Source organism: Dasypus novemcinctus, chromosome 1 (genome assembly GCF_030445035.2).
Source record: "Dasypus novemcinctus isolate mDasNov1 chromosome 1, mDasNov1.1.hap2, whole genome shotgun sequence".
Lineage (NCBI taxonomy): Eukaryota > Metazoa > Chordata > Mammalia > Cingulata > Dasypodidae > Dasypus > Dasypus novemcinctus.
This window is the reverse complement of record NC_080673.1, coordinates 45,178,574-46,285,282: the sequence shown is the minus strand read 5'-3', so window position 1 is coordinate 46,285,282 and position 1,106,709 is coordinate 45,178,574. Positions and strand designations below refer to the sequence as shown.

Sequence of the window (1,106,709 nt, the reverse complement as noted above, 5' to 3'; positions counted from 1 at the left end):
AGTCTAAGAAACCATTGCTTAACACAAGTTCCTAAAGATGCTTCCCTACGTTTTCAAGTTCTTAATAGAAAATGTTTATTGAAGAATGCTTGATGCAAAGCTCTCTCTAATAATCACCAGGCAAGCAACAGGCTTTCATATAGATACTTTCTAACTATCTTTCAGTTAGACCTTCTCTCTTTATTGTATTGAAAAGTTACTTGCCTCATTCATTCCTTTTTCATGTTTCTAGGGAATTTTATTGAGCACCTATGCTAAACCAAGCATTCTTCTAGGTACTGAAGAGAGAGCTATGAACAAAGCAGACCAAATCCATGCCTTCATGGAGTATGCATTCTTGAGGAAGGAGTTGTACAAAAATAATTATGGACAATCTATAAACAATTTGTCAGGTAGATAGCTGGAAGAAGAGACTCATACTTATTTGACTTCTCCAGTTGGATGGCCAACAGGATGATATATCCAAAACTAAACTCCTGATATGCTCCCTAACGTGCACCACCATACTGTTCCTCTGCTCAGTTAAAGACAACTCCGTCCTTTGAGTTATTCCAGACAAAACCTTGAAGTCATTTCTGATTTATCTCTCTCATCCTTCACATTAAATACATCAATATATCCTTGTCTTCATGATCTATCCAGACCCTAAATATTTTGGGAGGTTGTGAACCTGGGAACTGCCGGCTGCCATGGCTCGAGCATTATGAAGAAAGTCAGTCTTCAGAGTGTCACAGGGAAGCAGACGTGGTTCAAGCGATTGGGCACCTCCCTCCCACCTGGGAGGTCCTGGGCTCTGTTCCCAGTGCCTCCTAAAAAAAGAAGACGAGCAGATACAGCGAGCACAAACAACAAGGGGCAGGGGGAGAAATAAAATAAATATTTTTAATAAAAATGAGTGCTCCCAGAGCTAAGAAAGAGCATTTAAGTTCCTGGTTCCAGTTTTCCTCGGTGCTTTCCCATGGCTTGATAAGCATGTCAATACATTTACCTTTTTGCCTATTAGATTTCTTTTCTGTTGCTTACAATATACACATTCTAAGACTATCGCATCCAAGATATCTTGATGTATCTTTTCACTAAACACTGACATAGTGAACACAGCCATATTGTGGTAGTTGCTAGGAACACAAAACCAGATGTATAAATAAATAAAGGCAATGGAGTTCTTAGTGGTGACTCAGTAGAGCCTAGCAAAGGGGAAAACACAAAGGAAAGGGTGAACATCAGTAAATGAAGTGTGAGCTCTCTTGCTCCTACATCTCTTATTTTTGTTAGCATAAATACATGTTACTGCCAGGATAATGGCATAATAATAAGCAATATAGTATTGTCTTTACATTATGAATTTTTTTAAGGTAGTAAATTACGGAAATATAAAAACGGTAGATTAAGTCCAGGAAAAGGCCAAGACAAATTTGAATTTTTCACTGGACTGTTACCACTATTGTTTTTAATACTATTACTAGTTCATGAGAGAGTATTAAAAACTACATATGTGTTGAGACAAACAAATGTTGAGTAAAGGAAGTATACTGCCTATCTTTCCAAGCCTCTCCAGGCTTGAGATTCTGACTTTATGATTCCTTTATTTTTTATGTAATTTAGTACAGCACTGTATTTATTGATTTTTCTCCATACTTTGAACAAGCAAAGTTAAATCAAAACACAAGTTAAGGTACAGTTCATTGTTTCTGGAATTCCAGTGGGGTCTTCACATTGAAAAGCCTCACTATCACTTGGTTAGTTTTTTGTGGGGTTTTTTTTGTTTGTTGTTTTTGTTTGTTTTTTGTTTTTTTCAAATAATCCTACCTTTGGAAAAGCCCTTATCATTCTTTCTTCTAAGGAGTAACAGAGACTAACCAGTGTCTATATTTGGTCAGTGCTGACACTCTTTGACTTTTTTGTTTCTAAAACTGAAAGAAGGCAGACAAGTGTTCGCACCAGTTCTTAGAATGAGGAAATAATCAAAGACTGAAAATAACATTGGAACTGCAAAGCTAAGCTTCACCCACAAAGCACGCTAGTGTAGCTCACTCAGAACATCTCACGGTTTCCTTAGTTTTTAGCATCAATATCATTCAGTATATTCTATCAACTGTGTTTCTTCCTGGAGGTAATAAAATAGGAATAGGGACACCAAATCTAAATATAATCTGAAGAGTCATGGAATCTTCCTAGGGGAATATAGAGAATTCCACACATTTTTACTTTTTCTCATAAACCATAGTCCCCTTATCTAACTTGCCAACGTAGAACTGATCATCTTTTCTTTGAATTTTGATTCTCCTAAGGTAAATTGAATTATATTTGGTATTTTATGATAACTTGCCCCAGATGGAAGTAATAGGCCCTGCCTAGGCTACCTGTGATGACACAGTCAGACAGACACAGCCCTCAGGCATTGGCTCACTCCTTTTATGCATGTTTTTACCAACTAAAGCCATTTCTCTATGAACTGCAGCTCTCTATTTTGCTCAAAGTATGACAATTAGGATTAGCTTCAGTTAAATTCTAATGTTTCAGAAGTATCCTGAAGTGAGACTGTCTACTAAATCATCAGGTGAAGGATATATATGGGCCTCCTTGGGTTTTTCAGGTGCACATTGGGGCATGATTAAAATTAATCTCTTTGGTCCAAGCTTTTCTCTATGTTATGAAACCTGCTGGACTTGGACAGGATTAACGTGCCTCATCCTCAGTCAAGATCCTGTTGGGGGGAAGCGGACTTGGCCCAGTGGTTAGGGTGTCTGTCTACCACATGGGAGGTCAGCGATTCAAACCCTGGGCCTCCTTGACCTGTGTGCAGCTGGCCCATGCACGGTGCTGATGCGCGCAGGGAGTGCTGTGCCACGCAGGGGTATCCCCGCGTAGGGAAGCCCCACGCGCAAGGAGTGTGCCCCATAAGGAGAGCCGCCCAGTGCAAAAGAAAGTACAGCCTACCCAGGAATGGTGCCTCACACACGGAGAGCTGACACAACAAGATGACACAACAAAAAAAGAAACAGTTTCCAGTGCCGCTGACAACAACAGAAACGGACAAAGAAGAAGACACAGCAAATAGACAAAGAGAACTGACAACCGGGGTGGGGGGAAAGGGGAGATAAATAAATAAATAAATCTTTTTAAAAATTCTTTAAAAGCATCTCTTCATTTAAAAAAAAAAAAAGATCCTGTTGGGGAAGGGGCTGGGGATTTTGCTGATCAGCTTAGCCCAAGCAGGACCAACCCTGGAACTGAGAGCGGAGTGACTTCCCAAAGAAAAATCCATGTGCCTTTAGAAACAGGGAGGGTGTACCACTTCCTTTCTTCCCTTTGAGGATATTGTCTGTACATCCTGCTATGCCTTTTTCTGCAGCTTTTTAAGTTTTTAGCTCAGTTAATTCCTCAGACAATTGTTATCTACTTTCAAAAATAATTTTTGCTCTTCTTTTTACAGAAAAAGAATTATGTAAAATATAACAGAGCAATAGTTAAAGAATTATAGGGAGAAAAATATCTATACTTGGGAAAATTTATATATACCACATTTAATCTATCCAGTCCTTTGCTGTCATGATTGAGGCTATTCTGTAGATCTCTGTACAAGTTTCCATGGAGACTAATGTGATTTCTCTGGGACATTTAACAGGTAGGATTGCTGGCTCACAGGGTTTATTCACACTAATATCACTAAGTCCTTCAAGGTTGTCTCCAAAATGACCATACCAGTCCTGGGCTGACCGAGTGGTGAAGATTTCAATGACTCTGTGTTGGGCAACAGCTCTGCTTCCACTAGAAGAGCATCTACCTTAAGGCTCATGGAGCAAGCGCTATTGAAGATCTGACCAGATCCCCTCAGATCCCCTTTACCAGTTCTGTTCACCCATCCCTGGCTTCTTGTTTTTGCTACTAAATATTTGTACCTCTGGAGCCCCCTAGACTGGCAGGAGAAGGCAAAGTGCCTGGAAATACATCAGCCCCTGTCTCCACCATGACCTGTAGCCAATGACTTACTGGTGGCAAGTACAAAAGGCCAGCTCTTATGCCTCAAGGGCTGGTGAACATCAAGCACTCCCAAGAGATGGGGCAGGGTCTGGGACTTCACCTGAACTCTCACCTTGGCTTGACTTTTTCCCTGCCCTAGCCTGCTTCTATGCCCTTATAGGTTTCTTCTGAGAGCTATGATTTCATAAATCATAGGCACCCAAACTACAGGCACTGACCCCTATTAGATCGTTCACATCCTAAATTTGGCCTCATATTTGAAACTACTTTTTTTTATTTCTCTATCTGAGGCATCTTAGTATAGATAGTCTCTCTCCTAGTTGACAACACAAATTTCCTCACCCTCAGCTTCAGTCCCAGCTGTCTGGGGAAAAACATGGTTTTTCTATTAGGTGGTCATGAAGGTCTCTCCCAGGGACTACGTCAAGGTTTTCAAGTTCTCTGGAAACTCGGCTGTTTAGCTTTGCTGAGTACCCAAGCATTCCTCATATCCTGAAATCAGCTGTCGTTGCCTTTTTGTTTTGCTTTGTTTTCCGCTTTTTTTTTTTTAAGAAGTTGTGCACTTATAAAACAATCATACGTAGCATACATAACATACAGGATCCCCATACATCACCAACACCTTGTGTTGTTGTGGGACATTTGTTACAAATGATGAAAGAACATCAAAATATTACTACAAACTATAGTCCATAGCTTACATTTGGTGTTTTTTTTTTCCATTAACCACCCTATTATTAATATCATGTATTAGAATTGTACATCTGTTGCAGTCCATGAGAGAATGTTCTCATATTTGTACTGTTAACCACAGTCCATCATCCACCACAGGGTTCACTGTGTTATACAATCCAATACCTTGTACAGTCCACCCAAAGTGTACACACGGTGGCTCTCAATTTCATCACAGAGTTGTCCTAGTACAATTACCTTTTAAGAGAACATGTCCCTCCCTAGTGGCTGTCAAATGAATGTTTAGGAAGCTGGAAATCAATGAGAGGGATAATAAGATTATGTTCTATCTTATTTCCCAAATGGAGTGGGGAAAGCAGGCAATAAGCACAGGCCACTCTTTCATGATGATTGACAATAAAAGTACTAGAAAAATAAGATGACAGCCTGAGGAAAGAGCAAGGTAGGTCAACAGAAAACTTTTTATTTCCCCAAGAGAAAAACAATCTCAGCATTTTAAAAACATAATTGAGGCCAGTGAAAGAAAGAAATTGATACCAATTGAGACCAATGAAAGGAAGAGAATGTAGATGGATTGAGGTTCCAGAGGAGGTTCAAGGAGGAAAAGGGAGCCTTGGAAAGGAAAATTCTACATCACTGACTACCCATCAAGGGTCTGTTTCTTCAGTTTATGATTTCCTGTGAGTTCCTATACATGACTGTCCACTGTCTATATTTTAGGCTTAAGGACAAGAGCAGGACATGCTTGTACCATAGAAAGAAAGTGTCATTTTTAAAAGGTACCTTACAAGAGCATCCTGGAAAGCTCTCTATCCAAGTGTGCCTATATGGATATGAACTGTTCACCGTGACCTATAGCTAGAGTCAAGGCTATCTGTGGGTGCCAGTGGAAGTTGTGTAGCTTTTTTCATATAATGACTATATATTGCTCTTGTAATCAGAATATGTACATAGAAAATGTATCCTTGATTTTTCGTAAGGATGATATTTAACTTCCTCAATTAGGAATTAATTATACCATAAAACCTGAGATAATAAAATCATTTCATTACTTTTATATGTTTTCTTGTAGAACATATCAGGGAATATAAATTTCCAATAAGCTGAAGATACATAACTACCTGTGTGACTATGCCTTAAAGCCTTTATTTTAGAAACATCTCTAATATCATAACTGTCCCACACTGAAAGCTCTTCCTCAGTGTTCCAAATCCATCCATCAGGGTGGTTGTTGGAGAGTGAACCCTGAGGCAGTCTGACATACTTATCTTCCCTTCCTGTATTATGTCCATGAAGAGTCTATAAAATAGCAAACTGTTTTGTAACTCCTCCTCCTTCACTGAGTATGTTTTCCAAATATGATTTGGCTCAATATTCATTAAACAGAAGGCATCCTGAGCTCCTCCATATTATTTCTATTTCTCAGATTCTACAGCACGTGCAGATATCGAAAAAATTACATTACAAATTACAAAGGTGACAGACTTGGCCCAGTGGTTAGGGCGTCTGCCTACCACATGGGAGGTGCGTGGTTCAAACCCCGGGCCTCCTTGACCCGTGTGAAGATAGCCCATGAGCAGTGCTGATGCGTGCAAGGAATGCCCTGCCACACAGGGGTGTCCCTGCGCAGGGGAGCCCCATGCGCAAGGAGTGCGCCCCATAAAGAGAGCCGCCCAGTGGGAAAGAAAGTGCAGCCTGCCCAGGAATGGCACCCCACATACGGAGAGATGACACAACAAGATGATGCAAAAAAAGAAATACAGATTCCTGTGCCGCTGACAACAACAGAAGCGGACAAAGAAGATGCAGCAAATAGACACAGAGAACAAACAACCAGGGTAGGGGGGAAAGGGGAAATAAATAAATAAACAAATCTTTTTTAAAAAAAAATCCCTTGGGCATGAGTAGTTGATACAGTCACCCACTTTTGTAATCTGACTGGGGTCTCTTTCACTCAAAAAGTAGAAAGGCCATGGGAGCTTAATATCCTACTGAACCGTGAATTGGGTCAATCAAAATAACAGCATAACTTCTGACTACGCTTGGGATTACTCATCATTCTGCCAGGTTGTCCCAGTACTCCAGAGAACATTTTGTGGCCATGCTTTCGAGAATTCTCATCCTAGAATTATGCTGCATGACGTATACTCTCACAAACTCTTGCCCGTGTTGATTACACAGTTTACAATAAAAGGCTGTCATTCTGCTTTCAGCTTAAATGTTACCTCCTCAGAAAGACCTTTCCTGACTACACAATTTAGTCACTCAGCTACTCTCTCACTATTGTGATTCTCTGCACAGCACATATCACTAAAGAATATTTTTCTTGCTCATTAAGCAGTGTATCTGTTTATTGTCTGTTTCCTCCCATTACAGAAAGGACCTGATCTGTCTTATTTATTTAAATATCCCCAATGTCTAGAATAATTCTGGATGACACATAGTAAGTCCTTAATATGTAAGTGTCACATGAATGAAATCAAGATGATAAGATAGAAAATGTAGAAAATGGCTATGATGACACTACCTTTCATATAGGCTGGTCATAGAGGACTTCTTTGGGTAGGTGATTTTTTACCTGAAAGCTGAAGAGTGAAAAGAAGCTATGAGGTTGGGGCTGAGCTTTTCAGGTAGAGGAATTCACAAGTGCAAAGGTACCAGGTCAGTAAATTTCTTACTATGTTCATGGAACAAAAAGAAGAACAGTGTGACAAGAGTGCAATGGAGTTGGGTGGGAATTTGGGAGATGAGATTAGATATATTGGTAGGATTGAGATCACTTTTGACCTTGAAGGTAGGGTAAAGAATTTTAATATTATTATAAATGTGATGAGAAACTATTAGAGGGTTTTGAATAGGGGAGGGGCATGATGTTATTTTTCTTCTTAAAAGATCATTCTGGAAATTCCTTTTCTGGTAATATGGCAGATTGGGAATGTAGAGCAGCCCTCCTGGTTTAGAACTAAAACTCTGATACAATACATTAAATCATTTTTATGAAGCTGAAGACAAAGTAATAAATTTTCTCAAGGGATAAAACAAAAAGAAATCATGAATCCAGAAGTGTAATCTAGTTCTTCATCCAAAGTTATCAGCCAGTCCCCAGTGCTAAAAGTCTGGTTTCAAAGCTCAGCTACCTCTATGGGGATAATGAAAGGACCTATTGAAAATATGTGTAGATACAATAGATGGTATATAAAAATAAAAATTAAAAAACCTATAACAGAACCAAATGAACTGTGAATTTTAAAAAAATCTTTTATAATTTAAAATAAAAATTAGAAATTCAAAGAATAGGTAAAATAACATTAAGGTTGGAGGGTGAATAAATGGGAAGATAAATCTGGAGATAGTTCATAAAAGACGACAAAAGAACAAAAATATTATTTTTGAAAGGGAAAATAGAAGTCAAGAGATAAGAAGGATAGAGTGAGAAAGTCTAACATAGTAAATCCAAATTTAAGAAAAGGGGAGAGAAATTGTGGTAGAAGTAGTATTTAAAGAGATAACGGGGAAGCGGACTTGGCCCAGTGGTTAGGGCATCTGTCTACCACATGGGAGGTCTGTGGTTCAAACCCCCGGCCTCCTTGACCCATGTGGAGCTGGCCCATGTGCAATGCTGATGCGCGCAAGGAGTGCCCTGCCATGCAGGGGTGTCCCCCGCGTAGGGGAGCCCCACGCGCAAGGAGTGCGCCCCGTAAGGAGAGCCGCCCAGTGCGAAAGAAAGTGCAGCCTGCCCAGGAATGGCGCCGCACACACGGAGAGGTGACACAACAAGATGAGGAACAAAAAGAAACACAGATTCCCGTGCCACTGACAGCAACAGACCTGGGCAAAGAAGAACAGGGAGCGAATAGACACAGAGAACAGACAACTGGGATGGGGGTGGTGGGAAGGGGAGAGAAATAAATAAATAAATAAAATCTTTACCAAAAACATAAACAAAAAAACAAACAAAAAAAAAGAGATAATGGCTGAGACTTTTTCAGTATTTATGATAGAGACTAATCCCCAGATTCAGGAAGCCCAGTGACAAAAAGCAGAAAAAAACAAAAACAAAGTCATTCAAGACATATCATAATAAAACTGCAGTGCACCAAAGACAAACAGATGATCTTAAACAAAGAGAAAAGACAAATTACATATGAAAGACCAATAACTAGATAGACAGTTAACTTCTCAACAGCAATTATGGAAGCAAGAAATCAGTTGAGAAAAAATTTGACACCATAGAATTTATATTCAACAAAACTATCTTTCAAGAATGTGAGCAAAATTAGGACATTTTGAGAAGGACTGAAAATGATAATTTATTACCAACAAACTCTTACTAACAGATTCTTTAAATAATATTCTTCAGAAAGAAAGAATATAATCTCAGAGGAAATGTCCAGCAGGCAAATAGTAATGGATAGCAAAGAAAATGGTAAACATGTGACTAAATTAAAGAACTGTTGACTTATAAAATGATGTAGAAATAATATAATTGTCAAATTTGTTGGATTAAAAAAATCAAGATATTAAAATGCTGAACAACAATATTACATATTTTTCCTGAGAAGAGGAGATAGAGTTAACATATCATAAAACCTTTTTACTATTCAAGAATTAGGTAGAGGGAAACAGACTTGGCCCAGTGGTTAGGGCGTCCGCCTACCACACGGGAAGTCCACGGTTCAAACCCCGGGCCTCCTTGACCCGTGTGGAGCTGGCCCATGCGCAGTGCTGATGCGCGCAAGGAGTGCCCTGCCACGCAGGGGTATCCCCCGCGTAGGGAAGCCCCACGTGCAAGGAGTGCACCCTGTAAGGAGAGCCGCCCAGCACAAAAGAAAATGCAGCCTGCCCAGGAATGGTGCTGCACACACGGAGAAGTGACACAACAAGATAACAACAAAAAGAAACAGATTCCCGTGCCACAGACAACAGAAGTGGACAAAAAGAAGAACACGCAGCAAATGGACACAGAGAACAGATAACTGGCAAGGGGGAAGGGAGAGAAAATAAATAAAAATAAATCTTGAAAAAAAAAAGAATTAAGTAGAAATCGATTTTATAATTTTTAAGTGAAATAATACATATTAAATATAAATAATTCTAAATGAATAGAAATAGACTGTATAACTTTCAAACTTAGTGGAACAAAAAAAAAATTGCTCTTCATTCTAAACTGATCAAATTCAATACATCCAAAAGGCAGGAAGGAAAGGGAAAAAGAAAATATAGAAAAAGCAGGGCAAATGAAAGTTACAAATTATAAAATATGATAGTAGGTATGGATCCAAATACATCATAAAATACTAATAATATAAATTTACCAGTTAAAAAACAAAGGTAGTACTATAGAAGTATTTTCTTGCTAGAAATTGAAGAAATTATATTATTGATGTAGTGACAGTGGCCACAGGAGTTGCTGAAGGCAGAGGGAGGGAAAAAGAGGTGTGATATTGAGGCATTTTCAGGTCTTGGAGTTGTCCTCAATGATATTGCTGGGACAGATGCAGGACATTATATATCCTTCCATAACCCACTGAATGGACTGGGAGAGAGTGTAAACTACAACATAAACTATAATCCATGCTGTGTAGCAATGCTCCAATATGTACTCATCAAGTGCAATGAATGTACCACACTAATGAAGAAGTTGTCTATGTGGGAGGAGTAGGGGGTATGGGGAGTGGGGTATATGGGAACCTCTTATATCTTTTAATGTGACATTTTGTGTGATCTATGTATCTTTTAAAAACAGATTTTAAAAAGATTTTTAAAAAGACAAAGGTTGACACACTGAGAGTAAGTTGTTGGTGTTTATTGCTTTTGTTTTTAATTTCAGTTAAATGTTTGACAAGAAACAAATTGCAAACAAGAAAACACAACAGTGTTAAAAGTAGAGAAGCATCCACCGGACTGAGGAGATTACATACTCTTCTGCTGAGAAGATTACACACTCTTCTGGGTTCTTTGCAGTTCCAGTGCTCCCACCTCCACCCACCAAAATTTAGCCAGTTGAGAGGTAGAGTGTGGAGACAGAAAACACTCAGAGTAGAGAAACAAGGTAGAAGCCTCAGACTGGTTAATGTTAAATTGTGTTCTCTATATAAAAAGGCCATTATGTACTTCCACTATTACTTGGAATATGGAAGAAGATCCATTTAAAAAAAGAGAGGACTTTATGAAGCTATCCTCAAGTGTTCCACACTTTCTCATGCAGTGTAGAAAAAATTCAGAAGTTCCTACTTGCTCCCAGAGGAGGTCATGGAAGACAGCCAAGAGAAGAGCCAGTAAGCTTGCCTTGGAGTTACTGTGGAGGAGGAAGAGATGACCTTGGAGGAGGAAGAGATGACCTTGGAGGCCACAGGGTGGACAGCCTAGACGAGAGAAAAAGAGACTACAAAACTAGAGATTTCAGCAGTAGATGCAGTGAGGACAGAAGTCAAGTGAGGCCAGTATGTATCCCAGCTGGTGTTAACAGAAAAATACAGGATGATATCACTTGGGCAAGAGCCCTTCCCCAAAGCTATGAAGATAAATAAGCCTTCCTCTGCCAAACATCATCCTAAGCATAAAGAGATGGAAGGGAGACTCTTCAGAAGAGAAATAGCTCTGATAGGGGATTTGAATTTTAAATTGCTTGAACATGAATATATATACACCCATAAAGTTTAAACTATTAAATTGGAAGAGGCTACTTCCTTTTAATCATGAGCTTTAGAAAATAATTTTTTACCAACATCAGAAATTAAGAGAATGATGAGATCAGTTATAGAAATACAGTAATTAAATATTTTGCACACTCACTTTGGATTGATTAAATTTTGACCCTACTCTGTATATAGGACAAATGTCCACTCCTAATTTCCCAGGTTGGATGCTCTGGCATGCTCAGTTCAACTCACAGACTTCCTCACTAGAGGTGCAAGTATCCATTTGGTCTTACAGTTGTCTTGAAGACAGAGGAAGAGCACAAATAAGAGAGTATCTTTCTCTATTTGCTGTAGAGGAAAGGAGTGAAGACTCAGCAGAAGCTAGGTATCATGTCCATACCCACAGGGGCTATATGGTTTACTGGCAGGGCACTGGTACCAGTGATATGAAATCCCCTTCAACTAATAAAGTCTTTTATCCAACATCGTTCTGGGCTATCGAAATCATGACCTGGAACTTCCTTGTCAGTGACCCTCTCTCCTAACCCAAAAGCCTGTTGTGTTTGTTTCTACATACCCATATATACTCCTCCCTTCTAAGTCTCTCCTAATTTAACCCATGCCCCCCTTCTCCTATTCCCAACATGGAAAAGTTCTAATTTTTTCTATCTCCGTAGCTATTAATGGTCAATAGTTAAAGCCATGATCATCCACTTAACCATTATCCTATAGCATCTGTTCCTTTTCCTCAAGGACAGAAAATGCTGTCTCTAGAAATGCTGTTTTCAGATCTCCCATTCCTGCAAAGGAAGAAAGAGGTTTGCTTTCTGTGTGCAAGAAGGTAATCCAAACATTCACCACCACCTTCTTCCCATCCCAAATAAGACAAATGAGTTCTTTGAATGCATAAAAGAAAATATAGTAAAACAAGGTTATTAGCCAAGAAAGAGAAAACATGAGATCCAGAAAACAGGGAATCCAAAACAGGAAAGAGGCAAAGGGACTTTCCAGAATAATAGTGAAGAGAAGGCCTGGATGGCAGCTGAGCATATGCAAGTGTAGAGCAAACAGTCCAGACAGGAGCAGGAAGATAGAAAGTTCTGAAGAGAGGTCTGGTCTCCAGGGTGTAAAAGAGAACTGGTAAATTATTTAATATATATGTCCAAATTATGGCATTACTCTCTTGGGAGAATCCAAGAAGTAAAAATATATGTGTGTGCGGGAGGTGGAGATTGAGGTAGGACTGCATCCACCAATAAATAATGCATAAAATTGATCAGCCAGTGGAAATGGCAGTATAATCACATTGTCCAAACACGTGGAGCTAAATACCAGAATAAACAGTTAAAAAGTTGAAAGTGGTTGCCTCTCTCAAGCAGGAATAAGGAAAGGAAAAGGATGGGGCAAGATACTTCTCCTTTTCATTATAAGCTGTAGTAGATTGAAGATGGTCACAAATTCTTTGACATGCTTCCCAAATGGCAGAGGAAGGGTGGCCAGTTTCCCCCTCCCTATGAATCTGACACTCTCCTCACCAGGTCTAGTAGTCTTTAAGAGGATTAGAAATCTCCACTGTGGTCTCTTGACAACCTGAACCATGACGCAAGAAGACCAACCACCTTGCTGGAGAGGCCACATGCAGAGGTCCTGATCCTTTGTGGACAAAGAGAAGGGACCAGCTGAGCCCAACTTTCTAGTCCTCCCTCCTAGGCATGAGGCATGTGAACGAAGCTCTCCAGGACCCCCATACCAGACAAGCCACCAGCTGAACACATCAGCTCAAACACACCCAGTCAATGCCACATGGAACAGAAAAATTGCCCTGCAGAGCCCTGATCAAATGCCTGATCTACAAAATCATGAGATATGGTAAAATTGTTGTTATCCAACCCTTTACATTTTGAGGCTATATTACGGTGCGTATTAACAAATAACAGGGACACATTTCATTTAGTACTTAACAGTAATAAGTTTTTATTGCTGATTTTTAATGATGTACATGTATAATTTTTTCACAAAAGTGAAAATTAATTTAAAATAGTTTTCTCTGAATAAAGTTGATGGATTGTATTAATATCAATTTCCTAGTCATGATCTTGTACTATTGTTATGCAAGATGTCACCATTGGGGAAAACCGGGTATAGGGCATATGGGATCTCTCTGTATTAGTTTTTTGTTGTTTTGTTTTGTTTTTTAAGATTTATTTTTTATTTATTTCTCTCCCCTTCCCCCCCCCCCCTCAGTTTTCTACTCTGTGTCCATTCGTTGTGTGTTCTTCTGTGTCCACTTGTGTCAGTGGCACCTGGAATCTGTGTCTCGTTTTGTTGCATCATCTTGCTGCGTCAGCTCTCCGTGTATGTGGCGCCATTCCTGGGCAGGCTGCACTTTTTTTGCACTAGGCGGCTCTCTTTACAGGGCACACTCCTTGCACATGGGGCTCCCCTACACGTGGGACTCCCCTGTGTTGCATGGCACTCCTTGTGTGCATCTGCACTGCGCTTGGGCCAGCTCATCACACAGGTCAGGAGGCCCTGGGTTTGAACCATGGACCTCCCATGTGATAGGCAGATGCTCTATCCGTTGGGCCAAATCCACTTACCTGTATGAGTTTTTAAAACTGCATGTGAATCTACAATGATCTCAACATAAAAAGTTAAAAAATGGTAAAAAATAGGTCTAACAGTTAAGGTTTGTATCTTATCACATTGGTATGTATTTATCAAAAATGGATATGTTAGAAATTATTCTGCACTTTTTCCCATTTAATATGTTTTGTGCTTATTTCCATGTCAGCATTATTTTCAATGGTTGCATTATACTCCACTCTATGGAATTACTATAATTTATTTAACTAATGTCCTAAACTGATGAACTTGTTTTCTGTTTTCCATTCTAGATATTAGGTCCTTTATGAGATCTGAAGAATTCTAAGTCCCCTTTGAATAATATAACCAGAGATCCAGCAAATGGCAATAGCTTCCTACTCTAAACACTAAAGAAACTTATTTCTACCACTCATGATAATTACTTTCCTGTCTTTGCATCTCCCATAAGCAGTTTTAGACACTAATCTTACTTCTTCCAGGTATGTATACCTATAGAGCTAACTCAGCTCTGGGTAGATAACTGTAACTCAAACAGCTGGATGTTAGGGAAAAAATAATAAATTAAAACTCCAGCTCTGAGCATCACCTGAATGAAGGGTTTCAGAAAAAAGTGAAACAGAAGACAGAAGATACAGAATACAAAGAACTGATCTTCAAAACTAGGACTAAAATCTCAGTGTTTCCAATATGCAAGTGTAATGGTTAATTTTATGTGTCAACTTGGTTAGTCTGTATTGCCCAGTTATTTGGTCAAACACTAGTCTAGATGTTGCTCCGATGGGACTTTATAGATGTGATTAATATCTACAATCAATTGACCTTAGGTAAAGGAAATTACTCTCGATAATGTGGGTGGGCCTCATCTAATCATTTGTAAGCTTTAAGACCAAAAATTGAGGTTTCCCAGAGAAGAAGAAATTCTGCCTCAAGATTGCAGCATAAGGCAGTGGACTTGGCCCAGTGGTTAGGGCAGCCACCTGCCACATGGGAGGTCCGCGGTTCAAACCCCGGGCCTCCTTGACCCGTGTGCAGCTGGCCCATGTGCAGTGCTGATGCACGCAAGGAGTGCCCTGCCATGCAGGGCTGTCCCCGCGTAGGAGAGCCCCACGCGCAAGGAGTGCGCCCTGTAGGGAAAGCCGCCCAGTGTGAAAGAAAGTGCAGCCCACCCAGCAATGGCACTGCACACACGGAGAGCTGACACAGCAAGATGACGCAACAAAAAGAAACACAGATTCCCGTGCCACTGACAACAACAGAAGTGGACAAAGAAGACGCAGCAAATAGACACAGAGAGCAGAGAACAGACAACCAGGGTGTGGGGGAAGGGCGATAAATAAATAAATAAATAAATAAATAAATAAATAAATCTTTAAAAAAAAAAAAGATTGCAGCATAAAATCCTACCTGGGTTTCTAGCTTGCCCTACAAATTTCAGACTTGCCAGCTCCCACAATCTTGAGAGCCAATTCCTTAAAATATATCTGTTAATATAGATTACATATATTTCATTGGTTCTGTTTCTCTGGAGAACCCTGATTAATACACCATCCTCCCAAAGCAATTATTTAATCTGGTTAGCTTGTTTTTCATTAACAATTTAATTAAGATCAAAAGAAAAATGTAGGTTCTAGGTAGAAAAACCCACAGATTTCTGGCCAAGAATAAGTCATTCTGCCCTGATGGCTCTATGTGCTTTTAAGAAAGTGGATCAAAGTTTACTATTCATTCACTCAATCAAAAAAATAGTTAAAGGAAGCCCAGTGGTAGGGCATCCGTCTACCACATGGGAGGTCCGTGGTTCAAACCCCAGGCCTCCTGACCCGTGTGGAGCTGGCCCATGCACAGTGCTGATGTGCACAAGGAGTGCCCTGCCACGCAGGGGTGTCCCCATGTTGGGGAGCCCCACGCATAAGGAGTGCACCCCGTAAGGACAGCCACCTAGCGCGAAAGAAAGTGCAGCCTGCCCAGGAATGGCACCACACACACGGAGAGCTGACACAACAAGATGATGCAACAAAAAGAGACACAGGTTCCTGTGCCGCTGACAACAACAGAAGTGGACAAAGAAGAACACGAAGCAAATGGACACAGAGAACAGACAACTGGGGCAGGGGTGGGGGGTGAGGAAGGGGAGAGAAATAAATAAAATAAATCTTTAAAAAAAATAAAGTATCAGGTAGTGTGACAGAGCTACACAGGAAGCAGACGAAGGCAGCTGTTTCCCCAGTGAAGCTTGTACTCTACCAGAGAGACCAAAAACTAAATAGAGAAGCATAAACAGTGGACTAGAGAATAATAAAAACAGTACACAGTAGCCAGCATTACACAGGAAGACACTCAAGGCTTTTCTGAAGGAAATTACCTAAGCCTTAAATAGGGCTAGGCATCATCTGTGTGAAGAGAGAGGTCCTTCCAGGTGGGGGCAACATGAGCACGGGCCCAGAAGCAAACAGAGGGTTGAGGACAACTTGCAGGTGGGACTGGTCCTTAGGGGGTAGGAACAGCTCTCTAAGCAGTTGCACGCTGTCCACGCATCTAATGGAAGCCTGGAGGGATGTGAGACCTAGGTTAGCGCCAGATCACACAGGGCTGTTTGTGCCTTTCAGAAGAGTGAATTCTCCCTAAAGAAGCAGGGATACAATAAAGAGGAGTTTTGCTTAGGATAAACATATGTCTCTGTTTAAACAAGGCTGTCCCAGCTTGTCTCTTTCCCCAATGTATTTATTAAGAGTGCTCGCTTTTACTTGCAGATGGGCCCTGATTTAGATGATTAATTATACACTGAATCTACTTTAAATGATACTCAGGTCATTGACAATCTGTGTAACGAAAGAGAGAAGAAAAAAGAGAGAGAAAGAATGAATGAGAGTTATCCAGTGATGTAAACCATGATAAATATGTAGTAATAACTACTCTGTTGGCCCTGGAATCCACATTTCTATATGGTCAAAAAGATCGATATGTGAGTGACTGTCTTGGAGCTCTTGACAATTCCATCCTGCTCCCTTGGTCCCTTCTATGATATACTTCCACTCCCCCATGAATCCAGTACTTCATTCAGTCCCTCTTCTGTTCTCTATCAGAGTCTCTTCCAGGTTGTTTAAGGCTTGGGTCAGGTCTGTCCATTTCCTTTCCTAGGGGGTTTGCATTTGAAGTCTCAAGTCCATCGAAAGTCATTTGAGGCATCCCCAGCCATAGGAGAGGTCCATCATTTAGTCACTGAGGCTCTCTGGTGCCACCACTGGATAACTGGGCAATCACAGACTTCCCCAGCATGTGCCAGAGCCAAAGCATAGTGGTAAACAATGCCAAGAGCATTCTCTAATTCAGAAGTTTCCAAACTTTCTTTATCATGGAACCCTTATCTTATCCACTTTTTTGTTAATTACAGAAGCAATTGATAAGTCCAACTTTACATAGAGCAAAATAGGTGCAGATGGGCTACAAGAAACTGTCAAAAAGAAGACACAAAGAGAATTTAGGAAGGGTGAGAGAAGAGATGGTCACAGTCACCTGAAGTGTTCGAATGTAGTGGGACCACCAATCGGTGGCTTCCCAGTGGTTCCAGGGAAGGGGGAATGAGGGTAAAGGAAGAAGAAAAGGAAGAACCTACTCATACAATGATTTAGAGTGGTAGCTAGTGTGGGGGTTTTTTTGTTGGTTTTTTGTTTTGTTTTGTTTTGTCCCTATTATGGATTTATGGATGAGGCCCTGGAGTTTCCTGGGTCAAGTTTGAGACAATTACTTACATAGTACAGGCAAGTTTACACTGAATGGCTTAGAGATTTTCTGTTTCCCAAATAAATGGATAAACAGAAGACTTTAGTCTCCAGAGTCATTAATCTGATATCTTCTGTGAGCACTCAGCATGCATACAAAGCCAAATAAGAGCATTCAATACAGATCAATCAATAATAACTTATAGCTTTTTAACTTGCCAAAAAGAAATGTTTATGCATGGAGAGAAAAATAAATAAAATGACTTTTAAAGGAAGAAATCATCCCTCCCCACAAACACATAGGGAATAGAAGAAAATGACACACTAAGACATTCAATGTGTCTCCAGAGTCTTTACCAAAGTGGGGAAATATCGGTCAACATGCCAAGACCTGTGACTCAATGGATCAGTTAAGCCTGTCTGAAAATCAAGTGCCCAAGAAAGCACTTGAATTTGTTGTCGAAAATAGTTTAATAGCTTGATCTATTCTCAAATTTTGGAATCACTGAATCTGATATGGGACATGCTAGCTGGGAATAATTCTAATATCAAAATATTGCCAGGCAGCCCCATTTCAACAATAACGAAATGCCTGAAGAAAGGATATTTTGTTCAGTGCGTGCTTTGCCACCAGCACCAGGTCCATGACTAGTTCTCCTCAGTGCAAGGTTTTCCTTGCACAGGGCTTCTTAATCTTTTTTGGGTCATGGTTGCCCTTTGGCAGACTAGAATGACATTCTTAAATGCATAAAACGAAATACATGGAATTACATGAAAACCAATTATATTAAAATACAGGTATAAAAATATTTCTTTAAAAATAGGGGAGCAGATGTGGCTCAAGTAGTTGAGCACCAGCCTCCCACATGGGAAGTCCTGGTGCCTCCTGAAAAAACAAAACAAACAATAAGCACAACAAACAATAAAACCAACTCAGAGAAGCCAATGTGGCTCCGTGGTTGAGTGCCAGCTTCCTACATACAAGATCCCAGGTTCAATCCCTGGTCCCACAATACCCCAAAAATAAATAAATAAATAAATCAGCAAACAAACAAAAAATGTGTGGTAAGGCAATATATGAGTTTTGTTAACATATTAAATAAGATCTAGTAGCAGGTCAAATAATGATAATTTCAAACTAGTAGTGCACACAGGTAATATTTGAGATACCCATAACTGCAATATGATATGAATATCTGTGATTGCTAGTTGTGAAAGAGTCCTACATATAGCTGAGACCACTGTGACATGTTGCCTGTATGCATTACTGAAGACAATGCTAACTTTCAGCTGGAGGTTATTACAACTAAAACTAAAAGTATAATTTGTCCCATCCACGTCCTCAAACCCCCTAAATTATATTCAAAGACCCCCTCACTGAGAACCCCTTGATGAGGCTCTCTTGGACTTCAAAAATTCTCCTTTTTTCAAGGCTCCCAAAGGGCGATGGGCCTGGGTGAAGAAACAATCCCTCCAGAATCTCCCACTCTTAGCAATAGTTTCCGCTCACAGCCACGCTAGCACACCCACATCACATTCATATCCCACCTTTACCACCTCGGTTGAAAGTCAGAGAGTAACAGCCTCTGAGAGGCAGGGGCTGCCACCACTGGGGCCTGGGGAAGAGAGCTTTCAGCACCAGTCTCACAGATTCCATAATGGATATAGACGGGAGAAGAGAGATGATTTGGTTTCTACTGCAAACTGACCCAACCAGAGCAAATACCTGCCTGAGTCAGGCACCTCAGACGTTTCTGTGTGATGTGTCTAGAGCCAATCATGTGCTTTCATCTGGTAGCTCAGTCAGTCACGAGACAAATATTTATTGAGGGCTGACTTTGTGCAAGGCACTGTGCGAGGTGCTACGAGTGGATGCTTGGCTTTTGCTGCAGCCCAACGCTGCAGAACACAAAATACCTAAGAGCCCTTCAGTATGATAAATAGGAAAAAATAGAGAGGACAGGTAGTCCATAACTTTACTGATCAGGGTTCCCCAGAGAAATAGAACCTACAGGATTATATGTATATAAAGAGATCTATTACAAGGAAGTGGCTCGTGTGACCATGGAAGTTGGCAAGTCCAAACTCTTTAGAGTAAGCAACAGGGTGGGAACTCTGATAAAGGTGAAACTGAAGTCTTTAGTCCATATTCTGCAGGAGAAGCTGTCTAGCTGGAAATTCCCACAAGAACCCATGCTGAAGTTGAGTCCAAAGCTGGTTTCTGATCTCTGAAACCCTCAGTTCTGGATCTTAAGATCTCCAACCGCCTGGATAAGAGACTCTGCACATTGCTGAGGGCAACATCCTTGTAGATCATAGATGCAAATCCCATATACAAAACATCCTCATATTAGCAAGCAGGCCAGTGCTTGACCAAGCAACTGTATACCAATAACCTAGCCAACTTGACACATGAAATTAACCATCACAATAACATTTCCCAAATGATGCTCTGGATACAGGATGTAGTTTGAAAAAGGAGAGGGGAAAGAGAACTAACATGTATAGAGTACCCATATGTGCCAGACACTGTACTATAGGTACTGTACATTCATTATCTCAAGGCACCCTTAGGAAAAAGAAAAAAAATGGATCCCTGCATGGATAGATGGTTTATTTTCCAGTAAGTATATGACTGTCCTTGGTTTTTAATCCAAGTCTCTCTAATGCTAAAGTGCACAATCTTATTTCGCTACATCATGCACTGCTGACACTGGGCCAGCCTCTTGACCATTCAAAACACTTTCCTTATCTGGGTATAACAATAGAGTGGATCATTTGAGACTATGTACACAAATGCTTTGTCAACCATAAATACTAAGAATATGTTATTGTTGTAATCCTATGTCACTGTTAATATTATTATCGGAAATTTGGTATTTAATAAAATTTCTGAAATCTTTAGAAATCTTGGGCAGTTAGACAATTCTGTGATAAATGAGTCTACCTAAGCAAGGATAGCTTTGTCACTGAAAAGTAGGGAAAATTCATTCTGATTTTTCCTGGCAATTACTTTATAAAATAAAGAAATTGGGTCATTCTTAACAAGGAGTATAATTTGCAAATGAATTCCTACTTAATACTAATAGTTCCCAGGAAGTTATATAAAACAAACAAAAAAAAAATTCTAACAAAATTAATAGTATCCTAAATGCAATAAGGAAATACGTTGTTCAATGAAACACCTTATTCAATGGGTCAAACTCTTCTCTCATTCTTGAGCAGCAGCTCTGTGAAATTTGTACATGTGACACCTTCTCCAATGGAAACTTGTTCTTGCTTTTTTTCCCCCAAAAGGTTTCATTGTGCCCATGTTCATTAAGTGGATTTGCTTAAAATAAAGTGGGGTTTTTTTGGTATTTTTTTTTTTAAAGATTGCTTTTTCCTGCTTACAAAAATAATACCTGATCATTACTGGAAAAAAGGAAATGAAGATGAAAAATAAAATGCCAGAGACAACCATGTTTAATAAGCTGTGTAAATTTGTTGACCGTTTTTTAAGTTTTAATACAAATTCAATAATTTCTTTCAACTCTATTATAGCAAACAGACTTCCCTTGGTGGATTTAGCAACATAGTGACTAACAAACACACAGCAAAAATACCTTTCCTAATTAAGTGAATATAATGGAGCAATATTGGATCCAGTGATCCAATGATGTACAAACAGTTTTAAAAATAAAGGGGTCAATGGATATACTCTAAAAAAATGAATTGTGTGAAGTCTGAGACTCAAACTAAAGGGATATTATTGAGCCAGAAAACAAATCATATCTGAGGGTCTTCGGGCAGAGGAAGGGGGCTTCACAGTCTGTAAAAGGCCAGGGAGAGGCCCCCTATGGTAGCCCATCCTGCCTCCTGGGCCCTCCAGGTCACAGCCCTACCCCTCCAAGCCAGCATCTTCAGGCTGGCTCCTTGCCCCTCACTGAGGGGCTGGAGGAGTGGTGGGAAAACTATGCCCCGTTCTTGCTGATCTCCCTTTTCCTCACTTTGAAAAGCAAAATGGGAATTCAAGTCTTCAAGATCAGTTGGGTTAAACCAATGAGGATTTCTACGGACTGAAGAACCCCATAACTTCTCCGCATTTTGCAAATGCTGGTTTTGTTTGCTTGTTTTCGTTTTGTTTTTTGAGGTACAGGGGGCCAGGGATTGAACCCAGGACCTCATATGTGGGAAGCCAGCACTCAACCACTGAGCCATATCGGCTTCCCTGAATTGCTTTTATGGTTTGTTTTGCTTGTAGTTTGTTTTTTGTTTCTTTTCAGAAGGCACCAGAAACCAAACCCAGGACCTCTCATGTGGGAGAAGAGAGCTCAACTGCTTGAGCCACATCCGCTCCCTGGCATTTCTTTTAACCAGGGTCAGAAATAGAAATAACAAGATGGAATTCCAAAAGTCTGACTGAGTGTGAGAGCTGGGTAACCTGGTTAGGAAGAGACTTGGAATGAGGAAATCCATGAAGATGACATGTTTTTTCCTAGAATAAACCGTTTACTTTCAGCTAGGTGGGAACAAATAAAGGCCAGGCAAAATTATTTTTGACATTTAGTTACAAAGGCAGACAGCACAGCTTAAAACACTTGAAAGATGTCATGCTCCCAAGTGCATCTTTGTTCCTGTGTACCTCACTGCTGACCAGCATAAAGGGGCTTCCCTGGTAGTTCATTCATTCATCAAGAACCTACAATCCGAGAGCTGGAAGTGATCTTTTAAAATCATCTAGTCCAACCCACTCATCCTCAGAGGAGGAAACCAAATTCCAAAAAGGTGAAATGAGTTGGTAAAGATCGGCTCTCTAGTTAGTAGCTAGTTCATGGTTTCCCCAACCCCTAATTGCAGTCCTCATTTCCATTCACCAGTGAGCTCTGTGTCCTAATTCAACATTAAGAGCACTCATACATGTAGTAAGTGGGGCCTACCTACCTGTGGTAGCTGACCTACATCTGTTTCTACTCGGATATTGTTGGTACCCACTGTTTCTTTATAGAAACTACACCATGACACTAGATGTTCTGTCTCTCAGTTGCTTCAAAACGTACTTTCAAGGTAATTATACAAGTTTTTGCCTGGCTGCAATTCAAACCATTTGGTCACACCAACCATAGGTCAGATACATCAAAGAATAAAGAAGCCAAAAGAAGGTAAACTAGAATGTCATAGCTGTTACAGTTTGCAGTTTCATGAATCCCAGAAAAGATCATGTTCTTTGAACTAATCCACTCCCGTGGTTGTGAGCCCTTTGATTGCATTAGACCAAGCAACTAAGGGACTTTGATTAGATCATTTTAGTAGATTGCTTTAGGGCTTTTGATTGGATTACATCAGTCAGATGTGACCCAGGCTAGTTCTCTAGCCTCCTGATGGGGTCATATATAAGCAGAGAACTGAAAGCAAAAACACAGAGATTGTCCCCATGTCCCAGGCATGGTAATCAGCAAGTGTAATGAGCACATGGCAGATGGGTGTATGTGTGCTCAAAGAGCAGCAAGGAAGCCAGTAGGGCTGAAGCGGAGTTTAGCAAGGGGAAAGTAGTAGAAGAAAAGGGTGAGATCACACAGAGCCTTGTAGATCTTTCCACTTCATTATATTACCTTTTCCCAGAAAAAGCCTGGATCCTCTCATTGTATCTCTAGACTTGTACTTGTAGTAAATATCTGCCTTTTTAGATTTTTAATAGCCAGTATCATATACACTTCCTATTTGGGAAGAAGCTACCATTGTATGAGTCTTGGCCCCCCATAGTGAAGCCAAACAGCCAGATATTCCTCCTCTGTAGCCCAGGGCAGCAAAGGGGGGAAGCCAAATATGACTAAACTGTATTTGCATGTACAAGAATCATTTCCATTGTGATCAGCTTTCTATAATTTTTTGTTACATACATGTTACCACAATAAGATTAAATATCTATATCTATGTCTATATTGTCCTTTAATAATAGTGAACAGGAAATTTATATCACTGTCCTGTCTTTAGCTCAGAGTCCTCTGACCTCCACCCACCCTACAAAGCCATGTACTTCATGGAGCAGGAGACCTGGGTGCTGCTCTTAACTCTGAGCCCAACCACTGTGTAAATTCACAAAACTCCCTGGGTTTCAGATCCCTCTCTCAGAAATGAAGAGGATGGACTCAACACTCATTAAACTCCAACTCAGCTCTACCTTCTTATGATTCACTATGTTACATTCCCATGTGTTCTCTCCACAGCATTCCTTGTTTCTCTTCCCTTTTTCTACCTTTTTCCAGATACTCATGTATTTACTTCTTTTTATTCACTTTCCACCACACCATACCCTATTTTCCTTCTCTTATTTTCTCAAGATTCAGTTCCTCTGTACTCAGCTTTCTGTCTCCCCACCCCTCAACACACATATACACAAACCTCTTTGTGGGAACCAAAAAGCTATGACAAACTTGTAGTTATTATAGTATTACATGGAAGAAACAAGTAATTTCCACACTACTTTGCTCTTAATCCTTCCAAAGAAGCTACCTCAAAACAAAACAAACAAGTGCTTCACTAAAAAGCAAACTAATAGAACAAACAAACTACTCTGATCTCTCTATTCAGTTTGACCCAGAGATAGATACTAGAACAAGCAATGGGCTTTCTTTTGTATTGCCCCTGTGTCCATTGCCAGAAGCACATGCACTTCCCCAACTGGATCAGGAGAATGCATGTTCTGAAAATCACTTTGTAGTTTACACAGAAGACTGCTTGGGCCTGCCTGCCAAGACTCAGAAGTTCATATTCTTGCCCTGTACTTCACACAGCGACCAAGAGACTGCAAGGTCAACCGCCCTTGGGAATCTGCTTTTGCAAAATGCCTTTGTGTATATTTTCTACCCAGTTCAGTTAAGAGTTTAGATGCTATCTTTTTTATCCAAAGAAAAGACCAGTAAGAAAGCCAAATTAGAAGCTCCAAAGAATTATTTCCAACATTAATTGCTGACCGGTGTGATGCAACTTCTAAGGTTTCTTATAGCTCATAAAATGTCATAGGGTATTTTGAGGTTAAAGGAATTGTGCCAAACAAAGAAGGCAAGAAGAACACCCAGGCCAAGAAAATGCATTAGCAAATGCACAGATTTTTCAAAGGGCTCCAGTGTTCTGGGAAATGGGAGTAAACTGTTCAGTGTGGCTGCTCCAAAGGGTCTGTGTAGGGCTGTAGGGCAGAAATAGAATTAGAAGGAGACAAGTCTGTGAAGGTAAGTGGGAGCTAAATTGCAAGCACCAAACTGCATCTTCACTGCCAAGGACAGCACAAAAGGAGGCCTCTGTCAGACCTGTTTCTTTAAAATTCAACAAAACCTCAAGGTAGGACTTCTGAAATTTCTCCTTTGAGGTGCACATTTGATCTACTAGTCTTTCCTAGCAGACAAATACAAGAAGTTATTTGACCCTAATATTGCTTTAAAAAGTACAATTAGGGAAAATAAATGAGTAGTTGAGAGTTTTTATTTGCTTTTTTTTCCATGCAAAATTGTGGGAGTGAGAATCTTTCCTTCCCCACCTCCCAGACTCCCTGCAGCATCACAAAGTTTAATAAGCAAACCTCATTAGAAGTAAACATGCATAGTTGCAATAACTCCTAACAATTCGCAGCATAGTAATGACGCAGGAATTTGGGTCTCAAAACATGATCATTCCCCATCAAAGAACTTTGAATGCATATTCATTTTGATTTTGGTACCTTTTTCACTTTGTGATCTGTCTCCTGAGGGCATATGGACAGTTGATGTCTTAGTCTCCTGGTTTAAGGTGCTCTCTGCAGGAGCGGGCCTCCCTGTGCCCTGTGTATCTCTGAATAAACCAACCAGGAGAGGCTTGGAAAGAGAGAATGCCATCTGATAAACTCACATGTTGATCCTGCCCCAAAGCACAACCAGGCCCAAACAAATGCAAGGCAGCAGGTTTGCCTTCAGCCCTCTTCCTGCCTCATGCACACCTTCATACTCCTTCTGTCCCAACCCTTGTGAGGAGCATCAGGGCAGTCGACTTTTATCCACCTTCTTGCACTTTCTTCACATGTTCATTCCTGCTCTCCATCTATGTTAAGAGACCACTTAATTGAGCTGAACATTGCAGTTATCCCTTCCACATTGGAACTTTTCCCATTACAGTTTTGATAAATCGCAGATTGGCATAAGAAATTAAATGGGAATTTGGGGAGAGTTTAGCAGAAGCCACAGACGACACATGAAGGTCCACAGATGACCCAGAAAAAGGTTAGAAAAGCAGAAATGCATAAAATACATGCATAGTATTCTATAATATCAAGATATTTTATCTCCTAATACCATAAATATATACAATATCTTTTTTAAAGTTAAAGCAAGTAAAAAGTTAAAGTTTGCAAAAAGAATATGAAAGCCAGCAGATGACACACAAAGGCTAGAAATGTAGAGGTATCATAACAAGTTTAGTAACTTATAAATGCATAAAAATGTGCTGTTATGTATAATATTACCTGTACAATATGAATTTTACTATTTAAAAACATAAATGAATAGCTACACAAATTTTTTTCTTAAAATTAAATTTATAGTAAAAGAACTGCAATTCTAAGCACTGGTTTGGGGATGTCAGGGATGTTTACACACAATTCCTCTCATGGCATCTCCCTGTGATCTCCCAGTGATCTTTGCATCTCACGTGTCTCATGTCTTGTGCCATTTAACTCTATCAAAAAATCATAGTTCCTAGTGCTTCAGAGAGTACTCCCAAAAAGCAGAGGAAAGAGATGAACTTGAAGGAAAAAGTAGAATTGTTAGATATACTTCCTTCAGGCAAAATGGCTGCTGTGATTTGCCACCATTACAGCGTTCATGAGTTGACCATAAGGCATATCAAGGAAAAAGAGAAGGAAATTCAAAAAGCCATTACTGCAGCCACACCAACTACTGCAAAGCATTTGCATAAACCACGACATCTGTATCTCTCACATGTAGAAAGTGCAACATTCCTTTTTTTTAATTTATACCTTAGTATTTTATTTTTTTGTCTTTATCTTTTTAATGTTACTTTCAAAAAGTACGAGGTCCCCATATACCCCCACCCCCCTTACGCCTCTTCTCCCCCCATAACAACCTCCTCCATCATCATGAGACACTCATTGCACTTGGTGAATACATCTCTGAGCACTGCTGCACCTCATGGTCAATGGTCCACACCATAGCCCACACTCTCCCACAGTCCACCCAGTGGGCCATGGGAGGACATACAATGTCCAGTAACTGTCCCCGCAGCACCACCCAGGACAACTCCAAGTCCCGAAAACGCCCCCACATCTCATCTCTTCTTCCCACTCCCTACCCCCAGCAGCCACCATGGCCACTTTCTCCACACCAATGCCACATTTTCTTCAATTACTAATCACAATAGCTCATGAATAGAATATCAGTAAGTCCACTCTAATCCATACTCTATCCACTCCACATCTATATCAAGAGGGGGCTTAGATTCCACATGGATGCTGGATGCAATTCTCCTGCTTGCAGTTGTAGGCACTCTTGGCTCCCTGGTGTGCTGGTTGACCTTCTTCACCTCCATGTTAGCTGAGTGGAATAAGTCCAATAAACCAGAGTAAAGGAGTTGCAAGTCTGTTGAGGCTCCGGGCCTGGCTATCACATGGTCAGTCCAGAGATTCAGGTCCCCTGGGTATACACTAAACCCCAGTGCCAACTACAGATCCAGTAAAAGTAACAGGAGAGGTTTGTGAACAAAGATCACATCTGAGTCCAGCTCCATCACACAGAAACACAAACTCCAAAGTAGGGCCAACTGACATGGCACTGATGCAACATTCTTTTGGGTGCAGGGTGATGATTTAAAAAGCGTTCCAGTAGATTCTGGCATCATACAAGAAATGGCTAATTCCTTTTATAATTCCCTGAAGGAAAATGAAGGCAAAGGGTCTACCCCTATGGATTTTCAGGCTGGCAAAGGCTGGTTTGAAATGGTTTTTTTTAAAAGGTTTATTCTACAGAATGTAAAAGTACTGGGAGAGGCAGTGTCTTGATCAAGAAGCAGTTAGGGAGTTCCCTGAAACATGAAAAAAGTGACTGAAGAGAAGAGCTACAAACCAGAACAGACACAGTATTCAATGCTGACCTGACTGCCCTATATCAGAAAAAATGCCTCGGAGGGCATACACCAGCCAAGAAGAGAAACAAGCCCCAGGTTTTAAAGCCGCAAGGGATGGGGTAACCCTGTTCTTTTGTGCCTATGTCATAGGGTTCCTAATAAAGACAGTCCTGATACATAAAGCTGCTAACCCCAGAGCTTTGAAAGAAAAGGACAGGTACCAGCTGCCTGTCTTCTGGATGTTCAATAAGAAAGCATGGTGACCAAAGCACTTTTCTTTGACAGGTTCCATCAGTGTTTTGTGCTGAAGGTTAGAGAATACCTTGCCAGCAAGGCCTTCCCCTTTAGGGTATTACTGCTTCTGGACAATGCCATGGGTCACCCAGAACCCCAAGAGTTCCAAGTGCTGAAGTCGTCTACACACCACTTAACACAACATCTTTCATTCAGCCTCTTGATCATGGGGTAATATAGACATTTAAGGCACACTACACTTGCTATTCAATGGAGAGGATCGCAGAGACTATCAAAGAAAATCCTGACAACAACATAATGAAAGTGTGAAAGGAGTTCAATAAAGCAAATGCCATTAATGTCATTGAGAGATATACAAAAGCTAAAAAAAGAAAAATTCAAACTTCTTCTCTGGTAGGAAAGGAGGGCCAAAATTTTTACACATATTTTCCAGATGGTAGGAACGCAGCACCCCTAACTCCTGCTGTAGAGAGGGGATAACTGTACTACTACAATTCTGATGAGTTCAAATTATTTACTATCTCTCCTGTTCTGCATTTAATCTGCACTTTACCTAAGAGGGATTTTTTTTTTTATGGTGGCAAAATACACATAGCTAAAATTCATGATTTTAAGCATTTTAAAGTACATTTACAATGCTGGGAAACTATCACCACTATCCATTTCCAAAACTTTTTCATCACCCCAAAGGAGCATCTTCCCCTCTCCCCCACCCCTGTCCCAACCCCTGGGAACTATTAATCTGCTTTCTGTCTCCATGGATTTGCCTATTCAGAATATGGATTTGCTTATTCTAAGCATTTCATATAAATGGAATCTTAGAATACGTGGCCTTTTGTTGCCTTACTCTTTCACTTAGCTAAGGAGAAATGTTAACCTCTTTAAGGAAAGGTGAAAAATGGGAAGAAGAACTTATTTTGTGATATAAACATTTAGGAATATCCTTAAAACCATATCAGCTTCATACTTAGCTATTTTACAAAGATTTTGGGGGGTTCATCTGTGATTCATCTGCCCTGGAAATTCTACCCTGTTTAAGGCTTTTCTTTCCAAGGATGGTTGAAGCAATCGGAACACAAGCTGGCACTGGGCCAGGATGGAGCATGTAGACACTTCAGTGACGCTTTCCCTCCATCAGGTAAGCCTTCCTCCCCTGAGAGTGATGCACCAGAACAAGGGGCTTACAAGGTCACGTGTCTCTGAGGGGTGCAGGGATGCTTGTTCACAAACACTGTGATGGTTTGAAGTGGTATGGATCCCAGAAAGGAGGTTCTTAGAGTTAATCCATTCCTGGATGTGTAAACTCATTGTAGGGTAGGGCCTTGCGATTAGGTGCTTCAGGTAAGGCATGGCCCAGGGTGGGTCTTTTAATCTCTTACCAGAGTCCTTTAAAAATGGATAAATACAAAGAGAACAGAAAGAGTAAGCAACAGAAGAAAGAAACTGAAATCAAGAAAACACGGAAGAGAAGGGAGAAGATGCTGCCATGCAAGATACATGCATGGCACACATGCTGCCATCCACCTTGCCAGATGACAGAGGGGTCCAGGACGGTGGCAGCAGGTCCTCAAGGAAAAAGCATCACCTGATGATGCCTTGATCTGGACAGTTTTCTCAGCCTCAGAGCTGCAAGCTTGTAAGCTAATAAATCCCCGTCGTAAATGCCAACCCTTTTCTAGTATATTGCTTTCAGCCGCCTAGCAGACTAAAACAGATACTTTAGGTCTTGGTAAAATAAATAAATAAAAGCTCTGGCAGCAAAGTAAATTATTCATGTGTTTTCTTTTAAAAGAGTAAGTATTTATAGAAAAAAAAAAAAGAGGACACCATGTCAATTCCAAAAATCATTTCCAGAAAATGATAATCAAATGTGGGTCAAAGATACTCCGTTGTTCCTGCAACACAGCTACTGACTCACAAAAGGATCCCAGGTTTGTTCAGATACGGTCTCTATAATATGGGGTAATTTAAAAGAATACCTCACTTTGTTGGGAATGTCCCACTGTTGGCCAGCCCTGACTACAAGTACATTGAACTTTTGTGGGAAATGAGCAGTTTGGCAGCACCCCAGTCTGAAGGTCTGAGAATAGTAAGCCAGAAAGCCTCAGGGGCCGCGAGGGCACTTTAGAACGGTGAAGGCCTGAGAGGCCCAGATGGACGGTTTCAGTCTGTGTCACAGATTTTGGCTGCCAACTCCCACAGCTTTATGTGGCCTAATTTATTTAACTTTTTTTTTTCTTTTTACCTCCTTTTCACTGCTCTCCTTATTTTGTTAATTAACCAGACAAATAAATTGCAAATAAAACTTTTTTATTATCCTTTTTCTATTTGTATATTTGCTGAGATCAAAGTTTGGATTCATCCTCAAACAATTTCATGTTGTTTTTCTACTTTTGTTTCAAAATATGGACCACGTAGTCTTTACAATTTTATTCCATGATGACTAGCTTAGATTTAATCATATACACAGCACTGCAGTAATACACTAAACAAATCCATGTGAGGACAAAAGGAAAAATCACAGGCATGGTCCGGACACAAAGGCCTTTGTAATTTTCTTTCTGTAACTTCCTGGAGTCTGGAACTGAAGACAGAAGAATCTGGTTAAAAAATCCACAACTCCTTATTAAATAATAGCATTTGTATTTTAGCTCAAAAGGATTTCAATTTCACTCCAAACATATTTATATTCAAAAGACATGACTAAAAGACAATGTCACAGGGTTTTAACAAATATACATGAATTTATCCATACAAATAAATTATTTCCCCCTCAAAGCAGGTACTTCGGAAGACAAGGCACATTTCAAGGATAATGCCTTTGTTCAAAATGGTTTGAGAGCTCCAGTTAGGAAATTCCTTTCTCAAAGCACTGCAGGGACTGCTTTAAATGTCCCCAGTGGTTTAAAAAACAATTTATTTTTCTCATCAGGGTAAGTATCATTTTTGGAAACAATCAAATCATTCAGATGAATAAGACAGATGGTAATTGACTGGACAGAACTGCTTTGCCTAAATAAGAGGTGCCTACAATATAATGGTTGGCTTTTTCTTTAATATGATGCCTTAATTAGTCCCAAAGGCAATTCTAAAGGAAGTTCCTAAAACATTTACAACAATAATAGTACAGTTAAAAGTAATACCTAGGGAAGCTGACTTGGCCCAATGGATAGGGTGTCCGTCTACCACATGGGAGGTCCGTGCTTCAAACCCCAGGCCTCCTTGACCCGTGTGGAGCTGGCCCGCGCGCAGTGCTGATGCGCGCAAGGAGTGCCATGCCATGCAGGGGTGTCCCCGCGTAGGGGAGCCCCATGTACAAGGAGTGTGCCCCGTAAGAGGAGCTGCCCAGCACAAAAGAGAGTGCAGCCTGCCCAAGAATGGCACCGCACACACAGAGAGCTGACACAACAGGATGATGCAACAAAAAGAAACACAGATTCCTGGTGCCACTGATAAGGATAGAAGCAGTCACAGAAGAGTGCACAGCGAATGGACATAGAGAGCAGAAAACTGGGGGTGTGGGGAAAGGGGAAAGAAATACATTAAAAAAATAAATCTTAAAAGTAATACCTAGACATCCAAAGCAACTCTTATAAAAAGGATGGTATTCATTTGAATATATAGATTTTTTTTTTTAAAGAAAATAGGCTAACATCACCTTGTTTAATTTTCACAGAAACTTCATGTTACAGTTGGCTAGATAAGGGGAACTGGCTAGTTTTCAGCTTGCTACAGGATAGAATTTTAGTTAACAGTTCAATTTTTGGTGTGAAAAGAAGTGCACAACCAGAAATATCTAATATATTCCTAGAACTATGCTTTAATGATCCCTTCCAAAACAAATTTAAAACACTCATATGGATAAACAATCTGGAAGTCAATATGTGTGTCTATACACACACATATCATGCTCAACAGATAAACATATATATATGAATATTAACAAAGGATTAAAATACTAACCATACCAATTACTATTCATACTTTTGGTTTCAAAGTCTTGTTTCCAAAGCTAATTGCATTAATGATTTCTATGACTCATAAGAATGGTATCTACTGAAATGTTAGGTGCTAATAAAATTAGTTTAAACAGGTTTTGTATTACATCCACATAGAGATGTTTAATATAGATAAGTTGTGTTATATTTCTGTGTCCTGTCAATAAGGAAAGACAGAAGGAAATAAATATTACGCAGCTAGTGTACATCAAGGACTGAACTGGTTACTAATTTAATCCTCACAACATCTCTAACAAATATTTTTATCCCATTTACAGATGAAGAAACAAAACTCAGGGAATTTAAACAATTAGCAAGGAATACCACTGGTCAAAGGGAAAAGAGCATTCAAAATTAAGAGATCAAAAAAAGATAAAAAGGGAAAGGAAAAAACAAAATTAGCAGATCATATTGATGAAAAGGAAAAAGGCCATACCTACATCTTTGGTAAAGGAAATGAAAGTATCTCCCCCAAATAAACTGATGCTATCATTCATCCAAATTGTCGTTGTTAAATTCGGTAATTTTCTCATACTTATCCAGAAAATGAAATAAGACACTTACTTCTCATTCTGGGAAAATAAACTGTTCTATGAATATTTATCTTGTTTTTGTACAAAGAGCCTTTGGAAACCAGTGAGGTGCTTGAATCCAGTTTGGGTGGGACATATAAAAATAAAGCAGGCTAAATAAAGTACTGTTGAAGTGAATAAAACAAAGAAAAGAAAAAATAATAATAAAACAAAGAAAAACTATGATCCTTAGTTAAAAGATGCCAAGAGCCTTAACTAACTGTCCGTCTTTCTATGGGGGTAATACGTTAAAGCTTCCAATTAAGAAAACAATGAAGGGGAGTCCTTCAATAAAATGCAGGAGGAAATTGAGAATGTCAGGACATTTCACTTGACCTTAGAGACATATTTTACTGGTGACTTTGTTTTTAAAAGTGTTTCTGATTTTCTCTCTTTGTTAATGATCTCAATTTGCCAGCATATCTCCCAACTCCACTTTATTCTGCCTACTAAAGCGTGTTCACTTGAAGATTTTAACTTTCGTGTTCAGTTTCAGACTGATAATTGAAAGGAAACAAACTAAAATAATGCATTTGGGTTAAATAATGACTTTTTTCATCATCTTGATGGATAAAAATTCATTCTTAAATTAATAAAAGCTGCATAATTTATTGATATTTCTTGAGATTTTTACCTTATTTATGTGAGGATTTCATTCTCACTCTCTTCTAACTTTGCCATTGTCAAAACTAACAGCATCCAAATGGTAAAAGGGAATAAACTTGAAGTGACTGATGTTTTGAAAATGATTTGATCAAAAAATAGTCTTATTCAGAAATTTAGACTTGTGAATGTCTTATCAGAGGAGCTCCCAAAATCTCAAAATTACTTGCCTAAGTCTGGCTTTTTTTTTGGTCTTTGTAGGTCTGTGTCTCTTTTTGTAGCAAAAGTATATACAGAAACTCACATACATTGTTCATCTCAAAAGTTGATAGGTTAAGAAATAGAACTGAGTACAGAATTTTCTTTCACTTCAAAGGGCATAACACAGGGTGCAAAGAAAGAAGGCATTGGGTCTTTCCAGCCCAGCGTTGCCCTCTGGCACTCATACTCAACTCCCCAGGGATACAAGAGGGCAAACTTTGGCCCCTTGCTGCTCTAGGTAACATTTCCCACAACCCCTGCTTCATAAATATTGACATTTGGGACAATAAGAGCAGATATTTTGCCAAAAAAAAAAAAGTTTTCAAATTTAAATGTTTATATAGTTTCTAAAATCTGATTTATATCTAAAGCGCCATTATGGTTTTTTAAAAACATATATCTATCTTGGGATTTTAAAAATAATCTTGTCTATCAACAACTAGAGAATATAGAAAAGAGAACCTTCAACAGAAGGTTTTTAATCAGTTTTTTTTCTTTTTCCTTTTAAGTATTTGTCTCCACTGTCTCTACCTCAAAAAAAAAAAAATCTCTGCCTCAAAAAAAAAAAGAAATAGCATGGTAATTAAGACTTTTCAGAGTTTCTCACTCACAAACCAGTCTGTTTCCATTGTGGGCCTATAGCGCAACCTGGTGGTATTTACTGTTATTACCAGGGTTTATGCGTGTGAATAGCCAGTTACAAAACCAAATAAAAGAGAAATGCCTTCTGTTTAGGCTTTTAGAAAATAAACTATCAGGAAAGAGAACAGTGGGGTGGCTCTCTTAATATCTTAATTATAAATAGAATTTTATAATTTCTAATAAAATTTTTTTTTTAGTTTAAAAACAATTTATTGAAGTATATCATTCATACATGAACATACATAAACAATAAGTGGATAGTAAAAGTTGTGAACTTACAAAACAAACATTCATAACATTTTACAGGGTTCCCGTACATCACCCTACCACAAACACCTTGCACTGTTGTGAAACATTTGTAACAAATTACAAAAAAGCATCATCAAAATATTACTACTAAATATAGTATATATCTTATATTTGGTGTATTTTCCCCTCAAACCACCCCATTATTTTTTTGGGTTGTTGTTCATAAGTCATACAATTTATCTAAAGTGTACAATCAGTGGCATAATCATCTAGTTTCTCATTCATCACTTCAGTCAATATTAAAGCATTTTCACTACTCAAAAAAAAAAACTATCAAACCCGTATTTTAGCACTACAAATTCTATGATGTGCTTTCACCATTTCTATTCATTTCCAAACTTAACAAACAACATTAACCAAGTCTGCACAGATTAAACCTTAGCTTTCCACTCTCTAACTGCATTCTTTCCTCTGGTGACTTATATTCTAGCTATTTACACCATGAATTTCTCATTATATTTAGCTCATTAAAGTAAAATCATATGATATTCTTCCTTTTGTACCTGACTTGCTTCTTCATTCAACATAATGTCCTCTGGGTTCATCCATGTTATCATATGCTTCACAACTTCATTTCTTCTTACAGGTAAATAATATTCCACCTTGTGAATATATTAATTCCTCAGTTTGTTTATCCATTCAGTGATTGATAGAAACCTGAGTTGTTTTAATCTTTTGGCAATTGTGAAGAATGTTGCTATGAACATCAATGTGAATATGTCTGTTTGTGGCACTGCTCTCAGTTCTTCTGGCTATAAACCTAGTAGCGGTATCGCCAGGTCACATGGTAGATATATATCTAACTTCCTTAGGAAGCACCAAACAGACTTCCCCAGTGGCTGTGCCATTCTACATTCCCACCAGCAGTGAAAAAATGTTCCTATTCTTCCACATCCTCTCCAAAACTTGTTTTCTGTTTTGTTAATAGTGCCCATTCTAGTCAGTGTGAAATGATATCTCATTGTAGATTTTATTTGCATTTCACTGATAGCGATGTTGAGCAGTTTTTCATTGTTTTTTTCACCATTTGTATTTCTTCTTTAGAAAAATATCTACTCCGGTCCTTTGACAATTTTTTAATCTAGTCATTTGTCTTTTTATTATTGAGTTGTAAGATCTCTTTTTATCATGGATATTAGACCCTAGTCAGATGTGTGATTTCCAAATATTTACTCCGATTGAGTAGACTGCCTTTTTACCCTCTTCACAAAGTCCTTCGAGGTGCAGAAGTGTTTAATTTTGAGGAGATCCCATTTATCTACATTTTTCTTTGGTTGTTCATGTTTTGGGTGTAAGGTTTAAGAGAGCCCCACCTACAAGACCTTATAGATGTTTCTCTATATTCTCTTCTAGGAGTTTTATGGTCTTAGCTTTTATGTTTAGGTCTTTGGTCCATTTTGAATTGATTCTTGAATAGGGAACAAGATAGGGGTCCGCCTTCATTCTTTTGGTTATGGATATCCAGTTCACTCAGCGACTTTTTTTTTTTTTTTCAGGTACTGGGGCTAGGGATTGAACCCCAGACCTCATATGCGGAAAGCCAATTCTCAACCACTAAGCCACATCAGCTCCCCTGAGCTGGTTTCCTCATTTGTTTGCTCGTTGTTTTTTGGTTTTTGGTTGATTTTTTTTATTTTGGTTTTTTTGTGCGTTTTTTTTTTTTTTTTTTGTCTTTAGGAGGCACCGGGAACCAAACCTGGGACTTCCCTTGGGGAAAGCAGGCATTCAACTGCTTGAGTCACATCTGCTCCCAGCACCAATTATTGAAGAAACTGTTCTGTCCCAGAGAAGTGGACTTGGTAGGATTTTCAAAAATCAGTTGACCATAGAGGTGAGGGTCTATTTCTGAACTCTCAATTTAATTTCAGTGATCCACATGTCTATCTTTATGCCAATACTATGTTTTTTTAATCATGGTAGCTTTGTAATACACTTCAAGGTCAGGAAGCATGAGTCCTCCAACTTTGCTCTTCTTTTTTAGGATGTTTTTGGCTATTCAGGGACTTTTTCTGTGGGAAAATAGTTTGAATTTGAATGTGGGGGCGGCGGACTTGGCTCAGTGGTGAGGGCATCCATCTACCACATGGGAGGTCCCCGGTTCAAACCCCGGGCCTCCTTGACCCGTGTGGAGCTGGCCCATGCACAGTGCTGATGCACACAAGGAAAGCCATGCCACGCAGGGGTATCCCCAATTAGGGGAGCCCCACGCGCAGGGAGTGCACCCCGTAAGGAGAGCTGCCCAGCACGAGAGAAAGTGCAGCCTGTCCAGGAATGGCGCCACACATACGGAGAGCTGACACAGCAAGATGACACAACAAAAAGAAACACAGATTCCCGTGCAGCTGACAACAACAGAAGTGGACAAAGAAGACGCAGCAAATAGACACAGAGAACAGACAACCTGGGGGGGGGGGGGGGGAGAGAAATAAATAAATAAATAAATAAATAAATAAATAAGTCTTTTTTTAAAAAAAAGAATGTGGGAACCTGGCTTGACATTGAAACATTTCCATAATGCAGATAAAAAGTGTGGGCTTAGGAACACTGGCCTTGACTAGATTGAATGCTGTATGGTCAGCACAAAAATTGTTTGCATGTGGAGACATTCGGACTTTGTTATGGCCTGTTCCCTAGCATTGGAGGGGTTACAGTTTTAATAACAAGCAGCCCTGAAAAAAACATAGATAACTACTGCTTTGTAATTTCTAATAAATACGATGTGGAAACTAGGGTTGAGGCTCTCAGTTTCAGAAGCTGTTGAGTCCCCTGGTCTCATCTTTATTTTCTCTCTTGTGTCTTTCTTTCTGTCCTTTTATTTCTTCAGTTCTGCGTCGCCTTCCCTTCATACAAACCTATTGCTGAGCTGGTCTCAGCATCTTTCCTTCTAAATAAATTTTGTAATTGACTTTTCCATTTCTGCAAAATAGGCTTCTGGAATTTTTATTTGTATTTCATTGAATCTATACGTCAGGCTGGGTAGAATTCACATCTTGGCAATGCTTAGATTCCCACTTAGAGTGTCCTCCCATTTGTTTCAATCTTCTCTAATCTCCTTTAGCAGTGTTTTGTAGTTTTCTGAATACTGATCCTTTACATGCCTAGTTAAAGTAATTCCTAGATATTTGAGTCTTTTTGTTGCTATTGTAAATGGAATTTTTTTCTTGATTTCCTCCTCTGCTTGCTTATTACTAGTATATAGAAAAGCTGCTGATTTTTGTGTGTTGATCTTGTATCTTGCCACCTTGCTGAATTCACTTAATAGCTCTAATAGTTTGTTATAGATATTTTTGGAATTTTCTAAATACAAGATTATATCATCTGTGAAAAGTGAGAGTTTGGCGGCTTCTTTTCATATTTGGATGCCTTTTATTGCTCTTTCTTGCCTAATTGCTCTAGCTAGAACTTCTGGCACAGTGTTGAATAACAGTGATGACAGTGGGCATCCTTGTCTTGTCCCTGATCTTACAGGGAAAGCTTTCACCCTCCACCCCATTGAGTATGATGTTGGCTGTGGGATTTTCATATACACCTTCATTATGTTGAGTTTTCCTTCTATTCCTATCTTTCGAAGTATTTTTATCAAGAAAGGGTGCTAGATTTTTTCAAACGTCTTCTGCATCAATCAAGATGATCATGTGTTTTTACCTCTATTCTTAATGTATTAATTAATGTAGTGTATTACATTAATTTATTTCCTTATGTTGAACCACCCTTGCATACCAGGAATAAAACTTACTTGATGAATAATTGTTTTTATATGCTGTTGGATTCAATTTGCAAGTATTTTATTGAGAACTTTTCCATCTATGTTCATTAGAGAGATTGGTCCATAATTTTCTTTTTTTGTGGTAACTTTATCTTTATTTGGTTGATGCTGGCTTCATAAAATGTGTTGAATAATTTTCCCTCCTTTTCAATTTTTTGGAAGAGTGTAAACAGGATTGTTAATAATTCATCTCAAACTGTTTGGTAGGATTCACCTGTGAAGCCATCTGGTCCTGGACATTTCTTTGTTGGAATATTTTTGTGTCTGATTCCATCTCTTTGCTTGTGATTGGTTTGTTGAATTCCTGTATTTCCTGTAGAGTCAATGTAGGTTATTCATGCATTTCTAGGAATTTGTCCTTTTTATCTAGGTTGTCTAACATGTTGCCATACAGTTTCTCATAATTACCTCTTAGGATCCTCTTTATTTCTGTGGGGTCATTTGTAATGCCCCCCCTCTCATTCTTGATCTTATTTATTTGCCTCTTCTCTCTTTTTTTCTGTTAGTCTTTCTAAGGGTTTGTCAATTTTATTGATTTTCTCAAAGAACCAGCTTTTGGATTTGTTGATTTTCTCTATTGTTTTTGTTGTTGCTGTTGTTGTTGTTGCTCTCAGTTTCATTTATTTTTGCTCTAATCCTTGATATTTCTTTCTTTCTGTTTGCTGTGGGATTGGTTTGCTATTCTTTTCCTAGTTTCTCCAGGTGTTCAGTTAGGTCTTTGATTTTAGCTCTTTCTTCTTTTTTTTAATATAGGCATTTAGGGCTATAAATTTTCCTCTCAACACTGCCTTCACTGTATCCCATATGTTTTGATATGCCGTGTTCTCATTTTCATTTGTCTCAAAATATCTACTAATTTCTCCTACAATTTCTTCTTTGACCAACTGATTGTTTAGGAGTGAGATGCTTAGCTTCCATATAATTGCAAATTTCCCTCTTTCCTGCCTGTTATTGATTTCTACTTTCATTCCACTATGATCAGAGAAGTAGCTTTGTATAATTTCAATCTTCTTGAATTTCTTGAGAAATGTGTTGTAGTCCAACATGTGGTTTATCCTGGAGAAAGATCCATGAGCACCAGAAGAACGTATAACCTGATGATTTGGGGTATAATGTTCTGTATATTTCTTTGAGGTCAGCTTATTTATCATATTTTTCATGTTCTTTGTTTCCTTCTTGATCTTCTGTCTAGTTGTTCTATATTGATGTGAGTGGTGTGTTGAAGTCTCCAACTGTTATTGTAGAGATGTCTATTTCTCCTTTCTGTTTTGCCAGAGTTTGCCTCATGTATTGTGGAGGACCTTGGTTAGATGCATAGACTTTTATGACCACTATTATTTTCCTGATGGATTGTCCCTTTTATTAATATATAATGGCCTTCTGTATCTCTTATAACTTTTTTGCATTTAAAGTCCATTTTGTCTGACACCAGTATAGCTACTCCTGCCCTATTTTGGTTATGATTTCCATGAAGTATCTTTTTCCAACCTTTCACTTTCAGTCTACTTGCATCCTTAGATCTAAGGTGAGTCTCCTGCAGACAGCCTATGGATGGCTCATATTTTCTTAGCCATTCTGTCAGCCTGTGTATTTTGATTGGTGTGATGGTAAGGCTAATGTGTCATTTCAGCCAGGTAATTGTGCCCTGTTGTTTGGTCAAGCAAGCACTGGGCTAATTGTAATATAAGGGCATTTGTGTCTTTAGTCATCAGTGAGTTTACTGCATAGATGGCTGATTACATCCATGATCAACCAGGGAGATAGCAATCAACTATGAGTGACATTTTATCCAATCAGTTGAATGCCTTAAAAGGGATAGTGATTTCAGCATTCAGGGAGAATTTTCCAGCTTGTTCTTGGCCAGCCAATATCTTCCAGGAACTCATAAAGGACCGCATCAGACTTTCGCCGGAGCCCTGGTTTGCAACCTGCCTGCAGAATCTGGATTTGGGCATCCCCACATTCATTTGAGAGAATTTTATAAAATCTCATCTATTTACAGATATCTCCTGTTGATTCTGTTTCCCTCAAGAACCCTGGCTAATACAATTGGGGGGATTAATTCATTAACAGTCAATGTTATTACTCTAAAGACATGAGTTACTTCAACCATTTTATTATTTCACTTTCATATGTCATATCTTATTTTTGTCCATCTTTTTACCTTTATAGCTACCCTTTCTGATAGTTTTCACTTCTACTCTCTCCTCCACATCTCTCTCTCTCATCTTCTTTTTTGCCTGCATAACTCCCTTTATGCTTCCTTCAGAGCTGGATTCTTGTTCACAAGCTCTCAGTTTCTGTTTATCTGCAAATATTTTAAGTTCACCATCATATATGAAGGAAAGTTTTGCCAGATAAAGAATTCTTGGCTGGCAGTTTTTCTCTCAGTGCCATAAATATATCATACCACTGCCTTCTTGCCCTCATGGTTTCTGAAGAAAAGTCCTCATTAAGCCTTATTGGATGTCCCTCATATGTGATGTTTCACTTTTCCCTTGCTGCTTTCAGAATTTTTTCTTTGTTTGGCATTTGGCATTCTCCATATTATGTGTTTGGGGTTGGTCTATTTGTATTTACTCTAATTGGAATATGCTGTGCATCCTGGGAATGTATATTCATGTCTTTGATGAGAGTTAGGAAATTTTTGGTCATTATTTCCTCAAATACTCTTTTGCCTCTTTTCCCTTCTGGTCTCCTTCTGAAACTCCCATAACACATGTTGGTGTGCTTGGTGTTATCATTCAATTTCCTGAGCCCTGCTCAGTTTTTTTCCCGTTCTTTTCTCTCTGTGTTCTTCTTTCCCTTCAATTTCAGTTGTTCTTTCCTCTACCTCACTGATTCTTTCCTCCGTGATTTCAAATCTGCTGTTGTGTGCCTCTATTGCATTTTTTAGGCGATACCAAGGAGTGAACCCAGGAACTTTTACATGGGAAGCAGACGCTCAACCACTGAGCTACATCTGCTCCCTTCTATTGTATTTTTTTACGATTTATTTTATTTATTTCTCACCTCCTCATTTCCCCCATTGTCTGCTCTCTGTGTCCATTTATTGTGTGTTCTTCTGTGCCTGCTTGTATTCTCATTAGGCTCCAGGAGATCCTGGGAACTTCCAGAATGGGAGAGAGGTGATTACTCTCTTGCATGCACCACATCAGCTCCCCTGTTCTACTATGTCTTCCTATTTTCTCTCCTTTGTGCCTCTTGTTGCGTCATCTTGCTGCACCAACTCTCCACATCAGCCAGGTCTCCTGCATGGAGCCACATTCCTGCATGGCACTCCACTTGGGCCAGCTTGACCTCACCAGGAGGCCCTGGGCATTAAACCCTGGACCTCCTATATGGTAGACAGGAGCCCAGTTGGTTGAGCCACATCTTTTTCCACATTTTTAATCTCGCTTATTGTTTATGTCCCATAACTCTGTTATTTTTCTACCCGAGATTTCTATTTTTTCTTTGTGCTCTCTCAGTGTCTTCTTAATGTCTTTTATTTCTTTCATCATGCTGTCCTTCCCCTCCATGATTTGATTTTGGAGATTCATATAAACCTCATTGATTAGCTGGTTCAAGTCTTGTGTCTCATCTAGAGCTTTGATTTGTTCCTTTACTTGAATCATACCTTCCTTTTTCTTTGTATGCTTGTAATTTTTGCATGATGTCTAGCTATCTGATTATGATGCTGAGTTTATTCTGGTGTTCAGTTTTTCTCTCTTGCCCAGGGATTTATTATAAAATGGCTGTGTGCTACCATTGTTCTTTGACTCTTGGTTCAACTTGTCATAGATATTTAGAATTGCCCCTGTTTAACTGCTCAAACCAGAGCTAAGGACATGTCCTCTCAGTAAGGGTGCAGACCAGTTTGCAAGGGCCTTGGAGAGGGTGGCATTAAAGGTACCTGCTTTCCTCTTTTATTTATTTATTATTATTTTTCTTTCAGCACTTTTCTGGACAGCCAGCAGATGGCACTCTTTGGCAGCCCTCTCAGCTCAGACCCCAGAGGCTAGGGGGGATGTACTCAGTGTAACTCCTCAGGCATGTGGGTGGTGCAGAAGCACTGTCCTCAGGGCTGGCCAAGCCTCACAAACAAACTTTCTCAGATACTGTTCTCTACCCTTGACCAGCCACACTGGCCCTCCCTCTGCCTCTTCAGCAAACAGCCTGGGGCAGGAAGAAGGATGTTTTAGAAGGCAAATTATCTTTAGCTCCCTGACATAGCAACTGTAATCTTTTAGGTATTTATATTATTTTATGCCCATTCTCTTATTATCTAATCCTCTCAACAGCCCTATCAAATGAAGAATCAGTGTCTCCATTTTACAGACAAGGGGACTGTAGTTTAGGGATATAAAGTAACTCTGTCACTCAGCTCAGGGGTGACAGAAGGGACTGAACTTGGTCTGCCTGCTCCAAAGGCAGGCTCATGTGCCTGGAGCTCAATAGCACCTCAGTTACTCTTGGTTGACCCAATGAACAAATGTACCAATTGCGAGGACAGCAACTAGAGCCAGGGTCTTTTCTCTTCTCCCCCTCCCTGCCTGCTGTTTTTGTTGTGTCCATTCACTGTGTGATCTTCTGTGTCTGTTTTTTCTTTTTCTTTTCTTTTTTTTTTTTTTTTTTTGTCTTCTCATTTTCTCCTCTAGGCTTCACTGGGATTTGATCCCAGGACCTCCAATGTGGGGGAGAGGTTTCCTGTCACTTGTGCCACCTCAGTTCCTGGTTTCTGCTGCGTCTTGCCTTGACTCTCCCCTGCATTTCTTTTGTTGCATCATCATCTTGCTGCATCACTCAGTGCATGGGCCTGGCTCACCACGCAGGCACTCCTTTACCAGGAGGTCCCAGGGATCGAACCCAGATCTTCCCATATGGTAGATGGAAGCCAAATCACCTGAGCCACATCTACTTCCTGAGCCAAGGTCTTCTGACTGTACATCCAGTACTTTTTCCAACATACCAAAAGGTTTAGACATATTGGGAATCTTCTCTTGCTTCTGCATACAATTATACTCTTCAGAACCTACAAAGTACCTACTATTTCCAGAAAAAAACAAGAACTGATACCAGCCAGCATCAAGGCCCCACACAGGGCCAGCAGGAGCCCTCCTGGGCCTCAAGCCCCAGTTGTTTTATCCACCAGGTGCCATAGCAATTCTTAGTCACATTTTGTGCCAGTGATCCCTTTGGCAGTCTGGTGAGGAATATTAATCTCTTTCCAAAATAATGTCTTTAAATGTGTTACAAAGGAAACGAATTATTTTTAAATACAGTTTTCAATTTTTTTTTTAACTACTTTGTAGGAAAGCAGACTTGGCCCAATGGATAGGGTGTCCGCCTACCACATGGGAGGTCTGCAGTTCAAACCCCGGGCTTCCTTGACCCGTGTGGAGCTGGCCCATGCACAGTGCTGATGTGCGCAAGGAGTGCTGTGCCACGCAGGGGTGTCCCCTGCGTGGGGGAGTCCCACGCACAAGGAGTGCACCTCGTAAGGAGAGCCGCCCAGAGCAAAAGAAAGTGCAGCCTGCCCAAGAATGGCACCACACACACGGAGAGCTGACACAACAAGATGACGCAAGAAAAAGAAACACAGATTCCCAGTGCCACTGATAAGGATAGAAGCGGTCACAGAAGAACACACAGCGAATGGATACAGAGAGCAGACAAATGGGGGGGGGAATGGGGAGAGAAATAAATGAAAAATAAAATCTTTAAAAAAAAAAGGACATTTATGGGCTTTAGTAATCAGAGAGTTTACTGCATAGATGGCTGATTACATCTACATCAACCAGGGAGATTGCCGTCAGCAATGAGCGACACTTTATTCAATCAGTTGAATGCCTTAAAAGGGATATTGATTTCAGCATTCAGAGAGAATTTCCAAGCTCATGTTTGGACAGCCACCATCTCCCAGAAACTCATCAAGGACCTTCATTGGACTTTCATTGGAGCCCCTGATTTGAGGCCTGCCTGTGGAACCTGGACTTGTGCATCCCTACGGTCATGTGAGAGACTCTTATAAAATACTATTGACAGAAATCTCCTGTTGATGCTGTTTCCCTAAAGAACCCTGACTAATACAGATATGGAAGGAAGGGAAGGAGGGAGAAAGAAAGGGAGGAAGGAAGGATTTTAGGTATCTGGATACGGAGGCCATAGTGTGTTCAAATTCTCTGTATGGGTTTTTTTTTTTTTAAGATTTATTTATTTATCTCTCCTCACCCCCTTGTTGTTTGCACTTGCTGTGTCTGTTCATCTTCTTTGTTTCTTTAGGAGGCACCTGGAATGGAAACCAGGACCTCCCATGTGGGAGGGAGGAGCCTAATCACTTAAGCCACTTCCGTTCCCTGCTTTATTGTGTCTCTCATTATGTTTTTCCTCTTGTGTTTCTTGTTATGTCATCTTGTTGTGTCAGCTTGCTGCACCTGCTCATCGCACCAGCTCTTTAGGGAGCACAAGGACCAAACCACAGACCTCCTGTGTACAGGTAGGAGCCCAATCCCTTAAGCCACACCTGCTTCCCTGGATTGTTTTTGCAACTGTCCTGCAGATTTGAAATTATTTCAAAATGATAAGTGAAAAGAAAAGAAAAAGATAACTAGCAACACAAGAGAGGAACTGAAAGTATATAGTTCAGAGTTGAAGTCCCATGGGAGTAAGAAGAGAAATGATGAAGGTGGACTGGGAAGATCTGGGAAGTCTTCACATGAGAAGTCAGGCTTGGGCTGAGTCTTAGTAGATGAGTTAGATTAAACTGTGAGGCAAAGGGTAAAAAGAGAGTTCTGGGTGGGAAAGACAGCATAAGCATGGGGCAGAAGCAGGGTTATGCATTTGTACTGTGACTGGAAACAGAAGAATTCCTGTAAGAAAGGCCATATTGTCAAGGCCTGGAAATGCCAGGGAAGAAAAACAGCTCATCCAAATAGTTATGTGGAGCAAATGAAGGTGGTGTTAGAAGAAGAAAATTGACATGATTAAAATAAGATTTTGTCAAATTCGCCGGTAGAAGTGGTCAGGAAGCAGGCTTGAAGCAGACAGATTGATTAGTGAACTCCTGACAGTCCATACCTATGGTAATAAAGACATAACTGAGAATAGCTGTCAGGAAGGTGAAGATTATATTAAAAAGAAGGAGATGTCAAATCTGAGTCACTGAAGGGTCAGGGAGAAGAAAGAATAAAGAAAGCTCCGTTACTGAACCAGGGTTATGGGGGAAATGGTGCCATGAACAAGAAATTGGAAAGATGGATATAAGAAGTCATGAATGGCAGCAGACTTGGCCCAGTGGTTAGGGCATCTGTCTACCACATGAGAGGTCCGCGGTTCAAACTCCGGGCCTCCTTGACCCGTGTGGAGCTGGCCCATGCACAGTGCTGACGCGCACAAGGAGTGCCCTGCCACGCAGGGGTGCCCCCACGTAGGGGAGCCCCACGCACAAGTAGTGCGCCCCATAAGGAGAGCCGCCCAGCGCAAAAGAAAGTGCAGCCTGCCCAGGAATGGCGCCGCACACATGGAGAGCTGACACAACAAGATGACACAACAAAAAGAAACGCAGATTCCCATGCCACTGACAACAACAGAAGCGGACAAAGAAGAACACGCAGCAAATAGACACCGAGAACAGACAACCGGGGTGGGAGGGAAGGGAGAGAAATAAATAAATAAATAAAAATCTTAAAAAAAAAAAGAAGTGGTAAAAAATAACTCTTAGGATATTGTCCTAACTGTAAAATTATACCTTTGAAAGATTTTCAGAATGGTCTGGAATTGTGGATATTTTCCCACTAGCTAGACAAAAGTAACGCAAACCTGTAGAGGTACTACCTCTTCTCCTCTCCCTCCCATTCCTGACCTTGCCTACTACCTAAGACCATGACTGCTACCTAGAGAGGACATCAGTTTTTTCTGTCTGCTCAACATCCCCTCCTCTTTGCTAACAGCATTTGTCTTTCCTGTAAGGGTCTCATTCCCATGTGGTACAGGTGGGGCCATACGCCAGTCTTTCACACCCTACCCAGCTCTCCCCAGCCCAGCCTCCCAGACGGGCACATGGTGTGACCTGGCCGCCCCACTGCTCTTGCACTATGGAGAGCTTCAAAAACAGCTGTGTGCTTATGCCAGGCCAAACACCATCCAGGGAATTTTTCTTGAGAAATAACTGGAAGCATTTTTTTCTGCTACAAGTAGTGTCCATAGTAGGAGTTAAGGGTTAAAGACAGAGGGCTAACTAAGGGATAACGATTAAATGATGGAATAACTAGGACAGAACCTGGCTAAGATGGGAAAAACAGAGTCCCAGCAAAATAATTTGAACCTCTGGATCCAGCCGTATCTAAAGTTAGCTGAACTTCTGAACTTTCCAATTACATCATCCACAAGTCCTATTTTTGCTTCCTTTTTTTTTTTTTTGGTGGGGAGTGGGGATTGAAAGCCACTTTCATTTTTTATTTTCAGTCCCAGATGGAACTGAAAATAACGGAATTATTTGTATAGATATATCATTTTTAAAATGGAACTTTTGTGGGCTATTTTTTAATAGATTTTTTAATTTATATTTTTAAAGACACATAGATCATAAAAAATGTTACGTTAAAAAATACAAGAGGATCTCATATACCACCTCAGTCCACTCCTCCCACATCAACAACCTCTTTCATCATTGTGGCACATTCATTGCATTTGGTGAATACATTTTGGAGCACTGCTACGCAGCATGGATTATAGCTTACCCCAGTCCATTCAGTGGGTTACGGCAGAATATATAGTGCCCTGGATCTGTGCCTGCAATATCATTCAGGACAACTCCAAGTCCTGAAAATGTCCCCATATCACATCTCTTCTTCCCCGCCCTCAGCAACTCCCATGTCCAGTGTCTCTACACCAATGATAGTTTCTTCCCTTGCTAGAGTCACAATAATTCTATAGTAGAATACCAGTAAGTCCACTCCAATCCATATTATTTTTGCTTCTTTAATGACTGTTTAAGTTTGCCAAAGTTTGGCAATGCAAAAATATCAGAAATGGGTTGGCTTTTTCAGTGGGAATTTATTAGGGAAAAATCTTACAGTTCTGAGGCTGTGAAAATGTCCACATTGGGGCATCATCAGAGATGCTGTCTCACTAAAGGTCAGCTGCTGGCAGATCCTGGACTCCTGCCATGTGCCAAGGCAAAACGGCAGGGTCTCTGATTTCTCCTCCAGGTTCACTTCCTCCCCGCGCTCAGACGTGGGTGGTCAGGCACATGGCCCACCTCTTCTCAGGCCTCATCTCTTCAGCTTAGGGCTGCTCCACTGAGTCCAGCATCCGGCCTTCTCTCAGCCTCTCGGGGTCTCTCTTTCTGCAGCTGTAAGTGATCCAGGAGTGCTCACTCACATGGTAGAATAAAATGGCAGCTCCCTTTCTCTGTGTGTCCCTGCGGGTTTCTACCATTTATAAAGGGCTCCAGAAAGAGGTCCGAGACCCATCGTGGGTCATGCCTCACTGAAGTACTCCAAAAGAAGGCCCCCAACTGAATTTGATCCAATCAAAGGGTCCCACACCCATGGGAATGGATTAACTCCAAAAACATGATCTTCTCTGATATACACAAAAACTTCAAACTGTCACAATGACAGAAAATTAGGTTTCTGTCACTTGCGACCAAAAGAGAGATTTTATATAGCTCTAGCTCACTTTGCTAGGTTTTGGTTAGAATAGCTCATACGATCTTTAAAGATCACATTATTGAAATCTTGGCCATCTTCCACCCAGATGATTGGCACTGGCTTTGAAGAACTTTTAAAAGGTTGCTGTCACAGCACAGCCTCCTGAGTGTGGCAGTAACTAGGGGGAACCTCCAACACAGCCTTGCCCTGGGGACTTTCCTAGCCAGTCTTATTTTACACATGACCCCTGAAAAGTGGGCAGGGAGTTATAAACTACAGGATTTCCTCCATATACCACTCCTTGTCAGCTCAGGTTTTCAGGGAAAACCTATATTTGTAGCCTTCTCTAGTGTGGATTTGTTTTGTTTTGTTTTGTTTTGTTTTAAAAAATAATGTTTCCACTGTAGAAAACTAAATTGAGTATCTCTACTCACTTTTCTTTAATGTCTCTTAATAAATCCCCTTGCACCCTAGTGTGTGTCAGTCTCTGTGGAATGTAGTAGAGGCTGGAAGAGTGCATGTGGGAAGTCTGAAGACAGACTCAGCCCCTAGGCAGGCCTCATGGGAACACAGAAACAGCCATGGAGTGAGGGCTCTGGGCCTGGAAGATTCCAGCACAGCTTCAGTCCCTGTGTTATCTCCCTGGCCTCTCAGTCCGTTTGACCTCTGCCGGTGGATGTCTTGACTTCCCTTATGCCTGCTTTCTCACAGTTATCCCCACCAACCAGCAGTGACGTCCTACATTATTTTATCACTTCTGTTCCTCTTGCTTTTGCTTATCCATGGTTTCTACATACTTACGGTTTCCTCCTACTTGTGGTTTCAACTCCCTCATAGCCTCTGAGTACTGCCTTCCTTCATGCATCCAATCAACAAATACCTTATGAGCTCTTCTTGTGTGTCAGGCACCAAGGTGGTGGCAGAGAACTCAAAAGTCTTCAACAAGATTTATGGTTCCTGCTCTAATGGATTGAAAGTCTAGTGGGGGACAGAGACAATAGCCCAATCATAGCAGATCAAAATTAAAATTGCTAAGTTGTGACAAGTGTGTGGAGGAAACTGCTATGAGATAAATAAGCAATGCTAATGGAAGAGCCTGTCCTGGTCTATAGAACTCAAAAAGGGTTTTGCTAAGAAAGGGGATTTTGACCTCTCTGGTCCCTCTGTTGACTGGCTTTCTCTGATTTTCCATTCCAAATATCAGAGAGCAATTTATCAGACCAGTTAATTAGCACTTTTCCTGGGTAATGAAGGTTTTTTCCCAGCTTGACAAATAGGTCCCCCTTTTGTAGAAGGAACTTTACATTTGCCTTCAAACTAGTCTTTCCTCACTGTTAAGTGAGTTGTTGGGGATTTTATTTGTTGTTTTTAAAGATTTTTTAAAATTTTTATTTATTTCTCTACCCTCCCCCCAACCCCACCCCAGTTGTCTGTTCTCTGTGTCCGTTCACTGTGTGTTCTTCTGTGTCGGCCTCTATTCTTGTCAGTGGCACCGGGAATATGTGTCTCTTTTTGTTGCATCATCTTGTTGTATCACCTCTCCATGTGTGTAGTGCCACTCCTGGGCAGGCTGCACTTTCTTTCGTGCTAGGTGGCTCTCCTTATGGGGTGCACTCCTTGCAAGTGGGGCTCCCCTACGTGGGAGACACCCCTGCGTGGCACCACACTCCTTATGTGCATCCACACTGCACATGGGCCAGCTCCACACAGAGTCAAGGAGGCCTGGGGTTTGAACCGCAGACCTCCCATGTGGTAGGCGGACTCCCTCTCCACTGGAACAAATCTGCTCCCCTAGCAACAAAAGGTATGATCCCAAAAGGGTTGATCAGATGTGTACTACTAGGAATATGAGTTTGAGCAGAGTGGCACAAATATCTAAAGCAGTAGGGCTAAATTATCTTTCCTGGTGGCTACCTGAGGAGACTATCCATTGTTTCCTACAGTTTGAAGCTATATGTACCCCAGAAAAACATGTTCTTAAAGTTAACCCATACCTTTTGATGAGGCCACTTCAGTTAAGGTGTGACCCACCTCAATCAAGGTGAGCCTTGATCCTATTACTGGAGTCCTTTATAAGCAGAATGAAATTCAGACAAAGACAGAAAAAGAAAGAAGTTGTAATGGAACCAAAAGAGAAGGAAGAGACCAGGAGATGCTGTTATGTGCCTTATTATATAACAGAGGAGCCCAAAGATCACTGCCAGCCAGTCCCAGAACACCACAGTCTGTGGGGAGAAAGTATAGCTTTGATGATGCCTTATCTTGGACATTTTCCTAGCCTCAAAACCATGAGCAAATAAATTCCCATTGCTTAAGCCAAACCATTTCATTGCTTGAGCAGCCTAGGAAACCAAAACAGTCTCCAAAGCACTTCCAAATGATATCTTTCCCAAAGCCCTGGTCTATGAACTACTCCCATGTCCTTCCAATGTGATATTGATATCTGTTGCTTAAAACAAAAGTACCCTAACAAATATTCCCTACCTGGGGAGAGCTTTTGTACCAAGGGGCCTCATAGGTCTCTGGCCGGCATATCACTTATTAACCCTCCCCTGGTCCAGGCACCTATGGCCAAAAAGAGTAGTAGAGTCACATATCACAGATCATGATTGTTGGAATTTTAGTGATACAATAAATAGTGTACCTCCTTATGACCAATATTTAAAACCAATGAAGACACAGGAACCAAGCAGATGGATAGCAAGATCTTTAGAAGTTGCAAATGATTCATTATGAGTGTAATATTGCCAAGAAGCTCAATGCTTAACACCATTCAGATTCATTCACAAAGCAAAGGCTTTGATGTGCATCAAAAGATCAGCAAAATAATGTACATTCATAAGATATAAGTTAAAATTAAAAGGTTAGGGGGCTGATGTGGCTCAGTGGTTGAGTGCCACCTTCCCACATACAAGGTCCTGGGTTCAATTCCCAGCCCTGGTACCTTAAAAAATAAAAAATATAAAAAGGTTTAAAGCCACAATCAGACAATATGGTGCAGACTCATTTTTCCCTGCTCCTTCCTGCTAAGTACAGCTATGAACCTTGAAAATAATGCAAGAGGCAACCAAAAGAGGACTTTGAAAAGTGGAAAGAGGAAGATGAACTGGTCAGGGATCCTGAGCCTGGAGAAATAACAGTACAGTAGGATATCTTAAGAGCCCCAAGCAACAGCAGAAGGAGACCCAGGCCCAGCTTCTCCCAACCTCAAACAAGCAGCAAAAGGTGGCCCAGGAAGGTTCATTCCTCCCCAGATAGAATACGCACGTGCAAGGGAAGTCATCTTTGATGACAGTGGCCAGCAGAAGCACTCTCTTTCCCAATATGCCTGATAGTCTCCCTCCCACTCCCCCAGAAACTCCATCCCCAGGAAGCACTCTTCATCCCCTGTGGGCTAGAGAACCCCTTCTTCACCTAGACACACCAGACTGGAACTACAGGTAGAGGGAGTGAGTTGGGGGACAGGTATGGAGAGCAACTAATAGCATCTAAGCAAACTCTGGTAATGAGAGACACAAGCAGAGAGTGGAGTTTGCTCAAGCAATTAGGTGCCTCCCTCCCACATGGGAGGTCCCCGTTTGGTTCCCAGTTTCTCCTAAAAAGAAAACAGCACACAGAGAGCAGGCAGCAAATGCAAACAATTGGGGAGGGGGAGAGGGGGAGTGGGGTGAGAAATAAATTTAAATAATAATAATAAGCAAAGCCTGGCAACTAGCAAACCTGATTTTAGAAATTTTATATGTATGAGAGGCCTGAATGCTTTTTTTTTTAAAGATTTATTTTTATTTATTTCCCCTTTCCCCCCTCCCCCTCCCAGTTGTCTGTTCTCTGTGTCCATTTGCTGCGTGTTCTTCTTTATCCGCTTCTGTTGTTGTCAGAGGCACGGGAATCTGTGTTTCTTTTTGTTGCATCATCTTGTGTCAGTTCTCCGTGTATGTGGCACCATTCCTGGGCAGTCTGCACTTTCTTTCGCACTCGGCGGCTCTCCTTACGGGGCACCCTCCTTGCGTGTGGGGCTCCCCTACGCAGGGGACACCCTGCGTGGCACAGCACTCCTTGCACGCATCAGCGCTGTGCATGGGCCAGCTCCACACAGGTCAAGGAGGCCCAGGGTTTGAACTGCGGACCTCCCATGTGGTAGGCAGACGCCCTATCCTTTGGGCCAAGTCTGCTTCCCCTGAATGCTTTCTGACTACCCTAATAGAAGCCCTTATTTCTTATAGCCACAAGGCAAAGATTTCTAAAAGCCAAACTCAAAGTCTAATCATGCCAGTACTGAATTACAATACAAAGTGAATTCCCAACCATTGATTGTGAAGGAATGGGGTCCTGAAGAGGAGCCATGTAGGAGGCAGAATGCTAAGATGTGCCCCAAGAGTCCCAGCCCCTGATACATACAATCCTTCTCCCAAGTAGGTTAATCAAATACTAATCTAGGTACTGCTGGGAAGAGATTTGTAGAAGGTCCCAAATTAGTGACCTTGAAGATAGGAAAACTATCCCAGAGGGCCTGACCAAATTACATGAGCTTTCAAAAGGAGAGAATTTCCTTCAGCTGGTCACAGAAATGGTAGTCAGAGAGATGTGTTCCAGCTGGTCTGGAAGAGCACAAACATCCATGTGAACTGCCAAAGGCGTGGTAAGCAGCCTTCAAGAGCTGCGAGTGGTCCCTGGCCAAGAACTAGAAGCTAGAAGGAAAACAGGGGGTCTCAGTCCTTGAGCTAACAACCAATGAGCTTGGAAGAGGTCCCAAGCCCTAGCCAACACTGCCTTCAGGCCAGTGAATACCTAAACAGAGAATCCAACCATGCTGTGCCTGCCTATCTGATCACTTGTCCTTCACCTTGGAAGAGATATCTCAACAGGCTCCAGACCACTGGACCCTTGGCATGGGCAGATCCCAATAGAGCTGGGGACCTGGAATCTTTAAATTCTGCTGAGCCTTCTTTACCAGGAGATGCAGCCCTTCTAACTGGGTTTGAAGAAGTTAATTTCCCTTTGCTGGGAGAGTTTTCTTGGTATACTGTAGACAAAGTATCCTAAGGCTTACGGACATTGGACTTCAAGCCCCACCATCAGACTCAAGGGTGACAGCATTACAAAGGCTATTTAATCAGCTCCCACAATTGCATAAGCTCAAATCTCTGTAACAAGTCCATATCCACGTATGTGAGTTTGTGTGTCCTAGAGCTTCTGCTTTTCTGGTTGGACCTTGACTAATGAAGCAGTCTCAGTGTCACTAATTTCATGTTAAGGATGTGTCCTTTTTTGCACAGGCCCTGGTGTCATCCTAATGTACCTTCCTCAATGTGTTATTACCTAACCAGTCAGGAAAAAAAGTTGCTCCCATCTTCCTTAATTTGGTACAAGAGATTGAAGATATATTAGGCAAATTTAATAAAATCACCATGAGTTAGCAGGCAACCCGGCCTTTATATGTTAAAAGAATAATGTGAGAAAGTCTATAATTTTTCTGCTCCAAAAAAAAAAAAAAAGTATAAATATTTCTTCATAAGTATTGTCTTGATATTTCCCATTTCACTTTGTCTCCTTTTTCTTAAGGAATGCAAATGTCTAGAAGGGAAACACAATTGCTATTGTTTAGGGCTTGTATGCAAGTGATAGAAACATGAACTAGCCTTAGTAGTCAGGATTCAGTCAGAGAAGCAGAGCCATGAAAGTTTTATGGGATTTATGATTAGAATTAGATCTTACACAAATGTGAAAAGAGCTGAAAGAGGGAAGCTCTAGAAGGACAGTCAGACCATTTAAGAAAGAGTCCCTAACTAGTCCTCATAGGCATGAGTGGATATGTAGGGACTTGTAGGGAAATCCAAGAAGGTAACTATTCCCTGTCTCAGTGGGATTCTGAAGGGGAAATTCAAGGAGAAATCTATGGGAAGATATTCCCTCTGCATAGCTACCATCTCTTAGGGTCTACAGTCAACTGTAGCATCTGTTCTGTTTAGAGGTGGGGGTAGGGGTGATCTGGGTCTCCTTTGGACAAGCAGGGCCTGCAGTCAAAATGATGAGCTGCACACAGTATGAAGGAGAGCAAGAATAAGTTGGGACCCACTGGCACCTCTGGATCTGTCTACCTAACCATGATGAAAGTAATGGTCTTTGGGAAGCAGATGTGGCTCAAGCAGTTGGGCTCCCATCTACCATATAGAAGGCCCAGGGTTCGATGCCCAGGGCCTCTTGGTGAAAGCAAGCTGGCCCATGCAGAGTGCTGGCCCATGCGGGAGTGCCGCTCCATGTGGGAGTGCCAGCCAATGTGGAGAGCTGGCACAGCAAGATGACACAACAAAAAAGACAGAGGAAAGGCAATAAGAGACATAGCAGAACAGGGAGCTGAGGTGGTACAAGAGAATGGTCACCTCTCTCCCACTCCGGGAGGTCCCAGGATCGGTTCCTGGAGCCACCTAATGAGAATACAAGCAGACACAGAAGAACACACAGCAAATGGACACAGAGAGCAGACACCAGGGTGGGGGGGTATAAATAAATAAATCTTAAAAAAAAAAAAAAGAAAGTAATGGCCTTTGCTTCACTTCCTCCATCCAAATCACACAAAAGTTCCTCTTTGGCCAACTTTACCCCAAAAACATAGCATAATCCAGCACACTACCAAAGAAAAAAGAAAAAAAATTATAAGGACTCTGAGGACAAGAATGTGGCTAGCTCTCAACAATAGTCAGAAACAGGAACTCAAGCATCTTCAAGCTCCCCCTGTGGCTACTGTCTCTAGTTCCTCTCTACTTACCCGCCCCTTGTCTAATCTGTCTCTTGGTAGACTGGCCTGTTTCCTTGCAGGAAATCTAACCATTAAAACAATCACATCTTATTTCTTACAGCTTCAGATGTGTTAACTGGAGAAAGACTGCTTGCTTTCTCTTTGCTATAACCAAGTACCACAGACAAGTTTGTTTAAATAATGGAAATTTATCGTCTCACCGTTTTGGAGGCTAGAAGTCCTGGTCAAGGTGTCAGCAGAGCTATGCTTCCTCTGAGGTCTGTAGGCATCTGGCAGTGACTGGAAATCCATGATGGTCCTTGGGTGGAATCACTCATAACTCTGCCTCCATCACATGGCATCTCTCAATCTATGTCCGAACTAACTCTCCGTTTAGGGACCCTTATCGTATTGGATTAGGGTCCAACCTAGTCCCATTTGCTTTCACTTCAACTAACAACATCTTCAAAGATCCTATTTCCAAACAGAGTCACATACACAGGACAGGGGTTAGGACTTAAACATATTATTTTGGGGGACGTAATTCAATCCATAACATAGATGGGTTGCCTCTTGGAGCCTAGTACAGGAAATTCAGAGATGGGACTCATTGGCCAGAGGGCTGGAGCACATTGTAACATCACTGCTCCTGCTGTACCACATGAATGGGGAAAGGAGAAACAGTTTCCAGAAAAAAGAGAGTGTTGAGCAAACAATCTCCTAGGTGCCCGCTGCATAGGGAAGGGTTTATTTATCAGTGCTTACAATACACTAGACTCTGGGAGGAAGAGATGTGATGTGGGGGCGTTTTCGGGACGTGGAGTTGTCCTCAGTGGTGCTGCGAGACAGTTACCGGACATTGTATTCCTCCCATAGTGCACTGGGTGGACCATGGGAGAGTGTGGGAGAGTGTGGGCTGTGGTGTGGACCATTGACCATGAGGTGCAGCAGTGCTCAGAGATGTATCCACCAAGTGCAATGAATGTTTCAGGATGATGGAGGAGGTTGTTGTTATGGGGGGAGGCGTGAGGTGAGGGGGGTGGGAGATATATGGGAACCTCATATTTTTTTAATGTAACATAAAAAAAAATAAAGATGAAAAAAAAAAAGAACTCCAATATTGATTACAAAAAAAAAAACCCAATACACTAGTCTCAAAGACAAGAGCTTTGCGTATATTATCACATTGAGTGCTTTTGTTAACCCTTTGAGGTTGCTATCATTATGGTCCCCATTCTTCATGTAAGGAAATCGAGGATAAATAGATTATACCCTGCCTAAGGTCACACAGCTAGTAAGTAGTAAGACTGACCCAGTTTCAGAGAATGTTCTTTGTACTGTACCAGGAGTTTCCAGGGTTCCTAAGAGTCCTGGTAGCTCTATTTGATCGTCATTATGTGGTGAAGTATCCCCAAACATTACATTCCAACAGAACTTACCATGATTTAAAGAAAGGCTTTAAGAACTCTATGCTGTATTTCACTGCCTTTGTTCTCATTTCACAGGTGGCAGAGATACAAAATAACTACCCAATGTACACATCAGGAAAAAAATCCCTGGCTCCTGGTAGGGCTCACTTCCCTCCTGCACACTGCCTTTGCGCCCTTGATCATCTACTGCAATGAAAATGATAAAGGCTTCTTTGAATGTCTTACTTGCAGCAAGAGAAAGTATGTGTTCATTCTCAAATACCTTCACTTTAGCATAATGAAAGCAAAATCCACACTTGATATAATCATGAAAATTGCTATTTATGCTACTTCAGGTTCATGAATCTTCTACCAGAAAGAAAGAGTAAAGCAAAATGAAACAGTTCAGAAGCTCATTATTAATTCTCCTCCAAGAATTTCATTAACTACTATTAATATATATTGAGCACTTGCTATATTATAAGGCACTGTGCCAGGCATAATGGATAAAAGGGAATGTGTAGGACCCGTTCAAGCCTTTTAAACGCTGGTTGAAATTTCCAGGAAGATGGAGGATTAGGGAGACAGAGAGATCACTTCTCCCCTAGAAAAATAGCTAAAGGACAGGCGGAGACTGTCTTGAGGGCTGTTCTGGAGCTTAGGACACCAGAGAAAGGCTAGACACTACCCATAAGAGAGAGGAGCAAAGGAAAGGAATCTCAGCTGGCTGGAACAATCTTGTGAGTAAAGCTACAGCAGCAGCTGCTGGCGCCATTCCCCAATCCTTGCAATAAACTGAAGCAGGTCCTCCAGCCCCTGGCAGGTGACTATAGACTAAGGGGGTTGCAGGGGATCGTCTTCCCCAAGAGAGGGGAGAGGGAGAGACATAGGCTATAAGAAATTAAGATTTTAGCCAGCCAACTTGATCTGTTGCATTGGAGGGGTTGCACACTTCCAGACCCAGTGAGGCTCATTGCACAGGCACTGGCCCACCACATGGGCACTCACACAGGCACTTGGCTCACCACATGGATACTCGGCTTGCCATGCAGTCACTTGCACGGGCACTTGGCTCACTGTGTGGGCACTCACTTGCTGCGCAGGCACTGGCTTGCCATGCAGGCACACTTTCTCTTCTTCTTCACCAGGAAGCCCCAGGGATTGAACCCAGGTCCTCCCATATAATAGGTGGAGGCCCCATCACCCGAGCCACATCCACTTACCTACCAGTGTTCTTTGATTCTTGGTTCAACTTGTTCTAGATATTTAGGATTGCCCCCTTTTAACTTCCAGACCCGGTGAAGCCATGACATTGTTTGTCCTGAGAGCTGTCAGGGGCTAAAGATAATCTCCCAATTGCCTGGGTTGGTTGCTGAGGACTCAGAAGGAGGGAGGTTGTGGGGGATCAAGGGAGGAGAACAGTTTCTGAGAAAGTTTGTTGGCGAGCTCCCCCACCCCCTCGGAAGACATTGCAATCAGGTGCCTTACCGCTGCCCTCTACAAGTGCCTTGGAAAATGCCCTGCACCCCATTACTGGCTCTTAACTCTGCTTTGAGCAGTTAAAAGGGGGAAATCCTAAATATCTAGAACAAATTCCAGTGAATCCTAGAGGAGAAAGACGAGAAGAGAAGACAAAGAGAAATATATACAGAGGATCATGCAGCGAATGGACAAGACAGCAAAAACAGCAGGGCAAGGGAGGGGTAGGGGAAGAGAAAAACGGAAAGAACACTGGTAGCACACAGCTAATTAAAAGTAAATCTCCCCGGCCCCAGGGGGGTGACGCTGCACCGGGGGCACTGGACAGAACACGAAAACGGGGCTCCCGTCAGGTCAGTGCCATCGCCAAAGGACCCAGGAGCCCAGACAGGGATGCGGCTTTCTCTCCGGGTTTTACTTCTGGGGGGGCCGGGGGAGCAGGCCGGGGCGGGTGATGGGGTTTCCCGGGAGGATCGGGCGGCCTGGAGCCCAAGTCCAGGCAGACGGCCAGGCTCTGCCCCCGGCCTCGGCGGAGATGGATCCGTCCCGGGCAGATCCCGGCCAAGCCAGGACTTTCCAAAATGCAAGTCACACGGAGGTGGGCCGTTCCTTTATTTCTGGGTGCTTTTATTTTTTCTCCCTTGAAGTGTGCTCTTTATTTTGTTCAACTTAATAAATGTTTTGAAAATGTTTCTGCCAAACAGGGCTCCTTTCTGAAGCAAATGAAAGTTTTCGCTAACCCGGAAAGATCAGGTCATGCTCAGAAGCCGGGCAGTGTGAGGCTTTTGTGGAATGGGTGCCGTGGAGCGCCTTTCCCAGCGGGGTGGGAGGGCTGCGTGGGCTATTCTTTTTTCATTGACACAGTTAGACCAAAGGGCATTTGTCGGTGTCCTCTAGTTAGTTAGATACAAATCTCCTTCAGGGCTTGTTTTTGTTTCTTCTGGTGGAGTTTAAAAAGGTCAAAACTAAAGGAAATTTTGTGAAAAGAGATGTGATTTGCTGAAGTCACTTGGTGCTTGGATATTGAAGAAGCTCTTAACGTGTCTAAAGACGGTGCATTTTGCTGTCAGGTTTTAAAATCAGGGTATATAATATGCTCTGAGCTATTCATTTAAAATATTAAAAATGATTTTTGGTGTTCTGGATTTGTAGAAAATTCCAGAAGACTCCTAAATTCTTAGGCAGATTTACTCACAGGGCATGCACAATCGCTATTCAGAGGCTGCCAGTTTGGGCAGTTTTTACTCAGAGTGGAGGTTAGTGTTTTGAGGTGGGGTGGAGGTGGCACGGGTCAGAGAGAGATTCCTGCTCACGCCGTGCTCAGTGAATTTTAATTACTTGGCTTTGCAGAGGAATTGTGTAATTTCCATTTTGTGTCTCTTTCAACTGTAGTAAACCCCTAGAATCAAAATTTAGAATCATAAAAAGTGACAGAGTATTTCAGCTGGCTTTTCATATGTTGCCCATTTATTTTGCCAAAATGCTTGTGAGCATTTCTTTAAAACACTGAACATTCAAATGATTACTGGACAAATTCCAGCCAATATCTAGGGCTTTTTGATGTGCAATATTATGGTGGCTTTTTGTTTGTTAAAAGTAAATCTCTAGGCAAGAGAGAGAAACTGAACATCAGGGTAAGCTCAACAACATAATTTACCTAATTCGATGCCTAGACATCAGCAAAAAATTATAAGCCAGACAAAGAAAAAGGAAGATATGACTCAAGCAAATGAATAAATCAAAGCTTTAGACAAGACACAGATCTTGAAACAATTAATCAATGAGATTCACACAAATCCCCTAAATTAAACCATGGAGTTGAAGGAAGACATGGGTAAAGAAATAAAAGATGTTAAGAAGACACTGACAGAGCAAAAAGAAAAATTTGAAACCTTGGATAAAAAAATAAGAGCTTATGGGAATGAAAGACACAATGATTGAAGTTAAAAATACAAAACAATAGAGGCATATGTATTAGTCAGCCATATGGGTGCTGATGCAAAATACCAGAAGCCTGCCAACTTGCATAAAGGGTATTTATTTGGGGTAAGAGCTTACAGATACCAGGTCATAAAGCATAAGTTACTTCCCTCAACAAAGTTTATTTCTGTGTGTTGGAGCAAGATGGCTGGCAATGTCTGCCAGGGTTCAGGCTTCCTGGATTCCTCTCTTCCCAGGTCTTGCTTCTCTCTGGGTTCAGGTCCCCTGTTTTCTACACAAGGTCAGCTGTAGACTACCAGGCAAACAACTCTGTCTCTCTCCCCAGGGTTTCTGCCATGTTTAAGGAGCCATCTCTGTTCTTCTGTGTTCTTTTCCTGGCTCAGGTCCTCTCTTTCCAGGGATTGCTTCTCTTTCCTCTGTGTGCTTACATCCCAGGGCTTCAGCTCAAGACTGCAGCATCAAACTCCAAATCAAAATTCCAACATCAAAATGCTTCTAACTCTGTCCCTTGCCATGTCCCCTTGGTGGGTGGGGACTCAACACCCTACTGACGTGGCCCAATCAAAGCCCTAATCATAATTTAATCACACCCAGGTATGGACCAGTTTACAAACATAATCCAATATCTATTTTTGGAATTCATAACTCTATCAAACTGCTACAGCATATAACAGCATATATGAAATAATGGAATAGAGAATCAGCAATGTAGAGGATAGAACAACTGAAATTGAAAAGAGAGAAGAACAGTGAGAGAAAAGAATGGAAAAAATTCAGCAGGGGCTCAGGGAGTTGAATGACAACACAAAACACACTGACATATGTGTTATGGGAGTTCCAGGAGACTAGAAGAAAAGGGGTAGAAAGAGTATTTGAGGAAATAATGGCTGAAAATTTCCCAGCTCTCATGGAAGACGTGAATATACATGTCCAGCTGTTTGCAGTTCCTAAAGAAGTTGATATAGACTTGCCACGTGACCCTGCAATACCACTACTGTGTATATACCCAGAAGAACTGAGAGCAGTGACAGGAATAGACATCTGCACACTGATGTTCATAGTGACATTATTCACAATTGCCAAAAGTTGGAAGCTACCCAGGTGTCCATCAATAGATGAATGGATAAATAAATTGTGGTCTATTCACACGATGGCATATTATGCAGCTGTAAGAAAAAATGAAGTCATAAAACATATGACAACATGGATGAACCTGAAAGACATTATGTTAAACAAAGCAATCTGGACACAAAAGGACAAATACTGTATGATTGTGCTACTGTGAACCAAATATATTGTGTAACATATTGTATGACTCAAAAAAAATTTATATGTATCCAGTACATTTAAATGAGAAACGTATGTTTTTATTTAACTGTTTTCCTTTTAGTTATTAAGTGTTTATATTTTAAATTATTAAATGTACAAAATAAAGCTAAAAATGCAAAAAAAAAAAAAGGTTTTCTTTTTTATTGTACTTACTCAGTATAGCAGTTTGATATAATCGATGAATTCCAAAAAGAAATATTGATTATGTTTGTAATCTGATCTGTACCTGGGCACGATTGAGTTATCACTAGGGTGTGGAGTCCCCACCCAGTCCCCACCCCTTGGTGGGTGGAGACTCACAGATAAAGGCATGGCAAAGGACAGAGTTGGAGCTTTTAATGCAGGGATTTCAATGTTAAAGTTTGATGCCAAAGACCGGGGAAGTCAGCACACAGAGGAAAGGGAAGCCAGCCCCAGGCAGGAAGGAACTTGAAGCCAGAGTAAAGCAAGCCCCAGGAACATAGGAACCCAGGAAGCCTGAACCCTTGCAGACACTGGCAGCCATCTTGCTCCAAATAGACTTTGGTAGGGACTAACTTATGCTTTATGGCCTGGTATCTGTCAGATCCTACCCCAAATAAATATCCTTTATAAAAACCAAACAATTTCTGGTATTTTGTACCAGCACCCCTTTGGTTGACTAATACACTCAGCAAAATAAAAAGATAGCTATACTATGTCTATCTTCAAAAAGGGGAAAAATAAAATAAAATAAAAAATATATATATATATATATATATACTTGTCCAGGAAGCACAGGATACTCCAATAAGAATAAATCCAAATAGTCCTACCCCAAGACACATAATATTCAGAATGCCAAATGCCAAAGATTGACAGAAAAAAAATGAAAGGAGCAAGGGATAAGTAAAACATCATACAAGGGATATCCAGTAAGACTTAGTGCAGATTTCTACTTGTAAAAATCACAGAGATGAGAAGGCAGTGGTATGATATAATTAGGATACTGAAAGAGAAAAACTGGCAGCCAAGAATTCTTTATCCAGCAAAACTATCCTTTAAATATGACTGTAAATTTAAAATATACACAGAAAACAGAAACAAAAATAATTTGTAAGCGAGAATCCAGTTCTTCAAGCATAACTAAAAGGAATTCTGCAGCCAGAAGAGAAAAGACAAGAGAAAGAGGTATAGAAAAGAGTACAGAAGTGAATACTATCAGCAAGGGTAACCAAAAGGGTAAAAAGACAGACAAAAATAAGATGTGATATATGAAACTCAAAGGATAAAATGGTTGATGTAAGTGACACCTTTACAGCAATAACACTGAATGTTAATGGGTTACACACCCCAATCAAAAGATATAGGTGGAGGGAAGCAAATGTGGCTCAAGCAATTGGGCTCCCATCTACCATGTAGAAGGTCCAGGGTTCGATACCCAGGGCCTCCTGGTGAAGGCAAGCTGGCCCACCCAGCAAGCTGGCCTGTGTGGAATGCTGCCCCACGCAGGAGTGCTGCCCCACACAGGAGTGCTGGCCCACACAGAGGGCTGGTCCATGTGGAGAGCTGGTGCAGCAAGATAATGCAACAAAAAGAGACACAGGAGAGACAATAAGAGATGCAGCAGACCAAGTAGCTGAGGTGGCGCAAGAGAATGATTGCCTCTCTCCCAATCCAGAAGGTCCCAGGATTCCCTAGTGAACTAATGAGAATATAAGCAGACACAGAACACACAGCTAATGGACACAGAGAGCAGACAACAGGGAGGGGGGAATAAATAAATAAATCTTTAAAAAAAAAAAGACATAGGTGAAGCAGATATGGCTCAAACAGTTGAACACCCACCTCCCACATGGGAGGTCCCAGGTTCAGTTTCCAATGTGTCCTAAAGAATACAAACAAACAAATAGCAAAAACAATAAGCAGGGAAGTGGACTTGGCCCAGTGGATAGGGCGTCCATCTACCACACGGGCGGTCCGCGGTTCAAACCCTGGGCCTCCTTAACCCATGTAGAGCTGGCCCATGCACAGTGTTGATCCACACAAGGAGTGCCATGCCACGCAGGGGTGTCCCCTGTGTAGGGGAGCCCCACGTGCAAGGAGTGCGCCCCATAAGAAAAGCCGCCCAGCACAAAAGAAAGTTCAGCCTGCCCAGGAATGGTGCCGCACACACGGAGAGCTGACAAAGCAAGATGACGCAACAAAAGAAACACAGATTCCCATGCTGCTGACAACAACAGAAGCAGACAAAGAAAAACATGCAGCAAATAGACACACAGAACATACACCTGCGGAGGGGGGGCAGCAAGGGGAGAGAAATAAAATAAATCTTAAAAAAAAAAACAAAAACAAGCAGATGAGAAAAAATGAGCAGACAATGAGCAAAAAAAATGAGCAAGACAACAAGAAGCAAAAACGAAAACGAAAACAAAAAACAAGCAGGGAGCAGATGTGACTCAAGCAGTTAAGTGCCCATCTCCCACATGGGAGGTCCTGAGTTTGGTTCCCAGTGCCTTCTAAAGAAAAAAAGACAATGAACAGATAATGAGCTTAAACAATGAGGAAAAAACAATGAGCAAAAACAATGAGCAAACCAACAAGGGAGCCATCTTGGGGCAGGGGAGGAGTGGGAAGACATAGACTGGCAGAATGGATAAGAAACTATGGGCAATCCATATGCAGTCTGTAGGAGACTCATCTTAAACCCAAGGATGCAAATAGACTGAAAGTTGGAAAAAGATATTTCATGCATACAGTAACCAAAAGAGAGCAGGGGTAGCTATACTGCTATAGGACAAAACAGACTTTAAATGCAAAAAGTAATGAGAAGTAGAAGGTCATTAAATATTAATAAAAGGGGTGGGGAAGCGGTTGTGGCTTAACTGATAGAGCATCTGCCTACCACATGGGAGGTCCAGGGTTCAAACCCAGGACCTCCTGACCCATGTGGTGAGCTGGCCCACGTGCAGTGCTGCCGCATGTAAGGAGTGCCATGCCACACATGGGTGTCTCCCACGCAGGGGTGCCCCACACAAAAGGAATGCATGCCGCAAGGAAAGCCACCCTGAGTGAAAAAAGCGCAGCCCACCCAGGAGTGGCACAGCACACACAGAGAGCTGATGCAGCAAGATGATGCAACAACAACAAAAAAAAGTGACACAGTTTCCTGGTGCCACATGACAAGAATGCAAGCAGACACAGAAGAACACAGAGCAAATGGACACAGAGAGCAGACAATATGGGGGAAAGGGAGAGAAATAAATAAAATAAAATTTTAAATAAATAAAAGGGATGATCTACCAGAAAGGAGTCATAAATATCTATGCATCTGTGATGGTTAGGCTGTTGTGTCAACTCAGCCAGGTAATTGTGCCCAGTTGTTTGGTCAGGCAAGCAGTGGGCTAACTATAATACAAAGGCATTTATGGACTTTAGTCACCATTGACCTTACTGCAGTGGTAAATCGTAGACAACAGGTTATAATTACATCAGTCAGGGAGATTGCCATCACCAATGAGTGATGTTTAACCCAATCAGTTGCATCCCTTAAAAGGGGAAGTGATTCCAGCACTGAGAGAGAATTTCCCAGCTCATCTTTGGACAGCCAACATCTCCCAGATCTTGTCAAGAATCTTCATTGGACTTTCATCAGAGCTCCTGGTTGCAGCCTGCCTTTGGAACCTGGACTTGTGCATCCCCATGGCTGCATGAGAGACTCCAATAAATCTCTCATTATTGGCAGATATTCCTTGTTGACTCTGTTTCCCTAGAGAACCCTGACTAATACAGCATCTAACCAAGGTTCCCCAAAATAAATGAGGCAAACTCTGGCAAAACTGAAAGGAGAAATAGACATCTCTACAGTAATAACCAGAGATTTAAATATACCACTCACATCAATAGATAGAACAACTAGACAGAAGACCAACAGAGAAACAGAGAACTTGAACAATATGTTAAACAAGCTGGACCTGGTAGACATATCCAGGACATTGCACCCCTACTGGCAGACTATACATTCTTCTCAAGTGGTCATGGATCTTTCTCCAGGATAGACCACATGTTGGACAACAAAACAGCTCTCAATAAATTTAAGAAGATTGAAATTATAGAAAGCACCTTCTCTAATCATACTGGAATGAAGCCGGAAATCAATAATAGGCAGAAAAGAGGGAAATTTGCAAATATATGTGTTGTGGAATTTAAGAGAAGTTCAATTATTTGAGTATAGAGAGGCCAGGACTCAGGAATGATTTTGAGAAGGAAAAATGGTTTATTGACCGCCGGCCGGACTCGGGAGCTTTCAGTTTGAATCCCGAGCCCTGAACAAGATTTTCAAACGTCTTTTATACAGAGAGAAAAGGCCAAATGGTCCCTTTGTTTCAGTTCTCAATAGGCTTCAATTAGCATATATCTTCCACATCTTAGGTAAGCTTTTAGCATGGACTCCAGACATTCTAAGATAAGCCTTTAGCGTATTTGGTTTTTGCATTTCCCCTAAATACTTAAAGTTTATAGCCCTTGCATTGTTAAACATTTCTTGGGACTGGAGCAGCTGCCAGTCCCTAAGGGCAGGACTGCAGCCTCTTACCGTTCCACACCCACAAGTCAAACAACTTAGTTATCTCTGAAGAGACAAAGAGCCTTCCACCCATAGCCCACATCATATGGAGGCCAAAGAACACATTATTACCACATGGGAGGTCCCTGGTTTGGTTCCCAGTTTCTCCTAAAGAAACAAGGAAGATTAACAGACAGACAGAGCAAGTGCAAACAATGAGGGAGTGGGGAGAAATAAATGAATTAAATTAATCTTAAAAAAAAAAAACATGGTATACAGTGAAGGCAATGCTGAGAGGGAAATTTATAGCCCTAAATGCATATATTAAAAAAGAAAGAGCTAAAATCAAAGACATAATTAACACCTGGAGAAACCAGAAAAAGAATAGCAAACCAACCCCAAAGCAAATAGAAAAAAATAACAAAGATTACAGCAAAAATAAATGAAACTGAGAAAAAAAATAGAGAAAATCAACAAATCCAAAAGCTTGTTTTGAGAGGACCAATAAAATTGACAAACCCTTGGCTAGACTAACAATGAAAAATAGAGAGAAGAGGTAAATAAATAAAATCAGGAATGAGAGAGGGGATATCATGATTGACCCCACAGAAATATAAAGGATCCTAAGAGGAATACACTGATAAGAAAGTGTATGGCAACACATTAGACAACTTAAATGAAAAGGACAATTCCCTAGAAATGCAAAAAAAACCTACACTGACTCTACAAGAAATACAGGAACTCAACAAACCAACCACAAATAAAGAGATTGAATCAATCAAAAATATTCCAAAAAAGAAATGCTCAGGACAATTTCTTGGTGAATCTACTAAACATTTACAGTAGAATTAATAACAATACTGTTTAAACTCTTACAAAAAAAAATTGAAAAGGAGGGAAAATTATCCAACCCATTTTATGAAACCAACATCACCCTAATACCAAAGCCAATTACAGACCAATCTCTCTAATGAATATAGATGCAAAAATTCTCAAAAAAAATTTGCAAATCGAATCCAACAGCATATTAAGAGAATTATACCTCACAATCAAGTAGGTTTTATTTCTGGTATGCAAGACTGGTTCAACATAAAAAAATCAATTAGCATAATACACCACATTAACAAATCAAAGGAAAAAAAAACACATGATCTTCTCAATTGATGCCGAAAAGGCATTTGGCAAAATTCAGCACTCTTTCTTGATAAAAAAAAAAAAAACCTCAAAAGATAGGAATAGAAGGAAAGCTCCTCAACATAATGAGGGTATATATGAAAATCCCATAGCCAGCATCATACTCAATGGGGTGAGGGTGAAAGCTTTCCCTGTAAGATCAGGAATAAGACAAGAATGCCCACTGTCACCCCTGCTACTAAACACTATGCTAGAAATTCTAGTTAGAGCAATTAGGCAAGAAAAAGCAATAAAAGGCATCTAAATTGGGAAAGAGGATATAAAACGCTCACTATTCACAGATAACACGGTCATATATTTAGGAAGTTCCAAAATATCTACAACAAAGCTTTTAGATTTAATAAATGAGTTCAGCAAAGTGTCAGGATACAAGATCCGCCTCTTTTCCCCTTTGTGCGACGGCTTTGTGAGGGTGGAGATGCACGCGCTGTCCTTCACCGGATGCCTGCCGTGGAGCACGCCACCTGAGCCAAGGGAGACCCCAGGTTACAGCGCCCCGCGCCGTTTTTCCTTTACCGTCTCGTGCAGGTCCCTGAACCCTGCAGGCGAGTCCCAGCACCACGAGGGGGTTTTGGCGTGAAGACCTCTGTCGGTGTGTTATCTTTGAATAAAGTGTGAGAGTTTTGGTCACCCAGCCAGGGGCGGTATTGTTCCTGGAGATTGCATTAATTTGAAGCCTGAGGCCCTAATGTTTGGAATTTACCTGCCTGGAGAAGTGCTGTCAAGTGGCTTAGACACGTAGCAGTGATGGCAAGCTGTGTCAAGAAGCGGAGAGCCAAGCATCTTCTCTGGCTGCTGTGGTGGGTGTCCTCCGTTTGGGCTCCCGCCCCAGAGTGGGAATGGATTAGCCCCAGCTGTTCCCTGAGGACTCTTTAATGCCTCCCCTCCGCTTGACTCCTCCCTGCCCATCCAGCACAGGGTTTTTTTGCTAGTTGCCTGCAGGAGTTTTTTTCCTTCTTTATTATAGAAGTTCTGCATTTAGAGAATAATTGTGCATAAAATACAGGACTCGCATATACACACAATTACCTTGCATTGGTGTAGAACATTTGTTACAATTGGTGGTAGCACATTTTTTTTAAAGACATCAATTTTATTGACACATATTAATAAAGTATATAATTCACCCAAAGTGTATAATCAGTGGTATTTGGTATAAGCACATAGTTGTTCATTCATCACCTCAATCATCATTTGAACATTTTCATTATTTCAACAATAATAACAAACAAAAACCAGACAAATAAAGAAGAAAATTCTTCACCTCTTGATCTCTCTATACGATAGCACCTTTTTATATAATTGTGCTATTAACTACAGCGGTTATTAACTTTGGCCACAGGGTTCTAACACATGTTCCTTTAATAAAGTTTCAGGATCTTGCTGACACATAGAATGCACTGTCTGGAATTTGGCTGATTCAGAGAGCTTTCCTCTTATCTGTACAAGCACCAGGACTTGATTGGACAAAACTGCTGTAAAATTTTCATGTCAAAGAAGACAACTCAAGGAGTCAACATTAACTTTTTTTTTTAAAGATTTACTTATTTATTTTATATTTATCCCCACCCCCACCCCCACCCCCCCCCCGCCATTGTCTGCTCTCTGTGTCCAATCGCTACATGTTCTTCTGTGTCCACTTGCATTCTTGTTCGCAGCACCAGGAATCTTGTGTCTCTTTTTGTTGCGTCATCTTGCTGCATCAACTCTCTCTGTGTGCAGCGCCACTCCTGAGCAGGTTGTGCTTTTTTCATGTGGGGCACACTCCTTGCGCAAGGGGCTCCCCTACACAGGGGACACCCCCATGTGGCACGGCACTCCGTACGCACATCAGCACTTCACATGGGCCAGCTCACCACATGGGTCAGGAGGCCCTGGGTTTGAACCCTGGACCTCCCATATGGTAGGCGGACGCTCTATCTGTTGATCCAAATCTGCTTCCCAACATTAACTTTTTTAATATTTGTCTTATATATGTGTCTGATTCCAGTATGTGGGTTCCAATAAAAATGGTTTAAAGCAAAAAAAATAAAATAATTTAAAAAAGGATACAAGATCACCATGCAAAACTCAGTAGCATATCTATACACTAGTAATGAGCAAGCTGAGGAGGAAGTCAAGAAAAAAAATTCCATTGACAATAGCAACAAAAAGACTCAAATATCTAGGAATTATTTTAACCAATACTGTAAAGGATCTGTATTCTGAAAACTACAATAAATTGCTGAAAGAAATCAAAGAAGACCTAAACAAATGGAAGGACATTCCATGTTCATGAATTGGAAGACTAAACTTCTTGAAGATACCAATTTTATCCAACATGATTCATAGATTCAGTGCAATACCAATCAAAATTCCAACAGCCTACTTTACAGAAATAGAAAAGTAAATTACCAAATTTATTTGGAAGGGATAGAGGTCCTGAATAGCCAAAAATGTCCGAAAAAAAGAACGAGTTGGAGGACTTATGCTCCCTGACCTTGAAGTGTATTATAATGCACAGTCGTCAAAACAGCATGGTATCAGCATATAAATAGACACATTGATCAGTGGAATCAATCTGAGAGTTTAAAAATAGACCCACACCTCTATGGTTAACTGATTTTTCATATGCCTACCAAATCCACTTTTCTGGGAGAGGAAAGACTCTTCAAAAAATGGTGCTGGGAGAACTGGATATCCATATCCAAAAGATTGAAAGAGGACCCTTATCTTACTTTCCGTACAAGAATCAACTCAAAATGAATCAAAGACCTAAACATAAAAGCCAAGGCCATCAAATTCCTAGAAGACAATGTCGGGAAACATCTACAAAAACTTATAATAGGTGGGGATCGCTGAAACCTTAATCCAAAGCACAAGCAACAAAAGAAAAAATAGAAAAATAGGACCTTCTCAAATTAAACACTTTCAGCACCTCAAAGGACTTTGTGAAGCGGATAAAAAGGCAGTCTACTCAAAAAAAGAAAATATTGGAAATCACACATTCAACAAGGTCTAATATTCATGATCTATAAAGAGATCCTATAACTCAGCATTAAAAAGACAAATGACCAGATTAAAAAATGGGCAAAAATGTATTTTATGGACATGGTTGATGATAATAGTCTGATATTATCTCATAATCTGGAACAAATGTTCCACCACAGTGTGGTATGTTGGTGAAGGAGTATTGTAAAGGAATTTTACACATGTGCATGATTGTTTTGTAATTTCACAACTTCTGTAATAAAAATACATTTAAAAATAATAACGGTGGGTTGGGGGAAAAATACACCAAATGTAAGATACAGACCATAGTTAGTAGTAATATTTTGATGATATTCTTTCATAATTTGGAACACAAGTTTCAAAATAATACAAGAGGATGCATGTATGATGTTATGCATGTTTGTTTTGTAAGTTCACAACTTTTGCTGTACATTTACTGTTTATGCATGTTCATGTATGAACAATAAAGTTCAATTAAAAATTTTTAAATGGGCAAAAGATTTGACTAGACATTTTTCTAAAAAGAAATATAAATGGCAAAACAAAAATGTGAAAAAAAATGTTCAACATCGCTATTAGGGAAATGCAAATCAAAGCTACAATGAGATATCATTTCACACCTACTAGAATGGCCATTATTAAAAAAACAGAATACTACACAAGTGTTGGAGAGGGTGTGAAGAGATAGGAACACTTTTTTTTTTTCAAATTCTACTCAATTTATTCACTTTTTTAAAAGATATTACATTAAAAAAATATGAGGTCCCCATTCGCCCCCACCACCCCCACCCCACCACTCTCCCCCCCAATAACACTGTCCCCCATCATCATGTCACATCCATTGCATCTGGTGAGTACATCTCCAGGCATCACTGCACCCCATGTCCCGTGTTCCACACTATAGCCCACACTTTCCCACGTTCCATCCAGTGGGCCATGGGAGGACATACAACATCTGGCAATTGTCCCTGGGGCACCACCCAGGACAACTCCAAGTCCCGAGAATGCCTCCACATCTCTTCTCTTCCTCCCCTTCCCCGCACCCAGCAGCCACCATGGCCACTTTTTCCACATCATTGCCACATTTTCTCAATTATTAACCACAATAGTTCAAGAATAGAATATCATTAAGCCCACTCTGATCCTTACTGTATTCCTCCTTGCTGTGGACCTTGGCTTGGTTGTGTCCATTCCACATCTATGTCAAGAGGGGGTTTAGATTCCACATGGATATTGGATGCAATCCTCCTGCTTTCAGTTGTAGGCACTCTAGGCTCCATGGTGTGGTGGTTGACATTCTTCAACTCCATGTTAGCTGAGTGGAGTAAGTCCAATAAATCAGAGTGTGGGAGCTGAAGTCTGTTGAGGTCAGGGCCTGGCTATCATATTGTCAGTCCAGAGATTCAAATCCCCTAGATATATCTTAAGCCCCAGCACCAACTACAATTCCAGTAAAGTAGCATGAAAGGTTTGTGAAAAGAGATCCCATCTGAGTCCAGCTCCATTACGCAGAAACACCAGGTCCAAAGAAGGGCCAACTGACATGGCAGTGAACCCCATCTGCCATGACCATAGAACCTGTGGGTCTCTTTAGCCCTCAAAAGGACCAATACCTGGGATTATGTCTACTTTATCTGTCTCTGAGACTCTGCTCAGGTGTGCATAAGGGCAATCCTTCTGACAACCTCCAGACTCTTTTTTAGAGACTCATAGCCATATAAACTCATTTGTCCTTTCCATTTCCCCCTTAATTTAGGTCAAACAGCATTTTTCACTCCTGTTATTATATGTAGACAGGGATATTCTGCTGGTTCACGTTGAACCTTTAATTCAAGGTCATTTCCTAGTCGCATCATCAGCTGGTACTTGGTAGTGATCCCTCGGTGCCAGGGAGGCTCATCCCCGGGTGTCATGTCCCACGCTGGGGGGAAGGCATTGCATTTATATGCTGAGTTTGGCTTCGAGACTGGCCACATTTGAGTAACACGGAGGCTGTCAGGAGGGAACTCCTAGGCACAGTGCTGCTCTAGGGATAGGAATGCTTATTCACTATCGTTGAAAATGTAGAATGGTACAGCCACTGTGAAGGAGTGTTTGGCAATTCCTAAGGAATTTGAATATAGACTTGCCATGTGACCTGGAAATACCATTATTAGATATATATCTAGAAGAATTAAGAGCAGAGACACATACCGATGTTCATAGTGACATTATTCACAATTGCCAAATGATGGAAACAACCCAGGTGTTCATCAGCTGATGAGTGGATAAATAAATAGTGGTATATGCACATGATGGAATATTATTTAGCTGCAAGAAAAAATCAAGTTGTGAAATGTATGACAACATGGATGAACCTGAAGGACATATGAATGATATACTTAATTTTTTAAAATTTGGTTGAGTAGATAAAAAACAAGCAAAAACAAACATAGAATATAACCAACCATTTACGGTAGCCTATTCTAACCACTAAATGAATGAAACAAAATAAGGAGTAATCAGTGAAACCTGATATAATCCGAAAAGGAATCATGAAGAAGGTAGAAGTCCAGGTGAAAATCTGGATTTCATCAAACATTCATTTCTTCAATCATTCCTTCACTGATTTATTCACTCATACTTTCAGTATTGAGTTGGGCATTGCCTAATGTTGTGTTTTGGTAAGAGTAATTGAGCAATGGCATTTAGAGGTACAAGATAATCATGAGATATTATTCCACTGGGAAAATTTTTACAATTCAAGTGTATACTCTTCACTCTTGTAACCATCAGACACTTGTTGAGTGTTTATCTGCTCAATACTGTATCAAATTTTTCTAAATGAAGCAAATACAGAAAACATTTAAATAGTAAGATAGATCTTTGTAAGAATAGGTGTCCAAACAGTCCTGCTGAATAATAACAAGCCCTTTGTATCTCATAGTATAGGCCCAAAGAAATGGCACAAGGCAAGCATGGTGCATTCAGTACCCCAGCCTTGCATATGGGCTTCTCAGGAAGGTGCATGGATCCCCTGCCACCTTGCTTATTCATAGAAGATTAGAGAGGGGCAGGGATCATTCAACCACTTTGGGAGATTCTACCTAGCTGGTACAAGAAATAGCCTTTTCTCAGATGTAAACTTGCAAATCACCACTGGTTGCAACCTTGAAACTTAAATCCTCTCTGCTGAGCTAACCTGTTGCTAGGCTGCCTGGAGTTGAGCCACTGGGGTCATCCAGTACAGAAACTGGTTTAAGTTTTCGCAAAGCTGAGTTCAGAGTAAGGTGAGAAGGCAGGGTAGATCCAGAGATAGGAATGTAATCAGTGGAAAGAAGGGAGGTTGGGCACTTTAAACAAGGGCCTGGCACAGGCAAAGGTGCAGAGGCAAGACTAAGTATGCTGGTTCTCACTAGTATGCCAGTCACATAGTAGATACTTGGTAAACAGTTGTTGGATGACTGAAAAACAGTCCGGAAATCTGTATGTCTAACGTAACTCAAACTTGGTCCATAAGACAAATGACAAAGTAGCAATGTCTCTAGGGATATTCAGAGCCACAGGACAAATATGACAATAATGTTACCAGGTACTGGTAAATAAAGTAAAACTCCCAAAAAATTAAAACAAATTCAATATAAATACATACACACATACATATACACATAATGGACTAGGTTGCAAAGTTGCAAAAAATTCATCAACTAAAATATGAGATTTGAGAGAAATGGATCCTTTGTGGTACATTCAGGCAACTTTCAGACCCCTAATAAACATAATCAAACTTCTCTTGAGAAGAAGTTTTTTTCCTGTAAAAAAAAAAAGTGATGAAAAAAGCAGCTGAAAGATTTTTAAAAGTGAGGAAAATAGCAGCTGAGGGACAAATTTTAAGATCCCTAATATTTTCTTGAAGAAAATGTTTCAGTTAAGACTAAAGAAAAAAAAATTTTAATCAGTAGTAAAATGGATTATGCAGCCCCCAATAGCTGCTTATAGGTTGAAGTACGAGTTCATAGCAGTAGGCTTTCATAACAAAGAAAACATTTAGCTTTACAAACCATATCTGGGAGGAAACAAACAAAACAATACCCTGCCAGAATTTTTAACTCTTCTCTCTCTCTCCCTCTCTATTAAATTTAAAATTATCTGTTTAAGAAACTACAGACCTTTCTTAAAGTTGAAATTATTTAAGGCCAAAAATGAAGAAGACAATGGAATAGCTAATGCAATATACAATAGTAGCTCATTATTAGAAATTTTATGGATTCACTATAACTGAAAAGAAAAGTGAACCACTAAGTTTCATTTTGGTATTAAATATTCTTGCATAAAATTTTTACCACAGTCTTCAGTTTCAAAATTTGATCTCACTCTCCCTCATTTCACCTCTTCAGAGAGTAAATGTCAAGCAGCTTTGGGCTTCCTGAAGATAACCAGTAAAGTCAGCTCAATGTTACCGTAAACTTCAGATGTGAATGTTGTCACCCATTTGCTCTTTCCAAAGATACCAGGGCACTTATTTCAAGACATTTGTCCTACTATATTAGCATTAAAAAATGCTGGTGACAGTGTAGCTGAAAATTCAAATGGAAAAGAATTTGGATGGGTCAGCATTTTTCTTATCACTGAATTTTTTTTTAAAACTGCTTCTTGAGAAGAATATTTCTGTACAGGATGACCAAGCTTTGGCATCATTGATCCTATCGTTGCAAGCCCCTTCATAATCACTGTAGATGGTCACATAGTTCACTCAACCCATAGTGATGAAAATCAGATGTGAAAGTGGCTGAAAAATTGCATCAAATCTACAGAAGGCCAGGTCAGTGGTCACATAAAAATGAGGGCATATTTAAAAATCATAATGGAACAGATTTTCTACCTATAAAATAGGAGCTATGATGGTGTGATATTAGCCAAATTTCAGGAGAACATTAGTAAGTAAAATGTAAATCCTCAATATTTATATATGTGTAGAATAAAAATAAACAATACTGTTTATCATATAAATTAAGGCAGATTTATGTCCCAAACATATTCTTTCCCTCTCATAATAAAATGAGTTAGCCAGTAATGAAAGCATTGGGGAGTCAGAATATTTCAAGTAAAAATTTTCTTAATACTTTCTATTTTATTATGCTATGCTGAATTTTTTTCCTTTTGTCACTCCAAATCCATCCTCTACCCTTCTCTGCCCTGCTCTGTGCCCTGGGAGGATGATCTATTTGGACTACATCAACAGGGCCCCTTGTACCCAGGCTTCCAGTTGGGTTTGACCAATAGGGGCCATGGGCATGAGATCAGAGGAAGGAAAGTGAGTGAGGTCAAGCATTGATTGTTCCAGCTCCCCTTTGCAAGATCACCCCTCCACAACTCCTCTTGGAGACTGAATCATGTACCCCACAAAGAACATGTTCAAGTTGTAAACCACATTCATATGGATGTGAACCCATTTGTAAGTATTATCTTTGAATACATTAAGGTGAGTCAGGGTATGGACTCATTTGTGAATGGGATCTTTGAAGATCCTATTTAGATGATGCTAAAGTGGCTCAGGATGTGACTTAATTCCTATGACCAGAGTCCTCAAATGGAAAGGAAATTGGATGCAGAAGTAGAAGCCAGAGAGAGACAGAGACAGAGACAGAGAGATTACCATGAAACAGACACAGAGATGTAAACTGAGAAACTGCAAAGATGGTGGCAATTCAGCACCAATGCTACAGACTCCAGGAGAAAGTATGACTTGTTGAGACCTTGATTTTGGACTTCTAGCCTCTAAAACTAAGACAATAATTTCCTATTGCTTAAGCCAACCAGTTTTTTGGATTCGTTATAGCAGCAGCCCCAGCAAACTAAGACACCTTCACAGCTGTTTTTAGGTGGCCCATTTCACATAGCATCTCTATGTTCTAGTAACTACTTTCTCCTCTTTGCCCCTACTGCACTATCCCAAGTGATTTCCATACTCTCTGCCAAACCTTTGTAAACAGTCTCTCTAATAAACTCTCCTCAAATCATTCAACTGGATTTATCAGGTATTTTCAGCTAGAATCTTGACTGAATCACATGACCAATAGCCTTGATAAATCATTATTTGGAATAATTTGGCAAGTAATCTTAATTGAAAGCATTTTTTGAAAATAACAAAAGAAAGGGATGGCTGTTCCCCTTCACCCTGTACATAGTTTCCCTGATACATCTGAGGCAGGTGCTTTCAGACAAAACTTAGAGGAAGATTCACAGAATGTACTTTCAATTTTTCAAAGATATGTGGCCTTATTTTTATTAAAGGGATTTTATTAAAGTGAGCTGCCATAGAGAAGAAAGCAAGTAACTCAGGTTGGTTCAACTCAGGCTGCTAGTCATCAAATGTATAATTTTTATTTTTATTTTTTAAGGGTTTATTTATTTCTCTCCCCTTCCCCCCGCCCCCCTCCCCAGTTGTCTGCTCTCTTTGTCCATTCACTGTTTGTTCTTCTATGTCCACTCGTATTCTTGTCAGTGGCACCAGGAATCTGTGTCTCTTTTTGTTGCGTCATCTTGCTGCATCACCTCTCCATGCTTGTGGCACCACTCCTGGGCAGGCTGCACTTTTTTCATGCTGGGCAGCTCTCCTTATGGGGCACAATCCCTGCTCCCCTATGTGAGGGACACCCCTGTATGGCATGGCACTCCTTGCACGCAACAGCACTGTGCATGGGCCAGCTCATCACACAGGTCAGGAGGCCCTGGGGATGGAACCCAGAACTTCCCATGTGGTAGGCGGATGCTCTATCAGTTGAGCCAAATCTGCTTCCTGGTATAATTTTTAGTAATACAAATCAAGTAGGTCTGGTTATCTAGATTAGGCCTTATTGGGAGACAATTCACAATGGCATTTCACCATGTTTTTGTTTGTTTGGTTTGGTTTGGTTTGGTTTTGCTTGCTCTCTTGTTTTTTTTATCAGCTTTCATTCCAGACTATCTTTTCAAGGACGTGTTTATAGCAAAGAGCCTTGAAAGATGGAGGTGTTTCCTTCTGAGGCAAGAGCAATTTTTTTTTCCTCACCAGGAAACACAGATGTCTTACTACAGAACAAAGGTTGAGTAGGTTTGCCTGCAACCCATTATTAAAAAACTGGGATTTTCTAAACTTGGGGTTTCTTAGTGTGATGGAAACCTGCTGCATGTACAGCATCTACATGGGCTTCTTTTTTTAAAAAAGATTTATTTATTTATTTTTCCCCCTTCCCCTCCTCCCACCCTGCTGTTTTTGCGTCTGTGTTGTCTTCTCTTCTCATTTTCTCTCCTCTAGGATTCACCGGGATTCGATCCTGGAGATCTCAGATAGAGAGAGAGGTTCCCTGTCAATTGTGCCTCCTCAGTTCCTTGTTTCTGCTGCGCTTCACCTTGACTCTCTCCTTGTCCCTCTTTTTGATGCATCATCATCTTGCTGCATGACTCACTTGCACAGGACACTGGCTCACCACACAGGCACTCACGTGGGCACTCATGCAGACGCTGACTCACCACACAGGCACTTGCACAGACACTGGCTTGCTGCACAGGCATACGTTGTCTTCTTCTTTTTTGCCAGGAGGCCCCAGGGATCAAACCCAGATCCTCCTATATGGTAGGTGGAAGCTCTATCACTTGAGCCACATCTGCTTCCCTACCTGGGTTTCTTTATTGCCCCAAGGGACTTGAAAGGCAAGAGAGACTGATGCAAATATGCAGCTCATGCTGCCTGCTGTGCTGTGAGTAACAGTCCTTTTTCCCTGACCCAGATGCCTCATATCTTCTACCAGCCTCTATGAAACTGTAACGGGCTAATCTCAGATCCTTCATAGTTCTTAAAAATCTTAAGGATTCCTAGATCAGTTAGCAACTGAGGTCATGGTATACAAAACCTGCTGCCTTTTATACTAACTGAAACCACTTTTTTTCTATCTAATAAGTACTGCTACTCAGCTTTTACCACATGTAAATCCTCCTATCTTCAATGAAATTAGGGAGCCTATATTAACTGTGTTGTTCCTCTGTAGCAGCCACAAATTAGAGATAACAGCCACTAAAGCACTTTCCAAAGATAGTTGCACTTCTTTCACCAATGGATTTTTTCTAGACCTTGATCAAGAGTGTATTCTGGAACTTCTAGAGGAGATAAAGTTAGAAGGTGGCTGATTGGGTGTCTGCACTTGAAAAATCCACTCTAGTTCCCTATTTCCAAAGCCTAAATATCTTTCTCTGGGTTATGCCAAGGAAACTTTTAGCACCTTGACTTCATGTAGTATGGACCCACTGAGTGCAGATTACAGTCATCTAGAATCATCCCAACCACTCCAACTGCACATTAAATTATAACGCTGGTAAGTGCACCTATATTGATAAATGCAGCCCAATCTAAAATTATGTTCTTCCCTTACTAAGCACCCTCGGAATCCACTCCCACACAAGTCTCCATATGTTTTAATTATAAAATTAGCAAATTATCATAATTCTTTTAGTGTTCAAGCTTTCTCCTTCTGCGTTTGATTTTCTATTTAGCTCCCCACCCCACCCCATCCTCCCTCAACCCCCCAGTCATGCTGGATGTGACTTAAGGTATAAGTGTGGAGTTTAATAGGAGTGAGTCACAAGTAGGTGTGAGGATTGGCTCCCTCTTCCAAAGTGACTCCATCAGGGCGGAGTTGCTGGTTAGACGTGCAAGGGAACAGTGGGTTTAGAGTCCTACCAAGTCTTTCATATCCTTTCATGTATATATATATTCCAGATCCCAAGGTACCAGTTTTTATAAACAATGCCTTAACTTACATATAAGAAAGGAGGCAATGCTATAATTCAGATATGCTGTAAGTCAACAATCTCCTGAATCATACTTTCTATTATGTTTTTGGTTATCTCCGCCTTCTTCACATCTCACTCAACCAATGGGAAGTCTGGAAAAACAGGTTTCAGAAAATGGGCAAGAACCTAAAACAAACTGGGTATTTCAGATGGTGCCACAGGAACTGCCTGCTCCGGCCTATGACCACAGGACAGTTGCTGCTGTACCATGGAGCTCACCACTCTGCCAACTAAAGGTCTCTGACTACTCATATTGAAGCAGGCTAGTAAGATAGGGAATCAATAGATAGATCTGGAACCTGGCAAGAAGCCCATGTGGACATCAGTAACACCAAGATGAGTGCCCAAGATTCTGGCACTCAGAAGAAGACTCCTCCAGAAGCCAGGAGAAGCCCCAGGTGTTACCTAAGGACTTTATCATTGAGCCTTCCTGGGGGACTGATGGGAGAAATAAGCAATCAAAGCGGTGAACAGCTGGAACTCCTCCCCTGACATAAGCAAAGGGGTAGGATATTTAGCAGTTCAAAAAGCAGCGCTGGGCCTGAGTTCTCTCTCTGATGCTCTCTTGCTTCTGGACCCCAACTCTGGTTGCCTTCTCCCCCATTTGGATCACCATGCAAGTAAACCTGGGGATTTATAACCTATAATGGTAAATTGTAGCCTATAAATCAGCACTCTCTATCACTTTTCAGCCCCTTCCGCTCTACCTGGGACCCCTGATCTATTATTTTCTCCCATTTCTCTTCCCTCCCTACCTGAATAAATTACTGGCCTAATTCACCCAACATGCTCTTGAAATTCATTTCTCCAGCACAAAGAACCTAAACGAAATCCAGTAACCATGTCTTTGTGTTGTTCCTTCAAGGTTCAAGGTCTCAACGGAGTGCATCCAATTGGCTGGACAGGCAAAGAAGAATGCCTCTGCTCTAATTCTATGGGGGGCTGGGGAGGAGCGGGGTGATGTGGCTCAGTGGTTAGCACTGGCTTCCTGCATATGAGGTCCTGGGTTCAATTCCCAGCCCCAGTGTCCAAAAAGGGGGAGGGGGGGGCAGTTGGAAAATAGGTCACAGGTTTTGCCTCAAGACAAAAAACTAAACATAAATATTTATCTTTTCTCTCTAACTCCCACTGAAATGATGGAAGACATTAAAAAAAAAAAAAACTAAAGTCATTGAAGTCCTGAATGTATAAAAGTACTAAAAGTGATGTATAGCAGAGACCAAAAGTTGTCCACCAAAATCTGTTTCCCCCTTCCTTGATACTAAAGGATGTCCCAACTTTTACCTGGGCACACAACTGCCCAGAATATAGACTACATTTCTCAGCCTCCCTTGCAGGTAGATGTAGTCATGGCACTCATTTCTGGCCAACAGGATGTGAGCAGAAATGAGGTGTGCAACTTCAGGTTCATGCTCTGAAGAAGGGGTGGACCCTCCTTGTCCCAATTTTCTGGTAGCTGGAATAAAGACTTGGTGGTGAGCCAAGGAAAAGAAAGCAACATTCTAGAGAGAACAGAGAAACAAGAAGGAGCCTGGGCTTTTGACACTATAGTGGTCACTACACAACAGTGGACTGTTTATGCCTGAACAGTTACATTACGGATAAATCCATTTTCATTTTAGTTAAGGCACTTGTTATTTTGGAAATCTGTTCTAGCGGCTAAATCTTCATCCTATCTAATGGAGATGGCCACAAGCACACCAAAATAGTGAGACTCTTTGGAAAGATATTCAAAAGAAAATGAAAATATCAAAGACAAAACCCAACAGGAGTAAGGAAGCTGCCACTTGACACAATTAAAAGAAAACTCCCCTGCCTCCACTTGCCTGCCCTCCCCCCACCCCCTCCCACCCCCCGCCACCCCCAAAAAAATCAGAGACTTGGGGAATGAGAGAAACTGAGTATCAGTATTTGGCCAGTGACATGAGTAAGTCCTTGGATAAAGCTTTAACTACAACTCTCTAAAGTAGGATTTATTTTCAAATTCTATTTTCCCCAAATACATTGTTACTCATGTGATTTTCTTTTGCACAATTCACCATGGACTTGGGGCAGTGCTTCTCAAACTTTGGCTATATCAGAATTACCTGGAGGGCTTGATAAAGTAACAGGTTCCTGGGCCCCACCCCGTAGTTTCAGATTCAGTAGGTCTAGAATGAGTCAGTAGAACTTAAATTTCTAACAAGTGCCCCAGTGGTGACAGTGCTACTGATCCAGGCATCACACTTTGAGAACCAGTGGTGTGTTCTTTGGAGAACCAAGGGACAAACAAAGAGTTGGAAATAAGATCTATAAGGTCTACAGCTTTTATTATTCATCTGACACTTCATCATACAGTCTTGAAATATTTTTACATGGTCTACTACTCTTTAACTTTTTCAAATGTACCTGTCTTGCCTCATCAAACAAATTAGTATCTCCTTGAAATAAAAACCCAAGTTTATACTTTTTGCATTCCCATATTCCCTGACACAGTCCTACAAACAAATTATGTGCTTTAAAAATGGGTTGATATACACAGGTAATTATATACACATATATTTTCCCTTTCTCCATCAACTGAGAGAACCTAGAATCAATGATATCCCAGTAGCAATGAGCACAGCTAGCATCCAGATCTTGGTTTCTAATAGCATTCTCCAAAAAAGAAAAAAAAAAGAACCAAGACTCTTTGGAGAAATGATAGATTCCAGGAATAGGTCAGGAAATATTCAAGATAATCCTGAAGCATCTTAGCATCTTACAGTACCAGAGAGTAAGACAGTGCTGCTAAATAAATAAATAAATAAACACATTTAAGCCCCACAACAACAAGGGTATATCAAAGGGGACATAGGAGCCAACTGAAAGAGCTCCCATTGGCCAAAGCTGAAACTTTGTTATTTGTTTAACAACAAAATAAAGTGATATTGAATTATAATCCAAATTGTATATAAAGTATCTATGAAGCCATACTGATATAAAATAAGTGATTGAATAAATGGGGAAAAAGAGAAAAATCTCTTGTGCAATTATTTATGTGGATACTTTGCTTTCAAGGATGTAGAGCATAACTCCCCACTCCTTACATGTGGATTATAGGTAGGGACTTCCTTCCAAACAGTACAGTGTAGAAAGAGAAAGAAAGGACAGTAACTTTTCAGTGAAGAAATGTGTATCTCAGTCAGATGATCAAGGTCAATATCAGCAGTAATAAATCATGTTAACATGACAAGATGGGATGTTAATATGATGAAATAAAAATGTCACTTTACCTCTGTGGTCTTCCTCTCCAAACTGAATTACTCCAGTCTACTCATGAGGAGAACATGAGACATATCCAAATTGAGGGATATTCTACAAAAGTCCACATCTGACCAGAACCCCTCAAAACCTATTAAGATCATCTAAAACAAGGAAAGTCTGAGAAATGGTCACAGCCAAGAGGAACTTAAGGAGACATGGCAACTAACTATAATGTGATAAGTATTCTGGATAGGATCCTGAAACAGAAAAAGGGCATTGGGCAAAAACTAAAATAATCTAAATAAAGTATGGATTTGAGCTAATAAAAAAGTATCAATATTGGTTCATTTATTATAACAAATGTACCATACTATTGTGAGATGTTAATAATAGGGGAAACTGGTTGTGAGGTATATGGGAAAACTCTGCACTATCTTTACAATTTTTCTGTAAATCCAAAACTGATTTACAAACAAATTTATTTTTAAAATGAGTTCAATGAATGAATGGGAATATAGGAAACAGAGAAAGATGAAGTGGGCCCAATATATTAGTCAGCATAGGCCATTGGCATGCAGGAAACATACTAAATCAAAATATCAGTGGCTTAATGCAACAAAAGTTTATCACCCATGCAAAGTCTGCTGTGGATCCAAAGAACTCATAAGGGCACCTGTCCTTCCATGTGTTGGTTGAGAACTTCAAGTTGCTTCCATCTTGTGCACCTCCATTTTGACATGACACTTCAAGGTTTGGTGGGGTAGAGAAGAGCGTACTGGAAAGTCTTACTCCAGCAAGTAAATATTTCAGTAAATACTTCAGGGGGGTTGTTGCTTCACGGGAACAGACTTTTTTGTTAATTTTAGAAATTTTGAAATATATGTTTTTTAAATTTCAGCCTGGAAGTGACATATGACTTCCCCTCATAACCCATTGGCCCAGACAAGTGTCTCCTAAGTGCAAGGGGGACAGGGTAGTGTGCTCCCCTCAGGGTCCAGGAAGGACAGGAGAACCGGTTATGCATGAGCACCTCACTCAGGTAATTTAAGGCTACCTCAGTGATGAAGGGTTACAATGTCACAAACTATTCACACACCCTAATGGACAGCCATTTGGCTATATGTCCTCCCTTTATTTCCCCCAAACAACCACGAGAACAAGAGTTCTTGAAATCAGTCATTTTATTCATGCCAGATGAACAGGGATTTAAACTTGAATGGAAGAAATGTCTGCTATTGTTACTGTTCAATCTAGTTCCTCAACTCCAAATAATCTATAGTTACCATATCTTTGAAGAAAGCCAAATTTAGCCAATAGCAAACTCAAGATCAATAAGATATATGCTATAGGAAACAAAGGTGGAGGGGACTTAAAATATATATAAATAGATGGCTTAAAACCTTAAAAACAGGGAAGCGGATTTGGCTCAACTGATAGAGCATCCGCCTACCACATAGGAGGTCCAGGGTTCAAACCCAGGGTCTCCTGACCCATGTGGTGAGCTGGCCCACACGCCGTGCTGATGCATGCAAGGAGTGCTGTGCCACCACCCCACGCGAAAAAAGTGCAGCCTGCTCAGGAGTGGCACCACACGCACAGAGAGCTGACGCAGCAAGATGATGCAACAAAAAGAGACACAGATTCCCGGTGCCGCTGACAAGAATGCAAGCGGACAAAGAAGAATGCACAGTGAATGAACACAGAGCGCAGACAATGGAGGGGGGGAGGGGAGAAAAATAAATAAAAAATAAATCTTTTAAAAAAAGAAAAAACCTTAAAAACACATATAAACAATAGCTACAGAAAAAGGACACACATTATGCAAAAAAAAGTCCACTACAAGAAAAGAAACAATTGACATTTAAAACTACAATTGTTAAAATAACACACTTGGTAGGTGGGTGGAATAACAGAATGGTCACATCCTCTCTCACACTGCAGGGTCCAGAGGTGGGGTGGACATCCTCCATGCTCCCCAGTGTGTTGTCCAGAGTATCATTTCTCTGCCATCTTTATGTCAAAATCCCTGCATCTTGGAGAGCCATGCCATTCAACTATAGTATCCTCTACCCTTCTTCATGCAGTCATAATCTGACCTCCCTCATTAATTAATAATTTAGCATGTGCTGAAGTCTTTCTCTTTGTTCTGAGTGCTGCCATCCTCCTTTTCCTTGACAATGTCCTCTTGGAAGAGTCATACTCCACTCTTGCTTCTTTGTTCCCTGACCTCCTCCATTATCACCCAGCTGCTCCCATGGCTACCTCTGAAATCTTATACTCAAACATCCAACCTTCTGACCACAAAATGCCTCCAGTTCATTCATTATTCCCTGATTTGTTTTCATTAAGTCTTCATGTCCCCTTTGCTTTATCTCATTCATAAATCTAGTCCTCTCTCCATTCAAGGGTCTCAGGTCTGTGAACAGGCTCAGGTCCGTGAAACTGGTGAGAAGCCATGAATTCTAAGAATGGTGTCTAGTTAGTTTCTGCACAGCAGACATAGAAGTATCCCTTCTACTACGGATCAAAGAGAACCTTTAGTGGGCTGCCCATTTACTTCATTTCAAAACACTCTTATTATCATTCCACCTCTGTAACTCTTCATGGTAACTGTACCTAAACTAAACTGTCATTTAAGCTCTACCATCTATCTTCTGATTAAGGTTACAGACCTTGAGACAATGAAATTATTGTGGATTACCTACATGAGCACAAGTTAATCAAATGGATCCTTAAAACTAAGATGAATGAAGAAAAGGGGATCAGAGAGAGACATGACAAAAAAGGGACTCGACTCGCTGTTCCTGGCTTTGAAGGTACAGCAAGGAGACCAGAAGCCAAGGAAAGTGGACATCACCTAGAAGTTAGGAACAGCCCTCACTTGACAACCAACAAGTAAACAGGGACCTCAGACCTACAATTCCAACAGGGATCTCTGACCTGCCACCAACCAAAATGAGCAAGAAAACAGATCCTCCCCAAGAGCCTCCAAAAAGGAACACAGCCCCACTGACACCCTGATTTTAGCACTCTGAGACCCATATCAGACTTCTGACCCCCAGAAAAATAAGATAAAAAATATGTATTATCTAAGCCACTATGTTTGAGCTCCCTTGTTAGGGCAGCAAAATAAAAGTAATACACAAGTATGATGGTTAAATTCATGTGTCAACTTGGCCAGTTTATGGTGCCCAGTTGTTTGGTCAAGAAAGCACTGGTCTGATGGTTACTGTGAAGATAGTTTATGGACTTATATCATCAGTTAGTTAATTACATCTTTGGCTAATTATATCTACAATCAACTGAAGAGACTGCCTTCAATGATGAGAGAATTCTCATCCTATCAGTTGAATGACTTAAAAGAAGTCATGAGAAATAAATAAATAAATAAGTATATAAATAAATAAATAAGAAAAGAAAAAAGAAGTCATGATGCTGGCAGTGAGGGGAAGAATTTCCACCTCTACTTCAGCCAGCCAGCATCTCCTGGGAAATTAATCAAAAACTTTCATCAGAGTTCCCTACTTGTAGCCTGCCCTAAGCAATTTGGATTTGCCTACCCTCACAATCGCGTGAGACAATTTTTATAAAAATCTAATAATATTTACAGATATCTCCTACCAGTTCTGCTTCTCAGGGTACCGTGACAAATACAATCAGGCAAGGTACTTTTTCCTCATAAGTTTTCTTCCCTGGAGACACTAATTACAAACTTAGGGTCCCTGAGAATGGAGGGGAACTTAAAAAAAACTAGTTCCTGGGACAACTGCCTGATTCTTATATCTTGATCTAGAGATGATCCTAGGGAGAGCATTAAGCAGGGAGGTTAAAAACAAAGACACTGCTCTCCCAAATGAAAAAAATGGAAACTACAAATCATTAGGTTTATAATACAGAAGCAAAAATGTCTAGTTGTACCTCTACATAGAAAAACTGCTATATAAATAGAAGCATGTATTACACTGGCCCAAACCTGGTAAATTCCACTCAGACCTATGCATACTCAGAATATTCTACCATGCAAGGGAGGAATCACTTTCCCCCTGTGGTATTTTGAAATTATTTGTAAAATCAAAGCCTTCTTTTTATGGGAATCACCTCAGTCTAGTATCTAATGTATAAATAAATGGCATGTTAATTTTTATTTAAATCATAAAAGAATTTATCTCAGTATAAAGATACTTTTCCATTCTTACATTTTTTGTAATACACAGAACCTTCTTCCTGATCAGAAACCTTTTTCTCCCAAAGTTTCAGAATTACCTAGTTTTTATTGTTATTTATTTTAAATTATTAACATTTTCCTCATTCCTTTTACCCTGAAACTTGATATTCCAGAATTGTGACTGAAATAGCCTAAAAATAAAACATCAACTGAGATAAGAAAAAAAAAAATTCCTCTGCAGACCAACCTAGTGAAAAGTTCATCTAGTAAGTAATAATTTATAGAAAGGTAATTTTTTATTTACTATGCATGTTGCTTGCACCATTCACAGTATCCTCACTTAGGTGATAAAGGACAACAAATACCACTAAGCATTATCAGGTGGCTTAAGATATTTTATCACCTTCCTTGTGAAGAAACTGGAGAACCTTATGGTAATTAATCCAGTAATTCTAGCCACAGACGCTTTTAGGATGAGAGCATGTTCTATTCATTTAAATATTTATTTCAGTAGTATTAACAAAGAGGCTTTATAAAGAAACCCCAATATAAAAGTTAATATACTGGGAGGAAAACCTGAATCAACAATGTAAAAATTAAAACTAAAAGCAAAGAAAGCTATCAGGAATTAATGTTAGTCAAGCCCTGGAAATGTGGAAAATAGTATCTAGGATGAAACAAGAAGCAAGGGCAAGGAAAACGTCAAGTCCAGGTCAAAAGCAGGAGTAAAAGACCCTTGGACTGCAATTAAATCACAGAAAGAGCCCTAGGGTACTGCAGTGAACTAACCACAGAAGCACCGTGAGGTATTTCAAATTTTTGAGGGAAACACAGCAACATTTGTCAGACACCATATGAACATCTACAATAAAGTTGCTTGGTCCTAATTACTTAATAAATGGAAGTATTAAATATTTCTTTGGTCTAAAAGCACCATGAAAAAATCACTGAGACACCAAGGGCATCGTGAAATGAGAATTTTTGGGAAACTTTTTGCTGGATGGACATGCTAGGGTTTTAAAGGATGCAGTATGCTTTAGGTAAAATCAGAAAAGCATATCAGAAGTGAAAAGGAGAGCACCACTGGCTTCCATATACTTTTTCATACATGGTAGAGTCTTTCAGTTTATCCTGTCTCTAAAGTTAAGCCTTGTGCCCTGTTACTCCAAATTTAAAATCAGTGAACTCATTCTTAATAACAAAAACAAAAATAAATCCATGATTTTTCAATGTTGGTTTTGGGACAATAACTGGAATTCCTCCAAAAATTCAGAGTGAGAAGTTCCAATAAATTTAAGCATAACTTTTCTAGTAAAGAAATGAACTCTATGGTAAAATTCATTAAGTTCAGTTAAAGCCCATAATAAAAGTGACACAAACACAGTATATCTAAACGAAAAATAGCCAATTATCTGCTCTATAGGTTTAGCTTAAAAGGCATTAAGTTCATAAAAACTCCTTTCATCACACAGAATGTCAACCTTTTGAAATGTCAACCTTATGTTTTTAACACAAGTTCCAAATATGCAAAGGGTATTCAGTTTCTAAAATTAAATTGCTGAATTTTCACCTGCTTCTAAAATTAAGCTAGCTTTAGAGAGGCCCTTCTGCAGGATCCAGAAAATACAGAGCAGCCCACCCCTACATTCTAGCATCTCAGAGATAACTAGGCCAACGCCCCCCAATCCTCTCTGCCTTCTTATTCCAGCTGCCTCCAGTAGCCATGTCCAGTGAGAATCCGAGGTCTTTTAAGCAGAAAACGGCCTTTTCCCTTCCAGTTCAATTTTAAAGGAACTGTCCCTTACTATCCAGGCTTTAAAACTGTTTAAAAGTGGAATAAAGTCAACAAACGAACGGTTCCTCAAGTTCCTCAAGTCTTAACTATTCCTGCCGTTTCCAGAATCCCGAAGGGCCATTGGGCCACCACTGCAGCTCCTACACCCTCTAATCACGTCTTCTTTCCTCTACACTTCACGTGCAACCTCACAGCCCCGCCCCCGCTAATGGCCAATCAGAGAAGAAGAGGTGGGCCGGATGGGGCGGGCCCTGTTTGGTGCTGCCGGCAACTCACCCCCCTCAACAGCAGGGGCGGAAGCGGAAGAGGGGCGGAAGCGGAAGAGAGCCGGAAGACGGGTCGGGCCTTGGGTTAAGCTTTGGGGGTTGTTGGTTGGTAGCGAGCGAGGATATCCTGGGGTTCTCAGGGTTGAGCCTTCGCTTCTCTTCCGTTCGTACAGTTGGACGAAAAGACACCTTGCGAGCGCCGGAGGGAGGAAGCTCGACCCCCAACGAGAAGAGCAAGCGGGAGCACCCGGCCTGTGTGGAGGGTCCCCAGAGGCCGGACCTGGTCGCCGCTGCTCTTCCCGAGGCCATGGTGCAGGCGCAGCTCAGGGCGATCCCCAGGTGAGGGCAGCGGTTCCACCCGGAGGTTCTACCGTGGAGGAACTGGGTAGATGTGAGGTGGGGAAGAAAGGATGCAGCCCTCACAGCTTCTCGGTAGCACCCTGAGCAGCCGCCGTTGCGGCAGCAGCAGAGAGCAGAACTCTCGCGGACGAGGCGGCTCGAGTTGCTGGTAAAGTCGCCTAACAGTTCTTTCTCCGTAGTATGCGAGTTGACAAAACAGCCAGAGCGCAGAACTCCCCATTACGATCTCCTTCGAGCTCTTTTTTCTTGCTACTTGGACGAGATTTGTACGAAAACATGCCCTGCACGTGTACCTGGAGGAACTGGAGACAGTGGATTCGACCTTTAGCGGTGGTCATCTACCTGGTGTCCATAGTGGTTGCCGTTCCCCTGTGCGTCTGGGAATTACAGAAACTGGAGGTAAGAGGGTCGTGCACCGTCGGCCCCAACCCTTTCTTCCACTGCCCTGCCCCATTTCTGACCTTCCCAGATTTGGTATCTTGAAAACGGTCTCTTTAAAATGAGAGCCCAGCTTAGGACCTGTCCGGTCTCTTGTTCTTGGTTTGAAAGGTGGTACTATAGGTGGACGTAGGACCGGTCCGAGAAAGAAGTTGTATGTTAAGATAGCTGCTTAGACGAACACTGTTTTGCAAGTATTCATCAACTTCCTGAAAAAAGTGATTTTAATCCTGAAATCTGATCAGTTCAGATATTGGATTTACCTCAGCTAGATTAAATAAACTACCTTAAACCATGTATTGAATTTTATTGTGCTTTTAAGTAGCGTTCCGAATCAAAGGATTCTGGTTGTTTCATTTCATAGTTTGGTTTTACATATGAAGTTAGCTCTTAGCCAACAAAGGTTTTGCAAAAAGTTACTTGTATTTTTTTTTTATGTCATATTCTTATTATGACATCAGTAAAGTACTATAAGCAGCCTGGAAATCCCTAAACTAAATCCCTTAACTAAATGTTTACTTTTAAAAACTTTTATAACTTGGAGTTAATAAAAATCAGAAAATACTTTCTCTGAAAAATGCCCATGGACAAGGGCTATTTACAACTCCATGGGTATTATAGGGCCTTTTTTTATTGTGGAAATTTTTACATTGTTAAACAAAATATACTTAATTTATGTTTGTGTTCTGTGTGTTCACCAAATTCCTTTTTTTTACTTTCCCATACTGGCATAGTCTGTATAGTTATTTTTAATGGTAATGTCACATTCCATTCGTTAAACATTTCCTGTTTGTTAGATACATATTTTTCCCCCATAATTTGTCTACCAAAATTCAGCCATAAACATTTTCATACAAATAGGGTTTTCCCACTTCAAAGCATTTCCTTGGAGTGTGGTCTAGGAACAACTTTAAGGGTAATAATATGTATATTATCAACCCATTTAAAGACTTCTCTTAGTTTTTGGTTTCAACTCTAGTTTAAGTAACACTGTCTTTTAAGGAAAGCTTTAATCTGCAACAGTAAAACAAGTTTGAAACCAGATTTGTTTTGCATAAATGAAGGATTAGTAACATCGTATCTTGCCCTTTTGTGTGTGTGTGTTCTATTTCAGGAAACACTTTGTTCAACAATTATAATAGAAATACTAGTTTAAATACTAGTTTTAATTTTTCTGTACCCCACCAAACTGGTAAATACAATACTTTTGCACCAGGTACATCTCAGTATTATTTAGCATCATATATAATGGGCTATACCTTTTAATCTGAGATGTCAGTATGACCAAGTAAGCAGTCTTTGACTCCTTGGAATTATCCTTGTTGCTCACCTTCTCTCAGCAATATTAGAAATTAATCTGTCTACTTTTCATTGTTTCTGTTTCGGACACCCTGAGCCAAGCTATTAACACGTCTTGACTATTTTCGATACAGCCAAATTGATCCAAGTAAAACATAAATCATCGTGTCTGTTCTCTCCTCAAAGCTCGCCAATCACTCCTAATCCCAGAATAAAGGCTAATAAGGCCAAACAAAGAAGCCCAACATAATCTGACAGTATCCCCACTGCCTCCCCTTCTGACTTTTTCTCCTCAGTTCCTGGGTTTATACCATGCCATGGCTTTGCTCACATGCCAGACATGCTCCCCCTTTTCAGGACCTTTGCACTAAATGCTCTTCATAAGAACACTCTTCACTCTTTCTCCAGAGAGTATTTTCATTATATCCTTCAGGTCGTTATTAAATTGTCACCTGACAAACTTGTTTAAAATTGTTAAGCCTACTCTCCACAAGACCATATTTTTAATTTTCTTTTTAGCCCTCGCCACCATCTAATATGATATATATTTTACTTATTTTCTCTCCTTGTCCTGCTCAAATGTCTAATACTTGAATTAATAATTTAATATTTTAGTCCCAGTTATGAATCAGTCTTTGTTCTTTACGGTTAGAAATACATACATGGCACCTACTTTCATGGAACTTAGTGATGAAGACAAACAACCAACAAAAACATAACAGTCAAATAAAATTGTGTAAAATGCTATGGAGGAAACTAAAGAAGGTCCAAGAAATTAACAGAGGCAGGGTGATCTACTGCCCAACTTTAAATAACTACTCTAACTGGAAAATTAAGTAGAAGTAGAGGAGAGTTAGAAAGCTTTTTATGGTAGTTAAAAGATGGTCAGTTTCTGGGCTACTATGATGGCCTGGATCACGATAGCAGAAGAAGAGATGGAAAACTGAATTTTCAGTATGCTTGTTAGTAAACAAACAGGATTCAGCAGTGGATTGAATTGGGGAGGAGATGTAGTCAGAGAAAGGGAATAATCAATGATGACTCTGTAGTGAATAACTGGGTAAATGATGACTGTTACTGAGATGGAAAGTAGAGGGATAGGGACAGGTGTGAGGGAAATCGACTTCTTTGGTCATTGGTCATTTAGTTTGAGATATATGAGAGACATTCAAATAGGCATTTCAAATATGCAGCTGGATATGCAAATTTGGAACTCAGATGGATTTGAACTGCAGATATAAATATGGAAGTTGTCAGAACATAGATGGTGTTAAAAGCCATGAGGATGGATAAGATTACAAAGAGTAAGAAGACCTAGCACCAACGTTAAGAGGTTAGGTGGAAGAATAGGAGTTTACAAACATGAAACAGCAGCCAGTGGGAAAGTAGAATGCCAGGAGAATCATGTTATGGAACCCAAGACAGGAGAGTGTGAGAAGGACAGATTAATTAACATTGGTCCCTGGCTGAGAGGGCCATTGTTTTTTCACAAGACACAAAGGTAATTTTTTCTTGCTTTATTTTGTTTTGTTTTGTTTTTAGGGGTTAGAGACACTAACTTAAGCTTGTTGCCAAGATTTAGGTATAATCTTATTTAGTCCTCTTAAAAGCCCTACAGTGTAAGAATTACCCTCATTTTATAGACTTGAAAAAACTGGTGAGAGAGATGTTAAATGACTAAAGTGACATTGTGCTAAGTGCTCTACATGTAAATATCCTTATCTAAAATGCTTGACTATGTGCCCACCATATAGTAGGTGCTCAATAAGCCCTGTATACTTAGTGTTTTTATTATATCATCAGTGTTGCATTGGAGCAGGAATTCTTGGGGGATAGTATCTTAGCTGGGGCTAGGCTCTCAATTGAGCATCTAGGGCAAAAATTATTTGCTCTACTTGAGCACATTAGCCTTCATTAGTCACTATTGTATCATCTCTTTTAAGTCTACCACCAAATTTTACTTTTTGGCTAAGGCAATCATAAAAACAAAGGTGGGTATTGAAATTAACTTGGCAACTGTACTTGATGATCACCTTCTAATAGAGAAGGTCCCAGATTTGCTTATGGTTTGTTTTTTTTTTAAATTATAATTGAAGTAAATACTCAATTTTAAGTGAGAGCAAAGCACAAAGCCCTGGAAGATCAATGTTCAGGCATTCCTTTCATAATCTTCACCCCATAGTACTCATAATATTCTGTTTTATTATTGATAGCTGCCCTTGTTGGTAAGTAATATTATCTCATTGTGGTTTTGGTTCAATTTTCCCTAATTATTAATGGTGTTGAGCATCTTTTCAGGTACTTATTGGTCATTTGTATATCCTGTTTGGAGAAATGTCTGTTGCCCATTTTTTGTAGTTGGGTTATTTCCCTTTTTGTTGCTGTGCTGTAAAAAAAAATTGTTTATGTAGTCTGGACATTAAACCCTTATCCAGTATATGGTTTGCAACTGTTTTCTCCCATTCTGTAGGTTGTCTTTTCACTTTCTTGATAATGTCATTTGATGCACAAAGGTTTTAATTTTGATGAGTTATCATTTTTGTTGCTTGTGCTTTTGGTGTCATATGTAAGAATTCCTTGTTGAATCCTAGATCATGAAGATTTGTCGCTATTTATGTCTTAGTTTTATGATTTTACCTCTTATATTTAGATACTTGATCCATTTCGAGTTAATTTTTGTATGTGGTATGAGATAGGGGTCATTGCTTTGCATGTGAATATACATTTTTTTCCAGTACAGTTTGTTAAAGAGGCTGTTGTTTCTCCATTGCACATACTTGACAAGCTTGTCAAAAATAAATTGGCCATAGATGTATGGGTCCATTTTTGGACTTTCAGATCTATTCCATTGGTCTATTTGTCCTTATGCCAGTACTACACTGTTTTGATTATGATAGCTTTGTAGTAAATTTTGAAATCAGGAAGTATGAGTCCTCCAATTTGACTCCTCTTTTGCAAAATTGCTTTGGTAATTCTGGGCCCCTTGCAGATCCATATGAATTTGAGGATCAGCTTTTCCAATTCTACAAAAAATGCTGCTGAGGTGTTTTTGATAAGAATTGCATTGTATCTGTAAATTGCTCTGAGTGGTATTGATATCTTAATATGAATTTGTTCAATCCATGAACATGGGAAGTCTTGCCATTTAGGTCTTCTTTAATTTCTTTCAGCCGTGTTTTGTAATTGTCAGTGTACATGTCTTTCACATCCTTAGTTAAATTTATTCCTAGATATTTTATTCTTTTAGATGCTACTGTAAACGGAATTGTTTCCTTAATCGTCTTTGTATTTCTAGTGGACAGAAACTCAATTGATTTTCTCATGTTGATCTTATACCCTACCACTTTATTGAATTCATTTATTCTAGTAGTTTTTCTGTGGATTCCTTTGGATTTTCTATATTTGAGATCATGTCGTCTGCAAATAAAGATAGTTTTACCTTTCCCTTTCGAATATGGAAACCTTCCATTTGTTTTTCCTACCCAATTGAAGTATACAGTTTTTTTGTAGGTTCCATTTATTTATTGACTGTCACATGCTAAGCACTTTACTTATTTTTAAATTTTATTACGGTGATGTATATATAACATAATTCTCCCATTTTAACCATTTCTTAAAAATTTATTGAAGTATATCACTCATCTATAAACATTCCTAAACAATAAGTGTATAGTGATAGTTGTGAACTTACAAAATAAACATATGTAACATCATACAGGGCTCTCATACCTCACCCTACCACCAATACCTTGCATTATTGTGAAACATTTTTAACTAATGATTAAAGAGTGTCCTTAAAATATTACTACTAACCAAGGTATTTTCCACCAACTCAACCTATTATAATTATTTTCACATCATTTATGCATAAACATACATAAACAATAAATGTATATAAAAGTGGTGAATTTACAAAGCAAACATATATAATATCATATAGGGGTCCCATACATCAACTGATCACTACCATCATGAGACTTTTGTTATAAATTATGAAAGAATATTGTCAAAATATTACTGCTAACTATAGACCTTATTTTACATTTGGTATATTTTTTCCCCAACTTATCCTGTTATTATTTTTTAAATATATTTTTATGACAGAGGTTGTAAACTTACAAAACAATCATGCACATGTGCAGAGTTCCCATACAACACCCCTCTATCAACACAACACACCGTGGTGGAACATTTGTTACAGATTATGAGATAATATCATCTGACTATTACCACCAACCATGGGCCATTGTGTACATTGGCACACTTTTTCCATGCTTCCCCATTATCCACACAGTACATCTTTAGCATAGATGCATGAATATTACATTATTATTGTTAGTCACAGTCCACAGGTCACTCAGGTTGTATTTTTCCCATGCATCTCCACATTCCCCCCTCCCTATTATAGTGATGTATACCTACTTTAGCTCACAAAGGATACTTGTGTACCATCAACCACAGTTCTCAACCATCTCTGGGTTTACTATGTTATTCAGTCCCTAGATTATTCTCTAGCTTCCTGTCAGTTGGCATTTACATTCCTAGACTACCCTTTCAGCCACATTTCCATGTATAAACCAGTTGTTACTCACTGTAATGTGTTAGCATCCACTCTATACATTTCCACACTTTTACAGTAAAGTTAATAAAACTTCTATGTACATTAAACATCCATAGTCCATCTCAGTCCTCCTCTTATCTCCATTAAGAATCCACCACCTACCACCAGGTCTTGAAGATATTTTCCTACATTTTCTTCTAGAAGCTTTATGGTTCTTGCTTTTATATTTAGGTTTTTGATCCATTTTGAGTTAATTTTTGGATAAGGTGTGAGATAGGGTTCTTCTTTCCTTCTTTTAGCTATGGATATCCAGTCTTCTCAGTACCATTGTTGAATGGACTGTTCTGCCTCATCTGGCAGAACAAGCTAGTCAAAAATCACTTGACCATAGATGTGAGGGTCTGTTTCTGAACCATCAGTTTGGTTCCATTGGTCTATGTATCTGTCTTTTTGCCAGTACTGTGCTGTTTTTATCACTGTAGCTAGGTAATATGATTTAAAGTCTGGAAGTGAGGGTCCTCCAATTTTGCTTTTCCTTTTTAAGATATTTCTGGCTATTCAGGACCCTGTACCCTTCCAAATAAATTTGATAATCATATTTTCCATTTATTTTAAAAATGTAGGTGGAATTTTTATCAGGATTGCATTGAATCTGCATATCAATTTGAGTAAAATTGACATCTTTTTTTTTAGAATTGACATCTTAATGATATTCAGTCTTCCAATCTGTGAACATGAAATGTCAGTGTGGTGTAGTATTCTGAATACAAGTGTTTTACATCATTGGTTAAGTTTATCTCTAAATATTTGGGCTTTATCTGTCATATTTTATTTTTACCACTCTTTTGACACTTTTAGTTACTTTTACTGATATAATCTTCTTTTCTAGACTCTCTTCCAAGCCTCTGTCTCCTGTCTTTTCATTTCAGGCTGTAGTACACCCTTTAGAATTTCCTGCAGAGCTGAACTCTTGGTTAAAAACTCTCCCAGTTTCTATTTATCTGTGAATATTCTAAACTCACTCTCATTTTTGAAAGGCAGTCTTGCTGGATATAAGATTCTTGGCTGGAAGTTTTTCTCTTGCATTATCTTAAATATATCATACCACTGTCTTCTTACCTACATGGTTTCTGATGAAAAATTGGTACTTTATCTTATTGGTTATCTCTTATATATTATGCATTGCTTTTCTCTTGCTGCTCTCAGAATTCTCTCTTTGTCTTTGGCATAAGAGAAAAGGAAAAGATTGAGAGGTGACTGCTAAGCAGTATGGGGTTTTTCTTTTTGGAGTAATGAAAATGTTCTAAAATTGATTATAGTGGTGAATGCACAACTCTGTGAATATACTGAAAGCCACTGATTGTATACTGTATTAGTTAGCCAAAGGGGTGCTGATACAAAATACCAGAAATTGGTTGGTTTTTATAAAGGGTATTTATTTGGGGTGGGAGCTTACAGATACCAGGCCATAAAACTTAAGTTACTTCCCTCACCAAAGTCTTTTTGGAACAAGATGGCTGCCAACATCTGCAAAGGTTCAGGCTTCCTGGGTTCCTATGTTCCTGGGGCTTGCTTTACTCTGGCTTGAAGGTTCCTTCCTAGGGCTGGCTTCTCTTTCCTCAGTGTGCTGACTTCCTGGGTCTTCAGCATCAAACTCTAACATCAGAAATCCCTGGCATCAAAAGCTCTGTCCTTTGCCTTGCCTTTTATCTATGAGTCTCCGCCCACCAAGGGGTAGGGACTGGGTGGGGACTCCACACCCTAATGAAAACTCAGTGATGCCCAGGTACAGATCAGATTACAAACATAATCCAGTATTTCTTTTTGAAATTCATCAATTATATCAAACTGCTACACTCCACCCTCTGAATTCCAAAAAATTATTACAATATTCAAAAAAGCCTTAAATCAGTTACAGTCTAAGTACTAAATCATATTATAATCAATTTAAAGAAATACAGGTTGTCTTGGTGCAAAGTCCTGTCTGCTACAGACCCCTGAAACTTACAAAACCATTTATCTGTTTCCAGTACACAAATGGACAGACATAGGATAAACATTTTCAGTATAATAAGGAAAAATTGGGAAGGAAACATGAGTCATGTGTCCTCTACAATTCAGTGAACCTGCAGGGCATCCTCCATTTGATTTCAAAGTCTGAGAATCATTCTTAAGAAGATGGTTTCTTCTCCTTGGTGCCATATGGGGACCCACCCTTTCCACGGTCTTGCCCAATGGCCATTTTCTTGGTTCCATCCTCATCAAGCATTTGGGTGTCGACCAAGCTCCAGACCTCTCCCTCCAAGAGTGTTGGGGTGATTGCCATACCTTACCCTATCTTTGGGTTAGAGTCTTAGCCCCCATAGCACATTTATGTGAAGAAAACATTCCCACTAACCTTTGGCATACAGGCTCAACCCTCTCAGAGCAATGAGTTGACCACCTGGCCTTCCCTAACCTTTGGGGGAGGTCCACCCCTCTCAGACCTGTGGGGTGCTGACCTTAGCTGCCCTAACCCTTGGGGAATGTTCGCTACCTTCTCTGTACCCTGGGGCAGCAAAACTCTCCCAGAACATCAGGTGGGAACATCCACTCTCTTCAACTGCTGGGGCAAACTCACCCTCTCTGTATCCCCGGGTGGGGTTCTGCTCTTGGCCCAAAGTGATGTCCTAAGTCCAGATCTCAGCTTCCATGGTTTTCCTCTTAAAACTGTTTTTTTCTTCAATCTCTCCTTTCTAGGTCCTTTTTATTCCAGACTGGCAGTGGTTTTGTTCATACAGCTCTCTCAACCTTATTGGTTTAGCAAGTAGGGTCCAAGCCATCAGACAGTAAGAATTTCCACAAGTCTTTCTTAGATAACTGCATCTTCAATCTTGATTTACCAATTCCAAGTTTAGTTCAGTCCTCAAATGGGACACTTTCATCTGGGAGCTTGATTTCCAAAGGCTTGGAACTTCCAGAATCAGTTTCTGTTTTCTTTTTGCCAAATAGTTCACACCTTAGCTTATCTCTGTCATCTAGCATTTTGCTATAAGGTGCAATCCAAGCCGCATTCTCTGTGTTTACTTTGGAAAGTTCTTCAGCTAAATGACCAGGCTCACCATTTTCAAATTTTGTCTTCCATACACCAGGAGTTAATGTTGCTAAGTTCTCTGCAACTTTAAAACATGGATCACCTTTCCTCCAGTTTCCAATAATAGTTTCATCATTTACTTCTAAGGCATCATAAAAAGTCTCTTTAGCATCCGTATTGCTATCATCAGTCTCTTCAAAGCTTTCTAGGCGTTTTCCATCAAGCATCTCACAATTCCTCCAAAAAGTAACACTCTTACCCATTTATAAAACTGTTCTAGCATTTCAGTAATTGCAAAAGCACTACCCCCTTCCTGGTACCAAATTCTGTATTAGTCAGCCAAAGTTATCTGCAAAATACCAGAAATTGGTTGGCTTTTATAAGTATTTATTTGGCTAGGAGCTTACAGATACCAGGCCATAAAACCTAAGTTACTCCCCTCACCAAAGTCTATTTGGAGCAAGATGGCTGCCGACATCTGCGAGGATTCGGGCTTCCTGGGTTCCTACATTCCTGGAGCTTGCTTGTCTGTGGGTTCAAGGTTCCTTTCTTCCTGAGGCTGGCTTCTCTTTCCTCTGCATGCTGACTTCCCGGGACGCCAGCTTAAGTCTTCAGCATCAAACTCCAACGTCAGAACTCCAAGTTCAGAAACCCTCAACTCTGTTCTTTGCCATGCCTTTTGCCACACCCTAATCATAACTCAATCATGCCCAGGTACAGATCGGATTACAGGCATAATTCAATATTTATTTTTGGAATTCATCAATATTAAACTGCTACATATACTTTGGATGGATTGTATGGTATGTGAATATACCTCAGTAAAACTGCTTTCAAAAAAAGATAAGGAAAGGGATCCCCTGGGGATGCTATATGATTTCTACCCTTGCTTTAACTGGTGCATCTAGAAAAATCACTGTTTTAGACTGAGTGGGAATTCTGGTTCTTGCAAGAGAGGGGGCTAAGATAACATGAAAATTTACTATAAAAACCTGAAAATGCTGTGATAATTATTTTTTAAAGCACCGTTAATTTCACAAGCACTTGTTCTCCTTTTGGGACCCCCATGACATGCATGTTTGCATGTTTCTTGCTGTCATTTAGTTCCCTGAGACCTTATTCAATTTTTTCCATTCTTCATCTTTTTATATGTTTGCTTTCAGAGGACATTTCTTCAAGCTCACCAATCCTTTCTTCTGCCTCCTCAAATCTATTACATGATTCCAGTGTTTTTTTTAAATTTCGTTCATTGCACCTTTCATTCCTGTAAGATCTGCTATTTTTCTCTGCATGCTTTAAATTCCTCTTTTTGTTCATCCAGTGTCTTCTTAATATCCTTTATCTCTTTAGCCATCTCATGAATTTATTAAGGAGGTTTGTTTGAACATCTGTGATTAGTTGTCTCAACTCCCTTATGTGATCTGGAGGCCTATATTATCCCCTTAACTGGACCATATCTTCCTGTTTCTTGGTGTGGATTGTAATTTTTTATTGGTGTCGTGGCATCTGGCTTACTAGATGTATTCTGAGTGCAGTTTCTCACTTTAGTTTATGGTTTTCTTGCCCTTTCTCCCTAGCTGGTTGTGTAGTAGGAGCCCGGGATGTAGTTGGTGCTGTAAGCTCTGGAGGCTCAAGCTGCCCTCATTGCCCCAGGGACCAGTGAAGCTTCTCTCAACTTTCTCCTTTGCCAGGGTTAGGGGACAGAGCCACAGCTGTGTGTAATAATGCAAGTCATGCAGGCCTTGACTGTAGTTTCCCAGAGAGACTGATGAAGTTTCCCACCCCTTTCTCCCCTGCCTGGGGTGACGATGGAACTGGACGTGTGGGCAGCAGTCTATGCTGTGCAGGTCCAAAATGACTACAGTTGCCCCAGTAGACTTCCAACTAATCAGTCTGTGCCATCTGAATATACCTGCAGTTACCCAGAGAGGCTGGTGTAGGGCCTGTCAGTTTCTTCCCTGCTAGACGTGGGGCTGAAGCCTAGACTAGGGCTGCAACCCCATCTAGGGGAAGGAAACTGGTTCCTACAGTCACTGTGATATTTGGTCAGCCCAGCTTCCCCTCAGGCTGGGGGCGGAGTCAGAATGGTGGCTAATGGCCTCTTGCACAGGTTCAAACTTTAGCTGTTCTTAGGGTTATATTTTAGCCAGTCAAATTTACTAATCAGTAGCTGATATCAGTGGCCAGCCATCTCTTCCTCCCCTGTTTTTGGGAAATGGGGCTTCCAATTTCAGTCACAGAATACTTCTTTAGGTGACTTGTGCCGCCAGAGTAGGATGATCACTGGCCTCCACAGCGTGGCCTGTATTTTCCCGAAGAGGGTGGCACAGGTTCCCCTAGCTTCCTCTCTGCCAGCGTCGCACTGGGGCTTAGGCTAGAGCTGCAGTCTGATCTGGATGGAAAGAAATTGTTCCCTACCAGCACTGTGATTTTCAGTCTGCCCCATTTCCCTCATGCCAGGGGCAGAGTTAAAATGGCAGCTGCCAGCCTCTTTCTGACTGGCCCAAACTTTAGCTGTTCTTCGGATTATATTTTAGCCCACCAAATTTAATAATCAGGAGCTGAAGTTCATGCCCAGCTGTCTCTTCCTCCCTTGTTTTTGGGAAGTGGAGCTTCCAATTCCAGCCACGGAACAGCTCCTGAGGTGGCTTGTGCTGCCAGTAGAGGATAGGTACTGGGATCCATGGCATGCAGCACTCTACTTATGAGTCTTCTTTGCAGGTGGGCAGTCTCCTTCCATTCCTTCAAGGATGTTGCAGGATGCTCTTTGTTCTCCTGGAGTCCCCAAATAGGTGCTTTAGAGAGCTCTGGGTGATTACCAACTGCCCTGTAGCACAAGCTGACTCTAGGAGCTCCTTACTCTGCTGCCATTTTGCTGGTTGTCTCTTAGAATCCATTTTAACCATTTTTAAGTGTACAATTCAGTGGTATCAGTTACATTCATAGAATAAAGCTTTTCAATACCTAAGGGAAAATCTGTACCCATTAAGCATCAATTCTCTCTCTCTCTCCCCTTGGCCCTTTGGTAACCTCTAATCTACTTTCTATCTCTATAAATTTGCTTATTCTAAATATTTTATAGAAGTGGAATCATACATTATTTGTCCTTTTGTGTCTGGCTTATTTCCAGTTAGTGTATTTTTTATACTACCTTGTTTTTGTCTCAGGGTTTTTTGAGATATGTTCACATATTATACAATCCATCCAAAGTATACAATCAGTGGCTTGGTATATTCACAGAGTGGTACATTCATCACTATAATCAATTTTAGAACACTTTCATTACTCCAAAAAGAAAAACCCCATACTGCTTAGCAGTCACCTCTCAATTTTTCCCCCTTATCTCTTACCCAAGGAAGCCACCAATGCATCACTAAAGAGCCCTTTGTTGATAATCACAAGTCTTTTGGAAGGGTCAGCAAAATACAACGTAAGGTTTTATTGGAACACAGCTGTGTTCATTTGTTTATATATCACCTATAGCTGCTTCCATGTAACAAGGTCAGAGTTGAGACAGATTATACAGATGTCATATGAACTGCAAAGTCAAAATATTTACTATCTGGCCCTTTTTAGAAAAAGTTTGCTAATCTATGGTCAGTTGAGTTCTTCTGAAAATAAAAAAGACATTACCATTTGTAATGGTTTGAAGCTGTATGGATCCCAGAAAAGTGTGTTCTTAAAGTTAGTCTATTCCTGTACATGTGGACCCATTGTACATAGGATCTTTTGGCAAATAGTACCTTAAGATGTGACCCACTTCATTCAGGGTGAGTCTTAATCCTCTTACTGGAGTCCTTTATAAAGAGAGGACTGAAAAAGCCTCAGAAACAGGAGAGCTCCGGGAGGCTGGAGGCTAGAATCAGTGGAGCACAGAGGCATGGAAAGAGGCCGTTGAGAGACTAGCTAGTCAACAGAGCAGCTCAAAGCTGAAGAGACAGGTGCTAAGGAGAGGGGAGAGACCAGGAGACTACCATGTTGTCCTGCCATATGTTTGATCACCCACAGCTTAGCTTGGAAAGAAAGCTAAGCTTCCTTAGATGATACCACCATGTGCCTGATCACCCTCAGCTGCAACTTGGTGAGACAGCAACTTTTGATGATGCCTTAATTGGATACTTTTATGGCCTCAGAACTGTAAACTTTTCCCATTATAAAACCTGTGATGGTAGGCTAATGTATCAACTCGGCCAGGTAATTGTACCCAGGTGTTTGGTCAAGCAAGCACTGGGTTAATTGTAATACAAGGATAATTATGGGCTTTAGTCATCAGTGAGTTTACTGCATAGATGGCTGATTACATCTACATCAATAAGGGAGATGGCCATCAGCAGTGAGTGACACTTTATCCAATCAGTTGATTGCCTTAAAAGGGCAGGTGATTTCAGCATTCAGGGAGAATTTCCCAGCTCACCTTTGGACAGCCAAACATCTCCCGGAAATTCATCGAAGACCTTCACTGGACTTTCATCAGAGCCCCTGATTTGTAGCCTCCCTGTAGAACCTGGACTTGTGCATCCCCACAGTCATATGAGAGAATCTTATAAATCTCATATTCATTACAGATATGTCCTGTTGACTCTGTTTCCTGGAAGAACCCTGACTAGTACAAAATCCATTCAATTTCTAGTATATTGCATTGGCAGCCTTTAGCAAACTAAAACAGAAATTGGTATTAGGAAAGTGGAGTACACACTGCTATGTGAATACCAAAAATGCTGGATTGGTTTTATAAATGGGTAAGGGGAATATTTTGGAACAATTGAGAGGTGCTTGATAGAAAAGGCCTAGATTGCTTTGAAGAGACTGCTGGTAAAAATATGGACACTAAAGATACTTTTGATGAGGACTTAGAAATGATGACTATCATTGCAGATGGGAAGGAAGGTAATCCTTGCTTTAAAGTGGCAGAGAACTTGGCTAAATTGACTCTTCATGTTAGATGGAAGGCACAGTTTGAAAGTGACAAGCTTGGATATTTAGCTGAGGAGATTTCCAAACTAAATATGGAAAAGGTGGCCTGGCTTCTCTTTGTAACTTTTAGCAAAATGTGAGAGAAAAGGGATAAGCTGAGAATGAACTCCTGGGCACCAAAAAACAAACAAACAAACAAAAAAACAACCGCAGAAATTCATGGTTTGGGAAATTCCAAGCTTCTGGGAAACAAGTCCCAAGAGAATAATGCCCCATATGAGGAATTAACTGAACTTGGAACCAGCCAGTCACAGTGTAAGTCAGGAATGGAGATGCAGTTGTCCAGGAAGGAGCTGTGGAAGGTCTTACTGACAGCTTGGACCCGTGTTTCCTGCATACTAAACTAACAAGCTTTTTGTGAGATCTCTGTGAACAAAACCACGAACAGTCTGGACTAAAGGGACAGAAAAGGGAGATGTTGAAGGAAAACCTACTTCAAGGGCAAAATCATGGAAGTTTGAGGTCTGGACTAAAAATATCTCGGGCCAAGAGAGGGACCCCACCCATATGGGGGGGGGCAAGTTGGGGGAGAGTGAGTATACCCCAGAGCTTAAAGAGAGCAAGCCTTCTCCCCTTTTGTTCAGGAAGAATTCGGTAACCCCAGGCTTCAGAGATGGTGGGGCATATTCCCCAGAGATTTGGGAGAGTTTGGTTGCCACCTTACTGTTCTAAGGAGGTTGGACCTGTGCCCTGGAAATTGTGGCTGTCACCCCAAGGTTCTTGGACGTTGAGGCTTAGAGCTTGGTCGCCACGCAGATTTTGATAAGGGTAGAGCCGAAAAGATGACTGCTGGGCAAGCCCTTGGAAGGAGTGGGCCTCCATGAGGCCCCAAGGAGAAGACATCACTCTATAGATGACTCTCAGACTTTGAAATCTAACAAACTATGCCCTGAACGTTTTTGGAACTGCTTGGGACCCGTACCCCTGTTTTCCTTCCAATTTCTCCCTGTGGCAGTGCAAATGCTTATTCTATACCTGTCCTTCCTTTGCATATTGGAAGCAGATAACTTGTTTTGTAAGTTTCACAGATCTACAGCCAGAGGGGAATTTTACCCCAAGACAGATAGCCTACCTATAACTGATTTTGATGAGATTTTGTGCTTAGCAATTTCACTGAAATGCTTTAAGGTTTTTGAAATGTTGTGATGGAATGAATGTGTTTTACATATGGAAAGATCTTGTCTTTTGGGGGTTCAGAGGGTGGAATGTGGTGGTGTGAAGCTATATGGACCCGAGAAAAGTTAATACATTCCTGTGGGTGTGGATCCATTATAAGTAGGGTCTTTTGGGAATTAGGATCTTAACCTAAGATGTGACTCACCTCATTCAAGGTAGGTCTTAATCCTCATTCTGGAGTCCTTTATAAATGGAGTTCTAAAAAGACACACACACAGAATAAAAGCCTTAGAAATTGGAGTGGTCCCAGAGGCTGGAATCAGTAGAAACACAGACCATGGAAAGACGCCTCCAAGAGGTTAGGCCCATGGAGCAGCTCCAAGCTCAAAGACAAGGCTCAGAGGAGAGGGGAGAAACCAGCAGACCAGCAGTGAGACAAGCCATGCACCTAATGGCATATACCTGAGCTTGGAGAGAAAGTGAGCCTGGAGAAAGCACATTGGCCACCATTTTGCCTTGCCACATGGCAGGAGTCAGGATCACCTTTGGTGAGACAGCATCTCTGATGATGCTTTCATTTGGACATTTTCTCAGCTTTGAAACTATAAGCTTTTACCCTAACAAATTCCCATTGTAAAAGGCAACCAATTTTTGGTATATTGCACTGACAACTTCTAGCAAACTTGAAACACCATTTTTCTCAAGAATTTTCTTCTTCTTAATTTAACATAAAATTTGAAGAAAATTTAGGTAAATTTTTAACTTTCTAGACATAATAGTAAAGAAATAAACCATTGAAACATTTTTAAATTTGATTTGCAGAAAATTTTAAAGCATTTGTGTATCTGCAAATACCATAATCAAATATAAACAGCAAATTATAAGCTGCAGGAGGGGGCAGTGTTGATTGATGTGATGTGAATATTTTTAATGTATATAAAGAACTCTTACCCATGAGAAAAACAACTCAACCCCTTGAGGAAAAATAGATCCCCTCCCTTCCAAAATAGCACACAATTGAGGTATTTACTGAAGAAGAAATAAAAATAGCCACTAATCATATGGAAAATATCCAGCCTCATTAGTAATTAAAGAAATGAAAATTTGAAAAATAAAAATATTTAGTTCTTCAGTTTTAATATTGGAGAATATATATGAATGTGATTTTTTTTGCTTCTTAAGGTTGGAATACACACCAAGGCTTGGTTTATTGCTGGAATCTTTTTGCTATTGACTATACCTGTATCTCTCTGGGTGATATTGCAGCACTTAGTGCATTATACACAACCTGAGCTACAAAAACCAATAATAAGGTAAATCTTAATATATTTTTACTTTACTAGTATTGTGTTGGCTTTTTTATAAAGATGTTGTTAAATGTTCTTAATTTATTTTTGCTTTCCAAATAGGATTCTTTGGATGGTACCGATATACAGTTTAGACAGTGTAAGTATGTTTCATTTTGTCTCCTTAACTAAGAACTTGTTAGATGATACTAACTACAGAAAGCTTAAGGTAGTGAAAGTATGTTATTTGGCAATAATCAGCTTAATAAGATAAGTGAAAAGGTAATTGTCCACTTGCATTTAATATTGATAGAGAAGAAAAGGTATGATAGAAAATGGAAAATGTGATTTAAAAAAATTTTTTTTTTAAATCGAATCATTTTCTTTGTTTAATCTTTTAAACTTGCATATTATTAGGTCTTGGTCCTTTAAAGAATATAATATTGGAAGTTATATTATTACCTTTTTTATTTATTAAATCTTCTATTTCAACCTAAAAGCCTTTCCTAATAAATTCTAGTGCAAACAGTAGTTATGAATGACTGCTCCAATTTATTACATATAAAAGAAACTTTGGCATCATTTTTTATGATCTTATCAAGAAAAATTTTAGATTAACAACTCAAGTACTTAATTTAGCTTCTCTCTTTATATTCATTATTTATCCCAAACACTTAATCCTTTTGTTTACTAACAAAATATCCAAGCTGTTTCTTCCTTTTAAAAATTCATCTACAGATTGTCTGGTAGTCCTTGTAATAAAAAATTTTAGAGCATTTGCTCTAAGTATGTGACAAGACATTTCAAGTTTTAAAATTAGTTTATTGTGAAGACCATGAATTAGAATGGTAATTCATTTTATCTTATCTGTAACTATTTTTAACATCTGCTTTTTTCCAGTGGATAGCTTTGAAATATCCCAGCATTGCAATATATGTGGATACATGCAGAGAATGCTATGAAGCTTATGTCATTTACAACTTTATGGTATTCCTTACCAATTACCTAACTAACCGGTATCCAAATCTGGTATTAATCCTTGAAGCCAAAGATCAACAAAAACATTTTCCTCCTTTATGTTGCTGTCCACCATGGCCTATGGGAGAGTAAGTGTGTTGTTTTTAATTCTTTTGTGTTTGGTTTTATTTAAGCAGAGTTTTTAACTATCTGTCTGCAAGGCAGTGTGTTAAGTACTGTGAACTGAATAGAATGTTTAAGACTGGGTCCCTGCCCTTGCACAGTTTACAGTCAAGTTTGAAAGATTACATTTTTATAATCTATGTATATGTTAATCTCTTTTGCATTATTCATGCTAAATAAAAAACTTAAAGTAGTGCAAAAAAAAGCTTAGAAATCATTTAATCTAATATTCTTTTACAGTCGGGAACCACCATCTGGAGAGAGTAACTTATTCAAGCTCTAAGACTCAGGAGAAGGTAGGCTAGGTGAAAACAGCATGAGGCAAGGAATATCAATATTTATTCTAGGAACAAAGAATAAATTAGTTTGCCATAAAATATGTTCGTGTAGGATAGTAAAGGAAGATAAAGCCTGAAAATTAAGTTGAGGTTAAGCTTGATTGTCCTTATATGAAACGAACCGTGTGAATATTTTCCAACCAGGAAACATTTGAAAACAATATTTTAGAAAAATTAATTTTGCAGTACTATTCGGATTGAATTGGACAGAGGAATACTCCAAAGATGGGGAAGTTAGGAGGATGTTATAATAGTCCATGCTGAAGAGAAGGGCTGAAATTAAAATAGAAAGGAAGGGAACAATAAGAATGCAACTGCACAGTCAGTAGGACTTGATCACTGATAGACTGGACAGTGAGTGAGTGTTCAAGCCAAGGTAACTGGAATGATTTGGAACTATAGTAATCAGTATAGAATGGCCTTAGGGATGATTGCATTGCTTCCCACACAATAAAAAACCACTCGTACAACAACCTGACAAATTTTATCTCTACTTACATACTTGGAATGATAGGAAGCTACCTGGCTTTTCAAAATAATAAGCTTCTAACATTTTCATTTGAAAGATAAATATTGAGCCCCTTGTATGTGTTAGTATATTGGTTGCAAAGAATTTGGGCATCTCTGTTCAGTTAGCCAAGTACAAAATTAGAGAACATAGTCCACAAGATTTCCCTCACTTCTAGCACCAATTGAAGGTCAGAGTATTTCTGCATGTTTGGTAAATTGTTAGAAGGGCTCACAGATCTCATCGAAAGCTGTTATACTCGTCATTACAGTTTATTATAAGAAAAGGTTACAGATTCAGATCAGCATAGGGTTGAGTACAGGAGGGTCCAAACAGAGCTTCTGGTTGTCCTCTCTTCATGGGGTCATAGACGATATTAACTCCTTCTGGCACAAAGTATTACCAACTATGGAAGCTCGTCCAAGCCTTTGGTATCCAATTTTTATTGAGGCTCTATCACATGCTGCCCACACAGCTGACCTTTAGTTTCCAACTTCTCCAGAACCCAGAACTGATATGACAAGGCCCAAAGCTCCTATCATAAATCACATTTTAGACTTTCTGATGGCCAGAGCCTCCAAGCAAACAAAGATGTTCCTATCAGGCAGGACATTCCAGCGGTCCTAGTTGCTGAGGGCAAAAGCCAGGCCTCTCTTTAAGTAAAGTTAATTCTTCACTACACAAACATTTTATGTTGCACAAAATATACATAGTCCTCACAGAATTTACAGTTGGGTTAGGAGAGTTAGGGATTAAATAAAGACACCATATCTATATCTTCATATATCTGTATCTGTTTATGTATATAATTTCAGGAAATGCTATTGAGGAAAAAGAACAGGGAACTATGAGAGAAAAGAGTAAGGAAAATCTAATATGGATTGGAGCTAGAAGGGTTGCATAACTGCTCTGAAGCATTTAAGCTGTAACCTGAAGGATGAGGAGTTTTTACAGGGAAAGAGCAGGGGGTATTCCAGATACCCTAAAGAGCTTATAAAAAGGTCCTAAGGGCTAGGGTCTCCTAGCACCTGAAAGAGCAGTGAAGCTGAACAGTTAACAGGCATCAATTGGAAGGTCAACAGGGGCATGGAGAGGGCATTGTAAGTCATGGTGAAGATTCTATGCAGCATACCAAGTGCAATGAGACACCATTAAAGGATGTTAAGCAGAGGGCTGTTGTCCAAATTTCATTTTGCAAAGATCACTGTCCACTGCTTTTGTGGACTAAATTGGAACTAGGCAAGGGTGGGAAATGGGAGATAGATAAGAGGTTGCAGTGATCTGGTATATAGGATGATCATGGCTTGGATGTGATTAGAACTCTTCTTCTATTAATATAGAACCTGAGGTGAGGTTCTAGCTGCCTCTTTAAATGGATTGAAAATTAGCTGGTGGTCAGCTAAAACCCCAAACCTTTTTCAAATGATTTTACTGGTCAGAACCCCCATATTCTGTGTCTGTGCAATTGATTTGTTCCTAAGTATACATACATTTCTATTTGTTTTTGTTAAATCTCTTTGTGTTCATTTCCCTCTTCCTAAGACTCTTAAATTCTAACAACCACTGACTGAAGTTTTGAGTAAACTCAGATTAGTCGCATTTGACAATATCCAGTCAACTGTGAGTCCATAAATATAACTCAGGTATTCTTGGCTTTGGAAAGACATGAAGCATTTACCAAAGTCATGAAGTGTGGGGGTAAGGTTTGTTGGTTTTTTTTTGCTTGTTTTTGTTTTAATATATTCTTATTAGAGAAGTTGTGAACTTACAAAACAAGCATGCATGTGCGTGTAATTCCCATATAGGGGTTTGGTTTTAGTAATAAAACTTTCCATTCTTTTGTATATAAATACATTTTGGGGTACCAATCTCCCTCTGTAACTGATGTTACATATCTGACAACTAACCAGACTATTTCTGTTTAGTTTAATTTAGTATAATGCTTTGGTTTTAAGATACAAATACCACAGCAGGTTTGCAGTTGGTAAATAATAAAAGCTGTCTGCTTTTTATACTCTGATTTCTGCAACATAAGCAGTCTTCACAGTTTTCTTTTAGTGACTATTCAATTTTATATAGGTTAATTAATTCATGGAGGAAAGGGGAGAAGCACTCTACCTAGTGACCCAGTACACATATGCTTCTATATCTCAAAAGGATGTTTTCTTGAAACAGTCTAAATCCTGTTACTTATTAGTCCCTCCTTCCTTATTTCTTTCCTTTTTTCTTTTCTCCTTCCTTCCTCCTTTCCACAGTTCTTCTGTCTTATTTTGAAAATTTGGGTCAAAACCCACTAAACTGAATTAACATTTGAAAAATATTGTTCTAGGGTATATATCTTAGGGTGGATATACTGTCTTTTGATTTTGTTCAGTTTTGCAAGTTAGTGACAAATTGTTTTTTGAAGTCTTAGTATCAAAAATTTCTCTTGCAGCAAGAATATAAAATAGTTCCAATTGAGCCACATCCTTACCATCATTTGGAACTACTCAGACTTCTTTGCCCATCTAGAGGGTATCAAGTGGTTTATCACTGTGGTCTTAATTTGTGTTTCCTTGATTGCTAATGAGGTTGAGCATCATTTCACATGTTTATTAGCCATTTGCATTTCCTTTTCTGAGGAATGTTTGAATGTGTTTCTTTTCATTATGTCTTGTGGATTTATAGGGAATCAATCTTTTAATCATCAGAAGTTTTGAATTTTAATATAGTTTAATTTATCAATCTTACACTTAGTACTTTTCATATCATGTTCAAAAATTATTCTCTACCCCTAAATTAATAGTGTCCTATGCTTTTCTTATAAATATTTCAAAATTTACCATTATGACTTAACACTTGAATCCATCTAGAACTCATTTTTTGTGTGCATGCCCTGTGAAGAGGGAATGCAATTTCATTTTATTGCGTTCAACAGCTGTCTTACCATTCTCTTTCCTGTACCTCTCTGATCTGCACTGACATATATCATGTCTCCATATAGGTAAGTTTGTGTTCTTTTTATTTTGTTTTATTAATTAATTTTTCTATCTCTAGACCAATTCTTTACAATATTCCCTATAACTTTTTAATAAACCTTAATAGAAAGGGCACATGCTACAACCCTAGTATCTTGACTATTCTTGGGTTGTTGCTCTTACATATAAATTTTAAAATCAAGTTGTCCAGTTGTTTGAAAAACCTTGCTGGGATTTTTTTTATTGGAATTGAATTCAATCTTTAGTTTATTGACTATTATTATGATTTGATGAGTCTCCCTATCCATGAATATTGTGTAACTTTCCACTTTTATAGCTCTTTGTTAATATCATTCAATAAATTATAATTTTCTCATTAAGGTCTTGCACATCTGTATTAGGGTCCTCTAGGGAAAAAGAACCAACAGGAAATACCTGTAAATAATATGAGATTTTATAAAAATTGTCTCATGCAACTGTAGTAATGCACCAGTCCAAATTCCATACGGCAGGCTATAAGCTGGGAAATCCAATGAAGGTTGATGGATTCCCCAGGAGAAGCTGACTAGCTGAAGTAGAGATGGAAATTCTCTCTTTGATTGCTGAAATCATCACTTCTTCTTTTAAAGCCTTCAAGTGATTGGACATGGAATTTCCTCAATTGATTATAGATGCATTAGCATAGATGCAATTAACTTACTAATGATTTAAGTCCATGAAATGTCCTCAGTAACAATCAGACCAGTGCTTGCTTGACCAAAACAATTGGGCACCATAAACTGGTCAAGTTGACACATGAACGTAAACATCACAATCTACCCTTTGTCACCTTGGCAGTTGTAGCATTTGATATTGTTGATTAATACAAAAACATATTATGTTTGTGAACTGGTCTGTTCTCTGGGCATATGAGATTATTTTGGATTCAGAGGTTTCACTTTTACTTGATTAAATAATGATTAAAGCTTTGATTGGGCCATGTCAGTAGGATGTTGAGTCCCCGCCCTCTTGGTGGGCAGGGACTCAAAGAGAAACCACTGAGAAGGGTAGTTGGAGTTTTAAATGCTGGAGCCCTGGGAAGTAAATACACAGAGAAGCAGATAGTAGAGGAAAGAAAGAAGGCTCCATTAGACACAGCAGAGGCCCCAGGAATGGAGATGAGTCATTCACCTGAGAGTTTATAGCTGGCCTTGTGGAGAGAGCAGAGCAGCTAAGCCTGGAGGGAAAGGAGTCCAAGCAGAGAGACAAGACTTATTCCAGCCTACAGCTAATATTGAAAGAAGTTGAGACCACCAGAGCCTTAAAAGGAAGAGGGAGGCTGAGCCCTTGCAGACATCAGCAGCCATCTTGACCCAACACATGGCAACAGACTTTGGTGAGGGAAGTAACTTATACTCTACGGCCTGGTAACTGTAAGCTTCTACCCCAAATACATACCCTTAGTAAAAGCCAACAGATTTCTGGTATTTTGCATTAGCACCCTTTGGCTGACTAATGCAGCAGTCATACACATCTCCTTAAACCGTACGTTATCTCTAAATAAAAACAATGATAGTCATATTTTCACCTAACAATACCCACCGCTCTGCAAACAACCAGACACACAAACTCTCCCCAGAATAGGGTGCAAGTCCTATCAAGTTTAAGAATGAATATTTAAGAATAATCATTCTTAAACTTGATATCCTATACTTAAAGACTATAACATGAAGCTAATACAATTTATGTTATATGATGTGGGGATAAGATAGGGAAGAAAACAAAGATATTTGTTTTATTTGTTTTATTTGCTTTATATATATATACAAATATACTCATAACAAAACAAGGAAGAAATACTCGTAACTGTATTAGTCAGAAGGGGTGCTGATACAAAGTACCAAAAATCTGCTGACTTTTATACAGGGTATTTATTTGGGGTAAAAGCTTACAGTTACAAGACCCTAAAGAGTTCAACTCAAAGTTAGTTCCTCACCAAAGTCTGTTACCACATGTTGAAGCAAGATGGCAGGTGACATCTGCAAGGGTTCAACCTTCCTCTTTCCTCATAAGGCTCCGTAGACCCAGCTTCTTCAATCTCAGCTCTAGGCTAGAGGACTGCTCAGCTGTTCAGGGCTCTGGTCTCTTCAGTTGCAGATTATCGGACAAATGGCTCACCTCTCTTTCCGGAGCCTCTGCTGTGTCTTTAGAGTTGTCTCTGTTCCTCTGCATATTTTCTCTGTGTACCTACTTCCATGTGTCTTCTTGATTGTGTGTCCATTTATATAGCCCACAAAGGGGGCGGGGACTCAAACTGAGTCACCCCAAAGATATGGTCAAATCATAGCCCTAATCTGAACATAATTTAATCTAATACAGTGAAAGGGTATCATTCCCAGAGGAACAGCTTAGTTTATAAGCATAATCAAATTGCTTTTTTGGAATTCATAAATAATATCAAATTACTACAGTGCCCATTACAGTCTTTTTCTGTAACTGGTCATGTGGTCATAGCTCATTTATAACTACCTTCTTCTACCTCCCATTCTGTGTTCTCATTACCTTCAGCAAGCACCTCAGCTGGCTACGGTTCTTTCCTTAACCTTCATTCCTTAAGTTCCTGGGCCATTGTTAGTCCTGCCTGGATTTGGCTGTTGCAGTTTTTCATTGACTTTAATCACAGGACATGGTAGCACTAAGAGACATCCTAGAGAATCTTCTGTATTCCAGGCAAACTCTTCTGTACCCTCATTGTGTAGTTGCAGTCCTATTTCCCCTGATAGTCATGATCAGTTACCCTGTACAGTACAGTAATTCCCTTCTTTGCTTGTTAATTCAGAGGCATGAGGAGCCCAAAGTGACCAGGTGTCAGTCTTAACCTCCAGTTCAGTGGAATCATTATGTTCCCTGGTGGAACCACTGCTCCTTTTAAAACTAAGACCTGTAGACGAGCAGAGCTTTAGATTACTGGGACAGGAACAACACATTTTTCTACTGGATCACTAGGGCTAATAGTGGAGCCATTACCATCTCTACCCCTTGATTCCTGGACTCCTCTGTCACAGTCTGCTGGTCTCTACTTTCTCTGCCTCTGTTGCTCACTGCTCCTGGCTGCTCCATCTGTTGTTTTCTCTCAGCTTCCTCTCTGCACTCCTATGGATTTTTCTCTCTATCTCTATATTCATCCTGTTTATAAAGGACTCTGGTAAGAGGATTAAGACTCACCGTGGGTCAAGCCTTACTGAAGTAATCTAATGAAAGACTCTTAACTGAAGTAATCTAATCAAAATCCTACCTACAGTAGGTTCATACCCATAGGAATGGATTAGCTCTAAGAACATGATCTTTTCTGGGGTCTACAAAAACCTCAAACTACCATATTGCCACATATTGCCTGCAAAGTATTGTCACCTAGTAGGTGCTATCATTACATCTTCAAGGCATTCCCAGCGTTCTATCAATCCAGCTTCTAAAGAATGATAGGAACATTGGTAAGGCCAGTGAATTCCATGAGCATGTGCCCATTTGCTGTGAATTGGTCCTTTGATCAGAAGCATTGCTATATAGAATACCATGGCAGTGGATAGGCATCCTATAAATCCACAGACGGTAGTTTTGGCAGAAGCATTGTATTCAGGGAAGGCAAACCTATATCTGGAGTATGTGTATATTCAGTTAGAACAAAACGCTGTGCTTCCATGATGGAAGTGGTCCAATGTAATCACCTGCCATCATGTAGCAGGCTGATCCCTTGGGGAATGGTGCCATATTGGGGGCTGAGTGTGGGTCTCTGCTGCTGGAAGATTGGGCATTCATTTCAGCCTTGATGAGTGGAAAGTCCCACTTGCCGAGTACATGTATAACCTCCATCCCTACCACCATGACCACTTTGTTCATGAGCGCATTGGGCAATGACACAAGTGGCTGGGGAAAGAGGCTGACTTCTGTCTATGGAATGGGTCATCTTAACCACTTAATTATTAAAATCTTCCTCTAGTTATGTCATCTTCTGGTGAAAGTTTTTCTGTCCACTCAGAAAGGTCTATCCACATACTTCTCCCCCACTAATTTTCACTAATTTTCCACTCACGTTCCAAGTTCCTGACCATCCAGCCAAACCATTGGCAACAGCCCATGAATCACTATGCAAATGTACCTTCAGCCATTTCTCCCACCAGGCACAATGAACAACCAGGTGCACTGCTTGAAGTTCCATCCACTGGGAGGATTTCCCCTCACCACTGTCCTTCAGGGATGTTCCAAGAAGGACAGTTAGTCCTTTCTACTGGAGAACAGCTGTAGAACAGGCCAGAGTTTATTCCTCCTCAGTCAGCTGATTATAAGGAATTCCCAAAGAGGTCATAGCTATGGGCTGGGAAAGAGAAGGTAATGTGGCAGGAGTGGGGGCCATGGGCGTTTGGACCAGCCCCTCCTGTAACTTACTTGTGCCTTCAGGACCTACTTGAGCCCTGATACATACCACTTCCATTTTATAATGGAGTGCTGCTGTTCATGCCCAACTTTATGGCTTGTTAGGTCCAGCTTGTGATAGGCACCTTAGGTCTCATGGTAACTTGGTGGCCCATAGTTAAGCATTTGATCTCTGCTGAGGCCTAGAAGCAGGCCAAAAGCTGTTTTTCTGAAGGAGATTAGTCCTGCACGTCCCCCCAGCCGGTGGCCCAGCAGGCGGTGCCATGAGCGAAGTGGCGAGGTGAGGGAGAGGCAGATAGGCAGCTTGGTGGGCAAGGCGAGGCGCGGCAGGGCCAGGTCGGAGCCAAGCTCCCCACGGCTGTAGTTGGCGGGCACCAGGATGGTGGCCACAGTGCGAGTGTGTTCGCGTCTGCCAAGGGCCCATCCTGGGAGTGCACGCCCAGCAGCACCGACCACTTGGCTGCAGGCTCCAAGGTCCCATTCCTGCACTGAGGCCCAGGTCGGGGGGTGGGTTACGTTGACCTGAGGGAGGGGGCAGGCCCTTGGCGGGGCGGGGAAGCCAAGAGGGGCCAGTCATTAGAGGTCAGATGAGATGGATGGGCAAGTGGGAGAGGAGCAATCTGCTGTGGAGGTGGCTATTGGTGACCTTGGGCAGAGGAGGTTCCGACTGGGCTATGGGATGGTGTGGTGGGAGGAAGTAGTGGCCTCGCCCTGCCCTGAACCCTGAGGTGGAACCAGTGTCTGACTTTGGACCAGAGACCTGGGGGCGGGCGGAGCAGGAAAGGGGGAGGAGAGGCAGGGCAGCTCTGCTCCAAGTTAGCCTTGAGGACACAGGTGCATCTGCTGAGCTTCACAGGTGAATGGGCCTGAACAAGGGCGGATACTCATAACGTAAAACTACACGGTGGAGAGGACCAGGAGGGGGCAATGAGAGAGCCCCTGCAGACGTGGCCCCCTCTGTAGTGCAGGCTCACGTGCCACAGCCAGGCGCCCAGGCACCCGGCGGCATGGCGGAGCCCCCCCTGATGAGGGCAGAGGGCTCAGGGTACCCGCAGTCTGCAATAGGGTACCCCAGGGGTCAGGGCCCACCCTCTTCCCCCACTCCAGGGGTCTAGGTAAGGCAGGACAAAGCCCCGTGCCCCTCTGAATAAAGAACAAAGAAGACCTAGAAACGTCTAGGTTTTCTCGTCAGTTCCCCTTCCCTCATTGCCCTGCCAACCTCAACCTCCTTGAAGACCCCAGGACCCCAGGTCTCTTCTTACCCAGATCTTCAGCTTCGTCTTAGGAAGGGTTGAAAGCCAGGAGTCAGAGGGTAAAGGAAGATAGACATTGGACCTCCAGCCCCTGCCGCTGCCCAGCCCCCATCTTCCTGCTCTCTAGCCCCCTCCTCCCTTCCCCTTCCCCAATTCCCTGCCCTTTCAGTGCTCCCTGCCAGCACCCATGCCACCCGTCCTGTCTTCGCTGCCTGGCTCATGACTTTCTCCCAGTCCCGCTTACTTACCTGAGTCCTGCGAGGCTCCAGGGCTGGGGCTGAGGTCTGGGAAGACAGAGGCAGGAAGGGCTGGGAACCTGTGCAGGTGATTTACAGAGCATCCCCAGCTCTCCGGCCTCCTTTCCCCTCCTCTGACACACACACACCCTCCCTCTGGACACCCACTCCCCACCAGATCCCAGGGGACCTGCTTTTTCATCCCCCCAGATGCAAGGACCCAGGCCCCTCGTAGCCATCCCTGGTACCCCGAGGTTACCAAGGATCAAAAGTGGAAAGAACAGGTGCTGGGACATGGCACTTTAGAGCTGGTTGGAGGCACAAGGGATGGGTGAAGGTCCATTCCCTGCCACAGCTCTGGCCCTGCCCAGGCAGCCCTTGACTCCCAGCGGTCCCAGGAGCAGCCCCACCCTCCCTGGCTGGAGCCCATTTCTGGGAATCTGAGAGGATCTGAGGCTGGAAGGGGGAAGTGGGGAGCACAACCAGAGTGCATCTCACACCTCTGGAGGCCTGTGGGGGCTGAGGGTATGCGGGTGTCTAGCTCCCAGATACCTGGTGGGCAGGGTAGGGGAAGTGGAGAATGCCTTGGGCAAAGGTGGAAGGGGGCGGGCAGTGTCCTGGGTCTTTTGTGAGCATTCGCCCTTGGGACAGAGGGGGGCCCTCATGGGCATGACTCACCTGAGACCTCACCTCTGTTTGGGGTGTGGCTGCCCCAATGGCCTGGCCTATTCTTCTCACACAGCTCTGGTTACTGGACCTACTGGCCATGTCAGGGACCGGGGCCCTAGGGAATTCAATCCGGATTGGACAGGGTGTAGGGATTCTGGGAGGGGGTCAGGCAGGCTGGCAAGGCTGTGAACAGGACTTCAGCCCTTTCTGTGTCAGGGAGAGTATGCTCCAGGGCTCTGCTGCTTCCTCTTCGGGTGACCTCTGGCAAGTCACTCAGCCCCTTGGTATAGATCAACATGAAGACAGGAAGACGGTCAGGAAATGTGGCACCTCTTAGAGGAATTGAGAGTTTCGTGAAGGAAGGTATGGGCAGGTTGAAGGGAAAACCACAGGGATGGGGCAGCACCCTGGGGTTGGCAACATTGAGAGCCCCTGCTAGTCCCAGACTGGAAGGAGCTCTGGGAGAGTCGCTAGAACCCAGGAAGATCTGCAGCTGTAGGAGGGAACTGGGCTTAGTGGCTTTGCTAGAGGAGGGAATGATAGAGGAATACAACCTTTATCAACCTGTGGCCCGGCAGGGAAAGAGGTGGGGAGTTAAAATCCCTATCAACCTCTCCTACCCTCTGCTCACCTATTAGAGCCTCCTGTTGCCTGAAACCAGATGCAAGGGAGCTTACGATGTGGTCCATCCAGAGACCCCTCTGGAAGGAACCAGTCAGAGTGGAGGAGGGTAGAGAGTGAAAGTGGAGGGTCAGTGAAAGACTGTCCACACACGTGAGTCTATCTTCTCGCAAGTAATAGCACCTAATAATAACATGACTCTTGATCCAAATTCTGTAGAAAATGGGCCTGGGCAAAGCCACCTGCTCATGCTGTATTGGGTGGGGCAATCCCAGGGCAGCAAGAGTGAGAAGAAAGAAGTGGGGCAGGGAGGGAGGAAATGCAGATGCTGCAGTGGACTGGCCTCAACTACTAACTTGCAAGCCATGGTTAGTCCTCAGCAAGTAATGATGAAGGTGAACTGAGAGTGTCTGAAGCTTTGAGCCAGTTGCCACAAGTGGTGACAACTTCACACTTGTTCACACAATCCTGGGGTTACGTGGAGCTTGCTGCTTTGGTCAGCATTTGCCCCTCAAAGGATAAAGAACCAGTCATTCATTAAGCAGGCACTGAAAAAAATGAGGCAAAAGAAGAGAGAGAGTGCCTACAGATTGCTAGTGATGCTCACAGTTTAGGTCTCAGGACCCCTTTCCACTCTGAAAAATTATTGAGGCATCTAAAGAGTTTTTCCTTATGAGGGTCATGGCTACCAGTATTTATTATATTTGAAATTAAAACTGGGAAAAGATTTAAAATATGTATTCATTTAATAATAGTGTGGTATAGGTGCATGTAAATGACCTATTTTATGAAAAACACTTTCTAAAGCAACAAAAAAGCAAGAAGCGCAGCACTGTTTTACATTTTTGCAAATCTCTTTAATATCTGGTTAGTGGGAAATGGCTGGATTCTCACATTTGGTTTTTTTTTCCCCACCGCCGTCTTAGGAGGTATCAGGAATTGAACCCAGGACCTTGTACATGGGAAGCAGACACTCAATCACTGAGCTACATCCACTCTCCATTGAGAATTGTTTTGTTTGTTTTTTGTTGTTTTAAGAGGTGCAGGGGAATGAACCTGGGACCTTGTACATGGGAAGCAGGTGCTCAACTACTTGAGCTACGTCCTCTCCCCTCTCACATCTGCTTTTGCATTCAGTCTGCTCTGATGCAACGTGGCATGTAGCCTCTGGAAAACGACGTTGCACATATTCACAGTATGAGAGTGGAAAGGACAAATGAATGACATTACTATAAAAATAGTTTTCACCTCACGTACCCCTCGAAAACCCTCTTGGGGACATTCCTCACCCAGGAGTTCCTAGACCGTATTCTAGAATTGCTGCTTTTAAGGCAATCTTTTTTTTTTTTCTTTTAATGTACCAGGGCCAGCATTAAACCCTGGACTTCGTATATGGGAAGCTGGCAGTCAACCACTGAGTCACATCAGCTGCCCTAAGTCGGGTTTTTCTTTTGCTTGCTTGTTGTTTTTGTTTTTAGGAGGTGCTGGGAACCAAACTTGGGACTTCATGTGTAAGAAACAGGCGCTCAACCGCTTGAGCCACATCCACTCCCTGAAACAATGATTCTTAACCCTTTCCCCAATCCAACAGACCTGAGGAAGAGGGCTTGCTCCTTTGTAAGTGGCTCAGTGGCTTACCAAAACGATGGATCTTGGGGAGCAATTTCCTTTAGGAAGACAGGAATTTCTGGGGTGGCAAGCACAGTTGGCAAAAGCTTTCCAGGTGATTCTGATCACTCCTCCATCCCAACACGCCCTGGCTTGAGAATCACTTCTCTAAACCTCCTAGCAGCCAATGCAAAGAGGAAAACTCAGGCATCAGTCTCTCACAGGTACCAGGACAGACAAGGAGTTTCTCTTGGGGGTTTTCATGGAGAGGAGACTTCTTTATAATGAATTCTTCCTCAAAAACACTGTTCTGGCAAAAACAGGGAAGAGTTTTATCAGGTGGATTTTTATGGCAGCCAATGAAACCATAACCAAACCGCTGTCAATAAAATAATTACCTGGGGGGGAGTACCCCTGAGTAGAGAAGGATGAATAAATGGATCCAGAGTGATCTGCAGGTCTGATTAGTAGAAGGGGAAATTATAGATAAGCTAGCATATATTTTTTCTACTGCTGCTATAACAAATGGCCACAAATTGAGTGACTTCAAACAATGCATGGTTTATTGTCTTGCAGGTCTGTAAGTTAGAAGCCAAGGTTGCAGCAGGCAGTGTTCCTTCCTAGAGGCTCAGGGAGAGCATCTGTTTCATTGCCTTTTTCCAGCTCCCAGAGGCTTCCCTCATTCCTTGACTCCTGGGCCCTTCTTCCATCTTCAGAGCCAGCAACGCAGCATCAACCTTGCCCTCCTTCCATCTTCATATCTTTTTCTTTCCCCCAAACCAGGGGAGGTCTTTTGCTTTTAAGGATTTATGTGATGAGCTGAGGCCCACCTGACTACTCCAGGTTCATCTCCCCACCGTGGAGTACAGTACACTTCATTACATCTGTGAAATCCCTTTGCCATGGGTAGTAGTTTGATATTATTTATGAATTTTTAAAAAATAATTATGTTTGTAAACTGATCTGTTCCTCTGGGCATAGTATCCTTTGATTGTGTTAAATTCAAAGGTTTTACATTTACCTGATTAAATCAGGATTAGGGCTTTGATTCAACCACATCAGTAGGGCATGACTCAGGGTTGAGTCCCTGTCCCCTTGGTGGGTGATATAAATGGATGTTCACTCAAGAAGACACACAGAAGAAGATATTGAATAAGAGAGAACTTCATCAGTTTTGACCCTGCAGCCCCTGAGAGAGAAGAGCCATTCGCCTGATAGTTTACAGCTGACCATGTGAACAGACCAGAGCAGCTAAGAAACCCTGAGAGGAGCCCTATGCCAGCCTACAACTGACATCAGAGGAAGCTGGGCCCACAGAGCCTTAAGAGGAAGAAGGAAGGAGAGACCAGGCCCACCATCTTGCTTCAACATGTGGCAACAGACTTTGGTGAGAAACCAACCTTGAGTTGGACTCTTCAGGGTCCTGTAACTGTAAGCTTTTACCCCAAATAAATACCCTTTAAAAAAAAAAAGATTTAGTTATCTGCAGAGGATGACAAGGCTTTGTTCCAAAATCCTAAGAGTCTGCATTGTGATTCTTCTTTAAGGGCCTTTCACAGGCTCCAGACAGTATCTCTGTTTGCTACTGGCGCTTGTAGCACTATTGGATCTGCTGAACCATATGGCCCAAATGGCAGAGTAGCTATGATAATCAACTGTCATTCTCCAAGATCCATCTGTTTTCTGCGTAGGCCAAATAGAAAAGTTGAATGGGTATGTGGTGGGAGTCATCGCCCCTGCATCCTTTAAGACCTTGATGTTCTCGTTGTTTAAGGTAATCTCCTTTGTCACTTGTAGATGTAATCAGTCTTAGATGCAGTCAACTTACTGATATTTATTTATTTATTTATTTCTCTTCCCTTCCCCCCCTCCCCCACCCCGGTTGTCTGTTCTGTGTGTCTATTTGCTGCGTCTTCTTTGTCCACTTCTGTTGTTGTCAGCAGCACGGGAATCTGTGTTTCCTTTTGTTGCATCATCTTGTTGTGTCAGCTCTCCGTGTGTGCAGCACCATTCCTGGGCAGGCTGCGCTTTCTTTCGCACTGGGCGGCTGTCCTTACGGGGTGCACTCCTTGTGCATGGGGCTCCCCTACGCGGGGGCACCCCTGCGTGGCAGGGCACTCCTTGCGCGCACCAGCACTGCACATGGGCCAGCTCCACACGGGTCAAGGAGGCCCGGGGTTTGAACCGCGGACCTCCCATGTGGTAGGTGGATGCCCTAACCACTGGGCCAAGTCCGCCGCCCTTACTGATAATTTGTCCACAGAATGTTCTCACAGTAACATTCACATCAGTAGTTGCTTGACCAAAAAACTGAGCATTATGAACTGATCAAGGTGTCCCATGAACTTAACCATCACAACATCATTTGTTGAATTTATGTATCTTATATTTTATTGCTGTTGTAAATGGCAAACTTTTAAAAATTAGTTTACCTGCTGCCAGTGTCAAAAGGCAACTGATTTTTGTATATTAATCTTTTTTTTTTTTTTAAAGATTTATTTATTTATTTATTTAATTTCCCCCCCTCCCCTGGTTGTCTGTTCTTGGTGTCTATTTGCTGCGTCTTGTTTCTTTGTCGGCCTCTGTTGTCGTCAGCGGCACGGGAAGTGTGGGCGGCGCCATTCCTGGGCAGGCTGCTCTTTCTTTCACGCTGGGCGACTTTCCTCACGGGCGCACTCCTTGCGCGTGGGGCTCCCCCACGCGGGGGACACCCTTGCGTGGCACGGCACTCCTTGCGCGCATCAGCACTGCGCATGGCCAGCTCCACACGGGTCAAGGAGGCCCGGGGTTTGAACCGCGGACCTCCCATGTGGTAGACGGACGCCCTAACCGCTGGGCCAAGTCCGTTTCCCTGTATATTAATCTTATACCCAAAAATTTTGTTACATTTTCTTACCTTGATGGTGTAGACTGCCATATGTGAATAACAGATTTGTTTTCTTTCCAGTCTTTATACCTTTTGTTTCTTTTTCTTCTCACTGTGCTGGCGAGTATCTCTAAAGATGTTTTGCAGGTACCCTTAATCAGGTGAAGCCAGCTCCCTTTTACCCCTGGTTTGTTGAGTTTTAAATCATAAATAGATGTTGATTTCATCAAATTATTTTTCTATACCTATTAAGATGATCATGGGTTTTCTCCTTTAGTATGTTAATGTAGTGGATTACATTAATAACTTTTTTATTAAGACTTTGCATTTTTAAAAGAGAAACTTAAATGTGATGTATCATCTTCACAGGATCTGGTTTGCTGATACTTTGTTTAGAATTTTATATCTAATTTATGGGTAAGATTAGATTATAATTTCCTTTCTTGTACTGTCTTTGTCTGGGTTTTATTTCTGGGTTTTACTGGCTAAATAGGGATTATTGCCATTTATTAGTATATCACAGGAAGAGATTATATACTCTACCTTGAAAGATTATATCTGGACTTCTTTTTTGTGGGAGGACAATTATAGAACTAATTAGGCATCTTTTTCTGATGTTATTTTTAGAAAAGCATAGTTTTTAGGAATTAGTTAGAATAGATAATTTAAAAATATGGGCAAGCACTGATTGATACCTTCTTAATCTCCTTTGGATCTATCTTCATGATCCCTTTTTCATATCTAATGTTATTTTTATCTTTGTTTTTCCCTGATTAATCTTACCAGAAGCTTACCTGTTTTTACTTGTCTTTTCAAGACCTGATTTTTGGCTTTTTTTATTTTCTTAATTCTGTGCTTGTTTTTTTATTTCATTAGTCTCTGTTCTATTCTCACTTCCTTTCTTCCATTCTCTTTGTTTTTTTGTTTGTTTTCTGAGAGTGATACTTTAGTCATTTCGGCTTACAATTGAAACTCTGGAAATTCAAAGTTAACATCCTTGCCAGTGATCTTTTTATATACACCAGAAAATGTTTCAACCTTGTATTCTACATTGTTCTGCTGTGCTTTGTCCAAATAAACCTTTATAAGCCGGCTGCCATCCAGTTTTACACGGAGTCTCTTGCCCACAGTTTACTTAGGAAGACCAAGGCTTCAAGGATTGCATCGTGCACAGCTGTCAGAGTACAGCTCCTGGGACGCTTTTGCTTATTTTTTTGTACGGCTTTTCAAGTTGGCTTAGGCAGAATTCTCCTCCGAGCAATAATGACAACAGGCTTTCCACTGAACTTTTTTTCTAATTCATGTACCAGCCAGACTTGGATTTTCTGGAAAGACTTTAGTTGAGGTACGGGAACAAAGATTATAATAGCTTTCCGACCACCACCAGCTTCGATTTCCTTGGCTGCTGTTATATTCAGCTCCCTCAACTGAGCCCTTAGGTCTGAGTTCATCTCCAGCTCAAGAAGAGCCTGAGAAATGCCAGACTCGAATTCATCTGGCTTTTCACCATTAGGCTTCACGATCTTTGCACTGGAACTGAACGTGGCCTTTTTCTGGTGGAGCGCCGGCCTAGAAAGAGGCCAGGGTTTCGCGAGAGCTCGTCAGATCTCAGAGGCGGAAGGGAAGAGCTCTTCCCTTTGATTTTCTGTATTCTTTTCCTAACTTACTGGATTCTTACTAGGTCATTAATATGCAGTCGTCTTTTTTTTCTTTTAAATTTATACTATTTAAATACACCGTACTAGAGCAAATGTCTCTGAAAATATCACAAAAGATTTGTTTTCTTCATTCAGCACATTAGAAATGGGGGGAATCTCTACAGCAGTGTGTCTGTTTTTTTCCAATTTTTTTTTCCTTTGCCATGGGAGTAGCAACATTAGAACAAAAAACACACGTATACCTACTTTGTATTTTACAGACCTTGTAAAATATCACAAAAGCCACATCTCTTGCCTTTATCTCATGTTTGATTGATTGAAACACATTCCTTATAACACTTAAATAAAAAGCAAATGAATCTTGTTAAGGTAAAACATAGTGTACAACCTCTGGTCAGTGCCCTGCTAATTGTTAATGAGGGTAGAAAGCAGATTTGAATGCTTTTTAATTAGCTTCATTAGTTATTCCCCCCCCCCCCCCCCCCCAGATGTTGTTGCATGGATCTTTTTTCATTTTCTCTGTAGTCTCCCATTAGCCTAGGTTCATGGAGTCCTTAATGTTCATACTCAGTCGTTTTAATACACCAGTAAATGCAGGAAGGGCAGTCAAGCGTAAAGAAGGTGCAATAGCATGAAGCTGGCACTGGTGCTGGCAACCAAAGGTGATTTAGCTACTGAAGACACATGGGATACACCTGTGATGAACAAAATCTCAGAATGCATGAGATGAAGGCATGCATTCTGCATTACTCTGACCTTTTAGCAGACCTTCTGGTCCGACAGTAGTGGATTGCTCTGGAGTGAATTCAAATGGCCATTGACGAGAGCTGTGGGTCTATCATATTCACAAAATAAACTGCCATTAATGTAGTGAAACTGATCTGGGACCGAGACGATTCCTGCAGGTAGAGCATGTAAAACATTTAGGATAATACACATTGCCTTGTGCCTTCACGCCAAGTTCACTTGCAGTAATCCATAAGCGCTGTAAGCAGCGGTATTCCCAAATAACCTAATGTAGTTATTTCTGTGAAGGATCATGCCGCTCCTGGTATAACAGGATTTGTCTATGTCACCCAGCTGTGCTGGCAGCAGGAGCACTTGAGGTACCAACTGTGCCAGTAGCAGTCCATGGGGTATAGCAGAAAGCGCTCCGCAATCTTGCTCCGCAATCTTGCTCGGCAGCCTGCGCACCACTTCCAGGAGATGGAGCGGGCCATCACTGGGGACGCTGCGAGCTGCTGCTGCTCGGATTCACCCTGGTTTGCATTTGCCGTGTATTTCAATACTGCGAGAAGAGGTGGTGGCGTCCAGAGAAGGGGCGCTTCGCTGGAGGGAGGGTGTTCTTGCAGAAGCAGGAAAGGGGAGGAGGGGGCTAAGGCTGCCTTTTTTTTTCCCCTTAACATGTTGCTCTGAGGCTGGGTTCGGGGCCCACTCAAGCAGCAACCGGCAGGGAGCAGAGAAGTGTCAGGCTCAACCCTCCTCCACCACAGGCTCCGCACGAGCAGCTGCAAGAGCCCTGGGCCCGCAAAGGTGCGGCAGCAACTGCTGCAATTGCAGCTGCAAGTTTGGCAATGTCTCTTCTTTTTTAATATTGCATTTGAGACTACAAATTTACTGAATCCCACAGTTTTTATATATAGTATTTATATTATCGTTCTGAGTTTTTTGGGTTTTTTTTTTTTTTTTTTTTAATTCCTATTGTGATTTCTTTACCTTAGTTACTTTGGAGTATTTTTAAATTTTCAAACATGGGGGTTTTATGGGTTTTTTTTTTTATGTTTTTCCTTCTATTGTTGACTTCCATTTGCAATCACACAATGTACTCTGAGATAGTTTTTGGAATTGGTAAAGATTCATTTCACAGCCTCTAGTACGTGGTCAGTTTTTGTAAAGGTTCCCTGTGTGTTTCTGAAGAGAATGTGTACTCTATTAACGGGAGGCAGTATTTTACGTCCATTCGGTCAAGCTTGCTTAAGTCATTCGGTTCTCCTTTATTGCTGTTGATTTTCGCTCTTTGTTGCATGCTTTCTGGAAGAGGTAGATCTAACTTCTGCCACTGATAATGGATTTATCCTTCATTTCTGTCAGTGTGTACATTATGTATTTCGCTGATGTTTTATTAGGCACATATAGTTAAGGATTGTTATTTTGGTGAATTTAACTTCTAATATTGCCATGATTCTTTCTTTCTCAAATAATCCTTTTTGTTTGATATTAACAGCTTTCCCAGCTTTTCTTTGTTTTAGTATTTGCCTGGCAAAACTTTCTCCACCTTTTACTTTCATCTTTCCATGTCCATTTGTTTGTCATGTTCTTATATTTTTTAAAATAGCTTAGTTTTTTATTCTAATCTGACATTCCCTCATTTAAACAAAGTAGACCATTTACAATCATATGATTATTGCCATCTTCATTTATATTCTCACCATCCTTCTATTTTCCATTTGTCTTTTTCTTTTTTAAATTGATTATTTTTTTACTAAATTTTTTATTTTTAATCATTTTTAGTTTAAAGAAAGTTGCAAGGACAAGACAGAGAGTTCCCATATACCTTTCACTTAGTTTCCCCTAAGAAGATTAGTATCTTATATAATCATTGTGTATTTGTCAAAACTAAGAAATCAACATTGGTACAATCATATAAACTACAGAGTCTACTCAGATTTCTGAAATGTTTCCACAAATGTCCTTTTTTTAAATTTCAGGAACCAATTTACCCAACAATCAGCTTTGTGCCTGGCCTCTTTTTTTTTAACCTCTTTTTAAAAATATTATCTTTTCATTTAATACTCTAAGAAGATATAGATTGAGACTGTCCTTCTAATTATTTAACAAAGATTTTAATAATTTTAAAGTCTTCAGATATTTGGAGGACTTATAAACAATGTAATAGACCTGTTTTCCCATCCACATTTAATAAATGTTTATATCTTACAGGTCTACAGTTCCTTACCTGCAGTTAGAAAATGTAAAGTCTTGGAAATAAAAAGCTTTTTCATAACTTTAGTAGCAAAAATGCAATCTGGTTTATTTATAATCTTAATGTGATTCTTTTACCTATGTTTCACTGTGAATCAATATGTTTGATTACAGGTGCTGGCCCAAATCCCATTGGGAGTTGATCATATTTTGGTTTGTTTTTTTTTCTTGTACCATTTTCTTTTAGTGTTGGTGTATCAGTGGCAAATTTTCTTAGATATACTTTAAGCCCCTATTGTCATTCCTTTATAGTGACATGTATCTGGCTGCATTTAAGATCCTCTTTTTAGCAGAGCAGGTGCTGCTCAGTGGTTGAATGCCTGCTTCGCATGTACAAGGTCCCAGGTTCAATCCCAGGTACCTCTTTTTTAAAAAAAATCCTTTTTGTCTTTGGTGTTCTATAGTTTCACTACAAAGTGTCTACAGGTTTTTGTTGTGGTACTTTTTTTTTTTTCCAGTCCTGCTTGATTTTATAGTATGCCTCAACGTATAGATTCATGTCTTTGGTTCTGAAAAGTTTTAACCATTATCTCTTCAAATTTTCTTTTTCTAAACTCTGAATATACATTAGACCTCTAACTCTATTCTACTGTTAACTCTCAAGCTCTTTTCATATCTCAGACTTTGCTACATTCTGGATAATTTCTTCAGATAATATCTCCCAATTAATTAATTCTTAACACTATTCAAAGATACCTAACTGGCTATTTAACCCATGTGTACAATCACCCTCAGTGGTCTCAGGTTCAATTTAATAATCAACTCATGTTAATACTTAAGGTTTAGCTGAGCTCCAGCTTAGCTTTGTGAAGTGTATGGGACAGGAAGCACAGCATATAGCCAAGGCATTCTAATCAAGAAGTCTTGTGACGAGCCCAGGTGCAATTTCTAGACTCCACCACAAGAGAAAACTGGTTTGGAAGTGAATCACCTTGGCACAGAGTAGGCTCTCACTCAGCAGAAAAGCCTAGTCGTTTTTATTGAATCTTGTAATAAGACACCTCAAGAACAGTATGCCAGGCTTACAGTCCTCTCAGTCTAAATGCAATCCTTATATTACAGACTCCTATTATATAAAACTGAAAACCAGTTCAGACAGCAGTGCTAAATAAACACCCTCAAAGCACATTGGCCTTGTAAGACTCTTCCACAATTCTCTCAGGACATTGTTGTTGTTGTTTTGGGGCTTTTTGTGTTTTGTTGTATTTGATGTTGTGTTTGCTACCCCTTCTGAAATTTTCCCAACATTGTGTTAGCTACCCCTTAAGAAAATTTCCCGGTAATAGAATAAAAATTGTCTTATGAAGGATCTTTGTTTTGTCCTATCAGAGAATCTACTCCATGATACTTGAATACCAAACATAGAATCCTAAATATGAGCAATACACATTCACATACACACACATTAATTTATTTGCCACTCAGTTTTTCTTCCAGAAAACACAGGAACCACTTTGGTTCCTTTTGTTCTCTGCTGCGCTATTGAGAAATTTAAAACTGTTCAAAGAAAGGAATACATTTCAGAAGATCTAGTTGTCAAGTAATTTTTCTCACATATATTACCATTTTTAGTAAATAAAGAATAAAATGTCAAAAATGGTATCTAGATCATTTGTTTGCCACTATTCATATCCTTCCTTCCCTGCCACTTAGAATGACTAAACTGAAAGAATTACATTTAAATATGCCATCATCTGTCAAAATGCTTTTTAATTGGGGCCTTTGAGAAAAATCTAATGCTATTTTAAGGAGTCACTGTGATGCAAATTATTTTTCTTTTGTAGAGTATTGCTGTTTAGGTGCAAATTGGGTGTACTACAGTATACAGTTGTCAGGCCATTCACCACTATTGTTGCTTTGTAAGTATACAGAATTTAAATTATCAATAATTTTTTTTAATCCTCACGATGTTATTTTTACTTACCTGCGTACTGAGTAGGAACACAAAGAACATAATACAGGTCTGCTTTGATGTAGAAAACATAGTATATAGAAACCTTTTTCTATTAAAGTAAAAAAGGTGACCATTTACAGGCAAAGAATCACCACAGGCTTCCAAATGACATCCTTTCTAAAGCCTAAAATGCTTTCTTCGAACGTTAATATTCATATAGCTTTACAGAAATATGATTGCATGAAGTTAAAGTATACTACTTTTGGTTAATTACTTGGTTTTATTTTCTGCATAGTTAATTTAGAAACATGAGCACTATATGCCAAAAAAGAAATCATTTCTTTTCTTTTTTACAAAATTCTGTCAAGGCTTAAGACTTGAGGTAAAATGGGTTATCATTAAGCTACCTGGCAAAACTATTTCCCAAAAATTCAAGGACATCAAATAATCTAAAGCAAGTAGTTTACATGCTGTATCTGCTATTCCTAATGTTCTGCATGTTCACAGTGGAAGAATGGAAAGATGAGTGAAGGAAGCCTTTGTTTATTGTGCCTTTTAGTTAGCAATTATTTAGGCATATTTGCCTAAAAATGCAGACAAATTCACTTTGTTTTTTAATCTAATAGCAAGTTGGAGGCATTACCACATGGTAACATTTCTAAAAAATGTTTTTCTTGTATTTTTGAACCTCCTCTGTGATCAAAAGCAAGTGATGGTCTATAGGATCTTTCAAATGAACTGACTTCTACATTTAAGTATTGCTGTCCATGCAGTATTCTAAAATACATTTTGCTTTGTTTAATCATAAAGTTGTCTCATTTTTACCTTTTTTAGAATCTGTGAGCTGCTTGCTATATATGATGAAGGTAACTTTAGTTTTTCAAATGCTTGGACTTACTTGGTTATAATAAACAATATGTCACAATTGGTAAGTAAATATTCATTTTTATTAATTGTACTAAATTAGTAACTAAGTTTTCTTAGGGAAAATTTTTTCTTGGACTAAAACTTGCTTTGTAATCTTGAAATTTGATTTATATGAAGAACTTCAAGAAATGTTAATATATATTTTTATTAAATGGTGACTTGGCATTGATCTGTTCACTATGCTGATTGATTTGTTTCTTGCACTCATGCATAGTTGTGTGATTATGCCATGTTTGTAAAGCACAATGTTCTGCAAAACAAAAAAAAGAGTGAGAACCACACCCTAGGCAGAGTCAGTAAAAGACAATGTATAATTGGTGTATGACAGTTACAAAGTTTGATAAAAATGGGAGAATAAAATTCTCTAGCATCATATTTGGAAACTAAAGGAAAATTTAGAATGCCAAGTTTAAAAAAGTGGATGATAGACTATAAACGTAAATGCTCTAAAGATAAACCTTTCTGATCCTATCAACTTAAGAATGTGCATTTAAAATTTTTGATTAATGTTTTAGGCAAAATAATGGTTTAGAAATGTAAGGACATCTATATGTGGTATGAGAGCCTAGTAATAAAAAGTAAATGCCTGTGTATCCAAAGTTTTCACACATATTCATATTCATCGGAACCAATAACTGCATTTCTCAAAATGTTTTCTAAAGAAATGGTCAGAAGTACTCTTGCTTTGAATATCTTTTCATTATGAAGCCTATTATTTATAATAGCAAAAAGCTGAAAACAGTCCAAAAGCTGAATGATGGGAACTGGTTGAATATGTGGTCTTTCCACTGGCCAATATAATATAGTTATTAAAGTTATCGTTATGAAAGTGGGAAAGTAAGGTACTTTAAGTGGGAAAAAAAAAAGCAACAGAATTTTATATAGATATATATGTGCGTGTGTGTGTGTGGTTGGCTGGTGATGGGACTATGAATAACCTTTCATATTCTAAATATTTTAAATGAGCATTTTATATTATTTTAATTTTAATGCAAAAATTATTTGAAAATTATTTTAATGCAAAAATTAAATTTTTTGAGGAAAATGTTTTGCTATTCAGCACTGCACTAGGTTATTACCAATGATTTCTAAAATAAGTCTTAGGAATTTATTTTAAAAAGTAAATTCAACTGGACTAACATTCTATCCTCAAGAAAAATGTTTCCCTGATTTCTTACTTTTAGATTTCATGGTCACAATTTTATTGAAATAGTATTTATTTTGGCACTCCCTTATAAATAATATGCATACAATATATGTAATGTAAAATAAACCAGTTAATAAGCTAAACTTTTGTACGATGAGGGGGAATTTGTTTATAAAAGCCATTAATAAGCAGATAACTTTTAATTTTGGATGAATGAGAGCTTTTCTTTTCCTTTTTTTTTTTTTTAAGAGATACCAGACCTTGTATGTGGGAAGCCGGCACTCAACCACTGAGTCATATAGGCTCCCCTGAGTTTTTTCGTTTGTTTGATTGTTTTGGTTTTTTGTTTTTAGGAGGCACTTGGGACCAAACCCAGGACCTCCCATATGGGAAGCAGGCACACAACCACTTGAGTCACATCTATTCTGAGAGCCTTTTATTAACCTCAGTCATGTGTTCATTGTTTTCTTTATGGCCCTAGTAAGCGAACATTTAAAACAAGTTCAGGGAAATATTAATGTTATAAAATATCTATGCTGAGAAATGTCATATAGTCATCCATAGTAAATTTGAATGTGTTGGTAATCTAAAAATAGCCTAATAAAGCCTAGAAAAATTTCCTTGAAATATTACTCTGTATCATTTTTCTAGTTTATAACTTAAAAATTTCTATTACTATATTTAGTCTTTCTTATTGAAGAAGTTTCAATGTTAATCTCAATTGTTTCTAGTTTGCCATGTATTGTCTCCTGCTGTTTTATAAAGTACTAAAAGAAGAACTGAGTCCAATCCAACCTGTTGGCAAATTTCTTTGTGTAAAGCTGGTGGTTTTTGTATCCTTCTGGTAAGTGTTGCTATCTAGTAAGTGTGCTCAATTTCTAAAGGGCAATAAAAAACTTTATTAAAGAGAACATTTTAAACATCTTAATGTAGAAAATGGACTAAAATGCCCCCACTTTCCTTTGAAAAAGTTCATCCTTTAGCCCTTCTAAGTACTTCATAAAGAAATAATTAGGTGAATACTGTAACATAATAGGAAAGTAAATGGAGATAATCAGTGTGTGTCACCATTAGAGAAATCATTAGAATAAATCATGGTTCTGTCATATAATAGAATACTATACAGTTTGGAAGGAAAACATGATATAGAATATTTAATAATGTGAGGAAACGTTCTTCAGGAAAAAACACTCCTTAAAACCGAAGGCAAAACTATACAGGTTTGGTAAAAGGGTAGGGGTGGGGCAGAGAACCTAGAAACAAACAAATCATTTTAACCAAAATGTGAATTAACACAAAAAGTATGAAAAGAAAAAATTAAAATCCTTAGAATCCTACCACCCAGGAAGAATGATTTATATTTTGGTGCATAATTGTCTTACACACAACTCCACAAATGATTTTATACTACAAAAACTTGTGTAACTGAACAATATGTTTGCTATATTGTGAATATAGTTTTGTCAGTTAGGAGAACTACTTAGTATTTTCTTTTTTCTTTTTAAAGATTTATTTATTTATTTAATTCCCCCCCCCTCCCCTGGTTGTCTGTTCTTGGTGTCTATTTGCTGCATCTTGTTTCTTTGTCCGCTTCTGTTGTCTTCAGCGGCACGGTAAGTGTGGGCGGCGCCATTCCTGGGCAGGCTGCTCTCTCCTTTCACGCTGGGCGGCTCTCCTCATGGGCGCACTCCTTGCGCGTGGGGCTCCCCCACGCGGGGGACACCCTTGCGTGGCACGGCACTCCTTGCGCGCATCAGCACTGCACGTGGCCAGCTCCACACGGGTCAAGGAGGCCTGGGGTTTGAACCGCGGACCTCCCATATGGTAGACAGACGCCCTAACCACTGGGCCAAAGTCCGTTTCCCAGTATTTTCTTATTGACATTTAGATGTTCCTAATTTTTTCACCATTACAAGAAACAATAATATTCTTGTTTATAGAACTACGAAAGCTGGTTTATTTCATTACTCACTGTTTAAATCTAACCTGAGATCATAGCCCTAGATTTGTTTGAAATGCTTCAGCATGACTCCCTATCTCAAGAGTCAGATTCCCTTCTGAGTTTTTGTCTCTAGCACCAGTAGTTCAAACAAAACTATTCAAAGGACTGTTTAAAAGAAAAATCAATCAATGCATGTATAAATATTTTGAGTATTTGTTCTTTATTTAATATTAGGTGCTTTTTGTACAAGGTGTTAAGACATTGTCTATGTATAGGAAGAATTTATAATCTAAGAACTTGTGCATACTTTCAAAGCAAAAAGAAACAATGTATAAACTTCGTATTTCATCCGAAGCTCTGAGTGATAAAAACTCATCTGATGAAACAGAACCAGAACAGTAAAACTTGTAAAGCAATATATTTATATATAGATATCTAGTTTCCTCATAAAAGTAATGTGCCAAATTTCTAAATGCAGGGCATTGGTAGTGGTTGGGGATGGGATGGGATTGAGGACAGAGGGTTGGGGGTTGGGGCACTGGGTTGCACTGGGGGATTAATTTTTTTAAATGGCATGTTTTTAAAACAACTGCTCATTTTATGCTTGATATAGATTTGGCGTTTACCTTTTCCTAACATATAGGCAAGCAGTAGTTATTGCTTTGTTGGTAAAAGTTGGCGTTATTTCTGAAAAGCATACATGGGAATGGCAAACTGTAGAAGCTGTGGCTACAGGACTCCAAGTAAGTAGTGCTATCTCTGAATTCTTTATTAAGCAGTTTCACATATTAGTTCCAGTAGACTTGATAACACAGGCTAAGCTGCTATTATCCCTACTTAACAGATGAGGAAACAGCAGCCCTAGAGAAATAATACAAACACCTCATTTGTAGCAGAGCTTCAAGTAGAACCTGTATTTTTTTATTCCTAGTCCATTTCTCCTCTCAGTCCTTGAGCAGTGGATTAAGAATGCATTGTACCCTCCGAAGAAATGATTGAGGGCAGTGCAAGATAGATTTAGATTCTGGCATTTTGTCTGTCTGGTTTTTTGTGGAGAGAGGGGGAACAGGTCAAAAATAATTATTTGGGAGAAATGGAATGAATATAATATTCCAAAAAACAATGTTGGTACTTAAATACTTTTACAAATGGAGAAAGAGCTTTTCTTGTACCTAGAAAAATAGATTTAAACCCAAAAGACTGATATTTTTGTTGTTGTTGTAGGACTTTATTATCTGTATTGAGATGTTCCTTGCTGCTATTGCTCATCACTACACTTTCTCATATAAACCGTATGTCCAAGAAGCAGAAGAAGGGTCATGCTTTGATTCGTTTCTTGCCATGTGGGATGTTTCAGATATTAGAGATGATATTTCTGAACAAGTCAGGCATGTTGGTAAGTACCAGTCATTTAATTCATCCAGATAGGTAGGTTATCGTATTTTTCTCTTAATAAGTTAATTAGTAGCTACATAACTGACAGAAGGACTTCATTTAAAGCAACACCACAGTACAAGTGCTTCAGATGTAGAGTGGGAGCCAGTTATAGAATGGTGAGTTTATAATGGTAAAAATAACTTAACTTTTAGCTAACTTGGAAACCTTTCTATTACTTTGAAGGAAGGACAGTCATGGGACATCCTAGGAAAAAATTTTTTCCTGAGGATCAAGATCAAAATGAACATACAAGCTTGTTGTCATCATCATCACAAGATGCAATTTCTGTTGCCTCTTCTATGCCACCTTCACCCATGGGTCACTACCAAGGGTTTGGACATACCGTGACACCCCAAACCACACCTACTACGGCCAGGATATGTGATGAAATATTTAGTGATACAACTGAAGAGAAACAGGAACCTTCAGATAAATCTCTGGCATCCTGAACAGTGTGCAAAAGCAAACTGTGCTACTGCCATGTTATTTCATTACCCTGGTGTATCCCATTGGCTCAGGATTTTGTGCTTGGGACAAGCCATAAATGATGGAAAATTTTCAACACAAAGATAGGCAAAAGCCAGGTACAGTTGTTGGATTTATGTAATTACATTTTGTATATCGCAACAAGTAATCCGTCTAAATTTCCTAGACTTAGACCTGATTTCTTAACATTAGAGTGTCATATACTTACTTGGTAGAAAATGATATAACTAAATGCACCTGATCTTACATTGCTTTATCAAGATAGAAGAAAGAAAAGAAAAAATCAATGCTTTCTACCAGTGCTGCATGACTATAACATTCTGGAATTAACAGAGAGCAATTAAAGAATATGAATTAGTGGGACTTAATCATAATCATGTGCCATATAAGCTTACCTAATAATTATTTCTCTATTTCTCAACTGGATGTCTTTCAATAAATAAGAATTTATCATTTATTTTCGTCTCTCATTTTTTAGGACATACTTTTAAGTTACAACAAAAATTTCTTGATTAGAAGCACAGAAAAAATAAGTCAAAAGAACAATGGATTAAATATTATATAACTACAATGAAATTTCCCATATATTCCTATTGGCTAAAATTCATATTTGCAACATTGCTAATAGATTATTAAATAAGAAAACAGTAATAGAAATGTAGTCTACTTTTCCTCAATGCTGCGGAAGCAAATGTAAATATTGGCTGGTTATTTTTAATTATTCATATTTATTAAACCACACTCAGAAGACATATAGGTGCTATTTTGGGGAAAATTACTTAGGAGACTGTTTCTCTAATTACTAATCACAACCCACTGGGTCATGTTTGGCATTTTAGAATGAAAAGAAAATATCGAAAATGCCAGATTAGTATATTACAAATAGCAAAGTATTGTTTCTCAAAACCTTTGCTTTATATATTATACACACTTTTCATATATGTATACTTATACTGATTTACAGTAATAATGGCAAAATGTATTCTGTGTACATTTATAAACTAAAGATTTCTATTAAAAGTAATGCTGGGAAGGAAAGCAGATGTGGCTTAAGCTGTTGGGCACCCACCTACCACATACAAGGTCCCAGATTCAATTCCCGGTGACTCCTAAAGAAGACAAGCAAGACAGCGGGCTGACACAAGATGACAAAACAAAGATAAAAAGAGGAAACAAAATGAGACAATACATTAACAGGGAGTGGAGGTGGCTCAAGTCATTGGGTACCTCCTTCCCTTGTAGGAGGTCCCACGTTTAGTTCCTGGTACCTCCTAAAAAGAGGATGAGCACACAGACACAGAGCAGACAGAGCACAAACAATGAAGGGGGTGGGGGCAGAAATAAATCTTAAAAAAAAAAAAAAGTAATGCTGGGAAAAAATAGCTAGAGGACAAGCAGAACAGCCTGGGGAAAAAATCTAGCATTTAGGACACCACGGGAAGGCTGGACACCACCCAGAAGAGAAACAGACAAAGGAGAAGAATCACAAGGCAAAACTGAGTTAAAACCTCAGCAACTACTGCTGGCACCCTCCTCCACTCTAAAGCCACTTCTGAATTCTCAGGTCCTGTGGCTAGAGACAAAGAGGGCCCCAGGGATCCACTTCCCCAGGAAAGGGGAAGGAGTGGGACAGACTAAGGCTGACTCAGCTTTTGACTCACAAATTTGGTCTGCTCTGCCCCACACACCCTTCCAGGCCAGGTGGGATCACACCAGTGTTTGCCTTGGGAGCCAGCAAGGGACTAAAGAGATACGGGACTAAAGAGATCCAATCCTCTCAATCTCCCTCTTTATTAACCAGCACTGATTGTAGAAGATGCAGAGGAGAGTGGAATTATTTCCCACCCAGGAAAAAGGCATAGGCTGCCAGCAAAGGTTGGAGAACTGTCTCAGAATTACTGAACCTGTATCACATTGATTTAGTCTGTGTTGCAGCAAACACCCTCTGGTCAGACACTGAACAATGAGGCACCCCATCTGCAGGCAGGCCAAGGAAGTGCACATAAAATTTAAAGTAAATAAGAGAAGATTTTTCTGGCCTGTACAGCCTCCCTCCCAAGGCCCTAGGAAGCGGGTTTGTACCCCATTAATGAGTCCAGAGCCCAGTTCTGAGCAACAAAGAGGGACAATCCTAAAGACCCAGGCTGAAACAAGAATCAAAGAACAGCAATAATACACTGCCTCCTGCCACTAAATCCATACGGAAGAGAGAGAAACTGTGTGTCTGAGTAAACTAACCATCTTAATCAGATGCCTAGACATCGGCAAAAAATTTACAAGCGATACTAAGATTATGGAAGACATGGCCCATGAACAGGAATATATCAAAGCCCCAGAAAAGATGCAGGATTTGAGACCACTAATTAAAAAGATGCAAACAAGTTTCCTATATCAATGAGTTGAAGACAGTATGGCTAAAGAGCTAAACAACATGAAGAAAACATTCACCACAAAGAAGAACTTGAAAACCTCAATAGAAAAGTAATATAGCTCATGGGAATGAAAGACATTATAGGTGAGATCAAAAACACATCAGAGGAGAACCAGCAAGATGGTGATGGAGTGAGGAGCACCTAGAGTCAGCTCCTGCTTCAAGGCAGTTAGCAAATACCCAGAGCTCTCTGGAGCTAGCTGAAGCACCTAAAATTTGAGGGTCCAGGAGACCAAAAGAGCATCCTGCAACATCTTGAAGGAATGGAAGAAGAAGGCTGCCCATCTGCAGAGACTTGTGAGTAGAGCGCTCCATGCCCCAGAGGCCGGTGCCCATCCTCCAGTGGAGGCACAAGCCACTTCGGGAGCTGTTCTGCGGCTGGAATTGAAAGCTCCACTTCCCAAAAGTGGGGAAAGAAGAGACGGTTGGGCACCAGCTTCAGCAACTGAGGAGTAAATTCAGCAGGCTAAAGTATAATCCTGAGAACAGCTAAAGTTTGAGCCTGTCCAAGTAAGAAAGAGGCCAGGAGCCACCATCTTAACTTCCCACCTGGCACAAGGGGAAGTGGGGCAGACTGAGGATCCCAGTGCTGGTGGGGACCGGCTTCTTCCCATCCAGATCATATTACAGCTCTAGCCTAGGCCCCAGTGCCACTTCAGCAGGGAGGAAGCTGCGGGGACCTGTGCCAGCCTCTCTGGGAAATTACCAGCCAAGCCGCAGGCCAGTGACTATCCTACTCTGGCAGCACAAGCTGCCCCAGGAGCTGTTCTGTGGCTGGAATTGGAAGCTCCATTTCCCAGAAAAGGGAGGAGGAGACAGTTGGCTCCCGATTTCGGCTGCTAATTGGTAGACCCAGTTGGCTAAGATATAATCCTGGGAATAGCTGGGGTGTGAACCAGCCCAAGTCAGAAAGAGGCCAGTAGCCGTCATTCTGACTGCCCCCAGCCAGGGGAAGCCGGGCTGACTGAAACACTTAGTGTCGGCAGGAACCAGTTTCTTTCATGCAGATCAGCCTACAGCCCTAGCCTAGGCTTCTGGGGAGGAGCCTGAGAAGCCCTGCACCAGCCTATACAGGTAACTGCAGGTAACTCTGGCTGGAACAGACAAAAATCAAAAGTCTACCAGGGCAACTGCAGTCATCTTGGACCAGCACTGCAGAGATTGCTGCCCACACCTGCAGCTCCATCCCTGCCCCAGGCAGGGGAGAAAGGGATGTGAAGCTTCATCCGTCTCTCTGGGCAACTACAGTCTAGGCCTGCACGTGGATTATTCCATAGCTATGACTCTGTCCCTAACCCTGGCAAAGGAGAAAGTTGGAAGAAGCTTCATTGGTCCCTGGTGCAATGAGGGCAGCTTGAGCCTCCACAGCTTACAGCACCAACTACATGCTTGGCTCCCACTGCACAACCAGCAAGAGAGAAAGGATAAGAAGCCCTAAACAAAAGAGAAAAACTGCACCCAAAAAAAAAAGTACTCTAGTAAGCCAGATGCAAAGACATCAACCAAAAATTACAATCCACACCAAGAAACAGGAAGCTATGGCCCAGTTAAAGGAACAAGATAAGCCTCCAGAGGATATAAAGGAGTTGAGACAACTAATTATAGAAGTTCAAACAAATGTCCTTAATAAATTCAATGAGAAGGCTAAAGAGATTAAGGATATTAAGACGACACTGGGGAAGCAGACTTGGCCGAGTGGATAGGGCGCCTGTCTACCACATGGGAGGTCCGCAGTTCAAACCCCAGGCCTCCTTGACCCGTGTGGAGCTGGCCCACGCACAGTGCTGATGTGTGCAAGTAGTGCGGTACCACGCAGGGGTGCCCCTGCATAGGGGAACCCCACACGCAAGGAGCGCACCCAGTAAGGAGAGCCACCCAGCACAAAAAGAAAGTTCAGCCTGTGCATGAATGGTGCTGCACACACGGAGTGCTGACGCAGCAAGATGACGCAAAAAAAAGAGACTCAGATTCCATGCCGCTGACAACAATAGAAGCAGACAAAAGAAGAATGGGCACAGAGAACAGACAACTGGGGTGGGGGGGATGGGGGGAGAAATAAATAAAATATAAATCTTAAAAAAACACTGGATGAGCACAAAGAAGAATTTGACAGCATACATAGAAAAATAGCAGATCTTATGGGAATGAAAGGTGCAATCAATGAAATTAAACATTAGATTCATATAATGGCAGATTTGAGGAGGCCGAAGAAAAGATTGGTGAGCTTGAAGAAATGGCCTCTGAAAGTGAACATACAAAACAGATGAAGAATGGAAAACATTGAACAAGGTCTCAGGGAACTAAATGACAGCAAAAGACATGCAAACATACGTGTCATGGGTGTCCCAGAAGGAGAAGGGAAAAGGGGCATAAGGAATATTTGAAGAAATAATGGTAGAAAAATTCCCAACCCTATTGAAGGACATAGATACCCATTTCCGAGATGCACAACATACTCCCATCTGAAAAAATCCAAATAGACCAACTCCAAGACACAGACTCATCAGAATGTAAAAGGCCAAAGACAAAGAGAATTCTGAGAACAGCAAGAGAAAAATAATGCATAACATGTAAGGGATATCCAATAAGATTAAGTGCTGATTTCTCACCAGAAACCATGGAGGCAAGACGACAGTGATCTGATATATTTAAGATACTACAAGAGAAAAACTTCCAGCCAAGAATCTTATATCCAGCAAGACTGTCTTTCAAAAATGAAGGTGAAATTAGAATATTCACAGATAAACAGAAACTGAGAGAATTTCTAAGCAAGAAACCAGAATTTCAGGAAATACTAAAGGGTGTGCCAGAGCCTGAAAAGAAAAGACAGGCGGGAGGGGCCTGGAAGAGAGTCTAGAAATGAAGATTCTCTCAATAAAAGTAACTAAAAGTGTCAAAAGAGTGGTGAAAATAAAATGACAGATAAAGCCAAATAGTCAGGAATAAACTTAACCAATGATATAAAGCACTTGTATTCAGAAAACTGCAACTCAATGTTAAAACAAGTCAAAAAAGCCCTAAATAACTGGAAGAACATTCCATGCTTATGGATTGGAAGACTAAATATCATCAAGATGTCAATTCTACTCAAATTGATATATAGATTTAATGCAATCCCAATAAAAATGCCACCAACATTAAAGAAAAAATTGAAAACACGATCTTAAATTTATTTGGAAGGGTAAGGAGTCCCAAGTAGCCAGAAACATCATAAAAAGGAAAAGTGAACCCTCATCTCCAGGCTTTAAATCATAATACCTTCGTATAGTGGTAAAAAGAGCATAGTACTAGCCTAAAGACACACAGTAGACCAATGGAACCAGATTTATGGCTCAGAAATAGACTCTCACAGGTACGGTCAAGTGATTTTTGACTAGCCTGTCAAACTCACACAGCTCAAGCAGAATAATCCATTCAACAAATTGTGCTGAAAGAATTGGACATCCATGGCTGAAAGAAGGAAAGAGGACCCCCACCTCACACCTTATCCAAAAATTAAAATGGATCAAAAAACTAAAAAAAAAGCAAGTACCATAAAACCTCTAGAAGAAATTGTAGGAAAATATCTTCAAGACCTGGTGGTAGATGATGGATTCTTTAAGGAGATTAGAGAAGGACTGAGTGGACTACTGATGTTTAATGTATATAAAAGTTTTAATTAGCTTTACTGTAAAGGTATGGAAATGTATAGAGTGGATGGTAACACACAGTAAAGCTAGTTTATAAATGGGGATATGACTGAAAATGGTAATCTAGTTATGTAAATGCCAATTGACAGAATGCTAGAGACTTATCTAGGAAGTGGATAGCACAGTAAACCAAGAGGTGGGTGAGAATTGTGGTTGATGCTACAGATGCAAGAGTGTCCTTTGTTAGCTAGAAGAGAATGCATATCACTACTTCAGGGTGCTGGGAATGTGGAGAAGCATGGGAAAAATACAGCTGGAGTGACCTATGGACTGTGGTTACTAGTAATAATATAATATTCTTACATCTATGCAAAAGGTGTACTGTGTTGATACTGAGGCAGTATGGAAAATGTGAGACAAATGGACACAGTAACATACTGTATCTGTAGCAAATGCCACACCACATTGTGGTGTGTTGATGGAGGGGTGTTGTTTGGGAATTCTGCACATGTGCATGATTGTTTTTATAAGTTTACAACTTCTGTCATAAAAAAATATATTTAAAAAATAATAATAGGGTATATTGGGGAGAAAACACACCAAATGCAAGATAAGGACTATGATTAGTGGTAAGATTTTGACAATATTCTTTCATAATTTTTAACAAACGTCTCATGACAATGCAGGGTGTTGGTGGAGGGTTGATATATGGGACCCCTGTATGATGTTATGCATGTTTGCTTTGTAAGTTCACAAATTTTACTCTATACGTGTTTATGTATCATTCATATATAAATGATAAAAAGATAATAGGATTGGTTAGGGGAAAAATATTTTGTTTAGTAGTAGTATTTTGACAATGCTCTTTATTAGTTTAAAAAGTTTAAAAACAATGCAAGTTATTGGTGGTAGGGTGAGATGTTATATATGTTTTGTAAGTTCATAACTATTATACACTTATTATGTATGTTTATGTATGAATATTTATTTTAATAAAGTTAAAAAAAAAAACCATCAGAGGCATACAACAGCAGACTTAAAATGACAGAATAACTGATACCAAAGACTGAACAGCTGAAACTAAAGAGAGAAAAGAATGTAAAAACTGAGCAGGGACTCAGGGAGTTGAATGACAACACAAAATTCAACAACATGCGTGTCATGGGAGTTCCAGAAGAAGAGAAGGGAAAAGGGGCAGCAAGTGTATTTAAGGAAATAGCTGATAATTTCCCAACTGTAATGAAAGAAATGAACATACATGTCCAAGAAGCACAGCATACCCCAGTCAGAATAAATCCGAATAGACCTATTCTAAGACACATCCTACTCAGAATGTCAAACTTAAAATACAGTGAGAAAATTCTGAGAGCAACAAGGGAAAAGCAAACCACCACATACCAAGGGACCCAGGTTAAGACTTAGTAAGGATTTCTCATCAGAAACCATGGAGATGAGTGGGCAGTGGTATGATACAATTAGGGTACTGAAAGAGAAAAACTGCCAGCCAAGAATTTGTATCCAGCAATATTGTCCTATAAATATGAAGGTGAGTATAAAATATTCACAAACAAAACTAAGAAAGTTTGTTAAAAAAAAAAAAAAAATCCACTTTTGCAGGAAATCTTAAAGGATGCCTTACTGCCTGAAAGAAAAAGTCAGGAGAGAGAGGCTTGAAGGAAAGTATAGAAAAAATAGCAGAAAATATAACAAAAAGAGTAAAAAGACTGACAAAAATAAGATGATATGAAAACCAGAGAATAAAATGGTGACAGTAAATACTGCCTATTCATTATTATAGTTGAATGTGAATGAATTAAACTCTCGTATCAAAAGATACTGCCTGACATATGGATAAAAAAACATGAGCCATCCATATACTGCTTACAAGAGATTCACCTTAGACCCAGGAATACAAACAGGCTGAAAGTGAAAGGTTGGAAAAAGATACCCTAGTAAGCAAAAAAGATCAGGGGTAGCTATACTGATAACTGTATAAAACAGATTTGAAATGCAAGAAAGTTTTAAGAGATACAGAAAGCCATTATATATTAATAAAAGAGACAATCCATCAGGTGATGTAAGTCAATATCTATGCACCTAACCAGGGTGCCCCAAAATGTATGAGGCAAACTCTCAAAATTGAAGGGAGAAATAGACATCGCTACAATAATAGTTGGAGACTTCAAGATACCACTCACATCATTTGATAGAACTAGACAGAAACTCCGCAAGGAAACAGAACTTGAACAAAATGACAAGCAAGTTAGACCTAAGAGACATACACAGAACACTGCATCCCAAATTCAGCAAGTTATACATTCTTCTCAAGTGCTTATGGATCTTTCTCTGGAATACACCAAATGTTATGTCACAAGGCAAGTCTCATTAAATAGAAAAAGATTGTAACTATACAAAGCAGCTTCTCAGATCATAATGGAATGAAACCGGAAATCAGTAGAAGGGAAAGAGGTAAAATAATAAATGTGTGGAGGCTGAACACACGTCTAAATAATCAATGGATCAAAGAAAAAATTGCACGTGAAATCAGTAAATATATTGAGACAAATGAAAATGAGAACACAACTTATCAAAACTTATGGGATACAAGGCAGGCAGTCTTGGGGAAATTTATATCCCTACCTGCCTATATTAAAATAGAAGAGCAAAAATCAAAGATCTAACTAAACAGAGACACTAGAAAAAGAACAGCAAACCAATCCAAAAGCAAACAAAAGAAATAATAAAGATTAGAGCTAAAATAAATGAAATTAAGAAGACAAGAGGAAATCAATAAAACCAAAAACTGGGTCATTGAAAAGATCAATAAAGCTGACTAACCCCTAGCTAGACTAACAGAAAAAGAGAGAAGATGCAAATAAATACAACCAGAAATGAAGGGGGAAGTTATGACTGAACCCACAGAAATAAAAAGGATCATAAGAGGATATTATGAGAAACTGTATGCCAACCAACTAGATAACCTAGATGAAATGGACAGATTCATAGAAATGCACAAAAAACCTACACTGACACTACAGGAAAGACAAATCACATTTATTGTATTTTTTAAGATTTATTTTTTATTTATTCTCCCCCCCTCCAGTTGTCTGCTTTCTGTGTCCATTAGCTGTGTGTTCTTCTGTGTCCGCTTGTATTCTTGTCAGCAGCACCAGGAATCTGTCTCTTTTTGTTGCATCATCTTGCTGCATCAGCTCTCCATGTGTGCAGCCATTCCTTGCGTGCAGGGTTCCCCCACGTGCGGGACACCCCTGTGCAGGGGATACCCCTGCATGGCACAGCACTCCTTGCACGCATCAGCACTGCGCATGGGCCAGCTCATCAAACGGGTCAGGAGGTACTGGGTTTGAACCTTGGACCTCCCATGTGGTAGGCGGACACCCTATCCATTGGGTCAAATCCGCTTCCCCAAATTACATTTAAAGAGATTGAATCTGTCAACAAAAATCTCCCAGCAAAGAGAAGTCCAGGACCAGACAGCTTCACAGGTGAATTCTACCAAGCACTTTGAAAAACATTAACCCCATTCCTGTTTAAACTCTACCAAAAAATTGAGGAGGGAAAATCACCCAACACATTTTATGAAGCTAACATCACCCTAATACCAAAGCCAGATAAAGATACTACAAGAAAAGAAGATTACAGACCAATCTCTCTAATGAACATAGCTGCAAAAATTCTCAACAAAATACTTGTAAATACAATCCAACAGCATATCAAAAGACTTACACATCACAAGTGGGATTTATTGCTGTTACACAAGCCTGGTTCAACATAAGAAAATCAATGTAATATATCACATTAACAAATTGAAGGGAAAAAACCCATATGATCATTTAAATTGTTCCAGAAAAGGCATCTGACAAAATCCAGCATCCTTTCTTGATAAAAAAAAACTTCAGAAGATAGGAATAAAAGGAAAATTCCTCAATATAATAAAAGGCATTAGGAAATCCCCACAGCCAACATTATATTTAATGGGAAAATATTGAGATCTTTCCCTCTAAGATCAGGAACAAGACAAGAATGCCCACTGTCACCATTGTTATTCAACACTGTACTAGAAGTTCTAGCTAGAGCAATTAGACAAAAAAAAAAAAAAGGTATCCAAATAGGAAAAAAGGAAGTAAAACTCTTTGCAGATGACATCATCCTATATTTCAAAAATTCTGAAATGTCTATGGCAAAGCTACTTGAGCTAATCAATGAGTTCAGCGAAGTGGTATGATACAAGATCAACACAAAAATCAATCATGTTTTTGTACAATAGTACTGAACAATCTGAGGAGGAAATTGGAAAAAATTCCATTTGCAATAGCAAAGAAAAGACTCAAACGCCTAGGAATCATTTTAACAAAATAAGTATAGGACCTGTATGCAGAAAACTACAAAACAATGTTTAAAGAAATAATGAAGACCTAAACAAATGGAAAGACATTCCGTGTTCACGGACTGGAAGATTAAATATCATGACGATGTCAGTCCTACCAAACTGACTTACAAGTTCAATGCAATACCAATCAAAATTCCAACAGCCTAGTTCACAGAAATGGAAAAGGTAATTACCAAATTCATTTGGAAGGGAAAATGCACCTTAATAGCCAAAAGCATTCCAAAAAAAGGGAGCAATATCAGAGCAATTTCACTGCCTGACCTTGAAACACATTACAAAGCTACCATGGTCAAAACAGCATGGTACTGGCAGAAAAACAGACACATCAATTAGTGGAACAGACTGAGTCCAGAAATAAACCCTCGTCTCTATGGCCAACTGGTTTTCACAAACCTACCAAGTCCATGTTAACAAGACAAAACAATCTCTAAAACAAAAAATGGTGCTGGGAGAACTGGTTATCTATAACCAAAAAAGGACCCCTATCTCACTCCCTGTCAAGAAACAACTGAAAAATGGATCAAAGGCCTACATATAAAAGCTAGGACCATAAAACTACTAGAAGAAAATGTATGAAAACCTCTTAAAGACCTTGTGGTAACTGGTGGTTTTTTGAACCTTACACTCAAAGCATGCCCAACAGAAGAAAAAATAGATTAAAAGGACCTCCTCAAAATTAACCACTTTTGCACCTCATAGGACTTTGTCAAAGTGGGAAAAGGCAGCCGATTCACTGAGAAAAAATATTTGGAAATCATATGTTCAATAAAGATTTAATATCCATGATATATAAAGAGATGTCACAACTCAACAATAAAAAGAAAAACGACCTGATTAAAAAATGGGCAATTTGAACAAACATTTGTCTAAAGATGAAATACAAATGGCAAAAAAACAAATGAATGAATGTTCAACATCATTCATTAAGGAAATGCAGATGAAAAGTACAATGAGCTATCATTTCACACCTATCAGAATGGCCACTATTAAAAAGAGAAGTACAAATGTTGGAGACAATATCAAGAGATATCAACATTTATTCACTGTTGATGGGAATGGAGAATGGTACAGCCACAATGGAGGACTGTGGCAATTCTTAAAGCAGCTGAATATAGATTTGCCACGTGACCCTGTAATACCACTACTTGGTATCTACTCAGAAGAACTGAGAGCAGTGACATGAGCAGACATCTGCATGCTGACGTTCATAGCAGTGTTATTCATGATTGCCAAAAGTTGGAAACAACTAGGTGTTCCTCAACCAATAAAATGGATCAACAAACTGCAGTGAAATCACACAATGGAATCTTTAAAGATGAGATTAGATTAGCAGTTATGTACGGCTGGGGAAGGACTGCTAAGAGGTGTGGAGATTTTCTTTTTTGATAGTAAAATGGTTCTAAAAATTTTTGTGGTGATGAAAGCACAACATTGTGATTATACTAAAAGCCATTGATTTTATTCTTTGGATAGATCGTTATGTGAATATATCTCAATAAAATTGCTGAATAAATAAATAACTGCAAGAATACGCAGAAATAGTATGTACAGCAGGTGAAACAAAGAGATTGGGGGTGAAGAATTATCTTGTTTATTATTGAAATAATGAACACGCATTAATGATTGAACTGATGAATGCACAACTATGTAATTATATCAGATACCACTGATTGTACACTTTGGATGAACTGTATGCTTTATTAATATGTACCAATAAAACTGACTTGTTAAAAAAATTTTAAGTAATGCTAGGTAATGTAATAATAATGGAAATTATGAAGAGCAGATAGTCGGAGAATAAGAATATCCCATTTTTCTTGTGGCTTACATTCAAAGAGCACAGAGCACATAGACAGGACATGATAATCACCTTATTAATCTGTATTTTTAAAAGCCTTAAAACCTGGATCATTCTTTATTTTTTATTATATATCTTGATCAAAAGTTTATAAAACAATGGTTTGTATTAACTTCCTGGAATTTAAAAAAATTTTTATTTTTTATTTTTGGCCAAAGTAGGCCAAGAAAAATCCTAAAGATTTCTTTAAGTCTTTTACCCTCTTAAAAATAGCTTAGTGCTTATATTCTTATTCAAGTTCGCATTCCCCAAACAAAAAACCTGAGGTGTTTTAGAAGTACTGAAGGAAGCAAGGTTGGAATCTACAGGTACAGCCCTCAATATTCTTTATCCAATTATAAATTTGGATTTTAAAAAAAACCTAAAAGATGAAAGTTTTGCTTTACTTATGATATATGACAATGAGGATGAGAATATCCCTCACCTTTACAGCTTCAGAGTATGTAGACTAGAATGTTTAGCAGAATTTAACTAAAATAAAATCAAGTGGCAAAAGTGAATAAAACGTTTCCTAATTTGAACAGCAAATAATGACACAGCCTTTTCAAGAAAGCAAGTCTGCAGCAAAATTTTTAGTATAATGCTACTTTTTAATTTATTAATATTTTATTAAGGTCAATTTTTAAAAATATTTGTTACAAGGAATTAAATTTTTATGCCCTATCTTATGATTACAACTTCACTAATTTGGACCATGAAACTTTTTACTTGCTGCTCTACTTGAACAGTTTTTCATTAGAAAACTTCTCTTCATTGCCTTACTGTGATGCTGACATTGCTTTTGTGGTGCTGGACATTGAGTACAAGTTCCTCTCCCATTTTAACCTGGATGGGATTATCTAAAACAACTGCAGCTTGTTTCCAGTGGGAGGCTTCACTTGATGTATCCAACCTAATCTCTTCATCAAGGTACATATGATACCAAAATGGAATGGCAGTCACTTGTCCAGATTTACAAATGTGTACCTATAAAAATTAAGAAATTATCAAAACTACAAAAATTTTATCAGCATAAATAGTGAAGACTTGGGTAAGCAAATCTTTCTCATTTTAGTCAATTACAGATAAAAAAATTTTACAGGCTGAATACATTTAATCACCCAATCCAAATTAATATCACTTATTTTATTCAGTAATATTTACTCAAGCCTAGTTTTGTATATGGTTCAAGATAGAATGAACACTTAAATTTTCATAGAAAGTGGCTAAAACTTTATATATGTATGAAGTACATATATAAAGGTAATTCTAAACATAGCAAAAGTCAACCATTTTGCATGTTGCCCTTACCTTTACTTCTCTGTTGGAGGTATTCAGATATGGAGTCATTAAATCTAATCTTAAGAGTTCCACTGGCTTGCTTAAAGGAATACAGGGCAAGGAGGGTAAGTCCAAAAATACATGTATAGGTACCTAGAGAGAGTAAAGATTTTTCACTTTTCTTTATTCTTTTGGGGCCAAGGTTCAAATGCTTGCTTTGTGCTTGACTCAGTATTATAAAGTACTTTTTACATCTATCACATCATTTAATGCCCATGTCTAAGCCTAAGGTATAAGAACTTTCATTTTTCCAGTTTGACAGAAAGACTGAGTAAGATTTAGGCAATTAGGTAATCTGTCATGGTCCCAATTATCTGTAGGGCCACCTTACAGATAAGAACAAATTAAATTCTTACATAAGCCAAATAGCACCAAAAACTTAAAACCAAGGATTTGCTTGTGGTGAAAAATGAACTAAGCAAAGAGTATATGTTAAATATTGATTTGTTTAAGAAAAATAACAAACTTAGTCAAACAACTTCATAGAGAATTTCATTTGGAAAGTAAGTTTATTTCTTGAAAGCAGTGGTTCTCTAAACATTGGCCGCACTAATCACCTCGGTGTTTTTAAAAAGCTCCAACTCAGGCCACAATGCAGACTAATCTGGAGTTGGGATCTGGGTATCAGTATTTCTAAGAAATTCCACAGATGTTTCTAGTGTACCATTCAAAGTTGAGAACCACTGGTATATAGTGTTTTATCAATAGAAACCAGCTATTAATAAATTTTAGCCTCATCACTTGAAATAGAAAAGAAATAATTGTTTAAAAAGTGTCCATTTTCTTGCTCTGTATTAGTGGGCAAATTCTGTGGCTAAAGAAGACACAGATACATTGAATTCTCCCTGGGCATACTTGAAGCAATCCAACCTTCTCTACCCATAAAAACTCAGAGCAACCACATACCATCTCAAGGACTCCTCATTATGATCTTTATCCCTATTTATATCAGTCCCCAGAAGAAACCCTAGACTCCCATGTTACCTCTCATCACCTGAATTCTAATCCCCTCACACTCTACCCATTCCTCATAGTGTCCATGCTTCTCTTGTTGGTCAACCTAGCCTACTAGGTCACTCCTTTCTCTTTTGATTCCTCTATATTCCCAACTCCTTAACTATGAATAATCTAGAGGTCAGATCTCAACTCTCTTCTCTTTCTACAGACCCTCAAGAGGATTTCATCCAGTCCTGTGGCTTTAAATACTGGGTGTATGCTGTTGCCTGGGGAAGCTGTATCTCCAGTTGAGATCTTTCCCTGACCTCAGTAATGATTCCATTCACACATAAACACAATCTATTCCTGTTATTTTCCCGTATCAGTAAATGCTATTTTTTATCTTCCCAGAATAGACCAAAAAAAAACCACCCCAGCTCTCTCTCATATCCCACATCCAATCTATCAAAAGCCTACTTCAAAACAGATCCATAATCTGACCGCTTTGTACCACCTCCATTGCTACTAGTCTGGACTAAGCCACTAACCACCTCTCTCACCTGGATTATTGAAATAATCATGCCTTTGGCTGCTTGCAAAAGTGGTCTATTCCCAGCACAGTACCTAGAGTGATCCTTTCAAAATAAAAGTGATATCATGTCACTCCTCTGTTCAATACTCTCCAGTAGTTTTCCCACTCCTTTCAGAGTAATAAAAGTCAAAGTGGTTTTTTTTTTGTTTTGTTTTTTAGGAGGTATGGGGGGACTTTACCCAGGACCTCCTACATGCAAAGCAGGCACTCAACCACTGAGCCACGCCTGCAGGTCCACCCAAAGTTTTTTTTAATGGCCAAAGGTTCTGTAAGATCTGGCTCCCTCTATCTCTTTGACGGCATCTATCATCACTCTCATAATTTCTTCTTTTGTTTCTGGAATACTCCAGTCATGTTCTTGCCTCAGGCCACTGCACTTGTTGATCCTTCAAACTGTATATGGCTTGCTTCCTTATTTCCTTCAGGTCTTTTCTTAAAATCACTTACCTATTTCCTTAGTCAGAATGTATAAAACTAGAGCCCATAACCACACTCCCTATCTCCCTTCTCAACACTTATCATACTAATCTTTTTGTTTATAGTCTCTCTCTCCTAATTTGAATATTAACTCCATGAGTGCAAGAATTTATCTGTTTAGTTTCTCAGCCATATTCCCCAAACGTAAAACCTGCTTGGCATATAGTAGACATTCAGTAAACATTTTTTGAATGAATAAATACATTTGTTTTTTGTTTTGTTTTTTGCAACCTTGTTTCATTGTTCACTCAGTTGTCTGTGTAATAGTCAGAAAATCACCATGTTAGAGGAAAGAGGACAGTATTACCTAAGAGAATGGGTGAGTGACTAGGGAATGTAAAATTGCCAGGCAAGATAATGGTGCCTCTTGAGATGTGTGGTAATCAGTTGAAGTAAGACCATAGTCAGCATATTCAGCTGTAAGGGTGATGTAAAGAAGGCAAAGAGTTGGATTTAACCAAGGTAGGGTTTTCCCAGACCACTAAAAAAGCATATAGACCACAGAATATAAGCTGTTAAGAAGGGAAGACGTGAAAGAAGAGAAGTACAGTGAAAAAGAGTACACGGTCAGTATATTGTAGATTCTGAGTGAATCAAAGAATTGTTGGTCAGTGAATGAAGATGGAATAAGCTAGAAAGATAGGAGATGATGTTAATTTTAAACCACATAATAAACTTCTCTATTTGTTGAGCAGGTGTTGTTCATGGAAGATCTAATAATACATATTCAAAAACTTGCATACTACCCTTTAGATAAAAGTTGTAGATATTGTTTCTCCAATTCTATATTCATTAACCTTGTACTTCTCAAAGTTCGGCTTTAGCTTACATCGCAGTTTTCTAACTACTTCCTACCTCATCCTCCAACCCCAATAGTCTCTTCCCTAAACTCTCCATCTACTCCCACAATTTTAACTTGCAGATTTGTATTTTGATACTACTGCCTTTGCCAGTTTCACTCCCATATCTAAATCTTGACTCCTTGTTTCCCAAAGAGACACTATTTTATCTTGAGCTCCAGTGTCCTAGGCTCCTAGATACCTGATCCTTTCAGTATGATTGCCTAGACTCTGGACATTAGATGTTCACACCTATCTCCTGACAGCCTGAGGTTTCCAAGTAAGGGTTCAAGTTTAGAACATAGGTTTTCTTTTTTTCCTGATACATGGCATCCTTTTACATAATACCAGAACTAGAGCCCTACTTTTCATTCGTAACAGTGGTTCAGGGGAATATCTATACACTCTTACCAATAGGAATGGCAAAATTCCTTGGTTTGATTATACCCATAATAAATTTCCTTGTTTGATTTTACCCATAATAAATTTCTTTGGTCCAGGAAACTGATTACCATCCTAATCCAGCTACACAACACAGTGACTGATAGAAGCAAAGACTAAAGAGAGAACTAAGGTAGATGGTGGATATCAACTACTGGTTAAATTTTTTTTCTAGATGCTTACCTGAAACTGGTTAATGAACGGTGCTATATTTAATCCAAGAGTACATTCTGTTCCTTGAACAGCACTCTCCTCTACCAGTGTCTGTGACTCCACCAGCAACCCCAACATCAGCACATACTGAGGAAAGATCTTGCCTCCAGATTGTAGCAAACACCTAAAGAAGGAAAACATTTATAAAAACATTTTGATTCCCTATATTTAAAAAATACCAATAACTAAGAATCATAATGAATTAGTGAGCTAGAGATTGTATGCAAACGGTCTAATGGACTTTGTGTTATTGGCTGATAGTTCAGAATGATATTAATAAATCCCTGGAACTAGTCAAACAAAATGACTGCTGATATATAGAAGAGAATAATAACCAGACTATTGGATGGATTTTTAGATCCAGGCAAGATTGTCAATGGGTGCTAAATCTAGTTATGAAATTTTAATGAGGCAATTTATATTTACAGAGTCTCAAACTATCTCCCCAAAACTGACTTATTACAAAAGGGAAAACAGTTACTTATTGTGGAAAAATATGGCAGAGACACCTTAAACCATGTGATCAAAATTAACATCACCAATAATAGGATAAACCCAGGACCTTGTACATGGGAAGCAAGTGCTCAATCACTGAGCTACATTCACTCTCCCTATGTACCTTTTTTTTAAAATCTCCCCCCTTGCAGCTTTTTGTGTGCTGTCTGCTCTCTGTGTCCATTCGCTGTACATTCTGTATCTGTATTTATTTTCCCTCCCCCACTTGAGGTTTGCTTGTGGTCTGCTTTCTGTGTCCATTTGCTGCGGGCTCCTTTGTGTTCTCGCTTGTCTCCCTTCTTTTTGTTGCATCACCTTGCTGAGTCGGCTCTCCGCAGCGTCTGCGGGCCAGGCAGTACTCCGTGGCGTGCGGGCGAGCCTGCATTCACAAGGAGGCCCCGGAACTTGAACCAAGGGCCTCCCATATGGTAGACAGGAGCTCATCTGATTGAGCCACAGCCGCTTCCCCATATACCTCTTAATGTGACAAAACTTCTGTGGTTTTCCTTTCTAAAATGAATAATCTGAATCTAATCATAAGAAAACATGAACATTTTACAAAATTAATATCCTATACTCCTCAAAACTGTTAATGTCATGAAAGATTAAGGAACTATCCCAGATAAAAAGGACCAAAGAGCCATGAAAACTGAATGCAGAGTATGATACTGGATCAGATTCTGAACCAAGAAAAAAAAAAAGATATAAATTCATTATTGGGACAGCTGGCAAAATCTGAGTAAGATTTGTAGATTGATTATATAACAATATTGTATTGGTGTAAATTTCCTCATTTTGATGACCATAATATGGTTAAGTTAGTGAAATGTTTTTATTCTCAGGAAACAAACACCAAAGTACTTAGCTGTAAAGGGACACGATATCTGAAATGTACTCTCAAATGGAGAGAGAATAATAAGCAGATGACACAAAATATTAATCTGTGTATCTGGGGATAAGTATATGGTAGCTTCTTTATACTATTCTTTAATTTCTTTAAGTTTGAGACTATTTCAAAATAAACTGGTAAACACACTGGTTGAAAAAAAATAAAAATAAATTGAAATGCTCTAGAAAGAGCGTACGAAAAGAGTAACAAAACCCTCTCTCCTCCTACACGGGGAATTGACCTTAGTTGGATTCTCCTCTTTCCCTGGAAACCCAATAAAGGTGGAATGTTAGCTGTGCTATCAACAATCCTTACTTGTGGTATGAAAAAAAAACACACCTCATGATAGACCACATCCAGACTGAGAGAACTAAGAAGGAACTATAAATACCTAACGGGCAGCCAGACCTTTGGGCTTCCCTGAGTGTTGCATAACTTGTAACCAGGTGTTCCTGTTGCTGGGACTTGGAATTATGCCCATGGAATTAGGTATTAGTAACTATATGAAGCTTAGGGCTCCTAAGCCAAAGTGGCTCCCACACGTGGTCTTGCCTCCTAACATCTGAGCTGTATATGCTGGGGAGGCTGGGGGACAAAAGGGTAGGCATAAGAAGCAGAAATAGTTCCCAGAAAGCTGTGAGGACTGCTGCTAAAAGCTGACTCTGCCAGATGGCATACAGTTTCCTGTCCTGTGTCCTTCTAACGGAGCCAGCACTGGGTGTCATCTATCCAGTTTGAGTTCCCAGTTGAACCCAAAACCACAGTGGCTGAGTAAGTGGGAAACAAGACACAGTAAGACAAATGTGGAGGTTAGACATGACTAAAGACCATGAAAAACCAACACAATGTGGGTATCTCAATGTTATTCATTTTGGATATATTTTTATAAGATTTCCTTTTATTTATTTCTCCTCCTTCCCCCCTCCCCATAATTTGCATTCACTGTTCATCTTCTTTTTTAGGAGGCACCAGGAACCGAACCCAGGACCTCCTATGTGGGAGGAAAGCACCCAATCACTTGAGCCACCTCAGCTCCCTCCTTTGTTGGGTCTCTCATTGTGTTTCCTCAGTGTCTCTTGTTGCATCATCTCACTGCATCATCTTGTTGCATCAGTTTACTGCATCAGCTCACTGTCTTGCTCATCCTCTTTAGGAGGCACCAGGAACTGAATCCAGGACCTCCCAATGTGGTAGGTGGGCACCCAAATGCTTGAGCCACATCTGCTTCCCTCATTTTGGATTTTAAATAAACAAAAATAGATAACTATCTCCACTGAAAATCCTTAAATCAGAGCCAGAAATTCTGTAAAATTCAGCCTACACAAGAAGACAGACTGACCACATGCAACTGGGTTCTTCTTACTATCCTGCCCCATTAAATGATATTTAAAAAAAAGAGAGAATGAGCTGGTTCATCAGAGAAGTTAAGAGTGGGGACAGATGAAACAAAGTAGCAGAAATGCAATACAGAAAATGAACATACAGGACTAGAAAAGAGGAAAAAGTGAAGATCCAGTCTTCCTAGCATCAGGGACTCAGGACACAGAAACACCAGTTAAAAACCAACAGGGGAAAGCACAAAATGGTGGCGTAGGAAGTTTTACAGATCACTCCCTCCACCAGATAAATGAACACGCTGGAAAACGACTGGAACTAAAAGGTAACCTAGAAAGAAACTGGACATTTAAAACAACCACAGGCAACCAGATGAAGGGAGAAGCTGCCAAGATTTCAGCTGCTTTAAGTGAACACAAGTATAAACCCATAACTGTTTCATTCTTCAACCCCACATATGTGCTGTGGAAACACAGCCCTGATTCCAAGAGTGGCCAGATGGGGACAAGACAGGCAAAGGAAGCCTCGTTCTCCACAAGTTGGGGTTGGAGATCAAGACTGGTCTCGAGAATCCCTGAGGAATCACCATGAGCACTGGCCCCAGTGCCAGCCCTCTTAGCAGCAGCAGCTTCTGGACTTCCACCATCATCCACTAGTATGTAAAGAGCCAGTACATCTTTTTTTTTCCCCTCCCCTTCCCCTTTCCCTTTTCCCATTTCTTCCTTCCATTCTCACTTTCCTCCTTCCCTCTCCCCCAATTTTTTTCCCACTCTTTTTTCTGTTTTTTTTTTTTTTTTTTTTTTCAGTCTGGCAGATCCGAGGAACCAGTAGAGAGGCTGGCCTCAGTTCAAAAAACTGACAAAAAATATCCCAGAGACTGAAGTTAGACTCAGAGAGGTAGTGTCAGATGGCGGGGACAACATCCCTTTTGGCATTGTTTCACAATGAGGTAGAGATCAAGAACTTCCAATATGATAAAGACTTGGAGAAGTATTTCTACCCCTGCCCATACGGGGATAACTCCTCATCACCTAGGAAGATCTGGAGAATGGGGAAGACATAGCAATGTGTCCTAACTGCTCTCTCATAAAGTGGTTTATGACAAAGATCAGTTTATGTGTGGAGTAATAGTTCCACCAACAAAGAATTAGTTAAATGCTGAAGAAGGCTTTAAGAATCCAAATCTCAAACAGTTGTGAATGAGCCAAAATGGAGAAATACAATGCACAGTTACAGACCTCCTCAGTGACAACCTTTTGTGATTTGTTGTCCTATTATACTGTGGGTTCTTTCCATCAACTGCCACATTGATCTTTAATTAAAAAAGCAATCCCCAACATAACATACCTGGATTTCATGCATAAAACTTTGAATTGCAAATGTTCTTAATTTTCCACCCAAATTTTTGAATATCAGTACTTTCCCTCTGTTTCACCATTTTTATATCTTAAACCTAATTACTTCAGTATCTGGTAAGAGAATCATCTACCTCAAAGTCATTAGTATTCCTTAACAAAAAGGGATTGTATTTTTACTTGGTTATTAAGATTATTAAAATTAGCCCTTCCTTGCTGTTCTAAACTTAAGAAAATTAGTTGACTTCTCAGTACTGCATTTCCCATTCCTGCACCAAGCCAGTCTCCTCAGTCCTGTCACTGTTAGAATGTTAATATTCTATTAAGCATGATTTTTCTGTTATGCCTCAGGCATAAAATGTTCGTTGTGATATTAAAGATAAAATATAGTTAGGTCATAATTTCTCCAGAGCTGAAAGTTAGTATGTAAGAAAGAAAAGTTAAAAAGTAAAATGATTAAATAATACAGAGTTCCCTTTTCAATATTCTGTGTGCTCCTTGAAAATAAGATATAAGACAAACAGCCAAGGAAAATGAAATTGGTAACAAAATGAGAGGAACCAAACCTGTCGACTTAGTAAATGAGATGCTTGAATGATTTTGCCAAGTCAGAGCAAATAACACTTCCATATCTGGGTTTTTGGTTTTTTTAATCTGGCATTTGTTGGCTTGTTTTTCAAAAAGGCTAATGTAAATATACTCCAGATAGGAGTTAATATTTAGTCTTTATGGCTGGGCGCAATGCTTGCAGCATTATTACAATATCACGTCTCTACTCTTAAAATGTGAAGCCTCTGCAATGGCTTGCTGAAGGTGAGCTTCAAACCCGGAGGTCTACTCTAAATATGCCCATGAGAGTATATCTAAAGTGCCATAACCAGCAACCAAACATTTCTCTGCACTTTTAGAGAGAAATGTTGCCCTGGAGAATATATAAAGATAAACCATCAGTCTTCCTTTGCTGCAGTGCTGAAAAGTAGCATGAAATTAGAATCACTTATACAAATTCAAAAATTCCCTTTATATATGCAGCTTCCTTGTATATATAAAGTTGGAAAAATGAACTTGTTTGAAAGGTTGTTTGGGAAGTGGCATGGCTTGCTAAAATTTGAACATTCTATTGCTGGCTAATATATGTGCTACACACATTCACTGGGGGTTTAAATTAAAACAACTGTGTGACCTTTTCTTGACTAACTGCAGCATGACTGTGTAGCCATTAGGCTGAGACATAATAAATCACCAAAATTTGTATGCTGGAAGTACATGGAACATCATGTGAAGCATTATATGGCATATGCTTTATATACTAAGAAATCTCATTGCTATGATACCCCAGAAGTTCACAACTGCTTTGCAAAACCTGGTCTCAGAACCAGTGACTGTTCAAAGGAACAGAGCAGGATATGTGACAACTACACAGAGAAATGAACCAAACTCAAATGTTGGTTTCATAGATATTGGTGGCATGTTAGCTCCCTCTGATGATGCTGAATTTCAAAAAGAACAGACACCCCTGACATAGGTCTATTATGAGCACAGAAGAATGGGAAGAAAAGTTGCCAAAGTCAAAACATCCCAGAAGAAAAGAAGCATAAAGAGCACTGGCAATCAGTGATCATGATAAATTTTAATAGAATGATTTTGTTTCCAAAGCAACAAAATCACTAAATTTGTTGTGAACTATAAAAAAAAAAATCAGAATTCAAGCCTATGTTAAACAGAATAAAGCCAGGGTCCTCTTAGATATGATTAGAGTTCTGTGTAATTTTGTGTCATATGTGGCCAAATAAGGCATTTTTGGAGTCTTTCTAAGATAGTCCAAGCTCTATGTTTTATTAGCTTTGTAATCTTTGACAATGCCAGTGGTTTCCTTATCTGTACAATTAGGAAACTGGATCAGATGATTTCTGAACTGTCAGTTCTATAATGTCAAGTTTAGTAGCTTGCAGGTAGTGAAATGGTATTTAAAACCTTTATAAATGCCAACTATCTAAATCATGAATTACAGAAAAAGACTCTAATCTTCAAAAACTTGATGTTACCACACTTTTGAATTGGAAAATTATAATGATAGCTATTTAATGCTGGTGTCCAACATTTTTTAATAACTGCACATATTAATTTATTGATGGGCTATACTATTGGTAGGCTAAATAAAGTAAGATAATTCAGGGAAGAAATCCCAGAGGAAGCCCAGTGGCTGGAATTATTAACCAAAGATCTTAGATCGAATAGTCTTAAATAGGATCAGTAACATAAAGGAAAACATGGACAAAGAACTAAAGGAAATCAGGAAAACAATATATAAACAAAATGAGAATTTCAATATTAGATAGAAATTATAAAGAGGTGCTGGGGAAGTCACAGACACACCTAACAGGCATCTACCCCACCTCCTTCTCTATTGTGTAAGATGTTTCAATACCTTTCCATTCTGCAGCCCAGGGGAAATGTTAGGTTTAATAGAGTTGACCAACCATACCTTAAATCCAGAAACCAGAAACAAGCAGTCCTAACTGCTGAGAAGGGCAGGAATTCTCAGTGGCAGAGTACCCTAGCCATGGGTTGTATAAACACCTTGCCCTCAGGCATCAGAGTTCTCTCTTCTCTCTGACATAAGAGTGGGGCCAGGGAGCTGCCATCCACCAATCCTGACCCAGGAGTCTGGCCATGATGGGCTCCCTTCCCTGCTCTTTTGGATCTTTTGTGCTGTGTAAGTAATAAAGCCATCAGATGCTGAAAGTTTCTGTTGTGCTTGACCCTGTGTTTCCATGACACACCAGACAGCAACTTGCACAAGAGGAACCAAAGTAGAAACTCTGGTGCTGGAAAGTATAACAATGAAAATGAAAAACTCAATAGAAGGGTTCAAAAGCAGATTACACCAAGAAGAAGAAAGAAATAGTGAGACTGAAAATAAGACAAATATAATTGTCTAAGTCTGAGGAGCAGCAAGACAAAAGAATGGAACAAAAACAACTACAACAAAAAAGAAGAGCATGAGGAACCTGTGGGACACTAACAAGTATCCATATCAAAAGAATCCCAGGAGAGAAGGGAGCACAAAAAATATTCGCATAAATAGGGAATGAAAACTTCCCAAGCCAAATGAAAAATACAAATAGGCAAATCCAAGCAGCTCAATAAACTCCAGACAGGATAAACTTAAAAAGACCTGAACAGAGACACTTTATAACCAAACTGTCAAATGACAAAGACAAAAAGAAAATCTTAAAAACAGCAAGAGAGACGTGATACAACATACATAAGGGAACCTAAGTAAGATGAATACCTAATTTCTCATTAGAAACCATGGAGGCCAGAAGGTAGAAAGATGATATATCTGAAGTGCTGAAAGAAAAAACTGTCAACCAAGAATAATACATGCGGCACAACTGTCCTTCAAAATTGAGGGAGAAATTAAAACATTTCCAGATAAGCAAAAGCTGAGGAAGCTCTTATTACAAGATCTACCTAACAAGAAATAAAGGTAGTACTTCATGTTGAAAGGAAAAAACACTAGACAGTAACTTAAAGCTATATGAAGAAATAAAGAACTCTGGTATAGGTAACTATATGGATAAATTTAGAAGCAAGAATTATTGCATTTTTCATTTGTAACACCATCTTTCACTTCTTTTATAGCTTAAAATTCAAATACATGAATACTTGTGGGGACATGTTGGTGCAGGTATGAAATATTTTTAAATAATACACAGTACAGTGTGGACTTAGTATAATTTTTATTTTGATGTAGCATGTCTGAGAGCAGTGGCTAAACTACCTGCAAAAGGTTAGGATGGCAGGGATGGTTTTATCATGCCATCTAAATATTTGCCAAAAATGAACCGTGTTAGGTTATCAGGTATAGAAGTTATGGGAAAGCTGTAAACCATAATTTTGAATAATCCTAATACTTAATTTGAAGACATGTCAATGTTGAGTGTTATAAAATTATCTGCCACTACATTCTGAGAAGGGGTCCGTGGTTTTCACCTGACTGGCAAAGGGATCTGTGGAACAAAAAAAGGTTAAGAACCCCTGTTTTAGATATTCAAGCCAGAGCTAGTAGGCAAGAAAAAGAAATAATGGCATCAAATTGGAAAGGAAGAAGTAAAACTATCTCTATTTGCCAATGGCATGATCTTAAATATAGAAAATCCAAAAGAATCTGCAAGAAAACTCCTAGGAGTAATGAATGAATTCAGCAACATGGCAGGATACAATATTAATATGCAAAAACCCATTGTGATTCTATACCTATAAATGAATAATACAAAGAGGAAATTAAGAAAATTCCATTTTACATAGCACCTAAAACAACAAAATATCTAGGAATAAATTTAAATACATATGTGAAAAACATGTACACAGAAAACTATAAAACACTGCTAAGAGAAATTAAAGACTTAAATAGATGGCAAAGACACCCCATGTTCATGGCTTAGAAGACTTAATATTAAGATGCAATAACACCCTGAGTGATTGTAGCAGTCTGAGATTAGGTCATGAATCCAAAAAGAGAAGGTTTGTTACCTAATCTATTCCTGAGCGTGACACCCTTTGATTGCACTGAATTTAGCTGGGGTGTCTTTAATTAGATTACCCTTTAAGATTAGAGCTTTTGGTGTGATCACATCATTGGACATGACTTGACTATGTCTCTGCCCCCTTGCTGGATCTATAAAAAATGTGTACTACACAGACAGACACACACACCAAAAGAGAAAGGTATGTCATTTTTGATTCTGCCAAGTGACAAAGTAGGAGGCTCAAACAGCTGAGGCCCGGAGGAGAGATGAGCTTACATGTGATAGCTTACACCTGAGACTGGTGAGAAAGCAGAACAAACAAGACTGATATAGGAGGCCCAGAAAGAAGCCCTGTGCCAGAAGAGAGAGGACTACAGGATCACTTAAGCAGGAAGCCTCAAGAAGCTAGGCCTCAAGAAGAAAAGGAAGCCCAGAGGGGAAGGCAGAGACCAGTCAGAGATCAGCAACCATTTTACTTCAACAAGTGACATCTGACTTTCGTGAGAAAGCAACCCTGAGTTGGATTTCTTATGGCTTTTCAACTGTAAGCGCTTACCCCAAATAAATACCCTTTATAAAGCCAAATGATTTCTATTACTTTGCATTGGCAGACTAATACAGAGATGCATAGGTATAATGCCATCCCTATCAAAATTCCAGCACTGTATTTTGCAGAAATGAAAAAACTGATCCTTAATTTCATAATGAACTACAAGAGGCCCCGAACAGCTAGAAACATCTTGAAAAAGAACAAAGTTGAAGAACTCACACTTCCTGATTTCAAAACTTACTGCAAAGCTACAATAATCAAAACAGTGTAGTACAGGCATAAGAACAGATGAACTGACTAATGGAATAAGGAATTTAAAGTCCAGAAACAGAACCACATGTCTATGACCAAGTGATTTTTAACAAGGGTGTCAAGTACATGAAATGGAGAAGAATAGTCTTGTCAAGAAATGGAATTGAGAAAACTGGATATCCACATGCTAAAGAACAAAGGTGGACCCCTACCTCACAACCTATACAAAATTAACTCAAAATGGATCAAGGACCTAAATACAAGAGCTAAAATCATAAAACTCTTAGAAAATAATATAGGGGCAAATCTTTATGACCTGGGATTTGACAATGAGTTCTTAGATATGGCACCAAAAGCACAAGCAACAAAAGAAAACAACAAATCTGATTTCATTGAGATTAAAAACTTTTGTGTATCAAAGGACATTTATCAAGAAACTGAAAAGACAACCTAGAGAATGGGAGAAAATAGATGAAACCACATACTGGATAAGCATTTGTCATGGTTGGAGGTTGTGGCATCGGCAGGTTTGAGGCAATTCAAGCTCCAGCCAGAATAATCGAGGTTGTTTCCAACAATCATCTCGGGAAGAAGGTTCACATGAAATACAACACTGATGAAAGCATCGGGGACCTGAAGAAGCTAATCGCAGCCCAAACTGGCACCCATTGGAACAAGATTGTCCTGAAGTGGTACATGATTTTTAAGGACCATGTGTATCTGGGGGACTATGAAATCCACGATGGGATGAACGTGGAAATCTATTACCAGTAGAGCAGAATTCCTTCCCCTTATTCTCTTTCCCCCCCACTGGAATGGAGCATGTTTCAAAAACTCACATTACTAAAAACTTAGATGCTGAAGAAAAAAAAAGTATGTTCTTAAAGCTAATCCATTGCTATGAGTGTAAACCTTTTTGCAAGTAGGGCCTTTTGATTAGGCACAGCCTAGGATGGGTCTTGATCCTCTTACTGGCATCTTTTATAAGAGAATATAATTGAGAGAGAGGAGAGAAAAACACAGAAGCAATAAGCTGAAAGCAGCAAAACCCAGAAGAGAAGGGAGAAATCAGCAGACACCACCATGTGCCTTGCCATTTAACAGAGGAGTCCAGGATTATTGGCAGCCTCTTCAGAGAAAAAGCATAACCTGATGATGCCTTATTTGAACATTTTTCTCAACTTCAAAAGTGCAACCCTATAAACTAATAAATTCCCATTGTTAAAAGCCAACCCATTTCTGAACATATTGCTTTTGGCAGCCCAGCAGACTAGAATAGGGTTTAATTCCAGAGTAGAGAGAGAGAGAACTTTTACAAAACAACCACCAAAAAAGAATAAACAACCCTTTTAAAAATGGGCAAAGAACTTGAACAACATTTCCCCAAAAAGAATATACAAATGGTTAATAAGCACATGGAAATATGCTCAACATAGTAGCCCTTATGGAAATGCTAATCAGTACCACAATGAAATACCACCACACAACCACAAGTGTAGCTATTATTAGTAAAACAAAATGAGTGTGGAGAGGATGCAGAAAAACTGGAACTCCAATGCACTGATGGTGGGAATGTACAATGGTACAGCCACTGTGAAGAGCAATATGGCAGTACTCAAAATATTAAATATAGAGTTAACTGTGTGACCTGGCAGTTTCATTCCTAGATATTTACCCAAGTAAAGTGAAAACAAGGTCTCAAACAGATACTTGTCACCAATGTTCACAGCAGCATTGTTCACAGAAGACAGAGTAGAAAAAACCCAAGTGTCCATCAACAAATGAATGCATAAACAAATGCGGTACATACACATAATGGAGTATTCACTCATAAGGAAGAATGAAGTTCAAAGACATGCTGCAACATGGATGAACTCTGAAAACATTGTGCTGAGTGAAACAGGCAAAGAATTAGACAAATATTTTATGATGTCACTTATATGAGATACCTGGAAACAATTTCTTAGAGACAAAAAAAAAAACACAAAAAACAGAGGTACCAGGAGATGGGGGGAGGGAGCCCAGAAGAGGTAGTTTTTGCTGGGTGGATACAGAGTATTTGTAAATAAAATTAATATATAAAGGGGGGAGGAGACCACCAGATATAATATGAAGGTAAGAATAAGAAGAAAACAGAGAATTAAGTGAAAACCTGTAACGTATATAGTTTAATCAATACCAAAGAAAAATTTCAACCACCCAGACATTTTAACATGGCTAAACAAAATATCTCAGGTAAACTAAAACAGCTGTTGTACACTGCAGACACCCAGAACAAAGAACACCACCCTTGTGTTCTAGCATTTAGGGGACACTGAATAAACACCCATCTCCTGACTACTGAGAAAAGCCATTCACTTGATGAGTCTTACCCAAGCTCCCAGGCTCCAACAAAGTTCCTAATCAGCGTTTCACTACCTCACTCTTAAATGCAGTGAGCAGAAGAGAACATGTTTTAAATTTGTAGCTAATGTCCTTTGAAAATTTTGAGAAGTTATTGCATTCATAAAATTAGAAGAGAATCAGAACAGGGTGCTATGAAAAAGGAAACAAAATTAAGGGGAGAAAAAGGTTCTTGGAAATTAAGAATGCTGAAATAAAAATATTAAATAAGCAGGTAGAAAGATAAAGTTGAGGGAATTACTTAAAAAGTAAAATTTAAATATAATATATATGGGCAAAAAGATAAGAGATACAGAGGATCAATTCAGCAGGTCCAACACTGGCTAATAGTGCTAGAAAGAGAAAACAATACAGCAGAGAAGAAAATATCCAAGAAATAATAGAAGAATGTGTCTTCACATTTAAAGGACCTAAAATAGTCAACCTTCACAGTCCACAAGATAATGGAGCCCCAACATCCCAACTTTTTGGTGCTGAGAGCAAAAGTAGTGTTGGATTCTTGGAGGCCTAGGGGCCTGCCTGCTTGGGGATAAAAGTCAGAAGATTCTGCTTCTTTTGGACTACTTAGCCTCCAGGGCTCTAAAAAGTAAGAGAGTATGGGAGCTTTGGATACAAATACTTTTTTAGCATACCAGTATGACTTAGCACATGTATGTTGTTGTTTAAGCTTTTTTTCTTCTTGTTGCAGTTGGAGCTGAGTTGAGCTAAGCTAAGTTTAACACATATACACACAGGAGGAACTACAGTTTTCTCTTGGAACTGTGAAATAAAACATTTTGCACAATCTTAAAGCTTGATCTAGAGCAGTACCATTTGAACATTTGAATAAAGAACATGCATGGGGAAGCAGACTTGGCCCAATGGATAGGGTGTCCACCTACCACATGGGAGGTCCACAGTTCAAACCCTGGGCCTCCGTGACCCATGTGGAGCTGGCCCATGTGCAGTGCTGATGTGCACAAGGAGTGCCCTGCCACACAGGGGTGTCCCCTGCGTAGGGGAGCCCCATGCGCAAGGACTGCACCCCGTAAGGAGAGCCACCCAGCACGAAAGAAAGTGCAGCCTGCCCAAGAATGGTGCCACACTCACGGAGATCTGATACAAGAAGATGACGCAACAAAAAGAAACAAAAAGATTCCTGGTGCCGCTGATAAGGATAGAAGCAGTCGCAGAAGAACACATAGTGAATGGACACAGAGCAGACAACTGGAGGGTGGGGGAAGGGAAGATAAATAAATACATAAAATCTAAAAAAAAAAACATGCATGAACAAGAATGAATAAAAGTCAAGAAAGTGATGCCTTCAGAGTTCAGGCTTAAAATAGTATTCAACCTAAAATTCTACAACCAGTCAAATTTATCATTTAAGTATAAGCATAGGCATTTTCGGGTACATAAAAATTCAGAAAGTTTACCTCCTATACACCATTTTTAAAGAAGGTATTTGAAAATCCACTTCAGCCAAACTAGAAATAAACTAATTATCAGGGAGTAAATTTTTTTTTAAGATTTATTTTTTTATTTCTTTCTCTCCCCTTCCCCTCCATTGTCTGCCCTTTGTGTCCATTTGCTCTGTGTGTTCTTCTGTGTCCGCGTGGATTCTTGTCAGCGGCACCAGGAATCTGTGTCTCATTTTGTTGCATCAGCTGTGTGTGCGGTGCCACCCCTTGGCAGGCTGCACTTTGCTCACATGGGGCACGCTGCATGTGGGCCAGCTCACCACATGGGTCAGGAGGCCCTGGGTTTGAACCCTGGACTTCCCATGTGGTAGGCGGATGCTCTATCAGTTGAGCCAAATCCACTTCCCCCGAGGGTAAACTGAGGAGGTAAAGGCCAATAAAGGTAAATCAACCAACCTAGCTATATACACCCAAGCAGAATGATCGAGCGAACGAGCTCCTATTTGTTTTATTAAAAACAGAAATACTCTGAATTACTGAGACTTAAAATTGATCATCTGAGCCCTTAACTTAACCTACAGGCTAGCAAAAACCTATAGTTCAAATAGAGTCTACAACTCAGATCAGCTATACAAAAGCTGTCAGGAAAAGAAAACAAGGGAAAAGAAGGAAGGAGAAGGGGAGGAAGGAAAGGGGAAAAGAAAGATTTATAAGACAATCCAAAAGAAATGCACAGGTCTTCTGTTGCCATCAAATGAAGCAGAGTTGGAGAATACTTTAAGGTACTTTATACCAAGTAATTATTTTCATATTTCATTTAAACACTTTGTTTTTACTGAATATATCAAGCTGTTTTCTACGTGAACTTCCAGAACAGAATACTACAGACAAGTGGATTTCATTATTACACAACTCTTTTATAGTTAACTTTTCACTCCTAAATTAAATATTTAGAGTTGGTAAAGATCTATTTATAAAAATATAGGAATAAATATCTCACCAATTCATTTGTGCATACCTAAAATATAATTCCTACAAATTTCTAAAATATCATGCTATATAGTTTCCCTAAATAGATCATTAAAACCTAAATGACCTTATCCTATTCTTTAATACAATTTTGGCACTTTGGCTCTTAAATTAGTTTAAATTATTAATTCTGCTGGCTTTTCCAAATGGATTATCTCAACTTCTTCACTACTTAAAAACCCCTAAAACCAGAATGATAATTAAATTATAACAATACCTGACAACTAAATATAATGTATGACACTTGCGTTGGGGGCTAAGGCTACAAAAAATATTACTGAGACAACAGTGAAAAAATGTTAATGTGGACTATAAATGAAGTAATAGTATTTTATCAATGTTAAATCTGAGTATGATCATTTTACTTTTATTATGATATATAGCAGAAGAAAGCCTTTGTTCTCAAGAGACACATACTAAGTGCTAAAGTAATGGTAAAGTTCATGATGCCTACAATTGTCAAATAGTTCAGTAAATACTTTTACTATTTTTGCAATTTTTTTTAAGTTTGAAATTTTGAAATTTTTCAAAATAAAAAGTTGGGGGAAAATTTAACATTAAGTACACAGGTTACTCTTATAACAGCTCACTTTCTCTCTAAAGACAAGCTAACAACCAAAGCATAAACAGAAGTAATATGATGAGCACAGAATCAGCAAGGAAAGTTAGAGGTGATTGCTAAACGTAATGGCAACAGATTCAGACAAGTTATGTTCCTATACCAGAATAATCTAGCTTCATGTTCGAAATATAATTAATGATCATTTGAATTGTAGTATGTTCAAACATATAGATTAGCCTAAAAACTCCATCCCCAAACCCAGTGCTTTTACTTATTTTTGTTATTCCTCTATCAGCTTTTTAACGTTTTAGGTAAAGTCTGGTAGAAACTGAATCTGCACAATTAGTGAAATAACATTCCTATTGATAACTTATCTCAACAAAATTTGTACCCATGCCTTTACTAAAACAGATGAAATTTCAATGCCTTCCTAAATCACTGGAGAAACCTTCCTGTTTTCCTCAAATGGATTAACTTTAATCCTGACAAATCATTTACCAAATCTGCTTGAACAAATGAAGTTATCAGCTAACTGACTGTGATCCATTTAAATAAAAAACAGATCAAATTTCTCTTAGGATTACAAAGGTTTCAGAAATGAGAGACTAGCCACAGAACTCTGTTGCTTGACTAACACTGCCCCTCAAAATAACCACAAGAGGGTACCATTCCACAAAATCAGCAAACTCAAAAAGCAAAGAGGTTAATGAAAGCCAACCTTCTGAACACGAAGTAATATGTGAAAGAGGAGGGAGAAAAATGCCATGCAAGTCATTGAGGTAGTAAACAGAAATATTTAGGCTAAACAAAATGTCGAAAATTTCATCTCCTGAATCCTAAGAGTCAGCCAAAGCTGATTCGAGTACTAGCAATCATGCCAGAGAAAAATACTACACAAAAGCAGTTTTTGGGAAATATTTTCAAAGGTCATATTCACCCTATTTTAATCTAAAATCTTTAAATCTTTCCTAACTTCAGTGTTAGGAATGCTTTTTAAATAAGTTAAGATGAAACAATAATCAACTTCAAACTCTCCTTAACTTTATGACATTGAATGTTTTGTCTTTATCATTTACACCATTGCAGCTGCCAGACTCTCTGACAGAATCCTATACAAAGCTAACAATATTCAGAACTACCTGTGCCTTCACAGCTGCAATGAAAAAAATAGGTTCTAACACAAAAGTCCAGCCATAAAATGGCAAAAATTCTGAAAACTCTTCACTGTTCCCTTGGGATTCAACATAAAAATTTTTAAAGGTTATTTAAATTTAAAAAAGAAGCTTACCAAGTTTTCAAGCTTTCCCTGTATTTTAATCTAGTATGAGTTAATAAAACTTAAAAATGAATATTTTAAAACAATGAATGCAAATGTAACTGAAGACTAAATACTTTACCTTGCTAAATGGTACCTTTTCCTTGCCATTTTTTTTTATAAGTCCAATGACACAGGTGTCCTTTATCCTTACCCTAAATACAATCTATTCTCCCTACCACTAACTTCATTCTGATCACTTTATGAGGCCTCCCAGTTGTCAGAAGTTAATGATAGTAACAGGAGACCTGGGTGAGAAGATCTACACACCTCTGGCCTCAGGATCAAAACACCTGTAAAGAAAATTTGCTATAACTTAGGCCAAAGGTAAAGACCAGTAGGTTCACTGCAACCCATGAGGCACTGGGAAGATGGGGGAGGGACTGTTCCTGGGTGAAACAAAGATTGAGGCTGCTACTAGCATTAAATGCCAAGAGAGAAACATCCTGCAATGCACAGCACAGTCCCACAGAGGGATGAGGTGTCCCACCCAAAATGCCAACAGCACCACTCCCAAACAGAAGAACAGTGGGAAGCGGAGTTAGCAGGAGCCTTCATGAAGCTGTACCTCCCATTAATATAACCAAATCAATCATTCAGACAGAGCAGACTGACAAATTGTTTTATAACCAAAAATGCTTTTTAAAAATACTTTATAGGATTCCACTTAAATCAAATGTGACTATAAATTCATGTGTCATTCTTACCATTAGTCACAATGAAGCTACCAAAACAAATTCCAAAAAGATTGACACAGTGATCCATTATTCATCACATTTGAAATGTGTGTCTCTTAGCACTAATTTATGTTTCAAACAAAAAAATCAATTTTTTACTTGCAATTTACCTAATTTTTAAAGAAAAATGAGATTTTAAAATATCAATAATGACCTTATCATTAAAAGGCCCTCACATAACAAACATTATGTCACCACTGTATTCAAATCAGTGTGCTATTATAAAGGCAAACAGACATTAAAAAAAAAACACTAGATTATCAAAACTTATGTAATTGTACACTAAATATTTAAGCTTTCATAGTATAGAAATTATATATATAAATACTAGAAATTATAAATGAATACTGAACTCCAGTTTACAGTAGGTTTGATTTCCACAGTGGTATGATTAGCAATTCTGAAACTATTTCAAGTGCTTTCTAGACATTTCTGGAGTAAATGTTGATGCTAGTGGGATCTAAGTTTTCACTGTTGGAGAAAGGAAACTACAAATATGAAAACGAGAAAAACTAAAATGACCCTGTGGTGGTGGACTGGAATTAAAAGTATCAATACTAGGGAAGCGGACCTGGCCCAGTGGTTAGGGAGTCCGTCTACCATATGGGAGGTCTGCAGTTCAAACCCTGGGTCTCCTTGACCCGTGTGGAGCTGGCCCATGCGCAGTGCTGATGCGCGCAAGGAGTGCCGTGCCACGCAGGGGTGCCCCCGCGTAGGGGAGTCCCACGCAGAAGGAGTGCGCCCCGTAAGGAGAGCCGCCCAGCATGAAAGAAAGTACAGCCTGCCCAGGAATGGTGCCGCACACAGAGAGAATTGACGCAGCAAGATGACACAACAACAAAGAGACACAGATTCCCATGCCGCTGACAAGAGAAGCGGACAAAAACAAGAACACACAGCAAATGGACACAGAGAACAGACAACTGGGGGGTGGGAAAGGGGAGAAAAATAAATAAAATAAATCTTTAAAACAAAAAAAGTATCAATATTACCTCATGGTTTTATATAGATAGGTAAATATATAGATGTAAGCGTATATGTGTATGATTGTGCATGTGTGTGTATATGAATCCATACACTTATACACATACACACACTCTTCCTTGTTTTGTCTGCTAAGAGGGCCTAGAAGAAATGACTAACCAGTACCAATGAACATGCCAACCATCAAGATCTTGGTTTCAAAATACTGTTCTCCACTAAAAGGAACCAGGGCTTCCTGTAGAAAGACTGAAAGCTGGAGCAAAGATAATACAAATGAGTCTAGATCATCTGATTGCATCAAAAGAACATGCTCAAAGACAAATGGGAACCTATTAAAACAATAAAGGGACCAGTGTGAAAGAACGCCCACTGGCCAATTCTTTAGACATTTTAAGCATCAAAATAAATATTGATAATAATGGATTATAACCCACTGAATAAAATAAGAACCCACAAGCCCATATCAAAATGGCAGAAGGCAGAAGGATAGTGCTTTCACACAGCAGAATGCCAACTAATATAGAAAAACTGGTGACAGAAAATCAATGGAGGTTAAAATTAGTGAATAAAGGTTAAATGAAGAATAGGATATTTACATAATCTCAAAGTAACTCCCCATGAATGACATATTAACTATAAGAGATAAATAGGAAACATAGCGGAGAAACCTAGCAGACACAACCTTAAACAAATGATCAAAGTTAACATCACCAGAAACAAAACGAATAAGTCTCATGTGCCTTCTGATACGATGCACTGAATACACATCATTTCTGTGGTATCTCTGCCAAATATGTATAATATAAATCTAATAATTTAAATGAAGGATCATTCTACAAAATAACTGGCCTGTATTCTTAAAAAAAATGACAAAGTCATAGAAGACAGTCAAAGGTTTCTAAAGGACATTATTAGATCAACAGAGAAAATTTAAATATGGCCTGCACATTAAATAATACCTGTTAATTTTCTGATATTGGGCACTGTACTGTGGTTATATAAGAGAATGTCTTTGTTCTGAAGAAATACACAGGGAAGCAGATGTGGCTTAAGCCACTGGGCTCCTGTCTACCATATGGGAGATCCAGGGTTTGTTTCCTGGGCCTCCTGGTAAAGGCAAGCTGGCCCACCTGGCAAAAGACCAAGCGGCATGCTGACCCATGCAGGAGTTCTTGCCCACACAGGAGTGGTGGCCCGAGCAGAGAGCTGGCCCACACGGAGTGTTGGCCTGCACAGGAGTACTGTAGTGCTTGCCCGTGCACAGAGCTGGTGCAGCAAGAAGACGCAACAAAAAGAGACACAGGGGAGACACAGTAAGAGACACAGCAGACCAAAAAAGAGACACAGGGGAGAGACAGTAAGAGACACAGCAGACCAGGGAGCTGAGGTGGCGCAGGCAATTGAGTACCTCTCTCCTACTCCAGAAAGTCCCAGGATCAGTTCCTGATGCCACCTAAAGAGAAAGAGAGAAGAAAAGACAAGCAGACACAGAAGAACACACAGCAAATGGGCACAGCAGACAGCGAGTACAAACAATAGAGGGGAGGAAATAATTTTTTTTTAAAAAAGAAAAAATAACTTGGAAAAAAAGAAATACACAGTGAGAAAGCGGCGATGGCTCAAGCAACTGAACTCCCTTTTAACATATGGAGGACCCAGGTTTGATTCCCAGGACCTCCTAGTAAAAAAGGCGTCCCAGACCTGCACAGCACAGAGAGGTGCACCCCCTGCACAGCACTGCAAAGCAACGCATCAAAAAGACAATAATGTGGAGAACCAGCAAGACGGCGACAGAGTAAGGAACTCGTAGAGTCAGCTCCTGCTACAGAGCAGTTAGCAAATACCCAGAGCTCTCTGGAGCTAGCTGAAGCACCTGTTTGAGGGTCCAGCAGACCAGAAGAGCATCCTGCAACATCATTGAAGGAATGGAAGGAGGAGGCTGCCCGTCTGCAGAAAAGACTTGTAAGTAGAGCGCTCCATGCCCTGGAGGCCGGTGCCCATCCTCCACTGGAGGCACGAGCTGCCTCAGGAGCTGTTTCACAGCTGGAATTGAAAACTCCACTTCCCAAAAGCTGGGGGAGGAAAAGACGGTTGGACACCAACTTAAGCTACTGAGGAATAAATTCAGCAGGCTAAAGTATAATCCTGAAAACAGCTAAAGTTTAAGTTTTTCCAAGTCAGAAAGAGGCCAGGAGACACCATCTTAACTTCATACTAGACATGAGGAGAAGTGGGGCAGAATGAAAACCACAGTGCTAGTGGGGACCGGCTTCTTTCCATCCAGATCATATTGCAGTTCTAGCCTAGGCCCCAGTGCCACCTCCAGCAGGGAGGAATCTCCAGGGACCTGCGCCAGCCTCTCCGGGAAATTAACTGGCCAAGCTGCAGAGGCAGGTGATTATCCTACTCTGGCAGCACAAGCAGCCCCAAGGGTTATTCTGTGGCTCGAATTGGAAGCTCCATTTCCCAAAAAAGGGAGGAGGAAACAGTTGGCTGCCGATTTCGGCTACTGACTGGTAGACTTGGTTGGCTAAGATATAATCCTGGGAACAGGTGGAGTGTGAATCAGCCCAAGTCGGAAAGAGGCCAGTGGCCCCCATTTTGACTCTGCCCCCAGCATGAGGAGAAGCCGGGCTGATCTAAAATCACTGTGATGGTAAAGACCAGTTTCTTTCATCCAGATCAGCCCACAGCCCTAGCCTAGGATTCAGCTTCCACTCTGGCAGGGAGGAGGCTGGTGAGCCCTGCACCAGCCTATGCAGGTACTGCAGGTACATTTGGCTGCACAGACTGAAAATTGGAATAGACATCTACCAGGACAACTGCAGTAATCTTGGACCCACACTGCATAGACTGCTGCTCACACCTGCAGCACCACTACTGTCCCAGGCAGAGAAGAAAGGGACATAAAGCTTCATTAGCCTCTCTGGGCAACTACAGTCTAGGCCTGCATGACTTGGATTATTCTACACAGCTGTAACTCTGTGCCTATCCCTGGCAAAGGAGAAAGTTGGCGCAGTGAGGGCAGCTTGAGCCTCCACAGCTTATAGCACCAACTACGTGCTTGGCTCCTACTGCACAACCAGCAAGGGAGGAAAGGCAGAAAGCCCTAAAATAAAGAGTAAAACTGCACCCGGAATAAATATTCTAGTAAGCCAGATGCAAAGACACCAACAAAAAATTAAAACCCACACCAAGAAACAGGAAATTATGGCCCAGTTAAAGGAATATGATAAGCCTCCAGAGGACATAAAGGAGTTGAGACAACTAATCACAGATGTTTAAACAAATCTCCTTAATAAAATCAATGAGCTGGCTAAAGAGTTTAAGGACATTAAGAAGACACTGGATGAGCACAAAGAAGAATTTGAAAGCATACATATAAAAACAGCAGCTCTTATGGGAATGGAAGGTGCAATCAATGAAATTTAAAAAACACTGGAATCATATAATGGCAGATTTGAGGAGGCAGAAGAAAGGACTGGTGAGCTTGAAGAAATGGCCTCTGAAAGTGAATATACAAAAGAACAGATGAAGAAAAGAATGGAAACAATTGGACAAGGTCTCAGGGAACTAAATGAGAGCAAAAGGCATGCAAACAAATGTGTCACGGGTGTCCTAGATGGAAAAGGGGAAGGGGGCGTAAGGAATATTTGAAGAAATAATGGTAGAAAAATTCCCAACCCTATTGAAGGACATAGATATCCCTGACCAAGAAGCACAACATACTCCCATCCAAAAAAATCCAAACAGACCAATTCTAAGACACATACTCATCAGAATGTAAAAGGCCAAAGACAAAGAGAGAATTCTGAGAACAGCAAGAGAAAAATAATGCATAACATGTAAGGGATATCCAATAAGATTAAGTGCTGATTTCTCACCAGAAACCATGGAGGCAAGACGACAGTGGTCTGATATATTTAAGATACTACAAGAGAAAAACTTCCAGCCAAGAATCTTATATCCAGCAAGATTGTCTTTCAAAAATGAAGGCGAAATTAGAATAGTCACAGATAAACAGAAACTGAGAGAATTTCTAAGCAAGAGACCAGAATTTCAGGAAATACTAAAGGGTGTGCCAGAGCCTGAAAAGAAAAGACAGGAGGGAGGGGCCTGGAAGAGTCTAGAAATGAAGATTATATCAATAAAAGTAACTAAAGTGTCAAAAGAGTGGTGAAAATAACATATGACAGATAAAACCCAAATATTTAGAGACAAACTTAACCAATGATGTAAAACACTGGTATTAAAAAAAACTGCAACTCAACGTTGAAACAAATCAAAAAGGCCTAAATAACTGGATGAACATTCCATGCTCATGGATTGGAAGACTAAATATCATTAAGATGTCAATTCTACTAAAATTGATATACAGATTCAATGCGATCCCAATAAATATTTTACCAGAATTTTTAAAAAAAATTGAAAACACGATTATCAAATTTATTTGGAAGGGTAAGGGGTCCTAAATAGCCAGAAACATCATAAAAAGGAAAAGGGAGCCCTCTTCTCCAGACTTTAAATCATATTAGCTAGTTATAATGGTAAATACAGCATGGTACTGGCATAAAGACAGACACATAGACCAAAGGAAACAAACTGATGGTTCAGAAACAGACCTTCACAGGTATGGTCAAGTGATTTTTGACTAGCCTATCAAACTCACACAGCTCAGGCAGAACAATCCATTCAACAAATGGTGCAGAAAGAACTGGACATCCAAAGCCGAAAGAAGGAAAGAGGACCCCTATCTCACACCTTACCCAAAAATTAACTCAAAATGGATCAAAAACCTAAAAATAAAAGAACCATAAAATTTCTAGGAGAAATTGTAGGAAAATATCTTCAAAACCTGGTGGTAGGTAGTGGATTCTTGAAGCAGGTAAGAGGAGGACTGAGATGGACTACTGATGTTTAATGTATGTAGAAGTTTTAATTAGCTTTACTGTTAAAGTGTGGAAATATATAGAGTAGATGGTAACACATAGTGAGTAACTGCTAGTTTATTTGGGGATGTGAATGAAAATGGTAGTCTAGGTATATAAATGCCAATTGACAGAATGTTAGAGAATAATCTAGGAACTGAATAGCATCATAAACCAAGCGGTGGATGAGAACTGTGAGGTGTTGCAAATGTGGAGAAGCATGGGACAAATACAGCTGGAGTGACCTAGGGACTCTAGATTCTAGTAATAATATAATATTCTTGCATCTATGCGAAAGAAGTATTGTGTTGATAATGAGGCGGTATGGAAAATGTGAGCCAAATGTATACTACGGACATGGTAACAATCAATGATATTATCTTATCTGTAGCAAATGTTCCACCACAGTGTGGTGTGTTGATGGAGGGGTGTTGTTTGCAAATTCTGCACATGTGCATGATAGTTTTTTATAAGTTTACAACTTCTGTCATAAAAAATATATTTAAAAAATAATAATAGGATGAGTTGTGGGAAAAACACACCAAATGTAAGATAAGGACTATGATTAATAGTAAGATTTTGACAATATTCTTTCATAATTTGTAACAAATATCTCACAACAACGCAAGGTGTTGGTGGAGGGTTGATGAATGGGACCCCTGGATGGTGTTATTTTTATGCATGTTTGCTTTGTAAGTTCATAGCTTCTACTATACACTTAATTGTTTATGTAGGTTCATATATAAATGATATAAAGAAAATAATAGGGTTGGTTTGGGGAAAAATACTTTGGTTAGTAGTAACATTTTGACAAAGGTACATTTAAACATTTGTCAAAACATTCCTTTGGAAGAAAAAAATCAGTAATGTACACACAAAAAAAGGCATGAACTCACAGATCCTGAAAAACATACTCTGATCTTGTCTGATTTTTTCTGGTACGCTGTTAAAGATCTAAAAACATTTACATGAAGTTTGAGCTCAAAAAAACCAGAAGTTATATTTTGTGTTTACCTGGATATTGCGGCTTTTTCCATTATTTCCTGCTGAATGAGCCCAGATGGTTCAATGACATCCAATATAATTATGCTCCACAACTTGTCTAATTTTGGCCTCTGTAACACAGCAGATTCATCCTCCACATGCCTCAGCCAAAACTCAAGTGTTTCTTTAGGAAAGTGATTGGCTTCAGATATGAGATCCAGAGTGATACGATGTTGGTCTTTCTCCACAGAACTGTAAGCTTTAACCTGCCCAAATGTACCCGCAATTATGGGCAGAATAGAGAAGCCTTCAGACACATCTAACACGTACAAAGGGTCATGGCCACTTTGTATGGAATTCTCATTCTGACCACCTTCAGAGCTCATTTCATTATTCTGACAATGAGTATCCATAGCCTGCAACAGTTTCTCTGGGGTCAGTGAAGACAACACTTTCTTCATTGCCATTTTAAAGCCTTCATGATATGGGATATTATTAAGCAAAGCAATTTCCGAGGATTCCAATATACATATCTGTTTTACAGTATCTGGTTTACTGGTTTGAAGGTTAGCCAAGGCACTACAGAGTTCAGCTTCATTTCCTAAAGAGAGCAAGTCTTTATTCTTGGTAAAACTTTCTGTAACATCCATTTTATGTTCCAAACCCAAGACACTGATATTGTGGATTCTTAGGTAACAATCTTGACAAGACACTTCTATCATCACATGGTCCCCTGGCTTTATCTGGTAGTCTTCATTAAACAGTAAGAAAAAAAAGTATAATTCTGATTAATATGGAGTCTTTGTTTAAGTCTTCCCTCTTACATAAACATACCCTCCCTTCAGGAGGGGTAATATCTATCCATCTAATAAATGAAAAACCAGAAACATCCTAGGGGTTCTAAATAGGGTAACTGAAGTTTGAAGAATGAATTACCTGGCAGCATAATGGAGAGATTCAAGAGCTCTATTATTGGACCCTGAGATTATCAGTACTACAGTGCTTTATTACAACCATAGATATTACCATTTCCTCAAATTGGATGTATGTGGGTACACGGAATTAAATAAATTTCAGGGATCAATACCAAACCTTACTTTTGCTTAAAAGGATTAAATTTCTCTAAAAGAAATTTCCAAAAGAATAAGGCAATATTCAACAGAAACATATCAGTAAAAGCTCTTAACTATAAATATTTAGATACTCTTACATATTTAGGACTGTGAGAGCATAAGGAAGGACTATGTCCTATAATAAAGACCATATCATGGTCTTTTCCCTAAACTTTGTTAAAATTTGAAGTGCTTTCAAAACCCAGCTAAAATGTTTAAATATTTAAAATGTACTTTCCTGAAAGATTTAAAAAAAAAAAAAAAAAGACTATCGGTAATTTCTAAAAGGGAGTTAGAATAAACAAACACAAATTAAAAATACTATTTATTGAGTGCCTGTTGCTAAGGTAGACATTTCATACCCATTATCGGCTAATAATCCCCACAGCAATCCTGCAAGGTAAACGGTATCATTTTTAATAAACAACAACAAAGCTCTGAGAAATAACTAGCCAGGCTGACCAGGGAGCCAGTAAGTAACAAAGTCAAGATGTGAATCCAGATCTACCTAACTCCAAAAACACTGAAATAACGAAAACACTTTACTGACTTCATGACTTAAAGACCTTAGCAGGCAAGAATCTTGATTAGGAGACTAAACAGAAATAGAAACTTACTTCCTTCCCATTTAAAAAGAATAGTTTTTCTAGATAATACAACTCCTACTTACTATACTTTATCCATCAAATTGCAGGTAGAAAATTTGCTAAATGAAAAATGTCTGTAATATAGAATTCCCGAGGAAGTCCACAGATCCATGAACTCCCTAAAATTGTGTAAAATTTTATACATATGTTGAGTATGTGCATTTTCTGACAAACAGCTCTGCAGATGCCATTAGATTCCCGATGGGGTAAGAATTCCTACACTAAAAGTAATGCCTTCCCATGAAAATTGTGCCAGCATTTCTCTCATATACTGATAACCAGAGTAATTAAAGCTGAAGAAATTATTTGAAACATAATATTTTTGAATGACATGCAACAGTGTTGTGTGTCAGTGTGAACTAAATATATTATTTACTTAAAACTACTTTTAAATAAGAAAAGTAAAATTCTGAAAGATTTAACCAACCTCTACTGGAAACTTCATATCCACAGTATATTTGTTCTTGTGGGTTTTTTGCCACTGACTCAAATGCTTACAAGATTAAAAGAGTAAGTTTAAAAAAACAAAAAACAAGAAAGTTTAGAAATTTACCTGCAAGGTCCTGTACAGGGTAGACAGCCTGTTCCCAACATGTTTCCTCACTAGGACTTGTAGATAAACTGTGTTCGTCATCAAGCTGGAGTACAAACCAAACCACTATGGCATCCAGTATACCTTCTTTTGTAACAGGGATACCAATCTTAGGTTTTTTAGTTGCAAGTCTTTTTAATTCCTAACAAAAATATAAGCAGAATGAGAGGATTTTATAATTTACATACATACATGCCTCAGTATCATACCACTTTCCATTTCTGTAAGTTCTCAGCCCTGCCCAGCACCCTTAGGAAAGCAGTATCTGGGCACACCTATATCCACTTAAGTCACACTGAACAGGAAACCCCGATCTATTATATTGCAACACCAAGTAGCTATTTTTAAATGAGGCAGATATATGTTAGTGATGTAGAAAAGTTCATGAAAAATTGTTGAATGAAAATGGCAAGTAGCAAAGCAATAGCTATTGTTTTATTTTTAAAAAAAGTGCATGTGTGTGCGTATGTATGTCCATAGAAGCACAGAAAATGTCTGGAAAGGTGCATATCAACCTGTGACCTGGGGAAGGAAGGGTTTTTTCTATATTACTTGCATGTGCTAAACAAGTAGGTACAACTTTCAAAATTAAAACCTTACCAAGACTTTTATCATGACAAAGAAAAATGAAAATAGGAAAGACTTAAAATAATAGATAGCTTTCAGGTATTAAGCAGCTACAATCATTTGGTTCTCTACTGAAATATCATGCTCCTGACGCTTAGAAAGACAGCTCAATCTCAGTAAGCCATGCCAAATTGTAAAATTAGCTCCAGACCACCTCAAGGAAAATCTACTAACAATCAACAGGGGAAAGCGTTTATTAACTGATAAAAATCTTAGGCTGAAATAACTCTCACAAAGTCTTCTGTGTCCCGGTAAGTGCTTATCTAAAAACACTATGAATTTGGATATTTAACCTGTAAATAAAGACCTTACAAGAAGGATTCTACATAATTTCTTTGTACAGCACAGCCTCCCACCATCCACCACACTGCACACATATATATGCTAGGGTGACAAACTTGTCTTAATTTGCCTGGGACCATCCTAAAGAAGCATGCCTCAGGAATTCCATCGGTCCTGGGCAAATAGGGATGGCTGGTTCCCTAATGCACACACAATCTGGAGATCTGAAATAGTCTTCTTTTCCAGTAATATTGTTTATTTGAAATGGCAGGATAATCCATAGGAAAATGTCAGAAAGATCTAGAACTTTAGCCCCTGCATTCTCAAGCTGCATAATTTAGGGGAAATTATTCAAAGGGAGCAACACTTTCCTCATCTATATAGCAAAAGGATGATTATAATTCTAGTGCAACACCATCATAAGGGCTGCATAAGAGCACATGTGAAAGCACCTGGCACATTCTACATTCCCAAGAACTCTGTTTTTTTATCTGTATTTAAAGTAAGTGAGTTCCTAATTATTTTAGGAAGGAATTCTGGTTACCCTTTCTTCATTTTTCTTTATGTACAGGGAGTGGAATTTCATGTAAACTCATAAAATAAGGCTGTCCCATACATTATTTTAAACAATGCATAAACTTTAATGCTCAAAAAGCAGGAATCATACTTTTTTACCTGAAGATTGTTGAAATCTACTGTCATAATTTCAAAGCACTCTGTCAAAGCCAAATATCCCCCAGGAATGCGATTCATCTTTTCGGTTGTATAAGGTTCAACTGTTTCTTCAGAATCTAAAGAAGAACAGGCTGGACTCTGAAATTTTACGTTTGTTGGCAAACAGACTCCAGCAACATTCTTAATATCTACCCTGGTGAGGGAGGGGGGAAAAGAGGTGGAAGTAAGGGTGGCTTTTCTTAGCATCAAATGACACCATCTAATATTGAGCCCAGTAAAAACAAAAATGAAAAAAAATTTCATGGACAATTGTATCTTAAACAATTATACACACACATATACACAACCACTAATCATAAAGGAAAACACAGATGATAAATAGGACCATATTGAAATTAAAAATTTCTGCTCATCAAAAGACACCCAATGAGAAAATGAAAGGGCAAATCACTGAGAGGGAGATTTGCAATACATATATCCAAAAAAGGGCACAATCCAAAATGCATCCAAATTTCCTACAATTTATAAAAGTCAATCAGCCTAAGAGAAAAATGGGCAAAAAACTTAACAGACTTGTCACAAAACTTGGTTAAAATAGTTTCTAATTTCTTCTATGTATATTTACCACTTTTCCTTTTGTATTAAGTAATTTGTGAGGATGTGAGGATATACTTTGAAACTACACAAATACATGATCCTGGGAAGCAGATGTGGCTCAAGCAACTGAGCTCCCGCCTACCTCACAGGAGGTCCCGGGTTCAGTTCCTGGTGCCTCCTAAAAAAGATGAGCAAGACAGCGAGCTGATATGACAGGCTGGCATGGCGAACTAATGCAAAAAGATGACACAAGAGACACAAGGAGGAAATCATAATGAAAAGCACAACAAAAGCAGGGAGCGGAGGTGGCTCAAGTGATTAGATGCCTCCCTCCCACATAGGAGGTCCCAAGTTCAGTTCCTGGTGCCTCCTAAAAAAAAAAGACCAGCAGACAACGAACAGGCACAGTAAGTGTAAATGACAAGAGGGTGGGGAGAAATAAATAATACATGATTCTTATGAAACTGCCCCCCAATTCTGACTTAGCATCCATTCATCATTCTTGCCTGAATCTGTACATGAGAATTACAAATTCTGCATCATTTCTATTTTTATTAGTCAGCATTCAACTATAAAAAAGAGTTGTCTTGTTCTCCCCCATTTATGTATGTATTTATTATCCTAAGGACTCGATGGATTCTTATTTTAGTCAGTGGATTTTAACCCATAACTGTCCTTATTTATTTTAGTGCTTAAATTGTTTCAGATTGGCCACTGTGAAACCCTTCAAACAAGCTTCTGTGTTCTTTTAACAAGTTCCCATAAATACACATATATATAGTTTTCAGCACTTCCTTACTTTTCAGACACAATTTAAGATGTTCCAAGATCACGGTGAATGTACCCTCCCTAGTCCTGGAATCAATCATTTCTCCAAAGACCCATAGTTCCTTTAAAATGGTATTTAAAAAACAGGATCTGGGAAAGCAGATGTGGCTCAAGAGACTGAGTTCCTGCCTAACACAGGGGGGGTCCCAGGTTTGGTTCCCAGTGCCTCCTAAAGAAGACGAGCAAGACAGTGAGCTGAGCTGACACAGCAAGATGACACAGCAAGAGACATAAGGGGGAAAACATAATGAGAGACAAAACAAAGCAGGGAGTGGAGGTAGCTCAAGCAATAAGATGCCTCCCTCCCACATGGGAGGTTCCAGGTTCGGTTCCCAGTGCCTCCTAAAAAGAAGACCAGCACAAAACAAACAGATACGGTAAATGCAAACAATGAGAGGGTGGGGAGAAATAAATCTTTAAAAATAAATAAAAATAAAAATAAAAATAAAAAACAGGATCTGGGGGCTAAGTGTACTCACAGCTACGAGGGTCATGCCTTATCTTTTTCACTTAACAGTATATCATGAATTTCTTTCCATGTCTATACATGAAAATTAATTCTTTTTCAGCATTTGCACAGTATTACATTGGATGACTACATAATAATTAGAGAAATTATCTTATATAATAAACATTCAGTAGTTGTTTTTTTGGAGGGGTTTCCAATTAGTGTTAAAATGCACGATCTTGCACAAACCACTGCAAACAATATGAGTATTTGTCAGGATACATTCTCAGAAGTGGAACTGCTCACACCTTTAATTTTGTCACATAAATCCAAACTGAGCTACTAAAATGTTGTATCAATAGTATATAAATTTGCCCCAAACCTATGACAAAACAGGATCTATCACTTTTTAATGTTTGCTAATTTAAGCAGCTAAAAACATCTCACTGATTTAACTTCCATTTATCTAATTAATAGACACATAAAATATTAATGCTTTATTGCAAAAGTTGAAATTACTTTTTGTTGTTTTATTTACAGTATCTTTCACCAGACCAAAGTTTTCAATTATTATATGGTCAAATTTCTCAATCTTTCATTGCTTCTTCCATGGCTTTGAAAAGCCTTCATCACATAATGCATTTTTTTTTACACTTCAATATTTAATTCATTTTGAACTAAAAATAAGATCTAACTTTGAATTAAATCATCTCCATTTACCATATACTAAATCCCTATAAATGCAAGGGTCTATACATAGATTATACTGTGTTCCACTGATTTAAACTATCAATAAAGTTTTTAGTTTTAGTCTAGGCTTTCAAATCAAATAAGGCAAGCTATACTTTTATTATTATTAACCATTTGGTCTTTCACATGAGCATTAGATTTAGCTAGTCAGATTCCAAATGTAATTTTTATAATAATGGCTCACAAATGTTTCTACTGGGTAAAACAAGTAGCCGTCATCTATATATATATTTTTAGCACCTTTTTTCACTGTCTTCAACCCATACTTGCCAAGTTTTGTGAAAATATGGATACTAGGCCTCACTCACCCAGACCTATACAAATGTAAGACCTATCTACTTTTAACAAAAGCTCTTCTAGTGCTTCTGTTCTACAGCCAGAACAACTATTCATTTGCTGTATATATAAATGATGAGGGAATCCTTTTTCATAAGAATAGATACCATTACCTTCATTTCTATTTTGCTTAGGCAATTTTAATGGTTTTACTAAAAAATACAAAGAGTAACTACTGAGGGCAAGGAACCTAGAGTCATGTCACAGCAAGAAATCCTAGCAAGACACACCCAGTTTTTTTGTTGGGCAATTTAGTAATGTATCTGTAAAATCTGCAAAATAATGTGTATACCCTTTACCTCAGTAATTCCTTATTAAGCAATTTAACCTAATAAAATAATAAAACAAATCCACAAAGATGTAAAGTGCTAAGATGTTTTTAAAAGCGGAAAAGTTGAAGCAACCTAAAAATTCTCAAATCCAAGGACAAGAAATTGCATAAAAAAGGGTAAGGAAGAATATACTACAAAGGTGAACGGTGGTATTTACCGGTAAGCAGTTTAAGATGATTTTTATTCTTTTACTCCTCAGTATTTTTTTTTTTAAAGATTTATTTTTTTATTTATTTAATTCCCCTCCCCTCCCCCGGTTGTCTGTTTTCTGTGTCTTTTTGCTGCGTCTTGTTTCTCTGTCCGCTTCTGTTGTCATCAGCAGCACGGGAAGTGTGGGCAGCGCCATTCCTCCGCAGGCTGCTCCCTCCTTCGCGCTGGGCGGCTCTCCTTATGGGTGCACTCCTTGCGCGTGGGGCTCCCCTACGCGGGGGACACCCCTGTGTGGCACGGCACTCCTTGCGCACATCAGCACTGCACATGGGCCAGCTCCACACGGGTAAAGGAGGCCCGGGGCTTGAACCACGGACCTCCCATGTGGTAGACGGACGCCCTAACCACTGGGCCAAAGTCCGTTTTCCACTCCTCAGTATTTCTTATACTCTTTATAGGTTACATTTATTACTATTAAATTATTGGGGAGGAGGGGAAAAATTCCTTTAAAACTTCTAATAAAATGTGATCAACTTTTTAGCAAAATAAAACTTTCAAAGGAAAAAATCGTGACCAAGAAACTTCCGTTAAAATCATTTGATATCACATTTTCAACTGTATTATAACTAATGCATAAATTTTAGAATTTTAAAAATATAAAGATCTTAAAGTTCATCCCATTCAACCACAAATCATTATAATATTAATAAATTTATTAAGAGGGAAATGAGAGAAATTAGTTAAACCTAAAACATTTTCACATTGAGATTTACATTTCACTTTAAAACCAACCTAAACTTAGTATTTTCTACATGATCTATCACATATCAATAGAATACTAAGTTGTATCAAAATTTTTCATTTAAAAAGTTAAAGGTGGTTTTTATTACTAGAGTTCTATTTTAAAACAAAGGAAAAAAAATGTGCCTTTCACCCCACTGCACCCCTCTCCCAAAATTAAACTTGGAGTAATCACCATGACTTTAAATATCCAAAGACTACAAATTTCACCCAAATAAATATTCACTAAATAAACTTTGAGGTACAGTATAACTCCTAAAAACCACTGTTTTTAAAAATTTACTATTTAAATAATTACTCACCTATGATGTCTTCTAATCTCTGCACATTCTACTGCCATCCCAAATATAACAGCACTTGCTGGGATAACTTTCCCATACTTTTCACAATTACTATCTTCACCTTTGGTCTAAAAATTTGATAAAAATTATGCTCAGTTTTATGTATACAAAAATAAATGTGTATATTGACAAACTGTGAAACTTAATAAAAATTTTAAAGATATTTTCATTAAATTTTTTCTTTTATTTTCATTGCTGTATATAGAAATGTATAGTTTTGATTTATTTTGTCTTTCAATACAGGAAGGAAGGAGGAAAGGGAAGAGGGAAGGAAGATTTAAGTCTACATAGAACAAAAGACTACTGGAGGAAGAAGCCATGGCTTAACCAATTGGGCTCCCGTCTACCATACAGGAGGCCCTGGGTTCGTGTCTCAGGGCCTCCTTGTGAAGGCAAGCTGGCCTGCACCCATGGAAAGCTGGCGCAGCAAGATGACGCAACAAAGGGAGACAAGCAGACACAGAACATGAAGCGAATGGATACAGAGAGCAGACAGCGAGCAAGCAGCAAGGGAGGGAACTATAAAAAAAAAATAGCCTTGGAAGATCCAAATTTAAAAAAGAATTAAAACTCTTTCAGTGTCAAAAAAGCACAAAAAAACAGGAAAGGCACAAATAATTGGCATTGTTTAGCTTAGTGAATAAATTAAATTAAAAAAAAAAAAGGCTATTGGGAAGGACTTTAATTGAGAAGCCAACATTTTCATTACCAATATAAAAAACAAATTGTTCTTCTTTTCAAGAACAAATTTAATTGGCTATTTTAAATCCAAGTCATTTTCTATAAACAGCGAATTATTATTACATTTTTAAGTCCTTAAATTCGTAATACATATTATGTAAACCAAATCTGATTTCTGGGTCATAGCAGAATATAATTTGGCAAATATAAGAGTTAGCCCTTCCCAATAGGTAGACTGGGTTCAACTGGTACTTTAATCCATACAGAGCCAGAAAAACGGTGTGACAGTTCCTCAAAAAGTTAAACATAGAACTACGATATAACCTGCCAATTCCACTCAGGTATATACCCAAAAGAACTGAAAACAGAAACTCAAACAGATACTTGTATGCCGATATTCATATTAGCATGATTCAAAATGGCGAAATGGTGTAAACAAGCTAAATGCCCATCAAGAGATGAATGGATAAACAAAATGTGGTATATATACACAATGGAATATTATATAGCCATAAAAAGGAATGAAGTTCTGACACATGCTACATTATGGATAAACCTTGAAGACATTATGCTAAGTGAAATAAGCCAGACATAAAAGGAAAATATTATGATCATATAAAATATCTAAAACAGGTAAATTCGTAGAGACAGAAAGTAGATTTGAGGGTACCAAAGGTAGAAATGGGGAGTTATTGGTTAATGGGTACAGAGTTCTCTTTGGAATGGTGATAAAGTTTTGGAACTAGTGGTAAAGGTGTGTACAACACTGTAACTGTAATTAATGACACTGAATTGTACACTTAATAAGTTAAAATAGCAAATATTATGTTACATATATTTACTACCAAAAAAAGTTTTTTTTAATATACTGAGCCAAGTATCACTATCCTCTCTTGATAATTTGCAAAAATTCTAAGTCATGAAGGCTATGAGGCTGACGTTTCCCTTTCTCAACCCTACTCAAAGATTTCATGGTCATTCCCTCCACAAACAAACCTCAATTCCTATGAATTACTTGCTGGAACATATTTTGCCTGCAGAACTCATTTGGACATACAAATACACATTGCTGTATGTTGTTCTTAAATATTTTTCACATAAATTCCTTTCCAACTACACAGTATGTATCTTGAAGGCAGGAAATGTATTTCATATTGCATTGTAAATATACTAGGGGTTCAATAAAAATCTGTTGAAGTAATGGATTATTAATCAAATTAAAGCATTTTCATTCTGCTTACCTTTGGCTGTAAAAGTAAATGCTCCCATGCATGAATCAAACTTTCCACAATCCCTTCTCCAAATAAACCTGCATCGACAGTTTCTGTTACAACAAGGGACACTCTACAGAATGATTTTTTAAAGACATATGTAAGTAAAATATCATAATATTTATAAAGATGTCAAAGCTAAGAGAGGAGAGAAAGGAAGAGTATATTATGAAAATGGTCAATAAGTAAAACTTTCTAATATTTTTTATTTCTAATATCCTTCCCTGAATCTTGACAAACTTGATTCATATACTCAAATATCCCTCAGACTCCTCTGTTCTCCACTGGCACTTTCTCTCTGGAGGCAAGCGGGATAAGGGGTAGAAAAAACCTTTTACTTGGATCTGCTCATCTCCGTAGGCTATTCTTTCAATGCATAAATCTTTAAGAGTGGTTCATACCCATTATTTTTATCCCTTCTTAATGATAAGAATATTGGATATAGATCTTCGACACGACAAAAATATGCTTTATCATCAACTTCCTTCGTATCAAAATGAATTATCCTCAGTTCTCATTTTCCTTGATATACAAATAACATTTAATGCCCTCCCCCTCAAAATCCATTCTCCACCTTCTATGATCCTGCATAAAGTTTGTGCCTTCTCCCATCATGCTTGTTTTACCCACTAGCTAAACATGAGTCTTCACAAAAGCCTAGTCCCCAGAGTTCTGTCCATTCTTTCCTTACAGAAAATGTAACCCAAACACACTCCAAAATAATGTCTCCCTTCTCTGAACTCCTTTAGCACTTATTGCCAATATCATTCATTTGTGTAGTTAGAAAAGAAAGAAAAGTTTCATTAATTTTCCTTATTATCCTATCTAAATGGTAGGTACCTAGAGGGCAGGAACTATTTTGTTATCTCCCACAACACCTAAACCCAATATTATATATACAGAAATTATCCAATATTTAGATTTGTGTATACTTAAAACGTGGAAGGTATCTCAAATCATCTAGAGATTTGTTCAAAGTCAAAATAAATTAATAATAGAGTCTGGCTCAGAATCCTAGTGATTCAAAGGCCAGTAGTCCTTTCTACAATAATACCTACAGAATAAAAATTCTGCGTAGTAAAAAAATATAAAGTAACTTTGATTCTATATTTCTATAAAATGAGTATATCTGCCTAACAATCTAATAAGATTTCTTTCATGAAAACAAATGTAAAGACTATTACAAAACATGAAATACTATGTAAACATTAAGTTATATTATTATATAGCTAGAAGACTTTTTTTTGAAGTACCAGGGGCCCGTGATTGAACCTGGGAAATGGGACCTGATATATGGAAAGCCGACACTTGACCACTGAGCCACATCAGCTTCCCTGAGTTGGTTTTTTCATTTGTTTTGCATGTTATTAGTTTTTTTGTTTTTTTCAGGAGGCATCAAGAACCGAACCCGGGACCTCCTATGTGGGAGCCATATCTGCTCCCTAGAAGACTTTTTAAAAAATCATAGTCCGATATCAAGAACCCAAAAAAGCCCTCTCTCAATATAAGCTGAATTCAAGTAAAATGAGAAGACAGGCTACCTGGGAGAGACAGTAAAGCTGGTGCTATACAGAGAAAACTGTTTCTAAAATGATGGAGTTGGACCATTTGATTTTTAAATCCCTTCTTACTATAAAATTCCATCACCCTTGTGATATGGAACAGAGTGAGATGGCACACTAAAAATTCAAGACTTCTGAGATTATATTCAAAGAATGTGAGGGCCCAGCCCCAAATACATTGACAGCTGACACTTCCAGAGCTTTCATTTTAGCCAAGGATTTAAAAATGAGATAACTGCATGAAGTCTGATCAACTCAATTATTATTTTTAAGTACATTTTTAAAATAGTTATTGATCACAAAAAAGGTACTATCCACTTTTACAAACTAGAACACTGAGATTAACAAAGGTAAAGTAACACGTTTTTCTTAAATCCTTTGTCACAAATTCTCAAGATGATTAAAATTTTTTATAAAGAATTCAACCTCATTATAACATATTTCCTACACTAAATTATCCTATATTCATATTTTTAAAAAATAAGGGCTTTAGCATTTTTTTGGGGGACTAGAAGCTTCAAATATGAGTATCTCAATTTTTAAATTGAAATAACAGAATTACAAACAATAAAATTAGATTACATTATACTACCTTTCAGGAATGTGCTTTGGAATTTCTATGTCAAGTGACTTCATATGTAAGAGTTTGATCCCCGCTTCCATCTTGTTCGCTGCTACTACATCACAAGCAAGTTCATACATGGTCTTGGATAACTCACAGGCATATACCAAGTGTGCTCCAGCTTTTTTAGCGAACATGCTACAAGAAGAAAAAATGCTCTATCAAGAAAAAAATAATCACTGGTTCTTTTTCAAATCTTATTGGAATTATGATCCTTAAGGACGAGGTTTTCCTTTAATTGAACCAACGTTTTTTCATTATGCATAAAACATTGACTAATATTCTCATTTAGACACAAATCTTACAATAAACCATCATATCCAACACAAGAAGACTAATGGGCTTTAACTTAGACAACTAGATTCTACCAGAATGTTAATCTAAAAAATATATATATATTTTTTTATGGGTGCCCCAACATTTTTTTTAATGTTACATTGAAAAAATATGAGGCCCCCATATATCCCCCACCCCCTCACCCCACTCCTCCCATAACAACCTCCTCCATCATCATGGGACATTCATTCATTGCACTTGGTGAATACATCTCTGAGCCCTACTACACATGGTCAATGGTCCACATTATAGTTTACACTCTCCCCCGGTCCACCCAGTGGGTCATGGGAGGACATACAATGTCCAGTAACTGTCCCTGCAGTACCACCCAGGACAACTCCAAGTCCTGAAAATGCCCCACATCACATCTTTTCTTCCCACTCCCTACCCCAGCAGTACCATGGCCACTTTCTACACGTCAATGCTACATTTTCTTCGATTACTAATCACAATAGTTCATGAATAGAATATCAGTTAAGTCCACTCTAATCCAACTCTATTCCTCCATCCTGTGGACCCTGGGATAGTTATGTCTACTCCACATCTATATTGAGATGGGGCTTAGATTCCACATGGATGATGGATGTAATCCTTAAAACTCATTAATGGAAACTTAAATAACTCTAACTCCAAAATTTTCTTAGCAGTTATATGTGGTTCCTGACAAAGTAAAAGAGTGAAAAAATACAATAAAAGGTAGATGGTTAATAACAAGATTATGAGAAATAATAACCTTTTATTTTAAATGGATTGTTAAATTTCTACATTTGGTAAAATTTTTAATTTACATTATTAGTATATCTGTGTATGTGCATGTATATACATATAATTAAAACACAGTTACAACAAACCTTAGTATTCCAGTTCCTGCTCCAATGTCCAAAACACTTTTAGATCCTGAGCAAACTGCCTTTTGGATTGCTGCCTTATAAGTCATATTCCTCTTGCTGTCATTAAGCATGATAAAGTGCCAGCGTTCCACCAACCAGTTTGCGACCCGATAAAAATTCTCCTTTGCATCACTGAAATCAGGGTTTAGTTTCACAGCTTTATGAAAATACCCAGCTGCTTCATCTCTAAAGCCCATTCTAGAATAAAAAGTGACAAAGACAAAATATTTAATTACATGCTGACTGTAGCGCCTTGTTAATGCTAATCGTCTGGCCTGGAAATCCCTCAACAGCACCCCAAATCCTACTTAACCTGAGTACCATCTCCTTTTAGAAGCCTTCTGTGGGAGCCGCAATCCTAAATGATTTCTTTCTTTTCTGAACTCATTTATGCATTCCAGGACACTAACAAGTACCTGAACATAAATTACTATTGTACTGAAGTATAGAAGAAGCTCTCTTAGCAAAAGCCATTTAACCAACTTGCTATAGAATATCAGTGCTCTCTGAAAACAATTCCTTCTGTATGACTTACTAACCAATGCCTGTGGCTAGTAGCCTCTTCTCTGGTGTGCCTGCATATTTTTCATTTAGCTGAGTTGAAGGGTCATCAAAAGTCAATGCAGGGAAGCTGACTTGGCCCAGTGGTTAGGGCGTCTGCCTACCACCTGGGAGGTCCACGGTTCAAACCCCAGGCCTCCTTGACCCATGTGGAGCTGGCCCATGCACAGGGCTGATGCGCGCAAGGAGTGCCATGCCATGCAGGAGTGTTCCCGCGTATGGGAGCCCACACACAAAGAGTGCACCCCGTAAGGAGAGCCGCCCAGTGTGAAAGAAAGTGCAGCCTGCCCAGGAATGGCACTGCACACACGGAGAGCTGACACAAGATGATGATGCAACAAAAAGAAACACAGATTCCTGTGCCGCTGACAACAACAGAAGCGGACAAAAAAGAATACGCAGCAAATAGACACAGAGAACAGACAACTAGGACAGGGCAGAAAGGGAGAGAAATAAATAAACAAATCTTTAAAAAAAAAAAAGTCAATACACTTGCTGCCAAACCAGTTTATGCCAGTTGTACTTGCTACTATAATTACAGTTTAACTCAATTATAGAAACTAAATAAACATGAATGCAAAACAGGAGTTGTTCCTTAAGCTAAATGCTTTGAAAAAAATCAAGGTGAGTCACTCCCAAAAGTGCTGTTAAATTACATATAAGCAAATCAACAGTAAAAGACAGAGAAAAATATAAAACCATCTAGACTAGTGCTTCTCAAACTATCTGTAGTGAAGTACTCCCCACCCCACCCCCTTTTTAAATAGCTAATTCTTTGTAAATCTACAGTACAATTGCACATGATTAGTACACAGCTCATGCCACATTTGAGTTTAGCAATATCCAAACTTTCCTACATGCTCTTCAATGAGAGAATTCTCTGACCACATGCTTAGATGTGTGGCCATGTCAAACTGCTATACATATTTCTAAATGCTTACTCTCAGTGTCTACACTTATCTGTCTGTAACTGATGATGTTTTAGACTCCTGGGCTGCTCAGGCAAATACATGCAATAGTTGAGCTTTAACAATGGGAATGTATGAGCTCACGGTTTTGAGGCTAAGATAGAAGTCCAGACCAAGGCATAATCAGGGTGACACTTTCTCCTTTAAGACTGGGGCCTTCTGGGGCTGGCTGCTGGCAATCCTTGGTTCTGGGCTCCTCTACCACATGGCGATGCACACAGTGGCCTCTCCGCCTCTCCCTTCTACTCCAGGTTTCACTGATGTTCAGCTTGTGCTTACTCCCTCTGGCTTTCTCTCTCTCTCTGAATTTCATTCTGCTTACAAAGGACTCCAGTAATAGGATAAGATACATCCTGACTGAGGTGGGCCACACCTTAACTGAAGTTCCCCTCATCAAGAGGTCCTACTTACAATGGGTTCACACCCTCAGGAACAGATTGAATTTAAAAATTTGATTTCTGGGGTACATACAGCTCCAAATCATCACAATAGTAATTTGTGGACAAGCACCAGTAAACACACCAAACATTAAACAGAATGGAGCTAGTAGAATTTGTACTCATACTGCTTGAGTAGCATCTTTAAACACAGGGTCCATTTTACAAGATACTGAACAAGCCATAGGCATTATAAATATGGTTTCCACAAAAAAGACATTGTGAAACTCCAAACAGGGAACGACACTAATAAAAGGCAACAAACAAGCAGATGTGGCTCAAGTAGTTGAAAACTGGCTTCCCACATACAAGGTCCTGGGTTCAATTCCCAGCCCTCAGCACTTCAAAAACAGCCTTACATCAAATAATCACAATTTTGTTTTAGATTAAAATATAAATGTTCAAGGTTGATTTTTTTTCTTTACTTTTATTGGCTTTTATAATTTTTTTTCCTCTTCCCTTCTCCCCCCCCCCCCCAGTTGTCTCCTCTCTGTGTCCATTTGCTGTGTGTTCTTCTGTGACAGCTTCTATCCTTATCAGAGGCATTGGGAATCTGTGTTTCTTTTTGTTGCATCATCTTGTTGTGTCAGCTCTCCGTGTGTGTGGCGCAATTCTTGGGCAGGCTGCACTTTCTTTCGCGCTGGGCGGCTCTCCTTATGGGGTACACTTCTTGTGCGTGGGGCTCCCCTACGCAGGGGACACCCCTGCGTGGCACAGCACTTCTTGCACTCATCGGCACTGCGCAAGGGCCAGCTTCACATGGTCAAGGAGGCCTGGGGTTTGAACCGCAGACCTCCCATGTGGTAGGCGGATGACCTATCCATTGGGCCAGGTCCGCTTCCCTGGCTTTTATAATTAATCAACTAACTACCAATGATTAACCATTTGACTACCAGTCCTGATAGGTCAGTTAAGAGGGCTTTTGTTGTATAGATTAATCCTCTTTTTTAACTAGAGTTTTAAGTTCCTTGAAAGGTAGAGCTCTCATTCATTTTATTGCAACTGCCATAGCAACAGTACAGTTAAAAATACATCAGGGGAGTGGATGTGGCTCAAGCAGTTGAGTGCCCACCTCCCACATGGGATATCCCAGGTTCGATTTCCAGTCCCTTCTAAAGAAAACAAAAGACACTGAGCCAAAAAAAAGTATCATTTGTAGTAATTATTTGTTAAGAGACAAACTTAGCAATGAGTATTAATAAAATTGACCAATCTGGGAAGAGGATTTGGCACAAGCAATTAGGCTCCCGCCTACCAAATGGGAGGTCTGTGATTCAGCTCGCAGGGCCTCCTAAAGAAGACAGCAAGCTGGTGCAATGGGCAGGCATGGCAAGCTGACACAACAAGATGATGCAACAAGAGACACAAGAAGAAAAACATAATGAGAGACACAACAAAACAGGGAGCAGAGGTTCCTCGTGCCACCTAGAAAAGAGGACAAACAGGGCAGCAAGCTGACGCGACAAGATGACACAATGAGACACAAGAGGGAAAAACATAACGAGATAGAACAAGGCAGTGAACGGAGGTGGCTTCAGCAATTAGGTGCCTCCCTCCTACGTTGGAGGTCCCAGGTTCAGTTCCTGATGCCTCCTAAAGAAACAAAGACAATGAACAGACACAGCAAGAGCAAACAAGAGGGTAGGGAGAGATAAATAAATATAATAAATCTTGAAAAAAAGTTTTTGACCAATCTATTGAATCAATGCCAAACCTATTCTTAGTTAATGTCCTGGATTTGGGCTTCCCTTAGGTTTGATACTTAAAATAATGCACTATCCAGTTTTCTTAAACTGCAATGATATCTTAAAAATATATAATCCACTTAATTAAAATTTACCTAACACAGAAAGACTCAACATATTTGTCAATAATAACATTAATGAACTATAAGAATATCTCTTCCTTTGAACTAGGAAAAATTACCTTTCTGATTAATGATTTAAATATATTTTGCTTTATTTAATTAATATCTATTGGATCCTATTGGAATAACAAAAAGTTGGAAAGTTGAGACACCCTAGGCAAGAATTTTATTTCACAAATAAGCGTGAGGAGCTAACGCTATCAATTCCTTTGGAAATCTTTTTCTCCTGGAATAGTGATTCTTTTGGTGGGGAGTAAATGATCCACTGTTTTTGATGTGAAATTAGGGTAGAACAAAGGCTAAGAACCACTGCCCTAGAGAATAAAGGTAAACCATATAGGAAAAGCACATTCACATTATTAAAAATTCTGAATTGCCAATGTTTGAATTAGGAATGCTGCATATTTACATCTTCTCAAAGCAAATTAATACCAAGCATTTTTTGTCTTGATGTTCATTAACTGCTCAAAATAATTTGTGTTGAATTGAAAAAAGATATATTCAAGTCCTAATTCACAGTTCCATGACCATGACCTTATTTGGAAATAGGGTCACTACAGATGGAACTAGTTAAGTTAAAATGAGGTCACACCAGAGTAGGGTAGGCCCTTAATCCAATATGACTGGTATCCTTATAAAAGGGGGAGAAGAAATACAGGTAGACAAGAGAGAAGATATCCATGTGAAGATAGAGGAAGAGGTGAAGTTTTGTTTCCACAAATCAAGAGATGCCAAGGACTGCTGGCTACTGCCAGAAGTAAAAGAGAGCCACGGGAAAGATTTTTTCCTAGAGATGTCAAGGGCAGCATGGCCCCGCCAATACCTTGATTTCATACTTCTAGCCTCCAGAACTGTGAGACAATAAATTTCTCCTGCTTTTAGACATCAAGTTTGAGGTAATTTGTTACAGCAGCCCAAGGAAACTAATATAATGTCCCATAACAATAAGTCACCAAGAGTTACACTCTGTCAAAAGTATACAGCGCTCTAGATCATTATTTGTATAAAATCTGGAAATCTAACTGAATCCTGCAGAGTATCTCTCCTTACAAAATACTGAAGAACAGAAGAAAACAGTGAAATCAGAATGTATATTTTTAACTAATTTGAGAAGTTACTAAAAAATCTTTTTTAACTGAATCTTATTGAAACAGCAAAAGGCTACTAATTTGTAGAGATGGATGCTATGTCTCAGATGAACTATTAGTATGAACATATAGGCTTCTATTGACATTCAGCCTATTTTCCTAATTATCATCATACTCTACACAACTAGAAATTATTATAAGGTTGTTAAATAGCACAGTAGTTACAGCACAATACTAAGACTGACAAAGTTTGGTAGAGGCATTTCTTGCATAGAACTCTTCATTGAATAAAACTTAAAATATAACCAGGTTTGGAAGCGGCTGTGGCTCAATCAGTTGGGCTCCCATCTACCATATGGAGGGCCTGGGTTCACGTCCCGGGGCTTCCTTCTGAAAGCAGGCTCGCCCGCACGCTGCAGAGAGCCATCAGCCTGGGTGCCGGGAAGTGACCCTGCCTGCGGAGTGCCACCCGGCCCTCAAGCACCACAAAGAGACAATTCGGCAAGGTGACACAACTAAAAGGGACACAAGAAAAAAAAAAAACACAACACAGAAGAGTGCAGTGAACAGACACAGAGAGCAGACAGCAAGCAAGCCACAAGGAAGGAGGGGAAATTAAAAAAAATAAAATACAGATACTGAAGAATGCACAGGAAATGGACACAGAGAGCAGACATCACACAAAAAGCCGCAAGGGGGAGGATAAAATATGTGTGTGTGTGTGTATATATATTTATATATATATAAAACCTGATCAACCAAGCAAAAATACTATGGGAAATCAACTAGAACCCGAGAAACCATCTTACTATATATAATAGGACATTACAATGGCATTTACTAAACTAAAATTCTCTTTTTATTTTGAACAAAGCAGTGAAATCACAGGTAGTAAAAACAAATCCAGGGAAGTGGATGTGGCTCAACTGAGAGAGCATCCACCTACCATATAGGAGGTCCAGGGTTCAAACCCAGGGCCTCCTGACCCATGTGGTGAGCTGGCCCACGCAAAGTGCTGCTGCGTGCAAGCAGTGCTATGCCACACAGAGGTGTCCCCGGCAGAGGGGAGCCCCACGCTCAAGGAGTACGCCCCACAAGGAGAACCGTCCCGCGCAAAAAGCGCAGCCCTCCTAGGAGTGGCACCACACACATGGAGAGCTGAAGCAGCAAGATGATGCAACAAAAAAAGAGACACAGATTCTCAGTGCTGCCGAGAATGCAAACGGACACAGAAGAACACACAACAAATGGACACAAGAGAGCAGACAAGGCAGGGGAGGGGAGAGAAATAAATCTTAAAAAAAAAAAAAAAAATCCAAACAAAAATATTTGGATTGCTACCCTGTTTTCCTAAGCTTAAAGTTTCGATGTAGAGTAGAAAGAAATCTCCATGAAGAAAAAGAACATTCTACAGAAGAGTAATCATATTTATTTATAAGTTCATTTCAAAACAATACTTTCCTATACCGAAAAATGCATAATAAACACTGAGCTAATTGTTGAATTAATTTGCCTTCTCAAAACCAGATTACATATTCTCCTTTCTCAGAGCTCTGGACTTGCACAGCATAGTCCACTGAGCCAAGTAAGGGGTCCATGGGCAACAGGGACAAGACTAAGAAGCTGATGATCAACAGCTAATGAAATCAAGATACATTCCAAAAGAGAAATCCTGGGGTCCTGAGGAGCTTTCCAGCACACTGTTAGTAACTCCCGAGTTTATTTCAGCTGGGTGTGATTCAGAGGGCAGGGGGAGAGGTTAGCAGGCACAAAAGTAACTAAAATGAACATGAAAAAGAAAATTCATTAATGTAATTAAATTTCTAGCAATCTGTGCAACTTTTTAGCAACCTGTCAACTTTTCCAACTTGACAGAATTATGCTCTCACTCCATTACTCTGAAGCTTTGGAATTCAGAAGCAAAGTTAACCTTCACTGTATTTCCTGTATTTTCTCAGAATTACTTTACACATATTTCCCAATATGCAGAAAAAATTTAACATAGCAGGTCTGGCTACTCCTTTGAAAGGCCTATTTACAAGGGTTAGCCCTTTGCTAACATCAGGGAACTTGGACTCAGGAGGGTTCCTACCACTCTAACTGGTAAGAGGAGCGCACTCCACCTAAACTGTTTGTACAAACAATATGGCTTATGATGAACACTCTAGAACTTACTTATTGTAGTCTGGAATTTTGTTCATGCCAGGCAGAAGGTACTGAAGTGACCAGCTCCCAACAGTCAGCATCTTCCCCCAGCACTGATTTTGTAATGGAGTGCCTCCAAACAGACAACTCCCTCTGAAGTTTTCCCTGGCACCCCAGAGGGCAAATATCCTTTAAGTTCTTCAGCAAGACACCACAGTCACTTCTCTGCCATTCTGTGAACCACAGCTGTGCTGTCTCCACCAAGGTCTGGATATCAGCTCAGTGTGCAGGGGGGGGGTGAACAATTCTTCGTTGAATGCTCTATCTCAGCCTGAGCAGTAGTAGCTATTATGAGTCTATTATATAGTATTAAAGCTGCTATATTACATATTATATCTGCTCTATCAATATTCTTTTCAGTTCTCTTTAACTCTTATCAGATAATCCTTTATTACTCTGATGCCCTGTTATAGTTAATAATTTCCTACATTAAACCTCCCTGTTCAAATTACTATATGACTTATTCCTGATCCAGACTGATACAAAGTAATTCTTAACAATACTGAAGTCACCACGAACCTGAAGAGATGCTCTCCCATACTATTGCAAATTACTTCATCATCAGGAAACAGTTCCAAGGCCTGCTCATAGCAACCAAGTAAGTCTTGTATCCGATTCAGAGCATCAAGCTCTTCAGCCCATCTGAAGAGTGTATACTGAAAAGTTTCCTTTATAAAAGAGAGGAAAATGAGTCAATAACATACAGGATAACACAATATACAATGCTGGTTCAAGATTCCACAGAAAATGGAACTTAACTACTACTGAAACTTCCTCAATGTTTAGTTGGCTTTAGTAGGCACTGTTTGCTAAATAAACAAATGTGTAAATGAGTTTTTCCACCCATTGGCAGTAGTAACATGCACAATGAGACAGTTTGACAACTCTTCTCTAAACTCCTTAGTTGCCATGAGACTCACCTGGTTCTACACCTACCTTTTTTCTTTTTTTTTTTAACGGGCTCCTATGGTTTAGAAGTTTGCCCTTAGCCCTATTGTCTTTCCTCATCTATATCTAATGCATTAACTGTCACCTAGGTGTTGATAAATACTATATTTGTATCTCCAATCAAGACCCTCTTTTTTGAACATTAGACTTGCAGATACAACTTTCCAAACAGGGACTGTTCCCTCAGCCATCTCAAACTAAGCTCAATTCAGTATTTTCTTGAAGAACCAGAGTGCAAAGAGCTGAGGCTAAAACACAGTGACAGACAACATAAATTCTATTCCTATCCTCACTGAGGCCTTGTAGAGGGTAATTTAAATATACAATTTTTTAAAAGTTTAAAATGTTTTAACTGAAGCCATCATATTCCTCTCACACAAGATATAAGGCTAAGGTGCCAACCACCCCAACCTCAAACCCAGACTTATAACTCCATATACCGTCTTAAACCCCCAATTCTTTATATATTTCATGTCCTCTACATTCCCACTGTTACAGCCTCATCTGGCCCTCATAACCTATCTCTGGGCTACAAAAATAACCCTCTCACTCTCACCCTAGTTCCAATCTCACATCCCTCCAGCCATTCTCCACACTGCAACACAGCAGAAAGGGGACACTTTAATTACCCCAGCTGTACGAAGAATACATTTTAAATCATCTTCACATATTTCATATACAGAAGAGGTGATTTCTGAAACTGAATCTTAGTGGAGTCCACCAGAGAAACAAGGATAAGGAGATACTGGGTGTGAAAGAAAAAGCACAGATCATATGAAATGGATCAGGAGATTTACAGGAAAATAGCTTGGTGTGACTGGTGTTTGCGTATGAGGGGAAGGATAGAGTAGAAGAAAATGAGACTAGAGAGACAGCACTTTGCAACTGACCCATGCAATGGAATACAGGCTTTGATCTACAGGACACAGAACTAGTTACTGGAGCCTACCGAATGCCAGGCACTACAATAGGAACTTTGCATATATTTCTAATCCACAATAAAAACCTAGAGAAGTATCATTAGCCCTGCTCTACAAAAGAAGAAACTAAGGAACAAAGAACTAAGGAAACTGCAGTTGGGTTGATCCATTACTCTACTGCTGCCTATCTAAACAAGCAAACTGTATCCCAATATTATCACCTTCTCCTCAAGTAGGCCTATACTGGTCTTAAAATTTACACTAAATTTATATGAACCAAAAATGTCTCAACAAAATACAACCATTTGTCTCAACGTTGCCATATGACTCAACTTTAAATATCTAAAATTCTGACCTTAAAATAAACTAAGGTCTGACAATAGACAGACCATAAGTGAAACAATGAACTCGAAATTTAACTCTTTCCTCAAAATCGGCACCAAATATCCCTAAAGAATGTTCGGCAGAAATCTGCATAAACGAAATCTGAAGGAATAAACACCTAACTGTGAATGAGGGGCCCACCTTCCTTTGCCCTAGTTATTTATTTTTCCTGTACTGTTAAAGCAGTGGTTCTCTACCAGCCATCCCCTAGCCCCTCCACATGAGGAATGTCTGGAGACATTTTTGATTGAAGTTACTGGGGGTGAGTGTGTGACGGAGACAGCAGAGACTGCTGCTGACATGTAATACATAGATGTTAGAGATGCTCCTAAACATCCTGCAATGCACAGGAGAGCCCCCACAAGGGATTGATTACCCATCCAAAATGGCAATAGTGCTGAGGTTGAGGAAACCCTGTGTTAATGCAAAGTACCCTGAGGCTGAAAACTGAAAACAAAATCAAGTTAAATCACTTTTAAGTTTAGATTCTAAAATTATTCGGGAAAAAAAAAAGATACAGCATTTCGACAAAACAACTGTCATATATCTAATAATTGAAGCTTAAAGAATGAATCATAGAATGATGACCACTTTAGTCTTACTGCAAACTTTATTCAACTTCAGAAACCCAGAACATTCCTTCCACACACTGTAGGGACAAGCGCAAAGGCTAAGAGGCAGGGGCATGTCTGAATTGGATTAAGGGGAGGGAGAGGATCACCCGATGCCTCGTTGGCCGTACTTGGGATTTGTAACTGAGACAGAGGCTTTGAAATAGAGAAGTGACATTATTTTTGTTGTAAAAAGTTCACGCTCGTCGTGTGGAGACAGACTGCAGGGAAAAGCCCAGTTGAGAGCCTACTGCGAAAGTCGGGCAAGAAATTATTGAACCTGGGTACTAAAAGAGGACATGGTGAGAAGTGATAAGATTCGGGATATATTCAGAAGGTGCAGCCAGCAGTACTTTTAATGGGCTGGTTGTGGGTGTGAATAAAAGACGTCAAGGATGAACCGCAAAAAGAGCAACACCAGCCGCGCACCCGGTCCCTCTACACCCAACTCGGCTTGCTAAAGAGGAAGAGAAGTGCACTCACCTTCACGTCGTCTTTCAACTCGGGCGCCAGGCTAAGCACGAGGAGGTAGTGGGCATAGGCGGTGCCGAAGTCCTGGGCGCTCAGGCAGTGTTCTGCGCTCTGCAAGGACCGCGACACCAGCTCTTCCCGGCCGGCCGCCCCGGCGCCACCCCGGGCGCCCCTGCGGGGCCTGGGGCGCGAGTTGGGCATGACAGAGTCGCCCACCTAAACCTGAGCTTGTATAACCAAAGGGAATGTGCTTTCCACAAACCGAACGGGAAAACTCCGGAGACCTGCGCTTACAAGAACCTACCGAAAGCCAAAGCTGCTCCTCCACTGCAGGTGCGCGAGCACGCCTCGGCCTAGCCAAAAGCCCCGCCCTCTACGGCGGCCCGCGCGGACCGCGAAGCACCATCCGGCCACTGTAATCAGACCCAGGCCGGCGACGCAACTCTGCAAACGTCAGCGCGTCCGACGGTAGCACGTCGTGGCTCTTCTCCCGGAAAGGTTGGGATAGGATAGGGGCACGAAAGCCGCAGCACGTGCGCGTGAGAGACTTTGTGGTTGGTGTTTGCTCTCTTCTCTCGCCCTTCTTTCCTCTTTCCGGCTGAAAGCAGATCTTTCGGTCCAATCTCATTTTCAGGAGAGAAGAGAGAATAGGTATTAATTATAGCTAAAAGAAAATCATTTTGCCCCCAATTTCTAATACGTTACTGGTGAATATCCTTTAACAAGAAGCAACAAAAAAATAGAGCATTTTGCATATCAAACTAATAAATTTTGGTGGTTTCTCCGAACTCAAAAGTCCGTAGTTTGCATGCGTTTTTTTCCTTCTTTGATCTGATTATACTTCACAAAGGATTTACCTTTGTAAATCGAACCAGTTCTTCAGAGTTCAGTTCACGGGGCCTACCTAGGAAAGGTAGGAGCTAATCGGAAAGCAGGGAATGTAATTAACCGCTCTTGAAATCATTACACCTAGCAGAATCTGACACAAAGTAAGGCTCAAAGTTAAGGACTCAGAAGTTTGTTAAATAGAAAATACATCCCACACCGAGGTTTTGTAAGTAGACTTTCCCAACTGTTCAGGTCCTTTTTCTCCCATCCTGATATATGTACTAAACAATGAAGGACAAAACTATCATATTTTCCTAGCAAGCCTGTAACGTCCAAACCCTTTCTATTCCTGGTAAGATGTAGCAGAACATGAAAATGCCATTGGACTTTTTAAAAAAGTGTTCTACTCCAAGCTTGGTGCTTTCTGGCCTATGCAATAGCCTTTCATTAAGATTCACTTTCTGTTTGGGTTGTTGTTTGATGACAAAGATTGTGGAAAAAGTAGATGCATAAGCTATTAAAAAATTCTACACACAAAAAAATTTAACTTTCTGTAAAAAGGCCTAATTAAACTGCCTTTCCTACTTTAGTCACAAGACTGCTACAAACATGAAATGATATGTATAAAAATATGAATAAAATGCTATGCATGGTCATTATTATCTAGAATTATAAAAGAAAAAAAAACTGTCTGGATTATTAATTTTTTTAAGTAGGTCACTAACATCTTTAAGAATTTGATGAAAATTGTATGCACAGAGCAGATGTGCCTCAAGCAGCTGAGCCCCCATCTAAGGGGGAGAGGGGATTAAAAAAAAAAAAAAGCTAAATGCAACCCATATGCAAGAGTCGAATGTAAATGCATTGGCTGGAAACTCCCTCTGAAAAAGCAGTGTGTGCTGAGATTTGGATAGGAGGAAAATCACCAAGACCTCACCTTTCTAGTCACATATGAGAACCCCTATGTGAGTCCCTGCTTCAGCTGTATTACTACACTTTACAGATAATCTCATACTCCAGTGCATTCTTTCCAGTTCCACAGGGGCCTAGTTTCTGTTAACCCACAATTTACCTTGTTTTACTTAGTTTCATTTTTTGATCTGTTCGATTCATAACCCAAGTACTCAAACAATTATATTGTACATATTTCTACCAAGTTAGTGTAGGCTAAGAGATGGAAGACAGACTTGACAAGAAGTAGAGAGAAAGGCAGAGAAAAATAAAAAGAACCAATGTTGGTTCTTTCATCATCACCTACATTATCAACCTGTGGACAGTGACTACTGCTAAAAAGGTATAAGAAATATTTACTGCCCTTGTGAAACACTTGAGATTATTTTACGGCTAAATTAAAGTATGATAAAGCTAGATAGGAAAATCACAAGGTGATTGGTATTTACTTGTAATTCATCTACAGCTTAAGGACACTCTGAATAGGGTAGGTCATTTTTTAAAAATAAGATGTCAAAACTAACTTGGAATATCTGGTCACCTTAGAAGAGGGAATACAAAATAAATTTTGGTTATTATTTTCTGTTATTTTACTTCAATCCTAATTGACACTTAGAATTATTCAAAAGTGTTCTTATTAATTGAAGTGTTCTTATTAATTGTAATTACCTTCCAGCCCTTTTTGAAGAGCCCTATATTCCATTAAAAAAAATCCAGAAATACAATACAAAACTAATGAAGAATAAAGCTTCTACTTCTTAATCCTTAAACAAAGATTTCTTTAAAAATATTAAGTCCTCACTCCTTTGTTCACAGTAGCCTTCCATTTCTTAACAAAAAAGAAGCCAAAGTTGTAATCTTTAACTTTGAGAGTCTATTCAATTCTTTCATTTAGATTTTCTTTTTTTTAATCCTCTTTCAGAGTTCTAAGAAAAACCTCACTCATGTGGAAAACCACTGCATGTTTAGTTGTGGTTGACTTTCACCATGTTCTGTGTACCATGTCAACAAGCAAGGAAGCAAAGCTAAGTGAAGTACTATTAATCAACTCCCCAGTGTGCAAATTTGAAGGTTACCAGAAGTGAAAAAAAGGCCCACAGGAAGCACATTAGCAAAAGATAAACACCATACTGGACACAAGGTATCCTGTGTTTATGCCTTCTATGGAGTCATATCTTTTTTGGGTGACCTAGTTTGTTCTATTTTGAAGTTTGGACAAGTGCTCTCTTTATGCATTTTAGAGTCGTTTGGGGAGATTTTTAAAAATATCAATGCCTGAGAGATTGGCAAAATGGATTTTTAAAAAGGCATGACCAACCAACTATATGCTGTTTACAAGTGACTGTCCTAAAATTTAAGACAGAAGTAATGTGAAAGGAAAAGAAGGAGGATGGAAAAAAGTATTTCATGAAGTAGTAACCAAAAGAGAATAGGGGTGGCCATACTAATGACTGACAAAGTAGTGGGTTTTTTAAATTTTTTTTAAGATTTATTTTTCATTTATTTCTCTCCCCTCTCCCCACCCTCCCCCACCCCCCCTACCCCCGTGTCTCCTCTCTGTGTCCATACACTGTGTGTTCTTCTGTGACTGCTTCTATCCTTATCAGAGGCACCGCGAATCTGTGTTTCTTTCTGTTGCATTATCTTGTTGTGTCAGCTCTCCATGTGTGCGGCGCCATTCTTGGGTAGGCTGCACTTTCTTGCGCGCTGGGTGGCTCTCCTTACGGGGAACACTCCTTGCATGTGGGGCTCCCTTATGCGGGAGACACCCCTGTGTGGCATGGCACTCCTTGCGCGCATCAGCACTGCGCATGGGCCAGCTCCACACGGGTCAAGGAGGCCTGGGGTTTGATCCGCGGACCTCCCATGTGGTAGTCGGACGCCCTATCCATTGGGCCAAGTCTGCTTCCCCAAAGTACAATTTAAGTCATAAACCACACTAATGCAGTGTTATTAAATAAGATGGTATATAGGAACTCTTGTATTTTGTGTATTTTATGCGTGGCTTTTCTGTTAACCCATAACTTACCTAATAAAAATAGAATTTAAGTCAAAACTGCCTCAAGGGACAAATGACTGTATATATTTAAAAAAGGGCCAATTCATCCAGAAGATGTAACAATTTTAAATGTATATATGCACATAATATCAGAGCCCCAAAATATATGAAGCAAATTTTGAAGGGACAAATAGATGATTCTACAATAATAGCCAAAGACTCTGATATACCATTTTCATCTGAACAAACAGTAAATATGGAAACAGAGAACTTGAAAAATACTATAAAGCAGTTAGGCCTAAAAGACATACATAAAACACTTTACCCAACAACAACAGAATACACGTTCTTCTCAAGTATACACAGATCATCCTCTACTATGGACCATATATAGGTTACTGTATTAGTTAAAGGGGTGCTGATGCAAAATACCAGAAATCTGTTGGCATTTATAAAGGGTATATATTTGGAATAGAAGCTTACATAGTCACAAGGCCATATAAAATCTAAGTTACTTCCCTCACCAAAGTCTGTTGCCATGTGTTGGAGCAAGATGGCTACCAACATCTGCAAGTGTTCAGCCTTCCTCTTCCTCTTAAGTCTCATGGTCCCAGCTTCTTCCAGTATCAGCTTTAGGCCAGGATAAGTCTCATCTCTCTCCCAAGGCTTGTTCCTCTCTGGGCTCAGCTGCTCTGGTCTCTCCACAAGGTCAGCTATAGCCTATCAGACTCTCTCTTTTCCCAGGGCATCTGCAATGTCTATGGAGCCTTCTCTATTCCTCTGTGTTCTTCTCCTGTGTGTTTACTTCCCAGGGCTCCAGCATCAAAACTCCAACTCTTTCCTCTGCCCTGTCATTAGCCAAACCACAGCCTTAATCATAATTTAATCAGGTCAAAGTGAAACCTCTGAATTTAATACAATCAAAGGGAAACACGCCCAGAGGAACAGACCAGTTTAGAAATGTAATATCCAATATCTATTTTTGGAATGCATAAATAATATCAAAAACTGCTACAGTTACAAACAAGTTTCAATAAATTTCAAAAGGTGGAAATCATATAGAATATCTTCTACAAACACATTGGAATGAAACTAGAAATCAACAACAGGGAGAACTGAAAAATTCTCAAATATGTGAAAATTAAAAAATACACACTTAACAAATGGGTCAGAAAAGAAATTGAAAGGATAGTAGGAAATACATTGAGACAAATGAAAACGAAAACCCAACAAATAAAAACTTATGGAATGCAGCAGAGGCATTGATCAGAGAGAAATTTATAGCTATAAATAATTAAATTTTAAAAGAAGAAAGATTTCAACTTAGTAACCTAACCTCACACCTTGAGAAAGAAAACAAAGAGCAAATTAAGTACAAATTAGAAGGAAGGAAAATATAAAGGTTAGAGTGGAGATAAATGAAATAGACAATAGAAAAACAGACAAAATTTAAAAATCAAAAAACTTTAAGTTTTTAATTGACAAAACTTTAGCTAGACTGAAAGAGAAGGGAAAGGACTCAACTTAAAGAAGTCAAATTAATTTTCACATTACTACCACCTTACAGCTATAAAAAGGGTTTTAAGAAGACACTATAACAAGTGTACACCAACAAATAAGATAACCTAGAGGAAATGATCAAATTCCTAGAAATATACAAATTACCTAAACTGACTAGAGAAGTCAGAAGATCTCAAACAAACAATAACAAGAGACTAAATCATTAATCAAAAACTTTCTGGGAAGTGCATGTGGCTCAACCAATTGGGCTCCCATCTACCATATAGGAGGTCCAGGGTTTGATGCCCAGGGCCTCCTGGTGGGGCAAAGCAGGCCCATGCAGTGAGCTGGCCCACACAGAGTGCTGGCCCACATGGGAATGCAGCCCCATGCAGGAGTGCCGCCCTGAGTAGGAATGCCGCCCTGCGTGGGAAAGCCACCCTGTGCAGGAGTGCCAGCCGACACGGAGAGCTGGCACAGCAAGGTGATGCAACAAGAGACACTGAGGAGAGAAAATAAGAAGACACAACAGAACTGGGAGCTAAGGTGTTGCAAGAGAGTAATAGCTTCTCTCCCACTCCAGAAGGTCTCAGGATCAGTTCCTGGAGCCGCCTAATGAGAATACAGGCAGACACAGAAGAACACACAGCGAATGGACACAGTGAATGGAATGGGAGGGGGAGGGGGGCAGAGAGAAATGAATAAAAAATAAATCTTAAAAAAAAAACTTCCCACCAAAAGTGTCCGAGAACAAATAACTCCACTGGAGAATTTTACCAAATATTCAAAGAAGAATGAATACCAGATCCTTCTGTTCCAACCCAACTCCTGAAGGGCACAGGTCATGGCTGACAGCAAGACCAAAGAATGCACAGGGTACTGAGTCAGACATGAGCTTTGACTTACATACAGGAGAGAGTCTCTGACTGCAGCCAGTTGGAGAATGAAAGTAGCACCCTGCAAAGAAGAGAGAAAAGATGGGGCAATATATGGGGTCTCAGAACAAAGACATTCCACAGGGTATGAGAACAGAGTTTCTGCAAGAGTTCATGAAGTGCACAAATGGGGTGTCTGGTGACGTTATACCAGGAAGGGAGTATACAGCCTTGAGAAGATTAGAGTTTGCAGTAACATCTGTACTTTTTTTTTTCCCTCCAGGGAAGCTTGTTACTTTTTAACTAGTGAGTGTCCAGGTTAAGCCAGTGGCCACTGAGCTTTGGGCTGTGTTTCATTTAAGGAGGGGAAGTCTGGGCCCTGGAATCCCACAATCCACCCCCAGGCAGCAGCCAGTGTTGACCATGAACACACGTCGCAGCCACATTCCACAGCAACAGTATAACAGACAACAGTAAGAGTCTTTTCCTAAAAGCTAGTAGACCCATGAAGACATGTTGCCAGGGCTAGGAAAGAGAATTAAACCAGTCAGATAGGGGGTCAGTAGCTAATTTATCGATGTGCTATAGGTACTCTTGCATATGATTTAAAGCTTGTGAAATATCATGGGAGTCATCAGGTATACACAACATTGAACATTAATGAGGGCACGGGTCCCACCTTGTCCTGCGGTATGAATTTTGAAAGCCATTCTAAGCCATCATATCCTAATAGAGGTTTAGACTTACTCCTTTACAAGGGAAAAATATATTTATGAGTTTTTTGTTAAGGCAGTAGCTGGATTTCAGTTTTAAAGGAAAAGATCTTGTTCCAAAGTTACCGATGGGTTGTATTATATCTTGCCAGCAAGGAGTTCCACTCCACCCAGTTTGCAGGAGTGACAGTCCAAGGAAGGCCAGTAGCAACCAAGGATGGCAGTTCGGTGCAAACTGAACATTGTGTCTGATTGTGGGCATGGGTTACTGCTGAAGCCCATTGCAGGAAAGTATTGGCTAGGGCACTACAGGAAAAAAAGATGTTTATGGGGAACAGTAAAGGGCCAATCATGCTTGTCTATCAACACACAAGCTGCATTTCCATTAGTAGACAACAAAGTACCAGGAAAGGGGGTTTTATGAGGAGGCTTCAAAAATCAAACATTTTCCCCTTCTAAATTCTTTGAGTTTTCTTCAGTGACATAAAAAACTAATTTAGGCATAAGGAGAGTCATATAGGTACACAGAGAGCTACAGTGGGAATAGGAGACCTCAGATTATTACTAAAGATTTTTACTGGAATTTTTTGTATAAATTGTGGTCTTATAACAATGGTTTGGGGGATGCCTATTCCCCATGGGTTTAAGATTCCCAATCATCAAGGCTGCATAGGCCAGTACTATGGCCAAAGGACCTCATTTTCTCCAGTTTGTACTGTTTGAGGCATAGGCAAAAATCAATTATTATTACTTCCCCTTTTGGACTGTAGGACTGCTGGTTCTTTAACTTGTATTTTCAATGCCTACATCGGTCCTTCTGTTAGCATTTCCACTAGAGCAGGGGTCTCAGCCAGTGCTGAATTTATATGAGTCAAGGCTGGATATACCCTCTTAGTCCATTTTTGTAAAGATCCTTTGTTGCCTTTATTTGTTCCTTTAAAAGTGCATTCAGGGAAGTGGACTTGGTCCAAGGGATAGGGCACCCACCTACCACATGGGAGGTCTGTGGTTCAAACCCCGGGCCTCCTTGACCCATGTGGAGCTGGCCCATGCACAGTGCTGATGCACACAAGGAGTACCATGCCACACAGGGGTGCCCCCGCATAGGGGAGCCCCACATGCAAGGAGTGTGCCCCGTAAGGAGAGCCACCCAGCATGAAAGAAAGTGCAGCCTGCCCAAGAATGGCGCCGCACGCACAGAGAGCTGACACGACAAGATGACACAACAAAAAGAAACACAGATTCCTGGTGCCGCTGATAAATATAGAAGCAGTCACAGAACACACAGCAAATGGACACAGAGAGCAGATAACGGGGGGGGGGGGGGGGGGCGGGGTAAGGGGAGAGAAATAAATAAAAAATAAATAAATATTTAAAAAATAAAAGGCCATTCATTCTTTCTATAAGACCTGCAGCAGTGGAGTTATAAGGTAGATGGAAAGTCCAAACAATATCCTTGTCCATAGCCCAAGACTGCATGAGGTGACTGGTAAATGGGAAAGCCAACAAGAGTCCCTTGGCAGTGTCTGCAGCAGTGAAAGCATACGTTGCCACTTGTGACAGTGGGAGGAGACCAATGTAATCTGCTTTCACCATGCTACTGGAGTTTGTACTCAGCCAATATGTCCTATCCAGTGAGGTAATTGCTGCGGTCATCAGAGCCAGCACAAAGGACACTCATGAGTGACGTACACAAGCTATTGGCAAGTGACAGGCAGCTGTAACTGCTGGGCTAGGCACCACAGGGTCTGAGAGCCACAATGTCCACTTTTCCTGTGAAGCCACTCTGCTGCTTCTCAGGTCTCAGCAGCATGGCAGCTGAAATGGGTGTTAGAGGAGTGGGCAGGGACATGATAGACAGTTACCTGTAGTGGCTGACAGGGGTCCCAGATGTCCTTCCATAGATCTCTCCCCCGCAGACGGCAGCCTACAACAGTCCGTTGTTCTTGTTATCAAGTTGCCATCCAGGTGGTAAGGACTTTGTATACTGCCCAACTATCAATACAGATTGTTAATGCATCTCCAGGCTCATGTACTATAAACATCTACAAGGCTCTTAACTCAGCCTACTGACTGCTTTGCATGGTGCCTGTTTCCCACCAAATACTGTTAGTGCTAGGCTGCAGAGCTACAGTTGGCCATAGCTAGTCTGTCCACTAGCTGGACTGTCCATGTATCATGCATTCTCTGGGACCATTCCTATGCCTTCTTTAGTGGGCACTTCAGTGGCCCCCTTGGGGGTTGTAACTTGGGCTGAAGAATATTTCACGTATTTCAGGGGCCTGGGATTTTATGCATTTTGATACTTAATGGGCTAGAATTGAAGACACTGCACTGTAGTAGGTAAGCTTTCCACTTCGTTCCGGTACTTAATTGCACACTACCAGAGTGAGGCTTGTTGCCAGTATCCATAATCCACCCCTGGATTGGGATAGCAGTCTTTAGAGTGACCGGACCCTTTTGGGATAAGCCCTCCACTTGCAACATGGCACAAAGTTGCTTTTTAAGGGGCTGTAACATAATTCAGCCCCTTTTTGCAATAAAAACCCAAGGGTAGTAGTTTAGAAGGTTGTCTTTGCCACAAACACCACCCAAAGCCAATATTGGTGCTGGCTACATTCAATTCCCAGGGTAAGTAGAGGTCCACTCTCCTTAGTACTTGAGCCTGTGCTGTTGCCTTCTTTGCTTCTTCAAAAGCCCCCTGCTTGGGGTCCTCCCATTCCCATTCACGACCTTTCCTGATTAACACATACAGTGATTTAAAGATTTGAACTAAATGAGGCTGAATGGTCTCCAGTCCCCCAACAACCCTAGAAAGGTCATCATTTTTTTTGGAGTTTGTTATGTGGGAAAACATTCTACTCTATTGATTGCAACAGAGGGTATAGTTTTTGTCTTACCCGACCAAATACCCAAGAACTTGACAGAGGAGACAGGACCTTTCAGCTTGTCCTGATTGATTGCCCATCCCCAGCTTTTAAGATGAGATACTATTGTTTCTGATGCTTCTTGAATTCTTAAAGAAAATTACTGGTTAACATAATATCATCAATATAATGAAATACGGCTATAGCCACAGGATTCTTCCACAGGAGACAGATCCTTTGCCGTGAGGCTGTGACAGATGGTTGGGCTATGCACATAGCCTTGGGGAAACACTGTAAAAGTCCATTGTTGGCCTTCCCAGGGGCAGGCAAATGCAGGCAGGCTTGACTTGTCTAAGGCGATACTAAAGAAAGCACAGCAAGATCTGAAACAAAATTGATAGTGGCATAACTGGATACTAATTTCTTGCAACAAACCAGCAATGTTTGGGCCTGCTGCATACAGTGGTGATGTTATTTTATTTGACTCTTGGTAATCTAAAAAGTCAAGTACCACCTTGTGGCAGCCCCTCATGGCTACTCCTTTTATGTAGCTATAGGGCCATTTCTTCAGGGGAGGTGGGGCAAATAAGTTATGAGTCAAAGCATCTGCTTCTTGATTTCCAGGCATAACATAACATCTTTAAAATAATTTAAACCATTATTAATAATATTATACTGTTATCTAATATTATACAGAAAACATTATTAAATCTCTAGGAATTTTATACAGTCTAAGTATGATATGAACATTTTACCCATACAACTTTGATTAATAGAAGTTTAATTTTATAACACTTTCTGAACACTTTCCGTTTAACTTATAACATATTAAATGAACTTAACTATTTTTAGTACCTCACTTTTTTCAAGGTGGAAAGAACAAATTTTCTCCAATAGTTTGAAATAAAAAAATACTTTCTAGTGTTTGACTTTGAGAAAGCAAAGTGTAAAAAGTTTTCAGATTTGAACATTATGTTCTTTTAAAAGGGAGAAGACTTGTTTTTCTTAAACCATCAAGGACACAATAAGGCTAACATAAAGTATAAGAAACTATTTTGATAAAACAGTTTCTGCTTTGTATACTGATTATTCAGGAGAAAACTCTACTAAAACATACTAATAACTTAAGAAACTTTGTTACTTTAACAGAAAGAGCCAAATTTTAGTTTTGCATCAGTATACTATTTGATATTAAGGCTTTTAAAACTTCATAGATAGACCCATCAAATCTTACTCAACTTTGACCACAAAAATTCCCTTCCTGCCAACCTTTTGCACTTTCTGAATCCATTCAGCTTTTGTCCCACATTTCCCTCTTTTTTAATAAACAGTTATTTTATCTTAGGACAAAATTACTTCCTTTTTCCTTAATAAAAAGAAAAAATAAATTCTATGTACCTTACATACTTAAGTTACCAAAATGATTTTGGAAACTGTCTCCAAGCAAACCTCTTACAACATATGATTACCATCAAAATTAAACAAACTTGTCAGAATAATGATTCAATTTGGTTATATGGAAACATAACTTCTCTTCATTTCAAATACCTAGTAACGTGCAATATTAGGACATTGATCATAGGGAGCTTTAGTTTAGTATATCAGTTTTCCAGTGAGATATAAAATGAAGCATTTACAAGGACACATTTCTGAAACAATTTTCTGGAGGAAAGTTGGCAGGGGAGGCTGACTGTTATCAGGGTTAATCCATGATTGAATTACAGGCTTACAAAGCAGCCAGTATTTTTCTATTTTTTTTTCGTTGCATTTTCATTGGGTTGTCCAGATCAAAAGCTACTGAACTTTCACAGTACCAATTTTATCAATATGCCTATCGAGGTCCAATTAGAATTAACATCAAAACAGAACTGAGAACATTGATGTTGCTAAGTTTTTCTGCTTCTCCCAGTAATAAAACTAATTCCATGAGTCCCACAATCCCACAGGTGGACCATTCTGGTGGCAAAGGGTTTGGGGGTTGCTGCCAGAATGTTTTCCCTATCTCAGTTAATGCTCCAGCACAATATTTTCTTTTCTTTTTTTTTTTTTAAGATTTATTTTTTTTATTTATTCCCCCCCCCCCGTGTATGCTTGCTGTCTGCTCTTTGTGTCTGTTTGTTATGTGCTCTCTGTGTCTGCTCATTTTCTTTTTAGGAGACACCCAATCACTGGAGCTACCTCCATTCCCTGCTTGTCTCATTGTGTTTTCTAATTGAGTCTTCCTGTTGCCTCAGATCACCATGCCAGCCTGTTTGCTGAGACCAGCTCAGCAACGGGTTTGCACGAAGGGAAGGCGACACTGAACTGAAGAAATGAAAGGACAGAAAGAAAGACACAAGAGAGGAAATAAAGATGGGACCAGGGGACTCACAGCTTCTGAAACTGAGAGCCTCAACCCTAGTTTCCACATCGTATTTATTTAGGAACTAACAAGCAGCAGTTTGTTATTTACTATAGTAAGGGACAGGTGCAACATTTACGATAATAAGGTACAGGTCATACAAAGTTCAAATGCCTCCTCACACAAGCATTTTTTTCATGCTGACCAGATGATGTTCCATCTAGTCAAGGCCCAGTGTTCCTAAGCCTGCACTTTTTGTCTGCGTTATGGAAACATTTCAACCTCAAACCATGTTCCTTACTGTTTTCCCACAACAATTCCCCCTTTTTGTTTTTGCAAGGCAATGATGACACGTTTGGCGATTTCTTGCTGCTTCATACCCTGGAGGGTTTGTTGCTTGCATCTGAGGAGGTTGCTGTTACTATGGCAAGCATAGCTACCAGCAAATTGGGAGCAGTAACTGGCCATTTCTCCTTTTCCAACTGTTGTTTGGCTTCTTGACTCAGATGTTTAATTTGCCCCCATGTGGGGGGTGAAGCTGCTCTGATCTTCGGAGTGAGACCCAGCCATGTAGTTTCCAGCCTCAACCTCTCCATCTGCATGACCGGAGGCTCTGGGTTTCACAGGAACTTTCCCCGTCTTTTGGCGTTCATGATGTTGTTTTATTTGACAAGCTTGTGTCTCCTGGGGAAACACAAGCATACCCTCATTCCCAAGTTAACAGCTTCCTTGTTGACCATTCATTAATTAGTGGATCATTCCACCAAATTAAAGGTTTTTCAAACAGAGTTTGGGTTTAAGTTTTTGAATTATTTTGGAAATGCCTTTCAGTTGCTGTCCCTTCCAGGGTGGTTCCATAGTTAAGAAAATTGAGAATGAATAGTACTCTATGTAACTGCACCTGTGGTGTTTCCTTGTTTTCCCCTTTTTGTTTTTGTAACACGAGTTTAAGGGTTTGATTTGCTCTCTCCACAATAGCTTCCCTTGTGGGTTATATGGAAGTCCTGTAATATGTGAAATACTCCAAGTATCTAGAAATCTTTTAAAGGAAACACTGCTATAAGCAGGAGCATTATCTGGTTTTAGAGACTGGGGAAGTCCCATTGCAGCAAAGCAAGCTAACAAATGCTGTCTTACATGTCAAGCAGTTTCTCCCATCTGAGCTATATAGCCCAAGTGAATCCTGAACAAGTATCTACAGAGACTTGAACATAACATAATTTTCCAAAGGAGGAGATATCAGTTACATCCATCTGCCACAGTGCGTTAGCAGTTAAACCACGGGGATTTACTCCAGGTTCCAGTTGTTTTGTATTAAGAATTTGACAGGATGGACAAATCTGAGCAATGTCCCTAGCTTGTGTCCATGTTAAAGGAAAACAAGCTTTGAGGCTGGCTGCATTTATCTGGGTTAGATTATGAAAATGAATAGCTTCTTATAAAACAGGAGTGACTAATTTATCAGCGGCATTATTGCCTTGTACTAATGGTCCAGGTGAATTTGAATGAGATTGAATGTGAATGATAAAAAATGGATTTTTTTCTATTTCTAATTAGCTGTTGAAGTTTGTGAAAAAGCTTATAAAGAAACTGATTTATGTTAGGTTTGATAAGAACTGTTTCAATCAATTGAGTAACCTGAATGACATACACCAAATCTGAAAGAATGTTATGGACTCTGGTATGTCTTGCAAAGCAGTAATTACTGCTATTAATTCAGCTTGCTGAGCTGAAAATCCAAGAGTAGGAATTCTCTTAGTTTTATACCCAGTATTCCCAGCTGTGCTATTTCTAGATCCGTCAGTTAAGATTGTAGGGGTGTCAAGTATTGGTTGAAACTTAGTTATGCTAGGTAAAATCCATTGAGTGCTTTTAATAAATTGTAATATATGATTTTTAGGGTAATGATTATCTATCTGTCCAATATAATCAGCAAAGGCTATTTGCCATTGTAAGTTGTTTTGTAGGCAAGCCTCAACTTCCTTGAACAAAAGTGGAAGAATGATATGAGAAGTGTCCTGTCCATGAAGGGCATGAGTGCATTCATGGCCTTTAAGTAAAATTTGGGCCATAAAATCCACATAAGGAGATAAAGTTTTAACAATACTGTTAGGTAAAAATATCCATTCTACAATATGATCTTGTTGCATAAGGATTCCCATGGGAAAGTGTAAGGAAGGCAAGATAATCAATTGCAGTGGCTGTTCTGGATTCATGCACTCAACTTGGGCACTTTGAACTTTTTTCTCTATTAGTTTTAATTCCTGTTCTGCTTCTCTTGTTAGAAACTGGGGGCTGTTTAACTGAGGATCTCCTCGTAGTAGGAAAAAAAGATTAGACAGTTCATATGTGGAAATGCCCACTTTGGGCCTCAGCCAATTTATATCTCTTAATAATTTCTGCAGATCATTCAAAGTTTTAATACAGTCCCTATGAATCTGAACCTTCTGAGACTTAATTGTAATTTTATCAACAATAGTCCCAAGATAAGAAATGAGAGTAACCTTTTGAATTTTCTGAGGGGCAAGTTTTAACCCTGCTGCAGTTAAGCTCTTTTCTAAGGTCTGATATGCTAAAACTAGAGTTGGGAAGAGGGAGCAGCACACAATATATCATCCATGTAATGTATAATATAACAGGAAGGAAAAGCCAGTCTGACTGCATTTAAGGCTTTAGCTACAAAATTTTGACATATGGTGGGGCTATTAAGCATTCCTTGTGGAAGATATTTCCACTGAAACCGTTTCATAGGTTCTTTGTTATTGAAAGAAGACACTGAGAATGCAAATTTCTTGCAGTCTTGGGGAACCAAAGGTATTGTAACAAAACAATCTCTTAAATCAATAACAAGTGGCCAGCTACAAGGGATCATAGCTGGTGTGGGCAACCTGGCTGCAGTGCAACTATAGGTTGAATGACTGCATTTATTGCTCAGAGGTCTGTTAAAAGCCTCCATTTGCCTGATTTTTTCTTAATAGGAAACACCGGAGAGTTCCAAGGACTAAAAGATTCTTCAATATGTCCCTTATCTAACTGTTTCTTAACTAATTTATGGAGTGCCTCCAATTTTTCTGGGGTTAATGGCCACTGTTCAACTCAAACTGGAGAGGCAGTAGTCCGTTTAAGAGGAATGGGTTTGGGTGGTTCAAGGAGGCTAGACTGAGCAGTGGCCATTATGGAAAAGGCGAATAGCCTAATCCTGTATGATTACCATGAGCTGTGGGAGCTATTGGTTTAACAATTCCCTGATAGTGCTTACCCAATCCTAACCCTGGAACATGCCCTTGTTTCCTCATTAATTGTTGACTTTGTTTACTATATTGGCTAACCTGGGGAATATAAATTTCAACCTGCCATTGTTCTAATAGATCATGTCTCTAGAGATTAATAGGTAAGTCTGCAACATATGGCTGCAAGGTGGCATGTTGCCCATCAGGTTCCAGACAACGAAAAATTTGCACACTCTGTTTTAAACCTCTGGGAGTTCCAAGTCCCAAACAGAAATAGATGCATCTTGTAATGGCCAAGCAGACGGCCAATGGTTAGAACTCATGATAGAAATGTCAGCTCCAGTATCAATAAGTCCTTTAAACCATTTGTTCTGAATGGTTACTTCACAAACAGGATGAGATTCTAAAATTCTTACAGTTAAAAATATTTCTGTTATTCCTGTACTTCCAAAACCATTTTTCCCTCAGACTTTCTTATTAACTCCTACAGGAACATAAGGGAGCAACAATTGTGCTATGCAATCTCCAATATCAAGCTTTCCATGGAACTGAGGTGGACATGATAACTTGAATCTCTCCATGATAATCACAATCAATTACTCCTTTATGCACTCTAACTCCTGCAAGGTGAGACTGCTCCTCCCAAAGAGAAGTTGGACCGTGCCAGTTGGTAGAGGTCCCCTTATTCCCATTTTTACACAGATGGGGGTATCCTTGGGAAGCAAGATAACAGGTTCTGCTGTAGGGATATCTCCGGCTTCGCTTCCTGCCTTGGCAGAGGATAAGTCAAGGGCACTGCAAGGTATCGGGGAGTGCTGGGATTGCTCTGTTGAACTCCAAAAGCTCCCTTTTGGAACGGGGCTAGGAGCTGGCCCTGCTGGAAGTTTCCCAACAAGGGAGTGCCATTCTTATGATAATTAGACCAACATTGGCTAACCCAATGATTTCCTTTACCTCAGTGGGGGAACGGTTCAAATGGTTCCTGAGCAGAAATATTCTGTCCGGGTGGCATTGTTTTTCCCTCAGGCTTCTTTTGACAATCTTTTCTCATGTGACCAATTTTTCCACAATTGAAACATTTTCCAGAGAACCTCCTATTGATTTTCATTCCTGCCATAGCCTAAGCCATCATAGTAGCATGGTGGCCCTCTGTCCCTATATCCTGGCACAGTTTAATATATCCTGTTAAATCCACTTTACCTTTCATAATCCCAATAGTTTTCTGACAATTCTGATTAGCATTTTCATAAGCCACTAGCTGCAAAATAGTATCAGCAGCTTCTAAATTATTGACCTGTTTTTTGATAACCTCTTGTAACCGAGCAATAAAGTCAGGGTAAGGTTCTTTAGGTCCTTGTAATATTTTTTGAAATGACACCAGAGGCTGGCCTTTAGCCTCAATTTTTTCCCAGGCCCTTAAGCAACAATGATGGACCTATGTGATGGCTTGATGATTCATTGTTTTTTTTTTTGTTTTTGTTTTTTTTTTTTAAAGATTTATTTTATTTATTTAATTTCCCCCCCTCCCCTGGTTGTCTTTTCTTGGTGTCTATTTGCTGCGTCTTGTTTCTTTGTCCGCTTCTGTTGTCGTCAGCGGCATGGGAAGTGTGGGCGGCGCCATTCCTGGGCAGGCTGCTCTTTCTTTTCACGCTGGGCGGCTTTCCTCACGGGCGCACTCCTTGCGCGTGGGGCTCCCCCACGCGGGGGACACCCTTGCGTGGCACAGCACTCCTTGCGCGCATCAGCACTGCGCATGGCCAGCTCCACACGGGTTGAGGAGGCCCGGGGTTTGAACCGCGGACCTCCCATATGGTAGACGGACGCCCTAACCACTGGGCCAAAGTCCGTTTTCCCAGATGATTCATTGTTAATTGCTGATCTACTCCCACCCAATTCCCCACCCCCACTAACTGATCTGAGGAAATGGGGATATTATAGGCTCTATTATAAGCAGCCTGAGTCTCTGCATGATCTGTCCACCATATTTTGAATTATAAAAACTCTTCAGACCTAGGGTGATGGGTGCAGACCAGTTGGGATCAGCTTAGAGCCTTCAGCAAGCCCTTGCACTGTACCATAGGTAAAAGGAGAATTTGGACCATATTGTTGCACTGCTACTTTCAACTCTTTCAAAATTTTAGATGGGAACGGTTCATGAGTGAATTCATAAACTCCATTCGGATTTTGAGGATACACTCCAGGAACTACTCTTTCTCATATGGTGACCAGAAAGGCCATTTGAAGTGCCTCCAAGTCACCCTCCCTTCTAGCTTATAAAATGCCTTCTTGTAAAGCTGACAACTTTGGCTGAGCATCTCTGGGCACAGGTGGGGGAGGAGGTGACAGCGGTGGGGGAAGTTGACTTTTTTGTTGTTGTTTTTTAAAGATTTATTTATTTTATTTCTCCCACCCCCCACCCCCACCCCCCGTTGTCTGTTCTCTGTGTCTATTTGCTGTGTGTTCTTCTTTGTCCGCTTCTGTTGTTGTCAGCAGCATGGGAACCTGTGTTTCTTTTGTTGCATCATCAAGTTGTGTCAGCTCTCTGTGTGGGCAGTGCCATTCCTGGGCAGGCTGAACTTTCTTTTGTGCTGGGCAGCTCTCCTTATGGGGCGCACTCCTTGCGCATGGGGCTCCCCTACACGGGGACACCCCTACGTGGCACGACACTCCTTGTGCACATCAGCACTGCACGTGGGCCAGCTCCACACAGGTCAAGGAGGCCCAGGGTTTGAACCGCAGACCCCCATGTGGTAGACAGATGCCCTAAACACTGGGCCAAGTCCACTTGCAAAGGTGACTTTCTAAAGTCAGTTAATGAAGGAGCTGAAGGCAAAATAACTTTAAATTTAGTAGCATCAAAAAATTCAGTGGAAGGAACTTCCTTACTTTCTCCATTTTCATTTTTCTCTCCCTCATCTTCTGTTTGCAAAGGTTCCAAAACAGATTTAATAATTGTCCAAGTGGACCAAATAGTAACAAGGAGTGGAACACCTTGTACATGTAATTTTTTTAACTCTTTCCTAGTCTTCTAATTTTAAACTTCCTACTGCTGGGAACCATGAGCAATATTTTTCTATAATCTGTAAAAGTTCTAAAATACAAGACTCACTGGCCTCAGCTCCTCCTGCCTTGAAGAGTTGTTTGAGGAGACAGATATATGGGTGATATTTTGTTTAACTGTCTCCATTTCCCATTGTAACCCTGCTAGAATACCCGAGAGTGTCCTTTCTTACTGAGGACTTGGAATCACTCAGGGCTCTATGCCGTGACAACACTTTTAATTTTACTTGAAGCAATTCTTCTTCCCTTCATGCCCCAAGTTGGGCGCCAGTTGCTGAGACTAGCTCAACAATGGGTTTGCATGAAGGGAAGGCAACACAGAACTGAACAAATTAAAGGACAGAAAGAGAGACACATGAGAGGAAATAAAGATGGGACCAGGGGACTCACAGATTCTGAAACTGAGAGCCTCAACCCTAGTTTCCACATCGAACTAACAAGCAGCTGTTTGTTATTTACTATAATAAGGGACAGGTGCAACATTTTTGATAATAATGTACAGGTCATACAAAGTTCAAATGCCTCCTCATGCAAACATTTTTTCATGCTGACCGGACAGTGTTCCATCTAGTCAAGGCCTGGTGTTCCTCAGCCCACTCTTGTTGTCTGCGTTATGGAAATGTTTCAACTTCAAACCATGTTCCTTACTGTTTCTCCACAACACCTGTTGCCTTGCTCATCTTCTTTAGGAGGCACCAGGAACCAAACCAGGCATCTCCCATATGGTATCCCTTAGGGTAGATAGGTGCCCAACTGCTTCCCAGAATAGATACGTGCCCTGTTTAGCACTCCTGCTTATATGGGATGTTGTGTTTGTGATTTAACCTTCCTTTGCACAGGCAATCTAACATGATTTAAATCTTCTTCTATAGTTTCTGCATCTGAATCTCTATCTTCTTCCACCTCCCATTTACCCTCCTTTTCCTCATCTAAGGAGGAGTCAGTAGGATCCCATGTCTTAGGGTCCCACCCAGGGGTGGTTAATATACCCCAGACCTGGACTTCAGGTAGCCTGTGTACCCTAGTCCTAGCATACCTACAAGCCAGGGTTTTTAACTGATCATCAACTTGGAGCAGACAGTCAGTTAAAGAGTATTTCATATCTGACTGTGCCAAGTACATATCCCTGTCTAGCTTTAACTCTTCTTCTAAGCAGCAGATTTCTTTGTCTTTCTCTCGACAATCAGCTGTAGCTAACCATACACCCATAGCAATGACCTTCCATCTGCTGTGGCAGTGTGCCTGCTATCTTTACTAAACTTCATAATTTTCTGTTCTTGCAGCAGGTGCTCTATTCCCATTAGGATTTTCAGGGCATACCTGTACTTACACAGAGTTCCATGGCAGAAAAGCAAGTGAGCAACCCCATTTCTCTCGGCAGTCTCCAGTTATCTAGTCCCCACTTGTCCAGGAGGACAGTCATCACTCCCCATATGGATGTTATAGGCCAACTTGGGATTTTCCCCACCCTTCCCGGAGCTCCTGCCCACCACTGCTGGAGATCCTTTGGTTTCCTGGATGACTCACCAATTGTTCCAACCCAACTCCTGAAAGGCATAGGCAGCTACAAGACTGAAGAACACACATGGTACTGGATCATACATGAACTTTACTGGGATTTATATATAGTAGAGAGTCTCCGATAATGGCCAGTGAGAGAAGAAAAACAGCACCATGCAAAGAAGCAATAAAAAATGGGGTAATATAAGGGGTCTCAGACAAAGATGTTCCACAGGGTATGAAAACAGAGTTTCTGCAAGTTACATGAAGCACACAAATGGATGTCTGGTGATGTTATACCAGGAAGTAAGTATACAGCCTTGAGAAAATTAGAGTTTGCAGTACTATTTGTACATTTTCTTTCCTCCAGGGAAGCTTGTTATGTTTTAACTAGTGAGGGTCCAGGTCATGCCAGTGGCTACATGCTTTGGGCTATGTTTCTTTTAAGGAGGGGAAGTCTGGGCTCTGGGCTCCCAAACTTTCTCAAACACTTCACAAAAATATGATAAGAGGTCCCAATCAAAGAGTGGTGTGAGAAAACAGGAGGGATTTCTGGAAGATGGCAGACAAGAAAGACATGAGACTCTCTTCTCCTCCAGAAAAATAGCTAGAGGACAGGCTGAAACAGCCTAGAAAAAGATCTTCTGGGGTTTAGAACACCAAGTCAAGGCTGAACACCACACAGAAGAGAGAGAGACAAAGGAGGAAAATCCTGATGACAGAACTTTGATGTGAAACCAATGACTGCTGCTGCCGACACCATCCCCTGCACTAAAGACACTAGAACTCTCAGACCCCTGAGCCTGTGACTACAGACAAAGGGGGCTCCAGGGATCTACTACCCCAGGAAAGGGGAGAGAGAGGGGCACAGCTTAAGGATGACTCAGTTTCTGACCCACTGCTGTGCCCCCGGAGTCCTTCCAGGCCAGAAGGGACCACACCATTGCTTGCCTTGGGCAAGGGGCTGAAGTCAGACAACCCTCCCAATTTCCTCCTCTACTAACAGGGACTGATTGTTGAGGACTCAGAGGGGAGTGGAAATATTTCCAACTGGGAAAAGGGAGGAGGCTGCCAGAGAAGGTTGGAGAACTGACTCAGAGAATGTTTGAATTACAAGGCTCTTAGCCTCCAGACAGGAAGCTCAATCACAGTAATCCAGTCTGAGTTGCAACAAATACACTGACCAGGCACTGAACTAGAGCTGTCAAAGAGCACCATCTGCTGGCAGACCAAGGAAGTGCACTCAAGAACATTAAAAATAAGTAGAAGCTCTTTCTGGCCCCTCTAATCACCATCCCCAAGGCCCTAAGAAGTAATTCTACAACTAATTACTGGGTCCAGTGCCCAGTTGTGAGCATCCAGTAGAACAATCCTAACAATCCAGGTCGAGCCAAAAATTAAAGAGCAGTGGTAACACATAGCCTTCTGTCATTAAATCCCTACAAAAGAGAAAGAAATTGAGCATTTGAATAAACTACATCCTAATCAGATGCCTATTTATAAGCAAAAAATTACAAGCCATAGTAAGAAAATAGAAGACATGACCCAAGAAAAGGAATATATCAAAGCCCCAGAAGAGATGCAGAATTTGAGAGAACTAATCAGCACAATGTGCACAAATTTCCAAAATCAAATTAATCAGTTGAAAGACAATATGGTCAAAATGATAAATGACATCAGGAAGACATTGAGGGAAACGGACTTGGCCCAGTGGTTAGGGCGTCTGTCTACCACATGGGAGGTCCACGGTTCAAACCCCGGGCCTCCTTGACCCGTGTGGAGCTGGCCCATGTGCAGTGCTGATGCGCGCAAGGAGTGCCCTGCCATGAAGGGGTGCCCCCGTGTAGGGGAGCCCCACGCGCAAGGAGTGTACCCTGTAAGGAGAGCCGCCCAGCGTGAAAGAAAGTGCAGCCTGCCCAGGAATGGCGCTGCCCACACTTCCTGTGCTGCTGATGACAACAGAAGCGGACAAAGAAACAAGACGCAGCAAAATAGACACAGAGAACCGACAACCGGGGGCGGGGGGGGATTAAATAAATAAATAAAATCTTAAAAAAAAAAAAAGACATTGAACGAGTGCAAAGCAGAATTTGAAATCCTGAAATCCTGAAAAGTAACAGCTCATGAGAATTAAAGACACAATAGGTGAGATCAGAAACTCTTTTGAGGCCTACAACAGCAGACTCGAAATAATAGAAGAAAGAACAAGTGATACCAAAGACAGAACAGCTAAAATTGAAGAAAGAAAAGAATGGAAAAAATTGAGCAGGGGCTCAGAGAGTTGAATGACAACACAAAAAAATGCAACAACATTCGTGTCATGGGAATTCCAGAAGAGAAGGGAAAAGGGGGAGAAATAGTACTTGAGGAAATAGCCAAAAATTTCCCAACTTTCATGAAAGAAATGAGCTTACATGTCCAAGAAGTTCACTGAATCCTAATCAGAATAAATCTGAATAGACCTACTCTAAGACACATACTACTCAGAATGTCAAACATCAAAGATAGAGAAAATTCTGAGAGAAGCAAGGGAGAAGCAAGCAATCACATACAAGCAGTGCCCAGTAAGACTTAGCATGGATTTCTCATTAGAAACAATGGAGGCAAGGCAATAGTGGTGTGATACAATTAGGATACTGAAAGAGAAAAATTACCAACTGAGAATTCTTTATCAAGCAAAATTGTCTTTCAAATATGAAGGTAAGTATAAAATACTGACAAAAAGCAGAAACTAAAAGAGTTTGCAAAAAAGAATCCACGTTGCAGATTCCTGGTGCCACTAAGAATACAAGCAGACACAGAAGAACACACAGCGAATGGACACAAGAGAGCAGACAGTGGGGGGAAGGGGGAAGAGAAATAAATTTTTAAAAAATCTTTGCAGGAAACATTAAAGGAAGCCTTAGAACCTGAAAGAAAAAGACAGGAGAGACAGGTTTGGAGAAGGGTATAAAGGAAAGAATAGCAGAAAGGATAACCAAAAGAGTAAAAAGACAGACAAAAGATATGACATATGAAAACCAAAGAATAAAATGGAGGAAGTAAATAGTGCATTTATAGTAATATCATTGAATTTGAATGGATTAAACTCCCCAATAAAAAAGATATAGGCTGACAGAATGGATTAAAAAATATGAGCCATCCATATGCTGCTTATAAGAAACTCACCTTAGACCTAGGGATACAAACCAACTGAAAGCCAAAGGTTGGAAAAAGACACTCCACATGAATAGTAACCAGAAAAGAGCAGGGGTAGTTATACTAATATCAGACAAAACAGACTTTAAATGCAAAAAGTTGCGAGAGATAGAGCAGGCCATTATATATTAATAAAAGGGGCAATCCACCAGGAAGATATAACAGTCATAAATATCTGTGCACCTAACCAGGGTGCCCCCAAAATACATGAGGCAAACTCTGGCAAAACTGAATGGAGAAACAGGCCTCTCTACAATAATCATTGGAGACTTCAACACCCCACTCACAGCATTAGATAGAACACCTAGACAGAAGGTCAACAAGGAAACAGAGAACTTGAATAATGTGATAAACAAGTTAGACCTAACAGACATATATAGAACACTGCATCCAAACTCAGCAGTTTATACATTCTTCTCAAGTGCTTATGGCTCTTTCTCCAGGATAGACCACATGTTAGGGCACAATGCAGCTCTCAATAACTATAAAATGATTGAAATTATACAAAGCAGCTTCTCTGATCATAATGGAATGAAACTGAAAATCAATAATAGGAAAAAAGTAAATTTGCAAATGTGTGGAGGCTGAACAATACACTCCTAAATAATCAGTGGGTCAAAGAAGGAATTGCAAGTGAAATCCATAAATATATTGAGACAAATGAAAATGAGAACACAACTTATCAAAACTTATGTGATATAGTGAAGGCAGTCTTGAGAGGGAAATTTGTAGCCCTAAATGCCTATATTAAAAAAGAAGGAAGAGCTAAAGTCAGAGATTTAACTGAACAACTAGAGAAATTAGAAAAAGAACAGCAAACCAATCCCAAATCAAGCAGAAGGAAAGAAAGAGTAAAGATTAGAGCAGAAATAAAAAAACAATAGAGAAAATCAACAAAACCAAAAGCTGATTGTTTGAAAACATTAATAAAATTGACAAATGCCTAGCTAGACTAACAAGGAAAAAAGAGAAAAGATGCAAATAATTACAATCAGAAATGAAAGGAGGGGAAGATACAACTGACCAAACTGAAATAAAAAGAATCTTAAGACGATATTATGAGAAACTGTATGCCAATGAAGTAGACAACCTAGATGAAATGGACAAATTCTTAGAAATGCACATCCAACCTTCACTGATGCTATAAGAAACACAAGAACTTAAGAAACCAATCACATTTAAGGAGATTGAATCCATCATCAAAAATCTCCCAGCAAAGAAAAGTCCAAGACCAAAATGGTTCAGAGGTGAATTTTAGCAAACATTTAGAAAAGAATTAACAACAATCCTATTTAAACTCTGCCAAAAAATTGAAGAGAAGGGAAAATGACCAAACACATTTTGTGAAACCAGCTTCACCCTAATACCAAAGCCAGATAAAGATACTATAAGAAAAGAAAATTACAGACCAATCTCTCTAATGAACAGAGCTGTAAAAATTCTCAACAAAATACTTGCAAATAGGATCCAACAGCATATCAAAAGAATTATATACCACAATCAAGTAGGGTTTATTCCTGGTATGCAAGGGTGGTTCAACATAAGTGAATCAATTAACATAATATACAACATTAACTAATTGAAGTAAAAAACTACATGATCATCTCAATCAATGCAGAAAAGGTACTCAACAAAATCCAACATCCTTTCTTGATTAAAAAACACTTTGAAAGATCAGACTAAAAGGAAAATTCCTCAATATGATAAAGGGCATGTATGAGAAACCGCAGCCAACATCATACTCATTGGGAAACATTAAAAGCTTTCCCTCTAAGATTTGGAACAAGACAAGGATACTCACTGTCACCACTGCTATTCAATATTGTGATAGAATTTCTAGCTAGAGCAATTAGACAAGAAAAAAGAAAATTAAAGTTATCCAAATAGGAAAAGAGGAAGTAAAACTCTCATTGTTTGTGGATGACATGATCCTATACTTAGAAAATCCTGAAGTATCCATGACAAACATACTTGAACTAATAAATGAGTTCAGCAATGTGGGAGGATACAAGATCAACATGCAAAAAATTAGTAATGTTTTTGTACACTAGTACTAAACAATCTGAGGAGGAAATCAGGGGGAGAATTCCATTTTCTTTTTTTTTTAAGATTTATTTATTGATTTATTCCCCCGCCCCCTCCTCCCCCTTCCCCTCCTTGTCCCCACCCTGCTGTTTTTGCTGTTTATGCTGGTTGTGTCCATTTGCTGTGTGATCTTCCGTAACGTTTTCTCTTTTTGTCTTCTCATTTTTTCTCCCCTAGGATTCTCTGGGATTCAGTCCCGGGGACCTCTGATTTGGAGAAACATTCCCTGTCAACTGCACCACTTCAGTTCCTGGTTCTGTTGTGCTTTACCTTGGCTCTCCCCTTCATCTCTCTTTTATTGTGTCATCATCTTGCTGTGTGACTCACTTGCACAGGCACTCACTCACATGCAGGCACTTGACTTACCACGCAGCCACTCACACAGACACTCAGTTCATCACGCAGGCAATGGTTCACCACACGGGGACACTTTCTCTTCTTCTTCTTCACCAGGAGACCGCAGGGATCAAACCCAGTTTCTCCCATATGGTAGGAAGAAGCCCTATCACTTGAGCCACATTCTCTTCCCTCCATTTTCAATAACAACAAAAAGACTCAAATACCTAGGAATTAATTTAACCAAAGAATTACAGGACCTATATGAAGAAAACTACAAAACAATGCTAAAAGATATTTTTAGAGACCTAAACAAATGGAAAGACATTCCGTGTTAATGGATTGGAAGAATAAATATTGTGAAGATGTCAATCTTACCCAAACTGATTTATAGATCCAATGCAATACTAATCAAAATCCCAAGAGCTTACTTTACAGAATTATAAAAGGCAATTACAAAATTCATTTGGAAGGGAAAGTGCACCTTAATAGTCAAAAGCATTCCAAAAAAGAAGAGCTATGTAGAAGGAATTTCACTGCCTGGCTTTGAAACATATTACAAAGCTACAGTGGTCAAAACAGCATGGTACTGGCATAAAGATAGACACATTGATCAGTAGAACAGAATTAAGAACCTAGAAATAAACCTTCACCTATACAGTCAACTGTTTTTTCACAAGCCTACCAAGTCAATGTTAATGAGACAAAACAGTCTTTTCAACAAATGGTGCTGGGATAACTGGATATCTATAACCAAAAGAATGAAAGAGGACCCCATCTCATTCTCTTTATAAGAATCAACTCAAAATGGATCAAAGACCTAAATATAAAAGCCAGGACCATAAAACTACTAGAAGAAAATGTAGGGAAACATCTTTAAGACCTTTTAGTAGGTTGTGGTTTCTTGGGCCTTAAGCCCAAAGCATGTGCAACAAAAGAAAAAGTAGATAAATGGGACCTCCTCAAAATTAAACAAAATTTTGTAAAGTGTTGAGGACTTTGTCAAAAGGGTGAAAAGGCAGCCCACTCAATAGGAGAAAATATTTGGAAATCACATATCTGATAAAGGTTTAATATCCAGGATATATAAAGAGATGTTACAACTCAACAATAAAAAGACCAACAACCCAATTTTAAAAAAGGCAAAAGACTTGAATAGACATTTGTCCAAAGAAGAAATACAAATAACAAAAAAACACATGAAGAAATGCTCAACATTACTAATAATTAGGGAAATGCAAATCAAAACTACAGTGAGGTATCACTTCACACCTATCAGAATGGTCACTATTAAAAAGACAGAGAACTATAATTTTTGGAGAGTATGTGGAGAGATAGAAATGCTTATTCACTGTTGGTGGGAATGCAGAATGGTACAGACACTCTGGAGGACTCTGACAGTTCCTAAAGAATTTGAATATAGACTTGCCACATGACCCTGCAATACCACTACTGAGCACCCAGAAGAACTGAGAGCAGTGATAAAAATAGACATCTGCACATTGAAGTTTATAGTGACATTATTCACAACTGCCAAAAGTTGGCAATAACCCAGGTGCCCATCAACAGATGAATGGATAAACAAACCGTGTCTATTCACACAATGGAATATTATACAACTGTAAGTAGAAATGAAGTTATACAGCAAATGACAATATGGATGAACCTGGAGGACATTATGTTGAGCAAAGCAAGCCAGACAAAAAAGGACAAATACTGTATGATTACACTACTATGAACCAAGTATATTTTGTAACATATTGTTTGATTTTTAAAAAGTGTATAAGTATCCAGTACATTTAATTGAGAAATTAATGTACTGGATACATGAGAAATGTATGTTTTGTTTTTTATAAGGTTTATTTTTTATTTATTTCTCTCCCCTTCCCCCCACCCAGTTGTCTGCCCTCTCTGTCCATTCGCTGTGTGTTCTTCTGTGTTCGCTTGTATTCTTGTCAGTGGCACCGGGATGCCGTGTCTTTTCGTTGTCATCTTGCTGCATCAGCTCTCCATGTGTGCGGCAACACACCTGGGCAGGCTGCACTTTTTTCGCAGTGGGCAGCTCTCCTTAAGGGTGCACTCCTTGCACGTGGGGCTCCCCTACACGGGGACATACCTGTGTGGCACAGCACTCCTTGCACACGTTAGCACTGTGCATGGGCCAGTGCATCATGTGGGTCAGGAGGCCCTGGGTTTGAAACCTGGACCTCCCATATGGTAGGCAGACACTCTATCCATTGAGCCAAATCTGCTTCCCAGAAATGTATGTTTTTATTCAATGTGTTTTCTTTTTAGTTGTTTATATTTTCAATTATTAAATGTACAAAATGAAGTTTAAAAAAAGAAAGAAAAAAAATATGAAGAGGAGGGACTACTTCCTAACTCATTCTTTGAGGCCATCATCACCCTAATACCAAAGCCTAGTAAAGATATCACAGGAAAAGAAAACTACAGATAACATCCCTTTTGAATACAGATTCAAAAATCCTCAAAAAATTAGGAAACCAAATATAACAGCTCATTAAAAGGATCATACACTATAACCAAGTGGAATTTATCCCAGGAATTCAAGGGTGCTTCAATATGAGAAATTCAATCAATATAACAGAATGAAGAAAAATAATAGTTTGAAGGAAATACTAAATGATCATCTCTATTGATGCAGAAAAGACATTTATCATCTTTTCTTGATAAAAGAAAAACTCAGAGAACTAAGAATAAATGGAACTTTCTTTACATGATAAATGGCACATATGAAAAATCTATAGCTAACATCATAACAATGGTGAAAGACTAGAAGCTTTCTTCCTAAGATAAGGAACAACACAAAAAGGCCCACTTTCACCACTGCTATTCAACATAACACTGGAAGTTCTAACCAGAGCAATTAGGCAAGAAAAAGAAATAAAATTGGAAAGGAAGAAGTAAAACTTCACTTATTCATATATGACATGATCCTACATATAGGAAATCCTATAGAATCTACAATAAAGACACTAGTGCTAATAATTGAATTCAGCAAAGTGGTCGAATATGAGATCAACACTCATAAATCAGTAGTGTTTCTCTAAACCAACAATGAACAATCCATAAAGGAAATCAAGAAAATAATTCCACTTGCAATAGCAACTAAAAGAATAAAATATTTAGGAATAAATTTAACCAAGGAAGTAAAGGTATCGTACATGGAAAACTACAAATCAATGCTCAGAAAAATTTAAAAAGACCATGCTCATAGATTGGAAGACTTAATAGGATCATCATGTCAATACTGCCTGTATTAGTCAGTCAAAGGGGTGTTGACGCAAAGTACCAGAAATCTGTTGGCTTTTATAAAGGTTATTTATTTGGGGTAGAACTTTTACAGTTACCAGGCCATAACACGTAAGTTACTTCCTTCGCTAAAGTCTGTTGCCACATACTGGCGCAAGATGGCTGCTGACCTCTGCAAGGTTTTGGGCTTCCTGGTTCCTCTCTTCCCGGGGCTAGCCTCTTTCTGGGCTCAGCTGTTCTGCTGTCTCCACTCCACAAGGCCAGCTATAGATTATCAAGTGAATGACTTGTCTTTCTTCTTGGGGCCTCCGTCATGGCTATGGAGCTCTCTCTATTCCTCTTGTTCTCCTCCATGTTTATTTCCCAGGCTCTAGCTCAAAAACTCCAACCAAATCCTCTGCCTTCTTGTTTTCTCTGTTTTGAGTCCCCACTCACCCCAGCCACCTACTGACGTGACCCAATCAAAGCCTTAATCATAATTTAATTAAGTAAGAGTGAATACAGTCCAATATAATCCAATGTATTAGGTTGTTGCAAAAGTAATTGTGGTTTTTGCATCATTGAAATTTGACATTTGATATTGGAATATATTCTTAAATAAATGTGGTTATGTTATCCATCACTTTAATGTGCATTCCTTGCATTATGTTTTTTTGCTAATGACTTATTAGTTTTTATTTATTTTTTTAAATATATATTTTACTTTTTAAAAAGGTAGTTAGATTACACAAAATATTACACAAAATATATAAGGGATTCCCACATGCCCCACTCCCCAGATTTCCCACCCTTCCCCACATTACCAACTTCTTTCATTAGTGTGGTAAATTCATTGCAATTGAATTTGGAGCATTGCCACTAAGTATGGATTATAGTTTACATTGTAGTTTACACTCTCTCCCATTCACTTTTGTAGGTTATGGCACGATATATAATGTCTTGTATCTGTCATTGCAATGTAATTCAGGACAATTCCAAGTCCTGAAAATGCCCCCATGTTACACCTCTTTTTCCCTCTCTCTACCTTCAGCACCTCCAGTGGCCACTGTCTGTATATCAATGATATAATTTCTTCCATTTCTAGAATCACAGTAAGTATATAGTAGAATACCAGTAAGTCCACTCTAGTCCATATTTTATTGCCCAATCCTGAGGCTTCTGGGACAGTGATGGCCACTCCATCTATAATTGAGAGGGGGCTTCAATTCCATATGACTGATGGTTGGGACTCTCTTGCTTGCAGTTGTAGCCTCTCTTGGTTCCTTGGTGTGGTGGTTGTCTGTCATTACCTCCTTGTTAGTTGTCCTGGTTGAGTCCCATGAACTAGAAAGTAGGTGTTGCAACTCCCCTGAGGCTCAGGACCCAGCTGGCACATGGGCAGCCCAAAGATTCAAGTCTCTTGGATATACACCTACTAACTCCAGCAAGAACTCCAGTTTATCATAGATTTCACCCATGTAGGTGTCAGCTTAGATCCTTCCTCTACCCCCCAATTTCCTTTAAGCCTATCATCCAGTCTTTAGCTCTCTGAGGCAGCTTGGTTTACTTATTTCATATCATTGAGGTCATGTAGTATTTGTCCTTCAATGCCTGGGTTGCTTCACTCAACATAAGGTTCTCAAGATTCATCCATGTTATCACATGTGTTTGTAGTGTATTTCTTCTTAAAGCTGAGTAGCATTCTGTTGTATGTATATGCCACATTTTATTTATCCATTCATCTGTTGATGGGCATTTGGGTTGATTCCAACTTTTGGCAATAGTGAACAATGCTGCTATGAACATTGGTGTGCATATATTGGCTTGTGTCCTTGTTTTCAGTTCTACTGGGTATATACCCAGCAGTGGAATTGCTGCTGGGTCATATGGCAAATCTATAGCTAGTTTTTTGAGAAACCACCAAACTGTCCTCCAGAATGGCTGGATCCTTCTGCATTCCCACCAGCAGTGGATGAGTGTTCCCATTCCTCCACATCCTCTCCAGCATTTGTAGTCTTCTGTTTTTTTCATAGCTGCCAATCTTATGGGAGTAAGATGGTATCTCATTGTAGTTTTGATTTGCATTTCCCTGATAGCTAGAGATTTGGAGCATTTTTTCATGTGCTTTTTAGCCATTTGTATTTCTTCTTTGGAGAAGTGTCTGTTTAAATCTTTTTCCCATTTTTTAAATGGGTTTGTTTGTCTTTTTATTTTCAAGATATAGGAGTTCTTTATATATGCAGGTTTTAAGTCTCCTATCAGATATATGGTTACCAAATATTTTCTCCCATTGTGTAGGCTCTCTTTTCACTTTCTTGACAAATGCCTTCGAGGTGCAGAAGGCTTTAATTTTGAGTAAGTCCCATTTATCTATTTGTTCTTTTGCTGCTCATGCTTTTGGTGTGAAGTTCATGAAGCCATTTCCTATTACAAGGTCTTGTAGATGCTTCCCTATACTGCTTTCCAAAGTCTTTATGGTCTTGGCTGTTATACTTAGGTCTTTGATCCATCTTGAGTTGATTTTTGTATAAGGTGTGAGATAGTAATCCTCTTTCATTCTTTTACATATGGATGTCCAGTTCTCCAGGCACCATTTGTTGAAGAGGCATTCTCTCCCAGTTGAGAGAGTTTGGTGGCTTTATCGAATATTATATGACTATATATATGAGGATCTATATCAGAACTCTCAATTCAGTTCATTGGTCTGTGTGTCTCTCCTTGTGCCAATACCATGCTGTTTCCACTACTGTAGCTTTGTACTATGTTTTGAAGTCAGGTAGTGTGATTCCTCCAATTTCGTTTTTCTTTTTCAATATGTCTTTAGCTATTCGGGGCCTCTTTCCTTTCCAAGTAAATTTCATAGCTAGTTTTTCTAGTTCATTAAAGAATGCTGTGTTGATTTTTATTGGGATTGCATTGAATGTGTAGATCAGTTTTGGTAGGATAGACATCTTAATAATATTTAGTCTTCTTATCCATGAACAGGGAATATTCTTCCATTTATTTAGGTCTTCTTTGATTTCCTTGAACAGTGTTATGTAGTTCTCTGTGTATAAGTTTTTTACATCTTTAGTAAATTTATTCCTAGGTATTTGCTTTTTTTATTGACTATTGTAAATGGTATTTGTTTCTTGATTTCCTCCTGAGCTTGCTCATTATTGGTGGACAGAAATGCTATTGATTTTTGCGCATTGATCTTATAACCTGAGACTTTATTAAACTCATTTATGAGTTCCAGAAGCTTTGTTGTAGACCTCTCAGGGTTTTCTATGTATAGGATCATGTCATCTGCAAATAATGAAATTTTGACTTCTTCCTTTCCAATTTGAATGCCTTTTATATCTGGTTCTTGCCTCAGTGCTTGAGCAAGTACTTCTAAGTCAATGTTAAATAGAAGAGGTGATAGTGGGCATCCTTGTCTTGTTCCTGATCTTAGAGGGAAAGATTTTAGAATTTCACCATTGTAAATTATGTTGGCTGTGGGTTTTTCATATATACTCTTTATCATGTTCAGAAAATTTCCTTGTATTCCAATCTTTTGCAGTGTTTTTATCAAGAAAGGGTGCTGTATTTTGTCAAATGCTTTTTCTGCATCTATCGATATGATCATGTGATTTTTTCCTTCAATCTGTTTATATGGTGTATTACATTGATTGATTTTCTTATGTTGAGCCATCCTTGCATATCTGGAATGAATCCCACTTGGTCATGGTGTATAATTCGTTTAATGTGTTGTTGAATACAGTTAGCAAGTATTTTGTTGAGGATTTTTGCATCTAGGTTCATTAGAGAAATTGGTCTGTAATTTTCCTTTCCTGTGGTGTCTTAGTGCGGCAGCTTGCTCGGTCGGTAGAGGTGGGGTCTGGCTGCGGACGAGGGGTCGGTCCAGCTCTGGACGAGGGGTCGATCCCGCTTGGGACGAGGGGTCGGTCCCACTTGGGACGAGGGGTCGGTCCGGCAGCAGATGAGGGATCGGTCTCACAAGGGGTTGCGCGGTTCGGCTGACGGGGTCGCCCGACGAAGCCGGCGACGAAGGGGTCGCCCGGAGAAGCCGGCGACGAAGGGGTCGCCCGGAGAAGCAGGCGACGAAGGGGTCGCCCGGAGAAGCAGGCGACGAAGGGGTCGCCCGGAGAAGCAGGCGACGAACTGGGGACAAGGGAGGCCAGGCCCTTGTCGGGGGCTCTCAGGACTGGAGGGTGCACGGCAGAAGAACTACCGTGGAGACAAGGTAAACACGCAAGTCCACTTTATTGAGGGAGAGGCAACAGTTTTATAGGGTCTGGGGAAGGCTGATTGGTTAAAGCCATGCCCTGTTCTGATTGGTTGCCGGCGAAAGGTCAGTGGGCGGTACTGGACGGGGGAGGGGTGGTGGTTAGGGATTGGCTGTCGCTGTTGCTGGGGGAAGGGGCAGGGTTTAGGGATTGGTGGCTGCTGTTGCTGGGGTGGAGGGCAGACTGGAGTTTCCCGCCCACACCTGGCTGTTGCTGCTGTCGGGGGGAGGGAAAAGGGCAGACTGGATTTTTCTGCCCACGCCTGGCTGTTGCTGCTGTCGGGGGAGGGGAAAAGGGCAGACTGGATTTCTCCGCCCACGCCTGGCTGTTGCTGCTGTCGGGGGAGGGGAAAAGGGCAGACTGGAATTTTCTGCCCTGCGCCTGCGCAGAGAGAAAGAAGGCATCGTGTGGCACTATCTGGGAGGAGGGGCGGCCACGGAAGCATGGCTGCCGAGAAGGGGAGACCCGAGGGCACTCTGCGCCCATGCCGAGCTTCCTTCAGGGGTGGCGGTGGGCCCGACCAACCACCCTATTACAGGGGCAGCAGTTTGGAATAGGCCTACCGCAGCCGCCGCTCCCCGCCGGGTCAGCAAACCACACTTCAGCCCGAGGGGTGACCGCATTTCCCCCTTCTTTTCAAATAAGGGCCAGGATGGCAGCAGCAACAAGTAGCCGAGGCCCAAGAGGCAGTAAGCAATGAGGGAAGCGGGGCTGAAGAGGGAGGTGAGTATGACGGGGATATAAATGTACAATTTAGGGGGCGGTATCTTGCCGTTGCAAGCAAGGGTGGCCAATGTCCAATTCTTGTTGATCTCGGCGGCTATAAGATCCATCTGTTGTTAAAAGTCCCGAATGACAGCACGTTACAGGTAGTTGATCTCTTCTTGGCGGCGAAGAGCGGCAGAGGCAGACTGTGTGATGGTCTGGAGGATCACAGTTGTGAGGACAAGTCGTGTCAGGGTGCTAGCAGCGGTGGTGGCGGCAGCGTCGGGAGTGGTGGAGATGTAGGCGAGGACAACAAGAAGGTCAAAGTCTCCACGGGCGCGAGAGAGGCCGATGTTAATGGGGCGGGCCGACATGGGGCGGCCCAATCTGCAACGCAATGGGGATTCAAGCAAAAAAAGGAGGGGGGCGGGGGACGAGAAAGGACGCTTTGGATGGCTGAGAAGAGGAGTGAGGTCGAGACAGGAGGAAGCTCCGCAGAAGTATGGGGAGGCAAGAGTAGAAACGTTATTGGATGCTAGAAAGCAGGCCGCAGGCCAGGGAAAGCGGGTTGCGGGCAGTATAGCGGGGCTGGAGCTGCTTGAGAGCGATGGCGGCATGGGGGGCCGCGGTTACAGAAGACTTGGGGCTGTTTCAAAGAGATCTTACACCGGTGAGTGTCTAGGAGACCGGCAAGGGCCCGAACTTGTGGGGCTTGCTTAGCAGATAGGATGTTACCCATTGCTAATGGCCTTTTGGAGCCGATAAGAAAAGGGGCCCTTACCTTGAGAGCGCGGCGATGGGAGCCGAGGTGCGCGGTGAGACGAGGGGTCGGAGCCGGTGGGGCTCCGACAGTGGTAGCGGGCCAAGAGAAGGCCCCGACGAGGGGAGGGCGGAACGACGAGCAGTGGAGCAAGGCAAAGGGGAGCAAGCGCGGAGGGGAGGAGGCAGAGGTGAAGGCAGGGGTGGAGGTGCTCAGGCACGCGCTCCTGAGAGTTTTATTGGCGCCTCTTAATCATAGCGGGTCGGTATAAGCCCCCGACATGGAAGGAGAAAGCCATCCAGCGATTCTCCCAGACTGCCGTGGATCATATGAGGTCACCAAGTTTCAGGAGCAGCAATGCAGAGCGAAAAGATAGGGGTGAGAAGAGAGGAGGGCGTAGGGCTGTGGGAGGGTTACTTCAGACGTGCAAGCGCGCGCTCCCGAGAAATCCAAGGCTCCTCTTAATCATAGCGGGTCGGTATAAGCCCCCGACATGGAAGGAGAAAGCCATCCAGCGATTCTCCCAGACCGCCATGGATCGTATGAGGTAGCCAAGGCTCAGGTAGCAGCAATGTTGCACGAGAGAAGTCCCAAGGTGAGAAGAGAGGAGGGCGTAGGGCTGTGGTAGGATTACTTCAGACGTGCAAGCGCGCGCTCCCGAGAAATCCAAGGCTCCTCTTAATCATAGCAGGTCGGTATAAGCCCCCGACATGGAAGGAGAAAGCCATCCAGCGATTCTCCCAGACCGCCGTGGATCATATGAGGTAGCCAAGGCTCAGGTAGCAGCAATGTTGCACAAGAGAAGTCCCAAGGTGAGAAGAGAGGAGGGGGGGGCTGCCAGGTTATGGAGTGAGGCTATGGTGGAGTTGCCTTGCCCCACGTTGTGCTGTGGTGGGGTTGCTTTGCCCCACGTTGGGCGCCAACTGCGGCGGCTTGCTCGGTCGGTAGAGGTGGGGTCTGGCTGTGGACGAGGGGTCGGTCCAGCTCTGGACGAGGGGTCGGTCCCGCTTGGGATGAGGGGTCGGTCCCACTTGGGACGAGGGGTCGGTCCGGCAGCAGACGAGGGATCGGTCTCACAAGGGGTTGCGCGGTTCGGCTGACGGGGTCGCCCGGCGAAGCCGGCGACGAAGGGGTCGCCCGGAGAAGCAGGCGACGAAGGGGTCGCCCGGAGAAGCAGGCGACGAACTGGGGACAAGGGAGGCCAGGCCCTTGTCGGGGGCTCTCAGGACTGGAGGGCGCACGGCAGAAGAACTACCGCGGAGACAAGGTAAACACGCAAGTCCACTTTTTTGAGGGAGAGGCAACGGTTTTATAGGGGCTGGGGAAGGCTGATTGGTCAAAGCCATACCCTGTTCTGATTGGTTGCCGGCGAAAGGTCAGTGGGCGGTACTGGGCGGGGGAGGGGTGGTGGTTAGGGATTGGCTGTCGCTGTTGCTGGGGGAAGGGGCAGGGTTTAGGGATTGGTGGCTGCTGTTGCTGGGGTGGAGGGCAGTTTCCCGCCCACACCTGGCTGTTGCTGCTGTCGGGGGGAGGGAAAAGGGCAGACTGGATTTTTCTGCCCATGCCTGGCTGTTGCTGCTGTCGGGGGAGGGGAAAAGGGCAGACTGGATTTCTCCGCCCACGCCTGGCTGTTGCTGCTGTCGGGGGAGGGGAAAAGGGCAGACTGGAATTTTCCGCCCTGCGCCTGCGCAGGGAGAAAGAAGGCATCGTGTGGCGCTATCTGGGAGGAGGGGCGGCCACGGAAGCATGGCTGCCGAGAAGGGGAGACCCGAGGGCACTCTGCGCCCATGCTGAGCTTCCTTCAGGGGTGGCGGTGGGCCCGACCAACCACCCTATTACAGGGGCAGCAGTTTGGAATAGGCCTACCGCGGCCGCCGCTCCCCGCCGGGTCAGCAAACCACACTTCAGCCCGAGGGGTGACCGCACTTTGTTTGGCTTTGGTACTAGGGTAATGTTGGCATCATAGAATGAGTTAGGTAATGTTCCTTCTGTTTTGATATTTTGGAAGAGTTTCAGCAAGAGTGATGTTAGTTCTTTCCAGAATGTTTTGTAGAATTCACCTGTGAAGCCTTCTGGCCCTGGGCTCTTCTTATTAGGGAGGTTTTTTTTTTATTTTTTTTTTTATTTTTTTTTTTATTTTTTTATTTTTTATTGACTTTGTAATAATATTACATTAAAAATATATATGTGAGGTCCCATTCAACCCCACCCCCCCACCCCCCCTCTCCCCCCCCCCCAACAACACTCGTTCCCATCATCATGACACATCCATTGGATTTGGTAAGTACATCTTTGGGCACCTCTGCACCTCATATACATTGGTTCACATCATGGCCCATACTCTCCTCTATTCCATCATGTAGGCCCTGTGAGGATTTACAATGTCCGGTGATTACCTCTGAAGCACCATCCAGGGCAGCTCCATGTCCCGAAGACGCCTCCACCTCTCATCTCTTCCTGCCTTTCTTAGGGAGGTTTTTAATGACTGATTCTATCTCTTTACTTGTGATTGGTTTGTTGAGATCATCAATTTCTTCTTTCGTCAATATAGGCTGCTTATGTGTTTCTAGGAATTTATCCCGTTTCCTCTGAATTGTCGTTTTTGTTGGAATATAGTTTTTCAAAGTATCCTCTTATGATAGTCTTTATTTTTGTGGGGTCAGTGGTGATATCTCCTCTCTCATTTCTCATTTTGCATATTTGCATCTTCTCTCTTTTTTCCTTTGGTAGTCTAGCTAAAGGTGTGTCAATTTTATTGATCTTCTCAAAGAACCAGCTCTTGGTTTTGTTTATCTTTTCAAGAGCTTTCTTATTTTCTATTTCATTTAGTTCTGCTCTTATCTTTGTTATTTCTGTCTTTCTTCTTCCTGTGGGGTTACTTTGTTGTTTTTTTACTAATTCCTCCAAATGTGCAGTTAGTTCTTCAATTTTTGCTCTTTCTTCTTTTTTGATGTATGAATTTATGGCTATAAATTTCCCTCTCAGTACTGCTTTTGCTGCATCCCATAAGTTTTGGTATGTTGTGTTATCATTTTCATTAGTTTCAAGGTAGTTATTAGTTTCTTTTGAGATTCCTCTTTGACCCACTGTTTTTCTAAGAGTGTGCTGTTTAATTTCCATATCTTGGTGTGAAATCTGGGCCTCTGGCCCTTGCAGATTTCCAGCTTCACTCCACTGTGGTCAGAGATATTATTTTGTATGATTTTGATCTTTCTGAATTCATTGAGCCTTTCTTTGTGGCCTAGCATATGGTCTATCTTAGAGAATGATCCATGTGCACTTGAGAAAAATGTATATCCTGCTGTATTTGGGTGTAATGATCTGTATATGTCTATTAGATCCCAGCTCCTCTAATATACTGCTCAAAGTTTTTGTTTCTTTATTGATTCTCTTTCGAGATGTTTTGTCCAAAGTTGATGGTGGTGCATTAAAGTCTCCCACCATAATTGTAGAGGCATCTATTCTTTCACTTAGTTTTTCCAGTGTTTGCCTCATGTATTTGGAGGCACCCTTGTTAGGAGTATAAATATTTATGATTGTTCATTCTTCTTGAAAGATTATCCCTTTCACTAATAGGTAGTATCCTTCTTTGTCTCTCACAATTGTTTCGCATTTAAAGTCTATTATGAATGATATTGATATAGCTACTCCTGCCCTTTTTTGGTTATTGTTTGCTTGTAAGATTGTTTTCCAGCCATTCACTTTCAATCTCCTTGAATCCCTGGGTCTAACATGTGTTTCTTGTAGACAGCATATAGATGGGTCATATTTCCTTATCCAATATTCCAGTCTGAATCTTTTGATGGGTGAGTTTAATCCATTGACAGTCAGTGTTATTACTTTAAAGGAATTATTTGTTAGCCATATTTTGTTTGGACTTGTGTTTGTCATATTTTGTTTGTGTTTTTTCCTTCTCTTTTTGTCCTTTTTGTTGCTCTTACACTCTCCTCCAACTCTGCCTCTTCTGTTTTTTCCTTTCTTCCTGCAGAACTCCCTTCAGTATTTCTTGAAGGGCAGGGTTCTTGTTGGCATACTCTTTTAATTTCTGTTTATCTGTGAATATTTTGTACTCTCCATCATTTTTGAATGCTAGCTTAGCTGGGTAGACTATTCTTGGTTGGAAATTTTTTTCTTTTAGTACCTTGACTATATCATACCACTGCCTTCTTGTGTCCATGGTTTCAGATGAGAAATCAGCACTTAATCTTACAGAGCCTCCCTTGTATGTGATGGTTCTCTTTTCTCTTGCTGCTTTTAGAATTTTCTCTTTGTCTTGAGTATTGGATAATTTGACAAGTATACGTCTTGGGGTGGGCCTGTTGGGATTTATGGTGTTATGGGTGCATTTTGTTTCCTGGACATGTACATCCATCTCTCTCAGTAGATTTGGGAGGTTTTCAGCCATTATTTCCTCCAACACCACTTCTGTCCCCTTTCCCTTCTCTTCTCCTTCTGGGATGCCTATAATATGTATGTTTGTGTGTTTTGCATTGTCATTCAGGTGCCTAAGTCCCAGCTGGATTTTTTCTATCTTTTTATCAATCAGTTCTACTATCTGTTTGATTTCAGATGTACTGTCTTCCACATCACTAATTCTCTCATCTGCCTCTTCTAATCTACTGCTATTTGCTGAGAATGTATTTTTGATTTCTTGAACTGTGGTGTTCATCACCATCATATCTGTTATCTTTTTGCATATGTCTGCAATTTCCTTTCCAAGTGTTTTCTTCCTTTTGTTAATCTCTTCCTTTACTTCATTAAGTTGGTCTCTAATATATATTTTGAGATCTTTAATTACTTGTCCGATGTTCTGCTCCCCTTCTGGGTTTTCAGTTTGTTCATTGGATTCGGCCATGTTTTCCTGATTATTGGTTTGGTTTGTAGTTTTTTGTTGCTCTCTGGTCATCATTTTATCTTGATGGGTTTAATCAGTTCCTTAGCTTCTTTGTCTAGTCTTGGGGATTAATTAGTTGTTGTTTGTGCATAAGTGTTATGTCTTCTCTTTGTCACTTTGTTCTTCTTACTCTATTTTCTTGTTGCTGACTAAGTTCACTTTGAAGGAAAATATTAGAGCCAGGGGAATCAAAATGAGTAAGAAAAGAAAATGTATAAAGTAGTATTGGTAATAAATGTTAACAGAGCAACAATGGGAGATCTAGGAGAATGGATATTAGACTCATGTAAGTTGTGTAGAGTTATAGCAGTAACTGGAGTACCTATAATGAGACAGTCAACTGAATATGGGGAGGAATATAGTATGAATTAAAAGGCCATTGTTTTCATGAGAGAGGGAAAGAGAAAAGAAAGACAATAATATCAAGAGTGGATAGAAGACAGAAAACAGAACAAAGGTATTAGAAATAAAAAGTCAGACAATTTGGGGGCCAAAGAAAGGGATGTGGAATGTAAGAGAAACAGTAGATGATGGAGAATAGAAAGATGTGGGGGAAAGGGGATAGTGTAGGTGGCCAAAATCAATACACACAGAAAAGAGGAAATGGAGGATGAGGAAACATAGCAAGTGTGAAGCGCCCCCTGCAGCACCTGTTATATAAAGAAAATAAAATAAAAAAGAAGAAAAAGAAAGAAAAGAAAAAAAAGAAGAGAAAAAGGGGGGGGCAAAAAAGGGGGGGGGAACAAGCAAGGAAAAGAAAAAGAGATAAAAAACTAAATAAATGAAAAAGGACCTCTTGCAAGAATCTCCTGTCACCATCCCACCAAATCGATGTCCACACACCTCCTGCTCTGCAAACACCCGAAACTGCCCAGTCCAGCAGGACTCCAACCCTACTCAGCCACTTCTTTGCAGGAGAGATTATGAGGTGCACTTAGATGCCCTATATTTATTTTAGACTATGGAAATGATGTTAGACAAAAAGCAAATTCGAGCAATTTTCTTACTTGAGTTCAAAATGGGTCATAAAGCAGCAGAGACAACTCAAAACATCAAAAACACATTTGGCCCAGAACTGCTAAGAACGTACAGTGCAGTGGCAGTTCAAGAAGTTTTGCAAAGAAGACAAGAGAATTGAAGATGAGGAGTGTAGTAGCTGGCAATTGGAAGCTGACAACGACCAATTGAGAGCTATCATCAAAGCTGATCCTCTTACAACTACACAAGAAGTTGCCAAAGAACTCAGTGTCAACCATTCTACAGTTGTTTGGAATTTGAAGCAAATTGGAAAGGTGAAAAAGCCAGATAAGTGGGTGCCTCATGAGTTGACGGAAAATAAAAAAAATCATCATTTTGAAGTGTCTTCTCTTATTCTACACAACATCAATGAACCATTTCTCAATTGGATTGTGATGTGTGATGAAAAATCGATTTTATATGACAACTAGTGACAACCAGCTTAGTGGTTGGACTGAGAAGAAGCGCCAAAGCACTTCCCAAGGCTGAACTTCCACCAAAAAAGGTCATGGTCACTGTTTGGTGATCTGCTGGGTTCTGATCCACTACAGCTTTCTGAATCCCAGTGAAACCATTACATCTGAGAAGTATGCTCAGCAAATCGATGTGATGCACCTAAAACTACAATGCCTGCAGCCAGCACTAGTCAACAGAAAACACCCAATTCTTCACAACAACACCTGACTGCAGGTTGCACAACCAAAGCTTCAAAAGTTGAATGAATTGGGCTATGAAGTTTTGCCTCATCCATCATATTCGCCTGACTTCTCACCAACCAATTACCACTTCTTCAAGTATCTCAATAACTTTTTGCAGGGAAAGCACATCCACAACCAACAGGATGCAGAACATGCTTTCCAAGAATTCATCGAATCCCAAAGCACGGATTTTTAGGCTACAGGAATAAAAAAACTTATTTCTCATTGGCAAAAATGTGTTGATTGTAATGGTTCCTATTTTGATTAATAAAAGATATGTTTGAGCGTAGTTATAATGATATAAAATTTACAGTCCAAAACTGCAGTTCCTTTTACACTAACCTAATATCACCAGCCCAGAGGAACAGACCAGTTTACAAACATAATCAGTATTTCTTTTTGGAATTCATCAATAATATCAAACTGCAACACTACCCAAACCCAAAGCAATTTACAAATTCAATGCAATATGAATAAAAATTTCAACAGCCTTTTTTTTTGTGCAGAAATAGGAAAACTAATCATCAAATTCATATGGAAAGGCAAAGGACTGTAAATGGATAAAAGCTTCTTGAAGAAAGAATAAAATTGCTGATTTAAAAATATATTACAGTGGAGTGGCTGTAGCTCAAGAGGTTGAGTACCTTGTTTCCATGTACAAGGTCCTGGGTTGGATACCCAATACCTCCTTAAAAACAAACAAACAAACAAATGGAAAAACGAACTCTTATTTTGTAGCAGACGTAGTCCAGTGGTTGAGCACCTGCTTCCCATGTATGAGGTCCTGGGTTCAATCCTCAGTACCTCCTAAAAACAAAACAAACAAATGGGAAAAACCCACCTCTCACTGGGGAGCAGTAGCAGCTCACGTGGTTGAGCAATTGCTTCCCATGTATGAGGTCCTAGTTTCAGTCCCCTGTACCTCCTAAAATAAATAAATAAGTAAATAAATAAATAATAAGGCTCTTTGAACCTAATAAAAAGCAAGCAATTACAGTGGATGCCTGATCCCCAGAACACTTTTTTTTTTGCTCAATACTGATTGGTTGTGGACCAGATCATAAAATGGATGGCACCCAGAAATACTAACTGAATTTCTTCTCATCATGTAATTTGTCCTCAAGCAGGGTTAGTTTAAAATGTTCATTCTCATACTTTCTAAGCCAAAGATTCCCTTTCTCACTGCCTTATTTGAAAACGTGTGTTTTTTCCGAATTCTGTATTCCTTTTCCTGTTTTTAATTAATTTATTTATTTTTGGGTTTGTTTTTATTTTTTAAAAAGTTTAAGATTACATAAAACTTACATAAAAAATATAGGGAATTCCCATATGCACCACGCTCTCCCCCTCTCACACTTGCCCCCATTAACAACATCTTTCATTAGTGTGGTATGGTTATTATGATTGATGAATACTTACTGAAACATTGATACTAACTATGGTCTATAGTTTACATTATGCTTTACACTTTGCACCACACAATTTTATAGATTTTAACAAAATGACCTGTATCCATCATTACAATACCATGGACCTGTATCCATCATTACAATACCACGCAAGACAATTTCACATCCACAAAATGGCCCATGTTACACCTATCCTTCACTCTCCCTCCCCTTAGAACCTCTGGTAACTACTATTTTTATATCAATCTTACAAGTTCTTCCATTGCTACAATAATAATAAGTCTACTTTGGTCCATAAGTTGCATTCCACCTGTGGCAGTTTGATATTTTTTATGAATTCCAAAAATAGATATTGGGTCATGATTTGTAAATTGGTCTCTTCCTCTGGGTATATTAGATTATATTGGATTCAGAGGTTTCACTTTTACTTGATTAAATAATAATTAAGGCTTTGACTGGGCCATGTCAGTAGGACGTTGAGTCTCTGCCCCCTTGTTAGGTGGGGACTCACAGAGAAACCACACAGCTTAGAAGGGAAGTTGGCATTTTTTGAGCTGGAGTCCCAGGAAGTAAACACACAGAAGAAGAACACAGAGAAATAGAGATGGCTCCATAGAAATGGCAGAGGCCCTGGGAAGAGAGATGAGCCTTGTGGAAAAAGCAGAGCAGCCGAGCCTGGCAAGAGATGAACCCCAAGAAAAGAGTTCAAGTTTCTCTTCCTCCGGAAATCCTTCTCTGAATTCCTAGTTTAGGCAAAACATTAGGATAGTCCCTCTTCCATACCACCATCTTAGCATTTACTCTATGGTATTGAAATGATCTGTTCCTTATTCTGTCTTCCTGACTAGAAAGTGAACTCCTTTGCCTCAGGGAGCATGTTTTTTTCCTTCTTACACCAACATTCAATATATTGACTAGAATTAAAGCAGTCATTAAATGTCTTTTGAACTGAGATGAAGGCAGTTGTAGGAGTATCAGGGAAAGAGGAATATTTCAAAGATAGGTAGAATGCAGAATCAACAGGATTTGAAACAAATACATAACAGGAGTAAGAGAAACATAAGGAAAAGAGGAATTGAAGGTGATGCCAAAACTTATTGCACAAGCTACTAGATAGATGGTGGTACCATTAAACAGGGTCTGAGTTATAGGCAGAAAAAAAGAATAAATTTGAAGAGAAAGATGATGAGTTCATTGGCTATATTTGGGATGTCAATTAAAGATGTCTGGTGGTCAGGTGAGAATGAGTATCTAACACTCAAGAGCAAGAACTAATCTAGTTATTTGATACTTGGAAGTTTAAATTATTTTGGTATGTTGAAATTGTGGAAATAGTTATAATTTCTAGGGAAAGTGTATAGAGAGAAGAAATACACAAACCAAAATTTGAATGGGCAGAGAGAAAAAGCCAGCAAACCTCTGATTTGAAGAGTCCTCTGAAAGTGATACTAGAAGAAAGTAAGACATGATTGATAAAATGAATCATTTTGTAGGAATAAACCATTCTAAGGTATGTTTATAAATGAGTTACCAGTAAGACCAGGGTCTCTCCTAAATCCAATGAGTGCAACTAGGATATAGAATAACCAAAAACAAAAGGAATGCAAATAAATTATATTTTCTCAATATGTTGTAATTCACCATTTTTATATACAGGTATTTTTTGTGCCTGATTAAAAGTAGAAATTGGAGGATCAGAATATATTGTCATTTCTCCAGATAAATTTATACTCTAACTATACAGAAATTACTATTTATTTAGAAACAAATATAATTTAGTATGTTAGTAATCATTTATTGAATGCATTCTATCCATGGCACTGTTTTACGTATTTTAAAGTTTCATTGACCCAGCATCTTCCCCTTCTTTTTCTGGGAGGAAGGTACACCTCATTCACAAGGATTGGCAGTTGATTATTTATTCTGACTTGTCTGGTCATTCCTTGGAACATTGGTTCAAAAGCTTGTCTTTATTCCACCTAACTCTAAAGTGGCTTCATGCAAAAGCAGCTTCCCAGGAGACATTTGTTGAAAACAGTTGCAGGCTATTATCTGAGGTAGCTGCTGCCAGAGGTGATAGATAACAATTGGAACAAAAAATAGACTGATCAAAAAGCTTGGGAGGCGGACTTGGCCCAGTGGTTAGGGCATCTGTCTACCAAATGGGAGGTCCATGGTTCAAACCCCGGGCCTCTTTGACCTCTGTGGAGCTGGCCCATGCACAGTGCTGAGGTGCACAAGGAGTGCCCTGCCACACAGGGGTGTCCCCCGTGTAGGGGAGCCCCATGCGCAAGGAGTGCACCCCGTAAGGAGAGCCACCCAGTGTGAAAGAAAGTTCAACCTGCCCAGGAATGGTGCTGCACACACAGAGAGCTGACACAACAAGATGACGCAACAAAGAGAAACACAGATTCCCATGCCGCTGACAACAACAGAAGTGGACAGAGAAGAACACGCAGCAAATAGACACAGAGAACAGACAACTGGGGTGGGGGGGAGGGGAATAAAATAAATAAATAAATCTTAAAAAAAAAAACCTGGGAGGAAAGGCTAGGGGATGAGATCTCTCATAAGGGCTTTGAAAAACTTTTACATGTTTTTGGGACTCTAGAAGGCCGTAGGCATGATCAGCATTATGCACATGCTCAGGGAAAACTGAAGAAGGCCATAAGACCTCAACTCCTAACCTTGAGGTTCTGTGGAAGCAGTAAGTTAAAGCTAAGGCAAAATTGTAAACTACCTGGATGTGTGTTAAATGCATGCCCCAATGCACACACAGATATTTTTTCACTCTATGCATTTAAGAAAATCTTGTCCAATCATTACCTGACCACTAAACAAACAGAACAGAGATTTCAGGGGCCATATATGACAAAGAATACAGAATACAGAATTAGTTCAGAAAATTCACTTAAAAAAAAACAATTACAGTAAGCAGCAACAAAAACAGAAGCTTGGAAGGAGAGAGAATATGATTGTCAGAGTTGCTACATTTTATTATTAACAATGTCTAGTTTACAACAAAATATTTCAAGGTGTGAAAAGAAACAAGAAGATATGGCTCATACATAATAAAAAGAAAAAGAAATCAATAGAACCTCTCCCAGAGTAAACCTAGATGTTGGACTTTCTGGGCAAAGTCTTTAAGTTCAATGAACTAAAGGAAAGTATGTGAAGGATGTCTCACCAAATTGAGAATCTTGATAAAGAGATAGAAAGTAGAAAAGGAATCAAATCAAAATTTAGAATACAAAATTTTAAAAGTACAAAAACTGAAAGGAAAAAATCAGTACACAGACTCAATGGTATATTTGAGAGAGCAGATAAAAAAAATCAGAAAACTTGAAGATAGGTAAATTGAGAATATCCTGAGGAACAGAAGAAAAAAGGATGAAGGATGAAAACAGAGCCTCAGATACATGTAAGACACTACTAAGCACAACAGCATAAGCATAATGAGTCTCAGAATGAGAGGAATGAGAGGAAAGGGCAGAAAGAATATTTGAAGAAATAATGGCTGAAAATTTTAAAATTTGATGAACAACATTAATCTACATATCCAAGAAGAGAAAGAATTCCAAGTAGAATAAATTCAAAGAGATCTACACCCAGGCACATCATAATAAACTGTAAAAAGCTAAAGACAAAGAGAATGTTTACAAGAAAGAAGTGATTAACTCATCTTGTGCAAGGAAAACTCATTAAGATCAATAGCTGATTTCCTACTGAAACCAAGAAAACCATAAAGTTGTGGATGGCGTATTGAAATTACTGAAAACAACTGCCAACCAATAATTCTTTATCAGGCAAAATTATCCTTCAAAAACAAAGGAGATGGGAAGCAGATGAGGCTCAAGTAATTGGGTTCCAATCTATCATGGGAGGTTTAGGGTTCGATTCCCAGGGCCTCCTGGTGAAGGCAAGCTGGCCTGGGTAGCAAGCTGGCCCAAGCAGAGAGCTGGCCCATGTGGAGTGCTGGCCCACATGGCAAGCTGGCCTCAATGGAGAGCTGGCACAGCAAGATGACACAACAAAAAGAGATACAGAGGAGAGACAATAAGAGACAGAGCAGACCAGGGAGCTGTGGTGGTGCAAGAGATTGAGCACCTCTCTCCTACTCTGGAAGGTCCCAGGATAGGTTCCTGGTGCCACCTGGGGAGAAGACAAGCAGACATAGAAGAACACATGGCGAATGGACACAGAGAGCAGACAGCGAGGGTGGTGGGGAGAAATAAATAAATAGACATTAAAAAAAAGGAGAAATTAACACATTCCCCAATGAACAAAAACTGATGATTTGTCACTAGCAGATTTGCCCTATAACAAATGCTAAAGGACAGCCTTTAGGCTGAAATGAAAGGACACTAGACAGTAAGACTACTCCACATGGAAAAACAAAGAACACCAGTAAAGGTAACTACATAGGCAAATATAAAAGGTAGTATGGATGTATTTTCTCTTTTTAAGTCCTTTTTTTTACCATTTAATTTAAAAAGCAACTGCATAGAGTATTAATTACAAATAAGGTTAAGGGGCACACAATATTTAAAGATGTAATCTATGCAATCTGTGACAATAATAGAATAAAGATGGAGGAGAGAATAAAGATATATAGGAAAAAAGTTTTTCTCTATATAATTGTATATATAGTTCGGTTAGTATTAATATGAATTAGACTGTTAAAAGTTAAGTGTGAATTGTAATCCTCAGGGAAACCACTAAGAAAATAACGCAAAAATCTATTAAAAGAAATAATAAGGGAATTAAAATGATGCACTAGAAAATATCCAACACAAAAGAAGGCCATAATGGAGAACCGAGGAACAGAAAAGAAGTAACATATAGAAAACAAGTAGCAGAATGAGAGAAGTCCCTTAATTTAAAAAAATTATATTATAAATGGATTAAACTTTCCATTAAAAAGCAGTAATTGGAAAAATGAATTTTTTAAACTCACAATCCAACTGTAGGCTCCCTACAAAAGACTCATTTAGATTCAGAAACATAAATATTTTGAAAGTAAAAAGATGTAAAAGGATATTCCATGCAGATATTACTGAAAAGAGAGCTAACATGGCTATTCTAATATTAGACTTTAATACAAAAATTTTAACTAAAAGGAAATAAGGGGAAGCAGATTTGGCTCAATGGATAGAGCATCTGCCTACCATGTGGGAGGTCCAGGGTTCAAACCCAGGGTCTCCTGACCCTTGTGATAAGCTGGCCCACACGCAGTGCTGATGTGTGCAAGGAGTGCTGTGCCATGCAGGTGTGTCCCCAGTGTAGGGGAACCCCAAGCACAAGGAGTGCACCCCATAAGGAGAGACTCCAAGTGCAAAAAAAGTGCCCAGGAGTGGCACCGCACACACGAAGAGCTGACACAGCAAGATGATGCAACAAAAGGAGATACAGATTCCCGCTGCCACTGACAGGAATACAAGTGGACACAGAAGAACACACATTGAATGGACACAGAGAGCAAACAACTGGGGGGTAGGGCAGGGAAGGGGAGAGAAATAAATAAAAAATAAATCTTAAAAAGAAAAAGCAAATAAGAACTTTAAATAAAGGTAAAAGGGTCAATACCCCAAGAAAATATAAACATATATTCACCTAAAAACAGATTCCCAAAATACATGAAGCAATAAACTACAAAATACCACTGAAATAAATTAAAGATCTAAATAAATAGATATTACATGTTCATGGATTGTAAGACAATATTAAGATACCAAGATGCCCCAAATTAATCTACAGATTTAATGAATTTCCTATAAAAAAATCTAACCATATATTTTTTTCAGAAATAGATAACCTGATAGTAAAATTCACATTGAATTGCAGTAACCCTTAATAGCCAAAAAAACTTAAAAAGAAGAACAAAGTTAGAGGACTTAATCTTCCTGATTTCAAAATTTAACTACAAAGCTCCAATAATTAAGCAATGGAATAGAATTGATAGCCCAGAAATAAACTCATATATTTACAGTTAATTGATTTTTGACAAAGGTGTCAAGGCCATTCAATAAGGAAAGAATTATATTCTCAACAAATTACTGTGCCTGGACAACTGCATATCCACATACAAAAGAAAGAAGTTGAATGCCTCCTCACACCTTATAGAAAAATTAATTCAGAATGAACCAAAGACTTAAATATAAGTGTTAAAATATAAAGCTCTTAGAAGGAAACTTAAAGGGCAAACATTCATGACCTTGGATTCAGCAATGGTTTATCAGATATGATGCCATAAGCACAAGCAATGGAAGAAAAAATAAATAATTTTGCACTCAATCAAAATTTAAAACTACTGTGCATCAAAGAACACTACCAAGAAAGTGAAAAGACAATTCATACAATGGTAAAAAGTATTTGCAAATCATATATCTAATAAGAGTCCAGTATCCAGAATACATTAAAAAAAACTCTTACTACTCAAATATAAAAAGACAAATAATCCAATTCAAAACTAGACAAGGAGTCTGAATAGACATTTTTCCAAAGCAGATATACAAATGCACAGGAAACAGTGATCACCATCATTAGTCATTAGGAAAAATGCAAATCAAAACCACAGTGAGATACCACTTCACACCCACTGGAATGACTATAATCAAAAAACCAATAGCACATATTGGTGAGGTTGTGGAAAAATTGCAACCCTCCTACGCTATTGGTGGGAATGTAAAATGTGCAGCCACTGTGAAAAACAACTTGACAGTTATCCAAAATGACCCAGCAATCCCACTTCACTCCAAGTATATACCCAAGGGAAATAAAAACATAGGTACACAAGAAAAGTTGTACACATTTGTTCACAGCATTATTATTCACAATAGCCAGAAATGGAAATTACCGAGATGTCCATCAGCTGATGAATGGATAACAAAAGTGTGCATATTCATGCAACAGATTATTAAACTACAATAAAACAGAACTATGTATTGATACATGCTACAACATAGATGAACATTGAAAATATTATGCTAAGTGAAGGAAGTCTGTCACAAAGGACTTCATAATTATGATTCCATTTATATGACATTTCCAGAATAGGCAAATCTGTAGAGTGAGAAAGTAGGTAAGTATTGCCTAAGGATGGGGGAGGAGGGAATTGGGACTAACTGCTAACATGTACAGGGTTCTTTTCTGGAGTGACGGAAATGTTCTGGAATCAAACAGTGTTAATGATTGCACATTATAGTGAATATAATAAAAGCCCTAAAGTGCATTCTTCAAAATAAATAGTTTTGTCTTATTCGAAGTATATCTTAACTTTTAAAAGTGCTATAAAGGAGAAAAGATGACATGACAGAGTTTATAATTTCTGGTTAGAAACTAACATCTGGAAAATATAGAAAATAAAAGTCCCTATACAATTTGGTTCTTAATTGTGGCTTCCTCTAAAAATTCCACCAGAAATTTATTTAAACTACTGGATTAGATGGATCGATATTTGGGGAGGTGATAGGATGTGAACGGTGTCATAAAGAATGAGTGGTATTTGGGAAACATCATTTCAGGAGAAGGGACCAGCACAAGCAGAAGCAAAATTGTGGGAATGGATGCTGGAAACAGTGAAGAAAACTGTTTCTGCAGAAAGTTATTTAATTGTTTAAGATGAATAATAGTGGAAAATAAAATTGAGAGTATGGAATGGGCCCAGGCCATGGAAAACTCTCTGTTCTTCTCTTTCCACTTCTGTAAAATGGGGATAATAAGAGGACCTACCTCATAGAGTTGTTGGATGTATTTTATGAGTTATTACATATAGGCACTTGGAACAATGCCTGATGTAGTAAGAGTGCAGTTATTGTTGATTATCAATATCCTTTGTAGTGATATGAATTATCCACAAGGTAACGTGGTATGTACCAGTTTGATATTATTGATGAATTCCAAAAAGAAATATTAGATTATGTTTGTAAACTGGTCTTTTCCCTTGAGCATATTAGATTATATTGGATTCAGAGATTTACTAGATTAAATTATGATGGGGGCTTTGATTGGGCCAGTAAGAGAGTCAAGCTATTCACTGATAGTTTACAGCTGGCCTTGTGGAAAGAGCAGAGCAGCTGAGCAGGGAGAGGAATGAGCCCTGGGGGAGAGATGAGACTAATCCCAGCCTACAGTTGATATTGGAAGAAGCCGGGATCATGGAGCCTTAAGAGGAACCAGAAAGCCTGAACCGTGGCAGATGTCGGCAGTCATTTTGCTCCATCACGTTGTAATAGACTTTGGTGAGGAAAGTAACTTATACTTTATGGCCTTGTGAATCTAAGCTTCTACCCCAAATAAATACCCTTTATATATGCCAACAGATTTCTGGTATTTTTCATTAGCACCCTTTAGCTGACTAATATGCCCTTCAAATTCTTGGATAAAGGAAAAAGAGATAGAAAAGACAGAGGAACCAATTATGTCTAATTGGAATTTCCAAAGTTTCTCTCTTAGTTCAAGATGTTCAGAACCAAGCCATATGTTTGATGACATTGGCAGAGGAGAAATAGAAATTCCAGATGATTCTTTGAGCTAATGCATTAAGAAGAGTCATTTGATAGCAAAAAAATGTCTTTCTCTATGGCATATAATAAATATGACATCAAAAATTTTTATTGAATTGTGTAAATAGTCAAAGTACATTCAAGTGTAAGTATAATATTCAAGTACTAATTAAGTAACAATGTAATTATACTAGTAGACTTTCATAATTGGACTTCTAATAAAGATAACTAAACAGAAAGGCTATAATTTGATAACACATTATGGCCATTCCTTCTTAGAAATTGTAAGTACTATAAAGCATCAAAAAGCGGCAAACTTGGCCCAGTGGTTAGGGCATCCGTCTACCACATGGGAGGTCCGCAGTTCAAACCCCGGGCCTCCTTGACCCGTGTGGAGCTGGCCCATGCGCAGTGCTGATGCGCGCAAGGAGTGCCGTGCCACGCAGGGGTGTCCCCCGCATACGGGAGCCCCATGCGCAAGGAGTACGCCCTGTAAGGAGAGCTGCCCAGTGCAAAGGAAAGCGCAGCCTGCCCAAGAACGGCGCCACACACACGGAGAGCTGACACAACAAAATGACGCAACAAAAAGAAACACAGATTCCAGTGCTGCTGATAAGGATAGAAGCGGTCACAGAAGAACACACAGCAAATGGACACAGAGAGCAGACAACTGCAGGGGCTGAAATAAATAAATAAATAAATAAATAAATCTTTTTTTAAAAAATAAAGATCATCCCTCTAAGACCATATTATTGAGAATTGCTATTCTATGTCTCTATTCTTATAGGTTATTTTATCATTACAATATGTTCTTTTCATTTTACAACCATTCTTAATTAAACTGTGATATGAAGCATTCATTCAATATTTGTAAAAGTCACAAAATATTTCACTAGTTCTTACTAGTTATTAATAGTGACTCGATCACAGGTCTTACACTGATAATCATAATAAAGGCAAGTTTACCTTAAGAGCTTTACCTAGACTAGTTCTCAAACTTTTTGGTCTCAGGATCCCTTTATGCTCTTTAAAAACAATATAGGATGGACATCTGGAAAAGTAGCAGATTAGAAAGACACAGGACTCTCTCCTCTCCCAGAAAAATAGCTGGAGGACAGGCAGAAATGGCCTGGGGGAAAATGTTCTAGAGTTTAGACACCAGAGGAAGGCTGGACACCACCCAAAAAAGAGAGGGGCACAGGAAAAAAATCTTGACATTAATACCCTGAGTAGAACCTGCAACTGCAGCCACTGGCACCTCCGCTCAACCATGGGCAGACAATTTTGAATTCTCTGGCCTTGGGCTAGTGGCTACAGACTAAAGGGGCCACAAGGATCCACCTCCCCAGGAAAAGGGATAGAGAGGGATGTAGCCTAAGGCTGATTCAGCTTTGGCCAACAAATTTGGTCTTCTGTGTCCCACAGGCCCTTCCAAACCAGGTAGAGCTGTACTGAGGCAGGTTAGTAGAGGGAAATAAGGAGTAGATAAGCCACAACATGGCTGACAGAGAGTGTGGCTGGGAGACCCCACTGAGACCTTGACCATGAGGTCCCAGGTAGGAGTCTTTCCGGGGCCAAGGGGACACCCCAGATAATTCTAAACAGGCCTCCCCATTGGTCCTGGATAATGCCACACAAAGGTCTCACCAGTGACCTCCACTAATGGTGGGGTAGCCAACAGATGGGACCCTCCTCTTAGCATTAGCAAGGGGAGGAGTAATTAATAGCTTAATAAAGGTAACCATACAAGCTAAATCACTCTCTCTGCATAGAGGAATCCACATCAAATCTCAGTGTGTATTTCCCCCTTCTCTCCCATTTTTCAACAAGCTCTGTTCTTTCCCCCCATTTCTCAATAAATTATTTTTACTGGCATAACTAAACTGGCAAGTTCTTAAATTTGTTTATGCGACATAGCCAAGAACCTAAAGAAATCCAACACTTCCCTGGCTTCATTTAGTGAGCCAGCCAGGAATTCTAGAGGAGGGTAACCCCTCCCAAACACCCGACAAGGACTGATGAGTCTATGCTTTTAATTATAGCCTGCCTGTGCCCTCTTTTGGGTCTGCCATTTTAAAGGGGTTCCTGGATGGGCTCCCACAGGTCATGAACTTGGTCTGTCCAGACTTCAAACTCCCTCTTCAGAGGTGGTATGGGTGAGCCCCCATGCCATGTAGATCCAAGGAAGTTCTGGGTGGAGGGTGAAACTGTCCTTGAGACCTGACTGGGCATGTAGCCTAAGTCAAGCAGGTGTCCACTGGGAGTCTACCAGGCCCTCTCTGTGAATGCAGAATGGCTGTCTCTCATTATACCATTTCCTTAGACCACTAGTTAACTCCTTTAAATGAGAAATGCCTTTAATACTCCAACCATTGTTGTCTTCATGTGGGGACTGTGAGATGTTTAGAAACTGAAAATGCATTTGTTGGCGAGGCATGAGTCCTGCCCTTGGTGGTGCCCTGAATAATGTGCTCCTTTTCCACAATGGGAAGGCCCTGAGATTGTCTCGGCGGACCCCTGAGGCTATTTGCTGGCAAGTCACATGAGAGTTAGTCTCTAGGTTTTTTAGTGGGGTTTTACTGTCTGGCTTAACTGAAGAACTTGGCTCCTGGGAGTGGCTGTGGAGTGAGCTCACATGTAGCCATCTCCTAAGACTTCTGTAAAGTAGGCAAAGAAAGGTCCCTAGCTAGTGCCTTTCCTAGGGTCAGCCCGGCTTGGGTGTTTGGTCTGAGGGCTGGACCCAGACACATCCAAGACCTCTAAGGCTCTGGGCACACCCAGAGAACAGACACTTCCAATTTCCAGGAAAACGGGGTCAGCAGCAGGGCTTCCAATCTCCAGAATTTTAGATTGCTGAGCAATCCATTCAGTTATTCTAACGGTGGAACGTCACCCAGACTGACAAATGCATTTTATCCTCCTCTAGGATAATGGGTGACTCTTCCAGCATTCCCACAGACTCCCCATTGGGGTGCCTTCTCAGAAACTGGGAAGACCTGCCTACAGATGTTCTAAAAAGGAAGAAGCTAATCTCTCTCTATAACACAAGGCGACCTCAGTACCAATTAAAAGATGACCAGGAGTGGCTGCTAAATGGGACCCTCAATCTATGACCCATACTTCAGATAGCCCTACTGTGTAAGAAGGAAGAAAAATGGCTAGACTTTCCCTATATACAGCTTTTTATAGTTCTATATCATAATAAAAGCTTAAGGGTTCTTGCTGGCTGTGCTATACGGAAGGAAACTTCAGAGCACAGAGTAAGCCCCCTCCCAAGGAGGAAGAATATAACTTAGATGACCCTCTTCATAGTGACCCACCTCACCATGATCCAGCTTCAGACCCAGAAGCCCCTTTAAACTCACCTTCAGCAGGGGCTCTAGCCCCTCCCTCATATGCCCTGAGGCCTAGTCCAGCAGGTCATACCCAAATTGAAGCCTCATTTTACCCAGGTAGGAAGTCTGAGGGTCTCTACCCTTTCATTTCAGGAAAGTAACTAATGGGGATGCAGGAACCATTATGACCTACCTAGCACAGTGCAAAGAGAAGTTAGTTTGGGTTCTCTGAGGACCCAACCTAATTTACTGATGGGTTCCAGCACTTCACATTGATCTTTGAACTAATATGGGGCGACATGCACAGTATTCTTTCAACTTGCTGCCCAGAGGAAAAGTACTACATCTGGACTGAGGCCCAAGGGCAGGCCAATAAGCAGGCCACCCAACTGCCTAACCAGTAGGCAGTGGTAGCAATGGCAGTTCCTAAAATAGATTCTGGATGGAACTATCAAAGGGGACAGGCAGATCTGAAGGCTAGAGATCATATGGCCACATGTCTCCTTGAAGGGACGAAGAGGTGCATTACCAAAGTGGTCAACTACAGTAAATTCAGGGAAATTACTCAGGAGCAAGAGAAGAACCCAGTCTTACTTCAGGGAAGTTTGGTAGAAGTAATGAAGAAATATACTCTGATAGATCCTAACTCTAATGAAGGACAGATCCTCATAGCAATTTTCTTCATCAGCCAGTCTGCTCCAGATATCTGTAAGAAGCTGCAAAAGGTTTCTATGTGTCCCCAAACTCCCATGAACACCCTTATAGATACAGCCTTCTCAGTCTTCAACAATCGAGACCACACTGTCAAGGTGGAGAAGGTAAGGAGCGGTAGGGTGAAGGCCTGAGAACAGGCTCGCCTTTTTGCAGTCGCCATTAAAGGCAACCTGTCATCTCAAGTCCACGTGGGTTCAGGCTCCACATCAGCAGGAACCTGCTTCAAGTGTGGAGAGGTGGGCCACTGGAAACGTGGCTGCCTGAGGCTGCCTCACTGCAGGCAGCCGCATGGGCCTTGCCCCAATGAATAAAGGATGGGCATTGGGCCCAGGAGTGCACCACTCCCCAGAGAGGCAATGGGGCTCCCCTGTGAGCCCTGCTCCATGCCTCCAAGGAGGACTGAGAAGGCCCAAGGCTAAGTGTGGCTCCCTGGACAACATTGAACTATCAGCCAGGAGGAGGAGACTCGGGTGAACATTGACGTGGCAGGTACAACTGTTTATTTCTTAACTGATATGGGAGCCACTTGTTCTGTCCCTAACCTGCCACTCTGGACCTCTTTCATCTTGGTCGTGTGTTGTAGTGGGAGTTGATAGAAAATCAAAATCTAGACTGTTTACTAAACCTCTCCCCTATAGACTAAGAAATCTCCTAATACGCCATCAGTTCCTAATCATTCCAAAATGTCCAGTCCCATTAATGGGATGAGACCTTCTCCATTCCCTGGGGGCTGGCACTGGATTAGAAGACCCCAGCCTGAACCTCCAGGTGTGTATAATGCCTCAGAAATGAGAGTGGGTGAGCCTGGGTTTAAAACTGTCTACCTGTAGTGTTAGCATCAGACGCAGGGACCCCATTAAATGAAATCCCTCAAGACATAACTGAGCAGATAAATCTTTTGGTATGGGATATGGGAGTTCCAGGTTGGACACTCCAGGTTCAGCCCTACTCTCAGAGAAAGCAGTAACCCTTAAGGAAGAAACCATTAAAGCCTCTGGCCCATGATTAAGAAGTTCTTGGAAAATGGCCTTTTAATTCCCTGCCAATCTCCTTGCAACACGACTGTTCTTCCTGTAAAAAAGCCCAATGGCGCTTACCAGCTGATTCAAGACTTTAGAGCAGTCAGTAATGTTGTTATACCTATTCATCCCCTTGTGCCCAGTCCTTATACTCTGCTGAACCAGGTCCCAGAAGCTGCAGCTTGGTTTATTGTTCTTGACTTAAAGGATGACTTTTTCTGCATTCCTCTCCACCTGGACTCCCAATTCCTTTTTTCCTTTGAATGGCAGGAGTCCAACTTTAAGCCTCCAGTCCAGTTTCCATGGACCATGTTGCCACAAGGGTTCTGAGACAGCTCCCATACTTTTGGGAATGTCTTAGCTCAAGACCTAGCTGATCTCCACTTGCCTCCCTTTTACAATATGTGGATGATTTGTTGCTTTGTAGTCCAACAAAGGAAATTTCCAATGCTGTAGTGGTTTAATATGGTTATGAATTCCAAAAATAGATATTGGATTATGCTTGCAATCTGATCTGTACCTGGGCATGATTGAGTTATGATTAGGGTGTGGCAAAGAACAGAGTTGAGGGTTTCTGATGTTGGAGTTTTGACGTTGGAGTTTGATGCTGAAGTCTTAAGCTGGAGCCTCGGGAAAGAGACAGAGTCATTTGCCTGACAGTTTACAGCTGACCTTGTGGAAGAAACAGAGGAGCTGAGCCCAGAGGAACCCAGGAAGCCTGAACCCTCACAGACGTCATCAGCCATCTTGCTCCAACAGGCGGAAATAGACTTTGGTGAGGGAAGTAACTTCTGCTTATGGCCTGGTAACTGTAAGCTTCTACCCCAAATAAATACCCTTTATAACATCCAGCAGATTTCTGGTATTTCGTATCAGCACCCCTTTGACTGACTAATGCAGATGCCAACACGATTTTAGTCCTTAATTTCCTAGTCAGTTGGGGCTACAGTGTGTTGGCATCCTAGGTACAAATTTCTTGACAAAAAGTCTCCTACTTAGGGTTTCTTCTCACCCCTGGGGAAAGGTCTGCCCAGAAAGAGTTCAAGTATTCCCCAGCCCCAAACAAAGGAACACCTGTAAATTTTCCTAGGGATGGCTGGTTACTTAGGCTGTGGATACCCAGGTTTGGCAAAATAGCCCAGCCCCTGTACAGAGCTATTGCGGGGGCTGATACCCATCCCTTAGAATGGGCAACAGACCAGGAAACTGTCTTCCCTGACCTAAAACAGGCTTTAATTAGCCCTTCAGACTTAGGAATTCCTAACCTAAAAAAGCCTCTTTCTGTATGTAACTGAGAAGAAGAGAATGGCTCTAGTGGTGTTATTCCAGAAACTGGACGAAATTTCTTGACTGTAGCTTCTTTCTCTAAACCTCTGGATAACACAGCACAGGGATGTCTTCCTTGCCTGAGAGCAGTGTGGGTTATGCTCTTTTAATTGGGCAGGCCCCCAAACTAACTTGGGGGTGTTGTGCTGAAAATAAAACAGACTTTGAAAAGGGGTGCAGTGCTAAAGCTTCATTAATGCAGGAGCAGCACCAAAAGAGGTTTCTGCTCAAAGGGGGTGAGCTGGCTGAGCAGCTTATATAGCTGCTTGAGACAAACGACAGGTGGGGGAATGGGGAGGGACAAAGGGGACCTGATTTATGGGTAGTACGTGTGTTCCATGAGCTGCGTGGGCTACGGGGGCTTCGGGGGCTGTTAGGGCAGGGTGTCCTTGAGGCCCAGCTTGTTAATCAGCAAGCAGGATGTGGATGTAGGATTGCAGCCATCTGGCGAAGGTCAGCAGGCCTTGCTGGTGTCAGTTTGAACTCTTAGTTACAGCTCTTCCTCTCAGGCTAGGGCAAGGGGTTTTATCACCACCACAAAGGATCACTGATATGTCAGCTTGCTTCAGTTAACCTCTGCTTCTCCTTTATAACTCCCTGGGAAAAAAAATGGAAACTCAAGCAAATCAAGATGTTTAGTAAATTCATTTACCATTCCAATCTCACAGGGCAACCTCTTACAGTCTTCACCCCCCACCGTGTGAAAGACGTTCCTGAGGCCAGGGGCTACCAATGGCTTACAAGTAGCCAGTTAATTAAATACCAGACTCAATTTACTAGAGGCCCCTGAGGTGCAGCTAAAGTGTGGCTTACCCTCAACCCAGCCACCCTGCTACCTGCAAATGGCCAAGGTCAGATCCTGAGGGCCCCCTTCTCCGCTCCTGCCGTGAAACTCTCAACCAAAACTACTCAAGCAAGCCAAAATTAAAGGAGGAAACTCTCGCAATCCCAGACTTTGAGTGGTTCGCAGGTGGAAGCAGTTTCATTAGGGAAGGAATTAAAAGGGCAGCCTGTGCAGTGGTATCTCAGTTTGAAACCACAGAAGCCCAGACTCTTCCCCCTGGGACCTCAGTCCCGAGATCAGAGCTGATCATCCTCACCTGGAGTGTAAAACTGGCAGCTGGGAAAAGAGCTAACATTTACGCAAACTCCAAGTATGCTTTCTTCGTCTTCCTTGCCCATTCTGCTGTGTGGCGGGAGTGAGGCTTGCTTACTAACGGTAGGTCACCCATAAAGCACAGGCAAGAAATCCTGGACTACAAGGACTGTTCTTTTGCCCCGAGAAATAGCAGTTATTCTTTGCCCAGGGCACCAAAAGACAGGCACGGCTATAGCCAGCACACAGCAGCTAAAGCTGCAGTGCAAACCCCAGTCTCTCTCCTAGCCCTTATCCCAGAACCTGTCCCAATATCTAAGGCTCCAGATTATACCCAGGATGAGAAAACTAAAGTGGCCAGCCTAGAATTCACCCTGGAAGCTAGTGGGTAGTTTGTTAAGAAAGCTCAAGTTGGGAAGCGGACTTGGCCCAATGGATAGGGCATCCGCTTACCACATGGGAGGTACGCTGTTCAAACCCCATGTGGTGCTGGCCCTTGCACAGTGCTGATGCACGCAAGGAGTGCCATGCCACGCAGGGGTGTCCCCCATGTAGGGAAGCCCCACGCACAAGGAGTGTGCCACGTAAGGAGAGCCGCCCAACGCAAAAGAAAGTGCAGCCTGCCCAAGAATGCTGCCGCACACATGGACAGCTGACACAGCAAGATGATGCAACAACAACAAAAAAAGAAACACAGATTCCCATTGCTGCTGATAAGGATAGAAGCAGTCACAGGAGAACACACAGCGAATGGACACAGAGAGCAGACAACTGCGGGGACGGGGGAGAAGGGGAGAGAATCTTTAAAAAAAAAAAAAAAAAGAAAGCTCAAGTCTACCTGCCAGGAGTGGTGCAGTGGAAAGTCCTTCACATATGTCACTAAGCCACTCATCCAGGGAGGGGTGCCCTGACCAGCTCAGCCAAATGGGTCTTTGAGTTTCAGGGCCTGGCAAAAACAATCAAAGGGGTTACCAGGAGCTCCTCCTTATGTGCAATTAGTGACCCAAACAACAGGAAAACCCCCTCCCTTAGACCCCCCTGTCCAGATGCGGGGATCATACCCTGGGAAGGACTGGCAGACTTTACCCACATGCCATCTTGCCAGGGTTATCAGTACCTCTTAGTATCGGCAGATACTTTTACTGGATGGGTGAAAGTGTTTCCCACTAGAAGGGAAACAGCAAATGAGGTGGCTAAAACCCTCCTAAGGGAAATTATTCCCAGATTTGAACTACCTAAGTCCCTCCAAAGTGACATTGGGCCAGCCTTTATTAGCAAAATAACACAAGGTCTCTCGTCTGCCCTTAGAATTAAATATCATCTTCATAGTTCCTAGAGGCCCCAATCCTCAGGGAAAGTATAATAGAAAGAGCTAACCATACCCTGAAACAAATTCTGGCCAAACTTTGTCAGAAAACTACATCACCTTGGGTTACCAATCTGTCCATTGCTTTGCTGAAACTGCATGTAGCTCCAAAGGACCTGCCTTCAGCTTAGCCCCTTTGAGATGGTCTGTGGGTGACCTTTCCTCACCCAGGACCTGGCACTAGATAAGAAACCCAGGAACTCACCAAATATTTTATCAAAACCTAGGAAAAATTCAACAAGTCATCCAAGAGCTATATACCCCCTAACCCCAACTGTGAGTTACCTTTACCTAAAGTTAAATCAGAAGACCAGGTTCTGATCAAAACCTGGCAGAACAGGCTTCACTCCCAAAATCAAAGGGAACTTCCTCCGTGGTTCTGATTCCAGCTGTTAAAGTTAAAGGAATTGCCAGCTGGGTGCATTTATCCTGAGTGAAGCAAGGTGTCAAGCAAGTGCCGACTCACTGGAAGCACCTAACGGGATGTGTAAGTGCCAGCCACTGGATGGCCTAAGATACCTCTTTAAGAGAAAAAGTTAAGTAGTGTCTGTGCCAAAGCCAGTGCACAAATTGTGTGCTATTCCCTCTAACTTTAGCCCAAATGAAGCTTCATATATTCTACTACATCGTCCTATGGCTAGAGGGAGGACAAACCAGACCCTGCTTAAGAAGTCTTGTCCAAAAAGTGGCCGACATAGCCAATAAATCTTCATGTTGGTTCTGTGGATCTCAACCAGAGACATCCATGACCTGGCCAGCTGCTCCCAAGCACTGGGCAATCACCAACCTCACAGTCAGGCCCATTGCCACAATATCACCCAGGTCAGGGGTAGAATACCGACATCCCATCAACCAGCTTCTCACCACACTGCAAGCTAGCAGCATCACCTTAGAACGTACCTCTCTCCTCTGCTGAGATCTCTATACACTTCTGTTCACATACCTGACAACACTACCTTTCCCATCTGTATCTACTCCAACATTTCTCCTCCCCTCCTTTCCTGGGGAAAGATAATTCTATCTCCTGTAACACCTTCTGGATGGCCCCCTAGCCAGTCAAACACTAAGGTATGCTGACTGCTTGCCCTTGAGTGGTCTACCTAACCCAGTACCAAATCAACACTGCAGTGCTTACCAGCACCAAAGACCCATTCACAGCTCAGCAGACCAAGGGAGGAATAGTAAGGGAAGCCCTGCTAGCTCTTGTAAATCTATACTTCTAAATACAGCTTATGTCAACCAAAGCATCCCACAAAAATGCATGTTGTAAACTAGACCCCTATGGCCTGGGAGGAGAAGCTAACCTTTTCTGGGACACCCAGAGAAACATTGTGTTTCATGACCTAGGGTCCAACAGATGTATATCAGTTCTGTCTGCTAGCAGGCCAACCAGGGAGCTGGTAACTGTAAGCTCTGAAAAGGGCTCCAGCTCACTAATAACTAATCTTGCATATACTGCTACTTTAAACTATCAAGATGGAATTTTCTTTCTCTGCAGAGGCAAGACCTACCTTTCCTTACTTTCCCTTTGTACTGGTTTATGCTCACTAGCATACATCACCCCCTCTATCTACTATTGTCCTGAAAACCTCACTGTGCCATTTCCTGTATCTTCTCATCATACAGTAATTAAAAGGGCAGTGCCTCTTTTCATTCCCCTCCTAGCTGTTCTAGGCATAGCCACAACTCAACTGTGGGGACTGGGGTTGGTAGTTTATACCAAACCCAGCAGACCTACTACCACCTCTCTCTGGAGTTAACCAACAGCATAGAAGAAACTAGCCATGCCTTAAAAGTCCTAAGACAGCAAACAGACTCTCTTGCCGCTATAGTACTGCAAAATCATAGGGCACTAAACATGCTAATGGCAACACAGGGAGGGACATGCCTGTTTCTCAAGGAAGAATGCTGTTTCTACATAAATCACTCTGGAACAGTCCCAGACAGTATTTGAAACCTGCAAGATGAAGCCCACCAACTTCAGGAGGATGCAGCCTCTGGAGGCACCTGGTCTTTCTTATTCTTGTGGCCCAGTACTTCATGGCTGGCCCCCTTTTTTGGGGCCCACTTACACCATCTTCTTTAACCTTTAGTGGGACCATGTAGTAATATCTTCAAAATTCTAAGTTAATTTCTTCCAGAATCAACGCCTTCCAGAAGAACATATTAGTTGCACAGGGATTTCATCCAGTTCCAAACATGGTGTCAGACCCACCTTTTCTCATCCTCAATAAAATAGCCAGAGAGGTTTATGCCCTGTCAGGCAGGGGCTACTGCCCTAACCAGCAGGAAGTAGCCACAGAAGAATGACCATCACGTCTCAGTGCCCCCTTAAGAATAAGGGTGTGAACAACTCTGAAGGAGGAATTGAGACAGGTTAGTACAGGGAAATGAGGAGAAGACAAGCCACAACATGGCCAACAGACAACGTGACCACAAGACCCCCACCAAGATCTTGACCATGAGGTTCCAGTTGGGAATCTTTCCAGAGCCAAGGGGATGCCCTGGATAATTCCAAACAGGTCTCCCCATTGGTCTGGATAGTCCCCTACAAAAGGTCTCACCATTGACCCCACTATTGGTGGGATAAGCAATAACAGATGGTCCCCTTCCTCTGAACATTAGCAAGGGGAGGAGTAATTAATAGCTTAATAAAGGTAACCATACAAGCCAAATCACTCTCTCTGCATAGAAGAACCCACAGCAAATCTCAGTATGTATTTCCCCCTTCTCTCCCATTTTTCAACAAGCTCTGTTCTTTCCCCCATTTCTCAATAAATTCTTTTTAGTGGTCTTACTAAACTGGAATGTTTTTAAATTCTTTTACGCAACATAGCTAAGAACCTAAAGGAATTCAACACTTCCCTGGCTTCAGCACCATTGTTTGCCCTGGAAGCTGGCACAGGACTAAAGAGATCCAACTCTCACAATCACCCTCCCTACTGATCTGGACTGGTTGTTGAGGACATGGAGGGGAGGGAAATTATTTCCTACCTGGGAAAAGGGAGAAGGCTGACAGAAAAGGTTGGAGAATAGCCTCTGAGAAAGCTTGGATTCCGAGGCTCTTAGCCACCAGACAGGACCCTCTGTCACATTCTTCAGGGTCAGTATTACAGCAAACACATGCCAGAACAGGTTTTGAACTGGGAGGGTTTTTGAAGAGCACTATATACCAGCCAACCAAGGAAGTGCACATTAGGAAACTAAAATAAGTGAGAGAGGCTTTTTCTGGCCTTTTTGGCCTCCCTCCCAAAGACCCTTAGAAGCAGGTCTGCAACCCATTACTGGGTCCAGGGTCCAAATTTGGGCAACTAACAGGGACAATCCTAAGGACCAAGAAAAGGTTGAGCCAAGAATCAAAGAATGACAGTAATACAGCCTCCTGCCACTAAATCCCTACAAAAGAGTGAGAAATTGAGCATCAGAATAAACTCACCATTATAATAACATGCCTAGACAAGAGCAGAAAACTACAGGCCAAACTAAGAAAATGGAAGAATTTACCCAAGCAAAGGAATATATCAAAGACACAGGATCTGGGACAACTAATCAATGAGATGCACACAAATTTCAAAATCAAATAAATGAGCTGAATGACAATATGGCTAAAGAGATAAAAGACATCAAGAAGACATTGAGTGAGCAAACGGAAGAATTCGAAAACCTGAATAGAATAATAACAGAGCTCATAGGAGTGAAAGACATGATAGGTGAGATCAAAAACACATCATATGGGAGGGAGTTCTCCAGTGTATGTATATAGGGTATATAAAAATGTTTGGATATTTGTTTGGTATTATCATAGTAGGTAGTGTTACACATGACAACCGAGGGAGTGCTGAGTTCCTAGCCAGGGGAGCTCTGTCACATTCCCCAGTGGAACAGTAACAATCCCCCAAGTACTCAGGCAAAGATGAGTGAAGAAGGATGGTCCAATGATGGGCCCTTGATACTGATGACTATGCTTATGAGCCTGTGAGCTTGAAATTTCAACTAGGCCTAGAGCTGCAGGGTGCCTAAGAATTATCTCCTGAGAGACTCCATGTTGCTCAAATGTGACCACTCTCTAAGCCAAACTCAGCATGTAAATGAATTACTGTTCCCCCAGTGTGGGACATGACTCCTGAGGATGAGCCTCCCTGGTGCTGAGGGATTACTACCAAGCACCAGCTGGTGGTGCAACTAGAAAAAGACCTTGAATAAAAGGGGGAAATGGTAAAGACAAATAGAGTTTAGAAGGCTAACAGACTTCAGAATGAGTCAGAAGGTCATCAGAGGTGTTGTGCTTACGTCTCAGCAGGATCCCAGAGACAGCCAAGGTAGATACAACCCCAGGTACTGATGCTCCTGAGGGCTACAGAGACACACAGGTTCTATGGTCATGGCAGATGACTCTGGAGTTCAGTGCCTTGCCAGTGGGCCCTGCTTTGGAATTTGTGCTGCCGAGTGTGATGGAGTAGGACTCAGATGTGACCTTCCTACACATGTCTCTTCTGTCACTTTTCCTGAACCTGTGGCTGATACTGGGGTTAGTATATACTCAGGATACTTGAATCCCTGGACTGGCCATGTGCCAGCTGGGCCCTGAGCCTCAGCAGAGTTGCTACACCTACTCTTCGATTTGTTGGACTTACCCAGGCCAGCTAACAGGGAGATGATGATTATCAACCACCACACCAGGGAACCTAGAGTGTCTACAACTGCAAGCAAGAGAATTGCATCCATCAACCATGTGGGATCTAAGCCCCTCTTGACAAATTCCTAGAATTGCACAAACAATCTACACTGACACTACAAGAAATACAAGAACTTAATAAATAACATTTAAAGATAATAGCATCCATCAGACATGTGGGATCTAAGCCCTCTCTTGATTTAGATGTGGAGTGGACATCACCATCCCAGGGTCCACAGGATGGAAGAATAAAATATGGATTAGAGAGGACTTATTGGTATTCTACTATAGAACTATTGTGACTCTAGCAATGGAAGAAATTGTATCATTGATGTGGGGACAGTGGTCACAGTAGTTGCTGAGGGCAGGGAGAGGGAAGAAGAGGTGTGATGTGAATGATATTGCAGAGAGAGATGCTGGACATTATATATCCTGCCATAACCCACTGAATGGACTGGGGAGAGTGTAAACTATAATCCATGCAGTGTAGCAGTGCTCCAAAATGTATTCAGCAAATGCAATGAATGTGCCACAATGATGAAAGAGGTTGTTGAAGTGGGAGGAGTGGGGGTGGGGTGGGGGGTGGGGTATAAGGGAACTTCTCATTTTTTAAAATGTAACATTTTTTTGTGATCCATGTATCTGTAAAAAAAGATAATTAAGTAAAAATTTTAAAATTAAAAAAAAATCACATTAGAGGTGAGCAGATGTGGCTCAAGCAGTTGAGCACCTGTTTCCCAAATGAGAAGTTCCCAGTGTCTCCTAAAAACAAAAAAAGCAGACAACAAACAAACAAATGAAAAAAAAACAAAAAACAGCTCAGGGGAACCGATGTGGCTCAGTGGTTGAGTGCTGGCTTCTCACAAGTGAGGTCCTGGGTTCGATCTCTGGCCCCAGTGCCTCAAAAAAAAAGGAACACCTCATTGGAGGCATACAACAGCAGACTCAAAATAATACAAGTAAGAGTAAGTGATACAGAAAACAGAACAGCTGAAATTGAAGAGAGAAAAAAATGAACAGGGATCGGGAGAAAAAAATGAGCAGGGGATCACATCAAATGTTGAATGATAACACAAAACCTAACAACATATTGTCATGGGAGTTCCAGAAAAGAAGAGAATGGAAAAGGGGAAGAAAGAGTATTTGAGAAAATAATGGCTGAAGTTTCCAACTCTCATAAAATAAATGAATTTATAGGTGCAAAAAGTGCAGTACCCCAATCAGAATAAATCTGAATAGATCTACTCCAAGACACATACTACTCAGAATGTTAAACATCAAAAATAAACAGAAAATTCTGAGAGCAGCAAGGAAGAAGAGAACTGTCACATACAAGGGATGCCCAGTATGTTTTAGTGTGGAATTCTGATCAGAAACCATGGAGGCAAGAAGACAGTGATATGATATAATTAGGACACTGGGTGAGAAAAATTGCCAGCCAGGAATTCTTTATCCAGAAAAATTGTCCTTCAAATATGGAGGTGATTTTTGAAACATTCACAAATAAACAGAAACTAAGAGAGTGTGTTTGCAGGAATTATTCAAGGGAACCTTATAGCCCCAAAGAAAAAGACAGGAGAGAGGCTTGGAGGAGAGTGTAGAAGGCAAGAATAGCTGAAAAGATAACCAAAAGAGTTAAAAGACAGATAAAAATAAGATATGGCATATGAAAACCAAAGAATAAAATTGGGAATAAATAATGCATTTACAGTCATTTCATTGAATGAGAATGGATTAAACTCCCTATTAAAAGATATAAGCTGATGGATTAAAAAAATTTGAATGGAGGGAGGTGTGGGAAGTGGGGTATATAGGAACTCATATTTTTTAATGTAACATTTTGTGTGATCTATCTTTAAAAAAAGGTAATTTTTTAAAATGAAAAAAATGTGAATCGATTAAAAACATAATCCATCCATATGCTGCCTACAAGAGACTCACCTTAGACCAAAGGATACAAACCAGCCAAAAGTGAAAGGTTGGAAAATATACTCCATGCAAACAGTAACCAAAGAAGAGCAGGAGTAGCTATGCTATTATCAGACAAAACAGACTTTAGGTGGAAAAGGTTTTAAGAGATACAGAAGGCCATTCTATATTAATAAAAGGGACATTCCACCAGGAAGAAGTAAGTTGTAAATGAGTATGCACTAACTAAGGTGCCCCAAAATACATGAGGCAAACTCTGGCAAAACTAAAGGGAGAAATAGACATCTCTATAGTAGTCACTGGACACTTCAACACACCACTCACATTATTAGACAGAAAACTAGACAGAAGATCAAAAAGGAAACGGAGAACTTGAACAATGTGATAAATGAAGTAGACCTAACAGACATATACAAAACATTGCACTCCAAATCAGTGGATTATACATTCTTCTCAAGTACTCATGGATCTTTCTCCAGGATATAAGCATGTTAGGTCACAAGTCAAGTTTCAGTAAATATAAAAAGACTGAAATTATACAAAGCACCTTCTCTCATCATAATGGAATGAAACTGGAATTCAATATTAGATGGGATAGGGGGAAATTTGCAAAAGCGTGGAGGCTAAATAACACACTCCTAAACAATCCGTGGGTCAAAGAAGAAATTGCAAATGAAATTAGGAAATATATTGAGATGAATGAAAACAAGAACAGAATATATCAAAACTTATGGTATACAGTGTTAGCAGTGCTGAGAGGGAAATTTTGTATTAAACATGTATTTAGAAAGAAAAAAGCTAAAATCAAAGATATAACTGAACAACTGGAATGACTATAACAAGAACAAAAGATCAGAAAACCATTCCTAAAGCAAGCAGAGGGAAAGGAATAATAAAGATTAGAGCAGAAATAAATGAAATTCAGAACAAAAAAAAAAAACAGAGAAAATCAACAAAACCAAAAGCTGGTTCTTTGAGAAGATCAATAAAATTGACAAACCCTTAGCTAGACTAATAAAGAAAAAAGAAGAAGATACAAATAAAGTCAGAAATGAAAGGGGGGGGGAGAGTTATGACTGATCCCACAGAAATAAAATGGATCATAAGAGGATATTATTAGAAACTACACCAACAAAGTAGACAACCTAGATGAAATGGACAAATTCCTAGAATTGCACAAACAACCTACACTGACACTACAAGAAATACAAGAACAAACAAATCACATTTAAAGAGATTGAATCAGTCATCAAAAATCTCCCAAAATAGAAAAGTCCAGGACCAGGTGGCTTCATAGATGAATTCTACCAAGTATTTTAAGAAGAATTTTAAAAATACCAAGCATTTTAACAAGAATTAACCAATCCAATTTAAACTCTTCTGAAAAATTGAAGAGAAGGAAAAATTACCCAACACATTTTATAAAGCCAACATCACCCTAACACCAAAGTCAGATAAAAAAACTACAAGATGGGAAGCAGACTTGGCCCAGTGGATAGGGCATCTGTCTACCACATGGGAGGTCCGCGGTTCAAACCCCGGGCCTCCTTGACCCGTGTGGAGTTGGCCCATGCACAGTGCTGATGCACACAAGGAGTGCCCTGCCACACAGGGGTGTCCCCGCATAGGGGAGCCCCACGCACAAGGAGTGCACCCCATAAGGAGAGCCACCCAGTGCGGAAAAAGTGCAGCCTGCCCAGGAATGGCATCGCACACATAGAGAGCTGACACAAGATGATGCAACAAAAAGAAACACAGATTCCTGTGCTGCTGACAACAACAGAAGTAGACAAAAGAAGAACACGCAGCAAATAGACACAAAAAGAACAGACAACTGGGGGAGGGGGGAAAGAGGAAAGAAAAAAAAAATACTACAAGAAAAGAAAATTTCAGACCAATCTCTCTAATGAACAGAGCTGTAAAAATTCTCAACAAAGTACTTGCAAATAGGATCCAACAGCATATCAAAATAATTATATACCATGATCAAGTAGGGTTTATTCCTGGTATGCAAGGGTGGTTCAACATAAGTGAATCAATTAACATAATACACAACATTAACAAATTGAAGTAAAAAACTACATGATCATCTCAATCAAAGCAGAAAAGATACTCAACAAAATCCAACATCCTTTCTTGATAAAAAATACTTTGAAAGATCAGACTAGAAGGAAAATTCCTCAATATGATAAAGGACATGTATAAGAAACCCACAGTCAACATCATACTCAATGGGGGAAACAATGAAAGCTTTCCCTCCAAAATTGGGAACAAGACAAGGATACTCACTGTCACCACTGCTGTTCAATATTGTGATAGAAATTCTAGCTAGAGCAATGAGACCAAAAAAAAAAAAAAAAAAAAAAAAAAGGCATACCAATAGGAAAAGAGGAAGTAAAACTGACACTATTCATGATGAAATGATCTTATATTTAGAAAATTCTTAAATGTCTACAACAAAGCTACTTAAGCTAATAAATGCATTCAGCAAAGTGGCAAGATACAAGACCAACACACAAATACCAGTAATGTTTCTGTACAACAGCACTGAAAAATAGTGAGGATGAAATCAGGAGAAAAATTCTAATTACAATAGCTATAAAAAGACCCAAATACCTAGGAATCAATTTAACCAATAAAGTTCAGGAACAATATTCAGAAAACTACAAAACAATGCTGAAAGAAATAAAAGAAGACCTAAACAAATGGAAAGACATTCCATGTTCATGGATTGGAAGACTAAATATTGTGAGTATGTCAATCCTACCTATCAACTCAAAATGGAGCAAAGACTAAATATAAAAGCCAGAACCATAAAACTACTAGAAGAAACTGTAGGGAAACATCTTAAAGATCTTTTGGTAGGTAGTGGTTTCGTAGATCTCACACCAAAAGCATGAACAAGAAAGAAAAAGTAGATAAATGAGACCTCTTCAAAATTAAATACTTTTGCACCTCATTAGACTTTGTTGAAAGGGTAAAAAGGCAGCCTACTCAATGGGAGAAAATACTTGGAAATCACATGTCCAATAAGGGTTTAATATCCATATACATAAAAAGATGCTACAACTCAACAATAAAAAGACAAACGATCTGATTTAAAAGTGGGCAAAAGACTTGAATAGATATCTGTACAAAGAAGAAATATAAATGGTGAAAAACACATGAAAAAAATATTCAGTATCATTAGCATTTATGGAAATGCAAATCAAAGCTACAATGAGATATCATTTCACACCTATTAAAATGGACACTGTTAAAAAGACAGAAAACTACAAGAGTTGTAGAGGATGTGGAGAAATAGGAACACTTATTCACAGTTTGTGGGAATGTAGAATGGTATAGTCATAGTGGAGGACTATTTGGCAGTTCCTAAAGAAGTTGAATATAGATTTACCACATGACCTGGCAATAGCACTACTGGGTATATACCCACAAGAACTGAGAGCAGTGACATGAACAGACAGCCACACAATGATGTTCATAGTGGTATTATTCATGATTGCCAAAAGATGGAAACAACCCAGGTGTCCATCAACCAATGACTGGATAAACAAACTGTGTTGTATACCCATGATGGAATATTACATAGCTGTAAGGAGAAATGAAGTTATGAAGCATATGACAACATGGATGAACCTGGAGGACACTATGTTTAGTAAAGCAAGCCAAACACAAAAGGATAATTATGGTATGATTGCAATATTATGAACTAAATACATTGTGTAAACTCATAGAGTTAATGACTAGAATATGGGTCACCAGAAAATAGAATGAGGTTAGAGAATGAAAAGCTGAGGGTTAACTGTACAGAATTGGTAAAAAAAGGTTGTGTGTTAATCCTTGGAAGTGACTAGAAAAGGTGAAAGCACAACATTTGTAACTAGCAGTACTATTATGTGGGTATGACAGTAGTTGAAAAGGAAAGACTGAGGTCATGTATATTACTAAAAGGAAAGCTAAAAAATGTAAGTGGTACTGTATAGCATAGTAAAGCTCATGTAAAATACGAATATGGGTAATACTGCATATGTAAGACTGTTTTTTTCTTGAAACCAAACAATGTTATGTATGTTAATGTTACAAGATGTTAATGTCAGACAAAAAAAAAAAACCACAAAAACCCAAACACATTATGTTAAATGAAAGAAACCAGACTGAAGATACTACATATTGTATGATTCCACTGATATAAAATGTAAATGTAAATATAAATCATTTTATAAAGATGGAATTAGATTAGTGGTTATATAGGGAAGGATGGGGGGATTGAGCGGTGACTGCTAGGGGATATGGAGTTTTTCTTTTTGGGTTAGTGAAATTGTTCTTAAATTTTTTGTGGTGAGTCCACAATGCTATGATTATACTAAAAGCCATTGATTGTATACTTTGGATAGATTGTATGGTATGTGATTATATCTCGATAAAACTGCTAAGAGATATATTCGATAAAAATATCAAAGTGTGCGAGTGATCATTTTGTCATAGTATGTTGTATCAGTGGGTGGAGACTCACATAATGAACAGGAAGGAGGTGGACTCCCATCCTGGGAAGGACCGAAAAGTTCTCAAACAGTGGGGGCGGGGGGAGGGGGAGTCTCTCAAGAGCATGGGTGGTTCCTAATAGGGGAGGAGAAACCAGTATGTCAAGAGTTCAGTGTTGTTGCAAGTAACTATGAATCTTGTTATCCAAGGAGTGAAGCCTATGGTTGCCATGGGTCCCAAGGGGAGGGGGAGGGAGGAATAGAATAGATGGAACAGGGGGTGTTTAGTGGGCAATGGAAGTGTTCTACATGATCTTGCAATTATGGACACAGGCCACATTAAATATCATCAACACTTATAAAAATATACAGTCTAAAATGTAAACTATAATGTAAGTCATTGGCCATGGTTAGTAGCTATGTTTCACTATTTGTATATCAGTTGTAACAAAAGTACCATCCACGTATAAAAAGGTATTAATACAGGAAGGAGAAAAGAGGGAGAATGTTGGGTATATGGGATTCCCCTGTATTCTGTATGTGACTTTACTGTGACCTAAAACTCCTTTGAAGACAAAATGAAAAAAGTAAGACATTGGGGAATAAATGGAAGAAAATGTCACTGTACATACAGGACAACAGATATTACAGTGATGAAAGGCAAATATCAAAAATTAGTGTTTTTCATTTTTTAATATTCCAATTTTTTATTTTATTTTAGTTTTAATTTTTAAAAATTTGTATGCATTTTATTTCTTATGTTTAAATGTATCACTATTATTTCATTTTACTATTAATTGTATTTGACTATTTATTGGCTTCATTTTTGAAGTAGCTTTGAATCATAGAATGGTTATAACTGGGGCAGTGGTGTGGGGTGTTAGTGATACAGGATACATGGGAGGAAGTTCACCTGGGCATGCATGTAAGGTATATAAATGTGTTCAAATGTTTATGGAAGGAAGCAGATATGGCTCAAGCAATTGGGCTTCTGCCTCCCACATGGGAGGTCCCAAGTTCTGTTCCCAGTGCTTCCTAGAGAAGGTGGGCTTGTGCTGAAAGCTGATGCAACAAGATGATACAACAAAAGAGACAAAAAGAGGAAAGACAACGAGAGACCCAACAAACTCAGGAAACTGAGGTGGCTCAGATGATTGAGCACCTTTCTTCCATATGGAAGGTCCTGAGTTTGGTTCCCTATGCTTCCTAAAAAGAAAACAAGCACACAGCAAATGGACACAGAGAGCAGACAGCGACCTCAAACAATGAGGGGGGGAGGGGATAAATAAACAAAATAACTCTTAAAATAAAAGTTCGTGGGATATTGTCACAGTGGGTGGAGATTCACACAATAACCAAAAGAATATTAAATTCCCATCCTGGAGAGCTCTGCCACATTCACAAATGCAACAGCAACAATCCCCCAAGGACAGGGGCTATGACTAGTGAAGGAGGATGGTTCATTGATGGACCCTTGATATTGATGACTATGCTTATGAGCCTTTGCTCTTGAAATTGAAACTTAGCCTAGTGTTGTAGGGTGCCTAAGAATTTACTCCTGGGAGCCTTCTTGGTGCTCAAATGTGCCTCTCTCTAAGCAAACTCAGCATATAAATGCTTTACCTTCCCCCCAGCATGGGACATGATTCCTGGGGATGAGCCTTCCTGGCACCAAGGGCTTACTACCAAGCACCAACTAGCAATGCAACTGGAAAAAGACATTACATAAAAGGGAGAAAAGGTAAAGACAAATGAGTTTATATGGCTAAGAGACTTCAAAATGAGTGGGGAGGTCATCCCAGAGGCAATACTTATGCACATCTCAGCAGGATCTCATAGACTGCCAAAGTAGAAACTACTCCAAATAGTGATGCTCCTGAGGGTTCTGGAAACATCCAGGTCCTACGGCCATGGCAGATAGCTCCGGAATTTGGTGCCTTGCCAGTGTTCTCTACTTTGGACTTTGTGCTCCTGAGAGTGACAACGTTGACTCAGCTATGGCTCCCCTACACATAGCTCATCTCTCCCTTCTATTTGAACCTATAGTTGATGCTGGAATTGGTAGGTGTACATCCAAGAGACTTAATCTTTGGGCTGCCCATGTACCACCTGGGCCCTGAGCCTCAGTGGAGTTGCAATACCTACTCTCCAATTCATTGGACTCACTCAGGACAACTAACAAGAAGGTGAGGATGAACAACTACCATACCAAGGAAAAGAGAGTCTACAACTGCAAGCAAAGGAGTCCCATCCATTGACTGTATGGGACCGAAGCCCTCTCTCAATTAGAGGTGGAGTGGACATTACCATCTCAGAATCCTCAGGATTGGGGAATGAACTATGGGCTAGAGAGGACTTACTGATATTCTTCTATAGACTTATTGTGATTCTAGCAATGGATGAAATTATAACATTGATGTGGAGGCAGTGGCCACTGGAGGCTCTGACAGCAAGGAGAGAGAAAAACAGGTATAATATGAGAGCTTTTTTGGGACTTGGGAATCATCCTGAATGACATTACAATGACAGATACAGGCCGTTATTTATCTTCCCATAACCTACAGAACTGGGTGGGATAGAATGTAAACTATAGTCAATACTCAGTGGCAATGTTCCAAAGTATGTTTATCAATTGCAGTGAATGTACTACACTAATGAAAGATGTTGTTAATGTGGGAAAATGTGGGAAGTATGGAGAGCAGGGCATATGGGAATCCCTATATATTTTTTGTAATATATATGTAATCAAAGTATCTTTAAAAAATAAAAATATGTATTAAAATAATAGTAGAGGACACCAAACAACTTTTGTTTATGTGAATTATAGCCACCTTTATTGACCATAATAGAAGTTAGAACTCAGGTTTTAAAATATTTACCAATTTATATAAATAACAATGATAAATTAATTATTAACATACATAATATATTTTATGAAAATATCATTTTTTTTCCCAAAACAAAAAAATATATTGAGAAGAGTGGCATTGTGAGAAGTGGATGTGGTTCAAGTGATAGAGCTTCCACCTACCATATGGGAGGACCTGGGTTTGATCCCTGGGGCCTCTTGGTGAAAAAGAAGAGAAAGCATGCCCACATGGCAAGCCAGTGCCTGTGTGGTGAGCCAGTGCCCGCATAAGAGCCCACGTGGTAAGCCAGTGCCTTGTGCAAGTGAGTCACGTGGCAAGATGATGACACATCAAAAGAGAGACAAGGGGAGAGTCAAGGTGAAGCTCAACAGAAACCAGGTACTGAGGTGGAGCGATTAACAGGGAACCTCTCTCCCCATCAGGGGTCTCCAGGATTGAATCCTTGAAAAGAGAAAATGAGAAGAGAAGACAACACAGACAGCAAAAACAGCAGGGGAAGGGGGGGTAAATAAATAAATAAATAAATGTTTTTTTAAAAGTGGCATTTTTTATATTTTTGCAACTCTCTTTAATATCTAACAATAAAAGGTAGATTCACATATCTGCTTCTCCATCCTATTTGTAGCAATATGTTTTGATTGAAGTGTATGAAGAAAATCTGACCTCATATAGACAGGTAACTGGAAAAGGGAAGCACATTTTAATAGTCTTTTTGGATAGTTGAGGATATTTTTCATTGTAAGTACAGCAATCCACAACAAGTAATAGTTTCTTAAAGTTCATTTGCAATGTGGAATAAAAAATCTATCAATGAACTTTTCATACTGTTACATTAAAATTTAGTGGTCTGTCTTGCACTTTTGAATGGATCTTTAATCCATGCATGATTTTGTAATTCTTTAGAAAATATTAGTTTACTGAGACATACATGTGGTCTTCCAAATGTTATTTTGTTATACTATATAAAAAATCACAGTTGTTAATACTGTCACCAAATTCATCAGAAAATTCTTTATGTATTACGAAGCTGTCAAGCTAACAGTGGTGGACACAAATTTTCCAAAATTCTAATTTTTGCTTGAAAGCTTGAATTTTATCGTTAGCAACAAATATTGTGTGATTTTCCTTGAAATTACAGACTTGCTTGATTCGTTTTCAGAAAAACGTCTATAAAATTTCCAAGTTTAAATAACCCAAACCTTCTGTGGTTCATAAGCATGATGAATGGGTGTTCACGCGTTTACGTGACATGTGCCTCCTGCAAACCTTGTTAAAATGTTGGCACATTACCTGTCTGGCATGAAAAAATAAATAATAAATAACCATGGTTTGTCTTCCAGTTGTTCTTTAAGGTAAAAATTGGGTTGCACACGATAAAAGCAGCTAATTCAGCATGCAAAAATTCAAACAATAGCAAATGTGCTCTTCTCAAGACAGCTCTCCTACTTCTGTATGCATCAGAAGTGCTTTAAGAGTATTTCCTGTTTTGTCTCACAGAATTTTTAAGAGGTGTATACTCAACCAGTCATATTTTATATAAAAATAATAAATTTAACTGCTCCATTAAAGGTGTCTTTAATGAAAGTGTGTGATGGTGAAGAATACAGTTATGTATTCATGCTAAGGCACTAGCAGTTCTATCCACCGTTGTTTACTGTCAGTGGAAATGTGAGCACAGTGAAAAAAATCACATAATGCCTTAGTATTATTACAAAAATGTTTTTGACCTTTGGGACCCCCTGAGGTATTTGAGGATCTGAGGAACATATTTTGAGAGCTGCTGATCTAGAATGTCAGCAAGAATAAACAAAAAAAAATTTTTAAGTGGCTTTGCTTTGTCTGCTGTTGTATATCTGTAATGTTGTATTTAGATCAGTGCCTGGCACACAGAACTTGGTCAGTCACTATTTTCTAAATGTATTAATGAGGATAGGATAGGTGGGAAATTAATCCTTTGTGGAACACAGAATAATAACTTAACATTTATGGTCTTTACTACGTTTAATTGTTCACCAGCGCAAGCAAAAAAAAATGGTTATGGAAATCTAATCTCATTATTGCCATTTCCTTTGCTGATTTTCCACTGACTTCCAAATTATGAGCAGAGACTAAAGGACCTATGTGAGGAAGAAATGTAAAACATGACAGAATCATAGAGCAAATGCTATTTTTTTTCACAGAAGTACACAGCTGAAATGCCATTAGAGATCATCTAGCCTGATATCTTCATTTTTTGCAAAAGAGAACACTAAACAGCCTGGAAGGCTATATCACTGGCCCAAAGTCATAGAATTTGTGACAGGACTAAAATTCAGGAACTTTCACATTTTCTCTAGCATTCAGCAACAGTAAGAATGGCAATGGGAAAAAGAATAATGTTTAAGTATTTCTCTTAGAGGACACTGGTCAAGCCAGCTCAAAGTCAAAATCTACGACAGGGGCTTGGTGTAAGGCTAAAGAATAGAAGTCCTGGTAGATAATCCTTGTTCCTCCCCCAAATATCTCAGCCTGGAGAAATGCAAAGACTGAATAGCCTCATGGAAACTGGACAGGAAAAGAGCCAGGGTCTCAGAAGCAAGTTGAGTAGAGACCATGCCTAAGAAGAGGGACGTGAACAGGGGCAGAGGTAAGAAAAGCCCTGTTTTAGTTTGCTAAAAGCTGCTGGGAGCAATATACTAGAAATGGGTTGGCTTTTATACTGGGAATTTTTTAGGTTAAAAGCTCATAGTTCTGAGGCTGTGGAAGTGTCCAAACCAAGGCATCATCAACAGATGCTGTCCCACCAAGTTGCAGCTGTGGGCGATCAGGCACATGGTGGGTCATGTAAAGATGCTTTCCGGGAAGCAGATCTGGCTCAACTGATAGAGTGTCCGCCTACTACATGGGAGGTCCAGGGTTCGATCTCCAGGGCCTCCTTCACCCATGTTGAGCTGGCCCATGAGCAGTGCCGATGCCCACAAGGAGTGCCGTGCCATGCAGGGGTGTCCCTGGCATAGGGGAGCCCCACACAAGGAGTGCACCCCATAAGGAGAGCAGCCCCTTGTGAGAAAAAGTGCAGCCTGCCCAGGAACGGCACCGCACACACGGAGAGCTGACACAACAAGATGACGCAACAAAAAGAAACACAGATTCCTGGTGCCGCAAGAATGCAAGCGGACACAGAAGAATGCACAGTGAATGGACACAGAGAGCAGACAATAGCGGGGAAGGGGAAAGAAAGAAAGAAACAAATAAAATCTGAAGGTCTCTGCCTGCTCCTTCAGGCTTACTAGCTCCCCGAGCTCAGCTGTGGGCAGTCCCCTCTTCCCTGGGCTTCTTCAGCCTCTCGGGGGCCTCTTTCTGTGCTTCTGTGCCCCACTGGTTCTGGCCTCCAGCTCCAGGACTTCTCTTTCAGCCTTTTGGGGTTTCTCTGCCTCTGCCGCATTTCTGCATGTTTCTCTGGTCTATAAAGGACTACGTACAAGGATAGTTAGCCACCCTGGGTCATGCCCTACTGAAGTGATCTAACCAAAAGGTCTCATCTGCAATAGGTCCATATGCACAGGAATGGATTAACTCAAAGGACATAGTCTTCTGGGGCTTTTGGCATTTTGTACAGAACTGTCCCACACATTGCAGGATATTTACCATTCCTGCCCTTTACCCGCCAAATGCCTGTAATCCCTGAATCATTTGAGAACTGAAAACTTACTACACATTTACAAATGACCACTAGGGGGCCGTATCACTCTGGATCGCTAATCATTGTACTAACCTAATCCTAAAACCATTTTACCACACATTTACTGATAAACATACTTTCTGATGAATGTAGTGGGATACAATACAGAGATAATAACTAATGTTTCTCTTCTTCATTTTTTTTTTTCGGTCCCTCCCTCACCCACAATTGAATTAATGGCATTCATTGCCTCAGGAAAGGGTGAGCATTCCCTTGAACAAAGGCAACTAAGTTTCAGAGTGGAATTTAAAAATTCAAGCTGAGATTTGGATTTTAAAGGGAAGACTCTTCATTACAGGGACCAGATTGTTGAAAGAAGAAGCAAATTTTTGAACTCATAGTAAGAACTTGGAGGACTTATTCCATAAACCAGAAAGTTAGGCGGGATGAAGCTTTCTACCAAGAGGAAACAAAAGTTCAACCTGCTGGGAGGCGGAAGAGAAGTGATGGGGATATGGCTAGAATGTGGGTGCTGAGCGGTGTCTAAGTTAGGATTCTGCACCCTGTCCACTCTCCTGACTGAGCCGAGATGACAGGAAATTCCTGGAGGAGACAGAAAGGACTTCTGAGCGGAGAGGACCTCCCCTTGCTTCCAGCAGGCCCCACTGAGAAGGCCCCTGCTTACCCCAAGGCTGAGGCAGAAAAAAGCGGAAAGGAAGAGAGGGCAGAGGCAAACTCCTGGACTGACGCTGCTGAAATCCACAAATTGCTAAGTTTTTGGAGAAGGTTAGGTTTTCTGCTCTTAGGTTGAAACAGGGCCTTGACAGCAGTAATAGGGGAGCGGATTTGGCGTCCACCTACCACATAGGAGGTCCAGGGTTCAAACTCCAGGCCTCCTGACCCGTGTGGAGCTGGCCCATGCGCAGTGCTGATGCGCACAAGGAGTGCCCTGCCACGCAGGGGTGTCCACTGTGTAGGGGAACCCCACGCGCAAGCAGTGTGCCCTGTAAGGAAAGCCACCCCACACGAAAAAAGCGCAGCCTGCCCAGGAGTGGTGCCTCACACACAGAGAGCTGACACAGCAAGATGATGCAATAAAAAGAGACACAGATTCCTGGTGCTGCTAACAGGAATGCGAGCAGACACAGAAGAACTCATAGCAAATGGACACAGAGAGCAGACAACGGGGGTGGGAGGGGGGGAGGGGAGTAAAATAAATAAATCTTGAAAAAAAAAGAAATAATGACAGAATGAGTCCAGGAAATACATCCTCTATGCACTAGCCTGTATTTATCCCCCCTCTGTAGTTAAGCCCTTTAAACTTGCAGGAGGTACCTAGATGTCAAATATCAGCTACTCTGCTTGTACGGGGATAACTATTTATGTGCTTTTGATGACTGTGTATTAAAGAATAAGTGCTTCTTTTATTTCTCTGTACTTTGGAAATATCATTGAAGTAGACACTGACTTAGTGGCCAAAGACCTGTGCTGTTGTCAATGGATAAGATATTTCACTTGGAGTCTGTTCAGTTTTCAGTCAATGAACTATTTCCTCTTTGGTGCAAAGTATAGTTTTAAAATTAACCACTGGACAGAACTGGCACTAAAAAAACAAACGAGGGAAACGGACTTTGGCCCAGTGGTTAAGGCGTCCGTCTACCATATGGGAGGTCCGCGGTTCAAACCCCGGGCCTCCTTGACCCGTGTGGAGCTGGCCCATGCGCAGTGCTGATGCGCGCAAGGAGTGCCGCGCCACGCAAGGGTGTCCCCCGCGTGGGGGAGCCCCACGCGCAAGGAGTGCGCCCGTGAGGAGAGCCGCCCAGCGTGAAAAGAAAGAGCAGCCTGCCCAGGAATGGCGCTGCCCACACTTCCCGTGCCGCTGACGACAACAGAAGCAGACAAAGAAACAAGACGCAGCAAATAGACACCAAGAACAGACAACCAGGGGAGGGGGGGAAATTAAATAAATAAATAAATCTTTAAAAAAAAAAACAAAAAACGAGAGCTTAGATCTTAGAATAGTTTTCTGGAAACATTCTCCAAAGTCTCACAATTCCTAAATTGTGATCCATTAGTGTAAATGCAGGGAAATTCCAGCTTAGATTTGACTAACTATCTAGGAGAGAATGATTTCCCCTTTTTTCATACTCTGTAGAGGTTTTTTAATTTAGATGTCATTAATATTCAGATTTTGAGTTTGTTGACTTAGTGCTCATGAACCATTCTTTTGGAAGTCACCACAATGGACATCCCTATCTTATTGGATATGCTTTGAGGAAGCCAAGAGTATAAGTTATTGTTGTTGTTTTTTTTTTAAAGATTTATTTATTTATTTAATTTCCCCCCCTCCCCTGGTTGTCTGTTCTTGGTGTCTATTTGTTGCGTCTTGTTTCTTTGTCTGCTTTTTTTTGTTTCTTTGTCCGCTTCTGTTGTCGTCAGCGGCACAGGAAGTGTGGGCGGCGCCATTCCTGGGCAGGCTGCTCTTTCTTTTCACGCTGGGCGGCTTTCCTCACGGGCGCACTCCTTGCGCGTGGGGCTCCCCCACGCGGGGGACACCCTTGCGTGGCACGGCACTCCTTGCGCGCATCAGCACTGCGCATGGGCCAGCTCCACACGGGTCGAGGAGGCCCGGGGTTTGAACCGCGGACCTCCCATGTGGTAGACGGACGCCCTAACCACTGGGCCAAAGTCCGTTTCCCAAGTTATTGTTTTGATGCTAGTAATTTCCACCCTTCTCTCTTTCTTGAAAACACAAGAATTTGTTTATTTTCAAAGTAGGCCAAAATAGTTGCAGAAAACAAGAAAGGCTTGCACACTCATAAACACAAAATAAGATCTCTTCTTTCATGGAGACTGTTTGGGAAATTTAGTTTTACATTACAAATGAGTAAAAGTGGCTGTATTCTAATACACTGCTAGTTTTGCAACCAAAGTCCCCTAAAATTTCATGTCCTCATATTAAAATATGTGAGTTTTTAGTAGCAGCCTCCTTGCCTTATGTCAAAACTAAGTGATAAAACAAAGAAGTGTGCTGGAGATTGTCTATTTTATTGCATACCTGATACCTTTTGTAGTTGAATTATGTTTCTTGATTTGGGGGAAAAAATCTGCAATTGCAAGCTTGGCCTTCAAGGTACTTCTTTTTTTTTAAAGATTTCTTTTTTATGTATTTCTCTCCCCTTCCCCCGCCCCCACCCCATTGTCTGCTCTCTGTGTCCATTCACTGTGTTTTCTTCTGTGTCCATATGCATTCTTGTCAGCAGCATCAGGAATCTGTGTCCCTTTTTGTTGTGTCATCTTGCTGCATCAGCTCTCTGTGTGTGCAGCACCACTCTTGGGGAGGCTGTGCTTTTGTCGCATGGGGTGGCTCTCCTTGCAGGGCGCACTCCTTGCACATCGGGGACACCCCTGCATGGCATGGCACTCCTTGTGCGCATCAGCACTGCGTGTGGGCCAGCTCACCACATAAGTCAGGAGGCCTTGGGTTTGAACCCTGGACCTCCCATATGGTAGGCAGATGCTCTATCAGTTGAGCCAAATCCACTTCCCTCAAGGCACTTTTGATAGCCTTGTGCTTCATTCCATTGCTTAGGAACTCAGGGTTTTTTCTTTTGTTTATTGGTTTGTTTAATTTGTCAGTAAAATGTGTTGGTGGCTTGAATGGTATCTACACTTTAGTTAAGTAAAGAAGAGAAGACAGACTTATTAACCATATTGTTACATTCTAAGGGTAAACACAGCTGAGTCTGACTACAACAAAAAGACATTATGAATTTATTATTCCTTTTCTTTTGATAACCTCATCCGGTAAGTAACAAGAAAAAACAAGAAACATATAAAATTTTAAGACTTTACTTTTAAGTTCAACATTTAAAGATTAAGAAAAATGTGAGTTAAAAACTGGATGTTAGGAACTAAGCATGCCAAGCAACTTATTTTTTTTTTTTTAAAGATTTATTTTTATTTATTTAATTCCCCTCCCCTCCCCCGGTTGTCTGTTTTCTGTGTCTTTTTGCTACGTCTTGTTTCTTTGTCCGCCAAGCAACTTATTTATTGCACTTGTAGCTACTTTTTCAGACAGGTTAAAAACTGATAAGAAGCTCTTGGGAAACTCTTATCACTCATTTGCAAAAAATAGCTCAACCCATTGTAACCTAGCAAATACTTAAAAGAGGCCTAAATTCCTAAAAGCAGTGGGGGATTTTTTTCCCCTGTTTTCTCAGTGTGCTGTATAAAAATGATTTTTTTTTTCTTTGAGGTATTAGGCACATGTATTGAACACAGGACCTCGTAAGTGGGTAGCCTGGTGCTTAAGCACTGAGCCACATCAGTTCCCCTGAGTTGAGTTTCTTGTTTTTGCTTGTTATTTGTCTTTGTATTTAGGAGGCACCGGGAACCAAACCCAAGACCTCCCATGTGGGAAGCAGGCACTCACCTTCTTTTTTCACATCTGCTCCCCTGATATATATATTTTTTTACAACAAACTTAGAGTTAAAATATCTTTATTCATGTAATATCGTACACTAGTACATTTGCAGTCTATAAAAGAGGTTGTTGCTTAAGCTGGCACTACAGAACGTTGCAGGTGTATTGATAACAATTTACAGGTTTGTTCTGAGTTAGTGAGTTCCAAGCAGGTTTGCTAATGGAAAGGCGATCATAAGATTGGTGCTTCTTCCATTACTGCCCCAGTCTGGATCATGGCCAATTCCTGTGAGGTAACTGCTATGAATATTTTGGTGCATATCCTAACAGTTTTTTTCCTCTCTTCATATACATTTTTTCAATTTCCAAAATTGATCTCATATGTACTTACTATTTCATGATCTTTTCCCTCTAACAAGTGTTAGTAACTTTTTAAAAAAACATGCTCAGTCTTGTAAGATAATTGATCATATAGCTACAACAGAATTTATTAAACTAGTTTCTTATTCTTGGACTTGTAGGCTATTTTCAATTTTTGCCTATTATAAATATTGTTATGATTAACATTCTTGAACATAAACCTTTGGGTACATCCTGTTTATTTCCTATAGATAAATTCCTAAAGGTAATATTACTGTATTAAGAGGCATATAATAAGAAAAATGATCACTGTAATATGACAACTCTAAGATAACTGCTGCCAACAATTTGGTGCATATTTTTAAATTTAAAAAATTAATATGTATGTGCATGAATGTATGTATTATAACTTTTTTTAGTTGTTAATATGTTATGTATGGGAGCACTGGAGGATTTTTTAAACTGTTTAATTGAGATATATTCACATACCATGCAATCCATCCAAAGTTTATAATTCAATGGCTTTTAGTATAATCACAGAGTTATACCTCCATCACCACAATCCATTTTAGAACATTTCCATTACTCAAAAAAGAAAAACCCTATTCCCCTTAGCAGTCACCTCTTAACCCCTCTATCCTTTCCCAGACTTACATAGCCACTATTCTAATTATGTCTCTGTAGTTTTTATTTATATTTTAATTTTATACAAATGGAATCATATCCTATGTAGTACTTTGTGTCTAGTTTCTTTCACTAAGCATAATGTTTGTTTTTTTAATTGTTGTATTTTTAAAATAGAGAAATTGTGGGTTTACATGAAAGTCTTGCAAAAAATATAACATTCCCATATAACCCCTATTGCTGACAATCTGCTTTGGTGTGGATCTTTGTTTCAATTGGTGAAAAAATATTAAAATATTACTGTTAACTTTAAGCAGAGGAATGATATGATATGATTTTCATTTAGAAGGATCGCTCTGGCTGCTCTTTTGATAATAAACTGTAGTGGAGCAAGGATAGACGCAGGGAGGCTACTTGGGAGGCGATCGTAAGCCAAGACAGAGTGCCTTGTGCCAGAGGGCAGCAATGGAGGTAATGGTTGGTGGTCAGATTCTGGATACACATTTGTAGGTAGGTGTATTGGATATGGTCTCTGAGGGAAGAGAGGAGCGCAGATTATCTGCAAGTTTTTTGGATCTGAGCAACTGAAAGGATGACACTGGTATCAAGTGACAGGAAGAAGACTGAAGGTGGAGCAGGTTTGGGGAGGGGGAATCACGGTTCAGTTTAGAGGGAGGGAGTTTGGGATATCTATTAGGTATCCAAATGGAGTATCCAGTAGGCTGTTGAATACATGAATCTGGAGTTCTTGATCAAGCAGGGGTTGGAAAAAAAAGTTGGGGAATCATTGGAATATAGATGGTATTTAAAACCAGAAGACTGAGTGAGTACAGACAAGTAAGAGAGAAGGACTAAAGACTGGGAAGGGAAGTATTTCCAACATGAAGAGTAGGTACTATGTGCCTGGAACTATTCTACGTGCTTTACGTAGAGTACTGGTTGACTCGTTTAATCTCCAAACCAATTCAATGAAGAGGTACCATTATATTGCCCATTTTACAGAGGAGGAATCCGAGACACAGAGAGATTGTCAGTAAATGGAACAATTATTTTATAATATGAATTGATAAAATAAGATTTCACTCCCTTGTTGAATAATGCAAGCTTATTCTGAAATAAATCGTGTAAAAATTTTTTTCTACTCAGGTATTTTCCAGCCAGTCTTGATAAACATTCCAGTTATATTTTAAAGAATCAGCATGACTTCTGTGTTCAAAGGTGCTTTTCTTTCCTGCTGACAAGACATTCTAAGGAAAGAATGTTGAGGCGAGCTGAAAAAAATTGCTTATGTTCACATAGGAGAAAGGAAGGGCCATTTTTAGTATTCAGTGTGTCTAAAAGAACACATTGCTCTCCCAGCTCTCTTCTTCATGAACCATGCATTCTCTAATTACATTTTGGGATGGGAAAGATAAGTTAATAAAGGGGAATGGTCATCATTCCTACCAACTCACTCTGACATATTCAGAACATCTCAACGGGACAGTTTCTAAAGCTGTTTCTCACTGTTAACAGAAATGAGCATAAGACAGGGAAAGACATGAAGCACTATGGTAAGTTAATCATTACAGGAGGCTTCTTGAAAAAATATTTCCTATTGTTCCTTTGGCACCCTGAAGTTTTTATGTCCTGGGGCAGGGATATGGATGAACAAGTTTGTAGTATGCTCTTCTACAATCTCTTTTTTTCTGGGAAAAACCTTATTGTGCAAGAGGATGATGAGAAAGGAGAAATTGCAAGATTTTTTTTTTTCAGACAGATCAATTTTAGGAAAAACATAAATGTAAGTTGAGGATTTAGAAACAAAATTCTCTCTGCCAATGGAACTCCTAGGAAAGTCTTCGTATACCTTTGCAGTTTCCTATAATTTAGTTAGAAGACTGTTAATTCCAACAGAGAAGAAAAAAGGAGAATTATCTAAATAAGCCCAGAAGTGACTACAAAGGCATCCCTCTACTGAGTGCAAAATAGGAAACAATGGGTAGAGATGTACATTTATCTAAATACTTGTTAGCAGGGTGACCTATGAATAACAATATCAGGAAAAGCAGAATCCAGAACGTGTTTTGACGCGTGAAAAACAGAACAACAAAAAGGGTCCTTCTAAGGTCATGTTCAGAGCAACAACAACAACAAAAAAGACGGGAAAAGAGGATGTAATCTGAAGAGATAATAGAGAAAGCAGAACTAAACAAAGTATCTTTTTCTTTATTCTTCTCTCAGTAACGATCTTCATGTGGAAAGGATAAAAGAGAAGTGATCAGGAGGAAACCTAAATCCAAGGAAGATAAGAAAAGTAGGAGGAGATATTTTTTAACTTAGTCATTTCAATGTTTGTTTTATGCCCAGATAAATTGTGTCCTGAGAGATTTAGCAAACTAGCAGTTGTAATCACATCTAAAGGTAACAATCTTAAAAAGTAATTTTATGAACAGAAAGTCAGGATAGATTCATTACAAATAACTCCTGTCAGATTAACCTTACATAAATATAAGTTCTAAAACTTAACAATAAAGTAACCACCTAAGAACGCATTATTTAAGAACTAGTTTTATATCATTTTTCACTTAACATTATACTGGAGCATTTCTCCGATGTCATTAAATATTCTTCTACACTATAATATATTTTTTAGGAGATATGGAGGAATAAACCCAGGATCACATACATGGGAAGCAAGTGCTCAACCCCTGAGCTACATCTGCTCTACCTACACTATAATTTTAAGTAAATGTATAGTTAATCATATGAATATAGTCTAAAATTTTTAACCAATCACCATGGTCAGAATTTAGGCTGTTTCAAATTTTTAACTCTTAAAAATTATGCTGCAGTTACCAACATTTTATGGAAAATTTTGTAAGTTTTTTTTTTAAATTTAATTTAATTTTATTTACTTAGTAATAATATTACATTAAAAATATATATATATGAGGTCCCATTGAACCCTACCTCCCCCACCCCACCTCTCCCCCCCCTCAGCAACACTCCCTCCCATCATCATGACACAGCCATTGCATTTGGCAAGTACATCTCTGGGCACCCCCGCACCCCATGGTCAACGGTTCACACCATGGCCCACACTCTCCCCCATTCCATCCAGTGGGCCCTGTGAGGATTTACAATGTCCGGTGATTGCCCCTGAAGCACCATCCAGGGCAGCTCCATGTCCCAAAGACGCCTCCACCTCTCATCTCTTCCTGCCTTTCCCCATACCCATCAGCCATCATGTCCACTTTTCTTAATCCAATGCCACCTTTTCTATGTGGACATTGGATTGTTTGTGTCCATTGCACCTCTATGTCAAGAGGAGGCTCAGATTCCACCTGGATGCTGGATGCAATCCTCCCACTTTCTTTTAACAGTAGATCAAATTCCTAGAAAAGGAACAAATAAATCAAAGAACACAGTTTAAAAGTTTTTTATTAGGTATCACCAAAATTGTCTCTAGAAAGAAGTAACCATTTGTATTCTAACCAGCAACTTATGAGTGCCTGTTTTTTCCATTGATAATGATCAATAATGGAAGATTTTGTTAGGAAAATTTTAATTTTTAAAAAATGTTGCCATTTGCTTGCTGTATTTTATTCCATGTCATCAGCATGGTTCTTCACCCTTCCTAAGATCTTGTAATTCTTTTGTATTAGTCAGAATTGGCCATATAGCAACATGTACTACATCTAGTAACAAATGACTCCAAAATCTTGTGGCTTACACAACAGAAGTTTATTTCTCACTCATGATACCTATTTTTTGCCAGTCATTGTGTGTCCCTGCTTCACCTACTCCTGCAGAGATCCAGGCTAAGGGAAGCTCAATTATTTTCATAGCTTCACCATTTTGAGCAGAAGACTTCTTGGTGACCAAGGCAAGGCAAGAAATTGCTAGTCTTGCACTAGCAGTTGAAAATGACACGTGCCACTTCCACTACAACCCAAAGATCTTGGTTAGAACTAGTAAAATGGCAGAGGGTGGGAAATATATTCTTTCTGTATATGCTGAAAGAGAAGAGATGTGTATCTGAGTGAATGCTAGAAGTCTCTGCCACATCTTCATTCAAACCCAATTGTTACAAAACTGGCTTCATTTAACTATTCACAAAATTAGTTTCCTATTAATGGAGCCACATGTTAATAATCCATTTTTTGAATATGCACAAGAAAACTTGGAATAAGAAATGGAAAAAAAATTAATTTAGTAGAATGGTCACGTGATCTCAGTGAAAAATCATTCTTCACAGAGTGATATGTAAAGGATGTACTGTAGCTGTACATGTTAAATTGTCATATTTGGGCCTAATTTTTTTAATAACTTCTGACTTTTGAAGTAGATGCTGATGCTTTACCGGCAGCACCGTGCCCCCTGGTTTTCCTGGGGTGAGTCATAGCCTGAATTGCCTCATGGAGCATGTTAATTTTTGACAAACACTTTACATGTTCACCAGCAACCTTTTTGAGAAATGGGAACCCAGTACTTAAATTTTCACTTAACATACACCTTTCTCCCTCAAAAAGAGTATTGCCAAACAGTTAACTATATAAATAGTTGTAGACTTGTACAGTACAATAAAGGACAAACAATTACAGCACTAGGATTCAGACTACTCTCTCCATATTCTATGGTAGCTCTCTTTAGCCTCCATTTTCTTGTGCATCTTACACTCAGCCTATATTGTTTCTTGATTCTTGTTGATCTCTGCTGACTAGTAGCCTGAAAACTTCACTCATTTTGCGGGCTACTACATGGGCCATTGCAAAACTGGCTGGGACACCAAATAGCCAGTGAGAGTAGCAGCACCAACTACTTTTATGGCTATGTGATATTGGAAAGGGTTAACTGCGCCTAAGTGGTTATGTCCCAGAAAGCTTCATTTTTACCAGAAAATGTCTGTCATGCTTTCTATGGTAGGAGTCGGAAATATGGAGTGGAGGTCTATCAAAGCCATCTTAGCTCAGCTGTTAATCTATTTATAGGAAAACCCCATTAAAATGAAAAATCCAGGAAAAATGCTAAATAGGATGGGATACCAGGATGTGTTTGGAAAGGTCAGTTCCAAGCAAAAGAGGACTTAAGGTCCTGCTGTTTAGAGCTAATTGAGCAAAGATGATAGCTTAATGGCTTGTTTCTTCATTGTGTGCTGTGGGGTATAGGTTCTCCTCTCAGAAAACAAATGGCAGTGTTAATGCTTTATGTTCTTGCTCATCCAGAAAACTAATTGCAAATATCCCCAATTTTCCTGAAGGCCCATTACCTGCAACCCTCTTTCTAGTACCAGCCTATGTATTTACTAATCTTCTTTGATTGTAAGCACAAAACCCTGATTCTGGCAACTTAAGCAAAAAGCATTTTATTTGAGGTACATGGGGTACTTAGGAAAGTCTGAAGAATCAGTCTTAGGAGAAAAAGCAGGTAGCCTGCCAGGCAACAGATCTCTTTTGACACTCTTGAATGGAATAGGTGAACTTTGTACTGTCTGTCCATGCTTAGGTAGGCTCAAGAGTCAAAGCTTTAGAAAGAGAGTCTTGATTGGCCAAGCTTATATTCTGTGTCCACCTCTTGGCTGTGGCCAGCCTCAGATGAAGGATTGAGCAGAAGGATCCTCCAGGTATCCTTTTGGTTTCCCCAGAGGAAGGCAGGCACATAATTTTATCAAGACTTTACATTACATTACATGGAAATACGGTTACTCGAATGGAAATCAGGGTGTTACTGGGCCGAGCATCCAAAACTGCCAGTGTCTACCACTTAGAACAAAAACAATAACAAAAACAAAGTTATCATTTTAATAGCTGCTAAGGTCATGAAACCATGAGTTTGTTGAGTTTGTATGTGCTGATGTATTTTGCTATCTTTCCATTGTTAGGTTTCTTCCTTTTTTTTTTTCTGCAACAAACAGCCCTAAGCATACAGATTAAAAATTTAAAAATTTCCCCCCTTAGGACAAATTGCCAGGTGTGGAATAACTGGGTTAAAGAATAAGAACATGCATTTGTTTCCCTTTTTCTATCTTATTGAAGTGCTGTAGACTCTGAGAATACGCCCCTAGTCCTGGAAGGCTGACTTTCCAGTAGATGGGTAATTGCCAGGTTGAAGGTCCTCCCATGAAAACGCTCCTCTAGGCCATACCAGGGGCATTTGGAGTTCTGCGAAGGACAGACTATTCAGAACAATTCTCCCTCCTATCTTTTTTTTTTTTTATACCAGGTTGTATCTGGATAAATTAAATTGCAAGGTCACTGCTTAGGCCCTTTGATCCACATGTCATAGGAGAGAGAGCAGTTTTTGCTTGAAAGACTCTGCCAGCAGTGCAGAGGACCTACTGATACGCTGTCCCCAGTCCCCCCTTCCCCACCCCAGGTCTCTCTAGAAGCTGGCAGCAGAGGAAGCAGGGACTGAGCTAATGACAGTGGACTCCACCTGGAGAGGGTATTGGCTGAGTGCCCTGACCCACATCTCCGTGAGCCAGTTCTTTTCACTTCCGAACTTGAACAGATGAGTCTCAGATTTCTTCAGAGGTCATGGGTTTACATATGGGAGGGTTTGAAAATCTCCCCGCAACCCCTTTTCTCCTATAACCCCACCTATTTTCCTACATCCCCCCGCCCCCCCCACACACCCCAGCTGCACTGGGTAGTCCGTTTCCCGGCCAGGCTGCCAAGCTGTGTGGACTAAGCAGTAATGTGCTTTGTTTTATAATATCCTTGCTGTCCGTTGATCCCCTATGAGCAGAGTGTACTGGATTATAAACACCTGAGATTAGGGACTGTCTTGCCTTAGTATTTCTTGTAGTACTTACAACGGTGCCTTGCCTACCTCAGATACTCAATATTTGCCGACTGAATATCCCTGCGTAACTGGAGTAGTTCTAGAACTTCCTCGGGGTCCCAAACTCTTCCAAATTAAGCTGCCCAGGAGTGCTGAAAAAGGTCAGCTCTTTCTAGAAACAATCAGGGAATCTAGAGGAGTTCTGAAGCCCATGCTCAGTGTTCTCAAGGGGAAAAGCAAGGTCAGTGCAGCCGCGGATGGAACGTGCCCTCACTCTCCCTTCAGCCTCATCCTATGGTGTCCAGCCATACCTTTGCAGTTCATGTACTAGCTTTTCTTCTGCCCACATTGTGCACATTTCACTTCTACTCATTAACTCCTTCTGATCCTTCAGATCTCAGCTCAATTCTCACTTCCTCACTGATATCTCAAACTAGGCCAAATTAACCTGTTATTGCACCGTGTACAGCTCTTTCCTAGCCCTTACTAGAGTTTTCATTTACTATTTATATTTGCAACTACTTGGTACATTCTTTGACTGGAGAATATTACTCCATGGGGGCATGAATTATGTTTCTTTTGTTCACTATTGTAGCCCCAATTCTAATATAGTACCTGGCATAGTAACTGGCACAATACTCAGTGTACCCACTGGTACTCAGTGAATATTGAAGGCATGAGTAACAGTCTCTCTAACCCACATCAGTGTGCTCCAGCAACCCTGGAAGATACAGAATTCTGGGTTAACTCTCGGCAGAGCTTAAATGTAGTGTTCTTAGCATAGCATTTCTCAAATTGTATTACACAAAGCACTATTCTACTGCTAGTTTGGAAATTATTAATATGTGTTCTGTGAAGAAAAATGTTCTTTGAAAAATATGGATGTAATGAAAATGTCTGTGGTGGTTTGGGGCTGTAGATATTCCAGAACAACATGTTCTTAAACTTAATCCATTCCTGTGGGCGTGAACCCATTGTAAATAGGACCTTTTAATGAGATTACTTCAGTAAAGGTGTGCCCCTGGATGGGTCTTCATATTATTACTGGCATCCTTTATGAGCAGAAGGAAAAGCACAGAGAGAGAGAGAAAGCCACAGAGGTAGCAGCCAGAAGCTGAAATCAACAGAACCTGGAAGAGAAGGGAGAGGCCGCCATGCGCATTGCCATGTGATAGATGATCACCGGCAGCCAGCCCAGAACACTAGTCTTCAGCAAGAGAGCGTCACCTTGATGAGGCCTTGATTTGGACTATCCTTTAGCTTCAAAACTGTGAGCTAATAAATTCCCATTGCTTAAGCCAACCCATTGCATGGTATTTGCTTGAGCAGCCAAGGAGACTATAAAAAGTGTCAAACATTTGTACAATGATTATTCTGTGTTGATTTGTCTTCAAGAACAGGGTGCTGCAAGCTACTAAGAGTGGTTATGTACCTGGAGAGGAGTAGGATGGACAGAGGGTCTTTTATCCTTTCTTCATTATACTTTTTATTTATTATGAGTTCACAAACTCATTGTATGACATCCTCACATTTTGAGTGGAATTATTCCATCCCCAGCTCAAAGGGTGATGGCCCTTGATGGGCCTAAGCTTTTTGGTATTACACTCTCTTTGTCTCCATAATTAATTCAGGGACAGGCCTTCAGGTCTAAGCCAGTCACGGCATGGAGTCTGCTAATGTGGTTTGTTGCCCAATGTGTGGTAGTAGAGAAGCAGCATTCTAGCTCAGGAAGAGGTATTGTTTGCAGATGACCAGAAATGTCCTGGAGGCTGAAGTCAGTTACCCAGAGGTGCAGAGCTGAGAGAACCACTGAAGCCTGACTTACCTCTCCATGAAGGCTATCAGTGATGTGTTCCAATAAATTTATTGTTTTAGCTACTTGGAGATTTTGGTCTCTCACTCCCTCTCTCTCTCTCTCTCTCTCTTGCTTTGCTTTATTTTCCTTTACTACTTGTGAGAGAAATCAGCCTGATACGGTCTGGAGGACACCCAAAGTTTTGTCTAATACTTCTTTTAATGACATCATTTATGTTTTTCTGCAGCTGTAATTTATATTCCTCACTTACAAAGGTGATAGACTGTGGCAGAGACTGCCAGGTTCCTGTTCCAAATCCATTGTCCATTTTTTTCTACATAAGCAAACTCAGATTTTAGGGTGGCGTGTACCTGGAGAGAAAGCGATGCTTTCTAGTTTCCCTTGCAGTGAGTTGTGGCCATGTGGCTAAGTTCTGGCCAGTGGGATAAAAAACAAATATGTTGTGTGGGGCCTCAGGAAAGCTGGGAAAGGAGCTGATTCTGCTGGGAGGCGGAACCCCTTTTCCTCTTCCTCTACCTCCTTCCTGCATTAGCTCCAGAAGTCATAAAGTGATGCCAATGATGGGATGGTGGAGCAGAAAGATATACCCAGCCCTGGTCTTTCCCTGGAAACTGTGGAATCACATTGAACCATTTACTTCTGGACTTCTTTTACATGAGAGTACTAAACTTCTGATGGGTTAAACCATTGTTATTTTGGATTTCCGCTATAATGTGTCTGAACCTAATTCTAACTGAATCACAACTGAAAAATATTCAAAGATAGAGTAGAACCCATATTTGACTTCATCGGTAGAAACTTTGTGACTCATTGTGGAAATACAGCATTGTATGTAGTGGAATGTACATAAAGGGGAGAGTCCTCTGAATTAAACTGCTTTATTTGGACTGAAATTTGACCATATTGCATTGGTCGAAATCCTTAACTAATCCAGGCACTAAGCAAAGCATAAAAGGCCATTTTGGGCATCAATGCCAACCTGACATATATACTTGGGTGCTTCCCAGGTGCCTCAACCTTAATGAATCTGAAATCAAAACTGATCTGGCCCACCTAACCACCACTACCAAAATGACTTCTTTCCCCATGTACTCCTGTCAGTAAATGGCATTTAATTCATTATACCAGGGGCCATCTTTGACACCTTCTTCCTCATTTGCAATATCGAAGACTTTGTCAAGTCCCAGAATCTTCTACTAAAATATATTTTTTATTCTATTTCTGTCTCCACTGTTACCTAGGAAGGTTAAGCTATACTATTTCTTGTCTGGATTCTCATTTAAACATAGCAGGGGATGGAAAACACAAGTCAGATCACATTACCACGATGCATAAAACTCTTCTAAGTCTTCCAATAGCATTAGGGTACAACTCAAAATCTTTAATATGCCTGCGAGATCTGTAGCCTCTGAGCCCTATCCACCCTTCACTCACTCTGCTTTAGCTACCTGACCTTTTCATACAGTCCCTTAAATGTACCAGGCTCTTTCCCACCCCAGGGGCTTGGACAGGCTGGTTATTCGCCTGGATTACTTTGCTCCCACCCTCCTTTTAATGGTTAACTCTTACTGATCGTTCTAGTCACTGATTAAATGACACTTTCTTGATGAGGCTTTCCTTGACCCCCCCCCCCAAATCTATAGAAGGTCCCCTTGTTATAATGTCATCTCTCATTTCACCTATACTTTTGCCTGCATAATAGTTTCATTTTAAATTAGATATATACTGTGTGACATTTTTTCTGTATGATGTCAGTCACCTTCCTGAGACCAAAAGCTCTGCGAGGACAGACCCCATGCCTGTTTTGTCTACTGCTGCATCACTAGCACCTAGCACAGTGCCCAACACATACAGAAGTTTAACAAATATCTGTGGGAGGAATGAATTAGTGAGTGAACTGAAAATGAGGCCTCGAAACTCAATAGCATCTGCTATTGTGGGCACTCTTATTGAAATCTATCTTACATGGTTTAATGCTGTGATTTAAGGGGTGTAGGTTGGTACCTCTACCCCCCAAATCTTCACTTCCTCCTCCCTCCCTTCTCCTCCTCAACAGCATAGCTTTCAGTAGGCACTTTACAAATACAGTTTCAAAAAAAATCTTCTCACCCCACCTGCAGCTGCAATGTCTTCATCTCCATGTCGTGGAGGACAAATCTGAGGTTGAGAGAAAACTGACCTTTGCCAAGGTTGTACATCTATGTACTGGTGAAGCTGGGGCTAGGACCCAGGTTAATTCTGCTTTTAAATTTCTGTCTTTCCAGTGTGTCATAAGGTCTCTCTCTCTTGATCATGCTTTTCATTCATTCCACATTTACTGGTCAACTCCACCAGGCACTGTACAATGTGCAATTGAATAAAACTAAACTGATTAGTCTCCTCCACTTACGGTGATTACAGCAGACCTATTTAATATTGAAAAGAGTCATATCCATTTACTCTTTTTTATTTATTGAATTTATTTTTATTAGAGCAGTCCATCTACTCTTTAACACTGGGGTGTGTAAGTGTGTAAAATGACAAGTAACCTTCCCCACCCCCCCACGTTGTAAAGTTGTTTTAAACTTGTTTTGCTTCAAATTTCCAAAGAATGGCTACACTGAATGAACTGGAGTTTTTGTGACTGGTTGTGGAAAGTGATAAGGAGGGAGATGCAGTTTGGGGGCAGTTCCCCCCCCCCCATATTGAGGTAGCATTCACTACTAGAAAATTCCCCCATTTAGAGTGGGTTAATATATTCACAGATTCATACAGTCATTGCCAAAGTCTAAGTTTAAAGGGTTTTCATCACCCTCGGAAGAAACCCCTTACTCATTAGCAGTCTCCTTTCTCCCCATTCACCAGTCCTTGGCAATCACTAATCTTTCTGTCTGTATAGATTTGCTTATTCTGGATATTTCATATAAATTAATCATACATATGGCATCAAAGAATATGTGGTCTTTTGTGACTGGCTTCTTTAACTTAGCATAATGCTTCCAAGTTTCATTCATATTGTAAAATGTATCAGTATTTTATTCCTTTTTATTGTGTATTAATATTCCATTGTATGGGATATGTCATATTTTGTTTATCCATTCACCAACTGATGGACATTTGGGTTGTTTCCACCGTTTTGACTATTATAAATAATACTGCCATGAACAAGCATGTTCAGGTTTTTGTGGTGACGTAAGTTTTCACTGCTCTTGGATTCTACCTACAAGTGGAATTTCTAGGTCATATGGTAATTCTATGTTTAACATCCTGAGGAACTGCCAGCAGCCCCGCTTTATGAGGAATAGTATAGGTTTTGCTCACAGAATTAAGTATCTCTCAGTGTTTTGCTGTTTTGCAGGGCTTCCACGGTTTGTTTATACCCCTTTTATTCTGTCTTTCCATCCTCATTTATTGCCTTCTCTACAGACTCCAGTTCTTGCTGATTTTAGTAGGAACTAAAGCTTTCAAGTTCCAAAAGTTATTTGTAAAATATTTTGAACTATCTGAAGGATGGACATAATAATAATAATGGTGATATTTATCCGTGGGTTAGCCACTCAAGGTACTGTTTTGTATCAAAAGAGCTTATTGAGTAGGAGGCTTGTTTAACTAGTGACACTGCTACAGCACATTGTCCAAACAGATTTTCTTAATTATCCACCTCAGCATCTGAACGTTTTAAAGAATGACTGAAGTTTCTTGGTGGTATTGCTATCAATACTAAACCTATGGAGTATGACATGAGTAGCAAAAAATGTATGCAGGGTGCCTAAAGTGTGCCTGGTACACCATAATTGCTCAATAAATACTCAGTTATTATGAAAAGTTACTCTATTGAAACTTTTGTGGGTTCTTTTAGGTATAATTTTAAATGTCATTGCTTTTTTTTTGGGGGGGGGGTTACATTTGAGTCTTTTTCAGAAGACACAGAATAGGATTTTTCATGTGTATTGACATAAACTCTCATTTGATTGTCGAAAACCACAAATAACCTGACATTTATATACCTACTGGTGGTTTCTCAAATAATGAAGGTCGCTGCTACCTACACAAGCAAATTTGCTGAACACACAAAAAAAGTTGTCTGTGGTTTAGCCACCTTCTCCCTTACCCCAAGTCTAGAGGCATTCGGTGTGGATACGCAAAAGTGTAGTAAAACCTCCTGGGTCACCCAGAAAACTCTCCTTGCCCTTGCAAGCTTTCACTCTAAAACGATGATTTCAGACACATTTTAATTTACACGGGGGACGTGAGATCCTGGTGTACTAGTCCCTCCACAGCTCAGGATCTGTCCCAGGATAAACGAATCAATCATTCCTCTAGTAAATCAGACCGCCTCTGTGTTAAATCGCCCTGCTGCCGGGATTAGGCATTGACTGCTTTTGAGACGCTCCTTCCTTTCCCCAGTCGGTGAGTCACTCCGAAAAGGAGAGCCAAAGAACAGGGGCGAGGCACGCGACTCGGTAGTGGGGAGAGGGCCAGGCCCAAAATCTAGACCGAGGAAGCCTCGGAAGGAAGAGGAGGGGCCACTGGGCGGGGGGAAGAGAAGAAAGAGGCGACTCTGGGAGGGAAGGGACGGGAGGAAAAAGGAAGGCGGAGGAAAAAGAAGGGGGAGAGCGCGGGGAGGGCCCAGGAAGCGCCCGGGGCGGGGTGCGAGCTGCGGGGCGGGGCTGCCGGGCGGCCTCGCGCCTCGGGGAGGTCGGCGGCGCGGGGGCCGGGCGGGGCGGGGCGCGGGCGCCGAGCGCTGGGCGGGGGCTGTCGGGATTGGCGCGCCGGGGTGCTCGCTCGCCCCGGCCCCAGCTCCTCGCTCGGCTTGCGGCTCTGCTCCGCGGGATATGTGTGCGCCGCGCTCGCCGCGCGCCCCCGGCTGCTAGCTCCTCCCGGGCTTCCTGCCTGCGCGCCACGCACCTGCCCGCGCCTCGGAGCGGCTGTAGCGCGGGGCGCGCGTCGCTCGGTGGGTCGGCTCTGCGCGCCGAGCGCGGGGAGCGGCGATCATGGGGCTCCAGCCCTTGGAGTTCAGCGAGTGCTACCTGGACAGCCCCTGGTTCAGGGAGAGGATCCGCGCCCACGAAGCGGAGCTCGAGAGGACTAACAAGTTCATTAAAGAGCTCATCAAGGACGGGAAGAACCTCATCGCTGCGACCAAAAGTAAGAGGCGGCCGGAGGGGTTGGTGGGGGACCCGGGCGCGGGCGGGCTGCGGCGTGGCGGGGCCGGAGAAGGCAGAAAGAGGTCTCGGGCTCGGCGGCCGCGCCAGGCAAGTGCTCGGGGCCGGCAGCCGGGGGAACCGGGGAGTCATTCCGGACCAGCCGGGGTCCCTCGGAACCTAAGAGGCCGAGAAGTCTTTCCTCCTCCAGGCAGGCGTGCGGTGGCGAGTCCCTTCTGCCTCTGCGGCGGCGGGAGTGAGCCCTGCCTGCCAGCGCGCCGCCGCCAGCCCCGGCTCGGCCACTGCCCAGTGCCTCTCGGAGCCTGTGTTCCCCGCTGGACCTACCCAAGGCGCTCGCGGCTTAGAGTCGGGTTTTATAGCACCGTGAAGCTGCTCACAGTCTCGTACAAACCGGAGACATCAGCTTTACTAGTTTTCTGTCGTGATCTCCCCAAGAACTTTCTTGGGGGAAAATCTGATCGGTGTTGAATTCTTCCTCTGTTTCCGTCTTATTTTCTGATCTTTGTCGACAGTCATGTTCCGGGCCATTCACTATGCCAAACCTGAAAGTCCACCTGGGCTTTGTGCACATTCTTTTCTTCCTTCTGTGCTGAGGAGCGTTCTAAGATTGGTGCTCGTAAGAAAAAGCGCGTAGCCTGCCCTCTGGCCGCGCTGCGCACTGCCTGCAGTTAGGGAATTCCACCCCTGTCAAGCTTTCTGCCTTCCTCCCGTGGTCTTTTCTGTCTTGAAAAACTAGGAAGTGGCCACAGAAGAAACAGGAGCGATATGGGTAGTATTGTTGAGAAGAGTCTTCTAGGAGAGAGATGGACTGAAATTCGTGCGGAAACACTGAGTTGGGGATGCTGCAGGAAGTGGGAAGGAGGTAACTCGAGTGAAGAGCTGGATAGTCTGAGTACCTTGTGGATACCTGTGAGCTCCCTCCCCACTTTCCCGCATTAAAAGATCTGCATGCATGTGTACAGTAGGGAGGAGACCAGGGCAGTATCCAGTCTCGCGGTTTGTGTTATTAGAGCCTTTTTTCATTCCCCCAGTTCCCCAGTTCAGTGATTTCCAGTCTTGGGAATCTGTACCTTATACCCTTATGTATAGACATCACCTCGGGTAAGAATAACCCATATCATTCCTCCCTTCCTCTCATTTTGCATGAAAGAAAATTAAAACTTTCTGTCCCAGATACCCAGCACAAAGTGCCTTGGCTCAGTGAATGTTTGTTTAATGAATGAGTCCAAATAAATTTTACTGGGAAGAATCTCGTGAACCTTCCCTGTAATTTTGGAAACAAGTCACTCAATTTCCCTGGATAATCTCCAAGGTTCCTTTTGCCTCTTTAACCTCCTTATTGCTGCAGAAATCAGATTTGGGAGTCGCTTTGTTGGTACCATGTGACTAGTGAGCTTATTTGGTTGATGGCCCTCCAGTTCCTTGGCACTAGGTATGAGTGTTGGGTGGGAAATAGGGAGGGGCTGTAAATAAGTAGGGATGGGCATAGAAAGGGGGGAGCTGGAAGTGTGCAGAGTTGGGTGTGGAGTAGGGACGAGGGAGAGGACTTTTTCCTTCTGTGAACTGATAGTAACTGGTGTCACTCACGGGTGGAAGGTACCTTCCCTCTTCATCCTCTCTCATTGGCTGTAGCAGCTCCCTCTGGAGTTAGGGAGATGGGGAGGCCTGGAGAGGCAGATGGTAAAGCCAGTCTGGCCACTGGTAGGAAGCTATTTTTGTGACTGTGTATTGGCTCTTCTGCTAGTAGGACGAATGTCATGTGTTTGAGCAGCAGTTAGTGCATCTGGGGGGGACAAACTGTGGGCCATCCTCCTCAGAATGTAGACGTGAATTGGTGCATTTGTATCTTCCTCCTTTTGATTCTTGCCCTTTACCATAAGAAACATAATTTGTAATTATGTGTGAGAGAGTAATTGAGAAGTCTTTTTCTTTTCTTATTGTGTTTAATTAACTGTATACCCAGAATAGATGAAACACAGATTTAGCTCACATGCTTTTTTGGCTGATTGGGAAGATATGCTTTGCCCAGCTTGCTCTGTAAAGTTCCTTATTAAAAACAAGAGCTAAGAGCACTGGACTAAAGTCAGGAGACCTGACTGTAATTCTTCTTCACTATTAGGGCCTGGCTACATGACAGCTGGGCAGTCATTTAATTCTTTTGCGTTCTGTTTTTTTTCTGCCCTACTTCTTAGAAGCATTAATAGCATTCTGCAGCATTTGGGAATGACCTGATTGGATCATTGGAAATTGCAGTGTAGGGCAGTTCAGTCTTTGACCTAACCAGTTGAACCTTTCCATGATATCTGTGTGTCAAGGGAGTCAAAAGGAAGGAAACTAGGCAGAGGATCTGCAGAGAGAATAACAATCAACTAGGTCAGATTGTTTATATTTCCAGTTGTTTCACCTTTTCATTTTGCAAAAATGGTATGTTATGTGTTTTCATAATTGGGTGTTTTAAATGATTCTTTTAATTGCCCTGTAAGATGTGTCTTGCATGCACTAAATGCTTGTTGGATTTATATAATTTTATGTCTCGATGCTTTGAATATTCTATAAATATTTAAAGAAAGTTGGAGGAAGTTATGTAGGGCATGAAGGCTTACTTCTGCCTTCAGTTATTTAGCAACCAGCAAATATTTAGCACCTATGATTTGTTAATTATTGAGACAGAGATACAAAGAGGTAATAAAGTAGAAGCCCTTGTAGAAGTTTGTCCCTGAGTTGAATCTAGTTCAATCTAGGAAACATTTTTGAACTCCTTTTCTGTCTGCATTCTGCTAAGTTGTTAAAGAAACAAAGGATACACGAATATAAATGGTCTAAAATTCAGTGACAAGTGTTTTAACTTTGCCAGGAACAAGAGTTAGTTTTAGGTTAGGGTGGAGAAAGTTTGCTGGAGGTTTTGGAATTCAATGGTGTTTTAAGTAAGGCCTTGAACCTTGGCAGATTGGAAACAGCTGAGAAGAAACCAGATCACTACCAGTTTTTGGGGGAAGGGGAGGAGAACACTTCGGCTGGAATAGAGATTTAATTTTGGTGGAGTAAAAGGGGATGAATGGAAAGGTCACTTCCAGATTATGGAGGGCCATAAAAGTGAGGTTGGGAATGTGGACCGGAAGCCTTTTTCAGCTGAAGACTGACGTAATGGGAAAGAGATGGTTTAGAGACTCTGTGTGGGGGTGAATTTGGGGTTGACACTGGGGGTGGGGAGGAGAGAATACTCGAGGATCATAAATTTATGTGGTGGATTTGGAGATTAGTCATTCAGTTCAATGGATTCTTTGTTCAAAATGGCTTTTTAAGTCCTCTTTATTTTTTTCATTCCTTTCCTTTCCTAGAAACCAGTGTCCTCTTTAAATGCAGTTTATACATTTGTTAGCCTTTCTTGTGCTGGCCACCTAGTTTCAGGTGCTTATGATTCATACCATAATATAGTGTATTTATCAGAAAAAGCAATAAGCCATATATGCTTTTTTTTTTTTTAACTTATTTATTTCTCTCCACTCCCCCCCCACCCTGGTTGTCTGTGCTCTGTGTCTGTTTGCTGTGTCTTCTTCTTTGTCCGCTTCTGTTGTCAGCGGCACGGGAATCTGTGTTTTTTTTTTGTTGCATCATCTTGTTGTGTCAGCTCTCCTTGTGGGCAGCACCATTCCTGGGCAGGCTGCACTTTCTTTCACACTGGGCGGCTCTCCTTATGGGTGCACTCCTTGCATGTGGGGCTCCCCTACGTGGGGGGACACCCCTGTGTGGCAGGGCACTCCTTGCGCGCATCAGCACTGCGCATGGCCAGCTCCACACGGGTCAAGGAGGCCTGGGGTTTGAACCGCGGACCTCCCATGTGGTAGACGGATGCCCTAACCACTGGGCCAAGTCCGCTTCCCTAAGCTTTTCTTATATATTTTGTATTAGGTGTTATTAAGGAAAATACATTCTGTCCCATTTATTAAGCTCTTACATGTCTACATAAAATGCTCTTTAGTAAACTCAGACTGTGTGGTATTATGTGCACGTGTGTGTCTGTCAAGCTGTATGTAAGGGATCTTGTTAGAGGTAGAGCCAGGACTTGAACAACTCCTGTTTTCTTCAAGTCTTGGTCTTAGTACTTTTAGGCCTCGATATTTTAATGATTTTTGCGACCCGCCCCCCCCACTTTGCTCCTTTTGTGTTTATTATTTCAGGGAAATGGTTCTTGTAGAAATTCCTCCTGGGGAAATTTTGCAAGTTGCTGTTGCATTGAAACACACTGAGATTTGGAAGACTTAAGAGAATTTCACTTCTTTGTGAACTCGAACTTTGCTGTCCTTTTTTAAAATGGAAATGCTGCAGAAATGTTGAAGATTGGATGAAATATTGTAAAAGTGTTTTTGAAAGTACATGTAGAGTGGTTGTGAAGACTGTCAGTTGCCCAGCCAACAGTTTTTTTCCCTCCCTGACAAAATCCAGATTTTGTTCAGGTCCCTAGATCCTATCTCAAGTGACTGAGGAGAAGGTGATTAGGGCGAATTCTGATTAGTCTCATTCAAGGATTCGCATCCTTGCTACCCTTTTGAATTTCCTAGGGAGCTTTAAAAAAGACGCACACAAGTTTTCAACCACTGACCTCTAACTCAGCTCAGGGTAAGCCCATTTTTTTGGGTAATTCGTTTAAGAATGAGAATGTATCTCAATTCCAGCCAAGGAGACATGATGGGAAGTATGCTGGAGACTTCAGGAAAAGGTTTCCTTTCATCTGAAAAGGATGGTCCTCTGTGCTGTCTGGTTATGGACCCTGGGACTGCCACTGCCCTCTTGGAGAGGTGAGCAGGGCCAGCCTGAGGGCAAGGAGCAGAGAGGGCGGGCTGAATCGAGTTCCTGATGCCAAGTTCTCCATGCCATCGTGGGAGCCATGGATTGCTCTGTGCCTGCAGCCCACCTCTGGGCGGCTTGATAAATGATGTAAGCCAATTTGAGCAGTGTTTTCCGCTACTTAGCCTAATTTCGATGGTGTAATTTAATTGTAAATTTGTTGCTGAAGTGCTCATCAAGTGGGATTGAGAGAGGTATAGACATTAACACATTAACATGCTCTTTACAAAAGTCACCAAATTACAAAATAATTTCCCCCCTGAATGGGAAAGATTAAAGCATGTATTCTTTGCCCCTAAGAAATCACTATGGACCCCCTACAATTTGGGGCATCTCCTGGGATAAATCTTAAACACATAGGGTTTTACTGCAGCCAGCCAGTGTCTAGTATGAATGTCGTCCTGCTGTGAAATGATTACAGCCAGACTTAAGCGTTAAATGCTTTACTCTGAAGGTCCTTGACTCAATTTAGAATGATTTTTATTAGGTTGGTGCAAAAGGAATTGAGGCTTCAGACCGTGAATTTTAATTCATTATAACTAGGGCTCAAACACATCTTTATTTTATTTTTTATTTTGTAAAGATTTATTTTTTATTTATTTCTCTCCCCTCCCCCCCCCCCCCAGTTGTCTGCTCTCTGTGTCCATGCGCTGTGTGTTCTTCTGTGACCACTTCTATCCTTATCAGTGGCACCGGGAATCTGTGTTTCTTTTTGTTGCGTCATCTTGTTATGTCAGCTCTGTGTGTGTGTGGCGCCATTCTTGGGCAGGCTGCACTTTCTTTCGCGCTGGGTGCCTCTCCTTATGGGGAGCACTCCTTGAGCGTGGGGCTCCCCTGTGCGGGGGACACCCCTGCGTGGCAGGGCACTCCTTGCTCGCATCAGCACTGCACATGGGCCAGCTCCACATGGGTTAAGGAGGCCCGGGGTTTGAACCGCGGACCTCCCATGTGGTAGGTGGATGCCCTATCCATTGCGCCAAGTCCGCTTCCCTCAAACACATCTTTATTAATCAAAATAGGAAACATTACAATCAACACATTTTTGCCAATAAGAAATAAGCTTGTTTATTCCTTTTTTTTTAAAGATTTATTTTTATTCATTTCTCTCCCCGCCCCCATTGTCTGCTCTCTGTGTCCATTCACTGTGTGTTCTTCTGTGTCCTCTTGCATCCTCAGTCGGACCGGGAAACTGTGTCTTTTTTTTTTGTTGCATCATCTTGCTGTGTCAGCTCTCCATGTGTGTGGCACCACTCCTGGGCAGGCTGCACTTTTTTCATGCAGGACGACTCTCCTTGCAGGGTGCACTCCTTGTGCATGGGGCACCCTGACACAGGGGCACCCCTGCGTGGCGTGGCACTGCTTGTGCGTGACAGCTCTGTGAATGAGCTAGCTCATCCCACGGGTCAGGAGGCCCTGGGTTTGAACCCTGGACCCTCCCATATGGTAGGTGGACACTCTACCAGTTGAGCCATGTCCACTTCCCTATTTATTCCTGTAGCATAAAAATCTGTGCTTCTGGATTCAACAAACTCTTGCAAAGCATTTTCTGCATCTTGCTGGTTGTGGAAGCATTTTCCCTGCAAAAAGTTGTCAAGATGCTTGAAGAAGTGGTAGTTGGTTGGCAAGAGGTCAGGTGAATATGGTGGATGAGACAAAACATCATAGCCAAATTTGTTCAACTTCTGAAGCTTTGATTGTGCGATGTGTGGTTGGGTGTTGTTGTGGAGGAGAATTGGGCCCTTTCTGTTAACTAATGCTGTTAGTTTTTGGTGCATCTCATTGATTTGCTGAGCATACTTCTCAGCTGCAATGGTTTCACCAGGATTTAGAAAGCTGTAGTGGGGAAGCAGATTTGGCTCAAGTGATAGAGCATCTGCCTACCACATGGGAGGTCCAGGGTTCAAACCCAGAGCCTCCTGACCCATGTGGTGAGCTGGCCTATGTGCAGTGCCAATGTACGCAAGGAGTGCTCTGCCATGCAGGGATGTCCCCTGTGTAGGGGAGTCCCACACGCAAGGAGTGTGCCCTGCAAGGAGAGCTACCCTGCACGAAAAAAGTGCAGTCTGCTCAGGAGTGGTGCCGCACACACAGAGAACTGATGCAGCAAGATGATACAACAACAACAAAAAAAGAGATGCAGTTTCCCAGTGCCACTGACAAGAATACACGTGGACACAGAAGAACACACAGCAAATGGACAGAGAGAGCAGACAACTGAGGGGGGGGCAGGAAGGGGAGAGAAATAATTAAAAAATAAATCTTAAAAAAAAAAAGAGAGAAAGCTGTTGTGCATCAGACCCTTAGCAGATCACCAAACAGTGACCATGACCTTTTTTGGTGCAAGTTTGGCTTTGGGAAGTGCTTTGGAGCCTCTTCTCAGTGCAGCAACTGAGCTGGTCATCACTGGTTTTGCATAAAAGCCACTTTTCATCACACATCACAATCCACTTAACACAACCCACTCAAGAAATGGTTCATTGTTGTGTAGAATAAGAGAAGATTACGCTTCAAAACGACAGTTTGTTTGGGTTTTCGTAAGCTCACGAGGCACTCACATCGAGATTTTTTACCTTTGCAGTTTGCTTCAAATGCTGAATGACTGTTGACATTGAGTTCTTTGACAGCTCCTCGTCTAGTTGTAAGAGAATCAGCTGCGATGATTGCTCTCAATTGGTCGTTGTCAACTTCCAATGCCCAGCCGCTATCCTCCTCATCTTCAAGGCTCTCATCTCCTTTGCAAAACGTCTTGAGCCACCACTGCACTGTACGTTCTTAGCAGTTCCTGGGCCAAATGCGTTGTTGATGTTGCGAGATGTCTCTGCTGCTTTACTACCTATTTTGAACTCAAATAAGAAAATCGCTCAAATTTGCTTATCTAACACCATTTCCATAGTCTAAAATAAATATAAGATAGACAGCAAGTAATAAGTCATTACCAAAAAAACATAAAGTGAGCAATGCACATTAAAATGAAGTATAACATAACCATATTTATTTAAGAATATGTGCCAATATCAAATGGGAAATTTCAACAATGCAAAATTGCGGTTACTTTTGCACCAACATAATAGAGCCCTCCACCAGCCAAGCCAAGTTCACTTAGAATGTTTTATGGGCCAGTTAGTTCTCTTAGGTTCTCAGGGTCTTTCGGACACAGTACATTTCCTTGTCCTGCTGACTGGTAGGCATCCTTTGACTTCGACTGCTTCCTTTTTTGCTGAGGTGCTTGGGAGACCAGGGAACACCATTTATTTTGGAGAAGGAAGCAGACAGAGAGGAGAGGGTTTTGTGTTTAATCTTTTTTTTTTTTTAAACTCTATTTTATCCAGTATTTCCACCACCCCCCCTTTTTTTTAAGATTTATTTATTTATTTATCCACCCCGCCCTGGTTGTCTGTTCTCTGTGTCTATTTGCTTTGCGCTGGGTGGCTCTCCTTACGGGGCGCACTCCTTGCGCGTGGGGCTCCCCTATGTTGGGACACCCCTGCGTGGCAGGGCACTTCTTGCGTGCATCAGCACTGCGCATGGGCCAGCTCCACATAGGTCAGGGAGGCCCGGGGTTTGAACCGCGGACCTCCCATGTGGTAGACAGTTGCCCTAACCACTGGGCTAAGTCCGCTTCCCTCTGTTTAATCTTTAAACTAGCTGATGAGACAGTGATGTATAGAAGATTGAGGGGATAGACTCGGGTACTAGTCCGTCTTGGTCCACATCTAACTCAGACACCTACTGCAATGGAATCTTGGTCCAGTTGCTCAGGCTCTGTGTATCTGTGTTCTCGTATATAAAATGTAAATTATAGTAGTACCTGTCTTTTAAGATTGCTAGTTGGGTTAATTGTGTTAATGCCTGTGGAGTGCTTAGGATAAGCTCTCACAGGTAAACAAATATGATGATGTAACATTTAAATTGCAGGTGGAGGTTCTAACATCAAGGCCATTTTCTTGCCTGAAAAATGACCATGCAGACTCATAAATCAGTTATCTAACCTTTTAATGTTTATTACCCCCTGGAGTATATTTGTCAAAATCATTTTTACCAGTGGCCAAGAAGACAGACAAAATTGTCAAAACTCTTGAAAGCCTTCTAAATTTTAAATGTAGTTCAGGACGTTGGAAAATCTTGAAAGTAAGTAGAAAATCAGAGCTCAGTGGTATCTTGGGAAGATATTTTCCAGAATTTATTTCTGATTCACAGAGAAGTGAAGAAGAAGTGGAAGGTAGTACTGAAGGCTGTGGTAAATCTGGCACGTCATTTCCAGCTGCAAGATTCAGGTAGCAAGCCAATCAATCAGGGGACTGGCAAGAAAGAGTTGAACACAAATAATGAACTCTAATGTAAACCGTGGACTATAGTTAATAGTATAATTATAATAATCTTATCAGTTATAACAAATGTGCCACACTAATGCATGGTGTCTTAGTTTGCCAAAGGACTGCTGATGCTAATTACCAGAAATGTGTTGGGTTGTCTAAAGGGAATTTATTTGGGATATAAGCTTACAGTTCCGAGGCTATGAAATGTCCAGATCAAGGCACCGTCAGACGTGCTTTCTCACCAGCACCAGCTACTGCTGATCCCAGCGTCCTGTCACATGGAGAACAGGCAAGATGGGTCTGCCAGGCTCTCTGCTTTCTCCTTGAACTCAGCTGTGGCCCATCAGTCGTCTCTGGGTCTCAGTTCCTTGAGCCTCTGGGGCTTCTCTCCTTGAGCCCTTTCTCTTGTATAGCCGGGTCAAAACCCCAGAGCTCCCTTTTCCTGTGTGTCTGTCTCTGTGTCTCCATTTTTATAAGAGCCATCGAGAGGCTGGATTCAACCTGAGCCCCACCTCACTGATGTAGCCCAATCAAAAGGGTCTTGCACCCAAAAGAATAGTTTAGTTCAGAAACAAAATCTTTTTCTTTTTGGGATTCATAAAAGAACTTCAAAGTATCACACATGGTGTTTGTAATAGAGGACTGTATGGGAACTTTGTGTTTTCTGTATCATTTTTCTGTAACCCTACAACTTCTCTATTAAAAAAAAAAGAATTGATGGTGACCCACAAGTCTGTTCAAGGTACTGAGATGACATGCGTGACTGGGGCCTCCAGACACTTAAAAATTGCGGTGATACTTGTTTTTATCTATTATATTTTTAGGAGGTACTGGGGATTGAACCTGAGACTCGTAGGTGGGAAGCAGGTGCTCAGACCACTGAGCTATACCTGCTCCCCTCAATGATACTTTTTGAAGAGATTAGTTTTAGCATTTAACATGTTGGAAACACTAACAACTTAATGGACAATGCCACGGGAAATTCACAGTGAGAAAAAGAAGGCAGCAAAAGAGACTTCCCTAAGAGCTGTTAGGTCTAATTCTCTACAAAAGAATCCTCAGAGATCCCTGGACAAATTCTCAAAGAAGCTATTTTGAATTCAGTGACTCCAATAGTTATTGCTTTGTGATTTTTTTTTTTCATTGCAAGAAGGGCAGGAATTATGAAGGAAACACAAATATTGTGTAGTCTCCTTGGTTACCAGAAATTATACTTTAAGTCATTGCTCACTGTGTGTGGCGATGAATGGATAAATTGTTTACTTTTGTCAGAGTAAATAAAAGCTGGTGTCTTTTTATCACTTCCATGAAATTTGATGTTAGAAATATAACTTTTAAAACACTGTTTTATGAGATTCAGTATTGTCCTGCATTGCCTTTGACTTTAAAAAAAAAAAAATTTTTTAGAAGGAATTGGGGATTGAACCCCAGGCCTTGTACATGGGAAGCAGGTGCTTATCCTCTGAATTATACCTGCTCCACTACCTTTTACTTTCTACATAGAAAACATGGGGGAGTGTATGTGGCTCAAACGTTGAGCACCCACCTCCCACATGGGAGGTCCTGGGTTCAGTTCCCCGTGTATCCTGGTAAAACAAACAACAAGCAAGACAAATGAAAAAACCAACTCAGGGAAGCCGATGTGGCTCAGGGGTTGAGCCCTGGCTTCCCATATGTGAGGTCCTGGGTTTAATCTCTGGCCCCTGGTACATCAAATAAAGTCTCAAGTTGACTTTATTTCAGAATTTGCAGGAAAGATTTAGAAATTTTTTGATTATAATTCTGATTGACTAAGGGCATCTTAGATGTTTACTAGGTTACTTTCAGTAATTACATAACAGAGGCAAATAGGCAATTATAAATTTACATTTGAAAAATGCTTTGTGTTATTTAAAATGTTTATAATTTAAGTAATTTTAATAATAAAATTAGCTAAGTGTTTTCAATTTAATTTACTTAGTGTTAAGTTTAGTGCAGGTGTTTTTTAATGTTAAGAATTACTCTAGGGAAGCAGATGTGGCTCAAGCAGTTGGGTGCCTGCCTACCACATGGGGGGGGGGGAGTGTTCCAGGTTCGGTTTCTGATGCCTCTTAAAGAGTATGAACAAGACAGTGAGCTGATATGACAGGCTGGTGTGGTGAGCTGACCCAACAGATGATACAACAAAGAGACACAGTGAGGAAACAAGAGAGAGACAACAAGCAGGGAATGGAGGTGACTCAAGTGATTAAATGCCTCCCTCCCATTTGGGATGGTCCTAGGTTCCATTCCCAGTGCCTCCTAGAAGGAAGACAAATAGACAGTGAGTGCGAAACAATGAGAAAGGGTGGGGAGAAATAATTAAAATAAATCTTTAAAAAATAAAAAACAATGTGGTATTATTTACATGTTTTGCAGATTAGGAAACTGAATTTAGACAGGTTAATAGCTTGCTTGAGTCACCCAATTTGTCAGTGCAGAAACTGGAATGTGAACCCAGGTTTGTCTGACTCCAAAACCCTTAACCACAATATGCTGTCTCCCTAAATGGCTGTAACCACAGTCTTCTGCTGGGGAAGTTATTGTGAAAAATCTTGATAATCTGCAATGTATGCATATTTGATCTGATTGAAATATTCTTATCTCTGCTTAATGACCATTATTTAAAATTTGATGAATTCTTAAGACCCCTGTGATCATTATTGTAGGTGAAATAGATTGGTGATTTGTATTATAAATATGTGTTCAGAGATTGGTTCGATTTAGGATCTGTTACTAGACAAAGATCTCTACTCAAAAAAATACCATTTCCTTCCTTTCCTACTCTCAATCTCTTGGTTTCTTGATATCTCTTTAAATCACTCCCTCGCCCTCATTTCTTATGCCTTCCTTCCCTCTGTATTCTTTACTCTTTACTTGAGTATATTTTAAATGTGTTCTCATCTTCTTAGTATTCAGGATTTTTCTTATGCCTCCCTACTCTCCATATTCTTCATTCTTTTCTAGAATATATTTTAAATTTGTTTTTATCTATTCAGTATTTTTTTCCTATAAAAAATATGTGAGGGAAATGGACTTGGCCCAGTGGTTAGGGCGTCCGTCTACCACATGGGAGGTCCGCGGTTCAACCCCAGGGCCTCCTTGACCCGTGTGCAGCTGGCCCATGCGCAGCGCTCATGTGCGCAAGGAGTGCCGTGCCTCACAGGGGTGTCCCCCGCGTAGGGGAGCCCCATGCACAAGGAGTGTGCCCCGTAAGGAGAGCTGCCCAGCGCGAAAGAAAGTGCAGCCTGCCCAGGAATGGCACCGCCCACACTTCCAGTGCAGCTGACGACAACAGAAGCGGACAAAGAAACAAGACGCAGCAAATAGACGCAGAGAGCAGACAACCGGGGGAGGGGGGGAATTAAATAAATAAATCTTTAAAAAAAAAAAGTGATATTTTACACATGTAGTCTCATAATGAACATCCATGGTCTTGCCTCTTGCTTAAGAAATAAATGTTCCTTGTATACCTCTCTCCAGTAGCAACCCCGTCCTTCTCTCTAGGAGGCAGCAACTATCTCAGATCTGGTATTTATTATTCCCAGGCATCTTAATATCTATGCGCACATCCCTAAATATTGTGTGCTTTGTTTGCTTTTAGGTTTTATATAATGGTTTCACACTATATTCTTCTGCGATTCTTTTTTTCCTTCAACATTACGTTTGTGAGATTTATCCATGTGGATACATGTAGCTCTTTCATTTAGTTCAGGCTTCCCTTTCCTACAGTGACATTTTAAAAAACTTTGCTAATTGTACTATAATACACCTTATTTTTTCTTTTTTAAGATTCATTTATTTATTTCTCTCCCCTTCCCCCTCCCACCCGGTTGTCTGTTCTCTGTGTCTATTTGCTGTGTCTTCTTTGTCTGCTTCTGTTGTTGTCAGCTTCACAGGAATCTGTGTTTCTTTTTGTTGTGTCATCTTGTTGTGTCAGCTCTCCATGTGTGCAGCACCATTCCTGGGCAGGCTGCACTTTCTTTCGTGCTGGGCGGCTCTCCTTACGGGGCGCACTCCTTGCGCATGGGGCTCCCCTATGCTGGGGACACCCCTGCGTGGCAGGGCACTCCTTGCGCGCATCAGCACTGCACATGGGCCAGCTCCACACGGGTCAAGGAGGCCCGGGGTTTGAACCGCGGACCTCCCATGTGGTAGATGGACACCCTAACCACTGGGCCAAGTCCGTTTCCCCTATAATACACCTTAAATCCGTGCATTTTTTTGGTTATGAAACAAATGTATTTAAAGAATTTATTCAGCATGAAAGCCTTAATGTAATTAACTGTATAAATTTTGAAACGCTAACGTTAGAAACAATCTCTAAATAATGAATCCATGAATCTTGAAGACATTTAATAATTTCTTTTCAATATTTTATGCTAGCTCAGGGTGGACACAGAGCAAACCAGTTTAAATTTCAGGATTATAAACAACAACAGGTCTGATTCAATTTTAAAAACCTTGCTTTTGCTTCATTGAAATTAGACTGCTAGTATTAGGATCTAAAGGTACACATATTCATAAACACAGTGCATGTAGAATTTGGGTAACTGTCAGTCGAGTTAGGTCAAATGTGTATGATGATGTTTGACCTAAAGTAAGGGGGAAATGGAAAGGAGAAATGAGTTTATATGGCTACGAGTTTCTAAAAAAGAGTCTGGAGGCTGGCAGAAGGATTGCCCTTATGCACAACTGAGCAGAGTCAGAGAGACAGATAAAGCAGATACAACCCCCAGATATTGGTTCCTTTGAGGGCTAAAGAGACCCATGGGAGTTATGGTCATGGCCGATGGGGTTAACTACCAGGGCAGATGGTCCCTCTTTGGAAATGGTGTTTATGTGTGATGAATCTGGACTCAGATGGGATCTCCCTTCATAAGACTTTCATGCTAATGTGCTGGAGGTGCAGTTAATGTTGGGGTTTAAGATATATTTAGGGGATTTGAATCTCTGGACTGACAATGTGATGACCAGGTCCTGAGCCTCAACAGACTCCAGCACCTACAATCTGTTTTATTGGACTTACCACACTCAGCTAAGATGGAGTTGAAGAAGGACAACCACCACACCATGGAGCCTAGAGTGATTACAACTGAAAGTGGGAGGATTGCATCCAGCATCCATGTGGAATCTGAGCCTCCTCTTGACATAGAGGTGCAATGGACACAACCAATCCAATGTCCACATAGAAGAGGTGGCATTGGATTGGGAAAAGTGGACATGGTGGCTGATGGGTATGGGGAAAGGCAGGAAGAGATGAGAGGTGGAGGCATCTTTGGGACATGGAGCTGCCCTGGATGGTGCTTCAGAGGCAATCACTGGACATTGTAAATCCTCACAGGGCCCACTGGATGGAATGGGGGAGAGTATGGGCCATGATGTGGACCATTGACTATGAGGTGCAGAGGTGCCCAAAGATGTACTTACCAAATCCAATGGATGTGTCGTGATGATGGGAGGGAGTGTTGCTGGGCGGGGGGGAGAGGTGGGGTGGGGGGGTGGGGTTGAATGGGACCTCACATATATATTTTTAATGTAATATTATTACAAAGTCAATTAAAAAAAAATGTGTATGATGAGTTTTTTTTGTTTTATTTTGGGCAGGGGTTGGTTGGTATCTTATGGTAAACCTCAAAGCAAACAGGAGCCACAGCCCACTTTATTTCATTATCCTAACACAGGAGGATAATTTATAGACTTACCATGGGAGTGCTTTTGCTTTGTGAAAGCTTTTGCATCCTTCTTTTTAAATGCACGTGCACGCGTGTGCACAGCTCACACACAATTTACATCCTAAGGAAAGCATCTCTTTGAACTCAGATGAGCTGGAATCACACCCTGTGTTGCTCTGGCCTCTGTCGGCCTGACTCCCTGGTTGAACTAGAATTTCCGCCCTGTGTTTCCTGAGGAAGAGTTAATCCTGTGCCACCTAATATTTCAGTGGTGACTGTGATTTCTCCTTCCTCACTGACTTGTTCACCCACAGGCCACCCTCTGCCCTTGGGTGCTAAGGCACGTGTTCTGTTGCCATCTGGTCGTGAGTCACGGTGAGTTGTGTGGCTGGAGGAAATCAGTTTGGCCCGCCATGTCATCTTGGGTCTCAATACATGATGCTTAATACGCTCTTAAAAAAATATGAAAGCTTCTTTCTCTTACTGTATGATTGACTCCACCACTTATTAGCTGTGTGACCAGGGGTTACGTACACCCTCAGCACCAAGTTTTTTATTAGTAAAATGGAGATAGTAAGAACTCTTTGCCTCATGGGGTGGTGTTATTAAATCCTCACCTTACACGTTGAAAGATCTTAGAACTCTGCCTGGACCATGGGAAATGCTGATTACTGTTGTGATTACTAAAAGTGAGCCCAGCTTCCTTTGCCTGAACTTGAGCACAGTTGGTGGCTTTACCAATAGTGACAGTAGAAATAGTCTGAAAACATAACCTTTTCTTTTAAGCTTACCAGTATTTTGAAGCACAGTGTTGAATACGCCTCTCAGTTGTTAAATAGAAACCATCTGTAATAGTATGTTGAAATACAACATATTGCTCAAGCTCTTTGCTTGAAAGTTTGGGGACAAAACCAAAAGTAGAAGGGCGTGGAGTGTCACTGAAATATCATTACTTTTATTTGAGAATCTGGCAGATAGCACTTCTGTTACTCTGACGAGGGTTTTGTTTTCCTTTTGTGAAATGTACCCCAAAACGTCAGAGGCAACCCAGCAAAGTCTTTAAAGATCATGGTCGTTGAAATCAGACCGGCTTACTGTGTGACTTTGGGCAAGTTAATTTCTCTGTGCCTCAGTCTCCTCTTCTATAAAAAAAGGATAATAGTTTTATTTCCATAAATGGTTGCTACGATTAAATTGGTCATTTATTATAGAGTATTTAGAAAAGTGCCTGAATCGTAGTGAGCTATACATGTGTTTGGAAGTATAGGGAAAACCTCAAATCCGTTCACATTCGTCACTACAATAATCTCACTTATGGTAATGTGCCAGCCCAAGTCATCCAACTCCACCTATTGTGCGCTGGTTGCTGGAGACTTGACAGTGCGGATGCTTATCCTTATCCGGAGAGAGAATGTGGAGTCAGGAAGAAAGGTGGTTTAGGGCATGTCCTGAGATACACCAACTTATAAGGAGTGTGTTGAAGAATAGCTTGAGAAGGAGACTTGGGAAGGAATAATGAGAGAGAAAGAGAGAGAGAGAGTGAGAGAAACAGACATATACCAGAGAGAGGGAGATGATAGAAAGGGCAGAGAGACTCTATATTCCTTTATGGGATTCTGCTCTTGTTTGTGGCTATAATATTCTATATCTTTTATCCTTATTAATGACAACTTCTTGATGTTTTCTTCTTTCTAAATAATGGGTTTTGACAGAGGTTCCAGATATACTCACACACACACATCAGAGAGACAAACAGATGGACAACGTGGCGGGTAGAGAGAGAGATACTGATGATGGGGGGATGAGAGAAAGGGGGGGGAGACAGAAACAGAGGCAAGAGGGAGAAGAGAGGAAAGGGGAAGATAAAAAGAGGGAGAGGAGAGGAGAGGGGGAAGATGAGAGGACATGGGGCGACAGATGACGGGGAGGGGAGACTGGAGGACATGGGGTGATAGAGATGACAGAGAGACACAGACAGGAAAGGGAGGGCTATGGATGAGAAGACACAGAGTGATGGAAAACCAGGAAAGGTCATAGAAGCTAAGCGGGAAGGAGTATTTCAGAAAGCTGGTTGCCGTAGACAAGTTTCATGCTAGGGACACGGACAGGTCAAGTGACTTTTATTAATGAGACAGTATCACTGGTGATAGTGGGGAGAGCAGCTTTAAGTGGGGCAGCAGGGGTGGGAGCCCCATTGCAGTCAGTTGAGAAGAGACTGGGAATAAAATAAATGAGTTGGTGGTAGAGACAGCTCTTCCACATTATTTGGTTAATAGGAGAGTTGAACATGCTGCTGTAAGTATCCAATAGAGGAGCTTGAAGATTCGGGGAATATACCAGGGTGCAAAATGCTATCCAGTAGAGATGGAGATGGGATCTGGATCCAGATTCCAGGTGCAGTAGGGACACCGCCTTCGTCTATTTAAACAGCAGAAGGAGTAGACGTGATGGTTGTACACACAGATAGATTTATAGAATTTGTGGCAGGACATTGAGGAAATTATCAACTGATGGATTTATTTTCTCTGTAAGGTAAGATGGAAGATAATTTTTAGTAATTCTCTTAAACTTTCTCTTATCTGCATTTGTTTTCCCATTAATAAATAAGATATGACTTTATGCTTGTTTCGTTTTGCTGTATACAAGGAAGAAAATGTCTCTGGCAACATCTGGGAAGGTTCTGTGACTTCACTTTCCTGCCCCAATATAATGTATATCTGCTCTCATTTCTTTCAGTTGCAAATGAGAGAAGTCCAGTTAAAATTAGTTGAAGCAAAAAGGAATTTTGGGGCTCATATAGGTGAAGTCTGTAGAGTGGGGTTGGCCTTAAGATGCACCTGAGTTCCAGGTGTCATCAGCCTTTTCTTTGCATCTCTAGCATTTTCCTCAGTTGCACTCTTCACTTTCAGATTGGCACTCTTTCCAGGATGGCTGTAGCTTCATTTTACATCTTTCTTCTTGTTCTGGGAATTCAGAAGAACAGTGACCTCCTTTTTCCTGGAGTTGGTTTTCACATGAATGATTTTGTCCCTCAGGGAACACTTGACAATGTCTGGAGGCATTATTGGAACAGAATTTGCTATTTCAAATGTATATTCACCATGTTGTGCCACCATCAACACCATCCATTACCCAAGGTTTTTTACTACCCAGAATAGAAATCCATTAAGCAGCAGTAACTCTCCACTTCCCCTCCCATCTACCAATAACCTCTAATCTACCAATGCCTATGAGTTTGCTTATTCTGGGTATTTCATATGAGTAGAATAAACCAGGATATGTTTGAGAGTAAAATTATGCCAGGACAACAGGTACAAATAGGATAGCCCTTCGTGCCCTTCCTAAGGATCCTGTCAGCCCTGGGTCACTTAGCCCAGCCTCGAGCAGTCACTGTGACCTGGTGGCACATGTTGAGCAGCCTCAGTCAAAGCAAGTGAGCAACTGCCTGGACAGAGCACTAAGATTCAAAACAAAGGCATGTGGAGGAAGTGAAAAGGTGATGCCCAACGTGCTAGAAAACTTCCTTTTTTTTTTTTAGGAGATACTGGGGATTGAACCCAGGACCTCGTACATGCGGAGAAGGCACTCAACCACTGAGCTACACCCACTTCCTGAAAACTTCCATTTTTGAAAGTGACTCTACTAGACCTGTTTTGATCTGGGTCTAGGGGCAGGTTGTGTGTAGCAAATGGATACTATGTGAAGGTAGCAAGTCCAAATAAGAATGTCTTCTAGTTTTCCCTGGCAATGATGGGTTAATTTAAACCAGAATAGGGAGGAAAGGGGGATGTAACAGGGGTGATAAAAGTGGAAATGAAGATTCTGCTCTGTGTAACCTGCTTGGATACATGGTCAAGGTTCCTGATAAAATGAGGTATTTAGTGTATGTATTTATAGTGTTTAACCACTGAAATATGGAGTGGCTTTGATTTTTTTTGTGGCCACTGTAAAACTTACAGTAAAATAATTCATAACATTTTAACTTCATATTGTCAAATGAAATATTTAAAAAATTTAAATAGTGATTTACTGGCTTAATTTAAATTTCTGATACTGATATTTCTCCTTTTTATTTTTGGAGAAACAAAGTATTGTTAAGAAAAACTGATTTTTTAAAAAAATTTAGGAAGTGGACTTGGCTCAACAGATTGAGCGTCCGCCTACCACATGGGAGGTCCACGGTTCAAACCCAGGGCTTCCTTGCCCTGTGTGGAGCTGGCCCATGTGCAGTGCTGATGCACGCAAGGAGTGCCCTGCCACGCAGGGGTGTCTCCCGTGTAGGGGAGCCCCAGGAGGGGTGCCGCACACATGGAGAGCTGATGCAGCAAGATGACACAACAAAAAGAGACAGATTCCCGGTGCCGCTGACAGGAATACAGGAGGACACAGAAGAACACACAGCGAATGGACACAAGAGAGCAGACAACTGGGGCTGGAGGGGGGGGGTGGTGGGTGGGAAGGGGAAAGAAATTAAAAAAAAAATTTATTTTTAAAGGAACTTTAGATTACATAAATGATACATCAAAAATACAGGGGATTCCCATATAGCTCACCCTCTTCCCCTCCCACACTTTTCCTCATTAACAGCATCTTTAATTAGTGTGGTACTTTTGTTAAAATTGATGAACACATACTGAAGCACTGCTACTAAACATGGCCTGTAGTTTACATTATAGTTTACACTTTACACTGCATATTTTTACAGGTTTTGACAAAATGCTTAATGACCTGTGTCCATCATTGCATTGTCATGTAGAACATTTCCAGTGTCCTCAAAATGCCCCATATTACACCTGTTCTTCCCTCTCCCTCCCCGCAGGACCTCTGGTGACCGTTGCCTTTTTATCCGTGATACAAGTTCTTTCAGTACTGGAATAATCATAAGTCTACATTAGTCCATAGTTGCATTCCTTATGTTTGTTAATTCCTTAATCTTGAGGATTTTAGGATGGCGATGCCCTCTGTTTCTGAGTGAGAGGGGACTTATATCCCTCGGGCAGATGGATGGAACTGTCTTGCTTGCAGGTATAGACACCCTCTGGAAAAAACTGGTGTTTGAGTGTAATTCATCCAGCAGCGTGGATTGAGTAATCTTAACATTGTTTTTCCTTTTAAACAATTTTTCTTGAATGGAAATTGAGCAGATTCCCACCCCCCCGCCCCGATTTTATATATTCCTGGTTTAATTTTAATTTTGAAAACAGTTGTAATATTTTATAAGCATTTAGAAAAGTTGCCTAAACAATTTTATTTTCTTCTGAAATCACATCTAGTCTCTGGAAATATTTTCCTTATGTCCATTTTATTGTACGTGCTGGATAGTATCTGAAGTAAAGATTTAAAAATAAGTGAGCTTATTTTTAGTTTAGACTAAACTGTAAGATTTTAGACTATTTTCTTTTCATTGATTAAAATCTAGGAGAATTAAGATTGCTATATTCAATATTAGGTAACTTCTGAAATCTTTTAGAATTGACTGTAGTGTCTAAAGCCTTGTATAGCTATGCAAATTAAGCTGTTGATGAACAGTCATATATTCAGAAGCAGGATGTATCATTTAACCACAGTTAACAGTTTTTTGTTTGGTGTAAGATGGTTCATTGCCTTTTGGCAGCATGACTGACTTATCTTTACAATCCTAGAATGAAAAGCTTTTTTGAAGAGTGCTGCTTTGTCCAGAAAACAGAGGGTACTTTGTAACAACTTTTGAATTTTGTTGACTTTGAAATTTTCATTCTAAAAACTTTAAAGCTGAAAGTATTGTAGTGAGTAAATGCATTTCCTCTGAAACTGTATGCAGTGATAAAATGGAAAGCAGTGGGGAGGGAGTCGGCTGCGGCCTGGAAGTGAGCCATCAGCCTTTGGAAAGTGTTGGAGGGGCACATTAGAGAGAGGGTGTTGCTTCTCTTCTAGACTCTGGTGTCCTTTAAAGAATACTCTTAAGAGAATACCTGTGTGTACCAAAACTCACAGTTTATCAGAAGAAAAGTTAGAATAGAATACTCAGCTCTGTGGGCTTCCATTTAGTTTGTATACGTGTGTATGATCCTTTTTTTTAGGAAGTTATCAGGGATTGAACCCAGGACCTCGTACAAGGGAAGCAGGCAGGCAATCACTGTGCTATATCTGCTTCCCCCTCCCCACTTTTTACAAAAAAGTGTGATTATTTTCAAGCTATACTAATACGATTATGTCTTTCTTTACATAAATTTATGAAATATGTGTGTGAATAATTTAATCATAGGTGGGATGTAACTTAAACTACGTTTGCTATTTAAAAAGGATTGGTGATGATTCCTTTAAAGTGAATAGTCTTCTCCCAATAGTCATCTCCTAATCTACCTTTTAAAAATGCGAGTATCCATTTTTATGCGCTGGTTTTGTGTAAATGAAGGACCATATAAAGTATCTTAAATTTGAAACGGTAATGGGTAGATTAATATTGTCTTAAATTAGAGATGTTAAGTTTTGTTTTAATTGGCTTGATATTCATGTAATTATTAATAGCATCTACTTCTCACAACAATCCAATGAGGTAGATACTCTCATAATAAATTGCATTTTGCAATTTAGGAACCGGGGTTTAGAGAGGATAAGTTACTCACCCAAGGATACTCAGCTGTTTTCGAAAGTGATGGCCCCTGCTGGGCTTTGTTAGACTCTCCGAGCCTTTAGTTTGGGCTGTTATCTTCTATAAAGCCCTGGGTTACAAAGCCTGCAGAGCTTACTCTAGGAATTTAAAATTTTTCCATGAAGTCATAGAAACTTTCTCTGAACTGAATTAAAAGACACAGGAAAGGAAGTCATTTTTAGATGCTCTGGAGTAGTGGCTACACTATTCTACTTGTATTTAAAAAAAAAAAGACTGCTGTTCTTTGCTTTATACCAAAGCACAATTTAAAAAGTAGTGTTATTGTTAGTGATTCAGAGAGCATATGGGTTTGGTCTGTCCCTGTGGCCTAATGATATTGCTGTATTCAGCCTTTATGATTTATCACTGATGGGCCAAGGTCTATATGATTTGTTTCCTTAACTTTGTAGAATGGGTGCTTTACTATGAATGCCAACCTGGATCCTTGGTTAAATTTGCTGATTTCATGTCCCCAAATGGTGGTGTTTCCATACTTTTTCAGGAATAATAGCTATTCCCTTTTTGGTGATGATATTCTGTATATATTTACCCTGGAATAATTTTTTTTTCCTGCTTTACCTGTTATCCAGAAAGTTAAGCATTTTACCCAAAGTCATATGGCAAAGCCATAGGACAATATCAATTTTAAGACATTGTAGTCAATTTAAAACTATTTGAGTTTACCTAATGAATATTGAATTAATAAATCCCAGTTCCCACATGGAGGGCTAGAATTAAAATACTGGCCTCTTGACTTCTGTGGAGCTGGAAGTTTGTTGATTTAGCTCAAGCCTCTCACACAGATGACAAAACACGCCCTGGGTGGCCACTTGGATATCTGCTTTGTGCTGTTCCTTGGTTTCCTGAAGCTCATTTGTGGTGGTAAGTTTACATTGAAGTAATTTTTTCCATCTGTTTTGCAATATTAATGGAAAAGTAAATGAGGAAGTAATATTTTGCAGAGTATTTTTTTCCTCCCCTTTTTGAAACTGTTTTCATGATGCCCATATCATGTTCAGGTATGTTAAAAGTTTGCATGTGGATGAGAGGGAAAAAATATTGGGACTGTTACCACTTAATAATAATTCACAATGACAGAGTTATTCCTCTCGATGCATAATTTGAAGTTACAGTAGAGAACTTATGAATTGAACAAATATCATGTGACATTGTTTTGCAGTTCGTGCTTCTGCCTTGGCCAGTTCCACTGAAGACCTCCCGTTCCTGGAAACTTTGTTACCCCTCACCTGGCAGGTGTTCCAGCTCCCACCAGGCCATCATCCCCTTAGGGCCGCGGCTCGGTTGCAGTCGGTGTCAGTGCCTAGAACAGGGTCTGGAGCACAGATGTTGGATAAATACTGGTTAAATAAGTCTGGCTTCTGGAATGTTGGAATTGTTGACCCTAGTAGAAATGCAGATAAAGAATGTGAGAGACTCCAGGGCCCTTGATTCCTGTCCTGTTCCCAGGCCTCTTATGTAAGGCAGAAAGAGCCTTTTGTAACTTTGTGCCATATGTGGCTATCTCTGCTTCTTTTTGCAAATTGCGGCTAAGTACTTTACATCTGATGAAAACCATCAAAGTCATAACGCTCAGGGGTGAAAGGGCCTAGTTTCTGCTTGACAAGTTATTTTGGCCTCAGTTGAGTGACAAATTTTTGGAGAGTGGAGAAAGGTCTCGGAGGCGTTGGGACACAGTTGGGATGGCAATCAGCTACTTCTGAGAGGCCCTTAACCTGTCCACATATGGGAGAAAAGCTCAGAGTGGTTGTCGGCTAGTAGTTTATTTTTTTTGGTTGAATTTCCATTGTCATTCCTTAATGAGTGTTTATATTTAATATGCTGAAAGGTGTATATAAAATTTTCTTATGTCTTTCTCCATGTGGAGAGAGATAGTATGGAGGAATTTTCACTGTTTTACACAAGTAAAGGTAAGCATTAAAAAATTTCTTTCACATAAAGAAAAATAAGAGGAAAAAGGCAAATACAACTAATTAGTGATTTTGCTACACATTTAAATCGTGCATTCTTTAAATAGATTTATAACAGAACAAGGTCCCTGAAGGAATATTAAAATCCCTTCAAAATGAGAGCTTTAAAAAATTCCTAAGCTGTAATGATAAAATAAAAGAAAACTCAATATTTAAGCAAAACCAGAGCTGTAATATTTGAAGTATTTGTTATTTTAAGAAGAACAGAATATTACATTTTCACTTATTAACATTTTTTCTTATGTAATTAGTTCTTGGATAAACTCAGTCTGGATGTTCTGTGTTCATGGCATCTCCTCCCATTTAATTTCTCATAGAAACTTGCAAGGCATTCCATTTCATTCGACTGTTTGTAAACAGGAAGAACCCTTGCTATAGGAATATCAGTACCATATTATCAGACAGAAAGAGGAAGACTGTTTTTGAAAACACTGTCATCATTGGACTTTTCCTTTGGTAATCTCCTGATTTAAGTATTATTTCTTTTGGGAAGCGGTTGTGGCTCAACTGAGAGAGCGTCTGCCTACCATATGTAGGGTCTGGGGTTCGATACCCAGGACCTCCTGACCCGTGTGGAGCTGGCCCACACGCAGTGCTGCCGCGCGCAAGGAGTGCCGTGCCACACACCAGTGATCCCTGTGTAGGGATTCCCCATACTCAAGGAGTGCACCCAACGAGGAGAGCCACCCCATGCAAAAAAAGTGCAGCCCACCCAGGAGTGGCGCCACACACACGGAGAGCTGATGCAGCAAGATGATTCATCAACAAAAACAAGCAACACAGTTTCCCGGTGCTGCATGACAAGAATGCAAGGGGACACAGAAGAACACACAGTGGATGGACACAGAGAGCAGACAATGGGGGGAAAGGGGAGAGAAATAAATAAAATAAATCTTAAAAAAAAATTATTTCTTTTGATTATATTTTACCTTATTGGTTTGTGTATGTAAAGGAATTTTTGTTCTTTATTAGAGAAGTTGTGAGTTTACAGAACAATTTTGCATAAAATACAGGATTCCCATGTGCCATCCTACTATTAACAACTCACGTTGGTGTGGAACATTTGTTGTAATTGATGACAGCATGTTTTTTTTTGGCTTTAGAAGCTCATATTTTATTTAAAGATAGAACACTGCTATTGAATAACTACTGTTTTATGACCTGTGTTCCCTTGGGCCCACCTCCATTTTAAAAATTAAAAATACCATCCAAAAAGTTGAAAGTGTTTATAAAGTAATTTACTTGCTGACTTCTTTATCCTGGGCTATCTCCTCAGTATAAAGAAGGTCATGGTGGTGGACTTGGCCCAGTGGTTAAGGTGTCCGTCTACCACATGGGAGGTCCGCGGTTCAAACTCCGGGCCTCCTTTACCCGTGCGTAGCTGGCCCATGCGCAGTGCTGATGTGTGCAAGGAGCACCCTGCCACGCAGCGGTGTCCCCCGCGTAGGGGAGCCCCACGCACAAGGAGTGCGCCCCATAAGGAAAGCCGCCCAGCACGAAAGAAAGTGCAGCCTGCCCAGGAATGGCACTGCACACACGGAGAGCTGATACAGCAGATGATGCAACAGAAAGAAACACAGATTCCTGTGCTGCTGACAACAACAGAAGCGGACAAAGAAGAACATGCAGCAAATAGACACAGAGAACAGACAACCAGGGTGGTGGGGGGGAGGGGAGAAAAATAAATAAATAAATCTAAAAAAAAAAAAAGGTCATACAACCGTGACTGATAGTTGGTCTTGGTGTTCAATGATTTGTCTAAAATGGACTGAGTAAAGAGCTGGTCAGCAGAGAGAGAGGAATTTGGTATCTGATAAAAAGGCTCTTCTCCAAACCAGTAGTTTCATTAGGCTCAAAATCTGTAATAGGGAAACGGACTTTGGCCCAGTGGTTAGGGCGTCCGTCTACCACATGGGAGGCCCGCGGTTCAAAACCCAGGCCTCCTTGACCCGTGTGGAGCTGGCCCATGCGCAGTGCTGATGCGCGCAAGGAGTGCCGTGCTACACAGGGGTGTCCCCCGCGTAGGGGAGCCCCACGCGCAAGGAGTGCACCCATAAGGAGAGCCGCCCAGCGCGAAGGAGGGAGCAGCCTGCCAAGGAATGGCGCCGCCCACACTTCCCGTGCCGCTGACGACAACAGAAGCGGACAAAGAAACAAGACGCAGCAAAAAGACACAGAAAACAGACAACCGGGGGAGGGGAGGGGAATTAAATAAATAAAAATAAATCTTTAAAAAAAAAAAAAGCATTTCCTAAAGTCTTTAAAAAAAAAAAATCTGTAATAGTCTTAGAAAAAGAATCCCAACACTTAGCTGTGGTTACTCGCTGTTGTCTTGCATGCATCAGGTATTCAGAATCTTACAAATGAGAACAAAGTCCGTGTCTGATGAGGTATTTTGGTGGTGACAGTAATTGACAGATCAGGATGATGCTCTACCTTCACTCCTATACATTCACTAAACACTTCGTCAGGAGATAATGAATTCATGCACTTTTCCATCAAGGTTTCCATATAACTGCCTGAGACCTCTTTATTCTCATTTTGCTTTTATCAACTGTGAAGCATATCTTTTCTGCCATTCTGCTAGTTCTTCCTGGGAATGTGCTGAAGTACACTGGGCACCATACCTACAGATTCCTTGCTCAAAACATCTTTTACACAAAGTATATTCCTCGCTGCTTGTGATTACCCCCCTGGGTGGTAGGTGGAAATGCCAACCATTACAAGATCCCTCTTCCGTGTCTTCCACATGATACTCAGAGAGTTTGTTACTAGTTACAGTCCCTGTTTCTGTGAGAAGTGTTTCTAGTCTTGTCAAATCTTTTGTTACCATTCCCTTCAGGGACTCTCCTGTCTGACTTGGCAAGAAAGCTGGCTCCGGGTTGGAGCTTTCCTTTCTGCCGCACGCAGCACAGCAGTGCCTGAGCGGTGCCATCTCCCTTGGCCAGTCCCTCTCCAACACATGCCTGCAGTCTTCGTCAGCTTGCCCGTAGTTTTTCGGTTGCAAAAATGAGGCAATTCTATAAAGAAGAGTCTCAATTTTGATGCATGCTGTCTCTAGTGGACACGGCCCTGTGAAGTCCTTTGAGTACTGGCCTAGAGAAAGGAGGGCCTCTGTGCAGTCGTGAGGGCCGTTTCATAGTCCTGCCTTGAAGTGATTCACATGCTTGTTCACAGGACTTCTCGGCCCTTCTGTCTTCCATGACTCAGGGACAAAAACCCTGCAGTTCACTGCACTGGGTATTACCCAGTCAGCCCATCCGAGCTCTTTATAATTTCTCACACATCTCACCAGCACTGTAGTTCATTAGTGATCAGTTACTTCATCCAATTCCTGTCATTCCTTTTTATGCTATCTTGGATGCCCTTGTCAACGTCCCCACAAAGCCTAATCTAGCACATTTTTATAATTGTACTATTAACTTTAGTACAATAGGGTTCACTGTTTCTGTGGTGTCTTTCCATGGATTTCTTAAAAAAATTTTATTCTGTTGCCATATATATATATTGTCTAACATTTCCCTATTTAATCATATTCATATATATATATTTCAGTGCTGTTAAGTATATTCACAATGTTTTGCTACCATTACCACCATCCATCACCAAAACATTTCCATCATTCAAAATAGGAGCCCTGTACATTTTAAGCCCTAACTTCCCATTCTCTTTCTCACCTCGTCCCCTGATAACCTTTACTCTAGATACTGACTCTATGACTTTGCTTATTCTAATTATTTCATATCAGTGAGATCAGACAATATTTATCCTTCTATGTCTGGGTTATTTTACAACATGATATATTCAGTGTTCATCCATGTTGTCACATGTATCAAGACTTCATTTTTTATGGCTGAATAATATTCCATTTTATGTATATGCCACTTTTTATTTATCCATGCATTGGTTGATGGACACTTGGGTTGCCTCCATCTTTTGGCAATTGTGAATAATGTGGACACTGGTGTACAAATATTTGTTCAAGTCTCCACTTACAATTCTTTTGAGTATATGCTTAGTAGTGGCATTGCCGTGTCATGTTCTATACTTAACTTTCTGAGGAGCCACCAAACTGTCTTTCACAGCAACCATACCCCTTTACATTGCCACCAGCAGTTAATGAGTATTCCTATTTTTCCATATCCTCTCCAGCACTTGTAATCTTAAAGTCTTTTGCCCATTTTTAAAAATTGGATTGTCTGTCTTGATTTATGTTGCATTATTTATCCCACTCATGTCTTGAGGAGCAAAGTATCAGTAACAACTGGCTTTATGCTATGAAAAAACTAGTTGACCGTGTTTTGGCTGAGTTGGCAATGATGTTTTCCCTCACATCACAAATCAGCAGTGGGTGGGTGCTGGCCAGTTGTCAGGGCTGAGGTTTCTGCAAATCCCTTGGCCTTTTCCTTGTGGTAGCGAGATGGCCTGGCCATTACATCCACTTTTCCGGGGAAAAAAAAAAAAAGTGGAAGAAGAAGAAAGGAGGAAGGGTCTGTATTAAAGGCTTTCCCAGAAATCTCCTATTGGCTTCTGCTTGTGTGTCTTTGGCCACAGTTTTTGTAGCTTCCCCTGGCTGCAAGCAAGTCTGGAAAGGCTGTGGTCCAGCCTTTGCTGTAAAGCAAGGGAAAAGAAGGTTGGAATGGTTGTTGTATGAACTAATTTGTGAGTCTGCAAAAACAGTTAAAATTTCTGAGGTGAGGGTCTTTAGTAGTTTCTCCACTCAACCAATTAGTCGATCGATGGGTCGTCACTCAGCACTGCGAATGTGAATGCAGTTGTTCTTTGGAGGCAAGAAGGGGAGTTGGAACAGTATAATGTGTTGTCTTATTAGAATTTACAGTCTGGTTATGGAAATAAAAACATACAAAAGATTTTGTATAAACAAAGTGCTGTGTTTTCTCATCAGTTTATAAGAAGGGGGACATTCGTGGATACCTGATATAATGAAAAGGGCTCTATGGGGAAGGTAGAGTGGATGCGGAGAGGGTGGTGTGAGGGGACAGCAGGAGTTTCTGGACTCAGGGCAGCTCGAATTGGCAGGGTCCATGCTTCAGGGCATTGCACATTGACGCTTTCCTGACCGTGTTGTTTCAAACAGTACCCCTACCCATTCTTCCCTCACCCCACCCACCTGCTTTTTATACTACACAGCACTTGTTAGCTTACAAAATAGGTAGTTTTTATTTACTTGTTTTTTTTAAAGACTTATTTTTTATTTTTTTAAAAGATTTATTTATTTATTTTTATTTCTCTCCCCTTCCCTCCCACCCCGGTTGTCTGTTCTCTGTGTCTATTTGCTGCATGTTCTTTGTCCACTTCTGTTGTTGTCAGCGGCACGGGAATCTGTGTTTCTTTGTTGCATCATCTTGTTGTGTCAGCTCTCTGTGTGGGCGGCACATTCCTGGGCAGGCCGCACTTTCTGTCGCGCTGGGCGGCTCTCCTTATGGGGTGCACTCCTTGCGCGTGGGGCTCCCCTACACGGGAGACACCCCTGCATGGCAGGGCACTCCTTTGCGCGCATCAGCACTGCGCATGGGCCAGCTCCACATGGGTCAAGGAGGCCTGGGGTTTGAACCGTGGACCTCCCATGTGGTAGACGGACGCCCTAACCACTGGGCCAAGTCCACTTCCCATGAAAGCACTTTCTAAAAAATATTTTTTGTTTTATTTTTTGTTAATTTTTGGAGGTACTGGTGATTGAACCCAGGGCCTTGTATGTGGGAGGCAGGTGTTCAACCACTTAGCTACATCTGTTTCCATGGCAGTCCATTTTTATAATTGTACTATTAAATATAGTCTGTGGTGTGACTTAGGATTCTCTGTGTTGTGCAGTTGCATGGATTTTTAAAAAAGTTTAATACCGTATACAACCTAAAATTTCCCTTTTTTAAGCACAAATATATAATTCAGTGTTGTTAATTTTGTTAATTATGTTCACAACATTGTGCTACCTTCGTCAGTGTAAAAATTATTCATGAGATATTTGGCATTCTTTTTGTTTCATACTAAGTTTTTGGCATCTAGCGTGTATTTTATACTTACATGTCTCTGTTCCTAGCAGCCACTTTTGAAGGGCTCGGTAGCAGTGTGTGGCGGTGGCTGTTCCACTGGACAGCCCAGGTCCGCTGGCTCCAGTGCGTGGTCTTGCCTCGGTACCTGCTGCTTCCCTGTATGCAAGCCGCCTCCTCCCGGCTTGGGAGAGCAAAGCCGTGTGCATACCTGGCATCTGGAGAGGCTGACGTTTACAAAAGGCTTAGCCGACATCCTCAGCTCACTAGGTTTTCACAGTAACTCGGGAGGTCAGCAGGTCACCAGACCTATCCGTCTAGCAGAGTAATTTTACAGATGACCATGTCAAGATCTGGAGGGCTGAAATGGCTTGTTCAGATTCACCAGGCTCCTACTTGGCAGGGGAGTTGAATCCAGTCCACGTGGGTCCGTAGCGCACTGTGCGCTCCTTCCGGACAGAGCAGCAAGGAGAGGGGATGGGAGGGCAAGTGTGAAAGGCTGTGCCCTCCCTTCTAAGACTTGGTAGAGTCCTCCCACACGGAGGGCTATCTGTCTCCTGAGTTCATACCAGGCCTTCCGAGGGACTCACTCAGTCAGAAACCCAGAGATTCTTTGTTTCTGATTCTGGACTGTGCTTATTTTGACTCTCCCTACTTTTCCTCTTCTTTGAACACTGTCCCACCTTCCCTACCCTAATCGGTGTCCATCATCACTTCTTTCAGACTAGGTTCCTTTTATGACTTTCCAGTCATAAAACACATTAAAAATGTGTTCCCAGAGTCTCACCAGGCAGTTCCCTTTCATGAGACATACCTTAAAAAAAAAGAACCAAAATTGTAAGAAAAAGGTATATTAAATTGACGACTTGAATACCTGAGAGCCAGTAAATGAGATGCCAGTGCAGAACCAGGCAAAGAAAAGATTTTCTCATTTGTGGTTGGTGTCCCTATGTCACAATTGAAGAGCCCTGTTTTCATTGCCCCTGGGAGCCGTAGGAAATCCCTGCTGCTGTGGGGCAGTGGGTGGGGCGTGCGTGGCTGAGAGATAGTAGTTCCTGGGTGGCTGCTAGCTTATCAGGCTTGTGGAAACTAGACGTACTGGAGGAAGAGGCTGCGTATGAAGTTAAGAAGCTTCCACTGAGAGATGGAAAAGGGCTTGCTTATTGACAACAGTTTTTGAGAGGCCTTTATTTTATAAGTTAAGATTATCCTCTTTACAATACCCTGGAGTTATATTTGTTTAAAATTGTCTTCTGTAGGGTTTTTCCCTTTTACTAGTCTTTCCTTCACTTACCATATAGGCGTTTTGTGTGTGTGGCTCCTCTGGGACTTTTTGGGTGGATGTTGCAACAGCATTTAATTCAAACCACATGAGTTTGCAGCATTATTTTAGTGGTTCCTCTCTGATTGAAAACATGATACTTGGTTTTATTGCCCCATAGGAGAAGCAGCAGTCTTTCAGTCATGGATGAAACTCCTTTGTTGGGGAGTTAGCCCATTATGTCAGGCTTTTAACTTTATCCTCTATAAAATGTAATTGCCAGGAATTCTGCAACCAAATAACAGCGAGCAGTGTGAATTGGGAAATCTGCCCATTCAGAATACGTAGGTTAGTATACCTTTCATAGTACTGGGTTCTTGGCAAGATTTTGTGCTCATTGGTGCCGAACAACTTTTAGGGTGACTTTTAAAAGGCTTTCCTGGGATAAAAGAAGGAGGAAAATGAAATGAGAAGGCATTTGCTGATCTGCCTTATTCCCAGCAGTGAGTAGCAGCACCATCTTCTCCTGTATTCATTCCCTTGACTCTGGTTTTCATCTTCAAGCCTGGATCAGAATCTGCCAGATTCTCAACTCTTAAAAATGTGTTCCCTTTGAAATCTAAATATAGCAACAATTAACGTGCTATTCTTTTAACAGGTTATACTGTTTCACAATGGTGTATCTTACAAGGATTACTTGATAATATGAAGGAAGAAGATAAAAGAATGGTAGAGATGTAGGAAACGGAAGATGAGAGTTGATGGGGACAGTGAGGTGGCAAAAGATGACATTGTTTTTATTGCCTACTTTTTTCTTGACTAAGTGGACTGGGGTGGATTGTTAATAATCGAAGAATGGATACCTGCTATTCAACTATTCTCTATCTGATTTGTTTGGAGCTATGAAAGATGACAATAGACTTTTACGATTAAGGAGCTAGGTAATAAAACTTTAACAGGACATAAATACAAGGAAAGTAAAATCAGAATGAGTTAACTAACTAATGGTTTAATATCAAAACAGAAGATCTATCATAGGGATGTGTAGAATTTATTGCAAGATAGATAGTATAGAGTGATTTTCAAGTCTCACTATGCATTAGAATCACTTGGGGCATTTTGAAAAAATACTGATGACTTTAAAAAAATGTCAATCATTCTCTTCTACTTGCTTTGGAATGGAGGCTGCAGTTGGTAATTTTGAGAACTCTCCAGGTGATTCTAATGTTGAGCTATGGTTGAGAATAACTGGTATAGACTACTTATTATTATGTTAGGCAATGGTTTTTAAATTTTAGTGGGAATCAAAATAGCCTAGGGTACTCATTAAAAATGCAGTTTCCAGGTTTCCACTTAAATTCTGTCAGCGGACAGATGCAATCTCTTTGGCTACTTTTTGTGAAATACTTTTGTTGGTGTCCAGTTTGGGTGATAAGATTGCCGGCATCTGAGTGGGACTGGAAAGTTTTCCTTGAAAGTGGGACATGAGCATGTTTCTGAGAAATGTAAAGATTTGAAGGAAAACTGGATGGGTGATTACAAGGTATATTTGGGATAAGAGTATAGTTAGTTTTGGTGGGGAAGTAATGTGATGAGGCTGGAAACCCTGGTCTGAGCTAGCCCTGAGAATGCTAGGTTGGCCAACATCTGAAGGTGAGGTACACTTGATAGTATAGAAAATAATTGGTAATAAACCACTTTATTAAGGGGGATGATACAGGAAATACTAATTTCCCATCAGTGCTATGCACTAATGAGATAGTATCTTTTGAGCTAAAAACTGTTAAACTTGGAATAAATAAATTAAGCAAACATTTATTAATTCCTAAAGGTTAATTTATTTCCATAAATTAATGTATTAATTTGTGTAATTACTGTGGATTCACCAGATACCACCCAACAGACTAGGGAGCAAAAGAGTATCTACAACTTGTATTTGTGTTCAGATTCTGTTACCATGTTTATTGCTCATTGGAAATGTTTTAATTGGGACTATTTGCAATATTTTTGATGATCTTGATTTGGCAAATGAAATTATTTTGTGTTGTAAATATTACTTGACTAACGCTAGAAGACATCTGATTCATTGGGAGTGTTTTGAAATATGTATTTTTGGGTCATGGAACCCTCTGAAGATCTGATAAATGTTAGAACTGCCTTCCCACAAAAATGTGGAGGTACATGTAATTTTGCTTATCATTTCAGGGCTTATGAATACTCTGAAGCCAATTCATAATATCTGTCGATGTTCATAGACTTGAGTGTTAATTCTTAGATTAGACTATGGAATAATTGTGGTGTCATGTCATTACATTTTAGGGGAATGGTGTCTGTGATATTTTCATTTCTCTTAATTGATAGTCATAATTCATCATGGCATAGGAGTAATTCAACATCTATTTAACAAATAGGTTTTGAATGAAGTTTGCATGAATCACACACAGTGTTTCTATATCAGAATAATGTAATTAAAGTACACATTAAAACAGGGATTTGTGTGTATATAATATGAATGAATGTGCTACATCCATTTTAATTCCTGATGGGCTGCAGGGCCCTGGGTGTGTCATTGTTGTCCAGTCTCTGAAGTAAAACACAAGATAGGATTTAACCCCGCAATTTGCACTGTGTTTTCTGGGGGAACACTAATCCTGAAAGAAAGAAGCTCCATGAAAAACAGTTTCCAAAGTAAAAATCCTTTTGTAATTCGTCACATGTTCTATCCTGTGTGGAGATGCATTATGTACCCGAATATACGGAAGGAAATTCAGCTGTAAAGAAATCTTGCTTAGCTTTGTTTCAACACATTGATCCCTAAATTTATTTAACCAAGACCTCTTTTCTCAAAGCACTCTAACTTTTCAAAAGACAAAGAATGGGGAATATTAATTTAGCTGATTTTAATCAAAGATAGTTATGTGACATATAAGTGAAGCTAGATTGATGTATGCTGCAAAATTTAACCTTTTAAACCCATGTGGAAGAATTATTTAGGTACTCTGGCAAAAACTTAGTCTCCCTGCCAATCTAGTACCAAAATTTTGAAAAACTTTGTGAGATAAGTGGTATCTGCCTGAACCATACCTTTAAAAAATAGCTGTTTGCTCTTATAAAGGAAGACTGAGAATATATCGAGAGGTTAACAGGAATCATGTTGCAAGTAAAATTAATCTAATCCATGGCTCTTGTTCACCTGCAGTCCTTTCCCCAGTATAAACTACAAATTTGAAAACTGTCACGATAGGGATAGGGGACCAGGGAATAACGTATTTGAATGATGAAGGAAATGGGTCTTAAATGATAGGACTGATAAATTAGAGCACTTTATTTAGGAAGGGAGCAAAGATATAAGATTATAGGATCATGAAGGATATATACTTAGGGAATACATTTTCCAAAAAGAAAAATGGTATAATTGTAAGGCAAGAAAAATAGTGAAATTAATTCGTTATTAGTTGACTATTTCAGATTGATTTTCAAACATTGATTTAGATCGCTTGTCAAACACTTAATAAATACCTGTAATTGGCTGGCATATACCCTAGTTGTTGAGTATTCAGGAAAGGATAAGCATGGCCCCTCTGCATGCGAGGGACTCATATTTTTTGGTGGAAGTTCCTTTCCCAAGCACTTGTCCTCTGGGCGGAACCTTTTCCCCTCTCTGGGCCCTCCCTCTCTGAAAACTTGAAAATCTGATCATACTTTACTGTCTTGCAGCCTGCACCCCCACCCCTCCCTTTCCTGCCCCTCCCACTACAGTCAGAGGGGAGATTTCAGGCCCAGTGCATCATGAAGCTGAGCTTGCCAGAGCTTATATTGTTTTATTACATTGTAAAATTCTTCCTGATAAGAATATACAAGTGGTTTTGAGTGTCGGAAAACATTGTAAACCTATTGTCAGATAATTCTAAAGAATCTACTGTTAACATCAATTTAAAAACTTGTTAGTGATTTACTTGCCAAATTCTTTGTTCCTGTCAGAGCAGTCTCCGTAATGAAAAAGACAGTAAATTTCATTAAAAGTTTGGATTCAGTGAATTTTATTTAACTAAATTTTTTCAGGAACCATAGTAAAATGAATTGTTCATTCTAAGAATCTCCTCTGTCAAGTAGTGCGTTTCAAAAACATTCTATTTTGCCATATAACGTGAATTTTTAAGTAGAAACAGGTGCAAGGGACTGTAGAAACTGGAAGAATTTGATGTTTACTCTTTTTTGTTTTTGAATGTTATTTGTTTACATTATATTTAAGTTCTTAAGAGTGGAGGGATGCCATGGTAATATTATTACATCTCTCAGGGACTGGGTAATGTTTTAAGGGAACACTAATCTGTTACAATGATGAGGCATTTTCTCACCATATATAAGAGTTCCTGGGCTTTAAAACAGATTACCCAGTAGATATTCTGAAGTTGAGAAAATGAAAGTATCCATCATGGCGCATACTGTTTAACTTAAGGTAGACGCCTATTTAGAAAATAAGTATAAATTTTGTATGCGTTTAAGTTCTTGTATTTCCCTGTTCTATATTGTTTTAATCTTATAACAAATGTTATAAATAAACCATGTATGAAGGACTTTATTTCAAATATGTGCCACAGTACTCTCTTAAAAGAATTTTTTTTATTGTAGCATATTGTGGCAGTTTGAATTTGGTGAATTCCCAAAAGAGAAAGATTGTGAACTAATCCATTCCTGTAGGTGTGAGACCCTTTCAATTGGACGTCAGTGAGGTGTGAGTCAGGTTGAGTCTCCGCCCTCTGGCTGTGTTTAATAAAAAAGGGAGATACAGAGAGACACACACAGGAGAAGGAAGCTGCTGTATTTGATCCTGTTGTGTGAGAGAAACAACTCCAGCTTCACCCACAGCTAAGCTGCTGTAGAGAAGCCCCTGAGAGACTCAAAGAGCTGAGGTCCAGGGAGAAATGAGCCATATACCTGATGGCTTAAGCTGAACTCCAGAAGAATGCAGAGCAGCCAAGACTGAGCAAGGGAGCCTGGAAAGAGAGAAGGCTGAGCTCAGACCTTGGCAGAGATTGGCAGCCATCTTGCTTCAACACGTGGCAGCTGACTTTGGTGAGAAAGCACCTTAATAGTGCCTCGATTTGGACTTTTCATGGCGTTGGAATTGTGAGCTTTTACCCCCAATTAAATCCCCTTTATTAAAAGCGTCCTGTTTCTGGTACTTTGCATTGGCAGTCCTTTGGTAAACTAAAACACATATGCATCATACAATTTCCCATTTCAATCATTTTCAAGTGCATATCTCAGTGGTGTTAATCCCAGTGCTTTGCTACTATTACCACCATCCATTACCAAAACCTTCCATCACCCTGAACAGAAACTCTGTAATCATTAAGTGCTGTTTCTACCTGACCCTCAACTCCCACTCTTGGTAACTTGTAGCCTACTTTCCATCGCTATGAATTTCCATATTCTATAAATTTTATAGGCATTTAGCTTCTTGTGTTATATTTCCCTGTTCTGTACTGTTTCATTTAACTGAAATCATATATCTGTCCTTTTGTGTTTGGCTTATTTCACTCAAGATATCATCAAGGTTCATCCAGGTTGTAGCATGTAACGGTACAGTCATACCGTGGTACTTGACTGCTTTGAAATATGTTGAATTTGGTACTCAATGCATTTTGACGTGAAAAGTTTTGTCCCGGTACTCGTCATTTGTTTGGTACTCTATGTGTGAGCTAGAACTTTCCCCATACTCGCTACCCTTTCCAGCCGAAGCAAAGGGTCACGTTAGTCACACGGTAGCTCTTGCCCTGTGCACATCCCATTGCCATCTTATCTTAGCTCCTGTGGTCATTTTGTATATTTTTGCCCTTTTTTCCTCATCATCAGTCCCAAGAAAATGAACAGTGATAACACTGAGCAGAAAAGAAAATTACTTTGCACCACTATTGAGCAAAAAAAAAAAAAAAAAAGAAAGAAAAAGAAATAATAGGCAAATATGAGAGCAGTATTTGCATTACTTATCTTGCTAGGGAATATGGTATGCCTAGAACAGTCTCCACCATCAAGAATAAAGAAGTGATTAAAAAGACTGATGTTGCAAAAGGAGTTAAAGCAGTAACAAAGGACGTTGAAAAGCTGTTATTAATTTGGGTAAATGAGAAGCAGAGAAGCAGTTAGCAGGTGTTAGTGTATTAGAAGCTATGATATGTGAAAAAGCGAAACTGTTGCATGCTGATCTTTTGAAAAACAAGCCGGAATGAATGATGAGACTGTTGAAATTTTCAAGGCCAACCATGGCTGGTTTGCTAATTTTAAAAGGACTGGCATGAATTTGATATGGAAGAATTTGTGGCCAGAAAATGTGACTCAGAGAGACTTGAAGGGTTTGAGGCTGACCCCAAGTGTGCAGGTATGGAGGGCACACTTGTGCAGGATATTGTATCTTTGGGCCAATGCATAGGTCTGGAGGTTGATGCTGCTGATGTTGAGGAGTTAGTGGAGTGACATCATGAAGAGCTCAGCACTAAGGAGCTGCAGGAACTACAGAAAGAGCAGCAACAGGAGATGGCTGAAGAGATTTCTTCAGGTGAGGAGGAGATAAGGGAGGCTGTCCCCAGTTCCTTAACAAAAGAGATGTGTGCAAAATGGGCAGATGTTCAAAACTGCGTGGAGAAGTACCATCTGGATAAAGCTCTGACAAGCAGAAATGTGAATTTATTGAATGACCAAACAATTTCACACTTTTGAGGAATTCTGTGAAGAAGACAGAAGGCAGTTCTCATTTGATAGGTTTTTAGGGAAGGTGATGAATGTGTCAGAGTCTGTGGTGCAAGTTGAAAAAAAAACAGAAAAGAGAAAGAAGACCTGAAGGGCAAGTGCCCGATGTTCTACTGGAGGGGGCTCTCCTTCCAGGCAGCAGTAACCTCTCCTCCCCACCACGCTCCTCCTACCATCCCATCAGGCCATGGACTGACTCTTCTCAGTACCAGTGAAGTGAAGTTTTTATTTTGTTTAAGTATTTATTTTTAGGTTCATTTCTCATGTAAAGTAATGATATACAACCCTGTCTTTTTACATATTGCCTTAAAAATGCATTGTCTTTGGCTTGGGAGCTCATTAATTTTATTTACATTATTCCTTATGGGAAAAATTTGTTTGGTGCTTGTTGTGTTTGGTACTTGTCATGCCTCAGAACCAATTAATGATGAGTACTGAGGTACCACTGTACTTTATTCCTCTTTATGACTAAATAATACTCCATTATATGCATATACCACATTTTGTCTATCCAGTCATTTGTTGATGGACATTTGGGTTGCTTCCATCTTTTAGCTTTTGTAAGTAATGCTGCTATGATTATCAGTGTACAAGTATCTGTTTTAGTCCTGGGTTTCAATTCTTTTGGGTATATACCTAGAAGTGGGATTGCCGGGTCATATGATAATTCTGTGTTTAACTTTTTGAGGAACTGCCAAACTGTTTTCCATAGTGGCTGCACCATTTCACGTTCCCATCAACAATACACGAAGGTTCCTCTTTCTTGGTATCCTATTTTCTTTAAATAATAGCCATTCTAGTGGATATGAGGTAATATCTCATTGTGGTTTTGAGTTGCCTTTCCCTAATGACTAATAATGTTAAACATGATTTTTTTTCATATAATAAATTATTTTAAAAGAAGTTTTAGATTACAGAAAAGTTACATTGAAAATATAGGGGATTCCCGCATTCCCACCTCTATCCCTCCCACATTTTACCCTGTTAATAACATCTTACATTAGTGTGGTCCGTTTGTTACAATTGACGAACAACTATTAAAGCATTGCTATTAATCCAGGTCTATAGTTTACATTATGGTTTACACTTTGTACTATTTAGTTTAATAGGTTTTGACAAAATGTGTAATGGCCTCTATCTGTCGTTGCAATATCATGCAGAACAATTCCTATTTCCTAAAAATGCTCTATGTTTCACCTATTCCTCCCTTGTCCCTCTCATCAGAAGCTCTGGTAACTACTACCTTTATATCAATCTTACAAGTTCTTCCATTACTACAGTAATAGCAAGTCAACTTTGGTCTGTGGTTGCATTCCCCCCTTATGTTTGCTCATTCCTCAATCTTGAGGATTTTGGAATGGTGATGCCCGTTCTGCTTCAGATTGAGAGGGGGCTTAGATCTAAAGGGGAAGATGGAAGGAGCTGCTTTTCTTGAAGTTGTAGATATTCTTTTTTGCGGGGGATGAGGGTTATCCATCATCATCATTTTGTTAGTTGTCCCGGTCAAGTCCAATGAACTGGAGAGTAGGAGTTGGTTGCAACTCTGCTGAGATTCAGGGCTCAACCAGCATATGTACAGACCGAAGATTTAAGTCTCTAGGACATAATATTTAATGGGTATTGCACCAATTATAGGTTCAAATAAAAGGGGAGAAGAATCATGTGCAGAGAATGTAAATGAGTCTAAATGTTACACTGGGGAAATAGGTTATCATATATTCCAAGGTGTGGCCCACTGATGGGTTTCTGATCTCATGGGGTTGTCTGTCTTGTCTATAGTGTCTGGATGTCTCTAGAGCCCTTGGGAGCACCCCCCTTTGAGGCTTTTTTTACTCTGGTGGTTAGTGAGATCCACCTGAGATGTGCATAAGCATCTGTGGAATTACCTCCTGACTCAAACTTGGAAATTTCTCAGCCATAACAACTCCTTTGTATTTAATGTTATCTCCTTTTGGCCAAGGTCTTTTTTCCAAATGCATTACTGGTTGGCATGTAATCTCTCAGTGCCAGGGAGACTCATCCCTGGGAGTTCTGTCCCATGTGGGAGGTCGGGGGGAAGGCATTGTGTTTATTTTCTGAGCTTGGCTTAAAGAGAGGCTACATTTGAGTAACAAGGAGGTTTTCATGAGATAACTCTTAGGCTATCCTTATTATTAGGCCAAGTTTCACTTGTACAAGAATAAGGTTCAGAAGCACAAGCACTAATATGGAAGGCTTAACATATGGGTATGTTTTCTTTTATTAGGCACTGCCTATGCATTCTAGAGATTCTTGCCACTCTGTTAACAGAGAATGTAGCCGGATTCTCCAGAATGGGAGTTTAATATTATGTTGGTCTCCACCCACTGAGATAACACCCTATGACCAAATGAACACATTCTTATTTCATCAAGACATGCCCCAGTTGAACCCTTCCTCACACATCCCTCCACCACCAACACCCTGCACCAGTGACCCCTCCCTGCCATAAATGCTGAAAGAACACTCCCACAATTGCATTCTCAAACACTCCTCTGTCTCCCCAGAGACTGTCCATGGATTTTCCAACCCCTCATCCCTGCTCCTACTCACACTCTAGCACCATCGACCCCACTGACATCACTGCAGCATCATCACCCAGTCCATTGCCAAACCACCACCATCCACTTTATCACAGATTCTGCCCAAATTGAGCATCAGCTTACCTCTCTCTAGTCCCTTTCTTTCTCCTGTATCCTGTCTCCATGAGTCTTCTTATTATCCTTAGTTCTTTTTTTTTTAAGATTTATTTATTTATTTCTCCCTCTCCCCTCCCCCCCAATTGTCTGCTCTCTGTGTCCATTCGCTGTGTGTTCTTCTCCATCTTCTTGCATTGTCAGATGGCACCGGGAAACTGGGTCTCTTTTTTTGTTGCGTCATCTTACTGCATCAGCTCTCCGTGTGTGTGGCACCACTCCTGCGTGGGCTGTGCTTTTTTCATGTGGGGTGGCTCTCCTTGCACATGGGGTGCCCCTACACAGTGGCGCCCCTGTGTGGCACAGCACTCCTTGCGCGTGGCAGCACTGTGTGTGGGCCAGCTCACCATGTGTGTCAGGAGGCCCTGGGTTTGAACCCTGGACCCTTCATATGGTCGGCGGACACTCTATCAGTTGAGCCACATCTACTTTCCTATCCTTAGTTCTTACCAGTGAGGTCATGCACTATTTATCCTTTAGTGACCAGCCTACTTCACTAAACATAAGGTCTTTGAGATTCACCCAGGGTGTCACATGTGTCAATACTTCATTCCTTCTTACAGCTGAGTAATGTTCCATGAAATGTATATACCATATATTGCTTATCCATTCATCTATTGATGGATACTTGGGTTGCTTCCAGCTTTAGGCAATTGTGAAAAATGCTGTTATGAACATTGGTGTGCATATATCTGTTCATGTCTCTGCTTTCATTTCTTTTGTGTATATTCCCAGTAGTGGAATTGCTGGATCATATGGCAATTCTATATTTAGCTTCCTGAGGAACTGCCATACCATCCTCCACAGTGGCTACATCATTCCCACCAGCAGTGGATAAGTGTTGCTATTCCTCTACATCCTCTCCAACACTTGTAGTTTTCTGTTTTTTTAATAGCTGCCAGTCGAGTAGGTGTGAGATATCTCATTGTAGTTTTGATTTGCATTTCATCTTTTCACGTGCTAACTAGCCACACATATATCTTCTTTGTGAGCATTCCTATTTTTGTCCAGTTTTTAATTTTTTTTCTTTCATTTTCTTCTTGAGTTGTAAGAGTTCCTTATATATTTAGGATATTAAACCTTTAACAGATACATTATTTTTTTAAAATAAAGTTTTATTGACCCATACCCATTTTTTTTGAAGATTTATTTTTTATTTACACCCCTTCCCCTTGTTCCCCAAGTTGCTTACTCTTTGTGTCCATTCACCGTGTGTGTTCTGTATTCTCAGTAGGTGGCTCCGGGAACCAACCCTGGGACCTTCTGGAGTGAGAGAGAGGCGACCACTTTCTTGCACCACCTCAGCTCCCTGGTTCTGCTCTGTCTTCTTATATTCTTTCCTCTGTGCCTCTTGTTGCATCATCTTGCTGCGCCAGCTCTCTGAGTTGGCTGGCACTCCTGCATAGGTCGGCTTTCCCATGCAGACGACATTCCCATGGAGGGCAGCACTTCTGTGCAGGGCCGCATTCCCACGTGGGCTGGCACTCTGTGTGGGCCAGCTTGCCGCATGGGCCAGCTTGCCCTCACCAGGAGGCCCTGGGCTGTGAACCCTGGACCTCCTATATGGAAGACTGAACCCCAATTGGTTGAGCTGCATCTGTTTCCCCAGATAATTATTTCCAAATATTTTTTTTCTCTCCCATTCTGTACGCTGTCTTTTCACTTTCTTGATAATGTCCTTTATACAAAAGTTTTATATTTTGATGAGGCCTAATTTATCTAATTTTTCTTTTTTTTTTTGCTTATGCTTTTGGTGTAAAGTCTAAGAATCCATTGGCTATACAAAGTCCTGAAAATATTGCTATGTTTTCTTCTAAGAGATGTATACTTCTTTCTCTTATATTTAATTTTGATCCACTTTGCATTAATTTTTGTATAGGTAGGGGTCCACTTTAATTCTTTTGCATGAGGATATTCAGTTTTTCCTACATTATTTTTGAAATAGACTATTTTTTCCCAATTGAGTGGACTTGGCACCCTCATCAGAAATCAATTGGTCAAAGATGTGAGGGTTTATTTCTGAACTCTCAATTCTCTTCCATTGGTCTGTATGTCTGTACTTTTGCCAGTACCATACTGTTTCGATTAGCTTTGTAACAAATTTTGAAATTGGGGAGTGTGAGTCCTCCAACTTTGCTCTCCTTTTTCAAGATAGTTTTGGCTGTTCTGTGATCCTTAACTCTTCCATATGAATTTGATGATTGGCTTTTCCATTTCTGCAAAGAAGTGTTGGAATTTTGATAGGGATAATGCTTCTTACATCATAAATTCCCTATTAGTAGACGTTCTGTTACCCTGAAATTTCCATACATGAACAGGTTCTTTCCAGAGTGATGGTTAATGCTCATAATGATTACCCTGAAGGTCCACCAAGTCCTCTGGGATCATCAAAGATTAAATTATACTCAGTATAGCTTTTATGTCACATATGTGTTGTCTTCTAATTGTTTTAAAAAATTGGTAGTTTACCTACAATAATTTTCTCTTGGTTAACATGCCCCGTTTTCCCTTGTACCCTGACTTAAACGCCAGTGCTTGGAATTCTGAAATGTGTAAGGAGGGAAAGAGGGGAGCCTGAAGTGACCACCACCTTTCTCTCACATGGAATAAGGAATTATACAACTTTGGGTTGAGAATAGTTAAAATGTGGCTATTGAAAAATCATCTGTTTATTATATATATGTTTCCATAACAACACAAGGGCTTGAGGGAAGCAGAAAAAACCACCACCAAAAAACAAACCAGTGTTCTGTAGCCATAGTCTTTCATCACATAGAGAGCAGAGTGTGTATTCATACACCAGCCACTCCCCTATCCTTGCCACCACTGTCTTAGGTCAGATTTTCAACAGGCCTCAACTGGACCATTGCATTAGTGATGTAAGTACAGCATCTACCTCAATTCTGAACTCCACTCTAATTCATATAGTTACTGATACAGATAGTATTTTCTGTCACAGCACTTAGGCACGATAGCCCTTATTACATTGTGCTGTGGCTATATCTCTGTATCCTGTATTCAACTTAGAGTCATGTGGTGTAATTAAAAAGCATAGCCAGGGGAAGTGGATGTGGCTCAGGTGACAGAACTGCCTATCACCTGGGAGGTCCATGGTTCGGTTCCTGGTACCTCCTAAAGAAAACAGCGAGCTGGTGTGATGGGCAGGTGCGGCAAGCTGACACAACACGATGATGCAGCAAGAGACATAAGAAGAAACATATAATGAGAAACACAACAGAAAAGCAGGGAGCAGAGGTTCTAGTGCTTCCTAAAGAAAATGAGCCAAACACGAGCTGATATGATGGGCAGGTGCAGCAAACTGACGCAACAAGATGACGCAACAAGAAACACAGGAAGAGAAAACATAATGAGAGGCACAACAAAGCAGGGAATGGAAGTGGCTCAAGAGATTAAGCACCTCCCTCCTACATCAGAGGTCCTGAGTTCAGTTTCCAGTGCCTCCTAAAGACATAGCACACAGCGAGAACAGACAACGTGGGATTGGGGAGAAAAAAAAAAAAAAAGGCATAGCCAGAATTTATTGAGCATTTTGTGCCAGTCTAAATGCTTAATATGGAGAAAGCAGTATGTATTTGATGTCGATTTGAATTTTAGCCCTGCCACATACTAGCTTTGTGATGTTGATGAAGTTTCTTAGCCTCTCTGAGCCTCAGTGTCTTTTTTTTCTTTTCTGTAAAGAAAGTTGTCAATAATATGTGCTCGAGTATGTTGTGAGGATTAAGTGAAATAATATATGCAAAGGCATTGTATATGAGCTTAGTGCATACTCAGTCAATGCTAACTCCCTTCTCTTTGCTAAGGCTGGAATAGAAACTTGTTTTCTTTGTATCCCATCCAAGTCTAAATAGAGTAAATGTTAGTGCTTGTGGCCAAGCACCTTTGAAGCAAATTACTCAATTGGTTGCATGAATGGAGGTAAAGGAGATGAGAATCACTTGAAAGAGTCACTTAGACATCTAAAACACAAACTCTAATGATGTTTACTCCAAAGTTTGGTGTTTTTCAGACTGTTCTGCTTTTCTTCCCTCACTTGGCAGGTTTTTTCACTACAGTTCCATATACAGACTGGAAATTTAGGGCAGGGTGGGATAGGTGAAGGGGTAAGCAACATCAAAGAAAAATGAACACAGGCTTGTGATGGCTTATTTTTGTAATTCATACTTGTTCCATGTAGCCTGTGCCTTGTGGTGAGCAAGCCATAATTCATCTGAGACGTTTTCTTGAAGGATAATGTTTGACAGAGTATTGGCAATTGTTTATCATCTTGAGAATTCCAAATAAAAACACACAAGTTTTAAATCCTGGTATATAAACTGTCAAAAATTCATTTAATTTGTTTACTTATAGGCAAAAATATGTATTTTTAAAATACTGTTTAAAAAGCTTTTTACAGACATTTCATTATTTACTATGGGAGGTTTCCCATAGCGTTCTCATAAGTTAGGAGGACTTACTAAATGCAGTTTTCCAATTGGAGCTTGGTTTCCTGAAAGCTATTCTTGGTGTGGTGGATGAGTGCAGCTGTTCATATCTCAATTTTTCAGCCTGAGTCATTGGGTGGGCGGAACTGATTAGAATTCCAAAAGCAACACATATAGGGAATTAAGTGGAACTCTCTTAGATTTTGACAGAACTCCAGCATGCTGGAGTTAGACGGTAAAAACAAAGTATCTGGGTAAATGTCTTCTCCATTTAGCTTTAATTAAAAAAAAATTTCTTTTTGTGATTATTTTGTTTTTGGTTGGGGGAAGGGACACTTTCCTTCATAGTAAGAGACTGTTAAAATATGTTGTCAAGATAAGATTCTTTGAAAATATTTTAAATAACAGGTTTCTCTTCCAAAAAAAACATGACATTAGTTTCACGAGTGTTCATATGTATTTATAAGACCTTATTATCTGTTCTTTAAAACACTTTACAAAGACTTATGGTAATTCCACCCAATTTATCACAAGTTTGAATTATGCTATATTCCATACACCACTTAGAAAGGGAAATTATATTTATTGGGTGGAAAGCAGCTTTTGGGCTGGCTAACATAAACATTCCTTGGAATGTTACTCTCTACTAATAAAGAGGAAAAGTGGAAAGCTTCATGTTTTAGGCTTCCAGCTGTCCAGTGACAGCTTGTGAAACAATGTTATGTTTTAAAGTTTGTTTTAGGAATAAACTCAAATCCCTGGTGGGACCTGAATATTATATTCTGAGTTGGGATATAACAAGCTGACATTTTAATGTTTTCTACTAGGTGGTTCTCAGGATTGTCATGAATAATAAGGCCTTACAAACAATTATCTGGTTTTCATGGACTAAGTTTAAGATAGTCTAATAAAAAGCATGCACTCTATCTAATAAAAGCCATGAATCAAAGTTCAAGAAACAGGGAATCCTAATGCGATGAAGAGGAGAAGATGACTCTCAGTTCTCCATACCAGGACCTCAGTCACATGGTGAGTCAACATGGAAAGAACCTGGACTGCTCTTGAAACAGTGATGTTTTAGAGCTGGGAGTTGTTTTTTTTTTTTTCTCAAGAAGTACTGGAGGTTATTGAACCCAGGACCTCATACAGGGGAGCAGGCACTCACCACCGAGCTACATCCGCTCCCCAATGACAGTTGGTTGTTTTCATTTGTTTTGCGTTTAGGAGGTACTTGGCATTGAACCAGGCACTCAACCACTTGAGCTACATCTACTTCCCTGGGAGCCCCTTTTAGGGAGTATTTCCTTTTGTTGGTCATTTAGTCCTTGATCTGTTCTAGAGAGTAGCTTGGAGTATATTTTGAAGCCCTTTGAGGAGTAGCACAGACCTGAGCACCTGATTTCCTGGGTGGGTTGCACCTGGGTTTGCAGCCCAGCTCTGTGATGTTGGGCAAGTGACCTATCCTTCTGTGCCCCAGTTACCTCAGCTATAAAATGGGAAAATAATAGTGTGTTGTGAGAATCAGATGAGTTGATATATGTAAAGCATTTAGAACAGAGCCTGGCTATTCTTATTATCTCAGGACCCGTTAAACTCCCATATTTGTTCCTGGTCAGACCAGGTTGACATGCAGTTCCCTTTGTTCCCCATTCCTGACCTAATTTGTCTTGGGTTCTCCAGCTGAAATCTAATCCCTAGGCTAGGTAAGCATTAACTCTTCCTCTTAGTGGAATCTGAGTGGCAGAATTTGTTAATGCAGGTGTCCGATGTTGTCTGATGGGCTTGGTTTGCATGTAGGTGGACGACACTATCTGGGTTTGTGTCTGTAGGTTTTTAATATGTCTTCAGGACGAGGGTTTTATAAGGACAATTTTGAAACCAAAGTTCTCTTTATTGCTTTCTCCCTCTGGTTTTCTCTATTCTATAACACACTTAATTATTGGTTTTTAGCCTTTGAGGCTCAGCCTCCTTATATCCTATAATTTTGTTTATTTTGTGGGATGGTGACCATCCAGGATTTGGAAAGCTTACTTGTGTGTTGTGGAAGATTGTAATAATATTCAAATAATGATTTTACCCAACTGCTTGTATGTGTTTGGTTTTGTCCTTTGGGCCTGCATGATCAGGCAAAGATAAACTTTTTGTTATTTACAGAGCCCAACAGGACCCACAGCTTTAGGTGAGTCCCTGCTGTTTGCTACTTCACTTCTAGCTCAGGTAAATGGAGATGGCCTCTCAGCATGGGCAGTGCCGAGCAGCTGGGAGGCTGGTGGACAAAAGCACTGACCAGTTTCTCAGGACATGGTCTGAGCAGCCAGTGACATTAAAGACCTTTTCACAGAGTTGCACCAAGGGCCCGTTCTAAGCCTTGTTCTCATATACGTTAACTCGATATATTGCAGCATGACATTGTAGCAGATGGTCCATCAGTGTCCCTATCCTTGACCTGTGTCTGCTCTGGGTTCAGCCAGCAGGTGGAGTGGGAGTATGGAAAGATAGCACAGATTTTGTGGTCACCTGACCTTGGTTTGAATTCTGGCTCTGTTATTTATTCTGCTGCTACAAATAAATTATTCACACTGAACCTTAGTTTCCTGCTCTATAGCATGTAAGTTCTAATTCTTCCTGCACAAGGTTATGATGTGAAAAAGCCTGCAAAATGCAGCACACCAGGATAGAAGCAGAATCTGAGATGATGATGATGATGATGATGATAACTGTTAACACTAATATAGTGCTTATTAGGTACCAGGTGTTGACCTTAGATGTAACTTATATTAAGTTATTTGATCCACACAATGCAGAAAGGTCATTTAAGTTGTACATGTTGGCACTGGAACCCAAATTTGAATCCAGACACTTGAAAAATAAGCTTCCTCAATTATCCCAATATGGAATTTTTTGACAATTTCTAAGACTTTTGATAATATAAAACATAACTATTTCTAATTTTTTATGATCTCAGAATAGTGGTTCATTTGTTGCTGGTATATTTACCTTCTGTAGACCCAGATCAGTGGGCAACAGATACTACTTACACAATGAGAAAATTGTCCTTTTGCAGATGTCAGGGATGGAATTTTAATAGTTGTTCTGGTTCAGTGTAAAGCGTAATGTAAAGTGTAATTTCCTCCCTCAGAGACTGCTTGTGTTGTCCCCACAGGCGGCGAGCAGGCTAGACCTTTTGATAACTTTATGGAACAGAGCATCTCCATGCCTTTTTGCTTCCTCTTGCATTTTTGCTTAACCCAAGTTGACAGGGAGCTCTGCTGCTGCTCTTTAGATAAGGTTTGATAGGGAGCCTGTCATCATGGGTGGGGAGCTCCAGAGCTCAGTGTATTGGGACTTGCTTTGAAGCAAAGACAGTTTTGCTTATCTTTTGTGAGGCTAAGTTTATAATGTGGTTGGTTCTGTTTCTGCTAAGAATTTTGAAGATTGTTCAATAGCAATCATACAATTGTGAAAGCTCTGGAGTTGTCTACTTTACTTCCTAGTGGCCTGCCATCACACTGAGACTCAGGAGGTATGCAGGTATGCGTTTGGCTATATTCACCACTGACCAGTTCAGAAAAAACTCTGGCTGGGCTTCACCTGGCAACAGAATGTAATGTGATGCATGATTAGCTGTCATAGTCAGTTTTCTTTTTTTGCATGTAAGTATATACTAATGCCAAACTTTTAAGTTGAATTTTTTTTTTCTTTGCCACCTAATACCCGTGTGATTGATTAGACTTGTTAGTTAGGGTGTGCTTTTCAAACCTGGCCTCGTGTTGAACCTAGGGCTTGTGAGATACAGCATTCCTGTTGGACTAGCAGGTCCCTGATTGTGACTAACAGTGACTGATCTTCAGGGGTGAATCATGAGTCCTTTGCAACTCTATCTTTAATAGGAGTAGTTTGGATTCTCTAAATAGTCCTATGAATTGGGGGAATTTGGGAAAGGTACTCTGCTTTTATTATTTTGAGTAACATACATGAAGTTACACTGTGGTCTTTAGTGTACCATGTAGTTTGTGTTTTTAATGTTCTAAGTTTCTGAAGACTAGACTATTTCCTAGAGGTAGGGAGAAGTCTGGAAAAATTGGACTCCTAAAGCTAGAAGTGAACTTTCCAGGTCCCGCCAGTCTGTGCTGCTCACAATCTAGAACTAGAACTAGATGTTGTGAGGGTCAAAATAAGACCCCAAGACCTGTTTCTGGCTCTCAAACTGCTTACCACTTAGGTGGAGGGATGTGAAGAGAAAACTATGTATGTTTGTAACAGGGAAGGTTATGTTGGGAATATTTATTAATATTGGCACTAAGGATCACATATAGATGGTTCTGTGTCCTCTGAACCTGGCTGAGATGATACACTATTTGTGGATTTCTTAAATATGAGTGAGAGCGGTGGGTGCAATCTGTCATATGACAGATATAACATTCTTGGCAGAATATAGGTCTTTTGCCCCTCACGTCTCCTGATGTCATGTGACTGTGGGATTCTGGAAGGGAAGAAGCGGTCCTGTGAGGCCAAAGGGAATGTACATGTTCTGGGGACAGTGCATAAGTCAGTTTGGTAGATTTGCAGGGTTTCTGTAAGGTGGTGGTTCGTAACTTCAGTGTGCGTCAGAATCACCTGCTGGGCTCCATTCCCAAAGTTTGCTGTTCAGTAGGTCTGGAGTAGGGCCCGAGAATTTGCATTTCTAACAAGTTTCCACATGCTGCTGCTGCTGCTGCTGCTGCTGCTGCTGCTACAGGGTCCAAACTTGAGAACCAGTGGGGAAGCATGTACCATGAGTCTAGAGGAGTTATGTTAGAGTAGAAGTGGCAAGTGGGACAACTGTGTTACCCAGCTCCAGAGATCACCATTCACACATGGGTATTCTGAAGTTGTGCAAAGGAGCAGTCCTGGGGAGGCTTTGAATACCTGGCTAAAGAACTTAATTTTAGGTAGTGGGAGCCATTGAAGGTTTTTGCCCAGGAGAATGTTATTGGCATGTTTTTTCAGTTAACATGACAATTGAGGGGCAAAGGACCAGAGGTGATAAGACATGTTGGAGGGTAGTGCAGTGTTTTAGTTTCCTAGGCTGCTTAAAGCAGATACCATGAAATGAGTTGACTTAAACAATGGGAATTTATTAGCTTACAGGTTGGGGCAAGAAAATGTCCAAATCAAGGCACTATCAAGGTGATGCTTTCTTCCTGAAGACCGGCTGCTGGCCATCCTTGGTTCCTCTGCCACATGGCAAGGCACATGGCGGCGTCTGCTGGTCTCTCCCTTGTCTTCTGGGGTTCTTTGCATTCAGCTTCTTGAATCTGTGGCTTTCTCTCTCTTTGTCTGAATTTCATTATCTTCTAAAGGACTCCAATAAGTGGATTAAGACCCCATCTAACTGAGGTGGGTCATACCTTAACTAAAGCAGCCTCATCAAAAGGTCCTACTGACCGTGGGTCTATACCTACAGGATGGATTAGCTTGAAGAACATGCTTTTCTGGGTATACAGAGTTCCAAACCATAACACGCAGCATCCAGTGGATGGATGTTCTCAGGAGTACATTTTGGAGAAGGAATTGGAAGGCTGGGTTCAGTGAGGAAGGTATGAAAGAGGAAAAATAAAGAAGTAACTCAACATTTCTTCAGAGTTGGAACCTGGAAAATGGGGATCACATTGACATAAAGGGGAAATCAGACTGGAAAATTATCAGTTATTTTAAAAGTGAGTTTAAATTATCTTCACGTCCAAGGAGATTACTGTCGATCACATTTTCAAAACAAAGGGTCTATGAAATTTTCCATGTTTTCCAGTAGTTTTTGTCTTTAATGCTTAATCTTTTCATGAGTGTAACCATGTAATCTCATCTCCTAAATTAATTCCCTCTTATTCTGAGGTTTAAATTGAAGAATACTCTTTAAAAATAAAATCACTTAGCCATTTCACTGTAATTTTCTTCAGACTTTTACACTGATGTAGTCTTTTCTTTAAAAATTTATTTAATTTATTTATTCCCCCCTCCCCTCGTTGTCTGCTCTGTCCATGTACTGTGTGCTCTCTGTGTCTGCTCATCTTCTCTTTAGGAGGCACTAGGAACTGAACCTGGGACCTCCCATGTGGAAGAGAGGCGCTCAGTCACATGAACCATCTCAGCTCACTGCTTTGTTGTTGGAGTGCATGTGATTGTTAATGCAAGTACTTTGTGAAGAACTTGAGGCACGACAGGATGAGCAGATGCCCAGAGGAGTATACAGCGATATCCAATGAGAGGGAGTCCAAGGGAAAGGATGGTGGACTGGGGCCAAAGATAAAAGTAGCAGCTGGGGGTGGGGGCAGACGCACAAAGAGCAGTCTGTGTTGCCGGTGGGTTAGGCCCCTTTCCCCCCACCTTCCACCTTTAGGAACTCCAGAGAGTGAGAGAGAGAAGAGGAAAGGCTCAGGCCTTGCATTTTGCAGTGGGAGCCATTGATCCTACGGTCTTAGGGAATTACTGTCAGTGACTTACTTAGGATACAAAAACTGTTGAGGATAGATATGGTGACCGTATAATTGGTTGACCAAATTGGCACACTTTTGAAAATAAAAGTGGGATACTATTAATATTTACATTGGGACTGGAATTGCCAAGCAGGCTGTAGGATCAACTTGGATATAAAAGCTATTAGGTTACATATAGAGGTTAAAAAAAAATCAGGGACCTGCTTTTTTTTTTTTTTTTTAATATATATCTGTATATATATATTTTTTAGATTTATTTCTCTCCCTTCCTCCGCCCCCCCAGTTGTCTGCTCTGTGTCCATTCGCTGTGTGTTCTTCTCTACCCTTATTAGCGGCACGGGAATCTGTGTTTCTTTTTGGTGCGTCATCTTGTGTCAGCTCTCCATGTATGCAGTGCCATTCTTGGGCAGGCTACACTTTCTTTCGCGCTGGGCGGTTCTCCTTATGGGGCATACTCTTTGCATGTGGGGCTCCCCTACGTGGGGGACACCCCTGCGTGGCACGGCACTCTTTGCGCGCATCAGCACTGCGCATGGGTCAGCTCCGCATGGGCCAGCTCCACACGGGTCAAGGAGGCCCGGGGTTTGAACCGCGGACCTCCTATGTGGTAGGCAGATGCCCTATCCATTGGGCCAAGTCCGCTTCCCGGGACCTGCTTTTATACTACTACTTTCTCGTTTTATTCTGTTGTTTTAAAATAAGGATATAATAGTCCTTATATCAGAACAATTTGCCATACTAATTATATTCTTAAAAATACTGTTAATGGCTAATTGTGTTTCATCCTATAAATGTACCACAAATTTAAAATTAATTTTATATTACTCATATAGATTACTTTCCAGCTATTTGCTACCATAAATGATAGCAAAAGAAGTAAGTCTTTGTCTATGTCTCAGTATTTCTGTAGAAGTCAAATTCTTAGAAATGGAGTCACTGGGTTCAGATTGTACAGTTCTTAAATCATATTACCAAATTCTAGGTATCTCTTTTAAATCTGAATTTCTAAAATGAAAATCTTTGACAGGTAGAGCTGCTTTGGTTTTGAAGTCCTGTGAAACAAGTGATTTTTAAAAAATCACTGAAGAGCTTTTACTGTGTGTTTCTCCTGTGACCTTGAACTAGAAAGGCAGAATATAATGAAGCAACGACTTGAGGAAAATGCTTTTATTGCTAATATACCATTTTCACGTCGTCGTAAAGAGTGCTCTGCAAGACTGGTTTATACTGTGGTTACTATGGAGATGTGTGGGTGTAGAAATATTTGTGATAATCCTTACTGTTTTTACTGATAGTTTGCACAATACAGTTGAAAGAGCGAGTATTGGGCGTGTTTGTGTGTAGTTTTTATGAGCACCATGACAGTTGTCTATCATAATGGGGAACCTGGGCATTTTTCAAATGGCGTATGCATTTTATCATCAGCATGAAACTAGTAAATTTTAAGGACAAGGTTCATCTGGTGTGATTCAGCTTTGCAGTTGACCGGTGGGTTCCTAGTTATAGAATACTACTTTGAGAAGACAATTGTCAGCCAAAAAAAGTCTTCCTTATCTCAGCAAGAGCAAAAGCTGAGCAATCGACTTTGTGGAGGTCTGTGTGTGCATCAGTGGGTTGAATGAAGCAAAGACCCTTTTAAAGCCCTGTATGATTACTGGTTCAGTCATTGCTAATATTCGAATACAGTGTGCTCGTCCTATCTCTGAGTTGCTGGTTACTGGCTATGTTATAACTTGCCCAGAGGGGTCAGGCCAGTTTTCACATAGGAAGGAAGAAACTTCTGGAAAACCCATGTGTAAGACTTCCTGATTATTTTGAAAACATTCCTGAGTTGTTTCCAGCTCAACTAGTCTCTAAAGATTCAAAGGACCCAGGAAGACTTTTCCTTATATTTTACATATAACAGATTACGGTAGATTTTCAAAATGATGAAGAATATGGATGATTGTTTTGTAACAGAAAAATAAAGTTTAGCTGCAAGAATAAGACTCAAATAATGATACCTAAGTTAAAGGAAAAGAACAACCTCAATTGCTGACCTTGTTAACTCTTAGAACCTTTGTGGTTAAGACTTAGATTGAAGCAGGAGAGTATGTACGATTTGAAGCATCACTAAAGCTAAAAATAAAACCACAGGACTGGAGTTCTGCTTTTAGATTTCTCCATTTTCCAACATTGGCTTGTGGTGGTTCATTCCTTCCTTTTGCTGAGTCTGCAATCCAGTGTTCCATTTTGCTTCTTTCTTTTCTCTAGTTCCAGAGTTAACATTTATTGATACAGTTTCCCTGTTATTTTTGAAAGGCAATTTGAGAATGTTAGGCATAACTAGAAGCCGTATTATACCATTCAGGTCAATAGTGTATGACTTTTAGAAAACAAATTTTGCAAAGGCAGTAAATGTTGACAATATACTAAGTTTCTCCTTGAATTTCTTGGACATCTTCAAAATGGTATGTGGTATCCAGGACATAAGTGACATATAGTTTATATTTTCAAACAAAGATTATTCAGACTTGGGATTCTACCCTTCCTCCAACACTGTCATATCTGAGCTCTTTTCTCTTAAAATGAAAATAGTAAATTTGTTGAAGATCTTTACTAGGAGGACACATGTTTCTTTTTCCCTCTATTATCAATAGCTGTGATTTTGGCCAATTAATATGGATTTTGAGCAAATCATTTCATATAAGGAAGATTGTACTCTGAGATTTTAATATAATTTAAAAATAGGCTTGGTGCATGGATGACTTTTAAATGATGCTGATTTTCTTAATCCTTTGGATGTGCAAGCCACTTCCTGTTTTTATAATTCATAACTGAATACAGTAATTAAAAAAGTCTCTAATTAGTGAAAAACTGAACCTATGAATCCCTCTTACAGGATAAACATGTTTCTGATTTTAGAAAAGTTGTGGTTTGTGTCTTGATGTTTATTGAGAAGAGTTTTTCTGAGGTGGGCCATTTAAAAGTTGTTGGTTTCCTAATTTTCCATGTGCAAGTATGCCTTTTTGGTTAAAGATAAGACAGAGGGAGACCCTACGCTGAGGAGATGGAAAGTTCAAAATGGGATCAGAAAGTAGGTTATTAAATGGAACCAGTCTTAATAGAAGGCAGCTGGCAAGCCTGTGAACCTCTTAAGCAGCTGCATCGTATGAAATAACTATGATTTGCATTAATATTACATGAAAAACCAGGCCAAATAGTGTCTTTAAAATGAACTTTCTTTTGTGTATGTGTATCTGGAAGCACTGTTGTTTTGTAGCCAACTACGAGAATGGGAAGCCTAGGAATCTGCTGAGGAATGGTTCTTGGCAATGACAGGGAGATGTAGCATTTCAGAATTTGTAGCAGGGGAGTGGATGTAGCTCAAGTGGTTGAGCGCCTTCTTCCCATGTATGAGGTCCCAGGTTCGATCCCTGGTACCTCCTGAAAACAAAACAAATGAAAAAACTGACTCACTGGGAGTTGGGTGTAGATCAATGGTTGAGCACCTGTCCCATGTATAAGGTCCTGAGTTCAATCCCTAGTACCTCCTAAGAACAAAACAAACAAACAGATGAAAAAACCAACTCTCATTGGGGAGTTGGATGTAGCTCAATGGCTGAGCACCTGCTTCCCATATATGAGGTCCTGGGTTCAATCCCTGGTGCCTCCTTAAAAAAAACTGTAGTAAGGATTTTCTTCTCCCTCTTTCCCATTATTTCATTCCCTTAAGCCAGATATTTTTTCATTTATAGGAGCAGAAGGGGAAAAAAATCCCATGAAACATTTTTATCCGCCATGTAGTAGGAAAAAAGTTGAAATTTTTGAAGGGATAACTGAGGGTGAAGTGCTTACTTAAAGTAAACCATTGGTAGAGATTTGGGCAGCTCATGTGATCTGGGTGGCACAGATTAGTTTTTGTGTTTGAATTCATCTATTTAATAATTACTATATTGAACATGGCATGTAGGACATGTTAAGGGTATTTGGAGGTAATGGTGGAAGAGAGTTGGGCACAAAAGAGAGTCTATATTCACTCTCTGGGTTCATTACCTCCCACGCTTTCTTTGCTCAGCTCACTATAGTTCTTTCTCCTCTCACTACGCTAGTGAAACCTGCTCTAACCAAGGTCATACCTGTCCTCCTTGAACTAAGTGCTTTGAATGCTCTTTACTTCTTATCTTCACCTTTTGGAAGTTTGACATTGTGAGTAGCTTCTTTGACCTTGGAGCACTCTTTCCTATTCTGAAGGCGCCGGGAAAGCTCAGACCTTTTCGAAGGTTAATTTGTTGTTTACTAGTCTTATCTCCCCAAAAAATAACTAAGGGAGAAGCCAGAAGATAAGGTTGTAACTGATAAGGTGCTATAGGCCTTCGAGAGTATTTGCAGCTAAAAAGTTTCAGGTATGATTTTCTGGTGGAAGTTGTATTACATTTTTTTTTGTTGTTGTTTCTTTTTTTAAGTGGCATTTGAGAAGTGTTTGGCTTAGGATTTGAATGAATAAAGCCAGATTTAAACAAACATATTTGGTGAGGTAAGAGTATTTTAGGATTAGGAAGCTGTCCCATCAAATGCCAGCAGAGGAAGAAGATGGGGCTTGTGAAGGTAAAAATGAATCATTCTCTTGGCTGGAGTAATGGAAGGGGGTACATCAGGAGGGGAGCAAGAAGAGTATGCTCTTGCCAGGTTGTGGAAACCTGTGAATATCAGCCAAAGAATTTTGGGTTGTGGTTTTTAGGAATTTTGGACTGTGGAGCAGGAGTGGCTTTTTGAATTGACTGATCTGGCAGCAGTTTGTTGGGTGGATTAGAATGCAGAGATCCTCATTTTGGTCTCACCTCTAGACTCATCTCAGGCTTTTTAGTCCTAGCCTTCATGCTACACTGACTCTGTCCTGACCCATTCCTCCACAGTCTCCTACCAGTTCACCAGAGCTACCTGGTTCCATGGCCAGTGACCACCGAATTCAACTGCGTGCACAGCTGATTAAGTAATGACAGCCTTAACACTAGTCTAATGATAATACAAATACAAATATAATCACTTTAGGAGAAGTCATATTACCTAGTGGCAAATAAAGCAGCAGTGGCATTGGAGTTAATGTAAAGCACCAGATCTTTGAGGGTGAGAGAGTCTGTGATGTGGAAATGAGAAAGGAGGGTGTAAGGCGGGTAAGGTTAGAAAGAGGAACTTAGGGTGAAATAAAGGCAAAGAATTTATCTTAAAACCCAAACAGTTTCTAGCTATGAAAACATTTTATGTGTATGTACTTGAGTTATGAGCTCTTCCTCTGCATGCCTCCTTTCTCCCATTTCCACAAAAACATCATCACACCCTCAAAATCCCATACTGACACCATCGTAACTCCTTTTTTTTTTTAAAGAGTAAGAACTTCTGAGACAAGTGAAAGTTTGAAGGAAAAGTTTAGAAAGTATTTCTGATTTGTCCAGAACTTTGTGAACTTGGGGGGAAAAGATGGCGGATGGGGCAATAGGCACCTTGAGCTGGGAAGGGCAGGTCCTTCCACATCACTTTTTTTTTAATTTTTTATATTTTATTTTTCTCTCCTTCCCCTCCCTCCCCCTTTTGTCTGCTCTCTCTGTCCATTTGCAGTGTGTTCTTCTGTGTTCGCTTGCATTCTTGTCAGGCGGCACCAGGAATCTTTTTGTTGCGTCATCTTGCTGTGTCATCTCTCTGTGTGTGCAGCGCCACTCCTGCATGGGCTGCGCTTTTGTCCTACGGTGCGGCTCTCCTTGCAGCGCGCACTCCTTGCACGTGGGGCACACCTTCACGGGGGATACCCTGTGTGGCATGGCACTCCTTGTGTGTGGTAGGACTGTACGTGGGCCAGCTCACCACATGGGCCAGGAGGTCCTGGGTATCGAACCCTGGACCTCCTGTACTGTAGGCAGACACTCTATCAGTTGAGCCACATCTGCTTCCTTCCACTTCACTTCTGCCAACCCATTCTGTGCTGTATGATTTAAGCAATTGATAAAAATGTCTGCATTATCTCAACAAATGATGTCCTCATTGGATTGCTCTCTCTCATTAGCAAAAATGGAAAAAAATATATCATCGTGAAATATTTATAGAGAACTATAAAAACAGTGCTTTGGTAGATTCCCATGACATCAGGAAAGCAAGATATTTTCATATGCTTGAAAAAATATTCATGCTTCATTGTATGTTATTTACAAGCTATAAAATGACACCTGAAAAGTCACTCAAATGGAGTAAAACCAGGTCTTGGTAAGTACATCAATTAATATTTAATAAAGGATTGTGAATGTGATGTCAATGCCACAAACCCATTCAGCCCTTGCAGCAGCAGCAGCAAAAGCAGCTTCTTTTCTCACCTAATGAAATTTTCACTAAAGTGATGACGTCAATGAAAACCGCAGGTGGTGACTGCTATTTGAGAGCGGCCGATTTAGTAGGCTGCTGAAAGCAAATACCATGAAATGCGTTGTATTCAAAATAGGAATTTATTAGCTTACAAGCTCACAGTTTTGAGGCTGAGAAAATTGTCTACATCATGGCATCATCATGCAATGCTTTTTTCTCAAAGACTGGCTGCTGGCTATCCTTGGTTCCTCTGTCACATGGCAAGGAGGAGTCTCCTGGTCTCGCCCTTCTCTTCCTGGTTTCGTTGCACTTGGCTTCTTGCTTTTATGGCTTTCTTTCTCTGTGTTCATTCCATTTATAAAGAACTCCAGTAAGAGGAATAAGACCCACCCTGGGCCACACCTGGTATAATCATAACCTGAGCAATATTTTGTCAAGATACATTTCTAGATAAGTGGGCTTAGTGCCACTTGGTTGTGTTCTCCACGTATTTTAGGTGAGAGGTTCAGCATTACTAGTTAGTGGAAGATCCTGATTTTGAAACTGAAGAGACCTTGGTCACCTGGGCCAATCGTGGTTTTTAGATAAGGTCATCATGTACCTGGCCCATACAGGGTCACACAGCTAGGTAGTATCAGAACTTTTGTGTTTTCACTTTGTATTGGGAGCTTTCCTCCATAAACTAAAGTGTTTATTTGTGAAACAATGATGGGAGTCATTTAATGTCAGAGCAGTCTTTTTAGTCTGGGGAGACAGGATCCAAATGATACGTGAATGTTTTGCCAGCTCTTAGCAGTATGGATGAGTGCTCACGTCAGGTCCTTTCCTTTCAGCAGTTAAGAAGGTGTGTTCTTACTGGGCAGAAAACATTTTTAATTAAAAAAAAATTTCAAATCTTAGTAATGCTGTTGTTAAAATGGGCAGTCTGATAAGGAAGTATGTTTTCAGTTGGAGAGAAGATCCAATGTATCATTAATTATTATTCATATGCATAAATATTCAGAAATGAGAGTAAACTTATTTGAAATATTCAGAGATTACCAGATAATTGGTTTTTTTTTTTTTAACTTGTCCAGTTTGTTCAGCAAATATTTATTGAGCCTATCTTATGAGTTAGGCTCTGTTCTAGGTTCTAGGCCAAAGGATGATAAGATCAAACTGCAGCTAGAGGAGCCCATAGTCAGGTAGCCAGAAAAATTATAAATAGCATGAAAGTAAGTAAGAAATGAAGAAAGTTATTACTACTTAGCCATCTATAAATAAGCTAATTTCTTTAGGTCTTTTTTCAAATAAATTTTTACTCATGAAGTTGCAGTCTTTGATCTGCTTTTTCTTTTAAATGAAATGTAAACTGTATGATATATAGAGAATAATGTAATGAATACCCAGCTGCCCACATCTCACATGATCAGATCTTAATATCTGAAGGAAATACGTCAAATATTTTTCATATGAGAAGTGAATGTCATTTGGACTGGAAGGCCCCACTGTACCTTTTCTGGGTGTATCCCTTCTTCCCTTTCTAGTATTCACTATCCTAGATGTGGGGGGGTGTCAGTTCTGGAAATGTTTTTATACTCGTTTCTATGAGCCTATCAGCACTTTAAGATAGGTCACGTTTTTATCTTTAACTTTAGTAGATGGTGCCAGATATGCTGGTCCACGTTCCCTCTGCACTATATCAGTGGTCTCATTGCTCCCTGTCTTCTCCAATCCTTGGTATTATTAGACTTTTGAATTTGTGCCCATCTGTTGGGGGTAAAGTTATATTTTGTTGTTTTTTTAATTTAACACTGCATTCTGCAAAGTGCTGTAAGGCTGAATACTTTTTCACCTACGTTCTGACGTTTCAGGTTTCTTCTTTGATTTGCTTGTTACTCCCTACTTCTTCATTGGTTGTTGGGAGTGGGGCAACTTGGGTGTACAGGAGTGGATTAATCATAATCCTTGATTCTTGGCACATTATCAGCATGGGTCCTTACATGGATGGCTCTTTTACTTTACTCATATCTTTTTTTAAAAAAAAGATTTATTTATTTCTCTCCCACCTATCCCCCGTTGTCTGCTCTCTGTGTCCATTCGCTGTGTGTTCTTCTGTGTCTGCTTGCGTTCTCTTTAGGTGGCTCTGGGAACCAATCCTGGAACCTTCTGGAGTGGGAGAAAGGCAGTCACTCTCCTGCGCCACCTCCGCTCCCTGGTCTGCTGCGTCTCTTATGTCTCTCCTCTGTGTCTCCTGCTGTGTCATCTTGCTGCCCCAGCTCTCCATGTCTGCTGGCACACCTGCGCAGGGCGGCACTCCTGTGCGGGGTTACTCCTGTGTGGGCCAGCACTCTGCATGGGCCACATCACCGTGTGGGCCACCTTGCCCTCACCAGGAGGCCCTGGGCATCAAACCCTGGACCTCCCATATGGTAAACAGGAGCTCAATTGCTTGAGCCACATCCATTTCCCTATTCATACTTTAAATGTAATAATCCCCTGTGAACGCTTCAAAGTCTGAAATGTTCGGAATAATTTACACCTTCCTGTGCATCTCCTCATCCTTCCCTCTGCCCACTCTCCATCCCATATTATTCTGAACTTTTATCATTCCTTATCATATAATTCTATGTGTGGTCTTCTGGGCCTTGCTTTTCTCATTTCCTGTTATTAGTGTGATTTATCCAAGTATTGATTGTGGGTCATTCCTTTTCACTGTTGTATCACAATCCCTTGTGTTATACTGAAGTCTTTCTATCAGTTCATCTTTGAATAGGCATTTGGGTTGTTTCCAGTTTTCTGTTTTTATGAACAGTTCTTTCATGAACTTTTTAAAAAAAAATTATATTAATTAATTAATTTCTCTCCCCTTCCCCCCCCACCCCAGTTGTCTGTTCTCTGTGTCTATTTGCTGCGTCTTCTTTGTCCGCTTCTGTTGTTGTCAGTGGCAAAGGAATCTGTGTTTCTTTTTGTTGCGTCATCTTATGTCAGCTCTCTGTGTGTGCGGCACCATTCCTGGGCAGGCTGCACTTTCTTTCACACTGGGCGGTTCTCCTTACGGGCACACTCCTTGCGTGTGGGGCTCCCCTACGTGGGGGACACCCCTGCGTGGCATGGCACTCCTTGCGCGCATCAGCACTGCGCATGGGCCAGGTCCACACGTGTCAAGGAGGCCTGGGGTTTGAACCGCAGACCTCCCATGTGGTAGAAGGACGCCGTAACCACTGGGCCAAATCTGCTGCCCTCATGAACATTTTTATACATGATTCTTGCTGGCCATGATCAGTACTGTCTCTCCAATACGTAACTGGGACTGGAAATGCTGGATTATTGGTTTTCCTGAGGTGTAATTTTGTTAGGCAAGGGCAAGTTTTTCTCAAAGTCATTATGCCAATTTATGTTCCCACAAGTGGTGGATAAGAGTCCAGATTGCTCGATAGCTTATGCTCAATTTGTAGTTCTTTTTGTGTGTATGATTCTCATTAGTCAACATTAGTTAATTTGGGGAATTAGGTAGTAAAGTTTGGGTTCCTTGTACATACCAACTCATATGAAGGTGGCAGAGCTGTTGAAGGCTATCATTGTTTATGAAGAGAACCTGACATTTGCTGGATGACCAAATGGCTTTGGTTAGTTTACAGCACCACTCTTCACATGTATTTGATTCCTGCTTTTATACTTTCATCATTGTTTCTTTACTGGTTTTATAATCTCTCTCATAGAGCTGTTATTTAATGTAGTGGCTGTAATTCCTGCTTTTTGTAGTTCTGCTCTGTTTTGTTCATGGTGGATGTGTTTCTTTGCATATATTGTAGTTTTGGATTTGAGCTCCATTTCAGTGGAGCTTTATCTGTGGGAATCCCAGGGGACCTGGGTTGAAAGTGTATTAAAAAATATGGGGTAGGGTTTCAATTTACAAAATAATTAGCAATGTTGGGTAAAATATAACAAACATTGTTTAAAATGCACAGTTGTGATACTAAAAAGTATGGAAATTCTTTAGAATCTGACAATGGAGAAAGAATGTCATTCCAGAGCAGTATCCTAGGAGTTGAACTTTAATCAGGGTCAGAAGCCAAGATGCTTGGAGTCTTAAACCCACATGGAGATCGAGAACGAGCACTTGGAAAGGGAGTTGGACTTGGCGGGACCTCCAATGGCTGAAGGAATTGGCCAGAAAGAGCTTACTTAGCACCATAGAACTACGAAGAAGTTTGTCCATACAGCTTGGGCTTTATAGGGGGTAAATGCTCTCTTAGCCACCTTAAAATTGGAAACCAGTCTGCTCTCACTCCTCAGGATTCAAATACATACTCCCTAAGTTATCTAGGAGTCACAGAATTAGCTGTGCCTTGCAGAGATCAATCTATGGCCCTTTACATGTCTTCCCTGTTAGCGGTGTCGTGAGTGTGGGAACCTGGTCCTATGTAACTTTGTATATAGATATATTTTGTGGAAGTCCTTAATAAATGAACAAGTAGCAACACATAGACATTTTTACCAGAACATGAAGTTCACCCACAAAGCAGATTTTTGACACATTAAAAAATAATTAATCCTTAGAAAGGATAGTCTTTTACAGTGGAAATTTTCTATAATTTTCAAATAATTCTTCCATTCTTATAGTACTTTGCAAAGTACAGAATCAGCAGATACTTATCAAGCCTCTCTGTTGTTCTGTGAGAGAAATAAAATATTACCATTGTGCTCCACCCTTAGGAAGTTGTAAGTGTAGGGGCATGACCCAACGAATTATGGTGCAAAATGCAAAATAAATGTTGTGAAGTTACCAAGTGCTTTGGGGTTGCAGATGTTTTGAGTGTTTCATTTCACCTGAGGAATTTTTTCATTCAGTGAATGTTTCCTGGAGCTTCTCGTGTGGACAGCATTGGAAGGATTACAAGAGTACCCAGTATTTATTGTGTGCCTGTGTATTAGGCAGCAAACATTTTATAGTTAATCTCTGCAACATAAATTTAATTCTGACAGCATCCCTATGAGGAGGAGTCTATAATTATTCCCATTTAAAAAAATTTTTTCATTGAAATTTAACACGTGTTGAGGTAAATGCACATATCCTAAGTGCGCAACTGGACAGATTTTCATGGATTGTATACATCTATGTAACCAGCATCGAGAAGCAAGAACAGAGCATTAGCTGTTCCAGAAGTTTCCTTCATGTCCCCTGCCAGGGGCCTTTTCTGGTGCTCTCTTCCCATTAGAGTAACCACAGTCATGACTGTAATTTTTTACATGTGTCCATTTTATAGTGTCTGGAAATGGAATCATATTGTATGTATGACTTTTGTTGTGTTGAATTCCATTATCCCCATTTTACACATGAGGAATCTGAGAGGTCAAAGTCATCCAAGATCCTACAACTAGTAAGCAGTGGCATTGGGAATTGAACTCAGGCTTAGTCAGAGTTAAGTGCTTAACCTCTACACTCTATTAAGTCATTACTTTACCAAACTTAAATATATGCCTGTTTATCATTATAACTTCACAGGTAATGGATTATTTTTAAAAACAGTATAGAAATAAAAGCATAAGACAGCTACAGTCCCCTTCACACACCTGATTCTACTCTCTTCCTTGTGATTAACTTTTGTTATCAGTTTGGTTAGAATCCTTCCAGACTTGCCTATGTGTATGAAAATATGTTTATTTTCCGTGTTATTTATAGATATAAAAACTACCTTAAGTGATGTGTAATATTCATGTATTAATGAATTATAGTTTATCTCATCATTTTCCTAGTAATGGATATGTAGGATTTTTTTCCATTGTAAACAGTACAAATATGTGTCCTTGTAAATGCTTCTTTGTGCTCTTATGGAATGTAGTTTAGAATAGACACTGATATGGGAGCAAGGAGAAGAGATGAGAATTATGAAGGAGGAATTAATGAATTGTGAATGACAAGGTCAAAACCAAACTTGTGTTAATATTCTCTTAGCTGCTTCTTTGCCTCTACGCATTTCCATGAGCTGATTTCTCTAACTCTTAGTATATCTTTTGAATAATGGTTTTGTGGTGGTATTTTCACAGAAAATAATTGGCCATTTCTAGGAACACAATTGTAGGATCCCACAATTTTAGAATTGGAGGAGATAGGAGTCATAACACTATCTTCTTACTCTGTGATGAACACTCTTCAACTGAAATCCTTTTGAAAATTAATTTGTACACGAGGAATATGTAGTGTAGAAAAATTAGAAAATGGAAACAAGCATAATGCTGTTCACAGTGGTTATTTCTGGGTGGTTGATTTATTGTTTTTAAAGTAATAGTATATATTTTAATAAAAATTTGGATCAGACCCTATGTATTACTCTGTAGTTTGTTTTTCTCACTTAGTTGTAAATGGTAAGCAGCTTTCCACATGTTTAAATAGTACTCCATGGCCCTGATGAACGATTTAAGTGACCAATTCCTCATGTGTTTTTGGGTTGATTCTAATATTTTGCTGTTATATGTAATATTTCTATGGTTACTTGTATAATCATACCCTTAGAATATTTCTAAAAAACTGGAATTCCTAGTTTAAAAGATATGTACATTTTTAAACGTTTTTTTGAGTGTACATCAAATTACACTCAAAGATAACACGAGTTATATTCCCACCAATAAACATTTCTAAGATGACTCGCTTTATGGCTGTAAACACCATATAGTTAAAAGGTCAAATTTTATTCTTTTTTCAGATTACATTTTTGTCAGTTCAAATAGACTATGGCATAGCGAAGCCCTGTGAGTAAGTGTGTGGATGGATGTGTGCATACGCGTGCAGTTTTGAAGACTGTCTCATGCTGTATTTTCAATTTTGCTCACTGCCTTTTTTGAAACTTATATCACAATTATATTACCATGCCCTAATTTGTTTCTTTGAAACATGATTTTTACAGTCCTTATGTTGTTCTGTCGTCGAGTATAGCACAATTTATTTAACTAGTTGAGTTGTTTCCAACATGTCTTCCTTTATACTTTACTATAAAAAAATCAATTACAGTATTTAAAATAAGTTTTAAAATTTCCAACCACTTTGACCATTGGTTATAATTAGTGTCACACTTATAGTGTGGCAGCTAGTAAAATATTACTTTCCTCCGCGGCTTACTTTGTAAAGTAGCAGCTGCTAATGGAGGCTGGCATTTGTGGTAGTTATATGTGGTTTTACTTGCCTTTTGAAAGTGCTTTGTATGAATATGCAAATACCCTTTCTCTGTCCTTATTTGTTCTTCCTTCTCCCTCTTTTTCCTGGGAAATATCATATAAGATAATTTCAGGCCTGCTGCAGTCCAACATTACATTCTTTTGCCTGAGGGTCGCGCTCCCTTTGGCCTGCTGCTGCGTCCGGTGGCCGGTTCTCCCTGGGTTCTTTGGCAGTCCTGGGCTTTCCTTTATGAGATATTGTCTAGTGCGGTGATTCAGAGAGCACTTCCGGAGAGCAAGCTCCTTGAAGGGAGGGGCTGTGTATAATTCCCAGTGGTGCCTGGCGCAAAGTAAGTTCTCAGTAAACATGGAGACTCCCTGGAGCCTTGGATATGTGTTTTCCTTCAACTGATCTGTATAGTAGTATGATTTATGCTTTTGGGCCAACATGCTTAACTTTCCTAGGCTTTTCAAACAAATAGGACACCTGGAATTGTTACACTTTTAAATTAATTAGATAATTAATTGATTTTTATTCTGGTAGTAGAAGAAGAGTGATTTATGAACATGAGAGAAAACTATGAAGAGTTTGTTAAAGTATGAAGTTTCTTACATTTTCCCCATTCATTGAAAACTTATTGAAGCCCCACTATGTGTCATGCAATAGAGATGCAAAGATGAATACAATAATCCCTACCTTATGGAATATATAATCTAGTAGGAGAGACAGACACTATATAAATATAATACAGTGTGATAAAATATATCTTTAAGGATGTGAGCAGGCCTTCGGGGGAAAATAGTGAAAGGGGAGCAGGGTAGAGGGAGAAGGCTGTCAGAAATGACACCAGTTGGTCTTTTTTTTTTTTTTTTTTTTTAAATTTAATTCCCCCCCTCCCCTGGTTGTCTGTTCTTGGTGTCTATTTGCTGCGTCTTGTTGTCTTGTTTCTTTGTCCGCTTCTGTTGTGGTCAGCGGCACGGGAAGTGTGGGCGGCGCCATTCCTGGGCAGGCTGCTCTTTCTTTTCACGCTGGGCGGCTTTCCTCACGGGCGCACTCCTTGCGCGTGGGGCTCCCCCACGCGGGGGACACCCTTGCGTGGCACGGCACTCCTTGCACACATCAGCACTGCGCATGGCCAGCTCCACACGGGTCAAGGAGGCCCGGGGTTTGAACCGCGGACCTCCCATATGGTAGACGGACGCCCTAACCACTGGGCCAAAGTCCGTTTCCCTGGTCTTTTTTTTTTTAAGATATATTTTTATTTATTTCTCCCCCCCCCACCCCCAGTTGTCTGTTCTCTCTGTCCATTGGCTGTGTTTTCTTCGTCTGCTTCTGTTGTCAGTGGCACGGGAATCTGTGTCTCTTTTTGTTGCGTCATCTTGCTGTGTCAGTTCTCCATGTGTGCGGCACCATTCCTGGGCAGGCTGCACTTTCTTTCGCGCTGGGCGGCTCTCCTTACGGGGCGCACTCCTTGCGCGTGGGGCTCCCCTACGAGGGGGACACCCCTATGTGGCAGGGCACTCCTTGCGCGCATCAGCACTGCGCATGGGCCAGTTCCACACGGGTCAAGGAGGCCCAGGGTTTGAACTGTGGACCTCCCATGTGGTAGGCGGACGCCCTATCCATTGGGCCATGTCCTCTTCCCCCAGTTGGTCTTAAAGACAGGACATTAATTCCTGCTCAGTTGTCTACCCTGATACTGTTCTACCTCTTTTATTCTTTATTTCTAGGATAGGAATTTCTGACCATAGTTATAACATTCTACCATTTTTAATGCAAAACACCTAGTTCTTATCTTTTCCCTTGTGCCACATAGCTCATGTGCCACGTAGCTCATCTCACACACAATCTTGTTGATTTTGCTCTGAAATGCCTGTGGAATGTAGTTTCTTCTTTCTCTTCCTTCCTGTTGTCATTGCCACCTCCTTCAAGGACAGGGATGAAAATTACTGGTCTTTGCATTTTGATCATCTGACCTGGAGCCTGGCACGTCGCAGTGTTCTGGCTTTTGCTGAACCAAGGTGAACTGGTCTTCTTTTTTCCATTCCCTTTTCCTTTCATTTGATTCTATACAGTGTCTTCAAATTGAAAATTACAAATGAAAAATTTCATGTTATTTCCAAGGTGCTTAGTGGTGAGCTGGGGAGAGATAGGTCTATGGTCTCATGCCCTAGTCATTCTTTTTCATAGGTTGGGTTTTTAAAAAGCAGTTAAAAAGTCAGAACAATTAGTGTTTATTTTTCTACATTCAGCAAATCGTTTCATTCAACTGTCTAATTCTATAGGTAAGGAAACTTGAGAGTCAAGTTAAGGCTAGAACTAGGTTCCTAGTGTCTGATCCAGTATTTGCTTCTTTGTAGCAAATTAAGTCAGAGGCTTCTCTAGAAGATAAAAGGAGAACAATTGACTTGCTGTGGTGTTCTAAGTTATATAAAATTAACAAACCAAAGAGTTTATACCTCAAGTGGAAAACCTATCAGAATACAAGAAGAAAAGAATCCAGTCTCAAATTATATTGACTGAAATTAAATGACACATGGTTTATTTGTCTCCATTTAAAATCTAATCATCTATGATAAAGTCTAAAATAATATACCTTCTTTTTTAAAAATAAACATTCAGATTACCTTTTAAATGTTTGAACTTGTGGAAGAAAAGTTCTGTCTCACTGATTATCATCACTATTCTTATTCTACTTCAAAGAGGGTAAAGAATATAATTAAGATTAGTGGCACCACCCAGATTGTGTCATAATTTAGCATAAGGGACTTTTCATCTAGTCATCTTTGTGTACTGCAAAGACATCAGTTACTTCTTGTCGTATTTATCCAAGAGTCATTTTTCTATATCACAGAGTTGGCAAAATGGTGAAAATTATAACAGAAGTCCCTGTGATTTTACAGAAAGTAAGGTGATAGTGGAACTGATCGTGAAACTCTTTGGAGTTCTGAGATGAGAAATTGCTTCTTTCCCTGAGTCTGAGCTTAGCACGGACAGGCAGGGTAGGACTAGGCATTGGGATCCTAATGCCTTCTGGCTTGTGATGTCTGAAGGAGCTAGGAGTGGGTGTGTCATCAGTAAGTGGCTCAGTCTCCGCCTTCTCTTGCATACTTGTTTCTGCTTTGGGTTTTTTCCTTCCTATTCCCAGTAATCTTGCACAAAAGTAAAATCTTTGCTCTATATTGAAGAAGGGACTCAAACATACGGTGCTTTGGCCAACTTTTCCCATCATTCGTCGTAAAACTCTAGCCTTGGCAATCCATATGCTAAGATCGTTTGTTTGGAATTTGGAGTAAAGTTTCCTAAAAAAATTCCATACAGCATGATGGCTAAATCTTTTTTTTTTCTTCCCCTGATGAAGATACACACTTATTAGAAATTTTTCAGCAGCATCATTTCCAGTTGCTTTTCTGATCAAAGTACATTTCAGAGTAAATACAAGAAGCTCTTGAAAGATGAGCTGCAAGTATTTTGAGCATACAGGAATACCTACTAGTACGTTTCAGTCATCCACCCATCCATCCATTCACGTATTGTTTAACCAATGTGCAGTATTAGCAGAGAGCCAGGAATGCTACCTCCTATAGTAATTGTGTATTCCAGATGGCTAAATCAGCAAACCTGTCCTTTACATAATGTAGTTGAACTGTATTGTTAAAGGTGATATAATCATAGTAGTGCTAATAATTGAGCAATAATCTGTTTGTTTAGAACTGAAGAAGATGAGCATTGGACAGGGCCCCTTTTTGGTCCACTGCTCCAACCACCCACCCACAGCAGGTCTCTACAAAACAGAATAGTGACTTCTTATTGACTGTAAAGAAAAAGCCCACTCTATTATTTTATTTGGTTAGCAACTTCTTTACACTAAACCATATCTGCTTCCCTTAACTCTACCTATATCGGTTTCTGGATGGATCTCTAGGACCACAGAGAGTGAGTCTAATAATTGTTTTCATTAAGGCCCCTCACAGTTCAGAAATAGATGTAATGACTGTCTCCCCAAAGGTTGCTTCTGAATGGATGAAACTTTCGAATCCTGTAAATTCCATTCATCAGCTCCTACTCATATTTTAAAAAGCCACTTTTTAGAAAACCACAGCAGAAAAATAGTCAAGAAGTTAGAATTAATTGTATCTTCTCTTATAATATTGCTTATAGGATGGATAGCAAGCCTGGAAACCTTAGACTAGTACAAGTGCTAGTCCTAGAGCTGTGTCAAACCCAGTGTTATCCACTCTCCAACTCTGCACACTTAAAAAAAAAAGCATACGTTTGTGTATACATGGTATTTTCTGCCAAGGAGGCCCCTTGTTTATAACTGTTGACATGCTAATCATTTAACTTGATTTGTGAGGCGCTACCTCTCAAGAACTACCAGACACACGTGCTGAACAAGCATAAACAGGGGCCGATGCAAAATGCTAAGGAGCGAGCGCTGCTCCACAGACGTTACCACCGCAGTGTCTAGATGTCGGTTAATTTCCCAGGCCATGTCAAATTTGCTTTAAATTTCTTTCAAACCAGCCCTCCAGACAGCGTAGTTACACGTATCTATTAGCTCATTCACTTTCTAAAAAGTTGCCCAGACTTTTGTTAGTTTGCTCCGAAGTGTTTCTGTGCCAGATTATAGCCATGCCCCACCTATTTTTTTTAGTTCACTACACGAGAGGCCTCAGTTTTCTTTCTCTTCTCTTCTATTTAAAAATGTGGGTATGGCCCAATTTTTATCACCCACTGTCACAGTGAAAAAGGTGCTGCTCAGAGTGTGGTCTCTAGACCAGTACCTGTCCGCTGACTGTTGGTTATGCTGAGATAAGGAGTTTGCTTTCTTCATCAAGGAAGTCGTGCTGTTAGAAAACGTCCGCTTAGCTAAACAGTGTGCACAGTGACTTGCTCAGTTCTGTTCAAGTTCCTTGTCTCTCATGGACAGTTCAAGAGCTGGTGCTGAGTTGCATTGTCCTCTTGTACCACAAGCCTCTTGCCACCCAGTTCTAACCACTGTGGCTATCATATTTCCAAACCCCTAGTAGGTTTGAAACCATTTAAGGGGATGCTGCGCTACTTTGATATTCAAATTAACATAAGAAGCACGATGACATTTAGTGTGGAGCAAGTAATTGTGCCAAACAGAACCATCTGTCCCATTCATTTGGGAATGAATAGATCGTGATTTGGGAATCTGAATGACCTGGAGTTGATTCTGGTTTTACAGTTTATTAGCTGTGTGACTTGTTTTATTTCTCTTGAGTTCCCCTACCCCCCATATCTATAATATGGGCTATAATAGCTACCTTGTAGGATGATTTAAGGATTAGCAGTAATTTGCTTATAAAATATCCAGCATTATATGGTAAATGCTTGTCGTTATTATTGTAAGGAAGAATTATGAAATGATCATCAAAGAACTAAAAAAGAAATTATAAGGAATGATTGTACTAGATTATACTAGGTAATGAAAAGTGTAACATGAGACTGAGGTTTTAAATTGTGGCACAGGAAGAGAGACAAATAATGGGACAGAATAATTCAGAGATTACAGAATTAAATTAAAAAAGAAAACATATCGAAGGCAACTAGCAGAAAGTTAAATATTCACAGGATATCTAGGGACATGAAAGTTTGGGTGCAACACACAGAAAAACCATTGTTTTCAAAGTAAGGGGGAAAGTTTGTCTACCTAAAAATATAAAGAATTTCAGAAGTATAATCCAAAGAAAAAGAGGCCACAAAAGTAAGGGGAAAATACTTGAAACAAAATGATTACATATCAGACTTATCGAATTAGAGAAAATAAAGACAGGACATATATAAATGGTAATTTATACCAGAGAAATACTTGTAATCAAGGAAACAAAAGTCAGATATGAGAAAGTACAAAAAAATAAAATTTGAAAACAGTTGACAAGATAGAATAATGAACCCCTATGTACACATTGTCTAGCTCCAGCAATTAAGTACTGAACTTTAAGTCAGGCCTGACATGAGAATATCTATCAGGCCCCTTGGGTTTCTAGGTGCTTTAGTCACTGCATTTTAAGCATAATTGGGAAGAAATTTATGCCTGCTTTATCCATTTGTGGAAAAATAACATGAAACTCAATATTTCCTCTTAGCAATATTCTATAACTTTTCTTTTCTGATTCTGCTTTTTTTTCCTAAGTTAACTGTTACTCTGATGAATTTACTTTCTTCAACATAGTTTAGTGAATGAAGGATGTTAGCATATCTCCTTTTTTTTTTTTAAGATTTATTTATTTGTTTATTTTTATTTATTTAATCTCCCCCCCCAGTTGTCTGTTCTCTGTGTCTATTTGCTGCGTCTTGTTTCTTTGTCCGCTTCTGTTGTTAGTCAGCAGCACGGGAAGTGTGGGCGGCATCATTCCTGGGCAGGCTGCACTTTCTTTCGTGCTGGGCGGCTCTCCTCACGGGTGCACTCCTTGCGCATGGGGCTCCCCTATGGGGGGGACACCCCTGCGTGGCACGGCACTCCTTGCGCGCATCAGCACTGCCCGTGGGCCAGCAGATCTCTTAAGTGCCCTTTGAACAGGAGTTATAACTGTCCAGAAAAAGTTTATGAAGGTACTTTTCCTCCTTACCCTTGATTTGGTTGTGTGTGGTATAATTTTTGTCAGGCAAAGAGGAATCAGTAATGAAATTAAATCTACAGTGACAGAGATAAAGAATTGTAACTGGAAAATATGCTTTAGGGGCTGTGGATCTTTGATCAGTATATAGACGATTATTTCTTAGGCATCTAAGTGTGGTCTTTTCATTTTGGAATAAAAACTGGTTGAAGTTTGGAATTGCAGGTTGCATTTACTGAGGCTACACTATAGACAAAAGGATTCAGGGATTAGTTCATTGAGAGCTTGAAGGGGGTTTCTCATGTCAGTTGTATTTATGTTTTGGGGGAGGTGGGAGAGAACATTCCAGGCAGAGGGCAGGGCATGTATAAAACTCCTAGGTGGGAAAGAATTTTGGTGGTGTTTTTATTTTTTCCAGGAACAGAAAGGAGGCTGATACAGCCAGAGCCAGGTAAATTTAGGAGGTTATGAGGCTGGAGAGCTAAGTGGGGACCAGATCGTTTGGATTCTTTGAGACGCTGATAAGAGAAGGGTTGGATTTTATCCTAAGCTGCAACAGGATGGTATTGAAGGTTTTAAGCGGGGGAGTAAGGAGAGCCATCTTAAGTTTACTTTGGAGGTATGTAGGGATCAGATTGAAGAGGAAAATTGTGGAAACAGAATGACCAGTTCAGAGATGATCGTGACTTGGAAAATGCAGTAACAGTGGAAATAGAAGTTTGCAGATCCATGGTGTATCTTGGATGTAGAATGTACTTTGGGGGTTAAGGGAAGGGAGAAATCAAGGGTTATTTGCCAGACAACAACTTCGTGCCAAATCTGACAGCTTAAAAAAACAGTTGAGATGTTTGATCCTCAACTTTGTGTCTTTTCTGATTCTGTACGCCTTCTGTACCTCATTTTGACTGCTTTCTCTTTGTCCTTTTGCCTTCTGCTCCCTCCTCATTTGTGAGCTGGCTTCACGGCTCACTCTGTTTTTGCTCTGGATTTTCTGTAATTTTCCTGCCTAAAAATCCCCTCTTTATTTTACTGTCACCACTTTTCTGCAGACAATTGACAGTTAAAATCTCTGGCCCTGACCTTTGTCTGTAATGTCTTACAGAATTTGTTTACTGAATCGGCTACTTTCTGAAATATCTCAGTTGTAATGATTTCTTTCTTACCTTATTTTGATTTCCTCCCTTGACTTCCCTTTTTCTTTTTTAATGGCTCTGTCATTCTCTGTCTCCCAGACAGGATAGTTTAGTAATCTTTGATTCATTGTATTCCTTCAAGACATTTTGTTATATAAAGTCTAGTGTTATTCCCAGGTTGTCAGTGAGGAAGCTCTGAGGGGTTTTCACCTTGTCAGGGCCAGACAGCAGAGTCACGCCAGCTGCCCAAGCCAGCACCCGTATTCTTAATCATTGTGCTGTACCACAGGCTGAGGAGCTTTGCCTTAGGTATTTCCCAGAAGGTGTCCAATCTCACTTCATTTGATTTAAAAATGTCAAATTTTTAGAGACTGGGACTAATACAGATATTAACAAGTTACACTATCATTTTTTTTTTTTTTTAACTGTTTAAGTACTGTGTATGTCTTTTATTTATTTTAATTATTCTTTTCGTAGAGCCAGTGAGATATTGTCAATTTGCTATGCCAGGTTGTGCACATTCCTTTTTTTGAGGGGAATGAAAGAGAGGGGGATAACGAGTGGTTGGAGGGAGTAGGTTCTTTATTTTTTATCCCCTTACCAATATATGAAAGGGTCCATTTCCCCTTACTCTTGCAAACAATAAGTTTTATTTTTTTTTCTTTTATTGATTTTGTGATAATATTACATTAAAAATATATATGTGAGGTCCCATTCAACCCCACCCCCCCACCCCACCTCTCCCCCCCCCCCAGCAACACTCGCCCCCACCATCATGACACATCCATTGGACCTGGCAAGTACATCCTTGGGCACCTCTGCACCTCACAGTCAACGGTCCACATCATGGCCCATACTCTCCCCCATTCCCTCCAATAAGTTTTATTATTTCAAAATATTCTTGGATATTCAGAAAAAGGTGTTAGCTTTAATTTTCATTTCTTTCATTAGTGGTGAAGTTGAACATTTTTGGGGGTGTTTATTAGTAGTTTCTCTTTCTTTTGTGAATTGAATTGCTTGTTCTTGATTACTATAATTGTTGATTCTTAGAGCTAAAAATTAATAAAGATGAACTAAAATATTACTGTATTTTAACCTCTGTCAGAAATTGAGTGCTAGATGCCTAATGTTTACTTACTACTTTTCAGGTTGTAAAAAAACTTCACTTTAATCTTCTTATGTTTACCTCTGGTCCCTAATTCTGGATGTGACAATGCAGAGCCAGAGACTGTGTTAGGCAGGAGATGATGAAACTATGAGTGGCAGAACATAAGTCCAAGTACAGTGCTTTGCCACCTTACCTCTCTGCAGTGTTTTAGAGTGTGGGTGAGGGCGGTAGCCCATAATAGGGCCCTCAGTGACTCTTCATGTTTTGAAGACACAGCCTCGAGTGCTGGGTCCCTATGAGATCAAACTGAGAAGTCTTCCTGAGCCCCTTATGACGTGGTCTATCACTTCTTTCACTCAACAGATATTAATTGAGTACCTATTATATGCCAGGCATTCTCCTAGGCTCTGTAGATACAGCAGTGAACTGGACAGAAAAATCCCTGACCTCAGAGCTTATGTTCAGATGGCGAACTGAGTAACCCCAGAGTGGGGACCTCTGCATTCTTGACTCCCTCAAGTCTAACACCCTTCTTTGCATCCTTGCTCCTTGCCTTATTCACTCTTTCTCCTGTTTCTTAGGTCATCTCTGGCCTCTTCTTTATCCTCAGGGTGCTGCTACTTAGTTCTTCCGTTTCTGGCAGTCAGGCCTTCTTTTATTCTTGGTTTTACCATTTCCTAGCTGCAGTCATGACTCCTGACCCCAGTCTGGTTGTTAGGTGTTGGGCCTTGGTCCCTCAGTGCCCTCCTCTGAGAGCGCTCCCGTCCTCTTTCTGTCCTGTCATGGTGGCATCCTGTTGGAACGCTGACCATTCCTTAACATCTCGGGTTCTGAAACAAGTGTAGAGCAGGTACAAACTGTGTAATAGAGTCAGTGCTTCCTCAAACCTCATTTTGTAGGGACATGGAATGTGTACAGTTCCCCAAGCTATAGCCCTGGTGTCCTAATGCTGACTTGTAGGCCTTGTCACATTATCTTTACTTCTGCCTATCCTGGTGATGGCTGAGTCTCTTTCTCCTCCTCCTCTTCTTCCTCTTCCTCTTCCTCCTCCTTTTTCTTTGAATTATTTTTTTCTGATGATAAAAGTAATTTATTCTCAATGAAGAATATTTAGAAAATACAGAAAAACATAAAGAACATTAAAAAAATTGGTATAAATTTGGTGTCTTACTTTGTGTGGCAGTTTGATATTATTGATGAATTCCAAAAAGAAATGCTGATGATGTTTGTAAACTGGTCTGTTCCTCTGGGCTTCTGATACCCCCCCCCCCGCCCTTTTTAAAGATTTATTTACTTATCCACCCCCCCCCACCTGTTGTCTGCTCTCTGTGTCCATTTGCTGTGTGTTTTTCTGTGTCTGCTTGTATACTCATTAGGCAGCTCTAGGAACCGATCGTGGGACCTTCCAGAGTGAGAGAGAAGCCTTCATTCTCTTGTTCCACCTTGACTCCTCTGTTATGTCTTCTTATTGTCTTTCCTCTGTGTCTCTCATTGGGTCATCTTGCTGCGCCAGCTCTCCACATTAGCCAGTATTCCTGCATGGGGTGGCACTCTGTATGGGCCATCTTCCCGCTTGAGCCAGCTTACCTTCACCTGGAGACCCTGGGCATCGAACCCTGGACCTCCTATATGGTAGACGGGAGCCCAACTGCTTGAGCAACATCCGTTTCCCTCTGGTACCCTTTGATTGTATCAAATTCAAAGGTGCCACTTGTACCTTATTAAGTTAAGATTAGGACTTTGATCCAACCACTGGATTAGAGTGCAACTACCTTGGGCTGATGAAACAGACTTTCACATGGAAGTAGACACACAGAGGAGATAGACAGAGGCTCCTGCAGCCCCAGAAAGAGAGATGGGTCTAATAGTCTACATCTGACCTTGTAAAGAGAGCAGAGCAGCTGAGCACAGAAAGAAAGAGCCTTGGGGAGAGAGATGAGGCTTATGCCAGCCTACAGCTGAGATCAGAAGAAGCTGGGACCATGGAGCTTTAAGAGGAAGAAGGAAGGCTGAACCCTTGCAGTCATCGCCCACCATCTTGCTTCACCATGTGGCAAATAACATTTGGGTAAGAAAGTACCTCTTATGGTATTTTGAGTTGGACTCTTTAGGGCCGTGTGACTGTAAGCTTCTAACCCAAATAAATACCCTTTATAAAAGTCAACAGTTCTGATACTTTGCATCAGGACCCCTTTGGTTGACTAATACACTTTGTAAACTATTTTAGGTGACTTAAATACTTTACACATGCTTTTGATGATTTTACAAGTTAATCTATGTTTCTTATTTATATAGCACTTCCCACTGTGAACATGGTTAATTTTCAGAATTTCTTGATTACTATTATTGTTGTTGATTCTTAGAGCTAAAAATTAATATAGATGAATTAAAGATGACATGGGTCAGTGTACTTCAAGGGGCTGTGGATTGTGTTGACTGTTTTGCCTGGTATCCTAATATATGTTGAGCTTGCCCTTGGAGGAAGAATGACACTAAGAGGCAAAACTCATTGACTTCACTGCCCAACCAGTATACTGGTTTCTCGAAGAAACTTTTCCAAATTTACATTAGTGCCTTCTTCCTGCTGGCTCTAGTTCCACAGTATAGCTCTCAGCCTCTGCTTAAACCTGCTCTTCTTCTTGGGAAACATTCCTTTCCCAAGGGCTGCCCATAAAACTTTTTTTTTTTCTTTCTTTTCTTTCCCTTTCCTCTAAAGTTTCTACATAATCAAGACAGTCCGATTGTTCATTTGCACATTATAAGGACATTACAAGAAAAGGGTTTTGTGGCCTAACTGTGGCCTGAGAAATATTGTTCCCTGTGGTAGGGTTTGGACAGAGCTGGCTTCAGAGTCCAAATCCTGATTTTACCATTTAAACATGTTTTGACCACTCTGTACTGCCTTGAGCTCATCTGTAAAATGCAGTGTTAAAATTCTTACGGCATTGGGTGTAGTGAGGAAGTGAATTAATATATACAAAGTATTTGGAACAGTGACTGGAACATAGGAAGTGTTAAATAAATATTAGATGGCTATTGTATACACTTGAAGTGTTTGGAAGCACTGGATTCTAAACTTTACCTTCAATGTTAAAATTCCTTTACATTGAACACACTTCCATACATTAAAATGATGGGTCTCAATAACTCGGGCTATGCCTGCTGCAGTTTTTAGATTGGTTACTCCCTTGAGGATTGTTTGTGGGATTTTATGTATAAATGTAGTAAAAGTCTTCAGAAATAATTTTGGCCTTCAAGGGTTGTTTGTTTTTTTCTTTGACCTCTTACTGGTATTGTTTCTCAAAGCTTCTGCTAACTATTTCACAGCCCCTGTCAGGTGAGACTGCCCTGCTCAGCGGTCATTGAGGAGAATGCATGCTGAGGACTGTGGGGCCTCTCTCATCACCTGTTTTTGAGGTGACTGTGACAGTTTGAATTTTGTGACTCTCAGAAAAGATAATTTTGAACGAATTCATTCTTATGGATGTGGGGCCCTTTGCTGGCATTCAATTCTGTGAAAGGACCTTTGATTAGATCACTTGATTAGATTGCTTTGGGGCTTTTCATTGGACTACATCAGTGAGGTGAAACCTAGGTCAGGTCTCTGCCCTCTTGCTGTGTATTTTATAAACTGAGGACACACACAGACAGACAGACAGGAAGCCACCATTTTGATCCTGCCATGCAAGAGAGGACTTGAGGATTGCTAGCAACAGAAATGAAGCAATGAAGCCCCCCAAGAGGCTGGGCACATGGGGCAGCTCAAGGCTGAAGAGGTGAGCCCATCTGCCTGATCTCCCCCAGCTGAGCTTGAATAGAAAGTAGAGGAGACCAGCAGACCCACCATCTTGCCTTGCCGTGTGGTAGGGCTATAGGATCTGCCAGTGGACGACTCTGGTAATAAAGCATCTTTGATGGTGCCTTGATTTGAACTTATCACGGACTTGGAACTGTAAACTATTACCCCAGATAAGTCCCCTTTATAAAAGCCAACCCATTTCTGGTAATTTTGCATCGGTAGCCTTTGGCAAACTGAAACAGTGACTGACTTGATGGGGTGGGACAATAGAACTGCCAACCACCTTTGTGGAAAAAAAAAATGAACTGGGCCACTTTGATTCTCCTGAGAATTTTTTTGAGAATTAAAAAAAAAACAAAACAGCACGAGCTGAAGTTGAAGGAATGCCGTTAACTAGTGTAAGGCCCATGAGAAGGCCGTGTTAGGCAGTGTCAGAGGCAGCAGATGTACCGGAGCAGAAGTTCTATGAAAGCAGAATTTATATGTCATAGAAAAAATGGTAAGACCTTCCTAAGTGACAGAGAGAAAAGTAAACACTCAGAGAAGCCAAGTTGTGTCAGTGGCAGAGGCCTTAGGGAGATGACCCAAGGCAGGTCTACCTTGGAGGCTCTTGCTCTCTTGTGACAGGTGGTTCACTTTTTTGTGGGCTCTTTGCAATTGTGTTTTCACAATTTGAGTCTTTATTCCTTGCATTCAAAAGGCCGTAGTTGATACAGTTGGCATAATACATGCAGTCCGTCTGTCTCATCGCCATCTAAAGGATTTCTTTGATTTTGTTCCTATTGTCCCAAATCTCATTTCTTAGTTTTTAGTGATATATTATAAATCTAACTCATTTTCCTACTATCTAGTTCAAGTTCCCTCTCAAGCCCTCCACCGCCTCCTCGCTCCCCCAGTCCATGCTGCTTTTCCTCATGACTTTGCTGTTTTCTGAGATTACAAACTCCTGTGGACTTTGTACTCTGGAGTGCTCGGTTCATCTCTCTCCCATGTCTGTGTTGAACTCTTTAGGGAGAGAAGTCACGTCCTCTTTGTGTTCTATACAACACCCTGGGCTGAGCTGAACGAACCCAGCAAATCATTGGTTATTTCTTGTAGCTTTTCAGTTAGCTCTTGTCATTGGCTTAACATGGGGCATAAAAGAGAAGGTATTAGCCCATTTAGAGTTAGTCTTTTTTGTTAATATTGAAAAATTTACTCCAAAGAAAATAAATATTAGAGTTTGAGAGAAATGGGGGAGATACACAGCAACTCCTGGCTTTGGTTGGCAACTAGGTTTCTCTTTTGTGCCTTGAGATGGTAATATTCTAATGGCAGAATGTAGAGAAGTGTGCATTCTTTAAAGCAGATTAAGACCTGACATCTTTAATCCCTACTAATATTTACTTTAAGCTTTAAGCATATATTTGTGGTTAGCAAGGTAGCTTTTCTTGACATTATCCCCCATATGTGTCCCCCCCCCTTTTGTCCTTTCTTAGACATTTGTAAGCCGTTTTGTTTGCCAAATTACTATGTATTTGGTATGAAACTGTTTGAATAATATTATGCCTTGCCATTGAGCGTAACATCCCTAATCTGTAAAATAATGTTTGCAAATGGTGATCTTATCTGTATATTGCTTTTAACTCCAAGGTACTCTGTATTTTTCTACTAATAAACAATCACGGAAACAAGAAATCCTTCCCTTCCTCCCTCTCTCCCCTCATCCCCCTAACATCCATCTCTCTTTACTTTTTAAAACCCAGATAAGGAAAATGGGGTTGTGAGAGGTTGTGTCTTCCTGAGATTTTTATTTGCGATGGTGATGTGCTACAAACATTGGAATCCAGCTCATCAAACTCCAAATTCCTTCCTCCTTCCTCTACACTCAGCGCCTGTGTTGTTCAGGGCGTCTTTTGGGCACTTCCCCTTTCTGCAGCTCTCACGTGCCTTTTTATTGTCGTGTCTCATGGTGTGGTGTAAGGAACTGGAGTGGAATGTAGTGCAATAGCAAGTGCAGTGCCAGTGTTTACAGAGGCTACTGGAGATATCCCTCGGTTAGGCTTAAGAACAATTTGATTTGGTCACACGTTTTTCTTTTTTTCGCCATCGTGTAGGTAGGGTTAATAATTAACGAAGTGATTTCTATACCTGAGCAGGGTACACTGAAGCTTATGTGGCAAATGGTTGGTGTGCAAATATTCTAGTGAATAAGCAACACAAGCAGAATGTAGATGTATAGAAGAAGGAATGGAACACTGGGTAAAAACACTAGAATTCTTGCCACTTGGGTTCCTGGAAGTCCAGGACTGAGATGAGAATAGATAGGATGAGAAAGAGAACAAAATGCTTTATTCATTCAGGTGTCTGTGTTGGTTTTTTTTTTTTTTTTGGATGAAGAATATTGTGTTCATTTTACATTTTATTCTGTTTGCTACATTATTTTATTTTTAAAATTTACAATAGAAAGTTGTAAGGATAGACTAATGAACACCCATAAACCCTTCCCTAGATCTACTAATTGTAAAATATTTTGCCACATTTACCCCTCATCCCTCTCTGTTTTCCATGTGTCTGTGTGCCTGGCCTGCCTTTGGGGGCTGTTCTTGGGCCAACTGCCCCTCTCTGTTCATTTAGCCCTGGTGAAATTGGAGCAGGGACATAGGCTACAAAACTTTCCATTTTAGGAAGTGGGGCTTGGGATCAGGCAGTTTGTGTGAGAATGGGAAGATGGATGTTACATGTCAGTTTAATGTGACATTCTTGTTATTTTCAATTTATAGAGGTAATCTAACACTTAGCTTAAGTGTTTTATCCAAAACCACATTGCCGGTATATGGCGGAGTCAGTATTTGAAGACAGGTCTGTTAGGTTATAGAGCTTTCTCTTTTTCATAAGCCATGCTGTCACTAATTTACTGTGCCTTTGATTTCTCATCTGTAAAATAGGCTCATTAGACTAGAGTATCCCTTCCGTCAGATTCCCTGCTAAGGTCTTTTAATATAGGCCAGGACTTGACACTCCACATGCTGTCAGGGGTCAGGAAGATATTTCAAATATGTGAGGCCATTGATTAGAGGACATTGGGGAGTGGTGGGGCCAATGGTCACCAGAGGGTTTACAAGCCTTGAATTAAAATTTTAAGAAAAGAGATGGCCAAGTAAGTCTATGGGATCACCAGGTTTTTATGCCTAGATTTAGGCGCTTCCCTGGAAATGTTAAGCCATTCACCTTAATTTTCACCATGTAATTTTGTCATTACAATGTTTGTCGGCCCATCAGCCATTCTTGTTTTCTATAAAGTGTAATTAGAGAAGGTGGGGGTTGGTAGCGTGTTGGCCTGAGTGTCCTTTTTCATACGTAATCACTTCCCCTTCCCTCAACACACACACACACACAGGTATGCCCTTCGCAGCCTTTCTCTGGGGTGTGCTGCCCAACTGCTGGGCCGCGTGTTCATTGCTAACAGAAGCACTGTCACTGTTGTTCTTTGCCTTTCCAGAGTAGACCTGGGTTCTGTTAGAGCGCTTACTGAACTAGTATGTGAAATTGAGCTAGTTGCCCAGTGTTGTACCTCAGTTTTCCAAACTATAAACACGGTAGACTGTCATGATTTTCAAATTGGGCTTTGTAGGTTGTGGTCTCATCAAGGCACCACTCTGGGAGGTAGAGACTAGTTGAGCTGGACTATTCATTCCACCTCTACCTGAGCAGCTTTGCTGTTCTTCCAGCTCCATTCCTTACTAGTTGTATAATCTGATTAATTGTTTAACCTGTGTGCCTCAAGTTGCTCCTTTGCAAAATGAGCATAATAATAGTACCTGCCCCATGGGGTTGGTATAAGAGCCAAATCAATCACTGTATAGTGATGAGTAAAGTGCCTGCTTTTATGAGATGTGGCAATCAGAATAATGACCCCTGGAAATGTCCACATCCTAATCCCTGGAACCTGTGAATGTGTTACCTTAAATGCTAAAGGGACTTTGAAGATGTGATTAAATTAGGGCTCTTGAGGAGAGTCAGCTTGTATTATCCAGGTGAGCCCAGTGTAATCACATGGGTCTTTAAAAGAGTCCAAGAAGGAGATGTGACAACGGAAATAAATTTGGCCATAAACTAAGGAATTTAGGCAGCCTCCAGAAGTTGGAGAAGACGAGGAAATGGATTCTTCCCTAGGCTCCAGGAGGAAAGCAGCCATGCTGACACTTTGGTTTTAGTCCAGTGCAACCCGTGTTGGACTTTAGAACTCCAGAACTGTAAGATAGTAAATTTGTATTGTTTTAATCCACTAAATTGGTGGGAATTTGTTACAGCAGCAGTAGGAACAAATATTTTAAGTGTTAGCTGTTCTATCTGTACTCACTGTAAGTAGATTTTCTTTGAAGGAAGGCATCAGTGGCTCAAGACGTTTTGAAAACCAGTGCGCTAGGTGGTCGGCATCATCCTCTTTTAATTGAATAGCCTGTCATGGCAGGTACTCTCTGTATACATCGTCTAGCCTGGAGTGGGCTAGGCATTTGCCTAGTTTGTGCACTACAGTTGAAGTTGAGTTAGATTTAGTGAAGGTTGGGTGACGTTCTTTTCCAAGTGGACCTGCCTTTAGGATTTTCTGTAGTCCAGATCATTTCCTTTGAAGGGTTCTTCACAATTATTTTGACAAACAGTGTATGGTTGTCTGTTATGTGCCATGCTGGGTCTTGGGCCCTGTACTCCAGGTTTATGGATTTGTTTGAGGGCATATAAACCTTTGTGAGTTCAGCTTGTTTTCCTTTCACCCCAGAAATTTGCCAGTTCAAGTCATTCTACTGCCTTTAGTTTGTGGTTACTCTGTTATTAAGAAGATCCACTACCTAGACACACCAAGTGGGCTTGGAAAGCCATGGCTAGGTGTGCCTTAACCTAAGAGTACCAGAGGCTGTACTGGCCTATGAGCTGCTCCTAAAACAGCCTGTGATTTGGCCTTCAGGCCTAGAGTAGCCCAGTAATGCATTCTGGGATCATGAGAGGATTGCACCATTATTTAAATCTACATAGTGAGCTATTTGCTGTCTTTTTTGACTTGTACAGAAAAGTCATAATGCTGTTTTTGCATATAGTGCCACTGTTGGTTTTATAAATCTGGAAAACAACAGCAAAATATGAAGCCAGTCTGCAGTCCTGGAGGAATTTTGTTTCATTTCCAAGTTGTTTGGATTAACATCAGCATTATTTCTTTGGCATGAATCTGGCTTGGAAGATATTAAGTTCTTAGAGTATGTACCCTGTTCCTCTCTAAATAAAACAAGTGAAGAATTTTGGTACATGTTTTGATGTGCAGAATGGGGGCCCATCCCCTTGGCAGAACTTTGCATATTTGATAATCTAATTATTTAGGTCTCTACATGCAAAGGAATGTGAGCTTATAGAGGTGGTTTGTGTATTTAAGAAAATAAAAGCTTTGCAGTCCAATATGATTTGTGAAGACTCCTGTATTTCAAATGCAGTGAGTCAGGAGAGGGCATTTATTCAAAACTGCCCCATTTCTCCTTCCAGGCCCAACATTATACAACATGCCACATCTTCTCAGGTGTCCCCACTAGTACTTCAGCTGGTGGAGTGGGAAGTTTTAGGAGATGGTAGTTAGGACCTTATGACTGGGGCCAGGCTTGTCACTTAGGGGGGGTTACTATGCATCCAGAGTGTTGCTGGGAAGTACAGTAAAGTTGAGCAACCAGAGAGGAGCTTGCCGTTCACCCCAGACAAATGCCTGCATTTGTCTAACATTTCATGGTCCTAACTTAAAAGTGTTGATAGGTGGCTGTGCTGTAAGAAATAATTTTCTCATTTTTAAAATCATCAAGGAAAAGCAACAGCCCCTTGGACCAGGGTCTGCAGGATCTCCGAGCCTGGATTTAAACTGCAGGCCCAATCTCTTCACGTGGTGTCCTCCATCTCATCCTACCTACTCAGCAGGTCTCAAATATAGCTCATCATCTCTCAAACCGCTTCTGACCCTGGGGACAGATTGATCTCTTGAGTCTCCTCTCCCATTTATGTCTGCAGATCAAGGACCTGAATATTTGAATCTAGGAGGCTCTGGAGTGGCAAGTTCATTGGAAAAGTGCGTGACTTATTAATTCTTTTAAGTTAAGCTGTGTTCTCTGTGCATGCTCGTGCTTGGTGTTATCCATCAATATATGTCAGCCTTGAAGTTGTTTCAGGAGAGAATTATTAATCTACAACACTCAGGACTTAGTCGGTAGGAGAGCATAGGGGACATGGCTTACAAATAGGAACTTTCCGTTGAGTTAGCATTCTGCTTTAGAGCCATACTGGTATCCTGATTGTTTCATATCAGTTGAGACCTGGACCAGAGACCTGGGAGTAATGTAAATGTCTTAAAATCATAATGCTATGATGGAAAGGGGGTTGATCCTTTGCCTCCAGGACATACTACCAGTAGTCCAACGAGGTCTGTGATCTTGATCAAGCCATTGATCTGCCTCTCTGAACTTCCTTATCCCATTTGTAAAATAAGGCAACATCAACACCTGGCCTCTGGCTTATAAGGAATACATGAAGTAATAATATGTATAAGTCAGTTAACGTGGAGTTGCCACTCAGTAAGGTTATAGTCCCTTTTAGTAGGCCCCCTCACCATCTTCCCTGAACGGAAGAATGTTGCTTGCCTTTGTAACTAGTAACTTAAATACCTCCTTGAGTTTATTTGGAAGGAAATGGTAATCAAAACTTAAAACATCATCCTTTGCACAAATCTTTGAGTTTATTTAATGGACTATATTAAGTCTGGTAAAGTGCTCTATGATTTTATATTTATATTTACACTTATATTGAAAAGAGAAGATATTGATAAAAGTATAAACTGCATGGGAGAATAAATACACTGAAAATGTACCAAGTAATGGAAGGATAATACATTTGTGATTATTAGAAGGCAATGGAGTTTGTGGTTACATTTTTAAACAGTAAAACTTCTGTATAATAAATTCTAGTAACATTGGAAGTAAACCAAGAGAAAGGGAAAAGGAGTGATAAAACAGGAAGCTTTCATATTCTAAAATGAAGAACTGAGGTGAATACAATACTTAGTAGAGTATCAAGGAAGGAAACATGCTATTTATTAATATAGCAGATTAGGTGTTCAAATTAATCCAAATTTAACCTACCATTAAACACTGGAAAACAAATGCATTTAAGTTTTAACTTTCTAGAGAGCACCCTATCCTGGCTATATGAAATAAGGTCTTTGAAATATCCTTTGACCTGGTAATTTCAGATAAAATACTCTCCAAAGGGGCAAAATATAATTTATACCTATATATAATATATATATAGTATTATATTTATGTATACTAGATGTGTTTATACACACATATGCACACATACAGTAGGACCAACTTACATGCCTCTGTTGAGATCTGGCAAAGCAAACTGATGTATTAAGCAAAAGAGAATAATATATCAGTATTAAAAAGACAGCCCACAAACTGTCAGTATTTGGAAACATGTGTATGAAATAAATTAAAGAAGAAAATCACTCAGTTTTATGTTTACTGCATCTTGTAGGTGTGGTGTCTGATCACGCCAAGTCCTGAGAACAGGGAATATAGTGAAACACAAGACTATTATCTCCTGCCTTAGGAAGTTATATTTTAAAGTAGGACTATAGATGATGAGTAAATATTGTTTAAATAAGGTAATTTTAGACAGTAAATGCAATAAAGAAAATAAAAGTGGGCAATGGGCTAGAGAGAGTGGCACTGTTAGAGAGGCTGGTGAGAGGAGGAAGGTGCATTGAGCTGTGCCTTCAGTGTTGAGAAGGAGCTGGCCAAGTGAAGGGCTGTGGGGCTGGGGCCATTTCAGATGGAGGGAACAGCCAGTTTAAGGGATCTGAGACTTAAGTGCCATTATCAAGTTCAAGAAACTTAACATTGATCTAAAGCTTACAGTCTATATTCCAGTTTTTCCTATGTACCAATAATGTCTATTATAGCCCTTTTTTCCTCCATTCCTAGCTCCAGTATCAAGTATTGCATTGCGTTTAATGGCCATTATCTCTTTAGTTTCGTTTTTTTTAAAGATTTATTTATTTCTCTCCCCTTCCCTCCACCCCCTAGTTGTCTGCTTTCTGTGTCCATTCACTGTGTTCTTCTGTGACCGCTTCTATCCTTATCAGCGGTACTGTGTTTCTTTTTGTTGCGTCATCTTGTTGCATCAGCTCTCTGTGTGTGCAGTGCCATTCTTGGGCAGGCTGCACTTTTTTTCACGCTGGGTGGCTCTTCTTATGTGGCGCACTCCATGCACATGGGGCTCCCCTATGCGGGGGCACCCCTGCGTGGCGTGGTACTCCCTGTGCACATCAGCACTGCGCATGGGCCAGCTCCACATGGGTCAAGGAGGCCTGGGATTTGAACCGCAGACATCCCATGTGGTAGGCGGACACCCTATCTGTTGGGCCAAGTCCGCTTCCCTCTTTAGTTTTTTTGTTTTTTCAGTTGTGGAAATATATACATCATAAATCTCCCCATCCCAAACCCTCTCAAACCTGCCATTCAGAAGGATTAATCACAGTCACAACATTGGAGTACTCCCACCACCATTAAGTACTATAACTTTCCCTTCACCCCAAACAGAAACTCCACACTCATTTTGCATTAACTCCTCATTGCCCCTGCCCACCACCCCAGTAACTAATCTACTTTCTGTTTCCATGAGTTTGCGTATTCTCCAATATTTTCTTGTGTGGTTACTGTAGGCCTTAAATTGAACATTCCTAAATCTATAAGAATCTTGTTTGCTTTGATACAACTTAATTCCAATAGTATAGACAAACAGTGTTTTTCTCTACCCCTCTAGCCCCCCAACTTTATGTAGTTCTTATCACAAATTAGATATTTATGTGTTATAAATACAGAACCATTGATTTATCATGATATTTTATGCATTTGCCTTCAGATCCTCTAGGAAGAAAAATACAGTAACACTGGTATTTATTTATCCATGCATTATCTTTACTGGAAAACTTTATTTCTTCGTGTGACTTCCGTCAATTGTCTGGTATCCTTTCCTTTCAACCTGCAGAACTCCCCTTAGTATTTCTTATAGGGCCGGACTGATAGTGATGAAATCCCTTAGCCTTTGTTTATGTGGGGATGTTGTAATTTCTCCCTCATTTTTGACAGATAGTTTTGTTGGATACAAAATTCTTGGTAGGCAGTTTTTTTTTTCTGTCAGCACTTTAAGTATGTCTTCTCACTTCCTTTTTGTCTCCACAGGTTCCGTTGACCAATTGGCACTTAATCTTATTGAGATTCCTTTGTTCATGACAGGTCTCTCTCTTGCAGTTTTCAAAATTCTCTCCATTTTTGGCATTTGACAGTTTGATTATAATGTGGCATGGTTTGGGTCTCCTTGGGTTTATCCTGTTTGGATATTGTTTATTGAGCATCTTGGATATGTATATTCATGTTTTTTGTTAACTTTGGGAGGTTTTCGGACATTATTTCTTTGAATAGTCTCTCTGCCCCCCTTTCTTTGTTTCCTTTCCTTCTGGGCTCCTCTATGCATGTATTGATAATGCTTGATGTTGTCCCACAAGTTTCTGAGGCTCTGTTCATGTCTCTTTATTCTTTCTTCTTTGTGCCTCTCAGACTGGATGATTTCAACTGTCTTATCTTCAAGTTCACTGATTCTTTCTTTTGCCAGTTCCATACTGCTGTTGAACCCTTTCAGGGAGTTTTAAATTTCTGTTATTGTAGTCTTCAGCTCTGTTTGATTCCTTTTCATAATTTCTATCACTCTATTGATAGTCTCTTTGTATTCATCTATCATTTTCCTGATTTCTTTTTATTTTTCTGTGTATTTTCCTTTAGTTCTTTGAGTATACATAAGACCATAGGACCATTTAAAAAAAAAAGTCTTTGTCTAAATATCCTGGGTCTTCTCTTCCTCATTGATGGTTTCTAATTCTTTAATCTCCTTTGCCTGGGCCACCACTTCCTGTTTCTTTGTGTGTCAGCTCCTTAAGCTTGTTGCCAGCTAATGTTATGACAGAGCTCTCCTTGAGGAGCTTACAGAAAAAGGAGGAGGGAAATGAAAATACCTTTCCCAGTCTTTGCAGATTGACCTCGGTGAGTGCTCTCCTTCAGGGCTTATCCATAAAATGAGTTTGCAGAATAGCTCCAGGCCAATGCCTACAGGTCCCCTTGGTTCTTTCTGTCTTTGTCTCTTGTCTTGGGCATTGTCTGTGACCCTAGGATTTGCCTGTTTTTATATACATACTAGTGTCTTTTCTTCCCTAGAGAAGTTTCCTCATGGTCCTCAGCACTCAATGTCCCACAGCCAGCAACCCCTTGTCCCAGGCAGCATGAGATGATGGCTCTCTCACAGCCTCCTATAGGAGAGCCCTGGGAGCTGACCTCTACATGCTGGTCAAGTTCTGGGACAGCAAGTCCCTAAGGCCACCACAAGATAGATCGGGCTCCCAGCATGTGCACAGGGCTTACTTTGCTCCCTCTGGAACCCGGACCAGGGATCTTCACTGGGAGATGGTCCAAGTCAAGCTGGTGAAGGGTGGGAAAGGGCTGGCAAGGGTGCCAGGAGATCCTACTGCTTTTAAGTTGTCTCTTCCTGATTTGGCACTTGCCCTGTAACTGCATCTTTTAACTGTTTTCTGGAGCTTTTCAAAGCTATTTCTGCCAGTTCTTGCTGATTGTTCATTCTGCTATCCCAATTGGGATGGGGTTCCCTAAGCTTTACTCTTTGGTTTTAAAATTTTTTAAAAAAATTGTGGAACCTCAGCATTAATAAAAAGTATATGAAACAAATGTACATTTTAAAGAAGAAAAGCAGGTTATGAAATAAAATTCCTCTAATTCCTTCTACCTCACTGACTGCTTGGCCTTCCTTTGCCCCAGAGGTAGACAGACATTGCCTGACTTCTGAGTTGCAGTTCACTTGCTATTTTGAAATGTCTTGGCATATAGTTTAATGTAGCTTGTTTTGAATTATTTATATAAAAAACACTGCATGTATTCTTTTGTGGCTTGTTTCTTTCTCTCCCAAATGTGAGATTCACCCTCGTTATGTGAATCTGTCGTTATTTTTCACTTTATATTGTATCGATATCCTATAATTTATTCCCTTGTTCTACTCTTAAAAGGTATTTCTTTTTGTCCAGTCTTTGGCTATTATTATGATCAATTCTGTTGTGAATTTTCTAGTACATGTTTAAAGTGCACCTGTGCAAGAGTATATCTAGGGAATATGCCTAGGAGGAAATTTTCTGGGTTATAAGGGTTTCATTGAATTTAGAGAATTCCAAACTACTAAAAAGTAGTTCTATCATTTTTTCTTTTTGTCAACAGTGTATGAAAATTTCTCTTGCTCCATCAGTGCTAAATCAACACTTGAGATTAGCAAACTTACCAATTTTTGCCAATTTGATGAGTGCATTGAGTTATCTTGAGGTTTTAAGTTGCATTTTGATGATCACTAATGAGTTTGAATGACATTTCATATGGTTAGAGGCCATCTGGATTTTCTCTTTTGTTAAGTGCCTGTTTAAGTGCTTTGCCAGTTTTGAGATTGGGATTTCTGCTTTATTCATTGATTTGTAGCAGTTATTTATACCATCTGAATGTGAGCTATCTTTATTCTTTTTATGTCTTTAAAATAGTTTAATTTTAATGCAGTCAAATTTGGTTAATCCTTCTAAATAAGTCCTCTATTGCTTTGTAACAGATCATCCCAAAACCTGGTGGCTTAACGCATTAGACATTTATTTATATCTGTCTGGGTAAGGCTCAGCTGGGCAGTTGTGGTCTTGTCTGGACTGCTTCCTGAATGTTCAGGGACGCTCCGCTTCTGGGCTTGACTGTCTGAAGGGACAGGCAGGTGACTGAGCCACATGTCTTTCATCATCCAGCAGGTTAGTGTGGGCTGGTCCGCATGGAGGAGTGCCAGGTTCTTGAGGTGGAGGTTCTGCACGGACCAGTGTCACTCATCTCCGGTTCTTTTAGGCAAGGCAAGCCACAAGACCTGCTTGGATTCAAGGGATGGGCTAACAGACTCCCCATTAGTGGGAGGAGTTCCTAGTCACCTTGCAGAGAGATATGCATGGAAGGGGGAGTGGAGAATTGCAAGCACAGCAAAACACAAATTAGAGGAAAAATGAAATTTCAGAAACCACAAGACGAGCTGAAAGAATCTGGTGAGCATTATTAGAAAGCTGAAGAATTAAGAGAAAGCACTTGGTCTGGAGGACATTGGGGAGTCATTTATTTAATGATGGAGATTAAAGATTTGTTAAAAAAATAAGTGGCACTTTCCATGTAAAATTAAGTCTTTTATTAATCTGTCGTTCCTTGTTTCTTCACTATAATATGTTGAATAAAAAGAATAAGAGAACATTGCTTCTAATATTCCATCTTATCAAATTAAAAGGAACTCCCAATTTTACATTGTTCTTTTCCCTTTTCCATATTTATTTGTGTATGTGAGAACTCTTATCAGCCAGCAGTTATGTATTGCATTTTTTTTTCTAATTTTCAATTTGCTTGATGTGAAGTCTTATTTGAGCGTAAATATGAATATCATTGTGCTGAAACAGGAGCTGAACAGGAGTGCAGAAATCATTGGGCAGTTTCTTAGAAAGTGCTTTAGATGGAAAGACCAGGTGGAAAGGGCAAGAGCTTTGGACAAAATGGCTCAAGTACAACAAATCTTTTGCTGTGTATTGGCTGTGCAGCCTTATGGAAATTATTGAAACTTCCTGAGCTGCAGCTTCTTCCTTATTTGTAAAATGGAGATAATAAACTTTATTCAATTCATCTCTTGAGAGTATTGAATGAGATAAAATATATGTATCACCTACCATAGTGCTTGGCCCATAAAAGGTTTTGAGTAAATGTTAGCCTGTTTTAGAATGGTTTTCTACTATTTTCTATTACTCCCCAATAAAAAAAATATGAGGGCCTCTAAAGGCCATTTGCAGAACTTGTTCTTTCCACCATTTAAGCTTGGTCTTTAGTTACCCACCTGCTGTTGTTCTCTATGAAAATGAGTAGTTTTCTCATTTTGAATGACCTCAGTTTCTCTGGTCAGAGTGGTTATTTGACAGTTAGCTAAGTGTACTGAGTTGGCTAACTTTGAGCTTCTGAGATGTTTAGTTTTGAAATTTTGGCAGCTAGCCAGATCTCATCAAACCCTGAAAGATAGGAATGTGTTTTCTCCTAATCACAGCCTAAACTTTTGAACTGGGCATGTTTTGGCCTGAGTGAGCAGAGAAAGGGACAGTGCTGTAGGGAACAGTGTGAGGAAGTTGGGCCCCGGGAAGTAGAAGGTGGGGAGGGAATAAACATTCCTCCCGTGCCTGTTCTGTGCCAAGACATGGAAGAGGAGGCAGCGGCAAGCCAGGGTGTGTGCAGGCTGAGGATAATGGGCCCCTTGGCAGAGGAGTTGGGTTCTTCCTCTCACAGAGTAAGTAGAGGACAGCTCTTCAGCTCTATTAATCTTAGGAGGAATAAATTCCTTATAAGCAGGACCCCAGTAATCCTTAACTTTTTCTTCCTAGGTCTCTCAGCGGCCCAGCGGAAGTTTGCTCATTCACTCAGAGACTTCAAGTTCGAGTTTATTGGTGACGCAGAGACTGATGATGAACGCTGCATAGGTGTGTAGGAATGGCCTTTTGGTTTGCTTTACTTTGCTTTGGCCACCAAATAATAATTCCTTTTCCCTTACAGATGCTTCCTTACGTGAATTTTCAAATTTTTTGAAGAATCTGGAAGAGCAGAGAGAAATTATGGTAAGTTGAGGGATGTAAATTAATAGGGGATTACTTTACATGGGGTAAATCTGGGTTTAGAAGCTGGTTCTTATAGAAGTTTTGATGCATTTATCCAGGGAGAAAGTGGTGTATTTTAGTGGAAAGGACCCTGGAGTCCAGGTGTCAAGAGCCCCAATTTCTAGTTCCACAGTGGTGCCAACAGCAGTGAAATCTGCGACAAGTTACTCAACCTCTAGAGGCAGGTCCTGTTTCTTCTGTAATGTGGTGGGTTGGACTAGTTAGGAGTAGAGCACTTTCATTTAGGTTGAATATCTTGCAGAACCATAATATATCAAGTGGATAAAAGCAAAAAAAGTTATGTAGAAGCTGAGGAATGAAAAGGGGAAATTGGAACCTGACCCACACCTCTGTCGATTTCTAGGCTGGGTAGAGAGGGAGAGAACTTGGGCCTGGAAGTCTTAGAAATTCCACCTTGTGTTGAGATTTGTGATCATAAGGGTAATAATAGTTGCCTTCCAACAAAGTGCTCCATTTGCCTGGTGCTATGCTGAATGCATTGAATGGATGTTCTTATTTAACTTATCCTTCTGTATCAGTAATGAATTTTGGGGAAATTGAGTAATTTCTTAAAAGCTTATACTTTCTTCCTAATGGCTGATATTTGTTTTTAACTGTGTGCCAGGTATTGTTCTAAGGTATTTGCCTAATATTAAGTCATTTAATTGTTATACCAACCCTATGAAATAGGTGCTGTTATTACTCCCTAAGGTCATATGGTCACTAAGAGGTGGAGGTGGTACATACAAACGAACCACTATAAACCACCTGCCGTTGCTGCCAACTTCAGAGATATTGAAAGTTCCCGAGTTGTGACATTGGGACTTTCTGTCTGGTACACTTGTAGTATGGGCGAGAAATAGGAGGAGGGCACTAATTTTTATTTAAAAAGTGATAGGGAACATGTTCTCTAAAAACCCTAATATAATTTGCACCATTCCATGCATTCTGATGTAAATTGTATAGATTATTAGTATCATAGATGGTATCTGAAAGTCCTGTGGTCTGTTACATTTTTTGACACAGATTGATTTATTCAACCATTATTCATGCAAATTCATAGTTATTGATTTTTCACATCTAAGGATAGATGTCACCTTTCTACTACATTAAGAGTATGTGCAGAGTGTATGAGTAGGTTGATGAAGGTGCACGTTCTTAGCTTATGTAAATAATATAAACTTTTCTGTTCTCAAACTGACATTGATATTTAGTTGTACTTTCCAGCCACTTTCCTGGGGACCCGAGTATGACAGTTTGAGATTATTTATGAACCCCCAAAAGGAGAAGAATTGTGTTTGTAAACTGGTCTTTTCCTCTGGGTGTGATACCCTTTAATTGTATTAAATTCAAAAGTTTTAAGTTTATCTAATTAAACCAATTTAAGGCTTTTGATTTGACCATGTCAGTAGGGCATGACTCAGGCTTGTCTCCCTATCCCCCTGGGGGGCTGATATAATCAGACACTCACTCAAAAAGACACGCAGAAGAAGATACATGGGAAAAGAGAGAGTGCTCCATAGACACAGAAGAAGAGAGAACTTTGATCCTCGCCCTGGGAAGAGAGATGAACTGTTCACCTGATAGTTTGCAGCTGAAGAGAACAGAGCCCACTGAGCTGATAAGGCATGGAAAGAAACAAGCCCTATGCCAGACTCATACGAAGCCCTGAGAGACAAGTGCCATGCCAGCCTATAGCTGAGATTGGAAGAAGCTGGGCCCATGGAGCCTAAGGAGAAAGAAGAAAAGAGAGACCAGACAGAGATCGCCCACCACCTTGCTTCAACACATGGCAACTGACTTTGGTGAGAAAGTACCTCTTACGGTACCTTGAGTTGGACTCTTTGTGGCCTGGTAACTGTAAGCTTTATCCCAAATAAATACCCTTTATAAAAGCCTAACGATTTCTTATTTTTTGTATCAGCACCCCTTTGGCTGACTGATAACACTGAGCATCCAGTAAATATTTATTGATCTCTTCTTGTGTTCCAGTTACTGTTTAGAATCTGGAGACACAGTGGTAAAGAAGCAAAGTCCCTGCCTTCATGGGGGTTATAGTCTAGAAAGGAGAGGTGATAAATAAACAGACATATGCTATATTGTCTGACAATGATTACTGCTGCAAAACAAACCTACAGCAGGGAAGGGGCAGGAAGTGGGGCAGGATAGATAGGATGAAGAGAAAAAAGACCTTTTCAGCAGAGACCTATATGAAGCATCATGCTGGTTTCTGGGGAAAGTGAGTTCCAGGCAGAGTGGTGCTGGATCGTTAGCTCTAAAGAAATACTGCGTGACCCCTGTGTGCACTGATATACTATTTCTATTTTATGTTCCTTGAGATGAATTGATGAGGTAAAAAAACTGGAACTTGGTCTTAGTTCCAGGTTGTCTGATATAGACAGCATGGCTCACAAAGCTATTGTTAGCTGACTTACTGGTTTAATCTTCACTTGTGATGGAGGTTGATAAGAGTTTTTGTCTTAGGGTGGATGAAGGTGACAAGATTGGGTTTCTAGTGCAGGATAGAAGTGAGAAAAGGGTAATGTCTATATATGGCCACAAACCCTAGAGGGAAAGGCACAGTAGCTTACAACTCGTTTCAGGGAACAGAAACACTTGCTAAATATTGAGAAGCTACCCAAAGAAAGCAGTGGGTGGCAGCTAGGAACAACTATAGAATTGACAAGACATATATCCTCCAGTTAATGTGCAGCTCTGTTGCTATTAAAGTGAATCGTTGGGGAAGGAAGTGGATGGAAGGCCAGTTTAAAGAAGCTAGAGTATTTCCTCTTTTGCAACCAAATTCAGTTCCGATGAATGGGTGTGCCCAGCCCTTTATAAAGCCAGAACTGTCATTTTCAGGACAGGGTTTTCAAATGATCATGTTGCCAACCCTGACTGTGACAGTGTTTATTCAGACTGGGGGAGGTGTACTGCTAGTGGCTGAAATTGCTGGGCTCACTTCTCTGCATGTCCTCTGAGGAAAGGGCTACGTGGTGTTTCGTTGCCAGAATTCCGGAGATGTTCTCTTTGGCATGGCAGGACATGTTGTACTTATCTGAGGTGGGCAGCTGTCCAAGAATTTAAGAACTTTTAAAATAGTGCTGTCCTGTTTATGATGTTCTTTTCAAAGCCCTTCATATTGTATTTACTTCTCTGCATGTGCCCTTTTATCAGATCGTTTAGTTTGTGTCCCGAACCTAAAAATGACTGTTCAGTTTCTGAGGGTTATGGCAAATTGGGGCAGGTGTGTGAGCCCAGTGGTTTGGGACAGGCTCAGGTAAGTGGGGATGCCAGGAGAGGGGAGGTCAGCTTTGCTCACTGGCCGATGCACAAAAGCGCCACTTGTGTTGCTCTTGAGCATCTCTATCAGCCAGAAGGCTGGGGGGCCGACTGGCCTGCCAAGCACAAGGGAGGCATCTCACCACCAGCTGCATACCTTTCCCCATTTGGGCAAGATCACTGTTTGCATACACAGACTCTTTAGGCTTTTGATTCCCTCCCCTATTTTTTTTTTTTTTTTTCATGTGCCCCCCCCCCCCCCCCCACAGATTTCACCCTTTTGAAAACACTGGGCCCCTGGGAACACTTGCTGGTAATATCCCCTGGGCTCACACCCCACCAGAGCAGGCACTAGGCTTCTGAGTACTGAAGTCTTCGGTGATAGTTTAAATGGTGCCAGGCAAGAAATGATTCTTGTTTCCTCACCCCTTGTTGTATTTGCTTCCCTCCCTGTCTCATGCATTCTTCCATTGTTTCCAGGCTCTTAAAGAATCATGTGTTTAAATGATTTTTTAACAACTTTTTGTTTTTGACACTGATTTTTGTTTAAAATTTTCTATTTTTTTTCTTTCAAAAGTACGTATGATATTAAAGTGAATCAGAATTATATCACCTTTGAAGAAAATTTCATGATATTTAAATTGGTACGGCCTAGGGCAGTGGTTCTCAAAGTGTGGTCTCTGGTCCAGCAGCATCAACCTCACCCGGGACCATGCTAGAAATGCAGGTTCTCAGGCCCCAGCCCAGCACTCCTGAATGAGGAACTCTGAAGTGGGGCCCAGTGGTCTGTCTTTTCATAGACCCTCCAGGTGATTCTGAAGCATGCTTAACTTTGAGAACCCCTAGCCCAGGGTGCCAGTGAAAGCTCCTAGCCTTGGAGCTAGATTTATCTGAAAGTTGGATGTGCTGTGAATAGCTTTTTGATGACTTTATGCATACCAGGAGGTTAAAATAATCTTTAAAATCCTAACTTTTACTTGTCATTTCCAGAGGATTTTGGACTATATCTAGGTTGTTTATTTTAGTGAACCAGTTTCTGCTGGTGGTAATAATTTGAGTGTTACTTGGTTTGCATTTTGTATTGTGAGTTCCTGTATGGTGATCACTTTCCTAGGCATTACATGTCTTTGAAAAGGCGATTCCCTTAGTTTCTCTTTATTAGTTATACTGTTTACATGGCAAATCGAGCCTGTCTTAATCAGTTATTTTGCAGGAAAAGTGCCACATTTTTTAGATGGAATTGTGTTGGTGGGCACATTCAGAACGGGCAAGAATCCATCTTGACCATATTTATGAAAACATTTCAGTTTGGTTTGAAAGTTTTCAATGACCTAATTTTGTGAAGAATTTTTCTTCTTGGAACTGACCTTTACAATTTGACAACATGGCTTTTTTTTCATTTGAATCATGTTTTTTTTTTTTCTTTCTGTAAACACATTACAATTCAGTCAGCTAGAGATGTTATTGTAAAACCTATTTTCAGTTATGTAGCTTTTGAGAGTTTTTTTTTTTTTTTTTTTACTGACCCATAACCCTATAGAGGGCTTAAATCAAAATTCTAAAGTGAGTGAGGACTGTCCTGGGCACAGGGCCTGGATTCCTTCCAGAACCCTTTCTGTGTAGGGCTTGCCCCATGACTCAGTGTCCTCTCTATTGGTGACTCATCATCATCTGTGGTCACAGCCTTGTCATCGTCAGCTTCTACTTCCCTATTGAAACTTACATTTCCTATGTTTCATGTCCTTGGGGTCTGTGCTCTGCTTCTGGGGAATCAGCTGGCTCTTCTGATAAACTGGTTTATACTGATGTGAAAAGGCTAAAAAGCAAGAACTTGGACTCTTCTCCCTCTTCCCTGCCACCCTTTCCCCCCACCTTTCCAAAAAAATATCTTGGGACCTTGAATATAAACAGCCCATTCATTTAATTTTCTTATCCAGAGGGGTGGTTCTGCTTTTGGGGATTAATTCTGCTGAGTCTGTAGTCTCATAAGGAAAATATTTTGGGCTGAGACAGACGGCCTCAAATTATTCTTCAGACCCTGTCATGAAATGCTCAGTGGTATGGCCTTGGCCTTCAAAACAAAGAGCTTAGAGAAGCTTACATTTAATCCATTCATTTTTAAAAATAGGGAACTTGGAGCTCAGTGAGATGTGGCGACTTGGTCTACATCACAGATCAGTTGGTGATTGAAAGGAAAATGGGATCTTTCTTCTATCTCCTGTTATCCTGAGGTGGTTATTTCTTGCCTTTAGTTCCTTGTAAGAGTAAATACCTTTTCCTCTACCTTTGAGTATTAGTGAAGTGGGTGTGTATCTTATCATTGCCTTCCACTGAGCAGCAGTCATGAACAAATGTACGTTTTATTTTCCCTGATATGTTGGACAAACTGTAAGGACTACTTGAGGGAGAAATATGAATGCAGGTAATTGTTTGAAAAATTTCCACTGAGGCATTCTAGTTAGATCAGGAAAGGGCCAGTATTAGTCCTAAAGAGTGAATGCTATTATCTGGGCAGAAAATCCTGGATACATTAATGGAACACTGCTTTAAGAAATACTGCTTTTCCAATATACTTGTTGACACAGAGGAAGAAAGTGTGTGGGAGAAAACCACAGACACTGGTGACAGAGATAAAAAGTGATTCAGAGGAGCTGAACTCTGAATATGAAGAAGTCTTAAGAATATCTTAAATGCATTTTATTTGCTTTGTTATGTGTGCACAAGGGTGATACATGATAAAAATATATCTCTCAAGAGTTTTTCAATAAATACAACAGTTCTTAAGTATGAAGAAAAAGTTGTGTCAGGATTTAATTAGCATTTTTTCCTTAGCATATAAACTTAATATAGCACCTTACAATTGATGGCATCTTGGATTCAATGAAATATGGTATTATAATGATGGTGGGGGTTATTCGAGGTTCAGGGGACTTTGGGACTTGAGGTGGCCATGCCTCTCGGATATCCAAACGCAGGCAGCGTAATTGACCAATGGGCCCAGCTGCTACGTCAGTGGGAAGGCCACGTTTCCTGTGTCTGCCCACCCAGTCACTGAGCACAGCAGGGGAGCTAAGGCAGACTTGTTCCTGGGCAGCTGTCACAGGGGGCTCTGGGTGCAGGACTTCCTGACAGCCTATCTGAACTTCCCTTAAGTTGCACGGTAGCCAGCATGCTTCCACCCAACCTTCCTTCCTTCTCTGACTCCTTGCCCTGGAGTCAGGCCTGCATGGCTCTGCCACAGCTCTTCCAGCCTCCCTGGCTCCCTCCCCATTTTCTCTCTCAGACGTTTCCCCTAATGAATTTCATATATGGCTAATCCTGTCCGGTCTTCTCCTTCTTGGAGGACCCAGACGAACACAGAAACAGACGCTTTGGGTGAGAGAAAACATATGTAGGAGACCTAGCATAGGCACTCGATGGTTTCTATTATCATCATCAGTGGGAAACACTGCGATTATGTGAAGACTGTGTCTTTAGCTTACCTGAGTTTATAGGAGACTCCCACTTAATTACAAAAACAGATAATTTTGAAAGCCAAGCTCCTGAGGATGAATTAGGCCCTCGTCTTAAGAAGAGTTGCTCTGCTGGGGGCTTCGTAGTGGAGGGACGAGTTAGCAAGAGCAGGGAGAGGGCTTCGGCCCCGCCCTCCTCCTTCCCCCTTGGTGCACAGACCACCCAGACAGCCTCGCATCGCAGAAGGGACTAGAGAGCTGGCCTTTTTTGCCTTGATCAGAGGGATCTTTTCCTCAGCATTTCTTTTTTCTTTTATTTTCTTGATTCTCCCTTTTTATTCCCTTTCTAAGCACTAGGTTCCATTTCAGGCCCTACTCTGAGTAATGTCATTCACTTCAGATTAAGATTCTTATTTAAAACTAAATAGCAAAATTTCAGACTCATGTTATTTATTTATTTTTTTACAGCTTTCAGACAGGCTTCTCTTTCACCTACTTCCTTGGGATTTTATTCCCTCTCATAATGTTCTGCCCAAGTAGTTACTTTGTTTTATTTTTATTTTTTATTTTTTCAATATATTCCTTTTTTTTTTAAAGATTTATTTTATTTATTCCCTGCCTCTCCCGTTTCTCCCGTTGTCTGCTCTCTGTGTCCATTTGCTGTGTGTTCTGTGTCTGCTTGTATTCTCATTAGGCGGCTTCGGGAAGTGATCCTGGGGCCTTCGGAGTGGGAGAGAGGTGATCACTCTCTTGTGCCACCTCAGCTCCCTGGTGTGTTGCATCTTTTATTGTCTCTTCTCTGTGTCTCTTGTTGCGTCATCTTGCTGCGCCACCTCTCTGCGTCTGCCGGCACTCCTTCGCGGGGTGGCTTTTCCTGCATGAGGCGGCATTCCCACGCAGGGCGACTCATTCCCCCATGGTCCAGCTTGCCCTCACCAGGAGGCCCTGGGCATCGAACCCTGGACCTCCTATATGGTAGATGAGAGCCCAATTGGTTGAGCCACATCCGTTTCCCTTTACTTTATTTTAAAAAGTAGAAACTAGGTCCTTATTGTCCCTCATGCACAGAAGGAAAGAAACCCAAGGTTAAGTATTTGCATATCCTTATTTAGACAACTCATTCCTAATATGATCATTAGTATTTATTTAAAAAATTTTTTTTGGCGATACCAGGGATTGAATCCAGAACATTGCACATGGGAAGCAGTCGCTCAACCAACTGCTACATCCACTCCCCATTAGAGTTGTTTTTTTGTTTGTTTTGTTTTTAGGAGGTACCAGCGATAGAACCCGGGACCTTGTATGGGGAAGCAGGTGCTTAATCACTTAAGCTGCATCCATTCTCCCAGCTTTTAAGAGTCTCAAATTTTCTGAAGATAATAAAAAGAAAATCTGTACCAGCTGGCTCTATTTAAGTAATCTGAGAAAAATTGTTACTTTCTTCTTTTCAGTTGATGTCCTTCGAAATTGATGCTAATTTCTTTTTTTCATTTTTTAGAGTGATTTAGTGTTTAAAATGTTTTCATCTAATGGCAAATAAATATACTAAGATATTTTTTGTAGAACATAGACATTATGGGAATCTAAACTTTTGTGACAGACTGACTTAACTTTTTTTTGAAAGGGCATAGCCAGATATTCGGAGAATTAAGTCAGAGACCAGAAGTTGCCTGAACATCAGTTCAGATCCTCTGGTTTTGTAGGTTTCATGTTATTCAGAGTTCAAAAATGAAAGGTGTTAAAAATTCTTAATGAGACTTCTTTTTTAAACAAAGTGCCAGTTTTATTGATATGCAAAAAGCTCTTTGAAAATCAATAAGAAAAAAGATAAATGATCTAACAGAAAAATGGGCAAAGAAGATGAAAGGACAGTCCATAGAAAGAATTGTACAAATGGCCAGTAAACATGCAAAAAGCATAGTCTCATATATAATCAAGGAAAAATGAAAGTTTTAATGAGGCACTATTTGCATATCAGAATAGTATAGATCACAGTTTGATAATTCTTACTGGCGATGGTTGAGAAAACAAATTCTCACATAAACTGTGGATGAGATTGTAAATCTGTAAAAGTTTTGGAGGTCACTTTAGTCCTATCAAATTTTTCAGAATGCATACTCTTTTTAAAATAGTTAATAGTAATATTTTAAAATTTTGTTTTGTTTTTATTTTTAAAGGAGCTTTCAATTACATAACTATTACATTGAAATATAAGTGATTCTTAATGGGGACTTTTAAACTCTTGAACAATTGAATGAAAGCAGAAGTGTGGTAATTGAACCTAGTGAATTTGGAATGTATATTTCACATGACATGCTTTCTAGGTTGTTAAGTGAGACTGCCGTAGTTTGAATAAAATGAGACATTCATGAAACAATTTCATATTTATTGGTTCCTAATTTTCAAGTTTAACTCTGTAGAATTAATTTATAGCCCCTCTGCACCTATATCCCTATTAGAGATTTGGGTACAGATTCATTAATTTTCTTACTAGTTCTTAACTAGTAAGTTTGAGATATTACCCCTATAAAACTTAATTTAGTTTTCCCACTATTTTTTCCTACCAGGAGGATTAGATTAAGGTACATTTAAAAAGAAAATATAGAGATTTATCTATTTAGAAGTTAAAATTGCTTCTGGCTTGATGTTCCCTTCCTTTTTATACTTAATTGTGTTAAGTAGATAGGGAGCAAGTATTATTCCTTCTTTACAGTTGAGAATATTTCGATAACAAAAGGAAATTGTTTTTCCCATAGACTAAAAATAGAACTTGTCAGAGCAGTAACAAAATGAAAAAAAAAAAAAAGAAAAAAATCTGTCTTCTTGCTGCTATAACAGATTGCCATAGATTTAATGGCATAAAACAGCACAAATTGATTATCTTATAGTTCTAGAGGTCAGAAGTGAAAAATCACATCATTGGGCTATACTCAAGGTACCAGCAGGGCTGGTTCCTTCTGGAGTTTCTAGAGGAGAATCCCTTTCCTTGCCTTTTCTCTAGAAGCTGCTTGTATTCCTTGGCTACTGGCCCCTTCATCTTCATATCTAGCAACATATCATCCTACTCTCTCTCTCTCTCTTTCTCTCTCTCTGCTTTGGCCATCACAACATCCTCTCTGACTCTAACCCTTCTGCCTCCCTTTTATAAGGACCCTTGTGATTGCATCAGGCCCACCCGGATAATCCAGAATAATCTCTCCATCGCAAGATCCTTAACTGAATCATACCTTCAGAGGCCCTTTTCCTTGTAAGGTCCCGGGGATTAGGAGGTGGCCATTATTCAGCCCACTCGATTTGGCCTCTTATGTGTCATGTGGCAGGGCTCTTTAGGAACACTGAGTGTGAAACTTTTAGTTTTATGTCAACAGCAGAGTATTTTGACTCTCTGCTCTTTCTCTTTTTATTTTCTTAAGATTTATTTATCTCTCCCCCTCTTGTTGTTTGTGCTCGCTGTTTGCTTGTCTTCTTTTTTTAGGAGGCATCAGGGAACTGAACCTGGGACCTCCCCTGTGGGAGGAAGGCACCTAATCTCTTGAGTCACCCCCCCGCCACCCATTCCGTGCTTGTTGTGTCTCATTGTGTTTCCTTGCTGTATCTCTTGCTTCTGTCATCTCACTGTGTCATCTTGTTGCATCAGCTTGCTGCACCAGCCGGTTGTGTCAGCTTGCTGTCTTGCTTGTCTTCTTTAGGAGGCACCTGGAAGAACCTAGGACCTCCTATGTGGTAGGCGGGAGTCCAGCTGCTTGAGCCACAGTCATGGCACAGAGTGTAAACTATAATGTAAACTATAATCCACGCATAGTGGCAGTGTTTCAACAGTGGCAGTGCTCATCAATTTTAACAAATGTACCACACTAATGAAGGATGTTGTTAATGTGGGAAAGTGTGGGAGGGGGAGGAAGTGGGGCATATGGGACTCCCCTATATTTTTTATTTAACATGTATGTAATCTAAAGTATTTAAAAAAATGTTATTCTAACTTTTACATGAATCTTTTACATGAGTAAGTTCATCACAGCACACATTTTGAATTTTTCAGTGCACCTCCTGGGCTGCATCTGTCTGCATTCTTTGAGATAGCACTTCTTAATCTATGTGTGATGTCTTCACTGGAACTGTTATCTAAACCACAGTTATCCATTTGCAGCATAGTCAGGCTCTTTTTTAAAAGTGTATCCCTTAGATGTATTTTCATGATTTTCTTAATGTAGCTACTTAACTTGTTCTCTTTAAAGTGCTTTTTATAAAAATACTTAAAATTTTGAGTTCATATTCAGAACTAAATCTCTGTTAAATTCTGAGCTGCTGCTTGTTTTTATAACCCAGTCTTATTTGTCATCTCTAAGTATCTGAAACTTGCTATGTTTGGGTCCATTTCAAGCTAAGTTTCCTTAGACAATTTTTTGCTGATCGAACTAATGGTAGGTACCCTCTTTAAGAAGAGTGTAAGATTCTTCTATAAGGCAAGTCCTGTTTTCGCTGAGAGATCATTTTGGGAAAACTGTTCAAATATATTATTCCTTGGTACCCTCTCTGGAGATACTGTTTCAGGGAGAAATAAGGGGTGTGTCTTTGCTGAATGCTATTCTTGACTTTGGAATTGGAAAGTAGAATGTTCTCTTTAGTTTAGTGAAATGGGAACTATCTGGAAGGTCATGGGAGAAAATAGTGGAAATTCTCCTATGCATTCCTCTGGGATCAAGAACACTTGGAATCCAGGCTTAAAATAACAAGGGCCGTAGGGAGCAGAAAGAATTCCTTCTGTTTCATTAAACTCAGTCTATCCTTGTTCGTATTACATGATTAGAGGGGTTGATTCAGTATTCATATGGACTTATTCTCTGCTTTACCAGTATTGGGACTTTAAAAAATTGTTAAATGTATCATAGGATGAAGGTATGCCTTTGTGACACTTTTACTGAGGAAGGCTTTCTATCCATAAGAAACTCTACTACTCTCTTTAGAAATTACAAGCTCACAAGCTAGCCTTTGGCCTCAGGTATAGGGATAATTAAAAGTAACTGCAGTCGCTCCTCGCCACAGAGGAGGCTGATTCTCTGCTGGTCACTTACTATTGTCAACAACTATCGGAGCTTTAGCTTGAATTGTAGAGAGAGGTAAAGATACCTCTTTCCTTTCCTTTATAGACTTTCAGGGTTTGCACTTCCAAATGTCTAATGAAAAGGGCTTTCAGATTTGGGCAGTTGTGGGAAAAATTTTAACACCCCCACATTGTTATATAATAATCTTTTTCCTTTGCTTTGAATTGTGAAGTTCTAATGGCTTCTATGGTGTACCGCCATTTATTATAAAGGGACTTTGAAATGTTGTTTACCCTTATGCTTCTTCCAACACATTCAGAATTGCAGGATCATAGAGATGGATAGTACTTCAGAGGTCTCCTAGACCAGCTTTCTTCCCAGCACAGGAACTGACAGAGTCACCTAGCCTCGGCTTGTTTATGTGGGAGGGGCTGCAGCTCACTAGCTCGCAAGGCCATTACAGATCCTGCCGTGTTCCTTCTGATATTGAGACAAATGGCTGCTTCTCTAGAGCTTCTACCCTTTACACCTGGTTTTGCCCCCTTGAGAAAATCAAAATGACTTTCTTCTTTCACACCCTAACCATTTAAATATTTAGAGACAGGTTTCATGCTCCCTCTTAATGTTCTCTTTCTTTGCATTCCCATTAAACACTTCTGATTTCCTTATCTATTTCTCCTAAACCTTGTTAGCATCCTGGTCATTTTCCTGCTTTACCCTAGTTAGAAAATCTCTCTCTTAAAATGTGGTAACCAGAACTATTTAGTTAAGTTGTTATCTAATTCAACAGAGCTGAATAGTTACCTTAAGTGGATTTGAACAATATGTATAACCCACGGATATGATCATGTACTTTTGGGATAATTTGTGGCTCCTTTGGTTCATATATATATATTTTTTAAAGATTTAGTTTTTATTTTTCTCCCTCCCCCCATTGTCTGCTCTCTGTGTCCATTTGCTGTGTGTTCTGTGTCTGCTTGCATTCTTGTCAGCAGCACAGGGAATTTATGTCTCTTTTTGTTGCGTCATCTTGCTGCGTCAGCTCTCCGTGTGTGCGGCACCACTCCTGGGCAGGCTGCGCTTTTTTTGTGCAGGGTGGCTCTCCTTATGGGGTGCACTCCTTGCACGTGGGGCTCCCCTACATGGGGGACACTCATGTGTGGCACGGCACTCCTTGCATGCATCAGCGCTGTGCGTGGGCCAGCTCATCACATGGGTCAGGAGGCCCTGGGTTTGAGCCCTGGACGTCCCATATGGTAGGCAGACACTATCAGTTAATCCAAATCCACTTCCTTCCTTTGGTTCATATTGACGGTAAAGTTGAATAAAAATTTTAAGGGTTTTAGCAACTTACTCATTGGGCGAAAGTATTTAGAAACCACATATCCAATAAGGCTTTGATTTCCAGGCTATATAAAGAGGTCATGCATTTCAATGATAAAAGGACAAGCAATCTAATTTAAACATGGGCAAAAAGCTTGAATAGACATTTTTCCAAAGAGGAAATACAAATGGCCAGAAATCACATGAAAAATGTTCAATATCACTAGCTGTTAGGGAAATCCAGATTGAAAGTACAATGAGATATCATTTCATGGACTGGCCATTATTTAAAAACAAAAAGCAGACAGAATATTACAAGTGCTGGAGAGGATATGGAGAAATACGAACACTCGTTCACGTTTGCTGGGAATGTAGAATGGTGCTGCCTCTGTGTAAGTTTGATGGTTCCTTAGGAAGCTAATCACAGAACTTCCTTATGATCTGGAAATCTCACTACTAGGAATATATCCAGAAAACTGAAAACAGGGTCATGAATAGACATTTGTACAATGATGTTCATAGTGGCATTATTCACAGTTGCCAAAAGATGGAAAAACCCACCTGTCCATCAAAAGATTAATGGATAAGCGGCGGACTTGGCTCAGTGGTTAGGGCATCCGTCTACCACATGGGGGGGTCTGCGGTCCAAACCCAGGGCCTCCTTGACCCGTGTGGAGCTGGCCCATGTGCAGTGCTGATGCGTGCAAGGAGTGCCCTGCCATGCAGGGGTATCCCCCGCGTAGGGGAGCCCCACGCGCAAGGAGTGCGCCCCATAAGGAGAGCCGCCCAGCGCGAAAGAAAGTGCAGCCTGCCCAAGAATGAAGCCGCACACATGGAGAGAAGACACCACCAAGATGATGCAACAAAAAAAAAGAAACACAGATTCCTGTGCCACTGACAACAACAGAAGCGGACAAAGAAGATGCAGCAAATAGACACAGAGAACAGACAACTGGGGTGGTGGTGGGGGGGAGGGAAGAGAAATAAATAAAATAAATAAATCTTAAAAAATAAAAAAGATTAATGGATAAACAAAATGTGGTATATATACATATGATGAAATACTATACCTCTATAAGAAGAAATGAAATTGGGACACATGCGACAACATGGATGAACCTTGAGGACATTATGCTGCGTGAAATAAGCCAGACACAAAAGGACAAATCCAATATTGTTTGGTCTCGCTAATAGGAACTAAATATGAAGAATAAATACATGAGGTTAAAATCTAGAGTATAGGCTGCTAGGAGCTAGGATGAGGGCTTAGGAGGGGTACTGAAGCTTAATGTGCGTAGAATTTTTAATTATCTTGTTAATAAAGGAGTGGAAATGGCTAGAATTGATAGTAACATGTTATACTAAGTATAACTAACACTGCCAATTTATAAATGTGATTGTGACTGAAAGGGACTAGTCTAGGGACATAAATGATAATTGAAAGAAAGCTAGAGAATAATCTAGGGTAGATGAGGATTATGGTTAGTAGCACAAATACAAGAATGTTCTTCCATGAAATAGAACAAATGTGTATCACTATTACAAGGTGGTAAGATTATGGTGATGCAAGGGAAAAATATAATTAATGTAACTTATGGACTATAGTTGACAGTGATATTGTAATATTCATGTATCAGTGTCAAAGAAGTTTCTATATCAATGCTAATAATCAATAATGGGGGTATGTGACTTTTTTCTTTTGAATTAAGTAAAATATTCAAAAATTTACTGAGGCAATGACTGTACAACTCTGATGAAAGTAAGAGTGACTGAGTGTACACTTTGGATAGATTGTACAAGTCATGGGACTGTATAACTGTATGGAAGAAGATATACTATGGTTAATAGTACAAATAAAGTGTTCTCTCGAGCTATAACAAATGTACAGTATGGTGTTAATAATAGGGAATTATGAAAAATTATATCAGATGTAAGCTGTGGAACATGGTTTAGCAGTAGTATTTTGATGAGGTTCTTTCATTATCAGTAACAAATGTTCCAAAGCAAGGCAAGATGTTAGTGGAGGGGTGATGTATGGGAGTTCTGCACGGTACACGTGATTGTTTTGTAATTTTGTAACTTCTCTAATAAAAAAATTAAAAAAAAAATGTAGGGGGAAGTAGCTGTGGCTCAATCAGTTGGGCTTCCGTCTCCCATATGGGAGGCCCTGGGTTCGCGTCCCGGAGCCTCCTTGTGAAGGCAAGCTCGCCCGCATGCTTGCACAGCAGAGTGCCGCCTGGCCCGCAAGCACTGCAGAGAGCTGACTCAGCAAGGTGACGCAACAAAAAGGGAGAGAAGCAAGAAATGCAGAAGAGTGCTACAATGGACACAGAGAGCAGACAGCAAGCAAGCCGCAAGGGGAGGGAGGGAAATGAAGAAAATAAATACAGATCCAGAAGAACTCACAGCGAATGGACATAGCAGACAGCATGCAAAAAGCCACAAGGGGGGGATTAAAAAAAAAATGTAGAGGCCTTAACCTCTCTTAAATGCACATAAACTATTGTTAAGCTGACTTTTACACTTGAGCAATTGACTTTCACCATGGAAACCTGGTAGATTGCTTATCCCAGGTAGATTTTATGGTGTCCCTTTTGATTTTCTTTTCAGCTTGAGAGCTACTTGAATTGTAATTCATTTATCCAGCATCTAACCTTTCCTCCCAACTTTTGGTCCCTTGCAAGTATGGTAAATGTATATTTACAAAAATATACAACTGGATACAGCAAGTAGAACATTTTATGCCATGATACTCAATATGATTCTCCTAGACAGAAGTTGGTAAACAGAGGTCCATAGGCCAAATCCACCTCTCCTCCTGTTTTTGTGAAATTTCGTTGGAACACATGTACCGTCTATGGCAGCTTTGGGGCTGCATTGGCAGAGTTAGGGACTGTGTGTCTGTAGAGCCTAAGTGAATTACCACCTGACCTTAGACAGGACACATCATCTGCTGACCTCTGCTCTAAGGCAGGAACAACTGATTAATTAACATGCTTTATGTGCAACTGATTAATTAACATGCTTTATGTTCATATTGCCGCCTTTTATTTCTAAGCAAGACTAATTAAAACCCTTTCCAAGGATCTTGAGCAAAGGCATTTGTTACTTCTCTTTGGTCTGGTTCAAGTATTTTATGGAAAAAATATGATTATATAATCCTGGGCAGTTATAAAACCACATTTTATATTTGCTTTGTCTCACTCTCATCTGACTCATTTCTAATGCATTAGTGTTGGAAAGCTTTTCTCAATATTATTACTTTAGCTGGCTCTTTGAAATTGGGTAACTGCCATCACATAAGTGGTGGAGTTTTAGGAGAGATCCTAGGTTTGGTGTTTATTTGTTTCTGGGGAAGAAGAATCATGTTTTGACATAAAAAACTTCAGTGACGCTTATTAATGACAAATACTATATGATGTTTCTGTGAAATTATAAAAGGAACTGAGAGAGTCCATGGATTTCAGTCATTTTGAGGAAAAAAGAAGACAATCTTCATATAACCAACAATGTTTTACTGAAACATTTAATGGCTACTTAATTATTTGTTTAAACAAAAAATTTTAGGTTCAGTTTAGAAGTTATAAGATCAGATTTTGATAAATAAGAAAAATGATGAATTTTTAAATTAAAAATATTTAAATTAAGAGAAAAAGATGATTAGAGTTTGATGTAGTAGCATCCATCATAAGTACTTCTTTTCTTATTTTGGAAATTTGCTTATTAAACAGCTAGAAACTCCTTATATTCTTTTTCTCTGCTAGTGCTATCCCTTGGAAATCAGAAGAATACATATCAAATTAATTCTCCAAGGGAAGCGGACTTGGCCCAGTGGTTAGGGTGTCTGCCTACCACGTGGGAGGTCCACTTTTCAAACCCCGGGCCTCCTTGACCCGTGTGGAGCTGGCCCATGCGCAGTGCTGATGCGCGCAAGGAGTGCCCGGCCACGCAGGGTGTCCCCCGCGTAGGGGAGCCCCACGCGCAAGGAGTGCACCCCATAAGGAGAGCCGCCCAGCGTCAAAGAAAGTGCAGCCTGCCCAAGAATGGCGCTGCCCACATGGAGAGCTGACACAACAAGATGATGCAACAAAAAAAAAGGAACACAGATTCCTGGTGCCGCCGATAAGGATAGAAACAGTCACAGAAGAAAACACAGTGAATGGACACAGAGAGCAGACAATGGGGGGAAGGGGAGAGAAATAAAAATAAATAAATAAATCTTTAAAAAAATTCTCCAAGCGAAGGACAAATATAGTGACTAAAATTTTTCTTTTGTATTTATGGCCTGGTCCCTTTGTGAATGTCAGAATTTATTCCAGAGTTTTAGAGTTCTTATTTTAAAAGGCCTTCGTCTCTCCATAGTGCTTTTTTTTTTTTCAAGATTTATTTTTAAAATTTATTTCTCTCCCTTTCTCCCCCCCTGCCCCCCCCCCCCAGTTGTCTGCTCTCTGTGTCCATTTGCTGTGTGTTCTTCTGTGACCACTTCTGTCTTTATCAGTGGCACCGGGAATCTGTGTTTCTTACTGTTGCGTCAGCTCTCCGTGTGTGTGGTGCCATTCCTGGGCAGGCTGAACTTTCTTTTGTGCTGGGCAGCTCTCCTTACGGAGCGCACTCTTGTGCATGGGACTCCCCTACGCGGCGGACACCCCTGCACGGCGGGGCACTCCTTGAGCGCATCAGCGCTGTGCGTGGGCCAGTTCCACACGGGTCAAGGAGGCCCGTTGTTTGAACTGCAGACCTCCCATGTGGTAGACGGACACCCTATCCATTGGGCCAAGTCCGCTTCCCTCTCCATAGTGTTGATGCATACTTCTTGCATTTATTGAGCATCTTGTAGGCCCTCTTCAGACAGGTAATGGAGCCCATCTCATCTCTCCAGCCTGCTCTCCTGACCTCCCTGACTTTGTCACCTGCTTCACTGACATTGAGCTGCTTGTATTCCATGCCTTGAAATTACTATTTCCCCCTTTCTGCCTCCAGTGCCTTTCTTTTACTCTCTCTTTTCCTGGAGAACTCCTTCTCCCTGTTTTGGGCTCAGCCCTTTGTTTTCTCTTCAGGAAGTCTTCTCTTACCCATGCAGGTTCCTCCCTGTGCCCCAGCAGACCTGTGAGGCTGCCAGCACTGCACATACCATCTTACAATGATGTGTTTGCAGCTCTTACAAATACCCCTACCTGGATGAACCTAACTGCCCACCTTTTCTGTGCATTGCTGGAGGAAAGTCTACAACGGGCATTTAGATGTCTCCATAAACTCCTGCTTAGTTGGTCATGATTCTTTAATTCTTTCTTCTTTCTAATCATGTGTCCTCCTATGTCCAAACTCTCTGTGAATGACTTTACCCTTTTTTCTCTTTATTTCTAAAGAAGATTTAAATTACATTTAAGTTACATAAAAAATATAGGGGATTCCCATATATCCCACCCCTCATCCTCCCATACACTTTCCCACATTAATAACATCCTTCATTAGTGTGGTACTTTTGTTACAGTTCATGAGCACATTGCTACTAGCCATGGTCTATATTTTACATTATGGTTTATACTTTGTACTGCACGATTTTATACGTTTTGGTTTGTGTCTATCATTGCAATATCATGCAGAACAATTCCAGTGTCCCCCAAATTCCCCAAGTTACACCTATTCTTCCCTCTCCCTCCCCTCAGAACCTCTGGTGACCACTGCCTTTATATCAGTGATAGAAGCTCTTCCATTACTAGAATAATAATGAGTACTTTGGCCCATAGTTGCATTCCCACCTTACGTTTGTTCATTCCTCAATCTTGAGGATTTTGGGATAGTGATGCCTATTCTGCTTCAGACTGAGAGGGGTTCACTTTACCTTTTGATTTTTTTATCGTTCTTGTCATTTTTTTCTCTGTGCCTTCCTTCCAGGACATGCTTCTCAAGATAGACTCTTTCCCTGACTGTCACATTTCAGTCATAAACCAACTCTAATTTGGTCCTTTGCACCTTTCTGTGGTAATTGCTAAGCTTTCATTCCTTCTTTAACTTTTCAAAAGTACACAATTAAGCCCTTTCTTCTTTCATCCAGCACTCTGGTAGCTCCTTCCCAATCTCCTTTGCCATCCTCTCTTCAACCTTTCTTTTCCTGACTCCTAGGTGTGGGACCTTTTTTTCCTCCTCTCTACCGTGTCCTACTTGTCTGCTTGCTGATGACTACCATATGTATCTCTGACCAAAACTTCTCTGGGGTGTGGACCTATGTTTCTAATGCCCTCTTTTACTCATCTTTTGGGAATCTCACATCATCACATCATCTCAAATTTAACATGAGCTCTTAATGCTCACTCCTAGCTGCCTTTTTTTTTTTTTTTTTAAGATTTTTCTATTTCAATAAATAGCATTTTTATCCATTTATTTGCTCATGCCAGAAATCTGGAAACCTCCACTTTCCTCACATTCAGTCCATTACCAAGTTATGTTGATTCCATCTGCAGATACCTCTCAACCCTCTACTTCTCTCGTTCTCTTATCACTACCTTAGGCTAAGACACCACGATCTCTTGCTTGTACCATTCCAAAGCCTCCTAACTAGCCTTTCTGCTGCCATTTTTTCTCTTCTCCAATCTTTTTTACACACGGTCAGAAGAATGTTTAAAAGTTCTAAATTCCATTTCATTAATTCCCTACTTAAAAACTTTCAGTGGCTTTTCATTATGTCCAAATAAAACAGTAGTTCTTTCCCTGGGCCTATGAGGCTCAGCAAGTTCTGGCCTCCTGTGCCACTTTCCTTATTCATCTCTTTGCATTCACTTCCTTGTTCATTATGCCCCAGCCATACTGATCCTTGATGTTACCTATTATACCCTAAACTCCTCTCTATCTTAATCTGTTGCTTCTGTTGGTTTCAGCCTGGAAACAGTTTCCCCTTCTTTATGTACCACTAATTCCTTTTCATCTTTCAGGTGTGTAGCAGTTTGATGTACTTATAAATTCCAAAAATAGATATTGGATTATGTTTGTAATCTGGTCTGTACTTGGGTGTGATTAAGTTATGATTAGGGCTTTGATAGGGCCACCTCATTAGGCTGTTGAGTCCCCGCCCTTTGGTGGGTGCAGACTCACAGATAAAAGGCACGGCAAAGGACAGAGTTGAGGGCTTTTGATGTTGGAGTTTTAATGTTGGAGTTTGATGCTGAAGCCTTAAACTGGAGCCCTGGGAAGCTGGAGACTTTACAGAGGAAAGAGAAGCAAGCCCTGGGAAGAGAGGAACCCTGAGCCCAGGAAGAAGCAAGACCCTAGAAGGGAGGAACCTAGGAAGCCTGAACCCTCACAGACGATGGCAGCCATCTTGTTCCAGCATGTGAAAATAGACTTTGGTGAGGGAAGTAACTTATGCTTATGGCCTGGTATCTGTAAGCTCCTACCCCAAATAAATACCCTTTATAAAAACCAACCAATTTCTGGTATTTTGCATCAGCACCCCTTTGGCTAACTAATATAAGGTCTTAGCTTAAATGTCACTGTTTTGATGAAGCGTTCCTTTCTACCCCAATAAATTTCTCCCCATTGTCCTTCTTTTCCCTATTTGAAGGAATTACTCATCTACTTATGCATTCATGTGTCTAATAGTTTTCTCCCTATTAGACAGTAAGGTCCATGAGCAAGGGGCTGTGTTTGTCCTGTTCATGGCTATATCTCTAGCCATGGCACTGGATACTCAGCATATTCATATCAAGTTTCATTAAATACAGAGTTTATTAAGATGACTATGGGGAAGTACTCATTTGGTACTGTTACCACAATGTTGTATGGTGGTCATGCACACAAGCTTGGGCTCAGACTTTTGATTTTGGAGCCCTGTTTGTAACCTCTGTGAACCTAAGCAATTATTAACCTCTGTGATCCCAGCATATAATGCAAGGCTGAGTTTTTCCTTGAGTTTGCCAGCCTCCACTGAAGATGTATTATTATATGTAGGTTTATTCAGAAATACTAGTAAACTAGAACCAGCCGTGGAAGTTAATGAAATGACACAGATGCTAATATAAATGTGTCTTAAATGAATCTATGAGAAGTTGCATGTGATTTAGATCACTTTTGAAATATATGGCAGGGCCTCCCATATCTACTCAGTGGGGCTTGGGGCACTCCGTATTGTTTGGGGTCCGAAGGGTTCCTGACCTCTGCTGCTCTGTCCCCCTTTGTTCTTCAGTATCTTGGTTTGCAGTGTAGGTCACATGGTCTAAATGTTGAGAGAGTAGTATTAACGTTTTAAAGATGACTGCTTTCTTCTGCCAAGTAGTCTGGTCCCTTTCTTCCTCTGAATTCTTTCCCTTCGATCCCTGTTGTGCTAGCTCTTCAACTTGTAAGAACAAGGGGTCTGTGTAGGAGTGAGTGGACCCCTGGAGCAGGTTTGGGGAAGGTCGTTCAAACCCTGGGCACCTCAAATGAGGGCAGACTCACTTGTTTTGAATGTTTGTTGTCTCACAATATGAACAGTCACTTTTGGAGAAATGCTTACACAGTGAACCATTACAAAGAAGCCTTTGGTTAAATTAAGAATCTTTTCTACTCTAAGTCACTTATTTTAGTTTTGTCTGTAATTTTAAGTTTGAATTTTGGGTTGCCCATTTTTCTGTGTGTGAAAAGAGGGACAGAACATTCTTGTGTAGTATTTTGGGGTTTCCTTTTTTGGATGGTATTTTTGGTCTCCTAGGAGTAGAAGATGAGAAAGCTTTGCTGCTACCAGCATATGGTTATTAAGTATATTCTGCTTTGATAAATATTCCCTTTTATTTGCATTTTTACCATTGTTTGGTAGGCTCTGTCTTCAAATGAAAAGTCCCAAGCCAGCCAATATTAAGACTGCATGTGGCTGTGCTGGCGTTTTCCAGCCTGGCTCCTGTCAGGTCCTCCCTCTCCCTCGTGTGATGTTTGCCAGCAGTGTTTGCTCTGACTTTGTCCTGAGCCTCCTGTAAATCTGCTTTGCCAGCATACCTAAAATCCTTAGGAATTTTCAGCGTTGTAGGGCAGACTGACTGTATTTAAATTTATAGCCACAATCCTAGCCTTTCACATAATGTAGTCTGATTACCAATAAAGGAATGTAATTGAATTTTAAATTTCTGAGGAGGGGGAGGGAAAGACATCTCAAACAGAAGTGTTCTTTTAATGAATTGATAGGCCCCTTTGTTGTTTAAAACAACCCTTTTGCTCTTTCCGTACAGAGTTCGGGGCTGTGTTGCACATTTTACTGGTGATTTGCCCCAACCTCCTCTTCCCTGAAAATATTTATGGACTTGTAGTGCTTTAGTAAGTTTATAAGTGATTTGTCTCTTTGGCAGGATGAGATAAAGCCGTTTAATATGCTCATTTTATTTCTGGGTGGGGTGGAAGAGGGAAATGAGATACTAGTTTTTTCCTTTTTGGAAACCTAACGCTGTGCTCTTTTGTTATCACTCTTGTTCCCTAGGCATTAAGTGTGACTGAAACCCTGATTAAACCCTTGGAAAAATTCAGAAAAGAACAACTTGGAGCTGTAAAGGTTTGTGTCTTATTTGAGTACCCTTGTAAACAGAAAACGTGGTTGCCTCTGCTGCTTCAGTGTACACTTTATGCACATTTGGCAGCTTTGAAGGAGATGCTGGAGTCAGCCATCTGTTGTTTCATGTTTTAAATGTGCTTTTTCCCTTTGGGGGATATGAAATTGAAAACAAACAAAGAAAACACCTGGGTAGGGTAATAAAACCTTTAGTAATTTTCTTTGGCTATACCTTCCCATATAGAGTTCAAATAATATCTTTAGCCAAACAACACATTTACTCAGAATAGAAGAATCATATCTCCATAGGAATTATGGTTATTTCCATGTACACCTCAGTTTTATGGAGGAGTATAACATTATATGACAGTTTAAGATTAGAAATCCTGCTTCAACATGATGGCATAGAAACTAGGATGAGCATATTAGGTTATTGGGATGTAATTTCTTTCTGTTTAGTGAATTTATTGGGCATCTATTATATGCCAGTATTTTAATAGGTGCTAGGATTTGAAGATGAGTGAACCAGTCTCTGCACTTAAGGATCTGGGATTTAGCCAGGATTTCCAGGAATAATGCAGTGACTTTTCCACAGGAAGCCTGCGATACTTGGCAACTTATAATAAAGTTTGCGATTTGAGCTTGCAACTTATCCCAGAGAAATAATTTCCACTGAACTTTCCTGAATTATGTGTTTGTACTTGAGGGAGAAAAGGTAACATTTATGTGTTATTGAGCTCTTTTGGTTTGGACCGTTTTGTAGAAGGGAAACAGGGTTCTCCTTATGAAAAGAGAATAGTATGAATTTCAGGTAGGAAATGGTTTTTCTATTTGTGTCTTTTCTCCCCATGTGGATGGAGGAACGCAGTTTCTTGATCTTGCTAAATGACACTATATAAAATGCTAACTATTAACATTCCTTTGTCCAGGTAAGCATTGCAGTCTGAATGGCTGTAACTATACTGATGAGCCAGGCCAGCTTTCCAGTTGCTATTTACAGAATCCATTCCCCTTTATGATTTGGTAAAATACTAGATCTTCCTTTTTGGCCTAATATTTCTCACCTTTCCTCTCCCCACCCACCAAGCTGACTGTCACTGCTTAGCTGCCAGAGCAGTTTGTCTCCTCTGGCTCTGTGACCTTGAGCAAGTAAATGGGCTTCAGTTTTGTACCTGTAAGATGGACTTGGGGATCTGACTCCTCTACTTTGCAGTTCTACAATTCGGTTTTCTCGGATCTTGCTTTTTTTTTTTAGATTTAAAAAAAAATTTGTTTCTCATTTATTTCTCCCCCCACCCCCCCATTGTCTGCTCTCTGTGTCCATTTGCTATGTGTTCTTCTGTGTCCACTTGCGTTCTTGTCAGCAGCACTGGGAATTTGTGTCTCTTTTTTATTGCGCAATCTTGCTGTGTCAGCTTTCCATGTGTGCGGTGCCATTCCTGGGCAGGCTGCACTTTTCTCGCATGGGGTGGCTCTCCTTGTGGGGCACACTCCTTGTGCTTGGGGCTCCCCTATACAGGAGACAACCCTTCGTGGCATGGTACTCCTTGCACGTGGCAGCACTGCATGTGGGCCAGCTCCACACGGGTGAGGATGCCCGGGGTTTGAACCCTGAACCTCCTATATGGTAGGCGGATGCTCTATCATTTGAGCCACATCTGCTTTATTGAAATACAAAGGGGGAAGGCATGGGGCTGTTTAATGAAGTATTTATATTCTTTTCTAAAGCTAGTGTATCAGTCAGCCAAAGGGGTGCTGATGCAAAATACCAGAAATTGGTTGTTTTTTAGAAAGGGTATTTACTTGGGGTAGGAGTTTACAGATACCAGGCCATAAGCTTAAGTTACTCCCCTCACCTAAGTCTATTTTCACGTGTTGGAGCAAGATAGCTGCCAGCATCTGCGAGGGTTCAGGCTTCCTGGGTTCCTTCCTTCCAGAGTCTTGCTTCTCTCTGGGCTCAGGGTTCCTCTCTTCCCAGGGCTTGCTTCTCTCTGGGCTCAGGGTTCCTCTCTTCCCAGGGCTTGCTTCTCTCTGGGTTCAGGGTTCCTCTCTTCCCAGGGCTTGCTTCTCTCTGGGTTCAGGGTTCCTCTCTTCCCAGGGCTTGCATCTTCCTGGGCTCAGGGTTCCTTTCTTCCTGGGGCTTGTTTCTGTTTCCTCTGTGAGTTTACTTCCCGGAGCTCTAGCTTAAAGCTTTAGCATCAAACTCCAACATCAGAAACCCCTCAGCTCTGTCCTTTGCCATGTCTGTTAATGCCCTACTGACATAGCCCAATCAAAGCCCTAATCATAACTTAATCATGCCCAGGCACACACCAGATTACAAACATAATCCAGTATCTATTTTTGGAATTAATAACCATATCAAACTGCTACACCTAGTCATTCCTTACTATTGTTTATAGCTTGAAAATAAGCTGTTATGTTTTCTCATTCCAGAAACCATACAAAATTAAAAGACTTAAAAAAAAATCATCAGGTAACTTAAAAAAAAAACCTCCCTCCAGGTAAGCCAAAACAAAACAAAAAAACCAACAAAATAAAAAGTAAAAACCAAAAATTCCACTAGTATTCCTTTTTAAAAATGGATAACTTATACACTTGCATGAATTCTCTGTATGTTTTTTTAATCCATTTTTTTTCCATGGAAATATTAACACGTGCTACTAGCAGAAAATGATTAATAAAGAGTATTTTATGTTAAGAGTCTATCACCTCTTTGCTGACTTAATTGCAGTTTTCCCCACTTTGAATTTTGCCTTTTAGCTTGCTTATTGTGTATTTTTGATATCTAGATGTTCTTGTGATTTCTTCCATTTATTTATTTTTGCTTAAAAGGTCTTTCCTATCCATACGTCTGATGAAAATATTTCTCTTTTTCATGGTTTCATTTTTAACTTACGACTCTTTAAATGTATGTAGGATCAATTTTTATATGAGTTGGGATTCTCTTTCTCTTTCCGAGTGGTTGGATCTTTTCTTACGTTACCCAGTGATTTGTGATGATGCCTTTTTTCTTTTTTTTTAACTACTAATGATATTCAGGAGACCTGATTTTATCTGAATAATGGTTCTTGAATTTATGAATTCTTTCTACTATTTATATAACAACTGTCTTATTTGACCAGATATGTGGTTTTAAGTAATGGCTGACTTAAATAATGGAAATAGAGGTTTGGAGGCTGAAGAAGTCCAAAATCAAGGGGTCAGCAAGGCATTACTTTCTCCCTTAAGGCTGTGGTGCTCTGGGGCTGGCTGCTAGAGATCCTTGATCCGCGTCTTTTCCATCACATGTTCATGTCCATGGTGGCGTCTTCTCCTTTCTCTTCCTGTTTCCATTGATTTCCTCCAGCTCCTTGCTGCTTCCTGTGGCTTCTCTATGAGGCTCCAGTAACAGGATTAAGACCCCTCCTGACTGAGGCTGGCTGTGCCTGAACTGAAATAACCTTGTCAAAAGGTCCTATTTACAATGAGTTCACAGCACAGGAATGGATTAAGGTTAAGAGCATGTTTTCCTGGTGTACATAGTTCCCAGCCACCTATGCTTTACTATTTTTTTTTTGCAAGTGTGGTTTTTAGGACAGATTGCGAGCTGACTGCCTGTGAGCCATATTTCACCTGTATATATAAATTTTTTTAGGCTCACTCATGCTGTTAAAATAAAAACCAAACCAAACCAAACCAAAAAGAACTTGCCCCCATTTAAAAATCACTGGGTTTTCTGCTATGAAAGAAAATTGAGAAGACATGGCTATACAGGGGCTCCATCCCTACAAGGCAAAATGTGTTGAAGCTGAATTTTGGCTGCTTTCCCCTTAAGCTATCTGGGCTATCTGGTTTGCCATTGCTCCCAGGTTCCTCGTTCCGTTTTACTCCCAGGTTGCCTTACTCTTTTATTTTACTGCCTGGTCTAGACTGAGTGTGAGTTTGTAATGTCAGTTTTATAAGAACAATTTTCACACTGTGTTTAGCTTGATCCTTGATGGAACTTTTAGACTGACGTTGCTCAATTTATATTTTATATGTATTTCCTGTGGTTCAGTGTTGAAAAATGCTCCATTCTTTTTTGAATTCTACTTGAACACAGTCCCCTTTAAAAATTGTATTATTTCAGCACAGAGTCACATGGCACAAAAAACAATAATATTCTTTAATGGCATTAAGAACAAATGCGGGACAAAATAATTTTCTAAGTCTTAAGATTCAAAAACAAAACACAGCAGCATTTGTTTAATATTCGACCATGTATGAACAAATTTATTTCTATTCTAATTGGTGGGTGGAATGTTGTTTCTTGGCTAAATTCTTTCTTCACAAAATCTTGATATCATTATTTTCTTTCATTCCCAAGTTTACCCACATGCTAATTTACATATCCCACTATTGCTGAGTTTGCTGGGTGTTTTGACTGCTGATTTCAGCATCACTGCTTTCTTTGTCCCATTTTGTGGTTCAGATCAAATCAAGTGAGTGAGTAAAAATGTTTTCAGTATTCCTGGCTAAGTACAAGTCTGTAAAGATAGTAAGTATTCTTACTATAGTATCTTACTTTGCAGCAATCTTGTAGTAAATATAGAGGCATGACTTCTCTTCTTCCTGTGTTAGTACCTAAGAAACTAAAGTTCAGAGTACTGTGCCCCTGTTATAAAGTCACACAGTAATAAGTGGCCAAAACTAGAATTTGAGTGTTCTGACACTTAATCCAATGTACATACATTCCACAATATGAATTTTTAAAAATCGTGTATATTTTGAAGTAATGTGCATATGTGTGTTTTGGTTTATTTTCAGTTAGTTGCTAAAAGTTGATAAAGAGCATAATTATGAAAAGTAGAAAAGAGAGTAACCATCTAATATTAATTTTATACCTTAAATATTTGTAATTTAAAAAACTAGCACATAAAGAAAAACATGTGTTGTGTCAATGAAATACTAACTATTAAGTAGAAGGTTAAAATAAAACTTCCTGAGTTTTACATTTCTTACTCACACATAAGTGAATCATAAAACCATAGAATTTTAGGTTTGGATCTGAAAACAAGCTAGTATAAATCCCTGATCTTTTAAATAAAGAAGCCTAGGTTCTTTGTTGTCAAATGACTTCTTTGAAGTTACGTAGCTAATTGGTGGGTAAACTTGGAATAGCAATGGAAGAAACTCCAGTTCCTGAGGTTCTCAGCTTGGTCAGTTTGGGGATTAATTCAGGGCCTTTAGATGGGCTGGAGAGGACAAAGTCTCTTTAAGGGCCTAAAGAACAGTTCGTAGTCCCATTTAGTGGAAAAAAAAACCCCAACATTCAGAGAGATAGAACTAAAGTATTTTGTTTAATCTCTTTGCCTAATAGGAAAAAAATCAAGCCAGAAAAGACTAGAATATTTCATTATTTTTGCTTTAGAAAAAGAAGTTGGAGAATAGGGAACAGATTGTTCCTTTCCAGGAGGCGGTGAAGAGTTAGAGAGATTTTGACAACAAGCGGAACATAGTGCGCTCTGATTGGTGATCAGAAATGTTTATTTAATCTACTAAATTGTGAAATAGCTACAGAGAGAGAGTGAGTCTTCTTTGCTCCTAAAAATTTGGTTTTGTGTTTTTAAACAAAGCTGTACCGAAAGGAATGTAAATGCTAGTTCTAGGCTAGCTATGCTAGTTCATACGTGAGATATGTTTGTAGTATTAATCAAAGAATAAGTATGTCAGTACTATTTTGGACCAGTTGGCTAATTGATACATATTCCAAATAGTGTTCTAGAAATCATTTAAGGTTTGGGAATGTAGATGACATTTCTGGACAGAGGATTTTATTGTTGTGTTCATATGTGACCATTAGGGAAAAAGATCTTTCCCAAGATGGTTTTCCCAGCTGTGAGTGTTGTTTTTATTTTTATCTAGACCAGAAATTATTATCCAGTTTTAGAGGATTTCATTTCTGTGCCAAAATCTGCAGCAAGTTTGCTCTTTTAAGCTTTATGTTCCACTTATTATGATTCTTTTTTTGTGAGAGATGAGTGACATAAAACTAATTCTTTACGTTGAGGAGTATGAAAAATAACTCAGGTTGGGAAAAAGCCCATTAAAGGAAAAAAAGAAAAGATAAATGACTTTTGAGCCCTAGTGCAGTCTTAGTGACTTTTGAGCCCTAGTGCAGTCTTGGTGATTAATAACCAGTGTCCTGGCTACAGATACATTTTTAAGATAACTTCATCGTGTTCAGTGGTACTTTGTTTTATTTTCAGGGTTTTGAGCTTCCCAGAGCAGTATTAACTATGTGTATGCAGTTTTTTTTTCTTTCTATTTAATCATAGGTGCCTGTGTTTTTCTTATTTATAGGAAGAAAAAAAGAAGTTTGACAAAGAGACAGAAAAGAACTATAGCCTAATTGATAAACATTTGAACTTGTCAGCCAAAAAGAAAGACTCACATTTACAAGAGGTATGAGGTATTCTTTTCATTTTTCTTTTAATTTGTTTCTAAAATTTAATAAGCTGGGCATGTCTTTTATTTTTTAACGTGCTATTGTTTTGAAAACTTTCCTTCTTAGGTTATATAGAAATGGAAAAAAAATCAATAGGAATTGCCATGAAATAAGGAAAAAAGACTTCCTGTGGAACAAGACATAAGCTGATTAAAATATGGTGATTGACTACATTCATAGTAGTCAAATTTTTGGTTCAGAGTATTTTTTTTAGCAGGAACAATAATTTTAACCAGCATTACTGAAGAGCAGATATATAATTTCTTTTTTTTTTTTTAGATTTATTTATTTATTTAATTCTCCTCCCTCCCCCGGTTGTCTGTTCTCTGTGTCTATTTGTTGCGTCTTGTTTCTTTGTCCGCTTCTGTTGTTGTCAGCGGCACGGGAAGTGTGGGCGGCGCCATTCCTGGGCAGGCTGCACTTTCTTTCGCACTGGGCGGCTCTCCTTATGGGGCACACTTCTTGTGCGTGGGGCTCCCCTACGCGGGGGACACCCCTGCGTGGCAGGGCGCTCCTTGCGCGCATCAGCACTGCGCATGGCCAGCTCCACACGGGTCAAGGAGGCCCGGGGTTTGAACCGCGGACGTCCCATGTGGTAGACGGATGCCCTAACCACTGGGCCAAGTCCGTTTCCCTAGATATATAATTTCAAAGAATAAATCTGTTAACTGGTTTTCAAGATTTCTTGAAGAAAAGATTTGAATTTAATAAGCTCATTCCACTTTAATGTGAAGGCAGCTTTAGTTGTATTTAGTGCTGAAGATTCAGGAAGTTCCACTTCATTGGAAAAAGAGCACCTGCTTTACTTGTGTTAATAGACATTAATTTTGTGGAGGGAAAGCCATATGTAAGTAAGGAGAAAGGAATTGCTATCTTATCTTGTATTTTCTTCTCTAAAAATCCCCTGCCACTCTGCCACTGTTGTTTACAGTTTGGCACATACACTTTCATTGAATGTAACACTGAATGTAGTTCTTAGGGTCTTAGACCCATCCCATAAAAGTGTGATTTTCCACATTTGTTTGTTCTTAAACAAATAAAGAATCTGGGTGTAATCTGCTGTTATAGTAGTTATTTATTTCAGTAGCATGAAAATGACACTAACAGTATTGACTCTAGTATAAACTTGGACCATATTTACCTGTCATTTAGTTGTAAACCCTATATATGGACGTATTTAGTCTATATATCTAAACATCTGCAACATCTGATTCTCTTGTCGCTATACCTTTGAATGTTATTTGAATGGTGTTTGACAGTTTCTAAAAGAGAAAGGAAAGGAGGTTTTACATCACTTAATCCTCACCGCCATAGTGTAGGCGTGAACAGCTAGGGCTCCACTCTCTGTTCCACATTACATAGAAAACCATACAATTGTTACATGGGCTTCTTCAATTCTTCCCTTCTGCCAATTTTGAAATGACAGCTGTTGCTTTTAAAGGCTCTCAGTCTTGATGCTAGCTATTTTCTACCTCTCTTCTCCCTTATCTCTGTTTTTAGGCATTCTGAAGAGAATTTTCACACTCCAAGTAAATTTCCATCTCCACTTTATAGTTTAATTAGGTATCTCATTTTACATGTTGCTCAGGCAAAATCCTTATTCTTCCGTGGCTCTTGCTGTCAACCCCCCACATCCAATCCGTTTGCATGTCTTCACTGCTTACAGAATATACCCAGAATATGGCTGCTTCTCATGACCAACGCCACCACCTCCCACCTCCACCCTGGTGCAAGCTGCTGACATCTCCCACATGATTACCGTAAAGGTACCCTAACTGGTCTCCCTGCTTCCGCTTTTTGTTCCTACAGTTTATTTTCTGTCCGGCAACTTGAGTGATCTTTCATGTCAGTGTTCTTCTCCAGACCCTCCTAAGGCATGCCTCCAGAGGCCTCAGGGCCCACGAGAGCCTATGTGATCTGCACCCACCCCTGCTCTTGCCTCCACCAATGCCAGCTGCCTTCTCACGCCACACTTGGGCAAGCATATTCCTTGTTCAAGTCCTCTACATTTGTTCTTTTCCCTGCCTATTATTTTTTTTAACCCATAGCCACATACCTTGCTCCTCCAAATACTTCAGATCCCTACTTAAAGAATACCTCATTAGACATATTTTTCCTGACCATCTTATTTTAAATATCCTTCTTCCTCTGCTTTATTTGACACACGATATATTTGTATGTGGCTTTATATATAACACATGATATATTTGTATGTGGCTTCTTCCACTAGAATGTAAGCTCTTTGAAGGCAGAAATGTTGTTTTTACTCAGCACTCTGTTGTCACTGCCTAGTATTGTGCCTGTCATGGAGTGGGTATTCAGTTAATATTTGCTGAATCAGCAGGTGCTTATATTATGTTAAGCCAGGGCTTTGGCAATTTCCTGTATCCCCAAAGCTATCTAAACTCAGATCAGGAATTTGAATAGAGAACCTAAAAATAAATAATATTTCACCTAAAATACATATTCTTTCCTTTCTTGCTGTTTGCTCTGCATAAACATTTGGAATTCTACTTCAAGCAGTCTTCTAAAAATGAGTTGGTGTGTGTGTGGGTGCTTTTTAACAGGAACAAACTAGATTTGATCCTCATTACGTTTGGCAATGGCTAATGTATTGCTGATCTTCAGTGAATTGAGTTGAGGTGCTCAGGAGATTAATATTGCTCTGAGTGGTAATGTACAAAAGCACAGGAACTTCTATAATTCATTTATTTTCTCCGTTTGCTTTGAATGAAACAGGAGAAAAATTATGGCAGAAACCAGGCTGGCTAGTTTGATAATTCTGTCAGAACCTTTAGCTGTAGCTGTACGTTTAACAGGCACAAGAGCTTATACTTCCATTCACATCTCTAAATTTTCTTTAATTTTTATACTAAACATTTATTGCACATTTGAGAAAATTCCATTTGTGTTTTGAAGTATGTTTTTCCTTCCTGAGTAGCCAAATGATACTATTTCAGCATAAAAGTGATTGGAGAAGTAGATCCTTTGAATTACTTGATGTCAGGCTGATCTGTCAGTACATACTACTGGTAAGAATGGCTGGAAATGAGATGATCATCAAATTGAAACTGCATGTTGGTTAAAAAAAAAGTGACTTCTGCTTGGTGTCGTGATTGCTGTTTAGATTGAGCCAGGCTATAGGAAATCATTCTCTGCGCTGAAGGCACAATTCGGATGTCCATGGCCCTGTTGTAAGGTGGGGGTTATTGATGATACCAGGGATTCTGGTGATTTACTTGTGCAGCACGTGGCACAGCAGTCCTGGACACCATGAAGTAAGAGGGTGGTGATGGAGGTGAGTCTGCAGCGCAGGGATAATCACTCTAGCAAGACCAACCAGGAGAATCTGCTCAAGTCCAACACCGACTTGGTAGTTCTAACCCTGGTAAAATTCCTTGAAGGAGTTTCCCAGTAGCCACATACTGAAGAAGCTATTCTTAACTCTTCATGTCTTCATTTTATTAAATGCCCAGCAAAATTACATCATCTTCTCTGGGAGTTGTACCTTTTAACTGCTGGTGGCTGGACTATCAAGCCTGGTCATTAGAGGCACAAAAAATGATTCTGAGGAGTTTTAGACAGAAATTCTCATTTTGGCTTACTAATACTCTTTTTTATGATGTTTAAGTATTATTTCACTTACAGAAGCGTTTGACACCAAAAAATCCTTCTACATGTTCGATAAGTACTTTTAAAAGCAGAACTAGCCAGGTTAGGAAAACTATTACCTGTGGCTTGTAAGAATGGTTTCTAGGATGAGAAAACATTTGCCGCTGTGCTTCTGTGGAACTGTGCTCCTCTCCGGTTCCTTTATAGTTAGACAAGACCAACTGGAACCTTGCTCTGGAATAGCCTCGGGACCATCTGGTGCTCCCTTCACACTCAGGACATCAGACAATGTGAGGGATTAAGCGTGTGGCTACTTGGAGATGGGCCTCCAGCCCTGACCTGTGTCTGAGAGCCGGGCTCTTGAGGTGGAGCCATTGCCGCCACTTTCCCAGCTGCTGCCATCGCTCAGCATGCCAAAGTAACTGGACTTTCCCCCAGCCCCTCCCTCAGGCAGACTTCATTCTCAAAAGATTGGTTCATTTGAAATGATATTTATGCGATCTTCATTCTAAGAACATGGTTCAACTCTGTGTCACTGCTGGTTGGTGTGAGTTTTTCACGAACAGAGCCTGACAGGTCTTCAAATTTTGGCGTTGACCTTATCCTATAGAGCAGAGGTTGGCAAATTTTTTCTGCAATTCTCTTTGTAGACTGTATGTTTCCTGTCCAACCACTCGGCTGTGCTTTTGTAGGAGGAAAGCAGCCATAAGCAAATGGACATGGAGGTGTTCCAGTAAGAGTTTATTTACAAAACCTGGCAGCAGGCCATATTTGGCCTGTGGACTGAAGTTTGCTGATCCCTGACATTGAGTATCACTTCTCACTATCTCCAGTTTGACCTGCTGCAATTCTTTTAATATAGGCAGATATCCAAGTGGAGCAAAATCGGCAACACTTTTATGAGCTGTCTCTTGAATATGTATGTAAACTTCAGGAAATCCAAGAAAGAAAGAAGTTTGAGTTTGTGGAACCTGTGAGTATTACAGCACGTTGTTCTGCTCCAAGATTTTTTGCAATATAAAAGAAGAAAAATAGGAATGTTTTTCTTTCTAAGTATAATTTTATGATTGACAGAGGTCATAGTGTGTAAGCAGGAAGAAGACATCATAAATTATTGAGTGGACGCAGATAGCCAGGAAGTTAAGGAATCACTTATAAATCAGTGGCTCTTGGCCTTATTGGCACAGAAATGTGATTAATTATGTTCAGGTTGTTATACACTGTCGTAGTAGACTCAGTGCATTTCCTGCTACCCTAGCTATAGCTCCACTGTTTTTAAAACGTCCTCTGAAAAGAAATTTTTTTTTGGATATGAGTAAGAATGGTGGTGTTTATGGGATTACCTTGATTGTACTCAAGTTTGCTTTTACAACAAGTAACCAGTCGAAATTCTGGTACTTTAGACATTATTGGAAACATATTACTTCTAACACAACTCACAATGTTTATGGGAATGAAAGTTGAGAACTAGTGTGTGGAGCATTTGAAACTATTTTGTGATACACTCTAGCCTTTCTTTATATGTGTTTTAGAAATATGATTTTTGTTTGTACTTATATAAATATTTTAGAGTAGCTTCAGATAAATTTATCTTCTGAGTCAAAATGTAAAAGGTATTTCATACTGTGGTTTTAGCAAAACAAAAAAATCAGTGGAAATCTTGATTCTCAAGATTTTTATTTATCTTAATTTGAACCTTTTTTGCAAGTGATTATTTTTAAACAGCTTTATTGAGATGTAATTCACTCATTTTTTAGTGTGATTTTGAGAAGTAAAAAAGTAAACAAGTAACAATTAATTAAAAATTAGCTTTCTTGGAGCTGTGGTCCAGTTGGGGTAATAAAATTAACCTAAATAAAGCAATTAGAAAACAATTAAATCTCTTTAAAGCGTTCTTTCTATGTGAAGTAATAATGTTTGCCTATGTTTATTGAACATTTACAGTGGGCAATCATTATTCTAAGTTCTTTTCTGTGTTCACTTAATTCCACACAATAACACAGTGAGGATATATTTTTATTATCCCATTTAGCAAATAAGGACATTGAAGTCAAGAAAGCTTCAGTAATTTGTCCAAGGTCACGTAACAAGTCATTGCTGAAGTTGGGAATTGTCTGTAGCTGGCCCTCTGACGTCAGAGCCTCAAATTGCAAAACCATTATAGTACTGCATTTTGAAGAAAATAAATTTCAGGATTTCCTTAGCTCTCATCCCAAATCACTTAAGGCCAAATCACTAAAGGCCTTTTGAGAGAGCCTTTGGTTCTTTGATTCTCCAATTGAATGATACAGTATTCATTATAGTCTAAATGTGTATAGCCATTCACTTGGCAAAAGATGACAAATGGATAATTTTCAATTCCATTTTTCTTATAAAGCATACTATAAAAATTGGCTAGCAGCGCTGATATTTAAGGAAAAATCACATGTCCTTCCTTTTATGTAAGACTCAATAAATAATATGTAGTTAAGTTTGCATATGAATTGGTTTCCTTTCAATTATTTACTTCATATAAGAACAGTGAGATGAGTGGGAAATACTTAGCTGTTTTTCACTTTTTTGATTTTCTTTCTTTTTTTGGGTGTGTGCGTGCTAATGTCACTTTTTCTTCTTTGTCTCAGATGCTGTTGTTTTTTCAGGGAATGTTTACTTTCTATCATCAGGGCCATGAACTTGCCAAAGACTTCAATCACTACAAAATGGAACTACAGATCAACATTCAGAATGTAAGGAAATGAAAGGTTTCTGGTATAAAAAAGATGTTTGAAATCAGTGTATTTTTTTAAATCTATTTGGTCTATAAAGTCTTAAACTAAGACCAAGCTCAACTTCGGTACTGAGAAACTGAGGATGTGTTGCCACCTTCTGGTCAGTTCTTGTATAACAAACTGTTCTCAGGTTCATGGAGCTTTGGGAAATTCTGCCACCTGACGGCGGTCCCTGCCCTTTCTGGGTGATTCTTAGTATAAGCTTTATTAAGTAGTTAAGTCAGCTAACAAAAGATCACTCCACTTCAGACTTCAGACGTTTAACTTAACAATGATCTAAATTTCTTCTTGGTTAACTCTGTATCTTATTTTGATTTTTAGTTCCCAGATTAGCTTTATGGTTCATGTGGAATTTCTTCCCTACATTTTCTGCACCTTCACTAATGTACTGGGTGTTCCATTTGCTGTAGGACTTCGTTATTTTCTTTTGGATGATGTATGATTTCTGTGAAATCTTAGAGATTTAGAAGAACTTTACCTATTAAACATAGTGTAATGTATGGAATTTTGATTAGAAGGTGGTGGATGCTTTCTTCTCAATACGTGAGTTGATTTTGGAAGCATCCCCATTTAAACGCTATTCAGAGTTATGCTTAGCATAATTTGAGACCTTAGTAGAAATCTAGTTGATGGTTTTGTGACAAACTCGTAGCACATACTGAAAGCTATATCAACAGAAGGACTGGAATCTGGTGTTTGTTGCCTGCCCTTCAATATCTCAGAAACTTAGAGATTGAGGATGAGTGACTTTTGTGTAGATTTTCTTTCTAAAGGTTTTCTATGGTTTCCTAGACTTGGGGATGTTGGGCATGTAGACAATGAAATCTCTTGTTTTTTGTAACTTGTGTCAAGATTTTGATTTTTGTGTCAAGTATTTGGATGGTCAGCTGGGTTAATGATTAATAGGAAACTTGAGTAGATTTTTAAAAAATGATATTCTGGTCCCAAGACCAGTGAAAAGAGTTATAAAATAAGTGTTATAACTGTAATGTAAAACAAGTTTTTAATTCACCAAATATGTATGTGCAGATTGGTCAGTGTATTTGTTTGCCAAAGGGCTGCCGATGCAAAGTACCAGAAATCTGCTGAGTTTTATAAAGGGCACTTATTTGGGGGTAATAAAGTCCCAAGGCCTTAGAAAGTCCAACTCAAGGTACTATAAGAGGTACTTTCTCGCCAGAGTCAGCTGCCATGCATTGAGTCAGATGGTCGCTGATCTCTGCCTGGCCTCTCCTTCTGGGCTTCCTCTCCCTCCCCAGGCTCCCTGGGCCCTGCTTCTTCCCCATCTCAGCTGTAGGCTGGCCTAGGGCTTGTCTCTCAGGGCTTCCTTTTTCAGCTGCAGACTGTCAGGCAGGTGACTCATCTGTCCCTGTGGCCCCAGGATCAAACACGACAGAGCTCTCCCTCCTCCCGTGTATCTTCATGAGTGCTTGTATCAGCCCACCAAGGGGACAGGGACTCAATCTGAGTCATGCCCTACCGACATGGTCAATCAAAACCCTAATCGTAAAGATAATTTAATCAAGGGCTCCTCACCTGAATCCAGTATAATCAAAGGGCACCACGCCCAGAAGAATAGATTAGTTTACAAACATAATCTTGCTCTTTTTGGGATTCACAAACATAATCTCAAACTGTCACTGTTAGTAACCACAAAATTGTTACTGTAGGCAGAATAATAGAATATTTAGACTATTGTGATATTTCAGAACACTTGAAGGCAGTAGAATAGAGTGCTGTAAAAAGGACTATTAGATAGTTAGAATATTAGATTATAATCTTGATTTTTTTTTTTACCCCCTCCCACCAACTGGCTGTGCAATCCGTGAAAGCAGCTTTTTCTGTCTGGACCTTGTCTGACTAGTGCTGGGCTGACCTGGACAAGTACCTCCAGGGAGGTCTGGCTATATAATTTGTGGGGCCAGTAAAAATGTTGATGCGGGGCTCTTTATTCAAAAATTTAAGAATTTCAAGACAGTGACAGCAGAGCATTAAACCAAGCATGGGGCCTTCTGAGCACAGGGCCCTGTGTGACTCAACAGGTTACATGCTTCTGACCCAGCCCTGCCTCCAAGTCTGCGATAGGTGAGGGTAAGTTGGTGTCACCTGGGGGCTTTGGTGATACCATCTGTGCACAGCCTGTGTGCAGGTACACTTATAACACACCAGTGATGAAGGGGGAGTGTCTGATTATAACTTTACTCTGCATAAACCAAAATAATTACAGAGAGTAAGTATTTAAATGTGGATAAGTGATACTTGGTCATAAACACTTGCAAGCAAAACTTGAAGACAAGCAATCATTTGAAAATGCTTTACGCAGTGACCTGTTTAGTAGCCTTCTGAGGTGGAGTGGACATCACCTCCCAGGGTCCATAGGATGGAGGAATAAAATATGGATTAGAGTGGACTTGCTGGTATTCTACTATAGAACTGTTGTGACTCTAGCAATGGAAGAAACTGTATCATTGATGTGGAGACAGTGGCCACCGGGAGTTGCTGAGGGCAGGGAGAGGGAAGAAGAGAAGTGATGTGGGGGCATTTTTGGGACTCGGAGTTGTCCTAAATGATATTACAGGGACGGATGCTGGACATTATATATCCCACCATAACCCACTGAATGGACTGGGGGAGAGTGTGAACTACAATGTAAGCTATAATCCCTGCGGTGCAGCAGAGCTCCAGAAGGTATTCACCAAATGCAATGAATGAGCCACAGTGATGAAAGAGGTTGTTATGTGGGAGGAGTGGATGGGGTGGGGAGTGGGGTATATGGGAACCTCTTATATTTTTTTAATGTAATATTTTTTGTGATCTGTGTATCTTTAAAAAAAAAAGACAATAAAAGTAAAAGAATTAATGGAAACTGGTTAACTGTACTTAGAGTCACCTTCACCCTCTGCTGCCTTTAATGCTTTGTTTCTGGGTAAAACTTAGTGTGACTAGCTCCACCCCTCCGTCCTCTTCCACTTCCTCTGAATCTGTAGACCTCTGCTTCATATCAGTCAAGGATTAGCAGAGTAATCCTCTGCTACGCCTAATTCACCAGCTTTGTAGACAAACTCAGATGTGTCTGAATTTCAGCTTAGTCCCCAAATTGAACTTTCCTTCTCCAAAGATGTGCTATGATAAAAAGATGCCATTTATAAGGCTTAATTTAAGGTTGGTTTGTTAGGAAATGTTATTTACCAAAGCATATAAGGAAAGGAAGGAAGACAGGGCAGCTTGGTGTTTCATTGGTGTTACTGAGTGTAATACCAGAGACCTACCCCTTAGGTTTTTGGGAGCATCGAAGCCCTGTGAAGTGCCCCAAATGCAGTAGTCACGGGGCAAGTATTCAGTCGATGCTGTTTGTAACATTTATAGGGTAACATTATTATTAGAGCATATCTTTATGAACACCTGGAAATTGCTCGGTTCTGCCCATTCTACTGATTCCTGTTCACATTAAAAAATACGCTTCTTCCCTGATTCATAATTTATCTAAAAATGGTACGGGTAAAACTAGATAAACCTTCCCTTCCCTTCCCAGCACAGAGTCATAGCGTCTGAGGAAGTGGGACAGTTAGGGGAAGAGGGGTAACTGCCTGAGGTGTCTGCAGCAGGGCAAGCGGGGTGGGTGGCGGTGTGTAGGCAGAGAAAAGGCATGTACAAGAGGCGGTTGGAGAACTGGTGAGATTGGTTACATTGCGCAGATACATTCATCAAGCAAGTAAGTACATATATTGAGAAAAATGGGAACAAGCTTTCTCACTGAGAAGAAATGTACAAATTTGTAAAGTGGTAGACTAAAAACAGCCCTAAGGTAGATATTGCATTGGAGTTGGACTTATTAGTAAGAACGCATAGGTTTTTTCTTTGTTTCCCTTTCCCTCCCCCTCCCCCGCCCTGCTGTTTTTGCTGTCTGTGTCTATTCGCTGTGAGATCTTCTGTATCTATTTCTCTTTCTGTCTCCTCTTCTCATCTTTCTCCTCTAGGATTCACCAGGAGTCGATCCTGGGGACCTCTGATGTGGAGAGAGGTTCCCTGACAATTGCGCCACCTCAGTTCCTGGTCTCTGCTGAGCTTCAGCTTGACTCTCACCTTTGTCTCTCTTTTGTTGCATCATTGTCTTGCTGTGTGACTCACTTGCATGGGCACTCGGCTTGCCGTGCGGGCACTCATGGGAGCACTCAGCTCACCACGCAGGCACTCGGCTCGCTGTGCAGGCACTTGGCGCACCACATGGGCACTTGCGTGGGCACTCAGCTTGCCACATGGGCACTCACGTGGGCACTTGGCTCGCCACACAGGCACTCAGCTCACTGTGTGGGCACTTGGTTCACCACGCAGGCACTGGCTGGCTGTGCAGGTGTGCTTTCTCTTCTTTTTCACCAGGAGGCCCCAGGGATTGAACGGGGTTCCCCCCATATGGTAGGCGGAGGCCCTATCACTTGAGCCACATCCGCTTCCCCATAGATTTTTAAATGTACAGACAGACACAGAAGTAGTGCTGTATGAATGTGAATGAGTGTATAAATATATATGAGTGACTGTATTGTATACATGCATATAGTTCCTAACTCTTCTGAGAAGACCTAGAAGCAATAATATCCTCTTTGCTAGGACCCTGCACTGTGCCCAGATATTTGTTTCTAAATTCTGTCTTCTACAAGGGCTCCTTTGGGGAAAAGGTTGATTCTTGGATGAGTTCCAACCTCTTTGTAGCCCTGTACTTTCTTCAAGTACATAAATATTTAAAAAAAAAAACTGTTTTAGAAATAGGTCTCTGCAGATCAAATCTTCACTTTATGATCTACATTTATCAGATTCCCCAACCCCCTAAAAGTATTTGCTGTTCTACTTTTTTTTTTCTCTTAGGACTCTTGGTAACCCCTTTCATTGAGAGAGGAGACATTTTAATATGTATATACTGGCAGTTTTTGGTATTAATATGTTTATTTTTGAATATGGATGAAAGAAACGTCCAAAAACATGGTGCTGACTCATCACAATTGCCATGGTAGTTTTGTCACTTTGTACATCCATTTTCTGTTTGACAAAGATGCTGGATACGAAGTCCTCTGGGTTTCAGAAACTTGATTTGTCTCTTCAGAGGTCAAAGATATTATTTCTATTAGGTCGTTGAGGTACCCCACCACCCACTTCCTTCTTCTGGGAAGAAATGTCACTTTTGAGTGTAATTACCATGACCTGGCAAAACTGACACTTGTAATTATTAGTTTACAAAATAATTTTCAGATTCTGAGTGCTTAGGCATACTACTAGTATAATAGTAATGAATTGACTCAGATTTATTATTGCAAGGGGATGATTTCTCAGGTAGAAATTTTATGATCTCATTTTTTTTCAAGTCTAAGAATTTAATGATAGTGTGAGACCTGAAGACAGGAATTCTAATGTTGAATAATAGAATTATTCTTGTTGTTAGAAGTCCAAAAATAAACTACATTTAATTACCTTGGCTTATACTCCTCTATTAGCTCTTTTACCAGCAATTTTTTTGTCTTGGAATAAGCATCTCAAGAAGAAGACATTGAAAAGGTGGGGGTATTTTGAGAAATTTTTAGAAAAATTTTACAAATTTCACTACCATTTGATTATCCAGAGATTTAAAAATGTGAATGAAAAAAAAAAAAACTCACGTGAGAAGTTAAAAAAATCACATTTACATGTTTTATCCATTTCAGACACGGAATCGTTTTGAAGGAACAAGGTCAGAAGTGGAAGAACTTATGAACAAAATCAGACAGAATCCCAAGGACCACAAACGAGCAAGTCAGTTTACAGCAGAAGGCTACCTTTATGTACAGGAAAAAAGTAAGAGGCATTCAAATGGTGGCTGAAAGAGTGGTTAAAAATCCTAGTTATTTTATAATGCTGCTATTATTAATCTAATGACTATGGCATCTTTGGGATAATTATCCTGACCACTTTCTTTGCTCCCTCCTTTCTTCGGAGGCATATTTTGCACATTTGGGGAGAACACACTCCTGCTGTAGAGACTGGACAGTGTGGTTAGGAATGGCTGGGAGCACCCTGCTCCTTGCACCCCTGCTACATCTGCTCCACACACTGGCTCCTTGGAACTTGCTTGTTAAGGGAGCCAGAATCTGGGGTGAGGCTGAACAACAGGCAGGCATGAAAGGGTGTTGCTATTCTTTTTCATGGTCAATATATTTTCCCTCCCTTCCCGTACCCCTATCCTTATCAGAGATAGGCCTACACATACATCCTGCCCCCTCCCCACACTGCCCCTTACTCTCCTTCAAGTTACAGTCAAAGGGAACGTATTTCTATTTTTCCTTCCCATCTTTTCTTTCCATATTGATATGGGATAGTTCAGATTTTTAACCAAAATTATCAGGGAGAGTCCAGATAGCTATAAAAAATATTCATAGATAGCATCCTAACTTATTTCACAGAAGTTGTTTTTTTTTTTTTTTTTTTTTTTTTTAACACTGTTGCTGTCTTAGTGAATATACAGCACATGGGCATCCTTTATTTTGAAAACTAAGGGACCCTGAAACTTTTTCAGACTTTTAACAGTTTGGTCCTTTTTTTTTTTTCCCCCATTAGCAAATCTCTTAAACCATAGTTTTTCAATTGGAGAACATTATTGCTAGTTGTAGAAATGAGAAGAATATGAAAAGCTCTCTGTATTTACTATTTTTCTTCCTTACCCCTTGATGGTAATTAGAGTGCCTTATAATTGTTAGTTCTTTTGTTATGCCTGGCTAATTTGCAGGATTTTCAAAATGACCAATTTAGTAGCAGAGAATATTCAGTGAACAGTTAGTGATATCTGTGTTTTTGAATTAAAGTTTATATTGTAAGCAGTCAGCAAAATAATACACTTTTTTTTTTCCTATCTGGTTTGTGTCATTGTCTTTTTGATGCCTCTCGATGCAAGTCTGGGACAACTTTTTACTTTTTCTACTAGTAGTTCCTGGGGATTGAACCTGGGTCCTCCATATGGGAGCTCAATTACTTGAGCCACAGCTGCTTCCCTTTACTTTTTCATTTGCTCTATTTTATCTGGGATATCACAGTCTTCACTGATCATGTAGAGCAGTAGAGGACATGGCAGAACTCTGAAATTTTCCTTAGTCTGAGTTTGTTTATTGAATTTGAAAGAACAAAATTAAAATGCAGATTACAAACATGAGAATGATAGAATTCTTTTTATTATATGCCCATGTGAAAATCACACAAAGCTTTAATTTTTGGATAGATTAGTAACTGTTGTTCAAGTTATTGGCTTTGAGAGGAATTGAGCCAGAGCTAGCCAGGAAAAACCAACAATAACAATAGTGGCAAAATTTTGTCACCTACTGAGTGTGGGGCTCTGTGCGATAGGCACTTTATACAAGTTACTGCCTTTAATCCATAAAACCACACCATCAAGTATAAAGTGCTATTACTATCCCATGTATGGGTGAGGTAAGTGAGGCTTTGAGAAGTAAATACTGTTTCTAGATCACCCAGCTACTAAATGCTGGGATTTCCTGGTCTGAGACTGGCATCGGTTTGCACCCTCTCTCTAACGTTTGCCTGGAGCTCACACAGGTGTGAAGGAGCATCATCAGCCTCTTTCCTGAGTCAGGTGGGTGTGAAAAGGAGCTGATGGCTTGGAAAGTGGAAAGGCTTTGAGATTTGAGGCTAGAGCCAAACTTCATTTGGCATCCTCATTTCTCATGGCTTTGGTCTAAGCTTAAGTTTCTTTAGATTATAAAGACAATAATGTACCATCCCTGTCTGAGATTTTGCTTTCCTTAGTATTAAGTGACCTATCTGTGAATTATTTTTGTGAACCAGAGAGCACTGTACAAATGATAGCTGTTTTTTTTTTTTTTAAAGATTTATTTCTCTCCCCCTCCCTGTCGTTATCTGCTCTGTGTCCATTTGCTATGTGTTGTTCTGTGTCCACTTGCATTCTTGTCATGCTGCACTGGGAAATTGTGTTGCTTTTTTTGCTGTGTCATCTTGCTCCATCAGCTCTCTCTGTGTGTGGTGCCACTCCTGGGTGGGCTGCGCTTTTTTCATGGAGGGCGGCTCTCCTTGTGGGGCACACTTCTTGTACGTGGGGCACCCCTATGCATCACGGCACTCCTTGTGCACAGCAGCTGTGTGTGTGGGCCAGCTCACCACATGGGTCAGGAGGCCCTGGGTATCAAACCCTGGACCCTCAATATGGTAGGTGGATGCTCTATCAGTTGAGCCACAACCGCTTCCTACAAATGATAGGTGTTTGTAGCACATATACCAGTGGTTGCTGAATTCTAGTGTTTGGACTAATGATGGTCTGAGGTGAAGTTTATGATCATCTAATAACCCCTTTCTTCCCCTACCCCAAGACAGTGTAATTAGCTTTTCCGAAAGCTACCTGCATTTCTTTTAAACTACTCTTTTTCCTCCCTCCTGAGTTTGTCCTTATTGATTTTTAGGTATAGAACCCTTGTAGGTGAATTTATGGTGATAATAGATTCTAATTGCCTTTTAAAAAATGTCTTTACTTAATAAAGGAAAACATTGTCAGCCTCCGCTGGGTCAAACCTTTGTTAGGTTATGATTGGACTTTTGCTGGTGTGTGAAGTTCCAGATGTGAGGACCCCTGCCGTGGTGCACTTCCTTTAAGAGCTCAGATGGTGGCAGTACTGACAGAGTTAGGAGGGATTCCGATAAAACTCGGTTGCATCTGTGGACAGTGTATCCCTCCATAAGGCTCCTGTATTTCTTATGCTTCACCTTTCATTTCTAAAGCTTACTGTTATCATCATTGGTCAGGGTGGCTGTTTCCCTGGGTGCTACAGTGGGGTGAAAGCTGTAGGTGGATTTCCCAACTAATGCTTTTTCTCAGCACTCTGATTCTACAATTCTTTCATTCTGAGAGGCCAGAATTGAGCCCCAAACCACCAAGATGTATTAAATGGAACCTTTGAAACCTTCGCAAATTCTTCACATCTACAACCAAACAAGAAAGGATAGCTTACAAGTATGAGTTTGGTGGTTTTTTTTCCCAAAGATTTATTTATTTATTTCTCTTCCCTTCCCCCACCCAGTTGTCTGTTCTCTGTGTCCATTCGCTGTGTGTTCTTCTGTGTCTGCTTGGATTCTTGTCAGCGGCACTGGGAATCTGTGTCTCTTTTTGTTGCGTCATCTTGCTGCATCAGCTCTCTGTGTGTGTGGCACCACTCCTGGGCAGGCTGGACTTTTATCACGCTCTCCTTGCGGGGCACACTCCTTGTGTGTGGGGCTCCCCTATGCGGGGGACACCCCTGCGTGGCATGGCACTCCTTGCGCCCATCAGCACTGCACGTGGGCCAGCTCCACACGGGTCAAGGAGGCCCGGGGTTTAAACCTTGGACCTCCCATATGGTAGGTGGATGCTCTGTCCATTGAGCCAAATCTGCTTCCCCATAAGTACGAGTTTTTGGGTATGAGGTGTCTGTTGATTCTTCTGGCAAACTATTTTAAAAGGTTATCTTTAAATCACTTCTGTATTGGTAAAAATACCTTAGGTTCTTGCTTCAAGTTACCTGCATGTGTGCCTTCTTATTTTTCCCAATTCTCCCCTTTTATTAGAATCAGCAGCATTGTGGATTTGTTTCATTGAGCTGTGTTAGTATTTGTTGCTGCTTATTGGGTTTTCTCTCCTTATTAATGAATTTGGTACCTGGCATGTTTCATTAGTTGTGAGGAAACTATCAAGAACTTTTTTCTGTTGAAGGGCCTGCTCCATTTGGTTCCAGTTGGGTGAAACATTACTGCATGTATCGGAAAGCAGCCAAGAAGTTCAGCATGATCCCATTTGAGCACAGATCTGGAGGAAAACTTCTGGTAAGTATTTTGTCATACACTCTGCATTCTGTGTGAGAGGCAGTCTCTGACGGTGTTATTTAATGGTGTTTATATTTACTAATGATTAACACACTTAATTTCATTTTTAGAATTAAAGTTTTGGCTTTCTCTTGTTTCTAAAAATCACACTGTAAAACAGTAACTCTTGTATGTTCTGAATTGCATTGATGGGTTTTTATTTCTTACCTTGTTAAGAGAACAGTAGAGTCCCTTAATGTCACTGTGATTGGAAGAAAAAGATAATGTGCACAGCAAACATTCATGGCTCAGCGAGGCGGTGCCTGGTCCGCTGGTATTAACACAAGAGGTCTGACTCGCCCCCATTTCTTAGCCTGAAAGCTCTGTCGAGTGCTGTACAACGAGCTTCACTCTTGTTCAGCTAGGCTTATAAGGTTCTCACTTAGGCACTACTCTTCCAAAGAGATAAATAGCAAAACAAAGCATGATTGGGGGGGGGGGTAACATCACAGAAGTTAATTGTGTAGGAGAGATGGTCATTATATGTGTTTTAAATAGAAGCTACCGCTCACAGTAATCAAACATTATTTTGATTATTGAGACAAAACTCTACCCACCATGGTTGAACATAATTGGTAACACTTTTTTAGGAGATGAGTTAATTTATTCCATGCTGAATGGCTGGGCCTAGTTTTGCTTAAGTGAATACAGAACTAACACATTTACTTCTATTTATATATACTTAGTTTCTTTCTGAAAACTATTTAATATAGCTTATAATAAAAACACATTTATGTAACAAGTTTACTGAAATGGACATGGAAAAACAGGGCCATGGAGAAGAGGAGGAGGTGAAGATGTCACTCTTGAAGGATATTGGAGTTAAGTTTAAACATCAAGTTTGATTCCAAGTTTCCTGTCAGAGCTAATTTAAGTTTTAGGCCATTCCTGTTTAGGGATATGTTTCTGTTTTAGTCACCAAATAAGCAATACAGTTTAGAATATAATGATTGTGATATTGGATATTTATATATTTGATTGTTGGTTTAAGGTTTTTTAGACACCCTCACATTCTACAAAATATTATGTTATACAAGTGTGTGCTCGGATCTCTTAGAATTCTTCTTTATTGAGGATCTGTGTTCCTGCATTGCTTCTGTCTCCGGCCTTTTAACTCTTTTTTAATGCTCTTACAGAGGATGGTTTAGTTATTTAAAAAATTAACTAAAGATAATTCAGGGTGATTCACTTAGGGAACAGCAAAACCACGTAGAATGAGTGGTTCAAGCATTAGAGGATCACAGTAACTGATCTCTGATCCTTTGTGTACTTATAGGTTGACCCATATGGAATTTGTTTTACCAGGTCATAAAGGCCACATGTTGACATATAACCCAATATGAAATAAAAACAAATGATTGTTCTTTTCAAAAGAGTATGATCAGAGAATAACAAATATTCTAGCAGATGGAAACTGACTTGTTAATCTCTCTTTTAAAACTAGCATTGGTTATATCTGGTTTAATGCTACAATAACCAAAACGAGATCTAGAAGATCTTCAGTAATAGAGGACAACAAAATTATTAAAATTTTAGATTTTAAATAGTGGTTACTGGGGAAGCAGATGTGGCTCAAGTGATTGAGCTCCCATCTACCACATGGGAGGTGTCGGGTTTGGCTCCTGGTGCCTCCTGGAGAAGATGAGCAAGACAGCAAGCTGGCATGATGGGGGAGGCATGGTGACCTGACGCAACCAGATGACTCAACCAGAGTCTTCAGTGTGTATACTCTGACAAAGAGATACAAAGAGAAAAAACAATGAGAGGCACAACAAACCAGGGAGCTGAAGTGGCTGAGGCAACTGAGTGCCTCTCTCCTACTTGTGAGGTCCTAGGTTCGATTCGCGGTTCCTCCTAAAGAAGAGATGAGGAGACACAGAGAGCACAACAGATGTACAAGAGAGCAGACAGCAAGTGCAAAAACGAAGGGAGGGGTAATAAATAAATAAAATAAATCTTAAAAAAAAAGAATTGAATGTACATTTAAAAATAAATAGTTGTTACAGAACCTGGTTTGAAAGAGACTAAGTTGAAGAGAAGGCACTTAAAATCTTGAACCTTGTTTTTTCTTCCTAATATAAGGTGTCTCACTGTGTATAGATTTATACTGTAGTTTTTCAAAATGTTTAAAATAATTATTTGCAGGGGGATGGAGAGGTCATCTTTTTGAAAGAATGTACCAAAAGGCATACTGACTCCATTGACAGACGGTTTTGTTTTGACGTAGAAGTAATTGACCGGTAAGTTATTGGAATTATTGGACTTGATGAAAGAGTCATTAAAAAATGATTTTTAAATAGAGGTTAATGGTAACTTAGATTCCCATGGCCAGGAAGAATGCTTGTTATCTTGTTCCATTTCCAGCCTGTATATTTATTATGAACAGTTTAGTCTTGGTCATAGTCTTTAGCTGTGAAGTGTGATAGCTTAATCTTGGCTCAAGTTTGGAGTCATTCTAACCAGTGTTGCCACTTGAAAAACAACCCTGTGGCATTTCATTGTTGACCCAAGCCTTATTTGTAGCATTAAAGAATAATGAGAGTGAGGAAGTGGTTGACAAAGCCAAAAAGGGGGATTAATTATTAATACAGAAGAGTATTTATTTTTTGGTGTGGGAATTTTCAGTGGGTATACTCTGTATGTGATGGAGGATTTTAGGTAAACTCTGTTTATTCAAAGACTAGTGATTTTTTTCTTGTCGTGTAACTTTTAGCTGTTTAGTTAGAAAACAGTCTTCATTGGAGAGAAGGAAGTAAAGAATGAAAAAATTTTCATGTCTGTCAGTATTACTATTTACCTGGCATTATGCGTTTCCATGTCCTCCCGTAGCACTAGGGAAACACATGGTCCTCATATAATATTTCCTTATTAACAGCTGAGTCTATACTGATTCCTTGCCAGCCTGGGTTTTGGCAACAGTGGTTTTTAGATAAGGCTGTTTCATATTTATATAATAAAAGTTTACAATATGAAAAATTTTTTTTAGCAGAAGTTCAGCTGAGGTTAGAACCCAAGAGTATAAAAATAATTAATGCTTCCTTTCCCCTTAGACAGTGTAGGTGGGTCTGTGGGAAGCAGTGGAGAGAGGGAAGGTCTGTTTCACTTTCCAGTAAATGAATTAAAGACCTGGTATGTAAAAATGTGCCTTCAAGGAGGATGATGATTTGGTGCTACTATGAAAAGAACAGGTATTTTAGCATTTTGCCAAGATTGGGAAAAATGAAAGAAAGGAGAATGTCAGTGTAAAAAAGGCTGAATTTCAAGCCAGTCAGGACTGGTTTTAAAACTCTACAAAGTGATTCAGTCACTGTCATGAAACCTGAGCATATGCATGTGTGCACACCCAGACCTAGCCCTGACTGAGTCCTTTCTAAGTGCCAGACAGTGTGCAGAAGATTTCTGTCTTGTTTCATTTAATCCTAACTGTAGCTCTATCAGGTGGATATTATCCTTCCCACTTAATGATGAGAAAGTAAGACACAGGGTAGTTAAGACATTCTCCCAAGATCATGTAGCTGGGAAGTGGAAAAGCTAAGATTTGAACCCCTGCATTCTGTTTGTAAAGTCCAAGCTCTTAGGTCTCAAGCTTGTTACTGTGTAATTGTGATAGTTTCTAAATAATTGACGGAAGTGAGAGTCAGCAGGGCTTTCTACTAGAAAATGTATTGGATCGGTAGATCTGGTTGTTTTGGAAGTGCAGGATAATCTAGTGTTTTCATATTTTTAAAATGCAATTTGCATTGTTTTTCACTAACTCCTTATTTTCTATGAGACCTTGATCTTGCCAACTGTTCCTTGTCAACCATGACACTTATTAGGATTAGAAGCACCCTATCTCCTAATCACAAAGATTGATGAGGTATTACTGTGGGGTCATTTTCACATAAAAAATGATAACATCTCATGAGGGGACTCTCAGACCTGGGAAAAACCTAGGGCTGATCTACTCTGGTGGTTTTCAAACTGCGTTATAGGAAGGAAGACCATCTTCTCCAATAAAATGTTTACATTTATGTGGATATAAAACAGAAAAAAGAGAGTTCCCTTATTAAAGTGGAGTGAGAGACCTAGATTCCTACCTTTCCATTCTCTCTTGTAGAAATCTCTTACTTTTCTTCATTTGGGCATGTGTTTTTTTTTCTGGGAACTCCTGGCAGGGAGTTGTAAGCTAGTCTAGACAGTAAAAGAAAGGCATCCGGTGGCTCTGATACCTAAGTTAAATACTGAAGGGTTGTTTGGACCCAGCTGGCACTGAGACTCATATACCCAGTAGAGTGAATAGCACATGTTGAGGCCTGTAGTCAAGAGAAGATATGGCCCATTTGAGGTACCAGGAGGCAGCCAGCATTACTGGAGCAAAAGCCAGGGAGAGTGGCCTGAGGGGAAGCTTGGGATGTAGGCAGGGGCCTGAACTTAAGGTCTCTGAACTTTGTCCATTAAGGTTTACCCATTAAGCTGGGGATTGAGCTTTATGCATTATGTGTGGCAGTGAGTGACTGTGGCAGTGAGTGACGTAATCACATTTGTATTTTTCAAAGCTTGCTTTAGAAGAGTGAAAAAGGTTTGGAGATGGCAAGAGTAGATAAGAATGAGTAGCTTATGTGATGAGGGAGCCATGAATTAGAGTGGTGACAGTAAGAATAGAAACCAGGGGATCCATTTGAGGGGGATTTTTGAGATAAATTGGGAGATAAATTGGAAGTTGGGGTGTGTGTAAAGCAAGGGAAAGCTTTTGGCTTGAGCAACTGATTGGTGCCATTTATTAAAATCAAAAACAAAGGAGGAATAAGGATACGGGATGATGGGAAACCAGTTTTAGTCATGTCAAGTTAGATAGATGACTGCGGTGCATTCAGAAGAGAAAGCCAGTGGGAAATCATGGATAGCTCTTACCTGGTGTAGGCAGTATTTGACTTGGTATTCACCTTCTACCTCCCGAGACTCTTCTCTTCTTTAGCATCCATGACAGTGAGCCATGCTTGTACTTTCCCAAACTCTTGGCCCTTTCTGTTTTTGGCCATTGCCTCTTCAATTTTGGTATTTCCTCAGATTGCCCCCACCTCCTTCCCTCTCATTTCCCATGGTTTCACCCTCAATGTGAGTAACTGCAATCTGTATTTTGTTTTTTACCTTTTTACCTGTAATTTGAACTGCTTTTGGAATCTTCATTCCTTAGTGCTTTTAGCTCTTTATCTATATCTCCAGTTGTACTCCTTTTGTAATTCTTGATAATTTTAATATCCTTTTGGATGGTCCTTTCAAGTACTTAGCCCCTGATGCCTTGAATGCCTCTCCTTCAGTCAACTTGTCCTTTACCTTACCTCAGCTGTGTCTTCCCATGACCTTCCTTAGTCCTGCCTTTACAAAGACATGCATCCCCTCTGTAATCTGAATTGCAAGGTTGCTTCTTTCTGAACCTGTCTCTCCCACTTACGCTTAAGTACCTCAGCTTCAAGAATCCTTTGATCTCTCATCAAGACCTATAATCAATTGATCTTACTGTCCCTTGGCCCTCACATTTCACAGTCAGTCATTATAGTCCTACTCTATAAACTCCATTGAACTTTCCTTACTTTATTATACTTGTTTGCACAACCTCTACTTAAGTTTCAGCTTTGCCTTCTCTCCTCCAAGAGAGATGCATTCAACCGTGTTCACCAGGATCTTTTCTAGTTCATAACTACTAGCCCCAAGTAGGCCATTATCGCTAACCTCTAATCATACTATGTTTTCTTAGTTCAGTCAGGCCTTTGCTGCAAAGTCTCTCTTGTAGTTGATTTTGTTAAAGTCATCAATGATCTCTATGTTGCTAAATTCATGGATTAGTTCTTAACCCTCATGTTACTTTCCTGTCACCACCATTTGACATGGCTGACCACTCTTCTTCTTAATGATACACTTCCTTCAAGAACATCTCACCTACTGTTTTTTTATCTGGCTGACCCTTTTCTAGATTCCTTTGCCAGTTCTTTATTTCCCAGACCTATTACTGTTGGAGTTATCTTAGAGCTCTTCTCTATTCATACTTCTTTATGACCTCATCCAGCCTCTTAACTTGTGTCATCTGTATGTTGTTAACTCCCAAATTTATAATCTCTATCTGGTCTACTTCCCTGACCTCTAGAATCTTATATTAATATTTCTTCTGAGATACCTAGTAGGCATTTCAAATAGTGCAGAGGTGGGGGATATTGGCGATTTTTTGGTAAATTTTCCAAGTACTTTTAGGGGGAATAAGGGTGTGTTCACTTTATGGAATCCAGCATTTTATATAGACATAGGCACTCAATATTATAAGTTATACAACTAATATTCCAGAAATCTTTATTTTTTAAAAGTAGCACATGCTTCTCCACAAGTCGTAACTTTTTCTAAAGCTCTTAGATTAAGTCTCAAAGTGTGTCTCCATGAGTCTTCAAGAGCGAACTGCTTTTCATTTGATTTACAGATTCCTGTTGTCTTTGTTTTACTTCCTCATCTCTAAACAAGGAATCATCTATTCAGGTTTGCTGTTACCAATGGATAGTGTTTGTGGGGCTCTTGGGTTCCAGCCAGCTCTGTTGTCATTGTATTGCTATTGATCTCCCATTTGTGGAACAAGATCAGGGGGTGGAGGTGGGATTTGGTATACTTTGAGATCATTAGCCTAAATCTGGTGCTTCAAAGACAATATTTAATGAGAAGATTGAATGAGGTGGGCTCTTCTCTTACCTAGCTCCCTGGTTTCTGGCCAAAGTAGACTACTGAGAATTGTAAGTAATTTGTAACTATCTATTAGATTATTATAGATTATTAATTCCATGAAGGTAGGGGACCGGCATACTATTATACTAAATGCAATGATTTATATGTGGTGGACATTCACCAAATTTCTGCTGGATTAAATGAAATTGAATTGTTGCACGTAAGTGGGCAGGACTGGGATTAGATTTGGTCAAACAACTGACAGTCAGCTATCCTCTTCTTCTGTACCACATTACTGCACAGAAAACTCTAGTGTTTTTATTCTTCTTATTAAAGGAAAATAAACATAACCCAATAGGAGCATTGTATATGGGTTTCTGACGTAGTCTGTGCACAATGGTTATTGGGTAACTTTATAGAGCATGTTATGTTTAATATAAACATATTAAACAGTATCAGTTTTTGCTATTTTTATCTTCTTTGTGTTGGAAAAGCAGTCAGGTATCATTTTGACAGTAGGTGATACTTAATAAACTGCAAAATGGAACCTGGACTTGCATTTGATCTGTGTATATGTAGATCAAGAGCTTTTGCTCAATTTGCTGCATTTGTTAGGATTCGTTTGGTTGCACATAACAGAAAAACTTGAAATAATGATGGTTTAAACAATGTAAAGTTTATTTTTTCTCTTTCTCAGGAAGTCCAGAGGTTGACAGAGCAGGTTTGATACAATGCCTCTAGAGATTAGATCCCGCTACTTCTTGTGCATGGATTAACTTCCACAAATCACCTCAGGTCTAAGATACTTGCTCCCTTTTGTTGTCTGACACTTTCTCTTGCTTTAAGAACACTTTCCAGAGGTTTCACACATTAATTTTGCTCAAATACCATTGGCCTGAGCAAAGTTAGATGGTTAGAACTCTCTGCAAGAGAGGTTGATTGAGGAATGCTGCCTTTGTTTCTGGACACCCTTGGACTTTTGTAGTACTTGGGTAATTAATTACAGAGAATTAAGGGGAGATTGGTCACTGGGGAGGTGGGAAACAGCTAGCCATTACTTCTTTAATTATGGTTAGATGGATGTGTGCTACATTTTTTCCTCTTTAATTTACTGAAAGATTTCTTTGAGTATCTTTTGAGCTAAGAGCCAGTATTTAAGGTCATAAGGTGCTAAGAATATCATAAAGAAAGTGAAAAGACAACTTACTAATATGATGCCTATAAATCATAATTCTGATAAGGGCTTGTCTCCAGAATATATAAAAATTCTTACAACTCAATGATAAAAAGACAACCCAATTACAAACTGGGCAAAAGACTTGAATTGTCATTTTTCCAAAGAAAATATACAAGTGGTCAAGAAGCGTAGGAAAAGAGTGACATTATTAGTCACTAGGGAAATAGAAATTGAAACCACAACGAGCTACCACTTCACGCTCACTAGGAAGGCTATAATAAAGAAAGACAAATAATAACAAGTGTTGGTGTGGATTTCAAGAATTTGAAACCCTTATACACTGCTGGTGTAGTCAGTTTGGAAAACAGTTTGGTATTTCCTCAAAATGATAAACTTAGAATTATTATATGATCCAGAAATTCGATTCCTAGGTATATACCCAAGAAGAATGAAAACCTATACCCATATCAAAAACATGTGCATCAATGTTCATAGAAGTAGTATTCATAATAGTCAAAAAGTGGAAAGAACTCAAATATCTACTGATGGATAAATAGAATGTAGTATAGCCATACAATGAAATATTATTTGACAATAAAAAGAAATGAAATACTTAATCATAGTACCATGTGGATGAACCGTGAAGACATTGTGCTGCTAAGTGAAAGAATTCAGTCACAAAAGGCCACTTATTATATGGTTTTATTTATGTGAAATGTCTAGAGTAGTAAATCTGTAGAGACAGAAATTATATTGGTAGTTTCCTGGGGCTGAGGGTATTGGGGGAGAAATGGGGAGTGGCTGTTGATGGATGTGGGGTTACTCAATGGGGTGATGAATATGTTCTAAAATTGATTTTGTGGTGTTTTCATACCTCTGTGAATATACTAAATATCATTGACTTGTACCCTTTAAGTGTGTGAATTTTATGGTATGTGAATTGCATTTCAAGCTGTTAAAAAAAACAACACATCTGCTGAAATAGTACAAAGAAAATGGGTACAATAGCTAAAATAAGGCTCTTAAAATGACAATAAGGACTCACTTCTTGGTGCCTACCAAACTTCAGATATCCTGGGCTGTGAAATGATCATGTGACTCATTTTAGGTTGAAGAAATAGTATTGCATGGAGTTGTTTTCTTTATGGCAAGCTATTGTCTGTCAGGAGATGGAGATTTCTTCCCTGAAGGTTGAAATTGCACCCCCACCCCCACACTCCCTGTACTCCAACAATTATAGAATGTACTTTTAGCTTCATTGGCCTACTTGCCATATTGTAATGTGACCACCACACAAATGCTTGATATCTAATTACCATACTCTGAATTTCTCCCACATATCCCTTTCAGGCATTGCTTAAAGAAAATTATTGCCATTTTACTTTTATTAATCTTACATTTCAGCTATATTTTTGATTTGATTTTGCCTAGTTCCAGGTATATCATTCTTGAAATGTGGCAAGATGCTTCTTTTACAGTTCATGCATTTATATTTTCATGATGATGATGGGAGGATAAAATCACCTCTGTATTTGAAGCATTATGCTTTTTGAAGTGCTTTTATACCAATTATTTTATACCAAAATAAAAAAAATTCATGTTGGTCTTTGCTTTTTAAGCAAGGTATTTAGTTCATTTATCTTTAATGTAATTATTGATATGTATGAGTTTACACATACCATCTTGATATTTGTATTCTATTTGTTCTGTCTTTTTTCCTCAGTTCCTTCTTTGCTGCATTCTTTTTGTGACATGACTGTTTCTTAGTATTCCATTTTATCTCTTGTATTTATTTTTATTTTTGCATTTAAAAAATATCACATTTTATACATTTTTGTAAACTGTATAAGAACTGTACAACACAGACTTCTAATTAACACCCTTTGCCCTCTGAGCCCTTGTTATTATGTATCTTAATTCTACTTAAACTATCAACCCAATAGTACATTATTACTTTATAAAATCAATAATTAGTATTTTAAAAATTTATTTTACTTTATGTGCATATATGTATGCATGTGTGTGTATGTATGGCTTTCATATATGATTTTACATATATGATTTTTTAAAAAAAGATTTATTTATTTATTTAATTCACAAACACACACAGCCCCCCCCCCCCCCGGTTGTCTGTTCTCTGTGTCTATTTGCTGCATCTTGTTTCTTTGTCCGTTTCTGTTGTCGTCAGCGGCACAGGAAGTGTGGGCGGTGCCTTTTCTGGGCAGGCTGCACTTTCTTTTGCGCTGGGCGGCTCTTCTTACGGGGCGCACTGCTTGCGCGTGGGGCTCCCCTACGCGGGGGACACCCCTGTGTGGCATGGCACTCCTTGCGCGCATCAGCACTGCGTGTGGGCCAGCTCCACACGGGTCAAGGAGGCCCGGGCTTTGAACGCGGACCTCCCATGTGGTAGACGGATGCCCTAACCACTGGGCCAAGTCCGTTTCCCAAGTTTTTTTGAAAATTTCTCTCCCCTTACCGCCCCCCCCCAGTTGTCTATTCTCTGTGTCCATTCACTGTGTGTTCTTCTGTGACTGCTTCTACCCTTATCAGCAGCACCAGGAATCTGTGTTTCTTTTTGTTGTGTTATCTTGTTGTATCAGCTCTCCGAGTGTGTGGCGCCATTCTTGGGCAGGCTGCACTTTTTTTTGTGCTCGGCGGCTCTCTTTATGGGGCGCACTCCTTGCGCATGGGGCTCCCCTGTGCGAGGTACACCCCTGCGTGGCAGGGCACTCCTTGCGCGCATCAGCTCTGCGCATGGGCTGGCTCCACACGGGTCAAGGAGGCCTGGGGTTTGAACCGCGGACCTCCCATGTGGTAGACGGATGCCCTATCCATTGGTCCAAGTCTGCTTCCCTAAGTTATTTTTTAATATCAAGGTATTTACCCTTTCTAGTTTTCTTCATTCTTTTTTTTTCTTTAAAAGATTTATTTTTTTCTTTCTCTCTCCTTCCCCACCCCCCCAACTCCATTGCCTGCTCTCTGTGTCCATTCGCTATGTGTTCTTCTGTGTCTGCTTGCATTCTTGTCAGTGGCACCGGGAATCTGTGTCTGTTTTTGTTGCGTCATCTTGCTGTGTCACCTCTCTGTATGTGCGGTGCCACTCCTGGGCAGGCTGCACTTTTTTTCACATGGGGTGGCTTTCCATGTGGGGTGCACTCCTTGCATTTGGGGCTCCTCTACATGGGGGACACTCTGTGTGGCATGGCACTCGTTGTGCACATCAGCACTGCGTGTGCGCCAGCTCACACACGGGTCAGGAGGCCCGGGGTTTGAACCCTGGACCTCCCATATGGTAGGCAGATGCTCTATCAGTTGAGCCACAGCTGCTTCCCTTCTTCATTCTTTAATGCAGAACTTGGTTTCTATCTTGTGCTGTTTCTCATATGTTTTTTAGGCTAATTTGAGCATTTCTGGTAATGCAGGTCTGTAGGAGAATAATTCTTTCATATTTTGCCCCTTTGAAAATATCTTAAGTTTACTTCCAGTTTTGAAACATATTTTTGATAGACATAGAATTCTAGATTGAGTTGCCCCCACTCCCCAGCACTTCAGAGAAGTCAATCCATTGTCTTCAGGCTTCCATTTTTTATTTCTGATGACAGGTCATCTGTCTTTCTCATCATTGCTTTCTGAATGTCTACTTTTTCTCTTGCTGCTTTCAAGATTTTCTCTTTGTTTTTTATTTTTTAGCAGTTTAATTATGATGTGCCTAGGTTTGGTTTTCTTTGTTTTGTTCTGCTTTAGATTCCCTGAGGTTTTTGGGTATCTGGGTTATCTCTTATCAGAAAATCTTAGCCTTCACCTTTTCAGATATTTCTTCTGCCTCATTTTCTTTTTCTTCATGTTCTGGGATTCCAAATATATTATGTTGCATCATTTGATATTGCCCTGAAGATACCATATTCTCTCCTATTTTTCCTATTTGTGTTTCCTTTTTGTGTTTCAGTTTAGTTAATTTCTATTGACATGTACTCAAATTCAATGATTTTTTTTCCCTCTGCTGTGTCAAACCCATCTAAAGAATTCTTAACCATTGTTACTGTACCTTTCATTTCTTGCATATCCATCTGTCTCTCTTTTTTTAAAGATTTATTTGTTTGTTTTCCCCCACTTGCTGCTTGCTTGCTGTCTGCTCTCTGTGTCTGTTCATTGCATGTTCTTCTCTGTCTGCTTGTCTCCATTTGTTGTGTCATCTTGCCTTGCCAGCTCCCCACGGGCATGGGCTGTCAGCTCTCCACGGGTGCAGGCCGTCAGCTCTCTCTGGTCTCAGGCCAGCTTGCCTTCACAAGGAGGCCCTGGGACATGAACCCAGGGCCTCCCATATGGTAGACAGGAGCCCAGTCAATTGAGCCACAGCCATTTTCCCATTTGTCTCTTTTTAATAGTTTCCGTCTCTCTACCAAACTTCCCCATCAATTCATACATATCAACCACTTTTTGTACTGAATCCTTTAATATAGTTATTTTTAGATTCCCTAATAGCTGGGCTTTCTCTGTGTCTGGTTTACTTGACTACTTTTCTTGATGATGGATTACATTTTTTTCAATGCATGTCTCAGGTTTTTGGTTGAAAGCCAGATACCGTGTGTGTTATTCGCCACAGGGCTGTGATGCAAAGTACCCAAAATGGGTTGGCTTTATAAAGGGAGTTTATTTGGAGTAAAAACATACAGTTCTGAGGCTATGTAATGTCCAAATCAAGACACCATCAGAACTTCTGATGCTGTTGATCTTTGTGTCCAGGTGCTGTTGATCTTTGTGTCCTACCATGTGGCAGTCAGGAATATGGCAGGGCTTGTCTCCTCAGCTGCGGTTCTTTTCCATGGACCCGGCCCCTTGGGGGCCTCTTTCTGTGCCTCTGTGCTCTGCTGGTTCCAGACTCTGGGACCTTTCTCAGTTTCTCAGGGTGTCTTTGTTTTCCTGCAGTCCTCTCTTTCATACGGCAGGATCAATATAATATGGCAGCTTCCTATCTCTCTGTGTCTCCATTTATTTAAGACCCAGCAAGAGGATGGAGACTGAACCTGAGTCACACCTCATGTAGTCTAACCAAAGCAATATAATCAAGTGACCTACAATGAACCTAATGCATTCAAAGGATACCATGTTCACAATTGTAGATTAGTTTAAGAACATAATCTCTTTCTTTTTGTAATTCATAAAAGAACTTCAAACTGTCACACTGTGTGTGAAAGAATAGTGGAGACAAGAGTAAATAATATTTATGCCATATAAAGGGCATCCCCATTCTGCTGTCAGTTCCCTAGAGTTTAGGACTGAGTTGATACATTTTGTAGTTGAGCTGGAATTGGGCTTTGTTGATCTTTCATTAGATTCAGTTTATCATTGTCTTCATATGATTTGAGAATGTTGTCAGAAACTCCTTAGAAACATTTTTCTTAGTTCTGTCCTGACCTTGGCCTTCAGAGACCCCACATGTCTGTGCCTCGGGGTCATCGTTCTCAGTTTTCCTACCTTTACCCTAGTGCCTGGAGGCAACTGTCTTACTCAGAGAAAGCATGGAGCGCCAATGCTGGCTGTAGGTTTTTCATATATGCACTTTTCCATATTGACAAAGCTTCCCTCGATTCCTATCTTTTGGAGTGTTTTTTATCAAGAATGGGTGCTGTATTTTGTGAAATGTCTTTTCTGCATCCATCAAGAGGATCATGATTTTTCTTCAATTTATCAATGTGGTTTATTACACTAGTGTTGAACCACCCTTGCATACCTGGGATGAAACCCACTTGATTGTGGTGTATAATTCTTTTAATGTGCTTTTGGATTCTCTTTGCAAGTATGTTGTTGAGATTTTTTTACATCCATATTCATTATATATAGTGGTCTATAATTTTCTTTTTTCATAGTATCTTTATCTAGTTTTGGTATTAGAAGATGTTGACTTTGTAGAATGAGTTTGGTAGCATTCTTTTTATTCAATTTTTTGGAAGAACTTGAGCATGATTGGTATTAGGTGGTCTTTGAATGTTTGGTAGAATTCACCTGTGACGCCATCTGGTCCTGGATGTTTTATCTTTGGGAGATTTTTTTTTTTTTTTAAAGATTTATTTATTTATTTAATTCCCCCCCTCCCCCGGTTGTCTGTTCTCTGTGTCTATTTGCTGCGTCTTGTTTCTTTGTCCGCTTCTGTTTTCGTCAGTGGCACGGGAAGTGTGGGTGGCGCCATTCCTGGGCAGGCTGCACTTTTTTCGCTCTGGGCGGCTCTCCTTCCGGACACACTCCTTGCGCGTGGGGCTCCCCTACGCGGGGGACACCCCTACGTGGCATGGCACTCCTTGCGCACATCAGCACTGGCATGGGCCAGCTCCATCAGCATTGCGCATGGGCCAGCTCCACACGGGTCAAGGAGGCCCGGGGTTTGAACTGCGGACCTCCCATGTGGTAGACGGATGCCCTAACCACTGGGCCAAGTCCGTTTCCCTTTTGGGAGATTTTTGATGACTGTTTCAGTCTCTTCACTTATGATTGGTTTGCTGAGGTTTTCTATTTCTTTTACGGTGAGTTTAGGTGGTTTGTGTGTTTCTAGGAATTTTTCCATCTTGTCTACATTGTCTACTTTTGTAGCATACAGTTGTTCATAGTATCCTCTTATGAACTCTTTTATTTTTGTGGAGTCAGTGGTAATTTCCCCCCACTGTTTTCTGATTTCATTTATTTACATCTTCTCTCTTTTTGTCTTTGTCAGTCTAGCTAAGGGTTTGCCAGTTTTGTTATTTTCTTAAAGAACCAACTTTTGGTTTTGTCGATTATCTCTGTTCTTAGTTTCATTTGATTCTGCTCTGATCTTTATAATTTCTTTCCTTCAGTTTGCTTTGGTATTAGTTTGCTGTTCTTTTTCTAGTTCCTTCAGGTATCTTCACTTTTAGCTCTTTTTTCTCTTTTAATGTAAGCTCTGAGGACTATAAATTTCCCCCTCAGCACTGCCTTTGTGGTGTTCCATAGGTTTTGATATGTTGTGTTATCATTTTCACTCACTTCAAGATATTTGCTGAATTCTCTTGCAGTTCTTCTTTGACCACTGAATATTTAAGAGTATGTTATTTAATCTCCATATAGTTATGATTTTCCCCCTTTCCATCCATTTTTGATTTCTAGCTTCATTCTGTTATGATTAGAAAAAGTGTTTTTGTATAATAATTTCAATATTTTAAAATTTATTGGGACTTGTCTTGTGACCCAATATGTGGTTTATGGTTTAGCTTGGAGAAGGAGCCATGATCACTTAAAAAGAAATGTATCTCCTGCTGTTTTGGGGTGCAGTGCTCTACAGATGTCTGTTAGGTCTAGTTCATTTATCATATTACTCAAGCTCTCTGTTTATTTATTTCCTGTCCAGATGTTCTACCCAATACTGCGAGTGGTGTATCAAAATCTCCAACTATTATTGTAGAGACATCTATTTCTCCTTTCAGCTCTGCCAGTGTATGCCTCACGTATCTAGTGGCACTAAGGTTAGGTCCATAAATATTTATATAGGTATTTCTTCTTGATGAATTGCTCCTTTCATTAATATTTGATGACATTCTTCATTATTTTTTGCATTTAAAATCTATTTTGTCCAATATTAATATCACTACTACAGCTTCTTTTTGATACTAATTGCTTGAAATGTCTTTTTCCAACCTTTCACTTTTAACCTGGTTGTATCCTTACATCTGAGGTGAGTCTCTGGTAGGCAAGATATAGATGGCTCATATATTTTTAATCTTTTCTGTCAGTTCATGTCTTTTGATTGGAGAGTTCCAGCCATTAACATTTGATGTTATTACTGTCAAGGCATTACTTACTTCGTCCATGTCCTTTGACTTTCTGTTGTCATGTCAAATACTCTTTATCTGTCTTTTTACCCTTTAATTTACCCTTCCTAATAAACTTTATTTCTATACTCTTCTCAAGTCTTTTGCCCTTGTTTTTTCCTTTCAGGCTGCATCTCTTCTAATTCTGGTCTTTTGGTGACATTCAGTCACTTTTTGTTTGTCTGTGAAGACTTTGAACTCACCCTCCTTTTTCAGTACCTTAAACACATCATACCACTTTCTTCTCTCCTTAAAGGCTTCTGATTAGAGGTCTGCACTTACTTAATCTTAGTGAGGTTCTCTTGCATGTGATCCTTTGTTTTTCTCTTGCTGCTTTCAGAGCCCTCTCTTTCTCTATGATATTTATTATTCTGAATAGTAGGTATCGTGGGGTAGGTCTCTTCAGACGTATTCTGTTTCGAATACAGTGTCTTTCTTGGATATTGATATCTATGTCTTTTTTTAGGGGTTGGGAAGTTTTTGGTTATTATTTCTTCAAATATTCTTTCTGCCCCTTTTCTAGTCTCTTCTTCTGGGATATTGATAATGCACATGTTTGTGCGTTTCACGTTGTCATTTAGTTCCTTGTGACCCTGTTCCATTTTTCCCATTCTTTTCTCCATCTGTTCTCTTTTCTTTTCCAGTTCAGATTTTTTGTCTTTGAAATTACCAATTCTGTCTTCGAGTAATTCAGATCTGGGCTTATGTACCTCTCATGTATTTTTAATCTCTTCGACCATGTCTTTCATTTCCATAATGTCTGTTACTTTTCTCTGCAGACTTTCAATTTGTTCTTTATGATCACCCAGTATTTTTTGTTTGTTTGTAGTTTTTGAGGTACTGGGACCCAGGGATTGGACCCAGGACCTCGTATGTTGGAAGCCGACACTCAATCACTGAGCTGCATTGGCTTCACTCAGTTGGTTTTTTCATTTGTTTGCTTGTTGTTTGTTTTTGTTTTTAGGTGGCACTGGGGACCAAACCTGGGACTTTCCATGTGGGAAGCAGGCACACAACTGCTTGAATCACATCTGTTCTTCTTAATATCCTTTATCTCTTTAATCATATTTTCTTTCAATTCTTTAAATTGATTTAGGAGAGTTGTATGATTATCATTGATTTATTGTCTTGATTCCTGTATCTCTTCAGGATATTTGGTTTGTTCCTCTGGTTGGGTCTTCTCTTCCTTTCCCCTGTATGGCTCATAATTTTTTCCTGAGGTCTAGTTATCTGAATATGTTGGTGAATTTACTCTGATGGCAAATTTCCCTCTCTTACCTACTGTTGTTTTTTGTTTGTTTTTGTTTGTTTCCCACAGGTCTTCCTTGATATTTGGTTCAACTTAATCTTAGTCTTTAAAATTGCCCAGCTTAGGTTATCAAAATTATGCCAGGGACTCACTAATGGAGCACAGATTTTCTCCCAGGAGTTAAAGTACAGAGAGACCCTGAAACAGCTTTTGTCCATGCTATTTCTAGACTGGCCAGCAGATGTGCACCTTTCCACAGAGAGGAAATCTCTGTTTTCCTGTGTTTACTTCTTGCCAGAGTTGCAACTCAGAGCTGGCTCTTGTGCTGAATTCACTGAAGAAAAGCCCTCTGGCTTTCCTTCCCTTTTTCCTTGTAACAGCTGACAGGGAGGAAGATGTCTGTTCTCCTCTAAGTCAGGTACAGTGCCTCAGGGGTTTTACCCCCAGCTTAATTTTTTGGGGGTGGAGAAGGGATCCCCTTTCCCAGGTGCTGTGAGTTTTGATAACTCATGTTTGTTGTTTGAGATTCTTTGTCTCTCCCACACCTTTCTGGGAGTTGTGTAGCACTGTCTTGGTCTGCGGACTCCTAAAGCAGGTTCCCCAGACAGCTTTTGGATCACTTTTGGCTCACTCTATAAGAGCACAGATCCCTGCCTGAGTAATCTGATACCATCTGCCCACAATTCCTCCTAAGTTTTGACTCCTTCTTAGTTCTTTCACTTAGCAACTCTCCAGTTTCATAAGGCAAGTCTAATGGCATACTATTGTTAAGTTTCTCATCATTTTTACCTTTTTGTATGTTTTCTTAATTTACCAGCTCAGTGATCTGTCAAGTAGAATACACATCTTCTGCATTCTTTGATAGAGCTATAGATAAGGGGTAAAATGTAGAATCCAGGAATTAGTTCTTTAGATTATTTGCTTCTCATGATTGGCCTATGGTAGTTCTTTATGCATAATAGTATACAGTTTTAAAAAAATGAGTGAATGCCAAGAAGTTGAGATGGTGATTTAAGAGCATGAATTTGTTTAATCTAAGTGTTGCCTTCTTCAGAATTTTAGTTCCCAACTTGCACTCTGTGGATAATAACTCTGGTTCTGAGTAAAGAAATGCTACTCTCCTGGCAAGTTGGTATTTTCCTCCTGGTCCATTTTTTCTTCATGAAGTTTGTACTGTTGCCTTTATATTTACCATGCATAGCAGTCTGACTTGGTTATGAATCCCAAAAATAGATATTGGATTATGTTTGTAATCTGGTCTGTCCCTGGGCATGATTGAGTTAAGATTGGGGCTTTGATTGGGCCACATTATTAGGGCATTGAGTCTCCACCCCTTGGTGAGTGGGGACTCAGAGATAAAAGGCATGGCAAGGGACAGAGTTGAGGGTTCTTAATGTTGAAGTTTTGATGTTGGAGTTTGATGCTGAAGTCTTAAGCTGGAGCCCTGGGGAAAGAGACAGAGCCGTTTGCCTGATAGTCTACAGATGACCTCGTGGAGAGAGGCAAAGCCTAGAGAGCCTCATGGTCTACAGCTGACTTTGTGGAAGAAACAGAGGAGCTGAGCCTAGAGGAACCCAGGAAGCCTGAGCCCTTGCAGATATCGGCAGCCATTTTGCTCACCGTGAAAGTAGACTTTGGTGAGGGAAGTAACTTATGCTTTATGGCCTGGTATCTGTAAGCTCCTACCCCAAATAAATACCCTTTATAAAACCAACCGATTTCTGGTATTTTGCATCAGCACCCCTTTGGCTGACTAATATACTACGTTTTAGTTTCCCAGCTACTGAAACAACTATCATGATGGGTTGGCTTAAACAATAAGAATTTATTGGCTCATGGTTTTGAGGCTGAGGAAATAACAAAAATAGAGGCATCAGTAAGGTGATGCTTTCTCCCAGAAGACTCTGGCTTTCAGGGACTTGCTGCCAGTGATGCTTGGTCCTTGGCTTTTCTGTCATGTGGAAATGAGCATAGTGGTATATTCTTTTTTCTTGTGGGTCCCATTGACTTCCAGCTTCTGGCCGCTCCTTCTGTCTTCTCTTGCTGTTGCTTATAAAGCACTCCAGTAATCTGGATTAAAGCCAAACCTCATTCAGATGGGTCACACCTTAACTGAAGTAACTCTTGAAGAGATCTTACTTACAGTTTGTCTACACCCACCAGATGGTTGATCAAGACCATGAAATTGTCCAAACCAGGCTGTATAGTTCAGTCTACCACACCAAGAATCATCTTTTATTCTGTGTGGTGAAATAGCCAGAGATTTGCATAATATCTTACATATAGTAGGTTTTCAGATCTTAATTTGGTTGAAATGTATTTTTAGATCAGTAAGAGAATGACTATGTACTTGGAAGAGCAAATGTCATGAATTGTAGCAATATTAGTTCCAAGAACTAAAAATTAGAACCTTCTCAGCTGTAATTCTAGGTCCAGTGGAGTTACCGATGTTGCTACCTTAGCTTATCCTTGAAATGAAAGATGATAAAATTGCTGTTTCTTTCTTTATGTAAATGTGACTAATGTAGCACGTAGTTGTGCAATTTTCTGGTCTTGGCTATCCTTGTATTCACCACGCTATACTATATATCCATTAAATTTTATTAGTAATACATGTCCCTCCCCCCCCAACTACAGAATATTTTTATTTTAATTAACAGTGGGATGCTTTTAGTACTGTATTTTGAAATGTGTCCAATATTTCCTAAATTATCATTTTCTTTAATTATTTCCTAGCAATTCCTTATTAAAAAAGTAAGAGAAAGAAACTCAAGAAATGTGAAGACTAAGATATGTTTCAGTATACTGTTTTATTTTCCCTACGCTAATGTTAGTAACTCAGCAAATAGAAAATGAAAATGAGGTGTCTTTGTAATAGGATGGGGACCTAGCCTTACATAATTCTAGTGACCCTTTCAGCGATGTGTTGCAAGGGTGAAGGGTTCTGAAGAAAATGTAGTGTGATGAATTGCTTCTCCAAAGTGGAGAAGTTGTTCTGAGTTACTATATTATTTGTCATAATGTAAACAGAAATAGAATTCTTTCTTTGTGTATGATATACTTAATCTCTCATCTTTCAACTGGTTGGTTTGTTCTCTGCTCAGTTCCACAAAGGGCTAAAGTTTGCTCTAGTGTGAATCATTGTGCCCTGCCTTACTTGGAGGCAAGGCATGTAATTCTTTAGTTTTCAGTCCTGATTGGATTTTTATCCAGATGTAACATGGCTGGGTCATCTGAACCCTGACAATTGCTGTTTTCCCTCTGTCAGTATGTATAATTCTAGTTCATAACTCTCTAAACCCTCCACATTCAAAGTGCATTTCTTATATTCCAAGTTAACAAAATCATTCATTCTTCCTCCTATTTAACATCTCTGTTTGCTGCTCTTACATGTAACTTAAGAGTATCCTACCATCTACCTATAGTAAGTATTATTTCCCCTCATACATGAACATAAATGGAAAATAATAGAAAACAAAAAGGGACTAGAGGATATGAAGAATTTCTTCAGGGTTATTGTTTGAATTTTGGGAGTACTTTTCTTTCTCTCTCTCTCTCTTTCTTTTCTTTCTTTCTTTCTTTCTTTCACAGTGAGAATTTACTTATGGTTTTGAGGTTAGGGGAAATGTTCACATCAAGGCATCATCAAAGCAATGCTTTCTTCCTGAAGACTGGAGTTCTATGGTTGGTTGCTGGTGGTCCTTGGTCCTGGGCTCCTCTGTCTCATGGCAATGCACATGGTTGCCTCTCTTGGCCTCTCCCTTCTCTTCTGTGTTCTGTTGAATTCTAGCTTCTTGCTTCCTGTGACTTTCTCTCCCTCATGTCTGAATTTAATTCTGCTTAATAGGACTCCAGGGAAATGGATGTGGTTCGACCAATTGGCCTCCTGTCTACCATATGGGAGGTCCAGGGTTCAATGCCTGGGACCTCCCAGTGAGGGTAAGCTACCCCACATGGCGAGCTGCCCCACATGGAGTGCTGGCCCAAATGGGAATGTGGCCCTGCACAGGAGTGTTGCCCTGCATGGGCATGCCACCCCATGCAGGAATGCTAGCCAACGCAGAGAGCTGGCTCAGCTGGATGACGCAACAAGAGACAGGAGAGAAAAAAGAAGATGTAGCAGAACAGGGAGCCGAGGTGGCACAAGAGAGTAATCGCTTCTCTCCCACACTGGAAGGTCCCAGGATTGGTTCCTGGAGCTGCCTAATGAGAATACAAACAGACACAGAAGAATACACAGTGAATGGACACAGAGAGCAGACAATGGAGGGGGGAGGGGGAAGGGGGAGAAATAAAATAAATCTTAAAAAAAGACTCCAGTCATAGGATTAAGATCCACCCTAATTGAATTTGGTTATACCTTAACTGAAGTAACTTCATCAAAATGTCCTATTACAATGGGCTCATACCCACAGGAATGGATTAAGTTTAAGGACATGTTTTTCTGGGGTACAGAGCTCCAAACCATTGGTAATATGTTAGGAGAATGACAGGTAGGACAATATTCACTTTCCAGATTACCAAACTTTACTCTTCAGCACTAAAGCTTTATACACACATACACACTTTAAGTAATTTTGGATAAAATAATCTTTCAGGTAGTGTGAAATAGTAGGCAGGGTAGAAGGTTTTGAAACAGAGAAATCTGCGTTTGAATCTTGGTGTATACATTTATTAGGCTCTGTGTGACCTTAAGGAAATGGCTTAAGCTCTCAAATCCTCATTTTTCTCATTGAGAGTACTTTTTAAGCCCTTGTTTACTGTAATTATTTTTCAGCTTTCACTGAATCCTTTTACTAGGTATCAATGTATTGTAATTGAATCTGTTTTTAAAATTCTTTGAACAATAGATTTCTTACTCATCATTTTGTTGCCTAAAGCATGTATTTTTGAAGTCCACTCATTTTTCTTTACAATCATTTTTACCCTTCTATCTCATCTTCCCAGTCTTTTAACATCTCTTTTTATCCAATTGCCTATTTTCAATTCATTCTCTGTCTAGCTGCTAGACTGTTAATGTATAGTTTTAATCTGTTCATGATATTCCCCTACTAAAAATCTTTAGTGGCATAAACCAAATCCTTAGCATAGCCAATGACGCCCCATGCAGCTGGACTCTAGTCTACTACTTTAGCTTTCTTTCGTTCCACTTTCCAACTGGTTTTATAGGACTAGATTTGAGGCTGATCTTTGTTTTGCCAAAGTGTGCTCTTGGTCTCCTCTAAACTTTGTGTGCCTGCCAGACTGCTATGGCCTTGTTCCTCTCACTTAGCTGGTTCATCCTGTTGACCTCAGTTTAAATATCCACTCTCCAGAGAAGCCTAACTTCCTGGTTTAGGTCAGGCCTTCTTGTTACATACCCCTATAGTACCTTCAAATGTGGAAATTGCCAACTTTGAGACCAGCGCCTGAATTAGCCTACAGATAATTCTTATTTAATGTCGAATGCCTTTATTTTTGGGCATATACTCGATTGTTCTGGTCCTATTGCTCCCTCTTTTTCTTGCAGGTGGCTTGCATCTGGCTCCTCTTTGCAACACTCTATAACTATAATTAATAAATTTCCAATTTGTTAAACTTCTCTTTTTTCTGCTAGATACTATGCTCTCTATGGCCTGTCTGCTGAGTATATGGCCTGGTACATGGTAGGTATTTCGTAAATGCTTATGACCCTCTGGCACAAGGCTTAAACAGAGTAGGCAGTCACTTAATGTTGTTGAATTGAATGTTTGTAAACCCTGGGTTGTTTTCATATGAGAGAGTTTGCCATTTTTGCCCTTGAGTTCTGTTTTCTCTGTTTTGCCATTCCATGATTAGAAAATCTGTCCACTTTCTATTATTCATTTGATAATATTTACATTTTATACTTTTGTAGGCTTAATTGCATATTAAAGGTTTGTATAAATAATATTTTAGGGTGGTCTTTAGGTATTTTTCTTCTTTATAAGAATGGAGCATTATTGCAAACCTAAGACGTCCCCTTCCTACCATATGTAAATATTGTGTTGTCACTTAACGGATATAAATAAAAGCATTCATGGCATCTGACATTTTCCTTCAAGATTTTAATTAACTCCTTTGGCCGAGTAGGGGTTACCAAGAATAATGGCCAAAATCTTTACATCCTAGGCAAAGAACTTTTTAAAAATAGCTTGTTTCATGGGTGTCCTAGAAGGAGAAGAGAAGGGAAAGGGGGCAGATGGAATATTTGAGGAAATGATGGTAGAAAATTTCCCAGCTCTTTTGAAAGACATAGATACCTGTGTCTAAGAAGCACAACATACCCCCATCTGAATAAATCCAAATAGATCTACTCTGAGACAAATACTAATCAGAATGTCAAAAACCAAAGATAAAGAGAAAATTCTTAAAGCAGCAGGAGGAAAGCAATTCATCACAATCAAGGGCTGTTCGATAAGATTAAGTGCTGATTTCTCATCAGAAACCATGGAGACAAGAAGGCAGTGGTATGATATATATTTAGGATATTGAAAGAGAAAAACTACAGCCAAGAATCTTATCTGGCAAAATTGTCCTTCAGAAATGTGATTGAGTTTATAGAGTATTTGCAGATAAACAGAAACAGTGTGTCACTAAGTGTATTATTCTATCAAAGGGGTGCCAATGCAAAGTACCAGAAATCTGTTGGCTTTTATAAATGGTATTATTTGGGGTAAAAACTTAAAGTTACAAGGCCATAGAGAGTCCAACTCAAGGTTGCTTTCTTACCACAGTCAGTTGCCGTGTGTTGAAACAAGATTGTTGCTGATCTCTGCCTGGTCTCTCCTTTCCCACTGGGCTTCCAGTCCTCTCTCTCCTGGTTAGGCTCATCTCTCAGGGTTTCTTCTCTCTCCAGGCATAGGGCTTGTTTCTTTCTGGGCTTTCTGTATCAGTCTTGGCTCTCTTCCCAACAGTCTCTGTAAGCTATCAGGCAAATGGCTCATCTCTCCCCAGGCCTCCAGAATAAAAAATGCAAAGTTCTCTGCTCTTTCATGTGTCTTCTTGAGTGAGTGTCATTTTATATCAGCCCACCAAGGGGGTGGGAACTCAACAGTCATGTCCTAATGATGTGGTTAAATCAAAAGCCCTAAATTGATTTTATCAAGTAACTTAAATCCATTGAATTTAGTATAATCAAAGTGTATTAATCTAATCACAGAGGAATAGATTATTTACAAACATAATCTTTCTCTTTTTGGGTTTCATAAATTTTCTCAAACTGCCACACCAAGAGACCAGCTTCACAGGAAATATTAAATGGAGTGCTACAGGCTGAAAAGAAAAGACAGAAGAGAGTAGCTTGGAAGGTAGTCTAGAAATGAAGATAATTAGTAAAAATATCTAAAAGTATAAAAAGAGTGGTGAAAATAAGATATGACAGATAAAACCCAAGGGTCAAAAATGGGTGAAGTAAGTACTGCCTTTACTGTAATAATACTGAATGTTAATGGATTAAACTCCCCAATCAAAAGACACAGACTTATTGTATGGATTAAAAAAATAAGACTTCTCTATATGCTATCTACAAGAGACTCATCTCAGACCTAAGGATACTAAGAGGTTGGAAGTGAAAGGCTGGAAAAGATATTTCATGCATCCAGTAACCTAAAAACAAAACAAAAAGAAAAACAAAAAGAAAAAAGCTGGCGTAGCTATACTAATATCATTCAAAATTGACTTCAAAAGCAAAGCTGTTATAAGATACCAAGAGGGAGTTTATATATTAACAGGGGCAATCCACCAAGAAGAAATAATAATCATAAATATCTATGCACCTAACCAGCATGCCCCAAAGTACATGAGGCAAACACTGACAAAACTGAAGGGAAAAATAATAGTTGGAGACTTCAATATACTGCTCACATCAATAGGTAGAACATTGAGATCAATATGGAAATAGAGAACCTGAACAATTTGATAAATGAACTAGACCTAACAGACATATACAAAACAATGCACCCGCAAATAGTGGATATAAATTCTTCTCAAATGCTTATGAATCATTCTCCAGGATAGACCAGGTCTCAATAAATCTAAAATGATTTGAAATTATACAAAGCACTTTCTCTGATCATAATTGAATTTAGATGGAAATCAATAACAGGCAGAAGACTGCAAAATATACAAAGGTATGGAAGTTAAACAACACATTCTTTTTTTTTTTTTTTAAAGATTTATTTATTTATTTATTTCTCTCCCCTTACCCGCCCCCCCCAACCCAGGTTGTCTGTTCTCTGTGTCTATTTGCTGCTCTTGTTTCTTTGTCCGCTTCTGTTGTTGTCAGCGGCACGGGAATCTGTGTTTCTTTTTGCTGCGTCATCTTGTGTCAACTCTCCGTATGGGTGGCGCCATTCTTAGGCAGGCTGCACTTTCTTTTCGCACTGGGCGGCTCTCCTTATGGGGCACACTCCTTGCTCGTGGGGCTCCCCTACGCGGGGGACACCCCTGCATGGCAGGGCACTCCTTGTGCGCATCAGCACTGCGCATGGGCCAGCTCCACGAGGGCAAGGAGGCCCGGGGTTTGAACCGCGGACCTCCCATGTGGCAGACGGATGTCCTAACCACTGGGCAAAGTCCGCCACCACAACACATTCTTAATCATTCAGTAGGTCAAAGAAGTTGCAAGAGAAATTAGGAAGTATATCGAAATAAATGAAAGTGAGAACTCTACTTATCACAACTTTAGGGTTACAGCAAACAGTGCTGAGAGGAAAATTAATAGCATTAAGTGGCTACATTAGAAAGGAAGGAAGATCTAAAAATCAAAGACCAAACTACTCACCTGGAGGAAATAGAAAAAGAACAGCAGACTAATCCCAAAACAAGCAGAAGGAAAGAAAGGTCAGAGCAGAAACAAGTGAAATTGAGAATAACAACAATAAAAACAAACAATAGGATCAACAAAACCAAAAGTGGATCTTTGAGAAGATCAACAAAATTGACAAACACTTAGCTAGACTGATAAAAGAAGAGAAAATATAAATAAAACCAGAAATGGGAGGGGGATGCATTACTACTGGCCCCACAGAAAGAAAACATCTTAAGAGGATACCATGAACAATTGGTTACCAACAAACTAGACAACTTAGAAGAAATGTACAAATTCCCAGAAACAACATGAACATCCAACACTGACCTTAGAAGAAATGGAGGACCTCAAAAAAGCAATCACAAGAAAAGAGATTGAAACAGTCATTAAAAACCTCCCCATAATGAAAAGCCCAGGACCAGGTGGCTTCATAGATGAATTCTGTAAGTCATTTAAAGAAGATTTAATGTCAGTCTTGCTCAGATTCTTCCAAAAAAATTTGAACAGGAGAGAACAATACCAAACTCCTTCTGTGAAGTCAACATCATCCTAATATCAAAGCCAGATACAGATATACAAAAAAAGAAAATTATAGACCCATTTCCTTAATGAAAATAGATGCAAAAATCCTCAACAGAATACTCACGAATTGCATCGAATACCACATTAAAAGATTTATTCATCATGATCAAGTGGATTTTATCCCAGGCATGCAAATCAAAGGAAAATCACGTTGTCATCTCAGTTGATGCAGAAAAGGTATTTGACAGCATGCTTTCTTGATTAAAATACTCTTAAAGATAGGAATAGTTAGAAACTTTCTCAACATGATTAAAGGGTATATGTGAAAAACCCACAACTAACATTGTACTCAATGGTGAAAGACTGAAAACTTTCCTATTGAGATCCAAAACAAGAGAAGGATGCCTACTGTCATGACTGTTGGTCAGTGTTTTGCTAGAGGTTTTAGCTAGGGCAATTAGGTAAGAAAAAGAAATATGTCCAATTGGGAAGGAATAAATAAAACTTTCACCATTCACAGATGATATTCTATACCTAGAAAGTCCTCAAAAATCTACAACAAAGTTCCTTGAGTGAATAAACAAGTTCAGCAGAATGATGGAATTAAAAACTAATATGCAGGGAAACGGACTTGGCCCAGTGGTTAGGGCATCCGTCTACCACATGGGACGTCTGCGGTTCAAACCCAGGGCCTCCTTGACCCATGTGGAGCTGGCCCATGCGCAGTGCTGATGCACACAAGGAGTGCGGCGCCATGCAGCGGTGTCCACGCAAGGAGTGCACCCTTAAGGAAGGCCGCCCAGCGCTGAAAGAATGCAGCCTGCCTAGGAATGGCGCCGCCCACACTTCCCGTGCCGCTGAGGACAACAGAAGCGGACAAAGAAACAAGACGCAGCAAATAGACACAGAGAACAGACAACCGGGGGAGGGGGATAATCAAATAAATAAATAAATATTAAAAAAAAACCTAATATGCAGAAATCATAAGTGTTTCTATACACAAGTAATGAGCGATCTCAGGAGGAAGTTAGGAAAAAAATTCCATTTACAATAGTGATCGAAAGAATCAAATATTAGGATTATTTGATTAACCAAGGACATAAAGAACCTGTATTCAGAAGTTTACAGAACACTGCTAAGAGACATCAAAGGTGACCTGAATAAATGGAAGGACATTTCATTTTCATGGATTGGAAGACTAAATATATTAAGATGTCAGTTCTACCAAAATTGATTTACAGATGCAGAGTCACCCCAATAAAAATTCCAACAACCTTTTTTGCATTAATGGAAAAGCAAATTATGAAATTTATTTGGAAGGACAAGGGACCCTGAATAGCCAGAAATATCTTAATACTCTAATATCAAAACTCTAACATTAAGAACCCTCAACTCTGTCCTTTGCCATGCCTTTTATTTGTGAGTCCCCACCCACCAAAGGGTAGGGATTCAACACCCTAATGATGTGGCCCAATCAAAGCCCTAATCATAATTTAATCATGCCCAGGTACAGATCATATTACAAACATAATCCAGTTTCTATTTTTGGAATTCATAACCATATCAAACTGCTACACCAAAGTTTATTGGTATATCTTGGAGATGACTGCTGACATCTACCAGGGTTCAGGCTTCCTGGGCTCCTCTCCTCCTGGGCTTATTTTTTTCTGGGCTCAGCTCCTCTGTTTTGTCTACAAGGTCAGCTGTAGATTATGAGGCTCTCTAGGCTTTGCTTCTTTCTACTAGACTATCAGGTGACCAGCTCTGTCTCTCTTCCCAGGGCTCGATTCTTTCAGGGCTCAGGTGCTTTGCTTCTCTGTGTGCTTACTTCCTAGGTTCCATTTAAAAACTTGCAACTCTGTTTTTATCCATGTTTTTAGCCCTCATTGGGTGGGGACTCAATGCCCTACTGACATGACCCAATCAAACCCTAATTATAATTTAATTGAGTAAAAGTGAAACTCCAGACAGACCAGTAAACAAACATAATCCACTTTTTTTGTAATTCATAAACAATATCAAACTGTTAAATTCCACCCTCCGAGTTCCAAAAAGACATTACAATATTTAAAAATCTACCTTAAATTAGTAGGAATGCTAAGTATAGAACCACATCCATAACCAGCTTAAAGAAATACAGTTTGTCTTGGGGCAAAGTCCTTTCTGCTTAGACCTCTGAAAATAATTAACTGCTTCTAATACACAACAGACAGACAAAGGATAAATATTTCCATTACCATAAGGAGAAATTGAGAAGGAAACATGAGTCATGGGTCCTCTACAGTTCAGGAAACCTGCAGGGCATCCTTTATTAGATGTTAAAGTCTGAGAGTTATTCTTAAGATTGTGGTTTTTTCTCCTTGGGGTCCCATGGGGACCTGCCCTTTCACAGGCTTGCCCAATGACCATTTTCTTGGTTCCACCCTCATCAAGCACCACCTGGGTGTTGGCCAAGCTCTAGACTTTACCCTTCAAGAGTGATTGCCACACTTAACCAAATCTTTGGGTTAGAGTCTTAGCCCCCTAGTACAACGACATGAAGACAACATCCTCCCTAACATTTGGCATACAGGGTCAACCCTCTCAGAGCAATGAGTTGACGACCTGGCCTTCCCTAATCTTTGGGGGACAGGTCTACCCCTCTCAGACCTATGGGGTGCTGACTTTAACTGCCCTAATCCTTGAGGAATGTGCTCCACTTTCTCTGTACTCTGGGGCAGCAAAACCCTCCCTGAACTTTGGGTGGGAACATCCACCCTCTTCAACTGCTGGGGCAAACTCACCCTCTCTGTACACATGGGTGGGCTTCCTCTCTTGGCCCAAGGTGAAGTCTTAATTCCAGATCTCAGCTTCCATGGTTTTCCTCTTAAAGCTATTTCTCCTTTAGTCTTTCCTTTCCATGTCCCTATTAGTCTAAGCTGACAGTGGTTTTGTTTATACAGCTCTCTCAAAAAGCTTGTTGGTTTAGCATGCAAGAAGCAGGGGTCCAAGCCATCAGACAGTAAGACTTTCCACAAATCTTTCCTAGATAACTGCATCTTCAATCTTGATTTACAAGTTCCAAGTTTAGTTAAGTCCTTAAACAGGGCACTATCATCCAGGAGCTTGATTTCCAGAGGCTTGGAATTTCTGGAATCGGTTTTTGGTTTCCTTGTGCCCAAGAGTTCAGTCCTCAGCTTATCTCTTTCATCTGTCATTTTGCTATGAGCTGCAAGGAGAAGCCAAGCTGCATTCTCCAAGTTTATTTTGGAAAGTTCTTTAGCTAAATACTTAGGTTTGCCGTTTTCAAATTCTGTCTTCCGTAAAACATCAGGAGTTAATCTTGCTAAGTTATCTGTGACTTTAAAACATGGATCATCTTTCCTCCAGTTTCCAATAATAGTTTCATCATTTACTTCTAAGGCATCATTCAAAGTCTCTTTAGAGACTCACAATTATTTCCTTCTAAGGCCTTATCAAAAATAACTTTAGGCTCCATATTGCTACCAACAGTCTCTGCAAAGCAATCTAGGCCTTTTCCATCAAGCATCTCACAATTCCTCCAAAAAATACCCCTTACCCACTTATATAACCCTTCCAGCATTTTGGTAATTGCAGAAGTACTACCCCACTTCTGTTATCAAATTCTGTATTATATAGCCAAAGGGGTGCTGATGCAAAATACCATTAATCAGTTGGTTTTCATAAAGGGTATTTGATTGGGGTAGAAGTTTATGGTTACCAGGCCATAAAGTGTAAGTTACTTCCCTCACTAAAGTTTATTGCCATGTGTTGGAGCAAGATGGCTGCCGACATCTGCCAGGGTTCAGACTTCCTGGATTCCTCTCTTCCTGGAGCTCATTTTTCTCTGGACTTAGCTCCTCTGTTTTCTCCACAAGGTCAGCTGTAGATTATGAGGCTCTCTAGGCTTTGCTTCTTTCTACTAAGTCAGCTGTAGACTATCAGGCAACCCCAGGGCTCCTATCTACAGTGGTAAGAACAGCATGGTACTGGAATGAAGATAGACATATGAACAGTGGAGTTGAATTGAGTGTTCAGAAGTATACCCTTACATCTGTGGTCAAGTGATTTTTGACAAGGCTGTCAGGCTAACCCAGCTGGGACAAAACAGTCTATTGAACAAATGGTGCTGGGAGAACTGGATCTCCATAACCAAAAGAAAGAAAGAGGATGCCTGTCTCATACCTTATACAAAAGTTAACTCAGTGGATGAAAGATGTAAATATAAAAGTGAGAACCATAAAACCCCTAGAAGAAAATGTAGGAAAGCATCTTAAATATCAGGTGGTAGGCTGTAGTTTCTTATGTCTTACACCCAAAGCACAAGCAAAAAAAAGAAAAAATGGATAAATGGACTGCCTCAAAATTAAATACTTTTGTGCTTCAAAAGACTTTATCAAGAAAGTGAAAAGGCAGCCTACTCAAAGGGTGAAAATATTTGGAAGCCACATATCTGGAAAGCGTTTGATTTCCTTGTTATAGAGAATGCAACTTTTTAGATCATGCAACTCAACAATAAAAAGGCAAGCAAACCAGTTAAAAAATGGGCAAAATTCTTAAATAGATGTATTTCCAAAGAGAAAATACAAATGGCAAAAAAAAAAAAAAAATCACTTGAAAAGATGTTCAAGATCACTAGCTACTAGGGCAGTGCAAATCAAAACTACAATGAGATGTCTTTTTATACCTTCTAGAATGGCCATTATTAAAAAAACCAGAAAACTGCAAGTGCTGGAGAGGATGTAGAGTGATAGGAACACTTCTTCATTGTTGATGGGAATGTAGAATGGTACAACTCCTGTTTATGAAAGTTTGGCTGTTCCTCACTAATATTTGGGACATATTCAGAAAAACTGAAAACAGGGATATGGACAGATGTTTGTATACCAATGTATATCATGGCATTATTCACAATTGCCCAAAGATGGAAAGAACCCAAGTGTCTATCAACCAATGAATGGATAAACAAAATGTGGTATATGCATATGATAGAATACTCTACAGCTGTAAGAAGAAATGAATTGGGAGGCATGTGACACCATGGATGAACCTTGAGGATGTTATGTTGAGTGAAATAAGACAGACACAAAGGACAAATATGAACTAAATATGATGAGTAAACTCATGCAGTTAAAATCTAGGGTATAGTTTATTAAGAGATAGGATGAGGGTAGAGAAGGGATAGCTTATACTTGATGCATGTAGAATTTTTAATAAGGTTGATTTTTTTATTGTAAATTATGGAAATTGATAGAGTGGACGGTAACTCATTATAGTGAGTATAGCTAACACTGCCAATTTAGTAATGTGATTGTAGTTGAAAGAAAGCTAGAGAATAATGTAGGGACTGTATAGCAAAGTTGGTGGTGGATGAGGATCATGGTTAGTAGTACAAATATAAGAATGTTCTTCTATTAACTAGAATAAATTTATGCCACTCTTACAAGGTGGTAAAAATACGGCAATACATGGGAAGGTACAATTAATTTTGTAATTTATGGACTATAATTACCAATAATATTCTGATATTCTTGCATCATATAAAAAATACTATATCAGTGCTAAGGATCAGTAATAGGGAGGTATAAGGTAGTATGGGATTTATTTTCTGTTAGAATAAGGAAAATGTTCTAAAATTGACTGAGGTGATGACAGTACAGCTCTGATGAAACTGAGAGTCACTGAGTGTTCACTTTAGATGGATTGTACAAGGCATGACAGTGTAAAACACAGTGAACCATTTGGTGGTTGATGGACTGTTTGGTTAACAGTTCAAATATGTTTGTACATATTCTCTCATGAACAAATACTAGACAGGGTGTTAATAATAGGGAGGTTTATAGAAAAAATACACCAAATTAAGCTGTGGACTATAGTTAGCAGTAATAGTTTGATGATTTTCTTTCATAATTTGTAATAAACCATAATAATGCAAGGTGTTGGTGGCTGAGTGATGGAGGAATCCTGTATATCATACATGATTGTTTTGTAAGCTCACAACTTTTCTAATATAAATGAAAAAAAAAAACAGCTTGATTGGGCATCTTGCCTTGATTTTTGCACTGAAAGGATGCTGTAAGCAGTAGATTAAGAGAAGGTAGAACCTTTAGTCTCTGCCAAGGTACAGCCAGGGGCAATCCAAGAATGTTTGGAGTAGACAATAAAGAGTCATTTTGCTGGTCAGGGGTAGGGTTTATATTAGGGTTTTTTAAAATTTTTTCTTCACAAACCATAGTTTGGAGAAAGCGATTGTAGATAAGAGCCTATTAATTGCAGTTTATGTTGTAGTTATTTTATAGTGAAATTTAAGCAAATAATTTATTCTCATGCTTTACCACCATCATGGGGGGTAAAAGCATAATGCCTGTGGGAATGAATCTTGGAAGGATTGCTTATTCATTACTTGTCATAGTACTTGCAGAGATTTAAAGTACTTATAACAATTGTAGTGATTATTGAATTACAGTTGAGTGTACAGCTTACCTTAGTTGAAAAAGATTACCCAATAGTTAAAAAAGAGGTGAAATAGAATTACAGGAGTGATAACTTTAAAAGAATATTTAGTGCCAAAAGGAATTTCAACCAGTTATTTTCATTTCCAATGTTGATGGTTTTGGAGTACCTATATGGACTTTTTAATTCCTTGCCAGAAAATTTATTTTCTGATCCTTTTGATCAAAAATATAAAAATTGTTTCCTTTGAGAAGCTATCCATAGGGTATGTGGAATTACTTAATGGCTCTCTACTTGATATTCTTCCCAATATTAAGAATTTTCAGGCAAAATCTCCAAATGTGTGAATAAATTGAACTGAGAAATATTAGTATCTGGCCCTGAGGACCAAAATGGAGCACTAAGAAAATAGGAGGGAAACTGTCAGAGCAGTTACCAGCACTGTCCTCTCAGAAATGGATTTGGGGTGGGGTGAACGACGACTTGCCGTTTCACTCCGTACATGTCTAGATAACAAGAAGCGTGTATTTCTCTCATAAATAACAGCTTACTCAATCTTCATAATAAAGCCCTAGCAGATAGAAAAGGTAGTATTTCTTCTCTGGCCAAAGGCTAACCTGACCTGTTCCTGGTATTTTCAGGCCCGGCATTCCTCTGACCATGCAGGCGTTTTCAGAAGAGGAAAGGAAGCAGTGGTTGGAAGCTCTGGGTGGAAAAGAAACTGTAAGAATCATTACTGGTTGAGTTTTAATTTCAAGTCCTTCAGAGTTTGTGTGTGTTTATTTTTATGCTATTTTTGTTTTATAGTATTTGCAAAAATTTCCTGCTGAAACTGGCATTTGCATTCATCTTGGAAACATTATATATTCTAGTAATATGGTTTGGGGTAGCAGCAGCGCACATTAGACTGGTGTGTCCTTAGGTTTTATTTCTGATTTTTCTTGACTTTACCACTCTGAGTTGCTTTGCTTGAGGAGGTCATCTAAATTTTCAGTTTCTTCATTCCTATCTGACATGATTTTAGATGATGAACACGATAAATGCTTGCAGTGCATTTTGATCAATTCAGTGGAGATGGAAAAGTAAATATAAGATAGTGCAGGCAATATTATAAGTGACTGCTGTGATTATTTTGCTTGATTTAACAGTTTATAGTTTATTCTAATGTTTTACAGTATGCATATTATATAGCTTTAGTAAATGGGCCTCTATACTGAAATTGGTTGGAGGAACAAATTAAAAGTAGTGATATAGATCCAGAGGCACAGGAATTCACAATGTTCACCCCTTTATTCAATCATTGCTTCATTTTGTGGGCTAGTGGTGTTTGGGGGTTGAAAATTTGGCAGGGCATCTATTAAATTGGGGATTTAGTGATGATAATTATAGAAAATGGTGTAGTAAACTAAGTAAACTGTTTAAAGTATTGTGAGTCTAAAAGAACTGCCAATGTAAGTATTGGGTGGGCTGTGTCTGGAAAGCATTTGCCATTTCTGCAGGTTTTGGATAAAGGAAAGAACGTAATTTTAAAAAGTGGAAGAGGGGTCATATACAGGAAGTAGGCAGAAGTGTCAGAATAGAGCTTATGAAAGGGCCATAAGAGAAAGTTATCTAATGGTAGTAGAGGGCACGTTTGTGAGGGGATAGGAAGTGGGGTGCCAGGAGGTGGGGCAGCAATAAGGTGGTGTTTAAAAAATCAAAACCCAAGAAATGTTGTATTTTGTAAATAGATGCAAAATATAAGAGTTTTTTTTTTTTTTTTTTTGAGACCTTGGGGCCAGAGATTAAACCCAGGACCTCATATAGGGGAAGCCTGTGCTCAACCACTGAGCCACAAGGGCTCCCAGGGTTCTTTCTTTCTATTCTTAATTTGTTCTCAAAAGTTATAGCTGGGGAGTTGAGAGTACTTACAGTATTGATGGTTACTGAGAGCCAAACCAGGTTCTTGTAATTTTCTTTAGTAAGGACAGTGCACTGACTAGAACATATCTGTCCAGAGTAATAGATGGAAAAGCGAGTTTGCATAGCAAAGCAACCATATGACCAAGTCACCGAGAAATAAATCTGGTGCCAATGAGAGTGTAGGCTTGAAGACATGTCTATAACCTCCCCTTTAGAGGAAGAAGCCAAATGATTAGCTTACAGATACACAGACAAACTCAAACCTTCAGAAAGACAGTATTCTGCTGTGTGTTTGTATGGGGCATTGCTCATTTTTTGAAGGTGCTATATGCCTTCCAAATAATGGGTCAGTGCTAGAATTCTTAGAGGCTACCTGGAATTACCACCTTGTTGTTTCAAATGTATTATCGTTATTTAAAGTATGGGCAGGTTCATCTTTTGTGAATATAAAGTTCTAGAAATAATGGTGAAAAATGAGCTTCATCTCATTGGTTAGAATGCAGCAGTTTTTTGGTCATTTTGTAGCTATAACACTGAACACTTAAGAACAGCGTCCCTTCATCTCGTTCTTGCTAGTGACTACCTCTCTTTAGCACAGCACAATGGAATTGAGAGACAAAGTTAGAGCAGTACCCATTTGTTATTTATTTTTGTGTTTGAGAACAGGATAGTATGGTATTAAACAATTCAAGGTTTATGAAAATGTATTTTTTGCATGGTTCTAAGTGTGCCTACTTGTGTCATTTTTGTTGATTTGTTGAAAACATTGTTGCCTATTCTCTCTTTTCTAGCTGTTCCATAGTTTTAGTAGAGCTATCCCAAGACCAGAAGGAGGTAAGTACTAGTCTATAAAAATGACTTTCTCCTTTTCTCACGACTTACTTTGTGCTCATGCTGTCAGACTGTTGACTCCTTCCTCTTTCTCCTCCATCCTCTTTCTCTTTCCAAGTTTTTTTAAAATGGAGAAATGAAAACATGTAGTTTTGCTAAGTGTAAAGATGTACTTGAATTTTATAAAGCTTTGTGAATAGTGGATCCTGAACAGTAAACTACTACCCAATTGTTTTCATCAGAATTCTCCTCAGGCTTAGCCCTGTGAAAAACTGTGAAGTCTGTATTGATGAGTTGCTCATGCTTTCCTCTCTGAGAACTGTGAGTTAGCATTGCTAGTCCCTAGGTTCTGAATGGAGAGGCTAAGGCTACTCATTTTTCCTGATTTAATTTTTGAAACATGAATTATCTTTTTTCAGGATACACAAACATGCCGTTTAAATTGTAGGCAAGCATCTGTATTAGAAAAAATATGTAATTATATTTTCAAAGTATTCTTTATAAGAATCATCTGTTCTAAATTCATGAAAATAACAAAATATTATTTTAAAACTTAGAACATGGTATAAAATATGAAAGTTTTAATTTAAGATGATCGTTAAAATATCTTTAAAATTCTGTTTAAAACTTTTTCTAGGCTTTCAATAAGAAAGTTTTGTGTTTTGGGGCTTTCAAGAAATTTTAAGAACCATCATTCATTTATTCATATATGTATATGTATACAAACATATACCTGTTATTGACTTATTTGCTTTTGGAATTTTTTTTTTTTAAACGCCTCCCCCGCCCCATGGCTTTTTGCGTGCTGTCTGCTCTCTATGTCCATTCGCTGTGTGTTCTTCTGTGTCTGTTTTTATTTATTTCCCCTCTCCCCTTGCGACTCGCTTGCTGTCTACTCTCTGTGTCCATTCGCTGTGCGCCCTTCTTTTTTTTGCTTGTCTCCCTTTTTTGTTGCGTCACCTTGCTGAGTTGGCTCTCTGCGTCGCCTGCCTTCACAAGGAGACCCTGGGACGCGAACACAGGGCCTCCCATATGGTAGACGGGAGCCCACCTGATTGAGCCACAGCTCCTTCCCTTGGGATGTTTTTGACAGAGTATCTTAACTGTTTTTAGATAGCTTCCTCTAAGTATTTGCAATGTTTTATTTTTTTTGCTGTTTAAAGTATGTTACATTTATTAATTAAAAATACTTTAAATTATGAATTTAATTAAAATACTGCTAATAAATTTCCTGATAATTCAGAAAGTTTTCTTCTAAATATATGAATTTCTGTTATACGTCTCTTAAGTGGGAAATATGTGGCTTTCAGCTTTCTTTTTAAGTAGTAACCAAACATTAGATTGGAGTTAAAGAAAAGAAATTCCTATTCCTGTAAAGAAGAGACATATGAACAATTAATTGTGACCTTTATGTTTTCTAACTGTTTCTTATAGGTGCACAGTTGGATCAGATGGGATTCACAATTCTCAGAAAATGCATCAGTGCAGTTGAGACACGAGGTAACATGATATGTCTGAATCATTTTATTCATGAAAGGCTGTAGGTATGTAAAATCTAAAAGCCGTTTAAAATGCTCATAGCTTGGTTAAGTGTTTTAGAAGGAAAGACTTTACTATAAAAGAGCATATTCTAGGTATCAGAGATCAGTTTATTTATTTGAGAGTGTGGGTTCTTCATTTTTACTTATGTATTTCCCTCATACATGAAAGTTTGAAGTCAGTACTGAAATGAGAATCATTAGAAGAATCAACAGTGTTGGGAAACCAATATTAATCACTTTTTGTTCAAGTACTGTTAAGATATTCTCCATCTTCCATTGTCCTTTGGACCTCCATTAAAAAAACCCAGCTTTATTGAGGTATAATTTACATACAGTAAAACTCACTGATTTTAAAAGTGCTCACATTGATTAGATTTTTTTTTTTTTAAGTTTTATTTATTTATTTCTGCCCCCTCCCTCCATTGTCTGCTCTCTGTATCCACCTGCTGTGTGTTCTGTGTCTGCTTGTATTCTCATTAGGCATCTCTTGGAACTGATCCTTGGGCTTTCCAGAGTGGGAGAGAGGCAATCATTCTCTTGCACCACCTCAACTCCCTAGTCTGTTGCATTGCTTATTGTTTCTCCTCTGTGTCTCTTTTTGTTGTGTCATCTTGCTGCGCTAGCTCTCTGTGTTGGCCGGCACACCTGTGCAAGGCAGCACTCCTGCATGGGGTGGCACTCTGCATGGGGCAGCACTCATGTGAGCCAGTTAACTGCACAGGCCAGCTTGCCTTCACCAGGAGGCCCTGGGTATCGAACTCTGGAACTCTTATTTGGTAGACAGGAGCCCAATTGCTTGAGCAACAACTGCTTCCCACATTGATGAGTTTTGACAATGCATATAATCTTTTTGTTACCATCACAGTCATAGGAGATTTCTATCTTCCCAAGTAGTTCCTTTGTGCCCTTTTGTAATCAATCCTCCCCAGCCTCTGGCAGCCACAGAGCTGCTTTCTATCACTCTAGTTTTGCCTTTTTTAGCAATTCATATAAATGGAATCATGCAGGATATAATATTTTTAGTTTAGTTTTTTTTTTGTGTGTGTGTGAGGTACTGGGGGCCAGGGATTGAACCTGGGACCGCTTATGTGGGAAGCTGGTGCTCAACCACTAAGCCACAGTGGCTTCCCTTAGCTGGGTTCCTCATTTATTTTGCTTGTTGTTTTTGTCCCTTCAGAAGGCACCGGGAACCAAAACCAAAGCCTCCTATATGAGAGGCAGGCACTCAGCCACTGGAGTCACAGCTGTTCCATTTTGCTTTTTTATTTTGCATGCTTTTTTTAAAAAAAAGATTTATTTATTTTATTTATTTCTCTCCCTCTCCCCCCGTTGTCTCTTCTCTGTGTTTGTTTGCTGTGTGTTCTTCTTTTGCCCGCTTCTGTTGTTGTCAGTGGCACAGGAATCTGTGTTTCTTATTGTTGCGTCATCTTGCTGCATCAGCTCTCCCTGTGTGTGACGCCATTCCTGAGCAGGCTGCACTTTCTTTTGCGCTGGGCGGCTCTCCTTACGGGGCACACTCCTTGCGCGTGGGGCTCCCCTATGCGGGGACACCCCTGCGTGCCAGGACACTCCTTGCGCGCATCAGCACTGTGCATGGGCCAGCTGCACACGGGTCAAGGAGGCCCAGGGTTTGAACCATGGACCTCCCATGTGGTAGACAGATGCCCTAATCACTGGGCCAAGTCTGCTTTCCTGCATGCTTTTTTAATTAAACTTTTTATTTGCAATAATTGTATAATTACATGCAGTTGTAAAAAATAATATAGAAAGATATTTTCTGATATATAGAATATATAATAGAATATTATAAAATAATACAGAAATATAGAATGAATAGAAATATAGAAATACAGAATATAGAAATATAGAATAATATAGAAAGATATTTATCCAGTTTCTTCCTGTGATAGCTTGAATCTTGGGAATCCCAGGAAAGATTGTTCTTGAACTAATCCATTCCTGTGACTGGTGCGCTTTGATTGCATTAAATTCAGTTAAGAGGCCTTTGGATTAGATTGCTTGATTAGATCACTTAAGGGCTTTTGATTGGACTATGTCAGTGAGGCGTGACTCAGGTTGGATCTCTGCTCCCTGGCTGGCTCTTATATCTGAGAAGACAGAGAAACACAGAGAAAGGAAGTTGCCATTTTGACCTGGCCATGTGAGAGAGAGGACTTGAGGATCGCTAGCAGAATAAGCTGAAGCATGAAGCGCCCAAGAGCCTGGGCCCACGGAGCAGCTCAAGCTGAAGAGACGCTGTATGCCTCATAGCCCACAGCTGAGCTCTGTGGGAGACCATGAGGCTGGAGGGGAAGGCAGGGACCTAGGCAGAGATTTGCTGCCATCTTGCCTTGCCACGTAACAAGACACCAGGATCACCAGTAGCTGACTTTGGTGAGAAAGCATCTCTGATGATGCCTTGATTTAGACATTTTCACAACCTCGGAACTGTAAGTTTTTACCCAAATAAAATTCCCATTATAAAAGCCAACCCATTTCTCGTATTTTTGCATTTGCAGCCTTTGTCAGACTCAGATACTCCCTATGGTAACATCTTTTGAATCTTTAGTATAGTATTACAACCTGGTTGTTGACATTCCAGTTAAGACACAACATTTTCATCACTACAAAAATCTCTCATGTTGCCTTTTATAGCCACACAAGTGGTTTTTTTTTTTTAACTTTGTTGTGATATCATTTTAACAATTTTTAAGTGTACAGTTCAGTGGCAATAAGTATAATCACTATCACCCCTATCCATTACCAGACATTTTAATCACCCCAAACAGAAACTCTGTACCCATTAACCATTAACTCCCCGTCCTCACCACCCCTGCCGGCCCTTGGTTATCTCTAATTTACTTTCTGTCTCTATGAATTTGCTTATTCTATATGTTTCTTACAAGTGGAAGGATATATTATCTGTACCTTTGTATCTGACATATTTTGCTCAACATGTTGTCTTCAAGTTTCATCCATTTTGTAGTATGGCAGGACTTTATTCCTTTTTATAGCAGAATAGAATTCCATCCTACGTATATGCCACATTTGTTTATCTATCTCATCTGTTGATGGATAGCATTATGCTTTTGAAATTCATGTTGTTTGTCTTAGCTCATTTCTTTTTATTGCTAGGTAGTAGTATATAATATGGATGTACCACAATTTGCTTATCCTTTCACTTGTTGATAGATATTGTGGTTGTTCCCATTTTAAATTTCAAGACCAAAAGCTTGAAGGCTTTTCCTTTGTTAGTCCCTAAGGAAAAATAGGGCCCTTGTACCTTGTAGCCATACCAACAGGCTTTAGAGAAAAACCAATATTGAACCTTGCAAAACAGGCTGTTTCTGGAAGTTGAAGACCTTTTTGTTTAGAGACCTAGTGAAGTATGGATAAATTAATTCACTCTCATATATTGTACCTTCCAGTCCTACTTTGGATGACTGAGTGGAATGAGATAGTACATTCACATTTTCTGCCAAAACAAGGTCTTTCTTACAAAGCCAAGACCTGTTTTATGATTTGGGGATTTGCCCATCAATAAACCTAACCCACAGAAGGCTGTTTCTCTCATACTCTCTCATAATGGCAATTCAGGCTAATCAGATTTTCATTCATTTCAGTTTGCACTGAGGTTGAACTGACAAATTTCTTCATTTTCCTAGTTTTTCTAAAATTTAGAAAAAATATTGTAATTTTCGTATTTCTCAATTCAGCATTCATATTTCTGTTTTTATTTCCTGAGCTTCTTAAGTTAGGAGCTATAATTATATCATTTGCTTACTTATTATTCTGATAAATTATTTTTCAAAAGGATATGTTTTATACATACTTGATTCTGCTTGAACAGATAAAGTTCTATCTAGAAGGCTTTCTGATTGGTATGTGTACTTTTATGGAGTGTTATGTGCATTGGAATGGATACACTGAACTCTGCATGTGCCGAATATGTTTTTATTTTAAATATATAAATAGTTGGGTGTTTTAAGCAGAAGAATGAGTTTGCATATTTGAAATTGGATTTTCCTATTTAAGTAAAAAAAACCCCACATTTTCCTTTTCAAATCTTTTGAACCCAAAACTCTTCCATTACTGAAACATTTTTCTTTTAATAGAGAAATAGACTGATGAGTTAAAAAAAGAATCAACTATCAGATCATATTATTAAAAGTTACGAAGATTTAATAGAATTTCCGAGGCTTTTTCCTAAATTTGGAAGTTCTTTCAAGGAATATTGCTTGTCATGATTTCCCCCAGATAACTGTCGGTGCTTTTGGTCTCTTTCATTCTGTAAGTGGTCTTGCCTCACAACATAGCTTATGTTCCTGTAATAAGAAACCTCTCATCAGTGGCTTAAAACAGCAAAACTTACTTCTCATTCATGAAGCATTGTTCAGTTCAGAGGGCTTTGCTCGTCTTTCAGATACCTGGGCTTTATGGAACAGCCACCATTTTAAAAGTTGCCTTGCTAAAGGGAAAGAAAGCTTTGCAGGACCTTGATCCAGCAGGTAAATGCACTGGCCTTGAAGTGAATTACATTTCTTCCAAACTAACTGGCCAGATAGTCACATGCCCCTACTCAACCTCAGTGGTCTGGGAAGTACAACATTATCATGTGCTTGAAAACAGGTAGAGAGCTGGAAATATTTGGTGAACAACATTAATGACTCTTGTGCACTGGTGCTACATTCCTAGTGATTGGAGGCATTTATTGAAATCTGAGTGAATAATAGTTTCTAATCACTGTGTTCAGTGTTTTAAATATTACTCTCATTGAAAATGTTCATGTTTTCGTTAAAACAGTTAGCTTACTTTTTCCCTATGTTTTATTTTTTTAATGATATTTGACATTTTTCTTATCAACCTTATTTGTGAGCATCAGATAAATGTCTAAAATTTACTGTAGCCTCAGTACTCTAAGAAAATAGCATCTTTTTAAAATATACTAATATAGGCTTATTGTGGCCTGGGACTATTTAACAGTTACTCTTATTTTGAGATGAGAGCAAACCCCATTTCACTAAAATAGCAGTATCAGTTAACCATTCAAATTCACTCATTTCCTAAGAGTGATTTGCACATGAAGTTAGGGAATGTGGGGAAGTCAGGTCAATTGACCTTTCATCCATTTAACAAATACTTGTTAATGATATGTGCCTAGTTTTAGGGGATTCAGGTCATCTGTGATTACTACTAGGAAATTATTTGCTTATGTATACCAAGTAGAAGGACTTCCTGAAGTGGTTATTCCCAAACTTTGCTAAACATTAGAATCATGTGAATATCTTTAAAAAATACCGATGCCTTGCTCTCACCTCTAGCCAGGCTAAATTTATTGATATTGGGTGTTTCACCTGGGTACTGGGATTTTTAAAACCTATTTAATCCTAGCATGTAGCACAGTTTAGACACCACTGTCCTAATGAAACAATGGCTTGTGTAGTGAGGAAATGGGATGCATGATTGTTATCTTTATATTTATCTTATCATGCTATATGGGGAGCTTTTCTCTTAAGTTCTTGGTAAAGATAACCCAACTTAAACCCAACCAAACAAAATAGAAAATTTCTGATGAAAATAGTGCAACTTTCTTTTCCTTGTCTCAGTAAAAGATGACTTATCATAATTAAACTCTAATTGTAATCTGAACCTTGTCAACCAGTATTTACTGAGCAATTATAGGGTATGTAACCTTGCTCTGGGTCTTTGAGATACACATTAAAGGTTGGTTATACAGAATCCTTGTTCTATTAATGGAGATAAAATAGAGATTTGTAAGCATTTGAAGTATACCAGGAAATAAAATGGTTTCAAGTTTGCATTGATTAAGAAAATTTGAATATGTGTTGCTGGATTGGAAAGTACTTGATGTTAATTGAGAAACATCTTTAGGAATAGGCTTCCTTAGATTTAAAGAACAAGAGAATATATTTTGACATTTTGAGAAGCCGGTAAAGGATGTAGAGGTAGGAGAGGAAGAATAGTTTTTTATGGCAGAGACAAGCCAAACTTGATTGGAAAGAAAGCATGATGAAACAGAGGAAAAGCAGGGACCCAGACATTTGTGTTTGTGGAAGAAAGGCATGACTATTGGAAGGTGATGGATAGCAAAGTAGCAGGCTTAAGTTGGTAAATATGAAAAATAGTATTAGTAGTATATGTGGAATGACTTAAAGAATTTTGCCTAGATTGGAGTATTCTATAAGTAAGACAACAAGAGTCTGGATAATAGATTTTGGTATCCAAATAGATTTGGATAATAGATACATCTGAGTAATTTTACAGAAATGATAGTAGTCACGTTTAGGTATTTGTTGAACATGTAGGATGAGAGTACTGCAAGGAATAACATCTTCAAGTTTTACTTCAGGAAACAAAGAAGGTTTCAAGGAAACTCAGGGGTCGATTGCAAACCTGAAGACATACATGAGGATCAACATGGAAACTGTTTGAAAATGTAGATTCCTGGGCTCAATCCAGACCTACTGAGTAAGAATCTTTGGAGGCTCTACCTCTGCTATAGACAAGGGGAGAACAACATGAGCAGAACAGTGGAGTCATGTGGAGAGAGGGGTTTTCTAATCTTCTGCTTCTCTATAAGAGAGACTTCCTGAGGGCACAGGGTTTTTGAAGGCCCTGGGTAATGATCCTTGTGGCTTTTTGGATTATGGGAGAGAGCATAGTGGTTATGGGGTAGTATGTTTAAGGGATACCTAAAAAGTGAGATTAAGAGAAGAAATAGCAAAATGGCTGAAAGTGCTCACTTATCATTGTCAGAAGCCAAAGAAGGGTGGATTAAAATTTCAAATGCTTTGCAGGTGATTCAAGGCAAATTTGGAAGTCTTTATGGCAGCTCTAGTCACCAAAGTGCTTTGCCCCAACCCTCCCACATAGTCTCTTTCCCAGTGCCCCAGGGTAGTTTGCCCTTTTGTGGGGAAATACCTCATTATTCTCAATTAGCTTCATGCAGCCTTTTCTCTACTCTCCTGGCTTTGCTAGGAACAAACATTACCGTGTACCCTCCATAATCTGTGTTCACTCACAATGGAGTTTGCTACTCTGCCGCTCTCTGGAAGAAGATGGCTCAGCATTCTCTTTTGCTCCTTCCGGACTTCTGAAACACTGGCCACTCACAGCTTCTCTGAGGACTGCCATATGTGGGGTGTTTGAAGGAGGGCATTTGGGGCAGAGAAGAGAGTGGGACTCAATACAACAAAACGACTAAAACTAATAAATGTATTCAGCAAAGTGATAGGTTATAAGATCAATACCCCAAAATCAGTGGTATTTCAAAACATTAGTAATGAACAATCTGAAAAGGAAATCAGGAAAAATATTTCATTATAATAGCAATGAAAAGAATCAAATATCTAAGAATCTATTTAGCCAAGGATGTGATGGACTTGTACATGGAAAACTATGAAACATTGTTTAAAGAAATGAAGAAAACCCCCCAAAATGGGAGAATAATCTGTGTTCATGGATTGGAAGACTGTTAAGATGTCTTTTCTACCCAAAGTGATTTATAGATTCAGTACAATCCCAATCAAAATTCTAACAGCCTTCTTTGAGAAATGGAAAAAGTCAATCATCATATTCACGTTGAAAGGGAAAGGGCCCCAAATAGCCATGTGTTGAAAAGAATATCGTTTGGAGGACTCCTACTACCCAATTTTAAAAATTACTGCAAAGCTAAATAATCAAAACAGTGTCATACTGGCACAGGGACAAAGATATAGTCCAGTGGAATCAAATTGGGGTTCAGAAATAAACCTTTAAGTCTATGGCCCAAGAGATTTTTGACAAGCCTGCCAAGTCCACTGAATGAGTAAAGAATAGTTTCTTTAACAAATGGTGTCAGGAAAACTGGATATCCACATACAAAGAATGAAAGTGGACCCACTACTTTACCCATATTCAAAATATATTCAAAATGGATCAAAGACCTCAACATAAGAACCAAAGCTGTATAACTCCTAGAAGAAAATGAAGAGAGAAACATCTTCAGGACCTTGTATTAGGCAACGGTTTCTTCGATTTTATACCTAAGCACAGTAAACAAAAGAAAATATAGATAAATGGAGCCTCACCAAAATTAAAAACTTTTGTGCATCAGAGACATCAAGAAAGTAAAATGACACCCTATACAATGTGAGAAAATATTTGAAAGCAACATGTCTGGATTTAATATCCAGAATATATGTAGAAATCCTACAACTCAATAACAAGATGACAACTCAATTAAAAAATGGATAAAATACTTCAATGGGAATTTCTCCAAAGAAGATGTACATCTGGCCAATAAACACATGAAAAGATGTTCAACATCATTAACCATTAGGGAAATGCAACTCAAAACCACAATGAAATACTGTTTCACACCCTATAAACTGGCTGGCTACTATTGAAATATCAGAAAATAGCCAGGGTTGACAAAGATGTGGAGAAATAGGAACCTTGGAACATTGTTGGTGGGAATGTAAAGTCATGCAGCTGTTGTGGAACCAGTTTGGTTTTTCCTCAGAAAGTTAAGGATACAATACCATATGAACCAGCAAATCCATTGCTAGATATATACCGCAAAGAATTGAAAGCAGGGAATTGAACAGATAGATATTGGCACACTAATGTTTATAATGGTCAAAAGATTGAAACAACCCAAGAGCTCCATCAACTGATAAATGAATAAACAAAATGTGGTATATTCAGATAATGAAATATTATTCATTTGTAAAAAGGAATGAAGTTCTGCTATGCTATAGCATGAATGAACCTTGAAGACTTCTTGTGGAAGTCTGCCGAAATAAGCCAGGCAGAAAAGGACAAATATGGTATTATCTCACTTATGAAATAATTAGAATAAGTAAATCCATAGAATTAGAAATTAGAATATACATTCTGGGGCAGGAGTGGGAATGGAGAATTAATGCTTAATGAGTACAGAGTTGCTATTTGGGGTGATTTTAAAAGTTTTGGTAATGGGTGATGGGGATAGTAACACAACGTTGTGAATCTATTTAATACCACTGAATTGAATTCTGGGTTGTATATATGTTACCAGAATACAAAAAACACCTCCAAACATTAAACTGTACAACCCAAAGAATGAACTGTAATGTAAAATATGGGCAATAGTTAATAATATGATAATGTTGTTTCATGAACTGTAACCAAGTTACCCCACTAATGCAAAATGTTAGTAATAGGGAAAACCATATTGTGTGTATGTGTGTGGAGGGAGCGGGCATCGCCTGGGTTCTCTATTTTCTGTATGATTTGTCCATAAACCTTCAACTGCTGTAATAAAAAAAATATACACACATAACACAAAGCATAGATGTTTAAAAAAATGTGATGTATCTGGGGCTAGGAGTCACTGGCAAGAATGGCAGGAGAGAAGAGCGGGAGAAAGGGAGGTACCCCAACGACTGCTGGAGCATTTACCTCTCCTTTGGCTGGTAAGGAGTTGTGTGGTTGAACCTCCAATGTGATACAATAAAGACATTTTGGGAGGATACTTAATGTCCCAGACCTTTAATTTCCATAAAAATTAGAATGAGAGTTCACTCTGTCTACCCTCCTAGGGTTTGTGACGATAAGAAGACCTAGTTTTTGTATATAGTAGATAATTCCCTAAATGTAGCTCATCCTTTCTCTTCTTCCTCGTTCCCTTGAATTTTTTAATACTAAATGTCTGTGCTTCTCATTTGGCACTTATTACCTGGTATGGACATTTGTATTTCAAGTGTATTTAATTTGTTTCTGGAACATTAATAATTGTTTGGGATGGAAAAAATGTCTTATTTATCCCTCGCTTCCCTCTTCTCATTTTTAGGAACATATAATAAGCACATATAATAAGTACTCAAGAAACAATTGCTTTTTGTTTGAGTATTCAGGTATTTGACTGAAATGCCATGTTGGTAATATTATATGTTCCAACAAATTATTGGAAGAATATATTCTTCTATATGTGTTTTTGGAATTAGTACTTTCAAATAAGAACGGTAGGATTGATTGTCAATCCTTTATGAATTTGTCACCATCTTCCTGAATCATGGAGAATATTTTAGACATATATAGAAAGAAGCATCATATTTCACGTGAAAGGGTCTTGTGGTTTCAGAGCTTGGAGAGTAATCACATCATTTCCTCAGGTAAATAACTTCCCTTCCCTGCTCTAAACCACCCTCCACCCTCAAGACATCATCTTTTCCTGAAACTGCATGACACTTCCTAGCTTTTTCAGGTGCATGCACTGTAAAACATGCAAAACAAAAGTAAGACTCTTGTGCTTAAAAATGTCTTTGATTGCTATTTTTTAAATAATCATTATGGTTTAAAACTAAATTTGTATGCTACTTTTGTTTATGAAGTTTCTCTTCAAAAATCTTCCATATGTGAATAATTTGAATATTCACTTTAATTTTCTAGAGTATGGCATTAAAATGTTAGTCTAGGCAAGCTGTCAGTTATCAAATTCATTATTGAAACAAGCTGTGAACTCATGGGATGGAAGTAGGAAGCCACATATAAGATGTGACAGTCTCTGATTTGTCACATGTAAAAATGAATTTCTCTTTGAAAAGCAAAACTTTGGATTTTTGGATAATTTTACTGAAGTTGGCGTATGTATTCTTCTCCTTCCAGAGCACTTCTGGAATTGTAGGGGAGCTCAAGATGGGCTCTAGTAAAAGATTATAACGCACAGTTTCAGTATTAATCTTTAGGTTTCTGAGGGAGGGGGTAGTGGAGAAGATGCCCGAGGTGAATTTGCAACATATTTTACCATGATTACACATTAATCTTAAATTGCCAAGGGCAAATTATATGCAAAATGAGGAAAATAAAGAACAGCTGTCCCTGGAAATTTACAGCAAGTAAACTAGTTTCTCACTCTTCTTTTTTAATCAGAATGGGTGTGAGGTGAGTGTGGGTGGAAATAGAGGACAGTCTTGTGTGGGAGGGAGCTGAGGAGTCTTGTAGTGTCTGCAGAAATGCAAATGCAAAACCAAAATACTAAATCCAGGCAAGTTCGGGCTGAATATTCATTTTTTCAATTAGGCCTTTTATTTGTTAAGAGCTCTGAAAAGCTGTTAGCTTTCAAGTGAAGGGTAGAGTTAAATTAATAGAATTAAATGAAATAAATTTAATATTAAAATTAAATTAAAAAAACCAATCTTATAAGATGGCATTTCCCTGAAAGTTCCTTTTCATTTACCCCTAGTCCATGTGGTTTAGGGTTTGTTTTTCTGTTGTCCATCCCATGACTTATTTTTTCCAGACTGGAGCCTCCATGCGTCCTTATGAGACTTCTTTTCACCATCACCTGTGGTTTATCCACTTTCCTCCTTTTTAACAGATCTCCATAATAGGAGAACAGAAAATTAATAGAACTTAATCAGTTCATTACAATAAATCACCTTGCTTCTGGGTATATTTGGGATTGGGGGTTGGATAATTACAGGAGAATGACAAAGGTGTATTTTCAAGTTGTGCTGGAGAAGTTTTAGATAGAAAAAACCTGGTGAAAACTCTGTTGCTGCAGAATAGCCATGCTAGGTTTTGTGTATTTGTGTCAAATTCTGATGTGGTCCATGGCATTTTATTGCAGTGTTCTGTAGGCACTTTTAGCATAGCGGTGAAGATCATGAACTCAGAAGTCAGTCTTGATTGGAATATCAGTTTAGCCTTTACTAGCTCTGCAACCATGGCAGGTTAACTACTTAACACCTTGATGCCTTAATTTCATCCTCTCTAAAGGGAGATGATGGTAGGATCTCCTTCATAAGGTTGTTGTGAGAATTAACAGAGAATGCTTGGGACATTGGCACCTATGGAGTGCTCAGTAAACGTGAGTTGCATATTCAGAGATAAATTCCAGGGAAGCGGATGTGGCTCAAGCAATTGGGCTCCTGACTACCATCTATGAGGTCCAGGGTTCCATACCCTGGGCCTCCTGGTGAAGGCATTCTGGCCTGTGTAGCAAGCTGGCTCACATGGAGTGCTGCCCTGCCACAAGGAGTGCTGGCTGATGCAGGAGTGCTGCCCTGTACAGGAGTGCCATCCTGCACAATGAGTGCTGCCCAGCGCAGGTGTGCCGGCCAACGTGGAGAGCTGACACAGCAAGATGACGCAACAAAAAGAGGATAGACAATAAGAGATGCAACAGACTAGGGTGCAAGAGAATGATTGTCTCTCTCCCACTCCGGAGGGTCCCAGGATCAGTTCTTGGAGCCGCCTAATAAGAATACAAGCAGACACAGAAGAATACACAGAGCAAATGGCTGCAGAGAGCAGACAATGGAGGGAGGGGGAGAAATAAATAAATAAATCTTAAAAAAAAAACACTAAAAGAAAAAGGGATAAATTCCATTAATTGAGGCCACTCATAATGAAGTAGTCCCATTATTGAGTCATGACTTTGGGATCACTGAGGAACTGTGTTTAGGTTTTTTAGTAGCAATTTACTTAGGAAAATAAATCATCTGAATTCACTTTATCTAGTAGTTTTATGTGGCTCTTCTAAAGAGCAGCAAACAACCAAATTTACTGGTTTGGGTAAATTTCCTGCTCCTTTTGTGTGTTGTGGATCCTTGAGAAGTGAAATGGCCAGAAGGCAACAGGGAGAGGGGAGAGGCTAAGGAACAACACCATGGCTTTTAGATTATCTCAGGCTTTCTCTCAGAAGCATCCCCTTCCAAACAAACAAACAAACTCAAACAAACAAACGACATTGAGGGATGCCTAGAATTGATTTAGTACCTGATGCTGCAGCTGCTCTGAGGTGGAGAGGCAGATGGCAGCAGCGAGACACCATTAGTCATTCTTAATATTAAGATATCTGTAGAGAAGGGATGAAAGGGATTCTTGCAAAAAGAAGCAGCCAATGTTTGCCTTGAGTTTAAGTGTCACCTTTCTAATTTATATGAGCAAAAATTTTGTCACCATTTAACCTTGAATTGAGTGATGAGTTTGAAAATAAGACTTGGTTTTATTTAACTGCTGCCCGATCCATTCTAGCTTATCTTAATACTTTCCTGTCCCAGCCACATGTGTGATAGACTTCAGTCATCACTCCCACAGGGAAGATACTGGAAGAAAAAATGAAGGAGTCTTGAAAATTAGACTCCATCTAGTTTAAAGAACTGTGAAGGCTCTGAGATTTACCCGACTTTCAAACTAACAACTTAGCCTGCCGCAGTTTCATGGAAACTGGTAGAGGACACAAGACTCCTGGATCAGACACCAAGGACTGTTTATTACTCTCAGTAGCCAGAGTATTGCATTTTGTGCTGGTACCCTGGGCCCCAGTTCTCATAGGACAATACAAAGAGGGCCTGGTGCAACAGTGCTTCCAGCAGAGAAAGAACTCTGAGTGTAGGAAATCTGAATCTTATAATGGGTAGCAACCATGCCTGCCCTTTTCTCTAGAAAGAGACACTTTTTTCCATTTTCCAAGGCCATAAACAACTATACTCTTTTTTTCTAAGGCTGTTCCTTATACAAATGTCCTTGAAAAGATGGTCTGGAACAAAGGACTTTGCTTGTAAGACTTGGATAAAAGAGAGAGATAAACCATGGAAGGCATAGATAATGGAAAATTATTTCCCAGTGTCTAGTGGGGAGATAGGCATATGGAGAAGTGACTGATATCCAAGGTAGTATATAAATGCTAAAGTGCCCAGCTGGAAGCAAGACAAGAGTGTGAGTGCTGAAGAAGGAGAGATTTATTCTAACTCTCATGTCACAAGGACCCTCCAATAGAGCTGCCTTTTAGCTATGATGCAGAATGTGGTGGTTTGGAGCTATGTATCCCAGAAAAACATGTTCTTAAACTTAATCCATTCCTGTGGGTATGAATCCAACCTAAGCAGGACTTTTGATGAGGTTACTTCAGTTAAGGTGTGACCCACATCAGTCAGGATGTATCTTAATCCTATGACTGGAGTCCTTGATAAGCAGAATGAAATACACACACAGAAAGAGAAAGCCACACAAAGCAAGAACTGAAGGTCAACAGAACCTGGAAGAGAAGGGAAAGGCTAGGAGAGGCTGCCATGTGCATTGCCATGTAACAGAGGCACCAAGGACCAAGGATCACTAGGAGACCACCCTGTAATGCCAGTCTTTGGGAAGAAAGCATCACTTTGATGGTGCCTTGATTTGGATTTCTCCTAGCCTCAAAACAGTGAGCTAATAAATTCCCAGTGTTTAAGCCAACTCATTGTATGGTATTTGCTTTAGGAATGAGGGAACCAAAACATAGAGGAATATGAGGGAAAATGTGGGGGATGGGGTGATGGAAAAAGATATCCTAAACAGAAGCAATAGCCTGGGTAAGGTGTTATGTTTGGAAAGTGCAGGGCTTAATGGAGTAAACATATCCCTGGTGTAATGGTGGCAGAAGTGCATGGGTGGGTGCAATGGGAGAAGATGCTGTGTGGGGAGTTGAGACCAGAATGTGGCAAATCCTGAGTGCTGTGCTGTACAGTTTGCTTCAGTTCTGTAGGCAGTGGTGAGCCAGTAACAGATATGAGCTGGTGTGTTGTGTGTTCAACTCTCTGATAGGGAATGAATTGTTAGGTGTCTGGGTAGGGGTGGGGTGATAGAAGCCAAATGGCTGGATCGAGTTTTGGTAATAATCCAGATAAGAGATGATGAAGATTTAAATGAGGGCAGTGACAGTGGAAAGATAGGAAAAGAGAGACTTGTTAGAAAATCAGAATTTGGTGACCATTTGGATATAGGAGGTAAGGGACAAGGATAAATCAAAGTTGTTCTAAGCAGTAGACTTGCGAGAAATATATCTTGGTTTTAGATACACCAAGTTCAAGGTACTTGTGATGTATCTGTGAGAAATGGAATGAAGACCTGACAGATATCAGATAAAAACAAAGATGGTGGGCATCCCTTACTGAGAGATGAAGTTTTGAGTGCCAGAAAAGTCATTCAGGAAGATGATGAGGCAAGATGGTGATGGAAGGAATCTTTGGGGGTCCTTGCATTTGGGGGATCAGAGGAAGAATAATCAGTGAAGGAGACATAGAACAGTCAAAGAGGTAGCAGGAGAAGCAAGAGACGGTGGTGTCAAGAAATCCAAGAGAGGGGAGAGATGCCTGAGGAGTCTATGTCAAATGATTTAGAAAGTTAAGGAAGGAGGACCAAGAAAAAACTACTGCATTTAGTGACTGGAAAGGCAAAAAGCTAGATAGTAGCCAGTTTGTACTTGATATTTTTTAAGTGACCCTTCTCATAGGAACCCTGGGGACAGGGGGTATTCTCACCATTTTACATAAGCAGCTGAGGTGATATATTACATATACTATATTATACAAATATATTTGATTTGTATAACTCTTAGAGCTAGAAAGCAGCAGACTTGAACTGAAATCCATGTTGAGTTTTTTAAATGCCCATGCTCTCAACCACAGTGAACTTTTTTATTTTTATATTTTATTTATTCCCCCTCCCCCCCAGTTGTCTGCTCTGTGTGTCCATTCGCTGTGTGTTCTTCTGTGACTGCTAATAAGGGTCACAGAATCTGTGTTTCTTTTTGTTGCATCATCTTGTTGTGTCAGCTCTCTATGTGTGTGGTTCCATTCTTGGGCAGGCTGCATTTTCGCGCTGGGCAACTCTCCTTATGGGGTGGACTCCTTGCACACGGGGCTCCCCTATGCGGGGGGACACCCCTGCGTGGCACAGCACTCCTTGTGTGCATCAGCACTGCACGTGGGTCAGCTCCACATGGGTCAAGGAGGCCCGGGGTTTGAACCGCGGACCTCCCATGTGGTAGGCGGATGCCGTATCCATTGGGCCGATAAAGAGCAGATAAATTTTTAAAGAACAGAGTAGGTTTGAAATTATTTGTGGATAATAGGAGAGGGAAGAAGAGAAGGAAGATTTAAGTAATACTCTTTGAAGTGTTCATCCACATTTAGCGTTCAGGGTATTTTAAAGTTATACCTGCCTTCTTTTCATATCTTCTTCATGGATCTCACAATCCATGAAACAACTCAAAAAAAGATTTTCTCCCTTTGCTAAGAATCTCTGCAACATCTCAGGGGATCTCTTATGGCAGATGGTAAAGTCAATGTGGAACTTCCACCTGGATATTATTTTAAATTTAAAATCCTAATATATAGCACTTTATGTTTTCAGAGACTCTCTGTCACCTGATCTCTCCATAACTTAGTAGATAGTTGAGCAGATATGTCTTATTTATTAGGTTTTCTTGTATACGAGGAGTTTGAGGCTAAGAACAAGTTAAGGGTAAACCTGCTGCAAGTCACAGACTAGAAAATTGCAGCGCTGAGATTTGGATTCCCGCTTCCTCATTCCAAGTCAGTAGTATCCTATGGCAGTGGAAATACGGTGAGAGGGAGAGTGTGCAAGTCTATTGACAACGCATATCAGTAGTATTAGGGAAGTGGAATTCTTCCATAAGGACTAGAGACTGTGAGATGTTCCTTTTGCCAGGTACGACTTTTAAGGAAAGATGGAAGGGCACATTGAGTCAGCGGTAGCTGGTGCCTCTGTTAGATTCTGGCACAGATAGATATCAGACTGTAGGGGAGGCTTTGGGACCCCAAGTGTTACTAATAAAAAGGGAAACCTTCTTTTGTTCTATAACTTTCTTTCAGCCCCTGTCTAGGCACTCTGCCCAGCGGCTTCGGTGGATGTGTAAGGAATAGCAATATCTAGGGGCTGGCTGGTGAAGCTCAAATGCTTTCTCTTTCCAGCTTGGGCTTGATGTTGGAAATGAGACCAGCCACACATAGCATTGGGAATATGCAGTTCATTTCAACCCGAGTGGAAAAGTAGTAGCTAATAAGCTTTTTGTATTGGAAAGGACGAGACTTAGAGTCAAGCCTGGATATGTCTGATGAATCCTAAACATGATCAGTACTTCCAAAAATATTAACTTAGACCTGGAACTGGATATTTGTCTTGTACATTTTCCATGCTTCTCCCTTAATGCTGGAATGGGAGCCGTAATGGAAAGTAGGCGTGACAGCCAGCCTCTGCAGGCACAGCCACGCTCAGGTGCCAAGCTGTCAGCTTTCTGCACCCAGTCCCTGGTTTGTTTGGGTTGTGGAAAGACCAGGTGAATGAATTCATAAGGCCTTTCCTAAATGTACCTGCTGGGGCTGGGGGTGACTATTCATCAGTCGGACTTATAAAAAAAGGCCTAGGTGAAGGCCAACAAGGAAGTGAAGTGCGAATGCAGAGGTGGGGAAATGCAGATAGTAGCTGTCAGTAATGTTTTTCTACCTGCTCTCCAAATATTATGTATAATCCTGGGGGAGAGATTAGAAATGTTATTGGTGAGCAGGTGACTTATATTTTCTATGAGTCATTTATATTAAATCAAACTTTGACTCTCTTCCCAACCTGTGCTTAATTTTATGAAAGTGGATTGTGTGGATTAAAAACTTCGTTTGGGTGACTTCTATACGTAGAGTGTCTAGCTACTTTGAAATTAATTTGGAGTTTTATGCTACTAATTAATACTTTTAATGAGTGCTTGGTATGAATCAGGCTCATGTAAATGCTTTACAAACATGATTTCCTTAAATTTTCAAAATAACCCCATTCTATCATTAACTCCGGTTTTCAGATGCTGAAGCTAAGGCATCGAGAGACTGGTTGTGTAACTTGGAGGTCACACAGCTAAGAGGTGTAGAGTCAGGGGGAGCTTGCAGGATTGTAGTAACCTTACCTTGTAATAATTTATATTTTATTTTTCAGCTTTAACAAATTTGTGTTGTTGTTTTTTTTGTAAGTAGGGAGACAAGGTCCAGGAAGGTGGAATGTTATTCATTATCATTTTGAATTTCTCATCTTAGTACAACTAGAGTTTATCACTTATCTTTTAACTGGCCTAATGTTTAGGAATTGTCTCTTACCCTGTTCTTTGCATTATTTAATGCACTGTAAGGGTTAATATAGTGCATTCTTCTTCCAAAGTTTTAGAATTATGCTAATATTATACAACATCTATTAAAGTTCATGGTGATGAATGTTATGCCCCTTTGATGGAATAGAGCAAATCATTCTTGATTCTCTCTACTTATGTTTAAAAACCAATTTAATCTAAATATGCATTTTTGACAGAATCTTAAAAATGTTATAAATTGCTCAGTATCTTAGAATGGTATCTTTGTGTATGAACCTGCTTACTTTTATATTACTCAGTGGATAGGAAATGTTTAATATTTTTACACAGATATTTAGACATAGTTTTATTTAAATTGAGGATTTTTAAAATAATTTTATTTTTTAATTATCTTTTTTAAAAGTTAACAGATCACACATAACATTACATTAAAAAACATAAGAGGTTCTCATATAACCTACTCCCCACTCCCCACCCAATCAATTTTTTTAATTGTATTTTTTTGAAGATACACACATCACTCAGAATGTTACATTCAAAAAATATAAGAGGTTCCCATATACCCCTGACCCCCCTTCACCCCACTCCTCCCACATCAGCAACCTTTTTCATCCTTGTGGCACATTCATTGCATTTGGTGAATACATTTTAGAGCACTGCTGCAGCACGTGGATAATAGTTTACATTGTAGTTTGCACTTTCCCCCAGTACATTCAGTGGGTTATGGCAGGATATATAATGTCAGTATCTGTCCCTGCAATATTGTTTAGGACAACTCCAAGTTCTGAAAATGCCCCCACATCACATCTCTTCTTCCCTCTCCCTCCCCTCAGCAACTACCATGGCCACTTTCTCCACACCAATGCTACAGTTTCTTCCATTACTAGTCACAGTAGTTCCATAGTAGAATATCAGTAGTCCACTCTAATTCATATTTTATTCCTCCATCCTGTGGACCCTAGGATGGTGATGTCCACACCACCTCTATATCAAGAGGGTGCTTAGATTCCACTTGGATAATGGATGCAATTCTGCTTGCAGTTGTAGGTACTCTTGGTTCCCTGGTGTGGTGGTTGACCATCTAAAATTGAAGATTAATTATAAATTTTATTGAGCATTAATTTACAGGAACTTACCAAATTTTTGTGATTCATCTATGAAATGAAAACAGTATATGTGAGCCTCTTTATTGCTTTTCTTGGAGTTACCTTTTTATCATGTCTTTCTTAGTCTCATTGCTAGGTATTTCCTCACAAGATTTTCTAATCATTTATCTATAGTGCTTTTTCCCTTTTGCTTTATTTCCAAGAAGCTTTCAAGGGATTTGGTTATCTAATATTTATAATTATAAAAACATATCCCATAGGAGAATTTTTCTTTGCAATGAAGGTAGGATCTCTAAATCTAAATTTATATTTATGTGTGCGCATGTGTACATCTGCACACATGCCTCATTAATAATGAAATGTTGCAGTCTTCTGATGCAATTCCTGCACATGTGAGCGTGATCATTGATGACTTCCCCCTTCTTGTCAACATATACAAGTGCAAATAAATGATTCAGCCACTCCACAAATATTAAGTACCTCATTCAAAGCCAAGCACTCTGGTTACTAGATGGAACTGAATATTTGTTAGTATATAGTGATGGATTCTGATCATTTATTTCTGTAGAATCATACAGCTGCAAAATCCTTTTTTTGTTGTTTTAGGAGGTACTGGAGATTGAACCCAGGCCCTTGTACATGGATGTAGGCGTTCAACCCCTCAACTACATCCACTCCCCAATGATGTTTTTTTAGTTTGTTTGTTTTTAGGAGATAGGAGATAGTGAGGATTGAATCTGGGACTCATACATGGGAAGCAGGCACCCAACCACGTGAGCTACATCCGCTCCCCCAAATCCTTTTTAGTGATCTCTTACTATCAAGTGTTTATGTTCCAGTTTGAGCCCTTCTTCTTTAGTTACCGATTCTTTCTCTTTTATTTTCTTTCCATATTCCTTTTACTAATTCATCCAGTTGCCAACTTATCAGTCATTTATTCAGTTCACTCATTGATTTCTCCATTCATTTGTTATGTGCACACAAAAGCGTGGTGGCCATGATATCTGCATGTGAACCTTGATAGCCTCAAAAAGTTATAATAATTTGGACATTTATTTTATTTATTTATTTCAATGTGGACATTTAATTTAAAGTTTTCAGTTTATAATTGTAATGTCTGTTTTGGCCAAACCCCGTTTATTTCTAGTGTTCTAAATTTGTTTCCAGTCAAATCAAATCTTACCATACCTTATTCCATGCTGAACTATTCTATGCAAGGCACTATGAAATCTATTAAAAAAAAACACAAAAACTAAGGTTGACCTCATCTCTTGCCAGATAATATCTCTAAATATTTGGAGAGAGAAGGTGGGGCATAGATTCACAATTCTTTTATTAGAAATTCTGAGGTTGGATGTGGTATGGAATATAGATTTTTTATGTTCAGAAACATCATATAGGACATACACTGTGTATAATATAACAGCTCCAGATAGGTTTGGTATGGAAGTTACTTTTATCATGGTGAAATATGAATAGAAGGGAAAAATGAAGTTTTAACCTGGTATTACTTCAAGCATTCAGACTTTTGGAAAATTGTGAATAAGAGATGGTAGGCTTGTTTAAAAATGTAATCATTTGTTAAATTATAAGAAATTAATTATAGGTTATGTTCATAAAAAGGAAATATCACTGTGGGCCGATGTCACAAGAGGTGTGGTTTTATCTGGTTTTGAAGGTTTGGATGGGACTTTATCTTATTCACAGTCAGCTAGAAGAGTGCCTGGCACTTATTTGATGAGTAAATATTTGATGACTGAGTACATTTGTGAAGAGAAAAGAAAGAGCATTCCTGTCTAGGCGAATCTTCAGCATGATCCTGTGTATAGAGGAGAGAGTAAACTTGTTTATTTGCTGGTAAACATCAGTGATCTGCTCTGCTCTGATTAAATTAAGTAGTTTTTAAGCAAATTCTCTGGAATAAATGTGAATGGGTGAAATGGATCCCATAATGGATGGCTTTAAGTAATTGTTCAGTCTGAGGAATTTGGACTTGATCTGATGGGTGACTCTTTAAATGGGGGTAGAGGAACTTTAGACAAAAAAGTGGTTTGAAAAAGGAAAAAAAAAGGCGCTAAGCAGAATGGATTAAAGTATGTGTTTCTCTGAAGGGATGCCTTAATAGATGAGTGTGCATAAAATTCAAGATTGAAGAGCTGGAGATAAATCTGAAGTTTGAAGAAAGAGTGACAGTTACTACTGAATTTAAAAAGTGCTGGGGAAGAAGAAAGGTCAAAGATAATTTCAAACTTTAATATTTGGTTATTAGGAATAGTTATCCCCTTGGCTAAAAGAGGGACATTTGGAAGGGAAGCTGAATGGGGTATTACTGACCCGCTGATATGACTTGACACTGTTGCTTTATATTCTTCAAGCATATTTATTTGATATATCTTGTATGACGATGTGTGTGGTTACAGATATAAAGAATGTTTGGATTCTTGTTTTATTAGTCCAGATCTTTTAAGAGCAATGTAGCAAGAAACCAAAACCCAGAAGACCTTGCTTGTGTGTATTTTACGTGCCATTTCCAAATTGCTTTGTAAGAAGTTTATTTAAATTACATTTTTTAAAAAGTAAAAACTGCATTGAGTTGCATTAATCCCCCCTTGCACCTTTCATTATGCATTAGCAATTAAGTCTACTCTCAGGATGATGAATTTGAACTTGATCAATTATCTGATAGTAATTACCAGCACAGTGATTATTATTGCTGAAGTAACATTCTTATTTCACTTCTCCATTTATTTTGGGCACTTTTCATTGAGGCACATTTATTTGACTGCAGAATGACTTGCTTTTTTGGCATCTGGCACTGAGGTCAAACTATTTTAAGTTTCTTAAATAGAGTAGTATTGAAAAAAGTCCTCTGTTATTTAAAACTACCTGACATGCCCTCTCCTTTAGCAGAATCAAAATCTTGACAATTTCTTTTTGTTTTACCACTTCTCAACAGGCTGACTTGGATTTTTCCCCTTTCTTTTAATCAGTTAACCTTCTCCATCAGGAAGGTGCATCTCTGCTGCATTGATTCTTTAGCATTCTGAGTAGACTTGTATACATGGAGAGGCTATGCTTCACTCTTCGGGCTCTTTGAGCTCTATTGAGATAATTGAGAAAGAAGGAAAAATAGACCATTTGAGAAGCTTAAAAAATTGAGTGAGGAGGAATCAATAAAAAGGCAAAAAGTGAACAAGAAGGAAAAGAAATAACACGTTTTCAAAGGCAATAATAAAAACTTTTGTGAATGTAGTGCGTTATAATTTACAGAACACATGTTCATATCTTCTGGTTCTCCTCCACCATGCCATAGGATGTAGGCTGCTGTTCTTAATCTCAGATGCAGCATCCAAGTTCAGAGAGGTTTTATGCCTTGCCTCAGCTGTTGAGGAAGTGAGTTGTGTCTTGAACCCAATTCTTTAGACTCTCTCTAGAATTTAACATCCCATGCAGGGAGGTGAAGAGAAAGTAAATTCCCTTGGGCAAATTCCATGGCCCCTTTGTTGTTGGCATTTTGTTTTGTTTTGTTTTGGAAACTTGGGTGATGAGAGGCATCATCTCCTTGTCAGCTAGTTGTGTTCTTGTTAGCTTTAACATTCTTAGTGCAGAAAATAAATGCGCAGCCAGAAAGCCTCAACTCTTCAAAGAAATGAAAATAATAGGTCACATTTTTTGCAAGTCACTATTTTATTATGAAAATTTTCAACATAAAAATGTAGAGACAGTGGTATGATGAACTCTCATTTTCTCATCATTCAGATTCAACAGTTATCAAGATCTTGCTATAATTGATTCATCTATCTGTTCCTTTCTCCCTTTTCAAGCAAGTCTAACATTAGTTACTTTTACCCTTAAATTCTCCAGTATGTGTATTATTCAGGGTTCTCTAGGGAACAGAATTGACAAGATATATATGTATATATATGTATAATGTAAATATCATGAGTTTTTAAAAATAGGAATTGGCTCATGCAACTGTGGAGATGGGCAGGCTGAAATTCCATAGATCAGGCTGTAAGCTGTGAACTCTGAAGAGGTTTTTTGATGAATTCCCCTGGAGATGCTAGCTGGCTGAAGTAGAGATGGAAATTTTCTATTCTGATTGCTGAAATCATCACTTCTCTTTTTAAGGCCCTCAGCTGTTTGGGTGAGGCTTCTCTCATTGATGAAGGCAATCTCCTCAGTCCACTGTAGGTATAATCAGCTGTAGATGCAATCGAGTTACCGATGATTTAAATCCATGAAATACCCTCACAATAGCAATCAGTGCTTGCTTGACCAGATAACTGGACATCATAGCCAAGTTACATGAATTTAACTATCACAGTATGCAACTTTAAAAAATGTGGACCTTTCTACCATAACCTTAATGCCACACTCAGTTTCCTGATTGCAGCAACACTGTCCTCTTAAAACTGACTTGTTCAAATCAGAATCTAAACAAGGCCATTTGTTCAATATGCTAAGTTGTGTTTGACAATAAACTTTCTTTCTAATTTGCCTTTATTTCTGATCTCTTGTTCTCAGGACTCTTTGTTTTCATGTCTGTGCAGAGAAAGGTGGCAGTGATTTGGTTCTTTATGATTTAGTTTGTCATGACTGTCATTTGAAGTTCCATAGCTCTTCACTGGACAGGACTTGTAACAATTCTAAAAAGAAGAACACTTTCTCAGTTTTGAATGCATTTCCATGGTCTTCAAGAATCATCCAACGATATCTTCGTACTGTATATACTACTCCATCATATTATTTTTAGAAGGCTAAAACTTAAAAGTCAGTAGCTAGTGAATGTAATGGACACACGTTTTATGAATCTTTACAAATTGCATTGGTACATGTTTCAGTGTATCCACAAGTATTATTTCACTTACTATTTATTTCATTGACATTGACTGTATTACATTTTGTTCACATAAAACATTGTTTTATGAGATTATTTTCCAACCACATCTCATGCATACAAAGCTGGTAAAACAAGTTGGTAAACACTTGTTCTGTCAAACTTTATTTTTATAGTCATCAACAGAAATGCTGCTAATGTGAGTTAGCAAAGATTTGGAATGTAACTGTTTGATGTCAGCTTTCAAAATATGATAGTCTTGTATTTTGCTAACATTTTGTCTCTTCCAATAGGTATAAATGACCAAGGACTGTACAGAGTTGTGGGGGTGAGTTCAAAGGTCCAGAGACTTCTGAGTATGTTGATGGGTATGCCTCTTTTCTAATCATTTTTCCATGCATTATTTGTTTGCATTCATTGACTTTCAACTTAATAGTTCATAGTAATGTACAGCATAGTTGTGAATCCATCCTTTTTCCTGCTGCCTAGATCAGTTTTCTCTCAAGCAGAGACAGTTGACTCAGAGAATATCCGTAGATATTATTCACTACCTCTTTACGTAATACAAAATGAGAGGGAAAAGAATGCAGCTCATGGGTGAACGTCGTCCTGTGCTTGCTTTTCACAGGAAAGTAGCATCCAGGTCTCAGTGATTTGCATGGCTTCCAAATTGCCTATCCACAGTCCTGACAGGACATTTGGTTGGACAAGTCTACTGGGACTCACTCATTTTTATGGAGCTTCCAAAACTGTCATTTAACAGCAAGGGTCTGATTCTCAGGGATTCATTGGTATTCACAGTGGCTTGTTTGTAGTTTGCACCAGGCTCTTCTCCAGAACCAGGCATGCTCCATCTGTGCTGATAACACAGTGTTCTTTGGCATCGCAGACTAGAGGAAGCCAGAAAGTGAATTCATTTCATTACCCCAGACGTTATGTGAATGACAAAGCGCTTTTACATTACACACTTCTGTCAGTTCTGTGCCACCTGTAAGACACTCCACTTCCCTCCCCCCACCCCAAAAGCAGACTGTCTCTTGAGGAGTGATGATAACTCATCAGGCTTGCGGGCCTATACATCAAACCAATCTGTCATGATGACCTTGCTAAATATTAATTTATTTGATATCTCACTTTAATTAATCAATATTAACTATGCCCTCAGGTATGCTGTCAATGCATTTAAACCTGTCTGCATCTTAAAGCATTGTAACAAAGACTCAGTGTTAGGAGGCTTAAGCCAAGACGAATGAAATCAACTGACATGTTACAGATAGGAGCTGTTGTTTGCCTGTATTTGAATTAAGGATTTAATAAGCAACAACCCTTTTTTTAGCTATTAACCATAGGAAAAATTGCCTGTCATCAGTTGGAGAGCCTTATTAGAATGCATTTGCTTTCATGAGCTGTTTTCATTTTCTGCCTCTCTGGCTTCACTTGGGTGTGCAATTTTGGCAGTCAGATTTTCCTTTTTGCCGTTAGTGGGCTCCAAATTAAATACACTCAGGTTGCCAGTGGTTCAGTAGCAGCTGGAAGAGTTTAATGGGACTATAGCATCTGCTTTTACTTAATTTTAAAATTAGAAACACTTTTCTCATTTCCAAGATGTTGTTATTATGATTAGATCTGGAAGACTCTTGGTGTCAGAGATTTTGACCGAAAAGCACACTTTGATGATACATTGGTCACAAGGATCCTGACATTTTAATTCTCTTGTTCGTGTTCAAGGAAAGTTCAAACAAGTGTGTCTCTGTGATCACCTAGGGGTATTGAGCTATCCAACAACTTGTTTTTAATCTCATAAAATCCTAACTGCTCTGCGTCCCGGAACTCAGGTGGATGTTTCCTCTGATATGGGAGGTGTCCTCACCTTGCAAGGTTTCTAAACATCCAAATGCTCAAATACTATTTTTATTTTCTGTGAGCTTCAGAGTAGAGAAGTCCAGGACACAAGAGTGACATAGCCTCATGCATGTTGCCAGAAAGGGAAGTGCAATTGTTTTCAGTAATGTCATCCTGCAGAGAGGAAGGTAGAGATTTGACATGAGGGAAAGACACTAAATTGTTATTTTCTCGTTAAGTAATTCATTTAAGGGGGCAATGCAACATAAATTGTCTGAATTAAACTGGAAATAATCACTAGGGTGAATTTAACATGGTCAGTTAAAACTTAGGAATTCTGTTAACATTAATGCAGTTCTCTTATTTCCTTTAAGATTACCAACACAAACCTTAGTTCCTAACAAAATAGATTTATTCTCTATTTCCTAATCAATTGAAGATTTCCTTAAGATATTTTTTTTTCTTTCATCTTAATTGAGTGTTTAGACTGAAATAATTTCTTCTTCTCCCCCCCTCAATAAACAACAACAAAAAAAGATTTAGGGCCTCTAAGTAGTCATTAATGCTCTCCCTATGGATGTACTTTCTCTCTAACTTTTTACATATTTCAGCATTGTTTTAAAGTCATATATATTAAGGAAAAAAGGATCAGGTGGGTCTGCCAAAATTTTAACTCTGTTTTTTTTTGCAAATGAATTAGTGTTATTTTTCTCTCCAAATAAGGCAATTCTGATGATTTTGCCCATTGTGTGTTACTAGGACAGTTTTTTTTTTTCCTAATATTTCTTCTCCAGGTAATATGCCTATTTCACATTTCAGTTTTTACAAAACATATTTCATTTGTAGTGCATTTTCCTTGTTGAAATGAAAATTAATCTAATTTTAAGTATCTGAGAAAAAAGTCAAGCCATTTTATATCTCTTGATGGCAACTGCTGTTTACTTTTCTAATTCTTGAAAGCTAAGTGTTGACTTTATTTTTTATTATTACTGTTTTTACATAAAATGTATTGTTTGTTTTAATGTTTTACGTGTTTAAATATTCATGTGTAAAAGTTGATGATTTTTAAGGAAAGGGTGAGTGGTTACTTAGTCTCCTGTGTATTTTCTTCACTTTTCTTTTTTTGTGGTATATTTCTTCTCCTTTGCATTTAAAATAGAGAAAAATATTTCTCTCCGTTCTGCCCTCGGACTCCCCAACATGAAATAGTATTGACAGTTGACCACAGAAAGTTGTTTAAATAGAGAAGTCATTTATACTTCTGCCCCTCTTCCCGTGGTGTTGAGTGCCGTTTGCCTCTCAGTCACCTTCTGCCCTGGAGCCACAGGCAACCCTCTGCTCCATTTCCAGCAGCCTCCTGTCCCTTCTTTCCCTGGACCAAAGTTTCCTGAATTCCTGAGAGAAAATGTCCCATGTGAGCACCTGCCTTTCTTTCATTTACAGATCATTGTCCTTTCTTCCCCCTTTGCTGTATCTGCTAGAGGGCGCTCACAGTCAAGTTTTTAATAGAAACTTGAAGCAGTTAGGAAGGCAGGGAGAAATGTCAGATCAGGTGTCTTTGAGTGAGTCATGGTTTTCTAATAAATGGAGTGAAGATGTAAAAGATGAATTGCAAAAGTTATGGTTGGTTAGAACTTACACAAGTTAGAATGGTCGTTTATTTTTCCTTCTTCCCTGCTATAGAATTACATTATTAGAGTAGAAAGGGGAAGTTGTGAGAAAATGTAGCAGAAGCTTAGGTGGTCTGGTGAGTTCGGTGGTTATTTCTAAATCTAATTTGCAAAAAGGGCTGGGTGACTCTTTATTAACATTGACCCATAGAAAACAAGACATAAAAGTAATCTAGAAGAGTTTTACTTTAAAATTATTACCCCGCTCACTTTATTTGTAGGACAGCATAGATTGGGGGGAGAGGAAGTAAACTAATCTAGCTGAAAGAAATTCTGATTTTGGATTATAAAGCATGTTTTCAAAATCCATCCCATTCCTGGGCTTCCTCAAGTACTTTAAAATGGGGCTGAAATCATTGTTAGTAGGGAGCCAGCAGCTGCAAAAATGTCACTTTGAATTAGCCTAGCCTGAAATTTTAGTTTAAAAAATGACCGAGTTGTAAGTATGAAACATTTACCCATATAAAAAACCAATGATTTGTACCTCTGTTATTGAGATTAACTAATTCATGAAGTGTTGTTGCTTTGTAAGAAAGGAAGCAAACTTTCTACCTTATTTACCTTAAAACGTATATTCTGAATCAACAATCCGAATGCATTTATCAAAAAAGTTAGCGAATTCTACCTAGGCCCCGTGTATCCACTGATTGTACAGGACTGCTAGGGATGATTGAGTTATTTGAAAACAGTGAGAATTTAATAGGGGATTAGTAACATAGACATTATGTAGTCATTAGCTTCTGATGTGACAGCTGCTTTTGATTCCATGAAGTCAGAAGGATGGCTTATTTTTCCATAGAAGGAATCTGGCTCTCAAAATACAGAACAATAATTTGGTAGAAAGCTGAAAGTAAAAGATTTCCTTTAGAAACCCCTTGGATTTTAAAATGGTGATTTGGTGGTTAGCAAGTTGATTGAATATGTTATCTGACTTGTATGTTAAAATGAGATTTAAATAATTGATTTAATGAGAGAGAGAATATTCAGTTATGAAGTAATTGGCTAGCAAAGAGTTTAGAACAGAATTATTTAGTCCTAGCTATAAAGGATTGCACCTTTAATCAGGGTACTTAATTTGATTTTTTGAATGTATCTGTGGCTTGTCTGACAAGCTCAGTAACAAATGAGTTCTGAATTATAGGAACTGATCAAAATGTAATCAGTGTCAATTGCCATTGTTGTAGTTTATTGCATATTGCTGTCAGTTGCTGTAATCAAGAAATGCTGAAGTGCTTTAAAAAGTCTCCAGACCTTTGAGTAATTGACTTCATATGTAAGATGTTATAGCTGAAAAATAACCATCAATTCCTGATTTACTTTATTTTCAAAGGGTTTGAGAATAGCACTGAGTTGTCATCCATCCTTCCTCATGTCCAAGCCTAAAACTTTCTAAGTGGCATGCATGACATTTTAATGTGGTGGTTCCATTCTGACAGGTTTTCTTTTTAGAGCTTTTAAAAAGTAAATACTAAAAATGTGTTTCCTTCTCTGTATAGACAAATACACGGTAAGGGAGACAAAACAACGTGAGGGAAAAATAAAGTCTCTGCCATGAATCTGTCATTTTGTCCCCTGCATGATAGGAGCATAGAAAACTAGGGTAGATCATATTTATTGTTTGGTATCATTCATCATAACCCATCAATGCCCCTAACTTAGGGTAGTTCCTGTCACTGAGAGCTTATGGTTTTTAGTCAGTCAGCTATGGTAATAGTTGCTTTGCTAATAATTCATTTATGAAAACCCACATTCAGTCCTGATTTTCTTTCATACTCTCAGTAGTTCTGTTGAGGACATTTACACCTTATCCATTTTGCAAATGCATACCTGAAGCTTTGTGAGCCCAGTAAAGAGGGCCTTTGGATGTTCAAGGTTTTAATTACCTATTTTTCATTCTCGTTTGCTCACTAGATGTAAATACATGCAATGAGGTGGACCTGGAGAATTCCATAGATTGGGATGTGAAGACAATAACAAGTGCCCTGAAACAGTATTTGAGGTAAGTCTTGTCTCAGTAACAGCAGTAAAGAGTAGACTGATTAGGTAGCTAACAAAATACAAATGCCAACTCTGTACATAAATATCAATATTTAAGTTAAACCTTATTAAAAAGGAGAAAATTTTTGAGATATCTAATAGTGTGCCCAAATGTAAGGTAAGTATTGGATGAACATTAAGTGTTAGGTAAATTGCAACAGAACTCAGATGACTTCAAGTAGACTAGGGTCATCAAGTGAATGTCTATTATAGATGGGATCTTTAGGAATTAAACATCTTGAATTCCATTTTATTTGTTTTAGGCTAAACTTTTTAGTTTAATTTCAACCAATTTGATTTTAAACACATATGATAATACATCAAATACAAAGTTATTTGAAAAGAAATGTACTTGAACTTTTAAGATACACTTGATTTGCTTATGTCATAGAAAATATTTAAGACTAGACTTGAGAAGTTTTCAATATTTTTGAGTCATCACTCTTAAAAAGAAATAAATTAAAGAAGAATCAAGGTAAAAAGTTTGGAGTTAGATGAAGAATGACTATATACAGGGTAAAAAAAGAAGTGAGTAAAAGAATGGAAAAAAAAGTCATGAATGTAATTCCCATCCTGTGGTTCTGCTGGGGACTTTGATTTTTTTATGTGTCAAACAAATGGCAGTGCTACCCAGGATGAATTCTTTATAACCAACACATATTCTTTTTCAGGTAAATGCTGTTTGGGTTCCAATGAGTACATTAGAATCAATTTATATTCCATATTTCATATTTTAAAAATGTTTAATTTTGAAAAATTTCAAACAGATAAAACCAGGGAGACTAGTTTAATGAACCATCATTGCCACCTGATCCTGCTTTTTCAATTAACAACTTTCTACCATTTTTTGTTTCTTCTATCTCCCTACCTACCAATTTTTGGGGGTAATATTTTAAAGATTGCCATACCCATGAATACATGAGACTATATCTCTAAAAGTCAGTCAAAATGTAATTATCATACCCAACAAAATTGACATTAATTATTTAATATTATCTGTGCCCAGTCCATGTTTAATTTTCACTAATTTTTCTAAAAAAAAATAAGGAGTTTTTGACATTTTGTTTGTTTGAATAAGGATTTAAATAATATTGACACATTTCATTTGGTTGATGTGTTTAAAGTCTGAAATCCCCCCCTTCCTGGCATTTATTTATTGATGAACCTGGACCATTTTTAAAAATAGAATTTTCTACATTTAGATAAGGTTAAAATGGTGTCATTTTATCATGGTGTCTTTTAACATGTTTCTCTAGCCATCATATTTCTTGTAAACTAACAGTTAGATCTTCATTAGATTCAAGTTAGGTTTTGATTGATTGATTATTTATTGCAAGAGTGCATGATAGTGGTGCTGTAATTTTCATGTTGTATCATATCAGGAGGCCTCTGTTGTCTGGAAGTCACACTCTTAATGATACTAAAATGTATCCATGGGTTCAGGTTCAGTATTACCTAGTTTAAGCAAGATGTTTTTTAACAACAGTTTTAATTTTTTTCTTGCATTAGCTTTTAAGTACATTATTGTTATCCTCAGGTGATAAAGGGGTAAAATGAAGGCTAAATGCATACATTTATGTCTAGGCAACCACAGAGTGACTACCTGGTTTAGGGGAGGATTATGGTAAAAATGAATCTCCCAGCCATCACTTTAGGATTTGAATGTAAGCTTCCAAGTTTAGGAATCTTATGTATCTTGTTTGTTGTAGTATCCCCAGCGTCAAGAACTGTGCCTGTCACTCCATTATTAGAGCAGGAATTCTCAACTGAGGATGAGTTTGCTCCCTAGGGGGATATTTGACAATGTCTGGAGACATTTTTGGTTACCATGACTGGAGGCGAGGGTGCAGCTGGCATCTAGTGGGGAGATGCCAGCGATGGGTTGCTAAACATCCGGAAGGCACAGGACAGCCCACCCTCCCCACGATGGATTATCTGGCCCAAAATATCAGTAGTGCTGATGTTGAGAAGCTCTGTATGAAGGAAAGAATGGGTGAGGCATTTAAAAATATAATGAATTGCCTTTGTGAACTTTTTAAAAATTATTATTATCTTTATATTATTTATATGAATGTACATAAACAATTAAGTGTATAGTAAAAGTTGTGAACTTAAAAGCAGACATGCATGACATCATACAGGGGTCCCAGACATCAGCCCTCCACCAACACTTTGCATGGTCGTGAGATGTTGTTGCAAATTGTGAAAGAATATTGCCAAAATCATACTACTAATCATAGACCTTGTCTTACATTTGGTGTGTTTTTCCCCCAGCCCACCCTATTATTATTTTTTAGATATATTTGTTTTGACAGAAGTTGTAAATTTATAAAACAATCCTGCACATGTGCAGAATTCCCAAACATCATCCTTGCGAAATCTAAGCCCCCTCTTGGTGTAGAGGGGGCCTGGACATAACCATCCCAGGGTCCACAGGATGGAGGAATAGAACATGGATTAGAGTGGACCTTCTGGTGTTCTGCTGGGGAACTACTGTGATTAGTAATGGAAGAAATTATAGTAGTGATGTGGAGAGGGTTGCCACGGTGGCTGCTGATGGTAGGGAAGAAGAGATATGGTGTGGGGGGGCATTTTCAGGATTTGGAGTTGTCCTGGGTGGTTGGACGTTGTGTGTCCTGCCGTGGCCCACTGGGTGGACTGGGGGAGAGTGTGGACCACTGTCCATGTGCTGCAGCAGTGCTCCAGAATGTATTTGCCAGGTGCAGTGGATGTGCCATGATGATGGAAGAGGTTGTTGATGTGGGAGGGGTGGGGTGGGTGGGGTGGGGGGGATATGGGTGTAGCTGAGCGAGAGGGTTTCGTCCTCCCTCAGGCCCAAGAGTCGGGGGGGCTTGCTCCTGCCGAACCACTGGCGGGGGGTGCCCCAAGAGGGAGCACCGGTTCTCCAGGTGTGGGGGACGCGCGGTTGGGGAAAAACCACGGAGACCGCTTGAGCGCAAGAACAGGTCTGCTTTATTACGGAAGTACACTTAGCTATATAGGGTTGGGTAGAGGGAGGGGCGTGATGGAGGGAGGGTTGGCTAAGGGGCGGCTGTGGACAGGCTGAAGCTGATGGATAGACCTGAGGTAAGCAGTTGCTGGGGAAGAGGGCAGATTGTGGGTTGGCAATATGGGCGGGACTGGCGGGAAGGACGGCAGGGGCTGGAAGGGGAGGAGGGGTAGAGAAAGGCGGCAACATATGGGGACCTCATATTTTTGAATGTAACATTTAAAAGAAAAGAAAAAAGAAAAAAAATAAAAATAAATAAAAATAAAAAATAATATCATCTGATTGTTGCCATGTCCATAGTGTACATTTGGCTTACATTTTCCATACTGCCTCATTATCAACACAGAATATTATATTATTACTACTAACCACAGTCTATAGGTAACTTCAGTTGTGTTTTTTCCATGCTTCTCCACATTCCCACCACCCTGCAGTAGTGATATACATTTGTTCTAGCTAACAATGGACACTCTTGCATCTGTACCATCAACCACAGTTATCATCCACCTCTTGGTTTACTGTGCTATTCAGTTCCTAGATTAGTCTCTAGCATTCTGTCAGTTGGCATTTACATAACTAGACTACCATTTTCAGCCACATCCCCTTTTATAAACTGTTACTCACTGTGTGTTACCATCCACTCTTTACATTTCCACACTTTTACATTAAAGCTAATTAAAACTTCTACATACATTAAGCATCAGTAGTCCACTCAGTCCTTCTCTTATCTCCTTTAAGAATCCACCATCTACCACCAGGTCTTGAAGATATTTTCCTACAATTTCTTCTATAAGTTCTATGGTTCTTGCTTTTATTTTTAGGTTTTTGATCCATTTTGAGTTAATTTTTGGATAAGGTGTGAGATAGGGGTCCTCTTTCCTTCTTTCAGCTGTGGATATCCAATTCTTTCAGCACCATTTGTTGAATGGATTGCTCTGCCTGAGCTGTGTAAGTTTGACAGGCTAGTCAAAAATCACTTGATCATATATGTGGGGGTCTGTTTCTGATTCATAAATTTGGTTCCATTGATGTCTGTCTTTAGGCCAGTACCATGCTGTTTTTACCACTATAGCTAGGTAATATGATTTAAATTCTGGAGATGAGGATTCGCTTTTCCTATTTATGATGTTTCTGGCTAATCAGGACCACTTCCCATTCCAAATAAATATGATGATCGTGTTTTCAGTTTTTTCTTTAATGCTGGTGGAATTTTTACTGGGATTGCATTAAATCTGTGTATCGATTTGAGTAGAATTGACATCTTAATGATATTTAGTCTTCCAATCCATAAGCATGGAATGTTCTTCCAGTTATTTAGGCCTTTTTTGATTTCTTTTAACACTGAGTTGCAGTTTTCTGAATGTAAGTGCTTTACATCATTGGTTAAGTTTTATTCTATTTGAGTTTTATCTGTCATATTTTATTTTCACCACTCTTTTGACACTTTTAGTTACTTTTATTGATATAATCTTCGTTTCTAGGTTCTCTTCCAGGCCCCTCTCTCCTGTCTTTTCTTTTCAGGCTCTAGCATACCCTTTAGTATTTCCTGAAAATCTGGTCTCTTGCTTAGAAATTCTCTCAATTTCTGTTTATCTGTGAATATTCTAATTGTGCCCTTATTTTTGCTGGATATAAGATTCTTGGCTGGAAGTTTTTCTCTTGTAGTATCTTAAATATATCAGACCACTGTCTTCTTGCTTCCATGGTTTCTGGTGAGAAATCAGCACTTAATCTTATTGGATATCCCTTATATGTTATGCTTTGCTCTTCTCTTGCTGCTCTCGGAATTCTTTCTTTGGCCTTTGACATTCTGATGAGTATGTGTCTTGGAGTTGGTCTATTTGGATTTTTTTCGCATGGGAGTACATTGTACTTCTAGGACATGGATATCCATGTCCTTCAATGGGGTTGGGAAATTTTCTACCATTATTTCTTCAAGTATTCCTTATGCCCCTTTTCCCTTCTCTTTTCCATCTGGGACACCCATGACAGGTGTGTTTGCATGCCGTTTGCTGTCATTTAGTTCCATGAGACCTTGTTCAATTGTTTCCATTCTTTTGTATGTTCACTTTCAGAGGCCATTTCTTCAAGCTCACCAATCCTTTCTTCTGCCTCCTCAAATCTGCTATTCTATGATTCCAATGTTTTTTAAATTTCATTTATTGCACCTTTCATTCCCATAAGATCTGCTATTTTTCTATGCTTTCAAATTCTTCTTTGTGCTCATCCAGTGTCTTCTTAATATCTTTAAACTCTTTAGCCATCTCATTGATTTTATTAAGGAGATTTGTTTGAACATCTATGATTAGTTGTCTCAACTCCTTTATGTCCTCTGGAGGCTTATCTTGTTCCTTTAATTGGGCCATAGCTTCCTGTTTCTTGGTGTGAATTGTAATTTTTTTTGTTGGTGTCTTTGCATCTGGCTTACTAGAGTATTTACCCTGGGTGCAGGTTTTCTTTTTAGTTTAGGGCTTCCTGCCCTTTCTCCCTTGCTGGTTACACAGGAAGAGCCAAGCATATAGTTGGTGCTGTAAGCTGTGATGGCTCAAGCTGCCCTCATTGTACCAGGGACCAATGAAGCTTGTTCCACTTTCTCCTTTGCCAGGAGTAGGGACAGAGTTATAGCTGTATGGAATAATCCGAGTATTACAGACCTAGACTGACTGTCCAGAGAGACTGATGAATCTTCATACCCCTTTCTCCCCTGTCTGCTGTGGGGGTGGAGCTGCAGGTACAGGCAACAATCTATGCAGTGTGGGTCCAAGATGACTGCAGTTGCCCCGGTTGACTTCCAGTTTTCAGTCTATGCCAAGTTACCTGTAGTTACCTGGATAGGTAACTATCCAGGGCCCACCAGCCTCCTCCCTGCCAGAGGCAGGGCTTATGCCTAGGCTAGGGCTGCAGGCCGATCTGGGTGAAAGAAATTGGTTCCTACCGTTACTGTGATTTTTGTTCAGCCGGGATTCCTCTCAGGCTGGGGGCAGAGTCAAAATGGCGGCCACCATCTTCTTTCCCACTTGGGCAGATTCACACCCCAGCTATTCCCAGGGTCATATCTTCGCCAGCCAAGTCTACCAATTAGTAGCTGAAATTGGCAGCCAACTGTCTCCTCATCCCCTGTGTCTGGGAAATGGAGCTTCCAATTCCAGCCACAGAAAAGCCCCTGGGGCAGCTCATGCCACCAGAGTAGGATAATCATAGGCTCTGCGACTTGGCCGGTAATTTCCGGGAGAGGCTGGTGCAGGTCCCCGCAGCTTCCTCCCTGCCGGAGGTGGGGCTGGGGCCTACACTGGAGTTGCAATCTGGCCTGGATAGAAAGAAGCCGGTCCCTACCAGCACTGGGATCCTCAGTGTGCTCCCCCTCCCCTCATGCTAGGTACGGAGTTAAGAGAGTGGCTCCTGGCTTCTTTCTGACTTGTACAGGCTCAAACTTTAGCTGTTCTCAGGATTATACTTTAGCCTGCTGAATTTCCTCATCACTAGCTGAAATTGGTGCCCAACCGTCTCTTCCTCCCTGGTTTTGGGGAAGTGGAGCTTCCAATTCCAGCCACGAAACAGCTCCCCAGGCGACTTGTGCTTCCAGTGGAGGATGGGCACCATCCTCCTTGGTGTGGAGTGCTCTACTTAGGAGTCTTCTCTGCAGACGGGCAGTTTCCTCCTTCCATTCCTTCAAGGATGTGGCAGGATGCTCTTCTGGCCTCCTGGAGTCCCCAAACAGGTGCTTCAGCTAGCTCCAGAGAGCTCTGGGTGTTTGCTAACTGCTCTGTAGCAGGAGCTGACTCTAGGAGCTCCTTACTCGCCGCCATCTTGCTGGTTCTTCCTTGCTATGTGAACTTTAGCAGCAAAGGATGCTGCTGGGTTAGCCTTAAACCCATTTTATTATTTGGTGAACTTATTCCTAGTACAGTTAAAGTGTTAACCAAAGTGAACCATTAACCATTGGTGGAAAACTAAGAATAAAAATCCAGGTCTTTTGTAGTAAAATCCATGCTTTATTCTGTTCCGCGTGCTTCTTTCATCTTTCCTTGTTGGAGAAATTAGTTTAAGCCAGAGGGCTTTTTCTATTCAGCACATATAATTTCTTTCTTATCGATACTCAAAAAGTAGTTCCTCAATGCCCCTGGTCTTGTGTTGCAGCTTCTGCTTTGCTCTCCTATTATGTTGCTTCATCCTATTGAATTCCACTTTTAAGCAGACATTGCCTACAGAACAACATTATGCTATGTGATTATTATATAACTTCATTCCTAACAATATACACATTCTGTCTGAATGTGATAAAGTGATTATCATAAGATGGCAGATGCCTTGGGAGATTTAAAAGTTAGGTTGCTGTTCTTTTCCCCTGTTATTTTTAGAACCTGAGATGCAGTAATTAGGATTTAATTGACACTTCTGGTGATGCACCAAATGGGAGAAAACAGTTTTTAATATTTACCTCAATTTTGGCTACACAGTTATGACCCAAGCATATATGTTTTAGCACAAAAGGTGATACAGTCAAGAGCATGGCATCTGGAGCCAGTGTGCATGGGTTGGCTCCCAGCTCTGCCGCTCACAGCGCAGTGAAGCAGAGCTGACTGGAGCTTTTTCTTACCAGAAAAACTCTTGCCCTTGAACTCTTTTCACTGCATATAACCCAACCACCCATTGCTTGGGGACTGCAGGTAGAAGGAAGGAAATATCTAAAGCCCTCCAACACCAAAGTAAATAAAAAGCATAGCCTACAAGGACTTGGAGAAGGAAATATTTGTGTAGTTGCACATTTGTATAGCATCTTCCTTTTCCTTCTCCTTGACTCAATGCATATTTTTTTTCACTAGTAATGTTTCTATTATTATTATTATTTTTTTGCTGAACACCAGGTCTGATTGATTTCCTGTCTATGCAGACTGTAAATTTGATTTCTAGCAATGTTCATAACAACAGTTTCCCACTGTGAGGGGACAAATTACTGTTTTGTGATTTTTTTTACTAAAATGATTTTACCTGGAGGAAACTTCTTTAAACCTGGAAATTGGAATGAGACTTTTTGGATGGAAACTCTTATTTAGGTAAATATTGTGATTTATATCCCTAGACAGATTCCAATGTGTGGTAAAGAGAAGTGGTTCAAAATCATGTCCAGTGGGAGGCTGAGACATACGGTGACTCAGTATAATAAATTTTGTATGGGGAACTTGTCATTTTTATTACTGCTTTCATAACATTAGCAATATTTATTCTTTATGTTACATTGCCTAGCTATACATATGGCAATGATATAAGTAGCTTGTAGAAGATAGTTAGATATAAATTTACTTTTGTTGGAAAAGAAATGCTTGCTATGGTTTTTCTAAGGGCTCTCATTTTCTACCTTTTTTTTTTCAGGACCCTTTAAAATTTTCTTCTCTGCCAGATAACTATTTCCTTCTTTGCAACTTCTAACTTGCCCACTTTTTGAAACAAAAACCTCAAGGCTTTACTTCTGATTGACCCTTCGTTCACCTTATTTCAGGCGGTAGTGTAGCTGATTTTAATTTTTCCATCTTTAAATGGGAGACCAGGAAAAGAAGGGGAGGGGAAAGGAAAAAAAGAGAAGAACAATTTTTCTTTAGTAGTGCTTTAAATTTTACTTTGTGTGTTTATGGTTGTCATTTTGTGTGTATGTGTGTACCACAGCATCTTAAATTCTATGAAGGAAAATCCTTGTAAATATATTTTTTGCCTCTCTTTTTTAAACAGCTTTACAGAAGTGTAATTGACATCATGAATTGCATATGTTTAAAGTATGCACTTTGAAAAATTTTGACATAAGTATACACCTGTGAAACCATCACCACAAAGAAGATAATGAACATATCTATCATCCTCATAATTTCTTCTTGTCCCTTTCCTTTCTTTCTCTCCTGCCCTTCCCTTCTCATTCCTTAATCCCTAAGCAACCATTGATCTGCTTTCTGTCATTTAATTTGCATTTCCTAGAATTTCATATAAATGGACTCATACATGTACTCTTATGTAATCTTGACTCTTTCACTCAGCATAACTAGTTTGAGATTCACCCATATTGTAGCATGTACCAATAGTTCATGCCTTTTTATTGCTATTAGCTTTCCATTGCATGGATATACCGTGGGTATTTGGTTTTTTTTTGGGTTTTGTTTACTCATTTATCTGCTCCTGGATATTTGAGTTGTTTGCAGATTTTGGCTATTACAAGTAAAAATGCTAAAAACATTTGTGTACGAATTTTTGTGGGCCCATGCTTTCATTTCCCTTGTGTAAATATAAGTGGAATAGCTGGCTCATACAGTAGGTATATATTTACCTTTTTGGGAAACTGTCAAGCTGTTTTTCCAAAGTGATTGTACCTCTTTATATGCCCATCAACAATGTACAAGTGTTCCATTTCTTCTGCATTCTTGCCAACAGTTGATATGGTCAATCTTTTTAATTTTAGCCATTTTAATAGATGTGTGGTAGTATCTCTTTGTTTATGGGCATAAAATTGTTCACAATACCCCTTATGTTCTTGATAATATCTTTAGAAACTGTGGTGATATTATTGCAGTTGTTCCTCATATTGGTAATTTGTGTTTTCTTTCCTTTTTTTTCCTAATCATTCTGATTAGATTTGTCAACTTTATTGGTTATTTAAAAGTACTCGCTTTTGGGATTAATTTGTTTTCTCTATTGTATTTCTGTTTTCTATTTCATTGATTTCCACTTTGATCTTTAACTTTTGCCTGCTTTAGCTTTCTTTGGATTTAATTTACTCTAATTTTTCCTAGTATTGCAAGGTGGAAAGTTAAGTCATTGGTTTAAGATCTTTCTTCTTTTCTAATACAGCAATTTAGTGTTATAAATTTCCCCCTAAGTGTACTGCTTTATTGACCTCCCTCAATCTGTTGTGTTTTCATTTTCAGTTCAAAATAATTTATTTTTTTCCCTTTATTTGGGGTTACTACATGTATTTCTGTTATTGATTTCTAATTCAGTTTTTATTGTAATCAGAGAACTCTTTGATTTGAACTCTTAAATTTATTCATATTTGTTTTATGATGGAATATAGTTTATCTTGGTGAATGTTCCATGTGCGCTGGGAAAGAATATGTATTCTACTTTTGTTGGATCAACTGTCTCTTGGGAATGTCAGGTCAAGTTAGTTGATAGTTTCGTTCAAATCTTCTGTATCCTAACTGATTATCTGTCTAGTTGCTCTGTCAATTACTGAGAGGGAATCTCTGAATATAGTTGTGGACTTGTTTATTTCTCTTGACAGCTCTATCAGTTTTTGTTTCACGTATTTTGAAGTTCTGTTATTAGGCTCATTAACATTTAGGATTATTATGTCTTTTTGAAGAATCGACCCCTTTGCCAGTATGAAATGACCTTTTTCATGCCTGGAAATATTCTTGGCTTTTGCATATGTTTTAAATTTGTGTGCATGTGTATCCCTGATACTCTTTTAAACATTTGAAGAGGAATTTATGAGTTATAAGATAGTAACCTTTTTTAATATCTTGCCAGATTGCCCCCCAGAAAGGCTGTACCGATTGATACTTGTCAAAGTGTCCGTTAAGTGTTTATTACATTAGAAGATATGGTCTTTTAGGATTTTAAGATAGATAACAAAATTGGCTGAACTGTAGCATCATGTTGATCACAGGATAAAATATCCTACCATTTATATAATATGATTTGAGTTTTGTAGAAAATTAATGTGTGTATATTTATAAAGTTGCCATCAATTTTATTTCATATCTGTTTCTTATTGTTTTATATACATAAACTGAAACTGGATATCTTATTTTTATAATAGAGATATGTAAAAGTAGAGGATTCGTTCTTTAAGTTTGTTTAATCTTTTCTATGTTTTTTGTTTACATCCGTAATTAATATCCTAGAAAATGATTTTCAAAATTATATGCTTATGTTTGGTTAGATAGGATGTTTGGCTTTAAATATGTTAATGTTTGGGAGGAAGTTTTATATATAAAACTAGATGTTTGCAAATATACCTTCCAAGATTAGATATGAAATACTGTATATTTAGATCTGGTAGGGATTTTTGGTTGCTTAAGTGTTGATAATTCCTGGTGCTTAATAAAGTTATCTATTTGATTCATGTTTCTTTTTGATATGTAGAGGTATTCTCTAGGGAAGTTTTACACATTAATAAAACTTTTACACATTTATAAAAAACAAAACAAAACACAGACAGATGTGACCTGTTTGGATTTGTTTGGTAATTCTGGACTGTTCTTTTCATGCAGGAGTCTTCCGGAGCCTCTCATGACCTATGAGTTACATGGAGATTTCATTGTGCCAGCCAGTAAGTGTGATGTAAAGGTTCATAGAAATCATTTTGTGGAGATTGTGTATGTAAACTAAAATATCCCATGAAAAATTTAAGTTATTATAATCTGTGTTAGAAATTACTTTAGAAGATAGTTTAGCTTTTTCTTTTCCTCTTAGAAGGTGAAGGAAAGGGATGATTAATATATTAATTCATTCATTCATTTACAATACTGCTGTGTATCTACTGCGTCACCAGCCTGCTGTGATAGTCACTGGTAGACACTGGATTTGTAGGACCATGACAGACGGGGTTCCAGCTCCCAGGAGCCAATTCTCTAGCAAATGTTCAGGCATAACACTTCTCACTATACCATAAAATATATAATAATGGCATGAGCAAAGTTCTGTAGGAACACAGAAGTATTTAACTTGCAAAAGGTTGGGGGAGATGATCAGATTTGGAGTTACTAGGATGTTGGAAGTGGTTTAACAGGGAACGTTATTTAGGTGGAAATAACAGGCAGAAGGAATATTATGAGATAATTCTAGAAGCCCAAACAACATTTGATAGAGTATGAATTATACGTGATAAAATGTTAAATAGTGAAACTCTATGGTTGGTAGAATTTAAATTTGTGATTAAAATTTTTTGTGAGTCGTACTCAAGCCTTTCTTGTTTTCTCTATTATTTTATACTTCATTTTTTATATTGGACACGTTCTGTATAGTCATCACTGTCTTTGCTTTTTTTCAGGAGGTACTGGGGATTGAACCCAGCACCTCATACATGGGAGGCAGGCACTCAACCACTGAGTTGCATCTGCTCCCCCAATGAAAGTTGTTTTTTTCGTTTGTTTTTTTCAGAGGTACTGGGGACTGAACCTGTGACCTGACCTCATATATGGGAAGCAGGTGCTCAACCACTTGACTACATTTGCTCTCCCATTGTATTTTTTTTAAAGATTTATTTATCCCCACTCCCTCCCTCATCCCAGTAGTTTTGCACTCTTTGCCTGCTTTCTGTGTCCATTTGTCTTGTGTTCTTTTGTGTCTGCTGGTCTTCCCTTTCGGTGGCACCAGGAACTGATCCTGGGACCTTCCAGAGTAATAGAGAGGTGCTTAATCTATTGCACCACCTCAGCTCCCTGGTCTGCTGTGTCTCCGATTGTCTCTCCTCTGTGTCTCTTTTTGTTGCGTTATCTTGCTGCACCAGCTTTCCTTGTGGACCAGTACCCTGTGCGGGCCAGCACTCCTGTGTGGGTCAGCTCACTGCCCAGGCTATCTCGCCATGGAGGCCAGCTTCCCTTCACCAGGAGGCCCTGGGAATCGAACCCTGGACCTTCTATATGGTAGATGGGAGTCCAGTCGCTTGAGCCACATTCACTTCCTACCCATTGTTTTTTGAACTGCACTGGGGATAGGTATTTAATGATTAAGGAAATGAAGGTTGAGACATATTAAATAACACATCATATGATAGGGAACCCAATTTAAAATTCAAAACCCCAGTTCCACTGGCTAAAACCTGCAATATTGGTTTTCACAGGTGCAGTGACAGTAGCTGTAATTGCATTTTCATTTCCTTCTATTTTTTTTCCCTTGGATGTATTCCATAGTTTAATCTACTGAAAACCTAAGTGCAGTCCCTTTGCATCCTGTGTTACTGCTTCCCAAACCTTGTTTTGAATAGTGTCTTCTTGGGGGGGCCTCTGGTCCAGTCAGTGTAAAGGTTGCTCGTGTGTCACAGGAAGACGCAATGTGTAGACCCAGTTAGACTTTTCATATAAAATAAGCTTTTGGAAAAGGCAACAATATGGTTCTATTCACTTTTGTTTTCACATGGAAGAGGTTTTTTTTAAAAGAGAATTTGTATGAGCAAAGAAGGGAAAAAAGTTTTTCTGGCAAAAACTCAAGCAAATGCTTAGTTGTTTTGATTTCTTCCCTGTGGCATTTTTGGCAAACCAGGGGAAAAGAAATTAAACTCTAGTTGGAGGACAATTGTTTCATGTTGTTCGCCTTGGAGACTGGAAAAAGCAGAAAAGTGCCATTTTAAATCGAGAATCCTTTGAGAATTAAAGATAAAGCGATTATGGAATAAAGTCTTAAATGACCCATTTGTGTCATTATTAACGTGCCCCATACCCGGGAGCACTGTGCTGGAAATCCTCGTATCACTGCGCTTTACCAGATGATGGCTTCTAAGAGGTAGTAACTTACAAGCGATAATGAAGCCCGTGGCGGTGGGAAGTGAGTTTAAGAGTTCGTGGAGGAGATCTTGGAAAAATATGGTGAAAGGGATTATATAAATGTAAAAGGTATCATCACTTACTGGACCAGCACCTAATGTTTTGCTTCCTGACCTCGTAGGTGTGCTGTAACAGAATACTCACAGTGATTTGAATAACAGGTCTGTTCCCAAGAAATACTGTAGCTACTGTAATTATTGGCTTGGGTCTGCACCTAAGAGGAGTTGTGTTTGGAATGGGACCTGCAGTAAACTTGTTTAATGAGGAAAAGTATGTGTATTTAAACGGGTATATTTTAGGGGCTAAAGCTTCCAATGTAGCCTTTAATCTTTTTTTTTTTTTTTTTTAATCTCTTGTGGTAGCCTTCTTTGTATTACTGACCCTCTCTTGCACAAGATAGTGGGAGCAGATCCTCTAAGATTTTGCATATATACTTTCAAATATTGAATCAAATAGTTAACAGAAATCAGGTGACCAATATTAGTCTCTCTTTTGGAATATTGTTGGAAAATTGGGAATTGTGGTTAAGATATCACTTCCCATTAATAATTGCTAAAGTGTCTGTTAGCTGAACTGACTTCCCAAATTGTCAAACACCACCCATCTTTGTTGCTCTCACAACAGCATAGAAACTAATCTGATTCTTCTCAGTGTGGTGGTTCCCATCTGTTCTGTGGTGGTGTGTGTGGCTCTTCTAAACCCTCCCTCGTGAGGCTTCTAAAGGTTTCTCTCAGGTCCTTTCATTGTCTCTCTTCAGTTTCTTTCCTTTAGTTTTTTGGTGGGAACCTGTGAGTTAACTTCTGGGGTTTACGGTGCCAGTATGAACTTAGTTTCTTCTTTGCCACCACAAAAAGGAAAATTTTTTGTTTCTCATTTAAAAAAAAACAACAAAACTGTTCATTGTTGTGTGCATCAGAAAAATAATTACAGAGTTACTGAAATTTCTAAAGTGGGAGAAGAAACCATCCATCTTATGAGACACTAACTGAGCTTTTCATATAGAAAGTCCAGATGAAAAAGCAACTGACTTGGTCTATACAGGAATGGAAAACATTGTGTCCACCCGGGAGAAGACTGGCAGGCATCTATCTACCTGATGTGTCACTGCACGGCATTTATTACATTGGAGAATACGTTATAGTCTGTGGACTGTGCCGTGGCCTTTCTGGCTGAGGTCCTTGATATGTCATATCCATAAGAGTTGACCCATCCTTCAGGGTTGAACTCAAGTTAAATGGAGTTAGAGAATGACAACTAATGCCTGGATGCCTCTTTTCTTGTTTTTGTTTTTAAAGATTTATTTATTTATTTATTTCTATCCCCCCCTCTCCCTGCCCCAGTTGTCTGTTCTCTGTGTCTATTTGCTGCATGTTCTTCTTTGTCTGCTTCTGTTGTTGTCAGCGGCACGGGAATCCGTGTTTCTTTTTGTTGTGTCATCTTGTTGTGTCAGCTCTCCGTGTGTGGCGCCATTCCTGGGCAGGCTGCACTTTCTTTTGTGCTGGGTGGCTCTCCTTACGGGGCGCATTCCTTGCGCACGGGGCTCCCCTACGCAGCACTGCACTCCTTGAGTGCATCAGCGCTGCCCGTGGGCCAGCTCCACACGGGTCAAGGAGGCCCAGGGTTTGAACTGCAGACCTACCATGTGGTAGGCGGACGCCCTATCCACTGGGCCAAGTCCGCTTCCCTGGATCCCTGTTTATTGTTTCACATGAGAAACCTATAACTGTTACCTGGACCAGAACACTTTGTGTTGCTATGTTCAGTATATTTTCTTCGTGTAGTCAAGTTACTGGAGAAACAAGATCATGACCACAAGGCTCTTCAGTCATTTTTTGTGAGAGATGTACCTATGACAGGAACCAGGGCCCTGTTGATGTATAACCAGACTGTTGTGTCCCTGTTGGTAAACCTGCATGGGAAGCAAGACAAAATCATGTGGTTCTTGGTGAGGAAGGATTCTGAAAGGAATTGGATGTTTAATGGCCTCAAGCTCTCTCAGCCTGGTGTGTCCATTTCACAGTGAATATGGACTCCCACAGAAGAACTAGAAGTCTGTTGATTGATGTTCCTTATTCCTTGGGAAGTGCTTGGATAGTTACTGTGACTGCCTTTCTAAAATTTCAGTTGTTGCTTTACAGCATTTAAATGTTGAAACAATTCAACATTTATCTGCCTGTGTTTCTTTGATAAGCTCCAGGAAGCTATGATCATATCTCATTCAGTGGATAGTTAGCCCAAAATCATGAGCAGATAGATATTAAAGTGTCGTAGATGCTGATCTCTAGTTTCAAAATTAAAATGTTTTGCTATTATAGTAAACTCCTAATTCTTTTGCATATTTTAGGAATTCAGTACTATGATTAATTTGGTATCCTAGACTAAAAGTAAAAAGTTCCCCTTTTATTCTTTGTCAATTTAAATATTTATTATTGAATTGCTTAGTATGTTATTTCATGATAAATATTATATTAAAATATAAAATGTATAATCATAAGCAACTAAAGATAATTTATTCTAGAAAACTTTTTTGAATACTGTAAGGATACTATTATGAGCTTATGGAAATGCCTATAAATAGAGGACTCTGATTAACTTCAAAATCACACAAAATAAAAGAAATAAGTAGTATTACTTTAAAAGCTTTACTGGAAAATATGTTTTTTTGGAAGAGGAGGAAAAAATCAAGTTTGGAAAAAAATGTGTGTGTGCTTTTTTTTTTAAATTTATTTCTCTCCCCTTTCCCCTCCTCCCCCCCAGTTGTCTGTTCTCTGTGTCCATTCACTGTGTGTTCTTCTGTGTCTGCCTGCATTCTTGTCAGTGGCACCTGGAATCTGTGTCTCCTTTTGTTGCACCGTCTTGCTGCATTAGCTCTCCGTGTGTGCGGTGCCACTCCTGGGCAGGCTGTACTTTTTTCGTGCTGGGTGGCTCTCCTTATGGGGCGCACTCCTTGCGCATGGGGCTCCCCTATGCAGGGGACACCCCTGCGTGGCACGGCACTCCTTGTGCGCATCAGCACTGTGAATGGGCCAGCTCACCACACGGGTCAGGAGGTCCTGTGTTTGAACCTTAGGCCTCCCATGTGGTAGGCAGATGCCCTATTCGTTGGGCCAAATCTGCTTCTGTGCATGTGCTTTTAGGAGAGATGGAGGTAGGAAAGTAGAAGAAGGGCTCAAGAAGAAAGTAGGAAAAAAAAAAAAAAGAAGAAAGTGGAAGGTTTTGACTATTTCTCAAAACTGATTCCACTATTTTTAGAAATGAACTTTATCCATGGAGGGTGAGATGCTATTTTTCTAGTTTTAGTTTCTGAGTAAGTAATAAATTATAAAATATTCTGATGCTAGGTTTTCTTTGGAGAAAGAATGATTATTAATAACAAGATAGGCATATGAATTAGCTTTTTAGTGCAGAATTTTCAAAAATTTTCAGTTTTGCTTATTAATGTATAAATTCTCTTCTTAGGCAGTGATCTTTTTATTCCTTTGGAATTTTGGATTATTTTTCCAGAGTCCCTTGAATGGAAAATGTCATATTTTGATTGCTTTCATTTTTTCTTTAGCATTGATTCATAAAGGTATTCTCTTGGGTTTAACTCCAGATCAAGAACTGGATTATGATGTATCACCCCACTCTTTAGATTGTTGAACTTTTGTTTTCAGTGAAAGCCTGTATCAAAAATCTTTTACTATGAATATAACTTGTGTATCAGTTTGCAAAAGGGCTGCTGATGCAAAGTACCAGAAATGAGTTGGCTTTTATAAAGGGTATTTATTTGGGGGTAAAACCTTACAGTTCCAAGGCCATGAGAAGTCCAAATTAAAGCAGTATCAGAGGTGCTTTCTTACCAGAGTCAGCTGCCATGTGTTGAAACAAGATGGCCACTGGTCTCTGCTGAGTTTGAGCTCGATTGAGGGCTCCCAGCATAGGACTTGTCACTTTCTGGGTCTTCTATATTAGTTTAGGCTGTTCCACTTTCTTCCCAACCAGTTCAGCTGGAAGCTATCAGGCATATAGCAGGGCTCATTTTTTCTTGAGCTGCTCCGTGGACCCAACCTCTTGGGGCGTCATGCTTAAGCATTTCTTTAGTCCTGTCTCTTATATGGCAGAATCAAACGAGGCAGCTTCCTTTTCCTGTGTCTGTCTGTCCGTCAGGTCTTTTTATCAGACCCAACAAGGGGCAGAGACTCAACTTGAGGCAAGTCTCACTAATGTGACCCAATCAGAAGACCTAATGGGATTACCAAGTAACCTAATCAAAGCTTCCTCAACAGAGTTTAATGCAGTCAAAGGGTATGACACACACAGGAATAGATTAGTTTAAAAAACATAATCCTTCTCTTTTTGGGATTTGTAAAATAATCTCAAACAGCCACAACTGGATTATTTGTGTTTTGCTTTAGCATGTGCCTTTTTCGTTTTTTAGCATTTTTGCTTAATTTTTCTTTAGCAATAACCATCACAGTATTCTCTGTTGTAAAGAGAATATTCTCCAACATTCTCAAACATTGTTATTGGGAGTGTAAGCTGGAACAAACTTCACTTTTACAAATGTCAGAAACAACCTAAATGTTCATAAAAATGGTGGTATGAGCTACATTTAAGGGTGTGGAAAGATGTCTGAGATATATTAGGTGAAATAGATTGGCTAAACATTTCATTACAAAAAGAGAAGGAAAACTCTAAAGGTTTACACTTAAGGTTTACCAGTTTGTCTTAGGTGTGTGATTTTTTTATGGTTAATTTTTATTTAAGTGAACTTTTCACTAAAACAACAAAGATGAACACAAAGCATACATGTACAACTTAATGAATTTTCACAAGGTGAAGCTACCCTGTCATTGGAAATAGAGCATTATTAGAAGCCCAGACGCTTTTCCTCAAGGCTGCCTAGCTACTGTCCTCCGCGCTTGGGGGACGAGCACTGCCCTGACTTCTGACACCGTAGAATAAAGTTGCTACATTTGAACTTTATATAAATGGAATCTCATCTGGCCTTTTCCTCATCTTTTGAGATTCCTGCATGTTGGGTGAAGTGGTAATTCATTCATTCACATTGCACTATAGCATTATGTTAAGTTGTTATACCACAATTTATTTTTCTTTTCTACTATTAATGGACATTTGAGTTGTTTCCAGTTTGGGGCTAGAATGAAGAATGCTGCTGAGAGTATTCTAGTACATGTCTTTTGCCTATTATTTGTTGGGTTGTCTCTTTTTTCTTATTGATTTGTAGCAGTTCTTTATAATTTTATGTGTTCTTTCTCAAATATAATATATTGTAGATTTTAGTTACTTTTATTTATTTTATCTATTTTCTAAATTTTTAGCAATGAGCAGATATTTAATTTTTTATCATCAGTAAAAAAGTAAAAATATTACCATTTTGAAAAAAAATACCCTTTTCTTGATGTTTCCCTTTCTTCCCCCTTTCCTTCAGTTCCTCACTTTTAGAACAAGTGTTCTAAACTCCCACTCTCCGCTCCCTCTCCAGCTCCTCACTCTGAAACCTCCCCATTTTTTAATAAAAAGGAGCTCCCGGTAGGTAAATTCAGTTACCTGCCGGGCTCCTTGCCCAGTCTTTGAATTCTTCATTTTGTCCTTGTTGATGCCGCTGACTCTCAGTCTTCGCAGGTCTCTTCTGACTTGACTTCCCAATGACTCTGCCACCCCCCCTGCTCGCCTCCTATCTCTTTCTCCTCCTTGCTTTGTTCTGTGTGTTTCTCTTTGACCAGGCTGGCATCTCCCCTGTACATCTTTGGAGCTCCTTTCCCCACAGAGCACTTAGTTAGCTTTCTGAACAGGCAGCATTGGCCATGTGCTAGAGGTCACGTCCTCTGCAGAACACTTCCGTGATTTCTAAAGTTCCTACCCTTCCCAGCTACCTGCTGGATATTGGCTAATCGGAAGATGACTCAGTCCTCCTCCTCTTCATACCAACCTTGCCTCCCATGCTCCGTCTAATAATAGAACTAACCATACTCCTGATAACTTAGCCCTGAAGCATTGGTCATATTTGCCTTCTTCCTTCTGACCCATAGACAGTCTGTTGCTAAATCCTGTTATTTCTACTTCTTCCACAGTAGTGCTCTCACAGACGAATAGAAACATGCAACAGAAGTAATACTGGCTCACAGTGATTGAGTGCCTCTATGTGCCAGCCACTGGCTACAAGCTTTATATGTGTTACCTCACTGAATCCTCATAATGGCCTTTTGAGATAGTATTAGTATCTTCATTTTACAGATGAGGGACATGAGGCACAGAGAAGTAACTTACTCAAAACCACTCAGCAAGAAGTGATTCTAGACATCTGACCCTAGACTGTATTCTTTATTTGTAGTTCTCCCACTTACCCCCTTTCCAACCTCAGTACTTCTTGCTCAAAGAGCATTTTCCTCCTAATTTGCTCCTTTTCCTATTTGAATCCATCCTTTAAAAAATGTCAAGTATATCTTACCCAAATTTAACTCTATTCTTATACATTCCTTGCTTTACTTTCAGTGACTCTGATTTAGAAGCCCACAATCAAAGTAGACTTCCCAGACTAAAGTGTGTCCTTTGTCTACCATCCTATAAGCTTAATGTGCTGTGTCTGAACAGGCACCATGTCTTTTCTCATGCTCATTGCTGAATCTGGAATGTACCCCTTCCCCACCCTGCCCCCAGCTTTGCCTTTTCTGAAACCCTGCCCATTCTTCAGAGTCCAATTCAAATGCTCTCCCTTACGTGAGACGCTTTCTGAGCTTCCATGGCCTAGCTACGTGAACCTCTGAAGCATTTTATAATCTTTTCTTTTACAGCAAGCTGAGCACCAATCCCTTTTTTGATACCCCTGGAAACTCTGTCATGATTTTCAGTATTAAGTATCTTATTCATTTCTTTGACAATTTTCCATCAGGAATACAATAGAGGGTATTGGGCCCACTGTTTATAAGAGCCAAGGATAATAATTCCAAAATCTGAGGGATAAGGGGAGTAGCCTATTTGCAGATATATCATTTGCATGACGTTGTGGGACAGCAACTAGTGACTGGACTCCATCCAGTAAGCTGTGAGTAGACCTGAAGTGCAGGAGGTAGCTGCAGCTATCTCTTCTTAACTATAAACTGGAGGGAAAGGCACTCATTGCAGCTACACTGAAATTACCATACAGGGAGGCAGTAAAGGATGAATCATAGGGAGAAAGATGGATTTTTTTCCCCCCTTTTGTATGTAGCAAAGTATGTTTGAGTTTTCTGTGTTTGGAGATGTTGAATAGATGAGCTGTTGTAATTGTTAGTTTGAGGGAATATTTTTGACTCAAAGTATTCTTATAACTTTCTAATTCTTTTTTCCTTAAAGAAAGTGGCAGTCCAGAGTCTCGAGTCAGTGCTATCCATTTCTTGGTACACAAACTGCCAGAGAAAAATAAAGAGATGTTGGATATTTTGGTGAAACACTTAACAAAGTAAGCCTCTTTTTTTTCTCCTTTTAATGTTCTTCATTTTTCTCTAGGTTATATACAGCGTTCTTGCGTTTGTAACAGTTGGAATTGAGGCTATATACACAGTACCAGTGACCAAACTTGGAAGGGCAGGCTGGATGGTTGACTCATTGTGTGTGTTTTGGACAGGATTGTTGAAATATGATACTTTCCTGAATTCATATAATTATTTGCTTAATGCTATTGCCAGCAACTCAGGGTTTGAGTTGAAGTGAAAGAAGAGAATGTTATACATTTCCCCATACACAGATTCTGGAAATGTGATTATAAGTCTGTTAGCAAATTTAGCTTGGTTTCACACCTACCTAACTCTAAGTTTGAACATGTCCTCTAAGTTTGTTTAATCCAATAATAGGTAGTTAGTTCATAGGATCCCTTCTCTGCAGTCCCACTTTAAAAAGCAAGCAAAATCTAATAATTCAGTAGAGAGATTTGCCCTTTCTTCAAATATATATGACTCTTAGATCATTGTAATTACAGAATTTTAGAGGCGGGAGGAATCTTAGGAACCATATATTTTAGAACCTTTATTTTACACAAAGAGAAACTGAAGGCCAGAAGATATTATGATTCCTCTAAGGCCACGAGTAGAGTTATTCAATCATTTAGGACACATATTTATTGACCACATAATTGAAGAAGATAGACAAAATCCCTGCCTTTATGAAATATACATTAAGAGGGGGGAAAGATAACAAAGAGATTACAAATTAAAATATAAATAATTTCATATGGTAAATAAGTTATAAAAAGAAAAAAATTGAATAAGGGGATAGAGAATTTCTGTTAGGTTTAGGACTACAAAGAGGGTTCTTATGGAAGATCTATTTGAGGATGAGACCTTTGAGTTGAGACCTGATTTAAGTAAGCAGGACTGCAGAGGACAGTTGGCCAGTTGGTTCAGTGCACAATGGTACTGGGCTGAAGGGGGTTGGTACGAATGCTCTGGCCAAGTTCTCTGTGCCTGTGAAGCTAATTCTCACAAAGGGTGCCATGTAGAAAAGTCGTTTCTGGAAGCAAGGGTTTGATGATCTGGAGAGAGTGGGGATGTACTAAGTAGGGGGAAACATTAAATGAAGGCCTTTAGGCAGGAACGAGCCCAACATGTACATTGTTAAGAATGCCAGTGTGGCTGAAGTAGAGCATAGAAGGGAGAGAAGTAGAAAGGCAGGAGCCTCAGCATGTAAGGTCTTGTCAGATTGCATCAATTTATTCTGAGGCAGATGTTGACAATTTGAGTCTCTTGACTCCTTGTTTTTAGGGAAATACAATGGAGAATATTGTCCATTCTACACCCTTCTTTTAACCATACACCATATTTTTTTCTCATCAAAATTAGTGTTGCAAATCACTCCAAGCAAAACCTCATGACTGTGGCAAATTTAGGAGTGGTGTTTGGACCAACTCTGATGAGGCCACAGGAAGAAACTGTTGCTGCCATCATGGATTTGAAGTTTCAGAACATTGTCGTGGAAATCTTAATTGAAAACCATGAAAAGGTAAACTTGTATTGCTTTTTTCCTTATGAGAATTCCTGTTGTTGGCTTGTGATCGTGTGATGTACAACTATCCTCTTAGATTTCCCTTCCCTTTTGTTTTTATTTAAAAATAATTTCATTATCACAGTGACGAGATTGGTTCTGAGAAGTTCTCAGTTTGCGTCTGTCTTCTGATGGCGTTTCATAAACCAGAGGCTTACATGGTCTTCTGTTAATGCACTAGTCCAAATGAAGAAGCATTTAATCAACATGCAAATGAACGTTGGCAGCGTAGTTGTGAAATCTTCATAATTTTTGCTGCCTTCATTCTTATCCTTGGATTCTTCACTCAAATTGTTTCTGTGACACAGGGAAAATATTTGTATCAATCTGTCATGACAGTCCTGGACTCATGATCAGTTGAGGACTTTGCAGTTTAGAAGAGAGAAAGTAAGGCAAATAAAGAAGTTTGAAAGGCAGTGAAATGAATCTGGAGAAACACGAGTTTCATTGAGTGGTGATGGTTGGGGAGCACTGGGACCTGCTGGTCAAGGTCCCTCTAATAGCTGTGCACTTTTTTTTAAGTTAAAAATTTTTTTTTTATTTTTAAAGATGCTTTAGATTACAAAAATGTTAAATAAAAAAACATGAGGAATTTCAATATGCCTCCCTCTCTTCCTCTCCTACACCTTCCCACATCAACAACATCCCTCATTAGTGTGGTACATTTGTTACAACTGATGAATACATATTGAAGCATTGTTACTAACTATCTATTACAGTTTACATGATAGTTTACACTGCACTCTTTTGTAGGTTGTGACAAAATATACAATGGCCTGTATCTATCACTGCAGTGTCATGCAGGACAGCTCCAGTTTCACGAATATGTTCCAATATTTCACTCATTCTTTCCTCTCCCATCCCTCAGAACCTCTGGTGACCACTGCCTTTATATCAATGATAAGAGTTCCTCCATTGCTAGAATAATACTAAGCCTGTAGTAGAATAATAAGTCAACTTTAGTCCATTGTTCATTCCCCATTCTTGAGGTCCTTGGGATAGTGATGCCCACTCTGCTTCTAACTGAGAGGGAGCTTAGATCCCATGGAACAGATGGTTGGAGTGATCTTGCGTGCATTTGCAGACACTCTCTGTTCCTTGGCATGGGCATTTTCTATCATTATCTCCTTGTTATTTGTACTGGATGAGTCCAGTGAACTGGAGAGTAGGTTTTGCAACTCTGCTGAAATTCAGGGCTCAACTGGCACATGGATGGACCAAAGATTTAGGCCTTTGGGGCATCTGTTTATCAAGTATAGTGCTAATTATAGGTTCAAGTAAAAGGAGCAGAAGAGCCAAGTGTAGAGAACCTATAAATGAGTCTTAACTCTGTTACACTGGGGAGCATAAATTCCAAAGTAAGGTCCACTGACAGGGTGCCATATTCCTGTGCTGTTTGCCCTGTATTATAGTTTCTGGATATCTCTAGAGCCCTCAGGAGCCCTTCTATTTGAGGCACTGTTTGCTGTGGCAGTCAATGAGATCCACTGAGACTTGCATAAGTGTAACCTCTGGAATGACTTTAGACTCACTTTGAAGTCTTTTAGCCATAAAAACTCTTTTGTATTTATCATTTCCCCCCTCTGGTCATGTTCTTTTTCCAAATGCATTGCTAGTTGGCATTGGTAATAATCCCTTGGTGCCAGGGAGGCTTATCCCTGGGAGTCATGTCTCTTGCAGGAAGGAAGGTAGTGCATTTTATATGCTGAGTTTGGCTTAGAGAGAGCCCATATTTGAGCATCAAGGAGGTTTTCAGGAGATAACTCTTAGGCAGTAAATAATATTAGGTTAAATTTCAATTTCATAAGTAAAGGTTCATAAGTATAATCATCAATACCAAGCACCTTGTGTAGTGGTCTGTCTTCCTTCACTAGGCACTGCTCTTACACTTGGGGGATTCTTTTTGTCCTTTTAGAGAATGTAGCAGAGAACTCCTCAGGATGATAATTCAATATTCTTTGGATTATTGTGTGGATTTCTACCCACTGAGGCATTGCCCCATGAACACTTGAACATACTCATATGCCTTAGAGGCATACTCCAGTTGAACCCCTTCCCATGCATCCCCCCATCATTGATACCCTGCAAGAGTAATTTTCACCTGCCATGATGACCCTTCTGTGATCCAAGGCCTCTTCAAAAATGAAGCCAACAAAATAATGAAGTAAAATTAATGAGAAAATGAAATAATTTAAAAAATATTATTTTGTTGGCTATGCATTTTTAAAGGTGGTCCTGCCTTGCAAAGTGTCTTTCTGGTTGGCACCATCAGGAGTGGGTGGCAGGTAAAGGAGGAACAATTGGAGAAGGGTAAGCACCTCAGATAGGCTCTGGGGGTAAGGGAGGTACACATTCCTGAGTTTTGGGGGTGGCTTGAATTTGGTCTGATTTAGGAGATCCATATCAGGAGCAATATAATTTAGTATACCATCCCCTCCTCGCCATCATTTTAAGCATTAGTAATAAGCACTGTTTGTCATTGTCACCTTGTGATCTGTTTCCCAAATTCCTATTATTTTCTCCTTCATCGTCAAGGAACCATTCTCCTTCTGTGCTCTGTGGATGCAGAAATGGTCATCCCCATGTTTCCCCCAGGGTTTATTCTATATACCCAATTCCCCACATACGTTTTCACATATAGGGACAGCGAATGGCAAATTGTGATTGAAGTATTTCACATAAAAGTATGTACAACTGCTTCCCAAGCACTCCCCGGGGTCTTTTCTTTATTAACCTAAATAACTGGGATATATTTTTTAAGGAGGCTGGGTTTTCTAGGCTCCTTAAATTGTATTTATTTCTGGTATGAAGAAAATGGGAAGAGAAAGAGGAGAGTAGATGTTTACAAAATGCCTCTCCATTCTTAAAATGCCAGCATGCCTCTTTCTGAGGGACCCAGTTAATATTGGCTTTCTCCATTGCTTAGCAGAAATTCTTATGAAGATAAAAATTTAAAAATAGAATATACATGACTAGGTAGCCATTTAGAAGAATTTCTTCAGTCATTCTGATCATTTGCTAGGATTGAAAATGATTAGTCTAGAGTAAGGATTGGCAACCTTTTTCTATAAAGGGCTACATAGTAAACATTTTTCACTTTGTAGGTCATGAGGTCTCTCTTGGAACTACTCAATTCTGTTGTTGTAGTCTGGAAACAGCCATAGATAATATATATGTGAATAGGCATGGCTGAGTTACAGTAAAACCTCCTTCAGCCTCATACATTGCCCTCCCAAGATCAACTCCATCACTTCATTGCCTATTTTCCTAGGGGGTAGGGTGGATTCTGGATACTTCCTTGGAAGGTAATTTGAGACAGTGGTCATGGACTCAGTCTCTGGAATCAGACTGCCTGGGACAAAACCCTGGCTCGACAATTACTTGCTTACTGTAACCCTTGGCAAGTTACTTGACATTGCTGAGTCTTAGTGCTTATCAACTAAACGTGGATGATAGTAACACCTACCTCATGGCTTTGTTGTGAAGACTTAATTACATATTGTATAGAAAATGTACAGCACAGTGCTTGGCAAATAGTAAGGGCTTCTGAAATGCCAGCTGCTAGAAGCATCTCTCGACCACAAGGTAAAGTAGAAACCAGATGTTTTCTCAGCCCGGGTCACGTGGGATCCTTGCCTTTTTAGGTTGGGTTGACCTTCTAACTTGGAGCTAAAGGAGTTGTAGTTTAGCAAGAGGAACTAGACTGTGAATGTGACCACTGATTGAGCTCAGACAATGCGTAATCATGCCTTGCATTTCTCTAGCTGGCTCATGGCATGTAACTATAAAATTTAGAGAAATGTTGTTAAAGAAGGAGACTGAAAAGTTACTATTTAAAAAGGAACTGTTCAATTTTGGGAGAGTGATTGACTTATGTAGCATACTGCCAATTTTGTAAGATTCTCTTGTCTTCTCTCTTACTCTCTATTAAGAGCTTGAGAAAGCTTCACCTTAGAATGCTTGAGAAGGTTTTATAACTATATGAGAGATTCTTGTTGATAATAAAGCAAGACCTATGTTTTACTTTTGGTGGCCTTGGCAGTTTGTGTTTGGATTCAGAATTTTAAGGAGCTGATGTACATTTAGTTTAGCTGCCTTCATTTTTAAATGGAAATAAGATGGTTTTTGAGGGACATATAAAAAAAATGGTTTCAGGATGCCCCTGCAATGTATGCTCAAAGAGTCTACTTCTGTTTGCCTCTCTCTTTCTCACTCTTCTGACTCCCTCAAAATAGAACATCTATCTGTTTGAAAAAAGAAGAGCTGACTTAGGATATAAAGTTCACCTTTACTCCTTTACTATTAGGCAAAGAAATAAATACAATTTTTAAATATTTTATTATTTAGGACACTGCTTCTTAACCTTTTTGGGATCACAGACCTCTGAGAAGCTAACAAAAGCTATTGACCCTCTCCCTAGAAAAACACACATGCCCCGTTCCTCAACTGTGTTACCTCCAGGTAAAGAATCTGGTTAAAAATGTATAATCCTTTAGATGATCTGTCTTGTTACTTGTTCTCTGTAATCAAGGAAACAGTTGACTTTTCAAATTACTTATTTCAAGAATGGTAAGATATTTTCTTTTTCTCATTCTGTCAACTGTATATCAGGACCTTGCTAATAACGTTGTTCACTTCTGCTTGTAAGACAGGAAATTTTACAACTAGGTCATTCATTTGGTTATTAAAATTTTTTTAAATTGAGATTACATTATATGCCAAGCATGTATTGGGAGCTGGTATGTGGAGATGAACTTTGCCTGCCCTGTTGGAAAGCAGGCTGTAGTCTGGAGGTAGAAGTCGTGTTTTTGATCCTATCTCCCACAGCGCGTGTCCATGTCTAACATACTATGCCATTTACTCATTTCTTTTTTTAGTTGTCTATTTCTCTCTGCTACAGCTTGAGTTTCTTGAAGAAAGGGATCTTTTTGTTTACCTAGAATAATACCTGATATACATTAGGTGCTCAGTTAATATTTCTTGAATGAATTAATGAAGTCAGTAATTGTGAAAGGGTTGGAGGAATGGGGGAGAGAGAGACAAAGAGAAATTGTCCCTTTTAGCAAAGCATTGCAGGAGCATTTCTTGGGTCTTTGTTGCATTTGCTGTTAGCTAGAGCACCTGTAGCTTGTACAGGTATCAGTTTCTACTGAGAAGTTAAACTTGAAACATGGTCACGGATTTTCTTTGCCATATGGTAAAAGCAGCTTGTTTATCGAAATAAGAAGAGATTTGTTTTGGTAATGAGTGCTGGATTTATGCCTCCCTTTATGGTCCTGTCAAACTGTCATTAAACCCCATTTGTGTGTACTAAGCCATCCAGACAGTTTCATGGAAACATGGCTGGTATTTGCTTTTAGAAAGAGAAATAGACTATAAGCTTTTGTTATAGTAGCTCAACTACCGTTCAATTAAACCTAATTAGAGACTTTTTAGGCAGCTTATTTGTGAAAAATACTAGCTCTGGGACTTGCGCTTGGATAAAAGGATCTTCAATGCCGTGGCTTCCTATTTTCTTCTCTTATTTGAAGCTAAGAAGATAAGTACATGATTTTCTGCTGAGAAGTAGATGCTGCCACTTCAGCTTGTTAACAAATTTTACAGGAATCTCCAAGTCACATTGGTGAGCCAGGTATAATAGTTATAGCAGATCAAAGTGGACCCGCTCTCAGAAATGGAACTTTATAGAGCTAGGTAGAGGCTTTTAGTTTTCCTTTGCTTCCTTTCTGTGGCTAGAGAGTGCTATGGACTTGGAGGGGATATTACATTAATGTACTGAAGTTTCCTGGTGAGAAGGGAGGAGGTAGGATGCTGAATTTCAGATTCTTCACCTTATGCATGGGTGTAGGTTTGGAAGCAGAGGGTTCCTTTGGGTGAGCGGAGGCTGTTAGCTTGGATTAGTTATTCTACATTTCCAAAAACTTAATCACCTCTTTTCTCTATAACTTCATCCATATACATATTCACTCTCCTTCCCAGCTCATTGTTCTTGCTTAGCTGGACTTAGAGTCCAGGGTCTTTTATGAGGAAGAATATTTCTTCTGACAAGGGTGGTTGTGCAGAAAGCCATAATATTGACGTACAAACCCACATTAGCCACAGGTTTCCCTGAAAACTGACCCATATATACCACCCCCAGATCTTGTGTTTGACTTGATAGTAGTGAGGGAGGGAAAAAATTCCTCTTAGTAAACAAGAACAAAGAGAAAAAGGGGAAAGGAGTAAGGATAGGAAAGGTTTAAAAGAATAGTCTCAGAAAAGGAAAAAGTGGAATAATGGATAGGGACTCAAAAAAGAGGATAAACTGGAGAGGAGAGGAAGGGATCTAGTTAGTGCCTGTGAAAGAGAATAGACAGAAAAAAGAAGACAACAGAAGGAACATGCTTTCTTTTCCTCTGTTAATTATTTCTCTGCCCTAGAAATGTGAAAAATGTTGACTCTAGGAAAATCGCTAAAGCAGAAGAGGGAAACTTTCAATGTTTAATTAAAGCAAGATAGCATCACATTAATTTTGGAGTTAGAAAAAGACCCCTGGTTAATCTGCTTTGGAGATCACATTTTATCCTAGCCTCGTTGCTGTTTTTATAAAATCCATATGTACTTTATAGGAAACTTAATCCATATGTTTTGGCTTCATTTACACATAATACATTAAGATGTTGTTTTTAAAGAAGTGCTCGTGGGCCAAAAATATTATCAAGGGTTTTCTTCTCCTGCAAACCAGAAAATTGCTTTTCCCGGGTGGAAAAGGATACTGTAAAATTGCTAGGGACTTTCAAATTGAGCTTATACCTTCGAATTTGTGAGTTTTGCCTAAAAGCATTGTTCTTAACGAAGGATACTTGTTATGCATGAATTCAGTACATTTTTGATGAGTGCCTGATCTGAGTCAGACATGGTATGAGATTTGGGGGAAGTAAGATAATGAGTCCAGTAGGGGAAAGAAGAAAGGTCCAAAAGTAACTATAAGATGTTATAAGAATAACCACTCTCAGAGAGATGTAGAGAAAGCTGTCAAGAGGCTTTAGAGGAGAGCTTACTATCCGACTGTGGGGAATCTGGAAAGGTTTCCTGAGTAGGCAGTTAGATTAGGGTTTGAGTACAGAGTTTGAAGAGCGTTTGAACATGTGTTAAGAGGACATTTCAAACATGATAGATGAGGTAACCAGAAACCCAGTGTAGTTAAATGAGTGAATGTGCTGGAATGGGTGATAGTAGGAATGAGTTACTTCATGTTTCTCTGATATGAGAGAAGGCTGTCATGGGGGGGAACCAAATCAGATGTGGGAGGAAAGGAACGAACAGAGTAGGACCTCTAGCTCCTGAGATTTAGACAACTTGCTAGTCACTCTCATTCTAATTGCCTGTTAGCTCATCTCTGGGCTAGGGGAACTTTTTAGGGAACTGAAATAGGTATGTGAAAAACCCTCTCAGGGATTATGGGGTCTGTATAGCTTGAATTCATTCTGTTTTACATGTTTTTAAATGTCATGAAGAATGGGGAACGGACTTTGGCCCAGTGGTTAGGGCGTCCGTCTACCATATGGGAGGTCCGCGGTTCAAACCCCAGGCCTCCTTGACCCGTGTGGAGCTGGCCATGCGCAGTGCTGATGCGCGCAAGGAGTGCCGCGCCACGCAGGGTGTCCCCCGCGTGGGGGAACCCCACGCGCAAGGAGTGCGCCCGTGAGGAGAGCCGCCCAGCGTGAAAAGAGAGAGCAGCCTGCCCAGGAATGGCGACGCCCACACTTCCCGCAGCCGCTGAGACAACAGAAGCGGACAAAGAAACAAGACGCAGCAAAAAGACACCAAGAACAGACAACCAGGGGAGGGGGGGGAATTAAATAAATAAATAAATCTTTAAAAAAAAAAAAAAAAAAAAAAAAATGTCATGAAGAATGTTTACAACGTGACTCCATCGTTGCCCCGACCCCTCAAGGGTCCCTGGAGGGTCTGAGGTGCTTTCGGGAATCATCAAACAAAACAATAATTTCAGAGTTTTTTGTTTTTTTTAAAAAAAAATCTATTGTATTTTATGTTAATGCTTTGAGAAACTGGCAATTCATATAAAGTAAGGTATCTAATATTACTCTCAACCAAATCACTTTGTACTTATACTTTTTTGGAATAAAACAAAGCTCACTAGGGAAGTGGTAGTGGCTCAAGTGATTGGGCTTCTGCCTACTACATAGGAGGTCCTGGGTTCAGTTCCCTGGTGCCTCCTGGAGAAGGATAGCTGGTGCGATGGGCAGGCATGGTGATGCAACAAGATGACGCAACAAAGAGACAGAGGAAAGACTATAAGAGATTGAACAAACCGGGGAGCTGTGGTGGCTCAAGCAATTGAGTGCCTCTATCCCACATAGGAGGTCGCAGGTTTGGTTCCTAGTGCCTCCCTAAACAGAAGATGAGCAGACACGGAGAGCACATAGCAAATGGACACAGAGAGCAGACAGCAGAGCGCAAATGATGAGGAGGGGAGAGAATAAAGAAATAAAATAGATCTTTTTTTTTTTTCAAAAGAGAACTCACTATATACTACTTCTCGGTTTATATTTATCTTCCTAAGGATTTTAACTGTATTTGCAATGTGATGTACAAGATGTGCTTTGGGTTGATATAAGCTTGGTGTGGTGATCTCATCTGCACTGTTGTTTCAGTGTTTCTCTGATTGTTAAGTTTTTTCTAGTGTAAACCATCATGTGTTGCAGTTTCTCTGGACCACAGGATGCTGGGAAAAGATACAGAACTTTTCCTTGATGATATTCTTATCAGTTCTTATATATTTGTCAAAATACAAATTTTTTATATTAGAGAAGTCATGGGTTTACAGAACAACCATGTGTAAAATACAGGATTCCCACATTTTTTAATGTATATTTTAAATTTTACTCTAGGAACATACATCTATGAAATAAAATTTGACATTTTAGCCATTTTAAATATACAGTTCAGTGGCATTAATTACACTTACAATATTTTGCTACCAGTACCACCATGTTAGTAAAACTTCTTCTTCACCCCATACAGAAACTCAGTCCCCATTAATCCCTCCCCCCAGCCCCTGGTAACCGTTAAGTCTACTTTCTGTCTCTCTGAATTTGCTTATTCTAGATATTACATGAAAGCGGAATCATATTATTTGTTCCTGGTCAGAGGTTTCTTTAGTATATTTTGATTTACGCTTGTTTGTGGCATGTGTTGCAAAGTCCCAGAACATCCAGTGTCCTTTAGTCACAGAAGAACCTAGAAAGAGTAAAGGTGAGATGGGCATATGTGTTGTTTCCCATTATGTTATACCTAACATACCAAATATTAAATTACACATGCTCATTGAACAAACTGTGCATTGCTTTATTCTCCTTAACCTTAGAACCAACTTCTGACCTGCATCTGGCCTGTCTATGCCAAAGGCTAGGGAAATGCATCCTGTTCCTAGGCTAAACAGTGGGATAAATTCTTTCTTCAGGCCCAACTTGCTGTTGCCTCAATGGCAGCCACCTTTGGGCTCTTTGGGTAAAGGGCAGGCCACTACTCTGTTTCTGCTGCAGCAAAATCAACACAGATTCTCGCCCTCTTCTGATGGTTGGTCTCTGTTATCCTTTAATTTGAAGGAGAGCTGAATGAGTAGTATGCAAACCATTTTTTTATTGAGTATGAGGAACCTTCCAGTCATAGAACATTCTTGTCATTTAATGGGAAAAGGAAGCCACTTTAAAATAACTTCCAACCTAAAATGCTTCTTGATTTAGCTTTTCTGGCACTGGGTTGCTAGGCAGCAACAGTTTTCATGTGAGAGAAGAATAAATACCTTCATCAACAACAACAACAACTAAAATTTCAAAGATCTAAAATCTTCATGTCTGCCTGAGTAGTGACTTTTTAATGTAGAGGTCAAAACTCCACAGAAGGTTTGGATAGTGGTGATGGTAGCACAACATTTTGAACCAAATTAACACCACTGAATTGGATACGTGAATGTGGTTTAAGGGGAAATTTTAGGGCATATATGTGTTACTAGAATAAAAAATCGAAAAACCAGAGGACTGTGTAACTCAGCGAACCATAATATAAATTATGGACTATAGTTAATAATATAATTATAATAATATTGTTTCATCAGTTGTAACAGATGTACCACACTAATGCAAAGTATGAATAATAGAGAAAACTGTGTATGTGTGTGTGGGGGGTGTATATTCAAACTCTATTTTCTGCATGGTTTTTCTGTAAACCTACAACTTCTCTAATTAACAAAAATGTATTTAAAAAATATATAAAAAAACACCCCTCAGCAAGAATGTTTGACATTCTTTTTTTTTTTTCCTCTTCCTTCCCAGCTTTCATGAATGTTGGCCTCTTTGGAATTACCACAGAAACTTACTTTACTGTGATTTTTTTTCCCTCAAGAGGGTCTTGTATTTACTAGAGTATTTAAAAAGAGGCTTTAAAAGCACAGAAAATTTTCTGTCTTCATTTTTCCTTCCCTTAGGGAGAAAAGGAAAATAATAATGACATTGTCTTCCCAATTCTGCTTCTTTTCATTTAGCCTTGTTATAAGAAGTCCCCACTTTGTGCTGTAATGCAGCTCTGTAAATGGTATAGTATTTTCCCATGGGACTAGAGTCACTTGATAAGAGAAAATTTGGGAGACAACAGTCTTTCATTCTGCAGCCTTTCAGTGCCTAGTATGTACAAAGGGTTGGGGCCATCTCCAGATAATTGAAGGCCTGCGATATAGGAGAGAATAGACTTATTCTTTGTTGTCTAAGAAAGCATACTCAGTGCTAGTAAGTAGAACTTGCCAGGACAAGAGTTTTTGATTCACTGGAAGGAATAACTTCATAATATTTTTAATACTGAGAATGTGTTCATGTTAGAGATGAGATTTTGGCATTTGGAGAAAAGGAATTAGGATTAAGCTAGCAGACCTCTGAGGTCCTGCCCACTTCAAAATCCTCTGGCAAAGTCTCTGGAGATGCAAATATGCTTAGACAGGTCCTCAGAGCATGGCTCAGTTCTTGGAGCTTGGCAGTAAATCAGCATTCATAGAATGGATACTTAGGGTGACGAAGAGGATCCTTTTGTTCACCTCATATTTATTTCATTTATGTAATTCTCAGCAAAATCAAGAGTATTTGGAAGGGGAAAATAAGAATTAAACAGCAAGGGGTTTGTGTGGTAGTGTATGTGTAGGTGGGCTGGAGAGACAATACTGCATGATAGTCCTTTTAGTGGAGATGCTAGCGTGGGGTGTTTATGGGCTGGGCTTTTTGCATGGATGTAGTGCCTACTTTTTTTTGTGTGTGTGGTAAAATAAAGATACTGGCTTTTAGAGCTGTCTTTTTTTCTTCCATTACTCTCAAGATAAAATTGAGAGCAATAATAGTTATAATAGCCAACACGGACGGAGGAATAATTAAGGGTCAGACACTAAGCTCAGTTCCTTAGGAGATTTTGTTGAAATACTCTGTGGGCAGCATATTGTTGTGGGGCATGGTGAGCTCTAAAGTAAAACTCCTTTGGGCAACCTCTTTGATCTCACTGTGTGTTTGTTTTCTCTTCTGCGAAATAGGAATAGCTAAACTACCTACCTGTTAGAGCTGTTGCAAAGATGAAGGAAGCCAACCTGTGTAAGATGCTGCTATCACTACTCTTTTATAAATGAGGAAAATGAAGCTCAGGAAGATTCAGTCACTTGCTACAGGTCATAGAACTAGGAAGCGGCTTAGCTAGGATTTCAACCTAGTCTGTCTCCAGAGCCTATTCCCTTAACCCCTACACTGTCACTCTCTGATAATGTTTATATAAATATACACATTTGATATTAAACAACAATATCAGCTTGTTTACATTTTGAGAACAAGGGGGGAAATGATCCATGAAAGCAAAATCCTCTCAAATGGCCATTTTCCTCCCTTCACATTTCTCTCAATTTCCATTCTAGAGTGTGACACATACCCTACTTCTTAGAAGGTGTTCTCTTCTAGGCTCAGCAGGCTGTGTTGGACCTCTTGGCTTCAGTTTTGTTAAAGGTTTTGAGCGCTCACCGCTCTGCGCAGTCGTGGGCGCTGGGGTTTCGGGGTGCCGCGGGCAGGTAGGTGGGGGCAGGTAACGGGGCCACCTGGGGGCCAAGGCCTGTGGGCGCTCCGGGCCGAGTGAGGGGCTCCTGAGTGCGCGGGAAGGCACCGGGCCGTGGGGGGCACGGGACTGGCATGTGGGGACCCACGTCCCTCAGGCCGCGAGGCCTGTGCTGGGTCCACCCCAGGTCGCCGCCTCTTGGCCCACGGGCACGTTGGCAGGGTCGGGTTGAACGTGGGTTGTGGGGCATGGCGGTCACTGCAGAGCCACCGGGCCACGCTCCACTGCCCCCTGGCAGGCGATTTCATCCCTCCTGGGCCTCCGGGACCCCTTTGTGAAGTGGTCAGGGTGGCATGTGCCTCCCTTGCCTGGAACCTGGGAAGGGCTATCTAGGAGATCTTGGGACCAGAGGCCAGAGGGCAAGCGCAGCTTCCCGGGCAGGTGGACCTCTGGGGATCCCCGCTTCTCACCATGGTCTTCTGGGCTGAAGGGCCCTAGGGTTGTGGGGGTAAGGGTGGGCTGCGGCTGGATTGTCTTGTTTGCACAATACCTGGTTTCTGAACCAGGGACGTCAGTGTCACTTGGACTTGGATTCAAATCCCAGCTCTTAACCTCCCCGGCTCATGACCTTGGGATATTGGGAAATGTTCTCTAAGCTAACAGTACCTAACAGTACCTGCTTTCCACAGTTGATAATTAAATTAAATTGATAAACAGTTGATAATTAAAGCAGACATTGTAGGGAAAGCACATAACATAATACCTGCTGTTCAGTGGGAGCGGTCGCTGTTATCCTGACACCTGCACTTTGGTCTAGACAATGGTCAGCCTCACCAGCCAGCACAGTGGTCTAATGAGTCCTTATAGCTGAACAAGGCAGTGAAGTGGGGCTGGCAGAGGCTACTCCACTAGCTTGAGCTTAAAGGGCTACTTTTTTTTTTTCTTTTTCAATGCTTTGGTGGTTCTTTTCCATTTCCTTGACTAAATGTTAGTATTTGGTGACTTAGCCAACCCAATTTTAAATAACTCAGAAAGCTGGATTCGACCTGTTCAATATTAATCAGATCATCTTTTTCTTGGATTTTCTATTGCATTGTATTTCATCCATTTGTACCTTTTTGATAAAGATTAACTTCTGAAAAAAAAGTTTTCACTGAACTCTGGTTATCATCATCCTCATCCTCTTCCTCATCTTTACCTTCATCAATATAATTAATGTGTAGCAACAGTATGGCCTAATAAGTACTCACACTCCATGAAGTACTTTACAGGGATCACTTCTTTTCATATCCCACTGAACAACACCATGAGGTAGATACTGTTAGTCTCATTTTGCAAATGAAAGAACTAGGGCTCAGGTTAAGAAGTTGGCCAAGGTCACTCAGCTAAGTGGCAGGGCTGGGAGTCAAACCCAGGACTGTCTGATTCCAGAGGCGGAGCTCTTCAGCCCCAGACTATACTGCTGTTCCTTCAATTCTAAATGTCTAACTGGAAGGTTTTTCTCTTCATTGTTACTGTCCAACAGGCTGGACTACAGATAGATCAGTCCAGGTGTTCCAGAGAAACAGAACCAACACGGTGTGCATGTACACATACATATACACATACGTATATATGCACACACATACATATATCTGTCTATAGATAGGGAAAGGGAGGGATTTATTAGATTTATTACAGGGAATTGGCTCACGTGATTGTGTGAGCTGGCAAGTCCACGTTCCGTGAGGCAGGGAAGGCTGGAAATTCCAGAAGTGATGTTGAAGTCTTCAGTCATAGTCTTAGTAGAGGCCAGGGAAGAGACAGGGTGCAGTCGCAAGACAGTTCCTTCTGATTTCTAGAACCCTTAATTATTGCCAAGATGTCCGACTGATTGGATGAGGCCCTCCCTCATGGTGGAGAGTAATCTCCTTTACATGAGGCCAACTGATTGTAGGATGTTTATCCCTCGTGTGGAATACCTCCATACGAAGAACCAGGTCAATGTTGGACCCAACAACTGGACACAATAACCTAGCCAAGCTGACTCATGAATTCAGATCCTCAGAAACAGCAGATAAAGAATATTTGTAGATTAAATTAAATCATCAAAAATAGAGTATTTTGATGTTTCAAATACATTTTCAGAATTCTAAAGTTACACAAAATAGGATGTGAGCAAAAAACACCATGAGGCATCACTTCGGTATATCGAGAGAGCTGATTTTTCGAAATCGTAAACAAGACTATTGAGAATATGCTACATGCTTTTGCTTAGTAAAATCTTTGGAATGAAAAGTAGTAAAAGGTTTTGCAGTAGCAAAGCTTTTTGCATCAAACTAAAGTACTTGCAGAAAGAAGTCTTTTTTTCCTTCTTCTTTCCTGGAAACATTTCCTGCTACTTTGTAAGCAGGCAGTAGGTGGGAGAATGGAAAATCTCCTAGACTCTGAATTCACAGCCACTTCCCTGTTTTACTTTTCTCTGTGCCCCTCCTCAGCCTGTTGTTCCCCATAGGTCTTTAGTCCAAACATTTCCTGGCAGCCAGCCCAGCGCACTCTGTACACTGCTCCTGCGGAGATGGACCCCTCGCCATGTTTCTTAAGACTTGGTGCTGCCCTTCTCCAGATTCTGCTGGTGACACCTGGATTAGACACTGACATGAGACTCTCCTGTCTGGTATCTGGGCTGGGTCATATCTGCTCATCTAGAAATTTAGAATTAGAATGTGGAGAAATCAGGCAGGTTAGCAGTGAGATTACACATCTGGCCTCTGGGATTGGAGTCGTCCTCGGTGGGTCTCATGCACACAGAGCAGCAGAGTCTTCCGGGAGAGGTGCAGGAACCTAGAAGAGAGATACAGAAGTGAGAAATGGAGCGTTGCTGCCTTGACTTTTGATCACCTCAGGTTACTAATCCAGGGCAGTCTTGAATTCCAGCTCTTTCTGTTCCCTGCTGATTCCTTTTAATAAATTCCCTTTTACTTACATCAGCTTGACTTGGGTTTTGGTTGCTACCAGATCATCCTTATGACAACCACTTCATCCTGGTATGAGAAAATGGACCACAAGATCCTGCAATTAGGTATATTTACAGATCACCAGTTTATTTGTTAACTTGGAATGAAGTCAGATTAGTTTCTTTTTCAGTTCCTTCAGGTATCTCCTACATGCCCCCATTCTGGCTACTTCTTAGGCCCAATCCTAATGCAAATAGATCAAGTATGTCTGGTCAACATAGGCAGAAATTGGTCACTTGCTGCTACCTAACCCTGAGCCAATTACTCCATTCCCATCATTTCACAACTAGAACTTCTTTAACTCTCTTTTTCAGTTTCCTCTTCTCAGGCCATTTAAACCAGATGTAGCCTTTCTCTCAATTCCCATGTAATGCCATTTCCCTGGGTGAGGGTTTTCTGAGGTCTCGGTCTGAGTTCTGATATGCCCATTTTATTTCCTCTCACCGCCTCTGGCTGTCAGTCATTCGTTAAGTTCCCATTTTAAAGTCCGCTCTACATCTGATATCCTTCCCCTCTGTCTAGAGCAGCAGTTTTTAACCTTTGTTTGATGAGCACCCATTTTGAATATGTGACGAAAGCTTTTGTTCCTGATACAGAGAATTGTGTGTTATACAGACACACACAAAACGTAGATACAATTTCAGGAATTTTGGGGACTCCCAGGTTAAGAACACAGATCCACGTGGAAATGAGAAGTCCTGGAATGGTCCATTTTGTTTTTTCAGCACGGGCTGAATCCTTGTCTGTGCGGTTGACTTCTTTCCCAGGCTCTCCCGAGCAGGAACTGGGAGGGGAGGTGGTAAGGATGCCACTCTTTGCAGATTTATCGCTGCCTCCGTCAGTGACTCTGGGTTGTTCCTGTTCCCCACCTGGAGTAGCCTCTGAGGAAATTCTTCATTAAGAAAATTATTCCTCAGTTTGGCCGTGGATGGTACGAGGCTACGCTGAAAGACATTCTGCTTAAATAACGAAAGACTGCCACTGCCCACTACTCTGAGATATGATGGTCTCCCGCCATCTGCCTGCGTGGGGCAGAGGGAGGGACTCAATTTGGCAACAGATTGAAAAGCCATCTCCATCCAGGTCAGGGTTTCACAGTGCCACCTCATTAACTCATTTGAATTTTCCTTAATTTCCCAGAAATCAAAGATATTCTGAAGCACTACTGGTGCATTTAGTGGTAGCTGAGCAAATGCTAGTTTTTCAGCTACTGCATCTTCAAAATGGCAGCCACTACCGTCTTACCTAACTAAATGCTTTGACTAGTGAGTGCTTTTTAAAAAAGAGAGGCTAAATTCAGGACTGATGGCCTTCAGCTCATGCATATTTGGACATAGCAGTTCTATTTCTGCGAGACTTTAACTAATGTCCCCAATTTCCACTGTAACTGAAAGCCAGAGTGGGTAAAGCGGCTACCCGGTAAAGCAGGCCTATTTGGTATATCCTCCCAACAGAAGTTTTCACGCTAGGTCTGATGCCTGTTCCTGGGTGTGTTGTGTGACCCCCAAACCATCCCCACGTTCAGAGAGCCACAAGCACGACTCGTGGTATAGTTGTACTTATAGTTTAATTGATTACAGGATGTAGTAAGGATGCACAGCCAGGCATAAGAGAAAAAGACACTGGCGGGGTCTGGAGGAATCCATTGCAGGCCTCCGTGTGCCTTTTCTCTCCCATTCTTCCCCCTGCAACAAAATGCATCAACACGTGCACAATGCTGCTGTCCAGGGAAGCCCATTAGAGACGCAGTGTCTGAGGTTTTTGTTGGGGGCTAGTCACATAAGCATCCTTTGCCTCCTGTGGACCGAAGTTCCAGACTCCCTGAATGATAGCATGTGTTCAGCATAAACCTCTTTGGGCTAACGGTTTAGACACAGTGGGCCATTCTTAGCATTTAGGAAAAGTTTTTTTTTTGTTTTTTGTTTAGATCAGTTTAGGGGACAGTTTACCAGCCAACTTCTCAGATGCCATCCAGAGACCAACCTTGCAAACAGGCATCTCTAAGGGCAGCAGGCTCAGGCCTGCCATGCTTACTCTTTTCTGTATACTAGGCATCTTTTTACTGCTACAATGAGGACTTTGGGGGCAGAGGTGAGGATGAGGCCCCATTTCTTCTGTAGGGACTTTCTCTGCCACCGGGATTCAGCACTTTTCCCCTTTTTCTTCACAAGTATCTCCCCCATTCTATTGGTGAAGTGTGCATTGTCAGCCACATAAAAAAATGCAGGATTAACTCTGTTGAGGAGCATGGGAATCTGAAAGAATGCGGTCAGTACAGGTTAAGTAAATTACAGCCGTGCAGCCTTATGTCACTGGATTAATTTGGCAAAGGATGAAGAGTCCCTTAGAAGCCCTCCTTGTTTTCACTTTCCAGTTGGTTGATTTCTCCTTGAGAGTGACCCCAAAGGGCACTAATCAGTTGCATTGGCTCTTTTTCTGTTTTCACCCTAAAACTCTGTTGTGTGCTGTCTTTGGGAGGAGCACAATGCTGACATCTCTGTCCCATTTTCCCACCCCCTGTCACCCCTGGGTATAGTTAAAACTCCTTTTCTTATTTCATTCTGTGTGACACCATCTCCCTAAGAGCTACTTCCTCCTCTGTTCTCATCTGGATTTCTTCCCTCTAAAACAACCTTTAAAAAACCATTAAAGAACTATCTCTAGCCTTCTGCCAGTATTCTGCAGCTGAGTTTGTCATCCACTATTAGTGTTTTCTTCCTCCTTGCATGGTTATCTCAAGGTCATTTATCTTCTCATGCAAATATTTGTAGGATTATTGTCTTGTCTTTTTTAAAAAGTCTCTTAATCAGATGAAAAATACCTGCCCAATCACAGTGATTTAGAGGAAAGTTTTGATTTTTTTTGTTTGTGCCACGGGTCCGCTATTGACTAGGTAGCAATCAATTGTCTTGATTGTTGTGCAGTCTTATATAAATGTTTCTTGTCCTTATAGAGATGGAAGTATCTAGAATTCTAGAGGAAGTAAAACTTAATCATTTAAAGCTTCCGAAAAATCTGAACTTACTCTTGGATTTGCTAAATCTTATGGGTATGGTATAGATGAACCAAGATTGCCATGTAGTATTTGTTGTAGCTATGTGGCATGCACAAGGCTTCATTGTATTATCCTTTTTACACACACACACACATATATGTGTATGAATTTTCATGATAAAAGTTAAATATCTGGTATTTGGAGTTGGCATCCTTTTATCCAATTATGAGTTCATTCAACATTTATGTCCCTCTCTCTACATGCCTTGCACTACTAAATGGCTACGCAAAAAAGATTTTTGAAAAAATCTTACTTTCTAGAAGTTCAGTGTTTAGTGATAAAGACAACAGCATGACAAACTGTGACACAGCTAGGGCTCTAGTAACATGGCCTGAGGATAGTGATTTGAGCGTGGGCCCTGCAAGGAGCCTTGTAGCTTTCTTTGTCCAAAGCCAGGTTAAGACCATTTCTATACTCTGAAGACTTACTCTACTAGGCATTCCCTTTGTGAGTCACTTACTCATTTCCTCTGAAGATATTTAATTTACCTATTCCATTCCCAGCAGTGAGCTAGGCCTACCGGGAATACAGTGGATATAATTAGAAAATACAAGACTCCTTTTCCTAAGCATTCTAATCTGCTGAGGGACGAGGTTAGGCTCTGCGGGTTTAGGAGGCATCTGGGTCCACACCCTGGCTAGCTTTAGCTCATATGAACCTTGGGTCAACCAGACAACCCAGAGAGGTAGGTAGTATTGATTCATTTTTATTTGTTGTTGTAAATTCACATTTTATAGATAAACTAAAAAAAATGAAGCTTGGAGAATTGAAATTAACTCACTCAAGGCCACAGAGCTTTATTTATTCATTCATTTGTGGCCTGTTTAGTTCCAAAAAGGATTTCGGGCAGTTAAGTTACACAGTTAGAAAGTTCCTTGTGGTCTTTCTCTGGTCCCAAGAAAAACAAGATTGTGCTTTTTTTCTTTTTAAGCTTAAATGATGCGTAGTGTTTTGGTCAATAATACTGTGTGAATGGCTCCAAGTTTAAATTGTACAAAAGTGCTTATGCATGTCTGTGTTGAAGTAAGCGAAGAAATCACTATATTTGATTTCATAAAGTTATGAGCTTTATATAGTTGCCTGTGCCACACATACTAGTGCATGGTTGTGTGCATTAGTAAGTTCTTATTAATGATTGCACAGCTGGTATGTTATTTGTCCTCGCTATTTCTTATCCTTAATTAACGAAAGTGCACATGGTCACAGACTGAAGATTGTGCCAAACCATATCTCCAAAGTGGTTGGATTAATAGGTTATGAGGATGAGTTATAATCCTTTGTAAATGATAGTAATTCTGTATATGTTCATATAAAGAAACAGTACATATAAAAAACTCACACAGAATCTGCATCATAATCTTGAGTATATTATTCTCAACAATTTTGCTTTTTTCCTATGTTGACAGTGGAACTTATTTATAGCCTATCTCTTTTGTAAGTAATTGTTTTTCTTTCCCTATCTCAGCAATAAGTGGATGTAGAGGCATTCTTCTAGGGAAGGCTTATTTCTCTAGAATGCCTTTTCTATTTAAGTGGATATGGGAGGAAATGAAAGCTAAGAGGATTAGTCGTCATTTTAAAAATTTAATGAAGGAATTAAGTTATTTGTGTTTAATGTGCTAATAAGCATAGAGTAAACTGTACTTACTGATGGATTGATGTGCAAAGGTTTTTTTGAGTGATAAATGTATATGATCCTTCAGTGGTTCTTGCAGGACTATTTCCCAAAATGCTTAGGACCACAAACACATATGCAGGTTAGTTTTTTGGAAGTCTGCTGTGGTTTTATCTAATTTTCATGTAACTTAAAGAAAATTCTTTTACCTGACCCATTCTTGGCTGTCTTCCTGTTCACAACACCAAGTAAGTGATTTTTAACCAGTTGTTATGTATTCTCCTTTGAGAATCTAATGAAGGATAACAATGCTACTTTCTTTAAAAGAACACCAATGAATGTGCACATTTGCATATAATGTTTTGGGCATATACTAACACTGTAGTCTATGAATAGATGTTAGTTAGGACCCCCTGCACTAGGTGAAATGTAGTTGGGTGATATTGAAATAATTTAATAAAAATATGTGGTTTTTTCAAGTGACTTTAAGAAAGTGAAAAGGCAGCATCCTCACTGGGAGAAAATTATTGAAAACCACATATCTGATAAGGGTTAGATCTCTGTGTTATATAAAGAGACTCTACAACACAATGATAAAAAGATAAGCAACTCAATTAAAAAATGGGCAAAAGACTCGGACAGAAATTTTTCCAAAGAAGAAATGCAGATGGCCAAAAAGCACATGGAAAGATGTTCAACATCACTAGCTTTTGTGGAAAAGCAGATCAAAACTACAATGAGGTATCATTTCACACCTTACAGAATGAATATTATGTTTTAAAAAATGGACAGCTACAAGTGCTGGAGAGGATGTGGAGAAATAGAAACACTCCTTCACTGTTGGTGGGAGTGTAAAATGGTGCAGCCTCTGTGGAAGACAGTTTGGCAGTTCCTTGCTAAGCTAAATACAGAAGTGCCATATGATCCAGCAATCCCACTACTAGGAATATATTCAGAGAACTGAAAACAGGGACTCGAATTGATATTTGCTCACTGATGTTCATAGCAGCATTATTCACAATTGCTAAAGGATGGAAACAATCCAGGTGCCCACCATCCGAGAAGAATGGATAAACAAAATGTGGTATATACATAAAATGGAATACTATTGAGCTGTAAGAAGAAATGAACTTGGGATACAAATATCAGCATAGATGAACCTTGAGGACATTATGTTGAGTGAAATAAGCCAGGCACAAAAGGACAAATATTGTATGGTTTCATTAATGTGAACTAAATACCATAAGTAAACTCACAGAGTTAAACTCTAGAGTATAGGTTACTAGGCGGAAGAATGTGGGTTGAGAATGGGAGCTGATGCTGAATGTATGTAGAATACTTATTAAGGGGGATTGTAAATGTGGGAAAATGGTCAGAGTTGATGGTAACACTATTATAGTGAGTATAATCAATACTGCTGATTTATAAGTATGATTATGGCTGAAAGGAGTAGTCCTGGAAGTTCACGTCAATCGAAAGAAAGCTAGAGGACAATCTAGGGATTATATAGCATAGTGATTTTAGTGGTGGGTGATGCTTGTGGTTAATAATACAAATATAAGAATGTTTCTCTATTATAATGTATTAAAATATGGAGATACATGGAAAAAATACAACTGATATAACCTAAAGACTATACTTAATAATAATATTGTAGTATATTTACATCAGTGACAAAGAAAGTACTGTATCAATGCTAAGGGTCAATAATGGAGGTCATTTTAAAGGGTATGGGATCTTTCCTTGTGGATAAATGGAAGCGTTCTGAAATGGAATGAGCTGATGACAGCACAACTCTTTGATGAAACTGAGAGCCACTGAGTGTACACTTAGTACAATGCAGGGATCTTATAACACGGTAAACCCCAAGGTGAATGATAGACTTTGGTTAACATGCTCAGAGAATATGAACATAAACTATAACAAATATACATTACTAATACATGGTGTTAATAATAGGATGGTTTGTGGGAAAAATACACCAAATATAAGCTATGGATTCTAGATAGCTATAATATTATGATGATGTTCTTTTATCATTTGTAACAGATGTGTCACACAATGTGAGGTGTTGGTGATGGAGCAATATATGAGAATCCTATATAGTATGCATGATTTGTTAACTCACCACTTCTCAAATAAAAAATGTGTGGCCCATTTATACAGTGTACAGAATGGTGAGAATAATGAAGCTTATGAAATTACAGATTTCTACATGTTTATAATACATTTGTTTTTAACGTATTTATAATATTACTTATTGTCCATATATTGTTTGAAACAAATATCTCAAACATATACTTTTAAGATGGCAGAGTAAGGAGAATGTCAAAACTTATAATATAAACCAAAACTAGGTTTGAAAAACTGTACCCTGAGTGCAATCAAATGGAGGAGACTTTTTTACAGCCATGGGAAAAGGTCTTGAAACTTCCACAAAAGTTGAAGTTTCTGCTGACAGTCCCTATCTCCTTTTTCTATCTAGAGTGTGACATATCAGGGCCACGCTATCATAAAAGTTAGGGTTCATTGATCTCCAGCAATAAACAGCAATTCTGCTAAAAAGTGAAGCCCCAAATGGAAACTAAAATGAAACAAGAGGTTCTGCAAGAGAGGAAGGATGGGGAAAATGATCCCTGACTGTGCAGGAGAAAGTTGCTTATCTCATCCTGATAACTTTCAATGTGAATATCCAGAAGTCGCCATCTCTCTTTCATTCTCTCCTTTGCCTCAAGAATGAAACAAAGTGTTTGATTGTTAGAACTGGCCACAAGGGCAGAGACTTCCTGGTGGGGCTACAGGGCCAGGGCCTCTGCTGGAATGGTGCACAGCTCAAGCAGGGTATGCACAACACAAGCATTTTGTAAAACCACAGAGATGAGGACAAGACCAGGCTGTGAAGAGCCGTGGCTGAGTTCTTGTCTTCCTCATTCCAATTCCTGCATAGGGCAGGCAAATCTTTAGTAGGTAGAAGAAAATGGATATCCTAAACTGGGAAGAGGTTCAAGGAGATGACACCTGCATTGTATTGGCATGAGTAGAATATCTCGACAAAGATGCTTGTTTAAACGTTAATATAATGGAAATCAACTAACCAATCAGAAAATTCATTGTGGAACCATGTGAGTTTATTGAAGTAAGAAAAGAAGAAAAGTGTTAACTATAGATGGAGAATCAATTCTAGAAGAAATATTAAGGAAGTGAAGAAGAAAATTTACTAAATTTTCTATATAGAGAGCTATTTATTCAGTAAAGCAGGAACTCAAAAATAAAATGATTAAAGATGTTTTTAAAGGAGCTTGCCGAGCTAAGAGAACAAATTGCCACCTAAAACATTTCAAGACAAACAAATTAGAAAGGGAAATGAATAGAATAAAAAACTGAAAAAAAAAAAATTACTGACACCCTGAGAAACTGGAAAAAGTGGAACAGAATAAACCTAAAGTGAGAAAGAAGGAAATAATAAAGATTAAAGTTGAAATAAATGAAATGGAGAATAGAAAAATAGAGAGTCAATGAAACCTAAAGTTGGTTCTTTGAAAAATAAATAAAATTGACAAACCTTTAGCTAGACTAACAAAAAAAAGAGAAACAACAAAAATAACTAAAACCAGAAATGAAGGTAGGGACATTATTACCAACTTTACAGAGACAAAGAGGACTATAAAAGAGTACTGTGAAAGTTGTACACCAACAAATTAGATGATCTAGGTGAAATGGACACACTCCTAAAATCACACAAATTACCTAAACTAAAACAAACAGAAATAGAAAATCTCAACATACCTAAGGCAGTTAAAAGAGTTTCAACAATCCTTTCCTGGAAAATTCTGCAAAACTCTTAAAAAAAGATATAACACAAATACTTCTCAAACTCTTTTTCAAAAAACAGAAGAGGGAACGCTTCCTAACTCATTCTATGAGACCAGCATATTTTCTGATTCCAAAGACAGAAAAAGATATCACACATAAAAAAAAAATTACAGGCCAATATCACTTATGAATATATGTGTGAAAACCTTAACAAAGTACTAGAAAAGCAAACCCAGCAGCATAGTCAATATATAGTGTGATAAAGTGGGATTTATCCCAAGCAAGGGTGGTTCAACGTAAGAAGATCAATTAGTGCAATATGCCATTTTAATAGAATGAAGGAAAAAAATGCATGATTATGTCAATGCAGACAAGACAGGTGACAAAATCCAGCACCCTTTCATTATAAAAACTCTGAAAATTAGAAATGTAAAGGAACTTCCTCAATATGATAAAGAACATTAATGAAAAACCTGCAACTAAAATCATATTCAGTGGTAGCCCCTTTAAGATCAGGAAAAAGAGAGGGATACCCACTATCACCACTGCTATTCAACATGGTATTGGAACTTATAGCCTGGGTGATTAGGCAAGAAAAAGATATAAAATGCCGTATTGGAAAGGAAGAAGTAAAACTATTTCTATTCACTGATGACATGATCCTTTATACAGAAAACCCCAAGAAATCTACAAGAAGGCTACTAGAACTTATAAATGGATTCAGCAAAGTGACAGAGTACAAGTATCACCATGGAAAATTGGTATTTCTCTACACCAGCAATTCGAAAAGGAAATTAAGAAAACCGTTTAGGGGAAGTAGATTTGGCTCAACTGATAGAGCATCCACCTACCATATAGGAGGTCCAGGGTTCAACCCAGGGCCTCCTGGCCCATGTGGTGAGCTGGCCCACATGCAGTGCCAATGTGCGCAAGGAGTGCTGTGCCATGCAGGGGAGTCCCGCAAGGAGTGCGCCCCTCAAGGAGAGCCACCCCACACACAAAAAGCACAGCCTGCTCAGGAGTGACACCACACACACGGAGAGCTGATGCAGCAAGATGATGCAACAGAAAGAGACACAGATTCCCAGTGCTGCTGACAAGAATGCAAGCAGACACAGAACAACACAGAGAGCAGAAAATTTGGGGGGGTGGGGAGGGGGGAGAAGGGCAGAGAAATAAATAAAACATAAATCTTAAAAAAAAAAAACATTTCATTTATAATAATATATAAAAGAATAGCATATATAGAAATAAATGTAATTAAGGAGTTTGGAAGCCTTGTAAACTGGAAACTATAAAGAATCATTGAAAGAAATTAAAGAAGACCTAAATAAGTGGCAAGATATCCCATAAAATGGATTGTAAAACTTAATATTGTCAATATGTCAGTACTACCCAAAGTGATCTACAGTTTTAACACAATCACTATAAAAATTCCAACAGTCTTTTTTTGTTCAGAAATGGAAAAGCCAATCCTCTAATCATCTGCAATTTCAAGGAACCCCAATCTGAATTTTGAAAAAGAAGGCAAAGCTAGAGGACTAACACTTCATGATTTCAAAACTGACTGCAAAATTATACTAATCAAAACAGTGTGGTACTGACATGGGGATAGATGTATAGATCAATGGAATAGAGTTGGGAGTCCAGAAATAAACCCAAATATCTATGGCCAATTGATTTTTTTAGAAGGTACCAGACCCAGACCTCATACATGGGAAGCAGGCACTCAACCACTGAGCTACATCTGCTCCCCAGCCAACTGATTTTGATAAGAGTGCCAAGTCCACTTAATGGGAAAAGAATGGTCTCTTCAACAAGTGGTGCTGGGAAAATTGAATATCCATGTGCAAAAGAATGAAGTTGGACTCAACATGACATCATATGCAAAAATTAACTCAAAATGGATCAACAAGTAAAATATTACAACTAAAACCATAAAACTCTGTGAAGAAAACATAGGGGTAAATCTTCATGACATTGCAATTGGCTTCTTAGATGACATCAAAGATAAGCTAGCAGAAAAGAAAAGGTAAATAAAAAATCAAAATAAAATTCTTTGTGCTTCCAAAGACATTATCAAGAAAGTAATAAGACAACCTACAGAATGGGAGAAAATATTTGGGAATCATATATCTGAAGGCTTAATACTCAGAATAAAGAACTCCTACAACTCAACATCAACAAGACAACTCAATCAAAAGTGGAAAAAGGGCTTAAATACCTATTTCTCCAAAGAAGAGATAAACAAATGACCAATAAGCACATGGAAAGATGCTGAACATCATTAATCATTACTAAGGAGATGCAAATGAAAATTACAGTGAAATCGTACTTCGTGCCTACTAGGATGACTATTATGTATATGTATATGTATATGCAAAATCTCTAGAAGGAATCAAAGCAACTGTTGACAATGATTACCTTTGGCAGGGAGGGAGGGACTCAGTGTTTGGGAGAAGTAAGTCGAGTTAAATGAGTTTACTCACAGTCTGTGTATCAATATCATCATCAACAGGGTTGTCAGGATGGGGAGATTATGGCCCATTTGTAATTTTCTTCTCTGATTAAAAAAAAAGCCAACTACCATATACTTAAATTAACAGTACAAAATTCCAAATACATACTTCAGTTTTATATCTCAGAGCACAAGAAAATCTGTCAGCTTGACTAATCTGTTTGATAAAATTGGAAATCATTGGAGAGACCCAATTTTAATTTGAAGACACTTTTTAACAATGAGCCTCACTTTTTTTTTTCTGTCTGGTTGCACTGTCCTGTTTTGGTGCGTTGGTTCACCGTATGGGTGCCTGCAGGGACCTGTGCCTCTCTGCTCAGGTCTGGGATACCCTTTTTCTTTTTTTGCCAAGAGATCCTGGGGGTCGAACCCAGGTCTTCCATATGGTAAAAGGGAGCTCAATTGCTTGAGCCACAGATGCTTGCAGAGCCTGGTTCTTTTTTGAGTCTGAACTCATATTTTTCTACTCTCTGATGAATGGCACCTTTGTGTGGCTGTCTTGCAATTAGATGACAAAAACTTGAAACAGTTTTGAGAGGGGTATTTGTATATTTGATATATTTATAAGCACTTTATATTTATTGTGAAACATATTCCGAAGTTAATTTGGGAATAATTATTTTCTTAATATCCAAAGTATAATCTGGCTATGTATGTGATAATTAGAGGAAAAAATGAAATACATGTATTTCTTTGTGGCTGATTAATGATGGCCAGAAATTCTTTTAACACTTGACCCAATTTGATGTGTGTGTGTGTGGGTGGGGTGGGGGTGTTTCCTCTTAAATCTGGGTGGATTCTGAGACTGCTTTGGTCAACAGACTGTGGTGGAAGTGACTCCTAAATATGATCCTAAGATTTCTACTCCTTTCCTCTTAGAGTATCTTTCCAGGGAAATCCAGGAAGTCCAAGGACCCTAAAACTGCCAAGTTATGAGGAAGCCCATGCTTGCCTTGTAGAGGGGATGTGTGGGATGGGGGTGGGGGAGAAAGGTGAGAGGTGCCCAGCCAGCGCCAGCTCCTCCAGCCTTCCCATCCCAGATACTAGACATGTGAAAAGCGTCTTGGACACCAGACTCCAGTGGATGTCATGTGGAGAAAGTGAGAGAACCCAGCTGACAACCAAACCTGAGATAGCAGATACTGGGCCCTAGTCACGCAGTCCCAGCCGTGAGACGTGCATTCCTGCTGTGCCCTGCCTAAATTCTGGGCCAGGAAATTATCAGCATAGCAAAATGGTGGTGGTTTGATACAGTAAGCTTCAAAGAGGTCTGTTAATATAAATGATAAATATTTACCGTGATTAGAAGTGGTTAGAGGGAAACAGACTTTGGCCCAGTGGTTAGGGCGTCCGTCTACCACATGGGAGGTCCGCGGTTCAAGCCCCGGGCCTCCTTGACCCGTGTGGAGCTGGCCCATGCGCAGTGCTGATGCGCGCAAGGAGTGCCAGTGCTACACAGGGGTGTCCCCCGCGTAGGGGAGCCCCACGCGCAACGAGTGCACCCATGAAGAGAGCCGCCCAGCGCGAAGGAGGGGCAGCCTGCCGAGGAATGGCGCCGCCCACACTTCCCGTGCTGCTGACGACAACAGAAGCGGACAGAGAAGCAAGATGCAGCAAAAAGACACAGAAAACAGACAACCGGGGGAGGGGAGGGGAATTAAATAAATAAAAATAAATCTTTAAAAAAAGAAAAAAAACACAAAACAAGTGGTTAGAACCACTAAAAAGTTTTTAGTGTTTTCACTAAAGAAGAATTTTGGTTTAATGAATTGTTTCTTTATTGAATTCCTGCTGATTTCCAGGGGAGAGTTTTTTGGGTTCTTTTTTGGAAAAAGTAGCATTTTAAAGGTTATGCACTTCAAGAAAGATAACCATGTTATCTGCCTCTAGTCATACAATAAAAATTCTAAAACAAAAATACAGTGCAGGATCAGACAGGTTGATTATCCTCTTCTCAAATAGTTCTCACGATACTGACAGCAATTTTTAGAGGTTGAGCCACTTGGCTGAGATTTCTACCTACCCTGCTCCCCTCCCTCTAGCCTGCCCCTACACACACACACACATTATGTGGCAGTGTCGCTTTCTGACCTTTTCCTGCACAGTACCTGACAATTCTATAGTGCCTGGACAGTTTTTGTTTAGTTTACATTGTTTTGCATAATGGGATATAGGAAAAAGGAGGTTAAAATGCCTGTAGGTAATATGACACAGTAAACTTCAAGCAGGGTAGCCATCATGCTCTGACCAAAAACTCTGCTGATGTCTGTGAAAGAAGAAAATGGTTAGGAATTCTGGGGCCAAGTAAGTCTGACTTTATAAAGAGTATGTTCATAAAATGGGTACAGTTTCCAGATCCTTTTCATGTGCTTGCTATTATCCGACATGTTCTTTTGTCAAGAGAAAACCAAAGTAACCGGACTATTAAGATGAGATCACCGATTACTGCCCGTTCTCCCTAAAGCAATCAGGGCCAGCCCTGCGACGTGCTAATTGTGCATGTCGATAATCTGGACAGAATCAGAACCCCAAGTATGGCTGACTTCAAGTCCAGGAAGAAGGGAGCTCCGATCTTAGCACTGCAGGTTGCACTTTTCAGGGGTCAGGGAAAGGGTGCACTGCCCTGCAGGGAAGGGTCACAGGTCAGCTTGGCAGACTTGCTTCTGTAGTGAGGAGAGTGAGTCCTTGGCTCCAGTAGCTTGGTAAGAATATATTTGCTCGCTTGTAGATTGTTGAGTCCACAATTCAAGCCCTGCATGCAGTGTTTGAACCCCTTTGGAGAGTGCCCAGTCTGAGCTTACAAACTTCGGCGACAGGAAACTCACTGTTTACCAAATCAACCTGCCCAAGATTTCCCCCTCACATTCAGGCGATGCATGCCTCCTCATATTCTGAACCCATCAGCCCTGGGTTTAACTGCCAGGTCCAAATACAAGATTAATTCCTCTTCCAGGTGATACTGCTTTTAGAATCTGTGGACTGGAACAGTGGCCCTGATAGGTTTCTTTCTAGTTCCTTCAGTTCTATGACTTCATTTTGAATATTCCCACCTTCCTGTTTACACTCCTCTAGACACACTTCTGTTTCTCAGTGTCTCTCACAACATTACTGATTGCAGTGGCCTAGTGTGGTTCAGGCAGTAAGGAGTGGAATTGGGAATAGCATCTGCCTTGCTCTGGGTGTGCTCTGTGCCTTTTAATCCTGCCAGGATTTCATCATTTTGCCAGTTGTGACAGGTACTGGCCTCATTCTGGGCTTACTGTCCAGCTAAGTTGCGTATTCCCTGTACAGTACTTGTGCAGTTGCTTTTTAAAAGCATGCATAGGAACTTCCTTATTTTTTTTTTCCTATTGAGTTCTGTATTGTTGGTTTGTTTCCAACCTGTTGAAACCTATTGAAAGCTTCTTGGAAATACTTCTTGCTTAGGAAATTATTCAATATCTTCCAAGGTTCATGTCATCTCCTGATGAAGAGTCTGTTTAAAAAAGCACTGAACAAGAGCTCTGAGGCATACTTCTAGAAATGTTTCTCTAGGTAGTGGTTCTCAACCAGGGGCAGTTTTGTCCCTTGGGGACATCTGGCAATGTCTGGCATCATTTTTGGTTATTATAACTGGAGGGAGTGTATAGGGGCCAGAGGCTAAACATCTTACAATGCACAAGACAGTCTGGCCTGAGATGTCAGTAATGCCGAGGTTGAGAAAGCCTGCTTGAGATTAATGTAATTTCACTAAACAATATCCATTGGTATGAGGTTCTCAAGTGTGGACTGGAGTATAGGGCCTTTAAACCCTCTCATGGATGAGGTTAAAATTGTTTCTACGATAATTTCCTTTGCACTCTCATTCTTGTAAAAGTGTCGAATGGAAGTGATCCAGAAGCCAAGAGACTTACGATATTGCAACAGATTGAATGCAAAAGCAGATAGGAGAATCCAGCTGTCTTCTGTTAAGTCGGACGTTAAAGAAATTTGTAAAAATTACAACAGTGCCATTCTTCTCACTAAATCATTTTTGATTTGGAAAACAAAGCTATTTTTTAATAAAAACATGATTTATGGCAATATATAGTAGGTCTATTATTATTTTTTTATTTTTACAAATTTACATTGGGTTTATTAATCAATTAATATCTATTTTTAAAATTTAATTTTTAACATTGTCAGCATTGATAGATATAATACACCTAAGGAAAAGCTCTTTGGTGTCCTCTTTAAGAGTATAAAGGGTTCCTGATACAAAAATGTTTGAGAACCTCTGATCTAGGTCATATTTCTTTTTCTTTTTTTCTTTATCTTTAAAGGAGATTTAGAGTACATAAATGTTTCATAGAAAATATAGGGGACTTCCCCCCCCCCCCACATCCCCTCACCAACAATATCTTTCATCAGTGTGGTACAAATGATACAATTGATGAACACATGTTGACACACTGCTACTAAAGCATGGTCTACAGTTTATATTATATTTTATACTTTGCATTGCACAATTTTGTAGGTTTTAGTAAGGTGTATAATGGCTTGTATCCTTCATTGTAATATCATGTAGAATAGTTCCAATGTCTCAAAAATGCCTCATGTTATATCTATTCTTCCCCTCTCTCCCCTCAGAAACTCTGGTGCTAACTGTCTTTATATCAGTATTGCAAGTTCTTCCACTACTAGAATAATAATGTCTACTTTAGTCCAGAGTTGCAGTCCCCCTTTATGTTTCTGCATTCCTCTATCTTGAGGATTTTGGAATAGTGATGCCCACTCTGCTTTCAACTGAGAGGGGGCTTAGATCCCATGGGGTAGATGGACTCTTAGCCATAAAAACTCATTTGCATTCAGCCTTTTCCCCTTTTGATCTAGGTCTTTCTTCAAATGCATTGTTAGTTCGTGCTTGGTGTTAATCCCTCAGTACCAGGGAGGCTTATCCCTGGAAGTCATGTCCCAGGTTGGGGGGGAAGGCAGTGAATTTATATGCTGAGTTTGTCTTAGAAGAAGCCACATTTGAACAGCAATGAGGCCCTTAGGAGGTAACTCTTAGGCAATATATATATTACTAGGCCAAGTTTCCATTTCACAAGAACAAGGTTTATAAGTATAAGCATTTATATTGAGGGCTTGGTACATTGGTCTGCTGTCCTTTGCAGGAAACTTCCCATGTACTCCAGTGATTCTCATCACTTTATGAGAGAATATAATACGACTTACCAGGATAGCCGGGATGAGAGTCCAATATTCCATTGGTTATTCTGTGGGTCTCCGCTCCCTGAGACGATGTCCCATGACCACACTGACACTCTGTAGAGACATGTCCCAGGTGTACTCCCCAAATATATCCCCCCCCCCACTGACATCCTGGACCAGGGAGCTTCCCCTACCACAGATGCAACTCCTCTGCAACCCAAAACCTCCCCCAAAACAAAGCCAACAAGAAAATAGCAAAAATAAAATAAAAATAATTGAAAAATAAAAAATATTGTTTTTTATATTGTGCCTTTCATGACTAAGATCTGTTACCTTTTTAAAATGTATATTGACAGTTTCTTCTGTATGTTTCTGCAGTTTCTTTCTTTTTTTTTTTTTTTTCTTCCTACTTTATTTTCTGGGAAACTTTAGAGAAGGCACATGGAAAATACAGGGGATTCCCATACACCCCACTCTTTCCCATCATGTCCTCCCCTACAAATAACACCCTAATTGAGTAGGGTGCATTTGTTACAGTCTATGAACAAATATCAAAACATTGCTACTAACTATGGTCAGTGGTTTACCTATACTCTTATAGATTCTGACAAAATGTATAATGGCCTGTATCCTTCAATGCAAGATCACGCAGAACAACTCCAATGCCCCAAAGATGCACCATGTTCCACCTATTCCTCCCTCCTTTAGAACCCATAACAATGACTAAGTTTCAATTTTTGAAGAATGAGTTTCATAGTTTACATACATTAATAGTGAAGGCTTGACCTTACTGGTCTATTTTCATTTACTGGGTGTTACCTACATACTCAAGATGTTCTTGCCCCTAGTATCTGAGAACACAGCAGGACCCTCCAGGATGGGAGCTTGATATTTTCTTGTTTATCGTGTGGGCCTCCACCCACTGAGACAATACCCTATGCCAGGGGTTCTTAACCATTTTTGTTCCACAGACCCCTTTCTAAGTCCACAATATACTGTGGACTAATTTAATAAATATGTCACACTTTTGCACCAACACGTCCCTGCAAGAATAATGTTTTTCTGAATTTCAGTTCAAGCTTATGGACCTCTTGTTAAGAACCCCTGCCCTATGCCAAGATGAGCATATTCACATTCCATAGAAGCATGCCACACGTACACCCTTTTCCCCATATCCCCCCACCACAAATGTCCTGCACCAGTGACCCTTCCCTGCCAAAAAAAAAATCAACCCCACCATTGTAGTTTCAACCACAGACCCACAACTCCTCAGAATTCACCTGTTTCTTCTTCCAGTTCTCCCCTCAATTCCATGGGTAGTTCATCCCAACCCCACAACCCTGCCTACTTGCACATTCCAGCACCATTGACCCTTTCATGTCCCTGTACCACACCTCCCTCCACTGCCAAACTACCCCCTTACACCTAATCATGGATTTTGCCCATATTGAGCATTGGCTTACCCCACTCTACTTCCTTTCTGTCTCCTGATAACCTGTCTTCCAGACTCTAACTCTGTGAGTCTGTTCAGTAGATTTAGGTCATATCAGTGAAGTCATGCAATATTTTCCCTTTAGTGATTGGCTTCACTCAACATAAGGTCTTCAAGAGTCATCCATGTTGTCGCATGTGTCAATACTTCATTCCTTCTTACAGCTGAGTAATATTCCATTTATGTATATACCACATTTTGCTTAGCCATTCATTTATTGATGGACACTTGGTTTACATCCATTTTTCAGCAATAATGAATAATGCTACTATGAATGTTAGTGTGCATATATTTGTTTGTGTTCTTGCTTTCAATTCTTCTGGGTATATACCCAGCAGTGATATTATGACAGTTCTATAGTTAGCTTCCTGAGGAACTGACAAACCATCCTCCACAATGGTCAGACCAGTCTGCATTCCCACCAGCAGTCAATGAGAGTTACTGTTCCTCCACATCCTCTCCAACACTTGTAGTTTTCTGTTTTTTTAATAGCAGCCAGTCTAATAGGTGTAAAGTGATTTCTCATTGTGGTTTTGATTTGCATTTAGCTGTTTGAGTGTCTTTTCATTTGCTTTAAAAATTTTTTTAAAAAGATTTGTTTACTTATTTTTATTTATACCCCTCTCCCCTAGATGGTTCTCTCGTCTGTCTGTTCATTGTTTTCTTGCCTTCTCCAGGAGTCACTGGGAACTGAACTCGGGACGTCCCACATGTGAGGCAAATGCCTAATAGCCTGAGCCACATCCACTTCCTGCGGGCTGTGGCATTTGCTGGCTTGTGGGATCTGCTCATTTAGGTGTCTGCTTGGTACGGAAGGTGCAGCATCTAGCTCACTGCAGTGGGTATGGCAGGAACAGCGTCTAGCTCATGGCAGCATCTAGCTTGTTGTGGCATCTAGCTCATTGCAGTAGGTGCAGCGTCTGCTCATCTTCTATAGGAGGCACTGGGACCCAAACCTGGGACCTCCCATGTGGTAGACAGGTACCCAGTTGGTTGAGCCACATCCACTTCCCTTCATGTGCTTTTTAGGCATTAGTAATTCCTCTTTGGAAAAGTGTCTATTCAAGTCTCTTGCTGATTTTTTAAAATGGGTTTATTTTTGAGATGTAGAATTTCTATGTATATGCTGGATATTAGGACTTTATTGGATAAGTGGTTCCCAAATATTTTCCCTCATTGAATAGGCTGCCTTTTCACTGTCTTAACAAACTCCTTTAAGCACAAAAGTTTTTAATTTTGAGGAGGTCCCATTTATCAGTTTTTTCTTTTGTTGCTTGTGCTTTGTGTATAATGTTTATGAAACATTTCTTACTGTAAGATCTTGTAGCTGCTTCCCTACATTATCTTATAGCAATTTTATAGTTGTGGTCCTTACATTTAAGTCTTTGATCCATCTTGAGTTAACTTTTATATAGGGTATAAGATGGTGATCCTCTGTCATTCTTTTGGCTATGATTATCCAGTTCTCCTGACACTATTTGTTGAAGAGGCCATTCTGTCCCAGTCGAGTAGGCTTGATGGCCTTGTCAATGTAAGTTGGCCATGTAAGTGAGGATCTGTATCAGAACTCTCAATTCGGTTCCATATGTCTATCCTTGTGCCAATACCATGGAAGGTTTTTTTTTAGGTATCAGCAGCTGAACCCAGGACCTTATACATGGGAAGCAGGCGCTCTACTACTGAGCTACATAGACTTCCCAATGAGAGTTGTTTTTTTCATGTATGTTTTGTTTTTTGGCGGTACCAGGGATTTAACTGGGTTCTTGTATATGGGAAGCAGGCATTCAACCACTTGAGCTATATCAATTCCCACCATGCAGTTTTGACCACTGTAGCTTTGTAGTATGCTTTAAAGTCAGATAGCATGAATTCTCCAATTTTAAAAAAATTTTTTATTGAAGTATATCATTCATACATGAACATGCATAAACAATAAGTGTACATAGTGAAGATTGTGAACTTACAAAATAAACATGCATAACATCACACAGGGGTCTCATACATCACTCCTCTACCAATTCTTTGCATTGTTGTGAAACATTTGTTACAAACTATGCAAGAGCATTGTCAAAATACTACTACCAACTATAGTCCTTATCTTACATTTGGTGTATTTTCCCCCCAACCCATACTATTTTTTTAAAATGTATTTTTGTTATAGATATTGTGAGCTTGCAAAACAGTCATACAGATGTGTACATTTCCCATACAATTCCACACCCTGGTGGAACATTTGTTACAGATTATGAGACAATATCATCAGATTATTAACAACAATTATGGTCCATAGCATACATTTGGCACACTTTTTCCATATACCTCCATAATCAACACAGTACAGCTTGGTATTAATGCAAGAATATTACAGTATTGCTGTTAACCACAGTCTATAGGTCACACCAGTTGTAGTTTTCCCATGTTTCTCCATATTCCTATCACCCTTCAATAGTGATGTACGTCTTAGCGCCTCCAATTTTGATTCTTTTTTTCAATATGTTTTTGCTATTCAGGGCCCCTTGCCCTTCCAAATAAATTTCGTATTTAGCTATTTCAATTCAGTAAAAAATGCTGTTTTAATTTTTTATTGGGATTATGTTAAATCTGCAAATCAATTAAATGTGTTTAGTCTTCCAGTCCATAAACATGGAATATTCTTCCATTTATTTAAGTCTTCTTTGATTTCTTTTAACAATGGTGTGACGTTTTCTGTGTAGAAGTCCTTTACATTTTTAGTTAAGTTTATTCCTAGATATTTGATTCTTTTAGTTGCTAATGTAAATGGATTTTTTTCTTGATTTCCTACTCAGATTGCTCATTATTAATGTACAGAAATACTACTAGTTTTTGTGTGTTGATCTTGCCACTTTACAGAATTCATGTATCAGCTCTAGAAGCTTTGTTGTAGGTTTTTCAGAACTTTCTATGTATAGGATCATGTCATCTGCAAATAGTGAAATTACTTCTTCCTTTCCAGTTTAGATGCCTTTTATTTCTTTTTCTTGCCTAAGTGCTCAAGAAAGTACTTTTACCACAGTGTTAAATAAGAGTGGTGACAGTGGGCATCCTTTTGTTCCCGATCTTAGAGGGAAAGCCTTTAGCATTTCAGCATTAAGTATGATGTTAGCTGAGAGCTTTTCATACACACTCTTTATTGTATTGAGGAAGTTTCCTTCTACTCTTGATGATTGAAAGGATCAAGAAAGAATGCTGAATTTTCTCAAATGCCTTTTCTACATCAATAGAGATGATCATATGATTTTTTTTCCTTTTGATCTGTTTATGTGGTGTATTATATTGATTGATTTTCTTATGTTGAACCATCCTTGCATACCAGGGATGAAACCCACTTGGTCATGGTGCATAAACCATTTGATATGTTGTTGAATATGATTAGCGAGTATTTTGTTGAGGATTTTAGCATCCAGGTTCATTAGAGAGATTAGTCTGTAGTTTTCTTGTGTCTTTATATGGCTTTGGTATTAGGGTGATATTGGCATCATAGAATGATTTTGGCAATGTTTCCTCCACTTCTATTTTTCAGAAGCAGTATTGCTGTTAGTTCTTTCTAGAATGATTGGTAGAATTCACCTGTGAGGCTATCTGGTCCTAGACTTTTCTTGGCTTGGAGATTTTTGATTGCTAATTCAATCTTGTTACTTGCAATTAGTCTTTTGAACTCATCAGTTTCTTCTTTTGTCAGTGTAGGCTGCATATAGATTTCTAGAAATGTGTCCATTTCATCTAAGTTATCTATCTTGTTGGCATACAATTTTTCAATGTATCCTATTAATGATATTCATTTCTGTGGGATCACTGGTGATTTGCATCTTATCTCTTTTTTATTTTGTTAGTCTAGCTAAAGGTTTGTCAATTGTATTAATCTTCTCAAAGAACCAACTTTTGATTTTGTTAAATTTCTCTAGGTTTTTTTAAATTCTCAGTTTCATTTAGGTTTGCTCTAATCTTTGTTACTTCCTTCTTTCTGCTTGCTCTGGTATTAGTTTATTCTTTTTCTCGTTTCTTGAGGTATGCAGTTAGGTAATTGATTTGAGTTCTTTTTTTCAATATAAGCATTTTTGGCTATAAATTTTCCTCTCAGCACTGCTTTTGTTGCATCTCATAGGTTTTGCTATTTTGTGTTTCTCATTTTCATTCATTTCAAGGTAGTTAATTGTTTCTTTTGCAATTTCCTCCTTGAACTACTTATTATCTAAGAGTGTGTTGTTTAACTTTCATGTCTTTGTGCCTCTTCTGGTTTTCTGCTCCTTATTAAATTCCGTCTTCATTCCATTGTGGTCAGAGAAATTACTTTGTATAATTTCAGTCTTTCTAAATTCATTGAGGCTTGTTCTGTGACCTAGCATGGCATCTGTCATGGAGAATGATTCATGTGTGCCCAAGAAGAATGTATATCCTGCTATATTTGGGTGTAATGTTCTATATATGTCTATTGGGTCTATATTCGCTAATGTATTATTCAAAGTCTCTGGTTTTTTTTATTAATACTTTGTTGAGATGTCCTTTCTATTGGTGATAATGTTGTACTAAAGTCCCCCACTATAATTTTAGTGGCATTTCTTTCTCCCCTTAGTTTTTCCAATGTTTGCCTTATATATTTTGGGGCACCCTAGTTAGGTGCATAAACATTTATGATTGTTCTTTCTTCTTGATAGATTACCCCATTTATTAATAGTCTTTCTTTGTATCATACAATAGTTTTGCATTTAAAGTCTGTTCTTTCTCATTTGTATAGCTTCTCCCACCCTTTTTTGGCTATCATTTGTATGGAAACTCATTTTCCATTCATTCACTTGCAACCTTCTTGTATCCCTGGGCCTAAGGTGAGTTTCTTGTAGACTGTATAGAGATGGGTCACATTTCCTTATCCATTCTGCCAGTCTGTGTCTTTTGATTGGAAAGTTTAATACATTAACGTTCAATGTTATTATTGTCAAGGCAGTACTTATTTTGGCCATTTTTTATTTAGGTTTGTATATGTCATATTTTGTTTTTATTAGTCTTTTAATCTTTTTATTCTTTGTAATAATCTTCTTTTGTACACTCTCCTCCAATCATTTCTCTTTTTTATCCCTTTCAACCTTCAGTGCTCTCTTTAATATATCTTGGAGTGTAGCTTTCTGTTTATCTGTGACTCTTTTGAATTCTCCCTCATTTTTGAATGCCAGCTTTGCTGGATACAGAATTCTTGGCTGGCCGTTTTGTTCTTTTAGCATTTTAACTATGTCATACCACTCCTTTCTTGCCGTCATGGTTTCAGATGAGAAATCAGCACTCAGTCTTACTGAGCTTCCATTGTATGTGATGGATCTCTTTTTCTCTTGCTGCTTTCAGAATTCTCTCTTTGTCCTGTGTATTTGACAATTTGATAAGTACATGTCTTGGGGTAGGCCTTTTACGGTTTATACTGTTGGAGTATGCTGTGCTTCTTGGACATGTACATCTGTGTCCCTCATAAGAGGGGAAATTTTCAGCCATTATTTCCTCCAACACTCCTTTTGTTCCCTTTCCCTTCTCTTCTCCCTCTGGATGCCTATAATATGTATGTTTGTGTGTTTTATGTTATCGTTCAATTCCCTGAGTCCCTGTTGAACTTTATCTTTTCTTTTCTTTTTTTAATCTAGTCTACTATCTGAGTGACTTTGGATGTATTATCTTCTACATCACTAATTCTTTCCTCTGCCTGTTCAAATCTGCTGTTATGTACTTCCTGAGCATTTTTAATTTCTCGCATTGTGTCATTCATCACCATCATATCTGTTATCTTTTTATGTATGTTTATGTTTTCTTCTGTATGTTTCTCCAGTGTCTTAATATTCTTTATCTCTTCTTTCACTTCATTAAGTTGATTCGTGATATGTGTTTGGACATTCTTGTTTAGTTGTTTTACATTCTGCATCTCCTCCTTTTCTTTAGTTTGTTCTTTAAGTGGGGCCATGTCTTCCTGTTTCTTTGTATGACTTATAATTATTGGCTGGTGTCTAGGCCTCTATTTATCTTGATGGACTTATTCAGATGATTAGCTTCTCTTTCTATTCTAGGGTTTTATTTTCTTTTGTTTTCTGTTAAGGTTCCTCTTTGATGCTTGGTTCCACGTAGTCTATATCCTTGTAGTTGTCTGTGTTCCCCTGAACAAATATTAAGATCATAGAAAAGGAAAGGACTGAGAATAGAAAAAGAATAATAATAATTTAAAAAACACTAGATGAAAAATGAACTTGAAAAGAAAGAATAAATAATAGTATGAAAAATCATGAAAATTAAAAAGGATTAAGAATGTATAATGTGGAGTAAAAAAAGAAAAAGAAACAGGAAAAAAGATGGAATAAAATAAAAGACCTGAAAAAAAACAAGAAGAGAAGAAATAAAATGAGGACCTAACAAGAGAAGGTGGAATGAAAGAAATGCAACAGAAGAGGGGAAAAGAAATAAACTAAGGAGAAAAGAGAGAGAAAAGAAGGGGAAAACCAGTGTAACAAGAACACTACCAAAAACAAACAAGCCACTAGCAACCTTCTCAGGCTGCCAGTGCTTATCAATTACTCACTTTGCAAGCCTGTCCTCCCCAGGTAAAGTACCTGGGTATAGAGAAAAGAATACGGAATAAAAGTTATAATAATAAAATAAATCCAATAACCTAAATAGAAATAACTCAATCTAAATTCCCTGTCCTGAGGCTGCTTGTCCTTCAACTCCTCTTCCCTGCAGCTCCTGAGGTACCTTTCCCCACCCTCTTTATCACTTGGGCCAGTTAAACTTTGTCTTTTTTTTTTTTTTTAAAGGAGGTACCAGGTGTTAATCCCAGGACCTTGTATATGTTAAACAAGAGTTTAACCACTGAGCTCCACCAGTTAGGTTAGGCTTCTGAAGACTTCTGAAGGCTTGTTGTCTGCCAGCTAGGCTTCTAATGTTTTGGCATTTGTCTCACCAGGCTACTACTCCTCTAGGGCTGTTGGGTACCTGTTAGACTTTTACACACTGACCCATTTCCTCTCTCTCCTAAGGGAGTTGAGTGGCAGCCTGCCTGATTAGTTCTCCTCTCCCCTTTCCCTGGAGCTGTTTCAGCTCCAGCTGGCATCTTTCTGCTTTAATTTTTTTTCCTGGTCCACCCACCCTGTCTCTCCTCTCCAGTACACCTCTTTTCCCCTAAATTTGACTGGGTACCAGACCTCCATGCTTGTTTGCTCAAGCTCCCCCACCTCAAGAGCCTGCAGGGGAGTGGGATGCTCCCCTGGTCGCCTAGTGGGCAGGGGATTTAACTCATTCTAGATTCAGCTGGCTAAGCTCTGGACCACCCAGGTCACCTCCCTGGCTTCCCTCACCACCGAGCTTACTCAAGTGTTCTATCTCCTATGGGTTCCCCCCACCCCAAACAACTGGGTCTCCCCTCTCTAGCTACCCATTCCAATTGCCCTAAGGTCCCATGGCTTCCCTTCTGCCAGGTAAACCGGCCTCCCTTCCCACAGTTTCTGGAGGAGTGCAGCCTGCCGTTCCCTATTTCTCCATCTTGGAGCCTCTCTATTTCTTCATTTTACACATAAGAGATCATGAATGACAGTTTTAAAAGCCTGGTTTGAATCTAACTGTTCAGAATTTTGATATATTTCCCAATTTGAAAACACCATATTAAAGGAAATTAACTCACGTGTTCCTAGTGACCTGCCGTAGTTTCTGGTTATCCTTTTCTGCTTTTCCAGGTAAACACCATTCCTTAAGTAACCAATCTGGAGCCTAATTTGGGATCTCTATGTAGTCAGAAGGGTTTCTTCAGATTCAATTCCCTTTATTTATTCAAATGGACAGTCTTTTTGTTGCAGAGTTAGGATTACATTTTTGAAAATGTCTTTGGCCCTTTGTATGACTTTTTCTTTCATAACCTCAAGTGATAGAATCATGCATAACTTTACTCAGAATATTTTGAAGTCTGCTTTCATGAAACTAAAATGTAGTGTTGGAATAAGGGAGGGTGCTGTTGCTTATAATCACCTCATTCCTGAACGTCTTTTTTTTTTTTTTATTACATTTTCCTTTAGTTAACTAATTTAAAACTATATAGATGTTCGATATTTGGTGTTAGTTATATGGATTCAGTTTTTAGATACGTTTGTTTGGAGTGGTTTTAAAATGTATGAATAAATCCTTCTAAATCTTTTCTAAATCCTAATTTAGTGCATTTCAATTGGAGGTGAAAATCTACTGATGTGAGGGGTTGTGTCCTAATGTGTTTAGAAATGTTATCTTGCCTCAAAGCTTAGTCTTCATAGATGTGTATAGCAGAGTCCACATTGTCATGTATGAGTAAGGACTGAAGATGGGTAAATTTGGGGAACCTGAGCTCCATGCCTAGTGTTATGAATGTATTCTTTAAAATGATATAGAATGTTGCATGGAAGAAATAACCCTAAAGAATAGTCATAAAAACTTCAATAGGAATATTTCTGATTGCTGGGATGATGGGTGATTTTATCTTCTCTTATGAGCTTTTCTGCATTTACCAACATTTCTACAATGCATGTGATGTGTATCAGTTACTGTTTTTGTAACAAGGATAAGTTATAATTTGGAAAAAATGTTTATAAATTAAAAAAAAGAAAAACCACACTATTCTGATAAATTTTATGTGCAGTGATTAAATAGGAAGGTTGGCAACATTTCTCCCTCCCTTTCTTGTGCAGCCTCTTGAAGTACCACCATTGACCACCTTCAAAATGTGGTTTTGCTTTGGGCATTTTATTTTTATTAGAGCTAAAATGGAAACAAAGTGTTGCATTATCTTGTAAGTACATAGGCCAGGGCATACATACTTGGAAAAGGTCTCAGATGATCTCATAAATATGAGTACATCCATGTCTCCAAGAAATGATGTCTTCCCTGTGATTAAGATTCACACATTTACTTTTGGAGAATTAATAGATTCAAGGGTTTATTTTTTGTTCGAGGTGTGGTAGTTTGAGGGCTTTCATGAACCCCAGTTAATCTTGTCCGTAGGGTGAATCCATTCTTGAGGGCATAATCCTATTTTAGGTGGGTCCTTCTTTGGATTAGATTACTTCAGGAGGTGTGATCCAGGATGGGTCTTAATCCTCTTATGGGAGTCCTTTATACATGGATAAATATGGAGAGAAACACACAGAAGCTAAGAGAGAGAGAGAGCCACAGGAGTAGAGCAAAACACAAAGAAAGCCAGAAACTGAGGCAGGAGACCCACAAGAGAAGGGAGAGCAGCAGACACCACCACACGCCCTGCTGTCTGAGAGAAGAGTCCAGGATCACCAGCAGCCAGTTTTTGGGAAGAGAGTATCACCTGATGGTACCTTGATTGGGACATTTTTCTCAGCCTTGAAACTGTAAACTTACAACCTAATATGTCCCCATTGTAAATGCCAACCCATTTCTCGTATATTGCATTTAGGCAGCTTTTAGCAAACAAAACACTAGGGACATGGTCATTCCAGCCTTCTCAAATGAGTAGTGGTCGTGGTTTTTTTCCAAAAGAAAAATGCTATTCACCTCATAAATTCGATGAGCTGATGAGACGTTCTAAAGTTTCCCAGGCACAACATGAGGGGAGGATCCTGCTTTCAGTCATGGCTCATGTTAGTCCTGGATGGGGGAATCCTCTCCTTGTGTGTCCCCAACCTTTGAGGCTTGGGTGGGCTTCCTGTGTGCTGCTGTTAGGACCAAGTGATTTCTAAGGGAAGCGTGGGTCCCTGAGAGAAGAAAGGTGAAAAAGAACCTCAGAGAAAGGAGGAGGAAGAAGAGAAAAAGAAAACAAAGGAATATCTCATGTAGAATATGCCTTATAGTTGGCGTAGATTATTTAACATTTCTTTTTAATGTTATTCTAGGCCTTTATTGCTGAAATATAAATGTTTTGTTTGCATATGAGCAAAAGACACATTGATTAAAAAAGATGAATTCCAGCTAGGCGTCAACTTTTTACTCAGTGATAAGTATTTGTAGACATTTGGGTGATGAAAGTCAAAGTTACAGCTGTGTTTGGGAAAATGTTTTGTTCTGACTTTGAAAACTGAATGCTGCGTTTCCCAAATGTTTGCAGGTGCAAATAGATAAAACTGCACCTGGAGTGTTTTTCAAAGTTTTACAAACCAGAAAACAACATTTTATAACTGGGAATGTATGTTCACACCATGACTCTATGTGTGATGCAGCTTTGGCTCAATGAGGAGAAGTTAACCTTATGTAGATTGGGGAGAAAGTTATTTAGTGAACATTTGAAATTTTCTTTAATGCCTTTTGGTTCCTAATATATTTTCAGTTATTCATTACTATTCCCTCTGTTGGTCTCTGTTTAACCCTAGAGGAAGCAAGTTGGGGATGTTGCATCCTACGGTTAATGCCCCTGAAAATGCCCCTGGAATGGAGTAGGTAGTTCTGGGAGTAGGTTCCGCTTTATAAAGTCTGATTGATTTGTTTTCACTCACTGAAATCTCTGGTTTAAGACAAAACCAAAGTCAGTTATGTAGTACTGAATTCAGTGTGCATGCACTGCTACAGAAATCACTTTGGAATTCCCTACTGGACCTTGGGGGCAGGGGGGATATGAAAATGTCTCCTGGAATTAAAGCTAAAAATTTAGAAAGAAGAAGAAAAACGGGGAACTCTACCACTTTAATGAATTCCCAACAATATTTCTTTCACTTTTCCTTTTTCAAGTTTTAAACCAAAATTGACATTGTTTTTCAAAAACTCATGTTGATTGGGCCGCAGGGCCTGAGTCTGGGCCGACCCCTGGGTGGGGCGTCTTCTCTCCCATTCTTCCTAACTGTCCTTCCGACTCCTAGTGCAAAGGGCGTTCCCCTGGCGGGTAGCAGGAAGACTCTAACAAGACCCTGTAATCATGCCAATGTCAGCCTCACAGATGTGTGGCCAGGCTCGTATCAGGTAATGCATGTGGAAGCACTTTGAGGAATTTAAAGCATTTGCCAAAATCTCCCAGAAGAAGACATACATGCATAAAGGACACTGTTGGAGAGAAAGGGTCAGAACCAGCAAGACAGGGAGTAGCCATTGGCATTGAGCCTTGGTTTGGGAGCAAAGGCCGACTCTGCCACTGAGCAGTGGCCTGAATGTGAGCAAATCTCTAATTACGGTGTCCCATTTTGCTAACCTGTGCAAATAAAGGGGTTGACCTAGATGGTAACTAGGATCCTTTTCAGCTCTAAGATTCTGAGATCTATTGAACCAGTACCAACGTGAAGTATCAGAATATTTCCAGCATTAAGCTTGAATCTAACTGGTATTTCACTGTCAGTCCCTATTATCAATTCTAATTAAGTCTTCTACAAAGACCCATATTTAGTCATGGGGTAGTGCTAGTTCAAGGACAGACAACTGGAGAAAGTTCTCAGCACTCTCTGTGTGCTATTCACACTGTACAAATGCTGCGGTCGTGCTGTAGTTGGACGTCCAGGTTACTTTGGAGCAAACCAAAGTCATACAACCCCACAATAATGAGTGTTGCTATCAACACCCTATGGACACTGAAGCTGAAAGAATATGTGCCCATTCTCTAATTATTCTATTTTATTTAAAAATTTGAAAAAAAAAAATATTTCTGCCCCTCCTTTCTGTGTTAAAAGTACTATACTAAGGGCAGTATGTATTGATTTCCAATCCTCTCCTAGAGGCACCTCTTGTCTGCTTATGGATAGATATAGTCATGTGAGGTCTGGCATCACCAAAGAGGACATTATATGACCGTGACTACATATGGCTGGGCAATATTGGAGGCACTGAAGCAGGATGACCAAGACATGCTAATGAGAGTCAGGGTATCTAGGTTCAAATCCTTATAGGTCAAGCACTTGGCATAATGTTAGACATACTATATTGACCCAGTATTTGTAGCCATTATTAGCATTATCGTCATTATTAAAGAGGAGTGTAGTATTTAAAAATATTGATGTTCTCCCTATCACAATCAGTGAACTCTTGTGTAGATACATCTTTCCCTAATTTCTTTTAACCAGAATATTTATTAAATTCAGCTGAATCAAGTGCTGCAGGATTGAATTGGATACCAAAACAAAAATTTCAGAGATTCTCCTTACTTTCTGCTATCCACAAAGTATTTCTAGCAGAAATGACACAGTCACCCGTGTGTGGCCCCTGAAAGTGGACTTGGGGAGGAGGTATTTATAACTATGGCTGAGTCTCTTGGACATAAACATCTACTTTGTTAATCTGAGGGATCTGTGACTCTGAACGGTAGTGCCAGACTTCTGTTTGTGCTAGCACTCTTAGGAGACCTGAATAAGCACTTACTTACCTGACACGCCTACGTGTGGAGTTTTGTGTTTTTTTTTTTTTCCCTTCTTGTAGGGTTGTCTGATTTGAGTTTTTCTTATGTTGCAAATACGTAAGTGCAGTGAAGAAATTTTCCACCCTGAAAAAAAATGTTTTGAGTAGAGTTGATCTCTTGAGTTTTTAGTATTGCTTGAGATGAGTTTACCCTAGAACAAAGGTCATATGAGGTGATGCTGGTGAAGTTAGGGCAATTGAGAGATTTTGGAAAGAAACCTGGGCCATAGAAGAATTTGTATCCATATAGTGGTTCTAGAATCGAAATATCGATGTCATAGAGAAAACACGCCTCTTGGCAATGTTGAAAAAGATAGGCTAAATTTTAACTTCTAGAATGCGATTTCCAGAAAGTCGATTAAATTTTTAAAGTAAACAGTTTTACTATTTCATCTTTTTGCAGATCTAAAAAAGAATACCCTTTTAAATCATTTCTGGCTTTTCAGAGACAACCTTGAGAGCAGAGCTTTATAACTAAAAAAATAAAAAGAGAATTTAGTACTGAGACAAGGTAAATGCATAAAAGAGGTAATGCATTCTTGAAACATCTAGAAGGATATAATATAGTGGTAATGAGTTTATAAAGCTATTCTCCAGTTTGACTCTTTCTGAACAGATATACAACAGTACTAGTTAATGATTCCCCCCCCCCAGGGGTTAAGTTTTGTTTGTTTTATAAACTACAGTATTGATATTTATTCCCCCCCCCCCCCAGGGGTTAAGTTTTCTTTGCTTTATAAACTACAATATGGATATTTGGCCAACAGGAGTTTTGGAATCAAAGTTGGAATTTCAGAGACCAGTACTACCATTTTCAAACTGTGGAACACTCAGATAATTGCTTATTCTTTTATCTTTTATCATTTGTAAAATGGGTGGGCAAATACTTACCTCATAGGTTTCTGAGACCTCAGAGAAAGCCTGTTAAATATATGAAATGATATAGGAAGGAAGTTAAATCTAAAGTTTTAGTGCCAAAATGCATAAATAAATATACAAAACACTCTTTTTTTTTTTTACCTTGGGAATTAAAAAGGTCCTCCATTTGTGGTTTCCCTTTAGCCCTTTGCTTGATGTCTGTTCCCAAAATACTGTGACTTCCTTGAGAGCATTTAATTTGGGGAATATTCGAGGACTTAAGAAATTAGTACCTGTAGCAGTTTGATATTATTGATGAATTCCAAAAAGAAGTATTGGATTATGTTTATAAACTGGTCTTTTCTTCTGGGCATATTAGAGTGTTTTGAATTCAGAGTTCAAGTTTTACTTGGTTAAATAATGATTAAGGCTTTGATTGGGCCATTAAAGTAGGACGTTCAGTTCCTGCCCCCATGGTGGGTGGAGACTCACAGAGAAAATGCACCACAGAGAAGGGAGGTTGGAGTCTTGAGGTGGACCCCGGGAGAAAAGCACAGAGGAGCCTGGTCCTAAGGAAAGAGAGAAGGCCCGTGGAAGAGAAACAAGCCATTGGCCTAATAGTCTACAGCTGGCCTTGTGGAGATAACAGGGCAACTGAGCCTGGAGCCAGGCAAGCCCTGAGAAGAGAGGAACCCAGGAAGCCTGAACCCTTAAGACATCGGCAGCCATCTTGCTCCAACACGTGGCAAAAACTTTGATGAGGAAAGTAACTTATGCTTTATGGCCTGGTAACTATAAGCTTCTACCCCAAATAAATACCCTTTATAAAAATCAGCTGATTTCTGGTATTTTGCATCAGCACCCCTTTGGCTAACTAATACAGTACCCTCTCAAAATGGTGGTTGAGCAGACTAACAAAATTCTGAATTGTTATTATTTACTGTTTATGGTCATAGTACGGATATCAGTAGGTACCATTCATTTCTAGGTACATGTACCAAATTCCATAGTAAACACTCTTAACATTCTCTCACTTAATCTCTGTAAGGTCTTGAGATGTAGGTGTGGTGCCTCTGATTATACAGATGAGAAAAGGAGGTGAGTGGTTTAAGGAATATGTCTAAACTTCCATAGCTGGAAAGACTAAACAGCCAGGGTAGCACCTGGGATTTGGTACCAGTACTAAGAGGGATGGTAGTTTAGCTCTCTGAAATTTAGAAATTTGAAACATTTTACTCTGAATTGGGACCTGGGAAAGGAGGACTGCCCAAGTCTAGTGCCAGTTTCTTTGAAGTTTTTTTTCCCCTGGTGTATTAATTTTTACTTGAGTCCATCTGAGATAAGTGCAGAATACTATGGAATGATTTTCTAAATCAGGTTTTCTTGGCCTTGATTACACAAAACAATCACCTGATGAGCTTTAAAATGCAAATGAAACACAAACACAAGGAAAACTTAAGCCCAGGTCCCACTCCCAGATATTCTGATGTAAACTAAACAGTGCCTTAAATCTTCTGGAGAGGGACCAAGTTTGGGCCCACCCCTGGGATCTGGACCGAGATGCTAGGAGGGCCTCCGAGCAGTCCCCCTGGGAGCGCAGTTGCCCTCCCGCCTGCTTTGCCCTGCAGTCTGGCTTAGCCTGGCTCTGCAGACTGAGGCTGAGCCCCTCTGCTCCAGGTGCAGGAGGCGGTGATAAAACGAGATTTGGGCGTTTGCACCCTCCCTGTCAGCATTGGGCTCCTAGGAAGGTTATCCACCCAGTGGCGGTTCTTGGGCTATAACTTTTCCATTGTTTGTTTAAGCTGTGGATGCACTGGCTCTGCGTATTGTTTCGTTTCCAGTCCAGTAACATTGCAGAGGCCTTTGCCTTATTTGTACAGCTCAAGGAGCTATTCCAAATGTTAGTCACAGGTGCCGTGCCATGTTCTTTCCTGGAATTATGTTTTCCCATCTTTTCTTCTCTCTTTATCCATTATCATACTCTTATTAACCTAACTTCTCTCCTCTTCCCATCCTACAACCTTCTTTAATTTGAACAATGACAGATGGCAGTAAATCCAGCTGTGACCAATAGTCTAGGCAGTAGAGAATTTTTTAAGGCAGATAAGTAGTTTGCTATTTGCCAGAGTGTCTTGTTGGAACACAGATTCTGTGGAAATATGGTGTTAGCAGGTTACCAGTTGGAGCACTAAATTAAATTTTCACTAGCAAATATTTGTCCACAGTGATTTAAATCATTTTTTATTCAGTTTACACATGAGGGGGCAGTATGGTACTAGAAAGCAAATACTGTTTGAAAATGTTTATTTTTATTATATATACATATATCATAGTTTTTAGGTGTGCTCTTTTAGACGGGGCAGTTAAAACTGCAACGTGGTTGTTAGTTATTAAATGTGCCACATGTATGTAAGTGATGCCCTAACTTGTATACACAGGTCATGTGTCTGTTTTTATTTAAATGCATAAATAACAATTTTGTTATAGCGGTGGGCCAGCCATGCAATGCCTTATATTATGAGTTTTCCCTGTATGCTTTGTTTAAAGCTAGCTGGCTTTCTGTTTCCTGCTGCCACCTGAGGAATGTCAGCCCTGTGGAGAGGCAGTGACTGTTTGGTTGATATCTCTAAATATTTTATTTTATGACTTCATTGAAGACCAAAGGGTCTCTAGTGGTACTGGTGACAGGAAGCCTCTGAACTCAGCCCTTGGCAGCTTTGGAAGGTTTATTCTAAATCCTCTCTGTATAATATGCTTCCCTATGTGACATAGATGGCTTTTCTCAAAAGAAAAAATGGTTGAGGAAAACAGCAGCACATTTTAATTAATGTTATTATTTCCGATATGTGTATGACATTGGAGATAAATCAAGGTGCTAAATATTATAGGTTTCATAAATGAAAGGGGAGAGTATTAAGAGAAGTTTGCAGGTATTACATGATCAAATCTAGATAACATTTTATGCAACATGTAATTGGGATTCCAAAAGGTGATTTCATAAGAACAGGTGATTTTTTTTTTATTAGTATGGAGAAATATTTGCAGCCATATGTTTCTGTTTATATAGTTGGGAAAAAAAATTGGAGACCAGCATTTTGGCATAAATAAAACCATAGGTGAAATTTAATGGAATGTTTGGTTTTAATGTTTCATCCTGGCTACTTCTTTGGAGACACAGAACTGTGGTGTTTGCCTGTATGTGGTAAAGATAATTACCTTTTTAATTTTTCTTTTTTTATCTTTTTTTAAAGTACTTCATACATTTTGAAGTAGATACGAAATTTATTTTGAAATTTTCTTTCAAAAATTAAATAAAAGACCTATGAATTGTATTCAAAATTTGAAGGTACGGATTTGGGGCTGCAGCATCTCTTGAGTGAAACCCATGTCAAATGTTGTTTGGTCATTTTACTGTTGAAGTCACAGGTTTCAGGTCACAGTAAACAATGTCCTTTGTGCTTTGATGGCAGCTTTTCAGGACCCTGCCTGATGCTACACTCCCTGAGTCTGTCTCCCTGTCAGCATCACCCCCAAATGCACCACCAAGACAATCGAAGAAACAAGGACAGAGAAATAAGAGACCCGTGGCCGTATATAATCTTTGTCTTGATTTGGAAGAGGGTAAGATGTTAATTATATTTTTCAATTTCACAGCATGTTAGAATATGGCATATCACATATCCTCAGAGGAGGCCACAGTTTTTCATCTTCTGTGGTTTAATTTCTTTTTCTCTTAAGATTGTAATTTTTAAAAAGGGAGGGGAAAGCTTTCGTGTCAGGGAGAAAATGCAAGTTTCAGTTTTGTGTTTGTCTTTGTTATGCATGGTTCTTTTTTTATTTTTAAAAGGCAGCTTAAATTTCTTTTTTGGGAGTCTTGTGTGACCTCCTGTGAGGTTACATAACCCTGAGACAAATGGAAGGGGAACTAAAATTAAAGCAGATCTTTCATGAGAGGCGCTGATAGAATCTAATGTAAATGCATCCAGATTCAAGGCACAGTTCACTGTTGCCCTGGAGTTTATGGCTGCTGCACTTGATTTGTCCCCTGTTTTTGGCCCTCCTCGTAATGCAGAACACCAAAGTTACATGGCAGGTGGCAAGTTGACCTCCTGTGGGGCCAAGCCGAGGGAACTGGGTGCAGTGGGGCTCTGAGAAATGGATGCACGCATGTCCCATTGAAGCCTCGGTATCCCACTTAGTTGTTGCTGTGTGGCAGCATGGTCTCAGTGTTGCCTGGTTGCTTAGTTTTTACAGAGAACCTGAAAATCTGAATTTTCTACCCTGATCCATACAGAATAAGACTGTGAGCCATATAGAGGCCAGTGATTACTGATTTGCAGTCATGTGCTTTTTGGTACGGAGAATAAGATGGCGCTGGTCTCAAAAACTGCATTTTCAGACTGTATACTTGAAACTGTGACTGTTTTTTGGGGGGACTCTTCCCTATTGAGATCGCTTTCTGGATATGAAATTAGCCTTTATTTTCTTTTCACCCCTTCTCCTCCTGCTTTCTTGTTTTATTCGTTTATTATCCTTGTGAACTACTGAGGGTATATTAGTTTGGAAAAGTGAGGTGATCCTCAGAGGGAGAAAGGGGAGAAGGATGGAAATAAGTACAATGCCTTCATCATAGGCAGCTACATTATCTAATGCCCAGGTCGTATATATTCAAAGATGCATGCAAGACAAGGGATAACTCTGTTCACCTCAACTGACTCGGGGGTATTTGCAGAAGGGCTTAGAATGCCTCATGAAGCAACACTGAGGCTAAGGCATCGTGGTATTTTTCAATTGCTTAAGGCAAAGGTACATATGATGAAAGTATTTGCCTGACAATCAGATCTTTTTTTTTTTTTTCCGGAGGAAGGGCATAATCATTAAAATGAACCTGTAATTCAGAGCTTCATTTTAGACATAATTTCAACTGCTGATCCTAGCTTACTTTTGTATTCTCTCTCTCTTTTCTCACTTTGACTCTTTCTCAACAGAGTTGCTAATAAGGAGTAAAACTGACTGGTTTGAATTGCACCTTCTCTTATATCTCACTTGTCCTCTGGTGGAAGTGTTAATAAATAGTGAAATAAGAAATGTTGGGAAGTAGGAGGGAAAAAAGAAATCAGAAAGTCATAGGTCTGAGCAAAATTGAATTGACTGCATGTATTAAATAAATGACCAAAGAAGGAAATATTCTCTTACAATCACACTTATTCTTTTGGTATTTTTAGGAATTGAATCATCATATCCAATCAAATTTATGTAAAGTACCAGTCTTTTGATTGTTGGATTGCTAAATGGTTATTAATGGAGAAGAAGCTGTCCTGGTAGTATTCAGCACATCTTTTATGGGAATATTTAAGATGGTGTACAATTCCTACTTTTAAAATGATGAAATTATTCTTAAAAATTACTTGATTTTAAGGGGAAAAGATTGGTAATATTCAACTCCTTTAGCCTATATTTTTTTAAGATTTATTTATTTCTGCCTGCTCCACCACAACCATTGTTTGTACTCTATCTGCTTGACTTCTTTCTTGGAGGAACTGGTAACTGAACCTGGGAAATCCCATGTGGGAGGGAGACACCTCATGGCTTGAGCCACCTCTGCTTCCTGCTTGTTGTATCTTTCATTGTGTTTCTTTGTTGTCTCTCTTCATTGTGCCATCTTGTTGTGTCAGCTCCCCGCTCTAGCCCACCATGCAGCTTGCTATCTTGCTTGTCTTCTTTAGAAAGCACCAGAAACTGAACCTGGGACCTCCCATGTGGTAGGTGGGTGCCCAACTGCTTGAGTCACATCCACTTCCTCTTTAGTCTGTTTTTATGTTCATTACTTGCTTGGTGTTTTATCCTACACTTTGTGTGCTATGAAGTCTTTTATAACTTTACACTAATCCACTTGATTGCAGCATTGGATTTTACTTAGAAAGTTGTCAGAATCAGGAAAGCCCATGAGTTTGGTCATGGAGTGATTTTATATTAGAGGTCATAAGATTAGGCAATTAGGACTATTATTGATATTCTCCCACCATTATTCCTAGCTATGCTTTTTTTTAATTTTAAAAACTATTTATTAAAGTATGTCATTCATACATGATCATACATAATAAGTGTATAGTAAAAATTGTGAACTTAAAAAACAACCATGCGTATTGTCATACAGGGCTCTCATTCATCACCCCACCTCAAACACCTTGCATTGTAGTTAGACATTTGTAACAAATTATGAAAGCACATTGCCCAAGTATTACTAGTAACTATAGTCCATATCTTATATTTGGCTTATATTTTTCCCCCAACCCTTCCTAAAATTTTTTTTTGTTCACAAACTATGCAATTTATCAAATGTATACAATCAGTGGCATTTGGTATAATCATGGAGTTGTGCATTCATTACTTGAATCAATATTAGAGCATTTTCATTACTCAAAAAAAAAAAAACCAAACACCCAACATATAGCAAACCATTATTAAACTCATATTTTAGCACTACTAATTACAAATCCTATCTATGATGTGCTTTCACCATTTTTATTCATCTCTAAACATTGGCAAACAACTTTTTACCAATTCTGCACAGATTAAACCTCAGCTTTCCATCCTCTCACCACATTCTTTTCTCTGGTGACTTATATTCTAGCTATTAACTCCATGAGTTTTCTCGTTATATTTAATTCATAATAGCAAAATCATACAATATTTGTCCTTTTGTGCCTGGCTTGCTTCACTCAACATAGTGTCCTCCAGGGTTATCCATGTTGTCATATGCTTCACGACCTCATTTCTTCTTACAGCTGCATAATATTCCATCATGTGTATATTCCACAGTTTGTTTATCCATTTTCACTTGATGGACACCTGGGTTGTTTCCATCTTTTGGCAATTAGGAATAATGTTGCTTTGAACATTGTAGTGCAGATATCTGTTCGTGGCACTGCTCAGTTCTTCTGCATAGGTGCCTAGTAGGAGTATAGGCAGGTTACATAATAGATCTATATCTAACTTCCTTAGGAAGCACCAAACAGACTTCCACAGTGGCTGTGGTGCTTCATTCCCACCAGCAGGAATTCCTATCACTCTACATCCTCTCCAACACTTCTAGGTTTCTCTTTTAATAATGGCCCATTCTAGTAGGTGTGATATGATACCTCATTGTAGATTTGATTTGAATTTCCTAATAGCCAGTGATGCTGAGCATGTTTTTTTTTAAATGTGTTTTTTTTGCCATTTGTATTTCTTCTTTAGAAAAATGTCTGTTCAGGTCTTTTGGCCATATATTAATTGGGTCATTTGTCTTTTTCTTGTTGAGTTGTAGGAATTCTTTATATATCATGGATATTTGACCCTTGTTGGATGTATGGTTTTCAAATATTTTCTTCCATTTCTGCCTTTTTACCATCTTCACAAAGTTCTTTGAAGTGCAGAAGTGTTTAATTTTGAGGAGGTCTCATTCATCTGTTTTTTCTTTTGTTGCTTGCGCTTTGGGTGTAAGGTTTAAGAGACCCCCACCTACTAAAAGGTCTTGTAGATATTTCCTTACATTATCTTCTAGGAATTTTATGGCCCTGGCTTTTATGTTTAGGTCTTTTATCCATTTTGACTTGATTCTTTGTATACAGAGTGAGATAGAGGTCTTCTTTCATTCTTTTGGTTGTGGACATTCAGTTCTCCCAGCACCATTTGGTGAAGAGATTGTTCTGTACTAGAAAAGTAAACTTGATAGGCTAGTCAAAAATCAGTTGACCTTAGAGTTGATGGTCTATTCTGAACTCTTATTTTGATTCCATTGTCTTTATGCCAGTACCATGCTGTTTTGACCACTGTAGCTTTCTGATATACTTCGAGTGCAGGGAGCATAAGTCCTCCAACTCTGCTCTTTTTTAAAGGATGTTTTTTGACTATTTGGAATCCCTTTCCCTTTCCAAATACATTTGGAAATTGACTTTTCTATTTTTGTAAAGTAGGCTTTTGGAATTTTGACTGGTATTGCATTGAATCTATAAATCAATTTGGGTAGGATTGACGTCTTCACAGTGCTTAGTCTTCCAATTCATGAACATGAAATGTCCTTCCATTTGTTAGTCTTCTTTGATTTCTTTTAATGGTGTTTTGTAGCATTCTCAATACAGATCCTTTTTATTCCTGGTTAAATAATTCCTGGATATTTGAGTCTTTTTGTTGCTTTTGTAAATGGAATTTTTTTCTTGATTTCCTCCTCAGCTTGCTCGTTATTAGTGTATAGAAATGCTTCTGATTTTTGCATACTGAACTTGCATCCTGCCCCTTTGCTGGACTCATTTTATGAGCTCAACTAGCTTTGTTGTAGGTATTTCAGGATTTTCTAAACATAGGACTATGCCATCTGTGAATAGTGAGAGCTTAACTTCCTCTTTCTAATTTAGATGCCTTTTATTTCTTTTTCTTTCCTAATTGCTCTAGCTAGAACTTCCAGCACAATGTTGAATAACAGTGGTGACAGTGGGCATCACTGTCTTGTTCCTCATCTTAACGGGAAAGCTTTTAACCATTCCCTATTGAGTGTGATGTTGGCTGTGGGATTTTCATACATATCTTTTATTATGTTGAGGAACTTTCCTTCTATACCTATGTTTTGAAGTGTTTTTTTTTTCTTTTTTTTTTTACCAAGAAATGATGCTGGATTTTTGTCAAATGCATTTTTTTGAGATGCATCATGTGGTTTGAGATGATCATGTGGTTTTTCCATTCAATTTGTTAATGTGCTGTATTATGTTAATTGATTTTCTTATGTTGAACCATCCTTGCATACCAGGAATAAAACCCATTTTATTACGATGTATAATTGTTTTTATGTGCTGTTGGATTCAATTTGCAAGTATTTTGTTGAGAATTTTTGCAGCTATGTTCATTAGAGAGATTGGTCTGTAATCTTCTTTTCTTATAGTATCCTTATCAGGCTTTGGTATTAGGGTGATGTTGGCTTCATAAAATGTGTTGGGTAATTTTCTCTTCTTTTCACCTTTTTTTTTGGAAGAGTTTAAACAGGATTGGTATTAATCCCTCTTGAAATGTTTGGTAGAATTCACCTGTGAAGCCATCTGGTCCTGGGCTTTTCTTCGTTAGAAGATTTTTGATGACTGATTCAATCTCTTTGCTTATAATTGGTTTGTTGAGTTCCTGTATTTCTTATAGAGACAATGCATGTTGTTTGTTCATTTCTAGGAATTTGTCCATTTCATCTAGGTTGTCTAATTTGTTGCCATACGGTTTCTCATATTAACCTTTTATGATCCTTTTTATTTCTGAAGGGTCAGTCATAACTTCACACTTTTATTTCTGATTTTATTTATTTGCATCTTCTCTCTCTTTTTACTTGTTAGTCTAACTAAATGTCAATTTTATTGATCTTCTCAAATAACAAGTTTTTGGTTTTATTGATTTTCTCTTTTCTTTTTTGTTCTCAATTTCATTTATTTATGCTCTAATCTTTGTTATTTCTTTCTTACCACTTGTTTGGGATTGGTTTGCTGTTCTTTTTCTAGTTTCTCCAGTTGGTCAATTAGTTCTTTGATTTTAGCTCTTTCTTCTTTTGTAATATAGGCATTTAGGGCTATAACTTTCCCTCTCAGCATAGCCTTCATTTTATTCCATAAGTTTTGATATGTTGTGTTCTCATAATCATCCATCTAGAGATACCAAAGTTCTCTTGCAATTTCTTCTTTGACCCACTGATTGCTTAAGAGTGTGTTGTTTTGCCTCCATTTATTTGCAAATTTCCACGTTTCTGGCCTATTATTGATGTTAAGCTTCATTTTAATATGATCAGAGAAGGTGCCTCATATAATTTCAGTCTTCTTTAATTTCTAGAAAACTGTGTTGTTGCCCAACATGTGATCTATCCTGGAGAAAGATCCATGAGCACTTGAGAAGAATGTATAACCTGCTGATTTGGGGTGCAATGTTCTGTATGTATTTGTCAGGTCCCAGCTCATTTATCATATTGTTCAAGTTGTCTTTTTCCTTGTTGATCTTCTGTCTAGTTGTTCTGTTTATTGATAAGAGTGGCATGTTGAAGTTTCCAACTATTGTAGAGACATCTATTTCTCCTTTCAGTTTTGCCAGAATTTGCCTCATGTTCTGGGGAACCCTGGTAAGGTGCATAGATATTTATGACAGTTACTTTTGATTATATAATGGCCTTCTGCATCTATTTTTTTTTTCCTTTAAAGTCTTTTTTGTTTGATATCAGTATAACTACGCCTGCTGTTTCGATTACTGTTTATGTGAAATCTTTTTCCAATCTTTCACCTTCAATCTGTTTGCATCCTTGGGTCTAAGGTGAGTCTTCTGCAGACAGCTTATGGATAGCTTGTGTTTTCTTATCCATTCTGTCAGCCTATGTTTTCGGTTGGGTAGTTTAACCCATTAACCTTCAATGTTATTATTGTAAAGGCCTTACTTACTTCAACCACTTTATCCTTTGGCTTTCATAGGTATGTCTTATTTTTGTCCATCTTTTTGCCATTTTGGTTAAACTTTCTGATAGTCTTCATTTCTCTCCTCCTAGCCTCTCTTTTGTCTTTTTGTTTTCTTGCTGCAGAACTCTGTTTAGTGTTTCTTGCAGACCTGTATTCTTGTTTATGAACTCTCTTAGTTTCTGTTTTACATGAATATTTTAAACTCACCATTATATTTGAAGGATAGTTTTGCTAGATAAAGAATTCTTGGCCAGCAGTTTTTTTCTTTCAGTGCTGTAATTATATCATACCACTGTCTTCCTGCCTCCGTGGTTTTTGAAGAGAATTCCTCATGAGCTCTTTCTGCAAGTCCCTTGTATGTAATGGTTTACTTCTCCCTTACTGCTTTCAGAATTCATCTTTGACATTTGATGTTCTGCATATTATATGTCTTGGAGTAGTTCTATTTGGACTTATCCTAATTGGAGTATGCTGTGCTTCCTAGACATACATATTCATGGCTTTCATGAGAGTTGGGAAATTTTCAGCAATTTTTTCCTCAAATACTCTTCCTACCCTCTTTTCCTTTTTGTCTCCTTCCAGAACTCCCATAACACATATGTTGGTGTGCTTCATGTCATCATTCAACTCCTTGAGCCCCTGTTCAATATTTTCCCATCTTTTCTCTCTTTGTTCTTCTTCCACTTCAGTTTCAGTAGTTCTTTCCTCTACATAGCTGATTCTTTCTTCCATGATGTCAAATCTGCTGTTTTGTTCCTCTTTTGTATTTTTAATCTCACTGATTCTGTCTTTCATTTCCACAAGCTCAGTTATTTTTCTTTCCAAGATATCAAGTTTTTCTTTGTGCTCACTCAGTATCTTCTTACTGTCTTTTATTTCTGTAGACATGTTGTCCTTCAAGTCCATGATTTGATTTAGAAAATTTATATGAACCTCATCGATTAGTTGTTTCAAGTCCTGTGTCTCATCTGGAGCTTTCATTTGTTCCTTTGCTTGAGTCATGTCTTTCTTTTTCTTTGTATGGTTTGAAGGTTTTCGCTGATGTCTAGGTATCTGATTCTGATGCTGAATTTTCTTTGTTCAGTTTTTCTAACTTGCCTAGGGATTTACTTTTAAGTAGCTCTGTGCTGCCCTTGTTCTTTGACTCTTGGTTAAACTTATTCTAGATATTTAGGATTGCCCATTTAACTGCTCAAACCAGGGCTAGGTTCCTAGTAATGGAGTGTAGATCAGTTTCCAAGGGCCTTGGAGAGGATGGCAGTAAAAGCACCTACTTTGCCTCTTATATTTTTTATTATTTTTCTTTTTTGTGCACTTTTCTAATATGGCCAGCCAATTGCACTCATAGGCAGACCTCAGCTTAGACCCCAAATGTTTGGGGGAATGCCTTCACTGTAACATCACCTGGGTGGCAGTACATAAATAATATCCACAGCATTGACCAAGCCTTACAAACTAACTTTCTCAGAGGCTGTTCTTGGCCAGCCACACCCTCCCTCCCTCTGCCTCTTCAGCAGCCAGCCAAGGGCAATAGGCAGGATGTTTGAGAAGGCAAATTGTCTTTACCTCCCTCCTAGTTCTCAGGACAAACAGTGTCGCAGCTTTATTAGGCGTGCTGTTCTGTAACCCTCCAATGCAGCAGCCAAGTTTGCTGGACAGAATCTGAATTTGCTGTGTCCCTCCCTCTCCCATTTTCTTGGGGAAGAGGACTCTTGCAACTTCCTAGTCCACAGTCACTGCAGTCCACAGCCACTGCAGTCCACAGACTGCTATTTGCTCCAAAGGTAGAGGAAGGGCTCCCGTTGCTGCTTTTACAGGTCTACTCACAGGATTTTTCAGCCAGTTGAGACTCCTTTCCTTTGCTCCTTTCTTTTCTGGATGGTGTTTCATCTTCTTCAAGTGTCCTGAGCCTCCAGACATTTTCCACTCCTCTAGCTATTTTTTTCAGGGAGAGAAGTGATCCTTCCGCATCTTCCAATACCTTCTAGCTAAGGTTATTTATTTATTTATTTATTTATTTTAAAAAATATACGTAAATGTTACATAAAAATGTAGGGAATTCCAATATGCCCAACTCCCTACCCCTCTCACATTTTCCCACATGAACATCCTTCATTAGTGTGGTATATTTGTTACAATTGATGAACACATATTGGAACATTGCCACTAAGTTTGGATTATAGTTTACATTATAATTTAAACTCCCACACATTTTTGTAAGTTATGACAAGATGTAATGGTCTGTATCCATCACTGCAGCATCATTCAGGACAATTCCAGTGTCCCAAAAATGCCACCATATTATATTTTTTTTGGTTGTTGAAAGATACTTAGGTTACATAAATGTTACATTAAAAAATATAGGGGACTTCCATATGACCCACTCCCCCATACCTCCCACATTTTCCCACATTAACAAGATCCTTCATTAGTGTGGTACATTCATTGCAATTGGATGAACACATTTTGAAGCATTGCCACTAAGTATAGATTAATGTTTACATTGTAGTTTACACTTTCTCCCTCACAATTCTGTAGGTTATGGCAAGATATATAATAGCCTGTATCTGTTGTTGCAGTGTCATTCAGGACAATTCCCAAGTGCCAAAAATGCTCCTGCATTACACCTGTTTTTCCCTCTCGCTGCCCTCAGAACCTTGAGTGGCCACTGTCTCCACATCAATGATGTAATTTCTTCTATTGCTAGAATCACAATAAGCCTATAGTAGAATACCAGTAAGTCTACTTTAGTCCATAGTTCATTCCCAATACTGAGGATTCTGGGATGCTGAAGTCCACTCCACCTCTAATTGAGAAGGGGCTATGATCCATTAGGGTTGATGGATGGGGCTCTCTTGCATGCAGTTGTAACTGTCTTGGTTCCTTGGTATGGTAATTGTCCATCATCACTTCCCTGTTAATTGTCCTGGGTGATTAGGACCTGGAGATTAGGTGATTTGAGATTTGAGGCCCAGCTGGCGCATGGACAACCCAAAGATTTAAGCCTCTTGGACATACACCTACCAACTCTAGTACTAGTTACAGGTTCAAATAGAAAACCAGAAGAGCCATGTGTAGGGAAACCACAACTGAGTCTAACTCTGTCACCCTTGGGAGCATAAATTCCAAAGTAGAGCCCACTGGCAAGGCACCAAACTCCTGAGCTATCTACCCTGACTATAGTGTCTGGATGTCTCCAGAACCCCCAGGAGCCCTGATAATTTGGGTACTATCTACTTTGGCAATAAATGAGATCCTGCTGAAACATGCATAAGTGTAACTTCTGGAATGACCTCCTGACTCACTATAAACTCATTTGTCTTTGCCTTTCCCTCTTTTGATCAAGGTCTATTTCCAGTTACATTGTTAGTTGGTACTTGGTAGTAATCCATCAGTGCCAGGGAGGCTCATCCCTTGGGGTCATGTCCCATGCTGGGGGCAAGATAATGTATTTGAATACCGAGTTCGGCTTAGAGAGAGTCCACATTTAAGAAATTAGGAGGCTCCCAGGAGGCAGCTCTTAGGCATCCTATAATACTAGGCTAAGTTTCCATTTCAAGAGTAAGGTTCATAAGCATAGTCATCAATATCGAGGGACCACCAATGGACCATCCTTCTTCACTAATCATTGCCCCAGAACTCAGGGGATTCTTGGTGTTTCATTAGAGAATGTGGCAGAGCTCCCGAGGATGGAAATTTGATATTCCTTCAGTTATTGTGTGAATTTCCACCCACCACGACAACGCGCCATGAACCCTGAACACATTTATATCACTTACATATATGCCCAGGTGAACTTCCACTCATGTATCCCCCATCACTGATACCCCACACCAGTGATTCTACCCTGCCACTGTTGTAACCCTTCCATGATCCAAACTTCTTAAAAAATGAAGCCAATAAAATAGCCAAATATAATTAATGAGAAAATTAATAATTATCATTTTAAGAATAAGAAATAAAAGAAAAAAATTTTAAAAATAATTTGGTATAATAGAAATTAATGAAAAAATATTAAAATAAATATTTTGGGCATTTTGCCTTTTATCATCTGTAAGATCTGTTGTCCTATATGTACAGTGAAATTTTCTTCCATTCCCCCAATGTTTTTGTTTTTTTTTTTTCATTTTGTCTTTAAAAACATTTTAGGTTATAGAAAAGTAACATACCAAATACAGGGGAATCCCATATATCCAAAATCCTCCCCCTTTTCCCCTTTCCCCCATTAATAACATTTTATATGTGGATGGTATGTTTGTTACAGCTGATGTACAAATATTGAAACATAGCTACCAACCATGGTCAATAGTTTACATAATGGTTTACATTTTGAACCATATACTTTTATAAATTTTGATGTAATTGAACATGGCCTGTATTCGTCATAGCAAGATCATGTAGAATACCTCCATTGCTCCCAAAATGCTCCCTGTTCCAACTATTCTATTCCTTCCTCCCCTTCCTCTTGGGACTAATGGCAATCACCAGGCTTCACTGCTTGAAGGACAAGATTCATAGTTACTTGCAACAACACTGAGGGCTTGACACACTGGTCTGTCCTCCCCATTAGGCACTGCTCAAATAGACTCTCACCCCTCCATTTGACAAGATAGCAGACCTCCCCAGAATAGGAGTCCATCACCTTGCCGCTCATTATGTGGGGCTCCACCCAGTAATATAACTCAGTACGGCAAGATGAATACTCACACACTCCCTTAGAAGCCTGCCCCAGGGACACCCTGTCCCAAATGCCCTCCACATCCAACACCTCAAACCAGCAATCCTCACTTGCCATATTGCCAACAGAGCATTTTCAACATTGTAGTTTCAACTATGTACCCGCCAATCCCCAGGGTTCACCTGCTCGCTTCCCCAACTCTCTCCCCAGTTCCATGGACTGTCCAATTCACCCTCCCCACCCCTGCCCCCTGACAAACCAGCACTGCCCAATGCAACAGTATCATTACACCACTGTCATGCCCCTTCACTGTACACACTACACACTTACACCTTCTCATAGATTTTGCCCATATGGGCGTTGGGTCACAACCTTCTTCTCCCTTTCTATTTCCTGTAAACCTATCTTCCAGACTCTAGCTCTGTGAGTCTGCTCAGTTTGCTTAATTCATATCCATAAGGACATGTAATATTTTTCCTTCAGTGCCTGGCTTGCTTCACTCAACTTAAGGTCCTCAAGATTGATCTTTGCTATCCCATGTGTTAATTCTGTATTTCTTCTTACAACTGAGTAATATTCCATTGTATATATATATATAGCAAAATTTGTTTATCCAGTCATCTGTTAAAGGGCATTTGGGTTGATTCCAACTTTTGATATTAGTGAATAATGCTGCTATGAACATTGGTATATGTATATCTGTTTGTGTTTGTGTTCTTGCTTTCAGTTTTTCTGGGTATATACCCAGCAGTGGAATTGCTGGATCATATGGCAGTTTTATAGTTAGTTTTTGAGGAACCATCAGACTGTCCTCCACAATGGATGCACCACTCTACATTCTCATCAGCAGGGGATGAGAGTTCCCATTCCTCTACATACTCTCCAACACTTCTTGTAGTTCTCTGTTTTTTCAATAGCTGCCCGTCTAATGGGTGTAAGATGATAGCTCATTGTACTTTTGATTTACATTTCCTGAATAGCTAGTGATACTGAGCATCTTTTCATATGCTTTTTTGCCATTAGTATTTCTTCTTTGGAGAAGTGTCTGTTCAAATCACTTGCTCATTTTTTAAATGGGTTGTTTGTCTTTTTATTTTCAAGGTGTAGGATTTCTTTATATATGCAGGATATTAGGCCTCTATCACATATGTGGTTACTAAATATTTTCTCCCATTGAGTAGGCTGAGTTTTCTCGATAAACTCCTTTGAGGTGCAAAAGTTTTTAAATTTGAGGAGGTCCAATTTATGTATTTTTTTTCTTTTCCTCCTTGTGCTTTGGGTGTTTTGTTCATGAAACCAGTTCTTATAGTATAGGATGCTATAGATGCTTCCCTACATTATCTTCCAGGAACTTTAGATCCATCTTGAGTTAATTTTTGTTTAAGGTGTGAGATGATGTTCCTCTCTTATTCCTTGGATATGGACATCCAGTTCTGCAAGCACCATTTATTGAAAAGGCCATTCTCTTCCAGTTGTATGGGCTTGGTGGCCTTTTTGAAGAACAGTTGACTGGATATGTGAGGGTATATATCAGAACTCTCAATTCGGTTCCATTGGTCAGTATGCCTATCCTTGTGCCAATACCATTCAGTTTTGACCACTCTAGCTTTCTAGTATGTTTTAAAGTCAGGTAATGTTAACCCTCTGATTTCATTTTTCTTTTTTCAGTATGTCTTTGGTGATTCGGGGCCTCTTGCCCTTCCAGATAAATTTCATAGTTTGTCCAGTTCAGTAAAAAATACTGTGTTAATTTTTATTTGGAATGCATTAAATTTGTAGATCAGTTTCGGTAGGATGAACATCTTCATGATGGTTAGTCTTCTTATCCATGAACACCAAATATTCTTCCTTTTATTTAAGTTTTCTTTGATTTCCTTAAATAGTGTTGTGTAGTTTTCTTTGTGCAAGTCATTTACTTCTTTAGTTAAATTTTATTCCCCAGTATTTGATTCTTTTAGTTGTTATTGTGAATGGGATTTTTTTCTTGATTTCCTTTTTAGATTGTTCAATATTAATATACAGAAATGCTACCGATTTTCACATACAGATCTTATAACCTGCGACTTTACTGAACTCACTTTTAAGCTCTAGAAGCTTTGTTGTAGATTTCTCAGGGCTTTCCATGTACAGGATCATTTTGTGTGCACATAGTGAAATTTTTACTTTTTCCTTTCCTATTTGGATGGTTTTTATATCTTTTTCTTTTCTACGTGCTAGAGCAATTATTTCTTACACAGTGTTAAGTAGGAGCTGTGAAAGTGGGCATCCTTTTCTTGTTCCCGATCGTAGAGGGAAAGCTTTAAGGATTTCTCCATTGAATGATGTTAGCTGTGGGTTTTTCATATATACCCTTTATCACGTTGAGGAAGTTTTCCTTCTATCCTTATCTTTTGTAGTGTTTTTATCAGGAAAGATTGTTATATTTTGTCAAATGCTTTTTCTGCATTTATAGAAATGATAATTTGATTTTTTTTTTCCTTTCAAACTGTTTATGTGGTATATTACACTGATTAGTTTTCTTATGTTGAACCATCCTTGCATACCAGGGATGAAACCCACTTGGTCACGGTGTATAATTCATTTGATGTGTTGTTGAATATGATTAGCAAGTATTTTGTTGAGAATTTTAGCGTAGTTTCTATAGAGATTGGTCTATAGTTTTTCTATAGTATCTATAAAGATTGCACTATAGTTTTTCTTTCTTGTGGTGTCTTTGTTTGGCTACAGTATTAGGGTGATATTGGTGTCAAAGGATGAGTTAGGCAATGTTCCCTCCACTTCTATTTTTTGGAAAAGGTTAAGCAGGAATGGTGTTAGTTCTTTCTGGAATGTTTGGTAGAATTCACCCGTGAAGCCATCTGGTCCTAGGCTCTTCTTAGTTGGGAAGTTTTTGATAACTAATTCTATCTTGTTACTTGCGATGTTTCTGTTGTGTTCATCAATTTCTTCTTTTCTCAATGTAAGCTGCTTTTGTGTTTCTAGGAATTTTTCCATTTCCCTTAAATTATCCATCTTGTTGGCATATAATTTTTTGAAGTATCCTTTATGATACTCTTTATTTCTGTGGGGTCAGTGGTGATATCTCCTTCCTTGTTTCTTATTTTATGCATTTGCATCTTCTCTCCTTTTTTCTTTGTTAGTCTATCTAAAGGTTTGTCAATTTTATTGATCTTCTCAAAGAACCACCTTTGGGTTATGTTTATTTTTTCCAGTGCTTTCTTATTTTCTATTTCATTTAGTTCTGCTCTAATCTGTTATTTCCCTCTTTCTTCATCCTTTAAAATTAGTTTGTTATTCTTTTTCTAATTCCTTCAGGTGTGCAATTAGGTCTTTGATTTTAGCTCTTTTTTAATATAGGCATTTATGGCTATGAATTTTCCTCTCAGTACAGCTTTTGCACATTCCATAGGTTTTGATACATTGTGTTGTCATTTTCATTTGTTTCAAGGTAGTTACTGATTTCTTTTGCAATTTCCTCCTTGACCCACTGTTTGTTCAAGAGTGTGTTGTTCAACTTGCATATTTTAGTGCCTAATCTCATTCTCTGCTTTATTCCATTGTGGTCAGAGATATTACTCTTTATAATTTCAATTTTTTTGAATTCATTGAGAGTTGTTCTGTGGTCTAGTATGTGGTCTGTCCTGGAGAATGATCCATGTGCACTCGAGAAGAATGTAAAACCCTTTGTATTTAGGTGTAGTGCTCTGTACATATCTATTAGGTCCAGATCCTCTAATATATCATTCAAAGCCTTTGTTTCTTTATTGATTCTCTGTCGAGATATTCTGTCTAATGGTGATAATGGTGTATTATAAAGCCCCCCCACTGTAATTCTAGAGGAATCTATTTCTCCACTTCATTTTTTCCAGTGTTTGCCTCATATATTTTGAGTCACCACGGTTATGTGTGTAAATGTTTATGATTGTCCCTTTTTCTTGATAGATTACCCCATTTACTACTATGTAGTTTTGCATTTAAAGTCTATTTTGTGTGATATTAGTATAGCTACTCCTGCCCTTTTTTTGGTTATTGTTTGCCTGTAAAATAGTTTTCTAACTATTTACTTTCGGCTTCCTTGTATCCCTGGGTATCCCTTGTAGACAGCATATAGATAAGTCCTATTTCCTTATCCTTTCTGCCAATCTGTGTCTCTTGACTCAGGGTGTTTAATCAATTAACATTCAGTGTTATTCCTGTCAAGGAATTACTTAGGTTAGCCATATTTTCTTTTGGTTCATGTATGCCATATGTTGTTTCATTTCTGCTCTTTAACTTTTTAGTTGTTTTCACACTTTCCTCCAACTCCCTCTCTGCTGTTTTTTTCCCTTTCAACCTGCAGAACTCCATTCAGTGTTTCTTGAAGGGTAGGTTTCTTATTGACATACTCTCTTAAATTCTGTGAATATTTTGAACAATTTTTTACATTTTTGAATGTCAGTTTTGCTAGATAGAGGATTCATGACTGGAAGTTTTTTTGTTTTAGCACCTGTAGCAGTTTGATATAGTTATGAATTACAAAAACAGATATTGAATTATATTTGTAAACTGGTCTATACCTGAGCATGATTAAATTATGATTAGGGCTTTGATTGGGCCACATCAGTAGGGTGTTGAGTCCCCACCCCTTGGTGGCTGGGTACTCACAGATAAAAGGCATGACAAAGGACAGAGTTGAGGGTTTTTGATGTTGGCGTTTGATGCTGAAGTCTTAAACTGGAGCCCCAGGAAGTCAGCATGCAGAGGAAAGAGAAGCAAGCCCCAGGAAGAGATGACCTGAGCCAGGAGAAGAACATAGAAGAAAAGAGACAGCTCCTTAGACATGGCAGAAACCCCAAGGAGAGAGAAAGAGCTGTTCACCTGATACTTTACAGCTGACCTTGTGGAGAAAAGCAAAGTCTAGAGAGCCTCATAGTCTACAGCTGACATTGTGGAGAAAACAGAGGGGGTGAGCCCAGAGGAATCTAGGAAGCCTGAACTATGGCAGACATCAGCAGCCATCTTGCTCCAACACGTGAAAATAGACTTTGGTGAGAGAAGTAACTTATGCTTATGGCCTGGTATCTGTAAACTCCTACACCAAATAAATATCCTTTTTAAAAACCAACCAATTTCTGATATTTTGCATCAGCACCCCTTTGGGTGACTGTCTTCTTGCCTCCATGGTTTCAGGTGAGAAATCAGCACTTAATCTTATCGAGCTTCCCTTGTTATGTGATGGTTCTCTTTTCTCTTGCTGCTTTCAGTATTCTCTGTCTTGAGCTTTTGGTAATTTGATAAGTATATGTCTTCGAGTAGGCCTGGTGGGACTTATACTGTTTGGGCTGTGCTGCTTGTCCTCGATATGTACATCCATGTCCTTCAATAGGGTTTGGAAGTTTTCAGCCATTATTTCCTCCAACATACCTGTTGGCATTCCCTTCTCTTCTCCCTCTGGGATTCCTATAATGCTTATGTTTGTATGTTTCTTGTTGTTATTCAAATCTTGAGTCTCTGCTGAATTTTTTTCTATCTTTTTAACTATTTATTCTGTTATATGATTTCGGCTGCACTGTCTTCCACATTGTTGATTTTTTCCTCTGCATGTTCAAATCCATTGTTATGTGCTTCCATTGTAGTTTTGATTTCTTGTATTGTGCAATTCATCACCATCATATCCATTATGTTTTTATGTATGTTTACAGTTTCTTCAGTGTGTTCTCCTAGTGTCTTCTTAAAATCCATAATCTCTTCTTTCATTTCATCAAGTTGATTAATGATATTTGTGTGGACATCTCTGATTAGTTGTTCCATGTTCTGCATCTCCTTCTGTTTTTTAGTTGGTTCGTTGGACTGGGCCATGTCTTCCTGTTTCTTAGTGTAGGTGGTAATTTTTGGTTGGTCTGGGACCAATTTATCTTTTTTCTTTTTAGATTTCCCCCCTCTTCCACCCCTCCCTGCTGTTTTTGCTGTCTGTGTCCATTTGCTGTGTGATCTTCTTTATACTTTTTTGCCTTCTCTTCTCATCTTTCTCCTGTAGGAATCAGAGGGATTTGATCCTGGGGACCACTGATGTGGAGAGAGATTCCCTGTCAATTGCACTACCTCAGTTCCTGGTCTTGGCTGACCTTCACCTTGACTCTCGTCTTCATCTCTCTTTTGTTGCATCGTCATCTTGCTGAGTGACTTATTTGCGCGGGCATTGGCTTAATACATGGACGCTCACCTCACTGCGTGGGTGCTGGCTCACCGCACAGCCATACTTTCTTTTCTTTTTCACCACGAGATCCCAGGGATTGAACCCAGGTCCTCCCATATGGTAGGCGGAGGCCCTATCACTTGAGCCACGTCTGCTTCCCACATCAGCTTATCTTGATGGGTTTATTCAGTTAATTAGCTTCTCTTACTAATATAGGGTTTATTTTGTTGGTGTTTTTATTTGTGTGATCAGTTTTCACTTTGACACTTCAGTTCTCTTATTCTCTTTCCTTGCTGTTGTCTGTGTTCTGGTTCTCCCTTGTTCCCTTTTTTTCTTTGTCCAGTTCCTTGTGGAAAGATGCCCTAAAGCCTCCTGTGGGTTCCAAAAACACCTCGCACCAGTAGGATTTTTTCCCTTCTCAGCTGTTTTTTGTGAGAGAGGTCAAGAGTGCCCATCTAAGTTCTTGCCAGAACTCCTGGCTGTTTTAATCAAACTGAAGTTATGTGAAAAAAGTTATTTTAGAGGCAACAAAATAAGATCTGTATTTTGTCATTGGCTTTCATATTTTGTATATTCTAAAAAAATTGGGAAAATAAAAAGTGTTGTCTAATACCATTTTAAAAGGAAGAATGCATGGAAAAGATGCTAAAAATGTATTCCTATTATTGAATATCATTTACCATATTGAAAACTCCACTTTATCAAAAATATTTGTGTCATTAGTATTTTATAGCTTTTTCATTAATTTGAATTATCTGTCAGTTTTGCTTGAAGATTTCATAAAGGTTTATCTGTGTTGCATTTTTGCATATTGATAATAGTAGCTTCTCTTACTGTGCTTATATAATTTTGGTTAAAGTATCCTTTAGAACCAATTTGTGTGTGATGGAAAGTTTAAATGAAAATATCACCATTGCCCAATATTCTCATTGTAGTATAAGTTAAATTTCACTTAGTTAAATGTAGATCAAATAGTTTTTTCTTAAAAGTTATATAGACTTATCTGCCAAGATTCAAGGAGCTCAATTTCTTCAGCTCTGTGATTTGGTTACTGTATTAGCCAAAGGGGTGCTGATGCAAAATACCAGAAATCTGCTTGGCATTTATAAAGGGTATTTATTTCTGGTAGAACATTATAGTTACCAGGCCATAAAGCGTAAGTTACTTCCCTCATCAAAGTCTATTGCCAAGTGGTGGGGCAAGATGGCTGCCGATGTCTGCCAAGAGTTCAGGCTTCTTGGGTTCCTTTCTTCCTGGGGCTCTGTTTCTCTCTGGGCTCAGCTGCTGTGCTTTCTCCACAATCTAGCTGTAGACTATCAGGTGAAAGGCTATGTCTTTCTCCCCAGGGCTTCTCCCATGTCTAAGGAGTCATCTATTCCTCTGTGTTCTTCTCCTGTGTATTCATATCCTGGACTCCAGCTCAAAACTCCAATCTTGTATGTTACATGGTTTTCTTTTTCTTTTTAAAATATTTATTTATTTATTTCTCTACCATTCCCCTCACCACCACCACACCCCGCCCCAGTTGTCTGTTGTCTGTGTCTATTTGCCGCATGTTTTTCTTTGTCTGCTTCTGTTGTTGTCAGCGGGAATCTGTGTTGTTGTGTCATCTTGTTGTGTCAGCTCTCTGTGTGGGCGGCGCCATTCCTGGGCAGGCTGCACTTTCTTTCGCACTGGGCGGCTCTCCCTACGGGGTGCACTCCTTGCGCATGGGGCTCCCCTATGTGGGGGACATGCCATCGTGGCACAGCACTCCTTGCATGCATCAGCACTGCTCATGGGCCAGCTCCACACGGGTCAAGGAGACCCGGGGTTTGAACCGCAGACCTCCCATATGGTAAACGGACACCCTAACCACTGGGCCAAGTCCGCTTCCCTACATAGTTTTCTTTGTGAGTCACTATCCACCAAGCTGTTGGGGACCCAACGTTCTACTAACGTGACTCAGTCAAAGCCCTAATCATAATTTAATCATGCTCAGAGGAAAAGACAAATTTACAAACATAATCTGATATCTATTTTTGGAATTCATAAGCAATGCTAAACTGCTACAGTTACTAGTTTGGTATATGAGTGAACTGGTTTGTGATATGTTAGTCTTCTGCACTGAGTAGAGTATAAATACCAAACAGTAAGTCCTGGAAAGCACTTAGAATTGGTTTCAATTTGACATCAGTATCTTAGTTTAGCTATTTCCTATGACAAATACCATGCAGTGGTTTGGCTTACACAGTGGAAATTTATTGGATCACAGTTTTCAGGGTAGGAGAAGACCAAAATTTGAGGTGTTGGTAACACAGTGCTTTCTTCCTACAAACTCTGGTGTCTTGGGGCGACCTGCTGGAGATCATTGTGTCCCTTGGCTTTCGCAATCATAGGGCAATGCACGTGGCAGAGTTTTTTTCCTTCTTTTCCAGGTTTCCCTCACTTCTAGCTTCTGGCCACTCCCACTGGCTTCCTCTGTATTAGGCTTGCAGTAATTGGATTAAGACCCAGCCTGAATGAGTGGACCACACCTTAGCTAAGAATAACATAGTCACAAAGTCCTTTCAGTGGGTTTGCACCATAGGAATGGATGAAGATTAAGAACATGCTTTTTTTCTGGGGTTTATAACTCATTCTGCCATGATAAGTTAGATTAAAAAAAAAGTTATTAGCAAAGAGTCAGTCAGCCAAAGTATAATGGGAAAATCCCAGCCTGTGTAAATTAGGAGAAAAATCCTCTGCTGTTAGACATACTTTTTGTTGTTTTGTTTAGCCTCCATCTCCTCATCCCCAAACTGAGAAATGACCACTTTAAGTAAAGAAGCTTACTATTAGTATCTTCACCTTAATAAAGATTTTAGTTGGCATTGACACATTTAGCCATACTGTATACAGAAAGCTCATTGTTACTCTTTGAAACATATGGTTAAATGAGTTTAAAAACTTATTATTTGCAAATGATCAGCTGCTTGTCTAGGGATATTTATTGATGATTAATATGAACTGCAATGTATATATAGTATTTAGCTTTCTTATAATAGAGTAGCTCTCAAGTCTTTAATACAAGTCTTATTATTTTGAAGAAGCCATATTGTTCACTTCCATAAAGCATTGAATAATCTCATGGACTTCAAAGCTGAGTAGATTAGGTTAAGTCAGTTGTTATGAAATAGCAGTATGGAACCTCACAAAATATAAGTCCTCTTGCCAAGTGCTAAAAAGAAGATTAAAATCAAAGGTTTGTTTTTATTCCATTCTCGAGTTATACTTCTGTGTTTTTATTTCCTTAGAACTAGTAGTAAAGTAACTGTAAAAAGTTTAGTGTATGTTGTATGTTTATTTTTTCTTAACCACCATCTCTTATATAAAGGGGGGAGGGTCTGTTTGTTCTAATTCCCCCAAATATAGGGAAGTTCATGATCCTGTAAGAGATGAAAGTGATCTTTGTTATTTTTAATTCAAGTCAAAAGAAAAATTTTAAAAGAATGTTTGAGGATTTGGGAGAGAAGAAGAGGATTACCATCTGAATTTTGACTTTCTCCATTCTTCCCTTATGCTACCTCTAATTTTATAACAGAACTAGACACTGACAGGACTAGTTTTTATTTGTATTTTCCTGGGTATCTATGTATGCTGTGCCTATCTTTTTTTGTATATGATGTAACAGTTTATTTAGGCAACTAAAAAATATGGTTTCTAGTGAGGAAAAAACAAAATTATCTTGGAAGACAATTGGCTATATTTAATATTACTTTAGTTTAGTGTAAGTTTCACTTGGGTAATATGTTGGCTCTTTCACATTTGGAGCCTGGACATACTTGCTTATAGCACATTTTGTTGAACATCTGTTACTGTGGTCCTATAATGTGGTAGATAGATGATGGGGATGTAAAGCTTTAAGAGAAAAAAAACAACAACCAAAAACCTCCTGTTGAGGGGAAGATAGATAAACATTAAGATGTTCTCGAGGCATGATCATTTCTTTCTTTCTTAAGTAGGGGCATGTCCTGCATTGGGTTAGTCTCTAAAATTGGAGTAGGATCCATAAGTCATCTATAGATTCCTTTCAGCCTATAAAAATACTAAATTAGAAATTTGAGTGCTGACATTTAAATGACGTATCAATGAGAGTAAAAGTGATGACATTAATTAGCCACCTTAGGTAGGTTGAAAGAATCTGGTTTTATTTTGAGGCATGAGCAAGAGAACAGAAAACTAGAAAGCAGGCCACTGTACGGTCTTTTTAAATGTACATTTAGAATCCAAAAATATGGAATGCCATTAGTAGTTTGGAGCACTTTTTTTCCTCTTCCAATTTATTAGTGATTTTTATGGTACTTGATGCTAAAATCTGAATTATGACATATCTATTGAAGAGTTTTTATGTACTTTTCATGTCACGCATGGCATCTGCTTTCAAGGAGTTTATATTTTACTCTTAGTTTCTCTGTCACCATGTAGTGAACTATGAGACAGTGTGGCAACAAATGCCCAGTGATGTGTGATAGGCTTTGTGAGCTCTGAGGGTTGGAACTCTGGGTCTGCAGTAGGTAAGGAAGAGTTCATGGAGAAAACCCTTCCTTGGACTGAGCCACTTTGGTGATTGGATGGGAAACCAGTGCAGGTGAAGGAATTAGCATGGATCAAGGCCTGGCGGCAGCAGTGAACAAGAAAGAACAAAGCAGGAGGGTGAGGAAGGGGCCAGCCTCTTTGGAAGGGGGAGAGTTGACAAGGCAGCAAGTGATAGGTGGATCTGATGAGACGGGGGCTTTTCTGCATAAAGAATGGGTGATTAGAAGCCTGGGCTGTGGAATTTGAATTCTGACTCTGTACTCATGGACAAATTGCTTACCCCCTAGGGGTCTTCTTTATTAATTATAAATTAGAGGTATTAATGGTATCTTCCGCGTAAACTGGTTGAGAAAATTAAGGTGTTTAATTTGATTAGCACAGTGTCTGGCACATAGTAAGCACTCAGATGCTAGCTGCTGCTATGTATTATGATTCTGAAAGGTAAGGAAAAGCGCCTTATGTTTAAAATGATAACAGAAATCACTGAGTCATTTTCAGCTACATAGTAGAGTTATGACATATTGAAAATAATGTTTAAGGAAGTTTAATCTGATTTACTCTGTAGAAATCAGGAAGTTCATGGTAAAAGCCTGGTTAAGTAATTTAGGCTTAGTGGGCTTATTAACAAAAGGGAGACAACCACCATACCAAAAGATGGGTATCTCAGTGGAAGTCAAGGACAGATAACAGATAGTTGACATGTATGTTAGCTATGCATCTCTGAATTCAGTGCCCAAGAAAGTGGTATTTTAGGAATCCTCTTCATGAAAACATGGTTTTGTAAGTGAATTGTAACTATGCTATTCTCCCCAAAATGTTTCCATGGCACTTACGTTTGTGGAAAACTACTGTAAAACTGTTGTTGGCATGGGTTCTCCAGGGCTATCTCCAGCTCTTGATACTTCCTTGTAGACATCTCATCTGCTTGACATAGCGTTATAATTAACCCAGGTAACTGGGCACAAGCAAATCTTTGTCTTAAGCTTGGTAATATTTCTTCTTTGATTTTTGCCTTTTCTTTTTTCTTCTTAACATTTAGTGGGTGAGCTCTGGATACTAACTTCTTGAGTGCGGAGGCCTCTTGCTATGCCTTCAGGGCAGGGCTATGATTTCCTGACATGGAATTACTGTATTGTGAAGTTAAATCTAAGACTAGGCTTGCATCAGTGACAGCATATGTAGACAGATTATTTCTTAGCTCACTTTTACAGTGATGAAATCAATGACTGGAAAAGGCAGCCAGGAATCTCAGGGCTGTAATTGAGTTGTGGTGTTCTCATCAATCACATAAGCCTCCTCCCCTCATTAGCATCTCCCCAAAAGCCTCCCGTGAAGCTCGGCTCCCCTAATGTAAGTGACAAAGCAAAAGGCAACTTCTTGTATGACTTTCTGTATAATATAATCTTAAATTTGCTTCTGTGTGGGATGAACATTCTCCCTCCTTTCTTTGGAGGGGAGAAAAAAGCTTATTTAACTCTTTCAAAAAAAAAATACATAGCTGCTTCTGTGGTGAAAAGAAGTTCATGGCAGGTAACTAGAATTTATAGAAGAGAGAAAAATTCTTTAAAGCTTGTTTCCCTGTGGTGTGGGTTTTTTCTTCACTTCTAATAGCTTTTATTTTAATTTCTAGTTCTGAATTCAAGCAGCTGTCACTCTCTTTATAGCCCTCTTTGAAACTCTTACAGCGTAGGAGGTAGCCGGGCTGTCTAAGAAACATCTTTTCAAACCAACCAAAGTATTGTTTATCCTGAATGCAGTAGAATTTTTAAGGCTGTCAAGAGTGACTGATTTGAAACGTTTTCTTTGGTAACTGGGAAGATGAGCAAAAATCTTGAAAGGAAAGGCGTTATCTTGGTGTGGCCAGTTCCAAGTGACCTCTATTACTCAGAAAACTCTTATAAGCCCTGATAAAAACTACCGTGAAAAAAGGGTGTTGTCTGCAATTAATGTAATAAAACAAACCCTTGGCCAGTTCATTTTTAAAATTGAGTCTTTGCCAGCTGTTGGAGAAAAAAAAGATACAAGATTGATTAACCATAGAGAATAATTCGACTTGCTTTATCATTAGCTGGCTGTAGCTAACTTTTATTAGCTTTGTATAGCAAGTACCTTTCCAGCCTGGCTTCCTCTGAATGCTCATTCTACCTTCAGAGCAAGCATTCCTCTGAATGCTCATTACTGTGGGTTTTCTGAGCAGAGTTTAGGAGGAGTTCCAATGTCACCTTTGCTTTAAAAGAAGTTTTAAGCCTACTAAAGTGAATTATTGGGCTGGCATTTTGGATCTGCTAATATCTGCTCCTTAAAAGTAGCAGCATGATTTTTTGAGCTTGAAAATGTGATTATGATCATGATTTTATTTCTGACTTTGTCTTTGTTTATCTTCATTATTTTTTTTAAAGATTTATTTTTTATTTATTATGCCTCCCCCCCCCCCACCGCCGCCCTGTGTTGTCTGCTTTCTGTTTCCATTCACTGTGTGTTCTTCTGTGACCGCTTCTATCCTTATCAGTGGTACCCAGAATCTGTGTTTCTTTTTGTTGCGTCATCTTGTTGTGTCAGCTCTCCGTGTGTGCGGCACCATTCTTGGGCAGGCTGCACTTTCTTTCCTGCTGGGTGGCTTTCCTTATGGGGCGCACTCCTTGAGCATGGGACTTCCCTACGTGGGGGACACCCCTGCGTGGCAGGGCACTCCTTGCGTGCATTAGCACTGTGCATGGGCCAGCTCCACATGGGTCAAGGAGGCCCGGGGTTTGAATCGCGGACCTCCCATGTAGTAAGTGGATGCCCTACCATTGGGCCAAGTCTGCTTCCCTTCGTTATTTTTAAGGTATCCTTTTTTTCTTAAAAATTTGATAGTTAACGCAAGCACATGGTACAAAAATTTTGAGGTAATAGTAGTGGACCATTATATATACTGTATTATATGCCAGATACTGTTCTTATCAGCATTTATTAAACTTATAAAACCATTACAGTAAGCCTACAGATAGTATTATTATCCTTATTTTGTAGTTGAGGAAACTGAGGCACAGAGACTTACCCAAGTCTTCCAGCTGATAAGTGACAAAGACAGGATTCCAGTATGGGTTTTTTACCCATACTGCTAAAGTGCTAAACAAAAACGGCCCAGCAAAATAGTCTTCTCCTCCCTGCAGTCAGTAAACACTCTCAATTTTTTTGTGAGTCATGTTTGAGATAGTGTACTTATTTTAAGCAATATGTTCATTTATTCTTGATTTAAAAAATAATTCTTAGTTTTTCCATTTAAAAAAGCTGTTGCTTAAGTTTGTTGGAAGGCAACTGAAGTTGTGACTTTGATTCAGGAGATGAAGGAGAAGGAAGAGCCAAAGATGATTATGGTTTTAAACCTGGGACACAGTGCACTGTAACAAAAAGGGCCCTCGAGGAGAAAATGGGGGTATTCATTTCCATGGGTAGATGGAGGGAAAATGACTGGTTTCATTTCAGTGATGTATTATTAAGTACTATAAAAATATTTTTATTGTGATTTAGGCAGTTATTACCTTAGTAATCAAACATCTGGTCTTTAGTTATGATGAGAATATCTTGGTGCCTGGTGCTTTAACAGGTTGTTAGAAGTGAGTTCAATTAGGAATTAATTTACTGCTGCCTGAATATATTAGGACTTTTCTTCCCCCCTCCCTTTTATTGTTGCCTTTCTTTTCTGATTCTCTTTTCTTATTCCTCTCCTTTCTTTCCATATCCCTCCTCTCTTCTTCCTTTCTTTTCTTTAAAAAAAAAATTTAATAGGTAATGTGTTCCCAGGCTTGAAAAACCAAAAAATTTTATAAAAAGATACACAAATGGAAAGTCTCCATCCCATCTCATTGATTCAGTCCCTGCACCCTGTGACATCTGCAAACTAGATCTGTAAGCACTGAGATTAATAGGTCAAACTGTATAAAATTGCCTCTTTGTCTGTTAAAAATGATCTAATGTTAGCAATTTCAAAGGCTTTTTGCCATTTTGTAGGTAAGAAATAGGAAAGAATTGAACATTTCGTGTAGTTTAACCTATGATTTCTTAAATCCTTATAGAGTTGGGATCCAAAGTGGATTGTTAACCACTATTATTAGGATTGTTCCATGTGAAACTGTTTGTGTAGGTAAAAAATGGTTGAATATTGAGCTTTACATGGTTTCACCTGTAGTTTCTTACTTATCTGTCCAGAATTCTTTCTTTATATAAGAAAATATGAATATAGATTCTTATTTAGCCCCTTGTATATCCAAAAGCCAGCCATATACCTTCTACTTTCTATGTAATAATATATTTTGTGTTGCTTTCTATATCAGTACAGAGATAGCTTCTCCATTCTTTTTCACTGCTATATAGTATTCCATGTATTCTACTGTGTATGTTTACCCATAAGAGTACTGTATGTTCTATAGCCTAGCCAAACATACTCAGATAGATGCAGGTACCTTACTAAGATACACAGACTTGTAGGCTTCCAGTGGTTTTTTAAAAAGGTTTCCCCAGACATAATATATATGGTATCTTATTGAATGATAAAAGCAAGTTATAAAACAAAATTTTCAAAATAATCTCACTTTTTAGAAGAAAAACTATGCAGATAAGTGTATATGCATGGGAATAAATCTGAAAGAATATTAATCAATTATTCCTGTAATTCTTATCCTTAAGGGCTGGGATTCTGATAATTTTCTTCTTTAAACTTACCTGCCTTTCCTACATTTTTTTTGTTATTACTTGTTATATACATGAACGTGTACATGTATACCTATACTTATTTACATACATATAAGCGCATATAGGTGCAAACATGGATTTTTTTTTAATTTACAGAAGTTTCGGCTTAACATTGATGTAAGCTGTGCCTTTTGTACTCGTATGTTGGGTTTAAGATTTTGAAGTGGAAGAAATGAGAAGCAGAGCCCTAGAAAGAAAGGGTGTAGAGTCTCTCTAGCATGAGCTGACTGGATACTTCAGGGGCACCCTGATGAGAACTGTCAGCTCTTGATACTTAGTGTTGTCCTCTTAGAGTCAGTGTAACTTCCACCTTCCGCTGGGCTGCTCTCATCCAGTCACATTGTGCTAGCATTCTGGGACCACAATTACTGGAAATACTTAGTCAGGAAAGAGTTTTATTTAGTGGTAGGATTATTTGTAGTTGAGTTTGGATTTAAATTAACCTGGCTTTAAATCCCTGCCCTCCTCTTGCTGTCTTTTGTGATAACGGCAAATTCTCTTTTAAGACTTAGAGTTTGGAGATGATAAAACCCCGTGGTTTGGCCAAGAACAAATGAGCTAACGGATGTAAACCACCTATTATGTACTAAGTACTCAAGAATTGTAGCTTGTATTATTTAAGGGCCTGATGTATCAAGTAGGAGGGCTTCAAATATCCTTTTCATATTTGGTATGCTCTCAGAGAAAATATAATTTACTTTTATGTCTGCTACCTACTTAGAGTGATGTTATTTTTTGTCCAGTGTAAAGCCTAGGCTAATTGGTTGCTAGAATCTTAATCTTGTAATTGATAATAACTTTAGATGAGCAGAATAGTGGCGAGGAGGAGGACAAATAAATTGCTAGCAGTCCACCAATCCTCGCTGTCTTAGCTGAACTTGAGTTTGTGTACTGTACACACTGCTCTAAATTTTCTGAGCTGTCAAAGTGGCAGGCTTCCTCAGAAGTTTATGGAAGACAGTTTGCTTCAGTATCTGATTACTTTTTGCTTCCTAAGGGTACTAGCACATGGTTGTTATATATTTTTTTGTCTATGTAGGCAGATATCTCAGTCTCTAAACAAATGCCCCGGGACTGTGATTATGATGTAAAAATGCCCTATGCTTTACAGAGTAAAGCAATTTGCTTTGACTTCTGTTGACATTGCAAACAAACTGGTCTTACTTGCTTTGTAATTGGATTGCTAATGACCCCAAGTTGTAACCTAATGTCTGTTAGTGGCTATCACTTTATAATGGGGTCTGTATTTTATGTCATGTGATTATAACACAGCTGATTCCCTCATCAGTTTTTCCTAGCCTTCACCTTTGGCATGTTTTAGCTGTTTATTAGTTAACTTGAAGGGGTGGAAGGTAGGGGGCAGACTTATGTTTAGTTTTTAAAATCTTTGGACAATGCTGTGCTGAAAATAAAATCTGCTTTATAATTTTATGGCATTTTCATTACATCCTTTTGTGCCTTAATGTGACATTTTAGTTTATAGTTCGAGAGTTGCTTTTTCTCTTATCTATCCAGTTTCTTTGGGGGATGCCTGTCTACATGTAGTTTTGTGTTTTGTGTTTTTGGGATAGGGATTGGAGGGGTGGGGAGAGATTATTTCCTTTAGAGCCACATTCCCATTTCCTAGACATGATTTTAAGATTTTAGATAAAAGAAATTATATTAGCCAAGCGAATTAACCTCATCTAGCCCCTGACGGTCATTAATCTCTGTGCTATTTAGCTTTATTATGGGTCACATTATGGTTTGTGCTGTTTTGTGAGAGTAAAATGAATTGAAAGAAACAGGGACATTTTGCCCCCTACGCAGCATGACCCTGCTTTAACTTGCAATGCAAATGAAAATTGGGGTAAGTGGGACTTGAGGACCCTTTCCTTCCACTTGGCAATTATAACCTGTATCTCAGTGCACGTCCCACTGCTGAGAAACACAATTAGCTTTCTTCCCTTAATGGGAAGTTGGCAGGGTTCATTCCTTGCACCCTTCTTCTTTCCTCCCCTAATGCAAGACGTAAGGAAGATTTTCTGATCAAAGAATGTAGCCTCTTTTTTTTTTAAGCCTGGAGTCATTTACCTTCTATTACTCTGTGGACAGAAAAGAATTTCCCTTGTATGGCAGGGCTGAATTTGCTTTTAGATTCCCAGTCCCCTTCATGATTTAAAAAGTTCAGGGTCTGAACTCGCCCTCCCGTTGGTCCCAGACACCCCACTCCTCTGGGCCACATCCCCGGGTGGGCGTCTCGTGGCAACCTCCTCCTCCACACCCAGCCCCAGAGAGTGAGATAGTGGCTGTGGCAGCAAGAACCAAGCAGGGCTGCGCCGCTCAGAGCGTCCAGGCCAGAAATACCTAGGGCACTGGACAGCCCCAAGAAATGGGGGCGTGTGAAAAGAAGAGAATGACCACGTCAGTCTCCCGACTGAGAGGGGAAGAGCCCCAGCCCTGCCTCCGTCCCTTACTTGCTGAGGGGTCTGGGGCAAGCCGCGTCCCCATCTTGTGGCAGAGGAAGTGCTGTGGGCGGGGCAGCCCCTCACCCTGCCCTGGCTCCAGCTCAGCCTCTGCTGGGAAGGGGAGACCCTGGCCGAGGGGCCCCTGACTCACAGGTGACCCCAACGGCAGTCGTTCCTTCGGTGCTGGGCCCTGGTCTGTGACATGGAAATGCACTTCACAAAACTGTCCCAAAGGGCCTTTCCCTTTGGCACCTAAAAGGGATTCTGGAGAAGGAAAATGGAGATGGCACCTTCCCACAGTACCGGGACCTCTGGCCTGAGACTGAAAAAGAATCACGTCCTAGAGAGCCCAGCCCTGAAGGCTGTCACACTCCATCTCCCTCCTCCTCACCATCGTGGTGGGGTTTGAGCTGCTGGCAAAGTCAGCAGCAGGGAAAGAGAAGGTCTGAAGAGTCCCCAGAACAAACAAAGAAAATAGTCACCTCCTCCCCAAATCCCCATCCCTGGTGAGGACAGGCGGTGGTTCCCATGGCAGGTGGGCAGAACCCCTTCCAAGGGCACAGCGCTCACAACAAGGAAACCAGCAGCGCCCCAGCCCCACCCTACCCTACCCTTCCCCACCCTCCAGGAGCTGAGTGGAGACATCACAGAACAAGCAAGAACATCATTGAGGGGCATAGAGTGTCTTCCTCTGGTTCCAGATGTTGGCAGTTACACTTCTTTTCTCTACATTACAAATCAACAAATTTCTAAATTTTCTTATTTGTTGAGTTTGTTGAGTAAATTAAATGTTCTTTGTGGTCTTGGGATTTTAGTTTGCAAGTCCACTGTGAAGGGAGATTTGTGTGTGTGTGTGTGCATGGTTATGATGGGTCAGGTCCTCCTTTCCCCCTTCTTTCTTTTTTCCATTTCCTTCCAGGTGTTGCCTTCACTAGGTTCATTGAGGTGCCTGGCTCAGGACCAGGTCAGTCTTTTTCTGTCTAGCATGGAACTCTCACCCCAAGGGTGGGAGGAATGGGAAAGTCAAATCTAGCTCCCTGGGCAAGTCATAGATTTTTTGCCTCCGTTTAGTATGGGAAACCCCTCCCAACCCCTAGTTCAACCAGAGGTTGGTTCTGCAGCTCCTGCCCCAGACCCTGGTGTGATGAAGATGTGGGGGATTTGAGTGTGGTTGGTTCTGCTGGCTTAGAATGGTTCCAGAACCAATGGGCCTTAGGCTTCCATTCGCCCCATGACCTCTGAGTGTTTCCTTTCTGTTCCACAGAAGTAGTTCACAGGTTTTGAGTGTAGTTGTATATAATTTTAATTAATTTTTAAATGTAGTTTTATCTTTTTTGTTGTTGTTCTGCGTATATAGTGTGTGTCCGCTAAAATTTCATTGCCATCTTGCCTTTTCCACTAAAATTTCATTGCCAAATTTCCTGACTGGCCTTAAATAGTAAAATTGTTACTGTGTTGTTCTAAGTGTAGTTACTTTGTTCTCTTTAAATCTTTCTTTGGTTCTCTTAACTATTTGATAACTAGAAGCATCTAAGATTATTCTGGCCTGACAGGAAGAGTGTTTCTGTGCCAGTGGAACCAGCAGTAGTCATCTGCAGCTGCCTTGCAGTTAATCAAATGCATAACTGTGAGGTTGGCTTGAATTAAATTCAACTTATACACTAGGTCTTGTCTTTTTCTGTCATCTCTTCTTTTCCTTTTCTTCATTCCTTCTGTTAATACATGTGCCAGGCTGTTTAAGAATTGGAGCCATGGAATAAACTTGCTGGTGTTAAGACAGTCCATCCCTGAGGAATAACAAAACTTCTGTGGTTTCATAGAAATCCACTTAGCCTAATATGGTATACCCAAACATATTAGGCTAAGTGGGAGAAAAGCACGGAAGGGTTTAGAAGGAGCTATGCCTGACAGTTAGGAAAAATGTGTGAAAAGAAGAGGTGAATGAAATGAGATGGAAAACTCAAAGCCTTGTTCTCTTCTAGAATGCAAAAGCAGTTCTAATTATTTTAATTGAAATGACCAGGAAGTTGAATGTGAATGGAGAGAATAGTTTGTCATTATCAGAACAGGAAAATTCAATTAACTAGCATGATAACTTATTAATATAGTAACATTTATTTGATAAACATCCTTGACACTTAGATATGGTAGAATTGTCAAGTTTTCATTCTTCCTCTTACTCTAGTTTTCGACCTTTCTCTGAAGATTGTGTTTTCTACCATGAAAATAAAACATCTGTTCATGTGCTCAGGCTCATAAAGAAATCAGAGTCCTGAAATCCAATTGCTGTCCTCTTGAATGCTCTTTTGTCTAAATTTTGTGGTAGTCTACGCCTGTGAAGGAATCCTAACTACTTGGAAAATAACACTTCTATTTAAAATAAGAGCAACAAACTGTAATATAATATTGCTTTAAGAGAAGCTTGCTTCTTAAGCCTGAAGTCCCTCAAAGTTCACTTACATTTCCACATCTTCTACTTTATTCTCTCCATCCAGTGCCATGACTCCAGTTCTACCTACATGACACTCAAGTCATTAAAACTACCCCAGAATTTTCTCCTGAGCTCTAAGGTTGTATAAACAACAGTCCTCTGGATATTTCCATCTGGATTTTCTTTTGACACCTCAAACTCAACAAGTCTAAAGTCTTATCTACTACACCCAATTTGTTCCTTGTTTTTTTAATTCCCTATTTCAGATAACGATTCACCGGTTCACCCAGGTGTCTATGCCAGGACCTTAAGTGTCATCTTAGGTTCCTTTCTTACCTGTCGCTTCTATAATTTCTAAGGGCTCTAATAGCTGTATGTCTCTTGTATACCTTCCCTGGGTCATATCATGTTCCTGTTCAATCCCTGAGATAATGCCTCAGAGTCTGTAGAGTAAATTCATGTACTTCAGTTCTTCACCATTCTTCATCCTGCTTTCTCCCTACCTTTATCCTCTAGCGAAATCCAGCTGTTCTTGGTTCTGAAAACTACTACATTGTCTCCTGTTTCTCTGCTTTCATCCTTGATATTTTCTCTGCAAGGGGTTCTTTCTTTGAGAATCTTGCAGTAATTTCTTCCTGCTCCTGTTGACTTCCACATGTACTTCACACCCACCACTGGCAGGTTTGGATTTCTCTGTGGTCTCAAAGCTCTGTGGCACCAAGACTGAGACATGGTCTCTACCCTCAGAAAGTTTATAATGGAAATGGGGAACTAAACCCTGGTCATGAAACCATTCGATGACAGGGAAATGCAAAAAAACAGATTGCTGCTGGTAGTCTCCAGACTGGAGAGAAGAGGCAGGAAAGGTGGTTGGCCAGTGCTCTGTGGGGAAGGTGATTTTATGAGGATGCCATTTTCTCTTTTAGGTGGCAATAGTTCTATTACTAGTGAGTTACTTATTTGGATTCAGTTCATTATAAAAATCCTTTAGCACTGTTTTACTTACTCACTGGAATAACCTTTTTACTCACAGGTGGTTTATCTATTTGTAGACGCCTATTAAAAGTGTAGTATCTAAGGAAAGAGGTGTGCGGCCGCTCAGAGGAAATGGAAGGTGAAAAACGATGCGAGTACCTGACTTTAATCCCCAATCACAGGGAAGCGGACTTGGCCCAGTGGTTAGGGCAACCATCTACCACATGGGAGGTCCGCGGTTCAGGTTCAAAGCCCGGGCCTCCTTGACCCGTGTGGAGCTGGCCCATGCGCAGTGCTGATGCGCGCAAGGAGTGCCCTGCCATGCAGGGGTGTCCCCCGTGTAGGGGAGCCCATGCGCAAGGAGTGCGTCCCGGAAGGAGAGCCGCCCAGCGCAAAAGAGAGTGCAGCCTGCCCAGGAATGGTGCTGCACACGGAGAGCTGACACAACAAGGTGACGCAACAAAAAGAAACACAGATTCCCGTGCCGCTGACAGCAATGAAAGCGGACAGGGAGGAATGCACAGCAAATGGACACAGAGAACAGACAGCTCGGGGCGGGGGGGGGGTAGGAAGGGGAGAGAAATAAAAAAAAAAAGTTAAGGTATTCCTTAACAAAAAAAAAATCCTCAATTACAAATTAGTTTCATGTGATTTAAAGATTTTATTACAGAAACCACTGAACATAGAATTTTTTAAAAAGTCTTGTTATTTTCACACTAGTTAGAAAGTAGTGCTTTGATTTTTTTTTAGTGCTTTGATTTTTGATGAACCAAAGTTGCAGAAATGGTTTTAAGTGTTCAATATTTATGTTCCTGATGTCAGTGATCCCTTAAATTTGGTGATTCTCTTAGTTAGATGAACTCATTCCTGAATAGTGAAGGAGGAAGGACTTGTGTGCACTTGGAGAGTAGGGTGAGGCATCTCTTCATCTGATCAGTCTGTGTAAATGTATTCTGTCCTACCAATATTATTTTCACTTGAGGGTTCAGATTGCTAGTTTGGCAGAAAATAAGAGAGAAATTCTCTTAATAGAATATGATTTAATATGTTGAATGACCATTTGTGCTATGTCAGTCTGTTTGGGAAAAGGATTAGAGGAAAGGTAAATAAGTTAGTGTATCTGGTTGTAAAAATGTTTCAGGTATCTTTTTTTAAATTTAATTTAAATTTTTAATGTATTTTTTATTTTTCAAAAGATACTTATCTTAATAAATGTTCAACAAATAATATAAGGATTCCCATATGCCGCGCTCCCCACACCCACACCCTCTCATAAACAACATCCTTCATTAGTGTAGCACATTCACTGCGATTGATGAACTCATCCTAGGGCATTGCCACTGAGCGTGGACCGTAGTTTTTACATTGTAGTTTACACTCTCTCTCACACAATTTTGAATGTTATGGGAAGATATAAAATGGCCTAAATCTGTCATTGCAATGTCATTCAGGACGATTCCCAGGTCCTGAAAGAGCCCCCATATTATACCTGTTTTCCCTCTTCCTGCCCCCAGAGCCTCCAGTGATCACTGCCTCCACATCAATGTTGTAATTTCTTCCATTGCTAGAATCGCATTAAGTCTGTAGTAGATTACCACTAAGTCTACTCTGGTCCATCATTCATTCCCCATTCCTGAGGATTCTGGGATGTTGATGTCCACTCCACCTCTAACTGAGAGGAGGCTTCAATCCCATATGGCTGATGGATGGGACTCTTGCTTGCTGTTGTAGGCGCTCTCGTTTCCTTGGTATGGTGGATGTCAATCAAAACCTCCTTGTTAGTTATCTGGTAAGTCCAGTGAACTGGAGAATAGGTGTTGCAACTCGGCTGAGGCTCAGGGCCCAGCTGGCACATGGACAGCCCAAAGATTCCAGTCTCTTGGACATATACCTACGAAGTCCAGCACCAAGTATAGGTTTAGATAGGAGGGACAGATGAGCCATGTGTAGGGAAGTCACGTATCTTTTAAAACTCACATTAGATGCTTGGTCTCTGGTTCCCCCAGTTGCTTCTCATTGACAGGTTTCTGCTTATAGGAATGAGGCAGGCATAAGCCAGTCCCAGACTCCCCTGTGCTGCTTGTGCTGTGTATGGCCTGCCCTGCAGACATGCAGAGCATCCGGGGAGAATTGGGGCTGGAGTCCCTCAAGAGGGAGCTGCTTGCATCTAACTTAGTTCTGAGGTTTTCATCCTGTTCTGCTTTAGAACTGAGCAGGGTTTGCTACTTCTAGCCAAGCCCTGATTGGCAGCAACAGTGCAGGGCTTACCTAGGGTCTGCGCTGAGGTTACATTCGATTTTGAAGGTACTAGTTGCTCATGATGACTGAGGACAGGAAAAGACTTGGGAAAGCTGGAGCTCCTACCTCTCGTTGCCCTTCAGCTTTTTTGCAAAGAAGAAATGGATGGAGTTGAGCTCTCCAGGCCTAGAGGATTATTCCAAACTGGACTGTATTCCAGAAAGAAAAGAAATAAAAAGGCAATCGAAGCATTGGTCTATTAGTGGGTTTCGGTTCATTTGCCTGAAAATTGGCCCCTCTGGTTGCGGCTCAGTTACTCCAATTAGCTAAATGCTTTTGTGGTGAAGAACTGTGGAAAAAGTGACTTCACTGAAAGTAGGATCATATATTATTCTAGACTGTACATTTGTGAACTGAGATAGCTCAAGACTTTACAGGGAGACTAAACCAGGGCGAAAGAGCTGCCCACAGAGATAGGGTTTATCTCCTGCCCTCCCATACCCCCTACCCTACCCTCCAGCTTACTTAGGGAAGAAGAAGCTCAAAGAATTCTTCCATTCGACAGTCTTCTGCATGGGATCCCCTAAATATCTCTCCCTAACTGCGCCAATAAGGAATTCCTTCTTCCAGTTATCACCACCATCCCTCACTCCTACTTCCCTAAATTCAGCTTTTCTTGATCTCCATTTCTAAGGATTCTCTCTCTTAGTCTTACTTATGAGCTAGGTCAGAGTTAAATAAGAATATTTAGTACAGTCAATTTTCAAGATTAGCATCTTGGGATCTAGCTTGATCAGAGCCTGGAATTTTCCTCGAGATCATTATTAGTAGAATCAAAGTCCTTCTAAGATGGTTTTCTGAGAACGAGTTCCTGCTCTTCCTGGTGTGACCTCTCTGTTTTTAGGACCTAGGACGGATGAAAGATGATCTGTAGAAGCTTTTGGTGCTGGGGTCGCGACCCTCCACTTTGTGAGTTGTTTGCTTCCATCATAGTTCCTTTGTCCATAACATTGCTATCCTCCTGGAACGTACCTGCCTCTGCAGGGCACAGGCTGGATACTCAATGGTGACTGCAGATTTGGCTGGGGGTGGGGGGGGTGGGGTCTAAGTTCTGGTAGATGCTGTGCAGGTGTGTTTTATAGTAGCTGGAAGTACTAGGGAATGAGAATACCAGTGGAGGGAAAACAGCTGCTCTTGTGAGCTCTCTTTTCTGTCTGTTGCATTTTCCTCTGAAACCCATAATGTATATAAATGCTAAATGTATCTCATAAAGTGGTCCTCTGTGAATGCATAGATCATGCAATCCTTTTAAAAATTGCTTTTTTGTTTCAGTTTAACTTCATTTCCTGCATTCACTTACTGCAGGGACCTGATTCTTATATAACATCCTCCTTGATGTTCATAGGGAAATAGAAGTTTCTCTGGGTCCAGGGATATTTATCAGTTGGGCTACTAAATCCAAGATAGCAGCTTAAAAGACAAGGTTCCTTTAAAGTTTAATTTGTTATGCAATAGGTGGTAACTGGGAAAGGTTTTAAAAACCATGAGGTGAGTGCAATCTAAGAGGACGGCCCCTGCAGGGCTGGTGCACTGCTCTTAACTGTTCTTGAGGTTGCCATTGGCTTATCAATGTGTTCCTTATGGATGAAGAAGTGATTGTGGCTGCCATCAAGGCACTCATCTTCCACTGGATCTGATTTTGATTATTGTATTTTCTCGTGGGGAAAACACTCCTCACTGTATAGTATGTGTGATTTATTTTAGGCATCTTTGTTTTGTTGATGTTATTGTTCATACTTATATAAATAAGATAAACTTTAAACACAGGACACCAAACTATTCTCAACCTGAAATATAAATGTAATTTTGCACCTTTGTTTGATTGACTAACCAAGTAATGCCATGCCGTTTTCAATGGCATCTCTTTTCCTTCTCTGAGCATTTGTTTGAAAGTTGCTGCCCTTTCCCCCGTAGGTGACGGCCCTGACCCCCCGAGGGAGGACACCCCGACCAGCAGCCTAGACTCGCTTTCCTCCCCTTCCCCCACGACTGCAGCTGGACACGGGCCTCCTGGACTAGACAGAAACCACCTTCTTGCAGACGGGTGCAGCTTTGGGGACTGGGGCTCCACTGCGTAAGTGACTGTGCTCTGTTCAGTACTGAGGGAAGGAGGGAAGGAAAACTTTATTTTGAAGTTTATGTGGCTGGTGGGTACTGAAGCCGTTGAATTGAGCTCTTGTTCTCTAATCACTGGGGCTTCTGAAGGCAGAAGGATGCATAAAGCAAGGCCCTTTTAGCAGTGATGTGTCCCCAGAATGGAAGGGGATGATGGGTGCTGCTTCAAATCTGATCTCAGTTAAATTTGTAGCAATTTTGGGTTGTGCAAAGGTAATTTGTTTCTGTCTTACTCAGGATGTTTTCTCACTCACTAGTTAATGCAAATCTTCAGCCATAGAAGAATGCTTGCACTGTGATGGATAGACTCTTGACACTGTCTATGGAATGATACTTCGTGCTGGGAAGTTTTGAGAGCTTTATGCTAGCAATCTACTGTATTTTACTCCATGGCGCCCTGCAGAATTGAGATATGATGGATGAAATATCTGATTTTATCTTGTCAGTGTGATGCAGTTCCAGGCCTGTACAAGTACATCAGCTTGGGTGTATTAGCACAAATAATACTAAAACAAAATAACAGGACCTGAGCTGACCCTTTGCAGTTTGTCTTTTGGTGTTGACTGAGGATATGCAGATATGCAGATCGGTGTGGGGCACCGGAAGGGTGTCAGATTTCACACAGATGCTCAGAGAAGAAAAAACAACTCCACTAATAATTACATGGCTTTACTTGATTAGCCAGTCCATTTACATCCAAAGATACATTTATAATTCAGCCTGAGAGTATTTTGGTATCCTGAGAGTATTTGGTGTATTTTGAAGTGTTTTGTTTTGTTTTTTATGACAAAGATGCTTAAAATAAATCATAGATAATGTAGTCATCTGACCCTAGCTGGGCATTTGTGGGACTTTAAATGGCATTGGAAAGTGTTCTTCATATTACTTTTCTTTTTATAGTTGCTGGATTTACATGGAATCATTATGAATTTATTAAGTATTAAGGGAGGCTGGAAGAAATTCGATATGCCAGAATTTTGGGGTGACCCAAAGTGTTTGAAAATCCAACTGAAAGTCAAAGTGGAAGTCAAAGTATAGAAATATCTTTTCCAGATGATATATTTTTTTCCCCTTCAAGGTTATAGTGTATATTTTTTATATGCTGAAGATTGTGTATTGTGGATTTAAATGACATATGACTCAAATATGCTGGCTATTTTTACCATTTTTTGTCCAGTACAAAAATTCTCTTTCACTTGAGCACTGTAGGGCAAGAATTAGGCACCCAGAATCTTTGTAATCCTGGCACTCCTAAGATGGAATTTGGCATGTGCATGTTTGTGTTTAAACAGTGAGAGCCAGATCCCTAATTATTTCTTTTAGTAAACATATATCACAGTGAGTAGAGAACAGTTTCGTCAGTCTTCCTCCTTCCACAGTGGTTCTGCAGAAAAGTGACATTATGAGTCATGATACCTCCAGTGCTCAATTCACAACACGTCCATGCCTGAAACATGAAGAGCTTGATATTTTTGGTCATATATCAAAGGAGGAGTGAATTCCCCAGCTTCCTATTCATACAAATTTTAAAATGTCACAGAAAGCACTCCAACTTGAGAGGCCAACAAGGAAGGAAAATGAAAGTAGTTGAAGCAAGTTTGGAAAGGAGATTTTTGTTACACTTGTAGACATTCTCCTACTCGAAGAGTTTGATTTTTTTCCCCCCTTACATTGGATAAAATACATTTATAATTCTCTTAAGTACATAGAATGTTTCTTAGGTATAATTTAAAGAATTTATTTGTAATTATATTTCAGACCAGATTTATCAAGTTGGGAAATGTGCTTTTTGTACAGACGAGTGTGTCTCAGACCTAGGCACGCGTAAGTGTCATTCAGGGAGATTGCATCCGGCCACCCCCTCCTCTGGAGCTTCTGATTCAGTGGTTGGGTTGGGCCTGCGAACATGCATTTCTGGTAAGTTCCCACCTATGGTTCTAGATACACTTGATTAGAAACAACTTCTCTGAGTGTAATTAGGATACTGGTTTTTCTCCCTGCCTTTTTTTTTAAGCTCTTCTGGAGTCTTGTTTGCTGTCTTTCAAAAAGCCCTAGTGTACCTCCCACATACTTCCCTCTACCTAAAACAGCTTTCTTCCTTTTTTGTTTAAGATAATCCTGACCTCTTCTTCAGTGTCTAATTTAATCTTTTTTTCCCTTAAGATTTATTTTATTTATTTATCTTTCCTCACCCCCTTGCTGTTTGCATTTGCTGTGTCTATTCATCTTCTTGGTTTCTTTAGGAGGCATCAGGAACCAAACCTGGGATTTCTGATGTAGGAGGGAGGCACCTAATTGCTTATGCCCCTCCATTCCCTACTTTGTTATGTCTCTTGTTGTGTTTTACCTCGTGTCTCTTGTTATGTCAGCTCACCGTGCCTGCCCATCATGCCAGCTTGCTATCCTACTCATCCTCTTTAGGAGGCACCAGGAACCTCTGCTCCCTGCTTTGTTGTGTCTCTCATTATGTCTTTCTTCTTCTGTCTCTTGTTGCATCACCTTGTTGTGTCAGCTTTGCTGCACCTGCTCATCGGGCCAGCTTGCTGTGTTCTTTAGGAGGCACCTGGAACCAAACCATGGGCCTCCCATGTGGTAGGCGGGAGTCCAATCACTTGAGCCATATCCGTTTCCCTCTAATTTAATCTTCATCTCCAGGAAGGCTTCCCTTGTACTCTAGTCTACAGGGAGCCTTTTTTCTGTTGATATGTATTACTTGATATTAAGAAAATATTGTCTTTTAGTATTAGTTAATATTTGCCGTTTGGTATTATTTGATATATATGTGTGTATGTGTATCTACATATTTATATCTCTTTCTGTCCAATCTTTCCTCCATCCCCAAACTAGATTATAAAATTCTTGATGATAGGAAATGGATCTTACACTCTGAATTTTTTTGTGATATTGAAATAGTTATTAGTAAACGTTTTATTTTCCATTTTAATTATTTTAAAAGTACTTTCCTTTTGGAGTCCCATTCCTTTCAGTATGTTAGTAAATGTCTGTTAGGCTACTGTGTTTGTTTTCTAATTTCTAATCTTCTGTCTTCCTTAAAAGATCAAAAACTCTTCCTCTTAGAATTACACAGAATTAATCTCACCAGTTTTTGTTTACACAATTTTTCTTTGTTCTCTTATCATTTATTAAACTCAGTTTTCATTGTTCATGTATGTGCTTTTCCCCCTCCCTCCCATTCTCCCTCCTTATCTGCCCCCTCCTCCTCCCTCCCTCAACCCTCCCTCCTTCCCTTCCTTCCTTCCTTTCTTCCTTCCTTCCTTCTTTCCTTCCTTCCTTCCTCCCTTCCTCCCTTCCTTTCTCCTCTTGCCTTTCTTTCTTTTCTTCTCTTCTTTCTTTCCCTGTCATCTCTACATACTGGCTGTATAGTGTTGAATATATTAGGTTCTGAGTAGATGCCGATAAAGATCCCTTTTAGCCAAAGTTGTGGCGAAATCATTAAAACACTCCCCAGGGCTTTATAAAGTGGGAATTGCCTGAGCTGCCTTGTTTTATTTCAGGGTGGTTGACTCAGTTCCGTCACCTATACTTGCCTTATCTCAGGTCTTGAGGAGTGAGATTCAAATGTACGGGAATCACATCAGACCCAACTCACTCTCAGGTACAGATCTGCCATGACCCTACCCGCCAGAAAGCCTATTTATAGGGGAAAATTTGCAGCTGGGAATCTGATATAGACAGTGTATAAATACAGCTGTGGCCTTAGGTAGAAAACAATACAGCAGAACTGGATTTCTTGGGTTTCTGCTGACGTTTATGACTTGTGGGTATTAGTCACTGCAGTCAGTCAATCTGGAGCTCTTACTTACCTGTTCACTCAGTAAGGTGATGGGTGATTCGCTGCCTGCGAAGAATTGCTGGCTCAGTCTCCTTGGGGGACATTACGTCATAGGTCGAGGTGGCAAATTTTCCAAAATCATCCCTCACCTCTCCCCCCAATAAAGTAGGTTCCTCTAAACAGGTTTTCTTCTATTGTAATTGATGGAGCCAGGTCCTTGACAAGTAATCCTTTTATTTTCCCTGCCACAAAAGAAAATCTCTTTTAAGAAATTCAGGCATTGCTATCTGCTTCCTCTGCAGATTTCAAATGAAAAGGAGTACCACATTCCAAATGGCAGCAACTTAGAAAAGCTCTTCCTAGTTGGGGATTTTGGTACCCTCAGGTGCAGCTTACTCTGTGCTGTGGCAGGCCAGGATGGCAGCAGATTCCTCTCTCCACCACTGAGGGGCTTGGCTTCATGTCTGCTAAATCCTGAAGCATTTCTCCCAGTGCCGCCCTGACCCCTGTTGTGTGGCAGCCTCCCACTGCAGCACAGTTTTGTACATGTCATCCCTATGCGCTGAGCACACTCACTGGTCAGCATTTTTATTCTTATCAATGACCTAACTTGCTTCCTTAAAATTGGGCAAACAGATAGAGGTTTCCCAAAGATAATGACTTGGCTTTTCAAATTACTTGACTGTTGGTTGCATGATTGCTTTTCAAGAAGTCAAAATTTGCTGGAGAATAACAAAGTACCCCCTAAGTGGGACTTGTGGTTTAGTATACTACAGTATGTCGTGAATGATTTGTCTGAAGTTCAGGAAAATAATCATTTTAAACAATTATAACGAATTTCTGTGAAATATGGTAAATACCTCGAAATTATAGAGTAGCAGTTATAGGGAGACATTGTCTTTCACCTATTCCCTTTCTCTATTTTTCTTAACTTTCCCCCTCTCCTCCACCCCTTCAGAGAGTGCTTCCTCAACTCCAGCGTGCTCTGATCTCCCTGTTTCCAGCACCTGTTAGGCCATGGCAGTCAGTTCATCCTAAGAAACTGGTATGCTAATATTTTTACCTCTATTCTTCTGACTGTTGTTTCAAAAGAAAATAGGGAATTTATCTTTTAATTTTTTTTTCATATCTGCTTTTTTATTTTAACCATCCTGACTAAAATGAAAGAGTAAAGGGAGAAAAATTTAATAAATTTTAAAAGAGATCGGGAAAGGGTGATACTTAACCTAAAAGAATGAGTTGCCCCTGAAAAAATATTTTTGGCATGTTGCCAGCTGGTGAAGCAGCTTTTCTCCATTTACCTATAGGTCAGCCCTGATGACAGAATGGGCTGGGTTACCTTGGCTGAGGCCTCTAGCAGAGCTCATGTCTTCATAAAAAAGGAGGTGCTCCTCTCTGGGGCTGAGTCCTGTGCAGAAAGAATTAGGGGCCAGTACCCACTCCTGTACCTAGAAAGCGGAAAGCTCACCCAGGCGTGTCAGAAAGATTGAGGGCTAAGGAAGCTCGTAGCCCAGGAAGAGCAGAGCCAAATTGTTAGAAAGAAAGCTGCACCTATAAGAGAACAAAACCTCATCAGATTGCGGAGGAAAAAAGAATTTTATTAACCATCTGCAAAAACGGGTGCACGACCTGGATAAAATGGCCAGCTCACCAAGCAATGAGAAACATTGACATTTATACCCTAAACCTAACACACAGGTCGCCCCCTTGTTCTCCATTGATTGGGTACTTTAGGGGTTATAGCCTATCTGAGAGGTCCAACTAAATTACCCGGCTCCACTCTAAGTTGCTGCTCCCCCGTTCCCTACCTTCAGGTGGCCTGGGTGGGCTCAGTGCCATTTTCTAAATTCGGGACCACTTTTGCTATTGGCCCCACCCTCGCTTCTCACCATTGGTCCCCCTCGCTTTGGCCCCACCCTTCCTTTGGCCCTGCCCTTGCTTTGGCGCCACTTTTCGAATTCTTGGTGCCAAAGGTGCTAGATCCCCTTTCCCTCCCTCAGACTGCAGAGCCAGCTCTGGCTTCCCCTTTATGTGAAAATTAAACTTAACCCTTTCCTTACAAAATGAGTAGGTAGAGCTTGTTGTCTTGCTGTACGCTCATGATAACTTCTTTCTTCTGCTCAGAGGCTAGCTCCTTTCTGGACCCAGCGGTGGGGGCTGGAGATTAAAAGGGGAGAAGCTTTTGCTTTCACAGAGGCTTCTGGGCTGAGGCCATTGGGCAAGCCTGATTAGATGGTTACCCTCCTGCATTTCTCAGGTCAAAGACACGGAGAATTAGTTATCAGGGGCCACCAGACTTTATAGATTTCTCCTCTTAGTCTTCACATCAACCCAGTGGGAGAGATTTATTCATACTTTTAGAGGTAGATGAGTCAGGGCACAAAATTGTCCCAAGCCATGTAACTAGTAAAGGGATAGAGGCAAAGTTTGACCCCTGATCTTTTTGCCTCCAGTGACCTACAGTTACCTTGAGCTTGTTTTACTGTAGACATTGAAGTTACCTGGTTGCCTGTAGGAAGACTGAATTACAGGTCCCCACGCCCCCCACCGCCAACCCCAATTCTGAGACCAAATGGGGCAACTGTGGCAGTCAGCTGATCGTTGCCTTTATTTTGCAGAAGCAGCACTGGCCCTACATTAAGTCCTGTAGCTGTGGTTTATAATTACCTGTGGGGATAAATATTTGAATCTGGTTGCTGTACATTCCATCATCTAATACCTTTGGCTGAGATTTGGGGAAGAGGGCATCCTCCCCTGCAACAGAGCTGAGAAACTTGGAAATCTGATATTTGCAACACAGCAGTGTCCACAATCTCTTTATGAATAACATGAATTCAGTAGTCTCCGTTTAGTGTCAGTAAAGTGTTTGAAGCTAATCGCAGAGCCCTCATAACTTGCTCACTGACTATAAATGTCTATTCACGTCCATTTTGGGGGGTATAACTTTGGTCCTGTATGTTTCCTTCAATCATTCTCTACAACTTTTAAAAGAACTTGTGCTATTCTGCCTGCCCCAGCATCTTCACAACCTTAGGCACGCGCCTCTTGTGGCTGTTTTTGGTATTTGTACTGTGTACTTGGCATCTGCATGCGGTCCAATTCATGTCTTCCTTTGCCCTGCTCCAACTACAGCTTTTGAAATTTGGAGATTTTATTTTTAAGCCGGAATGTTGATTGTCCATATGAAGTGAAAGACCCATCGTGAAAAGTTAACTTTCCAAGATAAAGACCCATTAGCCGAATTTTGTAATGGCTTTTTTCCTTTTAAAAAATATTATTTTTATTTTTCATCTGTTGTGTTGCTTTGTTTGTGTGTTTTTCTTTTTAGTTTAATTTTTTGTTTCATAGTAAAGATTTTCTTATTTGATGCTGTTGTAATTTACTATTTACTGCTCAGGGTTTGCTTGGCTGCATCTTAACTTGCCAGGCAGGCATGGGCCTGGTGAGCTTTCTGTCTAGGATAGTAGACCGACCAAGGAGGCACTGGCCTTTGAGTCAGACAGGCCTCGCTTTGCATCCCAATACCGCTTCCTAAAGGCTTGTAGGTCTTATACAAATTATTTAAACAGCTGAGGCTTAACAAGATAATCTGTAAATGGGGAATAATAACATCCACCCTCTGGATTGTTGTGAGGTTTCAAGGTACTATGTGTAATAAAACCCAATCACTTTTCCCCTGAGAGCTGTAAACAGCCACCTGCTTGGATTTTCCCTCTCCCTGGGAACCTAATTTGATATCTTTGCTTTAGCTTGACCCTGGCTTCCTGGTTCATTGGTTATATAATCTCACTAAATAGCGATGGCAGATAATCTTCCTGGTCTTGGAGAAGCACTAGCTGTTGACCTGAACTCGTTTTGTTTTGAGCAGTTGCTGTGGTCATTCCAAGAGGACTCAGACTGGGGCTTCTCTGTTTAGGAATCTCTTTAGTAGACGCCTCTGATCATAGAACCCTTTGATATTAAATGATGGGGGCATGGGGTACCCCCTGCAACCCAGCCACATCTGTAAATTATTCTGAGCAATGCAGGCAGCTCACCTATCACAATTATAAACCAGCTTCATAAGTAACCAGACGATTTTTCAAAGCAGAGTAATTTTTCTGCCCCTTTCTGCCTAAACTTGGTACCCCTGTTTTATATGTTCGGTCCTCAGGTTGGGCAGCCCCTATTTTCCCCCAAAGAATCAAGCAGATAGAAACATCCCTATCTGTGAGCCCGCACAATGCCCAGCCTGATTTTGTGAAATGGAGCTACTGCTCCTTTTCTGTCCAGTAAGCAAGCTAAAGTCAACCCTTTACCCAACTCCACAGCGATATCGGCAAAGAAGAAAAATGGGATTTAAGAATACTTTGAGTGAAAGATCGGTCAAAGACGTAATTCTGAGACAGTCCTTTCATAGCAAAACCGAAGAAAATGATCGCCCTGGGTGTCAAGTTTGTGAGATGTAAGATGAGTAGATGGTGCTGTCCTTCAGCTGAGAGGAGGCAACGCCCAGGGGCCCAGCACCCCACAGGTGGAGGACGCGTGGCACAGGTGCGCGCTCTTCTGCAGAAGCCTCTGCCGCCGCTGTGCATCTGGGCACTGGTCAGTTCCTGCAGCTCCCTCTTCCTTTCCCTGCCACCACCCCCTCCTGCAAAAGATATTTTTTCCCTCATAGGTGAGCAAGGCATTGCTTTAATGAGCTGGCTTGAGGTATTAGCTGCCTCTCTCCTACATGGGTGGCGATTGTGAGCTGGTGGGGGCAGTTTCTGGCCAGGCGGGAAGCCTCACATCCAGAAAGCCAGTGGAGGCGAAGGAGGGCCTCGCAAGCCTGGTGGCATTTGGCATCATCACTGTCTTCATTCCCCTTCCCACCCCACCCCTACCCCCCACCCCCAAATGGGTTCTCACAGTGTCCATCTCATCCAGGAATTGGCAGAATACATGGCCCAGGGCTGCCCACTGCCTGTTCTTGTAAATAAAGTTTTATTGGAACATTTATTTACGTGCTGCCCCTGGCTAATTTCCCTACAGTGGCAGAGTTGAGTAGTTGTAAGAGCGACAAGGTGGCCCCAGGAAACCTAAAATAATTACTATCTGATCCAATCTAATCTGTAAACAAAATGAATCATTTTGGAAAAGACTACGTTTCTTAAAACCCAGTTTCAGGAAGTGTGGTTGATCTCCATATTTTAAAAGTGTGGTGCAGGTCGTTTTTAAACATCATCGTCATGAATCTTTTCTCGTCGTATTGAACCAATCAGCAGTTTTGCCGTGTAGGTTTTGGGTACCTGAAAGCATGTGGTCATAATTTCAGAAGACCTTTTAGTGTCTCAGTGATCTCAAAATTTATTCGAGGTTGTACTCTTTCTACAGTCTAACTTTTAAAATAAAATTTTTATTTTGGAATAGTTTTAGATTTATGCAAAAGTTACCAAAATAGTTCAGAGAAGTTCCTGTATGCCTTTCTGCCAGCTTCCTGTTAAATCTTACAGAACCATGGTACATACACTACTATTAACTCAACTGTAGACTTTACTTCCATTTCACCGCTGTTTCCACTAATGTTCTCTTCTGTGCCAGGATCCAATCCAAGATGCCACATTGCATTTAGCAAGCTATTTTTTTTTAAAATGGTGACATGCATTTTATCTGTAGTTTGCCTAAGCTTTTGACATAGCTTATTTGCTGTCTCAGAAAATAAAATGGTTAGTTAGTAATGATGTAAAACTAGAAAGCAGAGGCACGATCTGACTCAGAAAAACATAATCATGGAAATAGGGGCTTTGTTGACCAAATCTTACTATGTTCCCGTCACTATTAAGTGCTTTCCCTCTATTACCTCATTTAAATCTTACAGCAGTGCAGCCTGTTGAAGGCTGTAAGTTCCGGGCTAGCTAAGGAAACTGAGATTGGGGAGCTTAAATGGTTCTGCGTCCTGCCAGCTGTGGATGACTCAGGGTGGCTCTAAAGCCATGCCAAGTCATGCAGGTTTGTGTGTGGCCGTCTGAAATCATCACCTCTTCCTCATCACAAGCCTTTCACTACTGAGTGGTAGTCTTCCTTTTGTTATCAAGAAAGAGCAAGCTCAGGGAGGTTAAAAAATGGCAAACCTGTTTCTCTCTGGAAGAGTGGTGGAATTTCACACACTTGAGGGATCACATCCAAATTCTGCCTTGTAGTTCACATGATGAAAATCCTTCCATCACCCTTTCTTGCCTTCAGCATATGATCCTGCCTCCCAAGTATTTCTGTACTCTCCTTTCTTTCCACTCCTCTGGTGTTCTGTTCCAGCTGCTCAGAAGGACTAGAGAGCACATGCTCTATCTTGCCATGTCCAAAAGAGGGTTTACAAACTGTAGGACTTAAGTTACTTTCACCTTTCTGAGCTCCAGGCTTCTCATATATAATGTAGAATAATAGGGTTGAGGGGAATATGCGAATTAATGTACACCAGTTGTGTCTAGCACAACACCGGCCTGCCTGGTTGTATCCAGCACAAGCCAGGAATGGGAACGTGATAATGATATTGACGATGGCGGCATCGGCTCACTACAGGCACCTCCTCCTCCAGGAAGCCTTCCCTCATGCCCACATGATCATTGGATGCCCCCTTCTCTTTTTTCTCGAGGGACTCTAGGCAAATCTCTCCCTGGCACTCAGCACACTGCATTTTATCATCGGCCTGTCATTCTCCGCTCATTTGACTGGGCACTCCTGAAGAGCAGGTGGTGTGATATTCCTCCAGGTGTCCCCAGAGCCTACTGTAGGGCCTGATGATGTGCACACGATGCCCACTGCCTGCTCTCCTCCCGGCAGCGGGCTCTCCTCACCCGGCCCCGTGGCGATGGCAGCACTCTCGTCACAGGCATCTGGGCATCCGCTTCGTCCGCTGTTGTTTCCACTAGGTGGGCTTGTTTGGAACCAAACAATGTGCAGGCCCTGGAGTTTTCCCTCTCTGGCAGTTAAGGAACAGCTGTAACATTTAGTTAGAGAGAGATTTTCCCATAATCTACAGATCTACAGTATCTCCTCTGTCTTTATTAAGATTTTCAAACATTTTTGCCCAGGCCAGCGGCTTTAGACGTATGCTGCACGTTTCCCAGACCATCAGGAAAGGTCATCTCACTAACGTGTTAGCTTCTGCTTGGAGACCTTGCAAATGAGGCTTTAAAATCTTTCATTCCAGCACAAACTTCTGATTTGATTACGACTGGTAAAACCACATACAAATACCTTGGCGTTTTGGGAATTGAGTCACTTGGAGTAAGCCGTCTTTTTTTTCTTGATACGTCTGGGTCCTGCCCCACCCCTTTGGATTTGAATTGCTCTCTCTGCTCATAGAGCCCGGATCTGGGTTTTGGGTTCCCCAGCAGCACTGTGTGGGCTCCGTGGGGAGTGTTTGTTAGCTGCGTGGGTTATCTGTTGGCCGGTGCAGCTGTTGTAGAAGTGTAACAGTTAAGGCCCTCATCTCCTCCCCCATTTCTGAAATGCTTGTGTTCTGCTGTTGCCAGAAAGTTTTTAATATGCATGGAGCGTAGAGTCTGGTACTGGAGAAGATTGGATCACAGTTTGAATCAGAAGCAGCATTTACTGCTGATTTGTTACATTTTATAAAAATAAACTCTATAAGTGTACACATACACAGCCACTCTCATAATTTCATGGTTTTTTGTTTTTTGTTTTTTTTGCAGGGTGAAAGTTAGAGGGTCTTTCCCTTAAATATGGACCTGTTTTTCTAAAGTAAGAGTGTGATTCTTTTTATAGAAGAGAATTCCCTCATCACTTACATAAATGTGTATTTTCTCCCCTGCTTATCTGAATTTCCCAGCCTTCCACCACTCCACCCCAACATGAAATTTTCTGTTGCCTTTAGCAATAGCCAGGTTGAATTTCAATGTAATTTTTTTTTCGGTAGTGTGTTTCTGAGTAGCAATATGAAATCTTTGGTATATTTTTAGTGAAACACTCTTGTGTCTTCCCCTTTGAGAAGGAAACATTTCTTCTCAAAGAAACTTGGTGGTAATGTTTGCTTTTCTACAGTGAAAATGAGAACGATTCCTTCCCTTTAGTGTGTTAAATTGTCAAAAGATATGGAACAAATAGATACCAGCACTGTAGTTCTCTTTCATTTATTTCTGTTTTGGTAAATGTGGTTTCTGAGCTTTTCAGGAAGAGATGATTTCTTTCTTCATTTTTGCAAACCACTATTTGGCTTTTTAGAAGCATGTAGCACTTGGGTACTTTTGTAATTGGTCAGCAGTTCATCATAAATAAAATTGGTGGTTTGTCCTCATGCCAGTCTTACTAATCAGAAATCCCTAGTTAAAGGACCAGCAAGAAGAAGAAAACAGATTTTTTAAAACAACCTTTTAAATTGGGAAGTGGTAGTATAGGATACCCAAAATATTTCATTATGTTTTTAGCAGATAATGGGCTTTTCATTCTTAAGTCACGGATCATTTTTTAAATTTTAACCCAAAGTTTTTCTCAACCAGAGGATTCTTCGGAACCACAGAACACAAAAAAATGAGCTTAGTGACTATTTTCTCAAATCTCCCAAGGATGGCACTGTTACAAACTGGGAATGTTCTAAAATTATACCCTGCTTGCAAGCTACGGAGTTAGCCAGCCATAGTTTCATGGTTGCTGGCAGAAGACCCGAGCCTCTTGGGCGGAGCCAAAGGACTCTTATTCACAGCAACAGCAGCGGTCAGAGTGTCAGTATTTTCTTGCACCACTTCCCACAGGGTGGTGCAAAACAGGCCAGGGAACACCTGCATATGGACTGTTACAGGAGCGAACCCAGAGCTTAGGAAACCAGATCTTTTATGATGGACAGATGTGCAGAAGCACCAGACACTTATGGAGACTTGTCTTCCGAGAGGTCCATAGCTAGGCCCCTTCTAGTTGTGTGGAAGAGATGTTCATTCATTAGATGCAGTGCTGCCTTTGGCTTTAATTGACTTCTAGGACCTGGGATGAGAAAGGCCGCTAGACCTTTGACATGTACCGCTATTTCCAAAACGTTTTAAATCAAGGAAGGGAAAGAAGATATGAGAAATTCCTTTCTAAAAGTTCCATTTTCCTCTGTTCGTTTTTGTTTTTGTTCTTTTTTAAATGTAGGCGTTATATTTTTTAAAAATTAAAAGTAGGAAAATGTCTTGCCTTCCAAAAGTGTGAACCGTTCCTTTTAGGAGACACCCGTGAAATATACCACTGTCTGACCTCTACTGGCCAAGGTGCAAGCTCATTTTATGATCTGGATATATTTAATTGCTTCTTGCCTCATCCCAGCTCCTCAGCAGGCAAGCCTGTGAAAACTTCCTTCTGCCCATGCAGCTGCTCTATTCTCTTTCCCGAAACCCTGTTTTGTCACGTGGGTCTCCCTTTTCTGACTCGTCAGTTCACCACATGACTTCTTATGCCCTATCTCTATAGAGAACATCAGCAGAGACTTCATTTGGCCACCACTTATGAATTTTCCAGCATTCAAAGTTTGCGCCCACGTGGGATTATGAAATCGAAAGAAGTAGTACTGAGCTGAGGCTTCTGAGATACTGTCAGGAAAACCCAAGAACTTAAATACAGGAATTTAAGTCTAATGGAAATGGCTGAAAGGACAGGTTAGTGCTAGATTACACAGCTTGTGGAGATGATGAACAGCAGCTACGAGGTCACAGGAAACAAATGAGCAGACATGCCTGATGTTCAGAGCCTGGATGGCGATGGCCAGGTAGGAGTTCCTGTTTGGGACAGAAAGGAGAGAGCCCGCTAAGGAATAGGGCTTCACCTTCTGAACCTGCTATTCCAGCCATTGTATTTCCCTTCTAGAAACAGGAATATTTCCCTTCACAAAAGAAAAACAAAAGCAAACCTAGATTTTTTTTTTTTTAAAGGAAGATGTGAGGACTAAGTATAATGGCTATAAAATTTCTGATCTCTATTTTTAAAGGGCCTTATGAGCATAGAATCACAGTGTTACTTTATCTTCATCCTGTATCCGTCCTCCCTCCAAGCAGATGGATGGCTATTATTTAATCGCTTGACTCTCTATGACTAGGAAAAGTTGATAGGGGGTGTGGTAAATCATCTCATCTCCTGCCACCGCCACCCCTGAGCACCTAGAGTAATTGTTAGGAGACAAAATGGCAATAGTTAGACTCACCGTGGCCTGAAATTCTCAGTCAGAGCGTCACTCATCCCTTCCTCTCCTTTCCCTTCCTGATTAGTAAGACATCATTCACAGTTCTTTTCCTGCTAAAGAATTCAGTGACCTTTGCTGCTGGGGATACAGATCACTTTAAGATTTATAGATTCTTGGCTTGGGATGAAATAGGTTTTATGATTCCTGAATGAATGGCTAGATAGGGGAATTTTAAATAAGTTCCCCAAAGTATAATGTTGTTAAAATGTACTCTCTTTTTTTCTGACCAAAGGGTGTGAAGTCTTCTGTGTATTAAATATCAATCAAGTCAATAATGCAGTGCTTCCCTCACTTACTTTATAAAGTCCATGTTTAGCTTTAGAACTTCTAGATTGGTTGCTCAGATGTGGTTGAACACTTCATGTGGCCAGCCGTGTGCCTGGCTCTGAGAGGTCTACAGAAAGAGTAAAAGACCTCTCTTTTACTTTTTTTTTTTTTCCCCCCTCTAAACAGACACACAATATGTTTAAGAGAAAGATCTGAAACCATCAGAGAACATCTAATATGCTCCTGCCTGGTCATTGGCAAGATGGGTGTTCAGGAAGGTTCATGGGTTAGACTGGCCAGAGTGGGAGCACTGGGGAGGAGCCTGGGAGCTGAGGGAGGGAGGGAAGGAAAGAGCAGAGTAGATGGTGGAGGGAGGAGAGCCTGCCAGGTGAGCGGAGCCGTCAGGGGCTCTGGGCGTGGGGCAGGATGGCCACTGCAGGGAAGGGAGAGGAGGTGGGATAACCAGGTGCACAAATTCTTAGGTTGCTGAGCCTGCAGGGGTGAGTTGAACGCGTGGGAGGAGTGGGCTGAGCTGCCGAAGCAAGTAGAATGGGATGTTGATGTTAAGGTAGATAAAGTGGGAAAGGAAAATTAGAACTTGGTATTCATTCTGCTATAGTAGAGAGAGGAAGGGACCAAAGATAATGCTCTGAAATGTGGCAGGACAGGGAGGCTGCTCACAGAAAGTGGTTTTCAGGGAAAGAGGGTGGACATAGAGGTGTCTGGGTACAGTAGATATTCAGTATATGTTGCTAAACGTGTGATTGAATGAACTGGGAAGGTTTCAGCATTGTGCTTTTAAAGTAAACTTCATATACCAGAGTCACAAGTCTCCAGTTTTGAGATAATTTGAGAATAATGTAGCTCAGACCCATTTTTATTTTACTCTCCCTCCATGTTCTCCTGGTGTCTGCTCACTGACCTCCTTGCATTAAATTTTAAAAATTTGCAAATAATAGGGAATTCTCAGGTTACCAGAGTTTTGCTGTTTACTAGTATGTTCCTTTAACTCTAGTCTTGCTGTTCTCTCTCTAAGGGAATCCTGTTTCTCAGTGGCAATTTTTTCTGGGCCACCATATGTGTATAACCAGGAGAAAGAGCTTTAAACATTAAAAGGCCACACGTTGATGTCTTAGAACTGCAGGTCAGGGGCTTGACTGTAGATTCTTGTGTCTATCCTCATAAATAGAAAAAGGAACCCCAAAAGTTCAAGCAAATATTTTGAAGTACTGGGTTCTGTTTTCCCACTCAAGTGAACTGCTTGGGTGTTAGGTTGGACAAGGGATTCGGTGTTCTCCACATAGTGGAGAAATACAGTAAGGCATCTCCAGGTTTGGGGTGTGGTCCCTGGGGCTACAGCCCTGGGAGGATGAAGACAGGCTCTGTCCCTTCTGGCCATCTGGAGACGTAAGGGAGCTGTCCTCCTGGCCATTTGGGATTGCGATGTCATGGGTTTGGTACTGTGTGGCCTTCATAATTTTAATCCTGTCTTTACACTTCCATCCTTAGCCCAAGCCAGACCCGGGCATCCATGGTTCAGTGGCTTAACCCCCAGGCTACGACCACACCAAGCTCCAACCCAGCTGCAACAACGCCTCCTTCACCGAAGTCGTCACCTTTCTCTCTATTTCCTCCTGCCACCATAGCAGAGAAGTCACCGGAAAGGTATGTGGTTTGGAGGAGGATGTGGGGTATGGGGCTGCACATGGAAGGGGCCTGATAAACCTGACCAGGTTCAAGTGTTCTCTGCTAGAAATGACTTGCACAAGTTCATCCTGGCTTCCTGAACTTTATGGGCTTTTACAGCCTTTTATGGGGGCCGTGCCTCCCTTCGGTGGCAAGTATATTCTTTGGAGAAATTTGCTTACATGAGACCTGCTTGAACCTACTCTTGTGTTTCTGGTGCTGGCTGTGCACTTAGGAAGCTACTCAGTCTGAGGCACTTCTTATATGTGAATACAAAGCCCGTGCTTTGTATAAAAGGAAGGTGCAGTAGACCCTGGAAACTTTCATTAACCCAGGCAGTTAATGGCCAGTTCTTCAGAGGACAGAGTTGCTGCCTCTTTGAAAACCCTTGCTCCTGAATAGCAGGCTGAGCTTCTTCTGACTGGTGGCGACTTGCCCCGCTCCAGTGAGGTGGGACATTTCCTTCAGCTTAGGTTTGGATCTGGCGGGAAGTGTGGTTTCCATCCTTCTCCATCATGCCCTTTTAACCAGGTGAGAAGCAGCCTGGGGGGCCTCTTCATGGGGGTGGGGCTGAGGGGACCTAAATAGAGAAGATCCAACCAAGAACAAGAAGCCTCTTTCAGAGGGGTGTGGGAAGCAGGTTGTCCTCCCAGACACATTGGTGCACAGGGTTCCCTGCTGAGCTCATGAGGGTGGGCGTACCTCTGGCCTCCTTCGGCTGCCCTTCTGTCCAAGGCTTCTTCTCGTAGAGGAACTAAAGTGCTTAGGAAACAAGCGTGCTCTGTGGTTCTGATAATGCTGTGATAGAAGACATCCCACCAGGCAGAGTGGAGACTTAGGTGAAGAGGTTCAGAGACAGCAGCTCAGAGGGCTCCCTAAAGAGAGATTTGAATTTGAAACCTCTCATTTACTTGAAAATCAAGTGCTGTGGCCTTACCTGATGTTCATTTCCCTGCTAATTTCTTTTTTGGAAAGAGTTGTTCCACTGGTGACATATAAATGAGATTTGGCAAACAATAGGTTGGGAGAATGGGGGGGCTTTCTCTCTCCCAGTTTTTTACCTTTTGTGTTCCCCCACTCCCTTTTCAGCTCCACCAGTCGGAAGGCACGAGCGGTATATCCGTGTGAAGCAGAGCACAGCTCAGAATTATCTTTTGAAATTGGAGCAATTTTTGAGGATGGTAAGTGTTGATGGGAGCTTTGGGTAGGGTATATTCTATCACCCCAAAACATGTGCAGTATGGAGCAAGCAGTCACTGGGTTGCCTTGTCAGGAGCACAAGTCAAACACCCTTGATGCTTTGGCCAGGAGAGAGCTGGGCCATTTGACTGCCCGGGGGAGGGGGTCTTTCCTGATGGCCGGGATGCTTCTGCCTTAATCTTCATAATTCTCCAACCCTTTTATATACTGTGGTCTTCATTTAAGATATTGTTCTCTTGACTAAAGAAGCTTAGTGCTACTTAGAGTTAAGAAATATTTCTGATTTGCTTCCTTTGTTTCCCTCTCCCAGAGTCCACAGCCAAGCCTCCTAAATATTTCAGGTTTCCCAAATCCGAATTATCAGAGAGGAGTATTATGCCCAAAGAATGTTGATTTATAATTCCCTTATTGTTATTGTGCTTCATATGATTTTTGCTGATTTGGACAGTGTGCAAATCTCCTGATATGGGTACTGACTTTGCATATTGAAACAGGGATGCAAATTTTTATTTGTTTAATATTCACGCACAGGCATTTGCAAGGTATGCCTGGCTTAATATTTCACAAATTTCTCCTATGGTTTGGTGTATGTCTTTTTTTTTCCCTCTTGATTTCTTCCTTCCCCAGTTCTGCCCATTATAAAATTCATTGGTTGCTGTGGAAACAGTGATGTTGTGTGTGGGGAAAGAGTTCTGGGGAAGTCGTGAGAATGTTGGATGCTTGGAATGGAATGGTTGATTAGCTGGAATGTTTGGACAATATGGAATATATCAACACAATGCATAGCAGTGTATTGTCAGTAATGTGACATTTGCTGATTACTACCTTTTTAGAATGCAAGCTGCCTCATTTAGACTAGACATCTATGTACTTGTAATGTGTACCCTTGAGAGCCAGAAACTCCTGATAGTGTCAGAAAACAAACAACAACAAGAAAATGACACAACAGAATTATGCTTTGTGGAGAAATCTTGTTCTCGAAGTAGTATAAAATAGCTCTCCACCCAAGGCATCATCCTTGTGATATTTTGTTCAGTTAGATTTGTTTAGGAGTCTCTGAAATCCCTTACATTGTGAGATCTTTACCTTGTTAGAAAGGTGTATCTGTTAGGATGCCTTTGGTTGCCAAGTAACAAAACTTATACACATCTGGCCAAATGAATCATGAAAATTGATTATCTCACACAGTGAAAAGTCTGGATGTAGAGAACTCCAGGGTTGGTTAATTCAGCTTCTCAAAGATGTCATCAAGATTCAAAGTATTTCTATCTTTCTGCTCTACTCTTCTCAGCTTGTACACATGGGCCTCTAGCTGGTTTTCCAGGTTGGCACAAAGATGGCTGCCATGGCTCCAGATAACATGGCCATGCTCAACTGTAACATAAGAGGGTGCCTCATCCTTGTGTCCCATTTTTAATAATAAGAAAGCTCTTCCAGGTGCTTCCTTGTTTACCTACTCTCACATCTCAGTAGCCACCGCTGGGTGATCTGCTCACCCTAAACCCATCAGAACCACGATGGGTGCAGGGACACCTCCTCTGGACACATGGTGATGTGAACAGGGTTGGCACCTGTAGCCGTTTGACATGGTTTATGAATTCCAAAAATAGATATTGGATTATGTCTGTAAACTGGTCTGTACCTGGGCATGATTAAATTATGATTAGGGCTTTAATTGGGCTATGTCAGTAGGACATTAAGTCCCTGCCCCCTTCGTGGGTGGGGACTCGGAGAAAACTACACAGCAGAGCAGAGGAGTTAGTTGGAGTTTTGGGCTGGAGCCCAGGATGTAAGCACACACAGGAGCAGAGCAGCTGAGCTAGGGGAGAATTGAGCCTTGGGGAGAGAGACAGAGCCAGTCGCCTGATAGTTTGCAGCTGATCTTGTGGAGAAAACAAAGGAGAAAACAGAGGAGGCCAGAGAGAAATGAACCCCCAGAAGAGAGGAACCCAGAAAGCCTGAACCCTTACAGACGTTGGCAGTCATCTTGCTCCCACAAAATATAGTCCCCGTATACACCCCCTCCCCCGACTGTTTCCCATTATTAACACTTTGCATTAATTGGTACTTTGTTACAATTGATGAAGAAATACCATCATAAATATACTATTAACTCTACTCCATGGTTTACACCAGGGCCCACTGCTGGAGTTGTGCAGCCCTGTGCCTCTGTAGCTCAGTGCTCCCAGTGCCTGCTCTCGAGTGCTCCTTGGTCTGCCCAAGTGACAATGTGTCTTTAATTAGCAGCTGGCTCTCCACACCTCTTGGCGTGCGTACTGGAGCCACCGACCTGCCTGTCCCCACAGGGGATCGTAGTAGGGTAGCAGGCCTAATGTCAGAGACTGCCTTTGGTCGCTGCCGCCATTCCTCTCCCATTCCACTGCCTCTCAGAGGGTTTGCAGAAGGAACCTCCTGCTCTGCAGTGCTAGCTGGGGCCTGCGATTCCTCCCGGTAGGTTCACCTTATGGTCCTCTCTCAGCCTAAGGAAGAGCCTTGCTTCTGGCTGCCTGGGCTCCGTGGCTGAAGGCGAGCAGGGTTCCTGGACCGAGACACACCTGCAGGATACGACCCAAGGGGCAGGGTGCATGGGAAATGACAAGATGGAGCCCACTGTGTCCCCTGCCCATAACCCTGGAGGAGCCGACGCCTTGCTGTGCACACACAGCTCTCAGTGGAGGCCCCTCTCTCGAGCTTCGGCCAGGTCAGTTATGTGCTTGCCAGAGCCTTGCCAGAGCCCCGCGGCCTCAGGTACAGAAATCCCTGCCCTCCATCTCCGGCGCCCGGGCCCTACAGCCAGAGACTGGACTCCCGAAGGATTTAGAGTCCTAGTTACCAGAATCCGGAGTGACCCCTGTCAAAATAGCACTGGTTTCTGAAGTTTCCCTTTAAAGAACATAAATAAATATATAACTCTTCTCTCCTGAGAGAGGGACGATGCTGCCACGGGGGTCCTCCCCAGCCCTGGCTCCCCTCTGTTGCGGGACCCCCCGGCTGTCCCCTTGAGAGGCATCTGGGTGCTCGGGGTGTGTGCAGACCTTGCTGAGTGGGTGGAGTGTCAGCAGCAACCCTGGCAGTGATCAAGGCAAGCAGGGTCTGCTCTAACAGCAAAAAAGAGGGGCTGTAGGTCTGCAGAGCACATGGCCTGGCACAGGGCACATTGGAAACCCTTCTGCCCACTAGGCGGCTTTAGATCGTCCCCTTCTGGGTAGAGCAAGCACCTGCCGTGAAGCTGGGAAGCATGAAGCACCCCACATCAGTTACTATCCATTCTCCCCTTCCCCAGTTCAGCCATAAAAGTCTAAACTGCTTTGGTTTACCAGGAGTTGGTTATTCAGTGTTATATTTATTGGCTTAAGTGTTCCTGAAATTTGTATATAGGACGACAGCTTCCTTATATTCTATGCAACTTTCAACAAGTAAGAAAGTTACTTCAGTAGTGATAAAACTTAAGACACCTTGTTTTTTCTCACTTCCAACAAGTATTTATCATGCTTGGGTCCAGAAAGATACAGAAAAGGATTGGGGTGCTGGGGGGGTGGTTGCAGGGGCCCTGGGAAGGGTTGGGAATCCTTCCTCACTGACTTCAGTGCTCAGTATTTACAGGTGGAAGGAGTGATGGATAGTGGGTTCCTTCCTTTTGCTTTGAAATAGTAAGTTGAGCTCCCCACCTTGGACGGAGCATGGACTGATGTGTGCCTGGTATCACATTTGATGCTTAAATATAATCTTCTCATTTTAACGTTTGCCACAGCTTCTCCAGCTATTGCTTGCCCTCTTAGAAGTGCAGAAGGCTGAGCCCGGGAGAGCTCGTCACCCAGCCGGAGTCCCGCTTCAGTCTTGGCGACTCCAAAGCGCACCTCATTCCTCCATACCTACCGCCTCTGGGAGTCAAAGTATATACACTGGTCGATAGGTAGTGGTAATAGGCTGGGATGATCTTTCATAATCTGTAACATTGTTCTACCCCAGATGTGAAGTGTTGGTGGAGGGGTGTTGTATGGGAGTTCTGAACATTACGCATGGTAGCTTTGTAAGCTCACAGCTCCTCTAATAAAAAAAAATATATTTTTAAAAAAGCTCCCTCAAAGTGAGATGTGCTCTTACTCTGGGAAATGCCACTGGAGGAAGTGGTTTGATAACTAAACAGAGAGAGCCTGGCGTGAGCTTGCTCTCGTGGAGGGCAGGGAGCCTCACTGGCCTCATCTGCGGCCTCGGAGCCGCCATCCTGAGCCTGGGATCAGCCAGCACTGGGCGCGCTGGACCGGCCATCGTAAGCCCACCCTGCCGCCAGCTCGTGGCCCCCTCTGGGCCCTTGGCTATTGCAGGAGTCCCGTCAGTCCCCTCCCTAAGTGGGTGCCACTTCTCTCCCCGCCACAGCAAGGTGAGGGCTGAGGAGGGGGGCAGGTGGTGAAGGGGCGTGGGAGAGCCGCTCCGGCCTGCTGGGGGCAGGCAGGGTTCCTGGCCTAGCCCCGGTGTCCCACACTCAAGCCTCCCTGCACCCAGCTTCGTGAGAAATCACCTTTCTTCCTCTCTGTGTTAAGCCTGTATTAATACCTGCTCCGCATTGTGTGAGCGCGTGTCTGCCTGTGTGTGTAGAGGAAACGATGAGCACAGGCGAGGTGTCTTCACCTGACACTTTATTGGCTCCTCCCAGCAGTGCTGCCCGCTGGGTGCAGCGGCCCCGTTTTGCAGGGGTACCCAGCCGGCATCCGCCAGAGCCAGGAGTCTCCTCCCTCCAGGCCCTCGAACCGGAGCTCTGGGCCCTTGCACATAGATCCCAGTCCTTCCCCGCTGACGGCGGCTGCACGCTGGAGGCACTGCCAGCTCAGGCGGTTTGGATTGAGTGAGAAGCTGTGAAAAATCCTGCCCCGAGGAACAGTGTCAGCGTGAAGGCCAGCGAGGGTTAGGAGAAAGTGACTTGTGGCCGTATTATCTCTAGAGCGCGTTTCTGATTCGTTCATTGATTCATTCAGCACATGATCACGTGGCAGGCTCTGTGCTAAGTGCTGGGAATTGGGGGGACCCCGCTGCCGTGCCTTGACCGGAAGGAGAGAGGCTCACGCACCCTGGGCGCAGTGCCTTGCCAGCCGTGTGCAGGGTGTATACCTGGGTGCCCGGCCTGGAGCCAGAGGGCGGGGGTGTCGGGCTGACGCCAGGACGCCAGGCCCTTGTCCACGCCAGGAGCGGGGAGAAGAGCATGCAGGGAAAAGGGGCCAGGCCTAGGGGCCCTGAGACCCTGGCTTGTTGAAGTTAAGGAGCGAACAGAAGTCAGAGGAAATACAGACAGCCCATACGTGCACTTCTCTCATCTAGGGGAGGGAGAACAAATGGTCGTCTTGTTGAAGGGCAGTTAGAATTGGAGTGCCAGTGTTTTCCAAATGGTGGATTACTGCACCTTAGTGGACCATGGACTTGTGCTAAATTGTTACCAGTATTCAGAAAACTAATAGAGGGAGCGGAGGTGGTTCAAGCGGTTGAGTGCCTGCTTCCCACACGGGAGGTCCCGGGTTCAGTTCCCGCTGCCTCCTTAAAAAAAGTGAGAAAACAAACTAAAAACCCAACTCAGGGAAGCCGATGTGGCTCAGTGGTTGAGCACCGGCTCCTCATACGAGGTCCCGGGTTCAATCCCTGGCCCATGGTTCTTCAACAAAACAAAACAAAAAAACCACTTGTAGAATTCAAAGGAGAGTGTCTCATGTAGCAAGGGTAAGTATTCTTTCATGAAACTTTTCAGTGCCTGTGCGTATCTAGTTTTTAGTAGAGAATAAGAATACTTCTTCTTATGGCTTGGGATCAGATGTTTGGAAGACGCTGCTCTGAGCCGCACCTCATGGCCAGCTCCCGGGTCCCATGTAGTCCACGCCGCCCGCCGCCTGCACGAGCTCGGCTGCCCCGCTCCCCGCCGGGGCCCGAGGGGAAGCCCAGCGGAGGCCTCCCTGCTTGGCCTCGAGTCCCGTCCGTGCGTGGGCCGCGTGCACTTTGCCTTCCAGCGCTGGGTCCTGCCTTTAGGCACCCCTCCTAGGTGTTCACAGAACCCCTTGGGGACCAGGTGCTCCCTGGGAGCTGTCCATCTAGCGTGGGTGTTAGGTGCTCTGAGCTGAGGCCTCAGAAGTGCTGCAGAGATCCGCGGGAGGCGCCGCTGAGGAGGCTGAAGAACTGCCCGCCGGGGGGTGGGGGCTCCGGCAGCAGGCACTGCACGCCCGAAGGCTGGAGCCCCGGGGGGGTTGTCGGATGATTCCCTGCATATGCTGCTATCGTGGGCGAGCTTAGGGGACTGCTGTGGACCCGGCAGGGCAGGTACGTGAGCGGGGGATGCGCTCCTGGCCAGTGAGAAAGCATACGAAGGGCTACATGGAGAGAGACTGCAGGCATAGAGGGTCCTAGAGACAATGATGGGTATTCTAGAAAGTTCCCTGAGTCCCCTTGCTCAGGTGGCTCGGAAGCTGCTTCAGGAAGATAGACGAGACCATGGTGGCCAAGGGCCAGGTCTTATGAGTCACCCTCGGCTGACCTTGTGGCTGGGCAGCCCAGAAGTGGGCCGGGTCCTCTGTGGTCCCTCCCCAGTTGAGCCGTTCCAGCACAGTGGCAGAGGCATGCACAGGAGACGCGTCCTGGCGGCATCTGGTAACTGAGCTTCCTCTTCCCTTTCAGTGCAAACCTCGAGGGAGCCCGGCTGGCTAGAAGGGACGCTGAACGGCAAGAGGGGGCTGATTCCGCAGAATTACGTCAAGCTGCTGTAGCCCCGGCCTCTGCGGGCCCTGCCTTCCCTGGGACCCACGGATCTGCCTTGGGGCGGCGAGCTGCCTTCCTCCTCACGGGCCACAGCGACCCCCCTCGCCACGCGGGACCTACAGGCCACGGATTTGCACTCCAGGGGAGCAGGGGGAGCCCCGCCAGACGCGGGGAGCGAATGGATGCAAGGGACAGAACTGTGTAGACTTTCGAAGCAAGAGAAGAATATGAGGATGGACAGAATGGAATTTTCCTTGGCTAAGCCTCGAGACTCCCGGTTTTAAATTATGCAGCTTATGAGGTGGGGGCGCCTTCTGCTGGCCCAGCCTCCCCCCGGCAGCCCCAGCACCAGACGCCCTGCGCCCGCACGTGCCATGGGGACCGCAGGAGCTGCCCTCACCCGCCCTGCGCCCTGCCCAGGTGTGCCCCCGGCGCTGCTCGGCAGCCGCGGGGTGCCTCGCGTGGAGGGCTCTGCTGGCAGGCAGGGGGACTGGTCTGAACCCAGATGGAAGGCGAGAGGTTGCTCTTTCCGGCGCATTTCAAGATAGCCGCCCCCTCACTGCTTCCAGAGCCGACCCCAGCCCACCCCACCTGGGCAGAGCTCACCGGCGTATTTATAACCGGCTTCTCGTTGGTGCTTCCCACCTGCGTGCTGTTTTCCAGACACGCCCCCCCCTTTGCCCCAAGGTCTCTGTAAATGAAATAAAATGTAATTTACTATTAGATTCGTCTGTCGTCCTGTGGGGGAGAGGTGGAATTCCCTGCCTCTGCAATGCTTGATGGTTTGGCAGCCCATGGGTGGAAATCCGGGGTCTTCTCTGATGCTGGCCTGTGTGGGGAGAACTCCTGAAAGGGAGGCTGGCTTACCTCAGCAGGATGCGTTCCTGGGCCCAGCCCAGGGCCCTGCCCGCCCGGCTGACTGCGCTTTGCCCCCCATGGCCACTGAGAGCAGGGCTGGGACTGCTCCCCGGGAGTTCATACGGAAGGCTGGGGATACCCCGTCAGCTGTCGGTTACCTTCGGGGTGCAGCCCCGTCCCCACACCTCCCTACACCCCTGTGGTGTTCCAGGGCGGGGGGGCAGAGGGTGGGCCTGCCCTTTCCTGGAGGGGCCTGGGCCCCGGCCCCGCACGGGCCTCGCCTCCTTCCCGCGGCCGAGGCTGTGGGCGCCCCGCTCTGAGGCTCGTCGATCTTAGACTCAGGCGTGCAGGCACGTGGACGCCGGCTTCACCAATACGGGGATGGCTCCTCTGTCCCCTGCTCTGTGGTCCTTGGAGGTGTTGTTCCTCTCCGGTGGCCACAGGACCCAGCAGCCAGCCCCCTGCCAGGCGCGTCTCCCTTCTTCACGGGCTGGTGGGCGCGGGGTGGGGGTGTCGGAGGATTTGTGGAAAGGAGGAGGTAGCTGCTGCGGCTGTCCCAGTGAGTTGATTCAAGAGCTTGTGGATTATCAGGGTTGAAGTCACCTCTGAAGTCTAGGTCCTATTTACGTGCAGGGGAGAGTGTCTGCGGAAAAATGTCCATACTGGAACGGTCTTGGGGCAGTCCTGAACTTCGGGTCCAACAGAGACTTGAGACTGCCGAGGCGGCCACAGCCACCCACAACAGCTGGCCCAAGGCCAGGCCCGTACCGTCAGCCCCGGGCGGGGCGGGGGGGGGTTGGCATAACCCTCGGAGCCCCACTCCTGAGCCGCATTTCCTGCCCGGGACCCCGCCTCAGGATGTGCTGGGAAAGCTGCCTCACGAGAAGAGGCTGCAGCGGGCCCAGGAGAAGACCCGCAGGCTAATGCAGACCTGGGGGCATCGGGTGAGCTCTGGGGAGGTATTCCTGATGGGCTGCCCACAGAGGGGTGACAAAATAAGACTCTCCACCCCGGGACTTGATTTATTTGCTTGAATGAGGGCCATCTCCGCTGTGCACGGGGAGGGCCACCCAAACGGCCATCGCTTTCCAGGGTGCTGTACCTCGAAGTGCTCACGGATGACCCTGGGCAAGTGAAATAGCCTCTGCAGTTCTGTTCCTGCTTCAGAGAAAGCAAATGGTACCCAGGCATTTTGGGGTGAAACGACCTAACGCGTAGTGTGTGCTTGGTTACCGTGATGGCTGTGACTGTGTCTCGGCCATCTCTGCTCCGTAGACCGGCAGTGTGACCGCCCTGAAGCCAGAATAGTGCTGGCTCCAAGGGCTTGCCCAGCCCCACGAGCTGCAGCCACCTCCGGTATCTGGGAGAACAGGGTGGTGCCAGAGGGGGTCGGGGTGTTTTCCTCTGAGAAGATGACCCATGGGCACCAGTCATCCCAGCTGGTCAAGTCTTCCAGGTAGAGCACTTCCCGCAGGGCACGGCCCAAAGCAGAATTAGCAATGGGATCGAAAGGTCTTATATTGGCAGATCATCTTTGTTTCACCAGAAGACAAATGTTTTTGTTTTGTTTTTTTTCCCTGTGTTTTGCTGGAGGGTGTGGTTGATCCTTGGGCATTTGCTGAAGGTGGGCGAAGGTCCCACCTCATTCAGCTTCCTCTGCACCAAGGCTGTGGCCTGAATTCATTCAGAGGCACGATGGTTGTTTTGGACAAAGGAGGACTGTGAGTGCACCTGTTTCTTGCTTACTGCAGGGCTGACTTCTGACATTATCCCCCAGGGGCTCCCTCCTGCCCTGGAAGAAGCAGCCAGGTGAGAAGAGAGCTGCAGGCCCACCCTGCAGCTCAGGGTGTGGGCTCCTTCACACCATCTTACAAGTTCTCCCTGCAAGTCTCTCAAAGCCAGGCGTGGTTATCCCTGCCACAGTCAGATGTTTCCTGTGACTTCTTGACTTCCTGAGCTATGCAACTTTCTCTCCTCCCTCTTCTCTGAGGATATTATTCCATCAGAGTCCTCCAACAAGTTTCCTGCTTCTAGCTCCTGCAAACAGGAACTCTCTTTCCTTGGCTGGTCTGGGGAGCAGTTTCTTGCTACCCTATTGGGAACTGCAGGCTCAGTCTCCTAAAGCTTTCATGTCTCACCGAAAGCATCTCACTGAACTGGTTAGAAAGTTCACTGGCGAATGCTTTTCCTATCAGAAAGTATTGGAAAGTGGAGTTCTGGTTTTTGCCCCATGAGAGACTTGTGCTTTGAACTTGGGCAGTGAATGCATTGGATTCATTTAGGCAACTCAGTGGCATGTGTTGGCATCTAGATTTCTCCTTCCTTGGATGGTTTAGCTGAGTAGAGTAACCCATGGAGAGGGAGGGAATGCTCAGGCCTGCTCAAGGCAGAGTTCACCAGCGTCCTGATCCTCTCTGGCCCAGGCTGGCCCAGGGCATGAAAATCCGTAGAGTTGGGATTTTCAGACCACAGAAAACTGAGATACCACTGTTTTGGAAAATGAACATGGAAAAATAACACTAATTCTACCAAAAAAACAAAACAAAAACCTGCTAGCGATTGATTTAATGTTCCCCATCTTTCTTCCTTCCCAGATCCACCCTTTGGTTGAGCCCCTCCCACTGACTCTGGGTTTGAAGAAACCCAACCAAACTGAGACTGGCCGAGGTCAGTCAAACGCCCCACCCAAATCTCACTCAAAATTGTGAGAAATAATAAATGGTGATTAAGTCACTAAGTTTTGGGATGGTTTGTTATGCAGCAGTAGCTTACTCGCAGCTACTCTGCCCTATCATTCACTTTGCTTTGGACACAGTCTGACTGGTCCAGGTTGCCAGTTAAGGTCATGTTTTAATCTTGTTATTTGTAGTTGTGTGGGAAGCTACTATTTTATTTCCAGGAAAACTGCTGCACTAGCAATGGGTATGACTTGTAATTAAAGTGCCAGAAATCCTTGTAATCAAGTCATTTTAATCTGTGTACACTTGTACAATTTATCAAAAAGTATGTTACAGCTGACTTTAATATAAAGGGATATGTTTTCTATTTGCTTGAGGAGCATTCAACATACAGAAGCAAACAAACCCTTAATTATATATGCATCGTTATGCAGAAGTTTTACTGCTCGTTTACATATAGTGGCTGGCTGTCTCAGTGGCTGAGACTTAGTTCTTGGCTAATGATTTCTAAATGTGCCGTTGAATTCTTTGGGCCTGAGATAACTTTTGTAAATTCTTAGAGAGTCACACTAAATACCCTTTGCTGAAGAATGCACATCCACTTTAACCAAGTGTGCACACTGCTACGTGCACCCTACCAGCCTGGGTGGGCTCACAGTCCCAGGTGGCTTTTGTTTAAACTTAGGAACTTTCCGCAAAAAGCCCTGCTAATAAAACGTTTTGGATTTTTAAGTCTAAAACTGCTTTCATTTATAGTGAATGCTATACAAATTTGTGCCCATAGTTCTGTTTTTTTTACATTCAATTTTTTTTTTTCTGGGCTGTGTTGAATGGTCTGGTGTGTTTCAGAAATAAATCTATTGTGTTAAAGCAGAGTTGAATTCACTTCTAACTATTCTCTTTCTGGAATCAAATAATTTGAACAATCACCAGTTAAATGTCATATTAAAACTTTGATTGAATGTGTCTTGTGGGAAATGAATATTTTCTATTTTAAAATGAGTTGATTGTTACTTAGTGCTCCAAGGATAATATTAGTGAGTGAACTCAAGGGGAGGAGCAGATGCAGGACAAGCATCATCACCAAGGGGGCTCTAAGCCTCTAGACCACACAAGACAGCAAGAGTGCAGGGCTGTGCAGCGGCAGCGCTTTGGGGTCGGGTGGGTGTTTCTCATCCAGTCATGTGAGCCTCTATTTCCTTCTGTAAAATGAACAACAAGCTTTCATGTGGTTGTGAAGAAAAATCAGACAATGTGGATACAGTGCTTAGCAGCTGTATATTACTGTTACTAAACTGTTGCAGGTATTTTAGTGAACCAGGTATTAGCAGTAAGAAACAAGGCACCTAACAGATTCCCAAATAGTACAACAGACGCTGGTTAACAAAGGGGAAAAAAATGGTTACTCTACTTGGATATGGGCAGAAGCGCATATAATCAAGATTTGGAAGGGCACAAAGTACATTCAAATGAACTGTTTCCAAACCAACAGGTGATTAAAGTAAAGGATTTATTGTAATCTGCTTACAGTCCTTTGCAAAGACAGACGTATGTTTTTGCATAAAGATATAAATTGCTTCATTTTAAACTAATTTAGTGTGTTTTTTAATTATATGAAGAAGTTTTGGTGAATTATGAATTGTACCAAACCAAGATTTTTAAAAGCAATATGGTACAAAAATAAGAGCAGACAGACAATTTAGACTGGGACAGGCATTCAACAGTGAATTGAGAATATGGCTTTGCTGTTTAATCAAGCAAAGTTACCCGGAGACATACAGAGAGCCAGTAACTTTGTTAATACAAAAAGCTGATGCAGACTATCTCCATCCCAAACCTGGTTAAGGTGAAATTCCAAATCCCTAAGAAGTCGGTCTGAACTAAAAGCTGCTTTTGTAAGCCATTTCTTTTCCAGAAACTCCCAGTCTGCATGCTGTGTATTTATCACCTTCAAAGTGTGGCTTTCATATTGCTGTGCATGTAAGTTGACTGTATTTAAAGATCTGCCTAGAAATTAAATTCTTGAAATTGCAAATTATGTAAGAATCCCTCCTCCCTCTGAGTCCAGCATTCACAGGTTTCCCCTTGCATAAGGCAGGTGTCTCTTGAATGACAAGGTAATGTTGCCTGCGTGGTGAACCCTGGAGGAAAGGGTTGAGGAAGGCTGCCTTCTCCCGGACTTGGGCTTCTCCAGCTACAGCTTACAGGTTTTGGAAAATAATGTAATTTCACTTGAGTCCCTGATGATTATCATCACTTTTAAAAAAAGGTTTACCCTCTATTGAAAGTAGCTTATTTAGTGCAATAATAATTATTAGTTCCCGCAAAGGTGTGTGTGTGTGTGTGTGTGTGTGTGTGTGTGTTTGTGATTTGGGGCAAGAGAAAAGTCATAAATTGCATCTGTGCCAAACAGATTAATGACTTAAAATTTTTAGTGCCACTGTCTTGCTTGTAATGATCTGTAGTTTGTTTCCCCCACCCCCTCAAAACTGTTTATGTATAAAATTTTCTTTTAAAACCTACCTTTTAAAAATCTAAAAACCCTCCAATTATCTTCTGGTCTCCACGCTGCTCTGACTGAAACTTACCGACACAGTTCCTCCCAACAGGCCTGAATCTCTGGGTTCCCACCGATGGTTCCAGGAGTGCAGAACCCCTTTCCACGATCAGAAGTGACGATTTTATCGTTCACAGAGTGAGTGCATGGAATTTTTTTCTCAAAAGGAGAAAAAAATGGGATTGGAGTGTTCTCTGTTTCATCCCGCTTCCAGTCCCACTCTCCCAGTGCTGAGCTCTACTTCTCGAGGTACAGGGGAAAAGGGCCGCTTTTCCTAAAAGCGGCAGCACTCCCAGGTCACTCCCTCATGTGTGCTGTCACATGACACCTTCAAGAAGTTGCAAACACCAGTGTGTTGTTCCCCTTTGGAAGCAGGATGAAGCAGAAGCCGAAACGTGTTCAAGTCCCACAAGCATCCCAAGTGGGAGGCCAAGGAAAAACCGAAGTACAGAAAAAAGTAGAAAGGCTTAAGGACAACGAAAGAGGCTTCCGTGTAGTTATTTACAACAGACACTGTAAAATGGTAAATTAGATATGAAGCTAAAAAAGGCACAGCTTTCCCTTTCTTAAATACACTGTAAACGGTTCATTATGCATGCAGAACATTTCACTTTACAAAAAAAAAATTACCTTGTTTGTTTAGACAAAGATAGTACTTAAATAGTCTCCAGCAAAATAGAATTCTTTCAAAAATACTTTCCCATTCATCCTATTAACCATTAAAGTTTTTTTTTTTTGTATGTGTGTGTGCACGTATCTCATTTACAAAAGTTCCTTATACCTTATTTCAGGTCCTTCACAATTTATACATACAGTAATGTACAGCACAGCAAAAGACTGCAAAAAATTATTTGTAAAGCCAACACAATAGATACTAGAAACTGAAACCAAGGCATTTGTTTTAACATCTTATCCATCCTAATTAAATAATAAGTGGACACTAAAGGGTGTGTACACCAGTGATGCAGAGGGCGGGTGGGGGGCGGCCGGGCGGCCTTATTCCACACCACATGTTCCATTATTACACAACAGGAATCTGTATATATTTTTTCTTTTTTGTGTTTTTTAAATAACAAAAGAATATTAATGCCCCATATCGTCTATACGTTTTATGTGCAAACCAAGGGTAAGCTTTAAAAAGTTCGTTAGTCCTTCAACCCTTTTAAAACAAGCGAACAATACCAGAAACTACATGGCATAGTTAAAACTTCCATCTGCGAAAATATCAAAATCAGAGAGTTATTGACTAGATATGGCTTTTCATCCAGAGGAACAGGAATATTTTTCTAAGCGCCGGGTTGGAGAGGGAAGAATCCTTTAAACCGCTCACGTCTTGCCAAATCCACGTCAAACTGCTTTCCAGGCTCCAAACCCTTGACATGATTTTAAACTTGAGAAACTGCTGAACAAGTGTGAATCAATCATCACACGTTAAAAATATGATTTCTCGAGTCCTTCACGGGTGTAGAATAACACGGGGACACTTAAGGCAAAGTTCTTCCGTGAAGACGTCTCCCTCACTTTCGGTGAAAGAAGAGGGGCTTGGCGTTCCCGGATTCCACCTTTGGCAGCTGGTCACTGATGATCTCCACCAGCATCGCTGGGAACTCCACTTTGAGGGCCTGGGACTCTCGGAAGGTGTAGAAGCAAAATTCCAACAAGTCACTCACCAGCTGCAAGAGAGAGAGAGGCCGTGAGCTCCGGCCGCCTTTCCAATCCTGCCCCTGGACCCTGAGGCGTCCCAACTCTGGTGTGAGCTCTAACAGCAGCTTTCTGCCGGAAGTCACATCTGCGGAGCTGCCTGGTTACGTTAGCTATGTCATCTGTCCTGGGGCAGGAAGATGGGTGCTCTGGCCCTTGAGGAAATGCCTTTCTTGCAAAACACATTTACCCAAGAGCTCTATAATTACCTGTATTGAGCCTATTGGAGGGAAATGGGACAGTAGCGGAGTCAATAGTGCCAGGTCACCAAATTGCTCTCATTATATTCTAATTTCTAACAGTGTGACTTGGTTGAGGCCGCCGCACACGGTCGGGGTGTCTCTGTGAAGTGGTGAAGGGCCAGCAACCTACAGGGCTCCTCTCCCCTCCAGCCCCTTCTCCCTGCGCTGTGAACCCAGGACCTTCCACCTCCCTGGACCTGAACCACTCCCTATTCTATAAGCTGAAATAAAATCACAAATGCAGCACTGCACTGCTGGTTGATATTCAATTTACTAGGAATACAATTTCAAATCAGAAACTATACATTTTAATCTTTCTTGTGTTAATTCCATTCTCCATTATAGGAAAAAAAAATTACTCTTGGTTTTCTCCTACTGTATTAAAGCAGACATTAACATTTTTATCCCCCCTATGCTTTTTAATTCTGTAGTCTTAATAAAGTGCTAATGGTGAAATTGCATCTGTAACTCTTTTTTTTCCTCAATTAGCAAGCTTCAAGTGACTCATTAGTAAGTAACTGCGGTAAAGGCCTTCAGTAAAAAGGAGGAGCCAAGAAACTTCTCATTAGGAAAAAAATATCGGGTGCTTCTGTTTGTGCCCGAGTTACTGCCCTCAGTGTGCAGAGTGCTATTTCCCTAAGATTTTAATAAGTGCGCGGCGTGCACAGGATGCAGGGCCCACAGCAGGTGCCGCCAAGCCCCGGCGTACACTCAAGGAGCGGCGCTGCTGGCCCGGGGCTCTCGCCTCGGCCCCTCTCCCTGGCTTGCTTTGTGAGTGTGCTGTATCTCAGTTTCCTCACCCGTAAAACGTGGTAACCATAGTAGCTACCGCAGAGGACGGCATGAGCGATCCAGGTAAAGTGCTTAGGGCAGCCCTGGCACGGAGCAGGTGCTGAATGGATGCCAATTCTTAGTCAAGCCTGCAGAAATACTGCGGGAGCCAGGCCTCTTCAGGTCTGTCCTTCCCACTGTGCCCAAACTCCTTCAACCATGAACTCACCTGCTTCCAAGGAACACGGTGTGCAAAACCTGCTTGGGGTCACTTCTGTGTAACCCGGTCCTCACGTCCCCCCGCTAAAAATGAGGGGCAGGAGAACCTTGCTTTTGTCTTTCTGGGAATGATATTCCTTAAGAAACGTGGCATCCCATTGATTTTTTCTTTCGTGGTGGACCAGTGGCTGTCAAGCTCAAGGGCGCCACCCTGGGTCTAGCTCTCCAGAGATGGCGCCCTCAGGCCGCACCTTGGTGTGGCAGCCTGCCGGGCTGTGGAGCAGGATTTTGTTTCTTTTTCCCTGTAAACCCTTTAACCTGAGGTAGACCTTTAGGCAGCACCAGGTGCCCCTAGGAATACACCCCTTGGCCAACCTTTCAGATCTCGGGGTTGGCACTTGGTCAAGTCCAGAGACAAAGGTCTCTGTTGTCAGACCACAGGAGGCTTGGGGAAGGCAGGCACCCTTCACCACGACTTCTCTACATGCGTGCCCAAGGTCCCCGGGCACCTGCAGTGCACCAGGTGCTGGGGACACAGCGGAGAAAACAACAAAGCCTGCTCTCCGGGGGTCTAGGGGGCGTCTAGGGAGACAACAAACAGCAAGGTGGGTGTCGACACGCTAAAAGAAGGAAGAGAGGCGGGTGGGGTAGGGGCGCTTTGAGGAGGGAAGTGCGAGGGTGACTCTGAAAAGGTGACAGTGAGGGACTGAATTGAGCCCCCCACAGAGACACATTCAAGTCCTCTGTCCTGTGGATGCGACCTGAGCTGGAAAGAGGTTCTTTGAAGATGGTATTCCTTAAGATGAGGCCAAACTGGATTCAGCCGAGATGCCTGGGGCCATAAGGAGAGGGAATCTGCGTGGAGACAGAGCGGCAGGGCCCGGGGGAGACGCCATCCAGGCAAGCGGGGACTGAGCTAGGGGGTGACCACCAGCCACGCCTGGGCCCCACAGACCTCAGAGGAAGCACAACCCTGCCTGTGACTTTGTTTTGGACTTCTAGCCTGCAGAACTGCCGAGAGAGGAAACCTCTGTTGTGTAAGCTGACTCCTGTGCGCAGCCTTGCCACGGCAGCTCCTGCAAACTAAGACAGCGGTGCCAGCGCGCACCTGGGGGCTGGGAGCCAGGGCCGCACTGCAGGGGGGTTTTTCAGGAGCCCGGCCTGGAGGCTCAGGGCTGCACCTGCCGCCCACTGGCTGCCCACTGGCTGAGAAGAACGACCCAAGGGGCCAGCGAACCAAAGTGTTTGTATTCGTCAACAGGTAACAGCAAGCCCTTGCACGTATGTGATAAGAGGTAATGGGGTAGATAATGTCCAGCATCTGTCCCTGCAGTATCATTTAGGACAACGCCAAGTCCCAAAAATGCCCCCATATCACATCCTGCCATAACCCACTGAATGGACTGGGGGCGAGTGTGAACTGCAATGTAAACTATTATCCATGTGGTGCCGCAGTGCTCCAAAATGTATTCACCAAATGCAGTGGATGTGCCACAGTGATGAAAGAGGGTGTTGATGTGGAAGGAGTGGGGGTGGAGGGAGGGGGTATGTGGGAAACTCTCACATTTTTTATTGTAATGTTTTCTGTGATCTATGTATCTTGAAAAAAATACAATAAAAATAAAAACAAAGAGGTAAGGGGGGAGTCACTGCATTCGTAAGCAGGAGGCAGCACACAGGAGGGGCCCCTCGGCGGACGTGCCTTTCCCTACCTGAACCATCACTAGGGCCAGAGGCTTGGCTGTTTCTCTTGCAGGTTCGCCGGGGACACGTGTCCCAGACACTGCTCGCCAAGCATGCATATTAAGCGGGGGCTTGCGTCGCCCACCCACCTCTGTTCCATGTGCTCCAGACAGAGAGCAGCTCGTTTGCAGTCATGAGCGGGTCCCCAGGGCTGGTGTTTACAGCACATGCCCAGCAGCTGCATAGGGATGAGGTGCTTCCTGGGGCACAGGAAGGCAGAGGGGAGCTGGCCTGGCAGCCCGAGCCTGGCATCTGCCCCAGGAGGCATGACACAAGGGGGGGGGGGGGTCAACTCCCAGGGAAGGGCTGGCCCCTCACTGCTGGGGAGGCCAGGAGGCCCATGAGCCTAAGTGGCTGCCACAAGTGGGCCTGGCCACCGCGCCCTGCCAGAAGGCCTCCACCCAGAGCGGGCTGGGCCACTGCCTGCCGTCGGGGTGGTCGGGGAGCGTCTTTGATATTTAAGCTGGGGCTGTGGTCGCTGGGTCAGAGAATGAACCAGTCTGGTCTGGGCTGCAGATTCTACCCCCGAGTGCTCACTAACAGGAAACCCTCCGCCACTCCCACCGCCTCCCCAGCCTGCCACAGCCTGCCACAGCCTGGGGCGCTGGAGATCCTTCAAGGCAGGACCCATGGGACCCCTGGCCCTTAGCAAAGAAGCTGGCGCTCAGCGGGTGCTCCGGGTGGTGCGGTTCAGGCGCACCATCCCTAGGGGACAAGACCCACCCGGCGGTCGGAGCTTGAGGGGGCTGGGACAAAGCCAGGCGCCAGGGAGATCCAAATATGTGACAGCTGGGTTGTCGGGGACACAGCCCAAACAGAACGGGCATGTGCTCATCAGCCACACTGCCGTGGAGTGGCAACGCTTCAAGCGCCTCTGTACACTGGGCCACGCAGGAGGAGCTCAGTCGGTCTACAGCAGACGTGGCCCTTGCCTGAGCCTGCAGGAGCCCACACACAAGGACCCAAACAGATACAGGGTGGTGCCCTCCCTGGAGGCCATCCCTGCCCCACGGCACTGGGTTGCCTCTGCCCCCAGGTACACAAATCTGCGGCAGTGGGGCAGTGAGGCCCTGGAAGGAGTCAGGCCCTGGAAGGAGTCAGGCCCTGGAAGGAGATGCCGGGAGGTGACGCTGGGCAATGTGGGAGCCAGTGTGGGCATCACTAAATGACCACAAGTATTTTCTAGATTGAAATAAAAACCACTATTCCCACTGCACACCAGAAACCAGGGGAGATTTCCATTCACGAGGACGTGCCACAATTTTGGTGTGTTGGGGGACAGGAGTCAAACCATTTCAAAGACCACACTTGGAAACAACCCAGGATGTCTGTGTGGACAGCCCTCCAAGGGATAATCCAGCAAGTCCCTGGGACACTCACTTGGCATCAAATTGTTTTTAAAAAATGTCACCCTTTCCAATTGCTGTGAACATCTGCTCCTTCTGCTGGTTTCCCAGGCTCTTTGCTTTCACTGCCTCCCTCGGCAGGCACCACTTATTCTGGGAGGTCAGCTGGGACCCTAGCCTGCAGGACGCCTTCCTGTCCTCTGAGCTCTCAGAAGGCACTTCTGTCTTTCCAGTTTGCCTGACTATTAGCTGTGGAGCCAGGTGACACCATGCCACCATGTCCACTTTCGCCTTTCTGTTCACACCTTCCAGTGCTTTAACTTTTCACATAGGGGCCACAGCTCCTGCAGGGCCCTCGAGTTCCCTGAAGGCAGGAGCCCCTTTCCCTTCACTGCCCAGCCCTAGGAGGGGCCTTGGCAGAGGCCTTCAGAGCTACGGCAGCTGAAGGGCAGAGGCCTTCCGAGGGCCCGCTGCCCGGGTTCTCGCTCCCGCTCTTCTCCAACCTATTCCAGACTCCAAGCGCTTGGGAATAACTCAAATCGACAGTTTTGAGGGCAGCACTCTGTGACTTGTAGTAAGTGACCCAAAACAAAAACCAAGTAAATAAGCCGCTTCATTTCAGTGGAAGTGAGTGAATAATGCAAAACTCGACACACAAAGCTCAGTCTGTTCATCCTTCCCTCTGAGTCAGGTCTCTTTCAGCTTACTTACCCTGGGTTTTGACACAACTTCCTACACACGTCACGCCAGAGATGCATGAGCAGCTCACTGGGGTTGGAAGGGCATGGGGTTGTGGGGGAAGGAGAGGGCAGTCATGGCTACAGATATCCAAGTCCCACCAGACTTGTCCCTCAGCACGAACGCCGTAACTGCAGTGAGAAACTGGCCTGGCCTGGCCCACTGCCTCCGTACTGACTCCCACGGGCTTCTCCAGGCAAATGCCAGCCTGGATGGAGAGGCAGGACCCCTAATTATCAGCAGTAGAGTCCCACATTATTAGGACTCAGAGAAAGACTTGTGCACGCACTTTCCATTCTGTACAAAACGCATCTGTTGGAATCACGGAAGTTTAGCCAGAGCGGAGCATGATTTATCCCAACCTGATGGGCCACAGCTGCTGCCCTGTCAGAGGAACGTGGCCAGGTCACAGGGCGCCCGACAGCCCCTTGCTTGCTCCAAAGCCGAGGCGACCGGGTTCTGTGGTGTCGTCCCTGCTCTCCCCCGTGTCACTGCGCAGTGACAGGCCTCTGGGGGTGGAGTTCTGGAACAGGCCACCTCCTGGCATGCACGGGGGCCAGCGCTGCAGTTCTGGAGTGGCTGAGTGAGGACAGCCTCTGAAGCACCCGCCTGATCTCAGCGGTCTCCTCGCTTCTCCTGAGTTGTCTGCTGAAGCCAGAACTTCCACCTAATTAGGGTCAAGCCTTTGCCTAAGATGAGCATTAAGGGGAGGCTTGAAGTGTTATTTTCAAAGACCAGGAGTTCAGCCAGCTATATTGATGGGGTTAGGGCCAAATGTTACAAAGATTCAATTCTGGGGAAGTGGACTTGGCCCAGTGGTTAGGGCGTCCGTCTACCACATGGGAGGTCCGCGGTTCAAACCCCGGGCCTCCTTGACCCGTGTGGAGCTGGCCATGCGCAGTGCTGATGCGCGCAAGGAGTGTCCTGCCATGCAGGGGTGTCCCCGTGTAGGGGAGCTCCACACGCAAGGTGTGCGCCCCGTAAGGAGAGCCGCCCAGCGTGAAAGAAAGTGCAGCCTACCCAGGAATGGCGCCGCCCACACGGAGAGCTGACACCACAAGATGACGCAACAAAAAGAAACACAGATTCCCGTGCCGCTGACAACAACAGAAGCGGACACACACAAAAAAAGAACACGCAGCAAATGGACACAGAGAACAGACAACTGGGGCGGGCGGGGGAAGGGGGGGAAGGGGAGAGAAATAAAATAAATCCTGAAAAAAAAAGATTGAATTCTGGCGGTTTCACTGGACAGAAATGGCTGGTGCTGATTTCTCCAGGTGTTCCAGAAATAGCCTTGTGAACACTGGAAGATGACCTGCACTCACTACATAAGGGGCTCAGCCTTCATTAAAACTCAGAAGGTTCAAGACCCCCAGCATCCATCCCGCGCAGCTGGCAGAGAAGACGTGTGTGTGCACACGGGCCCCCCACGGCCAGGAGGAGAATGTGGCATGGTAAGAAAGCACCCTCCAAATCCTGGGTGCCCAGGAGGGCGCTGTGGTGGGGTGAGGACTCGGTGCTGCTCAAGTCTCATGAGCAGCCAAGAGTACCTCTGAAAACTGCTCTTATTAGCATCTGCTTGTTATGAGGCTAATTCTTTTTTCATCACTGTTTTTACAATACACTCAATAGCAATCATCAATCTCTGGTCAGTGAATACGAAATCTTCAAAATATGTTGCTAGGCTGCTGTGCTAAGCATGATGGGTTCATTTTCCTTCTAATTTTTTTTTGTGCTTAAATTTATTTAATTTCCACCCTGTTTAAGTTTCCTTGTATTACAAGCCTCATTCTAGATCACAGCCCCGCCTTCTTGTGAATAAGGTCTATTGTACATGTGAAAAACACAAAGAAAAATGACACAATTGAAAAGAAGAAAGTAGAGCTTAAAGATAAAGGGATAATTAGAACATTGCTGAACAAAGGAAATCTAATGAAAGGGTTGTGTTTGAAATGCATTGGCATGTTACTGTATATAGAAGTATGAACTTTTCCTAATTTTGTTTTCAATATTTCCTAGATCCTTCCTACAAAGGCACACTACACTGAGCAATATAAAAATCTAAACCAATTCATGTTTATGTGTTACCAACATTAATATCAGGTTAATTCTTATATTAAGCAGTTAAATTATTATTTTAATCTCTGAATGAAAAAGAACCAATGAAACTCTAAGGAGTAGTAAATCACACCCATCTGGCCAGGGGCAGCCTCTTCTGGTCCAAATAGGGACACCCTGATTCTATGATGTCGCTGACTGAAACAGAGGTCAGCAACCTATGGTGTGCAGGCAATGTTATCTTTTATGACTTTTACATTTTTGTAATTTTTTTAAACATTTGTAAATGGTTGAAAAACATCAAAAAATAATGTTTTGTGACATGTAAAAATATGAAAGTTTTCCTGGAACACAGGCCACTCTCATTCATTTCCATATTACCTATCGCTCTTTTCATGCTACACGGCAGAGCCGAGCACGTAGGACAAAGACTGTAAGGCCCAATAAGCCTAAACTATTTATTATGTGGTCCTTTACAGTAAAGTTTTTTTTTTTTTTTTTTCTGGACTCATGGATTGGAAGGCACTTTTGTTTTGGCAGGAAGTGTTTTGTTTGTTAAAATATTATGATTCAAGTATAAGATGTCTCCTGATTTCAGAAATATTAAAATTTAGTGACAAAAACATGTCTCTGCATCATGCAGTATGGTGGTAGCTAGATCTGGCTTTCCAAACATCACACAGATTCTTCGAGTTGTCATAAAATGCCTTAGGAAGAATCCTCTACATACAGGATATGCACAAGATGACTTAAGAAATCTTTCATCCTAAAGGCTCTAGAATTTGGCTTTCAGATGGGCAGATTACATCCCTCATGTCTTCCATTTTTGGCCTTTCCTTCAAGAGCTTTTCCCTTTGGGCCTACATTCTCTGCAGGTTACATATATTTATACATTTTTTTTTTAAAGATTTACTTTATTTTTCTCTCCTTCCTCTCCTCCCCGCCCCATTGTCTGCTCTCTGTGTCCATTCACTGTGTGTTCTTCTGTGTCTGCTTGCATTCTTGTCAGAAGCACCAGGAATCTGTGTCTCTTTTTGTTGTGTCATCTTGCTGCATCAGCTCTCCGTGTGTGCTGCACCACTCCTGGGCAGGCTGCACTCTTTTCGTGCAGGGCTGCTCTCCTTGTGGAATGCACCCTTTATGCGTGGGGCTCCCCTAGGTGGGGGACACCTCTGCATGGCTCAGTACTCCTTGCACTCGTTAGCACTGTGCATGGGCCAGCTCACCACATAGGTTAGGAGGCCCTGGGTTTGAACCCTGGACCTCCTATATGGTAGGCAGATGCTCTATCAGTTGAGCCAAATTCACTTCCTTTTTTATACACTTTAACAGTATACATGCTCTCATCCTTTTAACCATGAACTTGATAAACACAACTGCTTAAATGGCACCTCCCTGGCCTTTGAAAATCTCATTTAAAATTATCTCCTCTAATGACACTGTTAAGAACATTCCTCTTTGTTACTGCTTAACAGAATCTCCGCCCTTATGAATTTCCTTCACTGTCTCTTCCGTCTCAAATTAGGTGTTAAGTTTATGGCCTTTTCCAGTGTGTCACTGATACCCTCAGTTCCTTCAGTTTTGTGCCCTACTTAACTTACTGCATTTGCGTTTCAGAACCTGCTACCTTCTTCCAGAGCCATATTTGCATGGAGCCCCCCCAGGTTGCAAACTGCCTACACACTCATCAATTCCTCTGATCAATGTGATCTTAAATATTAAATTGACTGTATGCCCAGGACAGGCTTCATAATTGCTGGGGCCCAGTGACAATTGAAAATATGAGTGCCCTTATTCAAAAAATGATTTAGAATTCAAGGCAGTCACTGCAGCACATTAAACAAGTGCAGAAGCCTCTGGGAGCAGGGCCTTCTGGGGGCCGTTCCAGGTCACCTGCCTGTGGAGCCAGCCCTGGCACAGCCCCGAATGCCACCAGCCTCCCCGGGACAAGCCAGCTGGGTGGAGGGCAGGCCCCTCGCTGATGCCCCAGGGCTGCTGCTTCTCCTCTGCCTCACTGATGAACCCAGGAAAATGCACTTACTCATTCTGTCTTAATTCCTCTCTCCATAGGAAGGAATACAAGTCATTGTATTTATGGAGCCATTCGAAGGATTTAACGACAGGATTTAGAAGAAAGGCACTAGGTAAATTCCAGGTCTTACATAGCTATCACCATATTGAAGGAAGATGGACTTAGGCTGGAGAAGCGGGGGAGTTTATTGGCATAGGTGCTAGAAATGAGGTAGCTTTCCAAAATCTTCCCAAGGGAGGTTTCAGAGGAGGAAGTGATTCCTCTGTGCCAGGTTCAATTTAGATGTGATTTTCTAAAAGCATGGCTTCCAGGACCCTCAGTGTTTCTTTCTGTCTGAAATTCTGTGTTTTTTTCCCCCAGAAAGTTTCACTCTGTGGCTTTGTAAATCTTTTAGGGTCAGGTGGGAATGGAATGTGGTCCTTTTACACCTCCCAGAAAAAGGCAAGGTCCTACTTCCCCCCAGCATTCTTGTAGGAACTTATTCCTTATAATTTTCAAAACCACCTGTGAATAGTATATTCTGAGGGCCAAATGCGATTTTTAAAATGTTAATTAATAATGAAGCAAAATAAGTGATTATCATAAGAAAAATGTCTTCTTTTTTCTCCTCTGCTTTCCTATGAAGTGTTCCACGGACTAAGAAAAACTTCAAATTGGGTTTTGATATAACTATTAATTTTGCCTGTTAAGGATTAAAATAAACTACTGTGCAATCGTTATAAGTTCAGAAGAAAGAAGATTCTTTGATACACACACACATGCATATCGCACAAAAGAAGCACAAACTTCCTTTAATGAACTTATTTTTCTCATTTCACTGAAGTCTAATAAAACCGCCTTTTAGCATGTTAGCTTGGCACCGGCAGTTGCAAAGTGCTGTCTTAAATGATCTAAAAGTTAGCCATGGAAAATATTTAAGAGGGGCAAGGAAATAACCCAGATTTCAGGGTAAGTCAGAGGAAACCATGAGCAAACATGAAAGACCAGAGGTAAAGATTCTGCGGCTGCAAAGTGGAAATTAACTGTCATGATTGAGATGTAATGTGGAAGTGATAGGGGAGAAAAGGCTCGGGACAGTATCTCTAAAGCCACAAGAGACCGTGGCAGGAAACGCAAGGTCAGCTCTGAAGCATCACAGCTGCCTTTTAGGTCAAATTCTGTGTGTATATACATATATCTAAACATGTACATATGTAAGGTATCCTAAAGATAGAATAAAGCTTTCACTAACTCAGAATGAGTCACACATGGATCACGGTCTGGAATAAAGGTCTGCTTTGGGGTTATTTACAAGGTAAAGTTTGCTAAGCTACCACCATTTCATACATACAGACGCACAACCTTTGCATTGCAATGTGCAGAGGGCACATTCAAAGTGCTCATGTATATCCATGTCATCACATAACAGAAAGATTCGTATTTCTTTTCTACTTATTAAAGCAATTTTACTATGGAGTTTTACTAGACAACACTTTTTCTATTTTTTTTTGTTTTCTGTTTTTCAAATTAACTGTTGTCCCTGTTGGCTTGTGGTCCCTGACAGTGATTGGAAGTCTAGTGGCATTAACAGAAGTTGAGCCAATTGCCTATTCTTAACAACCACCTCCTCATCGCTATGACTACCAGTTTTTTGGACTGCTCTACCCTCCACTTCCCCTTCCAGACACCCACCCTGGTCCTTAAAGTCCTTTGTCAAGCATTTTCATTCCGTTTACTCATGTCTATTCCCCATTAGACTGCAAGCTCCGTGAGGGCAGGGCCTGAGTCTCTTGTCGCTGCTGTAGCCTTAGCACCAGCACAGAGCCTGGCATGGTGGAGGCCTCCCTGCCGTGGACTCACGGTCCCCTCATGCTCAGCAGCACAGCCCCCGCTACCCCACTGGAGGCTGGTTGGAAGGGGTATCGAGACAGAGAAGGCTCATTTCATCCACTGAGCACTGGAAAATACCTTTGGGATGTAATGTGCTGTTGTTAAAATCCTCTTTTTAACAGGCTTAGGAAGAACAGTAACTTAGCTATTCTGCTGCCTGTAATAATATGAATAGGGTCCAAACCCTAGGGGAGCTTGGAGAGACACAATTATGACCACTGCTTGACGCTGCCCTTGAACCATTAATGTGGTGAATAAAGAAGAAGTAACACGTCAGTTCATATCTCTATGGTGAGCTCCATCTTCCAGGTGGGCTTTGGAGCCCCAGCTACCAGGATATGAAAACACGCCAATCCTTGAAGTGCACAGAGCTTTCTGCATCATACCTGAAGACCATCCAATTCCAGAATGACATCGAAATAACAGAACATTCTGACCTATTTTTTTCCATTCTTATTTTTAAATATATTTGATGGCGTTTTTCTCAATTACACAAATACAAACCTTTTTAAAATGAAAGTAAACCCCCACGGGCACGATTCATCAAGGGCAATGCCTTCTGAACAAAGCTCTACTCTTGAAATCAGAAATCTGCAGATGGAAACGCTAGTGCTTATTTGCACTAAGAATGCAGAGACACGGTAAACCATTAATAACTGCTCTTACGGTTTCATCAATTAGACAAAGAGCAAGACCTTCCCTATCAATTATTCACTGACTTTGAGGTTTTTACCTATGAAGATTTCTTTTTCAAAAGGTGTGGTTCTTAGGCAAAATCTGTGCCCATCCCTCCCTGCTTTTTATGGCTGGATGCCTGGAAGGTAAGGCTCTGCTCTCTTAGCTGACTCAGGAAAAAACAGCTCTTCCTTTACTTAGAATCTTTCTTGGTTATGGCTTTGTCAAAGAAGGAAGTAGAGTAACATTGCTAACAATTATATTAAACAATTGTTTAGTTCAGTGTGACTGTGTCTTTGAGTATTGGATACACACACACACACACTGCATTGCCCACCACCAGCGCTGGGCATTTTATTATAGAATCAATAATCTCATTTCAGTGTCACCTGAGCAACAGCGAGAGAGGGAGGAAGTTTAGTGCACACCACATCGCTGGCCTTTACTTATTATTGGCAGCATTCTGACAATACCTGGGGGCAATCAATTATTCTTGATGGTCCCTTCACAGCAATCTGCCATTGTCTTCATCATCAAACACCTTCATCCCTCCCATGAATTAGAAAGTGGCTGAAGCATACCCCAGCATATTTTTAATAATAACTTCAGTTCTGTCAGAAGCACAGAAAACTGACACTGCGTGTGCCTTGGAACCTGAGGGACTGTGGAGACGCTTCTACACTGAAGTCTAAAGGACTCACTATCAGATCATGTGTGTGCCTCCTGCCCTAGGCTGTGAAATGCTTTTTATTGCCCATTTCTCTGCATAATCTTATCTATTTTAGACTGTCAGCTCCTTGATGGCATATACTACGTCCCTACACTTAACAAGCAAATTAAAACAGCCCAATGGATGCTCTTTGGTAATGCAGAGGCACAGCCCTAGAGAAAGTCAAATGCAGGCTGGGAAAAAGGGGGAAAGCGAAGGGTGAACCTGTGTTGAGTGCCTGTTAGGTGGTGGTGGAAGCTTCAGTACTTGTGTTACTTCATCCACTTCTTCAAACTCCCTACAAGATGGGCATCACTCCCATTTTACAGCTGAAAAAACTGAGGGCCAAAATGTGTAAGGCAAGTGTCCAAGGTTACTGAGAGACATGGTGGTGCAGCATCACAGGCCCTGCCCTTTCTGCTCTCCCCAGCGGTGGGCTCAATTCAGCCTTAGAATTTCTCCTGAGGAGAAACTACCTGGCTGCATGAAGTGAAGCAGAATCACAAGTCACACGAGTGGGCTGCCTATACGGTAGGTGAGCTTCTGTGGCTCACATCCTTCAGTATGTGGTAAGAGACGCTTAAAATAGGCCGGTGTCTATGTGAAAACCACCTCTAACGTAATCACAACGGAAATAACCACTACCACAGCCTGGATGCAAAAGCGCCCACTAATTAAATGAGCAACGACGATCTCAAAATAATTTGTTAATGGACTTGGTTACTTACAGCAATCTCTCTTTTGTTGGTTATTGTATCACTGAAACTTAACGCTCTTTTCACGTAAAGAATGAAGTCTCTCCAGTGTGCACGTGCAGTATTTACTACACCACCAGATGTTCTGCTCCTCGCACCGCCAGCCTTTCCCCCCTCGGAGAAGGGAAATCTTGGCTCGCAGAGCTTGGCTACAGAAGAGCCACTTCAGTTGTGAAGCATTCCCTTTGGAGCCACAGAAAGCAATTATTCAGCAATATGATCCTCAAAGTGTTTCCTTTTTGTCATGCAGAAAACAGCATCTGAGTGCCACACTGCTGCCTGCCTAGCCAAGGTGTAGGTTCTTATCAGGGCTTAATGATTGTACGCAGAAACAACAGCCCTCAAAACCAAAGCCTGTTGAGGCAGAAGTGAAATTTTGTTTGGGGAACTGTTAAACTTGCATGACGTTTTTACACAAAACCGGGTTCACTGCCTTCAAGATGTAACCCTGTACCTCACGAATACAACGCAGTTGGATGATGCCAGGGAAGATCCAAATGGAGTTTGGAGAGCCTGAGAACAGTGCAGCTGTTTCTAATGTTCTTAGATGCTAGTTTTCTGATCTCCAAAGATGCAGGCCAGCCTAAAAATGAGCAGCTGCTATTGCTCTGAGCCACTCCCCTCATCATGAGGGTAGTGTAAGGAGCTCTAGAAAGTGCGCGGGCTGAGAGGGTACCAGCTGCCACCAGCTACCCATGGACCTTGAGAAATCACTCCCTGGGACTGTTTTTTCTTCCATTAAATGAAAATTCTCTGACACCCCCTTGGAAGCCTTTCCTGACCCTTGCACAGCACAGCTGGTTCCCATACCTTCTCAACAAGGCTTGATATCAACTTAGAAAAAACTTCAGTGGACACACAATTCGTGGTGACCTCACCTCGCCAGCTCACTCATCACGCAGCCTGTCAACCCCAGGAATTGTCTCCTGCCTCAACCAGGCTCAGAGCTCCTCGAGGGCAGGCTTTGGGTCTCTTCCCCCAGTACGCTGCCTGGCCTATTTAGACACTAGAGTAATTGCAAATAAGATGAACATCTTCCTCCACTGGACAAGTGAGATTCCTAAGCACAGGCATTCTGTTCACCCTTGTACCTTGGGACCTGGAACATCAAAGGGGCTCAATACATGTTGCATCAACAAATGAATGATTAAATTCTGCCTTGAGCTATGCCTCTGCCATCTTCTAGAATCTAAGCTATTCGATGGCTGCATTGGTGTCATGCTTTTCTTTTCATCCTCTGTAGCCCTGTCAATAGGTTAGGCATATGCAGATTTTTGCTAAGGGTGTATACTGAAATAAAAATGATTATAATTGTCTGGTCTTAAAACTGTTACTTAATAGAAAAAGGGCAAATTTCCCTCAGTAGATATTACTGTCATCATCTATTATTTGCGAACTGTTCTACACACTGATCATAACATAAAAATAATCCTTGATCTTTATGAATGAAGAGGAGTCACAAAAAAACTTCAGTGGTGAAATTAACTGCCACTCCTAATAAGAGCTAGAAATTTCTCAATTCTCTCTAGAAGAGTAAGGCATCTGTATGTTTTATACATGACATCCAAACAATTACAATGCAAATATGTCTATTCCTAGAAGCATGATCACATTTAAGTTCTCTGAAACTTTTTCCTGGGGAAAGAACGATATTCAGAGAGCTTATGATGTATTAAAATTGCTGACTGACTCAAATATTTAACTGCCAACCTGCTCTTTTAGAGAATGCTCTTTTCACTCACTTTGGCACCTTCCTGCCAACACATGTGCACCATGTGAAAGAAATCCTTGCTCTGTGTGTCCGTGTGTCCTGAGAGCTGGCACACTGTGTATACTATTTAAGCAGAATTTTGATCTATATTCAAGGATTCTTATTTGTGTGACCCTTAGAAACAAATGCATTTCTTCCACAAGGTGACCAGAGAGTTAGGCTCTGAGTATAGAGGCAGTACATTGTGTAGTTCTTTGTTCCCTTGAAGAAAATTCCACAAATGTTGATTAAATGATTGACTCTAATGAAAAAGCTGCAGGCAGTCTCAGGCCTATGTAAGTGTGGATGTTAGAAAGGTCCCTCTGGACTTACAATGTGTTTCTCAATGTTCTGTCTGGAATAGAAATATAAATAGAGCATTCAAGATGCTGCTGTTAGGCCACTTCTAAGATCAATCGTATTTTTGGTAGTTTAAAAGATGAGATTTAGAATTAAAGTGATACCCAAAAGAGTGTTCTCCTTTTAGCTAAGACAAAGTAACTGGGACTGGATTTACCCTTCCCCTGGCAACAACCAAAAAGAGTCAGAAAACACACATGAAAAAGTGGTTTTCAAGATACTGGCTGTCAGTCGTTGAAGACCAGTGAACTCTGAGTGATAGGAAATAAACAAGGTGAGCCTTAGGCTTGCCCCAGCTTAGGGTCTTGACGACGTTCCTAGGAAGAATGCAGGCAGGGGGATCCAGGTGGAGCCAGTGAATTCCCTGATTTGAGGAGACAGGGTGGACAATTTGGGGAAACCAAAGTGTTAGAGTTCACAGAACAGGGTATTGGAAGAGGAGAGATATGCACAGAGAGTAAATCCCAGAGAACCGTTTGCCTTGAGCATTTAGCAGAGTAATGATCGTGCATACATGAGGCAATGACATGAGGTCAGGGAATGAACCGGCTGAAGGGATTTGAAGAACCAGTACCCAGCGCTCATATGGGGCCAGACAAAGTGCCTGATCCCACTGGAAAAACCCTTAATTCACAGGTCTCTGCTCTGTGCAGGGTAAGAGAAAGCTCTTGCCTCAGTAGTGAGGATTAACTAACCCAAGAGAATGGGGGACTATTCTAGACCTGCCCACCAAATAATGAACGCAATACTGAAGGATCAAACTGATTTCAAGTAATGTAGTCACACCCCAGAAAAAAACCTCAAGAATAATGATAGGAATACAAAAATATCCAGCACTCAACAGGGTAAAATTAAAGATGTCTGGCATCCAAACAAGGATTACCAGGCATACAAAGAAGCAGGAAAACAGCCCACACTGCAGAGTAGAATCACTGACCCAGACCTGACCCAGATGTCAGAATTAGAAGACAAGGACACTAAAAAAATTATACTAAAAATGTAGAGACATGGAAGATACACAAAGGATCTCAGCTGAGTTTCTGGATATGAAATTGCAATATCCAACATGAAAAATATACTATATGAGATTAACAGCAGATTGGATATTGCAGAAAAAAGAATGCTGAACTTGACGACCCAAGAATTTTATACTACACAAAATGAAACAGAAAGAAAAAAATGTGTATAATTAGTGCCTCCAAATGGGGGGGAGGCAGAAAATTCACAGATCCAAGATCATCAAGAACCCCAAGAACAGGGACTACACCAAAAAGGTAAAACTATATCAAATTGCATAATAATGAAATTGCTCAAAACCAGGAATTATTAAAAAATAAAAGTAAATAAAAGTATCTGGGGAAAAAAGACACATGATTTACTGAGGAACATAGAAAAGGTTGATGGCAGATTTCTTGGAACAAATGCAAGGGAAAAGACATCTTTAAAGTTCTTAAAGAAAAGAAGTTGCCAACTTACTATTTTATATCTGGTGAAAGCATCTTTCAAAAATGAACATGAAATAAATTGTTTTAAGATATTAAAATAGCAAAAAGAATTTATCACTAGCAAACTTGCACTACAAGAAATGTTAAAGGACGTCCTCCAGGAAGAGGAAAAATGACTCCAGTTGAGAAGCTCCAGAAATGAGGTGGATTAATGGATATGCACATGTACACATATATGCATATCCATTATTATAGATATTGTTATGTATTAAATATTATAATTTATTATGTGATATTTACATACAGTTTAATGATATAATTTAAATATTTTAAAAAGATTAATGACTCAAAAATAATGCATTTGGAATTTTAATATGTATAAATAAATGTATCACAAAAACAGCATAAAGGGAGAAGAGAGAAATGGAAGCATACTTATGTAAAGTTCTTATACTGTATATGTAAAGTGGTATAATATCACTTGACAATTGACTGTGATAAATCTATATACTATGCTGTATACTGTAAACCATATACTCTATTATATACTATATACCACAGATGTTAAAGTGACCACTAAAAAAGCAAAGAGTTATAGCTAATAAACCAATAAAGGAGATAAATCAAATCATAGAAAAAGATACTTAATCCAAAAGAAGGCAGAGAAATAGGAATCTAGGAACAAAGAAGAGACAGAAAATATATAGCAAGACTTAAATGTAATCCTTTCAATAATCACATTACATTTAAACTGTCTAAACATCCCAATTATAAGCCTAAGATGGTCAGATTGGATGAAATAGCAAGACCCAATTTTATGTTACCTATAAGAAATGAACTTGAGGACACAAATAGTTTAAAAGTAAAAGTATGGAGAAAGATATTCCATACTAACACTAGACAAAAGAAAGCTGGAGTGGCTATTTTATTAACAGACAAAGGAGATTTCAGAGCAAAGAATATTTCCAGGCCTAAAGAATATTTCCAGGCCTAAAGACAGTCATTTCATAATGGTAAAGGAGTAAGTTCACCAAGGGGCATAACTATCGCAAATGATTATTTACCTAATGGGAGCTTCAAAATAAATGAGGCAAAACTGATAGAGCTGCAAGGAAAAACAGACAGATAGACAAATACAGGAGACTTTAATATCCTTCTCCCAATATCTGATAGAAAAGTAGAGAGAAAAGAAATAAGCAAATAGAAGATGTGGAAAACACTTTCAAGCATTTGGCCTAATTGATCTTTATAGAATACTCTACCCCCTAACCTGCAGAGTAGCCTTTCTTTTCAAGTGTGCACAGAATACCTACCAAGACAGATCATATTCTGGGTCATAAATGAAGTCTCAATAAATTTAAAATGATTCTAAACAAATGAGGTATGTTCTCTGGCCAAAATGGAATTAAATTAGAAATTAATAACAGAATCAATAACCTGGAAAATCCAAAAATATTCGGAAACTGAAGAATACACTTCTAAATAATCAATAAGTTAAAGAGGAAATCAAAAGGGATATAAGAATGTATTTTGAAATTAATGAAAAGGAAAATGCAATATATCATACTTGAACACTATTAAAGCAGTTTTTAGGGGGCCATTTTTAGCACTAAACGCATATAATAGAAAAGAAGAAAGGTCACAAATAAATGATCTCAGCCTCTGTCTTAAGTAATGAGAAAAAGAAGAGCAAATTAAACCAAAAGCCAGCAGTAGCAAGGAAATAAAAATGATCAAGGTGGAAATCAATGAAAAAGAAGACAGGAAAATAATTGAAAAAAATTAATGAAATCAAAAGCAAGATGAATAAAATGGACAAACCCCTAGCTAGACTGATCAGGAATAAAAAGAAAAGTACACAAATTATCAGTATAAGGAATGACAGATGAGCACTAGATATTCCAAAGTTATTAAAAGGATAGGGGAATATAGTGAACATTATGTAAATAAATTCAGTAAGAAAAATAAAGAAAAAGCACTAAGAAGGGAAAAGAAGTAAAACTGTCTTTATTCACAGACAACATGAGTTTCTATGTTGGAAAGCTTATGGAATATACAGAAAAGCTATGAAAAATAATCAGTGAATTTGCCAAGATTGCAATGTACAATACCAATAAAAACCAACAATATTTCCATATACTAGTAAAAAAAAATCAGAAAATGAAATTTAAGACAATTTACAATGCATAAAAGTTAAATACTTAGGAGTATAGGAGATGTGAAAGCCCTATACACTAAAACTATAAAGCATTGCTGAAAATAATAAAGAATATTAAAATAAACAGACGGATATCTTGGTCATGGGTCAGAATACTCAATATTGAGAAATCAATTCCCTTCTAATTCAAAGCAAACAATACCAATAAAAATCCCAGCAGGCTTATTCTATATAAATTAACCAGCTAATTCTAAAACTCACACAGAAATACAAAGGACCTAGAATAGCCAAAATAACTTTGAAATGAAGAACAAACCTGGACGATTAAATTCCCTGATTCCAAGATTTTATTATAAAGCTACAGTAATCAAGATAGTGTGCTGGTGCAAAGCCAAGCAAATAGCTCAAGGAGCTGGGTCTGGAAATAGACACCGAATACCTGGACAAGAGATTTTTTGACAAAGTTACAAAGACAATTCAGTAGAGAAAGGAAATATGTAGTCTTTTCAACAAATGATGCTAGAGCAGTTGGCTATCTGTATGAGAAACAAGGAAATTCTATCCAAACCTTATACCATGTAAAAAAATTAACTCAAAAAGAATCAGAGAACTGAAGGTAAAGCCTAAACCTATCAAACTTTTAGAAGAAAATACAGGAGAAAATTGTTGTGACACTGGCTTTTAGGAAAGGTTTTCATAGCTACAATACCAAAAATATGATCCATAAAGTAAAAAAGATGATCAATTGGATTTCATTAAAATTAAAAACTTCTGCTCTTCAAAAGACACTGTGAAGAGGGTGTAAAGACAAACCACAGGCTGGGAGAAAATATTTGCAAATCATGTGTCTGATAAAGGACCTGTTTCTACAATACATAAAGAACTCTCAAAATACAACATAAGAAAACAAACAATCCAATTTTTAAAAATGAGTGAACGATTAGAACAGATACTTTACCAAGGAAGATAAAGGCATTGTACATAAGCATGTGCAGAGATGGTCTACGTCATTAGTCATTAGGGAAATGCCAACTAAATGCTATCACCACACAGCTATTAGAAAGGCTGAGACTAAAAATGCTACCTATACCAAGTGTTGGCAAGGATACGGAAGAAACCGGACTCTCATACACTTCTGCTGGGAGTGTAAAATTGTACAAACTTTGGAAAAGTTTGGCAGTTTCTTAAATAAGGAAAAGTGCACTACCATCTGACCCAGGCTTTTTGGTACTAGGTATTCAAGAGGGAAGAAAGGATGTGTCCCCACAAAGACTTGATTACAAATGTTCAGCACAACTTTATTTGTAATAGTCCCTGTTGGGGACTGAATCATGTCCCCAACAAAGGCAAGTTCAGGTCACAGTCCCTGGCCCTGCGGGTATGAACCCATTTGTAAACAGGGCCTCTGAAGATGTTACTAGGTAGGGTGTCCCCAAACTGCACGAGGGTGGGCCTTGGTCCAATATGGCTGAAGTCCTTATAACTAAAGGAATTGGACAAGGGAGAGGAGGCCACGAAGGAGCAGTCAGGAGCTGGAAGCCACCAAAGAAAATCAGAAGAGAAAGAAGAAAGTGCATGTGCGCCGCATGTGACGGAAAAGGCAAGGAACCCCACAGATGGCCAGTATGCCAGAAGATACCAACCCTGGGAGGAAGAAAGCCTTCCAGATTCTGAAACCATAAGCCATAAATTCCTGCTGTTTAGCCAATCCGTTGTATGGTATTTACTTTGGCAGCCAGGAAACTAAAACAGCTCCCAAACTAGAAACAACCCATCAAAAGGTAACTGGATGAACTGTAGAATGTCCATAGACTGGAATATACTTCAGCAATACAGAGGAATGAACTACTGATAAATGCAATAGCATGGATGAATCTCAGAAACAGTTATGCTAAGGAAGCCAGACCAAAAAAGAAAAAGGGTACATACTACATGATTCAATTCATAGGAAACTCAAGGAAATGCAAACGAATCTATCCTGACAGAAAGCAATATAGAGAACAATGAGGGAGCAGGAGGTGGTTAAAAAGGGAGGACGAAACTTTTGGGGTGATGGATATGTTTGCTGTCTTGATTGTGGCGATGGTTTCATGGATGTACACATATGTCAAATCTTATCAAATTGCATACTTTTAACACGTTCAGTTTATTGCATATCACTTGTACCTCTATTAAAAAACACACACACACCCCATAAAAGACAATGATTTTTCCCTGGAAAATTTTTCAGAGAATCAGCATGTGTGAAACATCTATCCAACAACCATTCATTAAGTCCCTACCTTGTGCCAGACAGTGTACTAGCACTGGAAACAAACTAGCACTGGGTGTGGCCTGAGTGTTTCCATTGTGGTACACTGCTTAAGGCAAAAAGTTTCTGAAAGGCTGCAGAAAAACAAGCTTTAACCGCTCTGGTTGGTCTCATTACATGCAAATTATCTTGAAATGTATCATCTATTATCATGTGTTGTGTCTAGTTACATACTAATTTTGATTAGTGGCTGCCTATGCATTTGTGCAAATAAAAGAATTCATTAAGAAAGGACCAGAAAACCCCATTCTGGGTTCTATTAAGAAGGGCTTTCAGCAAAATAAGCAAAGTAAATCTGCTCATGTCCTCATGTAGATGATCTGGTTTCAGCACAAAGTGAGTGGGAAGACTTCTAGTTTCCTCTATTGCCTTTTGTGTGCGTCTGGGAGAGAATCATTTGTTGTGTTCCTGGAGCCTTATTTGCCATCATCTCTTATTCCTAAAATATTCTACTAAACCATGTTCTTTAGGCCACTGATAATTAGCAAAACTACCAACTACTGAATTCACCTTGCTGGAATCTGACTCATGATATGCAAAGTTTGGAGAAAGCAAAGGTCATTGCGATATGCATAGGGTCTTCAGTGTAAAATACTGGAAGGTGACACTTTCAAAAAAAATCAATCATCTGTCATTAGCATCACATGGAGATAACATTCCACTGGCATAAATGAACTTCTAAATGATATGCCATTATTTCAATAGTAATAATACTAATATATTGGTCACTGGGCCTGTCAACATTTTTTATTTTAACAATGGAGAAACGTTTGAAAAAGAATTTCTCATATAGATCATATAGGCTGAACTTGGGCAACACATTCTACAGAAGAAAGTAAGGAAACTCCACAGATATGGAAAACTAATTTGCATGACTGTACAACTTTATTTGAGCCAGAACTGGAGAAAGTGCTTACAAAGTGAAACAAGAAGCATATTTTAAATGACATAACAAAACAAGTTATCCAAATCAATATTTAGTAGAAACTGCTAACATGTACCTGGACTACATCTATAATTAATTAAATTAGAAACAAGATCAGAATCTATTTTCTGTGTTTACACAAGACAAGAAAGGTGACTCGTATGAAAAAGAATGAATATAGGTTTCAAAATTTGGCAAAGACTGAGATGATTCAAGCTGGCCCTAAACCATTAATAATGTTTTTGAAAGATTGAGTTATTAGATTAACAGTTGTAGAAGATGGACACTATTTATGTAATGTTAAAGCAAACATTTTGATTAACCAAACATTTCCTAAATTGCAAGCAAAAATGTGAAACTCAATCTGACACCTGTAGCAAATCTGAAGGCCTTCCCTGGTCAAGGGCACAGGGGGTTTCGCCACTCTGGCACGAATTCTGTAATCCTGCATAGAAGGGAAAAGAGCCACACCCTTTGTTCTGGATGAGGTTTGTTCCTTCTTCAAATGTTAATTAAAGAAAAATGTGTGATCAGTTTTTAACCCTTGCTGCCTCTCATTGGATAACTTAGCCCCTTTCTTCTTGAAGCCCTGAGAATGCTATCAATTCTCGGGCTTTGTTTAGTTAACAGTGCTTGGTGGCTGCCCTTCATGTAGCAGGCAACAAGGGGCTTTACTTACGTCATGCATGGAGTCCAGAAGTTTGGTCAGCTGGTAGAATCTCTGCCAGCTCTGCCCAGAATTGTTGGGACATTTAGTTACCATCTTCCTCAGTTCTTTGATATAATTTGTCCTCATTTCTTCAAATGCAGCCTGGCTTCTGAGGCCATCCTTTGGAACTGTGTTTAAGGAATACAAACATATAAATCCCAGATGGAAAACAGCTTTAGCATCTTTTCAGTTACATCTCTTAGAATATATTGAGTTCATTAGGCTCTCACTTTTACAAAGATACTTAATCTCAATCAATTGCATTTATGAATAAATATGGCAGTTTTCCATTGCTAAATGCTTGTACAACACATACATGAAAGAATAATACCAACTACTGTTTATTGGGTGTTTATTATTATATACTTTGCACGTAGTAGCTCCCTTAATCTGACACCAATCTTATGACATAACAATTATATTATTCACATTTTCTAAGAAGACTGGAGAGGTTAACTAACTTGCCCAAAGACACAATAAATTAAATAACAGTCAAGTGGTATGAACCTAAGTCTGTTTCCAAAACCTGCCTCTTAACCACAATGCTACATTGCCTTGTGGCCTGTCATCAAAGTATTTTGTGAAACCTAATTTGCCAAAACTTCGCAGGTATATATAGAAAGCATATTTTGATTTTTCCAGGACAACTGGAAGAGCCACAAACAATCTAAGTAGGGGCTAGAATTAGCAAGCAACATCTTCATATTCAAATTCAAATATCAAAGACACTCTTGGAAACTGGCTATCTACCAAGATGAGGATGCCCCATACAAAGAGGCACTTTCCATCCTCTTGGCTCCAGGATCACATGACTTACTGAGGCATGTGACCTCTCAGAACAACCACATGGAGGTCTGTATACTGGTTTGCGTGTGTGACGGGACTAACACAAATAGGCTTTGCATGCCAGGCAAAATATAAATTTTCAAAGAATATATACTATGATCATCTTTATCTTTGCTAAGAGAAAATCAAGGATTATGTTCTTTCCTTTTAGTAGTAGTTGCTAGCCTTCATTCTTAAAACAAAATAATTCCACTAAAAAAGAATACATGGTATTCAGGACTTGTAGGCGTACCACGTACTTCTCATGACTTGCTGAGAGGAGACGCTTTCCCAAGACCCAGGTGAAAGCACTGTTACTGAGAAAGGGGGTGCATTCTGTGTTTGCACTTGGGAAAGGCTGTTGGGCAGAGCGTAAACTAAGGGTGACCCCTTCGAAAAAATCTACTTACATGCTTGTTTGCTTTTTCACTGTAGCCAATAAATAGTTATGTTTATGCTTTAATTCTGAAAAATAAAATCACATAGAACTTTCTTTTTAGGAGACGAAGAGCTAATGGAAATTCATTTTGTGAGAGTAACATTCCGAATTTAAAACTGCTTTTACTTTCTCTTTTAAATTACATATCATAATTGCAAATTTATCAATAACTTTTATGAATAATAATCTACTTGCATCACCAAGTACTTTGTAATGGCTAAGTAGGTTTTTGAGATTATGTGCAAAACTAGAAGCTATGAATACCACTCTTTCCACATAATTACACAGGACCACATCTTACAAATTAACTCCTAATATTCTGTTAATAATAATCTCCTTGAGTTTAACTGTTGAGGTTTCTGATTTGTGGTTTACTTAAGCCTACTCTCACAGGGGGAAATAAATCCATACTAGCAATTGCACAAATTCCTGGGATTGCCACAAGATTGGTTGTGTTTTCAAATAATTGATATTTACATTGAGTGAAATGTCATCCATTATATAAGATAAAGTTTTTTTCTTTAAAATTAAAAACTTGTTTTAAAGGTATAAAAAGCATAAAGAGGAGAGTAGTAGGTGGGGTATATGGGAATCCCCTATATTTTCTATATGACTCTTCTGTAACCTAAAGCTTTTTGGAAAATAAAGTAAAAACAGAAACACACTGGGGGAATATATAGAAGAAATTGTTACTATACATAAAAGATAACAGACCTTACAATGATGAAAAGCACAAGGCAAAAAAAATTATATACATATATTTTTATTTTTAAAATTTTATTATTATTATTTGTTGTTGGCTTTGTTTCGGGGAAGAGTTTTGGATTGTTGAAGGGTTGCAACTGTGGCAGAGAAGGATCACTGATGTGGGTTATCAGTGGTGGGGAGATGTGTGGAGAGGGGGCATGTGGGGCATGCCTCCATGGAATATGAATATGTTCATATATTCATGGGGTATTGCCTCGGTGGGTGGAGTCTCACTGAATAACTGATAGAATATTGAATTCCCATCCTGGGAATCCAGCTACATTCTCTCATAGAGTGGCAATCTCTAGAGTGCATGGGAGTGCCTAGCAAAGGAGGACAGACTAATATGCCAGTCCCTTGATAATGATGCTTGTACTTATGGAACTTGTTTTTGTGAAATTGCTACTTAGCCTAGTAATATACATTGCCTAAAAGTTATCTCCTGAAAACCTCCTTACATAAGTGTTGCCTCTCTCTAAGCCAAATTCAGCATATAAACTCACTACCTTCCCCCTTATGTCGGACATGACTCTCAGGAATAAGCCTCCCTGGCACCAAGGGATTATTACCAAGCACCAACTAGTGATGTATTTGGAGAAAGACCTAGACCAAAAGGGAGGGATATTAAATATAAATGAGTTTTTATGGCTAAGAGATTTCAGTGTGAGTTGGGGTGTCATTCCAGAGGTTATGCTTATGCATATCTCAGGAAGATCTCACAGACTGACATGGTAAACAGTACCTTACGAAGGAATACTCCTGAAAGCGCTAGAGACATCTAGACACTATACACATGGCAGACAACCCCAGGAAATTGCCAACTGGTTGGAATGCCTTACCTTGGAATATATGATAACCCATCTCCCAATGTATCAGAGTTAGACTCATTTCTACTTTTCCTACACATGGCTCTACTGTCTCATATATTTGAACCTATAATTAGCAAAATACCCATTAAATTTATGTCTTAGAGATTTAAATCTTTGCTCTATTCATATACTGGTTGAGCCCTGAATATCAGCAGAGTTGCAGCCAACACCTACTCCAGGTCATTGGACTCATCCAGGACAACTAACAAAAGGATGATGATGGACAATGCACATCCCCCCAAAACAGACAGTATCTGCAACTGCAAGCAAGACAGTTCCACCTATCTGCCCCATGGGGTCTAAGTCCCCTCTCAATCAGAAGCAGAGAGGGCATCACCAAAATCCTCAAGATTGAGGAATGCACAAACATAAGGGGGGAATGCAACTATGAACTAAAGTATACTTATTACTATTCTAGTAATGTAAGAACTTGTTATATTTACATAAAGACAGTGGTCACTAGAGGTTCTGAGGGAAGGGAGAGGGAAGAATAGGTGTAACATGGGGCATTCCTGGGACATTGGAATTGTTCTGCATGATATTGCAATGATAGATTCAAGTCATTATACATTTAGTCAAAACCTATAAAATTGTGTGGTGCAAAGTGTAAACCATAATGTAAACTGTAGAACATGGTTAGTAGGAATGCTTCAGTACGTGCCCATCAATTTTTTCAAAAAAAGATTTATTTATTTCTCCCCCCGCCCCCCCCCGGCCCAGTTGTCTGTTCTCTGTGTCTATTTGCTGTGTGTTCTTTTGTCTGCTTCTGTTGTTGTCCACGGCACGGGAATCTGTGTCTGTTTTTGTTGCGTCATCTTGTTGTGTCAGCTCTCCATGCATGCGGTGCCATTCCTGAGCAGGCTGCACTTTCTTTTGCACTGGGCGGCTCTCCTTATGAGGTATACTCCTTGTTCGTGGGGCACATGGATCAAGGAGGCCCGGGGTTTGAACCGCAGACCTCCCATGTGGTAGACGGCTGCCCTAACCACTGGGCCAAGTCTGCTTCCCTGTGCTCATCAATTTTAACAAGTGTACCACAGTAATAAAAATGTTGTTAATGGGGGAAAGTGTGGGAAGGGAGGGGGCAGGTTAAATGGGAATCCCCTATATTATTTTATGTAATATTTATGTAATCTAAAGCTCCTTTAAAAATAAAGAAAAAATGCTTTTAAAAAAGCATAAAGAGGGAGGGTGATAGCTGGAATATTAATGCTAAAAGTAGAGATGCACCTTCTAACAATATTTTGCTGACTTAAAACTTCCTGAAGGAAACAGAAAATTTGCAAATAACAGCCTCTACTACCTATCCCTAAACATTTATTAAAGTTATAGAACTGTACAGAGTACGCCTTCAGTTTTCCTATGTAGTTATTTATATGGATGTTATCCTACATATTTAAAAATTACCTAATATTAAAACAGAGTAAATTTCACTAGTATATTTAAATGATATTTAATAAATCTACTCAAATTAACCTGGGTAATCTTCATCCAAAGACCTTTGTATTTCTGGGGTTGTGATACCAAAACTTCTCAAGATCTTGAACAACTTGTATCAAGTATTAATACTTACATTTTACTGCTGTAATAGAAATATATTATACCAACTTCCCAGTCAGATTTTTTAAAAAGTTGAAACAAACGCACAAATAAAGGGAATTTGAGCACAGCTTCAAATTTTGGAGGTCTGCCCAGAGTTTCTGAATTTACTTATTAAATACAGCAGGGCTTCTGGAAATAATCCAGAATCTATGGGCTAGAGAAGAGCAAACAGATACTAGGGTAGAAGTTGGTCTCTTTTCCTCCATAAGTATAAAAGAACATAAAGTCTCCTGACATCATTGCTAAAAAATTTTCTTGATACACTGGACATCAGGTGTGCAATTTAACATTTCTATATAAGAAGAAAAATATTTATGCCTTCTATCATAGAATAGCAAAATAAACTTACTAAAGCCTGAAGTTTCTATGAGTCATAAAATTCTTTATCTTTTCCTGCCTTTTTATTTTGCTTATCCTCCATTTAAAAAAATAAAAATTCAAAGTACTGAGGTACTTGGAAGCTAACAAATTCATTCAGGTAACTCAGACTGATATCAGATTATAGACTGAATGAGTAAACATGTAAAAGAATAAGACACCAATTAGGACTGAGTAGTCAACATTTATATAGAATTACAACCACAAGCATTTTTAGAAAAAAAGTCACTTAAATTTATCATCTACATGATACAACACTTGCTTTAACTTTTTCCTAACTAGTCCCTACAAAGCTGAATTTAAAGAGTGTGTTTCCAGTTATATTCCAAAAAGTATAAATCAGGAACATCAGAAATCATGAGCAGGGAAATAAAGCCTGGCTATATTATATTGGCCCTGCAGATGAAGGGTTGTGAACACAAACGCTACAGGAGATAGGCTGGGTGTAATAAAGAATGGTGGGGCCTGTGACAAACTGGAGAGAACACGCCTTGCCCTGGGCAATTAGATTCAATGAAAATAAAGTCCCAAACAACCCCAAAACCCTGTGCTGGTCAAACGAAACACAGCTGTTACCCGTTGCCCCATCTCCCTACCAGTGCTACTGGCTTGGCACCCCTCAATAGAGTACAGTTCCACCTGTCCAACACTGCCCACCTCCCTACTACAGGCCTGTGCCATCAGCCTGCCTTTCTGCTGCTTGCTCCTTGCTCCTGGTAGAACACAAACAGACACTCCACAGGAAATCCACAGTTCTATCTTTGGATCCTAACTCACAGAGGATACCAAGCAGATAACACTGTGTGTCCCCAATTTGCCAACTTTGAATACTGATATGTAAAGGGTTGTTTTACGTATTGAATGAGATAATATATGGAACACCTTTTTGTAAACTACAAGGTGCTACGTATGGGCAAAGCAGGATTATACTCTACAGTTGCCCCTGCATTCTCTCTTCCTACTCTTTAAAAATTTTTAACTTTTATTTTTAAAGAAGCTTTCAAGAACATAAATGCTACATAAATCTAAACTCCTACTGATTCAGCCTCCGTCTTTCTCAGACCCAGTCCTCCTTTGTTGTAGACATGTCTTCTTATCCCTCTGTGCTTATCACCATTGCTAATAATGTCACTTCTCCAAACAGTTCTGCTGAAAACCGGACTTTCTCCCCCGCCCTGATTCCCACACCAAGGGGAGGGTTGGGCCTGGACGGCCTCAGGTCACCACTCAACCACCTCATGCCTCTCGCATGGTACCTGTGCTGGCTGTCGACATCCAGAACATTTCTCAGTTTCCGTAGTGGGCACAGCACTGAGCTAAGTGCTGTCCCCTCCATACTTTTTCCTGCTGTAATTCTTGGTATCACTCTCCTCTGATGAGAGCTTCCTCAAATTCCTTCTGTTTGAAAATTCCTGTATTGTTGTCTGAGAAAGAAGTGTCCAACATCCCCTGCCAAGGCTAATCCTGTCCTCTCTCATCTCCTCTGAAACCTTATGTCATCAACTCTCTTTCCTTTCATACTTGATTCCAGAAGCCTAAAAAAGCTTTCCATCACTCTGCAAGTCCTTGATCATCTAGCACCTGCCCGCTGCCTAATGGTCAATTCCAGTAGGCTTCTCTCAGTGATCTCAACTTTCTTTGGAAGCTATGCTGTTAGTCATACCCCTTTCAGAAACCTTCCGCTGGTGGCTCCCAGCACAGTTCTGTCTGATGGTTCTGTACCCTGTCAGTCCTGCCACCCTCCTTTAATGTAGATCAGCTGCCTCTTTCTTCATCTTTCTGTGCTATCACTATTTGAGCCTAGACTACAATTTTCCAAAAGGAGAATTTAGATTTATATCTCAATACCCAAACCTGTCTTCTGAGTTCCAGTCCCAAAGTTTTCCCCTATTTTGGCTGTCTCTACGAGAGAAAGCGTTGGTATCTGAAAATTAACCCACCCAAAACAGAACTCATTTTATACACCAAAAAATTTGTTCCAATTCCTGACATTAATATTATTTCTATTAATAGCACTACTACTGTCCTCCCAGTCGCTTATTTTTGCTCAAAATTTGCATTGCTTCTCATCGACATCGTTATTTCCCATTTTAGTCAGATGCCAAGGCCAGCCCTGCATGTTGCTTGAGGCTGTTTGCTCCTACCCATCACTCTGCCATCACCACGATCCAGCCCATTTTACAACAGCCCCAGTCCATCCCTGTGCTTCCAGTCAGGAGAAGTCTTCTGTCTCTGGCATTGCCTCTTTCCTCCCCACTCTCCTTTAATATATTCCACTGCCTGGCACATCTTTATAAAGTCAGAAAATACAGCTTCAAACACGTCACCCCATTGCTCAAAAGCCTTTAAAGTTGTGCTCCCCTGCCTATCCTATAAAACTCAACTGGCATTTAAGGCTCCTTACGTTCTGGTCCCATACACATCCCACCCTTATTCCATATTAATCCCCAACCCAAATAACCTGAGGCACCTTGAAAAACTAAATAAACGTATCAATAAGGTAAAAGTTTAAAACTCAGCAGACAAAACTACCCTGAGAACTAAATGCTATTGCCTGGATATGGTTTACATTTTCACACGGCTTTCTGCCAGGTATGCCGTCTCACTCCTCACATCCAATCCCTAAACCTTGCAAACCCATCCAAGATGCGGCTACTCTGTGAATGCCACCTTCCATCCCAGAACTGAACGTTCTCTTCCCCTTCTGAGCTGCTGTGGTGCTCCAAAGTATCTCACATGGTAGGTGACCACCTTCTACCACGTAATCTTCTACTGTTCTACAGAGTAAAATCCCTGAGACTAGATACTATGCCTTACTCACCCATGAATTTCCTGAACTGCCCAATCCTACCAGCACATAACATATACTTAATAAACATTTGGTGGATTAATGGCTGAAGGAATGAAGAGATATGTTCCTTCTATGCCCGAAGTTTCATATTCTGCTAGTAACTTAGTTCATCAAAGGCCAAAGCCCTCCTCCCAACTCCTCAGTTATTTGTTTTGCACCAACTAACTGAAACTATAAATAGGCTATTCTACCAAAAAGAGAGGATCTGACAATGTAGAAAAAGTGCTAGAGTAGATGTCAATTTACTTGTGCTTAGTAGCAGCAGAACTTTCATTATGGTGTATTCTTCAAAGGTAAGCTGCAGTCGAACAAACTGGAGGCTTATTTGGTGCATCCCCTGGCACAGTTCATACATGGCAGACTGATGCATCTTCTCTCTGCAAAGGAAAAGAGGATAATGTCTGAGAATACAAGCTTCATTATAAAACCCAGACTGGTGGCCCCAGGCACAGCAGGCCAGGGTAGCTTAATTAGAGATATGAGTCAGAGTTTTCCTTTTGGCTTCAACATGGAGCAGATGTGTATTTTAGAGACAAGTTAGATGCCTTTCATACTTGATAGTAAATTGCTTCTAGACCAACACTGCTGTGCCACTTACTGGTAACCTGTAAGAAAGCGTCATAAGTACTGAACCCGACTTCTTTCAAAGAGTGTCATTATTTTCATTTTATGTCAAGAGCAATACAAACTGACTGGGGTGTGTGCTACACTAAGCTCATGTACAAGGCAGAGAAGCTGCTGGGATGTGGGGTGAAGGCCATGGGCACTTGCTCCTAGAGAGAATGTGCACTTATTATTTGGAAAGGACTGGACTAGATGCTGTGAACAAGTTGAGGCAATGACTTTAAAAAGTGGAAGGGGCTGCTTTCAGGACAAATCTTATTTCTGTGTGGAATTATACAGTTGCTTCCTTATGTTTGTTAAGTATTTGCACAGCACATTTAAAAAGGGAAATAAAACAATAAAACATTATATTTTTGGGAGAACCTCAAAAGGAATCTCTCTGATAAAGGGACAAAAGCAACAATGGATATTTGTGTAATCTCTACAAATGTTTCCACAAAACAAATGCCCCACCTCCACCCCCAGGCATAAAACACCAAACTCAAAAACCACCCAAGGGAAGCAGATGTGGCTCAAGTAATTGGGCTCCCATCTACCATATGGGAGGTCGAGGGTTCGATACCTAGGCCCTTCTAGTGACGGCAAGTTGGCCTGTGTGGTGAGCTGGCCCACATGGAGTGCCAGCCCATGCAGGAATGCTGGCCCACGTGGAGACCTGACGCAGCAAGATGATGCAACAAAAAAAGACAAAGAGGAGACAAAAGAGATGCAGCAGACCAGGGAGCTTAGGTGGCACAAGAGAATGATTGCCTCTCTCCCACCCCAGAAGGTCCCAGGATTGGTTCCTGGAGGTGTCTAATGAGAATACAATACAAGCAGACACAGAAGAACACAAAGCGAATGGACACAGAGAGCAGACAATGGAGGGAGGGGGGAGAAATAAATAAGTAAATCATTAAAAAACAAAAACAGGGAAACGGACTTTGGCCCAGTGGTTAGGGCGTCCGCCTACCACATGGGAGGTCCGCGGTTCAAGCCCCGGGCCTCCTTGACCCGTGTGGAGCTGGCCCATGCGCAGTGCTGATGCGCGCAAGGAGTGCTGTGCTACACAGGGGTGTCCCCCGTGTAGGGGAGCCCCACGTGCAAGGAGTGCACCCATAAGGAGAGCCGCCCAGTGCGAAGGAGGGAGCAGCCTGCCGAGGAATGGCGCCACCCACACTTCCCGTGCCGCTGACGACAACAGAAGCGGACAAAGAAACAAGATGCAGCAAAAAGACACAGAAAAAAACAGACAACCAGGGGAGGGGAGGGAAATTAAATAAATAAAAAATAAAAAATAAAAAATAAAAAAATAAAATAAAATAAAATAAAAAACAAAAACAAAAAAACCACCCAAATGTTTCCACAAAAATCTACATTACGTAACAGTAGTTATTATTTTCTCTTTCCTTGAGAATTAAAGAAGGTATTACTTTGCTTTTAGATGTTTTTTCCCAAAAATATGAAATCTTTTGGGAGGACCTAAGTTACTATAATTTTATGGTGACCAGAATATAATATGTAAAAAAGATATTATTAGTGAAAAATAGCAAGTGGCTTGATGAAGGCAAAAGAAATATTAGGAGGTCATGATGGCTGATGATATCTAAGGGTGACAGAAGGAAGATAGGCTCCAGTGGGGAAAAACCCCTTCCAGGATGCTTTCTTAAGGTTCCCTCAACTGGCATAAATCTCTCCATTTCAATTTCAAATGCCCTATATAAGGAACATACAATGGAATATGACACCTTTTTGCTCTGCATTATTTTATGTCTCTTCTCTTCTATAATAAGCTGGAAACTACTTTTACTTAAAGAAATACTTTAAGCATACACACAGAATAGCAGAAGTCTGTGGCTCTACTGTCCAGACGTAACAGTGTTAACAAACACCCACATTTTGCCATATTTGCTTCAGATTTTTTTTTTATTAAACATTTACAAAGTTAAGGCACTCTTTCTCCCTTCCTGGTTCCATCCATCTCCCTCATTCAAGAAGGTAAAGTTTGGGTGATTATCAGCCACTTTCATATTTTATATTTTACTTAACATATCAGTAAAAATGGCATATAGTACTACTTTGTTTTACATATTATATTACTTCTTACTTCTGGGTTCAACATCTTACCTATTAAAGAATAATTTTTCAGTAATTCTTTTAGCAGGGGAGAGTTGCTGAATGGCCAAGTCTTTTCTTCTCAATTTGTCCCAAAAAATCTTTATTTCACTTTCATTCTTGAACAATAGCTTAAAAAGTTATAGATTTCTACAGTCTGACAGTTAATTTTCCTTGGCACATTGCTGACAGTATTCCACTATCCCTGTGCCTTAATAGGTGCTTTGGGGAAATTTCCTGTTAGTCTAATTGGTAGTCTTCTATAGGTAACCTGTTGGGCTCTTCAGGTGCTTTGGAAATTTTTCTCTTTTCATTTGATGTCTGCAATTTCATCATGATGTTCCTGGGTGCAGACTAACTTTTATTTCTTCTACTCAGGACTCAATGTCTTCCTTCAGTGTGAAGATGAGGATATTTCTTCAATTCTGATTTGTTTTTAGATTACTACCTATTACTATCGGGGAAAATTCAGTATCACACCTATCCCCTTCCCATTATTTTTCCTTTTTGACTGCTATTAGCAGTATATTGGCCATCCTCATTGTGTATTCCATCCTCATTGTATATTCCATATTAACTTTCCTTTCTTATTTCTGTCTTTTTTTCTCCCTGTGCTGCATTTCTGGGTCATTTCATCGACATTTTCCAATTAAATACTTTTCTCTTTGTCCATGCCTTGTCTATTGTGAGAAAGCCACAGTGTTTTAATTTTAGTGTCAATATTTTTCATGTCTAGGAGCCTAGGAATGCTGTTTGGTACTTTTTCAAATATTTCTATTATTCTCCATAAGGTACTTCTTACTTAATGGCTATTATTAATATGTGTTTATCTCTATAGGTATGATAAACATGTTTATTTTTATGGATTTTCTGTTCAAAATTTTTGGGCTGCTAATAAATTCTAACATTTATTGTTTTGACATATATGCTTTCTCAGAGAACTGTATGGGCAATACCTTGTGGATGGAAGCCTAAAGGAAGTTTTAGCATTTACCACTATCAGGGAGTAAGTATTTTACCTGTTCCAAGCCAGATTTCATGCTACTTCTCACTTATATGCCTTCTGCAAGAATTTGTAGTTTAAATTTGGACCCCACACCTAATGTGGTAGGTTTGTGTTTCTTATTTCTTCTAGTTTCCTTGCCATGCACCTGGGTGGCTGACTGGTTGAGTTTTGTTATCTTTGTAAGGAGACAGGACAGAGCCCAGGCTTTACGCAAGGGGCTTCATTTCAGGTCCTGGCCTTGCTGGAGTTGATGGTCTTGTCTCCTATTCATGTTTGTGTTGTAATATCTACTCCTAAAGCATGTATTTGTGTCCAAAAGTCTATGGGAAAATGGTAGTGTCAGTGTGCACTTTAATCACTCTGGCTGTGAATGCTCTGCTCATTTCTTGCACCAGGGGTTTTGTTTCCTGTTCTTTTAGCATGGCTACATAATTAAGTACACACCCCACTCCCCCCCGCCGCCCAATTTTTAATCCAGAATTGTTGCACGTTTGGAGCAAGAAAATGGCTCGGTTCAGTTCCCCCATTCTGATTGCTAACTACAAGCTTCTTAAAGGCAGGATCCATATCTGACTATCCTTTTTGAATACCAACTAGAATATGACAGACAAGTGTCATGTTCCAATATAAATATTTCATAGAATGCATGAAAAAGAGAAGGAAGGCAAAAAGGAAAGGGAACAAGTAGAGACAACCAAATAAATGGAACACACACATATCTGCATAGGATGATGGTGAAAAGGATAAGAGAATACTAGTAATTTTCAGAGTGAGGCTGTCAAAGAGAAAAAAAAATAGACATGTTATCTGTGAAGGTCTCAGAGAGTTTCTCAAAAAATTAGAGCTTTAAATTATAAAATACAGTAAGGCAGATTACAAATCAGGACATCCGTGGAGCACAGAACAGACCCAGGATGCTGGGCAGTTCTGAGAGTGCAGTCTCAGGTACCTGACTCCCTCAACCAGCCTGAGCCGCAGGCAGGACTAGCCTGCCGGAGCGCCGGGCCTGCGGCCTACTCCTACAATTATGTAGCTTCTGAAACTCAGGTTTTTCCTGGTTAAAACTGGGATGATAATCATAATAATTCCAACCTTGCAGGGCTATAAGAACTAAGTGTGCTGACCTTCTTAACAAATTATAAACTATTGTACAAATGTTAGCTATTTTTTTGATATAAGGGGAGATAATAAAATGTTTCTTATCGAGGGACCAATGATGGTTTTGGCAGAACAAATCAAGAATCAATCAAATTCATAAAATGACTTTACAGTAAAACAATATTATTACTATTGTTATAGTGATTATTTCTCTCTCCGTAGGATGGTAAATCAGGAGAAAAACCAGAGGGAATACAGACTGTCAGGATGGTGGGAGGGAGTTGCCTATGGTAGAACAGAAGTAAACACCTGTCAGAGTGCTTCTGTTATCAGACGTGTTAACAAAAGATCCACATACAGATTAAAGGTTAGAGACCTCAGTATCTACTTAAATGCAGATTAGAACTTTAATGTGTGAGGACGTACCTAAAGAAAGCATTTTTTTTCACCACTTCAGAATGAACAGCCTCTAACGCTTCCTTAACATCTATCGTTTTCATAGCTATCGTTTATGGGTGCCCACCATAAGCCAATGCTAAATTTCTTCTTGCTAATTCTCGCAGTGCCTTGACAGAAATTATCCCCAAGCTTAAAGAAATTCAGGTAAGTGATGCAGCCAGGTCCAAATCCAGGTTTCTAAGTTCAAACCCTACGTCTTTTCCTGTCTACCTACATACTGCCCAGCCAAGTTACAGTTTTTAACTCTTTTCTCCAGTGTCATACAACTATACAAAGTATTTGGTACCTCAGATGTTTTGTTATGGTCACTCATTTGTTTAGTTCCTCATGATATAAGATTCTGTGTTTTCAAATTCCATTGCTGTTTCCTCTGCTTTGAGCTTTCTAAATGGAGAGTACTGTATACTCAAAACAGCTTGCTGACTGAAATTTCAAGAAAATAGGCTGTCTTGAAAAGACATTTTACATCATATCATTTTTGCACAATTAGATCAAATGTAGAGAAATGTACATCCAAGGAAGTTGAAACAAGGATAATCTTTTTGGCAATGATACTGGCATTAATTTTGAAATATTACTTCACAGAAATACTCTGCTACTTGCTTTTCTTCATTTTATAGTTTTACCTCAATTTGAGTAGAATGTAAACTTAAAAATGTAAAATTTATACTGGCTACATTGAGCATGCATAATGTTTCTAAAAATTAAAAGTAAATGCATGACCAAAAGTCACCCTTAAGCCGTGGACTACATATAGAAAGGTGATAGTTACTAAGGTAGGAAATGTGCCTATATTAACGTGATTATCAGACATGAAAAACTGAAAGCTGCCAGTCTACCTCTGGACTGTGGGCACCAATATTCTTGCAGGTCATCCATTTTTCAACACCTTATTTGAAGAAACAGAATAAATTCTACTTCTGGATGTATAACTCCAGCAACCAAACTAGACATAGAGACACAGCTCTAATTCCAAGGACCTTGCATTAAAATGTAGGAAAACTACAGTTCTAAAATATTTTTAAAGAAACACTTCAATATTTTTGCAAATTTGATATTTTCTCAAATTAGGAAAGCAATTTTAGTCACAGCTAAAACTAAATTAAAAATATTTTACCAATTTTCTCTTGGAACATCCATAATACTAAACTATAGCCATATGATCGTTAGGAAAGAGTTTAAAAGTATTGAATTAAAATAACCTAACTTCTCTCAAGCCAATTCACTTAGAACAATAGTGAGTAATCGAATTCCATTGCTTTGAAAGAAGTTAGAATTGAGAAGAGGGTTTAAGCCAGCTAAATAATGACTTTTTTGTGATTCAGAAAAAGTCCCAGTGAAACCATAATCTGTAGGGCATTTGCAATTTAATTATTTGTTTGACCTTAATTTAGGACCCAAACCATATGAACAATTTTTGCGTCTACAGTACTCATGCCATCTTGTCATCGTTATGAGTTAAGTCACCCTATTTCACGTTATAAGAATACTTCAGGGAATCTTCTGACCAATGGCTGTCAGCAGGAGCAGTGCTGCTTTGGTATTCAGGTGGTGGCTTACCAAGATGCTACTAAAAAGACTATTCAAAAGACTTAATCATTTACTTACCTAGAGGTGCCTTTGGCAGCATTCATTTGGACTGGGAAAATTACTGCCCCAAACTAAATGTAATTCTGGAATCATACTAATTCTTTAATAGAAGTATATATATGACAAACACAAATTACAAATCATTCCTGACTAAGCGCATTCACAGAACACCGGTGCTCAGAGCACTGGCCAGGGATTCCTCCCGCTTCTCTGGTGAGAATGCACATCACACTCTCTGTCCTTCCAGCATATAAATTTGTGAGACAAACTGAACCTCCCACTTGCCTCTTCCAGGGTCCCATCAGCAACCTCCTTTCTGAAGTCTCACTTTTGGTCTTGTCAAGGGTTCAGCTGAGTTAACTTTTGAGGTGGATATGCTGAGGGGCATGCTTAATAGGCTCCCATGTTTTACCCTTGGTAAACCAGATGACTAGGAAGTCTTATGGGCAAATCTCCAGAGCTATGCATTTTACAGATATATAGCATTATACCTCCACTGAAAGCTGCCCCAAGAAACAGCCCTTTGTAGAAAAACTCCCCATCATTATAAACCTTCTGCTCAGGCTGCCTTCCATTTTTTTTTTTTTTTTTTTTTTAACTCATCATCATTCTAATTAAAAGGCTCATGTTATATGTTTCTTTTGAACATAGGTCCTGGAAAAAGTTTCTTCATGAATGGATAATGTTAGCTTCTACTGATATAAAAATCTCTGTAACCCATGATTTCACCTGCTATATATTAGTTTTACAGGAAATTAAGAAGCATAATATTTGTGTTTATGTAACTTCTAGGATCTAGGCTTTTCATTTTTTTTATTACATATAATTTTTTTCCTCTTTATTTCCCTTTTTTTGTGTGTGTCTTGATTGATTTTTAGTCTTACTGTATCTGTGCTTTTATTGCAAGCTGAACTAAATGCTTTTTGAAAGCAGGAGAGTAAATATTCTTTAATAAACCATCACTTACAAATAGGCACTCATAAGCAGTCCCTCAAAGACCTGCTTATTGTAGTGTTTGGAATTTCCAAGAATTCACATTCGATAATTTTAATCATTTTATGTTGGCTGATTTTATAGGTGCCAAAGCACAACAGGTTCCCAATTCTTCCACACTGAGCCTATAAGAAACACAATCCCATTTTGTACTTAAGATTCTGTAGCAACACTGCACAAAACTGTACCTTTGAAAAGGTGCTTTCCTTTTGGGTATGTAAGACATCACTTTATTTATAAATTATTTTAAAAAAAGAAACCTTTGAGTTATTTCTCTTTAGCCCTTGCATTAGACAATAGACAACCCTTATCACTTTGAAGGTCTGGAATACAACATCACATGTCTTTTTATGGCTGATTTTTTGTATAGTGCATAGGTCCACAATTAAGTGAGTGCTAAATAAATGTAACAAGTAAGACCAGGTAGATTCAACTGTCAGTTGCTTATCTCTTTGTGGATATAAACAAAACAAAGCAATGCTCATTCAGGGCTGAACTCTCTCTAGTTCCTGAACTCTCAAGAAGAGGACTTTTAGTAAGCATGTTTGTTAACTAACATTAACTGTGTTATTTCAGTAAATTACCTCTGGAAATATGTGTGTGTTCTATGTTAGAATGTAGGCAGCAGTAGTGCCAATCTTCCAACAGGGTTAAAATAATGTTGGTGAGGGTATACACATCCTCACAGCAGAGCTGAAAAGACCAGACTTTATATCTGATACTACAAACCACATCATTATGTCTGAATAAATCTAACATCTTGTTACATGGTCATTGTAACAGATGGTCCCAGTCTCAGGCTTGTAATTTTCCTAAAAAAGCAACATGCAGAAACAGTTTTTTTAAAACCCTAATTAGAATAAAAATGACCTAATGTGAGCATTCAACTATTCAAGTTTTTATTTTATTTTTTCATAGTTTTACTAGATTTTTCCTTAACTGACAAAAAAGATATGTCTGTAGAAGGACCACTTGGCTAGTTGCAGTTTTGATGTCTGTTCATTTTTATAGTGTTTACATCATTTATTTATAGCCAGGACAGAACATAGCCACTTAGATTGAGGAATTGCTTGGGGATATTGTTTGTGGTTTGCTTAACTGGACTAATGTGCTAGACAGACTGGTGTCCCAATGGTCTCTATGACAGTCATCTATTTTCTATTAATTTCACATGGTCAATTCTAGTAACAGTCAAAAGCTAATTAGGTATTTCGTTTGCTACCTTAATTGTTGTTCCAGAAGGGACATGTTTTCAATGGAACTGCCCTTGGACTTAAGGATCACAATTTCCTCTGGCTTTAATGGGTGTTGCACAGATCAAAATAACACATGAGAATCTAAAAATCTAAAAGGGGCCTGGTTACATGGCAACCATAATTTACCACTGACAGTACTAGAAATCTGGAAAAAAAAATTTTTTTTTGCTATAAATCCTTAAATACGGCTTTTGTAAAATATTTCTTTGTATCTTTGATTTTTTAAATGTTTATGTAGTTGGCACAGTTTCTTTTGGGTTAAAGACACTTTTTTTTTTTTTTTTTGGCACTGGACAGAAAATGCAGCCATAACCTCACTGTGAAAATTTGTATTTTAGAAAAAGTTAAATTGGGGATATCTGTGATTAACTACATTACAAAAGTGTTTTGGATTGACCAAAGATATAATCTTAATCTTATTATTTCTTGAATTGCAAATTTTCTCAGGTCAATTAAAATATAGTTCAATTTAAAAATGGATTTCTAAGCAACTTTTCATGACACTGTCATATCATGTGAGGCACAACTGTCTGAGATATGTGACTAGATAGCCTCCACTAAAATGCGGTAAGGAACACATAAAGTGCAGAAGATTTAAAAAGAATAATAGTTTAGTGTCTATTATTGACACCCACAGTGGGGGTCTTTGGTTTAAATGAATCCTATTGGTACCCTATTCCTACTGGAGGGGCTTACTACCAGCATTCTTCTGGTAGGAGACGCATAGATGGGCCTGATTATTCAAAGGGTGTTTTAAGACCCAGTAAACCAAATGTTTTGATTCTAGGTTTTGGTAGGGAGATTTACATATGTCCTGGACAGAGAAGCAGCTCTAGCTCTTGACTAGAACAGATAAAGTTATTTGCTTATTCCAGGGTATTTTTTGGAAAGAAAGTTGAATCTCATAGAAAATACTATTCTAGGATTTGAATTCATCAGTCTGGTCCCTGAGCCTGAACTCTTAACCACTATACTAAGGTCAAACACTCAACAGCAGGTTGGAACTCTGTGAGCACTTAATAAATGTTAACCACATAAAGAGTTATTACCAGGATTTCTATAAACATAAAAAGGATAGAAAAGAACAATATTCTATAGTGAAAGACCTTTTTTCATTATCAAGCCTCATATATGTAAGCTGAAGGCTTTAGTACTAGAATTTCTGGAAACTTAATGGAATGCAGACCTCAGATGGTTAAACAGAACACAGAAAACCTTCAGAGAGGTATTAATTAGAATAACTAATTCACATGGGGCATTTTGGTTATAAACTTAAATACACTGCTTAATTTCAATAAACTACCACAGCTTTCTTACTTGTAAAAAGAGGCCCTCCATAACTATTGAATTTTAACAATATGAACAAAATTAATTGCTGAATTTAGAAATATTACTAGACTATTCTTAGGTTGGGGATGCAGAGCTTAGAAAGCTATTGTGTTCACTAAAGGATCCCAGTTCCTTCTTCTGTCTTGAAAACCTAGCTTCGGAAGAAGAAAACAGCTAAACCGCCAGAGGCCGTTATCACACACACTATTAAATTCATTAATCAAATATGATAGTAGAAAACATTTTCAGGTGCCATAATTCTAGGTGAAAGGTAGTTTCTTTGGTTTGAATCATTCAAAATGATTAATCACCTGCCTGAATTAAAAAAGTGATGTTCACCTCGATTAATTTATTTGAGATTAACCACGTGCCCCTTCTTATTACTGATTCTGAACATCTGTCACAAAGCAGATTTTGTTCAGGACATTATGAACAACTGCATCATTCATGACTGGGTGAAAGAAGCATAACATCACAAGGCCACCACCTTCCCCCTAAAATGTTAACTCCGCAACACGCACGACACGTGCACACAAAATGGCGTGAACACAATGCTTGTTCAATGTACAGCCTAAATGGATCTTAGTTTTTTATCTGCTCATATAAAACTGCTAGTTGAGATAGCAGGGGTGTGCAGCCGACATTTTCTAACCTCCCTTCTCCCACTTTAAAATTCTGTGCATGTCTTCTAATCAGAGCTAGGCGGCCCATCAGTCTTTTTAATGACTGTAGCCTTTCTTTAAAAAAACGAATTACTCTTTGGATTTTGTGCTCATACCCTAGAAGCAAAGAGCATAATGCCAACACACCCTTAAGTATAAGTTCCCTGGGCTCTCTTGAGGAGACAGGACCCAAGACCCCATCCAAATATGGGACTGTCTGCAACCTGGTAAGACAAAGCCACGTGTAATCCAAGCCCTTCCCTCACTGTAATTCTCTGCACAAAGCGCTGTGGACAACCAGTTGGCAGCTATGTTTACTGCCACAAGGACAAGCAGCAGTAGGAGAAAGGAAAAGGAAAAAGCAAAGTCATTCCTTCAAGTAATTTCTGGAACAGAAATTTCAGTGATTTTAATACCATCAACATGACTGGTAGAATTGTGAGAAAAGTTTTCCATTTAGGGTGACTTACCCCAAGAAAAGGGCACAAAAGGTCATAGTGAAGTAAAAAAGCAATTTTGTTTAGTTTTCTTCCAATTGGGAGAGTCTATAAAAGGCTTAAGACAGCAAGTTCCAAAGGTAAGGCAGCAGTTTGGAACACTTTCCTTCAACAAATGCAGCATTTGGTGATACTGTCCCTCTGTAGATGAGAACTAGTGAAGGGCTATGCAGCTGGGGGAAAAGAGAAGACAGACAAGACGGAGGAGAAGAGAAAGCCAGAAAACGGAGGGAAAGAGGAGTAAGGGCGAAGCAGAAAAGAAAGGGAATGTAAATGGACCAATTAGGGAAGGCAGGTGGAAAGGGAAGACTGTGGTAGAGAAAGCAGAGCTAGAGAGAAAAAGGGAGAGCAGGAAAGAAAGAGCCCCTCCATTCCGAAATGTAAGCCACGGCTCTTCAAGTCCCATGATTTGAAAACTTCAACTCCAGACGTCAGAGACTTTCCTGCTCTGGTAGAGTTTCTGATAGTTCCTCATTTCTGGATTATACCATCCTCTTCACCATGTCTATCAAATTCTAACCCTCCTCTAGAGGTTAAACCAGCCTTCAAAGCTGATCGACTCTACCAGGTAGCTTTCCTTGACCACATTGGCCTAGAGTAAATTCTCTCACTCCTGGAGTACCCCTCTACAAAATCTGTCATTTGTGCTTCATCTGAATAGGAAAACCGTTCATGTGTCTGTCTTAAATCACCAACCACACCATACAATTCAAGAGGATAGAAATTATGCCTTTCACTTCTTTAGATTCATCACAGCAGCCACTCTGATGCTTTGCATGCTGAAGATATGCTCAGTATTTATTGACCGGTAGAATGCTAGCCATTATTCACAATATTCAGCTAAACAATAAAGAGATTTTACTCAGTTTAGGGGATGTGATTAGGCGATTTATTCATATTATTGTTCTATTTTTTTAAATTGACCTAATTCTAACCATAGGTATGTAAAGCTATAAAAATAAAAATACGCTATCTTATGGGTAAAGTAGAATGACAGACTCATAAGCCATGCAAAGTCCATATTTTACTGATGAGAAGAGACGTGGGTAAATCCTGGACTCAATCTCAAGTTCCACCTCTGAATGGCTATGTGACCTGGAATAATTTACGAAGCTGCTCTCTCTGTGTGAGGCTTTGGTATCATTTATAAAAGATTATTATTAAAACTTGTCCTAACTTTTTCTGAAAACCCTTTTGGGGAGGCTGGTGTTTTTAAGTGAGATCTGGTCTGGTTACTCATTTCCTGTAGATGGACTGGCAGGACCCCTCTGAGCTCCTTTTCTCCTCCTCTTATCCATTTTCAAATATCCTTCAGTCTCTCCCTAAATTTTAATGATTCATACCAACAGAATGTCTAGAGAATGACTCTTCTAAGCTATGATATATTAAAGGGTAGTAATGAATGCAATTGACAGCAGCTGAAATAAAGAACTGACAAACCAAAAAAAAAAAAAAAAAAAACAAAAACCACAAACAACCACATTTGCCCTAAAATATGCATGGATATAAATGAGATGATTCATACAAAAGCATCAAGTATAGTAAATGCCATGTAGTAGGCTCAGTAAATATTATGCCATTAGGCTGAGAGTCCTTTAATTGCAGAGCTATGTCATGTTATCTGGTATCTGAAATATAGATTATTATAGATTATTAAGAATGAGGAAAGAGAGATCTAGAATTTGAGGGAGGCTTCCCCAAGGCCAACCTGCTGGTTAGGAGCAGGATTAGGAAAGCGGACTCCTCGGTGTGGACTGGAGTCTAGAGATCATCTGCCACCGAGGTTCTCAAAGTGTGGTCTGAGGACTCCTGGGCATTCCCCTAAGGCCCTTTCAAGGAGTCTGCAAGGTCCTCCTTTTCCTGACTCCGTATCTGTGTGAGGCTGAATTTTCTTCGTATACTTCAACAAACACAACATGTCACAACAGACTGAAAGTGTGAAGCAGATCTGAGACTGCAGCGGTCTCCTTTTAAGCCTTATCAAAGGGATTTCAAAAATGTAAAACTATGTCACTCTTACTTCTAAATTTTTTCTTTGGTTTTGGGAAAAAAAACTTCATTTTTCATTTAACATGCAAGGAGTTATTTTGAAATGAACTGATAAATATTTTTAAGATTTGTTTTAATTTCTATATGGTAAATATTGCAATAACTCACCTAAACAATAGCTCTTTGGGGTCCTCAATAAATGCTTAGAGTGGAAAGACAGCCCTGGTCCAATCCCCTCATTCTGCAGACGGGAAATGAAGCTGTAGCCAAGTGAACTCACTCACTCGACAACACCAGACTCATTTGTGGCAAAACAGGGACCGGGCCTTAGGGCTTCAGTAACTGATCTCTTACCAGTGTTACAGCATCAGAAAGGAAGAAAACAGACTTGGAGAATTTATTAAAACTGTTAGCTCAAAATTTTGACCTTTTGGCTATTGCCCACATAAAAAGAAAGGGTGGCAAATATATTTGGAAAAATAATCCAAACTTTGAACCAAAGTTCCAGTTTTTCTAAGAATATTTTATTTCCCATTTGTGTTTTTATACACTGGGCAAATTCTCATTCATTTTGAAGTATAAGTCCTATAAAAATGATAAATAATTGGTCAGTAAAGTTTCCAAATATATACAATATCTAGAAGCAATATTAGTGTCAAAGGTCTACAGTGTGTGAAACTAACTGACACACCAAGCTCCAGAGTCAATGCAGAAGCCTTCGTGTAGCAGAATAAGTCTGAGGTTTGGACTGAGACACCGAGATTCAGAACTTCGAGCTTGGTTTTGTCGTCTTTAAAAGACAGATTATAAACTCCCAACTCACAGAGCTGTGGGGACTAAACAGAAAATGTATTCAAGATAGTATATAGTACAATCCCTTTCACAAGCTTTCAGCATCTGCTCATAATCCTTCAAATCCCACCTGCCCACATCGAGGCTACTAGATTATTAATTACTTATTACTATTATTATAATTTCTTTTTTTTTTTGCCCCAAAGGGAGTGCACCATTCCTGGAGGTACTGCAACACCAGCTCGATGTGTGGAGTGGACAGAGCAAGCCCCTATTTCATCTCCCAGCTCCAAAAATCCATTTAGTATGTTGTCCTTGGAGAGAGGACATATCAGATATTAAATTGATAAGAACAGCTACTACACTTGCTCTTAGCCAAAAGGCCAAGAAGTGGGATTACTTTTGGATTTCAGTGTCCATGTAAAGGGAAAGTTAACATTGTGCTGGGAGCAAAAACAGAAATCAGGAGTTTATAAATTACTAATTCTACTGACGCTATGCCTGTCTATTCAAGGTAGAGCTAACAGATGAGAGGCCACATTGGACAAAGGCTGCCATACCTGTGAGCAAGTGTGGTGGCTTGGGCAATGGCAGGACTACTGACGAGACATACAAGCATCTTAAATCAGGAGGCTTAGGGTCTCCAAATGGGACCTTCTCTTTTTATTCTCCTCCCTCCTCCATGTCTTTCTTTCAGAGCCCTGTCAATCCCAGGACCTGAGGAAGAGTTTCAGAGCCTACCACCATACAACTCCATTAAATTAGGTTAGGGTTCATGGGTAGAGGTGGGGGATAAAAACCAACATCACCCCTTATGTGTAATACAATAAAAATGGATAGTCATGGGGCTCAGTTGAAGTTCTAGACCGTCTAAAGACACACACAGAAAACACTTTACATTTCAAGACACAGTCAAGTGTGCTCGTTTCTTTTGATGGGGTGTGGCACCGTCAAAGCTACCATCCTTCTGTCTTCTGACTTGTGTTGAGGGAGGAAGCTTGGGAGTCTTCCTTAGATTGGTAATTGACTGATCCGTTCCTTGACACCTGCTCCAATCCTGCCATTTAATCATTGCATCAAAATTAATTTTTCATTATTTTTCAAGTTTTTAATAAGGAACCACATGAAATTCACTCCAGTGATCTTAGATTGTGTTGGATAGAACTTTTAGCCAAAGAGACTAAAGTCCTTGAGCCCTTTCGGTAAAAAGTAATATGCTAATATTAGCCACACTAAGCCTTTTAAAGCTAACACAGTATCTGAAACTGTTTTTGACTTTCATTCAAAATGAAACACAGCTCTCTCTAGTTTGCCAGAGTAATGTGGAGAGATATTTCTTGCATCATTACTACTCCTTCTGATCCTGATATTGTTATATACAGCTTAAAGAGTTCATTCCATTTGCAGTCTTATACTTGTTTTGCTTTAATTTCATACTGTACTGGCAATTACCCAGCTTCATTAACTCCTCAGGAAATTTCTCAAGTACACTACAAGAAACACCACGCAAGAAATATTAACATATAGCAGTGTTCTTGAAGTAAAACTTAAAAAGAAGTCTATAAAAATGAATTCTTTTTATTAAGTATATGTGCTAAGCCCAAAAGGCACTATAAAGTAAATCCACACCAAAAATATTGCTTTTGGCCATTATGCTACAGAGAGTAATCATTAGCAAACCAAAAACAGTTGCTAAGCACCACTTAGGTATAAAAAGTATTTTGCTAGACACTATGGATAATTTTAAAAATTATGCTCTCTGACCTCTAGGAGTTTACAGTATACTTGGAGTGAGATACACAGGACACACAAATAGTAAAAAATGATATAGCAAAAAGTTCTATGGTGAGTTTAAGGCAGGGAGGAGTCACTTTTGGTAAGAGAAGTATTCAAAGAGGAATCTTCCTTCCTGCTAGGCTGGGCGTGGGGGTCGGCAGGAATTGTTAGGAGGAAAGGCACAGCAGCGGAAAGACAGGACTGAGGGAAGAGAATGGGTTAATCTGGCTGGTACAGGGTTTACAGAGAAACAGCAGGGAATAATGTAAAAACCAGCCTTTTAAAACTATTTTTTCATCAGGCACTTCCATTCCAGGCACTGCTCTGGGGGCCGGCAAAAGGCAACCCTGCGGGCCACACCAGCCCACACTACGGGGGCAGGAGACCTCCCAGAGAGAAGACAAACTGGTGATGGTGGGGAGAGGGCCTGGGTGGAGGGGTCCGGTCCAGATTTGGAGGTCAGGTAAGGTCTTGACGAAGGAGGAATATTTTAAGCTCGGACAAGAAGTTGAGAACGAGCCATCGTCGTGCACAGAGGAATAGCTAGTGGGAAGGGCCTGAGTCAAGACGGTGCTGGGGTCCTTCGAAGCACCCAAAGGCCAGGATGGCTAGCCAAGGGACCAGGAAGCCCTCGGAAGGAATTCATTAACACTCCATCTCACTACTTTAAATACTACTTTTTTTTGTATACAAGGTGGATGGTATGGTATTTTATCTGAGCCATATTCCTCAGGAATAGAGCCGGTAGAGTTTCCTCAAAATGCTAACTTCGTTTTTTTCCCTTACCCCACCCACCCACCACTGGGATGTGAGCTCCATGAGGGAAGGGAATTTTTCTTTTGTTCGCAGTTGTATTTCCAGTGACTACAGTGATGCCTGGTACTTGAAGATACTAAAAAAATATGTGTTGAATGAACAAATGAATAAATGAATGGATTGAATACATATCATTTATCTCCTTCTCAAAAGGAGAGGCAAGGTTTGAGAAAAGGGAGTGAAGAAGGCTCAGTGAGTGAGTGAATTAGAAAGTCAACCTACAGTTCCAGGCTTAACACTACTCTCTCCACTCTTTTAATCTATCTCAGGTAATGACAGCCCCTGTCATTCACAGGCTCAAATGAGGAAATTTTCTTTATGTGAGCAGTTAACTCACAAGCAGCAGCCACAGCTACATTACACCTGTCTTCAAGAACTTCCTTCAACTTGGCTTTCTATTGCCACGGCTCAGAGTGACTTCTTCCAACCCTGCTTCTTAAAAAGATGCTAGGGTAGTAGAGGAAAAGAAATACTGTTCAAAAAGGAGACAGACAAAAAGACGGGGAGGAAACACTCTAGTTTTGGGGCTGCCTTTATCTTTCCCCTGTCCCCACAGGCACCTGAATGACCATACCTTCTTCATGGCTGATATCATCTCCTCAGGTCCCACTGCACCTTCCTCAGAGTTCCTCCTGCCTAGTCTCCTTCAGATGCTCTGTCCTTTATACCCTACCTCTGTGCAAAAGCAAGATAATTCCCTTCCAATAGTCTTCTGTCCTTTGTAGACAAGGATTTGTGATACTCTACTTACGACTCTGGTTTTCTTCATTCAGGATGTCAAACTCATTTGTCTATAAGGACCAGGCATCATTGTAGAGGGCCAGGTGCAAAACAGCAGGGGGTGGTGGGGACTGTGGTGAAATAGCACATGTAGATAGCAGGTGAAGCTGCTACCCTGTCCTACCAACAAAATCATCAGTCCATTCTGCTCCAGACTTTGGCGGCTGGCTGCTGGGAGGACAGGTCCTGGGTTTCCACAGGGTCCAAATCCAATGGAGAAACAGGCAATTCTGTTTTCTTTTAAAGTTTATTCCCTTATACTTATCCAGCAGTGAAAATCAGTGGAATTCTCAGAAGGTTGCTGTTTTTCAGTGACAGGAAAAGAGGTATATGTGTGTGTGCACACACATTTGTGTGTGTGTGAAGGGTAGAGAAAAGGAAGAGGGAATGGGGGGAGCAAAGGAGGACAAGAGAGAAAGTCTGGGGGCAGGAAACTAAAGAAACTACAGTTTCCCACTGAGCAGAGAAGTAAGAAGGAGAAGTAGGCTGAGGCTAGGGGAGGAAAACAAAAGGAGCCAGTGAAGGGCAAATGGACCTGGGACACAGGCCCATCCTGCACCCTTAGCTCCTTCCATGAGAATTCCTGCCCTCGGTTCACTGTTGGTTTAAAACCTGCTGGATCAAGGACCCAAGCACAGAAGTCAGGTTTGGTGGCTTATGAATGTTAACTATTCACCAAGGGGGAGGGAGGCAGGGCTTGCTACAGGATAACTCCAACTCTTCTTCATGAGAAGGATCTGATCCCAGCCTAAATAACAGTGTTACAGATTTCGAAAACACAGTTCATAAGCCAGGCTCTACTGGAGCTTTAAAAACATCAGGTGCAGAGAGACCTAGAGGACACGGTCCTGTGGAGTGTGGCAGAGTGGCCTGGGGAGAATCCTTTGCTAGGGACAACTGGATTATGCCAGCCCACTGACTCACCAAGGGAACACAGGAGACAGGCACCATGCAACAAAAACATGGCACCCGCTGACTGGCATCTGAAATGTATACTTTTAACTGATGCTGCCATCATGTAACCAATGCTCTAGAGCAAAGACAATGTGGGTTGATTCCCTTGCTAATTATAGTTAGCTCAGCTTGAAGACCTTACATTACGGAGGGGCTCAGCAAGTGGCAGAAAAACTTTCAAATTCACTCATACACACATTCTTTCTGTCTGACCAAGGGTCTCTGTAACAAGGTAAAGGTTCAGAACTATAAAGATATGAAAGATCACCCTAAAAACATCTTCATTGGGCAACTTCAGGCAACACAGAAATACCTGTAAATGTACTTTTAATTTAAAAATATTTGCTAAGACTTAAAAGACAGTGTAACACTGACCCTGCATTTTGGAAAGAAAAGAAAAACAATTAAAATTTCATTAGAGGCTTAAATGTGAGTTTTAATATTGTATTGAATTGATAAGAAATTTGAATACTTGTAGCTATTTCTAGCATTATGTTAAGCTATTTCAAGGTAAAATTGATTAATCAATCATTAAATACATATTTAAAAAGTTTTGAGTTAGTAATATGAAAAGTCTATGTTAATTTAAAACATTAACTCATACCTTCACTCTAATGTTTAATAAAAAAATGAAAAGAATGTTCTCTTTAATTATTCCCTATTTCCACCTTTTCCCAACCTCCCCCCTAAAAAATAAAAAAAAACCAAAAACTCCATGTACAGCTGTAGGACTTTAACTTTGGTAACTTTCAGTAACTTTGATATAGTTTCACAGTTAAAGGCAAACACATATGATTATTAAACTTTTGTTCTTTTTTTTAAAGTAGAGCACTGCTTTTGTTAATGAAAAGAATGCATCCCAACATCACACTTCTTTTAATATAAACTTCATTCCCATAAGTTGAAGTGACAGCTTAGAAAGCCCCTTCCTGTAAGGGATTGTTTGGTTCATTTATTCAATACATTCATCTATTTAGCAAATATTTACTGAGTACTTACTTTGCCCCAGGCAGGCAAAGTACTGGAAACTCAAAAATGATCAAGACATACTCCGTGACTTCCATGTACCGATGAAAGGAGAGAAAGACACATATACCAAGAGCTGCCAGTATCATGGTGAGCCAAGGGTCAGTGCGAGCCGAGGCAGGGGCACCTGAGCACTTTCTGCCCTCCACTAGGCGGCATACCTCATTCCACCATTGGCTTCCTTCCCTTTGGTGGGAGGGAATGGAAGCCCACGTAATGGCTCAGGGAACGAGAAGGGACATGTCCAGAAGACACAATGAGTGAGGTATTTGCAGGCATTGGATAAGGTATGCTCCGTGTTTTCCAGTTTTCATCTCACTGGGATTGCAACTAGGATTCGCCATTGGTGATATACCTTCTTTCTTGAAGCCTTCTCTCTCTTCATTTCTATGAAGTGACACTTCCTGTTTGTCCTCCTTTGATTACAACCTCTATAAATTAATTCAGAACTTTTATCCTCAACCTGGACTTCTCTTTAAGTTTCTGACCTGTAAAAAATCTGGCCATTTATTCTCTCCTCTTGGATAACATTTCAAAGGCAATTCAAATTGGGTCTAAGCGCTCTTCTCCTGTGCTTCAACCCTGGCCTTATTTCCTTGCTCACTGCCCCCGTGGGCTGCACCACATCCTTCCTGGCACTCAGGCTGAGGCCTAGAAGGCATCCTGGACACTGACTTCTTCACTTCCAAACCTTACCAACATCCAATCCAGTTCCTGTCAACATCACCTTTTTGTCATGTTTGCATTTCTCTCCATTTCCACCATTACTCCCTGTGGCAGACTGAATTGCACATAATTTATTCATAATCTTAATTAGCATTCTTTACATGTGAACCCACTGCAAATAGGTTTCTTGAAGATGTTATTTTTAGCTTAATTCGGCCCAACTGAAGGAGAGTAGGTCTTAATACAGATAATAGAGCTTTATAAAGAGAAGCAGGAAATCAGCGGGAAACCAGAAGAGAAAGGGGAGGACACGGCCATGTGACCGGAAAGCCAAGGAACCCCAAGGATCGCCAGCTACCAGCACCAGAACACCATAGTCTTCAGGGAGAAAGCGAGTCTTGCTGATTCTAAAGTCCATGTGATCTGGCCTCCAGCTCCCCTGCACCGCTCCCCCCCCGCCCAAGCTCCTGTCCATTCTCAGAGCTCCAGCCATTGTCTTGCTCTCAGTTCTCTGAAGGAGACACGATCCTTCCTGCTCCTGTGTCTCTGCACATGCTGGGCCCCTAGCTGGATCAACGCTACTCCTCCCGTACTTCCTTCACCTGGTTCATACCAGCTTAATCATTCCCAGGGAAACCATTCCTGACTAGATCAATCCCTCCCATTAAATGCTCTCAAAGCATGCTTTCATTTTGAACTTTTTATTTTGAAAAAAAATTCAAATGACAGGACAGTTGCAAAAATAATACAAACCCCATATAGGGAACTCTAAAATACCCCCACTCCCCACATACTCTGATTCATGAATTTTAATATTTCACTACCTTTGCCTTTTCTTTCTTTCTTCCTTCTTCCTCCCTCTTTCTCTCCCCCACCCTCCCTTCTATTCTCTCTCACTTCATCCATCCATCTATCCATTTTTTTCCCTGAACATTTGACAGCAAGTTGCACAGATATTCCTTGAATATTTATATGTACATTTCTTATAAGCAGGATATCCATTTACATAATTGCCTTAAGTAAAGTTATCAAGTTCAAGTAATTTAACTTTTACATTAATCTTACCTGCTATAACCAATTTCTTTCTTATATCCCAACAATGACCCTTGGAGTACTTTCTCCTCTATTCTTTGATCTCATCCAGTATGATGTATTGCATTTACCTGTACTTTATCTCTTCATCTCTTCAGTTTCCCCTATATTTTTTTTAATTGGTGAAACATATATACAGTAAAATGTCCCCATCCCAACGTCTCCCAAGCTTACCATTTGGTAAAATTAACTGCACTGAAAGAGTTGCAGGGCTATCACTACAATCCATTATTAGAACTTCCCCTTTACTCCAAACAGAAACCTTCAATTCTTTTTGCATTAACTCCCCATTGCCCCTGCCTTCCACTCCCCTGGTAACCTGTACTCTATTTTCTTCTCTTCAATTTGCATAGTCTCTGATCTTTCCTTTGTGGTTACCATGGGGCTTAAGTTTAGCATCCTAAATCTATAACAATCTCATCTGCTTTGATAACAACTTAACATCAATAGCATATACAAACTATGTTCCACAATTATAATTTTACTTATTATTCTTTGATTAATTTCTGTCTTTCCCATTAGCCTGTGTGCTCCATAAAACAAGAACTGGATCTTTTTTTCTTCTTACTCTTGTAAGATCACTGCCTATTGCTGGCAGCAAATATTTGTTAAATAAATGTAGGATGAAGCACACATTTGCATTAAAACATTACTTGCAAGTCATCCTCTGTAACTTAGGGGCTTCCCTAAAAAATACAGGGTCTATCACAGTGCCCCATGTTTAGTTCTATTTGTTGTGATGTGATTTGACCAAAAGGCTATATGCTATATGGCACTTCCAAATTTTCCTGGGAGTAGTGCACCCCTTGAAAAATCCAGCTCTGCCCTGTTCTTTCCATCTGAAGGAAAATTTACAAAGCCCAGACTGGGGTTAAGATTAAACACTTTAAGAATAGGGTACAAAATGTTTGTTCTATAATTATATAAAAATTTTAACATTTAACTCTGTGTGACAAAGAAAGCAGTTTTCTTTTGTTTATATAAAATTTTAATATTTAACTACATATGGCACAAGAGAGCCGTTTTGTTTATCCATTTGATCTTTAACAGTATTTTCTAGAATAGACAAATATATATAAACTTAGGTGATTTTTTCCTCTTTTGGTTTTATATTATTTCTTATATATCTCCCAAACTGTATAATGGCAATTTCCACAGGATTCAGATAGAAGGTGAGTTTCTCTGAGATTCACTTGAAAAAAAGGATTATTTCAATTTTGCATTTTGTTTGGAACTTGCACATTCAGTTGTTTTCACAGAATTAAAAATTAATAGACATAGTAAATAAGATTAAGTGGATCAATTAATCTTTTGTAAAAATATCGTATATGATGCGATGGATGGCATTAATAGAGACTGGCATTTACCTTTCAAATAAAGGATTCTCCTTAATATTTTTTCCTTTGGTTTACACAATTTATTCGAGACAAGGGTTACTGTTTCATAAATCAGCTCATTATTAAGGAAAACAAGTACATTAAAATGTGCATGTCAGTTGCATGGTTTCACTTCATACTTCTGGAGAAAATTTATACAGAAGTAGAATCATTCTTCCTAACAAACTGCCAAAGACAGGTCACCTTGAACACCAACAACCGATGTTCAAATTTGTCTTTGGACTACACTTGTCTTTATGGTACACCATATTTGGGGGGACTGGTATTCTTGGGTGAATTGGTACCTTTTAGAATCCTGGTACCATGTGTCTGCTTTTAACCTTTTGTTTTGCTTTTCTTCATCTCCAACCTATTGCTCATCTACCTCCTTCCCTACTCAAGCCCCTATTTTTTTTTTTTTTTAAAGATTTACTTATTTATTTAATTTTCCCCCCTCCCCTGGTTGTCTGTTCTTGGTGTCTATTTGCTGCGTCTTGTTTCTTTGTCTGCTTCTGTTGTCGTCAGGGCACGGGAAGTGTGGGCGGCGCCATTCCTGGGCAGGCTGCACTTTCTTTTCACGCTGGGCGGCTTTCCTCACGGGCGCACTCCTTGCGCGTGGGGCTCCCCCACGCGGGGGACACCCTTGCGTGGCACGGCACTCCTTGCGCATATCAGCACTGTGCATGGGCCAGCTCCACACGGGTCAAGGAGGCCCGGGGTTTAAACCGCGGACCTCCCATATGGTAGACGGACGCCCTAACCACTGGGCCAAAGTCCGTTTCCCACAAGCCCCTATTTTAATATCTCTAGAGAGATCCATTTGTTAGAATATGGCTATGGTTACTATCATAATTCAAATGCTCCTTTTTAAGTATTTCTTGACCCAACAAATTATAAAGAAGTACCACTAGATATAAACATAAGTGAAATGTGCTAATGTGGGATGCAAACTGTATTAAAATGTAAATTTGAAATAGGAGGGGATTCATGGCCAAAGAAAAATCCATTTCACTTCTTTCAATCTTTTAAAAGGCATCATAAAACTAAAAATGTTTCATTACAAAATAACATTTTGGCTTCTCTTATGATTGCAAAGAAGGGTAATTATGATTGTCATGAAAACACATTGAGCAGCTGTATACTGTTAACAAAAGAACCATTATATGAATGCTCATAAAAACTGCCACTTTATACATTCACATTTCCTAGAAATTAGATAGCCTAACCAACTGGAGGAGATACCAAAAGAGACTGTTTTCTATTAATTGTGGCCATGTATCAGTCAAGCTTTCAGAGCCAATTGGATACTTTTTCTTTTGGAGCAATTTCTACATACCAATATATACACTGATATATTTATATATACACACACGCATACTAATTTAAATATATCAGAAGTGTGCATTAAAATTTTCTAGGCAAGTGTTTCTTAAGTTCCCAAACTAAAACATTTTTTAACTCTTAGTAAAATGCCAGTGTCGAGATTCTTTCACAAACATATACCTTTTAAAAAATCATAAAAAAGCATAAAAATAACTCCAGTTTATTTTATGATGGCTAATTAAGGAGTACTTACTCATTAAAGACTAGATCTGGCGCAAAATAGAGAAATTGGCTGTTCGTATGTTTGTACGATCTCCAGCTCAAGGCAAATGATGACAGACACATCCAAGAATACTGGATTAGGGTAATTTGGTCCTCAAGAGGCAAGTTTTTAAATCCTGAAGAACGGAACAATTAATTATAAAAATATACTTAGCATTTAAGTACATTTAAGTACATTCCAGGAAGAAGCTTCTTAAGTTAACCCCAAACAGACACCTACGCTAGTCGACTCCAATCAATTCAACTGTCCTTTAGGGAGCAACCACCCAGGTATGGCCCTGTTCAATGCTTCATTTTAAATTAACCCCAAATCCTCAATGACGGTGCTTCCAGGGCAAATGAAAACTGGAGAGTTTGGTAGAAGTTTCAGTGTGGATGATGGTCTAAAACTTTGGCCTCAAAGAAAGAATGTGTGCTAACCTGTAAAATACATCCCCACCTGCAATTCTAAGACCAGGTAATTTTGTAACTAGATACCTGATATCTACAATAATGGTGGAAGGTTTTAATTTTCATGAACTTATGGTGGTTAAAAAATCATGTTCCTTGCTTACTGGATAACACCAGACTCCAACAAGGCTCTGAAGTAAAGTATGTATCCTTGGCACCTGTCCTCCTATGTCCCATAGTCTTCTTTCCTGGGTCTCAAAGACTTTCTTTGGTTCCTCTTCTCACCCCTATACTCCCAGGGCTTCCTGTTACTTTCTTCTCTACAGAGTTTCATTTGGGCAAGCTCCTCTCCAAGGTTATCAGAGCTTCCCCCCAAATCTTTTTCGGATGGTTTCTGGCTGACCACAGGTTACCTAAGAAACTGCTTTGGGTGAATGAACTGATGGATGCTGTGGTATCAATTCTCGGTTAGGCTTACGTCCATTAATAGGACCCTTATTAATAAAAACCTATAGCATAAAGACAGCTGACGTAGGAATTTTCAGGGACAATTTAAAGCAGGGGTTCTTAAACTTTTTTGTTCCATGGACCCCTTTGCCAGTCAGGTGAAAACCACAGACCCCTTACTAAGTCCACGCTATACTGTGTACTATTTAATAAACATATCACACCTGCACCAACACGTCCCCACAAGAATAATGTCTTAAATTTTTTGAGGCACTAGGGTCAGGGATTGAAACTGGGATCTCATTTGTGGAAAGCTAGGACTCAACCACTGAGCCACATAGGCTCCCCTGAGTTGGTTTTTTCATTTGCTTGCTTGTTGTTGGTTTTCTTGTTTTTAGGAGGTGCTGGGAACCGAACCCGGGACCTCTCATGTGGGAAGCAGGTGCTCAACTGCTTAAGCATCTGGTCCCAAGAGTAATGTTTTTTTGAATTTTAATTCAAGCTCACAGACCCCTTGTTAAGAACCCCTGATTTAAAGGACGTTGGAGTAAGATGACATTTTTCCACAGAAGAATCTTTCAGGGTCTCTTACAACTGAATAGGCCTTGGTTTACTTGGTCTGTGTTTAGGTTAGCTGGTTATGAGCTGTTGCTACTGGACTCAGTTTACAAACAGAATGTATTTTTTTCATATTAATATTCTCAGGAAGAAATTTTCAGTTCCATCATCAACTGAAAAACATATATGTTATATTAACAAAGAACCCCTAACTCTACATCCCCGGAAGGCATAAGCCTATCAAGCAGGCTTTTCCTACATACTCTATCAAATTGCTATTGGTTTAAACATCCGCTATTAGGATTTAACAGAAAGCCAGCTCTAATAGCTTTGCTGGATATGGTGAAGGCTGTTGTCCTGCCTTTTCCGTGCGGAGTACAGAGCGTGAAAGGGGCGGCAATCCTACCTGGAAGTACCTTTGCCCACTTCACAACTTGAATCATCTGTTTGCCTGCTAGGCGGTTTAGCGTGGAGAGCAGATTCTCAGCTGTGTCTGGTTTTGTGTTGTCGTAGCCTGCATACACAACCTCAGGTTCAATGCTCTCAAGGACCACAGCAGGGGAAGGCGTGAGTGCTCGTGAGATCGTGGAGAGCTGAGGAACCAGCGCCGTGTTGACTGAGGGCTCCTTTGCGGGCGCGATGTACGTGGTCCCCTCCTCGGGGCTCTGGGGTGGCGGGGGTGGGGGTGGCAGCGGCTGCTGCTGTGGCTGTTCCTCATGAATGCCTTTTAACTTTCCCAACTTCTTTGACTTTCGAGCTGTGAAGAAACAAAATAATCATCAACAATAAGGGCAACTCCACGTTACGTCTGGAGTGCATTTCCTGAGCTAAATTATCATCTAATATCAACAATTACTGGTTAAAGCACCCTTTTTCCTCACGAGGCTTTGTTATACCAATCGGAACATTGTCCTTTAAACATATTTCTAAAAGAAAATGTACAAAGGCAAACGACTAGGATTTAGGATATTAGGAGAACAAACCCCTCCCTCCATTCATTCTACAGATCTTCACTGCGGGTCTCCTACATGCAAGATACTACAGAAGTTGTACAAGAACCCAGTTAATGCTCTTTAGTAAGCTCTTTACCCCCTCCTCAACAAGTTTACAGCCTAGTGGGGAAGATAAGACATGTATCACAAAACTGAACTGCAGGGCAGACAGAGATAGGTACCATGATAAAAATGGTAATGGTTAAAATACAATGAATGCCTCCTAAGACCAGGCGGTGTTCTAAATGCGTATATAAATTAACTATTTCATCAGTAGCTACTGTTATCCTTCTCATTACTGATAATGAGGAAACTGAGACCAACAAGAGAGGTTAAGAAACCTGTCCAAGATCACACAGCAAGTGTGAAATAAAGAGTTCAGAAAAAAGATAATTTCATTTGCTAATAAATTATATATGCCATAATTAAATCTTATATAAACAGGTAATTCCCACCTATTACCTATCAAAGAGTTGCCAACAAGTTCTAAGATAGCCTGATTAAGTGTTTTATCTTAGTGCTGTTTTTGTTCCCTCTTTAAGGTTTTCCTTGTCCCGAACTGGGCCTCTTTGATGCTTATCTACCATTGACTCTTCACCTCTTCACATCATCCATTCATAATCACTTACTAATACAGAGTAGCTGTTTTGTGCATGTGCCTTTAGTCCTGGGTCCTCAGGTATATGGTGAACTGCAAAGCAAAGTATTTTTTATATATGCTCCTCTTTTACAGCTCCATAGCACCTTGGTAACTATTATAACTACAGAAAGTGACTCATGAATTCCTGATGTTGAAAAATGGGTGAGCAATCGACCCAAAAGTGAGGCACAAGAGGGAAGAAATTGGTTGTTTGGATGATCCCAAACTAGAGATTTAACTAGTGAAGAATTAATGATACGAATGAAAAATTCTGCTTAAGTTGCACCAATACATACATACAGGTCTTTTAAAAAACTGTTCTGTATTTTTTAAATGTAAAGGAATGATTCACATATTATTTAGTCTGGAACTGAAAAATATCCAAGTACTACATAGGAATTCCACTTAAAATGTTTAGGAGGACACATTATTTACAAGCAGAGTGACCCATGTGCTGATTTACCCAGTTCTGGTTTATACTTGTTTTCCCAGCATGATCCCCAATTCACTCCCCAAAGTGCCCCATTTTGAACAATAAATAATATTGTCATCTGAATTACAACCAAAGATCAATAGTAACTTTAATAGCAATTGCCTTTATTCACATTTCTCTCAAGGGTTCTTTAAAATGGATAAAATATGGGAAGGTGGAGGAGAGGATTGGGGAGGGACGGCAGGGGGTAGGGCTGGATGAGTGGATGGACAGATAATCGGGAAGACAGATGAATGGATGGATGGATAGATAGTAATCTCAGAAGTACCAAATTGAGCTTAGGTCTGTGGTAATAACATACTTACATTAGTAAGGTTTTCAAGTTTTAAAAAATTCTTGAAGAACCAGACATCTTCTGTTTAGCCCTAATATATGTCAGAAATTTACAGAATAAAAATTTAACAAAGAGTAGGCCTATGCTCTACCAATAAACCTGAGTTTAAAAATAACCATTTATGGTTACAATTCTTGCTATCAATATTTATCACATTCATCACAGAAAAACCTACTAATTCAGATAAAACACAAGGCACTGTCCAGCAACAGATACACATTCATTGAGTAATGGAACCGGGCTTAAAAGATGAAGAAGACATAATTCCTCCTTTTAAGGAGTTCAAAATTTGCAAAAAAAAAATTAAAAATTTCTATATTTTCTTTTTTTTAATGTTAGATTTTTTTAAAAAGATTTATTTATTTATTTTTTTCCCCTTCCCCCCCAACCCCATTTGTCTGTTCTCTGTGTCTATTTGTTGCATGTTCTTTGTCTGCTTCTGTTGTTGTCAGCAGCACGAGAATCTGTGTTTCTTTTTGTTGCATCATCTTGTTATGTCAGCTCTCCGTGTGTGCAGCGCCATTCCTGGGCAGGCTGCACTTTCTTTCGCGCTGGGCGGCTCTCCTTACGGGGCGCACTCCTTGCATGTGGGGCTCCCCTACACGGGGGACACCCCTGCATGGCAGGGCACTCCTTGCGCACATCAGCACTGCACGTGGGCCAGCTCCACACGGGTCAAGGAGGCCCGGGGTTTGAATCATGGACCTCCCATGTCGTAGATGGATGCCTTAGCCACTGGGCCAAGTCCACTTCCCTCTATATTTTCTTTTATTGATAGACTGTCTCCTTCGATAATAGATTTGAGGCTTAAAAATCTGAGTTTTAAACTAGTTCTAAAGAAAAGCAAATGCATATTCAGGTCCACTAATGGGAAGCTACTGACAGCATAGTGCCCAGTAGTTCGCATATATAGTAGGTAATCAAACTACTCCTATGAATGAATGAGTGAACAACAGAAGAAATAATCAGTGAAGTACCTCAAAAATGAGGCAAAACTGGGGAGGAGAAGGAAAGAACCAAACACCTAAATAATACAAATGCTAGTCAATTGATTACTGTAAGAGCTTGGGAAAATCTTCAATAGCATGAATTGGCCATTTGGGGAATTAGATGCCTGAGACTGCTTTGTGTCAAAGAAACTCTTCTGTAAGCCTCAACTGAGTCACCTGGAAAATGGGGATACTAATGCTTCACTGTCCTATCTCACAGAGGACTAAACAGCTACAACAAATGAAAACACACTGAACGTGATTGCCATCATCGGAAACAACAGTTCAACATTACTGCCATTCTTCCTCAGTTTTATAAATATAAAAATAGTCTGATGCATAAAAATGTCCTCATCCCTTGTAAGACTGCATCTGATAAGAACCATAATTTGACTGACTAGAAACAGCTGAGAGTGATATTTTCAAATTTTATTAAAAGCTGTATTTGCCTGCAAATTAATCATAGAACTTGTATTTGTTTTAGACCTTAGGTCTATAAAGTGGTGTTGATTTTCATGGCTAATTTAAGACTGATGCCATGAAATATCATGAGGAAGACAGTTGAGTATTTTCTCTAGCACTTATATACAAGGTTGTGGCCTGCAGCATAACCTACCAAGCAGATCATCATTTCTTTTTAGCATTTTACTTTATGATGTACTTTTGTGAATTTATGTGGGGACATTTGGAATTGAGTAATAATCTATTTACGTAAATAGTTCAAGGTAATAAATATTTGTGTTCAGATTCTTCAATCAAGTGAATGTATTCACCTGATATCTTTCCTAAAAGTATGATGTGTATGATTACATAATCACTTATATTTACATTATTCAAAGTAGCCTGTCTAAAATGTCTAAATGAAAATTTTATACTCTTCTAATACATGCTCTGTTCTGAAATTTAAGCTTCTCAAAATTGATAATAATGCCTTATGTCTGTATTCCTATAACATTATATCACTTCCCATGATGCTTATGGGTTTGCCATAAATGTTTGTTGAATGATTTCTTAATTTTAATAAATGCAAATAAACTACTGTATATGTGAAGTATTAATTCGCTTCCATCTAGGAAATATAGGTAAGCTTCTGGGATTCTAAGACAAAGTTTTTAAATTGCTGATAATAACTCCTTTTCAAAATTTCTACTGTGTAATGATCCATTTGTAGAATTATTAGTCTTAAGTGCCATATCTAAAATAACAGTAAGCTATATTTATTGAGCAATTATGTGTTAAACCCAGTTCAAAGCACTTCATATGTTACAGTATTTCATGTTCACCATGACTCTTAGTTTGGCTCAATTATTATTTCCATTTTACAGATGAAGAAATTAAAGCACAGAGAGATGAAAACTACCTTTCCCAAGGTTGTGGGGCTTAAATACCAGGGCTAGGATGTGACTCCCACCATCGGGCTCCAAGTCCACTGTCTGAACCTGTCTGCTCTTCAGTTTCTCTTAGTTCTTTTCTCTTTATCTAAATGGTATTATTTTTATTCTTTAAGATTAACACAGGCTTCAATTCCAGCTGTGTAATTAAGATGTTTGCTAATTGCACAGGGACATTTTTGGCTAAAGAGACTTAATGAGCATGTTTCCATTATCCAAAGCTTCAGTGAACATACATTTCAAGCCTCATCACTACTTACTAACCATGTTACTAAATTAACACGGAGTCAATGTCCATGAGGCTTGGCGTCTCCTGAGCCCAGCCTGGCCAGGGCCACGGTCCATTTCTCAGTTGCCACAGCAGCAGCTGTGTGTGCTGGTGGTGGTGCCATAGGTGGCAGTAATGTGACTGTCAGCATCTCCCACCTGAACCTAGAGGACTTCACTTCCTTTCCCTGGATGTTAGAGTATCTGGTACATGCTTATTTGCTGCCCTTGGGCATCAGGCCCTTGGTGACCAGCATCACAGTGGCAGCCACTGAGAACACCACAGATCTCTCCATGGATCGCGCCCCCAGGAGCCCTGCTTCCTACCCTGACCTCTATGTGGAACAGCAAGCAGGGAGCATGTTGGTGGAAACACATACTATTTGAAGAATTTCCAATGGGAACTCAGGATTCACAAAGGCCTAGAAACACAGCACATCAGGATTTCATCTTTTGGTCTTCTCTGCCTTCTGAAGCTGGTATGACCTGCCACATACCCTTTTAGCAAACTATGAATGGGGCAAATAATGGGCTGGCTGAGGTTATATGACTCCTGTATCTTAAAGTTGGAGAAGAGATGAAAAGAGTGCTCACAGTACTTTCATCACCATCTTTTAACAGCATATTCAATTAAGGGACTCAGGACAGTTTTCTCCCCCTCTGCAGTAGAATAAAACAGAAGACTTATCTAGAATAAAATGGATTTTTTTTTTTCAATCATGACATCTCACTGGAAAAATGTAGAGTGAGAATTCTGTCATTTTAGAAATTTTTTGTGTCCTGTTTTGAAAAGTCAGATGTTGGCAGTAAATAGTAGAGAAAATACAGAGATTATATTGATATACATATATATGTCTTTGCACATGCCAAATGCAATCATCAGGTTATATACAATAACAGCCCTGTAGGACCCGCCACCTCCCTCAACACCACTATCGCTGTTCTTTGTACAAACCATTTCTCACATGCCTGTCTGTATGCCAGGTATGCTATTTCATCCAAGCAAGCTTGACTGCTCTTTCACATTTTCCTCATCCTCTTTATCTTCATGACTTCTGTGTGCCTTTACACTGCCAGAAAAGGAATGCTCTGAGAGTCAGGGGGCAACCAAATATTTTTGCCATGAAGCCTAGGAGAAGACTGTCATTTTATAAAGGTTTAATTGGCTTGCAGCAAAACTCCCTAATTTGTACTGAGGAAAAATATCATTCAAGTGTTCTCAAGGCAACATAAGCAACAGAACTTGGCTAAGGGTACAGAGGTAAGTTGTACCCTTAACTTGTTTCAAAATGGACTACAAGGAAGTGACATTTAATTCAACTGTTTACAAATACTCCTTGAGTGGTTAAGAAGATGAAAACAGGGTGATATTTAAAGTATTGTAAACATTCTCTGATTCATATATATAATTAATTTATCAAATTAACAAGCATTACGGATTTTAGTAATGTAGGCATCTTTGACCACCTTAAAAAGACTTTCCAAACTGGTGCTCCTCCATCTATTAAATTTCAATATTTGTATATCTATAGCCACTGATATCATTTATCTAAGTCTCTAGATAGATATGATTTCATCGACATTGTTGTAGAGTATGTTTATCTGTTATTTAGCAAATAACTAATATCCACCTGTTGAGTAGAAAGTACCCTGTTTCTGTGAGCAAAGAGAACACAATGTCGGGGAATTTGCATCAATACATATTAAAGTAATTAGAAATATAAAGCAGGATATGCTAAGTTTTGGGTCTTTGGTACTGAAAATATATCTGCAGAGTAAGACAATGGCAAGGAGAAGTTGTTTTACCTCTCTAGGGAGCTCAGACTTTCCTGTACCCCTTTGTTAATCCCTACATGTCCCTGTTTGCTTTTGGTGTAATTCAGATTACACTGAGAGCCTATGTAGACAAGAACACTTTCCTGACCTGACTAGAGGAGAATCTCTCAGATCAGAAGTCAGAATTGTGCAGAGGAACTCAAGGAGGTTGGAGAGAGTCAGAACAGGGACCCTCTGGCTTTAAAGAGGCAGAACGAAGATTGCGGAAGATGATTCCCCATTTCTTAAATAGCACGATACCATCCTTTACGGAGACAGGACATCAGAAGAGGACAAAACCATGAAATGCCTGGGAGGTACTTTTCTGGGGCTAGAGTAGACGGATGACATATATATAGGAGGAATACGGATATGAGATTCATGTGATTGTTTTTTATTTTATGTCATTTATAATCTCTGTAATTATACTTCTCCAATATTTAGTAAAATGTTCTCGTTCCTTTTTTTTCTTTGAATGCTAGTCAGACTCAGGAATTTCCTGAGTACACATGACTATCAGTGCGTGTGAGGCGGGGAGGAGGGCAAATCTTGGGCCAGAGCTTTGAAGGTGAGGCCGTCCATCCTCAAGGTCTGGCCATGCTGAGGACTGAGTTAAGCCAAGCAAGAAACTCAGAGAAAGGGGAAACACACAGGGTCAAAGAAATGGCCTCTTGCTGAGCCTCTCCTCTCAGGGTGATGGAGAAAGCTTTCAGAGTTTTCTTCTTCTGAAACCTTGCCTGGTTTTGTATTAAAACGAGACCACCCACCGACCGAGTGGCAGGGTGTTGTCAACGTCATTCTAAGGTTCCCCGCGGCAGCTATTACTCAGAACTGCAAGTAGTGATAGAGTAGCCTGGCAGCCAGGGTGGGTGGAGAGTGTTCCTATTATTCGTAAAACTTCCTACTTTGGGCCTGGCACTGTTGTGCTGTTATATACCTGGAAGTATCAGAATGGAACAACAAAATGGCAAATTCATCACCCACAAAAGCCCCGGGGAAAAATGCTTATGACAGAAAAATGCTGAAAGAAGATTGGGGTTTGACATATTCCAGAGCATAGGTTGTAGGATGGGGGAAATCCAACACCAGGTTTTGAAAACTTGAAAAGACATCTGCCAAACAACGGTGAAAATCTACTTTCTATTTCCATTGAGGTCGAGAGAAAATATAAAGGCTTTAAAAGGCAGAAAAAGGGATTTAGATGAGACACTAGGAGAATTTCCTCCAAGTGTTCTGGAATGTATTATGAAGAGAGCCTGGAATGCATTACTAGCAAGAACATGCACTATGCTTTTCAGAAGACGCTAAAGCAGTAGGTAGGCAGGTATCCTGCTTGCCTGAGTGCAGTTCTGCCCTAGGGTAGAAGAACATGATTAAATGAGTGATTGTGTTCCAGGGGGGCCCTACCTTGGAAGTAAATACGACCTTCCAACATACATTCCAGTCTTACATTGGTCTGAAGGGAATCTTCCTTGTTCATATTTGCTTGAAAAACAAGAATAAATCCCTTATACTTATAAATGTGGTAAGATAATAGAAATGTTTTTCCAAAATATGCTCAAAGGGCAAATCCTGTGATCTCTGAACGCGCCGTGCCATGAAAAAGAGAAAGAAAAACCAAAACACCTGAAGTCAGCCATGTCCCTTCTCTACCCAGCACCCACACACCTTTAAAAAACGAGTTTCACTCTCCTAAGGTACAGTACTGTTTGCTCAGTTCTGTATTTAAAATGGATTCTTAGGTTCCTCCTGATCTGGAGATTATAATTGTATGAGTAGGAAAAATAGCTGTAGCGAGGAGCTATCATTAACTGAAAATATATATGTCAAGTACTAGGACGACATCGGTTTTACTTTTTTAAACATCATCGCGTTTAATTCCCATATGCACCCAGGAGGTAGGTCCTATTATTATCAACATTGTACAAAAGGGTGAAGTGATTTGCACAGGGTAACAGGATGGTACTTAGAGATATTGAGGTAGTAAGAATTAGACAAAAGCAATTTATTGTAATGACATAGAAAACAGAATGGAAAACCTCCACTACCTTTGCAGAGGACATCACATGAGGATGTCAGAGGGTGTGAAATGGATCTAGAGCTCAAATGACTTTTCTAACGTATGTGCAAGTCTACCCTTGGATCAACTGCATCTATATAGATTAGTCTTTTAGCTAGAAGGAATATAAAGACCTGAATCAAAACACAAGATGTTTTCTTTTCTAAATCCCTATGTGGCACAGTCAGCTTCTTAGTACTCAGGGCCTGCTGCTGTTAAAGATAATCCAGACTTTCTGCTTCTTCTCTTCCTTGTTATGGCACCTTAATTATGATGGGAGGAGAAATCAAAGGAGGCAGAAATCAAATCAGTCTGTTTCCTTATAAACCACAGAGTTTATTAAGGTAAGAATTTACTATGTCTGATTAAAAATAAAGTTCCTAAGCTCCACTGTAATTAATAATTAAGCTCTTTGGCCAAAAATATTTTAAAAAATCAAATTAGAATGCATTAGAAAAGATTATTTACATGCTTTGTAAATTCTTATTCTTTGGGAATAACTGTGCTTATTGATATATGTGTGTCCAAAAAACAGGACAAAACTAAACAAATAAGAACCCCCACAAAAACCTCTGTCTAGTTTTATAATGCCCTTAAAATAAGAAAGTCAGCACTATAATAGCTCAGGCAACCCAGCAACCACCTCTTAGTTAAAAAATTAATTCTTTAACAGCTTGCAAGGGCTGCCTTCTTGGCATGTGTTTGGGCAGAGAATTTATTACATGAAGCAAGATCCATTGGGTATGCAAGGTAAATAGTCTCATTAAGAATGTTTTATGAAGAAACATTACTGTTCCAACAAGGTCACAAGGGTGAACGAGGCATGAGAAAGAAGCAAAAGGCAGTGACCTGGAAACAGACTATGGCACTTGGCTTAATTTACAGTGCCTTCCCAAGTTCTAGCGTGAGCCTCTATTGGCTCAGGTTGATAAGAACTAGTCAGAAGTTAGACGAGAATGCACGCTGGCTAGAAAAGCTTCAGAAGAGCCCTGTGGATACCTCCCAAACTCACAAGTCTACTCAAGCAGGATCTACCTTAAGCAAATAGGATCTATAAAAATTATAGTTTTTAAAACAGATTCATTAGGGAGTTATTTACTATAGATAATATGAATAGTATTTTCATTTACAAACTATTCAGTGTGAGATCCCTTAAATAAGATCTCAAAGAACATTTAAAATAAAACTCATGAAAATTTGTTTGTACACCATTTTTCAGGCATGTTTCTGCTCCCACCACTTACTACAGTGGGTTCTAAGTCTTCGTTCCTTGTTATTCTCTATCTAGGAAACTAACATCTTAGAAGGGGCTTTCTAAGAGGGTGAAAGAAGCTACCTAATTTCAATTTCAGAATTTTTTGTGGTTAATATCATTGTGGATATAATAGAAATAAAAACTATAAGGAATGGAAGAATGTACAGATTTGAAGAACAGTTTTACCTCTAATAACAATTTTCTTCAAAATATTTTATTCATCTTTGTTCATATTCTTTCTTTTTTAAAGATTTATTTTATTCTCCCGTCCCCCCCCTCTCTTGGTTCCCCTGTTGTCATTCACTGTGTGTTCTTCTGTGTCTACTTGTATTCTCATTAGGCAGAGTATTCTTATTAGGCAGCTCCAGGAACCAATCCTCGGACTTTCCAGAGTGGGAGAGAGGCAATTACTCTCTTGTACCACCTCAGCTCCCTGTTCTGCTATGTCTTCTTATTTTCCTTCCTCTGTGTCTCTTGTGCCATCGTGTTGCGCTAGTTCTGTGTCGGCTGCCACTCCTGTGTGGGGCAGCTTTCCTGTGTGGGATGGCATTCCCACACAGGGTGGCACTCTTGCACGGGGTGGCATTTCCATGTGGGCCAGCACTCTATGTGGGCCAGCTCACCAAGTGAGCCAGCTTGCCCTCACCAGGAGGCCCTGGGCATTGAATCCTGGACCTCCTATTTGGTAGATGGAGCCCACTCGGTTGAGCCACATCCATTTCCCTCGATATTCTTTCTACAAAACATTTATTTACAGCCATATCATTAGTTTTAATTATTTTTAATGATTATTACTTTAATAGCATATTTGACACAAAATCACTTTAATTTTAATTAAATTTTAAGTAACACTTTAAATTATTTATATGAAAAGTAAACTGACTAGTCTAGACTGCTAGTTCTAAAATTATTCCTGAATGGTTACAATTTAGATTGCTTAGTAAGAAAATGTATTTACCAAATGTAATGAATGTCCCACGATGATGAAAGAGGTTGTTGATGTGGGAGGAGTGAGGTGAGGGAGGTGGGGGATATATGGGGACCTCACATTTTTTAAATGTAGCATTTAAAAAAAAATAGAGGAGAAAAAAAACCTGGTAATCACATAACTGATCAGAAAATAATAATCCCATAAATTCAAACAAAACCTTTTTTCACCATTGGTATAACAAAATAGTCTCTGTTTCTAAGGTATTACTCTATTATTAAGTACATTTTTGCAAACATAAGACAAAGGAACCAAGCAGAATCTTCAAAAACTATTTTCATGTTATAAGCAAACACTAACATAAAAAAGGATGGATACAATAAGTACATGTTAATGAGTTAGTAAACAGGATGCCATTCAATTTGGGGAAAAAAATAAAGAGGCCTGAGGCCAAAGAAAACAAATGTCAATGTTTATAGGTTTTATGTATTTTAAATAAATATTACTTCACATTTTAAGTGCTGCCATTATCAGAATGAGTCTAAATTAAGAATTAATAGCAACCAAATGATGCATGTATTTGAAAAATAAATATTCTTCTATGCTGGGATCTCTTCAGGATATATGCTGAAATGGTCTGGAAACTCTCAGCTAAATTTTAGCCAAACTAAATGGCCTTTCTCTGAATAAATGATTCTCTTGTATTTGCTTCTCATGTTTTCATCCCAGTTTTTTTCTTTCTTTCTTTCTTTTTTTTTTTTTTTTTGGTTTTCTTTTGTCTCATCCCAGCTATTCTTTGCACACAAGTTTAGTACTGAAACATCTTAAGGCACTTAAAAATAATTCTAATATAGTTTGATTCATACTTTATTATAAAACTAATGCATACTCATTATTGAAAAATTTTGACTATACAGGAAAATAGGGAAAGGGAAAAAATCACTGCTGATTTCATGAAAATTAGGCAGCCTTTTGGACCTAAGACTTCTCAAATCTTTGAATGTGCAAATGTATGTTTCATCCAGGATGCTTTCTTCACTGATCACCTACTCAGAGTTCCAGGACCCACAGTTTAGGAAATGTTGTCCTGGGGAGCGGGCATATATTTAGTATGTAAGTTTACACTATGCCAGCTTTTTATTAATATATTTTTTATTTTTAAAAGATACATAGATCACACAAAATGTTACATTAAAAAAATATAGTGGATTCCCATAAGCTCCATTCTCCACACCCCCCACCTTTCCCACATCAACAGCTTATTTCTTTAGTGTGGTACAGTCATTGCAATTAATGAATACATTTTGGAGCACTGCTACACAGCATGGATTATAGTTTACATTGTAGTTTACACTCTCTCCCATTCATTCAGTGGATTATAGCAGGATATATAATGTCCTGCATCTGTCCCTGCAATGTCATTCAGGACAACTCCAAGTTCTGGAAACTATGCCAGTTTTTATTCTTTGTAAATCCTTTCTTGGAAATTATTTTGCTGGTAGAATGCACTTTGAGGAGGAGATAGGAAGGAATTTACACTTCATTCCACAGAGTAATCTAGAGTCAGAAATATGATGACGGGAGAAGCTTAGTCCTGACGTAACAGATATTACTTGCATTGTAACTGGTCAAGGCTCCACTATCTTTGCAATTAGGCATTGCATATGCAAAATGCTGCATCTCCCACTGTATCCCAAGCTCTTGTTTTTTTTCCCACTAAAAATTTTTTTTTGAAGTAGATCTTTCAAATATATGAACGTACGTAAACACTAAGTTTATGGTAAAAGTTATGACCTACAAACATGCATATCATCATACAGGGCTCCCATCCATCACCCCACCACCAACACCTTGCATTGTTCTGAAACATTTGTAACAAATTAAGAAGGAGCATCCTCAAAGTGTTAATATTAACTATATATTTTTTGTCTTTATTTTTTTAATATTACATTAAAAAAATATGAGGCCCCATATGCCCCCCACCCTCCTCACCCCACTCCTCCTCCCATAAAAACAATCTCCTCCATCATCATGAGACATTCATTGCATTTGGTGAATACATCTCAAAGCACCGCTGCAACTCATGGTAAATGGTCCACATCATAGTCCACACTCTACCATGTTCGACCCAGTGTGCCATGGGAGGACATACAATGTCTGGTAACTGTCCCTACAGCATCACCCAGGATAACTCCAAGTCCCGAAAATGTCTCCACATCTCATCTCTTCCTCCCATTCCCTACCCCCAGCAGCAACCATGGCCACTTTCTCCACACCAATGCCACATTTTCTTCAATTACTAATCACAATAGTTCATGAATAGATTATCACTAAGTCCACTCTAATCCATACTCTATTCCTCCATCTTGTGGACCTGGAATGGTTGTGTCCACTCCACATCTGTAACAAGAGGGGGCTTAGATTCCACATGGATGCAGGATGCAATCCTCCTGCTTTCAGTTGTAGGCACTCTTGGCTCCATGGTGTGGTGGTTGACCTTCTTCAACTCCATGTTAGCTGAGTGGGGTAAGTCCAATAAACCAGAGTGTAGGAGCTGAAGTCTGTTGAGGCTCAGGGCCTGGCTATCACATGGTCAGTCCAGAGATTCAGGTCCCCTGGGTATATATTAAACCCCAGCACCAACTACAGTTCTGGTAAAAGTAACAGGAGAGGCTTGTGAACAAAGATCACATCTGAGTCCAACTCCATCACACAGAAACACAAACTCCAAAGAAGGGCCAACTGACATGGCAGTGAACTCCATCTGCCATGACCATAGAACATGTGGGTCTCTGTAGCCCTCAGAAGAACCAAGACCTGGGGTTGTATCTACTTTTTCTGTCTCTGGGACTCTGCTGAGGTGTGCATAAGGGCAACCCCTCTGATAACCTCCCAGCTCTTTTTGGAGACTCATAGCCATATAAACTCATTTGTCCTTTCCATTTCCCCCTTGATTCAGGTCAAAAAGCACTTTTAAGTCCTGGTTCTAGATATAGATTGAGATATTCTGCTGGTCCGAGTTGACCCTTTTATTCAAGGTCATTTTCTAGTTACATCAACAGCTGGTACTTGGTAGTAATCCCTCAGTGCCAGGGAGGCTCATCCCCAGGAGTCATGTCCCACGCTGGGGGAAGGCAACGCATTTACATGCTGAGTTTGGCTTCGAGACTGGCCACATTTGAGCAACACGGAGGCTCTCAGGAGGGAACTCTTAGGCACCCTACAGCTCTAGGCCTTGTTCTTATTTCAGGTGCACAGGCTCACAAGCATAGTCATTAGTATCAAGGGTTTATTGTTGGAACTTCCTTCTTTTTTGGTCTTTGCCATTGCACTTGGGGGATTGTTGCTGTTCCTTTAGGGACTGTGATAGAGCTCCCCTGGCTAGGAACTCAGCACTCCCTCAGTTGTTGTTTTTAATTGTATCCACTATGAAAATATGCAAACATTTTTATGTACCCAGGATATATGCCCTGTAGAACTCCCTGCCAACCATGTGTCCCCTGTCAATAACATTCCACACCAGTATTCCTCCCCTGCCATTGTTGAACCTCTCTGTGATCCAAACATCCTGAAAAGTGAAGCCCAACATATTGCCAGGTTCTATTAATAGTAAAATGGAATATAGTGATGAGTTAAAAGGTTAGATATAGAATACATATTAATTTGGAAAAATTAAGGTAAAAATAAATTGGGGTATCAAAAAATTTTAAATGCAAAAGCTTTGTTTTTGATGTTTTGCCTTCCATCACTGCAATAAGTGTTGCCCTGTATGCAAATTGGCAAGGCACTACTTACATCTTTTCCTCAGTGTCTACGTCCTATCTTTTTCTTTTCTTTTTTCTAATTATTAAGCTTATCTTCACAAGAGTTTTAGATCACAGTAATTCATATATACAATATACAGTACGCCCAAATATCCAACATAAAACCTTTTCCCTTCCACAGTGATAATCTTTTTACATATTCCTACTATATTTACTGAAACTGATGTACAGATATTGAGACAATAGCTTTCAAACAAGGTAACATTTGTGTTTACATTGTGGTTTTTATTTTAGACTATATGATTTTCTAAATTTTTAGTTATCTTATGGTTTACATTATGATTTACATTTTAGTCTATCAGCCCCTATATATTTTTGGTGTAATTTTACGTGTCTTATATCCATCCTTGCGTACTCTTGTGGAACACTTCTATTGCCCACACAGTTATACTGGTTCCATCTAGTCAATACCTCTTTCCCCCTCCCCTTAGGGCCCACAGTGACAATCTTCACTGCTTGAAGTACCATGTTCAGAGATACTTGCAACAATGTTGAGGGCTTGACATGCTCAACTGCCCTAATGCACACTATTAACTATAGTCCATATCTTATATTTGGTGTGTTTCCTAATGACCTTTTGTTGTTGCTCATAAACCATACAATTATATAAAGTATACAATCAATGGCATTTGGTATGATAAGAGTTGTGCATTCATCAATTCAATCAATATTAGAGCATTTTCTATTACTCCCAAAAAAGAAAAAAACAAAAACAAAACCATGAATATACCCTTATGTTAGTCCTAATTACAAATCGTAAGATGTACTTTCATCATTTCAAATCACTTCCAAACATTTCCAAACAACTTTTTACCAATTCTGCACAGAATAAACCTTGGTTTTCCATTCTCAAACACATTCTCTTCTCTGGTGACTTTTTAAATTCTGGCTATTAACTCATGAGTTTGCTCATTATATTTAGTTCATAACAGCAAAATTAGACCGTATTTGTCCTTTTGGGCCTGGCTTACTTCACTTAACATAATGTCCTCCAGGCTCATCGTCCCTGTTTCACGACTTCATTTCTTCTTCCAGTTGAATAATACTCTGTCGTGTATGTATACCACAGTTTGTTACCTATTCATCACGTGATGAACAACTTGTTTCCATCTTTTGGTGAACTGTGAATAATGTCACTATGAACACTGGTGTGCAGATGTCTGTTTCTGTCACTGCTTTCAGTTCTTCTGGGGATATACCTAATAGTGTTGCTGGGTCACATGGTAGATTTATATCTAACTACTTTAGGAATCACTGAACAGATTTCCACAGTGGCTGTTCTACTCTACATTCCTACAAGCATTGAATAAGCATTCCTATCATTCTATATCTTCTCCAACAATTGCAGTTTTCTGTTGTTTTTTTTAAAGAGGCCTTCTAGTTGGTGTGAAATTATACCTCATTGTATCTTTGATTTGCATTTTCCTAACAGTCAGTAAGGTTGAACAATTTTTTCATGCGTTTTTTCACAATTTATATTTCTTCTTTGGAAATTGTATTTGCTCATTTTTTAATCAGGCCATTTGCCTTTTTATTACTGAGTTGTAAATTATTAGATACTTGTTGGATATGTGATTTCCAGATGTTTCCTCCCAGTGAGTAGGATACCTTTTTGGCCTTTTGAAAAAGTCCTTTGAGGTGTAAATGTGCTGAATTTTGAGGAGATCCTATTTATCTATTCTTTTGTTGCTTTTGTTTTGGGTGTAAGGTTTAAGAGACCCCCCACCTTATAGTAGGTCTTGTAGATAGTTCCCTATGTTATCTCTAGGAGTTTTATGGTCTTGGCTTTTATGTTTAGGTCTCTGATTCACTCCGAGTTGATTCTTGTATAGAGAGTGAGACAGCAGTTCTCTTTCATTCTTTTGGTTATGGATATCCAGTTCTCCTAGCACCATTTACTGAAAAGATTGTTTTGTCCAGAAAAGTGGATTTGGTAAGCTCATCAAGAACCAGTTGACCAGAGAGGTGAGGGTCTATTTCTGAACTATCAGTTCTATTTCATTGATCAAAGTGTCTATCTTTATGCTAATATCATGCTGTTTTAACCTCTTTAGCTGTATAGTACACTTCAAAGTGAGGGAACATGGGGTTTCTGAATTCACTTTTTTTTTTTGGATATTTTTGGCTATTCTGGTTCCCTTTCCCTTCCAAATAAATTTGGTAATTGACTTTTCTATTTCTTTAAAGTAGGCTGTGTAATTTTGATTGGTATTACATTGAATCTATAAATCGGATTAGGTAGAACTGACATCACCATGATGTTTAGCCTTCTAACCCATGAATACGGCATGTCCTTCCATTTGTTTAGGTTTTCTTTGATTTCTTTTAGAAGTGTTTTGTAGTTTTTAAAACACAGATCCTTTACTATTCATTCTAGATATTTGTTGCTATTGTAAATGGGATTTTTTTCCCTTGATTTCCTCCTCAGTGTGCTTATTACTCAGTGTGCTACTGAGGTTTGCATGCTGATCTTGTATCCTGCCACTTTGCTGAACTCATTTATTAGCTCAAGTAGTTTGTTGTAGGTATTTCGGGATTTTCTAAACAGGATCATGTCATCTGTGAATAGTGAGAGTGTTACTTCCTCTTTTCCAATTTGTGTGCCTTCCATTTCTTTTTCTTGCTTAATTGCTCTAGCATGATCTTTTGGCACAATCTTGAATAACAGTAATGACAGTGGTTATCCTTATCTGTTCCTGATGTTAGAGAGAAAGCTATCAGTCTCTCCTCATTGAGTATGATGTTGGCTGTGGGATTTTCATATATGCCCTTTGTCATGTTGAAGGTCTTTCCTTCTATACCTTTCTTTTGAAGAGTTTTTACCAAGAAAGGACGCTGGATTTTGTCAAATAGCTTTTCTGCATCAACTGAGATGATATAGGTTTTATCCCCCTTTGATTTGTTAATGTGATATACTATGTTAATTGATCTTATGTTGGACCACCACGGCATAATACCACGAATAAAACCCACTGATTGTGGTAGATAATTCTTTCACTATGCTGTTGGATTCAATTTTCAAGTATTTTGTTGAAAATTTTTGCAGCTCTATTCCTTAAAGAGATTGGTCTGTAATCTTTTCTTTTAGTATCTTTATCTGGCTTTGGTATTAGGGTGATGTTAGCTTCATAAAACGTGTTGGGTAATTTTCTTTCCTTTTCACTTTTTTTGAAGAGTTTAAACAGGATTGGTATTACTTCTTCTTGAAATGTTTGGTAGAATTCACCTGTGAAGCTATCTGGTCCTGGGCTTTTATTTGACAGAAGATTTTTGTTTGACTGATTCAATCTCTTCACTTTTCATTCATTTGTTGAGTTCCTGAATTTCTTTTACAGTCAATGTAGGTTGCGCATTTCTAGGAATTTGTTCATTTCACCTAGGTTGTCTAATTTTTTGGCTACAGCCTCTCTTAATATCCTCTTATGATCTCTTGTACTTCTGTGGGGTCAGTCATAATGTTCCTCCTCTCATTCCTGATTTTATTTGCATCTTCTCTCTTTTTTTCTTTGTTAGCCTAGCTAGGGTTTATTCATTTTATTGATATTCTTAAAGAATCAGCTTTTAGTTTTGTTGATTTTTTTTGTTGTTGTTCTCAGTTTCATTTATTTCTGCTCTAATCTTTGTTATTTCTTTGTTTGCTTTGGGATTTGTGTTATTTTTCTAGTTTCTGCAGGTGTTCAGTTAGGTATTTGATTTAAGCTCTTTCTTCTTTTTGAATATAGGCATTTAGGGCTATAAATTTCCCTCTCAGCACTGCCTTTGCCGTACCTCATAAGTTTTGATAAGCTGCATTCTCATTTTCGTCTTGAGATATCTACTAATTTCTCTTGCAATTTCTTCTTTGACCCACTGATTATTTGGGAGTGAGCTTTTTAGCTTCCATATAATTGCAAATTTCTTCCTGTCCCGCCTGTTATTGATGTCCAGCTTCATTCCATTATGTTCAGAGAAGAGGCTTTGCATAATTTCAATCTTCTTAAATTTACCGAGAACTGTTTTGCTGCCTAACATATGGTCTATCCTGGAGAAAGATCCATGATCACCTGAGAAAAAATATAATTTGCTGATTTGGGGTGTGATGTTTTGTATATGTCTGTCAGATCCAGGTTTATCATATTGTTCAAGTTCTCTGTTTCCTTATTGATCTTCTGTCTAGTTGTTCTTTATCTATTGATGTGAGCAGCATGTTAAAGTCTCCAACTATTGTCGTAGAGATGTCTTTTTCTCCTTTCAGTTTTGCCAGAGTTTGCCTCACATATTTTGGGGCACCTTGGTTAGGTGCATAGAAATTTATGACTTTTCTTCCTTCTTGGTGAATTGTCACTTTTATTAATATATAATGGCCTTCTGAATCTTTTATCACTTTTTTTGCACTTAAAGTCTGTCTTGTCTGACACCAGTATAGCTACCCCTGCTCTCTTTTGGTTATTCTTTGCATGAAATGTTTTTTTCCCAAACTTTCACTTTCAGTTTATTTGCATCCTTGGATCTAAGATGAGTCTCCTGCAGACAGCACATGGATGGCTCATGTTTTCTTGACCATTCTATCAGTCTTTTGATTGGGAAGTTTAATCCATTAACATTCAATGTTATCACTGTAAAGGAATCACTTATTTCAACCATTCTATTTTTTGGCTTTCATATATCATGTCTTATTTTTGTCTGCCTTTTTACCCTTTTGGTTACCTTTTCTAATAATTTTCACTTCTACACTCTCTTCCAGGCATGTCTCTCAACTTTTCTTTTCTGGCTGCAGAACTACCTTTAGCATTTCCTGCAGAGCCAGAGTCTTGTTTATGAACTCTTGTAGCTTCTGTTTATCTGTGAATATTTTAAACTCATATCATATTTGAAGGATAGTTTTGCTGGATAAAGAATTCTTGGCTGGCAGCTTTTCACCTTCCTCAAATAATCCTTTTGCCCCTTTTACCTTCACCTCTCCTCTGGAATTTCAGTAACATGTAAGTTGGTGTTCCATGCTATCATTCCATATTCTGAGCTGCTGCTCACTTTTTTCCATTCTTTTCTAAAGCTCTCCGATTTCAGCTGTTCTGTCCTCTATGTCACTGATTCTTTCTTCCATCATTTCAAATCTGCTGTTGTATGCCTTTCTTGTATTTTTAACCTCACTTACTGTGTCTTTCATTCCCATAAGCTGTTATTTTTCTATTCAAGGTTTCAAATTTTTCTTTGTGGTCACCCAGTGTCTTTGCAATATCTTTTCTTTAGCTGTTGTCCTGAAACTCCATGATTTGATTTGGGAGATTAGTATGAACCTTACTGATTAGTTGTTTCAAGTACTATGTCTTGTCTGGAGCTATGATTCTTCCTCTGCCCAAGTCCTATCTTCCTTTTCTAAGGATGGCTTGTAATTTTTTTTTGCTGATGCCCAGGCATCTGATTATGATGTTGAGTTTACTCTGATGTTCAGTTTCTCTTTCTTGCCTAGAAATTTACTGTAAAGTAGCTGTGTGCTACCACTGTTCTTTGATTCTTGGTTTACCTTGTTCCAGATATTCAGGATTGCCCCTGTTTAGCTGCTCAAACTAAGGCTAAGGACCTGGTAATGGGGGCGGGCAGGCAAATTCCCAAGGGCCTTGAAGTGTGGGGCAGTGAAGGCACCTGATTGCCTCTTTTACTTATTACTACTTTTTCCTTCTTTCCATGTACTTTTCTGGTCTGGCCAGAAGATGGCAATATTGGGCAGACTGCTCAGTCTCCAGATGCTAGGATGGAATGCATTTGCTGTAATTCTGCTCAGGCAAGCTGTGCAGAAGTAATGTCCTCAGGGCTGGCCAAGCCCCACAAACTTTCTTGGAAGCTGTTTTTCTCCCTTGGCCAGTGGCATCCTCCCTCCAAGTATGTCCTCTGTAACCATCCTGGGGCAATAGGGAGGGTATTTGAAAATGTTTGCCCTGTAGGCTCTCGGGCAAACAATGTCCCCGTCCCACCTGCCCTGGAAGTGTGTGACCCGTCCAATGCAGAAGACCAAGTTTGCTGGCCAAAATTCGAATTTGCTATAATCTTTGTTCCTCCATCTCCCTGCTCTTGGGGAACAGGAGCCCTTCAAACCCTCTCAGTTCTCAGTCACCTGCCAGGGGCTGTAGGACACACTTCTGTTTGCTCCAAGGGTGGGGGAATGGGCACCAGCAGCTGCTACTACAGCTTTTCTCATGGGATTTTTCCAGCCAGCTAAGACTCCTTTCCTTCACCCCCTCACTTCTGGGTGATGTCTAGCCTTCCCCTGGTGTCCTGAGCCCCAGAACAACCCTCCAACAATCTCTGCCTTTCCACTAGCTATTTTTCTGGACAGAAGTGATCCCTCAGCCTCTCTAATCCTCTATGTTCCCAGAAGTCTGTGAGGCACTTTTGATGAAGCCCTGTGTTGGGTGGTACCAGCTCATGGCTGAGGAAAAAACCTTCTTAACTGCCTGGTGGTGAAAAGAGCCATGCCAGGATGAGGATAAACACACATGCCTGACCTGCCCAGTTCTGTTTATAACACTAACTTCTATTTTTTCATTTGGTATTCTGCCACAGTGTAAATTCCAGAGCTTTGGAGACTCTCAAACCCTAATTCAGTACAGAAGGCGGAACACAAAAGTTTCTTTAAAAGAATATGCTTTCTCTTTTCATTCCAAGGGATTCTTCATATTTACATTATTTAATATATTGAAAAAAAGGTCCAAAAGAGATTTAAAGAAAGTTCTTAATAAATAACATGCTAACTTATTAAAAAAGAAACTTTTTGGAGAAGTTTAATATCAAATTGCTTTTCATTTTCAATTATTCCTTACAATCCGTATTTTTCTTTCACATATGATATTAAACTTTAGACTAGGTGGAAACAAGCCAGCTCTTCTTCACTCAAGGCCCTGAAAGTGAGCTGCCCTGAGGAGGTCTGAGGGAGATGTTTATTTCAGTAGTTCAGGAAGGATAACTAGGTCATTACTGAAAGTTTTTCTTTGGGTCACAATGCACATTTAAATCACTGCGGTAGTAATTTTTAAATCACATCCATTTACAATGAGAAGATTATTAGTTTCTTCTTTCAAATTACTAGGTATTTTTCAGTTAGTATTCTGTTCATATTTGAAAGGTAGGTTTTCCTTCATTTAAAAAAAAGTCTGTGGGCATATTGTGATTTAATACTCATGTAGCTCTGAAGAATGGATGGGGTGTATGAGGGATGGATTGCACTGATGCTTGCTGGTGTTAGAACAAATCACTCCTGGTGTCATAGGACAGCCTGAAGCAGTCACCCCAGAGTGGAGCTATTGACTGAGTGCCAGTTCTTCCCTGCTCCCTTGGGTTAAGGCCAATTTCATGCTATGATTTTTAAACAGACCATGTGGACTGAAGTCACTTATCCTGTAAAACACAATTTTTAACTCTCAAATTGAATGAGGCTGACACATGCCTAAAACTTTTCCTTTAGACAATGTTAATCTTTTAATGATTTCCTTTTCAGACTCACAGAGAAGATTTAGAAATCCTGTATTAGATTAGAATATTCTCCCTTCACAGGTATGGCCATAGAGAATAAAAGACATGAGAATTAATTCATTGTCTTTTAACAAATGGAATGTTAGAACATGAATTGAAACCATTGAAGGTAGGGACCTATAAGGGCAGAAGCAAGTAGTTTTCTGAATGAACCTAAAGGTTCTAAATGAGATTAGAGAAAGAGAATGAAAAAGAGAGACCTTTGGAAGGAAGAAAAGAAAAAGGATGGAAGAGATAGAGGGAGGGGGGGAGTTAGGAAAGGAAAGAAGAATAAAGGAAAGGAGGAAGGAGGGAGGGAGTAAGGGAGAGAGGGAAGAGAGAAGATAGAGTGGAGAGAAAAAAAGAGAGGAAGGGGTAGGGAGGGAGGGAAAGAAAGGCAGGCAAAATCATAGTCTACACCAGGGTTTCTCAACAATGGCACTACTGACATTAGGCCAATTCTTTGATGTGGGGGCTGTTGTGTGCATTGCAGTATGTTTAGCAACATCCCTGGTCTCTATATATTAGGTGGCAGTGGCATGCACACCTCAGTTGTGACAATCAAAAATTGTCTCTAGACATTGCCAAATGTCACTGGAGAAGAAAATCGTACCTGATTGGAAACCACCGGTCTAAATGAAGGAAGTTGATAAAAACAAGAATAGTGAACTAGAAAGATATTTAAATCCCTCAATTACATAAAAAAATAATCAAATGAGAATTCAAGTTGGTAAAAAAAGAAGCATGTGTCTTTGGTAGCAGAAGTCATAAGCTGAGCTAAACATAAAAATACCTCTGCCATTTTTTTACAAATTTGGCATAATTAATGCAAAAGTTTGTATTTTTGGCATCTCTTAGAAAATAAAAGCTTAAAATCTGGCAATACTTGCTTTTACTCCTCACAGGAGACAGCTGGAGCCGTGAGCTGGCCACTCTCCTTCGACAGAGCACACTGACATTTCCCCTAGGCTTTACAGATAGGTGAATTTGATGCAAAGTCTCTTAAATATCTTGTTAGTACTGTAAAAGGGTAGAAGTTATTCATATATTTAAAACTTTTATTTGATTTCCTAAAAAAACAATCTCACCATCAATGCCACACTTTCAAACTACAAACATAATTTAGCACAGGAACACATACACGGCACCCATATTTTGGAGAAGTACTGACAGTTTTATATAATTATAACATTAGGTTTACAATTCACAGGGCATGGCCAAGTACTCTACCACACCCAAAGGATGTATATACTGAATAGCAAGTGTATATCCTGCATATTATTACGATCATAAAAAATGAGTAATGATTGCTTTCAACATTCATTCTCTCATTAAAATTCAAGCTGGGCCATATATAATAGGCTTTGTTGCTAACCATCCATTAAAAAGAATATTTGTTCCTGTAATGAAACAGGGCCTCCCCCAAACATAATCTTCCTCCAGCTGTTTTGCTGGTACTGTTCACCATGGTCAATCTTCCGCTGACACCACCTGGAGGGGAAAGGTCCACACCCCTGGGTTTATAGCCTAGTTTTCATCTTTGGAAGTTGCACCTCTTTTGCCATCCTATGAATGGTAGCCTGCACCTGATGAATTTAAGTACATAATTAAACATGACTGCAGTGTGAAGGAATTTCCAGGTATAACCTGCACAGAGTTAATTCAACCACAAGTATAGTTTCACACTTATTCAGTTATCTTGGCACACATTTTTCTCATGGATTAATGTCTTATGGGTACTTCCTGACACCATTTCCTGCAGTCACCCCTCGGGCTGAAGTGTGGTTTGCTGGCCTGGCAGGGGAGCGGCCGCGGTAGGCCTAATTCCGCTGCCCCCATAATAGGGTGGCTGGTCGGACTCACCGCCACCCCTGAAGGAAGCTCGGCATGGGCGCAGAGTGCCCTCGGGTCTCCCCTTCTCGGCAGCCATGCTTCCGCGGCCGCCCCTCCTCCCAGATGGCGCCACCCGATGCCTTGTGGGTCGGCACCCTTCTTCCTTCTCCCTGCGCAGGCGCAGGGCAGAAAATTCCAGTCTGCCCTTTTCCCCTCCGCCGACAGCAGCAACAGCCAGGTGTGGGCGGAAAAATCCAGCCCGCCCTTTTCCCCTCCCCCAACAGCAGCAACAGCCAGGTGTGGGCGGAAAAATCCAGCGCGCCCTTTTCCCTTCCCCCGACAGCAGCAACAGCCAGGCGTGGGCGGGAAACTCAAGTCTGCCCTCCACCCCAGCAACAGCAGCCACCAATCCCTAAACCCTGCCCCTTCCCCCAGCAACAGCGACAGCCAATCCCTAACCACCACCCCTCCCCCGTCCAGTACCGCCCACTGACCTTTTGCCGGCAACCAATCAGAACAGGGTATGGCTTCGACCAATCAGCCTTCCCCAGCCCCTATAAAACTGTTGCCTCTCCCTCAGTAAAGTGGACTTGCGTGTTTACCTTGTCTCCACGGTAGTTCTTCTGCCGTGCGCCCTCCAGTCCTGAGAGCCCCCGACAAGGGCCTGGCCTCCCTTGTCCCCAGTTCGTCGCCTGCTTCTCCGGGTGACCCCTTCGTCGCCGGCTTCGCCGGGCGACCCCGTCAGCCGAACCGCGCAACCCCTTGTGAGACCGATCCCTCGTCTGCTGCCGGACCGACCCCTCGTCCCAGGTGGGACCGACCCCTCGTCCCAAGCGGGACCGACCCCTCGTCCAGAGCTGGACCGACCCCTCGTCCGCAGCCAGACCCCACCTCTACCGACCGAGCAAGCCGCCGCAATTTCCCCTTTCTCAGGTGGCAGGCTTCTGTATTTCTCAGAAGTGGTGGAAATACCATCCTTGAGTGGTTGGTCACAGGCACAGTGCGGCTTATTTCCACTCTCCTCAATGTACCAGCCAGAGAGAGGCTGAGTGTTTGACATATGACACGGGGGCTCAGAGAGGCAGGCTCTTCTAAGCAGTTCAGGAAATCAGCACATATCCCTCACTTTGACCTTAGGTAACAACAGCCTGGAAACCACAGGTTTCATTGATTTTGTGGATGATCCCTTTGGTTTACTCCATTAAACCCTTCAATTGAATCTTGATTTTAACTTACCCATCAACTTGATTTTGCTTCACTCTTTTGGTTTTCTTTTCTTACCATTAACTCTTATTCTTGCTTTTTAACATTTATTTTGGGGGCTTATTCCTCCAACTCTTTTGCCCTAGATCAATTCATTTTAACCCCCCTTGACCTCAAACTTAATATCTTACTACAAACCATCAGACCAGGGCTAGAATTCCTACCTTAATGGCAGCAGCAGCTATCCCTGCATTCTATTCTCCCATACTGGTGACAATGAGGTTAATAAGCATAACCAAGAAGTTCAGATCACTTAGAATTCCTCAGCAAGAAATGAAGAGATAGCTAAAACCTTTCCAGAGTATAGTTTCTTTTAAAAATTTGCCAAATTACACTGTATAGGTCAAAATTGGGGACAATACAATGTTTTATAGAAGCTAAACCTTCCTGGTATAGGAATGAGAAAGATAATATACTACAATTTTGTTTAATTAGTATTCTTGGAATTATTGAGGAACTGATTTTAAAATTGTCTTTTGTGTTTTTAATAATTACATGAGAAAACTTAGAATTTTTGCTAAATTCAGTATAGTATTATACTAGCAAGGCTTAGTTCTATGTTTATTCATTAATTCATTTGTTCATTCAATAAGTGTTTATTAAGCATCTTCTTGTGTTTGGTTGGATACAATGAAAAAAGGACAATCCAGTCCCTGAAAAGTTTAAAGACTATTTGGCAAGAAACACTTATACACAAATAATAATGTGATGACTGCTGTAACAGAGGCTTTGGAAGCAAAGAGGACATACCTCCACCGAAGAAAGTCATAATAAGCTCTCCCCATAGTGCAAAGTCTAATCTTGGTGGGAACTCTTGATATGGAAGTGATGAGTTTTTTGAGATAGGTAATAGAGACTTGTTAGCACAGGGGAGGAAAATGTAGGCCTTTATGAATTGGGAGGAGAAAGGCACAACTGGTAGGGTTGTGATCAAGAAATCAGAGTAGCTTCATAGAAGGGGGGTAGGTATCAGGGAGTAAGCAGAAGGGGAAATAGGTGGATGAGTATATCAGAGGGCCAGAAACTGGAAGGCATCTACAAATCACACAGTGGCAAGACATTTTGTTAGCTGCAGGTCATTACTTAGTGTGGAAGGTTTAACAATGGCCTCCACATCTTAATCCCCAAAACCTGTGACTGTGTTACAAGGCAAAAACGACTTTGTAGATATGATTATGTTATGGATCTTAAAATAAGGAAGTTATCCAGGTAGGCACAATGTAATCACAAGGGTCCTTATATGGGAAAGAGGGAAGCAGGAGTGTCAGACAAGATGACTGATGATGGAAGCACGGGCTGGACAAATGCAGTTGCTGGCTGAGAAGATAGAAGCTGGTTGTGAAGGTGTTATTGTCCAAGGAATGCGGGAAGCCTCTACAAGCTGGAAAAGGCAAAGAAATGGTTCTCCCTGAGAGCCCCCTGCCATCATGAGTGCAGTCCAGTGAGACCTATTTTGTACTTTAGATTTCTAGAACTTCAAGTAATAAATGTGTTGTGTTTTAAGCCACTAAGTTTATGCTAATTTGTTACAGCAGCAATAGGAAACTAATACCCATAGGGATACAGCCTCTTTCTTGGCTTTCCCATTCTCTGGTTCAAATAAAAGTACCTGTCAATGACAAAGAGAGCCCTTTCATTCAAACCAGCAAAGCCAACTTAGCAGAAACTGCTCCAAAGCACTCATCCAGAGGGAGTGTGGTAGAAGAAGTTGCTGAGTGTGCAGAGGGCACAGTGGAGCAGGTGGTAGGGTATGTAGCCACACAGGGAGTGGTTCCTAGGAGTGGCTCACAAGTTTTCAAGGAGAGGGGTGAGGGTAGAGAGAAAAGGGGTGTGTGGTGTGTGTGGTTTGAAAACAAACGAGCATTGTATTCAGTATTTTATGTTCAGCCACAGGATCTCATTTATTTTGAATTTCAAATAAACAAAATCCAAAACCTCCTCTTAGGTTAAGAGGAGGAAATAAGTCAAATATTCTGAGAAGAACTTATCTACTGGATATGAGAGATTGTTTGGTAAAAGGGATAGTGATACGTAGAGTCCTCTCCTTTCAGTTCCTCTTTTGTTTTGAATCTCTGTTTCCAATTCCAGAGTATTTCAACCAAATCTAATATTTAGAAGTTAGATAAAAATTTTATTTCACCCATAAAGCAACTGGGAAACCAACAATGTCACCTCTAATAGTATGTGACATAAATTTATGAAATTTCCTCTGATGAAAAAACAGTAGAGGGGAGAACCAACCAGCCTGAGGGCTTGAAAGACACTGTATATATGGAAAATTCATTCTAAACCCCACGAAATACAAACATGAGAAAGAAGGGAGCCACAGCGGGCACCTGGTGACACTGCGGGGAGGATGGTATGGTGGAGCTGTGGCTCCCTTTTTCTCAACTCCCTGCCTGTCCCCAGTGGGTGCAAATGTGTGCAAATGTGTGCACCTGTACATACAAGCAGAAGTGAAGTGACATCTCAAGGTTTGTTTCCTCCCTGAGAACATACCACAAACCACTCTGGGGAACCTCATTTTCCCCCTCAAGTTTTCTTCTTTGTTTCCAGCCTTCTCATCTCTTCCCCTACTCTTGGCTCTCCAGTGCGGATGAACAGGTCCTTGTCTCAGTCCCCTTCCTCTTTGAAGATAAGGAACCTACCTTAATTTTTGAGTTTTGAACAATCTACCCTAAATATCTGTAGATTTAAATGAACAACTTACCAAACAAATTTCAAGTTACTGCATACAAATGGTAAAGTCAGTAGACTAAATGGTAAGATGCCCTCTTTGTAAAGCTTTGTTAGAGTTGGCAAGGAAAATGTCACTACATTAACTTAAAGTATTATTTTTAGGGTACACCTCCTCATGAAGAAATATTTAGCAAATGTTGATAAGTTACTTCCTTGAAATAAAATAACACATTTTTGGAAAAAATTTTTGACTGAAAAAATTACTAAATGAATGAACATAATTTTGTAATTTAGCCTCTTAGCAGGGAAAAGCTGTGAAACTGATACTGCATATGTACATATATGATGTCAAATATTTATTAAATGCAGAGAGTGCTGAAAATTAATTCCAGAAAATTGCATTTAATTATAATAATATCTGATATGGAATTTTTTACACCAATCAAGGAAAATCATACTTTTGTAGAAAAGTTTGCATTCAACAAATAAGGCAGACCTCTGACATTTCTGAAGGATACCTGTCCACACTACTAGGACTCTCTCAGGACATGAGGACAGGCTCCTGGTTTTCCCTGGCTAAGACTATTTCTCATAGACTTCTACCACTGTCCTTTTGAGGTTCATTTAGGTCTTCCCTGATTTAACTGCCATTTTACACCAGGAACAAAGCTTTTATGACCCCAGAGAAGGTACATGGACAACAAGAAAGGCAGCATGCCCCTGACATTGCATGCCAGTCTGTTGGCAAGGCCCGGCAATGCAAAGAAGGCTCATGACGGAAGCGGACTTGACCCAGTGGTTAGGGTGTCCGTCTACCACATGGGAGGTACGCGGTTCAAGCCCCGGGCCTCCTTGACCCGTGTGGAGCTGGCCCATGTGCAGTGCTGATGCGCGCAAGGAGTGCCCTGCCACAAAGGGTGTCCCCCGCCTAGGGGAGCCCCACGTGCAAGGAGTGCGCCCCGTAAGGAGAGCTGCCTAGTGCGAAAGAAAGTGCAGCCTGCCCAGGAATGGCGCCGCACACACGGAGAGGTGACACAACAAGATGACGCAACAAAAAGAAACACAGATTCACGGTGCCGCTGATAAGGATAAAAGCGGTCACAGAAGAACACGCAGCGAAAGGACACAGAGAGCAGACAACTGGTGGTGGTGGGGGGGGAGAAATAAATCTTTAAAAAAAAAAAAAAAAAAAAAAGAAGGCTTATGGGTATGTGAGACTCAGGTTTAGATCTCACCAAATTAAAATGTACCAATGTGATAAAGGGCCCTCAAAATGCAAGATTCACAAATGCCAAATGATAATTGCACTGTTGAGATGTTCAAGAAGTTTATCTTTCTTCTACTTAAGGAAGGTTATGCTGGAAGGGGCCTGGCTTCTTTGCCATGCTCCTGTTGTCAGTGCTGACAGGATCTGTCTATCTCTCTTTTCTCAATTCCAAGCCACTAAGTCTGGAAAGTGGGAAGATCACCTAGTAGTGGAGGCGCAATATGAGATTTAGGAATTCATTAGGGATGAAGAGATGTTCTTCTCACATATGTGAGAAGACGACATAAATAAAAAGCAGAGGAAAGAGCCAGAATGAAAATACGTAAATGAAAAGAGCCATGGATATAGTTCCCTCAACAAAAAGCACCAAATGATGATGTTCCTAGTACCAACTCCTAGATCTAGACTGGCAAGACCCTGAAGTCTGGGAGCACTGAAATAACACCATTTATTCAGCAGAATTGGGAACCATAATTACAGTGAAACTAAATTGCATGAGAGGCAATTTCCAGCATCCTTTTTTGATAGGCAATATTGGAACTATCTTCAGAAAAATTTCCTCTGGAATAAAAATAAAAGTTGAGTTCCTAATCTTTAGAAAAATGGTATTATATTTTTATTGTTATATCTCAAAACTGGTTTTATTTTTCTGATAATCTAAACATTTCACAAGCATTGTTAAAAAGTCAATCAATACAGACAGATAAGAAGAAAGTAAAAGCCTCATGAGATGCCACTTCTCTGAGAAAGTTATTACTAACATTTTGGCATCTATTCATTCTCATATCTCTCTTGGCATATGCATATGCACACATGCATACACTCTCCAAAATCACATGTAAGAAAGATGTGGTATTTTATAGACTGTTTTTTTTTTTACTTAGGTAACAAATTTTAATACATTGGTATGTTTCTTTCATAATTTCTCCATGATCATAAAATCATATATTCTTATATAAGTACACAATCATATTCACATATATAAAGACCAAGAGTTGTAATTCCTTGTTTCCAAGAATGGGATATTATATTCACTTCCTTGAATCTTGACTTCCTTACTCACCCAGGACAATTAACAAGGAAATGTGATGGATAACGACCATCCCAAGGACCAGAGTCTACAAATGCAAACAAGATAGTCCCATCCATCTGCCCCATGGGATCTAAGTCCCCTCCTGGTTAGAGGCAGAGTGGGCATCACCATCCCAGAATCCTCAAGACTGTGGGATGAAGGATGGACTAGAGACTAACCTTACTGGTATCCTACTATAGACTTATTGTGATTCTAGCAATGGAAGAACTTTTAGCATTAATGTGGAGGAAGTGGCCATTGGAGGTTCTGAGGAGAAGAGGAGGGAAGAATGGGGCATTTTTGGGACAGTGGAATTATCCTGAATGACATTGCAATGACAGATACAGGCCATTATATATCTTGTCATAACTTACAAAATTGTGTGGGAGAGAGTTTAAACTATAAGGTAAACTATAACCCATCCTTAGTGGCAATGCTCCAGTATGCATTCACCAATTGTAACAAATGTACCACAATAAGGAAGGATATTGTTAATGTGGAAAAGTATGGGAGGGGTAGCGAATGCGGCATATGGGAATACTCTACATTTTTTAAGCAATCTAAGTATCTTTAAAAGTACATAAATAAGTAAATTAATAAATGCAATACATGGTAAAAGTACCTATAATGTTAATGGCATACTTCTAACTTATTCCTTTTAAAGTATGTACAATACTCTATAGTATGGATATCTGAAATGTTTCCAACCATTTCCCTACTGATGGAAATTCAGGTTGTTCCCAGTTTGTCATAATAACCATTTTTGCAATTCATATTCTCATAAAGTATTGCTTTACATATATGTAGCTTTATGTCTATTAATTTCCTTTACAATTCATAATCTATAAGATTCGCTCTGTGTGTTTTCTTTAATCAAGTTTAAGATGGCTTTATCTATTTTATCATTTCAAAGAATAGCCAACTTTTGAAAATGTTTTATCCTTTTTCTATTGTTTCCTGATATTCTATACATTTCAGATTTTAGCACTCAAAATTTTCCTAAATTTTCATTTATTTTGTTGTTCTTATAATTTTTAACATGAGCACTGAGTTCCTTTATTTTTAGTACTTGCTACTTAGTAATATATTTTTTTAAAGGCTAAACATTTTCCTATGTGGATAGCTGTAACTCCTGCATTCTAATATAAAGTGCTTTTTTGTGTGTGTTATTTTTGGGGAGGTTTTGAAATATCCAAGTAAATGGCATTTGTTTATTTTAGTTTAAAAATTATTTGAGTTCTTATATTTTAAAAAACTAGGATCCCCAATTATTAAATGCATATATTAAAATCTCCTTCTACAGCTGTAATTATAATCAAATTATCCTTTCATTTCTAATAGTTTTGCTTTATTAGCTGCTTTGTTGCTTAATACATATAGACTAAAATTTATGGTAACTTTGTGCCTTTTACCACAATTTCATTATCCTCTTTATCTTATCTGGTGCCTTTAACCTTAAATTCCATATTGCATGATATTAATATTGCCATTCATGATTTTTAAAAATTATATTTTCTTCCCTTTTAATATTGTCATTTTCATAATTATATATATGACTTGAAAAACTAAGTCCTATGAATAATTAAGTAAAATATTTTGAAGAATTTTACCTTTATTATATTTTTGTTTTTTCAGTTTATTCTCTAAGAAATACTGCTTACAAATCAAAAGTAGAAAAGGAAATAACACAAAATTTTGATTCATTTATTAGCGTGAATACCATCTAAAGTGAGAGAAAATGTTTTTCTTCTTGGTATAGTTTTTGGGGTTTACATTTGGGATCAGATGTTTATAATTAATGGTGATGATAATAATTACTTAAAATCCACAAGTAAAAGGATGGTAATTTTGGATTCAACATACATTATTCTGAAAAGGTGCCAAATGCAACCCAGATATATGCTTTAAAAGTGTGCGTTTGTCCCCCCAAAACATCAAGAAATACAGAGAAAATACAACAGCATTGGGAAAAAAAAAAAGCACTTTCTTATCCTAAGGAAAATGCTACCAATGCTGTGGCAATCCTTGGAAAAGTGGTTTTTAGCTCTAGTGAACTAACATACAAGACATAGAGTTCTTTAAAAATAAAGATGTGCCTGCTCCATTTCAATGAATGAATGACAAGTTTTAGGAGCAGGGCACGGGTGAGTGTGTTTAAAACAGACTCCACAAGACACAGGGAAACTTAATCACTATTGGTAGGAATGTAGAATGGTAGAGCCACTGTGAGTACTGTTTAGCAGTTCCTGAGGAATTTGAATTTAGACTTGCCATGTGACCCAGCAATACCATTACTAGGTGTATACCCAGAAGAACTGAGAGCAGAGACATGAACAGACATTCACACACCAATGTTCATAGCAGAATTAGTCACGAATGCCAAAAGGTGGAAACAACCCAGGTATCCATCGACTGCTGAATGGATAAGCAAATTGTGGTATATATACACAATGGAATAATATGCAGCTGCTGTAAGAAGAAATGAACCCATGAAGCATATGACAACATAAATGAACCCCGAGGACATTATGTTGAGTAAGCAAGCCAGACACAAGAGGACAAATACTGTATGACTGCACAAATATGAACTAAAAATACTGTGTAAACACATGGAGTTAATAGTTAGAATATAGGTCATCAAAAAATAGAAGGAGGGTAGAGAATGGAAAGCTGAGGGGTAATCCATGCAGAATTGTTAAAAGGGTTGTTTGTAAATCTTTGGAAATGAATAGAAATGGCTAAAGCATATCATGGTGTTTGTAACTAGCAGTGCTATTGAATGGGTGTGTTAGTGGTTGAAAAGGAAAGTCTAAGGTCATGTATATTACTAGAAGGAAAGTTAAAAATTGTAACATGGCATTGTATAAGATTGTAAAACAGGATTACAGGTGATATTGCATATATAAGTCTGCTTTTACAAAATATAAATACAAATATACTAGCAAGAAGGAAAAAGAATAGCAGCTATGTACAGCAAGTGAGGAATAGAGAGATTTAGAGGTGATGAGTTTTGTTTATTATTACTGGAATAATTAATGGACTCTGGGAGTGATTGGGGTGATGAATGCACAAACATGTGATTACACCAAATACAACTGATTGTATTCTTTGGATGGATTTATGCTTTATTAAAATGTATCAGTAAAAGTGGGGGGAAATAACAGACTCCATAGATGATTCTGATATGCAGTGAGAACTGAGAACAACTCTCCAGCAGGACTGATTAATTACATAGCCCTCCTAGGCTCCCATATTCTTCCATGTAATCTTCTGAATTTGCCTTCAAGTTTCTAATCTGATTAAACTTTTTTTTAAGGATTTATTTTATTTATTTCTCTCCCCTCCCGCCCTGCCGAGTTGTCTGTTCTCTGAGTCCATTTGCTGCATGTTCTTCTTTGTGTCAGCTTCTGTTGTCAGTGGCATGGGAATCTGTGTTTCTTTTTGTTGCGTCCTCTTGTTGCATCAGTTCTCCATGTGTGCAGTGCCATTACCGGGCACAATCCTTGCGCATGGGGCGCCCCTACTCGGGGGACACCCCTTCGTGGCAGGGCACTCCTTGCACGCATCAGCACTGCGCATGGGCCAGCTCCACACAGGTCAAGGAGGCCCGGGGTTTGAAGCGCGGACCTCCATGTGGTAGACAGACACCCTATCCACTGGGCCAAGTCCACTTCCCTGATTAAACTTTAATTTACCTAAAAATCTAACTATATGCAGCATGGGGGGGGGGTGGGGAATCAGTGTTTTCACCCAATGGGATTTAGGTTTTATGCTATAAAATTTAAAAAATGTGAATTAATATATGCATCTATTTCTTAGTAATTAACATTAACTTTCTTCATTTATTCCTTGATTTTTCGTTAGTTTTTTTCCTACTGTGACATATTTTATGCCTTCATATGTAAATAGCAAATAGAAATGAGGCTGTGTTCTAATTTTCACTTGCAAATTCAGTCAAATTTTAGAATTAAAATGACTTGGTTTGAAGACTGTTATATTAAGAAAACTTTGTGTTTAAAGAACTCTTCGAAAAACTAGAAATATTTTAATTGTTCCTAAACAGTTTTTCTGGTAGCTGCTGCTGCGTAGTTCTGAAGAGTTTCTGGGTGAAAATTAAGATGTTAAGTAGGTTCAAATACTGAAGGGAAATTAGGCTGCCAGAGCAAAATATCAGAAATGTGTTGGCTTTTATAAGGATTTATTAGGTTAAAAGCTTATAGTTCAGAGATACTGTCTCACAAAAGTCAGCTGCTGGTGATCCTGGACTCCTGCTAGTGCAAGGCAAAATGGCAGCCAATCTCGACCTTCCTCCAGGCTCACTTTCTCCCTGAGCAGAGCTGTAGGCAATCAGGCACATGGCTTGTCTATCCTGCCTCTTCCTGGCCGTTTTGCTTCAGCTTCAGGCTGCTTTGTTGATTCCAACCTCCAGCCTCTCTCTCAGCCTCCTGGGGTTTCTCTTTCTGTGGCTGCAGGCAATCCTGGAGTCCTCTCCCACATGTAGGGTTAATTGGCAGCTTTTCTTCTCCCCTCTCCTTGGTTTATACAGGATTCTAGTAAAGGATTAAGAACCACCCTGGTACTGTTGTAATCTAATCAAAGGCCCTTAACTGAATCTAATCAAAAGGACCCACCCACAATGCATTTATAGGCCCAGGATGGGTTTTCTTTAAGAACAGGGTTTTCTTTAAGAACAGGTTTTTCTGGGGTCCGCAAAAGACTCAAACCAAGACAGTCATCTTTTGGAAACTGGGTACCATTATCCCAGTCTTTACTTCACAGGTATTTACTAATTTCTGCTAAGAGAGAGATGAACATGGCAAGTATTAGGAGATCACCCAGAGCTGCCTCAGTCATCTTCAGACGGGAGAGATAACTTAATAAAAAATTCTAAGAAATCTTTATTCTGATAAAAAAGCAAAGGGCTTATTTTCATAATTGGAATTCATTTTTTTGATAAAAAAGAAAAGGATCTATTTTCATAACTGGAATTCAGGGAGCACATAAAGTAGAGAACTTTTGTCTACTGATAGATGCTGAAATTGGAAGTAAGATGATCTGAAGGAACCTCAAAGAAGGTTAAGTACCTTCTGCAGGGTTTCCTAATGCATAGCTACTCTTTCTCATAGAGTGCCCTACACAAGCACAGGTAGATGCCATAGATAGAATCAGTGCACAAAGGAAACAAGTGGATGAACACAACCAAAATACCAAGAGAAAGTCATATGAAGATCTCAAGCTGCCACCACCTTGGGTCCCAAGAGATAAGAATTAGGAAGTTGTCACAACCAATTAAACCAAAGGGATAGAACACTGGGCATTTGGGTTCTTGCTAACACTACAAGTACTCTTCAAATTACACTGTTACCAAATGTCCAATGCTTATCTGTGACCTATAATAAATTTCTTCCTTCCTATAGATAAGCTCCTTGAAAGCAAGGCCAGTGCCTGCCTTCTCACTGTTATGTTCACTTTGCTAAGTGGAACACTGTCACACCAGAGGAACGCAATAGGTATTTGCAGCACGAAATTGATGGATAGATTCATCAGAGATCTTGTTTTAAATAGGATTCCCTCCTATACAAATTAATCTTAATATGAAAAATAACTATATAGCTACAAAGTAACTGCTTAGTTTCAACACTTTAAAATATTTTACATTAGTATACTCTTGGCACAAATATTGTATAAAATACTGAAGGAGGAGGAGGAAAACAGAACAATTACATTTTGGAGTTCCTTATTTTCATGACCTAAGTCAGCAACTGTCTTTGTACCATTGTTGATGATCTTCTTTCAAAATAATGAAGTAGCACATTCCGATGAAGCAATTTTTATTAGCTCTGCTAGCTCAGCTTTTAGAACCTCTCTGTCAAAATGTAAATCATTATTTTAAAATTAGAAATTAAAGTGCTCAAACACCTTGACTCTTACTCCATTGTTATTCCCCTACTTTATTATAAAGAACTGTTTCTTTCCTTTATCAAACACTGTAGTATATATTTTGCAACTTAACACACCAGTAAAAAATACTTTAAAATCTGGTAAGATTGGGTTAGCCTATAATGGTATGTTATTATCTGTCCCAGAAAATCGTCATCATGAAAGATACTATTGATATACTAAATATCATATATATATATATATATATATATTTACCACTACTGAAGACTGGAGGACTGTTAGAAAGTTAATTGGATGGATTTCTCTATATTCTAGAGATGTGTAATAGTTAAAGTCTTGTGTCATTTAGGCTAAGTTATAGTGTCCAGTTGTTTAGCCAAGCAAGCACTGGTATGACTGTTACTATGAGGATATTTCATGGATTTAAATTCGTCAGTGAGCTGATTGCCTTCAGTGATGATAGAAGTCTCATCCAGTCAGCTGATGGCCTTAGCTGAAGATCTGATGATTACAGCAGTCAGAAGGGTGAATTTCCATTTCTACTTCAACCAGCCAGGCTCTCCTGGGGAATTCATCAAAAACCTTCGTTGGATTTCCCAGCTTGAGGCCTGCCCATCAGCATTCAGACATGCCCGTACCCATGGTTATGTCTGCCAAATCCTTTAATAAATCTCATAAACCCTGACTAACACAAGGTGAGAACTAGAGGGACTGACCAGTAACATAAATACCTTCCTCTTCTTTTCTTCACAACCACAATATTTTATGCAAAGATGGAGAGAGGAGGAGATTTATTCAGAAAGCCTACAAGAAGTATCTCGTTACTCACTAGATTTTCAAATGAAAAAAAATTAAGTTATATTTCTCAGTGGACAGATTAATTGAAAATAAATGAATTCAATGATTAAAACTTCTGAGAAATCAGAGTCTGAAATAGATGAAGCAAGTGAGTCCTCAGAGAGTGGGCAGGTACTTTGCCTTGAATGGCTGATGGCCCCTTCATAAGATAACTGAGTGCAGAAAACCTATGACACTTGGCACTAAGTGGTTGGCCCTGCCTTTCCTAATATCCCCCTATCTTTTATCTCTTACTCATCGCTGATCCCCACGGCTCACCCCGAATCTTATGGCCTGGGGTCAGTGCTGGCATTTAGGCACAGGGAACACCTCAGGTATAGAGAGAGGTTCTACAGGAGAATGTCTACCTTACATATTAATTTGTGATTTAAAAAAAAAAGCTTAAGATTTACTTTATGTTTTCTCCTTTGGTTTGGTCCATGTGATGTCAAAGTAGCCACATCAAAAAACCTTGAATTGAGACCTTCAGAAGGTCCATTCCAAGATGAATGAAATGGTATTATTTTGCTGTATTAATCCTTACTGAAAACTGACTTCTCTGGGGATTTTAAATAAATGGATAACCTATAATACATAAATAAAAATCAGAGTGTTGGAAAAAAGGTGTGTTCCACAATTAGCAAACATTACAGCTGGCTGTCATTGTTATGTATTTGCACTGGAGATACATCTATTGTAATCTGATTGCTATACTCCTAATTCCTTTCTGACAATCAGGCTCAAAATATTTCCTGCCATAGTTCATCCTGCTTTGTACCTCTGGGCCGGGTAACCCGGCCACAACAGCCTGGGTAATGTCAGAGCAGCCCAGGCAAAGGCAGCCATTTGTCTCTATCCTCTGTTCTGCGAGGGTCTGGTTGGGGGACTCGACCCTATCAGCAGGTCTCTTCCGGATGGTGACCAACCTATCAGGCTAGACCCTTTATAGAGAAGTTTGAATGAACTCAGGACACCACGCAGAGAGAAATATAAGCAGTATGACGACAATGAGGCTGAGAAATATGCAGTGAGTTAGTAGCAAGTAGAAGCATGTGCAGTTAGTCTTGAGAAAACAAAAGCAACAAAGGAGGAACAGAGAGGGTCTGGGTTAAAAACAGCAGAAAGAAAGCAGGTAAAATGAGAAAGAAAAATTAAAGACCAAAGTCTTAGAAATTGAAAGCCTGGATATCCTAAATGACATCCATAAATACTAACTGTGAAATTGATAATATTCTAATTAGACTCCGATATGTAACACCTGGAAGAATTATGACCTAAAAGAATGTAAAAACTGATTTTTAATATTTTAAAAATTAACTTCTCATTCGAGAAGTGCCAGGGACAAATAAAAGTGACTGCAAACACCATCCACCAGAGAGTTAGAAAACAATTTTATATCACAGAAACCATCAGTGAGTGTGTAAAACTGGAAAGCTTGTCAAAAGATCAGTTAAAAGAAAACTGTAAAGCTAAGAAAGAGTAAGAATGGCTCTGATTCTAAGTATCTTAAGACCACCAAGGCCAAATGACAAGATGTCCTGGATCCAAAAGGTATGAAATGCTAAATTCTTGGGCTCTTTCATTGAGGCTGGAATGATAACTTATTAGGCAGAATGCAAATGAAAACATTAAAAAAAAAAACAAAGGAGAAATGGAAGGCAATAAAAAGCACCTGTAGACCCAAGCAGAACTTTTCCAACATCCTTGAATTTAATATTTTAAAATACCCAAGAAAAGCAGCCTACTTAGGTAAGCTCACCAAACAATGGTTTGTGCATGTACTGTGTAAATTTTTGAAGAGAGATGAAACTTTGCATTCAATGACTGAATTTCTTGTGTTCTAAGATGTCACCAGTCCTAGACTAAGAGTGATTTAATCAGCTTTTTGAAGGAAATGAACAAAAATAATGTATATATTGATTGAAAATAATAATCACAACACCTAAAATATGAAAAAAATAGTATCTTCAAATTTAAGAAATATGTCTTTTAAATTCAACTTGCTTTGGGACCAATCCTGAACTGTCATCCATTGAATTTTGCAAGGGAAAAATATCAGTTGTTATAAAAGTGTACTATTAGCAGTTGTAGCAAATAAACCACTCTAATGCAAGATGTTAATAATAGGGTGGTATATGAGAATCCTGTATTTCATGCACGATTTTTTTTATAAACCTGCAGCTTCTCTAGTAAAAAAATTCAGTTGTTTAATTAAACTATTATGTTATTATAGAAATTAGGATGGCTTAACATACATATATATTAAGATTCAAAAAACATACTTTCATTATGCAGCTGTATAAGGAAAGAAGTTCTGTTAACATGCTACAATATGGGTGAACTTTGAAAACATTATGCTGAGTGAAATAAGCCAGACATGAAAGGGCAACTATTGTACAATTCCACTTACATGAAGTATCTAGGCTAAGGACACTCATAGAGAAAGAAATTAGAGGTAGCCAGGGGCCTGGAGGAGGGGGAAATGGGGAGTTACTATTTAAGGTTTCTGGTTTTGTAACAGTTTTTGACTGGGGTGATGAAAAAGTTTTGATAATAGATTGTGGTGATGGCTGTACAATATTGTAAATGTAAATAATGTCACTGTGTTTTATACTGAAAAATGGTAAAAACAGCAAATTTTATACCATACATATATTTTAACAATAAAAAACATACTTTTATAAAAATGAGGTCCCACCCTATTTATTTTTTGCTCGAAAGTTCCACCGAGATTCTTACTATCTGCAACAAAGAAAGGAAAGAAAGAAAATCAAAGAACCATATCTCTTCATAAAACTCGGGCTTTCTAAATTTCTACAGACTACTGCATATTATGCACCAGGAGATCCTTAAAGCTATAAAAACTGATTTTCTTATTGGATTTCAGAAATTAAATCTTTCCTCTCACTGGCATTGATCCTGTAATTTCTCTCATCAGACCTATACTATGTTAGAGTTGTTCAGCTGACCATGCCAACTAGTTTCAGCAAGTTGCTGGCAGGTAAAGACATTTTTCCTCAAGTTAAAAGATCTCTCTCTGGGTTTAATGTGTCTGTCTTGATTCTATCATTCTTTGGTTTCTAGGTCCTTGCTTTCAACCACATCTCCATTTCAGTTTTTAAAGTATGTCTCATCTCTTTTTATTTTTCTTTCTTCCTGTTGATGATCCTTCTTTGGCTATCTGTATGTCTAATTCTCTACCTCTCTTGCTCGGTAGCACTGTTAGTCTTATGTTGCCCTTCCATTTAGTTCAAAATTCTGAATTCTTTAACTTTTGTTATAAATAATGTTCATAGTATTAATAAATTGGAAAAGAGAGAAGAAAAAAGTATCATTATCTTACCTAATACAACCATTAATCTTTTAACGTACGCAAGTCTTTTCATGTATAGTTTTAATCACAGAATAAGTAATCTAAAATAAATTTGCACACTAATTTTTCATTATTACTTTTTTCAGAAAGTATTTTATGTTGCTATGAAATTTCATGACCATAATTTTATTGGCTGACTAATCCTGCATTATGTGGATATATAATAATTTAAACATTTTCCTATCTTTAGGCACTTAGTTAAAAGTACTTTTTTCTATATAATATAAATATTTCCATATATTGTGATGAACATCTTTGTGAATTTTAGCAATTTCTATATTTTGGATTGTGTCTCTTGGATGTATTTCCAGAACCAGAATTACTTTGTCAGTGAATGAGAGCAACGTACCTCAAGACACATACTGCCCAACTCTTTTCCATTCTCATCAGTAATCCATAAGAGTATCTGTTTCTTAGATAGGTTCCCAGCATTAACATTATGCTTCACTTCCTTTTTCACCTTCTTTCTGACCCCTCAAAAGCAACTGTGATGTCTGGTGGCTACTGCTTCCTGTGGCTGGGAGCCTTCTCTCACTTTCCATAGCACAGTCCTATTCCAAGAAAGGTGGCCCTAATATGGACACCTTTAGAGACCCCTGCTTAGACGGAGTCCAAGGGGTGCCCGGAATTAGGAAAAGTTGCAGATAAGTGTTGGAAGTAAAGTGGAACCAGAAATACGATGTTCTTTGGCTTGTGCAGTCTGTATTTTTAAAGCTACTAGAAGCAAGACTTCAGTATTTGAGAGTCTTAATTAAAGGAATATGTAAGGGGCCTTGGGAGCAGATCTATTGAAAACTGAAATAAGGGGGGAAGGGTTTGGAAAAGAGGAAGAAGACTGAATAAGCCTCCATACATTGGAGTCTTAGGTTTCTGTTCTGATATGATCTTGAACTCTAGGCTTCTCATCTGTAAAATGGGGAGCTTGGAACAGAACAACCTCTACGATCCCCTCTAAAGTCTATGGTCACAGCGCAGTCAGCTAGACCCATCCTGCAGGATTCATTCTTGGTCTAAGGGCCTGGTGGCTTTAGTAGTCTGGTTGATATATTTAGAAGAAGCTCTGAAGGGCATGCACAGATCACTCTCTTCAGATCACTAGCATATAAAAGTAAAGTGATTACTTCCTTTGGAGAAGACTGTACAAAGCAGTAACTTCATGTATAAGAACCACGACTTTTTTAGATCTATTAGTAGGGATTACAGCAAGTGTGGCGGGCCTGGTTTAAGGTCAGAAAAGCTGCTAATTTCCTTCCAATTGCTCTGTTGATAATCTTACATTTTCTGCTGTATATTCCTTTGCATGCAGCTGACAGCTCAGCAGGATTTTAAAGAAAAGCAATAGTACCTGTGGCGGAAGGTAGGCAGTGGGTACAGAGAAAAGGGAAGAAGCAAATTACATAATTTTAATTTCTGAGGAATACAAATCCTCCCTCCCTTCCTCCCTCCCTCCTTCCAAAGTTAGGACTAGTTAGTTGGACATGGTTAGGATTGTACATTAATCACCTGATAGGAAAAGAATCATTCTAAATTATTTGAGATTCTTGGCATCTTTAGAAGGGAATGGCTAATTTAATTTCCAGAGTCAGGATAATTCACAAACAGAAAAGGTCTTCTAAATATTATATTACCATCTGCCTTATTTCCCAAGAGAGTTAGTGAGGAAGAAGGGTAGTTGAAACAAGACTGGACTGTCTGCCTTGCCAGGAAAAGAGAGGCAAGATTGAAATACATATAAAAAGTTTTAAATTTAATTCACATTTTCTAATTTATAAAAACTGCATCTCATTAAAAGGCTAAACTTCATAATATAGTTATTTTTAAACATAGTAAAATTGCTAGAATTTCTTTTTTTTTGCCTAAATTGAAACTAAAAGTGAAGATTAAAAAGAAATTATAAAAAAAATTATATTGCATACTGCTACAACTGGATAATTAGTAAAAGTTAATTATTCACTTAATAATCAGAAGAGGTTAAGCTGTAACTTGAATCTAAAGGAAATATTACTTTTATAAAAATTAATTTCTCTCTGCCCATTTTTGACTCAGTGACCTCAACATTTAAAGTGAGCTTTCTCTCTAGTAAACTTGTTACCAAAAAACTACAAAACCTATCTTGCATATACAGAAACCAACAAATGATGTGAATTTTATATTATGCACTATGCCAAGACCCACTTACAGATAATTGTAGACAGAAGTAAAAATCCTGTGTGCCAGGACTGCCGTTCAGATAACCTGGGCTATTTTATAAAACACGAGTCAATGAGTAGTAGGTCTATGGCATACAGCAGAGCTGTGCTGGGCACTGGTGTTGGTGGCAGGAACGTAGATTTGAGTCCTGGTTCTGAAAACTCCCTTAGGTTTTTTGGTCTCTGTTAACTCATTTCTACAATGGGCATAACATATATAAAGGGCTTAGCAGAGTGCTTAGAACACAAAAAGCCCTCAAAAAAAGCTAGCTATCCATTTATTTATTCAATAAGCAGTAGTCGAACACCTACTTTGTGCCAGACAGTTCCCTGATGGAATGTATATTCTAGTGGATAGTAACATCTAATGCTTAAATATTTTTTCCAATTGTTACTATTATTACTAAACCAGGGGTTTTCAATGGGGGGACATTTGATAAGGTCTGGAGGTTTTTATGGTTGTCACATCTTGGGGGGGGGGGGCGGGGGCTGATAATGGCCTCTAGTGGGTAGAGACCAAGGATGCTGCTAAACATCCTACCAGGCACAGAACAGCCCCTACCATAAGGAATTATCTCATCTAAAATGTCAACAGTGCTGAGGTTAAGAAACCCTGTTCTAAATGCTTTATGCATTAATTCAGTTAATCCTTTAAAACAACGCTATGCAGTAGGAAATAGAGGAAATAGTAGCATGGCTCTTTTGTTAATTTATAGTAACAAACAGTAACAATTTATTACATATTATAATAATACCATACATATTTAGAGCAAATATTATATATCTTGTATGCAAATATACATTATATAGTATTGATAAGATAATATACAAATTATATATAGATACTTTAAAACATACCTTCCTAATGTTTTATTTTTCAAATTCAGATGGTAAATTTTTAGAAAATGGTTTTAAAGTTCCCATTACAAATAACGGCTCTGTCAAGGTGCCATTTTGAGGCTCAATTACAAATAATCTCTCCTGAACCTTGCTCACATGCTCCAGAAGGTGATACTTTGTGCTACATCTGAAGATCTGGATTTTAGAACAGGGGAGCAGTGTGCTGTTCTGGAAACACCAGCATACCCAGAGGGCAGAGATCCAAGGACTAGCTTGAGTCTTTATCTCACTGACTGTGGCATCTTTCTGCAAGTCACTTAACTTCTCTGGGCACCAGAGACTCACCATCACCAAAACACAAAGCAATAATGCCTTTCCTGAGGACTTGGAGGGTTGCTGGTAAGATAAAATAAGGTGTGAAGGTCCTATGTAAACTGCAATGAGTGTCACCACTACCGCTCACTAACAAGTATCTGAGTCATCGCTTCCTTTTCGCTGTACGTACTCAATCTTCACCATAGTCTATGAGGTGGGTATGCTGACCAGCTCTGCAAGCTGAAGATAAAGAAACTAAGGTACAGAGTAGTGGTAACTTACTTAAGGTTACAAGGCCAGGAAGTGGCAGAACAGGGGCTTCCCCGAGACAGCCTGACTCCAGGGTCTGTTAAGGCATCTCCCTATGCCATTTAGGATTTACTCTCCCAGTAGTGCATCTCTGCAGGCAGCCATGCCTGCTCCCTAGACCTGACCAGCCAGCCAGTCAATTCATTCACCAAAGCATGAAGGATGACCTTTCATTTTATTTATTTTTCAAATTACTTTCTTTTAAATAGGCTATTTACATACACACTACATGTATTCAAAACAATACAAAACTCAAAAGCACAAAAGAACATACAGTGACAACATGTTCTTTGCAATCTTGTCTCCCAGCTATCCAATTCTTTCTATTGGGACACCCACTGTTACTTGCTTTTTGTACATCACTCCAGAAATGTTCTAGACAATATTAACTTACAGAATATAAAACATACCATCTTTCAGCCTGATTTTTAACTAACAGTATCTTGGAGATCAGTTCATATCAATAAATACAGTGCTCTCTTTTTTCTTATTAATGTCTGAAGAGTATTCCATAATTTATTTACTCAATTTTAAACAGAAGACTAATGTATTTCTGATACATTAAGTTATAATGAATATTTTATATACATATTTCAAAGACTACAACAATATACTTGGGGTAAACTCCTAGAAAAGGAAATGTTGAGTTAAAGTGTAGGTGCCTTTTAAGGTTTTCTTGAAATAGCTAAATTGTCCTCCGTAGAGGTTTAAACGTCCACCTTGCATGTACCAGATCACCAATGAGTTTGGCTTCCTTTCTTCACTCTCAAACAAAATGTCAAAAATGTTTTATCATTGCCAATTATAGTTCGTATTTTTAATTTGCATTTCTACAATTGTGATTAAGAATCTTTCCAGCGTTTCAAGAACCAATTGCATTTCTTTTTTTCTTTGAATGTTCTGTTCGTATCCTTTACCCATTTTTCTAATGAGTTCGTTCCTTTTTCTTATGGATTTAGAGGAGCTCATTATCTATGATAGAAATAAACCCTTTGTCTATAAGTTGCAAATATTTCCACCCAGTTTCCTATTTATCATGTCCTTGCAGTAGTACTTGATTATTTAAGTAGTGTTAATTTTCTCAGTTTCTTCTTTTGTGGATTCTGGATTTTATTTCATACTTACATCTTTTCCACTCAGATAATAGAAAAAAAAATCCATGTTTTCTTATTGTACTTCTGTAGTTATTTTTCATATTTAAGTCTCTGAAATACCAGAATTTACTCTGGTGTGTACTAAATAGTTGGATTCAAGAAAGTTGAATCCAAACTAAATAGTCACAAATCTAGGTATAGAGTAATCTATCCTTTCCCCACTGATCTGATATCCCACTTATCATACACAAAGTTCCCATATTACTTGGATCTATTTCTTGACTTTCCAGACTGTTCCACTGACCTGACAATTCATACACCAATAACAACTATTTTCATTGTTGTGGCTGTATAATGTTTTACTATTTAGGGAGGTTAGTTCTTCACACTATTTGTATTTCTTAAAATTCTCCTAACTGTTCTTTATGAACTTAGAATCAACTGGTATTATAGGATTACGTTATATTTAAAATTAACTTAAGGAAAACCAATACCTTTAGGATGTTGAATCTTCCCATCCATGGATGTTGTATACCTTTGCACTTGGTTCAAGTCTTTTCCCCTCCTCTTTTGGTGAGCCTCTGTAACATTTTAAAGTGTTTTTTTTTTTTTTTTCCTTCCATATAGGTCTTCCTTTATTCTTATTACATTTACTCCTAGAGTTAGAAATATATTCCTAACTGGCTAATGTTACTACATTTAGGTCTTTTTTTCCTAAATAAAAGGGTTAGCTACAGTTTTATATAAAAGGTCATTCAGTTTTGTTTTTGTTTTGGTTAAATAACCAAGTTCTTGAAACCTTAGAAAACTCTGATCTGAAAACTTCACTAGGACCATAGCCAATATTATACCTCTTTATAACTCTAGCTAAGAAAGACTCTTCTCCAAAATGTTTTAGTATGAAAATAGAACTTATTTGATTTTCAAAATCATTTCTCCATGTTACCTTAATCTTAAATTTTTGGGTACAAAGATTCTAGCAATACTGTATAACATGTTAATAATTTTTATTAAACAAAAAACGCAAAACTTACCTCCTAAATTCATTCCAGCTTGAAGACATTTCTGAAGTCTGCAGGCAGGACAATTCTTCCGTCGAATCTTATCAATGATGCAATCATTTCTGCCAGCACATAAATAGTTGTGTTGCCCTAATTAAAATAATAAAAAATCTGTTAAAATAAAGATTATTATAGAGGAAAGGATTGTGGAAAAGGGTGGAGTAAGAAGTTCCAGGCATCAGTTCCTCCACAAGAAAAATGATTAAATAAGCAGAAACTGTCTGAATTACTATTTTAAATGTCTATATAGTTCAGAAGAACACTAGGAAACATCTAATTTCCTAGAACAGCATCTAGAAAAGAGTGGGAAGAAGAGGCTGAGAAATTATGGTAAATACCAGTAATCTGCTCTTTTCATGTGGTGGTTACTGGCACCCATCCATCACTCTTGAGGCAGGTAGCAGGGGGATCCAGCCGCTGAGATACCTTGCTGGTGCTAGAGGGGGACACTAAAATGTCTACTTGTCGGGGAATCAGATGTGGCTCAAGCAGTTGGGTATATAGGAGGGTCCAGGGTTTGATGTCCCTGGCCTCCTGGTGAAGGCAAGCTGGCTCGTGTGGCGAGCTGGCCCACACAGAGTGCTGGCTATGCGGGAGTGCCGGCTGATGCAGAGAGTTGGCACAGCAAGATGACGCAACAACAACAAAAGAGAGACACAGAAGGGAGACAATAAGAGATATAGCAGAACAGGGAGCTGAGGTGGTGCAAGAGAATAATCACCTCTGTCCCACTCTGGAATGTCCAGAATCGGTTCCCAGAGCCAACTCATGAGAATAAAAACAGACACAGAAGAACACAGAACAAATGGATACAGAGAGCAGACAATAGAGGAAAGGGGGAGAAATTAAAAAAAGAAGAAAAAAGTCCAGTTGTGCAAGATTTCGAGGTAGGGTAAATCACAGATCACTGCCTTTTTTTTTTTCCCCTAAAAGAAGTACCAGGGATTGAATGCAGGACATTGACTATGGGAAGGAGGCATGCAACCACTGAGCTACATCTGCCCCCCTGATCCATGCTTTTGATTAACTATTTCTGATCCTTAAAGGCCCAGCTCCCAGGGCTTCCACTGTTCAAACCTGCCCTGGGCAAATGGTGCAGAGGAGACTCAAAGAATATTCTTTCTCAGAGCTGAAGAGTACAGTTGAAAGGCTGCATTTGCCGAAAAGGGGCCAAGTCAAGAGAACACAGCTTTGGGGAGCCATGGAAGAAACTCCTGGTGCCCTTCCTGCCCCCTCCACACATCCTCTCCACAGGGAAGTTTGAAATTGGCCAGTGGTCCCTTAGTCAGTTCTGGCCTCCTTCCTCCTGGAAAAGAATGACTTGGGAAGTTTCTCTCCAGCATGACCCACTTTGAGAATTTGCCCTCCAGGCAGAAGCAGGTTGAGACAAGGAGAGCAGTACAAGATAACAACTGAGGCAGATGGCCTGGGACTAAAGTTTACCTGCTTTAAGACATGCAATGGAACACTCAGAAGAGGGAGAAGACCTATTTCCTGGAAAGTGCAGGGGGCATTCAAACTTCTATAAACAGGGGAATTCCTAAGGCACCTAGCAAGCACAAGCCCAGGACAAGACACAGGTCCAGAAAAGTGAGGGAGGATCCTGCACTTTGCATTCCACCTTGGACAGACATTCCTGGTAGGAGGGCAGAACTATGACAGAGAACAACAGCTGAGGCGAAGTCCATTTGCAAAAACAGAGAAAGGTGTTTTCTGCATAGATTTGCTGGTTTTGTTAACTCAAGAAAATCTGTCATATCACCAGCTGGTTTCAAACTCAAGAAATACATACTTAAGGAAATAAACCAAAACCATTTAAAATATTAAAATGTACAGGGTGCAACAAAAGATTACAAGACAAAGAAATAGGAAATGATCGCCTATGCAAAGGAAAAGGATAAAAGTCCAGGAAAACAACAATGGAAAAGACAAGACTATGGACATAACAAAGACTTCTTTAAAAAAAAATCCTTAATATGATCAAGGAGATGAAGGGAAATACACAGAACTAAAGGATATCAGGAAAACAATGCATGAACAATAAGATTCTCAATAGAGAGGTACATCGAGCGAAGCAAGCCACACACAAAATGACAAATACTGTATGATTGCATTACTATGAATCAGATATATCGTGCAACATACTGTATGGTTCCAAAAAAATTGTATATTTATCCAGTACAGTAAATTGAGAAATTTATGTTTTTATTCAACTGTGTTTTCTTTTTTCTTTTTAAATTATTGTTTATATTTTCAATTATTAAATGTATAAAAGAAAGTTAAAAAAAAAAGGGAACCAAATGGAAGTACTGGAATTTAAGACAATTTAAGACCATAATAACAAATGGAAAAAAGAAATAGAGAAGGGGAAAAAAGAAAAAAAGAAGAAATACAGAGAGAATCAACAAAACCACAAGCTATTTTTTTGAAAAGGTCAATAAAATTGACAAACCTTTAGCTAGACTGACAAAAGAAAAAGAGAAGGAAGATACAAATCACCAAAATCAGAAATGAAAAAGGGGATATTACTACCAACGCCAATGAAATTAAAAGGACAATAAAAGGATACAATGAACAACAGCACAGCAACAAATTTGATAACCTAGACAAAATGAGCCAATTCCTAGAAAACACAGAAACTACCTATACTAATTCAAGAAATAGAAGATAGCAACAAACCAATAACTAGTAAAGAGATTGAATCAGTAAAAAAAAACCTCCCAGGAAAGAAAAGCCCAGGTCCACGTGACTTCACAAGAGAATTTTACCAAACATTCCAGAAAGAATGAACAACAATCCTGCCCAAACTATTCAAAACACTTGAAAAGGAGGGAACACTACGTAATTCTTCCTTTGTGGCCAACACCACCATCATGTCAAAGCCAGATAAAGGTATTACATGAAAAAAAGAATTACAAAGCAATATCTACTATGAATGCAGTTACAAAAATGCTCAACAAAATACTAGCAAACCAAATCCAACAGCACATTAATAGAATTATACACCATGATCAAGTGGCATTTATTGTAGGTATGCAACGGTGGTTCAACATAGGAAAATCAGTGTAATAATACACCACATTAACAAAATGAAGGGAAAAAACCACATGGTCATCTCAATTGATGTAGAAAAGGTATTTGACAAAATCTAGCATGCTCTCTTGACTTGAAAACCAGGAACAGAAGAAAACTTTCTCAAAATGATAAAAGACATATGAAAAACCAACAGCTAACATCATACTCAATGGTAAAAGACTGAAAGCTTTCCCTCTGAGACTTCAAACAAGACAAGGAGATCCACTGTCACCACTGTTACTCAACACTGTACCAGAAGTTCTAGTCAGAGCAGTTAGGCAAGACAAAGAAACAAAAAGCCCCCAACTTGGAAAGGAAGACGTAAAACTTTCCCTATTTGCTGATCACAGAAGATCCTGAAAAATCACAACAAAGCTCCTCAAGCTAATAAATGAATTTAGCAGTGTCAGGGTACAAGACCAACACCAATAAATCAGTATGTTTCTATACACTAGAAATGAACAATTGGAGGTAGAAATCAAGAAACAAAATCCATTTACAATAGCTAATAGAAGAATAAAATCTAACTAAGGATATTAAAAGATTTGTATGTAAAAAACTAAAAAAACACTGTTAAAAGAAATCAGGGAAACAGATGTGGCTCAAGCAGTTGGGCTCCTGTCTACCATATGGGAGGCCAAAGGTTCGATTTCCAGGGCATCCTGGTGAAAGACAAGCTGGCCCACATGGGGAGCTGGCCCGAGTAGAGAGCTGGCCAATGAGGCGTGCTGGCCTGCATGGAGTGCTGGTCCATAAGGAGAGATGGTGAGGCAAGATAATGCAACAAAAAGAGACACAGAGGAGAGACAAAAAGACGCAGCAGAGCAGGGGGCTGAAGTGGTGCAAGAGATTGAGCGCCTTTCTCCCACTCTGGAAGGTCCTAAGATCTGTTTCAGTGATGCTCAAAAGAGAAGACAAGCAGACACAGAAGAACACCCAGAGAGTGGACAGCAAGCACAAAACAATGGGGGGGGGGGGGGAAGGGGAGAAATGAATGTATGAATGATTAAATAATGAATAAATAAATAAGTCTTAAAAAAAGAAAAAGAAAAAAGAAATCAAAGAAGGCCTGAATATTTGGAACGATATTTAGTGCCCATGAACCAGAAGAAAAAATATAATATAGATGTCAATTATGCCCAAAGCAATTTACAGATTCAATGCAATCCAATCAAAATTCCAACAGCCATCTTTGCAGAAATGGAAATGCCAATCATCAAGTTTATATGGAAGGGTAAGGAGTCCAGGATAGCCAAAGCTATTTTGAAAAAGAATGAAGTTGAAGGACTTATACTTCCCAATCCTAAAACTTATTACAAAGTCACAGAACTCAAAACAACATGAAACTGGCATAAGGACAGGCATATTGACCAATACAATTGAACTAAGAATTAAGAAATCAGCCCTTACATTTATGGACATTTGATTTTGACAAAGGGGAAAGGACACTCAATTTGGAAAGAATAGTCTCTTCAATAGATAGTGCTTGGAAAACTTGATCTTTATTTGCAAAAGAATGAAAGGAACCCCTACCTTACACTATATAAAAAAATTAACTCTAAATGAATCAATGACCTAAATATAAGAGGCAGAATTATAAAACTTCTTAGAAGAAAATATAGGGAAGTATCTTTAGGACTTTGTGTTAGGCAATGGTTTCTTAGACTTTACATCCAAAGCACAAATAACAAAAGAAAAAATACAAAAAAATGGGACCTCATCAAAATAAAAAAGTTGTGATTTTTAATTTTGGACTTCATCATGAAAGTAAAACAACAACCTATTCAATGGGTAAAAATCTTTGGAAACCACATATCTGATAAGGGTTTAATATCCAGAATATATAAAGTAATCTTTCAACTCAACAACAAAAAGATAACCCAATTAATTAAAAATTGGCAAAAGGCATGAATAGACATTTCTCCAAAGAAGATATACAAATGGCCCAAAAGCACATGAAAACATGCTCAACATCACTAGCCATTAAGGAAATGCAAACCCAAACCATTATGAGATACCATTTTATATCCACCAGAATGGTTACTATTTAAAGAAAAACCAGAAAATGACAAGTGTTGGAGAGGATGTAGAGAAATACAAATACTCATTCATTGCTGGTGGGAATGTGAAATGGTACAGCCCCTGTGGAAGACAGTTTGGCAGTTGCTCAGAGAGTTAAGTATAGAATTACTATATGATCTAGCAATCTCACTTCTTGGCATATACCCCAAAGAATTGAAAGCAGGGTCTCGAACAGCCTTTTGCACACCAATGTTCATAGTGGCATTATACACAGTTGCCAAAAGATGGAAGCAACCCATGTGTCCCATCAATCAATGAGCAGATAAACAAAGCCAGACACAAATGGACAAATATTGTATGATCTCACTGACATGAAATAATGAGTAAGCAAACTCATAGAATCTAGACTAGATTAACAGGCAATATGGGAGGCAGGTAGGGTATAGGAGTCAAGGCTTAAAATGTACAGTTTCTGTTTGGTATTACGGTAAATTTTTAGTAATGGATGGTGGAGATGGTAGCAAAAATTTATAATTACCGAATTATAAATTTGAATGTGGTTAAAAGGGGATATGTTTATGTTACTATAAGAAAATACTTAAAAATCCTTGGAACTGTACAATACTAACAGTGAACCTTAAGTTAACTGTTAACAGTGAACAGTACAATTACAAAGATTTCATCAATTGTAACAAATGTACAACACTAATGCAAGGTGCATATAATAGAGTGGTAATATTGGGACTCTGTATTTTATGCATGGTTTTTCTGTAAACCCACAACTTCCCTAATTTAAAAAAATTAAAGAGAAAATAATAAAAAATAATTTTATGCTAATATAAAGTACTAATATGTATAATCAGAGTAAAAAACTTTTTTCCTTTATCCCAAAATAGCTTCATCAATAAAAGTAGAAGATAAGCATGATTTATGGATAGTATTGTTGATGCAATGATTAGCTTTAACGTGCAGTTGAGACTTTAGATTCCAGATGATAAGACTCACACTACAATTTATTTCCAAATAGGTTCTCTAATAAGCAGAGCCACGATCCTCCATTGTTTGAATTTTTTGGTAACTGCATGAGCCCTTTCAGGGGATAGCACAAATTTCATTCAAACATTACAACAGCACCAATATAAACAAAGGCCCTGCCGCAGCTGTTTAAACTGCTGTGCCTGCCCACCATTTGTACGTGCAATTTCACTGGGAAGACTTTCAAATTATAGAACTAGAAATGTTTTACTATTTCATTCTGTAGACCAAACTTGAACTAAAAAAAAAAAAAAAATCAAATGTGGGCACAGCATAGGCTTAGAAAGTGACTGACTAAATGTAAAATTGTAAGTTAGTTCTATTATTTTTTCTTTTAAAATTTACTGAACACCCACAAGTTACCAGGCACTATTAGAAGCGCTGGGAATACAGCAATGAATGTGACATACTTAAGTCCCTGTTCTGGTTAACTTTCATCTTAGTGGTGAAAACAGACAAAGGTAATTATGTAAAGAATATAAAACGTTAGAAGTAATAAGTGCTAGGGAGAAAAATGAAATTGGTGGAGTTGGGGGAGTGTGTTAATTTTAGACAAAATGAATAAGGAAAGTCTCACTGGAAAGGTGATTTTTAAATAAAGGTCTGAAGTAAATAAGAGAGCTACATAGATGGCTGGGAGAGAAAACATACCAGGTACAGTGAAAAGTGAATGAAACGGGCAGAGATGGGGGTTGCGGGCATCTTCTAGAGCAGCAAGGGCGCCAGTGTGAATGAGCAGAGAGTAAGAGGAAACCGGATAAAGAGCAAGGTGAGTCAGATCATGCCAGGTCTTATTAAGTCATATTCAAGACTGGCTTTTAATCTAACTGAGATAGGAATCCATCAGACTAGATGGCTCTGAGCAGAGGAGTGATTTGATCTGATTTACATTTACGGGATCACTCTGGCTGCTGTGTTGAAAACTAACCATAGTGGACCAAGGACAGCAGCTGGGAGATAAGGGCTATAGAAATGACCTCCGTAATGGAGTATAGAAATGATGGTGGGTTACATCAGTGTGGCAGCAGTGTGGGTGTGATAAGTTGTCACATTGTGGATATACTTTGAAGGTAGAAGTGCCAGAATTTTCTGAGACCATATGTGGGGTATGATAAGAAAAAGGGGAGATATGGAGGCATTAAGATTCTTGGGCTGAGTAACTAGAAAAATAAAATTGCCATTAATTCAGATGGGGAAGACGATAGGAGCATGTGGCTTACAAGGGAATTACCCCAGCTCAGTTTTTGGACGTGTTAAGTTTGAGGTACCTCACAGGCATCTAAGTGAGGTGTCAGGTCTGCAGATGTCTGTCTGGGCTGGAGATGTCTTCAGCTTACAGTCGTTATTTTAAGTCACAAAGACTAAATGAGTCCAGACAGACAGTGAACATAGACTGTAAAGAGAAGAGGGGAATCCAAGGAGACTGATCATGGGGCATCATAAAAACAGACACAAAGAATCAGGAAAGTGAACAAGCTCTAAAGTGCTCCAGGCCTGAAACCATCATCCTTCCCTGGTTGAGAATGCCTACATTATCTGGAATACTGAGAAAATTGGACTTAAAAAGATAAAAGAATTATTTCTCAAATACCTCCTCATTCTCCCTAATCCCCTCCCCTCCTGGGGAAATATTTCAGTGGAAATCCTGTATTTATACTGCAAATGAGCCAAAAAAGAATCAAACTCCTATAACTTAGTAGAAGATGTTCTACTTGCCAGAATTGCTTTTAGGCCACACTGCAGCCAATGCCTACAAGGATGGTGGGGCCATAAAACAGACAGACACACAAGAGGGAAGTATTATTTTAGTAGAAAAGAGAGCTACCTTCTTTTTGAAAAGCTGTGTGTAATAGTCTTTCATTATTAGTGATTCCTTTTATTTGCCTAAGTCATCTTTCCATAAGGAGTCCTGTGTTAAAACTAGCAACTGTTGAAGCTGTTAGTGTTTTAGCAAGAATTCATGCATCAATTTTAACAACTCAATCATATAACAAGAAAGGCATTGAGGAATGAGACACTGGTGAGTAATTTCCTTCCTTTTCATTTGTAATGATATAACTGGTCTCTACCAACCAGTGCTATTACAACCACCAACTTACCTTCCACAGAAAGGTTTGGAGGATCCTAAAGGAATGTTGCAGGGATATTATATCAGTTTTCAGATAATTTTTTGCCATTTATATTTTTAGTTGTGTAAATATTACTTTAAAGATTTGAGCTACATCTACACAAATATGTAATGTATGTTCCATTCCTTAATCCCTATTTAAAAAAAAAACAAGCAAAAAACCAAATATGGAAATAAGACTTAAAAAGACTTAATCATGTCCTTTTTAAACACTGTGCTCTCAAGGTGTTAAGGTAGTTAATCCAGAATAAGTCACATCTCATGCATTTTGGGGTAAAAGAATTTCTGCTAACACAGGGCAGATAACCAGAATGCTGGGGACCAGACAGTGGAGGCCTTGAATGACAAGCTAAAGAACTCAGATTTTATTTAGTCAGTGATGGGATGTCATTACAGATTTTTGCTTACAGAATGTCAGGTTCAGAGCTGTGATTTAGAAACACTGATCTGAAGATGACGTACCAGGTATAGAATGGAAGTAGGAAACACTATAAATAGTCCACTTGAAAGTTTGCAGAGAGGGCCTCTGTGAAAGTTAGGAGATATACATTCATCAGAATATACAGCCACAGGAATAATTTTGTGGTTAAAGAAAAATCTCAGTGGCAAAGAGAACAAAGATATATTTCTTGTTCAAGTTATGTGTCTATTATGGGAAAGTTCAGGTTTCAATAATGGCTTTTCCAATAGAGAACAAATAAATAATCTACCAAAAGGAGGGGAAAAAAAGACTGGAAACTACCGGGCAGTGATTGAAAGCATGTCAAAACTGGAGGAAAACTGATTCTTAAAAAAAGAGAATAATTCCAGGCAAGATTCATATTTGAATGGCTTTTTCCTGAGGGTCTTGTTGTCTTTGCAATGCAAGATGGCTAGAGATCAAGCAAAAAGCCTTACTGGCTGGGGAAGCCAAAGAATATACTTTGGCACTGCAAGAAGAAGTGGAAATTAAAGGAGGAAATCCTAGGAGGGATTCAAAGAGGAAGTTAAGGGGGAGGTGTGGGGAGAGCAAAAATCTACATAGGAACTCCTCAAATTTTTGACTGGCTCCTGAACTCAGTGTGAGACTTCAAAAAGTCCAATAAAATAACTTAAGGCTGAAAGAGCTGAGCAGATATTACATCTGCTACCTACCACAGGGAGACTGTTTGGAGTTCAAATCCCAGTAAGTCAGACAGATTCAATAAATACTTCATGTTTTTCAATGAAATCCTAGAAAGTCCATGCCTTAGGAAGAACATAGCAAGCACATACCTTAGGATTAAGGAATTTACTCTATGATTAAATGAAAAACCAAAATAAGCCTACCTTAAAAAAGAAGAAAGGGAAGGCTCTACAAGTTCAAGGTGACAAATCAGTAATTTAATTGACTACCAATATAAAAATCAATACTCTTCAGAGAAATATAACAGAATACAGAGTTTCTAGAATGTCCAGACTACAATAATAATTGCTAGAAATATATATCTAAACAGAAAAATGTTAACCAGGGTCAGTGAATAACTTGTCAGTAGAAATAGAAACAGAAATGACCCAGATGTATGAATTAGCAGATAAGGATTTTTAAATTGATAATATGTTAGAATCTATAAGAAGTGATGAATAATAAAGGGGTAAAGAAATGAGGGAAGTAACAGGAAAGATTTGGAAACTGTAAAAATGAAACAAGTATACATACAAAGAAAACTAAAAGAAAATACAAGAACTGAAAAATGCAGTATTTAAAATAGAATATGTGTGTTTTCATATATATATGTTGGAATTAACAATGACACTAAACAAGAATGGATCAGTGAAGGAGAAGAAATGTAAACAGGAATCATCCAAACTGAAGCACAAAGAAAAAAAATTAAAAAGAAATGAACAAAGCATCACTGGACTGTAGAACAGCCTCAAGAAATTTAACACATATGTAGTTGAAGTCCCAAAAAAACAGAAGAGAGAATAGGCCAAAAAATATTTGAAATTTTCAAAATTTGATTAAAATCCCCTACAAATCTAGAAAGCTCAGCAAGCTCCTGAAAAGTTAAATACAAAGCAAAGTACTAAGGCACAAAGGCACACTTAGTCAAACTGCTTTAAAACAAAATTAAAGAGAGAAATTGTGAAAAGGAGCCAGAACAAAAAGAAAAAAAAAAGCATTACATAAAAGGGAACAAGGGTAAGAAGAAAGTTGATTTCTTATATAAACAACTGAGGCCAGAAGACAATAAGTAACATCTTTAAAGACCATCAACCTTGAATTATATAACCAGTGAAAATATTTTTCAAAATGAAGGAGAAATAAAGGCATTTTTTTTTTGAAAAACAAAAGCTAAGAGAATTTGTTGCTAACAGAATGAAATTATGAGATACTTTAAAAAAGTTATACTTTAAAAAAGTTATTCAAACTGCACGGAAATACTAGATAGAAATTTGGATTTATAGAAAAGAAAGAACTGAAAATGATAAATAAAGGGAAATTTAGAAGAAATCTTCTTTCTTCTCATAAACCCCTTAAAGTCAATGGCGATTTAAAGCTAAATATAATAATATATTATGGGATTTATAATAAAGGGATAAATATATGTGGGATAGCCTCCTCCTCAGCAGGGGCCAGCCCTGGCGGAAGGTAGATGCGTAACCTGGAGCCAGTGGTCAAGGGAAGGGCTGGTACGGGCGCAAGCCCTCAGCCTGCCCAGGCCCACTACCAGGCAGCAGGTACGGATGCCACGTCCTCCCACCGTTGGTATGCGGCACTCCAAAGCCCGCCCAGTCAACTAGGCTACACCCACTGTTCCCGCCTAAAAGGCAACATGCAGACGGCTCTCCCACTCCCCCTTCCCCCTCCTCCTCCCGCCCCCCCTCGCTGTGACGCCATTCCCGCCCCTCCCCGCCCCCCTCCTCAGCAGTTCCGTGTTGCTCCTTACCAATCCTCACCGCGAATCTCCCCAGCACGCCTTATAAGGCATTCCAGCTAGAGATTCCCCCTGCCCCCGCGACTGCCCTATATAATCTCTGTACTTCCCCCAATAAACGGCTCTGTTTTACGACCTACCAAGAGAGTGTCACGCGTCTCCCTCCCGCCGCCCTCCACACCTTGCACGCCTCCGCCGGGGACTCGGCCAAGTCCCCCGACTCGCCCTCGCCTCCGGGAAGAGCTGCTGCCGGTACCCCTCGAGCAACGCCGAGCGCTGAGGGTCCCGTGGCTTCCCGCCCCTGGGTCTAACGACCGCAATATATGTACAAGTAAATATATGTACAAGCAAAATATCTGACAACATATCACAAAGGATAGGAAAGGATACAAATGAAATTATACTGCTATAAGTTTCTTACACCTTGAAATTGTTTAATATTAATTCAGAGTAGACTATGGCAAAAGTACATATTATAATCCTTAGGGGAGTGATTCCCAAAGTATAGTCCTTGTACCAGCAGCATCAGCATCACCTGAGAATTTAACAGAAATTTAGATTCATAGGTCTTACTGCAAGCCTACTAACTCTAAAACTCAGGGACGTGGAAATCTGTGTTTTAATATAACCCCTCAGGTGATTCTGATGGATACTAATGTTTGAGAACTACTATCCTAAAGCAACCACTAGAAAAATAATACTAAGCTAGTAAGACAATTTGCACACTTATAAAAACCTAAAAGAATAAGAAAAGGAGAAACAGTGGAATAAATAACAGAGGGAATATAAGGAAAACAAATATCAAGTTGAAAGATATAAATCTAAATATAGCAATAATTACACATTAAATATAAGTGGTTTACCTACTCTAATTAAAAGGCAAATGTAGACTGAATTTTTAAAAAAGCAAGGTTGTGCTAAAATGCTTTTTAAAACATAAAGGCCTGAAAGGCTGAAGGTTAAAGGACAAAAACATGCAATGCAAACAGTAAGCATAAGGAACCTGATACAGCTATATCAGAATCAGACAAAGTAGACTTCAAGATAAGAAGTTACCACCAAAGATCAAGAATACTCATGATTTCATAATGATCGAAAGATATAACAATCCTAAATGTCTAGGCATCCAATAGCAGAGATTCTAAATATACACAGCTGAAACTGACAGAAGTAAAAGAAAAAGGATAAATCCAACATTATAGAGATTTAAGACCCTTCAAGCAACTGGTAGGACAATCACTGTATAGAAAATCAGTAAGAAGATGTGAGCAATATTATCATTCACCATCACCTAATTAACAATTAGGTCACACAGGGAAGCGGACTTGGCCCAATGGATAGGGCGTCTGTCTACCACATGGGAGGTCCATGGTTCAAACCCCGGGCCTCCTTGACCCATGGGGAGCTGGCCCACATGCAGTGCTGATGCGTGCAAGGAGTGCCCTGCCATGCAGGGGTGTCCCCCACGTAGGGGAGCCCCACGCACAAGGAGTGCGCCCCGTAAGGAGAGCACCCAGCACGAAAGAAAGTTCAGCCTGCCCAAGAACGGCACTGCACACACAAGGAGAGCTGACACACAAGATGATGCAACAAAAAGAAACACAGATTCCCGTGCTGCTGACAACAACAGAAGCGGACAAAGAAGACCACGCAGCAAATGGACACAGAGAACAGACAACTGGGGAGGGGGGAAAGGGAGAGATAAATAAAATAAATCTTAAAAAAAAAAAACAATTAGGTCACACAAATGCATAATTAGGTCACACAAATGCACAATACACACATTCTTTTCAAGTGTACATAGAACATTCACTGATATAGACTATATCCTGAGCTATAAAACAAGTCTCAAAATGATTAAAAGGACTGAAATCATACGGAATATGTTTACTGACCACAAAGGAATTAAATAAGAAATCAATAATAAAAACTTATGTAGAAAAGCCCACATATTTGAAAATTAAATAACACACTTCTAAATAACTCGTGGGTCAAAAAAGAAATTAAAAGGGAGATCAATGAATATTTCAAAGTGAATTCAATAGTAGAAACACAACATTATCAAAAAATTTGTGAACTTGAAAGCAGTCCTTAGAGGGAATCTTTTAGTTTGATATGCTTATGTTAGAAGAGGAGATTTAAAATCAATGATGTATGATTTTATCTTAAGAAGCTAGAAAAAAGAGAAACCAAACCCAAAGTAAATAGAAAGAGGAAATAATAAAGAATGGAAACTAATGTCAAAGAAAAGAGATAAGCAATAAAGAAAAATCAGCAAAGCAAAAAGCTGGTTCTTGGTAAAGAAAAAGAAAATCAGGCAACTGTAGACAGGCTGGGAATTCTGTTCCATGTTTTCTTACTCCAGGCCCCAGAGTGAATACAGTCAGCCACCACAGTTAATATTGTCAGTCTCATGGTAAAGGGTCTGTAGAATCTGACTTAGGAAATCTGGCTGTTGTACAGAAGAGACAATTCATGATTCATTGCTCACATTTACTCCAATGGTCCCACCTAGCCACAAGGGGGCCAGTAAAAGTAATCTTACCTTGTGCAGGGAAGGCAAAGAACTGGAAACATGGTAAATGTCACTGAAGATCACTTCAGTGATTGGCAAATGAGAGTATAAAATTCTGCCTCTATTATACTTTTTCTCCGAAGTACGCACATTGTGCCTTTGAAAAATTAATTTTAACATATGAGGTTGAGGGCTACTTCCATAAACAGGCGGATTTTTCAAAAATGTTAATGAGAAGTTACCAGCATCTAATACACTTCCTTTGTGAAGAAAATAAACATCTATGAGCCATTTTAATAAAGAATGTCAATTTGTCAGCACCCCACCCCTGTATTAAAATGTCTTCAACCAACTTTTTCAGCCAGTACACTAATATGCACACAAAATTGGAAACTAAATAAATAAAACAGCTTTCAAAAGAAATACAAATGTTCAAACATTATACTTCTTTTCCTCAAAAAACTTCAGAGAATGTTCTGCCTAGCCAACTCATAGCAAGCATTAATAGATATTCCAAGGGAGGGAAAAGTGCATTTCCACAATATGGAGGAAAATAAAAAGCCTAGAGTAAATGGATTGTGATTTGGAAATTGTAAAATGTTCCTTTGAAATAAAACTTTTCAACAAAATATGCCAAGCATCTACAGGCATTATGTTAGATATTAAGGAGAAATAATCTACCTGGCTAATGGAGAAAGAGATACAGTACAAAGAGCATACCACTTGGCCAATTGCTGATACTGAATCCTGAAAGAATGAATGAATCAATGTATTCTTATAAACTAAAATATATATACAACATAAAGAACTTACATGTTCATACTATGTGTTATTAATATACATAGACACCCCCCAACAGTGACGAATGTTCACACAAGTCCTTTGGGTTCCTAGGTAATTGGCTTACACATGATCCATACATTCTTGCCCCATCTCTAGCATCCTATCTTTCAACCTATACTCCCACCATCATACCAAATAACAAAAAGGCCTGTGGATTTACAAGTAAGGAATTCAGGGTTCTGTGAAAGGTAGAAACTCCTTCAACCAGGGTCAGAATCCCAGGCAGTTTCTAGAATGCCTACTTGGTGGTCCAAGTTCCTAAATATTTCCCTCCATACAGCCTGTATCACATCCACTGAAGTAGGTTTTGTTGCCTTAAATCGTAGCAGTTAGAGACATCTGGGTGGAAAAGCATCTCGTTCTAAGAATGAAAATTTGTCCAGTAGGATTCAGGGAACTTTCAACATTCATCCATCTGTGTGTACTAGTTCAAAGTATCTCTTGCCCGAGGTTGTGAAATCTTTTGGAGAAAAGGCAGTTGCTTCAGAAAATAGGAAGCTTTGAAGGTTAGGATAAATTTGGATGGGGTACCAGCAAGTTTGGGTCACTTAGTACATGTGTAATACAAATTCACGACTGACAGGAAAACCAGAAGTTCTTAAATCAAAGGGAAAATGCCTTACAAACTTAAAAAAAAAAAAAAGTTCAAAAATAAAAGCTAAATTAAAAAAAGAAATCAAAGACATCACATTTTTTTCTAATCTTTTCAACTACGGTATTGTTTTTAACTACAGAATAATTCACTAACTGTCTAAAAGTTAACCTCACTGCTTTAAAAGTTACTGAATGGAATAAAAATGGTCTCTTAAATTACTTTTAAAATCAAGAGCCAACACTGAATTATACTTGGGCTGGCCTCAAGTATTAGGTGACATATAGGCCTTAACGCATCAAGAGGCAAGTTCAGAAAAAGGGGGAAAATGGAGGGCAGTGGGGAAAGGCCATGGGTGGTAGGGCACAGGCCAGACAACAGGGTTCCATCTTAGTCAATAAGGAAGATTCTCAGCTGAGTTGCTTCAGGTCTCTGAGGCTAAGGTTCCTCATTTATAAAATGGCGAGAAAGTAATGCCTACTCTGTAGGTTGATATATGGATTCAAAATAATATACACAAAACAATAAGCACAAAGCCTGTCCTGAAGTAAGGACTCCAAAAATGGTGGTAGTTGATGTTATTATCATCATCATCTATTTGGTTAGTTTGGTCTTCAAAAAATAAAAGTATGGAAAATTCAAAGAACAAACATAGTCAACTCTTAATTAAATATAAATGAGTAAAGAACTTCCTGTGGGAGTAAAATTTTACCAGTGAGTTAGAAAGGCCTCTGGATGAAAAGGGCCCACTTGAGACAGGACAAATACCATTCAGACCTGATCTCTTCTTCAAGTCTTAGAAGATTTGAGAACAGGGACCTCCATCCCATGGTAAACACAGGACAAAGAGTAAGGACTCTCCAACCAGTTTCAAGTCAGCTAACAATTCCACTCTAGGGCTCTGAACTTTAAGAGTAATATTAAGAGGATGGAAGGTTATATCTCCCTTGCATTGCTGCTTTTGATATTATTTTCTGGTATTACTTAATACAGTAACTCTTAAATGTAAGAAGGCACATGTCAGGGGCAGAAGGAAAGGAGAGCTGGGGACACTGAAAACCATTCTGCCAGGAGTCTTGAGGGAAACTGCACCCCAGCAGATGAGAGTAGGCAATGTTTGCAGATACTAGGAGGCAAACAGGTTGAGGACTTTGCAAAGAAGAAAAAGATGTCCTGGGATTTAAAATATGCTCCCTAGACAATGATTTAATCCCATTCATTTTAAAAGCAGGATATAAAAAGGCAAAACATATTCCATTTCCCTCCCAGCTCTTACATTACAGCGGGTGGGCTGAGGCTGGGGAAATTGGAATGATTCAGATGAATTACGTGATCTTGATGTGGTGTGGATTAAAAGAGAAATTATCTTTCAGTGGGGGATAAGGAATGCTTTATGAAAAAAAGAAAGCATTTGAGATGAGCCTTAAAGAATGTTTTCAATTTGAAAAATGGGGTTGGGGTATAGCCATACAGGTACCACAGGCAAAGAACTAGCCCAGGAAAAGGCAGTGAGCAGTTGCTCTGGTTGGCTGAAGTCTGGGCAGTTAGGGATACAGAGGAGTAGCAAGCAGCATCTGAACAATCTGCTAATCAGAGGATGCCAAGGGCTGCCAGCCCCCACGTGCACTCCCAAGCCTGTTCCTGTCCTCCGAGGTTCAGGACCGTGCATGCACCTATACACTGACTGTCTCTATCTAATGTTTTGGACACTTCCAACTCTCCGTGTATACAAATCAAACTTAATGTCCCCACTCCACAGATAGCCCGATTCCAGTCTCTATAATTCCTACCTCACAGTACAGCCAGTTGTCCAAACTAGAAACCTATCCTAACCCCTCCCCACCCCAATCCTCTACAGTCAACTGGTCGCAAAGTTCTAAAGATTTTCTCTTTGCATTTTTCTTGAATTCTAATCACGTTCATCACTTTGCTCCCTTATTTCAGGCGCTCTTTGTTAAAGTTCTGAATTATGGTGTTTGAATCCTTGCTTACTGTGTGATTTAGACACATTATTAAATCTTTTAATTCATCAGATTCCCCATCCCTTAAATGGGAATCATGAAAGCACCTCGCGAGTAATTGTGAGGATCAATAAAAAAGCGCACAGTAAGAAGTCAATGAATATTAATTATCACTGTATTATTATCATTATTAGTTGACTGGACTTGTAACTTGTCTACCTGACTCCATTTCCCAACTTCTAATTCTTAAAACTCTTACTTTGAGTTATTTAAAGAAATTAACTAACATATTTCAGTATATTAAAAAAGAAAAAGTAGAGCTACTCTGGTTGAAAGGAACGTAGGAGACAATCCTGGTACTGCTTGCTTGACCTCAGTTCTGCTCCCCACATTGGTCAAGAACGAACTCCATTGGAAGTTTAGGGCTCCACAGAACAGACCTTCAGAACCATGAGCCTCCACCACAGAGTTTGTAGAAATCCTTCTGAATCACAAATCAGATTACCTCATCACTGTTTAGGACTTCTAGAGCCTTTTACTACTTAAAATTTCAAGTCCAAGCTGTCAAGCATCATAATCTAAGTAATACTGAGCAACTGGGGTTCAAGGAGGGAGGTGGGAAGTCAGAACTTACAGATGTGTTTAGCACAACTTAATGCCATTCCCAAGAAAGAGGTCAAAGCTTGGATCAGAGGCACTATTGTTGCTATTATTAATGTTTTGTAGCTTATTTTAACAAAATGAAAAAAATTTATTGGTCACACTATATGTTCATATCTCTGTTCACATGTATATATGTATGTGTACCAATCCTGAATCACAGAACACCATTACTTACAGACATCCTCCAAAAACTACATCTTCCTGCCATCGGACCCTGGCTAAAGTTCAGCCCTAAGCTGTAACAACACCTGTAGCATATTTTTCCTGTTATGTCTTTTTTGACATTAGGAAGGGGTCCTATTCCCGCCTTCCCGTGGCTCAGCTAATTTCATATTCTGTGATATATACAGATACATAGACTCCCTTTTACTCCCTGTCAGTGCTCTGCTTCTCTTAACTCTTATCTAATCACATCTGGAAAAACACTCTATCCTGTTTTATTCATTTGGGCACCAAGCAATAACCATGGCTGATAATCAGGATAGTACCTTTTCTATCAAGCAAAATACTAAGGTTTTCAGGTAAAATTAGATAGGTAAAGAACGTGATGGTTCAAAGACCATCAAGAACACCAACAAATACCTTCAGAATCTTTAAGTTGAACTATGTCTTATGAGCAGGCATTTGTTACCTAGGCAGGAGATTAAAGTGATTCTAGGCCCAATTTAATGCCCCAAGTTCTAAATTTCAAAAAAATGACTGTGATGGTTAGGTTATTGTGTCAACTTGGCCAGGTAATTGTGCCCAGAAGTTTGGTCAAGCAAGCACTGGGCTAACTGTAATACAAGGGCACTGCATTTATAGACTTTAGTCACCATTGACTTTACTGTAGTGGTAAATCATAGATAGCTGGTTATAATTATATCAATCAGGGAGATTGCCATCAGCAAGAGTGACGCATTACCCAATCAGTTGAATGCCTTAAAAGGGGAAGTGATTCCAGCATTGAGAGAGAATTTCCTAGTTTGTCTTTGGACAGCCAACATCTCCCAGAACTTGTCAAGAACCTTCACTGGACATTCATTGCAGCCCCCGGTTACAGCCTGCCTGTGGAAACTGAACTTGTGCATCCCCACTGCTGCATGAGAGACTCTTACAGAATCGCATAGTATTGACAGATATCTCTTGTTGATTCTGTTTCCCTAGAGAACCCTGACTAATACAACGACCTATCATCAAACTTTGGCAGCAGAGCCCTTTAAAAATGAGGGACTACTTATAGAAGCTAAGACTCTACTGAACATCAGTATTTCCCCAGCCTTGGCTGTCCTCCTCTCCGTCTCCCAAAGAAGACATGGCAGGGGGCTCTGAGCAAGCCTGCTAGCAGGGTGTGCTTCTTCCCCACCCTTGATGCTTCCTTCCAGGTGGAGGGAGCACCATGGATGCCACACCAACAGCTTAGCGTGCACCTGTGGCTAATTCTGGGGTCCAGGCAGGAGGCCCTTTTGGCTTTTACCACTAAGTTATATCCTTCAACTTTATTTACCAAAAAAAAGTTGATATTTTATCTTCCATCAGCAATTCCTCTGTTTTATTTCTCAATTTATTCAGAATCTTGGTGAGAGAATTCTGTGCATTTAAAAAGGTTCCTTAGCAGAGAAGACACAAAACCAACACCAGAATCCCTGGGAAGTAGAGATAACAATTTCAGGGACACAACACAAAGTGTGTTCCTGAGCTTGAAACTTTCAAATCGGATTCTATGGTTCCTCTCAATCCACTTTTTCCATCTTGCTCCTTATTTCCTAATTCCCAGATTTATAGCTCATTACAAGTCAGGGATCTCAGAAAATATGGTCACTGTGGGAATGCAAATGTTGGGGTGCAAACCTTTTGATGACAGGTAAAGCATATTTTAAGCCTTTTCTGCTGTTGTTTTCATTTTTCTTGCACACACAAAAAAACAATCTTGTCAAAGACATTTCACCACTGAATCTTGTTTTCCTTTACAACCTTAATTTATGCTTATTATGTGAAATATTTTCTTTTTTACACCTTGAAGTGACAGGAGAGTTTAAGTAAAAATGGCAGTAATATAGTTTAATATTTATCACTATCCGAATGATATTTTAACAATTTGTTATATGCCCAGAGTCATTAGCAAATTTCAGGATTTTGTTGTTGCTGCTATTCATTAAGACATGGGAACTCTGTACACATTAGCAGGGAACCAAACTTCTTAAAAGTACCTTTTCCCTTAACTGCCTCTGACAGATAATCTACAATAACCAGACTTTATATACATGTAAGTCTCTCTTTTTCAAAAGAATCATTCATTTTCGGCATCAGAAAGGTAATTTCACTAGATCCCTTTTAAATTTAACTTTTCGCTTAAATGTCCTTTTCAATTTTAAAGGTCCATTTGTTGTCCTGCTGGAGGATTTTTTTTTTTTTTTTAATAAAGCACTTGACAACTGCCCAGCAACAGCAGCCTGTGTTTGCAGTCACTATTTTCGGCTACATCACATGTCACTTACATAACCTTGTTTAACTGCTCTTGAACTGGTTCGAACAACCTGGGAAACAGATTAGGGCAGTCCCAGCAAATTCCCGCATTGCAGATTCTGATGGTGATTTCCCTTCTCCCTTCTCCTAACCCGCTCCCCACCCCCCAATCTTATACTGTTACACGGTGATTAAGACAGTGTCCAAAAAGAACTGGTTATTCATTGTCAGAGCCAACTAAAACATTTGATAATTAACTTCCTCTGCTCAGTTTAAACCAGTCCAGTCTGCCCATAATAAACCAATGAACAATGATCCCCTGCTGCCGAGGTTTATGAGTGAGCATGCTTTAAAATGCTAGAGGGAGAAAAAAACTAACTTGAAAAGTAGGCATAAGCTGCCTCTGCCACCTTTAAGCACAAATCTTTTGAAGCTATGTTTTTAGAGATTCTAAGGTTTTAATTTAGAAATCAGGTTAGGCATATTTTTTTCCTGTGGGGTTTCAAGAGTCTTCCCATGTGGATAAGCACAAAATTCCCAGATAAACATTCTTCTCAGTGTGAAATCTGTTAGTTTTTCATTTTAAAAAAGGATAACATAATTATGACTTACATTTTAAGCACCCTGCATATCTTAGTAAAAGATAATGGAAGAAGATATTATACGGCAAAAGCCAAGTGCTACTCAGCTTTAACCTTGAGAAGCATTTATTATGGTGTGCAGTAAGAAAAGACAAGTAAGTCATCAACAAGAAACATTTTGTCAGGAGAAGTGGCTTGTCACAAGAAGTGGCTTGTGTCCTACACATTCAATAGGAAGAATTTAACATAGTTGTAACTTCACTATGCAAAAACATTTGTTATGTAGATAAACTAATAAACTATTCAGGGAATATAGGGCAGAACTAACATTTGTTGAATTCCTATTATGTGACAGGTGCTTTATCTAAGCATATCATTTAATCCTGATAAAAATCCTATCGCATTGGCTATATTATTCCCACTTATCAATGAGGACACAGAGAGAGGTTAAATCACATGGTTAGTTTAGCTGGGATTAATACTTGGAGCTCTTAGATTACAGTACTTCTTCTTTCTATAGGTCCATACATACTAGAAGCATCCTGAAGATACTTAGACCTAGAGGGCAAGATAGAGCACGAACAGCATCTCTGTAGTGAAGAACAGGTTTAAGCTGCCTTAAAACTTAACAGACTAAAACACTAGCTACTCCCACAATGGAAAGAGAGAGTTGCAAGAATTTAGGTGAAGCTACAGTTCTAAACCTGACCTTAAATGTGTATAGGATGCCTAATGCTCTAAACCCAAGACCTTGAAGCAGACATGTACACAGCTTTGCAAGAACTGAAAATTCACGCATGCTGGGTTCTTAATGATCAGATTTTGTTCTTTTTCACTCAACCAGCTAATCCCCAAATATCTCAAAAGTGAAAACGAGACCTGGGTAGAGACAAGGCAAGTTCAGCCACTCTGGCTTCAAACTACTTAAGGCTTGACGGTCTCAACGCAGCTCAGTGGATCCTTATTTGTCATCTCCAGCACAGCTTGGTTTCTAAACACCTATAAAACTCTAGACCCATATGCAATCCAGATTGGGGCTGATATTGGCAACAGAGGACAAAGTTATCAAAATTCTACATTTTTGATAGAAAAGAAACAGTCGAACCATGTGTTGTGAGATGTTCTGTGCACCCATATACATTATATTAGTTTTAGATACATAACTATACAATGTATGCACATGGAATAAAATTCAGGCAGTACTATAGAACATTTGGTAAAAAGGCCCTCTCCTCCTCCCCTATACTACAACTACCCTGGTTCCCTCCCCCAGAGGCTGCCTTGTTACCAATTTCTTCTGTATCCTTCTAGAGTTTTACTAGGACACGTTTTTTTTTTTTTTTTTTTTTTTTAATTTTATTTTTTATTGACTTTGTAATAATATTACATTAAAAATATATATGTGAGGTCCCATTCAACCCCATCCCCCCACCCCCCCTCTCCCCCCCCCAACAACACTCGTTCCCATCATTATGACACATCCATTGGATTTGGTAAGTACATCTTTGGGCACCTCTGCACCTCATATACATTGGTTCACATCATAGCCCATACTCTCCTCCATTCCATCCAGTGGGCCCTGTGAGGATTTACAATGTCCGGTGATTGCCTCTGAAGTACCATCCAGGGCAGCTCCATGTCCCAAAGACACCTCCACCTCTCATCTCTTCCTGCCTTTCCCCATACCCTTCGTCCACTATGTCCACTTTTCCCATTCCAATGCCACCTCTTCTATGTGGACATTGGATTGGTTGTAGGACACGTTTTTTAGCCACAGTTAATATGTCCTATGTGTTAGGCAAGCCATTATTAATTCTGTATGTCTGCTTACTCTTTTATTAATTAAATTCAACAAATAATTATTGGGTGGGTATTACATGTCAGTTATTGTGATCAGCACTGGGGCAAAGAGATGAACAAGGCAAGATCTATGTCCTCGAGAGACTCATGGGCCCAGCACGGGAGACAGGTTGAGCCCTGGGGGCAAAAATAGCACATGAACAGAGTGCAAGCACCATAGGGAAGTGGCTATCAGAAGAGGTTTCACAGAAGAAACAGCATCAGACCTGCATCTTAAGGAATGTTTGTTGGAGGGAAAAGGGAGAGTTAGAAGAGTTTTCTAACTAGAGAAACAGCATATTTAAAAATGCATTTGTCAAAGGCATTATATATTTAGGGATGCACGAGCTTGGTATGGCTGGAGTATAGGATTGGGCCATGACTCTTCAGGCACTAGGGAAGCCAGTCCAGGTTTGATTTGTGTTTTAGGAAGTTCACTCTCGCAGCTCAGCAGATGATGTACTGGAGTCAGGGCAAAGAGATAGGCTAAATCCAGATGAGAGACTCTTTCTGAAGAGGATAATTAGGAGATACAATTTCTAATTAAATTAATCATCATCATCTCCATTACTCTAGCTTCAGACTGATTATTCCATATCTTAATTGCCTCAACATCTACTCATTATCCAAGTGAGAAAAGCTGAAGTCATTCTAAATTATTTCTTTCTGGTCCTCCATGCAAATATTCCACACTTTTCTGATTTTATAACACATGGGTGTTGATTTTTGCCTCTGAGGTCCCATCGTTGTCTCAAAGAAGGAGATAATGTGTACGCTAGAGATAAAAATGGCAGCTTGTGAATTATCTACTTAAGTTTCAGAGTAGATATTTCCTTCTTTCAGCTTCCCAACTTCCCAGTTACCTTTTCATCCAATTATTCCCAAAAGAAATGACTCACAATTTTAGTATATTTGAACCAAAACTGTTGTGCTTATGAGGAAAAAGTTGGTAAAAGTGGTAACTCTGCATACACTTACAAGTTTGTAGAAGATTATTTTTCAGCTAGGAGTTGAAGATGAGAGAGGGTAGAGGGGAGAGAACTCTGGAAAATTGTGCTCACAGGTCTACCTTTATTCTGTGAAACAGGTCAAGTCATCTGTGAAGAACGAGAAGGGCCAGGTTGGATGCGGGACTAGCGCATAATCAACGGGTGGAGACGCCAGGGGACTATGACAGACAGCACGACTCAAAAGTGAGGAAGACAAACACCTGTGGACTATCTACTATGCTCCAAGCTATTGGACTAGCAGCATTATATTTTTATCATATTTAATGCTTACATTAACATTTTTGATAGGTGATATTATTCTCATGTCCTGGACAAGGAATAGGTTAAGTAGCATAGTTCCTCAGATGGTCAATGGTGATGCCAGGATTTGAATATATGACAAAAGCCTATGCTCACCCCAGGCTCACCTGGTAAGTCACTTAGGAATATGGATAAAAACACTGGGTTCTTGTTTTTTAAGAAGGCTTTGTACTTATACATCCTAAAGCTGTACTTTTGATGATTTGACAAAAGAACTTAAAATAAAAGACTTTCTCTATCTACAAAATAGCTTAGTCCTTATTTTACAGCTGAAACTCAGTATAAGAGACGTCCCTAATGTAGTTCATAATGTAGCAACGGGCTCTGGAATTAAATAAACATAGGGTACAGCCATACCCTGTCACCTATCAGCTATGTAAATGCTGAGCAAGCCATTTAACCTTCTATTTTCTCAACCATGGAGTCAGAGTAACAAAACTTATCTCACAGGGGATGTCTCAGTACTTACATGGAGTACTAGGCTGCATAAGCAAAGTACCACAATCTGAGGGGCTTAAAACAACAGAAAAATTTTATCTGACATTTTTGTGGCTAGAAGTTTGAAATCAAGGTACTAGTAGGGCCACGCTCCCTCTGAATTCCCTAGGGAAGGAGCCTTCCTTGCCTCTTCCATCTTCTGGAGGCCCCAGGTGTTCCTTGGCCTGTGGTGGCAGCACTCTGATTTCTGCCTTCCCCTTCTCACGGCCTTCTTCCCTCTGTGTCTGTTCAAATTATCCTCTTTCTAACAACACCAGTGCTAAGGTCCCACCCTAGTCCAGTATACGCTCACTTTAACGTAACTAACTATAACTGTGAAGACCCTATTTTCAAATAAGGTCACATTCTGAGGTTCCAGTGGATATGAATTTTGGGGGGATACTGGTTCAACATGGTACAGTGCATTTATAAGGATTAAATACACTAATTTATTTACAATGCCTAGAACTCAACAGGAGCTCAACAACACTCTGTCCTTCCCCAAGCTATAAACCTGGATACCAGGAAGCACTGTAGTCCAATGGCTAAGCACTGCTGCCGGAACAGAGCTCCTGGTTTCCAGCTGGTTCCATACTCACTGACTGTGAGAGCTGGGGCGAGTCAGTCTCATGAATCAGCTTTCGTATCCCCATCTGTGAAATGGGACAGTAATGGTAGCTCTCCCCTAGAGCTCCATTCAGCTCTGCCTGGCCTATCCAGAATCTGGGCAGGCAAGATACAAATCACTCTCTTCTAATCCTTGGGATCTGTGCATTGTCACTTTTCTGCCAATTTTGCTTGTACCTTGGGTTCAAATTCTGTTAAGTGGGTTTTGTCTCATTTTCCTGCATCTCATTCCCTGTTTGTTAACCTTCATAGTACCAATTTGTCTGGGACCAAATTCCTAACACCCTGTCCCCTAAGTCCAGCCCTGAGCCTGGGCCCTGAAAGCATGCTTGTCCATACCTGTAAATACTGTCCGCCCTGCACCCAGAGACTCTCATGATAGAGAGTGTAAAGAAGAGACTAAAGAAGAGATAACGTAATAAAATACAGAAACAGGCCGCCATTTCCTTCTTTTTATCTGTTCAAAGTGGTTCTGGAAGTTTTAAGGCTATATTTGCTTATGTATTTTTATGTTGTGATTAAAAAGTTGATAGGATGTGCTTGGAAAAAATTTAGAAGTAATATTTTAAATCAAAGAAAAAAGAGAGATTCTTATGCTTGATAAGCTCTGGCTTTACTGGAAGAATATTTAGAAAAGAGGTACTTGGTGGTTAACACCTTAGATCAAGTTACGTGAAATAATGTGCCTGTATGAAGCAGGATGGAGATAAACAAAATACAGCTTGTAGGCCAAAAATAGTCTAGTTTTTCCCAGCTCTGCATTCCATCTGTCAAAACAAGGTAGATGGCATTCATCATGTACTAACAATTCATATATAGCTGGACTGATTCAATCATCTTCTAGTGGTCTTAGTTTTATTATCCATAATAGTCAACCATCAGTAATGGAATTTTTATAAATGTTTATGTAATGGAGGCCTTTGGCCATTATTATCAGCCAAGTCTTCATCCCTTTCTGGAGATTAAGGTCAGAATACTTTCATATGTCATTCCATGAAACCTTCCTTGATCTGGGCAGAAATACCTCCTCCTCCTGAAGCACCACTGCATTTTATTTGAACTTCAGGGATCCATCTAACACTGGCTAAATACTATTATGGCTTGGGCCCCATAGCACCACCTTAGCACTGCCTTATGTAATTAAGCATTGCAAGAATACCATATGCTATTAATTTATTTCCATGTCATTTTGTTCTTACTGTCCTGGCAAGTTCTTGCGATTATCATATTCTTTCCCACATGAAGGCTTAGTGTCTGCTATCTCCTCTTATCTACATGGGAACACTTTTAAGGTAGAAATCATGTCTCACGCATAAGCACAGCCCTCATGGTAGCTAGCACATGGCAGGTGCTCAAGGCCAGGGCTCAAGCAGTTACACCCTAACTCTCAGAAGTCAGGGCTGAACTAGTCCCAGCAATGCTGTTCTCTTTCTAACCCTGGGGTGGGGTACTGGCGTCTGCCCCTTTTCAGCTGATGCTGCCAGCCTCACCACCCAGGTTGCCAGAACAGTCGGTGTTATTATTTAAAATCTTGTTCCAGAGGAGCTGTTAGCCATGGCATCATGATATAATAAGGCAAATATACATAGGTGGTAAAAAAAAAAAATTATCCAAAAGTGAACGAGTAGTTCATTTGAAGGAAATTAGAATTTATATAAGAAGTACACTTTGAAATTATTTTTATGGTTTGCTACACTAAAGAAAAAATTGATGATCATTTAATCAAAGTTTAATCCCATAAAGTATTTGTGGTAAGAATAACAATATTTTCTAATTGCATGCTTGCATGTTTTCAGCCTCTGCCCCTTTAATAAGCATCTATTCTGGGACAGACATTGTGTTTATTGAGGATAAAAGGTGCATAAGAAAAGATACCTTTTCTCAAGGGGCTCACAGAACTCCACACAACTACCTACTATAAAATGAGCTAAGTGCACTCTTTAATAAAGGTACAAAAAGTGTTATGAGACTACAGAGGAGGAAGAAGTTAACAAGGGAAGAGGGGAGGATAGGGAGTGGTGATCAGAGAGGTTTAACATAGAGGTCATCCCTCACCCAGACCTGACAGAATAAACGCAATTTCTCCAAAATGAGAAGAGAGAGCGGAGGACATTGATGCTTTCTCTCAGACAAGAGCATACCTCCCTAGGTGCGGTCACAGCTGCTTCAGCTTGGTTTCAACAGCGCACATGACACCTTCTACATAAGACTCGGAACAACTGCTTCAATAATATACAGTAAACTTGAATAAAGTCATGGAATTAATTTTAAATCAGTATAATAAAAAATGTTAGAAAAGACCATCATATTTATCAAACTCAAGAGATAAAGTAGAGAAATGGTGTAAAACCCAAGGAATGTCAAGCCACATAATGAAATTCTCATGTGGGTTTGGAGCTATATAATGTACCGAAAAATCAGTTTTCCACTTTAATATTCATAATATTCTCAACTGAATATATTTATCTCATATGAAATTGAAGCTGAACATTACTATGCAGCAATTCCAAAGATTATGGGCTTTCGCACATACTCAGCCTTTTAAGTCAATACCTTCTATTAGCTTAAGAAAAGACTATGTTACATTTCAGACAGCCGTTTTATCTAAAAACACTCTAAATTATTAAATTGAATTCTGATTAATGTTAAAATACAATATTTTACAATAGGTCATGCAAGGTTCTTACAACTTTTGCAAATGTTCTTTGTATTATGATTCTGGTCCATCCAGCAAAGCCATATAATAAATATGTCATGAAACTTCAGTCTTAGGAGTTGTCTGCAGAATACTTTTCAACTTATGTAGCCGCCTTGTCCTTCAACTCTAAAAAGGTAGGGGGACACAGAGCAGGTGTAGCTCAGTGGCTGAGCGTGCACTTTACACATATAAGGTCCTGGGTTCAATCTCCAGTATCTCCTAAAATTTGTTTTAAAATGTAGGGGGAGATCGTACAAATGGTTCCCATGAAAGTCTGAATACTAGGAACTATCTTGAATTACTGAACTGAAAGTCTTATTTCTTATAGAAGGAAACAGAGCTTTTCCTTTTTATTTTAAATTTCAGAAAATTAATTTTAGAGCTGGAAATAAACAGTTCATTCCAAGCTACAACTTAGCCAAGGTCACAAGGGTACTGTAATGAACAGATGCTAGATTTTAAGTCAGGAGACCTAGATTAGGAATGATTCATCTAATCACTAGCTGTGTAACTTAGAGAAAGTTAATTCACTTTGTAAGGGTCAGTTCCCACATATGTACAATTGTAAATGCATAATCTGCTTTGCTACATTATTGTAAAAGGCAGAAAACACATATTTAAAGTGCCATGTATGCTTATCAGAGTAGTGTCTAATCAACTTTGCCATTAATATTAATTAATAAAGCCGGGCTTGGATCTTCTGCTTACCGGTCTATCATGTTTTCTGACTGTTTTTATTATGTATGTATTATGCATGTATGTATGGGGGGCCAGAGATCGAACCCAGGGCCTCATGTGTAGGAAGTCAACGCTCAATCACTGACTCACACTGGCTCTCCTGTGTTGGTTTTTTCGTTGGTTTGGGTTCGTTGTTTTGTTTTGTTTTTGTCTTTAGGAGGTATTGGGGATTGAACCCAGGACCTCGTATGTGGGAAGCAGGTGCTCAATCACTTAATCTAAATCTGTTCCCTTTGCTTTACTTTTGAGAAGAAAGAGAGAGACAGAGAAAAGAGAGAAAGAAAACTACCAATATAGCAACCATAATTTGGGTTGCTTTTCCAACACTCAAACAAGACACAACCAAATCAAAGCAAAATGAATGCATTTGACTCTGTTCCCATTTAGCATTTCAGATGGAAAACCGAAACTGTCTGTAGCTAAAGGACCCGGGAAGAGAAGACGCTACTCCTGAGGAGCTCCGTGAAGAACACCTAGGAAAGGCAGGCCCAGCAAATTACAACAAGGCTGGGGTCACGAGGTACTTTGAAGCGAGTGAAGCAGCAGGAGTCTGCACACCATGGCTCAGAGAAGGAGCAGCTGCTACAGCTGCTACTCAGGGCTTGCCAACTGCTGGTATGTGGGAATGAAGGCGTGGTGCTGCCTGATCATCACTGTTTCTAGAGAGGCTGGATGTCCAGATTTTACATGAAATCTCCTGACTTTGAAGTGTTGGCAACCAATTCAATTTTTTTTTTTTTAATTGTGAACGCCGAAAAACCCGTCTCAGTCAGCAGGCTGGATGTTGACCCAAGGAAAGCACTGTGGGACCCCTGACAGGACCGGGGCATCCTGGGTGTAGGGGCTGGGGCTGCCTGAGCCTTCAACAACTGGACGGAGGTTTGGGGTGCGGAGCCCATTCTCAACGGAAGCCCTGCTGGGCAGGAATCTGGCTTTCTATTTCCTTCTATATTTGGATTCTTATTTTTATACCCAGGAATTCAAAACAAATCCTGGAAATTGACATTAGGGTAGAAACTATAAACCCTATTCAGCTTATCAGAAGGGAAAGCTAGGGCATCTGAAACAGACACGTCCCGAACGGCATTACCCCTGTGTCCTTGGGATTCATTGGCATATGCCTCCAGTGTTTCATAGAGTATCAGGAAAAAGATTCAAATCGACTCGCAGCTCTCTGGAAAACCATTCCAGTTCACTAAGCTGCAAATGTTATTAAATGCCCTTGAGGCATTTATCCATGAACGGCTGTATGCTGGTGGTGGCGGCGAAGCAGGAGGCTTGCAGGAGCTGATCTGAGCCTTTCTCTTGAGGAACCAAGTGCTACGGGTATGGAGGAAGTAATTTATTAACCTGCACCATGGCAAAACTACACATGACCAGTGATACGCATTTGTAGTATCAGGATTAAAACAGCTATTGAATTTGGACTTCCACTGACATACCTTGGCAAGTGACACAAGGCATAAAAAAACAAAAAAATCAAGGCAAAAAGGTTTCCTCATTCTTTGGTCTATTTGAGAGAGGGCACAAATTAACCTGCTAGACTCTGTAGCAGGGGGTCGAGAAACTTTCTGAAAAGTAGCCAAACAGTAAATATAATATTAAACTTTGCTATACACACAATATTTGTTCCAATGATTCAACTTTGCCATATAGTGTGAAAGCAGACACAGATGAGATGTAAATGAATAAGCATGGCTGTGTTCCAGTAAACCTTTACTTATGGATGCTTAGGTTTGAATTCCACATACTTTTCATATTATTCCCTCCTACCATTCTTAGCTGACAAACTACATAAAAACAGTCAGCAGGCCAGATTTTGTCCCTGATCTACAGTAATGGCCAAACAAGAGAAATTCCAAGTGAAGACTATTATTATCATTTTAAACATCATAAATCAAGACTGGGCTAAGCACTTTACCAGATTATTTCATTTAACTATGACAACAATCTTATGAGTTATTCTTATTATCTCCATCTTACATACATATGAGAATACTGAGGCTTGGAACACTTGCCTCAGTGTACAAATAAGTGTAAGTGAAGAAATCAGGATTTGAACCCAAGTAGGCTGGCTCTGGGCTCCACATTACATGCTGAGGGCCACATCTGCACACAGAGGTTCTTAAACCTGGTTGGGCATCAGAATGTTACTAGAGACTTTAAAAAAAATACAGATACTTGGATCCCTCCAATTTACTAAACTGGAATAACTGGGCATGGGACCCAGGTATCTCTATGTAGTAAATAAATAAAAAGTTTCCCACAAGTATTTCTGGATTACTCTTTGCTTTGTGGTACGAAGTATCATCAGACATGATAATACTTCATTAAGAGTTTATAAATCTTAAATGTAGATCATCCTACCATTTGGACTTGTTACTTAATTCACCTTTACAACCTTAGGCAACATCTTTAAAGGCATCAAATTACAGATCAGGTCCACATGAAATTAAGTCCCGGATGGTGGCCAGAGTCTTATTACCAAAGCCATATTTGCTGAAACCCGGAGATGGGGATGAGCCAAAGTTGAACTAAAACTGGATGCCTAAACCATATAAAAAGCAAACAGCAACAAGATGACTAGAAAAGGCAATACAAATCACATAAGAACTTCAAATCATACATTTAAACAGGGTAAGTATAAATAAACCAACCAGTTTCATGGTAAAGCATTTATTTGCATGACTGCCATGGGTTCCCACTGGTCAGAATCTCTTTTAAGCTCTGGGGAGTAGTTCAGTCTCCGGCCTAGGAAGAACTCACTGTCTGAAGCTCTTGTGAACTCTCTGGCTAGATCGACCCCAATGGAACCATAGGAAAAGGCAATCTGCCCAGAGTGTGTGCTTCCACCTCAGAACACAAATAGAAAAAGCTCCACGGACACACATGGAATAATCTCTTGTGCCCCACAGAGCTCATCCCGCCACTTTACACTTCAGAGATATCCATCCTGGGGACAGGGCCAGTCAAGCCTCCTTGAACTGCTCAGTTACAGGCCTAAATTGGTACAGATGTCCATTAGTACAACAGCTCATTTGGAGCTCATTTGAATGCTGTAACTCTCCTTATTTGCATCTTCTTTGACCAGACCCACTCTGCTACAGTGGATACCGCGGCGTTCTTGCCTCTTCCAATTTTTCTTTCTGATGACCTATGCTGATATGCTTGCCACTATCACTACTGACATTAACCAATCTTTCCTACCTCTCATTCTCATATGTGCTTCTGACACAAAATGTGTATGTAGGGCCCTATGACCCAGAACAAGTATAAAGTGTCCCACCTCGTGATTGGGCTTAAGTGCTTGCTGCAAATCAGGCACTCAAGAAGCCTAGAGCTATACACAGAGAAAGACTACCAGGAAAATAGCTATGTATCTAAACAGCAGACAGAACCTATGCATAACAGGCTGCCCTCATGATGAACATCTGTAGCCACCTGCAAGATATTCCAACAATGGCATTTCTGAATATGAAGAACAATGCAAACCTCTTAAAACCAGGGCAAATCTATTGCAGCTGCATGTCTTTACTTGCTGGGAGGTTTACTCAATCAGAAAAAATAGTTTTGTGTTGTTTTAATTTTCTAAGTGGTACCATGTAACTTCAGCAGAGTGGTACAAAACAAAAAGTTACCAATATTTGATTTTTTTTTTTAAAGGAGGTACTGGGGATTGAATCCAGTACCTCATAAATGGGAGCAGGCACTCAACCACTGAGCTGCATCCATTCCCCAACAAGAGCTGGTATTTTTTAATTTGTTTGGTTTTCTTTTAGGAGGTACCAAGGATTGAACCCCGGACCTCGTACTTGGGAGGCAGGTGCTCAACCACTTGGCTACATCTGCTCTCCCAAAATTTAATCTTAAATTATTAAGGCAACAGGAAGCTCACTGTCTGGCGCGTGTTAAGGCTGTGAATTTGCTATATGAATAAATGCAGGAAAAAAAAGGTAAATATGCAATTAATAGCTGTTGCCTTAATGATAAAAACTGGGGAAAAGGGGAATATTTTAGGGGTGAGAATGAATGGGCACAACTGGCAATACCCAGAAGAAAAAAAAAAAAACCAGAGTGACAAAACTAAATAATACAGTGTGTAGTCTAAATAGAATCCTCAAATAAAGACAAAAGTATTAATAGCTGAATAGTCCATCAATGATAAAAATGATGAACAATTATCTAGAACTAAATGGAATGTATCTGTTCTAAGGGTCTTTAGGACATAATCACATATTCTCTCATAAAGGATAAGAATTCTGTATTTGCCTACTGGTTTTATTGTTCTGTTTCTTTTGATTTGGTTAACATTTTAGTGTATTTTCTTTTTATTTTTCAAGCACAGAAATTTCTAAAAACACAGATGTTTTTTCCCCACCCAATTTAAGTGTACTATTCAATGATTATTAGCCATTTTACAGAGTTGTGACACCATCACCACAGTCCATTTTTAGGACATTCCCTTTTTACTCCACCAAGCTCCCTCATGCCCATCTACAGTCAATCCCTGCTCCCGCCCCAGAAGCCGCTCATCTGCTTTCTTTCTCTTTAGATTTGCCTTTTTAGACATCTCACATAAACAGAATCATGTAATATGTAGCTTTTGCTTCTGGTTTCTTTCACTTAGCAGAATGCTTTTTGAGGTTCATCATGATCAGCATGTATCAGTCGTTCATACCTTTTAATTGTTGAATGGTATTTCATTTTGTAAGTACACCACATTGTTTAATCATTCACAAACTGAAGGACATTTGAATGGTTTCCACTTTTTGTTATTATGAATAATGCTGCTGCGAACATCTGCATATGAATTTTGTGTGAGCACATATTTTCATTTCTCTCAGGTAAAATACCTGTGAGTGGATTACTGGATCTTATGGTGTTTAACATTTTAAGAAACTGCCAAATTGTTTCTCAGTCTGAACTATTTTCCATTCCACAGCAGCGTATGAAAGTTTGAGCTCCTCCACATCCTTGCCAACACTTAGTGTTCTCTGTCTTTTTGAATACTGCCATCATAGTGGCTGTGATGTTTCATACTGAATATCTTTTCAGGGGATTATCAGGAACACATATATCTTGGGTGTATATCTATTCAAATCTTTTGTCCAGTTTGGATAGGATTTGTTTGTTGTCTTATTATTGAATTCTAAGGATTCTTTATATATTCTAGATACAAGTTCCCAACTGGTGTTTTGAACTTTTTACTGGAACACTCAAATTTAAACTAAACTTTTATTTGACAAGCTAGACCAGGGGTTTGTGAAATGTGGCCCACGTTCTCAAGGACTGTTTTTTTTTTTTGGGGGGGGGGGTGGGAATGGCTCAAGAAGTCAAAACTATTTTCATAATTATACTAATACATTATTTTCCCTTTTTCATTCTCATTATTTCATGATTGTACACTGAAGTTTTCCAGAAGCTACATGAAGTATCCACAATTACCTGATAAGGCTTTTAAAATGCTTCTTCCTTTTCCAACTACATATCTGTGTGAAGCCAGTTTTTTTTTCATATACCCCAATCAAAAAAGCATGAAAAATCAAGCTGTCTTCTACTAAGCAAGATATAAAAGAGATCTGCAAAAATATAAAACAATGACATTCTCCTAAAAAAAATTTTTTGGTATATTTTTTCATAAAAATATATATGTGTGTTAACATGTAATAGGCTTTTATTGTTATTTTTAACAAATATTTTTAAATGCCTGAATTTCTAAGGTGAAAAATACCATATAATCCACATAAACAAAAGTTCTTTGGATTCTATAATAATTTTATTTTTATTTTAAAGGAATCCTGCAACCAAAAGTTTTGAGAAACACTGAGGCAGAAAATCATAAGCCAAGGCAATAAATGGAGTGACCTGTGATTACAGAAGCCATCAGGAAAGTATTTCTATATGCCTGAGACAGACAAACAATGCCTATAATCAAATGAAAACTTCTTGACATTCAGCTGGAGGTGCAAAAACCATGTGGCAGGTGGCTCCTGGTAAATGATGGCAAGAAGTCTGCTGCTCTTCACCGAGGCCAGTGTGGACAGAAAGCGTTAGGAGCGGAGGAAGCGCATTTTGTTGGTGTAGGAGGATACATGGAGTGGAGGCTGATTAATCCCAGGTTTTCAACATCTGCTTCTATACGTTAAATTCAAAAAGCATTTTTAAAAGGTTTTGAGGCCTTTGCCATCACAAACTGAAGGAGAAAATGAAGAAGCCAGCAACTGAGAAAATATGTACACAGAATAGTTGGAAGTGAGATGAAATTTCAGATGAGATTATCATAAAAACCTGCAATACATGGATCTCAGGCTGCCTCTAGGATGATGTTCCTCCTTCTGCTCAAAATGTTGTGTATTACAGCACATCTCCCTCTTGGGACATGGTATAGAAGATAGTGACGAGGGGAGTGAAAGGTAAATTATAAGCTTTTATTACTACCTGGATGCACCAATAATTTTCTTCTAAAATATCATCTACAACTCAAAGATTTCCAAATAGGATAGTAGCATTATTGGTTCACATGAAGTAGATGTACAGTTCATACGGCAATCCTTTTTCAATCACTATACTTTATTCTCAGCCATCCTGAAGTTTGAAGGTATTTATCAGTTGAATTATTGGTCATGTCGTGAAATATTACATACGAAAAAGAAAGTTGGTGATAAAAATTGGAAGATGATATTACAGACATAAATTAAACTTCTTCAAAATAAATTAAGTTTTTTTAGACTCTTTTTTTCTATTTAATCAACACTAGAAATGAACAAAACCTCTAATAACTACAAGATTTAAATCAAAGGGAAAACATTATCCTTACTACGTTGTAAGGCCAGTTTAAAAAAAGTAATAAAACATTATTCTAATATGAAATAATAATAGTAATCTAATTTATAGATTCACGTGTGTATGGATTAAATGAGTTAATACTTGTGAAAGAGCTAGAACTGTCTCAGGGATATAGTAAGAAATCAGTTAATTTTTAGTTGTTATTAGGACTACTAGTGATAAAAAAGAAAACTTATTGCTATCAGATGGAATTCTAGAAAATGTATTTAGTAATATATACATTGATTTATTAACTACTGAATGACTGGAAATCACCAGTTCACTCTGCTTTCATTATAATTGATATGATTTAAGAAATTAACCATGTAATAAAACAACACAATTTAAAATGCAGGTTGCACATTGTCTGAGATTCCTTAATTCTGGTAATTTTATGGCAGTCCATTTGAAATGTTTACTAAGAAGGAGAAGAGAGGGTAGAAGTTTGCCAGGTAGGTAGATATCAGAGGTAAAACATGTGGTACAGGTAATACAGGCAATTGGGTAAAAGAAACAACTAAGATTAACTAGAGCTTTAAGAAAAGCCTTAGAAAAATATTAAAATGGGGTTAGAAATGGTACAGCAGAGGAGCAGGTATTCTAGTTCCAGACACTTTTTTCACTGTTATCATTCACACTTCTCTACAGTGACAATTCCCTTCAGCAAAATAGAGCTATGCATTAAGATTCAAATATCCCTTCAAATCTCTACTCACTCTTTTCCCACAGTATCAAAGGAATCCTACAGCTCTGCTTATGTAATCTTACTGTTCGCAGAGACTCAGCAAAAGACCCATAAAGAACCACTCATTTGGTCCTCACTGAACACTACCATGTCTTGTTAGTTCTGTGTTCACATATGTTTTGATTCTCCAACTAGACCATAAACTGCTTGAGCACATGGACTGTATATTATAAAATTCTGTGTACTAGCCACAGTGCCTGGCAGACTTTCAATAAATTTTTAGTAGTTAAGGGGGAATCTGATTTAATAACAGACAAACTCAGGCTGTTATTGAGCTACGATAAGCTCTTATTAAAGGAACACACAAAAAAACATAAGCATTGGAGAAATACCAGCTGAGTATGTTTAGGGATAGAGAAGAGTCTGCCAAGTGATAAGAGAATAAAAACCTGAACAGAAATTGGACACAAAAGAGGAGGGCAGGCAGAGATATTTGGAATGAAGACTGACTTTACTTGAAGAACAAAGGTGAGAGATGACCCACAAATGACTTGAAGGGTATAAACCCTAGTGCTGCTGAAATGATGGTGTTAGCATTAATAGCAATGCAGGAGTAGAAAAGACTGCTACGTTTGCAGGAAGGCTTGGAAGTTAATTTTTATCTTGTTATGTTCTCAGAGATTTGCAAAATATGTGCATAGAATGGTGTTGCAGATCACTGAATATTTAGAACCTGACTGAGTAATGGAGTTGGTGAAAGGAAGATGTTGATTTGGGGAGAAATCAATATACACATACTGAATGTCCCAAAGGGATTAAGTTAAAAAAGAAAAGACCAGATAGTCAAGAACTTCAAGTTAGGTTGGAAAAACATGAATCAGAGAAAGAATGTACCCCCAAAAAGCAAAGGAAAAAGAGTGTACTAAGATAATAAACACAGAAGTTTCTTATCTTAGACAGAAGTAGGCTACCTTGCAGTAAATCAAATGAGCTGGACAGCCAAGAGTTTTATAATTAAAGGAAAAACAGAATTTTAAAGATTTTATAAAGAAGGATCTATATACATATACACGTTAGCAGAAACAGAATTTATTATACTATTTTACGATCTGACATTCAAAGTTATTTTGTCTGTTTGATCTCTTCCATCTTAACACACGATAAAGCTCAAAGCAAGCACTGAATAAACGTATGTCAAATGAATGTGTGAAATATTTCTGTTAGGAACAATGAGGTAGCATTACATTGTGGAATATGGAGACAATGGAAAATGAGGCTTTCTCTTAACGTTACAGCAAATCTAGAATTCATATTTTATAGCGGGGAATCATTTAAATTGTTTTTACTCTATATATTTCAACAGATTCAAACCTCAGAATGATTGTGTGGCATGTGGGAAAATGTTTGGGTTGTGGAGGAGAACAATATGGGCTAGAATCCCAGCTCTGATATTTATTTTAGAGCTGTGAAGTTTCTGGAAGTAACTTCACTCTCCTCACTTAAAAAATGGGAATAATGATACCCAGGTCACAAGATTGCCCTGAGGGGAAAAAAAAGAGATATTAAATGTGATAGGGCCTGACTTAAAAAAAGGAAACAAATATTACTTTCCCTCTTATTTCAGGAAAATGCCTAAAGTTTGGGGAAAAAAGCCTGGAGTTCAGATTTCAGCATCTCACTTCCATTTTAGTCAAGTATTTTTCTGCTGAAGTAAGAGGGCAAATGTTATGATCAAAGAGGAACGTATTACTAGGAATTAAGAAATCATAACTTAAGCAAGAATGTCTTGTATAAAACTGAAACCTTACATCTTCATTTGGGGAAGACGAGAAAACATGAAGATATGGTTGATGAAACATTCGTATGTTTCTCTCTCTCTTGAGAGAGTGTCTCAGGAACTATAAAATAAAACTGGAATCCAGCCTCCCTTCGTCCCCACTCCAGGTGACACAGTGGTCAAGAGTCCTGTCACCAAATTCATAGGGTGCTGGGTAGACTACAGGAAACATGCTGAAGCGCGACAATCTCATAGGGGTTTTCTGCTGAATGATGGCTACAATAACAGTCTAGAAAACGCTGTGTGAGTTTATAGAAAAGTTTATGTACATACACATCAGGAAATAGGAGTTAATGTTTGACAATATAATTCATTATGAAACAACAAAAAAATCATGCCTCAAAAAACAGATACAAAAGGATAAATTCCCTTAGCTCCAGAACTTTGTTTTCATAAGTTTATACTTAGCAATTTTATGAATTCTGTAGTTCAAGTTTTTCCCTGATAAAATGACACAAATAATCATTTAGAAAATATTCATTCTCATCATTTCCTAATGAGTTGCCTGCCTTGTGAATACTAAAACTTGACTAATTTTGAAATAATTAGGACGCTTTTGAAAAGAATATCTCTTCCTTAGTTCCAGAAAATCATCACTAAATAAAACACATGAAAAAATTTTACTAACAAAACCATTCTTTTCAGGACATGAAATGAACACAAGGTACTTAATAGCAGACTCATCTAGATTACAATCCTATGGTTTCCACAGTCTCACTTAAACAGAACCCAAACAACTGGCATTCTACTGTATGGGGTCAGTTTCCCCCTTTCAACGAAGACATTTATGATTTACTATTAAAGATCCTAAGTTTATATAGAAGTTTACTATGATTTTTCTATCTCTGCAATACATAATAAAAAAACATATACATAAAGTATATTAATAAAAATTAGATTTAAAAAAGCCTTTATGCTTTCCTGGGAATTGTAAAATCAGAAAATAATACATAGTAAAATTTCCTTGAGGCATCTACTACAGACTGTTTTTTTATATGATAAGAGAAGTTATAGGTTTACAGAAAAATCATGTAAAAAAGACAACTTTCCCATATACCCCAACCCATTAGCACATTGCAACAGTGTGGTTCCTTTCTTACAATTGGTGAAAGAATATTATAATTGTACTATTAACTAAAATTCATATTTTACATAAGAGTATATTTTCCCCCATATACCATCCTATTATTAGTATCCTTGAATTAGTGTGGCATATCAGTTCTAATTCATGAAAGAACATTTTTATAATTGTCTATATCCCATCATCTACAATAGGGCTCACTGTGTTGTACAGTCTTATGTTTTATCGTTTGATTTCAATTATTTTAGATATATACCTAGAAAAGGAATTGCCGGGTCACATGGTAATTCTATACTTGGCTTTCTGAGTAATGACAAACTGTCTTCCACAGCAACCCCACCATTTTATTAATACACTCCCCCTAGCAATGAATGAGTGTTCTTATTTCTCAAACACTTGTTAATTTTCTGTTTTTTTAATAATAGACATTCTAGGGGGTGTGAAATGTTATCTAGTTGTTTTGATTTGCATTTCTCTAATAGTTAATAATGTTGGACATTTTTTCATGTACTTTTTAGCCATTTGTATATTCCCTTTAGAGAAATGTCTATTCAAGTCTTTGGTCATTTTTTAATTGGTTGTCTTTTTTATTGTTGAGTTATAGGATTTCTTTATATTTTCTGGATATTAAATCATTATCAGGTATGTGATGTCCAAATATTTTCTCCCTTTGAGTAGGCCATCTTTTCACTTTTGTGATAAAGTCCTTTAATTCAGAAAAGTTTTTACTTTTGATGAGATCTCATTTATCAAATGTTTTCCTTTTGCTGTTTGTGCTTTGAGTATAGAGTCTAAGAAACAATCGCCTAACACAAGATCCTGAAGGTGCTTCCCCTACTTTTCCTTCTAGGAGTTTTATAATCCTGGTTCTTATATTTTGGTCTTTTATCCATTTTGGGTTCATTTTTGCATATAGTATAAGATATGGGTTCTCATTCATCCTTTTGCATATGGATTTCCAGGCTTTTTTGTTGAAGAGACTATTCTTTCCCAATAGAGTCATCTTTTCTCCTGTGTAAAAAATCAATTGGCCTGCAGCGTGGGTGTAGCTCAGTGGCTGATCGCATGTATGAAGTCCTAGGTTCAATCCTGGTACCCCCTCAAAAAAAAAAAAAAAAATCAATTGGCCATAAATGTGAGGATTGATTTCTAAGCTCACAATTCAATTCCACTGGTTTATATGTGTCCTTGTGCCAGTTAAGATGCTGTTTTGATTACTGAAGTTTTGTAATGAGCTTTAAAGTCAGGAGTGTGAGTCCTCCAACTTCATTCTTCAAAAATGGTTTTGGCTATTCATTCTTCTTACCCTTCTGAATGAATCTGGTAATTGTTTTTTCCATTTCTGAGAAGTAGGCTATTGGAATTTTGATTGGGATTGTGTTGAATCTGTCAATCATTTAGGGTATAACTGACATCTTAGCAATATTTAGTCTTCTGACCCATGACCATGCAATGAATGTCCTTTCTTTTATTTAGATATTCTTTGGTTTTAGTAAAATTTTGTAGTTTTTTATGTTTAAGTCCTTTACAGTCCTGTTAATTCCTGTTTACTCCTAGATATTTGCTTCTTTTAGTTGCTATGTAAATGGAATTTTTTTTCTTGATTTCCTCCTCAGATTGCTCACTACTAGTGTATAGAAACACTACTGATTTTTGTATATTGATCTATCCCACCACTTTACTGAACTCACTCCAGTAGCTTTGTTGTAGATTTTTTGGGACTCTCTCTATATAGGATCATGTCATCTGCAAATAGTGACAGTTTAACTTCTTTCCAATTTAGATGACATTTCTTTTGCTTGCCTAACTCCTCCGATTAGAACTTCTAGTACAATATTGAATAACAGTGGCAACAGTGGGCATTCTTTGTCTTGTTACTGATCTCAGAGGGAAAGTTTTCAGTCTTCACCATTGAGTATGATGTTAGTTCTGATTTTTCCATATATGCCCTTTTTCATGTTGAGGAAGTTTCCTTCCACTGTTATTTTTCTAAGTATTGTTAACATGAAAGGGTGCTGGATTTTTTCAATTTTCTTTTCTGCATCAGTTGAGATGATCATGTGAGTTTTCCCCTTCATTTTGTTAATATCGTATATCACACTAAATGATTTTCTTATGTTGAACCACATTTGCATACCTGGGATAAAAACCACTTGATCATGGTGGATAATTTTTTAATGTATTGGTGGACTCAGTCTGCATGTATTTTGGGGAACTGTAGCCAAGTGCATAAATATTTATGATTGTTATTTCTTCTTGGTGGATTGACCCTTTTATTAACATACAGTGTCCTTCCTTGTCTCTTGTAACAGCTTTTGAGTTAACATCTACTTTGATGTTAGTATATATATCCCAGCTTTTTACTTGCTATTTGAATGGAATATCTTTTTCCTCCCTTTCACTTTCAATCTGTTTGGGTCTTTTGATCTAAAGTGAGTCTCTTATAAACAACATATAGTTGGACCACGCTTTTTTATCCATTGTGCCAATCTGTGTCTTTTGATTGGGGAGCTTAATCCATTAACATTCAGTGTTACAACTGTAAAAGCAATATTTGCTCCCATATCCCTCTGTTTTCACTCTTTATGTTGTTTTTGTCCCACATTATCTCTTGATATTTTACATGTAAATTATCAGATAACATGGCTTTTTCTTGTTCAACTATATTCTAACTCTTAGAAGAATTGAGTTGTATTGAGGAAATCTCCTAACTGATCTTAGAGATAATTTTTTTTCCTTCCATTTAGTGTTTGTGGAGACTTTCTCCAGTTTTTCTCATTTTCCAGAGTTCCAGACAAGTGGGATTTATCCTTTTATTGGCTGATTCTGAGGGGAGATTTTTCAAGGGGATGTCTTATGTCACCATATTGATGATGTCACTCCTATTACAGACTGTTACTGAAAGCTTTACATACATGAACATTAACACTTTCAAATTTATAAAGAGCTTATTTGATACCACACATTATGCTATCTTCTGGGCTTGTAGTTTGAGATGACATTTAGTATATAATTCAGTAAGTTTTGGTATTAAATATACACATCCTCCAAGTAGAGATAGAGAATATTTTCATCACTCCCAAAAATTCACGTGTACCCTTTCTAGCCAATCCCACCTTCCACTGGACAAATGTTGTTCTGATTTCAACTACTGTAGTTTGGTTTTACTATTTCTTGGACTGCATATAAACGGAACCATACAATGAGTAATCTTTTGTTTCTGGCTTCTGTCACTCATTATAAGAAGTTTTTAAGACTCGTACATGTTGTTGCATGTATTGGTAGTTCATTCTTTCTCACTGCTGAGTAGTATTCTGTTATATAAATATGCATAGCTTACAACAATAAGAATAGAGATGTTAACATTCATGTACACATATTTGCTTAGATATGTGTTTTCTTTTTTTGGAAATATACTTGGGAAAGGAATTCCTGGGTCCAGGGTAAGTATCTATTTAACTTTATAAGAAAATGACCAACTGTTTTCAAAGTGAATGTACCATTTTCTATTTCCAACAGCCAAATATCAGAGTTCTGCTGATTCACATCCTTGCCAGAAGTGGGTGCCATCAATCTGTCTTCTTTTTTATAGGTCTGAAACAGTGTCTCCGTGAAGTTGTAATTCTTAATTTGCATTACTCCGATTGCTAATGATACTGAGCACTTTTGCACCTGCTTATTCATCATTATCTTTGGTGAAATTTTTTGCCAAGATTTAAAATTTTGAAATAAGTTCATACAGAAAAAAAAATTAAGAAATATACCATGTTCCTGTATACCATTCACTCATTTTTTCCAAATGTTACTTCATATAACTATAGTACACTCATCATTGAATTATGATACAATACTATGAATGAATCTGCAGACATTATTCATATTTCATCAATTTTCCCACTAATGTCACTTTTCTGGTCTTATCCAGTCTAGAATCCTACATTGCATTTAGTTTTCATATCTCCTTTCTCTTCTCCAGTCTGGAAGGGTTCCCTCAGTTTTTGTTGTTCATGATCTCGACACTTTTTTTTTTTTTTTTTTGAGGTACCAGGGTTGGGGATTGAACCCAGGACCTCGTATGTAGGAAGCTGGTGCTCAACCACTGAGTCACACTGGTTTCTCTAAGTTGGCCTTTTCACCTGTTTGCTTGTTGTTTTTTGTTTTTAGGAGGTCCCAGGAACCGAACCCAGGACCTCCCATGTAGGAAGCAAGTGTTCAACCGCCTGAACCACATCTGCTCCCTAATCTTGATACTTTTGAAGAGTACTAACCAGTTATTTTCTGAAATGTTTCTTAGTTTGGATTGTGTGATATTGTCTCATGATTAAACATGGCTTATGCATTTCTGGCAAAACTATGACTAAAGTGATGATGTATCTTTCTCAGTGCATTATACCAGGTGGCATATGATGTTAATATTTCTCATTACTGGGGATCATTTGATTAAGGTGGGTTCTGCCAGGTTTCTCCATTGCAGTGTTATTAATAAGTATTTTATGGGGAGGTACTTGGAGACTACAAATATCTTAGCTTTTTATACTTTCAGTATACATTGATCATCCTTGTTTGCAGCAATTATTACTGAGGTGTCTGTCTAGTGGTGGTTTCCTATTTCCCTCATTTCTTTTACATTTACTTATGGAAGTCTACAATAAATAAGAGCTTTATGCTCTCCCCATTTATTTATTCTGTCTAGAATTGTGGATATTGATTTATGTATTGGTTATAATCCACTACTCCCATTCACATTGTGTTATTGAAATAGTTCCAGATTTGCCACTGTGAGCTCCTTCAAATTGTTCATGTTTGTTGGACATGCCCCCGATATTTTTTGAGGTTCATCTTAATTTTTGCATGGCAAGATACTCCTTGCATTTTTCCTGCTCCAGACATGAATTCAGCCATGTTTCCAAAGATTCTGGTTCCTCTTTTTGGAGAATCATATTTAGAAATCAAGATCTGGGCACTAAGCATACTCATTAATATAAGGGTGCCATTGCTTCTGGGCTTTCTCATCAGAGAGAGCAAGGAAATACATATATGTACATGTAAACATGCATACATATTTATACCTGTTTCTATATCTATTTATCCTACATGTTAAAAACCATGAATTCATACTGATTATTTCCTATTCTAATCAAATGCCACAGGGATCTTTCCTTATTTGTAACCAATCTCATTAGTTTCTTGTTATTCTTGCTATTCTTGCTGTATTTCTTTTATACAAATATTCAGATATATGTATATTATTGTTGGGGATATAATCATATTCCCCCACAAAGGCATGTTCAGGTCCCAACCACTGTTCTGTGGGTGTGAACCCATTTGTAAATAGGATATCTCTGAAGACGCTGTTAGTTAAGGCGTGCCCACACTGAATGAGGGTGGGTCTTAATCCAATATGGCTGAAGTCCTTATAAGCAAAGGAAATTGGACACCAAAAGGAAACCATGGGGAGCAGCCAGAAACTGGAAGTTAAGATGACAGAAGAGAAAGGAGAAGATGTCACCATGAGCACTGCCATGTGACAGCAATGCCAGGGAGCCCTAAGGACTGCTATCCAGACACAAGTTACAGACCCTGGGAGGAAAAAGGCCTTCTGGCCTTTAAAACCGTGGGACAATAAATTCTTGTTGTTAAGCCAATCCATTTTATGGTATTTGTTTTAGCAGCCAGGAAACTAAAACATTTATTTCATATGATCTTTTTTCTCTCAAGAACAGTAGCATTACATAAATCCTATAGATATCTATGTAATTTGTACTTTGCTTTGTCCCTTAATAGTGTATACTCCATAAGACCCAAGTCAATTCAGAGAGACACCATTCTTTTATAAAGATGCACAGTACTCCACTGTGTAGATGTGCCATTGTTTTTCACCCTACAATGAATTTTTGCCAGTTTTAAAAAATTGGGTGCTCTGTTTTTAAAAAATGTGTGTAAACTATATACACACATATTTCCCTATATACACAAAATGCATATATGTGAAATATAATATCCATTATTTATTATATATTAAATTGCTATATATAATATCCATTTTATATATCTTACCAATTGTTAGATGTTTATTGTAAATAGCTCTCACTGTGAGTTCCCTTTGCATTCTCTTACTGGTGTCTATTGATGAGTAGGAGTTTTAAATTTTGATGAAGTCCAATTTATTCATGCATACAAAATTTAGAAAGATATTAAAGCAAAAGAAGGCTAAAAAGACAGAAGAGCTGCTGAAATGTGAATACCTATTTTTTTTAAGGGTTTAAATATGCAAAGCAGCGGACCTCAGTTTAGGAAACCTCATATTCAAGCCTATATAATAACAATGTTCAAAGAAGCAGAAAGTATCTTTCCACTGCAGCCAGAGTGCTGGCAGGAAAAAAAGGCAAGGATATATTCCAGCCTTCTGTATGATGCCAATAAAAGAGTTTGGAGGCAAAGAAGAGATGAACAATTATGGTGAAAGAGCGGGGAATTAAGAGAAAACATTTTGTCCAGACTCCATGAAGATGACTACCAAACAAAGAGATGAGGTATAGGATGGGAAGCCATCTCTTAGGCTTTTTGCTGAAAGGCCAATGGAATTGCGATTATATAACCAGTGTATATGGCCAATTTTGTGGCCAAGAGGCTGGAAAGCGTCCCAGATCCTGATTCTAAAGAAACAAATGATATATGGGCTGTGGCTTTCCTGGTAAAAAAGGGATGAGATAGGGTTAGAAAGTATTGCCATCAGCTCCTAGATGCATGTCATGACAGGCCCCAGAAAGTCCTGTGATACTCAGATTTTCCAGTTCCAAGATTGCTACAACAAAGCAAAAGGACACCCAAATGAAAATCCCCAAGGGGGCCTCTGGCCAAAGAAAGTTTACTTCTTTATAGGCTGTTTGAAATTAAAAAGCTATTTAACTGGATATTATCGTATCCAGTTGTACTATATTGCTCCACCCATTTGTCCCCTTTGCAACTCTTTCTACCCAGGTCATATACTTCACGGATGCTAACCCCACTCTCAACTCGATTCTACACAGTGCTAACAATGCCCATGCCAACAACTGTTCCTAAGTGAGCAGGTAACTCTCAGGCCAAGAGTTTGCTGGGGACTTCTGGGAATAAAAAGCTCTCACTTTTTTATGAGAGAATTCTCTCTCCTCTCGCATACAAATGAGAAAGCATGTAGCTCCAGTCATTACTGGAAGCCATCCTTGGGCTAAAGCAAGCATGGAGCAGAAGAGAAGAGAAACATAAAAAAACCCTGGATCTTGATCCTGTTACTCTCCTGTATTAGCCAACCCTGATCTCTGTCAGTTTTCTGGACGTGTAATAATGTGAGCCAGTAATATTTGTATTGTTGAAGTCAAAGTTGGATTTTTAATAATCAACTGTAGCCAAAATAATCCTAAATGACAGAATATCCTACTTAACATCTAGTGTCTTTGCTTTAGCTAAACATATTTCTCTCAGTTTCATTTAAGCTCACATGCTCAGTTATAACCATGCGGTAGGATGAAGTAAATTCCAAACAAAAATGGGAGAATGTAATGATGCTTTAAGTCTTAGTGGTAAACTCAACACATCATGTGGTTTTCCAGTTTCACATTACAGATTAGCAACAGAGAGAGGCTCAGCAAATTTTCAAAATGTAAATATCAATTACTGAAAATAAGCTCTTCTAATAAAACTACAAAACGAGTTTTAATTGTGAAATGGTGGTCATGTGGCCTAACAGGAAGAGTGCCTTTTATTTTTACTCAGTACCATCTGAAGGATATCTTAGATCCCAGTCATCAAGGTAATTTTCACACCTTGGCAAATATTCCAATTTCAGTGACAAATTAATCATTTCAAATAGTATCCTGTTAAAAGGGCAATGCTCTAAATGCTCTTTCAAGAGAGACATAATCCTCTACTGCAAGTAAGAACCTAGATTCTAGGTCCAGATCAACAAGTAATAATGAAATTTTTACAATTAGGTGAAAAATTTTATATTCAGCTCTTTTGTCCAAAAAACCCCACATAAGGTAAATAAGATTTGCCACAATTGCTGATATTTTATATTCACTGTGAGATTAAAAGGACATATACTTATAAATAATTTGAAATAAACAGCCCATATTACTGAATAATGATGCAATTGACTATCAACCACAAGCAATCTTCCAAAAGGTATGTTATACTGTCACATGCAAGCTTGGTTTCTGTAATGTACACTGAAGAGTCCTAAGTTAAAACATTCTGCCTACTGAATACATTTTCCGAATATGTTCAGTTTCTCCAAATAAGTTTTTAGGAAGACAAAATAATAATTAATGACTTTGAAAGATTAAGTTAATAAAACCTGCTATACATGAAAATATTTTCACAGGATATTTGAGCTAAACTACATTTTCTTTTTAAGGTACCTTGTAATAAAAATATTTACAAAAGTTTAGGTATGGTCCAGTAATTCATGTTTAAAATTACAATTCTCAGCCACTAATCTCTTAAGTATAAACTATTTGGGACATCAGAATTTGTGGAGTTTGCTTGGTTCCTGACTTGAACAAATAATTGTAAAATGATGTATGAAATAACATTCTTAATTCTTTTTCTTTATAACATTTAGGAACTTTTAAACACTTATTCTAGTAGTATTTTAAAAAGTGACAACTATATTTTAGTTATTTTTAAAACAATAGTATTTATCTCTTTAAAGACACCTACTGAAGTGTTTATGGATGCCTGGGATCTGCCTTAAAATAATCCAGTGAGGCAGGAAAGGGCATATGCTAGTAATTGTTGAAGTTGGGTGACAGATAAATGAGAGTTCATTGTAATATTTTATCTATCTTTGTGTATTTTACAAATTCTCCATAATAAAGTTAAAAACATTTGTTACAAGGAAAAGTAGAATGGTTCGGTTGACCTTTTTTTAAAACCAGATACAGCACAGTCACAATGAAATCGGATTTAATTTATTTCACTTTCAACTGCCTTATCAAGGCATAATTTACGTCTATACAACTCACCCATTGCGAGTTCACAATTCATTGATTTTTAGTAAGTTTATACAGTTGCACCACCATCAAAACAATAATTTAATTTTAAACCAGGAGTAATTTTTTCCTTTGGTGGGGTAGGCCATTCTTTTTATTTGTTGTTATTGGGAAACATGGCTCTACTTAAAATGACAGTTAGGATAACAGCTTAGCCATGTCTAGAACCATACCTGTTTTTCTCCTCGTGAAATATTAGTAATCCTAAAAAACCCATCGTTATCAGCAACTAGATTTTGTGACTAAAAGTAGTCTTTTTTTCTCCATCTTTACTGACATTTCTTCCTTGCCACTTTATGAGGAAGAAATACACTTTATTTTCCTTTTCCATGAAACTTGTCCTTTGGCAGACTGCCACTGCCAACACAGCAGGCAAATGTGTGATCTGAATCACCCTTTTGTGTTTCTAGGGCTAGGCCAGGGCAGCTCCAGTGGAGGGACTCACTACACCAGCCCCAAGACCCCCTAAGGAATACCTGAATAAAATTTATCTTTCCCATTTCTGAGGAAATGGGGGGAAATTGAATTCACTAAAGTAGGACTTTACCATCAGGTAAGCCAATTTTGTTGCTGCTTCACCACCATTTCCACCCAGGATTTACAGGAGTGGGGTAAGATATCACCCATCTGACAATGCTCTGTGATATTTGTTTCTATATCACCATTTCTGTATTACTACGGTGTCAGCTCTAAGAATAGGCATTTGTGCTTTCACTTTCAAATTCTCAGCCTCAACTGAAAAAGAAAAGTTGATTTTTCTAATGAAATGCCACTGGCTTTTCACGCTGAGTAAAAAGATAATATTAGAATAATTTACTTTGAACACATATCATTAATATATACAACTAAAATGTACAATGAATGATTCATATCCCTTTCTATTCAAAAACACACAAAAAACTCAGCAGACTTTTGCCTGAAGGATTAGGGATCCCATAAATATGACTGTTAGAATCAATAATAATGGTCATAATTCATTGCTTTGAACCTTTAAAAAATGCTTTTGGGAAAGTGCTATCTGTAGCTGGACACTCAGAGTCATAATTAATAATGAGTTATATAGAGAGTAACCATACAATTTACTATTCAAACACTTGAGAATGGAAGGAGATGCTATTAAAAATTACACCATGATAAGAGGCATAAACCAGGACTGTCCCTGGCATACTGTGACATATGGTCACTCTAGTTACAAGCACCTCAAGGAAAAACACTTATGATTATTGGGATTTAACTAGCGTTTCCAATTATTCAGAGGCAGGTATGAAGCTTCCAATATTTATTCTCAATCATCGACTTCTTTTTCAGTGTCCATAAATAAAGTTTTACTGGAATACAGCCATGCCTATTTGTTTACATATTATCTGTGCCTGCATTTCTGCTACATTGCAGAATTTAGTTACAGCAGAAACCATATGGGACACAAAGCTACAACATGTACTGTCTGGCTTTTTACAGAAAAAGTTTTCCAGCCTTTATCTATAGGACCAGGGTTTGTGTAGGGTTCAGTACTGAATGAAGACATCAAGATAACCTATATAATCCTTGTGAAGCGTAAGGCATGTAATTTTAGCCAGATCAGCAGTTAAATAGTGTCAGAAAAATTAGCTAACAGAGATGAGTTTTACAAAGCAGAGCTTTTAAAGAAGTTCTAATTTTCTAGTCAAAACAAAGAATCAAAAATCAGACTTCTGCTCCTGGCCAAACATTAGACCTGGTTTTGTTGTTGTTGTTTTCTTAGCCACTCTTTGCCATTTCTTTTGAGTTTCCTGACATTTTCAGGGCTGTAAAGATGCACATGAAAATGTCAAGTGTGTTTTTTTTTTTTCACTTTTTATTTGGCAATACTTTTACATTTACAGAATATTACAAAACTAATACAAACCCCATATACAGAACTCCAAAATACCCCTATCCCCCAGATCCCAGAACTACCAAGTACAACATTTTGCCATGTTTGTCCTATCATACTATCTACCCACCTATCCTTTCATCTGTCTGTCTGAATGCCTATTTATCAATCCATTTTCTGAACACACAGTATAGTTTCTACACATCATGATCCCTGAATACTTATTACTTCATGTATATTTCCGAAGAACAGAATATTCACTTAGGTAACCATCTTTAACACTGATATAGAGCTTACAGTCTATATTCCAACTTTTCAAATGTCCCAATAATGTCCCTTTGAATTCTTTCTCCTCTTTAGTTATATCCAGCCCAGGATCTTCTATTGCATTTAATTGTTATGGTTTCTAGTCATTCTTTCTCTCTCATTTTTTAAAATACATAACTTTCCCATCTCAGTCACTCTCAAGTATACCATTAAATGGGATTAGTCACATTCACAATACTGTGGTACCCTCACTACCTCCAGTACCCCCAATTTTCCATCTCCCCAAAAGGAAACCATATACCCATTATGAACTCAATCCCCACTCCCCTTAACCCTTCACCCCTGGTAACCTGCACTCTATTTTCTGTCTCTATAAGCTTTCATAGTCTCTGATATTTTCTTTGCATTTACCATGTGTCTTAAATTTAACATCCTAAATCTGTAACAATCGTCAGTGCTCTGGTACCAACTTAACTTCAATAGTACACTCAACCTATGTTGCTATACCTTTCTTCCACCACCTTAATGTAGTTATTGTGACACATTACATGTTTATACATTATGGGTCCCAACACACAAATTTATCACTACATTTTAAGCATTTGGCCTTTTAGATCTTGTAAGAAATAAACAGGGGAATTACAAACCAAAAATACAATAGTACGAGTATTTATATTTACCCACATCATTCCCTCATTGGAGATTTTTATTTCTTCATGCACCTTTAAACTACTGTCTATTGTCCTTTCTCTTCAACCTGCAGAACTCTCTTTAGCATTTCCTCTAGGGCCTGTCTAGTAGTGATGAACTCCCTCAGGTTTTGTTTGTCTGGTAATGTCTTAATCGCTCTCTCATTTTGAAAGTTTTTCTGGATTTAGAATTCTTGGTTGGAGTTTTTTTGCTTTCAATACTTTACATATGTCAAGCCACTGCCTTCTTGCCTCCATGGTTTCCAATAAGAAATGGGTATTTAATCCCTTATATGTGGTATTTCACAGCATTCATTAAATTTGGTAAGTTTTCCGTCATATATTTCTCTGCTCCTTTTTCTCTTTCCTCTCCTTCTGGGACTCCCAAAATATGTACATTGGTATGCTTGACTGTGTTAAACACGTTCCTCTGGCTCTGGTCCAATTTCTTCTTTTTTTCTTCTTTTTGCTCCTCAGACTGGATGGGTTCAATTTTCATATCTTCAAGTTCACTTATTCTTTCTTCTGTCAGCTCCCATCTGCTGTTTAACCCTTCAAGGGAATTTTTTATTTCAGTTAGTTGGCTCCCTTTCATAACTTTCATCTATTAATAGGTTCTTTGTACTTATCTGTCATTATCCTTATTTACTTTAGTTCTTTGTTTATGTCTGCCTTTAGCATTTTGAGCATATTTAGGAACATTTTTTAAAAAGTCTGGCTGGTATGGCCCAGGTCTGATCCTTCTTACTGATGGTTTCTAATGCTTTAATCTTCTCCTTTGCCTGACCCATGGCTTCCTGTTTCTTTGCATGTTTTGTAATCTTTTTTTGAAACCTGGACATTTTTATATTTTAATGTGCTTTTGTTGGAATTTAGACTTTTAGTTATCTGTTCCTTAAGCTCATATCCAGCTAGTATTGTAACAGAGGTTTATTTGAAAACCAGGAGCTAACAAAAGAAAAAAAAGGAAGAAAAAAAGAAAAGGGAACATCTTTCGCAGTCTTTGCTGACTGACTTGTGCAATTACTCCCCTTCAGGGCTATCTAAAGAGTTTAGAGGATACCCTCTGGGCAGAGCACATGGACTTCCCTGATCCCTTCTGCACATACATCTCATCTTGGGCATGTGCTGGTTCTGAATGTACCCAGTTCCATAGGAAACAGCTTCCTCAGCCTCCCCATGCCCCACTTTGAGTACTTCACTGTACTTCCTACAGCTGGCAATACCTTGCCCAGGCAACCACTTGACCGGTCTCCCATGGCATTCTGTAGGAGAGCTCTCTGAGTTGTCTCCTACACAAAGGGCAAGTTCTGGGATGGTGAGTCCCTCTGGCTACCGTGAGACAGAAGAGACGAGAAATACAAGCTCCCAGCATATGCAGAAAGGGTTACTCTGTTTCCTGTAGCAGACCAAGGATCCACACTGAGAGTGTCAGGTGGTGAGGGGTGAAAGTAGGGTCAGCCATGGCACCATGAAACCCTACTGCTTTTACGTAGCTTTTACATTGTTTTGGTGCTTATCCTGTTAGCGCAGTTTTTTATTTTTTTATTTTTTGGAGCTTTGAAAAAGAGGTTTCTGCCAGCTCTTACTGTTTGTTCAAAGCTTCTTTGGGGCAAAAGGACACCGAAGCATCTCACTCCACTATCTCGATCAGGGTTCAAGCATCTACTTTTGAAAACCTTTAGGCAACAGAAAGTGAGAGGCTGAAAGCTATGCCTTTTATAATCTCATCCCTTGAACTTGGACAATAACCATCCTTATCTTTACATTTACAGCACATGTGATTATGAACTTTAATAAATATTGAAAACAATAAATTGCATTTTATCAAATGAGAATTATGACAACCATCAAATTGAAAAAAATCTGAAAAAATATCAATTCTAGATACTTTCATTCCCAAGTGGGTAATTTAATTGCTTCAGAAACATTACTAAACACCATTCCCACTATAAAATAAACACCAGTTTTGAGACCAAAAGTGTATGCTTAAATTAGAAAAAGAGTGAATCTGGACGTGCTTCCATAACTATTTATATCACATAGATAGTCCTAGAATGTGAATAACATTTCAATTTCCTTAAAGATCTCTTCAACTAAAAATGTCATAATTAAAATTCTCAGCAGTGCTTATGTCCATGAACATTAAAACCAAATCAAACTAAAAAATTAAAACCAGCTGGAATTCATAAACCAAAAGGATTTTCTACTTTGGTAAAGAGATTATAATGAAACATGGCACAATTTTATGAACTCATTAGTCCAACTAAATGAATTTACATTCTGTAGCACTACAATAACTTTGTAAGTTGGAGCACTGCCCAAAAAAGAAAATAGGAAATTTCTGTTGCCTTTATACAGAAGCCAAAATGATTTACATTTAAAAATTAAATTACAGAATAAAGTAAATGCCATTAAAAATCAAGTTAAGAATGTTAACATGTAAAATTGATACATTTCACAGAATAAAAGACTAAATTGTGTTTATTTGGTGAAGCTAAAATGGTTTATAATAGGTGAGTAGTAGCAATGTGAATTCACTTCTCAAGAAACAAGCAACAAACATGCTAATATATTTCCAATTGAACTTCATGCTAAAACTATTTCTGACTGAACTTCTAAAGCTGCTAGCATCATTACTTTAAAGACTCTGATATTAAGATATCGGCTTAAACATTGGTCCTGACAACTAATTCCATTTATGAAAGATGATCAGAAGGAGAAATTCAGAAACATCCTGAGGATTCCAAATGAAAAGAATCTGCTGTAACTTTTCCACTAGTATTTAGAGAAAACCATCTGAGGACCCATCAAATACACTGCCCTTTTCCTATTTGATCACTGCTATTACCAATAATACATTTTCATATAAAATTAGAAACTCTAATTGCAAAAACATCTCTTCTCAGCCCTCCTCACTGGGTAAGCTCAGAACATGGGTCTAGAAGAGGGAGGAGGCAGCTCTGCAGAGTCACATAGGCTGCACTCAGCAGGGAAGACTACACACTCAAGGAAGGAAAGGGCTTAAAATGTATTTTTGATATTTGTTTCCCAAAGTCCAAACTGTGTTTTCCATCAGCTGAATTTTACCACTAGATTGATCCTGTAAACCAAAAATGACTCGAATTTCTTAATGTCATCTCTAAGAATGTGAGAAATTTGAACAACTCACTCTAACACCAGCAACAAAAAAAGTTATTTTGCAGACAAAGTCGAGAAGTCAGAGACCTCAACAAAGAAATGGAGCTGAAGTGAACTATCAAAAGTGTGAGAACAATTTTAAAATGGTACTAGATATGTCTTCACAATTGCATCAAAAGACTATCGAGTATTAAATTACAATGCGCTACAGAGACCCAACTGAGAAGAAAGCTTCCTTTTTTTATAGACTTTAAAATTTAAATACTGTATTTTTTAATATCTGATACAAAGCTGGCATTTAATAACTGTCCAACATCTACATATGGCTACAAGGAGCCCCCAGTATTGGGATTTATAAGTTACTCATTTATTCATTCACCTACAATGCACTCAGTACTATGTTACTTGTAGGAATAAGAGACTAAACCAGCAGACACCCTGTTTTCAGCTGTCTAGAGGGAATTAACAGGCATTTTTAATAGGGCATGTCAAGACCTGTGATGGGGCAAGCACAGGCACCAGAGGACACACCAGAATCAAGGAAGCTTCCCAGAAGAGGCCACTTTTAAACTGAGAACTGGAGTTCTAGAAGGAACTAGCTAGAACAGAAAAGTGATGGAGTGAAGGCAAGCTCAAACAAAATGAAGTCTGGGTACAACAGCTAGAGAGTGGGAAAGGCGGAGAGACAGGAAGAGACTGACACTTTCATAAGTTACATAATGCTGAAGAAAAGATACTGAGAAGAGTAGAAAGTGATGAAGCTAGAATGGTAGGCAGGGTCCAAAGCACTTATATAATACTGAAGAATCCTGAGGAACCTTGAAATGCAAAGCAAAGTAGATGTGAGGATGTTGGGCAAGCTCATATGCTCCAACACGGTGTGCTGTCCAGGGACACCCTCACTTTACAGTGATTCAAAGTGGTGCTTCCGTAGCATTATCACCTGTAACAGATCCTTCAATGAAGGCCAGAGCCTCAGACGAGCGGCTCTTAGGCTGGACGAGTGTGGCCAATGCCATTTATGACATAAGGTCATCAGCAGGGCCTATGCAAAGTGGCGACTCTTCCATTCGACACTGGATTTCCCTGACCTGGCTGCTTCACACACTTAGGTTACCGCCTGCCCCCAAGCACATCTGAGTTTGCCTCTGCTTTAGACTTAAGAGTTTTTCCTATAATTCAATATGGGAATGTCAAGTGTCTTCTGCACTCTCCTAGTTTCTCTAATATGTGAAAAGTACCACAAAGATGACGAAGACTCAAAGGACAGGCAACTGGTTGACTGTTAGGAAATGCCATTCTTTCCTAAGCCAGGGAAGGTCAGCTGGCCACCAGAAGGCACAGTTCTTAAAACTTGGTAATAAGCTGAAGCTGCATGAGGTCCACCATTCCAACATTTTTTATTCATTTATTTGGCATATTGAGATGAATAAATCATCAAGTGAAAAATGAAGTGTGAGAGGAGACAGTCTAAAACGTTTGGGAGAATGGGATTTTTTCTGCTTTTATGGACAAATTTTCAAGGTTTTTCCTTAGTGATCAAGCCTTAGAAGCTTCTGAAAGGACACTGTACAAGGGCTCTAGCAATCTTCCCTTTTCTCTCACTAGGATGGTGTTGAGTTAGTACAAGTAGGGCAGGCTGGTGAAAAGCACAGCGTGAGGTTCTCTGAGGTGTGTGGGGCAGGGTGGGGAGAGAGAGAAAGAGGAGAGGAGAGGAGGGGTGAGAGAGGCAGAGGGTCAGAAGGAGGGGCAGAGGGGGAAATAGGGAGGGAGCAGGGAGAGGCAGAGATGTGTATGCAGAGCAAGTGCAGAGTGGTGGACAGTTACTGAAAGTGCTCTTCAAAAGCAAATAAACAGTTAAAAGTGAAGGGCACGGAGATAAACATTTTGTTTTTTAAATTTTTAAATTTTTAATTTTTGTGGATTAAAGTTTATTTTTTTACTTTTTCATTTATTTATTTTTGTGTTTATTTTTTAATATTACATTAAAAAAATATGAGGCCCCCATATACTCCCCACCCCCTCATCCCACTCCTCCCTCCATAACAACAACCTCCTCCATCATCATGAGACATTCATTGCATTTGGTGAATACATCTCTGGGCATCGCTGTACCTCCTGGTCAATGGTCCACATCATAGCCCACACTCTCTCACGTTCCACCCAGTGGGCCATGGGAGGACATAAAATGTCCAGTAACTGTCCCTGCAGCATCACCCAGGACAACTCCAAGTCCCGAAAATGCCTCCACATCTCATCTCTTCCTCCCATTCCCTAACCCAGCTGCCACCATGGCTACTTTCTCCACACCAATGCCACATTTTCTTCGATTACTAACCACAATAGTTCATGAATAGAATATCAGTAAGTCCACTCTAATCCATATTCTATCCCTCCATCCTGTGGACCTTGGAATGGTTGTGTCCACTCCACATCTATATCAAGAGGGGGCTTAGATTCCACATGGATGCAGGATGCAATCCTCCTGCTTTCAGTTGTAGGCACTCTTGGCTCCACGGTGTGGTGGTTGACCTTCGTCAACTCCATGTTAGCTGAGTGGGGTAAGTCCAATAAACCAGAGTGTAGGAGCTGAAGTCTGTTGAGGCTCTGGGCCTGGCTATCACATGGTCAGTCCAGAGATTCAGGTCCCCTGGGTATATATTAAACCCCAGCACCAACTACAGTTCCGGTAAAAGTAACAGGAGAGGTTTGTGAACAAAGATCACATCTGAGTCCAACTCCATCACACAGAAACACAAACTCCAAAGAAGGGCCAACTGACATGGCAGTGAACTACATCTGCCATGACCATAGAACCTGTGGGTCTCTGTAGCCCTCAGAACAACCAATACCCGGGGTTGTATCTACTTTATCTGTCTCTGGGACTCTGCTGAGGTGTGCATAAGGGCAACCCCTCTGATAACCTCCCGGCTCTTTTTGGAGACTCATAGCCATTTTAAATTACCTGGCGCCACATTGAAAAACAAAAAACGAACAGGTGAAATTAATTTTAGTAATATTTTTTTATTTAACCCAATTTGGCCAAAAGATGATGAACTCAATAGGTAATCAGTATAAAAAAAATTATTAGGGATAATTTACATATCTTTCTGTACTAAGTCTTTGAAATCCAGTATGTATTTTATATTTACAGAAAACCTCAGTTAGGACTAGCTGTGTTTGTTCAAAAGCTGCATGTGACTTGTGGCTACCATATTGGACAGAGCAGGCTTACAGTATTTTCCTGAACACTCCATCTGCCTTAGACCATAAAGCCTTCTTGAATGCAGAGATATTTTTCCCCATGGCAGAAGCTGCCAGCCTAGGACGAGGGAGATGCTCTCACTGCTGGAACATGCTAGTTTCATCAGGCTCCTGCCAGAGAGCCAAGGGGCAGCGAAAGAAAGGAACAGCCACAGAGTCTTCCTTTAGGGTATGGTGGAGCGGTAGAGGCAAGGGATCTGGATAACTAGAACTCCCCATTATAGGAACAGAGCCATTCCTGAAGTAACACTGTAAAGTTCTGTTGTCTAAAACATTTCTTCTATCCACTCCTATTATATAAGACTAAAGGTTATTTCTGGGAACAAAGGAAGATATCTGGCTCCAGTTTGCTACAGGGAGACAGTGGGAAACAAGTCTCGGGCCTTGGTCGCTTCACCTATAAAATGGGAGAAAAGAAGATGCTAGCGTTGTGCCTGCACAGCAGGTCCTCTGTAAATGTAATTTTTCTCATTTAGTTTCTCCCAACTTTGTTGTTAGAATGAAATGCTATAAATCTCCAGAACTAGAGATGTTCTAGTTCTAGAACTAGAATGGTTTTAAGGGTGAAAACTATTCTATGGCTTCCATTTGCTCTCAGAAAACCGTGCTCTTCGAGGCCCTACGTGATCTGGTCCGTCTCCCTCAATGAGTGGGTCCCTCTTTTCATTGAGCGTAGTATGCTCTCAATCTACTTTATCTATTTGCTTATTCATATTGTTCTTCCCATTAGAATGTATTCTCAGAAGGTGGAAGCACTCCACCACAAGTGCCTACCACAGCACCTGGCACCCGGCACCCGGGAAAGGCTTGATAAATACTTGATGATGAGGTGAACAAATGAATGCTATCCAAAAATAGGTCTTCATTATCTACTACAGCACATCGTATCTTGAGGAGTTTATCTTCCATCATAAAAAAGTATCTTCTTAGAAGTAGTCTCTTTCCACCGGATATGAGAGTTCTATGTGAGTCAAGTCCATAGCACATAATTTTCAATCCCTGTGGGCCCTGAGTTTAATGGATGAGTAAATTCCCTGATTTGCTTAAAGGGCAGATAATTTCTCTGTCATCCTCATATGTTTTTTACTAAAATTTTACAGAAAACAGTTTCTTATACAGGCAAGGGAAAAACAATGCAAACTGATCAATTCAGCTATCTTACAGGATCAGAAGTTTAAATGTATGATTACAAAGTAAGGAGAAATAGTTCTTACGTGTAAAAATGCTGAGGTATATGAGTGAGTAAATTCTTAAAATTATGCTTTAAACATTTAATGTCCCAAAACATTTTGCCAAATCAAAAAACGTATGTCTACTCAGAATAACGTAAGGCAAAATGAAATGCTATTAAAATGACTAATAAAAGTCGTAACATTAACTGGTTGCAAGAAGGTCCCCATTTTAGATAGCAGGATTCCTTCATACAACCAGATTTTTTTTCAATTCAATATAATAGCTAGTTGGCTATAATGGCATTTCTTTAACTTTGGGAAATATGGTCTTGTGTTGAATAGGATCTCCTCAAATAAGCTAATTACTACAACAAAAAACAACTGAGAACAAAGTAAATTTTACTTTAACTGTCTCAGAGATTAGTTTCTAAAAGGATTTGTAATGTGACTTAGTATTGCTCTAAGTTCCGTTTGAGAGTAATCCTGCTTTCCTGGATTTCCAAGGGCTACACAGCACCTTCTTACACACTGTGGAATAAGAGATATGAAGAATCATTTATATAATTTTCATTTAACAAATACAGACACTTCTACATAGTAGGTTCCCTTTCAATGAGGAAAAATTCGAATAGCTCAAAAACACTGTTCATGATTAGCTCCCTGGTACCCTAAATACACCAAAGAAAACTCTACAGTGACACATTAACAGATTGAAAACGTGAAACCATTCTGATTTCTTTCAACTCTATAGAGCATTTAGAACACTTGAAGAGCAAGTCATCTGTTGATTTTAACAGTGTGTCAAGTTTGACTTTAGTACCACTTTACTGAAGAAAAGTGCTATACTATTTTTTCCATAATTTCTACAACTGAAAAGTTTCCTGTGATTAGGTCATTTATGACTGGTACTGGGTACAAAGTCATTAGGATGGGCTGGCTTGTGGGACAGTCTTTGACACAAGAGAATGAGTTTATATCAAAGTAAATTCGAGTTAATATGTACCAAAAGGTCAGTTGCATATATAGGTGGAGCTGGCAATTAGCTCCTGACAAACTATTAACCTTGACAGATGGTGCCTCAAGTCCTATCCTTTAACACTGACTCTTCCGATTTAAAATGCCGGTGGAATAAAAGCCATCAGCAGCAAACAGTCCCTCTTAACTTAGTACACATATTCATTTGTAAAGGATCACATAGATTTTGGGATAAGAGGGGTGTGCATCTCAAATCTTTTCAGGAAAAACCTTCTGAGGTCAAGAGAGAGAATGAGAGAGAAAGAATGCTTTCGGACAATTGTTAAGTCACCTCTCTACATGTTTCTCCAATGTGCCACACTAAAAGTTCTAGCAATTGGGTCAAAGGCACTGCCTTTGGAGTCAGATTCAGGTTTGAGTCTAAGCTCTGGCATTTATTAGCCATGCAATCTTGCCTAAGTTGCTTAACTGCAAGCATTCATTGCTATGAACATATATACAAAAATAAACATAAGATTTTAAAAATCAAGGTAAGCTTCACTGTGTATTTCTTCTCAGGAGCAAACCCATAGGGTCTTTTTTTGTTTTTTTAATTTCTCTCCCCTTCCCCCACAATTGTCTGCTCTCTGTGTCAATTCACTGTGTGTTCTTCTGTGACTACTTCTATCCTTATCAGCAGCACTGGGAATCTGTTTCTTTTTGTTGCATCATCTTGTTATGTCAGCTCTCCCTGTATGCGACACCATTCTTGGGAAGGCTGCACTTTCTTTCGCGCTGGGCGGCTCTCCTTATGGGGCGTGCTCCTTGCGCGTGGGGCTCCCCTACGCAGGGAACATCCCTGCTTGGCAGGGCACTCCTTACGCTCATCAGCACTGCGCGTGGGCCAGCTCCACACGGGTCAAGGAGGCCCAGGGTTTGAACTGCGGACCTCCCATGTGGTAGACGGACACCCTATCCATTAAGCCAAGTCCACTTCCCCCATAGGGTCTTAATTTATGTGGTCACAGATTGCCAGAGCAATTTGTTTACTGTGAGAAGAGGCCCATAAAATCTTTAAACTGGAATTGACTTTTATTTTAAAAAAAAAAAATTTTTTTAACTTCGAGTGGTTTCTTGCATTCCTTCACTTTCTTCTGAAAGTTTTAAAAATATGTTTCCATATTACTGTGCATGGACAGAATTTTGGTACAATTTATTTTCAGTTTAGAATTTATTCATTTTAGAAAAATTACAGGATAGGACTTTATTATCTGCTCACACCTAATAGCAGACAGTGAATATCTCCCACAAAACAATATAAGAGCTTTTAATGTCATCCATCACTCTATTTGACAATAAAACAGAGCTATTTTAACAAATGGAAAAGTTGCTTGCCCTAGGCCCATGTATCAAATTTCAATCTTTTTTTTTTTTTTAATTCTCATCAGGATCCAAAGCAGCCCCTTATTGGTTTCAAATACACATTTTATATTGTGCGTGTGTGTGTATGTGGCATAGGGGGTACTGGGATCTGACATATGAAATTATTGTTCCCTGACATTTTGTATTATATTCCATCAAATAACCACTTGGTGCTTCGCATATTGTGTGGCTATATCCAGTCTGACAAGAAATCTGTGAACAATTATCACTTATTTAATGTCCATAATTCGCAAAGTACTTTGCATAAATAATCTCCAATCTCCAAAACACTCTAAACTAGGTATTACCTCACCTTCATTTTACAGGCTGGACACAGGGAGAGGGCAGGTCATTTGCGCAAGGCCCCGCCCAATGATGTACAACATGATGAAACAAAACAAAGGAGAGAATGGGACCAGACCTGCATGCAATGCCTAAGTTCTGTCTTTCATTTTAAGACTGTGGGCAAATTGCGTAATTCTTCTAATGAATTTCCTTATCAAAAAATAGGGATACTGCTTATATCCTAGAACATTTTTGAAGAAATAAAACCACAGAGTGCCCAGTTTGGGGCCTGGCTCCTAATAGCATATGATAAGTGTTAACTACGATGATACCATAAATGGTGACACTAGGTTTTAAGTACAGACTCTTAAGGATGCTGAATCTGATAATATAATATATCTGAACCAAATCTGGAAAATGAGATAGTATCATCTAGTCTCAGAAGAAAAGCCTTAAACATTAAACTATATTGAACCAAATTTGGAAATACTGTCTTCAAGAAAACTTTGTATGAGGAAATGAAATAATGATCTATTTTATATACAAAAGTAGAATTATGTATTGTGATTTCAACAGAATTTTTTTTAATGTAATGAAACAAGAGAAGTAGGTTTAGAAAAAAATCATGTAGGAAAAAAAAAGTTCTTACACTCCTCTCTCCCATACCCCTTTCCCTAATGTTAACACCTTGCATTAGTGTGGTATATTTGTTACAACTGATGAAAGAATATTATTATAATTTTCTTTTTGTACTATTATCCAGAGTTTACATTAGGGTTCACTGTGTTGCACAGTCCATGGATTTTTAAAAAGTTTTATTCTAGTAATATATATACAACCTAAAATTCCCCTTTAACCACATTTAAATATATAATTCAGTGCTGTGAATTACAATCATAATGTTGTGCTACCATCACCTTCATCGATTACCAAAACCTTTCCACCAACCTAAAGTAGAAATTCTGCACCATTTAAGCATTAACTACCCATTTCCTACCCCCACCGTGGTGCCCGGTAAATTGTATTCTAGTTTCTGACTCTGAATTTGCTTATCTTAATAGAATCTTAAGCAGTGTGAAGAATATTTACCCTATGATTTATCTGTATAATCTAAAATAAATCACTGCTTGGAATTGATTTCCCATTGATTTCTTAACAAGGCAATTGATAAAAATGAATGGGTACATGCAATGTGTCCTAGAAACCTGAGTGCAAGAACATTGTTAGTGTCATTTGTTACATATTAAGAGAGGAAGTCCTTTACCTGATTCTATATGTAACAATGTCTACCTTAAAAGAATAAACAATATAATTAGATTACAGGTGCATACCTCTCTGCACAATGATCAACTATATTATGACATAATTTTACCATATATTATAGGTGATTTCAGTTTTCTAACAGTTTTCTTAACAATTACTTAAGAGATAACTATTTACAAGTTGAAAAATGTTTACTAATGTCTCAAATCCTAAGCATAGCTCAGTAATTGTATAAAAAAACTTAATACAGAGTTCATTACTTTCAAACTCTTTACTGAACTCACAAATATTTGAAATCTCATTCTTCTTTTGGTCCAGTTAAGAACTGGATTTATTAGATATATTAAGAGGAAATTTAATTTAAAAATGTTAAAAAGTGTTGTTTGCAAAAATTTAGATCTAAAACCATTGCATAATGGTACCTCTGTAAGTATTTCTCCATCTTTTCTCCTTTTAAAACAGTAATTTTTATTGAGGATTTCCTACCAGTGGCCATTAATACTCTTTTTTTCTTGTTCCTGTTCTTTTTTAAAGCATAATTTCAGGTATTATTTGATAGTTACAAAAAAAAAAGAAAAAGAAAAAAGAAGAAAACCACACTTAGTCCTTATGTATTAGTAAGTTATGGTTAAGATGAAACAGAAAGCCTATTCCGTTGCCCTACCCAAACAAGGAGGCATACTTTCATGTTCTACTATGACATGCACTCTCACTAGGGAAATATAATTTGCTCTGCTTTTTGAAGTAATTACTTCAAATATAATTATTTCAAAAATGCACTAATTTTCTGGTTTGTTTTACAAAGGATATATTATTGGCTTAAGAAAGCTTAATTTCTGCTTGCATCCTGTCCCTGTGGATCACTACTATAAGTTACAACTTAGTCTAATAAGGAAGTATCTATCAGTAAACTCCAAAATTCTGCCTAGTAAACTGAGTTCAACAGTGAGAACTTCGTAAAAACAGGTATCATTTCCAGTTCTTTCTATTTTTGCACAACATGTACTGCTTCACCGAAAGAGACAAAGGTAATTCCTAAGGCTCAGTATGATTTGCTTTACAGATAATTTTCAAGATACTGTCATTTTTTTTTAAGTACACTGATTAGAATGATGTGACGTGGTACCTGGAATCCTTGTGCCTTTTCGTTAATGGGAATAGACTATAGCATACACCTGGTGCCTAGCACACACTAAGCAGTCAGCAGGTATGTACTGAATTGAATGACTATGCCTACACCCAGTGCTGCATCATGGACACGTGGAGGCTAAATGACCGCTTTATCCCATATTGGCTATGGCACCCTCATAGGTCTTTTCAGCACCTCCTCCTGGCTGATGCTCCAAATTCTAAACCTGGGTTTTCCTATTTCAGTGAGGTATGATCTTAGTAACTATTACATTATTGTTCTGTGGAGTGCTGGTTAAATTAGCAAAGGTAATAAGGTATTTCAATATTTGGGGGATGCAACATGAATATTTTGGATTTTAGGTATCATTAATTCTAGCAACTTAGGCTACTCAAATAAATCCTAATCAGATGTGCTAGAAGAACATTTAATTAAAAATTTAAAGGGGAAAGTTGTTTGAAAGGATTTCAGATCTAATATTTAATAAAGACATTTCTATAAAAATTCCTCCATCTGCTCTCCTTTAAAAACTGATTTTATTTAAGATTTTGGGTTAATGAATATAATACTCTTTTCACTCCTATTCTCTTTTTGACTGCAATTTCAGGTCATATTGGAATAGTAAAAAAAAAAACAGCACTTATATAATCCTAGCAATATCAAATTGCTGAGCCTAATTCTACTGGGAGAATGCTATGGTACATGCCAGATGAAAAACAATCAAACTGCACTAATTTTGCACTGGTTTTCCAATTAATTGGTTCAACAAGAGTGGGAGGGCAGGAGAATGCAAAGTGTTTTAGAAATCTTGGTACATTAATTTAAAAAAAAGAGAGAAAGAAATAAAAAGTAGTTAACGTTTTCCAAATTAAGGTATAGAAAGAGTATAAAAATTGCCTTTGTTCTTTGTCTGATCCTATGTATGGGAAGATTAAATTTAAATACAACGTTTTCCCCACTCACTGTGACCCTACAACACTCAAATGAATAATAGCGATCTATCTATAATCACCCACAAAAAGGTCAAAATCCCAAGTCTTTCCTAAAGTTATATATACTTTCCTTTAAGTTTTAGGTTTTCTTTCCTTCAAATCAGATCAGATATTTAACAAGTACATAAAGGAGCTAAAGTTTAAATAGTTCACATTTTACTGAGAACCAAAGCAAGGTGATTAAATTACTTTCTAAGATGGGGAATCTCATTTTTTTTCACTGTATGTTTGTTAAAAAAAAATCTTTCATTGTTTCTAAAGCAGTTTAAACATGCATTTACTAATTTTTATCTTCCTAATTCAGAATGATGGGCAGAGTAGATACTTTTAAGATACATCTTCTTTTGTGCATAGAAGAAACAGAAGTTCAATTATCTACTCAAAGCCTCAGAGTAGGTCTTGTCATTCCAGGCTAAAGTCCAGGCTGGCTGACTCCAAGGCCAGTTCTCTCTCCCTGCCCTATATGGCTACCTAAAAAACGACTTTGGAACCTGTATAAGTGCCCCCTATATATCTTCTTTCTAGAGAATTCTCACGATAAGAGTTCAAACTGCTAAATAATATCCCAACAGCCTTTAACTCAAGAACTAACAAATGGTTGGTATGGCTTCTAGAAGGGTGGTATGAATCTACAAACTCAAGCTTTCCTTCTTTATTCCAACTGGAAGAGGAAATAAAATACAAGAAGGGATTAGGAGTGAGGCAGAAGGAACTGCTCTTTTTTTCTCAGATTCCATTGTTCTAATTTCACTGGAAACAGACAATAATCTATAATTATATTTACAGTGCTATACATAGTATGGTTTATATAAAATTTCCTAAAAACCTCACACCATTTCTTAACTAATTTGCTCTACGTTACTTTTAAAGATTCTTATTGTTATTAATAGTTTTGATGTCCTTCTAGATTTACAGTCTTTACGTTCTGCTTTATTTCATTTGCTTTACTTCCTGTTTTTACTGTGAGAAAAGTAAACAAAATATTTTTATAAAGATGCAAGGCAACTGTCAGTGATTTAATAGAGCCTTTTATTTTATATCTGTAGGGAAAAATACATTTCTCACTCTTCCTTAGGAGTGTTCTTTGTTATGTGAGATATCCGAGTTCACTGTTAATTAGCAATACAGCACAAAGGGGAAGGTGATGCTTTTGTAAATGAAATGTTACAGAGTCAACAAATTCCACAACTAGCATTTATTAAAGAGCTTCAAATGGGGCCAAGATCAGGGCTAAACGGAAACAATCAATCTACACTGTGCTTGTGAGAGTTTTAAGGTTCATTCCTTGGTGTCGACCTGCTCTTCTCTAGAACTGCATTTGGTCTACGATATTGGAAGGGTGTGTGTATGTGTACGTATGCTTGTTAGTGGCAGAGAACGGGAGCATGTGCATGGACAGTTTTACAAGAATTGCAGGTGGCTCTGAAGTCTTCCTTCTGACAGCCAAGGTTTTCTCTCCTCTCCTAGCCCCAGAAGATCAGTCACTGGGTAAGGAGGCTGAGCTCTGGAGGCCGAGCTCTGGAAAGTGTGTGTGCTCACTTGTGTGTATATATTTTACAATTAATTGTTTATGTCCAGAAAAATGATTACTGACCTCTACCTCTTTCCTATCTGAGGAGTCATCATGATGGGTAGTGAAGGTGGATACCAAAGAATAAGGCTGAATGGAAAAAAACAACACAAAAAACAACAAACAAAAACTACCACACTATACACAGATGTCTTTAAAGAGCAAAATATTACAAGGAAAACAAATTTTGGAGGGTTCAAAGATTACCTGGTTTATTTGCTACAGAATTTTCCTGTCTGCCCAATCATCAATAATTTCATGGCATGGCTCCCTGTGCTGTGATAAGTTGGAAAAAAAAGTCATCATTTCTTATCTCTAACATCAGGAGTAACTGCAGCACAAGTTCCCCGGGGATCCCTGCCAAGCACGCCTGCCTCATCGATCCTGTAGGCCCAATGCCTTCTTCAGGCTTTCAATTTCTAAGGATAACGACCCACATGCTGCACCAAATAGCCATAGCCGCCACTGACAGTGGGGTCCCTAAAACTGATCTACTGTCAAAATGGCTCATGCCTAACTGGGCAGTTTCTTTATTTTAAAATGTTCAAGAAGATGTCTCTAGGTAAAGAATTTTGTCCCTCTACTTTCCTTTTCCTCTTTACCTGGATTGCTTTACCTTTTGGAAACCTAATATCCAGGCATCTCCACACTGACAGCGTTAAACTCCATTCACCAGCTCTATTCTTAAAGTATTTTCTTTCCAAGTTTGTGTCAGAGATCCCCAGCGTTCCTCAGAACGAATCCACCATCAATTCCTGCCAATTCTTCCTTCCACTACAAAGCAGGCTTTCCCCTCAGATCTGGCTGGGCTCTTTTTACTTTCCATGATCTGCAATCCCATCCCATAGTCTTCTGCTCCTTTAGATGGTGCCCTCCACAATCTGCTGCACGGCCCCAAGGCACAAAGCTGCCTAAGCCAGTGCTTTATTTCTCCTGTAAAGAACTTCATGAAAAGACTTGCTGTATTTATGAGAAGGGCTGAGATTTCTCATTATTAGAGCCTTAAATAATCTGATTGCAACATCTCTGCCCAGTTTTCTCTTCCACATCTCCCAGGCTTAAGCCCGCCTGGCCAAGCCAGGCTTTCACGTTAGGGTAAAAGGAAATCAAATTAGCTATTCGAATGGCTGGGGGTTAATTATTTAGAGTATTATCAGGATAACTGTTGTATTATAATGTGCTCTTCCCAGGAATTCTAAAGCCAGAGATGGGTAAAACTATTTTTAATGGGTAAAAATGGTTGGGATCTGATGATAACCCTATGAGAGGCAGTGTAGCTTGAGTGTTAAATGTACAGAGTCAGAATGCCTGGGACACCTGGGTTCAAATCCCAGCTCTGCCACTTCCTCCACCCGTGTGATGGTGGACAAGTTAGCGCTTATAAACATCAAGTGACTGATCTCTACTATAGGAATAATAATCATCTATTTCATAGGATTATTATGTCCATTAAAATGAGAAGCTAAAGTTCTTAGCATAATAAGCCCAAAATAAGTACTTAATAAATACTTGTATAATTGGCACTACTTTTAAAAGTTGAAGGATCATACCATTAAACCTTGGTAAAAAATAGTCAGTGATTCCCTGTCACAACAATTGCTTAAAGAATTCAAATTCAAAGACTAGTTCAAAATTCACAATACTTTTTCCTTAAGCAGGCAGTTACAAAATGCAGTAAAACACAGAGAAGATGGCACAGTGCCTGACCCCTAGGAAGTGTTCAGTAAATGGTACCTGCTATTATTGGAGCAAGTGGTTGACAGAATGAAGCATTTTTCCAATGCTTCCCCTTAAACATGACCCAATCTATTCCATTAGTATCAAGGGGAGAAATTACTTTTTTAATCTAATGTGACAATTCACATGGAAAAAGCAGACAGATGAAAAACAAAGTAGTATCTGAAAATTTTCTTATACATAGGCAATCCTCTAAGCTGGTTATTTAAGAACATCACCAGTCAGGTACTCTACATTTTCTTCCAGTTTGGCAGGTAGAAAGCTGAGAGCCAATCATGGCTGGGCTCCACACAGGTCCGAGGCCATACATTTTATGTATCATCCCCATTCCTTGCTCTCTTTTCTTCTTTGCTACTCTTATCTTCCCTTCTCCTGTTTTTTCTCTTCACTTACTTTAAATGCCATTTTAACTCACTAAGTCTGTGAAATGTCTTGGATTCTTTCAGGAACAAGATGGCTCATAAACAAACAAATACATAAGGAATAACTCTGAAAATCACTTACTGTGCTGTCGATTTATTCTTTTTAAATTCACTACATGTAGTGCACCTTAATTTAAAATTTTAAGTTACTAGAAGCTTTCTTTGGATGATACTAATTTAATTTTGGCCCACATGTCCCTATTTTAAACTATTTCTTCAACATATTTTCTATTTCAGAGAAACAAATACATGGCACAGTGACAGAAACAAGGGTGAATACCATACATGCATTTAGACAGTTATTAAGCAATCAGTCAACAAATGTTGCTTGAGCACCTGCTACATGTTTGGCATTGCCTTGCACTGGTTAACAAATCAAATCCCCTCAATATTACATTTGGTTTTGAGCACTGGACTGGCTAAGGTCCAATAATAATCAAAGCATATTGAATAAAGAACCAAAGCTGGAATTGAAGGTTCCACAGATTCGATAAAGTCTCAATTTCAGCAAAACCTCTAATAACTAGAAACCAAGCAACTAGGATATTTTTCTGCATTTAACGTGGAGAAGGAAAGGACCTGGGTATATGATCCCTAAGGTTCTGACTTTGATTGGTTCTTTGTCTCTCTCTAAACACCCATTTTTTGGGAATTGGATCTACTTTCATGGATGATGATTCCAAAATCTTTATTTTCTATCTCTTAGAACATAAACAACTTTCTGCTGTAAGTTAGACACACTTGGAAGTCCCATATGCACCTCAAACCGATTATCCTAAATCAAACCTCATCACAAACTCCTTTACTGTGGCGCTATTTTTTTTCTCATAGCACTATGAATTTTTCATACACTATGTACAAGTAACTCTTGTTTAATCTCTCCCCGCTCCTCACAAGAATGTAAGATAGGCCAGGGCAGAGATTTTTGTCTATTCTGTTCAATGATAAACTGAAGATGTACCTAGACATGCCTAGAATGGTGCCTGGCATTAAGTGTTTGCTACATGTCTGCTGAATGAAAGAACCTTTGCTTTCAGGACCCCAAACCTGCTCTTACTCCAGTATTCCTGATGTCAGTGAATAATACTAGCAGCCAAATCTAGCGAACCATCCTAAATCCGGAATTCTTTACCTCACTTTATCAGCCTCTCAGAACTGCCCATGTTACTTCCCACAATAGTCCTGGTATCTGTCACCCCTCTCAATTGCTTCCACTGCCAGCGTCTTTGTAGCTCTGGTCATCTCTTGTTGAAGAAAGTTACAAAGTCACCAGAACTAGCCTTTTTTATATAAGCACACCTTACTGCAGCCAGAATGGTAGATTGCAAAGGTAAAACTGAGTTTGCTATTTCCCTACTTGAAAATATGTAGCGGTTTCATTTTGCCTCAGGATAAATCTGGGTTACTCTTGAAGTCCAGGACCTGGTCCCAGCATGCTCAATCGGTCTCACCTTCTATCACATCAAACTTAAAATTTTAAGCAGTGGTAATACCAAATTGCTTCTGGTTTCCTGCACAGACAACCTGTCCTACACAAACCCCATCCAGTGTTGCCAATTCTAATTTTTCAATATTCAGTTTGAGGGTCGATTCTTTAGGAAGCCTTCCTTGGTCTTTCAGGCTGACCTAAATGTCATGGCTCAGGGTGTTCACATAGCATCCAACAGAAAGGATGTAAAAAAAATCTGGGCAACCATTTGGCATTAACTTGAAAGTCACAAGCTTATGAAAGGAAAAGAGTGTTCATAAAAAATCATAACTGTAATCTACAGGGGTAGGTATTTAAGCTCTTGTAGTAAATAATTAGAAAGAATCAGGCCAGGTTACCCGGTTTCTAATTTCTGATTAAGAAAAACAAAAACTTCAACTTAGTCTTTAAGGTGTTTCATGAGACAACTGAGTAAAGCCAGAGAGGTCCTTGGTTTCAAGCCAGAGAGGTCCTTGGTTTCCCACCTCTGCTGCAGGCATGGTGGTGGTGACAATGGACTTGGGCATCCATTAGCTTCTTGTGCACGGTTCATGGAACACTGAGGACCGTCTCTCCTATCATCAACTAAAGTCGTCTAATAATATAAATTAAATTACTTTCTTGCTTTATCATTTCCTCAATTTAAAATTTCATTAAATCATGTTGCCAGCTATAAGGGGATAGCTATATTTAGACTATAGAATGCCATCCTTATTTAGGCTTGTGTCCATTAAACTTAAGATTTCCATTTTGCAACACAATTGGATTGTAACCGCACCCCAAACACCCTCCTGCTAGCTCTACTCTCGCCCCATCTCCCTCTCTTGTTCATATGTGCACATACAGCATTGAGAGAGAACTCAAGTACGTGGCACCAATTAGACATACTTTGCTTTGGACGTTTTCAGTTCACTCATTAATTTTAGAAAAGCAATGAAAATGAACTATTAACTATTACATTTCCTTAAAACCATGTTCCCCACAGAATAATCTATAAATTTAAAGATCTCTGAACTATGATCTGGTGAATTATATTTGTAAGGAACAAGGTACACGTTCACAGTCTTAGCTGTTTTAAAATACCATGTATCTGAGGAACGCTGAGATTAATTTACAGTTACATCTTTTAAAGCAATTTCACTTCAGGAAATAGATTTGTACGTCTCTTACTTAGAAGGAAAGGTCTGAATGTGGAAATTGACATCACATGATTTGACTGACCTTACCATGATATGGATTCTTTAGCTTAACAGGTCTGCTTAAAATATATATATATATATATATATATATATATATATCCAGTTGACTTTCCATAATAATGAATTTTCTTCCTCTTTTACAGCCTAACTATTATTGAGATATTTGTGGTAGCTGTGTCTTCCAGACACCACATGTATACTTAGTATCCAAAAAAGGAAATTAGTTTATAAAATAGTGTACTAGTCAACTATGTTCATTAAAGGATCACAAAGTAAAACACAGATATGGGATGAAACTATTGGGAACTTACAGTTGGAAAGAGAAAGAGGTAGTAAAAACTCAGACTAGAATTAGAGGTTACAGATTAGAAATAAAATTTAAAAATAAATTATAAACTTGCATTTACAATGACAGCAAAATGTTTTTATATTAAATTTTTAAGACGAAAATTATATATGTGCATAAATACACTATATATTTACAGACAAACAAAACATATAAAATACAATTTACACATTTTAGAAATGATTTACAATCTCCATACAGAGCAACAATTATGTTCTTGTACCAAGCTGCAGAGTGATATGCTCCAGGGTGCAAAGCCTTAAGCCAATACAGGCAAAGCTCAAACAGCTGTGCCTTTCCTTTTGTCTCCCTTCTAGTGCCATCTTCAGTTCCATCCTCTAAGTTCCTGTCAGTTTTAACCAACTCTCCTTATCTCAGTCCCTAAACTTACTGCTACCCAGTGTTCAGGTTTATTAAGAGAAGCCAGAAACCAAAACTTAGTAAATATTCAAACATCCAAACATACATACATACATATGTGTATGTAAAGACATGCATAGTCACACACACATACTCATACACAAGGATACCAAATGTTGTCTTTCTCAAGGTATAGATTGTGACCAAGAGGCATGAGCATAATGACATGTAGAGTAGAATTTTGGTGAACTCCAGAACTGATACGGGAAAATGGAAAACGCAAAATGTGAGATCAGGAGTCAAAGACTTTAATTTGGGTCTAGGTTTGATCAATTGCTATTGTCTTTTGATCCTGGATAGATTGCTTGACTGGGTCTGATCCTAAATGCCTTTATCTGTAAAAGGGGAATAAAAATAGCACTCATATACCATGATTTTGTGAAATGAGGCCCTCTTAAAAAATGATAGTATTGGGAAGCAGATGTGGCTCAAGTGATTGGGCTCCTGCCTACCACATGGGAGGTCCCTGGTTCCGTTCCTGGTTGCCTCCGAAAGAAGACAATGAGACGGTGCGATGGGCAGGTGTGGCAAGGTGATGCAACAAGAGGCAAAAGAAGAAATACATAATGAGAGACACAACAAAAGCAGGGAACAAAGGTGGCCCAAGGGATTAGGCACCCACATTGGAGGTTCTGGGTTTGGTTCCCGGTGCCTCTTAAAGAAACAGGGAAGATGAATAGACACAGTAAGTGCAAACAATAAGGAGGTGGGGAAAACAAACCTTTTAAAAAAACTGTAATATGAGTATACTGATACATATACATACTAAACTATTTATACTATATACTAATACTATAGTATTAGCATTAAGTATATTACTAAAGTATTATTAAAATAACCCCATTACTAAAAACTCTGATACAAAGATATATTTCTCACATAGTTACTCATTCTCTTCCTTTCTCTTTCTCTTTCACCCTCTCTCACACACTCACATGAAGGTGCTTGAACTTTGTACCTACTTATAATTTCTTCCCTGCTCAGGAGATTTATTGTTTACTTTTATTTAACAAATATTTGTTAAGTGTCCAGTATTGCTGGACTGTTCCAGATACTGGGTATAAACAGTAAACAAATATTAGGACATTACTCTCATGAAGTTTATAGATTAAGTTTACAGCCTTGTTTCATGCAGTTGGAAATGCTGAAAGTCTACTTCCCAAATAAACAAGGAACAACTATACTAACGAAAATCTTTAGACGTTCCCCTTTGATGGAATAGCTTTCAAATGAAGGACAAATGTGAAAATGTTTAGGCTTTTCCATATATATTTATATCGTACTTGTACAAACAATTCTTTCGACACAGCTAATTCCACAGAAACTACTAAATCAATGAAAACAAAACAAGAACTTACAGAAAACTTAGAAAAGCAGATTCTATAAATAGCAGAAACGTAGTGTGAATGCTGACTCTTTGGTAAGGACCCCATTGTCTATCTATAATGCCCTTTTCCACAGCACCTTATTTTTACACATCACCATACTCTGTTCCCTAATTAGTGAACCTAGGAAGACCAGTTCTTATTTTGAAAGGTAGAAAGTAGAGTTAGGAAAGTACCAAAGTTAAACTTCGTCTATTTAAAAACTTTCTACGGAGTCAATCATATAGCAGAATGAGAGAGGAAAAAGGCCTTAAACACACCCACACACACACACACACAGAGTTAATACCCACATTTATTTTTCCCAGATCCCAGAACTCAGCCTTCTTATAACTGAATCCATTTCCCTAATGGAAATGGCTGGCCTCACTCAGGTGGCATGGTTCAGGTTGAGACTGTCTCTAGCCAGAACTAGCCCATCAGATAACTGCATCGCCCAGCCAGAGCAAGCAGTTCAGAGGTGGGTATGTGAGCCAAGTTCTGTCTGAACGCAAAGATGCAATTTCTGAGGTTTCATAGGAACTACTGGCAGCCATCTCACCATGAGAGAACATGGAGCCAGAGCAAAGTCAAGTGATGGAGAGGGTAAGATTGAGTTCTAATGACCTGGCGTAAGACCATGGCTTGCCTAAAGCCAGGCCTACATCAGGACTTTCCAGTTATGTGGCCAATGAATTTCCATTTCTGTTTAAGCTAGCTTGTGCTGAGTTCTCTGTCACCTGTAACCAAGAGCCCATATTCTGGAAAAGAAATACTGAACACCTAATCAATTCAAAGCTCAGTTTGGAGACTGTTAAATAATTAATAGTACAAATATTATAAAATCATGTAATATCAATTAAACAATGCAAAATCACTCCCAGAAATAATGAAATCCTTAGTCGGCTTTTTCATGCCAAAACCAAGGACACTACCTTATGGTCCTCAGCAAAACAAAGATGAAACATTCAAGTCACTTATGTTTAGTCTCCGAAACACTAGTTCATCTCTTAGAAAACTTCCCTGAGAAATAAACCTTAAAGAGTCTCAACATTGCGCTCCTGAGTGAAGTAAGTGTCAATTACACAATACACAGCAAAAAATTCTGCATTTTCACCCGCGTATTCAATGTCCATAAAACCATTTGGCCTAAGACTCATATTAATTATTTGCTTAAAGTTTTGGGATAGAGAAGTAAAAACAAGCTAAAAGACTATTTCTCCTTAAGAAGTAAAATTACTTGGACAGAAGCAAAAGCTAGCCTAAATATACAAAGTGAATCCCAGTCAGAATTTTCATTTAATATATGCTTTTGGAAAACTTCAATAGGAAAAAAAGGTAGTAATCAAATGGGGACCTGGAATCTTGCAATTTCAATGAAATTATTTTATATGAAACACAAATTAAATCATAGGTTTTGTCCTGATAATGTTTCAATTTTCCATGTACATTTATAGAGAAGCACAGAAAAAGCAGAGATGAAATATTCTAAATTTGTGCCTAGTGAAAATATTATTCCAGATCATGCAAATTAAATTTACGACAGATTATTTTTCTAAGTCTCACTGAAAAACAAATGGAAACAAACAAGGGGGAAAAAGCCTTCTTGACTGGGTAATCTTGCTCATAATTTCAAATTTTGTCGTTAATTACTGCTCAGTGGAAAATACCCAGGTGGTTTGTAGATAAGGCAGTATTATTATTTATCACTGACAGATTAAATAAAAAACACCTTTGACAATTTTCTCAATAATAGTTGATCATGCAAGCAAACTACAAACTAGGAAAAAATGTGTAAAAGGAACACCCACATGAACATTTACCTTCCACTGCTCTTTTGAAGAAAACTTTGCAGCTGCCACAGGTTACTACCCCATAATGACATCCTGAAGCCTCATCCCCACACACCAAACATATTTTGGAAGGTCTTGAGGATCCAGTAGAGACACTTCGTAAAGTAGAGCTGGGGAAAGAAATGAAAATTTAAATAACTACAATGGCATATTTGATATGCTGTACAGCTTAGCTCAAAATTTCTCAATAATCTTGACACCAAAAATGAATTCAGTAAGTATGGTTGGTCACATACTATGTAACTTAACAAAATGAAGGTAAATTCTGTTAGGGGAATAATGCTATCGAGAATTCTGTATAGAAAAATCTCTTTCCAGGACTGAAAAATAATAACCGCATATCAGCTCTTATCCTCCTGTGCCTGTCTTTGAGAAGAGTTCACAAAAAATATTATCTGCATTCTAGATAGGTAGCATGAAGAATCTTGGGCCAGGTCATCATGGAAGTATTTTCTGTCCTTTTGTTTTGGCATCAAAGAGCTATTACAAAACTTCTCAACACTGTACCCGGACTCAGATTATATATCTCAATTGTACAAAAATCTTTCCTTTCCAAAACCATTATCCACTAATTTAAAAAAAAAAAAAGAAACTCTTTCCCCTACCTCCAGCAATTTTACCCCTCCAAGCTCCTGAGTTTTTTTTCAGATTATTTTAAATGTAGATATATTCAAGTTACTTCATTTTCCTTAGTAATTCGCGGGGACACAATCAACGCTAAAACAAATACCATATGTGGCAAATATCTCCGCCATCTTCCATGGGAAGGAAATGAGGGGTTCTGGGCAACAGCTTAAAGGGACAAAGGTAACCTTTTAAGCAACAATCTGTCTCAACACTTCTTAAGGGGAATCTTCTCAAGATATATATATATTACTTTGGCAGATTCTGAGCAACACATTTTAAATCATAATAAGGATTCATATTGCAGTGATTTCTTCATCCGCAGCCCACACGCATTTATTGAGTATCCTCCCACAGATCTTGAGTAAGGTGCTGAGGAAATAAATATTAAATGCCCAGTCTTTGCCCTCAATGTAAGTGGGAACATAAGTTATAATGGTAAAAGCTATGGTGCAGGGTAACGTGGCAGCTCATTGTAGGTCCCGTCATGCTGGGGAAGGCTGGGAATTTTGAAGCATGACTGTGATATCCATACAAAAAAAGGGGCAGAGACAGAAGGAATTTTTCTGAGAGCCACTGTACAATCTGGACATGTTCAGAAAGCTTTGGCTAAATTTGTTATACGTTCCTGCTATCATCTTGCTGTCATGGCTTTTGCGTCCAAGTGAAACTGCAGGCATGTGGAAAAAAGACCGAATGAAAATACAACCAAAGGCTAAAATAGTTATGAAACAGTGATGATCTGCTTTTCAAATTAGCTAAAATGTGATACCATTGCATTAGTAATATTTTAAAACTATTTTAAATGTTTTAACTATACTCTCGCCAAAAACAAATGAAGGAAGAAATTATTTAACTGCTCAGAGCACTGTACCACGACTGACTTTCTAGAGAATGACTTCCTTAAATCAAGGACTGAAACAATGTTCTCTAAAGCTGTTTCTCCTTCTGAGTAAAATGCTCTTTATTATTTTTATTAGTGTCCTTTGACTTCTTTATGGCATTCAAAACATTCCATTTCAGCACCAGTAACTTCAGCATATTAGCCAGTACAAGTCAATCCATACTCTGACTTGTCTTAAACTTACAGGGAAGCCCTGTGACTTCGTCAACATTTAGGATATCACTTGAAAGCATTAAAATGTAAGTGCTATTCACAACTACAAGCATACACAGATATATATTTACGTTTAGTTGGGCCTTGGTCTTGGTCCCAATGCTTCAGGTCCTTTTAGTTTTAGCATTTGGAACCCTGTTTTTTTATCCAACATCACTTCTTTGGTGATCTCATCCAGTCTCTCGGCTTCGACAGGATCATTTCAGATAAATGGCACCTCTTCCCTTCCATTGCTCAGCTAAGAAACTTGGAGTCATCTAGGACTCTCCTCTTGCAACCTCACATCCAATCTGTTAAATTTGATTCGCCTTACCCTTATAGAGTATGTTCAGATTCTGAGCACTTCAAATAATCTCTTTTGGTACTCTCTAGTCCAAGTTATCAATACCCCTTACCTGGGTTTTTACAAAAGGCTCCTAACTGATCTTCCTGTTTGCCCTTGTCCCCTGATGTCCCCCTATATTTAGAATGATCCCCCCCCCCCAATTTGCTCAAAACCCTCAAAGGGCTTTCCCTCTCACTCAGAGTAAAAAAGCCAAAACCACCCATATGACCACAGGTCCTCAGTCTGGCTCCTTATACTTCCCTAATCTCTCCCACGTCACTTCAGCAACCCTGGTCCCCTTGCCAGCCCTCAAACACATCAGAACTGTGCTTGCTGTCCCCTCTGCCTGGACTGCTGTTCACCCAGATATCTGCACAGCCCCTCACCGACCTCCTTCAGGTCTTTCTTCAAATGTCACTTGTTCAGTGATGTCCTTCCTGACCACCGTACCGCAAGGAGCAACACCCATTCCTCAGAATTCCTCATCTCCCTTGTCTGGTTTTTCTTTATGGAACTTCCTACCACCTAATGTGCTGCCAATTTTACTTCTTTCATTTGTTTTTTCTTTGTCTCATTCATGAGACAAACATGGGCTGGTATTTTCAGCTGTCATTCAGGGCTGTGTCACCAGGGCATGGGACAGTCCCTGGCCCACAGTCGGCAGCCAACTAACACCTGAATAAATGAGTGATTTCAGATAACTGCCATTTTCACAATAGCCATTTTAAAACCTACTACTCTGCAAATTCTAATATCTTACTGCATTCCTTATAGAAAGGAATATGACTTGTTTTCACCTGTCTTGAGAGCGAAGTATGTAGCTGAACTAAATTAAGAGGAATTGGAGAGAAAGTCAGCATAAAAAAGATATGCTGTGAAATCCAGATTTTAAAAATAAATTTGTTTAATTACGTAATTAATGTAAACATAAATTATTTTTCCCCTGTGTTCATTTGCAAAAGCAAATTTGCCTCTACATGGCTTTGGGCAGCTGCAGGCTTCTTTGGCTTTGTAACATTGTACTGAACATGTTCTCTTCCTCTCTAGCAATGCTGCCTCTATTTTTCAGGACCTTTCTTTACTAATGTGGACTTCCTTCAGAGTTCCATGTTTGGCCCTTTTTTCTTCCATCTGTGCTCTAGCCCTTAATCTCATCTACTCTCCCAGCCTCACACAGTGTCTGTGGGTGAATGAACGGCTTCCCAAATCTTTATATCCATTTCCAACCTCTCCCCCATGCTCCAGTTCTCTATTTTCACTTCTTCTACATAATCTCTCTACGGTTATATTCTACTACCCCTTTAAACATACCATGTTCAAAATGGTATTTAGCCTCTCTTCCCTCAGAATTTGATGCTTTGAAAGAGAAAGAGTGCTGCCATTGGATAGTTAGCCAGATGCAAACCTGCTACTCGCCCCTTGACCTCCTCAACAATCAAATCTCAGCGGTTACCGAGTCTTCTGCAGCCCCACTTTGCAAACTGTCACATCACTTCTCTTTGGCCCACTGTCAGTAACACTGGTTTAGGTCCTTATGTTGTTCTGAAGGTCCAGGGTTCTTCCCTGACTGGAACCTCTCCTCCCTCCAATCCTTTCTATGGTGGCTGACAAATGACTTCTCATGATAGAGTATATTACATTACTTTCTAGTTCGGAAATGTTTAATTATCCCTTCTGGACACCATAATAAATGGAAACCTCAGTAGCACATTTAAGTCCTTCTCCCTATTACCACCCTTACCCTGCAGGGCGCTCACACTGCATAGCCTTATGCGCGCCACACTCCCTGTTCAGGTGCCTGGATACTACCTTTCATACAATTTAGCAGTTCCTCTCTCCCATGCACAGTCATGGAAACCCAGTTGTTAAATCCTCTTGATGTTCTAGCTGGAAGTGCCACTCTCCCTTTTCTGACTCCCTTGGCATTTTGCTAACTCCTCTCTTTCAGTAGTCATCACCTTTTCCCTTTGCATTAGTGATCTGTGCATTTAACCTAATCTCTTGAAGGCAAAAATCTTGTCCCATGTATCTCTGTGTTCCCTGCTTCCATTAGAACAGAGATGGTACAATTCAATGAATGAATGAAATCACACTCCTAGTATTACAGGAGAACAAAAATTTACAACAAGCGAATCTTACAGAAGGCAAATTAATGAGGCCAAGGTTATAGGTTAATTGCCATATGGTTTATTTAGCTCTACACAGAGTTAAAAAAAAAAAAAAAGCAACAACAGAGGTACAAACTATTCTCAAAAGCTCAGCAAGCTGTCTCACAAACATATGCATTATTTACACAAGATTCAGCCCACAAAGTGTGGATCGGTTAGGAAGACTCCATTCTTTACTGATACCCTATACTGTGGTCAGCTATGAAGCTGAAAAATGGTACGTGACTGGAAGGTTATATGTATAGGATTTTAAGAAACACACTTGTTCATTTAAAGAGAGAGAGAGAGAAAGAGAGAAGGGGCAATCCTGAACTCACTTCTAGACATGGGGTGTTATCAAAACAAAAAGCATATATAGAGACTCTTTAAATGTAGAATTGACCTTTAAAGTATATTCACTAAGCAGCTACATAGGATTTGCATCTCAAACTATAGGGCCAAACATGGAGTGGGCAAAGGCTAAATCAATTGTTTTGGGCTCATAATGTATAAAGATGTAATCTGTGACAAGAAACAAAGAAAACAAGACTGTTATAGATTTAGGATGTTAAATTTAAGCCCCATGGTAACAACAATTAATATATGGGAGAATATGTGAGCTCAAAAAGACAGAAAGTAGGAGTACATGTTGCCAGGGGCGGGCAACAGGGGAAATGAGGAGTTAATATATAGTGGGTATAAGGATTCTGTTTACGGAGAGGGGTAAGTTTTAGTAATGGAAGGTGGTGAAGATACCACAATATTGTGAATGTGATTAATCTGGTATGCTTAGGCGTGGCTGAGATGGGAAAGAGCACTTAACAGTGTCCAACATAATTTAGTGTTCCTTAAATTCTAGCTCTTATCAATTAGTATTGCTCCTACTGCTGCTGCTGCTGCAGATTACTACTCCTGGTGGCTACCACAGTGGTGGATCTACAGAGAATTCTACTTTCCTATATTATATTTTTCTATACTGCTTTTAAATTTGTATAAGCATGTTTAACTTTGATAAGCAGAAGAAGAAAAGGTTTTTTCAAAACGTATTCTATGTCTAACCCCTAAACCCATCACTATATTCCATTTTACTCTTAATGGAACCTGGCAATATATTGGGCTTCCTTTTTTGAAGAAGTTTTGGACCACAGAGAGGTTCAATTATGGTAGGGAGGAGTACTTGTGTGGGGTGTTATTGGTGGGGGGCACATGGTTGGGAGGGAGTTCTCCAGGACATGTATATAGGATACATAGAAAGGTTTGGATAGTTTCATAGTGGATTCAGTTGGAAATGACAGCTGAGACAGTGCTGAGTTCCTGGCCTGGGGAGCTCTATCACATTCCCCAATGGAACAGCAACAATCCCCCAAGTGCAATGGCAAAGACCCTTGATACTGATGGCTCCAATTATGAGCCTATGTGCCTGAAATATGAACTAGGCCTAGAGCTGCGGGATGCCTAAGAGTTACCTCCTGAGACCCTCCATCTTGCTCAAATGCAGCCACTCTCTAAGCCAAAGTCAGTATGTAGATGCATTGCCTTCCCCCCAGCATGGGACATGACTCCCGGGGATGAGCCTCTCTGGTGCCGAGGGATTACTACCAAGCACCAGCTGATGATGTAACTACAAAAAGACCTTGAATAAAGGGGTCAACTCACACTGGCAGAATATCTCAGCTTATATGTAATATTAGGTGTTAAAAACTGCTTTTTTACTTTGGATAAAAGGGAGAAATGGAAAAGATAAGTGAGTTTATATGGCTATGAGTCTCCAAAAAGAGTTGGGAGGTGATCAGAGGGGTGATGCTTATGCACGCCTCAGCAGGGTACCAGATATAGCCAAGGTAGATGGAAACCCAGGTGCTGATTCTCCTGAGGGCTGCAGAGACCCACAGGTTCTATGGTCATAGCAGATGGCTCTGGAGTTCAGGGCCATGTCAGCTGGCCCTACTTCAGAGTTTGTATTCCTGAGTGTGATGGAGTTGGACTCAGAATGACCTTTCTACACATGCCTGTTCTGTTCCTTTCACCAGACCTATGGTTGGCGTTTGGATTGGTGTATACTCAGGAGACCTGAATCTCTGGATTGTCCATATAATAGCCAGGCCCTGGGCCTCAGCAGACTTGCGGCTCTTACTCTCTGGTTTGTTAGACTTACCCTGGCCAGCTGACAGGGAGGTGAAGGGGGTCAGCCACCATACCAGGGAGCCAAGAATGCCTAGAGCTGCAAGCAGGAGAACTGCATCCATCATTCATGTGGAATCTAAGGCCCCTCTTGATATAGAGGGGGACTGGACATAACCATCCCAGGGTCCACAGGATGGAGGAATAGAGTATGGTTAAGAGTGGACTTACTGGTGTTCTGCTGGGGAACTCTTGTGATTAGTAAGGGAAGAAATTGTAGTAGTGATATGGAGAGGGTGGCCACAGTGGCTGCTGATGGTTGAGAGAGGGAAGGAGAGATATGGTGTAGGGGCATTTTCAGGATTTGGAGTTGTCCTGGGTGGTGCTGCAGGGAGGATGCTGGATGTTGTGTGTAGTGCCGTGGCCCACTGGGTGGATTGGAGGAGAGTGTGGACTACAATGTGGACCACTGTCCATGTGGTGCTGCGGTGCGCCAGAATGTATTCGCCAGGTGCAATGGATGTGCCGCGATGATGAAATAGGTTGTTGATGTGGTAGGGGTGGGTGGGGTGGGAGGTATATGGGGGCCTCATATTTTTTAAATGTAACATTTAAAATAAAGAAAAAAAATAAAAGTAGTCAAGACTATTTTCACACACACAGACACAAATGTATCCTTAAATTGTAGTATTACAATAGGCATGCTGTTTATTTACTGCACAGGCAGCATTTTGGGTGCACAGGGATTTGAGTTCTTCTTGTAAGAATTCTGGTTTCCCCAGTGTCTACAGTATGTAGCTTGGGAACAGCCATATTAGATCATTAGGATAAACAATCATTGAGATTCAATTACATACTCTTTCATATAAAGTAAAGAATATAAGAAACAATGATATGCATAAACCTCAATAAACCTCAATATTTAAAAAACAAACAAAAACCTATACATTTCACAAACATAAAGAAATCTTTACCCAATTGGCTTACTGGAATCCATATTCTCAATCACCTGTAAGGTACATAAACTCTTTGCTAACTATTCCCTTTTGTTTTGAAAAGCTTAAAATTTGAGTTATCATATTTAATCTGAAGTATCTTATTCTATTTTACCATTTTTAGGGGAAATATTTGGGAATGATTTTTGTGGCATGTTTTTTATGGTATTATTTTGATGATAAGTGGGGAATAATGTATTACTAAAGTTCATCCTCTTAAGCCATTATTCATAAGGCACTACAGATAGGACTTAAAGAATCACTATACATCTTACAATCTCAACTATATGAATAAAGTTACAGCTAAAGTTCCTGACAATGAAAAAAACTGAAAGATATAGATAGCTAGGAAAATAAATTTAAAGCACGGCAATGACTGATTAGTTTTTCCAATTTACTTTTCTTTTCCTGTTCTTTCCACAAGTTTCTACTATTAGTGATATTTATTAGAATGATTCTGTTAAACGAGATATATATTTTCCTAACACTCAAAATTTCATTTAAATTAATGCAATTTTCCTGTAAAAGATTTATAATTATAATCAAGAAGCATGGCTTCACAACAGAAGAATCCTTAACACAGATCAAAAAGAAAAAATAAAAAGGTAGGAATATTTTGGATCACATGAAATTGAAGTCCATATTAGCATATGTAGAATTTCATTTTAGGCATTAAAGATCAATATAAGAAGAGCAATCAAATAATCTTTTCACCGAAAATATAAACTATGACTAAACTAACATTTGATCAAAAGACACAAAATCTATTTAGGGTATAATTTAAATCTAATTAAAATACAGTTTATGACAAAAAAAGAGAGTAAAACAGTCAAGGGTAAATATTGGCCACTATATTATTCAGGTATTATTTTAATCAAATGATTTTTGCTAAACACAAGGTATGTTAAAGTGCTTCTGGGAATACAGAGATAAAAAATAAATGGTTTCTGCTTTCAGGGAGTTTATCAATCTATTAAGATAGGTAAGACCTGTAGATTAATAAATATGAAAGTCACTGTGTGATAAAAGTCATCCGTGGCTTTAAAAAACTCAGATTTCCAAGAGAGTCTAATAAATTGCAACTAAGTTAAAGGAAAACTTCATAGAGGAAGAGAACAAGGTAAAAATGGAGCTGGGCCAAGAAAAACGGTGAAAATTTCAGACAATAGCAAAACACTCTGGGATCCAGAACTCAATCAGCTATACTACAAAAGCAAGCCTGGAAAAGGGTTCAAGTCAGGGAGGGTCTCCAACTCTAGATTAAGTAGTTAAGAGATGATTCTAGGACAACACGTTGAAATGTCCTACAGACAACTGAAAATGTGGCATGGAAAATTAAGGGAGATGGGTACAAAAATTTACTGAGTTAAAGGACACAATGTGCTTGATTACAATTTGTAATATGTACAATGCAGATGACAAAAGTGAAAGAGGTGTCATGGACTGCAAGAAAACTAGGACCATAGGACAAGGCAAGGTGTAAAAGAACATATTCAACTAGAAAAAGGTTGGAAGGTAGCAAAAAAGATGTTATTCTTAGAGAGCAAGAACTCTAGGTTTTGTCCATAGAACAATGAAGATGCTCACCCTAGAAAAGGTTGAAATAAGAAGTAAAGAAGACCACAGGTAGAAAACTACAGAAAACCAGCATTTCTGGTTAGGAAAGGAAAGAAGAAATTGCTAATACATTGGAGGGAGAAAACCTCCTTCTTGCTCTTTGGTTTTTCACTAACACACCTAAGGAAGTAAAACCAAAGAGGTAGGAAGCCAAGAAGATGAAGAGCCCCTGAATCTAAGGGAAGAGGGCACCGATGACTAAATGGTCAAATGGGTCAAATGTGATAAAAAAGATAAGACTTAAGATTGACCATTGGATGTGGTCGCTATTGACGCTAGTGACTACAGCAAAGCTATTTTTTATGCATATTCAGGTTTTTGTCTTTCTCATAAAACTATACCTGGTAGTATAATGTACTTCAGCATATGCAGGGTCTCTAAAAAGTTCTTAAATGAAATCATCTCCAGAAATATTAACTGAACATCCATATACCAATCAGTTGTTGCTAATACAAAGACCAAGTATAGGTACCAAAAACATGCTTCCACATTTTATTTGCCTGAGAAATCACTGGCATGTGTAAGTGAATTTATATACATAATAAATTATTTAGAATCCCCTGTGAAGGTCTCAAGATCTTATAAGATCATCACTACATTATAAAGTGTGTTTTAAGGACATTATTACTAAATGCTTGCTTAAAATACAGTGAAACATAAAATATTAAAAATAATTTAACTTTTCTCCCTACACAACAACTACTCTGTTGCTGATATAGATAGCGTATTAGTCAGCCAAAGGGGTGCTGATGCAAAAAACCAGAAATCTGCTGGGCATTATAAAGGGTATTTATATGGGGTAGGAGCTTACAGATACCAGGCCATAAAGTAAAGTTACTTCCCTCACCAAAGTCTATTTGGAGCAAGATGGTTACAGACATCTGTGAGGATTCAGGCTTCCTGGGTTCCTGCATTCCTGGGACTTGCTTTTCTCTGGGGTCAAGGTTCCTTTCTTCCTGGGGTTGGCTTCTCTTTCTTCTGCGTGCTGACTTCCCGGATCTTCAACATCAAAATCTAACATTAGAAATCCCCAACTCTGTCCTTTGCCATGCCTTTTACCTGTGAGTCCCCACCCACCAAGGGGTGGGGATGCAATGCCCTAATCATAACTCAATCCTAGGTACAGATCAGATTACAAGCATAATCCAATATCTCTTTTTGGAATTCATCAATTATATCAAACTCCTACAGATGGTATAAGACAATGAATTCTGGGAAGCGGACTTGGCCCAGTGGTTAGGGCGTCCATCTACCACATGCGAGGTCCACGGTTCAAACCCCGGGCCTCCTTGACCCATGTGGAGCTGGCCCATGCGCAGTGCTGATACGCACAAGGAGTGCCCTGCCATGCAGGGGTGTCCCCATGCAGGGGAGTCCCACGTGCAAGGAGTGTGCCCTGTAAGGAGAGCCGCCCAGCATGAAAGAAAGTGCAGCCTGCCCAGGAATGGTGCCTCACATACGGAGAGCTGACATAACAAGATGATGCAACAAAGAGAAACACAGATTCCCATGCCGCTGACAACAACAGAAGTGGACAAAGAAGATGCAGCAAATAGACACAGAGAACAGACAACTGGGGGGGGAGGGGAGTGGGGGAGAAAAATAAATAAATAAATCTTAAAAAAAAAGACAGTGAAGTCTAATGTTTACTGAACCCGAGGTATTTTGAAGTTCTTAATTTCAACATTTTTTCATTTATCTCATTTTTAAAAGCTGATGTAAAACATGTGACATATCATGACCTTCCTGGACAATAGATTACATCTTCTTTCTATAAGTGTAATTAAGGGGTCAAAGACTCAAATTGCTTTTTCCCAAATGGTGTTCTTACATTCTAGAAATCAGCAGGTATGGCTCTCAGATTTGCCTACTCAATTCTAACTACTGCTGCTATTACGCATTACTAATGCATAAGATCACAGGGGCCTTTTGATCAACTCACACTCTTTCTTCCACTTCTCTTTAAACTAGACCGCCCCTCCTCCCCCATGTAGTATGAAGAGATACCTTTTATGATTTCAGGAATTCCAAAATGTATCAGTTCTTCCCAGTCACTAACGACAGTGTCATGGACCTTTTGCAGGCATGACACCCTGCCTCAATGACGCCAACTCTACTGAATATCTGACTTTGAGCAGTATTACCACCTCTCAAAATACTAAGAGTCACATCTTAGTATGAAATCAAATGTCTTAAAGAACACCTATAGAATGGGATAAAAAAAAGTCATTCTTTAACATTTCAGTTTCTGAATAGTCAATGAGGTATCACTTAAGAGTTAGGAAGAAAATGAAAACACGCTACTCCCAGGTGATAAACTTACTGCAAAATTACAGAAAACACTTTCAGGTTAGCTTAACACTCTCAAATATTTTTCAGTAAAGATGTACAGACTATCAGAAAAGAAAATCTTTCCCATTCACACATCAGCTTGTAACAGGCAAAAATGTGTCACTTTTCAAAAGAGTGTAATGAATCTTTCCAGTCGCCAAGGGTTTCCTTTATGGAAGCATTTTGTGTGTGTATAACCACACACAGAAAAACCAACATTGTTCTGATTCTGCTTAAATGCAGGCTGACTTGTACCTGAGTTCCTGTTGGCAGGTGTTAACAAAAAGAATGACTTGTAAGCCCTGCAAAATGATACTGAGGGGATAGAATGACCTAACTGGGAATCTCTGAAGATAACACACACATACACACACACACTTACACACTCACCCTAAATATGAAACAGTCGAATATGCAAAAAAAACTTCTGCAATGTCATGATTTGCTGTTCTTCTGTGATTTTTCACTAAGAATTCCCTCAGAAGAAAGTAGGAGAGGTTTTAAGTCAGTGCAACCATTAGGCCCTGGTCAGTGGAATTAGATGACTGAATCTGCAAAGAAAAAGTTAGAGCGCCTTTTTCTACCTCATCCCCGGATATCCTTCAGGATTGAGGAATCAGTGCTGTGTTATTCTATCAACAATTTTCCATGCTCACCTTTACGTTCGGTACAGAGCTCCCTTTTTACATTCTCCCTCTTATATGCCATTTGTAGGATTAAACTACATGAAAATGCTATTTTTCAACTGTTTTGGATCTGCAAAATCAGGCATTTCATATGGTTCAATTTCATATATTTCTGGCCTCTGGCTTCACTGATGAAATCAGGGTCTGCCAAAGAATAGTGTTCCCGATTGAATAAAATGAGTATTATCATTATCTGGGCAATAGAACTCTACTAAGCAGGCTGCCTTAGGCCATCAAGGATAACACATTAAAGTACTGAAGTGCAGCTAGATATTGTTCCCTTCTATTACCACATTCTCCACCAATTTTGACCATTATTTTTTTATTATTGGTCCTGTTATTGTTATTATTATTATATATTTTTCATTCTTTTCTTATCAATTTCACTATTTACATGTTTAAGTGAAATTGGCGGCTTTAAAAAAAAATGATTTTAGTAAACCAATCCAGATGCTCACAACAGCTTGGCTTGAACAGAGCAATGATAGAATGCTGAGTGTTTTCTTGAGTCTTTGTTTTCCTTAGGGTTTTAAGCTTGGGACAGTTTCTTTGATTTCCTCCCTCGAAAAATATTTGAAGCCTAAGGGTCCTGGAAAGGTTGTTCTTTGGCTAAGACTTTATGCATCTACAGTGGCTAACACATAGCCCACTGAATCACTGCCTCTTCATGGCTCCTTACCTTAAAAAAGTCAAGAAAAATATATTTATCTGCTTAATAACCTGCCTTTCCCCTCTTCTCTCAATCACTGTCTCTACTCCCTCCACACCACTCAAACATATTTTGGCTTTGAGAAAAAGATAACCATTATTGTCAGCAGTGTGATAGTCCTTACTAGAAGAGTCATTTTAAATTATTTAAATATTTAACTGGAATTAAAAGGTCCACCTAGATATTTGCCAGGAGTTAGAGTGGATGAAGAACTACTCAGGGCACATTTGTTTTTCTAGCTAGTTCACTGGCACCTCTTTTTCAACTTTCTTCTATCACTATCCCATTATCAAGGAATAGGGACATTTACCCCAAATATCTTTTCAAGCCTGTAGGATATGAGCTATGAGCAAAAGAACAGGTGCAAAAAAACTGTTTTGCCCCTTTTCATTATGCAGCACAACTAGGTCTTTGACACATATCAGCTAAAAAAAAAAAAACCCTGCTAAACTCCCTGACATTAGAAGCCCAAATTCTAATGCTGGTGGGATGGGGGCAGTGGGAAGGGCACTGCAGACCAATGTTTACTAGAAAGAAAAGGAATATTAACACAATAACTTCTGAAATGCTTTTTATATTACTTTCCTCACTCTTATAAAAATACATCAATGTCCCAAAATAGTGTCCCCTCAAAGTAAGAAAAACCAGAATGGAAGTTCTAAATTCAGCTAACTCAATTTAACTTCTGTTTCTTATAAATGAGATGAGAATCACAGAAAGTATTCCCAAAAGTATGGAATCAAGATTTAAATTCTTTTACCACTTAGGCTTATTTTGTGGTGTGTGTATATATGTTTGCGTCTGAAAATATCCTTGGATTTAAGTAAATATGCTAGTACATAAGCAAGATATTGTAGTCTTTCATAAAAAAGGCATTTGAATTTTTACAACGAGCTTTAATATTTGACTTGATTATTTCCATGTTGGGAAAATCCAGACTTAAAAAAGACAATTGCTACCTTACTCCAAAATGACTTTTTTCTTTCCCCTAACATTCTTAAATAAGCAATTGAGAAGCTTTTTCTCAAGTCTTTTAAAATTATTAAGTCTTTTGCTTTCGGAGGAGATATTAGAAGAGATGAGAAAGATTTTTAGAACAAGGCAAATGGCGTGGATATCAAAGTAAACATGACACTGTTTAGTGGTCAGAAGTTGTTTCACTGGAGTTTGTTGGAAAAGAAAAAAGAAAAAGATTTTAGTCTACCTATAAATAGTGATGAAAGGTAACTATGTAGTTGAGGAAGGGCAATCCTCTGAGGGTAACTGCACCAAAGCCAAGAAGCAGTGTAGAAGTCCCTTAGATCTATCTTGCTTCAAAAATGTCTTCCTGGCATTTCCTGCTGCTACAAGGAAAAACAGAAGGACAGATATCTGATACCACTCTGAAAACCACCACCAAATAGGTGGGGAGCCTGGCCTTTCTTCTTCCATTTTATTATATGAAAGTACCCAAAATAAGATTTATTAAACCTTCTATGCTTTATTTCACTGCAGGTTTCAAGGACATTGCATATATCCATTATTGAGGTTTTACCATCAGCATCTATTTGCAATAAAAATTTTGAAATCTATATAAAAACTCTCTAGTATTTGAGACAATGTATATGCCACATGCACTCTTTGGAAGACAGTGACTGAAACACAGTATTTTCAAATATGGGGAATATAATACAAATAACATTTTACCATGCTATAAAGATTATGTTCAAAATAAAATTTTTGGAAAATTCTTATACAGTTCAGTAAAAATAATGCTCAGAAATCGGTATGGCATCTTGGCCTTTTTTCTTCTTCCTTTTTCTTGCTTTAGTAAAACTCACCCAAAATGTTATCTGATAGAAAGGAGCCACATAGAAGAGGGAGTCAGCCCAGGGGTGCTGTGCAGTTTTCCCAGCACAGTGCATTATAGGGACAGAACAGAACTAGGTCAGGAAGTAGAAAGAGGAGAAACTGAGGAAGAGAAGGCAACGAGGTCAAGGCTAGAAAACCAGCGACAGCCAGTGAGGGCAGAGACAGAAGAAGGTATGAAGGAAAAGTTCCAAGTCAGAAAGGTCATCAGAAATCAGGCAACATGGGAAGCGGATTTGACTCAACTGAGAGAGTGTCCATCTACCATATGGGAGGTCCCTGGTTCAAACCCTGGGCCTCCTGACCCCTGTGGTGAGCTGGCCCATGTGCAGTGCTGATGTGTGCAAGGAATGCCATGCCATGCAGGGGTGTGCCCTGCATGGGGGAGTCCCATGCACAGAGAGTGTGCCCCGCAGGGAGAGCTGCCCCATGCAAAAAGAAGTACAGCCTGCCCAGGACTGGTGCCGCATACATGGAGAGCTGATGCAGCAAGATGACACAGCAAAAAGAGATATAGATCCCCAGGGCCCTGACAAGAATGCAAGTGGACACTGAGGAACACACAGCAAATAGACACAGAGAACAGACAACTAGGGGGGAGGGGGGAGCAGAGATTTTTAAATAAATTTTAAAAATTAATCTTTAAAAACATAAAAGATCAGGCAACAGAAACAAGTCAGTGCAGTGCGCACAGGTTCAAGTTCCAGATAGTGTTCCTGAGCAAGAGAGAAGTAACTGGCCAGGCAAAGTACAGCTGTGAACAAAGAGATAATGTGGAGGAGAAGGTAAATGTCAGGTCTGGGGGCTTGCCTCACACTGGGAGCCTCTCCTGCGCCTTCCCATGGAGACGGGCTCCCAGCCCAGCCGATGGCCTGCTCAGCCCATGTCATGCCTAATGCAGCAGAAGAGAAGCCAGGGTGTTGACTAGGTAATGGAAGCAGAATCATGGGGAAAATGTTAATACAGGTGAGAAAAGAAAGGCCGAAAAATAAATCTTTTTTAAGTCAGGTAACTGGAAGCAGGATAACGTTTCCAAATATGAAAAGTGTTTTAAAGGAACTTCTGTTGCAAACAGATGGTATTCATTGAGACAAATGGCAAACAATTTAGTGGAGTCCTAAAAAGGTGGTTTAAGTCAGAAAAGTTACCTAGAAATGGCATGTATTTCCAAGGAAGAAATACGAAAACAAAGGCACAAATAAACTTGAGATAGAAGAAAAATAATTGAAGTACACATCCAAGTTAACTATGTATCTTTGATGCAGAGAAGCCTTACTATTAATTGAAATAACGAATCTAGAACCTCCTTTGGCAAGGGTTGCAAAGGGCTTATTACCACAGAGGACACACTTACGTTGATGAATTTTTCTGACAAATGTAAGAAATTCCAGGTAGGAAAAAGGATCTGTAAGGATTTTCCACCGTACACTTGTAGAGTAAGAAAACAATTTGTTGTGGTTAAAAAATAAATTTTAAAAATTTTCCAAAATTTATATTAAAAAAGCAGAGAAGATCTTCCAAGTCACTCAATGTATTAAAGAGTAGATTAAATGTACCTTATTAAAAAAACATATGAAAAACATGAAATATAATGAAAAAAGTAATATTTTAATATGCCATTCATATAACTAAAGGAAAAATAAATCTGGAGATTCACAGTCAACAGCTATCAAACAATTCTGAACAAATTTCTAATTCAGATTACAATTTCTCAAATAGCAGAAATATTTCAATATAGCCTAAATATACACATTGTGTATATTTAACATAAAATGTGACTCTAATAAAAACAGTGTTTTGTTTTATGAAATTTCGTAGTACTACTTGAGTACAATTTGGAAACTTCATTTTTCTTAAAACTGGTGTTAAAATCATTCTAAAATACACAGAGCATAGTGAACCTAATGCAAGATTTTCAATGAATAATCTTAAAACCCTTACTGCGAACATTATATGAAAGCCCTAATATGTTTGCCCCACAATATTTCCCGGAAAGAGAGTGGGGGGCACATGCAGTGGGGGGACACCACTGGATCGAGGTGCTATTTTGTTGTTAATTTCCTACTGAATAGTAAATACTGCACATAAATGAGCGATTACAGGTTCCGACTAATTTGGATATATTTAACTGTGTTTTATTGGAGTCTTATTTAAATACTCCCAACTTTAATATAGTAGGTCTTACCATTTGTACTTTATAAATTTTGAAATCAACCCAGAAAACATACATGAAAGACCAAAGGCAGGAAAGATTACTCACTGATTACTCAGATGCATAATATTAAAAGACCTAATAAAAGAACTGAACAAGTAATAGTAGTATAGTAATATAAGGATAGGGATTTCCTCTTCCAAGTGACAGGTATGATCCTAGGAAGCCTTACCTAAAATCTAGATAAAGTACTCATATCTGGTAACACCAGTCAGATACTGCTGTTTAGCACATGGAACTGGATGTAAATACACGAGGACAGGTAACCTCCCCTCCACAAAATTATTAATAGGCTGTTGCCATGAAATAAATGCAAGCCATTCCAAAGTATACCACAATTTCTTATTGTTTGTTAAAAAACAAACTTGAGTACCACTTCACAGAAGTATAAAGAGAAGCAAGAATTGTATTATTTTTCTTTTATAATGAAATCATTTACTGCTAATTAATAACATCAATAGGATAACCTAGTAATATAATTTCTCCTTTATAAAGTTATGTTTCAAGAATATTGACAGCCATGTTTTACTCCAGTTAAAATTTCTGACTATATTTTTTTAAGCAAGGTTAAGATTGAACATAATTTATTGTATTTAGTAACTTAATAATAATACTTAAATGTTTATTTTGCTCAATTTTTAGAAGCAAATTTTCGAACAACAAAAGGAATAAAAATATTTATAAATAATACCATCTTTACTGTTCTAAAAAAGCAAACTTTTCAGAAAACCAGATATATAGTTGCAACTTGAAGATCAGGATCTCTTGCTCCCCCATCAATATTACATAAAATCCCAGAAAATAGAATGTTCTCATAAATAAAAGCTTAAAATAGAATATTCTCTTAAATAAAAACTTAAATTTCAGCTCTAAAAAGTCCAGGTCTGTGCCTTTGTAAACTTAAGAAAATTACGAATACCCGAAGAAAATATTTAAAAGCTATTAAATACATATGAATCATCACTGTACAAAAAAATACTACATTCTCGAAATCATTCTATAGGTCATCCTCATGGGCACATGAAGTACATGATTTTAAATATCATATTAAACTATTAAATCTCTTACAAATTAATCTACATCAGAATTATGTTTCCTTTTCTTTGAGTTATAAAGTTCAAGTGAATAACAGGAAATAAAAGTTTTACAAATGGTGCCCAAATTTAAAATAATCCACACCTCAGGAAGGCTGCTCCTATTACCCTTACCCCACCCTAGCACTCATGCCAGAAACCTTGCAGCTACCCAGTCTCCAGTACCCAAGGCCAACTGCAAAGTCAAGACTTGGGAAAATACACCTAGAATACCTTATGAAAGGAATTTTCACACCTTCAGTCACGGTATGAATTACCTGCCTGGGAGCCAAAGTGTGCTCTCTAGAAGAAGTAGAAATATATTCCTACCAATCTAAGATAGAACTCTAAGCTGTTAATTAACATTTTTCTTTAAGGAAATATATTTAAACATTTCAAAGAACTTGTAGAATTAATTTTTAAAATATAATATTTTTATAAATTGAAAAAAGCCTGCATTCAGTTTTGCTGAAGTAGAACTTTCAGGAAATCCTGATCTGATACAAAAGGTAATCTGGGAAGACTAACTTTGAATATATGACCCTAAATATAATACTTTTTATAGCTTTGCGTAATGCTTGGTTCTTCTCCCTTATCTCAACCCCAAGTGCCAATCCCTGAGGAAAACAATTTTGTTATGATTTTGTCAGAAAATGCCTACCTAAAAACTTTACTCTGGTGAGAAACACAGTGAAATTTTAAACTTAAAACATACATATACTCATGGACATACACAGCAATTTCAGACTACTAAGTAAAGAGAAAAAGTGCATTTTCTTTGACTAAAATGGAAGGACTCGCTTTTTTTTTTTTTTTTTTTACCATCTTGGCTTTCAAACCAATCTTGAAATTTGACTCCAAGTTCTGTCAAACGGAAAAAAAATCAACACTGATTTTTTGGCTTATGAAATAGATAAATTTTACCCTAATATATTAGTGGAAAATTTTCAGAAACTGTTATTCTGAGGCAAAATAATACATGATTAAATTCAACCTAAATTTGATTGAGAGCAGAACACTAAATTAACACAATTTCTAATTCCTTTTTCTTCCTGTTATTGGAAGTGCTGTAACTATCAAAAATAAGTTTTCTACGCCAGGCATACGGGAAGAGGAAACAACACACTTTAAAACTTTATGACTAACGATTCAAAAATAAAAAATGAACAAAGCAAAACCCTAAGTCTTTCAGTTCAGAGTACCAAACAGAAGTGGTTTGTAGTCTTTACAGTAAGGGCTGTAGCTAACAAATTTGTACATAAACATAAAATGCACTTATTATCCTTGATGTAGGACAAATTAAGATTTTAACATTAAGCTCACCACACTTAATAAAGAAGCAATTTTAGCTTGGCTTCAAACTGTCAACAATATTTTATTTTTACCCTAAAATAATCTGTTTACAGTAGGAAAAATGTAAACTTAATACATAAACTTAGACAAACAGAATTTGATGGAGTTCCTATGGGAGAATAAATCTAGTTTACAAGAACTGGTCAAAGAATTCTAAAGCATAATGTGTTTTTCACACTTTTTCCAAAGTGCACATTTTGCTAACTCCTCTCAGAGTTAACATGATCCTATTTCCGTGGGGAAATAAAAATTACTTGTTCTGCAATTTTTCAGTTTATAAATATAGTTACCTTTTGGGCTAGAAGGGTTAATCTGGGAAAAATTTTTGAGCAGTACCTAAAGGAATGCCAATTACAGCAAAGAAAAATCCAGTGCACTTAGAAATAAGAACGAAACAGGGCTTTCGTCTTGCCTAGTGTATCAGGTAATAGAATTTATTCCGTTTTAGAGCATGCATACCTATGTGGTGTCTCTGGTAAAGCCATATTAAGGTAAGAGAAGGATTAATATGTGCATTAATTTTCCTTTTGATGTTTAAAATGTGTCTGAGAGTTGGGGTAGAGGTTGGATAGGGAAAGCAATGAGCAGAAACAGAAACTACAGGAGTCCCAGACTGCCACTGCTCTCTGGGCCAGAGCTGCAGCCAACTGGGGGGCCATTTCATAGGGAACCCCCTCAGCATCTGTCACCTTCTTCATCCTCAGTGACACTTCCTCACTGTCTCTTGTTCCACAGCTCTCTAAATTCAAGTTGTCATGGCCTTTGACCTGCCCTCTCTGCTTTTGTTTTTATCCCCTTGTTCCAATTACAACCCCAAAAGGAGAGGAGAGCCACAGTCAGAGTATGATACAGGCCAGTTACCCTCATGGGGAAAAAGTGGGTTAAAGATGAGACAAAACAATTTTATTTTCCTCCAGAAAACTAGTTCTGGCAGGATATGCAAATGGGGAGATAGCATGAAGTTAATTATATTTACTTGAAACAAAAGTTTCAATTTATTCAACACTGCTGAACATGTTCTATGTGTTATTTATAGTGATTTTTACGTACTTTCCTAATAAAAAACAAAATTAATACTTTATGTACATTTATGCACTCTCAGTCACAACCAAATATTTTTATATACATCTTTCTCCTTTGTAAAAATGAATAAAATCCTACTTAAAAACATTCAAATGTTCAGTATATATTTTAAAGTCAGTGTCTGTTTACCAAGCAATGTCCTGTACTTTAAGTTCTAATCTTTGCGCTAGGTTCCATCCATCATTTCTCTCTGCCTTGTATCTATTGAGGTGATGTGATTCAATATCAACATTCTCTGATTTTTCATTTTCTATACTCATTCCACCTCTCAATTCAATTTAACAAATATTTAATAAGTATCTATTATTGGCAGGACATATGCGGTTTTTTGGGAAAGAAAAAGATGATTTCTGCCCTTTCAAGGAAGGAATAGTCAGGAAAGAACAAACATATGTCAAGATAAACATATATAATACTTATTAATGCAATGAAATATATAGAAATAGCATCACGGAAAAGTGAGAAGAGATTAATTGATTTTAGAGGCAGTAACAATTGAAGGGAGTCTTGAACTACATGTAAGATTTTAACACCTATAAATTTTTATGAATTTTTCTTTATATATCTCTTGTAGATTATTTGTTTCCTACATGGTTGACTCAGACAACAATTAAATATAGATGAGCCCATTTCATGCAATAGAAAATTAAAAGAAAGTTTGTTCAAGACAAATACTATGGGCAAGCCTAACATTATCTTACAGTATGATTACGTGCAAAAGGGATAAAAGGAGAAAAGTCAAATAGGCTATTCCCTCAACACACATTCACTGAGCAAGTTGTCTTAGTAGAATACAGAGAGGATAATGTCCTTGCCGGGAAGGACCAAGTAGATCAGAGGAAAGTGTGTGGATGTGTGTGTACTGGGAGAGTAGACTATCAATGGGATAGAAATGCCAGGAAAGTGCCTAAAATGCACTTGGCAAGAATAGTCTAAAGAATTCCAACAGAGGTGATTAAGGGAGGAAAAGAAAGGCAAGAGTCAATGAAAAGACAAAGCAGGAAAGAGACAGAACATGAACATAGGGGAAACATGGCATTAACAGAAAGAGAAAAGAGTTACAAGACTGAGAAGAGAAGCAGAACATAGCCTGGCAAGATGCAAGTTGAAAGATTGTGTAGGGAATATAAGGAATAGAAAACAACGAAGAGGTGAGAGATCAGGTTAGAGGAAAAAGGGAAGAAAAACAGAGCTGAGAAAAAATTACATATAGCAAACCTCAAGGAAAAATTATTTAAGGTATGCTATGTGCTACAAGAGCAAACATACAGCACTTCAAAGAAGTAAAAAAAAATTTTTTTTCAGACCGAGGACATTTAAAGATAAGCAGCAACATGCAAAGGAAGAAGATAACTTTCAGAAAAGTAAATGAAACCTAAAATAACCTTGCTTAAATTTAGGGTCAGAAAGCTAATTTTAGCCATTACACATAAACGGAAACCATCAGGAAAAAATATAAGCATATTTTGTGTAGCTCTGCCTTACTTCTACATGCATTTTAGTATTAGAAAATTGAAGAGGTCTCCCAAAATATTAAAACTTTTAAAATTTATACCAGGTGTATAACCTTAAAGGCTATAAATAGTCTTCTCTTCATGCCAAGGGTTATTTTTGTAAAGAAACCACCGATAAGAAAAATGCAAGCACAATACTGACCTGAGACTCTCAGCGTTTTCCCCATTGTGATTGCTGCTGGCAACCATTTTAAGAACCTCCAAAGATTGTCAAATCCTAAAACTATTAACAGCCTCATTTTCAAATTACTGCTTTTTCAGCTGAGTTGCAGTTATACATTCAGAGCCTTATCTACCTCTTTTTCTAACTCAAATGGCAAAAGGCACTTAAAATTTTTCTCTCAGCTTTCAGAATACAGTAAGGAAAATGCCAAAAATTATGTAATATATACAACAAAAATATATTATGTGTAGCTTAATAATTCAATTCTTAATTAATAACTTACACATGGACAAAAATAATTCATACTTACATGAATTTCTGGTAAATTATTATTCCATTTTTAACAGGAGCAATGACAGAAATTTAAAAGGACTCCAGTCCTAGGATATAAATTCTTAGAAGATATAGTATGGCTTTGGATAAATTTGGCCTACATTCCAAATACTTATTCGGAAAACTTTTCAGTATTCAGTTACTAAAATTTTATATCCAAAAGAAAAGATTTGACCGTATCTAACTTCCTCTAAAAGCCCCAAACTCTAAAGATTAAGCTAGACCAGGTCAGATATTGAATATAACACTGTGTAACAGAGACGGGGGTGGAAAAGCTACTGATATTTTCTTCAGCTTCTGCATTTTATAGACGAGGGGAAAAAAAACTCAAAAAGATAAAGCAATTTTGCCAAAGTTCTTTATTATTTAAGGGAAAGAGAAGAATCTACAATATAGGCTTTCTGATTCTCAGGCCCCCATTTTTTTACTACAGTATACCGTAAGTTTTGGGCCCAATCCAAAAATCACTTTTGCTTTATTAATGTTTTAAAAACTTGCTTCCTGAGGCTGGCCAGGAGATAGCGTCACTGTCTGGGGATCAACCTCAGCAAATTATAACCTGAAGGATGATTATTTTCTACTATTTGTCTAAGGCAAAGCAAACAGCATGTGGGGAAGGGTGAGGGAAAAGGGAGCTAATTAATATCACTGGGATATCATAGGCTAGGAACTTTATTTTATATACATTATCTCACTTGGCCCTTTGCAGTAGGTATTGTACCCATTTTATAGATTAAAAACAGAAAATTTAACTGACTTGCTCAATATTACAAAATAAATTTACATCTAGCACCGGCTTGGAAGCCCACTCCCCAATGCAGCTCCACTCAGCGAGAACCAAGTCAGTCAGCAAGAAAACTTAACAATATTGTAGACATTATCACCCCCTGTGTCAATAATTATGACAAAGTGATCTCTGGTTGAAGGTAAATAAAATATATAATTCATATCAAACTGACTTTCAGAGTCTTAAAAGTAGAGAATCACTCAAGGTCATCTACACGAACCTCTTCACATCACATAGTAGACAACTGAGGCCGAGGACGTTTCAGCCCGCCTCCACCCATGCAGGAAAGTGCTCCTTTCAAGGTGTTCCCAAACCAATTAAATTTACCTCAGGAAATACTTTATTGACCTTCTAACCATGTACCTTGTACCACTTGAGAGAGAGGGCTGCAAAGATGAATGGGACAATGTGATAGTGGAAGTATAGGGCGGGAAAGGAACACCGAAGAGGGCTTGTTCTGGATTTACCTCTACTAATAGTTATTCCTCTAGGTTCTTATTTGAATACGCATGTATCTCCCCCATAAGCCTACAGACTCATAGCTTAAAAGAGTAGAAGGCTGGCCTTAGTAACCTTTGGGTATCCAAAAAAAGGTCTGAAATAAATTAATACTACTTGTTTGCTGACATAAATGCAGTAATGAGTGAATAAAAGACAAATGAATATGTCTGAATTTTCATAGATAGTCCATGGCAGAATCAAATGTAGGTACAGATTCCACATTCACTAACGCCAGTGATCTTTACGTTTACATAGAGAAATAATAGATAGGTTTCTTTCATAACAGCAAATCAGGTAAGTGAATAAATCCATTTAAGTTACTCACTATAAGGATTACTGCTAGTCTGTCTTTACTATCAAGGACCTCATTGCTAGAGCTTTCTTACCAGCAAGGAAGATAAAAAGATCCTTAACTTTCTACCTTGTAAGCCAAGCTTTCTATTGACATGCAGAGTTTTCTGCCATCAGATAGCACAGTACCATCATCTCCGGCCACTGCCAAAATCTTTTGACTTTCACGGGGAGAAGGAAATGAACTCAACATGTGCTGAACGCACTGAAGAACTAGTGTCTTTACATATTTTATCTAATGCTACAATTCTTCCTGATATATATATTCATATCTATATACACACACATACATACGTAAAATGAGAACATAATATATATGCAATAATATACATTATATATATATATTATGTTCCCATTTTATAGATGAGAAACTTTGGGAAAAAGAAAGCTAACTATAACTACCCCTCTGGTTACAGAACTGGGTTCTGGTCGAGGGAGATTTGAAGTTGAGATTGTCTGACTCTGAAGCCAATTCTCTCTCCATGGCTCTGGATTATATGGTTCACTTCCAGAGGCCAGATCTCTTGAAGAGAGCTGTAGTAGCTCTGAGGATTCTACTCTAGACCACAGCCATCCAAGAGTGAAGACCACCAAAGAGAGGGACACATAGAGGATCATTATGCGTTTACGCCATACCGAAAAAGTGAAGTGAGGATGCTGAAAGAGATCAGGACCCAGAGTGTTTTCTGTCCCAAGAAGTTCTACCCTTTTCTTTGGCCTAGGAAGTTATTTTCCCCTTGTTGCAGCCATTACCATGGAAATGAATGCATTAGAAAAAAAAATACTCAGGGCTTTCTAATCAGTAATTTGTATTGTGGAAGACAAAGGAAAACTGGCTATTACCTGAAGAAGGAAGCTGCAATTTCTGCAGATTCTAATGGCACTGACAAGAGAAGAAGCAAGCCCAGTTTACAGAAAAGGTCGGAGAGAAAGCATTAGCATACTTCATCTTTTAAAATAATAATAATAAAAAATCTTCCTTCTTAGTACATACTGCAGTTGCTTCACTGTTCCTTAAATGTAGACATGAGACAAGGCAACTTTCACAGTCAAATATACTGTTATTCGCAAAAGTTTAATTTTTTTCTTGTGTAATTTCAATCAATGTTCTATTTCACTCATGGGGTATGTGAAAAATACACATATCTTTCACAGAATTTATCCTATAGGAAAATATTAACATGTTAGTTTTATTCAAAGAATAATTTTACAATGTGTGTTAAAAAGAATTTTATACATCATCTGATTTGGAATTAGCATATCATTAAGAGTTTGGAAGCAATGTGTTAAACAGATATAACTGGAAAAAATCTGCATTATCTAAAGTGATACTACAGGGCAACCCTGTGTGTGTGACACAAATAATTTTGTTATTTAAATTTCTGCCAGCAGTGTCAAACTTTACAAAGACCACAATGAACAGTAATAAAACTTTCTTGGGATTAAGATATTATAAAAATTAAGATATTATAAAACTATTAAGATATTATAAAATTACAAAGCCAGTTGCTACCAGTAACAGAGCAATCAAAGGAAACACCTAAAAACTCAGCTACTGTGATTGATTTTTAGTTTCTGCCATTTTCTGGAGTACTTTCATTTAACTGCTCATGAATGCATAGGCCAATAAAAATCAGGCTGTACACAGCTGAAGAAAATAATTTGGTTATATGAATCAATTGTTTAGGTTCTACAGCAATAGAAATTCTTTGTGATTCACTTCTTTAATAATAGCATGGATCTTCACAATGACCATGTGGTCACTGAAAAAAGATTCAGTCAAATCTGTTGTTCCATTAAATAAAATGAAACAATCATTCTTGACTCATTCATTAGAATGTGGATGAAGGAGAGATGTATCTCCTCCCTGCATAAATCTAAGAGACAACCACAGATCAGTTCAAACGGGATAAGGAAATCATGCAACTGCAAGAATAAAGATGTTTCCTAAATAGTTGCCTACACAGGCTTTTCTGGGCCTGGGATGGGAGCATGGTTGACAAAGAAATCTATGTCTAAATATGTAAGCATTTCAATAAATTCAACCAACTTTATTTTATAGATGTCAACATAAAAATATCAATTTAACTCAGTAAAACTCTAATAACAGCATCTCTGTCCATTCTTAGTTTATAATCATAAACAAAGGGAGTCACAATTCATTTCTGAAAGGGAATGCTGTAAGAGAGTCAAGAGCTCTAAACACTCCTGCCACACCACATTCTTATTCTGCATTGGTACTTCCTGTTTCGCTGGTGGCAGAATACTAATTTCAACTAATTTAAATGAAAGCTTCATATAATGTAGCACTCACATTTTATTTAAACAAAACTAGAGATAAGGAGCAAGTAAGAAATGGCCCAAAAAGTCTGTTCCACCCTAGCTTTCTATTATTTAACAAAGACTTATTAACTATGCATGATAACCATTTTTTTTTTCTCTAATGTTTTGAATTCTGATCAGAGCCCTTACTACTGTTTCTAACTTTGTACCCTCTTTTGCAAGCTTTCACAAGCCCCTTATTAAAGTACTGGGAAGGCTTCCTATCTGATGCTCTGCCAGGCACTGTCCTTTTGGACACAATGCATTCAGGTTATTAGCTGGATGTGCATCATTCAGCAAGTTGTCTTACAATTTCACTGATCATCATCTAGTAAGACTGAATTACTGCCTTGCCCATGGCTTTTGGATTTCTATAATTAACCAAAATTAGCTTGATGTTTAAAACACAATGCCAGCCTACTCATTCATTTTTGGAAGAACACTTTAGGGAACACAATGAGTGGGATTATTTGGAATTGCCAATTTAAACTGTTAAAAGTTTTCCTATAAAATTACTATACTTTAAAAAAATCAAAATTCTATTAAGGCAAATGCCATTAAAAGAAAATTGTGTGATTTTAAAAATCAGACACCATATTACTTTCAGTTTAATTCACTGTTACTCCCAAAAGAGTTAGAGTATAATAAAGTATTTAAAGTAATTCTTTGGGCATGTATTGGAAATATTATTTTGTATAGTAACTCCTATAAAAATACATGACAGTTTCTAGTAACACAACTCTACAAAAATATAGTATGCACAAAATGAATTATAAACTTCTATCATTTAGAAGTTATTGATGTCAGACTGAAAAAACTGAAAGGAATGCGCACTACATGTTAAACATCATACTAGACAGTGTAATAATTCCTTGGCAGAGAACTTTGAGATTTTTCTAAAACACTTGATTACATTATACCCAATTTACCATCATAATAATCCATGAAAACATTGACTCCATTTTTATAAGTAGACTGAAGAACAGAAAAGCAAAATGAATTCTACAAACTGAAAAAGTTTGTACATAGCATGTAGAAAATTTGAAACTAAAACCCAGTTCTCAATACTGCTGGCTACTTCTGGATCCACAAAAGGTAATGTATAATGAATATGAGTTTTAGACTTTATCAGACTTGGTTTGAATAATTTAGGCAAATTCAACCTTCTCTATAGCTTAATTTCTTTATATGTAAAATCTACCAAATAAGGATGTACTAATGCACAAATATCTTAATTATGTGAAGAGCACAGACCATGCCTGAAAAAAGAACAGGTGCTCCATAAATGTTAGTCCACATGCAATTTGTTCATATCTAAATCTATTCAGTCAATATTAATTGAACATGCTTTAGTGGCAGGTATTGTGACATATGAATCCTGCCCAGCTGCTTTACTTTTTCCTCTTTTTCCTTCTGTCTGCTCCTTTCTTTTCTTTCTAGCCTGCCTTCCTGTCTCAGTCATCTATGGTTTAATAAAGCTGTGCTTCAAAGTGCGCCAAACAGAGGGGTTAGGCAAGAAAGGCGAGTAGGAGGAGGCTTGGGGAAAGGGGTCGGTCTCTCAGCCCTGCCTAAATCCGAGCAGCTATCTATTTTGTTTGCTCTATGTCTTCTACTTAATGCGGTGGGCTTCCAGTGCAAGTTTCTGGTATAAATAAATAACTTGAGCACAAAAGGGTTATTTTGGGGAAAATACTGAATTAAAATATGACCCACTCTTTAACAAGTAAATGAACAGAGAAAGAAATGAAGCTGGCGTAGGGGAGTGTGGTATATTGAGAGACTTAAGAGACATAAAAACCCAATTCAACACATGAATCTTGACTAGATTCTGGTTGAACAAGCCAGCTGCAAAAAGACGTATTTGAGACAAACAAGGGAAATTTAAATAAGGATTGGATATGCAGTAATTGTTCATTTATTAAGTATTACCATGGTTGTATGTTATGTGGCAAACTATGCTTTTTTAGAAAGAGATAATTACTGCAATATGAGTTAGGGGTAAAAGGTCATGAAATCCATCATTTTACTTTTGATAATTACAGTGAAAAATAGATGATATAAATATGACAAAACCAATGCTTGTTAAATCTGGCTGACAAGTGTTCATTGTATAGTTTCTCTTGTAGGTGTCTGAAATTTTTCATAATAAAGTTTGAAAATATGGTATGCTCAATGCCTATTGGGATTTATAGGACTTAATATCCCTTAAAATTCCTTGGGCTACATAAGTGAAAACTACACACGGGTTGTTTGTTTTGCACTTAAAAATTACATAGCCAAATATTAATATATTGTTTAAAAGCATATCAAGGGAAGGGCATGTGGCCCAGGTAATTGACCTCCCGCCTACCACATAGGAAGTCCATGGTTTGGTTCCCAGTGCCTCCTAAAGAAGACAGCGAACTGGTGTGACAGGCAGGTATAACAGGCTGACACAACAAGATGACTCAAAAAGAGACACAAGAAAAAAACATAATGAGAGACACAACTAAGCATAGAGCGGAGGTTCCTGATACCTCCTAAAGGAAAAAACAAGCAAGCAAGAGAGTGGACGTGATGGGCAGGTACAGCAAGATGGTGCGACAAGATGACGCAACAAGAGATGCAAGAAGGAAAAAACGAGAGACACCACAAAGCAGGGAATGGAGGCCGCTCAAGCAGTTAGGTGCCTCCCTCCCACATCAGAGGTCCTGGTTCAGTTTCCAGTGCTTCCTAAAGACATGGCACACAGCTAGTGCAAACAATGAGGGGGTGGGGAGAAGTAAATAAATAAATCTTTATTTTAACAAAAGCATATCAAGATGACTCAGTAATTACCATAAGGAAGATAGTTTATAAATTACAAATAGTCATTACTGAATTAAGAGTCTTTATCCATATTTTGATATTTTTCTATTATATAGACAAATTTACTGGCAAATATATATTATATACACATAGACACACACACATAGATTTATGAAGACTCTAAAATCCTCATGTGTGGCAGGCAGATTTCTAAGACAGCTCCAATAATCCCTATACCTCCTGGTGTTCACACATTGTGTCATCTTCTCCCCTTGAGTATAGGCTGAACTCACTTCCACCAAAGAGAAGACAGCAAAAAGAAAGAGATGTCACTTAAGAACTTAGGTTTTAAAAGACTACATTCCTGCCACCCTTCCTCCCCATCTTCTTGCTCTGATCAAGCAAGCTGACGTACTGCAAGTTAGCTGCCACAAGGACAGGCCCACATGTTAAAGCACAACAGCTCTGGTACCCCAGGTCCTCAGTTCAACAGTCTTCAAAGAACTCAAACCTGCCAACAAGCATGCACAGTGTTTGGAAGCAGATACTTTGTTGAACCTTGACATTATTGCAGCCTTTAAGAACACCTAAAGCAAAACTGACCCAGCAGCTCTTGAATTCCTAACTTACAGAAAATGTAAAACAAATGTTTGAATCCACCAAGTTTTGAGACAGTTTTTTCATGCAGCAACAGATAATTAATACACCAGGTAAAATAGTCATCACCATTCACCACTTGGAGCCAGTGAAAAACAACCTTATAAAAATTTTTCCATATTAATTCAAATAAACATCACAAACCCAAATTTTTATTCCATATTTTCCTAGTTTCATAGGTATACGCCCCCCCACTCACAGAGACACACACATATGTATGCACGTGTATATGAACATGTATACGCGTGTCATCAATGTCCTTATTGAATGTAACCAACTATTTAACAACTGCCATGCAAGAACCTGAAATACATCCATCTTCTAAATACTTATTCCACATTTCAAATACCTCTCTAATAGGTTCTACTTTATTACTACTTCTGGTTCTTGCATCATCAAAATACAATACTTTTGAAAACCTTAAGGTTCATAAATTTGAAGAGATGATAGTCATATTCTCAACTCTGTATTTGCAAAATATTTTCATTTTTAGATTTATAACCTCCCATTAGAAATTTCATTTCAATGAATATTTATTCCTATATAATCTATTTTCTTCCATTTGGCTTTTTATACAAATGTATCTTCAGCACTTGTCTACTTACAAACTATTAAGTAAATTAACATTTTTATTGCAAGATGGCACACATATCCATTTTCTTATACGTCAGCTCTCAACTGACATCTATCTTTCTTTCATTTGTTACTTAAAATGAATGACCCACATTATTTAAAGGCCAAAAAAAAATATGCTCTTTTCCCATTTTGGTTTCCTATTTCTCTTGTTAATTATAAGCCTATAACTAGATTCTGACTTAGAATTTTTTCCTAACGATTCCAAGAAGGTCTTTACCACTTAAGCCTTTATAATAAGGATTTAAAGTTTGCTATGTAAGGAAAAATTGATGGATGACACACCAAATTTAGCCTTTTGATATACTACTTTCCAAAAATGTCTCTGTGCTTATGTTTTAAAAGATGAAACCTATCTTACAGGACTGCTTTGTTCCATATTTTTTAAATGTATTATTTGTATTGATCTTGCTTTTTTGGATTTGACAAAGCATTTATATCTTTTCCTGTTACTATCAATATTTCAGTATGCTTCTGAACATTAGTCAATGAAACCCAATTCTTTTCTATAAGAGTTACCCTTTATTTAGTTCCCACCAGTATTTATATATAGTGAGGAGGTTGTTTGCCTTCTTCTTTTCTTTGACCTTTTTACTATACTATAAATGGTGTTTAGTAACTTTTAATTTCTTAACATTTTTTCACAGAAGTTCAGAACACTGAGTTTCTCACTGAGCAACACTACAGAAACACTGCCGATTCTTTTCTTTATAGTATTTATTCCTAGTAATGAGTTTATTTTCTTCATATGGAACTGCATTTTTTTCAATATATCTTCCTATTATACTCTAAACTTACGTTTCTATATTCCAAAAATTTATTTTTGTCTTTATTACACTTTAAAAAGGCTTTGCTTACTACTATCTTTGAATATAATTAGTAGCACAGAGGATAAACTACTTTATTCATATAAAATTAGGTGTCATCCTGATATTCTCTGTAAGAAATTTTTATTCTGATCTGAGTCTTACCATTCAAGGTTTCTTAGATGAAATTCTGCCTGGCATTTATTAGATGACCACTAATTAATTTCTCCTTTGTATAAATAATCCTATGTTAAGGAAAAAAAGTCATGCTAATATTGCTAAAGCCCTTATTATGATACACATTTTCAAAAGGGACTTAAAGGGAGAGAATTCTAATATTTTAGACATTTTGCTACACTGATTTATAAAGTTGGAAAGTAAAGACCTAGGTAGAAAAAATGTTCTGGTTCTCCTAGCTGCTGCCCGACTACCAGTACAGTTCAAAGTAATCCATTCCAGGTTGCTAGTCAGAGTATTAGATTTCTCTCCGATTGTGGGCTGAATGAAGGTGAGATATCAAAATACAGAGAATTTTAATAAACTCTTTTATAAAATCAAACAGCTGACTTCTTGACTGTCTCCCAACTGTCTTTGGGCAACTCAGGGCTTTTCCAGAAACTGGGCAATGGAACCAGCCATAATTCTGATGACAGGTTAGGTCTAAAGGAAAATAGGTTTTGATAGATAACTGTATAGAATGTAAACATTCTGTGTTTTCTGTTAAAAAGCAATTCAAAACATCCTTACTGCCTTCAAGACAAGAGGGCCATGAGAGGTAAAACAGATACAAAGAGGATATTGCATAATAGATATACAGAACACTAAAATATATATTGATTTAGAGCTTGGGAAAGAATGCACTATATGAAACAAAGTTAACAATTAACTCCACAGTTTGAAGACCTTGAAAAATCTCAAAATAAGAAAGAATATCTGAACTCATGGCAAACATTTTTCTTTTCAGAATTAAAATGAAGAAAGTTTTACCCCACTTTCCAACTACTACAAAATAAGTATCTATAAATAAAAATATTAGAATACTGAACACAAGGATGATCAAACCATAAGGAAGAGACAAATCTTCCTCCTCAAAGAAAGCTGAGTCATATGTAAAGCCATTCATTTAGAAGATCAAATCCCTTTCTTAGGCATGTGCAGGGAGAGGATTTTGCAATGGCAGTTCTCAGACCAAATTGGCATCACATTTAAATAGATAAAAGGATATCTAATCAAATCGTGCTATGAACATATTGGAAAACCAAAGGCAAAGACTGTTACCTCTCACACCAGTTTTACCGATGCTAAAGTTGGCTCAGTGGGGTGTGTTGTCTCCCCTCCAATCCATTACTGTCCACAGATATCTTAACAACATGTATTCATTAAAATGCTGACACATTGTTATTCCCTTACATAATCCTTATAATCAAAAGGGGAGGGGGAAGGGAAGCAGATGTGGATCAATCACTTGGGAGCCCACCTACCACATGGGAGGTCCTGGGGCCTCCTACAGGAAGACAGACAGATGCCACCTCCACTTCAATGAGCTTGACTCTGTCCCAGGCTCCACCCCCTTCACAAGCTAGAAAGCCTTAGAGTACGGAGGGACTGGCCTATGCATTAATAAATTTCAGAGGCAGATGAGAAAAAGAGCCGAGGCCTTGGCACAGGGCTTTCTTACTGCCTCTAACAGTGTGAGAGGTCAGTTCAGTGATCTACTAGTCAGATATCATTTCAGATTTTCCTGAGGTAATCGTTACAAAACTCCTCCTTAAAACAAACTTTGCCAGCCATCAATACCCTGCTCACGTGAGACCCTGGTTTGTTGGTGCCCATGATCTGGTCTCTGTATCAAAGCAAAATTCTCTACATGGGAAAAGTGCTAATCTTGTATGTAAGGTCACGAAGGCTGTAGTTGGTACTAGAAGTCCCTCTTTTCAATATACCCTTCCATGAGATCAAGGATTTAGGCCTATTTGGTGCACCTCTTACTCTTTAAAAAACGAATCCTGGGAAGCGGACTTGGCTCAACAGATAGCGTGTCCACCTGTCACATGGGAGGTCCGCGGTTCAAACCCAGGGCCTCCTTGACCCGTGTGGACTGGCCCATGCGCAGTGCTGATGCGCGCAAGGAGTGCCACGCAGGGGTGTTCCCCACATAGGGGAGCTGCATGCACAAGGAGTGTGCCCTGTAAGGAGAGCTGCCCAGCGCAAAAGAAAGTTCAGCCTGCCTGGGAGTGGTGCCGCACACACGGAGAGCTGATGCAGCAAGATGACACAACAAAAAGAAACACAGATTCCCAGTTCCACTGACAAGAATGGAAGCAGATACAGAAGAACACACAGTGAATGGACACAGAAAACAAACAACTGGGGGGGGGGCGGGGGAAGGGGAGAGAAATTTTAAAAATCTTTAAAAAACAAAACAAACAAAAACTAATCCCATGAAATGATCAGTGATTATAAGCACTAGCTCTATTGACCAAAAGAGCAGGTTCAAAGTTCAGTGCCCCGCTTGGTAATGTGTGACTTTGAATTACATATGTACATCTTCAGAACCACTGTTTCCTTATCTGTAAAACAGGGATGAGTACCTATATTTTTATGGATTGGATTATTTAATGTGTTAAGAAAGAAGTACATATGTATAGTATTAAATCGTGTTTTATTTTAGTAATTATTTCAATATATATAACTGATTTCCTTTGTAAATTTTATTAATTTTAAAAACATTCTTGTGGGGATGTGTTGGTGCAGATGTGATATATTTATTAAATAATGCACAGTATAGTGTGGACTTAGTATGAATTTTTATTTTGATGTACCATGTTCAGAGTGCAGTGGATAACTGCCTGCAAAAAGGCTGGTAAGAAAGGCGGAGATGGTTTTATGATGCTGTGGGAAAACTCGAATTTCTAAATGTTTGCCGAAAATGGCCATTTATTAACAGATGTTGAACCATGTCAGGTTATCAGGTATTGAAATTATAGGAAAGTTGTAAAGCATGGTTTCGAATAATCCTGAAATTTAAAGACGTGCCGATGTTGAGTGTCATACAACTATCTGCCGCTACATTCTGAGAAGGGGTCAGTGGTTTTCACCCAACTGGCAAAGGGGTCTGTCGAACAAAAATAGGTTAAGAACCCCTGAGTTAAAGGGATGTGGTAACAAGACAAAAGGTAAATCAAGAAGAGACTGCTTAAAAGCAATAGGAGAAGCTCATGTCGACCTTGCTGGCCCTGTCTCCAAACCCTCCTCAGCAGAGAGGAGAGCCAGCCTTTGCTCTTACATTGAGCCCCTGGCCATGTTTGAGAGGGAGCAAAGTAACAAATATCCATATACCAGAGTGCCTTTAAGTTGGTGCCACTCTACCTGATGGCAAATGAAGGGTGAAACCAGGAAACTCCTCTGTGGCTCCCTTCCAAAACCTGCACTGCAGGCAGAAGCAGCTGGCAGAAGGTAACACAGTTGAGAAACAATCAAATTTAAACAACCTAGAGTAAAGGATTAACTGTTTTAAGACACAATAAAGCACCAAGAGTGGGGGAAAGTCTACATCAAAGGGAGTAGAGTGGGCATTGTGAACCTTATAAACAGGGGTATTCATAAAACCATAAGTGTGTGCCCAGGACAGGATTCATGCTCAGAAAAGAAATGACGCCATGCCTTTGCCGTGTGCTAATCTTAGGAGGAGAGCTATACCTTGAAGGAGATAAGCAGCCAATACAGTGCCAATTTCCAAAGACTGCGAAAGGCATTATTTATGTTGGACTATTTATTTTTGCCAGCTATGGGCACTCAATGAACTCTGTCATATCACTAACCAGATACAAACTTAAGCAACAGAAAGTTCAGAGAATCAGAGTTAACACATGAAAATATTAAGCAGTACATATGCAAAAGCATACAAGACAAAGAAACAGGAAATGAGGGCCCATCCAAAGCAAGAAGATTAAACTTCAGAAACCATTATGGAGAAATCAGACTTCAGGCATACCAGAAAAAGACTTCAAAATTATTTGCAATGTACTTGAACATATAAAGGAAAATGTTGGACAAAGAACTGAAGGATAAAAATAAAATGATAAATGAACAAAATGAGAATCTTAATAAAGACATTGAAAATACAGAAAGAAACCAGAGGGAATTATGGGAGTTCAAATCAACAATAACTGAAATAAAAAAATTCCTTAGAGGATTTCAACAGCAGAATGGAACTGTGAACTCGAAGATAAGACAATTGAAATTATTCAGGCTGAGGAGATGAAAAAAGAATGAAGAAAAGTGAACAGAGCATAAAAGAACCATGACATAACCAAGAGTAGCAATATATGCATTATGAGAGACCCAGAAGGAGAGAGACATAGAAAGGGGTAGAAGAAATAATCAAACCAATAATGACAGAATATTCCCAAATTAAATGGAAGACATGAACATACAGGTAAAGAATGCCAATGAACCCTGAATAAGGTAAACTCCAAGAGAACCATGTGCAGACAAACTACAATCAAACGGTCAAATGTCAAAGTCAAGGACAGAGTTCCAAAAACTGCAAGGGAAAGGTAACATACACTTCATGTATAAATGAGCCCCAATTAGAATAAGTGATGACATCTCATCAGAAACCACAGAGGCAAGAAGGCAGTGAGATGAAATATTTAAGTGCTAAAAGAATATAACTTCCAACCAAGAATTTTATATCCTGTGAGACTGTCTTTCAAAAATGACAGAGATTAAGACATTCCCAGATAAACGAAAGCTAAGAAAGTTCAGCACCACTAGATCTGACGTATAAGCACTGTCATAGGGAGTTCTGCAGATGGAATAAAAAGGACATTAAACATTAGACTGAAGCAGAATAATGAAATAAAGATCTCTGGGAAAGGTAAGCATATGGGTAATAATAAATGCCAGGACTATGGTATTGTATTTTGGTATGTAAATCTACTTCATACTTCTTACATGTTCCAAAATGCAAATATATAACAAATAATGATATTATCTATGGTTGGAAACACAAGAGTATAAAAATTTAATGTGTAACAAGTAAAACAATAAGATTGAAAGGGGCAAAGGATTATAGGAGAATAGTTTGTATATTTTACTGAAGTTAATTTGGTACCAAATCAAACACGACTGTTAGATACACAGGAAATTAAATTTAAGCCTCATTGTAACCATAAAGAAAATACCTAAAAAAAAATACACAGAAGGAAATGAGAGAGGACTCAACAGAATTTACTATGAAAAAGCAAATAAACATGAAAGTAGGAAGTAATGGAATAATTGAGGAATAAAAAGGAATAAGACAAAAAGGAGTAAGAATTACAAAGACCAAATAAAAAAATGGTGCAAGTCCTAATTACAAATAATTATTTTAAATGTAAGTGGACTAAACTCTCTAGTGAAAGGCAGAGATTGACAGGATGGATAAAAGCACAAGACCCAAATATAGGCTGTTTACAAGAAACTCACTTAAATTCAAAAAACAAGTAGTTTGAAATTAAAAAGATGGAAGAAAAATTCCATGTTAACCAGAAGAGAGCTGGAGTGGCTATATTAATATCAGATAAAGCAATCTTATGTCAAAATCTGTTAACAGGGAAAAGGTCACTATATACTAATAATAGGGTCAATGCAACAAGATATAAAAATGAAAGTATATACCTAAAAGCAGAGCCCAAAATTTTATTAAGCAAATATAGATGGATAAGAAGGGGGAAAGAGATGATTCTACATTAATAGTACTTGACTTGAATAGACCACTTTAATAGTGGATACAACATCTAACCAGAAAATCAGTAAGAATTTGTAAAAACTCAACAAATATGTAGAAATTTAAAAAAAAACAATAACCGAAGGGTCAAAGAATAAATCATAGGAGAAACTGGAAATATCTTGAGGTGAATGAAAAAAAACCACAACATGCCAAATGTATGGTGCACAGCAAAGGCAGGGCTGGGAAGGAAATATATAGCTCTAACTGCTTAAATGAAAAAAGAAGAAAGATCTCAAATCAGAAACCTAACCTCATACCTGGAGGAACAAGGAAAGCAAAACAAACTAAACCCAAAGTCAGCAAAAGGAAGGAAATATTGAAAACTATACATAAATGAAATAGATAATTAAAAAAAAATAGAATCAATGAAACAAAAAGTTGACTTTGAAAGGACCAGTAAAATTGAGAAACCTTTAGCTCAATGGATCAAGGAGAGAGTGAAGACGCAAATAATTAAAATAGAAAATGAAAACAGAAACATTAGCTTTGAACCCACAGACATAAAAAGGATTATAAGGGGATACTTTGAACAATTATACACTAAGTAGATAACCTAGATGAAATGGACAAACTCCTAGAAACACACAATGGACCTAACCTGACTCAAGAAGAATTAGAAGATCAAAACAGACAAAATAATAGGAGACTGAATCAGTATACAAAAATCCTCCAACAAATAAAAGCCCAGGACCAGACAGCTTCACAGGGGAATATCACCAAACATTCCAAGAAGAATTAACACCAATCATGTTTTTAAAAAAACTGAAAAAGGGAAGCAGATGTGGCTCAGGAGACTGAGCTCCCTCCTACCACATGAGAGGTCCATCATTCAGTTCTCGGTGCCTCCTAAAGAAGACAGTGAGCTGGTGCAACAGGCAGGTATAGCAAAGCTGACACAAGATGATGCAACAAGAGACACAAGAGGAAATACATGAAAGACAACAAAAAGGAGGGAGCACCTCTCAATTAGAGGTGGAGTGGGCATCACCATGCAGAATCTTCAGGATTGGAAAATAAAATATGAACCAGAGTGGACTTACTGAAATCCTACTAGAGACTTATTGGGCTTCTAGCAATAGAAGAAATTATATCATTGATGTGGAGACAGTGGCCACTGGAGGTGCTGAAGGCAGGGAGAAAGAAAGAAGGTGTAATAAAGGGGCATTTTCAAGACTTCAAATAGTCCTGAATGACACTGTAATGACAGCTGTAGGCCATTATATATCCTGCCATATCCTACGGAATTGAGTGGGAGAGAGTAGAAACTACAGTATAAATTATAATCCATGCTTAGTGGTTATGCTCCAGATGTGTTCATCAATTGCAATGAACGTATCACACTAATGAAAGAAGCTGTTAATGTGGCGAAGGGTGGGAGGTATGAGGAGTGGTGCATATGGGAATCCCTTATATTTTTGTGTGTAACATTTTGTGTAATCTAAGTATCTTTTAAAAATATATATATTTTTTTAAAAAAGCAGGGAGCAGAAGTTCCCAGTACCTCCTAAAGAGAACAAGCTGATGTGATGGGCAGGCACGGTAAGCTGACATGGCAGGCCGATGCAACAAGAGACATAAGAAGAAAAACCATAATGAGAGACACAACAAAGAAGGGAATGGAGGTGGCTCAAGTGGTAAGGTGCGTCCCTCCTACAACAGAGGGCCTGGGTTCACTTCCTGGTGCCTCCTAAAAGCACAGCACACAGCAAGAACAAACAGTGAGGGGGTAGAGAGAAATAAATAAAATAAATTAAAAAAAACAAAACAAAACTGAAAAGGAGGAACACATTCTAATACAATCTATGAGGTCTTAATCATCCTAATACCAAAGCCAGAAAAAGATCACAAGAATAGAAATTTACAAACTACCATACCTCATGAATATAGAAGCAAAACTCCTCAACAAAATACCAGCAAGCTGATAATAGCACATTCAAGGATAGCCTATTCAAGGAATTATACAACCATTATCAAGGGGGATAAATTACAGAAATGCAAGGGTTGCTCAACATAAGAAAATCAATTAGTGTAACACATTAAGTTAACAGAATGAAGGAAAATATATCACTGGATGAGGGAAAGGCATGTGACAAAATCTAGCACCATTCTTCACAAAAACACATAGAAAACTAGGAATACAAGCAAACTTCCTCAACATGATAAAGGACATATATGAAAAACTCACAGCTAATTCATAATAAATAGTGAAAGACTAAAGCTTTCCATTTAATATCAAGAATGAGACAAAGATGCCTTCTGTCACCACTGCTATTCAGCACTGTAATGAAATTCTTCCCAGAGCAATTAGGCAAGAAAAAGCAATCAAGGGCATCCAAATTGTAAAGCAAGAAATAAAACTTTCCCTATTTACAGATGATATGATCCAATATGCAGAAAATCCTGACAAATCCAAAACAATGCAATTCATTCTGCAGAGTGTTAAGGTATAAGACCAACACCCCAAAACTAGTAGTGTTTCAATATCCAAGCAAAGAACAATCAAATAAATCAAAACAGTTCCCTTTACAGTAGGAAATAAAAGAATCAAATATCTAGGTATAAATCTAACTAAGGATGTAAAGGACTTGTACACAGAAAACCATAAAGCAATGCTAAAGAAATCAAATAAGTCCTCAACAAATAGAAGGCCATTCCATGTCCATGGATTGGAAGACTAAATATTGTTAAGATGTCAATTCTACCCACAGCAATTTACAGATAAAGTGCAATACCAATCAAAATTCCAACAACTTTATTTGCAGAAATGGAAAAGCCAATCAATCATCAAATCTATATGGAAGGGTAAGAGGCCTGTATTAATCAAATGGGTGCTGATGCAAAATACCAGAAATTGGTTTTTATAGACTATTTATTTGGAGTAGGAGTTTACAGTAACAGGCCATAAAGCATAAAGTTACTTCACTCACCAAAGTCTATTTTCACGTGTTGGAGGAAGATGGCTGCCGACGTCTGCAAGAGTTCAGGCTTCCTAGGTTCCTCTCTTCCTGGGGTTTGCTTCTGTTTCCTCTATGAGCTTACTTCCCAGGGCTCCAGCTTAAGGCTTCAGCATCAAACTCCAACATCAAAAACCCTCTACTCTGTCCTTTGCCATGTCTTTTATCTGTGAGTCCCTGCCCCTTGATGGGTGGGGACTCAACGTCCTACTGACACAAGTGGTTTACTTGATTACTTAACCAATATAATCTCATATGCCTAGAAGACCAGTTTACAAACATAATACAATATTTCTTTTTGTAATTCATCAATAATATCAAACTGCTACAGGGTCCCACATAGCTAATGTCATCTTTGAAGAAGAATAATGAAGTTGGAGGACTCACACCTTCTAATAGTAAAAAGTATTACAAATTCACAGCAATCAGAACAGCATGGTACTAGGACAAGGATAGACATAGACGAATGGAATCGAATTGAGAGCTCAGAAATCAACTCTCAAATTTATGGCCAACTCATTTTGACAAGGGGGCAAAGACTATTCAACTGGGAAAGACTAGTCACTTCAACAAATGGTGCTGGGAAAAATGCAATCTCCATCTGCCAAAAAAAGAGAAGAAGGAAGAGAACCCCTACCTCATACATATATAAAAATAAACTCAAAGTGGATCAAAGACCTAAATATATGAGCTAGACCTATCAAACTCCTAGAAGAAAACACAGCAAAGCATTTTCATGACCTTTTGGTAGGTAATGGTTTCTTAGACTTTACACCCAAAGCATAAGCAACAAAAGAAAAAAATAGATAAATGTGACCTCATGAAAATTAAAAACTTTTGTGCAAGGGACTTTATCATGAAAGTAAGAGTGATAACCTATTTGGAAAGCACATATCCAATAAAGGTTTAATATCCAGAATACATAAAGAAATCCTTCAACTTACTAAAAAGACAGACAACCCAATTAAAAAATGGACAAAAGAACTGAATAGCTATCCCTCAAAAGGAGATATACAAATGGCCAGAAAACACGTGAAAAGACTCTCAACATTATTAGCCATCAGGGAAATGCAAATCAAAACCATGAGATATCATTTCACACCCATTAGAATGTCTGCTACTAAAAATAAAGAAGATAACTCAAGTGTAGAGAATGTGGAGAAATAGGAATACTCATTCTTTACAGATAAAATAGTGCACCCTCTGTGGAAGACAGTTTGATGGCACATCTTAAAACTACATATAGAAATACCACAACTAGGTATACATCCTCACGTACTGAAAGTAGTGACTTAAACAGACATTTACACACTGATGATCATTCATAGTGGCATTATTCACAATTGTCAAAAGATGGAAGAAATCCAAGTGTACATCAATCAATGCATGAATAAATAAAATATAGTCTACATACATACAGTGGAATATTATCCAGGCATAAAAAGGAATGTAGTCTTGATACAGGCAACAACATGGATGAACCTTGAATGAAATAAGTCAGACACAAAAGGACAAATATTGTATGATTTCCCTGATTTGAAACAATTGGAGTAAGTAGACTCAGATTCAGAATCTAGAATATAGGTTACTAGGGGATGGGAAATTGAGGCTTAAAGTGAAAGGGAAATTGAGGGAAAGGGAAATTGAGGCTTAAGTGTAAAATGATTCCTATTTGGGATGACAGATATGTTTTGATAATGGGTGGTGGTGATGGTAGCACAACATTGTGAACATAATTAATAGCACTGAAATATATATCTGAATGTAAAAAAGAGGAAATGTTAGATTGTATATATGGAAGCAGAAACAATTTTCTTTTAATCCATGGAACTACACTACACAAACAGTGAACCTCAAGTTAAACCATGGACTTAAGCTAAAGGTACAATTATAAAAATTTACTATAAATCAATTGTAATAGAAGTGGTTGGGGGTGGGATTGGTATATGAGAACCCTGCGTTTTTTGCATGAGTTTTCTGTAAAACCATAACTCCTTTAATCAAGATTGAAAAATGGGCAAAGGCTTTGAATAGACATTTCTCCAAAGATAATATACAAATGGTCAACAAGCACATGGAAAGATGCTCAACATCATTAGCCCTTAGGGAAATGCAAGTCAAAACCAAAGGAAATACCATTTCACATCCACTAGAAAGAATGCTTATTTTTTTTAAAGTAAAGTATTATTGGTGATGTGGAGAAACACACGTTGTTGGTAGAAAAGCAAAAGGGGGTAGCAGCCATGGAAAACCTTTGGGCAGCTTCTCAAAAAACCAAGTATAGAATTACCATATGACCCAGCAATCCCACTATAGGATATAGCCAAAAGGACTGATGACAGGAACAGGGACATGAACTTATACACTGCTGTTCACAGCATTATTCACAACAGCAAAAGGTGGAAGCAACAAAAGCATCCATCAGCAGATGATGAATGGATAAATAAAACACAGTATATACATACAGTGGAATATTATTAGGCTGTAGAAAGGAAGTTCTGATACATGCTACAACATGAATGAACCTTGAAGGCATTATGTAGAATGTAACAAACCATACACAGAAAGGACAAATATTGTAGGATTTCACTTATATGAAATAATTAGAAAATTAAATTAATAGAATTAGGAACTAGAATACAGAATATCAGGGGCTGGGTGGGGATGGCAAACTGGGAATCACTGCTTAATTTGCACTGAGCTTTTGTTTGATATGATGTAAAAGTATTGGTTACAGATGTCGGTGACAGTAGCACAATGTGAATGTCATTAATATTCCTTAATTATATATTTTAATGTGACTAAAAGAAGAAATATTAGGTAGTACATATTTTACCAGAACAAAAAATAAACCATAGAACTGTGCAATACAATGTGAACCCTAATGTAAACTATAGACTACAGTTAATAGTATAATTATCATAATATTGTTTCATCACTTGTAACAAAGCTAACACAATAATACAAAATGTTAATAGGGAAAACAGTGTATGGAAGGGGGTTATATGGGAACTGTACTACCTGCATGCTTTTTCTGTAAACCTACAACTGCTCAAATAATACTTTAGCAAAATTAAAAAAAAAATCTCTATATATCAGTGTTTGGGCAATTCACTAGAGTTTTTACCGTTTTGTTTTGTTTTGTTTTTTTTTGGTTAGGCCAGTATAAAGAATTTATTGGGAAATGGGAGAAATGAACAGAGTTTGCTGAGAAATGGGAGAGAAGGATGAAAATACACACCGAAATTTGATGCAGACTCCTCTAGGCAGAGAGAGTGGGCTTTGGCTAATATGGTCACCTTTTGAGCTATTAATTATTCCTCCCCTTGCTAATACCAAGGGGAGGGGCCCAGCTGTTATTGGTTACCCCATCAACGGTGGGGGCCAATGGTGAGGCCTTTTTCAACTATCCAGGGCCTCCCTTAGGTCCCGGAAAGAGTCCCAACAGGGACCTCAAGGTTCAAGGTCAAGGTCTTCGCAGGGTCTGTTGGCAATGTTGTCTGTCAGTCAGCTGCCTTCCGCCCTTCATCATACTAACCTGCCTAAACTGCCCCCCTCAGAGGGTGCAAGCCCTTATTCTTAAGGGTGTGCTGAGCAACAAGGGTCATTTTTCTGTAGTTACTTCTTGCTGGTTAGGGCAGTAATTCCTGCCTGACAGGGCTTAACCTCTCTGGCTATTCTGCTGAGGTTCAGGAATGATAGACTGGGCATCCTGATTGGAACTGGATGAACTGCAACAGTTTTAATGATTTATCAGAGCATTTTTATATGTAAGTGATCTTTCAAGATTATTCCTGTATTCAAGATAAAGTAAAAAATGTACTCTCTTAATTCAAACAATACTAATTTTTATGCTTGAATAATGTCAAAATGAAAGAAACCCAAAAGTAAAAAGCAAAAAACTTGAGACTGAAAGCTAAGAAAGACAATAATAGTTCAAATATTAGAAATATTTGAATAATAAGTTCAAATAATAGGAAAAAAACTGAGTAATGAAGTGAATAAGTAGCTATGTTACAAGGTAGCTCTGCTAATTTGAGGAACCTCCCTGAGAATCCAAATAGCTACTGACTGGTATCCCATACAGTGAAGTTTCCTGCAAAAACATTTCTAATTTTAATACACATTTTACTGTGAATAATCTAAACTTTAATCTAATATTGTAGTACCTGTACTTCTAGCTCAATAATTCTTTCAGTTTCTTTGTAATATAAAAATATGTTTCTTTGTAACAGTTAATCAAATGGCACTGAAATAAAGCACTGTCATACCATTTTAAAGTTCACATTCCGTCGATATTTGAAGTCTATTTAAATTATCCACAAAAAATTATGAAAGATAAAGGGAGCAGTATCCTTGATTTTTACCTGATTTTAGACAGTCCAAAAAATTCAAGTTTCTCTTTAAAACAAGATATATTTTTAAATCATGCTTTCTGGAACCCAATTAATTTTTAGATATATTGATATAAAAAGAGAAGAAAAATTTGTAGAAAAATTAAGAAAACTGAATTGAGAAGTACTTTTAAATATGAAAATAAGCATCCCCTTGAGTAAAATCCACAGTCCACAGCCTGCTGGAGACCCACACCATCATGCCCCATCTATTATACGCAATTCCCAATCACCATGCAAATTCCCTGGATGCACCTAACTCTCTGGAGTCTAAGTGTACAGACACTTTGGTTTTTCTCATCTTTGGGCCTTTATTCATGTCTTCTCTACATGGAAAAACCCTTCTCCTGCCATCTCTGCCTGTCAAAAAACCTTGCCTACCCTTTAAGGCCAATTCCAAATGCCTACCCCTCTACACACCCTTCTCAGCTCACCCAAGGGGATAGGCTTTCTTTCTGGGCCCTTATTTTCTCCAGTACACTGTCTTGCACTTGCCTAGCACACGCCTACCCTCCCCTATCAGAATGCAAGTACGAGAAGTACAGGGATTAGATTTACTCATCTTCACTACACCCCACCCCATGGCAGGGGAGGGCTGCACAAAGCATCAAATGCACCTGAAGGGAACTCAGCAGCTGATGCTGTTCTCCTCTCCAAGCAGCCCCCTCTCACCTCCTACATTCAGGATATGCATGGTCGGCAGCCTAATGGAAACGAAGAAACGCTTTACTTTTTATTTTGCAATCAACCCATTTTACCTAGAATATGGCAAGCACAGAAAATAGAGGGCAATTCTGTTCAAGTTGACATTTTGTTTGAAGCAAAGAGATTCTTAATATGGAATGAAAATTAAAGAAAAAAAAAAGAGTGGGGTTTGATTACCAAGACCGGAGTGGGCATCCTTTGGAAGGATGAAAAGTAATATTTTTACTTATCAAGTTATTTATCTGGGCTCCAGCATCACTTAAGATGTTACAACATTTCTGGGAATTGACCCAAAAGAGCATTATTCACAGTTATTCCTTAAGGTCTATAAAAGAGTCTAGCTGGAAAAAACAGAAACAAGCAGTGTTTCATTTTGTCCCATTACAATCATGGTAAAGGAGAACGGTGTCTAATTAGAATCATAATCACATAATCATTGAAACCAAATGACTTCATTCTTAAGAAAACTGGATTGGTTTTAATGAATCATTGTCTTTACAACTTCAATCTGCTCAGTAATTATCTGACCAATTAGAAAAGCACATGTGTCTAAAACATAAATGAACATAAGAGACTGCTTTCTCGCACCACAAATAGGAGTTCTGAGCCAGCTGCCCATTTCATTTTATGCACAGAAACAACTGACCACTAGAATGAATGTTTTTTAGAAGTGACTATTATTCTAAATAATATAAGGGTAAGACAAAGTTTAACCAAAATAGAATTTCCCAATACTGGGATGTCTGTATTTAATATTCCAAATATCAGAAACTTAAGTGATAGTAGAGGAAATTAATACACTTATACTTGCACTCTAGCATATAATTGGAAACACACTTTCATTGTTTTACAATATAACATGAGACCAGGTAATATCCAGACATATTTATTTTAGACCTGCACTATCCAATACAATTGCTACTAGCCACAACTAAAACAAAATAAAATTTAAAAATCAATTGTTCAGTTGCATTAGTCACATGTTAGCACAAAAGACCATTTCCATCAACAAAACTCTTTCAGACAGTAATCTTAGACAATCACAATTTTTTTTAACAAATGTATCATTGAATAAATGAGGTAACAAATGTATAAAAATACAAGATTCCACATTAAATGTGAAGAAAGCTCACAATTACCAAATTATCTTTAAATAAGAAACTGTAATTGTTCAGTATCGCATCTCAAACCAATTAACAAAATATCTGCACATGTTTGGGAAAAAAAAAGCCCATTTTCAATTTTGGTATGTTACCAAAAATTATATAGGTACAACTTAGAATAATTCACAGCATTCAAATTAACCTTGGATTTAAAATACCTCTATATATTAAAGAGTCACATACTACATATCCACTAGCATAGCCAAAATTTTAAAAATGGGCATTAAATTTTGGAAGGGATGTAAAGAAACAGGAACTATTATACATATACATATATATGTATACATAATAGGTATCTATCCAATGACACAGAATTCTACTCATAGGTATTTACCCAAGAAAGTGAAAACATGTCACAAAAAGATTGTAGTAGAATATTTATAAGAGCTTTATTCTTAAAATCAGAAATAGGAAACAGCCTAGGTGCCCATCAATAGACAATAAATTGTCAAATATCAAAAAATGGAGTATGACACAAGAATATAAAAGAACAGTTTTAACACACAACATGAATAAATCTCAAAAACTTTATAAGTGAACAAATAACATTATATTTGGAAATTTGAAATTATTTTAAGAATCCAAAAAAATGAGAAAGATTATGTTTGTGAGCTGGTCCACTCCTGTTGGTGTGACACCTTTTTTAGCCGGAATACCTCAGTAAGGAGTGACTCAGGTTGAGTCTCTGCCCTCTTGCTTGGTCTGATAAAAAAAACAAAGACACACAAGAAAAGAGAGCTCTGCCATATTGGATGCTATGTAACAGCAAGGAGAGGCTCAAGGAGCTGTGAGGCCCCAGGGAGAGATGAGCCTTTACCCTACTGCATAGAAATTATAAATGCTATTTCAAATATGCTGTCTTACATAACATAAAGCTATCACATTTAGAATTTTTCTCAATAAATAAGCAATCTGTATATAGTTTCTACGTAATTTACCATCTCTTCCAGTTCTTAAGGGGTCAAGGAAATGAAAACCATGGGAAAAAAAGTAAAGTATTATTGTTATAATTAGAAATAAAAGCCTGGATACATATACATTGAAAAGGAAAATTAAGGCATTTGCTTTCCATCCACTGATTCTTGCTTAACTTTCATTTCAATTTTTGTTCTGGATCAAATATCCTTTTGGATCCAGGAAAGAAAGGAGAAAATAAAACCAGTTTCCTCCTTTTCCCTCAATATAAAATACAGTCTTCTTTTAAAGCCAGTGAGAAAAGAAAGGAGCAATAGTAAAAAGAGCTTTGCAGAGGATGTGATAGCAAGATTTCCAAGGTGACGTAGCGTCCCAGGGAGGAGATCTGTGTCCAACCTGCAGAGTTCCTGATTTCTAGGTCTGTGCACACAGTAAGGCAAGGTTCAAGGGATGTGTCAGAGAATTAGCACAGTATACTTGTGTATTCTGGCATGTATGAATTTCTTGCTCTAAAAACAAAACATAACTTCCAAACACTTCTAAAAATCTTCAAAATGAAGATACCAGTATATTTCTGAGGGAAGTTTAGACCAATCTATACTTGTAGTTGTGCACATAAAAGTGCCTCTTAGATTGCGCAAAACAGCACAGTGCGTGGATGAGAGCCAGGTAGACTTAGGACTTGCAGGTGTTAAGTAATTTGGGGATGCAGAATTGAAAACACGTTGCTACTATTAAAACAGGTGAACAGTCTCAAAGGAAGCTATTCTATAAAAATGCATAGAATGTGTGTCCTGGTTGTTCTAGCTATTTTGATTTTACATACCAAATAAGCAGTTTCTCTCAGAGTTCTCAGAAAAGAGACTTTCAGGAACTAGTATTCCATAAGGGATTCTGAGGATAGACTGATGAGAAGATAGACTGACAGAAGTTTATTCTATTTTAAAATGAAAAAGCCCACAAAAGGCAACTGGCCAACAACGTCAGAGCCTTAGATTAGTTTGTAAACCACTTTACAGTTTAAGACATGGTTTCAAACAGAACTGTTTTACTACTGTGTGTCAGGCACTGTTCTAGACAGTCTTACATTTTCAATTAAAAAATAAATAAAAAAGGAAATAAATCAAGTAACTGCCCAAGGAGAGGTACAATAAGGGTTTAGATGCAGGTTTTTCTCGACTGAAATGGAATGTCTTTCTTCTCTCACACACTCCTTAAAAGTTACCCTTGGTATACTGGGCCCTAGGTAAGGAAGATGACTTCTTTCACTGACATTTAAGATCGACATCTTGGAGCACTTTAATTTTCTGCCTGCCAGAGTTCTAATTATGAGTACAAAACGGAAACCTAGATCACAAAAGAACATTGTGGGAATTATTACCAATTTGCATGTTGGCTGTACCCCTCAACTTTTTAAGCTGAAAATGTTCAAACTCACAAAAAAGTTAAATGAAGAGTAAATGTAGGTATACCTTTTACCTAGATTAACTAATATTTAACATTTTGCCACATTCATAACAATTTCTTTATAAACAGAATAGATTAATTTTTTTCTTTCTGCTGTAGCATGTCAAAGTACAAGAAGACATCAAATTTCACCCCATATACATCAATATGCATCTCCTAAAATTAAGGATATTCTCCTATGTAAACATAATACAGTTACAACACCTAAAAATAGCATCAGTTCAATAATATTAGTCAATATTAGAAACTTCCCAGAGGTCCCAAAAAGAACTTTCATACTTTTTCATTTTGATAGGGATCCAGTTAAGATCCACTCATTGTGTTTGGAAAAATCTCTTCTTTTTTATTTTTATTGTGTGTGTGTGTGAGAGAGAGAGATACTTTCTTAATCTTTTTTTAAAAACCAGACCTTTTTTTCCTTTTCGGGGGCTCATGTTCTAGATTTTCTTGATTCCTCATGTTTAGATTTAGGATTAATAGTTTTGTCAAGAATACTGCAGAGGTGATGCAGTGTATTTTTTACTGAATCACATCAGGAGACATTAGCAATTACAAACAGAAAAGTTTTAATATCAAATACACACCCCTCCCCTTCTATGTCATGTTTTTATAATTATTTGCTAAGTACAAGATACTTTAAGAAGACTGCATTTATATCTACAATACACAGAAATATTAGACCATGATTCCATGCCTGAGATCTTCAGGTTTTAAAGTAAAAACATACTAATGACTCAAATGGCCGTAATGGAGTGAGTAGCAAGAGAATTCACCTCCAAGGACCTATTGACAAGAATTATACAGGAGCTAGGGAAGGCTCAGAAATGAGCTCAGCCTGCCAACTCCTACGGTCTAAGAAGACCAGATCCCAGGTTACTGTCCATTTTTAGTTCTCCTCAAGTCTTCTGCATGTGCATATTCCTCACTTCCTTCTTTGTTTGCTTTTATTTGCTTCCCTAGTCTTGTTTAGAATGAAGTAAGAAAAGCTGAAAAACAAGTTTGTATTTCAGAATACCTGAGGAAACAAACTTTTTAGATGGAACCTACTGAAAAAGAGAATTTTCTAAAGCCTATACTGGGTGTAAAACCCAACCATCTCTTGCTTAAGTTGTTAAAGGGGTTTTTTTTTTTTAAATGACAACTTGACTATATTATACTATATAGCAAGTAAAATGAATTTATAAAGTTCACCATTCCTTTTTCATAATAAATCATTCTTTAAAACTCATAACAAATGCAGGAAGAATGCAAATCAAAGTAGAAAACTAAGTGGCTATTTAATGAAAACTGTGGGCCATAAAATTTTAGTGACTTGAGGAAAATCTGATTTTACTCTACTTACACTGGGGATCTGTTGATCTAGGTATATCTTGCCATCACTTCCAATATAGCATCTCCATACACGTCTTTTACTAATAAAAATTTAAATATGAATTTGAAATATAAATGCTATAAAGATTTTGAGTCAGTGACATTCCTTGTGTCTGTCTTTCCTTCTGCTGTGAGTAGTTTTACAGTGATGGTGGCAGAAGCATCCACAAGTTCTCATTTCAGGACAGCTTTTATAGTACTTCAAGGAAATATTTGAACTTGAAGTTCCTGACGGAGTTTGTTTGTTTTAATATTGAAAGATACCCATAAATGTTTCTATAATCAGGGAAGGGGATTTAATATACTTAAAAAATGTAAAATTTCCCAGATAATAGGAAAGAAAAAGCAGGAGCAGGAGAGAGAGAGAACAAGTTTGATAATACTGGTTCATTTCTACAGAGATAAAACTCTGGGAGAAGTAAATGGAATAATTTTCAGAGAGCATCACTGATAAAGTGAATGATTATATCAAAATAAATTATGACCCATTCGTACTAAATTCTTACACCCCTCTTTTGATACTCATAATATTGTCACGTTATGGATTATTATGCACATTTTACAACTCAATTAAAATTCCTTGAAATCAGGGACGCTGTTGTATTCATTTTCCAAGTATCCCTTCCTCAGTGACCAGAATGAATTTTTAAATAAACAAGTTTATCATTCCTTATCAAATGACAAGTCTATATCTCTAGTCCTCCAACATATTCTGAAGTTTAAAACTAAACTATATAATTTCCTTTAATGCTTGTGTGAATCAAATATTTTTTATAATATGTTCTGAGATATTATGATATAAAGAGTCAAGCTTGGATCCCCCTGTGGGAACACAACAGAACTCACCTAAATTAATGTTTCTCCTTCTCTCAGTTGTGAGCCAAGCTTGTATTAAAGGTTTAAGTCCCATAATCAAGGAAACACACATTAATAAAGGAAGTTTCTTTTTTCCAATAATTCTAACAGATGGTATCCGAATGCATAGCATAGAATTAAATGCATAAATTCACCCTATAAATATTCCATAAAACATTAAAAATAGATTATGGCACATGTGCGTTATAGCAAAAATGAAATGATAAAGGAAGAATGTAGTGGATAAACTGACATTAAGAGATAATACTTGTTTACAACTCTGTCTCTTTTAATAGAATTAATGGATTAAATAAAACAGTTTTATAAGTAACTCTTAAGACTTTCTTTAACTTACATCTCAATATTCTAATACAGAGTAAAAGTTTTTTCTTTAACATATAAAATGTTTTTGTAACAGATTAGGGGTTCTGAATTTAAAAGTTATTTGCTATTTCTACCTTACAAGGAACCGAATTATATTCAAAGTCTTAGGAGAGGTACTGTATTATATTATATGAGGTAAAAAAATGAAAAAAAAAGATAAAACTTGGCAAAGAGAAAGGACAACTATCATTTGAAGGACATTTCCTCAAGATGGCTTTCTCTGTTGAATTCTCTACAGCATTGTTCATTTTTGACAATGATTTCACAACTAACATACTGTAGAATTTAAAAATGTATTTTTGTCTACTACTGGGTGAAATTGAAATGGTAAGTTAAAGAAATCAATAAGTTATTCAATTAACATCAGTTAGTCTATATTTATACTGTACTTTATAACTCTCAACATAATTATACAAAGTATTAACTTATCAGTTCTTAATGAGGATTATATGAGATTGGTAGGCTACATTCGACAAATGGAAAAACCCAGAGAATGTGAGAGGTGTGTGGATGACACAGAGCAACTGATACAATACCTCTGATATCAAAATCATAAGAAATTGTACTTGAGTGCCCTTATATACAAAGCACAGAGTCAAACATGACTGGAGCTTCAGGAGCTCCTATTTATATTGCATTAATATGAATAACCATCTAGAATAAACACATGCCCTTAACTGCTTCTGGCACTTCCTTGGAGTTGAGGCCCAACTTAGCTGGGAAATGCTTAGAACAAGATTCTTAGAGGTGCAAAAAGATGACAATGAACATGCTTTCTAATGAAGGAAACAGTTTGTTGTTAGGTATTATAATAACTAGTGTGACACTAAGAACCAGTGAAAGCTAAGCTCTGGATCAGAGGGAAAGGGGGCAATTACAGATTCTCTAAAAAAATCAAGGAGGGAGTCAGAGAAGCCAGAGAGGCTGAGAACTGTAAGGCACCAGATCAGGAGGAAAAGAAGAGGCAGGAGGGCCAAAATAGGGAGACTGGAAGAAGGGAACTATTTAACAGATTTTTAAGTTGCCAGCAATGAGGTCTTTCCGAGATCACCCTGTCCCTTCTTTTATCTCCCACTAAAAAACATTTAAGAAAATTTACATTGTGTTCTGTAGAAAAACTCAAAGAAATGTTAAATTCCGAGCAGAGGTGAGCTTGAGGATGGCAAGTCAGCACATTCTCAAGGAAATAAACAGATGAGGCAGGAGAGGAAAAGGAAGAGTGGACAGGGCCTGGGGTCAGAGCCAGGATGCAACAGCAGCAAGTGCTTATGCGTAAGGATACGATAACAGTCTGTTTTTTCCTAGACCACCACAAATATGAATGTATTCAAACACATTTATAATTGTGCTTTTAGGCAATTCTGGGGAAAATTTCAAAAGAATAATACCACAAACATTTTGAATGCTAGAAATATGATGGCAAAATTGATGACATGTGAATTCCAAATATCCTAATCAGTCTCATTTTTTTAGCTGAAATCCACCAATACACCAAGTTGATATATTTACTCTAAATGAAATATGATTAGCACCACTTTATCACATACTCACCATCAGAAAAAAGGAAGGGTACTGCCATTTATAGCCATTATATGTTAGAAAACGATACATAAAATAGAAAACAAAAGCTCTATGTAAAAAACTAAAGTTATCTAATTAATAAACTTTATTGAATATTGTACAGTTATAAACAAAAGAGTCCTTAGAGGACTCACAACCTAGTAAGAAGAAATACATATGCACATGATTAAAAGATTTGGTGTTTTTAAGACCAGGAACAGACTTCAGGACCCTTCTGATAAACCCTTTCATTTTACAGATCAGGACACTAAGACCCTGAAAATGATGAGAACTGGTTTTTCTTTTAATATTAAAGAATTTATTTTCCCATTTGTAGAGTAACCTTATTGTAAAACCCATGGTTACTGCAACACCTGCATTGCTTAAGAATATGTTAAAGCACATTAACAATATGCTTTGTTTAAATGATGAATTTAAATCATTTCACTCCTCAATTATCCAACTGACAGGATGTGTTAGATGGAAATCAGCTTGACAAACAATGTACCTAGGACAATACCTGACACATCATAGGCATTTTAATAAATATATGTTGAATGAACAATGAACAAATAAACAAAAAGAAAGATTTTCGAGGGTGGAGAAAAGTGATAGAGGATAGAAATAGAAAAGTAATTGTGGCCTTATAAACATACCATTTTCAGTACTAAGAGCTAAAAATTATTGTGATACTATCATAATTAATGATTAAATTATTTTTTACAATGAAAAGTAACAAAAATGTTTTTGAACTAATGCCCAAGAAACCTATATAGTTAGACTTAATGCTAGAATTTAGATTATTTCATGTATACACATTTAAATCAATCCCCCTGCATACAGCTTTAATTCCCTTGCACCTTTTTTTGCTATCTAGTATTCATTTCATTCTTGCCTAGCAAGACCCCAACCAATCCTGATTAAACCCAATGCTTCACCTACTTCACACTGGCAAACATGCCGCTGAACGTGACTAGATAAAACTCAACAACAGTGATGGGTCTCATTTTAAATTCATGATCAACAAATACAAATGAACCTTTAATGCTCCCCAGATATTGCCCAGTTATAGTGTATTTCCTTAGTCTATGCACCTTCACACAAGCCTAGAAATATCTTCCTTTTTAACTGAGAAATTAAAGTCTGTTAGCAAAGACCTCTCATAAGTGTCTGCCAGCACATCCAGCCACCAGCACTAGATCCATACACTCTGCCTTCCCTCCTCTTTCTATGGATGACCCAGTAAGGCTCCTAGCTAACGGCCAATCATAACCCTTGTGTATCAGATCCCTAGATCCTTGTGCCTGCTCAGGACAATGTTCCACTTCAAGTTTCTCTTTCAATCATTTCCATTAGCACACAAGCACACTATCATTTGTTTTAAAGAAATGAAAATGAAAGAAAAGCACCTTGACTCTGCTTCCCAACCATTTTCTTTGTTGTTCTTCACAGCAACAGCATGAGAAAATTCTCTATGCCCCCTGTCTCCAATTTCTCTGCTTCCATACTCTCATGATCTCACTCCCATCAGGTAGTCAACCACATCAAAACTACTCTTATCATGGTCATGCATGGCCTTCACATTCTAAATCCAAAGGCCAGTTCTGTTTTCACCTTATTTGATGTATAGTCTTCAGTATCTGATGTGTTTGATGACTCCCTCCTTGAAACATATTCTATGCTTCCTTTCCAGACACTGTACAGTTTTAGTTCCCTTCTAACTCATGTCTTAATCTCCTCTGTAATTCCTTATCTTCCCAGCAGATTAGATTGCTTTCAGATCTTTTCTATTCTCCAATTCCTTGGTAACCTCATCCATCTTTATTTTTACAACTTCCAAATTTATATCTCCAAAGCAAATCTCTTCCTTAATTCTTACATCCAACTGCCCACTCAACATATCTACTTAAAAGTTTTAACAGGCACCTCAAAATTAACATAATTATGAAACAGTTCTCCATATTGGCATCTGTCTCCCCCATCTCAGTTAATAACTCCTTTCTTCAAGCCTTGGAGTCATCTTGGACCTTTTCTCTCTCACACCCCACATCCAATCCATCAGCAAATCCAATCTACTTTGAAACTATGTCCACAATCTGGATAACATCCTATCTCTACCACTGTGGACACTAAATGAAAAGGGTCCCAGCAGGTTTCCATACCTCTGCCCTTGGCCCCTGGAATCTAATCTTCGCACAGCAGACTGATCTTGTGACACCCAAGTCAGATGCCATTTGTTCACTCAGAAGTTTCCGATGGCTGTCTCTTCCTTTGAATAGCAGCCAAAATCCTGACAACAGCCTACAAGGACTTACACAAAGAGGCCCTACTGGTCACTGACCTCTGCTTATTACACATCCCCTCAGTCTTCACCAGCCACACTAGCCTCCCCTGTAATTTCGAAATGTGTGAAGCCACTCTTGCCTAGGGCCTTTGCATGTGCTATTCACTTGGCCTGGAATGCTCTTTTCCCAAATGCCTGCATAAATGTCTCCTTGCCTCATTCAAAAGGTTGTTCAGATGGCAGCTTCTCAGTGAAGACTTTATTGACCACCTTTTCTAAAGCAGCACATTCATGCACTTATATACAGTGATCCCTATCTCCCCGTTCTTTTTTTTTGTAATACTTATCACCATTTAACATAGTATGTATTTTATTCCATTTACCCTGAAGACAGTTTTTATCGGTTCATAAATTGTTAAATGTTCAGGAATTCTGCAAACTGGTTGTTAGACTACAGTCACTATTAAAAATTATATAAATTTACAAATTAATTATATAAAAAAAGGTAATAAATAAGCAAAACATATCCCTTTCTAATTATTTTACTACATTTTAGTCTATGGGCTTTAGGTTTTTACATCAATTCTACCAGTATGGTTAAAATACTGGAGTACTAAATACCTCTTCCCAACTCAGCATTCAGTAACATCACACTGGTAGCTTGAAATTTGCCATGGTGGGAGTGTTTACCCCCAAGGAAATCAGCAAACACTAAAAATCATGGCCTTTTCCCTCACAGAAAACAGTTTGTTAAACATTTACCATTACTAGCATAGCACTGATTATCTCAGTCTACCAGAATATAGGACCTGGATATTGGTCTATACTATTTAATGCTATTTCCACCAGCTGGTATATATTGCTTGGCACCAAAATAGTGTAAAGAATGAAAGAATGAATGCATTTCTCAGAAAGACACTTGTAAAAGAATAAGGAGAATAAAAAAACTGCAAGATAACAATGCATTCTCACTTGACAAATCATATACAGTTTTATATGGTACTATTAATTAATGCCACCACATTAATTAAAGTAAGGATCTCATACAATGAATCAACTTAGCTACAGATGGCATTTGTCCAAACAACTAATCATAACTTCTAAATTGACATATTCTTGCTTCAGAGTTATATTTTTTATTGCATTTCAACGAATACATAAAAAGTTTTTTTTTTTGAAAAGCATGTCTATAGTTAAAGATGAGTAGTATAATTAAATATTACCAAGGGAAAAAAAAACACATTTTTTATTTTTAGAATGATTTGCCTTTGAACTACTGGAAGCTGTAACATTAAATAACAAAAGCATCGTTAACCCACAACAAATAAAATTTACACATTTCAGAGGCAAGAAATAGTAAATGGCCCTCTTAATTACTATTTTAAATGACCCAGGACTCCTTCTGAGTACCAACTGCAGGGAATAAGCCATACCCAAATGAGATAAAACATGATGGATAATTTACCAGAGATAGGGCATACTTCAATTTAGAAAGTCCTAGGGCTACAATTCAAAAACATTTATCTTGTGAGTATTAAAACAGATTTATTTCAATCTATTTTAAAGAACATAAAAATGACTCAACATAATCCTGAGAAACTTCAAAATTTAAGCATGTACATTTCACTCAATAAAAATTTTAATGTATAAAAATACTTTTAAAGCATAAAATGTTATATCTGTGAAAAAATTTATCTGGTGGATGGATGGCCATAACACACTTTGGTAGGGTCCCTACTAGACTTTGTATTGATAGAAAAATCTTCCAATTAACATTTGTAAACAAATAGAACTAAGAAAACATAGTGTAAATTAAGCAAAAGGTTAAAATCTTTTCAAATCTGAGGACAACACTGTGAGATAGATATTACTGGCCTCATTTTAAAAATATACGTAAAGTGAATTCGGTAGTTTACCCAAGACTACACAGTTTGTAAGGTGGAAAAATGGGTCTCAGGTTTTGACTCTGAATTTTTTGCTCTGTCCACTCCACTACATTGTGTTTCCAAATATTCTTCAGATATCATTTTTTAAACTTTATTTCCTTCGGCGTTTCATTCGTCTGTGCCTACTATGGTCCGGGCTCTGCCCTCCCTTTATGCATTCTGTCTTGCAAAGACAATAAAACACCATGCGGTAAAACGACTCTCGTGCTAGGCTCAACATTAAAATCTAAGATCCCCTAACCTTTTTTGCTAGCACAAACTTACAGGTTTCGTGAAAATGGTTAATATAACCTGTGTCTTACATTTCTTTTTGGAGGAGAGCATGTGATGGAAGGGTCTCATTTGCAGAAGCTGCAAAACCTCCAACTTCCATTTGAAAGAGAAGGGATACTTTGTTATTAGTGCAAGAGCACTGTATTCAAATTCCAAACAAACTCTACTGAGAGGAACTAAGAATGGATCCAATTAATAAAATATATCAGAGCACAGTATGGGAGAAAAGATCTTTAAAAATAATATGACTGCACACTTTATGTTGGAAAGAGAAAAGAGACATGAGAGAGATAAAACATCCACCTTTCCACACTTCACCTGAAATCAGCAGTTTCAGATGCAGACATACTATTCTTAGAGCAATATTTAACCTGGCCATTCATTTTTAGTTCTGTGAAATATATTACTATTTTTTCATATATATAACCATGTTTAAAATATGAGACTTTTTTATGTTTTAAGAGTTTTATTCATTATCAGTCATGGAAAAAGTGTTGAGCATAGTTTTATAGGTGTTTACCCATTAAACAGCCTACTTGGTATGAATTATATTATCCATTTATATTTCATAATTTACATAGTAATGAAAATTGAGTACCTAAAAACTTTCATTTAATAAAATATTTTAATAAAATACAATGAAATTATTTGCATAGTTTGCCCATATTTTAAACATGGTTCTGGTGCTATTAATAATCACTTGTGTATAGCTTTGTAATTTTCTGCAAAGGTTAGCTCCATTTGGAAGTGTCTAAAGTCTACCCTCATTTTGAAGTGAAGACTAAATATGTTTTCCTAATAATCCAGAAGATTTTAAAAAGTAAAATCCAAAGCTTCCCAACTTATTTATCACAACTGCAAATTATATTACTATTTCTGATGTCTAATTACTATATAATGTTCACATAACTGGGAAAACATATAGCAAAATAATTACACAAATATCTTTATTTGACATAGTAAATAATGAGTGCTTTATACCATGTGTGTAATGTCCTATTCTCTACTACACAAAATTTTAACACTGAAAACAGTGTTCTACAAACAATACAAAATAAATGTCAATTTTCTGCTGTAATTAATGCTGAACACTCTTGATTATCTATAATCCAGACATTAGAAGTTTTAAATAACCAATGTTTTCATGGTATCAAAGTTGCTATGAGAATAATTTTTAAAAAGCAACATTTACAGGATGTCATAGGACCAGAATAGTTTGTGTCAGCCCTCCAATCTCTCCAACATTGAGGCTTACTATCCAGCCACTTTGATCTGCCAATTACACAAGAAGTCCAACAGGGTCTGCCAGAGTTGGCCATTCCCAGGTCTTAGTTATTCAGACATTCATTCCATGGCAAACCACTGCCATTTTCGGTGTTTTGAGGCTGACACTGTGCCCAAGCCTGCCTGCCTGTCCTGCCAAGTCATTTGCAGTACTATTGCCCAGTCAACATGTCTAGTTGTGTTAGTATTCCCAACTACTCAACACTTAAACAAAACTTTGGGAAAATAAAAATAAACTCTTCTGGAAAATTCTGGATCCCCAGCTATCTAACCAATAAATAATGTTGTTTCACAACGAAGCTCTTTTGCAATTCTACAACACATTCTGGATATTTTTTCTTGATATAGCCTCTAAGGATGTTTTGCTTTCAAAGAATTCTGAAAATCGGTGTTGTTTAGACTCTTCAATTAACCAAGGTACTTCATTTAAAAAGCATTCTAAAGAAATACAAATACTTGTGAACAGAATAAAAGGATTGTTAGCTTAATTTGCATTATATATCCCAGTCTAAGTTCAGTATTCTTTCAGAAGACGGATTTACAAAAAAAAAACAAAAAACAAAACCCTCCAACTGAAGAAAAATTTCAGAATCTACCATTAGGGACCTTGTATAAGACAGCCAAAGGGGTGCTGATGAAAATACGAGAAATTGGTTGGTTTTTATAAAGGGTATTTATTTGGGGTAGGAGCTTACAGATACCAGGCCATAAAGCATAAGTTACTTCCCTCACGAACAACTATTTTCACATGTTGGAGCAAGATGGCTGCCAATGTCTGCAAGGGTTCAGGCTTCCTGGGTTCCTCTCTTCCAAGGTCTTGCTTCTCTCTGGGTTCTGGGTTCCTCTCTTCCCAAGGCTTGCTTCTTCCTGGGCTCAGGGTTCCTCTCTTCCTGGGGCTTGCTTCTCTGGCCTCTATGAGCTTATTTCCTGGGGCTCCAGCTTAAGGCTTCAGCATCAAACTCCAACATCAAAAAACTCTCAACTCTGTCCTTTGACATGTCTTTTATCTGTGAGTCCCCACCCATCGAGGGGACTCAACGTCCTAATGTCATGGCTCAATCAAAGCCCTAATCATAACTTAATCACACCCAGGTACAGACCAGATTACAAACATAATCCAATATCTATTTCTGGAATTCATAACCACTTCAAACTGCTCAGACATTATGTGGATTAATGCAATAAATCATAAAAGTTTCATGCTGTTATCATGTATGCTTTAATCCAATTCTATCAAAAGAAATATATATCTAATACATATGAGAAAATGGTGAAATAGGATCTCCACAATACTGATAGTAATGCAAATTGCACTACATTTCTGAAAACAGTTTTGAGACATGTTCCAAAAATTTTCCAAAAATTCTTACCCTCCTCCTTCTAGGAATTCATCTTAAAGAGTCAGAATTCATTCAGACAAATTCATGTACAAACATGTACATTATGGGAGTTATATGAGGGGTAAAACCCTCACCAACCTGAATAAAGAGGGAAAAGTCATATAATTTGTTATATAAAAAATTATATAAAGTCATGAAAATTTTTTCAAGCACTGAAAATAGTTCCATATTGAAATGGTTATGACATGCTAACTGAAAGGAGCAGGAAACCAATGTAACCTATAACATGCCCTCACTTATATACAATAAATGTGCCTTGTTATATACACATACACATACATAGAAAAGAATGTGCTATTTAGAATTTGGGGAGATAAGAACACACAAGCATTTGTGAAGTCTTGCTTTTTGTCTTAAGAATGAAATTTCTATAGTTAGCCAAAATATGCTTAGAGGTATATAGGAATTTGGGCTATTTATGGATGTAATTCCAATTTAATTCTATATATTTACATTTCCCTTTATTCTAAGAAAATATATTTTGTTTTCTAGTGCTCCACTTAAGAATTAAATGTTCTCCATTCAAAGGAAAAATCACAGATTATTAATGCTTAGTAATAATTGCCTGAGTCACTAGATATTCAAATCCATATTGGAAAGATTCACATAAAAGGCAATTATTTGTGGAGAAAAAGACTACTTTTAAATTTTGCACTTAAAATTAGACAATAGCATTTTAGTTGTTTTCTTCACAATCTCAGCACTCCAATTAAATAAAACTAAACCAGGTCCCTTCATAACTATTTTGAACTTATAAAAAGGTTAGATGTTATAAAAAATAAAATAGAACTGGCATGGTTCTACTGAAGATGCAGAGAGGGAATATGTGGATGTGAAGATGATAAACATAGAAACAAGTCAAAAAATGATCTTGAAGAGAAAGGGATTTAGCTTCATTTTTTCTTGAAGAATGTATCATAAATCGTTCAGGCATTATTTATAATATATGTAGAAATGAAGGTGTTATGGTAAAAATAAAATCGTAATGAACTGTAGGAAAAGTTAAAAAAAATGAAATTGAGTCTACTTCACTTTTAAAAGGTCATCAATCCCAAGGTTTTTCTAAATATATAATTTTTAAATGTATGCATCTGTTTCTATTTCACAAAATTTTCACCTCCAAACTATACATGGTTCTAACAAGAAATAATCTAACCCCAAGTACAAAATGACAACCAGCCTGAGATCATCATTTACCACCATCACATTTTCTCCTTTAAGTTCTGTTATTAACCAGAGAAAATAAAATGATTGAGGAAGATTAGTCTTCTTTAATTAGATATAGAACCATCGACCTGCCTGACTATTATAGAGGTCTTTTATTATTATAACAAAGCTAACAAATTAAAAACATGGCAAAATATCTCTGACAAAAACCAAAATGTTACTTTAAAGATTACATGATAGTATCTTTTAAAAATAAATAAAAAATATATTTTAAAAAATTACATTGGAATAGGAGAGAAAATCTCTATCATATTTCAGAGAGATCCACAGGGTAGGGTAACATTTGTATAGACATAAATTTACCTGTGTAACCAAGCAAAGAGTGAAAGGGTGTTTGTGTATACATGGTGAGTAGGTACAATCAGGAATACAAACTTTTATCACACAGAGCTCTCACAGCTCTGACACCAAACGAGTCCGTAAATTGAGCAAGACTTCTTAGGTCTTGGATTCCTTATCTGGAGAATCATGTCCTTTGTAGTACTTATGATACACTGAAATTAGCAGAGTTGGGAGGAAAATAAGCAATTGAAGTAACTAACTTTGGAAGGCACCTGCTGTATGTGAGTACATGTGTGTGTGATCCTCTCTATCGCTAGAGCCATTGTCTCTATTGTTTTTGCCTCCTCTCTAACAGCAGAGATGTCACAACACATAGGTACATAAATCAGAGAAAAACAGATGATTGGATTTATGGCCAGCATGAAGGCATGCCATGTAATTTGGAGTAACTCTACATGAAATCTGAGCACTCTCTAATGATAGTAGAGTAGATATTCCACACATTTGATTGCCATGGATTAAGTATGATTATCTATTATCACATAAAAAGGATAAGATCAACACCAGTCTAAACTATGGCTCATTTATTCACCAGGAAGAGCAAAATCTGCTGGTAACAAATGGTAAAAGCAGTTTTCTCAACTGTTGATTTAACAAAACCACATACTTCCCTTTACTTACATAATCAAAGCAAATGATTGATTATTCTTTACTACATTCAAAGGTGAACCTTTAAAGTAGTAGGTGGTATCTAAGCTCTTGTTTTATTTTATCTGTTAACACACACACACTTGCTAATTTGGCTGCATTTATCAAAATTAAATTTTACTTGTGTTTTATTCTTTCAGTGAACCACATTACTATCAAGAAATTTGGGGACACATAAGTTCAATCATAAAAAATATACTTTAGCTTACAGTTCAGTTTAGATGTGAATTCCAAACAGCATGATCATGGGCCCAGCTTGTTATAAGAGTTACAGATATTTCGTTTTAAAAAGAGGTATTTTCTTCTAAGAATCTTTATAAGCTTTCTGTAAAATTCCAAGTTTGCCTGTGTTTGTATTCCAAGATGAGAGAGTTCTTTAGAGAAAGGAAGTTACAGAAAGTGACATACAACTGGAGGTCCAGGTAAGTGTTTTATTACTATCCGTTGTGGTTTTTTGTTTGTTGCTTTTTTAGTTTAGGATGTAGGCTGTCAATCTTTGGAAGACTTGAGAGTCCCAAGTTTTTTGCTTTAGGGTTTGAAGACTTTTGACCCAACTGCTAACACAGCATACAAATTTCAACAATATTAAGGACATGGACTAACAGAGTAAACTCTTGTGACTGCCAAGCTTCACCATTACTAACCATAACAAGCAGTCATGGGGTTAAATTACACCACCACATTGAAAATTCCTTTGTCTATACTTATGACCAAATAACAATTTATTTTACTAGTTTCTGAAAGAAAACTTGCTTTGTAAATGAACAGAAATCAAGAATGATCAGAAAAGTTCATAATACTAATACTACTAAAATTACATTTAGATTTTTATAAAATATAACTTGAATGTATCAAAAATACAACTTCAGATACTTCTTTAGAGATATATGATCTAATACAACTCCATGGTTAAACAAGAATTATTTTTGTTTGATATTTAATTCTGGACCTAAATTTTCAGGTGTGCAGAAGGAAAACCTACACAATGGGAGGAAATTAAAACTAAATTAGAAAAAAATTTGAGTTGGGTTAGGGCAGTAATCGTCAATAATAAGTATAGTTCAATAGAAATATTTTAAAAACTCTTGTTTTCTTAATTCCAAGTTGCAATCAATAGTAAGATACAACACTGATTTATCAGGAAAAAGAAACGTATGTGGCATATTCCAGCTGACTGAACCATCTCAATTCCTGAAACTTTAAAAACTAAGGGAAGAAAATGCATATTTTATTTTATTTTTTTAAATTTTTATTTTTTATTGATTTTGTTAAAATATTACATTAAAAAAATATGAGGTCCCATTCAACCCTACCACCCCCACCCCACCACTCCCCCCCCCAGCAACCCTCACTCCCATCATCATGACTCATCCATTGCACCTGGTAAGTACATCTCTGGGCATCTCTGCACCCCATGGTCAATGGTCTACATCATGGCCCATACTCTCCCACATTCCATCCAGTGGGTCCTGGGAGGATTTACAATGTCCGGTGATTGCTCCTGAAGCACCATCCAGGGCAACTCTAAGTCCCAAAGGCGCCTCCACCTCTCATCTCTTCCTGCCATTCCCCATACCCATCAGCCACCATGTCCACTTTTCCCACTCCAATGCCACCTTTTCCCTGTGGACCTTGGATTGGTTGTGTCCGTTGCACCTCTATGTCAAGAGGAGGCTCAGATTCCACATGGATACTGGATGCAATCCTCTTGCTTTCAGTTGTAGGCCCTCTAGACTCCATGGTGTCGTGGTTGTCCTTCTTCAACTCCATCTTAGCTGAGTGAGGTGAGTCCAATAAATCAGATTGTAGGAGCTGAAGTCTGTTGGGGCTCAGGGCCTGGCTATCATATTGTCAGTCCAGAGATTCAAATCCCCTAAATATATCTTAAACCCCAACACCAACTACAATTCCAGTAAAGTAGCATGAAAGTCTTGTGCAAAGAGATCCCATCTGAGTCCAGCTCCATCACGCAGAAAACACTGGCTCCAAAGAAGGGCCATCTGCCATGGCAGTAAACCCCATCTGCCATGACCATAGAACCCATGGGTCTCTTTAGCCCTCAAAGGAACGAATACCTGGGGTTGTATCTACTTTATCTGTCTCTTACACTCTGCTCAGTTGTGCTTAAGGGTAATCCTTCTGAAAGCCTCCAGACTCTTTTTTAGAGACTCATAGCCATATAAACTCATTTCTCCTTTCCATTTCCCCCTTACATTAGGTCAAACAGCAATTTAAAGTCATGTTATTATATGTAGAGAGTGATATTCTGCTGATCCGCATTGAACCTTCAATTCAAGGTCATTTTCCAGTTGCATCATCAGTTGGTACTTGGTAGTGATCCCTCGGTGCCAGGGAGGCTCATCCCTGGGTGTCATGTCCCACGCTGGGGGGAAGGCATTGCATTTACATACTGAGTTTGGCTTCGAGACTGGCCACATTTGAGTAACATGAAGGCTGTCAGGAGGAAATTCCCAGGCACAGTGCTGCTCTAGGCCTTGTTCTTATTTCAGGCATATAGGCTCACAAGCATAGTCATTAGTATCATGCTCTCCCTGTTGGACCCTCATTCCTTCCTGGTCCTTACCGTTGCACCTGGGGGACCGCTGCTGCTCCCCTAGGAGCCACGACAGAGCACCCCCGGCCAGGAACCCAGTATGCCCCAGCTTTAGTTTTTAATTGTTGCCACTATAAGTATATTCAAACATTACCATGCACCCTGGACATATGCCCTGTATAGCTCCCTGTCAGCCCTATATCACCTGTCAATAGTGTCCTATACCAGTATTCCTCCGCCGCCACTGCCAAACCACTCTGTGATCCAAAACCTCCCGAAAATTGAAGCCCAATATAATGTCAGGATCCCTCACTAGCAAAATGGGATAAGGTGATGGGTTTAAAGGTCAGGTACAGAATATGTGTTGACTTGGAAAAATTCTACATCCTATCTTTTTCTTTTTCTTTTTTTTTCCTAATTATTGAACTTCTCTTCATAAGAGCCCTGGACCACAGCAATTCATATATACAATATACAGTACTCCCATACATCCACCATAGAACCTTTTCCCTTCCACAGTGATATTCTTATAACTTATTCATATCATATTTACTTAAAGTGATGTACAGACTCTGAGACAATAGCTTTCAAACAAGGCGATATCCGCGCTTACATTGTGGTCCATACTTTAGGATATACAGTTTTCTAAATTTTTAGTTATCCTATGTTTTACATTATGGTTTACATTATTAGTCTGTCATCCCCTATATGTTTATGGTGTAATATTACATGTTTTATATCCATCCCTGTGCACTCTCGCGAAACTCCTCTCTTACCCCACATTTACTTTGCTTTCACACATTTAACATCCATTTTCCCATCCCCTTGGTGCCCACAGTGACAGCCAACCTCCATTTCCTGAGGAGCCACGTCCAGAGACATTTGCAACAGTGTTCAGGGCCCAAATTGCTCAACTGCTCCAATGCCCTGGGAGCCACCCTTTCTCTCGAGAGATACGGTTCCCTCTATTTGATGGCATTAGTCCTCCCCAGGATGTGGGTCCACCCCCACTCTCACTACTTGGGTCTCTACCCAATGGTACCACCCACTCTGGCAAAATGAGCATTCAGACATTTCCCAGGAGCCCATCCCCCATCAGACCATCCCCTCCGAGCATCCTAAACAAGTAACCCTCTTAATTATATTTTGATATGAGAAAATGCATATTTTAAAGTTAGGACTATATAGTTAAATTAGTTGAGGATAAGGGCCACTTCAAATGCAAGTCTGACCTTGTACAACAGCCCCAATCTAAAAAAACATCCTAATCAAAGACATCCCTATCTAGTCTTCAAACTCATCACAGTAGTACTTACTCCACTATAATTCCATGATGGCAATAAATGCAGCAAAAGACATGTCTAAAATTTGCAATACCCCAGATGGACTACAGTGATGGCTCCTGGAAAGCCTGCTCTTCCCCACAGTCAATGATTGGCCAGTAACATCCATGTACTGGAGCTCTCAAAGTCCTTCCTCCAATGCCAGAGTGACATCCTCCTGATGATTTTACAGAAGGAGATAAGAGTGGGGAAACCGAGGAGACAGGAGAGGATATGGTTGGCTAAGGGACATGCTAAACATGCTCAAATTGCTACAGAAGTCAAATAAAAGCTGCTTGTTCTTGTCAGCATTTGAGGTATTAGTATTAGCAAACTAGGATGAAATCCATTGGTCTCATCTCTCAGCACAGACTTAACTTGCTAGACTTCACTTTATCTCTCCGTTTCCTTTAAATTTGTTCTCTCACCTACAAGCAGAGCCAGATAGCAGCAGCATGTGAACCCACAGGTTAATGGCAAAGAGCTTTCCCATCTCCATCCCCTAAAGCCTCTGCCTTCTTACAGGATTTTGATCTCTGCAGTCCACCTTTTTTGCCCCAGCTTGTCCATTCCCAGAGGCAACAGTGGGGTCCAGCAGTTACGGGTATTTTTTTCAACGCTGGCTTCCTGCCAGGCCTGTGCCACTTGGGCTGCATTTGCTGTAGAAATGACCAGAGTGATGAGGAAAGTGGTGGCCATAGCTGTAGGGGGTAGGAGCCCTTCTGCTTCCCTTTTTACCTGCAGCAGCATAAGACCCCTTAGGGTGGTGGCATTAAGGAGCTGCGGATGGAGGATTCCATTTTCATCATGGAAGGAGGGGAGAAGAAGGAAGAGGAGGAGGAATCAGTATGGGGAGGAAAATATGTTATCTAAGAGAAAGAGAAGTATTCACATGGCACAAAACTGACCTGCTCCCTACCTGCACATTTAAATTCTATTGCTTGCAAGGTGGACATACTATATCCCAAAAGGGGGAAAAGATGTAAAGCCGAACTCTTGCCTTTGGAGTAGGCCCCAGCATCATCCTTCGTCTTCCTCCACCAAAGAAAGAGAAATGGTGACCAACTCTAGATAGTGCAAAAAAACTGAGAGTATATAAAAAAAAAAAGAGAGAGAGAAAGAAAATACTGACTTCTCCTGGTAGGTTCCCACTTGACGGCAGTCAAGCTACTGGCCCTCAATTTTCAGAGTAATCCACCCAGCCAATCCAGATTCTTAAATGGATATTCTTTAGTCTGAGTAGCAAAAGGACATCATTAATACAGAATTATATCCAGTTCTCCATTATCCATGGTAACAAAGGGAAGAAAGGAACAAGCTGACTATTGCCAAGGAGCCTGGCACTGTGCGGGCATGAAGAATTTACTCAAGGCCTTGGAGTCAATAAACGGTAAGGTACAAAATCTCTTCCTGGTTTTCTGATTCCAAATGAATTCTTAGTCAATTCAAAACCTTACTTTAGCACATAGTTTCAACCAGTCTCTGACTACACTTCTCCTAGATCTGTTGATGATAAAATTAGTTTTTCTTTTCTTCAATTCTCTACACCTATAGAAATGTAGAAGCCCTAGATTTATAGAAGACTAGAAAATAAGGTGGTGTGATGAAGGTCCTCCAGAGGTCAAACTGTAAATGTGATCCCTCCAGGGAACCTGGCAGGTCAGAGAAATGAGGAAAGCGGACCTGGGAGTGAGACACCAGGGGCCTGCAGGGCCCGTGGTTAAGAGAGGCCACCAGACCTGTGTCCCTCAACATCCAATGGCACAAGATTTTTGTAGAAAGCCTTTCTATTTTAATAGTTGTTAGCTGCTGTGTATGTATCCCCTTTCCTTTTTTTTTTTTAAACTTCTGTCTTGTCTATTATGCCTCCCACACTGATGTAATAGGATTCAATCTTAGAAAATAGTGCAGAAAGTGAAATGAGTTCTGGTCTTTTTTCAATACACTTAAGCTTCTAACTCCTAGTTTTGTATGAATCACGTAAAGTGAAGTATCTTCATTCTCCAAGTCATTCAAAGAGCAATTAGGATCTCTTTCATTCCCTCTGTTTATAGGTTTTACACTTTTTGGTGTCTTCCTGTAATACTTCATATCTCTTTCCTCCACAATACCAATTTCTCATCACAAGAGATTTCTCGTTATATGGTAATTCTTTAAATTAATTTAAAATAAGGAAAAAGATGACTGCAATTTGCTGAGCACCTAATTGTTATGCCAAGTAGCTCATGAGGAGGCTAGCCTCCTGCAACTTCTGAAAAAACTATACAAGTTTTTAGAGACCATCTAATATTTTACAGGTAAGGAAACTGAGGTGGTAGACGCTTACATGACATGCCTGAGGTGGTGGAGGCTGGATTGGGATCCCAGTCTGACCAATTTTAAAATAAATAACTGAGATAAAAACACTGAGTGATTTTTCGATGAACTTTAGTCTATTAACTGGACTATTCGACCAAGTTATTTAACTTGGTAGTCTAACTTGGAACCTAAGGCACAAATTAGTGCTTTATGGTTTTTCTCTATGTAATCACTTGCTACTTTTTGATGCTTGCCCATCGAGTACTTGTTATCTCTTCCTGACTAGTCAGGGAGCTGTGCTCTGACAACGTAAATACTTCTCCAGAACCCTTTCTGAGACAAGCTTCAAAAATGAGTGATTAAGTTGAAAATTCAATTGTGAGTTCCCAAGGATGATCTCTCATTATCTAGAAAATATTTTGGTTGTAAATGAAAAAATTAATATGCTTCAACAACTTTTACCACACTTTTTACCTTCATAAAATTCAGCAAATATTAACTAATTAATACTAATGAAAGCCACACAATAAACACAAGGTCAGGTTCATTCTCAATAGGGATTATAAACTGGGCAAGTTGTTTCATAATTTATAAGGTCTCTGGCTCACACATTAAGAATTAAAGTCTTAGATTCACAACTAAAATTAATAAGCTCTATTTCATAAATTTATAACCCAGTGTTTCACAGATTAGGTTACTGCCCTCATTCTCCAGTTTTGTGGCATCCCAGAAAACAGCTACCTTGGTATGATAAGCAGAGGCACCCAAATTTAGATGCTAAAGTAAAATCTTTTATTGCATATAGTCTTTTTTATAAACTGTTGATATTATTTTGTTTTTCTCTGATTTTGGTAAATAAAAATTGAAGAAAAAGCCACAGGCTTTATTTTTTTAAACTCTAACCTTAAGGAATATGTTATATACTCATTGTACCCAGGCAGTCCAATTCTCTTATCTGACTTTATATTCAAAAGTTCACTCATTGTACATAAATGAAATACATACACTCTCCAAAATTGGTAAAAAAAAAAAAAAAAAGAGTAGATCTAATCCTAAATTTTGCCGATTATAAGGTTTCTCAACAGGTGGAAAGAAAGTCATTGTGCTAATACCAAAAAGTAAAGAAGTCTCTGGAATTTTCTTCTAACAAGAAAAGGAAGCAGGTGGGATTCGTTTTTTGTTTTTAATTTGAAAAATGATTACCCAAATGTAAAAAGAATCAGTAGAACTAGGGGTTAGGAAAGCCCATTTAGGACTGTACTCATTAACATACTGGAGGCAGTATAAAAAGTGATAGAGTCAAGTGTGATTATTATACTCCTCATTCAGAAAATAAAGACACGGCAATTAGAATAACTCTTCCACATCAGACGTATTTCCAGGATGAAAATTATAAAAGTTATAAAAATGAAATATCTACAAGGTTTCAAAGTAATATATAAAACTTGAGTTTTTTATACTGATGCAAAAATGCAAAATCTATGTATACTCTGATAAAACTGTCCTTTATGTATTTACATAAATGTAGACTGATACACTTTGATTTTAGAAAAGGAAAGAAGTAGCTTCCTAGTAAAAGTGAACTTGTGGGCAAATAGAGATAGAAATATCTATATAATATGATATTTCACATCCAGGTATGAGAAGATGAAACGCAACTTCTTTTTAAAGATTTATTTTATTTCTTTACTTCTCCTCACCCCCTCGTTTTGAAATGTAACATTTTAAAGAGGACATCTGACCATCTCTGGTATAAAATATCCTCTTTTATTATGAAGAAACAAGTGAAACTATTGTCTCACTTTGGGGCTCATTAATTTTTTTCCCCCAATCTGAAATGGGGTAGGGGTATCTGATTTACACACTATTTGTTAAACCATCAAATGTTTAAGATCTTCTTTGAATATTAGAAGAAAATTAAGGAGAATGGCTCAGTAAACACTGGAAAGAACTTTTTAGGTCTGTAAATAAGCAAGAAATCACAGAGTTGACAGCCATTAATCCTATACAAAAAAAGCACTTTAAGACAATTTGGGAGGAGGGGCAAGATGGTGGTAGACTAAGGAGCTCCTAGAGTCAGCTCCTGCTGCAGTGCAGTGAGTAACCACCCAGAGCTATCTAAAGCACCTGTCTGGGGGCTCCAGGAGACTAGAAGAGCATCCTGCAACATCCTTGAAAGAATGGAAGGAGTGGACTGCCCACCTGTACAGAAGACTCGAAAATAGAGTACTCCACACTATGGAGGCTGGTGTCCATACTCTTCCGGCAGCAGAAGGTGCCTGGGGAGCTATTCCTGGGCTGGAGTTGGAAACTCCATTTCCCAAAAATGGGGAAGGAAGAGATGGCGGGGCATCAACTTGAGCTACTGATTATTAAAGTCAGCAGGCTAAAATATTATCCTAAGAACAGCTAAGGTTTGAACCTGTCCAAGTCAGAAAGAGGATGGCAGCCACCATTTTAGCTCCGCCCCCAGCATGATGGGAATTGGGGCTGACTGAAAATCACAACACTGGCTTCTTTCCACCAAGATCAGATCTCAGCTCTAGCATAAGCCCCAACCCTGCCTCCAGCAGGCAAGGAGCTAGGGGACCTGCACCAGCCTTTCCAGGAAACTGCAAGCTATGCCAGCCACGGAGGCCAGTGGTCATCCTACTCTGATGGTGCAAGCTGCTTTGGGAGCTATTCCATAGCTGGAGATGGAAACTCCATTTCCCAAAAACTGGGGAGGAAGAGATGGTAGGGCACCAACTTCAGTTATCGATTAGTAAACTTAGCTGGCTAAAGTATAATCCTAAGAACAGCTAACATTTGAACCTGTCCAAGTTGGAAAGAGGCTGGTAGCTGCTATTTTAACTCTGCCCCTAGCATGAGGGGAAGTGGGGCAGACTGAAAATCAGTGGAGGTAGGGACCGACTTCTTTCCACCAAGATAAGATTGCTGATCTAACCTAGACTCCAGCCCCACCTCCGGCAGGGAGAAGCTGGGGGAACCTGGGGGAATCTGCATCAGCCTCCCAGGTAACTGCAGGTACTTTCAGCTGGCACAGAGTGAATACTTGGATACCTGGGTTCCATGTCTGCACCTCAATAGATCGGAAAGGAGCTGTGTTTCCTCAGCCTCTCTGGGCAATTGCAGGCACTTTCAGCCCATACAAACTGGTTTATTGAATGTCTCTGATTCCATCTACCCTCCCCCACCTCCAAAGGATAAAAGAGGTCTGGTGGTTCTTTAGTCTCTGTGGGAAACTGCGGGGCTTTTAGCCTGTAGAGACTGGATACTTGGGCACCTATAGCTCCATCCCTGCTCTCCAACTGGATAAGAGGGGAGCTATTTTCCTCAGCCTCTGTGGGCAATTGTAGGTACTTTTGGACCACATGAAGTAGTTGTTTCATCTTTACCTCTGTCCCCACAACCCCATAGGAAAGGAGGGGGCTGGTGTTTCCTAAGCCTCTCAGGGCAACTATAGGCAATTTTGGCCTGCACAAACTCTACTGTTGGGCACCTGTGGTTCCATGCGATCCCCCATAGGACAAGAAAGGGACTAGGTTTCCCCAGCCTCTCCAGGTAACTGCAGGTGTTTTAGGCCCACACAGACTGAATAGTAAAGACACCTGTAGCTCTATCCTTGCCCCCCAAGTAGGAAAGATGGGGAACTGTGTTTCCTAGCCTTTCCAGGCAATGGCAGGTACTTTTGGCCTGCATGGCCTGGACTGGTGGTCACCTGTGGATCTACCCCTAGAAGGATAGGAGGTTGGTGTTTCCTCAGCCTCTTTGGGCAATGGCAGGTACTTTCAGCCTACATGGACTGAATTGTTGGGTATCAGTAGCTCCATTCCCACCCCCTAAAGGGCAGAAAGGACAGTACTCCCTCAGCCTCTCAGGTAACTACAGACATATTCAGCCCACAAGGATTAGATTGTTGGGCACTCCAGAGGGTCCATCCCCTCTCCTGGCAGAGGGTGGGGTGGCTGGTTCTACGTCAGTCTACCCAGGTGACTGCAGTCATTTTGGACCCTCAAGGCATAGACTGCAGCTTCATCCCTACCCCAGGAAGGGGAGTGTAGCAGTTTGGTATTACTTATGAATTCCAAGAATAGATATTGGATTCCTTACAAACTGGCCTGCTCCTCTGGTTGTAGTATATCATATTAACTTTAGAGTTTTTACTTTTACTTCATTGAATTATAATTAGGGCTTTGATTGGGCTATATCAGTAGGATGTTGAGTCCCTGCCCAGAGAGAAAACGACATGGCCGAGGGGACAGTGGAGTTTCTTGATGCTAGAGTTTTGGTTGCTGGAGCCCCAGGAATTAAACACACAGGAGAAGAATACGGAGGAATAGAGATGGCTCCATAGACATGGCAGAGGCCCAGGGAAGGGAGAGTGTCTGAGAGTCTATCGCTGATCTTGTGGAAAGAACAGAGCTGCTGAGCCTGGAAAGAAGAGAACCCCAGAGAGAGAGAGAGAGAGACAAAGCCTGAAGGAGCTGGGACCATGGAGCTTAGGAGGAAGAGGGAGGCTGAACCCTTGCAGAGACTGGCAGCCATTTTGCTCCAACATGTGGCAACAGACTTTGATGAGGGAAGTAACTTATTGCTTTATGGCCTTGTGACTACAAGCTCCTACCCCAAATAAATGCCCTTTATAAAAGCCAACAGATTTCTGGTACTTTGCCTCAGCACCCCTTTGGCTGACTAGTACAGGGAAGAAGGGATGGGAAGCTTCATCAGTCTCTCTGGGCAACTACAGACGGTCCTGGATTGCACAATTTGGATTACACACAGCTGCAGCTCTGTCTCTACCCCTGGCAGAGGAGAAAGGTGGGTGAAGCTTTATCAGTTCCTGAGGCAACACGGGAAGCTTCAGCCTCCACAGTTTACAGCACCAACTACATTCTCAGCTCCTACTACACAACCAGCAAGGGAGAAAGGCCCAGAAAGCCCTGAACTAAAGAGAGAAATTGTACTGAGAATAAAAACATCTAGTAAGCCAGATGCCAAGACACCAACAAAAAATTACAACCCATATCAAGAAATAGGAAGATACGGCCCAGTTAAAGGAACAAGATAATTCTCCAGATGATGTAAAGGAGTTGAGACAACTAAACATAGATGTTGAAACAAATCTGAATAAAATCAATAAGATGGCTAAGGAGATTAAGGGTATTAAGGAAACACTGGGTGTGCACAAAGAAGAACTTGAAAGCATACATAGAAAAATAGCAGATCTTATGGGAATGAAAGGTGCAATAAATGAAATTAAAAATACACTGGAGGCACATAACAGCAGATTTTAGGAAACAGAGGGAAGGATCGGTGAACTTGAAGACATGGCCTGCAAATGTGGACATACAAAAGAACAGATGAAGAAAAGAATGGAAAAATTTGAACAAGGTGTCAGGGAAGAAAGTAAATTGATTCAATCTTTTAGGAGGTTATTTTGACAAAATGTTTTACAACTTAAAGTATGTATAACCTTTGACACAGAATTCCACTGGAAATGTCTTTATTTTACTACTTAGATGAGGGAAGCAGACTTGGCCCAGTGGTTAGGGCGTCCGTCTACCATATGGGAGGTTCGTGGTTCAAACCCTGGGCCTCCTTGACCCGTGTGGAGCTAGCCCATGCACAGTGCTGATGCGCGCAAGGAGTGCCCTGCCACGCAGGGGTGTCCCCCGTGTAGGGGAGCCCCACACACGAGGAGTGCGCCCCATAAGGAGAGCCGCCCAGTGTGAAAGAAAGCAGCCTGCCCAGGAATGGTGCCGCATACACAGAGAGCTGACACAACAAGATGACGCAAAAATAAATAAATAAATAAACAGATTCCTGTGCCGCTGACAACAACAGAAGTGGACAAAGAAACAAGACACAGCAAATAGACACAGAGAACAGACAAACGGGGGGTAGAGGAGAGAAATAAATAAATAAAATTTTAAAAAAAATCTTAAAAAAAATACTTAGATGATATCTATATTAATACATATATATTGCCATTTATAATGTCTGGAAATATATATACGAATATTTTTAGCAGTAGTTATCCTGAGAGGTGTTTAATTTGTATAAAAATGTCTCATTTCAAAAATGGCTTTCAGACTGTCCTTAGTATGCTAATGTGGCAAACTATCTTAATAAAAACATGTTATCTACAGAAAGACTAGTATAATGCTGACATCTGATCTTAGAGCCTGGTTTCTTATATTGGGATACTGGTGTCCCAAAAGCCATGTAGTGCAGTAGAATGTGATAAATAGTCATGGGGTATAGGTGGTGTATCTTCATGAAATATCAATGTTATTCAACTTTATTGAAAATTTTTTATGGTTTTCCAAAGTATTTTTTACATAAGAGTATGAGTAAAATTCATAGAACTCAATTTCTAACATGTACTAATTTTATGTGTTTTTCATTTTTAAAAACTCAGGGTAGAAACATTTACATACTATATTACCAACCACAAAAGCTGGCATTTCTGTATCAACAGTGGATATTAAAAGAAAAAAAGCAGTGGCTATTCAATATCCAGTCTCCCATCCTTAATGATTGAACTCCACTTTTAAACCGGCCAGACTGCTACCTATTTTAAGGACTATATTTCCCAGTCTCTTTTGCAACTATGTGTGATCATATGACTAAAGTCTAGCTAAGGAGATATTAACAAAACTATTTCATCGAACATCCAGAAAGTCTCCTCAAAATTTCCCAAGAGAGGAGAATGAAAAGTTATAAGAACTTTGAGTCTCTGTAACTATGTAGAGCTACAATGATAGCCTGATAGTGCTACTGCCTACCTTTTTCATGAGAGAAATCCTATTTAAACCATTATTTATGTGTGTGTGTTTGTGTTACAGCTGTTTCAAAGTGAACCAGATAGGTCCTTATTGCAAAAACAGACTATGCTCAGGATCATTCGGGGCTGGTCCCAAAAAGCCTACCTGCTAAATTTCTTTGAAAAATGTGTTTGTCTGGATAAAAACCAGTGTTTTGTTTCTTCCTTTGATTACAAACTTTAAAAATAGAAACAAGTTTGAATTTCTTTTCAACTGAGAATATGTCTTGATACTTAGAAAACAGAAAGTGTAAAGTTGAAACACACAAAGCAGTGAGGTAAACTGGCAACAACCAGAAGTCTTTGACTTGGCCTCAAAATTCATGCAAGCTTTCAGGAAAATCATGAAGTGAATACCAGAAACATTAAGCTAAAAAGAGAGAAGTTTTGCATAGAGAAAGTAGAAAAATACATAAAATTTTTCTAAAGCATCCTTCAAGGTCAGTTACAGATATGACTTGGGTGGGGGAGTGCACATAACAGGAAATTTGGTATTATGTGACCAAATTTGTTCTAGATGACAGATAGAAGGAGAAACCAATCTGAAAGGAAAAGAAAAAGTAGCCAAACCTATCAAACAGATTATTTTAAAACATTCTTGAAGTGATAAGAGACCAAAACTACCTGATTCTTTACCATATAGCTAGATGAATGCAAGTGGATATTAACAATTGTAGCATTTACTATTGACCTTTGCTTTTGTGGCACTTATTTATACATGTCTATGAGACATGTTAATTTGCAAGTATCTTATAAGCAGTTTTAAAAATTTTTAGCTAAGTAAGAGCATTTCAGTGGTGATGACCAGAGAAAAATGTGTGGACATATACACAAATGGGGCCACGGTCTAAACGAGGCAAAATGATGGGAATGGTCACCCACAACAGAGCTACTTTTCAGCCTGAATATACCAGCAGCCACTGAATCTTTCACTGAGAGCATCGCCTCCTCTCAGATATATCAGTACATTCAGTGAGTTTGGTTAAATTGGAAAAATTTTATTAAAAGCAAGCATTAGTATTGCTTGAATACTCATCATTATAGAAAATATGCAATGAAAATGGAATGTCTTTGAAAGCTTGCTCTGCTCACTATACAGGTATACCCCAGGGGAATGTTCAAGACAGTTTTCCAATTTCTGCATAGAGAACATTTTGCCTATGAGTCTAAACAGTGTTAGATTTTTTTCATAGCCAATAATGTTACTTCTGAGAATTTACCCTAAGGAAATCATAAATAGAGAAAGAAATTTATGCACAAATGTGTTCATCGCAGTGTTATCTACAACACTGAAAACCATTTCCAGAGCAAGGGAAATGGTTAACAAACTATAGAACATCCAAGGCAAAACTATGCCACTGTGATGGAATAATATATGAGGGTATTGATTCATGTTTTGTGCCCTTTCTCCACTCCTCCCTCTCTTCCCCAGCAGCCAGGCCTCGTTTGTCCCTTCCTTGCCAGGTGGAAGAGTCAACCTGACTTTCTGACATCTTCTGGAAGTCCATTAGCCTAAAGAAGATGAAAGTAGGTGCACCCAAAGGGGTAGGGGGTAGGGAAGGGAAGAGAGAAATATGTCTTTGAGAGCTGTGGGATGATGAGAGCAACAAAGGACCTCTCCAAGCCAAGAATAGGATAGGCCTATGGGAGTGGGTGGCCTACCAAGAGAAATGGCTAAATGGGATCTAAGCTGACATGCTTCCAGCTAGATAGAATTCCATAGAGAATTCTCATGTCTAATGGGGGCACTAAAACAGCAGAGCCATCCAACTTGGAAGGATCCAAACTGGCTTGGATTGCAGGCATACTGGGCTCATAATTGGGGGACCTCCACAATGCAATGCAAGGCACCCCTCCCCTCAACCCTCCCCACACATTCATACTATGGGGCATTCCCTAGGTCCTGGGAGGAGGAAGCCGTGGTTGAGAAACTGAATGTCTCTCTCCCTAGCCTGACAGAGCGGTTTTTTGGATTTAAAATAAGAATAAGTCTCATGCACACCCAAGTTTGTGAATTAAATCACATAGACCACCTAACCATTAAAATGGTACGAATACATTATACTTACGTCGGTAAGTATTTATATTATAATTTTATGGAAAAAATGGCAGAATACAATCACATATGAAAGAATAACACATATATAGTTGTACTGTTTTAAAGCACAGAGAAAAAAAAAACCTGAGAGGAAATAGATCAGAATGCCAATAGCTGCTGTTTCCTCTTTTTAAGGAACCTGGGAAGAGGGGACATTGTTTCCTTCCTCTTTTTAATAATATGGTAATATTCCTTTTACAATGGAAGAACAATGCAGAATAAACACATGTGATTAGAATAGCCTTTCCTTTTTAAAAAAGTATCAAATTGAGTTTTGGTTCACATGGCCTTCAGCTGATTATTTCTAGGATTCCTGTTGATACAGAAGTTACAGTTTAAACCACCACACCATGGAGCCTAGAGTGATTACAACTGAAAATGGGAGGATTGCATCCAGCATCCAGGTGGAATCTGAGCCTCCTCTTGACATAAAGGTGCAATGGACACAACCAATCCAGTGTCCACATAGAAGAGGTGGCATTGGATTGGGAAAAGTGGACATAATGGACAAAGGGTATGGGGAAAGGCAGGAAGAGATGAGAGGTGGAGGCGTCTTCGGGACATGGAGCTGCCCTGGATGGTGCTTCAGAGGTAATCACCGGACATTGTAAATCCTCACAGGGCCTACATGATGGAATAGAGGAGAGTATGGGCCATGATGTGAACCAATGTATATGAGGTGCAGAGGTGCCCAAAGCTGTACTTACCAAATCCAATGGATGTGTCATGATGATGGGAACGAGTGTTGTTGGGGGGGGGGAGAGGGGGGGTGGGGGGGTGGGGTTGAATGGGACCTCACATATATATTTTTAATGTAATATTATTACAAAGTCAATAAAAAATAAAAAAATTAAAAAAAAAAAAAAAAAGAAGTTACAGTTTAGTGGTTGGTTTACTGGTATTAAGCAGGTACACTGCAAATTAGAAATACTAGAAAGAGTTATTTGAAGGGTATTTTAACTTTCAAATATACTTAACTAGTCTAAATATAATTTATGTGTTTTTTTTGCCCCAGGATTTTATTTAGTCTGAAAGCTTTGGTGTTGGTACTTGGTAAATATTTAGGTTTGGGAACAATTTCTATTAACTGAAAGGAAAATCAATTTAAAAATTACCCTTCGTACAAGCAGAAATAAATGGCATTTTCAAAATTAAACCAGCATTTTAGGCAAAGATTATCAGTATTTTCATAAACCACTTATAATGCAATGAATTAAAACAGAAGCTCACTTTTGGGGGGAGTAGGGAATAGTTGAGGAAAGGATGTTTCTCCTTTCAACTGTGGAAAAATAGCACAACACGTTAGTGAAGTGCTTATAAAGACGGATATTTTGAATTTGTATTTTAGCTTTCTAATATACAGTATAAATTCACTAAACATTCCATAACTTATGGTATCTTTTTATTTTCCATCTGTAACATGGGGATAATGACATAACTGGCCTCATAGTGATAATGTGAGGAACAAAGGATTTGCTTTATATAAAGTACACAGGCACAGAATGATCACTAGAACATGATTTTGCTAGTACTCTATTATAAGGAAGAAGATTAGTTCTCAAGGAAGGCTTTCTTTCATTACTGAATAGCAAAACTACAATGTAATTCACAAAAACCACTTTCCCTTTAGAAATTCCATTTGTTTCCTATCTTTGAAGAAAATGCACTCAAATATAAATCTTTTCCTCTTTATTGGACTACAATATTTAATATCCAACTAATCATGAAAGAAATGTTAAATGACAAATTAAGCAGATCCAGTAATACATAAAGAAAGAATACCAAAAGTGTTAAGTCCAGTTAATGCATTTATAGACTGATAAAAACTACAATATCTAAGAGGCAAATGTAACTTTTCTTGGATTTTTTATTTTTTATTGTGGTAAAATATAAATAACATAAAATTAGCCTTTTTAACCATTTTTTAGTGTACAACCCAGTGGCATAATTACCTTAACAGTGTTGTGTTACTTCACCACTGTATTTCTAAAATTTATCATCATCCCAAACAGAAAGTCTGAACTCATTAAACAATAACTTCCCACTTCTCCCTTCCTTCTATTCTTGGTAACTTCTACTCTGCTTTCTGTCTCTATGAATTTGCTTATTAAATATTTCACATAAGTGGGATCATACAATATTTGTCCATTTGTATCTGGCTTATTTCACTCACAATGTTTAAAAGGTTCATCCATATTATAGCATCTATCTCAATTTCATCTCTTTTTATGGCTGAATAATATTCCATTTTATGTACATACCACATTTTGTTTAGCTACTCATGTGCTGATAGGCACTTGAGTTGTTCCCATCTTTTGGCTATTGCAAATAAGAATGCTAAGAACACTGGTGTACAAGTATCCGTTTGAGTTGCTGTTTTCAGTGGAACTGCCAGCTCATATGACAGTTCTATGTTTAACTGTTTGAGGAACTGCCAAACTATTTTTCCACAGAGGCTGCATCATTTTATATTCCCCTCAACAATACATGTGAGTTTAATTTCTCCTTATCCTTGTTAACAATCATTATTTTGTTTCTTTTTTTATTATAGCCATGCCAGATTGTTTTGATTTGCACTTCCCGAATGATTAATGATGTTAAGTATCTCTAATGTGCTTACTGGCTCTTTGCATGCCTTCTTTGGAGAAAAGTCTATTCAAGCCCTTTGCCCATTTTTTAATTGCACTGACTTTTTGATTTGAATTATAGGAGTTCTTTATATATTCTGGATATCAAACCCTTATCAGATAAATGATTTGCAAATATTTTCTCCTACTCTGGAATGTCTTTTCAATATACTGATAGTGTCCTTTGATATAAAAATGGTTATTTTTTATAAAGGAAAATGATATTGTTTCTTTTTAAAATAGAGATGATGAAATCTTATCTATGCACTTTACTAGTAGTACAAAAGCTTTCTCATGATTAACCTAGGATTGGTTTATTCATGTAAATCAGGGATCAAGACTCAAATGGTTATGAGGATGGGCAGGTGAAATAAAGGAGAGAAGTTGGCAGGGTGGAACGGGGGAAGCCCAGCAAGAAATGGTGACCACCACTTGTCTCAGTGCAGAGAAGCAGCAAGGAGTGGGGCAAATGCAGTGAGATGGAGACATGGGCCCACTGAATGAGCAGCACTGCTCTGCACAAGCAGGAATTCAGAGAGCAGTGCCGACGGCATGATTTTTTTCCCCAAGAGGAATCAGAACTAACTCGATTTTAATTATTAGGTACTAATTTAGTGAACAAAAAATGAAAAGGCCAAATAAAACACATAACAGGGCCAAATGTGGCAGTGATGCCAGTTTATGACCTGTGATGTAAGTGTTCCCAACCACCCAAAATACTTTGCAGGGTGTTTGGAATTGAAACGGTCTATATATATTAAAAAAACTTCCATTATGTATGTACACATCCTTTTCAATATATCCACTGAAATATTTTTTTTAAGTTCAGAAAAAGTACCTGAGAACTAGGTTCCTTGCATATCTGTAATCAAGGTATCTCCAAACCCTGCCTCTTCACAACATAGTCAAACACCAACTGGCAAATCAAGTGGCTTCTGAGCCCAACACCCTGTTGTGACAAATTCACGTGCCTGATTTACAGGGCAGCCTCTGGTACCCACTCCTAACTTTTCTTACTGTGGTTGGTTGGCTGGTTTTTTTAGGCGGTAGTGGGGATTCAACCCTGGACCTCATACATGGGAAGCAGGCGCTCAAACCACTGGGCTACCTCCACTTCCCACTTCCAATGGTTTTACACGTTTTGTGATCATTTGGGAGGAGTGAGGTTGCTGAAGGAAGTCCCACTGGGAACAAGTAGACTTGATGGTAAAAAAAAAGGAGATGACAAGAAAACTCTGAGATTGACAGCTTATAAGCAGTCCAACATTAGTGCCTGAGATCTTTAGTGAATAATCACATTGCCCAATATGAACTGAGCTCAGTGTATTGTAATATATTTACCAAAAGATGCCAGTGACTTTTTTATACAGCACATATAGTTCAAACTAGTACTATAATAAATACACAGAGCACATGCACACAATCACGGCCCTGGGTTCTCAGGACCAAGGTATGTGACAGTTAGTTTTATATTTTAGAAAGCTAATTGCTAAATTCAATAGCATTTACAGGAATTTGTTTTTGGTAAGGTCCTGGGCTGTTATAAATACTAGATACAAAATACTTTCAGAGTTGATGTTTCCTTATAGGTTAAACAACATCTCTTAAAGTGACTCACAACTCTGAAATCAACATGTAAACCCTTTTCTCCTAAGGGGTTAAATACACTCAAAGTTTCCAGGAAAGTGGCTCTGAACACTAAGAGTTGCCAGTAGGGGAAAAAAGAGGATTTTGCTGTACACAGAATTCTGACTGTAGGTATCGGGGATTGAACCCAGGATCTCATGTGGGAGGCTGATGCTCAACCACAGAACCACATCGACTCCCCTGAGTTGGATTTTTTCACTTGTTTTACTTGTTGTTTGTTTTTTGTTGTTGTTTAGGAGGCACCAGGAACCAAACCCAGAACCTCCCATGTGGGAAGTGGGCGCTCAACCCCTTGAGCCAAATCCACTTCTGATGATGCTTTTTGTTAATGATTTTAACTATCAATGAATATATCAAAACAATTTTGCTCCAATATGCAGTCACTTAAATAAAGTTTGCTCCGGTACTATGATCAAGATATTTCCACAGAGAGACTAGATTTTAAACTAACTCTGCCATTACTGACTGCACATTCTGATGAAAAGAGGAGGGGTTATCTTTCCACACTTAGCTAACAGTGTCAAGGAAGTAAAAAGCAGCAATTAACCTTTAGCTCGATGCAATACTAAAGTACTGTAGCAATCAGATATGCTTGGTGTTGTTTTGCTGAACTTCTAGTGAGTTAGCATTGAAGAAATGATGTATGTTTTTGCTATTATCAGATTGTGGTTATTTATTTGTATATATAACATACACAATTATACATACATGTGGGGTGGGTATGATATACAATTGTATATGTAAAATATATAATTCAAGACTGGAAAAAACAGGATGTACTGGAAATTTTAAATAAGTGAAACATTTGTAGGTGACTTTTAAAATAAACCATTTCTAAGTCTTCGCTTCTCAATATCCTAAGTTCTGTTGCAGTTAAAAAAAATTTTTTTTTAACTACAAAGATGTAGATTTCAAATAAATTGAACACTAAGGTAAGGAAAGTCTGCATTTTAAAATTGGCTTTTAGAAGCATTAAGAACAAAGATTATAAAGTATACCAAATGAAACTTTCCCTAAAGAAGTCTGCTTTATGACACAGGTAAGAAGCCATCATGAGCAAGAAAGAAGAGTGCAGTTCAAATTAGGAAACAGAGGCATTTTAAGTAAAACAAAGAAAACAAAGCTGAGAAAGTAAGGAAGGAGAAAGGCTTATAAGGAAATCCATTACAACATTTCTTTAATATTATGGTTATCTAAAAGCACCATCTAGCAAGAGACTGAACATTTTAAAGCCCAGTAGAAACTTCTCCAATAGGGTGCTCTAAACATGTATTGTGATACAGATCCAGTGGCACGAAGTAGAACAACTCTGAGCGTACACCTGTATTTCAGATATGTTGAGGCCTTGGTTTGCTGATCCATAATAAGCCCCTTTTGAGCTAAGCTGTGCTTTCACTGTAATCCTTTCCCACATATCTGAACCTGCTGTGGGATTTTTTTAAACTGCTATTAGCAGTGACTAAAACTTCTAATCCCCTGCTATGCCTTTATTATTAACACATACAATTATACTGCAGCATTAAAGGACTGTGAAAAACTTTATTTCTAAATCTCACTCTTTTTTAAAGGGCAACAGTAAGATTTTCAGAACTACTATTTCAGTCATTTGTCTGTAGTTTTACAGTAAATTACTTTAGCTATAAGGTTAATTGACATTTCTTACAGGGTAGGAGAAACTTCAAAGTGCCTAGAATGAATCCATTACCAATGCAACTATTTGAGATATAAATTAATATTCCTTCAATTCATTAAAGGCAAGAGCAGATTTTCAGCCCATTCCTGGAAAGAAAAATATAAACTATTCTGAAGGGTAATGTGGTAGTTGGATACAAAATGGAGTTCATTTGACTCCACAGTAATTTTAAAATAAAATATTTTGGCATCTTTTCTCAAACTTAGGAAAGGTTACTAAACGGAGCAAACTATAAAGCCTACAAAGCAAAGCTATGCAGCACCCTCTCTGGCCCCTGTCCCTGTCCACCTCCAGGACTCTATCATTCCAGTGGTACTCTATCTCTTACTGCCCCTGTAACTTCTTATTTTCCAATCACTTTTCCTCTACTTCTCTAGTTCTTATTCTCTTATCTCAAGTTCAATCATTTTGCCTTAGCTTCTGTGCCACTGAAAGAACAGCTAAGCCATGACAGTTTAAAACTTTTACCTTCAGGTTGAAGTCAGGCTCTCTGCATAGGACTGATTCAAATACCAAGGCAGTAGGGGTCTCCCTATTTCACCTAATTAAACTGGGAAAGAAGAAAGGTTGGAATACTGGTTGCCCTGCTCCCCCATCCATCCACATCCCAACTGGCACGCTTTTCATCACCAGGATTTTACTAGGCTGATTCCTTTAATTCCTCAAAGTTTGGAGCGGGTTGGAAGGTTTGAAGCCCATATTTCTCATTGTATTTGGAAACAATTCCAACGTAAGCTTTTAGAAACTAAGACTAAAAATTCCTGCAAATGAGAAATAAAATTCCCCTCAAAGATACTCTCCACCAAAAGCCACTTTTAAAATGCATTAGGAAAGCCAACATCAGATTAGGGAGCAAAAGTAACTAGGTAGTACACACAAACACACATTCCTTTTAAAAAACAGCAAAGGAAATAGAAAATGCAGTAAGTACTAGTCTTCTTTCATCCTTGAGGTCTGGACATTCAGAATTCTGGGGTTAAATTATGACTGTTCCATGGTAAGATGGGTGGCAGAGTGGCAACTGGTTCAGATACAAAATCTTTATGAGGCTGGCTGCATTACTGTTTGTTGAGTCTCAAGGAGGAGAAGCAGGACTAAGGCTGTTGACAAATCCTGATATAGGTCTAAATTAATTGCTGAATGCCAACTAAGGCATAAACTATATCTGGAAAAGGATGATAGGCAAAGAACAGTTCTAAAACTTACTCTTTTTTTCTAGGGTTGACTTGACTCCAACTAAGAAAAAGTTCCACCCCATTTTTCTCTTAAAGTAACAGGAATAGCTATTTGAAGATTTATATTTTCAGAAATATTAATAACTCAGTGTTTTTAAAGTTCCTGGGAACAGACAAATACATTCCTTCTATTTGGTTCCATTAGATATTACTAAAATTATATATCATATAGTAAAAAACTGGAACTAGAGGTAACCACAAAGCTAATAACTCCAGGAATCTAAACATTATAATACAGAGGTAGTATGGCTGGAAAAAGCCTGGGCTTGAAAGCCAGAAACCAGGACTGGAGTTCAAACTCCACTGGGAGCTACGTAAACTTGGCAAGCTGCTTAATCTCTGTAATTTATAAAATGGAGATATCATTATCATCCTTAAAAGTAAATGAGAAAACATACACAAGGCACCTAACCCAGCACAGTGCTTGGCACCTAGTCAGCATTCAATAAAAGTCAGATGCTATTAGCAGGAGCAGAAGCATAGAAAGCAGAGGGCCAGGGTTTAAGTCCGCATCTGTCCACCTCTAAAATCCATGTTTTTCCATTGCTTCTCCGTTATTAATATGAGGTCAACATTGCTACTATTGCTCAACATGCTTAACACTATTAAGAGGTTTTGAAATTCGAAAAACTAGATTATTAAATTCAAGTTCTCTTGAGGAAGAATTTGGCTAACACACATGATCAAGATTTGCATCTCTTCTGGATTTGAAGGGACTCCAAGAGAGCAAAGGATAGTGATTAACCCATTTAACTATCTGGTTCCTTTTAACATTATTCCAGGTCCATATAGGATTAGCAATTTTGCCTGTTTACTTTCCAGTGATTAGCAAAAAACTGAAGACAAATTCAAGTCAGTTTTCAAACCCACAAAATTATAGGTTGAAAAAACTTGGTATTTTCATAGCATGCACCAATGAGAGCTTTTTTAAAAATTTTAATTGTTCTTTCCAAAACTTTTAAACGTTCAGTAAAATAATCTCAGTTTGCTTTGCTCTGTTCTTTGCCTTCAAATACTGTAAATGGCTAGATTCCAGATAGAGTAGTTATCCTCAAATGCCTTCCAATGAGGCCTGCCAGATTCTGTGGTTCAGAAGTAATTTAAAAGCAGAAATGTGTAGCAAATGAGACCTAATGGAAAACTCTGGATGTTTATAGTTAGATCACTTCTCTTTTCAGAGAGAAACAGACAATACATGCACATGTACACAAGCATAAGAACACAAACACACACAAATCTATATAAACAAAACAAAAAATGAATTGGTATGTATTTTATTTTTCTCCATTGGAGACAATAATGAACAAGAGTAAAAGAAATATAAACTTGTATTTTTTTCAATGGAATATGAAATTCAAGATGCAACTATTAACTAAACTCAAAATTGACACAAGTTAAAACAGAATATTTAGGATAATAACTTTATGTTGTGGTTTCATTTTTGTTTTGGGTATAACGCTAAAATTTATAAACCACTTTTTTATATAAGACAGGTTCTCACTATAATGAAGCAGCTTTTAATAATCACTTGTTCAACAGAAGAAATGTTCATCTAGTTAGTCAGAGGAAGACCACTAGGTCTTCAAAGCAGAGGCTGAGATGTTCCAAAGGTGGTTTATGTACTGGGTTAAGGTTAATTAAACCTGGGAACCTGGAAATGAATTTGTTAATTAATTTGTGCATCCTTCCAAATATTCAGGAAGTGCTGTTTAAGTGTCAGAGCCCTTACTCCACACTACATGTACAGCAGAATAAAGGATGAACTCAAGCTCTTACCTTGACGGAGCTTACAGTCCAGCAGGGAAGTCAAAATGCAAGGATTTACAAAAACATGATGTGAACTATGGGGAAGGACAGAAGGACCTAGTCCAAGGGCAGTGAGATGCTGCTTCCCTACCACGAACGCACCAGGGATAAACTGGAGTTGGCTATACAAGAGAGGGAAGAGTGCTCCAGGCAGAGAGAAAAGTGTAAGTGAAAAGTAGAGGAGAATCAGGAAGTCTGGAAGGGAGGGAAAAGAAGGTGAAGTCTGAAAAAGGAGGGAGGGAGGTGACCTTGATGTGCCCTGAGTGGCATGCTTGGGTTTTATCCTAAGGGCAATGTAAACTACTGAAATATTAACCTGTGAAGGGATTATTATGATTATGCAAGTAGTATAGTCAACATTGTATTATGCTATGAATGGAGGCAGGAAACCAGATGGAAGGCTATCCCATAGTCTAGACAGGAAATAATGATTACATGGTCTAGGCACTGGCAATGATGACAGTAAACTGATCCCAAAGATATTTGGGAGTCACACATGATAGGACTGGATATGTGGATGAAGAAGAGGGCAGGGTCAGAAAATGCACAGAATTCTAGAATGGGCAACTGGGTAGATGAAGGTATCTTCTTAGGATATACAGACAGGAGGTAGAGAAGGTTGACGGGAAGAAGATGCTGTGCTTAGCATTATGCTGAGTCTAAGGTGCATGCTATGGGTCTAGAGTGCTGTGAAAGTTGTGGGCTAGAGACAGGGATTTAGTAATTTTAAGTATATAGATCCACATAATTCCATATGGTAGCCATTAGTCAAATGTGGCCATGGAACACTGAGATGTGACTAGTTCAAATTGAGAAGAACTGTAAGCATAAACTACACACTAGATTTCAAAGATGGCATGAAAAAAGAATGTAAGATCTCGTTAATAATTTGATATTGATTACATATCAAAAACATTTTTGATATATCAGATTAAATGAAATGTATTATTAAACTTAATTGACTCTGTTTCTTTTTACTTTTGTAAGTGACTACTAGAAAAGTTAAAATTGCATATAGGTTGGCATTATGACTCGCAATACACTTCTACATGGCAGCACTAATGGAGACATTACCTGAAGTCTAGAAGAGGAAAGAAGAGCACTAATAAGAGTTTGGTCTCTGACAGAGCTACAAGGTTCAACACATGGTGGGTGGATCTGATGAGGAGGAGTTGAAAATATGAAATAAGTCAGATAACATGGTACAACACAAGACAAGAAAAGCACAGCAGGAATAGAGTGGTAGGGTCAAATTTGGCAGAGAGGTTATTTAGGAAAGGGACTGAAAAGCATATTTAAGGTAGAACACAGGTCGGAGGAAAAATTGTTTCTAAAATATTAATTCATTAAAAACCAGAATTATAGTGTTATAATTCAATATTCTTATATTTTATGTATATTTTATTCAGATTTCTAAATTCTTATTGCCATTGCCTTCCAACTGCATATTATTTTAATTCATAGTTTCTCACCTTTTATTATCTGATGCTTCTCATCTCCCCCAAAATCTACCTTCTTAATTTTGAATAGATATCATGACTGAAACAAACAATAAAAAAAAGAACTCTGTTTTCAAATTATATTTCCATTTATCCTGGGATTCAGATAATGCCTCTATTGGGTCATGCTCACTTACCACTATGAGAATGGCTTATTTAGATAATCTCTAAAATCCCTCAAATTCTAAAATTATACACTTTTATGGTTAATTTCCCTACACGTCTTCAATCCATCATCAATAAAACTGCCCAAAGCGTTTTCAAGATATGGTGCCTTCACTAAATGCACAAGATATAAATATGTCCACTGTGAATAAGTTAAATATTTGTACCTGTTTCCCTACTAACTTTCCCAAAGCACTTATTCAACAAATATTTACCATGTGGCCCTTAGGGATATATCAGTGCACAAAAAACGTTCCTGCCTTCTTGACTTTACAACCTAGCAGCACACAAAAAAATAAATACCACTGTTTCATAGTAATAATAATAACCAGCACCCACAGGAGCAGCAGTGATTTATAACACAAATGCTAAGCACTGTATCATTACGCCCTGTACACTTAACACCTTATTTAATGCTCAAAACAGATTCATCAATTAGGTTACTCTTGTTAGGCCTATTTTTACAAAGGAAAGGCATCAAGGCAAAGAAAGAATAAGGAATGTATACCAGGCTACACAGTTTGAGTACTTTAGTAATCCAGTCAGTATTACAAATCTCCTAGCACCATATACTTCTTTACATTATTTCTCACTCCTAGTGCTCCCAACGAGAAGAGGGAAGGGCTTGGAGCAATCTCAGTCCCTCCCCTGCCCCACTGTACCCAAGGAGAGAGAACTGAGCATGCTTCTCTATCTCCTCAGAGAGACTGAGAACTCAGCTTCTCCATCTCCTACTAGAGAACCCTGTCCTCAAGCCTCTCTCTGCTCTGGTAAATCTAAATCATTTAGCTGGAGATGTAAATTAATTCCCTGACCAGCTATAAAAGTCACAAAGCTGATGTTGCAATATGTGTCTGAGTCCAGGACCAACTGTTTCTACAGTAGCACCTACCAAGGTGGTAATTTACACTATTTAATATATGTCAGATTCATACACTGTTCTGTAAACTCCATGAGGGCAGGGATTGTATCTGCTTTTATATATCTGGCATCTGGAAAAATACCTGGAACAGAGAGGGTACTCAGAATATATTAATTGAAAAAAAGTAAACTTTCATTTCCTGAACATTACACTAAATTTATTTTTATGAAAGAGAAATTTCTTACTCTTCCCTGCCTTCTTGTATAGAGCAGAACAAATGTAATTATATCTTCCCAAGATCATCATATAGACTCTGGTCTTTGTACTTGGTTGCAAATATAGTGATGCCATCAGGGCTAATGAGGTTTACTGGGGTCGTTTGCCTGGATAACAAATAGCTCCCTAACTGCCATGCTAAACGCTTGTGTCCATTTGTAGGGGTTTTATTGTCCTATTTCTCTTTATTCCCTAATTTGCAACTTCTAATACACAGTGATCCAAGAAGCCTAATGCTTGTTATATTAGCCTTATCAAAAAGGCAGAGATTTTGTTGTTTCCATTTTAAATGCTGGCATCACTTCCGCCTTGTTCCTTGTGACTTTTCAACCATTTTCAAGCCTGAAGGTTAACCTAAGGATTACTCATTTTTCTGCAGCATTTAAGCAGCATTGAAAAGCCAAAGAAAAGTAACTTGAAAGAAGAGAGAATAGCAGAACATGCACAAAGTGAATTTACACATTTGTTTCATAGAAGTGGCCACAACGTAAAATGTCTGAAGTTCCCTTACCATTAGCCTGAAGCCTACATAGATAAAACAGTGGTTTCAGACTGTGCCACTTTTGGTATAGAAAATCCCACTGTGTACTGTGCAAAATAAACCTACAGAGTTCTAATATTAAAGAGTTTTCTCCCACAAGACTCCCTCCTTTTTATTTTCAATACCTGCTATTTAATTTACATTTAAGTCAATTACATGCATGTTTTATTTTTAAACAAGTGTGATTAGCAAAAACAAAAAAACAAAAACAAAAACAAAAACAAAAAACGCACTAAGAGGAAGCCCTCCTTTAACCAGTCATTTCATTCGGCTGTCTACATTTTTTTCTATTTTCACTGTATCTCTCTTGTACTATAACCCTGAGTCTGAGATACAGCAACTTTCCAGGGACAGCTCCATATCTCTGCCTGATGGAAATACTGTTAAGATCAGATAGAAAACAAGCCTAAAAGGAATAGAGGTTGTACTCAGAGAAGAGCATATGATGAATGTCTATCATCTTCTTTAGGGTAACCCCATGAGGGTTCCTATAAAAAGTTCCTATAAAAGCTTACCTACATAGATGCTTCTTGGCCTGAGAGCTGAGTAAACCTTTTTGAGAAAGGAGTTCATAATGACCACATTCTTAGTGTTTATAACACATTTGATTTTTGTTGTTGATGTTAATGTATGACTAGTCTAAATTCATGACTTCCATTTCCCATTAGACAATTTTTCATTATTTGCTCAATTTCTCTAAGTTCCTAGAAAAGTGTAAAAGAAGGGTTTATAGGGTATATTGTTGGTATAAAATGACACCACATTATACTGCTCCCAAATTAATGTTACGAGGCAGAGGGAAAAATTTGGAGGAAGGAGAAAAGATATATAAACATAAAACTGAGGAAATATGCAAGCAAGAGTGCTATTACACAAGTGGCAAAATAAACCAAGAGGTCCCAGATGACAATATAGTTTTCTTTCCTGAAAGATAAGTACCTTATTATCAACAAAAACAACAAATGTTTACTTATTGGTTAGAATGTGAGCTAGTGCTGTGCTAGAAGCTTTATGTTCATTCTCTTCCTTAGTCATCATAACTCTGCAAGCCAAGGAATTAGGCATTATCTCCATTTTATAGATGAGAATATTGAGGTTGAAAAAGATTAAATTGCCCAAGATACAAAATTACCATGGTCAGAAGAAAGTCGATTTGATTCCAAAGTTAGTGCCCTTGCATACTGACCTTTTAAAAATAATCATCTATACACTGACCTTCATTACTATATGGAATTCCTACTATATAGGAATTTCTAAAATATTTTGTGGTGGAATTAAAACTAACTGGAATGTTATTTATAATACATTAATAAGAATTTTAACTGATATATATTTGGATAGAATAGATCAACTACATACCCTTTACTTAACTTTTCATATTATGTTAAAACCTGTTTAGTACTAATATCCTTAAGGAAAAACCTCAAAGGTTTAGAAGCATCTTTAAAATTGCTGTGTTTTTTTTTCTTTAACTCAATTTCGAAACTCAGGCCATGATACATTTTTAGTTAGACCACTGCACTGGTCTTCCAAAAGACCCTACATACCCTCTTTAACAGCTACCATAGTAAAGCACCTAAAACAAATTTAAATGTGCATCTTTGCTTAAAAGCCAACAATGGTTCCCTCACCATTAAAAACATTGGCTGGTACCTGATCCACTTGTCTTAAAAATGGCTGTGAGCGCAATAGCAAAATCTATTATTAATTCATCAATGTTACTGGGGGAAAAAATTAATAGCCTTAAACTATACAAAATATCCTTCTATTGTCTTGTTTTTCATGTTTTATTCTTTTCTCATCTTGCAAGGAAGAAACTGTACAAAGACACATCTTTGAATGCCAGGGTACCTAATATGCTAGATAACGTAATGATGTTTGATAAAAAAGTAACAGTTTATAAAAATTAAATCTTGACCAAGATCATCTTTTTATGCTTAAATTCCTTTAAGTGACACTTTAAAAGTACTGCATATGAAATCCAAATCTTCTGTTTTAACATCAATTTTGTGTTCTAGGCTAACTTATTCTTTTCTAAAATATGTAACTTTTCTAAAATATGTATACTCTTCTAATGTAACTTCTTTCTTCTTTCTGGTCAGTAATCCCTGTTCACCTTTCAATGACTTCACTTTACCTTTTAGTGGTTGTTGCCCTACCCTCGACCTTTCTCAGCAGTGGAGCAGCAGAAGCAGCCCTTCACTGACTCCTGGCCCCCTGCTTAAAAAAAAACCTGGAGCTGCTGCTAGACGAGAGCAGGGACAGCATCTTCCCAGAGCAGTTTGCAGGTACTCAACAAAGGCTTCTGAGTAACTGAGTAAATAAGAGAGCAAATAAATCGACTAATAGTGACAGACTGAGTCCTCAGTCATAAAGGGTTGATTAATGTCTACCCTAAAAGATGACATTAAATACTGTTGATGATATTATTCATTTGCAAAATTCAGATCCCATCTTTTCTCATGGCTGTAAGTTTAATTTTCTTGGAATATTCTTAAACATATTCTGTTCTTAAGCCTTGGCTGACCAAGAACCATAAAGATTTATTTCCTTCAATATCCCCAAGTTAGGATAATGAAAAAAAGTTGAATCTGTGATTGAAAAGGAAAGGACTTTTGGGGCCTTATGCTTAAATAACCAGTAGAAATATGTAATTTTTAATCGTGCAGATTTGGAAGGAATGTTGGAGATGGGAGGGTTGACAGAGAGAAAAGGTAAGTATGTTACTTTTTTATTTTGGATCACTCAATATTTGTTTTCTCTTTTCTGAGTTAATTAAAATAATAAATATTAACCTTATATAGAACTATAACAATAGTTCATCTAGCCAAAATGGTGTTTGGCTCCTTTGAAATTCTAGTCAGCTAGGAGTTGCCACTATATGGTGACTCACTGTTCACAAATCACCTTCCATGTCATTCAAATGGAACTGAAAGGCACCTATCCCAATATCACACTGTGTATTTTCCCTGGTGACATCGGCAGGCCATTGCAAACAGATGAGAAATTGTATACATTTGGTCACTGATCTCTTTCTCTTATTCCGAAAATTAACCATTTAACCATCAAGAATAAACAGCAAAATACTCCCTCCACAATGAAACTCAGTAAGAGCAAACTATAGATTCTTCATATTTTAAAATATTTTAATGTTTTGAAAATGCTAAACAACTACTTTTTTTTTTAAACTAACTAAGCAAAGCCTTGAAAAATAATGATTCTTATGCAATATGATTTAAAAATGTGGAATGGCTAACAAGTTACTTACATTTATTGAAATAATATAAAACAAAGACAAATAATGAATGAATAAACATTAACAAGGAAAAAAAAGTTGATAAAATAGGTCTTAACATTTAAAAACCTCCTTGATAATTGTTTACATGGGTTAATGAAGGTATAGGAATAAAAACTGGAATTTTAAGTTTTCTACAATAAATGTTATGTGCTTTTGTAGAGAGAAAAACTATACTTTTAGGAAAAATGTATATTGGTTATATAATAAGATTACTATATGAAAAGACCATCACAGTAACCAAAACAATAGACTTCCTGGAGATAAGTAATACTATATGATCTATTATCATCCTTCTTGCCGACTTAACATGCTTAACAATATTTTATCGTTTTATAGGACAGAGTTTCACATTAGGCCAACCCATTCACTGTAAATAAGGAACCATATTCCAGTTATGTTTTACTGCATACCTAATAATGGGTTCTATTAAGTGGCATCTTTCACTAAGAACTGAAAATCTCTTCTACTATCCCTTAAAAATACAATTACACAGCTTTTAAAATTATTACACAAATCGAAACTCCTAAGGTATTTATCTACATGTAAAAATTTTGCAACCTTGGAAAATAGCCATTCATCCAATGAAGAAAAGTAATTGAAAAAAAGAAGAAAAAGAAAAAAATGAAATACATTGTCTGGAGGATTGTATTACAAAATTAACTGCATTGCTTTCTAAGATAAATAATTGTAAAAAGCACAAATTTTCTTTTCCCAAAATCTGTGCTAGGTATTTAAAGATTAAAAGTTCCTGATATAAAACAATGGTAGAAAGCTTGTAATCATAATAAAACACAGACATTTCAATGTCATTGGTATTCAGAGTATCTCCAAAAGAAACACATTTCGTGAAGTTACTTTTATGAAAACATAAAACTCTACCACACCCAAGTATGAATGATAATCTCATATTAATCAAGGATATTTTTCTTTTAGAGGTATAAAATTAAACAAATCTTTTGTAGCTTAGAGAAACATCTATTCCATGTCAGCAATGGAAATTAAGGAGTAGATGATTTTATGCTCAGTTTATACTATTTAAAAACTATATAAATCCATCTAACAATCATATATCACTAAATTAGTTCAGTCAAGAGGAACAATAAAATAATAATTAATGGAATTGAGCAAAACTAAACTACCACTTATTTAAATAACACTCAGAAGTTTAAAACGAGCTGTTCTTATTTCAGCAATTCTCCAGGTGTTAAAGCTCTAAGGTAAGGATTCTTCTCCCTGCTCCCATACTCTCTCCTCCAACTTATCAGTAGGATGCAGATAATAGCATCCACACCGAACTCCTCAGGGTAGATACCTTAGTCTGCCAGAGTTGCTATCACAACTACTACACGGTAAGTTGACTTACACAATAGGGATCTCTTGGCTCATGGTTTTGAGGCTAAGACAAGTGACAAAAGTCACTTTCTCCCTGAAGACTGCTCAGCATTCTGGTGCTGGGTGCAGGCATGCTTGGGCTTCCTTGGCTTTCCTATCACATGGTGGTGCCCTCTCCTTTCTTTTCCGGGTTTCCACTGACTTCCTGATTTTCCCTGTGGCCCTTTTATAATGCCTCCAGTAATCCAGGCTAAGGCCCACCCTTATTCAGTTGGACCACACCTTAACCAAAAAATAACATCTTTAAGAGGTCATATTTACAATGGGTTCATGCCCAGGAAATTGCAAATTAAGGTGAAGAACATGCCTAGATTGGGGTACATAATTCAATTTATATTTTTAAGAAATGTGAACACTGTGGGGGTTTTTATAACCAATTTTATTTAAACAAATTGATAAAGCATACACCTTATGCAAAGTATAAAATCAGTAGTATTTGGTATAATCACATAGCGGTATGTTCATCACTTCAATTATTATCAAGGCATTTTCATTATTTCAATAATAATAATAAACACAAAACAGACAAGAAAATTCCTCACCTCTCAACCTCTCTGTTTCCCCTGCTGTACATAGCTGTTATTTCTGGCTGTTCTTGCACAATTGTTTGTTTATTAAGCAGTTTTACTGACATATATTCACATAACATATGATCTGTCCAAACTTACAGGAGAGTTGCAAAAATAAAATCCATTCAGAGAATTCCAACACCCCCCTCTCCCCCCAGATTTAACACTTGGCCACATCTGGAACATTGTTTTACAGTAAGATAATCTGAACAAGGGAAGCCCATTTATTGAATTGAAAATGCACCTAGGGTCTTTTAAGGCATGATTAGCATGACATTCTGTAGTTAGATTAAATTACTTTACAGAGAAACATTCCATATTTCTCAATATGAATTCAGGATACATTTAAATGACAAGACCAGAAGTATGTTTTCATATGGTAGATATAATATGGAAGTCGCGCCCAAATCATAACTTTATCAGAGATAAACAAATAAAATGTATACACACATTCCTCTAAATATAAAACATTTCTGTGATACCTAAATTTTTAATTTCATAGAAAAATATAGGAAAATGTTAATAGGACAAGTTTTTGTGTTAAATATAAGCAAGCCTCTGTCAAAAGCTCTTCTTTTATTTTGCACTGCTTATTATGATAAATTATAGTATGTTTATGTTGATTTTTCTCTGTTTATCAGTTCCCACTACATATTTTTCACTTAGTGATCATTTAAAAAGAAAATCCAATGCCTAAGCCACTTTATTTCCTGGCATTTTAAGATTATTAACTAGGCAAAGTCGATGCAGATGAGGAACAGGTTAAAGAAGGGATAAACATATTGTGTCTACTTCTCAATTTACTGGGTAATGTTATAAGAGAAAATAAAGAAGTATCTTTAAATTATGAAAATATGCTGAAAGTGTCCTCTTTAAAAAGTACTATATTTATTCAACTATGTGTTCCCAATACAAGGTAAACCACTTATTAAAATGTCATGCCTCAGTTCTTTGTTTGCTAAATTTAAATTATATAAAACTGCTTAATCACTGAGGTTCTAATAGTAGATCCTACAATCTCAAGGAAAAAATATTTCCATTTTCAAAATACTTATAGCTGTGTTTATAACTAATCCATTAAAGTACTTGGCTAGTAAGTTAATATTTAATTTTCTATTTCCTTAAAATTCAATAATAGCATACCAGTAAAATAAAAGTATTTCCATAAGCCACGTTTGATCTGGAAAAATGAAAGCATCTACAAAAACACTAACAGAGAATATAAAATAAGCTGAACTACAGTTCACAAAAAAGAAGGACTGTAAAAAATACCCCAAAATGCTAGATATGTGATCTGTTTACTAGGTCACAAAAGATACCTATTTTTAAAGCATCACTCTTTTGGATCATCGAATCAGAAATGAATGCATTCAAGGAAGAATTTTTGCTAGTGTGAATTGATAAATGAATTGCTTCTATACATATATAATTTTGGTTCAACTTCTTCACATAGCTCTGTCTTTTTTTTTTTTAAGTTTATTATAGTACATAAAAAAATGTATGCTGAAATTGCACATCCAGTATTTGGTGGAAAATTAGGGAAAGGCTCATTATGTTAGAATCTCAGTGAAAAAGTTTTGGAAGTCCAAAGTGGTTTGACAAAAAGTGAAGTATGCCTATATCTCTCTTCTTTTTTTTGTCTTTATTCATTTTTTTAATGTTACATTAAAAAAATATGAGGTTCCCATATATCATTCAACTTGAAAATCGTCTCAAAAAGATCATAAGCAAGTTCTTTCAGAACAACTTTCAGAACTAACTTTTGACCACATAATTTAGTTTCTGCACTTTGCCTTCATGATAAGTATAAAACCAAAGAGTTAATAATTTGAATAATTCATAACAGGGATACAGTTCTTAGAATGTAATGAACTACATGGTTCTTACACTTTCCTGACAGAAGTTAGGATTTTTATCACCCCAAATTCTCCAAATTCTCACATCACTTGGGTTACACACAGGGTCTATACCTCCCTCAGGTACTTTTGTTACCTCTAGTTACCTCTGGTCTCACCACTCAGCCGGCAGATCTATTTATAAAACTGTAGGAGTAACTAATGAGAGTACCAAGAAACTTTATATATACTAAAATAGACTAGTCATCATTACATCTTTCACTGCTGATCAAGAATAGGTATTTAAATACAAAGAGGACAGAGGGGCATTATTAAGAATAAAAAAAGAGGATTTGGTAGTATTAGTGAAAATCTGTCATTTCCCACTTTTTTTTCATATTTTGGGGATTCTGAAACCCTTTGAGAAACATGAAATCTGTACCCTTTCTGTACTGCATGTACATAGAAACAAAAATGTTAAATATAATCTCAAGGGGCTCATAGAAGTCCCAAATAAAGATTTTATAAACTTTAAGAATGGCAATGCCATATATAGGTGGGAGGCTAGATACACAAAAACAATCCATTTTTTTCCCAGATGGAAGTCAGACTTAGATTATCCTGTATAATTAATTACGGGGGCTGGAGCCAAGAGGGAGCTCAGGATGAGAAAATAAGGCAGGAAGGTAAGAATGAGGAACAGCAGCACAGTGGTGCAGGAGGCCCCTGGGATTTGCTTATTCACTTCTAAGCAGGAAGGAAAGTGGAAAAATGAAGTAGAATGAAGTTCTTAGTGACAGTGGCTGAGGAGAAGTGGAATTTTCTAAGAGCCTATTCAAGTACCAACAATACAGAAAAGATACTATAAGCCACTTAGCAAAATCTTGGCAATACACGGTCATTTTTCATTTCCCCCTATTTCAACCTTTATTACAATTTTACTTATTTAGCATAAAGCACATAGATAAGAAATTTAGAAAAACAAGGCTAATTTTACAATTAATTTATATATACATACATACACACATATGTTAGGATATGGTATATAAGTTCTTTTAGTACATAACAGTGTGTGGCTTCTTCTTTAAACAAAACTAAAACTAAACTTCAACTGAAACTGGATCCTAGTAACATAGTCCAAGATACATACACTGCATAATTGCAGTAAGTATGCTCATTAATGTCCTACTCTATGCTACGGGTATTAGAAGTTCTCACTGTAACTTTAAGTGCTCACAGTAAAAGCAAACAACTCAGCCAATAGTGACATAAAAAACTGTTAGAATTATATTGTCTTCAGTTAAAAAACACTTCCCTCTAAAGCAATGTTTTTTTGTGTGTTTTTAACTTTGTAAGTATCTGACATTATTCCTAAAGGTTAAACATCTCTGTTTAGATTGGAATATATTTGCTTAAAAACAGAACCATGCATTTGAAACGCTCTTAAAACTCGTATTATTGGCTCAATGCTCCCAATGACCCTAATGCCTTTATTGGACACTGTAATCTTACTTTAACATACAGAAAGAATTTCTATAGAACCCCAACATGATTAAATTGCAAAGTATGAGAAAATGATAAAAAAGAAATGCCTGTATATCTATATATAAATGTGCATAAATATACACACATACATACAGAGAGAGGATGGTATCACTAAGTGAAATAAAGAGAAATCCATGACAGATTTTCCTAAAGAAAGTGGTTTTGTGAAATTAGTAGAGGAATTGAGAAGAAATGTTCACTAGAAACTCTAACATAAAATAAAAATATACTATCACTCTCTTGATGAGAAGAGTTGGTCATTCTCAAGTTGTGGAAAGGAAATGGATATAAGGTAAGAAAGAATATTTGAATCATGTGTTCCTTTCACACTCCACCCCTTCCAGGCACCACCCTTGGAAAGAGGTGGATCAGAGAGCAGAGAGGTAGCTACCGAAAAGCAGAAAATTTCATGATCTTATTCTGGCTGTGCTCCATCTAGTAAACCGACTGTGCCCCTCGTAAAAACATCATAAATGCTCCAGCAGAGGTTGTGTCATCTGGAGAACAATTATCTCCTTTGGAACACAAATTACGCAGGTGGTGAGAATCCTAGAAGATATGGGCAGATTTAGGGGTAAACAGAGAAAAGGAGGAATGAAGGTGGGGTGTTCTGCTCTCATTTTCATAGACTTAAAAGAAGGGTTTAGTAAAATGGTCAAGGACGAGAGAGAGAGAGAGAGAGAGAGAGAGAGAGAGAGAGAGAGAGAGAGAGAGAGAGAGAGAGAGAGAGAGAGAGAGAGAGAGAGAGAGAGAGAGAGAGAGAGAGAGAGGGAGGGAGGGAGGGAGGGAGGGAGAGGGAGGGAGAGGGAGGGAGGGAGAGGGAGGGAGAGGGAGGGAGGGAGGGAGGGAGAGGGAGGGAGGGAGGGAGATACCCAGCTAGGGATCTCCTTCTCAAGGAGACCTTGAAGACTGTTCTTTCCCCACTAAAATGTAAGATTTTTGCCTCATTTTTTACAGCTGTAAGTCTAGTACCTAGCATAGTGCCTGACACTGTAAGGGAGAATGAGAAGCAGAGATCATGAATAGACTAAAGATGAAATATGACCCCTCCTCCGCAGCTCTCTCCTCACTGAGACAAATGTCAAAAGAGACAGCAAGGCACTAAATGAGTTCAGGCTTAAGTATATGTCATATTCTAAATCAGAGGTTGGCAAACTGTGGCCTGTGGGCTGGCTGCCTATTTTTATAAATAAGTTTGACTGGAACACAGCCACACTCACTCATTTACATATTGTCTATGGCCCAGTACCTAGAGTTGATTAGCTACAACAGAGACTGTGTGGCCCAGGATGCTCAAAATATTTATAATCTGACCCTTTACAGAAAAAGTTTGTTAATCCCTGATATAATTGAAGAATTAAGACTAAAAATTAATTAACACTAAAACAGGAAACAAAAAGCCTAAAGCATAGGTAGGTTGCTATATCTATGTTCTAAATGAATAAGCTTTGATGGCAATTTTCACAATATTCAAATTCACATAGTAATTGACTAAGCTTCAGAAAGAGAATCTTTTAAAACTCTTTAGGTGCTGTATGCCAGCTATTTAAACAGGAACGTTCACTGAAGTTTTCATCTTAATTATATAATGCTAACATCACTTAAAACACAATATGAATTGATAAGAAACAGTAAGTGGTAAATTATGTTTCTAGATCCAAGAAGTCTGGGGTTCCCCTCCACAGCGTATGACTGGCCACAGCTGTCACCCTCCTAGAAGCTTCCTCAGAATACTGCCGAAGCTCCAGTATGGATTGCAATTATCTATTACATTTTTTTCTCACACTCAAGACTGTAAGCTCACTGAAGGTAAAAAGCCATATATTAATTATGTTGTATTCCTAATATCTGATAATTTATCTTTGCTGAATAAATGGTCTGTTTACAGATGACTGTCTAACAGTAGTTGTAACTTAAAAATGAAAAGATAATACACATCAAGAATAAATTTTAAATTAAAATGAAAGCAACTCTCCACTGATAGCCCACATCAGTTACCCAGGATTCATCTAGACATGAGAGTAGGCAGTAACAGAATTAAAGTGCTAAACATACAACCAGTTTGAATGAAACTCTCTGGATTGTCTTATTTTTCTTTTCTTTCTAAAATGTAAAATAATTCAACATTTTGTCAATGACTTAGTAATTATTATAAACACCAGTTATTACACAGGGCTCTGGAGGTAGCTGTAATGAAGGATGCTAGGAGCCAATGTGGGAGAGCTGGACTGGAACTACCCCAGCCACAGCTCTGCAAACTGATGCCTTTGGAGGCCTTTAAGGTTGTTCTTTTCCATCTTTCTCAAATACACTGTGATTAATGGGAAATCACAGGCACTGCTGTTTGCCCCCCACCCCCACCCCAGATGGCTCCCTCATCTGTTTGCACATTGTTTTTGCTTGTTGTCTGTCTTCTTGAGGAGGCACCGGGAACCAATCCTGAGACCTCCCATGTGGGAGGCAGATGGTCAACTGCTTGAGCCACATCTGCTCCCCATGGGTGCTGTTTTTAATCTCAGATCTGACACCTTATTATCTGAATCTTGGATAAGTTAAATCTCTCCGGTATGCCATCTCTCACCTACTACATTAGAGCCTACTAGTGGGCTACTGTAGAAGTAGAGGGGACATTAAGTACCTTCAGAGGCCTTCCTCCTCCTCCTTCCATTCTTACAAGGTTACTGAGGTACAGGTGACTGGATTTTATGGATGAAAAACTGAGGTATAATACATTCTCAATTAACCAAACAAGTATTAAAAATATGGATTTCCTGGAAAATTCAGGGTGCATAGCATACCCCAGGAGCGCAGGGTGTTTGCACTATTCTTGTTTATTAAAAGTCGGTCTAGGCCTTTTCCTTTACATTGGTTATTCGATTAGTTCCATTCATATATAGAATTGTATATATTTATTCCTAATTTTATCAGCTCAAAATTATATAGAGTAACAGGCATTGTGCTTTTAGACTATAACAGTGAAGAAAATTGAGCAGAGTTTCCACTGTTATGGAATTTAACCAAAAAAGCAGGCTCTTGAGACAGAGCCATTTAAGCAAAAAATTACCCAAATAAATAATTACAAATTGTGGTGATGATTGATGCATGATGAGGACATGACTGCTGTGGAGTACATGAGAGAGCATCATCCATAGGGAAACCAGGCTGCCAAAGGGACTTTTGGAGGAGAGAAGGAGGTCAGGGAAGGGTCTCTGAGGAACACACATTTAGGCAGAAGTTTGAGGGAGGACGGTCTTGGCCACTGCATAAGGTGCTCATGGAATTCTGTTCACTGCATCTTTCTATATTTCTTTCCACACCTTTTCATTTTCTTCATGATTTCTCTTTCTGCACTCCACAGGAGTTGTTGAAAGGTAGCCAGTTTTCAATCAGAGGCGTCACCTGTAAAGGTGACAGAGTTGCTTCACCTTTCTGCATTCTAGCTGTAAAAGCAGCGGCGTCTTCCTAACCACCTCAGAGCGCCTGTGAGTGAGGACCAACTGAAACGACGCGGGTCAAAGCTCTTGGTGACTTTAAGGGGCTAATAAGCATTGTAAACAGTTATTTTTCTTACTCCATTTTTCTTTTTTATCTTTTCTGTTTTTATGGTCTCTTCAATGCTGTTGACTCTCTCTGTAAAGAACAGATATTTAGATATTCCCAAAGTTCTGTTTTCCTCCTAGACAGAAATGCAACCTACCACCACACACACCAACCTTCTGTTTAGTCGCTCACTCACTCAAAAGACTTTCAACAAATTAGGCATCAGGGAAAAGGATTTTAAAAGTGAAAATATGGCACTGACTCATAACAGCTGAAGTCCAGATTTCTCATACGTATCTATGTCAGATCTTGGTTATAATTTCAAAGGGGGCAGGATACTCTTCTGCCCAAATTGTTGTGTATTCCATCTCAAATATCAATAAAAATGAATTGTGCATTAGAGATAGAAAATTTTGATGAAAGCATCACATTTCACAATGAATGCCCAATTAATTTTACTCTGTAATTATATTTTATTCCAATAACATGTATTTGCAATTAGTCAGTCTTGAATTTGAATTTATGTTTTGCAATTTATGAGTAATGTGACACTTAAGTTACCTAACCAATTCAGTTTGCTCACCTGTTAAATGGCATAGTATTTAAGAGCTACATAGGTTGTCATAAAAATGAAACTTCCATAAAACCTCAAATACAATGTTCAATACATTTGTTCTTCCCTTCCTCCATTTCTTGTATTTCTTAATTATCACTGTTTGATAAATAGAGGAGTTTTACCATGTTGCTACACTTTAGTTTTCTGGAAATGAAACCCACTTTTTGCCAGTGCTTTGCCTGACAGACATATTACTTTGGGGAGCACTGAAGCCCATCAGTTTGGATTAGAGGATCAGAGAATACAGGAATGAATTTCAAAAGAAATATTTAGGGAAAAGTAATCCTCTTTGCTCCCACGAATGGTAATGTTTTTGGAGCTATATTGAAATTGGCATGCTCCCACAGCAGTTCACTATAAACTGTAATAACACTGAGTCATATTCAGCAAGTGTAGAATGAAAGCAAAATATGTATTAGATACCTCATTTATAGTCTTAACAATAATTATCAATACATGCCATATCTTCACAAAAGCATCCCAAAAAACCCAATTCTATTTAATAAACACCTTCTCTATGCATTAACATTCAAGTTTTTCAACTCAATTTCTCTTATTTAATCATTATAATTAATCCCCTAAATCAATGAGTGATATTCCATATGGCATAGGTGTGCTGTAGGGCATAATTACCCAAGGTCACAGAGTGAGATACTAGCAAAACCAACTCTAGCATACCCATATCCTCAACTCCTGTACCCACAGTTTCTTTCGTTCTTTATTTTTTTTGCCTTGGACACTTTTTGCAGTCTGGTGAAGTCTATGGATCCCTTCTCAGAATGATGTTTTTTAAATGCATGACTAGATTACAAAGAAATCAATGAGCTTGACAGTTATCAAAATATTTTAAAATGTGATATAGTAATATACTGCATTAAGAAAGTATTAAATAACAAGATCTAGCAGTGGGGCTAATAAACAAGGATTAAAAGAAGTGATGAGTTTAAATATTTTGAGATATCTATAACAACTATTATGTGATACGAAAATATCTGTGATTTCTATCAGTGGCAAAGTCACAAGTTCTGCTATTCATACTATGGTTTATTCCCTACATTCATAATTAAAGGAAATGTTCAATTCCCACTGGAGATAAGTGAAATTAAAGTACACTTTCTTTCTTCACCCAAGCTCATGAACTCCTAGAAATTGCAGCCATGGACCCCATAGGATTCCTACCAACTCTCCCAAGAAAGTTCACCAATTTATAAGATAGCTATAGAATATTTTAAAGTATTTCTATATATGGTAAAGGTTATTCTTTATATTAATATAAAAATCTAAAAAACAAAATCAAAACAAGCCCAGAAAATTCTATATTTCATATTCAAAGCTTTTAACTACCAATCTCTCCCATATATTCCACATTTTTATACAAATCAACAAAAGCAGTTCAGGAAAAATAGAACTTTTAAAAATCTACTCTACTGAAAATATCTAATGTTGAATAGATTGTTTGGTTTCCAAATAAAAGAAAATGATATTGTGCCACGTAGATCCACACACAAGTATAGTAAAAATTATGAAGTAGGATATTTATTCTCATGCCTTCCCTCAAACCCTTCCTTATGGCCTTTAATTCCAATGTTGGAGCCTTTCTCCAAGAATCTTGGACACTCAATGCTCGCTCCCTGTCTAAAGTAGAATCTGTACAGCTTTACCTAACTCCATGGTACCCCATGTAGGGAGACCTTGAAGCAGTCAAATGTATTCCTTATAGATACAGAGATGACAGTTTCTGAGCCCAAAATAAGAAGATATGGTTTAACCAGAATGAGCTTAATTATGGGGACAACTAAGCAAAGTACCTGACATCAGAAGGCTCCTGGAATATCTTTAAGGGATAACTAATACACATATGGGCAAGTGCATTCTTCTGAAGATAAGGCTTAGAACTTAGTGGTGTGTTACTTTACTTCAATTGGGATACACACCAACTCCACTCAGTGCGTGCTTAAGGGAGATTTAGTAATTATCTTGTTAATTATGTTATTGAAGTGTATAGGAATTTCTGAAGTAATTTCAGCTACTTACTTTTTTATACATATATTTGTTAGAAGCATTAAGCTATTCTAGCAGATATGCCACAAGAGAAAAATCACAGCTCAAGGATTCATTTATAAATTTCAAGACACAAGTACTAATTTGGGAAAGAACATCTAAATTGATAAATTAAAACCAAACAAACATCTTTGTTCTTTCCCAATTCAAAAGCCTCCTCACATAGGAAACAAAGGAAGATAAGTTCTACCAAAGCATCAAAATATTCTTTATTTACTCTTTCCTATTCTTAAATTGTACTCCTGAATATCAATACACACAAAAAAATTCACAAGAACCGTAACAGAACATCAAATGAGCAAACAGTGAAAGAATCTTATATTAGTTACATTTTTATTTTGTTACAAAAACAAAACTAGATGTAAGAATTACAATTGCAATGTGATCTTAATGACACCATCTTACAAAAACATTTCACTATTATGGTTTATGTAGAGTTACTTATTTTTATGGGGCTATGCTAATACTGCACAATCTTGTAAGAAGTAAAACTTATAAAGTTCAGAAAGAAGTTTACATTCCATGAACCTAGCCCAAATATTCATGACTTGAGTTTTGTCACTTCCAGGGTTACCCAATAAAGGAAGGCGCTCTTATCACTTGAAAAATACAAAAAGGTTCTAGTACCCTGACATTTGAGAGTCTCTGTCCAAAAACTCAAAATATGTAAAAAAAAACAAATTTTAAATGAGGTTGTATACCTTGTAACAGTTCAAAAGATGCCCCAAAATTAAGAGGTGGCTTTAATAAATGGAATTGTGTGAGCTGATACAGCAACCCAAATATTATAAATAAACCTTTAGTACAGTGTGGTAATTGTTCTGTTGGTCTAAGTCATATTACATAAACACAATAACATTAAATAAACACATCGCTATCGTTTAAATGAAAACTAAGATATTAAAAAGTTTAAAGATATTCTAAAATAATCTGAAAAAATGTCTGTCACTATTAAAATTAATCCCAGGTTCAATATGAAAAATGTTAACATGCCAAAGGAATTCTAGCTAAGCAATCAAGTATAAACATAGATATTAGCCTGAAATTTAAGACAGGCCACTGGATTGAATGATGAGGCCATCAGTTTGAGTTCTTCAGTTCATTAGCTTAACCACAATCCCAAGCTAATATCCATAAAGTTACAAAGGCAAATGTAATATACCTCCTAAGTTTAGAGAACCAAGCAAATTTCTCATTATTCACATCAAGAAGGATTTATGCTCAGCATTACTTTAGTGACAGTGAAGGGAGAACCAGAAGTCTTTGAGGAAGAAGTTACATTTTTAAAAACATTTAAAAACCTTATTTTTTAAAACAAATCAATTTTACTGATACATATTAATAAGGCATACAATTCATCCAAAGAATACATTTAATGGTATTTGGTATAATCACCTAGTTGTGCATTCAGCACTTAAATCATTATCAGAGCATTTTCTTTATTTCAATAATAATAATAAACAAGAAACAGACAAACAAGAAAATTCCTCACCTCTCAATCTCTCTACGCTTCCCCCACTGCACATAGCTGCTGTTTCCAGCTATTCTACCCAAAGTATATAATCAATGGCTTTTAGTATAATCACAATATTGTACATTCATCATCTCAAAAATTTTAGAACAATTTCATTACTCCAAAAACAAAGACTCCACACCCCTTAGCATTCCTTCCTCTAATTCAATGCAAACAACTTATAAAAACAGAAATGCACCCTTCCCTTAACCAAAATCCCCAAATTACTCAGTATGCCTGTACCTGGACTAGAGATACACCAAAACAACGCCCAGTCTCTCCCCACATACCTGCTCTCTTGCTCTGTCTCCTCTACCATATACCGAGATATCCAAACCAAAACAGTTCCCCTCTCCCTCAATCCCCACCAACAATCCATCACCAAGTGCGTGTGAGTCCACCTACGAGTCTTTCAGGTCCACCACTCCTCTCAAGGCGCTAAGCCAGGATGGTAGAGCTACCTTTCTCCACACAGTGCTGGGCATCTCTTCAACCTTCCTTCCTCCATACTCACTCTCCAACCACACAAACCAGAGCTACCCCTAATGAGACTCTCGCTGAGTTTCTTACCTCTCAGCATTTGCACACTTCAGATTTCAGCTTAAAAATCACTTACTAGGGGAGGAGGAAGAGTTCGAACATAGTAACTCAGTTCTTTGGGTGGAATATGCCTTAGCATAAAGAAAGTGTGTACAGTACATTCAACGGCCAGCTCCTCAAAGAAGAGAATCAAGGTAAGGGAACAGAATCCTGAACTGGGGAGTTTAAATGTCAGGACAGAATTTGAGACCCTACCTCCATCACTGCTATTGCTAGTACATCCCCGTTATTTACAATAAATGACCTGCAGTGGTGTATTTTTACAATTAACATGTAATGGCAAATATGCAATCATCCATCTAATCCTAGTTATACCATTACAATAGGACTACTATTTAGTACTTCCATACATTATTTCAGTATGCAATAGTTTACCATATTCTAAACATGGGTGAGAATGGAAGCAGCAGAAAAATATCTGAAGCCTGGACTGGTGTGTAAACTGGTCCTAAAAAGGAGAGAGTGAGTAAAAGAAAAGATAGGACAATATAAAAGGCAAATATAAAAATTTAGGAGGTATTTGATGGGGAGACCCCATCAAGTGGTTAATATAAATTCACAAGTTTCTTACTTACTTGGCAAATTACCCACTCTGCTTCATCCAGCATACTTTTTAAAAAAAGACCCAGCCCTTTGTAGATAAAACTTGTTTATACTCTAGTGGGGATCATTTCTCTGGTATTCACTAACTTTTCTTCTTGACCTTTAGTGACTTTGTTACATTCAGCTCCTTTCCAGTTCTACCAGTTTACTACTACTTTGAATATCCTATTAAAAATGAAGTTTGTACTAGAATTTTTGTACAGTAATGAGATATTGTACCCCAGTCACATTTGGCAAGTACCTGTTAGTAGGGAGAAAACTATTTTCCTTAATCTAGGTTATGCAAAAACAATCCAGAATGGATTACAAAGGAATGTGTCTACATTGTGATTCCATATGCAGGACTGCATTAGTGATTTTATTTGGTTTTAAAATAAAGTGACTTGCCAAAAGGATAAACAAATGGCTCTTTTTAAAAAATACGTTTTACAGTGCCATAATATAAATTAAAACAAATTTCATATTGATATATATATAAGCCACCTCCCATTCACTTAATTTGCACTTCTCCCACATGTTTTATGATCATAGAAATTTAAATGCCCCAGATGACAGCATTATCCAAAACATACCCTTCACTTTGACACATGAAAAATTAGAGCTGGACAAAATTAAAAAAATCAACTGACAGAATTTGACTGATAACAAATCTGAAAACTGACTTGTAAATACTTCTTCAGCACTTCCAGAATCATCATCACTCTCACTCTTCTCCTTAAATCCCTTCACAGTTTCTCTAAAATGTAAAGCATGATCTGCCATTTCTCTGTAGCAAATGGTTTGTATCCATTCTGATGTCACTAATTAAATGCTTAACCAGAGGAATTTATCTGCACCTTTGGTAAGATTTTAATGAAGAAAATAAGGCAAAACAAACAATAGCCTTGTAGAAGGAAAGGTGGTGGTGGAGCTACACTGCAAAATGCAACAAGGCATGTGAGTGCCTGCTTAGCTATGTTGGCTGTCACTGACCCTTCAGATGGCATGCAGAATAAGAGGGAACTGATGGGTGCTCAGGGTTTGGAACCAAGCACCACCTTTTTAGAAGGGGTAACTTTCTAAATCAGTAACAACATGCCTTCTTGTATACCCAGCCCATCCACAAGAAGGCATGCACTTTGAAGTGTTTTTCTAGCAGTGGTGATAGATGTTAAGATTTGTCCCATGGGGACAGATAGCCAGCGACAGGTGCAAGACAACTGGCCAGAGTCAGCCATGCAATCTGACCACAGAACAAAGCAGAGCCCCTGCTCCTTTTGGGAGGAAACCTGCACCTTGGGCCTCTGGACCCCATATCTGCTCTGGTCAAATAGGAGAAGGAAGGCATAAGGCCAAGACAAGAATTCAGAAGGTACTACTCTTCCTAGTGAATATTTATTTTCCTCTGATCAGCATTCATAACAACCTCACTGCAAACCAATTTCAATAATTCAACATTTAAAAAAAAGTCAATGAAAAGGCTGTGATTCAATTTTGGTTTAAGTTTTTCCTGTGAATATAACCGTGAAAATAGTATGGTTAGTGGAACATATAATTACCCTCCCTACATAAACTTCTTTCAATACTGTATGTATGTGTCAGTATGTCTTCATGTGAAAGAAACAGATGTACATTGTGTTGTATAAAATTACACAGAATACTGTCAAAATCAAGTTGCTGAGGGAGAAGCTTCCTCAACTATGCAGTTTAGAAGAAATTAAAATGGATAAATAGGGTATACGCAGATTTCAGATATGTGGGGGGGAGAAAGACTCTACCACAGTCTGGTTTATTTTAAAGTAAAGCAGAAGGGCCAATTTTGCCAATAAATATTTCATTAGAGAATAAGTTAAGAATATTAAGTTCCCTTCACTACTTTTAATTCTTATAATCATCTGGAAGAAAGGATAGCTGATAAAAATTCTCTCTGAGCCTGTCTGCACAGAAAATTAGATAAATGCCCAAGGCCTCCACAATTTGATAAATTTGTACCTGCACAATTCTCTAAATATACAGAGAAACGAGAGGCCCCAGAGAATCTATTTTTGCACAGAATTAAACATCATATCCCATAAAAAGTAAAAATGTTTAGACCTAATAACCTTGTGTAGGGAAGGCTAAATAAGCAGGCCCTTTAAATGCAGTCTCTAGCTCACCAGAGGATAAAAATTGGAGGGAAAAACAGTCAAAATGTAAAGAATTTAGCATAGATACAAAAGAAATTTATACTGTATATTTTCCTTAAAGTCTTGCTAAAATGGAAACATTAACTACTTTCAGCCTCACTAACGTGAGAGATAGGTAATCTGATGCAGACTTTACAGATGGAGCGACTAAAGTTTAGAATAGTTCATTAAGGTCCTTGTTTAAGGTCATAAACTAGAGAGTGAGAGAGCCCAAGCAGTAAAAGATTACAGGAGTAAGAGAAGGAACAAACCTTTTCACCTTTTCCTCATGAAAATGATTTTCGTTTATTCATTCCACAAATATCTTTCTGTGTACATCATCATGTACCAAGTATCACTGGGCCCTAACCAGAAAAGAAAAGAGTGATGAATGTTGTTTTGTGTATAAAAAGCTCATCCTCACAATTTTGGTAGAATATATCTAAAACTAGAAGGGAAATACATCGGCATGATATTTTAGCAAATAAAGACTAGTCTTTCAACAATAATATTTAAATTAAGATCTAGTCTCTGATAAATCATAACATTAAAATTTATCCTCTTTTTCTTAAAAACTGTTTTCTTTTATCTATGGATAAATAAACCAAGCAGAAAGGTGTCTTACTTCTAAAAATTTCCTAGTCAAATCACAACAGCAAAAATAGAATTCTAAACACTATAGAGCTTGATTCCCTATTTCTAAGTTACATTCCCTTATTCACATGTCCTGATAATCCTTTCTTCAAACAAAGGCCCAGGCATTGAACTATTTTTCAATAAATCTACTTATTGAAGAAGATGTGACTGGTGATCTAAGCATCACCCAAAACAGAACACATGTGGCCAAACACTAAAGAAGCATTGTTAAAATAAAAAATATTTAACTCACTGTCAGAAAAACATTTCCTATCGGCTGTCAGAAATACAATGTGCCTACAAGCAATCTAATTCAAAGTAGCTTATCTTAAATACTATAGTATGAAAATATTATTAAAATTGGTTTGTTATCAAATGGAAGATATAAAAGGAAAAAGTGGGTAACTATTTTTATTCTTTAAAGTCATTAACACTTTCACTCATTCCCTGGATCAATTCCAAAGAAAAATTATGAATTGTAACATGATTTTAAGGGATAATAACCAAGATTAAATATGCCAATCTTCCAGTGATTTATGCGAATGCTTCAAATTGTTGCAGCCCCTTTAAAGAACTTTTCCATTTTAATTAGTTCTCAAACCAGGAGTACAACACACTCCTACTATTAAAGGAATTTATATACCACTTGTGATTGAAAGGCCTTTCAGCAATATCTGATTATAATATATGCTTGTTTTATGACTTGGGAAAAGTATCCCAAGAAGGTAGACATGTTTGGTAAAATATTGGGAAAAACTAGCAGTTTGAGTAAGTAGAACCAATTCCTAATGGAATTAAACATTACCTCTTACTGAATAAACAGAGTTATATTTGAAATAATTTTCGTCTTTCTTTCCGAGAGCCAAGTTCCATCAACATATAAAACCCCCCTACCCCTTTTTTTTTTTTAAAGATTTATTTTTATTTATTTATTTCTCTCCCCTTCCCTCCACCCCCACCTCAGGGGTCTGTTCTCTGTGTCCATTTGCTGTGTCTTCTTTGTCCTCTTCTGTTGTTGTCAGCGCCACGGGAATCTGTGTTTCTTTTGTTTGTGTCATCTTGTTGTGTCACCTCTCCGTGTGGGTGGCGCCATTGCTGGGCAGGCTGCATTTTCTTTCGTGCTGGGCGGCTCTCCTTATGGGGCGCACTCCTTGCGCGTGGGGCTTCCCTACGCGGGGGACACCGCTGTGTGGCAGGGCACTCCTTGCGTGCATCAGCACTGCACATGGGCCAGCTCCACATGGGTCAAGGAGGCCAGGAGTTTGAATCACGGACCTCCCATGTGGTAGACGGATGCCCTAACCACTGGGCCAAGTCTGCTGCCCAAATCCACCTTCTTAATGAAGGTTTGCACAATCTTACCAGTCAAAATCCATTTTTCCATCTGCATTATTACCTCCCACTTACCTGGTTTACAACTAACTTTTGATATATCATGCCTTACTTTCTTGTTACCCAGCTCTGTATCTGTTTACCCAAGCACAGTGCCTTAAATGCCCAAAGGTTTGCCACCTTAAACTGAAAGACATTTTTAAAATATTACAATCAAGTTAAGTGTAGTCACACACCCAACCTAATTTAAACTCAATTAATACAATACTTCTGTGAAACAGACGTTATCCTCATTTTAGAAATAAGGAAACACAGAATCAGAGAATCCCAAAGAATTAGCTTAGCAACAGAAGTTTGTGGGTAACAGAACTAGGGTTCAAACCAAGCTTTTGGACTCAAAGTCTTGCAGCATGGTGCTCTGTAAATACCTCTCAAGATACAAATGCACTCTATTCCCCAAAAGAAAGTTTAAATTTCAATGGAATGCCTTCAAAATTAAATACCCTACTCTGTAAGCCACTTTACCCACCTTCTCTATATGAATGAAACCAAATGACAATAGCCTGTCATAAATAACAAAGTACTCTAAGTTCTATGGAAAGTAAGAAGACAAGAAAAATTTCTTCAAATTATGCAATATTACAAAAGTATATATCTATATTCTGTGAATGTAAATTAAATATTCATTACAGGGGAGCAGATGTAGCTCCAGTGGTTGAGTGCCTGTTTCTCATGTACAAGGTCCTAGGTTCTATCCCTGGTACCTCCTAAAAAATAAACTATTAAAAAAAGTAATTCCTTACATTGGAGTATTATATTCTCATTGATCACAAATCCCAGTACTGTTAGTTGATGAAAGTCAAGGGAAGACCCTGGCCACCTATCTCCCAGTCCAATGCGCTCTCTACTATACTGATGGAATTATATACAAACTGTGTACAGAAGAACAACGAAAATAAGAATTATTAATTATATAGTGCCAATGTCTATGCTTCCATTTATTTGTCCTCCTTTCCAAAGGTAGCCAAGTTTCACCAACATGTTGAATGCTCCAAGCATGACTGCAGTCTTCCTTCTGCCTAGAAGCCTCTCCTGGATCTTGCCTCCTTATTTTCCCCCTCGTAAAATCGTACCCACCCTTATTAAGCATAGAGTTTTCATGTCAGAAGAACATCAGGGATGCTTAGGCTTAGCCTAAGCACCTAGGTTTTTAGATGCTAAAGCTGAGGTACAAAGAGCTAATTTGCCCGAATTTTAAAGTTATTTTCAAACAGTCCATTGAAAATGTCCCCTCAAAAAAAAACCCTAAAACATATTAAGGTAGAACTAAAACTCATCACAGTAAGTAGGAGACATAAATTCCAATCTTTTTGTTACCATCTATTGTTTCTTAGATCTCCCACATATCCTAAAAAGACTGACACTAAAGTTATCAGATTATAGACCTAATATCTTCTACCTCTAACTGTACTGGAAGACAACACAAATATTCTCTATTTACAGACGTGAAATTTTCTTTTTCTAAGGAATTAAGGAGCAAAATGAAGAAGTAAACATGTTGGTATGTGTCTATCTTATAAAATAATTTTAATATCGATGAAGTAGGCAACAGTAGTACATGCCCTCTCAGCTTGACTTTTTGAAAAAATAATCACACTATTCATTTAATAGCTACTTAGGTTTAAAAGAAGTTTCTCTGTGTAAAATTAATATTAGTGAAACTATAAAATTTAAAGTTTGACAAGATGTTACTTATATCGAGAATATCTTCTGCTTTCTGGCATCTCTGTTTTAATGACACAGCAAATAATCATTTCAAAAATAAAAAGTTTCCAGGCCTTTTCTTATATTACAATTTCAAAAGGGACACACCCTCAGCTAAAAGGCAGGACTCCACACCCTTTACTTCCATGTACCTCTTCACAATTCAAATTCCTACAGAAGGAAAGGCGACTTCCTAATGTCAGAAATAAAGCAAACACATTAAAATTGGAATCCAAAACCAAAACTGTTATAGAACAACGAAAAGTGAAAATATAACATGTCTGAAATTAGCAAAAGAGAAGCAGGAAAATATAAATATAGAACCAATGTTAAAAGTAGCATGGCATTTAGCAAGTGTTCTGAATTCACTTGGTTCACACTTACATTTCTATTCACATTCTTCCATTTGTCATGAGAGGACAGTATTCTTCTAAAATTTAGGAAATAATGAAGTTATTATACTTCCTCAGAAATCTATCCATAGGGGGAAAAATGGACTGTTAGGACATTTTTCCCTACCACAACAATTGCTTTTCTATTTTACAATAGATGAAACTCTTCAGTGTAAAGGGAGAAAGTAAATAAAATGAAGAACTGTAATTCTTGAACCTGTGCCAGTTTACAGTATTTTAAAAAAAGAATCTGCGCCACAGCTTGGCAGTCGGCCCCATTTACAGTAAGCCATCTAGTGTTCTGCCCAACAGGAAGAACAAAGAGTCACTGTAGTGCTGCTGGGTTTTGTGTGTTTCAAATACTGTAGAAGGAAGGAATACAGTCCTAAACGCAAAAGAACTTTGGCTTTTTACAGTTCTATCTCCTTGATGACTCAAAACACTGTCAAATAAATCTACAAGGGTAAGAGATAGAGCTTACTGCCCGAAGACTTTTAGCATAAACTTTAAATAACCATTTATTTTACTTAGAAAAGTGAAACCTGTATTATCAATTTATTTTGAACTTTAAAAATTCAAAAGTCTGATTTGAAAGCCTATAAGCACATGATGTTTAGCAATACAGGTAATTCTGTATTCTAAGAACAACCTGAAATAAGACCCTTAATTACAATTTTCTTGGTAAAATTAAAAATACATTCCTTATATTATAAGTTTTTAGCAAATAAATGAACTTAAATAACACCAGAATTATATTAGGGGTGCAATTACCATTTTAACTTAGTACTTCTAGTTTATTACCAGAAGTAAACAACTTTTTAAAGTTACAGTTTCATGATCAACAAATTGAAATCAATGACAACAAAATCTCTTTCCCTCAAAGTTATACTTCTTTTGAAACTATGGTCAAATATAATGTAAATTAAGTGTAGTGAAATTTCTATTTCTTTATATACCTGGGGTGACATATTTGCTTATGTCAAAAAATTATCTTAAATATCATTGTACAGGACAATACACCCTGATTAAACTATTTAGTTTTCTTACTAACATTTTGTTCTAGAGATGGAGGAAAGGAAAAAAGAGATATATAAGTAAACTATGTAGAAAAATAGTGATAACTGTTAAAGAGAAATAAAATAAAGGAGGAAAGAACATGAAATGGTTGAGCAGGAAAGAGAATATGAAATTTTGGATAAAAGACAAGAGACGGTCTCTCTGAAGGTGAATTTGGAATCAAAACCTATAGGTTAAAGGAATTGGCTCTGTGGGTACCAGGTAGAAGAGCACATTGCCTATTCTAACCAGTAAATGATAGGATTTCCTGAGGAATAAGTATTCTCAAGTATTGTAAAACTCTTCTCAAAGGGAGGGGCGGCAGCAACCAGAGCTTTATTTAAAGATAGGTGCTGTCAGCAAAATAAGAAAAAAAGCTGGCTCAGTGACAGGAGTTCCAGCAGCTTAAGAGTACAAAAAAGAGAGAAATTATGGGAAGAGCAGATGAATAGGGGAGAAGCAGCAAACCATCACAGGGCTGAAAGTTAATCTGAACTGAAATGGCTCTCAGGTAGTATGCTAAAAATTAATAATTATTATAGTAGCTGGACATTAAACATTTGTAAAGAGAATTTACAAACTCTTACAGCCTAGAAGAAACACCTCATGAGAGTCTGAGTAACTCAGTAGCAGAATCACCAAACAACATCAAATGTCTATGGCAGGGCAGTTCATCACGTTTTTTTTTTTTGTACTTTTTCCATGTTTTGTTTGTTTGTTTTTTTCCCCTAACTTGTGTAGATGGAGGGAGGAAGTTCTCTGGGATACAGGGCACAGGGCCTCCCAGAATCCCAGGGAGATAGCAAGACCCGGGCAAAGACTGGGTACGTGGCATGAATGAAGATGGTGCAAGCAGGGCATGGAAGTCTTAGTGCCACTTCAGGGGTTACTGAGATTGGACAACACACGAGCTATCTGAGGAGGTGGGGGTGAGTATAAATGGACAGCCAGAGGGCCCTTCTCAGATGTGCAATTCTGTGTATAGCCACTGGGTCCTTCACATGGGCCAAGGAAGTGGTTGGAGAATAAAGCATATGAACTAGTAAGATTCGAATTCTCTCCAATTTGGTTAATTAGGGGCTCTTTAGAAAGAATAAAGTAATAAAAAGTAACCACAAGAAAACATGTCATATCCATCAGACCAGCAAAAAATGTACCTGTTAATACCCGTGTCAGCAAAAATGTGGAACAATGAGGACTCCAATACGCTACGGGTAGGACTATAAATTTGTACAACCACTTATAGAAGAAATTTGGCAACCACTAGAAAGAAAATGAATATATGCATAACCCATGCCTTAATTTTACTTCAGGAATATATCCTAGAGAAATGTTGTATCTTTGTAAAACAAAATGCATAGAAATATTCATTGCAATATGGTTTGAAACAGAGAAAAGTTACGAAGAATTTCACTATTAGGAGAGAGAAGAAACAAATCACATTTATACAATAAAATAGTATACAGCAGTGAAAATGAATTCACTAAATCAACCTGTATCAGCAAAAAAAAGAAAATAAGATGAAGTAGGAAGCAGAATAAAGCATGTTGCAAAAGAATACACACAGTATTAAAAAATATATGAAGATTAAAACAATACTATGCATATTACCAAATAACAAATTATATATCTAATGAAAAAGGATTGGAATTAAAGTTATCTCACAATTTTATTACATGTTTAAATTTGACTATATAAAAAATCTGGCTATTACTTTGAGAGGACGCATATTGTTATTTTTAAATAATTTCTATTTAAAGATCCAACTTTAATGTCACAAATCACATGTGGGTAAAAGAAGCTTGATTCTGACAATTCAGTGATGACTCCCAGGTTTCTAGCTCTCCTGACTGTATAGGTCATTCCCTGTCAAGATAAGCCTTTGTGAAGCTATAAGTCAAGGAGAACAATATCCAAATTTAGTCTCTGTTCTTTGATTATGGGCACAAAAGTAGCTTCATTCTTTTCTAAGGTCTCTAAATGTGTTATTATTTATTCTTTCATTTAACATTTATTCTATATTCCCCTAAGTGTCAGACTACGAACTAGATACAAAAGACAAAAAAGAATATGGTCCATACTCTTAATAAATATCTGTTAAGCACTTACTATGTAACAGCTGACTCCACACTTGCATTTCACTTTTAATCTTCACAAGACCTTATGTTTTACCTATCACATAGAGAAAACAGACTCAGAAGTGGCTTGCCCCACCTCACAAAACCAGCCAGTAGACAAACCAAAATGAAAGCATAGATATGTTCAATCCCAAATCCACCTAGGTATTTTAGTTCGTAATATCATTTCTCTAAAAAAAGTGTGTTATGAATGGTAGCAATCAATTTAATAGATTAAAAAAACACAACCTGCTTATAGGCTATTAATTTCCTACTGCCAACCAAGAGATCTGTTTTGGGAAAAAGAATAAAGGTACTATAAGTAAAATTAAAAGAAGGAAATAGGATCTTATAAATAAAGTAGAAATGCACACAAAGCAATGAAATAATACTATCTCTTCTCCCCAACAACAAAAAATCTGCCCCCCTCCGAAAATCTGCAAATGGTCAAAGCCTCAATTTACTTTCTCAGAGACACTATTTTCAAATTCAGTTTGTAACCACAAGATAAAGATAATTTACCCAAAATGTAAACAAGGCTGATAAATTCAACAATAAGTAAAAAGATTCAGAATTTAACAAGTTAAAATATTCATAACATGATTATTTTTAACACTAACATGTAGGGTAGCATGAAACACTGTCATGCTGCATGTTTCATTACTATGAATAAAAATGGCTATAATATGAGATAAAGGAATAATTCTGAATTATTTTCTAGCGTTTTCCTTTTTGAATATGGAAAACTAGGACTTACGTATTAAGAGTGAAGATAAATCTGCCTTAATTAAGAAACATTTTAAGTCAAGAAAACTTAGTTATGTTTTTCTTATGCTCCATATTGCAGTAACCTAGAAATCTATTGGACTTTGTTTCTTTCAGAATGATTTCATACTTCTGCTCTTATTTAACAATGATAATTTTTCTATAAGCTGAAAATATTTGAAATTAAACATGTCAGCTTTGTTGCAATTTTATGAAGTTTTATAAGGGTTAAGCAGATGTTTGACTAGGGATTTACCATACCAAAAGGTAAACTACCTTCTAAGTTTACAACTTTAACTCCACAATCCAAGGACACTGGTTGACTTCATACAGTCTATAAAATAAGCGCCTTTTAAAGATGAATGGCAGCAATAAGGAACTACACATTTAGAAAAATGATCAGTTTTTTTTTTCTAAGAACCAAGATTCTCTGGCAATTTCTAGGAGGGAAAAACAATATATGTTATGAAAGAACAAACTTGGCACCTATTTTGTATATTCCAAATGAAATTCAAATGATCATATAAAAAAGAATCCATGTTTCTTATTACCAAAAATATTAAAAATAGAAAACTACTTTCTAAAAGTAATAATAGTAACTAAAATTTTTACATCAAAATGCAAACACCTGGTGGTAATTTTATTTCTTATTCATATATATTTCATACATAATATATTTATATTTAAAAGCACAATAGATTTTTTTGTCAGCTAGAAAGTATCATAAAAATTATATTACTACTTTATTTTTCTAGATATGACTGAGAGAAATAAAGACATTCCATATAGTACAATCAAGTAAGTTAGTTTTTTAAAAAAATTCAAATTGCATACATAAAACTCACTGAGCTTATACATAAACAACATGTAGTTTTTTTTTTTTAACTTAATGCTTTTCTTAAATTTAGTTCATGTTCCAAACAAACTAGAAGCTCTATTTGCTAAATTTAATCACTCAACTTAATGATACAGGTCTTTCTTGTTTGTTCTATTTGGTGAAAACCTACAGAATTTTCCCATGTTTTCTCTATAGCCAAAACGTTCTCTGTTAAGATGTAATATGAACAGAGAACGATAAATTAATTTAACAAAAAATGTCACTGTGCACAACTGCATTTCACCATTTCTTCTGAAACTCAATTGTAAGAATGACAGTAACCAGGCATATTGATAACCATTCTACAATGATAGCTCCTATAACTGCAAAAGAAGATTAAATACTAACGAAGGCTATATAACCAGACTATCAGGGCAAAATCTGTATAACTCTATGTCATGGAAGACTGATCTCCCAGGATATCATTTTACTGAGGGTAGAAACTAGGCCCTAGGTCTTCCTACATGTCTTTTATACAATTCGAATGGAAGATCATTCCTCTGGTGTGCGCTGGGCCATTAGGGGGCAGCAGTCCTATAAGCAGGACATGGATTCGGGGGTCTGGATCTGTTTCATGACCCCCGAGACCCTTCTGCAGGACAGCAACACTGAGAATGCCACAGACAGGATCTGAAAAACAGCCACTGTCTAAAAGAAAAGAACAAATTCTTAGGGAAAAAAACTTACCACGTCACCATTATAAAATAGGGAGAAACTCTTTGCATCATGAAGCTTGTGCTAAAATGCTTAGTGATCTCATTCTTACCATAACAAATTATCTGCCAGAAAAGATTTTCAAGGTCAACCCTGGCAACAATTAAAAAATAATGAAAACCATTCATCCCTAAGGCAGAGTTGAGTATTTTAGGTTGAAGCAATGTGCTGTATATTTTATTAGCTATAACTTGTTTAATTATTCATTGCAACTCTTCTTATATTCCATACAGAAACCTCAGGTTGCTCAAATTTCTATCCCCAAACCCTTCTTTTTTCTTATTCAAGGGCAAATGTCTTAAGAGACCAAAATTCCTATCTACCATTTTCAATTGAACATAGAGATATCTTTGCTAGGAGTAAAACAAAAGCTATGCTAGAGAGAGACTGTTTCATCATCCTAACTCATGTAAACCTCCGACAAGATTTCACAGGACTCCTCCTCCTGCACCTCGGCTCCACTTACCGCTTCCCCTCCAGCTGCATCCTCCGCCCTGTGTTGTTCTCAAGTGTCCAGGACCTTCCTAGGCCTCTCAGGCTGCCAGTCAGGGCAAAGCATTGCTTGGGACACTTTCCCAAAACCTCATGCTGTTTGCCACCCTCACTCTCAATCATCTGAGTGGTACCACCATTCTTTAAGCTGCTTTTTGGCACATTTTGCCCCTAAAGAGCTGCTGTCATTGGTTTCATCGTCAGCCTATTTCAGACGCACAGATGTGCCTAAGACACTCTACTCAAGGAGCAGTCAGAGGTCTGTCAGAACCCAGGGCAGCTCTGCGCTGGCAGAGGGAGGAAAGTTGCTGGTATCTGCAAGCCTGAAATCACTCTGAACTCACCCCACCTCCCCCAGGAGAGGAGCAACTGCAACACCATTGCCAAAGAACAATTAGAGTGTCAGTTCCCCTCACTCAAGGGAGATTGAGGACCTGCCTCCCCACTCTCCACAGCTCTGAACATCAGAGTCCAGAAGGGGAAATCCAACTTAAACACAAAAATTAGCAGTGACCCTCTCTTTGTGATCATATATTCAAGCCACAAGTGGGTCTCAAAGTGGTGACATTCCTGAAAAAGAGCATCCTTACCTACCATACAGGCAATGAAGGCTTTAACAAGTAACCCGGGGTAATTTTTCATAAAAATAGCCACAAATACTGTACTTAATTGACTTCACATGCGGTGAAGTCAAAAGAGAGCTAGATTTTTACTCAAACTGCTTAAATTGTAAGCAACAAACTCAGATAATCAAAAAGTTTTTAGCTTAAGGGGATCGTAGTGATTAGTTCAACTCCCTCATTTTAGAGATTAAGGGAGGAAACCCTCATGCCAAGAAGACTGAAGCCATTTGTTGAGTGTAACAAAGTCAGCTATTGGCAGCTCCAGGGCCAGTCCGGCTGTCCTGAACTCCTGGTCTGCAGCATGTCCTATTACACCCAAATTGCTCTATTTCAAGAACTCCCTGTGGTCAATTTCAAAAGAAGGGACTACAGAATGCTAACTTCTTTTACTCTGTTGTTCCTAAGGGTAAAACTTTGTCTTGCTCCTGGAGCAATGACATAAAAAATTCATACATGTCTTCCTTTCCTAAATTTCATGTGGCCTCTCTACCCTGGCAATCTTTGGCACATATTCATTGTGTGGAGGGTCAATTCACCTGTCTGGCCCACTCTACTCTCCTTTCTTATTGTCACAACCCCTACTTGTGCAAAGCAGCAGGTTCCAGCTAAGAAACTACATATCCCAACTTCTTTTGCAGGTATGGATTGCAAAGAGACATAGGCCAATGATATTAAATCGGAAGTCATTAGGTGGTATTTCTAGAAAAACTCTAAAAGGGAGGATTTGACCAGTTGGTGCCTTTTGCTTTCTTCCTTCATAGAAGGTTCCTGCTAAAGCAGCCACTTGGCCACCATGGGGCAACAAGCATGAGGATGAAAGCTGCGTTAACAATGAGGGTGGCAGAGCACAAAGTCAGAAAGAGCCTCAGATCGGGATGGCATTGTGAATTTGCCATCCCAGTCCCCAAGTGCCATTTTCCTATAGACTAGAGAAAATATTCCATTTGATTAAGCCATTGAGGTTTGAATTTTCTGTTACATGTCTCTGAAGCTATTCCTGATCGATATTTCAGGTCTCAATGGACAGAACCATGAACAGGAAAAAGAAAATTATTAGGTTGGTGCAAAAGTAATTGCGGTTTTACACTGCTGAAATTTGCCTTTTGATATTGGCCTACATTCTTAAATAAATGTGATTATGTTATACATCTTTTCTTTTTTAAGATTTTTTTTGTTAATTTATTTCTCTCCCCTCCCCCCATCCCCCACTTGTCTGCTCTCTGTGTCCATTTGCTGTATGTTCTTCTGTGATCACTTCTACCCTTATCAGCGGCACGGGAATCTATGTTTCTTTTCATTGTGTCATCTTGTTGTGTCAGCTCTCTGTGTGTGCGGCACCATTCCTGGGCAGTCTGCACTTTTCTTTCGCGCTGGGCAGCTCTCCTTACAGGGTGCACTCCTTGAGCATGGGGCTCACCTACGCAGGGGACACCCCTGCGTGGCAGGGCACTACTTGCACGCATCAGCACTGGGCATGGGCCAGCTCCACACAGGTCAAGGAGGCCCGGGGTTTGAACCATGGACCTCCTATATGGTAGGTGGACACCCTATCCATTGGGCCAAGTCCGCTCCCTGTTATACATCTTCTTAATGTGCATTACTCACTTTGTTTTTTTGCTAATGACTTGTTAATTTCTGTTTATTTTACATTTATTTTAGACTATGGAAATGATGCTAGACAAAAAACAAATTAAAGTGATATTCTTATTTGAGTTCAAAATGGGTCGTAAAGCAATGGAGACAACTCGGAACATCAACAACGCATTTGGCCAGAAACTGCTAATGAACATACAATGCAGTGGTGGTTCAAGAGGTTTTACAAATGGGAAGCGGATGTGGCTCAACTGATAAGAGTGTCTGCCTACCATATAGGAAATTCAGAGTTCGAACTCAGGGCTTCCTGACCCATGTGGTGAGCTGGCCCACATGCAGTAGCACCAAGCACAAGGAGTGCCATGCCACGCAGGGGTGTACCCTGCATAGGGGAGCCCCATGCTCAAGGAGTGCACCCCGCAAGGAGAATTGCCCCATGAGAAAAGCACAGCCCACCCAGGAATGGTGCTGCACACGTGGAGAGCTGACACAGCAAGATGATACAATCAAAAGAGACACAGATTCCCGTGCTGCCTGACAAGAATGCAAGCAGATATGGAAGCACATACAGCAAATGGACATACGTGAGCAGACAATGGTGGGGGGGGGGGAGGGAAGGAAGGAGAGAAAGAGAAATAAAAATAAATCTTAAAAAAAAAAGTTTTGCAAAGGAGATGAAAACAATCATTGAAGCTGATCCTCCTACAACTACACGAGAAGTTACCAAAGAACTCCACATCGACCATTCTATGGTCATGCCGCATTTGAAGCAAATTGGAAAGGTGAGAAAGCTCGGTAAGTGGGTACCTCATGAGCTGACCAAAAATCAAAAGAATCGTTGTTTTGAAGCATTGTCTTCTCTTATTCTATGCAACAATGAACCGTTTCTTGATTGGATTGTAATGTGGGACAAAAAGTGGATTTTATACAGCAACGAGTGACAACCAGCTCAATGGCTGGACAGAGAAGGAGCTCCAAAGTAGTTTGCAAAGCCAAACTTACACAATAAAAAGGTCACGGTCACTGTTTGGTGGTCTGCCACCAGTCTGAACCACTACAGCTTTCTGAACCCTGGCGAAACAAGTACATCTGAGAAATATGCTCAGCAAATCAATGAGATGCACCAAAAACTGCAATGCCTGCAGCAGGCATTGATCAACAGAAAGGGCCCGATTCTTCTCCACAAGAATGCCTGACTGCACGCTGCACAACAAATGCTTTAAAAGATGAACGAATTGGGCTATGAAGTTTTGCCTCATCTACCATATTCACCTGACCCCTCGCCAACCAACTACCACTTCTTCAAGCATCTGACAACTTTTTGCAGGGAAAACGCTTCCACAACCAGCAGGATGCAGAAAACGCTTTCCAAGAGTTTGTCGAATCCCGAAGCAAAATAAGCAAACTTATTTCTCCTTGACAAAAATATACTGATTGTAATGGTTCCTATATTGATTAATAAAGATGCATCTGAGCCTAGTTATAATGATTTAAAATTTATGTTCCAAAACTGCAATTCCTTTTGCACCAAACTAATACAATTGTAATTTCAATTGCACACTTCAATTTTTTAACAGTAGCTTGTTTTTGACCACTTACTGACTGAATTCTAACTTATTTGAAGTAACACGTGGCCACACTGCTCGGTGGTTGGATGAATGAAAAGAACCGGTAGGGAAGAAAGCACACTTTGGGTCTTACAGAAGCCCCTCAAGATAAAAAGAGGTTCCCTGGCTCCTTACAGTCAACCTCAGTCAGAGGACTTGGGTGGCATAGATCCATAGCGAGTGGCTTGGAAAGGACGTGTGCACTCAAATACATCACCATTGCAGGCTGCCCTACAGAATGCTAGCTTGCCAGGGAAGGCTCTGCCTGGCTAATAGACCAAAACTGAATTGTTCTGGCTGGGTTATAAATGGCATTGTGGCTGAAAGGGGTAGTCAAGGGATGTAAATTTCAATTGAAAGAAAGCTAGAGAATAATCTAGGGTATGAATAATATAGTGAACATGGAAATGGAGGAGGACTGTGTTTAATAATACAAATACAAGAATGTTCTATGAACTAAAACAAATGTCAGTATTACAAGGTGGTAAAAATATAGTGATACATGGAAAAATACAATTAATGTAACTTATACACTATAGTTAACAGCGATATTGTAATATTCTTGCATCGATGTCAGAGAAAGTACTATATTAACGCTAAGGGTGAATAATGGGAGGGGTGGGATTTTTTTCTTTTGGACCAAGGAAAATATTTGAAGGTTTACTGGAGCAATGACTTCCCATTTCCATGATAAAATTGAAAGCCACTGAGCGTACTATTCGAACAGAATGTACAAGGCATGGGACTGTATTAACACAGTGAACTATGTGGTAAAAGATGGACTGTGGTTAACAGTACAAATATGAGAGTGTTCTCACAGAAGCTGTAACAAATATACAATGCTAATACATAATGTTAAGAATGGGGAGGTATGGAAAAGTATGCCAAGGGTACCCTGTGGACCACAGTTAGTAGTAACGGTCTGATCATCTTCTTTCATAATCTGTAACAAATGTTCCACAACAATGTAAGGTGTTGGTGGAAAGGTGATATATGAGGAATTGTGTACATTATGCATTATTGTTTCATAAACTTACAACTTCTGTATTAAAAAATTGAAGAAAAAAAGTTGTTCTATATATCCATTTTCTATAGACATGTTCTACTTCATGTGCTTCAATGTTCAATTTGGAGACTGTTCATCTCAAGTTTTCACCTGCCAAGCAATTAGATATGACTAGCTCTTCCTAATTTAAAGAAAAGTCTCTCAGTCATAACCTGTCTTTAAAGCAATCTTATTTGAAATTAACAACAGTAAACAAACTGGCCAGACCCTGCCAGAAAGTAGTCTCAGGTTAAAGAAAAAAAAAGGGGGATGGGGAGAAGGGTGCTCACTGCACAGAGAACACAGTCTGTATGTATAAGAAAAGGAAGATGGCAGGACCCTTGCCATGAGTCTAAACCTACATGGATAAAAGGGTAGTTCAATTGTAGAATTCAACAAATAAGAGTTTCAAATGTAAATGAACAATTTTCAGGATATTAATCTGGTAAACTTTACCTGTCTTCTCTTTTCAGTATATTTTAAAAATATACTGTTGTGTAATTTTAGAACAATTATTCTTTATAGCTTTTTCCTCACTTATGTCTATTACTTTTGTGACATGATACAGGGTTTTCTTGTCTTCATAATTACATAAAAAGGTCATCCCTTCATTTTGAACTTTTAATAAGATAGTCTGTATGTAAAAGAACTTAAAAACTAAAGTGTAGAAAAATATTATTTCAGACTGATAGAAATATAGCTTGCATTTTCTACATATTTCAAAGGTGATTACAGTGAGATAATTAAAACAGAGCATTAAGCACAAAAATACTAAAAGAATAAAGGATATTAATGAGACTAAACACCTATATTCACAAACTACTTGATAATAGAAACTGAAATAAAATTTTTAAATTCTAAGGAATATAACTGTATTCTTGAAAACGTTTCACATGTAACACTGCCTCAATTTTAAGTCACTGCCTTTCACATAACCAAACTGAAGAACATGTAAAACAGTAGCACCTATTATTTGTGCATAGGAATGTGGTAAATGTATAAAGCATGGACTAGAAGTAGACACACCAGAAAAGTGGTAGCATCTGGGGAAGGACGGAAGGAAATATGACCAGGAGTCCTTCAACTATATACGTCCCATTCCACTCCTTTAAAAAAAACAAACAAACAAACAGATCTGCAGTAAATATACAAAATGTTAAAACACTAACAATTAAATCTAAAAGATAAATGCATGACTGTTTGCTAGTTCGTTGTATTTTTTTCCTATAATTTTCTCTTTGGAAATAAATCTTGGGGAAGAATTATAATATTCTCAGGTGAAAAAGTGCCCAAATGGGATCTGGGGTTAGGTTAAAAGATTCAGACTATAGTAAGAAGTCCAGTGTTTTGGGGAAGTGACAGGAAAAGTATTTACAAGGGTCACAGAGTAGCTCCCAAATCCCCTGAAAAGAGGACAAGGCAGGAGTGCCTTGGGAGACTGCACACTACAGGCTCTGTGTGGATGGAAAAGACAAGGTCCTTTTCAAGTAGATACTGTTTACTCTGTGATGTGTGACCCAGGATTCAGTACTGTATGTATCAGTTTACCATGAACTAAATGGGCATAAGACACATAATTTGTTGTTTAAAATGAATGTTTAATCTAAATACAGGAGAAGCCAATAAAATAACATTAGGCTCAACAAACTTGCAGTAAGATATTGACAGCAAAAAATTTTGTTATAAAAATACGTTCTTACCATAAAAGTAAAAAAAAAATTATGCCTTCTCATAATATGACTCTTAAGAGTGAAGTCAGGAATTTATTTTATCTGGTATACCACAGTAATTTGCTATAAAGCTTTATGAAACAGCTAAAATAATGTTACAGCCAGAAACCAATTGTTGCTAAAATGCATTCAGTTAAAATGGAAAATATAGGGAAATAAAACACTGTAATTGTCTCTCAACCCACATTGTATATTACGTTGCTAAATTACATACTATTATATTTTCTACACTTTAATATGCTTTCCCATGGAGGAATTGATAACATAAGGAAATGATTCTCTGCTTTTATTTCTGAAGCTCTAAATAATACCCCACACATATTTATAAACCAAACAGGGCCTCAGCCTCTTATTAGATCCATAGGCTTATAAAATCTATTTCCCAAAACCACAACATGTAACAATGCATGAAATAGCTAACACAAATGGTTTTCTGTTCTATTTTTTACTTGATTCACAACCAGGAACTAAAGTGAGTTATAATACTATATAAGGAAAAAAATCAAGGTTTTCTTAATTTTAGAAAACCTTTTAATAGCGTATTGTATAATTCCTACAAATACTGCTTTTGGCCTTGATAATTTAATTTAACCTTGTCCATCCACTGAATAGCTGGTACAAGTAAGCAAAGACCTCTGCTCCCCCAAAAAGATTAGTGTATTCATGGCATTGGGAGGAAATCCATTTCTTATCCAAATTCAGCCAAATGCTGACAAACCACATGCTAATAAGTAATGTGCAGTACTTAAATAAATGGCCAAATGTCTTTATTAGACCTTGATTATTTTTTATATAATAAACCACTAAAATTCATACACTAATTTTTAAAACCTTTGGAGAACTATAAAGAATGTACACATTTTAAGACACTGAATAATTTTCTTAACACAAAATTAATATTACCAGGTATATGGTTTAAACAGAGAGTAGTACTATTTCTGAAATTTGAGGTAATAGTTTAGAGGCCTGAAAAAGTATCCGGTCAACATACTGAATTTACAGAGCTTCAAAAATATACTGAAGTATCTGACAGCGCAAACGGATGCATTTAACAAATATTAACAAATTTTAATCAAGAGATGTCAACTTTGCATAGAAATATTAAATCATGTCATGAGTCTCCTCAGGTCATATTGTCATTTCAGATTCTATATGAATACCTTACAGTATAAAATGGGAAAGATAATGTGCCTACTCCCTTTTAAAGTCCAGACTTTGATGAGCTCACTTTGGTGAACTAATATGTTTCTGATATGTTCGCTATAAGCAAGATTTAAATTGTACTTTTCCCTCTTGATTTGTGGAGCAACAAGCAGACACTCTGATGGCATTTAACTCCTCTCCCGGTGTGGGTTCCCATTGCTCTGAGCTCACATAGCAGGCATGGTTTACTCGTGTCTTCAGTATCTGGGCCAGCACTGGCTAACTACTCCACAATGTTCACGACACAGATTGAGGAGACTGGGCTGACAAAATTGAGAAGGCAGGCCAAGGAAAACATAGGCTGGACTGAAAACATGATTTTAAAATGGAAAGAATCTCAAATAAAACTCAACCATATCTAAAAATATGTAATTCTTATCATTGTAAAGTAAAAGTATTTCACTAAAATATAATACTGTACCAGAAGCTGCGCTCTGAGACATGGAAGGGGAAAACACTTTCTATGAGCTTCCTGACCCCTTTTATGTGACTCGAGGCGCTACCTTAATTCCAAGGTAAATTTTACTATCTTGATAATATCTTCTATAAGTACTCAGCAGCTGCGAAAATTCACAGTCCTCTCACATCTTTATAAAGATACCTTTCAATGGGTAGAGTTGCAGGTCACGTAAAAGGATCATTACTAAAATTTATCGTTTCTAAGTGAGTTTCCTATAGTGGACTATACCTGAAGCTATTATAAAAGCTTTTTTTTTTAAATATGGAGGAAGTAGAGTTTCAGGAGACAAAAGTAAATTTCCCAGCAATTCACAAATTTATTTTCCTATCGTTTCATTATATACTCCCTTCATAGAGAAATGAATTAACTGTGTGAGCACATTTTAGTAGAGAAATAATTTAAAGTACTTCCATTTCTTGGTTATTCACACCAAAACATGGGAACATTATCTTAAATCAGTGGTTCTTAAAGATGGGTTGGCATTAGAATCACTGGGGAAGTTTCGTGAAAGATGCATATACCCAGGCTCTGCTTCCCAATGAATCTTTTTCCAATGGCTAGGAGCTGAGCCCTGGAATTTGAAATTTTAAAAGTTTCACAGGTGATTCTGACACACAGCCCCGGTTGATGACATGCCATGACAGGGTCAAATGCCTTTTGGGAACTGGATGGGTGATTTAAAGAGTGAATGGGCAGACCTCAGCCAAGTGGGAAGCACATATTGTCCCCTCTACTGAGCTCCAGCCACTAAGGGACATGGGGACTGCAAGCCAGGTAGGTATCGCCAGGTTTCCCATTTTGTGAAAAAGAAGACAGAAATCAGGATTCAGTTGAATGTAAAAATCTCTTGATATTTAAATATTGGATTAATTTTTTAAAACATGTCCATGATCATGATGAGACCCTGGCAGTGAATCTGAGGCCAAGTTTAAAAAATCAACAGTCATAAGTAATTTTTGCTTCTCAAACTGGGGTACTCTGAAGGTATGTAATAGTGAGGTGGTAGTTTGAAAAAGCATGACCACAGTATTCTGCAGATCTTTCCATCAAGAGGTGGGGTCTATGAACCACCCCTTAGATCCTGGCCAGTCTCTTGACCAGGAGAACACACAGAAGTGACACTGTATGTTCCCAAGCCTGGGCCTCACAGGGCTCTGTGACTTTCACCTTTGCCTGCTTTGTGTTCCTGCGGCCATGTGAGGAAACCTGGTATAATCAAATAACGAAAAGACCACAGAGAGAGAAGGGCCTGGCTGCTACCCAGCACCAAGGCCCCAACAAGAGTGAGGCCCTAGTCAGGCCACAAAGTCACGAGTGCTGCAAGAGGAGGCCCAGCTCCTGCTAGAATAGCCACCCGCGGAACGCAACCAAACCGCACAATCATGGGAAGAGAGTTGTTGAGAAGGTTTATTAAGCAGCAACAGATAACTGATACAGAAATTGGTACTAGGAAGTGAGAGTGCTCTCATAATAAAAACTCAAAACATGGCATCCCTTTTGGGACCAGGCTATGGACAGAGGTGGGGAAATGATGAAGGGATGATTTAAAGGTTGCAGAAACAGCAACCTGCGTTCTGCTGCGGTGAAACAAATGTTTTTACCTGCAGTAATTCAGCAGCTAGAAAAATGTACCTAATGAGCATGTGGATCTGCTAAGAAGACCTCTAGAGAGAATGTTAAAAATGTCATTTGGTTTCTTTTAGCTGCTTATGATAAAGGGAGAGAACAGAAAAAGACAAGCTAAAGAAGGAATTTGCAGTTTGTAAGCAGAATGTAAGGGGAAAACAGAAGGTTCAGAATTTGGTGGGTTGGAAATAAAACTGTCCCTCATAGTCAGTCTCCCCAGGTGGTAAAAAGTTTTCAAAGAAACAGATAACCATGGGGGGGGGGTACTTTTAGAAAGAGGCTCAATATTTTTTTATTGATTACTTAAAACACAGTTTTGCATTAAAATAACAAAGGATATAATATATTAAAGAATCAAATCAGCATTAGTTTTTAGCATAAAATATAGGACTTCAAAGAAATTTTACTCTTGTGGCTAATGGTTTGGGACATACTCCTAAATCCTCTGTGGTAGGCATTTATTCTCTTCTACCATTAGGAGTACTTGGAAAAGGTAGAACAACAGGGCGATAAGATACCCAGGTGAATTCCCACTTTACAAGTTTTAGAAAATTGGCATCAGTTAAAGTCCCAACAAGGTGGGGAACGTGAAAATAAAGAGTCATGGAATTGCAACTGTGCTACAAGGTTTATCCTAACCTTCACAGATTCACTGTTCTAAAAAAAAAGACTGAAGCAAAAGGCAGAAAAATTAAGAAAAATAGACTTCTAAATTAAAAGATGATACCAAATCTATGTGCTAAAATCACTCATGAACAATAGTCAGGCTCTTACTTAATACCTATTTGTTCTCACTGCACGAAATACTGAACCATACCTAAATTTTCCAAACTTATGGCAGAAGGAAGAAGGTATTCAAGATGAGCTATACAAGCTATACAAACTGTGGCACAAAAATAGGCAGCAACAACATTAGTTTGAAGACATTTTTTGTAATGGCAAAGATCATTAAATATATCAGTTGACCACCATATTTTGGCACAACAGTTTCATTCATTCTCCAAAAATGACTGGTCATGTGCTGTGCTAAGTGTCAGGGATTAAAAATGCTAATTCTGTCCTCACTGTACTTAAAAACAGAGTTGGTAGACAGACTAGGGATAAGGCTTTCTACTTGCTTGCAAAAGCAAGTAAGCTCCCAAGGAACTTAAAATGATCCATAGTTTGATCATTCATCAAGGAAAGGTTTTGCCTAGAACAATTATTCAATATGACAGGAAAACAGGCAATTTATTTTAGACAGATTTCTATTCCAAATTTCTAAAACAAAACAGTTTTGAATTTTAAGCAAACTATAAGCTACCTGGAACAATCCCAATGTCAAAGCTGTACTGAACATATCGTATGCAATATTTCATGATACATCATATCATGTAAAAAGCAGCACATAAAATAAATCACATATATAAACAGAGAGTAAAACTTCATTGTTAGTACTCATGAGTAATAAAATCTGAATTGGTTATATTTTCCCTAAGGCAAAGTTTCTCCATTTTATCCATCAAAAATTCAAGGATATTTGGGAAAATTTATATCCAACTGTTCTATATACATCTAAATTACTCTCAGCTAAATTACTCTCAGCATTGTATAACTATGAACCTCTCATTAACAAAAGATTTTAGAAAAGTTATTGAAGACTAACTTGATTGGATTTTTTAAATTGCAAAATTAAAAAAAAATTACTTTCCATCCATAGTCAATCAAATAAGTTGAGGGATGGTTTCATTATACTATGAAAAACAAATACAAATTTCATACCATTTGATGAATTTTACATTTTTCAACCTAAATGATAATATAGGGAGAAAAGTATATAAGTCCCTGGAAACAGGTTCCAATAAAACTACCTCCTTAGAAAAGAGTGAAGCACTAAAAGACTCTTCTAATCCACTCAGAAATCACAGAAAAGCTCATTTTAATGTACTTCATAAAGTAAAATTTATTATCGATTAGTTGAAAACGTAATACACTCTGTAGAATAAACTTCGAATAATTCTAAAGCAATTTTGAATCTTTTCATTAAGTTTCTAAACTTTTCCTTACCAAGTTAATGCATTACAAAAGGGAATAGTTATCTCCAGTTTCTACTTGTGTAAACAGAAAACAACTCAATTTGTAGAAACTGACATTAAGCTGATGTCCCCCCTTTAAGAATCTAAGGCTCATTCTTTTTGATGGATCTGAAGGCTTTACGTATTAAATATAAATGTTTACAAATGTTCTCTAGAAGTTCCAATATCAAAAATCTTCCCTCCCAGCCTCAATGTGGGGAACATGGCCAGAAAGGACCAGCTGCCCCCACTCCTCCTTTCCCTGGGTCCATGACTGGCTGTCTAGACCTGGAGGCAGGGCCCAGTTCCCCTGGTGGGAGCTACACTCCAGTGGCAGGCCACCCATACTTACTGCCAGGCAGGACACTGCCAGTGAGTTTGGGGCTTTCATCATGAACCTATATCAGGGAATCCTGAGTGGTGGCCAGTTAAGGTTCTGGAGCCAAAGTTCCGGGTTCTAATCCTGGCTCTATTACTAAAGAATTGTGTGGCCTTTGGTCAAGCAGATGACCTCTGTGCAGCAGATAAGCAGAGTTGCCCTTCTCTCAGCTAGAAGTGCCACCAAAATGCATTATCACAACTTTAACAAAAATTGTGTCTTTCCTTTAAGAGCTACTACTCATTTTATAGCACAGTCATAGTTCACTGACAACCCTAATAGCAAAATCCCTATCCCGTTCTTAATCCCCCAAGTAACTTATTTAAGGGTAGTATCATGCTTAATTTTTCTAACTTAAGGAATTTTTGTCAATGTGAATATGTTCATCTACAAAAAATTGAGTGAGTGGGTTATGGTACAGACTGAATCTCCAGGAGGGAAACAATCACCTAAACTTTCTTCTGGTTTTCAATAAACCCAAGCTGCAAAATTCATTCAATTCTCGAAGGAATGCATGTCAACCTAGAACGTTTTTTACTCAAGATAAACTTTTGCAAATCAAGTAATTATTAAAATCAACCGTCCTCAATTCTTCTGACCAGTGTACAATTAAAGTATGTACGTAAAATATCATCTCTGTAAAACGAGATGTTCACATATTTTGTTTGCACTGTATTACATAGATATTTTTGTAGAAAGTATCTTGAATTTGTGTAATATCAGTTTAACACATTATTTAATCCTAATAATAACTCTGAGATAAGTAACCAGGGTATAAGTAACGTAACCCAAATACATAAAATAGGCTAAAAAGAAATAATTTTCCCAAGTTCATACTGTTATCAAGGAGTGGAGCCAGGTACAGGGTTCAAACACCTGACTCATTCATTCAAAAATCATTCACTGGAATACTTAACAGGCATAAGTAAATCTGTGAATATGACAGACAACCCCTGCCCTCCTGGAGCTTACAATCTGGAAGATTTTAAATCCACAGGATAATTGCCAATTGTGAAGAGCTATCAAAGAAATGCACAAGGCAGTAGGAGAGACAGTAACTGTGTGTGTATGTGTGTGTGTGTGCGTGTGTGTCTGTGTTGAGCTGTAGCCTGAAGGAAAAGGTGAAGCAGTCACAGAAGAGACAGGGAAAGAACACTCTAGGAAAATAGAACAAGTGTATATTTAGACTGGTATAGATAAGACTCTTTATAAATCATCCCGTTTATTCAGGCACATTTCTTGCCACTCTGCCCAGCTCAGACTGCTTCAGCCATCCATTTAGTAAGATTTTCAGTCACTTGAAACACCTTACTCATGCTAGCTTCTGGCCTGTGCCTACCTGAACTCAGAACACATATAACATTATTCTATTTTAATATATGTATTAAGCATTCTCCATACGTGCAGGACCTCATTTATTGTGTTAAAATGGCAACATAAAATTTCACTAAATATCACAACATAATCAACTGTAATTCACTTGTTTTTATTATCTAACATTGTTTCTAATTTTTCAAAATTGTAGATAATGATGTAACAAACACAAAACAAAGCTTATCCATACTGGATGTAAGGGTTATCCATCTGTAACTTTCAAGATGAAATACTGAGAGAAAACAAAGTAAGTTTAACACTGGCTTAGAAGATATCAAAGTTAATACATAATATTTAATAATTTTTTGTTTAGGTGTCTTTCAGAAACACTGTACCCCATCATTAGGACTGATAATTTGAAAACATATATATGCATAAACTCAATCATCATAGAACAAGGTCAGATATATTAATAATTTTGAGGCATTCTTCCATGACTTTTGTTCCTGATTGATAATCCCAAAAAGCTTACTTTATTCAAGCCCATGGCAACTAACTCAAGGGTGAGAGCTAACACAAATTAGGTAGGAACTATCAGTGTGGCAGCGCTCACTATGGGGCTCTTAGAATACAGATATAAACCATAAGATTTTCTACTTCACTGTTCTACCAAAACAGCCATTACAGATTTAATAACTTCTTTCTATTTATCCACAGTTAAGAAACATTTGCATTTTAACCCATACTATTTGAAAATTTTTGTCATTTATCATGAATTAACCCTATGAATTAAGCTTCAATGAATACTTTATACCCTGGTAATCTGAGATTTGATTTTAAAAAGTCCAGGTCCACTTTTTTCAAGTTCTTAAGGCAAATATAAAAAGTGCAAATACTTTCAAGAGCCAGGCTAGTAATGTAAATATGTTAAAAAAAAAAAAAAAGAGGTAGCTGAGTTAAAAATGCAGTTAATGTGGACTGCCTTCAGCTTTTAGGAACTTGCACTAGTATTTCCTAGCCTGAGAAGTAAGCGTTTGCTCTATCTTTAGAGCTAACAATGTCATGAAGCCAGTCTTAATTTTGTTGCTCTGTCAGACTGTTCCAAATTATAAACAGACCTGTTCCTACATTTTATGTATACAATGTGAATATCTAATATTACATTTATTACTTACCAAGTATTTACTGAGCTCCTACTGATAACATTTAACACAGTGAGTATTTACTAGGTATCAAGCAGTGCCAAGATGCTTTACACATTATCTCATTTAATTCTCACAACAACCTCACAATTTAGGCATTATAACTATTAGGGTGGCAATGTACTGGTAAGACTAACCTACTAGTTGGAAAGATGTAGTAGATACTATGAAGGAGAGATGGCATAAGAAATCTTGTTTGCATGGAGCTGACTATCTATTGGAGGATTACAGGAGAAACTTGTGGGAAAATAATCATTCTCCTTCCTATCTCAGAACATCAGTTTTGTTCAGGGTGACAATGTGCTAAAACACCTACATTTCCAGGCTCCTCTGATGCTAGAGGTGGCCACATGACACAGTTTTAGCCTATGGACGTAAGTAGAAAATAAGCCACTAAGGATTTCTGGGAAAGTTTTCTCTTTCTTAAAACAGACATCATCCTGTTCTCCACGACACCCCTGCTCTTTATTCCTAAAGCTTGTGACCAAGAGGAAAAGGGCAAGAAGGTCACAAAGACCTCAGCCCTCGAGTTCTTATGCTTCTAAATCAATGCCAGCAACCATGTCTCCGTGAGCTTCTGGTTATGCCAAAAAAATTGTGGTGCATGATCCTAAATGTGAAACTACCCAGGGTACAGATTCCAAAGTGGGACAACTGATGTCAAGCTCTTAGCCCAGTGGAGGGGTCAGTGTTATATATACAGTAATACAACTCATGGACAAAAGGTAGCTGTAATTTAATAATGAACTTGCAGTTTAAATCATTTTTCAGTTACAATTTTGTACTATGTCTAATTACAGATGATGGAAGAAAGAGGAGCTAATCAAAGTGAAGGACTTAATAACAAAGTCATTCAATATTTAACAAGGGAAACAATATCAGTAACTATATCTGTATTGTAGCAGATGATGGATGAACACGAAATATCTGACCAGGATGCCATTTATTATATTCAAATGAATAAGCTCATCTTTACTGAGTTGTAGGTTTTGTGGGAGATATAAAATTCAAATGAAGTATCTGTGAGTGAAGCACCACAGAGAATGACTTAGAGATCCTATATTTGTTGGGATCCCTTTGAATAAGACTTGCTAAATTGGAGGAGGAAAGTCTCGTCAACATGAATATTACTTTATGTATGTGTACATCACTAACCATAGATCTTTGAGCTATACCTTCATCTTAATACCCTAGCATTTACCTGGAAAATGATAGACATTCAATAAATATGTATTACATGTATAAAGAAATGTCTCAAATTCATTTCTTTGAAGGTTTTAAATTTAAAATACATATATGCAATGGAAAATAAAACAGGTTTAAAAATTTTCCACTTTACATGAAAGTACATCCAAAATTTATTACTAAATGAAAAATGTCAAGTTACAAACAAACAAGTAATTGGTAAATGCAAAGAAAAATCTCTGGAAAGTTATACACCAAGTAGGGCAAATACGGTCTTGAGGGTTTTTGGGGGTGGGGTGGGGGGTGGGGAGAGCAACAGAGCTCTTTATACAATTCTGTTCTAGTTACACATACCTACATATACGAATACATAAAACATTTTTAAAACATGCATTTTACAATGAAATACTTGACATGCTTTTAGAACTACCAAAGGAATCTGAAAATGAAAATGTATTAGTTTAATTTACAAAACTTAAATCACAAAAATCTATAATATAAAATCCTTAAATTTTCACTCTTTTATCGTAAAGCTTAAATTGTGTATTTCAATATATTACTACTTGAGATACATCTCACCTACTGATTCTGATAAGAAAAATAAAGTTCTCTCGATTCCACCAGCCCTTCATTTTTTAAACTTTGTGGTCTGCTTTCCATATCCTGGGTAATACATATCTTTATTACATACTAAATCTCTCCTGACTTCAAAAGGAAATGTTCCATTAAAAGTAGTCAAGTGTTGACAGGAAGGTGATCATGCCCAAAGGAAAACAGAAGTTTAGGGAGATGTTCATTTTCTAATGACAAGTGGGAAAAATGTCTACTTCTAGCAGATTTTAATGCCTGCCCTTACTATATAACTTTACTTGACATTATTATGAATATTCTTTACAAATTACTCTCATGCTTTAGAAAATACATTACTTTTATACAGAACCAGATATTGCAAAATAGGGCCATGAAATCAAGACAAATATTTTGCTGTACTAGATTTGGCCAAAATAATTATATATTTAAATGTCTAGATAATATAAAGCAGTATAGAAACACAAGATGCTCAAAATTATGTGAACTATATTTTTTACTTCCTGAAACATATTTTATATTTTTGTATTTTAAATGAAAGTACATTTTCTGAAGTCTTTTCAAATTTCACAAATTTTCAAGTTCTTTCTTTCTTTTCCACTTTGAATGTTTCAGGGGAAATATTTTCCTAGAAAAGACCAATGATAGGAAAAGGTAAAGGGAATGGCATTTTGTTAAATACATCGTTTCACATTCCACTGCAAACTTTGCATATTTGTTCCATTCATTGTTTTTGGTGGGTGAAGCAGTTTGAGATTATTTATGAGTTATAAAAAGAGAGATTATGTTTGTAAACTCTTCTGTTCCTCTGAGCATGATACCCTTGGATTGTATCAGATTTGGCTGAGATGTCTTTGATTGAATTATGTTAAGACTAGGGTTTAGATTTGATCAAGTCAGTAGAGTGTAACTCAGCCCCTTGGTGGGTTATATAAACAGACAGTCAAGGAGACACACAGATGTAGATACAAAGAATAAGATGCACACGTGAAGAGAGCATGCCACAAACATGGATAGGAGAGGACATTGATCCTGCAGCCCCGGGAAGAGAGATGAGCCATTTACCTGACAGTTTACAGATCATCACTTTGTGAAGAGAACAGAGCAGCTGAGCCCGCAAAGAAGCAAGGCTCTAGCCTACAGCTGAGACTGGAAGGAGCTGGGTCGACAGAGCCTTAAGAGGAAAAAGGAAGGCTGAACCCTTGCAGACATGGCCTGCTATCTTGCTTCATCGTGTAGCAACAGACTTTGGTGAGGAAGTAACCTTGAGTTGGACTCTTCAGGGTCTTGTAAGTGTAAGCTGCTACCCCAAATAAATACCCTTTATAAAATCCAACAGATTTCTGGTACTTTGTATTAGCACCCGGTTAGCTGACTAATACAATGAGTATCCTTATTTCTCAGATGGGAATGCAAGGGTGAGGGAAGTTATGTATTTTGCTGGGGCTCAGAAAGCTGGGTCAGATTTTGAGCTTCTGATGTTTTCTCCTTGAATTTTACTTCACAAAATAGTTCCATGTCCATTTTGTCTTCATTTTATTTTATAGATCAGGCCTGAAGCCTGGCACATTTGCACACAATAACTGAAAACTTTAGCTTATAAAATTTTATATTTTAAAACAGATAAACCACTCACTTAATACTTTGATCATATTTCTCAGTACAGAATTTATTTCAAAGGAAAGTTCTTCTAAATGAACTTTAAATATGACTTATTTGGAACTAAGCTCACAGAAGGGGAATAAGAACACATTTATTAATCAAATGGGGTACACAAATTTAATAGTCAAAATTTTATTGTCACAGGCTAAACACCATTATTTCAAAGCTCTGCCTTTGTTACTTGGGGGTGGGGGTGAGGAGGAGCATTTGCACATAAAAATGCAAACAGATAGTATTTCAGCTCTCCTACCATAAGCATAAGTATAATGCTGGTGTAATGCTCTGTTAATTTCAAGCAATTGCTTTATAAAACTCACAATGTACCACTCATCTAGAAACCCAAATTCAAACTACTATGCATAGATCTTGATGGATTTTTTTGGAATAAAAATGATAAAATGATTTAAAACATAATATCAAAGCACAAGAAAACATAATTTAAAAAGAGGGAAGTACTTGGGGGCATACTTTCAACAATGATGAAAGTCTATGTAATGTTTTTCATTTACATTCACAATTTATTTGTAATATCTGCTACTCAGAATGTTACCTGAAGGAAATAATTATAATCAAATTTAAATGACTTAAAATAACCTGAAATAAAGGTATATATTTAGCAAAATCTTTTAAGGTTATAAAATAAAATGCCAGTTGGGGGTTGAATTCACGGATTTCTAGCAAATTATTTCAGCAAAGTCAGTGGACTGTTTAATTTCTAATAAGATAGTGTTTTAGAAATTGTCTTCTGCTCAAATAACACCCAAAATCCAAAATAGGCTTGATTTCCTTAAAGAAAACCCAGGAGATGAAAACAACAAAACATATTAATGACTCCGTTCATTTGACATGTAATATTCCTTTGTACAGAAAGATACACTATTGTCACAGAAAGATTACCCAAAGGAGTATTAGCTATAGCCATCATCCTTATCTCTGCAACTGTCAAGAGTAAAAGTAACTTGCAAATCTTTCACCAGCTATGCACATCCATGCAAATGTATACACAAATACCACTTTCTCATACATTTCCACCCTGGGACTAGAAAAGGGTTACCAGGTTCAAGTCATACCTGTCAAGCCCCAGGACCCCACAGCCTATGCTTCCTTACACACTGAGAGCAGAGGGCAAAGCCTTCACTTTTACCAGATGAGAAATTTCACTCCTAGAAGGTACCACTTTTAACAAAATTCCACTGCAACAAAATAATGACTAGCTCTTAAACTAGTTGTAACTGGATTTTATCTATACTAAGAAGAACTGGCCTATTTCCAGCAATACTTAGTACTGATACCAAAAACACAAGAGCCCTTTAGGATCATAAAACACTTTGCAAATGCCAGGTCTCTAAAGCGAAGTTCCTGCCTCCTATACTCAAAAGGCAGGCTGCTGTCAAACAGCACTCCCTGGCCTTGCCACTCCTCTCCCACTCATAAGCTTTCCACGTTTTGGTTGCTAATCTCAGTAAAGAGGTAATAGTGAACAAGAGAGAAGGCAGGCTCCTCGAGTGATGCATTCGAGACAAGAAGAGTTTACCCGGCAGTAAAAGATAACAGTAGAAATAACAATATTAATGTACATATATTCATAGAGAAATATGAAAAGAGGCAAGAATACATGGAAGGGGAAATCTATAAGCTGGACCCTGAAGGACTAGCAGGTACGTCACAGTTGTGGGGCCAAGGAGTGATGGTGGTTGGGAAGTATGCCAAGAGCAGCCCTGGCAGAGAGAACAGCACACAGATGAGAGCATATACTTTTAGAAAGCTTGGAAGAAATTCAGCACAGCTACAGCTAAGCTGTGGGAGAGAAGGTGAGAGAGGAGGCAGAGCTAGTCAGGGTCACACTAGGGTCCTGGACTATTTTGTCCTAAAGGCAATGGGAAGCTACCAAAAGGTTCAAGTAAAGATCCTGATTGACAGAGTCCTAAATATTTACATCTAGGATTTCCCAAATCCTAAACTCTAAAAATGTTAAAATATTTAATTATTAAACAAAATAATCATCAAGAAAAAGCATTTTTTGATTGCTTAACCAACATCAGTTGTCAAAATATGACAGCTGTCAGTTACAGGTTGACGAATTTAAGTTGTATAATTATTGGATTTACAATCTTAATCTAAGAATATGATGTACTATATATTTACATATGAATTATATATAATATATACATATAACCAATATATACCAAGTATACATTGGTATTATATTTTCTAGACTCACACATGTAAGTCCAACAATTACATATATACACACATATATATCTAACTTGGTATTATATATATCTTAATTCTATAATGGCATCCATTCACATAGTGCTAACATTTACCTAAGGGCCAGGCATCATGCCAAGGGGTCTGTGTATATTATCTCATTTAATCTTCACACTACCCAATGGTTTAAGTAGTACCGCAAATGGGAAAAGTGAGGCTCGCAGAAATTAGGAACTTCCCCAAGGTCACAATGCTAAGAACTGTCCAGAGTTAGAACTCAATTCTAAGTCAGTACAGTTCCACCTGCTACACATAAAGTCATAGATGTCTGCTAGACGGCATCTATAATATGTGTAATATAGCCTATTTTTTAAAAACTTGCATATAGAGTTTACTTGATTATATTTTATTCAACTAAAGAAAGTCTTAAAAATCAGAGTCTATGGCCATAAACCACTTACAAGGTCATAAAAATGGATCCTTTTATACATAATTTCCCATATTAAAATGGTTTTATCATGCCTCCCAAATATATAATTAGTTTTGATTGAATGGATTACTTCATGAAATTTTATTGATCGATTCATTAAACAGCTTATTCCTCAAATAAAAGAGTCCTAAGTCTGCATAAATTACCACTGACAAACAGTATTTCACTAGAATTCCAAGTATGCCAAACATCTTTTTTCATAGTTCTAGAATATGATTTGCAAGCATATGCACATAGCAAATCTAAACGTATGTAAATCACTCAAATCTATCAGATGCCCCACTCATTAGTAATACATTATTCTGGAGAAATTGGCTCACCATCCAACTTTTTCATTAGTTAGTAGCTCTTTCAACTCTTTTATTTTAGTCTTATTGAAGTAATATAAAATGCCACACATTTCTATAAAAGATCAGCATCATTGTTCCATCACTGTTTATTCCTGGAATGGAGTTCAATCTCTAAATTTTAACATTGGAATTAGAGTATTTTATTTATATTATTGAGCTATCATAAAGAGAATCCCAATAACCTGGTGACAGGTCCATGGTCTTACCTTCCTGGAAGTTTAAAAAAAAACAATTTTTAGGTTAAATGAACAGAGTGCATTTAAAATAAGAAAGTCCTCCCTCCAACCACCTCTTCCTGCTATTGGGCTGCAGCAGGGGCAACCCAATGCGTGGCCAAAATAATATTCTTAGTTTAAAAAGCATTCTATTAGCCATCACCTATGAACTAGCTGGGTCCTAATACCTACAGGTAAGGATTTTTAAATATTTATTCTAAACATGGAAAAGGAAGGTTACATGTCACAGATGGGCCAAAGCCTCAGTGGTACATCTGAATTAGAACAAAGGTTGATATGGCAAGCTTCCACCCGTCAAGGCTGTGAACTTTTCATGTCAAAAACACTGCATGAGTAGTAGAGCAAATGATCAAAATTATTAATTCCATTAATCACTGTCAATTATGAGGAAGTTTTAAGAACATAAATTAGATTCCCATCCTTTATTTAAAATATAGTTAAAAAGGTAGGTTCTGAAAACTCAGACATCCTATTTGTAAGATTTTTCAGTAGAGTTTTAATCTGCTCCCCACCAACTTTTATATATTGTAAAGCAGAGACCATGCTATATATGTTATATTTCTTTATATTTCACAGCTTCTAACTCAGGAGCTCTGCTACACTCAGATAAGAAAATCAAATCACTGTCCACTGAAAATTTACAACTAAAGTAAGAATATTTTCTTTTAAAATGCTAGATAGTATCCATATGAAACAGGCAACTTATTATGTTTATAAAAGTAATAGATTAACTATAGAAAATTTTGAAAATAAAAAGAAAATATTAAGGAAATAAATGAAATCACCCATAACGTTTCCACCCAGAGTAATCAATTACTCATTTATGAATCTATGACGTCTATTTGTCATCTATATTAGACACAAAATGTATATTTTTACATATATGATATATGAAAAGTGTTGAGATGATATATATATTGTTTTATACTCTGCTTTTTTCATTCTGTGTTTTAAGAAATGGCATTCTCCTATGTCATTCAAAGTTATAGAAAATATTTAAAATAGCTACATGGTCTCCCAAAATAGAAATGTACTAAACCCTATTCTTTGTTTGCTAGATGTTGGTAAACTGCAACGATTTGTTTGCAAATGTTCACATTTCTCATTCCCTTAGGATAGTTTCCTAGAAGTGGAGGTACTGGATCAAGGGGTAAAGAACAAGGTTCTTCACATATTGCCAAACTGCTTTCCAGAAAGGGTATTCCCGTTTTTACTCTCTTTAAAGCATATGGGTATCTCTCACTAAAACAAACAAAAGCTATTTAAAGTTCCTGTCAATATGGAAAGCAAGGAATAGATTCTTACTGTCTTACACTTCTTTGATGTTGACATAAAATGTCTTTTCATGTGTTAAACTCTTTATCCCTTTCTTTCTCTGTTAAAAAAAAAAAAAGTATTTTTCTTTATCAAACTGATCCAGGAACTACTGAGAATCTAATTGTAATACCCATGACTTGCCAACTTCAGGGGTAGCCATATATTCCCAAGACTTAGGCATTATCTGTCTTGCCAGAAGTATGTCTTTGTAAAAACATATAAACCTAAATTTCATTATTTCTGATGGAGTTTTATTCTAGTTAAACATTATTTTTGATTTTGAGAGAATTAGTTACCTTAAAATGTCACTATTAAGTCAAATCAATTTCTAGGTTAGTAATTTGAAAATTGAGACTATTATATAATAAAACGCTTAAAACTGAAACTGTATTGTGGTTTAAAATGGAAATACATTCATATTTATATTAAAATTCATGTAATGTGGTTGTCTGGGTGATTAACGATCATATCTTAAATAAAGTCCTGGTAAAATGTCCAAGGAAAATAATTAACTTAGTCCTGAATTCTGTTCTTACCAGTGATTTTCCTTAGGCCTTTAAAGAAAATTTATTTTATCTCTATTATAAACTTGCCTATACAAAAGAGAGGGTATGCGAACCTCACCATAATCCCCAGACAGGGATGTTATGAGTCTAAATGATATAATGACTATAAAGTCCTTTAAACTACCTTATAAAAAAAAAAAAAAACAACCTCAACATAAATTCTGAAAACTACCATTATATATGATGTTTTCTATGAAAACTATTAAGTACGAGTCACACCAAAAATTGTTTTTAAAGGGCCATCTCATTTTTAACATAAAAGAAAACTCTTCAAAATCAACCCGTGTTTATTCAATTTTCTAATTATAATCATATCAAAAGTTTTATAAAATATTCTAACAATTTTCTGTATCTAAATCTCCCATTATCATGATATGTAAGTTCTAATCAAATTCTCTCTGTAAGAGGTTCATCTCAAACCAGCTGGCTTCTTTTCACCCATACCGTATCTTTCAAGACAGTTCTTAGCTAAGCAATATTTGACTTAATAATAAAGTTTTAAATGCAAATCCATTCTTAATGTGAGGCAATGGGCAGAGAAGAAACTAGAAATAAGAAATGAGATCATCCCTAACCCCCAAAGATAAATCCAGATTCTCTCAAATCCTCAGTTCACAGCATATTCACCTTTAATTGAGCAATAACAGTGGTTTATAGGCTTCAAATTTATAGAGACTTAGTTCAGGGAACTGTTAACACCACATTCTAATTTAATTGCAGAAGCCTAAATCAAAGTTTAAGATACAGAAATAAAATTAAAATGCAAGCTAGTCTCTTGTGACCTACCTACCTGGTTGGGGAGCCTCTCACCATAACTCACGGAAGCAGAGTCTCTCACCTATCTGTGAGTTAACTTGAACATCTAACTGAAGGTGAAAAGAAAAGGACCCTCTAAGCAATGAGTACTAATAGACTGAGCATCCAGCGTTCTTTCTTACATAACAACTTTCTTACAAAAACAACTGAGGCTGTATTTTATAATTTATGAGATCACAGAGCACAATAGTGTCACACACCATTTGCCCAGGAGTGGTGACAAGGTGTGCTTTAGAGACCACTGCCAGAGTTCACAGATACAAACAATGCACACAGTCCCCAGAACACAAACTAAACCACATGAGAAAACCTCTGATAATCTCTAGTATTCCAGCTCTCAATTCAATGTCACCTTACATTATTTGGAGGTCTTAAATGAAGTTTCTTGCTATGCCCCAACTACATGCTTTTCAAATTCATACAGTCAGAAACAAGAATACAGGTTACCAGGGGCCTGGGACAGACTAGGAGGGGTGTTAAGGCTTAACTGGTACAGAATTTCTGTGAGGGGTGACAGAAAAGATGTGGTAATGGATGATAATAGTGGCTGCCTAACACTGTGAATGTAATTAACACCTCTGAACTTTATATCTGAAGGTAGTTAAAAGGGAGATATTTTAGGTTGTAATATGTTACTAAAATAAAAAAAAAATTTAAGGCAGCATTTAATGTCTCTCCTTTTGGCTGGTGACATCAAGCTTCCTTTCTTCTTAATGGAACAAACAAAAAAATCAAAGAAACTATTCCTTTCTAGATTCCAAAACATTTTTGTTTGGGGGCACAGCAATTGGCAGCAAAAATCCTCAAGGCTATGGCTTATTTGGGGGGAAAATTCCAAATACAGAAAAGTGAAAGCAAGAATAAAACATAAAACTCCCATATACCTACCACCTAAATTTAGAAGTTGTTAACACTTTATCAAATCATTTCACAAATTTTTCAAATATATGATTAAAATGTTACGGACAAAGTTAATGTCTCCTTTGTCACTCCCATCCCTCCTTATCCAGGGTCTACCACCAGTTAAATTTTGGTTGGTGCTTTTGCTCTATATTTTCACACTGCCATTATATATACACACCCAAAGGATAGAAAGAGGTATGTTATGTGTTTCAAAACTTTTACATAGATGGTATCACATGATATGTACTGTTTCACAATGTGCTTTTTTTAACTCAATGTTATGGAGGATCTATACTCTAGTCTTCTGAACAGTGTGGTGGTCCTACTTTATATTGTCACAAGACATTTACACAAAGTACCATTTACATATACATCCAGGACAAGCTCTAAGATTAACTACTAAGCAAGCAACTTGAGTCTCTCGTGTTGCCAGGGTAAATATTCTGTATTCCCTCACCCTGCTTTCTCTGGAGCAGGGAGGAACCCCATGACTCTTCTTCCCTCTCCTAACCTATGTCTTCCCAAATAAAGAATATGAAAATCCCCTGCATCAAGGTACAAAGTTATAAAGTTATAAAGCTTAACTCTGCTCATCTTAACTAGGAAGGCAGTCTCAAAAAGAAAAGGAGTTTTAGAGTGGGTCAGAGTTGGGCTGTAAACCCAGTCTAGTATTTATAAACTACATGATCTTGGACAATCTACTCCGGCTTTCGAAAGCATCCATTTCTTAATCAGCAAATGTACAGATGTACAAATGTACATCTCCTAAATGTACAGATTGCACAGAAAGCACACAGTGAGCACTCAAACAGGGGGCACGGCTGCTGGTAATGAAGGCTGCTCTTGCTAGACCAGAGATGGGACCATTACACTGCGTGCTACACATACACTAATGAGTTACTTTCTTTCTCCCTTGGGGAAGAGAGTGGGTGGGGTAATACCATTATTTTATTGTTAGAAAACAAATGAATTTCTTACATCTACGAATTTATTTTCTAAAAGTGCATTTCAAAGTAGTTGAATTTCAGAAGACTGAAATTGTGTTACAATACATAAATGAAGTTAAAAAAAAAAGATCACACTAGATTCTAGTTTCTCAGCTAAGAAGTCAGTTTCGGGATTCAGATTTAGCTTTTCAACGATAAAATGTAGGTGGCTTCTGTTGGTAATCTAAGGGAAGAGGAGAAACAGAAGGGAGAGAAGTAGAGCATGATTAAAAACATCCTTTCTTAGGAACAAGGAACAGGTTTCTCTGAGAAACTTCTAATGGCAACACCAACTCCATTCTCAAAAACTCAACTGCTAGCACCTTTTAGGCTCATGAACATTCTTTTATTGACTTGTATTTAAAAAAAACTCTTGGTAATTTTTGTCTTTTACTCTGCGACGGAGCCCCTACCTCTGTGCCAGACCACACCACTGTGAATATATATGCCTCATTTAGGGATCTTCCCAAAAGAACTACTGAGTGCCCAGATCATACTGCAGGTGACTCACTATGTTGGGACTACAAAGCACAAATACATATCACTTGAGCTTTTCCTGTCGGTGTGCCCTTGTATCTATTTCCAAAAGATGTTTAATATAATAATCTAAACCTAAACTGAATATAACAGTGATCATAAAAACTAGAAGTTTCCTCTATTCATCTTCCCACACCAGCATATTTTTTTCACAAAAATTTGAACCTCAAAACCAAATAACAAATACAACCCTGACTTCTGTATTTTATCTAGTGTTTACTGAAAGCTTCAAAATAGCTATGTAGCAGTCACTCTTGGTAAGTCACCAAGTATAACTGTGTTCTATTCTTATTCCCTTAAATATTGTAGGAAAATTATCCCTAGTGCTGTGAAGATTATTTTAGAGGATGGCAGTATCAATGGATCATATCCTAAAGTAACTACATTTCTGAAAAATAAATTATTTTATAAACTACTATATACAAAGCTTTGAGACTTGAAAAAAAAAAAAAGACAAAACTGTTGGAAGACTATATTGGAAAATACTTTATGACCTCAAGGTAGGAAAGGATTTTTTAGATAAGATACATAAAGCACAAACCTTAAAAAAAAATTTGAAATTTGTCTGCATCAAAATTTAAAGCTTCTGTATGAAAAATGATACCATAAACAAGGTTAAAATACAGACCCAAAGACTGGGAGAACATGTTTTGAACTCACTTAACCAAAGGTTTAATACACAAATTAATAATCTTTAAAATTCAATAAACAGAAGACAAATATTCCAAAACAAATATGGGTAAATAGGTTATGAATAACAACTTACTGAAGAGGAAGCCCAGTCTGATAAACCTGTATTATTTATACACAACCTTACCAGTAATGGAGGTTTCCAATTAAACTACAAATGAAATATTCCCAACCCACAATACAAAGTGTCATCCAGGTTGTGGGGAAACAAGTACCTCCACACACTGGTGTTGAGAGTATAAACTAGTACAAACATACCAGTAGAGGGGGGAGGGAGGAGGAAGGGGCATTATGGCAAAACTGATGAACTTCAGTTTACATTGTACATTGATTATATGCTAATTATATATCTTTCTCCTGCTGATTATACATCTATACATTCTCCATTGGTCGTATATCCTACGACCTTTGCACATGTGTACAAGAAGACATTATAAAATTGGTCTTTACAGCACTATTTTATTAGCAAATAGGAAACCACCTAAATGTTCATTAAAGGGAGCTAAACAATAAAATCCCATGAAGCAATTAAGGTAGAATGAACTAGATCAAAATACATCAATGCAGACAGACCTCAAAGCTTGTTAGATGTTTTGCAAGGGTAAGATTCCTTTTCTGTAAAATTGTTAAATATATTCATATACATACATACGTAGGATAAAAATACAGACATCATATTTTTGACAGAGATTGCCTCTGCAAAGCCAGGCAGAAAAAAGTCGGGAACGGTTACAAATAGGACTTGAATTTCATCTGTAATATTCTGTCTCTAAAAAAAGACTAGAAACTAATGACAACTTAATATCCATTAACTATACATGGAAAAGCATATGGATATTTATTATTGTCTTTACTCTCTAATAATTTAATTTTAAAATGTTAAAAAAAAAAAGAAAGAATAAGGCATGATGGGAAAGTACCTAACCCCTGTCTAGACCATTTGGCCTCTATTTAGTGCAACTGATTCCGCTTCTTGGGAGATAACTGATATCTACCAAAACTTTTACATATCTTAAATAATTCTGTTCTGAACTTTATGCCCTTAGAAATACACTGAAAATTACTATCAATAGGTCAAATTTACACACAGTTAGGGTATATTAGGAGATAATCTGTCCTATATACTGATGATAAACATGAGTAATTCTGTATAAATTATTTTTCCTTTAATTTGCCTTATGAAAAATTCAGTTTTATAAAGAAATGCTACTTTGCAATAACAGTTGAAATTTTAAGTATAAATCTAGGTAAGTCATCAAAGCCTCAATGAGTATAATAGTTAGCAGGCCAGTTACAAAACATGGAATGAGCAATAATAAGGAATTTTAAGACTATTTAATGATACCCATAAAATTTAAGCTTTAAGAAATTTTGTGACTGATTAGAATTTTAAAAAACAAAAATTTCCAATGATTTCGCCTAATACCAATTAAAATTCTTCCTATTTACTTACATTCAACTTTTCTTCATAACGTTAAGCTAAAGGAATCATTATGTGAGAAAAGGGCAACTTAAAAAAAGGAAAAAGGAAAGAATTATCAATCTAGCTAAGTCCCTGAACCACCACTCTTATAGGATTCTAGGAATTGAAGGTTGTCAGATTTCAGGCCTGATAAAACTGGGACCCGGTGGTGTGACAGAAGTAGAGATTTTTTTTTAAGGAGAGGGTAAATAACTGTGAAGATAATGGGTTTTCTTATGCAATATTTTCATGCTGCCCTAATAGCTCTTCGGTTACTTTATTAGCTTAGGAAATTAACTATACTATGAAAACCCTGATTTATTAATTGTGCTTGTTTATTCAGATAATTATAAACATAATGTAATTTATTCTCAAATAGTTTTAATAGATTTTACAACAAATAATCCTACAACCTTAAAGAATCTAGAGGCAACCCTAAAGCCTGAGTGTAAGAAAAGGAGCGTGAGCAAGGTGACCGGTGTGTGCAGGGCCCACCCTGCTCTCCTTCTCCACAGTCTTCCTCCCACACCCAGCAGGTCTTCCAGTGCTGGTCAGCAAGCAGGACAGGCAGCTGTCAAGTCTTGGATCATAACTAACAAAATGCCCATGAATGCAGAACTCTTGACTTCTCTGTGAAAATGGCAGTGCCACCTGGAGATAAAGATGACCTTTTCTTATATTTGACAGATATGGTACTCTCGAATGAAACCATTACTGATGCTCTTTTAATAACTTTTGCTGTACAAATAAAACATTCTCATTGCCGAACAATTTTAGTAGATAGAGGAAAAGATGAACAAACCAGTAATCCTATCACTCAGATATAGTCACTACTGATTTTGAGGCATTTCCTTTCACTGAAAAGAAATATACACACACACAAATAGGTGTTTATAAATTTACATCACTGTGCACACACAAATTCTGTGCATACTGCTCCATATCATAATATTAAGAAACTATATTCTAATGATTTCCCATGTTAGTAAAATTTTCCACAGAAATGACTGCACATATTATATAGTAAAAAATTCCTAATTTGTTTCATCTTCAAATTATTAGGAAAATGGTGTTTTATTTTCTTAAGCTATGCTAAAATAAACACCCCTATACAAGAAACTGTCCACACGTGTAATCCTTTCTAGATGATACAATCCTAGAACCTAAGTTTTTTGAGTTGCGTTAAGGTAGTGGTAATAAATAAAAATTACAATAAGGCAAACATTTATACAGGGCTTAGGGGCAAGCACTTTTCTAAACACTTCACATATACTAACTCAAGGAGCTCTCGTAGCACTTTCACTTGGTAAATTCTATCATTGCCATTTTATAGATGAGAAAAATGAGGCCCAGAGAAGTAAAGTAACTTGTCCAAGACCACACTTACAAATGGTAAAGGTGCCCATGAACTGGAATCACATTACACAACTCCTCAGGTTACCTGTTAAGGTACTCATATCTCTTTATACTCCCCAATGACAGCTGCCCCCCGCCCCCCACTCACTGTATCCTAGAGTGATGGTCTCAGTGCATCACATCAAGCACTCTGAAAAGCTAATCATTGAAAAATGGTATCTAGCTGTTGCTTTCACTTCTATTGCTCTATTAGTGAAAGTTCAGAAGTTCATACACTCCAACAAAATTTACTTTTCTAGTAACTGCCCATGTCTTCTGCATGTTTTTTCCCCTCCTCTACCGGAAGTCTTCACAGTCTTATCAATATGTATTAGCTCTTAGACATATTAGCCTAATAGCCGTATCCCATCTTTTGCTTTGTTTGGCATAAATGCATTTTAAATTTTTATATAATAAAAAATGTTTAGTTGGTGTATGTTTCCTTCTACTACTCTCTTCTTATAAATTCTTTACCCAGGAGTCAGATACGTACTTAACCAAGTATTTTTTTCAATTGAGGTTCTTTTAAAACCATCAGGAAATTATGCGTTATATGGTTTGCCATTAAATTTTGAGCAGAGTAGAATTTTAAAGGATTGATACTATAGATGGTTTTACATAATGTTTTTATCTTAATGCAGTTTTTAGACTAGACAACATAGGCTGACTTATTATAACAGAATTATTCAATCTGAGAAAAAGTCACAATCTAAAACACTTTTCTGGTTAGAGCCACATCAAAGCAGTTCAAACATGAAAATTATTCTTAACTTCAAACATCCACACAGGAAGAACTCTCATGGGTCTTCCCTCAACAATAATTCTAGTACAATGTTTAAAAATAATATAACAATAGTCAGCAATTTTTCATAGCTGATCTAAATCCTAAAATTTCTGTTCTGTTGCCTAAAGAAGATAACAACTATGAATTTTGCCATTCTGTTTAATGGTTCTTATGCTTGAATAGCATTGTTTAAGTGATTTTAATTAGGTGGGGGTAACATTTTTACTGACTTCTCAGGCTTTCCCCTAAACCTGAGATTCCTACAATTGAAAGCCCTGAAACAGGGCACAGGCAGTCATGAGCTGTATGCCAAGAAATTTGTTAATAATGATAATGATGATGCTTGTGGATGATTTACTTTTAAAATACATACACAGAATAGTTTCAAGCTGCTTCTTATAACAAAGCCACTCACCCATTTGCACTCTGTTTTCACAAGTGGGAGAAGGGATAGAGATTAAAGTCATCACAGTGTATCATCATGAAGTCTTATATGCTACAGATCGTAATAAGCAGTTCTTGCTGAGTAACAATTTTATGCTAAGTATTAATTTTACAAATGCCACAAAAAAAATTTAGGTGCTATTTGCTTTACTGCCCATACACACATATCTAACACCATTTTTAAATCAAATCTTTTATGGAATGTGATATGTGAATGTCAATCTTCATTTATATTGCACTAAAAAGGGCTGAGAATCACTAAACTATCGTCATAATCTTTAATTTTGGATTTCAGAGAAGAACTACTTTCTCAGTTACGAATTTTATGAAGGCACAAAGAACTAGAAGGATTTCCTCTCTCTAAAATAATGTTAGTTTTGCAGTTAAATTTATTGAAACTACATTCCTCATTCTTTTGACAATAGAATCTCCTAGGTCATATTTTCACATGAGCAATCACTTACCCATTTTTGTTCCTATTTTTTTCTATTCCTCTATTTCAATTTTAATTGTAACAATAAAATCAACAATAGCATTAAGAACTCTCATTTTAATTTCATACTCACTATGGACCCTACCTGTATTCGCTCCAATAAATCTCCCAATAATCATGGGTGGTGAGAGCCATTCCTGTCACTATTTTACAGATGTGGAAACTAATCCTTAGAGAAGGTGGGTAACTTGCCCAGGGTCAAACATCAAGCAAGTAGAAGTATGATCCCAAAGTTGGCTTTCCTACCTACGACCATTATTTCATAAATTTTTCCCAACTTATCAATATTACACTGATTTCCAATTATAACCTCCCTAGATAATACTTTATCAACATCTGCAAACATACTGATCCTCATATCTTTTAACAGTATCTCTTGTCTATTTAAAATGGCCACTTAGTTTTCCCTATTTCATGGCACTTGTTTGCCCAAGTAGCTACCTTGCATATATATTTACTACATGTACTACTGCTGAACAAACAATTCAAACTTCATTCTTAACTCTAAATGTTCCATTGGCAGTTGATCACTCTGGTCATCTTCCTTTAACTATATTTTAATAATCACCAAGAGGAGTAGTTCTTAACCTGAAGTAAAGAAGTTCATGAAATGCTTGATAGAGATAGCCCAAGAATTTTCTGAAACTGTTAGCAAAATTAAATTCATGAAAGCACATGTGTATATTTTTCTGGTAAGCAGGAATAAGTTAATTTTGAAAAGGGATTAGTAATCCTCCTATACCCACAAAAGATAACCCTTACCAACAAAAAAGGTAGAGGCTCTCAACCTACAGGCAAGGAAATATTATCTAAGACACTTCTTAGGTGCTTTTAGGTGGGTAATGATATTCAGCTCTGGGTGGTTGAGGGCCATATTGATTAATATGGCCAATTTAACGCACTGTAAGTGTTATATTAATGCCACTTTCCCAATGGTATCAGATAATGAGACCAAATATGCCATTTACTGTTTTTGGAACAGCATCCTGTTTGCTACTAAATTTTCTCATTATTAAATTATTTGAGAACATACTCCATGGAAAGGACTATCAGATCCTCTCTCCCTTTAAAAAAGATATTGCTTTGGCCCTTTCCAATCATCAAATTTCTGTCTTACTCAAGTTCTCAATACTAGCAGATAGTTCATTTCAATAATAGTAAAACCTTATAAATGACAGTGTTGAGAGTCAAGCAATGTAGTTAACCTTTCTAGTTAAATAAGGAATAACTAATAACTGACTTTATGATTTTGAAACTTAATACAGAGTACATTTTTCTGTTTGCCCAGAACTCTTTGGGGGAACAATCTTCTTGTGAACATTCTTAGTCCATAGGGGTTGGGTGAGAACAAGCAGCTCCCTCCACACACACACACATGCATGCATGGCACATGGGGACACACACACACCATCCCTCCTCAAGGGTGAACTCGTGACCCTAGCAAGGCCAATCAGAAGCTGTCAATAAAGACATTGCTTCTTTCTCTGAGATCAGTAACTTCAATGAAAATATAAACCCAATGCTGATGCTAGCGGTGACTCCAAAGACAAAGCTCAAAGAAAAGAAAAAAAGGCTCCAAGAGATTGAGAGGCAACAAAATTTGTGACAGTATTATTTGAAGCCCTGGATCTAGCCAAGACTGCTTTTCCCCATTTTGTGAGCCAAGAGGCTTCATTTTGTTTAAGCTAGTATGAGTTGGGTTCCTATGTTGCTTGCAAATTAAGAGTCTAATTGCATGAAATTCACTTATGACCTTCACATCATTTTGTTAACGAAATTAATATTTAATTTCTAAGTATTCCCTCCCCATGTTCTCAAAACATTACTTTGTTCCTCTAGAAAAGCACCTGCCACTATCTACTTTTTAATGGGAATTTGGGTATGTCTAGATTTGGTGTTCCTGAATGATAAGAAATATCTCATTCATTGCTCTTATGACAACCCAGGATTGTGCTTTGTACAGAATCAAGTGCTTAATAAGTTTCTGTGGAATGAAAATTAGTACTGAACACAGCACATTTAAGACACTGAACTTATTAAAAAGTATAGAATATTCAAAGATAATTATGGCATGATCCCTGATTAGCCCCTGCTTTATGGGGCTTAAACACTGGACTTTCAATATACCTTGATTTCTTTTATTGTTTGCCCAATTTTATGACCGCAAGGTACCCCCTTTTAATATTAAGAAACCAAAACATCAAAAACATCATAACACACTTAAGACTGTATGCCAAGAAAACTTTTATCACTCTTCAATTGATTGAAAGTCCTGAAATAACTCTGAGCATGTCCAGTATAAATTATATCTCTGGAAGAGACTGTGTATTATCTCTGACATGGTCATAGTAATGTAGTCATTTTCCCCCATTAAATAAAATTTTATCTTGTTTCATGTCTACTTTCCTTATATCCCTCAGATATTTCCTTACTCCTGCTACAGTAAAATTTGTAAGAATTAAAATTTTCAAAAGAGCATTTCATCAGTGTTATGAAATCATTGAGGCTAAGCCATTGTTCATAGTTAGATTTTTATTCTTCTTCCACTTTCATGTAACAGTCAAAAAACTACCCTTTAAAAACTGCAGAGTTCATGCAATTATACTCTCATAAAAAGTCTTTTGCTTTTTAAATGAACATTAGCTATATAATAGGTGGATCTGCTGATGGACACCTGAGAACCACCCATGGAGCTAAATGTTTCAGAAGTCACAAATGTAAGAGCTTTCAGCTTTAGATTTTCACAATAAACGGCTGCTGTGTCTATAATTCCTCCTTCCCCTTTCCCAACTCCCATGCATCTGTCAATTTCTTCAGTTCCCTAAAAAATAGTACTTAGGAAAGGAAAAAAGTACTATTTTCACTTGACTCATAGCAACCCAGTCTAAAAGACAGAGTATATGACAACAAAACTATCATATTTCTACCACATATAGAAAACCCCAAATGCTTCCAGAAATACTGAAGGAATACCTCCCATGTTTACTTGCTTCAAAGGACAGAGAAACAGAAAAAAATACTTTGTATAGCATGGCCATAAATTCGTCATTCATACTTCAAATTTTCCAAGGGACAGGAGCCTCACTGAATAAAATTTCCATTTCAAAAATACTGAGAATCCAAACTGGGTAAACCAAAGAATATATGCTTCTATTCTATCTCTACATTCCCAAACTTTTCACCTGGAATCCCCTCGCAAGCTTATCCGAAAATTATTTTTTAAATAAATAAAAACTATAAACATGATGGAAGAAAATAAGCACATTTCCACTGTTTGCAAAGACTGTAATCTGTAACCTATGAATTCAAACACCAATTCCTTGAGGACACAATTAATGGACTTCCAAAGAATCTGAGGTTTTGCTCTTTTATTACACTATATGCATAGGAGAATTTCATATGTCACTTTTTCTACTATATTTATATAATCTTTTGCCCATTTCCTTTCCAAACCTGCCAAACCAGGACTTGGTTTTTCCTGTTTCCTTTTCCCCAGGGTATTGCTCCTGTAGTCTAATAAAGAGTATGCATTTTGGTATCCAAATTATCAAGTTTTATCTTTATCCAAATAACAAAACTACTTAGCTCCTTTTGTCTCACTTGAGAGCCAAAATTCTCCTTCAATTTTCTCCTTATTCCTATAAGCCTCTGGATTTTCCTTTCCTATACTCTTTGACCATATACTTTTTTGTGTGCTGTTATTACCTACGTCATTTAGTGGTATAACAGAAGAAGAACAGGCTTTGGGTCAGAAAATACAGTATTCCAATAAACGGCCTCTCATACCTGGCCCTTTCCCACCATACCTACCACTCAGGACCTTATCTAACCCTTAGCCTGAATTACCAATACGATGCCCATGATCTGTTTTGTTTGGTGTCTCAGTGGCCATTTCCTATTTTCCTTACTAATTTTTCTACCCTATTATGTCATTACAGGTTTACAAGTGTTTAACAGTGCTTTATAAAAAGTTCCAAATATCTCATTTTAACATTCCAATTTCTGTAAACTTGCTTCCCCTAACTACCATTAAACCCCTACAAGCAGGCTTCATTTATCCTGTCTTCACACCTTGACCACTGCTATTACTTACTCCTACAGTACTCTCCCTGCCTCACCAAATACCATCAATTTTCAAACATCAACTGAAATCTCACTTCCTATAGGAAAACTTTGCTAAACTATTTTAGCTCACATGGAAGTCTTCCTTTTCTTTATCTTTTGTGTCAGTTCTTATCTGCATCATACAACCAAACATAATTAGGGAACCAAAAAACACTGTATAAACTCCTTTGTGTCATCTCCCCATCTAGATAAGAACAGGGTGGGGAAAGAACCAGTTTCATATCCACTTAGTTTGTTCACCCACAATAAAAACACAGTGGGTACTGAACAATTTGAAAATTGCCTATAAGTCTTCCCTCTGTCAATACAGAATTTTAGACAGATCTTCCACAAAAAGCTTACCTTAAAATACACTGATAATAGAAATGAAAAATAATTTTAAAAAACCAATCTAATAAAATGGGCAAAAGAGATATAACAGGCACTTCAAAGACCTTTGGATGGCAATATACACATGAAGATATTCAATGTTATTAGTTATTACAAAAACGCTAATTTAAACCACAACTGGATATCAACAAGCCTATTAGAACGTCTAAAATTAAAAATATGACAGTATATACTTAGTGCTGCTGAGGAATAACAGGAATGGAACTGTTAGACACTACTGGTGGGGACATAAAATGGGACAACCACTTTGGAAAACAATTTGACAGTTTCTTAAAATTAAACAGGCACTCACAATATGATTCAGCCATTCTATTCCATAGTTGTTACTGAAGAAAAACTAAAGCATATGGAAAATAAAGATTTCCATGTAAATATTCACAGCATTTTTATTATAACCAAAACTGGAAACAAGCCAGGTGTCCATCCACATGTGAACTCATAAGTGGACAGAGGCATACCACAGAATACTAGTCAGCAATAAAAAGAAATGAACAATTGATACATCCAATCATGATGAATCTCAAATGCATGTGCTAAGTAAACAAAGCCAGAATCTAAGGCCTACATAAAGTATGACTCCTTTTATAAGACAATCTAGAAAAGATTAAACTATCGGGATAAGGAACATCTAAGTGGTCAGTAGATGAAGGAAAAGCTGATAACAAAAAGGCAACCCAAGTAAAAATGGGGTTGGGAAAGAACTGTTACGTATCTTAACTGGTTACATGACAATACATTTGGCAAAACTCTAGGACTGCATACCAAAAAGATTGAATTTTATTGTTTAAAAACTTTTAAAAAGTAATTTCACAACAAAGACCAAGAATACAAGTCAGCAATTAGTTTGAAATACTCCATTACCAACTGTTCTATTACATAGAGATTAGAAAAGAACGGCTTTTGTCAATAAATGATTTTGTGAAAACCCTAAAAATATACTGGTAGAAGTCAGTATAGGTTTTTGTTAAACTCAGAACACCCTGTCATTTAACAATACTTGTATTAATCTTCCGCAATCCCTAATACTAGTTTAGTCATACATAACTCCCCATCACAACGCTGTCTAACCAATCCGTTTAATCAATATTAACTGATCATTCACAAAGTACCCGGCACTATTTAAGAGACGGCAAACGCACTGGTGAGCTGGATGGACAAGGTCCCTACTCTCAGGAAGTACATCTTCTAATGAGGGGAAGAAAAGTAAACAAAGATAATTTATGATAGATGTGAAGATAACAAAAGACAGCAACGTGCTAGAAATGCAGGGCAGTGCACCACTTTATATAAGATGGTCAGGGAAGTCCATCCAGGAGGACATCTGAGCTAATCCTGAGTGACACGAAAGAGGCCCGAAACCAAAATCTGGAAGTAGCGCATTCTTGACAGAGAGAGCAGCGGCCTCAGGAAGGAGGAGGCTTGGTTCACCTGAGTGACAGAAAGGTCAATGTGGGGAATTCAGAGGAAACATCTACTAAACAAGGTCATCAGGAGCCTGACCATTTCATGCCTTACAGATCCTAAATTATTTCACTTTAGACTACATGCAATGAGAAGCCACCAGAGGGCCTTATATCAGCCACATGACTGATTTATACTTTTTTAAAGATCCGGCTGGCTGGCTAATTTTTTTCCAGGAAATTCAGTTCGCTTCTTCTCTACCTCAAATATGTGTTTTTTCATTTCCCCTGGCTTTGTGACTTTAGGCGAATCATACATACTCTCTGAACTTCAGTTCCCATATCTATAAAATGGTGACACCAGCTCCCTGAAACTGTTTAAACATATTGGTTTGCTCTGGCAAAGAAATTTCTGACTCTGAGTCTAACTGCAGTCTCATTTCTATTCTCACCTTTCCAGGACACAGCCCCATCGATTACCTTTCCACCCTCATACATTTTCAATCTGAGCCTCAGCACAGTTTCATATTTTTTTTTTAAAGACTTATTTATTTTTCTCCCCCCCCACCCCCACTCCGGTTGTCTTGTTCTCTGTATTTATTTGCCGCGTCTTCTTCTTTGTCCGTTTCTGTTGTCAGCAGCATGGGAATCTGTGTTTCTTTTTGTTGCATCATCTTGCTGTGTCAGCTCTCCATGTGTGCAGTGCCATTCCTGGGCAGGCTGAGCTTTCTTTCACGCTGGGCGGCTCTCCTTACGGGGCGCACTACTTGCACGTGGGGCTCCCCTACGCGGGGGACACCTCTGCGTGGCAGGGCACTCCTTGCGCACATCAGCACTGCACATGGGCCAGCTCCACACAGGTCAAGGAGGCCCGGGGTTTGAACCGTGCACCTCCCATGTGGTAGATGGACACCCTAACTACTGGGCCAAGTCCGCTTCCCAGGTTCATACTTCACTTGTTAAATAAAATCCTTTCTCTGATTCTGCTGTTTCTTTGCACCACCATCTCTTTCCTCTACCACTTTATCTTTATTACAAAAACAGATGCCTCCAAGGGGTAAACTGTGCCCACACTCCTGTTTCTTCTCTTCATTACTCACTTTTTCCTTAGTCAATCACAACCTGAGTTCCGTTCCTAAAACTCTACATAATTCCTCCTTGAAAATCACTGCCATCAGTGTGTCACCAACTACTGCGTCTCATTCCTCATCTTCCTAACCCTCTAGACCAGTTTTGAATCCTGCCTCCTACAAGAAGAGAAGATTAGTGTAAAAGAAAAACAAAAGGTTACAATTTTACTTCCAGCTCTGCTCCTAACTACTTGGTTTGATATTAGAAAAGGCAAGTAAGCTTGCAGGTCATTAGTTTCAACATCTGTATTCAAAGAGGGTTAGATTTACAGACAGCCTTAGAAAGCTGTTCTAATTTGGAAATTCTAAGACTATATAATTCCATCTTTTAGCAACCATGACTCTGCACTATCTTAATTTTCTAAACATCTCTCTTCCCTGTTTCCCTTTTTTTGGATGTGTTGCTTATTTCCTAAATGACCTAGCAAGGTCACACAAGAAATTGTTATCATATCACCAAGAGGTTACAAACTTAAAAACAGAAATAGCAGGTAATAACAGAGCTAGCATTTAAAAATACTAGACAACAAAAGAGTACAAGACAAACAAACAGGAAATGATGGCCCATCAAATGAAAAGGATAAAAATCCAGAAAACATCAATGAAGATGACCAGACTGTGGACATATCAGACAAAGACTTTAAAAAAACCAAAAAGGACCTTCAATGTGCTCAATGAGATGAAGAAAGATATGAAGAAAGAAATAAAGGATATCAGGAAACAATAATGAACAATATGAGTCTCAAAAAAAAAAGAAAGTTTAAGAAGGAACAAAACATAACAACTGAAGTTGAAGATCACAATAACTGAAATGAAAAATTTCCAAGTGGGTTTCAACAGCAGATTGGGATTGGAGCAGGCAAAAGAAAAAAATGTTTTTCACCATGTCTTTTTTCAAGACAAATGAAATGAGTCAGGCTGAGGAGCAGAAAGAAAAAAGAATTATAAAAATCAAAAACAACCTAAAAGACTTCTGGGATGCCATCAAGCATACCAATGCACAAATAAGTAGGGGGAGGGGGGGGCTTGTCCCTAAAGAAGAAGGAAGAGAGAAAGGTAAAGAAAGAATATCCAAAGAAATAATGACAGAAAATTTCCCAAACTTAGCAAAAGACACATCCAAGAAACCCAAAGGAAAATAATGCCATTACATACTGATCAAACTGTCAAACGTAAGGGATAAAGGGAAAGTTCTGAAAGCTGCAAGAGAAAAGGAACATTGTACAAGGGAGTCCCAAAAAGACTGTGCAGAATTCTCATCAGAAACCATGAAGGCAAGAAGGCAGTGGTGAAGAATACAACTGCTGAAAGAACACAACTGCTAACCAAGATTTTTATATACAGGGAGACTTTCTCTCAAAAATGCAGGGGAGATTAAGACATTCCCAGATAAACAAAAGATAAGGGAGTTCATTACCTCTAGACCTGCTCTAGAAACAATCCTAAGGGGAGTTCCTCAGAAAGAAAGAAAAGGACATTAGACAGTGATCAAAGCAGCATAAAGAAAATACAGACCTTCGGTAAAGGTAACCATTTGGGTAATTAAAATTGCCAATGCCACTGCAATGTATTTCTTGGTATGTAACTCCACTTCTTATTTCCTACAGGTACTAAAAGTGTACATTCAAAAAAGTAATGATAAATCTATGGTTTTGAACATACAAGGTACAAAGATATAATCTGTAACAAGTACAAAACAGGTGAGAGGATGGAGGGTTTGGGAACAGTGCATACTACTAAAGTCAAGTTGGTATCAATCGTTACATATTTAGGATGTTAAACTTTCTTGCCATGATCAGTAGTGACTTTAAATGTAAATGGATTAAATTTTCCAGTCAAAAGGCAAAACTTGTTGGAATGGAGGAAAAAAGATGACCCAAATATATGCTATCTACAAAGGACCCACCTTAAATTCAAAGACATAAATGGGTTGAAAGTGAAAGGATAGAAAAAAATATACCATGCAAGTAGTAACCAAAAGAGAGCTAGGAAAACTATACTATTATCAGATAAAATTGACATGTCAAAAACTGTTATGAGGGACAAACTGGTAATTACATACTACTAAAGAGGTCAATTCAACAAGAAGACATAACAATTATAAATATATATGCACCTAACAGCAGAGTCCCAAAATATATGAAGCAAATATTGATAGATTTGAATGGACAAATAGATGGTTCTACAATAATGGTAGGGAACTTTAATATACCAATTCAATAATAGATAGAACACCTACACAGAAGATGAATAAGGAAATGCAAGACTTGCATGATACACTGAAACAACTAGAAGTTACAGACATATATAGAACACTTCACCCAACAAAAAAAAGAATACACATTCTTCTCAAGTACACATGGATCATTCTCCAGGTTAGACAATATCTTCAATAACAAAAAAAGTCTCAATGAATTTTAAAAATTGAAATCATACAATGTACCTTCTCTGACCATAATGGAATGAAGCTAGAAATCAATAACAGAGGGAGAAATGGAAAATTCACAAATATGTGGAAACCAATGTACTCAAACAACCAATGGGTCAAAGAAAAAAATCACAAAGGAAATGAGGAAAGATCCTGCAGCAAGTGAAAATGAAAATATAACATATCAAATTTAAGGGATGCAGCAAAGGCAGAGCTAAGAGGGAAATTTATAGCCCTAAATGCTTGAATTAAAACAGAAGTCTTGAAATCAGAGGTCTAACTTCAAAACTGGAAGTACTAGAAAGAGTAGCTCAAACCAAGCCCAAAGCAAGCAGAAGGAAGAAAATAAAGATTAGAGTAGAGGTAAATGAAATAAGAGATTAAAAAAACAATAGGATTCAACAAAACCAAAACATCATTCTTTGAAAAGATTGTTAAAATTGACAAATATTTACCTAGACTGACAAAGGAAAAAAGAGAACATAAATGACTAATATAAAAAATGTAAAGGGCAACATAATCACTGGATCAATTGAAATAAAAAGGATTGTAAGGGTATACTATGAACAACTTTATACTAACAAATTAGATAGCCTAGATGAAATGGACAAATTCCTACAAACACATAAACTACCTACACTAACTCAAGAAGAAATAGAAGATCTCAACAAACCAATAACTAGTAAAGAGATTGAATCAGTAAATAAACATCCCAGAATAGAAAGCCCTTCTTGATACAGACACTCAGAAAACCAGGCAGAGAAGGAAACTTCCTCAACATGATAAAGGACATGAAAAACCCACCGCTAATATATTTAATGGTGAAAGACTGAAAACTTGTCCTATAATAATAGGAACAAGACAAGGATGCCCATTTTCACCACTCACTGTTATTCCACAATGTACTAGAAGTTCTAGCCAGAGCAACGGGCAAGAAAAATAAATAAAAAGCACCCAAAATGAAAAGGAAGAAATAGAACTTTCCCTATTTGCAGATAACATGATCCTACATGCAGGGAGGAAAATCCACAACAAAGATCCTAGAGCTCATAACTAAATTCGGGGAAACAGTGAGGTACAAGATCAACATCCAAAATATCAGTGGTGTTTCTATACACTCCTAGTGAGCAGTCAATCAAAAGAAAAAAAATCCACTTACACTAGCAAACCAAAAGAATCAAATACCTAATAACACATCTAACCAAGGACGTAAAAGACTATTTTTTTAAGTTTAAAGGTCATTTATTTTTAATTTAAAAGACTATACACAGAAAACGACAAAATATTGCTAAAAAGACATCAAAGAAGATCTAAATAAATGGAAGGGCATTTATGTTCATGGATTGGAAGACTAAATATTGTTAAGAAATCAATTCTACCCAGAGTGATTTATAGAGTCAGCACAACACTAATCAAAATTTCAACAGCCTTCTTTGAAGAAACAGAAAAGCCAATCAAATTTATTTGAAAAATAAATGGCCCTAAATAGACAAACCATCTTGAAAAAGAAGAATGAAGTTGGAGCATTCATACTTTCCAATATTAAAACTTATTACAAAGCCATGGTAATCAAAATAGCAGGGAGAGTGATATGGCTCAAGTGTTTTCCTGCTTCCCACACGGGAGGTCCTGGGTTTGGATCCAGTGCCTCCAAAAAACAAAACAAAACAAAAAAAACAAGCAAACAAATGAAAAAACCAACTTGGGAGCTGATGTGGCTCAGTGGTTGAGCACTGACTTTCCACACATGAGGTCCCAGATTCAATCCCTGGCCCCAATACCTCAAAAAATAAAATAAAAGCATGATACTGGTGCAACAGAAATAGAGACCAGTGGAATCAAACTAAGAACCCAAAAATAAACCCTCACATTTATAGCCAGCTAAGTTTTGCCTGGGAGGCAAAGTCCACTCAATTGTTTTGAGTCTCTTCAACAAATGTTACCAGGAAAATTGGATTGCCATTTGCAAAAAGAATATGGCAGATCCCTACTACTTTACACCATATACAAAAATCAATTCAAAATGGCTCAAGGACATAAATAGAAGAACCAAAACTAAAATGTTAGAAGAACTCATAGGAAAGCATCTTCCAAACCTCATGTTAGGCAATGGTTTCTTAGACTTTTCCCCTAAAGCACAAGCAACAAAAGAAAACATAGTTAAATGGAACCTCACTAAAATTAAAAAACTTTTGTACTTGAAAAGACTTTATCATGAAAGTAAAATGAAAATCTACACAATGGGAGAAAATATTTGCAACCCACATATATGATAAGAGTTTAATATACAAAACAGGTAAAGAAATCTGTTAACAATAAAAAGACAACCCAATTTTTAAAAAATGGGCAAAAGGCTTGAATAGACATTTCTCCAAAGAGGAAAAATGGCCAAAAAGCACATGAAAAGATGTTCAACAGCATTAGTTCTTAGGGAAAAGATATCATTTCATATCCATTAGACTGGCTACTATTAAAAAAGCAGAAAGTTACAAGTATTAGATATGATGTGGAGAAATAGTAAACATTCATTTTTTGGTGGGAATTTAAAATAGCATAGCCTCTGTGGAAGACAGATTGGCAGTTCCTCAGAAAGTTAGGTAAAGAATTAGCATATGGCCAGGCAATTCCATTTCTGGGTATATAGGCACCCCTCAGTTCATTGCGCTTGGCTTTACTGTGCTTCACAGATACTGGATTTCTTTTTGTGCAAATTGAAGGTTTGTGGCAACCCTGTGTCAAGCATGTCTTTTTGCACCGTATTTCCAACAGCATGTGCTCACTGTCATTGTGTTTCTATGTTATATTTTCATTGAAGTATGTACATTGTTTTTGTAGACTAAATGCTATTGCACTTAGTAGACTACAGTATAACATAAATGTAACTTTTATATGCACTGGGAAACCAAAAAATTCACATCATTCACTTTATTGCAGTGGTCTAGAATCAAACCCACAATATGTCCAAGGTATGCCTATACCCCCAAAAGAACTGAAAGCAGGGACCCGAGCAGATATTTACACACTTATGTCAAAGCAGCACTATTCACAATTGCCAAAATATGGAAACAACCCAAGTGTCCATCAACTGATGAGAGGATAAATAAAATGTGGCTATACATACAATGGAGGATTGTTTGGCTATAAAAGGAATGACGTTCCGATACATGACGATAACATGGATGAACCTTGAGGACATCATGTTCAGTTTAATCAGCCAGACACAGAAGAGCGAGTATTGTGAAATCTCATTGATGTCAAATAATTAGAATAAATGAACTCATTAGATTCAGAAACTAGAATGGAGGTTACCAGGGGACTGGGTGGGAGTAGGAAACAGGAAATCAAGGCTTAAACTGTACGGTTTCTATTTGAGACAATGGTAAAGTTTTGGTAGTGGATGGCAGTAATAGTAGCACAATATTGTCAACATAATTAACAGCACTGAATTATATATTTGAATGTGGTTCTAAGAGGGAAATTTTGGTTGTATATACATTACTAGAATAAAAATTTTTTAAAAAATCTATGCAACTACACAACATAAACTAAGTTAAGCCATGGACTACAGTTAATAGTACAACTATAAAATGTGCTTTCATCAGTTGTAACAAGTGTACCACACTAATGCAAGCTGTTATCAGAGGGCTATATATGGGAATCCTTTATTTTATGAAGAAAAAAGGAACAATGGAGACATGGTAAGAGTACAGGAACCAGCTTGAATGGACAACCATTGACGGAACAGGGAACAATTTGAACATCAAAAGGACATTAACACTGCATAAAATAAAAAACCATGAGGCCATAAAGATGTACATAAATAAAAGAATGGACTTAACATTTGATGAAGAATGAGATGTTTCAAAACACCCCTCCACGAAATGTCTCTTACGTGCAAAGGGAAGAGTAATCTTACAGCGGAGAATTGATCAAAATGAACAGTAATGAAATAAAGTGAAATGGTGTGGCATGTGATAGGATGCATAGAGAAGAATGCAGGATCACTTCTGAGATATTCCTGCAATGATACATGCCCTGAATATAATAAGGAAATATCAGATAAATGCAAATGAAGGGACTTTCTGTGGAATTCATGGCCTTTAATCTTCACAAGTATCAGGTTATGAAAGCATGTAAAAGACTAAGGAATTATTTCAGACTGAAGGAGACTAGAGACATGGCAACTAGTACAGCCTACAATTCTGAACAGGATATTTTTGCTATAAAGACATTACTGGGACAATTGCCAAAATCAGAACGCGGTCTAAAGATTAGATGTTACTAACTTGTCAGTGTCAATTTCTTTTTTTTAAAAAATTGTGCTATTTTATAATATTTATTTATTTATTAAGATTTTGTAAGAAAATGTCCTTTTTATAGGAGCTCTGTATATTGGACTTTCAATTTTTTTTAAATTTTGCGATAATTCTATAATAAAATTTTATACAAAAGTCAACTCCTACTATGGCCTCTTCTGTAATATCTCATATCTGTTCCCTTCTTTCCAGAGGCCCTAGTTCTTATCCTCTCACACTGTTGTAATAAACAAAGCTCTTTATTCCCCCATCTGCCCTACAAACTCTGCCTGATTAAGATTTCCCAAAGTGTGATTCAGTTCATGTCACTTCCTTCCTCCAGCATTTCAATTGCTCCTCATTAGTTACCAAATTAAGTACAAATTTCTTAGTACGACTTTCAAGTTCAACATGCTTCTGGTCCCAACTATCCTCTTCAGTCTGTTTTCCCGCCAATGCCTACAGACAGGCAGCTTGACTCCACTCATTTTTCTGCCCATCTCTTAGCTTTTGCTCACATACCTCCCTCCACTGGGAAGTCCCTACTCCCATTCCCTATTAATTTTTCAAGATAAAGTACAAGTACCCACCCTGACCACTCCCTACTCCCCATTTTTCACCCTTGCCCAGAGCATCTCTTCCTAGCAGAGCACCCAAGGTCAATTTTGCTGCTTACAAACCTTATTTCACTCAGATTCACAATTTTTGTACTATTTTTGTACATTCATGTCAACAACTCCTAATGTATAAGGTGAGATAAAGCGTCATCAGAAATAAAATGAAGTGGTAACTACAGTTATGAACCCAGGTTGTCAGTTAACCCATACATTCTTTCTAGGGTACTAACTTTGTAAGTATTCAAATTACTTTCATTTTTCCTGTTTCCTTCCTTAGGTTACAGTTTTCTATTTCTAGCATAAAAGAGAAGCCATTTCTACTTCTTTTCTACATAGTACTACTGACTTTAGCCATACCACTTAATCATAAAACCAAAGTCTCTAGAGCATCAAGTAACATGCTTAAATGTGATAACAATTAACTTCATCATTGCCTTAATATATGAACTATACAAAAAAACCTTAAAAATGAAAACAAAGTCTATACTTGACAAATTAAACCAGAAATCCTAGAGTTTAAGATGCAGACCCTATCCATTTTAATATGCCTATATTTCCAGGGTTTTAAATAATACATTTTGGAATGCAGTCCACAAAAATGTACAATACTATATTTAAATATAATCAAGAAACCAATAATTTTCTCTCAACTTGAAATTAGAAAATGAATGAAAATGGTATATTTAGTAGCAAGGCTGAAACTTTATCAGTAGATTATAAATATGATATGAAACTAAAGCAACAGTTGAAAGTCTGGGGTAAAAAATATTTTGGAGAAAAAAAATCTAATAGCATAAAAGCAATGAGGGATACAAAGTGTTCCTCCTAAATTACTTGTGACCAACATAATATCTACTATTATACTGACATTACTAGGATAGAAAAGCTATAGACCTACCCAGAATTTCAATATTGCAAAAGGCATCAAATCTATAAATGATAATCTACATCTCCAGGTCCCAGTTTCAGCATATGACTGGTAATGAAAACTGCCTTAAATTGATTTAAGTCTATCTAACAGAAATCATGACTTTCATCTCAGATTTTTTAAGTATTAAGTAAACAGTTGTAAATATACTAATACTTTTTATAACGGGTAGACGTACTGACATATAAGGTGATATTAAAAGCAAAACTTGCAAAAGTACACAGTACATAGTGATTTGTATTTTTTTCTCTCCCCTTCCTCCCTCCCCAGTTGTCTGTTCTCTGTGTCCATTCACTGTGTGTTCTTCTGTGTCCATTCCTACTCCTATCAGTGGCACCGGGAATCTGTGTCTCTTTTTGTTGTGTCATCTTGCTGTGTCAGCTCTCCGTGTGTGTGACACCATTCTTGGGCAGGCTGAACTTTCTGTCGCGCTGGGCGGCTCTCCTTACGGGATGCACTCCTTGCGCATGGGGCTCCTACGCAGGCGACACCCCTATGTGGCAGGGCACTCCTCATGTGCATCAGCACTGCGCATGGGCCAGTTCCACATGGGTGGACCTCCCATTGTCGTAGGTGGACGCTCTGTTCATTGAGCCAAGTCCACTTCCCTGATTTGTATATTTTAAAGCATTTTCTTCAATAAGCCTATCACTACCATTATGAGAAACACTATAATGAATGAAAGTGAATGCATCATCAGGAGAAGCAAGCCTCATTTTTAAAATCATTTCTAAAAATATTATTTAAAATACTAATCTGAGAAATCCTAGGTATGTTAGCAATTTCAAATATCAAAATATTAAGCAAAAGAAGGGTTCATGTTTTCATCTTCAAATTACCTAAGCAATGCTATAATGGTTTTATTTTAGTAGGCACCAATACTCACACACATGCACGCACACACACACAATCCCACAACACCCACAATTCTATCACACTTTGCATTACATAGAGATAGTTACACCTCAAAGGTTCATTCAGAAAGTTTACTAAAAGACAAGGCAAACTCTGCAGCATCAACTCCTTGAATTCTGAAATTTTTGGTTTATTAAACAAGGTGAGTTTCAACAAACTTCAGGGACAATCGAAAAAATTTTAAAAAACCGTAAATCTACTAAATTGTTTTAGTCTGTCATAAAAAAATGCAGCACATATTAGAATAGCTAATTACTTGTCTTGAAAACCACCTGAATATGCCCTTTGCAACAGTAAACTTCATATTCAAAAGTCCAAGTCAATGTTAGCACTGCGTAATGATGCTATCAAAATGACTATTACCATAAATGTTCAATGTCATGTCCACAGTAATACCTTGTTTCCCTATAAAGTATGATGTAAATAAAAAGAACAAGCCGTTCATATTAAGTGTCAGATGTTAGAAAAGATCTGTTTTTTTTAAAAAACCCTCACTGTTTCAAAGCAAAATAAAGGTCACCCCTCTTCACTTACTAGCCATTTAAGTGGTAATGTTTTTCTTTTCAGACTTCTTTGGTAACTGCAGAGCTAGATCTGTGCCTAAATAATACTTGCAACCAGATTAATAAATACGTTAAGTTGACATTCTGTTTTGATTCTTAACATATATAACTCAAAGGAAACTGCACGGATGCTCAACAGTTTTATTAGCAGACCTTAGAAAGCATCTAGCTCAACTTGTTCACCTTAAAAATGAAGAAACTGAGGCCAAAAGAAGCTGTGACTCACCCAAGGTCACAGTTTGTTTGTGTCCAAGCTGACAGGGGAACGCCAATCTAAATGACACAGCTAGGTCCAGTGTCCATGCTAAGGGCTTTACATTCAGCTTTGTCGTAATTTACTTTACCATTTGGCATTCAGACAATCCATTTACTGGAAATTATTAACAGATGACTTTCATCACCACTCTCACAGAATGCCCACAGACTGAAACGGAGAGGACACACACCTCACAGCCATTACTCATTTCTGTCAGCTTGAAAAATTAATCTAGATGAGAATCATTTTCTTATTTGAACAGGACACTCCTTCCTCGGCATAATATTCAATAAGGCTAATACAAATAATATAAAATACTCTTTCTTCATTAACCTCCAAATGACCTATAATAGAAAATAGATTAGCAAATCTCTACTTCTTGTCTCAGGATGCCTTTCCTTAAAAAGAACAGAAGATCTCAAAAAGCATCTGTTTGGGTACTAGGGTACTGATATTTACCATACTAGAAATTAAAACTGAAATGTTAATATTTATTTTAAATCATTTAAATAATTACATGTTAACACAAACATACATTAATGAAAAACAAAGTTCCCCAAACAAAAAATTTAGAGTGAAAAGAATGGCACTGTTCTACATTTTTATAAACCTTTGTATTGTCTCACTTAAGAAAAGACAGATGGATTCTCATATCCATTTCTGCATTCAATATATGATGATATTTTGTTTCAAGTATATAAAGAAAATCTTGCCTCACAGGTATGTTTGGAAAGGGAGGAGTATTTTAAATTGCCTTTTCAAAGAACTGTAGATATGTTTCCTTGACACTACATCAAAAACTGACAGTGAATAGTTTCTTAAAAGGTTAGTTGCAATATGAAATCAGAAACATTATCAATGAACTTTTCATATACTATTTATTATACTAAAATCCACAGGCCTATTTTGCATTTTGAATGGGTCCTTTACCCACACAAGGTTTTTTTTATTTCATAAACCTCCCTGGAAAGTTCTCAGGAACCTCCAGACCATATGTTGAGATCTGCTAGACGACATTTTAGAGTTCAACTCTACAGATGAAGGATACTATCAATCAATAAGCAGTTACACTCTGTCTCGATCCTTTAAAATCTTTCATTCAACATTCCCTAAAATGGATTATCATCGTCATAAGGAACAGGCAAAAAGTTTGGATTTTGAACCAAAAGACAAAATAGGAGATCACAGTAAAGTTTGGATGAAGTTAAAAATATTATAACATATAGATTGAATTTAGAATAAGATCTAAATATCCTCTTATCCTTGATCCTTTTGACTGAGAATGATCCAAACCAATAGATTTGGATCACCAGGAAGAGTAAAAAATAATTATTAATCTATAAGGAACTCTAAAAACATTTTAACATTTTTGGAAAAAGTGTCTTAACTAGCACAAAACCAATATGTACGTAAATAAAATGAATCCTTTGATTATAGTAACAAAGCCATAAGAATTTTGGAATACTCAAGAAGAGACACCAGACAAACTATATATCCCCCAAATTCAGGGGTGACTCAAGGTAACCGAACCGTATAATGCTGTGGGGCCACTGGGCCATCAAGAGGGGCTTCATAAGCTGATTGTAAAAACTATAATTAAAGTAGTGGAAACAGGATATTGAACAAACATAGCAGAGAATTAATGTTTTTAGCTACTGTGTCTCTAGTACTTCCACCAGAAATATCATTACCCAAAGCAACAGTCTTCAAACCAAAAAAGCATGAATAGAATTGCAGTAGCAAATGTATGGTGCCAAACCATGAAAAAATAAAAATAAAAATAAAAAATCAGAGTAGCGGTTACAAGACGTTATCACCAAGTATCTCTTAACTATGTGAATAACATTCCTTTAAAGGATTCTAAGGAATTTCATGTAATGAAGAAAAAAGAAACTATAAGTAGTAGAAGCTAAAGACTGTGAAACATTTAATAAGTAATACATATGTAAAGCATACAATATGCCAGGTGATAACTCAAAGTGTTTCTCGTAAATTAACTCTTCTGATTACCTTAACTACCTCTGAGAGAGATATTACTTAATAATCTTTTTATAGATGAGAAAACCAAAGCTAGGAGAGACGAAGAGATTTGTACAGAAAATAAAGGCACTGAAGTAGCAGAGCTGGGATTTGAACCAGAGCAGCCCAGCTCTAAAGCCCATACTCTTAACTACCACACCATACTACCCTAAATTAATGCATTGAAAACATAACTTTCTAAATCCACATCAGGTAGAAAAACTTTTCCTTCTCTAAAAGTAACACAAAGCTTATGCAATAAAGCCCATGCTGAGTTTGGTTCTGATGGAAGCCACCCAATCTCATGACTTCCGCTAGAGTTTAATATTTAGAGATAGGGGCAGCTTTAGAATAGGACTGAAGAGTTCATGTTACTGAGAAGAATGTCTCCTTTATGGAATGTTTGCTTCCACAAAAGAGGAGCACGGTTTGAGCCTGTGATAAGAAAAAGGAAGAATGCCCCAATTAGTGTTTTTGGTTTTGTTTTTTGGGGAAAAAAAACCAAAACAGAATAGCAGAAGGAAATACAGGAAGACACATAAATGCAGCATCCTATTAATGGGTTGGACGTATTTCCCACAAAATAAATTTATGAAGAAATAAAGGAAGGTATCCACATATTCCTAGATGCTAAAGGAATGAACTATATATAGGGAATCTATTCTTTATATACTCAATAAAGGGATCATTTATCACAACCATGTAATAAAAACAGTACTAAAGCAAAGTCCAATGCAACTATTCCTTGTCTAACTTAGAACCACCCTCTACAGTCATATCTAAAACCTCTTCCGTGTTTTTTTCTAAATATATGCTATATGCTATCTACAACACGGAAAGCCAAGAAATATTTTACAGTAAATAAAGTATGTCTTCTTGCAGATCTGAAAAGTTATAAATATACCAATTGAGAACTGCAGTGACATATTTCACTTCCAGTATGAGTAAGTAAGATTGTCCACTTAGTAATTTTAGACATGCTGAGTCTTTAAAAGCCTTCAACAGTTAAGGAAATGATTTATTTGAATGGAAAACCCCCACTTTCACACAATTAGCATACCTTGAAAAGGACATGGAGAGTGGGGAAGCTTGTAACAGATTTGGGGTTCAATTTTTTTTTTTTTTACAACCAATGAAGTGTTTAATAAATCTAAGAAAAAAAGACCACAAAGAAAGGAATATAAAGTAATTTTAATGAGACAGGAGGCAGCTAAAGAAAAAAATATCTGGTACTAGTCTCCTAAAATAATTATAGTAACCAGAAGCAGAAAATAAACACTTTCCAAACACCTAAAACTGGGGGGGGGGGGGGGGGGAAGGGTGGCATCTATGTACACTCCTTCAAAATCAACACCAACATTTTCTAAGAGTTTAAGAATTCTTGCTCCTCTACATCAAAAAAGTAGTAGCATTAAACTAACAAGTAAAAGGCAAAGCACTAAAAAGATGAAAAACTTCTTTAAGTGAAAAAAAAATGTTACCCTTCAACATTTGTTAAAGCATGCTTATAAAGCTGTGATTTTCTAAACATGAGAAATAGCTAGCTTACCTTGACACATTTTCTGGAATGTATTCGAGGACTGGATATCCATCATTTCTTCTAGATGACAAGTCACCATGTGATTTCCATGACTCCACTAAGGTACTCACAGGAGGAAACGAACTCAAGTGTTGGAAAGACTGGTCTCTAGCAGACCGTGATAAAGATATTGTACCTTGAGCACCAATCCTGTAGTGGAAGGACTGTCCACCTGAATTCACACCAACAATGGCCGAGGAAGGGATGCTGGTCTCTGGGTAATAGCTCCCATCATCTGGTTCTTGTTTAATACCCATTGGGAATCCACTGCTATCACAGTTACCATCAAAGCCTGGCACAGGTGGTCCTAAAATTCCTGATAGAGAATAATAGTCTTTATCATCCATAAAGGAAAAATATGAGCCATCCATAAATGGAAATGGGTTTACTGTTGGATTCCCCTTAAAAGAAGTACCTGAACATGAATGCTTGGTTGATTCTTGCTTTATCGGTACTGAGAATGGGGAATCTGAATTTATTTTGCTATTTCCTCCTAGACATGAGCTGCTAAAAGCCCCATCTGGTTCTGCTTTTATGTACTGGACATTAAGCTGACCAGCCACACCATTTGAGATGGCATTCTCTACCTCCTCAGACTTGGGAAAAGGGGCCTCTTGGGCACCTTTCTCATGTGTGTCCGGACTAGGAACCACATCCTGGGTTGCGCTGGCTCCAACAGGGGTGCCAGAAGCAGTGTAGCTGAAGGCATTGTTTACAGGGCTACAGATAGATCCCACAGTACTGACTGAAGGACTGGAAAGTGTGGATCTGTTATTTGTGTTGGAAGGGCTGGAAACAGAGCACCTTGAGTTGTTGATATTTGCAGGACTAGACACAGAGGATCTCAGAGTGATGTGATTCGGGCTAGAAACCGGAGATTTTACACTGCAGTGACTTGGAGGGCTGGAAATTGGGGATTTCATGCTACTTAAAGGACTTGAGAGAGGAGAGCCCACATTGCTAGCATGTGCAGGACTGTGCGACCTGGAGCCTCGATTTTCGACATTAGGGGAGCATGTCAAAGGTGTTCCCTGGGTGATAGGGCTGTGCACTGTGAAATTGCCAAAGCTGGTCGTGGTGGAGGACACGGCGTTGATTCCAGCAGGGCTGCAAACTGAAGACGTCATGTTCAGAGGACTGCAAACAGATGGGCTCTTTTCATGACACACAATAGGGCTCTTAACAATGGCGCGCATGACCCCACCATTCACGGAGCTCCCAGAGTCAGACATAAATGATCTCAAGGGCCTGCTCACACTACTTAGCGTGGAAGGATGATGGCCATTTTCTTTGTAAAACTTCACCAGCTGTTCAACGTTTTGATAAATCTTTGCTGGACTCATGCTTCTTTGTTGATTCTGCTGGTCATAGGTATAGTCAGCATCTCGTACGGAATCCATGTACAAACCCATGGACTCGGCTACAGTTGCTGAAAGTTCCTTAGATTCCAACTCAGTTTTAATATCAGATGTTAAAATCCCAGACCGATTATTGTCTTGCTGAAGGCAAGGGAGTAGTTCGTGTTTTTCTTTGCTGCTTCCTTGAGTACTGTTGTTTGAAATAGCACCAGAAACACAGCTTACGTTGACAATTTCCATGTAGTTATTCTCATCGGTCCTCTCTCTGAGGCCCATGGAAGAACGCTCCACAGCCTGAGAAACTTGATTCCACCTTCTTTCCATATCTAGACCTTCCGGGAGACTGTGGTATCCTTTGGTCTCCATAGCTAACAAATAAATTCATATTAAAAAAATGAATCAGTTATAGCAACATTACCCTAAAATACATTCTTAAGTCACATTTACTAAAAAAGAAATTCCATGTATACTTATTATAAGTAATATTTCTAGTTACATTAAAACTGTTACCTTCTTGGATGCTAACGTAACAGACTAGAAGGTGCTGGAAAGCCAGAATAAGAGAAGCAATCTAATTTTATAAAACGATTTTGCATCTAAATAAAAGTATATTTGCTATAATATAGTCTTCAGCCTTTGTGAAGAGCATTTATAAACGTGTTATTTAATCGTCAGAATAATCCTGAAACTGGTAAAAAGAGTTAAGAAAAGCCTTTGGAGTCTTTCAGTCATATGAAAGCTGCCCTCCTTATCTGATATATGACTCGTTAAAAACATTTTTATATTTCCAGATATAAATTTATCAAGTGAATTATAATAAGAAAATAATTTTGACATATTTTTAAATAATAAGACTTCGTTAAGGCAGGTTAATAATGAGGATAATTTTATGTCAATTCTAGAAAGTAAAAAAATTCATATATCCTGATTAAGATGGATGGTCCACGGATCAAAAAGTTTGTATCACAATGCAGGAAAGTCAGAACGCTTTTCCTCTGTATTTTACTTTCAACTTTGACATGCACCCTTACCTACTGCTAAAAGAACTCCCAACAAACTTACATTTTTACTCCCAACAGTGAAAATATACAGATAGTTTGAGATGAGTTTCAGTAAAATAAGCATTCATTGTTTCAACAAATATTTACTAAGTGCTTGCTATATCCTGGGCCTATGGCCAGTTATTGAATCTGTAATGATCCAGACACTGACTCTATAAGGATAAACAAAACAGGCACGGTCCCCATTCTCGGGAAGCCCATAAGACTGGTTTAGATATACCACCATTTCCATTGGCTTTAAGTATAAATTTATTTCCGGGCAGAATAATCATAAGCCTAGACCTATATAATATTTATGCAGTATATAATCCAGTATGCTATTTCAAGCATTTTATATATATTAACTTATTTAGTTCTTACAAATGACCCTGTAAGGTTGGTAAAAGCATTACTCAAGACATAATTACCCAAGTGGGGAAACTGAGGCACAGACCACATACTTAGTAAGTGGCACAGCTGGAATTCGATCCCAGATCTCTCTCTGCACCAGGGTTTCTCAATCTCAAAACTTTCGACATTTTGGGCCAAATAATTCTTTGTTGTGGGGGGGCTGTCCTGTATATTGTAGGATAGTTAGCAGCCCTCCTATTCTCTATATACTAGATACCAGTAGTTCTCCCCCACTCAGTTGTGACAATCAAAAAAACAAGTGTCCTGTCTTTGCCAAAAGGTGCTGGAGGTGGGGGTGGGAGGGTCACAGAATCATCACCCCTGGATGAGAACACTACTGCTACAAAGAAACATTTTTATATTTAACCCTCTAAAATCTGAAAGTATACGTTTTTCACATCCTTTCAAGTCTATAAACAATCTAGTGGCCCCAAAAAGTTAAGGTCCTGATCTAAAAGATGTAGTTTTTTGCAGTTCTGTCACAAGCATTGCTTTCGGCTTCTCATCCCTTTCCCTAACTCACACCCTCCATCCCTTCTGTATACCCCTCACTAAACAGAGAAGCCAGGAAGATCCTTTGCCACACAACTTAACTAATCTGGAAAAAGAATATAATAGAGCTACTAAATAAATTGGTATTAGATATCATAAGGCTGTATGCCCAAATTTTCTGAGTATTGTATTTACCCCTTACTTTCTTACACTAGATTTTAAGTTCTGAGAAGGCAGAACCTTGATTACTTTCAACAGAGTACAAATAAAATATTTTAAACTATTACAATCATTTTTATCCTGAATAAAAGGTGAAGCCACTCAATCAATATTCAAGTATTTGTAAACATTAAAACCTACCAATTACGTAGCATAATTTTACTTAAATAACATGATTCTTTGAATTCCTAATCACAAATCAATCACAAAACAGTGGAAATTAAATCAAATTACAAAGGCTGAGGGGTTTACCTTGTAATTCAAGCTAAAAAATGTTGGTCTGGATGAGAGCCAAGTAAACGCTGAAAAAAATATAATGAATTAGGACCTAAATGGCTAACATTGGCCCTTTTGACTTGATTGAAAAAAATCATTTAGTCACAGCTATGAATTGAAAGATACCAGTTAATTTGTGCTTCTGCTACTTCTACCCATGAATACCCTGTCTTCCCCAAACCAAACTTGAAAAGATACATACCTATATATATGTTTCTGGTCCAAATTCATTAAACACTGTAAGAAACATGTCTATTTATGTTCAAAACTGACCATCTCTAAATATCACCCCTTCCATACCACAACCCTGTGCCTAACCCACAGTCCCTATCCTTGGGAACTGCACCAACTCCCCCGAAATGCCTAGCCTTACCCTTGCCTGGTTCCCTTACTAAAGGCTCCTCTAGGCTTACTCTCTTTCCCACCCAGACCCCTCTCCAAAAATCCATCTTCCAAAGGATCTTTCCGAAAGGATGATGACCTCATTGTGGTTTTTTTTTTTTCATTACAGAGACTAAATGTGCATGTTAAGACCCCTGAAAAATTCTACAGTGCAGAAACCTGTTTTCTTTTTAACCCAACCTTCCCTAAATAATTTGGCCACTGCACCTCTCCCACCCTGCCGAACATGTACTAATATTTTCAGGGACACTTGTCATCTCTCTGCCATAGAACATTAGCCATCACACAGATTTGTGAAGCTATATGAAGATTTGAGAGAAATCTATATTGGAGATGGTAGAGCCAAGGACAGTCTTAAAGCATTCACAAGGAAGCACCTTATAAGCTAACATCATAGAGTAGATCACAACTTTCCAGGTCCTGTTTGGCTGGCCTTGAACTCGCCTAGCAATAACATAATGCAGCCAGTATTTCGCCACATTATTGACCAGACTATCATTAAAGAATTTGCAAAAGACTTGGCTGAAATTTAAGTTAGCTCTGTTTAAGGTATTTTCCTATTCTACCAATCTAGTGCACCTCTCAACAAAGGAAATCAGGTAAAGATTGACAACAGACACAAGCAGAATGGAGGACACACATCTAGCCTCTACATGGCTTCCACTGTGAATAGTTTTCAAGATTTTTTAAGTGATTATGAAAAAAAAGTACTATATGCTGAACTTTATCATTTTAATTAGTCGTCTCTTTTAACAAATGTTTTAAGGTTAGGAATTTATTTCCTGTGTTGTTCAGAAAACCCAGGTTGCCTTTTGGGAAGTGGCATAATTACTATGGTTTGAGGTGAATTTCACTCAATGTGTACTTACTAGTGAATACTGAAATTACTAGTTGATGAATATGATCCTCACAGAACTTAATATCTAAAGGGTAAAGGGAAAGTTTTCATTACTAACGTATAAGATGAAGCAGATGCTGGAATACAAACCTAGTTTATATAAACTCAGGCTTGTCTCTCACAACAGGAACTATAACACAGACGCTCTTGGTACAAAGGCAAAAAAACTTTAATTTCCATGCAATTTCACATAAGAAAATAAGAAGAAGCACTTTATGCCATAAATATGCTCTCAAGCACTATTTTTTTGCAAGGGGAAAAAAACTGACTTTAAAAGTTTGTGTCTTACAGTCTGTGTTAAGTTGTTCTTTTCCATAAGGTAGTAGTTCACTCAGGAATATTAACAAAGACTCTTAGGAATTTGCATTTTATCTCAAAATACTTTCACTTTTAACATCCCCCCAAAGATAGTCCCACTTTAAATGCATCATTTTCTATAGTTACTTCATTATAAAATGAGACCTTAAAGACTGATCCTTAAGGATATCAGTCATCACTAGGTTGCACAGTTTTAAAAGTTCACTGAATGTAACTATTTTTCTGTCATCCCAACTACCGAACTATTATTATGTCCCCCTCTTTATTGATGAGGTAAATGATAGAAATCTGCCCAAGGTCACCTGAGAGAGCAGGAGAACCAGTTAGAACTAAGCACACCTGATTTCTATTGACTCACCTAATTCACTGAGCCACTTGATCTTTTCAAAATCCCCAACAAAACTCTCTTCTCTAAAAAGGGAAAAAGCTCCCTTTTAAATTATTTTTTAATTCTCTCCTCAAGCATCTCCTTGATAGCATGGTACAATGGCAAATAAAATGAAAAACTTCACAGCTAGACTTCATAGATGGAAGACGCTGTTATCATTACTACGTAAATATTATCAATAAAGGCACCTAGAAAAATGGCAATACAAAATGTTAAAAAGAAATCCGGTGCATTTGATATTAGGCGATTTTAAAAACTTGTCTGATAAACAAAACTTTTCCTAACTCCTTTATTATAATAAATAATTAAATCTGATGATACCGTAAACCACTATAATTTAAAACTTTAAATAAGATTCATTAGTAGAGTAAGGATGCCACCAAAAAAAGCTTCATCCCTTCTCTCCTGCCCTTAGAATTCCAACTGGTGTCACAGAAAGCTTAGCCTCTCTCAAAAGTTTCTTGAATACCAAGGAACGGGAAATGCACGAATTTCCAGAACCCTTTCACCACACAGGACCTAACAGGATCTGCATCTCCTTTGACAGCGCTTACGCCGCTACACCTCCAGCTTTCCGAAATGTGGAGGCTTCCGCAAATGATAATGGAAAGAATTATTTTTCAGACGTCCTTTAAAAAAATTGTGCAAGGAAAACGATTCAAAATTCATCTTTGAGAAAGGGAAGGGTGGACCTCCCGCTGCCAAAGGCGGCTCAAAACTGCTTCTTAGGGAGAATTCATCCAAAGCGGCCAAACTTTCCCCAAACAGTACCCTAGAAGCCAAATAGGGGTGGGTGGGGGGGAGTGGGAAAACAAAACAAAACAACAAGCACACAGCACCATACTGACTGTGCCTCCAGATTACGCAGCCACTTCTCCCTGCAAACTGCACGCTCCTGCGCCGCGGCGACACGCCGCGCGGGGCGAGCGGCGCCCTGCAGCACACCCCTACACACCTGCCTCGGCCGGGGTCGGTATCTCGCCGTCTACCTGTTGCAGCGCTCGCCACCGCCACGACACCCCGGCTGCGAAGCCCCCCCCACCCCCCCAATCCAATCACATCCAGCGAGCGCGGCTCTCCCTGCAGCGGGAGAGCCCGAGGCAGCCAAGCTCCTGCACCCAGGTGACTGCACGGGCTTCCTCAGAGCAGCCTGAAGTTGGCGTGCGTCGCCCCGGCCCAATGACACCCGGGGCGCGGAGGGGCGGAGAGGAGGGGGCAGGGGCAGGGCCAGGGCAGTCGAAAGAGGGAGGGAGAGAGCGAGCGAGGGCGGGTAAGAGCCTGGAGGGGGAGTGGGCCAGCTCGAGGGCCGGCCCTTTTAAAAGCGGGTCACATGTCCAGATAAAGTTCAGGTTGCTATCCCGCCCCCTTGGGCCCTTCCCATTGGCCCGGAGGGAAGCAAAGCTTCACGCTGCACGGGTCAGACGGGCTTCTCATTGGGTAATACTGGCTGCCAGTCACCGGGAGGGCGACATGACTGATACAAAGTTGCTGCGACACAGCCTGGACTCGGCAGCTCCCTTAAAGCCGCAGCGGCGGCGGGCGCTTAGGGTGCCATGCGGGGGCCACGACACCGGGCACCCACCGCACGCTGCGCCCTGCATGCCTCTTTCGACAGCCCCAAACTTGCTCACGCCCGCCGAGGCTCCCTCTTGGCCGACCCCAGCAGATCTGGAAAGATGTGAAAAGTGGTGGTGACGCGGAAGAACTCAGTTTTTCCCGCGAGCAGTCAAGGTGCTGTTCCCCCACGCTCTCCACCTGCCGCGCCAGGTGAGCCGCAGCCCAGGCCACGGCGCCGCACACAGTGTCGGCGCGCAGGGGAGGACTCCGAGTGAGCTTCACCCGACGCCGAGGCTTCTCTCCCCGCCCGTTTCCTCCGTCTGCCGGGCTACCTCTCAGCAGAGCAGTCGCAGCCTCCGCTGCCAGGGAGCAAAAGGATCACGTTCCCACTCGATTTGAATTTCCTTGTTTTAAGCTTGCACGAAAAGTGGATGATTATGGTGCCGCCAAAGCTCTTTAAAACACAGCCTTACCTCCCACCCCCACTCCACATACACAAAGGTGCCAGGGTCAAAGCTGCTGACCTTCTTCCTTATAATTTCGCTGCTGCACTTACTGCTTTTAGTACTGGATTTTTCCATTAGTTCTATTTAAAAGAAAGCTTACCATCGAGGATTTTCACTTCTTTAAAATGGGGGGAAAGGGGGAGGAGGTTTGCACATAATTGGGAGAAAGCTACAGGAGAGGGGAAGGAACCAAACTATTTTCTAAGTATCCAATGTTTGCAGGAAAAAAATTCGGTTTCCCTCCAACCGCCCCCACCTCGACTCTCCTTCCGCCCACACAAACGCTGCGTGCGAGCGGATGAAAAGAATGGGCTTCTTAACTTTGATTTCTAAGGACTTTCAGGCTGCGCATATTAGGCTCGGTTTTAGTCTCCTGGCTGGCCCGGTGTCAGCACCAGTGACGTACACGCCTAAATCTGGTCCCCCAGCCCTCGGCGACCCGCAGCCCCGCGGTGGCAGCTGTGCTGCATTCCCTTCACCCGTGCTCCGCGCCCGCCAAAGCCGGAAAGAGGGACACCCTGCGTCCAAAGGCCCCTCTTCTGTTTACAATTAATTAAGCGTCCAGATTCCCGCCGCCAAATCCAGGGAGGCTCGAACTCCCAGCCGCTCCAGGTGGGGAACTCCCTGGCGGCGGGGGCGACCGCGGCGGTGCCCGCGGGCGGGTTGCGGCCCCAGATTCTGGCGCCCAGCAGCCCCCGGTGCGGAGCGGCCCCTGGCGCCTTCGCTCCCGGGAGTCCCCGCCGAATGTCCCAACTTTCCCGCGGGGCCCGGCGTCACGCGCGCTCTCCGGACCCGGCGAGCAGTAGCGCATCGATCGCACCCAGACAGCGCACGGGCGGCGGGCAGGAAACAGGGGGGTCCCGAACTCTAGCACCTGGATACTGGAGGTGACGCCGGCTCAGCCGGTGCCCTCGGATTCTTCGTTAATAAAGAAATGGACGTGTCTTTTTTACTAAGTTTTTTACCTCCTTTGGGAGGGCCGGTCTTGCCCCGGATATCTCGGCTCCATGCAAAATCTAGGTTAGAACCGTTCAGGGACATCCACTGCGATCTCTCGCCCGCCACCCAGCAAGCACCCCTGTCCAGAGGAGGCCCGGCACCTCGTCTCTTGCCCGCAGACCCCACCTCCCTTCGCCAACCTGCGCCCTCTGCGCGGACCCTGACTTCCCCGGAGCTGCCCCCGCGCTCTCCCGGCCCTCCCGCCGCCTCCAGCTGCTGTCAGCGCAAAGTGACTCTCGCTGCACTCACCTTTTCTAGGACATGGTGGGGAGACTGAAGGGTGGGGGGGAGAGACTCCCGCCGCCGCCGCTTTCGCCACCAGCAAGTCCAGTCCAATATTAGCACAACGGCGGCGAGGATGGAGAGGATGATAATCCCGGCAATCGCCCTACTGACGGTGGGTAGAGCAATAGAGCACTAGTGCTGTTACCCCGCAGAAGGCGGCTAGGCGGCGGTGCCAAATCGCGCACAGGGAGCCGCGGGCGCCCGCCCGCCCCCAGCAGCAGCGGCCGAGCCTCGGGCCCAGCCTCTCTCCGGTGATTGCTCGTCCGCCCAGCGTTGACGGCGGCGGCCCTGGGATTCGGGACGTCCGCTGGGACGCTGCCGCGCCGGCCGCCCCACAGCGCGACTCTGCCTGTACTCTCTGGGCCTGGGGTGGCCGGTAACAGCTCGGGCGGCGGACCGAGTGTGTTGGGGGGGGGGGGGTGGGCTACCGGGGGAGCCCGCGGCACCGCTGCCCCCTCCCCGGGTCACACCCTCAACTGCGGGAGGACGCAGCACAGCGATCAGGCACCGGCTGGTGGGAACCTGGGGTGGGGGGCCAGTGTCCACCCACTCACTCGGGCCACTGGCCACCAAGAGGCCGAGGGAAACGTCACCCCAATGTACGCAGGCACCCGTACCCCTCCCCACGGCCCCCTAAAGTCTGACCCTGACCTCAGGCCCTGGTCTCAGGTGCGGTTCCCACCCGTGGGGGTGGGGGGGGGGTGAGAACTGAGGACCACGCGCGGGGTCGGGAGGGAAAAGTTTCTTTTGCTGCTCCCCCGCGGCTCACCCCCTGAGGCCGCTCCTCTCCCCTCCCCCTTTCCTCCAGCTCGCCGCGCCTCGGCCCCACCCCCGCGGTGGGGAGACGCCGTGCAAGGACGGGGTGACTGCGCGCGGGAGCGTGTGGGAACTCCGGCGGAGCGACGGCCGCGGCCAGTCCCCTTGATCTGACGGCCGCTCAGACGCCAGCAGCGGGGGCTTGGCAGAGGGAGCGGAGGAAGGGGCCGAGCGCCAGGCCCCCTCCCCCTCCGCGCTGAGCGCCGCGCGCCCCCGCGCCACCCCGCGCGCCCCTGCGCCCTCGCGCTTGCCCGCCAGCCAGGCGGGGCAGACACCTACGCAGACGCGAAAGTGAAAGGGGGGCCAAGGGGCTGGGCGGGTAGCCCGTGACGCGCGGGCACGCGGCAGGGGACCGGGGATGGCGGTCCCCTCGCGACCCCGGGATTCTCCTGCTCGGACGGGCCGCCTTCGTTTGGAGTCTCCCCGAGGTCCCACGACCGCCCCCACTCACCCATCCACCATACAGACCACCGGGTCAGGGGATATATGTGCGCACTCAGGTGTGTAAGAGATACACTTCAACCCCAGACTTCTCACGCTCCTTTATACACACCGGTAGGTGGAAGATGGGGTTAGGGGAGGATGGAGGTTAGTGGAACCAGCACTGACAGGTTCCGCTGAGTGTTTTAAAAACGGTAAAGCATCTCCAACTGACCCACACACCCCTTTCCCAGCTAAACTCTTCTTTTTCTATGGACTCTGTTGGCCTTCTTATTCTCCTGAGTTCTTTCCCGATTTTCTTCCTAAATGGCTGTGAAAGTTGGTAATCCTTTCCCACACAGTACCATGTTAAACACGGAGCTGCCCTGTGGAAACAATCACTGCTTTTTCTTCTGCCACATTCCCACTGTCCGAATATTGAGCTTCCATTGCCTCCATCCCCCACACAGTGTTGGCGCTACTCAGTTCTTAGATGGTTTAATGTGGCATTTTGGCCTCTAGCAAAGCAATTCTTTGCCTCTGTTTTCTTATTTGTGAAACAAGGATGATTTCTAGTTTAGTATTTTGGAAGTTCGTAAGTATTATATTTTAGGTGAAATTAAGAAAATAGTATTTAAATGTATTTTCAAACCTAATATATGAATATGGATTCAGTGGACTTTAAGAAGCCCATTTAGAAGTGTCCTGATGTCTGCAAAACTGAATTTTGAAATAAATAAAAAATAAGATGGATTGACATTGATGGATTGACAAAATGGACTGGGGGCTGGATAGATGGGCAGAAATGTGATTAAGCACGTATAGAACAATATTAATGACAAAATCTAGGTGGTTGGTACACAGTGTGCACTGGAAAATTCCTCCAATTTTTTTGTATGCTTGAAATTTTTCATAATAATATGGAGGAAAATAACCCCCAATTAGTGATTTATATGTGCAAATTCTGTTTACAAAATTGATAAATGGGCATTGATTAGTCCTTCTCCCTTTACAACATGATTTACTGTAAGAATTCTTAGTCATTTCACTGCTAGTTTAATTAATCAGTAATTTCAATTCTAGAAACTTGTCAGGGATCCAATTATGGTGTAAAGTGGGGCTAACTGCAACATTTTTAAATTTTGGAAAATTTCTTCCTGCCTTTTTTTCTTATCCATTTCACACGCACATGCAAAATTATTCTCAGATATTAATCTTTTCTGCCTTTAAATTAGTTTGGTATTGCAGGCCAAGACTGAGTATTTAAGCATATGTGGATATTCTTTAGAAACTTTTCACACTAAATTAACTTGAGGGGTCCATACATCTGTATATAGCACCTTCTTTTGTTTCTTGGGAGCAACATTAGGCAATGTTGCAATTATTAATAGGCAAACCTTTATTTGTTTTGGGGTATATGAATATTTAAATATTTGCCAAGCAGTTGAACAATTAAGTTTCCCCCAGGTAAACCCCTCTTCTCTGTTTTCTTCTGCTCTGCTGGCTGTAAAACAAAGAGGTGGTCCTGTGTCACCCTGAAAGGAGAATAGCTCCCTGATAAGATCCTCAGCTCCCTCATCTGAAGAAAAGGTGGTACTGGTTTTGCTTGGAATCGCCCCTGAGAGACTCCCTCGAAGATGAGGTGGCAGGGTTTTCTGGCTGTTCTGAGTACTCTTCATTCCCATGCCCACTAATGAAGAGCCCTAGCAACTTAAAAAGTGTATGCCTAGCAGTGTCATTCCTTGCTTGTTTTCTAAGCTGTCTCTTAGTGTTCTTTTCATCCTTTTAGATAAATATATATTTTTCTTTGCAAATGGATGGAAATTTGTTTATAAGAAAAATAAATATTAAGAAAGGAAAAGCACAGAAAAAGACCTTAACTTCAACTCCTGCTCAACTGCCAAATAGTGTTAAATTTTGAAGCAGCATTAGGCATATTTCTTTTTGACAATTGTTCATCCTCCTTTCAGAGTCCCTATTGCACTTCAGGACACCTCTTTCCCCCTCCTATCAGTTTCAGACTCCCTGAGGTTTGCCATGGTAAACTGCACATCTCAGTGTTTGCAATTTACATGTGTGACATCACATCCTTTATTATATAATTTCAGATACAAGGCCTAAGATCATCTAAGTTTGTGTTGGAAAAAGTCCTGTTTTGCTCTTTATTTCAGCTTTAGCAGAGCCATCCCTTAGTTCCCTCTTCTGAATCCCACTTGGCACTGGGGGAAAAAAAGGGCATGGAGCTGTTTTACTATAAAATCATAAGCCTTACCTACAGATGACAAGAAAGTAAAGACCATTAGGTATCATATAATTTAATTTTATTTAATAATTTTTGAAAGTTTAAGGCAAAGCATTTGGCCAGAGTTAACTTATATTAATAAGCCAAGCCAGGCTGGCATTTTTTTCCCTTTTTTTTTTTTCTCAAAAGCTAGGCTTTTCCCCCCCCTGTCTCTTACCAGCTGTTGGAAAGAGTTGAGAAAGACAGGGAGAGGCAGAGAAAGGAGGGGGTTGTTGGAGAGAGATGAATAGGGGAATAATATAAGATAGAACTTCTTTGTTTATTGCAAAACACACATGTTACAGTTTATAAACACTGCAAGCAAATAAGAAATTGTGGACCAGAAGATAAATACAAAACATATCAGGGTTTTGTTAATATACAAAATAGTCCAAGCTCGATTTTCTGGACTACTTGGAATATTTTCATTAGCTTTGGTATTCATTAATTTCTGTATTTGTTTATCGAACTAGTTATTCTTCTGTCTACCTTAATTCCATTTGTAGATATTTTAAATAGAAAATACACAAACCTATTACATCTCCATGGCCAGATTTTGAGATGACAGAGCACCAAACAGCACATGCATCACAATTAGTATGCCATATTATTAGAAGCAAATCAGATTTCACTGTGCCTACACTGATGTTCTAAATTTAGAAATAATGTACAGTAGTTGAAAAGGGGAGGGGATATTTCAGCAGCATATTTTAATTAAAGACATTTTCAGTTTCTCCTCTTTTTCTCATATATTCTTGGTTTAGTACAGTAAATGCATCACCTTTAAATAACTGTGTTAATCTTACATAAATAACTGCATGGTTTGTGTGTTCATTAGGTTTATGCATTGAGACTGTTTCTCTGATATTATGTGCAATAACAGTCATAGAAATGTGAAACAATCCATTGGGTCAGGTGTGGGAAACCTAAGAATATTGAACTTGCTGAAAACCTCATTTAGAATTTCTCATTAGGACTTCACAGGAGCAGTTAGCTTTTCAGTACTTGGCACTATATTTTTAGCAGCATTTTAACAGCTGTCAGTAACAACTAAGACAACATGTTGATCAACATTACTTTTTTAAAATTCTAACAAAGATGATTGCAAAGAAATAAAATGCTTCAGAACAAAAAATTTTAACTATAAAATTTTTAAAAGATATTTATATTTTGTTGTGATATAAAATTTTAATGCTTTGGGGGCAGGCAAGAAGGTGTTCACATAAAATGAGACCAAGTAGACTTTTTTAATTTAAATTTTCTGTTACCAATGTACATATAAGAAAGATGATTTCATTTTTATAAGGTGTGTCCAATGTCAGACGCAGAAACATCAAAATAAGAGAATATGCAGTCATATCTTAACTGGTCAAGAATAGCCATGCAGCCACCAGAAGTGAATAAAAATTTTTCCCTAAATTAGAGTTTATAAAAGGAGGTTATCACATGTCAGATATATGATACTGAAAACAACCCAGAGAAAAATGTAAGAAGCTTCTTGACATTTTTATTCCTTGTCATCTTTATTCCTAAAGATAGAGGTAAATTTGCTATGGATAAGGCATTACAAAGCAAAACTAGAACTAAATCTCTGCAAGTGTCAAATTTCCCTTCCACCTATAGTTTTCCCAAACTGAGTGATTTTTGTTCCACAGAAGTAAGGGTTCTGGTATATTGTTAAAGCAGCCTACTGAAGCATCATATTTAGAGGTCATCTGTCTCATTTTGAGGACCTAACCCAAGTTTTGAGACTAGCTTAACCAAGGCAGTCAAGTATTTCCCATTTCATCTAGCTGGCACGGTGCTGAATTTATGCATTCTTATACCAAATGTTATTTTTATTTTATCTGATTTTTTTTTCTCTAATCCTTTTGGGCATACCAATCGACTTGCTCTTTCCATTTGAAGATTTAAAAAAAAATTTGGTAGGACTTCTTTCAAAAGACATATGTAATCTTAGTAAATTGAGGTTAGATATCCTTTTCCTCATTCCTAACACAACTCCACTCTGGGCAGCAAATCCAGTTTTGGAGTTGATAAATAGTTTTTCACAGAGCCCTAAATGATTTTATTAATATGTAGGTATATGACATTAAACATCCATATGTAAAAATGAAGCACGTATAAACACTTTCTATATGGGATGTAAATGCCACACCCATTATTAATATTTAATTCACAATCTATTTTGAAGAACTAGTTATAGCTAGCCTTTAATATTTTATCTAAACAAGTAGACTTGTTTCCTTTTAAACTAGTTCATTACTTAAAAAAGAAAAAAAAGGCCTTTAATGGCTTTTGCCATGAATGTGGTGGAACCACATCTCCTAAGTAGAAGCTGAGCAGATGTACATTGCTAATGTATGATAACAGTAGCAATCACTGGCTTGTGTTAAGGACCAAGTATGCACTTAAAGTATTGGGATTTTAAAAATAATGTATTAATATGCATAAATGATTTACTTTGTATTTACTTCATCCAAAATTACGTCCATATTTTCACAATAATTGTGTACCTCAAAGAAAATTTTCCAGAAAAATTAATTTTTATAACTCCATCGTGTCACATATACTACTACCCTATTCATTTATAATTCATGCATTTTTTATTTCCAATTTGAATGCAACATTAACTGATGTGTTGAGTGAAAATTAGTTAGCAATTTTAAATTTTTAAAATTACTATTGTTATAATTCAATAACAGCTGCAAGGAACAAAATGCAGTATTTTTTTATCCGCTATAAACTGTTGCCATGGCACCATGAGAATATAAGACTAGAACACAAGTAATGATACATTAACAAGCAATGAACCCAATAGCCAAATCAAGATGATTAATTGGTGCAATTATACTCACTGAGAATTTCAAGCAAACATTAACTTTTGCAGATAATTCAAAAAGCTCAAGGTGTATGAAGGAGCTGCAAGGCCCAATCTCCTTATGAAACGTCCAAGCAAAATTTTCAGCCTTGAGCTGAAATTTGCAGGACATATAAGGCAAGCAATACAACAGAGTCAGCCTGCTTGGAAACCTGGCTCCATCCTTTACTAGCCTTATCACCTGAGGCAAATTACTTAACCACTCTAAAGGCAGGTTCCCTCATTTGTAAAAGGAGGCTATTGATTCCACAACAGGATATGTACTAAACACAATACCTGGATCTGGTTTTTTTAAAAAATCTAGTTAATGGTAATTATCTACCACCTTAGATTTGCTGGAGAAATCTTTTGGGGGATTGAAGTGAAGATCAAACTGCCATTTCAAAGCTGTTTTTGAGGTCAGTTGAGAATCAGAGCTTTAGCTGGGGACCTGAACACTTCAGACTTCTAAGAATTCTCTTTCTTTAAAACAAGGATTCTCAAATTTAGTATTCATCAGAATCACCTGGAGGGCATATTAAACCAGATTGATAGATATTACTTAGCTACAGTGGTTAAAAAAAAAAAAAATCCCAAAAAACCCAGCATGGCACTGGCACAAAGAAAGACACGTTGACCGATGGTACTAAATCAAGAACTCACAAATAGACCCTCATATCTACAGTCAAGTGATTTTTGACAAGGCAGTCAAACTCTCCCAACTAGACCAGAATAGTCTATTCAACAAATGGTGTGGGGAAAACTAGATAGCAATTTCCTAAAGAAAGAAAAAGACCCCTATCTCACACCTTACAAAAAATTAACACAAAATGCATCAAGGACCTAAATATAAAAGCAACAACCATAAAAACTACCAGAATATAATGTAGGAAAACGTCTTCAAGATCTTGTTGTAGGCAGTAGTTTCTTAAACCTTACACTCAATCATGAGCAACAAAAGAAAAAAGAGATAAATGGGACTTCTTCAAAATTAAACACTTTTGTTCCTCAAAGGACTTTGTGAAAAGGCAATTGACTCAATGGGAGAAAATATTTGGCCAGTAAGGGTTTAATATCTGTGATATGCAAAGAAATCATACAACTCAACAATAAAAAGACAAACTATCCAGTTAAAAAATAGGCAATAGACTTGAAAAGACAATTGTCCAAAGAAATAATACAAATGACAAAGAAACATATGAAAAAATATTTAACATCACTGGTGATTAGGGAAATGCATGTCAAAACTACAGTGAGTTATCATTTCACACGAATTAGACTGGCCACTATTAAAAAGTCGGAAAACTCAAAATTGAGAGGATGTGGAGAGATAGGAACACTTATTCGCTGTTGGTGGGAATGTAGAATGATACAGCTACAGTGGAGTACTGTTTGGCAGTTCCTAAGGAAGTTGAATATAGACTTGTGACCCAGCAATACCATTACTAGGTATATACTAAGAGCAAAGACATGAACAGATATCTACACACTGATGTTTATAGTGACATTATTCATGATTGCCAAAAGTTGGAAACAACCCAGGTGTCCATCAGCTAATGAATGGATAAGCAAATTGTAATGTATACACAAGATGGAATATTATGTAGCGGTAAAAAGAAATGAAGTCATGAAGCATATGACAACACGGATGAACCCTGGAGGACATTATGTTGAGTGAAGCAAGCCAGACGCAAAGGACAATTACTGCATGATTGCACTATTATGAACTAAATATATTAGTTAATTAATAATTAGAATATCCAGAAAGTAGAAGAAGGGTAGAGAATGGAAAATTGAAGGTTAATCTATGCAGAATTGGTAAAAAGGTGGTTTGTAAATCTTTGGAAATGAATAGAAATGATGAAAGCATATCATGGTGTTTGTAACTAGCAGAGATATTGTATGGGTATGACGTGAATGAAAGGTAAAGTTTAAGGTCATATATATTACTAGAAGGAAAGCTAAAAACTGTAACATGGGACTGTACAAGAGAGTAAAACCTCATGCAAAACAGAAATATGGGTGAAATTGCATGTATGAGACTGCTTTTACAAAATATAAATACAAATATACTAGAGAGAAGGAAATAGAATAGCAGCTATGTGCAGCAGGCATAGAGAGATCAAGAGATGAGTTTTGTTTGCTTGTTTATTATTATTATTATCAGAATAATGAGAGTGTTCTAAGAATGATTTAAGTAATGAATGCACAAATATGTGATTGCACCAGATTCCGTTGGTTGTACACTTAGAATGAGTTTATGCTTCATTTATATATATACACACATATATATATATATATATAATTGATTTGTTAAAAAAAACCAGATTGCTAGGTCCCACCCCTAGAGTTACCCATTCATTAAGTCTGGGGTGGGTTATAAGAATCTGTATTTCTAACAAATTTCAGGGTTAAAGCTGATGTCACTGATCTGGGGACTACACTTTGATACCCACTTCCCCAAAGCAAATGAAACTATTGTCCCCAGGCTGCCCACCTTGCAAAGTTTAAGTTATTGCTGGCAGCTGCTCTTAGAGGGGTAGAGGATAGTGATGAGAAGCAGGAAGTGATAAAAGGGGGGCCTTCAAAATCACATAATTATTGGGCTAATGGGGCTGCCTAGCTGATGTCAAGGATTTCCTTCTCTCTTTTGATGCATTCCACTCACACTACATGTTGACTTCTCATGGCCTCTTGACTCTTCTTTTGAATTGGTTTTGGGAAGCAACTTAGGATTTTCAGGCTCTTTAAGTACTGGTTAGTTTATCTTAAGGCACTAATTTTGGTTTATTTGGGGATTTGAGAATTGATAGACTGAATTCCTTCAATTACCTTTCCTGGCAGTTCCTTCTATCTTGAGTGTGTCATAAAGATTGCTTCATTACTCTGGAGATAGATTTTTTAACCAATGCCTTTTGTTCAGCTTTTTTCCAATCAAAAGGGAAGATTAGCTCAAATGAAAATGAAGAACATTTGACAAAGCCATAGTGGTTACTCTTAGTTTTCAACAATTATTGTGTGAAATGATTCCCAATATTTTTCCTCAGGTACTCATGTTTTCTGTTTACTTCTGTAATAATTTCATCCTTTCATTAAGAAATGATGTTGACACTGTAGAATTTTACTTCCTTAAGAAGCTGAAAATAAAATTCAGTCAAATGAGATGAAATTCCTTGTTTGTAGAGACATACCTGAAGAATAAGCAAGGAAAAAACCAACAGAAATTAAATTAAGCTACATTCCTAGTGTTATTTAAAAGCAAACATGAAGAGGTGTGATATGGGGCATTTTCAGGACTTGGAGTTGTCCTGAATGATATTGCAGGGACAGAAGGAGGACATTATTTATCCTGCCGTAGGCATAACCAACTGGATGGACTGGGGGAGAGTATGAAATACAAAGTAAACTATGGTCCACGAGGTGTGGCAGTCCTCCAGGGTGTATTCATCAAATGCAATGAATGTGCCTCACTGATGAAAGAGGATGTTGATGTGGGAGGAGCAGGGGGGTAGGAGGGGTAGAGGGGAGTGGGGTATATGGGAACCTCTTATGTTTTTTAATGTAACATTTTGTGTGATCTATCTTTTTTTAAAAAGACAATAAAAAAAAACTAAAAAAAAAAATCAAACATGACCTAGAGTAAGCAAAAATAAAAATGGGAATATAGAGTATGACATTTGTGAGGAAAATTGGTATTATACTTAGCAGTAGACTCTGATTAGAGCATTATGTCCATCCATAGATTGTGTCCTAAGACAAATATCATTAGCAGTTTTTATAAGTAAGATTTATGTGAAAAAATTAAAGTTACTAGGTTTGCTTAACTTTGTAGGTAGTAACATCACAAAAAACTAATTGTAAGAGTCAAGGAAGCCATAAATTCATTGAATTTTTGCTCTTGTAAAATACAGTTTTTGACTGCTCTTTTAAAATAATATTAGATTAATATTATAATGCATAAATCACTTTATTAATATTATAGATATTACATAAAATATTGAAGCAAGGGGTTACTGGTGGAAAGCAAGAGAGTTGGAAAGTGTGGGGGTTAGGACTTTCATCATCATCCCACTCCCATGGCTAAAAACCCTGGGCATTATGATGGCTCTCTGCCCCAGATCTTGAGGAGAGGAAATCAGCTTTTAATAGATACTCTGGAATGATCTCAGTGTATCCAAGTCCAAATACCACCCAGAGTGGGCCTGATAGATAATCCTAGCTCGTGGTCTCCAGTTAAGGGCAAGGATTTATAAATCAAACTGTTTTCTGAAATCCGCAGGAAAGAAGATGCCTTCAGGACAATGAGAACTGCCCACTAAAGGACTACAGATCCTTGGAACAGGGCGATCCAAACTCATTTCATCCCATTGGTACTTCTTACTACATAACTTTGCAATCTTCCTTTTTCTTAGCCTAATTAATTCTAATCGTCTTTTATTCACCCAGAGGCAGACTGATATAAATTATTGCATATGGACCTAAGTCATACCAGAACTTCTATGATTGGTCAGCCTATGTGGTATGAATTGCTAGTATTTTGACTCTCACCTAGAGAAAAGTGTTCAGTCTAAATTGGACAGGGCTTAGGAACTCAATGAGTTTAACCACTATTCCACTCACTTTATTTGGCATTATTTTGACCTATAACCTCCCCCAAATCCTCAGGTATTTCATATACATCTGGCATGTTAGGTACATTTGAAGTGTCTACACAAGAGACCCCCAAAATATAGTGCCTCAAATAGGAAAGAAACAATTACTTCACGTAAAAGTTGAAAACAATATATGTGGTCCCAGCATGGGTAGGAGATTCTGCTGCTTTGGCTCTTTAGGTTCCTTGTTGCTCTCTCATTCCATTGAGCACTGTACTCATCTGTATGGTGGAGACTGGATCACCAGCACCACCTCCACAATTTTCTATTAAAAACAAAAACTTCAACCAGATAATTGCACACATCACTTTTGCTTACATCCCATTAGCCAGAGCAAAATTCAAGAAAAGTTGAGTGGTTTTGGGCCCAGCAAAAATGGGAGTTCAGCTACTAAAAGGAAGAAGGAGAGAGTAAGTACAAGGGGACAATTAATGGTCTTTTCCATAGGTGTTGACCAGCTCCACTGCGCACGCAAAAAGAAAGAAAGCTTAAACAATGGCACAAAGATCTAAGGTTGCAGCTAAGCAGGCATTTAAGAAATCAAGAGTTCAAGCGGGGCGATAAATGGAGACAGTGGAATCTAGTAGCTAAATATCCTAGTGAAGAGGAACTATTCTTTCATAGAGCTACCTGGTAAATTTGCAGAACAGGCTAGATTCTGCAAATGATTGTTTAAGTGAGAAGAAGCATATACAATACAAATCATTCTAAAAAATATCCATTGATATGGAGAAGCATGGGAAAACTACACCTGGTGTGACCTACAGATTGTGGTTAACAGCAATACTATAATATTCTTGCATTAATGCCAAGCTATATTGTGTTGATAATGGAGGTGTATGGAAAAATTGTGCCAAATGTGTGCTATGGACCATGATTGGTGGTAATATTCTGATGATATTATCTTATAATCTGTAACAAGTGTTCCACCAGAGTATGGAGTTGTATTGGAAATCTACACATCTATATGATTGTTTTGCAAGTTCACAATATCTGTAACAAAAATAAATTAAAAAAATACTATGGGTTGGGGAAACATACACAAAATGTAAGATAAGGAATATACTTGGTAGTAATTTTTTTTGTCTTTATTTATTTTTTAATGTTACATTAAAAAAATATGAGGTCCCCATATACCTCCCCACCCCCCTCACCCCACTCCTCCCACAACAACCACCTCCTTCAACATCATGGGACACTCACTGCACTCGGTGAACACATCTCTGAGCACTGCTGCACCGCATGGTCAATGGTCCATATTTAAGTTTACACTCGCCCCCAGTCTACCCAGTGGGCCATGGGAGGACACAATGTCTAGTAACTATCCCCGCAGTACCACCCAGGACAACTCCAAGTCCTGAAAATGCCCCCACATCACATCATATTTTGACAATGCTCTTGCATAGTTTGTAACAAATATTTCACACCAATGCAAAGAGTTGGTGTAGGGGTGATGTATGAGACCCCTGTGTGATGTTATGTATGTTTATTTTGTAAGTTCACCATCTTTACTATACACTTATTGTTTATGTCCATGTATGAATGATACACTTCAATTTAAAAAATCTATTGATTATAACAAGAATTTCTACCATGGGAGATAAATTAGCAGGGTTTGAAATGAATTAATGCTATTTCTAGAAAGCCAAATATTTAAATCTGCAGTACAGGGGAGAATATACAGGAGATGACAATCTCTGTTAGCATCCCCGCCAGAACGCCATAGCTCAAGGTTAGGGGCAGGACAACTGGACTGCTTACTTACAAGCCACCGTCCATCCTGACTGATAACTTATGCCTGATTGGTCAGTGCAGCCATACAGATCATTAAATATTATTAATGTTACCCCTGCTTATTTGGAGGGGAAGTAATCAGAATTTTCTCAAGAGATGTTCAGACCACAGATATCAAGGAATAAGGATTCCTTGGGGAAAAAGTAGTAACTTCTCAAATCTACAAAATCTCTGCAAGTGGAATAGATAAAATGGAGAAAGAAAGAGACAAATCCAGGTTCATTTATCAACTCCTCTTTGAGATAAGAGTGGAAGGTTCAAAGAAAGCACACATTTTGCCATTGTTATCCAGAATTTACTGGTCTTCCTCAAATTTTGATGATGAATTCTTGATATCCCATACATTTCAGGTGCCATACATCTACTCTACTTACTGATTGCTAAATGTTGAGTTGGATTCCAATGGGAGTTGGGAATTTCCAGAACGCTGGGGAAATTTGAAAGTAGGATTTCGACTGATCTGGAATGGCAGGTGTCTGTAAGCAGGGTGATGAAGTAAGGTATCTTTTGTTTTAGTCTGTTAAATAATTACTTGCAAAGAGGAAATGAGATCAGAAAGAAAGAAAGCTCAATATATACTGATAAATCAGTTGGTGTTTAATTACAATGGAACGTTAATATCCAGCCTTCTATATATACATATTTTTTTGAAAAGTTGCTTTGTGTCGTATAACAGGCATTTTAGTTTCCTTGGCTGCTCAAGCAAATACCATGCAGTGGGTCAGTGGGAATTGATTAGCTCATAGTATAAAAGCTAAAAGAAAGTCAAAATCAAGGCATTATCAAGGTGATGCATTCTTGCCAAAGACTGTCATTCGGGAGCTGGCTGCCAGAGATCATTGGCCCTTGGCTCATCCGTCACATGGCAAGGCACGTAGTGGCCTCTCCTGGCCTCTCTGCTCAGTTGAATTTCAGCTCTTGCTGCTCCCTGTGGCTTTTTCTCTCTCTGTCTGAATTTCATTCCACTTATAAAGAATTCCAGTAATCGGATTAAGACCCATCCTAGTTGAGGTAGGCTAAGTACCTTAACTGAAGTAAACTCATCAGAAAGTCCTACTTAAAATAGGTTCACACCCTCAGGAATGGACTAAGTTTAAACATGTTTTCTGGGGGTGTATGCAACTCCAAACCATCACACCAGGTATTATGTAGAAGGGGAGAGCAGAAGTACTTGTCTTTTAAAGTAGTAGTAAAGATAAATGTTAAAAGCTTAGACTCTGGGATCAGACTTAGTCCTAATCTGGATCCCAGTTCTGCCTCTGAGTACCCATGTGACTGTGGCTAAAGTTCTTAACTCTGTGCCTCAGTTTTAATATCTGTAAAATAAAATATGATTTACCTCATAATGTTGTTATGGGGTTAAATCTTGTTAACAGTGCCTGGCTTATAGTAAGCAATAATAGTAAATGTTAGCTATGATTATTTTTATATAGTCTTCATCCTAAACCTTTTGCTCCAATCCATTCCTCTACCTATCTTCTTTCCTGTTCTCCATTCACTGGCATCCAACCTTATCCTTCCTTCCTTCCTTCCTTCCTTCCTTCCTTCCTTCCTTCCTTCCTTCCTTCCTTCCTTCCCTCCCTCCCTCCCTCCCTTCCTTACTTCCTTCCTTCCTTCCCTCCTTCCCTCCCTTTTTCCCTTCCTTCCCCTTCTGGGCTATATGATATTCAGCTCTGTCTCTCTGGCTTCCTCCTACTAACATCTAGGCATTCCCTCTTCTGTTGGTTCAAGCTACCCTTTGTAAAATTTACATTTCCATTATCCCTCCCACTCCTCCTCCCTTGACTTTGACATTGGAAACTAGTGTTCCATGGCACAAACTTGACCTTTAGATAATATCTAAATAATATTTACAGGGTCCTTTTACTACTTGAGGAAGTAAATTCCCTTAGATGGAAGAGACAAAGCTGTGGGTTGTCAATTTTAATTTTTTTCTTTCTGGGCATCCAGGAAATATGTCAGACTCCCTTGCAATAAGGTTGGATCCGTATGAGTAGATCTATACAATGTGAGTAGATTACATGAGTGTAAGTGACTTTCTCCACTTCCAGGACTGTTATAAACTTCCTGAGTGATTGTCCAAGCTCTTGGTTCCTTTTCCATTCCATGAATGACTTGGAGGCTTCAAGTTAGGAAGGCAGTATTACAGTATGGAAGAAAACTGGATCCCTGAGTCACCTCTTAGAGGAAAGCTAAGCCTGCTTTGACCTGCATTGGACTGTGATATGTATAAGAAATAGATTTTTGTTGCAAGCAGCCCCCTCTGACTTCATGGTTTATGTTATGCATTGCCCTGATTAATTTAGACTGTACCAAATAGGACTATTTGGACAGAAAATAAGTCTATAGTGAATAGTATTATAGTGAGGTTTGAATGTTTTAAAATTAGAAATGGTATTCCTGAATTCATTTTTGAGTTTAGGTAGTTGAGCATCATGTAATAGAGAAAAGGACCTGGACTGTAGACCCCACAGAAGCAGATCCAAATTGTGTTTCAATCACTTATAAATTTTGACTTTACTATGTTTTGTCTCTGGAAACCAAGCAATTTTTTTCTAATCGTGTTATTGGGTAAATCAACAAAAACCTATTGAGTTACTCTCTTCCATCACTATACCCTTTCCCATATTTAATTTCTATAATTCTGTTCTTTAAACTTTTTTCAGAAATTTAATTTTATAAAAGCACTCGACTAAAAGATTGGCACTCTTACACTCTGACTACAAAGGGTAACAATTTGGTCCAGAGAAAATATCCATATACTCAAATGAAAGAAAATGATTAGGAAATTTTATGTGCTGAAAATAGTACTTAGTAGAGAACAATTTTCCCTTTATTTAGTGCATTATTCAGAAAGTTCCCAAGTTCATAGCACACTTTTGAAAATATTGTATTTAATTAAAATGGGAATTTCTCAAATGATTACTCTAGAATTTATCTTCCAAAACCTCACACAAAATTTTGACCCATGCAATATTTATGAGTTAATTTTCCTTTTCCCCATCTCATTTTAACAGTCAAAAGAAGAGTTCCCATTTCAGATTGCTAAGGGTGGGCCACCTGCAGAATGTGCACCAGCAAAATGAGAGATACCTAGCGACCACCCATACATATTTCAACCACTCTGCTTTCTCTCACAAAGCCAATTGCACATACAGTATAAATACAGACTTCAAAGGCACACCTGCAAGAGCTGCTATTGTCACTTGCTGTTAAATATTTAAACACAATTGTTTAGAATTTATGGCTTGGTGACTTTTTAAATGAAAAAAAAAAACCAACAACAAGCTAACATATTGCATATTAAATTAAAAGACAAATATGGGTAGCTACCAAAATTTTAGGCCCACAAAAGAGAGGGTTAGCAAAACAAGTTATTATATTGTAAGCTATCCTACATTGCTCAGTCATGTTTTAGAAAGATCAGTGTTGCAACTGACTAAACTTTCTGTGGCACAGCTTCCCTTTTATAAAATTAGTATGTTTCCTTTCTATTATCAAATTGATGTCCCTACAAATTATTAGAGCAGTTATGTGCTCTCTCATTCCTCTTTGCCTTACTTACCTTCCCTCACCCTTTGTTCTTTACTTCTTCCTTTCTACTCCTCATTCTAATGTGAAATATTCCTCAAGGCTCTATCCCAAGACTTCGACATTTATCCCTGGTAGTGTGGAGCTGGATTTTGCATGGAGTTTGGCTCTAAAGTCAGTGAACAAGGCAGAGAATATATACTCTTGAAAAAATCCCTTAAATTACCCTTAAAGTTCAATATACATGGCCATTTTTATGTACCACGTTGGAGGCTGATACACTATCCAATTCAACGAATATTTTTCTTCCAGCATTGAAACAGATTGCTGTTTTCTCAGCTAAACACCTGATGAAGTAGTTGGCTTGCATTTAGGGGCCATGTTGTAAAAAAAATATATATATATACATATATATATATATATATATTTAAACACTTGAATCAGTCAGCATGGTGAGATGCTCATACTATGAGAGCAATTCAGGAACCGAGACCAACTGGAGGAACATCAGATTCACATCTCCCTTCTCGCGCTCCTCTGTTGCATATGCTCTAGTGGAACGTGGGGCAGAATCACCCACACTATTTACATTCTTCTCTTTCTCTCTTTTTCTTTCTGGCAGGGTGAGTATAGACTGAGTATAAATGAGAGCTCTACTCTATAAGTATTGAGGAAAAATACTTTTTAAAGCCACAGCTTTAAGGGCAGTTCGTGTTAAAGGAAATGTCGGGATCTCCACTGGTCTCGTGGAGGTAACAGAAATACTGGCCTCTTTGATGTAACTGAGTGAGCACCTCATAAACTGTGGGTGAACAAAGATGGGGGTGACAAGAGTTGGTAGTATGGGGCCTGCAGTATTGGTTTGCTCTGCATCAGGGTTTCTCAACCTCGGCACTATTGACATTTTGGATTGGATAATTTTTGTTTTGTTTTGGGAGCTAATCTGTGTATTGAAGGATGGTTCGGAAGCATCCCTGGATTCTACTCACTAGCTGCCTGTCACTGCCCCCTCCTTGAGGTTTTGATAGACAAAGGTTTCCTGGGGATGGAGGGGGGCAAAATAACTCCGGATTGAAAAATTCTACTGTAAATGAGTTGAAAGGGTTTGAAATTCCAGGGGGGATACGCTGAATGGAACAGCTGTAAAGGAGCTATGGAGTGGGGCGAGAGGATGGGAGGCTTCTGCCACACAGTGTAAAACTGGGCACTATATGAGGTACAGTATCCTGGAAAAATCATTGGGGTGGTTGAAGGGTTTTAAGAAGCAGATAGGTTTAAAGTCCCCTTTAAAATGTTTCCTGTTATAAACACCCTTCCATTTCCCTAAACCTCTAGTAAAAGTTATTGTGCACCCCACTACCACGTGTGAACAGTTAGCTTGTGGCCATCGAGGAAGGGAACAAGTTCTTCATCTGAGCTGATACGTCGTGGAACAGGGATAGCTCATGCAGAGGTTACGTAACTTAGAGCTGATTGGATGGGAATCTAATCCCTTTACCATTGTCTACCTGGATCGTACAAAAATCTTTGGACTTCCACAAGAAATTCATTAAGGGCTTGAACTCCTATCTAGACCTTAAGGGAGGGGGGGTGTCAGTGACCACTAGTGAAACCCAAATGGTTCTTGACTCGTGACCTTACAGACCATACAGCCCACCAACCATGACACGGGTTAGTGTGGGAGGAGCTGGGGGTGCTTATCTCCTTTCAATACTCCTGGGGGTTTGAGATTGAATTTGGGGCATGCAGAAATGGGAGCTGATCACTTTTCATCATGAGGATGTTCCTTACTATGTAGTAAATCTGCTCCTGGATGCTACTAATTTCCCTGCTCCCTCACTCTCAAAATCTTACAGTCTCTTTTTACTTCCCCATCTTAGTTGCTCCTCTAATTACCCTGTGACAATATCCCATTAAATATTTCATTAAATATCCTTTATGTGTATCTCTTTTTCACCTTCCCAAGGTTACCTTAGTACCTGGGAACAGATTTGGAAGAAATTCATTTCTCTTAGTCTGTTCTTTTAGTCCCAGATTCACCACGTCTCATATATACTGGTTCCTGAACACACTTTCCTCTTTATTAGGTCCATGTGTGGTTAAGATCGAATTATGTACCCCAACGAAGTCATGTTCTTAATATTAGTCCACATTCCTATGGTATTAACTCATTTGTAAATAGGACCCTTTGATGATGTATTATTAGTTAAGGTGTGGCCCATCTGAATTAGGGCAGGCCTTAATATGTATTACTACTGGAGTCCTTTATAAGCAGAAGATATTCAGATGCAGAATCAGAGAAACTCACAGGAAAAAGCTGGAAGTTAGCAGAAACCAGAAGAGCAGACACGAGGAGAGAGATCATCGTGTGACAGAGTTCAGAGATACAAGCCAAGGAGCCCCAAAGATTGCAGCAAGGCCACACCGAAATGCTACAGACTTAGTGGCGAAAGCACTGTTATGCCAATACCTTGACTTTGTACTTGTAGCCTCCAAAACTCTGAGCCAATAAATTCTTGTTAAGCCAACCAGTGTGTGATGTTTGTTTCAGCAGACTGGCGAACTAAGACACCATACTATTGGCTCATGCTGCTTCTCCCTGAAGAAAGCCTTTAATTGCCATATCTTTAGGTCTCAAATTGATCTATTCCACTCTATTCGACTTTAAAATATTGGTTCAATGATAGCATTCCCATAAGCAAGATAAACCTTGAACTCATAGCATTTTATCTCTATCTCTTAATGGCATTTATAATATTTTATCAGCTATAATAGTTATGTACATAAGGGCTTTGCTCCTAGAGTCAGTGTTCCTTGAGAATAGGAGCTATTACAGGGCCATATAATTCATTCATAGCAGATTTTTTTTTAAGATTTATTTTTTATTTATTTCTCTCCCCTTTCCCCCTCCACGCCCCCCCCCCCCCGGTCCTCCCTCCCCCCTCCCCATTGTCTGCTCTCTGTGTCCATTCCCTGTGTGTTCTTCTGTGTCTGCTTGCATTCTTGTCAGGTGGCACCAGGAATCTGTGTCTCTTTTTGTTGTGTCATCTTGCTGCATCAGCTCTCTGTGTATGCAGTGCCACTCCTGGATGGGCTGTGATTTTTTCACGTGGGGCAGCTCTCCTTGTGGGGGGCACTCCTTGCACATGGAGCAACCCTATGTGGGGAGAACCCCTGCATGGCACGGCACTACTTGCACACGGCAGCACTGTGTGTGGGCCAGCTCACCACATAGGCCGGGAGGCCCTGGGTACCAAACCTGGACCTCCTATATGGTAGGTGGATGCTCTATCAGTTGAACCACAATTGCTTCCCACATAGCAGATTTTAATCAATTTTAATTTTTTTTTCTGTTTTTCTCCAAAAGTATTTAAAGTAGCTTCTAAAAATACACAAAATATTACCTAACCACTTAAATTAGAAAAAAGTGAGAAAAAATTAAAAATAAGGGTGGAGAGATATAATCAAACTTAAGAATAGTAGGTAATCAATAAATGTTGAACATTAAAAGCATTTTCCAGATATAGGACTTGCATATTGGGTCCCATAAGTCATGCAAAATGTGGTTGCTTCCCAGCTCATGCCTGTTTCCCAGTGGTGATGTCTATGTCTCATGCTCTCTTTTTACTCCCTGTTTTCTCTCTTCACCAAACCTGGCCATGTTTTATTTTGTGGTCCATTAGGAACAGCCATCTTCTTCTACAACCTTGCCTTCCTGATGACAATGACTGTTTTAGGAGTGGGCACTTGATTTAAGCCAGGTCAAATAGAATCCTTCTCTTGGAATTTTGGAACTGAAGCAAGAGGTAAGAGCCTTTTCTCCATGGATTATAAGCCAGAATGCTACTGTAATCCCTGGGTGGAGAAAGATGATTTTCAGGGAGAGAAATTGAAGCCAAGCTACAGAAAGAAGCAAAGATCAGAAACACAGAGAGAATCCTGATGGTATTTGGACCTTTGGTTGCTGTTTCTCAGATTCCCAAAGCTGCCTTATCCCTGCCTTCCAAAGAATTTTTGTTAGAGCTTATTTAGATTCTTATTGGATCAATTCCAAACTCTTGCCTTGACATCCAGCATTTCTTGCACCCAGTCAGTCTTATCTTGATTCTAAATCCTCAATTGAGAGCTGCCTTTTCCCATATCCGAGGCTCATTCTTTCCTCTGAGAGGTTGTCTTAACATGATTTCCTTACCTTGAATGACCTCTTGCCTCCTCTCTGCAGCACTAATTCCAGCCTCTTTTTTTTTTTTTTTTTTGGTTGAGTTCAAGATCTATCTCTTCCATTAAAATCCTTTTTGAGTGATCTCTTCCTTTTCTGAAACACTATAGCCATTATATCCACAGCTATTACCCCACTGTCTCAAATGTATTTATTTTCTGGCCTTGTTTTTTTTCACTTATGTGTTTTCTGTGTTAGAGAAACTTTTGCTTTGTATAATTATTGCTGACAAAGTTGACTGCCTTTAGAACTAAATCTTCCCCTTTGTTCGTTAGTATCTTGATTTGTTTGGATATGGCTGTTTGGGGGAAGGAGTGAGGGAGAATTGCATTGGCTTATATGAAAAGGAGAGCAGAGTGTGAGACTCCTGTAGAAATCCAGGAAAGAAGAAATGGGGGTAGTGGTGGTAGAGATGGGGGGCTGGAAGCAGGGAGAGAGCAGAGCAGTGAAGCAAGGGAAGGTTGTGTATAGCCCAATGTGATCATTCTCCATGATTCCACAACTACAGGAAATCAAAATAAACTTATCAAATGCTTGGAAAACATGTATATTTTATGGAATTGGTGAAGGGATAGAGTTTTGAGTATAGATTATTAAGGGATAAAACAGGCCACACATGGGTGAAGGCCCTGTAGACAGAGGTGACCAGGAGACTGTGAGCCCCTGGAGATTTGCAGAGTGATTCGAGGAGGATGTTGAAATTTTTTTTCATTAAACAATTTTTATTGAATTTATCATTCATACATGGACATACATAAACAATAAATATATAGTAAAGGTTGTGAACTTAAAAACAAACATGTATATCATCATACAGTGCTCCCATAAGTCACCTCACCACTGACACCCTGCATTGTTGTGAAATATTTGTTACAAAATATGAAAGAGCATCATCAAAATATTACTAACTATAGCCAATATCTCATATTTGATGTTTCTTCCCCCCAACCCACCTGTAATAGTCTGCCAAAGGGCTGCTGATGCAAAGTACCAGAAAGATTTTGGCTTTCATAATGGGGATTTATTTCGGAGTAAAAACTTACAGTTCCAAGGCCAAATCAGGGCATTAGCAGAGATGCTTTTTCCCCAAAGTTAGCTACTGTATATCCCAGTGGGTTGCCACATGGTGAAGCAAGATGGTCGCCGATCTCGGAGAAGTTTCAGCCTTCCCTTCAGGGCATCCTCTCTCAGGCTTAGCTGCTCTGCTTTCTTTCTGATATCAGCTATAAGCTGGCATAGGACTTGTTTCTTTCTGGGCCTTCTATATCAGTCTTGGTTTTCTGCTCTCTTCCCGATTTTAGCTGTAAGCTATCAGGTAAAAGGGCTCATCACTTACCCAGGTCTCAGTCATTTGAACTTTCTTCTTTCTGTCACATGGCAGGATCAAATATGACATAGCTCTCTTTTCTTGTGTTTTTGTGAGTGCTCTCTCTTCCTTTCTGTCTTTGTCAGTGTCCGTTTATATCAGATTCAGCAAGGGGGCGGGGACTCAACCTGAGGAACATCTTATTCACTAGTCAAATCAGAAAGCCCTAAGAGAAATCTTAACAGGTAATCTAATCAAAGTCACCTCAACTGAATTGAATACAATCAAAGGGTATCACACCCAGAGGAATAGATTAGTTTACAAATACAATCTTATTCTTTTTTGGATTCATAAAATAATCTCAAATTGCAACACTACCTGATTATTAACCAGCACTATACATTTATTATAGTTCACAAGAGAACACCCCCACACATGTTCTGCCAATTACTAGGATGTTGAAATTTAACAAGGTCTGGATTTGGGAGTTCCAGCCAAGTACAGGAGGCCCCAACAAATATCTGGGTTGCAAGTGTTTATTAGTTCAGTGTTAGATACATTAGCCTTTCCAAGTTGACTATTGATTTCATGAAGTAGGGACCATGTGGTGTTCATCCTCCAAGACTCCCACACTGTTAGTCTATCCCTTCTCTCTTCACTTTCCAGTGTCTCCTACATATTAATGTAGGGTTAATAGTTCTTACATTTTTGCTTTTGTGATGCTAGTTCCCTGCTTTATAGAAGAAGCAGCGGGGGAGGGGGGGGGAAGCGAGTGAGAGAGGAATGGCAGCTAATAATTGTTTTTTACAGCTATGTTAAACTCCTCTACCCTGTAGTCAAATCCCTGTATTTTCTGGTCTCATCCCATTTACCCAATCATATCTTCTCTTACCCAACATGATTCTCTTTTCTGGGAATGTCAAATTCCTCTCCATTCATTACAGCCACTCTTCTCTCAGTGTCTGTTTGGATGCTGTTGTCCTCATTTAAAACACCCTTTACTCTCCTCTCTGTCTACCCAAATCCTACTTACCCTCCAGATCAAGACATAGGAAACCTATCATCTCAATCAATCTCCATTTATCTTTCTGCTCAGAACTTTAATTGAATTTGAAGTTTGTACCATGCCACATAGCCCTTGATTAATTCTTTCTTTGTGATTGTATGATGGTTAATCTTCTCATAAGCTTTTGAGGACTGAAACAATGATGTATGGTTTTCATGTATCCATATTACCACATAGGGTAGATGCTCAGTATTTAGTAAGTGTTTAAGAAGTGTTTGCTCTAAGTGGATTCACATAGGGCAGAGGCTTTTTGTTGTTGTTGTTCTTACCCCAATACCAGAACATTGCTGGGAAAATAGTGGGTATTCATGATGATTTGTTGAATGAATTAGTGGATCAATGAATGAACATTGGTCTACCAACTTTTATGACTCCTAGCAGTGAAGGCAGTGTTTTTTTCTTTATCTTTCCCAATTAATGGTTAAAACTTTTATGTAACTCTTTTGATTCTACTAACTGTACTTCCTTTATTGCAAATCGTAAAGATATTTGCAAATGTTACTACCTAGCTCCTTCAGTGTGGTATCAGTCATTGTTTACTTATTTATTTTATTTAATTTTTGTCTAAGTATTTTTTATTACATTGAAAAAATTTTAAAGATACTTTAGATTATATAAATATTACATAAAAATTTTCAGGGATTCTCATATGCCCCACTTCATACTCCTCCCACACTTTCCCACATTAACAACATCCTTCATTGATGTGGTACATTTGTTACAATTGATGAACACGTATTGAAGCATTGCCACTAATCATGGATTATAGTTTACATTATAGTTTATGCTCTGTCCCACACAATTTTGCAAGTTATGACACAATATATAAAGGCCTTTATCCATCATTGCAGCATCATGAGGGCAATCCCAATGTCCTGAAAATGCCCTCATACTACACCTGTTTTTCCCTTTCCCTCCCCTCAGAACTTCTGGTGGCCACTGCCTCCACATCAATGATAAAAGTTCTTCCACTGCTGGAATAACAATAAGTGTATAGTAGAATAATAGTAAGTCTACTTTAGTCCATTGTCATTCCCCAATCTTGCGGATTTGGGGATGGTAATGCCCAGTCTGCCTCTAATTGAGAATATGCGTAGATCCCATGGGGCAGATGGATAAGACTATCTTGATAGCAGTTGCACATACTCTCTGTTCCTTGGGATAGGTGCTGTCCATCATTATCCCTTTGTTAGTTGTAGTCCAATGGGTAGTCCAATGAAGTGGAGAGTAGGTATTGCAACTCTGCTGAGTTTCAGGGCCCAACTGGCACATGGACTGACCAAAGATTTAGGACACTTGGACATAGACCTATCAAGTATAGTGCTAACTATATGTTCACATAGAAGGGGAAGAAGAGCCATTTGTAGGGAAAGCACAAATGAGTCCAACTCTGTCACACTGGGAGGCATAAATTCCAAAGTAAGTCCCATGGGCAGGACATCAAACACCTGAGCTCTCTCCACAGCCTATAGTATCTAAATGTCTCTAGAACCCCCAGAAGTTCCACTATTTGAGGTAATATCTACTATGGCAGTAAATGAGATCCTGCTGAGACATGCATAAGCATAACCTCTGGAATGACCTTCTGGCTCACTTTGAAATCTTTTAGCCATAAAAAGTCAATTATATTTATCCTTTCCCCTTTTGGTCAAGGTCTTTTTCCAGGTGCATTGCTAGTTGGTACTTGGAATAATCCCTTGGTGCCAGGGAGGCCCATCCCTGGAAGTCACGTCCCATGCCAAGTTTTGCTTAGAGAAAGGCCACATTTGAGCAACAAGAAGGCCTTTAGAAGGTTACTCTTAGGCAACATATAATACTAGGATAAGTTTCAATTTCAAAAGAAAAGGCTTATAAGTACAATCATCAACATCACAGGCCTGTCACAATGGTCTGTTTTCCTTCACTAGGTGCCATCCCTGCACTTAGGAGACTCTTGCTGTACCATTAAAGAACTTAGCAGAGCTCCCCAGGATGGGAATTTGATAGTCTTTTGGTTATTGTGTGAATTTCCACCCACTGTGACAATGCCCTGTGAACACTTGAACACATTCATATGCTTTAGAGGTATGCTCCAGGTGAACTCCCTCCTATGCATCCCCTCATCATTGACACCCCACACCATGATCCTCCCCTGCCACAATTGTGACCCTTCTGTGATCAAAAGCCTCTCCAAAAATGAAGCCAACAAAATCAACAAATAAAATTAATAAGAAAATGAAATGATAGTTTTAAAAATAACAAATAAAATCCAAAAAATTTAAAATTTGAAATAATAAGATAAAACTGTTTTAGACACTGTCTTTTATCACTGTAAGATCTGCTCTTTTGTATGTACAGTGACATTTTCTTCCATATATTCCCCCAGTGTCTTATTTTTTTCATTTTATCTTCAAGGAAACTTTAGGTTACAGAAAAGTCAAATACAGAATATGGAGGATTCTCATACCCAACGCCCTTCTGCCTTTCTCCTCTCCCTTATTAATAACATTTTACATACAGATGGTACATTTGTTACAATTGCTGTACAGATATTGAAACATTGCTACTAATCATGGTCAATGGTTTACATTATGATTTATGTTTTGGACTGTATACTTTTATAAGTTTTGATGAAATTTAAAATGGCCTGTGTCTGTTATTGCAAGATCATGCAGAACAATTCTTATGCCCTAAAAATGCCCTGTATTCCATCTATTCTATTCTCTCCACCCCGCTCCCCTCGGGATCTATGGTAACCACTAAGTTTCATTTGTGGAGAATAAGATTCATAGTTACTTGCAGTAATATTGAGAGCTTGATGTATTGGTCTGTTTTCTTTTATAAGGCACTGCCTATGTTCTTGAGAGACTCTTGACTCTCTATTTGAGAACATAGCAGGACTCCCATGATGGGAGTTTAATATTTTCTTGTTTATTTTGTGGGTCTCCACTCACTGATATTACACACTATGACAAGATGAAGACTTAAATATTCCATAGAAGCCTGCCCCAGGTGTGCCCTGTCCTCTATGTCGGTCTCCCCCCCCCCCCCACCACCACCTCCTGCCACATCCAACACCCTACTCCAGTGTGGCAGTTTGGCATTATTTATGAATTCCCAAAATAGATATTGGATTATGTTTGTAAACTGGTCTGTTCCTCTGGGCATATTAGATTCAGAGGTTTCACTTTTACTTGATTAAACTATGATTAAGGCTTTGATTTGGCCATGTTAGTGGGAAACGACAGAGCAGAGGAGAATGTTTGAGACAGAGCAGAGGAGAGCATTTGAATTTTGATGCTGGAATCCCAGAAAGTAAATACACAGAGAAGAAGAACAGAGAGAAAGAGAGACAGCTCACTAGACATGGCAGAGGCCCTGGGAAGAGAGATGAGACTTATAGTCTATAGGTGACTTGTGAAGAGAATTGAGCAGCTGAGCCTGGAAAGAAAAGAGCCCTGGGGAGAGAGTTGAGGCTTATACCAGCCTACAGCTGAGACTGGAAAAAGATGGAACCATGGCACCTTAAGAGGAAGAAGAAAGACTGAACCCTCATAGACATCGCCTGCCATCTTGCTCCAACACGTGGCTAATGACTTTGGGTAAGAAAGTACCTCTTATGGTACTTTGGGTTGGACTCTTTAGGACATTGTGACTGTAAGCTTTTACCCCAAATAAATATCCTTTATAAAAGCCAAAAGAATTCTGGTACTTTCCATCAGTACCCCTTTGGCTGACTAATACATCCAGTAATCCTCCCCTGCCATATTTGCCAAAAGAACATTCCTAAGGTTGTAGTTTTAATGACAGACCTGCAAATCTTCAGAGTTCAGCTGCTCCTTCTCCTGACCCTTCTCACAGATCCATGGGTAGTCCAACCCAACATCCCCTCCCTACCCCCTCACCAAATTCATTATTTAATTTATTTATATGTAACCAAATTTTATTATGGTTATATATATTATGGTTATATATATATAAATATATATATATAAATATATATATAAAATGAACTATGTCTTTTAACCATTTTTAGTATACAATTCAGTGGCATTAATTACATTTACAATGCTGTGTTGCCATCACCACCATCCATTACCAGAGCTTTTTCAACATTTCAAACAGATACTCTGGGCCCATTAAGCAATAATGCCCTTTTCCCCCTCCTTTGTCTCCTAGTTAGTCTAGATGTTTCATATAAGTGGAATAATGCAATATTGACCTTTTTTGTCTGTCATATTTCTCTTGGCATAATGTTTTCAAGGTTCATCCGTGTTGTAGCATGTATAAGGACTGCATTCCTTTTTATGGCTGAATAATATGCTATTGTGTGTATATATATATATATTTTTTGTTGTTGTTGTTGTTGATACATTTGTCTGTTGGACACTTGGGTTGTGCCCACCTTTTGGCTGTTATGAATAATGCTGCTATGAATATTAGCATACAAGTATCTGAGTCCCTGCTTTCAATTCTTCTGGGCCTGTACCAAGAAGTGAAGCATCAGTCTTCTTAAACAAATGCACTATTTCAAATAACCTTTGTCCCAAATTCAATCTATTTATACTGAAAGAAGGAACCAGAGAGACAGCTCCTCCTCTTCCATGTTCCCTTGGATGTACTGCAATATTGGAAAAGTAGGACTTAGGCATGTATCTGGTAAAGAAATAATATCCCTACAGATATATCATTTTCATAAGTGGGAATACTCAATGTCATAAAGATATAAATTATCCTCAAATTAATATATACCAATTTAATGCATTCCAATAGAAATCTCAACAGAAAATTTTTATTTGGTGGAATTTAGCAGGATGACTCTAAAATTCACTTGTAATAAAGATGATTTAAAGAAGAAGAAGAAGGGAAACAGCCTTGGCTTTTCATAATCAAGATTTGTTGTAAAGCCATATTAATTAAATCAGAGTGATGTTGCAGAGCTAGACAAATAGACTAATGAAACAGAAGAGAGGACCCAAACATACATTTTTACATATACAATTAAATTACGCAGAGGTGGTATTAAAAATTAATGGGGAGTATCAAGTTAGAAAAAATGGTGCAGGGACAGTTGGCGGACCACATGGGAAAAAATTAATATCCATTATATCATATACAAAACTAAAATAAATTCCAGGTGGATTAACATTCAAATGTATAAATCAAACACTGTGATACCTTTAAGGAAAAGATAGGAGAATATTTTCATGACTTGGGGTAGGAAAAATTTTCTAAATAACACAGAATATGCATAAGCCATACAGGAAAAAGAAGCATATATTTGATTGCATTAAAATGTAAAGCTTATTCATAAAAAAGACATCATAAACAAAGGTAAAAGACAAGTCACAGATTAGGAGAGGAATTTCAAGCCATATATCTGACGAAGGATTGGTATCATGAATATGCCTTTATTAAAGCTCCATAAGAAAAAGACCAAGAACACAAGAGAAAAAAATTTGGCAAGGAAACAATATTATTTTTCCCATGGATGCTGTAACACCACAAACTGGTGACTTCAAACAACATAAATTCATTCTCCACAGTTCTGGAGGCTGAACGTTCAATGTCAAGGTGGTGGTAGCACTGTGCTTCCTCCAAAGTCTCTAGAGGAAAACCCTTCCAGCTTCTGGTGTTCCTTGGCTTGTGACTGCCTAACTCCATTCTCTGCGTGTGTCTTCACGTGTTTATTGCCTCTGTGTCTCTTATAAGGACATGATTGTTGTATTCAGGGTCCTCCCAGGTAATCCAGGATGACGTCATCTCAAGAGTCCTAATTTACTTGCATCTGCAAAGTCTCTTTTTCCAAATCAGGTCACTTTCACAGGTTCTGGGAGTTATCTTTTGGGTGGTGGTGGAGGTACACCGTTTAGCCTACTACAGATGTCAATAGGCAATTCACAGCAAAGGAAAAATAAATGATCAACTCTACTAGTATTAGGGGAACTATAACAACATCTAATAAAATTGACAATGCATATTCACTATTTGTTGTCATTTGTATTTTAGGTATTTATACTAGAGGAGTTCTTGTGTGTGTGAGCAAGGAGATATGTACAGGCAATGGTAACACAGATTGTAATACTTAGGAAAACCGAAATTCTCATTAATAGGGAAATAGATTAGTAAATTGTAGTATTTTCATAAAAATGGAATACCAAAAACATAATGTAAGGGAAAAAGGCAAATTGTAGAATATGTATCATGTGATGTCATTTATATAAAGTTTAGAAACATTCAAAACAATATTTTCTATTATTCAAAACCATATATATGTGTAGTATAGCAGGCTGGGTTTTTGGAATGCAAGGTTTGAGAAAGAAATGATCATTTGGGAAGTTCTTGAGGGAGGACTTTTGGGATCAACATGTGTGGAAATGAACTGAAGGCTGTGAGAATGGACAGAGGGAGAGGTGGGGCTAAGATGCCGTCTTATCAAAGGCCTCGTTCAATGCCATGGGGACCTCTGAAACTGATATGGTCCTTCAGAATAGTCCTGAGTTGGAGTGTGAGGCCTGGCTTTTATACCCTTGCAGTGATCAGTCACCAAATACGGGCTGCCTTGGGAAGGGAGTATGCCCTTGAGGGTGGCAGGTTTTTTCAGCCTGTTTAGTTATTAGGAATATTCACCAATATTCTGTTTTTGTTCTTTTTCTGGTCATATAGTAACATTATATTTCCCCATGTCTTTTAAGTTGGGCATAACCGTGTAATGTTCTTTGGTCAATGAGTGTGAACAGAAATTGTATGGGTCACTTCTAGGTAGAAGATTTTAGTAGTCACAGTGTGATTTTCCATATTCCCTATCACTGTGATGGTGATCTTTGGCATCTTAGATGGTGAAGACTCTTCCAGTTGCATCTCTGAATAAGGAACAGTATGCTCAGCTATCCTGTGATCCACATTAGGCATAAACAAGAAATAAACAAAAATAATTCTGTTTTTAATCTCTGATATAAAAATTGGAGTTATTCGACACTGCAACATAATCTAGATTATCCTATCACCTGTTGATTCCCAACATCACTTTTACTATCTTTGAGTGCTCTTCTTACGTACTTAAATCTCTTTCTTGTTTTACCCCTAGATCGGGTTTTAACGAGTGAATTCTGAAAAAAACAAATCAATGCGAATTGCTCTACAAAATCATGGTCTTTATGGTCGCCTAGGTAGGAAAACACATACTTCATCACCCTCTTAGTGATTTACAATATTCATTAGCATATTAAAATTTCAGAGCAATTTCTTTCAGCAAGGAACCCTGTTTTAGCTCATTTTAATCTTCCATTTCAAAAGTCATTCAACTATGGAACCCTAAAAATAATGTCTTATAGAAGAGCCCATTTTTTGGAATCTATGCCCTAAACAATCTTCTTTCCATTCCAAATAAAACATATGCAGTGGATCTATTTGAAGAAAGGAGAATGGAACTGGAACTTATTTACCTAGGAGCATAATATTTCAATGGAATTGGTCCGTAAAATAAAAAAACAACAGACATTCAATTGACATCAAAACCAATCAACACTTAACACACACAAGCACAAGCCTCCACAAAGGATACACAGAATAGGGAACACAGAATGGTATTGGATATGGGGTCCCTAATCTCCTAATCATGTAAGACTGGCAATCTGTTTGCAAGGAGAATATTTACATATGTTGAAAGAAAAACAATACAAGTTAATAGGTAATCACTGCTCAATGAATGAGTATAGACAACTTTGAGTTTGTTTCAGGTCAACACAATAAGTGAGGGACATTGGATCTGAGAATCACAGGATTCACTATGAGTTTTCAAGGAAAACTTTTAGATTATTCTGAATTCTTACTTGCAGTGTCATGTATAAGAACTTACATCTAAGCACAAATCATTAAGGTGATTAAGATTTCTGTATATTTCCGTGATGGCATCAGAAAGCTAAAGGAAACTTGCCAGTTTCTCAATCTGGGAAAGTCCAAAAAAAAATGCCTGCCTGCCTATCTTATCATTGTAGCAAATGAGATAGCACCACTTGCTGGCTGAGAAAATAGCCAGTTCAGTATGAGAAGGCAGGATAGAGCTGATGGTGCCTTTATAAAATGTTTTCATCCTTACAGAATTCAGATAAGAGTTAAATACTTCTTTTGAATGACAATTCCCTGTTTTAATAAATTAGAGTGGTCAATAACCTGAAGAGGATGGAAAAGAATGTTGCATTTTCTCTAATCTCTCCCTTTCTTTTTGTATGTTTTGAATGGAGAGAGAACCGTTTGCTGACAGGAAGACAAGGAAGACCAACACGTTAAAAGAATCACAAAACTACCAATGCCTTGCCTTTGCCTGCATACATAAGGGTTTGAAGTAGGAATAAAATTCATAGTATAATGTATTATAGACTCAGAATTAAGATATTTTGGGAGTAGATGGCTCAGCAAAAACACAAATTACTTTTAGACTCAATCTATTATTTATTATTTCAATTTATAAAAAATGCTCCCAATGCATCTTTGGAATGAAGAGTTCAAAGTTGTTGCAATTGTTCGGTTGGCTTGTCTCTGGCATATTGATATCTGCCTTATTTTTTGTTGGCTAAAATTGTGTTCTATGTGAGAGAGTCATGCCATAAAAAGAGAAAGTTAATTTTTTATCCCCCGCCCCCCACTTTGTGGTTTGCTTGCTGTCTGCTTTCTGTGTCCATTTGCTGTGTCTTCTGTATGTCTGAATTTATTTATTGTTTATTTTTCGCCCCCCCCCCCGCCCCGCCAAGGCTTGCTTGTTGTTTTTTTGCTCTCTGTGTCCATTCACTGTGTGCTCTTCTGTGTGGTTTTTTTGTTTTTTGTTTTTATGTCTCCCGTTTTTTGTTGGGTCACCTTGCTGAGTCTGCCCTCCATGGTGCTTACTGGCCGGCAGCTCTCTGCGGCATGCAGATGAACCTGCCTTCACTGGAGGCCCTGAGATGTAACCCAGGGCCTCCCGTATGGTAGACGGGAGCCCAACTGATTGAGCCACAGCTGCTTCCCCCAGAAAAAGTTAATTTTAAAGAATAAAGTCCACAGGGTCATAATAAATATATTACTTAATTTTGTTACATAAAAATGATGGTATTTTATCAATAGGTTTTAAAAATTATGAAGGATGGCTACAGAAATTTGAAGTAGGATATTACTTCTGTTGCTATAGTTGACATTCCCAATACCTTTAAGTCAGAATGAAAATCTCCAACATAGATAATAGTGTGGACTCCATTATTTGTAATATGAAGTAATCAGTTTCTTTAATTGGTTTATCTCTGTGTTCATAAAATTACCATCTCTAAGTTCTCCCACCCTTCTTTCTTTAGTCCTTTTATTCTCCACTCAAATGTTTAGGTCTCTCCCATAGATGCAGCCTTCCAATTTGAAAAAAGAGGAAGTGGTTATACTAAGCTCGCAAGTTTCATATATCATTTTGGTGTGAGATTGATAACAATTCTTGGAAATTCCAAATTTTGATTCTGAGCCTCTTCTTCTCCCTCAAATTTATATTAATGAAAAATACCATTGCTTATATTAAAAATTAATATTAAGTGCTACATTCAATTGAAAAATGTTACTTTGAAATCAATTTCTTGCTTTTCATTTAAAATATAAGCTGATAAAGAAAACTAAACTGTCTTTTAAAGCTGAATTGCAGATAGCTACATACATAAATATTCGACTTGAGTCTGATTTTGTTTTCTACTTGAGTTTTTTATTGTTTTGGTCTTGTGTAATACTACATAGCTGATGAGGTATAACTATTTTCAAATAAAGTAAAAGTAACCAAAGTTTAGCTATGTAATAAATACAGTCTATTACTCTCTTTATTAAAAGGGAAATTGTTTAATAAATTCATAAATTCATAAATCAGCAGCCAGTTTGGCAAACTTCTTATATTAAATTAGAGGGCATTTAATTATTTAGATGACTAGATGAATGAGTGAAATGCTAATTAGGGACCCAGCAAATAGCTCCTCTTCATTCCTGATTTATAATTTAGTATCTATCATAAAAGTCAAATAAAGGTCACCATATCTCCTCACATCTCTACACTTAAGAAAGGAACCTGGCTGTTGATCTGGATATAAAAAATAAGCATATAAAACAACCAAATAAACAAATCAAGCACATAAGTGAATATAAAATATAAACATGCAAAATACCTCAAACAAACAAAAACAAAGAGACATTCTAAAAATAGTAAACACATAAGACAAGCCACTTGGGAAAGTACATTTCACATTTTTATGCAAAAAGTTAAAGCCATGTTGCATTTTCAAATAGTAAGTAAATAGATGTTTGTGTGGTTGCATCACCAGTTCAACATCAGTATAAGGCATAAATAGAATGAATAAAGCCATATGGTACAGCAATAGATTCTTTACAATTTAGTTTAGGTTTATCTTGCTCATCACATGAATGTAAATGAAAATAATTCAAATGCTTAATCTGCACAAACCACTTATCATGGAGCACTTAATGAAATGTTGGTTTTGAAAAGGTATTTAGTATATAAACTACAGAATGAAGAATCAAGGATCCCATTACCTGGTATTTCTGAAGTTACTTAAAACTTTCAACCTCCAGTTGATAAAGATGACTGAACTACCTTACATGAAAGGGCTGTGGGAGTTCCTATGAGGCTATGCACCTAGAAGTTACTAGGGACAAACTCATACTGCATCAAATAGTGCTGCTGTTTTCTCTGCACTGCCTTTGGGAAAGAATAAAGCAATCCACAGGCTACTGTGAAATGCCCAATTGCCCAGTCTTGAGAAATTGGGAATTTAAAGGACCATGCTCATTTTCTTTAAGATTTTAACTATGTGCTGTGTTTGTAAAATAGAATTTGATAGTAGTGAAGAATTTACTTAGTCTGGTTCACTTGGTAATTAAGGTAAGTCGAGGGTAGTAGGGTGATTTGCGCCTATAAAATTAATTAGCTAATCAAGTAAACACTTTTGTTGAAGCCAAACACTCTGCTAGGTAATTTTAATGGCCACAATTATTCACACCTTCCTGTACCCATGCCCTTAGCAATTTAATCTGTCCATGAAGAGGTGAAACCCATTTCCTGGTTAATTGGGCTGACATTTGTGGCTCATTTTGACCAGTAGGATGCAGCAGAAGTGATAGTGGATCAGTTCCCAGGATTGGCTATAAGAAACTTTCTGGACTTTTCTTTATTCACATCATGGAAACAAGCCCTGGCTATATAGCCAGGTGATGGGAGACCTGTGTACAAGAAACAAGTCAGCTCAGTTATCTCAACAGACACCCCCAACACGTAAGGGAGTCTCAGTCAAGATCAACAGATCTGAACTGTAACTGAGCTATAGCTGACCAAAGATACATCAAGGAGCTCAGCTGAGATTTGAGGAACTGCACAACTGAGTTCAACCTAAATTGCCATGAGCTAAATAAATAGCTAACTGATACAAATATATTGTAATGTGATAATACTCCGTTGTCCTCATTGTCCTCATTAGTCAAGAAACTCAGAACCCCAAGACATACACATATTTAACTACATCACTATATGAAATCTCATCCTCAAACTACATGTTGAACATCTGGTATTTTGCAGGGCTATACACAAATCAGATTGATAGTCTCTGTCTTTCAGTAACTTTGAAAATTATTTCCCAGCTAAAATATATCTACATTTTTGGGTAGAACAATACAAAAAGTATGCTTGTGCCTGGTTAACTGGCCTATTTCATATATTAAAAAACATAAAAAAGTGAACCTAACCATCCCCATATATCCACTGAAAACCAAACAGTTAAGCAAATTTTGCTGTCTACATGATATTATGAAAAGGCATAAACTTTCCCTTGATTCTGGACATATAGAAGTAGAGTAATGATATCCCCATCCCAAACACTCCATGCTATTATAATTTTATTTGGGCCAGTGTACATCAATGCCCAAATTCATTATGAACCTAAGAGCAGACAAATGATAGAATTTTTTTAGGTATCAGGACTCTGGGACCTTGTATGTGGGAAGCTGGTACTCAACCACTGAGCCACATCAGCTCCCTTGAGTTGTTTTTTGTTTGTTTGTTTGCTTGTTTTGTTTTAGGAGGCACTGGGGACTGAACCCAGGACCTCCTATGTGGGAAGCAGGCACTCAACTTCTTGAGACACATCCACTCATTTGGATCCACATCCAAATGAGAATTTTCGAGTTGGAAGGGACTTCAGAGGTTATTGAGGATGAAGGTAAAAAAAAGTGATAGCATATGAAGAACTGTTCTGTTTCCAGCTGTGCCACATGTACCTTCTCTCATCAAGAGTTTCTGATCAGTGAAATGAGAATGTTGGCATAAATTACTTCTTTGTGTCAGAGAACAATTAAAAAAAATTAATCTAATGGATGATGTGTATCTTGGTTTGCCACATGTCTGCCATTGCAAAGTACCAGAAAATGTTGGCTTTTATAATGGGAATTACATTAGGGAGAAATCTTACAGTTCTGAGGCTGTGAAATGTCCAAATTCAAACACCATCAGGAATGCCTTATCACCAAAATCAGCTACTGGTGATTCTGGTATCCTGCCACGTGGTGAAGCAAGATGACAACTGATCTCTGATAAGGTTCCTGCCTTTCCCTCTTGACTCTGCTGTCTCCCAGAGCTCAGGTGTGGGCAATCAGTCATAGGACTTGTCTCTTTCTGGGCCTTCATTCTTAATCCCAGCCTCTTCACTTTCTTCCTGAGTTCATCTGTGAGCTTTCAGGCATATGGCTTCTCTCTTCAGCCTTGAGCCATTCCATGGGCCCAGCCTCTTGGGGGCGCTGTGCTTCACTTTGCCTGCCAGCAAGCCTCAGGTCCAAAATGGCAGCTTCCTATCTCTGTGTCTTCCTCTGTGTCATCATTTATATAAGATTCAGCAAGAGGCAGAGACCCAACTTGAGTCATGTCTTACTGACATAGTTCAATCAAAAGCAATCTATTCAAGTAATCTAATCAAGGTCCCTTGATAGAATTTAATACAATCAAAGGGCCTCACACCCAGAGCAATAATTAGTTAAAAATATCATCTCTTTTGGGGATTCACCAAATTCAAACTGTCACAATATGGAAGAACTCAATTACTAAGGACAATAGAGGGGTTTTTTGAAAGGCTAAGAGAGGGAGATGTCACTAGATAAATAAGTCTAAGGAGTTTCTTTTGTACGGTGTGTGTTTTCCCATAAAGCTTGACAATAATTTTGGAGTTGGAATATTGGGACAGGTTAAGTGGGGAGAGGGAGGTGACAGATTGGGGAGTAAAAGTGAAAGCACTAAGGGCTCTGAAGTGAGCCAGAATGGAGAAGAGAAGCTGCCCAAAAAAGCTCAGTTATATTTGGGTTACATAAAATTTCTTACACACCTAAAAATCTCTGACTGTGAAGGCTGTCCCTGATTCACAGCTTTTATCCAGAATATCAGTTCTCTTTATTCTAAATTCTCTAACTCAAATTTTAATGAGCCATTTTGGACCTGGCTGATGAATATCACTTTGCTGTATATATATAAAGAAAGAATTTATCAAGCAAATGAATGGCACAAACAAGACCATAAAAATGATGATAAAAATTCTTGAAAGAATAGTTTTCAAACACTGTAAATACTTTGGGAACAAGAGTTAATAAATTCTACTCCAAAAATGCACTAAAATGACTGATGATCTAAAAGGATGTGTCTATTAATATATTTTTTCTCTAATTTTGCAGAAAGATAATTTGAAGAACTTCCCTTTCTTTCTTTATTAATGAAGTTGAGAGTTTACAAAACAATCATGCATAAAATACAGGAAACCCATATACTACCTTATTATTAACACCTTGCATTGGTGTGGAACATTTGTTACATATAAAGATAACACATTTTATAATTGTACTATTAAGTATAGTCCTTGGTTTAACTTAGGCGTCACTGCCTGTGTAGTGTATACCATAGATTTTTAAAAAATTGTATTTTATTACCATATATACAATCCAACATTTCCCCTTTTAATCACATTTGTATGCATACTTCAGTGCTGATAATTACACTCACAATGTTGTGCTACCATCACCACCATCCATTGCCTAAACATTTCCATCATTGCAAATAGGAACCCCATATTTTATACATCTTAACTTCCCATTCCTTACCTCACCCCATCCCCTGGTAACCTATATTCTAGATTCTGATTCTGTGCATTTGTTTATTATCATTTCAAACCAGTGAGAAAATACAATATTTGTCCTCTTGAATCTGGCCTTTTTCACTCAACATGATGTCTTCAAGGTTCATCCAATATACAAATAGTCAGAAAACATGCGAAAAGATCAGGGAAATGCATATCAAAACCACAATGTGATACCGTTTCACACCCATTAGAATGGTTGCTATTAAAAAAAAATGCACCAGAAAATAACAAGTGTTGAAGCAGATGTGGAGAAATAGGAACACTCATTCTTTGTTTATAGCAATGTAAAATGGTTCAGCCACTGTGGAAATCAGTTTGGCAATTACGCAGAAAGCTAAGTATAGAACTACCATATGACCCAGCAATCCCACTACTAGTTATATACCCAGAAGAATTGAAAGCAGAGACTTGAACAGATATTTGCACACAGATGTTCATAGCAGCTTTATTCATAATTGCCAAAAGCTGGAAGCAACTCAATTGTCCATCAACTGATGAATGGATAAACAAACTATGATATATACTTATGATACATAAAACGGAATATTATTTAACTGTAAAAACGAATGAAGTCCTAACACACGAGACCTTCCCTTTTTAATGTGTGAATTACAACATGGTTTAAGAAAATTAATAATATGGCAGGCTGATTAGATAAATTACTAAATTAACTGAAGCTGTTACTGTATGTATGTAAGTCCTCTGAAATGGGAATTTTTAATTGATTCCACAAGATGCTTGTTAAGTGGCAATCATTTCAGATCGAATTGACTGTTCATGTAAATTAGAAGGAAAAAAACTAACATTAAAAAAAGTCATTTAACCTCTGTACCAGTGGGAATGGACTTTACAAGGATATCAGAACAATTGAACATCAAAGTTCCAATTGAAGCTCAAGTCTGATTGTTTCATTTGCTCTCTTCCTGTCTACTCCTAACTCCCTAATTCTCCTATCCCAGTCATCAGTAATGGAAGAGTCCTCATGTCAAAACCCTTCTCCATATTCTTATTCCTTCCATTTCATTTTTCCTCTGTCTTCTCCTACTTATTTTTTTATATTCTGCTATGTCTTCTCCTACTTATTTTTTTATATTCTCATTTCCCTGAAGCACTGAATACATCAAGGTTTAATGCAATGAAGTGGAAAGAGAATGGGATTTGGTCTGCCTATAGGAGTTCAAATCCTGAATACTCTTCAATTTTTGTGCAACGTTGAGAAGGTTACTTATCCCTATTTCCTTGTTGGTAATCTGAAGATAATAATACTCACCTTGCATGATGGCTGTGGGAATCCAAGATTATATGAATAAAGTTCCCACGATTTAGCACATAATTAGGAGTTAAAATTATTTTGGCTGGCTGTTTGCTTTTACAGAGACCCAGCTTCATCCCTAGTGTCACTTCTTCCCCCATAACCCTGTCAGCTGTTCTTTCTATATTTTGACTTCTCGAAAGGTCTCAGCATTATCTTGGTTCCCCTCAAGTTCTTCTCGACAATTTTATTTAATTTTCATTCTTTTACTCTCACAAAACCTGTTCTTTAACCTCATCACACACTCCTACTTCTCAAATGCTTCCTGGTCTTTCAGTCTGTCAGCATCTTCCCATTACCAGCCTGAATTTCGAGCCTGCGTTTGTACATTCATTCCATATCTGTTGAGTGCCTTTTATGTCCGTGTTGGGCACCACCCTAGGAACTGTAAAGGCCATGACCCTCAACCTGAAACCACTCTGGGCTGATTGGTCAACGCTTATCCTCATACTTCATTGCAGATTTAGATTCGTTATTTGGTTTTCTTTCCTCTCTTTCCACTTTTACTTATTTTCCTCCCTGTTCTTAGACTTTTGGGCTATAATCACTCCTTGAGGACTTTGTGTATCCTCGTAACTCCCTGCTTGAGCTGGGCTTTCATTGCAAATCTCATTACTCACAAATCCCAGGCGGGCCTCTTTCTACACAGCTGCCATCCCAAAACTACACTCTTCCCAGGCTCCACCCCTGCAATATTCCTATAGTCTCAGAGGAAAATCCAGCCTGGCTTTACCAAGAAAATAAGGACCATCATTTACGAACTTCTTCAGTATCCCTCACCTCTTATCTGCACTTTATCCATACTTCTCCTGCTTCAGAATCAAAGGCAAGATAAGACATTGTTTCCTCAGCTATTTCTGCATAGCTACTTTGGTCCCTCTTCTCTGACTTTCTCCTTGATTCCTTCAACTATGACTTCATTTTATCTTCCATCCCACCACCTCCAATTAATTCTCACTCTAGCCTACATACATACTACAAAAGCCTTTTCTTCACCCTGTTTGCTACTCAAGCTTCTATCACAAAATTCTTTTACTGTTCAACAATCTTGAGACACCTACACCTACACTCAATGCTTTACTTACTAACCTCTCTTTCACTCTTGTCTAATGTAGCACCTGCCTCCAAAACTAGCAAAACTGTTCTGGACATCTAATTGCCAATTCCCAGTGGTCCTTCAGGCCTCTTCTTACTTGAAATCATTGACCTCTTCTTTCATGCATTTATTCTGACCCAGGATACATCTGGCCAGAACTCAATGAGAAGTAATTCGGGGGAAAGTTCTACACCTCTCTTCTTCCGCCTCCTCCTCCTCCTCCCCCCCTCCCCCTCCCTCTCCTCCCTCCCCTCCCTCCTCCTTACTGCTTCCTTTGCCTTTTTCCAGTCTTGATCTGCCAACTCCCTGTTTCTGTACTTACTTGCTGTCTGACCTCTTGCTCCAACTCTGATTTCTAATATAGAACTTATCACTTGAATATGATCACAGATTCGCATTCTTTGGCTTAAGTTTGAAACATGTCCACAAGTACCTGACGTAGTTCCAGGCTCCAAAACCCTATTTTATGACTAGTAAGTATATCTGGTTTCTGTGATGTGTCTGGTTTGACCGCTTCTGTGTGGGAAGAGTTGTAAAATCTTAGTTCCTTTGGTTTTCATGATACTCCCCTATCCTGATTCCTTTTATGTTTCTCTAATTACTCTTTCAAGGATCCTGTGAAATCCCTTATTTCTCTCTTCACTCTATACACTCTTCTTGGCAGATTTTATCCACTCCTGTGTCTTAACCATTATCTTTATATTTCCAATTCTCAAATCTTTAATTCCAAGTTTGAATTTTTCTTGATTTCTACATAGAAAAGTGAATCTAAAATTCAATATATTTAAAAGCAAATTCATCATCTTTTTCTTCTAACCTGTACATTTCTTGTGATCCAAAACTCAATTAATGTTACACCTGGAAGCTTTTTGTACATTTTACTTTTGAAATGCCACCTCAGAATGGTCTCTTTTTATCTGTGTTTTTGCTATTGATTTCTTCTGCTAGAGCATAGATCAGTCATTGCATTATATCTTGCCTGGTCTTTTGCAATGGTCATAACCAGTTTCCCCTCACATTTGATTTCTCTTCCAAGTTATTTCCACCCTATGCCAGAGTTTACCTTCTTTTGAAGTTATGTTTATGTTACTCCTTCCCAGCTTAAAAACCTTTCCTAGATTCTACAGTCTTCATAATGAAGTATAAACTTTTTAGCTTGGCACGCAAGGCTTTTCTTCATAATGTGGCCTCACCTTAACTTTTGTCTTCAGGCTTAAAGCTTTGCTTATTTTCGACTATATACTCCAGATATGTCAGAAAACTTGCTGTTCCCAGAATTTAACCAAAGGTTTTCATATCTGTAGCTTTGTATATGTTTCTTCTTCCATTTAAGGTGCCATTTCTTTCTTGTCTTCCCATTTAAACCCTAATTCAGGGGCCATTTCTGATACCCTAATTTCTGAAAACCCTTTTCTCAGGTTTTCTTTTGTGCTCCCATAGCACTTACATTGCTTTACTCCAAACCATGGCTCAGGTCCTAGGTTCCTTCCATCTCATGGCTCTTCCATCTCCTGGGGCTCTGCATCTGGTTGGAACATGAAGGAAGTAATTGGAGAATCACATGTGGGTGGGACTATGACATACAGCACTGCTGCTAACAGTCCAGTGGCCAGAACTTGGTTATAAGCCTGCAGCTAACTAAAATAAAGGCTACAAACAGTAATGTACTGTGTGGGAGGAAAAGAGAAATGGTTTCCTGAACAGCTAGTGAATATCTTCTACACTGGTACATAGGAGAAGGCTAGGATGTATGTTTGTAAAGTGAATGAATGAAATATTATAGAATAGGCATTAGTTGAGGTAATTCTTTATCAGGGTTTCTGCCTTTCAGATTCCTTATAGGCTTCTAAAATAGTAATTGATAAAAATAAACATTATAATATTAGGTTTAGCCAAAAAATTGATCATACTACTTAACCAAATATTTTCATTATAACATTTATTATACATAACCCTTACAGACATAAATTCTCAAAGATATAGAATGTTATCCAAAGAACACTAAAATTGTAATGAATATCACTTAATGTATATTCCCACAATGATTCACAAATCATTCACAATCACTTAATGATGCTGCCATGCTCTGAGGCCTTTCATTTCAAAATCCATCCATTAAGAAAAACTGTTTTGAGACTTAGGAAAAGGCAGATCCTATGCAAAATGTGATCCTACTGTGTGCAGTGAAAGAGCATTGAAGTAAAAATTGAACTTAGAATTTAATGAAATTTCTTAGTTAATTTAATTAAAAATTATGTTCAGTTATAGAATTGTGTGTTTAGTATTTAGGATTGTGTGTTACTCATCCTTAAAAGCAAAGAGAAAGTACTATCTAAATTTGCATAAGATCTTCTTTAGCCACTTGTAAGATCTGGCTATATTTATAAGCAGATTGAAGCACTGCAATTATTGGACCCATTTGCAAATGCTGTCTGTCCCTTATCCAGTACTCATGTGCTCATACTTGTCATGGTACTGAATGGTCCACCACAAAATGCAGCCAATGTCATTTGTTATCATAATAGAATTATCTCTCAAGATACTATTATTGTAGAAGAAATAGCTGTTTGCTTATTGACAAAGAGTGTTTTGGAATGTTCAGGGACGAGGGAAGAAGACTGGTACCCAAGGAAATATCAGCTCTTGGTGTGTGCTGAATACTCTGTCTAGACTAGGAGTTCTTAAACAAGGGATCTGTAAGCTTGAATTGAAATTCAAAAAAACATTATTCTTGTGGGGATGTGTTGGTGCATGTGTGGTATATTTATTAAATAATACACAGTATGGTGTAGGCTTAGTAAGGGTTTCTTGGCAAAGGGGTCCATAGAACAAAAAAGGTTAAGAATCCCTGGTCTAAACCATAGCTTAGATATTTTTCTATTATCTTATCCAATAACAGTAAATGTAACCTGCTTTAGTTGTGTTGTCTGCTCCAGATAACATTAGTGAAATGGTGAAAGAAAATTCCAAATATAATATTGTTCCAGAAATTAATATCAGTGAAATCAATAGTGTGGATCAAGTTAGCATAATTTCTCTGGGGGTTAAGGGTTTGTAGTTAACACTTGTGACCTGGAACCTAATCTGCCACTCATCAGATGTGTAACATTGGCCAAATCTCTTACGACTGATTTCCTGGATTTATTATTTATGAAATGTAACTAATGCCTTCATTTGTTTGTTGAGCAAGCACTGTGCTAGGCACTGTTGTTGTACTAGGGAAATAGTACAAAACAAAATAAATTCTCTACTTCCATGGAGCTTACAAGCAAAAAACACACTTCATCAAATAATAGCAAAAGTGCTATGGGGAAAATGAAAACAGAGTAAGGGAGACAGAGATAGTGGTAGAGATTGAAGAGTGGGATATAGTTTCCTCGGGTAGTCAAAGAGAGCTCTTTTATGGTGACTTTTGAGCAAAAACATGGGAAAAGTGAGGGAGAAAACCACGTGGATATATAGAAAAAGGGTGTTTCAGAAAGAAGGAAGGGCATGTTGTAAAAAGCTTGAGAATATTAATAATTTCTTTTTCAGTTACAATATCAGGTTGCTATGAGGAAATGAAATAATGCATATGATATGTATGTTGTTAAGTGCTATATTCATTCTAGCTGCTGTTGTGGTTACAATGTTTACAACTCCTTGTTCCTTGGTGTAAAACAAACTATTTTGTCTCATAAAAAGAGAGAAATTCTCTGACAGAGAACTTAAGGGTATGTAGCAATTGCAATAATCTTGTGGTTCTCTAGTGAAAGTATACTTTATCTCCACCTTCAAAGAATTTGTAAAGTATTGGAAAAACTGTGTAAAGAAAGCAGAGCATAAGAAAAAAAATAATGAAAGGCAAATGTCAGGTCATGGCAGGGTTCTGGTAAATCGTCTCTGAGATTCAAGAATTTAATTATTTTTCCCCCCTCCCTCTATTGTTTGCTCTCTGTGTCCATTCGCTTTGTGTTCTTCTGTATCTGCTTGTATTCCCATTAGGCGGCTCCGTGAACCGATCCTGGGACCTTCCAGAATGGAAGAGAGGCAATTGTTCTTTGTGCCACCTCAGCTCCCTGATCTGCTGCATTTCTTGTTATCTCTCTTCTGTGTCTATTTTTGTTGCATCATCTTGCCATGCCAGCTCTCTGTGTGGGCCAGCACTCCTGTGCGGGGTAGTACCCCTGACTGGGACAGCATTCCTGCATGGGGCAATGTCCCACACAGGCCAGCACTCTGTTTGGGCCACCTCAACACATGTGCCAGCTTGACTTCAACAGGAGGCCCTGGGCATTGAATCCTAGACCTCCTATATGGCAGACAGGAGCCCAATTGCTTGAGCCATATCAGCTTCCCTTCAATTATTTTTATGACAGAGAGATTTCTTTATTTAGAAATACCTCTCAATACCTCAGTTTCCCCCTTCCTTCTTTCCTTCTCTTTCTTTTATTTCTTGTTTTTCTTGCCTTTTGCATGCAAATTTCGAGATGGTATACAAGAGGAACAGAAACCATAATGGTTGAAAAGAGTTTAGAATGTCAACATGAGTATAGTTAAGAACAACTTTATTAGTATTAAATTCAAACACCATGAGATAGTTTCATGACAAATTAAACAGCAGGCAAGTTTTACAATTTTCTCAAATACACAAGTGTTGAGAGGAGATGGCTCCTTGCTCCTCCTCTAATATTGAGAAATAGTTGGCTTGAGTATAGAGACCCTCTTGTCATCTACTTGTATTTATTACTATACATATATGGAACAAATATTCAACTTCCTTTGTGAAGTTAGGTAGGGTATATACAAACAGATAACTAACTTTGGAAACAGAAAAACAGAATCAAAGGAATGTTTACATGGGTACACAATGATAGAGATATTCCATAGAGGAAGTGTTTGGCATTAGTTGAAACATCCATTTCTAGGATAAATGACATAATATTTAGTCATACAAGCTTATATATAAATAACCATTATATATTTTAATATTATTGAAAATTATAACTATATTTCCCAGCCCTCATACTAACCCATATCATGATGTAAAAATCATGATGTGAACCTCTTCTGCAAGGATTTATAAACAGTAAACCTATATTCCTTCATTTATTCCTTTATTTAGTTATCTTAAGTTCAAAATTTGCTATGCTTTCTGAGCATCTGCTGTATAACTTTGGGATCATAATTTTATGGCGACTTGGAAAAGAAGTAGGGGTAGAGGTGTAGGACGCTGGACTTACAATTGCTTTGGTTGGCAAAGAGAAAAGGATTTCTTTCAAGTTCTTCCAGGTCTCTTTTCTCAAGTTCACACGAGTGCCATCCCTTCACCCCAAATCTTTCCCAGGCATCTCATGATTGTTAAACTCTAGTGTGTGCTTAAGGCACACCTGGGGTTCTTGCCACAAATGTAGGGATCCTGATTCAGCATGTAGGGTGTGCTGCCCAGAATCTGTATTTTAAATGGAGACTCCAGGTGCTTCTGATGCAGGTGGTCTGTGGACCACACTGTGAGATACACTGTTTAGGAAACTTTACTCAAAGATGAAAAAGTCTTTAAAGAAGCTGAATTTTGCAACAAGTGACTAATTGCTGATGGTGATTCAGCTTGAGCAGGAGTGTTGGAATTTTGTGAAATTGGGAAAGGCAGGGAGAAAGGAATTTAATTTTAAAATTTAAATAAAATTATAATGAAGAATTATGAATTCATTTTCTTAGAAGGAGCTATGGTGGGTATGTCAATGGGGCATTGATCAGAGTTAAAAGGACCTTGAAGGATTTTCCCCAGGAAGATGTATGACCTAAAGGATGGGCAATTACTAAAGATTGTTCCTGTTACTATAGCTGCATAATAAGCTATCCCAAAACTTAGCTGTTTGAGAAAACCGTTTTATTTTGGTTTTCATTTGTTCTGTGAGTTACGAATTTTGACAGGGTATAGAGGGGCTACCTAGTCTCTTTTCTAGGCTATCTGTGTCTTCAACTGAGAAGACTCAAAGCTTAGGGATGACTCAACAGATGGGGTTTGTGTTCTTCTGCAGGCTTCTTCACTCCCATGTGTGGCACCTGGATGCATTGATTTGAAAATTAGGACTGTCAAGTGGCATGCTCATACTTCATGGTCAATTGTGGTAAGTTTATTCACTGCAATAACTTACAACAATGAAAACGAGTGACCTACAGCTACACATATTAACAGGGAATAAAGTTTAGAAATAATGTATGTAAATAAAGTACAAGTTATTATATATATATATGAGATAGCAAGTTAATGAGAAAACTAAAAAGGAAATTTGGGGTAGTGGGTGACAGGATGAAGGAATGGCACTGAGTGAGCACTGGGAATTTCTATGTTCCAATGGTGCTCTACTTTTAAGATGGGGAATAGGTTTATCACACTCTCCACTCATTTATTGTTATTTTTTCCATGTTGACTGAGTGATCAGTTTACATGTTAGTTTGGTAATTATATATTTAGAAGCTACTCTATGCCTGGCACATATTAGGCAGTGAGAATAAAAAGATGAAGATCTTCATGGTTCCAACACAGTGCAGGAAACACAGGGAATGACATACAGTGAGGTAAGTCTTGTCAAAGCAGGACAACAGTTGTCAGGGGCATGTACCTAGACCTAGCATCAGAAAAAGTCTCTGTAAGGAAAAAAGATCTTAACGAAGCCCTGAAGGATGAATAGACAGAGAGAAGAGCATGTGCAAGGAAGGGTTGGAGGGGAGAGGAGGTGTTTGTCCTCCTGAATGAACATTCAAGGTAAGGTGAGGACTAGAGAGAAATAATCTTATAAAGTTAAATAGGATCTAGATCATGAAAGGCCTTGTAAACTATGTGTATGCATGGGGACTCTTGGTTGCAAGGACCAGGGGCACACCTCAACCAACTCAAGTGAGTAGGTGATTTTTTTCTTTTTCTGTTAAAAGAAGCTTTAGATTACATAAATGTTATGTTAAAAATACAGGGGATTTCCATATACCTCACCCCCCCCCCCCTTCTCCAATAGCAACAGCTTTCATTAGTGTGGTACATTTGTTACAACTGATGAACACATATTTAAGTACTGCTACTAACCATGGAATATAGTTTACATTATAGTTTACACTCTGCCCTGCACAATTTTATAGATTTTGACAAAGTGTCTAATGGCCTGTTTCCATTATTGCAGTGTCATGCAGAACAATTCCAATGTCAAAGAAAGCCCAATTTTACACCTATTCTCCCCTCTTTTACCCCTCAGAATCTCTGGTGACCACTGCCTTTATACCAATATTACAAGTTCTTCCATTATAAGAATAATAATGTCTCCTTTAGTCCATAGTTGCATTGAGAAGGGAGTTAGATTTCATGGGGCAGATGGGTGGTACTGTCTTGCTTGCAGTTGTAAACATACTCTTTAGTTGTTGTGGTTGTTCTTTGGGCTTTGTCTATCATCATTCTTTTGTTAGTTGTCCTGGGTGAGTCTGATTGATTGGAGGGTAGGTGTTGGCTGCAACTCTGCTGAGATTCAGGGCTCAACCAGCAAATGAACTCAATGAAAATTTAAGTCTCTGGGACACATATTTAATGGGTATAGTGCTAATTATAGGTTCAAATAAAAGGGCATAAGGAGCATGTGTAGGAAAATTATAAATGAGTCCAACTCTGATACAGTGGGGGTGTGGACTGTCATATAGTCCAAGGTAAGGCTCACTCGCAGGTTGCCAGATTCCTGAGATTGTCTTCCCTGCCTTTACTGTCCAGATGTCTCAAAAGCCCTCAGGAGCCCTCCTGCTTTAGGTACTGTATACTGTGGGAGTCAAGAGCTCCTTCTAAGATGTACATAAGCATAAACTTTAGAATGATCTCCCAACTCATTTTGAAATCTCTTAGCCATAAAAACTCATTTGTATTTAATATTTCCCCCTTTTGGTCAAAGTCTTTTCGCAGATGCATAACTAGTTGGCACTTGGTAATAATCCCTTGGTGCCAGGGAGGCTCATCCCTAGGGGTTATGCCCAATACTGGGGGTGGGGGAAGGTAGTGAGTTTATATGCTGAGTTTGGCTTAGAGAGAGGCAATATTTGAGCAACAAGGAGGCTTTAAGGAGGTAACTCTTAGGCAATATATAATACTAGGCTGTTTCAATTTTACAAGAATGAGATTCATAAGTGCAAGCATCAATATCAAGGGCCTGGTGTATTGCCTTGTCCCCCTTTGCTAGGCACTATGCATGTACTCTAGGGATTCTTGCCACTCTATTAGAGAATGTAGCAAGACTCCCTAGAATGGGAACTCAATATTCTTTTGGTTATTGTGTGGGTCTCCACCCAGCAAGAAAACAGCCCATGACCACTTAAACACATTCATATTCCATAGAGGCATGCCCTAAGTGCACCCTTCCCTACAGAAACCCCCACCACAGATACCCTATACCAGTGATCCTCCCCTGACACAGTTTCAACTCTTCTACAGTCCAAAACCTCCCCCAAAACAAAGCCAAATAAAAAAAAATTAAAAGCAAAAAATAAAAAAGTAAAAAATAAAAAATATATAAAAATTAAAAAAAATTTTTTTTTGCATTGTGTCTGTGTTAGCCAAAGGGGTACTGATGCACCCTTGGTTTTGATAAAGGGTATTTATTTGGGGTAGAAGCCTACAGATACAAGGCCATAAGGCATAACTTACTTCCCTCACCAAAGTCTGTTTTCACTTATTAGTGTAAGATGGCTGTTGATAGCTGTGAGGGTTCAGCCTCCCTCTCAGGGTCTTGCTTCTCTCTGGGTTCAAGGTTTCTTTCTTCCTGGGGCTGGCTTCTCTTTCCTCTGTGAGCTTACTTCTCAGGGCTCCAGCTTAAGTCTTCAGCATCAAACTCCAACATCAGAAACCTTGAACTCTGTTCTTTGCCATGCTGTAATCATAGCTCAATCATACCTAGGTACAGATCAGATTACAAACATAATCCAATATCTATTTTTAAAATGCATAACCATATCAGACTGCTTTAGTATCTCTCATTTCCGTAGGATCTGTTAACTTTTATGTACAATGACAATTTCTTCCATATGTTCCCCCAATGTCTTCATTTTTTTCACTTTATTTTCAAAGAAATTTTAGGTAACAGAAAAGTCACACAGAAAATATAGGGAATTCCCATATACCCTATGCCTTCCCCCTCTCTCATTTCTCCCATTAATAATATCTGACATGAGCATGGTACATTTGTTACAATTGATGAGCAAATATTGAAGCATTGTCATTAACCATGGTCAATGGTTTACATTATAGTTCACATTCTGTACCGTAAACTTTTATAAGCTCTAACAAAATGAATAATGGCTTGTGTCCATCATTGCAAGATCAGGCAGAACAATTCCAATGCCCTAAATATGCCCCATGTTCCATTCATTCTTCCCTCTTCTTCCCCTTGGAACCCATGGTAACCACTAAGGTGCTTGTTTTGAAGAATATCGTTCATACGTACATGCATTAATATTGATGGCTTGACATATTAGTCCATCTCCTTTTATTTTATTTTTTATTTTTTTTATTGACTTTGTAATAATAGTACATTAAAAATATATATGTGAGGTCCCATTCAACCCCACCCCCCCACCCCCCCTCTCCCCCCCCAACAACACTCGTTCCCATCATCATGACACATCCATTGGATTTGGTAAGTACATCTTTGGGCACCTCTGCACCTCATAGACAATGGTTCACATCTTGGCCCATACTCTCCTCCATTCCATCCAGTGGCCCTGTGAGGATTTACAATGTCCGGTGATTACCTCTGAGGCACCATCCAGGGCAGCTCCATGTCCCAAAGACGCCTCCACCTCTCATCTCTTCCTGCCTTTCCCCATACTCATCGTCCACCATGTCCACTTTTCCCAATCCAATGCCACCTCTTCTATGTGGACATTGGATTGGTTGTGTCCATTGCACCTCTATGTCAAGAGGAGGCTCAGATTCCACATGGATGCTGGATGCAATCCTCCCATTTTCAGTTGTAATCACTCTAGGCTCCATGGTGTGGTGGTTGTCCTTCTTCAACTCCATCTTAGCTGAGTGTGGTAAGTCCAATAGATCAGATTGTAGGTGCTGGAGTCTGTTGAGGCTCAGGACCTGGCTATCACATTGTCAGTCCAGAGATTCAAATCCCCTAAATATATCTTAAACCCCAACATTAACTGCACCTCCAGCACATTAGCATGAAAGTCTTATGAAGGGAGATCCCATTTGAGTCCAGATTCATCACACATAAACACCATTTCCAAAGAGGGGCCATCTGCCCTGAGAGTTAACCCCATCGGCCATGACCATAACTCCCAGTCCATCTCCTTTTAGTAGGCACTGCCTATGTTCTGGAGAGACTCTTTCTCATCTACTTGAGAACCTATCAGGACTCCCCAGTATTAGAGTTTAATATTTTCTTTTTTATTATGTCAGTCTTCATCCAGTGAGATAACGCCCTTTAACAAGATGCACTTTTGTATTCCACAGAAGCATGCCCCAGGTATGCCCTTTCCCACATATTCCACCACCTCCAATGCCCTGCACAAATAACTCTCCCCCTCCATATTTGCTAAAAGAACATTCCCACCATTGCAGTTTTAACCACAGACCTACAAGTCCCCAGAGTTCACCTGTTACTTTCTCTAGTCCCCACCCCCCAGTTCCATGGATAGTATATCCCAAACCTCCCACTCACCCTCACATTCCAGCACCACCAACACCATTCATATCCCTGCACCACTGTGACCACCATCCACTGACAAACCACCCCCTTCCACCTTATCATAGATTTTCCCCATATTGAGCATTGGCTCACCTCACTCTACTCCCTTTCTGTCTCCTGATAACATATATTCCAGACTCTAGCTCTGTGAGTCTGCTTAATTTGCTTAGGTCATATCAGTGAGGTCGTGCAATATTTGTCCTTTAGTGACTGGCTTACTTCATTCAACCTAAGGGCTTCAAGATTCATCCATGTTGTTCCTGTTTGTCAATACTTTATTCTTTCTTACAGCTGAGTGATATCCCATTGTATGTAAATACCACAATTTGCTTATCCATTCATCAGATTTCCATCATCTTTTGATGGACACTTGGGCTGCTTCCAACTTTTGGCATTTTATCATAAATATTTTATATCATCTCTTGAACCCAAGGACAGAAATGGGACTAGTTCTCAAAACTATCTGAAGCTGTAAGCTTGAATGTCACCAACACTGTAGCAGTTTGATATGGTTATGAATTCCAAAATAGATATTGGATGATGTTTGTAATCTGGTCTGTACCTGGGCATGATTAAATTATGATTAGGGCTTTGATTGGGCCACATCATTAGGGCATTGAGTCCCCACCCTTTGGCATGGCAAAGGACAGAGTTGAGGGTTTTTGGTGTTGGAGTTTGATGCTGAAGCCTTAAGCTGGAGGTCCGGGAAGTAAGCTCACAGAGTAAAGAGTAGCAAGTCCCAGAACGAGAGGAACCCTGAGCCCAGAAAGAAGCAAGCCCTGGGAAGAAAGGAACCTTGAACCCAGAGAGAAGCAAGATCCTGGAAGGGAGGAACCCAGGAAGCCTGAACCCTCGCAGCCATTTGGTAGCCATCTTGTTCCAATGCGTAAAAATAAACTTTGGTGAGGGAAGTAACTTCTGCTTTATGGCCTGGTATCTGTAAGTTCCTACCCGAAATAAATACCCTTTATGAAAACCAACCAATTTCTGGTATTTTGCATCAGCACCCCTTTGGCTGACTAATACAAGCACCCTCCCATCTTTTCTTGTCTTTGTGAATCTTTGTCCTGTTTCCTTCTGCAGTCACCTTCTCTACTTCTAAGGGATACATAGCTGAAAATGTGACCAATGAGTCTCTCATTCCTAAGTCCTAAAATCGAGGGAAAGAGAACTATCAATTATGGTTATAGTAATAAATACAGATGTCTCGGAAGCCAAATAGGCATAAAGGAGCAAATGCTTGTGAAAAGATCCTCCAGTGTCTACATCACCACATTAAAGACTGGTACATTTTCCTAAAAGCAACAGAGTTTTAAGTAGGATGGTTATACAATCTGTTTGCATTTTAGAAAGCTTTCTTAAGCCGGACTTTGGGGAATGGTTTGGGGTGAGGCAGTGATGGTGATAAGTTCAGAGAGAGAAAGGTAAGGTGGGAACCTGCAACAGGTGGAAGGGGGTGTGTTTTGAGTAGTGGCAATTGGCAATTGAAGGCATTTGCAATTGATTTACTTTCATTTTCTACTGGATTTGTTTTCCAAACTGTGTCATTTAAAACATTATTCCAGAAAGTTCTGGCACATAAACAGGGGTAGGAAATGGTTTCATGGTCAATAAAATAGCCTTCTCTAGGAGATTAATAATGTTAATCAGTCTATCAAAGGATCTGAGAAAATTTGTATTAAGAAAGCAAGACCAATTTTATTTGACCCATTGCTTCTTGCCTTTTGGCTAAGATCAAGTGCAATTGTTTTTGACCCAGAGTTCCCCAAATTTATTTATCAAGGAAGATCTTTCATGTAATAACTATGAACAGCCCACAGAATTATGTCTTTGTGGTTTGGAAATACCACACAGAGACCTTGGATTGTAAAGAAAAGAAGATTGGAGCTATTTTACTCTTTCCAACCACGCTTCAAGAAGATCCCAGGAAGCATGTTGCTCTAAATAGTCTTCAGTTTGAGCTATTTCCTCAAGCTTCAATTGATATCCCCCAAAAGGATTAGTAGACATTTTAATTTTGGAAATCAAGTCAAATCCAACATACCTAAAATCCAAATTCAGGTGATGCTTTTCTTCTTCCAATTACCCAGAATAGACTTCTTCCCTCTTTGTGACCTTTATCACAAATATGACCCATTAAGACCTTTTGAGTCCTCCTTCATGTCTGCATCTGTCCCTTTTTTTTTTCTATTCCCATTGTCAAAATTTAGGGGGTCAATCTGGGTGTTGGGGGTCTCTTTTAAAAAAGAACATTAAAAAATATGAAGACAAAACAAGCCATGTTCGGGGGTGGAGGGGAGAGAAATAAATAAATAAATCTTTAAAACAAACAAACAAACAAAAACAAGCCATGTAACTGAATTTTTATTTAGGGAAAGGGAATTATAGCTGACAAATACCACAAACATTAATAATCTGAGGGAAAAAACCACAATATTTATATTAATTCACTGTCTGACATGCCTCAATACAAGTCCCCCCCACACTGATTTTTTCCCACATGCTGATCACTTATTCATAAACTAAAGATAATGTAATATTATATATACAGAGAATAGAAAGACAATTCAGCCTTTTCTTCAACTTGATGAATTGAAATTTTTTTCTTTTACAGATTAATAATAGTTTAGAAAAGTTTCTTTCAGCAACATAGCTCATTATTGACAATTTAATATCAATTTTTATGATTGTTTTCAAATTTGTGGGAATAGCTATCAAATTTCTTTTATAAATGAGATGCTTTAGACTTACTATGAGTTTAGGCTAAAGGTTAATGTCCTATAAAACTAAGAATTTAGGTAAATTCTATTTTATACAATTCCTATCTAAAAGGGGAAAAACCTATGCTATTAGAATTCAGCTATACAGTTATAATGTATAAGCTTCATTGCCAAATATATTCCTGACAATAAGAGAACATCAGTTAGCTATCAATGGGAACTAAATCCTTCACCTATAATTTTATGCATGTAATGTTTTGAAGAATTTTCTATACTTCCTTCTGGGTCCAAACACTACAAAACTTGCTTCTCCTCTACCAGGAATATCCTTTGGGGCTAGGCCTTTAAGGCATGGTCATGTTATATAGAATATAACCCCTGACCCTGCATCTTCATGTCAAGACTCTAGGGAGTTAGCACTAGAGTGTAGGACAATTTTTGAAACCATTTCTGCACATGAAAGCATAATAACCTCAGTATACAGGGATGTGCCTGCAAACCACAACAACATTCCTCACTAAACTCAAACTAAATCTTTCTCCACCTCAAATTCCCCCAAGTCCAATTCCAAAAATGCCTGGCCACTCTAAAGAAATGTACAGCAGAGAAGAATATGTTATGGAAGGAAAGTAGAGGTGGAAACAGACAATCTTTTTTAAAAATACTTTTTATTTTTAAAGGAGTTTTAGATTACATAAATGTTACATCAAAAAATAAGGAATTCCCATATATCCCACCCCTACCCTGTCCCACACTTTCCCACATTAACAACATCTTTCAATTAATGTGGTACATACATTTGTTGCAATTGATGAACACAAACTGGAGCATTACCACTAACCATGAACTACAGTTTACATTATAGTTTACACTCTGCCTTGCGCAATTTTATAGGTTTTGACAAAATGAATAATGGCCTATATTCATCACTGCAATGTCATGCAGGACAATTCCAATGTCCCCAAAATACCCCTGTTCTTCCCTGTCCCTTCCCTCAGAGCCTCTGGTGACCATTGCCTTTATATCATTGATACAAGTGCTTTCATTGCTAGAATATTAATGTCTTCTTCAGTCCATAGCTGCATTGCTCCTTTATGTTTGTTCATTTGTCAATATTGAGGATTTTGGGATGGTGATGCCCACTCTGTTTTTGATCGAGAGGAGTCTTAGATCCCATGGGGTAGATGGGCGGAATTGTCTTGCTTGCAGTTATAGATAGAAGGGCATCCTTTGTTAGTTGTCATGTGGGTGAGCCCAGTGATCTGGAGAGTAGGTATTACAACTCTGCTGAGATTCAGGGCTCAACTGACATATGAACAAACCAAAGACTTAAGTTTCTAGGGCATATATTTAAAAATTATAGGTTCATATAAAAGGGGCAGAAGAGCCATATGTAGGGAAATTATAAATGAGCCTAACTGTTACTCTGGGAAGCATAAATTCCAAATTAAGGCCCACTGACAGGGTGCTGAATTCCTGAGATTGTCTGCCCTGTTTTTAGTGTTTAGGTGTCTCTAGAGACTATAGGAGGCCCCCTTCTTGCTTACTGTGGCAGTCAAGAGATCCTTCTAAGATGTGCATGACCATAAACTCTGGAATGACCTCTTAACTCATTTTGAAATCTCTCAGTGATAAAAACTCATTTGTATTTAATATTTCCCTCTTTTGATCAAGAGCTTTTTCCAGATGCATTGCTATTCAACATTTGGTAATAATCCCTCAGTACCAGGGAGGCTCATTCCTAGGAGTTATGTCCCATACCAGAGGGGTAGTGGTAGTGAGTTTATATGCTGAGTTTGGATTAGAGAGAGGCCACAATTGACAAAAAGGAGTCTTTCAGGCAGTAACTCTTAGGCAGTATGTAATACTATGCTAAGTTTCAATTTTATAAGAACAAGATTCATAAGTACAAGCATCAATATCAAGGGCTTGGTATAATGGTCTGTCCTCCTGCATTAAGTACTGCCAGTGAACTCGGGGGATTCTTGCCACTCTATTAGAGAATATAGTAGGACTTCCCAGGATGGAAATTCAATATTCTTTTTGGTTATTGTGTGGCTCTCCTCCCACTAAGACATTAATATCTTATTTTTTGCAAATGTGACAAAGCCACATGACTATGTAATGATATTACTAGTCTCCTTTATGGGGCCTTGGAAGAGCCCATGTATATGAGGGACAAAAGTTAAACTTCCTCAATTTCATGGCAAATTCATTCTTGGCCACATCCATTGCATTAACCTCATGATAAAATTTTTGGATCAATTCTTTCCTCTCAACCAGGCTGTAATAATCTTTGCCATGACACTTTCCTGCTTTAAGTCACTGGATACTTACAGAATCAAGTCCAAATTCCTTGGCATGATACTCAAACTGGCTGAAATTCATGTTTCCAAATTCTCATCCTTTGGCTTCTATATTAGTCAGTGAAAGGGGTGCTGATGCAAAGTACCAGAACTCTGTTACTTTTACAAAGGTATTTATTTGGGGTAGAAGCTTACAGTTACCAGGTCCTAGAGAGTCCAACTCTAGGTTCCATAAGAGGTACTTTCTCACCCAAAGTCTGTTACCACATCTTGATGCAAGATGACAGGTGGTGTCTGTAAGGATTCAGCCTTTCTCCTTCCTCTTAAGGCTCCATGGTCCCAACTTCTTCTGATCTTAGCTGTAGGCTGGCATAAGACTCATCTCTCTTCCTGGGGCTCTTTTCTTTCCAGGCTCAGCTTCTCTCATCTCTCCAGAAGGTCAGCTGTATACTATCAGACTCATCTCTCTTCCCAGGGCTGTGTCTATGGAGCACTCGCTCTTCCTGCATATCAACTTCTGTGTGTCTACTTCTTTGTGAGTCTGTTTTATCAGCCCAAATGGGCTGGGACATGACATTGAGTTGCACTGTAATGACAAAGTGCTAATCTTAATATAATGCAATTGGACATCTCAGCTGAATCTGACACAATCAAAGGGTTCACACAAGAGGAACAGACAAGTTTAGAAACATAATCTATATTTCTTTTTGAAACTCAAATAATATCAAACTTCCACAGTTTCCTATACAAAGAAAAATAAGCAAACACTTAGAGGGTCTGCTAAATTACAAGTATTTCCACAAATATTATTTTTAATTCTTACAATAACCTTGCGTGATTTACAAATAAGAGAATAAAGGCTCAGAGATAACACCTGGAATTAGAAAGGGTAGATGTCAGACTCTAATTCTCCTGCTCTTCTTACAGCACTGCATGTCTCTATGTCTGTCATTGACTGTGTGAATTTGGGTATGGTTAAAGCCTTGGTTTCAGTCTCAACCCCTCAGTGAAGACAAATTATCCATCAGCTATCATATCTTCCCTCATCTAAACTCCTATAGCTTTTGAAGACTGTATTATTCAGTGGGCATGTATCTTTCACTGCCTTCCATTTCTAAAAAACTTCATCCTTTTGTGTTCCAATTGCAAATTGTTTGTAAGCCCTTTGGAGGAATAGAACATGGCTATTGCTATTGTATGTCTCTTCTAACATCTGGCAAAGTTCTCTACACCACTTTATAGATAATTCTAGAATTATTATATTTGTTTAGCAGTGGAACCCACAATCCCAAATTAAGACTGAAGGAGGAAAAGAGCCAGCCTATCTACCTTTTGTTATTTCTCTACTCCATTATTGGATGGGGTCAAGGAGAGTTATCCATGGGGCTTGGTTTAAAATTTTCTCAGAAGTGCAGCTCCTGACTGCAAGACCTTAGAGAACACTAATATAACGTGAACACAAGTTGGTACTAGCTGACACAAGTGCGGCAATTCCCCAAAGTACAACACTCAGGGGTGACAGATGTGTACATCAGCTTTCACAGTGATGTCAGAAGAAGATGAAAGCATTCTCCTCCTTGGGAGTTCTAAATGTTTTGACTGGAGAAGAATTTAAAATGTTCTGAATTGCCCTGACACTTGTCCAGTGTTCTCTAGTAAAGTTATTAGTTTACCTTTCAATCATATTTACTGTTGGTCTTTATTTTTCTTGAGGTGCACTGAATTTGTTTTTGAAGTGTTCTCTCTTATTTTTCACTTTTTTATTATAGAACATTTGAAACATGTACAAAAATACAGAGAATAATAAAATAACCCCCAATGTGCCCATGACAAAGATTCAAAAATTAACATCTGTTTCTGGTAATTCCTTCCACTCCCTGCCCCATTCACCATTCCCTTCTCCCTGGATTATTTTGAAGTAAATCCCAGACACCATATTATTTCATCTTTTACTTCATTTTAAAACATGGCAAAAAAAGTGTTTGACAAAAGAAGCTTAATAAGGCCAAATTTAGTGCCAAGGTTTTTAATGTCAATTTTAACAAAATATATGATATGTGATATATGATGTGTATTTTATTTAATTTTACAAAAAATAGTTATGCAGACTATCTTCAAATATTGGGAGCTAGCTAGCAGAAATAGGTAAAATTATCTGTTTTAGTTCCCCAGCTGCTAAAGCAAATTCCATAAAAAGGCTTGGCTAAACATAAGGAATTTATTGGCTCATGGTTTTGAGGCAAGAAGGTAATGATTCTTTCTAAACATTATGGCATTCTGGGGCTAGCTGCCAGTTCATCCTTAGTCCCTGTCTTTGCCTTTGCATGGCAATGCACATGGTGGCATGTTCTCCTTCTCTTCTGGGTTCCACTGACTTCCAGCTCCTTGCTTCCCATGGATTTCTCTATGTCTAAATTTCATTCTGCTTTTAAAGGATTCCAGTAATCTGGATTAAAGCCTAAACTGATTCAGTTGGCCACAACTTAATTAGAAATAACAACTTCAAAAGGTCTTATTTACAGTGGGTTTGTACCCACAGGAATGGATCAAGATTAAGAACATGTTTCCCTGGGGTACATCATTCAATACCCAATAGTTCACCCTGCAAAATATATGTTTTTCCCACATGCAAAATATATTTACCCATCACAACATCCCAAAAGCCTTAGGTCATTTCAGTAAAAGTGCTATGTACAAAGTTACATCAAAATTAGTTATGGACGTAGTCTATCCTGGGGCAAAATTCCTCTCCAACTGTTGTTCTGTAAAACCTAGGAAACAAGTTATCTGCTTCTAATACACAAAGGTGGGACTCTTGTAAGATAGACTGCCCATTCCAGATGGAGACATTTGGAGGAAAACTAGGGTCATGGGGCCCAAGTCAGTCTAAAACCAGTAGAACAAACTGTAGAGAAGGCCCCGCCCTCTCTGAACATTGCTATGATAGGCAGTCTCTCCATGAATACCCTATTGTCTCTGAGCATAGTGTGAGGCCTGCCCCCTCCCCCAAGTGCTACCTTTTCTACCAAGGGCAGATAGAGCTACCTTTTCCACACATGTGGGTGGACCCAGTCTCTTGGCCTGAGGAGGTATTTGCAGTCTAGACCTCTGCTTCCATGGTGCTGCCCTTGTAGTGATTCTTCCTTCTGATCATCCCTTCTCTGTCCCTTTCAGTCAAGGCTGGCAGTGGTTTTACGCATACAAATTTTGCAAAGATTTTGATGGCTTTGTGTGTAATTCAAGTGGGTCCAAACCATCAGACAATAGAACTTGCCACAGATCCTTCTTGGATAACTGTGTTTCCAATCCTGACTCCATTAAATGACTGACAGCATCCATGTTCAGCAGCACTCTATTTAGCAAAGGGTTGTTCAGTGAAAGTTTCATGTAGGACATAGTCTTCTGGGGACTTATTTCCTAAAAGTTCAGGGAGGTTTCTGATAAAGTTGCTTCTGGCCCTTCTCTCCAAGCACACTAACAGATAGGCACAATAGAATAGAACAGAACCTTCAATAGAATAGAATAGAACCTTCAGTAGAATAGAAACCTTCTATTCTATTTGTGATTTCATTTGCTTAAGCTTTCAGTTCTCAGCTAATCTCTTTCCACATTTTACTAAACTGTAAGGAGAAGCCAGGCTGCACCTTCCACACTTAGCTGGGAAATCTCCTCTGCTAAATACCCAAGTTCATCCCTAATAAGTTTCACTTTCAATTCTACATCAGAATGCAATTTTGCCATGTTTTTTGCCACTTTAAAACCAGGGCTTCCTTTCTTCTAGTTTCCCATAAATCATTCATTGTTTCCTTTTACACCTTAAGTGAAAATATCTCCAATGTCCATAGTTTTACTAACAGTCTCTTCATAGCAATCTAGGCATTTTCTAGAAAGCACCTCACAATTCTTCCAGCCTCTATCCTCTACCAAATTCCAAAGTCATTTCAACTTCTTTAGGTATTTGTCATAACAGTACCCCTCTTCTGGTCTCCAAAACTGCTAAAACAAATACAATGCAATGGATTGGCCAAAACAAGAGAAGTTTATTGGCTCACAGTTTTGAGGCTGGAAGAAGACCAAAATCAAGGCACCAGCAAGCTGATGCTTTTTCCTCAAAGACTGAAGCATTTTAGGCCTGCCTTGGGTTATTGGCTTTTTGGTAACATGGTGATGCACATGGTTGCATGTTCCCCTTTGTCTTCCGGGTTCCTTTGAATTCCAGCTTCTTGCTTACCATAGCTTTGTCTCTCTGTCTGAATTTCATTCTGCTTATAAAGGAATCCAGTAACCTGTATTAAAGCCTAAACTGGTTCAGGTGACCAAACTTTAAATTTTAAAAATCCTCAAGAGTTCTTGTTTACAATGAGTTCACAGTCAAAGGAATGGATTAAGATTAAGAATTTTTTTTTCTGAGGTACATACTTCAATCCCTAACAATACACATCTAGTACAAATGGTAACTAGGTGTCTTAGCTGGGAAACATTTTCGACTCTGTTTATGTAATTCATGTATTTATATTTTGCCAAGTCAATTTCTTAGCAACACACTTCAGGCATACTTCATTTTATTGTACTTTGCTTTATTGTGCTTTGCAGATATTGTGTGTGTGTGTGTTTTTTTTTTTATTTGAGGTTTGTGACAACCTGCATTGTGCAAATCTATCGACACCATTTTTCCCGCAGAGTGTGCTCACTTTGCGTCTGAGTTAAATTTTGGTAATTCTCACAATATTTCAAATTGTTTCATTATTATGATACCTGTTATGGCGATCTGAGATCTATGATATTTGATATTACTTTTGTAATTGTTTTGGTTCCCTGCAAACCTCACCCATAAGAAGATGATGAATATAATCAATAAACGTTCTCTATGTTCTGACTGCTCCACCACCCAGCCATCCCCCCATCTCTCTCCCTCTCCTCATATCTCCCTATTCCCTGAGAAATAGCAATATAGAAATTAGGCTGATTAATAACCCTACAATGGCTTCTAAATGTTCAAGTGAAAGGAAGAGTTGCATGTCTTTCACTTTAAATTAAAAGCAAGAAATGATTAAGCTTAATAACGAAGGCATGATGAAAGCTGAGATAGACCAAAAGCCAGTTCTCTTGTGTCAAACAGTTAGCCAAGCTGTGAATGCAAAGGGAAAGTTCTTCAAGGAAATTAAAAGTGCCACTTCAGTGAACACACAAATGATAAAAGAATGAAACAGCCTTATTGCTGATACAGAGAAAGTTTTAGTGGTCTGGTAGAAGATCAAACCAGCCACATTTCCTTAAACCAAAGTGAAATCTAGAGTAAGGCACTAGCTCTCTTCAATTCTATGAAGATCGAAAAAGGTGAGGAATCTGTAGAAGAAAATTTTGAAGCTAGCAGAGGTTGGATCATGAGGTTTTAGGAAAGAAGCTATCTCTATAACATCAAAGTGCAAGTGCAAGCAGCAAGTGCTGATGTAGAAGCTGCAACAAATTATCCAGAAGATCTAGCTAAGATAATTGATGAGGGTGGCTACACTAAACAACAGAGTCTCAATGTAGATAAAACAGCCTTCTATTGGAAAAAAAGATGCCACCTAGGACTTTCCTAACTAAAAAGAAAAGCCAATGCTTGGCTTCAAATCTTTAAAAGACAGGCAGACTGTCTTGTTAGGGGCTAATGTAGTTGGTGACTTTAAGTTGAAGCCAATGCTCATTTACCATCCCAAAAATCCTAGGGCCCTTAAGAATTGTACTGTATCTACTCTGCCTGTGCCCTATAAATGGAATAACAAGACTGGGTGATAGCACATCTGTGTACAACTTGTTTTCCTGAATGTTTTAAGCCCACTGTTGTGTCCTACTGCCCAGGAAAAAAGATTCTTTTCAAAATGTTACTGTTCATTGACAACGTACCTGGGCACCCAAGAGCTCTGATTGCGATGTATTAAATTAATGTTGTTTTCATGCCTGCTAACACAACAGCCATTCTGCAGTTCACGGGTCAAGGATAATTTTGACTTTATAGTATTATTATTGAAGAAATACATTTGGTAAGGCTATAGCTGCCATACACAGTGATCTCTTTAATGGATCTGGTCAAAGTCAATTGAAAATCTTCTGGAAAGGATTCATCATTCTACATGCCATTAAGAACATTCATGATTCATGGGAGGAGGTCAAAATATTAACATTAACAGGAATTTGGAAGAAGATGATCAGCCCTCATCAGTGACTTTGAAGGGTTCAAGACTTCAGTGGAGGAAGTAGCTGCAGTTGTGGTGAATATAGTAAGAGAACTAAAATGAAAAGTGTAGTCTGAAAATGTTACTTAATTGCTGCAATTTCATGATAAAACTTGAACTGAGGAGGAATTGCTTCTTATGGATGAACAAAGGAAGGTATTTTATGAAATGAAATCTACTCCTGGTGAAGATGCTTTGAACACTGTTGAAATGAAAACAAAGGACTTATAATATTACATGAACTTAGTTGATAAAGCAGTTGCAGGGTTTGAGAGGATTTACTCCAATTTTGAAAGAAGTTCTGTAGGTAAAATGCTATGAAACTGCATCACATGCTTCAGAGATATCTTTTGTGAAAGGAAGAGTCAACCAGTGAAGCAAACTTCATTGTTGTCTGTCTTTAAGAAGTTGCCACAGTCACAGCCACCACCACTCTATTAGTCAGCAGCAGCCAAAAACATCAAGGCAAGACCTTCCACCAGCAAGAAGATTATGAATCACTGAGGGCTCAGGGGATGGTTAGCATTTATTTTTTGCACAAATGATTTTTAAATTAAGTTATGTACTTTATTTTTTAGATGTAATTCTACTGCACACTTAATAGACTACAGTATAATGTAACCTGTAACTTTTGTATGCACTGGGAAACCAAAAAAATTGTGTGACTCATTTTATTGTGATATCCACTTTATTGCCGTGGTCTGGAACTGACTGTGCTATATCTCTGAGGTATGCCTGTATAGAATTTGACCCTAGAATGGTCACTGTGTAATTGAGATTTCTCAAGTGAGTAGTTTTCCAGAGTTTTGTATCAATTTAGAACAATATAGTCAAATGAAATGGGAAAGAATGCATTGGTGGCAAAAGACATGACTCTCCCCATCTCCCCATCAACTCACTCTTGATATATGCCTTCCTCATGCCACCAAAGAGCCTGCAGGCTCATTTTTACACTCCTAACAAAATTCTAATACAGAGCAGGAGAGTAAAGTAAAGCATGGACAATTTTAAAGACATTTAAAGACTTGTAATGAAACACATCCAATTTCTTGTCTTTTTCATTTTTGAAGTCTCTCATTGTCTCCAAGAAGGGTGCGTGCTTTCCTCCCAGCTGCTATGAGGAGGCAGATGTGGAACTTCTCATTTTTAAAGATTGTGTAGACTTAAAGTATCATTTCTATGGAAAAAGTTGACCTACAAGAGAGCTCAGTTCAGGACTTCCTGTTTATATTTTTGTAATAGTACGGAAAAAATGACTGAATTCAGCAGAGGCCTGCATTTCTAGACTACACTGAAGGTAGATTCTCCACAGAAAGCTAAATAATTAGGGAAAAAGAAGTGGCTAGACTGAAGGAAGGTATAGAGAGCTGCTCTGAATTTGAGAAGTGAAGGGGAAGAGGTGACTTGGGGGATCACAAGAGAAGCAGAAACCTCTACTCTGTTCCCTTCCTCTCGTGTCCTAGGGACATAGGACTCTAAGTACCAGAACCCTACTCTGTACCTTCTCTGTGGAGTGCCCATGCAGTCTGGACAATGAATAGCCAGTTAGTGTGAGTGGTGTGGACAGGGGGCTTTTCTGTCATGTTCTTTGCCCTAATAACACTTTAAGGAACTACATTGGACCAAGGGGAAAGTAATAATCAAGCTTGATTTTCCCACAAACCTGTTGGTCAGTGTAGTTGTTTGGAACTGTATATTCCCCAGAAAATCACATTCTTAAAGATAATCCATACCTGTGGGTGTAAACCTATTTTAAGTAGGACCTTTTGATGACGTTATTTCAATTAAGGCATGGCCCAGGAGGTTAGGTCTTAATCCTCTTACTAGTGTCCCTTATAAGATAATGAAAATCAGACATAGAGGTAGTTGTGGAAGGGGAAAACTGAAAGCAATGAGACCTGGAAAAGAAGGGAGAGACCAGCATACGGTGCCATATACCTTGCCATGTGGCAGAGGAGTCAAGGATTACTGGCAGCCAAGCTTTAGGAAGAAACCATTGCCTGTTGATGCCTTGATTTGGACATTCTCATGACTTCAAACTGTAAGTGAATAAACTCTCATTGTTTAAACCCAACCAGTTTCATGGTATTTGCTTTAAGCAGCCTAGGACACTAAAAATTCAAATATAATCTACAGAATAATAAATGTGCATTTGTTACATTTGGGATATGGAGGAAGATTTGTGACAGCTGCATTTTATTCTTTGCCTAATTTACAGTTTCAATGGTTTTGAAAGTTTCTTCCAATGGGATTACTTATATTCACAGGGTTTGATTTTTTTGCTTTTTAAAATATTTGCATGTATAGGTCCTTATATTCATAGATAATCTAGAATATTGCACTCTAGTGGAAATTCTCTTGCTGTGGGGAATTTACTTGCCACTGGGCAAAATGATTTGCTTTATGAAAAGAGTGCTGCAAGGGACTATGGAACATACTGATATCGCATTGACTGAACATATCACAGCAAACTAATGCTGCTCAAACAATGGCTAATTATAATGGACAGGATGTGGATTTGCAGGATGGGGTGAGGGTGGGGTGGGGGAAGCTCTACTGTTATGAGCTAAAACTGTAAGTACTTTCCCCAGACACCTTCATAATAATCCCATTAATCTTTATAAGATGAAAGTGCTGAATACATGTTATTTAACCAGAGAGATATTAAACTACAAAAATTGTTTTCTTACTCTGATATTTTCCTGTACATGGCCCTTATAATACCGCTTAAAACCTTTAAAGACTGAGAATTGATCTGTTTCACATTTTATAGGTCTCTAAAATTGCTAGTTAAATTTCATATGATTTGTCCAAAAAAAGGAGAAGGCCTGAAAAGATAAAGAATCCATAGTATTAATAAACTATGTTCCTAAAAATCAGGAATAAATCATCTAGCCTTGAGAATCAAATATACTACCTTGTACATGGTTGGTATTTACTACTGGGTTAATACATTGGAACTCTGAGACAAGAAAAAGTATATGACTAATATGACCATAGAATAAAGATTAAATATTGCAAATGGTTCATGAAATCAGTTTTATTACTTTATAACAGGGATCTTAACCTTTTTTTGTTCCACAGACCCCCTTGCAAGTCAGGTGAAAACCAAGGACCCCTTACTAAGTCCACACCATACTTTGTACAATTTAATAAATATATCATACCTACATCAACTCGTCCCCACAAGAATAATGTATTTTTTGAATTTTGAATTTTCAATTCAAGCTCATGGACCCCCTGACATCTTTCCATGGACTCCTGCTTTACAATTATACATTGCATATAAATGAAAATATGTGAGTAGGTTTTAGTTTATAGCAGGATTAATATAATGACAGAAATCTAGGCATTCCCAAATATCTAGATATTTTCAAATATCTCTGTTATTTAATATTGTGAAGAATTAACAAATTGGTTGTCCTAATTGGTCACTTTTATTTGGTGGCTTTTTGTAGAAATATTTGATATCAAATATGTCTTCCTTGTTTAAGAATAAATATTAACAAAGATTAATAATGTGCACATTTCCTAAATGTATCAACCTGGTAATAAGATCATTTGATGTGCAATTTATCATATATTAGCAATTAAAACAAGAAGAAAATCGTTTTTCCTGTATCTTAGATAAAAACGGGATTTCACCAGAAGAAGAGCCTTGAATGTGAGTTTATGTTTTGAGAAAGTGTCTATATGACCATTTGTTAATCAGTCCTCCTTTCTGGCACACAGCACAAAATCCCTATTTTGTGGTAAGATACAATTGGAACAAAGGGAAGGGAGATAAAAACCTAGGTAATTGGGGAAAGTGAGAGGGATCTACTGGTGCCAGCATATAAATTCAGCATATCTGCCTTGGCTGAATTTTAGTTGTGTATGCTTTGCAGGTTGGACAACCTAATCATGATAACAATTACATTAGATAGAAGATCAAACATATAATCTTGTGTTAAGTTTGTTTAATTCTTTATGCTTAATTCTAACAAAAACTCAGAGGCAACACAAAGAAAAGTCTAACTTGGTTTCTGCTAATAGGGAAAAATCTAACAATGAAGACTTTCTTAGCTAAACAATGTGAGAAATGCTAGAGTAGGACTGTCACACTGCCAAAATCATCTATCCATTTAACCAGTACTTAAGGTGGCTTCCTCGAGAAATTTGTAAAGGAATTGGACCTTAAATGATGACTCTAAATTTGCCAACAGGAGAAGAGGGCACTGGACATACAGGGCAGAAGGAACAGACTTTGAAACCATGGAGGCATAATACAGTTCTGGAAACAATCAAAAGACTCTCATAGTTCACCTGGGTGCTAGGACTTTTCTCCTCTCTGAAAGGAGAAAACAAAGGCAAACAAACAAACATCCTATATGACATAGTGCTTGTTTCATATTGGGGACTTTCTATCAGTTGTCTGGCTTAGCATTATCTTTGTGGGAGACCCCACCAGACATTCTGACTTTGGCACTGTTCGTTGGGCTTAACTTTTTATGTTCTATCCTGGAAAATTCCAATTCAGATTTTTATAAATCTGATAACCATTTTAAAGTTCTCACGCATTTTACATTTTAAAAATCAGTATTGATACTTAAAAATAAACTGAACTTGAGCTACCTTTTGTAGTTATATCATTAAATATTAATTTTCATTCTGTAATTTGTATAAGCTCTAAAGAATAGTGAATGTTGGTCCCAAATCAACTTTCTCATTTTTTAAAACAGCAAGTAAAATGAGATCATTTGATTTCAGAGGAAGAAAGGAAAGCTATATGTGGTAGTTTTAAGCTGTGTATACCCCTGATAAGCTTGCTCTTAAATTTATCCATTCCTATAGGTGTGAACCCATTGCAAGTAAGACCTTTTGATGATGAAGCTATTTCAGTTAAGGTATGATCCATCTTAATTAGAATGGGTCTTAATCCTGTTACTGGAGTCCTTTCTAAGAGGAAGCCACAGAAGCAAGAAGGTGAAATCAACAAAATCTTGAAGAAAAGGGAGAGACCAGTGGGTGCCACCATGTGCCTTGCCATGTGGCAGAGGAGCCAAGGATTGCCAGCAGCCAGTCTTTGGCAAGAGAGCATTGCCTTCATGATGCCTTGATTTGAACATTTTCTTGGCCTTAAAGCTGTATGCCTATAAATTCCCATTGTTTAAGTCAACCCATTTCATGGTATTTGTTGGAGCAGCCCAGGAAACTGAAACATTATGGTATGGTTTTATCTGTGGATTGCAGGGTTTCTTTTCTAAATCCAAGAGAGATAGTAGCATCTAGCTTTAAACTATGAAAATAATATTAGCAGTGCACCCTAATTAATGAAGTGCATTTAAGAATGTGATCTATGATTCATAACTTTTAAATTTTCCAGTAGAGGAAAGTCCTCTTACTCTTTGTTTGCAACATGAATAAGACAAGTCTGATGATCTCTGCAATATTTATGTATGGCCATACTGTCCCCAAGGCAAATGTATGCTGGAAAAAGCCTGAAGAGAGAAGCAGTGGCAAGATTTTTTTTCTTTTTTTGGGTAATGTGAACATATCTACTTGTCCTAGACTGGAGTTAAAATGGTGAAGATGCAGTCACTTTGCAACAACTGGCTTCTTCTTAGAGGAGCAGGTTTTTAGGGCATATGTCCTTTCAAGGGATTATAGGTTTGGTTAATTGCATGGGTGGAGTTTTACCCACAGGATTCTGTGCCTTTGAATCATTTGCCCTTGCCCCTCATTATCTTTCTCACTCCAGGAAGGCTTTGCCTTAAAGAAGGGTGTTATAGGAACCACGACCGCCTGTACTTCCAGAGCTGTTTCATGAGAGGGTCAAGGTCAGTTTCTAACTATAAAATGTAGATTCTGACCTCTACACTAAGAGGAAGTACTGGCGTTATAATTTGTCCAGGAAACACCAATTTTAATATTTCAAAGATGCGCATGCTTGATAACCTTTTAAACATCAGCAAGGTCAATGAGAGTATTCTGTGGTAACTAGTCTGCATATTTCTAGAAAATAATGCACTTTAAAAATTACTGAATAAATGGAAAGAAAAGATTAGAGTCAATTATGTGTAGACTCTCATATTGCACCTCAGATCTCAGAGCTTGTTTTGGTCGGCAGTGGATGGTGAATCTGGCACATATGTCCTAAAAAAAAGTCCCTAAAAAAAGTCTTAAAATATAGCAAGGCTATTAGTTAAATAAACTTGCACATAAAAATAGTTACATAGTAATGTTTGAAGGATTGGTGTTCAGTTTGTCTCTTAAATTTATTTGCTGCTTCAATTGTACAAGTTGGAGAACATATAAATTGTGCTGTGGTTTTTGATGGGAAGACCAAGTTGTCTCCTGATTCACAACATGACCTGATTGATACAGATTCATTAGTTACAAGCTACAAAGAACTTCCTTTGTTATATATAGCAATGTGGTTCATTTACTGCAGAACTTGCTGAACACTTTTGGTCCATGGTGCATTGAATAATATCCTATTTGCATAGCACACTGGAGTCATAGGAAGAGTTTGCTCACAGTGATTGAGCCCGGGGCTCCAGCTTTCTCTAGCCCTTCCCCACAACTCTGAGGACTAAGAGCATCAGCGTCCTGGCACATCTGTAATCTATTCATAGGCACATAGGTTAATTTATTAAGAGCTACTTTAAGAGCTCATCTGAGCAGTCCATTAACTGGCCCAAATACTTATCAGCTATAGTCAATCAACACATGTGAGAGTGGAAGGAGACCTAAGAAATCATTTGGAGTGACCATTCCACTCACAGATAAGACAACCCATAGGAAAAAGCCTGATGGGAACAGGGTGTGGGAGGAACTTGGAGAGAGAACTAGGTTTGATTCTTGGATCTATTTTCTTTTTTTTATAGATTTATTTTTATTTATTCCTCTCCCCTTCCTCTCCCCCCCAGTTGTCTGTTCTCTGTGTCCATTTGCTGCGTAATCTTCTTTGTCTGCTTCTGTTATTGTCAGCGGCACGGGAATCTGTGTCTCTTTTTGTCGCATCATCTTGTTGTGTCAGCTCTCCGTGTGTGCGGTGCCATTCCTGGGCAGGCTGCACTTTGTTTCATGCTGGGCAGCTCTCCTTACCGGGCACACTCCTTGCGCGTGGGGCTCCCCCATGTGGGGGACACCCCTGTGTGGCACGGCACTCCTTGCACACATCAGTACTGCGCATGGGCCAGCTCCACACGGGTCAAGGAGGCCCGGGGCTTGAACCGTGGACCTCCCATGTGATAGGTGGATGCCCTAACCACTAGGCCAAATCTGCTCCCTTGGATCTATTGATTAGTACATCTATAATATTAGGAAAGTCACTTAACCACTTGGAGTTTACATGTTGTCATCTGCAAAACAAGGACAATTATACCTACCTTGGCTGTAGTATTTTAAGTTTTCAGATAGCATTAGTGAATTGCATGCTTAGCACAGTACGTGGCACATAATTAATTGACAGTGGCTTTCCCAGCTCATAGAGCTGGACATAGAGCCTGAAATAAAATTTGACACCTAACTTTCAGTCCCATGCATTATTTATTTATTTTGATCTCTCACTTTTATGTACTTGAATCCACTAATGTTATAGCACACCTTTTTAGTAGCTTTCAATACCCACTTTATCATAGCAAGTAAGCATGGGTGGAAAGAGAGTTCTTTTTGTAATAATCTAAAAAGAAATGAATATTTATAGAGCATTTATAGTTTTCTGAGCACTTTCAAAGTCTTGGAGTCTCTGAATAACTGAAAAATTGCTACAGTCAATGTTTTCACTATCTTCAATTTACAAATGCATGGGTTTCACTGGGAATTCAGTGTAGCTACCACCAATCTCCTCTAAGTGATAGAGCCAGGACTCAGATGGACATCTCCTGTTCCCAATCCTTATGTTTTTTATTGTCCAGGTGTCTCACTGCTGGATTTGTGGCTGACTGTAGATGAATATCCTGATGGTACAGACCTCTAGCCCTACATATAGAATGAAGATGTAAGCAATTAGAGAAGCAGGAATAAGAGATACAATCATGGTGGAGAAGGCAGTTAAGATGGAAATGTGGTGGAAGAAAACACAGGAAGAAATTGTGGTTCTTAGAGCTAAGAAGAAGAGCCAAGGCTTCTCCAGATGTTTTCAAGCTACCCAGGATGGCTTTTATTTTGCTAAAAAAGAGGCCTCTGCAAGTGGCAGGATGACATCTAACAGTATCACACCTTGCCATATGCGCAGGCTAAGTTTTTCTAGTGTTTTAATAAGGTGAGGGAGTCTTTTACCAAGCATTATTTAGCGTTTAATTAAACTATAAAAAGTTGAGGTGATACATCAAAAAAAAAGCTGAAAGGATCCAGTTCAACCAATGTATGTAACAATTTAAATTAATATACACTGCACTCCTTTGAGAATTAATTCATCATGTAGAGTATCTAAGATTATTTATCTTGTTTAAAGAAAGTAAAAATATGAGGTTAAGATTAACATTAAAAAGAGGTTACAGTAATTAATCTACATATATTTAGTTTTGTGGGACCTAAGAAAACATATGCTAAGTTGCACCAAAATAGATGTGCAATTAAAAATAGAGGACTGATCCAGTGAAATCTGTGCTTGAATCTCTTAATAGGAAGATGCAGACCTGCACTCTCCTGGTAAGTACTAATTTTTGACCCTTAGTAATCTCTTGTCCTTTCTAAACTAATTTTCCTCATTTATAATATGAGAGGCTATATAAGCCTTTGGTTTAGAATTTAATTTTAAACCAACTTTAATGGAATGACCTAGGTAATGAAAATAATTTTAATTTATTGGGTATCTAATATATATCAGATATTCTGCCAGAATTGTATGTGCATTATCTTTAATCCTCATTACAGCCAGGCAAACAAGTATTAGAAGTGTCCTTTTTAGGATTAAATAAGATAAATATGCCTGGACAGGATTTTTTAAACCATTGCTTCTTTAATTTGTTAAGCTGCCTTTTTTCTGTTATTTTATTTTTTTGAAGTTGAAATAATGTTTACTGATTTTGAAAAAAAAAAGATGTGTCCTTTTTCATAAGAGGATATTGAGGCTCAGTTAATTTGGTGATTGGTCTATTATCAGAGCACAACCTGATCTAACTCTGAGACCTGTGTTCATTCTTCCATCATACATGTTCTGAAGTGGTTTAGAGACGTTCAGCACTCAACAAGCCAGTTTAAATACACATTAAGTAAAATTCACTTATTTGTTCCACAAATACTTACTAAGTTTTTATTATGTTCCAAGCATTGTGATGAACATTGAGTTTAGATTGATGAACAAAACTAACCGTCAAGGAGATTCACTATCTTGTGGGGGAGTATGACAGTTAACTGGTTCAGTAAGGAGAAAAACATAAATTCCTATTATTGATCTGTACTATTTCAAGTCCTCAAATGCTTTCTTTTTATAAAAGGAAAATAATATTTATGAAAAATAAGAATATAATGCAGTTATTTTGTTTCTTGCATTTTGTGCCTAAAGGTTGCAAAAATATTTCTTATGGAGAACTCTTTCAATCCATGTTTCAAAGGACTGATATGAAGTCATTCCTTCCCAGGATAACTTATACACTGAAGACACATGATAGGCTGCCTCTCTAACTATCCTTTGGGAGAGTCAGAATCTTTGATCCTAAAGACTTAAATATCTCAAGAATTAAAAATAATTAAACTATGTCTTCTTTGCAATGAAGCCACTTAAAATATAGTGAGAGCACGAGAGGCACGGGTACACTATTTCCAGGAGTTGATTTGTTCTGCCTAACATTTCCAATATTGTTATTTTCAACATAATCTCTAAATGTTTATTTATTTTGGGAAATGTGAACTAATTATGGATAATATTTATATTTCTAATCAATTATTAAAATTTGTGGTTCCTCTCTGGTATATGCTTTCTTTCATTTCATAATATAAGATAACAGACTCTACTATTTATTGTTTTACATGCAAATTAATGAGATTTGTGGTATTTAATCTTTCCTTGATCTTATTTCTGTGCCAGATTTTCTGCCTTAATCATGCAAAATTTGGTCACCTCTTGAACCTAACAGTCAGTACAGTGTCAGTACAGTTTCTCTCACATTCATTACTAACCCCAACATAGCTTTGATGTACTGGTTTTTACTAGAAAAGAATCATGAAGTGAAAGATAATAATATTCAATTTCCACTTTTTCTGATCATGAAAATTTTTCAGTTGAGAACTTTTCTGTGAAGTTTTTATTTTGTTTTTCTTAAACTGGGCTTAATGTAATTTAACTTCCCAGATGTGCCTAAGAAATAGTGTCAAAAAGAAAAGATCAAAATAAAGGTACTAATGAAGCCATGAATAGTTGCCTTCGTTCTAGACTCTTAGATCTTTCTAAAAATTTATTAAATGACTGACTGAGAAGAATTCAAGTGCTTGCCTCTCTTGACAAAGGCTGACTCAGTGTATTGGCATACCTGTGCAAATGTGCCTTGCACAAGCGCCAAATAAGATAAGACACCAGCCCCAATAGATGTTGCATTGATAAATACTAACCAATGTTTCTCAAGAATTTTGCAGCTAATTAAAATTGTTCCTGACTCCAAGCACCCAAGATAGCAATGTAATATGCTCCAAGGTGCTGTTTCTCCCACAGAATCTTTGAACAACTAGGAAAAATGGGAAGAGCCATCTTCCTCAGAATTCTAGAAAACAAAGGTGTCAGTAATTGGGTGACTACCAAATCAAGAAAACACAGCTTTACAAAGCAGTAGAAGTTCATGGTGTCTTTGTTGACTCTTCCAATACTTCTCTCTGGTACAATGTGGAGCCAACCTGTGTTCCCATTGTGGGTGCCTGACCCTATTCTGGAGGGAGCAGAGTAACCCAAACATGCATATTGCACTGCCTGTATGTCCACGCAGTTACAGGTGGCAGCTTGAAAGACTGAACCAGGGAACTCATCTGGCCTGCCCTACCAGAACATGCCTTACAGTCAGAATCAGCTTGCTTACATCTAAAGCAGTGTAAGAAACAATTAGGTCAAAACATCTTGGGTCAGTGCTCCCTTTGGCAGCACATATACTAAAATTGGAATGATACAGAAATGATTAGCATGGCCCCTGTGCAAGGATGACACGAATATTTGTGAAGCATTCCATAAAAACAAAATAAAACAAAACAAAACAAAAACAAAAAACATCCTTGGGCAAAAGATTATCTGCTGTAAGTCATACAATAGCACATCCAAGAGAAGAGAAAGTCTACTTCAAAGAGTAGAGGGGGCATTTAAATTCCTGTAAATGGGGAAATTTCTTAGGCCACTAACAAGCATGTCCAGGATGTAAAGTGGGCTCAGAAAGCATGGAAAGTACCCAGCACTTCACATTTGCCTCAAACTGACCTTCTTGATAGGAGGGCTAAATTCTGAAGAAGATCACTAGCCAAAGCAGAACCAATTTGCAAATACTGTGAAAGTTGAATTTTGCTTTTGTTTGTTTGTTTATGTTATCTCCTGGAAATCAAGTAAATCTGTAATATCCCTAGCTAGATACAAAATTAAGGAACTAACACCTCTGGGACTAAATCTAAGAAGGAAGAGTTTAAAATATTAGAAAATGCAGAAGACAACAAAAGATTACAAGATAAACAAAGAAACAGGATATGATGGTTATACAAAAAGGAGCATGATAAACATCCAGAAACCATCAAAGAAAAAACAGACTTTGGACATCTTGGACAAAGACTTTAACAAAAATAATCTCAATGTGGTCAAGGAAATAAAGTAAAACACAAAGAACGAACAGAAGGAAATCAGAAAGGCAATGAATGAACAATATGAGTATCTCAATAATGAGATAGAAATGTTAAAAAAGGAACCAAACAGAAATATTGCAGTTGAGGGCACAATAATAGAAATGAAAAATCCCTTAAGAGAGTTCCAACAGCATATTGGAGCTGGCAGAAGAAAGTCAGTGAATTTGAAGAAAAGACACTTGAAATGAGTCAGGCTGAGAAGGAGAAAGAAAAAAGAAATATTAAAAATGAAAATAGCCTTAGACAGCTATGGGACACCATCAAGTGCACAAATATACATGTTATGGGAGTCTCAGAAAGAGAAGAAAGAGAGAAAGGAGCAGAAGTAATATTCAAGTAATAATGGCAGAAAACTTTCCAAATTTAATAAAAGACATGCACATTCAAGAAGCCCAACAAACCCAAATAGGATAAACTCTAAAAGAACCATATCTAGGCAAATAATAGACACACTTTTCAATGTCAAGGACAAGAAGAAAGCTTTGAAAGCTGGGAGAGAAAAGTAACACATTATATACAATGGAGTCCCCAATAAGATTAAGTGCCAATTTCTCATCAGAAATCATGAAAGCGAGAATTCAATGGGACAAAATATTAAAAGTGTTAGAAATGCTAACAGTGTTTTATACCCAGAGAGGCTGTCTTTAAAAAATGAGGGTGTGGCAACAGATGGAGGCCCACACAGAAGCTAACAAAATATTAAACTTCCATCCTCACGAATCCCTACTACTTTCCCAAATAAAATGGCAAAAAAAAAAAAAAAAAAATCTCTGGAATTTATGAATTATGCCTAAGAAAAGAAAACAGGCCTATAGGCCAAGCCGATGTATTCTATTTCTAATCTTTAATCCTATCATTACTATTTCATTTTTCTACTAATTGAATTTGTCAATATATTAGGCTTCATTTTTGAAGAAGTTTTGGATCACAGATGGGTTCAACTATGGCAGGGAGAAGCACTGGTGTGGGGTGTTATTGATAGGGGGCACATAGTTGGGAGTGAGTTCTCCAGGGCATGTATATAGGGTATATAAAAATTTTCAAATATTTGTTGGGTATTGTCATACTAGGTAGAGTTACAGATGACTACGGAGGGAGCACTGAATTCCTAGCCAGGGGAGCTCTATCATGTTCCCCAATGAGTCAAAATGAGTCAGGAAGTCATCAGAGGGGTTGTGTTTATGCATTTCTCAGTAGGATCTCAGAGACAGCCAAAGTAGGTACAATCTCAGGTACTGGTGCTCTTGAGGGCTATGGAGACACACAGATTTTATGGTCATGACAGATTTAGTTCAGTGCCTTGTTAGTGGGCCCTACTTTGAAATTTGTGCTCCTGAGTATGATGGAGTTGGACTCAGATATGACCTTTCTACATATACCTCTTCTGTCACTTTTACTGATCCTGTGGTAGGTGCTGGGGTTCGTGTATACTCAGGAGACTTGAATCTGTGGACTGGCCATGTGCCAGTTGGGCCCAGAGCCTCAGCAGAGTTGCAATACCTACTCTCCAGTTTGTTGTACTTACTCAGGTCTGCTAACAGGGAGGTGAAGATGGTCAACCACCACACCAGGGAACTGAGAATTCCTACAACTGTAAGCAGGAGAATTGCATCCATCATCCATGTGGGATCTAAGTCCCCTCTCAATTTACAGGTGGCGTGTACATCACCATCCCAGGATCCACAGGATGGAGGAATAAAATATAGATTGGAATAGACTTACTGGTATTCAGCTATAGAACTATTGTGACTCTAGTAATGAAAGAAATTATATCATTGATGTAGAGACAGTGGCCACAGGAGTTGCTGAGGGCAGGGAGAGGGAAGAAGAGAAGTGATGCGGGGGCATTTTGAGGATTTTGAGTTGCCCTAAATCATATTGCAGGGACAGATGCTGGACATTATATATCCTGCCATAACCCACTGAATGGACTGGGGGAGAGTATAAACTACAGTGTAAACTATAATCCATGTAGTACAGCAGTGCTCCAAAATATATTCACCAAATGCAATGAATGTGCCACAATGATAAAAGATGTTGTTGATGTGGGAGGACTGGGGGTGTGAGGTATATGGGAACCTCTTACATGTTTTAATACAACGGTTTTTGTGATCTATGTATCTTCAATTTAAAAAAAAGAGAATGATGAAAGCCTTCAATCAAATGCTTGTACTTATGAACCTTATTTTGTAAAAATGAAGCTTATCCTAATTTTAATTAATGCCTAAAAGTTACCTCCTTAAAACATCCTTGTTACCCAAATGTGTCCCCTCTAATCTCAGTAAATAAATACACTATCTTCTCTCTGACATGGGACATAACTCCTGGGGATGAACCTCCCTGGTACCAAGGGATTATTACCAAGTGCTAACCAGCCTTGCGTTTGGAAAAGACCTTGACCAAAAAGGGGAAACATTAAATAAAAAAGATTTTTTATGACTAAGAAATTACAAAGTGAGTTGGGAGGTCATTCCAGAGATTATGCTTATGCAGGTTCAGGCAGATTTTACTAGATGCCCCAGTAAACAAAACCTCAAACAAAAGTGTCCCAAGGGCTCTTGGGATGTCTGGACACCAGAGGTAAGGCTCAGAGCTTCATGAAATCAACACCCCCTCAGCAGTCCCTATTTTGAAATACATGATAGTCTGTTTCCCCAAAATACAATAGTTACACTCATTTATAATTCTCCTCATGATTCTTCTAAAACTCCTTTTATTTTAACCTGTAATCTTCAATATACCCATTTACAGTATCTCTCAAAGTCTTAAATCTTTGGATTTTTATATGCTGATTGAGACCTGAATACCAGCAGAGATGTGGCCAATTGTCCAGTTCTTTGGCTTGCCCTGGACAACCAAAACCAAAACCAAAAAACCAAAACAAACAAACAAAAAATGATGATGGACAAGTTCCATCCCAAAAGGAGTATCTACAACTGTAAGCAAAATAATTCCTTTCCACAATATTTAAGTTTCCCTTTCAGCCTGAAGTAGTCAGAGAAGACATCATCCCCAGTCCTTTAAGTTTAAGGAATGAACAAACAAATGGAGGAGTGTAACCAAGGACCAAAGTAAATTCATTGTTATTGTAGTTATTATCTTATGTTAACAGGAGAATTTGTAACATTGATGTGGATAGTAGTTGCCAGGGTTCAGAAAGGAGGGGAAGGGATGTACAGGTGGAACACAGGGCATTTTTAGGGAAATGAAAATTGTTCCATATGATACTGCAATGATGGACACATGACATTATACATTTGTCAAAACCTATAAAACTGTGCAGCACAAAGTGTAAACCATATTATAAACTCTAGACTTTCATAAGTAGCAATGCTTCAAAATTGGTCCATTAATTGTAATAAATGTATCACACTAATGTAAGATGTTAATAGTAGGGGAAACTGTGTATGTGGGTATGGGTGTGGGAATTATATGGGAATTTTCTATACTTTCAGTATAATTTTTCTATAAATGTAAATTTAAGACTTCTTGGAAAATGAAGTTTATTACAAAAAAATGAGGCAGGGATTAAGACATTCCCCGATAAACAAAAGGTGAGGGAATTTGGTACCATTAGACCCACTCTCTAGACAATACTAATGGGAATTTTTCATACTGAAAGGAAAGGACAATGGACTATGGACCAAGGTGGTATTAAGAAATAAAAATCTCCAGTAAATGTAATCAAACATATGGGTAATTATAAATGCTGTTAATATTATAATGTATTTTTTGGCATGAAACTCCGCTTTTATGTCTTACAGATTCTAAAATGCAAATGCATAGAAATAATGATAAATCTATTTTTTTGGACATACAATGTATAAGATATAATTTGTAACAAGTACAACAAAAAGGTGAGGATGATGGAGGGGCATAGAGACAATGTATGTGAGTGCTATTGAAATTAAGTTGTATCAAACAAAAGAGATTTTTATAGATATAGGGAGCTAAATTTAAGCCCCACTGTAACTACAAAGAAAATACATGAAAAATATATGCAGAAATAATTTCATTAACATTAATGAAAGAATTAAGGGACAAATAATGGTGTAAGACTTACAAAGACTGAATAACAAAATGGCAGAAGAAAGTCCTGAATTATCAGTAGTCATCTTAAGTATAAATGTAATTAAATACTCCAGTCAAGAAGAAGAGATTGACGAAATGGACAAAAAAACATGAACCAAGTATTGTAAGAGACACACCTTAAATTCAAATACACAAGTAGCTTGAAAGTGAAAGGATGGAAAAAAATATGTATACTATACAAATAGTAACCAAAAGAGAGCTGAAGAAACTATGATAACTAGATAAAATAAGTCAAAAGCTGTAAGGGGGAAGAACTCAGTCCTTCCACCAAAACAACTATTAAATAGGCAGGAACTGCCTGAAACAACTATTTTGAAATTCCACAGGCCAGAAGAACATTGTATAGCATCCAGGGAAGAGCGGGAGGAAGAATCCTGTAAATTACAGTAAGGGACTGTAAATTGGTCTCCCTGTGCCCATAGCTACTAGTGCCCAACCCCCCTCTTTGACAGCAGGTTGCCACAGGGTCTAGTCCCTGGCTAGCTGCCCATACACGGAAAAATATCCTCTTTGCCAAGAACAAGTATATGCATGGTTAGTCACTGATCATGGCTTTTGATTAGTGAATTTGGATACTGGGGTCCAGGCTCTGAAGGCAGCTAGTGTTTCAAGACACCCCAGGCAAAGGCAGCAGTAGCCATTGCTTCAACCCTCCCCAGGCATGGACAGATGTCCTGGAGCCTAAGTACACAGGGCTCCTTCAGGGCTGCTTGGAAGAATTGTTTGAAAGCCTGCATTTTCTGGGCAGGCCAGGAAGGCTCAGTTTTTGGGAGCTCTCAGGTAAGTTTTGGGCACTTTTCCAGTGCTCCTCTAGAGGACACTTTGGAGCTGATCTGTGCCACTTTGTGGGTCTCTGACCCTGTTTTTTCTGGGAAAGACCATCATGGGAAAGTCCCCTTGGACTTTGCAGGCAAAAATGGCTTGAGACAACAAAATGAGTGTAAAAAACTACAGAGCAGAAATCTGGGACAAAAGCCTGCCAGCTTCAAACATCTGGGAGAGGTCTGTCTCCTAGGAAACAGAGGGAACAACCAAACTCTTCTAAACAGAGCTCCAAAGCAACTAACAAGCAAAATCTAGGACAAGACAGAGGTCCAGAAAGACAGGGAAAACCCTGCATGCTTCATTCGCCTTGGGCAGATCTGCCTGAGAGGAGGGCTGAAGCTTTAGAAAATCTCTCTTATCATTAGCTGGGTAAAAAACAAGAAACAGACATCCCAAGGAATAAACCCCAGGGTTAACATTTTAAAATATTAAAATATACAGTGTGCAAGAAAAGAGTATAAGACAAATGAAGAAACAGGACATGATGGCTCATCCAAAGGAAGAGGATAAAAATCCAGAAAATATCAATGAAGAAGAAGAGAATGTGGACATACCAAACAAAGCCTTTAAAAAAATCATCTCAAAAATGCTCATGGAGATGAAGGAAAGTGCAGCGAAAGAAATAAAGGCTATCAGAAAAATAATGAATCATCAATATGAGAGTCTTAATTAAAGAGATAGAAAATTTAAAAAGGCACCAAATAGAACTACTGGAGTTCAAGACCACAATAACTGAAGTGAAATATCCCCAGGAGGGTTTCAAGAGCAGACTGGAGCTGGCAGAAGAAAGAATCAGTGAACTTGAAGACAAAACCCTTGCTCTGAGTTAGGCTGAGGAGCAGAAAGAGAAAAGAAATATCAAAAATGGAAATAGCCTAAAACAACTCTGAGACACCATCAAGAGCACCAATGTATGTTTTATGGGAGTTCCAGAAGGAACAAAAGAGAGAAAGAAACCAAAGGAATAGTCAAATATATGACAGAGAACTCCCCAAATGTAGCAAAAGATATGAATATGCACACCCAAGAAGCTCAGAGAACATCAAACAAGATAAATATGAAGAAAAGTTCACCCTGTCATATACTGATTACACTATCAAATACAAAGAACAAGGAGAGAGTTCTGAAAGCTGCAAGAGAAGTCATGTGTTACATACAAGGGAGTCTCAATTAGATTGAGTGCCAATTTCTCATCAGAAACCACAGGGTCAAGAAGGCAGTGGGTTGAAATACATAAAGTGATGAAGGTAAACATCTGCCAGCCAAGAAAATTATATCCGATGAGACCCACTTTCAAAAATGAGGGGGAGATGAAGACATTCTCAGATAAACAAAAGTTCTTCACCACTAGATCTCCCCTACAAGTGATGCTAAAAGGGGGTGTTCAGACTGAAATGAAAGAACACTAGACAGTGGTTCAAAGCAGCATAAAGGAATAAAGACTTGCAGTTAAGGTAACCATTTGGTAATTACAAATGCCAATATTATTGTATTTTATTGGGTGGTATATAACACCACTTCTTCTGACAGATATTAAAATTCAAATGAACAAAAAAGTATGGGGAAGCAGATGTGGCTCAAGTGATAGGGCTTCTGCCTACCATATGGGAGGACCCAGGTTCAATCCCTGAGAACTCCTGGTGAAAAAGAAGAGGAGAAAGCATAAATGCGTGGTGAACCAGTGCCTGCACAAGTGAGTCATGCAGCAAGATGATGATGCAACAAAAGAGAGACAAAGAGAAGAGTCAAGGTAAAGGGCAGTAGAGACCAGGACCTGAGGTGGCGCAGCTAACAAGGATTCTCTCTCCACATCAGAGGTCCCCAGGATCTAATCCCAGTGAATCCTAGAGGAGAAAAAATGAGAAGACCAAAAGAGAAATAGATAAAGAAGATCACACAGTGAATGGACACAGACAGCAAAAATAGCAGGATGGGGGAAGAAGGGGGTGGGAGAAAGGGGGTGGGAGGAGGGGGTGGGAAGGGAGGGAAATAATAAATCTTTTTTAAAAAAGTAATGATAAATCTAGGTTATTGGTCTTACACCATACAAAGATAGAAGCAGTAACAAGTACGAAAAAGTGGTAGGAGGACAGAGGGGTCTAGGTAAAGTATATCCGCATGCTATTGAATTTAAGTTGTTATCAAACCAAATATAATTGCTATGTATTTAGGATGTTAAAGCTTAATGCCATGGTAACCACAAGAAAAACAGATGAACATATAAATATATCCAGATAGAAATGAGAAGGCATTCAATATGGTACAACACAAGAAAGCAAATAAATATAAAAGTATGCTTTAATGGACATAAGGGACAAAAATTGTATAAATCTTACAAAGGCAAAAATAGTAAAATGGCAGAAGAAATCTCTGTATTATCAGTAGTGACTTTAAATGCAAATGCATAAACTCTCCAGTTATAAGGCAGAGAATGGCAGGATGGATAAAACAAGCATGACCTAAGTATGTGATTTCTTCAAGAAACTCAGCTTAAAGTAAAAAATATAAGTAAGCTGATGGTGAAAGGATGAAAAAAATATACCATGTAAGTAGTAACCAAAAGAGAGTTGGGGTGGCCATATTAATATTGGATAAAATAGACTCAAAGTAAAAAAAGTTATACAAATGTCCATTAAAGGGGGCAATTCTACAAGAAGATGTAAAAATTATAAATATATATGTACCTAAAAGCAGTGCACCAAATAGATGGAAATACTGACAGATTTGAAGGAGGAAATTGATGTTTTCACATCAATAGTAGGAGAATTTGGGAAAGCAGCTGTGGCTCAAGCAATTGAACTCCCATTTACCATATGGAGGACCTGGGTTCAGTCCCCAGGATTTCCTGGTAAAAATAGAAAAAAAGGCATCCCTGACCAGAGTGGATAGGCACAGGCCCGTGTGGCAGGGAGAGGCACACGCAGTAATGGGATGCACCAAAAAAGACAATGATGCAAAAGTAGGATAATTTTTTTTAAAGATTTATTTTATTAATTTCTTTCCCCTTCTCTTCCCCCATCCCCCCGTTGTCTGTTCTTCTTTGTCCACTTCTGTTGTCAGCGGCACCGGAATCTGTGTCTCTTTTTGTTGTGTCATCTTGTTGCATCAGCTTTCCGTGTGCGTGGTGCCATTCCTGGGCAGGCTGCACTTTCTTTCACACTGGGCAGCTCTCCTTACAGGGCGCACTCCTTGCGCATGGGGCTTCCCTATGTGGGGCACCCCTGCATGACACGGCACTCCTTGTGCACATCAGCACTGCGCATGGGCCAGCTCCACACAGGTCAAGGAGGACCAGCCTTGAACCGCGGACCTCCCATGTGGTAGACGGATGCCCTATCCACTGGGCCAAGTCTGCTTCCCAATAGTAGGAGAATTTAACACACCACATTCAATAATGGATAGAACATATAGTCAGAGAAGATCAATAAGGAGGTACAGCATTTGAAAGATACACTAAACTAGCTAGAACTAACAGACATTTATAGAACACTGCATCCAACAAATCAGAATACACATTCTTCTCAAATGTACATGGATCATTCTCCAGGATAGACCTTAGTTATGCTGGAGGACAAAACATGTCCCAGTAAGTTAAAAATTATTGAATTCATAAAATGTGTATTCTCTGACCATAACAAAATGAAGCAAGGAATCAATAGCAGAGGGAGAAATGGAAAATTTACAAATTTACAAATATGTGAACATTAAACGACATATTTTTAAGTCACCAATGGGTTAAAGAGAAAACCAGAAGTGATATTGGGAAATATCTTTATGTGAATGAAAGGAAAATATAGCAAACCCAAAGTTAAGGGATGCAGCAAATGCAGTGCTGAGAGTGAAATTTATATATCTAAATGCTTAAACTAAAAAAGAACAAAGAATTCAAATAAGAGACCTAACATAAAAACTGAGAGAACAAGAAAAGAAGAGCAAACTAAACCCAAATGAGCAGAAGGAAAGAATTAAGAAAGATTAGAATAGAGATAAATGAAATAGAAAACAAACAAAAAATCAACAAAACCAAAAGTTGGTTCCTTATAAAAGATCAGTGAAATTGACAAACCTTTAGCTAAGTTGACAAAGGAAAAAGAGAGTGGCTATAAATAATACAAATCAGAAGGGGGCAAAAAAAGGGGGGCATGATTTCTGATTTCACTAAAATGAAAAGGACTATAAAAGGTTACTATGAACAACTATATGAATGAGACAACATAGATGAAATGAATACATTCTTAGAAACAAATGATCTACAGTGACTCGGGAAGAAATAGAAGACCTCAACAAAGAAATTATTAGTAGAGAATGAATTGGATGGAATATATGGTATTAGAATATACCTCAATAAAACTGCTTAATAAACAAATAGATAACTGTGCAGGAATAGCCAGAAATAGCAACTCTGCACAGGAGAGGAAACAGAGAGAGAATGAGAGGTGAGGAATATTCTTTGTCTGTTTTTTGTTTACTATTATTTTTATTAATTGAATTAATGAAAATGCTCTATAATGATTGAAGTGATGAATCCTGGTGGCCCCGGTGTTTCCTGAGAACTGTTGGTTGTGCGGTGACGTTCCTGGAGTCCCTGGATGCATGGTCCCCAGATCAGTGTCCCCTGAGCTCCCAAAGCCCGTGTTCCACGGACCTATGTGGCCTGGGTCTGCAGAGTCCCAGACTTCCCTTTCCCAAATCCAGCACTCTGGAAGTTCCGGGATTGCTTTAGCCATCCAGTTCTGCACTCACTCCTTGGATGGTAGGGATTCGGTGGGAGGGTGCAGCAGAGGGGCGTGGCTAGTGTGGATTCAATTTTCTGGTGTTTACCCCGCCCCCATTTTTTCTTTTCTTTTTTTCTTTTTCTTTTTGCACTTGGAGGAGAATACTGGCTGGCTTGGGGAGAGTCTGGGAAGAGAAGAGTGGTGAATCTGCTGAGAAAGCCTGATTCACCTAAATATCCTGGGATAGGAAACTTGGCCTGGGAGAAGGTGGAGTCAGAAAATCAACAAGCCCTCTCATAGCACATCTAAAGGAGAGGGACTGTAGGAGCTGCTTTCCAAGCCTCCAATAGCATACTTGGGGGTCCTGGTGAGGTGTGGGTGTTCTCTCTCTGGAAATTAAGAGTCATTGTTTTCTGTGCAGAGCTGACTCAACAAGGATCCATTTGAATCTCCTACTGGACCTCTCAGGCAGCTTTCCTGCAGTTTGGGAGAGAGGGAAGTGAGGAAGGGAGAAAAGGAGGAACATCATATCCCTAAGCATTTTATTTAACTACAAACAGGATTCCTAGCTTGAAACTTTCCCTAGTATTTGGTTGGTTTTTCCTTGTTTTTCCTTCCTCTTTATCCTCCCAAGTCCCTATTTTCTTTCTCTTTTTTTTTCTTTCTCTTTTTGTTTTTCCTGCTTACTTCCCCACTATCTTTTATCCTTTTTTTTCTCTTTCTTTCTTTCTCTGCTTTCTTATTCTTCTTACATTAGGTGCTGTAGGAAGAGTTTCACATCTGCTGCATTTCCTCATCCTTCATTTCCTCTTTTCTGTATGTATTGATTTTGGCCACCAACACTATTCCCTTTCCTCTACATCTTTCTATCCTCCATCATTGATTGTTTCCCTTACATTACACCTCTCTTTGTTAGCCCCCCAACTTTTTTTTGACATTTTATCACTAATATCTTTGTTTTGTTTTCTGTTTTCTGCCTTATATTTGCTCTCTATATTATTGTCCTCTCTTTTCTCTTTCCCTCTCTCCTGAACACACAGGCCTTTTAGTTCACTGTATTCCTCCCCATATTCAGATTTCTATCTACTCTTTTTTCTTACTGTTATAACTCTGCATACCTTATATGAGTCTAATATCCATTCTCCTATATCTCACATGGTTCCTCTGTCAATATTTACTATCAATACTACTATTACTCATTTTCTTTTCTTACTCCTTTTGCTTTTTCTGGCTCTAATATTTTCCTTCAAGTGAACTTAGCCGAACAGCAAGGAAATAGAATAAGAAGAACAAAGTGACAAAGAGAAGACTTAACACACATGCAAAAACAACTAATTAAACTCCAAACTAGACAAAGAAGCTAAGCAACTGACTAAACCCATCAAGATAAAAAACTACAAACCAAACCAATAATCAGGAAAACATGCCCCAATCCAAAGAACAAACTAAAAACCAGGAAGAGGAGCAGAACACTGAACAAGTAATTAAAGATCTCAAAACATATATTAGGGAACAATTTGAAGAGGTGAAATAAGAGATTAAGAATATGAAGAAAACAATTGGAGAGAATACAGAAGAAACTGCAATCATACACAAAAATATAACATATAATGGTGATAAACAGCACAATTCAAGAAATCAAAAATACTCTCAGCAAATGACAGCAGATTTGAAGAGGCAGAGGAGACATTAGGTGATGTGGAAGACAGTACATCTGAAATCAAACAGATAGTAGAAATGGTCGATACAAAGATAGAAAAAATCCAGCAGGGCCTTAGGGACCTGAATGACAATGAAAAATGTGCAAACATACATATAATAGGCATCCCAGAAGGAGAAGAGAAGGGAAAGGGGACAAAAGGGATGTTGGAGGAAATAATGGCTGAAAACTACCCAAACCTATTGAGAGAGATGGATGTACATGTCCAGGAAGCACAACACACCCCAAACAGCATAAATCCCAACAGGCCTACACCAACACATATACTTGTCAAGTTATCCAATGCTCAAGACAAAGAGAAAATACTAAAAGCAGCAAGAGAAAAGAGAACCATCACATGCAAAGGAAGCTCCATAAGATTAAGTGCTGATTTCTCATTTGAAACCATGGAAGCAAGAAGAAAGTGGTATGACATAGTCAAGGAACTAAAAGAAAAAAAGTTCCAACTGAGAATATTCTATCCAGCAAAGTTAGCATTCAAAAATGATGAAGATTTCAAAATATTCACAGGTGAACAGAAACTAAGAGAGTATGCCAACAAAAATCCTGCCCTTCAAGAAATACTAAAGGGAGTTCTGCAAGAAGAAAGAAAAAAACAAGAGGGATAGAGTTGGAGGAGAGTGTAAAAGCAACTAAAAAGACAAAAACAGAGAAAGAAAATCAAACAGAATATGACAAACACAAATCCAAAGAAAATAGGGCTAATATAAGTAATTCCTTGAAAGTAATAACACTGAATGTCAATCGATTAAACTCACCTGTCAAGAGACTCAGACTGGAAGATTGGATAAGGAAATATGACCCATGTATATGCTGTCTACAAGAAACACATCTTAGACCCAGGGATTCAAGGAGGTTGAAAGTGAATGGCTGGAAAACAATCTTACATGCAAACAATAATCAAAAAAAGTCAGGAGTAGCTATATTAATATCAGACAAAATAGACTTTAAATGCAAAACAATTATGAGAGACAAAGATGGACACTACATATTTAGTGAAAGGGATAATCTTTCAAGAAGAAAGAACAATCATAAACATTTATGCTCTTAACAAGGGTGCCTCCAAATACATGAGGCAAACAGTGGGAAAACTAAGTGAAGGAATAGATGCCTCTACAATTATAGTAGGGGACTTTAATACACCACTATCAACTTTGGACAGAACATCTCAAAAGAGAATCAATAAAGAAACAAACACTTTGAACAATATATTAGAGGATGTGGACCTAATCGACATATACAGAACATTACACCCAAATACAGCAGGATATACATTCTTCTCAAGTGCACACAGGTCATTCTCCAAGATAGGCCACACGCTAGGCCACAGAAAAAGTCTCAATGAATTCAGAAAGATAGAAATCACACAAAATAATTTCTCTGACCACAGTGGAATGATCTGAAAATCTGCAAGGGCCAGAGACCCAGATTTGGCACCAAGATTTGGAAGTTAAACAACACACTCTTAGAAAAACAGTGGGTCAAGAAGGAAATCTCAAAAGAAACTAATGATAATGATAACACAACATATCCAAACTTATGGGATGCAGCAAAAGCAGTACTGAGAGGGAAATTTATAGCCATAAATTCATACATCAAAAAAGAAGAAAGAGCTAAAGTTGAAGAACTAAATGCACACTTAGAAGAATTAGTTAAAAAACAACAAACAAACCCCAAAGGAAGAAGAAAGAAAGAAATAACAAAGATCAGAGCAGAACTAAATGAAATAGAAAATAAGAAAGCACTTGAAAAAATAAACAAGACCAAGAGTTGGTTCTCTGAGAAAATCAATAAAATTGACAAGCCCTTAACTAGATTAACAAAGAAAAAAGGAGAGAAGATGCAAATACACAAAATAAGAAATGAGAAAGGAGATATCACCACTGATCCCACAGAAATAAAGATTATCATAAGAGGATACTTTGAAAAACTATATTCCAACAAAAACAACAATTTAGAGGAAATGGACAAATTCCTAGAAACCCATAAGGAGCTTACACTGACAAAAGAAGAAGTTGATATTCTCGACAAACCAATCACAAGTAAAGAGATAGAATCAGTCATTAAAAACTCCCCAACTGAAAATAGCCCTGGGCCAGATGGCTTCATGGGTGAATTCTACAAAACACTCCAGAAAGAACTAATACCAATACTGCTGAAACTGTTCCAAAAAATTGAAGCAAAAGGAACATTGCCTAACTCATTCTATGATGCAACATTACTCTAATACCAAAGCCAAAGACACCACAAGAAAGGAAAATTACAGACTAATCTCTCTAATGAACTTTGATTGAAAAAACCCTCAACAAAACACTTGCTAATCATATTCAACAACACATTAAACAAATTATACACCATGACCAAGTGGGGTTCATTCCTGGTATGCAAGGATCATTCAACATAAGAAAATCAATTAATTTAATACACCACATAAACAGATTGAAGGGGAAAAAAATCACATGATCATATCTATAGATGCAGAAAAAGCATTTGACAAAATACAGCACCCTTTCCTGATTAAAAACACTGCAAAAGTTCGGAATAGAAGGAAACTTTCTGAACGTGGGTTATCTATGAAAAACCCACAGCTACCATCATTTACAATGGTGAAATCCTAAAATCTTTCCCTCTAAGATCAGGAACAAAACAAGGATGCCCACTATCACCTCTCCTATTTAACATAGTCTTAGAAGTCCTTGCTCGAGCACTGTGGCAAGAACCAGACATAAAAGGCATCCAAATTGGAAAAGAAGAAGTCAAAATTTCACTATTTGCAGATAATATGATCCTATACATAGAAATCCCTGAGAAGTCTACAACAAAGCTTCTAGAACTTATAAATGAGTTCAATAAAGTCGCAGGTTACAAGACACATGCCCAAAAATCAGTAGCATATCTGTACACAAATAATGAGCAATCTGAGGAGGAAATCAGGAACCAAATACCATTCACAATAGTAAATAAAAAAATCAAATACCTAGGAATAAATTTAACTAAAGAGGTAAAAGATTTATACACAGAAAACCACACAACACTGTTCAAGGAAATCAAAGAAGACCTAAATAAATGGAAGAATACTCCCTGTTCATGCATAGGAAGACTCAATATTATTAAGATGTCTATCCTACCAAAACTGATCTACGGATTCAATGCAATCCCAGTAAAAATCAATACATCATTCTTTAATGAACTAGAGAAACTAACTATGAAATTTATTTGGAAAGAAAAGAGGCCCCAAATTGCCAAAGACATATAGAAAAAGAAAAATACAATTGGAGGAATCACATTACCTGACTTCAAAACATACTACAAAGCTGCAGTAGTGAAAACAGCATGGTATTGGCACAAGGATACATACATTGACCAATGGAACCGAATTGAGAGTTCTGATATAGATCCTCGTATATACAGCCATATGGTATTTAACAAGGCCACCAAACCCTCTCAACTGGAAGAGAATGGCCTCTTCAACAAATGGTGCCTGCAGAACTGGATATCCACATGTAAAAGAATGAAAGAGGATTACCAACTTACACCTTATACAAAAATCAACTCAAGATGGATCAAAGACCTAAATAAAGGACCAAAGACCATAAAGACCTTGGAAAGCAAGGTAGGTAAGCATCTACAGGACCTTGTAATAGGAAACGGCTTCATGAACTTCACACCAAAAGCATGAGCAGCAGCAGAAAAAATAGATAAATGGGACTTCCTCAAAATTAAAGTCTTCTGCACCTCAAAGGAGTTTGTCAAGAAAGTGAAAAAAGAGCCTACACAATGGGAGAAAATATTTGGTAACCATACATCTGATAGGAGACTTATATCTTGCACATATAAAGAACTCCTCTATCTTGAAAATAAAAAGACAAACAGCTCAAGTAAAAAATGGGAAAAAGATTTGAACAGACACTTCTCAAAAGATGATATACAAATGGCTAAAACACACATGAAAAAAAGCTCAAAGTCCCTAGCTATTAGGGAAATGTAAATCAAAACAACGAGATACCATCTTACTCCCATAAGACTGGCAGCTGTCAAAAAATCATAAGACTACAATTGTTGGAGAGGACATGGAGGAATGGGAACACTCATCCACTGCTGGTGGGAATGCAGAAGGATCCAGCCATTCTGGAAGACAGTTTGGCGGTTTCTCAAAAAACCGGCTATGGATTTGCCATATGACCCAGCAATTCCACTGGTGGGTATATACCCAGAAGATCTGAAAACAAGGACACAAACTGATATATGCACACCAATACTCATAGCAGCACTATTCACTATTGCCAAAAGTTGGAATCAACCCAAATGCCCATCAACAGAAGAAGAGATAAATAAAATGTGGTATATACATACAATGGAATACTACTCAGCTATAAGAACAAATACAGTACAAACACATGTGATAACATGGATGAATCTTGAGAACCTTATGTTGAGTGAAGCAAGCCAGGCATTGAAGGACAAATACTAATAACCTCTCTGATATGAAACACGTAAACCAAGCTGTCTCAGAGAGCTAGAGACTGGATGATAAACTTTAAGGTAGTTGGAGGGTAGAGGACGGTTGTGAGCTGACAGCTATTTGGGTGAAATCTATGAGAAGTGGGAGGTAAATATTTGTACAGGGAAGGGATAAAATGGGGGCATAGGGATAACTTCGGGTGGGGCTGTGCGGGCCTTAGGGGTGCTAGGGATGGGAGGATGGGTCAGATTGCCCAAGAAATCAGGGAGAGGGTGAGGGGAACATTTGATCATGGGAGATTGTCAGATATGTGGTTGAAATTGTGGTGCAGAGACAACTCTTTAGAGAATGTTATAGAAGGTTGCATGTTTGGGGTGCTTAAGGTGGGGGCATCTGACACAGGGCAAGCTTCTGGGGAGTGTGTGAGTGCTCATTTTGTCATAGTGGATTATATCATTGGGTGGAGACCCATACAATGAGAGTGAATGTATACTCACATCCTAGGGAGGACTGATGTTCTCAAACAGAGGGAATTGTATCTCTTGAGAGAATTGGTGACTCCCAAAGGGTTAGGGCAGTCAAGTATGTGAAGCCCTCAACATTTTTGCAAGTATCTCTGAATATGGTCCCTCAAGTAATGAAGATTGATTGTCATGGTCGGCCCTGAGGAGAGGGGGAAAGAGGTGTTGAATACATGGAATCAGGGTAACTGTGGGGCAATGGAAGTGTTCCACAGGATCATGCCATGATGGATATAGGTCATGTTAAATTACACCAAAAATGTATAAAATCTATAGGCTGAAATTTAAACCATAATGTAAAACATAGGATAACTAAAATTTTTGAAAATTGTGTAGTCTAAAATATAAACCATGATGTAAACCCAAAATAAACCATGTTTGAAAGCTATCGTTTCAATATCTGTACATTAGCTGCAGCAAATATAAAATGAACATGTAAACAGATCACCTTTGGGGAAGGGACAAAGTGTTTGATGTTGGATATGTGGGAGTACCATATATTGTATATGTGAATTACTGTGACCTAAAACTTATGTCAAGAGAAACTTAATAATCAGGAAAAAAAAAAAAAAAAAGAAAGGAGGTAGACACTGAGGAAGAATTGGAAGAAACTGCCTTGCCACTGTACATACAGGGCAACACCTGTAGCAGTGATGAAAGGCAAAATGTCAAAAACAAAGCTTTTTCATTTTTTCATTTCTTTGATACCCCAGTTTATTTTTCCTTTATTTAATTTTTCTAAATCTCCATGTATTCTATATCTAACTTTTAAACCCATCACTATATTTCATTTTTCTATTAATGGAATCTGGCAATATATTGGGTTTCCTTTTTGAAGAAGTTTTGGACTACAGAGAGGTTCAACTATGGTGGGGAAGGAGCACTTGGTTGGATGTCATTAGTGGGGGGCACACGGTTGAGAGGGAGTTCTCCAGGGTATGTATATAGGATACATAGAAAGGTTTTGATATTTTCATAGTGGTTTCAATTGGAAACGACAGATGAGAGAGTGCTGAATTCCTGACCAGGGGAGCTCTATCACATTCCCCAATGGAACAACAATCCCCCAAGTGCAATGGCAAAGACCAATAAAGATGGATGGTCCAACAATGAGCCCTTGATACTATTGGCTCTGATTATGAGCCTGTGTGCCTGATATATGAACTAGGCCTACAGTTGTGGGGTGCCTAAGAGTTACCTTCTGAGAGCCTCCATGTTGCTCAAATGTGGGCACTCTCTAAGCCAAACTCAGCATGTAGATGCATTGCCTTCCCCACTTCTTGGAAAATCACTCCCCGGGATGCGCCTCCCTGGCCCGAGGGTTTACTACTAAGCGCCAGCTGATGATGTAACTATAAAAAGACCATGAACAAAGAGGTCAACTCAGAGAAGCAGAATATCTCAGCCTACATGTAATATCAGGTGTTAAAAATTGCATTTCGACCTCCAATAAAAGGGGGAAATGGAAAGGACAAATGAATTTACATGGCTATAAGTCTCCAAGAAAGAACCGGCCAGAGACAGTCAAGGTAGATGGAAACCCAGGTGCTGGTTCTCCTGAGGGCTGCAGTGACGTGCAGGTTCTATGGTCAAGGTAGATTGCTCTGGAATTTCGGGCCATGTCAGTTGGCCCCACTTTGGAGTTTGTTTTCCTGAGTGTGATGGAGTTGGACTCAGATATAACCTTTCTATACATGCCTCTTCTGTTACTTTTACCAGACCTGTGGTTGGCGTTGGGTTGGTGTATACTCATGAGACCTGAATCTCTGAACTGTCCATGTGATGGCCAGGCCCTTGGCCTCAGCAGACTTGCAGCTCCTACCTGCTGGTTTCTTGGACTTACCCTGGCCAGCTGAAAGGGAGGTGAAGAGGGTCAACCACCATCATCCCTGTGGAATCTAAGATGGAGGAATAGATTTTGGATTAGAGTGGACTTACTGGTGTTCTGCTGGGGAACTTTTGTGATTAGTAAGGGAAGAAATTGTAGTAGTGATATGGAATGGGTGGCCAAGGTGGCTGCCGATGCTCGGGAGAGGGAAGAAGAGTTATGGTGTGGGGGCATTTTCAGGATTTGGACAACTCCAAATCCTGCAGAGACCGATGCTGCAGAGACGGACACTGGACGTTGTGTGTCCTGTCATGGCCCACCGGATGGACTGGGGGAGAGCATGGACTACAATGAGGACCACTGTCCATGTGCTGCAGTGGTTCTCCAGAATGTATTCGCCAGGTGCAGCGGATGTGCCACAATGATGGAAGAGTTTGTTGATGTGGGAGGGGTGGGGTGGGTGGGGTGGGGGGAAAAAAAAGAATATAAGAACCAGGCAAGATATTATGTAATAGCCACTCACTTTAAAATATGAAAGAATTATTATACTATAAAAGGGCTTTGATGGAAAAAAAAAAAAATGAAAAAATAGATACTGTGCCCTCATCAAAATATAAAACTTTGGTTCCTCAAAGGGTTTATCATGAAAGTAAATTGACAACCTACATAATTGGAGAAAATATTTGGAAACCACACATTCAAGAAAGGACTAATATCCTGGATATATTAAGAAATTCTTCAACTTAACAACAAAAAGACAACCCAATTAAAAAAAATAAGCAAAAGATTTGAACAGAAATCTCCCCAAAGAAGTGATATAAATTGCTAGAAAGTACATGAAATGATGTACAACATTATTAACCATCAGGGAAATGAAAATCAAAACCACAGTGAAATAACATTTCTTACCGTTAGAATAGCTGCAATTAAAAAATAGAAAATAACAAGTGTTGGAGAGGAAATGGAGAAACAGGATCGCTCATTGATGGGTGGTGGCAATATGAAATGGTGTAGCCACTGTGGAAGACAATTTGGTGATTCCTTGGAAAGCCACGTGTATAACTAGGTATATACCCAAAAGAATTGATAGTAGGGACTGCAACAAATATTAACACACCAATATTCATATTGGCATTACTCACAATTGCCAAAAGATGGAAGCAACCCAAGTGTCCATCAACAGATGAGTGGATAAACAAAATATGGTATGCATACACAACGAAATATTATTCAGACGTATAAAGAAATGAAATTCTGATACATGTGACAACATGGATGAACCATGAAGTATCTGTTGAGTGAAATAAGCACACACAAAAAGGACAAATATCGCATGGTATCACTGATATGAAATAAATAGAATAAGCAAATTCATAGAGTCCAAAACTAGAATACAGGTTACCAGGTCCTGGGTGAGGTTAGGGTTTGGGGGTTAATGCTTAAATGGTACAGAATGTCTATTTGGGGTGATGGAATTATTTTGGTAATGGATGTTGGTGGTGATGATAGCACAACATTTTAAGTGTAATCAATACCACTGAGTTATGTATTTGAATGTGGTTAAAATGGGAAATTTTAGGTTGTATATATGGACCTAGAATAAAAACAGTGAACCTTAATATATATGATGGACTATAGTGAATATTATAATTATACTAATATAATTTTTATCAATAGTAGTAAAATTACATCACTAATGAAAAAGGTTAGTAATAGGGAAAACTGCATATGAGAGGGTGGGTATATAGGAACTGTGTATTTTCTGTATGATTTTTCTGTGCACCTACACCTTCTTTAATAAATATTCAGCAAATATAAAAACATAAAATAGTTTATTCCTAAGAAATTTGTATCACTTGAGACAAATCTTACTTTCTCTTTATTTGCCATGTTCATGTTTTATATTTAATTCTCTTTTGGGCCTCATCGAATGTGGTATTATCAACTTTCCTGTTTACTTAACTCTCATTGACATTTTTATTCCTCTATTTTCCCTAGTTTATGTGTAGCCTGAGGCCTGCAGGAATAGAAGGAAACATCGCATTTAGACTTGGCTAAAGAGAAAGTTGATTTAAATAAAACGTTCAAAAGCCCAAGTTCCTGACTTGTAGATTGGAATTTATTCTGCCAACTTTTTCCAAGTATAAGACAAGACTTTACTGTTTAAAGGCCATTGTCACATTGTCATTACATTAAAATAAATGACTCAGGCTTTGTGTATTTCTGGGATGGAGAGTTGTTTCCTCCTTTGTTTGCCCCACATGGGCAGAGTAGAGAGGTTATCCTTCCGTTGTTTCTCCCTGGTTTCAAAGGAATAGACATAGTCCCATCTCCCCTCCCCCCACCCCCCCAGTGTTGGGATAGATGGGGAATTAAAGAATTTAGGCAGACAACATCTCTCCTTTCTAGAAACAGTTGTGTATATATGTTACTTGAAAATTTGAGAAAATAGGGCAGTATTCCACTTTACACTGTAAAGGGAAGAACACTGAACTCTACGGTAGAAAACCTGAACACTAGTTCCACGTCTTTCATTTACTAATCATAGGACCTTGAGCAACTCATAACATACCTCTAAACCAGGTTTATTCTTTGGTGCAGTAATGATAACTGTTGTCCTACTTACCAGGCTATTGTGAAAATGAAATAAAGCAATACATCTGAAAGTGACAAAAATGATGAACTCCCATGCAAAAGTGAAGTATTATTATTAACTATGACATCTTCTTTTCCTTGCCTGCAGTAGGTATGGACATGGCTAAGTAGCCTTAGGATTTAATCTTCAAAATTATATTGGAAGCCAAAAGAAAATGTGACTTGATATATGAAAATTTTTGTCCATGAATTTACAACTAAAGAAGCAAAAGATGCATTTATATGAATATAGATAGAATCGTGTTTATAAAGGAAATAAAATCATAAAGATAGCATTTTGCACCAGTCAAGGGAGTAGGTACACATTCGAGGATGAAAAGTGAGAGTCACAGAAGATCCTTTTCATTGGTACCAGGGTGGCTTTTTGTTTGACTTCAGTAAACCCAGTCAATTCATGCCTTGTGTGCCAAGGCTGCTAGGATGAATACCACACAGTGGGTTGGCTTAAGGAATGGGAATTTGTTGTCTCACAATTTAGGAGTCTTGAAATACAAAATCAAAGTCTGGGCCAGCCATACATTTTCCCATGGTGCTGGCTTATCACCATCCTTTGGGTTTCTTGACTTGACTCTCTGCCTCCATCAGATGGCTTCTCCTTCAGGCTTCTACTTCATTGTAGATGTCTGTGTCTCTGGTTGGATTTCCTCTCTATAAAAGGTCTCTAGCCATGTGGATTAAAGCCCAACCTGATTCAATTTGGCCTCATCTAAATACATTCTTTGTAGAGCCAATTCACAAGTGAGTCCATACCTCAACTAAAAATAACATCTTCAAAGGTCCTATTAACAAATGGGTTCACATCCACAGGAATGCAGATTAATAATTGAGCCTGTTTTGTGTTAACATGATTCAGTTTCCAACAGTTGGCATCATCTCTGCTATCACTAATCATCTGCTCTTCCCTCTGCTGTTCCTTGAAAGCCATAGACTCTCAGGATGTCCCTACAGCAAATTGTAGTATGGATTTTCTCCAATCAATATATTGGCAATTTGAAATGAACCCAATTTTATAGAACACTGACACAGGGAAATTTATCTAAACTGATTTGTACTCATGCCCTCAATATCTGGATTAGTACCTACATCTTGTCTGACTAGCACACCACAACTAATCACTAGTAAACATAAAGAGACTGAAATAACCACACTTGAAGTGTGTTCAGCTTTGCTCTGAGCCATTTCCCTTAGTTTGCTTCTTTCCTTTTTTGGCCAGAGACCCAGGTATGTTTCCTGGCACTTCTACATTTTTATCATCAGCCTCCACAAATGTGTACAGCCTACAGACTACACTCTTACACATGATGTTTCCCAGGTACACCAGATAACCCCCATAAAAGTAGTTTACATGTCCCTTGTTCAGGGGCCCAGTTTGGAATGACCAAGTGCCACTTTGCCTCTTAGTTTCTTCTGTGCAAACCCAGCAGCTAGTTAAGTGCACCACTTATGTGCTGGTGTTGGGTTTGCTGAACTTCTGCCCACCTTCTGGGTGTTGGGTTGTTTTCAGTCATGGTTGATGAGTCTCATCCTAAGAACACATTTAGGGATTGAAGTGGAGAAGAATTGTTGGTATTTTTATAGTTCTGAGCCATCTCCTCCAAAATCTAATTGCAAGCTAATATTCCTTGGTCTCTGTGTATCTTAGCTCATGGAATACTCTGTTCTAAATATTTTGATATCCTGTTTTTTTCAAAACCAGGTAGTTAAAACACTCTGTCATCAGAAGTATGCAGAGAATGATGGAATAATTTTGTGGCATTTTCCTGACAGACAAGTATCAAGATGTGGCATATTACAAGCTTAATTGAGATTGAATGAAGTGATTTAAAAATTAGCAAAGCAGCAGCAACTAATTAAAGTATCGTAATGTTTTAGCACATGTTCCATTACTCACATATTCACAAGTTTACCTTTCACATGATGAAATGGCAAATGATGACTATATCTGTGATATATTAATCAGATTTATATTTTCTAGGACCATAAATTCAGAACCAAATAGGTTTGGTTAAATCTTTCTTCTCTTTGGGATAAATAATTTATATTTTCCAAAATTCCCAGGTCAGAAATTTTGTATAATAGTTGAAATATGAATCTCTCTGTATTTTATCTGCAATTAAAATGCAGTAGACATTTTCAGAAAGGTTACATTTTACATTAGTATTCATGGACAGAATTTCCAGAATGCTGTTAAACACCTTCATAAATATTTCCTATAAGCATATTTAACATGTATGCATATAGAAGAATTTAGCTTACTTATAGAAGAATTTAGTTTACTTAGTTGTAGTATTACATATTAAGGGGGAAAATGTTCATAGGTGTGAAGAATGTGTTACAGGCATATCTTACCTTTGCACAATATTTACATTCTTGAAATTTTGAAAGTCTGTATTTCAAGATTTCAATATTTTCCATTGACTGAGTAACAATTTCAGAAAACTGTTTTCATATAGACTTATCTTTAAAACATCACAAAGGATAATCTTTAGAATGTGATAAACCTCTTTTCTTCTTTGTGCATTTCTCTTCCAATATCTACATTAAACAGTACGTGCTTCTGTAATATAAAAGCATATTTAGTTACATTATTTATAAATCAAGGAATCGAAATATCTAACATCATTAAACTCTTGTATCTCCATACAATGAATTAATACCCAGATACTAGAACTCATATTACAGATGAATAATGGCATGAGAAAATACAAGTAACATATTACATGAAAAAAGCTGGTGGCTAAATAGTTGAAAAGAGAATTTTGGAAAGAAAACTATATGTACACATGGATAGAGAAAAATACTCAATTAAATATTAACTGTGGTTGTCTTTGGGTAGTAGGTATGTGGTGGTTTCATTCATTCTAAAATTACGTTTTTTTCAAATTTCTTTGAGAAAGCACATTTTTTTCATAAGCGGAAAAATATTTTAAAATAAGAGTATATAGTGTTTATTATACACACTATAAATATATGTTAGATTATTTTTATCTTTTCAAATCTGATATTTAGCAATCATGACAAGAAGGGTAAAGGCGATCCAGTCAAAGAGACAAACAAGTAAATTCACAGAGGTGTCAAACAGTGTATCTCATCTGGTGAATGATAACTAAGTCTATAGAGCTAAAGGGATCAACAGGGCCAGGTCATGAAGAGCTCATGAACTCTACAAAGAAGTTTATACTTTTATGTAGGATGACTATCTATACAGGTTTACCTGGAAGAACCCCAGTTTACTCCTATTTAGCAAGTGTAATTATTAACAACACCTCCTTTTATTATCAAAATTTTCTGATAAAGTATGTGGTCACCCTGTGTAGCCACTGGGAAACCAACAAAGGGTTTTTAGTAGGAGATTAACACAACCAGATTTACATTTTGAAAAGGTATCTTTGGCTACCTTGTGAAAAATGAATTTGGGAGGTGTAGGAATGTGGGCAGGGATATCAATTAGGATACTATTGCAAAGTTTACAGGAGCTAAGGCAGCTGCAGTAGGGTCAGTGTGGCAGAGACAAATAGGAATGGGGATGCTCCTGGATGTGAAGGTTAGGATGGGTTAGGGAGATTCTGGCTTATGTTATGTTACAGGGTGAAGATGGTGCCATTCCTTGAGAGAAAGCGCATATGGAAGAGGAGGTTTAGAAATTCATGAAAGAGAAGCTTTAGGCATTATAAGTAGAGGTGGGTTATTTCAATGCCATCTGTAGAAACTTCTAGAACACCTCTGTCCAATAGAACTTTCTGCATTGATGGAAATGTTCTGTATTTGTGCTATCCAGATTATAACCACTAGCAACATGTGAAATAACCACATGAGAAATATGGCTAGTAAGCACTTGGAATTGTGTTTTAAGTTATATATTTTACATTAATTTAAATTTAAATTTGAATAGCCACATGTGTTTAGTGATGTCTGCATTGGACAGCACAGCTGTAGGTACTTATTTGTAAGGTATGAGTAAAAGAAATGGTTGTAGCTTTGTAAGAGATTGGGTAGGTGCTGGTTGAACATAGGGACTAGATGAGTTTGGCCAAAAGATCTTGTATTTGAGAAGAGAGGAGCAGAGGAAGAGGAGCCAGCAAAAGAGACTAAGGATTAGTTAACAGGTGGGAGGAACCCCGGGACAGGCAGGTGATTTGGTAGTCAAAGAAACTGAGAGTGGCAAGAAGGGAGTGAACAGCAGTGTTGTGTGCTGTAGGGAGGATTGAAGTATGGAAATGAAACAGGTAGGGATCTATTTAGAGGTTATTAGAAGACCATAGATCTTGAAGAGGTGATTAGAATCTGAATTAGTATAATATGGTTGAGAATAGAAGAAAGGGCAGCAATAAGGGAAAGAGCTCAGATATAAATGTGATAGAACTTGAAACCTGATTCAATGATCAGGGAAGTCAAGAGGCAGGATTCAGAGTTGGTTAAGAGGAGATATTAGTGAAAAGGTAAAGTTATGTTTTCCCTCTGACAGTGAAGTTAACAGTTGAAACTTGAAAATCCAGCCTCATTCTGCCCCCTAACACAAAGCTCAAAGTCTCAAGAAATTACAGAACAAATTCTTCATGTAGCTACTTTCATAAGAATTGAAGGCTTATGCCAGCCAAGAAGGAAATTTGTTTCACAAATGCAAGGAACTGTGCTTTATTCTTTGTTGATGTCAGACAAGAATCCGGAGGTTTGTTTAATATTTCAGTGGAGCAACTGTGGCAAAGGCCTGATGATGAAAGAAAGGTCGAACCCAAGACTTAAGGACAGAAACAAAACATTCCCTATCCTTCCTATCCTCCAAATAAAAAGAACGATTATTGAAGCAAAACTCACAGGTGATAGTTTATTTTAGGGTCATTAGGATTGTAAAGATGCAAATAGCTCTGTAGTCATCTGCAAACTTTGCTTTTTGCAAGACAATATGATGTGGGGCAATAAACAATGGAACTGGTAGTCCATCCAGTAGGCCTGGGTTCTAGTGCTGGTTCTACTGTTAATTAACTGTATGACATTGGGCATGTATGCCATTTAATTCCTCTGGGTCTAAGTTAATCATAAAAAATAGATTAATTTTCAAGTTTTAGTAATGTTTTCCTTTTTTTTTACTAGAATTTAAAAAAAATTTCTTTTAAATGTTACATTAAAACAATATGAGGTCCCTATATACACCCCACCCCACCCACGCCACCCCTCCCACATCAACAAACTCTTCCTTCATTCTGGCACATCCACTGCACCTGGCAAATACATTCTGGAGAACCGCTGCAGCACATGGACAGTGGTCCATATTGTAGTCCACACTCTCCCCCGGTCCACCCAGTGGGCCATGACAGGATGCACAATGTCCAGCATCCTGTCCCTGCAGCACCACCTAGGACAACTCCAAATCCTGAAAATGCCCCCACACCATATCTCTTCTTCCCTCTCCCAACCATCAGCAGCCACCGTGGCCACTGTATCCACATCACTACTACAATTTCTTCCCTTGCTAATCACAAGAGTTCCCCAGCAGAACACCAGTAAGTCCACTCTAATCCATACTCTATTCCTCCATCTTGTGGACCTGGGATGGTTATGTCCAGTCCCCCTCTACATCAAGAGGGAGTTTAGATTCCACAGGGATGATGGAGGCAATTCTCCTGCTTGCAGCTGTAGGCATGTTTGGCTCCCTGGTGTGGTGGTTGACCCTCTTCACCTCCCTCTCAGCTGGCCAGGGTAAGTCCAAGAAACCAGAGGGTAGGAGTCTCAAGCCTGCTGAGGTCCAGGGCCTGGCCGTCACATGGACAGTTCAGAGATTCAGATTTCCTGAGTATACACCAACCCAAACACCAACCACAGGTCTGGTAAAAGTAACAGAAGAGGCATATGTAGAAAGGTTGTATCTGAGTCCAACTCTATCAGAATTAGGAAAACAAACACCAAAGTGGGGCCAGCTGACATGGCCTGGAATTCCAGAGCCATCTGCCTTGACCATAGCACGTGTGTGTCACTGCAGTTCTCAGGAGAACCAGCACCTGAGTTTCCATCTACCTTGGCTGTCTCTGGTACCCTGCTGAGGCATGCATAAACATCAACCCCTGATGAACTCCTGGCTCTTTTTTGGAGACTCATAGCCATATAACTCATTTGTCTTTTCCATTTTCTCCTTTTATTGCAGGTCGAAATGCAGTTTTTAACACCTGATATTACATGTAGGCTGAGATATTCTGCTTGTCTGAGTTGACCTCTTTGTTCATTGTCTTTTTGTAGTTACATCATCAGCTGGTGCTTGGTAGTAATCCCTCAGTGCCAGAGAGGTGCATCCTGGGGGTCATGTTCCACGATGTGGGGAAGGCAATGCATCTACATGCTGAGTTTGGCTTAGAGAGTGCCCACATTTGAGCAACATGGAGGCTCTCAGGAGGTAACTCTTAGGCACCCCACAACTATAGGCCTAGTTCATATATAAGGCACACAGGCTCATAATTGGAGCCATCAGTATCAAGGGCTCATCGTTGGACGATCCATCTTTATTGGTTTTTGCCATTGCACTTGGGGGATTGTTGTTGTTCCATTGGGGAATGTGATAGAGCTCCCCTGGTCAGGAACTCAGCACTCTCTCATCTGTCATTTCCAACTGAAACCAGTATGAAAATATCCAAACCTTTCTATGTACCCTATATACATGCCCTGGAGAACTCCCTCCCAACTGTGTGCCCCCCACTAATGACACCCCACACAAGTGCTCCTATCCCACCATAGTTGAAACTCTGTAGTCCAAAACTTCTTCAAAAAGGAAGCCCAATATATTGCCAGTTTCCATTAATAGAAAAATGAAATATAATGATGGGTTTAAAGGTTAGATATAGAATACATAGAGGTTTAGAAAAATTAAATAAAGGAAAAATAAATTGGGGTATCAAAGAAATGAAAAAGCTTTGTTTTTGACATTTTGCCTTTCATCACTGCTACAGGTGTTGCCCTGTATATACAGTGGCAAGGCAGTTTCTTCCATTTCTTCCACAGTGTCTACTCTACCTCCTTTCTTTCTTTTTTAATTAATTTTTTCTTGATTATTAAGTTTCTCTTAACATAAGTTTTAGGTCACAGTAATTCACATATACAATATATTGTACTCCCACATATCCAACATCAAACCCTTTGTCCCTTCCCCAACGGTGATCTTTTTACATGTTCATATTATATGTGCTGCAGCTAATGCCCAGATTTTGAAATGATAGCTTTCAAACATGGTTCCGTTTGGGTTTACATCATGGTTTATATTTTATACTATACAATTTTCTAAATTTTTAGTTATCTTATGTTTTACATTATGGTTTACATTTTAGCCTATAGACTTTTATACATTTTTTGTGTATTTTTTTTTTTAAAGATTTACTTATTTATTTATCTCCCCTCCCCCCCATCCCGGTTGTCTGTTCTCTGTATCTATTTGTTGTGTCTTCTTTGTCCGCTTCTGTTGTTACCAGTGACACGGGAATCTGTGCTTCTTTTTGTTGTGTCATCTTGTTGTGTCTTGAGTGCGCAGCACCATTCCTGGGCGGGCTGCACTTTTCTTTTGCACTGGGCAGCTCTCCTTATGGGGCACACTCCTTGTGCATGGGGCTCCCCTATGCGGGGGAAACCTGTGTGGCAGGGCACTTCTTGCGCACATCAGCACTACACATGGGCCAGTTCCACATGGGTCAAGGAAGCCCTGGGTTTGAATCGCGGACCTCCCACATGATAGACGGATGCCCTAACCACTGGGCCAAGTCCGCTGCCCTTTTGGTGTAATTTAACATGACCTATAACCATCATGGCATGATCCTGTGGAACACTTCCATTGCCCCACAGTTACCCTGATTCCATGTATTCAACACCTCTTTCCCCCTCTCCTCAGGGCCGACCATGACAATCAATCTTCATTACTTGAGGGACCATATTCAGAGATACTTGCAAAAATGTTGAGGGCTTCACATACTTGACTGCCCTAACCCTTTGGGAGTCACCAATTCTCTCAAGAGATACAATTCCCTCTGTTTGAGAACATCAGTCCTCCCTAGGATGTGGGTATACCTTCACTCTCATTGTATGGGTCTCCACCCAATGATATAATCCACTATGACAAAATGAGCACTCACACACTCCCCAGAAGCTTGCCCTGTGTCAGATGCCCCCACCTTAAGCACCCCAAACATGCAACCTTCTATATTACATTCTCTAAAGAGTTGTCTCTGCACCACAATTTCAACCACATATCTGACAATCTCCCATGATCAAATGTTCCCCTCACCCTCTCCCTGATTTCTTGGGCAATCTGACCCATCCTCCCATCCCTAGCACCCCTAAAGCCCACACAGCCCCACCCGAAGTTATCCCTATGCCCCCATTTTATCCCTTCCCTGTACAAATATTTACCTCCAGCTTCTCATAGATTTCACCCAAATAGCTGTCAGCTCAAAACCGTCCTCTACCCTCCAACTACCTTAAAGTTTATCATCCAGTCTCTAGCTCTCTGAGACAGCTTGGTTTACGTGTTTCATATTAGAGAGGTTATTAGTATTTGTCCTTCAATGCCTGGCTTGCTTCACTCAACATAAGGTTCTCAATATTCATCCATGTTATCACATGTGTTTGTACTGTATTTGTTCTTATAGCTGAGTAGTATTCCATTGTGTGTATATACCACATTTTATTTATCTCTTCTTCTGTTGATGGGCATTTGGGTTGATTCCAACTTTTGGCAATAGTGAATAGTGCTGCTATGAGTATTGGTGTGCATATATCAGTTTGTGTCCTTGTTTTCAGATCTTCTGGGTATATACCCAGCAGTGGAATTGCTGGGTCATATGGCAAATCTGTAGCTGTTTTTTTGAGAAACCGCCAAACTGTCTTCCAGAATGGCTGGATCCTTCTGCATTCCCACCTGCAGTTGATGAGTGTTCCCATTCCTCCACGTCCTCTCCAACAATTGTAGTCTTATGATTATTTGACAGCTGCCAGTCTTATGGGGGTAAGATGGTATTTCGTTGTTTTGATTTACATTTCCCTAATAGCTAGGGATTTTGAGCTTTCTTTCATGTGTGTTTTAGCCATTTGTATATCATCTTTCGAGAAGTGTCTGTTCAAATCTTTGCCCCATTTTTTACATGGGCTGTTTGTCTTTTTATTTTCAAGATAGAGGAGTTCTTTATATGTGCAAGATATAAGTCTCCTATCAGATGTATGGTTCCAAATATTTTCTCCCATTGTGTAGGCTCTCTTTTCACTTTCCTGACAAACTCCTTTGAGGTACAGAAGGCTTTAAGTTTGAGGAAGTCCCATTTATCTGTTTGTTCTGGTGCTGCTCATGCTTTTGGTGTGAAGTTCATGAAGCCGTTTCCTATTACAAGGTCCTGTAGATGCTTACCTACCTTGCTTTCCAAGGTCTTTATGGTCTTTGGTCCTTTATTTAGGTCTTTGATCCATCTTGAGTTGATTTTTGTATAAGGTGTAAGTTGGTAATCCTCTTTCATTCTTTTACATGTGGATATCCAGGCACCATTTGTTGAAGAGGCCATTCTCTTCCAGTTGAGAGGGTTTGGTGGCCTTGTCAAATACCATATGGCTGTATATACGAGGATCTTTATCAGAACTCTCAATTCGGTTCCATTGGTCAATGTATGTATCCTTGTGCCAATACCATGCTGTTTTCACTACTGCAGCTTTGTAGTATGTTTTGAAGTCAGGTAATGTGATTCCTCCAATTGTATTTTTCTTTTTCAATATGTCTTTGGCAATTTGGGGCCTCTTTTCTTTCCAAATAAATTTCATAGTTAGTTCCTCTAGTTCATTAAAGAATGATGTATTGATTTTTATTGGGATCGCATTGAATCCGTAGATCAGTTTTGGTAGGATAGACATCTTAATAATATTGAGTCTTCCTATCCATGAACAGGGAGTATTCTTCCATTTATTTAGGTCTTCTTTGATTTCCTTGAACAGTGTTGTGTGGTTTTCTGTGCATAAATCTTTTACCTCTTTAGTTAAATTTATTTTTAGGTATTTGATTTTTTAATTTACTATTGTGAATGGTATTTGGTTCCTGATTTCCTCCTCAGATTGCTCATTATTTGTGTACAGAAATGCTACTGATTTTTGGGCATGTGTCTTGTAACCTGTGACTTTATTGAACTCATTTATAAGTTCTAGAAGCTTTGTTGTAGATTTCTCAGGGATTTCTACATAAAGGATCATATCATCTGCAAATAGTGAAATTTTGACTTCTTCTTTTCCAATTTGGATGCCTTTTATGTCTGGTACTTGCCACAGTGCTCGAGCAAGGACTTCTAAGACTATGTTAAATAGGAGAGGTGATAGTGGGCATCCTTGTTTTGTTCCTGATCTTAGAGGGAAAGATTTTAGGATTTCACCATTGTAAATGATGTTAGCTGTGGGTTTTTCATAGATACTCTTTATCATGTTCAGAAAGTTTCCTTCTATTCCGAACTTTTGCAGTGTTTTTAATCAGGAAAGGGTGCTGTATTTTGTCAAATGCTTTTTCTGCATCTATAGATATGATCATGTGATTTTTTTCCCCTTCAATCTGTTTATGTGGTGTATTAAATTAATTGATTTTCTTATGTCAAATGATCCTTGCATACCAGGAATGAACCCCACTTGGTCATGGTGTATAATTTGTTTAATGTGTTGTTGAATATGATTAGCAAGTGTTTTGTTGAGGGTTTTTTCAATCAAAGTTCATTAGAGAGATTGGTCTGTAATTTTCCTTTCTTGTGGTGTCTTTGGCTTTGGTATTAGAGTAAATGTTGCATCATAGAATGAGTTAGACAATGCTCCTTTTGCTTCAATTTTTTTGGAAGAGTTTCAGCAGTATTGGTATTAGTTCTTTCTGGAGTGTTTTGTAGAATTCACCCATGAAGCCATCTGGCCCAGGGCTATTTTCAGTTGGGGAGTTTTTAATGACTGATTCTATCTCTTTACTTGTGATTGGTTTGTCGAGAATATCAACTTCTTCTTTTGTCAGTGTAAGCTCCTTATGGGTTTCTAGGAATTTGTCCATTTCCTCTAAATTGTTGTTTTTGTTGGAATATAGTTTTTCAAAGTATCCTCTTATGATAATCTTTATTTCTGTGGGATCAGTGGTGATATCTCCTTTCTCATTTCTTATTTTGTGTATTTGCATCTTCTCTCCTTTTTTCTTTGTTAATCTAGTTAAGGGCTTGTCAATTTTATTGATTTTCTCAGAGAACCAACTCTTGGTCTTGTTTATTTTTTCAAGTGCTTTCTTATTTTCTATTTCATTTAGTTCTGCTCTGATCTTTGTTATTTCTTTCTTTCTTCTTCCTTTGGGGTTTGTTTGTTGTTTTTTAACTAATTCTTCTAAGTGTGCATTTAGTTCTTCAACTTTAGCTCTTTCTTCTTTTTTGATGTATGAATTTATGGCTATAAATTTCCCTCTCAGTACTGCTTTTGCTGCATCCCATAAGTTTGGATATGTTGTGTTATCATTATCATTAGTTTCTTTTGAGATTTCCTCCTTGACCCACTGTTTTTCTAAGAGTGTGTTGTTTAACTTCCAAATCTTGGTGCCAAATCTGGGTCTCTGGCCCTTGCAGATTTTCAGCTTCATTCCACTGTGGTCAGAGAAATTATTTTGTGTGATTTCTATCTTTCTGAATTCATTGAGACTTTTTCTGTGGCCTAGCGTGTGGCCTATCTTGGAGAATGACCTGTGTGCACTTGAGAAGAATGTATATCCTGCTGTATTTGGGTGTAATGTTCTGTATATGTCGATTAGGTCCACATCCTCTAATATATTGTTCAAAGTGTTTGTTTCTTTATTGATTCTCTTTTGAGATGTTCTGTCCAAAGTTGATAATGGTGTATTAAAGTCCCCTACTATAATTGTAGAGGCATCTATTCCTTCACTTAGTTTTCCCACTGTTTGCCTCATGTATTTGGAGGCACCCTTGTTAAGAGCATAAATGTTTATGATTGTTCTTTCTTCTTGAAAGATTATCCCTTTCACTAAATATGTAGTGTCCATCTTTGTCTCTCATAATTGTTTTGCATTTAAATTCTATTTTGTATGATATTAATATAGCTACTCCTGACCTTTTTTGGTTATTGTTTGCTTGTAAGATTGTTTTCCAGCCATTCACTTTCGACCTTCTTGAATCCTGGGTCTAAGATGTGTTTCTTGCAGACAGCAGATAGATGGGTCATATTTCCTTATCCAATCTTCCAGTCTGAGTCTCTTGACAGGTGAGTTTAATCCATTGACATTCAGTGTTATTACTTTCAAGGAACTACGTATGTTAACAATATTTTCTTTGAATTTGTGTTTGTCATATTCTGTTTGATTTTCTTTTTCTGTTTTTGTCTTTTTAGTTGCTCTTACACTCTCCTCCAACTCTGTCTCTCTTGTTTTTTTCTTTCTTCCTGCAGAACTCCCTTTAGTATTTCTTGAAGAGTAGGATTCTTGTTGGCATACTCTCTTAGTTTCTGTTTATCTGTGAATATTTTGAATTCTCAATCATTTTTGAATGCTAACTTTGCTGGATAGAGTATTCTTGGTTGGAAATTTGTTTCTTTTAGTACCTTGACTATGTCATACCACTGTCTTCTTGCTTCCATGGTTTCAGATGAGAAATCAGCAACTAATCTTATGGAGCCTCCTTTGTATGTGATGGTTCTCTTTTCTCTTGCTGTTTTTAGTATTTTCTCTTTTTCTTGAGCGTTGGATAACTTGACAGGTATATATCTTGGTGTAGGCTTGTTGGGATTTATGCTGTTTGGGGTGCATTGTGCTTCCTGGACATGTCCATCCATCTCCCTCAATAGGTTTGGGAAATTTTCAGCCATTATTTCCTCCAACACCCCTTCTGTCCCCTTTCCCTTCTCTTCTGCTTCTGAGATGCTTTAATACATTTGTTTGTATGTTTTGCATTGTCATTCAGATCCCTAAGCTCCTGCTGGATTTTTTCTATCTTTTTATCGACCATTTCTGCTATCTGTTTGCTTTCAGAAGTACTGTCTTCCACATCACTTAATCTCTCCTCTGCCTCTTTGAATCTGCTGTTATGTGCTGAGCATGTATTTTTGATTTCTTGAAATGTGCTGCTCATCACCATCATATCCCTTATATTTTGCATATGATTGCAATTTCTTCTGTAGTCTCTCCAATTGTTTTCTTCATATTCTTAATCTCTTCTTTCACCTCATCAAATTGATCCCTAATACGTTTTGAGATCTTCAATTACTTGTTCAGTGTTCTGCTTTTCTTCCTGGTTTTTAGTTTGTTCATTGGATTGGGGCATGTTTTCCTGATTATTGGTTTGGTTTGTAATTTTTTGTTGCTGTCTGGTCATCATTTTATCTTGACAGGTTTAGTCAGTTGCTTAGTTTCTTTGTCTAGTTTTGAGTTTAATTTGTTGTTGTTTTTGCTTGTGTGTTAAGTCTTCTCTTTGTCACTTTGTTCTTCTTATTCTGTTTCCTTGTTGTTGGCTACGTTCACATGAAGGAAAATATCAGGGCCAGAAAAAACAAAAGGAGTAAGAAAAGAAAATGAATAATAGTAGTATTGATAGTAAATATTGACAGAAGATATAGGAGAATGGATATTAGACTCATGTAAGGTACGCAGAGTTATAACAGTAAGAAAAGTAGAGTAGATAAAAATCTGAATATGGGGAGGAATACAGTGTGAATTAAAAGGCCTGTGTGTTCAGGAGAGAGGGAAAGAGAAAAGAGAGGACAATAATATAAAGAGTGAATATAAGGCAGAAAACAGAACAATGGTATTAGTGATAAAAAGTCAAAAAAATTGAGGGGCTAACAAAGAGAGGTGTAATGTAAGAGAAACAATCAATGATGGAGGATAGAAAGATGTAGAGGAAAAGGAATAGTGCTGGTGGCCAAAATCAATACACACAGAAAAGAGGAAATGGAGACGAGGAAATGCAGCAGATGTGAAGCTCTTCCTGCAGCACCTAATGTAAGAAGAATAAGAAAGCAGAGAAAGAAAGAAAGAGAAAACAAAAAGACAAAGGGAGTGGCAAAGTAAGCAGGAAAAACAAAAATGAAAGAAAAATAAAGAAAGAAAATAGGGCCTTGGGGCGATAAAGAGGAAGGAAAAACAAGGAAAAACCAACCAAATACTAGGGAAAATTTCAAGCTAGGAATCCTGTTTGTAGTTAAATAAAATGCTTAAGGATCAGACGTTCCCCCTTTCCTTCCTTCCTCACTTCACTCTCTCCCAAGCAGCAGGAAAGCTGGCTGAGAGCTCTGGTAGGAGATTCAAGTAGGTCCTTATTGAATCAGCTCTGCACAGAAAACAATGACTCTTAATTTCCAGAGAAAGCGCATCCACACCTCACCAGTAACCTCAAGCATGCTATTGGAGGCTTGGAAAGCAGCTCCTACAGTCCCTCTCCTTTAGGTGTGCTATGAGAGGGCTTGTTGATTTTCTGGCTCCACCTTCTCCCAGGCCAAGTTTCTTATCCC

The 1,106,709-nt window shown here is 39.1% G+C and overlaps 4 protein-coding genes, 3 non-coding genes and 2 pseudogenes across 36 annotated transcripts; 4 read left to right on the top strand and 5 right to left on the bottom strand.

The window, feature by feature from the left end:
- Positions 1 to 87,620: 87,620 nt before the first annotated feature.
- TMEM184C (transmembrane protein 184C) lies at positions 87,621 to 134,274 on the top strand. The gene is made up of 12 exons (XM_071214458.1): positions 87,621 to 87,703; positions 87,805 to 87,970; positions 88,171 to 88,390; positions 104,635 to 104,765; positions 104,862 to 104,898; positions 105,639 to 105,844; positions 127,769 to 127,843; positions 128,713 to 128,806; positions 130,684 to 130,796; positions 132,538 to 132,637; positions 133,119 to 133,290; positions 133,515 to 134,274. The coding sequence occupies exons 2-12, from the start codon at positions 87,939 to 87,941 to the stop codon at positions 133,778 to 133,780; spliced, it is 1,446 nt and encodes a 481-aa protein (XP_071070559.1). The 5' UTR covers positions 87,621 to 87,703; positions 87,805 to 87,938; the 3' UTR covers positions 133,781 to 134,274.
- Positions 122,161 to 123,749, bottom strand: LOC139439777 (small ribosomal subunit protein eS7-like; annotated as a pseudogene).
- LOC101446197 (LIM domain transcription factor LMO4 pseudogene) lies at positions 123,672 to 124,645 on the bottom strand (annotated as a pseudogene).
- An 11,582-nt stretch (positions 134,275 to 145,856) lies between the features above and the next one.
- Positions 145,857 to 199,592, bottom strand: PRMT9 (protein arginine methyltransferase 9). Of its 2 annotated transcripts, none has more exons than XM_004472740.5 (12): positions 199,070 to 199,592; positions 196,243 to 196,391; positions 188,559 to 188,795; positions 187,342 to 187,509; positions 185,158 to 185,260; positions 183,197 to 183,303; positions 178,653 to 178,845; positions 177,030 to 177,210; positions 174,748 to 175,468; positions 150,935 to 151,088; positions 147,437 to 147,559; positions 145,857 to 147,112 (listed from the first exon to the last, which is right to left on the bottom strand). In XM_004472740.5, exons 1-12 carry the CDS (start codon positions 199,256 to 199,258, stop codon positions 146,897 to 146,899), a joined length of 2,541 nt encoding a protein of 846 aa, XP_004472797.1. In that variant the 5' UTR covers positions 199,259 to 199,592; the 3' UTR covers positions 145,857 to 146,896. The 2 variants fall into 2 exon arrangements, with proteins under 2 accessions (XP_004472797.1, XP_071070558.1); XM_071214457.1 differs by having other exon boundaries at positions 199,362 to 199,423.
- A 74,468-nt stretch (positions 199,593 to 274,060) lies between these two features.
- Positions 274,061 to 274,164, top strand: LOC111758968 (small nucleolar RNA U13). Its single transcript, XR_002793079.1, has one exon. It is a non-coding gene; the product is annotated as a small nucleolar RNA U13 (small nucleolar RNA).
- A 21,088-nt stretch (positions 274,165 to 295,252) lies between these two features.
- Positions 295,253 to 632,356, top strand: ARHGAP10 (Rho GTPase activating protein 10). 3 transcript variants are annotated; one of them, XR_011648553.1, is made up of 23 exons: positions 295,253 to 295,643; positions 386,426 to 386,521; positions 386,595 to 386,656; positions 409,234 to 409,305; positions 415,627 to 415,728; positions 420,246 to 420,356; positions 422,005 to 422,109; positions 427,842 to 427,971; positions 431,882 to 431,991; positions 434,176 to 434,270; positions 465,383 to 465,464; positions 467,435 to 467,477; positions 468,909 to 468,974; positions 493,154 to 493,228; positions 498,284 to 498,371; positions 509,678 to 509,736; positions 519,287 to 519,392; positions 520,768 to 520,927; positions 570,379 to 570,529; positions 607,569 to 612,607; positions 623,525 to 623,680; positions 624,791 to 624,882; positions 631,553 to 632,356. XR_011648553.1 is itself a non-coding variant. In XM_058284486.1 (23 exons), the coding sequence occupies exons 1-23, from the start codon at positions 295,490 to 295,492 to the stop codon at positions 631,639 to 631,641; spliced, it is 2,364 nt and encodes a 787-aa protein (XP_058140469.1). In that variant the 5' UTR covers positions 295,253 to 295,489; the 3' UTR covers positions 631,642 to 632,356. The 3 variants fall into 3 exon arrangements, 2 of the variants coding, with proteins under 2 accessions (XP_058140469.1, XP_058140524.1); XM_058284486.1 differs by having other exon boundaries at positions 607,569 to 607,728; XM_058284541.2 differs by lacking the exons at positions 420,246 to 420,356; positions 422,005 to 422,109 and having other exon boundaries at positions 295,302 to 295,643; positions 607,569 to 607,728; positions 631,553 to 631,781.
- Positions 632,357 to 636,660: 4,304 nt separating this feature from the next.
- Positions 636,661 to 999,169, bottom strand: NR3C2 (nuclear receptor subfamily 3 group C member 2). Of its 27 annotated transcripts, XM_071214448.1 has the most exons (12): positions 995,764 to 995,820; positions 993,005 to 993,039; positions 992,779 to 992,828; positions 988,977 to 990,732; positions 817,013 to 817,164; positions 742,310 to 742,426; positions 741,770 to 741,856; positions 696,238 to 696,588; positions 694,408 to 694,552; positions 670,203 to 670,333; positions 662,216 to 662,373; positions 636,661 to 639,399 (listed from the first exon to the last, which is right to left on the bottom strand). In XM_071214448.1, the coding sequence occupies exons 4-12, from the start codon at positions 990,728 to 990,730 to the stop codon at positions 639,244 to 639,246; spliced, it is 3,051 nt and encodes a 1,016-aa protein (XP_071070549.1). In that variant the 5' UTR covers positions 990,731 to 990,732; positions 992,779 to 992,828; positions 993,005 to 993,039; positions 995,764 to 995,820; the 3' UTR covers positions 636,661 to 639,243. The 27 variants fall into 27 exon arrangements, with proteins under 27 accessions (XP_071070549.1, XP_058139598.1, XP_058139647.1 ...); XM_058283615.2 differs by lacking the exon at positions 993,005 to 993,039 and having other exon boundaries at positions 817,025 to 817,164; positions 995,764 to 996,687; XM_058283664.2 differs by lacking the exon at positions 992,779 to 992,828 and having other exon boundaries at positions 817,025 to 817,164; positions 994,779 to 996,122.
- LOC111758970 (U2 spliceosomal RNA) lies at positions 684,550 to 684,740 on the bottom strand. Its single transcript, XR_002793081.1, has one exon. It is a non-coding gene; the product is annotated as a U2 spliceosomal RNA (small nuclear RNA).
- A 71,494-nt stretch (positions 999,170 to 1,070,663) lies between the features above and the next one.
- On the top strand, positions 1,070,664 to 1,070,770 carry LOC111758972 (U6 spliceosomal RNA). The gene has a single exon (XR_002793083.1). It is a non-coding gene; the product is annotated as a U6 spliceosomal RNA (small nuclear RNA).
- The last annotated feature ends 35,939 nt before the right edge of the window (positions 1,070,771 to 1,106,709 follow it).

Coding starts and splice junctions, on each gene's coding strand:
- TMEM184C (XM_071214458.1), top strand. CDS start 87,939: ATGGTGCAGGCGCAGCTCAGGGCGATCCCCAG. Junction 88,391..104,634: donor GGGAATTACAGAAACTGGAG/GTAAGAGGGTCG, acceptor TTGCTTCTTAAG/GTTGGAATACACACCAAGGC. Junction 105,845..127,768: donor CCACCATGGCCTATGGGAGA/GTAAGTGTGTTG, acceptor TTTCTTTTGTAG/AGTATTGCTGTTTAGGTGCA.
- PRMT9 (XM_004472740.5), bottom strand. CDS start 199,258: ATGCCCAACTCGCGCCCCAGGCCCCGCAGGGGCGCCCGGGGTGGCGCC. Junction 187,510..188,558: donor GCAGGAACTGGAATACTAAG/GTTTGTTGTAAC, acceptor TTCTTCTTGTAG/CATGTTCGCTAAAAAAGCTG. Junction 151,089..174,747: donor GAAAAAGCCGCAATATCCAG/GTAAACACAAAA, acceptor TTCCTTCTTTAG/GTGTTTGCTACAATCTGGAG.
- ARHGAP10 (XM_058284486.1), top strand. CDS start 295,490: ATGGGGCTCCAGCCCTTGGAGTTCAGCGAGTGCTACCTGGACAGCCCC. Junction 295,644..386,425: donor CCTCATCGCTGCGACCAAAA/GTAAGAGGCGGC, acceptor TTTTCTTCCTAG/GTCTCTCAGCGGCCCAGCGG. Junction 431,992..434,175: donor GATCTGGAGGAAAACTTCTG/GTAAGTATTTTG, acceptor AATTATTTGCAG/GGGGATGGAGAGGTCATCTT.
- NR3C2 (XM_012530704.4), bottom strand. CDS start 990,730: ATGGAGACCAAAGGATACCACAGTCTCCCGGAAGGTCTAGATATGGAA. Junction 742,427..817,012: donor AGTGGAAGGTAAATGTTCAT/GTGGGTGTTCCT, acceptor TATTTTAATTAG/GGCAACACAACTATTTATGT. Junction 694,553..696,237: donor GTGGGCAAAGGTACTTCCAG/GTAGGATTGCCG, acceptor TCCGTTCTTCAG/GATTTAAAAACTTGCCTCTT.